The sequence below is a fragment of the Anolis sagrei genome, chromosome 5 (assembly GCF_037176765.1).
Source record: "Anolis sagrei isolate rAnoSag1 chromosome 5, rAnoSag1.mat, whole genome shotgun sequence".
Lineage (NCBI taxonomy): Eukaryota > Metazoa > Chordata > Lepidosauria > Squamata > Dactyloidae > Anolis > Anolis sagrei.
The window spans coordinates 88574709-89613489 of NC_090025.1; the positions used below are offsets into that span (position 1 = coordinate 88574709).

At 40.8% G+C, this 1038781-nt stretch overlaps 3 protein-coding genes and 1 long non-coding RNA gene across 10 annotated transcripts; 1 reads left to right on the top strand and 3 right to left on the bottom strand.

The window, feature by feature from the left end:
• Nucleotides 1-2534: 2534 nt before the first annotated feature.
• On the bottom strand, nt 2535-108597 carry HGF (hepatocyte growth factor). 5 transcript variants are annotated; one of them, XM_060778300.2, is made up of 18 exons: nt 108325-108597; nt 74805-74967; nt 73029-73141; nt 70233-70347; nt 65694-65821; nt 61032-61152; nt 50102-50220; nt 37812-37986; nt 30836-30963; nt 28322-28424; nt 25293-25432; nt 22405-22443; nt 21330-21426; nt 20996-21070; nt 19086-19229; nt 16450-16556; nt 12558-12703; nt 2535-9851 (listed from the first exon to the last, which is right to left on the bottom strand). In XM_060778300.2, the coding sequence occupies exons 1-18, from the start codon at nt 108392-108394 to the stop codon at nt 9684-9686; spliced, it is 2151 nt and encodes a 716-aa protein (XP_060634283.2). In that variant the 5' UTR covers nt 108395-108597; the 3' UTR covers nt 2535-9683. The 5 variants fall into 5 exon arrangements, 4 of the variants coding, with proteins under 4 accessions (XP_060634283.2, XP_060634281.2, XP_060634280.2 ...); XM_060778298.2 differs by having other exon boundaries at nt 20996-21073; XM_060778297.2 differs by having other exon boundaries at nt 65694-65836.
• A 90832-nt stretch (nt 108598-199429) lies between these two features.
• Nucleotides 199430-730437, bottom strand: CACNA2D1 (calcium voltage-gated channel auxiliary subunit alpha2delta 1). 3 transcript variants are annotated; one of them, XM_067468852.1, is made up of 41 exons: nt 729927-730437; nt 725525-725542; nt 627910-627991; nt 595464-595580; nt 455522-455581; nt 437298-437342; nt 413520-413649; nt 363189-363320; nt 341392-341461; nt 338857-338907; nt 333887-333986; nt 315300-315458; nt 306270-306380; nt 285083-285161; nt 282629-282678; nt 280617-280706; nt 274233-274301; nt 270460-270534; nt 269761-269835; nt 261435-261485; nt 254849-254920; nt 253995-254066; nt 250619-250680; nt 245915-245991; nt 241019-241079; nt 238221-238318; nt 237705-237786; nt 237326-237388; nt 234433-234536; nt 231737-231814; nt 231067-231140; nt 226636-226674; nt 225149-225220; nt 223373-223525; nt 223228-223280; nt 220476-220531; nt 220260-220389; nt 219725-219837; nt 215942-216024; nt 214584-214672; nt 201431-201593 (listed from the first exon to the last, which is right to left on the bottom strand). In XM_067468852.1, the coding sequence occupies exons 1-41, from the start codon at nt 730034-730036 to the stop codon at nt 201557-201559; spliced, it is 3342 nt and encodes a 1113-aa protein (XP_067324953.1). In that variant the 5' UTR covers nt 730037-730437; the 3' UTR covers nt 201431-201556. The 3 variants fall into 3 exon arrangements, with proteins under 3 accessions (XP_067324954.1, XP_067324955.1, XP_067324953.1); XM_067468853.1 differs by lacking the exon at nt 214584-214672 and having other exon boundaries at nt 199430-201593; nt 729927-730436; XM_067468854.1 differs by lacking the exons at nt 214584-214672; nt 261435-261485 and having other exon boundaries at nt 199430-201593; nt 729927-730436.
• Nucleotides 730438-755752: 25315 nt separating this feature from the next.
• Nucleotides 755753-789487, bottom strand: LOC137097082 (uncharacterized). Its single transcript, XR_010909960.1, has 4 exons — nt 789303-789487; nt 786440-786560; nt 757212-757319; nt 755753-755915 (listed from the first exon to the last, which is right to left on the bottom strand). It is a non-coding gene; the product is annotated as an uncharacterized lncRNA (long non-coding RNA).
• Nucleotides 789488-943423: 153936 nt separating this feature from the next.
• LOC132776530 (NADH-cytochrome b5 reductase 3-like) lies at nt 943424-1008245 on the top strand. The gene is made up of 9 exons (XM_060778287.2): nt 943424-943621; nt 972290-972421; nt 986684-986756; nt 992408-992514; nt 993840-993969; nt 1001155-1001238; nt 1001320-1001405; nt 1003695-1003794; nt 1005968-1008245. The coding sequence occupies exons 1-9, from the start codon at nt 943601-943603 to the stop codon at nt 1006138-1006140; spliced, it is 906 nt and encodes a 301-aa protein (XP_060634270.1). The 5' UTR covers nt 943424-943600; the 3' UTR covers nt 1006141-1008245.
• Nucleotides 1008246-1038781: the final 30536 nt, after the last annotated feature.

Here is a 1038781-nt window from a genome sequence, read left to right on the forward strand (position 1 = left end):
TGATATTCCTGTGATGTATCCATAGCAGCTGCAGGATGGACTACTCTGGATTGGGCCCAGATTATTTCAACACAACCTATACCCGTAGGCAGTATCGGATTATTAAATCATCAAGTCGATGCCTGAGCTGATGAGTCCAGGAGGACACCCAAACTGCGGACCTGTGACTTCAGGGGAAGTGTAACCCCGTCCAGCACAGGTTGCCACCCTATACCCCGATCCGGTTTACGATCGACCAGGAGGACCTCTGTCTTGTCGGGATTAATCTTCAGCTTGTTCTTCCTCATCCGTAGAGATGACAACCAACTCCAAAACTCCGGATGACCTCACCCAGCGGTTTCATGTAGATGTTTAAAAGCATGGGAGACAAAATGGAACATTGCGGGACCCCACAGGTCAAAGGCCAGGGGTCCGAGCAGGTGTCTCCCAGGTTCACCAACTGGGAACAACCCTCCAGGAAGGAACAGAGCCACGATAGAACCGTGCCCTAAGTCCCATCCCAGAGAGTCGTCCCAGAAGGAAACCATGAACGATGGTATCGAAAGCCGCTGAGATGTCCAAGAGAATGAACAGGGTCACACTCCCCCTGTCCAGTTCTCTGCGGAGGTCATCCACCAAGGTGATCAAAGCCATCTCGGTGCCGTGGCTAGGTCTGAAGCCAGACTGTGGCTTATCCAGGTAATTGATGTCATCCAGAAATCCCTGGAGCTGAGAGGTGACCACCCGCTCCAGCACCTTGCCCAGAAAAGGGAGTTTGGAGATAGGTCTGTAGTTGTTCAGCACCATGGAGTCAAGGGAAGGGTAAAAAAGCCCTTTGGTGTTTGGGCACCTCTAGGTCTGTTAGATATGCCATGGGGGCAGTGAGGTATCTAGTGGCTTCCCTAACAATAAAGGCTGGGGAACAGGCTAGGTCAGATTGGCGCTCTATGTCCAGGATCCGTTGCTTAATGAGATCCTTGGCTTGATTCCTTCAAACTATAGGAAAAGAGATTCCAGCTTCACTGATGCCACTATTCAAGATAAAGACAATTATAGGTACCCCCCTAAAAGAAGAGTATAAAAAATGTTCAGGATAATTACAAATGCTGATAAGACTTTCCTGATGTTCCTTTTTGACAAGTAGATTTTGAAAATATTATTAACATAAAAGACATATGCAGATTTTTTTGATAAAATATTTTATTGATAATAATAATGAAGATATAAAAATACCAACTTCAATGGCTAGTGATGATGCCTTTAGTTACAGAACTGTTGCAAAGTCAGAAACATATGTGGTAGTATCAACAGGCAGCATCTACACAGAAATGTTTTCCAAGAGAAAAAACAACCCAACTGTTCAATTTACAGCACTGTAAAACTGGATTGACACTGTCAATGACAATTTCAAAGAAATAACAAGATAACCTATACCAGCTGGCTAATACAAATGAGTCAAGTAAATAAAGTGTATTTTAATATGGCAATGTATATACTAAAGAAATTATCTTGCAAGTAGTCTTCTGAGTAAGGAATAAGGAAATGCTAACAATACACTTGTTGTTGGTCTGCAAATTCCCCAACCATTACACTGCACAACTAAAAAGTTATTGGTGTTGTGGTTTTTAGGCCTGTTCCTGGGGTTAGTTGGGGCACTGATTCAGAAAACTGCACTGGATAGACCACATTGGCTCTAGTTTCTTAGATATGGTTATTAGGCCTGGGTAACAATGGAAAAATTTGTTTCTAAAATCGATTCGTTTTTTGGGGTTTTTTGCGTTTCGATATTTAAAAGAATTCCGAAATTTTCCTTTAAAAAAGTTTGATATTTATGAAATTTCATAAATGGTAAAAAAATTACAAAACAATAACGAAACAATAACGAATCGATTCGTTAATGGCGGCCGCAATCGCGCAATATGCTAAAAAAACTTCTGAAGCTTTCCTCTCCCTCTGTTGTTGACTGTTGGTGTGATATTATAATTTTTTTTCACTAATTAAACAAAAAACAACTATAAAACTTGCCTCAGACATGCGGAAATAATAATGAAACGACCTCAAACCAATAACGAAATGAATACATAACTAAATACAAAGCATTTACGAAATGAAGTGAAAAATTAGTTTCGTTTTTAAGTTGCTCCAGAATGGTTCGTTATCGCTTCGTTAACAAAAAAATAACGAATTTTTAACGAATTACGAATTAACGAAACGAAACCGCCCAGCCCTAATGGTTATCATCATTTTCTATGGGCTAGTACATGGTATATGTCATATGTTCTGTATCTCTAGAGCTGAAAAGGGTAAACTGGTGCCATTTTTGGAATCAGCAGGTCAAATATATTCAGAAATAGATCAAACATTTGAGGTACTAAAATGTGTGTTAGCCAGTGATCAGTGGCTACATTGGCTAGGACATTTGAGACCTGCAGCCCAACCAAATGTTCTCCAGCAATGTTTAGTGATTGTCAAGTGAATCAACTCGTCTATAGTGACGTTTTGTATTACTTTTTAAAAGAAAGGACAATATGTTCTCGCCCCCCCCCCCCCCCCCCCCCGCGCAGCCAGAGCACCAGATGAATCAGTATATGGCAAAATATAAAAGCATGGCAATGAATTAAAATATCATTTTTTTAAAAAAATCACATTAAATAATTTATCTTCTGTTACTTTTAAACTTCTCAGATGCAAAACAAATCAATCAACATCAGTCATGGTTTTGACTTAAAAGAAAAATTCCTGTGCAGCCAGTTTTTTTTTACAGAAGAATAACAGACACATGTGATACAAAAAAATCACACATAACCACCTGCTTTGTACTATTCACTCCCAAGTGCCATTGAGGGATTATGATTAGAGTCAGAAAACTTTGTATCCGTTGTCCAGGTTTAATGGAAAAGTAAAGTTATCAAAGTAATGGCATAGTTTCTTGAGTATGTCCTTCTTAGCACAAGTGCTGTAACTGTAACATTTGGATGGTAGAGTACCACAGGTACCAACAAGAAATATTCATAGGAATAAATGAAACACAAATTCTTCACCAAGTATCATTAGTTGTCTTCCTCTGTTTTTTTAGATCCTATCACTACCACACAGTTTGTTTTTTGATCCCAAGTTCTCAGAAATATGTCACTCATTCATATGGAAAGACTATCAGCTTTATCAAATCTAGAAAACTACTCATACTTCTGATGTCCAGAGACTGCATTATCTGTGAACAGCGTAAAATCCAACGCTGACTGGTAGCAATTGCAGAAACTCACAAACAGAAGCCAAAGGTCCGATTGCCCTTTATATGCACAAGTTATCAGTTAACTGACATTTCACTGTAATTTACATGACTTTTTAACATATTTTTTTCTCCTGACTGGCAAACCTTCCAGCATATCATAAATGAAAAGTAGGACACATGTGGCCAAGCAACATCAGATAGTTAAGGAGACCAAAGCCATTAATGGGTTTAGAATATGCAAGCTACGAGAGGCTGCAGCATTTGTTTTGCCTGAATCTACAGGGAAGAGCGACATTCCACACCTTCCTTTTTGCTCTGATGCATCAATGGAGTGCAACCTAGCAATGGATGTAGACTGGAGACAAAGAGGGAATTTATTTATTTATTTATTTATTATTTAAACTTATATGCCGCCACTCCCCTGGGGCTCGGAGCGGCTTACAAGAATAGCTAAAATCTAACAAAGTTTAAAAGCAATTTAAAACAATTTAAAAACAACAGTATCAAACATTAAAAGCCTGTTGGAACAGGTATGTCTTACATGCCCTGCGGAAAGCTGGTAAGTCCCGCAAGGCACGAACCTCAGGTGGCAGAGCATTCCAGACTGATGGCGCCACTGCTGTGAAGGCTCTGCATCTGGTTGCCGCTAAATGCAAGGTCTTGACACTGGGGACCTCCAATAGATCTTGGTCCTCAGAACGGAGGGATCTCTGGGGTTGGTAGGGGGTGAGACGATCCCTCAGATACATTGGCCCCAGACCATGCAAGGCCTTAAAGGTGAGTACCATCACTTTGAAAGTGATCCGGTGCTCAATTGGTAACCAGTGCAGCTGTAGTAAGATTGGTGTTATATGGCATCTCATCGGAATTCCCGCAAGAAGCCGAGCAGCTGCGTTTTGTACCAACTTGAGCTTCCGAATCACCGACAGAGGGAGGCCAATGTAGAGGGCGTTACAGTAGTCCAGTCTTGAGATGACCGTGGCCTGGATCACCGTAGCTAGGTCATCCCTGGACAGGTAGGGGGCCAGCCGTCTAGCCTGCCACAGGTGAAAGAAGGTGGTTCTGCTCACGGTGGAGACCTGGGCCTCCATTGTCAGCAGAGAGTCCAAAAGGACTCCCAGACTCTTTACCAATGATGACGGGTGTAACGCCTCGCCATCCAGGGTGGGCAGATGGATGTCCTCACTGCCTGGTCCACCCAGCAATAGGATCTCCGTCTTTGCTGGATTCACCCTCAACCTGCTGGCACGCAGCCATCCAGTAACGGCCTCGAGGCACTGATGGAAACAATCGGGTACAGAGTCCGGTCGGCCTTCCATCTTCAGCACCAGCTGAGTGTCATCAGTGTACTGATAACACTCAAGCCCAAAACCTCGAACCAGCTGAGCAAGTGGTCGCATATAAATGTTAAACAACAGAGGGGAGAGAATGGCCCCCTGAGGAACCCCACAAGATAGAGGGGACCTCTCAGAGACCAGGCCTCCCCTCTCCACTCGCTGTCCACGAATGGGGAGGAACATAGAGAAAATGGGATTTTTAAGGCAACCAATAAAAAGTGGGGTTACAGAGGATTAATATGGACGGTCACTGTGTAATTGGGACAGTTTTGAATTATAAACAGACCGTATCTTGGACTTCCCAGGTCTTAGTTCCCTGAATTGACAATATAGGCATTATATTTCCAGCCAGCTATTTCATTGAAATCTTTACCTCCTATCTGAAGAATTGTTATGTACCACTGATTGTCGTGTTCATGTGAATGAGTACCAGAGAATTATCAGGACAAAAAAAAAAAGAACTGTGTAAATGACCACCAAAACATGGCTTGGTAGACAATTGCTTGCATGTTCTAAATAATAAATTCCTTACAACTCAGTCAAAATGGTATTTTTAAAAACCCTTACATGTTATCAAACACCCCTTCCCTAATATATCCATCTATCTAACTATATCTATTTCTCTCTCTATCTATAAATTCATATTATCTTCTGCACAGCAGAAGTTTATAATATTTTAGAACCATTTTTATTACACTGAACAAAATGCCTGCATATATAATACAAAATGGTGTACTTATAATACAGAGTACATAAATCTTGAGAAAAATGCAAAGTGAATGACATTTTATCTTTAATCTCATGAACATCACAATTCCCTTCGTGTATCTATGACAAATATATATGGAGCAAGAAAAGATTTTAAGATAGGAAAAGTAACATTTTCAAAATAAGTGACTTGGGCCATACCTCTATTGAAGAAATTGGTTTTAACTTTGGCCAGGATCAACTGGCTTAAACCTGGTTTCATAAATTATGGGCTGAGTTAGAAACAACTTATAGAATTCAACCCATCAAAATTTATGTTAATACTAGGGCTGTCCAAACACGGAAAAATTTGTTTCTAAACTCAATTCGTTTTTAGGGGGGTTTTGCGTTTCGTTATTTAAAAGAATTCCGAAATTTTCCTTTAAAAAAGTTTGATATTTACGAAATTTCGGAAATCATAAAACAATTACGAAACAATTACGAATCGATTACGAATTGATTCGTTAATGGCGGCCGCGATCGCGCATTACACTAAAAAAAACTTCTGAAGCTTCCCTCTCCCTCTGTTGTTGACTGTTGGTGTGATAATTATATATTTTTCACTGAGAAAACAAACAGCAACCCTAAAACTTGCACCAGACATGCGGAAATAATAACGAAACATTTACGAATCAATAACGAATCAATAACGAATCAATAACGAAACAATTCCGAAACAATTACGAAATGAATTGGAAACATTCGTTTCGTTTTTTAGTTGCTCCTGAATGGTTCAATATCGCTTCGTTATAAAAAAAAATAACGAATTTTTAACAAATTACAAAACGAAACCGCCCAGCCCTAGTTAATACTGCTTATGTGCAAGAGTTAATCATTCTAATTACATAACTCAGGTCTCATTTTAAGTTTAAAAATACATTTTAATAATTTCTTCAGTTAGAAATTATTAAAATGATCTGTAAAATTTATTAAGTCTCTTTGAATTAAAGTAGAGTGAAATAGGCAAAAGTCTCACTCATTTTCTAGTACTATAATTCATTTGCTCAGTCTGATGCTATGAAGCTAGTACACTGACAAATAAGGCATGGCTCAAATTATCCAAAATGTGAAGGCAATAAGTAGGCAGTTGGAAATATGATACAGAGTAGTAATGAATAGAGTATATGGAACATAACTACTGACATTCAAAAATTCTGCTAATTTGGAAATTCCCACAAAAAATTATTTCCCTTTTTAACACAAAATGTTTTAGCATAAACTATTTTTTTCCTGCAAACTATTTTTTTAAAAAAAAGAACTACCAAAATACAAAATTCATTCAAAAATGCACAAAAACAGTCATAGTTGTACCCAGTAGGAAAAAAACCCTTGTAATTATTTTTCCCCGCATGCAGGAAATAAAAAATAAGCAAAGATTTGTATTTCCAACATAGAAATTCCTATTTAAATACAGCATTAATTGCTTCGAAAAAAATGCTTGGTAACAAACAATTTCATTTTTCCCTACAAAACAGCCCTCTACTATTTTGGGACAAGGCAATAGTTGTTTATAGTTTATAATGAGATTATAAAGTATAGGAATCACACCAAAAGAAACTTACTACAGACACCACTATTGCTTAATCAGTGCAAGTCAAAAATTCACATCTATACCTCGTTACGGGAGCCAGTTTGTTAATGATTTTTGTTAATGATTTTGGAAAATACAAGGATATAAACCTGCAGCTCTTTGTGGGAGTCTGTACATACAAAACTGTGATCTTGAAAAGCTGTATTTCAACAAAAAGTAAAATTTCTAAGAACTTTCACATTCTGTTTCCAAATGGAATTTATTGGTTTGCACTATTTTCACTAAAAAGAAGTCTGGGTGGCATACATGAATAAGAAATGTTTATTGGAGGATCTCTCACTACTAGGGATGAAAAGAACATTTGAAATGTTCTCCCCCAAAAAATTCTCAAGTATCAGGAAATGAAAAGAATCCTGGACTGACAAACTTATTTTCAGTTCAAGACTTATTCAGCATAACACTTGCATTGCAATTTGCACAGTCACTCCCAAACTTCAGCATTTTCTGGATCGAAAACAGATCTTTTTAAATAGATAACAATATTTCAACATGAAAAACATTTTTCTGTGCAGAAAATTCTTACGCTCAAAAATATCGTTTTTCACAGAATAAGTCTCAAACAGCAAATCGTCTGTATAATTTGTAGACTTCTTTTCAAAAGGAAGGAGATGTTTCTTTTGGGAATTACAGTAATGAAGAATTATATTCCTGCTTGATAATTTTTAATAGGAAATACTTTCAACTCCCCTGTGTTTAACAATACCAATAGAAAAATGACTAAATGATACTGTTAATATGAGGAAAGTTTGGAATGAGCAAAATGAATTTTAATGTAGAATGAATGCCAATGCTGTTACTCGAAATAAGTTCCTGGGCTCAGAAATTTCTAGTGCTAAATGTATGTAATGTATTTGTAGCTCTGGTTATTAGATTCCAGTAAAACAACAATAAATATATATACTCTGGCCACTCCTGTTATAAATCAATTATCTTCTTAAGGAACACGAAACATCTATAGGGCCAGTGAACACTGGAACAAACTTCTGAAGAATTTTGAAAAGTATTACCACAACCTGATCTCACATAAAAAGGGTCTAGGAAAGCTAATTCAAGTATAATGATGCATAGTGCTAAACTGTTACTTTCTACTGTGTTGTAGATCTAAATCATGGCAAGCAGTATTGGGGGGGGGGGGGGGGACTAAAGCCAGTTTTGTTTTTTTTACATCCCACACTATTCTTGACCTTTTCAGGGAAAATACAGTATTTAGTACAGATTGGAATTGTTACTAAATAACTGAGGTTTATGTACTTATTTCAATGAAATAAAATGTCTATCAGTTTTCAAAACTCCCATTTAGTACAGATTTGAATTGTCATTAAATAACTGAGGTTTATGTACTTATTTCAATGAAATAAATTGTCTATCAGTTTTCAAAACTCCCATTTGCTGTTCTACATCCCAGATTCAAGCACTGTATTGAAAGACAAACACAGACCTGGAACCTTGGCGAAGGATTGTCAAGCAACTTGTGTCTGTAGAGTGGCTGAAAGCTGTAAGGGAGAATTTGGGGGGAAGTCACTGGGAAATTTAAAATATCCTTCAGAGTTACTCTCCTACTAATTCTAGAATGATTTTACAGAGAAAAAGTAGTGTCAGAATTTCTTTAAAAAGGTGAAACACCGATAAAAATACACAATTTCTCCCCAACGGGTTATTACAATGATTTCCAAGCATTGAATCTGTGCTGATGTTGGACTACAACTCTAGCCAGTCATGTTTTCTAAATGTTGGGCCCCAATGCCCTATGGAGCTACATGTTTGGGAAATACTACATAGAGATATATAGATAAGGACAAGAATTAAGTACTGACCAATGTTGGTAACTAAAAACCTTATCTACGTATGACCAGTAGACTTTTGCCTGCATGCCATAGCACAAATTGAATGACCTCTTTGAAGGTATTTTGTCCCATGGCATGGTGGACTAGTGCTGTTCAGGGATCAAAATCACATCAGTCACAATAAAGTCACAATGAATGTATTTTGATCCCAATCCATACAGCAGTACAAATTGTCTACCATTTGATGTCAGAATCCATTTCTGACCAAAGTCTTCTAAACTTTGTTGCAAATATTTATAGAAAAAAACATTCGAATACAAAAACATTGTCATCATAATGGCTTATATATCATTATCAGTGCTTCTATAAATATCAATTAATGTAGGCAATTGTTTTTATAGTCCAAAACAGCAGCAAACATAGAATCAAATCCCATAAACAGTGTGTGCAAGAAGCTTCCCTAACATCAGGGAATGTAAGCCAGTGGAAACTTTGCTAAACTGGGCTATAAATCCAAGCAATAATGTGTAAGGGAGATTGAAATATAGTTGAAATCAAACTTTTAGCAAATGAGAGCTTCATGTCTGATTGAGGGACACATTCATCAATGCCCTAAAAAAGAAACAGGTCGCTTACAAAAGTAAGGAAAAATATTGTAAATCTCAAATTGTATTTGTGTCTCATCAACAAACTGACCTAACCAGCAGCAGATAAGAAATTGGACGTTCTAATTCCACAAATTGTATAGTCATCCAGTAATCAAATTTGCAATGTTGTTTTCCATTCAAGTATCTTCAGGAAATAGGTCACCGCATTTGCTTATACCACAGTTCACTTCATGTAATGCAACTAAGACACAGAACATGATAGCAGTCTCCATAAATATCTGCAAAACACAACTATCAAGTTGTGTTTTCCTTTAAAAAGTTAAGGATCTTCTTATTGCAATTCAATTTCATACTTTCCAAAATATTCCCATGGCTGAAATTTGCTCACTTGGCTGGAATGTTCAGCTATGATTTGTAAGTCACTAAGATTTTATGTATCCACTTTGAATAGAAGGCCACCCTGACAAAAATTCCAGGCCGCCTGGGAATTGCACATCCACGTCCAGGAATAATCACTCCCACTACTATTTTAATTCGGTTTTGTTCACAGACCAGTGGACCACCATAATCTCGCTGGAAGAGAAGAAATAAATAAATAAATAAATAAATAGGCAGATGTATATATTTCTGGTGCATAAAATTCTAAACTATCCCATACTTGTCTCACATGCCGTTGATGTGTGCAGTGGGGCAGGGGAACACTGTAACATAGGGATTACTTCATAGAAATGATAGAATGTCTAATTACAATTTATTGTAACTATGATCTACCAAAAATATAGGCCAATTCAAATGGTACAAGGAAATTGTCTTTTCAGAGTATAAGTTGTACACTGTAAGTATCTAATTTTATTAAATATACGGCCAATTAAATTATTCTTATTGGATTTTGACCACAAATTACATTTTGCCTATTGTGGATGCCTACCCATGTTTCTAGAGTCCAGATTCCCTAGTCTGAAATATAAATGTTATCTGCTTATAAGGGTTGCTCCACATCTCATTACATTTTAGTATTATTACGGTACTCCAAAGTTCTTTTTCACTTAGATTATAAACTGAACTGGATTACAATCCCACCTCCAATCTATGACTCTCATATCTATCACATTTAACTGATTTAGGTGTCAGCACCACTAGCAGATACACCACTTGATTATGATGCTAGAGTTTAGATTCAGCACCATACATAAATCATCTGTTGTGATTTATGCCGGTCAACCCTGTATATGGACCACACAGGAATATCCCAAACATTGTGGAGGTGGGAGGGAGTCTTCACCCTCAAGTGGCACTGAATGTGGCTCAGTACTGCTGGACAACCACCTTTCCTGTCCCTCTGCTTTCTGTGCACAGCAGTTTCCAACCATGACATAGGTTCTACCTGGTGGCTATAACATGCAGTGATATCAGCTGCTAAAATGGGGTGCCAAGGGAAGAGGGTGTGAAGCAAGGAGAGGAGAGGAAAGTGTCAGGATTGAGTTATGCATGTGTGTTTTTCAATGTGTTTCTATGTAATTCAAGATGGATTCTATTCTGCTCTTTTGTGCATTAAGAAAACATAGTGCCGAGGCTGTGAAACTGTAACATTGACAGAAATGAGATAACGTGTTCTCTGGCTGGGAAGAAGAGGGAGGATCTGGCCTCAGCCAGAAGTCAGATAAGCAGATGTTCAGAGACTGTTGTTTGTGCCTAGTAGTTCCTGTCTGTTGCTTGCTGTGAATAGACGTGTATAGATGTACTTAGTAAACTTAGTTTTCTGTTGTAACTGAAAGTCTGCAGAGTCTTTTTGAACACAGTGTCTGCTGATCTAGCAATACTTCCGCTGGCAAAGTTTCAATACTCTGACAGAAAGGAGGAATAACCTGTCCTTTCTGCCTTCTATCCCAGAGCACACCAGTGCCCCAGCTGATCTCATTGTATATGACAGCTGACAGATAAGATCTATGTCATGGCCAGAGACCTAATGACACAAAGGAAAGGGGTGGGGGTGGGAAGGAGACTACTATCCTGTGTCCCTGGGCCACTCAAGCCCAGAAAAGACAGAATAGCAGTGGAGACACTTGTGGCTGGTTCTGTTTCAGAACCGTCCAACTGTTCTCTCAGGCTCAAAATAAGGAGATAGTCCAATTCTGCAAAGGCCCAAAGTCACAAATCTGACTTTCCCCCAATTGGGTAATGCAGGAAAAGGCCACAGTGAGGTGGCCTTACTCCGCATTTCCCCAGATCATCCTCATGTATTGTTGAGCTGCCACGGGGCTGGTCCAGCTCTACATTGACCTAAGTGGCTAGTGTAGATGTGACCTCAATGGTCATCTGCATTCACCTGACTCAAAGAAAGGAAAGAACCATCTAGCACACAATTACCAAATATCTGGGCACCACAACTGAAGAGAGACATTGACAAGCTGGAATGTGTCCAGAGGAGGGCGACTAAAATGATCAAGGGTCTGGAGAACAAGCCCCATGAGGAGAGGCTTAAGGAGCTGGGCATGTTTACCCTGAAGAAGAGAAGGCTAAGAGGAGATATGATAGCCATGTATAAATATGTGAGAGGAAGTCACAGGGAGGAGGGAGCAAGCTTGTTCTTGGCTTCCCTGGAGAGTAGGACACGGAACAGTGGCTTCAAACTACAAGAAAGGAGATTCCATCTGAACATGAGAAAGAACTTCCTGACTGTGAGAGCTGTTCAGCAGAGGACCTCTGCCCCAGAATGTGGTGGAGGCTCCTTCTTTGGAGGCCATCTGTCAGGGGTGCTTTGAATGCAATATTTCTGCTTCTTGGCAGGGGGTTGGACTGGATGGCCCAGAGGTCTCTTCCAACTCTATGATTCTATGTGAGCAAACTCTCCGATAATTTCATGACAATCTACTGAGAGTTAGCTATGTTCATACCATGAGAACTATCCTCTACTCTTGGGATATCAAATAGAAGTATGGTCCATATCTATTGATGGAATAAAAACAAGATTCTCAGGACAAAATATCAGGATTGGGTTTTTCCCCAAATTAAAACCAACTTAAAATCATGTCATTTCTTATTTAGAGATGGGAGATGTTATTCTACTATTTCTAGACAAGGCTAAGTTTATGTGAGAATAGAGTGTGAAGGGCTAGGGATTGGGGAGAGCCTCAAACACTGTCTTAGCATGGGTGGTCTTGGCCAATCACAAACTCTCAGTCTGATCTTGAACACATAATTATCTTAAGAATAAAATGGGTGCAGCAAATTATGTGATCCCGAACTCCTTGGAGGGAGGGTGGATAAATAAAATAGTACCTCACAAGTTCCACTGCCAATACTCTCAGCTCGAGCACACATTTCTGACTCTTTCACAACTACATTGCCTCCCAAATCTTGATTGCAGCGCTCGTTTCCCACAATAATCATATTTGCTTCTTGGAGTCTCCCATCAAAGGTGGCACCTAAAATAAAAAACAAAAATGAAAAACAAGTTGGTTCTTTGGTTCGTCCTCAGCAGCATGTTATTCTAAAACAAGAAAGCAAAAAATTTTGCAAACATGGATTTTACATCTATATTGGTTCAAATGGAGAAACACAAAATATAGTGTGCCTAAGTTGGATAACCTGACAAACAAAATTAACTGCACATGTTCAGAAAGAGGTAGAGGGAGGGGACAGGGAGATGAAGGTAATTTCCAATTTATTCTGAGTATATCTAAAGTAGCAGCTCTAAAATCTATTTCTATAGAAATAATTCCACTGACATGATTGGAACCAGACCCAAATCCATTGCAGTAGCTGGAAAGTAAACACATGGCAACTATTTATTGATCTATGTTATCTATACAATGGTGATTACACCAGAAGGACAATGAATGCAATGTTTCTCTACCAAACATACCACATAATTGCAATCTGTTCTAGCCCAGTTTTGTTAAATGTAGCTTGTTAAAACTATGTGATGTCTTCAGAAAAAGAGTAAAAACTTGGCTTTTGGAACAAGTGTTTGGAAATGCAATGGAATAAACAATTATGAAATAGGAAGAATGAACACAGAATGGCTAGACGATGCTGCTGGATAATGATTTTAACAGGACAACACTGGTAGTTATATGTTTTAAATGGTTTTATATGGTTTTAATAATATTAGGTTGAATGCTTTTAACTGTATTTAACTGTATTTTTATGAATGTATGGCATCAAATTCTGTCAACTCTGTAAGGCGTCTTGAGTTGCTATAAGGCTGAGAGGGGTGGGCTACAAATGTTGTAAATAAATAAATAAATAAATATGCTATATAGCTAATAGGACTCATTGACATGGTCACCTAAATCTAGGGCCAGTCCAGAGCATTGTTGCTTTGGATCAGCTCCAGATTCAGTGAAGCCGTTTACACACTATGTTCTTGAACCATGGCAGTAGCAGAAGTGGAGTCCACTCTGTCCAATTGGGCTAAACCTAGTTCAGTGCCTCTGGATGGTCACCCTAAACCTGGGCTGGCCTTTGTCATTGCATCAGTCAGCCACCTTACTGTTGTCAAGTACCTTAGCCCAGGTCACATCTTAGCTACCAGTAAGTTCTGCAGAACTCCATGGCCAGCTGCTACAGCAACAAAGGATGGACCAAATAAGTTCTATTCCCCCTTTCCTCAAGTTTCTAGAGTAGGAGAAAATAGGCTGATTCCATGTTCTATAAGACAGTCCTTTTGGAATTTATTACCAATCAATCTTCTGCTTTCAAAGCTAAACATACTCATTATACTAGTCCTTGTAGGACTCAGTTTCCAAAACTTTTGCAAAATCGAGGAGAAATGCCTCTAGAACATGGCCATATAGCCCGAAAAAACCCACAAGAACCTTTTGCAAAATCCATAGTAAATATGGATGCATGTTCTTGATCAAGCTTTGCTGTGAATATGCTTGATGATGTTGTCTCTTTCATTTGCTTATTTACAATCCAAAGTCATTTAAACAATTTGACAAAAAAGTATAAACATTTTCACCTAAATTAAGCTTAGGTCATTTCATTTTCAGGGGCGGAAACCTCCATAAAATTTCAAAGAAAGCAAAGAGTAGTTGTAAAAACACTAGCAGAATATCTCTAAGATCTGCATAGCAGGAGAGGATGCTGTTGCACCTCAGAGTAGAATCACCTTGCTGAAGAACACCAAACTGCACACAGCCAGTAGTCTTTATGGTTTATTAAAAGTAAAAGGTAAAAAAGTTCTTAAAAGTAAAGGTAATGTTTCAAAAGATCAGGATAACATAGCACTTGAAGCATAATCCAATAGGCATCAGCAAAGCAAGACCCAAAGGAACATGACAAAGTCCTGGAACCATGAACACAAAGACTGCAAGATAAATCCAGCCTAGCTTAGGCAAACTCCTTAGGTAAACGCGAAAGTTGCTTTGACAAAGATCTGGTCTCAAACCCCCTGTTTAATACCCTTTGCAAAACATGAAGGCATTTCTTTGGCCTCTGGCCTCCCTCTTGTTAGCTATCCTTTCACTCCTTCGAACACGGAATTCCAACCAGGCGGCCCTATCTAAAATTCCCATATCATCAAGGTCAATCTGCTCGTTAGTAGCCTGTTTTCCTGCTTGCTCATTAGCAGGCTGAGAACTAGGCAAAAAGCTATCCTCTCTTTCGGAGTCAATCTACACCTGGCTGCTATCTTCAGTTTCCAAACTCTCATGCCTTGCTGTGGGAAATTGCACTTCTTCTTCATTGTTTATAGCACGGACATCTTGAACCAAACTGTGAACCTGAGTCTCATCATCCCCGTCAGAAACACTCTCTGATTCCAGCTGTGTCACAATAGATGCACACATCAGTTCCTTTTGATTTTACTAACTAAAACAAAATAAGTTCTCCCTTCAAAATCATTTATTTCCAGCTCTTTGGAAACTTGCAGTAGCCACTGACTTCTTAAATTTAGACAGCTGATAAAGAATTTTTTAAAGTGTGAAAATGTAAATACAGCAATTTCCAATCAGCAGCGAGTGTTTTCTTAATAATTCCAACATGAATGTTATCATGAAAACAATGTCCTAGTCAGTTTGAATGAAAGATCAATTTCATTTCTGTTAGTTTTTGAGAAGAATTTAGTAGAAGTTCGAGATGGAAACAAATCAGAAATAGTTTCATTATATGAAAATCTTTTGTAAGACACACACACACACACACCTTATATTGAGTATAGAACTGTCTGGATACATTAGTGATCTCTTACCAATGATTTAAAAGTAAAGTACATCTTGTTCTCCTTTAGTATGCTTTTTGCTTCAAAACATTTTACTGGTTCTTCTAAGAATAAAATTTGCCTTATAGCTGGTGTGGTTGGAAATTATTATTAATTATTTGTAATTGCATTCTTTGGTTTTGAAATGTGGTGTTTACATTTACTGTGTTAAACTAGATAGATAGATAGATAGATAGATAGATAGATAGATAGATTCTTAATTAAACTAAAATATGGGTTAAATTACAAGTAGCAGATTGATTCATTTAAATATAGTGTTTGGAGTGTTTAACTCTTTAAAAATGGCTTTGGATCCCTGTTTATTCATGCTGAATTTGCCTAACACTTCAGTTTGGTTTGATCAAAATGAAACCTTTCGAAGCTCTTGGACTCTTAACAGATTTAGCCATAGCCACTTCACAGAACACCCCAAAATTTGTTATTGTTTGTTTTAGTGCTTTGACATCAACTACATCTCACAATCCACCAAACCCTGGGAATTCGAGTTGGGGGACCTCAAAATTGCACCCAATACGCCAAGTTGTTGCAACTGGAACTGATATGAAACCACTTCTTGTTTCAGGAGAGTGGCTAAAGAGAATGTGTGTGCGGTTGTGGCGCCCCCATTTCCCTTTGCTGCTGTTTTAGTGTATGGTGAAGGAGGAGGAGGAGAAATAATTTCTGTCTTTCTTGCATTAAGTATGTATTGAATCCTCTAGAAAAAAAAATGGTAACCTTATGGAAGGTGGCTCATTTTGCTTCTCCCCCAAATTCCTTGGGCTTTTAACCCAGGTAGCAAACTCCATATTTACATTATAACTGCCTGTGACAAAACTACCTAAACCATTGCTCAGAAAATAAACATTTTTTCATTAAATAATTGCTTGCCTAGGCCAGCATCCACTACCAGGAATTTTAAATGGGGCATGCAAGTTCACATTCAGATTTAGAACAGGATTTCCTTACGTCCTGTATGTCCCCATCCATATACAGTGCAGGTGGTGCCTTCTGGAATGGTACATCCAGTAATGGGCAACCTTATGGTAGCCACAGCCTCACTGATCACTGCAGGTCTGGGAAAATAGAATAAAAGGAATAGACATTTATTATTATTACCAGTACTTTAAAGCAGAATTAGCACTTATAGAAAAAAAAGCAGAATTAGCATTTGACAATTTCTGCAAGTAGATCAAGTGACATGACAACTACTGTATATATCTAGATCTGGTTACATACATAATCCTATGCTTATTTGTGTAGGAATTGGACACTCTTTCAGATCTTGTTTGCCTGCTACTACCATCTTATAAATACTACTACTATTACTACTACTATTAACAATAACTATTTTATAACCCGCTACCATCTCCCCAAGGGGACTCTGAGCGGCTTACACAGGGACTAGCCCGATCATAGATAAAAACAACAGCATTAAAATCAATCAATAAAAACATTAGACAGACACAAGCAATGCACACACAAGCAACAACATCCTTCATCCACCTCAGATCCACCATCCCTACTCCACTTCAGACATCAGAAGAGTTGCAAGACTGAAAACAAGCCATGAGAACATAGACGAAGATCCACCCAGAGGAAAAGTGTTCTTACCATACATCAAGGGAACCACTGACCACATAGGGAAGCTGATGAGGAAACACAACATACAAACTATCTACAGACCCACCAAGAAAATCCAACAAATGCTACATTCAGCAAAGGACAAGAGGAATCCTCTCACTTCTGCAGGAGTCTACCATATACCATGCAGCTGTGGACAAGTCTACATAGGGACCACCCAACGCAGCGCCCAAACACGAATCAAGGAACATGAAAGGCACTGCAGACTACTTCAACCAGAGAAATCAGCCATAGCAGAGCACCTGATGGGCCAACCTGGACACAGCATTTTATTTGAGAACACAGAAATGCTGGACCACTCTCACAACAACCATGTCAGACTACACAGAGAAGCCACTGAAATCCACAAGCATGTGGACAATTTCAACAGAAAGGAGGAAACCATGAAAATGAACAAAATCTGGCCACCAGGCACTGCCAGGCCATTATATGCTAATCAAGGTGTTCAGTTGAAACATTCACACCTAGCTCCAGCAGACAAGAGTCCTTTGTCACACCCTGGTCATACCACAGATATATAAAACCTTTTTCTTAGTTACAACAGGCCTCACTACCTTTGAGGATGCTTGCACTTTGGCAGAAAAAATGAAATGCAAAGATACAGAATGGGTGATGCCTGGCTCGAGAGCAGTACATGTGAAAAAGATCTTGGAGTCCTCGTTGGCTCAAGTTAAACTTGGGCCAACAATGTGATGTGGCGGCAAAAAAAGCCAATGGGATTTTGGCCTGCATCAATAGGAGCATAGTGTCTAGATCTAAGGAAGTAATGCTACCCCTCTATTCTGCTTTGGTTAGACCACATCTGGAATATTGTGTCCAATTCTGGGCACCACAATTCAAGAGAGATATTGACAAGCTGGAATGTGTCCAGAGGAGGGCGACTAAAATGATCATGGGTCTGGAGAACAAGCCCTATGAGGAGCGGCTTAGGGAACTGGGCATGTTTAGCCTGAAGAAGAGAAGGCTGAGAGGAGATATGATAGCCATGTATAAATATTTGAGAGGAAGCCACAGGGAGGAGGGAGCAAGCTTGTTTTCTGCTTCCTTGGAGACTAGGACGCGGAACAATGGCTTCAAACTACAAGGGAGGAGATTCCATCTGAACATTAGGAAGAACTTCCTGACTGTGAGAGCCGTTCAGCAGTGGAACTCTCTGCCCCGGAGTGTGGTGGAGGCTCCTTCTTTGGAAGCTTTTAAGCAGAGGCTGGATGGCCATTTGTCAGGGGTGATTTGAATGCAATATTCCTGCTTCTTGGCAGGGGGTTGGACTGGATGGCCCATGAGGTCTCTTCCAACTCTTTGATTTGATTTGATTTGATTTGCCATAGATGCAGGCGAAACGTCAGGAGAGAATGCCTCTAGACCATGGCCATATAGCCCGAAAAAACCTACAACAACCCAACATCCTTCATCATTGGCTAGGCTGCCTAGAACTGATGGAAGTGGAACGCCTACAATATCCAAGAGCCACACAGGTCCCACCTCTGTTGTACATGACTTATGCCAACTGAGATATTAGAGCATGGCTGTTCAAATTGTAATCATCTAAATATTGTCACGCTGCAATTTCTATCACTTTCACCATTGGTAGTGGTAGCTAAGAGTAATGAACTTGGCAGTCAAATAACAGTTTGGCAGCTGTTTTTCATGTAGACAATGCTGCTGCTGGTTTTTTTTTCTTTTGCATAAAACAGCCATGTATGTATTTTTACACAGAATAAATTCTGAATTTTAAAAAGTCTCAGCGGTCTAGCCTTTTCCGCATCAGAAAATCTGAACATTCAAAAACATGTTCTTCAACCATTTTTCCAAAACATTCTTTCCATTCTTACAACAATCAACAGGGCAACTGTCCACTAAGCCACTATCTCCTACCTTTTTAACTTCATTGAGAGAGGGTGGAAGCTGGTGTGTATGTGTAGGAAGTAGTCTGTGAAACAGTTACCATTATTATGACTAACCTGGAAAGCTTCAGCAATACTAGATCAGATCCTTGAGGGCCATACACCAGCTGGGAGATATTCAGAACTTGTTTATGCTCCTCTTCATGGGCTCTTTCAACATTATGAATTCCAAGCCAAGCTTGATAATCATTGAGGTTATACCTAAGAAACATAAGTTTCATTGGTCCTTTGTATATGAATATCAATATAAAATTAATCAACCGCAGAAGTTGGCTAATGTTTTTCATTTCTTGCCTCAACATGGTTATTATGTAAATAAATACATGGTTAAATAGCCATAGCTAAGACTAATTTAATAATTACTGCAGCACTAGACTTCATACCCCATCAATCCTAGCCATGAAAAGGTGTGATGGAAGTTCCAGTGTAACACATGAGATTATCATAAAATTCTATGAATTCTGTCCATCCTCCCTCCAGTTCATATAATATTTTCTACATAAATCTTTGTTTTTGCCTTCTCATTCATGCTTTGATCCTCCAAATTTATCCTACATTTTTTATGCCATAGGCTATTGTGCTCTAAAGGAGAAGGGACAAAAGAGAAGAATGAGAAGGCCAAAGCAATATAATGGCAAGTCATAGTCTTCAGATCTACAGAACTCCATCAATATCTCTGCACTAAATTAAAATAACATATATTCTAATTTTTTAAGCCCCATTTGTTCCAAAATAGAAACTAAGGTGGCTCACAACACAATTAAAAGTAGTACAAATAACAATGAAAGCCATAACCTCATCAGACAGCATGAATTTAGTTTACTAGGATGCTCTCACCCCTTCTAATGGATGGAGCCTGATGCCAGACATCACACGACATTGTGCGACATCCAGCCGAGGTCCCACTCACAACCAAGGTTAAAGCGTCACTGGATTCTTTTACCCCATACAGGGCCTTTCTGAGAGGGTGACTCGTTCTCCATATGATGGCATGGTTTTAATAATGGATGTTATGTTTTAAACTGTTTTAATGTGTATTAATTTTAGTTCTTAATTTAAATATTTATTTTAATTGCATGTTTTTTAAGGCATTGAATAGTTGCCTATATTGTTCATAACTTGGGATCTGCCTGTACTTCTAATTTTGGTGGTGGTATGGTCTCATCAATAAAACAAATACACCACTATATTTAATCACTTCTCAACATATGCACAGGCGAGACTGTATGGCTATAATGTATTGTGTACCCATGGTATTTGCTGGTGTCTCCTGTGGATACCAAAAACCATGGATGCTGAAGTCCCTTATATACAGTGGCATAGTAAAATGAGGCACCTTATATAAAATGGAAAAATCAAGGTTTGCTTTTGGGAATTTTGGGGAGGGAGCAGGCTGGATTTCAACGTGGGTATGGTTTAATCCATGTATACAGAATCCATGAATATGGAGGGCTAACTGCCAATATATGTAATTCTAGAAAATTTAATGAGAATTTGGCTGTACAAAAATTGTATATCACTATAGAATATAACTTTAGAAACTCTTTTTGTTCCTTTGGGTTATCTTGGCATGACTTATTGAGAGAAGGTTTCTTATTGCATTTCTTTAAAACTAAGACTGAGTGATTTCACCAAGAACACCCTGTGGGTTTCCAAAGATTTGAATGCTGGGGTGCCAGCAGGACTGCTGACCATCAGACCAGTGGTTTGAATCTGGGGAGAGCGGGTTGAGCTCCCTCTGTCAGCTCCAGTTCCCCATGCACAAGGATGGCAAAACATCAAACATCCGGGCATCCTCTGAGCAACGTCCTTACAGACAGCCAATTCTCTCACACCAGAAATGATTTGCAGTTTCTCAAATCATCCCTGACATGAAAAAAAAACTATACAGAATTCTACTGCAGTCTCTTGAATAATAAAATCTGTTTTTCACCCCACACTTCTAACAAAAAAAAAAAAAACTATACCGAGAAGGAAAACACTGCTTTGCTGTTAGGATCCAGTTGTCCTGTACCAATGAACCACCACAGAAATGTCTGCCTCTGCTGGAGGAAAAAAAGTAGAATAGTTACTCTTCTGGAGGAGAAAAAGTGGAACATTGATTCCCATGCTCATAATCTAATCAGTCCCAAGCCAAAAGCACTGGGGAAATAAGAACTGGAGTAGTGTATGCCTGAATTTGAGAACCAGAGCATGTTATTAGGGCACTCATTCTTTCTTCCTTTACATTGCCTAAAAGTCAAAAACAAGCATCAGGGGGATGGGGATCAGATCCAAGTAGCCATGTATGTAGAGTCCTACCTGTCTTTCAAACTAACCATCCATCCTTTGTCAGGTTGAGTTGGAATTCCATTAACGACTCTTGGTTGTTTCGTTGAGATACAAGGAATGATAATTGCTGAAAGAATTATTGTTTGCAATTTATTAAATTCCAGTATATTCCACTTACAACATACTAATCTAGCAAGTTATACAAATGCGTATTACATTTCCAGAAATAAGAAGACATTCCCACTACTATTTTGTATTCATAAAGTCACAGAATCTTAGAATTAGGAGGGTGTCCAAGAGCCATCTAGTCTAACCCACTGAATGCAGGAATACCCAGCCAAAGCACCCCTGTAAACTGCTAATTTAGCCTGTGTTTTAAAGCCTCCAAAGATGGCGAGTCCACCACCTACAGGGACAATCTATTCCATGTTTGAGAACAGTTTAAGTTCTTTCTGATGTTTAGATGGAATCTCTTTTCTTGTAATTTGAATCCACTGGTTGATTTTCAAGCCTCTGAAGCAGCAAAAATAAGCTAGTTCCATCCTTTACATTACAATCCTTTGGATGTTTAAAAACAGCTATCATGTCACCTCTCTGTCTTCTCTTCTCCGTGTTAAACATGCCCAACTTTCTAAGCCACTCTACATAAGACCTGGTTTCCAGACTTTCTGTAATCCTGGTCAACCTTTTCTGGACACGTTTCAGTTTGTCAATATTCTTTTAGAACTGTGGTGCCCAGAATTTGTCACAGGATTACCAATGAGGTTTCACCAAAGCAGAGTAGGATGGGATTACTTCCCTTGGTTTGGACATTGTGCTGCTAATGGCCAGACTGCATTGGTTTCTTTGAATGCCATATCAATATTCTTGGCGTTGATATTTAGCTTGGTCTTCTAGGACCTCTAAAATTACCATTGTCTGTTTGTTATCACCTTAACAACAATTGACATTAGTAATGGAGTTCTTACTGAGATCAGAGTGGCAAGCCAAGGTCCAGGATTAAGAGTTTATCTACTACTAGGCTTATGAAGTACTCATCAGTAATGTGAAAGATGAGTCAGTACATCAAAACAGAACACATTTTATTTATATAAACATTACTTACGATCTATATTGGTCATCATAGGAACTGTATCATCTTCACCTAGATAGATAAAACAATACATTCACATATTAACAGTATTATTAAAGGAACGCCATTGAGAAGTTGGAAATACCTGTGAAAACTGAATACATGTTAGCAATGTTGAGAAATAGACATCTGTCTACTTAGCTTGTTCAGTGCTTTCTGGCCAAAACACATTTTGGTGCCTTGAAGGTTAGACCTATTTCTGGTCTTAAAAATGACACCAATTTTATTATTATTTATTTACTGCATTTCTATACCGCTTTTCTCACCTCCAGGGGGACTCAAAGCCGTGTACAACATAATAATTGGCAAAAAAATCAATGCCTCACATACTAATAAAAACAATACATTACATATCAAAAACAATAACATACAACTGTAAATTAAAATCATTAAATTCTTGTGGGTTTTTTCGGGCTATATGGCCATGTTCTAGAGGCATTTTTCCTGACATTTCGCCTGCATCTAGATGCAGGCGAAATGTCAGGAAAAATGCCTCTAGAACATAGCCATATAGCCCGAAAAAATCCACAAGAACCTAGTGATTCCAGCCATGAAAGCCTTTGACAATACAAAATCATTAAAATTGACAGAGATTATTGTTTGCCAGTTTGTGTAGTTTTCAATTACCGATCTTGTAGACAGTGCAATTATAACGAAAGGTTGTGATGAGGACCAGAGCCACCAAGGCTGCCCAAAACAATCAGTAAGCAGTTGATGGAAAAGTCTCAGTTTAGCTAATCCAGGTAAGCTGTCCTCACACATCAACAAATATTACAGGTGCCGGGCAGCAAGGAGGCAAGGCAGTGGGGCCATGGAGGCTCCCTGCACAGATGTTGCTGGTACTGGGTCACGCCTTGCTCAGATGTAGCTGCTGCTGGGCAGCAAGGAGGCTTGGGCCCTTAAAGGGGGCAGGCAGTGGGGGCGATGGGAGCTCCCTGCTCAGATGTAGCTGCTGCTGGGCAGCGAGGAGGCTTGGGCCCTTAAGGGGGGCAGGCAGTGGGGGCCATGGGGGCTCCCTGCTCAGATGTAGCTGCTGCTGGGCAGCGAGGAGGCTTGGGCCCTTAAGGGGGGCAGGCAGTGGGGGCCATGGGGGCTCCTTGCTCAGATGTAGCTGCTGCTGGGCAGCGAGGAGGCTTGGGCCCTTAAGGGGGGCAGGCAGTGGGGGCCATGGGGGCTCACTGCTCAGATGTAGCTGCTGCTGGGCAGCGAGGAGGCTTGAGCCCTTAAAGGAACCAGGCAGTGGGGGACATGGGGGCTCCCTGCACAGATGTTTTTGGTGCTGGGCGGCTTCCTGCTCCAATATAGCTGCTGTAGTTTTCCTCTATCAGCTCTAGTTTTTGAGATGCAGATGCTCTATACGAGTCTTCATCTGCTTGCCCTTAGAAAACTGTGATAACCATATCTAAGAAACTAGAGGTGATGTGGTCTATCCAATGCAATTTTCCGAATCAATGCCCCAAATAACACCAAAATCAGGCCTAAATCCAAGACACCAAGAAAAATTGTTGGCTGTGTTATAAATATTCTCATACTTCTCCTAAAGAAAAATAACAGCTCAATCACAATTTCTTGTGAGCTAAAATATCCTCTGAAGATCTATGCTCAGAGGGTGTCACAATAAGATCATTTTACCATATAGTTTAGAGAAGACAAAATAATAGGGCCATTGTGGCAATTTTTCAATATTGAACTGAGAAAATATTCCTTTCTTGAGTTATTAATTTTTTCTCCTAGAATGCCAATCTGAAGATAAAGGATAACCAACACAATTAATAAAGATAACTACTGATGGGGAGAGTGCAGTTTTTCTTTCCAAATGTCCCCAAATGATATGATTGCTATGGGGGGATTCCCAAAGTCCTAGCAATAAAAGAAAAAAAGTGCCAGCAATCCTCTCTGCTTTCCACTGTTAGCACAACAGTCAATTCTACAGACTTCCCAGCCAATTTCACACACATACATATCCATTTTCATTCATCAATATCAGCCTTTCCCCTTTCCTTGTCAAAACCTTAAATCCTTTGACATAATCTATGGGGCTGTAACTGTAGGCACATTAATCTGAGTGCAATTAATCCACATTAATATGAACTAATGTTCTGTCTGTTTCCAAGAATCATAGTGCATTAACAGATGATACACAAAGCACAAGTCAAGACACGTAGACCTCAAAAGGAGAAAAACAATTCCACTAGCTATCACTTGTCTCCAAAATATCATATTTACTCAAGTATAATGTGCCATCGAATGTAATGTGCACCTTAATTTTGGCTATGTAACTTAACCAAAAAGTATGCATTAGACTTGAGTAAATATATGGTATAAAAAGTTAAATAATGACATACCTTCCTTTCCTATTTGCCTGTATTGGGACATCTATTCAAATATGGTAGTGGCTACACACACACGCGCACACACAACCAACTTCACATGTACAGAATATTTGTATACACTTTGACCTTAATATAGTAGATTCTGTATCCATGGATTCAACCATCCACTAACTGAAAACATTTAAAAATCCACGAAGCAAACTTTAATTTTGCCACTTTAAATAAGGGACATAATTTTACTTTAATAATTTTACATTATAATCAAGTTTATAATGGGACTTGAGCATCCAAAATTTTTTGTCTTAGATCCACATCCCAGAGGATATCAAGGGCTCACTGCATTTATTTGTAGATTTGTTTCTTGCTTCTCTAGCAAGAAAAGGCAACAGTTCTAAAATCAAATAAAAACAATTAACATATAAAAGTTTCCATATCATGAAATATGCAAAACAGACATTTATATATATTTTTCTTGACATTATGAAACATGCAGCTATTCTTCAGTGAGAGTATTCTCTGAATACTTACATCGAGGTATGGGGCAATAATCCCAGGGGACCTGAGGATCATTTGTGTAGCACCAGGGACCATGAGCATTTTGGTCTGGATTGCGACAATAGTTTTTCTTCAGCTTGCTAATATCTAGGTCTTTTTCCAATGGCAGGTGCCTAGAAGGAAAGTATGTGTATCAAAATTAAACATTTAAAAAATATTGTTTTATTTAATTTGTGAAATACAGCCTATAATATAATAATGATAAACTTTATTTACAACCCATCACCATGTCCTCAGAGGGGACTTGCGGCGGCTAACATGAGGCCAAGCCCAAAACAATACAACATGATTAAACACAAAAACTGCACCGGGATTGTGGCGCAGCTGGCTGAGTGTCAGCTGCATTAAGATCACTCTGACCCAAAGGTCATGAGTTCGAAGCCAGCCCGGGTTGGAGCGGGTTTCCAACCCGTGTGTAGCCTGTTGTCGACCTTTGCAACCCGAAAGACAGTTGCATCTGTCAAGTAGGAAAATTAGGTACCACCTTAAAAGTATGGGGAGGCTAAATTAACTGATTTATGAGGCCATAAAGAAGACTCCAGCAAAGCATTCCAGCGGGGAAGCATGCGGGGAATGCGGAAGTGCTTCATCAGCGTCGCAGATGGACGATGAAAGCGACAGCTCCCCTGGTGGCCAGAAAAAGTTAAATAGCCTCTGTGAATGTCTGTATATGTTTGTATGTCAAAATTGGCATTGAATGTTTGCCATACATGTGTACACTGTAAACCGCAGTGAGTCCCCTGCGGGGTGAGAAGGATGGAATATAAAAGCTGTAAATAAATAAATAAATAAGAAAAGATACATCATAACAAAAATCTGAAATAACAAATAAAATCAACAATATAAAATAGCATAATAAAATCAGACACAGAGGGCGGGCCAAATGTATGAGGTAAAATGTTAAAATGTTAAAACCCTGGGCAAGATAGGGATAAAAACTGCATTTATAAGAGAGAAGCCCAACAGGAAGGAGCAATGGGATTTGGCCTTTATAGGGGACAGGGGGAGGTGCTTTATTCTGAGGGCAGCTGTAGGTGAAAACAACCAGATGGATTGAGTGGTCACTCTCCGAAGGCACATGGGAAGAGCCAAGTTTTTAGATCTTTCTACTAGGTACCTGGATGATAAAAAATATAATCATGAGCAGGATAATGAACATTGGAACGGAATAATGGATGACGAATCTGGATCATGCTTTTGATGATGAGACGATAGTGCATAGTGAATGGTTATTGTAGTAATTGTTTATTAATTATGTAATATGTTAGGTTGTTAACTGTTTTTACACTGTAGCATTGAATTTTTGCTGTTCTTATTTGTTGTGAACCGCTGTGAGTCGCCTTCGGGCTGAGAACAGCGGTATATAAGTAAAGTAAAGTAAATAAATAAATAAATAAAAATCTGACTAACATTTCATAAAGTCCCACTTGGAAGAACAGCAGGCCATAAGATAATTCAATAAAATTAAATGACTTTAAATCATCATCATCGTCATCTTTAATTACTTATTAATTGCCCTCCATCCGAGATGCTCTAGGCGATTTACATTGCATAAATTATACAGGATAAAAAATAAATAAAATTGAAGCACCAAAAATAATATCTGAAAGCCAAACATTTAAACTGTTTGAAGCACAGTTTTATTAACTTAGGCATTTGATACTTTTTAACTCATGTAGAGTAGGATTTTTAAAAATATAATCCTTATTTATATTTCTGTAAGCTACCTTAGATCCCACCCTGGGAGTAAAGTGAGGTATAAATTCAGTTTCATCGCCTTCAGGAAGTGTGTTCCACAGTCAAGGTGAAACTACACAATTCATAGAAAAATATGCTTTTTCCAGATGGAAATGATAAAGTTAAACATTTCTTAGACCAAATTAGCTGGAATACATTTTCAATGCCTTCAACCTTCAAATCATTTATTTCGGTCATTGACCAGCACAGGAAATAGAGTCACATTTTCATACAAACTTGGTATGTTTGGTACATTAAAAATATAAATATAACTACTGAAGCACAATTTGGGTGAGGGAGCAGAAGAGAAGGGAGAACAGGGTAAAAACATACAGTGCCCAGATCCATCACCAAATTGTAGATTCAGGGAAGAAGATTACTGGACACACAGTTAACTTTTGGGACTAGTCATTCCCTGACGGATTATGTATGCTGCTGCACAGAACTTTGCAACATTGTAGGTTGTAGCTGAATTAATATCTGCAAGTAGCATGGAGGTATAAAATTGTCCTGAATGGCCTGGGTGCTTGTATATCAGAGGTAAGATAAGCCTAGCACGGAGATCCCTGTAGAATGGGCACTGGAGGAGCACATGTTCTATTGTTTCTACATGACCCAAGTTACAGGGGCAGAGCCTCTCTGGAAAGGGATCTTCCGGTAGCGGCCTTCAAGTACAGCTGATGGGAGAGTGTGGCATCGAGTCAGGGTGAAAGCCCTTCGATGAATAGGAACCTCTAAGTTTGTTAAATATGCCACAGGGGAGGCAAGATATCTGCTGTCTTCATTGATAAGGAAGGTTGGAACAGAGGCCAGATCTAGTTGTCGCTCTGTGTCTGTGATACGTTGTTTAATAAGTGCTTTGGCTTGATTTCAATCCATAGCGAATAGTAGATCTGGAGAAAATCCCAATGAGGAGATTTTTGATGCTACCGCCTGCTTCCATGTGGATTGGAATTCATCCTTCATGGTTAGTGGGGCAACATTTTCAATGCTATTCATGTTTGGGAAGTGGGCTTTGTAGCATAGCTCTAGCCTCATTCCGTCATGGAAGGAAAAGATGGAGCACATAATATGGAATGGAGGCAAAAAGGCCTTTGCCCACTTCCTTCCTATAATGCAACCAAGGCTAGAACAAGCCTTTATCAACATTTTTCTTGTGGACAAGAAAACTGAAGTACAGTAAAAATATGGAAACCCTTTGAATGAAGTGTTCTAAAGTGTATTGAACTGAGAAATCTTACTCTTTGCGTGCATTTTGTACAAACCTCTTCAAATCTTGTATGTTTTGATCCCACGGAGAGCAAGTTAAGCCAAACCGGGTGCGGGCTACATTTCCCATATAATTCACCCCATTTCCTCGGTAGCAATCTACATAAAGAATCAGCAAGGGAAAATGGATAAAAGAAACAACAACAAAAATCACGATTATATTGAGGAGTCATTCTTTCTCAGTCTTCAGTTAATCATGCTAATCAAGGTTTAAAATGTAGGGTAGTGTATTCAAGACACTATATACAAAGGCAAAGAGAGAGAGAGAGAGAGAAGAAAACCAGCTTTAATATGTAGAACTATTTTAAATCTAAATATCTGTATTGAAAGACATAAATGAGTGACTCAAACGTAAACAAGGTAATGTCCTTTTGCTGTGAATTGCAGATGTACTAGGAATCTGTATGAATGCTAATTTGTTGACTGTGAATTTGACAAGGTCACCAAATAAATTGTCCTATCTAAGAGCTACCAATGTACTTTTAGTTTTACTGTTTAAATCCAGATGTTTTCAGTGAGCTGTAGAATGGAACATTAACTAGTTAAGAGGAGGTTGTGGGTTTTGGCAAGAAAGGACAGAGAAATGTCAGAGTTAATCACCCAGTGCATGGTACATATTAAGCATGTTACCACACTGAGAAACAGCCCCATCTTTGAAACAAAAACCACAGTTGATTTGAATATGTGTAGCTTATCAACACAATAGAATGTTTTACCACTTGCAAGTTCTGTGAATGTGCTGTACATTGACACTTCAAATTAGAGGTAGGTAGCTATGGGGTTCCAGTTGTTTTAAGAATAATTTTCCCACAACCCCACAAAACAAGTTATACCATCCAAGTCTGATGGAAAATGTTGTCCTGTTTAATAGGCTGTTGCCTATAGGCTGTTGCCTATTGTTGCCATAGAGCCAAATCAGAATGACACGTAAAAACATTGAACATGACACTAGATTGCCTCTTATGGATTGCCTTTCTAACATGACACTAGATTGCCCTCTATTACATAGAAAGTAGTAAGACAATGCAGAGGACAGTGTAAACACTGGATTACTGTATACTCATGTTATAATCAACTTCATGTATTAGTCGAGGGAGTGCTTTAGGGGAGAAATTCTGAATTTTGATGTGATCCATAAAGAAGTCATTCTAAGAAGAGGGGAAAGGGCCAGTGCCACCTCAAGGGGCCAGTCACCCCTGGCTATTGCAACCATTTCCTCACCTGGGCATTCAAAAAGACTAGAAGCAGCATTGCGGTGGTGAAAATAGAGGGGATCAGTACTTCTTTTGGAGCCTATGCTCTTGCTTTTTGCTATTCTAGTCAGAGAAGGGGATGGTTTCTTTTTTAAAATAAAAGTTAAGATACAGTACATACATTGACCTGTAGAAAGGTCAACCAAAGTTTTAATGGTCAATTTTTCAACTAAAATTTCTCGACTTGCAAAGATACAGAATGGGGGACAATGCCTGGCTCGAGAGCAGTACGTGTGAAAAAGATCTTGGAGTCCTCGTGGACAACAAGTTAAACATGAGCCAACAATGTGATGTGGCGGCAAAAAAAGCCAATGGGATTTTGGCCTGCATCAATAGGAGCATAGTGTCTAGATCTAAGGAAGTAATGCTACCCCTCTATTCCGCTTTGGTTAGACCACACCTGGAATATTGTGTCCAATTCTGGGCCCCACAATTCAAGAGAGATATTGACAAGCTGGAATGTGTCCAGAGGAGAGCGGCTAAAATGATAAAAGGTCTGGAGAACAAGCCCTAAGAGGAGCGGCTTAAGGAGCTGGGCATGTTTAGCCTGAAGAAGAGAAGGCTGAGAGGGGATATGATAGCCATGTATAAATATGTGAGAGGAAGCCACAGGGAGGAGGGAGCAAGCTTGTTTTCTGCTTCCCTGGAGACTAGGACGCGGAACAATGGCTTCAAACTACAAGAGAGGAGATTCCATCTGAACATGAGGAAGAACTTCCTGACTGTGAGAGCCGTTCAGCAGTGGAACTCTCTGCCCCGGAGTGTGGTGGAGGCTCCTTCTTTGGAAGCTTTTAAACAGAGGCTGGATGGCCATCTGTCGGGGGTTATTTGAATGCGATGTTCCTGCTTCTTGGCAGGGGGTTGGACTGGATGGCCCATGAGGTCTCTTCCAACTCTTTGATTCTATGATTCTATGACTTGTACATGAGTATATACACACATTAAATGCCCTCCTAACCAAAGGCTTTGTGCAGGTATCTCAGCACCAGCTGCAAAAAAAAAAAAAAAATCATCTGAACAATCTGGCACATAGATAATTCTTTCTTGGTTTGTGATGGTCTCTTTTTAATAAAAAAAAATGAAATGGTGTGCCCAAAACATGAAATCTCCTCTTACAGTTTTCATATTGCACATATCTTAATATTCCCATTAACACTCTCACTAGTGGAACAATGGATTGATTGTCTAGCACTCATTTGGGTGGGGAACCTCTTACAGATTTGTTTAGTACTTTTGTATCTTCCTCGTGCAAGTTACCTTGCTCATTTGGCACATCACATTTGGGTATATGAGAGCAATAACCAATTCGTAATTTAGGATTGGTAGTAAAACACCAGGGTGCCTCCTCTCCATCTGGATTTCGGCAGTAGTTCTCTCTTAAGTCCCTATACAAAAAAACCAATAATAAACATGTTAGCATATGTTGAGCATACTGCTGCTATATTCCATTGCTTTTTCTACTACATGTTAACACAATAAAAGCTGTCCATCATTTCCATGTTACTGACTTTGTACTGCAGAAAAAGAAAAAAAATGTGGTTAGAAAGAGAGAGAATACAAAGTATTACATATAGTTTAGCATAAATGGATATTTGGTAGATTAGTTTTTTATTATCGGTTTGCACAGTCCAGGAATGTTTTCAGGAAATCCATACTCATGGAGAATGTTTTCAGTCATGGTTGCTCTAAATATATTTTGTTCATTGCAGACTCTTTCATACACAGTGGTATCAGATCTGTCTAAAACCTATTCTAAATATATTCCACCATCATCCCTGCTCAGAATTAATTTATCTGGTTAGATAGTCAAGGTCAGCTTTTATCACTGATTTAATTAGGAAGCGGAGACCTAAGAGTAAGAGAAATCCTATACAGGTGTTGCCTTTTGAAACCAAGTCTAACCATTTGGGAGTCTCTTTAAAACAAAGTTTCAGTTTATATTAAACCTCCATTTCCTTGAAAACGATTCTTTAGTTAAATTGAGCCTTCAGTTTCAAAGGGTCTTCTTTCACCATCTGGAACAATGATTGGGATAACTATCCATGGCATGTGTGTGCCTAGCTAGCTGGTTGAATGTGAGGCTGTTTCAGAGATATTTCTCTACATACATTTGTTTGTCTGTTTGTTTAAAATTGGATTTAGAAAACATGGTATCTCCTCTCCCACACAGATCTTCATATGGGTTGACTGCTAGTGTACCTCCACAATTCTCAAAGCATTTGAAACATATGTTGTGTGTGTTCAAATTTGATTTTATCTCATTTGCATATATATATATATATATATATATATATATATATATATTTACTTATTTACAGTATCTATATACCCCTTTCTCACCCCTGGGGGGACTCAAGGCAGTTTACACAGAGATAATGGCAAAATTCAATGCCTTACAGAAACCAAATCTTCAACAATTATCTTTATAAAAAAACATGAAGGTAAGGAGGTGTAACATCATAAATGAGACAAATATATGCAGTTGACATTACTGAAATATATCAGTATTCTCCTCAAATGACAACATAGTATTTAAAAATTAGGGTATTTTCTTAATGAAATTGACTTAATTAGAAAAAGTGAGCAATATACCTGAAGTGCTTTAACAACACTCCCATGCAGGCCCATAGCCAGAATTTCGTGGTTTTTTTTGGGGGGGGGGCTGAGTCTGAGTGAAAGACGGTCTACCCTAGCAAACCTTTTGTATCATTACCCCAATATCCCCATGCATATGGAATATATTGAGTATGGTGATCAGATCATGATATGAATAAACATAACAGTTTAAATAATGCACCAGTAAGGCCTTTTCGCGAACCACCATGAGAATTTCGGGTACATGCCTGCTCCCATGGGATTCAAAGGAAATGTTGTGACTGAAAACATTCTGCTGGAAGTTGATCATTGAGTCACATTGAATGACCAAGAAAACACTAGAAAGATGGTATCTCAAGTAAAAGAGAAACATGAAGGCTTCAGGTTGCAAACAGAATCCATATAAAGCTCTGTTTCTTCAGGTTTTTGCTGAATGTACATTGGACACTTAACACCATCTTTGGAATATTCTGTTTATTACAAAAATACAAATATAGCCTATATGAACAAATAGATTCATAGAAACAGGCAGCAAATCCAATAAACTTCCATCAGATTCCCAAAGACCAAATTTGAAGGCTTCCGAGGCTCCATATAAATTGCAATCAATTTAACTGCTTCCAACGAGGAACTCTGCAATTCTTTATTGTACTACTGAATTCATAACGCAGGAGTCTTCAAGCTGCTTTTCTACTCACCTTCCAAATGTCTACGAGTATTGAATTCCAGAATATGGAAAGAGATTTCCAGTTATCAGTAACTTTCCAGCTATTGTCTATGCATTAGCTTTCTTCCACTGATGAAACACATCAACCGATCACTCCGAATTATTTTTTAAAACCCATCAGTTTAACCAAAAAAAAAAATCAATGCTACTTTGAATAATGCTACTAAACATGTTTCCTTCTTCATCCGTTGAAAAATTGTGGTGTGTGTAGTAGACATGAGAAATGGTAACCAGAAAAAGAAATTGCCGCAATGCCAAGCACATTCACAACTCAACTGGGAACAAGTCTGTAGGAATTCAACTGCTATAGATGGAGCCCCCAGTGGTGCTGTGGGTTAAACCCCTATGCCGGCAAGACTGGTCACAGTTTCGAATCCAGGGAGAGGCAGATGAGCTCCCTCTATCAGCCCCAGGTCCTCATGTGGGGACATGAGCGAAGCCTCCCACAAGGATGATAAAAACATCAAATCATCTGGGTGTCCCCTGGGCAACGTCCTTGCAGATGGCCAATTCTCTCACATAGAATCATAGAATCAAAGAGTTGGAAGAGACCTCATGGGCCATCCAGTCCAACCCCCTGCCAAGAAGCAGGAATATTGCATTCAAATCACCCCTGACAGATGGACATCCAGACTCTGTTTAAAAGCTTCCAAAGAAGGAGCCTCCACCACACTCCGGGGCAGAGAGTTCCACTGCTGAACGGCTCTCACAGTCAGGAAGTTCTTCCTCATGTTCAGATGGAATCTCCTCTCTTGTAGTTTGAAGCCAGAAATGACTTGCAGTTTCTCAAGTTGCTCCTGACATGACAAAAAAAAAATAGCAACAAAACGAACCATGGTCAACTCTTCATCTTAGCACCAAAACAGCCCAGGAAATAAGGAGTAGAGATTGCATACTTCTAATGGAAGGATAATAGACTTTGTCATTCCTTTTCTACAAGGCAATGAGAGATGGGGAGTTCTTTGTGTAGTTGATTCTGGCAGTTTCTCTTGATTAGCTATTTAGGCAAGAATATAAAATTGTCCTGCTTTGCAGACACACATTTGGCTTCTTTCTTGAAGATATGCAGATTTGTCTGGAGACACTGTGGCCATTATAGATTAGGGCCCTTCTCAATAGGCAGAACATGGAGTTTTGTTTCCTATAAAACATCTATTCATCCATTGTTGATCAATGCATTGTCTTTTTAAAAACATTGATATCTCTCATCTTGATTACTCTTGGATCTGTGTTGATGCAGCATCTCTGATCGGGTCTCTGGATTAATATACAGCCAAGACTGCAGGTGTAGATTGCTGAATGGCGCCTAATGATGTCTCAGTGACAGAAACAGAGGCTGCTGGGTCATGTCATTTTTGTCATGGAGTTGTGAAATGTCTCGGGTATCGGAAATTACAGGTGTATCTTAGTGCTGCATCATTCACCTGGAAAAGAAATACCAGTTGGATAAACATAGTGTCTTATTGTCAATAGCTCTTGATCACACTTTTCCACTCTACTTCACTAGTGCACTCATCAATAACCATAACAACTAATATTCTACATTCACAGCTACTTAGTTACATAGGCAAAACTAGATAGCCTCTCATGGCCCAATCTCCTACTCTTATTTTAAGAGTCAGCAGCTATATCAGGAAAAGAAGAGTTTTTTCAGCTGTCAATGGGGACACAAGGAAGATGTCATTTACAACCCCTTCTCACCAGTGAGTGGGGTCTTTGATAACACATTGTGACAGCTTTCCTTGCTGGTGGGAGGGAGCTGGAAACATTCTTGTCCCTTGATCAGTATCTGGCCAGACCTGCTATGTTAAAGTGGGAATTGAAGCCTTATTGAAAACTACAATAAATTGTGAATCCATAAATGCAATGCAGAATGCCTGATGTTACACTGTTCTACAAATTTTCAGTTTTTCTCAGTTGCGGAAACGAAATGTGCCGTTTCTTAATAAATTTAACATGCTGAATTCAAATATAATAATTAAATGTGTTAATTGGCTCTGGTTTTTATGCAACAGCTATTTCAATTTTCTCCACAGTAGGTAATTCATTAATATTATGATAATGCGCCTAACCTTACTGCATGTATATAAACCGTGAATATTTACTAAATTTTAATCAAATTATATTGCCAATAGTTTATACATGAGAAATATTTATTTAATTAGTCTATTGTTTATGTTTGTGCAGCAAGAAACTATATTAGTAGGCCTAATGCAGTTGAAAAGTCTGAAAGTTTAAATGCCGCTTTAATTGTGACTTTAGTTTATATCCTGTTTGCTTCTCTTGACTTTTCTTTTGTATTCAAGGAAAGGATTGTCTCTTACAATGCTCCAGCAGTAGTCTGACAGCATTGACGGAATCCATTTGCCTTGATATCTTTTTTCCATAGTGCTTTATTTACACACATGCGAGGCATAACTACAGTAAAAAGAACAATGTAAAACGATGTTTAACGATATTGTCTCAGTCTTCAACTGACTGACCCTCACCATTCAAAAGTCTGGCCTTATATAGGGCTTTCTGGCTTTTGCACACGGCACTAATACTGCGTCATCAAACTTTCCAGAATATTCTAGAATCTTCCATAGTGTAAGTCGCAACATGCATTTTTTCAACCATACGTGATCACGTGATTGCTTATATCATAAAAACTAGAGCCAATATACATTTTTAAATGTCATTTTCGTTTTCAGCACCCCAAAGTCATAAAAGAACAACTATTTTCAGGCCCACAAATTTTTCTCAGTTGAACAGTGTTATTTGGAGTTTTCGTTCTACCATCTCTGGCCCTTGCAAACTTTTTTGAATATGTTTTTCTTAAACTTTCTTGAACCATCAACATGCCAATCTCTCACATCTGGCAGAAAATGGATTTCAGGCAGTACAAACAATCAGATTTCATTTCCATTTATGTCTCTTGGTATTTACTGCAGTTTGGTTCCAAGACACACACACACATTACCAAAATCTGTAGATATTCAAGTCCCATTATACGGGGTGCCGGCGAAGTGTCGTATCACCCCAATTCTACAACAGCTGCACTGGCTTCCGATTGAGTACCGGATTACTTTCAAGGTGCTGGTACTAACCTTTAAGGCTTTATATGGTCTGGGGCCGGTGTACCTGAGGACCCGCTTATCCCCCTACCAACCCCAGAGATTACTTCGGTCCGAAGACCAAAATTTGCTTGAAGTCCCCAACATCTTATCATCTGTCCTCTACTAGGCAGAGAGCCTTCTCGATTGTAGCCCCTTATTTATGGAATGCCTTGCCAGTTGAAACCCGAACCATCCGAGAGCTACTTGCATTTTGGAAAGCCTGTAAAACCTTTGCTTTCCGACAAGCTTTCGATGGGTGAATAACTCGGGACTATGTCTGTTCTCATTTTTATTGTATTTTAAAGTTGGTTGTATTGTTTTAATCTACTGCTGTAAACTGCTCAGAGCCAAATTGAAAGTGGCGGTATACAAGCTAAATAAATAAATAAATAAATAATGTAGTCAAAAGGTGTTCCTTATATAAGATGACAAAATAAAAGATTATCTGTATTTTTAAAAATATCAAGTTGTGGATGGTTGAATGTGTATAAAGAGGGCTGATTGCATTAATTTCTATGGAATCTTCACTTTTTGTTAGCCCCCAGAATTAGGTCCTTGGGATTCAAAATGATAAAATGAGGAAAAATGACAGGAGTAGGAATAAAGATTAAGCCCTGATCGGAGTGAACAATTAATGTAAATAATTGGTCTAAACTTACCCTACATATTTCCAGACAATAATATATACACTTCAATCTGTACATGATTAAACATTCTCAAGAAACAATTGCAAATTTTAGATAAATGTTTGGTTCACCAACAGGTAAAAGACATTTTATTTAATAATTGATAATTATTTGGCTGCGCAGAAAGATATTTGAATAGGGAAAGCTTTTATTTTTTACCCTTATTGCTATGTTTTCCAATGGTTATATACTTATTAAAATTAATAGTGATAGCTATCTTTAAAAAATGTACATCTATCATATTTTACCATTGTAGTATGTAACTTCTAGTCCTACCTCAGCAGGAAGTTGGAATATAAATTGAACATTCAACAAATCAATGAATAAAATTAAAATGCTAGAAACAGCAAACAACTTGGGCACTCATTCACTGTCTGTTCTACCTTGCCAAACAAGCATGCCCTCACAAAATCATATGTGGTGAAATCCAGTTCACTTACCCTGTAACAGGATTCTTGCTATCAATTCGTCATTGTTATGAATGCTTAGAATGAAGCCTTTTTGTAGGACACAGACGATCAATTCAAGATATGGAGAATGAGCACTGCAGAGGACCATGTTTCCAGATAACCCGAGCTTCTATAGCAGCAGGAATCCTAATTGGGAGGTGAAAAGTGGATGCTGGGGCTAGCACCATTTGAACTAGTTCACTTACAGCTGAATAGTTTCCACAGAAAGAAGGATCCCTCAGATATCGGGTGCAGCAAGGGAAACAAGGGCTTCCCCTACATTATAGGGGACTGGAGAATGGAGGTATTGACTGTGATCAGTTCCAATCAGCATATGAAGTTAATGTGCCACCATAATACAATTTATAATATATAATGTGAAAATCACCTACCATTACATAGCACAAATGCATCACTCTTAGAAACCAGGGAGTGCACGGCCAAAAAAGGAATCAAAATATTTACAAAATATATTGTTCACAAATCCATAGAGTCATAATCATTAAACGAATATAACTACAATTCCTGAAGATATAAGGTGTAAGATTTACAGGAAACACTTACTTTAAAAGACTCAAATATTACAAGTCTATTGAACAAATATCATTTTCAGCTTTCTGAGCTTTACTGATTACTGTCATATTTTTCTGGAATTAAAATGAGTGTAGCTCTACTCACTTGCATTTAAAGTTCTCTTCTGTGAAGTTGTGTTGATGAGGCATCTGTGAGTCCCATCGTTGGCATTCAATACCACTCCATATGGTGCTCACAGTACCACGGTATCCCTCCCCTTGTCCTCTGATGCAGTCAGTCGTTTCAGTCAGTGATACAGAGTTGTTTTCTATACGCTGATCTAGAAAGGAAAGCATAATAAATGTTACTTCTGTTCTTACCAGTCAACCTGATCCAATGAGCACCTCAGGTCTTTCCGACATTTGTACATGCAGCTACATGAGGCAGAAAATAAAATCCTTAGAATCATAGAATCATAGAATCAAAGAGTTGGAAGAGACCTCATGGGCCATCCAGTCCAACCCCCTGCCAAGAAGCAGGAATGTTGCATTCAAATCACCCCTGACAGATGGCCATCCAGCCGCTGTTTAAAAGCTTCCAAAGAAGGAGCCTCCACCACACTCCGGGGCAGAGAGTTCCACTGCTGAATGGCTCTCACAGTCAGGAAGTTCTTCCTCATGTTCAGATGGAATCTCCTCTCTTGTAGTTTGAAGCCATTGTTCCGCGTCCTAGTCCCCAGGGAAGCAGTAAACAAGCTTGCTCCCTCCTCCCTGTGGCTTCCTCTCACATATTTATGCATGGCTATCATATATCCTCTCAGCCTTCTCTTCTTCAGGCTAAACATGCCCAGCTCCTTAAACCGCTCCTCATAGGGCTTGTTCTCCAGACCCTTGATCATTTTAGTCACCATCCTCTAGACACATTCCAGCTTGTCAATATCTCTCTTGAATTGTGGTACCCAGAATTGGACACAATATTCCAGGTGTGATCTAACCAGAGCAGAATAGAGGGGTAGCATTACTTCCCTAGATCTAGACACTATGCTCCTATTAATGCAGGCCAAAATCCCATTGGCTTTTTTTGCCGCCACATCACATTGTTGGCTCATGTTTAACTTGTTGTCCACGAGGACCCCAAGATCTTTGGATTCATATTGTCTTGCAAAATAATCCCAGCTGTAGAATACCAACTTCTTATAGATTAGATTGGTCCTGATGTCAAATGGATTGAGACTCTTAACATTTTTAACTACTCCATTAGAACACTTAAATTTTCCTCCCTGATTAAAATGTTAATTTTAAAAATTATTTTAAATTGATTTGATCAATTTGTGTTGCTCTGAAACCTTGCATATATTGGATGAGATGTAATTATTTTAAAAGAATAAATCAATACATGTTTTGTGCTTCCTGAAGTTGACAATGGAATATAGTGTATCTCATCTTGGAAATGCTTCTATTTACAAAGCTTGTGGTGCCCTTTGATGAAGAAACATGTGCATAAAATTGAGTGTACATCTGAGAATCAGTGTTATGTGGTGACTTTAGTTTTGGATTAAATCTCTACTCTATGAAAACACAATGGCTGACCAAAGGCAAATCACACTCTCTTGACCTAAGAGGAAGGCTAATAAATCACGCCAAGAAAAACCCTAGGGTACAGTTGTCTTAGAGTTGCCATGACTGAAAAATTATTTCAAGACACACAATAACAACACACATTTGAAAAATGCATAATAACATGCTTTAATAAATTGGGGGAGAAGGTTGCATTGATTCCTGTAGGAGAAATACATACTAACATACTCCAAATTTTCTTGAGAAATAAAACTGAGCCAACATGGAAATTGGATGAAAAAAAAGGCCAATGAGATGCAGAAATGCAACAAAAATGAAACGGATATAATTTCAGCCTTGGTTTGTGTGCATTCAAGTCATTTCCTATCTATAATCACTCTAAGGCTAACCTATCACAAGGTTTTCTTGGTAAGATTTTTTCAGAAGTTTGTCGTTGCCTTTGATTAGCCAAGGACTAAACTCTATTGTCTGAGATTTTAAATTAACAGGAAAATCAAAATTGCAGTAATACTTTTGATGCCTGGATTTTTTTAAAGACTGCTGGGGATAGGTAACCTGATTTCATTTTATTAATAAATAGTAATAGTGTGGAGAGTGAGGTTGATTAGAAAAAAATAGCTTTAGTCTTTAGTCTTAGAACAATTTAGCCATGAGAAACATACAGATCTTTGAAAACAGTCCAACAGACGCAATAGCATACACAAACATTTTTTTAAAGCAACGCAAACGCCTTTTCTTTAGAGTAACACATATACGAGGGGTATTTTTTAAGCAAAGTCTGTTTTGTTGTAGATACTAGTAGTTTGCATGCATACCGCATGCCTCGGGAACAACTGTGCTCAGTTTACGCTCTGTAGCTAACCTGTACGGTTCTCTTCTGTGCTTTAAAAATGTTTAAGACTATCAACTCACCCTCCGCATGTGAGATTCACTCAGTGATACGGTTTTTGTCAGCAAGGAACCTGCCTGCTGCAGAAATTCATCGACAGATTTGTGAAGTGTACGGTGATAGTGTTATGAGTGAAAGCAAAGTGCGTAAGTGGGTACAACAATTCAAAGATGGCCGTGACAACGTCCATGATGAGGACCGCTCAGGTCGCCCTTCTTTGATTACAGTGAACTCTTTGTTATCAGAGCAGGTGGCAAGTGTTTATGAAGAGGGTATTTTAAAATTGGTTCAGAGGTATGATAAGTGTTTGAACAAACTTGGCAACTATGTCGAAAAATAGAGTGAAGTATGTACTTTCTGAAAATAAATTTACTTTTTTGAAATAAACTTTCGTTGTGTACTTATGTTCAAACGGACCTTACTTAAAAAATACCCCTCGTATAACAACACAAATTAGAACTAGGCACACACAGATAGACTTTTTCTTAAGAGTAACATAGATATGACAACACAAATGAAAGCTTTGAAGGCACACGCACACACAGACTTTCCTAAGACAATGGGTTAAGATTCTAAAGCACAGAGAGAGAGTTTTGGGACAGCAGTGCAACAGAGACTTTTTGGGGGGTTCACAAAAGATTAAAACAGTGTCTGCATTCACACAAACACAGGCCTTTTGGAAACATACCTCCCTCCCTGCCTGCAGCCTTTCACACATTCACAAACACACACAAGCTATTTCTGAAAGGCACCTCCTTCCTTTCTCCTTCCCACTCTCCCAGGGTGTAGGATACTGGATCCTTTACCCAGAGGCGGCCCTAGGTAATTTTCAACGGTAAGCAAACAGTATTTTGGCACCCCCCCCCCCCAACCAATCACTGATATATATTTTCTGTTCATCGTGGGAGTTCTGTGTGCCATATTTGGTTCAATTCCATCATTGGTGGAGTTCAGAATGCTCTTTGATTGTAGGTGAACTATACATCCCAGTAACTACAACTCGCATATGTCAAGGTCTATTTTCCCTCGAGTGCCTCAAGAGCACTCCCAAAACATTCCTCCTATCCCCTTTAAACTTCCCAGCTTTTAACTTTTAAAACTTTCACATCTGGCCCTGCCTCATGTTTTTAAAATGTGTTGTGTTATTATTGTGTTGTTTTGCTTTTTATGAGTTATTTATTGTTTTGCTGTTGTTGTTTTTATGATGTTATTGGGTTTGGCCTCTTGTAAGCCACACCGAGTCCTGCGGGAGATGGTAGTGGGGTATAAGAACAATAAATAAATAAATAAATAAATAAATAAGAGCGCCCCTGGGCAAAATCTACTATACTGCAAATGCTTACTTTGCGTAATGGCCACCCCTGCCCTTACCTTTTCTACCTGAGGTGGGGGGTGCGCACTGAGCTTGGCCCCCTTTTAAATCTCAGAAGTCTGCTTCCGAAAAAAGAGATTCCAATGCAAGGAGATGATACAACAGACTTTATTTTGCAAAACAAAAGATCTGTGGGCAGCATTGAAAAGAAGTGCCACACCAAGACACAGCTTGATTGGGCTTAGGCTTGGGTAACAACGGAAAAATTTGTTTCTAAACTCGTTTCGTTTTTAGGGGTCTATCGCGTTTTGTTTTTTTTAAAGAAGTCCGAAATTTTCCTTTTAAAAATTTCGAAATTTACGAAATTTCGAATAATTATGAATTGATTCGTTAATGGCGGACGCGATTGCGCAATATGCTAAAAAAACCTCCAAATGGGACAGGGGGAACTTCTGAAGCTTCCCTCTCCCTCTGTTGTTGACTGTTGGTGTGATAAAACAAACAACAACTATAAAACTTGCACCAGACATGCGAAAATAATTACAAAATAATTACGAAATAATAACGAAATAATTACGAAATAAATTGAAAAAATTGTTTCGAATCTAATTTACTCCTCACACTATTCCTGCATGGCTCAATATTGGATCGTAAGCTAATTTAAATATGAATTAATAACAAATTACGAAATTAACGAACGAAACCGCCCAAGCCTAATTGGGCTTTATAGAATTTCTAAGGACATTTCACACCTCCCACATTCTTCTGTTCTCATACTCTCACTGTCTTTCATCTTGTCTTTTCCTCCCTTCATCCTGCACATGACGCTTTTGATCATATGGTTATCAAAACAGTCCAGGAAAGCAAATGTCCTGTTTACAACAATTTAATTTATCAAGATACCATTTGCGCCTTTTGAAGCCTCAATTTGACCCAATGGATCAAAATCAACTACATCAAAATGCTATTACCAGTCTCTACATCTAAGGTGCCAAAGTCTTCATTTTGTTAGTGATCTCAGTGATCATATCATCCTTGTCATCAATTTCAAAACAACAGTTGCTGAGGTTGAATTCACCACAAATCCCTCCCACAGCAACAAGCAAGTAACCTAAGGCTAGGTGGTTTTGGTATATTACATTGTGAAATCTGTTACGTTGTTCAAACATTACTGTGATGTTAATATTTCTATTTGCAAGCAACCAGGACCTAAGAGGGTGAGACATCCAAACACATGGTTTCCTTCCTGCTGAGACTGAGAATTCCAAGACTGCACCACTTTTTCCCCATTCCTGATTAGTTTTCTGGTAGGATACATACCCTCCTCCATTCCCAAGCCAAGACAACTTGGAATTTTCTCCTGTCCTTACAAAGACTGTATTAAGACATCCTGCTATGAAATGCCCACAATTCAAAATGTATAAATCCAATGCAATTATGTGGATGCACATCTGTTTGTACACTTAGAGCCCACAGTTTAAACCTGATACATTTCAATGTAGAGCCTGCTGTCAGATACAAAAGCAATTCTCCAATAGACATCGTTTGTTGTTGTAACCCCGGTCACAAAAACATGAGCTAGACAAAATCTATTATAAATCCATTTACATCTTAAGTCACTAGTCCCCTCTGAGTCAAAAGAGGTACTCATGCATGGAAAATTAGACAGACAGATTAGTGCCTTGGCAGTGAAGGATGCAGGATGTCATATGGAGATCACATACAATTATGGATCAAGACAAATGTTACTAATTCGAAGCAAGGAATAAATCCCCTTATTTAAATATTCCAAGGATTTTATTAAGCCAATATTGATGCACAATGAAGAATAGTTATGCTCCTGTAGATCCGATATCAAAATTCTCTGTTGAGTAAAATATCTGGAAAGCACATTTTTCTGTCTCAAGACTTTTTGCAGATGGCTCTGCAAGCTACACTCAACCTGGCATGGACTGCTGAGAACAGCATCCTGGGAAATAGGAGCTCCTCAAATGAGGCACGGAATAAATCCACTATCTAATTACCGTATTTTCTGGCATATAAGACTACTTTTTAACCCAAGAAAATCTTCTTAAGTCAGGTGTTGTCTTATACGCGGGAGTAGCCTTATACGTGGGGGTTATCTTATATGCCGGGAGTCATCTTATAAAGCGGGTGCTGAAACTTCCAATCCGGATTGGAGAATCTGCGGCTGCTGCATATGGTGGGGGGGGGGGGGGGGAGCTCAAAAATGGCAGTGGCCGCGTCCCTGCCGTATGCAATGACTTTTCTTTACTGCCCACACAGCAGTGGGTTTATCAACATGTGGACATTGAATCAAACCAAATCCTATCCAATCCAGCTTTTCACACTTCAAAAACACTGCGGTCATTTCCTATTCCTGTTCTGGAATACCAGCTGGAAGCAATGCTTCTGCTGTGAGACCAGTTGTAAATCATGTGAACTCCTCAAGGCAATTATCAGATGAGTCCACTTTATTTGGACCACATAGGCCTTCATTATATGTGTGAAACTAAGCAATCTCTTATGGCCTGACTTCCCCAAACCTGCTGTACTAGGCAGCAGCAATTCTGAAATAGGACATGGATGTTTCCACCACAGTAGCAATTGATTCCGTGACAAGGAACTGTGATGAGGGTCCTACTTCTAATTGCCACGGCCTTGTTCAGTGGTGGAAAAGTTGAGAAAATACCATACTCCAATTATCACCAGATGGATAGACCTCTATTACCGAGAACCCCATGAGACAGGGTAACTTTCAGCAGCATACGCCATATCCTCTATAGATTTGCAATGGAGCCCACCAGCTTCCATCCCATGGTGTAGAACTTCTTCTGGTGGAGCTCCGTCACAAAACTATATCCCGCATACACCACTGTGGCAGCAACATGGGAGGCTTCCTGTGTTCAATTGGAATCAATGGGGGGAAGCAGATGGCAGGTGCTTCCCCCATGAATCATAGAATCATAGAATCAAAGAGTTGGAAGAGGCCTCATGGGCCATCTAGTCCAACCCCCTGCCAAGAAGCAGGAATATTGCATTCAAATCACCCCTGACAGATGGCCATCCAGCCTCTGTTTAAAAGCTTCCAAAGAGATGAGGTAGAGGGGAAGCCATGTGATGGGTTCCCCATGTCCCACACTGGGCATTGATTTGCCACAATGTGTAGAGTGGCCTGTATGATGAGGTCATCGGTGTGGCTCCCCCCCCCCCCCCAGCTTGGATAAAGTAGGCTTAGAAAGGAGTTTATGATCATGGCAATAACATCTTGAGCATGGCTATTCATGGTTATTGAATATGGAGCAATTATGGATCTGCAACTCTAGATTACAAATCAGTAGATTCAGATTACATAGAATCCCAGACAAAGTTGGTAGAAATGTAAATTGTTAAAAGCCCTTATGGTCAGTTCAAAATATTTGTTTTCATTTTTCAACACAAGGACAGCAAGGAGGAAGTTAGAGAGAGACAATTTCAAAGACTGAGAAGAATATATGCCTGTGAAGATGGTGAGATAGAGAGGAGATCCTCCCTGAAATAGGCTCATTCCTCCAGACAACCTGGGTCTGAGCTGTTAAGGGCTTTATAGATGATAAATCAATGTTTTTATTGTGCTCAGAAAGAGACCATTAGCCAGTGGAGCAACTGCAATAAGGAAGTTGTATCTGGCTAACCTTAAGGCCAACTGGTGTATGTTTTGGTATTGTTGTCATTGATTTTTTGTTAACAATTAAGAGAGAGAAGATTTAAAAGCAAGACCAAGCAGCTTCAATAACACAGCCCAACCAAAAACAAATTTCTTGGTATTTTGTTTTTTTAGACCTATTCCTGGGGTTATTTGGGCACTGATTCAGAAAATTGCATTGGATAGACCACAACCACTCTAGTTTTTAGATATGCATATCATGATTTTCTATGGGTGAGCAGATAAATACTGATATATGGCAGATATTCTGTGTCTCGGCTGATAAGGGGAAACTATTGCCATTTTTAAAATCAATGGGTCAAATATACCCAGAAATAGGTCTAACATTTGAGTCACCAAAATATGTTGTCCAGTGATAATCAGTGCATTTCTTTACTGCATATTATAATTTTAAAACAAACATTTAAGTAATTATTGGTGATAATCATGGAAATAGTATTACTCCTGCTAGCTACTACTACCAGTGAATTTTGGCACAAGTATTTCTCAACAGATAGTTTTATTTGTAGGCACACTGATTCAATGTGCCAAACCTTTATTTATCATTCATTTTACTGTTTTTGACTCAGATTTATGAGCAATTAAGTTCAAAGAAAGGGGAAAGCTTTCTTAAAAGCCAATGGGATTACATGTAGCCACTCATTCCAGGATCCCGTCAGAGAAGGGCAGGATAAAAATATTTCATATGTGTCAAGTGAACAAATTTGAGTCTTTGATCAATTAGGTTTAGAAGTTAGGTAGCATAAAGTCCAGACAGCAATAAAGGCACCAGATGTTTGCATCCTCAGGAGAGGTATTTATGTCCTGTTCAACATATTAACTGCTAACATAAAAATAAGAGCTGCTAAACAGACCATGTAATAGTTGTTTCTCTGATTTTTGCCACCTTAAGTAGTTTTGGCTAGGCTAACCTATTTTACCACATATTGCCTGTACTCCATAAACAGTGTGAGGGTAACCATGTATTAACCCCAAAGAAGCCCTACACTTAATAGCAATGCAGATACTTGGATTGTGGAATCCTACCTCTTGTAGGAACAACTTCCACCAGTCTTGGTTTCATTCGTGGGCCAAGTTTGGGTATTATTTTAAAAATTTGGAGACTAATGATTTTATACAAACTTTTAAAAAATCACTATTATAGACTGTTTTAACTTTTAACATTCTGTTTAAAATTATTTAAACCTTGGAAACATTTTTGAATTATCCAGTAGTTTAGAGTATCTGAATTACTTTTTATTGTTTTAAATTTTAAATTACTTAATGCTGAGCAGAGATTTTGTGATATAATGTGGCATAAATACAGTATTTTAATCTATATAAATGAAATGTTATGTTTGGTTGTGGGGTTAACATTAGGCTTGGGCGGTTTCGTTCGTTAATTTCGTAATTCGTTATTAATTCGTATTTAAATTAGCTTACGATCCAATATTGAGCCATGCAGGAATGGTGTGAGGAGTAATAAAGATTCGAAACAATTTTTTCAATTTATTTCATAATTATTTTCGCATGTCTGGTGCAAGTTTTATAGTTGTTGTTTGTTTTATCACACCAACAGTCAACAGCAGAGGGAGAGGGAAGCTTCAGAAGTTCCTCCTGTCCCATTTGGAGGTGGTTTTTTCTTTAGCATATTGCGCAATCTCGTCTGCCATTAACGAATCGATTCGTAATTTTACAAAATGTTGTAAATTTTGAAATTTTTTAAAGGAAAATTTCGGAATTATTTTAAAAAAATGAAACGCAAGGGCCCCCTAAAAACAAAACGAGTTTAGAACCAAATTTTTCCGTGGTTACCCAAGCCTAGTTAACATAACGCAAAAACACTGGACGAATTGACACCAAATTTGGACACAATACACCTATCAGGCCAACGAGTGACCATCACTCATTAAAAACACTGAAAAACACAGCGGAAGGGACTTAAAAAGCAAAAAAATAAAAAAATACATTACAATACATGCACAAAACCACACATGTACAAATATACACACATATATATACACACAAAACACATATACACAGACTGGGTCACAGCAATGCATGGCAGGGGACAGCTAGTAACTATATACATAATAAACCCTGAAATCAACAAAATTGAAACGCATTGATTTAGTAGATTCATTTTCTGATTTTGCTACTATAAACTCAGAAGCACCCTAGGACTTTTTGAAGATTCTTCACTCTGAAGACAAGCAACACCTTGGCTTCCAGAAAAAAAAAAGGGCTCTTGGAAAAAAATGGGAGGAGGTTTGGTTTTGGACACCAACTCCTGCCATGGAAACCGAAATCCATAGAACACCAGAATCCATCCCATTCTATACAATGGAACAGTCAGATGATGTGCCTTATTCAAAATGGAAAAATTGAGGGTTTTTGTTTTTTGGAATATTATTTGTTGGCATTTTTTCAAGCCATGAATGGTAGATTATATGGATATGCAGAGTCACCGGAAATCCACTTTAGATAAAATTTAGGCATTTTCTAGACTTGTCAGGTGTCGGCAAAGAATATACCCTGCAATGTATCTCAAATAAAAGCCAAACAAGTCCCACCCATGAAATCTGAATAGTAGCATTATCCATACATATCACACAAAAAGAATATACCTACACATGTGATAAACAATAAGTCACTGCATTATTACCAGGGGCTGGAATACATATTCCTTTTTTTTTTTGGTCGTGTCAGGAGCAACCGCTCCTGTTGTGAGAGAATTGGCCGTCTGCAAGGACGTTGCCCAGGGGACGCCTGGATGATTTTTGATGTTTTATCATCCTTGTGGGAAGCTTCTCTCATGTCCCCGCATGAGGAGCTGGAGCTGATAGAGGGAGGTATTTGCCCCATAGATCAGAACATAGATGTAGTTGCCAAAGATTATTGTATTTGCCTAAAAGATCAGAGCAGTACATGCCTCAAAGAACATAGATGTACTTGCCTCATCGATGAGAGCTGTACCATCATAAAGAGTACTTACCTAATAGAATATAGTTTTGTTTTTTACCTCAGAACACATACCATCATTATACCTCATAGTCTCCTGATATCTATACTTACCTCAGAGTTTATACTTCATATCAGTACTTCACTATTCTAATTCTATATCATTCAGTAATCAAACTGCACCTTTGTAATACCTTGTTTGATTCACCTTGATTGTTTCAGTAAACTTAATTGGTTAAATTTAGTCTCGTCTCCAGAGTCTTATTTTGGGGAATTAAGGTACATATAGGGCATACTGATGGTCACTGGGAATATAGCTGGAAATGTATAGTTTTCTTTCCATTCCCGGCATGCCATCATAAAGTATATCATAATATATTATATATTATCAGTAGTATTGTATTTACTATATTAGTATTACTGTATTACATCATTGTATATTATTATATTTATTACTAGTAGTATTATATTGTATTACAGGAAAAGAGATACCAATTGAACATTACGAAGAACTTCCTGACTGTAAGAGCTGTTCAACAGCGGAACTTGCTGCCTCAGCATGTGGTGGAAGCTCCTTTTTGGAGGTTTTTAAGCAGAGGCTGGATGGCCACCTGTCAGGGGTACTTTGATGGTGCTTTTCCTGCATGACGGGATTGGGCTAGATGGCCCATGTGGTGTCTTCCAACTCTATTATTCTATGATTCTATCAGCAGATACCCATGGAGGGTTGTGGTGGTGGGAGCCATTCAATTGTATTTAGTAATACAATCACTCTTTGGCAATCATATAAGGGCCTTTTTATGCATATTGTTCAGAAGGCGGCAGCCAGGTTACTCACAAGAACGCCCATGAAATGCCATATAACACCAGTGCTGCAACATTTACATTGGCTTCCAATTGAGTACCGTGGCCTGTATAAGATGTTAGTTCTGACCTTTAAAATTCTTTACGGCCAGGGTCCATCGTACCTTAGGGACCGCCTCTCCTTCTCCCATCATCGGAGGTTGCAACGACCAGCTCAATGTGACTTACTCTATATACCGGGTCCTAGAGAAGTGCACTTGGAAAGTACCAGACGCAGGGCTTTTTTTATTTCTGCCCCTGCCTTATGGAATTCCTTGCCACCCTATATGAGAGGGCTTATGAGAGCACTTAAGACCTGGCTTTTTACTAGAGCATTCGATCTCTGTTAATTTTTAAATTCTGTATGTATGTATTTTATCTTTTAAAATTTAGCTGTAAATCGCCTAGAGCATTCCCGGATGGAGGGAGATTAATAAGTAATTAATAGGGCTGGGCGGTTTTGTTCGTTAATTTCGTAATTCGTTAAAATTCGTTATTTTTTTTTATAACGAAGCAATATTGAACCATTCAGGAGCAACTAAAAATTGAAACGAATTTTTCAATTCGTTTTGTAATTGTTTTGTAATCATTTCAAAATCGTTTCGAAATCGTTTCGTTATTATTTCCGCATATCTGGTGCAAGTTTTATAGTTGTTGTTTGTTTTATCAGTGAAAAAAAATATAATTATCACACCAACAGTCAACAACAGAGGGAGAGGGAAGCTTCAGAAGTTCCCCCTGTCCCATTTGGAGGTTTTTTTAGCGTATTGCGCGGTCGCGTCCGCCATTAATGAATCAATTCGTAATTGTTTCGTAATTGTTTTGTAATTTCTGAAATTTCGTAAATTTTGAACTTTTTTAAAGAAAAATTTCGGATTTTTTTTAAAAATCGAAACTCAAAAACCCCCTAAAAACGAATTGAGTTCAGAAACAAATTTTTCCGTGGTTGCCCAGCCCTAGAAATTAAATATGATGATGATGATGATGATGATGATGACATATGAAGAAAACCAGAAATGGGGAAAAACATCAAGTATGAGAACATGAGAAGGAAGCCATGCTGGAAACAATGTGAGCCATGTCCAAAAGGGGTTATAAGGTGCCATCCCACAGAGAGATCATTGGCATCTAGATATGAGAACACAGAAAAGCAAAAAGAACTCCAGAAGAAATTCGTGTTCAACTTACCACATGGTTTAATGTTGCAATACTCCCATGGGGTATTGGGGTCAAGAGTATAACACCACGGCCTTGGCTTACCATCCGGATTGCGGCAATAATTATCATCAAAGCCTTTGTCAGGATATCTGTAAAACAGACCAACGTGCATGTCAGCCAAGTCAGCTTGACAAAAGATACAAACCAAAGCCCCCCAAGTTGAGGTAGGAGTCATATTTGTCCTAACTGGCTTAGACTCCAGTCGCCCTGGCTGCCTTCCTAGAGTATCTAGGTTTTCCCTGGACTACTCTAAACTTTAGGGAAATAAACCCACTTGTGCTAAATGCCTACATATGTGGGAGCTGGAGCACCCATCACTGCCAGTAGAAATGAAAACTGAAAGAGAAGTATTTTGATATGATGCAGGATATCAAGTGGGGTCATTCTGCTAATTGGGCAATGTCCCATTAGTATTGAGTCTGACACAATAGCCCTACTTTGCTATCTTCAAATGGCCCAATTAAGTGTGTACAATAAGCACACTTCCTGGCCTGGCAGACTCATTAAGCAAATTGATTGTATAGTTCAACAGCCCTGGGTTCAAACTGGTAGCGATTTTCAACAGACCCCATGCTAATAATATCTCTATTTTTAGATTCCAGCCTGTTAAGAGGCCATGCCCTTATATCCAGCCTGCAAGGAGTAAAAAAAATTATAAGTAACATAATTTTTCTTTGCCCTCCTTTATCTTGTCAGGATTTTCCTCCTTTTAATTAATTCCATATCCCTTCGAAGGTATTACTAAAGGAAGGGAAAGGGGGAAAATGTCAATATATTAGACAACTGTGAACTTTCTGAATGACTAGCATTTTATTATTCACTTGGAAGTGTTTGTTTTATGTTTGTTATTTGTAGTGCAATGGCAGGTGATGGTTAAATTGTTTTCAAGAGAACACAGATGTTAACTACCTTTGAACCCAAGACCTTCTGGAACTGCTAACAGATGTAGGTCTCAAGAGCAAATTAAAATAAGATCAACCACTGCCTGCTTCTTAATGTTTCTTTATTCTCAGGTGTAGATATATAAAACAAATCAACCCAAGAAGTGTTTGCACACTGCGGAATTCTGTTTTGGCCACTTCTCTTGCCCACTGAAGGAGTAGAAGGCAATAATAATAATAATAATAATAATAATAATAATAATAATAATATAAAAACTTTATTTATACCCCGCCACCATCTCCCCAAGGGAACTCGGGGCAGCTTACATGAGGCCACGCCCATCAATACAATATACACAATATAACACAAAAACATATCGGAAAATCAAAAAATAAAATAATCTATTTATTTATTTATTTATTATTTTATTTATTGCGCTTATATACCGCAATTCTCAGCCCAGGGGCGACTCATTGCGGTGTACAACATGAAAAAACAAGTGCAATCTACAAAGCATAGTGCAAAACAGTCTACAATTCATCATAATTCAATTCAAGGTGCTGGTCTTGACCTATAAAACCCTGTACGGTTCCGGTTCCGGTCCAGTGTATCTGTCCGAACGTATCTCCCGCTACGTCCCACCTCGGAGCTTGAGATCATCTGGGGAGGCCCTGCTCTCGACCCCACCACTCTCACAAGTGAGGCTGGTGGGGACGAGGAGCAGGGCTTTCTCAGTGGTGGCCCCTCGCCTGTGGAACTCACTCCCCGGGGAAATCAGAGCATCACCATCCCTCCTCTCCTTCAGGAGGAGGGTGAAGACTTGGTTATGGGACCAGGCCTTTGGGCAACCAGGCAATTAAAGACCAGCAGGATTGACGAAATGGTATTAAAAGCGGATCTACGAGACAGCAAACACTGACAATGTAAGGGAGGAATTTAGGTTTGTATTGATTTTATTGATTTTTTTACTGGAATAATGCATGAAGCTGTTAGTAACTGTGAATTTTACTGTAAGTTGTGATGATTGTTGTGATGCTGGCATCTAATCGTGCCTTTACTGTGTAAGCCGCCCTGGGTCCCCTTCGGGGTGAGAAGGGCGGGGTAAAAGAACCCCAAATAAATAAATAAATAAATAATCATAAAAAACATCTTATCAAAACAACAACATTACTACAAAATTACTACTACATTCCGAATCGTCTCATCGTCAAGCCACAATCCGATATTATTTCCGTTGTTCCATTCCTATGGTCAATTGCCAGTCATTGCACTTCTTGATCAAATGCCTTCTTAAATAGCCAGGTCTTTAACTTCCTGCGGAATATTAGCAGGGAGGGGGCTAGCCTGATGTCCACGGGAAGGGTGTTCCACAGCCGAGGAGCCACCACCGAGAAGGCCCTATCTCTCGTCCCCACCAGCCGTGCCTGTGAGGTGGGAGGGATCGAGAGCAAGGCCTCCCCGGAAGATATCAAAGTCCTCGTGGGCTCATAGGCCGAGAGGCGGTCAGTTAGGTATTTTGGGCCGGAACCGTTTAGGGCTTTATAGGCCAATGCCAGCACCTTGAATTGAGCCCGGTAGCAGATCGGCAGCCAGTGGAGCTGGTACAGCAGGGGGGTTGTATGCTCCCTACGTCCCGCTCCTGTTAGTATCATGGCTGCTGCACGCTGGACCAGTTGGAGCTTCCGGGCCGTCTTCAAAGGCAACCCCACGTAGAGAGTGTTGCAGTAGTCTAAGCGGGATGTAACCAGAGCATGGACTACCGTGGCCAAGTCAGACTTCCCAAGATACGGGCGCAGCTGGCGCATTCGCTGAGTCCCGTTCAACCCTCTTACAAGCTATTGCTTTTGTACAGAATTTTAAACTATTAAACTACATTGCATGAACTGCATTATATGAGTTTACATTTAATTTAACTGCATTATATGTCTACATTGCATGAATTGCATTATGTGAATCTACATTGCATTGAAGTAAAATACAAAACCAATGTATATAAACGATACAACAATCAATAGTCAAAACATTACGACATTTCATTACGACATTAAAAATAATCACCATGGGCAGGGCCAAATTCAAGGATTAAAATTTTAAAACACTGGGAGATAGGGCAGTGTAAAATATCAGGGAGGGGCTCTGGGGGATGAGGTAGGATTTAATTGCACAACAAGAGAATAAAGTGCTACTGAGGCATTTTATGCAGAGTTTGGTTAGAGATTATCATGTAATCAATCACTGAAGGCACATTGGAATAGCCAAGTTTTCAGGCTCTTCCTGAAGATTGCCAGAGTGGGGATGTAATGAACTCATACCTTTGCTTTGTAGGCCGCAGCCTGGAAGTCAGTGAGCTGGCCTCCATGTTGGGAAGGCAGCTCAGGATAGCTGACATGTTGGTATAGGCAGAGAGGCAAGGGGAGGAGTCAGCTAGCTCCTGATTGGTTTAGGCCCCAAGGGGAGGAGTTGAAGGAGAGTGAAAAAGAGGCTGTCATTTCTGACAGGAGGGAGAGAGAAGGATTTGATCTGGGAGAGAGAAGGATTTGATCTGAGGGAGAGGAGATTAGGATTTCAGACAGGGAGAAGAGAGTTTCTGAGTGAGCTAGGAATTAGACTGTTAGGGAATAAATAAAGAGCAAGGGCTTCTGTGTAGTTTGACTAGGGCAGTCAAGGTGAAGACTTGTTTGCTTGTATTGGGATAGAATACAAGTGGGTTTATTTCCCTAAAGTTTAGAGTAGTCCAGGGAAAACCTAGATACTCTAGGAAGGCAGCCAGGGGCGGCTGGTCCAAGACTCGCACTGTTACATGTTACAGGATAGTGTGAGGAAAGTAACTCATGTTAAGAAAAAGTTACTCCTTCTAAAGAAACCATTTGCTTGATAAGTCTGTGCTTCAGAAACAAACTACGTGTTGTACCTCTCAGTAATGAGTTGTCTGCTTCAAATATTTCAATAAACCTGTTCTCTAGTTTACCGTTAATCTGCCTCAGCCTTATTTTATCATAAAAAGTTAGATCTAGTCAGCTTCCACATCTCCACAGTTCAGTCACAAAAACAGGAGCCGAAAGGAAGAACCTGTGTATAGGGACATTTTACCTCAAGTATAATGACAAGACAATTCCCCAAACTGTCATTTGGGGTGGTGGCAGCAAACCTACCATTACACATCCCCTGTGTCCCTCATTCTTATTACAGGGGGCTTGCCTAATATCTCTGGGGAGCGAATTCCAGAGCCAAGGGGCCACTACAGAGAAGGCCTTCTCTCTCGTCCCCACCAGTCGCTTTTGCGATAGAGGCGGGAGCAAGAGGAGGGCCTCTCCGGAAGATCGAAGAGATCATGTGGGTTCGTAAGCACAGTCATGGAACAGAATGGGCTGTTAAGAAAGTCCTTGTGGTTTTAGCTGAATAGATACATAGCCAAGTGGCAAATATTTTAATGAGCCAGTAGACATTTTATTTTAATGAGCCAGAGACATTTACTTATTGGGAGGAGAGCAATGACCAATCTCAATAAAATAGTGAAGAGTAGAGACATCTCATTGGCAACAAAGATCCTCATAGTTAAAGCAATAGTATTCCCCGTAGTAACCTACGGATGTGAGAGCTGGACCATAAGGAAGACTGAGCGAAGTCTTCCTTATGCTTTTACATTGTGGTGTTGGAGAAAAATTCAGAGAGTGCCTTGGACTGCAAGAAAATCCAACCAGTCCATACTTCAGGAAATAAAGCCCGACTGCTCATTGGAGGGAAAGATATTAAAAGCAAAGATGAAGTACTTTGGCCACAAAATGAGAAGATAGGAAAGCTTGGAGAAGACAATGATGCTGGGGAAAATGGAAGGAAAAAGGAAGAGGGTCCTACCAAAAGCAAAATAGATGCTGGGTATCCTTGAAGTGACTGGCTTGACTCTGAAGGAGCTGCGGGTGGTGACGGCTGATAGGGAGCCCTTTTTAGCCTTTTCTTATCTATGGAGTTTGTATTGTTTCTTGCAATAACATTTTGCCATAATGTTGAATATTAGGGCTGGGCAACCACGGAAAAAATTGTTTCTAAACTCGATTCGTTTTTTGGGGGTTTTTGTGTTTCAATATTTAAAAGAATTCCGAATTTTTTCTTTAAGAAAGTTCGATATTTACGAAATTTCGTAAAATTACGAAACAATACGAAACGAATATGAAACGAATACGAATCGATTCGTTAATGGCGGACGCGACCGTGCAATACGCTAAAAAACCTCCATATGGGACAGGGGGAACTTCTGAAGCTTCCCTCTCCCTCTGTTGTTGACTGTTGGTGTGATATTTATTTATTTATTTCACTGATTAAACAAACAACAGCTATATGGAAATAATAACGAAACGATTTCGAAACGATTTCGAAATGATTTCGAAATGAATACGAAACGAATACGAAGCAATTACAAAACGAATTGAAAAATTCGTTAAGTTTTTTAGATGCTCCTGAATGGTTCGTTATCGCTTCGTAACAAAAAAAAATTACGAATTTTTAACGAATTACGAAATTACGAAACGAAACCGCCCAGCCCTATTGAATATATTTTAATTTCTCCACTGGTAGTCATTATTCTTGGATCTCAGGTAACTGTGATTAACAGTAGATAGAATTGCACTACTTAACTTTAATGAGGCACTAATTTTAGATCTCCCCTTTTATTTTACAACTGGAGTAGCTATGTAGGTGGCTGCTAACATAGTAAGCAAAGTGTAATGGAAACTTCCTTTTAGTGTACATTCAAAAGGTGTGCTGCTAATTGGGGCCAGGTTGCACATCTCAAGCACTGGACCACGAATGAAAGCATTTAAAAGCATGCGCTCTGTAATCTACCTGCATTATTTTATTAGAATACAAAGCATGTGTTTTTGTTTATATTCCCAGGCAATGCAATTTCAAAGATAAATTACTGAGAGCATCTGAAATGCTGGAAACCATTAATCACAGGCTATTAGAACTAAGTCTCTAGTACTGTGATTTCATTTGTGCAAATGAATCTACTTCCAAAAACTCCCTAGCAATCCCAAGCTATCACTACAGGTCATTTGTTGAACTAGGAAATAAATCATTCCGTCGAATGTTTTGAATCAGACAATGCTTCAGAAAGAGTTTAGATAGAACATGTTCTCTAGTGCAAATGAAGGGTGGGCAAAGTGAAAATTTAACAGGCTTGAGACATTAAGGGAAAGCAAAGTAAAACCCAAGAAAAGGGAAAATAATAATTGTACAATACTCATCCTTTATTTTGCTCAGTAACAGGCCTGTAGCAAGGGGGGGGGGGGTGTTAGGGGTTCAACCCCCCCCCCCCGAAATGTTTCAGATTTTTTTAAAAACCTGGTTTACTCATGAATTTTAACTGGTTAACCAAATCCCCATGCTAAGTTTATGAGATGCAAAAAATTAAGAGTCCCTCCAGAACTGCAAGCACTATCTCAGGCAAATATTGACAATTTATTCACACTGTTTGGGACCCGCCTACCTGCGTGACCACATCTCTGTGTACGAACCCACACGATCTCTTTGTTCATCTGGAGAGGCCCTACTCACGATCCCACCTGCATCACAAGTGCAATTGGCGGGGACGAGGGATAGGGCTTTCTCGGTGGTGGCCCCTCGACTCTGGAACTCTCTCCCTAAGGACATCAGGCAAGCCCCAGCCAGGATAACTGCATGCCCATCCCCCTCCAAACACCTACCCTTTTCACCTGGTCATGCCCAGCACTTTAAAATTTTAATTATTACATTTGGCCCTGCCACAGATTTCAATTGCGTCATGGTGTGTTGTTAATGTTATTGCCTTGTTTTTGAGTTATTTTGCTGTATTGTTGTTGTTTTTACTGTTGTATTTGGGCTCGGCCTCTTGTAAGCCACACCGAGTCCTCCGGGAGATGGTAGTGGGGTACAAATAAAGGTTTATTATTATTATTATTACTGTCATTGTGGTGTGTGTGTGTTGAATGCTCTCATTAAGGAGGCCGGACTTGGTGGAGGTGGTTGACAGGGGCGGAGCTGCAGGCTATTAAAGGCTGCTCTGTCCCCTGCTGTGCTCTTTGCTTCAGCATGAGCTAGGAGGCAGGTTTCAACCTCCCCCCCCCCGTTAAATTTTCAACCCCCCTCCCCCCCGAAAATTTCAACCCCTCCCGAAATTCTTTTCTGGCTACGACCCTGCTCAGTAATAACCCCAATTGTAATGGAAAAGAAATTTCCAAAAAATTTTTTAAAAAAGTAATGGATAAAAAGGGAAAAAATTAGACAAAATAGGGGATTGGATAAAGGTTGGAACGAAGAAGGAAATGATTATGGAAGAATTTAGAGAAATAAAACTGACATGGTTCCATTATATACAATTAGAACAATGGTTTAAAAATTGGGGGGGAAATAATAAAAACGGAAGTAAGCTTAACCAATTTGAACAAATAATACAAAATGGAAGGGTTGTAGAGAAGCATGAAAATTTGAAAGGAATAACTAGTAAAATATATAAGATAATAATTGAAATAAAGAAAGGAAAAACAAAAAAATAACATCCTCAAAGAGCTCTGGGAAGAAGAGGATGGGATAAAAATAATAATAAAATATTTTTTTAAAAAAGTTAACAAGACTGAAGTAAGTGAAATTTCTAAAGATCAAAAACATGAATGCATTTTTGTCTTACATGACAATATATCTATCCTAAGCTAGACGAAAAACGCATCTAAACTGCACATATGTCAGTTTACACTACCTTCTTGAGTTCACCCTGAAAACATTTCACACATTTCGCACAGTTATTTAGTTCACCTCTCAAAACAATGATGCTTAGTGTGTCCCAGGCCCGTAGCCAGGATTTTGATTTCGGGGGGGAGGGGGGGGAGCTGAGTTTGATTCGGGGGGAGGGTTGAGTCTGAGTGAAAGAGTCCCTCAAGAGAGGTGAGAAGGCCGGTATACAAAACTTTTAAATAAATAAATAATAAATAAAGAGGGTCTACCCTAGCAAACCTTTTGTATCGTTACCCCAATACCCCCATGCATATGGGATATATTGAGCATGGTGATCAGATCATGATATGAATAAACATAACAGTTTAAATAATGTACCAGTAAGGCCTACTCGCGGACCACCATGAGAATTTCGGGGGGGGGGGGGGCTTGAGGAACTTCAGCTACATGCATGGTGTGTCCCAATGAGAAGAAATAATTAAACCAATCAATGCCCATATAACTCTGCATACCCTAAATTCACAAAAATGTTTTGCTTAAGCCAGTGTTTCCCAACCTGGGGGTCGGGACCCCTGGAGGGGTCGCGAGGGGGTGTCAGAGGGCTCACCAAAGACCACCAGGAAACACAGTATTTTCTGTTGGTCATGGAGGTTTTGTGTGGGAGGTTTGGCCCAATTCAATCGTTAGTAGGGTTCAAAATGCTCTTTGATTGTAGGTGAACTATAAATCCCAGCAACTACAACTCCCAAATGACAAGGTCTATTTTCCCCTAACTCCACCAGTATTTGCATTTGGGCATATTGAAAATTCATGCCAAGTTTGGTCCAGATCCATCATTGATTGAATCCACAGTGCTCTCTGGATGTAGGTGAACTACAACTCCCAAAACTCAAGGTCAGTGCCCACCAAACCCTGTGTGCCAAGTTTGATTCAATTTCATCGTTAGTGGAGATCAGAATGCACTTTGATTTTAGGTGAACTATAAATCCAGCAACTACAACTCCCACAGGACAAAATCAATACTCTCCCCCAATCCCACCAGTATTCAAATTTGGGTGTATTGGGTATTTGTGCCAAATTTGGTCCAGTGTATGAAAATACATCCTGCATATCAGATATTTACATTACTATTCATAACTGCAGCAAAATGACAGTTATGAAGTAGCAACAAAACTAATTTTATGGTTGGGGGTCACCATAACATGAGGAAGTGTATTAAGGGGTCGTGGCATTAGGAAGGTTGAGAACCACTGGCTTAAGCACTAGGTACATGAGTAACTTTCATCTTTTTAGCACTTTACCACACCAGCCTATCGCCTCACCACAATTGCATTGTTTAAGCAAATTGAAACATATTGTTACTGGAAAAATCATCATCATCATCATCATTATTATTAACCCATCCCTCTCTCCCTGAGGTGACTCAGGGCGCCTTCCAAAATAATATAGCAAACATTCAATGTCGGTACAAATATAATAAACAAATTCACAAAAAATAACAGTAAAAGTTGAAAAATATCAAATAAATCATATAGTATAAACCATATCATATAAGACAAAAATGTACAGATTAAATATATATAAAATATAAATCTCCATAATTTAAAATCATCTGTTATCAGCTAAACCTCAATGCAATTGTGCGGTGATGACACTTTATTAATGCAAATTCATGCAATCAGTCTTCCACACAGTCTCACTTCCTACCTATGTTTGCCCTACCCAGAACATACGTGATGTGGACAGAGCTAGGTAAGATTGAACCCCCCTTCCCCACTTCATCTAACCAGGTCTCTGTTATGCAGGCCAGGACTGTGCCCTCATCCAGAATCAAGCCCTGGATTATTACAGGTTTTTTTTTCATTCACAGACCTAGCATTCAACAGCAACACACCAAGCCCAGAGGGACCGCCATCCTAGTTAACCAAATTACCATGCCAGGAGCCTGTTTTAGGAGTCATTTTGGAACTACCAGTACTCTCTCACATTCCCTTGGCTGAATTAACACATTTGATCTCCCTTTCCCACATCTCCGTCTCCCCAATATTGTTCCTTTGGAGGCCCTTTTCAAGTTTAGCTTGTTGTGCAAACAAGGATTAGTGATAAAGCTTCAGTTGAGACAGCCTCTTCCCCATAAGACCTCTTTGAGGAGTGAATTTTCCTTCCAAGGGTAGATTTCTCTCACTTCCTGTTGTCTCACCCCCGTTCTTAACTATGAGTCATTTGTAATTCAGATGTTTGTAACTCAGGGGCTGCCCGAATATTGAACCATCAGAAAGGAAAGGTGTGGTGAAATCTACCTTTAAGGCGAACAGGCCGAAGCCTGAAGGACAGTAGCTGTCATCTTGAAAGACAGGCAGAAGCAGCAGGAGGAGTCAAGCCGACTCCTGATTGGGGAGAGCAATTAGGGGAGGAGTCGGTTGAGAGAGGGAAAGAGGCTGTCAGTTTTGACAGGAGAAAGAAGTGTCTTGACATCAGACACAGAAGAATAGGATTTTAGGAGAGGAAGCTAAAGTGGGAGTCTGACAGGGAAAGAAAGCTTGGAAGTGAGCCTTAAGGTTAGGGAATAAGGATGAGACAAAGGCTAGGGTTTTACTGTGTTGAGAGGACCAGTAAAAGAGAGTTTTGTCTTCTTAAACTTAGGAGAAGTTTAAGATATCTTATTGCCCTGTGTATGAGACAGAGAGGAGTCTGTTCTCTAAGAGATACTGTTTCTATGAATAGAACAGTGTGTTTAAGGAAACTCACAGTTTTAAAAGCTTTATGATCAGTAGAACTAACTGTTTAATCCAACTAAGTCTCTGCAACTGAATTAAGTTTCTGTACCGCTCATCCTATGAGTAGATGTTTGTTTAAAGATCAATAAACCTCTTCTAGTTCACTTTTAACTGGTGTATGCCTCATTCTGTCAATCTCCTCAGAACTAAGTCAAGTCTGTCAAACACTTTTAAAGTCCAGTCAGCCAGTTAAGAAGCAATAGAAGAACCCAGGGCAAACACACCTTACCTACAACACATTCACACCTTTGGTTCCTCAGACCAATAAAGCTGAGGTGGCGGCGGCTAATACTACCAATAACATTGGTCATTGATATATTTAACCTATGGTCAGCAGCTAATTTTTATTACAAAAGGCATCACTATCTCTGCCAGTCCAAAATTTGGATATTGGAGTATTTTGGATTTCATAATTCTGGATAAGGGATATTCAGTTTGTACCATAATTCAGTTATATGGAGAAAAACATAGAGTACTGTCCTGTTTCACATGCTATACTTTCCTTAAAATATACAATAAGATAATAAGCATTTTACTTCTCTGGACGAAATGGGTGCCTATGTGGTCTTTGAAGGTCCCAGCGCTGACATTCTTTGCCAGTTTCTGTGTGGTCCATTAGGCCTCTATAGCTTTCCCCATTGCATGTCATGCATTCAGCTGAAAATGCAGAAGAACAATATTTTATTCAAACACTGCAGGTAAAGATACTTGAGAGCCAACTGTTTCCATGTTCTTCCAAGAAATCAAGACTAGATTTGCCACAACATTATTTATTTCATGCATTTCTACCCCGCCCTCCAGTGAGTGGGTGCATTGGGCTGCCTCTATATTGGACCTTTTCCATCAACATCCCCTCTGGCATCACTGCTGCAGTGTTCAAACCAGACAGGCAGTTGGGGCCTCCTCCACCATCGCCCCCTTGGCTGTTGTGTTACAACACTGGCTTGTTCAACCACCATTGTCATTGCAGCCCTTGGAGGAGATGCTGTGGCTTAGTATAGTTCAGTGTTTGAACTTTTATTAACATGTCACCCCCTTGCTCCCCCCCCCCTCCCCCAGACCAAATGGACTGGTCTGGGTTAAATAGACTGGAGCAACTGGATGCCTTTTGGGAATCTTTCATCAGCCCATTGGGCATTCCTTAAGTGCAATTGGGTGTGGGGTGGATTGGACTAATTTTAGGTGGGGGTGGGCGGTATGTGACAATGTTTTGAGGGTGCTGAGTTGTTATTTAGAATCATAGAATCAAAGAGTTGGAAGAGACCTCATGGGCCATCCAGTCCAACCCCCTGCCAAGAAGCAGGAATATTGCATTCAAATCACCCCTGACAAATGGCCATCCAGCCTCTGCTTAAAAGCTTCCAAAGAAGGAGCCTCCACCACACTCCGGGGCAGAGAGTTCCACTGCTGAACGGCTCTCACAGTCAGGAAGTTTTTCCTCATGTTCAGATGGAATCTCCTCTCTTGTAGTTTGAAGCCATTGTTCCGCGTCCTAGTCTCCAAGGAAGCAGAAAATAAGCTTGCTCCCTCCTCCCGGTGGCTTCCTCTCACATATTTATACATGGCTATCATATCTCCTCTCAGCCTTCTCTTCTTCAGGCTAAACATGCCCAGCTCCTTAAGCCGCTCCTCATAGGGCTTCTTCTCCAGACCCTTGATCATTTTAGTCACCCTCCCCTGGACACATTCCAGCTTGTCAATATCTCTCTTGAATTGTGGTGCCCAGAATTGGACACAATATTCCAGATGTGGTCTAGCCAAAGCGGAATAGAGGGGTAGCATTACTTCCCTAGATCTAGACACTATGCTCCTATTGATGCAGGCCAAAATCCCATTGGCTTTTTTTGCCGCCACATCACATTGTTGGCTCATGTTTAACTTGTTGTCCACGAGGACTCCAAGATCTTTTTCACACGTACTGCTCTCGAGCCAGGCGTCACCCATTCTGTATCTTTGCATTTCATTTTTTCTTGCATTTGTCACTGTTGAAATTCATTTTGTTAGTTTTGGCCCATCTCTCTAATCTGTCAAGATCGTTTTGAATCCTGCTCCTTTCCTCTGGACTATTGGCTATCCCTCCCAATTTGGTGTCGTCTGCAAACTTGATGATCATGCCTTCTAGCCCTTCATCTAAGTCATTATTAAAGATTTATAAGGGTTTTGGCTGTTTAAGCCACTGGACTGTATGCAATGTAATTTTGATATGTTTGAAATGTTTTAATATGTTTTAATCATTTGAAAGATTATTTTAATTTATATATTTGTGTTTCTTACAGTTTTATAATATTGTGTTCTATTGATATTGTTGTTATCTGAATTTGGCATTGAATTGTTGCCATAGTTTGTAAGCCGCCCTGAGTCCCCTTCGGGGTGAGAAGGGCGGGGTATAAGTACAGTAAATAAATAAATAATAAATAATTCTACACAATATTTCTTTAAGGATGTTATCCTTAAACATGAGAAGGGGAAAAGCACAGGAAAGTGAGGGAAAGCGTGTTGAAGAGTGGGGACCTGGATTACCCTGGCAAGGTTCATCTTTGGAGGTGGCCAGCCATCCCACAACATTTCCCCATTTTCTTCCTGCTTTTCTCCACTTCCCTGCACTTTCTCCTTACCGTGCTCACACACTGGCAAGATGGATGCCCATAGAGTCGGGCATGACTGAACTTAATGTCAGGGGAAAACCTTCTCAGTGGTGGCCCCTCGGCTATGGAATGCCCTACCGGCAGACATCAGACAGGCACCTTCGCTGCTGACGTTTCGGAGAACGGTTAAGACCTGGCTTTATGAACAAGCGTTTGGTTAAGCAGTGCAACCAATCATAGGAAGACGGTAAATGGAACATAGGAATGGCACAAGGATTATGAGAACGGATCTGATTTCAACTGAGGCGTTATGTCTGTTTTGTTGATCTGTCTTGTTGTGGATTGATGCTGTTGATCCTGTTTGTTGCATTGTTATGTTTTAATTGCACTGACACTGTTTGATAATTGTACCATGTAAACCGCATTGAGTCGCCTGTTAAGGGCTGAAAAATGCGGTATAGAAATAAAGCAAATAAATAAATAATAAATAAATAAATTTTTCCTTTAACCTCCCATAGGCAGACACTGGAAGTGGCTGTGCATCATGGAATGGCCTCTGTGGGACTTCATTTTGCCAGTGTTTGAAGATGGTAAGAAAACGGGGGACAGTTAAGAAGGGATAACATCATATAACAGCTTTATATATCAGTACTTGATGTTCACTGCAATTGTTGATTGGTGTCATGCACATGTTAATTCCCAATGTCTGTGCCTTTCCTTTCTTACAGAAGGAATAGCAAGAGGGAGAGATGTCAAGACAAAGAAGAAAGAAAGACACAGAGGTAAAAGGAAGTAATGCTACCCCTCTATTTTGCCTTGGTTAGACCACATCTGGAATATTGTGTCCAATTCTGAGCACCAAAATTCAAGAGAGATATTGACAAGCTGGAATGTGTCCAGAGGAGGGCAACTAAAATGATCAAGGGTCTGGAGAACAAGCCCTATGAGGAGCGGCTTAGGGAACTGGGCATGTTTAGCCTGAAGAAGAGAAGGCTGAGAGGAGATATGATAGCCATGTATAAATATGTGAGAGGAAGCCACAGGGAGGAGGGAGCAAGCTTGTTTTCTGCTTCCTTGGAGACTAGGACGCGGAACAATGGCTTCAAACTACAAGAGAGGAGATTCCATCTGAACATGAGGAAGAACTTCCTGACTGTGAGAGCCGTTCAGCAGTGGAACTCTCTGCCCCGGAGTGTGGTGGAGGCTCCTTCTTTGGAAGCTTTTAAGCAGAGGCTGGATGGCCATTTGTCAGGGGTGATTTGAATGCAATATTCCTGCTTCTTGGCAGGGGGTTGGACTGGATGGCCCATGAGGTCTCTTCCAACTCTTTGATTCTATGATTCTATAATTCTATGAGGTGTCTGGAGCAACAATACTTGTATAAAAATGCAAGAGTGGTATTGAAGTGTTTAACTGTCATCAGAACAGCATGGGAATTCATAATGGCTAATGTGAGACAAAGTTTTTGAGTGTATTGTCGAAGGCTTTCATGGCTGGAATCACTAGGTTCTTGTGGGTTTTTTCGGGCTATAGAGCCATGTTCTAGAGGCATTTCTCCTGACGTTTCGCCTGCATCTATGGCAAGCATCCTCAGAGGTAGTGAGGTCTGTTGGAATTAGGACAATGGGTTTATATATCTGTGGAATGGCTGGGGTGGGGCAAGGAGCTCTTCCCTCCACCTCAGACATCAGAAGAGCTGCAAGACCAAGAACAAACCATGAGAGTAAAGATGAAGATCCACCCAGAGGAAAAGTGTTCCTGCCATACATCAAGGGAACCACTGACCACATAGGGAAGCTGATGAGGAAACACAACATACAAACAATCTACAAACCCACCAAGAAAATCCAACAAATGCTACGTTCAGCAAAGGACAAGAGGGATCCTCTCACCTCTGCAGGAGTCTACCGTGTACCATGCAGCTGTGGACAAGTCTACATAGGGACCACCAAACGCAGCATTGCCCAAACACGAATCAAGGAACATGAAAGGCACTGCAGACTACTCCAACCAGAGAAGTCAGCCATAGCAGAGCACCTGATGAACCAGCCTGGACACAGCATATTATTTGAGAACACAGAAATGCTGGACCACACCAACAGCCACCATGTCAGACTACACAGAGAAGCCATTGAAATCCACAAGCATGTGGACAATTTCAACAGAAAGGAAGAGACCATGAAAATGAACAAAATCTGGCTACCAGTATTAAAAAACTCTAAAATTACAACAGCAAAACAACAGAGAGGAAACAACCAGGCACAGATTAACACCTCCCAGCAAGAGATTTTCCCAGGCTCAGGCAGGCCTTCAAATGCTAATGAAGGTGATCAGCTGAAACATTCACACCTAACTGCAGCAGGGAAGAGCTCCTTGCCCCACTCCAGCCATTCCACAGATATATAAACCCATTGTCCTAATTCTAACAGACCTCACTACCTCTGAGGATGCTTGCCATAGATGCAGGCGAAACGTCAGGAGAAATGCCTCTAGAACATGGCTCTATAGCCCGAAAAAACCCACAAGAACCTAAAGTTTTTGAGCTTTAATACTTCAGACAATTTGTTTTATTCACATAACTTAAACCACTAATAGTCAAATCTTGGGTGTTACCTTCAGAACAAAGGGGTATGTCACAGACTTCATAGCGTTTTTCTGGATTGCTTGTAAAACACCAGGGCCCATCTTCTTCCCCTTTTGGGTTCCGGCAGAAGTTTCCTCGAAGATCTTTACCTCGATAGCTCGAAGGCAAAAAGCTAGTTTTAAAATGACAATCATTACAGTATAAGAGCATGCAAACTTTGTGGTGAACCGTTGCATCTTCTTGAATAAGTTATCTGACATCTCCTTCTTAAAATAGTGCAATGTATTCTTCTCCTTTTTAACACTATCTCCCTGTCTGCTTCCAGGTGAAAATAGCATTCTAAAATGATGTAATGTCAGAGCAGAAAGGAAAAATATAAAATTTGAAGAAGGAAAAAATTAAAACCGGGGATCTAGAGTTGTATTTGCTACATCCAATTATGTATTTCTCTGCAGTTTTCAAATTCTATCACCTTATATTCAATTACCTAGCAAATGAAGCATGACATGCCTTAGCTCATATTATCTGAATGGGAACATATACTAGTAATCTGGCAACATCAAAGAAAAGATACTATGGCCATTAATTAGTTGTAGTCACATAGTTTCACTTCAAAGTAATGCGTAATAATAATCTTCGCCACAAATTAACTCCTTTTTATTAATCATGGAATCACAATATTATTTGGAAATGTGATAGTGAAAATATATCCAGATTTCAAAACTAAGAATTCATCTTCCAGTCAACACTTCCATTCCAAATAGGCAACTGCCTCTCGTCTTGACTTATTATTAAACTCAATTCATTTGTATATTAACTATCTTTGATTAGTGCATAGTATAGTCCATTAAACAAAGTGCACATGTGTCAAACTCAAGGCCTGCAGACCAGATTCAACCTGCCAAGTCATTTTATGTGGTCATCCAGATGCTGGAATAAAACTTCTGCATTCCTCATTCTCAGACATCATGATTAGAGCTGATGGGAGTTGTGATACAATAATATGTGGAAGGATGCAGCAGTCTGTTCTGTCTAATCAGAATAGTGGGGTTTGAATTTAGAAAGAAGACTTGTGGCATGGTGTCTGACTTTAACTTTTCTCTAACCTTCAAGCCACAAGCACTGTTGTGCTGCAATTCAATGGTGGATAATAGGCCTGGGTAACAACGGAAAATTTTGTTTCTAAAATCGATTCGTTTTTTGGGTGGTTTTGCGTTTCGTTATTTAAAATAATTACAAAATTTTCCTTAAAAAAAGTTCGATATTTACAAAATTTCGTAAATGGTAAAAAAATTACAAAACAATAACGAAACAATAACGAATCGATTCGTTAATGGAGGCCGCGATCGCGCAATACGCTAAAAAAACTTCTGAAGCTTCCCTCTCCCTCTGTTGTTGACTGTTGGTGTGATATTATAATTTTTTTTTACTAATTAAACAAAAAACAACTATAAAACTTGCCCCAGACATGCGGAAATAATAACGAAACGACCTCAAACCAATAACGAAACGAATACATAACAAAATACGAAGCATTTACAAAACGTATTTAAAAATTCGTTTCGTTTTTAAGTTGCTCCAGAATGGTTCGTTATCGCTTCGTTATTAAAAAATTAACGAATTTTTAACGAATTACGAATTAACGAAACGAAACCGCCCAGCCCTAGTGGATAATAAAAATGATGGGAGTTGTTCAATAACATCTGGGGCCAAACTGGATAAAAAATAAAGAGCACTCAACTCTATGAAAAAAGTATACTTGGTCCTCTGTATCTACAGATTCTCCACCCATAAATTCAGTGGCCTATTGATGTGGAAAATGAGTCTGACATTCCTGTTATATTTGTGTGTGTGTGTGTGTGTGTCAGGAGCAACTTGAGAAACTGCAAGTTGCTTCTGGTGTGAGAGAATTGACTGCTTGCAAGAACGTTGCCCAGGATTTTTATGTTTTACCATCCTTGTGGGAGGCTTCTCTCATATCACCATGTGGGAGCTGGAGCTAACAGAGGGAACTCAAGCCGCTCTCCCTGGATTTGAACCACAGAACTATTGGTCAGCAGTCCTGCCGACACAAGAGTTTAACCCATTGTGCCACCAGGGGTTCCCTGTTACGGTATATGGTATGGAATAACACCATTTCCTTTTTTTTTTTTTTTTGTCTTTCACCAACAAAGAAAATGAATATTCTCCCATTCATTCTAATTAGTGAAGCGGTTAAATGCTCCTCCGTATACTGCAAACCCCAGAATTCTGCAGGAGGTAGAAACCAGATTTTAAGTGGATTTCTTCTCTAGTGTGATGAAGCAGTAAGTCTATCATATCTTACTCATTTCCCTTTCCATGTGATCATCATGTAATTTCATAACCTCTTAGCTAAGGACAGCTTTAGGCAAGCATTTATGATGGAGAATTACATGTCTAGCAATGGTACGCCCTTGTGTATTAGAGTATTATGGAAATTCCCTCCCCCATCTATTTCATTTGAAAATTGTAAGCTTGGGAAAGATAAGCATTAAATACAAACCAGCAACATTCAAATCAGGATGCCCTAAATATTTTAGCATCTTATAATATAGTGATCATCAGAAATAAACAACACAAGTATCTACAGCCAATTTTTTGCGCAAAATTACTGCAGAGCAGATCCATGGAATCAAGAGATATATGTAGTAGGCCTGGGCGGTTTCGTTCGTTAATTTTGTAATTCGTTAAATATTCGTTATTTTTAACAATTACAAAATGATTACAAAACTTATTTTCAAACCCGGAAGTGTTTTTAAATATCGAAACGGCATCCTCCATCTTTTTTACAAGCTTCCGCCCGTTTCAGAAATGACGTTTTAGGGATGGAGGATGCTGGGTGCGCCGGGAGCCAATCCGGCGCTCCCAAGCACCGTGGCTCATTGTGATTGGGCGGGCTGCCCTTTAAAAGCGGCTCCACATGGCCGCATTACTCATTGCGAAGGCGAGGAGATGGGAGGTGCGGGAGGGAGGCTTGGCTTGCTTGCATTCATTCATTGCTTGCATTCATTCATTCATTCACATTCATTGTTGGGAGAGCGAGGGCGGTTTAAGGATCTGGGCTGGGAGCAGTGGGGAGGCTTTGCCCTGTTTTCGCCCCACAACAGGGCAGGGCAAGCATTTTGTAAATTTTCCATTTTTAAATATTTCTGATAAATATTTCTTTTATTCTTAAAAAAATTCAAAAAATATTCTAAAAAAAGAAAAAAACTTGTGTGCCTGTTTGTGTGTTTGTCCCTGTCCTGTGGCTGTGTTCGCTCCACAACAGGGCAAGCATTTTGTTAATTTTCCATTTTTAAATATTTCTGATAAATATTTCTTTTATTCTTAAAAAAATTCAAAAAATATTCTAAAAAAAGAAAAAAAAGTGATTTGCGCATGCGCGGGGGGTCCGCCATCTTAACGAATCGATTCATTAATAATAACGAAATTTTGTAAATACCGAACTTTTTTAAAGGAAAATTTTGTAATTCTTTTAAATAACAAAACGCAAAAAAACCCCAAAAACGAATCGATTTTAGAAACAAATTTTTGTGTTGTTACCCAGGCCTAATATGTAGCTGTTGGCTTAGCATGTTTTAAATTAACAACCATGATGTTGTCAAAGAATTTAAATAAACCAATGAGTTGTAAGGGAGATGTTTGACATGCTCCTTAAGATTTTTTTCTGTCTCATATATGGAAATATTGAAAATGAAAAAGTGCCAAATATTTCAATTATTTCAAATATTTAGTGCATCCCATTTTCACAGATCACTCAGCAAAATTGTATCAACTTGGATAGACAAGATAGGGATGAGTCCGTTGGCTTATTATACTATAGCATGATTATTCCATTTTATTTGGCATGGCAACATTTTATTGGAATCCTGGAATTTGTAATTTGAGAAACAGCATTTAGAGAGCTCAAGTAATTTAATAACTACAAACCCCAGAATGCGACAGGATGTTGCCATTGTGGTTAAAGTGGATTAATAGCACTATTACAGTGTATTGTGAAAAGTAGGTTCTTGTGGGTTTTTTCAGGCTATATGGCCATGTTCTAGAGGCATTTCTCCTGACGTTTCGCCTGCATCTATGGCAAGCATCCTCAGACCTCACTACCTCTGAGGATGCTTGCCATAGATGCAGGCGAAACGTCAGGAGAAATGCCTCTAGAACATGGCCATATAGCCCGAAAAAACGCACAAGAACCTAGTGATTCCAGCCATGAAAGCCTTCGACAATATATTGTGAAAAGACCCTGGATGCCCTTAATCTCTTTACATATGTCACCTCCTGAGAATCATATCACTTTTTAAAGATTATACATGAATCAGTCTAGGTATACTAAAATAAAGTGTGAATACAAAATATATTTGAAAATATGTACATTATGCAATTAAACCCATCAGGTATTCCAGGCTGACTGGTTTCCAATTCAGTAGCAAATCTGGATGTGCTGCACTACAGTAAGTGCAATGTTAATCTGTTCACTTGCTTAACAAACACACATTTAAAGGCAAAAACTGTGAAAGACTGGACTCCTGTGATCCCATCAAACTTACTTATGCTCATGAGGGATTGTGGAATTCCATGCTTGGCACCGGATTCCACTTTTGGTGACTGATAGAGTTCCTTTATAATTTGCTCCTTTGCCAACAATACAATTTCTGACATAATCTGTCAAAGATAAATGATGAAAACAAAACAGATGGAGGTTTTGGCAGTGAAAGTAAATGTATTGAAATTTTGTGCATGATATTCAGGATTACAATTTAATTAAGCTCATGCCACAAAAAAGTCAAACCCAACAAACCTGCTTCATGCATTTTCAAATCAGAACAATCCAGTATGTACAAAAACTCTCTTTTTCATATTTTTTATTGTTTTATAGTGTGTATAAGAAATAAAACTGACGATCAAAAAAAGGAAGAAAAGAAAAAATATGCAAAAGAGTAAGCAGGTTTACAAAATGATATACAGTCAGTGCTCGATGAAAATATGAAAAATCAGAAATGGCTGTACAGTTAATTATACCTTAACATTTCTTATCCCTCTATCCCCACACCTGTGAACCCAACCCCCAAGACGTCCAACTCTCCCAAAAAAGGATCACACAACTAACTAGCAACTACCCATATGTCTTCTTTCACTAAATCCGCTTTATGGCAGTCTTCAAATCTACCTTTGTCTTCTTTTCCAGATACCCAAGTGCCAGCCTCCATTTGTTTGCAAATTCTTCATTATTTCCTCCTCTGTTGCTATTTGTCAACTTGGCCATTTGGATATAATCTACTACATTTATCTCTCCAATCTTTAATAATTAACTTTATTTCCCCCTTCCACGTTTTAGCTATTACTAGTCTTGCAACAACAAAACAATGTTGACAAATTTCTTCATCTCCTGCACCAATACACCTTCTGAACAGGCCTAATAAACATATTTCCAGGTTTTTCTTGACCTTTTGTTAATCATATTGTTTGTTTGTTTCACCGCTTTTTTCCAGAATTCTTGAACTATATTACAAGTCCACCTTATGGGGAAAAATGATTCCTTCACCTCCTTAAAAAAAGGTAGTCCCCTGACATTAAGTCCAGTCATGTCTGACTCTGGGATGTGGTGCTCATCTCCATTTCTAAGCCGAAGAGCCAGCGCTGTCCGTAGACACCTCCAAGGTCATGTGGCCGGCATGACTGCATGGAGCGCCGTTACCTTCCCGCCGGAGCGGTACCTATTGATCTACTCACATTTGCATGTTTTCGAACTGCTAGGTTGGCAGATGCTAGGGCTGACAGTAGAAGCTCACGCTGCTCCTCGGAATCGAACCTGCGACCTTTCGATCAACAAGCTCAGCAGCTCAGTGCTTTAACCCACTGCGCCACCGGGGGCTCCCACCTTACATCTCCAGAAAATCCCTTGTCCTGTTTTTTTTTTTCTATTTTGACCAATAACTATGGAGTTATGTAAGTTCTAAAAACATTTTTAACATATTTTCTTTAATTGAACTGGCCACTGAAAATTTAAACCCCCTTTTCCAAAGTTGTTCCCAATCTTCCAAATCAATATTCTACCTAAATCTTTGGACCATGTTATCATAACAGCTTTTATCTGGTTGTCTATTAAGATGCATTCTAAAATATATTTATTTTAGGCCTTTGTTGCCATTCTCGAAAATACATTCTAACTCCAATTTTTTAGAAGCAAATCCTACCTTTGCGTCCTTCCTAAATCTGTCATGCAGTTGGAAGAAGCTGAACCAGTATTTTATCCCCGATTCTTCTCTACCTTTAAATGTCCATTGTTCTTTCTCTTTGACCAAATATTCCATATATATTCTAGATTCAGTAATTGTAGCCGATCACTGAACTGCTTCCAGTGGGCAATTTTTGGCTCTATCCCTTTCTTGTACCTTTTCCACATTGCTAAAAGGCTGGTTCTGAACATGATTTGACTGTGATAATAAACATTGTCCAGATCTCTGTGCACTCTTTGAATGTTGCTTCAGAAACAGTAGTGTATTTTCAAATGTCAAAAAGAGATACCAACAAATCAATTCCTGGATTTATTATTCAGAATAAACGATAACAGCAAACACTAATACACCTTCTGATGGTTCACTTTTATTTCTGTGTATCTTTGGACCAGGATTGCCAGGTGCCCCCTGAAAAAAATGGAAATCTGTGAGGGGGGGGGGGCAACTCCCCAACTTTAACTATATTCTATCTCTTGAACCTTTCCTAGGGACAAACAAAAATGTTCTGTTTGGTTTTCATGTCATCCAGCAAAAATGAATGAATGAATGAAAAACTGACATATGATGTGAGAGTAAAGAAACGAGAAATAAAAGATAATTTGTTTGGGGCAACTTGTATCTATTTATTAGGTATATGTGAAAAAATAACAACACATTCAAACCACCCTCAGATCAAGTGATATTTTTGTTAAATTACTATGGAAAGATGTATTTATTAATAAGAAAATAGATAATCATTTAGAGAATAGTTTACTAGAGGATTGACAGGGAAGTAAAAGTGTCTGTGCTTTAGGGAGAGGCGGGAGGGTGGATGAGATGCGTAATGAAGAATTGTACATAATGATTTGAAACTGTACTGTCATGTTTTTCTAATGTGCAAACAATTATTTTGCAAAAATTAAAAAACGTTATTCTCCTACAGAAATTCTCAGGTATTTCTGTAAGAACTAAACAGTTTAGAGGTGATCTTTTGAGATGTGCATGTTCTAAAGCATCAGAAGTTTTCTACGAGGGGGTTAAATCACAATGGCCAATGGGATTTCATAATAACTGTGTCAAATTAGGTATCTTGTCTAGAGTGTTATATTTGAAAGAAAAGCAACTTACCTTTCTTTTCATAAAGATCAAATGTGTTATTATGCCTCCTTACAATTCCACTGTCAAGACTAGTGAAAGACAACCAACGACAACGTTTGGTAGGTTTATCAAAGACAAAAGCCCTGTGCAGAAAGCAAGACAAATGTGTATCAAAGCTCTGTTTAGATTGAAGTGTAGAGCGGGACTGAGATCATTTTTAATCAATTTTATTTGCTACCCATCTCCTCACAGCTTTAGGTGGGTCACAACACAGTGAAAACACATCACCATAAAATACATACAACAAAATACATATATTTAAACACATTACTATAAAAATGCATATATTAAAATACATGGTACACAGCTTAAAATACAATAGTAATAGGATGTTAACTTAAAATTCATGGTTGAAAATTGACTGGGTAGGACACTTAATTATGTGTCTTAGAGGCATTCGTTTATTTTTCCTTCCAACTGGAACTCCTAACAATTACAATAAATGGAACTCCTAACAATCTGCATTCAAAGCTACATTGGAATAATTGTGATGCGATTTCAGACATGTGAATTTCTAGGTCTGCGGCCAGTGACTCCAGTGACCTAGATTGTCTTGAATCTGACGCTCATACATGCAAGACGGATTTCATTCCTAGGTGGTGCCATATCTCCTAGACTGGGCACGTATGACACGGCTGCATCATAATCAGTATTAGAGTGTTGCCATTTGCAGAATTTGTAGAATAAAAAACCATCAGTGGCTCCATATATTCAGATAGAAAAATAAAAACCTTATATCCCAGTTTGCAGCCTCTCTGCATCATTCTTCCTTCTCCAGTTGTGTTTGATGCCATAGAGCATTGGAAACGTGTGCCATAGGGCTTCAATACAAGCCAGGGAAATAATCTGGATGCAATCCAGAGTGAAAGGAAGCCTTTTCTGTTCCACAACAAAAATGAGGACATCTCCTGCTATAGGCATATTGATTGGACAAATATGAAAGAACACACAGCCATCACAACATTCATCATAGAAAACCCAACTAAATAAGTTAACAAAATATATGTATACATTGCATTGATTTGGAAAGATGTCTGAAATAATTTGTTACTTGGAAACTCTGTACATCAGTTTGGCTTCGAATGTTTGCTCCAGTGCAATATTTGCCAAATCGCTGTCCGCCAACACCAATTTATTTATTTATTTAATTTATTTACTCTATTTGTATGGCTTTCTCAGCCAATTGGCAACTCAAGGCAGTTTCCAACAAAACAGTACACATAATATCATAAAACAAGTTAAAATTAGAATAGAATTTCTGTATTCATGTAGTACATAGAGAGATGCCTCTGTATCTGCCAGCAATTGAAAGTGCAACCTCGTTTGATTGTATTTTTATATCCTTTATTCCAAGCCGATTTTCCTTGGTGTCAATTGCCAAAATATAGTAGACACAGATAAAAGCCATAAAATAACAACAAGAGGATTAAATCACATCTATACACTATCTGTTTATAGGTTCTCTATCTCTCTCTCACACACACACAAACACACACGCACATGCACACATATGCACACAAGATCAGCAGTACTTGAATTCATGCTGTTCCTTCATCACAAGGCCTTAAGTCATCCGAACTGCATTCAATAAAATCCATGTCCTCAGCTAAGTCACCCCACCAACCCTGCTCAAGTGCTCTTCTAAAAAGGATTTATTCTTTATGAAGGCTTGTCAGGTAAATCTCATGTTACTTAGATTAGCACAGTACTTTGGCAATACTAAACGCACATGAAAACACTGCTTACTTGCAGGCAAATGGAAGACCTTTGCTTCTGTTGCATCTCTTGGCACACTGCTCTGTCGAGTTTAGCAGCTTAGTTTTCACTTTCAGCACCTTGTCTGTCCCCACTAGTAAGGTATCGGATGTTTTTCTGTAATCATGAAGGGCATTTCTTTTCCCTTTGCTCTCTGCAGAAGGAATAAACACACAAATATTTGCATTAGTCATTGAGGAAGAAGAACTCAGGTCCCATCAACACTGCCACACAACGTCCAAAAAGATTGAGTAGCCTTTAGGGGACTGCATACTAATGGTTGCATAAAATTAGCATACATTCAGCAGTTCAGATTATTGATGTGTGTATGAACCTTCAAACCAGGCACAGCAAAACCCTGGATTAAATAGCCTATTCATATCCACTATCTATACACATCAGCTGGTTCTGAGAGCAACATCATTAAGGTTGGTATCACCCTCTGCCATAATTCATAATGTCACATCTGTAGACCCTCCTGTAACACACAGAACCCGGCTCCTTCCTCTAAAATATAATCTATAGCACCTGGTATTCACATTGACAGCCTTCCATCCAAGTACTTATCAGGGCTAACCTTGCTTAACTTCCAAGGTGATGCCTTGATGTCATCTCTTGTGACAGGGTTACCCAGCATGATCCATGCTACCTGCAGCCTCCTATGGCCTCATCAAACAAAGTCTTCTCTGTCATCTCCCCATTTCTCTTCTACTGAAATGGAATCCCGAAGAGGCCATCACATGATGAAAGGCAACTTCTGGCAGTGTAGAGAAACAGATCCCAGAGGGCCTTTTGAGGAGTTGGGTATTATCCAACTCCAAATGGCACAAGTTGGGGAAAAGTTGGACCTCTATGAGGAAAAGATAGCAGAAGATGCCTTAATGGGAGGGAACAGAGTAAGATGGTTTCCTCAATTGTCCCTCGCTGCCCTCTGCTTTCACTCCACTCATGGGACCAGAGGGGAGACCCTTCACACCTTTCCTGGCCCTGGATGATTCAGAGGGCAGGAAAGAGAGCAGAAAATCCTACAGATACACAATGATGTATTCTGGCCCCTGAAATAATATTACATCATGTGAGACTAGGAGCTGTGCCACGTTTGTTTTAAAGGAAGTTCCAAGTGTTTCTTGTTTATTCTTTCTCAATTCTGGAAAAAGTTACTTTCTTTGGATGACAACTTCCTGGATCCTCTTGTCAACATGACTAATTCCATTTTTTTTCTGAATTTAGGAACACAGGAAAAATAACATTGAATGAATAATACATCTCTCATAACCTTTTCTCACATTTCTTCAAAAACTAAACAGAAAAATCACATAACATACATACAAAGACACCAAACACTTAAAAAAAACAAGGGTTGAAAGCTGGGTTTGGAAAAATTGTGGAACTTTATAAAATTGTTCAGTTATTTAATTTTAAGCAAATGACGAGTGCTTCCTAAAACCGACATCCAAAGTGGCTAACAGTGACATCAGTTGAAAACAACAACTTTCCAACAAACAATTTTAAATACTGGTGGGCAGGCCCGTAGCCAGGATTTCAATTCCGGGGGGAGGGGGGGCTGAGTTTGTTTTGGGGGAGGGGGGCTGAGTCTAAGTGAAAGAGGGTCTACCCTAGCAAACCTTTTGTATCGTTACCCCAATACTCCCATGCATCATGATATCATGATCATGAGATCATGATATGAATAAACATAACACTTTAAATAATGCACCAGTAAGGCCTTTTCGCGAACCACCATGAGAATTTCTCGGGGGGGGGGGGGCTGAAGCCCCTCAAGTCCCCCCCCCCCCGGCTACATGCCTGCTGGTGGGGTTTGAGGGTGATGACAAAGTATGATAGGAACTGTAGTTTACTCACATCCTCATGCATTTTCTAATGGGACCATTCATAAACTCCAAAATCAAACAAAGAGTATTTCTAATGTTTATAATTACAGAATTCCTAATCCGGGCAACACCATTTCATAGAATCATAGAATCAAAGAGTTGGAAGAGACCTCATGGGCCATCCAATCCAACCCCCCTGCCAAAGTGCCAAGAAGCAAGAATTTTGCATTTATATCACCCTTGACAGATGGTCATCCAGCCTCTGTTTAAAAGCTTCCAAAGAAGGAGCCTCCACCACACTCCGGGGCAGAGAGTTCCACTGCTGAATGGCTCTCACAGTCAGGAAGTTCTTCCCCATGTTCAGGTGGAATCTCCTTTCTTGTAGTTTGAAGCCATTGTTTCGCATCCTAGTCTCCAGGGAAGCAGAATACAAGCTTGCTCCCTCCTCCCTGTGGCTTCCTCTCACATATTTATACATGGCTATCATATCTCCTCTCAGCCTTCTCTTCTTCAGGCTAAACATGCCCAGCTCCTTAAGCCGCTCCTCATAGGGCTTGTTCTCCAGACCCTTGATCATTTTAGTCGCCCTCCTCTGGACACATTCCAGCTTGTCAATATCTCTCTTGAATTGTCCCAAAACCAAAACTTAATTTAACTAAGCTAGTACATAAATAAATAAAAACATCAGCATCTTGCATTCCAAAGCACTACCTCAATAACAACAACCCATCCTACATGCCAACAGGCTATTGAAATAAATAGACGTTTTAATTGAGTTTGTGTGTGCAGAGACCAAATTCACATCCATTCAGATCCATTCAGAAAGAAGTGACAAGTGGAGTGCCGCAGGGTTCCATCCTGGGCCCGGTCCTGTTCAACATCTTTATTAATGACTTAGATGAAGGGCTAGAAGGCATGATCATCAAGTTTGCAGACGACACCAAATTGAGAGGGATAGCCAATACTCCAGAGGACAGGAGCAGGATTCAAAACGATCTTGACAGATTAGAGAGATGGGCCAAAACTAACAAAATGAAGTTCAACAGTGACAAATGCAAGATACTCCACTTTGGCAGAAAAAATGAAATGCAAAGATACAGAATGGGTGACGCCTGGCTCGAGAGCAGTACGTGTGAAAACGATCTTGGAGTCCTCGTGGACAACAAGTTAAACATGAGCCAACAATGTGATGTGGCGGCAAAAAAAGCCAATGGGATTTTGGCCTGCATCAATAGGAGCATAGTGTCTAGATCTAAGGAAGTAATGCTACCCCTCTATTCCGCTTTGGTTAGACCACACCTGGAATATTGTGTCCAGTTCTGGGCACCACAATTCAAGAGAGATATTGACAAGCTGGAATGTGTCCAGAGGAGGCCGACTAAAATGATCAAGGGTCTTGAGAACAAGCCCTATGAGGAGCGGCTTGGGGAGCTGGGCATGTCTAGCCTGAAGAAGAGAAGGCTGAGAGGAGATATGATAGCCATGTATAAATATGTGAGAGGAAGCCACAGGGAGGAGGGAGCAAGCTTGTTTTCTGCTTCCTTGGAGACTAGGACGCGGAGCAATGGCTTCAAACTACAAGAGAGGAGATTCCATCTGAACATGAGGAAGAACTTCCTGACTGTGAGAGCCATTCAGCAGTGGAACTCTCTGCCCCGGAGTGTGGTGGAGGCTCCTTCTTTGGAAGCTTTTAAGCAGAGGCTGGATGGCCATCTGTCAGGGGTGATTTGAATGCAATATTCCTACTTCTTGGCAGGGGGTTGGACTGGATGGCCCATGAGGTCTCTTCCAACTCTTTGATTCTATGATTCTATGATTCTATGATTCTAAGTTTGCTGGTGACTCCCTTTTGGCTTAACTCACAGAAACTTTGAAGATCCTGGGGGCAGACAGAAAATTATTACAAACATAACTAACAGCAACTACTAGACAGAGGAGAAAAAACTGCCTTATAAGCTGAAGAGTTTGTTTCTTTTATTCACTGGTTTGTATTACAATCTTTTGAAGGTAGAAATGATGTATTTTTTTAAAAAAAAAGAAACCATAAGATATTAATGTGGAAGGAACAGTGCCAAAAAATGTCCTGTTACTGCACATGAAATATATTCTTGTTTCTCGTGTTGCAATATTTCCTTCCTTCCTATAAAACAGTTGAACCAGAAAACAAGCCAAGAAAGTGCCAGATGCAATCAGATTGCAAGAAAAGTTTCCTAGAAGATTGTTTAAAAGAAATTAGGAAACTGTAGACTTGCTCATCTTCCTGCTTTATCACATAATTTCGCTGTCAGTGACTTGGAAGCATGATGTGTTATTCAGTCACGTCTCTCTACACAGTGTAGTTTACATATTATCTTTCAAGTTGCCAGCTAACATTTGTAAATATCCTAAACGTGATTTGAACTATATTCTGGAGTTCACATGCAGTCCCCAGCTATTCTCTCTGAAATAGTATTTGAAGCTTGGGATAAACCCAGAGGCGAACCTAGGTAATTTTCAAGGGTTACTTACTTAGGCGATCCCTCATTTTCTGAGGATTGTCTTCCAATATTCTTGTGGGTCCGTATGTGGCTGTGGAGCCCTATTCTTGCTCTGCATCTTCTTCTGCAGTGAGGGCATTGGTTTCCAGGTGGAAGGTGGTCTCGGTTGGGGTTGGCTTGACACGGCTTCCTCTTGGCACGCTTCTCTCTTTCGCCCTCCATTCGTGCCTCCTCAAATTCTGCAGCACTGCTGGTCACAGCTGACCTCCAGCTGGAGCGCTCAAGGGCCAGGGCTTCCCAGTTCTCAGTGTCTATGCCAGAGTTTTTAAGGTTGGCTTTGAGCCCATCTTTAAATCTCTTTTCCTGTCCACCAACATTCAGTTTTCCGTTCTTGAGTTCGGAGTAGAGCAACTGCTTTGGGAGACGGTGGTCGGGCATCCGGACAACGTGGCTGATCCAGCAGAGTTGGTGGCGGAGGACCATTGCTTCAATGCTGGTGGTCTTTGCTTCTTCCAGCATGCTGACGTTTGTCCGCCTGTCTTCCCAAGAGATTTGAAGGATTTTCCGGAGGCAGCGCTGATGGAATTGTTCCAGGAGTTGCATGTGACGTCTGTAGACAGTCCACGTCTCACAGGCATAGAGCAGGGTTGGGAGGACAATAGCTTTATAGACAAGCACCTTGGTATCCCTATGGATGTCCCGGTCCTCAAACACTCTCTGCTTCATTCGGAAAAATGCTGCGCTCGCAGAGCTCAGGCGGTGTTGTATTTCGGTGTCAATGTTGACACTGAAAGGTGAGGTGGCTGCCAAGGTAGCGGAAATGATCAACATTTTCTAATATTACACCATTAAGCTGTATCACTGGCATTGGAGAGGGGTTGGCTGGTGTCTGCTGGAACAGAACCTTTCAAGGGTAAGCAAACAGTATTTTGGTGCCCCCCCCCCCCCCCAACCAATCATCAATATATATTTTCTGTTCGTCATGGGAGTTCTGTGTACCATATTTGGTTCAATTCCATCATTGGTGGAGTTCAGAATGCTCTTTGATTGTAGTAACTACATCCCAGTAACTACAACTGAAATATGTCAAGGTCTATTTTCCCCCAAGAGTGCCTCAAGAGCACCCATGGGCAAAATAAACTATACTGCAAATGCTTAATTTGCGTAATGGGTTGAGCCACCCCTGGATAAACCCTGACCTTTAGATTTCATGGCCATAACCTAAGATCTAATAACATGGCCAGGTAGTGCAAAAGAGAATGAACTCCAGTATATTTCTTTAGTGAGAAACTAGGTACAAAAATTCTGTTTTAAAGATCTTTGCAAGCACTCATTCCAAAGACGCATGAGAATACAGTTGGTCCTTTGTATCTATGGCTTAAATTATTATCTCCACACAAAAAAAGTCCCAAAACCAAAACTCGCTTTGTACGAGGGGCATTCATTAAAGATTTCCCCTGACCCACTTCTATTTATCAGAGGACACTGAAACTGCACATGTGTGATGATATAAATCTCTATAGGTCACAAGCCAATTTACAACTCAGAACTGATAGTCTTGATTTTCAGATGCTGAAGTAGTGTGAGGTTGATAATGGACCCAATGGAATACAGGGCCGTTCAGCAGTGGAACTTTCTGCCCCGGAGTATGGTGGAGGCTCCTTCTTCGGGGTTTTTTAAACATCTGGCCATCTGTTAGGGGTGCTTTGAATGCAATATTCCTGCTTCTTGGCAGGAGGTTGGACTGGATGGCCCATGAGGTCTCTTCCAACTCTATGATTCTATGATTCTCGGGCAATCATCAAGTTCCTTGACTTGAAAAGCCACACACCAAAGGAGTTTGATGAGATGAAAGAGGTTTATGGTATGATTCCTCCATCATATGATGTAGTCAAGAACTGGCATTGTCAATTCAAATGTAGTTGGACTTTGGTGCAAACAGCTCCAATCCCAGGGTGACCCCACTCTGCTATTGATGAACACACCATCCAACAAGTGGAAGTGAAAGTCACCATTTTGGAAAATCGCTGCATAACCATTCGCTACCAAGCCCAAGATCATAGTATCAAAGAATCAAAGAGTTGGAAGAGACCTCATGGGCCATCCAGTCCAACCCCCTGCCAAGAAGCAGGAATATTGCATTCAAATCACCCCTGACAGATGGTCATCCAGCCTCTGTTTAAAAACTTCCAAAGAAGGAGCCTCCACCACACTCCGGGGCAGAGAGTTCCACTGCTGAACGGCTCTCAGTCAGGAAGTTCTTCCTCATGATGTAATCTCCTCTCTTGTAGTTTGAAGCCATTGTTCCTAGTCTCCAAGGAAGCAGAAAACAAGCTTGCTCCCTCCTCCCTGTGGCTTCCTCTCACATATTTATACATGGCTATCATATCCCCTCTCAGCCTTCTCTTCTTCAGGCTAAACATGCCCAGCTCCTTAAGCTGCTCCTCATAGGGCTTGTTCTCCAGACCCTTGATCATTTTAGTCGCCCTCCTCTGGACACATTGCAGCTTGTCAATATCTCTCTTCAATTGTGGTGCCCAGAATTGGACACAATATTCCAGGTGGGGTCTAACCAAAGCAGAATAGAGGGGTAGCATTACTTCCTTAGATCTAGACACTATGCTCCTCTTGATGCAGGCCAAAATCCCATTGGCTTTTTTTTGCCGCCACATGACATTGTTGGCTCATGTTTAACTTGTTGTCCATGAGGACGCCAAGATCTTTTTCACACGTACTGCTCTTAAGCCAGGCGTCCCCTATGTCAGGATTAGTGTAGAGTCCATGGAAAAAATATATCCAAGACCATCTTCACATACATAAGGTATCTGCTCGCTGTGTTCCCAGCTTCTCACACCTTTCCAGAAGTAGGAACGAGTTGAATGCTCTCAGGCTCAATTGACGATGTGCCATGGAAACCAAGAAGACTTTTTCAACAGACTGATCACACAGGATGAAAGTTGCGTTTATCACTATGATCCTGAGCTAAAGTCCAGTTGATGCAATGGAAGCATCATGACTCACCACCTCCAAGGAATGCACATGCCTAACTCTCGGCAGGCAAACTCATGCTCACAGTACTTTGGGATCAACAGTATCGATGGAGTAGTATTGATGGATTTCCTGGCAAAGGGTACCATGATCACTGGGGCATACTATGCTTCACTACTGCTGAAATTGTGAGAGGCCATCAAAACATTTCCTGAATGGGGACAGCTGAGTGACTGCAGTCCTTGCAATATCGCATGACACACTTGCCAAGGGGGCAGTACGTGGGGCTAACATTGGGTTTGGACTCCAAAAATTGCAGTTGGTGAAGAATATGATAGCTAGGATTCTAAGTGGGTAGTGATATACACTAGTATTACAGTGGTGTTGAAGAAGATGCACTGACTGCTTATTAGCTATCATAAAAGCATAGCAACAAAATCATAGATGGAAGAGACTCCAAAGACCATCCATTCCAACCCCCTGCCATGCAGGAGCACATAATCAAAGCACTGCCAACAGATCACCATACTTAAAAACCTCCAAGATCATATTCCTCTGTGTGGCATATTCCTCTGCTGAACAGTTCCTGTAGTTTTGAAGTTCTATCCAATGTTTAAGTTGAAACTCTTTTCCTGTTGTTTGCACCCACTGAACTTATGCCCTAGTCTTTAGAACAGCAGAAAACTAGCAGAATGTCAGCATACTCCATTTTCAATGTGATGTCACCTCTTAGGCTTCTCAGTACCTAGCTAAACATACCCAGGCAGTTTTCTAAGATGCTCCTAATAAAGCATGGTTTCTAGACATTTTTGCTACCTTGGTAACCCTCCTATCAAGTCAAGTTTCAGCTCTTGTTTTAATATTCAGTGAAACTTCTGTTTAAGCGCATCCCAATTTAAGAGCGCTTTGAGTTAAAAAGTGTTGCTTGGCCCAGATAAGAGTAGTGTTTTGAGTTAAGAGCTACCACCAAAGGGAGCGCTAGCATGAAAATACAGGGCTTTAGGGCTTCAAGGGAGCAGCCCCTGTGTCTCGTGCTTCTGTGCCTCATGCTCTTTCATTGCTCTTTAATTGACTCAAAACGCTCTTATCATTGCTGCAATGTAAATTCAAAGTGCAGAAATAGTTTGCATTCCTAGGTTCTTGTGGGTCTTTTTGGGCTATAGAGCCATGTTCTAGAGGCATTTCTCCTGACGTTTCGCCTGCATCTATGGCAAGCATCCTCAGAGGTAGTGAGGTCTGTTGGAATTAGGACAATGGGTTTATATATCTGTGGAATGGCTGGGGTGGGGCAAGGAGCTCTTCCCTGCTGCAGTTAGGTGTGAATGTTTCAGCTGATCACCTTCATTAGCATTTGAAGGCCTGCCTGAGCCTGGGAAAATCTCTTGCTGGGAGGTGTTAATCTGTGCCTGGTTGTTTCCTGTCTGTTGTTTTGCAGTTGTAATTTTAGAGTTTTTTAATACTGGTAGCCAGATTTTGTTCATTTTCATGGTCTCTTCCTTTCTGTTGAAACTGTCCACATGCTTGTGGATTTCAATGGCTTCTCTGTGTAGTCTGACATGGTGGTTGTTGCAGCATGGTTGCAGCATAGTCTGACATGGTGGTTGTTGCAGCATGGTTGGTCCAGCATTTCTGTGTTCTCAAATAATATGCTGTGTCCAGGCTGGTTCTTCAGGTGCTCTGCTATGGCTGACTTCTCTGGTTGTAGTAGTCTGCAGTGCCTTTCATGTTCCTTGATGCATGTCTGGGCGCTGCGTTTGGTGGTCCCTATGTAGACTTGTCCACAGCTGCATGGTACATGGTAGACTAGTTTGCATTCCATTTATTTATCGTGTCAGAGGCAGACCTAACAAATTGCATTGCATTTTTTAACAAACAAACAAACAAATAGAACACAAGCTTGGTAGTTGATTAAATGTCCTTTGACCAGTAGATGGCCACTTGGAGTGCCTCTGGTGTTGCTGCAAGAAGGTCCTCCATTGTGCATGTGGCAGGGCTCAGGGTGCATTGCAGCAGGTTGTCTGTAGTTTGCTCTTCTCCACACTCGCATCTCGTGGATTCCACTTTGTAGCCCCATTTCTTAAGGTTGGCTCTGCAATCTGTTCAGCACCTTCCAAGTCACCCAGTTTTTTGTGTGCCCAGGGGAGAGTCTCTCATTTGGTATCAGCCATTGATTGAGGTTCTGGGTTTGAGCCTGGCACTTTTGGACTCTCGCTTGCTGGGGTGTTCCGACGAGTGTCTTTGTAGATCTTAGAAAACTATTTCTTGATTTAAGTTGTTGACGTGCTGGCTGATATCCAAACAGGGGATGAGCTGGAGATGTCACTGCCTTGGTCCTTTCACTATTGGTTGCTACTTCCCAGCGGATGTCAGGTGGTGCAATACCGGCTAAACAGTGTAATTTCTCCAGTGGTGTAGGGCGCAGACACCCCGTGATAATGTGGCATGTCTCATTAAGAGCCACATCTACTGTTTTAGCGTGGTGAGATGTGTTCCACACTAGGCATGCATACCCAGCAGCAGAGTAGCAAAGCACAAGGGCAGATGTCTTCACAGTGTCTGGTTGTGATCCACAGGTAGCGCCAGTCAGCTTTCGTATGATATTATTTCTATTATTTCTAGTGCCCACTTTTTGCTTGATATTCAGGCAGTGCTTCTTGTAGGTCAGAGCAAGGTCCAGAGTGACTCCCAGATATTTGGGTGTGCTGCAATGCTCCAGTGGGATTCCTTCCCAGGTAATCCTCAGGGCTCGGGATGCTTGTCTGTTCTTAAGGTGAAAAGCACATGTCTGTGTTTTAGATGGATTAGGGATCAGCTGGTTTTCCCTGTAATAGGCAGTAAGAGCACCTAGAGCTTTGGAGAGCTTCTGTTCAACCATCTCAAAGCTCCCTACTTGAGAGATAATGGCATGATCATCTGCATAGATGAAACTGTCTCTTCTGGCAGTGGCTGGTCATTTGTGTAAATGTTGAACATGGATGGAGCAAGCACGCTCCGCTGAGGCAAGCCATTCTTCTGTTTCTGCCATCTGATTCTCTGGCCCTGGACCTCAGCAAAAAAGCTCCTGTTTCATAGCATGTTTCCTATGAGGCGGGTGAGGTGGTAGTTCTTTGTGATATTATACATTTTTCTCAGGAGGAGGCAGTGGGTTACAGTATCATAAGCCGTTGATAGGTCTTGCATTCCATTAACAAGAAGGAGAAGAGCTGAAATCTTGCTCTTCTCAGTAGGCTCAAGCAACCACTTGAAGTCTCCCCTAACTTGTGTATTTTTCTTTTTTCTTTTTGTCTGAACCACAAACTGATGCTGCTTCCAGATCTCATCTGTGAAATGTTGGAGGATATGACACTGCAATAATTTTATTACAGAGTGCGCTCATATTTAAATAACTGTAACTGTTCCGCCTTCCAGGAGCATGGTTTACATTGCCTTTTAGCTGCATTGGGATAGCATTCCTTTGCATCTCCCCAGGGTTGTTATAGACCCAGCAGCACCCCAGAAGTTAAGCAATATCAGAGTCTGGAAAGCCAGGCTGCAGGCTCTCTGCAGTTATTGGTTTAGAAAGTATCTCTTTGGGTTTGGAGTCCGCCCTTTTTTCTGGGGTTGAGATCTCCATTTTGGAATCTCCCTTGCCTCCTTCAGTAGAGAAAAGAACCTCTGATGTGCTGTTGGTGAGGCAGGGAGCTCTGAAAAACCCATTGTGAGTACTATTGAGTCATAGATAGAAATTGAGTTATTGAGATACAGAGAGAAATAGTTACTGAGTACTATTGAGCATTACTTCATCTCCAAAACTGACCTTGTGCTTAGATAGGGAAAGACTTGTTCTTTATAACAACCAGAGCAGCTCAGGGTTAGGGTGAAATATCTCAGGATTTTTTTCTACCTTTTGGAGAAAGGTTACCTCAGTAACTGAAGAAAAAGGGAAAGAAAGAACATCTCTATGGTTTCTCAAATTGACTGTTTGTGCTGTAACTTTATCAAGCTGTGCCAAGTCTGCCAAGGACTTTGGAAATAAACATTTTGTTGATATTCATATCTTGACTGGCATCAGTTGCTGAAAGTATTGAGTTATTGCTTCAAAGAAAGACCCCCAGCAGTTCGCCCAGTTAAAGAGAGAAGCACATCTTAGTTTTAATGTTATAGGGTCTGGGTGTGACGGCACAGTAACAACACTGCACAAGAGCCAGTGCGGTTGTTTGGATATTAAACTATGATTCTGGATATTGGACTATGATTCTGGAGGTCAGACTTATAATATCTACTCAGCCATTTCAAGGGAAAGAAAATATAAAGGAGTTCGGGTAAAGTCACACTTTTTCAGCATCAGAGGAAGATAAAGGCAACCCCCTTCTGAAAAAAAAACTTACCAAGAAAACCTTATGAAAGGGTCACCAAAAGGCCAAAATGACCTAAAGGTATACAACAATAAATAAGATTGTACAGACTATGAACTAAGAGCAAAAAAAGTGGGAGCAAATAAATCTCCTGCCAGAAAAGAGCCTTAATGGAGTCATAGGAGAGGTAACTGTATTTTTCTCTTGGGATTAAATAAAAGTCAAGTCATGTCAGAGAAAAGATTATATATTTTACATTAGTGAATGGAATGCTAGTTGATATATATCTGCAAAAGGAGGTACTGCCTATCCAGTAGTCATCAGTTAAAGGTAATCAGAAGCATTTTTAATTAAGAAAAGAATTTCACTTGATGTCATATGCTTTTGTTAAGTAAGATGAGATGCTGACCACTCCTACACGAGCTTGCTTGTGGGTGGTTAATTCAACATCAAATGACTTTAATCCATAGCTGTATTACCTCACTCACAGCAAATAGATTCACAGTCAAATGCAACCCCTAAGGACAGTAAAATTGTACTGTCGGAGGCTTTCATGGCCGGAATCACTGGGTTACTGTAAGTTTTTGGGACTGTATGGCCATGTTCCAGAAGCATTCTCTCCTGACGTTTTGCCTGCATCTATGCCTGCATCTATGTGAGGCCACAACCTCTGGGGATGCCTGCCATAGATGCGAGTGAAACGTCAGGAGAGAATGCTTCTGGAACATGACCATACAGCCAAAAAACTTACAACAACCCAATAATAAAATTAAACTCCAACTAAATTGGTTTTCAATTAAAGCAGCAATAAAAAAGTTCATTGAGATCACAGGAAGAGAGTGTTGGATGATTATGTATTTTTAACTTTTTCAACCCAGGAAATGTATGTTCCCTAATGACGAAGCAAAAAGATTTTTAAAAGTTTCATCGTCCTCTATTTTTCATACCCTGTAAAGCGTAACACATAGAGGCTACTGTACATATAATTATGATATAATTGTATTAAAGCCTTGTTATTTATGTTGTTGTTGATATTGATGTTGTTGTTGTTGTGGTTAACTGCCATCAAGTCAATTTCAACCTACAACTATCGTATGAATGAGAGATCTCTAACTCATCTGTCATTAACAGCCCTGTCCAGATCTTGTAATGTTATCTTCCTCTTTGCCTTTCATTTTATCAAGTATTATTGTCTTTTCCGGTGAGCTATTTCTTTTCATGATAAGTCCTAGAGAGAATTCAGACTTGATTTGCTCTAAGACACATTTATTTGGGTTTTTTTTTTTTTTTTAGCAGTCCACAGTATTAATAGAATCTTCTCTAGCACATTTGAAATATGCTTTCTTCCTATCGGCTTTCTTCACTGTCCAGCTTTCACAAGCATAAATAGACATTGGAAAAATGATGGCACGGGCAATTATAACTTTATTTTTGTTCAGTTGTCTCCGACTCTTTGTGACCTCATGGACCAGTCCACGCCAGAGCTCCCTGTTGGCCATCACCACCCCCAGCTCCTTCAAGGTCAGTCCAGTCACTTCAAGGATGCCATCCATCCATCTTGCCCTTGGTCGGCCCCTCTTCCTTTTGCCTTCCACTTTCCCCAGCATAATTGTCTTCTCTAGGCTTTGCTGTCTCCTCATGATGTGGCCAAAGTACTTCAACTTTGTCTCTAGTATCCTTCCCTCCAGTGAGCAGCCGGGCTTTATTTCCTGGAGGATGGACTGGTTGGACCTTCTCGCAGTCCAAGGCACTCTCAGAACTTTCCTCCAACACCACAGCTCAAAAGCATTGATCTTCCTTCGCTCAGCCTTCCCTAAGGTCCAGCTCTCACATCCGTAGGTTACTACAGGGAATACCATGGCTTTGACTAGGCGGATCTTTGTTAACTTTATTATATTATATAATAATATATTATATAATTATAGTATATATAATTATATTATATAATAATAATTTTATTATTCAATCACATATCTCCTCACTTAATTGTTTCATTTAGTTCCATCATAGCTGACCTTTCAGGTCCTCGACACATCTACACAGACCCAAAACCCAGTTCTTTTTTTTTTTTCTTATCTGGTATACTGGATACCAGATTGGCTCTGGATATAATTCCTACTGTGACTCCTCTAGTCACTGAGGAGTCGGTGAAAGTCCCCACCACCTTGTGGTGCTGAGCATTGTTTGGTACTACGAACAGCCACTCTTAACTGTCTCACCTAACTGTGTTGTAGTGATCTCAAGATGTGACGTGAGTCTTACCTGTTCTCCATCACATGGCATGATGGCAGCTTGGGTGACAGGGCCAAGGGAGGGTGAGGCAGAAGAGGAGGAAGCATCCTCCTCCGCCTTCTCCTTTCCTAGTGCTCTCTGTTGCCCTAGCCAATTCGAGGGTCAATTAATTAAAAAGAGAAAGCATTTAGCAGGTTTGTGTTCTATAATAATAATAATAATAATAATTTATACCCTGCTCCATCTCCCCCAGGGGGACTCGGGGCGGCTTACATGATGCCACGCCCATCAATACAGTAAACACAATATTACACAAAAGCATGACACAATATAACACAAAGTATAATAGAACTAAAAAAAACATAAAATGCAAAACCACAATAATAAGCGAGACAGCAGTATAAAATCAGACATTAAACACACAGGATTACACAGGGCAGGGCCAAATTTAAGAATAAAAAATTTAAAAAATTAAAAAAACTGGGAGATTGGGCAATGCAAATTATTGGGGAGGGAGATCCGGATTGAGGAAGTAATTAATTGCACGAACCATAAAATAAAGTGCTTCTGAGTTCATTTCTGCGAAATTTGGTCAGGGAGTTTCTTACATTCTATTACTGAAGGCACATTGGAATAACCAGGTTTTCAGATTCCTCCTGAAGATTGCCAGCGTGGGGGCTTGCCTAATATCTCTGGGGAGTGAATTCCAGAGCCGGGGGCCACCACAGAGAAGGCTCTTTCTCTCGTCCCCACAAGTTGCACTTGTGATGCAGTAGGGAGCGAGAGAAGAGCCTTTCCAGAAGATCGAAGAGGTCATGTGGGTTCGTAGACGGAAATGCAGTCACGCAGGTAGGCGGGTCCCAAACCATCCAGGGCTCTGTAGGTCAAAACCTGTACCTTGAACTGGGCCTGGAAGATAAATGGCAGCCAGTGGAGCTCCTTAAACAGGAGGGTTGACCGCTCTCTGTAATTCACCCCAGTTAATCATCTGGCCGCCGCCCGTTGGCAGGGGCGGCTCGTCCATTACGCGAAGTAAGCGGTCGCAGAACACTTTTTTTTGCCAGAGGCGCAGAGGCGCCTCTGTAAATGCCCTCGACCACCACTTAAGGAGCGCCCCCTCAGCTCACAACAGCCCTAGCAGTCCTGGGGTAGCCTCGGCTTTCTTGCCTCGCTGCCGGGCGATCCTCTTCCCAAAGGGGCCGGACCCTTGAGCCTCGCCTAGCCCCTCTCGTTCCTGCTCCACCCGGCCACTGGGTGCGCGAGCAGAGCTGGCGCTCAATCGTTCTCTGCGTTCGATCCCTTCCCCATGACTGGCTCCCTTTCCCAATCCCCGGTGCTCCACCCGCCTCCTCTCCTCACCCCAATCCGCGGGTGGGCCAAGGGGTGGAGCCACCACACCTGGCCCGCTTCGGGTCCGAAGGCATGTTTGAAGACCCCAGCATGCGCACCAAAAGTCGCCTCTTCTGACTTTCTCTTCAGCCATTGGGACCAAGAGAGAAAGAGAGAGAGAGCCCCTCCAGCTGGAGGTATCTCCCACCTCCGCTCCCTCCTTTGTTTTTGCGCCTACCTTCAGGAAAGGTGGGCATCTCCACCTCTCTCTTTCTCTCTCAGTCCCAATGGCTGAGGAGAAAGTCAGGAGAAGAGGTGACTTTTGGTGACGCCGGGGTCTTCTGGCACACAGCCGGACCCAAAGCGGGCCAGGCAAGGGAGCAAGTGTGGCAACTGTAGTTACTGGGATGTATAGTTCACCTACAATCAAAGAGCATTCTGAACTCCACCAATGATGGAATTGAACCAAATATGGCACACAGAACTCCCACGATGAACAGAAAATATATATCAATGATTGGTTGGGGGGGGGGGCAAAATACTGTTTGCTTACCGTTGAAAATTACCTAGGACATGTTGGACAAGTTGAAATTTCCAGGCCATCTTCAAGGGCAGCCCCACGTAGAGCACATTGCAATAGTCCAATCTAAGGCGTGGACCACCGTGGCCAAATCCGTCCGCCTTCACAAGTTATGGTCGCAGCTGGCGCACGAGCTTCAATTGTGCAAAGGCCCTCCCAGCCACCATTGATGGGCTTCAAGCGTTAACGATGAGTCCAGGAGGACACCCAAGCTGCGGGCCTGTGACTTCAGGAGTTCTACCTAAATACCAGATCCACTCATAAATATATAACCCTCTATACAGATGTATTCAACCAACATCTTATCTTCCCCCTTCCCTATCTGCTGTACAGTGTCTTTGATGGTTTCACAAGAGGACCATTGAATAAACCTTTCTACAGCACTCCCCTGCTGAAAGCAAAGAAGTCACTGAGGAGGAGTAGGGGGAAGAGTGAGAGGAAAGGAAGAAAAGAGTGGGCACTCAAAGCAATACCCATTGGGTTTACAGTAAGCTGAAGCTTGGGGAAGGCTAGGGAGGCACCCTGGAGTCTCTTCCTTTTGTGCATCCATGGATGTTATCATCCCTCAAGGGATCCTGGAACCACCCCTACACCAGCTTGAATTCTATTGGTTAGTCACAACTAAAGTAAACCCATGGAATCTAATGATGGACGGGGAGTCATAGAAAAATCCTATTGTTTTAATAAGTCTATGCTTGCGAGGTCTAATATAATCTTTAATAAAGATTATTTATGAGGTACTGACACCCAACCCCACATAAAAGCTCTCTCTAGCAGAAAATGCAGAAGAACTACTTCAGTGGGTTGTTGTAGGGTTTTCAGGCTGTATGGCCATGTTCTAGAAGCATTCTCTCCTGATGTTTTGCCTGCATCTGTGGCAAGCATCCTCAGAGGTTGTGAGGTCATGCCAGATAAAAAATTCTATATTTTGCATTAGTGAATGGAATGCTAGTTGATATATATCTGCAAAAGGAGGTACTGCCTATCCAGTAGTCATCAGTTAAAAGTAACCAGAAGCATTTTCTAATTAAGTAAAGAATTTCACTTGATATCATATGCCTTTGTTAAGTAAGATGAGATGCTGACCACTCCTACATGAGTTTGCTTGTGGGTGGTTAATTCAACATCAAATGACTTTAATCCATAGCTGTATTACCTCACTCATTGCAAATAGATTCACAGTCAAATGCAACTCCTAAGGATAATAAAATTGTACTGCTGAAGGCTTTCATGGCCGGAATCACTGGGCTGCTGTAAGTTTTTCAGACTGTATAGCCATGTTCCAGAAGCATTCTCTCCTGACATTTTGCTTTCATCTATGCTGGCATCTATGTGAGGATGCTTGCAACAGATGGTGGTGAAACATCAGGAGAGAATGCTTCTGGAACAAAGCCATACAGCCAAAAAACCTACAACAACCCAGTGATTCCAGCCATGAAAGCCTTCAACAAAACTACTTCAGCACCACAATTCAAGAGAGATATTGACAAGCTGGAATGTGTCCAGAGGAGAGCGACTAAAATAATAAAAGGTCTGGAGAACAAGCCCTATGAGGAGCGGCTAAAGGAGCTGGGCATATTTAGCCTGAAGAAGAGAAGGCTGAGAGGGGATATGATAGCCATGTATAAATATGTGAGAGGAAGCCACAGGGAGGAGGGAGCAAGCTTGTTTTCTGCTTCCCTGGAGACTAGGACGCGAAACAATGGCTTCAAACTACAAGAGAGGAGATTCCATCTGAACATGAGGAAGAACTTCCTGACTGTGAGAGCCGTTCAGCAGTGGAACTCTCTGCCCCGGAGTGTGGTGGAGGCTCCTTCTTTGGAAGCTTTTAAACAGAGGCTGGATGGCCATCTGTCAGGGGTGATTTGAATGCAATATTCCTGCTTCTTGGCAGGGGGTTGGACTGGATGGCCCATGAGGTCTCTTCCAACTCTTTGATTCTATGAGGAAGAACTTCCTGACTGTGAGAGCCATTCAGCAGTTGAACTCTCTGTCCCCGAGTGTGGTGGAGGCTCCTTCTTTGGAAGCTTTTAAACAGAGCCTGGATGGCCATCTGTCAGGGGTGATTTGAATGCAATATTCCTGTTTCTTGGCAGGGGGTTGGACTGGATGGCCCATGGGGTCTCTTCCAACTCTTTGATTCTATGATTCTATGATTTGAGAATCCTCGTGGTCCCATTTTGCTGTGGTATCACTTCTATCCACCCCCTCCTTATCTCCGTATGTTTCTAAAGTTTTCCGTCTTTTCATTCCTGGCACAGTAGTTTGGTCTGGGAAGACTGGCTCCAGAAGGCCAATAGGGTAATGTACAGAGGGTCCCACACATGGAAAGAATGAATGATGATGACAGGTTGAAAATGCAACCATAGCTGCAGGCTGAATATATCTATGATTGTTTTCCACTGCAAACATTATGAATAACCCACAGGACTTCATAAAAATGTTAGCTCACTGTAATGGTTTCTTTGAGCAAGGTTATTCAAACAGCCCACAGAAATTCATATTAAATTAAAGGAACAGTGAGGAAAGAGAATGATTCAGCACACAACCCCTCTTAGACTCAGGGCTTTGAATGGCATTCTCAGGCTTTCTTGGTATGCATCAGAAAACAAAAGAGATTACCTAACAAAAACATACTGGCACATGGCAGGAATGCTACCTGCCTGACAGCAACAACGACACCGTAATTGCCATGACAAGAATAAGTGAAAATTAACTGGAAATCTAGAAGTTCATAGGTTGCTTTTCATGTTAAGAATGAATTGCTTGGATAGTTTAGGCAAGTCATGCTCTCTAACCTTCTACTTCCAAATTGGACAATGGGAGTGGAAAGTCAGGGTGCCTGTCTATGCCAAGCCAATATCTTCAAACCCTAGAACTAGACAGGACACTGGAGTATGGCCAGTAACAAGGAAGTATCAGGCCAAAAGAAACCCTGCAACAAGATCTATATAAATAAAAATGTAATGTTAGTTTGTGGGATTAACGTAACTCAAAAACCACTGGACGAACTGACACCAAATTTAGACACAATACACCTATAAAGCCAATGAGTGACCCTCACTCATAAAAACACTGAAAAACGCAGCAGAAGGGACTTGAAAAGCCAAAAAAGCAAAAAGATGCTACCGCACATGTGCAAAAATGACTCCTCAGCAAAACACACACACACACACAATAGCTTGTCCACACTCTCTTCTGGACTACAGATCCCAGCATCCCAAGAGCGTTGACCTCTCCCTGTAAGGAGCACAAGTTAGCAACCTGGCTGCCGCCCGTTGGACCATCTGGAATTTCCGAGCCATTTTCAAGGGCAGCCCCACGTAGAGTGCATTATAGTAGTCCAATGTAGAGGTGACTAAGGCAAGGACCACCCTGGCCAGATCCGCCTTCACAAGGTACGGTCGCAGCTGGCACACGAGTCTTAATTGTGCAAAGGCCCTCCCAGCCACCGCCACCGCCGACGCCTGAGCCTCAAGCATAAGTGATGAGTTCAGGAGGACACCCAAACTGCAGACCTGTGATTTCAGGGGGAGTGCAACCCCGTCCAACACAGGTTGCCACCCTATACCCCGATCCGGTTTACTATCGACCAGGAGGACCTCTGTCTTGTCGGGATTAATCTTCAGCTTGTTCCTCCTCATCCAGATAGCCACAGTGGCCAGACACTCGTCCAGCACCCGAGAGGCTTCCTTGGAGTTAGGTGGAAAAGAGTAGTAGAGTTGTGCAACACCAACCAAGAGCCGGAGGACGGGGAGGCGGGGTCGCAGTGGTCTATAGAGATTCCATCCATCTGACCAGGAGCCCCATCCCGCAGACCACAAATTTTGAATGCGTCCACCTGAGGGTGGGTGACCGGGACAGAATAGGGATTCTGCTAGTGTACCGTCCACCTCGCTGCACTACAGTCTCCCTACCTGAGCTAGCGGGGGTGGTCTCGAGCCAACAGCTCCTTGTGCTGGGGGACTTCAACATCCATGCCGAGGCAACCCTCACAGGAGCGGCTCAGGACTTCATGTCCGCCATGGCAACCATGGGGCTGTCCCAACGGATAACTGGCCCCACCCACTGTGCTGGACACACATTGGACTTGGTCTTCTGCCAGGGATGGGAGCAGGGTGGCGGTGTGGAGGAGCTGTCTATCTCTCCGTTGCCATGGACCGACCACTTCTTGATCAGATTTAGGCTCACTGCGCCCCCTAACCTCTGCAGAGGTGGAGGACCCATTAAGAAGGTCCGCCCCAGGAGGCTTATGGATCCGAATGGATTCCTGACGGCTCTTGGGGATTTTCCCGCCACCTCGGTAGGTGACCATGTCGAGGCCTTGGTCGCTCTCTGGAATGGGGAGATGACCAGGGCAATTGACAGGATCGCTCCGGAACGTCCCCTCTCGAGTAACCGAGCTAAACCAGCCCCTTGGTTCACTGAGGAGCTGGCAGCGATGAAGCGAAGGAAGAGGGTACTAGAGAGCGTGTGGCGCTCGGACCCAAGCGAGCCAAATCGAACACGGTTTGTGTCCTTTCTAAGGGCATATGCCGCGGCAATAAAAGCCGCAAAGAAAACTTTCTTTGCGGCTACTATTGCGTCTGCAAAGAACCGTCCGGCGGAGCTGTTTCGGATTGTCAGAGGTCTTTTAACTCCCCCTACCTCAGGTGGGAGCCCTGACAATTCGGTCACGCGCTGTGAAGCATTTGCTCGGTTCTTTGCAGACAAAGTCGCTTTGATCCGCTCTGAGCTGGACGCCACATTAAGTGCAGTCTCTGTGGATGTGACACAAGCACCTGCTTGTCCTATTTTGTTGGATTCTTTTCAGTTTGTGAAGCCCGAGGATGTGGACAAGATACTTGGAGGAATGAGGCCCACCACGTCCATCCTAGACCCCTGCCCATCCTGGCTTCTGAAGGAGGCCAGAGGGGGATTGGCCGAGTGGGTAACGGTGGTGGTGAATGCCTCCCTTCGGGAAGGCAAGATTCCAGCGAGCCTAAAACAGGCTATTATAAAGCCGCTGTTGAAGAAGCCATCACTGGACCCCACCAAATTCGAAAACTTTCGGCCTGTTTCCAATCTTCCCTACTTGGGCAAAGTCATGGAAAGCGTGGTGGCCTCACAACTCCAGGTATTCTTGAGAGACACGGATTATCTGGATCCGGCACAGTCTGGTTTCAGACCGGGACATGGTACCGAGACGGTCTTGGTCGCCTTAGTCGATGATCTGCGCCGGGAGCTAGACAGGGGGAGTGTGTCCCTGTTGGTGCTCCTGGACCTCTCAGCGGCCTTCGATACCGTCGACCACGGTATTCTTCTGGGGCGCCTTGCAGAGATGGGTCTCGGGGGCACTGCTTTGCAGTGGCTCCGGTCATTTCTGGAGGGCCGTACCCAGAAGGTGTTATTGGGGGACTCCTGTTCAACACCACAGCCTTTGACCTGTGGGGTTCCTCAGGGCTCCATCCTGTCCCCCATGCTGTTTAACATCTACAGGAAGCCGCTGGGTGAGATCATCCGGAGTTTCGGGGTGCGGTGTCATCTGTACGCAGATGATGTCCAACTCTGTCACTCCTTCCCACCTGCTACTAAGGAGGCCGTCGAAGTCCTGAACCGGTGCCTGGCCGCTGTAATGGTCTGGATGAGGGCGAACAAACTGAAATTAAATCCAGACAAGACAGAGGTACACCTGGTCAGTCGCAAGGCCGAACAGGGTATAGGGTTACAGCCTGTGCTGGACGGGGTCGCACTCCCCTTGAAGGCTCAGGTTCGCAGCTTGGGTGTGACCCTGGACTCGTCGCTGAGCCTGGATCCCCAGGTTTCAGCGGTGACCAGGGGAGCATTTGCACAGCTCAGGCTCGTGCGCCAGTTGCGCCCGTATCTTGGGAAGTCTGACTTGGCCACGGTGGTACACGCTTTGGTCACATCCCGCCTCGACTACTGCAACGCTCTCTACGTGGGGCTGCCCTTGAAAACGGCCCAGAAGCTCCAGCTAGTCCAGCGCGCGGCAGCCATGTTGTTAACAGGAGCAGGGCGTAGGGAGCACACAACGCCCCTGCTGTCCCAGCTCCACTGGCTGCCGATTTGCTACCGGGCCCAATTTAAGGTGCTGGTACTATCCTACAAAGCCCTAAACGGTTCCGGCCCAAAATACCTTGCAGACCGCATCTCGGCCTACGAGCCCACGAGGACCTTGAGATCATCCGGGGAGGCCCTTCTCTCGATCCCGTCTGCCTCACAGGCACGCCTGGCGGGGACGAGAGAGCGGGCCTTCTCGGTGGTGGCCCCCCGGCTGTGGAACGCCCTCCCTGCTGAAGTTAGACAGGCGCCCTCCCTTATGGCCTTTCGTAAGAGCCTGAAAACATGGCTCTTCGAGTTGGCCTTTAACTGAGTGCTATATCTTGGCAATGATGACCGGAATGGACCACGACTATGAGACTGACTATGACCCATGATATGACGAAGCGGATTTTTAGTATAAGTATATGTCAAGTAGTAGTAGCATGTTATGTATTGTTCTGATTACTGTAAATTGTCTTTTCTATGTTGTTGTTCACCGCCACGAGTCGCCCCCTGGGCTGAGAGTGGCGGTAAATAAGTGCAAGTAATAAATAAATAAATAATAAATTGTGTGTCATCTACGTAGAGATGGCACCCAACTCCAAAACTCCGGATGACCTCTCCCAGCGGTTTCATGTAGATGTTAAAAAGCATGGGAGACAGAATGGAATCTTGCGGTCAAAGGCCAGGGGTCCGAGCAGGCGCCTCCCAGTTTCACCATCTGACCAGAAGGATGTCTGTCATGTCTGAATCTAGATGAGTTGTTCCCAAGGAGTTTCCCCATCTAAATTCTGCTTATATTCTAGCCCTGTCAGTCCTGCATTCCCAAGGCTAGCTTGAACTGGCCGCCTTGTACATACTATAAGCATTACCACCACCACAATGTTGTTAGCCGTGTCCATGACGGCAATGCTTGAGGTTAGACCACATCTGGAATATTGTGTCCAATTCTGGGCACCACAATTGAAAAGAGATGTTGACAAGCTGGAATGTGTCCAGAGAAGGGTGACTAAAATGATCAAGGGTCTGAAGAACAAGCCCTATGAGGACTGGCTTAAAGACCTGGGCATGTTTAGCCTGCAGAAGAGAAGACTGACAGGAGACATGATAGTAATGAATAAATATGTGAGAGGAAGTCATAGGGAGGAGGAAGCAAGCTTGCTTTCTGCTGCCCTGTAGATTAGAAAGCGAAGCAATGCCTTCTAACTACAGGAAAGTAGATTCCACCTGAACATTAGGAAGAACTTCCTGACTGTGAGAGCTGTTCAGCAGTGGAACTCTCTTCCCTGAAGTGTGGTGGAGACTCCTTCTAACAGAGGCTGGATGGACATCTGTTGGGAGTGCTTTGAATGCGATTTTCCCGCTTCTTGGCAGGGGTTGGACTGGATGGCCCACGAGGCCTCTTCCAACTCTATGATTCGATCATTCTAGTCTCCCAAAATGACCAATACAAGGCATTCTTGCACTAAGGATCTTTGGTGGTAGATATGATATCTGAAAAAGAGTGCCTGTTTATTGGTTTGAGCTTTGGACCACAACCCTGAAGACCAGGGTTCAAATCCCTAATCAGCCATGGAAACCTGCTGGGTGTCCTTGGGTGAATCACATACTCTTAGCCCCATAAAACCCAATGAAAGTGTTACTTTAGGGTCAGCATAGGTCAGTGTGTGTGTGTGTGTGTGTGTGTATGTGTGCATGTGTGCGTGTGTGTGTGTGTATGAGAGAGAGAGAGAGTTCTATCTTTTTTTAAAAAAATCTTTACTAATGTCTAATACTATGAAGTGAGATTTATACAAGGAACTTTCTGGCTGTATGAAGCATGCTGATTCTATTCTGATAAGGACAGAGACAGCACAACTTGTACCCTGGAGTACAAACACTTAATTGTTCTTACCATTTTGTTTGTTGTAAAATGTAGTGTGTTTTTGAATGGCATAAAATACATTATTTCCTACCTTGCAAAATCTGTCAATTTCCAAGCTTGACACAATGCTGCGTTCATTCACTAACTATAGTTAGTAAAAAAAATATGGCCACTTCATACATTTTGATTTAAGACTTGCTTGTTTTGATGAACTAAACTTAAGTTTAAATTTCATAGCGTGCCTGATGTTAAGTAACACAGGAAACTGCAATCAATTAAATACTGAGTAAGTTTCTGATTAAGAGAAAAATGTGAATTAGACAGTTCAGAGTAAGTGAAGTTCATTCCTCTAACACTAATTTTTAATGTTATATCTGAAGAGTAGTATGTGTGTATGTGTGTGTTGTTTTATACTCTTTGCTCCCAAAATACACAATACTATTTGAATTTGGCCTCACACATGTCAATCCACAAGAATCAGAGATGCTTTATACTGTAACAGAGAATGCATGTTTCTGCCCCAGCTTTGGGCTGCTGCAGAGTGAGATAAGCTTAGTCCACTAAGAGGCTTTCCTTTCTTTGATTTCAGTCCATGATTTTCCAGTTTTTACGCAACAACCTAATCTTGAGCCCTTTAGCTCTGTTTTCCCCATGCTGTGCTGTTTGCAGAAATAGCATTAAATAGGAAAACCCATCTCAAAGTGAATTAAATGGTATTTGCTTTCCAAGGGGGATGGAAGGACACAAGCAGTTATTGGCACTGCACAACAAATAACACTGTATTCCAAAAGGAACGCTGCAAAACGACCATATTAAACTTCATAAAGTTGATCAGGGTGGGCTAATGAAATGTATGCCAATGCAGAACAACAACCCTTGATAGAGAGTCCATCTAATTCATTTTTAATGTACTCTTTCAGTGGATGTTGGAACATGGTGGTCGCTGGGAGATTAGTCCTAATATACCACCACCAAGCTCCATGATATTCATGAATGATGTTCAAATTTTCCTCCTCCATAACCTCTTGGACTCTCTCTTACACACACAAAGGATGTTCCACATTGTTATTTGTTACTAAGGTGTTTAATTAATTCACTAGATTTTTTAATGCTCTAGGGCAGGGGTTCCCAAACTAAGGCCCAGGGGTCAGATACGGCTCTCCAAGGTCATTTACCCGGCCCTCGCTCAGGGTCAACAAAAGTCTGAAACTACTTGAAAGCACACAACAACAACAACAACAACAACAACAACATCTCATCAGTCAAAAGCAGACCCACACTTCCCATTGAAATACAACAACAACAACAACAACAACATCTCATCAGCCAAAAGCAGACCCACACTTCCCATTGAAATACTAATAAGTTTATATTTGTTAAGATTATTCTTCATTTTAATTATTGCATAGTTTTTGCGTGTTTTTTGCACTACAAATAAGATATGTGCAGTGTGCATAGGAATTCATTTTTTTTCTTCAAATTATAATCCGGCCCTCCAACAGCTTGAGAGACTGTGACCTGGCCCTCTGTTTAAATAGTTTGAGGACCCCTGCTCTAGGGAATTTGTGACAACACAAGATCTGAATTGTTGGCTACTGCTCATGTTGTATTAAAGAAGAGCACTTTGCCTAGCCTATATTTCAAACCTCTTTGGATATTTCTATGTTCTCACTAAAATAACCCACAGATAGTGGTTGGGCATGATCACTACAAACTGAGGGCAATTGTTTTTCTCCCTGGAGAATCTTGGAAACTATAATTTACAAAGAATCACCCATAGATAACTCTTACAAATGCAATAAACATAATTCACTATATTATTTTTGGAAACCCTGGTAAAGTAAGTTGGTTTAAACTAATTGGAGTGTAGTCCTGTCTATCCTTTTTCTACAGTACTACTGAGTCACTGATTTCAGTATAGGTGTATATATCTTGAAGTATATATCCATACCCTCCCCCCCCCCAAAAAAAATATATCCATGGGGATAATTTCAAGACCCCACTCAGACTTCTTTGAATATCTGAAACTGTAACGGCACGAGGGGTGCCACCTATGTGTAGAACTGTTAGTTGCAAGATTTAAACTGTTGTATCATGCTTAATCCTGCCTTTTTACCCTGCTTATGTATAGTTGGATGGATTGGTTACTTATAGCTGTCAATCAGTACTGTTTGGCTCCACCTCTTCCTGCAGGAGAGGAGTGCTTCCTTTCTTTTCATTCTGCCATCAGAGTTTCTACCAGATGGACGTGAGTAAGAGACTTGACTCTAAAAAACCCTGATTTAATTACCTCTCAGCATCAGTTCTGAGGTTTTTTACCCTTGAGATTTGTGCTTCATATTCACACCAACCTGAACAACGTTGGAAGTCTCAAGTGTCTTCAAACCGGTTCTTTTGGCACCAGAGGAAGATCCTGAGTCTTCAAACATAGGCCATCTGAACTGGGGTTGTGGTTTGCTCCGGCATTCACAGCCATTGAGGAAAGAGGAAACTTGGAAAAGCTACTCAGCTTCAAACACCTTGGACCCAGGGCTAACTGAGACTGTAACATATATTTTCCTTCACCCTTCTGAAGTTTCCAGCTCGTTGCTTTAAAGAAATAACTCGTTGTGATCAATAAAACTTATTTTGAGTTATTTACAGTGTTTTGGATTTTTGAGAGTTCCAGTTTCCTATAGGAGGGCAAGAAGCAATCCCCTGGGGAAAGATGCCATGTCCATCCCTCCTTCATTAAGAATTATAGCCCCCAGGCGCGACGGCACAGAAACTGTGGATAATAGCAAACACTAGATTTTGACTTATCTTGTGCATGAAGTATACCATAGAATTGCACCTAGATAGCCCCACAAACACTTCCAAGAGAGGATATTTTCAGAGTGTAGGTAATTGAATCCATGGATAAGAGGGTCATACTGCATCTCCTGTAAATTTGCCCTTTGCCTTCTGTCCTGATCCTTGCTTGCAACTATTTGAAGTGACTCTAAGAACAAAAACATCATCATATTCCATGCAAATAGCCCATATACTCCTGGTAGTCATCTAATATTATTTGAACACCAACAATGTCTGCAACAGATTCACATGCATACTCCTGTTCAGCTCTTTAGCCCACTGGGTGGCCTTGACTCAATTATTCTCTCAACTTAATCTAACTTGCAGGGTTAAGATAAGGATATCGTGTTAATCCACCCTGAGCTATTAGGAGAGAAAGCTGACCAACTGATTTTACCGCTAAAGTGTTGTTACAGTTCACCAGATTAGGCGAGCATTATTACAATAGGGAAGTGTTTTTAATTAGGGCAAATTTCAAGGGAAAGAGACCTTAGCAATAGACATCAAAATGAGACTAGCTGAGGTTTTTAAAAATATGAAATCTGCATATATAAGATCCAGATATTCTTGTCTAATGTGCAAGTGGGAAAAATCAGTATGCTTTTATTTTCCAGTTATGTACATTCTCTTCCTGTTCTCTCAAGGTGATGCAACAACAAAACTCAGGTGCTCATTTCTATTTTATTTGTCCAGCAAAGATCTTATTCTTGGCTGCAATAAACAAAATCCAGCTTCCAAAGTACAACATTTTCTATGATTGGGCCAATCCACTCTCAGCAGTGTAATCTGGAGATGAGAAATAATAAAGCTCTTTTATTCCGATTTTGGCATTGCCCATCTTCTCCATAGGGTCTATTTTTATCCATGTTGGGTTTTTTTTTCATGTCAGGAGCGACTTGAGAAACTGCAAGTCACTTCTGGTGTGAGAGAACTAGCTGTCTGCAAGGACATTGCCCAGGGAACACCTGGATGTTTTGATGTTATTATTAATAATAATAATAATAATAATAATAATAACATCATAGAATCATAGAATCAAAGAGTTGGAAGAGACCTCATGGGCCATCCAGTCCAACCCCCTGCCAAGAAGCAGGAATATTGCATTCAAATCACCCCTGACAGATGGCCATCCAGCCTCTGTTTAAAAGCTTCCAGAGAAGGAGCCTCCACCACACTCCGGGGCAGAGAGTTCCACTGCTGAACGGCTCTCACAGTCAGGAAGTTCTTCCTCATGTTCAGATGGAATCTCCTCTCTTGTAGTTTGAAGCCATTGTTCTGCGTCCTAGTCTCCAGGGAAGCAGAAAACAGGCTTCCTCCCTCCTCCCTGTGGCCTCCTCTCACATATTTATACATGGCTATTATATCCCCTCTCAGCCTTCTCTTCTTCAGGCTAAACATGCCCAGCTCCTTAAGCCGCTCCTCATAGGGCTTGTTCTCCAGACCTTTTATCATTTTAGTCGCTCTCCTCTGGACACATTCCAGCTTGTCAATATCTCTCTTGAACTGTGGTGCCCAGAACTGGACACAATATTCCAGATGTGGTCTAACCAAAACAGAATAGAGGGGTAGCATTACTTCCCTAGATCTAGACACTATGCTCCTATTGATGCAGGCCAAAATCCTATTGGCTTTTTTTGCCGCCACATCACATTGTTGGCTCATGTTTAACTTGTTGTCCACGAGGACTCCAAGATCTTTTTCACACGTACTGCTCTCGAGCCAGGCACCCCCCATTCTGTATCTTTGCATTTCGTTTTTCCTGCCAAAGTGGAGTATCTTGCATTTGTCACTGTTGAACTTCATTTTGTTAGTTTTGGCCCATCTCTCTAATCTGTCAAGATCGTTTTGAATCCTGCTCCTGTCCTCTGGAGCATTGGCTATCCCTCCCAATTTGGTGTCGTCTGCAAACTTGATGATCCTGTCTTCTAACCCTTCATCTAAGTCATTAATTATTAATGTGTTTTATATTAAACTTAATATAATCATTATTATTAACATGTTATTATTTTTAGAGCAATGTGTTTTTATGACTGTATGTGGCATTGAATGTTTGCCTTTTGCTTTGGAAGGCATCCTGAATCCCTTCAAGGAGAGAGAGCGGGTTAGAAATAAGGTATTATTATTATTATTAATCAATAATAATAATAATAATAATACACTTTATTTGTACCCTGCCAACCATCTCCCCGATGGGGACTCGGAGCGGCTTACAAACAACAATTACATAAAATGATCACTCTGACCAAAAGGCCATGAGTTCAACGCCAGCCCAGGTTGGAGTGGGTTTCCAACCAATTGTGTAGCCTGTTGTCAACCTTTGCAACCCGAAAGACAGTTGTCAAGTAGGAAAATTAGGTACCACCTTAAAGTATGGGGAGGATAATTAACTAATTTATGAGGCCATAAAAAAGACGCCAGCAAAGCACTCCAGCAAAAAAGCATGCGGGGAATGTGGAAGTACTTCATCAGTGTCGCAGATGGACGATGAAAGCGACAGCTCCCCTGGCGGCCAGAAAAAGTTAAATAGCCTCTGTGTATGTCTGTATATGTTGTATGTCAAAATTGGCATTGAATGTTTGCCATATATGTGTACACTGTAATCCGCCCTGAGTCCGCTGCGGGGTGAGAAGGGCGGAATATAAATGCTGTAAATAAATAAATAAAAACGCAAATAATAAACAATAACAACATAATTACATAAAACAAATGAAAACATAGCAATATAAAATTACAATAAGCACAATCACAATGACAATGGGCAAGCTACATGTAATGGATAAAAGAAAGGCTGATTAAAAGCAGATTAAAAACTCAGGTGAGATAAAACAGAAACAGATTATTTGTGGAGGAGAGCTCATTATAGTGGAGGTCGAGGAACCAAGCTTTCCCACAATGACAAAAAAAGTTGCGGCTGAACACTAGTGTGAAGATGTAAATCTATTCATCAAATCTGCAGCAGAAGAGCCAGGTTTTAAGGTTCTTTTTAAAGGTTTCTAGGGTAGAGGCTTTCCTAATCTCTCCAGGTAGTATTTATATTTGTTTATTTGTCGTGTCAGAGCAACCAGTCCATTATATTACATTTCTAACAGAACAAAGCAAGCAAACAGAAAAATACAAAACTTGTGAGTTTGGTAGTTGGTTAAATGTCCTTTGACCAGTATCTGGCCACTTGGAGTGCCTCCGGTGTTGCTGCAAGAAGGTCCTCCATTGTGCATGTGGCAGGGCTCAGGGTGCATTGCAGCAGGTGGTCAGTGGTTTGCTCTTCTCCACACTCACATGTCAAGGATTCCACTTTGTAGCCCCATTTCTGAAGGTTGGCTCTGCATCTCATGGTGCCAGAGCGCAGTCTGTTCAGCGCCTTCCAAGTTGCCCAGTCTTCTGTGTGCCCAGGAGGGAGTTTCTCATTTGGTATCAGCCATTGGTTGAGGTTCTGGGTTTGAGCCTGCCACTTTTGGACTCTCGCTTGCTGAGGTGTTCCAGCGAGTGTCTCTGTAGATCTTAGAAAACTATGTCTAGATTTAAGTCGTTGACGTGCTGGCTGATACCCAAACAGGGGATGAGCTGGAGATGTCTCCAGGTAGTGAGTTCCAGAGTCAGGGAGCCACAGAGGAGAAAGCTCTCTCCCTTGTACTAACCAGGTGAGTGAGTACCAATTTAGTTGCTAAAATTTGCACCAATCTACATCTGAAACTTTTTCAAAATGACAATTAAACTAATACTTTTTGTAAGAAAAAACATGCAATGACAAGGTGAGGGGGATCATATCCTTAAAAACAGTGTTCAATCTGAGTAGCAACAGGAATAGAAAGTTTTATGCAAGAGTCAAAAGTGTGGAATGAAGATAGAAAGGAATTCAATACATCCACAACAGAAAATCATACCATGATTGTATGGACAGTCATTTAAAAAAATGGAAATGGAACTTGGTACCAGACGAACTACAGAACTATCTACTGTGCACAGCTGTACAAATAACTTCTTGCAGAAAATCAGCACTGTTCCCACCACCCTATCATACACATCCACCTGGATTTTGCCTTTGTGCCCTTGCCAAAGTCACAACTGGGTTATTTATATATCCATCTTGCTCCACCTGCCATCCACAGGCAATCTCGCCCTCGCACATTTTGCTCATTTTCTCCCTGAACTAACTCTAAATTAGAGAAGGAAACATGCTTTGGAAAAGACAAACACAAGCCCACAAATAAACAAATAGGGAACAGAAACTGAATCCTTCATTGGTCTCTGAGAAGGGACCCAGCACTTTTTTTTTTGTTACAAAAAAGAAAAGAAAAAGTCAGCCCAGCAATTTCCCAATTGCGGATTCTTTTCTTGTTCTTTCTCCCTCCCTGCCACAGCCTCTGGACTTTTGATTGGCTCAGAGATGAAATGTTCATTAACCAGCTCCAGAAATAGGCAGTTTACAGGACCAGGACCAGGCGAGGACGTGCTCGCTTGCTCCAAAGCTGGAAGGTAGGTCTGGTGAGGTTAGGATGCTCCTTGTCATCTGGCGGCCACGCTTTCCATGGCATCCCTCCGACTGCAAAAGAGCTGACAGATGTTTCCTCTTGTACCGAGGAACAAGTTCTCTCGCCTGCCTCCTTTTTCCAAACTGCCAGAATACCCAGTTAGGACGGATACTGCCTTTATAGGTCTCTTGGCTCTGGGAGAAAATGGAAAACACACTCTTCACCCCCCACTCCCCTGTTGTGATTTATGCAAACCCAGTGACCATTAGAATCATAGAATCATAGAGTTGGAAGAGACCTCATGGGCCATCCAGTCCAAACCCCTGCCAAGAAGCAGGAAAATTGCATTCAAAGCACCTCCGACAGATGGTCATCCACTCTCTGCTTAAAAGCTTCCAAAGAAGGAGCCTCCACCACGCTCAGGGGCAGAGAGTTCCACTGCTGAACAGCTCTCACAGTCAGGAAGTTCTTCCTAATGTTCAGATGGAATCTCCCTTCTTGTAGCTTGAAGCCAATTTTCAGTGGAGACCCCCTTTTCCCATGATATTCAGGAGTGAATTTCCCTTTCAAGCAGGCATGTAGCCGGGGGGGGGGGGGGGGCTTGAGGGGCTTCAGCCCCCCCCCCAAAAAATTTTTTATGGTGGTTCGCGAAAAGGCCTTACTGGTGCATTATTTAAACTGTTATGTTTATTCATATCATGATCTGATCACCATACTCAATATATCCCATATGCATGGGGGTATTGGGGTAACGATACAAAAGGTTTGCTAGAGTAGACCCTCTTTCACTCAGACTCAGCCCCCCCCCCCCCCGAATCAAAATCCTATGGGCCTGTAGTCCACCTACAATCAAAGAGCATTCTGAATACCACCAATGATGGAATTGAACCAATCTTAGCACACAGAATTCCCATGACCAACAGAAAAGACTGGAAGGACATTGGTGGGAATTGACCTTGAGTTTTGGAATTGTAGTTCACCTACATACAGAGAGCACTGTGGACTCAAACAATGATGGATCTGGACCAAACTTGGCACGGATACTCAATATGCCCAAATGTGAACATTGGTGGATTTTGGGGGAAATAGACCTTCACATTTAGAAGTGGTTGTTGCTGGGGTTTATAGTTCACCTACAATCAAAGAACATTCTGAACCCAACTAATGATAGAATTGGGCTAAATTTCCCACACAGAACCCCCAAGACCAACAGAAAATACTGTGTTTTCTGATGGTCTTTGCTGACCCCTCTGACAACCCCCTCGCAACCCCTCCAGGGGTCCCGACCCCCAGATTGAGAAACGCTGTTCTAGAGGCATTCTCTCCTGATGTTTCACCTGCATCTATGGCAAGCATCCTCAGAGATAGTGAGGTCTGTTGGAACTAGGAAAATGGGTTTATATATCTGTGGAATGACCAGAGTGGGGCAAAGAACTCTTGTCTGTTGGAGCTAGGTGTGAATGTTTCAACTGACCACCTTGATTAGCTTTTGATGGCCTGGCAGTGCCTGGGGCAATCTTTTGTTGAGAGGTAATTAGATGTCCCTGGTTGTTTTCCCTATTGTCCCTGAAAGTTTATTATTTTTATTATTATTATTTCGAATGTTTTTGTTTTTTGCTCTGCCAACCCACCCAGCCCCCCCCCCCTTTCTTGCTTGGATAGAGTCACTGATTTGGCAGTCACTGATATCTTGAGCCAAGAAAGAAGATTGGAGAGATGGGCCAAAACTAACAAAATGAAGTTCAACAGTGACAGATGCAAGATACTCCACTTTGGCAGGAAAAACAAAACGCAAAGATACAGAATGGGGGACAATGCCTGGCTTGAGAGCAGTACGTGTGAAAAAGATCGTGGAGTCCTTGTGGACAACAAGTTAAACATGAGCCAACAATGTGATGTGGCGGCAAAAAAAAACCCAATAGGATTTTGGCCTGCATCAATAGGAGCATAGTGTCTAGATCTAGGGAAGTCATGCTACCCCTCTATTCTGTTTTGGTTAGACCACATCTGGAATATTGTGTCCAATTCTGAGCACCACAATTCAAGAGAGATATTGACAAGCTGGAATGTGTCCAGAGGAGAGCGACTAAAATGAGCGTCTAACCAAAACAGAATAGAGGGGTAGCATGACTTCCCTAGATCTAGACACTATGCTCCTATTGATGTAGGCCAAAATCCCATTGGCTTTTTTTGCCACCACATCACATTGTTGGCTCATGTTTAACTTGTTGTCCAAGAGGACTCCAATGGGCGGTGAGGGGAGGGGGAAGAAGTCGTTTACAACCTGCTCCAAACTTCACCCTTTCATCGCTGGGCATTTTCCACGCGTTCAAAAGAAAAGCCACCGTCGATGAATAACCAACACCAACAAGACCATCACATTGAAATGCTGAACCCTTTCCTTGCATCCTTTCCAAACACGCAGGCGCATCCCCACGTTACCTGGCTCCTTCCCAGGGGCAGAATACCATCCCCAAGAGCCATAAGAAGAAGAACAACAACCCATCCCCAAACCCAACGCGATGCACTAACCTGCGAAAGGGATGGTGATGAGGGAGTGAAGGAAAACGAGCCCAAGTGGAAACAGCTGGATGGGCCACATGAGGACTTGGTTGATATTCAATTAGGATAGTTTCCAAAAAAGCAGTATCCAAGGTGGTCAAAGGAAGAGATGCCACAGAGGAGGCAAGAGCGCGCCGAGCTGCCTTTTATTGCCGTGAGCCAAGTTTGGTCGTGTGTTTAACTGGAAAGCGCTGGGTCCCAACTCCCTCTTACGGTAAGAAAGTGGTTTAACAACAGCAACACTCCCCCCCCCCCCCGCAGCCCGCCCCCCGAGAGAGCGGGGAGGTCGGGCTCAGCCTCCTCTCTGGCTCTCCCCGCCTTTCCTCCTCCCCTGCCGAAGGAGAGAGGGAAGGGAGGGGAAGAAGGCCAAGCCAAAGGGCGCAAGAGCCACCGCTTTCCAAGGGGGAGGCGGTGACAGGCGTCCAGGGCGCAGAAGGGACCGTCGCCTCCCTCCGCTTGGAGCATCCGCAGCCACGAAGCTCCCAAAGCCAGGCACAGACGCACAAAACTCACAGGAAAGCGGGGGCATTTCCCCAAGGAAGTTGGGAAGAGTTGGGCTGCTCCTTTGACTCAAGATGGATGGATGGTCAGATAGATTAGAGCAGGGGTCTTCCAACTTTTAAAGCAGAGAGTCCTCAAACTATTGGAGGCGGGTGCAGGGGACAGGCTATAGTTTGTGCCCTGGAGCTGGAATGTCCCTTCCTCCTCATTCTCAATGTATCAAATAGGGGACTGGCACAACCTGGGGATCACAACCAGACACAGTGAAGACATCTGCCCTTGCGCTATGCTACTCTGCTGCTGAGTATGCATGCCCAGTGGTGACACTAAAACAGTGGATGTGGCTCTTAATGAGACATGCCGCATTATCACGGGGTGCCTGCGCCCTACACCACTGGAGAAATTACACTGCTTAGCCGGTATTGCACCACTTGACATCCGCCGGGAAGTAGCAGCCAATAGTGAAAGGACCAAGGCAGAGACATCTCCAGCTCATCCTCTGTTTGGGTATCAGCCAGCACGTCAACAACTTAAATTTAGAAATAGTTTTCTGAGATCTACAGAGACACTCACTGGAACACCTCAGCAAGCGAGAGTCCAAAAGTGGCAGGCTCAAACCCAGAACCTCAACCAATGGCTCAGGCATGTAGCCGGGGGGGGGGGGGGGCTTGAGGGGCTTCAGCCCCCCCCCCCCCCCCGAAATTCTCATGGTGGTTTGCGAAAAGGCCTTATTGGTGCATTATTTAAACTGTTATGTTTATTCATATCATGATCTGATCACCATACTCAATATATCCCATATGCATGGGGGTATTGGGGTAATGATACTAAAGGTTTGCTAGGCTACACCCTCTTTCACTCAGACTCAGCCCCCCGCCCCCGAAACTCAGCCCCCCCAAACGCCCCCCCTGAAAAAAATTCAGCCCCCCCCCCCCTCCAGAAATGAAATCCTGGCTACGGGCCTGGTGTCATCAGCAACCATACCATTGTGTTACAATTCTAACAGAACAAAACAAACACAGAGATTAAAAAGAAAAAGAAAAAAACACAGAGATTTTGCAAACTTGGTAGTTGGTTAATGTCCTTTGACCAGTATCTGGCCACTTGGAGTGCTTCTGGTGTTGCTGCAAGAAGATCCTCCATGGTGCATGTGGCAGGGCTCAGGTTGCATTGCAGCAGGTGGTCAGTGGTTTGCTCTTCTCCGCACTCGCATGTCGAGGATTCCACTTTGTAGCCCCATTTCTGAAGATTGGCTCTGCATCTCGTGGTGCCAGAGCGCAGTCTGTTCAGCACCTTCCAAGTCGCCCAGTCTTCTGTGTGCCCAGCGGGGAGTCTCTCATCTGGTATCACTGTCATGCGTTAACATGAGTAGTATGCAGATTGACTCTAGCCCAGGTAACTTTGTGTGTGATGACTTGGCTCATAAAAGAAAAACACACGAGACTTCGGCTTAAAGTAGAAAAGAAAAATATTGTAGTATTGGCAGCATACAAAACGAAATAGTAGGATTTTATTTTGCAGCATGTTTCCACAAAAGTAACATGAAACAATATCTTCTGAGAGATATCACTACTCAGCTAAGATAAGCAGGAATCCTTGTCCTCTTCTCATGGCTGTGTCTTCACAGGACATCTGCAGCATAGTCCCTGGCTTACACAAAGCAGAACGGCACAGAGGCATAGATGCACAATAGCATAAATGCACAATGGCAAAGAACTAAACACACAGTAGCTATCTTTATACACATGAAAATAACACTCTCAATTAACTCTTCAATTAACTGAAACAGCTGTAGCACAAACAGCCTTGAACCTTACAGCAACTTAAAGTTATAGCACAAACAACATTGATCCTTACAACAACTTAGATAAAGTACGTTGCAACCTCTTAGTAGCAACATTCACCCATGGATTGAGGTGCTGGGTTTGGGCCTGCCACTTTTGGACTCTCGCTTGCTGGGGTGTTCCAGCGAGTGTCTCTGTAGATCTTAGAAAAGTATTTCTTGATTTAAGTCGTTGACGTGCTGGCTGATATCCAAACAGGGGATGAGTTGGAGATGTCACTGCCTTGGTCCTTTCACTATTGGTTGCTACTTCCCAGCAGATGTCAGGTGGTGCAATACCGGCTAAGCAGTGTCATTTCTCCAGTGGTTTAGGGCGCAGACACCCCGTGATAAAGTGGCATGTCTCATTAAGAGCCACATCTACTGTTTTAGCATGGTGAGATGTGTTCCACACTGGGCATGCATACCCAGCAGCAGAGTAGCAAAGCACAAGGGCAGATGTCTTCACTGTGTCTGGTTGTGATCCCCAAGTTGTGCCAGTCAGCTTTCGTATGATATTGTTTCTAGCACCCACTTTTTGCTTGATGTTCAGGCAGTGCTTCTTGTAGGTAAGGGCACGGTACAGAGTGACTCCCAGGTATTTGGGTGTGCTGCAATGCTCCAGTGGGATTCCTTCCCAGGTAATAATCCTCAGAGCTCGGGATGCTTGTCTGTTCTTGAGATGAAAAGCACATGTCTGTGTTTTAGATGGGTTGGGGATCAGCTGGTTTTCCCTGTAATAGGCAGAGCACCTAGAGCTTTGGAAAGCTTCTGTTCTACCCTCTCAAAGCTCCCTGCTTGAGCAGTAATGGCACGATTATCAGCATAGATGAAACTTTCTGTCCCTTCTGGCAATGGCTTATCCCCATGCTAAGTCTATGAGACGCAAAAAATTAAGAGTCCCTCCCTGCAATAACTATCTCAAGCAAATATTGACAATTTTATTACACTGTCATTACTTGCAACAGTAGCCGATGTAGCAAAGCAACCATGTTAGGGGTGTGTGTGTTGAATGCAAGGAGGCCAGACTTGGTGGAGGTGGTTGACAGGTGCGGAGCTGCAGGCTATTGAAGGCTGCTCTGCCCCTGCTGTGCTCTTTGCTTCAGCGTGACCTAAGAGGCAGGTTTCAACTCCCCCCCCCGAAATTTTAACCCCCCCCCAAAATTTTCAAAACTCCCACCCCCCGAAATTTTCAAAACTCCCCCCTCCCGAAATTTTCAATGCCCCCCCCCCCCCTGAAATTTTCAACCCTCCCCGAAATTTTTTTCTGGCTACGGCCCTGGACAGAGGGGTCACCAAAGACCATCAGAAAACATAGTATTTTCTGTATTGTCGAAGGCTTTCATGGCCAGAATCACTGGGTTGTTGTAGGTTTTTTTCAGGCTATATGGCCATAGTCTAGAGCAGTGGTTCTCAACCTGGGGTCCCCAGATGTTTTTGGCCTACAATTCCCAGAAATCCTAACAGCTGGTAAACTGGCTGGGATTTCTGGGAGTTGTAGGCCAAAAACATCTGGGGACCCAAGGTTGAGAAGCACTGGTCTAGAGGCATTTTCTCCTGACGTTTCGCCTGCATCTATGGCAAGCATCCTCAGAGGTAGTGAGGTCTGTTGGAACTAGAAAATGGGTTTATATATCTGTGGAATGACCAGGGTGGGACAAAGGACTTTTGTCTGCTGGAGCTAGGTGTGAATGTTTCAAATGGTCACCTTGATTAGCATTTGATGGCCTGGCAGTGCCTGGGGGAATCTTTTGTTGAGAGGTGATTTGATGTGCCTGATTGTTTACTCTCTGTTGTTTTGCTGATGTAATTTTTGAGTTTTTAAATACTGGTAGCCAGGCCCGTAGCCAGGATTTTGTTTCGGGGGGAGCTGAGTTAGATTCGGGGTGGGGGGGCTGAGTCTGAGTGAAAGAGGGTCTACCCTAGCAAACCTTTTGTATCGTTACCCCAATACCCCCATGCATATGGGATATATTGAGCATGGTGATCAGATCATCATATGAAGAAACGTAACAGTTTAATAATGTACCAGGAAAGCCTTCTCGCGGACCACCATGAGAATTTCAGGGGGGGGGGGGCTGAAGCCCCCCTAACCCCCCCCCCCCCCCCGGCTACATGCCTGCTGGTAGCCAGATTTTGTTCATTTTCTTGGTTTCTTCCTTTCTTTTGAAATTGTCCACATGCTTGTGGATCTCAATGGCTTCTCTGTGTAGTCTGACATGGTGGTTGTGGAGTGGTCCAGCATTTCTGTGTTCTCAAATAATATGCTGTGTCTAGGTTGGTGCATCAAGTGCTCTGCTATGGCTGACTTCTCAGGTTGAAGTAGTGTGCAGTGCCTTTCATGTTCCTTGATTCGTGTTTGGGCAATGCTGCTTTTGGTGGTCCCGATGTAGACTTGTCCACAGCTGCATGATATACGGTAGACTCCTGCAGAAGCAAGAGGATCCTTCTTGTCCTTTGCTGAACGTAGCATTTGTTGGATTTTCTTGGTGGGTCTGTAGATAGTTTGTATGTTGTGTTTCCTCATCAGCTTCCCTATGCAGTCAGTGGTTCCCTTGATGTATGACAAGAACACTTTTCCTCTGGGCGGATCGTTGTCTTTACTCTTGTGGCTTGTTCTCGGTCTTGCAGCTCTTCTGATGTCTGAGGTGGAGTATCCATTGGCCTGTAGAGCCCAGTTGAGGTGGTTCAGTTCATCTTGGAGGAGGTGGGGTTCGCAGATTCTTTTAGCACGGTCTGCCAAACGGTGTGACCCAATTGTTGATCTGGTTTGCGGATGACTGGTTACAAAAAACCCACACGCACAGATAAATATCTACATAAAAACTCCAACCATCACCCAAGTCAAAAAAGAAGCACCATTCAAGCCTTGGCAGACCGTTCTGGGGGTAGTGCACTCTCTCAGTGAGCCATGAGTGCTCTGTAGCAAATGGCAATTCGGAAGTTCACTTCCCAGTGGGAAGCCGGGTCAGTCTATAAAAACTTTTTTAAAAAACATTGAAAATTCGCCAAAAATCCAAAGGATAAGTCAAAAGTTATGAAATTTGGTGAGCTAACAGTGGTCCATGTGTTCCACCACTGTAGAAAGTTTCATCATGATTGGTCTAAAAATGAGGGAGGGAGAATCCCCTGAAGTTTCCACAGTGTCAGTGCTGTTTTTTTCCTTACTGTACATGCATGTCTGCCATTAACAAAGCGATTCCGAAGTTTCCGAAGTTTCGGAAATTTTTGAATTTTTTTTTAAGTGGAAGTTACTTTAGAATTGAACCACCAGTGCCCCCTACATCTGAAACGAGTTTTGAACCTTTTTTTAAAAAATGAACCAAGCTTAATGCCTATTCAGCCTCTCCTATAAACATCCAGAGAAGGAGACTCCTCCACACTCTGAGGCAGCATATTCCACTGTCAAGTAGCTCTATAGTCATCAGAAGTTTTTCCTAATATTTAATTGGAATCCCTTTTCCTATAATTTGAATTCATTGCCCCATGACTTAGTCTCTGAAATAGCAGAAAACAAGCTTGCTAGCCTCCTCAGGGTTCCGTCCTGGGCCCGGTCCTGTTCAACATCTTTATTAACGACTTAGATGAAGGGCTAGAAGGCAGGATCATCAAGTTTGCAGACAACACCAAATTGGGAGGGATAGCCAATAGTCCAGAGAACAGGAGCAGAATTCAAAACGATCTTGACAGATTAGAGAGATGGGCCAAAACTAACAAAATGAAGTTCAACAGTGACAAATGCAAGATACTCCACTTTGGCAGAAAAAATGAAATGCAAAGATACAGAATGGGTGACACCTGGCTCGAGAGCAGTACGTGTGAAAAAGATCTTGGAGTCCTCGTGGACAACAAGTTAAACATGAGCCAACAATGTGATGTGGCGGCAAAAAAAGCCAATGGGATTTTGGCCTGCATCAATAGGAGCATAGTGTCTAGATCTAAGGAAGTAATGCTACCCCTCTATTCTGCTTTGGTTAGACCACATCTGGAATATTGTGTCCAATTCTGGGCACCACAATTCAAGAGAGATATTGACAAGCTGGAATGTGTCCAGAGGAGGGCGACTAAAATGATCAAGGGTCTGGAGAACAAGCCCTATGAGGAGCGGCTTAGGGAACTGGGCATGTTTAGCCTGAAGAAGAGAAAGCTGAGAGGAGATATGATAGCCATGTATAAATATGTGAGAGGAAGCCACAGGGAGGAGGGAGCAAGCTTGTTTTCTGCTTCCCTGGAGACTAGGACGCGGAACAATGGCTTCAAACTACAAGAGAAGAGATTCCATCTGAACATTAGGAAGAACTTCCTGACTGTGAGAGCCGTTCAGCAGTGGAACTCTCTGCCCCAGAGTGTAGTGGAGGCTCCTTCTTTGGAAGCTTTTAAGCAGAGGCTGGATGGCCATTTGTCAGGGGTGATTTGAATACAATATTCCTGCTTTTTGGCAGGGGGTTGGACTGGATGGCCCATGAGGTCTCTTCCAACTCTTTGATTCTATGATTCTATTATTCAATGTAACCTATTTTCAAAGATTGAAACATGGGTACAATATCCCTTCTCAACCTTCTGTTCTCCAAGCTAAACATGTCCAGCTCCCTAAGCTGCTCCTCGTAGGGCTTGACTTCCAAACCTTTGATCATTTTGTTTGCTCACATTTCAGCTTGTCAATATTCTTCTTGAATTGTGTTGTGATGCAGATCTAGCAATGAGCCTTGCCTTGCACTGCTCTGGATGTTAGAGGACTACGACTTCAAGCCAGCATAGCCTAGATTGAGGAATGCTGTGAAGTGCAATCCAACAACTTCTGGGAGCCCATATAATTCTGAAATACAATCAGGTTGTTGGACAGCTAAAAAAATAGCGATCAAATTCTCAAACTCTGGATAAGTCTTCCAAGTTTCCTTGAAGATGCTAGTTTGGTCGTGATGCCAATATGCAAAATTAAGAATATATAGTTTTAGCATCAAGTCAACTCCCCCACTCCAACCTGGTATCTTTTCCTTCCATAATTTCCCCTCTTCCTATCATTCCACCCCCTTTTCCCTTTGCTTTAACATCCATCATGATGAATAATTCTGGGAATATAAAAGTTCATTATTTTATCAGGCTGATAAAGGTACAGCATAGAAGTAGATTTTGAGCCCTCCATTTCAAGATTGCTTTCCCTATCTCTTGTTTGTTGAGATGAATTCAGAGGTCCTTTAAATAGTTCATTCATGTAAGGTTGGCTCCCATGTTTGCATATGGTGTTTGGAACTGTACATTTCTGTCCCTAGTTTTTGGAAAAACACTCATTTCCCTTCCACAGCACACACTGGAGCATGCAGTGTGCTGCTGAGTTCCATACATTTTCCCCCATTCTTCCAGAAAATGTGGTCCCACCACCCATGTCATATCGTCAGCTATGTGAACAGGGCTCAGGATATTCCTCTGACTCATGAGAACATCAAGAGCCACCCCTCCCAACCAACCATTCAGATGAGTGAATGAAAGGTTAGTTGGCAGAATTATATTTCAGCACTGAAAATGGGACAGCATTCATTATTTTGCCAGTTTGAGGATTTCAAGAACAAACTATATTGAAGGCATGGCTACAACCTTGAAAAGACAAAAGTCAAGTTGCAGCCAGAACAGAGTCTACAGCGTATTGTCGAAGGCTTTCATGGCTGGAATCACTAGGTTCTTGTGGGTTTTTTCGGGCTATAGAGCCATGTTCTAGAGGCATTTCTCCTGACGTTTCGCCTGCATCTATGGCAAGCATCTCACTACCTCTGAGGATGCTTGCCATAGATGCAGGCGAAACGTCAGGAGAAATGCCTCTAGAACATGGCTCTATAGCCCGAAAAAACCCACAAGAACCTAGAGTCTACAGCATTTCCCATTATCCAAGTCCTGAGCTTACAACCTCATCTAATAGTAGGAAAGCCCTACTTTCAGTATTTTGCTACTCCAGGTCCCTTTGGGGAGATGGAGGTGTGGTATAAAAATAAAGTTATTGTATTGTTGAAGGCTTTCATGGCCGGAATCACTGGGTTGTTGTAGGTTTTTTCAGGCTATATAGCCATGTTCTAGAAGCATTCTCTCCTGATGTTTCGCCTGCATCTATGCCTGCATATAGCCCAAAAAAACCTACAACAACTCAAAGTTATTATTATTATTATGTGCTTGTTAACTGTATCCCAATTGTTTCATTACAAAAAACTACCACTCACCACCTAGTTCTTCTCCAAAAGGCCAGTGGGTAGTTTTCACATTTGTCAAACATATCTCCTCCTCCTTAAAAGTGAGCAAAAATCTCTTTCTGGTCTTGAAAAATCGTTGTTAATTTTTTTAAAAATCAGTTTCATAGTTCAATTTTTAACCTTATTAAAAGGTAGGTTGCCATTCCTAGAAGCTTTAAATAAAGAAACTTCACCCTTTGATCCAATGTCCACTGAGGATAAGGGCTTGCTTTAGTTTGAATCCTACTTAGATACACTCTGTGAAATCTCTTTAGTATTTCTTTTGCATTGCTATCTCTCACTCACTTAGTATGAAGCAAACTCTTAGTATATAGTAAACACATACAAACCACAAGCCAAAAAGAAAAGAAAGTTAAATGGATGCAAGAGCCGTAATGAGAAAATTGGCTGACCCTAATAACATACTGTTTCTATTAGCCTAAAGCTGGTTGCTAGTCTCTGCTAATTTAAACCATTGAATGAATGGAAACTTGGGAAAATGACACATATCTTAGCTCCACTAATTCAATTGATTTACTTTTGTTGGAACTATTTCAGTATACTTAAATAAGTAACCCCCCCATGGTCCAACCACCTGACTGAAATATCATTCACTTACCCTACAATCACTAGAAGAATAGAACTCCTTGACACCATGCTGCTAATTCCCAGTAAAGTAAGTGGAAGGAAGAGGGTTATAAATGTGGCAGTAGAAGTATAATCCTGACTAAGTTGTGATTGTTTATACAACACAGTTACAGATTGGTAAATCTAAGTTTGGCACTATTGCCTCAATCATAACTGCCACACACACACACATATGTGTTCCAAACTTATTTTACTGAACTGCATGAAGAGATGGAGATCCGTTCTGCTGGCAACTGGAATGCAGATCAAAAACATATTCATCAGGCTAGGAGGTTACTGGATTAGGAGAGTTTGCTTAGTTAAGTATCCAGTACTTAGCCAAGTAAATTCTCCTGGCCCAACAGCCTCAAACTCATACAGGCTTCCAGCCAAGGTTCCCTATATGAAAAATGACACTTTAGTAGTGTCATTTTTAAGAAGTCCAACAGAGTGTAGTTAAAGGTAAAGCCCCATTTTGAAAGCCAAACTGCATATTATCTCATCAGAGATTGTGGTGTACAATGCACTCTACGTGGGGCTGCCCTTGAAAACGGCCTGGAAATTTCAGATGATCCAACAGGCGGCAGCCAGGTTGTTAACTGGGGCTCCTTACAGGGAGTGGTCTTCCCTCCTGTTCAAGGAGCTCCACTGGCTGCCATTCATCTACCGAACCCAATTCAAGGTGCAGGTTCTTACCTTCAAAGCCCTGAAGGGTTTGGGACCCACCTACCTGCGTGACCGTATCTCTGTGTATGAACTCACATGATCTCTTCGTTCATCTGGAGAGGCCCTGTTCTCGATCCCACCAGCATCGCAGGTGCGATAGGTGGGGACGAGAGAGAGGGCCTCTTCGGTGGTGGCCCCTCGACTCTGGAACTCATTCCCTAAGGACATCAGGCAGGCCCCTGCTCTGGCAGTCTTCAGGAGGAGCTTGAAGACATGGTTATTCCAGTGTGCCTTCCCGGAAAAATGATCCCATAGCACTTTGTCTCTCCAAAGCACTTTATACTTTTAGGTCTGCTCGTATGTCTTCCACAAACGCCACTATCACCTTTTCGTCCATGCCTCAGCACTATTCCAATTTTAATTTTTACATTTGGCCTTCCCACAGTTTTAATTGTATGTTGTCTTATTGATAATGTTGTATTTTTATTGTCTATGTTTTTATTTTAATTGCTTATACTGTTGTTATTGCTTGTATTGTTGTATTCAGGCTTGGCCTCATGTAAGCCGCACCAAGTCCCTTGGGGAGATGGTAGCGGGGTACAAATAAAGTATTATTATTATTATTATTATTATTATTATTATTATTCCACCTAAATCAGCAACCCACCTGTCATACCAGATATTGTGCTGAATTACCATGAATGTCAACAGTAATTATCTTGATATTAAGATGCCCAATGTGATAACATGAATGAAAGTGGGTCATATTTCACACTCGGGAGTCAAGAGGATTCAGACAAAAGGAGTCAGAGTGCAAGGAAACTAAGTTTTGACAATAGTGATCTCTTGGAGTTTTGATAGCTGGAAATCAGGCAATGGGAAACCTTATCTTTTGTGGAATTACAAAGAGTAAACTTCAATCCTAGATGCTATTAGACAGGAGACACTGACCTATACCTATGTATTGCCTATAAATCTCCCAGAAATCCCTGAAAGCCTTGTTGCTCACAACACTCCTATTTTGGTGATTCTTGATTTCTTGATCCCTGGACTGACTCAACTTACAACTCTGATTTACTAGTAACTGGCTTTGCTTATGTGAACTTCCCGGTTGTGAAGTCCATGTTCAACATCTACACAAATGACCAGCCACTGCCAGAAGGGACAGAGAGTTTCATCTATGCTGATGACTGTGCCATTACTGCTCAAGCAGGGAGCTTTGAGACTGTAGAACAGAAACCCAGCACCTCAACCAATGGCTGATAGCAAATGAGAGACTCCCTCCTGGGCACACAGAAGACTGGGCGACTTGGAAGGCATTGAACAGATTGCGCTTTGGCACCACGAGATGCAGAGCCAACCTTCAGAAATGGGGCTACAAAGTAGAATCCTCGACATGCGAGTGTGGAGAAAAGCAAACCACTGACTGCTGCAATGCAACCTGAGCCCTGCCACATGCACAATGGAGGACCTTCTTGCAGCAACACCGGAAGCACTCCAAGTGGCCAGATACTGGTCAAAGGACATTTAACCAGCTACCAAACTCACAAGTTTTTTATTTTTCTGTTTGTTTGCTCTGACACGACAAATAAATAAAAAAATAAGTTGTGAAGTCAAGATTTAGACCACAATTAAATGAGAGTCCAACCTGGCAAGTATTTGTGTTAAAAATCAAAGTTCCAGATGAAAGGACCCGCTCACCAGGGGTAAAATGACAAAATCAAGGTTTGCTTTTTGTATTTAAAAAAAAAATCAAACTTTGGATGGTTGAATCCATGGAAGCTGAATCTGTGGTTATGAAGAGCCAACTGATATGTGAAATAGTTGTTATTTTTTGTTTTCTAGCTCCAATCAGCCTTGCTGGGAAATGTGGGAGCAGGATTCCAACCCTTCTCCCATGCTTCTATATCTTCCATTAACCTGTGGCCATATAAAACTATATTTGCTTTTAATTCATAGCCACTGAGAGATCTGTATTTTCCATGAATTTGTAGTCACTGCTATACTGAAGCCTCCTACAATTTTTGTTTCCCTACAATTTTTGTATGGTAGTGAATCTTGTACAATCAGTCACTTTTCTGCATTGTTTCCTCTCACATTTCAAAGCATCAAAAGCATGTTCTCTTTGGGATTAAACCCAGGCTCAAATTAAGTCTTGCTCCTATGTCACCTCTAAGTACAACTCCATCTGTTGTTTGAACCCGAGTCTCGAAATAAATAGTAGATGACCTGCAATTAAGCTACAGTGTTTTTCTAAATGCAGTTTGATATGTGGTCCCATAGGAAGACATGGCGTAGAAAAATGGCTACAGTTTCTGGAAATAAGCTTATAATAACTAACAGAAGCAGACAAATGGCTAATGTGGTGAATGTTAAGTACCGACTTTCAGACAATGGACACCTTTTATAGAAGTGTATTTAGAACAAGTAAATAGAAAATGGAAATTTATTTAAAAATCTGTATTTTAATAGACTAGTAAATCATGTTATGTTTAAAATAATTATATTAATGGGAATAATATTAGATTCATTCAATTTCTAGACAAAATACAAGAATACTAACTAAAACCACAGATGACCGCAAATTCTAGACAACTAAACAGACAATGCAGAAGAATGAAATATCCCACACAAATATATTTGTGTAACTTTAATGCACCAACAAATGAATTTGCTGATTTGTAAACCACATAAAAAGTCTAGCTGCATTCTATACTTTTTTTATTAAATGACACAAATCCTGTATCTCTCATTGTAATATGAAATACAGCATTTAAAAAAGTTGGGAACGGATGACTAGCGAAGCAAATTCAGGTACAAATCAAGAAAATGTAAGACACTACACTTACGGAAATAAAAAAATGCGTTGTACAGATATAGGATGGATGACACTTGGTGTGCTATTAGTACATGTTAAAGACATCAAGAAGTCTTAGTAGACCACAAGATGAATATGAATCAACAGGGTAATGTGGCATCTAAAAAGCCAAGACTGCATCAATAGGACTATAATGTCTAGATCAAGGGAGGTAAAACACCACTCTGTTCTGCTTTGGTCAGAACTCACATAGAATACTATATCCAGGTATCCCTTGTGATCTCTTCCAGTTCTGGAATTCTATAGTTCCATTTGTCACCATAATCTCATCATCAGATTAGCTAAGAGTTAGTAAGAGCTGTTCACCAGTGGAATATACTGCTTTGGATTGTGGCAAAGTCTCCTTATTTGGAGAGTTTTGAGTGTGTGTTTCTGCATGAAAGAAGTGGTTGGACTCTTTCTACTCTATCTTTTTATAATTAAATATAAACATAGGGATCGTGGAGGAAGTTTGGTTAATGGCCACCAATGCAGAGTTCCTATGTCGGGAGAAAGGTGGGATAAAAATTAAGTAAATGAGTGAAATTGTGCACCTTCTGAAGAGATTATCCTATTCCATGGATAATATAATCCTAGATTCATATTTATAAGTGGACTAGCTGTCTCCTGCCATGCGTTGCTGTGGCCCAGTCTGTTGATCTGGAAAATAAAGTAATGAGAAAGTGTTGGTTTCTAATATATGTAATGTCTTTATGCTTGTGGGTAAACAGTATTTCTTGCTGTTTCTTTGTCAGTGTTGATGTGGAGAGTGTCTGGTTTGCCCACACTGGAACATGCAAGATATCATTGGTGGTACAAAATAAGACAAATGCAACCACACAGACTCCCAGCCCTATGCCTTCTAGAACTAGAAAATCACAAAGAGTGGTCATCTTGACTTAGCAGATTTGGCCACACAGTTAGTAGGCTAGGTTTTGCCCCCCATGAGTTAACAAATTTTGGGGCAAATGTATGCTCAATTGTATACCAAAGAGCTCTCAACATTGCTGCACAAAATGATCTAATGAACATAGCACAACCTAGAGCCACTCCATACCTGGCCAAATTTAAATGTAATGTGGGCATGAAACCTTACCTCTCTTTTATACTTCCACTCTATATTAGAAAAAAATTTACCCGGGCTAGATTTGAGCAGCTCGACATTTAGTCCAAGTTGGGACGACATCAGAATATTCCCTACACGAGGAGAACCTGTGGGTGCTGTGAGGTAGATGCAGAAGTGGAGGACTCAGAACATTTTTTCTTAAAATGTCCCTACTACAACAGGATCCGGTCTTACTACCTAGAGCCTCTGCTGGAGAACCATACTTATTCAGAGAATAAGGAGAAACTGCACATCCTTCTTCAGGGTTCAGATAAAAACTCTATTTTAAAATTGACCCTTTTTACTCAAAAAGCGCTGGCCATCCGTGAGAAGATGGAAGCAGAGAGAGGCGACCTTGCTGCCATCAACAAAACTCAAACTTAAAAACTTAATATGGACACGCCACTAGTTTTACCTACCCATGCCCCCCACCTTTACCCTATTTTAAAAAATTAATCAATTTTTAATCTTTTAACCTCTTTATCTTGTAGTTACTCAATTATTTAAGACTGGGTCGACAGGCCAGTAGGCCATGATGCCTTGTATTCATATATGGTTTTACTGTATGTGTATGTTTTGTATGTTTTGCATGTTTTGATGTGGTCAAAATTGACTAATCAATAAAGAATTGTTGTTGTAAGATACCATTGCCCTTCTTTAAGGGACCCTTTCAAATCTATGATACTATATCTCTCTGTGTGTGAATCATATCTATCTATCTATCATCTATCTATCTATCTATCTATCTATCTATCTATCTATCTAATCTATTGCTGGATGGCTCTTTATCAGGAGGACTTTGATTACGTTTTCTTGCCCTGATGAAGGGAGTTGGATTGGATGGCCTTAAGTATTTTCTGTTGGTCGTGGGTGTTTTGTGTGGGAAGTTTGCCCTGATTTTGTCATTCATGGGGTTCAGAGTGCTCTTTGATTGTAGGTAAACTGTGAATCCCAGTGACAACTCCCAAATGTCAAGGTTTATTTCCCCCAAACTCCATCTGTGTTCATATTTGGGCGTATTGAGTGCTTGTGCCAAGTTTGGTCCAGATCCATCATTGTTTGAGTCCAAAATGCTCTCTGGATGTAGGTGAATTACAACTCCCAAACTCAAGGTCAATGCCCACCAAACCCTTCCAGTATTTTCTGTTGGTCATGGGAGTTCTGTGTGCCAAGTTTGGTTCAATTCCATCACTGATGGAGTTCAGAGTGCTCTTTGATTTTTGGTGAACTATAAATCCCATCAACTACAACTCCCAAATGACAAAACCATAATTTTTTGAGTGTTGTGAGGCATTTTGTTGCCACATTTGGTGTGATTTTGTTCATTGGTTCTTTTGTTTTTAAGGTACTTATTATGTACAGAGCATTTTATATAGAGAGATGTTGCAGTAGCTGCTATGGCAAATAATGCCTTTTACCAGGTTAATCTAGTAAACGTGGTTACCGCAATTCCCAGAGAGGGATACAGCATTGATAATCTGCTCTGGGAGAAGACAGTTTTATTCTTCATCCAGAAGCTAGAGTAGAATGCAGTGAGCGTGTCATTGACTAGCAAGCCTGCTCACAAATACGCAACATCTTTGCTTACACAGCTGTGCTCATTAACAATTTGCTGCAGTTAGAATCATAGAATCATAGAATTGGAAGAGACCTCATGGGCCATCCAGTCCAACCCTCTGCCAAGAAGCAGGAATATTGCATTCAAATCACCCCTGACAGATGGCCATCCAGCCTCTGTTTAAAAGCTTCCAAAGAAGGAGCCTCCACCACACTCCGGGGCAGAGAGTTCCACTGCTGAACGGCTCTCACAGTCAGGAAGTTCTTCCTAATGTTCAGATGGAATCTCCTCTCTTGTAGTTTGAAGCCATTGTTCTGTGTCCTAGTCTCCAGGGAAGCAGAAAACAAGCTTGCTCCCTCCTCCCTGTGGCTTCCTCTCACATATTTATACATGGCTATCATATGCCCTCTCAGCCTTCTCTTCTTCAGGCTAAACATGCCCAGTTCCTTAAGCCGCTCCTCATAGGGCTTGTTCTCCAGGCCCTTGATCATTTTAGTCGCCCTCCTTTGGACACATTCCAGCTTGTCAATATCTCTCTTGAATTGTGATGCCCAGAATTGGACACAATATTCCAGGTGTGGTCTAACCAAAGCAGAATAGAGGGGTAGCATTACTTCCCTAGATCTAGACACTATGCTCCTATTGATGCAGGCCAAAATCCCATTGGCTTTTTTTGCCGCCACATCACATTGTTGGCTCATGTTTAACTTGTTGTCCACGAGGACTCCAAGATCGTTTTCACACGTATTGCTCTCAAGCCAGGCATTGTCCCCCATTCTGTATCTTTGCATTTCGTTTTTCCTACCAAAGTGGAGTATCTTGCATTTGTCACTGTTGAACTTCATTTTGTTAGTTTTGGCCCATCTCTCTAATCTGTCAAGATCGTTTTGAATCCTGCTCCTGTCCTCTGCAGTATTGGCTATCCCTCCCAATTTGGTGTCGTCTGCAAACTTGAGGATCATGCCTTCTAGCCCTTCATCTAAGTGATTAATAAAGATGTTGAACAGGACCGGGCCCAGGATGAACCCTGCGGCACTCCGCTTGTCACTTCTTTCCAGGATGAAGAGGAAGCCTTGGGGAGAATCACCCTCTGGGTTTGTCCATTTAACCAATTACAGATCCACCTCACCGTAGTTTTGCCTAGCCCACATTGGACTAGTTTCCTTGTTTATTTATTTATTTATTATTTACCTTACTTATATACCGCTGTTCTCAGCCCGAAGGCGACTCACAGTGGTTCACAACAAATACGAACAGCAAAAATTCGGTGCTACAGTATAGAAACAGTTAACAACCTAACACATTACACAATTAATAAACAGTTACTACAATACCAATTCACTGTCGTCTCATCATCAAAAACATGTTCCAGATTCCTCATCCATTGTTCCATTCCAGTGTTCATTAACCAATCATTGCACTAATTATTCGAACGCCTGCTCAAACAGCCAGGTCTTCACTTTTTTGTGGAATACCATTAGAGAAGGTGCTAGTCTAATGTCCGTAGGAAGGGCGTTCCACAGCCGAGGAGCCACGACCAAGAAGGGCCTATCTCTCGTCCCCGCCAGCCGAGCTTGAGAAGCAGGTGGGATTGAGAGCAGGGCCTCCCCGGAAAATCTCAAAGTCCTGGTGGGTTCATAGGCAGAGATGCGGTTGGATAGGTAGCTTGGGCCGAAACCGTTTAGGGCTTTAATGGCCAACGCCAGCACTTTGAATTCAGCCCGGTAGCAGATCAGTAGCCAGTGGAGTTGGCGCAACAGGGGGGTTGTATTCTCCCTGCGCTCCGCTCCTGTTAAAATCATGGCTGCCGAGCGTTGGACTAGTTGGAGCTTCTGAGCTGTCTTCAAAGGCAACCCCACGTAGAGAGCATTGCAGTAGTCTAAACGGGATGTAACCAGAGCGTGGATTACCGTGGCCAAGTCAGACTTCCCAAGGTACGGGCGCAGCTGGCGCACAAGCTTTAGCTGTTCTAAATATATTGTTCTAAATATATTGTTCGATATCAATGTATAAAGCACTAAAAAAGGTCCAGCTGCCTGTTTCTGGTCATCCCTGTCCGAACCCTGCAATCATCCTCAGGGTTCCTCCAGATTGTGTCATAGTTGCAGTTGTTTGTCCAATATCATTCAGCAAGAGAGCTTTATCTCTAGTTTCGATATGCTTAGGAACAGCTTCCCACCAGAAATAAAACATTTTGCTTTGATTACTATGCATATATAGATCTTTCTATTTCCTCTGATTTGCCTGAATATCAGCCATTCTTGTTTTAATTGGCCCTTAACTAGCATTGTTCATTGCGTATTATGTACTGAGTGCTTATATTTGTGTTTTATGCTTGTTCATTGCCTGGAAATGGTAATGAGTAACATTAAAATATTCCAAATAAAATAGAAATAAGTTGGGTTTCAAAATGATAAATACAAGGAAATTGTGTTAGGATTCAGCAGAAGACAAGGATCTGTAGCAAAGTTTAAAGGTACAGGTGTATTGGTTAAATAAGGGATTTGGGAGCATTGTACTTTTAAAGCTTTTCTTTATGGGTTATTTACATTTCTCGAGGGCTTTTAAAAACACCTCAGAACCCAATATCTAGGTGTTCTTAAGAAATATTCTCATATGATCTGAAACATAGGGGAAGCACGGGGATATATACAAATGCTTATCACATACTGTCCACCTTAAAATGGCACTCTTGGCAAATGCAAGCGTATTTCCCATCAGGCGGTCTTTCTGAAACTGGATATTGGCATACATATGCAGCATTGCTTTTATAAAAATACAGAAGAATTCTACAGAATGTTATGGTCACGGCAAAATCTACTAAGGAACTTTATTGTCATATTAATATACTTGTAAAAAGGCTACATAACCATTATGTTCTTCAAACAATGGTTTCACTTCATATTTGATTAGAATAGCATATGCAGATGTTGAACATAACTTCCATATAAAGAGTATCACACCCCTGTCTGAGTTTATAGAGTAGACCTGAACTTGGTGTCAGAATCCTCCAACTGTTCATTGTGAACCATTTCAGTGTCTACACTGAGGTCCCTAAGATTTCATAGGCTGGAACTACACTTGCCCTATATCCCAGGATCTGATCACAGATTATCTGCTTATTAGGGCTGGGCAGTTTCGTTTCGTAATTTCGTAATTCGTTAAAAATTCGTTATTTTTTTATTTATAACGAAGCGATATTGAACCATTCAGGAGCAACTAAAAAACGAAACATTTTTTTCCAATTTGTTTCGTAATTGATTCGTAATTGATTCGTTATTGATTCATTATTGATTCGTAAATGTTTCGTTATTGTTTCCGCATGTCTGGTGCAAGTTTTAGGCTTGCTGTTTGTTTTCTCAGTGAAAAAATATATAATTATCACACCAACAGTCAACAACAGAGGGAGAGGGAAGCTTCAGAAGTCTTTTTAGCGTATTGCGCGATCACGGCCGCCATTAACGAATCGATTCGTAATCGATTCGTAATTGTTTCGTAATTGTTTTATGATTTCCGAAATTTCGTAAATATTGAACTTTTTTTAAGGAAAATTTTGGAATTCTTTTAAATAACGAAACGCAAAAAACCCCTAAAAACGAATCGAGTTTAGAAACAAATTTTCCGTGTTTGGACAGCCCTACTGCTTATCTCAGATTATCTGGCATTGTCATCTAATATAATCCAATTTAAAGCAAATATTCTGGGATCAGATCCTGGGATATAGGGCAGTGTAGATCCAGCCACAGTTAGCTGACCGACTACCTATTTTGTCTGGGCCATCACATATGCTGCTCATCATATTCTTGAGTTTGAAGATATGCAACAAGGATCTAAGAGTGTTACAAAGTTGTAAAGTAATTGGTTAACCCACCTGCCCTTCCCCCCAAATCTGTACCTACTTCTTTTCTGGCGCTCTTGCTACATACAACATATAACTTGTGGAAGTTTTTCTTTTAGGCTTTAATACATTTTTTTAAACTTGCTTCTTGTTCTTCAATTTCTGGGGATAGGGAAGCAAATATCATTGCATATTTGACAGATGTAAATTTAATATATGTGTGGGAATGAATGGAAGAATGGAAGGATGGATGGATGGAGTTAATAATTTTGAAAACACCAGTATAATATTAAGGCCTGCAATGACTAACTGCCTGCTTGCTGGACTGCAATTAAAAGTTGCTAATAAGAACTGAAAAATAAACTCTGATAAGAACTGTGACAGTGATAAAAGAAATGTTTACAATGTTAAGATGGAAGTCAACATAAGATCAACACCAATCAAGAAGAATCAACATCTGGCCAGGAAACTGAGATGGATCCAGGATGGAAGACGTCGATCATTAATTTACCACTTTGGGACTACATCAGCAGAACATTCCTATAAAAGACTCAATCTCAATTCTCAAAGTGTGACAGACCTGAGGAGTCTGGTTCACCCACCATGCTCTGCTCCGTGGGAAGGAGAGAGGTGGTGTACTTGGAGAATGGCAGATGTGGTAAAGATTTGCTCTCCTGCCGTGTCTTTTCTATGTGCAGGGAGAACTGCTATGAGAGTGCACTGTTGACCAGGTAAGTTTATTTTACTTTTCTAGGGGGTCTGGGGGCTTTGGGGAGGGGTAGGGCCTCTGGCTAGTCCCACCCCGGGTGGGTGTGGACAGGCCTCCAGGAAAATCCACATTTTTCAAACATGGATTCTCCTGGGATAAAGGCCTATCTGGATCCGTCCTGTGTAGCATGAGTGTGCCTCTGTTATGATAACTTCCAAACGTTCACAATGAGCAGCAATGTCAAAGACAGTTACTGTAAAAATGAGAACATCTAAACACTGTCAGCCCCTGGTTTTTGTACAAAATACATACTATTAATGCTCAGTTGTTGTTATTTCAAAACCCACAGAGCATGGTGTACCACACAATCCAACACAGTATAATATTAAGGCCTGCAATGACTAACTGCCTGCTTGCTGGACTGCAATTAAAAGTTGCTAATAAGAACTGAAAAATAAACTCTGATAAGAACTGTGACAGTGATAAAAGAAATGTTTACAATGTTAAGATGGAAGTCAACATAAGATCAACACCAATCAAGAAGAATCAACATCTGGCCAGGAAACTGAGATGGATCCAGGATGGAAGACGTCGATCATTAATTTACCACTTTGGGACTACATCAGCAGAACATTCCTATAAAAGACTCAATCTCAATTCTCAAAGTGTGACAGACCTGAGGAGTCTGGTTCACCCACCATGCTCTGCTCCGTGGGAAGGAGAGAGGTGGTGTACTTGGAGAATGGCAGATGTGGTAAAGATTTGCTCTCCTGCCGTGTCTTTTCTATGTGCAGGGAGAACTGCTATGAGAGTGCACTGTTGACCAGGTAAGTTTATTTTACTTTTCTAGGGGGTCTGGGGGCTTTGGGGAGGGGTAGGGCCTCTGGCTAGTCCCACCCCGGGTGGGTGTGGACAGGCCTCCAGGAAAATCCACATTTTTCAAACATGGATTCTCCTGGGATAAAGGCCTATCTGGATCCGTCCTGTGTAGCATGAGTGTGCCTCTGTTATGATAACTTCCAAACGTTCACAATGAGCAGCAATGTCAAAGACAGTTACTGTAAAAATGAGAACATCTAAACACTGTCAGCCCCTGGTTTTTGTACAAAATACATACTATTAATGCTCAGTTGTTGTTATTTCAAAACCCACAGAGCATGGTGTACCACACAATCCAACACAAACCATGTGCTAGTTCTCTTCCATTACATACTGACACAATATCCCTATAGCTCTAACAAAACATTAACAGTATACCACAAAGGATCATTCCCTAGTAAAGTTACGTAATTATTTGTGAGTAGTTGGAAATAATTCATTATTTTTAAGCTTTGACTTTATGTCATATTATTCTTAGACATTATCTACATTTGACTTTCAAATATAGAATAAACACATTTTTGTTAACTATCACTCACTTATCATTTTTTAAAATGTCAGTTGTTCCTAAGACAAATTCCAAAAATAATGCAAACATTTTTAGCCCCTAACTCCCCCTTCTATAGTGTTGTAAACTCATTTCTCTCAATATTCAGAACAAAACTACAATCTTGGCCAGCATAGATCTGTACATTTAAATCAGATGGGGATGAAGAAGCCAACTTTATGTCTAATTCATATTGAAGACAGCTGTTCTTCTGATGAACAAACTCTTAAGAAACTCTTTTCTGGAAACCAGAAAATAATAATAAAAATAATAAAACTTTCAGTAAGTTTATTTGGACAAAAACTTCACGACAATGGGATGTTGGCATTGCTAGTATAGACCAAGAGTTTTACAGGAACAGTGGACTGAATACAATCAGTAAAACAATAAAGTAAAATAACCATGTTCAAAAGCAGGGAGCAAATTAAAACATGGCCTGGAAAATCACATGTACTTTGGAAAGGATATTGTTGTTTAAATATGCTGTTTGCAAGCACACTTTCCATTAGCCCATTCTGCTCCAGAACAAATTCTCATTCTCAAATTCAAAATAAAATTACTGCATCTTTATCTTTTGTGCTATAGCAGTTTTCCACTGACATTTAAAGTAATGAGCTTTGCTTCCAGTTGAAGAAATCTCAACCTTTCCCCTAATAGTCCCTCTAATTTGACTTGCAGTGTTAATACATATGAAGAAAAACATGTGGCTTGTTCATAGTAACTACTGCAGCATAAGGCAAAGAAAGTTTCTTTTATAACACATTTTCCACTATCCCCTTGTCAGTATAGTCAGTGGTCATGATAACTGGGAGCATTTGAGTACAAAGTACAAAGAGTTATTCTTACAAGCTCTATATGACTAATATACCCTCCAACAGTTCTAATTACTGGCATGAATGGCTAAAATATAAAGACCTGTTAAAAATGGAAAGAGGAGAGATAACGCTAAAATCACAAGAAGAACTAAACACAGTGGAGCAGAAAGTATCATGGTTAGAATACTGGACGATAAAGGAAAAATATAAGAAGGATAAAAAGATAGGTTTTAATCAGGACAAAAACTTTTGGGATAATATAATGGAGTCAAAAAGGAATTTAATAACGAAGATATATAAAAAGCTGCTAGAATGGAAAATGGAAACAAAGGGAGAAAAAAATTACAAAAAAAGGTGGAACGAAAATATTGGAAGAAATATAAAGCAAGAGGAATGGGAAAAATTTTGGAGAGAAAAATTAAAATACTGTTATGCCATTGATCTGAAGGAAAATTGGCTTAAGACGGCGCATCGATGGTATATAACACCGAAAAAATTAGGAAAGAGCAATAGCAGTACCAGCACAAGGTGCTGGAAATGTAAAGAAAAGGAAGGTTCGTACTTCCACACAGGGTGGACTTGTAAAAAGGCAAAAAAAATTGGAGGGAAGTTCAAAAGGAACTACAAGAAATGCTACAAATTAAAATACCATGGAAGCCAGAGCTATTTCTCCTAGGGATGCACGATTTGAAAATAGACAAGAATATAGACAAGATTTTGTTCCTGATAACAACAGCAGCAAGGATAACTTATGCCAGAAGATGGAAGCAAGAAGACACGCCAGACGAAAACGAGAGGTTGACAAAAATTTTGGAAGTAAGAAACATGGACCGGCTCACTTTTCTAATAACAAGAAGTAAAGGAATAAAAATGAAGGAAACAAACTGGGAAAAAGTGATGGATTACTTTAAACAAAGGAACAAAAAGATCCTGACGTAACTGAGGAAGAGTTGGAGGGAAGGAAGAAGAAAAGAAAGAATATGAGGAGAGAGGAAGAGGAAGGAGAGGGGAAGGAGGTTAGAGGAACGACAGAGAAGACCCTGTCACCTGTACGCAGATGACGTCCAACTCTGTCACTCCTTCCCACCTGCTACTAAGGAGGCCGTCGAAGTCCTGAACCGGTGCCTGGCCGCTGTAATGGTCTGGATGAGGGCGAACAAACTGAAATTAAATCCAGACAAGACAGAGGTACTCCTGGTCAGTCGCAAGGCCGAGCAGGGTATAGGGTTACAGCCTGTGCTGGACGGGGTCGCACTCCCCTTGAAGGCGCAGGTTCGCAGCTTGGGTGTGACCCTGGACTCATCGCTGAGCCTGGAGCCTCAGGTTTCAGCGGTGACCAGGGGAGCATTTGCACAGCTTAGGCTCGTGCGCCAGCTGCGCCCGTATCTTGGGAAGTCTGACTTGGCCACGGTGGTACACGCTTTGGTCACATCCCGCCTCGACTACTGCAACGCTCTCTACGTGGGGCTGCCCTTGAAGACGGCCCGGAAGCTTCAGCTAGTCCAACGCGCGGCAGCCATGTTGTTAACAGGAGCAGGGCGCAGAGAGCATACAACGCCCCTGCTGTCCCAGCTCCACTGGCTGCCGATTTGCTACTGGGCCCAATTTAAGGTGCTGGTGTTATCCTACAAAGCCCTAAACGGTTCCGGCCCAAAATACCTTGCAGACCGCATCTCGGCCTACGAGCCCACGAGGACCTTGAGATCATCCGGGGAGGCCCTTCTCTCGGTCCCGCCCGCCTCACAGGCACGCCTGGCGGGGACGAGAGAGCGGGCCTTCTCGGTGGTGGCCCCCCGGCTGTGGAACACCCTCCCTGTTGAAGTTAGACAGGCACCCTCCTTGATGGCCTTTCGTAGGAGCCTGAAGACTTGGCTCTTCGAACAGGCCTTCAACTGAGTGGATCATTGGAACGATACTGGAATGGACTATGACTATGAAATTGACTATGACCCCAGGATTTGACGAAGCGGATTTTTAGCATAAGTATATGTTATGTAGTGGTAGTTTGTATGTATTGTCATGATTTATTGTACACTGTCTTTTCTATGTTGTTGTTCACCGCCACGAGTCGCCCTAGGGCTGAGAGTGGCGGTCAATAAGTGCAAGTAATAAATAAATAAATAATAAATAAATAAAACCCCGGGAAGTCGAAAGCAAGAATCTATTTTTTTACTCCGGGCTTTCCTTTTTTTTTTTCTTCTTTATTTTATCTTTCTATATCTCTTTCTCTCTATCCTGTTTTGTGCACTATATTATTTCATGTTTCGGAGAACTGACATACACATATTCTATAGCTCTTTGCTGGTAGCCTTGGCTACAAATCTATATTTTAAATGTATTTGAAAAACTGAATAAAGATCAAAGCACCCCTGAAAAAAAAACCAGTTCTAATTACTCCTCTGTCTGGTTTTTACAGATGCTTTTTAAATGTTCCAGTTGTGTGTGCTAGTGCGATACACCTCCCACAGCCAACCCAAGAAGTACTCTCACACATGATGTTGGAATGAACAATGGCCACAACTCATTTATTGATAACAGGAACAAGGGTTGGCAGCCAAGCATGGGTCCTGGATCACGATCAGGCAGCCCAATACTGCCCGATCCCGCACACGCCAGGGTGCCGCCGGCACAATACCGGGCAAACGCAATTTGGCACCCCTGGAACCACCGGGCATCCCCCCTTTCTGCTAGGGGGGATACCAAACCAGATCCAGGGCCCATGCCCCACACCAACAGGGAGTTGTGACAAGAAGCATAAAACAAACAAGTAACTGTTAACAGGTAACCAGGACAAGGTAAACAACAACGAAAGTTGACCGCCGATGAAAACAAAACCGCATGCAGGGTGGGTGGGATGGATCAACTGTTGCAGGCGCAGTGCGTGCTGGGAAGCCTGGGGCAGCCTTATATAGGCTGCCCACACCAGGGGGATGCCAGCTCCAGCCTCACTGAAAGTGAGGTGTGATCAGCTGGCCATTGGCTACCTGGCTGAGCAGCGGGAAACTTTCCTGCCACCCAAGGGGGGCTTCTGGGAGGAAGAAGCCCCCCCCCCCCAAGGCAAGAATGGCAGTGGGGGACACTCTGCACCGCAACTTCTTTGGCCCGGTAAGTCGGGCCATGTCTTTTTATCCTCTTCCACTCTCACTTACTCCCTTCATCCTCAATTTACTCCCATTGCGGCATACCGAGTTCATAGTGCACAAGTATTTTGTACTCAGGTTCTTGTGGGTTTTTTCGGGCTATAGAGCCATGTTCTAGAGGCATTTCTCCTATTTTGTACTCAGTTAATTTAGTGAACAGGAAGATATTGACAGAAAATGTACCAACCTCCCAAAAGATACACTCAGTACACGCCTCTAAAACAAAATATGAATTTTATCATGTATTTCTACATTGATATAAGTTTTGCAATATCAAAGTTGCTCCATTCTGATGGTCCGCAATAGACTTCATTTCCATCAACCTGGCTGTGTATGGGGGAAAAAAATAACAAAATATCCTTCTTGTTTATGCACCTGAGTGGCTTGAATCAGCTGCCCACCTACCGTAATGTGAGTCCACCAAGGAGAGACAATACCAGCCAGTATTTCCAAATCCTGTCAAGAGAAACTTCAATCTCCCGAGGGAATCCAAAGATGTTTGTTTTTCATTATACTAATCATATCAGCACAACAGCCCTATTGTGTTCCGAGGCTCAACCTTTGTGTAAACCGAAATTGATCAATAATCTCATAATGAACTGTTTAGCATACTGATTCACCATATAGAATCATAGAGTTGGGCCATGCAGTCCAACCTGTCAGGACCCAGATGCCTTCAAACTCACCAGACACAGGTCAAATGGAAAAAGCACAGCTTTATTGATAACAAAAAGTCTTGAAAAGCACTTAACTGCAGTGCTGAAGTCTATTGGAGTAGTTTGATACCAAAATTGAGTCAATAGAGCAAACTAAAATATAATCCGGATTACAGTGTAGACTCTTAATCCAGATTAAACTAAAAATGAAGCAGACTGCTTAAAAATCAATATGTAGCAGAAATACAGTCACTGGAGCAAGAAAATCACAGTTTCAGAACAAAATAATGTTTCAGTCCCAAAAAATATCAACACATAAAGTCCAGAAAAGCCAGAGCGTGGTCAAACCGGTCAATCCGAAGGAATCAAAACTGGAAAACTGGAAAGCTGGAACAACAGGAACTCACAAGGCTGGAACCCGAGACCCAAAAGTGAGAGTTTGGCAAGGCAAAAATTAAGGTCCCATTTGGACACTTTGCTTCCTGCAACTAGATGTGCCAACAGAACTCGTTTATATCTTAAAGCTCATTGTCAGAGCTTGATGAGCTCCCCACCCTTTCATCATCGCTATCACCTGCTTCCAAGTCTGCAGCTGAATGCCCATCTCTCCACCTTTGTCAATTACTATCAGGGGTCAGATTCTGCCAAGAATCACCTGGCTGCCAGTCCCCCATGAACCCCTCGAACTCCTCGCTGGAAGTGGGCTGGTTGCAGATGTCTCTTATATTCTGTACCTGAGTCCAATCCAATTCCTCCCCTTCCATGTCACTTCCAGACCCCAAATCCCCCTCAAAGCCCAAAAAGTCCTCCGCAGAAGTGGGTTCCCTAAGTGATTCCCGAATATGCTTCCTCTGTGCTTCTCCTTTAGATTCTGGCTCACAAACAGTCCTTTTAACACCTCTAGATGCTTCCCCATTCCCCATGTCGTAATCTGAGAAGCCCATAAACGTATCACTGTCGCTTGGTGCCAGGAGGATCTCTCTAACGTGTTGACGCTGCCTTTCACTCTCTGACTCCCAAGGAGACCTTTCCCCACTGCTACTAGGAGTAGCAGCTCTGTCAGGATGCTGAGCTACAACACAACCCCCTGCCAGGAAGCAGGAAAAATGAATTCAAAGCACCCCCGACAGATGACGATGATAATAATAATAATACTTTATTTATACCCCGCCACCATCTCCCGAAGGGGACTTGGGGCAGCTTACATGAGGCCAAGCCCAACAATTACAACAAAGCAAATATACAACATAAAAATACAGCAATAAAATATAATGAAAATAATAATACAAAAACAATACAGAGTAAACACACAAAGCAATATAAAACCACAATGATTGGACACAATGGGCAGGGCCAGTTGCAAAGATCAAAAGGTTTAACAACACTGGGTGAGATGAACAATGTAGTGCATCTGGAAGGAGGTTCAGGTGGGATGAAACAATGAAGTTTAATTGCACTAGAGAGTGAAATAAAGTGCATCCAAGGGCATTTTATGCAGGGTTTGGTCAAGGTCAGGGATTATTGTTCATTCATTGAAGGCACACTAGAACAGCCAAGCTTTTAGGCTCTTCCTGAAGACTGCCAAGGTGGGAGCTTGCCTAATTTCTCCAGGAAGCGAATTCCAGAGCCAAGGGGCCACTACAAAAAAGGCCCTCTCCCTTGTCCCCACAAGGGACCCCGCGCTTGTAACAGGGTTCCCTGCTATTCCCTGCTATCCATGGTTTAAAGTATTTAATTGGGGGGGGGAGGGGGTCTGAGAATGCATCTCCCATGGATATGGGAGGGCATGTCTTACTGTGTTACTTTTGTTATATTTCATTGGGCTATTTGATCAATGTTAAAAGATTCTGGGAGTTGAAATCAAAAACAACTGGAGGCCCACATGTCTCCTAACTCCTGGAATAGTCTAGGAAATGCTGTACTTGTATAAGGCAACCTACTATAGCTTTGTGTAATAAGCATTGCTCAATGTCCTGTCTCTGTGATATAATTATCTCTGCATGCATATTTTAAACTTACTGTACAGGAAATAGTCCCAGATTTAAGAGTTTCAGCAACAGCGTCAACAAATGCATGTCAATGGTCTGCATGTCATTGTGAATGCCTCTAAGCTCATAAAGACATCAGAGAAAGTTGCTCATGGTGTTATCATTTATATAGAAAAAACTAAAGTTTTTCTAATGCTGTAGAAAGATGTAAGAAACAACAACAATGCTTCTCTTGCCACAGGCTTATGTAGAGTGGGAAAGGAAGAGGTAAGCATAAATTCTCCATACTGTCATCACAATACTGTTTTATAAATATTTAATAACCAGGTTAAATGGCCACTGATGACTAATAGACTTTGGAGAAGAGCAGCTTTCACGTTTTCTGTTGCCTAAGAGTTGTTCTTCTACACCAGGGGTCCACAAACTTTTTAAGCCGAGGGCCAGGTCACAGTCCCTCAAACTGTTGGAGGGCCGGATTATAATTTGAAAAATAAAACATGAATTCCTATGCACGCTGTACATACCTTATTTGTAGTGTAAAAAACATTTAAAAACAATAAAATAATTAAAATGAGGAACAATGTTAACAGATATAAACTTATTAGTATTTCAATGGGAAATGTGGGCCTGCTTTTGACTGATGAGATAGGATTGTTGTTGTTGTTATGTGCTTTCAAGTCATTTCAGATTTAGGTTGACCCTGAGCGAGGGCGGGGTAAATGACCTTGGAGGGCCGCATCCGGCCCCCGGGCCTTAGTTTGAGGACCCCTGTTCTATACTGACCAATAATGTGGGCTGAAACAGGAGTGCAAAGCACCAATAGAGGCACTCTGAGCCATCACAATAGATGGCGGGTGTCCCTACTGCTCAGCCATCCCAAAGCTGAGTTGGCAAGGCTGGTCAGGAGCCCAAAATACCATTTCCTCTCCTGTGCCACCTGAGCTCAGGGAGCATGGGAGGGCTGTTGGGACCAGCAGCATGGGTTGGGACCAGCAGCATTTTCGCACATGGGAGGGAAAGCATTAGCTGGCGGCTGGGATGCAAGGATTGCCCCAATGCCATCTATATTCGCCACGGAGGCTGGTGAATCATAGAATCATAGAATCAAAGAGTTGGAAGAGACCTCATGGGCCATCCAGTCCAACCCCCTGCCAAGAAGCAGGAATATTGCATTCAAATCACCCCTGACAGATGGCCATCCAGCCTCTGTTTAAAAGCTTCCAAAGAAGGAGCCTCCACCACACTCCGGGGCAGAGAGTTCCACTGCTGAACGGCTCTCACAGTCAGGAAGTTCTTCCTCGTGTTCAGATGGAATCTCCTCTCTTGTAGTTTGAAGCCATTGTTCTGCGTCCTAGTCTCCAAGAAAGCAGAAAACAAGCTTGCTCCCTCCTCCCTGTGGCTTCCTCTCACATATTTATACATAGCTATCATGTCCCCTCTCAGCCTTCTCTTCTTCAGGCTAAACATGCCCAGCTCCTTAAGCCGCTCCTCATAGGACTTGTTCTCCAGACCCTTGATCATTTTAGTCGCCCTCCTCTGGACACATTCCAGCTTGTCAATTTTGTTGTTCAGTCGTTCAGTCATCTCCGACTCTTCGTGACCTCATGGACCAGCCCTCGCCAGAGCTCCCTGTCGGCCGTCACCACCCCCAGCTCCTTCAAGGTCAGTCCAGTCACTTCAAGGATGCCATCCATCCATCTTGCCCTTGGTCGGCTCCTCTTCCTTTTACCTTCCACTTTCCCCAGCATAATTGTCTTCTCCAGGCTTTGCTGTCTCTTTTTTTTTTTTTTTTTAAGTGGTTTTTATTAAGTTTTTCACAATCCACACAGGGAAAGAAGGGGAACAAAAAACAAGAAGATAGAACAGTAGGAAAGGGATAGGTGCACACAGAGAAGAACAAACCCCCCCCCCCCCCATATCTAACTAACATCTAATACATACAAAACAGCTACTCAAACTATTCTAAAATGACTTCCACTCCAACCTCAGGATCTTTTCAAAATATTTCTTCACCTTAATTATCTATTCTTGTCCCATTGTTTTTTCAGCTTTCTTCTCATAATCATATATCAGGGACCAATCTGTCCTCCTCAAAACTCTTCCTTCATTTCTTCTCATCAAAAAAGTTAATTCGTCCATGTCTCTTATTTCTTTAATTTTCTTCCACCAGTCTTCAATACTCGGGACCTCACCATTCTTCCAATATTTGGCAAAAACCATCCTAGCCGCCGTTGTGCAGTAAGTGAATAATTTATCTTCTTTCTCATCCAATTTACAGTCATCATCTGTAAATCCCAGAAGATAATATTCCGGTTTCTTCTTAAAGCTTTTCTTTAATATTTTTTGTAATTCCTCATGGATAATAGACCAGAACTTTGTTGTTTCTTTACATGTCCACCACATGTGGTAAAAAGTGCCTACTTGCTCACTACATTTCCAGCACTTATCTGATACATTTTGATACATATGGCTCAGTCTGCTCGGAGTCAAATACCACCTGTAAAACATTTTATACCAATTTTCTTTTAAATCCATAGCATATGTATATTTCAATTTTTTATTCCATATCCTTTCCCATTCCTCAAAGTGGATGGGCCTTCTTATATTTTCTGCCCATTTAATCATAGAGGTTTTCACTTGTTCTGTTTCTGTCATCCACTGGAGCAATTTATTATATAATATTGTAACCGTTTTCCTTTGTGTTTTTAGTATTCTATCCCATGTATTCTCATTCCAATCGAAACCTGTTTTTTGATCTTGTTTAAAATAATCTTTAATTTGTAGGTAATTTAACCAAGTTATATTGCTAAATAAAGTCTTTAATTGTTCAAATGGTTTCATCTCTGTTGTTCCCTTCACCAGTATATCCTTGTATCTTGGCCATGTCCTCCATCCTAGTAGTCTTCTTTGATGCGCCTCCATTGCTGAAATCCATAATGGTGTTGTCTTATAAAAAAGAGCTTTATACCTCATCCATGTCCGTAATAGGGAGGCTCGCACGAAGTGATTACCGAAATTTTTCTCCTTCACCTCTCTGTTATACCATATATACGCGTGCCATCCCACTCTTAAGTCATGACCTTCTAAATTTAGGCACTTCTCTTTGTCTAAAGTCATCCAATCCCTGATCCAGGACAGTGCGCAGGCCTCATGATAAGTCTTCAGATCGGGAAATCCCAATCCTCCTCTTGTTTTCTTATCTATTAAGTTCACATAATTTATTCTTGGTCTTTTTCCTTTCCAAACAAATTTCATTAAGTCTTTCTTCCACTGTTTGAACAGCGTTTGACTTCTTATTATCGGTATATTCTGGAACAAAAACATAAATTTTGGTAATACATTCATTTTTATCAAGGATATTCTGCCCAGAAGAGATAGTTTCAGCCGGTCCCAGTTCTGCAAATCCTTCTGTACCTTCTTCCAAACTAATTCATAGTTATTCTTTAAAAGTTGTCCATTTCTAGCTGTGATCCAGACTCCTAGGTATCTAATTTTCTTAACACCTTCTATTCCAACCTGTTGTTGGATCTTTATTTGTTTCTCCTTATTCACATTCTTAAATAAAAGTTTAGTTTTCTTCATGTTCATCTTAAAACCTGCCACCTTTCCAAAATCTTCTATTTTGTTAATCCAGCTTTGTAGATTTTTCTCCGGGTTTTCAATTGTGCCTATTAAATCATCAGCAAACGCTCGTATTTTGTATTCGAATTTACCAATTTTTGCTCCTTTAATCTTTTCATCTTCTCTGATTTTCTTCATCAGGATCTCCACTGCCATAACAAAAATTAATGGAGAGAGTGGACAACCTTGTCTCGTGCCTTTCGTGATTTCAAATTCTTGAGTCACTTGCCCATTCACTTTTACCTTAGCTTTTTGAGATTCATAAATAGCATTAATTGCATTGTTAAATTTCTCTCCCATGTCCAACTCTTGTATCAAAATCTTGAAGAAGTCCCAATTCAAATTGTCGAATGCTTTCTCAGCATCTATTGACAAAAGGGCAAATTCTTTTTGATGATTAATCTCATAATATTCCAAAAGGTCTAGAATGTTGCGTATGTTTTCTTTCATATGTCTATTTGGAAGAAAACCTGTTTGTTCTTCGCCAATCCACTTGCTTAAAAAAAGTTTTAATCTTGTGGCCATAATATTTGCAAACAGTTTATAATCCATATTTAACAAGGAGATCGGCCTGTAATTTTTGATATCATTTTCCAGTGATCCTTCTTTATGTATCACAGTTATTTCTGCCTCCTTCCAGGAGTCTGGAACCTTTCGATATTTTAAAGCTTCGTTCGCTATAACTTTAAAAATGGGTATCAACTGCTGTTTAAACGTTTTATAAAATCCTGCCGTAAACCCATCCGGTCCCGGGGCTTTGTCTGCATTCATTTTACTTATAGCTTTCTCAATTTCCTCTTCTGTTATTTCTTTGTTCAATTCTTCTCTATCTTCATCTGTTATTTTATCCAGTTTCATTTGTCCAATATATTCCATAATATCCTCTTTCTTTATGTCCTCCTTTGTATATAATTGTGTATAGAAAATCCGAAACTCCTCCAAAATTTCTTTGTCCGTTTTCAAATCCTTGTCCTTAGTACTTATTTTAGCAATATGGTTAATTTGCCTCTTTTTTCTAACCTGGTTTGCCAACCATTTACCCGGTTTGTTAGCATTTTCAAAAGCCTGTTGCTTTAGAAATTTCATCTGTCTTGATTGGAATTCCAACTCCACATGGTTTTTTTCCTGTTTCAATGTCGCCAATTGTTTCTCTATTCGTTTAGATGGGTTTTTCTTTAACTCCATTTCTTTTACTGCTATTTCTGCCCTCAGCTCATTTATTCTTTTATTTCTTTCTCTATTCCTTCTTGCTCCTTGTTGAATAAAATGCCCTCTCATGACTGCCTTAAAGGCATCCCAAACCACTCGTGGCTCCATTGAATCTAATCTATTTATTTGTAAATAGTCCTGGATTAACTTCTTGAAATATTCTTTGTCATCTTCCGTTTTTATTAAGTTCTCATTTAATCTCCATTTTCTATGATAATTTTTTTGATTCACGACCATTTCCAGAGGGCAGTGGTCTGATAAATCTCGTGGCAGAATATTAATCTCTTTCACTTTAGTAGAGAGGTTCTTAGTAATCCAAACCATATCGATTCTAGACCAGGATTGATGTCTATTCGAGAAGAAGGTAAAGTCTCTTTTATCTTTATTTCTAATTCTCCATGCATCTTCAAGATCAAAGTCTTTTTGTAAGTCCATGAATTTCTGGGGGAGTTTCCCTCCCTTAAACTTCTTTTTCTTCAAACTTTTATCTATCTGACAATCGACGACCCCATTAAAATCTCCTGCCAAGATCAGTTCATCAAATTCTGTTTCTTTTAACTTAGTATTTAAAAATTCAGCAAATTTTCTCTTCGGTCCATTGGGAGCATATATATTACAAACCAATATTTTGGAATCTCCAATTATTATTTTCACTGCCACACATCTTCCTTCTGTATCTCTAAATGCCAATTCTGAGTCTATTGAATCTTTTACATATGTAACCACTCCTCTTTTCTTTTTTTCATAGGCCGAATAATATTCCTTTCCTAATTTTTTGTTCGGAAGGTGTGCCACATGTTTATCGCAGATGTGCGTTTCCTGTAACATTATTACATCAAAGTTCTGTTTCTTCAGGCTCCTCCATACTCTTTTCCGTTTTTGGGGGGAGTTCATACCATTGATATTATTCGAAAAACATTTTATTTGTCTCTCCATCATTTTATTTATCCTTATCTGGTCCCAATCCTGTGTCGCCATAAGCCAATTCCATTGTTCCAGTTGCCGATTGTTCCAAACTCTGACCTCCTTTTTCTTCCTTTTTCCGTGGTGTCCTTCTCTGTGGTTTTGGTTCTTTTCCTAAAAAGCCATAATCCTTTGGTGATTTATATCTTGCCTTTTTTGCCTTTACTCCTTTCCTTGGTGTAGATAATCTTCTTTCTTCACCTTCCTCTATCTCTGCTTCCTCTTCCTCTTCTTCTTCTCCTGGTTCTTCTTCTTCTTCCTCTTCTCCTTGCTCTTCATCTCCTTCCTTCTCTTTCATAAGTTTTTCATAAAAAATCTTGGCCTTATGTTCTGTTGTCAACCAATATCTTTCTTCCTTGTATGTCACCATTATCCCTTCTTTTCTTTCCCACCTGAACCTTATCATTCTTTTCTTCAATTCTTCTGTTAAGAAAAAATATTTTCTTCTTCTTGCTAAGGTTGCCTGTGGGAATTCCTTCAGAACCGCAATTTTCTTTCCTTTGTAAAAGATTGGTTTTTTGTTATTGTTATAAAGCACATCATCTCGAACCTTCTTTCTTGTAAATTTCACTATCACGTCTCTATCTGTCTTGTTTCTTCTAGAATAAAATGATGATATCCTGTAGACTTGGTCCACTTCTTGTTCTAATTCATCTCCCTCACATTCTAAGCAATCTGCCAGAATTTTGATTATCAATAATCTTACATCTTCTTTGTCATCTTCCATTATATTTCTGAGTCTCAATTGAAAATCCATTTGCATTTGCAGTAGTCTTTCTTGTTCTAGTTCTATTTTTTCCCTTTGTCTATCTAATCCTTTTAATTTTTGTGTCATCTCCTTTTGTGTTCCTTCAATTTTCTCTTTAGAGGCTTTCAATTCCTTTACTTCTCCATCCAACTGTGTTATATCTTTCCTTATCTGTCCAAATTCCTCTTTTATTTCTGTTTTCATTACTTTAAATTCTTCTGTCATTTTGGTAATTATTCCTTCTTGTTTCTTATAATACTCCTCATGTTTAGTCTTCATTTCCTCCTTCAATTCTGTTTTCAACGCATCTTGTTTCTCCGATATCTTTTTGATCTCCTTTAAAAGGTTGTCCATTTTAGGATTTATATCCAATGATCCTCTTCTTGACTCTGCTTTACCTGGAGTTGTCATTTCCCAATTGCCTCTTATTTCCCGAAAATCTTTATTCTAATTTCATCTGTTATCAATTATAATATTAATTTTCAAAGCGAAAGTCCATCAATTTAATTTAATTTCGTAATCGATTGTGATGTAGACCAATTTCTTACTTCTTGCTTCTTACTTCTTAAAGGTCTTCAATTATTCAATTATTGACAAATTATAAAGTTAATTCATTCACTCATAATATATCTACCCACTAAAGTTTGAAATCTAATACTTTCACTAATTCTAATTAATTTTATTTATTTTATTCTAATTTCCCCCCTTTTAAAAAAGATATGACACTATATTGTCTTAAGTCAATTTCATATAATAATATAATGGCTACAATGGGTTATCAATTTATCACAGATATAAAATTTCTCAAATACCAGATTTCTAATAGGAAGCACAAACTCTTTTCCTCCACTTGGGAGCCCCAAAATTTTAAATTAGTCCTTTACTTATCTATTCCTCTTTATGTATGTTCCTTCAATGATTGTTTGTCATCCAGTTCTCCTCCCTTTTATAGTAACTTTCGTCTGCTTCTCTTCCTGGTCCGATGTCGTCTTCTTCTCTTCCTGGTCCGTCGTCGTCTTCTTCTCTTCCTGGTCCGTCGCCGTCTTCTTCTCTTCCTTGTCCGTCGTCGTCTTCTTCTCGTCCTCGTGTCTCCTCTCTGCCACTTCTATTTGTGGCTCTTATGCTTGCTCCGCCACTCCTTTGCTCCTCCAATTCTCCCTGTCTTCCAGATGCACAGATTCCTTCTCTGCCAGTCTATAACGTTTTTTCTCTATGATCCAAGATGGCGCCAGCTCTCCTTCCGCCCCGTCACTTCCTCCTTCACTCCTTTCCGGCCCCTCTTGGTTCCTCTCTTTTCTTAGTCCTCCAGAGTCTCCTGCCTTCCTGTTCCTGTTCCGTCACTTCCTTTACTTCGTGCAGCCAGATTGTTTATAAAGAAGGCTGGGGTAGACTCAACAATAATGGCGTCAAGGTCGGTATTGTTTATCTTTCTTTCTTTCGTCTCTGGTTCCAGAGGGAGCCTCCCCTAAGATTGCGTGGGGGGCTCTTTGTCCTCCTTACTTCTTTTGTAGTAAATTATAATATATATATAAAAATTAGAGATTAATTTCCATAGATCAACTTATTTTCCATTAATTTAATCTATTTTCGCCAAGTTTCCACTTATCCAATTTAGTCCAATTTGCCCAAGTTATCAAATCACCTACATATAATTCATATAATTTATGTCTTTATTTTCTAATTCTGTGTTTCTTTATTCTTATTCTTATTGTTTGTTCCTTCTTCAGCCTTCCTTGTCTTTCTCTTCCCTCCGATCCTCCCTTCCTTCAGATATTATTAATTTGGGAACACCTTCCCATTACCTGGGGTTGGGGTCTTTCTTTTTTCCTTTCCCCAGCCGGGGTTTCTTCTATCTTCCTCTTCTTCTATTTTGAGTGGTTTTGGCGGCGGTTAGACAAGCCTCGCGGCTTGATCCTTGCGGGGTGGCTCGCTTCCCCTTCCCGCTCGGACCCTCTCGACTTCTCCTCCTTGAGGGGGGAGAGATCTTTGGGGCCTCAAGCGTCCTTGGGGTTCACGACACCTTTGCACTCAATCCGGCAAAGGGGGGAGCTTTTTTAGCTCTACCTAACCACCCAACGCTGGTCCTTGTCGGGAGCTCCCTCTCGACGAGGCTATCCCGTCGCCATCAGCTTTGCTGTCTCCTCATGATGTGGCCAAAGTACTTCAACTTTGTCTCTAGTATCCTTCCCTCCAATGAGCAGTCAGGCTTTATTTCCTAGAGGATGGACTGGTTGGATCTTCTCGCAGTCCAAGGCACTCTCAGCACTTTCCTCCAGCACCACAGCTCAAAAGCATCTATCTTCCTTCGCTCAGCCTTCCCTACGGTCCAGCTTTCACATCCGTAGGTTACTACAGGGAATACCATGGCTTTGACTAGGCGGATCTTTGTTATCTCTCTTGAATTGTGGTGCCCAGAATTGGACACAATATTCCATGATGCTGGGCTGTGCATCAGTGTGATAAGGTCCAATGCTTCCCATAAACAATGACTCAAACACTGAGAAAAATCACCTTTCTTCAGTGGGACCCCCTCCAGGCCTGTAGCGAGGGGGTGGTTTTAGGGGTTCAACCCCTCCCCCCCCGAAATGTTTCAGATTTTTTTAAAAAAACCTGGTTTACTCATGAATTTTAACTGGTTAACCAAATCCCCATGCTAAGTCTATGAGATGCAAAAAATTAAGAGTCCCTCCAGAACTGCAAGCACTATCTCAGGCAAATATTGACAATTTATTCACACTGTCATTACTTGCAGCAATAGCCGATGTAGTGAAGCAACCAAGTTGTGTGTGTGTGTGTTGAATGCTCTCATTAAGGAGGCCAGACTTGGTGGAGGTGGTTGACAGGGATGGAGCTGCAGGCTATTGAAGGTTGCTCTGCCCCCTGCTGTGCTCTTGGCTTCAGCGTGAGCTAGGAGGCAGGTTTCAACCCCACCCCACCCCCAATTTTTTAAACCCTCCCTAAAATTTTCAACCCCCCCCCCCAAATTGTCAACCCACCCCGAATTTTTTTTCTGGCTACGGCCCTGACCCCCTCCATGGCCAATTAGTGGCTTGTAGAGGAAGGGAAACATCAGGGGAGAATCTGACTTTGTCTCTAAATTATATGCAAGAATGACAAAGATATCCACCTTTTAGGAAATGAATCTTGCAGAAAGAGAGAAAAGACATTGCTTTACAAAATGTCACCCAAGGCAGGAAATGAAAAGATTCCACTCTCATTCATCCCTAGGAAGAAGAAAAAAGATCTGGCACCCTGCATTGCCAGCATGCCTTGGAGGATTTTATGTTTTAACCTGGCACTGCAAGTTTAAAACCTCAGCATCAGTTGGGCTTCCAAACAAAGGTCTGGGGACTAATGATTTTACTCAAATAAATCTTAATGCGTCTGTTTTTGTTACTGCTTTGTTCAATATATTTTAATTGTGAAACTGTTTAATATATTTTACAGCTGTTTAAATCATCCCAGTTTGAAATTGTTCCAGATTATTTTAATTCTCTGCATTCCACTCTGAGGTCCTCCAATATATTTTAATGAAGATGGAGGTGGTTCTATATGCCTCGAATTCCATCCTTCTGACTTCCATAGAATCTATATACCATCAAGTTTTGTGAATTTCAGAACACAGGCAGACTGTTTATACAATATTTATGTAAGTAGATGGGTGCAAATGCATGCAGACGAATGGATTTTTCCTCTCTCAAAAAATATGTATAATAACATGTTAAGTAAATAGAGAACAGGAAAAATATTTTATACAATTAACGCAGAATGCTTAAGATCCAACAAAACTTGAGAAAAGAAGAAAGAGAGATTACCAAGAAAGATACCCTTATTTATTAGGCCTGGGTAACAACGGAAAAATTTGTTTCTAATATCGTTTCGTTTTTAGGGTGCCTCAGCGTTTTGTATTTAAAAATATATCCGAAATTTTCCATAAAAAAAAGTTTGGTATTTACGAAATTTCGTTAATATTTACAAAACGTTTTGTAAAGATGGCGCCCACGGTTGCGCATGCGCAAAGCATCAACGAAATTTTTTTCAATATTTTTTCAATATTTTTTTAATTTAATTATTATTATTTTTTAATAATAAAAAAATATTTGGCAGAAAATGCTTGCCAAAAAGAGCCACAGGGCAAACAGACTGAGCCTCCCCGCTGCTCCCAGCTCCGTCCCACCCTCCTGAGTCCTGCGGGCTCTCTCTCTCTTTATCTCTCCACCAAGAGGAGGGAAAGGAGAAGAAAGAAAAGAGGAAGGGAAAGGAGGGAAGGCAGGCACTCACTCTGGCGGGCCCTCAAGCGCTGCCGCCGAGTCGGGCCCGGCTCCTCCGAAGCACACCCACCGCAAAGGTGAGGAAGGAGGGATGGGGCTGCCTTCCCGCTGAGGGTCGCTCGCCCTCTCGCTCGCTTGCTCAGCCGGCGCCTTCCCCGCCCTCTCCTCCTCCTCCTCCTCCTCCTCTTTCAGGCTCTGACTGGCTAAGGAGAAGAGAGAGAGGAGAGCTCCCAGCAAGCATCTAGCCATCTTACGTATTTCCGAAATGGACGGAAATACAAAAATATTTGGCGCATGCTGTTTCGATTTTGAAAATACACTTCCGAGTTTGGAAAAAAGTTTGATATCGTTTCGTATATGGGAAATTAACGGGGAAAAAATGATATACAAAGTTAATGAACGAAACCGCCCAGCCCTATTATTTATCGTACTATTTCCCCAGGTGAGCCCAGGAAAACACAGGTCTTCTTTCACATAAAACTGTTTTATGTGGAATGGGGTCCAGAAGTGCAATGCTCACAACTGTTTTCTCAATGTCTTTATAATCTGATTTATGCTAGACAATCCCAGATGCAAGCCCATCAGTTGACATCAGTCTAAATTGCCCACAGTAATGACTCAGGGCTTTTAAAGGTCACACTGTTCAGTTATTACTCACCATCACCGAAACAGTTCTCTACAATAAATATAGACTCAATAGAAAAACACTGAAGGATACAACAAGACTAGTACACAGGAAAAAGAAAACTCACCAAAATGTTCTTCATAATCCTGTTTCAACTTTTACACAACAGCAATGATTAGGATGTTATTTTCTAAAAAATAGCCTTGCTCAAATCAGTTTCTTATGAGTAAACGCTAGGGTTGTGCACATATTCAGTTGGATCGGAATTAATTTGGAAAATTTTGTGATTCAGTTGCTAACTCCCCAAAACCTGGGATGGGGGGGAAGCTAGAAGGCTGTCCAGAAGAAATCAACAGTAGCCGGATCTTTTGGCTTCTGGAGATGATGGGGTTTGTGCTGTCGCATGCTGGGCCTGTGCATAAGACTGTAGACAGGACATAAATTCTGTGTGCCCAACGGGACGCCGGGACTGCCTCAGATTAAAGGCCCTTGGATTTCCTTAAAACAGAGTGTTTAGATTGCTTAAAGGTTCAACAAAGTTCTTTATTATTGAAAACAAACAGGCACTTTAAGGCTTTCTTAACAGTCTATTGGCTCTCTCTCAAACTTGTCCACAGGGAACTGGCACTATCTTCATAACTGTAACTAATGGGGAAATCCTTAACTTCTAATCTGGGCAGTCTGTCTTTGCCTCTGTTGGTGTGGAGCCCCTACACTTGGTACCAACTGCTTCTGTCTTCCGCGAGTGACCCTCACCAAGCAGAGCTTTGTAGACTTCCAGGGGAAAAGGAGTTCAGGTTTCGGTGATGGCTGACTGAAGTCCCTCAGCAAAGGAGCTGTAGGGCTGTATGATCCTCGGGCAAGCTGGGGGCTGTATAACCCCGGCCAAGCTGTAGAAGACGAAGCTTTCTACAAGAACTCTTGGTTTCATGTCCTGTATGGAAGGCTTCTCTGTGTGGACTGAACCGAAAATGGCACCTATTCCCTCAAAAAACCCCAAAAGGGGGCGGGACCAGGGAACCTAACTATAATTGACAGGTGGCTTGCCCTATGATTGCAGCCAAAAGAAGCCACCTACCTGCAGTGTCCCTGAAACTTAGGACTACAGCAAACATTCAATGCAAAGCAAACAAAATTGGAGCTCCTGGTGCAACTGTACCTGCACAGGGTTAAATGCACCTAAAGCAGAGGCCTGTCCCAGGGGCTCCTGGAGATGATGGGGTTTGTATGTGAGGCATCTCTTTTCTTCCCTCAGCAACACCCTTCATTTCTTCTGGAAAACATCCCTAGGCCCCTCCTCCAGAGAGGACACTGATGGGAACTCACTTTCCCAGCAGCACTTGCTTGGGGAGGGCATCTGAACTCCTCCTGGGGCATGATGGGAGTTGAAGTTTTTCTCTCTGTTTCTCAGCCAATAAAAGGCCTGGTTGTGTCCATGCTCTGATTGGCTGAGTATGGACACAACCAGCAATTACAATTCCCAAAACCCTAGTTGTCTTATTTAAAAAAAGAAATTATGGTAAAAACTTAAATTAATTCTAAAAAAAATCATTAGATTGATTAATTGTTATGAAACTTGGCACACCTACAGTTGCAAATGTGGTCTACAACTGAAGTAGGTTTCATGCAGATAGGTCTAAAATTACTGAGAAACAAGCATCTAAACTTTCTCCATTGTAGCCAATAGGATGAATCTCCTCCAAACAAAAATCCCCCCCCCCCCCCATTTCAGCAATTTCACATTAAACAGAATGAAGGGTTATCCAAAAACAGAAATGAAAGCAGCATGCTTTTGTGGCAAATTGCACAACCGTAGTAAACATCTACCAGATTCCTTCAAGTATCAATTCCAGCATAGCAAAATGGGCTCATTTCATTTGAGTGTAAACTTTAGGCAATCCCCAAGTTATGAACAAGGTAGGTTCTGTAGGTTTGTTCTTAAGTTGAATTTGTATGTAAGCTGGAACAGGTACATTTTTAAGTAAACTTTATCATTTTATATAAGGGATGCCATTTTACCATGCACCCATTTATACTAAGGCTCAAGCATTCACAGATTTTCATATCCATAGGAGCTCAGCAATCAAATCAAGGCAAATACCAAGGGCCCACTATACATGACTCTAATCAAAACCATGCCTTAAAGGAAATAAAATCTTGGAATCATAGAGTTGGAAGATACCTCATGGGCCATCCAGTCCAACCCCCTGCCAAGAAGCAGGAAAATTGCATTCAAAGCACCCCTGACAGATGACCATCCAGCCTCTATTTAAAAGCTTCCAAAGAAGGAGCCTCCACCACACTCCAGGGCAGAGAGTTCCACTGCTGAACAGCTCTCACAGTCAGGAAGTTCTTCCTCATATTCAGGTGGAATCTCCTTTCTTGTAGTTTGAAGCCATTGTTCCTCGTCCTTGTCTCCAGGGCAGGAGAAAACAAGCTTGCTCCCTCCCCCCTCCCTATGACTTCATCTCACATACTTATACATGGCTATCATGTCTCCTCTTCATGCCTTCTCTTCTGAAGACTAAACATGACCAGGTCTTTAAGCCATTCCTCATAGGGCTTGTTCTCCAGACCCTTGATCATTTTAGTTGCCCTCCTCTGGACACATTCCAGCTTGTTAACATCTACCTTCAATTGTAATGCCCAGAATTGGACACAGTATTCCAGGTGTGGTCTAACCAAGGCAGAATAGAGGGGTAGCATGACTTCCCTGGATCTAGACACTATGCTCCAATTGATGCAGGTCAAAATCCCATTGGCTTTTTTTGCTGCAGCATACATTGTTGGCTCATGTTTTATTTATTTATTTATTTATTTAATTTACTGTATTTGTATATTGCCTTTCTCCAACACTCAAGGCGGTTTCCAACCTTGTTGTCCACAAGGACTCCGAGCTCTTTTTCATACGTACTGCTCTCAAGCCATGCATCCCCATTCTGTATCTTTGCATTTCAATTTTTCTGCCTAAGTGGAGTATCTTGCATTTGTCACTGTTGAACTTCATTTTGTTAGTTTTGGCCTATCTCTCTAATCTGTGTATGAAGACTCATCAACATGTTCCTTGGGACCTGGGTACAACCTGAATTAACTCCTGGCTATCTTCATGATGTTCCTCCACTTCTGCTGAGTATCATGGGTCATTAATCCATCTTTGCTCCACTTCAGGAAAAAGTGAAAGTTGAAGAAGAAATTGAAATTTAAATAATTTGTTGTATGACTGAAGCCTAACTTGTACAACTTGTATATCCATATGCTGCACCATTAGCATATACATTGAGAACTAGACTGAAAAATATGCCTTTCTGCATTTCATCCTAAATCAAATGAACTGCCTATGCCAATAGAATAGTTCTACTCAGACCTTTTACTTCTTGATATACTAGGTTGATCCAAGCAAATGCTTCCAAGCCAAAATGCAATTAGCACAAGCTTCTCGTTATGATCTTTGCAAATGCTACTTGCATATCATTAACATTCACTCAATATTCGCAGTCTCCACTGTAACAGTCTTTAGGCAGAAGGTAAAACTGAAAAAAAGATGCCAGTTACTCTGAATAATAACAACAAAAATGTAAAGAAGACCTATTGATTTTAATTGGATGTTTACAAAAGTGAAAGTTCTGTAATCATAAGGAAGAGATACATCTCCATCCCCTTTGACAACATATTTTGAATACATTTGGATTGACAAGGCAGCCAAATGTCCCTGCCCTGTGGCATAGTGTGAGTGCTTGGTTTTCTGAATCAGACAAATGACATTCTTTAGAGGATAGATTGCTGTAGTTTAGAGGAGAATTCATTTGTCGGAGTGATAAATCGGATTGGAAGGCTCAACTATCCGACTATTCTTCCATTTAATCTGGGAGCACTGTCACAATTTATGCAAGATGCTGTTCTAAAGGTTAATGAAGAAGCATCCAACCTCTTTCCCCAAATGCCAGCCAAACACTTTATAGATTTATTCACTTCCCCTTCCATTAAATTAGTGCAGCTGTCTCTGCCACCAGATTTAAGGCCTGGGTTGTAGAGCACATGTCCAACAAGATTTGCCAGTCACTGATAAGATGTGTGAAATATTTGTGTAAATAAGTCATCGCAGTGAGAGATGGAGGAGAAAGGGAGGAGAAATAGACAAGCCCACAGAAGCTTGGAAGCAAATTGACAATTTTAACTGCAGAATAATCTTCCACCAAGCATCCTGCCTTGCACTTGCCTAGTTCCCAATTTCTAATGGAGATTGGCTCTTATGCTCCTACCCAACCCTCAGGACTTTAAAGATCTGTGCATTTATGGTACTTGTTAAGGGAGGGGGAAGAGGCCTGGAGGTAAATAGAGATTTTGGAGGGAGGGTGGGAAGAGAGTGGAGGGGAGCTATCAAGGAGGGACTATCTAGAAGGCATGATCATCAAGTTTGCAGACGACACCAAATTGGGAGGGATAGCTAATACTCCAGAGGACAGGAGCAGAATTCAAAACGATCTTGACAGATTAGAGAGATGGGCCAAAACTAACAAAATGAAGTTCAACAGTGACAAATGCAAGATACTCCACTTTGGCAGAAAAAAATGAAATGCAAAGATACAGAATGGGTGACGCCTGGCTCGAGAGCAGTACGTGTGAAAAAGATCTTGGAGTCCTCGTGGACAACAAGTTAAACATGAGCCAACAATGTGATGTGGCGGCAAAAAAAGCCAATGGGATTTTGGCCTGCATCAATAGGAGCATAGTGTCTAGATCTAAGGAAGTAATGCTACCCCTCTATTCTGCTTTGGTTAGACCACATCTGGAATATTGTGTCCAATTCTGGGCACCACAATTCAAGAGAGATATTGACAAGCTGGAATGTGTCCAGAGGAGGGCGACTAAAATGATCAAGGGTCTGGAGAACAAGCCCTATGAGGAGCGGCTTAGGGAACTGGGCATGTTTAGCCTGAAGAAGAGAAGGCTGAGAGGGGATATGATAGCCATGTATAAATATGTGAGAGGAAGCCACAGGGAGGAGGGAGCAAGCTTGTTTTCTGCTTCCTTGGAGACTAGGACGCGGAACAATGGCTTCAAACTACAAGAGAGGAGATTCCATCTGAACATTAGGAAGAACTTCCTGACTGTGAGAGCCGTTCAGCAGTGGAACTCTCTGCCCCGGAGTGTGGTGGAGGCTTCTTCTTTGGAAGCTTTTAAGCAGAGGCTGGATGGCCATTTGTCAGGGGTGATTTGAACGCAATATTCCTGCTTCCTGTCAGGGGGTTGGACTGGATGGCCCATGAGGTCTCTTCCAACTCTTTGATTCTATGATTCTATGAAATCGAGACTGTTGAACAATGGACTGAGGTTGGGAGAGTGGGATATGCAGAGGGTGGGGGGTAGTTCTGTCAGCCAGGGTAGTAATATTGGGGAGAGGGAGATATGGCAATAGGAGACCAAATGTCTTAATTGAGTCTAGGGAAAGAGAAAGAACACTTGTAGTTCCAAAGCGTATTCCAAAATGGTCTCCTGACATGGTAGCTAGGATGGCGGTCCTTCTGGGTTGAAGATGGTGCTGTTGAATTCCAGGTCTGTGAATGGACCCAGTGGAGCCCTGAGCAATGAAATCAAAACATTAACTGGGGTGAGACAAGGGTACATTTTAGACCCTTTCCTCTTTAACTTCTATATAAATGACATCATGAAAACATTATCCTCTGACAGTCTACATGGCTCTACAGTTCTGTCCGGAACTGTTAACATCTTGCTTTACGCTGATGATATGATTATGGCAACGTCTCCAGTGGGACTGAGAAGATCCCTGGCAAAATTCAATTTGTATTGTGATTTAAATTCATTCACTATAAACAAAGATAAATCCAAATGGTGTACACCTGGAACAAATCAATTGTTCCAAATATCTAGACATTATGTTCTCTTCATCTGGTGCTTGGGTTAACCACATTAATCATGAGCTGTTGTAGGTTTTTTCAGGCTGTATGGCCATGGTCTAGAGGCATTCTCTCCTGACGTTTTGCCTGCACTTTGGCAAGCATCCTCAGAGGTAGTGAGGTCTGTTGGAACTAGGTAAAAAGGTTTATATATCTGTGGAATGACCAGGGTGAGACAAAGGACTCTTCTCTGCTGGAGCTAGGTGTGAATGTTTCAACTGACCACCTTGATTAGCATATAATGGCCTGACTGCACCTGGGGCAAACTTTTGTTGAGAGGTTATTAGATGTCCCTGCCTGCTTCCCCTCTGTTGTTGTGCTGTTGCAATTTTTGAGATTTTTTTAATACTGGTAGCCAGATTTTGTTCATTTTCATGGTTTCCTCCTTTCTGTTGAAATTGTCCACATGCTTGTGTTTTTCAATGGCTTCTCTGTGTAGTCTGACGTGGTGGTTGTGAGAGTGGTCCAGCATTTCTGTGTTCTCAAATAAAATGCTGTGTCCAGGTTGGTTCATCAGGTGCTCTGCTATGGCTGACTTCTCTGGTTGAAGTAGTCTGCAGTGCCTTTCATGTTCCTTGATTTGTGTTTGGACAATGCTGCGTTTGGTGGTCCCTATGTAGACTTGTCCACAGCTGCATGGTACACGATAGACTCCTGCAGAAGTGAGAGGATCCCTCTTGTCCTTTGCTGAATGTAGCATTTGTTGGATTTTCTTGGTGGGTCTGTAGATAGTTTGTATGTTGTGTTTCCTCATCAGCTTCCCTATGCAGTCAGTTGTTCCCTTGATGTATGGCAAGAACAAGCCTTCGACAATACACATTAATCATATTATACAAAGAGCAATGAAAGCAGCAGGTTCCATTTATAAGCTGTACTATCACAGATACCTAGGCACAACCAGACCTGCCCTGGAAGTTTTAAGACAAAAATAATGCCAAAACTTATATTTGGGGCTGAAATTTGGGGGCACATCAATTTGGCCAAGATCAAAGCCTTCCAAGTTTTGTAACATCCTAGGCCTTTCCAGAACAACGCTGAATCCCAGTAGACTTCCTTAACTATGTCTAGAGGTTCAAGTCCAGCATTACCAAATGTCATCATGGATAGTGGCTCTAAATAATGAGTGGGCTAAAATCGGCCTGCATTTACAATTTCTGAACAATCTAGGACCTAAGGCAAAACAAGTGCTCATGCAATACACTCAAGATATTTATGCTCAACTGGACCTAGCAAGCATTGGTAGGTCTTCTGCTACAAGGTTTTTAGCTTCCTACAAATGGAATATTAATTTAGAACACAATCTGACTGTAACAGAATGACTAATTATAAGGGAGGTTTTGCTTATGTTTATTACAAATGACAAGGTCAGGCAGAAGTAGATACATATGATTGGTTGATACGTTGCCATAGTTGCAAAGCCACTGCAGAAGAAATGTATCCATTTTAGAGTGGCTAGCAGTCAAAAGGGGGTAGAGCTAACTAAGAAGAAAAGAGGAGACATTTTAAAAAATGTGCTGTCTCCGGCCAGTTGAGTTCTTAACCTGTAGTTCCCCAGGTGTTTTGGCCTACTACTCCCAGAAATCCCAGCCAGTTTATCAGCTGTTAGGATTTCTGGGAGTTGAAGGCCAAAATGTCCAGGGACCCACAGGTTGAGAACCACTGAGCTAGAGTGAAGAGGTTCCTAGTTTAGTTTGAGTCTCCAGCTGTGATATTAAAAGTAATAAAGGGACCATTTTGAATTAATCTCTAGTCTGTGGGATAGGGAAAAGGATCCTTGTATAGGATTGTGCCTTCAGTTGGCATACTGAAGTAATAAAGGACTAGTTTGAGTCCAAGTCTTCAGTCAGGTGAAACTGGGAGACAGAGAGTTCTTTGAGTATACTGTAGATTTCAGTCAAAATATTGATGCAAAAATAGACATAAATTATACTATTCTGAAAGTTATATAGTATCAGTTTGATGTATTCACAAGAGGAAAATAATGATGTAACAATATCCAAGTGGAACGGAAGAAAAGAACTGTGTAACCAATACGCTGTATGTGCACAAGAATTCATGAATAAACAATACTTTCATACCGAAATAAATATATATTTGAATGTGAGCGTGTACCTAGAAAAAAAAACATGCTAGAAAGTAAGAATAATTCATTGTCTTTGCTAATTTTCTCTAGTCAGAAAAATGTTTTATTTTGATATTTTGTTCTTATAGGATAGATTATTACTTCTCATCAGGCATGTAGCCAGGGGGGGGGCTCGGGGGGCTTCAGCCCCCCCCCCCCGAAATTTTCATGGTGGTTCGCGAAAAGGCCTTATTGGTGCATTATTTAAACTGTTATGTTTATTCATATCATGATCTGATCACCATACTCAATATATCCCATATGCATGGGGGTATTGGGGTAATGATACAAAAGGTTTGCTAGGCTAGACCCTCTTTCACTCAGACTCAGCCCCCCCCCCCCGAAACCCCCCTGAAAAAAAATTCAGCCCCCCCCCCCCCGAAACGAAATCCTGGCTACGGGCCTGCTTCTCATCTATGTCCTGAAATTATATGGTACAATATGAAAACGATATATCACAATTCTCACAAATGCTCTGTTAGAACTGTTAATGCAGATCAAAGTACCAGCTCATTTAAGGTGATAATCTGACATTTGGCATGACACACAACTGCAAGCAAAGCCAGAACATTTGTTGGCAGTCTTATGTTGGCAGCAGTCACTACTGTCAGATGGAGCACAGCAGCATCAAAAAAAAGTTGTTGATGATTTTATTGGGCAAAATTGACTGTGAGTGACTCTCTACACTCAATGGGTAAAACTTAAATATGTTGAATTACAAAGGTGTCTCTATATCAGTAGACATCTTTGCACACCAATGTTTCTTTGGAGCCTCTTTAACTCAGGCACACACACACACCCCAACCCATTAATAGAACCTTCAGTAGCTCACTGTAACCATTTCACAGATAAAATCTCTCACATAAGATCTGACTTAGATGCTATCATTGGAGCAGAAGCCAACAATGAAGTGTCAGCAACTCTATGAGTGGGATTACACTGGATCAATTTCATTTGGCGAATACTGTAGATGTGGACAAGCTGCTGAGGCAAGTAAGGAGGACAACCTGCTTTCTTTATCCCTATGCATCTTGGTTGGTTGTTCAGGGAGGAGATGCAATTCCTAATATGTACAACTCTTAGTTTTCCAAAATACAATGTTTTGGGTTTTTGCAGTACAACAACACACTGTCTGGTCGATGATACATTCAACATTGGCATCTGCCAAACAGGATTACAAAAAAATTGCTGATCAAAAGATGGCTGAACAACCCAATTTCAAAGTGGGGGATTTGATTTACCTACCAACAAAGTATTTGAAATCCACACAGCCCTCTTGGAAGTTATCCCCATGGTTTATTGGTCCATTTGCAATAACTGCAATTATTAATCTGGTGGCTGTTCATTTAGATTTGTCACATGCATGGAGGAAAGCTCATCCTGTTTCATATGTTTTTATTTTCCCCTTTTCTTTCTTTCTCTCTTTCTCTATGGCTGCCTTTTTGGAGGTAAGTTATGTCAGGATATCTGTACTAGCTTGGCCTAGCTGTTTCATCCCTCCATGACATGATGTGAATGGCGGAGGTTGGGAAAATGGATGAGAGCATACTATAGATAAGGCCATCTGGTCTTAGGGGAAAACAAAACTGTAGGATAGCCACTGTGAGAATGGAATGTGTCCAGTAGAGGGGGATGGGATTGGGGAATGATATACATGGCGTGTTTGGTGGGAAACCTTCAGAACTGTCTTTCTTATGGTTGTGGTAACGTGGAATAAACCTGTTTCCAGATATTGTTCTTTGTGAGTTTGCTTTTGCTCCAAGAGTACTAGATTCTGACACAGGGGTCCCCAAACTAAGGACCACAGACTGGATGCGGCTCTTCAAGATCATTTACCCAGCTACCTAAGTCTGAAACTACTTGAAGGACACGGCAAGACCAATCTTAATTAACTTGACTGTCTCATCAGCCAAAAGCAACCCCTCATTTCCCATTGACATACTAATAAGCTTGTTGTTGTTGTTCATTCGTTCAGTCGTCTCCGACGACTCATGGACCAGCCCACGCCAGAGCTCCCTGTTGGCCGTCACCACCCCCAGCTCCTTCAAGGTCAGTCCAACTAATAAGCTTATGTTGATTAAATTGTTTTTCATTTTAAATATTGTTTTATTCTTTCATTTTTTGCACTACAAATAAGATATGTGCAGTATGCATAGGAATCCGTGTTTTTTTCAAACTAAACTAGCCATGTGTTTAAAAGAGGACCCCTGGGTGTATGAGGGTATAAGAACTCAGTTGGAAATACATACTGGTCAATTAGGAGCACATTCTACAAAATGACTAGACCATTACTGTCAAACAATTTACATAGTTGTTCATGAGAATTATAATGACAGCTGTGACAACCATATATTCTGAACAATGGAGGGAAAATACTACAATGGAAGAATGGGGAAATAAGATATATGATATACTGGAAGAAAAGTAGATGTTGGTGTAAAAGAGGGTGGTGAATTAATGCAAGGTGGAAGATAGTAATATTTAGGCTGTTAGTGACTTACACTTGTAATAAGAAATTCAATGTGCAGATTTGAGAAATGTAAAATTAATATGTGTGGGGATGAATGGAAGAATGGAAGGATGTATGAATGGAACTAATAATTTTGGAAACACCAGTATAATATTGAGGCCTGCAATGACTAACTACCTGCTTGCTGCTTTGTGATTAAAATCTGTTAATGAGATCTGAAGAGTAAACTCTGATAAGAATGGGACAGCGATAAAGGAAATGTTTGCAACCTTCCTTATGTTAAGAAGGAAGTCATTACAAGCCTTGTGTTTGTCAACACCAATCAAGAAGATCAACATCTGGCCAGGAAACTGAGATGGAGCCAGGATGGAAGACATCTATCATTCATTTACAACTTTGGTACAACATCAACATAATATTCCTATAAAAGACTCAGTCTAATAATGCTCAAATTGTGACCGACCTGAGGAGTCTGGTTCACCCGCTATGCTCTGCTCCATGGGAAGGAGAGAGATAGTGTACCTATGGAGAGTGGCAGATTTGCATGGGAGGAGTCTGGTCACTTTGGGGCTTCTTTCTCAAGGGAAGAGGAAGAAGTGCACTTTTGGAGCCTTAAAGGAGTCAGGTTCTTCTGTATGGAAAATAGAGATCTGGTCCTTGGTATTGTTCTTAGGGAAAGAAGTTTTGGCATTTCGGAGTTTTGAAGTTTTGGCGTTATGGAAGTTTTGGAACTATGCATTGGCAGTCTGCAGGAAATCAGGGTCTTGCCTAACAAGTGCTTCTCCAAGAAGGGATGCTTGAATATTTGAATGCTTGAAGATGAATGTGTGTACATGTAGTGTGAATGCTGAGTGAAAATGTAATTCCCCTTTGTTTGTTTGTTAGCCAGTGTAATTGTAAATCCAATGTAGTTGCATAGAATCTGTATGTCTGTATGTCTAAATGTTTTCTGTAATCTGATATACCTTCTCACACTGAAAATTACAATAAAAAGAACTTATGCTTCAAAGTCATTGAAAAGTAATTCATGACACACTCACATAGAATCATAGAATCATAGAATCAAAGAGTTGGAAGAGACCTCATGGGCCATCCAGTCCAACCCCCTGCCAAGAAGCAGGAATATTGCATTCAAACCACCCCTGACAGATGGCCATCCAGCCTCTGCTTAAAAGCTTCCAAAGAAGAAGCCTCCACCACACTCCGGGGCAGAGAGTTCCACTGCTGAACGGCTCTCACAGTCAGGAAGTTCTTCCTAATGTTCAGATGGAATCTCCTCTCTTGTAGTTTGAAGCCATTGTTCCGCGTCCTAGTCTCCAAGGAAGCAGAAAACAAGCTTGCTCCCTCCTCCCTGTGGCTTCCTCTCACATATTTATACATGGCTATCATATCCCCTCTCAGCCTTCTCTTCTTCAGGCTAAACATGCCCAGTTCCCTAAGCCGCTCCTCATAGGGCTTGTTCTCCAGACCCTTGATCATTTTAGTCGCCCTCCTCTGGACACATTCCAGCTTGTCAATATCTCTCTTGAATTGTGGTGCCCAGAATTGGACACAATATTCCAGATGTGGTCTAACCAAAACAGAATAGAGGGGTAGCATTACTTCCTTAGATCTAGACACTATGCTCCTATTGATGCAGGCCAAAATCCCATTGGCTTTTTTTGCCGCCACATCACATTGTTGGCTCATGTTTAACTTGTTGTCCACGAGGACTCCAAGATCTTTTTCACATGTACTGCTCTCGAGCCAGGCGTCACCCATTCTGTATCTTTGCATTTCATTTTTTCTGCCAAAGTGGAGTATCTTGCATTTGTCACTGTTGAACTTCATTTTGTTAGGCTGAGGTTGTTCGACTATACATCTTTTTTGGACAAGGTAAAAGAATTCACTAGTCCCTGACACTGCATCCACATCTTCCACTCAGAACACACTGCTATAGTTGCTGAATGTCTGTAGCAGAACTCATGGGCTCAAGATCTTGGCCATGATTTACTGCAATGAAATAGTCTTAAAAACCCATAATCAATATGATGAATTGAGAATGAGGAGGAAGGGATTATAGAGCATGTATTCATACCGAAACACTTTTTTTCAAATCTGAGATGTTTCATACCCATACAAATGGGTTCATGTAGTGGGTGGTCAGCAACATACTTTAGGGTAAGAAAATTCATAGCACATTTCCCAAAGTGACTGCAAACAGTTCCAGATCCAGTTCTTGTGGGTGAATAAAATATGATCCTAAGAGACGGGATACTTGCCTATAATATTATGTAAAACTATCCTTTTGAATTTACAACACATGCTTTCCTGTTTAAACCATAAAATACTGTCCTTAGGGAGACAACAGTTTCCATCACAAATCATAAAAGCATGGTAGCTCATGATGATATTGCTATTAATTTACAGGTACAAAAAGGAACATATGTGTTCAGATGTTACATACATGTATCTAAGAATTTGGTCAGTGTGGCCACCAGGAAGCATAGCACTGTAATATTTGAGATAGTGTAACTGAAATGTACTTCATGTAAATGACAAGAAACCATGAAGAGAAATATTCTTTCTTCTTCTTTTGTGGGGAAAGTCAATGCCTAATCTACAAGGGTGATACTACTGCTGTCTTTGATATTATCATTTTTATGGACAGTGGTCTTACTGAATCATATTTTACCTGGTTTTCTACTACAAAACATTTTCCTGTGACTATATTTTTCCCATTTAAAACAAATTATGCATGTGCAGGTTCTCTTAGGTTTTTCTGAAGTAAATAAATTGCTTTGTTATTTCCTCCCTCTTTTTCTTATTTTTAATATTAAGTTTTATTGAACTGGAGCCCCCGGTGGTGCAGTGGGTCCAGTGGGAAGGTAACGGCACTCCATGCAGTCATGCCGGCCACATGACCTTGGAGGTGTCTACGGACAACGCTGGCTCTACGGCTTAGAAATGGAGATGAGCACCACACCCCAGAGTCAGACATGACTGGACTTAATGTCAGGGGACTACCTTTACCTTTTTTTTTATTGAACTATTGAACTGTGCCCCACTACTTATGAGCAAAACCCATCATCAGTTCACAATTCCACAATGTTCATATCACCTATCTTGTACAATGGATCCATTCTGTTTCTGCGCCAGTGCATTGGTCCTAAAGTGACATGAAGGGAGTTCTCCTCCTCTCCCCCTTTCTATTCCCAAGTTGTCTGTTTTGTCTTTATTTTATGTGTTTTTAATGCTCAATTTTATGTTGTTGTGTCGTATATTATTTTGTTTTTCCATTTTATGTATTTTGCTTGGTTTTACTATGTTTGTGTTATATTGTTTGTATTGTATTGATGGGCATGGCCTCATGTAAGCCGCACGGAGTCCCCCTGGGGGAGATGGAGCGGGGTATAAATAAAGTTTTATATTATTATTATTATAACCATTGAACAAAATTTGAAAAAAAATCTGTACCTGGTTTGAAATTGTTATTTCCTGTTTAATTGTGCAGTACCACGGCAGTCCACGCTCTCATTACAGTCTTCCGGACAGTCTTCAAAGGCAACCACACGTAGAGAGTGTTGCAGTAGTCTATATGGTAGTTGCCTTTGAAGACTGTCCGGAAGCTTCAACTGGTCCAACGGACAGCAGCCAGATTGTTAACTGGAGCGGCTCTCAGGGAGCATACAACCCCCCTGTTGCGCCAGCTCCACTGACTGCCAGTTTGCTACCGGGCACAATTCAAAGTGCTGGTTTTAACCTTTAAAGCCCTAAACGGTTCTGGCCCAACTTACCTGTCTGAACGTATCTCCCCTTACGAACCATCTAGAACCTTGAGATCGTCTGGAGAGGCTCTGCTCTCGGTCCCACCTTCGTTTCAGGTATGTTTGACGGGGACAAGAGACAGGGCCTTCTCAGCAGCACCCTCGCTAGAGAGATTAGATCTGCTCCTTCCCTTTTAACGTTTCGGAAGCAAGTCAAAGCATGGCTATTTGAACAAGCGTTCACAAACACAGAGTAACGGATATGGATAAATGATATAGGAATTTGATGATTGACGATGGAATTGGACAATGCTTGACAATAAGGATGTTTTATTGCTGCTGTGGTTTATGTAATCATAATGTTTTAATTGTGTTGTGATACTATGTATACTGTTTTGTGGGAAACCGCCTTGAGTCGCCGATATGACTGAGAAAGGCGGTATACAAATACAGTAAATAAATAAATAAATAAATAAATACTGACTTTGAAAGTAATTGTTATATTCCAGAAACTTCATTTTTGTAGTCGAGAGTAGTCCTATTATTAATTTCAGTCTAACTCTAGGCTGTTCATTTGTAATTTTCCTTAATGAAAATATGCCATTTTCAACTTTTCAATGTGATGACAAAAACAAAGTTGTTGCAGGTTAATAAACTTTTTACATGTTTTTTTAAATGATAGATCCAATGTGGAAATGACATTTATAACCCAGAAACAAGAAACATCTTACACAGTGTATTTTATGCATATACTCGTATTTGTTTTGTTATTCATTTCTAAAACTGCAAAAGTGCCATTAAAAATATGTAGTTGCAGAACTGTGAAATATAATCATGGGGTCACAGACTGGCAAAGTGGCACAATCATGCAAAATGAAAAGATGTGAAATATCAAAGGTTCTCATCCTGGAAGGTATCCCCTATCTTTGATAGCATGACTGCTGTGGAATAAGAGCATCATACAATTCATATCCTGATGCTCATTGATTATATTAATTCTCAAATCCATCAGGATCCTGTGGAGATCTCAACACTGCTGTAATAATTTATCTCTGCCTATGAACCCACCAGGACTTTGAGATCTTCCGGGGAGACCCTGCTCTCGATCCCGCCTGCTTCTCAAGCTCGGCTGGCGGGGACGAGAGATAGGGCCTTCTCGGTGGTGGCTCCTTGGCTGTGGAACGCCCTTCCTACGGACATTAGACTAGCACCATCTCTAATGGTATTCCGCAAAAAAGTGAAGACCTGGATGTTTGTGCAGGCGTTTGAGTAATTTAGTGCAATCTGGTAATGGAACATAGGAATGGAACAATGGACGACAAACCTGGACTACGCTTGGATGATGAGAAGATTGGGTACGGTTGTTTTTTGTAATAATTGTGCATTGTAATTGCTTATTGGTAATTTATGGATAATGTGTTAAGTCAATTGTTATATGTTGTATGGAACCACTGCTGTTTCTACTGTTTTTACTGTTTGTGAACCGCTGTGAGTCGCCTTCGGGCTTGAGATACATCGGTATATAAGCAAAGTAAATAAATAAATAAATAAATAAATAAATAAATCTCTTTTTTTAAAAAAAAAAAATTATTAAATTTTATATAGAATACAACGAAATAGTGAGAACAATAAGGTATAGAAAAGTAAAGAAAAAAAGAGAGAGGGAAAGGCCAATAAAGTAAGAAGTAAAAAAGATATCCTAAATAAAGCCCTAAAATAATAATAATAATAACTACAAGAATACACACACACACAAATTAGCAAAAATAAAAGGAAAAGAAAAAAGAAAAAAGTGACTTCCATTCCATCTTCTTGGATAAAATGTTCTTGTTATTCAAAAATATATTTTTTATTAAAGATAATAAAATTGTCTCTCTTGTTTTTTATATTCGCAAATTGTCCAAATAGTCATGAAGATTGTCCCAATTCATTCTTTTTATTATCATGCCTGTATTTTTCTTCAACAAAAATGTCAGTTCGTCCATGTCCTTTATTTCTCTGATTTTTTCCACCAAATCCTGTACGGTTGGTACTGAGTCTTGCTTCCACTCTCTAGCAAAAACAATTCCAGCGGCGGTCGTTGTATATGTAAAAAGTTTGTCCTCTTGTTCTGTCATTTGTAAATCCAAATCTGTAAAGCTTAACAAGTAATACTCTGGTTTTCTTGTAAAAGATCTTTTAAAGATCTTTTGCGTCTATTCATGAATTACCTGCTGTAATAATTTCTCAAGTGGATGTGTCTCCATTTCCGCCTACACCCCACAAAGCGCATAATGACATGGGGTGGGGGAAGGACTTGTATAGAAAATCTGAAGTGGATCTTTTGGCCATTGTGGAAGCAGCACCCACCCCCAAAGGTGCAAACCTACACATGCATAGACCACTTACAAGACAATAGCTTCTGTATAGCAAAATTGAAAGAAAGGCAAAGACCACAGAAATCATAGAATCATAGAATTGGAAGAGACCTCATGGGCCATCTTGTCCAACCCCCTGCCTAGAAGCAGGAATATTGCACTCAAAGCACTCCTGACAAACTAATCTGATCTCTTTTTTCGATAGAGTTACAAGCTGGGTAGATGCGGGGAATGTCGTGGATGTAGCGTACCTGGATTCCAGTAAGGCCTTCGACAAGGTCCCCCATGACCTTCTACCAAACAAACTAGTCCAATGTGGGCTAGGCAAAACTACGGTGAGGTGGATCAGTAATTGGATAAATGGACAAACCCAGAGGGTGCTCACCGATGCTTCCTCTTCATCCTGGAAAGAAGTGATGAGCAGAGTGCCGCAGGGTTCCGTCCTGGGCCCGGTCCTGTTCAACATCTTTATTAATGACTTAGACGAAGGGCTAAAGGGCATGATCATCAAGTTTGCAGACGACACCAAATTGGGAGGGATAGCCAATACTCCAGAGGACAGGAGCAGAATTCAAAACAATTTTGACAGATTAGAGAGAAGGTCCAAAACTAACAAAATGAAGTTCAACAGTGACAAATGCAAGATACTCCACTTTGGCAGGAAAAACGAAATACAAAGATACAAAATGGGGGACGCCTGGCTCGAGCGCAGTACATGTGAAAAGGATCTTGGATCCTCGTGGACAACCAGTTAAACATGAGCCAACAATATGATGTGGCGGCAAAAAAAGCCAATGGGATTTTGGCCTGCATCAATAGGAGCATAGTGTCTAGGTCCAGGGAAGTAATGCTACCCCTCTATTCTGCTTTGGTTAGACCACACCTGGAATATTGTGTCCAATTCTGGGCACCACAATTCAAGAGAGTTATTGACAAGCTGGAATGTGTCCAGACGAGGGCGACTAAAATGATCAAGGGTCTGGAGACCAAACCCTATGAGGAGCGACTTAAGGAGCTGGGCATGTTTAGCCTAAAGAAGAGAAGGCTGAGAGGAGATATGATAGCCATGTATAAATATGTGAGAGGAAGCCACAGGGAGGAGGGAGCAAGCTTGTTTTCTGCTTCCTTGGAGACTAGGACGCGGAACAATGGCTTCAAACTACAAGAGAGGAGATTCCATCTGAACATGAGGAAGAACTTCCTGACTGTGAGAGCCGTTCAGCAGTGGAACTCTCTGCCCTGGAGTGTGTTGGAGACTCCTTCTTTGGAAGCTTTTAAACAGAGGCTGGATGGCCATATGTCAGGGGTGATTTGAATGCAATATTCCTGCTTCTTGGCATGGGGTTGGACTGGATGGCCCATGAGGTCTCTTCCAACTCTTTGATTCTATGAGTCTATGACAGATGACCTTCCAGCCTCTGTTTAAAAGATTCCAAAGAAGGAGCCTTCACAACACTCCAGGGCAGAGAGTTCCGCTGCTGAACAGCTCTCACAGTCAGGAAGTTCTTCCTAATGTTCAGATGGAATCTCCTTTCTCCTTTCACAGCTATTGAACTGTATATCCTGGTTTCCAGATTTAAGAATATCACATCCTTACTGCATTTCAGTTCAATTTCCCTCACCTGCACACAGGGGAACAGTCCCCTCCCTTAGGGCACCATTAAAAGTGATATGCAATAAATGATATTTAATCCTCATATATATAACATCCACATTTCTCATAAACATTAATATAATAAGGCAATGATTCATTCTGTTCTTTGTAATAAAAATTCAGCAGGTATCCTATTCAGTCAAAGGAACAATAGCTTCAGAATTCTCACCGGCATTTCAGTTCCCCCAAATGTCTATCAGATGAGAACAGCTTAAAAATTCTGGACTGCTGTCAAGTGAGAATGGATACGAAATATACTGGATTTGTGTTTACTTTATAAATCAAATTCTTGATTACATTTCTCAATCTTTTATTAAGTTAGAAAAGGTAGGTATTTTCTTTAGTTTAGTTTAGATTTTAAGCAATTATCCTTCTACAGAGGCAAAGAGTTATGGGAAAATAACACAAGCCTGAAGTGAGTATTTGATACCCCCATTCCGCAGCTCTTAAGCCTTGGTGTAGTGAGAATTGGGCTCTTAACCAAAGCTTAAATAGGTCAGTCATTATGAACTTTCTTCTATGTGAGTGAACATTAAAATTATTCCTGAGCACCATCTTGAATGTTCCTGCCAGTTTCAGGTAAATGTTAAGGCCCTTGCAGTAGAGTTAAGGCTCAGAGCCTGAGTGCCAGGACTTTTGGATTGGCAGGGCTCAGAAATGGAAAAAAAGGACCTTCCCTTAGTGCAGTGTTTCTCAACCTGGGGGGGTCGCGAGGGGATGTCAGAGGGGTCACAAAAGACCACCAGAAAACACAGTATTTTCTGTTGGTCATGGAGGTTCTGTATGGGAAGTTTGGCCCAACTCAATCCTTGGTAGGGTTTGAATGCTCTTTGATTGTAGGTGAACTATAAATCGCAGCAACTACAACTCCCAAATGTCAACGTCTATTTCCCCAAACTCTACTAGTGTTTACATTTGGGCATACTGAGAATTCGTGCCAAGTTTGGTCCAGATCCATCATTGTTTGAGTCTACAGTTCTCTCTGGATGTAGGTAAACTACAACTCCCAAAACTCAAGGTCAGTGCCCACCAAACCCTTCCAGTATTTTCCGTTGGTCATGGGAATTCTGTGTGCCAAGTTTGATTCAGTTCCATCGTTGGTAGAGTTCAGAATGCTCTTTGATTGTAGGTGAACTATAAATCCCAGCAACTACAACTCCCACAGGACAAAATCAATACCCTCCCCCAGTCTGTTACTATTCATAACAGCAGCAAAATGAGTTATGAAGTAGCAACTAAACTAATTTTATGGTTGGGGGTCACCATAACATGAGGAAGCATATTAAGGGGTAGTGGCATTAGGAAGGTTGAGAACCACTGCCTTAGTGGAAGACTATTGCAAATATTAAAAAAATCAGAATAAAGAGAATCAAATCAATTGGAAACAATATATCTGCAGGGAAAAATGAAATCTAATATTTAATAATGTAAAAAGAAAAAGGAACTAGAGACAATTAGTTAGCAAAAGTATTAAGAAAATGTAAAATGTATGTAAAATACGGCAGCCAATCTGGCTACAGGAACATCTAGGAGTGAACATATTACATGCATCCTAAAGTTACACTACTGGCTGCCGGTTAGTTCCTGGGCATAGTACAAGATGCTGTTTTTTTTCCTTTGAAGCCCTACATGGTTAGGGTCCAGGTTACCTATAGGATCGTCTTCTCCCGTACAATCTGACCCAAATATTTAGGTCTGGGGGGGGGGGTGGCATTTGACAGCTCCAACAGCTACATCAGCTGTTGCAATTTAAAAACCATCTAAAGACCTATCTCTTCTGGCAGGTCTACCAGCCAGTTTTTAAGCATGAATTTTAAAATCTCTGGTTTTTTTGTTTGTATTTTAATATGTATTTTAAAGAAATATCTTTAATACATATCTTTTGTAAAATAGAGGAGACTCAGATAGCTCGACGTTTTTTTTATATATAGTCAGGCGCAGAGGTGTGAAAGGGGGCCCCTCTAGAAACCCCCAGAGATTAGCTGAGGATTCTTCGACTGGAAACCAAATGGAAGTCACTATTGCCCATCTCCACACCGGCAAGGCGGGACCTGGGTATATAGTTCTCTGCTTGTTTTGTCTCCCCTTCCCCGACCAGACCTCCCCCTTTGTACCTCGACTTTGCGGCCCCTTCTCCTCCCCTATCCCCGCCCGCCCACCTCCCCCCCATCCCCCCCTTGTCCCATGTACTGTAGTTGTGCTTTTGTATCTTGTATTTTGTATCCTTGAAGCGTGTATCCATATGTATATTCAAAACCAATAAACATTATTTACAAAAAAAAAAATACATATCTTTTGTAGAAATACATTTTGATACGTGTATCTGTGGTATTTTTACAATGTTTATGTGCTTTAATTATTTTGTAAGCCATCCCGAGCCACAAGGAGAGGCAGGTAAGAAATAATAATTATTATTATTATTATTATTATTATTATTATTATTATTATATAATTGAATAATTGGTGACAAAAATAAAAAAATGTGTTACAAAGAGCTGCATGGTAATTTCTGTGTGGCTACTAACACTGTACCTTGGACAGTGAGAAGATTCAACCAGTCCATACTTCAAGAAATAAAGCCTGACTGCTCATTGGATAGTAGTAGAGGCCAATATCACGAGAAGAAAGGAAAGCTTAGAGAAGACAATGATGCTGGGAAAAATGGAAGGAAAAAGGAAGAGGGGCCGACCAAGGGCAAGATGGATGGATGGCATCCTTGAAGAAGCTGGGGGTGATGATGGCCGACAGGGAGCTCTGGCATGGACTGGTCCATAAAGTCACGAAGAGTCGGAAACGACTGAACGAATGAACAACAATCAACACTTTGAATATACAGACTGGAGATCTTATAGTAAACAGCCCTCTGTCTCCTAGACAAGCCCTCTAGGAGGCAGAGTACCCAGTAAATGTGTATAAGGAAGGTTTACCTGACTGGCCAAGGACAAATCACCTTTTTATTTGTGTCACCCACTATTCAAGTATATACAGACTGTACACCTCCGAAAGTAGTAATAGAATTATCAGACAATATGTGGTTCTTTGTCACAGAGTCAGTAGCCCAATTTGCATTGCCAACTAAGAAACAACATGCCCACTTCATTAAGGAACATACTGTAATATGTTCCTCTTTAAAACCCATTGAAAAGAATAAAGTTAAATTTTTAAAAAGGATGGGAAAGAAAAGAGGGAAAAAATAATTATACTTTTAAATGGGTTTTTAAAGAGGTCTGTAAAATGATTTTAAAGTTATATCTAATATTTGTAAGAATTCATTTTAATTCTGTTCATGGCTATATAACATAAAGTTTATGAGTGAACGAATGAACAAAAAGAGGCAACTTAATATCACTTTTTAAAAACCCTAAGTTGATTGACTTGATTTGTCTACATAAACTGAGAGATGCACTACAGTTCTTATGTGAATCCACCTATTCCCTGGACCGTTCTCTGACCTACAAGAAGCACTGCCTGAACATCAAACAAAAAGTGGGTGCTAGAAACAATATCATACGAAAGCTGACTGGCACAACCTGGGGATCACAACCAGACACAGTGAAGACATCTGCCCTTGCGCTATGCTACTCTGCTGCTGAGTACGCATGCCCAGTGTGGAACACATCTCACCACACTAAAACAGTGGATGTGGCTCTTAATGAGACATGCCGCATTATCATGGGGTGTCTGCGCCCTACACCACTGGAGAAATTACACTGCCTGACATCTGCCGGGAAGTAGCAGCCAATAGTGAAAGGACCAAGGCAGAGACATCTCCAGCTCATCCTTTGTTTGGGTATCAGCCAGCACGTCAACGACTCAAATCAAGAAATAGTTTTCTTAGATCTACAGAGATACTCGCTGGAACACCTCAGCAAGCGAGAGTTCAAAAGTGGCAGGCTCAAACCCAGCACCTCAATCCGTGGGTGATACCAGATGAGAGACTCCCCCCTGGGCACACAGAAGACTGGGCGACTTGGAAGGCGCTGAACAGACTGCGCTCTGGCACCACGAGATGCAGAGCCAATCTTAAGAAATGGGGCTACAAATCATAGAATCATAGAATCATAGAATCAAAGAGTTGGAAGAGACCTCAAGGGCCATCCAGTCCAACCCCCTGCCAAGAAGCAGGAATATTGCATTCAAATCACCCCTGACAAATGGCCATCCAGCCTCTGCTTAAAAGCTTCCAAAGAAGGAGCCTCCACCACACTCCGGGGCAGAGAGTTCCACTGCTGAACGGCTCTCACAGTCAGGAAGTTCTTCCTAATGTTCAGATGGAATCTCCTCTCTTGTAGTTTGAAGCCATTGTTCCGCTTCCTAGTCTCCAAGGAAGCAGAATCCATGACATGCGAGTGTGGAGAAGAGCAAACCACTGACCACCTGCTGCAATGCACCCTGAGCCCTGCCACATGCACGATGGCAACACCAGAGGCACTCCAAGTTGCCAGATACTGGTCAAAGGACATTTAATCAGCTACCAAGTTTGCAAAATTTGTGTTTTTTTTAATCTGTTTGCTTGTTTTGTTCTGTTAGAAATGTAATACAATGTTCTGGTTGCGGATGACACGATAAATAAATAACCTATTCCCTTGCAAACCTAAATGACAACAAGGTCATGCTTGATATGTATGCAGAAAGATATTCCAACTTGGCATGTGGAATGTTATTTTCAAATCAGAGAGAAATTTGCAAAAGAATGTCAAGATGCGGTCATGACCTACCTTACATGCCATTTTCCCACTGGCATTCCGTCTGCCAGAAATAATCGAGGTCCATAACTGTGTATTAATTACAATTGGCTCTTCCCTGCTTCAACTGGATATATGCAAGCTAATCACTTCACTTGAAACTTACAGCAAGTCTTTCCATCATCAGCCTGCTAATAGGCTGTTGGGAAGGTCCCGGGAGCCTGACAAAGGAAATAAATGCAGTCAGTAATTGCTAAAGTTCACATCACATAGCACTTCAGGAGCATCTTAACATCATACTCAGATGTGTGAATGATCCATTAGTGGCCTAGAGGGATTATTCCCTGGCACGGAATGCTTCCTTTCCAAGTGGATTCTCTCCTGCTTCTGTCTCCTCTTTTTAAGGAGATGCACTGTTATGAGAGTCCAGTGGTGGAAAGACATCATGTGATCCATGTAGCCACCCTGGAATTCATGAACCCATTTCTTATCTGCATAAAGGCAAAACTATTTCTACTGTTATCTAACAAGAAATGCCCACATGAAAAAGCTAATCTCAATCTAGGTAAATGTATTTGTGTATATTAAACACATTTTGCTTTGCAAAACATGATTGACATGCTGTTCAGAAACTCGGGCTGTGTACCGTTTCTGTTTCTCAAAATCGGCTCTAGGTGATCTGGCATTTTCAGGTGCCAAATTGCCCGAGATGTGGCTCTATTTTTTTCGGACGTTATGTTATATAACACGTGGCGGCAGTTTCTTTTAGCCAAACGTGCAGCGTGGAGTGGCAGCCATGCACATGCACACCCCAGGGCCTAAGCCAATTAGAAGAAGTGTTTTTTAGCCAAATACTGGGGTGAACTCCTCCATTTTCCTGTGGCATCCTGACTGTTGAGATATATATATATATTGTGTACTAGCTAGCTCCATTTGTTGTTTCTCTCAGTGCTGTCACTGCTTTGGATCACTTTTTGCTTCCATTCTTTTCCTTTGAGAACTTAATTAAATTTATTTCCGTCCTTCTTTTTTCCCTATTTAGCTAGGGAGGTGAGGGTGAGCAAAGGGCATGTGTTGGGTGGGGGGCTGTGAGAGTTTTTCTACAAATTTTCTCAAAATCCTTTCAAAGTCATTTTTTTACATAATCCCTTCTTTACTTTTAAGTTTGATGTTAGTTTACTGTTCAGTGCCATTTTCCAGACTTCTTTATATCATTCATTAATCTGTATTTTCATTTCCTCTTTTCAATATTTTGCAATTAATAATCTAGCTGCTATTAATAGCATGTCTATTATTTTTTTCCTCTTATCTTTCCCATTCTCTTTTTTAATTAAAAGTAATATTTCTACAGGATTCCTTCTAATTTTTATATCCACAATCTATTCTGTTTCCCTTATGACCAATTCCCAAAAATCTTTTACATATTTGAAATCCCACTACATATGCATGTAGGTTCCAATTTCTTGGCACCCTCGCCAACATTTTTCATTATTGTTCTTATTTATTTATTTATTTGATTTGTATACCGCTACTCCCAATTTGGCTCAGAGCGGTTTACAGCAGTAGATTAAAACAATACAATTAACTTTAAAATACAATAAAAACAAGAACAGACATAGTCCCGAGTTATTCACCCATCGAAAGCTTGTCGGAAGAGAACGGTTTTACAGGCTTTCCGAAAAGCAAGTAGCTCTTGGATAGTTCGGGTTTCAGCTGGAAAGGCATTCCATAAATAAGGGGCTACAATCGAGAAGGCTCTCTGCCTAGTAGAGGACAGATGATAAATCCGGATGTTGGGGACTTCAAGCAAATTTTGGTCTTTGGACCGAAGTAATCTCTGGGGTTGGTAGGTGGATAAGCGGGCCCTCAGGTACGCCGGCCCCAGACTATATAAGGCATTTATATTGTTTAACCTTTAAACATTTATCATGTTTAACCTTCTCGGTGTTAAATGCCTTTCCAAATTAATTTGTAATATTTTTCTTTTATTCTAATTGACATGTTTTTTTTTAATTGTCTTGCTTTCCATATCTCTTCCCATTCTTTTTCAGTTATCTTTGTTCCTACTTCCTCCTCCCATAATTTTCTTAATGTTAGTCTTTTCTTTTTTCCTGTGTCTTTAATTAGTATTTTTAGTGGTGCTTTTTTAATGCTTACACTGCAAGGGAGAAAGGGGAAAAAAACCCCCACTTGTATCAGCAACATCTGTGAAAGTGGTGAACTAAAGAAATTGTACCGCTCTCTAAAAGGTGTGGTCTGGAAGATGCCATGTCTTCCATCAACAAAGGTGCTAACTTAATTGCACAGAATTAAAAATGTAGAAGTTGTCATTGAAATTCAGTGCTGCTAACTTTTCCAGAACATGAAAGCTCCCTTTCTCTAAGGAAAGAGTATTTCAAGGAACTTTCGGAAATATTTCTGAAATAACACCACAATGCTAATGGGGTGCCAGGAGAAATGGAGGAAATTTCTCCCAAAGGAGTCTGAATAACAAACTTTATTTATATCCCACCCCTCTCAAAAAGGGCCTTTAAAGGACATTTTGTTTCTAGACACTTGAAGAATTTCCTAAAAATCAGTGGATTAATGAAATGCTTTGAAACTTAGGAGGCTTACAATGGTAAATGTGTCCTCCAAGTGTGGCCACTCTCACCCCGATAGCCCTAAAAATGACAGAAAGGGGATCCCGGGAAATCATTCCATTGCTGCCAATGGCTGGATCACAACCAGATGTTTGGCTGCCAGCCCCAAAAAATGGCATTTGCCCCTCCCAATATTGAGAAGTTCCCCAAAAAATTGAACGGGATGCTACCAAAAAAAGGGCACCAAAATCCTGAAGATTTTTTTCCAAATTGCACACCTCTAGCAGGAACCAAAAGCATATGTCTTTGTGTGGTTTCATTGATTCCTCTGATCAGCTTCCACACTTACCTATAATATGTATATGATATATATCAGCTGACATATATGATATATATTAGCTGACATCCACTTGGTTAGTCCTTGGAAGATATGTTCAATTGTTGAATGGTGAGTAGACACACATGTAAAACTAGCTGATGCAATGGGCCTATTTTAGTCTGCATTAGCAACAGGATTAAGACCATCGCATTAAATGTTGATCAGAGTATTATGCTACAACTCACACCAGTGGTAGAGATTACTTATTATAAAAATGGTATTTTTGCTATTTATATAGATAGAAAGGTATCCACTAAACATTTGGTTTATTTTCTCGTACAGAATTTGCTTAACTACCACAGGTTGTTTCATACTGAATGCACTTTTGTAATCTTAATTATCTGGACATATCTTCTTGTCTTCTGTAGAAATAGGCAAGATTTCGTTCCATTTTATAAGAATCTTCACAATGCACAAACTTTTTGCAACACATACCAGAATGGACTTGAGATGTAATTAAAGAAAACCAGGACAAAAACTGACCCATTCAACTACAAGCGATTTTGCTTCACAATCAGCATTATTAGTGATGCTAAATTCAAGTTGTCATCCCTTTCCTCCCACCCTTGGAATTTCTAATAGAAATAGCTGGCAGATTTTGTTGTTGTTTCTCATAAATTTTTCTCAAGATATATATTATATTATGTTTGTTTATGTTATGTTAGCTGTATATATGTTGTGCTCCGCCCTGAGTCCCCTTCAGCGTGAGAAGGGCAGAAGATAAATGCTTTAAATAAATAGAATAGAATAGAATCACAGAGTTGGCCACCCAGTCCAACTAATATGCAATCAAAGCACTCCTGAGATATTATGTGTGTAGTTTTTAAAGAGAATTAAGAGTCGAGTGTTTGAAAAAGACTACTGTAAGAGAAAGAAAAAGAGGTTTGTTCACCCCTTTTAATGAGTGGCTCAGAAAAGGTGGGATTTAGGCATAGTCTGAAATTCTATATCAGAGACTATAGTGCATAACATTACAACATTACAATGACAGAGCTGACACAATATGCAACCATACTAGTATAGTGTGAACACTCACAATTGGGGCTTCTATTGCACAATGGGATATATTATATAACAATCACAGTGCACAAAAGTTCCAATGCTATAGCTAGATCTCTGCTCCTCTTCTGAGAATACAAACAATGGCCTTATAAGAACATTTCTGAGGCCATCAAGGGCCATCCACCTGAGGGGGGGGGGGGGACTCAAAATGTTCCCCTCCTCTTCGCACACATACTAGGAAATTTTGCTACATTTTCGGCCCAGGGGAAGTTTTTGTTGAAACCTCATGACTGGTTTGGCTGAGGAGAGTCACTTCTAAAGCAGGAACCTAAAAAGACAATATATATATTTTAAATTACATGAATCTGTGGTTGAGCAGTCTTGTGCCGCTTGATCTCATTCCACTAATTCATGACCTAAAGTTCACTTTCACTTCTTGTTTTGCTTTTTAATATCTAGGGTTGCAGATTCACAATATTTTCAGAAACTAGTGGTATCTCTCAATGGTTCCTCTTCTACAGACTCATTCTTGATGCACCTCGTGCTCTGCTTTTCCTCACATGGGGACATTTTGCAATACAAGCAACAAAAGCAAAACAAATCTAAAATAACACTGGTCAACACACATTTTGGTGCCTCAAATGTTAGATCTGCTTCTGGGGATATTTGACCCATGGCACCAGTTTTCCCCTATCAGCGCTAGCCTTTGAGATACAGAACATATTTATTTATTAATAGTGTCAGGAGCAAACCAAACAGTTGTATTGCATTTTTAACAAACAAACAAACAAACAAAACACAAAATTTGCAAGCTTGGTAGTTGATTAAATGTCCTTTGACTAGAAGCTGGCCACTTGGAGTGCCTCTGGTTTTACTATAAGAAGGTCCTACATTGTGCATGTAGCAGGGCTCAGATTATATTGCAGCAGGTGGTCTGTAGTTTGCTCTTCTCCGCACTCGCATGCCATGGATTCCACTTTGTAGCCCCATTTCTTAAGGTTGGCTCTGCATCTCATGGTGCCGGAACATATGCCATATACCAATCTTCATCTGCTCTCCCATAGAAAATCATGATAATCATATCTAAGAAACTTGAGCTGATGCAGTCTGTTAAATGCAATCTTTTGAATCAGTGTCCCAAATAGCCCCAGAACCAGACCTAAAAATCAAGACACCAAGAAATTTGGGAAAGGTGACTGTGTAATACAGCCAGCCCCCAAGTTACAAACAAGATAAGTTCTTAAGTTGAATTTGTCTTTAAATCAAAACAAGTACATTTTAAGTGTAACTCCAGCCGTATATATAACTTTTGGATAACATAGAGAGGATTATCATTCCTGTGGTGTTTGTTTTGCTGTCTGTGGGGACTGCCTGTGTCCCTGTTCAGAGTATTTCATCTCACTTTCTGTCCCTGTAATAACTGGATTTTGAAAAATTTGGCTTGTTGTTGATACAAGGATTGATGATAAAACTTCAGTGGATACACTTTTTTTCCATGGTAACTCTTCCAGGAGTGAGTTTCCCTTCCTAGGTGTAGATTTCTCTCATTTCCTGTTGTCTCATTCCCTTTCTTAACTATGAATCATTTGTAAGTCAGATGTTTGTAAGTCAGGAACTGCCTGATTTAAGTGGTGGTTTAATGTAATATGCAGACCTTCATACTCTGCAGTATTTCTGAAATGAATATTGGGACTTACTTACTTAGGCGATCCCTCGTTGGACGAGTAAGATGGTCTTCCATGATGGGTTTCCTTGTGGATTCGTAGGTGGCTGTGGAGCCCTATTCTTGACCCGCATCTTCTCCCACATTGGTTTCCAGGTGGAAGGTGGTCCCGGTCGGGGTTGGCTTGATGCGCCTTCCTCCTGGCACGTTTCTCTCTTTCACCCTCCACTTGTGCCTCCTCAAATTCTGCAGCACTGCTGTTCACAGCTGACCTCCAGCTGGAGTGCTCAAGGGCCAGGGCTTCCCAGTTCTCAGTGTCTATGCCAGAGATTTTAAGGCTGGCTTTGAGGCCATCTTTAAATCTCTTTTCCTGTCCACCAACATTCTGTTTTCCGTTCTTAAGTTCAGAGTAGAGCAACTGCTTTGGGAGATGGTGGTCAGGCATCCGGACAATGTGGCCGGCCCAGCGGAGTTGATGGCTTCAATGCTGGTGGTCTTTGCTTCTTCCAGCATGCTGATGTTTGTCCGCTTGTCTTCCTGAGAGATTTGCAGGATTTTCCAGAGGCAGCGCTGATGGAATCGTTTCAGGAGTTGCATGTGACGTCTGTAGACAGTCCACGTTTCGCAGGCATAGAGCAGGGTTGGGAGGACAATAGCTTTATAGACAAGCACCTTGGTATCCCTACGGATGTCCCGGTCCTCAAACACTCTCTGCTTCATTTGGGAAAATGCTGCACTCACAGAGCTCAGGCGGTGTTGTATTTCGGTGTCGATGTTGACTTTGGTGGAGAGGTGGCTGCCAATGTAGTGGAAATGATCAACATTTTCTAATGGTGTAACATTAGAATATTGGGACACCTGTTGCCGAAGAACATGGAAACAGGACAGCAGTGTATGATGAAGATGCCAAAAGTTATTAATGAAACAAGCAAAGAGAGCAGTTTTTAGTTTTTTATGTGGGGGCCTCTCTGCACTGGCCACTTGTCCTGAGTTTAACCAAATGTCACTCCTGGGTGTCCAGATTATGTCCAGGGACTTCTGGTCCCTAATACAGGGTACAATTGGCTAACCCAATTCTACCCCACATTAGAAAAAGGTGTGGAATATTTTAAACGCAGCTGAAAAGATGAGGCAACAAAATTGGAACTGTCCTACTAAATTTGGGTAAGTTAGAAGTTATGGACTTTGAGTGATTCTTGTGGATTCTTAAATTTGCTAAAGATTCAAAACTGAAATGCCTTATTTCTTAGTAGAGAATGGCAATGACAACTGAATGTTCCATTGAAGTTAAAAGAAACAGCCTTACCTCTTTTATTATTGTGTTATTTATGTACAAACATGGGTCATCTAATTAGGAAGAGAAATTTCAATTCATTGTGTGCATGTGTGTGTGTAACCACTGTGGATTTTATTTTAATTTTATTGTATGTTTGGTTATAGACTGTCCTGAAAGCCTAAGAACTATATAAATATAGTAAAATGAAAACATTGCCAGCCACCCAATAAGGATTCTCCACCAATGAATTATTCTTTGAAGCATTGTAACAAATCAACTTATTTATTTTTTATTTTGCAAAAATATCATTTTACCTCCTCTCCACACAGCTACATTCTTGATCTGCCTTATATCACAAATTTCAGGTTGGTAAATTGATAAGGAATGGTTGCTTACATGTAATCGTGTTTCTTTGAGTGGTCATCTGTAAAATTCACACATATGGTAGTTTCCTACATCTTTATTTATTTATTTATTTATTTACTTTGTTTGTATACCGCAGTTTCTCAGCCCGTAGGCGACTCAACGCGGTTCACAACAAGAGCAAAAAACTTAATCGTACAACATACAATATTTAAAACCATTAACAGCATAATATACAAAATAATGACACATCAATAACAACACATTAACGTCTCGTAACTAAAATCGTGATCCAATTCGTCATCCATAATTCCATTTCCTATATTCATCGTTCAATTGCATTATTTATCTGAACGCCTATTCAAACAGCCAGGTTTTTAGTTTTCTTCTAAACACCATTAACGAAGGGGCTGATCTAATGTCCATGGGAAGGGCGTTCCACAGCCGAGGGGCCACCACAGAGAACGCCCTGTCCCTCGTCCCCGCCAGCCGGCTTGCGATGCAGGCGGGATCGAGAGCAGGGCCTCCCCAGAAGATCTTAGAGTCCTGGTGGGTTCATAGAATCATAGAATCATAGAATCATAGAATCAAAGAGTTGGAAGATACCTCATGGGCCATCCAGTCCAACCCCCTGCCAAGAAGCAGGAATATTGCATTCAAATCACCCCTGACAGATGGCCATCCAGGCAGAGATACGTTCGGATAGGTAGCTTGGGCCAGAACCGTTTAGGGCTTTATAGGCCAACACCAGCACTTTGAATTGAGCCCGGTAGCAAATCGGCAGCCAGTGGAGCTGGTGCAGCAAGGGAGTTGTATGCTCCCTGCGAGCGTTGGACTAGTTGGAATCTTCTGGAAATATTGGAATCTTCTGGAAATATTTAGTTCTGCATGGCTATAGCCCTACCCACACTACCCAGAGGTATATAGCCAGCAAGAGGGTTCCTTCACCGCCTATAGCAGCCAAAGGACCAAGGCATGATCAGAAGCAGGGAGGATGTGCAAATTTCACAGATAACCACTCAAAGAAACGCAGTTACAGGTAAACAACCATTCATTCTTCTTTATGGTCTCTGTAAAATTGCACATATGGTAGATGAGCAAGCTATTTGTTTGTTTGTTTACTTCATTTATATCCCATTCTTCTCACCCTGCAAAGGAAACAGAGTGGCATACACAATACATCCAGGCAAACATTCAATGCCTAAATTCTACAAACAATTTATTTATTATTTATTTATTTCGTGTACTTCTACCCCGCCCTTCTCAACCCCTGAGGGGGGACTCAGGGCGGCTTACAAAAAGGCACAATTCGATGCCTACACAGTAATGCAAAAAATGTATAAAAACAGCAGTTAAACAGTTATAACAACTAAAACAGTCAATATATATCAAAATCAATAAACCAATCTCATGATCAACTCAGAGTCCATACTTCATTCCACATTGTCTATTCCTATCTGTCGTCGTAGTCCTTTATTTATCTGCCAGATTGCCCAAACGCCTGCTCCCAAATCCATGTTTTTAACTTCCTTCTAAAGGAAAGGAGGGATGTCACCGATCTAATTTCCCCTGGGAGTGAATTCCATAGGTGAGGGGCCACCACTGAGAAGTCCCTGCTCCTCGTCCCCGCCAATCTCACTTGTGATAGAGGTGGGGCCGAGAGCAGGGCCTCCCCAGAAGATCTCAAACTCTGAGGTGGGACGTAGAGGGAGATCTGTTCGGACAGATATGCTGGACCGGAACCGTATAGGGTTTTGTAGGTCAAAACCAGCACTTTGAATTGTGCTCGGAATTGGATCGGCAGCCAGTGGAGCTGACATAGCAGAGGGGTGGTATGCTCCCTGTATGACGCTCCGGTGAGTACTCTGGCTGTCTCCCGCTGGACTAATTGAAGTTTCTGAAGAGTCTTCAAAGGCAACCCCACGTAGAGTGTGTTGCAGTAATCTAATCGGGATGTAACAAGAGCATGGACCATTGTGGCCAGATCCGACTTCCCAAGGTACAATTAAAACATAACAACAGTAAATATAAAATACAATTTAAAACCATTAAATATATTAAACATGTTAAATCCAATACACAGATAACACATTGCACCAATCCTTAATAATAATTCAACTGCTTCATTTCTAACCATGTTGTAACAGGATGTTAACTTGCATTTCCATCACTTGCCGAACGCTTATAGCAGGCATCCTCAAACTGTGGCCCTTCAGCTGTTTGTGCCTCCAACTCCCAGAAGCCCTAACAAGCTTCTTTAATTGTCAGGAATTCTGGGAGTTGGAGGCCTAAACAGGTGGAGGGCCACAGTTTGAGGATGCCTGGCTTATAGAATCATAGAATCAAAGAGTTGGGAGAAATCTCATGAGCCATTGAGTCCAACCCTCTGCCAAGAAGCAGGAAAATCACATTCAAAGCACCCCAGCAGATGGCAATCCAGCCTCTCTTTAAAAGCCTCTAAAGAAGGAGCCTCCACCCCTCCTAAACAGCTCTCACACTTAGGAAGTTCTTCCTCATGTTCAGGTGGCACCTCCTTTCCTGTAGTTTGAAGCCATTGTTCTGCATTCCATTCTCCAGGGCAGTAGAAAACAAGCTTGCTACCACCTCCCCATGACTTCCCCTCACATATTTATACATCATGACTCCTCTCCTCATCATGACTCCTCTCCTCTCAGCCTTCTCTTCTGCAAGCCAAATATGCCCAGCTCTTTAAGCTGCTCTTCATGGGGCTTGTTCTCCAGACCCTTGATCATTTTAGTCACCCTACTCTGGGCACGTTCCAGCTTGTGAACATCTCCCTTTAATCGTGGTGCCCAGAACTGGACATAGTATTCCAGATGTGGTCTGACCAAGGCAGAATAGAGGGGTGGCATGACTTTCCTGGATCTTTACCAGAATCTTGCCTGGTATCGATGTGAGGCTGACAGGACAGTAATTGCTTCTTGAAAATAGGGACCACATTTGCCCTCCTCCAATCTGCTGGGACTTGTCTCATTCTCCAAGAACTCCTAAAGATGATTGCCAGTGGTTCTTAAATAACTTCCGCTAGTTCCTTCAGTACTCTTGGATGTAGTTGATCTCATCCTGAGGACTTGAACTCATTTAGAGCGGCCAGGTATTCCTGGATGACTTGTTTCCATTAATCCTTCATCCACTCCATCTTGTGCATTTCTCTATTTCTCCTTCTCTCACTGGAAGGGGAAGGAAGAAGATGGCCTTATCAATCATTGATATTGAGGTTAGATGGCCATTTGATTGCTTTGATTGTGCTTTTCCTGCTTGAAGGCAGAATGAAACAGGTTGGACTAGATGGCCCAAGGAGTCTCTTCCAACTCTATTTATTATAACCAATCTTTTTTTTTATCGTGTCAGGAGCGACTTGAGAAACTGCAAGTCGTTTCTGGTGTGAGAGAATTGGCTGCCTGGAAGGACGTTGCCCAGGGGATGCCCAGATGATTTGATGTTTTTATCATCCTTGTGGGAGGCATCTCTCATGTCCCCACATGAGGAGCTGGAGCTGATAGAGGGAGCTCATCAGCCTCTCCCGGGATTCTAACCTGCGACCTGTCAGTCTTCAGTCCTGCCAGCACAGGGGTTTAACCCACTGCGCCACCAGGGGCTCCAACCAATCATTGAGATTGAGGCTAGATGGCCATCTGACACGGGTGCTTTGATTGTGCTTTCCCTGCTTGAAGGCAGAATGAAGCAGGTTGGACTAGAGTTGGAAGAGACCAAGGGGTCTCTTCCAACTCTATTATTTCCAATCATTGAGATTGAGGCTAGATGGCCATCTGACAGGGTTGCTTTGAATGTGCTTTCCCTTTTTAAAGGCAGAATGGAGTTGATCAAGACGGCCCAAGGGGTCTCTTCCAACTCTATGTATTTTTACCAATCATCGATATTGAGGCTAGATGGCCTTCTGACAGGGGTGCTTTGATTGTGCTTTCCCTGCTTGAAGACAGAATGAAAGGAGTTTCATAGAATCATAGAATCAAAGAGTTGGAAGAGACCTCATGGGCCATCCAGTCCAACCCCCTGCCAAGAAGCAGGAATATTGCATTCAAATCACCCCTGACAGATGGCCATCCAGCCTCTGTTTAAAAGCTTCCAAAGAAGGAGCCTCCACCACACTCCGGGGCAGAGAGTTCCACTGATGAACGGCTCTCACAGTCAGGTTCTTCCTCATGTTCAGATGGAATCTCCTCTCTTGTAGTTTGAAGCCATTGTTCCACGTCCTAGTCTCCAGGGAAGCAGAAAACAAGCTTGCTCCCTCTTCCCTGTGGCTTCCTCTCACATATTTATACATGGCTATCATATCTCCTCTCAGCCTTCTCTTCTTCAGGCTAAACATGCCCAGCTCCTTAAGCCGCTCCTCATAGGGCTTGTTCTCCAGACCCTTTATCATTTTAGTCGCCTTCCTCTGGACACATTCCAATTTGACTAGATGGCCTTTAGAGGTCTATTCCAATTCTAGGATTCTATGAAAGGAGTCTTACTCTATCACGAACCGAACATGAGCAAACAGTGTGATGCTGCAGTTGAAAAGGCCAATGCCGTTCTAGGAGAAGCATGAGAGAAGGCAAAAGGGAACTGATATGACACGTTACCTCAGCCTATGAACCCACCAGGACTTTGAGATCTTCCGGGGAGACCCTGCTCTAGATACCGCCTGCTTCTCAAGCTCGGCTGGCGGGGACGAGAGATAGGGCCTTCTCGGTGGTGGCTCCTCGGCTGTGGAACGCCCTTCCTACGGACATTAGACTAGCACCATCTCTAATGGTATTCCGCAAAAAAGTGAAGACCTGGCTGTTTGAGCAGGCGTTCGAATAATTAGTGCAATGATTGGTTAATGAACACTGGAATGGAACAATGGATGACGAATCTGGAACATGTTTTTGATGACGAGACGACAGTGAATGGGTCATGTAATGTGTTAGGTTGTTAACTGTTTCTATACTGTAGCACTGAATTTTTGCTGTTCGTATTTGTTGTGAATCGCTGTGAGTCGCCTTCGAGCTGAGAACAGCGGTATATAAGTAGGGTAAATAAATAAATAAATAAATAAATAATGTTTAGCATTGTATTTTGTTTAAAATGTTATGGTTTTTTTGTTTATATAGGCATTGAATGTTTGCCTGTTACTATGTTGGAAGCCGCCCTGAGTCCCCATGGAAAGATACAGATAAGTTGTTGTTGTTGTTACTAAGTTATTGTTGAACCATATTGTTTTTGTTGACCCTTCTTTTTCACCTAGAGAGCTGTTGTTGTTGTTGTTCATTCGTTCAGTCGTCTCCGACTCTTCGTGACCTCATGGAACAGCCCACGCCAGAGCTCCCTGTCGGCCGTCACCACCCCCAGCTCCTTCAAGGTCAGTCCAGTCACTTCAAGGATGCCATCCATCCATCTTGCCCTAGGTCGGCCCCTCTTCCTTTTGCCTTCCACTTTCCCCAGCATAATTGTCTTCTCTAGGCTTTGCTGTCTCCTCATGATGTGGCCAAAGTACTTCAACTTTGTCTCTAGTATCCTTCCCTCCAATGAGCAGCCGGGCTTTATTTCCTGGAGGATGGACTGGTTGGATCTTCTCGCAGTCCGAGGCACTCTCAGCACTTTCCTCCAACACCACAGCTCAAAAGCATCGATCTTCCTTCGCTCAGCCTTCCCTAAGGTCCAGCTCTCACATCCGTAGGTTACTACAGGGAATACCATGGCTTGGACTAGGCGGATCTTTGTTGCCAGTCTGATGTCTCTACTCTTTACTATTTTATCGAGACTGGACATTGCTCTCCTTCCAAGAAGTAAGCGTCGTTTACTGTTTTTCTATGAAATACGGTAAATATTCAAAAGCATTTAACCTACTGATGCCTCAATTAATGTAATTTTATTGGTATCCATTTTTATTTTGAAATTTACCAGTAGCAGCTGCATTTCCCACCCTTGGCTTATACTCGAGTCAGTATGTTTTCCCAGTTTTTTGTGCTAAAATTAGGTGCCTCGGTTTATATTCGGGTCGGCTAATACTCAAGTATATATGGTAGGGGTTTTTTCATGTTTAATTTTAAAACACTGGAATGAATGGGAAATTCCTGCAACAGGAGCAGACAAAGACAGAGTACCTGAACAGTGCCAGCTGGCTGAGAATTAACATTGGCTCCAAATACAGAAAGGAAGTTGCTAAGCTTGACTTTTCTGGCTAGAGTAGAAGATACAAAGCAGCAACCATCTGCAAGAAGGGGTGATATTGGAGCATTGGTTTTAAGAACTATGCCAAGTGACCTGCCCCCTATAAGCCAAAAGAAAAAAAAGAAAGAAAAAAATATATAACTAACAAGATTTCAAACACACTTCCTCTAGATTTATTTCTTTGGCTGTTTCTTGAAAACATGAAATACACTATGATTTTAACAAGCTCTTAAACAGCTGCCGAGGTATATCTTCATGAATACTTTATAATGGAGTTTGACCTCTCCCAAAGAGGTAGTTGATAAAAAGCATAATACTAAAATTTCAATATGGCCCCTTTAGGGTGGACCTCCACTATAGAATTAATGCAGTTAATACCTTGGTTCAATGGTATGGAGTCAAAAGAGTTGTAGTTCTACAAGGTCTTTAGCCTTCTCCACCAAAGAGTGTGAGTGCCTCACAAAAAAAACTACAAATCCCAAGTTTTCATAGCACTGAACAAAGGTAGCTAAAGTGCCATCAAGTTGCATTCATTTTAGTGTAGATGCACCCTTAATTTACATACAGGGACTCATCTGGCAACTCTCGCTCCATGTATTGCTGGAGTCTTCCTTGCAGGATCTTGAGCATTACCTTACTGGCATGAGAAATAAGGGCCACTGTACGGAAGTTGGAGCAGTCTTTCGCATTTCCCTTTTTTGGTATGGGGATATAAGTTGATTTTTTCCAGTCTGATGGCCATTCATGTGTTTTCCATATTTGCTGGCATATGGCATGCATCACCTTGACAGCATCATCTTTTAAGATTTTAAACAGTTCAGCTGGGATCCCGTCATCTCCTGCTGCCTTGTTGTTAGCAACGCTTCTTAAGGCCCATTCAACCTCACTACTTAGGATGTCTGGTTCTAATTCATTCACCACACCATCAAAACTATCCTCGATATTATTATCCTTCCTATACAGATCTTCTGTATAGTCTCGCCACCTTCTCTTGATCTCTTCAGCTTCTGTTAGGTCCCTGCCATCTTTGTTTCTTATCATACCAATTTTTGCCTGAAATTTACCTCCAATGTTTCTAATTTTCTGGAAGAGGTCTCTTGTCCTTCCTATTTTGTTGTCTTCTTCCACTTCCATGCATTGCTTATTTAAAAATAGTTCCTTATCTCTTTCGGCTAACCTCTGGAATTGCGCATTTAACTGGGCATATCTCCCCTTTCTTGGGCTACTTCCAGTGTCTCAGCAGACAACCATTTTGCCTTCTTGGTTTTCTTTTTCTTTGGGATGTACTTTGTTGCCGCCTCCTGAACAATGTCGCGGACTTCTGTCCATAGTTCTTCTGGGACTCTGCTTACTAAGTCTAGTCCTTCAAATCTGTTCTTCACTTCCACTGTATATTCGCTAGGAATATCTGCTTAAAACCTAAAAACTATGTCCAATTGCTTTGACAATAAGGGGACATCCTTGTCTTGTCCCTTTATTTATTTTGATGTTGTTTGATTCCTTTCCATTTATTATTATTTTTGCTAATTGTTTATTATTTATTTATTTCTACTATTTCTACCCCGTCACTTCTCTACCCCCGAGGGGGGAATCAGGACGGCTGATACAGTGGTTTCAGGAAGTGAGTTAAGGTACTACAAGTCCCATCATCCATAGTCTGTTCTCCCCCAAACCTCACCAGAATGTTGAGTTAGCCATGAAGGCTCTCTGTGCCAAGTTTGGTCTTTATTGGTATTTGGATAAGTGTCACTGTGGTTTCAGGAAGTGAATCCTCCTTCAAACAGCACCGGGATGTAGGGTGGGTCATGGGGGCTCTGTGTGCCAAGTTTGGTCTTGATTGGTCATTAGATGAGGGTTGCAGCAGTCTTGGGAAGGAAGTGGAGGTACTTGAAGTCCCATCATCCATGGTTTGTCCTCCTCGAAAGTGCACCAGGATGTAGAGTGGGTCATGGGGGCTCTTTGTGCCAAGTTTGGTCTTGATCAGTCATTGGTGAGGGTCTCAGTGGTCTCAGGAAGTGAGTGAAGTGACTGCAGGTGCCATCATCCATCGCCAAATTCTTCCAAACCGCACCAGGATGTAGAATGGGTCATGCGGGCTCTCAGTGTGAATTGTGGTCCTGATCCATCATTGTTGGCAGTTGTATTTGTCTTAGGAAGGGAGTGCAGGTATTGCAAGTCCCATTGTCCATGGTGCATCCTCCTCCAAACTGCACTAGGATGCAGAGTGCATCATGGAGAATCAGTGTGCCAAGTTTGGTCTTTTTTGGTAATTGGATGAAGGTTGCAGTGGTCTCAGGAATTGAGCAAAGGTACTGCAAGTCCCATAATCCATGGTCCATCCCCGGCCAAACCACACCAGGACAAAAAGTGGGTCATGTGCCAATTTTGGTCTTGATCAGTCATTGGATGAGGTTCACAGCGGTCTCAGAAAGTGAGTGATGGTACTGCAAGTCCCATCATCCATGATCCATCCTCCTCCAAACTGTAGTAGGATGTAAAGTGGGTCATGGGGGCTCTGTTTGCCAAGTTTGGTCTGTATTAGTAATTTTCTGACACAGCCTAAGGCCTTTTTCTCTGCTCTCTTGTCACCTCAGAATCTTGGAACTTTCAGGCTGGCCAATCAGAGACCATATGCAAATAGTACCACAGTGGCAGCCAGTCAGAAAGCTGGCACATACACTGTCCTACGTTCGGCACACTTCCGTCCACCGCACTTCTGTCCACCGCATACAAACACTGACTTTTATTATATACATAGATATAGATATAGTTGCTTTGTGTTGTTTTAAAATGTTGTGAGCCGCTTTGGGTCCTATTTAGGGAGAAAAGCAGGATATAAATAAATTATTATTATTATTATTATTATTATTATTATTATTATTATTTTACTGGCACAAAAACAAAGTATGTCACAGCAAATGAGATATATATGCTGGATTTTGTATCTCAAAATCACAAGTTGAACACTTCCCAAGTGTCTAGGACTGTGTGATGTATTTTCGAATGATGTGCACAGATCCAAGTAAGGTGGTCTTTTGCAGTTGACAGATCGTGATTTTGTCAATGTTTATTGCTTCCAAATGCCAGCTGAGATCTTTTCGCACAGCACCCAGTGTGCCGATACCCACTGGGACCATCTGAACTGGTTTATGCCAGAGCCTTTGCAATTCAATTTTGAGGTTCTGATAACAGCTGAGTTTTTCCTGTTGTTTTTCCTCAATGCCACTGTCACCTGGTATGGCGACAACAATAATCCAAACTTTTTTCTTTTCACAATCGTGATGTCTGGTGTATTGTGTTCCAAAACTTTCTCAGTCTGGAATCGAAATTCCCACAGTATTTTTGTGTGTTCATTTTCCACTACCTTTGCAGGTTTATGATCCCACCAGTTCTTTACTAGTGGCAGGTGGTAAATAATAATAATAATAATAATAATAATTATTATTATTATTATTATTATTACTATTTTGTCAAAACAAAGATAGGGTACATTTCAAAGATATGCAAGCTTCAACATCATCACATAGAAAGCTAGCTGTGGGAAATATTGCTGATATTCTGTGTAACAATATAAGGTACGTGTCAGCAGTTCTTTCATGGCTTCAAAGCAATATGTCTTTTTAGGCTGGTGCTAGCTAACAGCTTAGAAGGCCTCAAAAGCAATGATCTTTCATCTTAAGACCATGAGACAAAACATCAGTGAAGTCACCTGAAAATAATTCAGGCAACTAGGGGTTTACCCTTCTTTCCAACAAATCCTACCCCCCCCCCCCCCCCGGCCCAGTTCTCTACATACTTACATTGCATCAATAGACACACATATCTTTCTCAGGAACCTGTAAGAGGCATTCATGATGTTTAGCTAACTTAAAAACAATCCTTGAAAGCATATGAAAAAATTAGCCCACCATGGATATTCAGTAGACATCTACCTGAATTACTGAAGTTTACATTACTTCAGTTACAAACAGATGCTCTGAATTACTCATTTCCAAATTCATTGGTTGTGGCTTTGATCATTTGTTTCACTTCTAGTGCTTTGCTTTCATATACAGCGAATAATACTGTCAATTAAAACTAAGTGGACGTGCCTGGACCTTGATTGGAGAGGGAGATGTATTGTGAAGAGTCAGGACAATATGACAGGCTTGGCTGAAGTTGAGAAGAGCTGTCTGGTGGCAACTGACATTGAACAAAAGATGTGCCTTTGCTATAGAGAATCTGTTTGACACCATTAAACCAAATCATTGCAACCTTCCATCACAGATGCAGACATTGGGTGGGTTTTTATTTTCAACTGAAGGTGCAGGAATTTTGAAAGCCATCATAAAAGTCCATTACTCCTGGGGAGCATGCTTTTACAATTTAAAATCTCTTTTCTTCTCTCTCTTTAAAGGTTGAACAAATGCTATAAGAACAAGATATCAATTTGCATGAGTCAGTGTCTTCTGGAAACAATAAAGATACCTATCTTGGGCAACTTGGTATCACACATTTCTTGCTCCCCAGGCAATCTTCATTGAGGAGAGATCCAGCTAGTATTGAAACTGATTTGTGAAAATCAGGTTGAGGGAAGTGACCAAATGGGTAATGTTTTTATTAGGCCTGGGTAACAACGGAAAAATTTGTTTCTAAAATCGATCTGTTTTTTGGGGGGGTTTTGCGTTTCGATTTTTAAAAGAATTCCGAAATTTTTCTTTTAAAAAGTTCGATATTTACGAAATTTCATAAATTACAAAACAATTACAAAACAATTACGGAACAATTACGAATCGATTCGTTAATGGCGGACGCGACCGCGCAATACGCTAAAAAACCTCCAAATGGGACGGGGGAACTTCTGAAGCTTCCCTCTCCCTCTGTTGTTGACTGTTGGTGTGATATTTATATATTTTTTTCACTGATTAAACAAACAACAACTATAAAACTTGCCCCAGACATGCGGAAATAATAACGAAACGATTTCAAAACATAACGAAACGAATACAAAACGAATCCGAAGCAATTACAAAACGAATTTAAAAATTCGCTTCGTTTTTTAGATGCTCCTGAATGGTTCGTTATCGCTTCGTTATAAAAAAAATAACGAATTTTTAACGAATTATGAAATTACGAAACGAAACCGCCCAGCCCTAGTTTTTATATACTACAATGAAATCTTTCAAACTGGAGGCCTTTGAAGATGGATGCACTCTGCTAATGAACTGTAAAAGTACACAGGGACTATTGAATATTGGCTTTGGCAGTGAAAAATAATATATGAAACTGATCTGGGTAACTTGTGACAAACTTAGGCAATAATACATCACGTGCGGGGATACCCCTGCTCTCTTATTTTTATAGCTCCAGGCTGATGACCAAACAATACGGTTTACTTTTAAACTACATTTATCTTTGTAAATTTCTATTTTATTTCTATTAAAATATCAAATGTGATCCCCCCCCCCCCCCCACCACTCACAGCCACAATCTTCACCGTGTGATTTCACTCCTTCTTCACTGTCATTTTCTCAGGATAACTTGGTTTATTGTGTAGCAGAGTTTAGGAATGTTGAAATAAAACATCAATGTCACAATATAATTGTAAAAATAGGATTTCTTTCTAATTGAATATTTACATAATCATTAGCTCACTGCTGTTTAGTGTGTTGCCTTGGAGATTTTCAATTATATTGGAAATACACAATTCTGCACTTTGCACAATTGCTTAAGACGGTCTCTATGCAGGAATTCAAGTAAACAATAACAGAGAGAATTGATTTCTAAGTTACTTACCAGTGGCCTCTCCATAGCAACCTGAAACATTTTAGAACTCTTGTAATGTAGTCTCACCTGTTTTAAGCTGTTCTATTTATTTACTCACCATCAGTATCACTCTTTCTGTTCCTTTCAAAAGTAATGTATTACCAGTCATGTTGAGTTACTGTTTATCTCAAATTCAGAATTAATTTCTTTAGGTCATATCTAACTCTGCAATTCCCCTACCAGGATTTCAATGTTAAGAAGTTGAACAGTACTGACAGGGAAATACTTTCTGAATGAAACAAACACCACCCCAGTTGTTTGTTTCACTGTTCTAATCTGGAAATTATGATATAGTCAAGGTTCTAGAGCAGTGGTTCCCAACCTGTCCTTCAGGTGCTTTGGACTTCAGCTTCCACAATTCCTAACAGCTGGTAACCTGTTATCTTAGTGTGGGTTATCGGAGTATGGACTCAGATAACCCAGTTAAACGCAGATATTGTGGGTTTTTCTGCCCACAATATAAGGATATAGGGCTATTAGGAAGGGCCCTCTGTTTATTGGTACCAAGAAGGAACACAGAGTGAATTGTCCAACCACTCCTCTCGACTCTGAGAGCTCCTGCCTTTGCTGTGGAGTTCCCCAGGGTGCTATCCTCTCACCCCTGTTATTTAACATCTACGTCCGACCACTTGCTGGACTGGTGCGGAGCTTTAGCATAGAGTGTTACCAGTATGCAGATGATACCCAGCTACTCTGCCATCTCAAACCTGGGACAACCATGATTCCTGAGAACTTTAAGCTGTGTTTTGAAGCAGTCTGAGCAAGCAGACTAAAAGTCAATCCTGCTAAAACTGAGATACTCTGGCCCGGCCAGCCGCCAGAATTAACCTAGTCTCTGCCTGATTTCAATGGGAAAGCTTTGGTTCCGTCTGCCACTGTTAAAAGCCTTGGGGTTGTGTTGGATTCATCGCTGACGATGGAGGCCCAGATTACTGCCATAAGTAAGCAGTGATTTTCATCTTCGTCAGGCAAGGAAATTGGCATCCTACCTTTCGGTAGAAGCATTGGCAACGGTAATCCACGCAACAGTCACCACTAGGTTGGACTATTGCAATGCTTTATATGCTGGCCTTCCAAAGTCAACGACCCAGAAGATTTGGATGGTCCAAAATGCAGCAGCCAGGCTGCTAGCGGGATCATCTATAAGATCCCATATTACACCGATTCTGCAACAACTGCATTGGCTACCAATAGAACATCGGATCTCTTACAAGATACTGATCCTGACATTTAGGGCTCAAAATGCCAAGGGCCTTTATATCTTAGGGACTGCCTCATTCCTTTTCCCCATCAGTGGTCACCTCGATCCACCCAGGAAAATCTTCTATACATACCGGGTCCTAGGGAGGCACATTTGGAAGCTACAAGGCGTAGAGCTTTTTCAATCTATGCTCCAATTCTGTGGAACTCATTGCCTCCATATATTAGAGCAATGTCGAAGTTGCGACCTTTTGTAAAGGCGCTCAAGACTTGGCTGTTTGGTTGTGCATTTAAGTAATTGGATCAAATTTTGCCATAGTCACTGCTGAATGTTTTTATGTTGTATGTTTTTATGTTGAATGTTTTTATGTTGAATGTTTTTATATTGAATGTTTTATATTGTGTATAAGCTATTTTAAATTGTAAGTCGCTTGGAGCACTTTGGTGGAGAGCAACTAATTAAGAAATAAAGTGATGATGCTGATGATGATGACTCCTTCTATGAATGGGAGTGACTTAACAAACCCTGCCCTCTCTGGGACCTTTGCATCCAATCCAGGATTTTTCTCATTAAGCAATGGAAGAGGTTTGTTTTGTGGGTTATAATAATGGCTTTTTGAACCCCCTATCCAGGCACAAGAAAACTAACAACTAGAAGATAGCCCATCATTTATGCTAAACAGTAGTGATGAGGCAGCAGCATGCTTCCATTTTAGGAATCCTTGCTAAATGTGTGAACTGTGCAATCTGCTATTTGTGCAGGTGTCAGCTTTAATGGAAATAAATTCTAGAATAGTATTCAGAAACCAAAGGAATAATCACCATTCAAAGTTTTTCTCTTAAAAATAAGACGTACAATCCAGATATACCATTGTTTGATTTCAAACGATAAACTTTTATTCTGAATATACTGTTTATGCCACATATTTAAACACAACATTTTAAGGATTATAAATTTTTATAACATTATTGTACAAATTTTTACAAAATGTTTTACATTTATTTCCTATTCAGCCTCATCAAATTCACAAAAGTGTCAAGAGAACACAATAAACTGAAAAATAATCCTGGGTGGTGGTGGTGGTGGAAAAGGATGCATATTTAACATCTCAGTAAAAATAAGATGGAGGCATCCCAAAACATTAAGAATTCTGGATAATATTTTCAATTCAAAAGTGTAAGTTCACTTAAAATTTGAACAAGATGGTATCACTTTATTCTCAGCAATATATATATATATATATATATATATATATATATATATATATCCATGAAGCAACTTTTAATTTTATTGGACACACATGGCAACAGATAACACAGGCTGCTGGTAACAGGCTGCAGCCAACTTCTGAAACTCAGGACACTTTTTGAACCTTTTTTTTTTTTTACAATAGTCTACAGCTAATATTAACAATATTAACAATGTAGTATGAAAAAATTAGCAACCCAGAAACTTGGCCTGTGTTAAGAGTGTGATTACGTGGACCTTCTTTTCTGGAGATATTCCCAAATACAACAGAGGAGCCTGGAGAATAGTTTTCTCATAATCAGGATTTTTGTTTTGTTTTGTTTGGCTTCGGCAGAATAAGGAGGACCAGTCCATTGTTCAGATGAATAAAAGTGGTGTAGAGAAAGTTCAAATTTTACCCTCATTAACAGAGTTCTTTGGCCAAGATTTTGCTTCTTTATCATATCACTAATAATACCTGAAATGTTCAAGTCAAGTGAATTCCATGGCTAATACCAGTACTTTCAGACCTTGAGAAGTGGGGTGATGGTTTGGAAAGTACCCACATGATGTGGTCACCAACTACAGGAAAATACCAGCCACAACCAATAATCCTCCATGTGTATGGTGGATACAATGTATCAAAAGGAGTGGTGGATCCAAGATGCTGTGTTGGCAAACTAGAATGATAACGAAATCATTGCCATTGCACATGAATCCTTTTACACTACACTATTATATTCCACTCTAAGTGCCACGGCAACATCCTATGGAATCCTGATATTTACAGGTTTAGATTTCACAACCAGACAGCTGTAATACCCAGGACCAGATTAAAACCTTTAGAAGCTTTTAGCATTTAAAAGACTTTGATGTCCCCATATATATCTATTCAATATATAAACAATAATAAACCGTAAAATAAAAATTTACATTAAAAAACCTTAAGATGAAAAATATTGCTCATTTTTTATACTTCCACTTTAAGTTTGAAAAGTTTTCTCCTGTTTTTTTTTTCTAATTTCAGTTTTTTTTATTGTGAAAGAGCCCCCTCCCCCAATTTTGTGTAACCTGGCTCAACTGAACCATTTGCAGTTTTGCACCATATGGTCCATGGTAAATCTCGCAATGGAAAATTTCCCTTGATGTCCTGGTTAATCCAATCCTGCTAATGCCTCAAGAAAATGACGAATCCCAGGATTTCACAGAATGCAGGCATGATAATCACAATGTTGTATTTCTGTAGTGTGAAGGGGCCCCATGTCAACAGTGCTGAATTTCGGTAATGCAATCTCTACACACCAATCTGGATGTGCATTATGTTTCTACACATTCTTTAAGTTTGTATCATTGGGCTTCCAGAACAAGTAGAGATCTGTGTAAGGAAGTATAATTTTTGCATCTTTAATAAGGTACCCCAATGCAGAAAATGGCCAAGCCTTTTGAGATATTACATCAAAATGTGTGTGTGTGTGGGGGGGGGGGGTCATTTGTGAAAACATGTGCTAATGCATTGTTTTCTGCAGAAAATTGTGGATGGGATTTGTAAAAAAATCCAGATAAGCTATCATCAAAAGGTGTATCTCAGCCACTCTCAATCTCATTTTATAAATAAAATCATTTATAAGAACAAAATTTCTGTTAGAAATGTAATACAATATTCTGGTTGCGGATGACACGATAAATAAATAAGAACAAAATAAAAATTATATCCCTGCTATGCACAGAGGTGTACCAGGTACAGATGTGAAGGAGTGTATGTCTGGGCCAGGGCTAGCTGGGGGGTATAATGCCAAGGCGGGCAACCACATTATCGATCCATGGAGCCTGGCTTCACATGAGTAAGATATGAAAAGAACATCTGACAATAAATCATTGGAATAAATCATTCCTTCCCATGTGAAGGACATGGAGAATAAAATGTCTCCATGTCCTTTAGAAAGTACTGTATTTTAAAAACAGCAAGTAACACTTGGGTTGCAAAGGTCACTTTTAAAAAAGGGTAGTGCCTGTCTGAATGCAGTAAGGCTAGTGCTTAAAATTCAGTCAAAGGAATAGTATACGAAAACTTACAAATGGCATCAATGTTGTTTTTCTTGTCAAGTTTTAAGCAAAAAAGCCTCAAGCATTAGAAACATGTAAAGACATCATACTAAAGTCTTTAAAGGTACAAGGCTTAAAAATCTCCACAGTCAAGCTCATGAAATATATGCCATGTTAAAAACCTGGTATAAATATGGACCACATTTCGTGTTTTGGCAGTAATGCTGGTTGTTCCAATGGAAGGAATGGAGATCTAAGCCATTCAATTTGCCAGTTCTTCTTTCCTTTTCTCTCTCTCCCTTTAAAAATACATAACTAAAATGGTTTAATTGTCAAATAAATAACACAGCAGGGCCTCCTTCTTAGTGCAGAATTTAAGAGAGTCAGAACAACTTTTTAATGTCCTCTGATTCAGCTAGAAGTGTTGAAGTGAGAAAGCTTTGTTACATATGCTAAAGATAAGACCTTTTCAAATGATATATTAAGGCTTATGCTCCTATAGCCAATTAATGTGAAAAATGATTATTAAAGCCAAGTCTTGTCAGAACGAGGAGTGCATGAGAATGCATGCCCAATTCACAAAATATTGGACAAAAATGATTTCCTAGAACTGGACCATCACTATTTATAAGGTCGGGGACATTTAGAATGGTGTAGTAAATCATCTCCTGGAAAATATATGTATATATACTTATATCCACAATATATTGTTTAACATTAAATGACTGGGTACAATTTGCATACAATCAGGAGGGAGAAATCCACTACTACAAATTTCAAGCAAAAATCCAGTTTCATACTGGAGAGAGGAGGCCTGGTCTCTGAGAGGTCCCCTCTATCTTGTGGGGTTCCTCAGGGGGCCATTCTCTCCCCTCTGTTGTTTAACATCTATATGCGACCACTTGCTCAGCTGGTTCGAGGTTTTGGGCTTGAGTGTTATCAGTATGCCGATGACACTCAGCTGGTGCTGAAGATGGAAGGCCGATCGGACTCTGTACCCGATTGTTTCCATCAGTGCCTCGAGGCCGTTAATGGATGGCTGCGTGCCAGTAGGTTGAGGGTGAATCCAGCAAAGACGGAGATCCTATGGCTGGGTCGACCGGGCAGTGGGGACATCCATCTGCCCACCCTGGATGGCGAGGCGTTACGCCCGTCATCATTGGTAAAGAGTCTGGGAGTCCTTTTGGACCCTCTGCTGACAATGGAGGCCCAGGTCTCCGCCGTGAGCAGAACTGCCTTCTTTCACCTGCGGCAGGCTAGACGGCTGGCCCCCTACCTGTCCAGAGACGACCTAGCTACGGTGATCCAGGCCACGGTCATCTCAAGACTGGACTACTGTAACGCCCTCTACATTGGCCTCCCTCTGTCGGTGATTCGGAAGCTCAAGTTGATACAAAATGCAGCTGCTCGGCTTCTTGCAGGAATTCCGATGAGATGCCACATAACACCAATCTTACTATTTATTTATTTATTTACTTTATTTGTATACCGCACTATCTCAGCCCGTAGGCGACTCAGCTGCATTGGTTACCAATTGAGCACCGGATCACTTTCAAAGTGATGGTACTCACCTTTAAGGCCTTGCATGGTCTGGGGCCAATGTATCTGAGGGATCGTCTCACCCCCTACCAACCCCAGAGATCCCTCTGTTCTGAGGACCAAGATCTATTGGAAGTCCCCAGTGTCAAGACCTTGCATCTAACGGCAACCAGACGCAGAGCCTTCACAGCAGTGGCACCATCAGTCTGGAATGCTCTGCCACCTGAAGTTCGTGCCCTACAGGACTTACCAGCTTTCCGCAGGGCATGTAAGACATACCTGTTCCGACAGGCTTTTAATGTTTGATACTGTTGTTTTTAAATTGTTTTAAATTGCTTTTAAACTTTGTTAGATTTTAACTATTCTTGTAAGCCGCTCCGAGCCCCAGGGGAGTGGCGGCATATAAGTTTAAATAATAAATAAATAAATAATAAATACAGCTGGATGATTTTCAAGTTGTGGACATGCCTTTTTCCTTAAATCTGTCAAACTATTTTTCTAAAGTGCTACAGCCAGGAACATGAGGCAAGGCCCACATCTCCAATGTAAACAACTAAAAGTATTTCTTCTAAGACATCAACATGACTGGTTGTGATGTCACAAGGGGGGTTTATAAGGGGATGTATGCTGCCTGTGATAAGATCATTTATTCTTTTTAAAAACGCTTTTCACTGGAAAATGTTTTCTCAGAATAAATCAAGACTTTTGTCTTTCCTGGATGATGTGTAAATACTATCTTTTGGCAACTGACCAGTAACAAGGAATTGGTTCCTGATTACTTAATTAGAAGAACAACTATTCTATTCTTTCTTGCAAGATACGCATTTTTTCATGATTCTCCTTTCTTCCTTCTATATCGTGAATATAGCAAACAAAAGCTCAGCACTTTGTAAGCTAGGAAAGTTCAAGATGTAAAATTTGAGACTAGATGTAAAATTTGAGACCTCTTAAAGGACAGATAGTATGTTCTGTATTTCAATTATTTTCATAATTTGAAATATTTACATATACATAATGGTACATCTTGGAGATGAGACCTAAAGTAAACATGACATTCATTTATGTTTCATATACATTGAGTAAACATAGTTTAAAGGTTATTTTATATTCAATGTACTTAATTATTTTGTGCATAAGACAAAGTTTGTTTACAACGAAACACCATGAAACAAAAGTGTCTCTATCTCAGTCAGGCATGTAGCCCGAAATTCTCATGGTGGTTCGTGAAAAGGCCTTACTGGTGCATTATTTAAACTGTTATGTTTATTCATATCATGATCTGATCACCATACTCAATATATCCCATATGCATGGGGGCATTGGGGTAATGATACAAAAGATTTGCTAGGCTAGACCCTCTTTCACTCAGACTCAGCCCCCCCCCGAAACCCCCCTGAATTTTTTTAGCCCCCCCCCCCCCCCCCCCCCGAAACGAAATCCTGGCTACGGGCCTGATCTCAGTCAGCCATGTGAACAATTTTGTATTTTGGAGTTTTTCAGATTTTGGAAATCAGATAAGGGATAATCAGCCTATATTGTGATTCTTCAATGGAAAGGGAATTTCAGGCAACAATTGATAGCATCACTATAATATCTGATTATGGCCATCAGCAGGTCTAAGTGTCCATCCTGCAAATGTATTTTGTAACTAATAGAAGCTTTTCTTTCTAATTGCTTCTTGTTTGGTAAGATCCTAGAATTATTGATGAAATATTTAATCTTTCTGTTCACTGTAAACAGGGGAGAAAATAGAAAAACAGAAGCTTTCTTCTTCTCATTTATTTTCTTATTTTTAAAAAACCCTGCAAAATAGTAGTGTTCTACCTAAAAAAAAGAAGAAAAAAGTAATTAAAGTCCAAGTTTTAGCAATTTTATAAAGAAACATCAACGGAGTGGAATAATTTATCAGCAATATCTTAGGAATACCAAACAGGAAGCAATTGGAAGTAGTACCTTAAAATTACTGAAGAGATGGTCTCAAAAGGAAATAGTGAGGACAGCAATAGAAAAGATTTGCAATGCTGTCTAGTAAAAAAAAAATCAAGTGAACTAAGGCTGGCATGCTAGAATATACTACTGCTGATGAAGTATTCTTCCCATTACTGAGGAGAGTGGTATACAGAAGGACTTGCCCAGTGGTTAAAGCATAACTTACCACCTGTAAAGAGGAGACTGTGCCAAATATATATGTGGAAACATGCTGGTGTTTTAAAGTGGCATTCAATGGCTATTGTAAAATAATGCCTGAATTGGAAATTAAATTGGAAAAAGTTCTCTTCTTTAGGCTACATAAGAGAAGGGAGTATGTCTTACTGTCAATATGCAAAAGATCAAGGTGTAGGACCCACATCTCTATCATCTTTGGTCAAGTTCTTTTAAGCCTCTGGGCTCAGCCAATACTGTCAGAAAACTAAACTACACTGGTGGCCTTATCCAACATGCCAATTCCTAAGATATTGCTTTCCCAGACAGAGGATGACCTTCCAAGATGCAAATTATTCCTGACAAGATAAGTCAGAGTTTACATAGATGTAAATTGAAAATGGACTCCTGTTTGGACAAGATTTAGGCAATAGCACAATTCTACTTTATTTGCTTTGGGAACAAAGCTAAAGGAGCACAGCGCTTAATTAATCACTAGTCTTAAATTACTGAAATTAAGACACAAAGAAATGCACAGTCAATACACTCCCTTACATGTACCATCTTCATAAAAAGAATTCTAATTGGTAAGGAAAACATCCCAAATCTGAATGTAATCCTCCTGAGTCATTTTTATTCCACCATTTTGAAACATGTTAGCGAGACATTGCTTATGCAGAATCCCTTGAATCTATACCTAGACCTACATGGCCTTACAAAAGAGTTAAGCAACCTCACACAAAATCTCGTTTTTCTGTACTCTTGATTTTTAACAGCTATTGCGGAAATTTGCTGGTGGAAAGGGAAAAAAATCAGACCTAGGAAAAACTAGAAAATAAAACTTTATATTTGTGTAAAAATGTGATTTTTTTTTTAAAAAATGTTAATGCACTCCCAATTATCCTCCTAAAATTGGAACAAAACTTGGAACATAACATTAGATGGAAGTCATTTATCAGCATAGTGGTTTTAAATATTTTCCTCTCTTCTCCTGAGGCTCTTTCACACTAGAGAAGTATGGTACGATTATTTCACTTTAACTACCATTGTTCTATCCTATGGAATCCTGGAGCTTGGAGCTTTGTTATATACTAGAGCTCTCTAAGAAATTTAACTGCAAGTTCCTAAACTGGCAACCCCAAGATTCCATAAGATGGAACCATGACAGTTAAAGTGGAATAACAGTGTTATAATTCTGTAGGGTGAATTGACCGCAGCAAAGGTGCACATGTATTGATTTAGTTGTCCTGCAATACTGGTTAGTCTAGTGAAAATGGGATTGGAACAAAATTATTCTATCTTGTTTCTGTACTATTCTATACTGTAAACTTATAATGACTTTACTGCTCTGAATAATTACTAGGTTTATATAAAACATGGATTTATTATTATTCATAATCAAGTATCACTGTACATACATATAGATTCAAGGCTCCCCATTTCTTCAGATTTTGATATCATTTCAGTAAATTCTGGGCTTTCCAGCTTGCTATTTTTTTTTACTAAAAAAATAGAGGGGTCGGATACTTTATAACTAATTGTAATAGAAAGAAACAACAGCAACAAAATCCACGAGTTTACAAATTTGAGCATAAACACTCTTCAAAAAGAAAGAGCTATAATTTGATTTCATTTACTTAAAATATCTGTAGACACAATTTCTGGCATTTCGTTTCACTGGCATAAAACCCATCTCTTCCTATTTGTGCAGCAACTAAATGTACTATACCCCTTTTCAGTTTTTATGTTGCACAGTATATTCAGATATCTGTTTTAACAGTATATCACTTAAGATTAAAATGGCATCACATTGCAATATTTGGTTTCTCACACAACAAAACAATCACTCAGTTACCTTTGAAATAAACTATAGTCAACCATCTAAAAGGAAAAGGAGAAAATAACCAAACTGAAAGAGACAGCAAAGCAGCAACTTCATCATCATGCAAAATACCCTTGGCAACCAATGTTCAATATTCACAAAGACATTTTTTACTCACAAACTTTGTGTCTGAACATTTTGGACAACTTAGTGATACGGAACTGTTCTGAGAACAGGGACCATGGCATAGACATTGACAATTGTGCAGTAGAGAACAGATACCATTTTTCCTGTTGAAGTATGAAATTCTCAACAAACTTTCCATTGATAAATTATGCTATGTCTCTTTTTCTTTTTCTCATTGACAAGTTTTTGCAATATAAAAATTCACACACACAAAATATCACAAACCTACTCAAACTTAGCTGCTTGCCCATTTGTCGTAATTTACAGAGAGGAGAAAAAAATCACTCAGAATAAGGCATTTTATGTTTCAGAGAATCTCTGTAGCTGGCTAGCCCTGGAGACCCCAATGCAGAATTTGTAGGTCTCTTGGTGCCCACAAAGCACCCTGAAGTCTCCCTTAGTTTTAAAGCTTTTTGAAACCTGGCAGCTTCCATGTCCTGCAAAGCTAAGCACCAGTCTTTATCATTACTTATCCAGAATGCCCCTCTGGGCTCCACATAGGTGCACAGGCATTTGCAGAAAATGCAGATGATAGTTGGAAGGTAGCACTTGGCTCCTCATGCCTGTTAAAATTGAAATTGTGGGTGAAAGAAAAAGGAGGCCTGGTTGCTTATGAGCTTAGACAGTGTTTAAGGAATCTCTATTTGGGGTGACCTTCCAATTAATGAGTTTGAAGGTATGGTCTACTTTTTTGGTTCTCAGACATACCACTACTACAACCAGCAATAGCTTATTTGTTTTTTAAGTACACTTCACCCTTCTTTGAAATGAATAGGTTTTGTAGCTGGCCACAACCACTGTGGCCATCAATTTGTGAACAGACGTGCCACATGACAATTATTTTGTGATGAGGCCAATAATACTTCTGCAAAATTATGAATGTGCCCAGCCAACTTCACATGTTAGGAAACCCCTGGGCTAGCCAGAATGAAATTATTCTTTCAGAAACTAAAGTCCATGATCCGGACATAACTAAGTTTGAAAGGAGGCATGAAATACTCACAATAAGAGGGCTAAGGAAATGATAGGATTTCCGCCACTCTTAAAAAACTATTACATAAAGAATGAAACATATTCAAAACTAAGATCAAATAAATAAAAGTTGTGTAACCTTTTAAAGGGAAGCCCTTTTCACTTAAAAGTCTTCAAAACCACAACAATTTCTCAATGAAGCACATATAGAATTCAGTTCCAATGGCCTAGATGAATGCAGCATTCACACACATCTACGGATCTGACACGCCAACATGCAGCCACGGTGGGTGCCTTCAGAGTTATTCCAAAAAAGAATATCACTTTATGGACACTGCCATTTATCTGTTGTCTGAACAGAATGAACCCCCTTCTTTTTTCCAAATGAAATGATAGGCTTCTTTATTAGGCAGATTTTGGTTTCAACATGGTCATAACTGGCAATGTCTACTGCCAGATAACAGCCAGAGCAGGATAATCTGGATTCCTACCATAGACCATAGTGATGGGCTCAGGCCAGAGACCCCACCACAGTCTGTTGAATCCTCCTGTAGGGGAAAAAGAAAAAAGGAAGAGGAGGGGGAAAAGGAGGAGGAGGAATGTATTAGTATTATATTAGCTGAAATTTTGACAGGTAAGGAGATTATCTGCTGACTTATACAATAGTTATCAAAATATGAGGAAAATATATGGAATTCATCCTCTTGAGTTTGACCTCAAGACATTTGTATCTAAAACAGAGCTATTTACCCTAAAATGTGTTCTAGCTGTACATTTTCTCATAATATGTGAACCTGTTCTGGTTCCGTGTACTTGTTAAGTACTTTCTGTGGTTGTCTTCCAAACCTCATATGCTGTGAGAGATACTACAACGCAACAGTATAAAATGTGTTTAATATCAGAAATAATTTTGATCTCATCCATCCCATCCTGAATTATAATCCACGGGAATTTATACTTTCAAATTTGAAATTTGCATGATAGTGTAAAAAAAGACAGTAACTTAAAACCTTGCCACAAAAATATAAATCCACAGGGTAACACTCTATGATATTATTGGGAATTATTTATTATTATACTAACTTTGGGACCCAGTGGTGCCCAGGTTATTTGAAAAAGGCATTTTTGTTTTGGGTTGTTAGGTAATATCATTTCATTAATTAGTAACACTTTTTATTAGAAAAAGTCAGTCTTTAAGTTCATTGTTTATGAATGCTCCCATCAGAAAATACATAACGATTTGGGTTAACTGCAATCCCCAAAATGGTGTGCCAATCACCCATAATCCCACCAGTATGCACAGTTGGCCATGTTGGGTCTGTGTGCCAAGTCTGGTCCAGATCTAAGGTTGGCTGTGTTCAGTGCTCTCTGGATATTAGTGAACTACAACTCCCATATCCAAGTCATTCACCCCCCAAATCCTGCCTGTATGCACAGTTGGCCAAGTTAGGTCTGTGTGCCAAATTTGGTCCAGATCCATTGTCGGCTGGGTTCAATCCTCTCTGGATAAGGGTGAACTACAACTCCCAGATCCAATGTCAATTTCCCCCAACCCCCTGCAATATGTTCAGTTGGTCATGGGGCTTCTCTGTGCCAAGTTTGGTCCCAGTCCACTGTTGGAGGGATCACAGTTTCTCTGGATGAAGGTGAACTATAACTCCCATTAAGGTCAATTTCCTCCAAACATCTCCAGTATGTTGTTGGTCATGGGGAGTCTGTGATCCAATTTTGATCCAGGTCTGTCCTTCATGGGGGTTGCAGTGGTCTGTGAGAGGTAAATGGGGTGAAGGTGCTGCAAATCCTATCATCTATAGTCCATCCTCCCCCCAAATCATACCTCACCCAAATTTGGCACACAGACTCCCAGGTCATGGGGGTCTGTGTGCCAAGTTTGGCTCAGGTCTGTTATCCATGGGGGTTACAGTAGTCTCTAGAAGTGAGTGAAGGTACTGCAAATTCCATGATTCAAGGCAAGTTTGGTGTAGATCCATCGTTGGTTGGGTTCACAGTGCTCTCTGGATGTAGGTGAACTGCAATTCCTATAAATCATGGTGAATTCTTCCCAACCCTCTTGTTCAGTTGCTGATCAACTCCTGTTTGATATGCCGTAGGAAAGGCTTAAGGGAGAGGCAGTGGGAGGGGTAATGCAGATTCCACATCAATGGAGAAAGGAACCTTGGGATGTCCATTTTGAAGGGAAAACAGAACATCTAGGATGAACTTGTCCTCAAATGAAAGCCCTTACTTGGGTCGTGGTCGGTATGGGAGGACACTGGCAGTGTTTGGGCTACATATTCATAGTGCTCACTCTAACCTGAAATGTCACTGGAGGGAGTGCTTTGAGTGGCTCCTCAGCACTGTGGGTTAAAGCTGTTAATGGAGGCGGGAGCCTGTCTTTGTAAGTGGACACCTCCACCACATACACACATTTTCACTTTTATTATCACCTTATTGCTGTGATGGAGGCAGATATGATTGAATCTTTTAATTTCACTTTCACATTTGTAGATGTGGGCAGAGAATAAATTATTTCCAACATGCTTAAGAAATTTGGTATCCTCGAATATTCTTTCAAAAAACTAACCAAATTAAATTATCACCCATCCCCACTCAAAAGCCATATGATATATGGAAAATATATTATGTAAGTCAGTGATTCCCAACCTTTATTTGACCACAGACCACTTTGATCAGGGACCACTTTGACCAGGGATCACTTGACCAGGAATCACTTTGACTAGGGACCACTCCTCAGCATTAGTACCAAAAGGATTCCGAATCAGTTTTTGATCAACCTTAGATTCGGTTTGGGGTGCCGATTCAGAAAATTGCATTGGATAGATCACACCAGCTCTAGTTTTTGATACACAACATATGACATGGTCAGCAACAGGGAAGTAGTGGCAGTCGGTGTGAAAGGAGTGGAAATAAAATAAAATAAATAAAGAGGAACTAAGCTAGCGGACCAGATTTTCATCCTCGCAGCCCACTGATGGTCCGCGGCCCACAGGTTAAGAACCACTGATGTAAGGAAATAAAAAAGAAGCTCATTTGAGACTCTAATGATTATATTCTGTTTTAGCTCACAGTGTGTTTAAACCTCAAATTCGCTATGAATTGATTACCTTTCTAACCATAGAGCCATGTATCCTATTAAGATGATCTGGACTGCACTGATCCATTTAAATTAACTGGTAGTGCTTAAAAAGAACGGTGACCCTGAAAGAAAAACTGCTTTGCGACATTCAGAAAAATACAAATTCTGAAGGAGAATTATTTCCCAATGAGCCCATCAGTTTGGGAGATGTACACTAGGTCTATTTATACCAGAATACATGAGAATAAAATTCCCCAGACTTCCATACTGGATCACAACTCAAGATTCCTAGTGTTTATCATAATAATATGAAAGTACATCAGTATATCTACACACTGACAACTGTTTAATACCAGTATCGTTTTCATGGCTTCCTCCTACGAATTCCTGGGATGTGTTATTTTGAGAGACACTTAACATTCTTAGTTAAAGAGAATCAGGTTTATAAACTTGATATCGGTTTGCTATTAGTATATAACATAAATTCTTCTTCGTGTGTATACCATTCTTGGAATATATCCTGAAATCGTACAATGTACAATCGTACATTTCCTACTCTATGCATTATCTCATAAGCAGGATGAATACCAGCAGCAATTCATATCCCAATTTCAGTCATGGGAAATTGGGATAGTTGCCAGTCACATGTCCCAAAATCCGATCAGTCTGCCATGTCTATCCAAGAAACTATGGTTTGTGAAGAAGAGCAGATCTATTCTATGAACCCGACAAAAGTCTTCAAATGCTTGGATATTGTCTTTCTAAAATTAAATTCACTTTTCCTGTTCTTAGAATAATCTTCCCAAAGTTACCCTCTGTACAAATTTATTTCCTGGTTGTTTTTTTAAGTTTTGAGGCTTGTTACTTTCTTCTGTAATGCTGGCATTAGTTACTACAACCAATTCATAAATGCTTGCATTCTATTTGGAGAGAAAACTGTAGTAACTGAATATTTTCTGGATTTTAATAATTACGTAGCTTGGCTCCATCTACATACTTTTCCAGTCTGCATCTTGTCATCTTGTATCAGCTGTATTTGGGAAACTAACCAGAGTCCAACTGGTCTTTCTTCAAGTGTGAATAATTATACTATCCTGCTTTCACCCAGCACATTTAGTTCAGAAATGAGGACTCAATTTCTTAGCTGTAAACTTAGTCTGACCACTTCATGGTAAATATCTAGGTAAATGGATCTACTGAAAATAATACATTAGTGGAAAAGTGGAATGAAGAACTTGGACATTTCTATCAATAGTATGGTTTAAATATATATTTGGGAGAAAGAAACTTGACAATATTTCGAACTTTATAGATCAATTACCTTGACATGAGTTCAGAAAGAATTGGAAGCCAGTGTGGTTGGTCTACATATGATATCTAAGTCATATATCAACTGCCTGACCAACATGTTTTGCACTACTGTAGCTTGCACTACTCATGGTCAGCCCTAAGGAGATCACATTAAGCTACTCCAAATTAAGGCATGGATCACCATGGTGATCTGCTGGGCATAGCAGCCACTCTCAATGTGCTGTATTTTTAAATATAATCTAAAATGTGTTTTACATTGTTATAAATTAATATTTTATAGGATCTCTTGTTTTCCCTTATTAAATATGGTTATGTCCACTTGCAAAAGGTCTCACTTCCTATACAGGATCATGAGATAGGGAAAAATGTTCTGTATAATGTCTAGATATCATATTTAATGGTAAGGCTTATTGTATACTGTTTAAAATTAACATACGGATTAATAATTTGTTATTTTATGAAAGAAGGGATTCTTTAAAGATATTATTGAGATTTGTTTATTTTCACCCCTCCCCCAAATTGGATTGCTTGTTAATGATTTTTAAACTTGTATTATTGGGTGGGTGGGGGTGTTACTTGTGATTTGTTTTATTCTGTATTATAAACATAACAGGAGAAAAGTGGCCTATAAATTGAATAAATAAATAATACCACCTCTGTCTGTGTACTGTAAATTGTTTTTTGTGTAAAAGGCATTGAAAGTTTGCCTTATATGTGTACTGTAATTTGCTCTGAGTCCCTCTGGGAGGATAAAGTGGAATATAAATAAAGTGTATTATTATTATTATTATTATTATTATTATTATTATTATTATTACTTTTCCTACGGGAAAGCATCTGCTACTAAGGAGGCTGTTCAAGTCCTGAATTGGTGCTTGGCCACTGTGACGGTCTGGATGAGGGCGAACAAATTGAAAAGGAATCTAGACAAGACAGAGGTCAATCGAAAGGCCAAACAGGGCATAGGGTTACAGCCTGTGTTGGATGGGGTTATGCTCTCCCTGAAGACACAGGTTCGCAGCTTGGATTCATCATTGAGCCTGGAACCCCAGGTCTCAGCAGTGACCAGGGGAGCATTTGCACATTTAAAGCTTGTGCATCAGCTGTGCCCATACCTTGGGAAGTCTGTCTTGGCCACGGTACTCCATGCTCTGTTTACACCTGATATAGACTACTGCAACACGCTCTAGATGGAGTTGCCTTTGAAGACTGTTCAGAAGCCTCTAATGGTCCAGTGGGCAGCAGTCAGGTTACTAATGGGAGCACACAACTCCTCTGTTGTGTCAACTCCACTGGCTGCCAATTTGCTACCAGATACAATTCAAAGTGTAAGCTTTAGCCTATAAAGCCCTAAACAATTCTTGCCTAGCTTACCTGTATGAACGTTTCTCTCCTTATAAACCATTTAGGAACTTAAGATCGTCTGGGGAGGCCCTGCTCTCGATCCCGCCTTCTTTGCAGGCCCCTCGGCTGTGGAACTCCCTCCCAAGGGATATTAGATCAGCCCCCTCCCTCCTGACTCCCCCCACCAAAAGTAAAAACCTGGTTCTTTGAACAAGCTTTTGGAAATGCAGCATAATAGATAAACATGGAACTATGAAAGTGTAGGATGAAATATTATAAGTATTAAGACATATATATTCTGTATACAATTTCTTAAAGGTTAGTGATAAGTATAAGAATGTTTAAACACTGTATATGTAAAACTACAATAAATAAAAAGTTTTTTTTTTAAAAAAAGGAACTATGAAAGAATGAATTTGGAACGACTAGACAAGCTACTGGAAAAATGAGTTTAACAGGAAGACACTGGTGATTATGTTTTAATGGTTTTTTGTATGGATTTTATAATGTTGTGATAAATGTTTTTTAATTTTATTTTATGACTGTTGTGGCATCAGATTGCTGCCAATTTGTAAGCCACCTTGAATCGCCTTTGGGCAGAAATAAATAAATGTAGTCAAAATTGCCCCAAGATCTGAGGCTCCCCACTTCTGTGCTGGAATCCCAATGGGCTGTAAATCTCCACCAGCATACTTCTGATTGGTATTGAATACATAAGAATTTGTCTGGTTGAAAAATACACTGGGATGCAACTAACCAGTGCCCCCCCCCCCCCAAAATAAACCCTTCTGGAGTAGTACTGGGATTGTCTGTGATTACTTCCACAAATCTTTACATAATACTACTAGCAGGGTTGATTTATTAATAAATCAATATGATATTATAATTATATACTTTATATTACATGTAATATTACTAATAATATTACAATATAATGGTATAGTACAATATAGTAATATATAATACTGATATTGTACATAATACTGATATTGTATGTGTGTGTGTGTGTGTGTATAGTAAGCCACTCTGAGAAGGGCGACATATAAATGTAATAAGTAAAATAATAAATAATAAATAAAATAAATCAGACTAAAGTTATATAAAATACATTGTATATCAAGACTATGAATAAATTGGGAATATCTATGCTAGAGCTTCCTTCCTTCCAAGAATCATCATAATTAAAGGCCTAAATACAAAGTTTCACCATTGCAGATCATTTCCGTTGCCCTTTGCCACCATTTATGATACCCAAAAGTCTGTTCCAGAGGTTTAGAGTATAATTTGAAGGTGTAGTTGGTGACAGCTGTAGGTAGAACTGTTACCTTCCTGGTTCCACTAATAGTAGCAATTTTGGTCAAAGGAGCTTCAGTAAATGAGCAAGAGTTAACATAGCTTATAGGGCTGGGCGGTTTCGTTCGTTAATTTTGTAATTCGTTAATAATTCGTATTTAAAGTAGCTTACAATCCGATATTGAACCATTCAAGAGCAACTAAAAATCGAAATGAATTTTTGAACTCATTTTGTAATTGTTTCGTAATTGTTTCAAAATCGTTTCGAAATTGTTTCAAAATCGTTTCGAAATTGTTTCGAAATCGTTTCGAAATTGTTTCGTTATTATTTCCGTCTGTCTGGTGCAAGTTTTATAGTTGTTGTTTGCTTTATCAGTGATAAAAAAAATTATCACACCAACAGTCAACAACAGAGGGAGAGGGAAGCTTCAGAAGTTCCCCCTGTCCCATTTGGAGGTTTTTTTAGCGTATTGCGCAATCGCGTCTGCCATTAACAAATCGATTTGTTATTGTTTCGAAATTGTTTCGTAATTTCCGAAATTTCGTAAATTTCGAACTTTTTTAAAGGAAAATTTCGGAATTCTTTTAAAAAACGAAACGCAAAACCCCCCTAAAAACGAATCGAGTTTAGAAACAAATTTTTCCGTGGTTGCCCAGCCCTAATAGCTTAACATGGTTAGCAAACTCTAAAGTGCAACTTAATTTAAGTACAGAAGTAATGGGGACTAAAGACCAAACAACATGCAATGTTAATGTAATTATGTTGTGTGTGTGTTTAACCTTAAATACCAAATAATGTATTGCAGAAAGGCAATACCAGATATGTGGGGAGATATATTCATTTGCAAAGCAGTTTATATCTGCGTTAACATTGTATCAGACAGAAAGCTCCCATAAGAACCAATTAGAGTCCACATATTTATATATGAAGATTTTACACACATTTCAAAGATTATGAAGGTTTACATTCAGAACCTGGAAAGTTCAGGTTTTGTTATTACTCTTGAGAATCACCCAGCTGGCATGGAGACCTTTGGTTCACATTTCCTTTGTTTACGCTTACGCTAAAGGCTTTCTCCAAAACTCATTACCGGGAAATATGCATGTAAAAATATGCTTACCAAAAGGCATTAATCAAACTCTGCACCAGCATTCTTGTCACATAGGGTCATAGGAAGTTGCCATTGGGCCATCTTGTTCAGTATTGTCAGTTGAAATCAGCAAGGTCTTTCAGGGGTTTAAAGCAGTATTCTTTGGTAGCTCCAGCTAGTTTTCTGGAATTAACCACTCATTCAGACTCTTATGGTTGTGATTCAGATTTGGGGATAAGAAGGGGGTCCTTTATCCTTTTTTACTTCCATTTATTCCTTCCATTCTACTTAGTTAAGTTACATAAACCTATCATGCCACGGACAATTGGGTGGGGATACAGAAGGAGTGCTCAGATTTGGCAATGTCCTGGCATAGTTCTAGTATGACTATGCTTGGGTTCAAATCAAGATGGTTACTTATGGTACAATATTATTAGGATCCCCCCTGTGCATAGCACTGTGTTCATTCAAATTTTGGCCAAATTATTTTTAAAAATAAAAAAAGTATTTTTTTTCTTAAAGGATACTGCACGATGGAAATTATTCACTCATATAGAAACAAATGTACCCAACCATAGTATCAAGTTCGGCATAAAATATTTATAATTATGAAAATAAAAAATGCTAACAACTACAAATTTTTCATAGATTGAAAATATCCTACAAATCAATGCCCGTTATCCCAAACACCTCTTTATGTAATTAAGTTCCAATTTGAAGGATATTTGGTTAATATATACCTGCAGAAACCCATTCCTACTTTTAGATTTTGTCCTCTCTATTAGATGCTGCTGGAGATTATTATAATGTCCTCCTCTAGTGGTTATTTGGGGAATGCAATGCATGAGAAAAAAACATGTCTGGAAAAATGAGAATGTTCTGGAAATGTCCCTCCTGCTCCCAGTCCAAATGTACTTTTCCACTCCAGGATGGAGCACTGATTAATGTAATTGCAGAAGCCTGGAGTAGAAGTTGGTGTTGCACTGCACAGATTAAATGGCCTACAAATCCATGTCATTACTTTTTTTAATAAAGAAAGGAATAATAAACAACCAAATATTCACATTATTAAAATTCTGAATATTTCCGAAGGACTGGCAAATTGCCTATTTTTGTGCTGTTCTTGGAGTATTTTTTCACTAGCAGGTGAGGTATCCTCATTCTGTTACATACTGGTAACGTTTCCTCCTAGGGCTACATACAAAACTTCCCATACATAGCCCTGCTTTCTCACCTAATACTCCTGGTGCAGGATTCATAGTTCAGCCAAACAGTTCACCTCACTACCTCTGAGGGTGCTTGCCATAGATGCAGGCGAAACATCAGGAAAAAATGCCTCTAGAACATGGCCATATAGCCCGAAAAAAACCTACAACTACCCAGTTCTGAGTTTGATAAATGTCTGGATGGAAAACTGATTTTGGCTTTAAGAACAATATGGGGAAGCATTGCACTGAGGAGTCCCTGTAGCATGCTGGTGTTATGAGCACAACTAAACCTTTCCATACTACTGAGCAGTGTTCTTGGGACAAGTGGAAGTGATCCATAAAAAGACAGTAAAGGATGAGTTCTGAAGCACTATCACTACAAATATTGCTGCACGTGACAGCACATACACTTTCCATAGGAAAGATCAAATCACATGATGGGAGAGGCTTCTAACTGCACAAACCATAACATATTTTGTGCCACAGACTCTCCATAAAAGGGAATGTAACCACATGGGCTTAATCTATATACTGCATTTTTTCAGTTCTAAGGCTCACTTTCCCCCCTAGATAAACATATCTTAAAAGTGGGTGAAAAAATGCAGTAGGTGTTGCTGCTCTTTGAAATATGAGACATTGGAAAAGTACATTCTTAGACTATAATATCCAAGCCAGCATGACCATAAATAAGTGGACTCTAATCTCATATTTCCAAAATGCAAATTTTCCTAGCTTTGTGCTTAACACATACAATAATATTCCAGGTGAAGTAGGTTTGCAATGAAAAAAGGGGCGCACCCATTTCTCCAAGCGAGATAATGATTGACAAATATCTCTCTTAGAGAAAAAGGTATGTCCTTTTTTCATCATCTCTCTTAGAAAGTCACAGAGTGAGCAGTCAGGTATCAGTATGCAGACTATGGTACAGGCAGTCCCTGTGTCACAGACATCTGACTTACATGCGACTCAATTAAAAATGGGAAACAAGAAGTGAGAGGAAAGCTAGGAAAGGAAATTCACTCCTGGAAGAGTTAGCATGGGAAAAAAGTGTTTCCATTGAAGCTTTATCACCAATCCTTGTTTCCACAACAAGCCGATGTTTATCAAGATCCAATTGTCCCAGGGACAGAAAGTGAGGTGAAATCTTATAAACAGGGGCACATATAAAAAAAGAGATCTTACAGGGGTGTTAACCCTTCCCTATGCTATCCATAACTTTAAAAAATGGGTTGGAGTTACATTTTAAAATATATACATGTTCTGACTTACATACAAATTCAACTTAAAAACAAACCTACAGAACCTATCTCTTCTGTAACCCAGGGATTGCCTGTAGTTAAAAAAAGGAAGCATACGGGGCTTTACAACAATGAGCCTACTTACAACTTATGTTGAGTTTCCCAATGTTCCTGGGATAGGCTAGAAAAGTTTTGCACTATTAAAAAGCTCAATGAGAAAATCAAACTTGCTTTAAATAACCACAGAATGCCCCATTCAGAGCAAGAAAAACATGATATTGAGATCTAGACCCAACTGTCAGTTAGAGATGGCTGTGTTAGAAATGCTTTGACTGTAACTCCAAGGGTTTAAAAACACTTCTTCCAGAACATGGGTCACTGATAAGATCCAGTGAAGGGTTAAAATAAGTGAGACTGGTCAAGGAAGCTGTGTAATGTTGTGTAATTTTGTCCATGTGACAGAAGGTGACAAATTTCATGTCATATCCTTTGTCCCTGGGCATGAGGGATAGAGAGTGTGTTGGATTATATACAGTAAGGAAAAAAGAGCCATTTGCTAGTTCTCTCTCATCTTCTACATCTTAGCTCATGCATCGCTCTGTGTTACCACGGTGGGATCATAAGACGGATGATTTGTATAAAAGACGGTACATAAAAAGCAAGCCAATAATAATAAAAGCCTTCAAATGATTTGAACGAAACTCAAAGACATGGAGTCTAATTAATGGACATAAGGTCCAGGAGCTGAACTGTTATTTTTGGAAGTTGTAAATTGCTGACCTACCTTGTGGGGTTGTCCTGAGTGATTGTTGATGAAGTCAACCCACACCGACAAGGATTATGAGCCCAGCCCCTGAAGCATTCTGGTGCATGCCCTAACGGATTGCAAGTTCAAAAATCTCCAAGTGATGGCTGGCAAGGAGGTCTGTCCTCGCATTTGGCTGTAAACTCTGGTAAAGAATTTGATTAGACAAAGTTGGACAACAAGCTAAACATGAGCCAACAATGTGATGCGGTGGCAAAAAAAAAGCCAATGGGATTTTGGCCTGCATCAATAGGAGTATAGTGTCTAGATCCAGGAAAGCCATGCTACTCCTCTATTCTGCCTTGGTTAGACCACACCTGGAATACTGTGTCAAATTCTGGGCACCACAATTGAAGTAAGATGTTGACAAGCTGGAATGTGTCCAGAGGAGAGTGACTAAAATGATCAAGGGTCTGGAGAACAAGTCCTATGAGGAGCGGCGTAAAGAGCTTGGCATGTATAGCCTGAAGAAGAGAAGGCTGAGAGGAGACATGATAACCATGTATAAATATGTAAGAGGAAGTCATAGGGAAGAGGGAGCAAGCTTGTTTTTTGCTGCCCTGGAGACTAGGACGCAATGGAAGAATGGCTTCAAACTACAAGAAAGGAGATTCCATTTGAACATGATGAAGACCCTCCTGACTGTGAGAGCTGTTCAGCAGTGGAACTCTCAGCCCCGGAGTGTGGTGGAGGCTCCTCCTCTGGAGGCTTTTAAACAGAGGCTGGATGGCCATCTGTTGTGGGTTCTAGCCAACATAGGTTTTTAACTGATGTAAATTTTATTCATTTGTGTGTTTAATCAACCAGACGTTCTAAATCTCATTACCTGCATACCTTGTACAGTGCAATAAGGGTCTTTGGACCACAATAAAATGTTGTTGTTGCAAGTCTGAGGGCTATAAATTAATGAGGCTCAAAATTGCTACATCCTCTAGAGCAGCCTGAACCAGGTTTGGACTTTTTACAGTATAGCTTCCAAAATCTAAAAGAGGATTTTGCTTTGAAAAACTGTATGCGCCAGAAGCAGAAAGGTAATCCTTTGGGGCTATAAAAATGGCTGGGATTGGCCAGGGCTTGCAAAGATTTCTGTCCAGGAGGGGGCAGAGCATCACCACATGTCAGTTGTGTGTGGAGAGGAGATGGTGTCCTGTAGCTTTGTCAAGAAATGCTTTAATCGTGGTCATTTCAAGAGGGACTATAAAGAATTGTCCTTCCTACAAAAGCCAGAACCATGGATATAATTGTGGAGGCAGAAGGGATTTTTTTGAAAGGTACAAGCAGCTACATGGTGGCAATGAGAGAGGACTCCAAGAAGGGATACTGGTTACTGGACAGTGGGGTCACTCACTACTCTGTGAACTTACTTTCCAATGTGAAGAAAGCCCCGGTGTCCTATGTGTAGCTTGTGATGGGGCACAAACTGCTGTGAACAAAGTTGGGCCTGCTTTTATTCTATGTCTGGGTAAAAGTCGTAATAATATTTTCTGTGTAGATGATCTTGAAAACAATTTGCCAAGTGTTTCATGCCTAAGTGATGAATGTTATCAGGTAGTTTTCAAGGGAAACCATTGCATTATAAGATTTGTGCTAAGGGCGTAAAAAGGAGCAAACCTTACCAAATGCTACTCAGCAAGGAATATGGAAATGTTGCTGAAACTAACGCTTTAAATGTACCACTGCATGATTTATGTGCCCATTATCTCCACTGAGTGATGGGACATGCTAGCTTTAATGGTTTGACCCAATTAACCAAAGTGTGTCTTGATTTGATGTTATCCCAATGCAACAAATTTTTAGATTGTGCCATCTTTAAAAGGTGAAAGCTTTTCCAATGTTGAAGAAAAGCAAAATAGTTACAAAAAGGCCATTTCATGTGGTTCATGCTGATTTGGCTGGGCCTTTTCCAGAAAATGAAGGAAAGTCAAAGTACATTTTTGTCATTGTAGATAGACAAACGAGATTCAGTTTTGTTTATCTTTTGAAAGCAAAATTCAAAGTGCTTATCCCAGGTTGTCATTTGCTCTTTCACAAAACAAGACTCCACATTCCACTCTCCCTAGCCCAGGTATTTGTTTTTTAAATGATATGTTAACAAAAATGTTAAACTTTTAATGAACAAAAGAAAATACAAAATTAGAGAAAGTAACTGACCATCCACACCACATGAACACTTGCAGAAAAATGAAGAGAGGAGCGGACATCATGGAAGAGGCACGACTCGTTGTGCATATAGGCTGATCCTATTAATAAAACGGGCAAAGTAGCAAGAAGAGGAAAGGAAAGAGAACACAGAAAGAAACACGTACAAGATGAGATTTCATGCAATTGGCTGGCATTTAGCAGAGTTAATGTGAAAAAGCATTCACCCAAGAGCAAAGAGTTTTACAGTGAGAATAGCAAAGGAAACTTAACTGAAAGTATTACACAGTGAGAATTATAGAAAACACAACTAGCACAGAAAATAGCACACCCAAGCTAGTGAGCAAGACATCTTGCACTTTCACACACAATAAATCTAGTGGTAATCATCTTCATGATCTAGAATTTTTGGTATTCTGCCAGTTGTCTCCAAAAATTTTATTAATCAAATTTCTTCAAAAAACCCACCAAATTTGGACTGTCCCCATTTGATGATTTAATGTTTCATGTGTGGCACACGTTTTAAAAATTTTTAATGGTGTGTGTGGTTAAACTGCTTACTAAGGGTCCTAATGCTTGGGTTTGGAGGTGTATCAATCACATCAGGATGAAGTTATACTACTGCTAAAAGATTGAAAACAGCCATGGTGAGCTTCTAGAGTCACCAAACAGATGTCACAGTTAGGAGTGCCTAATCACTCCTAACTCAAACAGATGTCACAGTTAGGAGTGCCTAATCACCAACTATTATTGTTCCCAGCATGGATCCAAAGGGAGAGGCAAGTAAATGCTGTCATTGTTGTTGTTGTTGTTGTTGTTGTTGTTGTTGTTGTTGTTATTTGATGGGTCATAAATGCTTTTGTTGGAAAACAACAAGCTTTTTTTAATAGCCTAGGCCACTTCATGACACTACTTTAATGCAATATATCTGTGTAATCATATTCATGTACCAAGTCTTAAGACAAATCCTCCTCCAGATGTATTTGTATGATTCCTTAGACCATAATGAGTCACAAGTAAGAAAATATGAAACAAGTAAGCTACAAAGCAGTTGTTTGAAGAAAAAATGAAGACTTTAAACTTAACTTTTTAAAGACTGCTTTGTTGTCATGATGTGTAAACCTTTGTCACAGAGTGTCCTGTTTCTCTAGATAGGAACTGTGTGTGAAAGCACAGCAATTACAGCAAAGGCAACTCAGAAAAAAGCAGCTGTTAATTTTATGTTAATTGTAGGAACATGTGAAATAGAGCAATTATGTTCAAAAGTAAACAGTAAGTTTAATGAGAGATAGGTCAAAGTCCACAGGCCTTGGAGGTACAAATTATTCCAAAATATTTTTATATTGCAAAAAAAAGCATAACAAACTTACTTTAGCATCATTATCAAAACAGACTTCAGGTCCTTTCCTGTATCTGGGTTGTTTCACCATTTCACAGGGGTTAGGTCCTTCATCTGAAGTTTGATTATGGAACAGGAAAAACAGAAATCTCACATTTATGTAACCAGCATAATACTGACTGAGAAGTGAGCATCAAAAAGTCTCTAAATGTGGAAAAGTTCTTATTTTCTCAATGGGGTAACTCAAGCTGTTGGAAGAGCCTTTCTCAGAAAGGGTGACACGATTTACAAGGATTCTTTATATTTCTTATCATATATTGAGTACCATTTGTCTAAATTGCTTGAGATCAGGAGTGGTTTTGATTCTGCATCTTGGAATATCTGTATTTGCATGTGTACATAATGAGATGTCTGGAAGCTGAGATCCAGGTCTAAATATGGTATTCATTTATATGTCATACACATATTATACACAGAGCTTGAAGGTAATTTTATACCCAATATCTCTCTCATATATATATATATATATATATATATATATATATATATATACATACACACACACACACACACACACACATGGTTTAATACATTTGTTATACATTGTTTGTTTTACAGCAAATACATATTATTCAATACAACCTACCATACTTTTGTGCTTATACATATTATCCATCCCTCACCGCTGTGCTCCCCGCTCCCAAGCCACAGCTTTTACATATCATCTGTCCAAAATTTCAATTCTTGTGGAGGTAACTTTACTTCTTTATTTTTAAATCCGTTTTCAATAAATTTTCTCCATACATTATCAAAATCACTTTGTTTCCACATACCTCTTTTAACTTTTAATATACATGTCAGCTTATCATTTATTGCCAATTTCCATACTTCCTTGTACCACTCCTCTATTTGTATATTTATTTCTTTTTTCCAGTTCCTTGCTATAAGCAGTCTTGCTAGTGTTAATAAATTTATCACATCTTTGTACTCTTTTTTCAATTGTTATTATATAATGATTATAAAGCTATACTAGGACTTCTTTCTATTTTAATATTAATTATATCTTCTACTTCTCTAAATACTTTCCCCCAAAACTTATTTACATATTTACATTGCCACCACATATGTATATATGTTCCTGATTCTTGACATCCTCTCCAGCAGTTTTTTTGAATAGTTTTTATTCATATTTGCCATTCTTACTGGTGTTTGGTACCATTTCCATATTAACTTATAATAATTTTCTTTAACCCATATTGATAAATTTTTAGATGTCTTTGTCTCCATAATTGTTGCCACTCTGTTTCATTTATTTTTATCCCTAAATCTTCTTCCCATACCTTCTTGAGGATGTTACTTTTTGTTTTTCCTTTCTTTATTTCAATTATTATCTTATATATTTTACTAGTTATTCCTTTCAAAATTTTATGCTCTTCTACAACCCTTCCATTTTGTATTATTGAGAGATATTGACAAGCTGGAATGTGTCCAGAGGAGAGCGACTAAAATGATAAAAGGTCTGGAGAACAAGCCCTATGAGGAGCGGCTAAAGGAGCTGGGCATGTTTAGCCTGAAGAAGAGAAGGCTGAGAGGGGATATGATAGCCATGTATAAATATGTGAGAGGAAGTCACAGAGAGGAGGGAGCAAGCTTGTTTTCTGCTTCCCTGGAGACTAGGACGCGGAACAATGGCTTCAAACTACAAGAGAGGAGATTCCATCTGAACATGAGGAAGAACTTCCTGACTGTGAGAGCCGTTCAGCAGTGGAACTCTCTGCCCCGGAGTGTAGTGGAGGCTCCTTCTTTGGAAGCTTTTAAACAGAGGCTGGATGGCCATCTGTCTGGGGTGATTTGAATGCAATATTCCTGCTTCTTGGCAGGGGGTTGGACTGGATGGCCCATGAGGTCTCTTCCAACTCTTTGATTCTATGATTCTATGATTATTTGTTCACATTGGTTAAAGCTTACTTCCATTTTTATTATTTTTCCCAATTTTTAAACAATTGTTCTAATTGTATACAATGGAACAATGTCAATTTTATTTCTCTAAATTCTTCCATAATTTTTTTCCTTCTTCATTCCAACCTTTATCCAATCCCCTATTTTGTCTAAATTTTCCCTTAACTTTTTATCCATTACTTTTTTAAAAAAATTGGAAATTTCTTTTCCATTACAATTGGGATTATTACTGAACCATCCATTATTAACATTCTCCTATATTTGTTCCATACTTCTAATACTGTATATACCCAATATTTTAATACTTGTGGGCATGAAACAAATTTTAAGTATATTGAACCATCAGAAGGCAAAGATGTCACTATCTAAGCCACCCATGTGGACCATTTTGGATTTTGTATTATTGTGGAATTTGGAAATTTGGATAAGACCTGTAGTTGTGGATCAAACACTGTGGGTAGATGGTACTGGCTTGGAAACTGGACTGTGGAATACATGATATGGAGTTTAAGGCAGGCTCCTTAATTTAGAAGTTAACATACATCTGCATCTGAAAACAGAGAATCTGTAGGTACATAGAAGCATTATGATCATGTTATGCAAACATGATCTTCTCCAGTGATATCTGTTTGACAGAAGTACCCATGTTTACTTGAGTATAATGTGCCATTGAATGTAATGTACACTTGCCTTTCGAAGGCACGCATTATAAAAAATGGATTTGCTTTCTAATGTGATGTACCCAACAATGCAGGCATAGCACATCAAAGAAGCAGGCAACATGAATGAGGCCATTTGTAGCTTGCCAGCCTAATTCAATTCCCAACTGGTCTCATTCATGAGGCTTTCAAAACCAAGGGGGAGGTTCGCGAAAAGGCCTTACTGGTGCATTACTTAAACTGTTATGTTTATTTATCATGATCTGATCACCATACTCAATATATCCCATATGCATGGGGGTATTGGGGTAATGATACAAAAGGTTTGCTAGGGTAGACCCTCTTTCACTCAGACTCAGCCCCCCCGAAACTCAGCCCCCCCCGAACCCTCCCCCTGAAAAGAATTCACCCCCCCCCCCGAAACGAAATCCTGGCTATGGGCCTGGGGCTAAGACTAGGGGATGAGCAAGACACCCTGAGGATTGCCCAGGAGGCAGTAGCTGCAGCTAAGCAGAAAGGAATGACTGGGCCACCAGCTGGGTATTCCTCCTTTTTGAAGAGCTCTGGAGTCCTGGGGCTGCCACCACCGCCCGGGACAGCCTCTTTGCACCCCACTGTCCAAGGCTCTGGGTTCCTCCACGCCTTTTCATGCAAGTGGGTTTATGTGTGAGATTCTAACACACCATTGAATCTAATGAGCACTTCAATTTTAGCAATGTAATTTAGCCCAAAAAAGCTGAGCATCAGACCTGAGTTAATATAGTAATATGCACCATCCATAAAGACTATTAAAACATGGTACATGAACCGTACCATTTTTTCTGGGGTTCTGCAGATTTTTCAGGTGTAATAGAATCATAAAATCATAGAGTTGGAAGAGAGCACATGGGGCATCTAGTCCAACCTCCTCTCATGCAGGAAAAGCACAATCAAGATACCCCTGACAAATTGACATCTAGCCTCTGTTTACAAACCTCCAAGGAAGGAGTTTCCACCACACTCTGAGGCATAGAGTTCCACTGCTGAACAGCTCTTACAGTTAGGAAGTTCTTCCTAATGTCCAGGTGGAATCTCCTTTCCTGTAATTTGAACCCATTACTCCAAATAATAGTTTCAAGGGCACCAAAAAACAACCATGCTCCTTTTATAAATAATAATTTTATAAATCCAGGGCAATATGAAACTCTGAAGGATACCTGGCTTTTCAGCTTGCATCAGTGGCCTGGCATCACAATGAGAGCACATATCTTTGCTGTCACTCATTATGAATACTAAATTTGTATTAGAAATTTTCTCTGCATGAAAAAGTCTGAAAAAAGAAAACAACAAAAACATTTGATGCTGTGATAAAAGTAAGCAATTTTAATGGGTATTTTTGAGCATCATAATCACAATGCCAAAGACACACTACTACATGGGAGAGGTACAACTGACAGTGATCTTCTCTTAGAGAAGCTCTATCAGCTTCACATGCTCCTACTCAAAAAAATCCAATTACCTGTTCTCAAGCATTATGCAATAAGACAATAAAACATATATACTATATCATACAAATGAGTTATCAACAGATTTTAACACTAGATGACTGCATACCCAGATACATTCCTATCTAGTTCTTTCAATAAATGCTAATTTCCCTAACGTATACTCTTGTGTTTCTTTAATATGTAAAAAAGCAATAAGAATCTAAAAGACATTATACATGTTTTAGAACTGAAATAAAAAACCTACCTGGAGCAGTTTACACAGTCTAGGATACCATTAAATGATTTATCGTCATTTCCAAAGAAATACTGTGTTTGTACAGTTATGCAGCTCTGTTTTGATGGGCTGGCACTCAGGTCTTCATCTTCTACTTCAACTATGAAAAAAGAAAAATTTCAATTCTGCAAGAGATTATAAAGAGAAAATCAAGCTACATTCTCTTATGTTTGACTATTCACATACCTGCACCAAGAAGACGTGGAAATGTCAGGCCCAAAAAGAGCTGCTGCAAGATAGACCTGGAAGTAAAAAAAAGATCACAGAGAGACATAACAATTCTAGAAAATAGGCATAATCATCACTGTGGTCATGTCTTTTGATCTTCTATGAAGTAGTAATGCTTTTTGTTGTGCATATACCAAATGCAATTCTGTAGTAGACACTGTAACAAGAGAATAATGAGTAATGTACAAGATTAGTCTTGTAGCTAAATTAAGTAGATCTTAGGTCTCTGAGAGAACAATGTGAACCTCCACACAGGCTGTGTTGGCCATCACAGCCTGTGTGAACCTCCACACAGGCTGTGATGGGAGCAAGAAATTTCCTATAATTACATTATGGAATTACGTTTTTTTTGGAATTACATTTTCATCTATTTGTCACATGTCAAACTCAAGGCCTGCCATCTTATTTTATGTGACCCTCTAGATGCTGGACTACTTGATATCTAATTTGTATTCCTCCAAATTAGGTATCAAGTCTAGAGCTGATGGGAGTTGTGATACAGTAACATCTGGAAGGCTGCAGTTTGCTGTTTACTGGGGTTTGAATTTAGATACAATTTAGATAGAATGTCTGACTTTAAAATGTCCTTTAACCTTTCCCCAGTCTCAGAGCCACAAATGCTGTTGGTTGCAATTTCCATTATTCCCAGGCCACATAGCAGATAATCAAAAGTATTGGGAGTCATTGTTCAACAACATCTGGGGACTCAAATTGGATAAAAACTAAAAGTAAAAGAGTAAAAACCACTCTACAAAAATAATTGGCCCTCTCTTTCTTCTATGTGGTCTCTGTAAAATATGCACCTGGTATTATTTCCCGCACCTGTTGCGGACTCTTGTAAAAAGCTTTTCAATTAAGAGGCTCCAACCCTGCCCACTCTTCCATAATATAATGTGATGGCAAGTGTTGGAGCCTCAGTTCTTTTTTCTTTCTTTTTTTTTTCTTTTTTGCCGTAAAGCAGCTAGTTTGGATCTCTTACTCTCTACATATGATGGACTTCCTTATCAACTGCGGGCTGTAGTTTGATTATTCTCTTTAGATCACCCTTTATCTGGTACCAGTTATCTGGTCAAGACTTACCTGTCCATGGGAGAGACCATTCCACTAGGGTAGTATCAACCTCCACAGCATTTCTAAAGGGCATTCCACTAGAGGACAATTGTTGGGCAGTGATTTGGGTTACCCCAGCCACCTTAATCACCCATTATAAATTTGATGTTCAAGCCAAAAGAGTTACAGCCTTCGGGGGAGCTGTGTTATTCTTGGCACTCGCATGACATCCTCCTCCACTGAGGGTAGCTTGCTAGTCTACATCAGGTGTGTATATCGCAGAGACCACATAGAAGAAGGCAAGGTTGCTTATCTGTAATCGTGTTTCTTTGAGTGATCATCTGTGAAATTTGCATAACCCATCCATCCTCCCCACTGTTGTCATGCTTTGGTTCTCGGCTCCTGCTTTGTTTCACTGGAACTGAAGCTCCAACCCTGGCCACCGCATTATATCATGGGAGGGTGGACAGGGTTGGAGACTCTTAATTGAAGAGCTTTTTGCAAGAGTTTGAAACAGCTGCAACAGGTGCAGGAAACTATATCAGGTGTGAATTTCACAGATGACTACTTAAAGAAACATGGTTACAGGTAAGTAATCTATCCATACACAGATTCAATTGTCCTTTTAAGGCAACCATAAGGCTGTTGTGGCCTCAGTGAAATGGAGTTTGATACCACTGATCTATGTGAATCTGCTCTAGTGCACTGTTTGTCTCTCGTTTTGTTTTTTGGCTTTCCAGATAAGTTTCAGGCAGTTGGGATAGTGCACTTTGGCATAGCTGTTCATACTTTATTTGTGTATTTTAATTCTTGATGCAGATTATTAATATGAACCAACTCTTATTCATATGGGGGTAACACAGCACCAAAGGACTGCATACCTTCTGTTGCTTAGGTGGCACATAACCTATGCAATAAAGGAATAGAAAGAACGTAACACTGGGGGAAAAGTGCACCTCCATTAATTGCAGAATGATATTTCTAAATCTTCCACTTGAATTGGCGAAGAACTGGGATCATAGCAAACCCCCAGAAAAATAATAAATTATTAACAAGGGAGATTTGGTATTCCACAAAATAGTGGTTTCCCAGTTTTCTACAGCTGTACTCCATTGATTTTTTTCAGTTTTTTCATCCCTTCATTCTTATCCAAACTTAACAACATATTCACATTTCACCAAAGATAAAGCATCTCAAGAAACACTTCCATATTTGGGGGGGGGGGGGGGGGAGTCTAAACTGAACCTAGATATCTTACTTTGATGCTGGCACCAATAGCCTCTTTTGACTTCAATGTTGTTTCTGTTTATATTATTATTATTATTGTCCCACACAGAAAAGCATTTTAATTTCAAAAGGCAAATTGTGTTACTAATGTCAAAGTTTCTGCAATTTCTGTAACAAAATGTGTCTCTCTCTGTTCTGCTGAGATATAATTGAATAATCAGCTAAAACATTAGAGATAAGCTAATTATCATAAACCTAAAACAGAAAATATACGGAGGGGGAGAAATCTCATTGAGATAAATTTATACAGCAAACAAGGATTGGTCAGGACCTTAGAATCATAGTATCATTCAGTTGAAAGAGACCTTGTGGGTCATCCAGTCAAACCCCCTGCATTCATCATCACCAAACCTACCTGAAAAATTCAACTTACCATGCAGCTGCAGAAGCCCACCACCCCAGATGTAAAATCTCTGCTATTGTAGGCTAGAAAACAAAGGGGAAAGTTAAATATTAAAAGGATTTCCAAATACTTACCCCTCTTAGTAACAACATGGGAAAGTTGAAAGGACACTTACCACATTGACAGATCGGAGTCCAGCTCCTTGCCTTGGCTCTTCTTCTGGATCACACTGAGACTGATAATCGTAAGACTTGTTGAAGGCATATAAAGACATATTAATGAGATTACGCATCAAGCCTGGATCAATCTCACCAAAGAATTTTCCAATCTAGTGGATAAAATAGAGATTTGTTCAAGAAAATAGAAATATTATTAGCTTTAGACATGCTTAAGCATTTTACTACGTTTGTTTGCCAAACAACGTGATAGCCAGAACTTTGGAGGCAATCAGCAGTTTGGCTTTTTATGAGACTTTAATGCAAAGCAATGATTACCAAATCTTTGGTCCTCCAGATGTTTTGGACTGCAATTTCCAAAATTCCTGGCTGCTGACCAACCTGCCTGGGGTTTCTGGGAGTTGGGGACTATAACAGCATGGTTAGTGCACTAATTTTAGTTTTACAAATAATCTCCTGGGCAATGCAAAAAACTGGGCATAATGTTCAGCTACATATAAACTCCACCTCTGTGGACATTTCTGGAGTTTTACAGTTAAGTGTAGATATGGAGTATACAATGAGAAATTGTTCTTATGTCAAAAGATGCAGGAAAATGGAGGATAACTATTATATTGTGATGCAACTATAAGTTTTCACATCACTGTGTTCTCCATATTCCACATGCCTTGGAACTCAGAAATCCTATAAGCTAGCTGGGTTTAATATTTTGAAGAATATTTCAAAATGATGTTTATTTTAATTTGCAAAGTTATATATTTCTGCATACCTACACCGTATCTAAGTAGTAATCCCTGTCTTAATTTTGGACTGCCATGTTACCTTTCCATATTGATAAATATTTGATATCAGTGTTTTTAATTAAAGTGAACAATTATAGCATGAGTACAAAAGATTATGCAAAACATTCCTTCATATTATATTCCGTGCTTCCATACTATAAAGCAATACAAGGATTTGCTCCAGGTTTAAGCATTCAAAACAATATTTCCCAAATTTGTGCTTGACAACAATTGATTTTTTTTTAATGAAGATAATAAATTGTGGGAAGGAAACCTTGGAAACCACAACATCTTTTTATCGATATCAGGACCAGAATCTGCATTGCTATGCACATCACAGCCATTAGATCAAGCACTGCAGTGCCAAGGAACTTTGTAAATATTCTACTTGTATTGTTTAGAAACCTGTACCAAATAGTGCTGTCATCCCACTGTTGACTATCAGCTGTCAAAACACCACATTGCTTGTTGATTATACTTCATAACATTTATGACTGCTTGTGGTTAATTTTATTCATTATTTCAGTAATTCATAAACAACTTTCTGGATCATTATTCTCCCCACACTTTATGTAGCTTGCACTTGGACTAGTGATGATGTGATGTTTTCACTGCAGTCCTTGTGGCAGATATAACAGGTCCTCTAACCTTAAATGTAACCCTAATTTTGAATACTGGCTATGCCATAGTGGTCATTATATATGTGATTATGGAATACGTACATTGTGTCAATGTATGCCATTATGAAACACATTGATTTGGTTTGTTACAATCAAAAGAGTACCTGATATTAAAAGCTTAGAGAATCTAAGGCCCCTTCTACACTGCCATATAATCCAGATTATCATAGCAGAAAATCCACATTATCCACTTTAAACTGGATTATATGTGTCTACATTGCCATATAATCCAGCTCAAAGTAGATAATCTGGGTTTTATATGGCATTGTGGAAGCGGTCTATGATGTAGGAGGACTTAAGACATGACACGTACCTCTGGAATATAATCTTCCTGATTTGTCATCAAAAGAAATCCTCCATCATCAAGGATTACACAGTCAACATGCTATCATAAAGAAACAAGAGAAGAAACCATGAGAAAGGGCTAGGATCATAGTTTACAAATGATTCTAGTTTACAAATAATTACAAGTGCTCTTCATGTGCCATTTAAAAAAGAAAAAAACTAGTGCTCCACACCTTTTCTGCTATACTCTTGAGATTTCATAACCAGCAGCAGTAATAATAATCTTTGATACGTTTGCTGGGAGATGTTTTGAAGGGGGGAGTGAACGCTTCTCATCTTCACTCTGTGAAGTCTAAGAGGCCATATTTTAATCTTACATGTTCTGGTATTCCATTCAGTTTTCAATTGTAAATTTTAAAGAAAATTTTCAAATTGTTAATTAAACATAGGGCTCATATAGAAAGATTTCTAAATCTGTAGTCATTTTTTCTCTTCTAGCAACACCAAGAGATTAATAAAGCACTTAAATATGATGGTCAAGATCCTATGTAGCCATGCAATATCTGCCCCAAAACATTTCTTGTCCTCACTGTTTAGGTGCTGCAGAAACCCCATCTCATGGCCATTCTGTGACTGGTGGAGAGACAGGGTTTCCAGGCAAGCCCTATGTCCTAAGATCTGATTCCAGCTTTTTTGTTTATCCTGGATTATCTGGCATTGTAGACTCATATAATCCAATTTAAAGCAGAAAACCTGGGATTAGATCCTGAAATATAAGGCCTGTCTGGAAGGGCCCTTAGAGATATGTCCCATAGCTACTCCAGAATGAATATCTCACACAGCAAGGTCTTCCATACTATATTTATACACTGCCTTTTTCAGCCCAAAGGCAACTAATAGTGAAGGTAGTGGTTTTATATGTTTTTAAAGTTTTAATGAATGTATTTTATAATTCTGCTTTAAATGTTTATTGTAATTTTACATTGTTTTAATGACATCGAATAGTTGCCTATGCTGTAAAGCCAACTTGAATCACCTTCAGGTTTGAGAAAGGCGAGGTAGAAATATCGTAAATAAACAAACAAACAAACAAACAAACAAATAATGTTATTCTGTAACAGTGGGGCTTTGGTCATTGCAAAAGTTGGGATAGAATATAAAGCGCCTGACCAATTAAAAAAAAGACATATGCCAGCATGAGTTGGGCTTAAAATATGCTTAAAGCACTAACAGGATACCAGTCCATATTTAAGTGTTCGAAACACTACAAATATATTACCTAGGTGTGAACCTAACAGCATGGGGCAGCTTGTGGATTGACCTAGAACCTAGGACACACCTTTACCCTTTAAAAAATCAAGGGAGAAGCACACCCTTTGCTTAGTCTACAAACTTCCTGCACCTTACCACACTCCAATGAAATACAGGCAAATGTAGTTGGCAAAGAAGAATCACTGACCTGCAAAACATTACCCTAAAGAACATCTTAAATGTCTGCAAAAGATTTTGACTTACCACACTATTTTTTTCACATCCACACAGTTCGCTTTTGCACTGAAAAAGATCAACATAAAGCACATAATTATAACAATCAAAGCTACTTGTAGTAGCTGAGATAATGGCACTTTTGCCACCCAGTCAAATTTGACAATATGGAATATTTGGGAAGTGCAGTAATTTTTGTCTAAATTCACTAGCATTTCTCAGTCTCCATCTCTTCCTGTGTTCGCATACTTTCAAAATATCTACTAGGAGCCTTAACTATATACACTTTACAAATCTTTTATTGTTCTTATGTTTGACAAATGGTGTACAGGCAGTCCCCAAGTTACAAACATCTTACAAATTACTCTAAGTTAAGAATGGGGGTGAAACAAAGTGAGAGAAATCTACCCCTAGGAAGAGAAATTTACTCCTGGAAGAGTTATCATGGGGGAAAGGTGTCTCAACTAAAGCTTTATTACCAGTCCTTCTTTCCATAACAAGACATTTTTTTTCAAAATCCAATTATCACAGGGAAAGAAAGTGAAGTGAAATCTTCTGAATAGGGGCACAGACAGCAAAACAAACACCACAGGGCTGTTAACTCTTCCCTGTGCTATCCAAAGCTTAGATAGATAGATAAATTAAGCTTAGATAGATAGATAGATAGATAGATAGATAGATAGATCATAGAATCACAGAGTTGGAAGAGACCTCATGGGCCATCCATTCTAACCCCCTGCCAAGAAGCAGGAAAATCACATTCAAAGCAGCCCCAACAGATAGCCATCCAGCCTCTGGTTTAAAGCCTCCAAAGAAGGAGCCTCCACCACACTCTGGGGCAGAGTTCCATTGCTGAATGGCTCTCACAGTTAGGAAGCTCTTCCTAATTTTCAAGTGGAATCTCCTTTCCTGTAGTTTAGAGCCATTGTTCCACATCCTAGACTCCAGGGCAGCAGAAAACAAGCTTGGTCCCTCACATATTTATATATGACCATCATGTCTCCTCTCAGCCTTTTCTTCAGGCTAAACATGCTCAGCTCTTTAAGCCATTCCTCATAAGGCTTGTTCTCCATACCCTTGATCATTTCAGTCACCCTCCTCTGGACACATTCCAGCTTGTCAATATCTCTCTTCAATTGTGGTGCTCAGAACTGAACACAATATTCCAGGTGTGGTCTAACCAAGGTAGAATAGAGGGGCAGCATGACTTCCTGGATCTAGACACTAGACTCCTATTGATGCAGGCTGAAATCCCACTGGCTTTTTTTTGCTGCCACATCACATTGTTGGCTCATGTTTAACTTGTTGTCCACAAGGACTCCAAGATCTTGGTTCACGCGTACTGCTGTCAAACCAGGCATCCCCCTTTCTGTATCTTTGCACGTCATTTTTTCTTCCTAAGTGGAGTATCTTGCATTTGTTCCTGTTGAACTTCATTTTGTTAGTTTTGGCCCATCTCTCTAATCTGTTAAGATCATTTTGAATTCTGCTCCTGTCTTATGAGGTATTAGCGATCCCTCCCAATTTGGTGTCATTTGCAAACTTGATGATCATGCCGTCTAAACCTTCATCTAAGTCATTAATAAAGATGTTGAACAAGACGAGGCCCAGGAGGGAACCCTGTGACACTCCACTCGTCACTTCGTTCCAGGATGAAGAGGAAGCATTAGTGAGCTCTCCCCGGGTTCATTTTCCCCGAATCCTTCATCCACTCCATGTTGTTGAGGTTGAGGATGGCTTTCTTTTTTGTGAGAAGACTGAGGCAAAGACGGCATTAAGTAGTTCTGCCTTTTCCCTATCCCCTGTCAGCATTATTCCATCTTTTCCTCACAAAGGCTTTATTGCCTCCTTGTTCTTCCTTTTTCTATTGACAATGGCAAATAAGCCCTTTTTATATAGACTCCTCCAGAAGGGGGCTGGGCTGGATGGCCCCTGGGGTTGCTCCTATTACTACTACTACTACTACTACGAAGGCTGGATTGTCATCTGCCAGGGGTGCTTTGTGCTATTTCTGCATGGCAAAAGAGGGTTGGACTGGGTGGTCCCTGGGGTTAAAATTATTCTTCATTTTAAATATTACATTGTTCTTTTTTTTTTCTTTTGCACTAGAAATGAGATACATGCAATGTGCATTGGAATTGTCCAATTTTTTTTCCAATTTGTTCATACAAATACTCTCCATACTATTGACCCGATAATATGTCCAAAAGTTTGCCCATGTCTGATACACACACATTATAGTATAATATAATATAATATAATATAATATAATATAATATAATATAATATAATATATAAACATTTCTTTGGGCTCAACGAGAAACTTTTGCTTCAAAAAAGACTCTGCAGTCAAAAAAGTTTGAGAAACCTTGGTTCGGGACCACCCTACCTGCGTGACCGCATCACTACCTACGAACCCACACGCTCACTCCGATCATCTGGGGAGGCCCTGCTCGTGATCCCACCCACGTCGCAAGCGCGTTTGGTGGGGACACGGGACAGGGCCTTTTCTGTGGCGGCCCCCCGACTCTGGAACGCCCTCCCAAAGGATCTCAGACAGGCCCCCACTCTGGCCGTTTTCAGAAGGAATTTAAAAACTTGGCTGTTCCGTTGTGCCTTCCCAGACTAGGAACCCCCACCCCAAGTCCTAGTAGCACTTTAGCATAACTAACTGTCGCTGCACACCACACTTTTATTCTTACGTGCCTCCTGCCATTTCAGCACTTTTAACCCTTGTACCCCAGTGCGCCGGCCGAACCAGTTTTAATAAGGTCTTGATGTACTGTCATTGTCGTTATTTTTGCTTATTATCTGATTTGCTTAGTTATTGTGGAGTTATGTTATTTTGTTTATTGTTTTGATTTGCTGTTATTGTGATGTTACGTTTTACTGTACTGTGTTTTGAGGCTTCGGCCTGTGTAAGCCGCATCGAGTCCTCCGGGAGATGCTAGCGGGGTACAAATAAAGTTAATAATAATAATAATAATAATAATATAACTAATTGGAAGGAATTGGAATGTTTTTTCCAGAACAAAGTACTTCCTTCTGCTCAAACACCTACAGGATACATACTTGTATCATACTGTATGTGGACTGTTACTTCTTCAAGGGATTAAACCTTGAAGAAGGTCTAATCCCTTGAAAAAATTAAGGAAGACTTTTGGATCCATCCAGCTTGCCAAAATCTTCCCATAATATAGTTAGACCTTTCATGAAAAATGGTTAGACCTTTCATGAAAATCCTTGATTTCTACCACTATTCTGTGGGAATGTGGAAGCACCTCTTTCTTCTCCTTGAAAGATGCTCAAGCCACAGCATCGGCATGCTTTACAGCATGATAGGCAAGAAGAAACCAGGCCTCCTATTGTTCTTCCTGCCTTTCTCCCCTGTAAGTTTCTTAGAAGTTTGAGTAAGCTTCAAAGTATAATAAAATGAAAAGAAGGTGGCAGGAAAAGTGTGTGAAACAGAGGCAGGAATTTTGATTTAAGCAGGGCCTTCCTTGGCCAAAATGCACTTATGAGTAATTGATCAGAGGCACCTAATCTCATGAGCACTTAATTTATTCACAAAAACATTCTTCTTGTATCTATTAGCACAAGGCAGGAATAATGTTGCTAGCCATTTATGGGCCCTTCCAGAAAGGGCCCAAAAAGAAGGGCCTGTCAGACTTGAGCCTGGAGAACTGAGAGGGCTTCCACCCCTTCCCCAAATCCCCCCAAAACAGCTTTAAAAGTTTTAAAAGCCTTTAAAAAAAACAGGGGTGGGGAGGGGGCGAAGAAGAAAATCACTCCCTTCCCCCACCTGTCCTCCTGACATGTTATTTCTACATGCCAAGAGGCATGCAGGAAGAGCTTAATGGTAGCCTGATAAGCTTTGCAAATTTTAAAGCTAGTTTGGTAGGGGCTTCTAGGTATCTGGGTGCCCTCCTGGTAGGTACTGGGAGGGCATCTAGACATTCTCCAGAAATGCCCAGGTTTTAACCCATTTTGGTGAGGATTTGGGCCGTCTGGGAACAACCTTGTTTGTATACAAATACTCAAATCAGTATTTACAGTTGGAAGTAAAGTTCAGACAAGGGCATTCCAAACCATCCTGGAAAATTTGAACCAGAATATTCAGTACACTTAAGTACACTTAAGCATTCACATAGAGGCATGAAAATTCTTGCAGAGCCAATCTTAAGAAATGGAGCTACAAATTGAATCCACGACATGCGAGTGTGGAGAAGAGCAAACCACTGACCACCTGTTGCAATGCAACCTGAGCCCTGCCACATGCACGATGGAGGACCTTCAAGGCACTCCAATGGCCAGATACTGGTCAAAAGACATTTAATCAGCTACCAAGTTTGCAAAATTGTTTTTTTTTAATCTGTTTGTTTGTTTTGTTCTGTTAGAAATGTAATACAGTGTTCTGGTTGTGGATGACATGATAAATAAATAAATATGAAAATTCTTTACCTGAATCTGATTCTTTGTGGTGATCTTGGTGAAATTATCCATCCAGGTGGTTACATTTATTTTCACTCCAACAACTAACCAAATACACGAAACATGAATGTAAAGGATGTAAAGGAAACAGGAACATGCAAACACGTAACATTTCCTTGTCTTTTGCAACAGAACACATTATCTGAGTTCAATAATTGGCCTCCAGAATGTCCCCACCCCAGACTAACATAGATACTTAATCTGTAAGAATGCCTGCATAGCTAGGGCACAGGAACCCATTCAAAAGGAAATAAGGGATTTGCATTACAACAAATTGTCTAACCACATTGTACTGTTTATTTGTGCTATTTATATTATAAAAATCATGTCCCATCCCCTATATCTAAGGCTATAATAAAATTAGTTATAGTAGTTTAAAGCAATAAAAATAATTTCAAAACATTAAAAGTATGATATAAAACATAGAACAAGACAATTTCAAACCATGTACATTTTGGGTAAAATTTGCAATAATATAAGCCACTGAAAATGTACAAATAAGATAAAAACTATTAGGCCCCAAATACATAAATGTTTGGACGTGATTGTTGATGCCAGTTGGGCATCTAGGGGAGGTTATTTCATAGCAGGGATGCCACAGCAGATGACAACCAATAATGAGTGACAGTTTCTTTCTTACCTGCAGGCTTTAGAAGTTTTCCATTGATATCTATTTGCACAGCCTTGCTTACCATAATACCGTCTTCATATATACTTCCTGCATTTTGAGGAGAGAAAAAAAGCATAATAGATAACTAGGCCATAAATCAAAGTTTATTTTAAAAAGTATCAGCCATGAATCAATGAGTTAGATAAAGCCTTGGCTGAAATTCTTTGTACCTGTCATCACAGGAGGCACCACATTTCAGAATTCCTTCTAAAATGGTGAAGATTTTTATTGCATCAGCATTAAACAGAATTTTTGAAAGAAACGTTAATATTGGAACCACCTTAACCTAAATTAGAATTAAGCTACACACACACACAACTGCAATTTCCCCAAATCATTTTCTACTGTTTATTGTATGGTTACTATTACCAGGATTGAGAAAACTTTGAGAAATGTAAAGTAGGATTACTTTATGGAAATCTTCCAGATATCAATCTGCCCACATCCTTTCTCCATATTTGCCTAGTGTGGATAGAAACCACAACACCAATTTCTTGCTACCTTGGTTATGATATTCAACTATCTAGAATAGGACTTCTTAAACTTTTTTTCAACTTGCTACCCTGTTTTGTATGAGAAATGTGCATGTAACCCCAGATATATAAAATACATATATAAATCAAACCTTTACTGATTATAAATTATAAATTTATTTTAAAAACAATTTCGTATGTTTTAGCAATACCTCTTCTCCTCTGTGTAAAGAATTCAAAGGGAAATAAACTATCATGGCCAGGGCCTTCATGGGCAGATGTGTCATCACCAAGGTGAGGCACTGAAGAAAGGGGGATTATGAAGCACAAGTGAGACACATAATTCAGGAGGCAAAATGAGTGAAAGAGGAGAAGAATCCAGTCTAGACTCTACACCTCTCTCACTGTGACAACTCAAAAAGATTAAGGGGGGAGGTGAACCCTCTCCTCCAAAATACCCAGGATAGAAAGGGAATGAAAGACCTCCCAGCCTCCTAAGATGAGGAGAAAACCCCCAGGTTCCCAGATGAGAAGAAAAGGAAATACCAAAATAAGCACAAGATAGCGAGTGAGGCAGAGACCCACAAGACTTATAAGAAGGAAGGGAAGACCCAGATAAACTCACAGGCAGGAGATTAAAGAAGTTAAAATATTTAGGAGTATGGACATATTAAAAATCCAAAGAGAATTGTTAAGGGGAGTTACAAACAAAAATGGAAAGTAATAGAGAAACAACTTAAGGATTGGGAAGGGAAAACATTAATAAGAGTGGACAGAATAAGGGCATTGAAAATGTTTGTTGTTCATTCGTTCAGTCGGGCTGGACCTCATGGACCAGCCCATGCCAGAGCTCCCTGTCAGCTGTCACCACCCCCAGCTCCTTCAAGGTCAGTCCAGTCACTTCAAGGATGCCATCCATCCATCTTGCCCTCTTCCTTTTACCTTCTACTTTCCCCAGCATAATTGTCTTCTCTAGGCATTGCTGTCTCCTCATGATGTGGCCAAAGTACTTCAACTTTGAAAATGTTTATAATACCAAAATTATTATATTTATTCTAAACATTACAGCAGAGATGAAAATGTTAAAGGCATGGGACAGAAGAATAAGAAAATGGGCAGTCGGAGGAAAAAGGCCCAGAATAAGAGACAAATGGTTACATGCAAAAGAGGAAGACGGAGACTGGGGGATTCCAAGTTTAGAAGTCTATCATGATGTGTTTCAAATCCAAAGATTGCTGGAAATACAATATACGGGGGGAAAGGGTAAATATGGAGAAAAATAATAAATAACACTAAAGGAAAAAAATACTATTTAGGGAATGGAAGAGGAGAGAGGAAACAGAATTTAAGGAACCCTTTAAAGGAATAATAAAGTGTAGAAAAAAGAAAGAATAAGTTAGGTCCAGTTGATGAGAATAAGATAGCAACTATTTGGCAAATTAATTATAATAATGATGAAATAATAGGCAGAACATTGAGATTAATTGAAAGTAAAGGATTTGTATAGAGAAGATAAAAACCCTGTAGAACAAAAAAAAAATCAGAATTGGATAGAGTCTGGGAACTGGATTCAAAGCTGGGCTATAAGACAAGCAATTTTTAGATGGAGGGAAAAAATTAGAGAACAATATAGTCCATTTGAGGAGGTGATTAGGAAATCTTTGAGAGAGGAAAAGAAGGTGGCAGGAGATCTATACGAACAAATCATAACAGTAAAGGAAGAAATAATAGAGGACATTTTCCAAACGTGGAGAATGGACATGGAAATTGAGAGGGAAGACATCCAAAGGGAAATAAGTAATACAGCAAAAGAAAAGTACAATGTATTATGGGAAGCAAGAAGGAAAATGTTACAAAAATGGTACAGAACTCCTGCACAGCTTTCACTTTCACATTTTTTACCAGGGACAAAGCACAGGTGTTGGCATGGCTGTAAACAAAGAGAAGTGTTTAATCATATGATATGGGAATGCGATCAAGTTCAAGAAAACTGGAGAATGATTGAAGGAGAAATCAATAGAATGTTACATTTACAAATGGTAATAGTAATAAAAATGTAATACATGAAAGGATGTACAAAAATTTCTTTACAAAAACATTCAAGCTTTTAAAAGAAGAACCATGTAAACTTTGTCAATAATTGCTTACTCCCCAACTTTAAAAAGGTCCTTTTTGGCTTGACAATTGACTTACTATTATAGAAGGGAGCTGTAAAGACATAGTTTTCATTATCCAAGCTTCTCTTGTAGAAACTCTGTTCATATGTTTCAGCATTTTCTGTCCAATATTCACCTGCACTGAACATGAAACAAAAACTGTTACTTTTTTGTTTTTACCAGATATTTTCTTGGAACTTCCAGATCAATTCTATACATGTCTATTCAAAGGCAAATCTCATTCTGTTAATTATAGGTTATGCTCAGGGAATTATTTCTAGAACTGCAGCAAAGAGTAAGCCCACTGAACGGAGCTCAATGAATATCTGAGCAAAAACTACAATGTCAGTGAGCAATACTTGAAAAAGTTTACAATTATTTATATCTATTTAATTTCATTCTAAATGGTATCTTGATAAACTGTGAAAATCAGAATCTTTTTAGGCATAAGAGTAATTCCAGAGATCAATGCCCTAAGACAATGTTGCTTAACTTTTTATGGGCTGATGAAATCTCTTCAGAAAAAATGTATGCAATACAATTTTTTTCATCTAACATATCTTATTACATTGTAAAATTATTTTTTCACATAGAATACACACGCAGAGAGAGACAGAAACATGTTCTATAAAGAAGTGTCTCTCACATACATTTTTCATGCAAAAATAGCACTTAGGTCCTTAAAAAAGGAAACAAATCAATTTACAAAACTATATCAAAAATAAAATTTAATTAACTCAAAAATGGATTTTAATGAGAATGCTGAGGAATTCTTATAGGATTAACTTTCTTTAAGAATCAATCATACAGCCAACCACCTTTGAAATGGGGCATACTTTGAAAAGAAGTGTGTGAGAAACAATATGAATTGATTTGTTTTTAGAGCCAAGAATTCCAAAGGCTAAATCTAAATAAACTCACTAGATCCTAGTTATAGGGTCCTCTCTATGTGTGTATGCATGTGACTGTATTTCCATCTTCTTTAGTTGCTAAAGATGCATAGAATCCTTCCGAGGTTGGATTATTGCGATGTGCTCTATGTGGGGCTGTCCTTGAAGATGGCTCGGAAATTTCTGTTGGTCCAACAGGCAGCAGCCAGATTATTAACTGGAGTGACTTACAAGGAGTGATCAACCCCGCTGTTTAAGGAGCTCCATTGGTTGCCGTTCATTTTCCAGTCCCAATTCAAGGTGCAGGTTCTCACCGACAAAGCCCTGAACAGTTTGGGACCTGTCTACCTATGTGATCACATTTCTATTTACGAACCCACACAATTTCTTTGATCATCTGGAGAGGCCCTTAAGCTAAATAACCTATAGAGAGTGATCCAAAAGTCCCCTTCACCCCAAAAGGGAGGGGTGCCAAGGTGCACACGATCCATGTTCTCCCCCCACTTCCTGCCAGTGACACCTTGTTATGACAGTCCCATCCCTTCAAATTCCTCACTCTCAATGGTTTTAATATTGGGTAGGCAAAATAAACTCTTTAAGGAAGGAAATTCCTACCTGGTAAGACCAGTATTAACTCATATTGAACTGAGAGTGGGAAGGTGGATTGTACAGCCAGAGACCAAATGCAGCGGGGAGGGGCTAACTGAAGGAGGCTACCTTAAGCTCCTCCCTGTTGTAGACAGGTAGTAATGCCAGCCTAAGGAGAACATTGGTTTCCTCGACAGGTGGATTCAAAGGCTCACTTCTGACTGGCCTTTCTGTCTGGAGGTGAGTGTTGTACAGACTCCACAATTTCAAGTCACTAACTAATCCTACATCCAAAATTGGTGGCTATGTCAAAGTTGCCAGAACCACAATGTCAAAATTGGTGGTAGCACCAGACAAATAGAGGTGTCTTTTGGAGTCCTCCTACCCTAACTGAACAGAATGGGTTGTGGGTCAAAATACATTTACCAACTGCCAATCTCAGAAGAGGGGTTGCCTGACCTCTAAAGACAATCAGCACAGTTAGACACTCACCAGCAACCAGTTTCATCTATGTTTGTGCTATCTAGGGAGAGCTTTTGCGCAATTAAAACTTGTGCACCAGTTGCACCCATACCTTGGGAAGTCTGATTTGGCCACGGTGGTCCATGCTCCTGTTACATCCCGAATAGACTACTGCAACGCGCTCTACGTGGGGCTGCCCTTGAAGACTGTTCGGAAACTTCAACTAGTCCAGCGAGTGGCAGCCAGATTGCTCACTGGAGCGACATACAGGGAGCATACCACCCCCCTGCTATGCCAGCTCCACTGGCTGCTGGTTCAATTCCGAGCACAATTCAAGGTGCTGGTCTTAACCTACAAAACCCTGTACGGTTCCGGTCCAGTGTATCTGTCCGAACGTATCTTCCTTTACGTCCCACCTCGGAGTTTGAGATCATCTGGGGAGGCCCTGCTCTCTACCCCACCACTGTCACAAGTGAGGCTGGTGGGGACGAGAAGCAGGGCCTTCTCAGTGGTGGCCCCTCACCTGTGGAACTCACTCCCGGGGGAAATCAGAGCATCACCATCCCTCCTCTCCTTCAGGAGGAGGGTGAAGACATGGTTGTGGAACCAGGCCTTTGAGCAACCAGGCAATTAAATAAGACAATTAAATAAGACAATCTGATGTGCAAGATCAGCAGGATTGTCGAAGTGGAATCAAAAACAGATCTATAAGTTAGTGTACACTGATAGGGTAGGAGGAAGAATTAGGTTTGTATTGTTTTTATTGTTTTTATTGATTTTATTGATTTTATTCGGATAATGGCTTGAATGGTGGTAACTATGAATTGCTGTACTTTTGTGATGATTGTTTTGTGTGGCAGACATCTAAGCGTGCCTTTGCAGTTGTAAGCCGCCCTGGGTCCCCTACGGGGTGAGAAGGGCGGGGTACAAGAACCTCAAATAGATAATAATAAATAAATAAATCTAATCTACAATGAAATGGAGCCTTACCTTTTGGGATACACTCTTGTGATTCCTCCATCAGTAACTACAAAACGTGCTGTGATTCCTTCACTGTGAGAAAAGAAGAGAGGAAGAGAGACAGGGACAGGATCAAATTGAATTTGATGACAGAGCAGAACAGAGAAACCGAAATCAATGAGAATTTCCTGGAGTCTTCTATATACACAATTTAACATAGATTTTTCTAGAAAATTTTAAACCAAATAATTAAATTATGTACATGATGAATACCATGATGTATTTTTTTTGCTCATTGATAACAAAAATGTATATTCTCTTTTGATAGTATTTTGATATTCCAGTAATTCACAAACAGGAACATATGTCTGCTTGTGCGGTGAAAGTTGATGAGGAAAAGAGCACTCACGGGTCCTGCTTACTCCAGTAATTCTGAACAAGTTCACTTGTAAATCCTGCATCCAGCAAAGCTCTCATAACCATATCATTGCCTAACAAAAGAAAGACACAAAACGTGAGTTTTGACTGCAGGAATCCTCCTTGTCAATATATCTCATGTATCATCTATTGACAGAATTGTCCAATAGTTTCAAATACGATTCTTTCATACCCAAAGATGCTCAAGTATACTGGGGCAACAAACACAAATTTATTTATTTATTTATTTATTTATGCATTTGTTGACCGCCGTTCTCAGCCCTAGGGCGACTCACGGCGGTTTACAACATATAAAAAACAGTTTACAACAGGGCATATCACAACAACAATATAAACATAACAATACAAATTCTAAATGCAGATGCATTCTAATCATTACATAAAATAGTATAATTACATTCCAAATTGGAACGATCTATTCCTGCACTTAGCACTGTTATCATCTCAAAATAAGCTCTTTTAATAATAATAAAAAGGTCATACTTACACAAAGTACTTTGTGGTGTATACCTATCAATATATTCACTGAAATTCAGAAGAAATGCTGTGTTGTTGTCAGTTATTTTCACAGGACCACAGTATTCTCTAGGAGGAAAAAATATTGTAAAATTAAGTACACTTTATAAAACTAAAACACTGACTATGTATCTAAATTAGTCTTTACGTATTCTGACATGAAATAAAGAATTATTTGATACCTGATACCCCCTTTCCTTTCCTAGAAATATTTGCCTGGACTTTGTCTTATACCTTTTCTCTTTTACAATGTAGTCTTTTAGTTTGGGGTTAAATTTTGAATTCAATACCTATTTTACAAACTGTTTTTTATCAGTCATTACAAGGAAAAACTAAGCTTCACATAATTATTATTGCTCTACAAACAAAATAAAAAAAAACCCCTGAAAGATTTAGGAATAGTATTTCACATATTTTATAGGGATGTAATTTCTTCTTAATTTTATTACTAAAAAAAAAGAGTTATTCTAGCCAGAGAAAGTCTTCAAATGTACATTGGTCTAAAACAATTCTGTAAAAAAATCTGATGGCTTTTTATATTTCTGTGTAGAAATTACTGTTTCCTGCAGAGGAAATACAAAAAGTTATGTACACATTTTGCCCAGTTATTCTGATAAAGCTCTTCATGATTCAGGGTTTATTACTCTGAATCATGAAGAGCTTTATCAATCCAAGATTTTCCTCATTGGCCTTTCCCAACATTTGTGAAGCACATTTTTGATCATTTGAAAATATTTTCAAATACAGGCAGTCCTCGAGTTACAAACATCTGACTTACAAATGACTCATAGTTAAGAATGGAGGAGGGACAACAGGAAGTGAGAGAAATCTACCACCAGGAGGGGAAATTCACTCCTGAAAGAGTTATCATGGGTGTCTCCACTGAAGCTTTGGCAACAATCCTTGTTTCCATAACAAACCAAATTTTTCAAAATCCTATTATCACAAAGATGGAAAGTGAGGTGAAATCTTCTGAACCAGGGATACAGACAGCAAAACAAATACCACAGGTGTGTTAACCCTTCCCTATACTATCCAAAACTTATATATATATATAGCTGGAGGTACACTTTAAAATAGCACCTGTTCCAACTTACATACAAATTCAAGTTAAGAACAACCTTATCTGCCTGTAGTCTTTTCTTGTGCACTTTTTTAGTAGCAGTTCTTGGCTCTAAAAATTACAGTGTGGAATTTAGATGGGAAAATATTTACCATTAATATTTTTTCAGCTAAAAATGGCTTTATGATACTTGGAAAACACACATGTTAAAGTATTCCATGTGATTATTCTAGCTAAAAATAAATAAATAAAACAACAAAGTGTTTTCTACATAGAAAATACTGTTACTTGAAATGAAACATATTTTGTTAACAGGAAACATGCTTGTTTTTGTATTGTTGAAGGCTTTCATGGCCGGGATCACTGGGTTGTTGTAGGTTTTTCCGGGCTATATGGCCATGTTCTGGAAGCAATTTTTCTCCGGATGTTTCGCCTGCATCTATGGCAAGCATCCTCAGAGGTAGTGACCTCACTACCTCTGAGGATGCTTGCCATAGATGCAGGCGAAACGTCAGGAGAAAAATTGCCTCCAGAACATGGCCATATAGCCCTGAAAAATCTACAACAACCCATGCTTGTTTTTGCAGAAAAAACATGGGAAGTTTTGTACAATATAATTTCCAGGAACCAGGAGATTGAATACAGAAATATACATTCTTGCCTGCAGCAGGGTTAGAAGTATAGCATTTATTCTAATTTGAATGCAAGCACAAAATAGCTGAGGATTACTTTGGTTTGCAATATTTCAAATAGTGGTGAACTGCTATTAAGGAAAGATACCACTCACTCTTGAAAAGTATCTGAATTTGAAAGGCTCAGATTTAAATATTTCTAAATATAATTTCTCACTGTAAGAGGGAATAGATTCAATCTATATTAATTGAATCAAAGTCCCAATGAAAACTACAAGACAAATTAATTATGTGAAGCTGACACTTGGCACCTTGTGAGTTGACGGCAGTTGTTTTTGTCTACCGTTGTTTTCAAATTGTATTATTTTGATTGTATGCCACATGTGTTGATGGGGGTTGTTGTAATTTTGTGTCTTGTTTTATACGTTTGTACCATTTTTTACCTATTTTATGTTTTATGTGCACCCTGGAGTGCCTTGTAAGCTGCCCAAGTCCCTTCAGGGAGATGGTGGCGGGATATAAATAAAATTTAATAATAATAACTCGCGAGATGGAATCAAATGCTGCTTTAAAGTCAATAAAAGCAGCATATAGTGAGGTTATGTTTTGTGCAGCAGCATACAACATCCGCCAGGGAATGACTAGTTCCAAAAGTCAGCTGTGTGTCCAGTAATCTTCTTCCCTGAATCTACAATTTGGTGATGGATCTGGGCATTGTATGTTGTTACCCTGTTTCCCCTTCTGCTCCCTCACCCATATTGTGTTTTTAGTAGTTATATTTATATTTATATTTTTAATGTACCAAACATGCCAGGTTTGTATGGAAATGTGACACTATTTCCTGTGCTGGTCAATGACCGAAATAAATGTTTTTGATTTGATTTGATAATAATAATAATAATAATAATAATAATAATGGCTTCATTAGTTAAAGCCACCTTACTGATATCAATGGGAAATAAGTGAAATTACTAACACAGATCAGATGCATATTTGCATGTTTCATGATTTCCTAATCATCAATATGTTAATGAAAAAATGTCTAACAATATAATGTTAGGAAAAAAGACCAACCTTGGTGCTAAAAATGTGTATCCAAATTCATCAAAGCGATCTAGCTTCAGAGTTTCAGTAACTACAAAGATGAAAAAGCAATAAAGGATAAAATTAGTCTTGGTACTTTGTAAAAACCAAAACAACTGGATAACAACCACTTTGAATTCACTGGTTTTCAAACAGTAACTTTGTTGGAACTCTTTCCTTAAGAATGACCAAAACTGTCAAATCTTGGATTTGGATGTAATAGAAAGCGATGGTTGAAAATTTTGATGATATCGGCAATGAGCACGCGAGAAAGGGAGTGGCTAGTTGTAGACATGACACTTGTTCCCAGATGACCAAGTCACATCAGTAATCATCACAGCTAAACATTGGATATACCAAGACTTGCTATATGTACAAGGTATTAAGTTGTGCAGGTAGTAAGAAGATAATCCAGCAAAGTCACATTTTAGCACCCAGACTCTCATGGCAATTTCTTTTGCCTATCAATATTACCATAACTACATCACATATCATTTGGTAACGATTTTTGAGCATCTTTCATGGCCCTATGCCAGCTGAGAAAGGTGCTTTCATATGACTACAATACTAGTACCACCCTCATGGAAATGATATAAGCAACACAACATAAAAAAATATAACAACTAGTACAAATTAAAACTAGCACATTATTGATACAGCAAGCATAACCATCAGTTAACAATAAAAGAATCATGAGTTAAACGAAAGAAAAGTGCTTGTAAAAGCTATCATCTTTAAAATATCATCAGTTTATTTATTTACTATATTTATATCCCGCCCTTATCAATCCCAAAGGGGACTTAGTGCAGCCTTACAATGGCAGCAATTTGATGCCATCAACAGATAATAGAAATTAAGCATGTACATTAAAACAAAAATTTAAAAGCAATATAGACATTAAAAACACATTTCTAAAATCACATAATCCGAGGACAAAGTCAAAGACTGCTCCTGTCGTTATTGCATATAATTCTACTTATTGCAGAGCACTATTGGCCAAAGGCTTGGTCCCAGAGACATGTTTTTGCTTGCTTCCTGAAGGCCAGGAGGAAGGGGGCTGACTTGATTTCACTGGGGAAGGAGGTCCATAGCCGAGGGGCCACCACTGAGAAGGCTCTATCTCTCGTACCCACTAACCTCACATGAAAAGGAGGTGGGACTGAAAGCAGGGCCTCCCCAGATGATCTTAATCTCTGATATGGTTTATAGAGGGAGATAGATTTGGACAGCGATAAGTTGAGCTAGAACCATTTAGGGCTTTATAGACTAAGGCCAGCACTCTGAATTGTGCTTAATAGCAGATGGTCAACCAGTGGAGGTGATGTAACAGGGAAGTTGTGTGCTCCCTGTATGCCGCTCCAGTAAGAAACCTGGCTGCCACCCACTGGACCACTTGAAGCTTCCAAACAGTCTTAAAAGGCAGCCCCACATACAGTGCGTTGCAGTAGTCTATATGGGATGTAACAAGAATGTCGACCACCGTGGACTAGTCTGGCTTCTCAAGGTACGGGTGCAACTGGCACACAAGTTTTAATTGAGCAAAAGCTCCCCTGGCAAATGCCAAAACATCAGATTCAGTGATGAATCCGATTGTTTAAGGCACATATATTTGGAAAATAAATTATTTTCTTCAATAATCAGAAAGTGATTGGGTCCAACAAATAAGAAAAAAAATAACAGCAACAATAAATTGAAAATATTTTAAAGACATAATATATGTATTTGTTCCATTTTTCCATCTTTATAATATAGAACTGGCATGGGAGAAGCCTTGAAATGAAGGATACAAAGGATAGAAACCAGGAGGAATAGAAATATAAGTGGAAAAATATCAACACTAGTAAACAGAGGGAAATTGAGCAACGAGAATATACTTGCCCTTTGGCACTGTGATAATCCATCAGAAAGAGGAGGCAGGGAAACAGAAAAACAGGGAAAGAAAAGGGGTCACAAACCAATATTTTATTCAACCCGCTCCTTGAATAAAAATATTGTTGCATAAAGAAAGATCAGAGGTTCATTTTTGCATAGCTGTACTCTGGAGAGAAGACAAACATTTTGAAGACTTGAACACATGTCCTTTGTCTATTTCTTTAATGTACCTTCTATATACTGAAGCTATTTCAAGGGTCTGTATAAAGGAGCTATTGATTCAGGGTGTTCCTAACAAATTCAGCCCTGAAGCATTTGTCTTGCACTCTTATTTTACAGATTGCTCCCAAATTCAGAATGAGAAACAATTACGGAATATGTCATGTTCCCCCTCCCCTCTATATCCTGTACATTTCTACAAAAACAGATTTCAATCTTACTTTTTTTGCTAGCAATAACATTGGTCACTTCATACGTGGTGTTGGGAGGTGGTTTAGGCAATTTAAACTTTCTCTTGGTTAGTCTATCATCCATAACAGCAAGACAGTGAACTCTTAAATATGTTTGACTTTTAATCCTGAAATAGGCTTGCACAAACTATTTATTTATTTATTCATTATTCAAACTTATATGCCGCCACTCCCCTAGGGCTCGGAGCAGCTTACAAAACAAACTGGAATCTAACACAAATTAAAACAACAGATCAAAGGTCAAAAGCCTGTTGAAACAAATATGTCTACAACCAACCAAGTGGAATGCTGCCCTTCAGTTGAGCCACAAGAGGTTTTTGGACAAATATAGATTTGCAACCTGGGTGTAATAATAGGGTTATCAATTATGCAACTGCCCTAAAATGGTAAAAGATACTTCATGGTGACTTTAATTCTCAGAAGAGATTCTCAATAAAGAGACAAAATATTGTGGTAAACACAGGCCTTGAAATCTTTATTGTGAAGGAAGAGCAGATATTTGCAGAGAAACACCAGGGAAAATCTAACTTTGGTCATAATTTCTATTCACTCAAACAGGTAGTGAAGCATGTATGTGTGGAATATTAAAAAACTGTCTGGAACCAGCAGAAAGTTTAAAATATATCTGTTAAGCTGGTGATGATGATAGGGTATTGAGAAAATATCGTACTCTCATGCTTAGAAAGGGATTCACTGATCTGTCCATTCCCGAGGATAATTCAGTTGGTGCTTACTGTTAAACCCACAAGTAGCTGGAATCTGTGTAACTGAAGATACAGTATATCTACAGGACCAGTATCAACACTTTCATCCACCTGCATATGTAGGGATTTTCTAGGTCTTCCAGGAGGCTGTATGTTATACTTCAGTTGAAAGTATAGTATACTTCCAGCAAAAGTATAACATACCCTGGAGGAATTTACAAATTTCTAGGAAGAATAACTCTCTAGGGATTTTCTAGGTCCTCCAAGGTGATTATATGGTAACTTTTGGAAAAAGTCATTCATTTCAATATTTACTTTCATCCATGGTTTCTTGTTATCATGGTAAGCTAAGGAACTTATTCATCACAGACACAGGGGTTGTACTGTACTGTTCCATCTGAACATGAGGAAGAACTTCCTGACTCTGAGAGCCGTTCAGCAGTGGAACTCTCTGCCCCAGAGTGTGGTGGAGGCTCCTTTTTTGGAAGCTTTTAAACAGAGGCTGGATGGTCATCTGTCAGGGGTGATTTGAATGCAATATTCCTGCTTCTTGGCAGGGGGTTGGACTGGATGGCCCAAGAGGTCTCTTCCAACTCTTTGATTCTATGATTCAATATTGTACATTCACTCCTGTATTAACTTGCTCTGGCCTTTGAATGTACCTCAGTAGGTAACAAATCTTTCTTGATGGTTACACTTCACTTGTGGAATCCATTCCACCAAACGAGAACCCTTAGGTCAAGTCTATTAATATTATGGGTTTTAAACTGATCTATCTTCTACTTGGAATGCTGGATTTTTATTATTCTATTTATCTCAATATTGTATTTAAAAGTATTGGTTTGATTTCTGTCAGTTTATCATGGTTAACTCTTTGAAATCTGCCTTGTTTGAAGTGTGGTATAGACTTTTATTTTTAATGGATTAAGCACTCCACTGGAAGTTTCTCATGTATGAAAAAGCCTTGCCTCATATCCCTCCTGAAAAGGGTTGCAACCATTTTTGAACATTGGTGGTAAGCATGAGGATGGGACATTATTTATTTATTTATTTATTTATTTATTTTCTACCCTGCCTTTTTCACCTCACAGGGAACTCAAGGCTGCTTACAAAATCCGTCAAAAATTCATAAATGGGTGCATACTTTATTTAATTGCTGGAAATAACCTAAGAGTTGTTGTTCTTACATGTTCTTTGAACTTTCAGAATGTAGAGAAGAAAGAACCTCTTAGGCATATATTCAGATAAATTCAGACCAAAAAGACTACACTGTATCATAAATCTTTGAGGTTTTCACTTCTCTTGTGCTTCATCTTTCCTTCTCACCTTGATAGCAACTTCAATATTGTATCCACCCATATGACATACATGGCTTCTAACATTAAAAAAGGATCCAGCCAAAATACCAAACTAAGCAAACCTCAGTTAAGATAGGGTGACGTTGCACTACTAAATATACTATGCAAAACAGCCCTGTTTGACTTCAGATTAGGGTTTGCAAATTGATTATTCAAAACATCAGTTTCAGACCCTTAAAAAAGGCAGTAACAGAAGATACGCAAAGCAATGATTCTACATGTACATAAACAAGGAGATGGGGAAGGTTAAAGGTTTTCCAGTGCAACTTAGGTAGCAGAATATATTCTGCTTGCGCAGAATACTTTTTGTACCTTGCACGTTTACAGAAAGACTTAGAATCATTGTGGCAGAGTAGGAGATACATCATGGTAACAGCTAGTGGATTTCACAAACTTTTAAGACTTTCCAAATAAAGGGGGAGAAAAACAACTCAACCTACTCCACAGTATCAATTCAGATCTGATGAAAATGACATTACTCACATCTAGCCTGAAGTAGTGCTTCATTTAGGTTGGCTTTAATATAGTAAAAACTGTAGGATGGTAATACCAAGGCCAAGCTGTAGATTAAAAAAAAATCAGTTATGAAGAGTAAAAACCAAAACCATAAATCAATAGTCAATTTATGCATGGAACACTCCGCCCAAATTTCATAGGCATGTGAAATCAAATGACAAAATTATTGATACACAAATCTCTTCCAGTACAATTATATTACTTTCAGATGCTGCTTTAACTCCAGAGATTCAATAGAATCCTGTCATTTTTAGTTTCATTACATATTTAAAATTGTCAGCCAGAGAATTTGAATGCCCCACCAAGTTATACATTCCATGATTTCATAGGACACTGCAATGGCAGTTAATGATATGTAAGTTCTATAAGCATACAGGTACCATACTTTCACTAAATGTATTGCTTTCTGCTGTCTCATGGGGTGTGAGAACTGTTTCATTTTAAAAGATTGGGTGCAGCAGTGTGGCCCCTGAGATTAGATTTGCTAATAGTATAGGAGGCTATGAAGTCGGATCTGCCACACATGTTGTGGACATTGTGCATGCTACAACCCAGTCTATTCAAATGAAACAGTTCTCACACCCCATGAAGCAACTCAACATATAACTTCTAAGTTTCACCAACTGTAATACAGATAAAGTGGTCTATGTAGTATAGTGTCCCTGTGCACTACTATATGTAGGTATGACCTCCAGGCCTTTAAAAACTAGAATTCTCGAACATCGATCCTGCATTAGAAATAAAGCCACGGACTCTACTCTTTATTCCCATTTCAGTAAGAAAGCCTATACACACACTAGTTTCAGATTTTGCGCTTTGGAGAAGATAATGTTACAACCCCACCAAGATTAAAAAAGACTTTTACTTCTGAGAGAGGCATTTTGGATATTCAATCTACATACTGTTTCCCCAGGTGGGTTGAATGGTAAACTAGATCTCTCTTGCTTTTTGTAATCAACTTGCACCTTGGTAAGGGAGGCTCCCCTAGGAGTTTCTTGCTCACATTTGAAAAACCTGCTGACACACCACTATTGAAAGTCCTTGAGCAAAGCTGTTTACTCCTCAGGAAAATGTAAGCCACTGGGTGCTACTATAGCATATCAATTTTGTTGTCTCTTTGAATTTAGTCTATAAATTCCTTTGAAGATTCCAACTAAATTGATCGAGTAGCAGCCTGAGGAAGGGGAATTTTCCTGAAACAAGGTTAATATTGGTTGTTGTTGCTATCGCCACATACTACAAAAGGATTTTGACAAGTGCTGTCATCACATACTTGACAAGAGTCCTATAGCCACTTGAATCCACATGGTAACTAACTTTAATTGGATAACATTCCATAGAAAAAACTGAGTTTGAACTTTAATATCATTCCTAAGAAGAAATTACAAAGATTTGTAGATAGCTTACATTTTGTGAATGTGAACTTATTTTTAATGTTGATTATGTATGTTTTCATAACTGATTGATTTATTTTTATATGTACTTTGCCCATGATATTGAAACAAATAATAATTGAATTGTACATATCATATGCAATGTGTAAACCTAAGTTATAATTGATATAGACATAGACCAACTTTATGCATATACTATGACCAACCAAACCCGATATTTAAGATGAATAAAAGAATTGTGACAGTGAAAGTCATCCATACTATAGTATTTCCAATTTCTTATCAAAGCTGGATACTGAAGAAACTTCAAAGTAAGCAAAAGAGCTCATCTGAATATAGCTACTACAGATGCCCAAAAGGCAACTGAATGGGATACAAGAGCATATAAAGCAGGAATTCTCACAAGAAGCTAAACCAAATAAACTGAGGCCACATACTTTGGACATATCCAGAACCAATGTGGCTCATTGGAAAAGATGGCATTGCTTCATAAAGATGAGGGTACAGAACAAGATGAAGCTCTCATTACAGCTAGATTGATTCAATCAAGGAAGCTATGTCCCTAAGCTTGCATGTCCTGACTAGAATTCGTGTTGACTTGGTCTTATGGAGCTCACATATTTATAGGGTCACCACAAATCAAACTTGGTGGCAAAGAACAACATATGACAGTTTCTTTACAGATAAAGTAATATCAAACTGCAATAGTTATATAGTTAACACTGATGGTCTTATTGTTCACTCAGGTCATGGATGCATTACATCAACTAAAAGCACATTATATTCATCTGTTGCATGACTATAGTATGTCTTTCTATACAGATGTCAGAAAAATGGTGATGTGTAAGCGTTATTCAACAATATTTGCACATCCAAATAGCCCAGTGTGTATATTATTCTACCTTTTGTTTAATATATATTTTGGATATGAATGCTAACTATAACAACTATATAAGAGGAGGAGGAATACAATTAGTCCTCAGAAGCTCAAACTTTTTGCACAGTTTTTTTTCAGAAGCGTTTTCCAACTTTTAGAATTATTGGGCCTTATATGAGTTTTCAAATCCTCCGAAGGAGCCACACTTTGCATTCCCATTACTGCAGTTTTCACTTTCCATTAATACTGAACATAAATGCTTGATGAAAGCCTGCAGAAATTAACATTACAGGAAAAACTGCAGAATATTAAACCAGACATAACCCTTATCAATATAAATGTCATGTGAACTGACCAGAAGAGAATTTCTAATTATTTGGCAATAACTTTCCCCCAAATCACCTCAAGGGAAATCAAGGGTGTTTTCCTTGTCATTAACAGCTACTGCAAAACAGAAACTACTAAATAAAATGTTTCATTTTATGTACAAATATTTCTACTGCAATGTGGACCTCATGGAGTTTAGCTGATAAAGAGCTACTCAAAAAGAAATCAGACAAGACTTTGAGCTAATATCTGCAAATAGAGATAGATAATAAGATAGGAATTCTGTACTTATGCCAACGAAAATCACTGTCATAGAATACCAATACAGGTAGTCCCCAAGTTACAAACATCTGACATACCTTATCATTCATACTTAAGAATGGGGGTGAGACAACAGGAAGTGAGAGAAATTTACTCCTTGGAAGGGAAATTCACTCCCAAAGAGGTATCATGGGGAAAAGGCATCTCCATGGAAGCTTAGTCACCTATCCTTGTTTCCATAATAAACTAAATTTTTCAAAATCCAAGGCAATGAGATGAAAGAATCTGAACAAGGGCACAAACAGCTAAACAAACACCACAGGGTGTTCACCCTTTTCTATGCTATCCAAATCTAAAAAGTATATATTTTTGGCTAGAGTTACAGAACTTGTTTGCAACTTGGGAACTGCCTGTAATTAGAAATGTAATGGAAAGGGAATAAATAAATAAATAAATAAATAAATAATCTCTTTGAATTGCTTGAACCATTTCCATGTCACCTGGAAAAAACGTTTCTTAAAAAGTCCACTGGAACAATTTAAGGTTGCCACATGTTTATAAGGTTGTGCTTACCAAAGCAACAAATAAAAACAGCCTAGCTACACTTAAGATTTGAGGTTGGGTGCCATGGAAAGGGATGGAAATGAAAGGGATTGTTGGTAAGACCTGCACAAAAAAATCTACACATAATTTATGTGCAAAATAAGTCATGAATGGCAAATTCTTGTGAGCCCAGGAGTTTTCTCATTAGCATTTCTTGATGCTGGAAAAGCCTTGATATTTTTTTTAAAAAATTGAAATATATTTTTTAAACATTCCTTCCATCATTAGTTCTAGCAAAGGAATATCTGGCCTTTTGTCGGATTTTCAGAGACTGCACATTGTCATATTCAAAGCATGACCTTATACTGGTATTTTGTTCTATAATATTCTAGGCACTACCTTCTATGTTATTTTCTTTTTGCTGTTATATAGTTATTGAACACAAAACCATCTTTCCACAAAACCTTCAAAGGCAGCGTATGGGAGTTTTCAATCAGATTTCTTTTAAAAAAATAACTTTAATATGTAAATCTCTGTTTTTAAAAAAGTTTAAAAATGCATATCGACATATGGGAATAATAATAATAATAATAATAATAATAATAATAATGATAATGATAATAATAATAATAATGCCTGCCCACTCCCTAGCTGTGGACTGAGGATTCCCACCCTAAGGCAGCATCTCTCTCTAATATGTACAAGATTCTTTACAGTTGCCTTCTTTAGCTCTATAAAGGAAAATAAAGATAAATAGCTCATATTACAGCAAGTGTATGTAGTGGCAGCTATGGAATATTCATTCATCTCCCTCCTTAGCACCTGGATATTATCTTTGTTGAGTCACTAACAGGATGCCAATTAATGTCTCTGAGAAAATCACCCACAACCTGAACTTGACTAGAGTTTGAAAAATTGCTTTTTAAAGTTATCGTTCCCAAAGCTCAAAGAGTTTTGGCTATGGGGAACGGTAATCCAAAAAGCAACTTTCCCTAATTCTGGACTTCATCACAGACAAGGTCTTCTGACTAATGTTTAGTGGCATGTAAAATCAAATGAAAGCTTCTGATGATAAATTTAGCCAGCAGAAGGTCTCCATGGAAGAGGAGCCTGTCCTGTGGAAGGTCACAAATAGAGGCGTAAGCAACTTTTAGAGTCACACTTATCATTACAAGTAAATATAAAGAAATGGTGTCCTAAGAAAGTAAGGTATTTTTTTTTAAAAAAAGTGTAGATATTAAAGGATATTTTAAACTATGTGTTATTTACCTGTAATCAGTACCATTTACAGCCGTCCAAGTGTATGTTCTGTTTCCTTTGTCAATGTAGCGCTGAAAATATATTGGGCAACAATGTCAAATTTCTTAACAAAGCTTTATTTATTTATTTGATGCATTTATTAACCGCCATTCTCAGCCCTTTAGAATAGATATTCTATTACCATATTTACTGGATTGCAAATGAGGAGGTTTGGCTATATCCCCCTTTTTGAATAAGTTGCAGTTCTTTTTGAAAAGCAGTTTGGAAATTTATAGAGATTGGATCGCCCTTTTCTAGAAATGTGAAAGACTTCAAAACAGAAACCTTTTTGTTGAAAGTGGGCTAGCTACACATCCAGCATGCACTAAGGTCCTTATCACATTACCTTTGGGATTCTAACATCACCAACAAGATGTTTGAAAGAATTTTAGAGAACTGCTTCTTGCTTTTATCAAGGCTCAAATAGGATTTTGTTTAATATGATCTATCTACTTTGACTAATATATATATATATACATTTTGCAATTTGGCTCCAAATATAGAGTAATGGCATGACAATGATTTCATTTTTGTCTTGAGTTGACTTAGAGCAGAGACCAAGAATAACATGGATGCCTCAGTCAGCATTGATATAAGTTACAGGGCTGAAGCACTTTTTCATATCTTGGAATGACTACATGTCATTCATATGTAAAGGCCCATTGAGATAGCTTAAGCATACTTTCTTTATAACGAAAAAGTGAACAGGTAGACCTGTGCGATCTTTTATTATTCAATATTTTATATTTTATTCATATTTATATGCATCATTTCCCGTTTTTAAAAAGTTGATCTGATTCTAGAGTGAGAGCTGAAAAAAGTTAATTACTTATCCTTCCTTATTCAAAAAATCAGAAACTATTTGGGAGAACAATACGAACAGAAATAAGGTGGAAATGTATTCAGGTGTAAGAGTTTGCTTGAAAATGTTTAAATCTGTACATCCAGGGTTATGAAGATGTTATGTTAAATATAGTTGTTATTTTAAATGAGTTATTGTAATTAGGAACTATGATATTTTACTGATTGTATGTTTTTATGGTTGTAAACCGGGCTGAGTCCCTCTAAGAGGTGAGAAGCTCGGTATAGAAAACTTTGAAATAAATAAATAAATAAATATTATGCTTCCATGGATGTTGCAACACGGTTCTCAATAGCTGATATGCATACACATGTTTAGATACACATTTAAGAGACATACATAAGAAAATAAGCATTCTGAGAGTATTCAAAATGGCAGAATAATGTATTGATTAGACTGGAATTACAGGTAAAATATTTGAATATGGGAAACCTCTCCCTACTTCCTGGCCCCATCCTGCCATCTTTTGTAGGCATTTGGGTGTTCCAGTATTCAGGTTCATGGTGGCAATGAGGCATTTAGATTTATTTATTCTTGCCTATGGGCACAGAGAAAGTAGCTTCACAGGGTATGTGCATCAACTGATGCATGAATGCAAGCACATTACAAGAGTGCAAAATTAACATTGAAAAAATATCTGTTCACTTAACACAGAATGAATACATGAGAGGCCACATGATGGAAAACATTAGACTGTCTCCTGACACCCTGTGGAGGTTTAATCAAAGTTAATGCATCCCAAAAGAGCAGGCTTATTCAGTTTTCATCATTTAAAACTATAACTCCTTGCCAGCTGTAGCATATTGTAATACTATACCCAGAGGCAAAGATTTATAAGAAGGTCTACAATAAAATCTGTAAGCTGTTGCAGTTACTAGTAATGGCAAAACACACCAGAACAGGTGTCTTCAATCTTTTTATGTGTAGTTTAGCCATTAAAGAGATTCTGATTTTTAGGACTTCTACAAAATTTTCCGTGATCCTTCCCAGAACACTGTCCTCTAAAGCAGGGGCTAAATATTCTGAGAAACAACAGTGGGTAAAATGACTTGCTTTGATGTGAACGTTCTCTCTCAACCAGGAAAAATCTGTATACTATTGGTAAATGCATAGGCAAACAGTAGAAAATAAGATGAAAAGCTAGACAGAAATACAACCTGTCATTTCAAGAGCACCTCTGGCAATATCCACAGGATGAAAGGATGTTATGTCAGCTGCATTTCTGACATGCAGAGGACATCTTACAAGTCAAAGAAGCAAAAGGGAAGCTCTGCCGCATCATAAGGTAAATGAAAATTCCCCTAGTAGGAAATTAATTCCAATTTTTCCTTCTTAAGATTTAAAAATGCCTGTTTAACAGAAACTGAAGAATTAAAAAAGAGGGATAGTTGTGGCTCAACACAGTGCTAGTATAGAACCACTGAAAGATTCTCAGCACTTTTTGCTTAAAATCTTAGAAGCATTATTTACCAGTCCTGTAGGTATGCAAAAAATAACATCAAGTCCAAAACAGGGTTCCATACAAAACTATGTGTTCTGTTTCAGATACTGAATCACCACACACTATCAAATCTGTGGACATAATCCCAGGAAAGAGCAGAAGACAAAAAGAAGAAAAAATGCCCTTCCTCTATTGAGTTGAGGGGCTATTAGGGACTATTTCATGCACAAGTATCTTACTTCATCTTTCACATTCCAGTCCGTGGCTTCTCCAGTACAATAGCTTGCTATCTGAAAACTACTGTACTTCTGTCCGAAAAAACAACTAACTAAATACAGATTAAATAACTACAGTATGACCCCTGTATTCATAGGGGATATGTCCCAAGACCCCCTGTGGACATCTGAAACTGCAGATAGTAGTGAACCTTACATTTGGACTATACCTGGGCCAGAATTGTATTGAAGGACCTAGAGTCCATCTACGCTATAGAATTAATGTAGTTTGGCCAATTTTAAGTGCCATGGCTCAGTGGTATGGAATTTTGAGAGTCGTGGTAAGGTGTTTAGTACTATTTAGGAGAAAAGGCTTAAAGGCCTTGTTAAATTACAATGCCCATAATTCTATAGTATTGAGTCATGTACATTTTTTGTTTTTTGACTCTTTATAAAAGGTCACATTATATTTATTTATTCATTGAAAATAATAATTGTTACATCATCTGTTCCCAGATCTATAGTCTCCCCAACTCCATCATTTACATATCACAACAATTACATGTAATGGGTGAAATTAGAATAACTAGAATAGAATTGACAGATCTGACAGATAAAGCTATGCGAATGTTTAGCCACATAAAAGTAATGCTGAACTACATTTCTTCTATAGCATCGGTGCACCCCTAGATAAGCCCACAAACACTTCTGAAGGGGAGGGGGGTTCTTTGGAGCATGAGTAAGTGAAACCATGGGCATTGAATCCATAGATAAGGGGGTTGTACTGTAATTCATTTTGGTCCCAGAATCAAAGGCTCTTCATCTTACTTCATCCTGAGATTTCACCAGTGTCCTAAATGTCCGATACCCACTTTCTCCATCTATCATTTTTTTCCGAATCTATAAGAATTTAAAAATAAAATAAATAGAAATTATTTGATAATCTTCACTGAACTTAAAAAGAATCAATCACATTTCCTGAGCTGTTTTCGAAATCAGAAATATTTTAACATTTCCTCAAAACACAAATAAAAGTAAAGTTAAACATGATGTCCAGATAGCTCCATTACCATACTGCATAAACACTATGTTTATGGAGCTATGCAGGGAATTCTATCACAACCTCCTCAAACCCACTCATTGGGAAGCAGCCACTGCAATCAACACAGATATGTTCCTCTATCACATGGTAAGCAGCTAACTTCCATTTCCAACCACCCTTGTAAAAAATTTAGTTCAAAGCAGATATTGTGGATTATCTGCTTTGGTATTCTGGGTTATATGGCTGTGTGGAAGTGTCCTCAGTTGATTATGTGATTCCTTCATCATAACATGATTCTGAAGATCATGTTTGAATAGAAGCATAATATCATTTAACCCAGAATATCAAGGCAAATAATCCAAAGTATCTGCTTTGAACTGGATTATATGAGTCCACACTGCCATATAATACAGTTCAATGTAGATTTCATACAGCTGTGTGGAAGGGGCCTATCAGTCTCAGCTAGAGCATATACATCAAATTAATTGTTGATAATAAACCAGCACACAATTTTGTCTTCTCTGGTTGGTACTAACAACTGAATTTCAGCCAAAAGGAATTGGCTAGATCTTTATTTATTCCAGAAAGTAAAGCATCTGATGGTAACACAATAACAGAATAATATATGAATATAACTTGCCTCAACTTTAATATCGTTTTCTAGCTCTGCATCCAGAAAATCCAGTGTCACTGGCTCCTGAGATTTGGGATTCTGAACAAGAAGGTGTTAAAACAACACATTATATATACATTTATCACTCTTTTCCCTTTCTGAATCAAATTATTGAAAATAGTTCAAATGCTATTTCAAAAACAAATGAGGCTCCTGAGACAGTAATTACTTACTACTTCAATTTTCAGTCAGGAAAAAAGCAAACATTGTAAATATACCAGAGCTTGGATACTTTCTACAGAATATATCGAGGTTGTTCCCATAAGTGAAAACATTTTGTAAATCATACAGGCAGAAGATGCAATTGAAAAGCTAGACAATGCATCATATGATAAGAAATAAGATAAAGATAAGGATTATAAGGAAAATCAGATCAAAGGTAAATGATTCTAGAAAAGAGAATCAGAGACTCCAATTCTCTGACAACTCTTGGGGTTCTTCCCATCATGGAGGGTGACGATCCTATCGACACCCCGGTTGATTGCTATAACAGCGAGATGGCTAGAGCGATAGACACGATCGGCCTCAAAAGTCCCCTCTTGCGCAGAGTCACGCCAACTCCTTTGTTCTCTGAGGAGTTGGCGGAGATGAAGCATACGAGAAGGAGACTAGAGTGCATCTGGAGGAAATCTCGGGGTGTCTAGAGTCTCAATTAGGATCTACACCAAGAAGACCTTCTTGACTGCTTGCATAGCATCTGCATGGAACAGACCTTCTGAGTTGTTTCAGGTCATTGGAGAGCTCCTCCACCCTCCCGAGTTGGGGGAGGTCCTTGAGAACTCAGCTCGGTGCTGCAATTTTGTGCAGCATTTTGCAGATAAAGTTGCTTAGATACGCCTCGAGCTGGACGCCAGCTTAAATGCAATGCCAGAGGAGGTAACTGAGACATCATTCAGTCCGATCTTGTGGGATTCCTTTCGGCTTGTTTGTCCTGATGATGTGGATGGGGTCCTAGGGGCTGTGAGGGCGAACACATCGGCTCTGGATCCTTGTCCTTCCTAGCTAATTAAATTGGCCAGAGGTAGGTTATTAGATTGGTTTGTGTTAATAATTAATGCATCATTGGTGCAGGGGAGATTTCCATCTGGTCTGAAGCAGGCTGTGGTAAGACCAATTCTGCAGAAGACCTCCCTTGAACCTATGGTTTTGAATGATTGCAGGCCAATCTCTGACCTCTCTTTTTTGGGCAAGGTGCTGGAGTGGGTGGTCGCTTCTCAGCTCCAGGGATTCCTTGAGGAAACTGATTTTCTAGACCAGTCACAGTCTGGGTTTAGGCCTGGCCATGGTACCGAGATGGCTTTGGTCGCCTTGGTGGATGACCTCTGCTGGGAGCTGGACAGGGAGAGTGTGACCCTGCTGGTTCTCTTGGATATCTCAGCGTCGTTCGATACCATAGATCATTGTATCCTTCTGAGCCAGCTCTCTGGGATGGGACTTGGGGGCACGACCTTGCTTTGGCTCTGGACCTTCCTGGAAGGTCGCTCCCAGTTGGTGAAGCTGGAGGACACCTGCTCGGGCCCCTGGCCTTTGACCCATGGGGTCCCTCAGGGTTCTATTTTGTCCCCTATGCTCTTTAACATCTACATGAAACCACTGGGTGAGGTCATCCAGAGTTTTGGAGTTTGGTACCATCTCTATGCAGAAGATGCCCAACTCTACTACTCCTTTCCACCTAATTCCAAGGAAGCCCCTCAGATGCTGAATGAGTGCCTTACCGCTGTGACGGTCTGGATGAGGACGAATAAGCAGAGGATAAATCCTGGCAAAACAGAGGTCCTCCTGGTCAATCGCAAGCCGGATCGAGGTATAGGGTGGCAACCTGTGCTTGGCGGGGTTGCACTCCCCCTGAAGTCACAGGTCTGCAGCTTGGGGGTCCTTCTAGACTCAACACTAATGCTTGAAGTGCAAGCGTCAGGAATGGTTGGGAGGGCCTTTGCACAATTGAAGCTTGTGTGCCAGCTGCAACCGTACCTCGTGAAGACAGATTTGGCCATGGTGGTCCATGCCTTAGTTACCTCTAGATTGGGCTATTGCAATGCACTCTATGTGGGGCTGCCCTTGAAAACAACCCGGAAATTTCAACTGGTCCAATGAGCAGCAACCAGACTATTAACTGGTGCAAATTACAGGGAGTGGTCAACCCCCCTGTTTAAGGAGTTCCATTGGCTGCCGTTTATTTTCCAGTCCCAATTCAAGGTGCAGGTTCTTACCTACAAAGCCCTGAATGGTTTGGGACCCGCCTAACTGTATGACCGCATTTTGTTTTACGAACCTACATGATCCCTTCGATCCTCTGGAGAGGCCCTTCTCTCACTCCCACCCCCTTCGCAAGTGCAGGAGAGGACTTTCTCTGTGGTGGCCCCTCATCTCTGGAACTCACTCCCCAGAGAAACTAGACAAGCCCCCACCCTGGCAGTTTTCAGGAAGAGCCTGAACCAGGCCAGCAAGAAAGTAGAAATACAAGCAAACTCAGCATTAGTAAAGTTTCTCTACAACTGTGTTTCCAAGAACTAAAAAGTAGGGATGTGAAATGGCACCGAATCCATTCTGTTTTTGGGTGCCCTCCTTCTGTTTTCAGGAAGGTTCTTTCCAAAATGGAAACGGAACCTAGATTTCTGAATTACGAATCCAAATGGGCCCCCTCCTAATCTCCCAGATTCTTCCCAAAAACAGAATGAGGAGCACCCAAAATTCAAAATGAATACAGAAAGGATTCACACAACCCTACTAAAAAGTACACATTGCCCCTTGTGTATGACATATTTATTAAATTAGTATTAAAACATCTGATATTAAAACCTCTACTTTTAAAAATAAACTTCAGATATCTGATTTTATCTTATGAGCCTGATATGCTCATATTATTTCTTTGAATCACCTGGAATGAAGCCCTTTGCAACTGTTTTGCATGCGTGCTGCAAGCAGTGCTTGAGGAAGGAATGGAGTTGTCTGAACTCCTTCCATAATTTATATGACACATCTCACTGGGATTTGTAACTCAGGTTCAGGTAATATGGTCGTGTGAAAAGGTGAGACCTAGGCTTTCAGCATGAATCCCTTATCCACAGATTTGATAGCTATGGTTTCACTCTTGGAATGTATTCTTCATGGATATGGGGGTTGTAATATATAAACCTTTATATACAAGAGTCCAGACTGAGTGAAAGCCTATGCATGTAGAGTTTCTGCCCTTAGTTACCTATGGTCAAAATGTGGAAAGCAGAAAGAGAGACATATATCAGATAGAGAACTAGCTGGCCTAACATGCATACAATGTTTACATAATACATTAGGACCTAAAAAGTTGTCAAGTTTACAATAGTAGAATCAATGTATAAGGAAGGGTTGTTCCTCCTTGTAGAAGTTCTTCTGACTGACTGCTAGAGGCTGAAATAAGGTATAGTAACCTAAGACCAATACATTGTATTCCTTTAAAGCATGTTTATAAAAGATGTCATGGCTCTATAATTTTTAGGTTACCTCTCCATACTTGCCATTTAAAAATAAATACATACAATGAATGGATGGATGAATGGAAAATAAAAATTTGCTTTGAGTAAGAAAATAAGCAAAAATAAAATGAATTAAACAGAACGTGTAAAAAGAAATTAAGAGAAATAAAGCAAACAGACTTCCATAGTAAGCATTTCAATGTGCTATTTTCTTATTCATTTGAACAAATAAATAAAACTATTTACCTGGATAATAGAGCAAATCAACTTTAGGCAAAATAATTATAAAATGAATAACAAACTTTTAAAAACAAAAGATAACAATGTAACATTCAGTGTTTAATTCTATGTAAAATCAAATCAAATTTAAATAATAAAGTTCTTACATGCAGTGGAATGGCTTTAGAAGGATCATACCCAGGCAGCATGCATGAAGGCATTGTGGTGGCAAAAGTAGTATTGCAGTCCATGTCCCATTCCAGTAAATAAACAAGGATAAACAAAATGATAAAGAGGCCAGAAAATAAAATCAGTGGATCAGATTCAGAATTAGTCATGCTTACAGTAGACCTATCCCTGAAGATTATATTAGGAACATCTAAAGATCTCTCATTAAAGCTCAGTTTCATCTAATTCATTTAAATGCCCTTTAAAATGATGGTTAAGTTAAAGTGAAGGAATCCCAAAGCTTTGACAATCGTTGAAATGTACATATGAAAATTAATGGAACGTAAATATCCAAGCACTTAAACTTGTGTTGTATTTCTAGAAAAAGCTCATGGATTCCTTAGGTCAAAATCCACTTGGAAATTCTCTTGCACAAGTTCCTCATTCTGTACCCTTTTGGATGGTTATTATTTATTTATTTGACTTGTATACCGCTACTCCCAATTTGGCTCGGAGCGGTTTACAGCAATAGATTAAAACAATACAATTAACTTTAAAATACAATAAAAACAAGAACAGACATAGTCCCGAGTTATTCACCCATCGAAAGCTTGTCGGAAGAGAAAGGTTTGACAGGCTTTCCGAAAAGCAAGTAGGTCTCGGATAGATTGGGTTTCAACTGGCAAGGCATTCCATAAATAAGGGGCTACAATCGAGAAGGTTCTCTGCCTAGTAGAGGACAGATGATAAGTCCAGATGTTGGGGACTTCAAGCAAACTTTGGTCTTTGGACCGAAGGAATCTCTGGGGTTGGTGACTCAAGAAAAATTTCTCGCCTGAATAATTGCTTATTATTTAGTCAATTCACAGCTGATATTCTTAAATACTATGGTGTAAATCCAATATTGCTCCCTTAATTGTTCCTTTTCAAAATCTTCTCTGAAAAAGATTTGACATATTATATCTACTTATGTATAACTCTAGAGATGTTATTCAAAAAAACCAACCCTCAATAACTGAGTTAACTTATCTAGGGGTTAATGTAAGTACTGTGGCCTTATTTTTTTAGTAAAAAAAAGTAGTGGGGGCTATCTCCTTCTCTGAATAAAATATGGGAGTGCTTAATTCATCCCAGGATAACCTAAAAGAAGTATTAACCCACTCCACTCTTTTCACTGCAATGCTGCTTCTGCCATTTGAATGAATGGCCAGAAAAACAGTGACCATTAAGTTTGATTGGTCTCTAAATCAGCACTAGAGAATGATGCTCAACTTTCCTATAGGTCATGTCCCAAAACTTGCCTTGACTTATACATGAGTATATGTAGCACACGTGGAGCTACAAGGGAAGGAGGGAATTTCCATCTTCTGATTTTTATGACAGAACCAGTTCTGTGACCAGAATTTCCCCTTTGGATCCTGGTCTAGAGAATTTTATACGTAAGGACAACTAAACTGCATAAAGATGAAATAACAATGAACTACCCTGATGGGGAATTACCTTGCTCATGTCTTATTAATGCTAATGTGGATTGTACAAGAGAACTTGGTGGTGGATTGGTTCCTTGGGTTCACATATGAGAGACAATGCAACCTTTCCAACAGTTTCGCCTTGATTTTATCTACCATTTGTCAAAATTGGATGTGTATGTTTAGCCTCCCATAGTTTAACTTGCATATTTGTGAATCTGACATAGATTTTTAATTTGGTTTGTGTGTCTTAATAAAGATTAATGGGTTAGAGCAAGTGACAATGTTGATATCACATGAAAAAATGAAACCATGCCTCTCAACCAAAGATATGTGGCTTATTCCAAGCTTTAGGCACCAATTAACTGTTCATTTCACATTTTGATGAGCTGTTTTAACAAAACAATTTAATATTATTTGAATTTCTAAGTATCTTATAGCTATAGCTATAAAACATGACTAATGACATAATGTTACAATGTCATGCAAGAGCACAGTTAACAATTGAACTAAAAGAAAAGCAACCAAGCAAGCAACTCACACAGCTATGTAACCAGGAAGGGAATATTTTTAAAGTTGATGAGAGAAAAATGAAGGACAGAAGGAATGCCAAAACTGGTGCAGTAACATAAAAGTGGAATTTGAAAACTGAATTTGGTATTCCTTTGGGAATGCATAATGGATCTGTATGTTTATTTTTCTTCAAAGTATGAGAATTGTCTTGGTGTATCTCTGTATAGAGCAAACCATCTTTTCTAGTTAGATGTGAAAGCAAGCATTAGTGATTGTTGATGGACAATTTTGAATTCAAAATAACTTTTGTGTTGCAATGTTACAATGGACAAACTGCTTCTATTGTTCATTGTGCACTTTTTCTGACTTGAGTATGTAAAATAATAAAGTACCAAGATTGCTGAAAACTATCAACTAATAGTTTAAACTTGGCAAGTGGAGCTGGGCAAGGACTTTGTGTTGGCAGTGAAATAAGTCTAGAAGGGATAATCTCCTGATCTCTGATCATTGTGACTGAGGCACAAATTTAATTCTCTGTTAATAGCAACACACCATCACAGAAGCATCTTCACAAGCATCCAACACTAATTTTGCAAGCTTCATGCTTTAGAAGCTGTTTGATAAACAGCCTAGTTAGCCCCACCCCTGGAAAGCTAAACAGAAGCTCTATAATCTCAGCTTCAGCTCTATGCATCTTTGAACACACTAACAGTCACCTCCATCCATAGTTACCTGGACGTAGGGTCTCCTTTTTCTAATTTTGGGAATGCCCACACCAATGTGCTAAAGTGATAAAACAGCATTGATTCATATTTTTACATTATTAGGACAGTTATCTGTCAATGCACTATGTTCCAATTGCCTCTTAACAAGAGCATAAGGCTTCTCATACAAGTATGCAAAGTTTCTTTCTTGGCACTACAACCCCAAGATGTACTTGATTAAGTAAGCAATGGATTTCTAGGAGTTGTAATCCAAAAAGTCACTATTGAAAGTTATAGTTCTCTCATATACTTTGCACATCAATTTACACACTTTGTTCACAAGTTTACTCATCAGAGTAAATCCCATTAACCTGCATTTAACTACTACATACTCAGTATGATCACTGAGTATGTAGTAGCAGACAAGCAATCAAACCTAAAATAAAATACTTACAGTTGTGCCTATATAGCCAATGTGACACAGTGGTTATAAGGCTAATTGAGCTAGGACTTCAGAAAACTGGGGTTCCAATCACAATTTAGCCATGGAGACCCAATGGGTGGCCTTTGCAAATCGCGCACTCTCAGACCTCCTCCAAATTTATGCCACAAAAATCTATGATAAGGTCAAAGTTGAGTGAAAATTGACTTTTAGCTACAAAAACAATAACAAAGTTCTGGACTGGAAGTAAAGAGTGTCTCTTTTGAACTATAATTTAACTGAAATGATATTGAGGTCTACCAGTTACTTTTTATTCAAACCAACCAACTATAGAGTATCAATCATATAAGATCAGTTCAGATGCCTTCTGAACAGCCACTGCTGTAGACTAACTGCATGCATATCCATGTGCAGTTAGCCAGCTGCATGGTAGAACAGCAAAAGAAGCCATTTAATTAGAATGAATAGAACTGCAGCCTGATCCAATGGTGAATGGTGGAATCTGTAAAATCTGGAAAGATGGATGATTTACTCTGCCAATGTAGAACAAACATTTTAAAGCTACTGAGATAATTTAGCTTAGATTACTAAATGCTTGTAACAAGAGAGTCATATGTGTCTCGCTAACTAACTACATTCACAAGTAAATGCTGGGTGCAGAGTTTTCCTTTCTCCTCTACTCTTCTGCCAAATCACTGATTACAAGAACAGAAACACACATGCTTTTCAGGGAGTCTGTACCAGATTGCTATGTACCTTATATGTACCAATTATATTAATTGTTTTGTATTGATTGTTTTTGTTATTGCCTTTGTTTACTGATGTACTGTGGGCTTGGCCTCATGTAAGCAGCACCGAGTCCCTTGGGGAGATGGTGGCGGGGTATAAATAAAGTATTATTATTATTATTATTATTATTATTATTATTATTATTACCTATGTGCTGATAGTGGCACATATGTGGGTATTGCTCAATAGAAACTTTTATTTAGTTTGATACCACACACGTCACCAGAGTAGCAGCTACTGTTGCAATGGCACAAGAACTGTTGCAATGGCACCACCATTTTATTCATTTGATTCAGCACCATACTGAATCATGTGCCTATTCTAAGAAGTACAAATCATACTTCATATAAACCAGCAAACACTTTATAAAAAGGAAGGGGTTAGCTTGAAAAACAAACCTATGTGTACATCTACACCTATGACTCTAATAACACTAATCGCACGCGTGCAGAATATCATTTCACATTTGAAACAGAATAACAACTTCAGGGGTATGGGCCATAAAAGCTGAGTTCACAATACAGCCAAGTGCTGTGAATTAGAAAAATATGCATGCCAAATCAGCTACTTTGGAATATTTGACCCATTGTGACATTTTAATATTCTAATCCTGTGGAAAGCTCAATTGAAGTGCACAGGGCTTGTCCATACTTTTGGTTCTGGAGTTTCTCATCCAGAGATACTTCGGCAGTGTTGCAGACAAATTCATTTTAATCCTTCAAGTAATTTCACCAAAAAAAAAAACAACAACCTATGAATACCTGTATATATTGCCCAGCAGTATATATACTGCTGGGCAAACCACAGTAGGATAACTTCTTAAGAAGTCTATCACAGTTTTATGTGGTCAAGAAGATTATAGAAACTGAGTTACATGGGAATAGTTGCTATATATATGTGAGACTGTAAATCACATCTTGTACCAGTTTTGAACAAGAAGCTTTCAGAAAAGAAGGAATTTAGAAGGTGCTGAGAAGGGAGCGGTCCTGAATACTCTCACCTTTTCCAAATGGAAAGAAATAGCTATTTTTGTTCACTTGTTTGTATCTATAATAAGATTTGTAGTAGAGAAAATAAAGGAAGTTAGTATATTAGATGACCCCTGACTAAAACTAAAACAAAAGCCTAAAGTACGAAGTATAGTATAATTGGTAACTTTCTTGTGATATACTTCAGCTTTAGGAAGGAATTCTTACATCAGTCGTAGCAGCAAGTAGGCCAATAGCAACAAACACTGAGAACCATATTTGGCTGATGTGTTAGCTGTGCCCCTTCCTAGAATTGGAAGACATAAAGATGGTAGTACACCTGCAGGTAACCTCATGGCTGTAATTCTCCAATGTGCTACATCTGTAGCAATTTCAGAAACTCTGATTTTTTCAAAACACAGCCACCATATTGGTCATAAGAACATCTAGAAATGAATATATTAGACCTACCACTTCTTCACATGGGGCATTTTTGCCCCATTTTGCTGCTTTCTTTCCTAGCAAGGATGGGCCTGCCATGTGCCATCACATGATGCTCAGCAGCCCATTCCCACATTTCTCCCAAAGTGGGAGGAATGTGTATTTTGGGTAGCTCCAACTGAGCCACCTACACTTTCCTTCCTTTCCCCCCGTATGATGGGGAAAAGGGTGGTGGGGCAACACATATTACAGAGTGTTGCCATACTTTTTTCTATCTGATGTGATGGGGTAAGGGGGAAGGGCACACAGAGTGCCACAATTAGTTTCTAGACAGAGTGTTGTTTTTGACCTTTAAAGCTTTAAATGGATTGGTTCCATGTAGGATCCATACCTAAAGTTTACTTAGGTCCTCTGCGGCACATTTACTTTAACCAGATAGATCCCAAGTGGCAACTGTCACTCAATAGATTTTTTTTCACTGGCTGCTTCTAGACTGTGGAATGACCCACCAGAAGAAATTTGACAGCTATATCACTTGTCAGAATTTAAGACACAACTGAAGACCTATCTCTTCTGCCAGGCCTACCCAGGCAACTTTAAACAATGAGTTCTAAAGTTACATTTTTTCAGTTTTGGTGTATTAATCTTTGTTCTGTGTATTTCATTATATGTATTTTAATGGTATTTTGTTTCATTGGTGTGGTTTAACTATGTTGTACCCCACCTGGAGCTATGAGGAGACACAGGTAACAAATAATAATAATAATAATAATAATTATTATTATTATTATTATTATTATTATTATTATTATTATTTCCAGTCTAATTGTTTTGTGAGAAACACACACGCAAAGACAGTACTATTTAGGAAATACCTTTTATTTCGGAAAAGCCATCTACAATAAAGGGTCAGAATTCACTAAAGTAAAATGTCCCAATGTGATTAATATCACAAGGAAAGTCACAAATATAGCAAGAAGGTTTTTCTGCATCATATCCCTGTGCCTCAAAGCATTATTTTAATCTATAAATCATCTCCAGGTTTTGTTATATGATACTGTATCCCTAAAATAGAGTCAAGCCAAAATTCAGTTTTAAATAACCAGCTATGGCAGACATATTAAATGAATGGAACTCACATAAGTGATGAGCATTACATAATTAACTGCATTATGTTTGGTTGACTTTAACTGGGTCAGTAGTGCAAAATATGTCAGAGAACAAGTCATGTACTTTGAAAAATAAATTAACTGGTTCCTGCATTTAAAAAATGCATTTCTATGTGCAGAAAAAAATGTGGCTCATCTCTGCAGCCTTCTGCATGTTTCTACAAACTGCAACTTATATAAATACATGTATTTCAGGTTGCAAAAAAGGTCAGTTTTCATTTAGGAATCAACAGAAAATGCTGTTTCCTCAGGAGATAATGTTCTTGAGCAGGAATATTATTTTCCGCACAGAAAATGCTGTTTCCTTTGCTGAGAATGCTGTTTCTTATGCAGAAATACGCTGTTTGAATGTTGGGCAGAAAATGGCCTCAACAATGCTATTATTTTAAAGGTTTTCTCACAGAGAGAAGCAAACCACTAAAATTATTTATTACTTCCTTCCAGATAAAACTTAGCAAAGAATTAAATCCCTACAGGTGCATACATTTTTATTCAGGCATGGGCAAATTTTGGCTCTCCAGCTGTTTTGGGCCTGAACTCCCACAATTCCTAACCGCCAGTAAGCTGTCTGAGATTTCTGGGAGTTGAAGTCCAAAACCCCTCGAAGGTCAAAGTTGCCCCTGCCAGCTGTATATTATAGAAATGTATAAGTTGTTTTGTGCAAATTTCATTCCCAAACTCTCCCAAATATGCAAACATTAGCAATGACTGGCTGCTAAGTAACTCTAAATACACAGAGCTCGAAAGATTACAAACAGTAATCTTCATACTTTTTGTGATATTGGAAGCTTTGTGGAGTTAGAATGTTTTGTTTATGTATATTTAAAACAAATAACTATAGTTCCAAAAACAAAGCAAAGGGCTTCAATTCAAAGTTTGAAGGAGCTATCCAAAATGCTGTTTCACTAATAACACTTCAGCATCGTAAATTGTTCTGTCACTTAAAGAAGATTTGCTCCTCCCCCCAAATCATGGAAGTCTCCAATCTGTACCAGTGGAGAAAAAAAGAAGGGCAATGGATTAAAGGAAAGCAGTCCTTGTTGAAAGGGGGAACTTCCTGTAATATTTTGGGGGTAGATGAATGACACAGCTACACCACACTCTCAAAAGCTGCTCCAATGCCAGAGCCCAAAGATGTGCTATTGGGGACTACAATTGCCAGAATTCCAACAACGAGCATCTACAAATGTTTTTTTGCTTTCTCCACTGATTGGAGTCTTTGTCCCTTATAAAAAATGGTAGGATAGAGCTTCTGGCTGGAAGAAAAGTCAAATGACTTTCAGGCTAGACTTTCTCTTTCTTCTACAAACATATCATGCTAAGAAAATAACAGGGAGAATTGTCTTAGGGCCGATCCAGGAGTACCTTTATCCCAGGAGCTTCCACAGTAAAAGGAGGGCAGCCAGAAACCGTTCCCTGTAAATGTGGAAGCAATTGTTGCAAACAGCAAAAACGCAAGATTTTCAGGTGTGGGAATATCCCAGTTCTGAGCCAAAAATCTGCATCTTCGAAATCATGGTATATTTTTAAAATGTAGGTTTGTTCCTGGGTTTAAATGTTTGTTCCTGATTGGTTGGTTCCAAAAAGAAGGTAACAATTGGGTAGAATGAACATTTGTTTGTGTGTCAAAAACTTCATGAAATGTGAGGAGGCCACATTTTCTCTGGCCTGGACAAAGTTGTTGCCCCCTAGTCAACATTGTACATCTTTTCACAACCAGAGCAATCAGGAACAGACATGTATAATAGGGCTGGGCGGTTTCGTTTTGTTAATTCGTAATTCGTTAAAAATTTGTTATTTTTTTTTATAACGAAGCGATAACGAACCATTCTGGAGCAACTTAAAAACGAAACGAATTTTTAAATTCGTTTCGTAATTGTTTCGGATTCGTTATGTATTCGTTTCGTTATCGTTTTGAAGTCGTTTCGTTATTATTTCCGTATGTCTGGGGCAAGTTTTATAGTTGTTTTTTGTTTAATTAGTGAAAAAAATTATAATATCACACCAACAGTCAACAACAGAGGGAGAGGGAAGCTTCAGAAGTTCCCCCTGTCCCATTTGGAGGTTTTTTAGCGTATTTCGCGGTCGCGTCCGCCATTAACGAATCAATTCGTTATTGTTTCGAAATTGATTCGTTATTGTTTCGTAATTTTTTTAACATTTACAAAATTTCATAAATATCGAACTTTTTAAAAGAAAAATTTCAGAATTCTTTTTAAAATCGAAACGCAAAACCCCCCAAAAAACGAATCGATTTTAGAAACAAATTTTTCCGTTGTTACCCAGGCCTAATGTATGACCCAGGAATAATCCCTGTTTGCACAGATGACCCTGCAGCTTATATAATCCAGGAAGGAATTTATAGAAAGATTCACATCTTCATATGTTCACATCTTAAGTTATTTTTTTTTAAAAAAACCCACCAAAATTTTCAGTGGAAGTCCCATGGCGGCCATATTGGGAGCCTCTAAATCCTGCAACAAAGCAGCAAGTGTGGACAATAGAAGCAGAAATCCGTGGACCAACAGGTCTATATGTGGACCTCTTCCGAAGTCACAGGATTTTTTGCCTCTGATTAAAACCCCTGATTTGCTGCTGTCTGGAAGTGCCCTTAGAGTCTCAACAAATTGGAAATGACTTGAAGGCACAGAACAATGACAAAAGATCACTCTTGAGGCACTCTACTTAAAAAAGAGAACATCTTCCTTCATGCACCCAGGACATGTTCCCCTGAAAATTTTCACAAAAAAACATATTGCTGTTGTACAGTGTTCCCTCACTTATCGTGGGTGTAACGTTCCAGGACTACTTGCAATAAGTGAAAATCCATGAAGTAGGGATGCTCTGCCCATTCCTCTCCCCCTCCCCCCTCTCTCACACACTCTTTCCCCAGAGGCCCCAGAAAGCCTTTCCAACATTTGCCCACCGGTGCCTCCGCCTGCTAGACTCATGTGGGTCTATTTCCTGTGATTTCAAGTTGGGGAACTCACCTGTCCTCGCTGTGGAGCTGGAGAGCGATATCCAGGCAGAGAACACCCAGGCAGAGAAGGCAACCTTGTTCAGGCAGCGAAAGCTGCTGATGCCACTCGCCCGCAGGCACTGCTCTGCCAACCCAGCACCAGGGTCACCATGGCCCCCAAGGAAAACCAGGTGGAAATCCCTTCTTCCCCACTCAAAATCTCAATCTCTCTCTCTCTCTCTCTGAGCTGGCCCCATGTGCGACCAGGAGGAGGGAGATGGTGCTTCAGGAGGGAAGGCAGAGAGGAACACACACAGAGAAAGAGAGTGGCAGCTAGGCACGCAGGTAGGTAGCTATAGGCTCAGCCTTGAAGAGGAAAGGGAAAGGAGCCCTCTGAAGACTCCCCTTGCTCAAGCCTGCTTTGGCTTGAATCTTCCAAGGGGCCTTCAAGGAAGGAGCGGGGAGCAGTGGAGGCAGTGAGGAGGAGGAGGAGGAGGCTGCTGCCAAAGGGGCCATGCCGAGGCTCAGCCCAGAGACAAGTCCCAGGGTAAGACCCAGCACCTGGCTCCTCCTCATCCTCTTCCTCCTCCTCCGTCCCCACACGGGGGAGGGGGGAGGAAAAACCCACAAAACAGCGATTCTGCAATAAGCAAATTTAACCTTTAACTTGCTTTAATTTAACTTTTAACTTGCTCACATTTATGTTGAAGTCAATGTGGCCCAAATATCCTAAAGCAGGCATAGGCAAACTTCGGCCCTCCAGGTGTTTGGAATGCCTGCCCTAAAGATACCCAATCCTCTCTGAGTTTGGAAGCTAAGGAGGGTCAGCTCAGGGACTTGGATAGGAAACTGCCAATGAATACTAAGAGATGTGGTGATATGTCAGAAAAAGGAACTGGCAAAATCATCTCTGAGGATTCACTGCCTTTAAAAACCCTATAATATTCATGAGATTTCCTTAAGCCAAGCATGGACACACCCAAAGTGTTCCCTCACTTATCGCGGGTGTGCACGGACACACCCAAACACACTATTGTGCTACTGTTTAGTATGAATTAATTTAGTCCATCGTATACTCATTTTTAAGGTTAACAAAACTGCTACCACATAGATTTTGTCACCAAGATTTGGATGTATAACATAGCACATTTATTTATTTTTATTTATTTATCATGTCAGTATCAACCAGACAACATAGCACATAAAATCAGAAAACGAAAACTTATTACATTTGTTGGCTTCACTGCTATGCTACAGAAACTGTTTAATAAGCTTATAAAGAAAGATTTTATTGATACAGACGATGTCTTCAAAGGATTAATTACTACTATTACTAATTTTCCAATTAAACTTCCCAAGATCTTGCAAGTATTACATTCTTCCATGTAGTAGTTTCCAGTCCATGTCCTCCTAGATGAATTTATATATTGACTATGGACCATCTTATTTCATAGTTAGTAAATCATATAACATATGTGATATGAACTAAATGCATGTTTATTAGAAATGCAATTATTTAATTCTAAAAGATAGACCTCATATGGTTTCTTCTTATTCACATAAGCTGCAATTAAGATGTGACATACCTTTGGTTGAAGATTTGGATGAAGCAACACGTAACCATTGGGGTCAATTGCAAAATAATAACCATTCGGACATAACTGTAGAGCACAAAATAAATGTAAATTAATTGTCTTTTTCACTATAATAGTGTTAAAAGATCATGGACACTTTTTTCCAAAAATACTAACTATAATATATGGAAACTCAAACAGAAATTGTAGTGTTTGTTAGAAAACAGAGAGCACTGACATATTATAAGGGAGAAAATTCTGTTTTTATATTATGGATTTAATTACGGAGAATATGGTTGAGTAATCTTGCATCAATCAGTGTCCAGATAGCATATCTGATTAGATGAATTACACTTTGTGCATAGCTAACTTGATATATACGTATATTGTTCAGCACATGGTGTTTTGGCAGTGCATAGAGGGTGATAAGCCTATTTGAACTCCACTGTCTTGTGTTTTCATATGTCAACTACAGCACTTAAGACAATTCATGGAAAGCACTCTATATTATCTTATAGGAAATTAGAGATCTCCTGAACTATCACCAGGGCAAGGAGGAAATAGGGGAAATGACAAAATGAATGAAGGACAATCTTTTATCTTCTAGCCAGAGGAGTGGTAGATAGACTGGAAGAAGTACTTAATCAGATTTCAAGTGTTAGTAAAAGTTAAAAGTAGACAATACGGTAATATGTAGAGAAAGAAACTTACTGTAAATCGAGGAGTCAGCTTTTTAATTTCTTCTAGTGATACATCAACTCCCATTACTCCAAGTATGAGTTGGTTCTAGGGAGGAAAGAACTGGATGTTAGTTTTCCAGAAGGATAAATAGTTATTTTAGTAGAAATGTAATGGGTGAAGTTAAAGTTCCCCTTTACAAATACAGGAGGAATATCTTCATGTAGCCATACAATAATTGTACGTAAATTTGCAAATAAACTCATGAACAATTTCTCATAAGGTAAAAAAGTGGTATGCAAATATTTTTCTTTTCTGAAATCTTTTCTGAAATCTTAAATACACACACATTGACCCAACCACTAACATAGAAATGCATGGAAACAAGAATACTGTAAGGTAATGAGAACTACCATCTGTTCATATAATCTTATATGTCTATTAGGCATGGATAGAGCTGCGTCGGATAATTCATTACTGGTAATAATTTTGTTAAAGTAACCTTTTTGAAGTGATTTCAAAGCATTTTAAAAACCCGGAAGTCTCTTTGCCCTTCCAAAGCTTTTCCACCATTTTTGAAACGACTCAGGAAGTGAGTTGGAAATGATTCAATGTATTTTCAGCCTTCTAGCTTGCTGGGAGGCTGGGAGGCTCCTTGCCTCCTAGCCAATCAGGGGAGAAGTTTTGGGGAGGGGGGGGGGTTCCGCACTGGCAGCCATTGTTGTATATAAAGGGGAGCACATGGCTCAGAGGCTCATTCAGAGTAGGGAAGGGAGAAGGGAGAAGACAAAGACAAAGACAAGAGAGGTTGTTTTGAAGGGAGGTTGGAAGAAGAGCATGGTGGGCAAGCAAGCAGAAAGGAAGAAGAGCTGAGAGAAGGGCTGTTACCTGCTGTGCCTGGCTGCCTCTCTGCCTGGCTGGATGGGCAGTGGGCAGTCTGCCTTGCTGCTTGTGTATTGTTATTGTTGTGGTTTGGGATGGGTAGACACCACAAGGGTAGTGTGTGGGTGAGTGGCGTGGGTGGAAAGAACAACACAGAGGAACCAAAGCACTCCAACATTTTAAAAAGTCAACGTTGTAGCTGGTCTCTCTGGCCTCAGTGTTTTGTGTTTTTTTTAGTTTGTGTTGCACTTTGCCTGAAAAGAACTAGATCTCCCATCAATTCAAGCCACTCTTTGAACACAAACTCTCCTTCCTAAAGTAGTGAAATCAGCTTCCAAGGCAAAAAGAGCAAAGCTGTTTGTTATTTTCTTTGTTTGCTGTGAGTTGCCTAAAACGACACTACAAATCCCATACATTCAAGCCTCTCCTTCCCTAACTTGTTAAATCAGCTTCCAAGGCCTCAAAAGGTCCCTCTTTTACAGCTTCTACATCTATTACTGTGTAAGAAAGAGAATTTATATATCGGCTCACACAAAACTATCAAAAATTCTCTAAGAGGAACTCTGTCAGAATAAACTGGATTGTTGTACTTTCTCCCTCAGAACTAAGGGACCAAATCAATAATAATAATAATAATAATAATAATAATAATAATAATAACAACAACAGCAACAACAACAACAACAGCAGCCAATGAATACTTGTCCATGTGTGATTTGAAAAGGTCCCTAGAATCAGAAAACAATGCACAGTTCCTGTAGCTCAGCAGTTGTTTTACAATGGGTGGCAGCTGGGTTTCCCCTTCTGGGGAAATTATGTGTAGTCCTATATTATTGGGTGTTTATAAAGCTATTGTCCTCACAACTCTGTTATACACCTGCGAAACATGGACTGTCTACAGACATCACACTCAATCCTGGAATGATTCCATCAGTGTTGCCTCCGAAAAACCATGCAAATTTCTTGGGAAGACAGGTGGACAAATGTCAGCATGCTGGAAGAAGCAAAGACCACCAGCACTGAAGTGATGCTTCTACACCATCAACTCCGCTGGACTGACCAAGTTGTCCGAATGCTGGATCACCGTCTTCCAAAGCAGTTACTATACTCCCAACTCAAGAACGGAAAATTGAATGTTGGTGGACAGGAAAAGAGATTTAAAGATGGGCTTAAAGCTAACCTTAAAAACTATGGCATAGACACCAAGAACTGGGAAGTCCTGGCCCTTGAAGACTCTAGATGGAGGTCAGCTGTGATCCGCACTACTGTGGAATTTGAAGAGGCAAAGGGGAGAAATGTGCCAAGAGGAAGGCATGTCAAGCCAAGTCTGTATTTGTATATTTTCATTTTCTGGACATTTTGAGAATACCTCAGTAAATGTGCCTCAGTTTTAAGGAGTAATAATTCCTGTCTTCTGTACATACCTTTTTTGAGGGGCAACTAGAAAATCCTGAAATCCGGATTTCCTAAACTGTATCCATCTTGCTTTTGTTGAGCCTTGGGAAATAGGTGTATGTGCCTTACAAGCAAATAGCCCACATTTTGCCCATTCCCACAACTCCAGGTAGGATTTTGAAAGACTCTTGTCTGAAACGCCAAGAGTTGACATAATAATACAGGGTTGCACATAATAATACAGAGCTGAACAATACAGGGTTGCACATACAAGGCTGCACCCAATACTTACTTAGGCACTCCCTTGTTGTCCATGTATGATGGCCTTCCAGGTGTAGTGTCTTGGCGGTGGATGTAGAGCTCTATTATTGACCTGCATATTCTTCTACAGTGAGGACAGGTTTCCAGGTTTCCAGGTCCTGATAAGACTTGGCTTGACATGCCTTCCTCTTGGAAGATGCAGTTTATGACCTATAAAGTCCTAAATGGTTCGGGCCCCACCTATCTCCGTGATCACATCTTGTTCTATGAACAGGCACAAACTCTAAGATCCACTAGGGAGGCCCTTCTCTCGCTTCCACCTTCATCTCCAGTACAGGGACAAGAGAGAGGGCCATCACTTTCCTCTTTTTTGTAAGAACTTAAAGACTTGGTGGTTTCATCAGGCCTTTGAGAATGACTACTTATTAGTTGCAACCCCTGGGCAGTAGTTAGAACTCGGCCTTGTACTCCGTCCACCACCTCATTACCCCAGACCTCCATCATTCTGGGGTATTTGCCCTGGCCAAGACCTTTTTTACAGTCCTCTAAATAGACTCTGAAAATGAGTAGCCCCAGGCCCCTATTATGGCCCTCCTGGGACCTGGCCATTGCACTTTACCCATTCCCCCTGGTCCCCATGTTTTTTCTTTGCACTAATCTGGCCCAGCCCGCTGAAATTGCCTAGGCAATTTCCAGAATTTTGTCCCCTGGCAGCTCATTTGTACAAAAGATTAATGAGGGATTGGTTTTAATATATATGTGTGTGTTGATAAATTTTTATGCCTATGTTTTGCTTATTGTGTATGTGTCTGTATATTTTGTTTATGTGGAAACCACCCTGAGTCCCCTAGGGGAGATAGAGCAGTATATAATTAAAGTTTTGTTGTTGTTGTTGTTATTATTATTATTATTATTATTATTATTATTATATTTAGTACTTCGAACATAATTCTTCATAACATAATTCTTCGCAATTCTTTATTCCCAGTTGAAGACCCATAATCCATAAAAGATCAAAACAAAAAAATAAACTAATGTAAGATATAACAACTGTATTTTCTAGCAAATTTCACAAAACCTTTGCAAATATAAAACTAGAGTAAATTTGAAGTCGATTTGCATACTTGTACTATTCCAAGTCTCTCATTGTTGTATCTGAGAACATCTGGTTCTGTTAAAGGACTGATCTGGTTCAAATCCAAATTATTCAACTTGCTTGGCTTCTCAATAAGCTGACTATTTCTTTCCAGTGTTAAATGTTGACGTACCTGTTTGTTGTTTTGATCTACTGTCAAATTGAAGACAGGCAAAGTTCCGGAAATGACTAAACCAAGTTCCTACAAAATGAAAATAAGGAGAAATGTCTGTACTTCATATGAGAACTCTGCATGTGTGCATATGTGTGTACACATGGAATAAGTAAATATTAATTGAAATGTAATTATACAGGTCCCAAAGGTTCCTCAAACATAAGCTAAGTTTACGATGATTCTGAACAAATTGTGTATAGAAAAACTTCGTAGAAAACCTATGACACTATGATTGTGAAGTTTAAACCCCCTGCATAATTTGTTGTTGTTGTTCATTCGTTCAGTCGTCTCCAACTCTTCGTGACCTCATGGACCAGCCCACGCCAGTGCTCCCTGTTGGCTGTCACCACCCCCAGCTCCTTCAAGGTCAGTCCAGTCACTTCAAGGATGCCATCCATCCATCTTGCCCTTGGTCGGCCCCTCTTCCTTTTACCTTCCACCTTCCCCAGCATAATTGTCTTCTCCAGGCTTTGCTGTCTCCTCATGATGTGGCCAAAGTACTTCAACTTTGTCTCTAGTATCCTTCCCTCCAATGAGCAGTTGGGCTTTATTTATTTATTTATTTATTTATTTTATTTCCCCTGCATAATAGACATACTTAATAGACACACAATATGAATTTCAGCTAGAAACTTGAATGAATGGCTATAAAAATAAGAGCTGTAATGTAGTATAAAATATATCAAAATCATCAACATTCTCAAAGTAAAAACGATGCTGTCTGAAAAAAAGACTTTTCAGGTACATTCTCATCCCAAACTGTATGCATATTTTGTGATCAAATATTCATTAATTTTGAGGTCAAGGCACTGTGCTTGCTGCCTTCACAAAAAAGTGGCTAATCATTTCTCTCTTTGACAGTGGATTCTATTAACTTATGAAGGAGATGTTCCTTCTAATAGAAGTTTGTTTGTTTGTTTGTTTGTTTGTTTATAAATATTTCTCGCCCTGGAGGGGACTTAAGGCATTTTTATGATTTGATGCCTTAAAACACAATATACACTTAAATAAATATTAAAATAGAATTTAAAAGTACATTAAAACAATTAAAACATTTATAAACAATACATTCAGAGTTAAACATGTAATCCACGAGCATAATCTGGGCCGTTCAAATGGTAATTGTACATTGTTCCAAGTCTATCTATTGCACAAGTTCTCTAAAGAATTGGTCACAAAGCCATATTTTCACTCTCTTGTGGAAGGTCAGGAGGGAGGGGGTTGTCCAATATCCATGGGGATGGAATTCCACAGCTGAGGTGCCAGCACTGAGAAGGTCCTGTCTCTTGTCTCTGCCAATAGAGCCTGTGAGGGAGACGGGACCGAGAGCAGGGCCTCCCCAGATGATCTTAAGCTCTGAGGTGGTTCATAGGGAGAGATCTATTCGGAGAGGTAAGCTCCTAAATGTTTATCCTAACAACCATAACAGATAACAATCTCAGCAATCAAGTTTAATGGCTTCATTCTGTTCCCTCTGTCGAACCTCCAGGGATGGAAACTGTTTCAGATAGATAGATAGATAGATAGATAGATAGACAGACAGACAGACAGACAGACAGACATACAGGCAGACAGAAACAACAGAATTACTTAGGCCACTGATACGAAGTGCCCTATGATATGATGAGTTACTAGCTTGAGCAACTCAGACACCATGGTCATCACAGGAGGCCCTGCTCTCTGCCCCACTCCCATCCCAAGTATGGCTGGTGGGACCGAGAGAAAGGGCCTTCTCTGTGGCCGCCCTCCCACCACTGGAACTCTCTCGTTAAGGAGTTAAAGATTACATCCCCCTTCCCACCTTCAAGGAACAGCTGAAGATATATCTTTGCTCACTGGCCTATGAGGAGGAGGAGATGGTAATACTATCATTATACCTCTGATTAAAAGCTACCATCCATATCCATGCCCTGTTCACTCCTTCAGCTCAATAGACATCTTGAGCAATAATCACTCTATTTGCCCCCAAAGAACTGGGAAACTGATGTTTCTGTTTGATGTTTGTTGTTTTGTCTTATGTCTGATATAACAGGTTGTGTTTTTAAAATTTAATTGTAGTTTTTAAGGCATAATTTGTTTTTATATGTTGGATTGTCAATTTTCATTATTATTGTTTGCCTTTCATGTTTGGATTCCGCCCTAAATCCCTCCACTGAGGTAAGGTGGAATATAAATAAGGTATTACTACTACTACTACTACTACTACTACTACTATCATTATTGGTGTGATGCTTTAATATGTCCTTGAGGCTTAAACTCATTTCTGGTGACACTGAACTCTTGCATTTGTCTTGCACTCCTGAAGCATATCTAGGCTAAGTGAGGGAATATGCTTTGGGTAGAACTGTATGTATTGTACATATTCTTGTATAAGTCTAAAAACTTCCATCCAAAAGATTGAGTTCAAAAATTAGAGTTGACTTAATCAGGAATCAATGTAACTAAAAATAAGTAGAGCGATGAAAGGAAAGAACTTAGTCCATCCCAGGAGAACCCAAAAGAAGTTCAGAAATCTTCTATTCTCACCATTGTGGTTCTGCTTTTAGCCTTTCAGAATTCATGGGTGGGAAATGATGGTGGCAGCTCTTTGGTGATTTCTTAGAGAATACAGGTTCTTCTGAGATGAAGTAAGCTCTCACATTTTGATGGTTCAATTTTTAAAAAGAGTTAAAACTGTACTTTAACTGTTATCAAAACAGGAACCACCCCCTTCTCTGAGTAGTGGTGAAAGGTCTTTTTGAATGACTAGATGGAAAAAGGGGACAGCAGTCAGCTGGCACTGAGGTGGCACTGCATTTCTCATGGACCATTTAATTTATTCATGGGTCATATGAAAACCACTAATTTTGGGTTCCAAACCTGCTCTTGACATATACATGAGGTCAACTTTTACATAACTATATATGGCACATGTAAGGTTGGAAACAGGCAGGTTGACAGCACAGTGGTGGCCCTCCATATTCACAGGTTCAATTGCCCATGGATTCAGTCATTCACAGCTTGAAAACACTTTTTTAAAAAACCCAAAGGTAAAATTTTAGCCATTTTCTATAAGGAACTCCATTTTACTGTGCCATTTTACTATAATGGATTTGAGCATTCACAGATGCTGATATCCACAAATGGCCCTGAAATTAAGGATACCAATTAAGGATATTCACAGATTGTGGATACCAAAATCTGTGAATGCTCAAATCATTTATAGTAAAATGGCACAGTAATGGGCTACCAAGGGCCCATTAAACTGAGTTGGTTCAAAAAATATTTTCAGTAGCCCTGGATCCTCTTCTGTGATGCATGAATAAGGAAGAAAAGTAAAATAATTTAATTGCTAGTAGAGCAGAATATATGTTGCTATATCTTTGTCACATCTACAAAATTGGGTGGTATGAATAAGATTTCTTGATATCCCCTCTATGTCCATATTTATGCAATTCTTTAAAAATATACAAAATAGGTTCAGATTCCTTTTATTTATGTTTGCATAATTAAAAAGCACAATAGTTACACAATTCTTTACTTTAGTTTGATTTATCTGCCTAAACCAGAGCTTTTTTCCTCTCCTTGCATATTCTTGCTTTAGTGCTGCTGTCTGAGAACAGGATGTGTAGGAAGATATGAACTTTCTCGGTGACATTTCCAGTAAGTATTTCATCAGCAACCAAGAATGGGTGGTCACTGAACTTGGGAACACTGGAACTATAATGATAGAAAGGGACTCAGCCACTTTGACAGGGATATAACAGACTTAATACATTTTCTTTGAAAGCAAGAAATATTACATTGTAATCGTAACGGGAAATGTCAGCACTCTGGTTGTATGGAAACAAGTGTATGTGCACACGCATATTACAGTAACCTCTGGGGGTGTTGAAATGTGCTTATCAAGGTTATCTCCAAGTATTGTAGAAACATTTTGGATAACAATACTGAATACATGTAGTTTATAGTTACTTGCACATATCTCTGTTTTTGGCAATGAGCTAAAAAGCTTGTGATGTGATGTCTTAACCCCAATTTCTTGACCCAAACTCTGTCCAGGCATTAGATGAAAACAGAGTTACTAATGTCAGGTGTAATATCATAATGTCCATAAGTCAAATCACTTAGCAAATAGGAGGTTTCGTCTGCTTCTTCATGTGAGGCCAAAGCAGAGGAATATGGCACACTTTGATGAGAACACTTCTCAAAATCAGTGTTCAAATTCTAGAAAAAGAAGGAAATTCCTCTGATCTAGAAGCCTCTCACTCTAGTCCCATATCAAGAGGTCTCTGTACAAAATGATGTAGGGATGGAAATGCAATCTGCTGTACTGTTCATGAACCTTTTCCCTGCTTATATTTCATGTTGTGGCTTATAAAATACAAAACACATTTCCAAGATTTTGTTGCATATGTGTTAGGCTCAATTACTTTACAGACACAAGCAGAGTTGAATCTTGATGTAATTTAAGATCAAGACATTTGGATGTAGCCCGCAGGGCTCAATACTGTCCCCTATGTTGTTTAACATATACATGAAGCCGTTGGGAGAGATCATCCGGAGTTTTGGGGTGCGATGTCATCTGTACGCAGATGATGTCCAACTCTATCACTCATTTCCACCTACCACTAAGGAGGCTGTTCAGGTCCTGAACCGGTGCTTGGCCGCTGTCTCGGACTGGATGAGGGACAACAGATTGAAACTAAATCCAGACAAGACAGAGGTACTCCTGGTCAGTCGTAAGACCGAACAGGGTACGGGGTTACAGCCTGTGCTGGACGGGGTCACACTCCCCCTGAAAGCTCAGGTACGCAGTCTGGGAGTTCTCCTGGATTCATCGCTGAGCTTGGAACCCCAGGTCTCAGCGGTGGTCAGGGGAGCATTTGCACAATTAAAACTTGTGCGCCAGCTGCGTCTGTACCTTGGGAGGGCTGACTTGGCCACGGTAGTACACGCTTTGGTTACATCCCGCTTAGACTACTGCAACGCTCTCTACGTGGGGTTGCCTTTGAAGACTGCCCGGAAGCTGCAGCAAGTCCAACGCGCGGCAGCCAGATTACTAACAGGGGCTGGGTACAGGGAGCACACCACTCCGCTGTTATGCCAGCTCCACTGGCTGCCAATTAGCTTCCGAGCACAATTCAAAGTGCTGGTGTTGACCTATAAAGCCCTAAACGACTCCGGCCCTGTTTACCTCTCCGAACGTATTCTCCCCTACGTACTATCAAGACTACTAAGATCATCTGGAGAGGCCCTGCTCTCGGTCCCACCGGCCTCGCAAGCGCGCCTGGTGGGGACGAGGGACAGGGCCTTCTCGGTGGTGGCTCCGCGACTTTGGAACTCTCTCCCTCTGAAGGCCAGAACCTCCCCATCCATCCTAACATTTAGGAAACGGGTGAAGACGTGGCTGTGGAGTCAGGCCTTCGATGAATGAGGACCCTGGATGGAAGTTGATGTAGATCCATCTTAATAGGACTACTGACCACTGTAGTTTTATATATAGTGTTTTTAAAGTTGTTTTTGTAATTGTGGTATATGATATTTTAATGAGTGTATATGTTTTTTATGGCTGGAAACCGGGCTGAGTCCCTCAATGAGAAGCTCGGTATAGAAAACTGTGAAATAAATAAATAAATAAATATAAGACTCCTTAAAAACCCTGAAAGAAACACACAAGCACAGACAAACATATGCATGCATACCTAGGTGTACAATTCATTACCAGGACCAGGAAGAGCATATTATTTAATCTATCAACTAATCCAAGATGGTAATATCTGAGGACAAAAGTATCCCAATGGCTCCTCTCCAGACTTTCAGAAAACAGTCCTGCAATTCCATAGTTTGATTGTTTCCAAAAGCCTAAGATGCCTCTTAGTAATTCAACTGAACACCATTGATGTCTTTCCAGTCTCTCAGGGATGGTTTCCTTTTTTTCTTTGAGTCTCTTTTAAGTGCTAGAAAATAGGGAGAGACAAAACCTCACATATTCTTATTTTTTCTAGTCAAAAACTGGGAAAATTTACTTAGTTAGACTATAATTTCCTGAATCTGCAGTAACATGGGCACTGTCTGATTTTCCAGGTTTTACAATAGACGAAACTTTTCAAATCCCTCATGTTTTTCCTCACTTGATTTGACACCTAGAATTTCAAGCACTTTTGCTTTCCTTGAAGTCTTTGCCTTGAGAAACGTTCAGATTTTCAGCTTATCCTTTAGAATGTTTGAAGGTCTGCTAGTTTTTGCATAATAAACAATATTATCCTGACTATTTTTTCTATGGATACATTTCAGCATTTTTTTTTTACAGAAAAACTTCATATTAAAAATATACTTAAAACATGCTAGTGTGAATCATACCAGTGCATCCAAGTAAACATTGGTCCACTGGACTTGTTTAGCTTTTTTTCCAGCCAAAACCATGGGTCTCCCTAAAACATCCAAGTATTCCTGTCAGAGAAAATAAACATGGAGTTAGCTGGTCATCATTAAGAAATAGTATGCTGCTATTTTGTAAACCCTATCAGAAATTCAGGTGGAAAACCTCAATTCAGTTGAGGCATGATGTTTTACAAACCAACAGTAAAAATTGTGCTAGCCTGGAATTCCCAAGAAGTCTCTTGTGCCTCCACCACCCTACAACTGAGTGCCATCAGAGATCCCCTAAATGTTAATATAATGGGGCCACATGTAAAGAGAACAAGGCTAAAGCAAGTGGTTGACAGGACAGAACCAAAAGTGGATGTGGAATATGTTTAACTCTCTTAATCTTGCGAGAGGAATTTTCTTTTCAACTTTTCTTTTAACTTACACTATAAGCTACTGGGATGGTTGGAAATTAACCAGCCAAATCAAATCAAATTTGAGGAACTTCCAGAGGATCTTTGAAATTTGGCCAAAGGCTGCTAGAATTACATGATACTCTTAAGTTAAGATATCTCAAACATTTTCATGTCATGCCTCCCCTGAATGTATTCTACCCCTTAATCCTCCCCATCAATAAACCATTCCCCAAATCAATGAACATATGCATCCCAGTGCTAGCAGTCTAAAAAAAAAGCACTGGCCCAAAATCAGCACTTGATTATATCATTAAAACAGATATTTTATTTATTTATTTATTTGACTTGTATACCACCACTCCCAATTTGGCTCGGAGCGGTTTACAGCAGTAGATTAAAACAATACAACCAACTTTAAAATACAATAAAAACGAGAACCGACATAGTCCCGAGTTATTCACCCATCGAAAGCTTGTTCCCTTCATGAGCAGACAATGAAGTTTAAGCATAAACATTTGAGATTGCAGTGTCTGCATGTACTGCTGGAAGAAAAGAATGTCTGACTTGATATGATCTGATGCAAATCTAAAACATTATGCCCCTTGTATTTAGTCCCCTGAGGGAATGTGTACTTTAAAGTATGCAAATCAATGGTCTAGAGACGTGATTTCTCCTTTGGGATGTAAGAGTTTTATGATTTGCAAAAAAAGGATAGGTATATGTTATGTTCTTAGGTAGGTTATACAATAATGCTGGCTAGAGGACACATGATTCCTCATGATGTGATTATCACCCACACCTTCTTCTGGCCAAAGATAGCAGGCTTTCATATGCTACAGGAGCGATGTGTGTTGAATCCACAGAAAAGTGTCTTCCAGATCACTTTTAAAAAAAATATCTCACAAGAGACAAAATAAAGTATATTTTCACCCCTGGTGGTGCAGTGGGTTAAACCCCTGTGTTGGCAGGCCTGAAGACCGACAGGTCGCAGGTTCGAATCCGGGGAGGCAAATGAGCTCCCTCTATCAGCTCCAGCTCCTCATGCAGGGACATGAGAGAAGCCTCCCACAAGGATGATAAAAACATCAAATCATCCGGGCATCCCATGGGCAACGTCCTTGCAGACGGCCAATTCTCTCACACCAGAAGCGACTTGCAGTTTCTCAAGTCGCTCCTGACACGACAAAAAAACCGACCCAATACATGCTTAACAACGTAGTATAATTTATATTGCATAACAATATCTCATGGGTTTGAAAGGTTTCTGAAAAGTATTAGAGTGCCAATGAACAGAAGATGAATCTATTAATTGATATACAGGACAGGAAATTCAAGACTAGAACTACTACAATTGTAGTGTCTGATCTTCTCACGAGGTTTGGCTAGCCAGACACTACTTGGTCAAATCTGCCAAGGATAACTTTATTTTATACTATTTTACTTTACTGGAATAATTCATCAAAGACATAAACGTATTTTCTGAAAAGTCTCATCCATGTGATCTGTCTAAGGACAATTCCTACAGAGGAGTTCTATTCAGTGGGCTTGACTTTGGAGTCTGATTGCTGTTTCATAAATTTTATAAAGTACCTGTGTGTTTATTCTTATGGCACCAATGGAAGGGATTTCATAGTAGTAACCTGAAAAATAAAACATAAAACAGAATTTGCAGCCTGACTGCAATCTTATCCTCTCCATGATAGCACTTGAAAGAGTGTAACACTTAGAACTATATCAGCACTGGTGTCCTCCAGCTGGGAAGGATATTAAAAATCAAGAGCTTCCTTGTGATAAACTTACCTAAAAGGTAAGGCTTAAGGTAAAGGGCAGATTATCCCCTTCATTCAAATTTTACTTCAGTGTATCTGATAAGACAGGATCCTGCAGTGTGTCCATGGATAGTAAAGTAGATTACAACGGGCAGAACAGGGAGTTGACAATAGATGCCAGCTCCCTCCATCTAATAGTAAGACCAAAACTGTAATGGACAGGGGTCTGGTATGCTACTACAGGAAAGCGAGTTGCATGCCATGCATAATACATGTGATTCTGAAGTCTGTCAAGGACTTTAGAATTCTCCTTTTTTGAATCTTTGGAGTTCATAAATTGTTTCAATTGGTTTTAATTGTTTTAATATTTAAACGGACTATTCTTTTAGTCTGTTTAAATAACTCACCATTGTTAAATGCTGCATTGTTTAATTAGCTGTATAGTTTTTAGCTGAGATGATATAGGGTGGGATACAGGCCAGTAAACTCAGAGGGGCACTTAAAAAGAATCAATATTCACATTTCTCTCTATTATCTGGTGTGGCCTCTAAAATAGGGAAAAAACAGTACTCTAAAGCAGGGCTTCATCAACTTTTCCACCTGACACCCCATTTTGGTCTTAAGAATTTTTTTGTGACCCCAGTTATACAAAATAGGTATAAAAAGCAAATATTTATTGATAACAAATCATCATTTTCAAAGTTTGCTAAACAGGATGAGTTTCCTTTTTATGAAGTAGAGCTGAAGCATCTTCTGCAGAGTCCACTGTAAACACTGCACAACAGATTCATATACATGGCTAAAGTAGGCAGTATATGATGTTCAGAAAACATTTTATGTTGCCAAATTTTTGAGGACCCAAATATTGAGGTAAGAGGACTCAATTTGAGGTCGGGACCCAAGGTTTAAGAAGCAGGGTTCTACAGTGTCTTATTTTCCTTTATCCTTAATATTTTGCACAGATGGTCATAGCATTTTATTTCTTTTGTCTATTTCTATATTCTACTTCATCACGCTCAAATTATCAACAAAATTGATAAAAATACTTTAAAATATCTGTAGTAACTTCCAGAAGAATGTGGGAAGCATGTGGGAAGACAGCATGTGAACAAGGCAAATTTGCTTCTCTATCCAGGAAATTGCCAAACATGTATCGATTATTCCTTTGTACTGCCTATTTATATAACTGGTTATTATAGCACACATGCAAATTATATAACTGCAGCTGTTATAGTACATGTTCAAATTACATATGCAAATTGTCACTACAAGCAAAAGTATCAGCTCTCACACTTAGAATAAAGCATCAGGTCCATGGATGTACGAAAGTAGCTAATGGCTGAGATGTAACTTTCTACCCTAAAGCACCAAAGAAGAAAGCCAATGCCTAAATCTCAAAGCCAGAGTCTAAGGGCCTTTCCACACAGCCCTATATACCAGAATATCAATGCAGAAAATCTCACATTATCTGAGTGTGGACTGAGATAACCCAGATCAAAGCAGATATTGTGGGATGGATTTTCTGCCTCAATATTCTGGGATATAGAGTTTGTGGAAGGGTCCTAAGATGCAATTATGCTGCAATGTGAAAATACTCATTTTATTATTAGAACATACCAAATGGCTTGGCTCCAATTCTACAACTGTTGGGAAATGCCCCATGACCCTGTGTATACATTTTCCACATTTATGCTATTGATACCATCCCAACATTGCTATACATCTCATAATAGCCCCACACAGCAAAATTCATACAATGTAGACAGCTGCAAGGAAACCTCTATGTGTGAACACTTTCTCATGCCCAAAGAATTACACAGAATGAGGAAGCTTGTGCAATTGGGTGGAAAAAGCTACTCCAAAGATGTAAGAATAAGGGGAAGCCTTACTGTTGTGAAGCCTCCCTGAGTCTCCCTCTGGGGGTGAGAAGGATGGGGTACAAATGTGTTAAATAAATAAATAAATAAATAAATAAATAAATAAATAAATCAGGGGATAGCCATGTGGTCCTGCTCTTTGCTTTACCTGGGGAATACAGTACATGAATATAGCTTCAATTCTCCAGAAATGAAGACACATAAAATGCAAGAAAGAGAGAACCAGAGGAACAATAGAGGAATGGAACCACTGGAAATGTTCTCATCCATAATTCAAGTGTATCCATTTTCCCAGCACCTCTTCAGATTAATTTCTCATTTGGTCTAAAACAAAAGATAAAATCTAGATAGCACTGGAATGTAGTGTCATGATAAAAAGTACCACAGATTGACAGTACCTTTATTTGCACAGGCCATCCATTGTATGGGTCCCTTGTCGTAATTGTGCTGACCAACAGAAAATGTAAATACACGGACCTAGGAAAAAAATTAAAAATTGAGTCAGTTTTGTCATGTAATAGTCATCATTTAAACCCAAAACAGAATGAGTATCAAATACCTGGACCAGTTTTTCACCAATAGATTATCATGTTCTCTTCACCTTTAAGATACATTGTCTACACTATTATAATGTTCCCGAAATCCCATCATTAGGTAGTATACCTAAGTAGTAGGGCTGGGCGGTTTCGTTTTGTAATTTCGCAATTCGTTAAAAATTCATTATTTTTTTTTATAACGAAGCGATTTTGAACCATTCAGGAGCATCTAAAAAACGAAATGAATTTTTCAATTCGTTTTGTAATTGCTTCGTATTCATTTCGAAATCGTTTCGAAATTGTTTCGTTATTATTTCCGCATGTCTAGGGCAAGTTTTATAGCTGTTGTTTGTTTAATCAGTGAAAAAAAAATATAAATATCACACCAACAGTCAACAACAGAGGGAGAGGGAAGCTTCAAAAGTTCCCCCTGTCCCATATGGAGGTTTTTTAGCATATTGCGCGGTCGCGTCCGCCATTAACGAATCGATTCGTATTCGTTTCGAAATCGTTTCGTAATTGTTTCGTAATTTACGAAATTTCGTAAATATCGAACTTTTTTAAAGAAAAATTTCGGAATTCTTTTAAATATCGAAACACAAAAAACCCCAAAAAACGAATCGAGTTTAGAAACAAAATTTCCGTGGTTGCCCAGCCCTACTAAGTAGGACTTTTCTTTCAATATTTTCAATAGAAGCAAAATACATAGTATCATTCATAATAAGTGCGCAAAATATATTCTGCAGGTTACAATAATGGCAAAAGATCAAGTATCAATACTAGGGAACTAGAATCTTTTGCAGTTCCAAAAAACAAACATAGGAGGATAGTACCTACGATTTGTGGAATCAGGCTTCTAATTCTCATGTTGTCTTATCCTCATACCAATACATCAGAAAAACATTATTAAACAATACAGTGTGATTGAAGCTTTTTCTGTAACAATGCCCCAGAAGTTCTCTGCATCTCTGTCAATCTGTTGGTCTGTCAACCAAACTATTTAATTAAAACATTTCTTAATTCAGGAAAGAGAACTATGTTAGATGAGGAGGGAAAAAGAATAGTATGTGTTTATGTTACCCTAAGGTCTTTTTACCAGGTGGGGAGACAAACAATAGCCCTATTTCCCTGAAGAACAACAGTAATGCAGAGTGAAAATTGACCATGACATCAAAAACTGTTTGCACATTGATGAACAGAAATATTCAGAAATTTACTAATAAACCAATTAGCAGTCACCCCTATGTTAACAGTTCAAACTATTTGCATTTCTCTATCTTGTTAATAGCTATCAACAAGGATATTTGGTTGTAAGGCAAAGGCAAAGATTTCCCCTTGACATTAAGTTTAGTCCAGTCTGACTCTGGGAGGAGGTGCTCATCTCCATTTCTGAAGAGCCAGCTTGTCGGCTTGTCCGTAGATGCCTCCAAGGTCATGTGGCTGGCATGACTGCAGGGAGTGCCATTGTACTTAGGGATAACATGTCAGTATAAAACAGACTTGTAAAAAGGAACTTGCTGCAAGTATATATTTTCCATATCAAGTCACTGCCATCTAGTGGAAGAGATTGTGGTGTTTTACAAAGATTTCTGTTTTTCAAAAATGAGAAATTGGTTGGCTTTTAGAAATTCATGTTTTTGTATTGTACTTTACATAATCAAATGAAAACATATTAATAAGGAATCTGGCAGACAGTTTTTATTTCAAAAGCATCTTAAGTTTATTTCAAAACCATTAAAAAGATGTTTACTGCAGTGTTACTGTTATTTTTGCATTTTACTTCCAGTTATGAGTAAGTAGATAAATTGTTCTATAAGGTCTTGCAAACTCAGCGAGGGAAGGAAAAAAATTGAAAACAACTTTTTATGCACATAACACAATATATCTGCATGGAGAAGATTTTTCCTGCACAGAAAATGCTATCCTATATTGTGATTAGGTTTCAAAAACTCGTAGTTTTGATATCTAAATAAGTAAAATTAATGACTTAGGAATATACTGATATATCTTTATATTTCAGGATCTTGCTTAGTTTCTTCATAGCTGCACTTCCAAATCTTACCCTTTTGTTTTAGACCAAGTGCATCTTAATAATATAATTATGCTTAAAGGAAATATTTGGAAAACAAACTATGCCATATGACCAACAAGGTATGCGCTTCTTATTTAAACATTAAAAAGAGATGGAGAAACAGACACAGCAAATTAGTAAAGTAGTCATTTTCCTAGTGTAACTAATGCAGTTTTGTTCCATCCATTGAGCAAACCCACTACAGGGAAAATCATTTCCAAGAAGCCTGCATGGTGTTTAGTAGGCATGGTTAGGTTCGGTCAGAATCTTCTTAATTCAAAATAAATTCTGAAAGATTTGCTTTTTGAAGTGATTTCGAAGTTTTTAAGGAAACTGGAAGTCCCTTTGCCCTTCTGAAGCTTTTTTCGCCAATTCTCTTTATGAAGCAGTAAGTGAGTGGGATTCAGCCACCTCCTTGCCGGCAGGTGACTTAATACTGTGAGTTTCTGGGCTGGGCAGACTTGGGGTTTTGGATTTCTCTTCTTGCTCAACCCACTCATGACACCACAATTAATAATCTCTCTTTGTTATAGGACTTTCACCAAATTTACTAGTCCCCTTTGGGAAAGTGTGGTATAAATAAGGTAAATCTATCACCTCCCTCAAAGACCTAGGACTATATCACTCTGCCAAACTGTACCCCACAAACAGTTGACCTACGGGGTCTGATGATTGGGAAGGGGGATTATGGAAGTTAAGGTGATGTTTGGAGAGGGAGGTTGGGTGGTGGGGATATGTTGTTACTTCATTACTAAATAAGTAATATGCTCTAGAATGCATATGTCCTATTTTAGAGTTCTGTTTTAATGGTGGTATTGTGCAATATAGAAATCTAAAATCTTAGCAGCTAGGTAATATTGAAGAAGCAGCAAGGTATACTGTGGGGCAGGTGGGAGATCCAGGTTAGACATTTTCTATTTCAGTGCTCCAGAGCTATAGGACATGTGAGAAGAGAAGGCAGCCCGGGAATCGCGAGAACATTCTCATAGCCTCCGATTTGCCTCCCCCCATGAATAGTCTAGGTAACCAAAGTTACGCCCTAAAAGTCCTGCTGCTTAATGCTAGGTTGGTGAATGGAAAAACAATGGTCATCCAAGATTTAATATTGGATGAGCATGCCAACCTGGCTTGCATAACTGAGATTTTGCTGAACGAAGGAGGGGGTAAATCTCTCCCAAATTTGTCTACTAGGTTTCAGTGTGCAGCAGAAGGCAAGACCCTGGGGGCAGGGAGAAGGAGTTGCAGTGGTCTATTGGTATTCCATCCACCTGACCAGGTGCCCCATCCCACAGTCATAGAATCCAGTCCAACCCCCTGCCAAGAAGCAGGAATATTGCATTCAAATCACCCCTGACAGATGGCCATCTAGCCTCTGTTTTAAAGCCTCCAAAGAAGAAGCCTCCAAAACACTCCGGGGCAGAGAGTTCCACTGCTGAACGGCTCTCACAGTCAATAAGTTCTTCCTAATGTTCAGATGGAATCTCCTTTCTTGTAGTTTGAAGCCATTGTTCTGCGTCCTAGTCTTCAGGGAAGCAGAAAACAAGCTTGCTCCCTCCTCCCTGTGACTTCCTCTCACATATTTATACATGGCTATCACATCTCCTCTCAGCCTTCTCTTCTTCAGGCTAAACATGCCCAGCTCCTTAAGCCACTCCTCATAGGGCTTGTTCTCCAGACCCTTGATCATTTTAGTTGCCCTCCTCTGGACACAATATTCCAGGTGTGGTCTAAACAAGGCGGATTTCCCTGGATCTAGACACTATGCTCCTATTGATGCAGGGCAAAATCCCATTGGTTTTTTTTTGCTGCCACATCACATTGTTGGCTCATGATTAACTTGTTGTCCACAGGCTACTTCTTTTATTAAAATATATGAAAGGCACACAGAATCTTCAGTTGGAATTAAAAGAGGAAAATATTGTTTATTTTGAATAGACAGTAAGCATAATGGTTGCAAAATATCTTATCAGACTCTTCTTGGTTACAGAGCTGTTAATTTAAAATTGAATTGCTTTAAAATAGGTTCCACACATACAACTTTAAACAGGAATCTTTTTAAAGAATTCTTTAAAGTTCCCTTCCTTCACAGCACTCTAAACTTTAGGGGCTTATTAACTATAGTTCCTCGAAGTGGCAACTATTAAAACCACAAGCAATTGCCAATTCACTCTTCCTACTCCCTTCACCGCTACACGTCCTTCTTCACTCTCCACACTCTAACTAATTGACACTAAAAATGGTCGCTGTCTTCTTGCTTCAGCTTCCTCTCTTTGTTTGCGAACGCCAAAAAATATTGCAATAAGGAGGAAGAGAGCATAGGAATTTCAAGTTTACAAGAAGACCCATTTGCAAGTTGTCACCATCTGAGCCATTATAATCTATGATCCTGTTGGCCAGCATCATTTGAAGTATTAGTAAGGGTATTGTGGCTGTGAGCAGCAAAAAGGAGATAAAGATGGTTGCCAGCCCCCCAGATGCCAATGTTTTGGAGAGGAAAGAACCTCTAGATCAACACCACTGCATTAAAAATATTAGTAATTTAGATAATAGCTTTCTGTCTGGAGAATTCCCTTGCTATGTACCTTTCTATGCTGTCCTTGTTCTGCTGCTGAATAGATAAATTGATCTATCGTGTTCCCAAGATGTTCCAGTTAATGGAACTCTTTGCCAGCACCTTCAAATGGGGTATGACTTGACAGATTGAAAATTCACCTGAAAATCCAATTGATATGCAACACATATACTAAAAGCCCAAACAGTTCAATTTCATAGTCGGCACAAGAAGTACATTTCTTTTCTATAAAAAGCCAGTTCATCAAGAAATGCTAACCTGCATTTTATAGCTTGGCCCTATTTGCTCTCAAAATTCATTTTTTCCTCTGCAGTGGTTTACCTATGAGTGCTGACAGCCAATGTCAGTAGCATATAATTTGCCTAATACGAACACAGCTGAGAAGAACATCCTACATATATACAGGAAGTCCCTGAGTTACTAACATCCAACTTCTAAATGACTAATAGCTACAAACAGGGCTGAGACACAAAGAAGTGAGAGAAATCTACCCCTAGGAAGTGAAATTCACTTCTGGAAGAGTTATTATTATTTATTATTTACTGTATTTATACCCCGCTCTTCTCACCCAGAAGGGGACTCAGGGCGGCTTACAAACTACAGCAAAAATTCGATGCTGCATCGTGCACATAACAATGAACATACCATATAAAATGATAAACAATTAAAACAATTAAAACAATAATACAGATTAAAAGCCTACAAGTCCCGCGTCATGATTTCCAAACTTCATAGTTTTCCATAGTTGTTATACAGAATCCTAGGTTAGAAAGATATAGTAACTAAAGCCCTCCCTCCCTCACCCTCCCTAGCAAGCAATCACCCGATTCCCCCCTCCCTCCTTGACACAACCTAAATTCCTGATAAAATATGGTCTTATGAGTTGTTATCATGAGGTAAGGTGGTACAAAGGTTAACGGTACAGGTTGCGAAGATTTTTAAAGCAGTTAATCATAGAGTGAAAGGGTGTCAATATTGTGTACTGGGACTTAACATTCAACAATCAAATTCTGTTATAAATCAAAATAGCAAAGATACAATGAACGGAACCCAATCAGAAGACTTGCTGGAGATGTTCCAGCCTCTTCTAAAGCATCCTCAGCAGCAGACTCCTCTAGTCCTGCCTCAGTTTTTATAGCTGCCCCTCCTGGAGGCGGTTTTATAGCTGCCCCTCCTCACATCAATTTTTCGTAGAAGGCCTTCTCTTCCGTAGTCAATCAATATCGTTCTTCTTTATACGTCACCATTATTCCCTCATGTCTTTCCCACCAGTATCTAATTCCTCTCTTCTTCAATTCGTCTGTGAGAAAGTAATACTTTTTTCTCCTATTCAATGTCATTTGTGGATATTCTTTAAGGACTGGAATCTTCGTTCCTTTGTACTATAGTGGGTCCTTATTGGTCTTCCATAATACCTCATCTCTAATCTTTTTCTTTGTAAATTGGACTATCACATCGCTTGGTGTCTTGTGTTTCCTAGAATAAAATGAGGAAATCCAATATATTTGATCAATATCTTGCTCTAACTCATCCTCCTCATCTTCCAGACTTGTGGCTAAGAGCTTTATAACTAGTAATCTTATATCTTCCTTAGCTCCTTCTTGGATATTTCTTAGCCTCAATTGATAATCCATTTATCTAAATAGAGCCTTAAAATTAATTATAAAAAGAAATTCTTGAATTAATTTATCTATTTAACCGTCTGCTTCTCGTCTTGGTCCGCTGCACGCCTTTTTCTCATCCTGGTCTGCTTTTCGTCTGCTTCTCATTCTTGTTAGTCTAGTCGTCTACTTCTCGTCCTTGTTCCTCCCGAAATCCGCTGCTTCTTGTCCCCGAATTAAGTCAAATTTCTCAGTTATTTTCCCTTGAATATCTTTTGTAACAATGTTTCTCTATGATCTTCTTCTTCCTGCTTCCTACTTCCGCCCTTGGCTTGTTCTGCTTCTCAGCACTTCTGCCCTTATCTTCCCTCCTCCTTCTCAAACTACAGTTCCCACAATGCACTTGTACTGTTCTTCCTGTTAAGGTCTATCACAGCCCCTCTATTTTATCATTTCCATTTATTGTCGTCTGCCACTATTGTTTATGAAGAAGGCTGCGTAGACAAAACAACAATGGTGCCAAGGTTGCTTCCGTTCGAATATGTAAGCTAACTTAAAAGTTCATTTAAAAGCGCCAGAAAATAAGTGGGAACCAGGTAAAAAAGGAAAAGAAAAATCAACAATTACAGGAGGAGGATAAGGGCTTCGATATTAATTTAATTTACTTTTAACATATTTTTTAATAATGATCTCTATTAGACTTCAATGTTCTATCAAATCTTAAATTCAGATATATATATATAAATTTCTGGTCTGATCCTGGGTTTCTCTCCTCATAGAATCATAGAATCATAGAATCATAGAATCAAAGAGTTGGAAGAGACCTCATGGGCCATCCAGTCCAACCCCCTGCCAAGAAGCAGGAATATTGCATTCAAATCACCCCTGACAGATGGCCATCCAGCCTCTGTTTAAAAGCTTCCAAGGAAGGAGCCTCCACCACACTCCGGGGCAGAGAGTTCCACTGCTGAACGGCTCTCACAGTCAGGAAGTTCTTCCTAATGTTCAGATGGAATCTCCTTTCCTCAGCTGTCTTCTTAATAAAAATTATATATATATATATATATATATTGGTTAGATCCTTCTTTAGTAATCCGGGAGCATTTCCCCTTATTTTTACCTCAAAGATTGAATTTCTTCTTTTCAGGATTAAAATATAAAAAAATGGGGTGGTGGCAGTTAAACGAGCTCAGCCAAGCCCGATCCAGCACTGCCTCAGTTTTTATAGCTGCCCCTCCTGCAGTTGGTTGATCACTCCCAGCTGGAAATGGTTTGGGGTTGCAGTCTTCCTCACAAGGAACCCCAAAGCCAGGAGCAGGAGAGTTTGCTGGAGGTGTTCCGGCCTCTTCTCTAGCAGCCTCAGCAGCAGACTCCTCTAGCCCTGCCTCAGTTTTTATAGCTGCCCCTCCTGGAGTTGGTTTGTCACTCCCAGCTGGAAATGGCCTGGGGTTGCAGTCTTCCTCATGAGGAGCCCCAAAGCCAGGAGCAGGAGAGCTTGCTGGAGATGTTCCGGCCTCTTCTATAGCAGCCTCAGCAGCAGTCTTAGCAGCAAAGTTACCTTGGTGAAAAAGTGAAGCAAGCCATGTTTTTTTCACAATCCAATTATCACAGGGACAGAAAATGAGGTGAAATCTTCTGAAGAGTGGGCACAGAAAGCAAAACAAACAGTAGTGTGACTCCTACTATGACTAGGGCACAATGGAGGAGATTCCACCTGAACATTAGGAAGAACTTTCTGGCCGTGAGCTGTTCAGCAGTGGAACTTTCTGCCCTGGAGTGTGGTGGAGGCTCTTCTTTGGAAGCTCTTAAACAGAGGCTGGATGACCATCTGTTGAGGGTGCTGTGAATGAGATTTTCCTGCTTCTTAGCAGGGGGTTGGACTGGATGGCCCACAAGGACTCCTCCAACACTATGACTCTATGAGGGCATCCATGTTCTTTTTCATTGCTTCTAATTCATCTGTAATTTCCTTTTTCATTATGCTTAATTCATCTTTGATAAATGTAGTATATATATATACTCAAGTTTAACATTTGATCTTCTGATAGGCATCTTGTTTTTCCAAAATCTTCTGTATCTCTTTCATAAGGTCTTTCATATTAATTTCATCTGGAACAGAGTCTCTTCTCATGTCGAAATTATCCTTCCCCCCCTTGTTGTTTTAGGAGTTGTCATTTTCTTTTCAATATCTAAAGTTTTCTTTACTTTATTATAGTTTGAGTATTGTTATAATATAGTTCTCTTATTCGTTCCCTTTGTCTTCTTTATTAACTCAGTTGACTAGATTCCATCTCAATCTATCCAGTGATCTTCTTATGCTCTTTCTCCTTCACTTCTCTTTCTTACACCTTTATTAAAGTACTGTATCTTCCTGCAACGTCGTCCTTCATGATTTCTGTCTCACTAGCTGTTCTTTTTATATTCTAATTTGGGTTTTTTTATCTCCCCACCTCTTTATTTATTCATTATTTACCACAGTTCTGGTTTTCTTTCCTTTTCTTTCCTTTCTCTATGGTTCCATCACTGTTTGCTTCTTTCCAGTTCTTACTTCCTGACTCTCTATCAATTCTACTCTCTTGCCTCTCTTGTTCCACTCTTTTTCCATACTCTCATTCCCTGTAGTCTCACTGGAATATGATGTTACTTTACCCTCTTTGCCGTCTCTTGGTTGTTTGTCTTGCTGATTCCAGGACTCAGTTCTGGATCATCTATTCTTCCATTCTCATACTATCCTACCGTCTCCGACTCACCTTTGTCTAAAGAAGTCCTCAACTAGGCAGTCTCCTCCTAGTTTGGTTTTTTTTCATATTAATGGCATCTCCTTTGTAGCATGTATCCTCCTAAAGTTACTTTCCCCACCAATCACCCAGACTGAGATTGATATGTAAATTTTAAAAGGCTAATTTCTTTAATTATGATCCTTTATTGTCTTTACAAGTTCTGTTCACACTGTTTGACTTTTTGTTTGTTAATAACAATTAAGGAGGGGTTATCTTCCCACGATGAATTTGAGTTTGTTCGCAAAGAGCTCACTGTTTCAATGAGCTACTTGCCGACTCTTCTTCTTTCTTACTTTTAAAAATGGGTGCAGGATGGCTGTTAGCCTGAGATCCCCAGGTGGAGTGTCTGTTTACCTCTTGCAATCTGCTGTGCCCCGCGGGAATCTCATCCGGGTTTCTGTGCCATCTCCCTTGAGGGGAAACAACTTCTCAGACCTTCAGTTTGGAACCCTATGTGTTCTGCAGTCCTAGGGACATTGATTCATCTGCCAGAAGGGAGCTAAATGCTCTATCCGATTGCAACAAGGTCTGGCACTCAGAGGGCTATCAAAGTGCCCAGCCAGCCACCATCATGCCACATCAGAAGTCCACAAGTCAGTACTTCTGGTGGAGAAAAATATATGAGCTTTCTTTCCAACACTAATTTAATATACTGTTTAAATTGGAGATTTCTCTCTGCTTCTTTCATTAATCCATTTCAGTCAGCTGTTTGCAATAACCTTTAAATCAATCATTGTTAATAATGCGTGGGCAACATCTATGAATCAAAATAAGTCTCAAATAGCCCATGCCAATGTCAAATAAAAGAGAACATTATGACAGTTCACAGAATAAATGTGACAGGTAAAATTACTTTTCAGCCAAGGTATATCCAATTTTTATTAGTAGTTTTCACTTTCTAATTATATCTGGCATATCAACTAATAATGTATTTGATTTTCCACACTAGCACTTCTAGCTATGTGTAGGAAGGTGAATTTCAGAAGGTTATGGCTAGACAAAGAATCCATAACCATCACCTCCCATTATACCACCCAATGTCACCCAGTGCAACTCATGGTATCACCTCCATGGACCACCTCCCACACTGGACTGTACCATATATTGCAGCTAAAGTACCAGAAAATTGATAAAATCAGGGAATTTTAAAAACAGAAGAAATGAAAATAATATTGTGTGCTTGCTAATGTGTGCAGATGAAATAATGTCATTCAAAGCACCAATGTAATTGGATAAAATGACATCTTTGCATTAGAAAGTTCGAAAAGTACATTTTTGCCTTGAATAAGGTACATGTAAGTTGGGCTTCCAAAATGTTTTTGTGTTTATATCTAACTACAGGTATTTATTTAAAAAAAAATCTCTGTTGAAACACTGCACATTTTATAGACAGTCATTTTATAGTCACATACTGTGAAAGTGTCACCCAGTGCAGTATGCATTCCTCGTGTCCCATTCCCCACCCCCACCCCCACAGTCAGGGCTTTAGCCAAGTTGAGGGGTGGGGTCAGGGATTCAACTCCCCCCCCCCTTAAATGTTTCAGGTTAAAAAAACCTTGTTTACTCATGAATTTTAACTGGTTAACCAAATTCCCATGATAAATCTACAGTATGAGAAGCAAAAAATTAAACAAGTATCTCCAGAACTGCAAGCACTATCTCAAGCAATTTGTAACAATTTATTCACACTGTCATTACTTGCAGCAATAGCTAGTATAGTGCAAGCAACCAAATTGGCCCACCCATAACTGGCAGGCAAAGCCTACGGCAATGGGGGAGGGAATCTGAGAGCCTTCACGAAGGGGACCAGACTTTGATGGAAGCAGCTGATGGATTCAGGGGCGGAACTGCAGACTATTTAAGGCTGTTTCACCCCCGCTGTGCTCTTTGCTTCAGCATGAGCTAGGAGGCAAGTTCCTAATGGGAAATTAGTCCTTTCCCTTCTTGCTTCCTCCCCTCCCCTTTTCCTGATAGTAGGGTTCCCATTGCTATGCCTTTGCCGCAGGGATTCACCCTACAATTTGGGCAGTTTCTGCCTTGGCATTTATTGGCAGGGATTTCCCAGCAGAGCATAAGGGCTGGGCTGGAGGTTTGGGTAGCTGTATTAAGCAGAGTTCACCTTCTGGGTTGTTGGAAACAACAATCTTCTCAAGCCTGCACTAGTTATTTGATATGTATATAATTGCTTACTGTATTGTATATGCATGTATTGGTATGCAATTTTAGTTTAAATGCAGACCACGTGAGCAAAACTGAGTTTGTTCAGGACTCTGTGCTGAGATACAAAAGAGACATGCACAAGAACTGGAAAAAGGGAGAAATCACCAAAGAAGAATTCATACAAATAGCCAACACTTGTAGGAAAAAGGTCCACAAGGCTAAAACACAAAACAAGCTCAGGGTTGCCAGGGACATTAAAAACAATAAAAAGGGATTCTTTTCTTATGTCAGTAGAAAAAGGAAAAACAAGGAGGCGATAGGGCCTCTTCGAGGAGAAGATGGGACAATGCTGACAGGGGATAGGGAAAAGGCAGAACTACTTAATACCTTTTTTGCCTCGGTCTTCTCACAAAAAGAAAGTCATCCTCAACCTCAGCAAGATGGAGTGGATGAGGGATTAGAGAACATCCAACTCCAAATTGGGAAACAAGTTGTACAGGAATACCTGGCCACTCTAAATGAGTTCAAGTCCCCAGGGCCAGATCCAGGAACTAGCGGAAGTCATTTCGGAACCATTGGCAACCATCTTTGAGAGTTCTTGGAGAACGGGAGAAGTTCCAGCAGATTGGAGGAGGGCCAATGTGGTCCCAATCTTCAAGAAGGGAAAAAAGGATGACCCAAACAACTACCGTCCGGTCAGCCTCACGTCGATACCGGGCAAGATGCTGGAAAAGATTGTTAAGGAGGTGGTCTGCAAACACTTAGAAACAAATGCGGTCATTGCTAATAGTCAACATGGATTTATCAAAAACAAGTCATGCCAGATTAATCTGATCTCTTTTTTCGAATAGGTTACAAGCTGGGTAGATGCGGGGAATGCCGTGGATGTAGCGTACCTGGATTTCAGTAAGGCCTTCGACAAGGTCCCCCATGACCTTCTGGCAAGGAAACTAGTCCAATGTGGGCTAGGCAAAACTACGGTGAGGTGGATCTGTAATTGGTTAAATGGACGAACCCAGTGGGTGCTCACCAATGCTTCCTCTTCATCTTGGAAGGAAGTGACGAGCAGAGTGCCGCAGGGTTCCGTCCTGGGCCTGGTCCTGTTCAACATCTTTATTAATGACTTAGATGAAGGGTTAGAAGGCAGGATCATCAAGTTTGCAGACGACACCAAATTGGGAGAGATAGCCAATACTCCAGAGGACAGGAGCAGAATTCAGAACGATCTTGACAGATTAGAGAGATGGGCCAAAACTAACAAAATGAAGTTCAATAGTGACAAATGCAAGATACTCCACTTTGGCAGGAAAAACGAAATGCAAAGATACAGAATGGGGGATGCCTGGCTTGAGAGCAGTATGTGTGAAAAAGATCTTGGAGTCCTCGTGGACAACAAGTTAAACATGAGCCAACAATGTGATGTGGCGGCAAAAAAAGCCAATGGGATTTTGGCCTGCATCAATAGGAGCATAGTGTCTAGATCTAGGGAAGTAATGCTACCTCTCTATTCTGCTTTGGTTAGACCACACCTGGAATATTGTGTCCAATTCTGGGCACCACAATTCAAGAGAGATATTGACAAGCTGGAATGTGTCCAGAGGAGAGCGACTAAAATGCTAAAGGGTCTGGAGAACAAGCCCTATGAGGAGCGGCTTAAGGAGCTGGGCATGTTTAGCCTGAAGAAGAGAAGGCTGAGAGGAGATATGATAGCCATGTATAAATATGTGAGAGGAAGCCACAGGGAGGAGGGAGCAAGCTTGTTTTCTGCTTCCCTGGAGACTAGGACGCGGAACAATGGCTTCAAACTACAAGAGAGGAGATTCCATCTGAACATGAGGAAGAACTTCCTGACTGTGAGAGCCGTTCAGCAGTGGAACTCTCTGCCCCGGAATGTGGTGGAGGCTCCTTCTTTGGAAGCTTTTAAACAGAGGATGGATGGCCATCTGTCAGGGGTGATTTGAATGCAATATTCCTGCTTCTTGGCAGGGGGTTGGACTGGATGGCTCTTCCAACTCTTTGATTCTATGATTTTATGATTCTATGACTCAGACTCCATTTTAGAAACAGTTCAGTTTAGACTTCAATAGGAACAGTATGCTGTACAGAAGCCATTAGACTCCATTGGACTTTCAGACTAGAAACAGAGACTCTATTAGACTCTCAGAATAGAGAGATGCTTTAGATTATGGACTATTGATTCTAAGAACGATTCCACAGATAATCTCCAAATATACTTGTAACTGGACTGATACGCAAAGTGCCTGTATGCTGAACACATGGTTTGTGAGTAAACCAACAATGTTACTTTTAAAGAAGTCTGGTTATTTTTGTCTCTTGAGAGCATAATTTGAACCAAGAGATTTTAGGGGAGAGCAGATGTTTTTGGGCAACTAAAAAGAACACTTCTGAAATTCTACTGAATATTAATATGGTTTTGTGCATTGGCATATCTTTGTACCTAACAGTTCAAAGACATGCCTAGTAGGCTTGTTTGGTCCACACACAAAAAAGGTTCAAAACTCGTTTTGGATGTAGTGGTTCGATTCTAAAGTCAATTCCAATTTTCACAGAAAAAAAAGTTCAAAACTTTTCGAAACTTCTGAGACTTCCAAATCCTTCCTTAATGGTTTGAAAGTGTTATTCCCTGTTTCATTGGGTGGTCTTTACTTTGAAAGTAGTTGCTTTACTCCAGAAAGGGTGAGGGAGCAAAGGGAGCAAAGTTTAAAAACGCTATGCAGACTTGAGCCAAGGACAGGGGAACGCTGAATCATTTTCCGAATCACCGTTTCATTACAGAAATGGTGGGAAAAGCTTCTGAAGAGCAAAGGGACTTCCAGTTTCCTTTTAACATCCGTTTAACATCTGAGAAACCTAATTGCTTTGCATGAATGCTGGTGAATACAATTTTCCCAAAATATTATGATGCTAACAGGACATACTTTTACCAAGAGGCTATGACATAAGTTTTCAAGAAGTTATGACTTCTAACAAGGTCATCCCTTTCCAAAGATCATAAAATCTGAAAAAGGTTATGAAGATTTCCATTTTCCAAAATGGGTTGCTTCAAGGGTTAGTCACATCCTGTAGCAAAGGAGGTTTGCCTCCCCCCCCCCTCCCACACCTTTAGAATAAACTCTTAATAAGTATTTGCCTGGGTGAGTCACATTCTCTCAACCTCAAGTCATGATTACTAGGCCACAGAGAAAGGTTGCAGACAACTCTTCCCTTTAAAATAATGCTTAATGAATTGTTATCTGGAGGGAGTCACACCCTCTCAGCCCCAGGAAAGCACAGTCAATTCCACTCATTAACTGTGTCATCACATACTGAAGCCTACATTTTGTTGCATGCCTCATGTTAGGAGTTCAGCTTTGCCTTATGTTAGGTTTAACTATTGCAATTATATTTGGGGGGAGGGGGAGCTCCCCTTTGTTTTAGGCCTCATGTTAGGCTTTAAGTTTTGCCATTTTATAGGGTGTTGTCCATCTTGTTCTAGACCTTGTGTTCAGCTTTATAGCCTTCGCTAGTATATTAGGAAACCTTCACTTGGATGTCTGTCTGCATTTTGTTCAGACCACATGTCAGGCTTCATGCCTTTGGGCTGTTTTTGCCTCAGGCTGGGGCCAATCTGGAGGGGGGCATGTGCTCTTCTCCAGTTTCTGCCTGGTTAGGCTCATGGCCTAACAAGCTAGAAGGCATCAGATCTGGTCTGTTCTGGAAGCCATGCAGTCATACAAACTTGCTGCAGAGAGCTCTAAAGGGGAGGAGCAGTTGATGGGAAATGAAGTTTCAGAGAGAAAAGCAAAGAAGGAACAAGAAACAAAGCTGTTGTGCTGAAAAAGGCTGTACCATGCAATAGATGAAGGAAATATCCAATTGTTTTGGAAGTTGTGGTGTGGACAAATAGGATTATTTCTTACATGGAGAGCTCCGTTGAGCAATTTCAGGAACCAGGCAGATATAGTATGAGAAGGACCCTTATGTTATATTTCCCAGAGTATCCAGAGAGTTAGGCCCAGCATACTACCTTCCTTTTGTATTTATCCATATTGGTCATTGTCTGAATAAGGTGCCATTGCAACTTGAAAAGTGATGTTGAATAACTAAAATTTAGTCTCATGAATTTGTGACTAAAATTTTGTATCATGGCTACTAATGGAATTAATTGGAAACTGAAATGTGTTCATTCTAGTGTTCACACTCTAACTTGCATTCTTGAGTGTCCACCAAAGTTTATCGATGGAGCCTTATCTCTGACAAAGTGTATTGGCACAGTTTTCAAGTGTTTCTAACAGACCTTCTGGTATTCTTTTGTAACTATACATTTCAGGTTTTTTAAGACTTGAAATTCTGTAACTAAAATATAAATGTGATTTAATTAAATCTATATAAAAATATAGAATGAACTGTAACATTTAAATTATTTTGTGTTATGGAACTACTCTTCATAATTTGCTAAAAAAAAGTTTAACCCCCCCCCCCCCCCCACACACACACACACACACCATTTTTTTTCTGGCTACGGACCTGTCCACAGTGACATTATTACTAGAATTATATGCTGTTAGAGCACCAAGATGGATTCCCTACAGTCTACCCTGGGACCACAAAGTACTCTGTCACCTCAAGTGTGGTGTATTACCCAAGTGTTTTTCTAGTTTTGAAAAAAACATACATAGCTCCATTAAAATATATCTGAAGAGAAACATCAACTTCTTCTTTTGTGGAAAAAGCACTACACACAATCATTCATGCATTATTCTTTGGTGACAACCATCCCAGGCTTCCCTTGTGGTCAAATAATCCAAGCAAAGCCACTGAGACTTACATATTTGGCTCTGCATATCCCCCATGTTTGTAAAAATGCTATTATCATATGCTGAATTCTATCCTCTTGCAGACTGCCAGGTATTCCCAATCCGCTCTACTGGGACTATTTCAGCTAATAGGACTCTATAAAGAGGAAAGCTTAATCAATCTATGTCATCCACCAGATGCTATGACATTACATGCACAACAAGCCATTAATTAAATAAATGTATGCATGAGAAGCAGCCAGGCTAGGCAATTATTCTTACAAGTAAATGTGTTTCCAAAAAATAATGGACAAATTGCATGAATTTTAATTTCAATTACAATGCACAGGTTTTCAGTGGCTTGTCTGACATTCTTCAAGCCAGTTGCCTTCTTAAGAACCAGTGACCTGTGATGTCATTATGATTGCTGTCTGTGACCACCAGTTTTATTGACAGCTTTTGACAGCTGTTCACACCACCAGTTCTACTGAGCCTGAGTTGATGTTTTTATATGTGATGGGTTTTATTTTATTGTATTTATATTGTGCTTCATTTTAATGTTTTTTTTAGGTACTGTAAGCTGCCCTGAGTCCCTTCGGGGAGATGGTGGTGGGATATAAGAATAAAGTTGTTGTTGTTGTTGTTGTTGTTGTTGTTATGCTCCAGACCAAGGGGGAGGGGAAAGGCAACTACTTACCAATCAGCATGTAGAACGGGGACAACGGGGGTGACTTAGCTTCCCAGATGACCTTAGATGGCTGAATCCATCATAGTTCATAAACAAACAAAACAAAATTTTAAAAAATGCCCCTAATGTTCTCCCTGACCAATCTTTGTCATATTTTACGTTACATGGAGAAGCTTTTTCAAATAGTCAGTTTCTTGATTTGTTTTTTTAGAAATAGAGTCCAAAAGGGCCAGGGGACTGAAAACATAGTGCAAATGATCGTATGCTCTCTGGAAGCATCTGGGGGTAAAAATAGTGGCCTCTGGATAGCTGAGAGGATACAGAAAGACTCCCAGAGTTATACATTACCCTCAGCTCCAGGAAAAAGATGGGAGGGCACTCCTTACTACATACCACCAGTGGTTTTTGCTCAACTTCAACAACATGGTGTTTGTATCTATTCTTTCTTTCTTCTTGGGTAGTAAATATATCCTCCAAATCACCAGAGCACTTCAAATTCTTAATCCGACTGAGTACATCAAGGATATGAGAAAGGTTGCATTACTGGAACAGTTTTTGTTGACCTTACAGCAGCCTATGATACGGTACAACATAGGAAAATGCTGCAGAAAGTCTACCTTATTACCCGAGACTATTTCACAAAAACTATCCAGACTCTCCTAGAAAACTGTAGCTTTTATGTGGAGTTTTAAGGCAGGAAAAGTAGATGGAGGAGGCAAAAGAATGGCTTACCCCAAGGCTGCGTTCTTGCACCGACCTTGTTTAATATCTTTACTAACAATCAGCCACAATCACCACTCACAAAGAGCTTTATATATGCTGATGACCTTGGCCTAACAACACAAGCAAAAGACTTTGAAACAGTTGAAATCCAACTTACTAATGCATTGAAAGATCTCTCCAGCTACTGCAAAGATAACCACCTGAAGCCTAACCCTGCCAACAAACAAGTGTGTGTTTTCCATCTACGCAACTGTGAAGCCAATAGGAAACTGAAAGTCACCTGGAAAGGTGAAGAACTTGAACGTTGTTTCCATCCTAAATATCTTGGTGTCACATTAGATCAAACACTTGTTGTTGTTCATTCGTTCAGTCATCTCCGACTCTTCGTGACCTCATGGACCAGCCCACGCCAGAGCTCCCTGTCGGCCGTCACCACCCCCAGCTCCTAGATCAAACACTAGCATATAGGAAACACTGCTTGAACACCAAGCACAAAGTAGCTGCACGCAATAACATCCTGCGAAAACTTACCGGCAGCACATGGGGTGCAGACCCAAAATTAATAAGAACATCAGCCCTGCCCTTGTCTTACTCAACTGCCGAGTATGCCTGCCCGTTTGGCATAGATCTGCCCATGCAAAGCAGGTGAACATAGCATTGAATGAAGCATGCAGAACAATCACAAACCTACGCCTGTTGATAAACCTACACCTGTCTTAAACCTACACCTGTTGATAAACTACAAGCTAGCTGGCATTGCCCCTCCTGATGTGCAATGGGAAGTTGCTGCTAAATGTGAGAGAAATAAGGTTGAACACTGTGAAACTATCCACTACATGGCTACCAGCCTCCTCCCAGTAGACTCAAATCAAGGAAAAGCTTTATGAGAATTACCACTCCTCTTGGCATCCCTCCAGCAACAGCAAGAGTATCACTCTGGGCATCTAAACCAGGAAATCCCAATTGGATGCCCCCCCCCCCATGCGGGTCTTCCTCCAGGGGCAAACCAAGAATGGGAAACTTGGAAGTCCCTGAATAGACTCAAGCAGAGTGGGCAGATTAAAAAACAACCTGACAAAATGGCACTACCTAAAAGAATCCCATACCTTGTGTGACTGTGGAGCAGAACAGATAACTCTACATCTGTATGCTTGTCCACTGTGTTCTGCCTCATGTACAGAGGAGGAATTATTGGAGGCTACAGGCAATACAGTTGTTGTTGCCCATTTTGGTCAAGATATATTTAGCCACCTGCGCACCTTCTATTTTTATCAGTTTTATACTAATTTATGCAATGCTTTTGATACAAAATAAATAAAAACCAGAGCACCTGACCCTTAATCGCTTTGCCATGTAATGTGGTTTACACCTAGGCATCCATATGCACATTATGGGTTCTCAGAGTATCCCCAATTTTGCTTATCTTAGGCTGGATCTACACTGTCATATAATCTAGTATCTTATCTAGATTATCTGCTATGAACTGGATTATATGAATCTACATTGCAGTATAATCCAGTTCAAAGCATATAATCTGGGATCGAAAATTATTGTTGTTGTTGTTGCTGCTGTTTATTTATACCCTGCTTTTTCTCTCCACAAGGGGACTCAAAGTGGCTTATATTAAAAGGATAGTATTCAGAACAACTGTAGCCAGTTATAGTTGGGAACCAGCCCAACTGTCCTCACTGTCCCTAAATCAGGGATATTTTGAATTCTATGGCAGAATTTGGAATGTTTCGACTTTGGGTAGCATAGGGCAAGGTGGCATTGCCCTCTGTTGCCATGGATCTGAAGGAGTCATTGATGTATAAGATTTTGTAAATGCTATATGTGACTGTAGGTTCCATCTGTAAAGCATATGCAGCCAAAGGTGTAGTTACAGGAGGCAGCTACTATAGCTAGGAGAACGATTCCCACACTTAAACTTCCTAAACAAACAACAGTCTTGCACTCTCACTTGCAACAAAGAGATAAGTTGGTGCTGCTAGAGCACATCTCAGCAAGAGCTAAAGACATCAGAAGAAGAAATGAAAAAGTCCAATATATTCCTGATTGTTTGTCTAGTCATAGACAACCAATCAAAATGTTTTAGGTAAGCATAGACCAATGAAGAAGACAACATGTTAACACCAAACAAAATGTGCCTTTTGGATTTCTGTAAAACAGTAAAACCCCATGGCCCTATTGTGGGGGTGCAGTAGTTCTTTTATGTGTAGTGCACAATCTACCACCATTTGCATGGCCAGAAAATAAATGCTAATCTTCAAAGAGATTCAACTCGTTGGTGTGTTTCTTCTGCTTCATCCTCCTAGGTAAGAAGGGGACTCCTGAGAATGAGCAGTACATGCCCCTTCACTTTGGTGCTGAAACCTGGAAATAGGAGGACGAGCAGTTTGGGACATGCTGCAATATTTGCTATCCAAGGAGGAAAAAACAAACTCAGTGAGAGACAAAGAACTGAGAAAGATTATATAGTGATTTCCTTTGCTCCGGCACTTATGGGACTGATACTTGAATATAGCTTATTTTATACCTGCAGCTTCTGCTGCATTTTATGAAATTTTAAATCAATAAGAGTTTATATGACGTTTTATGTAAAAATTGTTGTGTAAACTTGTATTGTCATTGTTTTATATGCTTATGTATTTCTGTATTTTGTGTGTGTTGCACTTATGACTACTTTTGTGAGCTGCCCTGAGTCCTTTTGGGGAGATGGTGGTGGGATATAATAATAAAGTGTATTATTATTATTTGAAACACAACAAGATTAGTACACAGCAAACAAGATCACTCTGCTTGCTGCTGTATTGGATCATATGTTGGACACTTCCCAAGTGTCTAGGACTGTGTGATGTATCGGCAAATAATGTGTGCAGATCCGAGTAGGGTGGCCTTTTGCAGCTGACAGATTTAGTCAGACCCAGTTCCCATGTCTAGAAACAAAGATAGGTATAAATAAGAGTGTTTGTATCCTATCCGCAGGGCTTAGATAGTATGGAGGGTTGTAAAGATTATTTGAAAGTGTTCTCATATTTGATCAGAAGGAAGATTTTGATGTGCTAAGATACCACACTGACAAGACTTTTCACCCTTGAATGAGTGTGAATGTTTGTATGGACAATGCTGGGTGCATTCCACAAACAAACCTTCCTTCAGGAGTTATTTAGGATAGCGTAAAGTTACAAACAGCAATGTTGTCTGCATTGTAAGAAGAAAAAACACACAAAACAAAACCTCACACAAATGGAAAAAGTAAATTTAAATCATTGATAAAAGTTTCAATTGATCACTCACTCTAAGCATGAATGAATGGGCAAAGCTTTACTATAGCAAACATGAACCCATTTACTGTTCACAGTGACTGGAAATGACAGGTCTTCAAGATCTTATGTAGACACAGATCTTTCCAACTCCTAGTTCTTAGAGTCTCTAACTGGAAGAAGGTATGAATACAATTGCGTGTCCCATTTCAGATTCTGGTTTTGGCCCGCTTTAATGGGTTGTGTAGAACTGCCCTAGAGGGTTTTGTAGAGCTTTTAAAACTGACATAAAACCTGCATTTTCTTTACTTTGGTTCCATATACAGACACAAATTTCTAATTATGGCAATAAAAAGGAAACCAGTTAGTAAAATGTTTATATAAATTAATCTTACTTTTTTTTCCACGTTGTATTTATCGAAGATCTCTTGTGCTTTTTCTTCTCCACCATCAGTGAATAACATTATAATCTTGTTGCAGTTGGCTCTGAAGACACTGTGATTGTGCTGGAAAAGATATGCCTCAGTTATTGCACTTTATGGTTCAATGTATGCAACAGGGCGGCACAGCTTTCAAAACCCTTTTTCTTTTTTTCTAACAGATGCTGTTCATAAACTTTGTTAGCTTACCGTGAATGTTCCCAATGTAAAACTAGTAAGTGTGTTTTTCAATATGTTAAATTTAAAAGTTTTGAATTTTGCTATTATGTTAACAAAACTCTTGATTAATACCAGTTGATCAACTCATTCTTCAATTGTCTATGCATTTTTAACAATTAAAGGTAAATAAAGAAACTTTAAACTATTATATTAGTAAAAGCAATGCTATGATTTTGATTTTCAAATAAAACATTCATGCTGAAATAATGTATCTGCACTGCTTTGGAGTTCTGGTATTAAAGAAATGAAGGTAAGAAAATACTTAATAAATAATGTAAAGATGTTGTAACTTTGCTTTGATGCAAATTCAACACACAAGTGCCGTAAGCATATAAACAGCACAAAACACTCTGTGCAATGAGCTTCTTCAAAATAATCATTTGGATGAACATGACTCTAGACTGAAGAGTTGTACCTAGTATTATCTTCAAAGCAATTGCTGGTCATGTGACACAAATGTAAAAACAAATACCTAACTGGGCACTAACTGGACTTTATTGTTGGAACTACTGCTCCTGATGGTCCACAATTCACACTTGTTCTGCAGCAATGCAATATTAAATTAATGTATTGTCGAAGGCTTTCATGGCTGGAACCACTAAGTTGTAGATTTTTTCGGGCTATATGGCCATGTTCTAGAGGCATTCTCTCCTGACATTTTGCCTGCATCTATGGCAAGCATCCTCAGAGGTTGTGAGGTCTCTACAACAACCCAATATTAAATTAATGTTTATGTTCATATAACAAACTATTGTTGAACTTAATTTTTGTCTAGGTTTCTGCAGCCATAAGGAGGAGATTGGAAATATCTTGTTCCATTTTACATTTCATGCAACTCATCATGTTGCCTAAATTCTAAACTCTGGTTATTCCTAGTCATGGTTAGTACATTTGATAAATCACATAGGCCAGCACACATTTCAGTGCCTCCAATGTTAGCCCTGTCTTTGATCTTTTGATTCCAAAAATGGCACTACCTTTCCCTTATCAGCTCTAGTTTCTGAGATACAAGAACACATGCCATCTACCAGTTTCCAATTGCTTGCTCATTCCAATTGCTTGCATCATCATAACCATAGGTTAAAAAAACTAGAGCAGATACAGTCTATCCAATGCAATTTTCTGAATATGTGCCCCAAATAACCACAGAAATGTTAGCGTCAGCAGAAGTATTGTAAAAACTCAGAATAATGGACTCTGGAGTCACCTGGTAAAAAGCAGGTTCAGTTTTACTTAAGCAGTTCCAAACACAGCCAACACCATAAGCGAGCAGACGTGAAGTAAGCAGAACAAAGGAAGTTGGAAACGAAAACAAAAACTGCAACTGGCTAGCAGATATCAGACACTCCCTAAAAAATTTTCACAGCTAGACACTCAGAGGTCACATTCTCACAGCCTTCTATGTAAACATACATCCTGGCAATACAATCTTATTGCAACCACATTTCTACTACATGAAATTACATTTAAACATACATCATACATGAAAAATACACATTGACAAGAAATAGATTTAAAAATCAAGACACTAAAAAAAATGTTGGGTTGTGTTATGGTTTGTAATGGTTCGTTTCCTCACACCACATGTATCACTAATGGAAGTTTGTCTGGAGTCAAACAGCATGGTAAGCTGAAGTTAATCAGAAATTGCAGCAAAAACATCCAAGGCTTTCCTTGTGGTCACACTAAAAGTGGAGGATAAGAGCACACAAGCCAAAGGGTTGAGTTTAGGTTCATACTTAAAATGCTAATTCATATTTCTTTTTAAATAGTTTTTGCTCATAAAGAGATTTTTGGATGCTCCTTTCCAGTTAACTTTTCTGCACCTCAGTCCTAGATTTCTAAAGTATCTCAGAAAGTTTATACATACCTCATGTATTCATGATCAATGGCTTTTGTACTAGTTACCGAGGGCAGCCAGGAAAATACTATCTCATAGATAAAGTAGAAGTGATTGCACCGAGTCAAACATGGGATGGAAATGTTACCATGCAGAAGCTGCTTACTCCTTCCAGTAGGCAAGGGTTGCCACTTATATGACCTCCTGAGGTACTGAACATGGCATCTAAATATTGGAAGTGATGCCTACAGTAGCAGAACCATATGGCAGTCAATGCATCCAGTAGCTTGAACCTGGTTTTACCCAATTGCTTAGATGCTTCAGAGGGAGATAAAGTGAACACTGAAAGAAGAAAGCAGCCCTTCATCTGAAATCTTGATTTTTCCTCAACTTCCTTCTGAGAAAGAAGCTAAAACACTGAAATTTCAAGTTAAATCCTGAAACATATCTATTACATGGATGCATGAAGACTTTGCCATCTACCAGTAAAATCAAAACCTTGTTAAAGAACCTTGTAAAGCAAAAGAGTAAGGGAATTCATAACAAGGCAATCTGAAATTGATTTGAAAGCACAGTAGGCTTAAAGGTGACTTGGAGGCAGCTTCCTCCTCCAGCAATGACTACTAAAATTAAATTGAGCTGCTACAGCAAAAGGTTATTATTCCAATTGTGGTTTTTATCAGCACATGGGGGGATAATAGGTAGCAAAATGACTCACAAACAACTTTATCCCCTTTAAACTTACCAATTCTATTTAAATGACTTATTAAAAATACTTATTTCATTCCCTAGTATATTTAGAAAGCAATTTCCTTCTAGATGTGAAGAAAATAACTCTCCTTTAATGTATAAGGATGACTAAAATAAATAGAAGCTATAGTGCTTTGCATTTATGTTTATTACAAGATATTTAGGACATTTGAAAACCATTTGGCATCTAAGAGAATTGAAAGGGCAGTACTGTATTGTTTGATCAAAAATGTACATGCAGAAGTTGCAATTTGTCTTTGGGCCCTTCCACACAGCCATATAATCCAGAATAGCTTCTTTGAACTGAGTTATCTGAGCCTACACTGCCATATATTCCAGTAAAAGCAGAAAATGTGGGATTTTATTCAGATGTGTGGAATGGGCCTGAACCTTGTTAAACACGATAACCTTAAAACTACTCAGTGAACTTTGTTGTCTTTTCCACTGTAGCACATATAAAGAAGTCCATGCTGCCCGTAGTGATGGGGAAAGTTACTTATTGACTTGAACTCACAGAATTTCCCCATGACTACTGACCATGCTGAGCCAGGATACTTATAACCGGCTTTGTGCTGGTCAGTGACCATAACACAGTTTTTATCATGTTTAAGTATTGTATTTGCTTTGTTAACTGCTCTGAGTCACTCTGAGGGCTGAGAAGAGCAGTATACAAATACAATAAATAAATAAATAAATAAATAAATAAATAAATAAATTTTGTATTGTATTGTATTGTATTGTATTGACCGTGCTGGGTTGTATTGTATTGACCATGCTAGCTCTGCTGTCTATACTTTTTTTTTTCATTTGACAGTAGCCTGGACCCTTTCCAGTCAGGTTTTCGCCGGGGCCATGGGACGGAGACAGTCCTGGTTGCCATTACGGATGAACTCCGTCGCCAGTCTGACAATGGTGGATCCGCTCTATTGGTACTTCTCGACCTTACAGCAGCGTTTGACACCGTCGAATATGATCTAATGATTCACCGTCTTGCCATGGCCGGAGTTCGCGGTCAGGCTCTTAATTGGTTCAACTCATTTCTCCGGAACCAGAGTCAACGCGTGGAGTACATGGATCAAGTCTCCGATAGATCCCCCTCCTATGTGGTGTCCCCCAAGGAACAATTCTCTCTCCTCCTCTCTTCAACATCTACGTTAGAGCCCTTGCTAATTTGGCTCGGAGTTTCGGCTTGGACTGCTACCAATATGTGGACGGCACCCAACTCCTTCTGCGCCTGGAGCCTGGAGCAACGTCAATTCCAGACAATTTCACCCAATGTCTGGAGGCTCTGTCAAACTGGCTATGTGCTAGCAGACTGAAGGTGAACCCGGCAAAGACTGAGATTCTCTGGCATGGCCGCACGACAGGTTTGACTCATCCATTACCCACCTTCGATGGTGCCGCCCTATCTCCATCGACCACTTTTAAGAGCTTAGGTGTCGTCCTGGATTCGCAGCTGACAAAATGGAAGCTCAGGTCACTGCTGCCAGCAAACAGGCCTTTTTCCATCTACGACAAGCGAGGCAACTGGCACCCTACCTATCTGACGAGGCTCTGGCAACTGTCATCCATGCCACGGTCATGTCTAGGCTGGACTATTCCAACGCCCTGTATGTGGGCCTTTTTATGTCTGCGACCCGAAAGCTCCGTATTGTTCAGAATGTGGCAGCCATGTTACTCACAAGAACGCCCATGAAATGCCATATAACACCAGTGCTGCAACATTTACATTGGCTTCCAACTGAGTACCATGGCCTGTATAAGATGTTAGTTCTGACCTTTAAAATTCTTGGCCAGGGTCCATCGTACCATAGGGACCGCCTCTCCTTCTCCCATCATCGGAGGCCGCAACGACCAGCCCAACGCAACTTACTCTATATACAGGGTCCTAGAGAAGCGCACTTGGAAAGTACCAGACGCAGGGCTTTTTCTATTTCTGCCCCTGCCTTATGGAATTCCTTGCCGCCCTATATGAGAGCCATGCGTGACTTAGGGCCTTTTACTCTAGCACTTAAGACCTGGCTTTTTACTAGAGCATTCGATCACTGTTAATTTTTAATTTCTGTATGTATGTATTTTATCTTTTACAATTTAGCTGTAAATCACCTAGAGCATTCTCGGATGGAGGGCGATTAATAAGTAATTAAATATGATGATGATAAAAAAATATGATGATGATAATGATGATGATGATGATCATGTACCCTGCAGTCCTATTTACACTTGCCTAATATTCTTATGTCACCAGATCCCGTCTGATCTTGAAAGCTAAGCACACTGACCTATGGTTAATACTTGGATGGGAGATGGCCAATGATTCTCAGTTGCTGTAGCCTATATTTCAGAGGAAGAAACTGTCAAAATCACCTCTGCATATTCTTGACTTAATTAACCTTATGAAATTCTTGTGGTTGCCATAAGTCAACAGATGACCTGAAGGCATATACATGAACCATCTCCACTACAGTTGATGAATCAACATACCAGGATATCACCTTCAATAATCTTTTAATGTTGTCTATACCTCTGACCAAATTTTAATATCACTTGTTTATACTTACATACTAGTATTTACACTTAAGTACATATAGAAACATTTCTGTTAATGACATCTACTCTCGACCCCATCATTATTGGCTTGTTTCTATAAAGCAATTGTATTTTGCTATTATAACAAATACATCCTGGGGCTGCACCCATCACATTTGCACAGCCCTTTCCTGTCTCCTCATTATTATTTTTAACTCTCCAAATGTCTATCAGTAATGTTACACAGCACTCAGAACAGAAAATGACTGCCCTGAGGTTGTTGACATTCAGACCTCTCACAATGGTGGCATCCCATGTAATTGAACTAGGGTAATTTCAGGGAACTGTGAATGACTTCTAAATATACTAAATTATTTGTTCTGATCTTCCTCTGACACACAATTGTTATAGTTGTAGAGCTGTTATTATAGCAACCAATGTTGCCTCAGCCTACAACAAAAACATGAAAGAAAGAGGTGTGTGGGAATGTGGTTGAAATTACCTTCTTTTAGATGCTAAGATTTTTCTCTCTGATGGGTCTATTTCTGTCAGTGGATACAGAATGGAAGAGAACTCTATGCATCGGATAAAGTACCTGTGAAATATCCCATGTAGCAAAAACCATCCGGTGACTACTAAACACTGGACTCAATAAGTAATGAGTCAGCTTTTCAAGGGCAGATGTACCTTACATAAGCAGCAACAGTCTGTGTTAATATTAAGGATGGAAATCCTGGTCAGGATGAATAACAGAGTAGCAATAAGTAGCATTAAGATCAGCCCCTTCTTTAATGACATTCTGGAAGGGTATGAAAATGTTCCTTTTTGAGAAAGTGTTTAATGAAGCCAAACAAGCGGAAGTGGAAGCTCTGCATTTTTATCTTGGTTTTAATGTTTACACAGTTTTAATTGTGTTTGCTGTTTTAAATATTTACGTTTTAATGGGTTGTTTAACTTTTGTAGTGTATATTTTTATATTTTTTTCAAATAGATAAATCAATAATTCTGTGCAGTTTTGTCAAATTATTGCACATCCAAAAGTGTTTCAGGAAATTCTTCTATGGAGAAAATACACTGGAGTTCTTTAAACAAAACACCTTAATTTCAGATAACCACGTTTGCCATTTTCTGTACAGTTTTAGAAACAGTGTTTTCTTCTCACAAAATCCAGCAATTTTCATGCAAAAACCTCATGTGTTTTTCTGTGCAAAATAATTTCTGTGCAAAATAAGACACTAAGAGGTGTGTGAATGCAAGATGAGAAATGCACAGAATATTTATTTTCTCTATAACAGGGAATAGCTGCTGTAATTATTCATCCTCATGAAACTGTGATATGTTTACATCCCTAGACATGGCATATAAACATCACAAAGCTGCAGTCTGGGCTTCAGGATATTTCTATAATTCATAATTTTTATGTGCTTCAGAAGAAACAGGGTTTTTTTTTTTCATGTCAGGAGCGACTTGAGAAACTGCTAGTCTCTTCTGCTGTGAGAGAATTGGCCATCTGCAAGGATGTTGCCCAGGGGACGCCCAGATGTTTTACCATCCTGTGGGAGGCTTCTCTCATGTCCCTGAATGAGAAGCTGGAGCTGAGAGATGAAAAATCACCCCGCTCCCTGGATTCAAACCACCAGCCCCTCAGTCAAGCAGTCCTGTTGGCACAAGGGTTTAACCCACTGAGCAACTGGGGGTTCCTAGAAGAAACAGTGTAACAGAGAGTATACTACACTGTAGAATGAATACAGTTTGATACAACTTTAACTGTCATGGCTCAATGCTATCCAACCCTAGAAGTTGTAGTTTGCTGAGACAACTGCACTATTTAACAGAGGAGGCTAAAGATAATATAAGACTACAATTCCTATGATCCCATAGGATTGAGTGCAGTTAAAGTGGTCCCAAAATGCATTAATTTTACAGTGTAGATGCATCCTGAGAAGGAAGACATTGATGACATGTAAAACATGCTAATGTTGGATATGAATGCAGCAGATCCATATTCAAGTCTCTGTTCAATCATGGATTTCAACAGTTGGCATTTGACGTATCACTTTCTGTCATACTCGATGTTTCTGGAAATAAATAATTTCATGTTTAAAGAAAAAGAAAAGCAGATTTGATTGCAGCTCTGTGACACACTAGTGATAGAGCTGATTGTCCCTCCCATCACATAATTTTTAAGGTGGTTTCCAAGCTTCTCAACTTTTTTTCACATTAAGTTAAACGCCTAAGGCTTCGTTACTGACAGCTTGTAGATAAAATCTTTGGGCATTTTTGGTCACCCTTCTGTTTTTTGTTGCTGCCAACCACTAAAATGAATCCCATGAAGACTCCTTTTAAACTGAACTTGGCCCTTAAACTGAAAGCGATTCTTCATCCCTGTTCAGAAGTAAGACTGGGGAAAATGCAGCCTATAGGCTGCATGGGTTTCCAAGGTCCCCCACCAGATTTTAAAACCCACTTTAGATCCTGTGTCTTCTAGCAGAAAAAAAGGAAAATGGATAATGATTTTAACAGGACAACATCAGTGATTATATGTTTTTAAATGGTTTACATATGCTTTTTAAATGTTGAGTTGATGTTTTTAAATGTTTATGAATGTATAGCACTAAAATTGCTATTTCTGTGAGCCACCTTGAGTTGCCACAAGGCTGAGAAAGGCAGGCTACAAATGCCATAAATAAATAAATAAATAAATAAATAATTTTTAAAATGGCATATTTTGTGATCCATGGATCGTTTCAAGCCCAATAAGGCTTTTTCATTTCAACTGGGAGGTGACTTCTGGCAGCTTCTTTTTTTATGTTAGTCAAATCCCTCCCCCCACTCCCAAAATTATGCTGGGGACCATTTTAAGGAGGGAACCCCCAAAATTTTAAAAAAAGAGATAGGACTGCAACCCTTAAGGTGCAGTGAAGGGCACATGTTAGGCTTGGGCGGTTTCGTTCGTTAATTTCGTAATTCGTTATTAATTCGTATTTAAATTAGCTTACGATCCAATATTGAGCCATGCAGGAATAGTTTGTGCAGTAAATTAGATTCGAAACAATTTTTTCAATTTATTTCGTAATTATTTCATAATTATTTTCGCATGTCTGGTGCAAGTTTTATAGTTGTTGTTTGTTTTATCACACCAACAGTCAACAACAGAGGGAGAGGGAAGCTTCAGAAGTTCCCCCTGTCCCATTTGGAGGTTTTTTTAGCATATTGCGCAATCGCGTCCGCCATTAACGAATCGATTCGTAATTTTACAAAATTTCGTATATTTCGAAATTTTTAAAAGGAAAATTTCGGAATTATTAAAAAAAACGAAACACAAGGGCCCCCTAAAAACAAAACGAGTTTAGAACCAATTTTTTCCGTGGTTACCCAAGCCTAGCACATGTGTGTGGTCCAGACCTTGTCTTGTTGCCAATTACAATCTAGCGGATAAAACCACAAACAAATTCAGTATGGTAACAAAAGCATTCCTGCAAACTGAGCTGCATATAGATGTGAATAATCTACTGGAGTAAACTGTAAATACCACTGGATAGATGAGTCCTTGTTTAGTAAGATAAATATATTTGCACCTCAAAAAGATACATCACTATAGAACCACCAGGAGAACTACTCAGACGATTTGGCTTTCCAATACTTACATTTAGCAGCTGTTCAAACGCATAACTAAAGCCTTTTTTGTAATCAGTTATTCCTTTTGCCTGGATTTTATAAACAGCTTCTTTTAACTTCTTCTTGTTTCTTACATTCGCTTGTACAAGGTGGTTGAAACAACTGACATTCTGAGCGTTTTCATTGAACTGCAGGAGAAAAAGAGATGGAAAAGGGTCACTTGGTAAAAATTATTAAGAGATATACTATAGAGCTGCAAGTTCCAGGGTATGTTCAAATGGTGAAAAAAGAAGAAAATGATGCAAAAACTAAGTGACCACTAATCATCTGCTGTGCCCTTTAGTTAGATTCCATGTTCATGCAAGAGGCCTTATTAAACTAATGAGATTATGGACATTTTTCTCCCTTTGAACAATTTCTTTTGCTGAATGAATTGCTGGGCAGCAAAAGGAATAAAAACTAGCTGCACCATTATTTGGATCGGTAATATAAATTTCATGGAAATAACCATTGTGATACTCCACCTGAATGCAAAACTTTTTAGCTACTTTTCTGTATTATAGTTAAATGCAAGTATCACCCAGTGGCCTGAATCAGATTGATTGACATTCCTGAAGAACATGACAGAACTAGCCCAGTTTTCTAATAGATAAAACAATCAAGTTAACACCATTCCCAGCGCACATGTTATGTAGTTGATATATCCAAGGTTCTGAAGGTCAGCGAATGATTGACAACCAAGACTGTGTGTCAGAAATATAATTTTGGGTGATATTTAATTAATTTGAGCTGAAAACTAAATGAAGTACTTCAAGTATGAAGGTCTTTGCCCTGGACCCAAAACTGTCTAGCTTTCCTCAGATATTAATAAGAATTCCAGCACCACAATAATCCACTACCTAAGCCAAAATTACAGTAAGGCATCTGTTACAGCCATTCCTAGCTGTGCCCAAATTCTATTTTATTTTGTTCAAAGCTTGGGAGTATCATGTTATGAATAGCAAAGTTACCTGTGAAACATTTAATTTTAGTGTAACCATTATCACTGATGCAACAGCTAATGTTATTAATATTTTTATTACTAAACATTTATTTATTTACTTACTTACTACATTTATATCCCACCCTTCTCACCCCAACAGGGGTACTCAGGGCAGCTCACAAAAGGCAGCAATTTGATGCCATAAATATACATAAATACAATAAGAATAAACATATGCATTAAAACTCAAAAAAACAACAGCAGCATTAAAACACTTATTAAAATCACGTTATCCAGAGTCAAATTTAAGGCCATTCCATTAGTCATTTCACAATTTCGTATACTCATATTGCACTAGCTTGTTAGCCGAAAGCTTGGTCCCATAACCAGGTTTTAACTTTCTTCCTGAAGGTCAGGAGGGAGGGGGCTGTTCTAATTTCACAGGGGAGGGAGTTCCATAGCTGAGGGGCCACCATTGAGAAATCTCTGTCTCTCATCCCTATCAAACGCTCCTGTGAAGAAAGCAGGATCGAAAGTAGGATCTTAACCTCTGTTAAGTAAGATCTTAACCTCTGTGGTGGATTGCAGAGGGAGATATGTTCGGACAGGTAACCTGGGCTGGAACCATTTAGGACTTTATAGGTCAAAGCCAACACTTTGAATTGTGCTCAGTAGCAGACTGGTAGCCCATGGAGCTGGCATGGAGTTGCATGCTCCCTGTATGGCGCTCCTGTTAGAAACCCAGCTGCCAAATGCTGGACCAGTCTTCAAAAGCAATCCCACATAGAGCACATCGCAGTAATCTATACGGGATGTAACAAGAGCAAGAACCACCATGGCCAAGTCTGACTTCCCAAGGTATGAGCACAACTGGTGCTCAAGTTTTCATTGTGCTAAAGCTCCCCTGGCCACCACCAAGACCTGGGGTTCCAGGCGATGAATCCAGGAGAACTCCCAAGCTGCGAACCTGCATCTTCAGGGGGAGTGTAACCAACACAGGCTGTAACTCTATATCCTGTTTGGCCTTGCGACTGACCAGGAGTACCTCTGTCTTGTCTAGATTCAATTTCAATTTGTTTGCCCTCATCCAAACTATTACAGCAACCAAGCACCAGTTGAGGACCTAAACAGCCTCCATAGACGCTGGTGGAAAGGAGTCAAACATCATCTGCATACAGACAACATTGAAATCCAAAACTCCAGATGATCTCTCCCAATGGCTTAATGTAAATGTTAAACAACATAGGGGATAAAATTGAGCCCTGCGGGACCCTGCAGATCAATGGCTGTGAGGCCAAGCAGGTACCTCCCAAAAACACCTGGGAGCAGCCCTCCAGGAAGGATCGGACCCACTGCAGAACAGTACCTCCAAGACCTAATTGCCATGAGGCATCCCAGAAGGATACTGTAGTCAACAGTATCAAAGGCTGAAGAGACGTCCAGGAGAACCAACAGGGACATTCTTCCCCTGTCCAGATCATCCACTAAAGTGACCAAGGCTGTTTCAGTTCCATGTCCCAGCCTAAAGCCAGACTGTGCCGAATCTAGATAATCAGTGTCTTCCAAGGATACCTGGAGTTGTGAGGCCACCACACGTTCTATGACTTTGCCCAAAAAGGGGAGATTGGAAACTGGCCAAAAGTTGTTCAATTGAGTGGGGTCCAGTGATGGTTTTTGAAGAGCACTTTTATTACGACTTCCTTTAAGCTGGCTGGAATTGTGCCTTCCTGTAGGGAGGCATTAACTACCACCGCCCACTCTGCCGAACCCCCTCTGGCTTCCTTTATCAGCCAGGATGGGAAAAGGTCTAGGATGTATGTGGTTACCCTCACCTCTCCAAGTGTCTTGTCCACATCCTCAAGCTGCTCCAACTGAAATAAATCCATCAAAACCAGACAACAGGTACTCGTGTTACATCCTCAGAGACTGCTGTTAACGCTTTATAAAAATGTTGCTTTTGGGTTTCAAATACTACAATTTCTGCCATTTCTGTATTGTAAATGCCTTTTTTTTTAAAAAAAAAAGAATATACTGCTAAGATACTACTGTCTAAATTTTACATAACACTTAACAACAACAATTTTTAAATTAATAGTAACTTGCCTCTTCCATGTAAGACAAGTTACCTGAATATTCCATGCCAAGTGAATGTAAGACAAGTTACCTGAATATTCCATGGCAACCTTCCCACCATTATGTTCTCCAATTTTGTTCATATTTTAGCTGTAGCGCCAGTCAGATGTTAAACTAAGTTTCCCAAAATTTGAGGTCTTTAACTGCAAGAGTTGCTGATCTAGACCCCTCATCTGAAAGGTAGTCAGTCAGCGTGCATACAACATTTTTTTAAAAAAATGTCATTTTGGGGGTCTAATAAAACTGAAACTAAATGTATAACAATGGCTAGTAAAATGAAATCCTGTACAGTTTTTTTTTCTGCTGATTCCAATGAAATTAATTGTAACATTAGCTAAAGATAAAGGTTTCCCCTTGACATTATGTCTAGTTGTGTCCGACTCTGGGGGGTTGTGCTCATCTCCATTTCTAAGCTGAAGAGCCAGCGTTGTCCGTAGGTCCCTCCAAGGTCATGTGACCAGCATGACTGCATGGAGTGCTGTTACCTTCCCATCAAGGCAGTACCTATTGATCTACTCACATTTGCATATTTTCGAACTGCTAGGTTGGCAGAAGCTGGGTCTAACACTGGGAGCTCACCCTGCTCCTCGGATTTGAGTTTCAGTCAGCAAGTTCAGCAGCTCAGTGGTTTAACTCACTGTGCCACTGGCATTATGCATTATGCTTTATACATCCTCATGGTCCTGCTAGTTACTGCATAGTGATGGGGATGCTGGTTTCAATGTGATATATAACATACTTTAACCTGACTAAATGGATACTTAATGGTCATATTGCAAAACAAAAACACATCAGTCTTGTAGAGCAACATTTTCTCTTTCAGATGTTACTAGTCACAAACATATTCTGGTAAATACTTTTTAAATAATTGGCTTTGCACTTTGGTAGATTTAGCCATTTGAGTCAAAAGTACCAAATTAGAAGAGATCCTGAACGGGGGTTATAGATGCTGTGCAGCTGCAAATTTGGCAGTATTATGTCCAGCAGAAGCATAATGCTTGGTCAAAATTTCAAGTCTGTATCTTTGTTTGCAGGGAAATTGTCACAGTCTGAATATTGGTCAACATCTGTCACAAGATATTTTGATGCACACTTTGAGTTAACTTGTTTGACTGGGTTTTGCATCCATAATGTTAAAATTAATTTCATCGGAATCAGCAGAAAATCAGCAGGATTTAATTTTACTAGCTATTCTTATACATTTAGTTTCAATTTTATTTGACCCCCAAAATGGTATTTTCTTAAATGTTGTTCACACCCTAACCCCTTCATATAAGGGGGTCTAGATCAGCAACTATGGCAGTTAATTTTGGGAAACTTAGTTTAACACCTGACTGGCGCTACAGCTGAAATTTGAACAAAATAGGAGAACATGATGGTGGGAACTTTTTAAAATTTTAGACTACTTGGCATGGAATGATAAAATGGGAGTTGCTATAACATGTTATGTTTAATTGTACCTTGACCTTGGCCCCATGTAAGCCGCCCTGAGTCCCTTTCGGCAGATGGAGGCAAGATTAAGAATAAAGTAGCAGTAGCAGCAGCAGCAGTAGTAGTAGTAGTAGTAGTAGTTGTTGTTGTTGTTATTACTATCATCATCATCATCATCATCATCATCATCATCATTATTATTATTATTATTTGAAACACAACAAGATAAGTCCAGGCATTGTTTTCCACATTTGCAACAGACTCTGTTCCATACCTTTACACACATACCATACAGAGAAGAGTTATAAAGAGTTATAAAATCTGCTTTCTGCTCATACATTCCCTATCCATGTCAGAAGATGTGATAGCATGGAGAATGCTTTGAAAGGGGCTGTGAACCAAGAGTCATGATCAAAATATTTGGAATCTTCAAGCAGGCAAGAAATAACATCAAGCTGAGGAAGCTATTACAAGGAATTATTTTATCAGTTGCATTCTTCGTTCGTTCATTCATTCATTCTTCATTCATTCATTCATTCATTCATACTACAGGCAAAATGCATTTGCTACAAATAAATTTACCCTCTCCAAAGATGCTCAGGGTGGTACAAACAGAAAAACTTCTATTTTATTGTCTCTTTGATTACATTGTGCAAGCAGGGGATAAAGGCTGAAGCCTGAGTTCAATAATCATTAAACTATATAGGAGTTGCCAAACCCATCATCCATGGGATATTGTTGGACTATAGCCACTAACAACCTGAGGCAGAATGGCCCATGTTAAGCAAAACGTACAACATGCTGGTTTATTCTGTAAAGCTAATTTTAACTGTACTCATTGCTAGCTAAACTGCTAGCTTTCTATAATGGAATTCACCACATAAATGGATAAAAATGGTGATATCAAACAACAACATTTTATTTATAACAACATTTTCCAATAAAACAAACAAAGTAACTGTTTAATTTTTGTGGCTGATCAATTAAATACAGTATATTTGAAATCCTCTCTTTGGCCTAACAAATCCCAAAGTGGTTGAAGAAATTTTGATAAAGCTGCTAAACCTTGTATACAATGAATTAACAAAATACCAGCAAAAACTTGAAATTGATTTTCTTCCTCCTTAATGGAGGCCTGCATTGTCCCTCTATAAACCAGGCAGCTTACATATGTCAAGGCAATTTAGAAGAAAGAGGCTCTAATTGTTTTGCTCTACAGGACTTGAATTGAAGAATAGACAATAAAATCCAGCAATAAATTATATGCCTATTAGTCTTGTCACAAATGAGTAATGCTTTCCAGTGGTCAGCCACTAGGTGGTAGTCTAGTGAAATAAGTACACTGATTGTCAGAATGCTGCTACTAAACATTTCTAATTTCAAGTGTTTTTATTTTCTATTTATTTAAGACTTACTTTGAGCCTGAAAGTGTCAAGGCTCAGTCCTAGAACTGACAGCCCAGGAATAGGTCAAATAATAATATCAATAACAAAAACAACAATATGCTACAGACCATATATACCTATACTACATTTTCTTGACTGCTGAGAAACCAGTCTGGCACCTGATATTAAGGAAAGATTTCCAAGTCATCATACTTGATTTATCCTTATAATGTGAGATGAGTGTAATTGGTGCTGTATATTTCTATGGTAAGATCTACATAATTTGTCCACATAATTTTCCTTATTTAAATAGAGGTTCAAAACTCATTTCGGATATAGGGGGTGCTGGTGGTTCAATTCAGAATTAAATTCTGAATTTTTCCAAAAATGTTTTTGGAACTTTCCGAAATTTCTGAATTGCTTTGTTAATGGCGGACGCGATTGCGCACCTTTAGGAAGGATAATATTTTGACTATATGGGATTTCTAGTGTCTCCTCAGTGGCAACACAAACAGCAGGGAAAGACCTTTTTAGCTTTGTGAAGTTGATTTCACAACTTTAGGAAGGATAATATTTTGACTATTTGGTAACACAAGGCAAACTGAGGAAACAAACTGCACCTTCACACCCCAATATTACCCACCCATGTGTCACCCACCCGTACCAAACCCCAACAGCAAAAACACACAAGCGGCTGCAAGTAGCCAGCCAGGCAGGCAAAAGCCCTTCTTCCTGCCCTGATTCTCTGCTGCCCTACTCTCCCCCCCCCCCACCCTCCAACAACAACAACACACAAGCAACTGAAAGGCAGGCATAGGCAACAGCCCTGCTCCCAGCCCTTCTCCGCTTGCCCTGCTCTTCCAACCGCTCTTCTTCCAACCTCCCTTCCCTTTCTCTTTCCCCTTCACTTCTCAGGCTCACAATGAGCCTCTGAGCCATGTGCTTCCCTTTGTATAGCGCAATGGTTGCCATGCAAAAACCCCGCCCCTCCCTTCCCCAAAACTTTTCCCCTCATTGGCTGGGAGGCAAGCATCCCAGCACGCAAGCTGCTTGCCTCCAAATGCTGAATCACTTCTGACTCACTTCCTGAGTCAGAAGAAAAATGGCGAGAGAAGCTTCAGAAGGGCAAAGGGACTTCCAGTTTTCTAAAAAACTTCAAAATCACTTCAAAAAAGTAATTTTTCCAACTTTATTCCAAATTACAAAGATTCCGACGGTACCTAACCATACCTATTAAATAGATATTTCTGCCATTCTATATGTCACTGTATGCACTTTTGCAATCCCAATCAGTCCCAAGCTCCCAATAATTCCTATATATCTCCATACGTATGTGATATTGGGAATCAGCCTGTGTTTGTGTTCCAGAATCATGGTGCTTCTGATGTGGGAAATGATGTGGGCAATGCTGTGAGAAATAATGAGGGAAATGATGGGGAGATGGTTTGGTCAATGATTTTCTTGCAGATAATGACAGAGAGCCCCCAATGCAAAGGGCAGTTTCTCATGAGAATATTCCTGCTGGGCATAGGGATGATGGTTCCTGCTGGGCATAGGGATGATGGTTTACTCCCTCTCTCTGTGAGCTCTCAATATTTGGGTTTGGAAAAAAAATCTGAGACCTGGAAATTTTAATGAGCAGCCAGAAAGGAAGTTGAAAAACAGGCGGCTGGAGTTCAGTCAGGACCGACAACAAACTCAAGGTTTAAGTCGCTCCGAAAGGCTTCATCAGATAAGAGCCAAGGGTGAGGGAAAACAAAACCAGTTTGGGGTTTTGGGATATAAGGTTTGCTTCAAGGGGAAACCTGTTAGATCAGGCATCGTTTGGAAATCAAGTTCATGTGCTGTGGAAATCCTGTTTAAGGGGTCTTGTTCCTGTGGATACTTCTAGCCTTTTAGTGTTAATTAACAGCGTTTGGATTGTCTTTGCATCCTGTTGATTCCTATCTAGATAAATACTGCCTTGGATTGCTTTTATATATTTTGTAGACATTGCTTTGAGTTGCTGCATTTTACTGACCTGTTACTTTTTGGAATTTTCCTATTTTCTTGCAAGCATTTCTTTCTACTGGCTATTTTACTAAACTTCAATACTGATGAACAAACTGTGATTTTGCCATTTTATAAGGGACATCATTATATAATTGGACTTGAGCATCTATGGGTTTTGGTATCCTTGGAATACCAGTGCATACTAAGGGGCCACTGTATATTTAACTGGCAATTTCACATCATATTTTCTAATTAAAAGCACAGGCCTACAATGAACTGTTCATCACAACCAGAAACAACCATATGATGAATTGAATGAAACTTACCTCTGATTTTGTGTTTTTATTCTTGGGGTCCAACATAGCAACAACTTTTTACACTGTTTTAGAATCTTTATATTGAATATCAGTCTTCTTTCCAGGGTTCTTGAGCATGACTTTTCAAGTAGGTTACCTATGCTGTTGTGAAAGGGGACTGCAGTAAACACAGCATCCAGGGCCCATCCAGACAGCCCCTTTATTGCGGAAACCTCCGCAATAAAAAGGGGTTGTTCTGGCCAACCCGCAATTAATTTGCCACAAACCAAGAAAACCCTGGTTTGTAGCAAATTAATTAGACAGTGGATTTATTCTGTGACTTCTTGGAAGGTACAGGATAAACCCACTACTTCTGGTGTCTGGACAGCAGTCTAGACACCATTCCCACAGTTTTCCAGAAATTAGTCCGGAAAATCATGGAAATACCCACCCCCTCCCCAAAGCCCCGAACCCCCTTTTTAAAGTAAAATAAACTTACCTGGCCTCCATTACAGTGTTGCCAGAGCTCTCCTGGCATGTGCAAATGAAGCACCAGGAGAGCAGGGCGGGGGGGGGGGGAGAGGAAAATCACTCCCCCTCCCCGCTCTCCTGGCACATCATTTCTATAGGCCGGGAGAGCTCAGGAGGCCGGATAAGTTTATTTTACTATTAAAAGGAGTTTGGGGGCTTTGGGGGAGGGGGTAGGATCTGCAGATGTTCTCTTGAACCAGTCCCGGTGCATGCTTTCTGGGGTGAGTGTAGGTAGGAGCCCAGGAATATCTGCATTTTTTAAAATGCAGATGCTCCTGGGATAAATGGCTGTGTGGAAGCACTCCCTGTGATTTTTTTTTTGTTTTTTTCTTTTGGTGGAAGAAGTAATGTCAGCTGCCGAAAACAATGATTTAACCCTCATTGATCAAGGTAGTGAATGAGACAATAACAAGGTTTTTACATTTTATTTTTGTAGGCTTTATGGCTTTAGAAATTAGCAAAGTGTCAGAGAATGAGAGAAGTAATCAGCCAGGGGGCAAAGGTACTTCCCCCCCCCTTTTTTTTTTTCATTTAATGCTAACCATGAGAAGGGCAAGTACTTCACTGAAAGCTTTTTTGCATTTTTAATGAAAAGGGTGAAGATAGTCTGGAGATATTTTTTGTTACAACTCAATGTGGACTCCACCCACTATGCATGGATGGAATCCAGGCATGTAGCGGGGGGGGGGGGGGACTTGAGGGGCTTCAGCCCCCTCCCCCCAAAAATTCTCATGGTGGTCCATGAGAAGGGAATACTGGTACATTATTTAAACTGTTATGTTTATTCATATCATGATCTGATCACCATTCTCAATATATCCCATATGCATGGGGGTATTGGGGTAACGATACAAAAGGCTTGCTAGGGTAGACCCTCTTTCACTCAGACTCAGCCCCCCCCCCCCCGAATCAAACTCAGCTCCCCCTGAATCAAAATCCTGGCTACAGGCCTGGTGGAGTCATTCCCAATCAAGGTAGGATAATGTTTTGGGATCCAGAGCATCATCCTGCCATTGCTCACTTATGAATGACTTAAACAGATCTTAATGTGTCTTAAAATAAATGTCTAATCTCTTTCCCAGGTTATATATTGTTTTCTGTTGTACCATATGGACAAGAATAGAAGAATATCTTGGAGGAACAACTACAAATACTGTTGTGATGAATTCCTACACTTCAGAATTTACCAGGGCATTATTTTGGCTAGTATTTCAGGAAAACGAGTAAATATTTTACAAGAACTAGGGAGGGAGCTTTGCAGAGGATTCAGTATCATCTCCCTCCCAGTGTTTTATTTCTTCAAAAATTCAACAAAAGTTCAACAAAAACCAATGAACAGAATTACTAAAATGAGCATGACCATATAAAAAGGATGGGGTTGGGCATGGTATAGAGCAAAACAGCGTACCATATGGCTGGCTAATTGGATGAGATGCAAAGAACAGAGTACTATCTGGTGACCAAGGGACTGGGCATTTATAACTAGGGACTAGTCTTTCTCAAATGTGTTTGGAACATCCAGGTTTTCAGATCCCTGCGAAAGGAGGACAGTGTGGGGGCTTGCCTAATCTCCCTGGGGAGAGTGTTCTAAAGTTGAGGGGCTACCACTGAGAAGGCCCTCTCCCTCATCCCCACCACCCATGCCTGTGATGGTGGTGGAAATGAGAGGAGGGCCTCCCTGGTGGATCTTAGAGCTTGTGCTCTAAGATTTGGCTGTGGCTGCTTTTTCAATCTATCAAGGGGTTGTTGCTGTCTTGCTCCTACTGCTTCAGCTAAGCAGCTTGTTGACCCAGATGTATCTATATATATTAAAATGAGCAATAGTGAAATAGATCTAATACCAAGAGGCTTATCCCTGTAACCAAATTCAGCTTTGCCATTTTTCTTTGTCTGTGCTCATATATTCAGTATTGAATCTTAGAGTTAATTCTGAAAAGAAACTAAATCAAAAAATTACCGGTATTTCTAAAACCCACTACACATTTAAAGAAAACAAAAGAAAAAATGGCATAAATCATAGTTCAGATCCTGACATACTTTTTGAAGACATTGTCAACCAATGAATGATCAATATCTGTCCAGATCTAGAGAAACGTAAGCAGATTACAGTTCAAACAGTTCAGACACTATCATTTCTTCCTCCACACTTAATCCTTTAATCCATTTGAATCCTAGATTAGAAATTGGTTGGATTAGGCTGTAAAGAATGTCAGAGAAACAGAAAGTTAGAACAAGTATGAAGAGATCTTCTAGTTCATGGGGAGAAGAACAAATAGCTAAGAGAACGGAGACGACAAACTTCTGCTGCAGTAGATATGGTCAAAAAGTTAAACTTTTCTCTACAGAAGTGAACTTTCTAGTTATAAAACTGAACTTCTTTGATTAAAAAAACCTTCCAAACAACACTAAACTAATCAATTGTTATGAGAAATTAGTAGAGAGTTGGGAAAAAAGAATTCTAGTGGATTCCTTGCTAAAACTAGTCAGAAATAAATTACACAATATTATCTCCATAAAATCGGCTAATTCAATCTCAACAGATACAAGCCTATGTGCTTCACTTGCCACTGAAAAAAGAAGATTTTTTCTTCTTCTTTTCAGTGGCAAGTGAAGCACATAGGCTTGGGATGAATAAAATGGGTGAAAAACATGTTTCTCAATTGCTGATAAAAGCCTGACAAACAGAACTGACCCGACAACAATATTCACACTTTGGGATTTATTCTATGCAAAATTCATAGACATAATTTTCTTTCTTTTTCTTTTTTGCACATGAAAGGGTATTATCTGCACAGGAAATAAGGTTTTCTGAATTAACAGAAAGTGGGATGTCTTGGAGTAAAACTGCAAATTTGGAAGACTTTATTGCAAAGGAAGATAATTGCTACAATTACCTCTTCCTTCCTTTGAGAATGAATTTAGTACAGAATTACACCTCTAACTACTACACCCTGCAGAGACAGTGTGGTCTTGATTTTTTATAAAATCAAAGTGATCTTGATGAGGCTATGCATTAAGACCTTTAATTTGTCAAAAGGGTTTTTTAAATAGTGCAAACTCCTCTCCTGCTAACCCTCTGCAAGCCTGAAGCAAAAGTAGCTTTCATCGGAAATGGCAGTCTATCCATAAACAAATTATATTATCTCTGCCAACATGAGAAACCAAGTCTCTAAATCATCGCGTGCTGGGATTGAATTGCAACCCCTATCATCTACCACTTACAGCTATCAAAGCATATAACCGGATTAGTGGGGAAACAGCTGTATTGTGCACATATTTAAACTCTTTTAAACAGCAGGCTCCCTTTTTGCAACAAAATATGCCACTTTAGACAGGCAAAACATGCAAATTCCAGGGGAAATTAAAACATATTAATCCATGACAATCCTTGCATGACTCAAACACCTCCCATGGCCCTTCCCTTTCACCACCATCACCACCCTGGAACTAAATTGCAAGGACTCCACAGAAAATCATGGACTCATCTGAGGAATTAGTACCTTCATCCTCTACCTTAATCTGACCATGTTCCCTGGAAAATTTTGCTAAACCAAGCAAGAATGATTAAATCACTTTCATGTAAGAATGAGCTGTTATTTATAAATCTCTGCCAGTCACAGATGGACACAAATATGAACACTTAAAAAAAGGATGGCATACAAATATCTCATTAGTTTGTATCTAATTTCTTGATTTTGTTAATGGTGTTTATTCATCTAATTATATAGATAAATAAAGTTAAATTTCTATGTAAGTTGGAACAGATACATTTTAAGTGTAACTCCAGCCAAACACACACACACACAAGTTTTAGATCGCATAGAGGAGGGTGTTTATTTTGTTGTCTGTGCTCCTGTTCAGAAGATTTCACCTCACTTTCTGTCCCTATGATCCATTCCCAAGATTCACTAAGATGCTTACAAAGATATAGAATATCCTGAGGCACTGTAATTGTGCAGTAAACATGGGGTGGGCAATACAACAATACTTTAATACCCTTGTATACTCTGCTGGAGCACAGTTAAATGAAACTGTGGATGGGAACAAATACCACTTCACAATCACACTTTCAGTCCCATCATACCACAGAGTGGCATTGGAGGACCTAGGTATTCCTAGAGCCATATCCTCACTAGTAGGAATTTTCTAGGTCTTCCAAGGCAACTCTATGGCAACTTCTGGAGGAGGCATATCATAGAATAGCCTGGAAGACTCAGAAAAAATCCTAGAATTATCACCCCCTCCCCATGAGGATAAGTGAAACTGCAGTGATCTTACTGTAACTTTTCTTTGTCTATTGCCCAGATCACTAGCAAGAAGGTAGTTACAATAGCATCCTTTGTTTGTCTAATGCAGAAAACCGGATCCCTGCTTTCAGTGGCAGACAGCAAAAGGCTCTCATTTGAGATTGCAGATTATTTTTTCAAATGTGCCCATTCTTACTGGGGGAAATCTGAAAAGTACTATATCCAGAAGTTTTCATTCTAAGCTCCACACTAAATCATAGAAGCAGGAAAGTCCAATTTAACGACACCAACTTGAAAACATGGTCTGATGTCAAAGGGAAGGGGGGATGTCTTATGGTCAAATGAAAAAAAAATGACTGAGGGTAATCACAGACCCCATGTACACAGTCATTTAAAATCCAGATTATCTGATTTGAACTGAATTATTTTAGTCTACACTGCCATATAACCCAGTTTAAAGAAGATAATCTTGATTTTATATGGCAGTCTAGATGGGACCTTGCTGTGCTGTTCATTCGTTCAGTCGTCTCTGACTCTTCGTGACCTCATGGACCAGCCCACGCCAGAGCTCCCTGTCGGCCGTCACCACCCCCAGCTCCTTCAAGGTCAGTCCAGTCACTTCAAAGATGCCATCCATCCATCTTGCTCTTGGTCGGCCCCTCTTCCTTTTGCCTTCCACTTTCCTCAACATAATTGTCTTCTCTAGGCTTTGCTGTCTCCTCATGATGTGGCCAAAGTACTTCAACTTTGTCTCTAGTATCTTTCCCTCCAGTGAGCAGCCGGGCTTTATTTCCTGGAGGATGGACTGGTTGGATCTTCTCGCAGTCCAAGGCACTCTCAGCACTTTCCTCCAACACCACAGTTCAAAAGCATCTATCTTCCTTTGCTCAGCCTTCCCTAAGGTCCAGCTCTCACATCCGTAGGTTACTACAGGGAATACAGATGGGGCCTTACATAGATCTAATTTCTTCCATGACAAAATACAGATAAGTTCTTGTTCCATGTTTCTGTTTTCTAGGACATTACATTTATGACCTGACTTGCTCTTTGCCTCTTCTGCATTAGGCCACCATAATGTAGTAAGCATGCATAGAGGATAAAGTCCATGGGTACAACAAACATGAAATCAGACATTAGAACTGGCAGATTTTGTCTGCTATATTTCACTACTGCTGAGCAGTCCTGAAAAAAGTGCAACCACTGATATATTGCATTCCACACAGATACAAGAGATACATAATCTTGAATTACAGGTGGGGAGAAGATGTGCACAAATTTCACTATACAAGAGAGAACCAGACATATGTTTATAGCAAGACTAGTTTAAGTCCTGCTATACATACCCCCCCCCCCAAAAGAGACTACTTTTGTCCCATTGATGACTTGCTTCAAGAACACATGGGACAGGGAGAGGACACATAAAGAAAAAACACTTTGCATAACTCAAGAGATGGCAGCTCAAAAATCTTCACATCTGAATTCTACTCTGAAAGTTTAACAGTTTAACACAGGTATGGGCAAACTAAGGCCCGGGGGCCAGATGTAGCCCCCTGGGTGCTTAACTCAACCCATCATAGCACTTCTACCTATCTACTAGGGCTGGGCAGTTTCGTTTCGTTAATTCGTAATTCATTAAAAATTCGTTATTTTTTTATAATGAAGCGATAACGAACCATTCTGGAGCAACTTAAAAACGAAACGAATTTTTTAATTCGTTTCGTAAATGCTTCGGATTTGTTATGTATTCGTTTCGTTATCGGTTTGAGGTCGTTTCGTTATTATTTCCACATGTCTGGGGCAAGTTTTATAGTTGTTTTTTGTTTAATTAGTGAAAAAAATATATAATATCACACCAACAGTCAACAACAGAGGGAGAGGGAAGCTTCAGAAGTTCCCCCTGTCCCATTTGGAGGTTTTTTAGCGTATTGCGCAGTCTCGTCCGCCATTAACGAATCGATTCGTTATTGTTTCGTAATTGTTTCGTTAATGTTTCATAATTTTTTTTACATTTACGAAATTTTGTAAATATTGAACTTTTAAAAAGAAAAATTTCGGAATTCTTTTAAATATCGAAACGCAAAAACCCCCAAAAAACGAATCGATTTTAGAAACAAATTTTTCCGTTGTTACCCAGGCCTACTATCTACCTATCTCATCTATGGGTTTTATCAATTCTATTCACTTTTAGTCATGGCCCTCGCTCTCTTTGTCTATTTCTATTACCATTTTATCATTTGTTTTATTATGATTTATATTTTTATTTTGCTGTGTTATTATTAAGCCTTTTATTTGATGTTATTGTCTTGTTTATATGTAATTTTGCTCCATTGTATTCGTTTGGGCTTGGCCTCATGTTAGCTGCCCCGAGTCCCTTCAGGGAGATGATGGCGGAGTGTAAATAAAATTTATTATTATTATTATTATAAAACATACAGTCAGGGTAATTAAAATAACTGAAGACTACAAATGTTGACTGCTGTTATTCTTGAATAAGTTGATATTTTTCCAAAGCAGAAAAATAAAAAAATATCATTTTGAACTATAAAATGACTCAGCTAAAGAATAATTTTAGCTGAAGTGCCCTCAAGTGGACTTCCTGGTGCATTCAAATTTTATGTTGCATTTTGTATTGTAGAATGGCAAGTCTTTCACTGAAATCCAGTCATCCAGAACTTCTCCAATCAAATAATATGTAATATTTATAGAGTTATGCAAGTTTAAACCTATATGTTATGTAAACTGAATTGTCATCATTGAATTTTCTTCAGCTGTTTATGAAGGAACCGCATGCTGTTCAGATCATTATGTGTGAAAACACTATAAAAGCCATTGTTTCTCATTAAAGGGCCTATCTCTATTATTTCCATTTTCTTGGAGATTAATTCTTTGAGACAAGACATCTTTGGCTGCCATGGAAAAGTGTATTCTTTTTCAAGGGAAGCTTTTTGCTAAGAAAAAAAATCAAAGTATGAAAAATGTGGATACAGTGAGGAGGTCAAATTTTCACTGCAGGGGTAATATACATGTATTTGAAGTGTATAAACATCCCACTAGAACTACAGAGATCCAGATATTAATTCAGTGCAAACTCCTTTCTTAAACTAACCTATTTGAAAAAGAACCAAGGAGCTTGTCTTGAAGTATTCAAAGACAATATCCTGGAAGAAGAAGAGGAAGGAGGCAGAGGCATAGTAGTGGTAGAGGAAGAGGATGAAGCTGAACAAGAAGAAGAAGAGGGGGGAGGAGGAGAATCAAAGATAAACACAAATATAAAGATATATGCTGTATATTCTGGTGTATAAGACTACTTTTTAACCCAAGAAAATCTTCTCAAAAGTCAGGGGTCATCTTATACACGGGAGTAGTTTTATACGTGGGATTAGTCTTATACACGTGAGTAGTCTTATATGCAGGAGTAGTCTTATATGCGGGAGTCAACTTATAGAGTGGGTGCTGAAACTTCCAATCGGATTGGAGAATCGGTGGTTACCACATATGGTGGGGGAAGTTAAAAAATGGCAATGGCCATCTCCCTGCCATATGCAGCGACTGTATGAAAGCATTAAGGACGACGCTGTACAAGTACAGTAGAAGAAAATCCATTCATCAGGATTCGTGGACTTAATGCAGTCCCGATGGTGAGGTGAAGGGGTGCCTCACCGGGAAGGTGTAAGTGAAGGGTGGAGCAAGCTGCAGGCGTCTGGGCACCTGAGGTATGGAAACAAACACACCTCTTTTACCTGTCTGGCTCGCCCTTGTATCCTATTACCATACCTCCTCCTCTGCCTCTCAGATCTCGCTCCTGAAGACTGAAGTGAAGTGGTGCAAGTGCGCATGTGCGAGATTTGTTATTGAAATCAAATCTGATGCTTTTTAAATTTTTATTTGGTGTGCGTTGGAAGAGGGGTAGTCTTATACAGCGAATAAATCCCAAACTCTATATTTTGCCCAGTCGTACGGTATATAGAAATTTGAATGACCAATGTGGAAGGTCTAAGGACCATATTTATATCCTTGAGTCGAACAAGTCAAAGCACAAGCCAAGGATTCGTAAAGTAATTTCTATTGCGAGAGCCAGAACCTAAACAGCTAACTTTAGTTTTCAACACTGAAATTAATTACAATTTCTATAATTTTCTGGAAAGCCCAACCCTTGTAAAGCATTGTCCTTGCTGTTCTATCTCCAAACCCCATGCCTTAGTTACCTCTAGACTGGACTATTACAATACACTCTACATGGGGCTGCCCGGAAACTTCAATTTGTCCAACAATTGGCAGCCAGACTGCTAACAGGAGCTAATTACAGGGAGTGGTCTACCCCCTGGTTTAAGGAACTCCATTGGTTGAAGTTCATTTTCTGGTCCCAATTCAAGGTGCAGGTTATCACCTATAAAACCCTGAAACCTTCATGATCGCATTTCCTTTTACAATCCTGCACGATCCCTTTGATCCTCAGAGGAGACTCTCCTCTCACTCCCAAGTGTGACTTGTGGGGACGAGGGAGAGAGTTTTCTCCGTTGTGGCCCCTTGGCTTTGGAACTCGTTACCTAGTGAAATTAGGCAAGCCTCCACCCTGGCAGCCTTTAAGAAAGACCTAAAAACCTGGCTCTTCCGGCATGCCTTTGACAAGTGAATACATATCCCCATATCATGCCTGTCCCAACTATTGTTCCGTCCTCATGATGCACTTTCCCTTGTCTTGAATGAAATATTATGTCCATTCCAAATATAGCTCTGTCCTCATGACAAACTTTCCCTTGTCTTAATGAAGGTTCAATCCCATTGTTCGTCCCTTCTGAGCTCCCCCACAGACACATACGTCTCCATTTACTTATCTCACGCAGGGTTTTATCAATCTTATTCTGTGCATTTGGCCCGCCCACCGTGCTTTTATTTTATGTCTTCATCTCATTATTTTGCATCTGTTTATTGCATTTTATGTTATTTTATGTATTTTATTTTGATGTTATTATTTGCTGTTTATATTTTATTTTATTTTGTTGTACTGTAATTCTGCGCTTGGTCTCATGTTAGCTGCCCCGAGTCTCCTTGTTAATGAGATGTGTTCCTTCCCTAAATTGATAATGATGAGGATATATTAGCATCAACAATCCCATCATCAATTTAACAGCTTGATCAGACCAAACCAAATGTTCATCAAATTTATTTTAGACAGTAATCAAGATACAAGACCCATTTGCTTCCCTCTTTTGAATTAAGACAGTGAGGAATTTTCAATTTGTCTTCATGTACAATTCTCATTTAATAATAATAATAATAATAATAATAATAATAATAAATTTTATTTGTTCCCTCCCACCATCTCCCCGAAAGGACTCGGAGCGGTTTACAAAGCACTCCAAAGTGCCAAACAGAAAATTAAAAAGGCATATAACTGAAAACAATAAAAACATAAAAATTTCAATCACCTACACGTATAATTACCCACATATATAAAATCACATAAAATAAAAATGCATAAAATAAGATCATAACTGCAGATAAAACTGATTATTTACAATTAACAAAACCATTGCTGAAGTGAAGCCAACACTAAATCCTCAAAATAATTTCTTTGCAGCTCTGCTTATTCATTAACAGAATGTGAAAAGTACTCACCGAAACTACATTCACAAAATCATCATCGGACAAGGTTTCTAACATTTCAATGACAGATGTTCGGATTAACTTCAGTGTCAGTCCACTAACACTGCCACTCCTACAAAAAAGATGAAAAAAATCTGACAATTCATGGAGAATAACCTAGGTTTCACAAAAAACACCTTCCAAATCAGTTTATTACCTAGACCAGGCAGGAAACTGTAGACCCTCAGAGCTCTTAATGTGTATGCCCCCTTTCTGGCTCAATGGGCTACTTATTCAAACACATAGCAAGGAAAGTTATTTTTGAAAAGCAAATTATTTTAAAGCAATTTTATTTTTTTTAAGCAATACCTAATTGCCATATAAATTCCATGCCCCTCCCGATTTTTGGTTAGTTTCTATTACAGTTACAATTTTTAAACATGATTTTCAATGTTTAAGAAGTGATCTTTTACTTTCCAAAACAAACAAAAATAAATGTACAGCTTTTAATAAGTGATAATTTACATTCTAGATAATTTGCATTAGACACAGTATTTCAGGTAGAGGGGTAGATGACTTCTCTGGAACTACACACTATACTCCTATTTATGCAGGGCAAAATTGCATTGGATTTTTTTGCTGCCGCATGACATTGTTGGCTCAAGATATTTTTCACATATATTGCTCTCAAGCCAGGTGCCCCCCATTCTGTATCTTTGCATTTATTATTTATTTTTTTGCCTAAGTGCATTTGCATTTGTCACTGTTGAATTTCATTTTGTTAGTTTTAGCCATCTCTTTAATCTGTTAAGATCGTTTTGAATTCTGATCCTGTCTTTTGGAGTATCCCTCCCAATTTGGTGTTGCCTGTAAACTTGATGATCTTGCCTTCTAACCCTTCATCTAAGTAATAAATAAAGATGTTGAACAGAACGAGGCCCAGGACAGAACCCTGCAGCACTCTGCTCACTTCTTTCCAGAATAAAGAGAACGCACTGGTGAGCAGAACCCTCTGGGTGGGTTCGTTCACTTAACCAATTACAGATCCACCTAACCGTAGTTTTGCCTAGCCCACACTGGACTACTTTGTTTGCCACAAGGTCCTTTTCGAAGGAAGGCCTTACTGAAGTCCAGGTACGCTACATCCACAGCATTCCCTGAATCTACCCAGCTTGTAACTCTATTGAAAAAAGAAATCAGATTAGTCTGGCATGACTCGTTTTTGATCAATCTGTGTTGACTACTAGCAATCCTCCTCCAATCTGCTGGAACTTCTCCCGTTCTCCAGGAACTCTCAAAGATGATTGCCAGTGGTTCTGAAATAACTTCTGCTAGTTCCTTCAATACACTTGGGTGTAGTTGATCTGGCCCCGAATTTCTTTAATTGAATTTCTTTAAAGTGGCCAGGTGTTCTTGGATGACTTGTTTCCCTATTTGGGGTTGGATTTCCCCTAATCTGTCATCCATTTCATGTTGCTGAGGTTGACGATGGCTTTCTTTTTGTGAGAAGACTGAGACAAAGAAGACATTAAGTAGGTCCACCTTTTCTTTATCCCGTCAACATTTCCCCATCTTCTCCTCACAGAGGCCCTATCACCTCCTTCCTTTTTCTACCAACGTAAGCATAGAAGCCCTTCTTATTGTTTTTTTTCTCCCTGGAAAGCCTGAGCTCATTTTGCGCTTTAGCCTTGTGAACCTTTTCCCTACAGGAGTTGGTTATTTGTTTGAATTCTTCTTTCGTGATTTCTCCCCTTTTCCACTTCTTGTGCTTGTCTCTTTTGAGTCTTAGCCCAGTTGGAAGTTCTTTGGACATCCATTGCGGCTTCTTTGCACTTTTCTGATTTTTTTTTCCTTTGTGGGCACTGTTTGCAATTGTGCCTTGAGTATTTCACCCTTGACAAACTCCCATCCATCCGTAACTCTCTTCTCTTTTAGTATCTGCCTCCACAAATACATTTACAAACATTTATGACAGTGGTTATCAACTTTGTGGTCAGGACCCCTGGGAGGGTCACAAGGGGGGGTTCAAAGGGTTTGCCAAAGACCATCAGAAAACACATATTTCTGATTGTCTTACGAACCCCTTTGGCAGAGAAAGCTGAAGATCTCTCCATCTGTCCTTTATTTCATTTTTGAAAACAGATAGCAAATCCTCCCACCAGAAGCTGCCTTCACTGTGACTGGCTGGCCTCTAAGCCAAGGGAAGAGCTGTTTCTGAGACTCCAAGTGGGGAGGGAAGAGCAGGCATGCTCTCCCCTAAATCACTGTCAATTCCTCCCAAATCCCTCCAGTATTTTCTGTTTGTCAAGGGGGTTCTGTGTGGGAAGTTTGGCCCATTTCCATTGTTGGTGGGGTTCAGAATGCTCTTTGATTTTAAGTGAACTATAAATCCCAGCAACTACAACTCCCAATTGGCAAAATCAATCTCCCCAACTCCACCAGGATTCAAAATTGGGCGTATCAGGTATTTGCACCAAACTAGGTCCAGTGAATGAAAATGCATCCTGCATATCCAATAAATATTTATATTACGATTCATAACAGAAGCAAAACAACAATTACGATTCATAACAGTAACAAAATTATAATTATGAAGCAAGAAAAATAATTTTATGATTGGGGGTCAACACAACATGAGAAACTGTATTAAGGGGTCATGGCATTAGGAAGGTTGAGAATCACTAATTTATGACATTCAGATTCCATTTTGGATAGTGACAAATGGTTATTCTTTAATTGCAAATTCAGTGATGACTCACTTATTTTTATTAAACATATCAACTAATTAAACAAATATACTTTTTACACTGCAAATATAATAGCAACAAATTATCTTTTGGAAAGTAATAGCGCAAGCTCTGTGTGAGAGATATCAAAATGTAGTCAATCGCTCTTTACTTAGCAGGGACTCTAATCTTAGGATAGCAGAAACTAAGCCATCTTCATGAAGACTTTGGAGTCCCAACCTCAGTTTCTAATAATAAGCCCTGGGAGCTTATTTAACTTGTTCAACAAGGGATAGGAGCTTCAAATGTATCATGGCACCTCACAATAGTTTTTTCATTAATGCTGCAGAATGAAAACATATAGTGGAAAACTGAAACCACAAATCAATATTTTTGCCTTTTCTTATAAATTTAAAAAGCGATTCAACCACAAAAATCTTCCTCTCTGGTTTTTAATTATTTTATTTCTCATTTGAAAGCTGTTTTAAACAAAATGAAAGCAAGAGAAAGAGAGAGAGATGTTATATGTGTTAAATAAACCTTATGAGTGGTGGAATAAATAATGTATGAGCCATACTTAGAGCAGCTTGGAAAGGAGACAACAATTCAGTGATGCTGAACAGGATCGAGAGATTTGGAATACAGTCCCAAACTGACAAAGAGTTTTCTCCCTAAGGTTTTCAAGCTGTGCTCATTAATTCATGGGCAAATCTTTTGCCTTGCTCCCCGTTATTCCTTTGACATTTCAGCACAGATACTTCTGTGTGCCAGAAATGCAGGAGCAAAAAACAAATCAGACTGTCATGTGTGTCTTGGACTTTCTACAAAGGAAGAACAATTTCCAGGGTTGCATGTTTAAACAGGAAAACTGTTTAAACATGCCATCTTCCATGTTTTCCCTCAATATCTCTCTCAGCCACTTTTTGAAATGATTGGATAGGAACAGCAGCCTCACCTCTCACTGTTCCTCATAATCATGGTATTTTTGTTAAATAAAAGGAAAAAAGAACACAGAACCATCAGCAAATTTGAGGACAAAGCTATTGAAGATTAGTATAAAACACAGGAGCCTCCACCCCCACCCCTGCATTTGGGTTCAAATCAAAGTGGAAAAAACACTTTTTTTTAACCTGGGAGGACACTTTTAAAGGAATTTTTAAGGAATTTTTTAGGACTTTTGATCACATAATTATGCTGGAAAATCTAGAAATGTCTAGAGCAGTGGTTCTCAACCTGGGGTCCCCAGATGTTTTTGGCCTACAATTCCCAGAAATCCTAACAGCTAGTAAACTGACTGGGATTTCTGGGAGTTATAGGCCAAAAACATCTGGGGACCCAAGGTTGAGAAGCACTGGTCTAGAGGAAACATACTTTTTTTGCTGTGTATGGGACAGTAGCAGAGGGAAATAAATTACCGTATATACTCAAGTATAAGCCGGGTTTTTGGCCCTTTTTTATACTCGAGTCTAAGTTACCTATTATTTTACTCTGTTATTATTATTATTCCTACTACATTATTTTACTTGATTTACTCAATATATTATTATTATTATTATTACAACATTTACATTATTTTACTCTATTCTTTTTTCTCATTTATTATTTCCTCTATTTATTATTATTATTACATTATTTTTTTCCTCTATTTATTATTATTAAATTTATTTCACTCTATTTATTATTGCTATATTACATTTATTATTTTACTCTATTTTATTGCATTTATTATTTTACTCTTATTACTATTCTTACATTTTCGTTATTTTACCCTATTATTATTATTACATTTATTATTTTACTCTTTGTTAGTTTACTTTATTATTATTGGAAGGATACGTAAGCACAATTACATTGAAGGTTAGAATAATTGTTTAATCGGAGTTGGACAGTCTTAGCTTAAATTACAGTTTTATGTAAATATTCAAAAACATTTAACCTACTGATGCCTCAATTAAATTAATTTTATTGGTATCTATTTTTATTTTGAAATTTACCATCATTTTCGAAAATGATGATTAATAGTCATAGAGGTCATTAAAATGGTCGATAAAACATTGATAAAATGTAAAAACAGACCAGGAAGCTTCTCTACACAGCCCTCATTGGCGCTATCGCCAAAGATATATCAGTTATAAAACTACAACTTCCAAAATTCCATAGCATTGACCCATGGCAGTTACATGACATCAAACTACATCAATCCTATAATACCTATGTACCCTAAATCATGCTGGCTCTCTACAATACTCTATAAACTTCTAAGTGTTTCATACTTACGCATCAACTAGAATGAGCATGTCTTTGGGAGATGCAGCCCCTTGGATATACCTGAAATAAAAAGAAAGATAAAATTATAAAGAAATGTCTTGTTTTTGTTTTTTTAAAAAAATACCATGCTGGTGTTTGATCTATAAAAGTTCTGATATAAAAATCCAAGTACTGTATTACTAAATAAAGAAATCTCCCAGCAGGAAAGACATTTAAAAAAAGTTTTCCCCCTCTTTAGCATCCTTCCTTCTGGGTAAAGGATAGGTCAGATCACAGCATGAAGATCAGAAGGTGTTTAGGCACACTTTGATAACACAAAAGGCAGGAAGGATCTGAAAAATACATACTTCTGAGGGGGCCATCCCCACAGTCCTCTTGCATTTTCCAGGCTCCATGAGGCCATGAAGCTGGAATATCCGAGAGGGCTCTAACGTCCTCCCCAAACCCCCAGACAAGAATTTTAAAATAAAATAACTTACCCGGCCTCATTTAAGTCTTGGCACATAGGAATGACATGCTAGGAGAAAGGAGGGAATTATGCTTTGAATGCAATATTCCTGCATCTTGGCAGGGGGTTGGACTGGATGACCCATGAGGTGTCTTCCAACTCTATTATTCCTACATGCCAGGAGAGCTCCAGCAGCACTTTATTGGTGGCCAGGAAAGTTATTTTATTTTTAAAAGCTTTTTAAAGGGGTTTTGGGAGGGGGTGGGGACTGTCTCCCTGTCCTCTCAGAAGGTTTTAGGAATTTCTCAACAGACTTCCCCCCCCCCCCCAGAAAAGCACGAGCTTTCTGGGGTGGGGGTGGACTTGAACCTGGGAGCAATTGTGTTTAACAAATGGGTTAAAGGGAACAGAGAAGTGTAGAAAAAGGGAGGTTTTAACTTTTCTCGTCAGCTTACTTTCTTCAGTTTAGATTACATGCCTCATTTACAGACACCCCACTTGCACCACAGCTAAGAAAACGGTTTTTAAACTCTCTTTCCCAAATGCATCATTTTAAAAATTCAAAGCACCCTTCTGTGTTTCCTAATTAGCAAAACTGAAAACAAGGAAACTTGCCCATTACCCTATTTCATCTGGCTCTAATTCTGCTCTTTTGCATGCATACTTTCACATGTATATTTGTATGTACACACATGCACCAAAAACAACTTATTGCATATTCCTCTCTGTATAAACATAGGTTTTTAGAAGAAAGATCCATTAAGCAGAGTATGAAGTCTATATTAAACACATTTTATTAAGCAGGAAACTTTTTTAAAAGAGAAAGAGAGATGGTAGTCTACAAAGCAGAGATTCATTCTCTATAGCAAATATTTAATTCCATCTGGGTATGTTGAACTCTCATCGTCATGGGCTCCTTTGAGACATTTTTTTTGCATTTTTACTAAGCATTAAATCATTAAAGCAATATCTCTTCTGTTCATGTTCTTTTAAACCACATGTTTTAAATATGTCTGTATTTCTCGTGATATTGTATCTTAGGCCCCATTATATATGTCTTGAACTGGATTATATGGCAAGGTAGATTTATATAATCCAGTTCAAATCAGATAATCTGTATGTTGGATTATATGGTAGTATACATCCAGTCTAAATCTATGTTGCACCAGCCTTGCAATTACACACACAGAAATCAAAGAAAAGGACAGCTCACAATTTGGTTTAATCTTGGGTGAATTGCTAATATGAGAACATTTTGGAGATATGTTCAAGGCTTAAAACTGTGTTAGCAATGAAGTAAGAAAGTTACATTTTTTAAATAAAAAAAAACACACCATAATAGGTGGGAGAGGTTATTTATTTGTCACAAGAAATATTTCCTAGTTATATTTAAGAGGAGTAAATTGCTTTGACACCACTTTGTAACAGATGGTATAATGCATGACTTTTGCTATGTTCTAGAACTGGTCTGCACAACCTGTGGCCCTCCAGATATTTGGGCCTCCAACTCTCAGAAGCTCTAGCCAGCTGATCTGATGGCTAGGAATTCTGGGAGCTAAACGCTGAATATGTTAAAACTACAATAAATAAAAGTTTTTTAAAAGGAATTCTGGGAGTTGAAGTTCAAAATACCTGGAAGTCCACATGTTCAGCGGGCCTGTTCTAGAATATCATGGAAACACATGGTCATCCCATTACCACAGGGTTTTCTGCAGCTGAGAGTGTGTGACTCACCCAAGGTCACTTACTGGCTTTCCCTGGCTAGGCAGGGAATTTGACTCTGGTCTCCAGAGTCATAATCCAACATTTAAGCCATTATTAAGAAGCATGTGTGCATGCCTACACACAAATGAAAAGTGTTTTCAAAGCCTCTACTAGTGAAACAATCCGTTTTTAAAAGTTGGAATAATTTTGATAGCAGCCTAGTTAAATATTATTCTCCCTCTATTTTGAGCCACCTCACAAACATACATTTTGAAAAAAAAATCATCTGCATTTTAAAAAATCTCAAATAATTTTGAAAGTAACCATGATTATTGTTTTGAAAAAAGAAGTGTGGGGCCAAAAAGGATGGAAATACTAAGATGGACACGTACCATGGTCTTCTACGGACATCATACAGGTCAATCTTGTTCTGAGTGCGACTTTTGTCCACCCATGGGGATGCTGAAAATAAAAAGTAACAATTGATAAATATAATTCAAGGGTAAGGAAAAATGTGAATAATTAAGTTAACTTCTTACCATAAGCATGCTACATGGGGTGGGGGAGGGGGGAGAACTGCATGGCTCTCCATTTGTGGCTTAACTCAGGTCAATATGTGGCTCAGAAAATGATGTCTGGAGGAACGCTTTGGCTTCCTCGACCATGGCCTGCTTTTCCAGGAGGATGGCCTACTGGCACAAGTAGGAAAATACTTTTTTTTTTTGCTCACAGACTTGCAAACCTCATCAGTCACACTTCAAACTAGGTACTCTGGGGGAGGGGGACAACAGCCTTGCTAACAGTACTTTATCCACAACCGCAGGGAACCACCAAAAGGCTCAAAGTAGGGCTGCACAAACGTAGGGTTGCACAAGTAGCAAGAGCAAAATAATCCCAAAGAAATAGCTCAGGGAAAGGTCCCAGGGGCTTACAGGTCTTTACACTAGAGCATGGGAAATAAACAAGATGGACTCCAACTTTTAGCACAACACCACACTTACGATGTCATAGGCATCACTGAAACCTGGTGGGATGATTCCTATCACTGGAATGTTGCTACAATCTCTTTCACAAAAACAGAAGACGGGGGAGAGGAGTGGGAGTAGCATTATATGTCAAAAACAGTTACACCGCTGAAGAGATGCAAGACCGCAATCTGGAAAACCAGGTTGAAAGCACCTGGATAAGAATCAAGAAACTCAAAAATATCTTGTTGTGGGTGTCTACTACAGACCTCTGAGCCAGACTGAAGAACTTCATGAAACTTTCTGTCAATAGTTGACCAAGCAGGCACAAAGATGATATATAGTAATCATGGGCAATTTCAACTATAAACTTGGCCAAGAGCACAAAGTTCAACAAATCCAGAAAGGTAGAAGAGGCAACAACGGGATCGGCTACTCTCGATCTCAACTTAACAAATGCAAAGGACCTGTTCAATGCAGTTAAAGTGGTCGGATCCTTAGGGGCAAGTGACCATGTGTTTCTGCAGTTTGCAATACAAAGGAAGGCTGAAACTAAGACAAGTCAAACCCGCATTCTGGATTTCAGAAGAGCTGACTTCTGAAAAACGAAGGAAATACTGAGCGGCATTCTGTGGATATCAGTACTAAAAGACAAGGGAGTTAAGGATAAGTTCCATGTTCCAAAGTTCATTTTTCTTTTTTGGCCGCAAGGTGGTGATCCCACTAGACATGGTAGTCCAGAGATAAGAGAGGCAGATTATGTTTAGGGCATCCTTTCTAGCCCCTTCTCTGTGTGGCATGAGCAGAGTGGATCCTAAAAAGGGCTTCTCAGTCATGGATACAGCTACTTAACTGCCTTAGACCTTGAGGTAGGACCTCAGACCTGTCTGTGCCTGTGTTCAGATTTCATCTCATTTTCTGCCCCTGTGATAATTGAATTTTGAAAAATTTGGCTTATTGTGGAAACAAGGATTGATGATAAAGCTTCAGTGGAGACACCTTTTTCCCATAATAACTCTTCCAGGAGTTAAGTTCCCTTCCAAGGGGTAAATTTCGCTTACTTCCTGTTGTCTCAGCCCTCTTCTTAACAATGAATCGTTTGTAAGTTAGATGTTTGTAACTGAGCAATAGCTTGTGTATGGAAAGATTTATTGCATTAGGAGGGCAGTGACATGGTCATTGTTCTGCAAAGCTTTTATGGGAGCGAACCATTTGTCCTTTTATAGAAGGAAACAAATACCAGTTTGGAAAATAAACCCACTAATGGAACTAGCTGATGTCTAAACCCAATGAACAAAACTCTTAAAGGACACCATTTTCATTCTTTGCAAAGAGACTAAAAATAAAATTTTGCACCATACCTTTTTAGGAAAAAGCAACCAATGCTGATAAATGGTTTGACAAAGGTCTCTTCTCAAATATAGAATGATAGAATCAAAGAGTTGGAAGAGACCTCATGAGCCATCCAGTCCAAGCCCCTGGCAAGAAGCAGGAACATTGCATTCAAATCACCCCTGACAGCTGGCCATGCAGCCTCTGTTTAAAAGCTTCCAAAGAAGGAGCCTCCACCACACTCTGGGGCAGAGAGTTCCACTGCTGAATAGCTCTCACAGTCAGGAAGTTCTTCCTCATGTTCAGATGGAATCTCCTTTCTTGTAGTTTGAAGCCATTGTTTCGCGTCCTAGTCTCCAGGGAAGCAGAAAACAAGCTTGTTCCCTCCTCCCTGTGGTCTAACCAAAGCGGAATAGAGGGGTAGCATTACTTCCCTAGATCTAGACACTATGCTCCTATTGATGCAGGCCAAAATCCCATTGGCTTTTTTTGCCGCCACATCACATTGTTGGCTCATGTTTAACTTGTTGTCCATGAGGATTCCAAGATCTTTTTCACACGTAAAAAGAGCTAGGCATTGTCCCCCATTCTGTATCTTTGCATTTCGTTTTTCCTGCCAAAGTGGAGTATCTTGCATTTGTCACTGTTGAACTTCATTTTGTTAGTTTTGGCCCGTCTCTCTAATCTGTCAAGATCGTTTTGAATTCTGCTCCTGTCCTCTGGAGTATTGGCAATCCCTCCCAATTTGGTGTCGTCTGCAAACTTGATGATCCTGCCTTCTAGCGCTTCATCTAAGTCATTAATAAAAATGTTGAACAGGACCGGGCCCAGGACGGAACCCTTTGGCACTCCACTCGTCACTTCTTTCCAGGATGAAGAGGAAGCATTGGTGAGCACCCTCTGGGTTCGTCCATTTAACCAATTACTGATAACAAATATGAAGGCTAAAACTTTACAAATAAAATGACCCCTCCTTGCATGCACTGTAATGAGTTCACACAACATCTGCAGCAGAAATTGTAGTGTAGTATTTTACATTTGTCCTTGTTGAAAATCATTTTGTTAGTTTTGGCCCATGTTAAGGTCATTTTGATCTCTGATCCTGACCTCCAGAGTATTAACTATCCCTCCTAAGAGTATTAACTATCCCCCACTGCGCCACCCCCCGGTGGTGGCGCAGTGGGTTAAACCCCTGTGCCGGCAGGACTGAAGACTGACAGGTCGCAGGTTTGAATCTGGGGAGAGGCAGATGAGCTTCCTCTATCAGCTCCAGCTCCTCATGCGGGGACATGAGAGAAGCCTCCCACAAGGATGATAAAACATCAAATCATCCAGGCGTCCCCTGGGCAATGTCCTTGCAGACGGCCAATTCTCCCACACCAGAAGCAACTTGCTCCCGACACGACAAAAAAAAAATCCCTCCTAATTTGGTGTCATCTGCAAACTTGATAACCACGCCCTCTAAACCTTCATCCAAGTCATTAATAATGATGCTGAACAGCACTGGGCCCAGGACCAAACCCTGCAGCACTCCATTAGTCATTTCTTTCTATTATGAAGAGGAAGCATTGGTGAACACCCTTTGTCTTCTGTTAGTTAACCAATTACAGATCCACTTAATAGTAGCATCGCCTAGCCCACATTCGACTAGTTTGTTTGCAAGGGGGACATAGGGGACCTTGTCGAAGGCCTTACTAAAGCCACGATATTCTATATCCACAGTATTCCCTGCATCTACCAAGCTTTTAACTCTATTGAAAAAAATGTTGATTCTAGTGATAACATGGCTGGATGCCCAGAAAGCCTCTGTCACTGGCTTTTGGCCAGTGGAACATCCCCAATGCACTGTTGGCCCAGCCAGCCATCTAAACTTGAAAAGAGCTCTGGGTTCAGTACTCTAAATTATTTTGGTTGGTATAGATTCAGCCAGAGGAGCAGTTATCAGTATGTACTACCTTACTTGAAGTACTTCAAGCAAGTATTTTATTCAAGTGTACACTCTAAAAATTATTCATCCAATCTTGAGTTGAAAGATAGAATGAATAGGCAGGACAATCCACAAATTCTAAATGCTGATTTATGCATACAAATTGAGATATATGGCATGGTTGCATTTTATTTATTTATTTATTTCCCACTTTTCTCCCATGGGTGGGAATCAAAGCGGCGTTCAATGGTTAAAAGCAGGAAACATAAAATTTCAACAAAAATCATATAACCAAATAAACAGATTACACATTACGTAAACCATATATAACAAATTAATAAATTAAGACATTATACAATTAAAAAATCCCTGACTCTCAGGCCACAGGTTATTCATTAAAACCTAGAATCCTAAAAACTTTATGGTTGCCTGTAACACAACTTTTATATATGGATGCCATACATATTTGCAAATCATTTCACTATAGCTGACTTCCAGTCTATTCTATCCAATTTGCCATATATTGTTGGTATTAGAAACTATATTTTATATGCCTAAATCCATTTTGGAAGTAAATTATTGTAAAAGTCCTTATGGCATTAAAAAAATGAAAGAATCAGAAGTAAACTAATTTAAAAGTCATTCTACTCCACAGTTTGTGCTAGGGTTCTCCAATAGAAAGAGTTTTTATGTACTATAAAAACAAATATTACAAATATACAATATACAGAGAGGGAGAAGAAAGAGGTGGGAAGAAAACCAAGAAAGAAGAGATACACATATGATAGAATAATGAGACTACACACAGAAAGATTTACAAATAAGTTTCACTTTATGTTCACCTATTGAATTCTCATTGAGCCTGGGAAGAGCAAGACTGGGAGGCAACCTGATGAAGATCCAGCATATGCAAGATGTGAATCCTTGACAATATCCTCTGTCTTGCCTTGGACAAAAAGTCTAAATCACAATAACAATACAACAACTGAGTGTTCCCCATCCAATCCTTTACTTGAAGGTAAGCCCAGGGCACTCCCACACAAATCCAAGTACTCTATAAGTAAGAATAAACCCATAGGTCAGTTTTAAGATTAGACTCCTTCACCATCCCCTCGGTCTGAAGACTTAAAAAGGTCCTTCCAGAGGTTTACCTTTCACCAAAAGGGTGTCAAGGTGTACATAAAAGTGATATATTCTCCCCTTCCTATCCACTTAATTTATAGGCACCATGCTTAGTCAATAGTCAATGTCCCCAAATACAACATGAGGCGGGGAAAAATCCCAAATCAAGCAGTAAAAATACACAATTCACTGGAAACAGGAGAGTGGACCATAAAGCAAAGATCCAAAGAGGATGTGCAAAGTGCGGCTAGACCTAAAATAGTGCTGACTCCATCTCATTACCTACAGCATGTTGGAGAACAGCACCACATACAGCAATCTCTGGCATCTATCCATGAAAACCATCCAATGTATACTCCCCCCCCCCCCCCGCCCCGAATGCTATTCACCAGGTAGATACAGGTACGTATTATTTTGAGAGTACAAATAATTTCAAGCATGATACTTTACAAATTCTTCAAACAACCAGTAGAATGTTCATTGTAATGAGGTAAAGGATAAATACTGCATATAAGAACGAGGTAAAGGAGATGGCATTAGAACTACTGGAACCATACAGGAGATTTGTAAAACTTAGTTAAGCACCTGCCTAAGCTAAATCTGAGTCTCGGAATAATTCAGTATCATGGATCCTGCTAATTTAACTTTTAGATCTTTCCAATTTTCTAATCCATGCAAAGGGGCTTTTGAATTTTAGTGGTAAAACCATTATCTACTCAGAGATATCCAATAGGGCTGGGCGGTTTCGTTTGTTAATTTCGTAATTCGTTATTAATTCGTTTTTTTTTTATAACGAAGCGATATTGAACCATTCAGGAGCAACTAAAAAACAAAATGAATTTTTCCAATTCGTTTCGTAATATGTTTCAAAATTGTTTCGAAATTGTTTCGAAATTGTTTCGTTATTATTTCCGTATGTCTGGTGCAAGTTTTATAGTCGTTGTTTGTTTTATCAGTGATAAAAAAAATTATCACACCAACAGTCAACAACAGAGGGAGAGGGAAGCTTCAGAAGTTCCCCCTGTCCCATTTGGAGGGTTTTTTAGCGTATTGCGCAATCGCGTCCGCCATTAATGAATTGATTCGTTATTGTTTCGAAATTGTTTCGTAATTTCCGAAATTTTGTAAATATCGAACTTTTTAAAAGAAAAATTTCGGAATTCTTTTAAATAACGAAACGCAAAAACCCCCTAAAAACGAATCGAGTTTAGAAACAAATTTTTCCGTGGTTGGACAGCCCTAATATCCAAGCAGTCAGCAAGGGTCTTCAATTTAACTTTCATTTTGTAACAGCTCTGATTCATTTTGCAGTTTTGTATCAGTCAGCCTTCTATTACTTGCTACTTGGTAATGACTTTCTTTACTAAGTCCAATACTGAGGCAAAACTATTACATGCCGGTAATAGTTAACACACGAGCAGCTGTGCACAGACAGGTTTTCATTTAGAGAGATGGCATTTTATTTTTATCATACATTGATTTTTGAAGCCTATCCATTATTTATCTGTTTAAGCAGTTGAGAAAAAAAATCTCAGCACTTCAGCACTTCAGTAAAGGAAGTTCACGTTACAAGTCTTAGTCAGATTTAACATAAAATAAGCAGAGAAAAAAAAAGATAAGTGAACAGAAATCATAGAAAAAATTATAGAAAGAAAACAAAGATGCCAAAAAGAGTAAATGTGAGTTTCATGATTGGAAAAAGATTTTCTATTATTAAAGAGGTCCCAAATATTTTTGTTGTAATTTTCCCTGAAGTTTATTCTTACTTGCGATAATCCTATTTCTAAGGCCCCTTCCATGCAGCTGTAGAAAATCCAAAATGAACTGGATTGTATGGCAGTGTGGACCCAGATAACTCAGTTCAAAGCAGATATTCATACAACCCCCCTGTTGCGCCAATTCCACTGGCTACCGATCTGCTACCGGGCTCAATTCAAAGTGCTGGTGTTGGCCATTAAAGACCTAAATGGTTCCAGCCCAAGCTACCTATCCGACCGCATCTCTGCCTATGAACCCACCAGGACTTTGAGATCTTCCGGGGAGGCCCTACTTCTCAAGCATGGCTGGCGGGGACGAGAGATAGGGCCTTCTCGGTGGTGGCTCCTCGATTGTGGAACGCCCTTCCTACGGACATTAGACTAGCACCATCTCTAATGGTATTCCATAAAAAAGTGAAGACCTGGCTGTTTGAGCAGGCGTTCGAATAATTAGTGCAATGATTGGTTAATGAACACTGGAATGGAACAATGGATGACGAATCTGGAACATGGTTTTGATGATGAGACGACAGTGAATGGGTATTGTAGTAACTGTTTATTAATTGTGTAATGTGTTAGGTTGTTAACTGTTTTTATACTGTAGCACTGAATTTTTGCTGTTCGTATTTGTTGTGAACCGCTGTGAGTCGCCTTCGGACTGAGAACAGCGGTATATAAATAAGGCAAATAAATAAATAAATAAATATTCTGGATTATCTCCCTTGATAGTCTGGTTTATATGGCTGTGTGGATGGGCCCCTAGAAGTATTTGTCACAGTCCTCTTCTTACCACCTCATAAGAAGGGCAGTTGTGTATTCAACTAGATCTATGTCAGAAGGAAACAACCCCCCACCTCGCAATAAAAACCTTATCCAAAAGTCCGAATACATAGATTTTGCGCTTTTCCAAACCACCTAGCTTCTCTGGTTTGGGGACTTTGATCAGCACCAACTTTTGGAGATCAAGTAATGGCCTCTATTTCAGCATCCTTGGGTCAGCACAGAGATACCAACATTTGTTTCTTCCAGCCATAGCCCTTGATCCACCTCAGCCCTCTCTTGAGTAAACACTGCCACCCCGGTTTGGCATCTCATTCTTCCCCTGATGGAACATCTGCTCTGTTAAAACTATGTTTAAATATGTTTTATTGCATTTATATATTTTAATTGTTTTATAATTCTATATGTTATATTTATTATTTGTTGCTGCACTTAGTGCATTTATATGTTTTAATTGTTTTATAATTTGATATATCATATTTATTATTTGTCGTATGATGTGGCATTGGATGTTGCCATAATCTGTAAGCTGCTCTGAGTCCCCTTCGGGGTTGACAAGAGCAGGGTATAACTACAGTAAATAAATAATAATAAAAAATAACAAGGTAAATTCTACACATACATAATAAAGCCAACAATTTAGAATAAATTAGAACACACTTCTGTTGCAAGAAAAATATCAATAGTTTTTATACTCGTGTTGAATTAAATTTAATATATTTTAAAATAAAAAACATATTCATGGTTGGGCTCTTGTATTTTGTTATATAAAACACTGTAAACACAAAAATAAAATAAAGGACAAGATACTGGGTGACCTTAAGGCAATTTAAAAATACACTAATCATCAGCAATTAACCAAATCTTAAAATAAATTGCTGCTCACTGCAGTAGTATAATTAACTATTGATTTACAATTATAGTATAAATTACATCTGTAATTAAGAAGAAATGGAAGAGAAACTGGTGAGGTATGTTGAATTTAGTTGGAAAACCAACTAAATTTAATCCATGTTAGTTGCTTTTCCTGTTTTTTTCGAAGCTCACTGAGAGCCATTAGGCACTCGCTTTTCAAGCCAGTATTACAGAATATGGCGTCTGCATGTGGATAATTTCTCAAGATGTAACTGATGATGTCCTTTAATATGAGGAAATTATGTGAGTGGCCTGAAGAAAGCTGTAAGCTTCAGGTATGAGTGAGAGACTAACACAGGCAGGCTAACCATTTAATGATGTTAGCCTCCAGCTGGCTTCACTATACAGTAGAGAGCCTCAACATCCACTGGAGTTTGGTTTCAGTAAAAAAAAACCAAAAAAAAAAAACCCTCCCAATTACATATCAAAATCTGTGCATGCTAAAGTCCCACTATATGCAATGTCATAGTAAAATGATAACCCTTATACAAAATTACAAACAAATCAAAAGAATGCTGGAGACAGCCTGAGAAAGCAGGAAATAGTAGGCAAAAAGAGCAGGGTATGCTTACACATCATCATAGTGCTTGACATATGACAAAATCAAGGTTTTCCTTTTGAATTCCCCATATTCCATGAATATTTTTGAGCTTTGGTTGGTTGAAAATGTGAATGTAGAACCCATGTATATGAAGAGTTGACTGTATTCACATGGAGCTAACAAGAATCAAGTCATGTTGTAAGACACAATCCTTACCAAACATGTGAATATGTTAGCACATACTATGAAATATCAGCTAATATTTATTTATTTATTTATTTCGAACATTTCTACCTCACCCTTCTCAACCCCTGGGGGGCCTCAGGGCGGCTTACAATTGGCAATAATTCAATGCCGCATCATAAAATACAGAATAACAAATAAAACAATTAACATGAACATTAATAAATAAAGATTAAAACAGTATACTTACACTCTGATTAGCTATTGCCCGTCTGGTGGCTGTTTAGCTAGCCATCTACTATTGAATACTCCGCTTAACTTATACAAATCCTCTTCGGACAGGTACGCTGGACCGGAGCCGTATAGGATTTTATAGGTCAAGACCAGCACTTTGAATTGTGCTGGTCTGTGCTGAATTGGATTGGCAGCCAGTGGAGCTAGCACAGCAGGGGGGTGGTATGCTCCCTGTATGATGCTCCAGTGAGTAATTTAGCTGCCGCCCGTTGGACTAATTGCAATTTCCAAACAGTCTTCAAAGGCAACCCCACGTAGAGTGCGCTGCAGTAATCTATTCGGGATGTGACAAAAGCGTGGACCACCGTAGCCAGATCCGACTTCTCAAGGTACGGGCGCAGCTGGCACATGAGTTTTAACTGTGCAAAAGCTCTCCCAGCCACCGCTGGGGTTCCAGGCTCAGCAATGAATCCAGGATCACTCCCAAGCTGCGAACCTGCGTCTTCAGGGGGAGTGTAACCCCATCCAACACAGGCTGTAACCCTATGCCCTTTTCGCCCTTACGACTGACCAGTAGGACCTCTGTCTTTTCTGGATTCAATTTCAATTTGTTAGCTCTCATCCAGTCCGACACAGCAGCCAAAGTTCAAAGTTCCGACAACCTCCTTGGTAACAGGTGGGAAAGAGTGACAGATTTGGACATCATCCGCATAGAGATAACACCTCATTCCGAAACTCCGGATGATCTCTCCCAGCGGCTTCATGTATATGTTAAACAACATAGGGGACAGAATTGAACCCTGCGGGACTCCACACAACAATGGTTGTGGGGTCGAACAGGTGTCACCCAATAACACCTTCTGGGACCGTCCTTCAAGAAAGGACTGGAGCCAATGCAAAACAGTACCCCCAAGTCGCATATCCTTGAAGCGTTACAGAAGGATACCGTGGTCAACGGTATCAAAGGCCGCTGAGAGGTCCAGCAGAACTAACAGGGACACACTCCCTCTGTCAAGCTCCTGGCGAAAATCATCTACCAAGGCAACCAAGGCTGTCTCAGTTCCATGTCCTGGCCTAAAGCCAAACTGTGACCGATCTAGATAATCCCCTGGAATAGATAAACCCCTGGAATAGTAAAACATTGGATAAAATTATCAAAACTGAAAAGTTTGTTTCTATTCTAGGAAAATGGTTTACAGTTCTTAAAAACTGCTATGTTATAGGTTATAGAAGCTGGTAAAGAGGAGGAATGCTATAAATAATGGTTTGCATTTTACCTGAAATGAAATGGAAAAGCAGGACAAATGAAACCTACCCACCCTAATGCTTGTAAAAGCTGAAGTGGTCCTACGCTGTTCCAGCCATTTATTGCCCTTGATTTTCAAGCCCAAACTGATCAACTATGTGCTTCAGTAATCTAATCAACAAGAGGTAAAGAAATGGATATGCACAAAGTGATATATAATGTAAGAGGCACAGGGAGATAGAACGTTTCATGAACCTTGTCAATTCTCCATGAGAACTAAAGTTCATTTTAAACAATTTCAGGCAATTTGAACACACTGGGGGAAATGTAGCTATTTAATTTCTCTTATCTATTGCAATCTTTCCCCCATTGTTTGGTAATGCACAAGCTACCAAAAGCAGTACGAGTACAGAAGGTTCATGAAATGAATGTTGTATGATTTCTGTTTTAAATCATATTCTATGACAAATACTAAGCAATAGTCAAGATTTTAAGCACATCAGAGAATACTTTGAAAATGATAGTCAATAACATTGATGCCAGTAAAGGAAAGTACACCTAAAAATTGTTCTTTTCCTATGTCATTTCCTACAATATATGTTTTCATATTTTAATTTGAATGCATCACAACATATTTCAAAGGTTACTTTGAAATGTCATAGTTATATTTAATGGAATCAATAATAATGACACTTCCCAGAAGAAGTTTGAAAACTGCCCATTAAATACAATATATTTAGTTCAGAATAAATATACAACTCTTTACACTGGTTTCCTGGCCCTGAGGAACAGAGGAGGGAAATTACTTTTTCTAAATCTTTCCCTTTAATGCTGTGCCTCTTTGCTCTTTTTTCTATTTATATGACCCTGATATTTCACAAGAAGATTCCATCTGTACAATAGGAAAAACTTCCTGACTGTGAGAGCTGTTCAGCAGTGGAACTTTCTGCCCTGGAGTGTGGTGGAGGCTCTTCTTTGGAGGCTCTTAAACAGAGGCTGGATGGCCATCTGTCAGGGGTGCTTTGAATGCAATATTTCTGCTTCTTCGCAGGGGTTTGGACTGGATGGCTCATGAGGTCTCTTCCAACTTTATGATTCTAAGAGCAAATTCCAAGGGAAGGAATGAAAATAAGAGCTCCAAATGTTCTAACATTTTAGGAAAATGTACACCTCAATGTATCAAAAGACAATTTATATGGGTTTTTTTTTTTTCAGAATTGAAGAGTTCATTAGTTTTCTGTGCAAAAATGTTTTTCCAGCCAAATACTAAAATGCAAAAAAAAAAATCATAGAAAAATGCACAGAAAATCTTTTTTATACCCAATAGGGAGAAATATTTTAAACTCCTTATTTGTGGATAGATCAAGAAAATAAGATTTCTCTCTTTCAGGTCCACCCGGAATTAGATGGTAGGTCTTGAGGTTCTAGACATTTATTTGAAAATAAGGTCTTCAGATGTTTTTGAAAGACGCACCCATTCCTGAAATTTTCCTTCAATATGGAGGTTATATACAACTGCCATTCACTGGTAACAGGGTGATAAAGTAAGTGGTGGACAACCAACTTCTGGATTAAACTATTTTCTAGACTCTTTTCAATTTTATTTCAGGCCAGAACCCTTCATAATTAACTGATCTAGTCACCTGGCTCACGATTGGTTATGATACTCCTGATCATATCAAAGTAACATTTACCATAATTCCATATTGATAATACCTCCTGGAGGAGCACATGGATCAAACTGACACTTCTTCCACCAGAACACCTCATAAATTAGTTAATTTAGCCTCCCCACACAAGGTGGTATCTAATTTTCCTACTTGACAGATGCAACTGACTTTTGGGTTGCAAAGGTCGACAACAGGCTACACAATTTGTTGGAAGCCCACTCCAACCCGGGCTGGCTTCGAACTCATGACCTTTTGGTCAGAGTGATCTTAATGCAGCTGACACTCAGCCAGCTGCGCCACAATCCCGGTGCAGCACATTTTATCCCAAGACATGCTCACAAACCTATCAAATGTGAATACTGAACCTTTCCAAGTAAACGACAGCTTAGATGGCATTAGCTAATTACTCGTATCTCCCCCACTCTCTAAGTTCTGGTAAGGTCTGGACTGCCATTTTCACAACTGAAGCTCACTGTCCCAAAGTTTGAGAAGACCTGAATAAGAATAAATGCATACAACAAATGGCCTTAGCAGTTAAAAGAATAGGGAATGCTTCAACAATACAATAGGTACTTGACTGTTATATTTTTTAAAGATGCTCGTTACCTTACTCACTAGTCTAACCACCCAATATTCCATTGCTTGTTATTTACACCAGAGTCCAGAAACTTGAGTTACTGCAATATACTCATGTATGAGTTTAGAAATTTTAGCCAATGAATTGACTCAAAAAATCCTGGGTTGACCTATCCACTAGACTTGTGCATGGGTTTGTTTTGACTGTTTCCCTTTGGGTTCTTTGGATTCCTGTAATGGCAAGAGCTCCACCGCAAGGCTAAAGCACAAAACGAGCTCAGGCTTGCCAGGGACATTAAAAACAATAAAAAGGGCTTCTATTCTTATATCAGTAGAAAAAGGAAAAACAAGGAGGCGATAGGACCTCTTCGCAGAGAAGATGGGGCAATGCTGACAGGGGATAGGGAAAAGGCAGAACTACTTAATGCCTTTTTTGCCTCTGTCTTCTCACAAAAAGAGAGTCTTCAACCTCAGCAAGATGGAGTGGATGAGGGATTGGAGGACATCCAACCCCAAATTGGGAAAGAAGTCGTCCAGGAATACCTGGCCGCTCTTAATGAGTTCAAGTCCCCAGGGCCAGATCAACTACACCCCAGGCAGAAATATTGATTTGTGGTTTCAGTTTTCCACTATATGTTTTCATTCTGCAGCGTTAATGAAAAAAACTATTGTGAGATGCCATAGAATCATAGAATCAAAGAGTTGGAAGAGACCTCATGGGCCATGCAGTCCAACCCCCTGCCAAGAAGCAGGAATATTGCATTCAAATCACCCCTGACAAATGGCCATCCAGCCTCTGCTTAAAAGCTTCCAAAGAAGGAGCCTCCACCACACTCCGGGGCAGAGAGTTCCACTGTTGAACGGCTCTCACAGTCAGGAAGTTCTTCCTAATGTTCAGATGGAATCTCGTCTCTTGTAGTTTGAAGCCATTGTTCCACGTCCTAGTCTCCAAGGAAGCAGAAAACAAGCTTGCTCCCTCCTCCTTGTGGCTTCCTCTCACATATTTATACATGGCTATCATATCTCCTCTCAGCCTTCTCTTCTTCAGGCTAAACATGCCCAGTTCCCTAAGCCGCTCCTCATAGGGCTTGTTCTCCAGACCCTTGATCATTTTAGTCGCCCTCCTCTGGACACATTCCAGCTTGTCAATATCTCTCTTCAATTGTGGTGCCCAGAATTGGACACAATATTCCAGGTGTGGTCTAACCAAAGCAGAATAGAGGGGTAGCATTACTTCCTTAGATCCTATTGATGCAGGCCAAAATCCCATTGGCTTTTTTTGCCGCCACATCACATTGTTGGCTCATGTTTAACTTGTTGTCCACGAGGACTTCAAGATCTTTTTCACACGTACTGCTCTCGAGCCAGGCGTCCCCCATTCTGTATCTTTGCATTTCATTTTTTCTGCCAAAGTGGAGTATCTTGCATTTGTCACTGTTGAACTTCATTTTGTTAGTTTTGGCCCATCTCTCTAATCTGTCAAGATCGTTTTGAATTCTGCTCCTGTCCTCTGGACTATTGGCTATCCCTCCCAATTTGGTGTCGTCTGCAAACTTGATGATCCTGCCTTCTAGCCCTTCATCTAAGTCATTAATAAAGATGTTGAACAGGACCGGGCCCAGGACGGAACCCTGCGGCATTCCGCTCGTCACTTCTTTCCAAGATGAAGAGGAAGCGTTAGTGATTACTCTCTGTGTTCGTCCACTTAACCAATTACAGATCCACCTCACCGTAGTTTTGCCTAGCCCACATTGGACTAGTTTCCTTGCCAGAAGGTCATGGGGGACCTTGTCGAAGGCCTTACTGAAATCCAGGTACGCTACATCCACGGCATTCCCCGCATCTACCCAGCTTGTAGCTCTATCGAAGAAAGAGATCAGATTAGTCTGGCATGACTTGTTTTTGATAAATCCATGTTGACTATTAGCGATGACTGCATTTGTTTCTAAGTGTTTGCAGACCGCTTCCTTAACAATCTTTTCCAGAATCTTGCCCGGTATCGACGTGAGGCTGACCGGACGGTAGTTGTTTGAGTCATCCTTTTTTCCCTTCTTGAAGATTGGGACCACATTGGCCCTCCTTCCTCTGTAATGAGGCAAGGTATTTTTTTTAGTAAAGAAAGTATAATAGTGGGCTGTGTGATGTCGAAATGCAACTTTGACATTTGGCAGGAAGGAATAGTGCCTTGCTGCTGCTCCTGGAGAAGTTACAGGACGGGGCCAGTGGGGAATACCTTTTTGGGATTTTTTTAAAAGGAGATTTCATTTCCAGAAAGAAAATAAATTCCTACAAACCAACCCAAACAGTATGAAACTTGGTGGGTCAGCAGTGGGAGATGTGTCCTCCAGGTGTGGCCACTTTCATCTTGATAGCCCTGAAAATAATGGGAAAGGTAGCCCATGAACCCCCGCCCCATTGCCGTCAATGGGATGGATCTAGCTGCCTTTTCCAGCTGCATGCCGAAAATGCCCATTTGGTCACCGATCCATTTTTGAGAGGCACGCAAAAATGGAACCGTGTGTCCTCAAATCCAGATGGCAGAAACAACTCAAGGTTGAACCGAAATGCACAAGCCTACTATCCACAGGTCAATGTGAATACTGTGCTTTAACACTTATCAAAAAAGGAACCATCACCTTTTTGAGTAGTGTGGCAAAAGGTAATGATTTATTCTGTCCTATTACTATTATGCCACTGAAAATACAGGAATACTGGGAAATGCTTTCTCTTTCACTCAAATGAAGACATTGCATCTTAGTAATTCTGGGAGGGGGTGAAAAAGTGTAATTACAAGTATCTCCTTAATGAGTACTTTCTTTACACTCAAATGGCTTAGAGTACAACCCCTTAACAGAATTCATTTGGTGACCTTCTATTTTTGTAATATGAAGACATTGCTATATTTCAGGAGTTCCTATGATTTTCAGCAACCTGCTGTTTTGAGCAACCAGTCTTCGTGATTTTCTTTTTCTCTTTCTTTTTCTGGCAGAGGCAGCACATTCTCTCATTTTGCTGAAATGTAGGAATGATTAAAAGGCAGGTTGTATGCCTTTAAAAAATCCAACTGACCTGATTCTATAGTGGAGTTCATGTTTTCAGTATGTCCCTCTCTATTCATCTCTCCCACCTCATTCATTCTCCCTTGTGCCTTCCCCCTTTGTTTCTGGTTGTTCCTCACTTTCTCTTCTCTTCATTAGCTGAAGAAAACCCTACAAATAGGGACTATGAGTAAGACAGTTATGTGCCCCCTGCTTTTTCAATCAGTTTAGACTGAGTCACAACACACCCAGTGCTGTAGTAGAGCCTGTAAGTAACGTTGCAAGTGGTAGTATGGGTGTCAGAAGGGGAAAAAGGAGTGCTCATGAGCAAGAGTTAGATGAAGAACAACAATGGAAAAGGATCCGGGAAATATTTATGGCACCTACCGATGAAGACTCATTCGAAGGGTTCTCTGATAACGAAGGGTCAATGAGTGAGGAAGAGGGAAGAGATACAGGCGCTCTGAGTCGCCTGAGGGCTGAGAAGAGCGGTATACAAGTGAAGTAAATAAATAAATAAATAAATAAATAAATAAATAAAGTGGATGTGAATAGGGGAACTAAGAGGGTTACTCGGGAGCAAGAATCGGATGAGGAGCGACAAAGGAAGAAGATCCGGGATATACTTACTGCTCCCACAGATGAAGAGTCATTTGCAGGGTTCTCTGGGAGTGATGGGTTAGAGAGTGATGAAAGTGAGGATGACACATTGGACTGGACTAAGGTACAAGTTGTGTGTGCAGAGCCAATGTCTAGTGACTAGTTTGTGGGGTTTTCTGGTGGTGGGAATTGGCAGTCGGGAGATACTTCAGAGTCTTGGGGGGGATCTAAGTTTTGACAGAAGATGGAGGAGTTGGAGGGATGGGTGTCAGAGTTCACGTGTGGAGTCAAGGACAGCTGTAAGAGATGACGACAGGGCGGAGGTCAGCTCATCTTCGGATGATGAGGTGTAAGATAAAAGTAGGTTTTGAAATGGAGAATCTTTGCAGAAAGCAAAGTGTTGGTTTCGTGCCTTGGGTTTTGTTGCTGCCTATTTCTTGTTGGTATTGGGTCTTGGATCTTCAGGTTGCTGCTTCCGTTTGTGTGTGTTTTGACTCGGCTTGAATTCTCATGAGTGCGGATTTCCCCTTCTTTGACTTCGGAATGGTTTTGACTACGATGCTGCCTACGTGGATTTTGGAACCTCAAAACTTTGGACTTGGCTTACCACGACCTTGGACTTCGTTTGACTACGTGTTCTTCCTTGTGGCTCTTTGCTTGTCAACCCTTTACTTGCTGTGTTATTTTGTGTGGCTTCTGGAGCACTTTATTTTAGTCCAGATCTTCTCTCTGGATAATCCGGATTATTGCTTCAGTTTACCTTTTGAACTAGAACTAGTAGCTACTTTTGAGTTTTGACCAGAGACACTGAGTTAAGTGTCTGAGTCCCTTTTGCTCTGTTTAAATAAACTCTATTTTTGGACATACTCTTCAGTCTGGCTCTTTAAGGCGTCTGGGTTCCGACACCCAATAAAAAGTTACAGTGGAACGCAATGCATGACAACCCAACATGTTACAAGCCAAGAAAAAAACAAAAGGGAATATTATAAATGTAGGAACCTTAGGAGAAAACAAAATTCAATGAAAGGATAGAAAAATAATTTGGAAATATGAAGATTAACAAACTGTCATTCACAGCCTGTAGAAAAAGAAAATAGATGTAGTTCCAGTGGTGGTAGTTGCTCTGGAAGTAATTCTAAACAGATCGAAAAATTATCTGAATAAAATATTCAGACACAGGATCACAATAGCCGATTTTTATAAAGTGACACTACTTGAAAAATTATTTGATGATACCTCGGTAATTTTTTTGAATTCTTTGATTATCCAAAACTCCAATCAATAACAACTGAGAGACTGAAGCTATGACAATAATAGTAACATAGTTTAATATGACTTACTTTAAAAATACTAATAATAAAGTAACTTGTTAAAATGAGTTACTTCTTAACTTGGTATATGCCACAACAAAGTGCTGTTTTACACAGGGAGGGTTATTTTGAATGCGGTTCTATGTTTTGCATGATAAAAGAGACACTACTCGCATGTTTTCAGAGCATATTATTTCATGTCTTAGCAGTTCAGAGCAGGTCATCATCAGCTTCATTGATTCAGAAAGGTGAGGCAGTGGTGGCAGGAAGTTCTTCTTACAACAACAAATAGAGAACAAGGGTTCCCTGCAATCCAAAAGGCAAAAGGTCCCTAAGACCAAAAGTAAACCAGTTTTGATTTTCAAAAGAACTTTCAAAACAGCTGTAAAATTTGCTGTAAGAATTGTTGTGTAATATATATTGTACTGACACTAAAACATTGAATGTCTTAAGCACAGATATAATACACATTATTGCAATTATATAACTGGTTTACTTTTGGTCTTAGGGACCTAGGTCCGGTCCTGTTCAACATCTTTATTGATGACTTAGATGAAGGGCTAGAAGGCATCATCATCAAGTTTGCAGACGACACCAAATTGGGAGGGATAGCCAATACTTCAGAGCACAGGAGCAGAATTCAAAACGATCTTGACAGATTAGAGAAGGGCCAAAACTAACAAAATGAAGTTCAACAGTGACAAATGCAAGATACTCCACTTTGGCAGGAAAAACAAAATGCAAAGATACAAAATGAGGGACGCTTCTCTCAAGAGCAGTATGTGTGAAAAAGAGTCCTCATGGACAACAAGTTAAACATGAGCCAACAATGTGATGTGGCGGCAAAAAAAGCCAATGGGATTTTGGCCTGCATCAATAGGAGCATAGTGTCTAGATCTAAGGAAGTAATGCTACCCCTCTATTCTGCTTTGGTTAGACCACACCTGGAATATTGTGTCCAATTCTGGGCACCACAGTTCAAGAGAGAAATATCTCTCTTGAATTGTGGTGCCCAGAATCAATAGATAAGTTGGAATGTGTCCAGAGGAGGGCAACTAAAATTATCAAGGTTATGGAGAACAAGCCCTATGAGGAGCGCCTTAAGGCGCTGGGCATGTTTAGCCTGAAGAAGAGAAGGCTGAGAGGAGATATGATAGCCATGTATAAATATGTGAGAGGAAGTCACAGGGAGGAGGGAGCAAGCTTGTTTTCTGCTTCCTTGGAGACTAGGACATGGAACAATGGCTTCAAACTACAAGAGAGGAGATTCCATCTGAACATGAGGAAGAACTTCCTGACTGTGAGAGCTGTTCAGCAGTGGAACTCTCTGCCCCGGAGTGTGGTAGAGGCTCCTTTTTTGGAAGCTTTTAAACAGAGGCTGGATGGCCATCTGTCAGGGGTGATTTGAATGCAATATTCCTGCTTCTTGGCAGGGGGTTGGACTGGATGGCCCATGAGGTCTCTTCCAACTCTTTGATTCTATGATTCTATGACCTCCACACAGAATCCTGTCTTTAGCCACATGATTAAGTACTTCAGATACATTGATGATGTGTTTATCATTATGAATAATCTACAAGCTGCACATGATTTATTGATATGGGCCAACACCATCCACCCAGACATCAAATTCACCGGACACATTGATCCAAATAGCATTCCATACTTAGATGTTTTGGTTACCAAACTGAACAATAAACTATTGGTTAATAATTATCAAAAACCAATAGATCGAAACTCAACTCTTCATTATTCTAGTTTTCATTCACCATCTTTAAAGAATAATTTACCTTATTCTCAGATACTGAGAATTAAATGCAATTGCACTTGACAACAAGATTTTGAACATAATTTAACATCAGTAAAAAATCAATTTGTAGCCAAAGGGTACCTGGGACATCTCATTGATAATGCCATCATCAGAGCATCCAATGTTCCATGTACCACTCTGCTGGCAGACAAATCTGTGTCTACAGACAACAGATTGGTCTGGCCTTTGACATTAACTAATTTTTCCAGACAGGTCATCAAAATTGTAAAAAAAAATATTGGCAACTTATAAGGGACATAGCAGACTGTGAAAAGTATCCTATGATAGCACACAAAAGAACACAAAACTTGCTGGTACACTCAGATATCAACTATAATTCTCAAATTAGGAGGACTAGACCCAATTTAGTAGGAAATTTTTCTTGTCATCATTGTGCCATATCTCTGGGACTCTGTATCCATTCAAATGCAAAATGGAGTTGCTTCGTAAAATTTTCCTAAATGGTAATTCAGTTTCACTTAGATTTTTTTTAATGTAAGCAGTTTGTAAATATTGATAAATAAATAAGGTTCCTTTAGCAATACGTAACAGTAATAATGAGAAAGAAAGGAGTGTAAATATAGACCAAGAGGGAGCTGATACCAGAACATGGTCATATAGCCTGAAAAACCTACAAGAACCCAAAATCTGAATGCTTGGGCTTTTAAAACAAATCTTCTACAGAAGAAGATTATCGTAACTGCATTTGATCAGTCTCCTACACTATATTAATTGAACTGAGTCTAGCAGTGGCCTAAAGACATTAAAATACACACCCACTTAAATTAATCACTATAGCATAATAATGAGATTCTCTAAAGAGCAGAGCACATGCATGCATTAAACAAAACCCTTATCTCAGAATGAATCAGTCTGAAGTCCAGTGGTAAAGTCTGAATCTTCAGAGGTACTGAAGACAGCTCATAAGGGCAAACATTCCTAATGAAAAGTGTTGTGCTTCCTCTTAATTTAACAAAGCTAAATTCACCTAGCACTTGATTAAAGTACTCCTAGGGCTAGAAAATGCTATCACTATACAGCAAATTATGACTGTCCTTAAGAGACTGCCAACTCTATACAAAAGCCAAAGTACTTGTTGAAAAGTTCAAACAACATTATACCAAGATTGTTGTGGATTTTCCGGGCTGTACGGGCATGTTCCAGAAGCATTCTCTTCTGACATTTCACCTGCATCTATGGCAGGCATCCTAAGAGGTTGTGAGGATACCTGCCATAGATGCAGGTGAAATGTCAGGAGAGAATGCTTCAGGAACATAGCCATACAGCCCGGAAAACTCACAACAACGCATGAATTCTTCAACAACATTATACCAAATTTCTTCCTTTTGGGCGAAGAGCTTGGAATTAATTAGATATCTGGAACTTTAATCCTCTTCTCACACCATTGTATATCCCTAACTTCATTTTCCTGGATGACAAAATACCCTCAATGTACCACATCCCATTTGATCTTGGAAGCAATGCAGTGTTAGTCCTGATTAGTACTTAGATGAGAGACCACCAGTGAATACTAGGAACTGTAGAAATTGGCAAACCATCTCTAGATATCCCTTGCCCTGGAATTCACAGGGTTGCCATGAGAATTGACAAGAAGGTGCCTTCTTTGATTAGGCAGTTTGATTAGGCAGTTTCACTAGAGCATTATCTTGACCCACTCTAAATCCGACAGTTTATTCTGGCCCTCCTTTTGGTTCCTCGCCATTTAGCTTAGGTTATGTCCTAGTCTCTGTACATTTGACCTCCATACTTTCCACTGGCTCCTTTAAGGAATTATTGCATTCATTGTGCCTGTACCCAGCTATGACTTTAACCTCAACTACATTGTTTTATGATGTTGTTTATGATCGTGTTATGTTTTTATTATTTTATTTGTTTTTATTGTGTTTTATTTTATCCATAATTTTCGGGCTCCTTTTGTAAGCCACCCCAAGTCTCCTTGGGGAGATGGTGGCAGGGTGTAAAATAAAGTTACTTACTTATTACTAAGGCACGTAAATACATAAACTTTATGCTAAAGGTAGACGAATCTCTTTTTTCCTGCTTAACAATGTGTCCATCGATTTTTATGGGAACTGGCTACAGGGGAAGCACATGGAGGTGAATATAAACACAACAAACAAATGCAGAGTTAAAGTATTTATATTGCCAAGACTTTGCCTTACCTGGGTAGTATCTTGCCAGGCCAGTTGCACTGCCAAAAACTTGCCAAAGCAAGGATTGATCTTCCTCTCTATTCTTTTTGAAGACTTCATCTAAGGCACCCGTCCAGTTCAATTCATTCAATACTATTGTAGCTGCACAAAGCAAAAACAAAACACAATAAATTTGGTATTACAAAGCCACAGTCGTATATGTGATATACTCTATACCAGTGGTTCTCAACCTTCTGAATGCCACAACAGTTCCTCATGTTGTGGTGACCCTCAACCATAAAATTATTTTTGTTGCTACTTCACAACTGTAATTGATAGTTATGAATTGTAATGTAAATATCTCATATGCAGGATGTATTTTCATTCACTGGATACAAATACCTGATACACCTGGTGGGGTTGCGGGGAGGGTGTGTGTGTTAATTTTGTCTTTTGGGAGTTTTAGTTACTGGGATTTATAGTTCACCTACAATCAAATAGCATTCTGAACTCCACCAACTATGGAATTGAACTAGACTTGACACACAAAACTCCCATGACCAACAGAAAATACTGAAAGGGTTTGGTGGGCATTGACCTTGAGTTTTGGAATTGTAGTTCACCTACATCCAGAGAGCACTGCAGACTCAAACAATGATGGATCTGGACCAAACCTGGCACAAATACTCAATTTGCCCAAATGTGAACACTGGTGGAGTTTGGGGAAAATAGACCTTGACATTGGGAGTTGTAGTTGCTGGGATTTACAGTTCACCTACAATCAAAGAGCATTCTGAACCCCACCAATGATAGAATTGGACCAAACTTCCCACACAGAACCCCTATGCCTTGAAGGGACTTACTAGTGTGAGCCTCCCTCCAGCCTTACACGCTCTCCCTTACCTGCACATGTGCACCACACCTGTCATGTGCCAAGCATGCCTGCTCTCCCCTCCCCACTTGGAGTCTCAGAAACAGCCCTCCCCTTGGCAAAGAGGCCAGCCAATCACAGTGGAGGAGAGCTCTTGGTGGGAGGATTGCCATCTGTTTCCAAAAAGGAAGAGAAGGTCAGGTGGAGATATCTTCATCCTTCTTTGCAAATGGGGTTCCTAAGACCATCAGAAATATATGTTTTCTGATAGTCTTTGGTGACCCTCTGAACCCCCCCCCCCCCCGTGACCCCCCCAGGGGTTCCAACCCCCAGGTTGAGAAACACTGCTCTATACTAACACAGTGATACAATCCCATGAACATTTAAGGAGTAAGCACATCAATTCTCTACAGTTCCTTAGAGTGTGAATGTCCTAATTAATAAAGGACAGGCATCTCTTTAAAGAGCTTAAAGATAAAGAACAAGAATCATAGAATCATAGAATCAAAGAGTTGGAAGAGACCTCATGGGCCATCCAGTCCAACCCCCTGCCAAGAAGCAGGAATATTGCATTCAAATCACCCCTGACAAATGGCCATCCAGCCTCTGCTTAAAAGCTTCCAAAGAAGGAGCCTCCACCACACTCCGGGGCAGAGAGTTCCACTGCTGAACGGCTCTCACAGTCAGGAAGTTCTTCCTAATGTTCAGATGGAATCTCCTCTCTTGTAGTTTGAAGCCGTTGTTCCGCGTCCTAGTCTCCAAGGAAGCAGAAAACAAGCTTGCTCCCTCCTCCCTGTGGCTTCCTCTCACATATTTATACATGGCTATCATATCTCCTCTCAGCCTTCTCTTCTTTAGGCTAAACATGCCCAGTTCCCTAAGCCGCTCCTCATAGGGCTTGTTCTCCAGACCCTTGATTATTTTAGTCGCCCTCCTCTGGACACATTCCAGCTTGTCAATATCTCTCTTGAATTGTGGTGCCCAGAATTGGACACAATATTCCAGATGTGGTCTAACCAAAGCAGAATAGAGGGGTAGCATTACTTCCTTAGATCTAGACACTATGCTCCTATTGATGCAGGCCAAAATCCCATTGGCTTTTTTTGCCGCCACATCACATTGTTGGCTCATGTTTAACTTGTTGTCCACGAGGACTCCAAGATCTTTTTCACATGTACTGCTCTCGAGCCAGGCGTCACCCATTCTGTATCTTTGCATTTCATTTTTTCTGCCAAAGTGGAGTATCTTGCATTTGTCACTGTTGAACTTCATTTTGTTAGTTTTGGCCCATCTCTCTAATCTGTCAAGATCATTTTGAATTCTGCTCCTGTCCTCTGGACTATTGGCTATCCCTCCCAATTTGGTGTTATCTGCAAACTTGATGATCATGCCTTCTAGCCCTTCATCTAAGTCATTAATAAAGATGTTGAACAGGACCGGGCCCAGGACGGAACCCTGCGGCACTCCACTTGAAATTACCCAGAAGTTGGCACCTCGAGACCAAGCTGAGCTGGTATTCTAGTCACTGAATGACAGTCCTTTTTACCTTGAGAAGATGTGTTGTTGTCCTATTTCATTTATGAAAATACCTAGGCATTTCAATAAACACATGCAAAAATGCCCTGGGTTCTGTAGATAGCCATAACTACAGCAGACCCACTCTTCCAGTAGGATTTACCAAGATGTCGAACCTCCACTCAAGAACTGATTCAATGTGTCTACTGTAGTTGAGATAAACCAATAAGATTCAGACATATGTTTTCCAAATTGTTGTCTTCTTCTTTGGTCATACATTTTCTTGATGTTTCCCTATGTTTAATATCATTTTTATTATTGGCCCTTTGTTTGGAAGAGACTGAATGTTTTTCCCCTTTTCTTCTCTCCTTTATTTAAGCAGGACACTTAACCTAAACAATTAGTATCTAATACTGTTTTACAGTTTTATTTCTATAAAAAAGAAAGTACTCTAGAATCATTCACTTCCTTGGAATGTTTATTTATTCAGAGGTTTATACCCCATGTTTTAAAAAATCCAGCTTGTAGAATATTTAAATGGTACTGTAACCAATTCAAAAACATTTTCCCTATCAGTACAGTATAAAAGCAGTTAAGTTTTTAAAAAAGGAAAAAAAATCAACACTATATAATAAAAACAAATTCTAAAAGATTTTAAAAAGCGTAGGCAAAAAATAATGTAACACCAAGGTTGGTTTCAGTTACAGCCCCATGGGAAAAACATTCCATAATAATTGGTCCCACGTAGTAGACCAGCCCCCCGTGACGCAGTGGGTTAAACTCCTGTGCCGGCAGGACTGAAGACTGACAGGTCGCAGGTTCGAATCTGGTAAGAGGCGAATGAGCTCCCTCTATCAACTCCAGCTCCTCATGTGGGGGCATGAGAGAAGCCTCCCACAAGGATGGAGGCTGCGTTACTGGATGGCTGCGTGCCAGCAGGTTGAGGGTAAACCCGGCAAAGGTGGAAATCCTATGGCTGGGTTGACTGGGCAGTGGGATATCCGGCTGCCTACCCTGGATGGCAAGGCGCTACGCCGTCATCATTGGTAAAGGGTCTGGGAGTCCTTTTGGACCCTCTGCTGACGATGGAGGCTCAGGTCTCCGCCGTTAGTGTCAGTGAAGTGTGGTAAGAGGGGGAAATTTGAACACAGGAGACCGCCTGTGTTCAGAAAGGAAATCATTGGGACAGTGCGAGTGCATGCCAGAAAGGTGTGCTTTCCAGCATGTTATGGGCCAGCAGATGATGTGGTTGATGGAGGGTACTGGGTGACAGATTCACCCTGCTGCCCCACAATTTGCCCTACTCTCCCCCATATCAAGGACCTCAATGTGATGAGGTCCTTAGTCATAGTTCACCTTAATGAAGCCATACTGTACTTTTTGTTATAAAATAATATTCCATATATCCACATAACAATGTCCACAACGACTAGCATCTTAGAGACTAACAAAGTTGAAAGAATAAGCTTTTGTAGCCTTTTACTTCCTCAGAGGCTTCTGAAAGATTATGCAACTTTGTTATCTCAATCTCTGAGGTGCTGTAGGATCCCTTAACATATTCCAGACTAACAGCTATATCTTTGAATGACTAGTATATTTACATTAATTATACTAATTTATACTATGTAGCACAGCCATACAGCCTGGTGGGGTGGAACTGCGACCCTCCACTCCCTACCCCTCTGTTTTAGCACAAAGCCTACTTGCCATTATAATGGAGGTTGAACTGTATTGAACTGGATTATAATACAGTTCAATCTGCATTATAATGGCAGTGTAGATAGGGCCTATATTAACTATGAAACTAAGAGTAATTAAATTGAATATGATACTGATTTTAGCACAAACGGTTTTGACCCAGTTTACTTGTCCAAACGTATCTCCCTCTATGACCCACCTCAGAGTTTATTATCATCAGGGAAGGACCTGCTCTAGTTCCTGCCACTCTTGCAAGCCAACTGGCAAAGACAAGAGACAGGGCCAGGTGGCGGAGCATGCACTTTTGCTGACTGGACCTGCTTCTCAGTGGGAAAGTGAGTTAAATATAACTTAGGTAAAGATAAAGGTTTTCCCCTGACATAAAGTCCAGTCGTGTCCGACTCTGTGGTGTGGTGCTCATCTCCATTTCTAAGCTGAAGAGCCGCTGTTGTCCGTAGACACCTCCAAGGTCATGTGGTCGGCATGACTGCGTGGAGTGCCGGAACTTACCCAAGGTAAAAAGAGCTGAAAATAGACTTGAAGCATAGCTAAAAGACTATAGAACAAAGTTGTTTACTTTTCTGCCAAATCAGAAATAACAGAGGTATTAAAAAGCTATTGCCAAAGTCCTAAGCTTCCTGAGATAAGCAACCACTGCCTCCAGGAGCTGCCAGGAGTTGCCTAAGATAAAGGCTATCTGGTAGGCTTGGGCGATCCAGTTCGTTAATTTCGTTATTTGTTATTAATTCATATTTAAATTAGCTTACGATCCAATATTGAGCCATGCAGGAATAGTGTGAGGAGTAATTAAGAATCGAAACAATTTTTCCAATTTTCGTAATTATTTTGTAATTATTTTCGTATGTCTGGTGCAAGTTTTACAATCTCGCATTTACCCCACTTCCGGTCCCTTTGCTCTGCTGCTTCCCTCCTCTTTCCTCATGCTTCTTCTTGCCTCACTCTGGGCTGCACTGGGCTACCTTCCTTCCTTCCTTCCTTCCTTCCTTCCTTCCTTCCTTCCTTCCTTCCTTCCAGCTGGCAAATCCCACTTTCCCCCCTCCCTCCTCTTTCTCCTGGCATCCTTCTTGCCCAAAATTTCTCATTACTTTATTTTTCATACCTTCACTCTATGCCACAGGAATGCGTTGCCAGGTACAGCTAGAATATAATATAATATAATATAATATAATATAATATACAATTATAATATAATATATAATATTATAATAATATAATAATTATATTATATTATATTATATTATTATAATCCTATTATATTATAATATTGTATATTATATAATATTATTATATTATATATTATATTACTATATTATTATTATATTTTATTATAATTGTATATTATAATATAATATATAATATATTATAATATATTATAATATATTATATTATAATATTATATCTATAATATAATATAATATAATACAATATAATATAGTTGTTGTTTGTTTTATCACACCAACAGTCAACAACAGAGGGAGAGGGAAGCTTCAGAAGTTCCCCCTGTCCCATTTGGAGGTTTTTTTAGCATATTGCGCAATCGCGTCCGCCATTAATGAATCGATTTGTAATTTTACGAAATTTCATATATTTTGAAATTTTTAAAAGGAAAATTTTGGAATTCTTTAAAAAAAGAAATGCAAGGGCCCCCTAAAAACAAAACAAGTTTAGAACCAATTTTTTCCGTGGTTACTCAAGCCTACTATCTGGTAGTCGAGCAGACAGGGAAACAGATTGCAAGGGAGAGAGCAGTTCAGAATGGCTTCAGAGACCCTCAATTCCACCGTTTCCAAGCTAAATAAATTGATGGAAATGATCCAAGGGCTACAAAACTTGATGAGACATCTCGCTCTTGAGGTCAAAGACACTAAAGAGCGGCATAGCTTTTACTTCAGAAGGAGGCAGGGTTTGAAGCCAAAATACAATCCTTAGAACAAGTTTTGCCCTTTTTGAATCAGAAGGTAGCAAATCTGGAGAATCGCCAAAGACGCAGGAACATTTGTTTGTTAGGCATTCCAGAGTACTTAAGTGATAAAGACTTGATCAAATCCTTAAGTGAATGGTGGAAGGAATTTGAGGTGCCAGCTACAGAAGACGGCATTGAGTGCACACACAGAATACTTTCATATGTTAAAAAAAGATAAAACCCAGAAAAACAAAGCTCAAGGACAGTGATGATTGTTTTTGCCAGAAAGTCCAACTGCCTAAAAGTCAACAAATCCCTGAGGAAAGTTCAGGATTTAAAATATAATGGAAATGAGGACTTGGCAAAAATCAAATCAAACGGTTCCGGCCCAAGATACCTAACTGACCACCTCTCGGCCTATGAGCCCATGAGGACTTTGAGATCTTCCGGGGAGGCCCTGCTCTCGATCCCGCCTGCGTCGCAGGCACGGCTGGCAGGGACGAGAGACAGGGCCTTCTCGGTGGTGGCTCCTTGGCTGTGGAACACCCTTCCCGTAGACATCAGGCTAGCCCCCTCCCTGTTGATATTCCGCAGGAAGCTAAAGACCTGGTTGTTTATGAAGGCATTTGAATAGAAGTGCAATGACTGGTAACTCGACCACAGGAATGGAACAACGGAAATGGTATCGGATTGTGAATTTTACGATGACTCGGAATGGCTTGTAGTAATGTTGATGTTTTTGATGAGATGTTTTGATAATGATGTACTGTGGATATTTTATTGTATACTGTATTTTGCACCTGTTTTCTATGTTGTACACCGCAATGAGTCGCCATCAGGCTGAGAATTGCGGTATATAAGCGAAGTAAATAAATAAATAAATAAATAAATAACTAGAGAAGAAAGAGCTTCCCGCAAGGTTGTCACAGACAGACTCAGAACACAGAAGATAAAGTACACTTGGGCATTCCCTGCAACCACTGTTATCTACAAAGGAGGGGAAAAACTTACTGCGAGAACTCCACAAGAGGAAATCAAGCTGCTAAAGGAGCTGAACTTAACTTGTCCTTCACCCGAGAGACACTCAGCTGAAACAGAAACAGAAGATGGGACTGACGCAATAACTGAGGAAGATGAAGATGGATCTGAATCACACTTGAGACCAGAACATTAAAAAAAAGAAGGGCCTCAAGGGAAAAAAATTGAAAGAATGTCCAAACTCAGACAAGGCCCAAATAAGAAGGGATTACAAATAGTGTGACATGAGTGATGGTACATGAGGACTGAATAAGTTTATAAAAGTATATGCTAAACTAACTGTTATAAATGTTTGAACTATTAACACATTGTAAGATATTTAAGACCTGATTAATATCCAAAGTAGAAAAGTACTGTCTGCAACTTAAAATTGCAAAGGGGTATTTACAGCATTTTGAACCAGGCTTTCCTCACAGTGCAACTGATGCAATGACATCGTTTAGAATTGCTGTTCCAGGGGGGTGGGGGTAGAATGGTACATATCTAAGGAATGTATAAAGTGTCATTTAAGGAATACTTATTTTTGGAATAAGCCCTGTATGGCAAAAGTTTGTTAATTGTATCAAATAAAATGTATAACAAAATTTTTAAATAAATAAATCTATCTATATAATAAAGGTGAAAGTTTGTATGCAGTGGACGTGTGGCGGTGTATGTGCCAGCATTCTGATTGGCCAGCCTGAAAGTTCCAACATTCGGATTGGCTGCCGCAGTGGTGCTATTTGCATATGGTCTCTGATTAGCCAGCTTCAATAGGAGCCCCTGGTGGAGAAAAGAGTTCATGGCAGAAACGAGGACATGAGAAGGAAATTTGCATATGGTCTCTGATTGGCCAGCCTCAATTCCAAGATTCCAAGATGACAAAGAGAGGAAAGGAAAAGGCCAGAGGGGGCTGAGTCAGACAATTACCAATACAGACCAGACTTGGCACACAAAGCCCCCATGACCCACTCGACATCCTACTGCAGTTTGGAGGAGGATGAACCATGGATGATGGGACTTGCAGTACCATCACTCACATTCTGAGACTGCTGTTAACCTCATCCAATGACTGATCAGGACCAAACTTGGCACATAGACCTCTCATGACCCACTTTACGTCCTGGTGTGGTTTGGCGGGGGATGGACCATGGATTATGGGACTTGCAGTACATTTGCTCAATTCTTGAGACCACTGCAACCCTCATCCAATTACCGATAAAGACCAAACTTGGCACACTGAGTCTCCATGACCCATTCTACATCCTGGTGCGGCTTGGAGGAGGATGCACCATGGACGATGGGACTTGCAATACCTGCACTCCCTTCCTAAAACCATTATAACTGCCAACAATGATGGATCAGGACACAATTTACACAGAGAGCCTGCATAACCCACTCTACATCCTGGTGCGGTTTGGAAGAATTTGACAATGGATGATGGGACTTGCAGTCACTTCACTCATTTCCTGAGACCACTGAGACCCTTGCCAATGACTGATCAAGACCAAACTTGGCACACAGAGTCCCCATGACCCTCTCTCCATCCTGGTGCAGTTTGGAGGATGATGGACCACAGATGATGGGACTCACAGTACCTTCACTAACTTCCTGAGACCACTGAGAGCCATATAAATAACTGATAAACACCAACCTTGATATACAATTCCTTTCTCTAATAACCCGGGCAGCGCCGGGTCCCCAAGCTAGTAAATAAATAAAAACAAGAGACAGGTCCTTCTCGGTGGTGGCCACCTGTCTGGGGAATGTGCTCCCCAGTGAAATCAGGGTGATTCCATCTCTTCTCTCCTTCAGGAAAAAACTCTGGGACCAAGCATTTAGGCAGCTGGATGAGCAACAACTGTAATGGTTCGTGAGAATTGTCAGTGAAGAGACCTTGGACTGGAACTCTGGACTAGGATTTGGATTTACGGGGTCAGACTTAGTTGTGTTAATATTTTAAGGGCCATTATTTTTAATGTATTTTAATGTATTTGTTACTGCTGTTGACCTGTTTGTGTTAATTTCTCTGCTGTAATTGTTGGCATCTAATGTAAGCCACCCTGAGTCCCCCTTCGGGACAAGATATAAATGTTTAAAATAAATAAATAAATTTATTCACTGACTATAAGACCTATAAAAGTTTGCTGTCAAATTTGGCAGAGATCCTCGATGACATTTTTTGAACAAGTATTAAAATTCAATTTAAATAAGGAATATTGAGAACATTGTATCGTGAGAACAAAATGGGGCTTGAGCTTGCCGGTGGAAAGGAGAGATTGATTATATTAATATAAAAATAAAAGGGCATTCCAAGTTACAACATGCAAATAAAGGATATACAAGGCCTAGTAGTAGTCAGAGTTTGAATATTTGTGGATCAGTGAGCTGAAGAGATATAAAGAATGGAGCATTAATCTTTTTCTTCCAACCTCTTAGCTGTAGATATCTAATTCTATTTTACATCTCAGGTTATCTCGAGAGATTTTTCCCAGTCAGAATTTATGTCCTATTTAGAGATAGTTTAATAAAGAGTATGCAGGCCTGTAGCGAGGGGGTGGTTTTAGGGGTTAACCTCCCCCCCCCCGAAATGTTTCAGATTTTTTTAAAAAACCTGGTTTACTCATGAATTTTAACTGGTTAACCCAATCCCCATGCTATGTCTATGAGATGCAAAAAATTAAGAGTCCCTCCAGAACTGTAAGCACTATCTCAAGCAAATATTTACAATTTATTCACACTGTCATTACTTGCAGCAATAGCCGATGTAGTGAAGCAATCAAGTTGGGGGTGTGTGTGTTGAATGCCCTCATTAAGGAGGCCAGACTTGGTGGAGGTGGTTGACAGGGGTGGAGCTGCAGGCTATAGAAGGCTGCTCTGCCCCCTGCTGTGCTCTTTGCTTCAGCGTGAGCTAGGAGGCAGGTTTCAACCCCACCCCACCCCCAAATTTTCAACCCTCCCCGAAATTTTCAACCCCCCCCCAAATTTTCAAACCCCCCCCCCCAGATTGTCAACCCTCCCCGAAATTTTTTTCTGGCTACGGCCCTGAGAGTATGTACCGTATATACTCGAGTATAAGCCAACCCAAATATAAGCCGAGGCACCTAATTTTACCACAGAAAACTGGGAAAACATATTGACTCGAGTATAAGCCGAGGGCAAGAAATGAAGCCACTACTGGTAAATTTCAAAGTAAAAAGAGATAACAATAAAATTACAGTAATTGAGGCATCAGGAGGTGAAATGGTGTTGAATATTTAAATTGTAATTTGAGATAAGACTGCCCAACTCTGATTAAATCATTATTCTAACCTTATTCAATGTAAATGTATTTACGTATCCTTCCAACAATAATAAAGAGAGTAAAATAATGTAAATGCAATAACAATAGTACTAATAGAGTAAAATAATAAATGTAATAATAGAGTAAAATAATAAATGTAATAATAGAGTAAAATAATAAATGTAATAATAGAGTAAAATAATAAATGTAATAATAGAGTAAAATAATTAATGCAATAATAAAGTATAATTAATGTAATAATAATAATCATAATAGAGTAAAATACTGTAAATGAAATAAAACAATACATGAAATAAAATAATACTAATAACAGAATAAAATAATAAATAACCTTGACTCAAGTATAAGCCGAGGTGAGCTTTTTCAGCCTAAAAAAGGGGGCTGAAAAACTAGGCTTATACTCGAGTATATACAGAAACTTCGGCCTCTATGATAATAGCATATTCATGCATGAAAGCATAGAAAAGTATCTATCACTGATGATGTTTTGAGTCAACTACAACAGATAAGAAAAGGACCCTTTTCTGGGAAGATGCAAAATTCATAAAAACAGATTTCTTAAGTGCTGAGGACAAGACAAAGAGTGAGAATCAGGAATTGAATTGTAACCTTAGAATTGGAAAGCTGAGTTGGGACCAAAATCCAAGAGAGTGCTCATTACTGTAAGTTAACAGTATTTTCATGTTTATGGATGTGATCATTTGCAGAGAGATCAGCTGTGTGCACATTAATATTCATGAGTTGGGCCAGTTTCAGAATTAACTTGAAAATGCAAGGAAAATTTATATTCACGAGCATGATCAGATAAGGAAAGTGGCAAAAATAGAGAAATTCAGGTTCCCAAAACTGACCCTGAGCAGATCTCAAGACTACTCATACAAAAATTAAAATTAGTACGTGATACATGGGATTTTTTCCTGGAGCAAAACAGATTGAGGGCATTATAGCACCAAGCTTAATTCTGAACATTGCTATATTAATAATTGATTGCCAAAACAATGAAGCTTAATTATGATACTGATAAACAGCTATTCCTTTGCTTTAATCAGTCATAAATGCATTCCTAATATCCAAAAATAGCTCATTCATGCTAGGCAACAGCTGGCATTCAGTTAATTGGAACAGAACAAGGTTTTATTTCTCAGATGGAGTGTTATCATTTATCACTTTTTCTTTGTCTTTTCTGATGGTTTTTTGAAGCTGGAGGTAAACAGGCTGCAAAGCTGGCAAACTATACATTCATTAACAAAGGATTAAAGAAAAAGGGGCATCTAAAAGGTAAACATGCATGGGAAAAAAATGCTTCTCCCATTATGAATTCTCTGAACAGCCGCTTTCAGAATGTAGCATCATTTATTCATAAGAGCTCTTGGCTCCTGTTTATGTAGGAGCCATAAGAAATTTAAATTGAAGCAGACAAGCTCAACTTAGCTCTCAAACAAAGCTACAGTACTATGATACAAAGGTTTATACCTCAAACAGCATCCTGAAGTCTCACTAATGTGGAAGTAAATACAAGCACAAAACTAAAGAAATCTATGTGTATTTCACATAATTCTGATTATCTCTTTATACAGAGGGAAAAGGTTAACCAGTAAGCCTCACAATATCGTATTTTTAAAGGCTCAAGAATGTTCTTGTTATATTCATAGGTAGAGAAGGTTTTATTTTCAGGGAAGTAGTCTTGGGAGTAGGACTGCAATTCTGAGATATAGCATTTTGAAATTAATAATAAAATCAAAACTTTATCCCTCCCAAGGGACCAAAAGTCACTAAATTGGGTAGGGTGGGAAGAGGGGAGAATATAACCAAATATGAATATTGTATAGATGTTAGGAAGCACTGTACTGGTTCATGCTTATGTACGTGTATATAAGTTTGTTTCACTGTTTTTTATGAACATGTAAATTGAATATTAAACTTATTAAGTAAAAAAACAACTTCATCCCTCTAACAAACCGCCACCCAGAGATGTAAGTGTATAGGTGTCACTTTTATAGAGAGGAAGGGCAGGAAAAATATGTATTTCGATGAGAAGAAGCAATATATGTAAAAGGTTTCCTTACCATTTCTTTTTAAAAATTCCATCTAATTTTTATTTCAAAGTTCTCAGTATTTCTGGATAGAAGTTTTTTAACAACAGCTTTATGTCAATGCATTTCTAAAATACGAAGTGTTTGTTCTATGTAATGTGTGTGTGTGTGTGTGTGTGTACAGACACTCAAAACTCTTTTCTTCTCCTTCACAAAAACAATGTCACTAATAAGAATGGAAATAATATGAATAAGATGGGCAAATGGCAAAGATTTTGCAGTTTTTGCCTTACATCCTGAATACTGTGGGGGAAAATATTAAGTGTGGAACTACATGTTGCTTTGCATGGCAACTATTGGGTTTTGTGCAAATAAAACACATTTTTGGGCCATTCTACTTCACATCTTCAAATAGCCAAGTAGGTTAGGGTTTGCTTGTTTTGTGGAATATTGCTGTTTCTTTGAACAAAATCCAACAATCTTACACAAATTTTGTGCAAAACAACAACAACAATAATATTTATTTATACCCCGCCACCATCTACCCAAGGGGGACTCGGGGTGGCTTACATGAGGCCAGGCCCAGAAGTGCATTACAATACAGTAACATGAAAAGCATAAAGCAAATATCAGAATAAAATAAATCAAGCAAAAAATACAATAAACACATGCAAAGTAATACAGCAGAAGATCAAACACAATCGCAATGAGCAGGCCACATGTGCAAGATGCAATGATAAAAAACTAAGGATGAGATAGAAATAAAACATATATATTTGTAAGGGAGACTCATGAACGGAGTTAATGGAGACAGTCCTTCATGTGGGCAGGAGACAGTGCAATATGAGGACATCCATTTTAGGGGAGAATCACACAGGGAGATGTAAGATCACTCTCCAAAAGCACAATGGAAAAGCCATGTTTTGAGGTTCTCCTTGAAAGTTTCTAAGGTGGGGGCTTGCCTAATCTCACTGGGCAATGTGTTCCAGAGTCGGGGGGGGGGCACACAGGAGAAAGCTCTCTCCCTCGTTCCCATAAGTCGGGTCTGTGATAATGGAGAGGGTGAAAGGAGGGCCTCCCCCTAAGAGCGAAGGGGTCGGGCAGGTTTGTGGGAGGAGATACGGTCATGAAGGTAGGCGGGTCCCAAACCTTAATCTTCAATTTAAAATGACATTAAAGGCTGCATCAGAGGGAAAACCCTTCTAGTCTAGGATTGTGCTTCTATGATGGTTACACAGATGATTTTGAAAGTCCATCAGTAGGATTTGCACATAATGGCATCCTTGAACCCATGTTCTAGTACACTTCCTGTGATATTGGAAGAAATCCATTACTACGATACTTTCAGCCATATGAACAGAAGCACAGAGAGCTAAGATGAAGCAAACCAGGACTTCAACCAGGGAGATGTGAAATCATTCCTATTCAGCCATAATATTCACTGCACTTTATGTTTGCAATTCCCTCACAACCTCCCAGCTCAATCCCCAAAAGATTGTCATGAGAAATGGTAGAAATTCATATATACATAGCCACAAGTCCCTTAGATAAAGGGAAGTATATAAACATGATTAGTAATAATTATAACAGTGGTACCAGGATGTAAAGACTCAAAGAACTAAGAATGAATTTTAGTCTTAGGATCCTTGAACATGTTGCAAAACTTTTGAAAGCAATTTCTCTGCCACGTCCTCCATCCCATCCAAAAATTAAAAATGGTACAATGTGCACCCTTTAGTTCTACAGTTGTTATTGTTCATGTGCAAAAATTCAGAAAGTGTTGTAACTCTGATCAATTTTGTATGATTCATACTTACGATGTGAATACCGATGTGCATGTGCAGTGCTTACTAATACCTTCGTTTCTTAAGCTTCATTTTCTTCATAAGGCCGCTATGATGCAGTTAAAATTCACAGGTCAACCAGGCCCTGCTGAGAGGCAAAGCCAAATTTGTTGGCATGCCTCTGAGCCAATCAATGCTGATGGAGGAGGGAGAGGGAGGCAGAGGCACAGCAGCTGCCATTTTGCTTTTGAATTTCAGAGCATGCCAGAGCAGGCTTCATTTGCGCTCTAGAAGGGATTGAGGGAGGAGGGCAGCAAGAGCTCAGGTAGGCAGGCAGAATAGGGCAGAGAGAAGACATACTGAAGAAGGAAGGGAGAAGGAAAGAAGAAAGAAGGGGGTCCAATGAGAAAGCTTCGATGAAGAAAGAAGAAAGAAAGGAGGAGAGTGGCTGGGCTGGACTGTGTTACCTTGGGATCTGCATGAGACATTTGGATTACTTTTTGGTTATCACCTATTCCTAATCCTTTTTTGGATTATACAATTTCCTTCCTTAGTCCTAATTTTCCTATATTTTGTTTGTTTGTTTTTCAATGATCTTTTTTCTTATACTTTGGACTCTTTTATGGTGCTGTGGTCATAGGTTTTTCCAACACTCACACAAAGGGGCTTACCAGCACCTTGAAATTATTTTGAATTAAATTTTCAATAATAAAATAATAAAAAGCTGCCCTGGCTGCCCCACGGTGTAGGTGCTGGGGAAGTGCTCTTGCTGCTGCCAGCCAGCTGCATTTTTTACATTTTAAATTGAAATAATATTTTATATTTGTTGAGTTATATATTATTTTATTTATATTTTATTTTTATTTGCATTATACAGCAAGAAGCGAGAAAGCTTATAAAACAAGCAAGCAAGCTTTTCGAGTCTATTATTAATATTGCAGAGCTAACCTCTTTGTTGGTCTCTGTCCATGGTCTCGGTCTCAATATTTGAGTTATAAAGCAAGACGTTATAAAACAAGCAAGCTTTTGGAGTCTGTTATTAATAATATTGCAGAGCTGATCTCCGTCTTTGTCTGTCTCTGTCCTACTGTCTCAGTGTTGCACCCTAGCCCTGGGTGAAGAGGTACCTCTTCATCCAGCACCACACCAGAGGTCAATAATCCAATAATAAATTGTTTATTGAATAAGGAATAATAAAAGGGGGAGAGGAATAATAAAAGAGGGGGAAAGCATTATGTCAAAAATTAGCAGTCAGGATATAAACAGCAAAAGTCTTTACGATATCAAAAGTCTATTACAAAAGTCTTTACGATATCCATGGAAACATCACAGGAACTAGAAATCCAATAACAAGGTGAACTGCAGGAACATGAATACAGGAAACTTAATCCAGGCAAAACTCTTCCAAGGTAGAGGTAAGCCTAACCACGAAACAAGAATCTTGACATTACAAGAACCAAAGACTTGGAAACTTGGTAACATGAACAGAAGACTGTTTTCCCACAGCAAAGTTATCTTCTCTGAATTGCTGAGAATCAAACACCTAATTTAAACCCACCAAGGCACTCATGACATCATGCTTGACACATCTAGATCTGAAACTCCTATCTCTAATTCTCTGGGAATTCCTTAATTGCCTGCTTTCACGCCTTGAGTCCTGAGATCTAATCTGCACTCCCTCAAGACCTCTGCACCCTCTGTGTCTTCCCAGGGCCTATTCTCCAGGGAAAGTTCATGTTTACTTTCCCTGATAAGCGCAATATCTGCTGGTTCAGGATCAGGCCAACCTATCTCATAGCCTGTCTGCAAATCTCCCTGAAGGCTCTCAAACACTTTATTTTGAATCCCATCATCCTCTTCAGAATTGTTAGGCCCTTGCCAGGCTACAACACTGAGCCCCAATATTTAAGTGATACAAGCAAGAAGTTATAAAGCAAACAAACACATTTTGGAGTCTATTATTATTAATATTGCAGCCTATTAATATTAATAACATCTTGTGGGATTTTCCCTATGAAAACCTCTGTACCAGATGAAGCAGGACTACCAAACCAATCTGATGGAGGGCTACCATACCACACTTTCCTAGGCTCAGCTGATGTATGAGCATCCAGGAGGACACCTTGGTCCAGGCATACTTCCAGAGAACAAAACATCTTTGATGTATTGTCGAAGGCTTTCATGGCCGGAATCCATGGGTTGTTGTAGGTTTTTCCGGGCTAAATGACCATGTTCTGGCCTAAAAAACATCTTTGTCTAACAATAATACTATTCCTTCTAAAATGTCAAGCCGCAAAACAGAACGGTTATCCAGCACCTTAAATTGTTGTGCAAAATACAAGTTCACAAGGTGCAGCTCCTTAACACCAGACTAGTATCCCAAACAGACTGGGCTCCTTTCCTAGATCAATTCTTTCCCTGTTTTCATTTGGTTTGGATGAAAATTCAAATAAATTAAGACAGCAGTTAAAATGGATGAAAACAAGATGAAGTTATCAGGTTGTAAATGACAGCCAGTCTCAACATACAACTCCCGGCCCCCAAAGCCTTTAAAAGAAATATTTGGGGGACAGTATTATGAATTTTGTTTTGTATAATAAATTTCCTAGAGTGATTTCATAAAATTCAAATGTAAAGAAGGGAAAGTTGGAGTAGCCAGTAAATGGCAATCCAAACTTGAAAAGCAAAATGAATCAGGAGAGCTTCCAGAAATGTTGACCACTGAACGACATTCAAAATGTTATTGAATGGCTCAACTCTAGTTGGTTCTTCCCTAAGCCTGCACTCTCAAATGTCAAAATTAGAAGCCTTTCTGTTTGGCTAAGTAAAAATTATTCTAACATATAAATACATTGCAGCTAAAGCCACCTCCATTTTTTTGGTCCCTGTAAGTAAAAACATTGCTATGGATCTAGTATAGAAAGATAATAGTTTTACAATATAACAATGGAAAATCTATCACCAAAGCGAAGAGCAAGCTACAAAAATAATATGCAAGTATGGAACGACCAACTCTTAGTTTTGAATGCAATGCAAAGGGATAATTTAGCACTTTAAAGTCTGAGTTAACAACATTCTTAGTGTAAGCTTTTAACAGTAAAGTTGTATACACATTGAAGAATGATATCATATTAACTGCCACAGCTCATGCTATGGAATTCTGGGATTTCTTTGGTTCCACAACTAACTTCAAATCCTGGGATTCCATAGGATGGAACCATGACAGTTAAAGTGGTGCTGAATTGCTGTAAATTTTGTTTGGCTACAAATTACGTTTGTAGAAAGTGGGCTATAAGACTACTTTCTGAGATGCTATGTATTTGAATGTAATTGAATTGATAAGAATATTTTAAGCTTCAGTTTATGATGACAGTCAACTTTAGTCACCATGAGGGGACATCAAATTTTGTGGGTAGCTAGGCTCCTATCCCCAACACAAGCATTTATCATAATAAAAGACAGAACTGACTATAATAGTTGCTCAACTCTCCCACATGCAGTCCTTTGTTATCTGAATAAAATGGTACATGAAGACAATTTAGAATGCATCAGACACCTGTTAATATTAATCAGGCAGGAAATTGCTTTGCATTGGAAATCTTCTAAATCTTTATTAATTGTAGAATGTTAGAAGCCTGCCTGGGCAATACTATTTTACATTAAGATTGCATACTACAAGACTTTATTTATTAATTTATGTCATATACTTGTACCCAGCCCTTCTCACCCCCAAGGGTGTACTCAACATATTAATAGAAATATTAAATGCATACACAAATCAATGGACTATATCTTTAAAGATAACATACAGGTTTCTATAATTTTTCTCATGGAAATTTTAATTAAGTTTTTTTGTTGAATATATTTCCATTTTAGTGTGCATCTGCACTGTATAATTAATGCTGGCCATTTTATCAGTCGTGTTTTAATGCTATGGAATCAGGGAGTTGTACTTTTACAATATCTTTAGCATTTAACAGATAGAGCTAAAGCCTCACCAAGCTACATTTCCCATGATTCACAGCACTGAGACATGGTACTTAAAGTGGTACCACACTGCATTCATTCTCGTACAGATGCCTTTGTTTTCTTTTAATCCTTTATATGCCTTTGTTTTCTTTTAATCACTAACTTTTTGTTAATTTTTACTTGTTTTTTTTCTGCTCTATACTGGTGATTTGTATAGAAAATAAAATTAAATAATCTAGCTACTAGCCACAGTCATATATCTCTCAGTGATCTCTGCACATAAAATACTTGATTTGTTGCAGCTATGGCTGTATTAATCTGGCATAATTGGCATCAGATGTCATAGTAATGTAACTCGAGAAATTAATCCTTTAGGAAATCTATAATATCTGACAACATTTATCTTATCAAGTTGTTACAGGCAAAGATTAATGATCGCCTCAGCAATAACCTTTGTAACTTAGCATCTTCTCTGGAGGGGAAACAATGAAATTAATTGTGTCAAATTTCTAATCCACCCTAGCCCATGGGTTTGAGCTATGCAGCAGTGTTAATGCCATTGTACAAGAAAATCAGCTGTTACAACTCTAAAAATATTATAAGAAATGTACCCCAGAGAAGTATTGACAGCATCTGAATTCTGCCATAAAGGATACTCCTGGAGAATCTCTACGAAAATTCAACTTGCTGACCCCTCCTCAACTAGGCTTCATGACAAGCCTAGACCCTAATAGCTACCAGATCAACGCAAGACTTCAATTTCTTCTTGTAACAACCAATGAGAGATATATAGACAGACAGACAGACAGAGATGTATAGATATATATGAAGCAGGCCCGTAGCCAGGATTTCATTTCGGGGGGGGGGGGGGGGGCTAAAAAATTTCAGGGGTGTGTGTGTGGGGGGGGGGGCTGAGTTTCGGGGGGGGGGGCTGAGTCTGAGTGAAAGAGGGTCTAGCCTAGCAAACCTTTTGTATCATTACCCCAATACCCCCATGCATATGGGATATATTGAGTATGGTGATCAGATCATGATATGAATAAACATAACAGTTTAAATAATGCACCAGTAAGGCCTTTTCACGAACCACCATGAGAATTTGGGGGGGGGGGGGGGCTGAAGCCCTTCAAGCCCCTCCCCCCCCACAGCTACATGCCTGATATGAAGATTCCCTTTTAAGAACATGATTTAAAAAATCCAATTGGACTCACAACTAATTCCCACATTAACCATCTAACACTGGGTCTAGAGGGAACATGATGGCAGCAAGATTCACTCACCCAAACCCACTGCAGCACCACATTGGTGTCCAGATAGCCTAGCTGAGACAAGATCATATCCAGCCCCACTGAGACATTCTGGATCCATTTCAGTTCAATCCACTGTGTCATCCCTTCTGCTCCCCAGGAGGGATGAAGCTTTCTTTGATGATATGGCCATTGCCTGTTGTGTCTTTAATGTCCTAATAGGGTGCCCACACAATCAGCAATGAGGGAATACAGCAACCTCCTCCTTCTTGTTGGCCATGCAGATACCTATTTTGACATCAGCAGATGCAACCATGACAGCTGAGAATTTTCAGTGAGCTCCATGGCCCATGGAAAGAGAGCAGTGGCAGAGATAAAGAAGTGAGCCACCTCTTCTTCTGTGATAACCAATGGAAAAAAGTGATGGAGAGCAGTGTCTGTCTGGATAGTGGACTGGGTAGAATTGGACCCAATCCAGATTTCCTGACAGCGACAAAGGCCGGATCTACACTTTAAACCAGATCTAGAGTGCATTGAATTGCATCATATGACCCTACACTGACCATGTAATGCAGTTTCAAGCTGCATTGTATGGAAATGTGGATGTGTCGTGGAGACAGATTCAAGACGAGTCCACATTTTTATCTTTGTAGATAACCCCTAGGGGCCCATCCAGACAGCCCCTTTATTCCACAATAAAAAGGAGACTGTCCAGATTATGTTCTGACCAACCCACAATTAATTTGCCACAAACCAAGAAAACCCTGGTTTGTGGTGAATTAATTAGTGAATTTATTCAGTGCCTTCTTGGAAGGCATGGGATAAACCCACTTCTTCCAGTGCCTGGACTGCAGTCCAGATACCATTCCCACAGTTTTCCCAACTAAATTAGTCCGGAAAACTGTGGGAATCCCACGACCCAAAGCCCCCAATTCCCTTAATAAAGTAAGGAAAACTTACCCAGCCTCCATTACAGTGTTGCCGGAGCTCTCCCAGCATGTAGAAATGACACACCTGGAGAGTGGGGGGTGAAGCAGTGATTTTGCTCCCCTCTCCTCGTGTGTTTTGCTCCCCTCTCCTCGTGTGTTATTTCTACGCACCAGGAGAGCTCTGGCAACACTGTAATGGAGGTTGGGTAAGTTTTCCTTATTTTTAAAAGTGGTTTGTGGGCTTTGGGGTAGGGGGGGGGTAGGGTCTCCAGATGTTCTGCCCAGCCAATCCTGGAATAATATCTGGACACCCACCCCAGAAAGTGCACTCTTTCTGGAGTGGGTGTGGACAGGCCCCCAGGAACATCCACATTTTTAAATTGTGGATGCTCCTGGGATAGCCAGTGTCCATGGAAATTGGTAGGTGAAAGACAATTAACTGGTTGCTTGTGAAAAACTATTAAAAATAGGGCCCCTTCCACACAGCTAAACAAAATCCCACATTATCTGCTTTGAACTGGAATACATGGTAGTGTGGAGTCAGATAATGGAAAGTTCTTTGCTCTCACTATGCTGCTATGGGTTAGTCTTCACTTGAAAGAATACGCCAAGAGACGTAGGGTCTGAAGATACCATACATTTTCTTGTTCGGAATACAAGAATCTAGCACTATTGCCCAGATGGGTAATATAGGGTCTTGTGTGTAATGTCATAAATCAGTCAAATACCCTGGTGCCTGATCCCTGCCCTTTCCCATATACCAGAGCCCACCCAGTGCAATTGATTTTTATGGCCAGTTCAAATGTCCTTGTAGCATCCTGTCCTCCCTCTATAGGCCCATGCCCATGTGTTCTATGTCAGGAATGATAGTTGCATGGCATGAGTAAGTGATCATGACAGATAACCCAGTTCAAAGCAGATATTGTGGTATTTTCTGCAGTGGTATTCTGGGTTATATGACTATGTGGAAGGTTCCTTTATCTAACAAATACTATACAATAACATAAATTCTGTATACACTGGATTTTAATATTAAAATACAGTTATTATTAGCAAATAAAACCAAATTTAATTCTATTATACATATAATAAAAATAATAATAAAACTTTATTTATACACCGCCACCATCTGCCCAAGGGGACTTGGGGTGGCTTACATGAGGCCACACCCATCAATACAGAAAACACAATATAACGCAAAAACACAACAGAAAATCAGAAAATAAAATAACATAAAATACCAAACCAATGTAAATAGGCAATACAACAATATAAAATCAAAGCATTAAAACACTAAAAATGATCACAGTGGGCAGGGCCAAATTCAAAGATTAAAATTTTAAAACACTGGGAGATAGGACAGTGTAAAATATCAGGAAGGGGATCCGAGGGATAAAGTAGGATTTCATTGCACAAACCAGTGAATAAAGTGCTTCTGGGGACATTTTATGCAGAGTTTGGTCAGGGATTATCATACATTCAGTCATTGAAGGCACATTGGAACAGCCATGTTTTCAGGCTCCTCCTAAAAATTTCCAGGGTGGGAGCTTACCTAATATCTCTGGGGAGCGAATTATAAAGCCGAGGGGCCACCACAGAGAAGGCCCTCTCTCTCGTCCCCACAAGTAGCGCTTACGATGAAGGCGGGAGCGAGAGAAGAGCCTCTCTGAAAGATCGTCACAGCGGTCAGGCACTCGTCCAGTACCTGAGGAGCTTCCTTGGAATTAGGTGGAAAGGAGTAGTTGAGTTGGGCGTCATTTGCGTAGAGATGGCACCGAACTCCAAAACTCCGGATAACCTCTCCCAGAAGTTTCATGTAGATGTTTAAAAGCTTGGGGGACAGAACAGAACCTTGTGGGACCCCACAGGTCAAAGGCCAGGGGTCCGAGCAGCTGTCCCCCAGTTTCACCATCTGGGAGTGGCCCTCCAGGAAGGACCAGAGCCACAACAGAGCTATGTCCCCAACACCCATCCCAGAGAGCCATCCCAGAAGGATACCATGGTTGATGGTATCGAAAGACGCTGAGATGTCCAAGAGAACCAACAGAGTCACATGCCCCCTGTCCAGTTCCCTGCGGAGGTCATCCACCAAGGTGACGAAAGCCATCTCGGTACCATGACCAGGCCTAAACCCAGACTGTGACTGATCTAGAAAATCAGGGTCCTCAAGGAATCCCTGGAGCTGAGAGGCGACCACCCGCTCCAGCACCTTGCCCAAAAAGGGAAGGTTAGAGATTGACCTGTAGTTAATTCAAAACTATGGGGTCTTCTTCAGGATTGGTCTCACCACTGCCTGCTTCAGACCAGATGGATATTTCCCGTGAGCCAATGATGCGTTAATAATCGGCAAAAACCAATCTAATAACCCACCTCTAGCCAATTTAATTAGCCAGGAAGGGCAAGGGTCCAGAGCTGATTTGGTTGCTCTCACAGCCCCCAGGACCCCATCCATGTCATCAGGGTGAACAAGCTGGAAATATATTCTTATTTTTATTCAAAGTATCATTTCTTAGATTTTTTGCTGGTTGCTTGAGAGTTCTGGTTACTTGAGCTCTGGTTAACTGAGAGTCTACTGTACTTAACTTTTACACAGGGCTTACCAAGTGTTCAGAAGGCACATCTTTGTAATCTTTGGAACAGCCTTGAAAAGTAGATCAGTGCCCTTAACCCTATACCGCAGAAGGGAGGCTGCGAAAAATTTGTTGCTCACTTCATATGTATGATATCCTCATTACACTATACTGTTATATCAGAATTATTATTCCATTTCAACAGTCCTGACAACATTCTATGGAATTCTGGGGTTTGTAGTTTAGTGAGGCCTGAGAGATCACTGGCCGAGAATCCTAAATATCCCTCATAGGATTTTATATTATGTTGCCATGGTCATTAAAATGGAATAATGGTGCTACAACAGTGACATGTGACAGGGCCCCAAACCAAGCTTTTAGGGATTTCTGAGATTTCAGAAAGGTAATTTTTTTTCAAGCTTTTTCCAAAGACATGGTGTGATAAACACAAACACATAGATATGATTTACACTCTTTCACCCAACTATCTCAACAGAAAATTGTTCTCACCATACCTCCTCTTTTCACATGAAGACACATAATTTAGTGTCAATCAAATAGCTTTCTACTGAAAAGCAACACTGGAGATGATTCTGGTCATATTGTAAAAGAAACCCCATCCTGAGGCATGTGTGTCATCCTTGGGCGATTTCACAAAGCATAGCAGATGCTTCCAGCACATTGTTTTCAGAGATCCCTTTTGCAACACTGAGACATAGTAAGTTTATTCTAAATCCCCTCCCTGCCACAAATCCCAAATTCACATGGCAAAGTAGAGAGAAACAAATAGCAACACAGATTCTCTTTTTCCCCGTGGGAAGAATATAATTGTGGGTGGAATCCAGGCTGGTATAAGAGAGGCTATTTTTAGCTCTTGATAATATGGGCTCATGCTTCATACTGTCAGCAAAGGCAGGCTATTAGGTACAAAGCCATGAATCCAAATGCAAAAAGCTTATAGGTCTTTAAAGTGAGCCCCACAATCACAACCTACAACCATAATTTACTAATCTAGTTGATCAGGTGGGTAAGGTATTTTTGTAAAAAAAAAAAAAAGAGGAAAGGTTTTATCATCACAGAGTACTTACAAAGCAAATATATATATATATATATATATATATATATATATATATATATAGCTCATGACTACGGTGTAACTGTATTGCTACTGGACCAACTACTGTAAAATAAAATGTGGTGATTGAATAGGAAAAGAAAAAAAATAATGCACCCAATTCTGCACAGTATTAATACTGCCTGCATCCCTTCTCCCACTTTTAGAAATATAGATTGGTAACTCTTAGAAATATAATTATTTCCTAAATGCAGCAGTTTCTGTCATGGTTAGGATGCATTTGTATTGTAGAATTAATGCAGTTTAACATGTAACTTTAGCTGCCGTGGTTTAATGCACTGGAATCATGGGAACTGGAGTTCTGGTATCTCTGGAGTTCTGGTATCTCTGTAGTTCTGGTATCTCTACCAATCATAGGATTCCACAGCATTGAGCCATGACAGTTGATGTAGTGTCAGATTGCATTAATTCTACAATTTAGATGTACCTTCAGAGACAACTAAGCCAGATAGTCAACCTCTCGAAATTGACTCTCCTTTTAAAAATGATTTCTCAAGCAATAACACACACACCAGAAGCAATTTTTGCCTCATATTTCCATCTCTTAGAAAATAATATTTCCATACGGTTACAAATTCTGGTGTATCTGAGAGCTGTACACAGATACACTAAAATTAGCCTGGTATTTCCTACAGCAGAGTATGAACAACAGGTGCACACTGTCCAACATTTCCATTTTATATCCCATCAGAATTCTGAGAAGTGTGTACACTGCATTTTAAAAACAGACACATATCTATGGTGCATGTATTTTCCATCTCTTACAAAATTATGTTGCCATAAGGTTGAAAATTCTGGCACCGCAAATTGTATGCTTGAGAGAAGTTTCATATATTACAGAGTAGTCATGCTTAGCACAGATGCGTCAGAATTAGCCTTATATTTCCTACCGCAAACACAAAGTACAAACAACAGGTGTACATTATTCAACACCTGGACTTCAAATCCAATCAGAGTTCTCCCAAGTGAGTATGCTGCATTTTTAAAATAGACACACTTCTATCAAGTATGTGTTTGTCACTGGAAAAATCAAGTGGCAAGCACTAATGCTGAATAAAACATGCAGCTATACTGAAATGGGCAAAACACTTGTCAAAAACATAACCTTTAGGTTCAATAAAATCACAATGATATTGTTTGAATGAACTTGAGAATGGAGTTCATCTTTCCTTTGAGAATAAACGTTTCAGAAAACAAAACCATTAGCATATGAACACTTCCTGGAAAAAAAAGTAAAATCAGGATTAACTCTAAAAACACATTTTTCCTGGATACAGATTGCATCTGCAGTGGGAAATACAGTAAATTAATGATGTAGCATGGAGAAGTTCCAATACAAACTAAAGGACTGCAGGTAGCAAAATGAAGAGAAGCCCAGAAGAAATACTCCCAGCCAGAAGAGACAAGACTAAGGGTCCTTCTACACCGCCAGATCCTCTCAGCCCTGCAGGAGTTTACCGTAAGCCATGCAACTATGGACAAGTCTACATAGGGACCACCAAACACACTGCCCAAAGCGAATCAAGGAACATGAAAGGCACTGCAGACTAATTCAACCCGAGAAGTCAGCCATAATAGAGTACTTGATGAACCAACCTGGACACAGCATATTATTTGAGAACACAGAAATGCAGGACCACTCTCATAACCACCATGTCAGACTACACAGAGAAACCATTGAAATCCACAAGCATGTGGACAATTTCATCAGAAAGGAGGAAACCATGAAAATGAACAAAATCCGGCTACCATTATTAAAAACTTTAAAATCAGGAAAGTGAATAAAGAACAACACTCAGAAGGCAGGGGAATTCCAGAAAAGAACCAAAACTAACAAAGCAAAGTTCAACAGTGACAAATGCAAGATACTTCACTTAGGTAGAAAAAAATGAAATACAAAGATACAGAATGGGGGATGCCTGACTTGACAGCAGTACGTGTGAAAAAAATCTTGGAGTCCTCGTGGACAACGAGTTAAACATGAGCCAATAATGTCATGTGGCAGCAAAAAAAGCTAATGGGATATGGGCCCGCATAAATAGGATTATAGTGTCTAGATCCAGGGAAGTCATGCTACTCTCTATGCTACCTTGGTTAGACCACACCTGGAATATTGTGTCCAGTTCCGGCCACCACAATTGAAGAGAGATGTTGACAAGCTGGAATGTGTCCAGAGGAGGGTGACTAAATTGATCAAGGGTCTAAGAGATCAAGCCCTATGAGGAGCAGCTTAAAGAGCAGGGCATGTTTAGTCTTCAGAAGAGAAGGCTGAAAGGAGACATGATATTTATTTATTTATCATGTCATCAGTAACCAGACATTCGTATTAAATTTTTAACAAAACAAACAAACAAACAAACAGACAGACAAAACACAGAATTTGCAAGCTTGGTAGTTGATTAAATATCCTTTGACCAGTATCTGGCCACTTGGAGTGCCTCTGGTGTTGCTGCAAGGAGGTCCTCTATTGTGCATGTAGCAGGGCTCAGGTTGCATTGCAGCAGGTGGTCAGTGGTTTGCTCTTCTCCACACTTGCATGTCTTGGATTTCACTTTGTAGCCCTATTTCTTAAGATTGGCTCTGCATCTCGTGGTGCCAGAGCGCAGTCTGTTCAGCGCCTTCCAAGTCGCCCAGTCTTCTGTGTGCCCGGCGGGGGGGGGGGGTCTCTCTCATTTGGTATCAGCCATTTATTGAGTTTCTGGGTTTGAGCCTGCCACTTTTGGACTCTCGCTTGCTGGGGTGTTCCAGCGAGTGTCTCTGTAGATCTCAGAAAACTATTTCTTGATTTAAGTCGTTGATGTGCTGGCTGATACCTAAACAAGGGATGGGCGGAGATGTCACTGCCTTGGTCCTTTCACTATTGGCTGCTACTTCCCAGCGGATGTCAGGTGGTGCGATACCGGCTAGACAGTGTAATTTCTCCAGTGGTGTAGGGCGCAGACACCCCGTGATAATGTGGCATGTCTCATTAAGAACCACATCTACTGTTTTAGCGTGGTGAGATGTGTTCCACACTGGGCATGCCTACTCAGCAGCAGAGTAGCATAGCACAAGGGCAAAGGTCTTCACTGTGTCTGGTTGTGCCAGTCAGCTTTCATATGATATTGTTTCTCGCGCCCACTTTTTGCTTGATGTTCAGGCAGTGCTTCTTGTAGGTCAGAGCACGGTCCAGAGTGACTCCCAGGTATTTGGGTGTGCTGCAATGCTCCAGTGGGATTCCTTCCCAGGTGATCCTCAGAGCTAGGGATGCTTGTTTGTTCTTAAGGCTTGTCTGTGTTTTAGATGGATTAGGGATCAGCTGGTTTTCCCTGTAATAGGCAGTAAGAGCACCTAGAACTTCGGAAAGCTCCTGTTCAACCATCTCAAAGCTCCCTGCTTGAGCAGTAATGGAATGATCACCAGCATAGATGAAGCTCTCTGTCCCTTCTGGCAATAGCTGGTCATTTGTGTAGATGTTGAACATGGATGGGGCAAGCACACTTCCCTGAGACAGGCCGTTCTGTTTCCGCCATCTGCTTCTCTGGCCCTGGAGCTCAACAAAGAAGCTCCTGTTTTGTAGCAGGTTTCCTATGAGGCAGGTGAGACGGTAGTCCTTTGTGATATTATACATTTTTCTCAGGAGGAGGCGGTGGTTTACGGTATCATAAGCCGCTGACAGGTCTATGAAGACAGCTCCTATGATCTGCTGCCTTTCAAAGCCATCTTCTGTGTGCTAAGTCAGGTTCAGCACTTGCGATGTGCAGCTTTTGCCCTTCCTGAAGCCAGCTTGCTGTGGGATCAGACATGGGTCTATTTTTTCCATAATTCTATGCAAAATAAGTCTCTCCAGAATTTTGTACAACAAAAGAGATTGGTCTGAGACATGATGGCCATGTATAAATATCTGAGGGGAAGTCATAGGGAAGCTGGACAAGCTTGTTTTCTGCTGCCCTGGAGACAGGGACGCAGCACAATGGCTTCAAAATAAAGGAAATGAGATTCCACCTGAATTGTGAGAGCTGTTCAGCAGTGGAACTCTCTGCCCCAGAGTGTGGTGGTGGCTTTTAAGCAGAGGCTGGATGGCCACCTATCGGGCATGCTTTGAATGTGATTTTCTTGCTTCTTGGCAGGGTTTTGGACGGGATGACCCATGAGATCTCTTCCAACTCAATGATTCTATGATTTTAAGAAACAATCAGGGACAGCTAACACCTCCCAACAAAAGGATTCCCCTAGGCAGGAAGCAGCCAGGCTTTGTAACTGCAAGCCTATTTAATGCTAATCAAGCTGGCCAATTACAGCATTCACACTTGCCTCAGGCAGACAAGAGTTCTTTCTCCCACCTTAAACATTCTGCAGATATATAAACCCCATTTGTCTTATTCCCAACAGACCTCACAACCTCTGAGGATACCTGCCATAGATGTGGGCAAATAATCAGGGAATAATGCCTCTGGAACATAGCTATACAGCTCAGAAAACTCACAGCAACTCAGGAAAGTGGTTTCTGTCTCTAAACATTTCTTTGGAAATCAATTCACCACGTTAAAATAGAAGGGTAAAGGATTAGTGAGGAGGGCCACCTAGCTAAAGAATTGTGACAGGAAGCAAAAAATGGACCTCTGGTTGTTGAAAACTAGGGACTTGGCTGAGGAATGGGAGGGGCTATGGTACCACGGTAGTAGGCTATATGTTCTGCAAAAGATGAGAGTGAAGTGTTGGGGCTGGGCCACGAAAACAAAAGTGCAGGACACTTTGGCTACACCAAAACGCTGAAATTACCCAGTTGGCAGTTTTCGGGGCCAGGAAAGCAGATGGGCTAAACAAAAAGGGGGAAACCCACAGGGCTACTGCAACCAGTAGTGGAGCCTTACCAACTCTGGAAGCAGATAGTCATGGACTTCATAGTGGAATTGCCAGACAGCAAGGGTTATAACACTATATGGACTGTCATTGACTTGTTCTCCAAACAAGCCCACTTTGTCCCTCTCAAAGGTTTACCTATTGCTCAGCTAATTCATGTCTATCGTCCATGGCTGTCCCAAGCAAATCAACTCGGACCGGGACCTGCAGTTCAAAGCCAAGCATTGGAGGGCATTCTTGAAACTGTTGGTGATAGAGCAAGTCCTCAGCTCAGCATTTCACCCCATGATGGACAGGGCCACCGAGAGGGTGCAGAAAACCCTTCAACAGTTTTTGTGTTGTTACAGTAATTATCAACAGGACGATTGGGTGGATTTTCTTCCATTTGCTGACTGAGTAATTTCATATAATTCGGACCATTCATCAATGGGGTTGTCCGCTTTTAAAATATTACAAGGCTTTTTAAAGTATTACAAGACTTCACTCTGGTACCAGGACTATGGATGCAGAGTGGAAGGGGAGGCAAAGCTGTCCCTGTTCAGCACAACTGAAGCAAGGGAGCATTGATCAGGCTGGAGGGTCTCCATAGAAAGGGGGCAGGTACAGTGAAGGGCAAGGCCAGAGTGAGAGATATGAGGAGGTGAGAGGGAAAACTACTTTCAGGTGGAACTTTGCTTTGCAACCATACTTTATATTTTGAGAAATAAAAGGAAATTCAGCCTACTAGCCTGCCTTTGAGGTAATTTCATCTCTGTAAGGCAGGACATATAGTAAACAATATTGTTTCATTATTTTAACCTTATTTTTGTATTTTTGTGTTCTGCTTTTAATCTTTTTGTGATTCACTTTGGGTTCAGGATTGAAAGAAAGGTGGGATACAAATAAAATGGATACATTTAAAAATACAAGATACACTTAAAAATACAAGCAAGACCTATATTTATTCTTGGATTCCAGAAGAAGTGATCAACTAAAAAGCACTGAGCTTTCTAGTGTTTTGCATGAACTATTATGCTTTGAAAAGGTGATTTTAATATGGTTTGAAGACCTTGGTTATTTTTGCTTCATATTAAAATGTTAGCCATTCTGTCATAGTATAAATTCAGCTTCTCTTAATCAAAGTAAGTGCTGAACTTGCAGGTGTGTTTTACAGACTTGACATATTAGTTAATGTCCTGTATGCTTCAATTGCTCCATTCATAGTGGTGACAGAAAACATTCATTTTCATACACAAGTCAACATCGGGAGGCTGTTTGACCAATGATCTGCTAAGACATTTATCATCTTGCTTTTCTAAATGGAGCTTTACACAGAATGCTTGAACTGCAAAAACAGCAACACTGCACATACATAAATATTCATAGCATATAGCATCCAATGTAAAAATCTAACAAGATATAAAAACATCACTAGATGCCTACAGAAAGTTAACTGATCATTTTGTTTGTTTTTGCATTTGGCAAAAACATTATGCAGGGATAAGCCAAGTGTGACATTTTGCTTTGCACCTATCCTCCAGATATGACGCAATGGGTTTTGGGAAACGATACATTTGCAAATTCATATTCTGACAGACTCAGCAATGCTTTCAATTTATTTGCAGATTTTAGAAGCAAACTTACACAAGTTCTATAATAAACGAAACAAAGACATACATGAAACAGAATGTGAATCATTATAGGCAGCGGCCATACTGCCATAAAGTAAGGTTATATACAGACACAAAGTTCCACCATAAATGTAAGCAATCTCTGGTTTTTTTCTTCACTCCTTTAGTTTGCCATGCATTTAGCCTATATTGAAAGGGATGAAAAGATGGTAAGGAAGAAGATGCAAATAGTTCAGACAAAAGCAATATATAGAAATTCATAATTGCTTTGTAAAAGTGTGCATATCAAATTTCAAACAGAATATGCACAAAGTACAATATTTTATGCATCACAGAAAAAGAAAGTTGGAAGTTGTATTAACTGTTAATTGGAACTTTAAAGAGACTTTGATAAACCCATTTATTATTCATTTCTCCTATATGTTCCTGCAGGCCAAGATAATGTTCCTTCTTTGAAAAACTGAACTGAGTGCATTGCTGCTAGTTGCTGAGGCAAATGCCAATGGCAATTGCTTTGTCCATCCAATTAAGAACTTTTCTCTATCCACATTAAACTGTTATTTAGACTCACCATTACTTAACTCATACTGTATGCAAAGGAAGGGAGCTGTATGTTTTTCATTGAAAATGTTGGTTAGATGCCACCATCATATATTAATTAAGCACTGATACAACAGATTTCAATTGGCTTATGTATGTGCTCACAATAGACCTTTGTAATCCAGAGAATGGGAAAATAAGGATTAGAATTGAATTAGAATTGTTGAAGAAACAAAAAAATAATAATTTAGAAGTGGATCAAATGGCAAAACAGCTAAAATATATAAAACAATATTCCTTTGAAAAAGCAAATAAAATAGGAAAATGGCTCACCAGGAGAATCAGAAAGAAAAAACAATCATAGCATATTTCAAAGATTAAAATTGGGGGGAAATATTAGTTAAAGAGACTTTTGCTGACAAAGTCGCTCAGATACGCCTCGAGTTGGAAACCAGCTTAAATGCAGTGCCAGAGGAGGTAACTGAGGCACCTGTCTGTTCAATCTTGTGGGATTCATTTCAACTTGTTCAAACTGATGATGTGGGCAGGATCCTTGGAGCTGTGAGAGTGAGCACATGCCCTGGACCCTTGCCCTTCTTGGCTAGTCAAACTGACTAGACGTGGGTTATTAGATTGGTTTGTATCTATAATTAATGCGTCATTGGTTCAGAGGAAATCCATCTTCCCTTAAGCAAGTGATAGTAAAACCAATTTTGAAGAAGACCTCCCTTGACTCTACTGCTTTGAACAACTACAGAGCAATCTCTAACTTCCCTTTCCTGGGCAAGGTGCTGGAGCGGATGGTCACTTCTCAGCTCCAGGGATTCCTAGGTGACACTGATTTTCTAGACCAGTCACAGTTTGGTTTCAGACCTGGCCACAGTACCGAGACAGCTTTGGTTGCCTTGGTGGATGACTTAACAGGGAACTGTGGAGGGGGAATGTGACCCTGCTGGTTCTCTTGGACATCTCAGCAGCTTTCGATACCATCGATCATGGTATCCTTCTGAGTCAACTCTCTGAGATGGGATATGGGGCACAGCTCTACTGTGGCTCCGGTCTTTCTTGGAGGCTCGTTTCCAGTTGGTGAAGCTGGGGGACACCTGCTTGGACCCCTGGCCATTGGCCTGTGTGGGTGTTGCAAGGTTCCATTCTGTCCCCATGTTCCTTTTTTTTTCTTTTTTAAATTTGTTTTTATTTAGAATACATTGCTCCTTAAGATAGGAGCGGATAGAAAGAAGTGAAGGAAAAAAATTGCTGTGTCATGTTTACCTATGCAAACATGACACAGAAAGAGTGGGAACAACGATCTTAAAGTAAAGTGAGAAAGTAAAGACAAAGGGAGGGAGAGAAAGGATAAAGAAAAAGGGATATAGCTAGATTATATATATAAAAAACCTGGGAACCGAGAGACCACTGAACTCCCAGATGGGGCCAACTCTTCCACCTGCAGCTGTGAAGTTTCACTATTTTTTATCTAAAACAACATTCCTTTCTCTGGAAGCAGAAATGCCGTCTCTTCTTCAAAATCAACACTGTCTGTCTCAATAACAGAGATATGTTCAGAAATCTGTAACCCATCATCCTCCTTGCCTTGAGGAAACTCAGGCTCAGAAAGCTCAGGCTCAAAGTGACCGACAACAATTATTTTCTTACTGTTTGCATTTTATTTGATGTTATTATCTGTGTATGTATTCTATCTTGTTTTATTGTAATATCCTATGTTTACCCTATCATATTATTTGGTTATGATTTGCATTTTATTTGATGTTATTATTTTTGTATATATTTTACTTTGCCTTATTGTAATTTTTGGGCTTGGCCTCCTGTTAGCCACCCTTAGTCCCCTTGGGAGATTGTTGGTAGGGTATAAATTATTATTATTATTATTATTATTATTATTATTATTATTATTATTATTATTGGTTCCAGGAGCCCACAGTTATGTAGGCCAACCGTGCAAATACAATAAGTATAAATGTTGGTAATGTCCCAGTCCTACAGAATTTTTCAGCTTTTATTCAGAGGAACAACTAGAGGGATTGTGGTAGAAATCAACTGCACCCCTGCAACAACACCACTACCATCCTTCATATAAGTGATTTGGCTGCCACCATGATTTCAGCAGACTTAAGGAAATGCTCCTACCTCTAATAGAATAGGTTGGTTTGAAGAAAATAAAAATGTTGTTATATGGCAGAATTGGAAATATATGTGCAACAAATACAGGGAAAGGGTTTGAATGTCTATCAGTTATTACGAATAGAATAATTCCATTTCCAAAGGACAATGCTGCTGTGCATTTAAAACAGAGCAGAATTATGTTAGTATTCAGATTTAAATACAATTGTCCTCTGCAGAGAATGCATTAAATTGGTACAATATGTACACACTTGCCAAGGCTTATTAATGTGAAGTGTCAAGTTTTCATAATGATATCACTGCTGGTCCTTGCTAAATCATTTTTATGAGCTGCTTTTTGATCTATTATGTACATATGCAAAGACATTCCTAATGCTCTTCTCCTAGACTTCAAAGACTTCTGCTACCAACTTTATACCAGGGATCAAAAGTTATTCACAAGGCAACTGATGTTGCTAGGAGTGATGGTTGTTGTCATGTGCTACTCAGGCAGATCTTTGATCTCTATTAACATTACCATCAGACTGCCTATACAGGACCAAGGATGAGAATTGATGCGACAATAAAAGTGGGGATTTTCAAACTATATTTGAAGGAAATATTGGATTCCTTCGAGGCCCTCCTCGGTGAAAAGACCACATTAGTGGGAGAAAAGGTTCACTGAGAGGGCAGCTTGCTTCTACAAGGGATCTTGCCAGGCAATTTTAAGACTTAATAGAGCAGTCTAGTTCCATTAGGGAATTCATATTCAGTTCACATAGGCTGGTAGAGGTCTGGCATGCTGTTCATAAACAACAGAGATGTACTGAGGGATAAGTTTGCATATGCATTTGGAGACCTTCAGGAAAGTGTATCCTGGAAGGCATCCATATTGCTGTGGGGTAGCAAGTGGGGGGCTGCTGTGTAGAACTCCATCTACCTGGCTACGGTTTGGCTGTTGGGATGCAATCAAGCTAGTTCTTGATACTTTTGAGCACAGGGGAAAGAAAGAGAGATTGCTCCTCCTGCCTCTGATGTTGAAGAGCAGCTGAAATGTGCCTTGGAGCAAATCAGTAGCCAAGGAGAAAGCCTGTTGACAGTTGCTTGCAAACTGATGAATATGAAGCTTGGGAAACAGCAAAGGAAGAAAGGCAAAGGAAGCATCCTCCATCACATTATACATATTCTGGAAGAAATTAATCTTCCTTCGGTGTGTTATACATATTTACCTCAATCTGCAACCTAAAGGAAGAATGGAGAACTTCTTTCAAACCCTAAGTTGAGCCTACCATGGGGTTTAGTTCCAACTAAAACCTAGAGTAAACTAATCATTCGATTGGCATGAAAGTTGTGGGTTCATATTGGGCACCTGGACAAGACAGCCATCGAGAACTATGGAACCAAGTGCCGTTTCTGTAGGTTGTAAGCCATGAAGACAACACCTACTCCTTCCAGCAGAGCAGCAATATCTGTTGTGCATTTATTATTTATTTAAATGCATATCAGGTTCTTCCCCCCACACTATTTGATCGATTGGTTGCATCTGAATGCCACCTTTCTCCCAGAATCATATTTACTAACTTCTCTTCCCGAATCTATCCTTTAGTGAGTCCATCTTTCCCAATATAGTTGCTTCAAGTTAAAATTTCCACATTTGCCATTATGTTGTATCCTGTTCTCTCTTCACCTATCCAGTTTTGCTACTGGGAGACGAATTTTTAAGGGAACAGTTTAAGGGAAATACTAATAAATCCAACCAACGCTCTACAATAAAACATAAACAGAAGCAACTCAACCTGTAACTATACCACACTGAAAATTAAACAGTATAGGAGGCCAAAACAGATTTGTTTTCTGAAAATCTGCACAATTTCATTTGGTTTTCTTTTTTAATCCTTGAAGTAGACCTTACACAGTTCCAGCTTTTTCATTTAGCACTTTCACACCAAGCACAGTATTTATAGATGATTTATGAGCATAAATTTCCTGTTTCGTGAAATGAAACTTGGTTGTTTTATTTCATAAACCAAATGTTGATGCCTCTGAGAGTAATCGGCTTTTAAATACTGAGCTTGTTCTCTGCAATTAATTTTATTATTTACTTCCTGTTCAAGATATTGCATTCAGATCTGAGCTAATAAACTTTTCAGGACACGATTTTATTGCAGTCATAAGTTGTCCACTGGTACTTATTCAATCTTCCTGTTGCTCTGCTTCCTTGCAAGATAACGAATTAATAAAATATCTTAGTTTTATAGAACTACTATGGATTTTTTTTTTTACTAGTTACAGTCTTGGGGGCGATGCTTTGAAGTGGCTTAGTTCCTTCCTGATGGACTGTTCCCAGATGGTGATGCTGCTCGGACCCCTGGCCATAAACTTGTGGTTCCATTCTAGGTTCCAGTCTATCCTCCATGCTTTTCAATATCTACATGAAACCTCTGGGTGAGGTAATCTGGAGTTTTGGAGTTTGTGCCATCTCTAGCAGATGACATGCAACTCTACTACTCTTTTCCACCCAAATCCAAGGAAACTCCCTGGATCCTGGACCAGTGTCTGACATCTGTAATGGATTGGATGAGGGCTAATAAGTTGAAACGTAATCCTGACAAGACAGAGGCCCTCCTGGTCAGTCGTGGGGGCCAATCAGGGTATAGGGTGGCAACCTGTTCTCGATGGGGTTACCCTCCCCCTGAGATCACAGGTCCACAGTCTGGGAATCCTTCTGGATTCAGTGCTGACGCTTGAGGCTCAGGTGTCAGCAGTGGCCGGGACAGCCTTCACACAGTTAAAACTTGTGCACCAGCTGCGACCCTACCTTGAAAAACCTGACTTAGTTACAACCAGAATGTATTACTGCAATGTACTCTACATGTGCCTTTGAAGATGGCACAGAAATTGCATTTGGTACAAAGATTTGTAGCCAGGTTTCTAACTGGGGCTAACTATAGGGAGCACATCGCACTACAGCACTTTCAAAAAGAGTTTAAAATCTTGGCTCTTTCTGCAGGCCTTTGATAATGCTTAAGATGGAAGCCTGACTTTAGAGAGGGAAGAGTCAATTGATTGTATGGATATTTTAAAGAATGACTATTGCCATATTTTATTGATTTTACTGCTCTTGTTAACTTTATATATTTGGGTTTTAAATGTGTTATTGGTTTTAATGTTGTTATATTGTATTTTAAATGTTGTATGGCACCACAGTATGCATGTAAGCCGCCCCGAGTCCCAATGGGAGATAGTGGCAAGGTATTTATTTATCGTGTCATCAGCAACCATTGTATTACAATTCCAACAGAGCAAAACAAACACAGAGATTAAAAAGAAAAAGAAAAGAAAAAAAAGAAAAGAAAAAAAAACCACACAGATTTTGTAAATTTGGTATTTGGTTAAATGTCCTTTGACCAGTATCTGGCCACTTGGAGTGCCTCTGGGGTTGCCGCAAGAAGGTCCTCCATCGTGCATGTGGCAGGGCTCAGGGTGCATTGCAGCAGGTGGTCAGTGTGGCAAGGTATACATTTATTATTATTATTATTGACACAAAAGCACGGTATGTCACAGCAAACAAGATCTATATGCTGGATTTCGTATCACAAAATCACAAGCCGAACACTTCCCAAGCGTCTAGGACTGTGTGATGTATTTTCAAATGATGCGCTTTTTGCAGTTGACAGATCGTGATTTTGTTGATGTTTATTGCTTCTAAATGCCGGCTGAGATCTTTTGGCATGGCACTATTATCATTATTATTATTGCTCAAACAATGTTGAACATTTAAAAAAATGACCAGCCACTGCCAGAAGGGACAAAGAGTTTCATCTATGCTGACGATCGTGCCATCAGCGCTCAAGCAGGGCGCTTTGAGATTGTTGAAAAGCTCTCTGAAGCTCCAGGTGCTCTTACTGCCTATTACATGGAAAACCAGCTGATTTCTAATCCATCCAAAACACAGACGTGTGCTTTTCATCTTAAGAACAGACAAGCATCTCAAGCTTTGTGGATTAGTTGGGAAGGAATTCCACTGGAGCACCGCAGCACACCGGAATACCTGGGAGTTACTCTGGACTGTTCTCTGACCTACAAGAAGCATTGCCTGAATATCAAGCAAAAAGTGGGCACTAGAAACAATATCATGCGAAAGCTGACTGGCACAACCCAGGGATCACAACCAGATACAGTGAAGATATCTACCCTTGTGCTTTGCTACTCTGCATGCCCGGTGTGGAGCACATCTCACCATGCTAAAACAGTCTCTTAATGAGACATGCCGCATTATCACAGGATGTCTGCGCCCTACACCTGGGCACAGACATCCCTGGAGAAATTACACTGTTTAGTCAGGATTGCACTACCTGACACTGGGAAGTAGCAACCAATAATGAAAGGACTAAGGCAGTGACATCTCCGGCCCATCCCCTGTTTGGATATCAGCCAGCACACCAACACCTTAAATCAAGAAATAGCTTTCTAAGATCTACAGAGACACTTGCTGGAATACCTCAACAAGCAAGAGTCCAAAAGTGGCAGGCTAAAACCCAGAACCTCAATCAATGTCTGATACCAAATGAGAGACTCCCTCCTGGGCACACAGAAAACTGGGCGACTTAAAAGGCACTGAACAGAGTGCGCTCTTACACCACATGATGCAGAGCCAACCTTAAGAAATGGAGCTACAAAGTGGAGTCCACAACCACAGATCACCTATTACAATGCAGTCTGAGAACTGCCACATGCACAATGGAGGACCTCCTTATAGCGACACCAGAGGCACTCTAAGTGGCCAGCTACTGATCAAAGGACATTTAATAGAATGCCAAGTTTTCAAACTTTGTGTGTTTTTTTAAAATACGATACAAATGTTTGGTTCACTCCTGATACGATAAAAAATGTCACTCAGAGGCTCACCAGGTTCCTCAAGCCCCCTTTCATATTGATTCATGTAGGAACCAGTGATACTGCTAGGCATACCTTTCAAAAGATCACAAATTACTTTTGAACTCTTGGGACAAAGTTAAAATAGTGTAATCTACAAGTGGTCTTTTCATCCCTCCTCCCCGTTGTACAACACAGCCCTAGAAGGGCCAGAAAAATCATACAGGTCAATAACTGGCTCAGAAAATGGTGTCAGGAAAAACGCTTCACCTTCCTTGATCGTGGCCTGCTTTTCCAGGAGGATGACCTACTGGCAAGGGATGGGATGCAACTCACACAAGTTGGAAAACACCTTTTTGCTCACGGACTCGCAAACCACATCGGGCGCACTTTAAACTAGATCCCTGGGGAAGGGAGACAATAGCCTTGTGAACAGTACTTTATCCACAAATGCAGGGAATTGCCAAAAGGCTTAACGGAGGGTTGCACAAACACAAGAAGGACCAAGTAGCAAGAGCACAGTTTCAGTGGAAGGTCCCAGGGGCTTACATGTCTTTACACTAATGCACAGAGCATGGGAAATAAAACAAACTCCAACTTTTAGCGCAACACCATACTTACAATCTCATAGGCATCACTGAAACTTGGTAGGATGATTCCTATTGCGGGAATGTAGACATCAAGGGCTATAACCTTTTTCACAGAAACAGAACAAAGGGGAGAGGAGGCGGAGTAGTCAAAAACTGTTATGCTGCAGAAGAGATGCAAGACTGCAAACTGGATAAGAATCAAGGGAACTGGGACTAAAAAAGATCTCGTCGTAGGCATCTACTACAGACCTCCAAGCCAGGATGAGGAACTTAAGGAAGCCTTCTGCCAACAGTTGACCAAACAGGCACAAAGAAGAGATATAGTTGACATGGGTGATTTCAACTATCCTGATATTTGCTGGAAAATAAACTCGGCCAAGAGTACAAAGTCCAAGAAATTCCTCGCTAGCCTTGCAGACAATTTTATGGCCCAGAAGGTAAAAGAGGCAACAAGGGGATCGGATACTCTCAATCTCATCCTAATGAATGTGGAGGACTTGATCAATGCAGTTGAAGTGGTCGGATCCTTAGAGGCAAGTGACCATGTGCCCCTGCTGTTTGAGGTACAAAGGAAGGCCGAAAGTAAGACAAGTCAAATCCACATTCTCAACTTTAGGACAGCTGACTTCCAAAACGTGAAGGAAATACTGAGCAGCATTCCATGGACACAGGTACTAAAAGACATGGGAATTACGGATGAATGGAAAGTTTTCAAACAGTGCCAACAAAGAGAAAAAATAAAACAAATGCAAAGAAGCCAGAATGGATGCCCAAAAAACTTCTAACTGGGCTAAGATTCAAAAAAGACATGCACAAGAAGTGGAAAAGGGGAGAAATCACAAAAGAAGAATTTAAACAAATAATCAACTCCTGTAGGGAAAAGGTTCGCAAGGCTAAAGCAAAAAATGAACTCAGGCTTGCCAGGGACATGAAATGACTTCACTGAGCAGATTCATCTAGAAGTCGAATAGCATTGGGGATAGAATCGAGCCTTGTGAGACTCCATAGGCTAAAGGCCAGGGATCTGAGAAGCATCCCGCAGCATTACTATCTGGGTCCAGACCACCAAGTCCCATGCCGGCAAATCAACCCTAGAAGAATACCATGGTTGATGGTATCAAAAGCCAGTAGAACCAACAGGGATACACTCCCCCTGTCTAGTTCTCAGAGGAGGTCATCCACCAAGCTGTCTCTGTTCCATGGCCAGGCCTAAACCCAGGCTGTGATGGGTTTAGATAATCAGTTTCATCCAATAATTCCTAGAGTTGGGTGGAGACCGCAAGCTCCAGAACCTTGCCCAGGAAGGGGAGGTCTAATTAGGCCAACACTTGTTAAGTAGGAATGGATCAAGGGACTTTTTTTTCAAAATAGGTTTTACCACTGCTGATTTAAAGCAGGATGGAATTTTTCCCTGTTCTAGCAAAGCATTAATGATTCTTGAGCTCTAATTGGTCAGTCCCCTCTGACCGATTAGATGGAAGATACACTGTTAAAATAGCAGGTGACAAGGGGTTCCTTTTCTTCCCTTCATTAGAAACAGATATGGATGACAGCGTACTGTACTTCTGCAAAGCAGCCTAAGGAAAACAATGCTATAACCTCACTACCTCTGAGGATGCTTGCCATAGATGCAGGCGAAACGTCAGGAGAAATGCCTCTAGAACATGGCCCTATAGCCTGAAAAAACCCACAAGAACCTAATGCTATATTATGTTGGAACTGTGTTCTTAGGGTTATGGATAGGTGGTGGGGGAAGATAGCTACCCCACTGGCCTTCTCCAACCTCCCAATTCTTCCTTTAATACCAATGTTCCTCAATGAAAATTCAGCAATTTTAGCTGTGATATTCAATGTGTGATGGCTTACATCAAAATGCGAGCCATCTTTACTGATTTGAACATTAGGGTGTGAGTAGGTCTTATAAAGCTCTCTTAAAATATCATGTGTGCAAACTACATAATGTTTTTAATATATATTTACAAGACTCTTTTTATTTTGATCAAATTATATTCCTTTGATCATACCTAGTCTATTGTACATTTGTGAAAAGGAAGACTCAAGTGATTAACTAGCTGACCACATGCTATGTCTCTGGGCAGGGGATGATGTGTCATATCAGAGATACATGCAGATTCATTCTGAATTTTAAAACCTAATTTGACAAATGCAGATTGCTTACAAGTGACAGTTCCCCAAAGGATTCCCTGCTAGATTGCACAGAAGCTGCTCATGGGAAATTAGGCACTAATTACTCTTGGAGCAGGCAGCCATGTTCTAATCAAAATGATATTTTCAGTGATTTGCACCCACCTCTCGGCTCAAAGTAGCAGCAGAGGGAAAAAAAACATGAAGCACATCTCTAATTTACCAAACCTACTGCTCAATTCAGATCAAAGTGGCCACAAATGAGAAAGAAAAACACAAGGGTTGAAAGAGTTCTGTCTTAATTCTCCATGATTCAATTGTTGAACTGAACTGAATGATTTCGTAAGCAATCCATTGTAGAGTGAGATTTCAAATTCACAATGTTGTTGTTGTTGTTGTTGTTGTTGCTATCCAAAGGGTCAGAAAGGTTTTGAAGAGAAAATTAAATGGTGGAAATATCAAGGCTATCAACACCTGGGCCATCCCCGTTATCAGATACACTGCTGGAATTCTGAACTAACTCCTTCTCCTTTGACACCCAGATTCAATCTCCCAGATAGGGTTTTAAAATGCCTCTCAGGCCAAAAGGGGTCCTGAGTGGAAAAATTTGAGAAATCCTTTCATATATATCATTGCAAAGTTCATAATGTGTGTGTACACACACACATCTTGGAACACGTTTTGATTACTTCATAGGTTGATCTGGATTTTCTGAATATTCCATCATTCTACGTTACAACCGACAATGAAGAGAGAAAGGGAAGCTGAATATCACTTCTCATACCATAGCTATGATGTCTAATTTTGGATTGTGTGTGTGTGCATGCCTTCAAGTCACCAAGTGACCTCATGAATACTCAGAAAGGCTTTTGATAGTTCCTTCCTCTGAAATATATGCATGGGCAAGTGCTAACAAGAGTTTACCCCGCTTAACTTCTAAAATCAGAAGGGATCTGGTGCCTTCATGGTATTTAGGTCACTAAACCTCTCAAAACCTTTAGGAGCTCTATTACTTGGACTTCAAAAATAAATAATTCCAAGCTCTGTATCTAATCCCATTATGAATTCATTTAGCTTTTTCTACCTATGCTTCTCCAATCTCATGGGGGTCAACTACTTTCCACCACTGCTTATTACAGCTACCAGTTCAAATATCTGAAGCACACTTTTAAGAGACTATTTCAAATATTCCAAGAGAAAACCAGAATAAAATTATCTGCTTTATTGTAATATTTATGCATATCTGCAGATAGTTAAGAAATATATTTGTAGGAAGGAAATATTGAAATTGAGCTAATGAGCTATGAGAGAGAAGTCTTTGAAGATAATAATAAAACCCGTTAAAACTGGAAAAAAATTCTGAGGTGTTTTCATAAAAGAGTTAAACGTTATAGGTAGTCTTTCTCCTACTCGAAATAGTTAAATAAGACCTTTGTTGTTGGTAAAAGTTATGCTGTAAATACCACTGCAGTTTGATGTTTCCTGCAAAGTAAGGATATAACATACAATATGGTGGTTCAAAGTCTTTGCTATCAAAGAAATACACAGCAGGTATTGAAGTTAATGATGGTTCTCAGTTAAAGGTCAGTTGTGTTTGCATTTCCAATCAGCACAAGCAGACTAACTGTTTAAAGTCAAACTACAAAGCATTACACAGAGAGTAGGGAGCTCTTGGTTTATTTGTTTGTTTGTTTGTTTGTTTTGCTCAAAAGTATTTAGGCAGAGAACCTAAATACCCTAAAGGCACCAGATCCCATTTAATATTGGAAGTTAAGCTGAGTGTGCCCTTTATTACTGATATGGAAGACCAAGAACAAACACCAGGTGCTGTAGGCTGCAATGCAGAGGAAGGAACTAGCAACACTACCTCTGAGTATTCCTTGCCTTAGAAAAACCCAGGAGCAGAATTCAAGAGAATCTTGACAGATTAGAGAGATGAGTCAAAACTAACAACATGAAGTTCAACAGTGACAAATGCAAGATACTCCACTTAGCAGAAAAAATGAAATGCAAAGATACAGAATGTGGGATGCCTGGCTTGAGAGCAGTACATGTGAAAAAGATCTTGGAGTCCTCATGGACAACAAGTTAAACATGAGCCAACAATGTGATGAGGTGGCAAAAAAAGCCAATGGGATTTTGGCCTGCATCAATAGGAATACAGTGTCTAGATCCAGGGAAGCCATGCTACCCCTCTATTCTGCCTTGGTTAGACCACAACTGGAATATTGTGTCCAATTCTGGGCACCACAATTGAAGAGAGATATTGACAAGCTGGAATGTGTCCAGAGGAGGGTGACTAAAACGATCAAAGGTCTGGAGAACAAGCCCTATGAGGAGTGGCTTAAGGAGCTGGGCGTGTTTAGCCTGAAGAAGAGATGGCTGAGAGGAGATATGATAGCCATGTGTAAATATGTGAGAGGAAGCCACAGGCAGGAGGGAGCAAGCTTGTTTTCTGCTTCCTTGGAGACTAGGACGCGGAACAATGGCTTTAAACTACAAGAGAGGAGATTCCATCTGAACATTAGGAAGAACTTCCTGACTGTGAGATCCATTCAGCAGTGGAACTCTCTCCCCCGGAGTGTGATGGAGGCTCCTTCTTTGGAAGTTTTTAAACAGAGGCTGGATGACCATCTGTCAAGGGTGCCTTGAATGCAATAATCCTGCTTCTTGGCTGGGGGTTAGACTAGATGGCCCATGAGATCTCTTCCAACTCTATGATTCTATGAAATGCATGGAGTCACCAAAACAGGTAACCTGAAAGAAACACACATATATTTTAGCAGTTCAAATTAAGAGCACATCTCTAACAGCACAACATGGATGGGAGAGCTAATCTCACTCCTGTGCGGTCAGCTTTAGTGAGAAAGGAATATGGCTCCTATCTAGCCATGTAGTTCTTTAAATAAAGTATTTTAACCTTTTTAATGCTTGACTCTGCTCCCGGATTACTTAAGCCCAATTGCTCTACTGCTGGCACTAAAAGCTTCTGATCTGCTGAACTGCTGCTACTGCTGTTATTCTACTGGATCCAGTGGAACACCTATGCTAAAACAGTGCCTCTTAATGAGACATGTCGCATTATCACGGGGTGTCTGCACCCTACACCACTGGAGAAACTACACTGTCTAGCCGGTATTGCACCACCTGACATCCGCCGGGAAGTAGCAGCCAATAGTGAAAGGACCAAGGTAGTGACATCTCCCGCTCATCCCTTGTTTAGGTATCAGCCAGCACGTCAACGACTTAAATCAAGAAATAGTTTTCTAAGATCTACAGAGACACTCGCTGGAACACCTCAGCAAGAAAGAGTCCAAAAGTGGCAGGCTCAATCAATGGCTGATACTAAATGAGAGACTCCCTCCTGGGCACACAGAAAACTGGGCGACTTGGAAGGCGCTGAACAGACTGCACTCTGGTACCACGAGATGCAGAGCCAATCTTAAGAAATGGGGCTACAAAGTGGAATCCACGACATGCGGGTGTGGAGAAGAGCAAACCACTGACCACCTGCTGCAATGCAACCTGAGCCCTGCCACATGCACAATGGAGGACCTTCTTATAGTAACACCAGAGGCACTTCAAGTGGCCAGATACTGGTCAAAGGACATTTAATCACCTACCAAGCTTGCAAACTTTGTGTTTTGTCTGTTTGTTTGTTTGTTTACTTTGTTAAAAATGTAATACAAATGTCTGGTTGCTCCTGACACGATAAATAAAAATAGTGGAGCACCATGTGTTCAATAGTGTCTTATTGTTTGAGATAGCATAGAATCCTTTGAACTCTGAGTCACACAGTCCCAGATCTATTTAGGTGGACATCTAAACTTTTTTGGCATGGCTGAAATGAAAGACATCATTATCATCATCATCATCAATAATTTGTAACCTGCCTTTCGAAGTGAAGTTTAACAGGGTTAAAACAGAGAAATAAAACCACACACTATTAAAATAAATGAAACAACATATACACAAGATCACACTAATAAAATGCAGGTTAATATTCACATCATGAGGAGACAGGAAAGCCTAAAGAAGACAATTATGCTGGGGAAAGTAGAAGGAAAAAGGAAGAGGGGCTGACTAAGGGCAAGATGGATGGATGGCATCCTTGAAGTGACTGGACTGACCTTGAGGGAGCTGGGGATGGTAACGGCCAACAGGGAGCTCTGGCGTGGGCTGGTCCATGAGGTCACGAAGAGTCGGAGACGACTGAACGAATGAACAACAAATATTCACAAGTTAAAATTGACTCTGTAGGCCTGTCGGAAGAGATATGTCTTCAGTTGGGTTGATGATGCATTAGGTGTTTCTCCAGCATGAATTGTGTTGACTTTCAAATTCAACATAATTAAATGCTTATCCACAAGTGATAAGCTGTGCAATCATGTCTAATATTAGGATCCCATCCATCATTAGGGTGAATTTTTCCCAAAATGTGTGAAAATATTCAGGCTAAAAAATACTGATAGATCAGTTTTACAATCAAGAAACTTCAATCAGAGCTTAGAAAACTTAGCTTTTTGCACTAAAACACCCAGAGTCCCCTAACAGGTAAGCTTATCTGCCAAGCTAGCTGTGGGATATTAGAGTTGTTATGAACGGGGATGAGATAACTCATAGTTATGAACGGGGATGAGATAACAGGAAGTGAGAGAAATCAATCCCTTGTAAGGGAAATTGACTCCTGAAAGAATTGCCATGGGGAAAAGGTGTCTCCACTGAAGCTAATCCTTGTTTCCACAAGAAGCCAAATTTTTCAAAATCCAATTATCATAGGGACAGAAAGTGAGCTAAAATTGTCTGAACAAGAGCTCAGGCTACAAAACAAACACCACAGGGGTGTTAGCTCTTCCCTATGGTATGTGTGTGAGTGGCTGAAAGTACACTTAGGGTGTATCTGTTGTGACTTACATACAAATTCAACTTAGGAACAAACTTACAGTACCTATTCTGTCCACAAAAATTGCTGGAATATCTTGAGGATGAAAAAGAGGATGCTTAATTGTATGTGAAAGAGGAAGGGGGTGGCAAGTAAAGCCAAGCTCAGAGGGAGACTAAGAACGGAAAGAAAGAAAGAAAGAAAGAAAGAAAGAAACAAGGAAATGAGGGAGATTACCACTTGGACTCCCAATGTCTCAGTGATTTATGACATTCTATTTTAAATATAGTGAATACTTGATGAACTTGAGGAAATGTGGTTTGTTTTTTCTCCTATTATCATTGTATGTGGGGGAATAATTTTGTTTAAACTAAATAGTTTTTTTAAAAAAATACTGGTTTTCCTATGATGAGATTATTGTCACTATTATAGTCTTTCTACTCTCTATGCTTATTAAAATTAAGGTAAGTTATCTTAATTTCATTAAACATATAATGCAGAAATAACATAAACATCAACTTAGAAGTCAACATAAAATGAAAGCTTAGAACTCCATACAAAATGAAAACTTTTAAAATATGATTTCATTAATAAATCATGTCTCAAATGACATCCCACCCATACATTAGCCCTTCAGAAATCAGTGAATTTCTCATAACAGTTTAACTGAAATGAAGAAGATCTCAAATAGCAGTGCTGTTCCCACTCTAATCCACCAATTACAGTGCACTTTTGCATTATTAAAGTCAGAATCCCGGAATAATCCTCCAAATCTGTGTCATTTTGACATGCAACATGAGAAACTGCAAGCTGCATACAACTTTTCCTCTGTTCAATCCTGTTGACATTTCTGTTTCCACTCATGTGTCACTTATAGATGCAGACACACACAACAGTGATGGGAATTTTAAATAAATGTGGGTCAGGCTCAGGTCTCTGATGCACTGATAAGATTTCAGAGGAGCAAGAAGATTCCATGAATTAAAATGAGCAGCACTACATTTCACAGTAAAACCCCACAGTAAAAGTACATTTTTTAAATATTTCTGAAGCTATTTGTGACACAGTCAGAAAGTGCTTCACCTCCTTGAAACCTCCACTGTAACATGAAACCATCCATGAATGAAAGACCAGAATTAGATGCACTTTCATTTCTAATCTAGACGTCAATCATTTTTCTGTATTACCAATTAAAACTATCCATCACTTGTCCCATTTGCACATATTTGAACAAAAATACAGTCATTATGTAGTCAAGTGTGACCCCCCCCCCCAAATAAAATATAGTTTATAATCAGGGAACTTATAGTTTTGCCAAGGACGATGTCATACGGTGGCAAAAAAAAAAGCCAATGGGATTTTGGCCTCCCTTGAGCAAGGTGTTTTTCCAGAGGGTTTAAAAGAGGCGGTGGTCTCTCCCCTGCTGAATAAACCAGACTTAGATTGTTCGGTTCCCTCCAGTTACCGCCCAGTTTTGAATCTCTCGTTCCTGGGCAAGGTGATTGAGAGGGCAGCAGCGGAGCAGTTGCAGCAATTCCTACATGACACAGCCGGACTAGATCCCTTCCAGTCCAGCCTCCGTGTGGGGCACGGGACAGAGACTGTGCTGGTCTCCATCACGGATCACCTTCGATGCTAGATTGACCAGGGCGGGTCAGCGCTGCTTGTGTTATTGGATCTCACAACAGCATTTGACACAGTCGACCACAATCTTTTGACCCACTGCCTTGCTGTTGCTGGAGTCAGGGGGACAGCTTTAAACTGGCTGTCCTCCTTTCTTCACAACCGTGGACAGCGAGTGGAGAGGGGAGGCCTGGTCTCTGAGAGGTCCCCTCTATCTTGTGGGGTTCCTCAGGGGGCCATTTGCTCAGCTGGTTCGAGGTTTTGGGCTTGAGTGTTATCAGTACGCCAATGACACTCAGCTGGTGCTGAAGATGGAAGGCCGACCGGACTCTGTACCCGATTGTTTCCATCAGTGCCTCGAGGCCGTTACTGGATGGCTGCGTGCCAGCAGGTTGAGGGTGAATCCAGCAAAGATGGAGATCCTATGGCTGGGTCGACCGGGCAGTAGGGACATCCAGCTGCCTACCATGGATGGCGAGGCGCTACGCCCGTCACCATTGGTAAAGAGTCTGGGAGTCCTTTTGGACCCTCTGCTGACGATGGAGGCCCATGTCTCCGCCGTTAGCAGAACCGCCTTTTTTCATCTGCGGCAGGCTAGATGGCTGGCCCCCTACCTGTCCAGGGATGACCTAGCTACGGTGATCCAGGCCACGGTCATCTCAAGACTGGACTACTGTAATGCCCTCTACATTGGCCTTCCTTTGTCGGTGATCCGGAAGCTCAAGTTGGTACAAAATGCAGCTGCTTGGCTTCTTGCGGGAATTCCAATGAGATGCCACATAACACCAATCTTACTACAGCTGCATTGGTTACCAATTGAGCACCGGATCACTTTCAAAGTGATGGTACTCACCTTTAAGGCCTTGCATGGTCTGGGGCCGATGTACCTGAGGGACCGCCTCACCCCCTACCAACCCCAGAGATCCCTCCGTTCAGAGGACCAAGATCTACTGGAAGTCCCCAGTGTCAAGACCTTGCGTCTAACAGCAACCAGACGCAGAACCTTCACAGCAGTGGCACCATCACTCTGGAATACTCTGCCACCTGAAGTCCGTGCCTTGCGGGACTTACCAGCTTTCCGCAGGGCATGTAAGACATACCTGTTTCAACAGGCTTTTAATGTTTGATATTGTTGTTTTAAAATTGTTTTAAATTGCTTTTAAATTTTGTTAGATTTTAGCCATTCTTGTAAGCCGCTCCGAGCCCCAGGGGAGTGGTGGCATATAAGTTTAAATAATAAATAAATACATAAATAATAATAAATAATAAATAAATAAAATAGGAGTCTAGTGTCTAGATCCAGGGAAGTTATGCTACCCCTCTATTCTGCCTTGGTCATTTGGAATACTGTGTCCAATTCTGGGCACCACAATTGAAGGGAGATGTTGACAATCTGGAATGTGTCCAGAGGAGGGCGACTGTTATGATCAAGGGTCTGAGAACAAGCCCTATGAGGAGTGGCCTAAAGAGATGGGCATGTTTAGTCTTCAAAAGAGAAGGATGAGAGGAGATATGATAACCATGTATAAATATGTGAGGGGAAGTCATAGGGAGGAGGAAGCAAGCTTGTTTTCTGCTGCCCTGGAGATTAGGATGCGAAACAATGGTTTCAAACTACAGGAAAGGAGATTCTACCTGAACATTAGGAAGAACTTCCTGACTCTGAGAGCTGTTCAGCAGTGGAACTCTCTGCCCAGGAATGGAGGCTCCTTCTTTGGAGGCTTTTAAGCAGAGGCTTGATGGACATCTGTCGGTGGTGCTTTGAATGAGATTTCTTGCTTCTTGGCAAGGGGTTGGACTAGATGGTCCACAAGGTTTCTTCCAACTGAATGATTCTAGGATTCTATGATTCTATGTCTAGATATCCTTGACTTCCTGGGAACCTCATGTGCATTTCCCACTGTCCTTTCCTATAATTTTATATTTTTCATCTCCATAAGACAACCAAGGGAGATAGGAGATAGGAGCCCCTTATGGAGCCTTATACCCCAATCTGTATGTAAGCCCCCCAACCCATGGGAACCAGGCTTCCAGTAGGGAATTGTATCTACGGCACCTCATATGTGTATAAGTATAATCTTGTTTATGCTTTTATCTCACTTTATAACAGGGGTCCACAAACATTTTAAACAGAGGGCCAGGTCACAGTTCCTCAATTTGAAAAAAAAAAACATGAATGAATTCCTATGCATACCACATCTCTTATTTGGAAAAATCACTTAAAAACAATACAATAATTAAAATGAAGATCAATTTAACAAATATAAACTTATTAGTATCTCAATGGGAAGTATGGGCCTGCTTTTGGCTCATGAGATAGGATTGTTGTCATTGTTGTGTGCTTTCAAGTCGTTTCAGACTTAGATTGACCCTGAGTGAGGGCCGGGTAAATGACCTTGGAGGGCTGCATCCGGCCCCCGGGCCTTAGTTTGAGGACCCCTGCTTTATAATATGATTGGAGACATTGCTAGCCTAGCCTTGCAATGACCTTCACCTACATTTTTCTTGTTCTGGGAAGATCAACCAACATCTTGCCAGGCTTCATTTGCATTTGATTGGATCCAATCAGCTATTGCCATTCAGGTATTGAGTTTGATGGGAAAACCATGCCACTGTCTTTGAAAAGACCATTTCCCTTTTTTATTCCCAGTCACCAGACATTTTGCCTTCCAAGGATGGACAAGACTCTCTGCAAGGTCTTGTATGGGAATCTGGTGGTCACGGTGCTGCACTCAATCAGGACTAAATACATAAGGGACAATAAAGTCTTCGGAAGACCCATCAGGGGCATTGTGTTCACACAACAGTGATAGTTAATCCCATTACAAGTCATTTCTTGCACCTATTGTTCAGGGGACCACCAGCCCCTACTTCATCATTGGATAAATCTTTATGTGGATGACATTTTATTAATAAAGGAAAACTCAGTAGAAACAAGCATTGAATTAGGGTGGTCACCACTACTGAGAAGCTCCTCATCTTTATGGAATATATGGGAAGCACACCTTCCTTCATGATGGACAAGAGCTGCATATATTGAACAGATAACAAAAAAACCTTACTTTTACAGCTTATCAAGGCATATATGGTATGAATGAGACACATAGGAAAATGCTATAAGCTTATTCACTACTTACAGCCATCATATATATCTGTTGGTATGTGGACTGCAGCATGCTGGTAGGATGTTTGCCGGCCAAAAACTGGATCCTCTTCAAATACTGGTTTGATTCTCTGACTGCCGGTTTCACTCTCATTTCTTCCATACTTTTCAAGGAAAGAAAGGGGAAGAATACATTAAAAGCTACAATAATGGTTTGTTTCATATATAGTCCTGTTCTGTATCTAAAAAATTCTGATAAGAATAGTTTGGTGACAAAGAAAATAAAAACATTCCAAATTGAAAGGAGAGACAATGGGGAGATATTGTAACCCAGAACATATATAGCTCCTCTCTCTTTCTCTTTATAAATTAAAGTACAATGCTTACATTGACCAGTGATTAAGTCAACTCCTGTTTCTTGGGACTGATCTTTTAATTAAAATTTCAAGAGTTATACATGAGAATATATAGTGTGCATAACAGGGCTGTGTGATTGATGAAAAAAAGTTTTAAAACTCATTACAAAATTAGGGGACATCTGCATTTCATTTCTAAAGTGTTTCTAAAGTGTTGTTAGTGAAAAAAATCATTACTAAGATGAGAGTAATTAAATTTCATTGCGCAAGTGAGCAAACTTCAGGGGCTCCTTTCTCCCTCAGTTTTACAGCTATTGGGGTGAAGCTTGTCACAATCGTAGAAAACATTTACCACTGTTACCACTGTGAGCCCATTGAGTTTTAGATTGTTTCATTCATCCACGGATTTCTGGGAAATTTTCAAAGTTTTATAAACAATTTTTTAAAAAGTACAAGAGTGATCTCCTTGAATTTTATATACAATGATACAAGATAACGGGGGAACATTCCCCCCAACTTTCAGAAATATTCATACATCTATTGATTTTAGAGAATTTTATCTCATTGAATATATTTCCTATTAACCAATAGAACTTCCATTTTGGGATTTCTTCCCAGCCCAGCAAAGAGATTTACTTACTAGAAGTACCAGTGAGTCCTCTTTTTTACGTATTTAACAATTTATTGGAACTCTGGCTGGCTACTGCTACAGAGGAACAAATTTCTCCCCTCACCTGATTGGGGCTTACTGATGCTGAGTAGAATTCTGGGAAATGTAGTTTAGCCTTTTGAATTCTCTGGTATAGAGCTCCTCATCTTCCCAAACTACATTTCCCAGAATTCTGTGCTTTCTTAGTCTCTTTCCCAGTGAACTCTGCTTTCTCCCTGCTGCTTCCCTCTCCTAATGGTTAGATGCAATTAATTTAAAGAGAAAAGGCAGCCTTTTTGGCTTGGCTTTGCTTCCTTGTTTTGAAAATGAAACTGTCTTCGGGAGGCTTCTGAGATTTACAAAATTCAAATGAAAAAGTATTGAGTAAGTTTCAATTCTTAAGATTTTGGCACGGGCCACACCTGTGCACCACAGATTGCATCATAAGTACCAATTTAACAAATTTGATACGACTTACAAAAATTGCACACTTCTAGTGTATAGGTGTTGGGCAATTGCATGTTGCAAATATGTTATAGAAAAAGATAGTGACCTACATTGGGCAAAATAGCCCAATTTAGCCTTTTGGACAGATTTGGGTCCCCACGTAGGAGAAAGGGAAGACTCAAAATAAAGTTAACATAGCAAAGGAGGCAAAGCAAAGAAAAGAGGTATGAATGGCATGAAAGCAAAATTACAAGTGTATTTATTTACCATATTTGTGCCCCACCCTTCTCAACCCCAAGGGGGTCTCAGAGTGGCCTCACATATCAGCAACAATCCAATACCTTAAAATAGCATACAATTTGTAAACATTTACATTAAAAACCAGAGAATTAAAACAGCTAAAACAATTACATCAAATTATTAAAATTGTCATTGCACAGATTCTACATTCATTTATTGCAGTGCAGTTATTCTCCAAAAGCTTGATCCCATAGCCATGTTTTAACTTTCTTTCTGAAGGCTAGTAGAGAAGGAGCTGATTGAATATCACTGGGGAGGGAATTCCATAGCCAAGGGGCCACCACTGAGAAGGCCCTGTCTCCCGTCCCCACCAACCTTGCCTGCAAAGGAGATGGGACCTAGAGCAGGACCTGCCCAGAAGATCTTTATCTCCATGATGGTTCATAGAGGAAGATACGTGTACACTTTGTCATAAAAATATTCAAGGAATATCTCAAGTCTTAATTGCATGTGGTGCAACTAAGAATTTGTTGTCTAATATGTAGAATAGGACCATGGTGTGGGAAGGAGAAAACTTACTTTTTGTGTCTTTTTTACCACCTCTGGATACCTCAAGACATTAAACTGAGAAAATGCTCAATTAGCATACAATTGTTTTAGATTTCTGGATTTTTAAATTATAAAATTGATTGTGGAGGAAAATAGTATTATACAAAATAAACAGTGTATATTGCACACAAAAACCCAAGAGCACATGTTTTTGTTTGTTTTTTTAGCAAAAAGTTTTTTTTTTGGCAAAAAACAATCTTGAAGGAAAAAGGAATAATTGAAAAAAATATATTCAAAAATTTGTAACTTCCTTCAGTAAGGATTAAATTTCTGATTTTACCATCCAAAACTGAAACAAGCATGTGTTTGAATTCCAAGGGTTAAATTCTGCTTGTCCTTAGATCCTGCTCTGCCAGGAGTGAGTCCATAGGAACTGAGCAGAGGCAACAGGAGAAACAAATGCTGCCCCTTCCCTCAAAGGCCCTGGATGGATATAGAGAAGTATGCAATCTGTTGTCTGCATTAGCCTGAAAAGAAATGTCAGTTAAGCATATTTTTTTAGGGACAAAGTAAAATTAAAGTCCAACTTTATGGTAAATGTGCAATGGCAGGATTGGGGCAGATCCTGCTACTAAGATCCTTTCAGTTCTGTTGACATCGCTTGGACTCTCAGTGCAGTGTGACAACACATGAAAAGGCTTGTCTCCCTGTTTTAGGAAATTTTAAATTACTGTATCTAGTTGAGTATAATGTGCCATCAAATGGAATGTACACCTCTATTTTGAAGGTGAACATTACAAAAAAAAATGGATTTGGCTTCAAATGTAAGATGAAATCCTCGTACAATTTCCACTACCCTTATTAAAAACCCAAGGTGGGGGGCATGGGACCGAGCCTGGAAAGGGGAGAAATCCTGAGGACTACCCAGGAGGCAGGAACAACTGTGTCATAAGCCAGCTGTTCGTCCTCATTCTCTAGCCCTGCTACCACCACTGGGGAACAGCCTCTTCACATACCCCCCACCTGACCTCTGAGAATCTGGGTCCCTCCAGGCTTTCCACACAAGTGGTTTTATGTGCACAATTCTAACATGCCATTGGATCTAATGCACAACTGTTTTGGCAAAGTAATTTAACCAAAAAAGATTAGCATGATTCTCAAATAAATATGGCAGATCCAAAGATATTGTAATTCAACCCAATTCTTGCTCCATTGTAGGTCTGATATGTGTTTACTTTCTGGGGAAATGCACTGTTTCACTGCCAGTTGTCTATAGTGATGAGCCATTTTAATTTTGTAAAAAAGACAATAATGAATTGTCGCAGTGAGACAATACGTCACACATATATCCCTTTGATAAATATCCTATCACATCCACATCTTTCCTCAAATAAACAAAAGCAGTACCACTACCTGCATTTTCACTGAATTAAGCAAAGAACAATATGAAGACAGATAGCTTCCTTTGTAAGACAGTCAATTGAGAAGCCAGCTATTTAATCTCTGTAATTCTCTTGTATTTTTTCCTCTGATGCTGTTGATCTAGGAAAGGAGTGATGATCCATTTTTATTTAACACAATGGTGGGCATACTCCATGGAACTGAGAACCGTTTTAGGATCAGCCAAGCATTCAATGGTCATACACTTAAGAGTTTTAGATGAGGAGGTGTAACTTAGCAGCTTTGTAAAATAATAGAACAATCAATATACAACTTTTACAATTCTAATTTCTTTAAGATTTAAATTTCATTCTTAACAAATAAATTTCCCCCAGTATTATTAACAATAAAATCCCACCATTCACATTTGAGCCATTTATAAATAAATGATCCACAGATGTATTTAATTTGCCTTTAATATTTGCCTTTAATATTATATAGATTTGATTGTATGAATATTTCAGGCCATACACTAGCAGAGCTAGCAAATGCATTTTCTATTTACCATTTGCGGTCCCTGGATAAGGGACCTGTCTGAACGTATCTCTCCTTATGAACCATCTAGGAATCTAAGATCATCTGGGGAGGTCCTGCTCTTGTTCCCGCCTTCTTCGCAGGCATGTCTGGTGGGGACAAGAGACAGGGCCTTCTCAGTGGTGGCCCCTCGGCTGTGGAACTCCTTCCATAGGGATATTAGATCGGCCTCTTCCCTCCTGACTTTCTGGAAAGAAGTAAAAATCTGGCTCTTTGAACAAGCCTGTGGAAATGCAGCGTAACAGATGAACATGGAATTATGAAAGATTGAAACATGCAACAGCTTAGATGATGCTACTGGAAAATGAGATTAACAGGAAGACATTGGCAATTATATGTTTTTAATTGTTTTGTATGGATTTTTATAATTATTGTTTTAAATGTTTTAAATTGTATTTTATGACTATGATGGCATCAAATTGCCTTCAGGCTGAGAAAGGTGGGATGAAAATATCGCAAATAAATAATAAATAAACTGTAATGTTTACTTGAACTAGCTGGATGTCACCATTAGAGATGGACCAATAGGTTAATTTTCAGTCTGTGACAGCACTGTATATACATCAATTATTATCTTATCCCAAAATATTGTAATTGAGCTTGAATATCTGGTGAATGTCAAGAACAAGATGTACTCTCCCACAGCTTAGAAAAATTAATTTTTGGGATCTCCGTTCCCAGAATCTTCTAGCCAGCATGTCCTGTTCTAGTTTGCTCATTAGTCCATAACTCACATTCCAATTCACATTATAGAATTTCAATTCTGATTTGCAGGAATTTTCCTTGACTATAAAAATCTGACTAAAAATAATCTGAAGTCAGAATACATCTTTCCACCTCCTCTCTTGAAGTGGTATATTCTTTGTGGGATGTATGGAGAAGACTTCATCCACTTCTCAAAATAAATAAGGAACACGGTGGCAGTGCTTTTTATTAACAATATGAGCATTCACAATTGTGCATATGTTAAACACTACCAAAAACGATATACTAAATTCAAGTGAATTAAGGATCTTCTGCTCTGATGTTAATCAGCGAAGTTGGTTTTTCACCATTTAACTGAAGCTGGCTCTTATATCTAGCAGCTGATTAATAAAAATAAAATGTTATTTGATCTGGATTTGTTGGATACTGTAAGATATCCATTGCACAGCAATAGCTCTAAATTGATTTTTTTTCAATAGTTTGAACTGTACTTGATACATTTTCCACATATTTATAAGTTTTAAATTAGGAGAGAAAACCAAGCTATCTAGCCTGATCCGAGAAAACAGAAACTCATCTATTGTGAAGTAAAGCAAGCCAGTGCAGCTCTGAATACAATTAAAGCCTAACTCCAACCAATTTCTCTCCTGAGGCGGGAGCTGAAATGCAATCAATAATGGCATGGGAAAATCCCACAGGAGACAGGGCAGATTAATTTTCCATCTATTCAAACCCATCCTTCATTTATCGAATTACATTGTTACCTACCACAGACAGTCAGCAAAATATCATTCACACTTTTCTGAAATAAATCTCCTGACCATTTTTTTCCTACCCTGGATAGCCAAGAAAACACCTATTTCTTCCTTAAGTTCATGCTAAAGTCATTAGACTCATGTGCCTGAGATCAGTTTTCTAGAAAAATGCAGTGGGATCTAAAGGCAATCTCCACAAAAAGGTCAATTTTCAAAGCAAACAGCCAGGTTCAAAATTCATGTAAAAAAAAAAAACCCTCAAATTGAACAAGTGACTTGAAGGAAAAGGAGGCTTATGTGTAAGCATCTACCAATGAGACCCGCTTTCCTTTTCAACTGGATGCACGTAAAAGTCCAGGGACATGCTCACCCAACCTTGGTTATCTCTATAAACATGATTTAAGGGAGGGGGGAGGGGGACCTTAATCTGGAAATAAATATCACACAGAAAAAAGAATTAATCCTCCCTACCTTTCTCATCCCACTGCTCATTCAAAATCAAGAAATGCACACTCTCCAAAACACAAATACAGGGTTAGTCAAAATGCATAGGCCAAACATACATACAATTGTATGTATGTTTGGCCTATGCATTTTGACTAACCCTGTATTATTTCATTATACATATGGCTGGAGAGAAAGCGAGAAAAATTACAGATGCAACATATCTAGATTAATGAATTGTAGCTACAAACAATGGTCCCTTATCTCTCCTGGGATTTGATGGATACCCAAATCCATGGATGTTCCAAGTCTCACTATAAACAACAATATCATAAAATTGTTTGCTTGCATTAAATCGAAACATCAAGATTTGCTTTTGGGATTTTTTGATTATTATTATTATTATTATTAGGTAAAGGTAAAGGTAGTCCCCTGACATTAAGTCCAGTCATGTCTGACTCTGGAGTGTGGTGCTCATCTCCATTTCTAAGCCGAAGAGCCGGCGTTGTCCATAGACACCTCCAAGGTCATGTGGCTGGCATGACTGCATGGAGCGCCGTTACCTTTCCGCCGGAGCGGTACCTATTGATCTACTCACATTTGCATGTTTTCGAACTGCTAGTTAGGCAGAAGCTAGGTCTGACAGCGATAGCTCACGCCGCTCCCCGGAATCGAACCTGCGACCTTTTGATCAACAAGCTCAGCAGCTCAGTGCTTTAACCCACTGCGCCACCGGGGGCTCCATTATTATTATTAACACAGTTAGAATAATGTCAATTTCAGTAACCATTTCGTAGTACAAACAGCTTATTACTCACTTAATTTTCTAAACATTACCAATTTTGTGTTTATCTTCCACAAGTGTCTAAAAGTATTACTCCTCTTCCTCCCTCCTTTTTAGAATTTTTGTTTCGGGGGAAAGAGTATTTTCACACTATAACTTGATGCACCTGTGGAAAGAGAATCAACTGTATAGGGACTGGATCGCTTCAACAGTATCACTTTCTTACATACTGCAGGTAAGTCCGCTTTAGGGCAGACACCCTCCCTTGAGAGATGAAATATACAAGTCCTTGGACCCACCCAATCAATCAATCAATCTCTTATTGGCCAAAATGAACAAGGGACAGGTTTGCCTGCACTGAAAAAACTTATTCAAGCATTTTACTGGCATCATCATGCTCTGACACCTGGAACTAATTTAATAAACATTGCCAAGATTGGATCTCGATATTTTTGCAGACGGTTCAATTATTGTGGCATAAAAATTTGTGTTAACACTAGCAACGTCCGCTCAGTGCTTAGCCCTAAATTTGATATCTACCAGAAATGTGGTCTAAAACAAGGTTTTATGCCAAGGGTAGGAAACAGGCAGACCTGTTAAGACTTCGAAAACAGTGAATGAGCCTTCCATTAAAAATTATTTCCTTACTCAGTCCAACTTAATCTTCTCTTCCTGGGGCCTCCATTGTAATGTAGCAACTGCTTTCAAAGACCACATCAGTGTCCATTCCCACTTCCTTTCAGCTAAAGCTATTTTGACACTTTGAACTTCTAACTCTCCATCTTTGCCTCTCTTCTCTTGCTGTTAAGCTAACTGAATTAGTGTGCACCACATTTTCAAAAAGTTACTTCTTTGGACTATAACTCCTGGTATCTCTCAGCCAGTCTTGTGTATGACAAAGAAACAAGAAGTAGGATTGGTGTTCAAAAGATAGAAATAATAAGATGGATGTATAATGGATGGATGGGGGGGGGGGGGCATGCTTTTTAATATCTACATGAATCTGCTGGGAGAGGTCATCCAGAGTTTGGAGTTCAGTGCCATCTGTATTCAGATGACACACAACTCTATTACTCCTTTCCACCGAAATCCAAGTAAGCCCCCCCGGATCCTGGACCAGTGCCTGGCAGCTGTGATTGACTGGATGAGGGTTAACAAGTTGAATCTTAATCCAAACAAGACAGAGGTCCTCCTGGTCAGTTGGGAAGTCGATTGGGGTATAGGATGGTTACTTGTGCTCAACGGGGTTACATTTCCCCGGAGAACACAGGTCTGCAATCTGGGGGTCCTCCTGGACTCGGCACTGACAATTGAAGCTGAAGTATCAGCAGTAGCCTTCGCCCTCTGCAACTGTGCCTCAAAAAATTTGACTTGGCCAAGGTGGTCCATGCTTTAGTTAATCTAGACTGGATTACTGCAATGCACTCTACGTGGGGCTGCCTTTGAAGATGGGTCGGAAACTGCAGTTGGTGCAACCAGGCTACTAACTGGAGCTAGCTATAAAGAGCACACAATGCCCCTACTAAAACAGCTCCATTGGTTGTCGATAAGTTTTCAGTCCCAATTCAAAGTGCAGCTTATAACCTATAAAGCCGTAAATGGTTCAGGTACTGCCTATCTTCATAGCCATATCTCCCCCTATGAACCAACTTTGGAATGCCCTCCCCAGAAAGATTAGGAAGGCCTCCACACTGTCCTCTTTCCATAGGGACCTGAAGACCTGGTTGTTCAATAAACTTTTGATAACACCTAGTCCCTATTTGTTCTAATCTATGCAATAGTAAGGCAGCCTTGCACTTTTTCCCATGACCTTGTTCCATGGTTACAGCTCTGCACTTATCCTATTCCCTTGTCCTATTGTTTAGAGCCTGGCCACATCTTACAGTAGCTTACTGCCATTCAGTTGAGGAGCACTGTTTTAACTGAGTTTTAAGTTGTTGTTTTTATGACTATAGGTTTTATTTAATTGTATTTTATACTGTGCTTTATTTCATGTTTTGTTTTTAGGCACTTTGTGCCATGTGTAAGCCGCACCCAATCCCTTTGGGGAGATAGTGGTAAGATACAAGAATAAAGTTATTATTATTATTATTATTATTATTATTATTATTATTATTAAAAGTAAAAAAGGAAAAAGTGGAATAGACATGAAAGATAAAAAGAACACATTGATAAAAAAAGAGATAGCCAATACAGTAGAATGAAGGGGGTACATTAATTTGTGTATAGAGGTGTGATAATGCACATAGTTTTAATCATATTTATTTGTAGCTTTGGCTCGAGTTTTGCTATTTGGATCCCATTAAGGAACATAGCTCATGGAGTAAACCCACCTTTGAGTTAGATGTATGTAAATAGGGGAAATATTCTAAAACGGATGGCAGTCATAGCAAGATGTTAGGGCACATTCTTGGGAAAAAGCATGAAATAAACACTCATTAAAGTGCTTTGTCAAAGTTTTTGGAAAGGCTGAGAAATCAGAATTGTTCCAGGAATTGGAACAAGATAACCCACTTACTGAGGGACATGATATAGCAGAACTGAGCTTTCACGTGTACATGGGAAAAATACTTCTGCATTTTTACTGCAAGTCACTGAATATTCATTACAGAACTGGGAATACATAATTTGGATATAGAATTACAAGTTCAATTTAATTATTACTATTATTATTAGGGCTTTGAAAATGTCTCAGAATTTGGGGTAGTGCGGACCAGTGGTCTTGAATGGTTATGTTGAGCTCCAACTGAAGGCGGATGAGTCCGCTGTTATTTCTTCTGTCGGTTGTGGGGAGCGGAAGGGGATTCTGCGCCATACATTGTGTGAGTTGTTCCACCAGGTTAGGCCATGTTGCGCAGTCCTTGGTATCATGAGGAAACAGTTGTTGAAGTGGAGAAGGTCAAAGTGATCTATAAACCATCTCTGGAGTGGCCTGAAGTATAAGTGGTCAAATGAGGTGTCTGCAACCGTCGATGCCATGTGTCCTAAGAGGGTTTGGATGCATCTCGCCCGGACTTTGAGGTGCCTCTGGCAGGTGCAGATTTCTGCTTGAAGGGCATGGGATCTCAGGCCAGAAGGAAGGCCCTTTCAATGAGGGAATCAAACAATGTCCCAATGAACTTGATGGAGGTCATCAGAGACCGCCTTGATAATGTCAAGGCGATACAGCAGAAATGGCAGGCGTGTTGCTGTCAGGGCTTGAGCCTGAACCCTTTTGAGGATCGGGCCGGTGACCTCTTTCCAAGACTGCTTTACTTCATTCCTGAGGGCCTCCCTCATTCAAAACATCTGGTCTGTGAAGACCCTCCCACTATCAGTGGGGGGAGGTGAGTCTATCAGGTAATTGTCTGGGTCAGGTGAGAGGTCGAGGCTGAGAGAGAAAACCAACTCCAAGTGGACAGACTCGGCGCCATTGGCTTCGAGATTGCCTTCCTCAGAAAGGATGAGAGTTGATGGATGCTATGCCTTTACCCTTTCTCGTTGGGCAGGTTGTGGAGGCATCTTAGGTGTTCCTCTGGCTCCGCCTTGGCAAGTCATGCCATCTGTCTGCCCTTCTCTGGGGATTCTTCCAGAGGTGGGAAGAGCTGCTGTGTAGCTGCAATTAGCAGGACTGGGGATGGAAGCTGCTGAGGCACCTGTATGACGATGTGGGTCGATGTCAGCGATGAATCCTGAAGCTCTCTATCCAACATTGTCTCCTGGCAGGACTCAGAGGAGGGCGGGATATGCTGGCCCTGCACCACAGACGTGAAGAGCGGAAAAAGGAAGTCTCTGAAGATTTTGACAGTGGCCACGTGGATGGTGCCGGCAATGGAGACAGCCTGGATTTTTGCCACGCCTTGCTTCTGTATCTTACAAAAGGTCTTGAAGAACTTTCCATAGGAATGATTGGCAACAGGAGGGTTGGATTTTTTCCTCTGTCTATGCCTTCTTCATCTCCTCCTAGGCTCTCTTAAAGGAAGTCGTCATGGAGGTGGCTGATGGAGGCATGGCGGTGATCGACCACAATCTCACTAATGTCATCAAACTAGATGTTGATGAAGGTCTTCATGTCCTTCAAGACCTTTGAGTCCTTCAACATTCTCGACATTATGAAGGCCTTTGACGAGGCCTTTACCAGGGCCAAGACTGGGGCCTTTGTGGAAGTCTTTGATGGGTCTGAGGTCGACTTCACAATTGCCGTGGAAGGGGCCAAGGCTTGCTGGTAGACCATAGCCTGGAGGAGAGGGGCTCTATTCTTCCTTGCCTGTGCCATAAATGCTTGGATGTGAGGGCAAGAGCTCATAACATGTACCTCTCCGAGACAGAGGAGGCACTTCACGTGGTCATCGGAATCTGGCATCTTCAATGTGTACTTCTCTTGAACCTTGTGGTTGACATCACAAATGGAGTTTCATAGAGCTGCTGCAGTGGACGAAAAAGAACTGGGGAGCACAGAGCCAGGGCACCTTGTATGCCCTGGGAAGGAATGGGTAATGCTACTACAAAAATTTAAAGTAAACATCTTGGGAAGCTTCCATTACAGCCTGCACAGTTGCAGTATTCTCCACAAGTGTGCATTCACAGAGAACTCGAAGAAGAATCTATTTTGAAAGGATATTATCTGGAGTCAGTTTCCAGAAACTGCAAGAAAAGAAAATCTGAATTCACTACTTTATATGGAAATATATTGATTCTTAGATTCCAGAAGATACCTACATCAGACTTTGTACATTTCCAGGATATTTGATTTTCATTTTGAAGAGTAGGTGACAATAATACATGCGTGTATTATTGGGTCTTGTTTTGATCACTTTGTCACTGCAAGACAAAATCTGTTTTGTTTAGAATGGCCAGCTATTACAAATGCCTCTCTTTAGTGTATGACACTTTATCAAAAATAAACCTCAATACAGCAGTCCTTTCACTTTCATGTGGGCACAGAGGTCCTCAAAAGTAGGAAAACTGAAATATATATAATCTCACTGGAGAGAATATCTCTTTAGGAATCTCTAGATCCTCCAGGGGAAGTTTGCCATAAAGTTGCCCTAGAAAACCTAGAGCAGTACAGCACAATCTGTGGCCCTTTAGGTGTTTTGGATTTCAGCTCCCATAATTCCTAACCATTGGAAAAGCTGACTAAAGTTTATGGGACTGAGAGTCTCAAACACCCAGAGGCTCATAAGTCATGTGTCACTGAGCTAGAGAATACTAGGGAGATTCATGAATAATCAAATCCACAAAAGTTAAACTTTTAACAACTGGAGGGCCAACTGTGTGTGAGTGTGTCTCACACACACTTGCTCAAAGCTTACTTAAAATTCCTATAACTAAATGCTCAAAGATACTTGTTTTGCCCACAGACTCATATAACACTCGTATCATAAAAAGCCAAGGGAAAACATCTTTGATTCCTTAATGTTCTGGTAGCATTTACATTTTGTTTTTCCCATCAGATGATTCTTTTGTGTTATTTTGTGTTAAACTGATTGTGAGCCATAAAACCTTATCAAAGCTGACAGAATAATAACTTCTCTAGCGGCCATTTTCTAGAAGCCAATATGCATCAATTGCAAAGAATGCATTTTGTGGGTGATGGGATATGTGCTCAAATTGGCCAGAATTGAAAATGCAACCCATCTTCAAAATTTATGAACAAGAATGCAGACACTTCACTGCAAGCCAAGGGTGCTACCTGTTGAATTTGTGTAGATGGCCGAATGTACTGGGGCAATGGAACATAACTTATAAGAATACCCTCTTTCATTTTGAGGACAAACAGAATAAGAATGACATATTTCTTCTGTAACTACTTTCAAAGAAAGTGATACAATGAAATGCAATCTCACATTAATTTGCAATGCAAAAACAATTACAGTGTGTTGTTTCTTGCCACTTTCACTCAAGTTTTTTTAAATATATATAAATGAGAGACGTCTCAAAGGAAATAAATATTAAAATGATGAATTACTTGCTTCAGGGCTGAATGTTGATCTTTAGCATGGCATAAATGCAGCTTTCATAGGGAATACCTCTGGGACTGAACTAATACAGTTTTCCACAAAGAGGTGTGTTTTGTGTGTTTCTCTGTGTGTGATAATCTTTCAAAGGTTTAAAACCAAAGTAGTATTATTTAATAATATCCAGGTTATTTATTTGCTGAGATAGGCAGGAAAATCCAATACAAACATGCAAACAGGCCCCTACTCTGGCAGTTTTCAGAAGGAACCTAAAAACTTGGCTGTTCCGATGTGCCTTCGCAGATTAGGAATCCCCATCCCAAGTCCTAGATGCACTTTAGCATAACTAATGTTGCTGCACACCGCACTTTAATCCTACGTTCCTCCTGCCATCTCAGCACTTTTAACCCTGTACCCCATTGCGCTGGCCGAACCAGTTTTAATAGTGTCTTGATGTATTGTCATTGTGGTTATTTTGCTTAATTGTTTGATTTGCTTTGTTTATTGCTGTGTTATGTTTTCTATTGTATTGTGTTTTGTGGCTTCGGCCCGTGTAAGCCGCATCGAGTCCTTCGGGAGATGCTAGCGGGGTACAAATAAAGTTAATAATAATAATAATAATAATATGCCTGTAAAGGGTGTCAAGAACAAAAATAATGGCATTGATTTAAATAATGACCCCGAATTAAGATGGCTAGTTTGCATTCTAGTTCAATACAGATTTAATAAATGCTCCTTCATGCCATGATATTATTTATAACTTCACTGGTAACAGCCCATTTGCCAACCACTGATTAGAAACCAGGCTTCCATGTAAGCAGGACACCTGCATGTGTCAAATAGTGACACATTTGATAGGCATGAAAAGATGTTCAATTCTCAGTGAATCATATCATGAAGCTTTACTATTCAAGTTGCCAATGTCAGTCATACACTCAGTGCCAATTCTTCTGCTTCTCTTCCAACATAACCATGATAATTCATGCTGGCATCCAAAATGCAGGGTGAGGAAATGCAGTGTTCACTGCATAAATACTAGACATGTATGCAAAATTCATTATTACAGTTGCTTCCATTTCTTCAGAAGCACGAAATAGGAAGCCCTTTCCCCACACAAAACTCAGCTCATCACGAAAGCCACTCTGCATTCATTCATGGGAGTTGTGTCCAGACAGCCCCACATCCGGACCTCAGCATCAGGGTGGAAGGAACAATCGCCCCTCCCTCCTTTCTGGGCATGTGCGTGTGGTGGGGTGTGTGAGTGTGCAGGCACTAGGCTGCAAGCAGGCACTGACAGGTGCACACATGCTTTCCAGGCCTGCCTGCCTCCTGCCACACATACTCTTTTTCCAGGGAGTGTGTGTGTGTAGCAGGCACTGACAGGCACACACACACTTTCCACTCCCTTTTTCCAGGGAGTGTGTGTGTGTAGCATTGGACATGCAGGCAGGCCTGAAAAGTTTGTGGTGCCTGTCAGTGCCTGCCTGCAGCTGAGTGCTTGCACAGTCATACACCCCACCACATACACACACACCACTGCCTGCAACACTCTCCGAGTGGAAAGGAGAGAGGGCCAGAGGTTTCTTCCACCTTGATAAAACATGCTTGCTGAGGTATGTATGTGGGGCTGCCTGACCCTGACTCCTGTGAGATAATGTGGGGCACTGTGGGTGCAAAGGAGGGACGGAGGAGGAGAAAGAGAAGAAGCATGGTACCCACCCATGCATGCACCTGCCAGGCAGCTGAATGCCTGAGGAAGGAAAGCCAGTGGGGGGGGGGGGGAAGCCCCTCCCCCCAATGGGCTGATTTTCAGGCCCTGAAATGAAAGAACTGAAACAACCCTTCCAATTTTGAGAGGCTTGCCGAAAGCAGATCGGGCCCCACAATGAAAGCCCAGAAACAAAACGGGTCAAGCATGCCACTAATAACTACTTAGGAAGACAGAACAGGGTAGGATACATATGTTTGAAAAGGTTTTTTCCTTCCCACTGTTATGATTCAGTAAAGAGAGCAACAAGTCTCAGGACACAGCCCAAGGAAAATAACAAGCCTACATCTGTATTTTGTGCTTTAGCACTATTTTGAGATGGATCTGCAGCAATTTTTCAAAATTGTGCTATTCTATCTGAAGGACCAGGCTGTGGTGCAGCTAGTTAGTAACCTGCTGCATTAAATCACTAGTGACCGAGAGGTCATGAGTTTGAAGCCAGCCCGGGTCAGAGTGAGCTCCTGACCATTGACCTATGCAGCCCAAAAGACAGTTGCATCTGTCAAGTAGGAAATGTCGATACTGCTTTATGCAGGGAGGCTAATTTAACTAATTTACGACACCACAAAACCTTCCAGCAACATGTGTAAGAATGAGGAAGTACTCCATCAAGGACTCAGTGTCACAAGTGGACAGTGAAGTGGCAGCTCCCCCTGTGGTCGAAATCGAGCATACCCTAATGAAGCCAGAAAGCTGGAATGTTAAATTGCCTCTGAGTCTGTATAGACAGACTCAGAGGCAAACATTCAATGTCATTAGCAAACATTCAATGTCATTAGACATACAACACATATGATCTGCCCTGAGTCCCCTGTGGGGTGAGGAGGGCAGAATATAAATACTGAATCAGAAGATGAATATCCCAGGGAATACTGGTTGTAGAAGGCAGAGACCCATATGTAGTGCATGTCTCTAAGTTCAGCAGATGTAACAAAATGCCCTTGGAACAGCTACCAATCAAATAAAAGGATGTCTTTAGAAGGCTGGACAAACTAATTTCAACTTGGCCAAGGTAGGGTTTCAGGGATTTCCTCAAAACCCAAAGAGTTTATTCATGACTGACGAAACCAGTATCAGACTCACACACAATCGAAAAGTGAGGAACAGTCAAGAATTAATCATTAAACAGAATTAAATGTAGAATAAGCAAAAATAATTTTTAAAATGACAACTTATACTAGAAGAAATTAATCTTGAGGGTAGTGTTCTGAACTGATACATTAATCCCACCTCGAGTAGTTCTATTGAAATCAGTTTATTTAGTCACTATTAAAATAAATCCGCTATCCTTGAAGTGACTGGCTTTCCATTGGAGGAACTGGGGGTGGCCATGATGGACAGAGAGCTTTGGTGTGGTCTGGTCCATGAGGTCACAAAGAATAGGAAGCGACTGAATTAATAAACAACAAAAAATAAAATCAATACATTTTAATGAATTGCCTAATAGAAAAACATGGATTGGCAAAATCTAATATTTGGCAAGTAGTTATTGCACTGAAGAACTAACTAGTATTTGCGAATGCTTCTTCTCTGTACATATTTTGTGATGCAGTAAAAAAAGTGACCACCATTCTTATTATTAGCAAGCGATTACCATTGGCACAAACATCCCTGCTCTATCAGTCACGGCTGCTTTCCAGCATGGGACTTTCTGAAGGGAATTCTCTTCTCTAATAAATCACTTGTGTCAATTACGGACATACCCCTTGCCAGGAGATTCACTTGACTGTTTCCAATTAAGCGTCAATGAATAAAAGCGAGTGGGATGCTGGAAGCTCTCAGCCGACAGCAGCTGCTTGGGTGTGAGGTTAAGCTAAACAACATGTTAAACAAAAAGAGCAAAGAAGGAGAAAGGAAATACAACTCAGATTTCTTTTAAGTTACTCAAACTGACATCCATGCATGCACACTCTACTGAACATTACACTATTTGAAGGAAAGGAATAATGAAATTACAAATAGAAATTAGGAGAAGATGTAAAATAATTTCTTCTGCACATAGGATTATTATAAGTTGACTCTCCATATCCATGGTCTCAACTATCTATGGCTTGAAAATAATTTGGACTATAATTCCAAAACGCAAGCCTTGATTCACGTCTTTTATATAAGGAGCACCATTGTATTATATAATAAGCATCCATGAATTTTGGCATGCATGAGGAGTCCTAGTACAAAACTGGAATGTACATTCAACATGACTGAAGACTTGCAACTCTATCAGATGGGGTAAATTTTGGTTGCAATGCCAGTTCCTCTTTAATTTTGTGATGGAGCCTACAGCTACTTTTGGTGGGGCTCTGTCACAAAGTTAAAGAGGAACTGACATATGCCGCCATGGTGGCAACATAGGAGATTTCCTGTGTTGCATCAGTAACAATGGGGGGAATCCGGGTGGTGGATGCTTCCCCCATGCAATGAGGTAGGGGGGAAGTTGGGCAATGAGGGGCATGGGGCAATGGGTTCCATTTTTTTAATGGTGTTTTCAATGGCATTACAAAATCCCATAGTCTTTAAGAACTGAACAACTCTTTTGTGAGACTTGCAAATTTTATTCTTGAGATTAGTCATTTTTAATTATGCTTTTCCTTTTTTATCCCTTCATCTTGTTATATATGCTTGTGTTGTGATTTTGTTAGTGTATATCAATAAAGGTTGTTGTTACTTTTGTTGGTGGTGGTGTACTATACTTTGCCACACAGGCTAATGTGGGTTTCTACACATTATGTTCATATTAATGATTCCCATTTCAAAATACATTTCTGAGAAATATCATGAATGTCCTGCAAATGTGCAAATGATCCAGACAATATACACCCTTTCTTTAAGTAGTCTTTAAGAACTGCAAAAATGCAATTTTCACTGAGATTCTTAAATTCACTCTTAAATCTAGATCTGCCACTAGATCTGCAAATGATTTATTGTAAGAATTCCAGCTCTCAATTGTGCCAATTATTCCTCCTAACTTAGAAAGCTCTAAACTGTAGAATTAATATGGGTTGATGCCAATTTAACTGCCATGGCTAACTGCTATGACATCCTGAGAAGTGTAATTTGGTGGGGCACCAACATTTTTTTGCCAGAGAAGGTTAATTTTTTTGTAACACTACAACTTTCGTGACTCCAGAGAAGGTTAATTTTTTTGTAACACTACAACTTTCGTGACTCCATATCAAACTTCATTAATTCTACAGCGTAGATGAGTTATTGAATACTGATAACTGGTAGAGAAGTGAGACTGGAAAGAGATCCATTTGAAAAAAAAAGGATTTGTTTGCAAGTTCCACAAAGTAGTAAAATGCAAAAGCCTAGACTTTGTATCACTCAGGAAGAATAGGTCCCTTGTTACTATTTTTGCTTTCCTTGAGGCTGGATATCTATCAGCTGGACATCTTGTAGCTCATTTTCCTAAATGGAGAGGGGAGAGTCAGACTTAATGTAATGCTTACTCTTTCTTTTCTTTTCTTTTCTTTTCTTCTTCTTCTTTTTTTTTTTTTTTTTTTTTGCTAAATGACCTTGCCACAATTGGGGTATGCATTAAATTTTCATCACACAATAATCTTAGTGCTAAGACAAAGCAAAAGGGGAAGCTGCTTCAAGAGGTGCATCTGGAGCTCCTCTTTGAAGGGACGTCATCTCTTATTAAATGACCAGAGCTCTATCCTATCCTGGAAGTTGCAGTTTGGTGAGGCACCAGCATTCTTTGGCAAAGAAGACTCAAAATATTCTCAAAATACAGCCCCCAGAATTCCATAGCATTGAACCAAGGCAATTAAAGTGGATTTATTCTACAGCATAAATGCACTCCAAGGGTTTCCTTTTTTAAAAGTAATTTTATTGTGGTTTTCAAATGAACAAGTTTGAACGTGTAGGGGTAACGTGTAGGGTAGGCAGTGGAGAATTGGGTTTTTTTATCGCTGCAAGCTTTGGGGTTCTAACAATTGTTCATAACGAAGGAATTCTAAGCAGGCAGCAACAGTAAAGCACACTTCTTTTTGCCAAATTACAAAGAGCACACTTTTTACCACTGAGCATTACATATGGCAGCAAATACTTTTTTTTTTGTTTCAGGTATGCATAAGACTTAAGTAAAGGCGGTAATAGCCTGTTGTAGAGAAATGTTTATTATAAAGTGTTTATTATAATGTGTTAATATCTGTATTTGTGTTTTACATTGGTGTATGGCCTAGCTGTGAGAGATAGGTTGCCATGGAGACAAGGCAGCAGAGGAGGTGGGCGGAGCTTAAAGAGAAAAAGGTTTGAAAGTGACAGTTAATTTTCAGTCAGGAGGAAGAGACCCTGAGAAGAGGAGCAGAGTCAGATAGGACTCTGGGAGAGTAGCAGAGTCAAGAAAGGACTCTGAGAAAGTAACTCAGTCAGGAGGAAGAGACCCTGAGAGAGTGCAGAGTCAGTTAGGGGCTCTGTGGAGTGAAGCAGTGTAAAGTCAGTTAGTTTTTAGTGTTGGTGAATATTTCTTCAGCAAGGGAGCTGAAGGTGAAACCTCGTTAGATTGCTTGAGTAAAAAGAATCTAACAGAGGGGTTTTAGGATCGCCAGTAGTGGAAGACTGGAGATCAGTGGTTTGATCCGGTATAGGACAAACAGTGAGAATATTCACAACAGGGAACACTGAAATAATAAAGCGCTTCACTACAGAAAGAGTTTATAAGTTGTAACATCTAAAGCCTGAATTGTATCTCAACCAAGCCATATTGTAACCATCAAGCATATGCCAAGCTCAACATCTTCATATTGCAACAATAAGCTTTGTTCAACAATAAACTTGTTCTCTTTGTTATTTTTAAAACTGCCTCATCTCCATTGATTTTACGTTCGGTGCATTCCACTCTACCAAAGTTACCTCACAACGCAAATAGGGATAAACAGAGACTTTAATACCAGCGTCTCTATACATATTGGTGGCAGTTTAATTTAGCATTCTAGGAACTTCCTTACAATTTATGGTGGCATTAATACTTCTTCACACCTGTCAACTCCTGCTCCTATTCCATGTTTATAAGCCAGTACTTCTGGCTGGATGTTACTTGGATGCTGGCAATTGGATGATATCCTTCATGACATATGAAAGTAAACAGCTCTTTCAAAGAGAATGGTCACAGAGAGGAAGAACAGATCAGAGGATATCACTCTGGGCTTTCATTGCTTTCCCTGAAACATCTGCTGGTATATTTTAGCCTAAGGGTAGGTTAGTTCCTGGAAACTAAAACAGGCATGTTTGGCCTTCTAAATGAATTGAGGTTAGTGAACATAAGTAAAATGTTTAAAACAGATAATTTCGCCAAATACATATGGATATTAATCTAGCACTATTGGTTTTGGATAGTGCCATTTAAATAAAAGGAAAGCTAAGTGAGATTAATAAACTTAGTTACTATTTCAATCACAGTGGATAAATACTTTAGGTGTACAATCCATTCCTCATACATGCCCCCTCCCTTGAAAAGCAGAAGTGGATTAAGTGCAAAAAATGGTTCTGGACAAGCTGTATATCAGGAAAGGAATTGCAGTCTTGCACGTATCGTTTTACTGCAGCTCCCAGCATGACCCTCCTCTGGCTATGTTGGTATGGCTGCTGGGAGCTGCCATAAAATGACATATGGAGGACTACATATGTCCCACTCTGAGTTGTGGATGAAACACCACTCAAGTTTTCCTTTTTCCCTGATCATTCTTCCTCTGCTATTGCCCACATGCTGTGCTTGAAGTCACCCTCATCGGGGACCTTTCCCAATATCTCAAATGTTTCTTCTTCTTCAACAGATATGGCACTTCCACTACTATTAGTAAGCTTTTTCTCTCTTTTTGTCTTTCCTTCCAGTATTGATTCCTACAAGAGCATATGACCTCTTCAGTGTGGCAACGGAACTGCGACTCCCACGCCAGTTCTGAGAAACCTTCCCTTAACATCCTATAAGCCTGTAAGTTTAAAATGTACTTGTAGTGAAGCAAATAAAATATGAGAAATATCTCCAGTATAATCTGAAGTCAAAGAGGAAAAATCGAAATTGATGTAATGAGCCACATCAAGGAGGAATGCAACTGGATTCCAGGAAGTGGAATAAATTACAGAATTTAGAGGAGAGGAGAAAGGAACAAAAATGAAGGGAAAAGTCTGAAGATCGAGTGATGCAAAATGCAAGAATTCTCTCTCTCTCTCTCTCTCTCTATATATATATATATATATATATAGAGAGAGAGAGAGAGAGAGAGAGAGAGAGAGTCAAGAAGATGATTATAAATAGAGGATTGGAAGGAAAAGATTTCTTGAACCAGAAGTGGTGAAAGCTAGATTAAAATGTGTGAGATTGGCTAAGGAAAAAAATTGAATTACAGCACAGCAGGACTGGCTTTTACATCTTCCAAGGGAACTAAATTATGCAAACAGCCATATGTCAAACAGACAAAAATGTCATGGATGTTGAAACCACCAGGCAGCATATTGTGCAACAGCATTATATGCACTTCAACATGTTAGACAACAAACTTTATATATCATGCATTCATTCTGAATACATTTTAGTTCAACTGCATTCCTCAAATTGTGGGGAAGGGCCCAGGAGGTCTGATTGGCATGGAAACTCTTAAAGGAGAGCATGATGTTTAAAGAACAGTACCCAGTAGGTTCACTCAATATCCATCAAGCTCTGTGAGGGTTTAATACTATATGTGTGTGTGCATGTGTCTGCTGACTTATGGAGATCCCATGAATTTTACAAGATTTTCCTAGGCCAGGAATACTTATACACAGTAACAAATTCTAATTGATCACTACAGATGGACTTTGGCAGGGGTGATTCAAGTCATTTTCTCCCTGCAGGAAAGCAGTGAATAATGATTTTCCCTGTAATAGGCAGTAAGAGCACATAGAGCTTTGGAGAGCTTCTGAGTGATAGTTTATGCAATTCAGACCAGGAGAGGACAGCCTCTCAATTTTTATCATCTTTTATAGATATGGGTGAAACGGCAGAAAAGACTGCTTCTGGAACATGGCCATACAGCCCAGAAAACTCACAGCAACCCAGTGATTCCAGTCAGGAAAGCCTTTGACAACACAATTTCACTCTTGTTTATATTTCTATCATTCACCCTAGTGCCCCCTCCTCCTTCATTTGTCAAATTTACACACTTAGAAAGCAAATGATAGAAATTTTCACAATTAGTATAACTTTCATAATATATAAATTAGGTTGCCTGGCTTTGATGAAAGGTAATATGACCACCCTATCTGCTCATCACAACAGAGCCTCCACTGAATGTTGCCATTACCATGGCTAGGACTGCTTTTTCAACAAAACTAGGCTAGTTTCAAGGATAGCATTCACTTCCTTTCTTGATTCACTCCAGAGAATAATGTTTATGCACTGTCCACGCAGCTTCATAAGCAAACAGAGATAAATGGGGGTAACAGGTCAGATCATTTAGCAGAGAAGTGCTACCTGTTTTGCTTGTTAAAAGTTTGTGATTCCTCTGTTAGCATAGAGGCAAAGAACAAATACACCCACACATATATGGTAATAGAGAAGCATCTCTAAGACGTCTATCAAACTGTGAATCATACTGAATTTTCTCTTTAAAAATCGAAAAGAATTCCTGCAAAACTGTTTATGATAGCCTTAGGGTTTTGAATATTTCAATCAACAAAAAGCTGCAGAGAGTTCAAAATAGTAACTTTAATTGGTGCTCCATTTGACACCATTGCTAGTATGTTCCTACTTCCTCCTTTGCTGAATGATGGAGGCTAGGAAACCAAACACTAATGATACTTGTTGATATTTTTGACCATCTGGTATCAACAGTAGGAGTCTATAGCTACAGCTGGTAGAATAACAATATAGTTTGGGACCAATATATTCTGTTGAGCATCTCACACTCTCATGACATGAACACATAGTTGGTTACATCCTGACACTTTGCTAATCTATGTAAATTAGGGTCTTTCAATAATTGCTATCACGTGTAATGAGTTATAATGACTGAGCAAAGTTATTATTAATTAAACTTTATTTATACCTTTATTTATGTTTTCACTCCAGGAGATGAAATTATTTGAGCTTATGTGAATGAGAGGTGGGAAGTTAAATAGCTTTTAATAACATTTTTAAATATGGGCACTTTTTGGCTGTGAAAAAACTTTACTGTATCTTCATCTAAATTTCTATATGACATGCATGAATCTCAGAACTATTAGCTTGACATGATCAATGTACCGTCTGTAATTATCTTATAGCACTAGTGTCGAGTGCAACAATGATGCCATCAATCTTAAATCAAATTTCATACTATGTGCAAATGAAGCATGTTGATCTGATTAATGCATGTATTGAAACTTTACTATTAGCTTATAGTTTGCATCTATAAGGTTCATTTCAAATTGGCAGGTTGCAGGACCTAGAATAGACAAGATTTTCTCTTTCAACCTCAATTGGTCACAGTCCTTCTACACAATTACACATGGCAGAAGGCTGCAATGTGTTTGATATAAAGAAAAAATGCTCTCTGCATATGTTCAAGAACTCATCCATTGACTGATCATCCCACCTCATGCTTAATGTAGGTTTTTGTGTGTATGTGTAAGTTAAAAATTACACAGATAAATACAGATCTTAATTGCATGACATCTCACTTCGAGTTCATATTCTGAGACTGCTTTCTCTCAATGCTTACAATACAAAGTTAAGCAAAGTAGCAGAAAACAGCACACAGATTGCTCAGTATTTAACAATAGCCTCAGTTTGCACATTTCTTTCATTCCTTTCTCTCTAGGCCTAGTTCACATCAGGAACTGTTATGAAGTGAGAGGCACTTCCCATCATTCTAACAAAATCCCTCCCAGCTGACTGTATAAATTGGATAGAGGCTGACAATGTGGTTTCTTATTTTAATCAGCAATCGTTCTCTGAAAATCTAGCTGTCCATAAGTCTCCTGAAGATAGAAAATCACAGAATACACCAAAACTCTCTAAAATTCTGCTTGAAGTTATTTGTACCATTTTGAGTGTGTGTTTTGAGAAACATACTTTTCGAAACTCACTCTTTTTGGTACTTAAACAAACATACCCTTCCAGACACCTTTTGTTCAAAGACAGTGTTAGTACAGGTGGCCATGATTACGGTGTGGTAATGAAAGTTTTGGTCTTTTAAGAGTCATTGAACTGTACATATTCTGAAAAAAACATACTTACCTCATTGAGGTCATCCTTTGCATTATAGTAGACAATATCATTAGCCTGTACAAAAGAGAAATAACAAGTAGAGTTAATGTTTAAAAGTACAGCAAAAAAAAGACATTTACAGTATGACCTTATGAGTTGTGAAATATTTCTCAGGTACAGTAGTTTGGTCCAGGTCCATCATTCATGGGGGTCACAGTGGTCTGCGGGAGCTGAATTGGGTGAGGGTACTGTAAATCTTATCGTTTGTGGTCCAGCCTCCCCAAACCATACTAGGACATATAGTGAGCCATGTGTGCCAAGTTTGGGCCAGGTCCATCATTTGTGGGGATCGCAGTAGTCTATGAACGTGTGTGACGGTACTGCAAATCCCATCATCCATGGCAAGTTTGATCCAGATCCATTGTTGGTTGGGTTCACAGTGCTCTCTGGATGTAGGTGAACTACAATTCATATAAATCATGGTGAATTCTTCCCAAACCTCTTGTTCAGTTGCTGATCAATTACTATTTGCTGCGTGCCATAGGAAAGGGTAGGAAAGGCTTAAGGGGGAGGCTGTGGGTGGGGTCATGCAAATTCCAAACCCATGGAGAGAAAAAGGAACCTTGGGATATCCATTCTAAAGGAAAAACAGCACATTTAGGATGAAATTGTCCCAAAATGAAAGCCTTCACTTGGGTGGTGAGCAGTATGGTGTTTGGGGAGGACACTGGCAGGGCTTGGGCTACATTTTCATGGTGCTCACTACAATCTTAAATGGCTCCTCAGCACTGTGGGTTATAGCTGTTTGTGGAGGTGGGAGACTGTCTATGTAAGAGGACACCTCTGCCACATACATACATAGAATCATAGAGTTGGAAGAGACCTCATGAGCCATCCAGTCCAACCCCCTGCCAAGAAGCAGAAATTGCATTCAAAGTACCCCTGACAGATGGCCATCCAGCCTCTGATTAAAAGCCTCCAAAGAAGGAGCCTCCACCACACTCTGGGGCAGAGAGTTCCACTGCTGAACAGCTCTCACAGTCAGGAAGTTCTTCCTAATGTTCAGATGGAATCTCCTCTCTTGTAGTTTGAAGCCAAGTCTCCAGGGAAGCAGAAAACAAGCTTGCTCCCTCCTCCCTGTGACTTCCTCTCACATATTTATACATGGTTATCATGTCTCCTCTCAGCCTTCTCTTCTTCAGGCTAAACATGCCCAGCTCTTTAAGCCACTCTTCATAGGGCTTGTCCTCCAGACCCTTGAACATTTTAGTCGCCCTCCTCTGGACACATTCCAGTTTGTCAACATCTCTCTTCAGTTGTGGTGCCCAGAATTGGACACAATATTCCAGTTGTGGTCTAACCAAGGCAGAATAAGGCAGCATTACTTCCCTAGATCTAGACACTATGCTCCTATTGATGCAGGCCAAAATCCCATTGGCTTTTTTTGCCGCCACATCGCATTGTTGGCTCATGTTTAACTTGCTGTCCACAAGGACTCCAAAATCTTTTTCACACGTACTGCTCTCGAGCCGGGCATCCCCCATTCTGTATCTTTGCATTTTGTTTTTCCTGTACATTTTTCACTTTTTTATGTGCACAGATAGATAAAAACAACTTTCAGCAAAATAGGTATGGAGGGTACTGCATACAGAATTTCTAAGAATCAATAACAGCCAGGTAAGTCTCAAAAATGCAAGAAATTGCCTTATGGACAAAATGAGTTTGCTGGAATTAGCAATTAAATGCAGTGACATCTCAGGATTGGTTCAGCTATATATCCAAGGGTCATAACACTCGTTTAAACTGCTCTTGCCTAACTGCAGTTAAGAATGCGTATAACTATTGTTAAGAATGCAAAACATTCAGATAAATAACTGCGTTGCAGAGATGAAGATACATTAAGATCCCAATCTATTTTTGTCCTACTTCTTACTGCTATAGCAACCACTCTTTGGAGTTTTAGGCCTGATATATTTGGCCAAGGGCATATTCATATGAATTAACACAAGCCTACAAGATTAAGGGTCATAAGAACCTTTAAAAACAAAAACAATGATATGCTGGTTTTATGGGAATTTGGATTGCTCTATTGCATACAGGTTTTTCACACCTTGGTTTGACATATCTGTTTTGTAAGACATGACTATAGATGATCTATACTGTAAAATGAATGCAGCTTGACACCACTTTAACTGCCACTGTTCAATGCTATGGGCTCATAGGAATTGTAACTTTACAATATCTTTAGCCAGCTTTGCCATGCTGACCTTGAGCAAAACACTCCCTCTCAGCTTCGAGGAAAGTGATAATGTGAACATTCACTGAATAAATCTTGCCAAGAAAACCTTAGTATACAGTTGCAAATTGAAGGCACAAAACAACAAGAAGTTATGGCCCCAATCAAATATTTCTAAATCATGTCTGTAGTACACTAACATCCTAAGAATGCATTATTTCCATAATAATATTGGATTACATCCAAAACTCAAGTTGGACAACAGGTATGTTTCTTTCTCCTTTTCTGTCCCATGAACATAAAAGGTGGTCCCTGATGGATCAAGTTCATTCTGAAGAAGTAACAGGGTTGGACTAAAGCACAGCTGGTGAGTCACCACCAGCAAGCAATAAGATCTACCAATCAAAACGTTGCCAGTTCAAAGCCCAGGTTGAAGTGAGCACCCAACTGCCAGCCCAACTCAGTTTACCTAAGCAATTCAGCTTGGAGCTGTAAGTAAAGAAATTAGGTGCCACTAAAAAGTGGAGGAGATATTTTATGACACCATAAAAGAAAAAAAGACCAGAAAATGCCAGAAACCAAAGTGGAAGAAGTCCTGATGATTCTTCGTCATAGAGGATGGCGTGATAGCACCCCCTGGGGCTGGATTTGAGCACAACCTCCAAAGGTGTCAAAAAGCTGGACATTGACACAACATACCTCCTTTCTTCTGTTCTGTCCAAACAGCATTGAATATTTGCCACATATGTGCACTGTGATTCACACTGAGTCCCCTTGGGGAGATAGGGTGGAACATAAATAAAGTGTTGTTGTTGTTGCTAACATCAGAAGGAGATTTTAGACTGGTTCTACATTGTAGAATTAATACAGTTTACAATTTTAACTGCCATGAGTCAATAGTATGGAAGCTATGGAAGTTTAAAGCAATATCAAATTGCATTAATTCTACAGTGCATCCTTAGTTGGGTGCTACCTTAACTTAGAACATAAAACAGATGGAAACATTTTCTCATATTCATGGAAAATGTTTCCATCTGGACTACAGTTACTTGTAACTGTAACTACAGTTACTTGTAACTGTAGATATGTCCAAACAAAATGATCTGACTTTCAGTCCCAGTATGGTCACCCTGGAACCATCCTCTCTAGGAATGTTCTTTGTCATGCAAAGTAACTATATGGAAACTTCCAGGGGAAAGCATGCCATAGAATCATCTGAATGACCAAGCAATTTTTCCCAGAGACTATAACCTAGACACAGATAAGTGAAAATTTGGGTATGAGTTTCGTTGTTATAGGAATCTTACTATACTGAATAAGTTCATTTTCTTGCAGTTGTGGTCCCTGATAGTTCCTTGAATCATAGAAAAGTTATCAATTATAACAAATAAACACAAAGTCCTACTTCCATGTTCTAGTCAGATTTAAGCCTGGCTGATCAATTGAGAAATTCAAAAATTCTGAGCCTGTTATTTTTTTTTCATTGGATTCTGCAGAATTTAGAGAAGAGGTAAATTCAAGGGACCATTTCCTGTGCCACATGAGCACCCCAATCCCTTCCCTTCAGACTCCTTCCCTTTTAAATCCATTAATTGTGTTAGTTTTTGATATACTCTGGTCTTGATGTTCTGGCTATGATGCACTTGTTTTAAAGTTTTAAATCTCTTGACCCTTAGACCTGATGTGCTTGTGTGGGACTGTGTCCTTCTTCTCATGAGCTGATCATAGACCATAATAATGTGAACTTGAACTTGAATGTCTCTCTCTGTGTGTGTGTTTCAATCCACAATGGTGAATGACTGTACTTGGAGCTTAATGACATCCCCAAAGGCCCATTGAAACTATATTCTATTTCAATGTCATGGCAAAATTCCATGGAATCCTAGGATCTGCAGTGTAGGAAGTTACATTTTTGATTATCATTATCCTCAGCCTCTATTTATATGCACCATCACTAAACATGTTTTAGAATTTTTTTCCATTTTAAATTTTTTATTATACATTTATCAAACAACATGTATAAGCATACATTCTTCCCTCTTTCTACAACATCTTAGATAGAAGAATTTACCATATTATATACAATCTAACAGTAAAAATAATCAAATACATCTTTAAGCATATTTCTTATACTATGTATATCTCTACCACACACCTTTTATCTACTTATACATGTTTTATTTCTTTATAATTAGTATTATACCATTTCCCACCTCTTCCCTTTACCTTTAGTTTGTGCCCCCTTTACCAGGACCAACCTACTCATGTTATTTCACAATTCCAAAATGTCATTGTTTCTGTTGCTGGCTTGTACCCCTTTCCCTCATTAAAAATATACTCAATAAAATTTCCCCATATTTTCCAGAAATCTGTTTGTTTCCATATTCCCCTTTTAATTTTAATATTGCAGGTTAGCTTATCATTAATAGCTATATTCCAAATTTCCCTATACCATTCTTCTAATTGAATTTCTTTTTTTTCTTTCCAGTATTTTGCTATTTGCAATTTAGCTGCTATTATCAAATTAGAAACCGATTCTTTCTCCTCTTGTGATGGAATTGTATTGTCATGTATAAGTAATAAAGCTAATTTTGGTGTAGTCTTAATCTCTATTTTTATTATTGCTCTTATCTCTTTGAATATACTTTCCCAAAAATTTTGTATAATTTTACATGACCACCACATATGAAGGTACGTCCCTATTTCCTGACAACCTCTCCAACACTGATTTGAGTATTTTTTATCAATCTGATTTAATCTAATGGGAGTTAGATACCACCTCCATATCGTTTTATAGTAAGTTTCCTTGATTCTTATAGACATATTTTTTAGTAATCTCATACTCCATATCTTTACCCATTCCTGATTATTCACTTTTCCCCCAAGTCTGTTTCCCATACTTCCTTCAAATAATCTTGTTCCTGTTCATTCTTTAATAACAGTTGATAGATATCACTTACTGTACCTTTTAATGTTATATTCTCTTCTTTAGTCTCCCTTTGAGTTATCATCTTTTCTATTTTTGTGTATTCCCTACCTCTATTATACTTTTTCCTTATATCACTTGACCATTTACCCAATTGTAAATACTTGTACCAATCTAAGTCTCTTAATTCCTCTTTTATCCTTTCCATATTTACCATTTTCAAGTCCCAGTCTTTTACTTTCATTAGACCTCTTCCATTAAATTCTGCTTCAAGTTCTTTTCTCAAATTTGCTGGAAAGTTTTCTGTCATTAGAACTGGCATGATAGGAGAAATACCTGGCATTAGGGTTTTTTTATATTTTCCCCAAATCTCCAAAATATTTTTTAAAAAGGGGTTGTTTAAATCTTTATACCATTTCTTTTTACCCTTTCCTCTATTACCCTTATAAAAATATATTCTCTTTTAGAAATAAAAGAACAAAACACAAATAAAAGAACAAGACCTCACAACATCTGAGGATGCCTACCACAGATGCAGGCAAAACATCAGGAGAGAATGCTTCTGGGACATGGCCATACAGCCTGAAAAACACACAACAACCCAGTGATTCTGGCCATGAAAGCCATCGACAAAACAAAAAGTTCTCTGCCTTCAGGCTTACAATCTAATTAAGCTATGGCATAGGTAAAAGGTAATGGAAGTATGGGAGTATTTTAAATCCAGCTGATATTATCTGTCCTTCTCTCTTTCCAAGGCCATAGTAGTGACAGTTCAGATAGAGGAAGAATAGTTCATCTGATTCTGGGCCTAGGCATGAAAGAGATGTGTGCGTGTCTTCTCTCCCTCTGAGACCAGGGCAGTGGCAATTCAGAATTTAGAATTCTCAGATCGAGGACTCGAGTGACCAGACTACAAAGCCTAGGATTCCACAGGATGTTGCCATGACAGTTAAAATAAAAAGTAGTGCTATAGTTGTGTAGCATAAATGGGCTCTAGCTCTTTCCCTCAAATTTCATGTTTTCTCATGGTTATCTCAGGGGAGATTACCATATATAATCGAATATAAACCGACCCGAATATAAGCCGATGCACCTAATTTTACCACAAAAAACTGAGAAAACGTATTGACTCGAGTATAAGCCGAGGGTGGAAAATGCAGTAGCTATGGGTCAATTTCAAAATAAAAATAGATACCAATAAAATTACATTAACCGAGGCATCAGTAGGTTCAATGTTTTTGAATCTATATAAATAAAAATGTAATGTTCATTTGTAGGATTAACATAACTCAAAAACCACTGGATGAACTGACACCAAATTTGGACACAATGCAAATATCAGGCCAATGAGTGACTGTCACTCATAAAAACACTGAAAACAACAGCAAAAGATACTAAAAAAATTCATTGCAACGCATGCACAAAACCACATATATACGCAAACACACATATACACAAATATATACACACATATATACACACTAAGGCTGGGCAGTTTCGTTTCGTAATTCGTTAAAAATTCCGGTTTTTTTATAATGAAGCGATAACGAACCATTCAGGAGCAACTAAAAAACGAAACGAATTTTTAAATTCGTTTCGTAATTGTTTCAAATTTGTTTTGTATTTGTTTCGTTATCGTTTTGAAATCGTTTCGTTATTATTTCCGCATGTCTGGGGCAAGTTTTATAGTTGTTGTTTGTTTAATCAGTGAAAAAAAATTATAAATATCACACCAACAGTCAACAACAGAGGGAGAGGGAAGCTTCAAAAGTTCCCCCTGTCCCATTTGGAGGTATTTTAGCGTATTGCGCGGTAGCGTCCGCCATCAATGAATCGATTCGTAATTGTTTCGCAATTGTTTTGTAATTACGAAATTTCGTAAATATCTAACTTTTTAAAAGAAAAATTTCGGAATTCTTTTAAAAATCAAAACGCAAAAACCCCTCAAAAACGAATCAATTTTAGAAACAATTTTTTCCATGGTTGCCCAGCCCTAATACACACACAAAACACATATACACAGACTGGGCCACAGCAACAAGTGGCAAGAGACAACTAGTGTTTACATAAAACTGTAATTTGAGATAAGACAGTCTAGTCCTGATTAAACCATTATTCTAACCTTCTTCAATGTCAATGTGATAATGTATCCTTCTAATAATAAGTAATAGAGTAAAATAATAAATGTAATAATACTAGTAGAGTAAAATAATAAATGTAATAAAATAACAATAATAACAGAGTAAAACAATAAATTGACTCGAGTATAAGCCGAGGCGAACTTTTTCAGCCTACAAAAAGGGCTGAAAAACTAGGCTTATACTCGAGTATATACAGTATTTTGATCTGGCAACCTTCCATGCACCCTGTCATAGTCTTCATTGATTAACATTTTACATTTCCCTATACCAGTCATTACATTGTCTTATTACAGAGAAAAATGTGGCTTATCTAGCATTACAACTACTTGTCTCTGAAATGTATCATCTTTAACTTTAAATGAACAACAAACCTGCAGATTAGTTGCAAAAAAAGACCATTACTTGTTATTTTTTATTATTTTTAATCCCTTCACTTTAATCTTTTAGAGTTCCTACTTTATATACTACATCTGAACTCCAGGAGTCAGCTCTCACCAATTTGAAAATAGCTTTTAAGTCTACAGCTCCATCTGCAGTGGAACATGGCAGATAAAATAATTAGAATCTTAAAACACTCTTTGGAGGTGTTTGGAAAGTAGGGAGAGAGGACACCAGCTTCCTGGAAACATCTGTTCGCAATGCAGAGTATTTGTTAGAAAAGGCAAAAAGATGTGCAAGGTGCTAATTAATTCGATACCATAATACATTTATTTTAAATAAAATGCTGTTTATTCAGGAAAGGAGGATCATTAGCTTTAAAAGCATACAAAAGCTGACTGGCACAACCTGGGGATCACAACCAGACACAGTGAAGACATCTGCCCTTGCGCTATGCTACTCTGCTGCTGAGTATGCATGCCCAGTGTGGAACACATCTCACCACACTAAAACAGTAGATGTGGCTCTTAATGAGACATGCCACATTATCACAGGATGTCTGCGCCCCACACCACTGGAGAAATTACACTGCTTAGCCAGTATTGCACCACCTGACATCCGCAGGGAAGTAGCAGCCAATAGTGAAAGGACCAAGGCAGTGACATCTCCAGCTCATGCCCTGTTTGGGTATCAGCCAGCACGTCAATGACTTAAATCAAGACATAGTTTTCTTAGATCTACAGAGACACTCGCTGGAACACCCCAGCAAGCAAGAGTCCAAAAGTGGCAGGCCCAAACCCAGCACCTCAATTCATGGGTGATACCAGATGAGAGACTCCCCGCTGGGCACTCAGAAGACTGGGCGACTTGGAAGGCGCTGAACAGACTGCGCTCTGGTACCACGAGATGCAGAGCCAATCTTAAGAAATGGGGCTACAGGGTGGAATCCTCGGCATGCGAGTGTGGAGAGGAGCAAACCACTGACCACCTGCTGCAATGCACCCTGAGCCCTGCCACATGCACAATGGAGGACCTTCTTGCAGCAACCCCAGAAGCACTCCAAGTGGCCAGATACTAGTCAAAGGACATTTAACCAAATACCAAATTTGCAAAATCTGTGTGTTTTTTTTCCTTTTTCTTTTTTAATCTGTGTGTTTGTTTTCCTCTGTTAGAACTGTAATACAATGGTTGCTGATGACACGATAAATAAATAAATAAATAAATAAATAAATAAATAAATAAATAAAATAAGCTTTAAAAGATAATGCATCTGTGTTTTCTTTCTAGTGGCATGAAAATTAAATAGACACAAGAACTGGTTTCTGCTTTTCAGGAGTTTTATCATATCTAATTAGTTTCATGATCAATATGCAAAGATGATCTATGATCCCAGTTCATGCATCTGATATTCTTGTGAAAATTAAATAGCTAAAAATATGCTGATAGACAATGTAAATATTTGTCTCCTTGATCCCAAAAACCTTGCTGGCATTTGGCGCTACAATGATTTTTATTGGATTTTATATTCTCTCCCTAATTCAAGTGATCCTTTGCAATGAGAAGGTCACACTTCCAAACTATATCCAAGAAGTGAATCCAAAAGATATAAGGATAGGCACCACAGGTGTGGAATCAGCTGTTGCTGGTATCTTCCTTTTCAGTTTCATGTAAAACTTTATTTTCACGTTCTGTATATAAAAGCCTAATTCTGGCATGCAACAAAGAGAAACCAAAAACATTTTCCTTGCCTTCAAGACAACAAGATACCTTTTGTTGGTCTCAAGAGAATTTCTGCACCTGTGGGAATGCTTTCTGAGCAAATTGCACACATTGCATAGCTTAACTACAATAGATCTTGCCTTGTTACATTTTTTTGGAAAATCAGAAGCTTTGAAAGAGTTCTTTGACTGTATTGTCGAAGGTTTTCATGGCCGGAATCACTGTGTTGTTGTAGGTTTTTCGGGCTGAATGTCCATGTTCTAGAAGCATTCTTTCCTGACGTTTTGCCTTCATCTGTGGCAGGCATCCTCAGAGATTGTGAGGTCTGTTGGAAACTAGGAAAATTGGATTTATATATCCGTGGAAAGTCTAGGATGGGAGAAAGAACTCTTGTCTGTTGGAGCTAGGTGTGAATGTTTCAATTGGCTACTTTGATTAGGATTTGATGGCCTGACAGTTTTTAGGTGTGGCTTGTTACTGCCTGGGGGAATCCTTTGTTGAGAGGTGATTAGGTGTTCCTGATTGTTTCTTGTCTTGGGTTCCCGTTTGACTTTTGTTCTTTATTTACTGTTATAATTTTAGAGTTTTTTAAATACTGGTAGCCAGATTTTGATCATTTTCATGGTTTCTTCGTTTCTGTTGAAATTGTCCACATGCTTGTGGATATCAGCAAAGGCACCCATGCAACTTGGAGGAAGAAAGGCAAGGAGGACAAGGAGGAGGATTGGGTCTCTGTATCCTTGAGTTGTGTGACTTAAATTTTTGGAAATATTGTGACAAACTTCTCAGTTATTTCCTGATTTTCTGGAGATAAAAGATATTTCTTTTCAGCAAAAATATATGGTGGTATTGTTTTTATTTTATTGTTAATTTAATGGATCTTATGCTTTCAACGCAGCTTTTTGCTGCCTTCTCTCACACTGAACTATACACTGACTATGACCCCAGGATTGGACGAAGCGGATTTTTAGCATAAGTATATGTTATGTAGTATTAGCTGTGTATGTATTGTCGCCTTTTTTGTACACTGTCTTTCTATGTTGTTGTTCACCGCCACGAGTCGCCCTCAGGGCTGAGAGTGGCGGTCAATAAATGCAAGAAATAAATAAATAATAAATGAACTAGAAACACTTGGTGGCATATAAAGTCTCTTATTGTAATGGTGTTGAGTCTGAAGGATTCATTTTTAATGGACATTCCTTGCACCAGTCATTAGTAAAACTATGTAAAAGCTTCTGCTTTTTCACTTGCCATTGTGTGAAAATTCTTCATTCACAGTGGAATGTTTGGTTTAAATGTAAAAAGTAAAAAAGAAAAAATCATATCAATTATCACTATAGTACAGAGGAATTCTTCTGGCTCAGCGAGTAGATGCAAAATACATAGTTATAGAGCAGTGTTTCTCAACCTTCCTAATGCTGCGACCCCTTAATACAGTTCCTCATGTTGTGGTGACCCCCCCCCCCCAAACATAAAATTATTTTTGTTGCTCCTTCATAGCTGTAATTGTATGAATTGTAATGCAAATATCTGATATGCAGAATGTATTTTCATTCACTGGACCAAATTTGGCACAAATATCCGATATGCCCAAATTTGAATACTGGTAGGGGTGGGTGGGGGATTGATTTTGTCATTTGGGAGTTGTCATTGCTGGGTTTTGTAGTTCACCTACAATCAAAGAACACTCAGAACTCCACCAACGATGAAATTGAACCAAGCTTGGCACACAGAACTCCCATGACCTATAGAAAATACTGGAAGGGTTTGGAGGGCATTGACCTTGAGTTTTGGAATTGTAGTTCATGTACATCCAGAGAGCACTGTGGACTCAAACAATGATGGATCTGGACCAAACTTGGCATGAGTCCTCACTATGCCCAAATGTGAACACTGGTGGAGTTTGGGGAAAACAGATCTTCACATTTGGGAGTTGTAGTTGCTGGGATTTATAGTTCACTTACAATCAAAGAGCATTCTGAACCCCACCAACGATAGAATTTGGCCAAACTTCCCAAATAGAACCCCCATTCTGTGTTTTCTGATGGCATTGGGTGACCCCTCTGACACCCCCTCACCACCTCTCCAGGGGTCCTGACCCCCAGGTTGAAAAACGCTGTTATAGAGGAACTGCTCTTAACTCCTTTGTGTTAAAGAGTATTTGAGTCTCCTTTTGTGGAGAGAAAAAGCAGGATATAAATAACAACAGCAACAATAACTCTCAGTTCCTCTTCACAATCAGTTCTGGCCATTGCTCCACCTCTTGTAAATTCATTTTGAAGCATTTATTCAAGTTTAATTTATGTGTCTTTTCTCCCTCTTTAGGCACACAGAATTTGTGCCTCCTCTTGAGATCACAGGTTAGTGAAAGACCACAATGCTGGTTTGCCATATGTCCAGTGCTCAAGAGGGCTTGAAGATCAGACGAAGTGTTATTATCAAACAAAAGAAGCAAAGTGGGCATTTTATTAAGAAATGCAACAGAATTTTCAGAATTACAATAGCTCATGAGATTGTCTGCTTGGAATGTGGTACAGTGGTGTATGAGAAGAAGGGCCACATTGGAAGATTTGCTGGTCCCAAAAAAATCATGCCCACACCCTGGTTACAGTTCAATAATAAATAACTTCAATATCTTTGAATTCTCTTCCTTTCCATTACAGAGGTTTTTCATTATTTGTTTCTTGGCTCTCAAAGCTTTAAGATCTAATTTGTCTAGACTGAGACACTGGGAACAGAACCAATACTTAAATTGATGAAGGGATCTAAAATAATCTTTCAAAACACATTCAATTTCAGATAGCTCCAGAGGTTTGAGTATTCACTCCACAGAATCGAAGTTGTTGAGGGCTGCATACTGAATAAAAGATTGAAGTACAAATGTTGAAAAATAATTTGTTATTTGGGGAAGCAACTGAATATTGAATTCTTCTCCAGCAAATTAATATTGCTTCTAAAGTATTTGTAAAGACAGAAAGAGCTAACAGAATCAGTACCAACAAATGAACAAGGGGCACCAAATGTCAGGCTCATTAATGTGAGTGGGATGCACGTGATCCCTTTGCCATAAGTGGATGGGGGCTCAACATCAGCACAGCCAGAACTTTTCATATTATTATTTCACATTTATAGAGTCTTGAATCTGACTGATAGTCCCACCTAGAGCAGACACATTGATTCAATGAAATTTACCTAAGAATATTGACTTACCAAATGCTCATTAATTCAGTGGATCTGCTGTAGCTGAGGCTAACAGCAGTACTTAGTCAACAAAGCATTCAAATGTGGGTTTTTTTCAGCCTGGCAAGGTTTTTGAAGTGATGTACAATGGTATAGAATCCAATACAACACAACATTATCTATAAAAGCTAATCAATTTTAAAAACCAAAATGCTCACAAAATATCTGTTTTACTACCCTTCCAAAGTTCATTAGGGATGGAGCTAATCAGACCCCCTCTGACCCTGAATGGGCCATCTCAGGAGTTTTATATTGCTTTGGGTCTACTAAAAATATCTTAATGCATTAGAATATGCAATAGGACATCCAATCAACAGGACATTCAAATCAAGGTAAGTTTTGTTAGGACAAAGTGAACATTCATATATCCTGGCCCCAAACTGTAGTCTTTGAATAATAGTTTCAAGACATCCTCCAAAATTTTTGAGTATATTTCAATATTATAAACCAGTATTCAAAAGCAAAACCAAATACATCTGAACTGAATACAAAAGCAGTGCTACAAATATAGACATATCAAAGTCGAACTGCCTTTGAAAAACGGAAAGGAAGATACAGACGAGCCGTCCTAATCAGTCCCTAGAAGCTTTCTTTGCAATCTTCTGTTTACAAGTAAATAAAACGGAAATGAAGGAGAAAGGTACAACTTAGAATCATAGAATCATAGAGTTGGAAGAGACCTCATGGGCTATCCAGTCCAACCCCTGCCAAGAAGCAGGAATACTGCATTCAAAGCACCCCTAACAGATGGCCATCCAGCCTCTGTTTAAAAGCCTCCAAAGAAGGAGCCTCCACCACACTCCAGGGCAGAGAGTTCCACTGCTGAACAGCTCTCACAGTCAGGAAGTTCTTCCTCATGTTCAGATGGAATCTCCTTTCTTGTAGTTTGAAGCTATTGTTCCATGTCCTAGTCTCCAGGGAAGCAGAAAGCAAGCTTGCTCCCTCATCCCTGTGACTTCCTCTCACATATTTATACATGGCTATAATGTCTCCTCTCAGCTTGTTACAATTCATTTGGATACTTCTTATATTTATCCTAGCCATCCCCTGCCACATGTGTGCCATGTGTATATATGTGTTTTGTGTGTATATATCATCATCATCATCATCATCATCATCATTTAATAACTTATTAATCGCCCTCCATCCGAGAATGCTCTAGGCGATTTACAGCTAAATTACGAAAGATAAAATACATACATACAAAAATTAAAAATCAACAGAGATCGAGTGCTCTAGTAAAAGCCAGGTCTTAAGTGCGAGAGTAAAAGGCCCTAAGTCACGCATGACTGTCATGTAGGGCGGCAAGTAATCCCATAAGGCAGGGGCAGAAATAGAAAAAGCTCTGCGTCTGGTCCTTTCCAAGTGCACTTCTCTAGGACCCGGTATATAGAGTAAGTCACGTTGGGCTGGTCGTTGCGACCTCTGATGATGGGAGAAGGAGAGGCGGTCCCTAAGGTACGATGGACCCTGGCCGTAAAGAGTTTATATGTGTTTATGAGTATCTATATATTTGTGTATATGTGTATATGTGTGTGTGTAAAATATATATATATATATATATATATATATATATATATATATATATGGGTGTATATATCTGTGTACATATATGTGTCAGTATATGTGTCAGTATATGTGTCTATATGTGTATATTAGGCTAGGTCAAGTTCGTTTGGAAGCTTCTTAAATCGGAATTAATTCGGATTAAATTCCCTTTTGAACCAATTTTTCTTGAAGGTGTGTGTGTGTTTTTAATTCACACACACATACAGGATTTTGCTTGCTTGAGATGTTTAAGTGCAAAAAATAATGGCTTTTGTTTTCTTTGAAGGCTCAATGGGACACATATAAATAAAATCTGCATAAAACAAACAATATTATTTGCTAGTTTAGTTTCACTGGAAATATTAGTTAGCTAGACCAGTTATGTTTCATTTAAGCCCCTCATATTAATTGTTCTCACACAGGAACAGCTGTTCTTACCCATGTCCCATATCCTCCCTATTTGCATTGCCAGGCATGCAAAGCCGCCGATGCAAAGAGGAAGGAGGTGGCCGTGGGAACGAACAGTTGTTCCTGAAGGCCACTGGGGGCGTGGCCTTCAGGAAGAGCTGGGCGTAGCCACACACACCTCGCCCTTCCGCATTGCCGCTTGTCGCACTTGCCAGGGAGGCCAGGGAAACTGCGAGAATTTAAACTAACAGGGGGGAGTGACACCTTCCATTAACGAAGTAAACGAAGCTATTCAAATTTTTGCTATTTCCAATCTTTTCAAGAAAAAATAAATATAGTCACTTCCCTGAGGCATAAATGGCCAGCTGGTGGAAAGAAACTTTCAGGTTTTGGAGTATTTGGGATTTCCAGATGAGGAAGACAAAACTTGTACTGAATATTCAGGATCTTGCTTTCTTCATCTATAATAATTGGTGAAGGTTCTCTAAAGCCCTTGACATTTCTATAATAGGTACCTAATAACATATGCAAATAAAATCTAATTTAATTGGCATTGTGTTAAAATCCGATAAGGAGGGAGTGATGTTGTGACCCAATATTTAATAGAATCCACCACCAATAAATTGAGTGTACATTTAACAAGGACTCTATCATTCCTTTGCAATCGTGTCAGCCTTTTTACAGTAATTATCCCATACACTCCAACCTTAAATTATAGATGCAAGCATTAAAAAGCCATTAAAACTTGATTATAGTAAGTGCCATTAAAAATGACTGCAAAGCTGATTTTTCAAGATGTATTCTCTAAAATGAATGTTTGCCGCTTCCTGAGAGCAGGACTTCAACCATATTAATAGTTTTGCAGGTTGTTTTTAGGATTACTACACAATATCCCAGAGTCCTTGTAAGATATCAGTACAAACACAAAACAATCTATGCGTAATGTCAAAGTGTATTATCAAGAAAACATATAATATTCTATTTACCAAAATCCCCAGTACATAGCTCAATTCAATGGTACACAGAAATCAAAAGGAGCAACCACTCTCAAACGTAACAGTTCTGGGTTTGGATAGGGATTCCACTGTATATAGGCTTCAGGGATACATTCAATGAGAAAAGTCATATAAACAAAGTAAGCATTGAGTCATGAGGCTATATGTAAACTGAAGACAATAATGAGGATGAAGCGCCACTCTCAAAACAATCTTCATGGAAAAGATCCAACTCAAGTCCAGTGAAAAGTGGAGCACTGCTTCTCAAAATGAGTCTTCAAAGAAAAGTCCCAATGGCATTCAGCAGGGGTGCCCGGGTATTTTTGTACCCTGTTTCGGGGAAAGCAATCCCCTTCCTCAGGAGTTGATAAATTCAGCAACTCTAGACTCTTATATCATGCCAGGTAGCTTATACAAAAAGTGACTCTGCTTGAAGTAAATTCTATGACTCGCAGTGTGAATTTACTTCAAGCAGAGTCACTTTTTGTGTACCACTGAATTGAGCTATGTACTGGGGATTTTGGTAAATAGAATATTATATGTTTTCTTGATAATACACTTTGACATTACGCATAGATTGTACTGTTTTTAGGATTAAGCACAAGTGACAGTATGGAAGCAGGTGCTTGTAGACAATGATCAAGCTTATGTGGTTTGGAACATGTCTATGTTTAAGTATTCTGATGTACAGTTTGAAGAGACAAAGTACAGTCTGCTCCATACCGCCACACTAAAAGATTGGTCCTGCCTTGTTTTGGCTAGTCAGATCCCCACCATCCAATTCACACTGTGGAAGCTACCATTATGCACACGCTGATAATCAAAAAGTTCATTGTTGGTTTGAAGTGAATGAGAAGTTACCCTCAATTCATTTTTTTCTTCTTCTGTGATCCAAAAGAGATCCATTCTGTCTTTGACTCATACTGCACTAAAGGGACTTCTTTGTAACTTTATCCATTACAGGAACAGGAACCTTCATAATGCACTTCAGTTTCACCAGGAAGGCAAGCACTGAATCCAGTAATAAGTTTTTTAAAAAAATTCTACAACACAGATTCCTTAAAAAAACTGGATTGTACTGAATAGTAAATTTAGCAGACAGAGCCAGGTGCAAACTCATTTTAAACAGGCGTTTTCTTAAAAAAAAAAGAGGTAGAAGAAGAAATGAAAGATTACTTCTGGCTAAAATGGAACAAATTAAATTACGAGCTGCTTAATACATTTATTCAAAATTTAATTGTGTAACCTAATGTCAAGGTCATTATGTTCTGTACTGTTCCCTCATTCCAACAGAAAAAAGAAGGTGTTGGCTTTGTTTCAGGTTGCTTTTATTATTACTTTATTTCTCCTGCCAAAAAAAAAAAGATGTGCATGCTGATATTGTGTGAATTTTACAGAGTCTCTTTCACTGAAGATATTAATAAAATATGGTATTTTCAGGACAACTTTGCAAAACCTTCTTGGCAGTGAAATTTGATAAATTACAAGCTCCTTATGCAAAATGTGCAAACTATCTTTTTAAAAATTCTCACTGAACATAAAGGGCAAAAGAAAGTGAAACCACAGAAAGATTTCAACTATGTGGGACAATCCCCCATTGCACCACTATATGCACACAAAATAGATATGTGTCCAAAAGTAGATCTGCCACTGAAATTTTGCCTCAAGCAATATTGAAAGAACTTTTGAAAGTTTCTTTTTACATGACATTTGTGAGGGAGGTTAAGAACTCCAAAAATAATAAAAGCATAAGAACATGAAAAGACCTGTCTAGTCCAGCAGTTAATCCAACGAGTTAATCCAAGGAAAGGCCACAAGTAGAACATGAGTGCAATTGTGTGCTCCATTTCATATTCTCCAGCACATTATATCTTGTCACTGATACTGGCTGCATGGCAATTTGACATGTAAACAGTGATAGCAAATCTTCCATGAAATAAATCTTTTTGAAACCCATCTTCGTTCTTTTTTCCCCAGTAGAAAAGATTTTAGCAATTCCAAGAATTATGCTTCCTTCCTAATAGAAACATGGAAGTGCACTGCACATATTAATTAAACAACTGGAGTAATAGCTCCAAGTCAATAGTTAGCAGTTGTATTTTGGACAGTTAATTCCTTTCAGCGGGCTGTCATGTTCTTCGAGATCTAGAGCATGTATCTCCTGGTTAGATTAATTGCAGAATGATATATGCACACTCTGCTCATGTGTTCCTTTTGCAGCCAAAGAGGAATGGCATTTCATAAAGCTAGCAGCCACAATATGAGCAGGAGCTCTCCAAGACAGCTGGCAGGGAATTACAGGGAAAACAGAGTAATAAACAATGATTAATGAATTTACTGTGATTCCTTATAAAGGCTGATGCCTATCTCATCTCACTTTTCAATCACAAATGAATTCCATGTTGATTTTACTTCATTATCCTAGTATAATATAGATGCTACAGACAGTCCTGTCTGTCTATTAACTACAAAACAAACATTTGTTCTTAATATTTCTTCAGTAACATTCTGTTCCTTTGTTTTACACATCTTTTGCTTACACATACTGAAAGAAGAATGAAGAGCTTTCTGATATAACTAGCTAGCATGGCAAATGGAGAAATCAGCAAATGGGAAATAGGTTTTTCTTTTTTTTTTTCTTTTTTTAAAAAGTGCAATCTTACCGCAAACTCATCCTGCCACTGATGTTCTTTCTGAAATCTTTCTGCTGCTTCAGCGAGTCGCTAAAAAAAGAAAAAGAAAATGCCTGTGAAGCCACTTTATACAATAATAGTGGATCAGTATACACAAGGTTAATTTTGAAAAATATTAATGCCCCATCCTAACTATCTGGAGAGAAAACAATCTTAAAATCTAAACCAAACTTACATTACCAGACATTAACCAAGATAATTAGACTTATGTCTCAAAAAGTTATGGTATTTCATATGAATGTTAAATTCAATTAATTCATATAGCCTGTATGGGTATAAAAAGGTAAAGGTTTTCCCTGACATTAAGTCTAGGCATGTCTGACTCTGGAGGGTGGTGCTCATCTCCATTTCTAAGCCAAAGAGCCAGCATTGTCCATAGACATGGCAGCAAAAAAAAAAAAGCCAACAGGATTTTGGCCTGTATCAATAGGAGTATAGTGTCTAGATCCAGGGAAGTCATGCTACCTCTCTATTCTGACTTGGTCAGACCACACTGTGTCCAATTCTGGGCACTGCAATTGAAGGGAGGTCTTGACAAGCTGGAAAGTGTCCAGAGGAGGGTGACTAAAGTGATCAAAGGTCTGGAGAATAAGCCCTATGAGGAGCTGATCTCCGCCTCTCCCTGGATTCGAACCTGTGTCCTGCCGGCACAGGGGTTTAACCCACTGTGCCACCGGGGGCTCCATGGCCCTTCAAAGTAGGCCCATTCCATTACTCTTGGGAAAGGCCTTTCCTTGCTGTTCCCTGAGCAGCTGTTTGAGAACAAAGCTGATTTTGATTTACCAGGCACAGGAGTTAACAATGACAGAGAGAGATTGGACAGAAAGAGACGTTTTAGTAAACAGAGGCAGTCTGAGCAGCAATTAAGGAGGTCAGCTTGGATCCAATGGATGAAAGAAAACAAAGCAAAACTAAAAAAAAAGAATGTGTTCTTTGCAGCTTTGGAGTCAGAGAAGGGTTTATAATTTGTGGGAGACAGTTGTTTCAGTTGAGGAATCATTGGGATAACGCCAAGTTTAAGTTTCCTTTGCTCTGAGTTTCACATACCAAGGTTTGCTAAGCTCATATTTTGCCTATGTGATTTGCTTCCTGTGTTGCTTATGGATTCAACTGCTTAGTTTCATAGACTTCTATTGGCTCTTTGTTCTTGTTTTCCTTTGTACCTCATGGACTAAATTAGATCTTTCACTTTTACTGTTGATTACTTTTTACTGTTTTGGCTACATATATTCTTCAATAAACTGCTGATTTTACTCAACTGGTGTGGTGTTTAAGGTCAGAGATGATCTTGCTCTGGAGTACAACTGTTGGAACCCTTTCTATAATAACTCTCCAAATGGGATTGAAGGAAGAAAAATCTGAGTAAATTACCATGATTTTACCCAGCTAATCATATGTATTTGCATAAAGAAGGGACACTATTACAACCAGCTCTTCACATTTCTGGGTTTAACTTTTGCAAATTTGATTATTGTTCATGGATTTGAATAAAATTTCTAAGATTCTCTAGGTTCTCCAGTATGACTGTCAGAAGTTGCTCTGGGGGGCCTAAAGGTTTCTTGAGAGATGTTTTTCATGTTTAAAATAGTGTTTCTTTTGTCGTGGTTTTCACACTCATGTGGAGATTCTGCACCCCAAACCCCAGCAAATGTGGAGGGCTGACTGTATAATGCGATCAAAAATATGGCAGTGACTGTTGGTAGAAAATGCAAAGAAAATCATGCAAACTAAATAATCAGTGCATTAAAAGAGAGTGATGGGCAAAATGACAGGACCAGAATATCCTTAGGCAATTTAACACATTCATATAGCTCGCTTGATGACTGACAGCTAAATATGAGAACTGAATAAATGTCACTAAAAATGATGTGCTTGAAACTTTTTCACCTATACATATTAATGTTCTCTCTGCAGCATTACTTCTGTTATGCTCTGCTTGAATGGGTGTGTCTTCATGCTCTTAGCATGAATACAATAATATTAAGTGATAGGGGTGTAATGCCTATAACGAAGAAGTTTTTACAAATATCTCAGAAATATAAAACAATAGTAATTCCACAGGGATTTAATTTCATGTGTTTGCTATAGTACAAATGCCCATCCTGTGTAGATAGCTTCCTAAGAGACTTGGTAAACTTAAATGTAGTTCCAAAGTCAGGAAAGTAAATGAATACAATATTGCAACAACAGTATACAATAGGGCTGGGCGGTTTCGTTCGTTAATTTCGTAATTCGTTATTTTTTTTATAACGAAGAGATATTGAACCATTCAGGAGCAACTAAAAATCAAAACGAATTTTTCAATTCGTTTAGTAATTGTTTCGTAATCGTTTCGAAATTGTTTCGAAATTGTTTCGTTATTATTTCCGTATGTCTGGTGCAAGTTTTATAGCTGTTATTTGTTTTATCAGTGATAAAAAAATAAATTATCACACCAACAGTCAACAACAGAGGGAGAGGGAAGCTTCAGAAGTTCCCCCTGTCCCATTTGGAGGTTTTTTTTAGCGTATTGTGCAATTGCGTCCGCCATTAACGAATCGATTCGTAATTGTTTCGTATTTGTTTCGTAATTTCCGAAATTTCGTAAATACTGAACTTTTTTAAAGAAAAATTTCGGAATTCTTTTAAAAAACGAAACACAAAACCCCCCTAAAAACGAATCGAGTTTAGAAACAAATTTTTCCGTGGTTGCCCAGCCCTAGTATACAATACTGCATATTTAAGACAAGACCAATGACATAGACCAGTTATTCTCCAAGTGTGCTCTGTGCAGCCTTTGGGACTCCGCAAAGCATATTGAGGGGCTCCAGTTCTCTCCTCCTCCTCCTCCCTCCCCTCATAAAGATTGTAGATTCATAAAAGCTAAAGCATTGAAGAGATTGTGCCTCACACTACAGTAGTAAAACATGATTGTGGAGGCCATACCACTAAAAGCTGTTGCAAATTAATGCTGCAAGGTGACATTCCCATCTTCAGAGAAGCTCAAATAGCTTTTTTAATATATACAACTACAGGATGCATGTCTTCACAAATTTGCATCTCTTAAAAGCACTACTGTGGGTTTAACAATGTGTTCAAAACCAACACTGGGGAAAGGAGGAAGGTGAATCTAGAGTTTCAATAACCATCTATACTGCTATATAATCCAATCTCAGAATACAAGTTAATTGCATTGAATTGGATTATATGCCAGTGTAGACTGATAGGGCCCCAGAAAGCACAGCCAATGCAGGTGGATTATGAGCGATACACTCCAAAACTATTTTGGTGCATAATTGTAATCTGCCATATATGTTTCCAGTAGCCACCTAAATGCCCTCTAAAATATACAAGTACATTGGTGGGACGCTGACATAGGTAAGATAATTTGTATTCAGTTACAGAAATTATTATGACTATAATGTTTTTAAGAAAACAAGTGCTTGGAAAAGTATTGGGAGATGCAATAACTCCCACATAATATGAGCTAAGCATGTTGGTTGGAGGATTCTGGAAACTGTGATCTAAAATAGGAAATTTCCTGTGTCCCCCCCCCCCCCCCAATTTACTATTAAGTCATTGGCAACACTGCAATGGGTAATGACTTGCCCACAGTAAATATTAAAATGACTATAAATATAAATGCCTCACTATGTCATGTTTGAATGCACAAACAATCCTAGTCACTACTAAATTTTGTCAGGAATCTGAATTTCTACAAGCAGCAAGGTAGCAGAACCAATTATCCTATAAAATGCTTTTTCTACCCTTAAGTCTTTTCTGATCCTCGAGTGAAAAACAAAAAGAAAAAGGAAGGTAGATTGAGTTAGTTTTTTCCTGGTGTTAGAATAATAGAATAATAGAATCATAGAATCATAGAGTTGGAAAAGTCCTCATGGGCCATCCAGTCCAACCTCACAGTCAGGGAGTTCTTCCTCATGTTCAGATGGAATCTCCTTTCTTGTAGTTTGAAGCCATTGTTCCTTGTCCTAGTTTCCAGGGAAGCAGAAAACAAGCTTGCTCCCTCATCCCTGTGACTTCCTCTCACGTATTTATACATGGCTATCATGTCTCCCCTCAGCCTTCTTCAGGCTAAACATGCCCAGCTCTTTAAGCCGCTCTTCATAGGGCTTGTGCTCCAGACCCTTGATCATTTTAGTCACCTTTCTCTGGACACATTCCAGCTTGTCAACATCTCTCTTCAATTGTGGTGCCCAGAATTGGACACAATATTCCAGGTGTGGTCTAACCAAGGCAGAATAGAGGGGTACATTACTTCCCTGGATCTAGACACTATGCTCCTATTGATGCAAGCCAAAATCCCATTGGCTTTTTTTTGCCACATGACATTGTTGGCTCATGTTTAACTTACTGTCCACGAGGACTCCAAAATCTTCTTCACACGTACTGCTCTCGAGCCAGGCATTGTCCCCCATTCTGTATCTTTGCATTTCGTTTTTCCTGCCAAAGTGGAGTATCTTGCATTTCATAGAATCATAGAATCATAGAATCAAAGAGTTGGAAGAGACCTCATGGGCCATCCAGTCCAACCCCCTGTCACTGTTGAACTTCATTTTGTTACGTTTTGGCCCATCTCTCTAATCTGTCAAGATCGTTTTGAATCCTGCTCCTGTCCTCTGGAGTATCTGCTATCCCTCCCGATTTGGTGCCATCTGCAAACTTGATGATCCTAACCTTTCATCTAAGTCATTACTAAAGATTTTGAACAGGACCAGGCCCAGGACGGAACCCTGCGGCACTCCGCTCGTCACTTCTTTCCAGGATGAAGAGGAAGCATTGGTGAGCACCCTCTGGGTTTGTCCATTTAACCACTTACATTTAACCAATTACAGATCCACCTTACCGTAGTGTTGCTATTCTTTTATTCTGTGCCAGGGAGGGGGTGGGGACATAAAGTAGGAAATCCCCAGAACAGAGGAGTACAACTTTAAATATTTACTTCGTTCAACCTCTAACTCAGGCATGGGCAAATTAAGGCCTGCAGGCTGGACATGACCCTTTGGGTGCTTATGTCCAGCCCTCCAATTTTTCCCCATCCTCTGTGCATAAGTAAGCAGCAGCCTGCCATGTCCTTATGCCAGAATGATGAGGGAGGGAGGCATGTGGTGGCTGAGAGCCTTCTGGAGTTTCCTACACTGCATGCCTTTCCACCCCAGGTCCCATCCCTCCTGCCCCTCTTGGGCCCTCCCTGCTTCCAGGTCTGTATCCTCCAGTCCCACCCTGACCCCAGCCCCGCCTCCTCCTGGGCCCACCCCACTCTATCTCCTGGCTCAGCTCTTCTGGCTGAGCCCGCAATGCAGCCTCAGGGCAAAAAGTTTTGCCCATGCCTGCTCTAGCTTTTGCTGTTTGTTTTATTGAGGAATGAATGATTTCCCTACAAAGGCTACATCATCCATCAGTCTGAAAACTAGCTATGCATTGAAAGGTCTGCCCTGAGCATCCCCAGTGTGTGTTACTAATCTGTGAAAAGGTTTTGATGTACTGCCATCAGAAGAAAAGAGATACGGGGAAATTTTATCTGATCTAGAAAGAGCAGCTCCCAAGAAATTCATTTTCAAACCTTCACTTTCCCTCCCTGTCATATCTTTATCGCTTCTTGACCAGCACAGCATTCTGACAGCTAATGTGATGGGCCCTTTTTTAAAGAAAGACATCACTATTGTATAGAGAAGAATAAGATTGAGCCTTTTGTGCTCCCTGAAACTTTCCCCCTACAAATTGTATATTTGAAAAAGAAAGGAAACAATACTTACGGTTTTTTATTTGCAATAAAACAAGTTGGGATACAGCGGCCAAAACCTTAATTTAGTTGGCTGGTTATAACCCCACTCTGACAACAAAAGTTGCCCTTTATTTGTTTAAAGCTGCTAAAAGGATATCGGAATACATAGATCAGATTGGGGTGCAGTGTAGGGGAGACAAAGATAGTTGATGCATATATCTATGGCTACCAGTTTGTTGTTCATTCGTTCAGTCGTCTCCGACTCTTCGTGACCTCATGGACCAGCCCACGCCAGAGCTCCCTGTCGGCCGTCACCACCCCCAGCTCCTTCAAGGTCAGCCCAGTCACTTCAAGGATGCCATCCATCCATCTTGCCCTTGGTCGGCCCCTCTTCCTTTTGCCTTCCACTTTCCCCAGCATAATTGTCTTCTCTAGGCTTTCCTGTCTCCTCATGATGTGGCCAAAGTACTTCAACTTTGTCTCTAGTATCCTTCCCTCCAGTGAGCAGCCGGGCTTTATTTCCTGGAGCATGGACTGGTTGGATCTTCTCGCAGTCCAAGGCACTCTCAGAACTTTCCTCCAACACCACAGTTCAAAAGCATCTATCTTCCTTCGCTCAGCCTTTCCTAAGGTCCAGCTCTCACATCCGTAGGTGACTACAGGGAATACCATGGCTTTGACTAGGCGGATCTTTGTTGCCAGTCTGATGTCTCTACTCTTTACTATTTTATCGAGATTGGACATTGCTCTCCTCCCAAGAAGTAAGCGTCTTCTGATTTCCTGGCCAGATTTTCTGATTTTCCTACCAGTATATTTGTATTTTATTTTAAGAGGACTAGATGTATGTTGTATATTGTGTCTGCACTGTCAGTTTTTTATAAGGCCAACTGGCTAATCAATAAAAATTGTTGCTGTTGTTGTATATTTGAGAACCTCTTAATACTCTGGGCACTTATCTGAAAGATTAAAAACCAACACACAAAAATCCTAGGGAGCTTGTACAAGTAATGCCTAGGAAATTGATGCATCAAATGATACCTGTAAACAATATAACAATGTTTCTAACAAACCATCCTAAACACAAAATTTCAAACTGTAGCTACTATTTACTTAAAAGTAGTCAGATTTCTCTCCTTTTTGTGTTACATTCCCAAGCAATCCATCAGCAAATTCTTAAAGCTCAGAGCATAGGGAAATTATTTTTGAACTATAGCTCCCTAAATCCCCCAACACGCATGTGATAGTTGAAAAGGTAATCTTTCAAAGATTCAATATTATTTTTCTGCAATTCCTACTTGGCCAACAGCTGTCCAGAATTAAAATTATTACTTTTCCTGTTGAAAATGACAACCTTCTTCAAGCCTTCTCTAGTAATGTTTATCTATGGTCCTGTTGCTTATTGTTTGTATGTATGTTCTGGTATATCATTTCCTTTACTCTATCGTTCCTGAGAAGTTGTAAGAGGGGCTGCAGACCACATGCTCTCTCTCTCTCTCTCTCTCTCTCTCTCTTTGACTGTTAATAGCTGTTTTGCTATAAGAGAGATGTCCTGGGAGAATGGCACAGAGAATTATCTCAAACATATCTGAATCTGGACTAATAAGTTTTGTACCTCTGTATGCTGAACACAGGACTAGCTAGGCCACCCACAAGAAATCAAGCTAAAGACAATATAATTAGGTAATCCTAAATATAGTATGATACCTATCTTTAAATGTCTGAAGAGTTGTCAAACAGAATATATACTGAGCATGTCATCTGATTCTGCTGAGAATAAGACCCAATCCAAGGGATTCAAATTCCAAGAAAGGAGATTTCAAATAAAAATAAGAAGATCTGTAATTGGTTAAATGGACGAACCCAGAGGGTGCTCACCAATGCCTCCTCTTCATCCTGGAAAGAAGTGATGAGCGGAGTGCCGCAGGGTTCCGTCCTGGGCCCGGTTCTGTTCAACATCTTTATTAATGACTTAGATGAAAGGTTAGAAGGCATGATCATCAAGATTGCAGACAACACCAAATTGGGAGGGATAGCCAATACTCCAGAGGACAGGGGCAGGATTCAAAACGATCTTGACAGATTAGAGAGATGGGCCAATACTAACAAAATGAAGTTCAACAGGGACAAATGCAAGATACTCCACTTTGGCAGGAAAAACGAAATGCAAAGATACAGAATGGGGGATGCCTGGCTCGAGAGCAGTATGTGTGAAAAAGATCTTGGAGTCCTTGTGGACAACAAGTTAAACATGAGCCAACAATGTGATGCGGCGGCAAAAAAAGCCAATGGGATTTTGGCCTGCATCAATAGGAGCATAGTGCCTAGATCTAGGGAAGTAATGCTACCCCTCTATTCTGCCTTGGTTAGACCACACCTGGAATATTGTGTCCAATTCTGGGCACCACAATTGAAGAGAGATGTTGACAAGCTGGAATGTGTCCAGAGGAGGGTGACTAAAATGATAAAGATTCTGGAGAACAAGCCCTATGAAGAGTGGCTTAAGGAGCTGGGCATGTTTAGCCTGAAGAAAAGAAGGCTGAGAGGAGATATGATAGCCATGTATAAATATGTGAGAGGAAGTCACAGGGAGGAGGGAGTAAGCTTGTTTTCTGCTTCCCTGGAGACTAGGACGCGGAACAATGGCTTCAAACTACAAGAAAGGAGATTACATCTGAACATTAGAAAGAACTTCCTGACTGTGAGAGCCGTTCAGCAGTGGAACTCTCTGCCCTGAAGTGTGGTGGAGGCTCCTTCTTTGGAGGTTTTTAAACAGAGGCTAGATGGCCATCTGCCAGGGGTGCTTTGAATGCAATATTACTGCTTCTTGGCAGGGGGTTGGACTGGATGGCCCACGAGGTCTCTTCCAACTCTATGATTCTATGATTCTAAGAACTTCCTGGTCGTTAAAGTTGTCCAGCTCAGAAGGCAGTGCACTCTTCTTCATTAAAAGTTTTTTAAAAGCCCAATAACAACCCAACAACCATTTTTCAGGCTATGTGGTTTCATACACTGGCTGAGAGTTGAACTAAATCATGGCTTCTTAAATTTTTTGTCTCATGATCCCTTTTTGTTCAATAAATATTTATGTGACCCAGGTATATAGGTATAGAACATAAGTATTCAGAGCACACATTTACCGATAATAAATAATAAAGAAATTAGTTTTAAACCCGTTCTTTAGGATTCATATAATTTTTCCATGTATTATAGATAAAAGCAAAATTGCACACTAATGAGATGAATCTGCTTGTTTGTTTTTACATAAAGAATGAAATCGTGGTTGAATATTTGATGCTATAGGATGTAGAGCATCTTTGATATTTTCATGCCATACTGGCATGCTTGGTTTTCACCCTCAAGTGGCAGAATACACTCTGTTAGTTCTCCTTTTTTCTTCTTCTGAACTGGGGGACCACAGTGGGGTGTTTTGAGTGTCTGTACCTCCAACTTATCTCCCAGGTTGCAAAGTGGCCCATTTGCCTGAAATGGATCCAATTCCATACCTACCTCATGAATCCTGCAGAGAGCAGATTGACTATTCCTAGACCTGAGCAATAGTGATCTAAGTCCCGAGTCAACAAGATTACACAGTCAACAAAACCAGTCTTGTTTTGGCAATAACATCTTCACCCAGGAAGTAGTAAACATAGGGACAGTGTTAGCCATTTCTGGGTTCATGGTCCTATTTCTTACAATCACTGTGGCTAGGGCAAGGGTTACATGTTGTTGCCATGTTACCTTCTTCTCTAGTTCTTTTAGCTTTATATATGTGTGTGTGTGCGTGCGTGTGTGTATAACCGGATGAAACAAATATTAATTTATTTCATATGTGCATATCCCTGTTTTCCTCTAATGACCTAAGGACAACCTAGATCAGGGGTCCTCAAACTTTTAAAACAGAGGGCCAGGTAACAGTCCCTCAAACTGTTGGAGGGCCGGATTATAATTTGAAAAAAAAACATGAAAAAATTCCTATGCACACTGCACATATCTTATGTGTAGTGCAAAAATACTTAAAAACAATACAATAATTGAAATGAAGAACAATTTCAACAAATATAAAATTATTAGTATTTCAGTGGGGAAGTGTGGGCCTACTTTTGGCTGATTGAGATAGGATTGTTGTTATTGTTGTGTGCTTTCAAGTCATTTCACATTTAGGTTGATCCTGAGTGAGGGCTGGGTAAATGACCTTGGAGGGCCGCATCTGGCCCCCGGGCCTTAGTTTGAGGACCCCTGACCTAGATCAATGATGGATGAAATAAATGTTCTATTGGTTAATTTGAAAGGGCTTGCGTCTCCCATCAAGAGGCAAAATAATGGCTGACTGCTATCTGAATGACATGTTAACATATGTCTAATTCAGGAATCCCAGAAAAAAAGGACAGAACAAAATTGGTGAACTTAAAAACTGGGAATTACAATATGAATCCCGGGGGATCAAATATGTTGAAGGGAGTGGTAATATTAATAAAGGACATTCATAGAAGATAGGTAAGGAAAATTTGTGATAGTAAGATCACTATAGCAAGTATCTATGCCCCTAATAAAAATCAGTTAGGATTCATACAAAAAGTACTGTGCCAAAGTTGGAAAACAAGCAAAAGGAGAGGGGGAAGGGGGAAAACAAGCAAAAGGAGATTGGGGGAAGATCTTAACATGGAATTGTGTGTGTGTGTGTGTGTGTGTGTGTGTGTGTGTGTATATATATATATATATATATATATATATATATATATATATATAATTAGGGATGAACCCCGCAAGGCTTGAATGTAAAATCAACTTCAAAAATGGAACCTTACACCTTACACATGATGATAGGTAAGGAGACCCCAACCTTCTACTTCCATAGGCACACAAAATTTACTACAACAGATTACTTCATAGTAGGAATTAACAATGTAAGACTAGTAATGGAGATCAAAGTGGGGAATCACTGGCCAGGAGACCATGCTCCCCTCTTGTTAAAATTAGGAGACTCATCACTTTCAAAGTGATGGTACTCACCTTTAAGGCCTTGCATGGTCTGGGGCCGATGTATCTGAGGGACCGCCTCACCCCCTACCAACCCCAGAGATCCCTCCGTTCTGAGGACCAAGATCTATTGGAAGTCCCCAGTGTCAAGACCTTGCGTCTAACAGCAACCAGACGCAGAGTCTTCACAGCAGTGGAACCATCACTCTGGAATACTCTGCCACCTGAAGTCCATGCCTTGCGGGACTTACCATCTTTCCGCAGGGCATGTAAGACGTACCTGTTTCGACAGGCTTTTAATGTTTGATATTGCTGTTTTTAAATTGTTTTAAATTTTGTTAGATTTTAGCTATTCTTGTATGCCGCTCCGAGCCCCAGGAAGTGGTGGCATATAAGTTCAAATAATAAATAAAATAAATAAAATTAGGACGCCCACAAGCAAATGGAGATCTAACCCAAAGGACAATGTATCCTTAATACAAAGGATAAACAGGTCATTAACAACAGATTCAAGCATTCTTTCTATTTAAAAGACAGTCACAAATAAAAGAAGAGATTCTATGGGACACTTTTAAAGCAACCATAAGGGGAACTTATATCTCATTGGAAATAGTGATCAATAGAAAAGGAAAGTCTACCTTTGAAAAAATGAGATCAGAGGTAGAGGATGCATTTCAACATTTCCAAAGAAATGGTCTTTCCACACAGTTAAATTGATGCAATGACATCATTTAGACTTGCTGTTCCAGGGGAGAGGGAGGAATGGGGGGGGGGGGGGGGGTATGCGTAACAGGTGATACACATCTAAGGAATGTATAAAGTGTTTTATAAGATAAATTTACTTTGGGGATAATGTATAAGACTTGTATGGCAAATGTTTATGTAAATGTATATGTATAAATGATTTTTTTAAAATCACCTTTAGCCTTCTCTGCCTAAGAGGTCAAACTACAAATTCCACAGCACTGAACCATGGCAACTAAAATTGTGTGAAATTTCAGTAATTCTACAGTATAGATGCAACCCACATTCCAGATGGATAGACTCAATTAAAGAAACCACAGCCTGAGTTTGCAAGACTTGAAGAAAGGGTGACTTGGAGGTCTCTCATTCATAGTGATGCCAAAAATTGGAGTCATCTTGGCAGCAATTAACAACAACAAATTGCAAATCAACTTTGTCACAAAAACATGCAAATTGCTTCTCACTCCCTCAATCAGACCTGCATATTTAGTAACTATCAAGATAGCACTGAATGTATCTAAACTCAAATAACTAGACAGATGGGAATGGAGAAAGTTAGAATAATCTTTTCAAATGTACTTTATACACATAGCCTGAAGGTAATTTTATACAAAATATTTTAATAATATTTTGCAGGAAACTGTTTCAATAATCAGAATGCAAAGGTAGCACTATCTCAGCCACTTTTATTTGGATTTTGTAAATTCCAGATAAGGAATTTCCCAACCTGTATTGTAACTTTTCCATAGAGGAGAATTATTACAGCTTTTGATTGTTGTTTTTTTCCTTCTCTCACCACCTCCTAAATGTATATTGAAACATCTTAAATCTGATAATTTAGTAAAAACATGGGCATAAAGGCAGCTTTACTAATCATGCTATACTTGTATAATAATATATTATGATTATTTGAAATGCCTGATACAAACACAATAGTAAAATTACAGGATGTGTATTTTGTGTTTGGTTTATATCACACAATGATATAATGTTATGACATTGAAATTGGTGTTTAAGTCATATTAACGAGAAAGAACATACATTTCCTCTACTTAAACATTCATCTGGTCTTCAATTCTTTCACAAATGTCAGCACTCTTGGGAGCAGCTTGTGGGAGTATTTTTTCTTAAACAAATTTGTCTGCTCGGATATCAAACCAATGCTTGATTCGCTGATCATTTCCAAATTCTCTTTTAGGGAGAATTTGCTCTTTGGCTATCCCAACTTTAGCAATGTAAGATATTAGTAGCTAGAGATGCATATGCAGACACCAACCAGATACAAATCAAGTTATCATAGCCATGTTTGGCTGATTGTTTAAGACTCCAAACAAATTCAGAGGCAGCCTGCAAAAACAAAAAGAAAATGATTTGATCTGATTCCAAAGGGTGCAAACTGAAAGCTTCACAGCTGGCAAATTACAGCCTATTTTGTAACCCAGTTTGATTTATTAGATAAAAATAAACAATACCTTGTGCCTCATTTCAGTTTCCAGATTTCAATGCTCTCTTATGTACTCTCCCCATAGTAATAATAAAAATCAGGTTTACCAATTAGTTCTCCTTTCTGAACGTCTGCTGATATGTAATTGTGTAAACTAGAAATCAACTGTATGTCTGAAAGGATTCTTCCATGGCACAAAAGAGATTAATTACTGAAGAAAACAATAGCACATTTTGGTTTTCCACCACAGATGCATAAAGTATGGTAATTTAATAAGGATTAAACCTCATTAACTTTCTCCCGAATTAATTGCTAATACTGTATTTTCAATACATGTTTCCTGAATATCTAATCCAGGCATTTTAACTTCACCATAAATTCCACTGTTGGACTTACTTCCAAGAAACATGTGGAATAATTGGGACTACCATTAAATTCAATCACAGTGAAGAAATTACTGGCATTGTTACTGAATATTTTGCCCATGAGTCAGATGATCAATCTCAAGAACTACAGATCCTGGCAATGGTGATACGATAAGTGTGCTATTCTAAACCACACCACTGGTCATCAGTTTAAAGGATCATAGTTACCAATCCCACAGCTGTACACCTATATGATGGAATATGATTCTGGCACAGAGCATTTATATATGAGGTAACATGTATGTACTTTAGTAGATTCGCTGCCACCACCTAATTTTCTTTAAGAAATTACCGATGATTCCCCTGAGGTAAACTTGTTCCTGCCCACCAGCTCTCCCTTAGCTCCCTGAGATGACTGTGAAGTAAAGATGTTAAAACAACTGGAAATATTTTCACAGGAATGAATCACTACTGAGGCTTCTTTGAAAGTTGAACTAGATAAAAGATGTATTTATAATATTGAACACACAACTATCTTCTTTAATGAGGCACACAAGCTTGAATGGTTACTGAGGTATAATAATCTTGATGGTTACTTCAAACAGGTTACTTCAAACAGGTTAAACTCCTCACTCTACAATAACACAGTAGCAGTGAGTTCCCCAGACTAACCTAACCAGGTTGTCCCTAGAGCAATTAGCCACACTCTAAACAGAGTCCTCTAAAAGCTAATCTACTCTAATCCAGAGAGCAAACCACTTGTGTAAAAACCCACACAAGCACCCCAGGTGACTACTTTGACCTCCCTGGCCAATAATGCAGCCTTGCCTGTCACAAATGCTCTCTGACAGAAAAATCTAAGCTCAAAAATCTACCTCTTTTCTCTTCTGTTCCCAAAATCAATCTTTCTTCTTCAAACCCTCAAATCAATCTCCCCTCTTTCTCTCAAGCTGACACTTTCCCTCTCAGCACTCAACTCCTCCCATCTGTCCTCACCAATCAAAAGAGAGCTTCAGCTCCTCCCCTCTTCTCCTTTTACACTCCCAAGATGTCTGCTTCCTTTGCTGACACTCCCAAAATGGAGTCCTGCTTACTGATATTCCAGGCTTCTCTTTCAGCCTACATGATAAGAATCATTACAATCAGCTAATGTAATATTATATTCTCCCTCAACAGGAATATCGTGGACTTTGACACAGGGAGAACAGTGGCACAGAAAGTAGGGAAAGTTGAAAATATGTTACTCATACAGACCCCATATGAATTTTCCATTTCAACATAATGTCTCCCTCCCTTGCTCCTTGGCAAGGAGAACTGCACAGAAATCCTTCTGAGAAGGAAGAATGCACTGGTGCTAAGGGAAAAAAATGTGATTTCAAGCATAGAGCAGGGTGGGAAACCTTTGACTCTCCAGCTGTTTTGAACTGTAATTTCTACAGTCTCTTAACATTGGTCAGATTGTCCAGGTCCTCTGAGAGTTGGTTCAAAACACATTTAGTGCCAAAGAGTTCCCATTCCTGTCAGCAAGTTAGCTATACCTCTTGCAAAACTTGGTAAAATTACTTTGTTTATCACAGCTCCCAGAAACTGACAGGCATTCGGCTACTGGCCCTGGGAGACAGGAGAGTTATTTGAGTTATAAACTTAGAAATTGTTTTGTAGACTCTGATTTATCCCAGAATACTTTCTAAAAATGCAAGCATGCTTGGATCCTAAAAAAACCTGCTGCATCCAGAAGAAGGATCATAATTTAACTCAGGGCTAATTTTCTTATCTGGAGATGTCATTTGTCTTCGTAAAAGATCAGTTCTTTGTGACACTGGACTAAAATAAAGATGTGCCCAGAAGGTTCTCAATCTTTTTTAAAAAAACTACCAAACAGTTCAGAGAATAGTGGCGAGTGTTTCTGAGAATATAAGCCCAATATAATCCCAAATGTAGACTTTGCAAGGAAGCAGATGAAACAATAGATCACATCCTGAGCTGCTGCAAGAAGATCACGCAGAGACTACAAGCAGAGGCACAACACCATTGCTCAGATGATTCATTGGAACTTGTGCCACAAATAACCTCATGGGTTTATGGCTACATGCAATATGTTGTAAGACCATGAGGTTGTGCTGCATTTCTTCTTCTTCACCCTCTTGATCATCAGTGTCACAATCTCATCTCAATAGTACAACTATGATTTTCCTCAAGAATTTTTTTTTAAAAAAAGACTTCTGTCGAGCTATTAGTTCTAAAGGGATTTTGTAAAATTAGCCTCAGGGGTTTAATGCTTTGATGCTTATTCTCAACAGGCTGGATTTATTGATGCTGATTTCCAGCAAAAGGTGTTTAATTAGGATGTCTCTCACTTCTCTGTATATAAGCAAATCAACACCTTTTAACTCAAAGGAAACTGCCAACCATCAAATCTCTCACACACAGACAAAGAAAGAGAGCACAACAGTCTTTGCCACTTCTAATGCTGCCTTGTTATGCTAATTTTGAATTTCCTTAGCTGTCCTCAAGCTACAACTCTTATCTTTCACAAAACTCTGGAAAGTATATGCAAAGAGTACACAGAAAGAAGAAACATAACAGGAAGCAATCCAGCAGCCCCAGAAGTATTTGGTTATAGATGATGATGATGATGATGATGATGATGATGATGATGATGATGATGACAGACTTTACCTGCCCAAAAAATCAGGAGGCAGAGGGCTTCTGCAAGTGAAACAAACAGTAGAAGAAGAGAAACACGCACTGGCAGATTACGTAAAAGGCAGTCAAGAACCAAAATTGAGGGAAGTCAATAGTAGTAAACTGCTTAAAGTGCAAAAGACAAAGAGGGAATACCATAAAAACGCAATCCAGAGCAGAAGAGAAAACTGGCAAAAGAAGGCTCTCCATGGACAGTTCCTGGGGAAAATTGAGAGCCAAATTGACAAAGAAAAAACACGGCTGTGGCTCACAAATGGAACTCTGAAAAAGGAGATGGAGGGCCTGATTCTGGCAGCCCAAGAACAAGCCAGTAGAACCAATGCCATCAAAGCCAGAATTGAAAAGTCGACAACAGATTCCAAATGTAGACTCTGCAAGGAAGCAGATGAAACAATAGATCACATCCTGAGCTGCTGCAAGAAGATCACGCAGAGAGACTACAAGCAGAGGCACAACACCATTGCTCAGATGATTCATTGGAACTTGTGCCACAAATACCATCTGCTTGCAACAAAGAACCTATGAGATCACAAGCCGGAAAAAGTTACAGAGAATGTACACGCCAAACTCCTCTGGGACTTCCGTATTCAGACAGAGTTTTGGAGTATAATATTCCTGACCTCACAATTGTGTTAAAAAACAAAGTATAGATCATTGATGTCGCAATCCTAGGTGACGGCAGGATTGCAGAGAAACAATAGGAAAAGCTGACACAATATGAAGATTTAAAAATCGAACTGCAAAGACTCTGGCACAAACCAGTAAAGGTGGTCCCAGTGGTGATCGGCACACTGGGTGCAGTCCTAAAGACCTTGGCCTGCACTTAAACACAATCGGCGCTGACAAAATTACCAGCTGCCTGCTGCAGAAGGCCACCTTACTGGGATCTGCACGCATTATTCACCGATATATCACACAGTCCTAGACATTTGGTAAGTGTCCAACGTGTGATCCCATTCAACAGCCAGCAGAGTGTCTGCTGTTGACTCATCTTGTTGTGTTTCAAATAATAATAATAATAATAATAATAATAATAATAATAATCTTTATTTATACTCCACCACCATCTCCCCAAAAGGGACTCGGGGTAGCTAACATGAGACCAAGCCTGAAAATACAATACAGCAAAATAATATACAAAACAGCAAAAAATTACATCACAAAAAAGATATATAAAGTAACAAGATAAAATCAAAACAGTCCAAAATAACATAATAAAAGTCGAACACAGTGGGTGAGCCAAATGCACAAGATAAAATGATAAAACCCTGGATGAGATAGGAGTAGAAAAAGTGTATTTGTGAGGGAAGAACCCATGATGGAGGAACAGTTGAGTTAGGCCTCCATTAAGGATGGGGGGAAGTGCATCATGAGGAGGACACTGTAGATGGAACAGACAGAAATGGGTTCTATGGTCACTCTCCAAAGGCACACTGGAAGAGCCAAGTTTTTAGATCTTTCATAAAAGGCTGCTAGGGTAGAGGCTTGCCTAATCTCACCAGGTATGGAGTGCCAAACCCGGGGGGCCACAGCAGAGAAGGCAGTAGATGTCAAGGACTCCCAGGGTGCTAGACTGCACCCCTCTGACATGTATACACAAACTATCCTTGTTAGTCTTTCAAGCATACTGTGAGTCAACTGAATCATTCAGGTACAACCAAGTTTCTCTTGTATGTCTTACCACTAGCAAGCAGATCATTCTTCCCCAAACTATAGTAAGCAAGCTGCTCATCTTCCAAAATACTGTGATTTGAGCAGGGATGTTCCATCTCATTTCTTCTAGTACCTTCTACTCCTAACTCTTCCAGAACGGCATGAAGAATTTTAGGGAAAGATGAGCAGAAAGCTACTGGAAGACATGGAATAGAACATCTTTACTTGAATCACGTGTTTGAAAGATGAGCAGTGTTGCTAAGCCACCAAGGTTTATACATGGTGATATTAAGCTTGGATTCTTAAAATTGGATTCTTAAAATATGGAAACCATCAACTGCAACTGAAATAAGTACAGCATGACCCATGTATGTACACTAGTGGTTCTTAACCTGTGGGCTGCAGATCACCAGTGGGCAGCAAGGACAAAAATCTGGTCTGCAAGCCTCCTTCCTCTTTATTTATTTTGTTTTATTTATTTTATTTCCGCTCCTTTCGCACCACCTGCCACTCCTTGCTTGTTTCTGACCCTGGCATATGTTCTGTGTCAGAAACTAGAGTAGATGTGATCTATCCAATGCAATTTTCTGAATCAGCATCCTAAACCAAATCTAAAGTTGACCAAAAACTGATTTGTAACCCTTTTGGTACTAATGCTGGAGAGTGGTCGCTGATCAAAGTGGTTCCTGGTCAAGTGGTCCCTGGTCAATCATCCTATTGAAAAGAATAGGGTTCTTTACTATGCATGGGCTTCCTGTATCCATGCAAAATTGGGAAATATATCTTATTTTGATACAGGGTACAACAATGCAGGCAAAATAATTCATAGATCAGCAAAATTAGTTGGGAATTGGGAAGAGAGAGATACTAGGACCTTTGAAAACATCTGGAAAAGTGAGAGAACAGAGAATTAATCAAAATTGTTTCTGCCAAATCAGGATGGTTGGAGGTAATGGAACATACTGATACATACTTTACTCATGTATAAATCAGACCAAAGAGTTTGTTCAGCAGATAGATGATAGACAGACAGACAGACAGACAGACAGACAGATATAGATCAAACCAGAACCAAGTACTATACACGGACTTGCTTCATTAGCATGGATAACTAGATGGTGCTACTCCACTTGTAGGAAGATAAACACTTTCTCCAGACTCTGTTATTGAGAAGAATTCACATCTATTCACCCCAAGATTGCTGTGCAACAGACAGCCTCAAAAAGGGACCCAAACTGTCTAAATTATAATGACACCCTGACTTCACATTGTCAATCTGAGCTTCTGACATGAAGTGTAGCAAGAGATACCTACCACTTTTTATCTCACAAAAGGTTGGTTGGTGTTTAATTAAATTGGGAGATGACAGTTGAGGAAAGAAGAAGTTGCTGCTCTCTGGCAAGGTTTGACACAGTGACCATGACTTAAATGTGCAGAAGAAGTCAGTGCAGAGAACTACTCAAATGTACTATTAAATCTGAAGGCTTGCCTCTGAGAAATGAACAGTTTGACATGACAATCTGCTACTATTTTTTTAAAGTGTATATGTAAAAGTGGCTCTTTTTAAAGGAAGTTGTCAACATTTGACAACATGTCCTTGAGTTATCAGGCTTCAACTTGTGGTAAGCATGGCTGGAAGCATAAATGTAAAAAAGATGCCTATAATTTTTCTCACTTTCCATTCCACCCAGATTTCAATGGGCACACTTATGCTGACAATTGATGGATTGTCACCTTGTCGTAGTGAGGGGGTTTGTGTGTTCCAATGAACCTGCTGGCATAACAACTGGAGTCATGCATTCCCAGGAGGGGCCGCAGTGGAGGTTCCAGACCAAGCATGATCTGAAGACCTGAAGACCTCAATGGCAGATCAGGCGGAGGATAACATGGTACATGTTACAATGGCTATGAAGGCAGAAGAAGGCTGCAACAGATTGAGAAGCCATCATCATTGTGTTAACCAATGCACTGGTTGGGACCTCACTCTGTGAAAACTGTGTTGTTTGGTTGTGCACCGACCCCCACACATTTTAAAAAACTCATACACAGGCGTCTTCCAAGAAAAATAAAAACAAACCAACAAAAGTCCCATGGCAATTAGCGAGTGGCAACAGAAGCAGGACTGTGAAATCTGGAAGTCGCTAGTCACAGACTGGCGCAAGGGTGGTGGATATGGAGTCAGTCATTCCACCTCAAGGTCCGTGGCAGTGGAATTGTCCAGTAGCTGTATTCATGACTGAGGAGTCCTTTATAGGATCCACTCTGCTCACCTCACATGGGAAATGGGCTAGAAAAGGTACCCTAAACATAGTCTGCCTCTCTTATCCCTGATTGGACTGTCATGTCCAGAGGGGTCACCACCCTGCGGCCAAAAAAGAAAAATGAACTTTAGAACATGGAACTTATGGACACTGTTGGGCAACACTGACAGTGAATGACCCGAATAAAGGACTGCTATTATTGCAAGGGGGCTAGGATGCTTTAACTTTGACATAGTAGCACTTCAGGAGACCCAGAGAGCAGGAGAGGGACAGCTGAAGGATGGGATTGCCTGATCATCAAATTTGCAGACAACACCAAATTAGGAGGGATAGGCAATAATCCAGAAGACAGGAGCAGAATTCAAAACAATCTTAACAGATTAGAGAAATGGGCCAAAACTAACAAAATGAAGTTCAACTCGGACAAATACAAGATACTCCACTTAGGCAGAAAAAAATGAAATGCAAAGATACAGAATGGGGGATGCATGGCTTGATTGGAGGAGGGCAAATGTGGTCCCTGTCTTCAAGAATAGGGAAAAAAGGATGACCCAAATAATTGCCGTCCGGTCAGCCTCATGTTGATACCAGGTAAGATTTTGGAAAATAACATTAAGGAAGTGGTCTGCAGTCATCGCCTTCTCTGTGGTGGTTTCTTGGCTCTGGAACTCTCTTCCTAGGGAGATCAGACAGGCCCCCACTCTCTCCATTTTCCACAAGGAATTAAAAACTTGGTTGTTCCATAGGCGGTTCACTTGAGAATTATCCCGACCTTATCTAAGTTGGCCCCTTTTCTTGTACTTATGCCACTTTAATAGCCAAAGGCACTATTTTGGCAATCCAGCCCTCTGTCTATTGCACTTTCCCTCGGCTCTCCCAATGAATCATTGCACTTACTCTGATCCCGAACCCAGTTTCAAATTGGCGAGAGTATTGTTTTTATGACGTTAATTGATGTTATTTTTTATTATTTGTTGTTATTGATTGTTTTTACTGTGTCTTTATTTGTAATCCTTGGGCTTGTAATCCTTGGGAGCCTTCAACAAGGTTCCCTATGACCTTCTGGCAAATAAAGTAGTCAAGGGCGACTAAATGATTAGGGGTCTGGAGAACAAGCCCTATGAGGTGCAGCTTAAGGAGCTGGGCATGTTTAGCCTGAAGAAGAGAAGATTGTGAGCAGAAGTAATTGGGACTGCCCTAGAAACTAGGGCAGCAGAACAAAGGCTTCAAACTCCAGGAAGGGAGATTCCACCTGAATTAGGAAAACTTCCTAATGGTGAGAGCTGTTCAGCAGTGGAACTCTCTGCCCTGGAGTGTGGTGGAGGCTCCTTTTTTGCAGAAGGAGCCTCCACCTTTTTAACAGAGGATGGATGGCCATCTGTCAGGGGTGCTTTGAATGTGATTTTCCTGCTTCTTGGCAAGGGGTAGGACTGAATGGCCCATGAGATCTCTTCTAACTCAATGATTCTATGATAGGCCAGGAGCTGTCTTTCCACAGATTATGTGAGTTTTCTGCCCTTTTTGCCTCTTTTACTCATGTGTTTTCCCTGGACCTTTTTGAGCTGAACATGCACAGATCAGCATTTTCACCTGCATGGCAACTGCATTTTCCCCAGTTTTGTCAAAATGCAATTAGCAGGGTTGGCTTTGTTAAGCAATTATGCTTTGTAAAGAACAGATTTCACTTGCTGATTTCAGAACAAGGGAAACAAAAGTCGCCGTGACTCCTTCATCCTTTCATGTCAGAAGGCATCTCAGCACAAAAAAAAATATCCAGTGCAAATCAGAATTGGAGCTGGAAACTCTTCAGAGATTGACTACTTTTCATTTAGTATAAGATGTCAAAAACTCACATTGGCTCATCCACTCCCATTAAGCCGAGGCACTGTTCGATTATTTATTGCACAGAGTCCTTTTCAGACTGGGATTAAGATGTTCTAAAATTCCCAAGAGAACAATTCATCATAACACAATATAGACTGTGTGAATAATGGATGATCGCAATAGGCTCAACTGACAGAGGGGGCAGGCAGAGGGTGAATTGAGGTCATACGCTTGATGTGAAGACATCGGACGTCTACCCAAAAATTGTCAATCAACCTTTAGAAGGGAAAGCATCCATGAATATGAAACAGAGAACAAGCAGATTGGCTTAAGTTTCCACACTGCTAAGAGTGAAGGGAGCCTCAGCTAATGAGCACTGTACTTGCTGTGTGTGCCAATTCAGTGCAAGCCACAACTCGGGTTTGTAGAGCTAAAGCAAAATTATTCAGCAGAAAGAGCTCCCAGTTGTAACTAATGAGACCCAGCACATTCTCCTCTGTTGCCAAAGCAGTCTATTTTCACTTGCCGTCCTCCCACACATTAAAAGCAACAAAATGTACATGCTACTGTTTTGCCCCAAAGAAGAATATGCTCTTGGAACATTTTCATTTTACATTATATAATCTATATAAATAAAAATGTAGTGTTCGTTTGTGGGATTAACAGAACTCAGAAACAAAATTTGGACACGATACACCTCCCAGGCCAATGTATGCCCTTCACTCGAAAAAACAACAAAACAAAAAGCAGAAAGGACTTCTAAACTGCCTGTCCACAAAGGAGAAACTGCATGTCCACAAAGAGACCCATGGCCACGCCCCCTCCTTCTCGAGGGAAACAGCCAGCTGTTAAAAGCATGCACGGCCACACACACGCACACACACACAAGCAAGAGTGGGCACCATGGGAGTTGAGGTGGAGGCTTGCCGCATGGAGTCCCTTCCCTTTCCCTGCTATGTCAGGAGGGCAGACTCCTCCTCCTCCTCCTCCTTTCCCTGTTGGAAGAGGAAGGGGCAGATGAGCGGCAGTGGCAGCAGCGGAGCCCCCAGGCAAGGAAGAAGGGGAGGAGGAGGTGAGGAAGGTCAACAGTGCTTGAGTGAAGGACCTTCCTTCTCTCCCTCACTCCCTTCCCTTCTTTCCTCCCTCTCCTTCCTTCCTCCCTTTCTTTCCTTGTCTTCCTTCCTTCTCCTTCCTTTCCTTCTTTCCCTCCTTCCCTTCCTTCCTGTCCCTCCTTCCTTTCCATCTTTTGCTTCCTCCCTCTCTTCTTCCTCCTTCTTTCCCTTTCTTTATTTTCTTCCCCTTCATTTCCTTCCCTCCCTCCTTTCTTCATCCCCTCCTTCCTTCCTTCCTTCTTCCTTCATTCTCCTTTCCTTCCTTCCTTCCTGTCCATCCTTCTTTATTTTCCTTCCTTCCCTTCTTTCCCTCCTTCCCTCCCTCCCTCCCTTTCTTTTTCCTTCCTTCCTGTACCGCCTCCCTCCCTCCTTCCTTTCCTTTTTTCTATGTAAGATATAAATACAGTATTAAATGGGACAGCCAAGAAGTAACGATAGAAGGAGGGAAAGAGGGAAGGAATGAAGGAGGGAAAGGGGGAAGGAGGGAAGGAAGGAAGGAAGGAGAGAAGGAGGGAGGGGAAGAAGGAAGGAAGGAAGGTTAGGTGGGTAGAGAAGCAAGGAAGGAGAGAAGGAAATAAAATAGTGAAAGGAAAAAGAGAGGGAAGGAAGGAGAGAAGGAACGAAAGATAGGGAAGGAAGGAAGGAAGGAAGGAAGGAAGGAAGGAAGGAAGGAAGGAAGGAAGGAAGAAGAGAAGGAAAGATGTAACCAAAGAGCAAAGAAAGGGAGGAAAGAAACAGGTAGAGATGGAAGAAAGAAGAGAATAGGGAAAGAAAAAGAGGGAAGGAAGGAGAGAAAGAGGGAGGGAAGGTTGGCCACAGCAACATGTGGCGGGTACAGCTAGTTTGAAAATAAAAGGTCATTGTAGTGTTCACCCCCAAAGAACTAGGTAGCTTTACTTGAGAGCAAAAACTGCTCACCCAGGGCAGTTTCTGGGAACCCTTTTCCTAGGTTTTTATTGTGTAACATTTCATTTATCCACTGATTTTTGGAAAAAAATCCAAGTTTTTATAAACAACATTTTTTTTAAAAAAAGAAGAGCAAGGTCCTTGAATTTTCTATCCAATGACACAAGATAACAGGAGATCACCCCCCCCCACCCCCACCCCAAAAAAAACTTTCAGAAATATTCATACATCTGCCGATTTTAGGGAATTTTTAAAAGTTGAGACAAAAACAATTTATCCCCCCAAAAAGCGACAAGAGCAATTCCCTTGAATATCTGTCTGTCTTTATGGCACACAACCACATAACTTCAACTTAGCACAGATCTAGGTGAACTACAACTGCTCTAAATCATGGTGAATTATTCCCAAACCTCTTGTTCAGTTACTGATCAATTCCTGTTTGCTGTGTGCCATAGGAATGGGTAGGGAAGGGTTAAGTGAGAGGCAGTGGGTGGGGTCATCCAAATTTGGAGAGAGAAAGAAACCCTGGGATGTACATTCTGGAGAAAAAAAACAGAACATCTAAGATGAAATGGTCCCCGAATGAAAGCATTCCTTGGGTGTTTGGTGTTTGGGAGGACATTGGCAAGGGTTGGGCTACATGTTCACAGCGCTCACTATATCCTGCAATTTCCGTTGAGAGAGTTCCTTTAGAGACTTCTCAGAACTTGGAGCTACAGCCTATTTGTGGAAATGGGAGGCTGTCTGTGTAAGTGGACACCCCTGCCACATATACACATTTTCATTTTTATTATGTGTAGAGATAATTAGATGGACTCTAAAAGGCAGAGGTAGCAGCCAGCTCTCATTTGAGTCCTGAGCAGCATTGCACTCTGAAAAATGTAGTTTACGGCAGGGCCTTACCTTCAGAAAAACCATGGCCCCTTCCACAAACCTGTTAAAATCCCACATTTTTTGCTTTGAACTGAAATATCTGAAAGCAGATATTGTGGGATTTTCTGTCTTGATATTCAGGGTTATATGGCTGTGGAAGGGCCCTACATCTAAGATGGCTGTGTTCTCATTCTCCCTGTAATCCCGCCCCCAGCCTTGCTTGATGGGGCCAAATTGGTTTTTAAAGCACATTATGTTCTCTTGGCTTTACCAAAGTTGCACAATGGTGGATACTGGTTATACTGAAAATTTAAATGACTCTGGGAGACATCTGAATGTTAAAGAACATTAACGAAAGTAATTGGTGAGTCTTTCAATTTCTAAATTTCCCTCGTCCCACCTTTCCTGCATATTTTGGATGTCACTTTGTATGCACGAATTTAACAACTTTGATCCCAAATGCAAATTAAAAATGTTCTGCACACCTCTAGTAGATGGGGCCTCCCTCATTTTTACATGTTATTTCAGCCACATTTTCTATTAAAGAACTAATGCCTAGGAACAGACTGACTTGGCTAACTTGAACACTCTCAGGCTGGACCTTCAAACTTTAAAAAAGCTCTTCTACAGCTAGCATCACTGAAAGAGTCTTCTTCATTTGCACAATTAGAATCCGAAACACACCCAAAATGTTAAGCTTCCACTGTCTCTTAAATTCACTGCTCTTTTAAATTCAGAGCTGGAATTTCTCTTTCCTCTAATATTTTCCATGCAGTTTTGAAGAGTTTGTGGGAGCAAAACATCTGGAAGAATGGGGAGGCATTTAAGTATAGATTGATGGAAGAGATAGCCTAAAGCATAGAGATGAATTATTCTTTGTGGGGGGAGATTAGAGTAGGCACCCTAGATGCACAATTGGCTGCTGAATCCAGGCACACAGTCCTCAGAGCTTTAAATAAAAGGAATATCCGGATCTAGCATGAATACCTTATGCATATGTATTTCACTATTCTGCCCACTCATCAGTCCGCTACATATTGAAAATTGAAACTCACTTGAATTGTCTTAATTTTCATTGTCTTATTATTACCATTATCATTGCTACTAATTGTTCAACTAGAAAGACAATTACATAAAGGTTGCATCCTGGTGCGCCAAGATAGCTTGGACAGCAATTCCCATCACTGCCAGTCAACATGGTTAATGGCACAGATTATGAGAGTGTGAAGAATCTAGAGAGCACCAACCCAGCTGTCCATTCATAGTACCATGTATAATTTACTTCACAAATGTTTAGTATAAGGTTGCAGAAAAAACTCAGGTTTACATACTTACAGTGGTAACCTAGAGCAATAAAGCTCCTTTCCAGAGTTTCAGGAAGGCATAGGCTGAGAAAATCTTTTATCTCCGTATTTTATTTTCATCTATATATTTTTCAGAAGAAAACAAAGAACCTAGTCTATAGTGGGCTCCCCAATGTGGTATATGTTGGTTTTTACTGTTTATCACACATTGTGGTTCCAATTCAGAGCTCTAGGGTTCCCAGATTTCAATGGTTCTTAGAAGGAGTGAAGGAATCTCAAAAAATATCTCAAGAGCATTGTCTTAAAATATATGTGTGTAGCCTTTTTTTATCACTTGATATTGGCTCTTCTTATTTGGTTGGCATGCTCTTAAAGGCAGAGCTATTCAACATCTTATTTGGCTCAGTCTTCTCCCAAAAGGAGATTGGGGTTCAACCTGAGCAATATGGAGCAGAGGAAGTAATAGGGAAAATGCAACCCAAAATAAGTAAAGAAGTAGTCCAGGAATACCTGGCTACTCTAAAATAAATTCAAGTCTTCAGGGCCAGATGAGCTACATTCAAGAGTATTGAAGGAACTAGCAAAAGTCATTTCAGAACCACTGGCAATAATTTTTGAGAATTCTTGGAGAAGAGAAATCCCAGAAGACTGGAGGAGGGCAAATGTTGTCCCTATCTTTAAAAGGGGGTGGGGGGGGGGGCAAATAATTACTGTCCATTCAGCCTGATATCAATACCAGGAAAGATTTTGGAGCAGATCATTAAGAAGGCAGTCTGCAATCACTTAGAAAGGAATGCTGTGATTATTAAAAGTCAACATGGATTTCTCAAAAACATGTTATGCCAGACTAATCTTACCTCTTTTTTCAATAGAGTTACAAGCTTGGTAGATGCAGAGAATGCTGTGGATGTAGCATATCTTGATTTCAGTAAGGCCTTCGACAAAGTCCCCCATGACCTTCTTGCAAGCAAACTAGTCAAATGTGGGCTAGGCAATTCAAAAAGATACAGGATGGGTGATGTCTGGCTTGACAACAGTCCATGCAAAAAAGATCTTGGAGTCTTTGTGGACAACAAGTTGAACATGAGCCAACAGTGTGATGTTGTTGTTGTTCATTCGTTCAGTCGTCTCCGACTCTTCGTGACCTCATGGACCAGCCCACGCCAGAGCTCCCTGTCGGCCGTCACTACCCCCAGCTCCTTCAAGGTCAGTGTGATGCACCAGCTAAAAAAGCCAATGGGATATTGGGCTGCATCGAAAGTAGTCAAGTGTCTAGATCGAGGGAAGTAATGGTGCCTCTCTATTCTGCTTTGGTTCGACCTCACCTAGAATACTGTGTCCAACTCTGGCCATCACAGTTCAAGAGAGATATTGACATGCTGGAATGTGTCCAGAGGAGGGCGACTTGTTTTCTGCTGCCCTTGAAATTAGCTGTTCAACAGTGGAACTCTCTGCCTCAGAGTGTGGTGGAAGCTCCTTCCTTGGAAACTTTTAAGCAGAGGCTGGATGGCCATCCGTCAGGGATACTTTATGCTTTTCCTGCATGGTAGGAGGTTGGACTAGATGTCCCATGTGGTCTCTTTCAACTCTATTATTCTGTGATTCTATGATTCTATTTTTAATCTATTGTGCTGAATGACATCACCAAAGGCTATCCCTTGCAATGTCATTCTTCTAACATCAACATAACCAACTTCCTCTGTCTAACATTAGAAGAAAAATCTCAGTCCCACAGACAGTCTCCTGACTTAGCAATTTTAGGAACTTGCACATACTATTTGCACTTCTCAAAATAAGAAACCAAAGCTGAACCTATAGCAATTGCAGAGGTAAGTTCCTGATCTACTCATATTGTAGAGGTAAATTCCTTGACACATTTCACTCCAATTCAAAGGCAATATGTCACTGAAAACCAGCATCAAATCAACCAGTGAAACCAGAACTTCTAGAAGAAACAAAAACAGACAGTTGCTTCCATGTCCTTCTTACAATCTTCTTAGACAAGAGTGGACATCTTTGGCAGGGTCAAGGAGGTCATACAGAATGTTAATCATGGTAAAAATGGGGCAGGAGGCAAGAGAAAAGTGAACTTCTCACTTGAAAGCTTCTTGTAAGAGCCTGCTACTGATTTAAAAGGTAAACTGCAATTCCTGGAAGGTTTCAAGAAAAGCAATTCCTTCCTTGTCAGGGTGTGCAAAATTAACCCAAAGAGCCATTCTTTTCCCACCTCTGCCTGAGAAGCTCTGTTTGTCTGCTTTAGGCAACAAGATATTCAATGTAATGGACTACAGATATGATTCTTGTAGGGTTTTCCCCCTTATGTTCGGAGGAAATCTTTGAAAGCTCAAAGGAAGTTCATGAACAGGATTGATGGTGACCAAATTCTAAACATTGGTAGACTTTGCAGTACTGATTTCCTTTTAAAGCAGGCATCCTCAAACTGTGGCCCTCCAGCTGTTTGGGCCTTCAACTCCCAGAAGCCCCAACAGGCTTGTTCAATTGTCAGGAATTCCGGGAGTTGAAGGGCCACAGTTTATGGATGCCTGCTTTAAGGTATACTCCAAAGCACTTTGAATATGGATGAAGGGGGTTACTCAAAATGACATGAGTTTACTTCTCTTCTTTTTCCATTTTATCTATAGCTTTCGCATTCACATGTAGTATAATCGCTTCCTTTGTAAGATAATTTAAAATTTTCAAGAAAAGTACACCCTGATATGCTAGAAGTCATTCCATTTTGACCAGTGGTAACCTACCAATGGTATAATTTGTGAGATATCCCTGCTTTTTATCAAAGAGAACAAGGTCAAAATTTTCATTACTCTTTCAAATGAACCCTAATATAAGAAATAACTTTTGTACAACAGCAGAAATCAATTTCTAGATTTGTTTGATAGGTAAAGAAACTAAGAATAAAACTTAAAACAATGCACATACAATGCTAAAGAAAGGGGGAGTTTGGGAGCCCCCAGTGTTAAATTGTATTAAACTGTATGGCTGAAAAAATGGATATTGTTCAGGAATGAGAGACACCTGGAATTCAAAGGTCATGATTTCATATTCACGTGACATAGTTATGCCTGGTATGATGAAGTTGTGGCACATGGTGAATTTCAAAATCATCGGAAGCTTCTTTTTAAAGAAAGAATTGGTTAAAATTGGAGGTGATTGCTTTATGTTGACCTTTTGCACTTTGAACAAGACAAATGATAGTGCTCTAAAGAAATGCTCTTTAAGGAAGGCAAATATCTGCTTACTTACATACAATGTAAGGACAGATTTAATCAAGATAAGATAAATGAACCATAGAGGTTGAAGAAAATTAGTTTTATTTTGAGTTGTGTAAAGATGACTAAAATGTAATTTTAAAATGTATAAATTGCTTTTGGAATTAAAAACAAAAGATGAACATGTACATATGTACAAAGAATAATGTACATATGGATGAAACATCAAAATGTGAAATTCGCTTAATAAATTATTTAAAAACTTATATAAGAAGATGTATAGATGGGGCTACAAAGTGGAATCCACGACATGCGAGTGTGAAGAAGAGCAAACCACTGACCACCTGCTGCAATGCAACCTGAGCCCTGCTACGTGCACAATGGAGGACCTTCTTGAAGCAACACCAGAGGCACTCCAAGTGGCCAGCTATTGGTCAAAGGACATTAATCAACTACCAAGCTTGCAAACTTTGTGTTTTGTTTTTTTGTTTGTTAAAAAATGCAACGCAACAGTTTGGTCTGCTCCTGACACGATAAATAAATACCTATCCCAAAAGCTCTTTAAAATGTCTCAGAATGTTTCAGGCCAGTGTTGCAGATGTCAAGATAAAGAGGGTTCCTTTTTATATGTGGTGGGCTTGTAACAAAGAGAAAAGTTACTTTTGGATTCATATGTTAGTCCAAAAATTTTAAAAGATAAGATTTTTTAAAAACATTTCTGTTAAATCTTAAGGATAAAGAACTGGACAGTAAATATGTATCGATTCTTTGATATAGGAGAACAGCAACAAAAATATTGTTTCTTCAAACTTGGAAACGGTTTGAAGCCTTGACTATGGAAGAATGGATTGCCATAATGCCTAAAGTTGCCCAAATATCCACATTAATGTGGGTTTTAACAGATAAGTTAATTGAACTTTTTTGAACACTTGAAACCATTTATGAGCATCTTCAACAATAAGAAATTTAACAATGTAAACATTTGTTGTTATGGTTATTCGTAATCAAAAGCTGATTATTTTGCTGGAGGTGTGATGGTAGAATAATATTTTTACCCTTTTTATTTTAATTACCATTAAGATTTGAGGGGGGGGGTCACAGCCCTAATGTATGTAGTTACGTCTTTTTTTATGTCATGTTTTCTTTCTCTGAATGTACGTATATTGCTTTGTGAATTGGGCTGTTGGTATGTGAATTCACTTTGTTTGTGAATTGGGCTGTCAGTCAATAAAGAAACAGAAAACGAAAAGAAAGAAAGGCATGGACAGGATTAACATCAGCCCAGGTTAACGGAATCTTATTTTGACTCTCCTTCAGAGCCACTAAACTGTCTGTAACTGTTGCATTCCCTTTTGCATTTATTGCATTACACTGAAGTGCACTGGAGTATATTAGCTATCAGTAGGTGGAGCCATTGCTTTGCTAATATGAAGAACAAAAGTGAGTAGGACACAAGAGGCCCCTACTTTCAAGAAAGTCAATCATTCACTTAAGTAGGTTTTAATGATATCATGCAGTATTCTGCACAGAACTTTCAAACATTAAAAGCCTGCATTATAATTTAGCTCTATAGATCTCTGCTAGAGTTGGCAACACTCATATAGTACATGTTATCCAAATACCTATCATGTGACAAAAAGACTTTCTGAGCTACGTAAAGCACTGTTACATCCACCTCCACTCCTAGTCAAATGAGACATGAGTGCAAGAGCATTGTTGTATTTAACTTGCAACTAGGATTTTGTGATAGCCTACAATTATCAAGACCCCTAAATAATCTCAGCAGCGATTATTTGTGTCGGGAGGAAATTCCCTATTAGCAATTCAGGGAAGAACTCAGACCACAATACACACATCCCACTGCATGCCTGCTGTGATCCTGAAAGTTAGCATATACTCACTATGGATGGTATAGGGATTTGGCAATTTCAAAATTGTGGCTGAAATTTGGGGTTCTTAAGCATTCCGGAAGAACTGAAAGAAAAACAGTGCATGGAGAGTTCCTACAGCTTGCAGGACTTCTTATTGTTCTCATCACAGCAAAGCTGAGAGTTGTTCTCATCTCTGCACAGTCTTAAAAACCACACCAAATCAAAGTTGTGCACCTATAATAACTACAACTGTGCAATTTTTATAAGCATTTGAATCATCCAACATTAAAAGAGGGAGAATGAAACAGAACATTTTTCAAATGATAAGATGATAAGCCCTAAAGTTGTGTCAAAAACTACTTTCTCTTCTACTTCATTTCATTCTTAATAAGGCTGCTCTTCCCCTGACACCTTCTATCTCACCACTCTTTCTCAGCTTTTTTTTTTTTTTTTGCACAAATTGCTCCCTGAACTTTATGAATCTGTACTCATCTTTCTTGATGTGCCCATTTATTCCAATTTTCGGCAGCCAACTGAGAAAGAGCCAAGGAGGAGGAAGCAGCAGCAGAAGAGTTGCCTTGACAAAGTTGAGGAGGACTCAGAGAGCAGACAAGTCAAGAAATAAGGGAAGCACAATCAGAATCCAAGAAGTTCAATTTTTGGGGATTCCTTAAGAGTAAATGGGGGTTGATTTTTGTTGAATATAAATATTTTGTATGAATATTTTTTTTAAAAAATCCACCGCATAATTTCACAAAGAGTTTAATTTATGCTACATAGGTGCTACATTGTAACAGACACATTATATTTTTAGAGCTCTATATTTTTTTTATTTCCTAGGTGGAAGGGTATATGTCAAAGGTAGTTATGGTTACATACCGTCAAGATTACCATCACTATGCCATGGAAATATTTTATCTAAGATCAGTGATAAATTTTTGGCCATGCCAGGGAAGGAGTACATTTTTTTCTGCTGCCCATGAAACCAGGACTAGGAGCAATGAGTTCAATTTACAGGAAAGGAGATTCCACCTGAACATTAGGAAAAACTTTCTGACCATACCAACTGTTCAGCAGTGGAACTCTCTGCCTCAGAGTGCAGTGGAAACAGAGTGCAGTGGACTGGATGGCCATGTATCAGGGATAATTTGTGCTTTTTCCTACATAGTAGGGGGTTGAACTGGATGTCCCACGTGGTCTCTTTCAACTTTGTGATTCTATTATTCTATGCTATCTGAGAAATGATATCTGAATTGGAGATGTAGTTTTTAAAAATATACTTTCCCAAGCTCTACTTTTATCAAGCCAGATGTGATGACATGGAAAGAGGAAGAATCAAAAGGTTTGAATGGTAATGTCAAGCTTTAATAGGCATGGCAAAAACTTTCAGAATGATCACAGAAACGCTTGAAAACATATCAGTGATTTTGAAAGAATGAAACTCTTAGAGCGTATCTAAAATGTAGAATTGATGCAGTTTGACATTATTTTATCTTCCATGGTCCAATGCTATGGGATCATGGAAATTACAGTGCTACAAGAGTGATGGTGTATCCAAACTACAAACCCCATTATTCTTTAGCACTGAGGCATTACAGTTAAAGTAATGTTGCACTGCATTAATTCTATCATATAGATGTACTCTTAGACCCCTGGCCAGAACCTGTGAGTCAGATTAGACTGTCATATTTTACTATTAATGTGCTTTATTATATATTTTGCTACTTATTCCACAATAGTTCTCAAATCTGAAAAGTATCTGATAAGCAAATTGGAAATGCCAGGAAAGAATTGTAGTCTAACTTAGAATGAATCAACCCTCATTATCAAGACACACCCATCTGCACTTTACAAAATAAATGCAAGTCTTGCCATTACCTCTTCACAGTCAAGGCTGGAAGATGTGTATAAAAGGCACTTAACAACACTGTGCAAGGACCTTTCAGTTGCAATGGAGTGTGAAAGCTTAATGTCATTCTATTTCAAAAGGATAATAAACAACACCCATGTATTTTCTAATTAGCACTTCAGCTCATTCACAGGAGAGAGTGTAGGCTTTCCACCCTACATCCATCTAAGTACATGTATTACATTCTTCTAAGAACATGGTTTACAAAGCCCGTTTTAATGAGTTTTAAATACAAAGATGTTTTAATGGAAATCTTAAAAATGGGAGCAAATTCATATGAAAACACACACACTTTCTGAAACCTTGGCTTAATGCCACCATCATCAATTTTGCTTTTTTTTAAATGTTCACAATGAGAAATAATTACAAGGACATTTTGTAAAGGACAATAGGACAATGCATCAAATGTCGACGGGTCTCTTTCAATAGTAACTACTTAGAGATTGCACAAGATTCTTTTTTTGTCCTGCATGTTAAAATAATAATAATAATAATAATAATAATAATAGTAATAATAATAATAATAATTTAGATCTGGGAAGGTAGAACTAACCAGGAAACGTAAAAGGAAAACTAAGCATGTTTGAGGTAGATCACCAAAAGTTTCTAACAAAAAGCTCTGTAGCATTATGGGATATTTTATTTATTTATCGTGTCATCCACAACCAGAACATTGTATTACATTTCTAACAGAACAAAACAAACAAACAGATTAAAAAAACACACATTTTGCAAACTTGTTAGCTGATTAAATGTCCTTTGACCAGTATCTGGCCACTTGGAGTGCCTCTGGTGTTGCTGCAAGAAGGTCCTCCATTGTGCATGTGGCAGGGATCAGGTTGCATTGCAGCAGGTGGTCAGTGGTTTGCTCTTCTCCACACTCACATGTCGTGGATTCAACTTTTTAGCCCCATTTCTTAAGGTTGGCTCTGAATCTCGTGGTGCCAGAGCGCAGTCTGTTCAGCGCCTTCCAAGTCGCCCAGTCTTCTGTGTGCCCAGGGGGGGTCTCTCGTTTGGTATCACCCACGGATTGAGGTGCTGGGTTTGAGCCTGCCACTTTTGAACTCTCGCTTGCTGGGGTGTTCCAGCAAGTGTCTCTGTAGATCTAAGAAAACTATTTCTTGATTTAAGTCGTTGACGTGCTGGCTGATACCCAAACAAACATTATGGGAGAAACTTGGGATTAAAGCCAAAAGTAGTTTGTTGTCCAGTGGTGGTACTGAAAACAAATGATTGATCTGGCTCTCTGTACTCCAAAAATTACTATCAAAATTTTACATCAGTAGCTGCTGATGGCTTCCAAGTAAGTTAAGCAGTCAATCCAGTTTGGACTTTGTATTGAATTTTTACAAATTTAACTGTTGATCTTCTCCCCCATAATAGCTTCAATATTTTGGATTGTGCTCTTTAAAGTTCAAACTAAAACTAGGGACAATTTATCGGTCTCTTGACATAGAAGCTACAGATATCACTGTGTTACATTACAAGTTTTTGTGTTTGTTTGTTTTGTTTTTAACTTTTTATTGTACGTTCTAGTACTTACACTCTAGGAACTTTAGAATTGTGATGGAAATGGCACAAAAAGCAAAATTATTCTCAAAATGTTTTAATGATACCAAAAATTATAACATATAAATTATTCCTTTTTACATTCATACAACAGGGTTTTCCCCCACTTCAAATTATTTTTTTAAATTTAATGTCTTTATGCCCTTATCCACTGGTCCAATAATTCATTACAGTTACTATGTTACTTCCATTATCCGATTCCATTCCTGACCCATTATTTTTCAGCTGGCTTCAAATGGCAGACCTGGAGATTGTAGTAACAGAGAAAGTAGATTATATGCACACTAATGCTACAAAAATAGAACCTGAACATCTTGGGCTAATAGTCCTGCTACATCACTGTACTTCTCGTCTATGTATAAAAATGGGTGAGCTGTGTCAAACAAGAAATAGCACTGAAAATCATACCCAGACTCCAGTTTTAAAGAAGTTTCTATCACACCACATTATCTAGTTTGAATTATTCAGCACCAATTTTTCAGTAAAGTTCAAAACTAAGATGTTAGGTTAGGGTTATTTACACTGCAAAAAGCAATAAAATTATAAGTAAATCTGGCAGATCCTAGCAACCTTAGACAGCATAATAGCTTCAGGTTTACTCTGCAGAGGCAAACATCCAAAAAGCCAGACTTTTAAATCTCAAGAACAAGCTATTGACTGAACAGCAAAATCAGATTAATTTTTACACAGTACTACAAAACAGTTGTTTTCTCAAATATATCGTCTTAAAATATTATTATAAATTAATGTCCCAATAGTGATAAGACTGAAAACTACAAGAGTGGGAAAATTCAGCCATTCCCCACTACCAGTGTTCTTTGTAAATTCCAGGTTTCCATGTAAATTCCATGTCAGCCATAAAGAAGAGTAATTCTATAAAGCAGATGGCTTTTTCTATCTGGAGTTTGTTTAGCATCATATCTGAATCCAAGAAAACATGGTACACTAGCTGGCTTCAGCTGTGCAAAGAAATAGTCCTGCCAATGTCCTTTATGAACTCAGACATCATGCATAATTAGGGCTAGGGGATATGTGGCCCTCCTGCTGTTCTGTATTCCCATCAGCCCTAGCAGGGAAATTAAGAGAAGCCAGTACATATTACCAAGCCCAGGAGTCCAGAAGCATGTCTGGGTCCTAACTATATTTTATATATATATGTTTTGTTGAGCAAATAAAATGAATCATTTTTCCTCCAACTAAACTGGACCCAAGGATGCTGCTGACATAATGCTCCCACTACCCTTTCATCAGCCTACCTTTCTAGTCAACAGGAATGGTTACGTCAGATCTATGCTCCAGTTTTCCAGAATCTCTTATCTTAGAAAAAGTGAAGAATGGTGCGGAATGGAAAAACATCCCATTATTTGCATACTGCCCCTTCATGCATTTCCTACTCATTCCAATTCAACCAAGTTGTATACATAGACAAGAAACCACAGTACTGCAGCAGTGCTGTTGGCCTGAGAGATGAAGAGTCTTCATTCTGGGCTCAAAATCACAAACCTGGACCATGGACATTTGCTCATCTGGCTAGAACATAGCACTTACTGGCATCTGTCCAACATGCAGATTTACTAGTATGATCAGCTCTAGAAAGCACCCACATTTCCATGGTCCAATCCCACTTGATTCTTACACTTATTAAGCATCTAGCAGGTCACCATGCATGACCAGTGGACCAATTTCAACTCTGTGAGTGCATGTTTGCTGGAACTGGTAACACACACAAAAGCCTTTTCTGGATCCATGAATATTTCTGACTTTTATTCTCATGCATACAGCTAACAACTAGAAGTGCTACCCTTCAAGTAAACCCCTTCAGAAAAGTGATATAATACATTTAATGACAGTAAACTGCTCATCAGTATGTGTTACCTAATAATTGACCTCCTGGGTAAGTAAAGCACTTTCATCTATGCCTTGGGACTCCTAACTGCCCAGCATATTCAATTATCTCATCAAAATGGTGTTTAACTATTAATAATGTTAAAGGTTCTGGAAATAAGAAGTGGGGATAGGTATAAATTACTGCCTTTTATACAGCAATTTTCACACCACTGTAGATACCCAAAAGCACTACATCCTTGCTAGGTTCTCCTTCCATCAAAATAGAATAATCTGCCTTTTCAGAAGTTCTGATCATTACAGGAGTTAAATAGCCAATTAAATAAGCCAGTTCCAAGTTTAGCCCAGATACCACACACCAGAATCTTTCCAAATGCATTTGATGCAGATGATTTACTGTGATGTCTGTCTCATCCTCATGCTAAACCCACCCTTCACTGCTGATGGAGAAACCTATCAATAGCAGTAAAATTTAAAAGTCAGATAAAACTTAAAATAAAAAATACTGCTTCCGGAATAGGAAGAGGGGAGTGTTGCTTTCTCTCCACTCCCCTCTTCCATATTCTGGTGTTCTGATGTTGCTTCAGTGTCAGCATACTGGGAAATGGCCCCATCACTGATCTGTGCTTTCACTGGAATTGTGAAATTGTGAGAAGCAGAAGCATGGAAAAGCAGGATTACAAGATTATGCAGAACCATCAATCAGAAAATTTGTATAGTTGCATAAATACAGAGTCATACAATAGAGGGGATGCTCATCGCAGTATAATGCTGCTATTGGTGATCATACAACTACCATGGAATAGTGACTTTGTGCTATAAAGTCCCAAGAAGTCTTTTGATCTCACAAGGTTACCTCCAACTTTACATTCTTACCACAATCAGCACCATTCCACTATTTTCCAAATGGTGCTGACGATTGCTGGACAGACCACAGGCTAATCTGATCCACGATGGCTATCAAGATCGCCCCCAAGTGCAGACTCCAAAGAAGGCGCAAAATGAACACCTAAGCCCTTCAGAAGCCCTCCACACAAGCCCTTCTCCAAACAGCACTCAATGACCATCTACCCACAGAACACCTGAAAATGTTGAGGAACATTGGAACAAACTGAAGACCTCCATCATCACAGCCTGCGAAGAAACTATTGGATATCAAACCAAGAAACATCAAGATTGGTTTGACAAAAATGACGAGATCCAACAGCTAATTGACAAGAAAAGGAAAGCCTTCCAAACATGGCAGGGAGACATCAACTGTGCTGCTAAGAAAAAGATCTAAGCCAGAGCAAAAGCTGAGTTCCAAAGAAGGACAAGACAACTCAAGAACATCTGGTGGACAAAGAAGGCTGAAGAAATACAACACCTGGTAGATACCCATGATGCTCAGGGATTTTTCAAAGACACAAAGGTCATCCATGGACCAAGGAACCATGGCATACAGCCTCTACACTCATCAGATGGAACCAAACTCCTGAAGGACCAAAAATCAATTGTACTATGTTGGAAAGAAAGCCTCTTGAACCACAGCTCCAATGTGGCCGAAGAGGTTCTCTCACAAATCCCACAACAACAAACCAGGGATGAGCTTGCAGCACTGCCTAATTTGAAAGAAGTCAGCAACCAACAAAAAAAATAACAAAGCCAGCGGACTGGATGGGATCCCTGCTGAAATGTTTAAAGAGGGAGGACCTGAGCTGACACACCAACTCCACCAGCTCATAGAAAAAGTGTGGGTGACCAAGAAAATCCCAGCAGATTTCATTATCCTCTTGCAAATCACCTTCTACCCCTCTCAGAAGACACCCTCCCAGAATGGCTTCTGCCCCTCCAGAGGAACAGTGGACATGATCTTCACTGCACGACAGCTCCAAGAAAAATGCAGGGAACAAAATCAACCTCTGTACATAGCATTCATTGACCTTGCAAAGGCATTCGACACAGTGAATCGCAGTGCTCTCTGGACCATCCTCCAAAAAATCGGGTGCCCTAACAAATTTGTGAACATCCTGCAGCTCCTCCATGATGACATGATGGTAACAGTTTTGGACAGCAATGGCTCCCAAAGTGACCCATTTAAGGTGGAATCAAGTGTCAAACAGGGATGTGTTATTGTCCCAAATTTATTCTCCATCTTCATCACTATGATACTTCATCGTGTTGATGGGAAGCTTCCCAGCGGAGTGGAAATCATCTATCGGATAGATGGCAAGCTGTTTAACCTCAGCAAACTGAAAGCCAAAACCAAGGTTACAACAACATCTGTTATAAACTCCAGTATGCTGATGAAAATGTCATCTGTGCGCATTCAGAAGATCTACAAACCACTCTAAACACCTTTGCAGAAGCATACGAGAAGCTCAGCCTGTCATTGAACATCGAGAAAACTAAAGTGCTGTTCCAGCAGATACCAGCCAACCCCTCTCCAATGCCAGCGATACAGCTTAATGGTGTAACATTAGAAAATGTTGACCATTTCCGCTACCTTGGCAGCCACCTCTCCACCAAAGTCAACATCAACACCAAAATACAACACCGCCTGAGCTCTGCAAGTGCAGCATTTTTCCGAATGAAGAGAGTGTTTGGGGACTGGGACATCCGTAGGGATACCAAGGTGCTTGTTTATAAAGCTATTGTCCTCCCAACCCTGCTATATGCCTGCAAAACGTGGACTGTCTACAGACGTCACATGCAACTCCTGGAACGATTCCATCAGTGCTGCCTCCGGAAAATCCTGCAAATCTCTTGGGAAGACAGGCGGACAAACGTTAGCATGCTGGAAGAAGCAAAGACCACCAGCATTGAAGCGATGGTCATCTGCCATCAACTCTGCTGGACCGGCCACGTTGTCTGGATGCCCGACCACCGTCTCCCAAAGCAGTTGCTGTATTCCGAACTCAAGAACAGAAAAAGGAATGTTGGAGGGCAGGAAAAGAGATTTAAAGATGGCCTCAAAGCCAACCTTAAAAACTCTGATGTAGACATTGAGAATTGAGAAGCCCTGGCCCTTGAGTGCTCCAGCTGGAGGTCAGCTGTGACCAGCAATGCTGCAGAATTTGAAGAGGCACAAATGGAGGGTGAAAGAGAGAAACGTGCCAAGAGGAAGGTGCGTCAAGCCAAGAGGAAGGCGCGTCCACCTGGAAACCAATGCCCTCACAGTGGAAGAAGATGCAGATCAAGAATAGGGCTCCACAGTCACCTACGAACCCACCACCAGGACACTGAACTTGGAGGACCATCATCCTCAGACTACGAGGTATCGCCTAAGTACTATTTTCCAAAGAACATACACAAATATCCATTCCACCATTCATAAGCAGATGTTGAAAAAAATGAATTATGTGACTTAACAGTATTATTGAATTACAATCTCTTTAAAGCCTTGGAGGAATACGGATTTTGTACACTCTCCCTATCAGAGATTAAGGACTTCTTCATGCATCTCTCCCCTTGAACCACTTCACCAACAGTAGCTAGCAAAACAATAGACATGTGTGGTGCATTGTGGCACCACGCACACCCTCCCTTCTTTCTTCATCAAGCAGGAGGAATGGGACAAGGCATGTTGGCCCCCTGACCCTATCAGATGGAGAAAATGGCTGAAAAATGCGAGTAGCTCCGTTGGAGATACTAAAAAATCACTTACTAAGGCATGGTGGCCAAGGAAGTGTATTGTGATGCTTCCTTTGCAATTTGAGGATAAAATGGGATGGCAGTCAGCAGGCCCCATCCCCAAAGTGTTGCAAGGGGCCAAAATGCCTCAGTGTGATAAGGTGTACAAGAGTAAGACATAAGACTGGAGAGACAGAGAGAAAGGTTTCATCCCATTGGTCAGTCAACATAATTACCACACACAATAACCTGTCAAAGATACAATTTATTCTGTTACAACATTCACTTCTCATTTGGTCCCATCATGCTCCCACTAGCATTCCTGCTACTTTCTGGCCTTTGGGGCGGCATGGAGTAGGGAGGAAAATGGTTTCCTGCTTCAGCTGGAAATCAATGTCAGCGTAATCACTTGTATTGCAGTCACTGAATAATGTAATGCTGGTGAGAGATTAGTAGATCTTGACACCTCTCAGAAAAAAGAATCTAAAAGCCACCACTGTGCTGCAGACTGGCAATGGGGAGAGGATGGGAAACGTTGCTTGACAATATCCTACTGTGAGAAGAGGCTAGAAGGAGATTAGCGGAAAAGCATATTTGGGTGAATATAATATGTTGCATAAATTCTTGGTAATTTTCTATTCATACCAGGCAGCAAGCATAAAATATCCAATTTGAAGCATCTGTCAATACCTCAGGCTGCAACAAAGCTGCTTACAATCATTGGTTGGCTGTGTCTGTGAGAATTCCTTAGGGAAAGCCTGCTTATAACGTTTGGTGGAGAAATATTGAAAAGGAGTGGTTTTCTTTTTAAAATCTATCAATGGGCAAGAAAAAATTATGATTTTGGCTAACTACAGTGGGGGATATGAGAAAAGATCAATTACCATTAAATTTTCTGTAGAAACACCAGTCAGTAAACCTGCACACAAGCTTTTGGATGTTCTTGCGGGGAGGGTGTGTGTGTTAACACATGGATGAGCTACACCTGGAGCTAGCATATGATTTTGTTATTTATTGTACATGAGCATTCTGGTACCAAACATGAAATGAGTGCAATAAAATGGCTCTCTGCCAGCTTCAGTAAGGGTGAATTTCTATAAGCCTTCTTAAGATGCCACACTTAATTTATCCTTCAGGATTCCCAGCACTTATGTGGGAAAGAAGCCCAATATTCTCAAGTTTCTGTTTTGTGACACTCTGAAAAATCTCCCCGTGGACTGCTTTTTATAAAATGTACAGTGTCTAAGGGGTTTTTTTTTGTCTTTTTTGTCATGTCAGGAGCGACTTGAGAAACTGCAAGTCGCTTCTGGTGTGAGAGAATTGGCCGTCTGCAAGGATGTTGCCCAGGGGACACCCGGATGATTTGGTGTTTTTATCATCCTTGTGGGAGGCTTCTCTCATGTCCCCACATGAGGAGCTGAAGTTGATACAGGGAGCTCATCCGCCTCTCCCCGGATTCGAACCTGCGACATGTCGGTCTTCAGTCCTGCCAGCTCAGGGGTTTAGCCCACTGCGCCACCGGGGACTCTGTCTAAGGGTGACATCCTCACAATATAAAAATAATGTAACCTGCCCTCTCTCTGGGAGGGGGGCACTGTAATGATTGTTTATGTCTATGATTGTTTATTGCTTAACTTGTTTCTGTGTTAATCTGTTTTTAATTACCTGTTGATACCGCATTGAATTTTTGCATTGATTGTTCGCTTTGTTTGTGCTTGACTGTTGTAAACCGCTATGAGTCGCCTTAGGGCTGAGAATGGCGGTATACAAGTGAAGTAAATAAATAAATAAATAAATAATGACCAACAACCAAGTTTTGCATACTAATACTGATGAGGTTTAGTAGTATTTCTTTATAAAATTAGTTCCTGTTACACTCCTGGAAAATTAATATAAGAAAGTATGTGCTAGCAGTACAATCCTTGCTTATACTCATTAATATGGGTGAATCCAGCAAAGACGGAGATCCTATGGCTGGGTGGACCGGGCAGTGGGGACTTCCATCTGCCCGCCCTGGATGGCGAGGCGTTATGCCCGTCATCATTGGTAAAGAGTCTGGGAGTCCTTTTGGACCCTCTGCTGACAATGGAGGCCCAGGTCTCCGCCGTGAGCAGAACCGCCTTCTTTCACCTGCGGCAGGCTAGACGGCTGCCCCCCTACCTGTCCAGGGACAACCTAGCGACGGTGATCCAGGCCACGGTCATCTCAAGACTGGACTACTGTAACACCCTCTACATTGGCCTCCCTCTGTCAGTGATTCGGAAGCTCAAGTTGGTACAAAACGCAGCTGCTCAGCTTCTTGCGGGAATTCCGATGAGATGCCACATAACACCAATTTTACTACAGCTGCATTGGTTACCAATTGAGCACCGGATCACTTTCAAAGTGATGGTACTCACCTTTAAGGCCTTGCATGGTCTGGGGCCAATGTCTCACCCCCTACCAACCCCAGAGATCCCTCTGGTCTGAGGACCAAGATCTATTGGAAGTCCCCAGTGTCAAGACCTTGCGTCTAACGGCAACCAGACGCAGAGCCTTCACAGCAGTGGCGCCATCAGTCTGGAATGCTCTGCCACCTGAAGTTCGTGCCCTGCGGGACTTACCAGCTTTCCGCAGGGCATGTAAGACATACCTGTTTCGACAAGCTTTTAATGTTTGATACTGTTGTTTTTAAATTGTTTTAAATTGCTTTTAAACTTTGTTAGATTTTAGCTATTCTTGTAAGCTGCTCCGAGCCCCAGGGGAGTGGCGGCATATAAGTTTAAATAATAAATAAAATAAATAAATAAATAATCACTAATTTGAAGCATAATCTATTGGAGTTTAGGCACAACATATATATCTACAGTAACCTTCTTTTGTTTGTTATACCATATATATTTTCACCTTACACTACTCTAGAGATCATCCACACTGCAAAATTACAGCAGATTTAAATGCGATAACTCCATCCCATGGGATCCTTGGACTTATAATGTGTATAATGGCACCAGAGTTCTCTGAAAAAAGTAAATATTTCACATAAATCCCAGAATCCCACAGCATTGAGCCATGGCAATTAAACCATTACACTGCAGTGTGGATACAGCCCCAGATTCATTATATTTCTCTTCCTTTGCTCTCTCCACTAAGCCATACATATATGTTTTACTAAGAAGATTAAGCTTTTTCTTTTCTTTTCTGAACAACAACCAGTTCTCTATGGGTGTGTTTGGGACTGGTTTTTGCTCAACTTCAACCTTGCCAATTTGATTATTCTGCTTGAGGGATCTAGTACTATAACATTTCGTAACATTATGAATCTTTGACCTTGGTAACCACAGGCCCAATAATCTCTTATGGTACATCTTTTGTTCTCTTCCCAGTACTTGTTCCTCTTTCTTTAGATTTATTTAACTTGACACTTCTGGCTAGATACAGGAGGACAAAAGTAGGTAGGACTTCAGGTGGACAATCTACTCTCTACTGGCCATTTAACATTTCAGACAGTAGTTTCCCTGGCCTTATGGGGGAGGTTAAAACAGGATTATTAGACAAATGAGATTAGAACTCCTTTCTGGATGAAGAGTTGGTGATTAGACAGCAGCTTGCTGAAACACTCCTGAATTAAGCAGTAGCATTGCTTCTTGAAACATACATATTCCAGAAACTTCTCCTTTTGTCTTCCCTATCTTATCCAACACCATGCTTTAAGTCACTTCAGCTCCGTCTCTAGAATACTATTGTTATTGTTGTCGTTGTCATTATTATTATGTTTATGTTTGTTATGCTTATTTATAACCCACTGTCTTCAAAAGACTCCAAGTGGCTAGCAGTAAAACCAAATGAAATATAATTTAAAATAAAAAAAACTATACAAAATTAAATAAGAATTAAATATTAATGTTATTAAGAATAGACAGTTAAAATACTTTTAAACTGATTAAAAACCTATTCATAGCACATAGCACCCCTTGATGTGATCTTATAAACCTTCTTCTTTAAAAGCCTCCTGGATGAAAAGGTTTTAGCCTACTGCTGGAAGGACAACAGGGAGGGGGCCATTCCAGCTTCCCTGGGCAGGAAGTTCCAGAGTTGAGAGGTGGTCACTGAGAGAGAAGGCCTGCTCCCTCATTGCCACCAACCAAGCTTGAGATGGAGGTGCAACAATAGTAGTCTCTAGGGCTGGGCGGTTTCGTTCGTTAATTTTGTAATTAGTTATTAATTCGTTATTTTTTTTATAACGAAGCGATATCGAACCATTCAGGAGCAACTAAAAAACGAAACAAAATTTTCCAATTCGTTTCGTAATTGTTTCGAAATTGTTTCGTAATTGTTTCGAAATTTTTTGTTATTATTTTGTTATTATTTCCGTATGTCTGGTGCAAGTTTTATAGTCATTGTTTGTTTTATCAGTGATAAAAAAATAAATTATCACACCAACAGTCAACAACAGAGGGAGAGGGAAGCTTCAGAAGTTCCCCCTGTCCCATTTGGAGGGTTTTTTAGCGTATTGCGCAATCGCGTCCGCCATTAACGAATCGATTCGTTATTGTTTCGAAATTGTTTCGTAATTTCCGAAATTTCGTAAATATCGAACTTTTTAAAAGAAAACTTTCGGCATTCTTTTAAATAACGAAACGCAAAAACCCCCTAAAAGCAAATCGAATTTAGAAACAAATTTTTTCCGTGGTTGGACAGCCCTAGTAGTCTCCTGAAGATCTCAGGGTCCAGGAAAGTTTGAATAAGTAGATATGTTCTGCAAAATAGCCTAGACCTGAGCTGTTAGAATGTTCCAGTGGATACACCAGCTGATTCCACTTCTACACAGCTGTAGGCCAGTGAGAGTTTGTGAACAGTTGACAGATTTGAATGGGAAGATCTTACACATCAACCCCCCCCCCCCCAACTGAGGATTACTATATCTCTGTAGTGTACCACAAAAAAAACATAGAAGCAGAATAGAAAGGTCACCCTTTGGTGACCTTCTAAGTTTCCTGCTCATCCCTACAGTGAGGCCGCAGCCAAACAGCTAGGCTCTGAGAAAATTTATTGCTGATCTGTATCAAGCATATTGTATCTACAAATGAAATGTTCCTATCTTTATCTTATATATATATATATACACACACACACACATATACATACATACACACACACACATATAAATGCTCTGTGCGTAATGAGTACCTTAAAAACAAAAGAACCAATGAACAAAATCACACCAAATTTGGCAACAAAACGTCTCACAACACAATGAGTGACCATCACTCAAAAAATTATGATTTTGTCATTTTGTCAGTTGTAGTTGCTGGGATTTATAGTTCACCTACAATCAAAGAGCATTCTGAACTCCATCAACGATGGAATTGAACCTAACTTGACCAACAGAAAATACTGGAAGAGTTTGGTGGGCATTGACCTTGAGTTTGGGAGTTGTAGTTTACCTTCATCCAGAGAGCACTGTGGACTCAAACAATGATGGATCTGGACCAAACCTGTCACAAATACTCAATATGCCCAAATATGAACATAGATGGAGTTTGGGAGAAATAGACTTTGACATTTGGGAGTTCTGGTTACTAGGATTTATAGTTCACCTCTAATCATAGTGTTATGAACCCCACCAACGACAGAATGGGGCCAAACATCCCACACAGAACCCCCATGACCAACAGAAAATACTCAAGGCCATCCAGTCCAACTCCCTTAACCAGGGCAAGAAAACGTAATCAAAGCCCTCTTGACAAAGAGCCATCCAGCCATAGATATAGATAGATATAATTCACATACACACATAGTATCATAGATTTGAAAGGGACCCCTGAAGAAGGACAATTATATGTTGCATGTTCCAGAGTAGGCAAATCAGACACTCTCTACATCAACACTGACAAAGAAACAGCAAGAAATACTGTTTACCCACAAGCATAAGGAATTATATATATTAGAAACCAACACTTCCTCATTACTTTATTTTCCAGATCAACAGACTGGGCCACAGCAATGTGTGGCAGGGAACAGCTAGTCCAGAATAAAATGACATACATGAGGAACGCTACACCTAGTGCCTGCAACCAAAAGGATCCTATGGCTGGTGCTAATTTTAAAAAACCTGAAATATGTATCTACTCTATTATTTATTATTTATTATTATTTATTTGCTTTATTTCTATACCGCATTTTTCAGCCCTTAACAGGCGACTCAATGCGGTTTACATGGTACAATTATCAAACAGTGTCAGTGCAATTAAAACATAACAATGCAACAAACAGGATCAACAGCATCAATCCACAACAGTTAACAATCAACAAGACAGATCAACAAAACAGACATAACATAATGCCTCAGTTGAAATCAGATCCGTTCTCATAATCCTTGTGCCATACCTATGTTCTATTTACCGTCTTCCTATGATTGGTTGCACTGCTTAACCAAACGCTTGTTCATAAAGCCAGGTCTTAACCATTCTCCGAAACGTCAGCAGCGAAGGTGCCTGTCTGATGTCTGCCGGTAGGGCATTCCATAGCCGAGGGGCCACCACTGAGAAGGCCCTGTCTCTCGTCCCCGCCAAGCGCGCCTGTGACGCAGGCGGGATCGAGAGCAGGGCCTCCCCAGACGATCTTAATGTTCTGGTCGGTTCATAGGTGGAGATGCGTTCGGAGAGGTAAGCAGGGCCAGAACCGTTTAGGGCTATGCTTTACAAAGGTATTTTATCTAGGAATTAACAGTAGACTAAGATAAAATACATTTGCAAGAGCTAACTGTCGAATCATTGGCCTATTAAATGTGTTTTTCCACTCTGTAGTGTTTTCCCTCCTGTATTCAATCCTCTGTTAATTCCAGATATTTTTGTGTGTGGCCACTTCCCTCAAAGTTGAACCATCTTGGGAATACTGTAGTTTACATCTTCTGAACAAACAATTATTGTTCTTGTTTCTCTGATTCCCACTTTTGAACTCCTTGGGAATTAAAAGGATGATAACATTGGTCCTAAAATGCCATTTTAGATGGAATAGAGGGGTAGCTCTAGATGGGGGAGAGAGTTATTTGATCAGGATTACACAAACAACAGGAGATACAGATGGTTTTGATGGGGTGGAAATGTAGAAACTAGTGTGTGATTTACTAAAAGAATAACTTCTCAATAAGTGTTTTCAGTTGAATGTGTAAAAAATATATTGGTTCTCATCTGAAGAAATACCCTAGCCACTTTTTTATATTGACAGATACTATACTATTATTCTTTGACTCTGTCAATAGTTTTGAAAGCCAAGAAGAGATCCAGGCATTTGTTACCTGGTCAATACTTTTGGAGAGACTGGATGCAAATAAAAGAAAGAACTTCATTATTCTTCTTTTGCTCTCAATCAATAAGATGACTGCGCTAATAAAGAGAAACCTTTCATGTTGCAGGAACAGAACTCAAACAACAATTAGGTGCACTTGTCAAAAAGACAAAGGATCCACATTAAGCAGACATCCAGGTGTGTTAGAATCCATCAGCCTCTTCAAACAAAGAAACAAGTGATGGCATCCAGATCTTTTTAAATTTTACCATGACTAATTTTCATATGTATCCCTCTAGGAATTAAAGACCAATTAATTATATCTATGGGGAGCCCCTGGTGGCACAGTGGGTTAAAGCACTGAGCTGCTGAGCTTGTTGATCGAAAGGTCCCAGGCTCGATTCTGGGGAGCGGCGTGAGCTACCGCTGTCAGCCCTAGCTTCTGCCAACCTAGCAGTTCGAAAACATGCAAATGTGAGTAGATCAATAGGTACCGCTCCGGCGGGAAGGTAACGGCGCTCCATGCAGTCATGCCGGCCACATGACCTTGGAGGTGTCTACGGACAATGCTGGCTCTTCGGCTTAGAAATGGAGATGAGCACCACACCCCAGAGTCAGACATGACTGGACTTGATGTCAGGGGACTACCTTTACCTTTTTAATTATATCTATTCTAGCAGGATTTGAGGAATATGCTGGTTTAATGTATTGTCGAAGGCTTTCATGGCTGGAATCACTAGGTTCTTGTGGGTTTTTTCGGGCTATAGAGCCATGTTCTAGAGGCATTTCTCCTGACGTTTCACCTGCATCTATGGCAAGCATCCTCAGCGGTAGTGAGGTCTGTTGGAATTAGGACAATGGGTTTATATATCTGTGGAATGGCTGGGGTGGGGCAAGGAGCTCTTCCCTGCTGCAGTTAGGTGTGAATGTTTCAGCTGATCACCTTCATTAGCATTTGAAGGCCTGCCTGAGCCTGGGAAAATCTCTTGCTGGGAGGTGTTAATCTGTGCCTGGTTGTTTCCTCTCTGTTGTTTTGCTGTTGTAATTTTAGAGTTTTTTAATACTGGTAGCCAGATTTTGTTCATTTTCATGGTCTCTTCCTTTCTGTTGAAATTGTCCACATGCTTGTGGATTTCAATGGCTTCTCTGTGTAGTCTGAAATGGTGGTTGTTGGTGTGGTCCAGCATTTCTGTGTTCTCACATAATATGCTGTGTCCAGGCTGGTTCATCAGGTGCTCTGCTATGGCTGACTTCTCTGGTTGAAGTAGTCTGCAGTGCCTTTCATGTTCCTTGATGCGTGTCTGGGCGCTGCGTTTGGTGGTCCCTATGTAGACTTGATCCCTCTTGTCCTTTGCTGAACGTAGCATTTGTTGGATTTTCTTGGTGGGTTTGTAGATTGTTTGTATGTTGTGTTTCCTCATCAGCTTCCCTATGCGGTCAGTGGTTCCCTTGATGTATGGCAGGAACACTTTTCCTCTGGGTGGATCTTCATCTTTACTCTCGTGGTTTGTTCTTGGTCTTGCAGCTCTTCTGATGTGCTGGTTTGTTTCATTATTAATACTTCTCTCCAATACACTTTTTTGGAAGGCTGCCTTGTGACTTTTTTTGGATCCCTGTCAGTTTGCACAGTGAGAATGGTAGAATTCCTGGGCTGAGTGGCTGTGCCAGTCTTGAAGTTGTGACAAGCACCCAATATCACAACATTTAAAAGCTATCCCTCACAAATACCAGTACTGCAAATGCAAGCCCAATGTCAAAATTATCCACGATATAAACCTTGCCAATGCTCCTAGGTGCCTGCCTGCATGACAGTTAGAACAGATTAACTGATAAATTATAGAAGATAATAAAATAAACCCCCTTATTACATTAGCTTCAAAATGTGTAGCCTCTTAACATAGCCTTCAGACTTAATTTTCTCAATGCATTATTTAAACAACTCAAGCTTTCTGGTAAATATAGCCACTATAAACATGGTTGCTACAACGTATTTGGATTAATTGTTGCTTATTACCAAGCAATTATCTGTAACTTTCTTTATTGTACCACAATTGGGAACTCAATCATAAAAAATCTGGGTGCCCCCTGCTGTTTTGTTAGCATCATTATTATTGTTATTCTTCTAAATTGCTACTAATTTTAAGGCACTTTAACAATCCTTCAAAGGAATCCACTACAGATAACACAGGCTGTTTTGCTTTGTTTTCCTTTGTTTTTTAGTCAATTGAAATGCTAAAATTTGTGAATCTCGTTTAAGGCATTCAAGTATATTAATCCAAGAAATCATTGAGTGTTTATACTTGTTATAAAAGTAGCTGGTGGAATGTAGCAGCTGAAACCTCCACCATTATAGGATCGCCTTAGACTCGCCAGAAGTAAGAAATAGTACACAACAAAATGTAGTCTGTGAATACCCTGCTCTCGATCCCGCCTGCTTCTCAAGCACGTCTGGCGGGGACGAGAGATAGGGCCTTCTCGGTGGTGGCTCCTCGGCTGTGGAACGCCCTTCCTACGGACATTAGACTAGCACCATCTGTAATGGTATTCCGCAAAAAAGTGAAGACCTGGCTGTTTGAGCAGGCGTTCGAATAATGAGTGCAATGATTGGTTAATGACCACTAGAATGGATCAATGGATGACTAATTTGGATCATGTTTTTGATGATGAGATGATAGTACATGACTATTGTAGAAATTGTTAATTGTTTATTGTTTATTAATTGGGTAATGTGTTAAGTTGTTAACTGTTTTTATATTGTAACATTGAATTCTGCTGTCTCTTATTGCTGTGAACCGCTGTGAGTCGCCTTCGGGCTGAGAACAGCGGTATATAAGTAAGGTAAATAAATAAATAAAAAATAAAAATAAATTTCTAATGTTTACTTTTTTTGCCATATAAACACTTTACTTTTAAGTAACTATTGTATTTATACTTTAATTGAAGGCCATACAGCCTCTGTTTCAAAGTTTCCAAAAAAGGAGCTGTGACCTCACTCCGAGCCAGATAGTTCCACTGTTGTATAGCTGGTATGGTCAGGAAGTTCTTCCTAATGTTCAGGTGGAATCTCCTTTCCTATAATTTGAACCCATTGCTCCCAGACCTATTTCAAGGGCAGGAGACAATAAGTCTGCTCTTTCTTACTTATGACATTCTTTCACATTTTTATACATAGCTATTAGGGCTGGGCGGTTTCGTTTCGTTAATTCGTAATTCGTTAAAAATTCGTTATTTTTTTTATAACGAAGCAATAACGAACCATTCTGGAGCAACTTAAAAACGAAACAAATTTTTAAATTCGTTTCATAAATGCTTCGGATTCGTTATGTATTCGTTTCGTTATCGGTTTGAGGTCGTTTCGTTATTATTTCCGCATGTCTGGGGCAAGTTTTATAGTTGTTTTTTGTTTAATTAGTGAAAAAAAATAATATCACACCAACAATCAACAACAGAGGGAGAGGGAATCTTCAGAAGTTCCCCCTGTCCCATTTGGAGGTTTTTTAGCGTATTGCGCGGTCGCGTCCGCCATTAACGAATCGATTCGTTATTGTTTCGTATTTGTTTCGTTAATGTTTCATAAATTTTTTTACAATTACGAAATTTCGTAAATATCGAACTTTTTAAAAGAAAAATTTCGGAATTCTTTTAAATATCGAAACGCAAAACCCCCCAAAAAATGAATCGATTTTAGAAACAAATTTTTCTGTTGTTACCCAGGCCTAATAGCTATCATATCTCATCTCAACCTGCAGCCTAAACATACCTAGTTCTTTAAGATGCTCCTCAAAGGGCATGGTCTCCAGATCTTTGATCATTTTAGTTGTCCTCCTCTGGACACCTTCCAGCTTGTCAATATCTCTTTTGAACTGTCGTGCCCAGAATTGGAGACAGTATTTTGGATGAGGTCTAACCGAAGCAGAATACAAAGAAAACATGATTTCCCTTTATCTATACCAGGCATGGGCAAACATGGAGCCCTCTAGTCATTGGACTTCATTTTGGACTATGCCTGTTCTTGCTGCTTATTGTTGTTGTTATGGTTATTTTTAAAGCTAATTGTATTGTTTTAACTTGCTTCTGTAAACAGCTCCGAGCCAAACTGGGAGTAACAGTATACAAGCCAAATAAATAAATAAACAGATTTCCACCATCCCTAACAGCTTACTGGATCTTTTAGCTTTCACTCTTTTTCACTAAGAAGAAAATATTTAAGGAAGACAATATAAATCTCAACTAAATGAATATGATTTGATCTGAGAAACAAAACATTTAATTAGTTAGCTAGTTGAGAACAGATCTTAGCACTTAATGAGTGCACACTTATGAAAGAAAAAATTAAACAGACAGCATGTAAATGCCATTTGAATGTATGGTGTGGTTTATGAGGCATGAATGACCAAATTGAGATACTAAGAGGGAAATTAGCCAAGCCACATTGAGATACAGTGATGGAAATTAGCCAAGATAATTAATGACATTGTTCTAGATTTCGTGAAGCATGAAAAAGAGAATTTACATTTTAAAAAAAGAAATGTCTAAGCTTTGAAGGCTGACTCTTCCCATACACACACACACACACACACACACACTTACTGTATATACTCAAGTATAAGCCTAGTTTTTCACTCCCTTTTTTTAGGCTGAAAAAGCTCCCCTCGGCTTATACGCGAGTCAAGGTTATTTATTATTTTACTCTATTGTTATTATTGTTGTTGTTGTTGTTGTATTTATAGGTTAAATTTATTATTTTTAATTATTATTACATTTATTATTTTACTCTTTTATTATTGGAAGGATACGTAAGCACATGCACATTGAAGAAAGTCAGAGTAATGGTTTAGTCAGAGTTGGGGAGTCTTATCTTTAGAGTTCTAGGTAAATATTAAAAAACATTTAACCTACTGATGCTTCCATTCGTCTGCCCATACAAAGCAGGTGAACATATCATTGAATGAAACATGCAGAATAATCACAGGATGTCTTAAACCTACACCTGTTGATAAACTCTTGTACAGAGGAAGAGTTGTTGGAGGCTACAGACAATGCCATTGCTGTTGCCCATTTTTGGTCAAAGGATATCTAGCTGCCTGTGCTCCTAAATATACACTCAAGTCAAGGCTATTATTTTACTCTGCTGTTATTATTATTACATTTATTATTTTCTTTTATTATTGTTGCTATTATTATTGCATTTATTATTTTAATATATTTATTTTTATTATTATATTTATTATTTATTATTTTCTTCTATTATTACTGTTATTATATTTCCATTATTTTACTCTATTATTATTATTATTACATTTATTATTTTACTCTCATTATTATTAGAAGGATATGTAAGCAGGTTAGAATAATGGTTTAATCAGAGTTGGACAGTCTTATCTTAAATTACAGTTTTATGTAAACACTCAAAAACATTTAATCTACTGATGTGACAGTTAATGTAATTTTCCTAACAAAAAAATATACTTTTCTTTCTTTTGACTATACCCAACGAAAAAAAGTCTTCTCCATGTTTGCTCACCAACAATTAATACATTGGCATAACTTCCAAAAAATTTGAGATACTTAAGATTAGATTTCTGCCATTCATTTTGTAAAATGGAGTTTCAATTATACTGGAGGTCCATACTCTGTTAATAACATGGTCTGCAGCTACTACTGCCTCTCCCCATAACCTAAATTGTGATTTAGAGTCTTCTAGCATACAGTCTCTCATTCCTTTTAACACTCCAGTTTTCCTTTCTGCTACTCCATTTTCTTCAGGGCTATACAGGTAAGTTTTCTGGTGCCAAATTCCCTTTAACTTTAACAACTTTTGTAATTTCTAACTCATAAACTCTCCTCTATCAGTTTGGAGGCACAAAGAGGAAAATCCCTCCTCGACTGCCTCCCCATTTCCTCCCACATAATTTTCTGGCACCAGGAGGATGAGCTGATAGGAGTTTCGGCAGCCAGGGACCTTGTAAGTACATTTGTGGGGCTTCATTGGGGACTTGGGGGGGAAGGGGATGGATGCCATCCCACACCTTTCGGCTCTAGGAGTCCAAGAGGTATGAGATCGCAGTGGACACTCACCCCCAGGTAATCCCAGCACTACCTGGGGATGAGTCTCCGCAAGCCCAATACCCTATTAGAATACCCTATTAGACCTGGGCCTTTCAGGAAGGCCTGGATCTAATGGGGTATCTAATTAATTTGGAACAAACCAAGAAAACCTTGGTTATTTATTTACTATATTTATATCGCGCTTTTCTCAACCCCCAAGGGGGCTCAGAGCGGCTTACAGATTATGGCAAAATTCAATGCTGCATTGTACAGCAATTAAATAGAACATATTAGGGCTGGGCGGTTTCGTTCGTTAATTTCGTAATTCGTTATTAATTCGTTATTTTTTTTATAACGAAGCGATATTGAACCATTCAGGAGCAACTTAAAATCGCAACGAATTTTTAAAATTTATTTCGTAATTGTTTCGTAATTGTTTCAAAATTGTTTCGTTATTATTTCGTTATTATTTCCGTATGTCTGGTGCAAGTTTTATAGTCATTGTTTGTTTTATCAGTGATAAAAAAATAAATTATCACACCAACAGTCAACAACAGAGGGAGAGGGAAGCTTCAGAAGTTCCCCCTGTCCCATTTGGAGGGTTTTTTAGCATATTGCGCATTCGCTTCCGCCATTAACGAATCGATTCGTTATTGTTTCGAAATTGTTTCGTAATTTCTGAAATTTTGTAAATATCTAACTTTTTTAAAGAAAAATTTTGGAATTCTTTTAAATAACAAAACGCAAAAACCGCCTAAAAACGAATCGAGTTTAGAAACAAATTTTTCCGTGGTTGGACAGCCCTAGAACACATCAAATTATAAAACAATTAAAACATATACATGCAATAAAACAAATTAAAACATAGTTTTAATGGAGCAGATGTTCCATTGGGGAAGGAATGAGACGCCAAACCGGGATGGCAATGTTCACTCCATAGAGGGCCCAGGTGAATCAAGGGCGTGGCTGGAAGAAGCAAATGTCAGAATCTCTGTGCTGACCCAAGGATGCCAAAATGGAGGCCAGCACCAAGAGGTCCCCAAATTTCGTTTGTTCCAAATCCATTTGGTTTTACTGGAAGCATCGTTTGGTTTTTACTGCCAGGATGGGCCCTCAGAATTATGTATTCAATGTATTTTAAAACTGTTTTAGAAAATTAATAAAAGGGAAGCTAAGCTGACTTAGCTAAACTGGTTGTTGTCACTTTAAATATAGGAGGTGTATTTTATGATATTTCACAAGATTACACATCTTCACCCACCCCGGCTGACTTCTATCTCCTATTTCAGCCCTATTTGAAGTATAAATATTCTGTAAAATATTTATGCTTTTATAACCATTTTTATACTATTTTCAAAATACTTTTATTAAACTGTCAAAAGCTGTGAACAGCAATTGGCAACAAAGATCCAAGTGTTTCAATAGCCTATACATAACACACGAAAAAACAATTCTTTCTCATTCAATTTGTGCAGATTATTATATATTTGACACAAAACACTTGTATTGAATAGGTAAAGCTCTGATTTCACCACTTATCTGATTCATTTTTTAGCTTGTAAAATTTATAGGATGTTTTGTTTCCTTTACAGAATGATTCTCTATAACTTTGGAGCCTGTTGGGATCCAAAATATTACCTGCCTTGCTTTACTCTATAAAACAATACAATAGATGAGATCTATCTGAAGCCAATGAAGAAGACAGTTCAACCAGCATACCTGCATGGAGATCAATGACAAATAAAGCAGAGGAGGCCACCACTAAAAGACAGCATAAGTAGCCACCTATGGACAGTGAGTGACCTCCAGTGTCATGGCAAAAGTTGTGATATTATGCAGTGGGCAATGCAGACTCTAATAGCATTATTCCTTAAAGAGGTGCTGTAAAAAATAGTGAGACAAAGTTGTTCCTTCAACATCTTCCTGTTAAGATAAAAGATTTGAGGCTTTTATTTTACACATTTGTAGAATCATAGAATCATAGAATCATAGAATCATAGAATCAAAGAGTTGGAAGAGACCTCATGGGCCATCCAGTCCAACCTCCTGCCAAGAAGCAGGAATATTGCATTCAAATCACCCCTGACAAATGGCCATCCAGCCTCTGTTTAAAAGCTTCCAAAGAAGGAGCCTCCACCACATTCCGGGGCAGAGAGTTCCACTGCTGAACGGCTCTCACAGTCAGGAAGTTCTTCCTCATGTTCAGATGGAATCTCCTCTCTTGTAAGCTTGACTTTAGTGAATTTAATTACTATCTAGCAAAATTTGAAAAAAAAAGTTCCTGGTTTGAATGTGTTACAGTATTTTCTGTTTAATTGTACAGTAATTACTTGGAAAGTAGTTGTTTTTGTGGCTGCCACAAACTATGTTGAATTGGTTGAGACTCTATGAGATATTCATTGAAAAACTATAGCAAACTGTGCTGTAGGATGTCCCACAAAAACAGTTTTTGCAGTTTAATAAGCATTTTCCTTTTTTAAAAAATGATAGAACCAATTAGGACATGACATTTCTATTCTAGGAACAAAAATGATGTTACATAGTGTTATTTATGCTTTTGATTACAACGTTCTCTCTACGAATCTAGGTCCTCGGTGAGGATGATCACAGGACAGTGCTGGAAGACTTAAGAGGTTTCTAAATAAAATTGGAAGAAAACGGCACTCTTGAACTTGACGCCTTCCAAAAGTCTTGGGCAAATGCCCCCATAATCCCAAAGTCACATGGCCAGTGACCAATGGTCATGTAACTGGGGATGATGGGAGATGTCGCCCAACTGTTCTGGAAGGTGCCGAGATAAATAAATGAAATTTGTTTTATTCATGGCTTTTCATTTTCACACTTCCACTCAATTCATGGTTTTTCATTTCACGTTTTTCTTGTATCTCTAAACCCAGACAGGTTGTTGGTTTTTCTTAAATTATCTTCAACGTTCTACTTCTGATGACATAGAAGAAATCATCCATTGTGTGTGTGTGTCATTTTGTTTCAGGTCCTATTTAATTGCTTCTCCAGAACACTAACAACTTCATCAGACAGGGCTAAATTGGTGGCAAACATCCATCTAGCCCTGGTCACCCACGGAGCCATGGACACGATGTCATGGTAACTCTGTGGGGTGCAGCGGGGCAGAACTGGCATGCCTCCTGTATTGCCAAATCTTAGGGGGGAAGCCACACATGCCATACATGCTCTACCCTTCCCCCCATGTGATGGCCAATGCAAGGGGAGGCAATGTGAGGCATGGATAGCCTGATTCCCCCCATCTTGTGGCAAAGAGGACCACCGCTGCTGGATGTGTGAAGAGATTGTAAAACAGAGCTCAAAAGCTTGCTTGCAAAGCTTCTTCCCTCAAGGACAGGTACTGAATTGTTTACCCTGTACTTCTCACTCTGTGTGATCAACACAACAAAATAATTGAGAGAATTACTATTCTATTGCTATGATTAGCAACATTAATGGAAAGGGCTCTAAACTGAAGGAAAGATACTGATACTGATGCTACTAAAAGAACGGAAAATTCCAGAAATTTTATAACATAGTAGGTTTTATTAAGTGCAATTTGAATAAAGAAGGAAGTCATTTTTCCTATGCTTGATGGATTCAAATCCTGTCAGGAAGAAAACAGGTTTACTAGCTTGTGACAATTCATCAGGGTGAAACAAGATTTTTTTTTTTTGAACAGCAGATGCTTTTTGGTGATCGGTGACCTTCTCTTTTCACAATGTATGACAGGTTTACTTCCACAGGACTCATAACTTCTCATTTAAATTTATATTATTGTTTAAACAACTCATTTCGTCCATGTCCAGAAGCTGTCATGATAGAAAGCCAGGATGTCATAAACTGTGTTGTGATACGGTGCAGTGGGGGAACACTGCAGATGTACTTGGCAACCAAAATAAAGCCCTCTGGATTAGCGCCAGACCACAAGCAAAGCATCATCTGGTGCCATGACTATTCCGAAACTAATTAGCCATCATAAATAAAGTTCTCAGCACTGCAGGACTCGTATCCAGCCGTAACGAGAGGACTATACAGTTCGCCTTTGGCAACTCTGCAAATAATTAGGAAGGTTCATTCCTCACTTTCTGAAAGGGTAACCTTCCCTGGTCTGCAATTTCACTCCAGGCTGTCTTGTTATGTTTGTTTTATTATGATTTTTTTTAAAGTCTTTGTCCTTCCCAGTTTGCTAATCACCTTCATCGGGCTTTAGATGTTCTTCTGCAGGTCACCATCCTACAATGCTTTAGTCATCTGGGTCTCATTTGACATTCTAAATATATTTATATATGCAATACCCTGAATAATAAGATTAGGCGGGGAGGAGCCATATACAATCTCTGTATTCCAAATTGCATTATCTACCAATTAGATTTTAAAAGTCATGATCAGAATAGAGCTTTAGAATTTTTACAGCTTTCACAAAATTTGGCTAGGTTTACTTCCTTCCTTCGTAACATTTTGCTGAAGTATATTTCACAAGATTATTTTAATAATAATAATAATAATAATAATAATAATAATAATAATTTTATTTATTTATATACCGCTCCAGCTCCCCAAGGGGACTCAGAGCGGTTCCCAGGTAACATCACAAAACATACAAAGTAAAAAACAACATAACCATAAGATTAACAAAACAAAATATAAGCATAAAAATTGTCGCCATAGCACACATATATTAAAAGTAATTCTCCCTGTTCAAGGTAATTAAAAAAATTAAAAAGCCGGGCCAAGATTTGTGCAAGCCCAAAAATTCTAGGGGGCCCGGGAATTAAGTGCAATGCTATGGCAGGCAACTATAATATTAGGTACTGGTCTTGTGGCTATTTTGTGTCTATACACTGAAATTGATAGATTGAAAAAATGATAGACCAAAAACCAGGTCACTGCTTCTTTTAGTTTACTGGGAGAGACTAAGCCCCTTTCATTCTCAACTGCTCAGAATGGAGAGAGGGTGGTTTATTTGTGAGTGAACAAGTAGAAGATCACTCTTTCCTCCTTTTTGTCAAGCCTACCTCCTGTCTCACCTGCTTCTGCTACAGGTACTGTTTTAATCTTCTCTCCAGCATGCCAGTGATGCTGTAGGACTTCTCTGGACCCACCACCACTGTGACAGGGTACCACTGCTGCCAACCCTTTTGTCCAGGGGAGAGGAACAGGAGATGGAAGGTGGCTTGGGCAAAGGGGAAGGAAGAGTGATCATGAGTAAACTATCCTCTCCCCACTCTGGGAAGTCTGGATGAGACTGGCTTTGGTCTGTACTGGGAGAACAACAGCAGTAAAGACACAAGTAAAACAACAAAAGTAATAAAGAAATACCAAAATACCAGACCTTTTTGAATTCCTAGATGAGGAAATGGTGGCGGCATCAGCTGTCCCCCGAGACAGAGCTAGCACTTTCCCCTCTCTGCAGAGCAACCATCAACTTATCAATTAGTAAAAGTAAAGGTTTTCCCTCGATGTTAAGTCTAGTCGAGTCTGACTCTGCGAGGTGGTGCTCATCTCCATTTCTAAGCCAAAGAGGCAGTGTTGTCTGTAGTCACCTCTAAGGTCATGTGGCTGGCATGACCCCATGAAGTGCCATTACTTTCCCACCAAAGCTGTACTTATTGATCTACTCTCATTTGCATGTTTTCAAACTGCTAGATTGGCAGCAGCTGAGGCCAACAGCGGGAGCTCACCCCGCTCCCTGGATTCAAACCACCTGTAGTGGTTCAGCCTGCACTGGTTCCATTGACTGAGGTTTCGGTGCCTAATAACCAAGATCCTGCAGACACACAGGGGTCTGGAAATGGGGATTTTGGACAGTGTTGTTAGCCATGATGAAACTGAGGATTCTGGGATAGTTAAGCCTGCATTAGATGTGCCTGTACAGACAGAGAAAGAGGCTGGCAGTCTTGTGTTCAGTTTCCCAAGGGAGTCAAAGTCGGAATGTGAAAAGAATGTGTTAATTGGAGATCCAGGGGAGTCTTCTTTCAATAGAAGGAGTCAGGTATGTCAACAAAGACATCTGGCTGGGGAGAGGGGCCGTTCTCAAAGATTAATTGACAAGAGGGTTCCTCCCGAGTCTTCTCAAGGGAGAAGACCTGGGTTTTTGTCTATATACGAGGGCAACTGAGATTGTGTCTTCAGAGGAACCAATGTTTTTTCCTGCCTCGTGTTTCTTGTGCCTTGAATTTACATTCATGTTGATATTTATGTAACTTTTCATGCTTTGGATATAATGCTCAAGTTTAGTTCCTATACTTCCATATGTCTTTGGTTTTGTTGTCCTGGGTTATTTTGGAATCACAGACTCTTGTTAGCTTTGAATCTTGTCATGATTTTGAACATTCCTGTTTCCTGAACTTGATGTTTGGATTCTTGTTTTCCATGTTTAAGTGACTCTTTTTATTGAGAATACTCTATACTACTCTTGATCCTTTTGTTGAAGTTATTTTTATTCTTCAATAAACTGCTTGTTTATACAGAACTCAAGTGTGTGACATTGGTTCAGAGGTGCCTTCCCAGCCTTGGTGTGCGACATCACCAACCTTTCGGTCAGCAAGTTCAACAGTAGTTTAACACACTGCGTCATTGGGGGCTAACTTATCCATTAGTCATATCAAAATCTATACTTTTGACCCCAAAACTTATCCTTGACAAATACATATGGATTCACAGACTATTGTGCTAACCCCCTGTACCCATATCGGAGTATTAATTCAATCTGATCGGTGGATGGGGACTTTAACATTTTGTCTCACAGGAGAATAAATCTGATGTATAAGGTTCAAGTTTGTGTCATGCTTATTCAATTTAGGAGATAATTATAGAATACATGGGAATATCTTTTTTGTTTCTTGAACAATTCATATTGGCCTGTGTAATGACTCTTACCTAGTAGGCTGAAGGAGAAGCCTGGGATAACAGTAAGGCAAACCTCCATGTTGTGAGTGAAGGCCAGGGAAGCAGACATCTTGTGAGTGGAAAGTTAGAAGATGAGAGGAGCTGGACAGTGGCAAATGCAAGATACTCCACTTTGGCAGGAAAAACGAAATGCAAAGATATAGAATGGGGGATGCCTGGCTCAAGAGCAGTACGTGTGAAAAAGATCTTGGAGTCCTCGTGGACAACAAGTTAAACATGAGCCAACAATGTGATGTGGTGGCAAAAAAAGCCAATGGGATTTTGGCCTGCATCAATAGGAGCATAGTGTCTAGATCTAGGGAAGTAATGCTACCCCTCTATTCTGCTCTGGTTAGACCACACCTGGAATATTGTGTCCAATTCTGGGCACAACAATTAAAGAGAGTTATTGACAAGCTGGAATGTGTCCAGAGGAGGGCGACTAAAATGATCAAGGGTCTGGAGAACAAGCCCTATGAGGAGCAGCTTAAGGAGCTGGGCATGTTTAGCCTGAAGAAGAGAAGGCTGAGAGGAGATATGATAGCCATGTATAAATATGTGAGAGGAAGCCACAAGGAGGAGGGAGCAAGCTTGTTTTCTGCTTCCTTGGAGACTAGGACAATGGCTTCAAACTACAAGAGAGGAGATTCCATCTGAACATGAGGAAGAACTTCCTCAGCAGTGGAACTCTCTGCCCCGGAGTGTGGTGGAGGCTCCTTCTTTGGAAGCTTTTAAACAGGGGCTGGATGGCCATCTGTCAGGGGTGATTTGAATGCAATGTTCCTGCTTCTTGGCAGGGGGTTGGACTGGATGGCCCATGAGGTCTCTTCCAACTCTTTGATTCTATGAGGTCTCCTGGGATTGGCTAGAGCAGATGGGAGGAGCCAAGTCTTGGGAGGGAAAAAGTGACAGCTTCTAAGAGAGAAGAGGAGTTGGGATTTGGGAACTGTAGAAAGGAGAGGTACTTCTGAGACTAGGTTTTTCTGATAGAGAGCTTTTGTGGCAGGCAAGGCTGCATAATTGGCCAGAAGGGTCAAGTAACCTCCTGATTTACTTGTAGGTGAAAACACAAGTGGTTTGCTCTCTAGGTAGAGTAAATTAGCTGTAGAGTACTCTGATTAGAGTTGGCTAATTGCTCTGAAGACAGCCTGGGTTAGGTTAGTCTGGGAATTACTACTACTTCGCTGAGGTAGAGTGGGGAATTTTATTTGTAACTATGTCTAGAAACCTTTTTTAAGTAACCATCAAGATATTGTACTATAGCAACACATTAAGCTTTTGTGCCTCTTAGAAGAAGAAGTCTGTTGTCTGTTTGTTTATTCTTATAAATAAATATTTTCTCTATTCAACTATTAAAGACGCCTCTATCGTTATTCATTCCTGTTGGATAATTCTAGTTTCTGTAACATTCTAATATCACAGTCATTTTGGGGAGCTAAGGGAGAGCTGGGTTGGTAGGGAAGGGAAAAGGTTACCTCAGAAATGCATTTTAAAAATCCTAAGTCAGCTTGGGTGGTGGCAGCAAATATCCAAAGCACACACCTCTAACATCATATTGTTACTACAATCATAAGGGGGATTTATAATAGCATAAAGGTTTACAGGTAATCCTTTATACTGCTGATTCTTTATACTGGTGTTGCCCCAGTTATTAATCTGGCTGCTGAGCATTGGACAAGTTGTAGTTTCTGGGCCGTCTTCAAGGGTAGCCCCACGTAGAGTGCATTACAGTACTCCAGTCTAGAGGTAACTAAGGCATGGACCACCATGATCAAGTCAGACTTCACGAGGTAAGGTCGCAGTTGGTACACAAGTTTTAATTAACAAAACCTCCCACATATAAATTTTATACAGTATAATTATAAAACTGAATCTATTATTATCAAAAATTTATCTTGATAGAACTTCCCAACACACTAAATGTGTTTTTGAAATAATTTTTAATGTTCTTCCTATCTCTAAAAGAAAGTGCATAAATGTGAGAAGCAAAACAAATTATTTTCAATCTTATACTTCCCCTTCTAATACTGGTTAATTGGTCTTCCATATATAGTAATGCAGAACAACTCCAGTTGCGCATGGCAGTTTCTTTTTTCTGACAACTTTCCAAAAAGAAAACATATCAACTCCTACATGGCAAATATTCGTGCATATGTGCCGACAAGTTGCCTATTGACTTAGGATGAATTTCATAGGGTTTTGTTAGGCAAGGAATCCTCAGAGGTTGTTTTGCCAGTTCCTTCCTCTGAAATACAGCCTACAACTTTTGTATAAGTGTAAGCAACATTTAACAGACATTTTAAATTATCAACCACTAGAGGGCCAAATACGTCTTTGCTAGTGTTTTATTAAACAACCCTTTAGAAAACAAGTCTGAAGTATCAGCAGGGTATTAGTCTGGATTAGTATAAATGCCACTGCATATGAAACCAACTCTTTGCATATATGAATACTATATTTTTTAAAAAAGTATTATGGTACGGCAGATTTTTTTTAAAGGAGGTATAGCTTCTATGTGGCTGTTTTAGCTAGTTATTCTAGCAAGTTTTTCTTGCATATTTATCTTTCAAAGACTTAGATGGACCATGCTCCAAATATTTATGCCTAAATTTAAAAAGCTGGGAGCACATACAATTGCCTGCTGTTTTTAATGAACAAACAAGTATATGCATTTTCACAGGACTCAAAAGACCTTTTAATTTAGTTGAATGAAGAGTTTAGGCTTAGAATATAATATCAGTTAGGTCTATGGTACTTGTATGACTGTTATAAGATCTGATGAAGATTGTTATTTACTAGGGCTGGGCGGTTTCGTTCTTTAATTTCGTAATTCGTTATTAATTCGTATTTAAATTAGCTTACGATCCGATATCGAGCCATGCAGGAGCAATTAAAAATCGAAACAAATTTTTCAATTTATTTCGTAATTGTTTCATAATTGTTTCGAAATTGTTTCGAAATTGTTTCGAAATTGTTTCGTAATTGTTTTTGTATGTCTGGTGCAAGTTTTAGGGTTGTTTGTTTTATCAGTGATAAAAAATAAATTATCACACCAACAGTCAACAACAGAGGGAGAGGGAAGCTTCAGAAGTTCCCCCTGTCCCATTTGGAGGGTTTTTTTTTTCATATGTGCAATAGCGTCCGCCATTAATGAATCGATTCGTAATTGTTTTGTAATTGTTTCGTAATTTACGAAATTTCGTATATTTCGAACTTTTTTAAAGAAAAATTTCAGAATTCTTCTAAAAAACGAAACGCAAAAAAACCCCTAAAAACGAATCGAGTTTAGAAACAAATTTTTCCGTGGTTACCCAGCCCTATTATTTACCATCAAGACAACTTCAATTTACAGTCACCCTATGAATGCAAGACCTCATTTGCTGCCCTGCTCTGGTCTTACAAGCTCAAGGCTGTGGCTTCCTTGATTGTAATGCAGTCTTCCATTTTTCCTATTGTCTTCCACTTTGCCAAGCCTTACCACCTTTTCCAGTATATCATATTGCTTCAGATATGTTCAAATTGTAACACTCTAAAGTAATTGCCATCAGGTTTGCTTCTGAAAATATATGTGATATTGGAGTCTAATGACGAAATTTGCGATGGACAAATGCATGGTGACTTTAAGTACATCGAACTCTTTATATTTAGATGCAATTTATTTCTGAACACAGAGAACTGTATTTTCACATAATTTTTAAAAACATGGTGGTCAGATCTATCAGTGGCTAAGCTTTCTTAACTTTGACTTGGGTTAACTCAGAAATAGTTAAAGATTGATTTTATACACACACACCAGAAAGACTCAGATTAGTTTCGCCAAACAATCTATTAACAGAAGCTACTGTTCCATTTGAAGTTTTAAATCTATCACCTGGCATAATCTTGGAGATGGCAGAGAGATGTCTATTCGAATATAATTTCCTTTCATCTGTATGTTTTAATAGGATAGGTGTTTGTCCAAGCAGATGCATTGTTCCATTGTACATTTATTCTATTTTTAGCTAGTTATTTATCATGTAATCATTGCCTTGCAGGATATGATGAGGAACACTAAATTTAAAGCATGGGTCAAAAAGGGTGAAATGGTTTTGAGCCAAAGTTATTTGTAACAATAATATACTAAGGCTAGCTAAAGCCCTGTACTAATTGCTGCATTTATTTTAGTGCTTACTTAAAACTCATAACATCTCCTACATACAGAATAAAAGCCAAGAAATTCCAATGAGAGTTTGAAGCTTAGCAGGAAGGGAAAAATCTGGCATCATTACGATATTATCATTCAAATCACACACTTTCAGTGGATATGCATACATAGAGATTTTTAATTACCATAGTATTAAGGGAGAAGAACTGCTTTAAGAAGATTTGGCACATAATACTTTGCAAATGATTCCTATTCATTTGTTGGAGTACATGAACACTATGAGGTGCATACACCCAAGAAGGGTACATTCCACTTCTCTGCATAATGTAGAACCCTCACATGATTGTTGTAATATACTGGGTAACCAGTAGCTTGCTGTTCAACTAGTTGCAGGAACAGCACTATCACCTTTGACACGAGGTTGAGAGCATCAAAAGTAAGGATAGACTAGGTCCGTGATGGCAAACCTATGACATGCGTGTCAGTACTGACACACGTAGCCATTTCTACTGACACGCGCCCGCCCATCCACCCCTCCCTCACTCCAATTCCTTTTCTTTCCTCCTTCCTTCCTTCCCTCATCTCCTAAACAGGCCTCCTCCTCCTCGTCTCCATCATCACTCCCGCTTCTTCCTCCAAAAATGGTGCCGTCTGCGGAAGGGGCGGGGCCTGGGTGACTTCACCGCCACCCTCTCTTCCTCCCTTTAGAGCAGAAGCAAAGGGGCAGGACCTCTGCTGAGCAGCCGCGCTCCTGATTGGCTGCCCTCCCTCCCGTGGGGCTCATTTGTATGTTTAAAAGGGAAGCGGGCCTTTTCTTGACGTGGGCCTTCTTTCCTCCCTCCGGCTTGGCCCTAAAGCCCTTGACTGTATGAATCATAATAAATTGTGGCAAGTTCTTGGTGGTCTGAGCATACCAAATCAGGTAAGTTATACAATTAGGTTGTTGCTGTTGTTCATTCGTTCAGTCGTTTCTGACTCTTTATGACTTCATGGACCAATCCATGCCAGAGCGCCCTGTCAGTCGTCACTACCCCCAGCTCCTTCAAGGTCAATCCAGTCACTTCAAAGATACCATCCATCCATCCATCTTGCCCTTGGTCGGCCCCTCTTCCTTTTCCCCCAGCATCATTGTCCAAGCTTTCCTTTCTTCTCATGATGTGGCCAAAGTACTTCATTTTGGCCTCTGCTATTCTTCCCTCTAATGAGCAGTCAGGCTTTATTTCTTGAAGTATGGACTGGTTGGATCTTTTCACAGTCCAAGGCACTCTTAGAATTTTCCTCCAACACCACAGTTCAAAAGTATCTATTTTTCTTCTCACACTTTAAATATCAAATATATATATATAATTGTAATATATAACTATAATATAATTAGGTTATGGTTTATTAAATATAGGTATTTATTATTATTTATTATTATTATATTTTTGTAATTTAAAATAAATACTGTGAAATTATGGTTTGTTTCTTGAAGTGACACACCACCTGAATTATGCTCGGGTTTTTGGCGAATTTTGACACACCACGCTCAAAAGGTTGCCCATCACTGGACTAGGTTGAACTGACCACACATGACTATATAGCAAAGGCAGGAAAACTGATACCCTCCCATAAAACTCCCATATAATCCAAAGATTTTTGTGGGAGAGACAAGCAAATTTCAGAAGAAAAGTGGTTGGAAAGACCTAAACGAAACTTCCCTTCCTGACATATCTTTGGTGACTCCTTGCAAGAAGTTCATACAAAGACCAATATTCCCCCAATGTTTGAAGTCAAGATGGGAGTCAGTAATCTTGTGCATTTGTACAGAATCACTATCTGTTGTGCTTTATTTCAAGCACCTCTCCCAAAAGCACTTTTCTGAATGAGCCTTTTTGTCCAAGGACCAAAAAGACTCAAATATTTTCGGTTCATCGTGTCACGATGCTAGGGCTCTGCTGATACAGAGGCACAGATGAACCAAACAAACTCCCAGTTTTTATCCAACAGTTGAATTAAAGCAGCACTTACTTCCTGGCTGTTTTAATAGTCCAAAATATAAAACATAAAGATAGCACACAGCCACAGAATATAAAACAAAAACTAATAGCAAATGCTACACCATATTCAAAGGGTCAAATGCCGAGAGCTCAGTGAGCAAAGTCCAGGGATCAAGAGTCTAAAGCCAGTCCAAAGATTCAAAGATTCTTCTTTGTGGTTCATGCCTTTTCCTTCTTTCCTTCTTTTTCTTTTTCTTTTCTCTCCCTCTTTTAAAATGTTATTTTCTTCTTCTCATGGTCATATCTTTCTCTTTTTTCAGTTCAAGTATTTCGTAATCTGGGTCCAGTTGGTCTCTTTCCTTAGGTTTTTCCCCATTTTTTGAGATCAGGAAAGTAAGTCTATCCATATTTCTTATCTCTGAAATTTTAATCATTCAGTCCTCTATCTCTGGAATTTCATTCCCCCCCCTGCTCCCCCCTCCCCCGCCCCCATAATTTTGCATAACAAATTCTTGCTGTTGTGGTCATCAGGAATAGGAGTTAAGAATATTTCTGGCCTCCTTAGTATATTTCCCTCCAGTACTTTCTGAATTATATCCTGGATTTTTTCTTTTCTTTTTTTTTATTTTTGGCATTATTACATGACCACCACATGTGAAAGTAGCTTCCTTCTTTTTCCCAGAACTTCCTCCATCCCGGCTCATCTTTCAATATAATTATTCTGAAGCTGTTAATAAATGCCTAAAGAAATGCTATCTGTATTAATATCTAGGTCCTCTACTGAAAAGTGGCAATAGTGTATACCTATAGCAGTGGTTCTCAACCTGGGGTCCCCAGATGTTTTTGACCTACAACTCCCAGAAATCCCATCCAGCTGTTAGGATTTCTGGGAGTTGAAGGCCAAAAACATCTGGGGACCCCAGGTTGAGAACCACTGACCTATAGAGACTAAGGAAAACATTATTAATCAAATCAATGAATAATCAAATCCACAAAAGTGAAATCCATAAATGTGGGGAGATGGCTGAAATTGTACTTTTTCTTTTCTCCAGAGTAAATGAGGAATTGTTTTAAATAAAAATATCTGAATACTACAACAAGTTGCTGATTTGTGGTACAAAACACATCTTCCTTCCATTCATCACATTGTTTTCTCAACCAAGAAGGAAGTATGGAACAGCAGGACAGTGAAGCATCAGTCACCTCTTATGGAATAGTCTTCCTTCACAGTTTATCATTGTCATAAGTTACAATTGCATCACAAAATATACAAAGTTATTTCTCATCAAATAATAATTGTAATGTAACATAATTAAACCTTAGTTTAGGGGAAAATAACCTAATTAAAAATATCTAGCTATTTCTAACCAGTTACTTCCAACACTGTCCAACTAATAATGTAAGACACTTGGGTTTTTAATGGATGGTGCCCTGCAGATCAGAGTTTGCAACTTGTAAATATCAGATTAATTATGTGGATTTATAATGCAGATACTTAAAGGGCCATATTCAAACTTGTTTTGACATAATTAACAGGAAAGAGATGCAGCCTCTGTAATACAAATGGAAAATTAATTAAAATTAGCTTGGCTTCATGACACTGCATAAGCTGGATGACTGACCATAAACAAAGGCTTTTGATTAGAAGGAATGGCAGAGCAAGTGTACATCTGCAGAGCTGTGACTATTCATACAATCTGTCTTAATTACTCATTGAGAAGTTTAATGAAATAGCTAAGGGATAGGTATTAGATTTTCTACATTTTAAGAACTTCTTTCAATGATCTTAAAGTAGTATGTACATGGCACAGTGTATAAAATTTACATGTGCTACTGAGCTGAAATTGAAATACAGTATCAGTAAAAGCAAGGATAATAAAACTAATTATTAACACTTCAGTAATGACAGAAATGGAGAGTGTACTGTTTCATTATGAAGAAATTCATGTTTTAATTATAAAATGCAAAAATGTGGGTAATCTAAAGGTGTATAAATTAGAGCATCAGTTTTTTCTTTAACATCTGTGCTTTCTTTACCAGAAGGAGAACATCTGGAAGAGCAGTCTTAACACAGCACTTTCTAGGAGCAAATTTTCAAAGACATAGAGCTGACTATAAGAAAAGCTGCGCTGCTTTTTATGTGCTACAGGAAAGAATGAAATGGCAGAAGACTTTTATGAAGAAAACAAAACATATAGGATCAAGAGTCCCAATACAAGTGCGCTCAACTGAATGCACATAGAATCCTTCTGAGAACTACACTCTGAACCTACAAAAGTATCAGGAACCAGGTTCCTTATTTCTTGTCCTCCAAAAAAGAACCAGAAGAATGATCAGAGTAAAGAACAGACCAACACTCAGGACCTAAGAACCTTAGCTCCCCACAAGCTATCTCTTCCATAGGCATCCCTAAAGTTGCTGTCACTCATCTCCAAGGAACTAAACTACCAGAACATTTGACAAAATCAGCTACTATTTTTTAAAAAACCAAGCAACATCAAAACAAGCAATAGGTGGAGAAAGCCATGTGATTGTATCAATGCATCATTGTAACTGGATAATAATTATAGCTGTGATTGATATAATTACAGCTATGACTGAAGCATATACACATTAAGTTCAAAAAGTCAAATTTGACTTTGTGGGTATACTTATATGGTACATGTAAGCTGGGCTTATGAAAACTGCTTTTATTGTTCTAACTACAGGGATATTTTTATTATAAAAATATTTTTGTATTTTAATAGAAAAGTCATTTTAGTGTCAACCCCTCTGATAGTGTCACTTGATGTGGTCTTCACTTCCCACACCCTCCAAGTAATGCAGAGTCTCACAGTGTTGTTTTTTTAAAAAAAACTCATTGCTAAAGTAAGACTTTTATACATTAAAAGGACTAACATTTGGTTTTACAAGCATACATGCTGCCATCTCATTTCAATTATCATTTTTATTGTTTTACTAGCTTGAGGACCCGGCGGTGCCGGGTTATTTGAGAAAGGCATTGTTTATCTGTGCTCCAAGTCTAGCCTAGATCCAATGTCAGGTTGGTTCAGTGTTTGCGGGTGAACTAAAACTCCCGCATGCAAGTCCCATTGTACATGGTTCATCCTCCTTCGAACTGCACCAGGACGTAGAGCGGGTCATGGGGGCTTTGTGTGCCAAGTTCAATTGTGATCAGTGGGTCGATTGTTGTGGATCACAGTGGTCTTTCGAAGTGAGTGAAAATACTGGATGTCCCATCATCCATGGTCCATCATCCCACAAACCACAGCAGGATGTAGAGTGGGTCATGGGGGCTCTGTATGCCAAGTTTGATCATGATCATTCATTGGCGTGGATCGCAATGGTCTCAAGAAGAGAGTGAAGATACTGCAGTTCCCATCATGCATAGATCAAACTCTTCCAAACTGTATCAGGATATAGAATGGGTCATAGGGGCTTTGTGTGCCAAGTTTGGTCTTGCTCACTCATTGGATGAGGGTCGCAATGGTCTCAGGAAGTGAGTGAAGTCCTCCCCCAAACTGCAGCAGGATGTTGGGGGCTCTGTGTGCCAAGCTTGGTGTAAACAATAGGAATGGAATAAGTGCAAGGATAAAGTGTAATGATGTGCAACTACTGCGCAGAACAACTAGCATTCTCATATACAATAAAAACCAACTTTTACCTCCCCCATATCATCCCCTCAATAGTCATAAACCTTAAAACTCAACCCATTCCTATTGCACATGTTTTAGTTAAAAACCTTCTCAAAAAGAAAGGTCTTTACCCCCTTCCTGAAGCTTAGGAAGGATGCGGCTGATCTTAGTTCATCTGGGAAGGAGTTCCACAGTGCTGGAGTTGTCCCAGCCTTCTATCGTTTTATGTAAATGTGTTTACAAACTGGACCAAGAGGCAATCAGGATCTCCTCGGCTCTCAACCAGGAGTGCCAAGGGGGACGCGTTCCAGATAGTCTGGACCGAAGCCGTATGGGGCTTTATAAGTGAGAATCAGCACTTTGAATTGGGCCTGGAAATGTATAGGCAGCCAGTGGAGCTGTCTCAAGAGCGGTGTAGTATGCTCCCTGATACCAGCTCCTGTTATCAGTCTGTCTGCTGATCTTTGTACAAACTGTGGTTTCCAAACGCTTTTCAAGGACAGACCTATGTCAAGCGCATTGTAACAGCCCAGTCTGAAATTTTGAAAGGGATACATCTCCTATTATAGCACTGCTGCCATTGTTGTTGTTGTTGTTGTTGTTGTTGTTGTTGTTACTTGCTTTCAAGTTTATTTCTATTTATGGTGACTCTATGAATGAGAAACCTCCAAGTCTGCATATCATCAACAGCCCTATTCAGGTTAGGGATATGCAGTCTATCCATCTTGAAATCTTCTTTTCCTACTGCTCTCCATTTGAGCAACTATTATTGTTTCCCCTAGTTAATAATTTCTTCTCATTGTATGTCCAAATTCAATAACCTCGGTTTAGTCATTTTGGCTTCTGGAGAAATTTCAATACTGATTTTTTTTCTAAGAGCCTTTATTTATCTTTTTAGCAATCCATAGTATCCAAATAACTCTTCTCCAGTACATCTCAGATGGGTTTATTTTCTTACTATCAGCTTTTATTACTGTCCAGCATTCACAATCAAAGATTTGAAATAAAGAAAACTATGGCATGGATAATATGAACTTTAGTTTTCAATTATATATCTTTACACATTAGGATCTTGTCTACAATTATTATGAACTATAAAAACCATAACTAGTCTTAAAATATATTGCTCTATATCAGTGCTTCTTAAGCTATTTGATGTGAGAGGATGAAAGTGTCCTCCTCCAATGGGCTAGGGACCAGTGTCGTATTCATGCTCATTGGCTACAGCTGTTCCTTCAATTCCTGGAAACTCTCTAGGAATCAGCAGATGATGAGCCATGGACTTTTCTAGTTTTAGACTGCTATTGCTAAGTGTTGTCTTTTCATGAGTGACAAGGCTAACTGTTACGGATCATGATGACTACACCTTTCTTACAGTGTGCTTCTGAATTCTGGTTTCTGGGGAACACAGGCAAAGGTTGATATTGTACTAATGTCTTGCTTCCTGAAAAAACAGGAGAAAAGAATGTGCCTTTTGTATGATCATGGTATTTCTCATGTTATGTTATGTTCCCTCCCTATACAGATTTCTTTTTGAAACTGCATCTCTGATTAGAACCATTTAGTAAGAAGTGTTGAAAGAGGTTGCCTATATGGAAAAAAGAAGTCTAAATTTTGTTTTTAAAAGATATATTATTGGACACCAATGGCAAATCATCTCTCACGCCCCCCACTCAAGGTGTACCTGCTATTCTGTGTGTGGCATGGTAACAGATGCCTTGAATCCCCTTGCCTTTCTCAAGCCAGTGTTTCATTTTCATTTAATATTACCATCTTGACAGAATTTACTCATAAGATGCACAAAAGGATTCATGCATCTTGAAATGAAGCAACGATTCTTGAAAGAAACCATTAGAGTATTCACATAACTATAGTCTCAGAAATGTTATGATCTTTAAGAGAAATTGATTTTTTCATTAGAGGTTCTGTGTCTGATACTTTCAAAAGAGCCATTCTCATCAACTGATGCTGTTGAATTCATAGTGTCCTTTTAATGAGTCTGCAGATTTTAGTTTAATTTTTCTTTCAAGTTTGCTGCTGCAAGTGTGTCTTCAGAAGTGTGATTTCAGACTAAAATCAAATTGAGATAGCTTGGGCAATTTGGTTGTGATCAAAGCAGGAGATTTTACTTCTTATCGTCTAGGTCACTTATTACATTCATTCTTTTCATCCAGAATATGGTCCTTGAAGAGAACTGAAGTTTTGAAGCTTTCGTAATGATACTTGTTTCAATCCCCATAAAATTGCATATAAAGAGAAAATGGAATAAAGAGAACCTCCCACAGTGTTGCAGCTAACTGCCAGAAGACTAGAGATTATGTTTAATCTCTTCTACATATATATCTGCCATTGAGATGAATAGAAGTAAAGAAGCGACTTCTTGGTTAGCTACTACTCTATTTTCACTCTACCAATTTGGATATATATGACAGCAAATAAAGTACAAATTCAGTTCTTGTGGGTTTTTTCGGGCTATATGGCCATGTTCTAGAGGCATTTCTCTTGACGTTTCGCCTGCATCTATGGCAAGCATCCTCAGAGGTGAGGTCTGCTGGAACTGGGGAAAAAGGGGGTTTATATATCTGTGGAATGACCAGGGTGAGACAAAGGGCTTTTGTAAGTTAGGCTAGGTGTACAAATTATGTTAAAAACACAGTTAATAGCTACTTCTTCCCCCATCCTCGATTCCAGATTTCAACTGGTTTTGTTCTTCTTTCCCCATCTATACAAGCATAGAGGACAATAATTAGAAACAGCCATAAACAAATAGTATTTTTTCCACTGAATCTACAATGGTCAACATGGATCTCTCAAAAACAAGTCATACCAGACTAATCTTATCTCTTTTTTCGATAGTTACAAGCTTGGTAGATGCAGGAAATGCTATGGATGTAGCATATCTTGATTTCAGTAAGGCCTTTGACAAAGTCCCCTATGACCTTCTTGCAAGCAAACTAGTCACATGTGGGCTAGACAACACAACTATCATGTGAATCTGTAATTGGTTAAGTGATCAAATCCAAAGGGTGCTCACCAATAGTTCTTCATCCTGGAAGAAGTGACTACTGGAATGCCACAAAGTTCAGTCCTAGGACCAGTACTGTTCAACATCTTTATTAATGACTTGGATCAAGGCTTAGAGGGAGTGCTTATCATGTTTGCAGATGACACCAAATTAGGAGGGATGGCTTAACTAATACTCCAGAGGACAGGATTAGAATTCAAAATGACCTTAACAGATTAGAGAGCTGGGCCAAAAATAACAAAATTAATTTCATCAAGGATAAATGTAAAAATGAAATGCAAGGATACAAAATAGGTTATAGAGTATAGTGTATAGTGTCTAGATTGAGGGAAGTCACGGTGCCTTTGTATTCTGCTTTGCTTAGACCTCACCTGTGTCCAATTCTGGGCACAACAGTTCTAAAGAGATATTGACAAGGTGGCGACTAAAATTATCAAAGGTCTGAAGACCATGCTCTATGAGGAGTGTCTTAAAGAAGTGGGTATGTTTAGCCTGCAGAAAAGAAGACTGAGAGTAGTCATGATAACCATGTACAAAATATGTGAAAGGGTGTCATAAGGAAGAGGGAGCAGACTTGTTTTCTGCTGCCCTTGAAACTAGGATTAGGAGCAATGGGTTCAAATTACAGGAAATGAGATTCCACCTGGTCATTAGGAAGAACTTCCTGACTGTACAAGCTGTTCAACAGTGGAACTTTCAGCTTCGGATTGTGGTGGCAGCTCCTTCCTTGGAAACTTTTAACTTTTAAACAGAGGCTAGATGGCCATCTGTCAGGAATACTCGGATTGTGTTGTTCCTGCATGGCAGGGGGTTGGAGTAGTTGTCCCTTGTGGTCTCTTCCAACTCTATTATTCCATGATTTTATGATTAGCAAAGCAATGGTGCATTTGCTTCCACCACTGATATACATTCTCTGTGTGTGTGTGTGTATGACAACCCCACAAATTTCTCAGAGTTTTCTTGTGCAAGAAATATTCAGAGGTGGTTTTGTCAATCCTTTCCTCTGTCTACCACACCTCATAATCATTGGGGGGAGACTCCCATCAAAGAACTAACTAGAGAAAACCCTGCTTAGGTTCCAAAATCCAATAGGATCTTGTGCATTTAGAACAGGCATTTACAAACTGCAGCCCTCCAGCTGTTTGGGCCTCCAACTCCCAGAATTCCTGACCATTGAACAACCTGGATAGGGCTTCTGGGAGTTGGGGGGTCAAAGGATGAATATTTTGGCAATGTGGATGCTACTACATACAAATGGCTCATCCCACATAATTTTCAGTTAAATGTGGTTACAAAAATTGCAATCTGGGGGAGTATGGAAAACAACCTTTGACATAACTGTCTTTGATTATATTATGAGAACGTAAAGAAGCTTGTGTTATTTCTAAGTCATACTATGAAACCTTCCCACAAATGTTATCATGAACAATGACAGTTCTACTCTGTCAACACTCATAATCATCCTAATTTCAGTCTCCATGTTTTACATATCCTACTTCTGATGGTTTGTATCTAAGCCTAAAAATAAAAGCTGACATGGATGTGCTTGATGTCTTTTTAGGTCACCATCATCCACTGGGGCCATGCATAATATATTCCCTATACTCCCCTACAGGTATAGCAAAATTTTTGCATGTCTCCTGGGCAAAGGTGTTCAGTTCTACACTGAAGCATTTTTTTTTCTGATGAAACAATATTAATGCCAATTCATCAGGCTTTTGGGAGATAGTTATTCAAATGAAATGCACTAATATTGTAAACTAAGATGATCAGTCTTCATTTTGTTTCTCCTGGGATGTACACATTTCACCTACCTGAATAATAAAATGTTGCTCCAAGCTTCAAGAAACTTCTCTAAAATGCACACAAAGATAGATTTTATCCAAAGAAGTGAGCAACAACTTTTAACTGGCTCTTAACAAGTATAATATTTCAGTTTTAAACTCACTAAATAGTTTGGGTCCTGTACAGACAAAATGTTCTGTTTTCCACCACTGTCCTAAAGTCCAATATTAAAGACAGATTACTTTCTCAGTCATGTCCTTCTGGTAGTTACATGGCATGTCGTAAAAACAAGATTTCAGCAAAAAGTCCACATTTTAAATCTTTTGTAACTATTATAGGTCCCATTTGAAAGTAATGCTTCACTTTCCATATCTTAAAAGTTACAAAAAGTAAATTTTAGTTCCATATAAAAGAAAGAAATCATCTGTAACATGCTACTAGCTGTTGGTCTGTGGTACATAATCTATTTTCCTCCAATCCATGCTCCATTGCTTAACATAATGCACAGAATTAACCGGCACTTGAAACATGTATTCTTTCTCCCCTAAGTAACAAGGCAACATTCTGATGACTGGAAAACTAATTTAAAAGTCAGATACACTACAAAAAAGAGTAAAATTATTGCTTGCTAATTTACACACAGAAAGTACCATGTGGGTGTGTCCACATGTGCCTTCAAGTTGCCTGTCAACATATGGCAACTCCATCAATTTCATTGGATTTTCTTAGGCAAGAAATACTCAGGTGGTTCTGCCAGTTTCTTCCTCTGAAAGATATTGATATGGTTGTTTTTAAGTTGTTTTAATTTGTTTTAAATTGTTTTTAAATTGTGTTAGATTTTAGCCTGTTCTTGTAAGCTGCTCCGAGCCCCAGGGGAGTTGGCGGCATATAAGTTTGAATAATAAATAAATAAAATAAATAGCGTATCGTACCTAGGATTCATTGGTGGTCTTCCATTCAAATACTAATCATAGCTGCCCCTGCTTAGCTTTCAATACCAGTTGGGATCTGGTGCCTCTAGAGTAGCTCATATATAATCCCACTAAAACTAGTGTATCCAAAAGTGATCATTCATGTTCCCCAAAACCTTCACTTGTTTTAGGCCTATATACACCTATACACATTTTCAAGTGTAACCTGTTTTAGATGTATTTTAGTTCCACATCAAAAGTTAAATGCAATCTGCAATGAGATATGTGATCCAGATTGCTAGGCTTATTTAGGACAGAAGATCTTGCGTTCTGGGAGCATATGTTTCTCCATCATGACGACAACAAAATAACTAAATTAAATTTTAGAGAAAATCAATTTGATGTACTTTTCAACACAGGAACTGCACAGTGCATGGATGCTTTCAAACTACAGCTCTCAGCCCTAAAATTACAAGGGATTATGAGTGGACCCTTACATCTGTCTTGAGCCCTAATGAGTCCAGTGAGATTTGTCTACACAGAGATCATTACAGACTTAGGTCCTTAATTTGCTCTGCATCTAATTACACAGATTGATTACACAGGCTACCAGGAATACTTAATGTTGTGGCCTTCTCATCCCCAGCTCCATATGTCACCCTCTGTATATCAGCCTTCAACTATTAATCTTGGCTAGGGAGGAGTGGGTAGGAGAAAACATAGATATATAAATTGCACTGAAATGTTAAAGTTTGATCTAGAATTCCAAATAGAATTATCTCTTCACTTGGGAAATAAATAAAAAATAAAAGATTGGCTATACTTTGTAGAGAGGCTGATATACTTGCTTACAGGTATGTTATGATCATTGTGATAAATATGTTTTGCACATGCAAAACGTAGATATCTCTTTCAGATGACAGTGTTCACAAGTATATTCAGGTAAGTGCTTTTTAAATAAATGACTTTGAACTTTGGTAGATTTTACCATTTGCGCCAAAAGTGCCAAATTTGAAGAGATCCTGCAGGACTGTTATAGATGCTGGGTAGTTGCAAATATGGCAGTATTATGACTTGCACAAGCATAACGCTTAGTCAAAACTTCAAGTCCATATCTTCATTTGCAAGGAAATTGTTGCAGTATGAATATTGGTCAAGACTTGTTGTGGACACATTTTGATCCACAATTTTAGCCTGAAAAACCTATAACAACCCCATGATTCCAGCCATGAAAGCCTTTGACAAGAAATTGAACTTAATTTTTCATAACAAATCATTTCACATTTTCATTTAAATTGTTAGTAGGTTAGTGTTTATATCATTTTATCATTACCATGTGCTCTCTCTTTCTGTATTTACATCAAATATATTTCCAGGAAGGTCTTATCTTACTGTATGAGACTCTTGCCTTACAAGAGAATTTTCTCGCATTTCCATCATTATTACAGAAATGCTTGGTGAGGACACAGGAAGGGCTTCTTGGTGGCTGGTCCTAGGCTGTGAAATTTTTCCCCAAAGAATGCTATGCTGAATTCCTCTGTGTTCTCTAGAGGAATATAAAGATTATTTATTTGAACAGGACTTTGGCTATTCTGAGATATCTTTTAATGGGGTATACGTGCTACACTTTATTTTTATTTTTGTTGTTTTAAATGATTTAACTCTGTTTTAAAATACTGGTGTTGCAATATAGGTAATTATCAAATTGTTTCTTAAGCTGTTTCTTATTAGGTGTTTTAGATGTACCACTGTAAGTACTCCCTGCGGAAACTAATATCCATGGATGCTCAAGTCCAATTATATACAACAGAGTAATAAAACAGTGTCCCTTGTATAAAATGGAACTTGTACAGCTGTTTACATAACCACCCAATTTTCCCAAGCTCAGGTAGCCCAGGAACACATGGCATTTACTCTGCCTCCCATTCTCCATGTTGTGCTGGTCAGCTGTCACCTGCTATGACATCAGCTGTGTCAACAAAGTGATCGGGTATGGAGGGGGAAGAAAAGCGATTATCTCTTCTCTTCCCTTAACTCATTGCCTCTCTGCAACAGACATCATTGTGAGTGACAACTGAACATCAGTACCCATGCTGTATCCAGAGACTGCCACAACACAGAGACTGGAAGGGGAAAGGAAAGATTGCCGACCGGTGGTGCCAAACTCCCAGCACTGTAGTGGCCTGGTAAACCACACTGGGGCCAATCCAGTATATACCATGCTGGATCAGTTCTGGAATAGTGAGTCAGTGTAGATCTACCCTCAATTGCACATAAAAATGTTTTTCGTATGCTCAGAGATTCTGGAAAAAAATCTGATTAAGAAATGTTTAACATTTCTGAATAAGGGCGTCATCAAAATCAAGGTAGGACACTCTTTAGCATAAGATTACATTTCCCCAAATCAGGGTGCTGCTTGTAAATTCTGACAATCAGGAGATATGGCAGACTTCCGGTTCGGCATGAAGATAGGCTGAACGGTGCCTGGTGCTCTCCATCACTTGTGCTTGTTTAGGTATTTCTGAGAACAGAATTCTTCTGGATTACAAAAAAATATTAGGAAAGTGCAAATACCTTGCATCTTTCCAAACAGCAGGGGATTTCCAGGAGGGAGCTATAATCTGTGAAAGCAGAGACAGCAACCACCTTGGAAGATTCACCGCTGAAGAGAAGGGAACGGAAACACACACACACCCAAATTAAACAATTGTTTCTTCAACTAAACTATCATCCGACTAAACAAATCCCCTTTCCCATTTCCTCAAGATCTTTGTGAAGAGACTTGGAATAAGGTCTCTCTTCTGCTTGAAGGAACTAGCGGAAGTCATCTCGGAACCATTGGGAGTTCTTGGAGAACGGGAGAAGTTCCAGCAGATTGGAGGAGGGCCAATGTGGTCCCAATTTTCAAGAAGGGAAAAAAGGATGACCCAAACAATTACCGTCCGGTCAGCCTCACGTCGATACCAGGCAAGATTCTGGAAAAGATTGTTAAGGAAGTGGTCTGCAAACACTTAGAAACAAATGTGGTCATCGCTAATAGTCAACATAGATTTATCAAAAACAAGTCATGCCAGACTAATCTGATCTCTTTTTTCAATAGAGTTACAAGCTGGGTAGATGCGGGAAATGCCGTGGATGTAGCGTACCTGGATTTCAGTAAGGCCTTCGACAAAGTTCCCCATGACCTTCTGGCAAGGAAACTAGTCAAGTGTGGTCTAGGCAAAACTACGATTGGTTAAATGAATGAATCTAGAGGGTGCTCACCAATACTTCCTCCTCATCCTGGGAAAAAGCGATGAGTGGAGTGCCGCAGGGTTCCGTTCTGGGCCCGGTCCTGTTCAACATTTTTATTAATAACTTAGATGAAGGGTTAGAAGGCATGATCATCAAGTTTGCAGATGACACCAAATTGGAAGAGATAGCCAATACTCCAAAAGACAGGAGCAGAATTAACAGATTGGAGATATGGGCCAAAACTAATAAAATGAAGTTCAATGGGGACAAATGTAAGATACTCCACTAAGGCAGAAAAAATGAAATGCAAAGATACAAAATGAGGACTCCTGGCTCGACAGTAGTACACTGTGAAAAAGATCTTGGAGTCCTTGGGGACAACAAGTTAAACATGGGCCAACAATGCAATGCTGCAGCTAAAAAAGAACAATGGGATTTCGGCCTGCATAAATAGGAGTATAGTGTCTAGATTCAGGGATGCTACCCCTTGGTTAGACCACACCTGGAATACTGTGTCAAATTTGGGGCACCACAATTGATGAGAGATATTGACAAGCTGGAATGTGTCCAGAGTGACTAAAATGATCAAGGGTCTGGAGAACAAGCCCTACAAAGAGCGGCTTAAAGAGCTGGGCATGTTTAGCCTGAAGAAGAGAAGGCTGAGAGGAGATATGATAGCCATGTATACATATGTGAGAGGAAATCACAGGGATGAGGGAGCAAGCTTGTTTTCTGCTTCCCTGGAGACTAGGACACGGAACAATGGCTTCCAACTACAAGAAAGGAGATTCCATCTGAACATTAGGAAGAACTTCCTGACTGTGAGAGCTGTTCAGCAGGGAACTCTTTGCCCCGGAGTGTGGTGAAGGCTCCTTCTTTGGAGGCTTTTAAGCAGAGGCTGGATGCTTTGAATACAGGGGTGCGTTAAATGCAATATTCCTGCTTCTTAGCAGGGGATTGGACCTTATGGCCCATGAGGTTTCTTCCAACGCTATGATTCTATGATTCTAAGATTAATTAAGACTGTTTAAATAACAAGAGTAAAAAACCTTGAAGGAGAGGCAGGAAGTAAATGTGGGAGAGGAACAGTGAATGAACTGAAGGACTTACAAATTGGCACTAAAACCACAAGTGGAGAGCAGTTTTAAAAGCCTAACATACCTCCAGTAAGCAGAAAGAGCAGAAGAATGGAAACTTAACAATACGAAGAATGGAAACATAAGTTACGGTGTAAATCTGTGTGAGAAAAGAGCAGTCTCCGGTAAGCTTGTTTCAAACTTTGATCTAAACTAATTGACTTTATAAGACTTTATAAGTAAAAGCTCTTCCTTTTAAAAATCAGAGACAGTCTGGAAAAAGTGGACTTTTAGGCTCCTCCCACACATTTTATATTCAAGCAACAGGTTTTCACTTCATAGTAGTGTATCCTCATAGTATAACAAAAAAGGCATGAAGATCTTCCCTTTCATATTTTGTGTTGACTTTCTTTCTCTTTAAATGATCACTGTGCATCGAGGGTATATGGTTTCCCCATGGCATGTATATTAGTTTTAAAGAAATTTACTGTGTAACAAGTGAACTTGCCAGAAATAAAGATGACACTGAAAAAGTGGGGCTTAGATCAGGGGAGGAGGTAAAAGATCTTTGTTCCTTGGGAAAACTACATCAGTGCCTGGGAAGGGCCCTTATGATTTCCCTAGTGCCAGCCAAGCAATGAATGATTTGTCTGGGAGTGAATGTTTAACCCAGGGGCTTCCAAAGTGATTACTTACATTGGCCTGATTTCATTGAGTTTCAAGGAATGATGAAACAAAAAGCAATTGAATTGCCTCTACTGTAAATTAATTCCTTTCTTTGCTGTTTTTTATGCATATATCAAAAAGTCAGTGTGGTATAGCAGTTTGAGAATAAAACTAGGACCCCTGGAGGCCAGGGTTTAAATCCCTGCCCAAATATGGCAACCCACTATTGACCTTGAGCAAATCACGCTCTCTCAACCTCAGAAGAGAACAATTTTTGCCAAGAAAATCCATGATAGGTTTGCTCTAGGTTTACTCCCGCTGCCATGGATTCACCATGTTGCCCAGCGAATGCCCCCGCAAATATACGGAATGCAAAGATACAGAATGGGGGACGCCTGGCTCGAGAGCAGTACGTGTGAAAAAGATCTTGGAGTCCTCGTGGACAACAAGTTAAACATGAGCCAACAGTGTGATGTGGCAGCAAAAAAAGCCAGTGGGATTTTGGCCTGCATAAATAGGAGTATAGTGTCTAAATCGAGGGAAGTAATGCTACCCCTCTATTCCGCTTTGGTTAGACCGCACCTGGAATATTGTGTCCAATTCTGGGCACCACAGTTGAAGAGAGATATTGACAAGCTGGAATATGTCCAGAAGAGGGCGACTAAAATGATCAAGGGTCTGGAGAACAAGCCCTATGAGGAGTGGCTTAAGGAGCTGGGCATGTTTAGCCTGAAGAAGAGAAGGCTGAGAGGAGATATGATAGCCATGTATAAATATGTGAGAGGAAGTCACAGGGAGGAGGGAGTAAGCTTGTTTTTTGCTTCCCTGGAGACTAGGATGCGGAACAATGGCTTCAAACTACAAGAAAGGAGATTCCATCCTAACATTAGGAAGAACTTTCCGACTGTCAAGCCAAAGCATTTATTAAACAACGTATCACAGACACAGAGCGCCAACTAGATCTGGCCTCGGTTCCAACCTTCCTTATCAATGAAGACAGCAGATATCTTGCCTCCCCTATGGCATATTTAACAAACTTAGAGGTTCCCATTCATTGAAGGGCTTTCACCCTGGCTCGATGCCACGCTTTCCCATCAGCTATACTCAAAGGCCGCTACCGGAAGGTCCTTTTCCCAGAAAGACTCTGCCCCTGTGACTCGGGTCATGTAGAAACAATAGAACATGTGCTCCTCCAGTGCCCGTTCTACAGGGATCTCCGTGCCAGGCTTATCTTACCTCTGATATACAAGCACCCAGGCCATTCAGGACAATTTTATACCTCCATGCTACTTGCAGATATTAATTCAGCTACAACTTACAATGTTGCAAAGTTCTGTGCAGCAACATACAAAATCCATCAGGGAATAACTAGTCCCAAAGGTTAACTGTGTGTCCAGTAATCTTCTTCTCTGAATCTACAATTTGGTGATGGATCTGGGCATTGTATGTTTTTACCCTGTTTCCCCTTCCCTTCTGCTCCCTCACCCATATTGTACTTCAGTAGTTATATTTATATTTTTAACGTACCAAACATACCAAGTTTGTATGAAAATGTGACTACTTCCTATGCTGGTCAATGACCAAAATAAATGATTTGATTGATACCCCTCTATTCCATCTTGGTTAGACAACACCTGGAATACTGTGTCCAATTCTGGGCACCACAATTGAAGGGAGATGTTTACAAGCTGGAATGTGTCTAGAGAAGGGCAACTAAAATGATCAAGGGTCTGGAGAACAAGCCCTATGAGGAGCGGCTTAAAGAGCTGGGCATTTTTAACCTGCAGAAGAGAAGGCTGAGAGGAGACATGATAGCCATGTATAAGTATGTGAGAGGAATTCATAGGGAGGAGGGAGTGAAATTGTTTTCTGCTACCCTGGAGAATAGGTCGCAGAACAGTGGCTTCAAACTACAAGAAAGGTGATTCCATTTGAACATTAGGAAGAACTTCCTGACTGTGAGAGCCTTTCAGCAGTGGCACTCTCTGCCCAGGAGTGTGGTGGAGGCTCCTTCTTTGGAAGCTTTTAAACAGAGGCTGGATGGCCATCTGTCGGGTGTACTTTGAAAGCAAATTTCCTGCTTCTTGGCAGGGGTTGGACTGGATGGCGCATGAGGTCTCTTCCAACTTTATGATTCTATGATTCTATTTTGTTTTCAACAAGCAGCACAATTGTAATAACAAAGAGTTTATCAGCTAAGTTGCTATAAAACACTATTAAAAAGTTTTCAAAGTTCACTGTGAGAATTACTCACTCACTATGAATAGATCTGTAATTACCATGTGAAGCATCCAGTGAAGCATGTAGGTGTATATGTATGAAAGCCTTGAGCAATTGAGATTGTATATACTCAGCTTCTGTTCAAGTTAATTCATAATGCATTAACTGATCTACATTTCTGGCACACACATATAGTCAAACATAACAGTAATTCTTAGCAGGACTTGGTATCATTTTTTTTCCTGGAGAGTTATATGCACATTCAGAGTAGCACAGGATTCCAGTTTTAGAAATCAACAATACTCAATTGAAAGGTACTTCAACCCAGTCTCATCTACTACTTTTGAAAAGGAAGAAGATAGTTCAAACCATTAAGAGACAGATGCAAAGGAGAGAGAAATCAGGATGGAATGCTGTGTTTCATCACATAGAAAAAGGTCGCCAAAGAAATGAGTCTGAAGATAAATGATAAAAGATAAATTAGCTTCTACACTCAAAGCTAAGCTGACTGAGGTCTCACTACAAGGAGACGGTATGTGAATCACACAGAAATAGCAAACTATTCGCCCCCTTCTGCATATGAAAGGGACCTACATTTTAATTTAAAACAACAAAGACATTTTGACTATTGTTAATATTTTCATTCCCTGTTACAGAAAGGGAAACATTAGTACCAAAAAAAATTAGTTGGGTTGCTGTGAGTTTCCCGTGCTTTATGGCCATGTTCCAGAAGCATTCTCTCCCTGTTTGGGTCCTCCTTTTGTTGGGAAGTGGCTTGCTGGCCCTGATTGTTTCTTGTCTGGAATTCCCCATTTTTTAGTGTTGTTCTTTCTTTACTATTTTGATTTTAGAGTTTTGAAATACAGGTAGCCAGATTGAAAAGTGTCCTTACCATACATTAAGGGAACTACTGACCACATAGAGCACACTATCTACAGACCACTAAGAAAATCCAACAAATGCTATGTTTAGCAAAGGACAAGAGGGATCCTCTCACCTCTGCAGGAGTCTACCGTATACCATGCAGCTGTTGACAAGTCAGCGTGGGGACCATCAAATCTCACAACCTCTGAGGATGTCTGCCCTAGATATGCGCAAAACGTCAGGAAAGAATGTTTCTAGAACGCGGCCATACTGCCCTGAAAACTCACAGCAACCCAGTAATTTCGACCATGAAAGCCTTCGACAACACAGAAAATTAGTTGTGTCCTCAACTACCTAACACAGAGATCCACCCAACTTAAAATATTTATTGGTTAAGGCAATATCCTAAAACGTATCTGGTGGGACTTAGGGACCTTCCATATAGCTATACAACCCAGAATATCAAGGCAGAAAATCCCACAATATCTGCTTTGGACTGGGTTATCTGAGTCCACACTGCCATATTTTCCAGTTCAAAGCAGAACATGTGGGATTTTATTCAGCTGTGTGGAAGGGGTGTTATATTCAAGAAACAGGCTCAAGAAACAAGTTAATATTTTCATTCCCTGTTACAGAAAGAGAAACATTAGAAACAAGTATAGACTATAGGGATGTTCAACTTCTGTAAGGGATGAGTGTTAACACATTGCAAGAGTTGTTTTCAGCGCATTTTAATCAGGTTTTTAATCTTTCATTTTTTTTCATTTTACACAAAAAAGAATGCTTTTTTGTAGTAACTATTTTTCTGCAAATGAAATTTTCACGAATAAGTCCCATATGCAAAATTAAAAACTTCACAAAAACTATTTGTAATCTTTGTAGGAAGAACATTCCCATGTGCTTTTACACATGGAAAAGATAAACAAAAGATGTATTTCCATAACTAGATGGTGCTGTAATTCAGTAGCTAGACCAAATATACTTTGTATCTCAACATTGCAGTCAAAATACACAGACATTTGTATACTCAACATGAAATGAATCACGCAATGCAGCATATAAAACCAAAGCAAAACATTCACTGAAGCTTGTCAAATGTACAAAAATTCAGCTTAGCTGTTACAGTATGTAACATCTATGTTACTTTAATAGAATTACAGAATATTTACTTCGTTCCAGTTCACAATTTATCAGGCTGGTATTCAAGCAGGCAGTTGAGACATCATTTCAGTCATGCAAATGATGATACTACTGTCTTTGACTAATCCATAAGCCATCCACCTTAATGGCATTTCATAAATAATTCAGCTTTTAATTATACTGGGAGGCCTTGACCTGAGGTTGGAAAGGGGGATAAGAAGAGAAAGGAGACAAAATCTGAACCCAGTTGGTCTCCCAGCAGATGAGCTCTTTTCACTAAGCCTTTTTTCTCCACAATACCAAGGAACACCTGCCTCCAAAGCCAATTCTAATAAATTGAACAGGATTACAAATGTGGACTCAAAATGGTGAGCATTAATTTACTGTGAGTGTCTTTCCTACCTTCTGCTGCTTAAATTTACATTATTATAACACACAGGAGTGTAGGTCAGGAATATGTTAAACACAATCATCATTACGGAATTAGAATCCATGTTCATCATACCTAAAAATTATCAAAATTGCCATTAAGGGAGCCACTTTGAATCACAGAATCATAGAGCTGAAAGAGGCCACATGGGTCATATAGTCCAACCCCCTGCCATGAAGGAAAAGCACAAAGTTAGAATATTTCATCGTGAGTTCATTCATGTGTGAACTCAAGCAAAATTGAAAGGAGCACATTGGACTGCCCACAAGGTATTATTTTTTTCAAAAACCGGATCATATGTCCATGTAAGAATAAATTGGGCAAAGTAGCATCCCACACATGGTGCTATACACAGTGATGTAGTCACTGATGCAATAGTAGTAGTTCAAAGAAATAAAGCTATCAGACAATGTGTTATTCTTTATATTTATGAGTTTAATATGAAAATACTCCTGTCTTCACATACAAAAATGACTCTATATGGACTTGATCCCATATCTTTCCATGCTTAATTCAAACGAGGCAAAATGATGGAGAAACCATCCCCAAGCTAATTATTTTTAGAATGCTATGGGTTTCAAAGTACTCTAAAATTTTGGGGTCATAGTAGAATTGGACAGATTCCACTCCTTCCCAATGAAGAAACAAACAAAACTGATTATGGATGTGGCACAAATGAACAAGTCTGAATGGCTGCTGTTGATTTCAAAGTAAAAAGCTGAAATATGATAGATAGATAGATAGATAGATAGATAGATAGATAGATAGATACATTTTGTTGATTGGCCTATTGGCCGTATCAAAACATTTAACACATAACACATTTAACACATAACATATTCAACACATAGTCATACATAGTCATACAACATACAACCCTCGGTATAAGAGAGGTTAAAATAAAAGAGGTTAAAATAAACACACTGTTGGCAGATCTCGTTCAGGTCAAATATCTGTCAAATATCTGTGTCACCTTCACAGTTTACCCCAATTGATTCTAAATGTGCAATTCTCAGCTGTGTTGCTTTGAATAGAAAAAGGGCTGTTTTGTGTGTTATTTTAGGATTCTGGCCAGCCAACAAAAATGAAGTTTTAATATGTGGATCCCAGTGTGTTTTGTGAATAATGTATGGTCCAAGGCAATAGTCTCTCTCTTTCTTATACAGCTCATAGTTGAACAGAACATGTGTGATATCCTCCACCTCTGATGCTCCGCAAATACGAACTCGTTCGTTGTATGGGACCTGATTAAACCTTCCGTGCTTGACCATTGAATCCAGCTGCTCAAAACAAGCTCTGGGATGAAATGTGATAATTAGTCCAAAACTGATTTCACAAGCTGTTTCTAAATGTCTAAAGGTATGGAATGAGGAAAATGTGGTAGAACATGACCTAATAACAACTAAGTAACTTGCAGGGGATTGATGGGGCGTCTTCAGCTTTGTTCATCTTGGCAATACCTATACTAATCACACCAGTCTCAAATCAATAGAAAAATGTTTTCAAGAGAGGGAGGTGGGAGGGGTATTTACTTAATTAAGGCATTAAAGGACAGCATTGTTTAAAGGACTGGTTGTGAAAGTTCTTCAGAGGAGAAATATCTTGCCTATCTTTCACCTGTGCCAGACTTCAGTTGCAATGTTGTAAACTCAAAGTTGATATAGCAAGGTTAATATAGGTTGAAAAACCCACATTGAATTGGATAAGTAAGTTAGGCATCCCTCTGTCAGGGTGATGTAGATGATATGTTGGTTCAATAAATTTACATGTTATATGCTCAACCCTTATGTGTTATGTAATTCCAATATTTTTTTTTTTTTTTAAAAAAAAAGAACATCATAATGAGCACTAAACGTTGGGTCCATGATATTGGACCAAACTGAGGGAAAGCTCAATGAGAAAGTGAAATGCTTCTTCTGGGAGTGGATATTTCTGTTAGTTCTTCAGACTTTGTTAGAGTTTTATCATTTCTTAAGTAGCAAGTACTGCAAGGATCAGGGCAGCAGGCAGTGGGAGCTGGGCCACCTGACAAGCATTGAGTAGTTGCAGTCAGGGTGGGGCAACTGCCGGAATAATAAACGAGTAAAAAAGAGTTACTCCTTGTGGTGAATGTTGGTGATGAGAAAGCAGTTGGTGGTGTTGGAAAGTTGGAGGTTTTGCAAAGGTATTGGAGTTCTGAGAGGCTTGTGGCTTAAAGAGAAGTATTGGACTCTATGTATATATGTTTTGTATAAACTCTGCTACAAGACAAACATGTGAGTTTGCTCCTTGGTTGAAGGGAGAAAGCTTCTGTGTCTACCCATTAATCTTTTTTGCAACAGAATTTCTCAGCAGCCTTCAATACCATTGACCATAGTATCCTTCTGGCATGTCTTGTGGAGTGACATTGGGAATCAGAGCCATTGTGTTGCAGTGGTTCCAGTCGAACCTCTCAGACAGATTCTAGATGGTGGCACTTGGAGATAGCTGCTTATCAAAAAATGAGCTGTTATACTGTGCCATTGTATTGCCTGTTGTAGTAGAGCCTGTTAGTAACACAGCAAGTGGTAGTATGGGTGTCAGAAGGGGGAAAAGGAGTGCTCGTGAGTAAGAGCTAGATGAGGAACAACAGAGGAAAAGGATCCTGGATATACTTATGTCACCTACCAATGAAGACTCCTTCAAAGGGTTTTCTGAGAGCGAAGGGTCAATGAGTGAGGAGGAGTCCCAATTAAACAACTCAGGGGAATACTTCAGGGGCTCACATGTCTTTACATTAATGCACAGAGCATGGGAAATAAACAAGACGAACTCCAACTTTTAGCACAACACCACAAATATGATGTCATAGGTATCACTGAAACCTGGTGGGATGACTCCGATCGCTGGAATGTAGACACGGAGGGCTATAACCTCTTTCACAGAAACCGAATAAAGGGAGAGGAGGCGGAGTAGCCTTATACGTCAAAAATTGTTACACTGCAGAAGAGATGCAAGACAGCAATTCGGGAAACCAGCTTGAAAGCATCTGGATAAGAATCAAGGGAAATGGACACAAAAAGATGTCGTTGTAGGCGTCTACTACAGACCTCCAAGCCAGGAGGAAGAACTTGATGAAGTCTTCTGCCAACAGTTGACCAAACAGGCACAGAAAAGAGATGTAGTAGTCATGGGCGATTTCAACTATCCCGATATTTGCTGGAAAGCAAACTCGGCCAAGAGTACAAGGTCCAACAAATTCCTCGCTTGCCTTGCAGACAATTTCATGGTCCAGAAGGTAGAAGAGGCAACAAGGGGATTGGCTACTCTTGATCACATCCTAACAAATGCGGAGGACCTGATCGATGCTGTTGAAGTGGTCGGATCCTTAGGGGCAAGTGACCATGTGCTCCTGCAATTTGAGGTACAAAGGAAGGCCGAAACTAGGACAAGTCAAACCCGCATTTTGGACTTTAGGAGAGCTGATTTCCGAAAAATGAAGGAAACACTGAGCAGCATTCCATGGACAGATACTAAAAGTTACGGATGGATGGGAGTTTCTCAAGAGTTAAATACTCAAGGTGCAATTGCAAACAGTGCCAACAAAGAGAAAAAATAGGACAAGTGCAAAGAAGCCAGAATGGATGTCCAAAGAACTTCTAACTGTGCTCTTGTCTGTTTGAGGCAAGTGTGAATGTTGCAATTGGCCACCTTGATTAGCATTGAATGGCCTTGCAGCATCAAAGCCTGGCTGCTTCCTGCCATGGGGAATCCTTTGTTAGGAGGGGTTAGTTGGCCCCGATTGTTTCTGGTCTGGCTTCTCTGTGTAGTTTGATTTGGTGGTTATTAGAGTGTATTGTCAACTATTTTCTCTCTCCAAGAGTCTGGAAAATTATCAGCAAAAGAACTTGTTCTTAACCAAGGTGCAAAAGGAAACATTGTTCCATAACATTCATTTGTGATGGACAATGATTCCATAAAACTAATTGTAGCCATTAAATGCAAGCACATGAAGACACACGTATTTATTATTCAAGCCATGGGCAGCATCTTCACACTGACAGACTGGGAATAGTATGAGGCACCAGCTTACCCCTGTGATTCAAAATTGTCTCTGCATTCTCACATTGAACAAAATGCTTTTATCAATAATTCAACAGACAGCCTTGCAGAGCATTAACTTACAACCTGATCTGTAAACAAAAGCAGGGCCCTTGGCACACGTCACACTCTAGTGTCATTTTTCTTTATTACAAAGGAAGTTTACACCCTATGATTAGGGCTTTCCCAGAGCTGCACCCATGAGTTTAAGACCTTCTGCTAAGTTGTATAGTACTACCTGAATATAGTATATTGTATACTCAGCCTGAAGAAGTTTAAGTCAGGAAGCTACAAAATGTATAGTTTTTCCAGTAGGCATTCAGAAACAGCTCAACTGACATGTGTTCATTTTAACAATAGCAAAGGTATCCCTATATTCAGCTACTTTTGCAACTCTGTTCAGAGTAGATAAATAGTTCTATTTTGAGTAGACAAATAAGAGAAATGTATTTGTGAATACTTGTGACAATAACTGTCTGAGATAGTGGGTTGTTTTTTTTTTTAAAAAAAAGGAAAGATAAACAAATCATGGAAGACATGAAATGAAGACAGTGGCAGACAGACCAAAGTTGCCTTGGTTCATGGAATGTCGATAGCGTACTTGAGCTGCTGAAATGCATCTGAAGACAACCCAGTTGAAAATATCAAACACAACTGATCTACAGCTGTCTGCATGCTGTTTAAAGATAGCCTTTTAAGAAAAGCCTCCATCATAAAATTCACAAAATAATGACAAGTATTTAGAAGGATTAGCAACTATGCAGGCATAATCATACCCATCCAAGGTTGTTGTAGGTTTTTTCGGGCTATATGGCCATGGTCTAGAGGCATTCCCTCCTGACGTTTCACCTTCATCTATGGCAACCATCCTCAGAGGTAGTGAGGTCTGTTGGAACTAGGAAAAACGGTTTATATATCTGTGGAATGACCAGGGAGAGACAAAGGACTCTTGTCTGCTGGAGCTAGGTGTGAATGTTTCAACTGACCACCTTGATTAGCATTTGAGAACACAGAAATGCTGGACCACTCTCACAACCACCATGTCAGACTACACAGAGAAGCCACTGAAATTCACAAGCATGTGGACAATTTCAACAGAAAGGAGGAAACCATGAAAATGAACAAAATCTGGCTACCAGTAATAAAAAATTCAAAAATTACAACAGCACAACAACAGAGAGGAAACAAACAAGGACACCTAATCACCTCTCAACAAAAGTTTGCTCCAGGCACTGTCAGGCCATCAAATGCTAATCAAGGTGGTCAGTTGAAACATTCATACCTAGCTCCAGCAGACAAGAGTCCTTTGTCTCCCTGGTCATTCCACAGATATATAAACCCTTTTTCCTAGTTCCAACAGACCTCACTACCTCTGAGGATGCTTGCCATACATGCAGGCAAAACATCAGGAGAGAATGCCTCTAGACCATGGCCATATAGCCCGAAAAAACCTACAACAACCCAGTGATTCCGGCCATGAAAGCCTTCGACAATACATACCCATCCAAGTCACTCAGATCTGCACCAATGACATTCAAAATGATCTCTAAATAATGCATATAGTTATGAATTATATTTATTTCTCATATGTTTTTCCCATAAACCTGATACTGATGTGTTAGATTATTTGATCTATCTATAGTGTAATAGAAAAAGAATAAAAAGCATATGATTTTTCGTGGTTAAGATGGCATTGGATGGAGTGGTGAAATGATAGACACAGATGTACTTCAATGCCTGCATTTTTTGTGAAAGTACATATAAACACGGTGGTTTCTTTTTTTAAAAAAAAATCTTTATTGAGATTTTCATAAAACATAAAACATAGCAAGAAGAAAAGAGAAAAACAAAAGAGAAAAAAGACAAAAATAATAATAAAAATAAATCTAAAAGTTGACCTCCTGGTATCTTCCGGAAGTCTTTTCAGTCCTTTTGGTGTTTTTGTTCTTGTTTTTCTTCTTTCCCTCTTTTTGACGTATTTCAGTCTTTATTTGTACTTCTCAAATTACTATTTATTTTTTTCTTCTTTTTTAAATATTCTGTGACTTCACTCCAGTCCGTTTCTTTTCTTTTTATTTCTTTATTCTTCAGCAGTAAAAAGGTTAATTTGTCTAAATTCCTAGTATCCAGCATTTTTGTTACCCAGTCATTTACCTCTGGAATCTCTTCTTGCCTCCACACTTTGGCGTAGCACATTCTTGCTGCTGTCAATGCCAGAAATAGAATCTTTCTTTACCCTGCTGGCATGAGGCCCCAACTCCCGGCTCCAAGCTGCGTTATGGATATCCTGAGTGGTCCCTTACCAGGCAATGGTTGCTGTAGAACTGCCAAGCTGGTGTCCTTTTAGTTTCTCCACGAAGGCTGTAGGAACTCCCCCCCCCCCCCCAGCAAAAGCTGGCTGTATTCCTCTAGCAAAGGCTGTGGAACTGTACTTTACTCCCCAGCAAAGCTGCAGAGATTTTCCTTTTTCCCCAGCAAAAGCTGTAAGAAGTGAAGCTTTTTGCAGGTGGGACAGAGAAAGCCCACACGGCCTGCTGTAAGGCTCCAAACTGTGGGACTGAACCAAAAGTCCCCCTTTCCCTCCAAAACTGGGGAAAGGGGTGGATCTAAAGGCTCTAATGATGATTGATAGGTTGTTGGCCCTATGACTGCAACCTGGGGAAAGCTACCCAATTGCAAAATGCATGGCCCAAATGGATTCATGCAAACTAACAGTGCAAGAAAAAGAATCAAATCTCCTGGCACAGCCGTGCCAACACAATTATGGTGTATTTAAAAATCTGCAAACCATAATCCACATTCAGGACATAAATCTGCATTTATGAATAATTTTTCAGAAGGCCTTAGCCATAGGGTCTTGACAGAATAAAAAAAAGATCTCTTAAATTAGTCTAATCTTTTTTATTGATCTTCCTTCAGATAGTTTCAGCAGATTTTTTAAAACCATGCAATTAGGCAGACAAGCATTTATATTTAATGCTAAATCCTATGCTTCCCTATCTCACAATCTTTTAAAGATCCAATATGTAGCAGAAGACCCTTTACTGCCAATTGATATTTTTAGATCTTTTGCTTTTCTTGTGCCCTCCAAGAACTCTTATTACAAAAGAACTGAGAGAACTGACAGTGGCAGCACATTATTATTTCCTTTTATTTTTGTTCCAGTACAGGCTGGCATATTACACACAATGTACTTTTCTGTCTGCGGCCTGTGAAATGAACATCTGTGTTCCAGGCACAGATGCCTACTGATCCTTCATGAAGAGAACAAAAGTTGTGAATAAATGTACAAAAGTGTTTGTTTTGGTAGAAGTGGACTTCTTCCTTCTATCAGTCATTAGACTTTAGCTTCATACCATAAAATTACATAGAGCACTATTATTCTTACATACTTCCATACTATGGAATTCTAAGGTTTGTAGTGTTCTGGTATGCTCTTCATGAGAATCCTAAATACCACCCCCGCCCCCCAACATGGAATATCCCAGGTTTCAGTAGGATAGAACCCTGGCAGTTAGAAGAAGTGTAATGCTATAATTGGGGATGCACTGGAGCTCTCAGGCTGAGAATTCTAAAGTTTTCTCACTAAACTATAAACCCCAGAGTTCCATAGGATGCAGCCATTACAGTTAAAGTGAGATTATAGAGCTGTAATTGTGTAGTGTCCTGATGCCATAAACAAATCTCATAGAAGTCCCATCTACCCTGACTATTGTACAAACAACAAATTTCCACAAAAAGTCTACGAAACAACAGAGTATCAGCACACTGTGGTTTGTGTAATCACCATTATGACCTCAAACTGGTTCCAGAGTTGCCTATGTAGTAATCTGCACAGTAAAACCACTTTCTTCAATACCAGTTTGAACCTGCATTAAATGGGGTGAGAGTGTTCTAATAGAAGGAAACAACAAGTTAAACATGAACCAATATGAGCCAACAATGTGATGTGGCGGCAAAAAAAGCCAATGGGATTTTGGCCTGCATCAATAGGAGCATAGTGTCTAGATCTAAGGAAGTAATGCTACCCCTCTATTCTGCTCTGGTTAGACCACACCTGGAATATTGTGTCCAATTCTGGGCACCACAATTCAAGAGAGATATTGACAAGCTGGAATGTGTCCAGAGGAGGGCAACTAAAATGATCAAGGGTCTGGAGAACAAGCCCTATGAGGAGCGGCTTAGGGAACTGGGCATGTTTAGCCTGAAGAAGAGAAGGCTGAGAAGAGATATGATAGCCATGTATAAATATGTGAGAGGAAGCCACAGGGAGGAGGGAGCAAGCTTGTTTTCTGCTGCCCTGGAGACTAGGACGCAGAACAATGGCTTCAAACTACAAGAGAGGAGATTCCATCTGAACATTAGGAAGAACTTCCTGACTGTGAAAGCCGTTCAGCAGTGGAACTGTCTGCCCCGGAGTGTGGTGGAGGCTCCTTCTTTGGAAGCTTTTAAGCAGAGGCTGGATGGCCATTTGTCAGGGGTGATTTGAATGCAATATTCCTGCTTCTTGGCAGGGGGTTGGACTGGATGGCCCGTGAGGTCTCTTCCAACTCTTTGATTCTATGATTCTATGATGTTCTGTTGGATAGACATTTTAGGTTTCTCCTAGCTAGCTGCCTTTCATTCTGTAGAAATCACAAAAGAGAACAATCTCCAGTATCCACGGCCGGGGGGGGGGGGAGGGGGGGGGACGTTCCTAGACTTCACATGGATATGCAAACCTGTGGATAACAGCAAATCCTACTGAAATATATACAATTTTCAGCCCAATAATACCATTCAAACACACTGGATGAATCTTTACCCTGGAGAAATCACATTTTGGTTGGAGAATTAATGCAACGTGACTCCACTTCAACTGCAATGGCTCAATGGTATGGAATCATGAGAGTTGTAGTTTTGCAAGGCCGTGAGCCTTTTCTGCCAAAGAGTGTTGGTGCCTTACCAAACTCCTGTGATTCCATAGCATTAATCCATGACAGTTAAAGTGAAGTCAAATTGCATTAACTCTACAGTGTAGATGTACAGGCGTGGATAAATGAAACAATGAATGCTGGTCCAGTGGATGCAGGAGCTGTGATGCCATGAAGGTATATTAACAAAATTCTGATTACTTTTCTATGACAAAAGAAGCTTTAGGATCTGGATCGAGAAAGTAAGAGAAGGTTGATTTTCACATCTCCCACTCCTGTGTTCCAAATCTGTTACTCCAAGTAACTTCACTCTCACTTGGGTTGCTAAATGTGTATTTGAAGATCATATGTGCCTCTGAAAGTTTCAAGCCAGCTGCTGGTTGAGATGATTTGTTGCTGGAGAAACAACAAAACCCATTCTTTAATAAAATACTTTCTCCTAGAAAGCTATGTACTGTGCCTCCAAAAGGCTATGGACAGTCAATTGTTTGTTTGTTTTTGTTTTGTTTTGGGGTTTGTTTGTTTTTTAGAATTGTGGGCAATATTATGGATCTATGATTGTTCCTAATACACATATTTGATAGTGTGTCCAGGGCTGGGAACTATTAATTAAGTTTAGTGGGGAATTTTCTAAAGAAAACAGGAATGTGGTTAAATTGATCTGTTTAAGTTGGACTTTTAGTGTTAATTTAATTGCACAATACAGTTATTAATGAAGTTACTGTGTAATTATATGAGATATATATTTAATTTCCCAGCTGGGTTTTTTATACAAAGTCTAGTTCTTCTGGATTATTATAACACTATTTCTTTTTGTTTAGTCTCTCAGAACTGGGGAGTTATGTTTAGCTTTCAAGATCCAAACTATTTGTTCTAATAAATAATTAGAGTATGACAGTTTGGATCATTACATGGTCGAAGGATTTTAGATCAAAAACTGGTAAGAAGAGTTTCAATGGGAACCATTCTTTATATCTGTTTGACAAAACTGGATTCGAAGCTTTCAAACCCAGAACCTTTGCTGGGGTCCATGTGGAGATCAATAGACTAAAGCTGGACATTAAGAGGTGAGTTAACAAGGGAGGAAGGCAGTGAAAGTGAGAGATAAAGAAATTGGTGGGGTGGATGAGAAAAAAAGGATTTTAAAAATCATGCCTGTTTCCTTTTTACCCAAACTCAAAATTGGCACAAGGGCTGTAGAATCAAAGATAGTATTTAACATTAATTCTTGAAAGGTTTTATCACAGGCATTTACTTTAAGTTTAAATATCATCAAAATACAAACAAAATAGTTAATTACATAGAATAACTAGCCCTGTTGAGTTTGCACGATACAGAGGAAGGGAGATAACAAGATGGCTTCAAGATAACAACACTCAAGAGAAGCTGCTTTTCCCATCATGAAAATATGGTGATGCAGAAAACCACAGCTATTATAGCCACACAGAAAAAAAAGAGACGACCCTAAATATACTAGTTGCTTTAGCATGTCATTCTTTTTTATGATTCTGTAATTTCCAAATTATTGTTAATTACAGTGACTGCCTGCAACCTTGCTGGAGGTCAAATTACTTATATCTCTGAGAAACAGGCAAGGAGCTATGGAGGGTGTTATTCAAGGCAGGAGAAGCTTGGGGTTGCTAGCCCAGGTTTCCCCAAGTGAATAGATAATGAATAGGGCTGGGTAACCACGGAAAAATTGTTTCTAAACTCGATTCGTTTCCAGGGGGCGCTAGCGTTTCCAAATTCTAAATATTTCCAAAATTTTGAGATTTCAAAATTTTGTTATTTACGAAATTTCATTAATTTCGAATTGATTCGTTAATGGCAGACGCGATTGCGCAATATGCTAAAAAAACCTCCAAATGGGACAGGGGGAACTTCTGAAGCTTCCCTCTCCCTCTGTTGTTGACTGTTGGTGTGATAATTTTTTTTTATCACTGATAAAACAAACAACAACTATAAAACTTGCACCAGACATACGGAAATAATTACGAAACAATTTTGAAACAATTTCGAAACAATTTTGAACCAATTACGAAACAATTACGAAACAATACGAAATAAATGGGAAAAATTGTTTCGATTTTTAATTACTCCTCACACTATTCCTGCATGGCTCAATATCGGATCGTAAGTTAATTTAAATACGAATTAATAACGAATTACGAAATTAACGAATGAAACCGCCCAGCCCTAATAATGAATATTTAACAATGCCCGAGCAAAGCCATGATGGGTGCAGCCAAAGCTGAATATTACAATTCATTCAAGTTGTGGACTTTCCTGATACAGAGCTTGCATGTCCAGAGCTGTCTTGCACATCAGAGAATGCTGTTGCTTACTTGAGAATGCAAATTCTTATTTCAGGACAAAGACTTCAAGCACACACACACACCAGTAACTACACACCTGGCTAAAAAATATTCAATACCCTCTTGACCCAGAGAGATCTCTTCAATCAAATAGACACCTGCAAGACTATGGGCTCTTATAGACAGGCCCAAAACACAGGACCTGTCTCGCTTTTACAACACCTACAGTAAAAGTGAAGTAATGCAGAGAAAGATGGGTTTTCCCAGTTTACTTTGCATTAAATTCCTGAAAAGATTGGGCCTTAAGCAAAGGTCACAGCCAGCCATCCCGGTTCTTTAGGTTCCTGGAGCCCGAAGGAGCAGAGGGGTTCTACCAGCATAGCAAGTTGCTTCATAGAGTACTCCTGAAGCTTGAAAATGATGTGTCAGGACGTTGGAGGGGGAGGAGAGATTTTCCCCACCCCATCTCCTAAAGCGTTATTTTCAAGCATTAGGAGTACTCTACGGTACTCTACTCTACTCTGGTAAACTTTAGGAGGAAAGGAGGGGGGATTTGGGGGGGGGGGTTGACTGAATCATTTCAGTCAGCAACCAGTCTGTATGTGTTTCCTATCTCTACATCTATGTGCACATTGTGAATGTTTTGTTTGGCAAATTTTGTTCAAATTGCCTACACAAAAAATGGTGTTTGGAGGCCAGAAATCTCACAGATATTAATGAATCTTCAATTATTCTTCATGTATTGTCTTGCTGGGGGGTGGGAGTGTATTTGTTAAATATCTTCTTGCCCTTCAGTAGGAATAAGCTTCTCAAGAGAATCTGAGGGCTCATGTCTTGCTTATTCACACATCCTGACATTAGGAAAAGGAAGGGAGAGGAAATGGTGGGATCAGAAGGCATTTTCTGAGTGTCTCTGAATCTTGAAAACATTGCATATCCTTACACACCATGAACTTTTGTGAGAATATAACTGGAATGCCTGTAACCCTTCAGGCTCACTTGGGATAGTCAGAGAGGTATGTGCACATCCTTGGTCAGGAGCAACCTGTTACGTGAATATCCCAGAGCCTAAGAGGTCCATCAATATCGTGCTTAGTGGGACTTGGGCAAGGAGATTTCCCTGTACCTCTGTGAGGATTGTCATCACAAAGAGCAGAATATATTACAGATAACCACTGGAGAGTTGCCATTCAGATAAGGGTACAAGGGGATTAGCTCTGAATCAGCAGTATTCCTGCAGGTGTTACATGTTCATACAGTTTAAGCCATCATCTCCCACAGGCTACTGCCAGTTAATCTGCAACGTAAACCCCATTTGCTTTTGAACAAACATCAAAGTTTACAAAGGATAAGCTTCATTCCTTAATAGGAAGCTTATTGAAAATGACTTAATAGGAAGCTTATTGAAAATGACTCAATAATGTACTGGGCAACCCCCCACCCACCCCAAGATCTATGAAAATCAATTATTGATTGTTTTTTTTTTATTGGAGAGGCAGCAAAGGCACAATAGGCACTATTTCTCCAGTCTTTAATAGATCCCTCCTCATTTTGCTATTCATTTTTCACAGATTGTTCATTTTCTCATACAAAGTAAGAACTCTTCCCAATGCCTCCATCTCCCAGGAAGAACTGTATAATTATCGCAGGATGGGGCTCCTCAGGCAAGACCTTATGACTTGTATGCTGAGTCTCTCTAGTGTGACAAGTACTCTCCAGCTGACTTTAACCCTACTATTTTCATTGAGAACCTACAATTACCTTCCTTGTGCTGCACTTCAGCTTCTTTAGCTGATTATAGGTCAAATGCATTCTAAAGCTCACACAGCTGCAATTTACAGTCCTATCAAGGGGAATCCCACACACAACACCAAATCCTCCTGGAGTATACTAAATTTCATAAACTGCACTATTTTTGAAATGACTCTGCAAAATGCATTTTTTGTTTTGTTTTTTTTTTGTTGGGTTTTTTTTTTTGCTGTGCAACTAATTTCCCCAATCTTTCCATTCCTATGAGTTATGGATACAAACTCTGCCTTATTGGAATAAAAAGAATTATTATAATGTATGTACTTCTACTGTTTTCAAAATGATGGGAGAGAGAAATACAGGTGGAGGCATGTCTTCTGCAATTTCAAAGATCTTCACATCTCTCTGCAAATGAATGGGCAGGAGCACTACAGTCACTACTTTGATTAGTGGGTTCCTGTGGTGAAGTGTGAATTTTAACCTGCAGTTATGTATAGTGATAGATAGGTGTTTAGATGGTAAGTATTTAAAGTTGCATAACTGGGGGGGGGGGGGGGATGGTAGCCAGCTCAGCTCACTTTGAGCAGGGTTGCCATGGAAAAAAGGGCGGAGCCAACTGCCACTTGGCAGGGCAGCCATTTTAAAACAGTCAGTCTGTAGTTTAGCGAACTACAGGAGTGGCTGGTTCTCTTGTGTAGTGAGAACCAGGAAGGTAATATGTACGTTAAAAACTACAGGGAAAGGCTGATTCTACTGTAGTGAGAATCAGGAAGGTTTTGGCTTTTAGCCTAGGAAGTTTAGATAAGTCGAGTTGACTTATTTATATTAGTATTTAGTGTATGAGTGGAAGGAGTGAGAGAAACCCAGTGGGAATCTTTAGTGCAACAGAAAGAATAAGCTTGTATCTTAAGTAATCTATTAAGGAACAAAACATAGTTTGAAGAAAAATAAGTTTGAAACCTGTTTAGTAGAAGGAAGAGTCCTTTCCAGAGTTGTTTTAAGGAATGTTATAAATGTAACCTCTGAAGATATGTGCCTCTAAGAGTCAAGAAACATTGAATACATCAAGCTTCTGCTACATTTCAATAAACTTGTTACAGTTTCTTGTCAGGACCCGGGTTCCTGGCCTTGGATGTTGGCGCAAAAAACCGGATTCCTGACATGGAGAACTGATAAGGGATTGCAGCTGGTGACCTTGGGAGGGCCCGTTGGTGGTTTGGCGGGGAATATTGCGCGGGATCTTTGTCAGGCGGGAAGAGGGGATTCGAATGTGGGGGAGGGTATATAAGGGTTGACTTGCGTCTGTGCGCCAATCCTGGCTATCATTGTGTATATGCATCCAGTAGTAAAGGTTTCCTGATTGATTACGGATTGGCGTCCTGTGTCTTTTCTGGGAGCGGCTGCTGTGAGCTTACATTAAGCCAGGATTCATCGGTGCCATCCCACGGCTGTGGTGAGGTACCCCTATGCAACGGGAAGAAGATCCAACGGAGGGGGGAGAACCAGCCTCCCCTTTCGAAAATGCAGAAGAGGAGCTGGAGAGAGTGAATGCCTTGGCTTCATCGACTGCATATGCCCAGCCCAACGGAGTCACACAGAGGCGAGTGAAGGGGGCAGGGGCAGCCACGAGAGAAAGCAGTGGGCTAGAGTTTCCCTCCCCGCAGAGATTGGATTGCCTGGAGGAAAAGATGGCATCAATGGAGACTACCCTCGCGATGATGTCAAAGGTGATGGAGAGGCTGGCCCCCCTGTTGGAGGAACCACCACCCCGAGGGGAATCGATGTGGAGCGCAGGGGAGAGGAGTGACCGGGAACCCGGGGCACGTCCTAAAACACAGACGAGCTGGAGGGCTGCGGCGGAGAGCGATGAGGAGGAGGAGCGACCCCGGGGACTGGCGCCCCAGCAGACGTTCCTGGTGCCCCCGGCCGGAGCTGGGCGCGGCACAGGGCGTCAGGAGTTGCCCCCGGAGCAGAGAGGGCTCCAGGGAGGGCCACCGCGAGCGGAGAACCGGGGAAGGCAGCTCCTTCCATACCAACCTAGGAGGGAGGAGCTGAGGATCGAGTTCGGAGGAGAAGCCGGGAACCTCGCATACTTCCTGACTATGGTGAGGGGATATCTAGAAGATAACGCCCTTACCTTCGGATCGGAAGCAAGCAGAGTGCGAGCAGTGGGCGCAGCACTGAGAGGGGGAGCAGCGGAATGGTATGTCCAGCTCCATGCCAGGCACGACCCATGTTTGGGATCTACAAGGCGATTCCTGGCTGCGATGGAGGCGCGCTTCAGGGATCCGCTCGAGAGGGTCCGGGCGAGGGAAAGGCTGCAAACGATAACCCAAGGACATCGTTCCGTATCTGAGTACGTGGAGGAATTCCGGTTGAGGGCGGAGAAGGTCCCAGAGTGGTCCAACACCACCAAGGTCCAGATCTTCAAGGAGGGCTTGCGGAAGGAAATCCTGACCTGGGCGCTTCATCGCGACGACCCGGAGGAGATAGGTGGATGGATCGAGCTGGCCGGCCGCATCGAGACGACCTTGGCACAGATCAAGAGGCATCAAGGAGCAGCGCCGCAGCAGACGAGGGCGAAGGAGGAGAGTCGGAGAACGGAGAGAAGCACGATCGGAAAAGCCCCGACCGGAGGGCCCAAGGAGCAGAGGGGCCCTTGTTATGTATGCGGTCGCCTGGGCCATCGGGCTGCCGAATGCAGACAAAGGAAAGGGGGAGAGTCCCATTTCCCAAGGTTCAAACCGGCTGCAGGGAAGAGAGCGGAGGAGAGCCCCCCTTCTAGGGCCCCGTGGGAGATCTGGTGAGTCACAGCCCAGGAATGCTAGTATTCCCGATCAGGCTAGAAGGGGAGGGGAAGTGGGCCAGCTGCAAAGCTCTCATGGATTGCGGCTGCTCAAGAAACATTATGGCCCCAGAGCTAGCAGACGAGCTGAAATGTGAGAAAACCCCCTTGCAGAGCCCCATAGCATTTTCGCAGCTAGATGGGTCAGTGGCGGCTGGGGCCCCGGCACGGTTTGAAGTGGGAGAAGTGAGATGTAAAGTGGGGAGCTGGGAAGGCAGCATAACCTTCGTTGTATCCCCTATGGCTACTTACAATGTGATACTGGGGATGCCATGGTTAAGGGAAGCCAACCCACAGATCAATTGGAGGGAAGGCAGCATAACATTCCAGAGCGAAGAAAGAGGAAATTGTTGCAAGGGGGAAGAAAACACGGCGGGTGGGGTGCAGGAAATTCCCCCTGAATACAGAGACTTTGAGGATGTGTTTGACGAGAAGGAGGCGGACCAGCTTCCCCCTCCTAGGAGGGTCGAAGTAAAGATTGAACTCAATGAGGACGCTAAGTTGCCCAGGAGTAGATTGTACCCCATGTCAGTCAAGGAGATGGAGGAACTGAGGAAATATATTGATAAAAACTTGGCCCGAGGGTTTATAAGGCCCTCCGAATCACCATTGGGAGCCCCAGTGCTGTTTAGGCACAAGAAGGACGGCTCATTGAGACTGTGCGTGGACTATAGGGGGCTGAACGCAGTGAGCACCACCAACAACTACCCCATGCCACTGACTAAGGACTTACTATCGAGATTGTCGGAAGCAAGGGTGTTCACGAAAATTGACTTAATCGAAGCTTATCATAAACTGCGCATAAGGCCCGAGGACAGGTGGAAAACTGCGTTCACCTGCGCGTTCGGCCATTTTGAATTCTCCGTCTGCCCCTTCGGTTTAAAGGGCTCTGGATCAGCATTTATGCAAATGATTAATGAGGTGTTACACCCACTATTGTATCGCGGGGTGTTTTGCTTTGTGGATGATGTAATTGTGTTTACACGTGATAGACGATCTCATGTCAAATTGGTGAGAGAGGTGCTCCAGAAATTGAGGGAGGCAAAACTGTTTGCAAAGCTGCCAAAATGTGAGTTCAATAAGGAACAGATAGACTTCCTTGGATACCGAATATCCAAGGGAGGGATAGCAATGGACCCAGCAAAAGTGGAGGATGTCAGGGGGTGGAGCCCTCCCCAAACGCGCAAACAGTTGCAATCATTCCTCGGGTTTGCAAATTTCTACCGGGGTTTCATAAGGGAATTTGCTCAGATAACGGTGCCCTTGACTGAACTGCTAAAGACAAAGGGAAGGGGGGAAACAGTAAAGGTACGATCCCCGGGAGCAAAGTTAGATTGGTCAATTGAATGCCAAAGGGCTTTTGAAGAACTGAAGCGCAGATTCACTGAAGAACCAGTATTAATCCACCCCGATTTAACCAAACCATTCGTGATCCATTGTGACGCATCAGATTGGGCGTACGGGGCGGCCCTGATGCAAAGGGACCCAGAAGGGAGGTTGAAACCATGCGGGTTCATCTCAAAAAAGTTCAGCGAAACTGAACGAAACTGGCCGGTGTGGGAAAAAGAGGCTCTGTCAGTAGTGAGGGCCCTAGAGACATGGAGGCACTTATTAGAAGGAAGCGGCATCCCCTTTGAAGTGTGGACCGACCATAAAAACTTACAATACCTCACTTCACCCAGGCAATTGTCAGCGAAGCAAATAAGATGGGGGCAGTATTTCAGCAGATTTGATTTCAAGCTGCGTTTCCAAAAGGGGAACCAAAATGTGGTCGCAGACGCGTTGTCAAGAATGCCGGAGGATGGAGGGAGGGGACGAGGCCCAAAGGGGAGCATATTCTCAGAACAGCAGTGGGGCATGGCAGTACAAACCCGAGCGCAAACGGAGCGTAATCAAAGGCTGGTGGGGGTTGAGAGCAAGGACGGGGGATGGGAGGAGGAGATAAGACAAGCATGCAGGGAGGATGAGTGGCTGGAAAGAAATAAGGAAAAGGTGGAATGGAAGGATGGATTGGGATTTGTGCACAGGAAGCTATATGTCCCAGGCAACCTAAGGGAAAAAATGATGATTAGATGCCATGGCAACAAGGGGGCAGGACACTGGGGAGTGACGAAGACCCTGAAAATGTTGGCACGTCAGTGTTGGTGGCCCGGGATGAGGGGTGACACCAAAGTGTATGTATCCAAATGTAATGCGTGTGCACAAAGTAAGGCAACCACACAAAAGCCAACGGGGTTATTGCAAAAGGTGGCAGAGCCATCAAGACCTTGGAGGGTGATTGCTATGGACTTTGTGGGTGAACTCCCAGTCAGCAGAGGTCAGCGCTATATATGGACAGTGATGGATTTGTTCTCAAAACAAGCACATTTCATAGCGCTGCCCAAATTGCCATCTGCAGAGAAATTGGCTGAATTGTTTATCAAACATATCTACCGGTTGCATGGCTGCCCGGACCAGGTGATTAGTGATCGAGGGGTACAATTTACAGCCAGGTTCTGGGAAGGTTTCATGCAATTGATGGGGGTGGAGAGGACCTTGAGCTCGGCGTTCCATCCCATGACCAATGGGGGGGTCGAGCGCACACAACAGACCTTGGGAATGTTCCTAAGAACGTACACAAACCAATGCCAAACTGACTGGGCCGATCTACTCCCGTTTGCGGAAATTGCGTACAATGGGGCCTGTCACGCATCCACAGGGAAATCCCCCTTTGAGGTAGTGTACGGCATGGAAGTAACCCCTTTACCCAAACTGCCGAGTTGGGGGGAAGAACTGGAGGGAAAGGAAGGATGGTCAGACAAAATGAAAGCTAACTGGGAGGGAGTGGCAAAATCACTACGAGAGGCCCAACGGAAATATAAGTTGTTTGCAGATCGGAAAAGGAGGGAAGGTGACAAATTGGAAGAAGGGGATTTGGTATGGCTGAGCACGAAAAACCTTAAGCTAAATACCCCCTCTCGGAAGCTGTCCCCCAAATACATCGGTCCTTTTAGGATTTCAAACAAGGTGAATGAAGTGACATATACCCTGAAACTACCTAAGGTATTGGGGAAAATACACCCAACGTTTCATTGTAGTTTATTGAAAAAATACCAAGGTCCGCTAGATGAAGAAGGAACATAATGGTGACATATATTTCCCTTCCAGGAAGAAGAAGAGGTGGAGGGGGACATTATGTCAGGACCCGGGTTCCTGGCCTTGGATGTTGGCGCAAAAAACCGGATTCCTGACATGGAGAACTGATAAGGGATTGCAGCTGGTGACCTTGGGAGGGCCCGTTGGTGGTTTGGCGGGGAATATTGCGCGGGATCTTTGTCAGGCGGGAAGAGGGGATTCGAATGTGGGGGAGGGTATATAAGGGTTGACTTGCGTCTGTGCGCCAATCCTGGCTATCATTGTGTATATGCATCCAGTAGTAAAGGTTTCCTGATTGATTACGGATTGGCGTCCTGTGTCTTTTCTGGGAGCGGCTGCTGTGAGCTTACAGTTTCTTATAAAACCTGGTCTCTGTTACAAATCCTTTCCAAGTCAAGTCACGCTACACATTGAAGAAAGACCAAATCAATATTACTAGCTATTAGCTAAACTATCAATTTAGTATGCCCTTACAAAGTGGTGGCTCCTTTACAAAACCATTGCAAATTGGTGGCATCTTTGTTACAATTCCTATCTGCAGGAGACTTGGGTAGGAAAGGTGCTGACTGGGAACTGGGTTTCACTGGCAGAAGAAGTGGTGAGAGGAGAGGGGGGGAGTGTTTTTAGGGTGATGACTTCTTCTGGGCCAGGGATGAAGATAGTTGACTACAGCCACTACTGCTGAATCCTGCTCTAGGCCTCACTTTCAGCTTTAGTGGATGGTGGAAATGTTGCAGCAGCCACTGGTACCAATGTTTGTATGAAGTTTAGCTGTGAACCCAGGCATGCCATCTCCCTCTCCCTTCCCCTTTGTGGATCGAAGCGGGGGAACTGCGGAACCATTGGTGGTACGGCCGACGGCCCAAAGGGGGTCTTCTCCTCAAGAGGAGACTCCTAAAGGGCCCGGCAACGTCCACCCAGGTACGGCGGGCCGCGGGTGAGCCAACAGGGAGGTAATCCTTGCAGATTCCCGACCGGCACACTCTTTTTAAGCACCAGAGATGCACAGAAAAGAACAGTAAGTAAATAAAAGGTATCGGAAGGAGGTGGGAGAAAAGCCCCCCTGGAACAATCGCTAAACAACAGCGTGATAAACGCCAGGAGAAGGCATAGGCGGACAGATCAGAAGTCAGAAAAAAGACACAGAGAAGTTGATATATACAGGAGGCTCCGGATAGCTGGTAGAGCTAAACTTAAGAAAGGTGGAATCAGAAGAGGCAAGAAGGAAGGTGGAGGATCTGTATGTAGTAAAGAGATAAAGGGATATAAGAATATAAGAATACTGGAGTATATGAACAGAAGAAGAGCAGAGAAATAGAGGATAAAGAGGAAAGAGAGACAATAATAACAAACAATAATAACAAGCAAGCCATAGCCATTAAAGGAGAAAATAAACTAAAGGAGAAAATAAACAAATAAACAAATAAGAGAAAAGAAAGCAGATAAAGAAGGTGAAGCGCTTCAAAGGGGACGCTAAAGGGTTAACCAAGGCAGTGAAGAGAGTGAAGAGAGAAAGGAGAGATAAGGAGATAAGGAGACCGGCCTGACCTTGGGGAAACGCCACGGAGCCTGTTCCTTTTGGAAACCTGTCTGAACGCGACGCGGAGGAGGCTGCATAGCCAAGATAAGGAGAGGTAAGAGGCTGCAGAGAAGAGGAGGAAAGGCGGGGCCAGGACATCGCAGGGAGCGCGCAGCGTGGGGAGCCTAAGCAGCGCGCAAACAACGCGAGACGCCCAAGAAAGCGCGAGAAGCAGTGGGAAGAAGGAAAAAAGCCGCGAGAGGCCGCAAGGGCCACAAAACATCGCGAGAAGACACGAGAAGTAAATCGGGAAGGGAAACCAGGAAATAAACAAACGCTGGGGATAAACAGACGAAGACAGGAACAAGACGAGAGGAAGGGGCAAGGAACAAGGAGCTCAGCGGCAAAGAGATAGAGGAGAGAACGAAGACAAGGAGAGAAAAGGTAACAGAAAATAAAGGGAAATATCCCATAAATTAAATGTAATTAAATTAAATTAAATTAAATTAAATTAAATAAAAATAAAAATAAATAAAATAAAATAAAATAAAATAAAATAAAACAAATTAAGCAAACAAATTAAGCAAACAAATAACAAGAAAACAAACAAACAAATAAATAAATAACTCAACAAGGGCAGAGAATCAGAGGGTGCCACAATCCACTAGAAGAACTGCCCCTGTACATCAACAGCAGAAAGAGATACCACCAGCCAGACATTATAACAATAAAGCAAATATTAATCATCCACAGATCTCCCAAAAGGACAGAAAAGAAGAAGATCCCCTGAAAACTATCCAAAAGAATTTAAAAGAAAGAAGAGAAGAGATGACAACACCAAAGCTGAAAGAGATGAAAGAGGGAAAAGAGAACAAAGTAATAGCAAGGAAAGGATCTGTCTCAGAAGAACCATCTGTGAAAGATATGCTGAAAGAAATAATTAAAGAAATACAAACAGTGAAAGGAAACCAAGAAGAACATCAGAAAACAACCAAAGAACAGGCACAAAGCCTAAAAGAAATAAAAGAAGCAATGAAAGGAATGAAGACAGAGATAGCACTGCTACAAAGCGAAATCAAGAGTATGAAAATGGAGAAGGAAGAACTAAAGAAGACACAAGAAAGTTTAGAGAGAAAGATCAAGATATTACACCTGGAAAAAGAAAGACTAGAAGAAAAACAGTTACACTCAGAAATTAAGGACATGGAACATCAATTAAGACTAAGAAACATCCAAGAGGAACAAGGGGAGAATATAAGAGGTATAGTAAAAGAAATATTGGGAGAACTGATGGAAAAGACGGACCAAGAAATCGAGGAACAAGCAGACAGAATATACAGAATCAACACCAACTTTGCAAGAAGAAATAAATCGGCCAGAGACGTCTTAGTACATTTTACAAAAAAAACACAAAGAGATGAGGTCTTAAAGACTAACAGTAAAAGAACAGTCTTTTACAAAGGTAAAAAAGTGGTGATTCTGAAAGAAATACCAGGAGTCATTCTAAGCAGAAGGAAAAAATATGCCCCACTGGTGGAAGAACTAAAAAGGCAGAAGATTCGTTTTCGCTGGGAAAGGGGTGAAGGACTGATGGCAACCTTCCATGAACAGAAACATTGGATTACAAATGAAGAATCAGCAAAAGACTTCCTAGACAGGATTACAAGAGAAAGAGAAAATAAAACGATCTACAACAGAAAGGGAGAGAAAGAAAGAAAGAAAAAGAGCCCGCACCGAATCACCAGAGAAAGAAGACCTAGACAAGGAAAATTATAAAATGGATCTAGGAAAAGCAATAGATACAACAAACTTAAACAGAGTGGAAGAAGGAACAGAAAGCGAAGGAGAAGAAGACAAAGAGGAAGAGGGAGAAGAAGTAGAAGAAGGAGAAAACCAGGAAGAAAAAACAGAGGAAGAAAGAAACTAAAAGCGTAACACATCGCTAAACACCAAGTCAACCCTGGATACACTAAGGATATACTCTAATAATATTAATGGTTTTAACTGTAAAAATAAAAGAAATAAAGTATTTAACAGAATAAAAAAGAAACGGTATCATGTAATTGCTTTCCAAGAAACGCATATTGCCCAGAAACATATAGCCCATCTAGACAATAAAAACCTAGGAAAAACATACTATTCAGCAGCCCCGGAAAAAAAGAGAGGAGTAGTGACCTATATAAACAAAGACATACCTTCAAGCCAGACGTTTAAAGACGAAGAGGGAAGATTCGTAGGGGTAACAATAACGATAAGAGACAAGAGAATTCTACTGTGTAACATATACGCGCCCAATGATTCTAAAACAAAATTTGCAGAAAAATTAAAAACAAAGATTAGTGAACATGAATTTGACCATCTGATTATTATGGGAGACTTCAATGGAGTAATTGACACAGCCCAAGATAGAAGCACCACTGAACATACAAAGAAAGACGAAAGGAAAAAAAAAAGAGGAGGAACCCTACCAAAAACAATAACAAACATGATGTCAGAGCTGAACCTGGAAGATGTCTGGAGAAGGAAAAATGAAGGAAAGAAAGATTTTACATACTATTCGGCCAGACATGAGACATGGTCTAGAATCGATATGGCCTGGATGTCAAAATCATTAGTTACAGAGGTGGAAGAGGTGAATATTCTACCAAGAATGGAATCAGACCACTGTCCTATAGAAATCAAAATAAAATTTGAAGAGAAAACCAGAAGATGGAGATTAGATGACAATTTATTGAGAAGTGAAGAAGACGTAGAAAAGAACAGGAAATTATTAAAGGAATACCTCGACATAAATGACATACAAGAAACACATTCGTTCATAATCTGGGAGGCGAGCAAAGCGGTGATGAGAGGTAATTTCATACAACAAAAAGCAATAAAAAACAAAATTAAAAATGAAAAGGAAAAAGAAATAATGAAGAAAATCATACAGGAAGAAATGAACCTAAAGAAAAATCCAAAAAATAAAGAAAGTAGAGAAAATTTGACCAGATTTCAGAAACAGAGAGAATTCCTAGAACAAGAGGAAAGGGCAAAACATCTGAAATTTTTAAGACAAGATTACTTCGAAAACTCAAACAAACCAGGGAGATGGCTATCGAACAAACTGAGGAAAAGAAGAGAAACAACATATATAACAAGGATAAAGGAAGGAGATACGACATTCACACAAGGAAAGCAGATAAAACATCAATTCGAAAACTTTTTTCAAAAATTGTACAAAGAAGAAAAAATAGATAAAAATGCAATCTACAAATACTTAGGGGAAAAAACCATACCGCATATAACAGAAAAACAAAGAGAAACGCTGAACAGCGAAATATCCGAAAAAGAAATTAAAAAGGCAATAAATGAATTGAAAAAAGATAAAGCCCCGGGCCCGGATGGGCTAACGGCCATATATTATAAAACATTTCAAGATGAACTGACCCCCTTGCTCAAGAGAGTAATGAATGAAATCAGAGACAAGAAAGAAATGCCCCAATCATGGAGACAAGCCCTGATAACCTTAATACATAAAGAAAATACAACCCCAGAAGACGTAAAGAATTATCGACCCATTTCATTATTAAACCTAGATTATAAATTATTCGGAAATATTATTGCAGAAAGATTAAAAAAAATATTGAGTGAAAGAATTAAAGAAGAACAAGCAGGCTTTTTACCTAAAAGATCACAAGCAGACAATGTCAGAACAATTATAAACCTCATAGAACATTACGGAAACAACATCCAAAAGAAAGTAATGTTCTTAGCACTAGACGCTGAAAAAGCCTTCGACAATGTAAATTGGGATTTTATCAAAATTGTAATAAAAGAGATGGATATGGGTCACTATTTTGGTAATATAATTGAAGCAATTTACAACAATCAGGAAGCGAAACTTATAATAAACGGTCAACAAACAGAAACAATACACATCCAAAAAGGAACAAGGCAAGGTTGCCCAATATCCCCGCTGATCTTCATTCTGACATTAGAAATTTTATTGGATAGAATTAGAGAAGATAAAGAAATCAAAGGAGTACGAATTCAAGGACAGGACTATAAGATAAGAGCGTTCGCGGACGACATCATCGGAATAATAGAAGATCCAAAAAATAATCTAGAAAAATGGCTAAAGACAATAAAAGATTACGGTGAAGTCTCAGGATTTAAGATCAATTTAGAAAAGACCAAAGCAATAACAAAAAATATTACAAAGAAAGAACAGGAAAAAATTGGGAGAGATTGGAATATCCAAATCACACAAAAAATAAAATACTTAGGAATAATTCTTACGGCTAAGAACCTACAACTACTGGAAAATAACTACATAGAAAAATGGAAAAAAATAAAAAAAGATCTGGAAAATTGGGGAAACATGAAATTATCCCTACTAGGAAGAGTAGCGGCAGTGAAAATGTCAATTCTGCCAAAATTAGTGTTTTTATTTCAAAATTTGCCAATAATTAGATCCCAAAAAATAATTAACGATTGGAAAAAAGATATAATGAGATTTATATGGCAGAAGAAAACACCAAGAATAAATTATAAAAACATGACAGAGGGTAAAAACAAAGGCGGATTAGCTACCCCGAATATCAAACTGTATCACGATGCGTGCGCTCTTATCTGGATAAGAGATTGGGCGAAACTTAAGAAAGAGAAGATCCTAAATATAGAAGGGGAAGGACTGAGATCTGGCTGGCACGCATATTTAGGATATGGTAAAGCTAGTAAAGAAAAACAATTCGGCAACCATTTTGTACGTTCATCTTTAATCAAGGTATGGAATAGATATAAAGATAAATTCTACAAAAAAACCCCATTATGGCTGTCGCCACTTGAAGCCTCACAAAGTAGAATTTTAGGATGGAACGATTGGCCTAACTACAAGGACATAATAAGAAGAGAAAGAGGAGAATTTAAGATCAAAACTCAACAAGAACTAAAAAACATAAATAGTAAAATCTCATGGTACCAATACGAACAAATTAAACAACATTTCAAGAGAGATAGAGAAAAAGGATTCGAAGAAGGTCCCTGTTTCTGGGACAAAATAATGCAATCAGAAAACAAATTAATTTCCAAAATATACAAAAAACTACTAGAAGAAGAAGGAAACGCGGAAAAGGAAAAAACTTATATGAAGAAGTGGAGGGACAACATAGGAAGAGAGATTAAAAAAGAAGAATGGGAAGAAGTCTGGAATAAGAAGTTAAAATATTCAAAGGCGATGGAACTTAAAGAAAACTGGTTGAAGGTTGCTCACAGGTGGTATATAACGCCCCATAGATTAGGAAAAATTAATAAAAATACGAACACCAAATGTTGGAAATGCGGAAAACAGGAAGGGACATATTACCACCTTTGGTGGACCTGCCCAAAAGCAATAAACTATTGGAGAAAAATACAAAAAACATTACAAAAAATACTGAAGACCAATATACCGTGGAAACCAGAAATTTTTCTATTAGGAATACATAATATAAAACTGGAAAAAAACAAAGATAAAATACTATTTCTACTGCTGACTGCTGCCAGAATAGTCTATGCAAGACATTGGAAAGGGATAGACCCTCCAGAAGAAGAGGAATGGCTAACGAAAATCCTAGATATAAGAAACATGGATAAATTAACATTCATACTCTCTAAAAGAAGGGGCACTCCAACAGCTGAAACGGATTGGAAAGATGTAACAACATACCTAATAGAAGGAAAAAACATGGAAATACTCACATGAACGAAAAAGAAAGGACAAATAAGGGGAAAGCTGTAAAGAGACGAAGAGGGAAAGTAAGAAGATCGAAGGAATAGGAAGAACCTCCCAAAGATACCGGGAAGTCAACGTCAGAACAGAACACACATACCCCCTACCCCCCACGTCTTACCCCACAATTCCGTCCAAATTCCTTATTTCTTCACCTGATACACAGTAGTGATATATACTATCCATTGTAAATACTCAGAAACCACCTTGCTTTCTATTCTTTCTAAGCTTTCTTAACCCTTCCCCTACCCCTCCCACCCCCTCTCCCCTACCCCCCCTCACCAGACTTTTTATGTCTTTTTTTTTTTTAACTTTGTATGGAAATTTAATAAAGATTATTTTAAACACCAAAAGTGAGGAAGCCCAAAAAAACACAAACTTCATGGCTAAGGCTTACCAATTCTTCCACTGCCACCCTATGCCATTTTGTATGCAGGGTCATCGAATATGGTACACTTCTGGTTCCAAGCATTTCAGACAAGGAATACTCAAGGTGTATACTTCCAGCTTCAAGCTTCCAAAATCAGACTTTGAAACTAACCTTTCTGTCATATGGCTGTGGATTCTATAATAGCAACCTAGGCCCAGCAACAATTAGTGGCTTCATTGTCAATGACCCATGTATCCATTATAGTTAAGTCCAAACTTTAGATGAGCCTTCCAAGGTGTACATTCCTGCCATTAAATAGGTCTGGTAACTTTTAAAAATAATTTAGATCAGGTTTCACATCCCAAGTGACATGGGAGCCACCAATCCAGTCATTCATATAGTGTGATACAACAGTATCCAGCCCCCCTATGACTTTTCTACATTTTTTGTTATCTTACAAGTTAGGACTGAAATAAATTTCACACTGTTACTACTTGATGCACACAACATAGCCAGCATGGTGAAGGTTACTTGTTTTTTATTCTGGCATAAAAACAAAGCAATGATTTTAAACATATATCTAAATGAACATGGGAATGGTTCCAAAGCAAGAAGCTGAATGATTGAGAATTGCCAAGGCCCCATCTACACTGCCATATAATGCAGTTTCAGAATACAGTTTACTTGCACTGAATTGCATTGTCATATAATCAATTTCTCATGGCTAGCTACTTCAGCCATCCAGAGATCATTATCCAGAGATCCCATTTTTGTCTCCTTTTTCCTGCATTTTATATGAATAATCTTTAAAGCACATCTCTGTATTCCTGGTGGAGAAGTTCATGCTCAGAAACTAAGGAAGCCCCATTTGTCTCTCATTTGAGATGAGAGTGAAAATTGCTATAGCTACTCAGTTTTTTCAAACCAGACGTTCTCATAATATTTGTGAGTGTAATCTAATTTGCCATAGCATTTAAAGTGTTATTTCGAGAGCTGCACTTCACAAAAACCTGAAAACAAATTCATTATTTAAACACAAAGAATGAGTAGATATGAGTTCCAATAAGAGTTGTGATCTTTGTATTCGCAAGGTTTGTGTCTCCAGATTGTTTTTGGGAAACCATACATTCAGCAGGCACATTTTAAATTAAACACTGAACCACAAGAGACTTTTTTGTCTCTAGCAAAGAAATAGGGTGGGGCAGGGGGAGAAATGACTGGCAGAGAGAGGGGGATAGGGAGAAATTACAAGAACCGAACGCCTGTAATTATGTTTGTCCACATTAGAGATTTCCCCTTGAGGGTTACTATGTTCTGTATTATGAGACATCAAGCTACAGTAATATTTCATCTCAGGAAAACAAAGGATGGCAGACTCAGTCTTTACCCATCTGAGCCCTGAAACCAACATGACACAATATTTTATTTCTTTTTTCATATTCTGTTTATTCTTATAGACCTTTTTTCATGCAGTAGTGCTGTGCTGGTAATGACTAAAACAGAAGGGGGTATTCCAGAACCAGCACACTCAATAATTTTAGCCATAGGTGGTGTTTCTCAATATGGGGAGGGGCTCTTGGGAAGGGCAATTTGATTATATCCGAGTGCAATTTGATTAAATCTGATCTAAAATTCAAACTGTGATCACATGAAACCTGTAGAGGAGGAGAAGTGTGTTTAGTGACATTTGAACAAAAGAGCACAGAATGGCCCTATCATTTACAGGCCTTTGTACACAGATCGCACATATCCAAGAAGAGAAGTGGCCTCTATCTGCATTGTGATTCCTAGAAACCATCCAAACTAACAGCAGCATCTGTGACAAAATGTAGGTCTGTAAGTCTAATACCGTCATTCCAGTTCTCCTGCATGATTTAATATCTTTGCCTGATGAAGAAACCAAAGCTTCAAAAACCTGCATGATGTCTTTTTTTGCATTTTGGTTGGCCAAGGAATTTTCCTTTATTTTGCTGAATGTTCAAAGTGCATTATTTTTGTAGTATAGAGAAACACAATTTTTGGTGTCAGGTTGCAGCAATGTATCGACAATAAACAACATGTAAAAAAAAGGATGAGCTGGAAAAGCCAGGAACACATCTATTTCATTAACTGAGCTTTACCTATAAGCAGTTACAAATAGTTCAGGATTCACAATTAATTCCTTTTCACAAAAACAAAGGCATTGCTGTTGGGTATCTTCAAGAACTTTTGTAAAGGCACTCAAGACTTGGCTGTTTGGTTGTGCATTTAAGTAATCAGATCTAATTTGCCAAATAGTCACTGATGAATGTTTTTATGTAGAATGTTTTTATATTGTGTAAATGCTATTTTAGATTGTATGTCGTTTGGTCACCCTGGTGGAGAGCGACTAATTAAGAAATAAAGTGAAGTGAAGTGAAGTCTGACTTATGGAGATGCTAAGATAAAACTACCATGGTGTTTCATGGGGCTGAGAGTATGTAGCTCACCCAAGACCACTCAGTGGGTTCCATGGCTGAGCTGTGCCACTTTTTAAATGATGCTAGGCTGTAGCCTCATAGCAGTCCTTGCCAGCATAGCCAGTGGTGAAGAATCCTGGGGCTTGAGCAACACCTGAAGGACCCCATCACTGCATTTAAATAACGAGTTAGTATACAAAGTAAAATATACTGAAACTTCTAATATCAGAACTTTAAGACTACCAATACATATAGAGGATTAGACAGGATTGAAATGAAGATATGTGTTTATCTTTACAGTTCATAGTAAAAGAACCAAATCTCCACTATACCATACTGGTTTCTATTCCACCAATAGGCATTCTTCTATTTTACCTACAGGCATTCTTCTATTCTACCTATAGGCATTCTTCTATTTCACCCATAGGCATTCAAGCCATAGGCATCTAATTTCAATAGTAATGTAACAAGGTGCAACTTGTTTTGCAATGCTCATTGTAGTGATTCAAATCATGTGTCTACAGAATATCATATAGAACACACACAGGCCCAGAAACCCAAAGATGCTGCCAATAGAAGGAGGACATTTATTGCATTTATTGTATGTGATTGTTCTCAGTCAGCATATGCCAAGAAGACCCTACATGCACCAGCACTTCCTCAAGATCATCTTCAGCAAAAAAAAAAAAAAAAAAGCAAACCTAACTCCAGCACTTTCCTTTTTTTGCATGATTTTTTTTTACTATCTGTGCTTGATGAAGAAACCGGTGAGTTTCAAACTATAGTAATGGCAACTATTTTTGGTGTAATGGAACTGTAACTTTACTTTTTCAATTATCTTTCAAAGTACTGCCTGCTTCCTATGCAATCACAAATAGATTTTTAAATGCTGATGAATTTTTCAAATATATTTATCCCACGTTTAAAAATTTGGATCTCTCATATCTAAAATTTTGGATCTCTCCATCTGGTAAAAGGTTTGCTCTTTTCCATTCAATATACTGCCATGATGTGGCATACAGAGAACCTGCTCTTTTTGATTTTGTTGTTGCTGTTGATCTTTACTAAACACATTCAGTGACAAGGACATCTTAAAATGAATGTTCACATACAAACATTTACAGAAGGGTTGGTAGGAAATGCAGAAAATGGAGAAACAGTGGCAACCTGGAAAAACACTACAACCTGGCAACCGTTTCAACATATGCTGTATTGTTCATTTTAGACATTACCAGCCTCTCATCTATTCATCTGAAATTATTGTAAGGAATATAGTTTTCACTTTCACATGAAAGGGCAAGAAAGCAAGCAACCAGATTGTTTTGTAAAAGTAGGAAAATATTTTTGTTGGTCCACAGTAATTCGTCCCCAAACAAGGTACTTTTTAAGTAAGAGTTTTATGTCCAATGGGACATCCAGTTCTCACTTTTCAAAATCCAGTTGAGACAAATGGATACACACCATTTGATCAATGAACAAGAAACATACAGGTTGAGTATCCCTGGTTTGAAACCCTTGGGACCAGAAGTGTTTTGGATTTTGAAATATCTATCTTTGCATATATGTACATAATGAGAGATCTTGGAGATGGGACCCAAATTGGCAAAATTTGTTGATGCTTCATTTACACCTTTTACACATAATCTGAACAATGGATTATAAAGTGCACAAGAGAAAATAATATTAGTTTTCAATTGCAAAGATTTTGCCCTCCTATTGAGGTAGAGAAGAACAAATGGAATATTTCTTTGGATGAAAGTAAAAATAGTTCTTTTACTATGAACTGTAAAGATAAATAATATCTTCATTTCAATTCTGTCTAATCCTCTGTATTGTATTGGTAGCCTTAAATTTTTCACTATATTTTATTTTTTATACTAACTAGTTATTTCAATGCAGTAATAGGGTCCTCCAGATGTTGCTCAAGACCCAGAATTTCTAATCCCTGGCTATGCTGGAAAGGACTGCTATGAGGCTGCAGTTCCAACCTTGGTTGTAATGCCTTCTGTAAGTTATTGCAAACCACAGCAACTTCATTGATGACATCCCCCCTTTTGCATCTAAAGTAGCAGCATTGTTGCAATCCAGAGCAGGGAATGAGGCCCTAAGATAACTATCCACCACACTTGGCTGTGAAAAACAATCCTTTTTTATTGAAGAAAAATGGTTACAAAATAAAGGAAAAATGCAAGTCAAAAGCCACAGCAAAATCAGCAAACATGAATTTAAATGGACAAAGCAAAACCAAAAGCCTCACTGTGAAATACTGGAACCTGTTAGCAATCCACTAACCGTACTTGATATCCTAGAAATCTTCCCAAACTATGGCCAGGGAACCGGGAGAACTGCCAAGGTCTTCATCAATTCTGAAACGATGCCTGAACTGAGACAGTCAGCCCGGCGTAAGGCAATTAAAACTCAAGAATTGGTTCCGTGAACCGTCCTTCTTTTTTGAAGCCAATGTTTTTAATTCTTGAATTCGGGAGGATCGACGCAAACTGAGTGATTTACTTCTGTCTTCCCAAATTTGGCCCCTTCTGTTGTCATTACAGTTAACAGGTGCAGAAGGGAGGGAAAGTTCAAGGCCTCCCTCTGAAACATTCTCATGAACACTGGTACTTTCATTTTCCAAATCTACAGAAATTCCTTCCTCACTAATTTCAGGAACATTGGCATTTTCCAAACCTACAGCAGTTTCTTCCTCACTAATTTCAGGAGCATTGGCATCAAAAGGTACATTTCCATTAGCATCAGTAAATACTTTTCATTAGCATCAGGAGGAACAAACAGAGAATCAGGTTCAGGTTCAAACTCAGGCTGAACCCCAACCAGCATTTCCAGATAAAACATATAAAAACATTTGCAATAGGACTCTGAAAAATACAGGAAAGGGAAAAGGCCATACAATTTGGAAATTTTCATAATTTTTGCACGTTCCCAAAGAACCAAAAGTGACATCCTTGACACATTTCAAGGTCCAAGCCTCCATGCTAATCCACTCTTGTTAAACGTCAAATGTGAAAACTACATTTCAATGACACAAACAAGTAAGGGAATGTAGAATATTATACAGCATGTCCCTTTAGATTTTCTCCAGTGCCCTAAAATACTTTGACTTGCTTTAAAGCTTAAGGGATACATTGACGAAATCTGTGCAAAACCCTATGAAAAACATTGCAAGATACTTTGTGGCTAACAGTGCACATATTGTACTGGAAACAGAATTAATTCAATAACCTCATAATTTTTCCATTGATAAAAATGGTAATCTCTGGGGCAGTGGTCTATGGCATTATGCTTCCATAAGCATGCTGTGCATTAAAGAGCAAATAAATGAAGTGGAAGCAAGTTTTCTGTGAACACTGAGGTAATTATGAAAATAAACTCTGTGGAAGGTGCACAGACGCAGCAAGGCATCTGAAAAGATGTCCATGTCACCACTAAACAGTAACTTGACACATACAGGTCTCAATAGAACTGCGGGGAGAAAAGGCTTCCCTGCTGAACCAAACACAGTGTACAGTTAAATAATAAATCAGAGGCTTATAACCAAGGTTCTTATAAAAGCACAGACACATCTTGTGTTGTATTAGCCACAAAATCACACTTCATAACCACTTTAGCACAAAGATTAGGGGCATAGGCTCTCCGCAAAGGTGGAAAAACTACAAATAAAAATATTTTTTAATCTGAGAGAAAACTTCATTAAGAACCCCTAGGTCCTTCTACACTGTGTTGAATTGCAGCCAGATATTGTTTACAGAATCATGTTGGAAGACCTACAAAAGCTAAAGAAAGTGTTCTCTCTAGACATTTCTAAACCCTCCGAAACAAATTGACCACAGAGTCACGCTGGAGGACCTAGAAATTCCTAGAGAAAATATATTCATCAAATCCATGAATAATCAAATTTGCAAAGGTAAAACCGACAAATGTAGAGGATTGACTGAATTTGTTTTTGTGAATGTTACAATGTATGCATATGCATGCTTATTCAGTTATACGTTACATTGCTCTATGATTGAATATATACCTAGTAAGCATGTTTTGGATGATGGTATTGCAGTGCAATCTTATATATACCAGCAGAAATGTCCAATTGGAAAAGGCAGAACTACTTAATGCCTTCTTTGCCTCGGTCTTCTCACAAAAAGAGAGTCTTCAACCTCAGCAAGATGGAGTGGATGAGGGATTGGAGGACATCCAACCCCAAATTGGGAAAGAAGTCGTCCAGGAATACCTGGCCGCTCTTAATGAGTTCAAGTCCCCAGGGCCAGATCAACTACACCCCAGAGTATTGAAGGAACTAGCGGAAGTCATTTCGGAACCACTGGCAACCATCTTTGAGAGTTCTTGGAGAACGGGAGAAGTTCCAGCAGATTGGAGGAGGGCCAATGTGGTCCCAATCTTCAAGAAGGGAAAAAAGAATGATCCAAACAACTACCGTCCGGTCAGCCTCACGTCGATACCGGGCAAGATTCTGGAAAAGATTGTTAAGGAAGCAGTCTGCAAACACTTAGAAACAAATGCAGTCATCGCTAATAGTCAACATGGATTTATCAAAAACAAGTCATGCCAGACTAATCTGATCTTTTTCTTCGATAGAGTTACAAGCTGGGTAGATGCGGGGAATGCCGTGGATGTAGCGTACCTGGATTTCAGTAAGGCCTTCGACAAGGTCCCCCATGACCTTCTGGCAAGGAAACTTGTCCAATGTGGGCTAGGCAAAACTACGGTGAGGTGGATCTGTAATTGGTTAAGTGGACGAACACAGAGAGTGCTCACTAATGCTTCCTCCTCATCTTGGAAAGAAGTGACAAGTGGAGTGCCGCAGGGTTCCGTCCTGGGCCCGGTCCTGTTCAACATCTTTATTAACGACTTAGATGAAGGGCTAGAAGGCATGATCATCAAGTTTGCAGACGACACCAAATTGGGAGGGATAGCCAATAGTCCAGAGGACAGGAGCAGAATTCAAAACGATCTTGACAGATTAGAGAGATGGGCCAAAACTAACAAAATGAAGTTCAACAGTGACAAATGCAAGATACTCTACTTTGGCAGAAAAAATGAAATGCAAAGATACAGAATGGGGGACACCTGGCTCGAGAGCAGTACGTGTGAAAAAGATCTTGGAGTCCTCGTGGACAACAAGTTAAACATGAGCCAACAATGTGATGTGGCAGCAAAAAAAGCCAATGGGATTTTGGCCTGCATCAATAGGAGCATAGTGTCTAGATCTAAGGAAGTAATGCTACCCCTCTATTCTGCTTTAGTTAGACCACATCTGGAATATTGTGTCCAATTCTGGGCACCACAGTTCAAGAGAGATATTGACAAGCTGGAATGTGTCCAGAGGAGGGCGACTAAAATGATCAAGGGTCTGGAGAACAAGCCCTATGAGGAGCGGCTTGGGGAACTGGGCATGTTTAGCCTGAAGAAGAGAAGGCTGAGAGGAGATATGATAGCCATGTATAAATATGTGAGAGGAAGCCACAGGGAGGAGGGAGCAAGCTTGTTTTCTGCTTCCTTGGAGACTAGGACGCGGAACAATGGCTTCAAACTACAAGAGAGGGGATTCCATCTGAACATGAGGAAGAACTTCCTGACTGTGAGAGCCGTTCAGCAGTGGAACTCTCTGCCCCGGAGTGTGGTGGAGGCTCCCTCTTTGGAAGCTTTTAAGCAGAGGCTGGATGGCCATCTGTCAGGGGTGATTTGAATGCAATATTCCTGCTTCTTGGCAGGGGGTTGGACTGGATGGCCCATGAGGTCTCTTCCAACTCTTTGATTCTATGATTCTATGAATTGAGTTAAATGGGGATTATTTTCAAATGCCACACAGATTCATCTGGAAGTAAATTCTATTCAAAACAACTGGACTCACATCCAATAAACCCATCTAAGGTTGCACTCTTAGCATGAGCAAGTATTTCTATTTCTTTCATTCTTACTATATAAATCTACAAACATACTTTTATGATTTGGATTATATGGATGGAATATTTCAGTGGTAAAAGAACCTTTATAGCTCTGAAATGCATTTGTTTTCCAAAATTACCAATTACCCAACTCTTTTTCTTTTTAAAACTATAAGATTGTGTACTTGAACTATTTCTTTTTCTTTCCTTTCCTTTTGAAGAATGTATTCCAAGAGATCTAGAATAGATTAAAGCTTTAAAGGAAATGTTGATATGTAAGAGTGTTTTTGTTTCCAAGATTTTCCATTTTGCCATCAACTGATTTGGTTCTTACCCTCCTCCAGAAATACAGCCAGAATTCAACGTCTACTCGGAATGGAAAGAATCTGTGCCATTAATTTGTTTCCTGTCTGGAAAAAATTAATTTTCCAAATCTCACAAATCGATTCATGAAAAAAATAGTTCAGTGGTGAATATTCTGAAAAGTTTTGCACAGTATTCACTCACCATGAAACACTCCAAAAAACACTGTTTTCCAAAATTACTGGAGTGTTATGAAGAACACAGGAGTATTATACAAAATACATTCTCATGCAAAAATGTCACACAAGTATTTCTATGTAGAAAAATTTCTTGGAACACATCGGAATATGCAAATACTGTGCAGAAATATTCATTTTCTCCTGTGCAGGAAGAAAGCTATACATACATCCACACTTGTGAGGAAAAAATAGTCACCTATTAAAATCCCTCATATCCACAGCATTCACTCAGACCTCATTAAACTGTTTTAGGCCTCTTCACACTTAAAGGTTTTTTAAAGGTAGGTTTGCTGAACTTCTGCAAATGTAAAAGTATCAAGTCACTAATGCTTGTTGCTAGGTGGCACTGTTTTCTCTGCTTAAATATCAGGACTCTAGCCAGAATTCAGAAGTAATTGAAACTGTTGTTTTTGAGAAGTGCCATAGCTCTGTGACGAGCCCTCTTCTGTGGTATGTTACTCTAGCATCATCAAAGTGGTGCGAAGAAGTATTAATGCCACCATAAATTGTAAGGAAGTTCCGAGAATGCTAAATTAAACTGCCACCAATATGTATAGAGACGCTGGTATTAAAGTCTCCGTTTAGGTTGTTTGCGTTGTGAGGTAACTTTGGTAGAGTGGAATGCACCGAACGTAAAATCAATGGAGATGAGGCAGTTTTAAAATAACAAAGAGAACAAGTTTATTGTTAAACAAAGCGTATTGTTGCAATATGAAGATGTTGAGCTTGGCATATGCTTGATGGTTACAATATGGCTTGGTTGAGATACAATTCAGGCTTTTGATGTTACAACTTTTAAACTCCTTCTACAGTGAAGCGCTTTATTCTTTCAGTGTTCCCTGTTGTGAATATTCTCACTGTTTGTCCTATACCGGATCAAACCACTGATCTCCAGTCTTCCACTACTGGCGATCCTAAAACCCCTCTGTTAGATTCTTTTTCCTCAAAGTGATCTAACGAGGTTTCACCTTCAGCTCCCTTGCTGAAGAAATATTCACGAACACACTAAAAACTAACTGTCTCTACACTGCTTCACTCCACAGAGCCCCTAACTGACTCTGCACTCTCTCAGGATCTCTTCCTCCTGACTGAGTTACTTTTTCAGAGTTCTTTCTTGACTCTGCTACTCTCCCAGAGTCCTATCTGACTCTGCTCCTCTTCTCAGGGTCTCTTCCTCCTGACTGAAACTTAACTGTCACTTTCAAACCTTTTTCTCTCTAGGCTCCTCCCACCTCCTCTTCAGCCTTGTCTCCATGGCAACCTATCTCTCACAGCTAGGCCATACACCAATGTAAAACACAAATACCGATATAAACACATTATAATAAACACTTTATAATAAACATATCTCTACAGTGGTCTCCAATTGTGTTTGCTCAAAACAAGAGGAAAGACAATATGGTAGCCAAGTCTCTATATAATAATTTCCAGCATCGCCTTCATGTGGACTTTCTAAATCCAAGAGCTATCTACAGAGGCTCTCTGTGTGATTTCGAACCCTGGAAAATTAGAGTTCAGGCCTGTCAGTCCTGACAGTCACCACATATAATGGGTAACAGAAATAACGATAGAGGGGTTGACACTAACATACCCATGTATTGAGTGCACACAAATAATGCCCAAAGAGAGCTTCTATGGCTATGTGTGAATATCAAACCAAACAACTAACAGATAAATGGATCCTTACACAGCAACCACAGAGAAAGGGCAACCAGGTGTTAAAGACACTAGTCATGCCCCTACCCACTTAATTCTTACATTTGTTGCTACATAGCATTGTACAGCCAAACCTTCATATTCATGGATTCTGCATTCACAGATTCAACCATCCACAGCTTGATTCTCTGCACCCATTCTTGATTCTGGATCGATGTTCATGAATCCGTGTTTTTAAGGCCTTCGTTGTCATACCCACGTATAACAATTTGCATGGACCTATGATCATATATTACATTACGTATATTACATTTTCCATCGAGCAAGTGGTAAAGTGTCTTAGTGTGATATTCAAATGTACTTCAGGGTATGAATATTGTTTAAGTCTTATAGATTGTTTGCAACTGTTTACTCCCTATTGTGGGAATAGACAGATCTGAATGAATAAAAAAAATTGAAGTTTTTTTTAATCTTTTGTGGGCTGCCCTTGGTGTCCTCTCACAACCTCTAATCCCTTGTATTAGATGCCAATGTTTGTTGATTATGTTCCAAATCTTGGAAGTGTGAGTGGCCAAATAATATGATATAATAATATTGAAACACGCTATACTGCCATACATTGGAAATGACTTAAAGTTACACAGCGAGTAATTATCCTATCTCTTAACCTGGTAGCACATATGAGCAAGCTCAATATCATAATGAATTCGACCATGCATTTTTTTTTCCAAACCAGGACTCACGATAGCTTATAAATTCAAATACAATATAAATAAAATTAGAAAATATTAACATTAAAATTGCTGCTTCAATACACGTAAAATATATTCCTAACATTCTTTGAGTCACAGCATTAAACTTTCTTACTTGAATGAAACAATTAACAACACGCACGCACATTACGAGAAATGTTTAAAAGTTTTTCTGTATTTCCCTGCAAAACAAAGGGTTCTTTCTTTTTAAACATGCCTTCAGAAACATGCCTTCTTGAACTTGTTCAAGAGAGATCTTATGAACTTCTTTACACAAACCATTGATGTTCTGTATTTGGTTTTTAAATGGAATTAGTACTTGGTGTGCAGCACAGTTTTACTTAAAATCATGGTGCAAACAACGCATAAAACATATACATAAACTTTATCTGCTTTTCTCTAAAACGGCAATGCCAATATTCCCTACCCATTCAGATTTCATGTTCTAATATCTATGAGCATAATATTTCTGGTCACTGTGAAAACGGAGGTTATTAAAATCACCAAGGATAAAACTAATTATTGTATTGTAAAAAAACAAAAAAAAGAGGCAAAATCCTCACACGAATAGTTCATCTTAATAGCCTAACTGCCTACTTGCCTAATCATCAGATTAAATCTAGCCCATGTGATTTTTAATCATTATACCTGTCTTATGAGCAAAGAACAACATTTATTTCCTAGGGTATTTTTAATTACAATCAACTCCAAGATGACTGAATCTTTAAATATAAAGTCCTTGGGTTAGCTTACACTTGCATTTTAAGGCAACCCGGCTAATGAGCACTGAGTGTCAAAGGAAATCTGTTTAACTGGTAGAATCACCCATTGTTAAAAATCAAGCATAATCACAAACGAGACTAAAATATTAAGGAATATTTGCAATAATGTGTTATGTGATATTCAATTCTTTAGAAATCAGTTAATGCTGAGTTTGTATGGGCAGTTTCCACAGGCATGTAGCTGAAGCCCCCAAAGCCCCCCCCCCCCAATTCTCATGGTGGTCTGCGAAAAGGCCTTACTGGTACATTATTTAAACTGTTATGTTTATTCATATCATGATCTGATCACCATGCTCAATATATCCCATATGCATGGGGGTATTGGGGTAACGATACAAAAGGTTTGCTAGGGTAGACCTTTCACTCAGACTCGCCCCCCCCCCCCCCCCGAATCAAAATCCTGGCTACGGGCCTGCCTGGACCAATCTTGGCACACATAACCCCCATGAACCCCTTTATATCCTGGTGCAGTTTGGGGGAGGTGGACCATGGATTATGGGATCTGTACTACTTTCAAACGGTGTGGTTCCCAGGGACCACTGTGGCCCGCAACAAAGACCGATAAAGACCAAACTTGGCACACTAAGCCCCCATGACCCACTCTACATCCTGCTGTGGTTTGGAGGAGGGCAGACCATGGATGATGGGACTTGAAGTACCTCCACTTGCTTTCTGAGACCACCGCGACCCTCATTCAATCACTGAACAAGACCAAACTTGGCACACATAACCCCCATGGCCCCTTTTACATCCTGGTGAGGTTTGGGGGGGGCAGACAATGCATGATGGGATTTGTAGTACTTTCCAACACTTCGGTTCCCAAAGACCACTGAGGCTCCAAAAAATGACGAATAAAGACCAAACTTGGCACACAGAGCACACGTGACTCATTCTACATCCTACTGCAGTTTGGAGGAGGATGGACCATGAGTGATGGGACTTGAAGTACCTCCACTCATTTCCCGAGACCGCTATGACTCTCATCCAATGACTGATCAAGACCAAACTTGGCACACATAGCCCCCATGACCCACTCTATAACCTGGTACAGTTTGGAGGAGAATGGACCACGGGCGATGGGACTTGAAGCAACTTTACTCACTTCCCGAGACCGCGGCAATCCTCAATCAATGACTGATCAAGACCAATCTTGGCACACATAGCCCCCATGACCTACTCTACATCATGTGCAGTTTGGAGGAGGGCAGACCATGGATGATGGGACTTGAAGTACCTTCACTCACTTCCCGAGACTGCTGCAAACCTCATCCAATGACTGATCAAGACCAAACTTGGCACACAGAGCCCCCATGACCCACTCTACATCCTGGTGTAATTTGGAGGAGGATGGACCATGGACAATGGGACTTGCAGTACCTTTACTAACTCCCTGAGAGCACTACGAGCCACATAAATAACTGATAAAGACCAACCTTGACACACAATGCCTTCCTCAAATAACCCAGGCAGTGCCCGGTCCCCAAGCTAGTAAATAAATAAATGTTAGCATCTTTAAAAATTGGCATCTGTAAAAGTCTTCTGATCATCACTTCGTGACTGTTTTAGACATTTACACAAATCTCTTTTGCAGTGTTTACAGTGGTCTCTACAGAGGATAATTCACTGTACATCATAAAAAGGGAAAATCAGACTATTTAGCAAATGCTGATGTATTAAATATTTAATTTAATTTTATAGCTATTTTATATACCCATATACCTGGGGTCATATAAAAAAATTCAGTCTAAAAAGGGTCACAAGTGGAAAAGTTTAATAAGCTCTGATCTCCAATATATTGGTCTTCGTGTGTTCTTACACCACATCCACAACATTGGTTATGCTGGCTGAGGCCTCCAGGTTATGAAGTCCAACAACATTTGGCAAAAAACCCACAGCCGAGAACCACTATTTTTGAGAATGATCTTTGTTGATGCCAGGGGGTTGGACTGGATTGCCCATGAGGTCTCTTCCAACTCAATGATTCTATGATTCTAAAACACTGTGAAGATGATGTTGCACTAAGCACTGTTTTCCAGTTTTCCTTCCTGCCCTCAAATTGCTTCCCACTTATGGAAAACCTAAATAGAATTTGCTATCGCCCTCCTCCAATGCATATATTACATATTCAAGGTCCTCCCATGGCTTCAATGGCTGGGTGAGAATTTCAAACTTAATCTCCCAGAATCCTAATTCAACATTCAAACCAACACACCACACTGGATCAGAAAATACTTATTTTGTGGAAAAAGCACAGAAAAATCCAAGAACATCCACCACCAAGAAGTATGCCAATGCAAAATACATATATTAGAAACGGAAAATCCAAGCCCAACTCAGCAACACTGATGAACAATAACAACGATGACATGCAGGAACATTGAGCATGTATCAATCCCACCACAGTCCCAAAGCCACCTACTGAACAGGGTGACAGTAACCTCTTTTTTGTGTAACTACCAGGATATTGGGATTGAGATAGTAGAGAAGATGGTTGTCATGGCAACCCTCCCTGCACAGATGTAGGCAAGCAGGGGTGGGAGCTACAGATCCCTCTCCTAGCAACTGTTTATGTTTCCATAGGAAGACCTCCTCACTCCCAACCCACACTGCTCACACTCCCAAAAAGGAATGACTAGAAAAGCTTTCCTTGAGGGATGCGCTAGGATTGAAGATAGAAGAGCCCCATGTTTATTGCAATCAGAGTTTAGACAAGATTGCTGAGTGGTTCCTTAACAAATTGAGAGATTTCTTTGTTTACAAAACAGTTTCTTTATGATTTCAGTCTATTTATACAAACATACCTCTAACATAAAGGGAATGACTTCACAATGGCTAACATTCAGTATGAAAATAACAATAACAATGTCATTTTAAACAATCTTTATCAATTAAAAAGCAGCAGGTTGTAAAGGGAATGACAAGGCATCCAGTCAAATAAATAAGATAATAACAACAATAATAACAACAACAAAGCTAAAACACATCTACAGATTCAAAAACGCAGTTTCACCAAACATCCCTTACAAACTGTTACATTTGTCAAAAGGATGGAATGTATTTTTTGCACATGTACAGTATTGATCGCTACTTTACTTTTACATTGGCATTAGCTAATTAATTCCAAAATAGCCCTGTCAGATTCGGATTAACCCTTATTATGCATACCCTGCATTGCCCAGATTCAGGGAAAACATTATTATTATTATTATTATTATTATTATTATTATTACTTTATTTGTACCCCGCTAGCATCTCCCAAGGGATTCGATGCGGCTTACAACGGGCCGAAGCCCACACAATACAACAATACAACAATACAGTACCTAGCAAATAAACAGTTAAGCAAAAACAATAACAAAAGCAGTACAACAAGACATTATTAAAACTGAGCCGGCCAGAGTAGGGGTACAGGATTAAAAGTGCTGATGTGTCGGAGGGATATGGGATTATAGTATAAGTGCGGTGTGCGGTGATCTTGGTTCTAACTAAAGTGCTTCTGGGGTTTGGTACTGGGGTTCCTAGTCTGAAAAGGCACATTGGAACAGCCAGGTTTTCAAATTCTTCCTGAAGACTGCCAGTGTAGGGGCTTGTCTGAGGTCTTTCGGGAGGGCATTCCAGAGGCGGGGGGCCACCACAGAGAAGGCCCTGTCTCGTGTCCCCACCAAGCGCGCTTGTGACACGGGCGGGATCACGAGCAGGGTCTCTCCAGATGACCGGAGTGAACGTGTGGGTTCGTAGACAACGATACGGTCACGCAGGTAGGGTGGTCCCAAACCGTTCAGGGCTTTGTAGGTAAGCACCTACACCTTAAATTGGGCTCGGAAAATAAACGGCAGCCAGTGGAGCTCCTTAAACAGGAGGGTTGACCTCTCTCTGTAGTGGGCCCCAGTTAACATCCTGGCTGCTGCCCGTTGGACCAATTGGAGTTTCCGAGCCGTTTTCAAGGGCAGCCCCACGTAGAGCACATTGAAGTAATCCAGTCTGGAGGTGACTAAGGCGTGGACCACCCCGGCCAGATCAGCCTTAGCGAGGTACGGTCGTAGCTGGCGCACAAGTCTCAGTTGTGCAAAGGCCCTCCCGGCCACCGCCGACGCCTGAGCCTCAAGCGTGAGCGATGAGTCTAGGAGGACTCCCAAGCTACGGACCTGTGACTTCAGGGGGAGTGTAACCCCGTCCAACACATAAGGAAACATGGGGTGACAGTGGTAGGTGTCCCTTGAAGTTTCTTGCATAGCTTCTTCCTACATGTTCAAGAGTGTCGAAGCTGATGTGTTCCAAGCTCATGTATACATTCAGCTGAGCATGTAAAGGTCAGAATAGGGATAGCATAGGCAAATGGGTTCTCTCTCCCTCTCTCTCTTTCACACACAGATATGCAAGAGAATGACTGTAAATCTGACCAAGTTGTATGTGAACCCAAATCCCTAAGTGAGGACCAATAATCTAACCACTCAATCACAGGTAAGCAGAAAGTGGACTTGGATCTAAGGGTAAGAGCAAGAATGGTTTATAGCACACTGGCATCTATACCTGACTCCCAGCTATTTAATGGCAGCAACAAATTGAACATGCTCTACCACAGCTGATCAAAAAATGAAGAAATCCTGGGAGAAAAATAGGAGTGCACTTGTGGCTGAAAGAACCGTAATTTCTGTTAACAAAAATAAATTCCTGTGCAGAGGAAGTGCCCTGTTCAATCATTCTAAATGTATGTATGGCTCCTAGGTGACTATTTTTCATTTGGACCCAGTTAGTGGTGATATTCATGACTCCCCCCCCCTTACTTTATCCTCAGAAGAGCTCTGTAAGGTAAGGCAAACTGACAACTCTGTTAATTTAATGGCTCAGTCCAGATATAAACTTCAGTCTCTTGAGTCCCATTCCAACACCATCGCTACTCTACCACACTGGTTATACTGTGCAAGACAATACAAAGAAATTTTCAGGCATTTTGTATTTTTCTGCATGCATACATATCAGTTTTTAAACTGAAAATATAGGAGGAGAATGTTTTTTCTTCTTCTATGTTGGCCAAAAGCTGTAAATAAAGTGAAAGGTCACTGCTGAGCTCAGTCATTGTGCAATGTACAGCACCGAACAATTGGGTTAGCCTAGACTAAATGACATTTGGCAAAATGCAAAATGTCATTTATTAGGGGGGTGTGATAAATTAGGTTACTCAGCTGAGCTTGCATTGTGGGAAACTATTAATGTAATAATGCCACACACACAAACAAGCATGGCCTTGCATCCCGTATAAATGATGGACAATGGAGCAGGACTGTCTTATGTGGAAGCAGGGCAAGGAGCAATCCCCTCCCCTTACCTGTAAGACCAAAGGGGCATGTATAAATGTAGTGGCATGTCACCTACATTTCCATGCACTCTCTTTGTGAACCAACATGTTAAAAAATGAAGTAAAAAATTCAAGCCATGGCATTGTAATTTTACTTTTTATGTTTGCCCATAAAATCTGCAGCAAAGAAACAATTTTGAAAGATATGAACTTAACAATGATGGTCAGGTCATTATTAATTTTGTCTACTTTCAGGTACATTTTTTTGTAAAGCAATGAAGATGCAAAATGTGTTGCGTTAAAATAACAGGAACTAATATACCAAGATAATCATCTCCATAAAAACAATGGCAAAAATGAAATATGACAAAACTGAATAAATAAAAATATAATCAATACACCATTAATACAGTGAAAGATGCAGGACTTTATCCAACAAACGCAATAAACTATCCTGACAAATCCACGTTTCTATGTCTGTAATTTAAAAGCTTGTGAAACAAGAAGATCACACATATAACACAAGGAAATGCAAAAACATGCATATCTACCAAGATTAAGGTATAGAGAGCACAGTCATTCAGAAAGCAAATTGCTCATTCAATCATCCTTAAATGCAAACAATCTAAGAATGTGTACTTTAAAATCCTTTGAACCCAGGTATTATTAGGATTAGGCCTGGGTAACAACGGAAAAAATTGTTTCTAAAATCGATTTGTATTTGGGGGGTTTTTTTGTTTCGATATTTAAAATAATTAAAAAAATTTCCTTTTAAAAAGTTCAATATTTACGAAATTTCATAAATGGTAAAAAATTAACGAATCAATTTCCGAAACAATAACGAATCGATTCGTTAATGGCGGACGCGACCGCGAAATATGCTAAAAAAACCTCCAAAACCTTCTGAAGCTTCCCTCTCCCTCTGTTGTTGACTGTTGGTGTGATATTATAATATTTTTTCACTAATTAAACCATAAAACTGGCCCAGACATGCGGAAATAATAACGAAACGACCTCAAAACAATAACGAAACGAATACAATATCGAAATACGAAGCATTTACAAAACGTTTTTGAAAATTCGTTTTTTTTAATAATTGCTCCAGAATGGTTCGTTATCGTTTTGTAATTGAAAAAATTAACGAATTATTAACGAATTACGAATTAACGAAACGAAACCGCCCAGCCCTAATTAGGATACTTACTTGCCCCTTGAGCGCTCTGACTGGAGGTTAGCTGTGACCAGCAATGCTGCAGAATTCAAAGAGGCAAGAATGGAGGGCAAAAGGAGAAATGTGCCAAGAGCAAGGCGCATCAAGCCAACCCTGACCAGGAGTGCCTTCTACCTAAAAACCGATGCCCTCACTTTGAAAGAACACGCGGATCAAGAATAGGGCTCTACAGTCACCTACAGACCCACCACCAAGACACAATACTTGGAAGGCTATCATAGTCAGACAACAAGGGATTGCCTCGGTAAGTAAAGTAACTAAAAGTAAAGTATTCATAGGATAGATTGAATTGTTATTCCTGTGAAGCCTCAAGTACAACAGATTTCTCAATATTTGTGTGTGTGTATGTGTTTGATCATACATCACGGCCCTGACTGATAATTACTGAGGATATCCAACTACAAAGCAGTCTAGGTGGTCCAATCTGCCTGGTCATTTCAGAGTAGAGTCCAGCTCTGCAAGCCTAGTCTTGGGATCAGGGACCTTAGCGCTGTCTCTCTGACATTCCGGGATCCAATCAGTAGCACAAGTACTGATTGCAAGTAATCATGGACAAAGTTCCCTTTGAGTCAATTTCTGGGTTTGATTGTACACATAAGGTGCCTGTCCAATAATGAAGCTTGTACTTTTATGGTCCAGAGTGAAATATCATTTTCACCTCTTCTGACACCTTTTTTTGGACCTAGTTCAAGATATAGGTCAGTTAATACATGCATTTCATATATTTTTGCCAAAGGCTACTTATATATCCATTTGAAAATGGAGACCATGGATCTCACGAATCCATTTGCAGACAGGTATGCCACCGGAGGTCAAAGAGCTATGGGTAATGTGTGGAACTTTCTTCAATCTTTCCTCCCTAAACTGGTTTGCTCCAGAGATTTATATTCCTTGAGATTTTATTGCTCTTAACCATGGAGGCAGAATGCCCCCCCCCCTCCCCAACTGATACTGATAAAATGCCTCCTGGGATGGAAAACAAGGACTGTCTGTCTCCAACCTCCTTGGATGTGGTTTATGAGCCAACTGGGATAACCTAGAAGCAGCCATTCTTCACAGGGCAGGCAGTCTCCACTCCACAGGAAACGGAATTGAAGATCTGCTGAAAGTCTCCCCCAGGCTAAGTCAGTTAATTAGTTTTTAGGCAGACTACCTATGCCAGTTGCAGCCTCGTCATAATGGCAAATAGTCATAAAGCTACTCCAACCAAAATAAAGAATGAAGGAAGGAAAGAGGCAGCATGCCACCTGGCTCTCGCTTCTAACTAGGCTTCACCAATGTCAGATTCTTAATGTGGCAAAGGGTTACAGACAGAAGGGGCAGTAGGTGACAGCGCAGCTTTGATGCACACTGCCAGCTGCCAGGAGCATCACCAGCAGACAAGACAGGCTTCCTGGCATCTGTGAGCTGTAACTGAATCACGAAGGCCGACAACAATCTCAGCTCATCTTTGGTACGCAGCTGCTACCGAGAAGGGGACAGTCTGTCAACAAAGCACTAGGTTGGGCATGCTGATCATCAGCACAACGCTTAATAAATGCAGTGATTCCTTATCACATATCTGGTTGGTTGAAAGACTTAATGAATTTACTGTGATGATGAGAGGGTTCATTCACTCTATAATTGAAGTATGACTGCATATCTCATTTTTGGCTGGATTGCTTCATTTCACCCTTTTCCTCATTGTCTATTTCTGTAAGCCAGCGGGTGATGGTTGTCCTTTTCAACACTTCTGTATAGGGCTTAGTTTCTGAAACAATAGCATTACTGGAGTGTTGTATGGTTTCCAGGTTGTATGGTTGTGTTCTAGCAGCATTTTCTCCTGACGTTTCACCTGCATCAGTGGCTGGCATCTTCAGGGGATCATAGAAATACTAATTTCTGCTGAGAAGATTACTTCCTGAGAGTAAGAGCTGTTGGAGAGTGGTGCAGGCTGCCTGGGAGTATTGTGGGGTCTCCTTCTCTGGAGGCTCTCCCACAGAGGCTGCCTATCAGGAGTGCTTTGATTGTGCCTTCTTGTATGGCAGGGGGTTGGACTGGATGGCTCTTGGGGATCTCTTCCAGATCTAGGATTTTATGTCAGGAATAGGCAATACAGAGTCTAATGGATACACTTTTTCTCTTCTGTCCACCATCTCATCCTGACCAAGGCCAATCCTTTTGGGATGCAAATGTTTCCTGTCTTTCCTTTACTTTCTGCCTTCAAAAGAGAAGAGGAAAGGGCAGGGAGGGGGCTTGGGGAGAACCCCCTCCCTCCCAGCCCACCCAACTCACTCCGGCGCACCATGCGGCCCCCAAGTTAAAAAATTGCCAATGCCTGAACTAGACACAAAATCCCATTGGCTTTTTTAGCCTCCGCATGACATTGTTGGCTCATGTTCAATTTGTTGTCCATGAGGACCTCAAGATCTTTTTCATCCAATGGATTAGGAAGAGTAATTCCTGTGTCATGTGATAAGGCAAAGGTACATTATTTTATTAGATACCGGGAAAAGAGATCAGGATGTGATGGTTTGGGTAGGTAAGCAGTATGAATCAAGTCCTCATCAAGACTTCTTAAACTATGGGTTTACTACTTAAAAGTTGTTTCCTGTGGGATGTATGATAAGGTCCTATATCATTTCTTCACTCATGTTCTTTCTTCTTTTCACCAACAGCCACATGGATTTGATCCCTATCACTTTATTCATTGCATGAAAATTGATCCTGGTTACTCTTGACACTGTTCTTTCTGCATGTCCTTGATTCTGTTTAGACACTAAACCCTCCAGAAATCATTCAATTGCCTTTTTCATGTATCTCCTGCTGTACATTTCTGTCCAGGTGCTCAGTGCTACTGATTTTGTACAGATCACATACTGGCCGTGCCAGCCTCATCAAATATTTAACCAACCTACTAGTTTCTTTAGAAGTATGTCTACAACGTGGTCCTGTGCATATCTAATAATAATAATAATAATAATAATAATAATAATAATATTTGTACCCCGCTACTATCTCCCGAAGGACTCGGTTCGGCTTACAAGAGGCCGAGCCCAAATACAACAATAAAAACAGCAGCAACAACAACAACACAATAACTCAAAAAACAAAGTAATAGCAAAGAATAACAATAAATTAACAACACCTAATGACACAATTAAAAACAATGGCCGGACCAAATGTAATAATTAAAATTAAAAATTAAAAGTGCTGGGCATGACAAGGTGGGGTGTTTGGAGGGGGGTGGGCATGCAGATATCCTGAATCTCTGATAAAGTGCGTTGGGACATATGGGAACTGGGCATGTTTAGCCTGAAGAAGAGAAGGCTGAGAGGAGATATGATAAAGGTAAAGGTAGTCCCCTGACATTAAGTCCAGTCATGTCTGACTCTGGGGTGTGGTGCTCATCTCCATTTCTAAGCCGAAGAGCCAGCGTTGTCCGTAGACACCTCCAAGGTCATGTGGCCGTCTTGACTGCATGAAGAGCCGTTACCTTCCCGCCGGAGCGGTACCTATTGATCTACTCACATTTTGCATTTTTTCGAACTGCCAGGTTGGCAGAAGCTACGGCTGACAGCGGAAGCTCACGCCGCTCCCCGGAATCGAACCTGCAACCTTTCGATCAACAAGTTCAGCAGCTCAGTGCTTTAACCCACTGCGCCACCGGGGGCTCCCGGAGATATGATAGCCATGTATAAATATGTAAGAGGAAGCCACGGGGAGGAGGGAGCAAGCTTGTTTTCTGCTTCCCTGGAGACTACGACGCGAAACAATGGCTTCAAACTACAAGAAAGGAGATTCCATCTGAATATGAGGAAGAACTTCCTGACTATGAGAGCCATTCAGCAGTGGAACTCTGCCCCGGAGTGTGGTGGAGGCTCCTTCTTTGGAAGCTTTTAAATAGAGGCTGGATGGCCATCTGTCAGGGGTGATTTGAATGCAATATTCTTGGCAGGGGGTTGGACTGGATGGCCCATGAGGTCTCTTCCAACTCTTTGATTCTATGATTCTATAATGCTACTCAAAATACGTCCCACTGATCTCAATGGGACCTACTCCCAGGCACATTGACACAGGACAGCAGTAAAGAAGTTCTTTCTGGACTAAAATTCAAAGCTACATCAGAACTGGCTTTTGAAATATTTTGCTTCAGTCACAAAAATCACACACATTCAATATCTATTGAAATGTAAAAACAGAAGCATCTACAATGGTGAGGACACAAAATATACACCAGCTTGGCTTATGGAATTACTTCTCTGGCATTATTGTTGCTGGTCTCAAGATGTAAAATATCTTGAGATATTAGAGGGGTTGCAGGTCCTACTCCTCCATTTTTTTTGGCATATATGAAAATTTAGCAGCCCATTCTGATAAACAACTTTAAATTACTTATGGGATACACAAGCTAAAAGAAAAAGAAGCCATCTTCACAAGTCAAGAAGTGGTCTGGAAGCACTGGATAAAACTGGGAACTCTGCAACTCTGATTAAATCTTCTAGCTTGATAGTTTTGGAGGGCAATTCTGCATTTCCACTTCTGGGAACTCTACTTAAGCACAGTACAAGGCCCCCAAGCAGGTCATGTCACTGGTATTACACCAATTTGCTGTTTTTCGTTGCAGTTAACATAATTAAAATGAAAAGCGTGACTGACCTATGTTAATCCCCTGAGACTAGGGCCATGGCTTCACTGCTGTCTTTGATAACTGTTGTAGTTCCCTTGCTCTTGTTTGATTCACAATCTAAGTAAAAGTAAACATTTTGCTGACATTTAAAGTAAGTGTTCAGCATCAGCAACCTTTGGCTTGGTTCACTTTGCATCTAAGTAGATATATGTTTTGATGAACTAAAGGCATGGATTTCTATTAAGTTTTTCACGAAAGGGTCACAAATATATATCACAAAACTACCATTGGGTTTCTCTGGATCTCTATAGGGAGGTAATAATAACACACTCCCAACTGTCTACCTCAAGGTGCTCAGAGGACACTCCTTAAGCCCACTGGGTAGACCACAGAGATCTCAATAACATGCAGAGAAGCTGCAAGCTACCTTGGTCTTTTAAAAGTGGAATAATAATTTCAGAAGCAAGATGAGTAAAAAATGAAAGAAAAGTGCCAAGGTGCTTGCCTTTGACAATAAAGACAAAAGGTGTGACTCTTAGAACTGACATTCACCAAACTGAGAGCACATTTTGTGATGAACGTGCACAGGAGTTTCAACATCCTGCATATATTACACATGGAATATTTTTAATTGTTTCTTTTTAGCCTTTTGATTTATAGCTTTCTCCTGTTCTCGTCTGATGGGAGCATTGTATTTTTAACATCCATGAATTATATCAATATCAAACAAATATTTTTTTAAAAAAAATGAAATTAACAAGGTGAGTAGCAGTAGAAACATGTAAACTCAGATATCAATTACACTGCTATTACTTCTCAGCAATCCTTAGTACTTTCTCAGTTTTGCTTACCATATATACTTGAGTATGAGCCAACCCAAATATAAGCCAAGGCACCTAATTTTTAGGGCTGGGCAACCACGGAAAAATTTGTTTCTAAACTCGATTCGTTTTTAGGGGGGTTTTGCGTTTCGTTTTTTAAAAGAATTCTGAAATTTTTCTTTAAAAAAGTTCGATATTTACGAAATTTCAGAAATTACGAAACAATTTCGAAACAATAACAATAGATTCGTTAATGGCGGACGCAATTGCGCAATACGCTAAAAAAACCTCCAAATGGGACAGGGGGAACTTCTGAAGCTTCCCTCTCCCTCTGTTGTTGACTGTTGGTGTGATAATTTATTTTTTTATCACTGATAAAACAAACAACAACTATAAAACTTGCACCAGACATAGGGAAATAATAACGAAATAATAATGAAACAATTTCGAAACAATTTCGAAACAATTACGAAACAATTACGAAATAAATTTTAAAAATTCGTTTCGATTTTTAGTTGCTCCTGAATGGTTCAATATCGGATCGTAACCCACTTTAAATACGAATTATTAACGAATTACAAAATTAACAAACGAAACCGCCCAGCCCTACTAATTTTACCACAAAACACTGGGAAAACGTATTGACTCAAGTATAAGCTTAGGGTGGGAAATGCAGCAGCTACTGGTAAACTTAAAAATAAAATAAGATAGCAATAAAATTATATTAATTAAGGCAGAAGTAGGTTAAATGTGTTTTAATATTTACCATCTTTCAAAGAAAAACAGTAAACTAGCTCTGTAAGTGGAAAAGTAGGGTCAACAAAAACAATATGGTTTATCTGTCCAAAAGTATCTCCCACTACAACCCACCACAAAGGTTAAGATTGTCGGGGTAGGCCCTTCTCTCGGTTCTACCATCCTCACAAACACGACTGGGGGGATGAGAGACGGGGCCTTCTCAGTGATGGCCCCTCGTCTGTGGAACTCCCTTCCCAGTGACATCAGATCAGCCCCCTCCTTCCTATCCTTTGGAAAACAACTCAAAACATGGTTGTGGGACCAAGCATTCGAACAATAAATGCAGCAATCAAGATTGAGACTAACTCTATGTGACTGACACCTGGACTATGATTTAAATTTGCATGATTTTAAATGAATGTTTAATAATTAATGTTTTAATTGTTGTTTTAACTGTAGTTGTTATTTATGATTTTGTTTCATGGCATCAAATGGTTGCCTGCTGGAAGCCACCATGAGTGACCCCCTCGGGGGTGAGAAGGACGGGATACAAATATATGAAATAAATAAATAAATAAATAAATAAATAATTGTATCAACAATAACTTAATAATAATAATAAAATTGATAATACTTCATTTGTATCCTACCCTGTTTCCCCATGGGGACTCAGGCTGGCTTCCAACATAGTAACAGGCAAACATTCAATGCCTATATAAACAATGCAGACCTAGATCTATAATTATATATATATATATATATATATATATATATATATATATATATATATGCTCTGTGCATAATGAGTACCTTTAAAACAAAAGAACCAAGGAACGAAATCACACCAAATTTGGCAACAAAACGTCTCACAACACAAGGAGTGACCATCACTCAAAAATTATGATTTTGTCATTTGGGAGTTGTAGTTTCTGGGATTTATAGTTCACCTATAATCAAAGAGCATTCTGAACTTCACCAATGATGGAATTGAACCAAACCTGGCACACAGGGCTCCCATGACCAACAGAAAACACTAGAAGGGTTTGGTGGTTATTGACCTTGAGTTTGGGAGTTGTAGTTCACCTACATCTAGAGAGCACTGTGGACTCAAACAATGATGGATCTGGACCAAACTTGGCACAAATACTCAATATGCCCAAATGTGAACACAGATGGAGTTTGTGGGAAATAGACCTTGACGTTTGGGAGTTGTAGTTACTGGGATTTATAGTTCACCTCCAATCAGGGAGCACTCTGAATCCCACCAACAACAGAATTGGGGCAAAGTTCCCACACAGAACCCCCATGACCAACAGAAAATACACCACCCTGGTCTTGACTTCCCAGGTTGAGAAATGTTGCCTTAAGGCCATCCAGTCCAACTCCCTTCATCAGTACAAGAAAACATAATCAAAGCCCTCCTGACAAAGGGCCATCCAGCCATTCACACACACACACACACACATATGTATATGACAGATGCGGTATCATAGATTTGAAAGGGACCCCTAAAGAAGGACAATGATATGTTGCATGTTCCAGAGTAGGCAAACCAGACAATCTCCACATCAACATTGACAAAGAAACAGCAAGAAATAATGTTTACCCACAAGCATAAAAACATTATATATATTAGAAACCAACACTTCCTCATTACTTTATTTTCCAGATCACCAGACTGGGCCACAACAACACATGGCAGGAGACTGCTAGTAGATCTATAATTATATATACTAATTTCACATATGCTTTTCCCCCTGAAACATTTGCAAATCCTCTATATATGTGCATTTTCAATATTTGCAAGACCTATATCTCTATACATGTGTGTTTACATTTCCCCTGCAATATTTGCAAGTCCTATATATCTATATAGGAATATAGATATAGATCTATCTAGACATGTCTGTACATATTCGTGTGCGCATTTCCCCCTGTAATTTTTGCAAGCCGTATATTTCTATATTCATATTTATCTATCTAGACATCTCTCTATATATACATAATTATATCTATATAGGATTTGTAAAGACTTGAAAACATGTGAGGGGAAATTCATATATACATACAATGTATACATATAGATACAAATATATAGGTATATGGAAATCTCTAGATGTCTATATGTGTATAGGATTTGCAAAGACCTAAAAACATATGAGGGGAAAATTAATATACACTGACAAGGAAATCATTGACTATGATTTTTAGGATCAATCTCTCTCTTAGAAATGTCCAGTGCTTCACAAACATGATAATTTGTGTTTTACTTCCATCTTTTTTATAAGACTGACCTAAACCAGAGGCTTTTTGCAAGTCAACTAATTGATTTAACAATTGCTTTCTGTGGGACGAAGCAAACAACTACAGTCAGGACTCACATATTGTGATCTATCTAGCACAAGTGAAATTGCTCGGCAAACAAATACTTTCTTACTCCTTAAAAGAAACTAGGAAAGGACAGTGTATCATTTGAAGAATTGAAAATGCCAACAGCATGTACATGCAAGAAATAATATATCATTTTAAGGATGATCTGGAAAAAAATGGTGGTTTCGTTTTGTAAGAATAATATAATTTGTCTGTCTGCAAGAGAGCAGTCATTAAGCCCCAAAAATTATCAGTTGCCAATGTCTCTACTATATTGACCAGATTCTACCAGTGTCATTTTGGGGGCTACAACTTCCTTAACAGCAATGCTGTCTTGAGAATTGTAACCCTAAAAAAGTATCTTTTTCAAGATCTGTAATCATTTTTTTTAAAGTGATGCATATTTATCCTTTTAATCTCTACAGTTTGTCTCCTACCTAACAGATTTTTTTTTTTTTTGCCATTGGGCCACCCAAGACAATTAGCTGGTCTTATTCCCTCTTTTCAGGAACTGAGTTTTTTAATTAGTCTAAGCATTTTCACATCAGAGGCACCAATAGAAGATTGCACTGCAACCTACTTATGCAGCTGTTAGCCATTTGGGAAGAGATTCCCAATCTGTCAATCGATAACACAAGTGTCAACCTTCCGCTAGCTAGCTAATGAGATGATTTTGTAGCACACTAAATCATAATTCCATACCCATCTCATCTAGGGTGATACTGCTCAAGACATGACAAATAGAGAAAATGTAGCAAACATACATCAACTCAACATGAACATCTGAGTAGAACTTGAGAGCGAGACACAATGATGGAGAAGCAGGAGGAGGAAAAGGAGGCGAAGTTGTCTTAGACTTACCACCAGAGCTGTTGATCTGTTACTCAGGAGCTTTTCAATATCGCGGGCTGCACTTTCCACTAGCTGCTGTGCATTATTGGCTTCTATGGTATATAATTCTCGCTTTTCCTGATATATCTGTAAGGAAATGGTAGTGAGACACAGTTAGAAACAGAGATGTAAAAATTCCAGAATGCATTACACTGTGTGTGTGGGGGGGGGGGGTCTCCCTTTTTTCACAGAATCATCGAGTTGGAAGAGACCTCGTGGGCCATCCAGTCCAGCCCCCTAGAATCATAGAATCATAGAGTTGGAAGAGACCTCATGGGCCATCCAGTCCAACCCCCTGCCAAGAAGCAGGAATATTGCATTCAAATCACCCCTGACAAATGGCCATCCAGCCTCTGCTTAAAAGCTTCCAAAGAAGGAGCCTCCACCACACTCCGGGGCAGAGAGTTCCACTGCTGAACGGCTCTCACAGTCAGGAAGTTCTTCCTAATGTTCAGATGGAATCTCCTCTCTTGTAGTTTGAAGCCATTGTTCCGTGTCCTAGTCTCCAAGGAAGCAGAAAACAAGCTTGCTCCCTCCTCCCTGTGGCTTCCTCTCTGACAAGAAGCAGGTAAATTGAGAAATCAGGAAGGAATGTGAGAGGTGAAATAAGATGAGCCTTTACACATTGAAACATGATTTAGTTAAAAAGTGTGTTTCAGAAAGTAATTACAAATTGTACCGTAATTGTAACATTCTCCCCTGGGAGTGGAACCTATATTTTCACTATTCCTTGAAGTCCATACACTTACACTGTAGGATGGAGTTCATAAATGCTTTATTGATTCCCACAGACCACATTAATAGTTCAGAGGACTCATTACATCATGGATCTAGGGCTATCCTTTCACCTTCTCCTATTCAAAGCAAAAAGCCCTACCTTAGATCTTACCAGGCCCGTAGCCAGGATTTCGATTCGGGGGGGGGGGGGGAGGGGGCTGAGTTTGTTTCAGGGGGGGCTGAGTCTGAGTGAAAGAGGGTCTACCCTAGCAAACCTTTTGCATTATTACCCCAATACCCCCATGCATATGGGATATATTGAGTATGGTGATCAGATCATGATATGAATAAACATAACAGTTTAAATAATGCACCAGTAAAGCCTTTTCGTGAACCATTATGAGAATTTCAGGGGGGGGGGCTGAAGCCCCTCAAGGCCCCCCCACCCTGGCTACATGCCTGGATCTTACCATCCCTGCGCACCTATATTTACTTTCACCATGCAGGCTGAAAAAATGCTACACAATCCCTTCCTCCATCCCAATGGCACTACATGTCTTTTAAAGGGATACGAGAATAAGAAGGCACAGCTCCATCATGTCCATCACGGCAGCTCTGGAGAGCCACCCCTCAATCATAAGTATAACTATAATGCTATAGGCTTGCAGGAAGAGAAAGACAGGCAACATCTGTTGAACTTAATTCCCTGCTGTACTGCCACTTCCTTTTCTCTAGGGCCCCTTCAATACTGCCATATAATCCAGGTTATCAAAGCAGATCATCCACATTATTTGCGTTGAACTGGATTATCTGAGTCTACACTGCCATATAATCCAGTTCAAAGCAGATTATCTGGATCTTATATGGCAATGTAGAAGGACTTATATGTCCTGTCTTACGCAGAATTAATTTGAAGGGCAGGAAACTGTGACATTTTCAATTAGTAAACTTCCCTGGGAGTCTTTCCAGCTGAACAGCAGGATAAAATTTTTATGATTGATAGAGAGATACCATAGATAGATAGATAGATAGATAGATAGATAGATAGATAGACAGACAGACAGACAGACAGGGATCGATCAGCCAAGCAGATTGACCAGTGTGGAAACAGCCCTCTGGCTATAATCTGTAAGGAGTGGTTGATATGAGGGCTGGCTACCAGTGCGCTTGGCTGGCACAAACAGGAATCTTGAGGCTGCTGCCTTTCCTAATACATTCACCCCTAGTCTGGAATAGCTTCTGCTGGGCAAGATCTTACCCTGCCTGATCAATAAAGCCAACGTGACCAGTTTTACTGCCTTCCACACACACACCCCTCAACTCTCACGAGCCTCCTTGCTGGTGCCCCCTCTCCCAAAGCTGTGGTCGACCAATTTGCTGAGGCTAGCGGCCAGATGAGTGGCCTCTTCATTTCTCTAAATGACCCCTTCTTCCTGGTATCTACTTCCTTCTTAGTGGGTCTACTTTCTTCTCACAATGAAAATGTTATTGTCTTCTCTTGTCCTCTATAGTATCAAGCAGACATAAATAATCCACTCCCATAAAAAGAGCTAAGAAAGGCAATATAGGGACCCATTCACACTATGTAATTATTGCAAATTTATTAATGCTCCGATCAATGGTCATATGCATTTACACCAAGTGAAAAAAAAATTATAATTATAGCACTGTTATTCTACTTTGACTTCATCCCATGTGTTTGTTGTATAATGTAGTTCTAGAGGAGCTCTCTGGTTGAGATATAGTTCTCCTATATCTCATTATAGTTCTTCTATCCTGTGTGTTCACAAACAGCATAAAGGGGCTGGCTAAAGGGCATCTGTGAACTGATAGGATACCTTTGCTAAGTTGGTAACATTATATTGTAGCAAGTAATCATTTTGGTAAGGATGCTATTTTTCTGTTCCTTTGGTAGGCCTATGGTTACAGGAGACACATGGGGGAGAGGGGTAGAATGCCACTCAAGATAAAAAGGAAAAGGTTCATTAGAAAAATAAAACCAACTATTTCCCCTAAAAATGTATGCGTCGTAACAGAAAAAACTGGGGACGAGAATAAATATCCAAATTAATTAAAATCAACAAGGGTGTTACTATTGACTTCTAGAAACTGTGCTCTACAGCCCATGACTACAGATAATGTAAGGCTAAGTGAATCAATAAAAACATGCATTTATGAATTTAACAGATGGTTTAAGTTTACACAAGTCTATATTTAGTGGGTGTCACATTGTCTCGAGAGAAGTAAAATGAAGCAGTGCAAACACATGCCTGATCCCAACATTAATGTGTTGGCCAATGCCCAACAGCTTCTGGCATAACACTTTCTACTTTTTTTTAAAAAAAAAAAAGATCAATTTTTGGAAATTATTAACAAATTTCAAACAGTTTCAAGCCACTTCAGTTGCAAGTCCACAGATGAGTAAAATTTTGCAGGTGGAATTAGAGTAGCACAACTATTTGCAATACTGATGAAAAGGAACATATGAAGCCGATTCATGCCAGATGAGATTGACTGCCAGCCAAGCACAATATTGTATTAAATGTCTCTTGTATCCTCTCTGAACAAAAATGTCAAGGACTGCATCTGGAATCTTATGAACACAAAAGCATTTGCTCCATCATGCACTATGGTCCCTCTTTAAAAGAGCTCTCCTATACACACTAACAAGAGTTTGATTGCTTTTTTTTCTTACAGAATATCTGTTCAGACTTACTTACTTTACTTACTTAGGTGATCCCTCGTTGTCCGAGTAGGATAGTCTTCCAAGGTCAGTGTACTGGTGGGTCTGTAGGTGACTGTGGAGCCCTATTCTTGGTCTGCATCGTCTCCCGCAGTGAGGGCATTGGTTTTCAGGTGGAAGGTGGTCAGGATTGGTTTGACACACCTTCCTATTGGCACATTTCTCTCTTTTGCCCTCCATTCGTGCCTCTTCAAATTCTACAACACTGCTGGTCACAGCTGACCTCCAGCTGGAGCGCTCATGGGCCAGGGCTTCCCAGTTCTCAGTGTCTATGCCAGAGATTTTAATGTTGGCTTTGAGCCCATCTTTAAATCTCTTTTCCTGTCCACCAACATTTCGTTTTCCATTCTTGAGTTCGGAGTAGAGCAACTGCTTTGGGAGACGGTGGTCGGGCATCCGGACAACGTGGCCAGTCCAGCGGACTTGATGGCAGAGGACCATCGCTTCAATGCTGGTGGTATTTACTTCTTCCAGCACGCTGACATTAGTCCGCTTGTCTTCCCAAAAGATTTGCAGGATTTTCCACAGGCAGCACTGATGAAATCGTTCTCACAGGCATATAGCAGGGTTGGGAGGACAATAGCTTTATAAACAAGCACCTTGGTATCCCTACGGATGTCCCAGTCCTCAAACATTCTCTCCTTCATTCGGAAAAAAGCTGCAATCACAGAGATCAGGCGGTGTTGTATTTCAGTGTCAATGTTGACTTTTGTGGAAAGGCGGCTGCCAAGGTAGCAGAAATGATCAACATTTTTTAATGTTACACCATTAAGCTGTATTTCTGGTATTGGAGAGGGATTGGCTGGAAGAGCACTTTGGTTTTCTCGATGTTCAATGACAAGCCGAGCTTCTCGTATGCTTCTGTGAAGGTGTTTAGAGTGGCTTGTAGATCTTCCGAATGCGCACAGACAACACTGTCATCAGCATATTAGAGTTCTATAACTTCTGTAACCTTGGTTTTGACTTTCAGTCTGCTGAGGTTAAACAGCTTGTCATCTGTCCGATAGATGATTTCCACTCCGATGGGAAGCTTCCCATCAAGAAGATGAAGTATCATAGCGATGAAGATGGGAAATAAAGTTGGGGCAATAACACATCCCTGTTGGACACCTGATACCACCTTAAATGGGTCACTTTGGGAGCCATTGCTGTCCAAGACTGTTGCAATCATGTCATCATGGAGGAGCTGCAGGATATTCACAAATTTGTTAGGGCACCCTATTTTTTTGAGGATGGTCCAGAGAGCACTGCGATTAACTGTGTTGAATGCCTTTGCAAGATCATTGAACAGAGGTTGATTTTGTTCCCTGCATTTTTCTTGGAGCTGTCGTGCAGTGAATATCATGTCCACTGTTCCTCTGGAGGGGCGGAAGCCATTCTGGGATTCTGGGAGGGTGTCTTCTGAGAGGGGTAGAAGGTTGTTTGCAAGGATTCTTGCGAGGATTTTCCCAGCGGAGGTTAGAAAGGGATACCTCGATAGTTTCCGCAGTCTGTTCTTTCCCCCTTTTTGAAGAGGATGATGAAATCTGCTGGGATTTTCTCGGTCACCCACACTTTTTCTATGAGCTGGTGGAATTGTTGTGTCAGCTCAGGTCCTCCCTCTTTAAAGATTTCAGCAGGGATCCCATCAGGTCCACTGGCTTTGTTATTTTTTGTTGTTGTTGTTGGCTGATGGTATTGCTGACTTCTTCCAAACTAGGGAGTGCTGCAAGCTAATCCCTGGTTTGTTGTTGCGGGATTTGTGAGAGGACCTCTTCAGCCATATTGGAGTTGCGATTCAGGAGGCTTTGGTAGTGTTCTTTGCAACGTAGTGCAATGGATTTTTTGTCCTGCAGAAGTTTGGTTCCATCTGATGAGCGTAGAGGCTGTATGCCATGGTTTCTTGGTCCATAGATGACCTTTGTGGCTTTAAAAAATCCCTAAGCATCATGGGTATCTGCCAGGTGTTGGATTTCTTCAGCCTTCTTTGTCCACCAGATGTTCTTGAGTTCTCGTGTCCTTCTTTGGACCTCAGCTTTTGTGCTGGCGTAGATCTTTTTCTTAGCAGTGCAGTTGATGTTTCTCTGTCATGTTTTGAAGGCTTTCCTTTCTTGTCAATTAGCTGTTGGATCTCGTCATTTTCATCAAACCAATCTTGATGTTTCTTGGTTTGGTATCCAATAGTTTCTTCACAGGCTGTGATGATAGTGGTCATCAGTTTTTTCCAATATTCCTCAACATTTTTGGGGTGTTCTACAGGTAGATGGTCCTTGAGTGCTGTTTGAGAAGGGCTCATTTGGAGGGCTCCTTAAGGGCATTTTGCACCTTGTCTTTCTTCCTTGGAGTCTGCATTTGGGGGAAATCTTGATAGCCATCGTGGATCGGATTAGCCTGTGGTCTGTCCAGAAGTCGTCAGCACCTGTCAGTGCCGTTCCTCCTCCTTAAAACCTGGAGGGTAAAACTTGTTGGGAGTTGGAGTCTAAAACATCTGGAGGGTCAAAGTTTGCCCATACCTGGAACAGGCAAAGAGGGTAGTCCTTGACCTCACAGGTGCCTATTCCAACTTCTGCCTCAGTTTCTGTTTCCTCTCCTCTGCCTTTCCTTTTTCAAAGGGCCTCTTTCCTTCTCCCTCACAGAATGGGCAAAGAGGTTGCCCCAGGGTGAAGGCACAGTAGCACAGCAGGTTAAACCGCTAGCTGTAGAAAAACTTGCTCACTGGAAGGTTGGCAGTTCAAAGCCATCGGTTGAGGTGAGCTCCTGCTGTTAGCCTTAGCTACTGCCAACCTAGCAGTTTGAAAACATGTAATGTGTGAATTTATTTATTTACTTTATTTATATTCCACATTTCTCACCCCTGGGGGGAACTCAAAGTGATTTCCAACATACTCACGGCAAAATTCAATGCCTTACAAAACATAAAACAACAGTAACATAAAACTATCGATTAATTCATAAAATGTAACTACATTGGGTCATTAAAACAAGGGATTAAAACATATTAATATAAACATTTAAATAACATTAGCCAAAAGCATGGTCCAAGGCCGTTCCAGTATCAAATAACAATTACACATAATCCGTGTTTGTTATTTAGTAGATCAATAGGTACCATCACAGATCAAGCAGGGAACTTTGAAATGGTTAAACAGAAGCTTTCTGGAGCTTTAAGTGCTCTTACTGCCTATTACAGGGAAAACCAGCTGATTCCTAATCCATTAAAATGCAAAGGTGTGCTTTTCACCTTAAGAACAGATAAGCATCTTGAGCTCTGAGGATTACATAATGTTGTAAGTAAACTTCTGGTTTGTAAGGTAGCTCTTTTATTCACCTCTACCCGTCTACCTTTTATTTTTCAGTGATTGATTTTTTTTGGGGGGGGGATACTGTTTGCTTACACTTGAAAATTACCTAGGGCCGGAACTGTTCATACATGGACCATTTTAGCCAAGATTTTCTGGCTTTCCTCCACCAAAGACACCTCCCAAGGTTCCTTTCTCTCTCAGCTGCATGACCACACTCACTGCCTCTCCCATAACCCTTTCCTATGGCACACAGCAAACAGAGGAATTATCTGCAACTGAATCAGTGTTGGGTTATTTCAAAATATAGCCAAATCCATACCTCTTGTGAACTAGTGACTATGTAGTTAATTTGCATAGTGAATATGTATGAGTTGTAAATACAAACCAGTCATAACTGCATAACTCCTGGTTATGTATTTGAAACTGCCCTAATGAATTCCAGCCAGTATTATATAACATGTAACACAATTTTTGTTCCTGAGTTATAAATAAACCTATTTGGTTTTACGATAAAAACATGGCGGAAAAAACTTTGTTTTTGTGGGACATTCTGCAGCACATTTTGCTATAGTTTTTCACTGAGTACCTCATTGAGTTTCAACCAATTCAACATAGTTGGTGGCAGCCACAAAAACTAAGTTTCTGGAGTATAACAACTACTTTCGAAGTAAGTACCACACAATTGAACAAATATATCACTTTCAAACCAGGAACAGAAACTTTTCAAATTTTGTCACATAGTCATATTAAACAGGTTTGCTGTGAGTTGTATGGCCATGTTCCAGAAGCATTCTCTCCTGAATGCACCTGTGACAGGCATTCTCAGAGGTTGTGAGGTCTGTTGGAAATTAGGCAAGCAAGGTTTATATATCTATGGAATGTGCAGGGTGGGGGAAAGAACTCTGGTCTGCTTGAGGCAAGTGTGAATGTTGCAATTTGCCTCATTGAATTGTATTTAATAGCCTTGCAGTTTCAACACCTGGCTGGTTGCTGCCTGGGAGGAATCCCTTTTTGGGAGTTTTTAGCTGGCCCTGATTAATTCTTGTCTGGAATTCCCATTTGTTTAGTGTTGCTCTTTATTTACTTATTTACTGTTATTAAACTGTTGGCAAATAGACCAACAGATACTCAATTACTGGGAACTTATTTTTTTTTGTCGTGTCAGGAGCGACTTGAGAAACTGCAAGTCGCTTCTGGTGTGAGAGAATTGGCCGTCTGCAAGTTGCCCAGGGGACGCTTGGATGATTTTATGTTTTTATCATCCTTGTGGGAGGCTTCTCTCATGTCCCCGCATGAGGAGCTGGAGCTGATAGAGGGAACTCATCCACCTCTCCCCGGATTTGAACCTGCAACCTGTTGGTCTTCAGTCCTGCTGGCACAGGGGTTTAACCCACTGCGCCACCAGGGGCTCCGGGAACTTAATGAAACATAAAGAATAGATATTCTAGAGCATGCCTGTGTAAACTGACAACAGTGTACCAAATACAGATTTCTGAAATCCAAAATAGAATCTGGTAAAGAACCATTGGGATACAGGTAATACCATAATACCACAATAATCTTGCCAATTGGTTTCAATCTTTATGACAATTCAGTTGCATATCTAACAATCTGTTCCAAGCACTTTGCACTGGTACAAACAGTCTTAGCACCAGGCCTTTATTCAGAAATAATATTCTTGACAGCATGCCTTTAGATGGCAGCTTTCTTTTCTAAGAGTTTTAAATACACAGCATTCCTCTCCTTCCCCGCTGGCCTTTTTTCAAGGCTACATATGTGAAAGCAGTGCTTCCACTGTCCTGCTGCTCAGTAGGTAGACAGTGAATGTACAAAACTCTTCAGGCAATATTGAATTTCCCTGTCAATCTGAAGAAATGATTTCTTGAAGAAGCCTAGGGAAGAATGATCAAAGGACATGCAGAAAAAGAGGTTTTCTCTTTTGACATTTCTTGGCAACATGGAAGAGATCCTTCATGCAGGGTTCTGGAACTGGTTCATACCAAAGAGATGTACACACTGTCTGCCTATTTGCTGTTTGTGCTTCTCTTCTGAAGTCCCAAAGGGGAAATCCATGCATCTCCACAACTCTAAGATATACAGGCTTGAAATGTCAGGAAAGCTCATACAATCCATGACAAGAGAGGCATGAATTCCTCCCTTGAGACATTAAAAAGGAAGTAGAGTTTAAAACAAAACAACAACAAATTATGGCTACACCAAAATAGAACAGTCAAGTCAATGGCATGTTTGCTTTCCCCACATTAGAGAAAATGTGTGAAGCTAATTTCAGGTAGATGTGTGCAATGCGTATTTGTATACACAACCAACCCAAATTAAGTAAAAGGGCTTGTCCTCATTTGCTTGAAATATGAATTCTGCTGTAGTCTATATCTAGTGAAATGTGAGCCATAGCCCCTTAGCAATTTTATGTTTGACATGATTAGACAAGAAAAGATTACATCCCACACAGTTCCCTTCTGATATCCATGAAGTATAAATAAAATGTCAGCTGTTTTTAAAGTCCTCCATCTCCTTCATTATTTAAATAAAAACAGACTCAAGAAAGTGCCCTCTTAAGACAAGCTGTAGCAGATTTTCTGTCTGAATTAGTATTGTCAGTAACATGGTTTACAGATTGACCAGAGCATGAACGTAACAAGCAACAAATGATCATGTTACCTCTGATTAGTTACTTTGGTTGAAGGGATCACAAGGGTGCAATCATGACACATTTCAAAGATGACATAATAGAAGTGGCTACTAGGTTTGTGCACAGAATCAATTTGGACATTTGCTATTTCGGCTTGTTTGGACGCCTGTAGCAGCAAAGACTTTGCCGCCATATTTTTTTCTACTGAAATGGATCACGTGGCTGCTGATCACAACTACTTTTGTTTCTATTCAGGATCTCGCAGCGCATGGAGAGGCTGTAGCATGCTTGCACGGGGTTTCCCTGTGAGCTCTGCCTGTTGGTCAAATCAGGATAAAAGAAAGCTATGACGTGTTTTATACAAGCTGTATCTATTTAATGGGGAGAGTGCCTCCATTGCTCAGTTGTAACCTGACTCTAGAGAGAGGTGGTTTAATCTCTGCGGTCAAATTGCCTTGCCTTGCCACTTGCTAACAGCTTTCAGTTTTGGCCTGATGCATTGAATCTAATTTATTGATTTTCCTTGATTTTCTTGACTTTTTATTTGGGGAGTGAGAATTGAAGAATTCTCCACTTTGCAAAACGTACCATTCGTGGATTTCTACACCTGTATCAACTACCACCTGAAGAAGACTCCACGTAGTCGAAACTGGTTGTGGTTTATAAACTGTGAATTCTAAAAAAGGACTGATATACTGTGTTTTGCTGTTGACAAACTTTGGTCTAAAATAAGGACTTACAAACTTGAACATTCAGCTGGAGGAATCAGCTGTGTACCCACATCAAGAAGCTCTGGATTAAGAGACATGCAAAAAAGACTTACAAACTTTAATTTGTTATTGATAAACTTTTGGTTTTCAAAAAGAACCTACAAACCTGTGCATTTTGCTGTAAGAATTAGCTGTTTATCCCATATAAGGAAATCTTTTGGTTCAGAGAATTGCATGTAGTATACTTTGCAGTAGATGCAAGTACATTGAATGTGTTAGTATTATAAGCATAGATGTAAGATACATTATTGTGAGTATATAACTGTATTATTTTTTGGTCTATAGGGGCTTTCCGCCTTTGTATTTCGGGGAATCCTTGCGCTCTAGGCCTTAATTATGGGCCAGGAGGCCGCAACTTTAGCACCCCAATTTTCTGGATTCTCCTCCTCAGAAGTCTTTAAACCAAGAGCAGGGAAAGTCTTTAAACCAAGAGGGGAAAGTCTCTGCCCTCCACTGCTTTGAATGGGGAGACCCCGGACGAGGTATGGTCTGAGTTATTATAGCAACATTCAGCCACATCTACAAGGGAAACCCATTGGTCTTGCTCAAGACCTCAAGAACTGTTGCAAAGTCTTTTGGACTCACTCCATGGCACCGTCTGTCTCAGGATGAAATGCCGTGCTTAGAGCCTGCTCGGTTCCCAACATATCCAAAAAGGACTTCCAAAATCGCTCGGAACACCCAGGTAACCTGAACACATTTAGCCAGCTCAGGGGCAGAGGGGAGTCTTTTTAGCAGAACAAAGTGGGCCCGTTTGGAAAACAGATCAATTATAGTCCATATGGTATTAAAACCATTACTTTCCGGCAAGTCCACAACAAAGTCCATTGTAATTTGAATCCATGGTTGGTTTGGGTTTGCTACTTGTTGTAACAACCCAGTGGGTTTGCCCACTTTCTGTTTGGCTTTTGCACAGACCGAACATTCTTGTAAGTAATCTTTTACATCCCTGGCACAATATAGGCCACCAAAACTGGTGGGCTATTAATGTTAAAGTCTTTGTATATCCAAAATGCCCTGACAATTTGGAATCATGGCTTTGGGTTAACACCTTACCTTGGAGGCAAGCAGGCACATAGTATTTAGAACCGTATGTCCATAAACCCCACTCCATGGTCAGCTCCCCCTTATGGGCTTGGAGCCATTCATCTTCTTGGGCAGCCCTCCTCATCTCCTCAAACAGTTTGGCCAACTGGACAGGGGAGGGGAGGTTTGTCTTGAAGCTTGGCTCTGGTTTGTACTAACAGCCCCAACTGTTGTTTGGAGAATATGGTTCCCATCTCCTCCAGGGCCGAATAGTCAGCTGCCTGCATATATGAGAGGTCATCAGCCAATTGATTCTGCCTCCCTGGGAAGAACTTCAAGATGAAATTGAAGGGGCTGAACAACTGGGCCCACCGCAACTGTTTAGCATTCAGTCTCTGGGGCATCTGTAGGGCTTGTAGATTTTTATGATCTGTCCACACCTCAAAAGGTGTGGACCATCCCTCCTAGGAAGTGGCACCAATGAGCAAGCATTGCCCAGGCAGCAAGATTCTTTCTCCCAGACATGCCCTCTTTTTTCAGCCTCTGAGAATTTTTTAGACAGGTAAACACAACACCTTAACTGACCATCCTCATCAGTTTGCATCAGCACGGCCTCATAAGCTGCTTCCATGGCATCACAATGGACAGCAAAAGGTTTATCCATCTGGGTGTGCATCAGAATGGGCTGGCTGGTAAATTTCTGTTTTAGTTCATCAAAAGCTTTTTGGCATTCAGGGGTCCACTCTAGCCTTGCCCCAGGGGACTTTGCTTTTTTGGTCTCCCCCTGTATACAAACCAGCTGTTTTGCCAGGAGTAAGGCCAATAGAAACTAAATGGCTATATATGCAGAAGGTGAATACAGAAGGACAGGTGTGATACAAAGCACATTTGTTAGCACGGGGGTTTAGTCAAAGGCAAGATACTGACTACTCAGAAGTATATACAGAACACAGATATCTATTACTAAGATACACAAAGTATTATGTTATTGTTGTTGAAACTTCAAATATGATGTTATATGACAGATTTGTTACTTATAAACACAATAAAGGGGAACAACTTCTCTTAGTCATGGATAAATGTCCATATTCGTTTAGATAAACATAATAGTCCAAACTGTCTGATATCACTTGTAGATGTTTTTGAAGGACTATTTGTGGCATCCAAGGTTGTGTCAGAGAAGAGTTCTATACGGTGACCAGGTTACAACATGGTATCGCAGGTGTAGTTCCTTGTTTCGGTGTTGGTGATGAAAACACCTTCTTCAGGTAATGAATTCTTAATTTTTCAACAGGAAACAAGTCTCTGATACAATTACATGTATGAAAAGAACAACACACATAAAATAGATATGCTATAGCACCCCTATTGTTATATTAACATTAAATCAATACATAACTAATACAAGATAGTCAAAGTAATGTTCACATGACTTACATTTCATTAAGTAACCACAGGCTTTGCTGCAGGAGATTCTGTTGCGAGCAAATGTTCTTAATCCTGATGGACCTTAAATACATGCTATAGATAACAAGTGAAATCAAGGTTGTCATTAAGGTCCTGAAGGGAACAGGGTTTGAAATTTAAAATTCCAAAAAGTTCAGGCTTGCCAGTGACATTAAAAACAATAAAAAGGGCTTCTTTTCTTATGTCAGTAGAAAAAGGAAAAACAAGGAGCGATAGAGCCCCTTCAAGGAGAAGATGGGGCAATGCTGACAGGGGGTAGGGAAAAGGTAGAACTACTTAATACCTTCTTTGCCTCGGTCTTCTCACAAAAAGAAAGTCATCTTCAACCTCAGCAAGATGGAGTGGATGAGGGATTAGAGGACATCCAACCCCAAATTGGGAAACAAGTCATTCAGGAAAACCTGGCCGCTCTTAATGAGTTCAAGTCCCCAGGGCCAGATCAACTACACCCAAGAGTATTGAAGGAACTAGCGGAAGTCATTTCGGAACCATTCTTGGAGAACGAGAGAAGTTCCAGCAGATTGGAGGAGGGCCAATGTGGTCTCAATCTTCAAGAAGGGAAAAAAGGATGAACCAAACAACTACCGTCCGGTCAGCCTCACGTCGATACCAGCAAGATTCTGGAAAAGATTATTAAGGAAGTGGTCTGCAAACACTTAGAAACAAATGCGGTCATCACTAATAGTCAACATGGATTTATCAAAAACAAGTCATGCCAGACTAATCTGATCTCTTTTTTCAATAGTTACAAGCTGGGTAGATGCAGGGAATGCCGTGGATGTAGCGTACCTGGATTTCAGTAAGGCCTTCGACAAGGTCCCCCACGACCTTCTGGCAAACAAACTAGTCCAATGTGGGCTAGGCAAAACTACGGTGAGGTGGATCAGTAATTGGTTAAATTGGTTAAGAGTAATTGGTTAAGAGGGTGTTCACTAATGCTTCCTCTTCATCTTGGAAAGAAGTGGCGAGCGGAGTACCGCAGGGTTCCATCCTGGGCCAGGTCCTGTTCAACATTTTTATTAATGACTTAGCTGAAGGGTTAGAAGGCAGGGTCATCAAGTTTGCAGATGACACCAAATTGGGAGGGATAGCCAATACTCCAGAGGACAGGAGCAGGATTCAAAATGATCTTGACAGGTTAGAGAGATGGGCCAAAACTAACAAAATGAAGTTCAACAGGGACAACTGCAAGATACTCCACTTAGGCAGGAAAAACGAAATGCAAAGATACAGAATGGGGGATGCCTGGCTTGAGAGCAGTACGTGTGAAAAAGATCTTGGAGTCCTCGTGGACAACAAGTTAAACATGAGCCAACAATGTGATGCGGCAGCAAAAAAAGCCAATGGGATTTTGGCCTGCATCAATAGGAGCATAGTGTTTAGCTCTAGGGAAGTAATGCTACCCTTCTATTCCGCTTTGGTTAGACCACACCTGGAATATTGTGTTCAATTCTGGGCACCACAATTCAAGAGAGATATTGACAAGCTGGAATGTGTCCAGAGGAGCGTGATTAAAATGATCAAGGGTCTGGAGAACAAGCCCTATGAGGAGTGGTTTAAGGAGCTGGGCATGTTTAGCCTGAAGAAAAGACTGAGAGGAGATATGATAGCCATGTATAAATATGTAAGAGGAAGCCACAGGGAAGAGGGAGCAAGCTAGTTTTCTGCTTCCTTGAAGACTAGGACGCGGAACAATGGCTTCAAACGACAAGAGAGGAGATTCCATCTGAACATGAGGAAGAACTTCCTGACTGTGAGAGCCATTCAGCAGTGGAACTCTCTGTCCCGGGGTGTGGTGGAAGCTCCTTCCTTGGAAGCTTTTAAACAGAGGCTGGATGGCCATCTGTCAGGGGTGATTTGAATGCAATATTCCTGCTTCTTGGCAGGGGGTTGGACTGGATGGCCCATGAGGGCCATCTTTGATTCTATGATTTTATGAGTCTCTTTGGAGAAGTAGTTTCTTCATATCTAAATGAGGTGTGGTGTGTAGTTTTTCCAAAGCACAGAACCTGAAACTGTGACTTGAATGTGCCTTCTCCCTAAAGTGCATGCATAAGGTGGAGTCAGTATTCCCATTCTTAATCTGAGAATGGTGTTCATACATTCTAGTTCTCAGGGGCCTGGTGGTCATGCCAATGTACAATAGATTGCATGGACGTTGAATTACATATATTACATTCTCTGACAAGCATGTTGTATGATCTTGTAGGGAAACTGTGATATAATGAGTTGGATGTGTGAAATACTTTGTGTTTAACATTTGGCTGCAGCAGTCACAATGCCTGCATGAAAAGTTTCCCTTAATTGTTTCATGGATGTCTGTCTTCATTGTTATAAAATCTGAATGAAGCATGATGTCCCACAAATTTCTGGATCTCTTGTGGGCTATGATGGGTACTGTTTGACAATGTAAGCTCACAGCAGCCGCTCCCAGAAAAGACACAGGACGCCAATCCGTAATCAATCAGGAAACTTTTACTACTGGATGCATATACACAATGAAAGCCAGGATTGGCGCATAGACGCAAGTCAACCCTTATATACCCTCCCCCAAATTCGAATCCCCTTTTCCCGCCTGACAAAGATCCCGCGCAATATTCCCCGCCAAACCACCAACGGGCCCTCCCAAGGCCACCAGCTGCAATCCCTTATCAGTTCTCCATGTCAGGAATCCGGTTTTTTGCGCCAACATCCAAGGCCAGGAACCCGGGTCCTGACATAATGTCCCCCTCCACCTCTTCTTCTTCCTGGAAGGGAAATACACGTCACCATTATGTTCCTTCTTCATCTAGCGGACCTTGGTATTTTTTCAATAAACTACAATGAAACGTTGGGTGTATTTTCCCCAATACCTTAGGTAGTTTCAGGGTATATGTCACTTCATTCACCTTGTTAGAAATCCTAAAAGGACCGATGTATTTGGGAGATAGCTTCCGAGAGGGGGTATTTAGCTTAAGGTTTTTTGTGCTCAGCCACACCAAATCCCCTTCTTCCAATTTGTCACCTTCCCTCCTTTTCCGATCTGCAAACAACTTATATTTTCGTTGGGCCTCTCGTAGTGATTTTGCCACTCCCTCCCAGTTTGCTTTTATTTTGTCTGACCATCCTTCCCTTCCCTCCAGTTCTTCCCCCCAACTCGGCAGTTTGGGTAAAGGGGTTACTTCCATGCCGTATACTATCTCAAAGGGGGATTTCCCCGTGGATGCGTGACAGGCCCCATTGTATGCAATTTCTGCAAACGGGAGTAGATCGGCCCAGTCAGTTTGGCATTGGTTTGTGTACGTTCTTAGGAACATTCCCAGGGTCTGTTGTGTGCGCTCGACCCCCCCATTGGTCATTGGATGGAACGCCGAGCTCAAGGTCCTCTCCGCCCCCATCAATTGCATGAAACCTTCCCAGAATCTGGCTGTAAATTGTACCCCTCGATCACTAATCACCTGGTCCGGGCAACCATGCAACCGGTAGATATGTTTGATAAACAATTCAGCCAATTTCTCTGCAGATGGCAATTTTGGCAGCGCTATGAAATGTGCTTGTTTTGAGAATAAATCCATCACTGTCCATATATAGCGCTGACCTCTGCTGACTGGGAGTTCACCCACAAAGTCCATAGCAATCACCCTCCAAGGTCTTGATGGCTCTGCCACCTTTTGCAATAACCCCGTTGGCTTTTGTGTGGTTGCCTTATTTTGTGCACACGCATTACATTTGGATACATACATTTTGGTGTCACCCCTCATCCCGGGCCACCAACACTGACGTGCCAACATTTTCAGGGTCTTCGTCACTCCCCAGTGTCCTGCCCCCTTGTTGCCATGGCATCTAATCATCATTTTTTCCCTTAGGGTGCCTGGGATATATAGCTTCCTGTGCACAAATCCCAATCCATCCTTCCATTCCACCTTTTCCTTATTTCTTTCCAGCCATTCATCCTCCCTGCATGTTTGCCTTATCTCCTTCTCCCATCCCCCGTCCTTGCTCTCAACCCCCACCAGCCGCTGATCGCGCTCCGTTTGCGCTCGGGTTTGTACTGCCATGCCCCACTGCTGTTCTGAGAATATGCTCCCCTTTGGGCCTCGTCCCCTCCCTCCATCCTCCGGCATTCTTGACAACGCGTCTGCGACCACATTTTGGTTCCCCTTTTGGAAACGCAGCTTAAAATCAAATCTGCTGAAATACTGCCCCCATCTTATTTGCTTCGCCGACAATTGCCTGGGTGAAGTGAGGTATTGTAAGTTTTTATGGTCGGTCCACACTTCAAAGGGGATGCCGCTTCCTTCTAATAAGTGCCTCCATGTCTCTAGGGCCCTCACTACTGACAGAGCCTCTTTTTCCCACACCGGCCAGTTTCGTTCAGTTTCGCTGAACTTTTTTGAGATGAACCCGCATGGTTTCAACCTCCCTTCTGGGTCCCTTTGCATCAGGGCCGCCCCGTACGCCCAATCTGATGCGTCACAATGGATCACAAATGGTTTGGTTAAATCGGGGTGGATTAATACCGGTTCTTCAGTGAATCTGCGCTTCAGTTCTTCAAAAGCCCTTTGGCATTCAATTGACCAATCTAATTTTGCTCCCGGGGACCGTACCTTTACTGTTTCCCCCCTTCCCTTTGTCTTTAGCAGTTCAGTTAAGGGCACCGTTATCTGAGCAAATTCCTTTATGAAACCCCGGTAGAAATTTGCAAACCCGAGGAATGATTGCAACTGTTTGCGCGTTTGGGGAGGGCTCCACCCCCTGACATCCTCCACTTTTGCTGGATCCATTGTTATCCCTCCCTTGGATATTCGGTATCCCAGGAAGTCTATCTGTTCTTTATTGAACTCACATTTTGGTAGCTTTGCAAACAGTTTTGCCTCCCTCAATTTCTGGAGCACCTCTCTCACCAATTTGACATGAGATCGTCTATCACGGGTAAATACAATTACATCATCCACAAAGCAAAACACCCCGCGATACAATAGTGGGTGTAACACCTCATTAATCATTTGCATAAATGCTGATCCAGAGCCCTTTAAACCGAATGGGCAGACGGAGAATTCAAAATGGCCGAACGCGCAGGTGAACGCAGTTTTCCACCTGTCCTCGGGCCTTATGCGCAGTTTATGATAAGCTTCGATTAAGTCAATTTTCGTGAACACCCTTGCCTCCGACAATCTCGATAGTAAGTCCTTAGTCAATGGCATGGGGTAGTTGTTGGTGGTGCTCACTGCGTTCAGCCCCCTATAGTCCACGCACAGTCTCAATGAGCCGTCCTTTTTGTGCCTAAACAGCACTGGGGCTCCCAAGGGTGATTCGGATGGCCTTATAAACCCTCGGGCCAAGTTTTTATCAATATATTTCCTCAGTTCCTCCGTCTCCTTGACTGACATGGGGTACAATCTACTCCTGGGCAACTTGGCGTCCTCATTGAGTTCAATCTTTACTTCGACCCTCCTAGGAGGGGGAAGCTGGTCCGCCTCCTTCTCGTCAAACACATCCTCGAAGTCTCTGTATTCAGGGGGAATCTCCTGCACCCCACCCGCCGTGTTTTCTTCCCCCTTGCAACAATTTCCTCCTTCTTCGCTCTGGAATGTTATGCTGCCTTCCCTCCAATTGATTTGTGGGTTGGCTTCCCTTAACCATGGCATCCCCAGTATTACATTGTAAGTAGCCATAGGGGATACAACGAAGGTTATGCTGCCTTCCCAGCTCCCCACTTTGCATCTCACTTCTCCCACTTCAAACCGTGCCGGGGCCCCAGCCGCCACTGACCCATCTAGCTGCGAAAATGCTATGGGGCTCTGCAAGGGGGTTTTCTCACATTTCAGCTCGTCTGCTAACTCTGGGGCCATAATGTTTCTTGAGCAGCCGCAATCCATGAGAGCTTTGCAGCTGGCCCACTTCCCCTCCCCTTCTAGCCTGATCGGGAATACTAGCATTCCTGGGCTGTGACTCACCAGATCTCCCACCGGGGCCCTAGAAGGGGGGTTCTCCTCCGCTCTCTTCCCTGCAGCCGGTCTGAACTTTGGGAAATGGGACTCTCCCCCTTTCCTTTGTCTGCATTCGGCAGCCCGATGGCCCAGGCGACCGCATACATAACAAGGGCCCCTCTGCTCCTTGGGCCCTCCGGTCGGGGCCCTTCCGACCGTGCTTCTCTCCGTTCTCCGACTCTCCTCCTTCGCCCTCGTCTGCTGCGGCGCTGCTCCTTGATGCCTCTTGACCTGTGCCAAGGTCGTCTCGATGCGGCCGGCCAGCTCGATCCATCCACCTATCTCCTCCGGGTCGTCGCGATGAAGCGCCCAGGTCAGGATTTCCTTCCGCAAGCCCTCCTTGAAGATCTGGACCTTGGTGGTGTTGGACCACTCTGGGACCTTCTCCGCCCTCAACCGGAATTCCTCCACGTACTCAGATACGGAACGATGTCCTTGGGTTATTGTTTGCAGCTTTTCCCTCGCCCGGACCCTCTCGAGCGGGTCCCTGAAGCGCGCCTCCATCGCAGCCAGGAATCGCCTCGTAGATCCCAAACATGGGTCGTGCCTGGCGTGGAGCTGAACGTACCACTCCGCCGCTCCCCCTCTCAGTGCTGCGCCCACTGCTCGCACTCTGCTTGCTTCCGATCCGAAGGTAAGGGCGTTATCTTCTAGATATCCCCTCACCATAGTCAGGAAGTATGCGAGGTTCCCGGCTTCTCCTCCGAACTCGATCCTCAGCTCCTCCCTCCTCGGTTGGTATGGAAGGAGCTGCCTTCCCCGGTTCTCCGCTCGCGGTGGCCCTCCCTGGAGCCCTCTCTGCTCCGGGGGCAATTCCTGACGCCCTGTGCCGCGCCCGGCTCCGGCCGGGGGCACCAGGAACGTCTGCTGGGGCGCCAGTCCCCGGGGTCGCTCCTCCTCCTCATCGCTCTCCGCAGCAGCCCTCCAGCTCGTCTGTGTTTTAGGACGTGCCCCGGGTTCCCGGTCACTCCTCTCCCCTGCGCTCCACATCGATTCCCCTCGGGGTGGTGGTTCCTCTAACAGGGGGGCCAGCCTCTCCATCACCTTTGACATCATCGCGAGGGTAGTCTCCATTGATGCCATCTTTTCCTCCAGGCAATCCAATCTCTGCGGGGAGGGAAACTCTAGCCCACTGCTTTCTCTCGTCGCTGCCCCTGCCCCCTTCACTCGCCTCTGTGTGACTCCGTTGGGCTGGGCATATGCAGTCGATGAAGCCAAGGCATTCACTCTCTCCAGCTCCTCTTCTGCATTTTCGAAAGGGGAGGCTGGTTCTCCCCCCTCCGTTGGATCTTCCTCCCGTTGCATAGGGGTACCTCACCACAGCCGTGGGATGGCACCGAAGAATCCTGGCTTAATGTAAGCTCACAGCAGCCGCTCCCAGAAAAGACACAGGACGCCAATCCGTAATCAATCAGGAAACTTTTACTACTGGATGCATATACACAATGAAAGCCAGGATTGGCGCATAGACGCAAGTCAACCCTTATATACCCTCCCCCAAATTCGAATCCCCTTTTCCCGCCTGACAAAGATCCCGCGCAATATTCCCCGCCAAACCACCAACGGGCCCTCCCAAGGCCACCAGCTGCAATCCCTTATCAGTTCTCCATGTCAGGAATCCGGTTTTTTGCGCCAACATCCAAGGCCAGGAACCCGGGTCCTGACATATTACATTCTCTGACAAGCATGTTGTATGATCTTGTAGGGAAACTGTGATATAATGAGTTGGATGTGTGAAATACTTTGTGTTTAACATTTGGCTGCAGCAGTCACAATGCCTGCATGAAAAGTTTCCCTTAATTGTTTCATGGATGTCTGTCTTCATTGTTATAAAATCTGAATGAAGCATGATGTCCCACAAATTTCTGGATCTCTTGTGGGCTATGATGGGTACTGTTTGACAAGCCAGAATGTCCTGTACTAGATACCAGTGAAGATACCTTTTGGGGATTTTTTAAAAGGAGATTTTATTTCTAGAAAGACATTCCTAAAAATCAGGGGATGACCCAAACGTTATGAAACTTGGTGGGCTAACAGTGGTAAATGTGTCCTCCAAGTGTGGCCATTTTCATCCTGATAGTCCTAAAAATGATGGGAAGGAGAACCTAGAAAGCCCCCCCCCCCCCAATTGCCTCCAATGGGGCAGATCTTGCAGCATTTTTCGGCTGTGGACTAAAAAGGGCTGTTCGGGCAATGGCCATTTTCGGGAGGTATGCAAAAAACGAATCTGTGGGTCTGTTGAAATTTGGGTAATAGAAATGGATCACGGTTCAGCTGAATTGCACAAGCCTAGTAGCTACTACACTGGTGCAATCAGTAATTCCTTTCAAAAAATAATTTCATGGGACATTTAAGAGGCATTCATGAGAGAGCTTTATGGTATGCTCTTAACAAACTTAAGGGTTTTTTCCTCTTAGAAAAGGCAACAGAAAGCAATAGGACAGTAATAAGCTACACAAAAAGTAACACAGTATTAGTTTTCCAGAACTAATGAGTAACAGCAACAAGTTACTTTTATGAAATTAAATGGGGAGCATTTAATTTTGGAATTTTCAAAGCCAAAATATTGGCGTTTCTCTCCTTTAACACATAGAAAAATATCTGCATGATTGCAGCCTATCCATGGCCACTCAATAAGACAATGAGAATAAACTGTCCTTACAGTTGTTGCCATACAAATGCCCCCACAATATATGGATGACGGAAAGGGGCAAATACAGAGGTAATAATTTCTGATGGAACAGCAGTTGTGGGTTCATGCTCTCTTTCCCTTCATGTGGTTACAATTACACAAAAACACATGATTCAAAGGAACTAACTTTTTTGCATCAAGAAGTTCCTGTGCCTACGTAAAGTAAAGGTAAAGGTTTCCCCTTGACATTAAATCTAGTTATGTCCAACTCTGGGGGGTGATGCTCATCTTTATTTCTAAGCTGAAGAGCCAGCGTTGTCCTTATACGCCTCCAAGATCATGTGGTTGGCATTATTGCATGGAGCACTGATATTTCTGGGCTTACAAAAGCAGAATTCCAGAAAGACAACTAAAACAGAAATCTTTTTATGAACTCCTATCAACACAAGATCTAGAATGCATGTGCTAGTTCTCACTTCTCCAAGGATCCTACGCACACCCTCTAGCTGAAAGCTATCTAGGGGTCAAGGCTAAATCCATAGGATCTGTATCAATTGTAGTATCCAAGTCAGAACAGATTTGAGTAGTTTTATTTGAATAGTACTTAACAAATGGTTCACAGTGGGCTATCAAATCCTCTAGATTTTGCTCTTGTGATCCAAGGTGTAAAAGACCACGAATGCCTCAAAACAGCTCAACTAATTGACTATTCTCAGACATGATGCTAACTGCATTGCCAGAGTTAGAGTAGGCATTCAAGCAGGCTCTTGTCTATGATTGGTCAGATTCACTCCAAATTATAAAATATTCAATTTTCATATGAATCTGACTTTTTACAGGTGGCACTGAGAGGTAACTTCTAACAAATCATCCTATATCAACCATCTGTCATAATATCTCATAGGGCAGTTTCGTTTCGTTAATTCGTAATTCGTTAAAAATTCGTTATTTTTTTTGTTAACGAAGCGATAACGAACCATTCTGGAGCAACTTAAAAACGAAATGAATTTTTCAATTCGTTTCGCAAATGCTTCGTATTTCGTTATGTATTCGTTTCGTTATTGGTTTGAGGTCATTTCGTTATTATTTCTGCATGTCTGGGGCAAGTTTTATAATTGTTTTTTGTTTAATTAGTGAAAAAAAATTACAATATCACACCAACAGTCAACAACAGAGGGAGAGGGAAGCTTCAGAAGTTTTTTTAGCGTATTGAGCGATCGCGGCCGCCATTAACGAATCGATTCGTTATTGTTTCATTATTGTTTTGTAATTTTTTTACCATTTATGAAATTTCGTAAATATCGAACTTTTTTTAAGGAAAATTTCGGAATTCTTTTAAATATCGAAACGCAAAAACCCCAAAAAACGAATCGATTTTAGAAACAAATTTTTCCGTTTTTACCCAGGCCTAATATCTCACTCTTGTTCTTGTGTTTTGTGGCATAAGGGAGAAGGAAGCAGTCAGTATATATATTGAAAAAACAATAGGTTGTACTTATTTCATATAGGCTGGCAAAGATAAGCTCTTTGCATTTTTGAGAAACTATGTGCAGCAACAGATGATTGGGCAAGTGAATTGTAAGTTTTACAGAGATATTTGGATACTGGCTACAGAAGGTAACACAGCCCCATTGCGTATGTTCACAAGCAAATGAAGAAAAAATAGGAAGCCAAAATCTCTCTCACACACACACACACGCACACCACACTTCTACTGTCATCACTTGTTTGCTATGTCCAAAGCTGCCCTCAGCAGCCTTATTCTGAAGCTAATCTTCCTTTCATTCTGTGTTTATCATTTTCAGACAGTTAACTATATACACTTGCTCAATAGCTCTGGGACTGTAATAACCCAATGCCTTAGGAATATCATACTTGACTTGCTAGTGCAGCTCCATATCAAAAGAAATGAAATCTGGTACTAGGGTGATTAGGGTGTATTGTAGAAAGCTTATACTGGAGTGTGCACAGTCCTTACTTTTTCGTGGTTCTGTATCACATTGGGAAGAGCTCTTCCTCTTCGGGGGCCTTGGCATTTGGGGGGCAAACTACATTAGTATAGATTTAAAGCTCTTTCAACCCTACACAGATATGACACAATGATTTCCCCCTCCCCAACTACCATAGTCACATCCTATGAAATTCTAGGTTTTGTAATTCAGGGAGGTGCTTGACCTCACTAGCAGAGAATTCTAAATGTCTTTACTGAAACTGGAAACCAGGGTTCCATAGGATGATGTCACAATAGTTAAAAGTGGAATTTTGATGAAATGCCCAGAGTGAGCATTCCTTGCATTATACATTCTCCAAATGTGATCTTTGCTTGCATTACACATCTTAGAAGTTGTACTTACTAGCAACACTGTCACATCTGTGTTTACTTATTCATTGCTTGAGCAGCTGATGCAGAGCATGGAAAGTGTTAGTTTATGTTGTGGTATGAGATGAAAATTGTTTATAGTTTAAACTGTGTGGTTTCAGTAATGCATGATCTCCCCAAGGGGACTTGGGGTGGCTAACATGAGCCCAAGCCCAACCAATTACAACAGAAAAAAAATACGACGAAAGATCATAAAATAATACATCAAATAAGTACAATAAAATAAATTTTAAAATCTAAAATAACATAGAGTATAAACAAAATAAAACATTGAACCAAGTGGGCAGGGCCAAATACAATGGATAAGATTTTAAAACCCTGGTTGAGATGGACAAGTAGGGTAATGTCTCTGATGGGAAGTTTGGAGGGGACAAGCAATGGGATTTAATCCCATTGAAGGGTGAACTAAAGTGCATCGTAAGACATTATGTGCTGAATTGGTCAAAGGTAAGGGACTTGTTCAATCCTCGAAGGGACAAGTTTTTAGGCTCTTCCTAAAGGCTGCCAAAGTGGGTGCTTGCTTAATCTCACTGGGTAGCGAGTTCCAAAGTCTAGGGGCCACCACAGAAAAGGCCCTCTCCCTCGTCCCCACAAGCTGTGCTTGCAACAGTGATGGGAGCGAAAGGAGGGCCTCCCCCGATGAACAAAGGGACCATGCAGATGTATAGGCAGAAATGCAGTCACGAAGGTAGTTGGGTCCCAAACCGTTCAGGGCTTTGTAGGTGATAAATTGCACCTTGAATTGGGACCAGAAAATGAACAGCAGCCAATGGAGCTCCTTAAACAGGGGGGTAGACTGCTCCCTGTAATTCGCTCCAGTTAGAAGTCTGGGAGCCAAACGCTGGACCAATGGAAGTTTCCGGGCCATCTTCAAGGGCAGCCCCATGTAGAGTGCATTAGATAGTCCAATCTAGAAGTAACTAGGGCATGGACCACCATGGACAGGTCAGACTTCACAAGGTATGGTCACAGCTGGCACATGAGTTTTAGTTATGCAAAGGTTCTCCCAGCCACCACCGACACCTGAGCATCAAGTGTCAGCGCTGAATCCAGGAGGACCCCCAAGCTGCGGACCTGAGTCTTCAGGGGGAGTGCGGCCCCGTCAAGAACAGGTTGCCACCCTATACCCCGATCTGATGTGCGACTGACCTGGAGGACCTCTGTCTTGTCAGGATTAATCTTCAACCTGTTCACATTCATCCAGACCATCACAGCGGTCAGACACTGGTCCAGTATCATGATTGTAGTTATGAGACGCCACTGAATGTTTATTACTGTTAAATTGTTTAATTTGTTTCTGTGTTAACTGTTTTTAAGTACCTTGTTGATGCCGCATTGAATTTTTGCCTTGATTGTTTGCCTTGTTTTTGCTTGTTGTAAACCGCTGTGAGTCGCCTTAGGGCTGAGAATGGCAGTATACAAATGAAGTAAATAAATAAATAAATAAATAGAATCGAAGAGTTGGAAGAGACCTCATGGGCCATCCAGTCCAACCCCCTGCCAAGAAGCAGGAATATTGCATTCAAATCACCCCTGACAGATGGCCATCCAGCCTCTGTTTAAAAGCTTCCAAAGAAGGAGCCCCCACCACATTCCACTGCTGAACAGCTCTCACAGTCAGGAAGTTCTTGCTCATGTTCAGATGGAATCTCCTTTCTTGTAATTTGAAGCCATTGTTTTGTGTACTAGTCTCCAGGGAAGCAGAAAACAAGCTTGCTCCCTCCTCCCTATGACTTCCTCTCACATATTTATACATGGCTATCATATCTCCTCTCAGCCTTCTCTTCTTCAGGCTAAACATGCCCAGCTCTTTAAGCCGCTCTTCATAGGGCTTGTTCTTCAGACCCTTGATCATTTTAGTCGCCCTCCTCTGGACACAGCTTGTCAATATCTCTCTTCAATTGTGGTGCCCTGAATTGGACACAATATTCCAGGTGTGATTTAACCAAGGCAAAATAGAGGGGGTGCTTTGTATGCAATATTCCTGCTTCTAAGCAGGGGGTTGGACTGGATGGCCCACGAGGTCTCTTCCAACTCTATGATTCTATTATTCTCATAGCTCTAAATCCTTTGGAAAGTCTTCACCTACATGTGTTTTTTGAGGAACTGGGAAGTCCAAGTTTGACTCCAGTTAAGAACTCAATAATAATGTTAACATTATTTCTTTCCTATCTCCCTGAAGGGATTCAGGGCGGTGAACAACAAAGTCAGCAACATTCAGTGATGTACAAAAGAAAAACATATAAATAAACTAGCCGTCCCCTGCCACACGTTACTGTGGCCCAGTCTGGTGATCTGGAAAATAAAGTAATGGTTTCTAATATATGTAATTCCTTTATGCTTGTGGGTAAACAGTATTCCTTGTTGTTTCTTTGTCAGTGTTGATATGGAGATTGTCTGGTTTGCCTACTCTGAAACATGCAACATATAATTGTCCTTATTTAGGGGTCCCTTTCAAATCTATGATACTATATCTGTGTGAATCATATCTATCTGTCTGTCTATCTATCTATCTATCTATCTATGGCTGGACTGCTCTTTGCCAGGAGGACTTTGATTACGTTTTCTTGCCCTGATGAAGGGAGTTGGATTGGATGGCCTTAAGTATTTTCTGTTGGTCGTGGGGGTTCTTTGTGGGAAGTTTGCCCCGATTCTGTCGTTCGTGGGGTTCAGAATGCTCTTTGATTGTAGGTGAACTGTGAATCCCAGTGACTACAACTCCCGAATGTCAAGGTCTATTTCCCCCAAACTCCATCTGTATTCATATTTGGGCGTATTGAGTGCTTGTGCCAAGTTTGGTCGAGATCCATCATTGTTTGAGTCCACAGTGCTCTCTGGATGTAGGTGAACTACAACTCCCAAACTCAAGGTCAATGCCCACCAAACCCTTCTAGTGTTGTCTGTTGGTCATGGGAGTTCTGGTGCCAAGTTTGGTTCAATTCCCTCGTTGATGGAGTTCAGAATGCTCTTTGATTGTAGGTGAACTATAAATCCCAGCAACTACAATTCTCAAATGACAAAATCATAATTTTTGAGTGATGGTCACTCCTTGTGTTGTGAGACTTTTGTTGCCAAATTTGGTGTGATTTTGTTCATTGGTTCTTTTGTTTTTAAGGAACTCATTATGCACAGAGCATTTTTATATATATAGATAATCATTCCACACAAAACTCTTGCAGATCCATATTTAAACCAAAAATAATACATTTCCATTCCATCTCTAATCCAGTCTTAAGCAGTTATATTTTCCTTAACAAAAAGCATAGATCAATGTGAGACTTGCTCTTTCTCAGAAAAATACGTTGGAAGGAATCTTCACAAACATTTCCTGGGGCTTTTCTTCTTCTGCTCAACCCCTTGGTAGCTGCATATAGCATTTCACATTTATTCAACAAACAGAGTATCACAAGAAGGATTGCTACCGTGGGAGGCAGGAATCTCCCCATGCCTCTTTGCACCTGAGTAAATATTAGCTTTTTATGAACAATAAGCAAGTGTTACTAAACAAAGTCAGCAGACGGTCAATTAATGAATATGTAGCAGCCTTTCCACTCGTGTAAGCTTCAGAGAAAAAGAAATAGAATGGGAAGAGCTGTTAAGTGCCTCAGGCCTCTCTTGCATTGAGCACACAAATCTACTAAAGAACTTGCTCTTGTGAAATTTTAGGCTGTTCTTTAAACAGAAGGCTTCCAAAACCATTTTTACCTTCAAATTATGTGTAGATAATAGTACAGAATTAGAACAACGTGTGTTGAAAATAGAACTCTTTCAGTATTGGTTGAGGACTAACAAGCTGAAACTAAACCCAGACAAAGCAGAGGTACTCCTGGTCAGTCATAAGGCAGAATTGGGTATAGGGCTACAGCCTGTGTTGAACAGAGCTACACTCCCCCATGAAGACTCGGGTTCACAGCTTGGGGCTGGCCCTGGAGCCTCAGGTGTAGGTGGTGGCCAAGAGCGCCTTCACACAGTTAAAACCTGTGCACCAGCTGCACCTGTACCTTGAGATGCTAGATCTGGCCATGGTACTCCACACCTTAGTCACATCCCGTTTGGACTATTACAATGCTCTCTACGTGAGGCTGCCTTTAAAGATAGTTTGGAAGCTCGAATTGGTCCAGAGATCAGCCAGTTTACTAACTGGGGCTCCATACAAAGACAGAACCATTTCATAGAATCAAAGAGTTGGAAGAGACCTCATGGGCCATCCAGTCCAACCCCCTGCCAAGAACCAGGAATATTTATTTATTTATTTATTTATTTATTTATTTATTTATTTATTTAAACTTATATGCTACCACTCCCCTGGGGCTTGGAGCGGCTTACAAGAATAGCTAAAATCTAACACAATTTAAAAACAATTTAAAACAAATTAAAACAACTTAAAAACAACCATATCAATATCTTTCAGAGGAAGAAACTGGCAGAACCACCTGAGTATTCCTTGCCTAAGAAAATCCAATGAAATTGATGGAGTTGCCATATGTTGACAGGCAACTTGAAGGCACATGTGGACACACCCAATTTAAAACAATTTAAAAACAACAGTATGAAACATTAAAAGCCTGCATTCAATATTGCATTCAAAGCACCTCTGACAGATGGCCATCCAGCCCCTGTTTAAAAGCTTCCAAAGAAGAAGCCTCCACCACACTCCGGGGCAGAGAGTTCCACTGCTGAACAGCTCTCACAGTCAGGAAGGTCTTCCTAATGTTCAGATGGAATCTCCTTTCTTGTAGTTTGAAGCCATTGTTCCGTGTCCTAGTCTCCAGGGAAGCAGAAAACAAGCTTGCTCCCTCCTCCCTATGACTTCCCCCCACATATTTATACATGGCTATCATGTCTCCTCTCAGCCTTCTCTTCTTCTGGCTAAACATGCCCAGCTCTTTAAGCCACTCTTCATAGGGCTTGTTCTCTAGACCCTTGATCATTTTAGTTGCTCTCCTCTGGACTGCCGTGTTGCGGTAGCTCTACTGGCTGTTGGTCTGCTTCCAGGTTAAATACAAAGTGTTGGTCATTACCTATCATTCCTAAATGGTTTGGGTCCAGCCTATCTGTCAAACCACATCTCCCTATATATACCACCTCGTGCACTGTGGTCAGTGGAGGAGGCCCTGCTCTCAGTCCCACCCTGTCTCAAGTGCGGCTGGTGGGAACAAGAGGGCGAGCCTTCTCCATGATCACTCCCTACCTCTGAAACTCCCTGTCCAAAGATTTAAAAAATTGTTTCTAACCGCCTCTCCTTTAAAACACTTTTTAAAAATTATTTTTTATTTGACACAAACCATCTAATATACAATCAGAAAATATACATTCCAAAATAATGAAACATGTCTAGATCTATATTAAAATGGCAACTTGTGCAAAGTAAGTATAACATACTTTACCATTCACTAGAATTCAAGACATTTTCAAAGCAAAATCCATGCAAACTATTATTAACTAGAATTATTAGTTATGATGTTTTAGAAAAAAACTGTTTCAATCTGGATAATAGCAGTAGGACCACCATCTTCCCCCCCTCCCCTCCCCCCCCCAATATCCTATGCAAAAATCGTAATGTAATTTTTTAAAGAAACTCCTTACAAGGCAGGGACTATATCTTCACAATCAAAAGAACTTCAAAATATGTCTACACACATCATGATTTCACATTAATAAAGATTAACCCCATAAAAATAAGAACAGGCATTAAAGCATTTTCTTGTGATTTGATCTTTCTGACTTTTATGTACACACGTATGGATAACTTTAAAGAAAACCAAATTTGCATAAATTGAAAGATGTTTAAAATCATAATCAAATGTTTCATTAACATTATTCCATCATATTTAACCTTTTCAGGAGTCACTTGTTTCTAATTTTGTAATTCCAGCTTGTCCAAATATTATTACATATTTCTTCCTTTTAGAAAACTTTTGAAAACGCACTTATGTGTTTTAGTGTTTGGAGAGGAGGAAGACTAGCACATCTTAAATCAATCCCATTTATTCGAATCTTATAGGCTGCTACAGTACATTTTAGATTTTTTGATATGTTTTTGGCATTTTCTTATGCATTTTAGTTGCTTTAACTCTCTGGAAAACTGTGTTTTTAGTGTAACTATGTTTATTTAAATATTAGTATTTGTCATTATTTTATATTATTTCTATTTTTAGTAGTCATAAGTCTATTTATGTTGTTTGTATTTGCTTTGATTTGTTTGTCTTTGTTGACTACAACATTGAATGTATGCCTTTTTTGTATGTAAACCGCTCGGGGAGAGAGGGAGGTCTATAAATAAAGTATTTATTATTTATTTATTATTATTACATGTTTGAGGAGAGGAGAATACAGTATTTTACGGTGATTATGGTATTAAGAGCTGTTTGACAGTAGGTGGGATGTCTCAGAGAGTTGTTGATCCTCTTTCCTTGGAGATGTTGCAGATCTTCAGCCAGGAAAGCTTTTACTGTGTGTTGCTGCAAGGTGCACAAATTTTGGCATCCCTCCATCTATATGATTATATGATTCGAAGATGATCATCATTTTCACCACCATTATCATCCTCCCACCTGTTCCCTAGAACCACTCATGATGGCCTTTTCTTCATTTTTCTAATGCATGTAGAAGTCTCGATAATTAAAATTAAATTGAGTCATAGAACGGGTTACCCTGGGAACTCACCTTCCTCCATTTAAAACCTTTTTTTATTTAGACAGGCTTTTAAAGAAAGAAGTTTGTAAAATCAAGTCAGGGGCTCCTGTGATTTTAGCTATATGGATAATTTTAATTGGTTTTAACTGTTTATTTTAATACTGTTTATGTTTAATTCTATTTTAATATTTGTATATTTTTATTGGTTTTATGGTGAACCACTTTGCGTCTCTCATTTGGAGAGATAAAGCAGGATACAAATAAAAATAATAATAAATTAAGGTACAAAGTTATGTATGACTTTCAGTGGTGTTTGATGGCATGTGGAACCTACTTAGAAGCCCCCTGGTTCTGATATAAATCCCAAATTCTTCTTCCAAGAATAAATAATCAGATGTTTATTCCTGCAAGGAATAAATGTCATGAATTTCCCTCTTATCAGAATTCTACTTCTTCTTAACATGGTGGCCCAATTTAGACTTCAATGGACCTTTGATAAATTCATCTGATCACTTATCAAATATGTTACCCAAATCTATGGATCTAACAGCCCTACACATGCACAAAATGTATTTTTATAGCAATGTAAAATGGTTCTGGCCCAGACTACCTGTCCGAATGTATCTCCTGCCATGAACCATCACGAAGTTTAAGAGGCCCTGCTCTCAATCCCACCACTATTGCAAACACGGTTGATGGGGACGAGAGACAGGGCCTTCTCAGCAGTGGCCCCCCACCTATGGAACACCCTCCCTATCAGATTGGCCATCTCCCTCTTGTCTTTTAGAAGGAAAATCAATGACCTGGTTATGGTAAAAAGCATTTGATTAGTGAGCAGCAAGTGGAAGAAGATCACACAACTTATGGCAATGAATTGACCCAGACTGGTTTTTGGATTTTGATTTTAATGGATGTGTCTTAATTAATTGTTTTAATTGTTGTTTTAATTTTTAATATTTTGATTGTACTGTGGTTGTTTTTATGATGCTAACATTGTATGATGCTTTTGTTAGGCCGCCCTGAGTCCCCTTTCGGGAGGAGAAGGGTGGGGTATAAATATAGGAAATAAATTTAAAAATAAATAAATAAAAGCTGGTTTATTGCCTAACATACATCAGTTTAAAATATTTCTGAACTGCCTTTCCCCTTAGTGAATGCTTGAGCTGGTTTACACTGAAACCATAAAAACAATAAGGTATGAGCACTAAATAATAATAATAATAATAATAATAATAATAATAATAATAATAATAATTTTATTCGTATAACCCGCCTCTATCTCCCTAAAGGGACTCAGGGCAGCTTACATGGCGACCAAGCCCAGAATGAACAGAAATTCAAAGTACAAAATTAAAATATGTAAACAGAAAGAGAGAGACCAAAACAACACAGATAAAATCCATACATTAAAATTGAGGGGTAACATTAATCAGAATTTGGAAATGTTGCTAGACATGCTGTCTAAAGGAATGTAGAAGCTGTAATCTGAAACAAAAGTAACTTATCTAAGGTCTTATACTGATCACTAAAAATAGTGGACCAGTACAGTACAGTACAAGGTCTCCTATAACAAGGAAGTCAGTCTAAACTTCTTGGGGGGTGGGGAGTGGTATCTTGAAGATATTGTGATATAGAGGGCCCTTTCTCAGAACATACCTTTTTTATCTCTCTGTAAGAAGTGAGATATGTAATACGATAATATGTAATAAGATAATGCAGGCCTTGCCTCCCAATAGCTTTTTATTGTGAACTCTACAAAGTATCTGTCGAGTGTTGTCGAAGGCTTTAATGGCCGGAATCACTCAGTTCTTGTGGGTTTTTTCGGGCTATATGGCAATGTTCTAGAGGCATTTCTCCTGACGTTTCGCCTGCATCTATGGCAAGCATCCTCAGAGGTGACCTCACCTCTGAGGATGCTTGCCATAGATGCAGGCGAAACGTCAGGAGAAATGCCTCTAGAACATGGCCATATAGCCCGAAAAAACCCACAAGAACTATCTGTCGAGTCATAGGCATGCCCTATGTTAGAGAGGCACAGAGGTTTGCAAATAAGGAAGGTGCTGTTTAGAAGATGTTCAGCAGAAAACTTTTAACTAGAAAGAATTGCATCATTTGTCCACCAAAGCCCAGAGAATTAGCACTTACTTTAGCAAGTTCATCCACCCCACTTGCTGTTCTCACCAGCCTCACTAGGTCTTCTTGCATCTTATCCACCCACCGCTTTATCCTACAGAAATGAAAGAAAGGAGGGGAAAGGAGAAAAGAGATGTCCCATCAGATCAATGGCAAATAGATTTGATGATCAGAAGCACAAATACTGGCTGACAGGTTATCTTCCATGTGGAAGATTGATGCTGAAGTTCCTTTGATATTGCTGTGCATCTGCTCTAGTCCCACTTTCCCACCTCATTCTCCTGTGCTCTTTTGCTCTCATAAAACTCTTCTGTGTAATTCAGATAAAACTTGGTTAGAAAAATTTGCCTCAAATTACTCAGATCTTAGAAAAGAAATAAAAATAAACAAGGAATCTGAAATACTAAAGTTCGTCCTAATGCTTCCACAGAATTTTGAGAAATATACAATGGACCTTTGGTATTCGCTGGGGCTTACTTCCAGAATCCCTGCATAGATACCTAAATCCATAGATGCTCAAGCCCCATTATATACAATGATATAGTAAAATGATATCCCTTATATAAAATGGTAAAATCAAGGTTTAGTTTTTGGATTATTTTTTTAAGGAGAGGAATATTTTCAAACCATGGATAGTCAAATCTGTGGTTATGTGGACAACCAATTGTAATCCAAGTGATTCATTCCCACAGGGGTACTGTGAAATATGCTTTGTATACATGCATAATGTTTTCTTTATGGGGAAACCCTCTGTGCCGTCACACCCATACACTATAAAGTTAAAACTAAGATGTGCTTCTCTCTTTATCCGGGTGAACTGCGGGTGCCTTACTTAGAAGCTTAGGATTCCCAGCAACTGAGGCCACTCCAGATTTGAACATCAAACAGAATATTTATTTCTCAAAGTCCTTGGCAGACTTGGCACAGCTTGTTGAAGTTATAAACACAGTCAACTTGTGAAATCATGTAGATGTTCTTTCCTTCCTTTTTCCTTCAGCTGCTGAGTTAACTCCCCCCAATGGTCGAAAATAATCCTGGGATTCTTTACCCTAGCCCTGAGCTGCTATTATAAGAAAGAGCAGGTCTTTCCCTATCTAAGCTCAAAGCTAGCTTGGAGATGAAGTAATAGAGCCTTTCCCAATGGCAAAAAAAAATCCTATTCTCTGCCCTAGTGCTGAGCTGCTTTTTTTTTTTTAAAGAAAGAACAGGTCTTCTCCTATCTGAGCTCAGCACCAGTTTCAAACGCAAGAGGGTAAATACTCACAATGGCCTGTCCAAGCTGCCTAGCTTGACCACAAACACATCTGAGGCTTTTTCTAAACTGAAGAAGGCAGGAGAGCTTTTCCAAAATGGAGATCTCATCCCCAGGAAAAAGAGCGGTCTCTGGACCAAAGAGATACTTTTTTTAAGCCAATAACAGCAAATGGCTTTGCAGGCTGACTTTAAGCCCCTGTTAATTGTTAACTTTCAGGGTGCTGCTGAGACTGTAGCAACCCTGGGGGGAATGCAAAAGAATGCTATTTCATGCAACTAAGAGGCAATGCAAACCAAGCTCCTGGAAGATGGAACGCCCTCCTTTGTTGGCTTTTTAATTTTTTTCCAACATTAATTTAGATGTATTCTTGAATTAAAAAAAAAATCTTTTTGTTTTACTAAGGTAAAATTCATGCAACACATTCACATTTCATACTTTTCAGGGTTTTTTTTTTTAAAGTTTCTAATCTATATAAATAAAAATGCTCTGCTTGTTTGTGGGATTAACATAACTCACAAATCACTGGATGATTTGACATCAAATTTGGACACTACACCTCACAAAGACCAATGAGTGACCATCATTCAAAAATCCCCCAAACAAACAGCAGAAAGGACTTCAAATCACCCAAATCCACAGTGGGTACACTGCAGATGCATGGCCTCTCCCCTTCCTACACGAGGGAAAGAGTGGGCCGTTACAAAAAGGTGAGGCAAGCAGGCGTGAAGTTTGGCCAGTAAATGCCTAATGACCCAAGTTGTGACCAACAACCATAAAAATTAAAAGAAACCACCGAAAAGAACTCATTAATCCTAAAAAAAGCAGAGGACGACACAGAGCATGCCCGCAGATGTGGGGGGTGCATGTGCACAAGAGAGCTCCTCCATTGTCTCTCTTGCTCTCTCTCCTCAGCTGTCAGGCTGGCAAAGTTCTCTTCACTCTTGCCGCTTGCTTTCTCCACCCCCATTTTCTTTTCTTCATCCCCGAAAGAAGCAGCAGCCGGCAGGGAAGGGAGGGAGGAAGGAGGGAGGAGGCGGGAGGGAGGGAGGTAGAGGGAGTTTGGCCAAAGGAGGGAGGGAGCCCCCACTCGAGGGGGGAGGAGGCTGCTGCTCCAGCGGTGCGTGAGGGAGTCGGTTCAGGGTGACATGGGCTCAGCGCGGGGTGTAGTGGACCACCTCTACAATCATCCCCATTGAGTCACATGGCAAACTCCCCACGCTGCCACCATGAGTGCTCTCCCTCCCTTTGGCCATAAAGGTGTGTGTGTGTGTCTGATATAGATTATTATTAAGCTGAGGCTGGCCATCTGACCAGAGTGCTTTGGTTGAGCTTCTCCCTTATGGAAGAAGGGGCAGGACTGGATGGCCCTTGGAGGTCTATTCCTACCCTACTATTCTATTATTACTATTATTACCCAGAATCTGAATGACCATCTGTCAGGAGTGCTTTGGTTGTGCTTCTCCCTTATGGCAGAAGGGGCTGGACTGGATAGCCCTTGGAGGTCTCTTCACTCCCTTCCCTTCCCATTGCTTTCTGTTCTGGACTTGGCATCACCAAAAGGGATCCCCAAGAAGATCCTTCCCGCAGGAGGAGGAGGATGACCCTGATGGGTCAAGCCTGCCCCTGAGCATCGACAGAGTGCCACAAGAGAGTGGTGCATGTCCCTTAGGCCTTTTAGGAAGGCAAAGCAAGATACACCCCTGTAGAATTACAGGCAGTCTTCCAGCTACGAAGAAGATTGGTTTTCTAGGTTTGCTCTTCGGTTGCTTTCACATGGAATATATGGCAGTGCAGACTCAGATAACCCAAGGCCCTTCCACACAGCCCTATAAGCCAGAATATCAAGGCACAATAACCCACAATAACTACTTTAAACTGGGTTATCAAAGGGCCCTTCCACACAGCCCTATATCCCAGAATATATCTGAGGGCCAACTTATCCCCCTACCAACCCCAGAGATTACTTCGGTCCGAACACCAAAATTTGCTTGAAGTCCCCAACATCCGGACTTATCATCTGTCCTCTACTAGGCAGAGAGCCTTTTCGATTGTGGCCCCTTATTTATGGAATGCCTTCCCAGTTGAAACCCGATCTATCTGAGACTTACTTGCTTTTCGGAAAGCCTGTAAAAGCTTTCTCTTCCGACAAGCTTTTGATGGGTGAATAACTCGGGACTATGTCTGTTCCTGTTTTTATTGTATTTTAAAGTTAATTGTATTGTTTTAATCTACTACTGTAAACCGCTCTGAGCCAAATTGGGAGTCAATAAATAAATAAATAAATAAAAATATCAATGCAGAAAAACCCACATTATTTGAATGTGGACTCAGGGCCCTTCTACACAGCCCTATATCCCAGAATATCTGCTTTGAACTAGGTTTCCTGAGTCCACACTCAGATATTGTGGGATTTTCTGCCTTGATAAGGAAGGAAAGAAATAGGTTGAGAAGGAGGAAAGGAGAGAAAGAAAGAAAAAAGAGAAGAAAGGAAGAGGGATAGAAGGAAGGAGAGAAAGAAATGAGAAAAAGAGGGAGGGAAAGTTGGCCGCAGCAATGCATGGTGGGTATAACTAGTTTAAAATAAAACAAATAAAATTAAAAACAAAGGCATATGCCTGTTCCAAATACAGTAGATATATTGAATCAACAAAGCTTGCATAACTTTTGACGTATCAAATTACTACTATTTTAAACACATCTACTCTATTGGAGATAAACGAATGGATTTAGGCCAATAAGAAAATTGTCTGTTCTATCAGTTGTCTTAGACAGTTGATGGTTCTTCCAAAAATAGTAGAATAGGCAGCCTAACCTACCTTATCCTCATGCTCTTTAGAGACGCATTTGCATTATGAAATTAGAGCACTATTATTCCACTCTCACTGCCATGGTTCTGCAAAGCGTTCATCAATGGTTCTCAACCTGTGGGTCCCCAAGGGTTTTGACCTACAACTCCCAAAAATCCCAGCTAGTTTACCAGCTGTTAGGATCTCTGGGAGTTGAAGGCCAAAACATTTGGGGACCCAAAGGTTGAGAACCACTGGTCTAATGGTATTTCATAGGATACAGCCAGTTAAAGGGACAATATAGTGCTACAATAGGGTTACAGCCTGTGTTGGATGGGGTCACACTCCCCCTGAAGACACAGGTTCGCAGCTTGGGTGTGATCTTGGATTCATCGTTGAGCCTGGAACCCCAGGTCTCAGCGGTGACCAGGGGAGCATTTGCATAGTTAAAACTTGTGCGCCAGCTGCGCCCGTACCTTGGGAAGTCTGACTTGGCCACGATAGTCCATACTGTGGTTACATCCCGTATAGACTACTGCAACGCTCTTTAGGTGGGGTTGCCTATGAAGACTGTCCGGAAGCTTCAAATGGTCCAACGCTCGGCAGCCAGGTTACTAACAGGAGCGGCACTCAGGGAGCATACAACTCCTCTGTTGAGCCAGGTCCACAGGCTGCCTGTTTGCTACCGGGCACAATTCAAAGTGCTGGCCTTAGCCTATAAAGCCCTAAACCGTTCTGGCCCAACTTACCTGTCCGAACGTATCTCCTCCTATGAACCAGCTAGGATGTTAAGATCGTCTGGGGAGGCCCTGCTCTCGGTCCCGCCTGTATCACAAGTATGGTTGGTGGGGACGAGAGAGAGGGCCTTCTCAGTGGTGGCCCCTTGGCTGTGGAACGCCCTTCCCACAGAAATTAGAATGGCCCCCTCCCTGTTAGCATTTTGGAGGAAAGTGAAGACCTGGTTGTTTGAGCAGGCATTTGAATAGGCAGTGTAACTAATATAGAAATATGGAACAATTGGGTGATGAGACTGGATCTTGATTTTAACTATGAGACAAGATGAGATGTTATGATGTTCATTGATTGTTATAATGTTATTCTTTTAAATTGTTCTTAACTGTTTTTATCATGTTTAAGTATTGTATTTGCTATTGTTAACCGCTCTGAGTTGCCCTGAGGGCTGAGAAGAGCGGTATACAAATATAGTAAATAAATAAATAAATAAATAAATAAATAATCTCCCTTCCCTCCATTGTTTTAGAGCATATTCAGTTCTAGCTGTGAAAACAAGCTCTAAAGGCTGTGGTAGCGGGGGCCTTACCATATTCATTTCAGTCAATCTACACATGGACATTCAACCTTTGGATAGTTCCTTCCCACAATATATACAGGCCCTCCTCATTAAGAGCATGTATTTTAGTTATGTAATCTGTATAAATGTTTATTTTCCACTTAGATTATCAAAAAATGGAGACCCTAATAATGTCTGGCTTAGACTATCTGAAACTCTCACATGTTTGGAATGCCAATACTCCTCCACAAAGCTCCTCTTGTGTGGAGACTTTAATGCTAGAATTGGGACGGGTGTTAAACAAGTGGAAGGCACTAACTTCGGACAAGATTGTCAGGTTACATCTGCTGACAGGGTCTCTCGAGACACAATCAGAAACAAGGCCGGTCTGAGTTTCTTAGAGGTACTCTCCTTGCATCGATTGCACTGCCTCAATGGAACCCAGCATTCCAAACATACACTTAGAAACAAGGATAGTACTGTCACTGCAAGTCTAGCTCAGATGAGGGCTTCGTATAAAGCACTCTTAAAGCAGGAAAAAGACACACATGCTAGAGTTCAGAGGAACCAATTAGAATTAGCTGTGTCGGGGGAAATGAGAAGCGGTTTTGGGATATTATGGTCAGGCCAGTAGTCCTTGGACATATTTCAACACAACAATGGTTTGATCATTTTAGTAAGCTCTACTTCTTCAGAAAATCATCCTACCAGTGTTCCCAATACCACCTGTTTGCCTTACTGGCCCCCTGTGTCAACCTCTGGGGTGAAGAAATTGATTGCAAACCTTTCTCTGAGTAAGGCCCCAGGGGAAAATATGATGCCCTCAGAAATATTTTTTAAAAATTCAAAGTGGTGGGCTCCAGTATTAGGCAAAGTGTTTCTCGCAAATCAATAACACAGGCATAATCCCAGAGGGGTGGAAACACAGCATAGTTGTCCCCATTTATAAGAAGGGTGATAAACAAGATCCCAACAACTATCGCCCTATTAGCCTCGTAGATATTGACTCTAAGTTATATAGTAAAACAAATTAGAGGGCTGGGAATTCAATAATCAAATCATTCACCCTGAACAGGCTGGCTTCAGAAAAGGACAGAGTACAATTGACCAGTGTCTGACCTTGTATTTCTTAGCCCAACAAGCAACTGCTGGACCTACCAAACACCGATTTGTTGCCTTTGTCGACTTAGCAGCAGCTTTTGATTCCATCGACAGAAACCTGTTGTGGCATAAGCTGGCCAACACCAACATGGAAAATCACCTAATCAAGGCACTTTATTCTGACACCATAGCTAGAATAAGAGTTGGTACTTCTGGCTCATTAACTGACCCCATTCATACTAATAAAGGAGTAAAACAAGGGATACTACTGCTAGCAATACTCTTTAATCTATACCTGAATGATATAATACCTGCACTCTCAGGGCCAGAATTTTTCCCACCTGCAGTAGGATCCAAGACAATCTCCATTCTATTATATGCGGATGATATGGTTCTAATCTCAGTTACCCAAATTGGCCTGAGAAGACTGCTTTCTAAGCTTGGTGCATATTGTTCTAAAGAAAAGATGAATATCAACTATAATAAAACAAAGGTAATCTTGTTTAGAAGAAGACATTCTCAACACAGATGGTCCATCAGGGGTCACTAAATAGAACAATGTCAGGAATTTAAGTACCTTGGAATCCATTACATGGAAAAACTATCCTGGTAACCCCATATAGAACACACTAAAGCAGTAGCTTTGAAATCTGTTGGAGCAATACTCAGATTCTACAACACTGCAGGGGGGCATCTACTTGTCCCAGCCCTTAAAAGATTTCAGAGTAAAGTTATAGCCCAGATTTTGTATGGTTCTGCCATCTGGGGATGGGATGAGTCTCAGACAGTGAAACCGGAGGCTCCCCAGAATACATTTCTTAAGAAACTACTGGGACTCCCACCAGGCACCCTGGCAGCAGAGGTTGGTCTCCCCTCCATTCTATCACGTGTTCATTTCCTCAGTGTTCTCCCCAAGGGATGTTTTGAACAGCTAGCAAAATGCAAAGTCTGGAATACAAGATACCAGAAGCTGCTTGAATTTCACCCCACTCTGTCTGAAAAGCCCTCTATCCTGAACTCAAGGGAGAAGCTCCATGAATATATTTTAATCACTGTGTCCACCACGACAGGCAGGCTATTAATAATTCCAAATTCTCCCGCTGGTTTAGACTATACAAACTTGACTATGATAGGGGTATCTACTTAACTAGGCTCATATTTCCAAAACTTAGGCAAGCCTTCACAGCCCTTCATTTTCAAAGTATGCCCTCAGCAGTGATTGATGGAAGATACATGGGCACCCCTCTGGCTCTTCGTTTATGGATTTACTGCACTATTTGTTTTTCTGTCTTCTGTACTCTTAGCCAAGAACCAAAATCTTGGGGTCTATTCTTCATCTCCTCCAAACCAACACTGTGTCAGAAAAGATTTTCTATCTCTTGGCTGACACTAACCCTGTGGTTACTCACAAGGTGTCTCTTTTTGCCTTGGCAGCACGGAAAATCCGGGCAAAACTAATATCTGATATTGCAGTCAACTGTGCTGGGAATGCTTTTAACTAATAGTGGCTGTTTATGTAGTTTTAATAATGCTATTTCTATTTGGTTTTACCTGGTTTTTAACTATGCAGGTGCGAGTCCATACAGTATGTAGTATTTTAAAGGTGCATCTTGCCATCAATACATGTAACATTTTAATGATTTATATGATTTTATTGTGTATTTTATATTGTATTTGGTAATCTGGTGTTCATGTATTTATCTATTTGCCTTGTATGTGAAAGACCCATGGTCTAAGCATCGAATAAACTGAACTATATCTAGCCTTAGGTATGTAAAGGTGGAGAGCCCATAGTTATAATATCAAAAAGAACACAAATAAAATTTGGATGCATTTAGAGGAAACTAAGTAAAATACACAGCACTTGAACTCACCAGGATAAAAAGCATTCTCCTTGTCAAAAAAAGCAAATGTCTAATCAAAGATATACCAAGCTTTACTGCATTTTAGCTTCTTAAATGTCTCAAGAAAGAGGGGTTAGGGAAAACAAGAGCCCGCTGGGCACCAAAATGCTTGTCTGGTGTTTCTTTGAATGCTAGCCTGTGGTGTGTATCTGCTTGACAGCTGCTCATGGTCAGAGTTTATTAAACAACAAGAAAAATGTCACACCAAGTGTGAAGTCTGGGGCCTTAAGAAGACAGCAACAGATTTCTTGCTGTTGTTTAGGACATCAGCTCAACAAAGGTTCAAGTAGAGGGGTTTCTTTCCAAATGTTCAAGTGGAACAATAAACTGCAGTAAAAAAAATGTCAAAAGAAAGAAAAGCAGAGGATAATGAGCGTGGAGAGAGTAAAAAAAAAAAGCAGGAGTTAAAACTCATTGTTGCTGTGTGCATTCAAGTCATTCCCAACCCATGGCAACCTGAATGTGAACTATCACAGGATTATCTTGGAAAGATTTATTCAGAAGAGGTTTGCCATTGCCTTCCTCTGAGGCTGGAAGTGTGTGACCTGCCCAAGATCATCCAGTGGGTTTCCATGTCCAACAATCAAACATTCCACAAAAATTATCTTGAAAATGATAAAGTATGCTATACTTTATTTTCTACAAGTTACCATCTGCATACAGATCTAGATATGTTTCATTATTTCTGAATGTATATTTTCTCATTATATATGAGATTGTGTCAAATAATTAACAAAAAATAAAGGAAATAAAGAAAAAAGAAAAAATAAAAAGCTGCATCCTCTAGCCTTCTTCTGATCTTTACAGTTCTGAGTGGTATACAATTTATTTGAACAAATTGTATGCTGGTCCCACATTTGTGGGTTTGACTTTTGTGAATTTGATTATTTACAGAATTGATTAAAATATTTTCCCTAGGATCTCTAGGTATTTCAGTGTGACTGTGTTGGAAGTTCACCGTAGAGTCATGCTGGGAATCCTACCACTTCATCACATAGATCTTGACATCAGCCGGGAAGTAGCAACCAATAGTGAAAGGACCAAGGCAGTGACATCTCCAGCTCATCCCCTGTTTGGATATCAGCCAGCACATCAACGACTTAAATCAAGAAATAGTTTTCTAAGATCTACAGAGACACTCGCTGGAACACCTCAGCAAGCGAGAGTCCAAAAGTGGCAGGCTCAAACCCAGAACCTCAATCAATGAGAGACACAGAAAACTGGCACACAGAAAACTGGGTACAAAGTGGAATCCACAACATGCGAGTGTGGAGAAGAGCAAACCACTGATCAACTGCTGCAATGCAACCTGAGGCCTTTTTTTTTTTTTTTTGTCGTGTCAGGAGCGACTTGGGAAACTGCAAGTCACTTCTGGTGTGAGAGAATTGGCCGTCTCCAAGGATGTTGCCCAAGGGATGCCCGGATGATTTGATGTTTTTATCATCCTTGTGGGAGGCTTCTCTGGAGCTGATAGAGGGAGCTCATCCGCCTCTTCCCGGATTCGAACCTGCAACCTGTTCAAACCTGCAAGGGCTTTAACCCACTGTGCCACCGGGGGCTCCAACCTGAGCCCTGCCACATGCACAATGGAGAACCTTCTTGCAGCAACACGATAGGCACTCCAAGTGGCCAGCTACTGGTCAAAGGACATTTAATCAACTACCAAACCTTGCAAACTTTGTGTTTTGTTTGTCTGTTTCTTTGTTTGTCTGGTCTGCCCTTGACACGATAAATAAATAAATCACATAGATTAAATTCCACTGATTATTAAAATTATGGAAGCCCCTGTTCCTACCACATTCGTTTGGCCTAAGTGTAGGAGAGAGCAGTCTTTGCATAGCTTTAAATGTGGAGGCCAACAGTCTTTTACAACATTTCAGGAGGAGGTGGGGAAAAGGATTTTTTGAAACCAACTGGAAGTTTGGCCTTTCCTGTAATGCAATGGCATTTGTTGCTCCCAAGTTTAAAATGTGGGAGGAGAAGTTGTGGGAGGAGCTAAAACACCCACCCGGTTAGGAAGAGTTCCATTGCCCCCACTACCTTTTCCTCATCGAGCAAGAGAGGAGTGGTGTTGTAAGGAGTGTGTGGGTGTATGTGTGGAGGGGGGTTGTTCTAGGGCATTGTCCACCCTCCTCCTTCTCCTATTTTCTGTATATGGGGCCCCCACTTATCAGAGGCAAATGGGATTAATGCAATTAGTGACCTTGGTGAGCATTGGAATAGCCTTGCAGCTTCAAAGCCTGACTGCAATTATGCAATGATGCAAGTATCCAGATCTTTGGGACTCAGAAGCTGGATTATATGGCAGCTTTTGCAGATGGGGCCCCCACTTATCAGAGCCAAGTGGGAATAATGCAATTGGCAACCTTGATTAGCATTGCATAGCCTTGAAACTTCAAAGCCTGGCTGCAATTATGCAATGATGCAAGTATCCAGATCCTTGGGATTCATTAGCTGGAGTATATGGCAGTGTAGATGGGACCATACATTGTAGATGGGGCCCTCACTTATCAGAGGCAAGTGAGAATAATGCATTTGGCAACCTTGATTAGCATTGAATAGCCGTGCAGCTTCAAAGCCTGGCTGCAATTATGCAAGTACAGTGTTCCCTCATTTATTCTGGGTGTTCCATTCCAGGAACACCAGCGATAAGTGAAAATTCACGATGTAGGGATGCCTGGCTCCCCCTCCTCTTTCCTGTCCTCTTCCTCCTTCCTAAATCTCAGGCAGAGAGAAAGGGAAAGAGCGCACTTACCCAGCTGAGGCCTGCTGTTGCTGCTGACAAGCTTTCCCTCCCTCCACCTCCCAGCCTGCCTGCGCAATAAGGAGAACCAGCTGGTCCCCAAAGAAGTGAATGGGCCCGAGGCCGGAGGCCCAAAGGCTCTGGAGGCGGAGAGGACAGAATCGAGTGGGCTAGGGCCCACTCACCTCTTTGGGGACTAGTTGAGCCAGGGAGTTTTGGCAACAGTTACATATTTACACTGTTAGCTGTGCACAGCCTGCAGAGAGAGACAGTTCTTACTTTATGAGCTGCTAGAATCAGTTGCATTGACTCACACAATGTCCTTTGAATCTCTCTCAAAGTACATTGACTGAGTCAATGCAAGTGTTCTCATGACTGTATATATGTTGCTCTGCACTCCTTGCTCTTTACTGATCATCTGTGTGGCATATTTTCTTTCTCTGGCAAGACAGTGTGTGGCCTGGTAAAACATGAACTATGTGTGATTTCCATCCCACCACAATACCGAGCCATTATTTTAATACATTTCTTCCCATTTTTCTCATTACATTCATAGTTGCATATCCCTAATACAAAATAATTTGTTTCATACAAAGACATAAATGTGGAGAGCTACACACATCATAAGAAAAGTTCGCATTTAAGCAATTCAAAACATGACTAAGATAAAGCATTTATATAAGAGTATTTCATATAAAAGTTACAGGACTTAATTAAGTTGGAATTCCTTGATTGCCATTGTTTCCTGAAGGTGCTTTATTAAAGTTTCTTAAAAGTCGTTATAACATTATTGCTCACACAAAGGAAATTAATCAAACACTCAGATTAGGCTATTGCTGTCATGCTCCAAAATCTAGTTATTAAGTCACATGCTTTTGCATACATATAAAATCAGCTTAAGAAAAGTCTTTAACACTTGCGCACATACAAAACAGCATAAAATTCAAATTTTCTCCTAGTCATAGAACCATAGTTGAAAGGAACTATAAGGGCCATCTATCTCAGTCCCCTGACATGAAAGAACACATTACTGAAAGCATTCCTAAAAGATGCCCTACCAGCCTCTGTTTAAACACTTCCAAAGAGAGCCCATCGTGCTCTGAGGTAGTGTATTCCCATGCTCAATAGCTCTTATGCTAAAGAAACACTTCTTAATATTTAAGTGGAATCTCTTTTAAAATCTCTTTTAAAAGTTGAAACATGTGCACCAGCTGCGACCATAACTCAAAAAGTCTGACTTGGCCACAGTGATCCACACCTTAGTTATATCTAGAATGGATTACTGCAATGCACTCTACGTGGGACTGCTTTTGAAGACGGCCTGGAATCTGCATCTAGTGCAAAGTTTAGCAGTCAGATTACTAACTCGGGTATCTATAGGGAGCATACCATGCCCCTATTAAAGCTGCTCCACTAGCTGCCAACAAGTTTCCAGTTCCAATTCAAAGTCCTACACGGTTCAGGTCCTATCTTCATGACCACATCTCTCCCTATGAACTGGCATGGGCTCTTAGGCTGGGTAGGGCCTCATCTTGGTCCCACCTTCATCTCAAGTGCAGTTAGTGGGGAAAAGGGACAGGACCTTCTCGGTGGTAGCCCCATGGCTTTGGAATGCCCTCCCCAAAGAAATTAGGCTAGCCCCCACATACCAATGTTGTTGAAAAAACTTGAAAACTAGGCTTTTAAGCAGGCCTTCAAACAGGGTTAACATGATTTTCTGCTGCTGTAGAGGCCAGGATACAAGGGGAGCAACAGCTTCAAAAGGGGGGGGAGGCAGGGAGGGGACTTGGGGAGGCCCACCAACCATTCAGTCCCCAAGTTAGAAAGTTTGCCCATGCCGGATATGGATCAATAAACCTTTGACTGTCTGCATTAAGATTTTTATACCCATCTAAAATATAAAAGAAAGATAATAGAAACATAGATGCAAGATCAATATGTTACTCTACGTGGGAATGTCCTCAATCATAGCAAAATTTCCCATAGGATATATGTATTGAATGAAGGATCAAGGGAGGATGAATGGGAAGAAGGCAAACGCTCTCAGACTTCTCTGAGATTACAATTGTATGGAAGATCAACCGTGATGAGAACCAAAGATAACATGCATATTATATATATATATACACCAGAGTTGATGAGTTCAGTATCCAGTCCATTAAGATACAAAACGATATACAACTACTTAAGTTGTATATCAACATCCTAATGTGTGATAGATTAGTCACCCAGCACTACTCTCAAAGTACTCTGATCAAAATGCAAAAGCAGAATACATCTCCTTTAATAAAATAAATGCACTAATTTCCATGGCACTTTATGCATGGAAGAATATTATCAGCTGTGTTTAACCTCTGAGGTTCACATCCTGACTAATTTATATCAAAATGAATTTTCCCCAAAACTAATAAGCATTAGATTTAGCCTTAGAAAAAGAATCATAATGAGATTAAAATATGGCAGATCAGATACTGGTAAAGAAGAGATTAAAGGTTTAAAGTAAAGAGGATTAATACAAATGAGGATAAAAATTAGAGGTGTGAAGAATGTTTAAATGTCTACTACCAGGGCTATTCTGATTGGCCTCAGCAAAAAATCTGTTTAGGTTGTACAATCTGTGCCTGTAGTAGTGGGAATCATGTACTTGGAGTGCAACTCCCAATAGTCCTAGAGAACATATTCAATGGGATCTGCAATTAATGAACATCTAAAGGACTGCAAGGTTCCCTTCCCTGCTTTATACTGTTGTTGTTGTTGTTGTTGTTGTTGTTGTTGTTGTTGTTATTATTATTATCTTTATTTGTACCCCACTAGCATCTCCCGAAGGACTCGATGCAGCTTACAAAGGCCAAGGCCTCAAAACACAACATAACAATACAAAACCTAAAGCAAATTGAAAACAATTAAAGCAATATTAAAACAACAAGCAATACACAATACACCAAGACACAATAAAACTGGGCCGGGCCAGAGTAATGGGTACAGAATTAAAAATGCTGATGTGACAGATAATATGTAAGGATTATAGTGTAAGTGCAGTGTGCGGTGTGCAGTAGTCTTAATTCTAATGAAGTGCTTCTGGGACTTGTTATTGGAGTTTTCCTATTCAGGAAAGGCACATCGGAACAGTCAGGTCTTCAAGTTCTTTCTAAAGACTGCCAATGTAGCGCCTGTCTAAGATCTTTGGGGAGGGTGTTCCAGAGTCGGGGGGCCACCACAGAAAAGATCTTGTCTCGCGTCCCCACCAACCTACATAGTGTTTGAATGTAGATATATTCTACATTATATGCAAGCATGAGAACAAAGATCTTGATCTTATGAATGCCCATGTGTTACAGATGCCAGTTTTTATGAATGCCCCATATAACAACATTCAAATTAAACTGAGTCCAGATTATTCTTGAGCACTGAAAAATACTTCCATAAATTACATTGTTTTAGATACAAGACCAGCAGTGGTCTTGTATCTAAGGTACAGCATCATGTACTCATTACTCTTGCCCATGCTAATCCTGCACCACAGCCTTATTATTGCTTCAGCAGTAACATTAGCCACAACCTCCAAGACTCGTTTTAGTCCCCCTTTTAAAGCCTATTTTGTTCAGCCAATATCTCCTTCATATTACACAATAATAAAACTTGGCATCATGTGGAATCCTACTTTGACAAGGCACTACAACTCTGCTGGAGAGTTTGAAGTACACACACACACAAAGACAAGATGCAACCATCATTGGCTCAAAGCAGCATGAGAAATCAACTGAACAAGACAGGTTTTGTTGATTTGGTTGTCAGATAAAAGTTAAAGTTGTACATAGTGCCTGAAGATCCCTGTGAACACAGAATAGTTCTAAATTCTATTTTTTTAAACTAAAAAGCAAATTGGTTCACAGTTCAAATGTGTCAAATAATAGTATTTTAAAAGTTGGTAAAGAAAGGATTGCCTAAAGAGGCGTGGAGAATTATGAGAAATCCATCTATGGATATGCTTGTTAATTTGGTAGACTACCTTGTAGAAGTGGCATGCCAAATCCTATCTGGTGTCTGAGCTCATGGATATGGTGGAGTACAAGTAGAATAGTTCATTTTTACAAAAACAGATATTTCACTTGCAATATATATATATATCAGACAACCACACTTTATAAAATGTAAAATAAACACAAAGCATATCTACTTCTTTACTCATACCCCTACATCAGTGAGTTTCTCCAATGAGTCAGTAGCGATTATCGACTTTATAGCAATAATTCATTTATGAATTTGCCTCTGTTTGTTTAACTAAAGGGCAAACTAATGACTTGAACATCAATGTAAATCTCAACTCAGTGACAGTTACACCATCATAAAATTCATTCTTTCTAAATAATCAAATCTGTGTTGGAAAAATTAGGAATCTCCACATTTAGATTTATCTTCTTTTCACTGAGATAAGCACAACTCAGATGACATTTAAAACCACTCAATTTTATACCACTATTGTGTATGCAATAATGTCTTAATATGGTTTTTGCAATTAGTTTTAAGACTGAACTCTAACTTGTATACACACTGCTCTTGACATTTATTTATTTATTTACTTCGCTTATATACCGCAATTCTCAGCCTAATGGCGACTCATTGCGGTGTAATGGCGACTCATTGCGGTGGCGACTCATTACATTGTTAATAAGTAAACCTAATGTGTCTTTTCCCCTTCTATAATTGAAGAAGTCCTAACTGCACATTATCTAACTGCATCGTTTCCCTAATTGTATAGTTGAAGGACCACCTAAATACCCAAAAGGTGTCAGATCCCATTTGATTTTGAAGCTAAGCAGGGTTAGAACTTAGATAAGAGGCTGGCAATAAAAACATTGTCTAGCTAAGGTTTTAAGGAAGGAACTGACAAAAGCACCTCTGAATATTCCTTCTTAAGAGAACCCTATGAAATCTATGGAGTTACCAAAAGTCAACAGGCAACTTAAAGGCACATACACATGATTAAAGAAGTCCGGTTCATACACAGCAAGGCATTCTAGATTTACAGAACACTGGACAGCTCCAAGTAAGAAATGCTTTGCCCTGATAAAATTCGGAAGTTGACTGACCTAATATAAGTCCTGTTTCTCCAGATTATGTCTCTCAGGCTCCCCTAAAATGACTGAAAAGTGTGACTTCTTAAAATAGAAAATCTCCCGATCTGGAGGTATATCCTAAATTGTATGCCTCCTCTGCTGTTGGGAAAGTGTTGTAAAGTGAGAACTACTTTACTCATTTGCTGAAAAAGGTTTGAAGACAGAGCATACATGAGTGTCTTGGCTCAAGGTTCAGAGGAGGACTGACTGATACTTCTAGTAAGTAAATTTCTGTGCTGGGTTGCAAAGAAATCCCTAAATGGAAGTTCTATTGGTTAATATGAGAGGCATTCAATGAGACAGCTGTTGTGGCTTTTTAAAAAAAAATGTCAAAACCTTAAAAGAACCCCTAAAATCAGTAGATGAATTAATATTTCTGAATGTTGGTAAGAATGATTCCCTGTTATCTTGTGTCATTGTATAGAAAATTCAAGGAGATATCTCTTTCAGTTTTTTTAAAAAAAGTTGTTTATAAAAACTTTGAAAGTTCCCCCAAAGTCTGTGGATATGTGAAATTTGATGGGCTAACTATGATAAATGTGTTCTACCATTATATCAAGTTTAACCCCAATAGCTGTAACAATGAGGGAGAAAGAAGCCCCTGAAGTTTCCCTACTTGTGAAGTTTCCTTACTTCGTTACTCTCGTTATAGTAATGAATTTTTCACTTATGATACTTTAGAAACACTTTAGAAATGAAACACCACCACCCTCTAATTTTGTAATGAATTTTGAAACTTACTTAATCAATCGCATAGCCCTAATAGTTTTATATATCCCTTACTTAGACTTCCAGTATGATGGAATGATTTGAGCACTGGATTATGATTCTGGAGACCAATTCCCTACTTGGCCATAGAAACCCAATGTGTGACCCTAGGCAAGTCAACACTTTCAGCCTCCCCCAAAACAGTAATAGGTTCACTATTCCGTTACTGGATGGCTGCGTGCCAGCAGGTTGAGGGTGAATCCAGCAAAGACGAAGATCCTATGGCTGGGTGGACCGGGCAGTGGGGACATCCATCTGCCCACCCTGGATGGCGAGGCGTTACGCCCGTCATCATTGGTAAAGAGTCTGGGAGTCCTTTTGGACCCTCTGCTAACAATGGAGGCCCAGGTCTCCGCCGTGAGCAGAACTGCCTTCTTTCACCTGCGGCAGGCTAGACGGCTGGCCCCCTACCTGTCCAGGGACGACCTAGCTACAGTGATCCAGGCCACGGTCATCTCAAGACTGGACTACTGTAACGCCCTCTACATTGGCCTCCCTCTGTCGGTGATTCGGAAGCTCAAGTTGGTACAAAACGCAGCTGCTTGGCTTCTTGCGGGAATTCCGATGAGATGCCACATAACACCAATCTTACTACAGCTGCATTGGTTACCAATTGAGCACCGGACCACTTTCAAAGTGATGGTACTCACCTTTAAGGCCTTGCATGGTCTGGGGCCAATGTATCTGAGGGATCGTCTCACCCCCTACCAACCCCAGAGATCCCTCCGTTCTGAGGACCAAGATCTATTGGAGGTCCCCAATGTCAAGACCTTGCGTCTAGCGGCAACCAGACGCAGAGCCTTCACAGCAGTGGCGCCATCAGTCTGGAATGCTCTGCCACCTGAGGTTCGTGCCCTGCGGGACTTACCAGCTTTCCGCAGGGCATGTAAGACATACCTGTTCCGACAGGCTTTTAATGTTTGATACTGTTGTTTTTAAATTGTTTTAAATTGCTTTTAAACTTTGTTAGATTTTAGCTATTCTTGTAAGCCGCTCCGAGCCCCAGGGGAGTGGCGGCATATAAGTTTAAATAATAAATAAATAAATAATAAATCAATCAAAAACAAATTGAAAATACATAACAAGAATGTAATAATAGGACAGTGCAAGTACTTCTGCTCCTTCCCATATCTATAGTCAACAAGCAACTAGGATGTATACAGAAAGAGTTTCTAGTTAAAGATTTCTTTGATATTGCAGAAGAAAATGTAATACAGTATTTGAAAAATGGACTTCTGCTGTAACATACAGAATTTTGTTGTCAAAGTTAGCTCCAGTATATTTTATATCATTTTTTCTATACTAATGAAAAGAAGTGCAAACAGTAGCTATTATCATTATGTGCTGTGCATCCCTGAACCTTGTTCATGGGAGTGTGCCATAAGAAACAGAATTCAATAGGTTTCATTTCTTCTGTTATCATTGTCTCAAGAGTTCATAAATAAAAGATGTGCAGACCAAAAGGTGGCACACTACTGTGAAATACAAGGCCACGTAGTCATGGATACATAAAAACCTTTTGACTAAAGTGGTTGCTTTAGTTGATACTACAGACTACTCCTTTATCCAAACTGTTCTACAGAGTAGAAACATACCCTATAACTCAAGTCTATAAATTTTAGTCAAAAAATCAACGCAAAAACCTGCAGAGAGTTATTAATGGATCAATGCGAAATCTGTACCTTAACTTATCCAATATTTACATAGTGTCAACTTATACATGAATATATACGGTATTTTACATTATATGTTTCATCTCTGTATCATAGTAATAATACTACATAACATTTTGGATGCTTAAAACATTTCATATCTATCACCAGTATAAGAACTTTTTAAGGTATCATAATTATTATCCTAATATTGAATGTAGGAGGGACAGGAAAGGTCTGCAGCTGAGAAAGGAGGAAAGCAGTTTTCTGTTGGCTACCTTCAGAGACCAAATAAGTATTTGCCAGGGAGAATGGGGAACGCAGGTAGAAGGGAGATGGAATGGAATATTTTAAGAAAGGGCATGGCTTTCTAATTGGAACACCCATGAAAAAAAATTTGTTGCATTTCCAGCTTTGCTGTCTTTATGTAGCAAAATGTTATAAGTCCTATGAAAGTTATCCTTTACCTTAAAAACCTTCAAATATAACTTTCTTGCCATATCTCATTTGTAAGCATTTTTAATAATGTCTTGATGTACTGCCATTGTTGTTATTTTGCTTATTGTTTGATTTGCTTAGTATTGCGGTGTTATGTTATTTTGCTTATTGTTTGATTTGCTTTGTTGTTGTGATGTTATATTCTCTATTGTATTGTGTTTTGAGGCTTTGGCCTGTGTAAGCCGCATCGAGTCCTCCGGGAGATGCTAGCGGGGTACAAATAAAGTTAATAATAATAATAATAATAATAATAATAATAAGCACATTCAAATGTGAGGAAGCCTTTTCGAAGCACAAAACTGCTTTTAAACAAAATACACAGGGAGCATATTATCTTCTTTTAAAGGAAAGTGGCACACATAAACATATGATGCTGCTTTTTTACCTCTACTGCTGTCATGGTGGGTTTAGTGGTGACAGTTCGACAAACCACTTTAACCCCTGAATGCTGTCCACTTATTTACACACTCCATATGCTCCAATAGTTCAGGGATCAAGAGACTTACATATATGTGGCAATGGCTATTCTCATACTATGCTTACCTCTCTAAGTACCACCACATTCTCCATCACCTTATTACAGAAGGTTCTTCTCCATGCTTATTCCAATTACATTTGCAAGTGTTGTCTAAACCGCTGCATAGGATTCTCAGTCTCTCACTGTCTGGCTACTGGTTTCTTTCCTACTTTGGTGGCAAGGTTGGGTTTGCCCAGCTCTGAGGATCACCCGGGAAGGAATCCCACTGGAGCATTGCAGCACACCCAAATACCTGGGAGTCACTTTGGACCTTGCTCTGACCTACAAGAACCCTGAACATCAAGATAAAAGTGGGCGCTAGAAACAATATCATACGAAAGCTGACTGGGACAACCTGGGGATCACAACCAGACACAGTGAGGACATCTGCCCTTGCGCTATGCTACTCTGCTGCTGAGTATGCATACCCGGTGTGGAACACATCTCACCACACTAAAACAGTGGATGTGGCTCTTAATGAGACATGCTGCATTATCACGGGGTGCCTGCGCCCTACACCACTGGAGAAAATACACTGCCTAGCCGGTATCAAACCACCTGACATCCGCCGGGAAGTAGCAGCCAATAGTGAAAGGACCAAGGCAGAGACATCTCCAGCCCATCCCTTGTTTGGGTATCAGCCAGCACGTCGACAACTTAAATTAAGAAATAGTTTTCTAAGATCTACAGAGACACTCACTGGAACACCACAGCAAGCGAGAGTCCAAAAGTGGCAGGCTCCAACCCAGAGCGTCAATCAATGAGAGACTTCCCCCTGGGCACTCAGAAAACTGGGCAACTTGGAAGGCACTGAACAGACTGCGCTCTGGCACCACGAGATGCAGAGCCAATCTTAAGAAATGAGGCTACAAAGTGGAATCCACGACATGTGACTGTGGAGAACCTTGAGTAGCCAATCCCCATGTTGCCTCTTCTACCTTCTGGACCATAAAATTGTCTGCAAGGCAACGAGGAATTTGTTGGACTTTGTACACTTGGCCAAGTTTGTTTTCCAGCAAATATCAGGATAATTGAAATTGCCCATAACTACTATATTTCTTCTTTGTGCATGTTTGGCCAACTGTTGGCAGAAGGCTTCATCAAATTCTTCATCCTGGCTTGGAGGTCTGTAGTAGACGTTTACACCAAGATCTTTTTGAGTCCGAGTTCCCTTTATTCTTATCCAGATGCTTTCAAGCTGGTCTCCCAGATTGCAGTTGTCACGTTCAATTTTCCCCTAACCCCTGCAGTATTTTCTGTTGATTATGAGAGTTCTGTATGCCAAGTTTGGTTCAGTTCCATTGTTGGTGGAGCTGAGGATGCTCTTTGATTGAAGGGGAACTATAAATCCATGCAACTGCAACTCCCAAATGTCAATGTCCATTGTCCCCAAACTCCATCAGCATTCAAATTTGGGCATATGGAGTATTTGTGCCAAGTTTGGTCCCAATCCATAGTCGTTTGGGTTCACAGTGGTCTTCGGATGTAGGTGAACTACATCTCCCGTAAATCACCATCAGTTCTTCCCAACCCACTACAGTATTTTCTGTTGTTCATGAGGTTCCATATGCCAAATTTGGTCCAGGTCTGTAATTTGTGGGGGTCTTGGCGGCCTATGGAAGTCAGAGCTGAATCGGTTGAAGGGACTGCAAATCCCATCATCCGTTGTCCATACTCTCCAAACATATTGTTTTGGTCTTCTTAACAACCTACGAAGTCCAACTTGCGAGTGTGATAGTAATATCATATCATCAGCATACAGCAGAGTATTACAGTATGTGTTTAGGACTTTAGGCATATGAGTTACAGGGTCTTTCATTACTCCAGGTAGGTCACTGATATAAAGATTAAATAATATTGGTGCTAAAATACACCCTTGACTTACCCCTTTGTATGATATTGTTTTGTTGATATCACTATCCACAGGGAGGAGGGAGCAAGCTTGTTTTCTGCTTCCTTGGAGACTAGGACGTGGAACAATGGCTTCAAACTACAAGAGAGGAGATTCCATCTGAACATAAGGAAGAACTGTGAGAGCCGTTCAGCAGTGGAACTCTCTGCCCCGGAGTGTGGTGGAGGCTCCTTCTTTGGAAGCTTTTAAGCAGAGGCTGGATGGCCATTAGTCAGGGGTGATTTGTATGCAATATTCCTGCTTCTTGGCAGGGGGTTGGACTGGATGGCCCATGAGGTCTCTTCCAACTCTTCCAACTCTTTGATTCTATGATTCTATGATTCTATGATAAGTTTGTAACAATGAAAATACATCCTGCATATCAGATATATACATTATAATTCCTAACAGTAGCAGTTATCAAGTAGTAACGAAAATATGGTTGGAGGTGACCACAACATGAGGAACTATATTTAGGCGTCACAGCCTTAGAAAGGTTGAGAATAACTAGTATACAGCAATCACAGACTGCAACATTTATTATCTACATAGGCAGTTAAGAGTCTTAAGGAAGCTTTATATGCCACACAAACCCCAAATCTTTCCAAAAAAGCAAAATCAATATAAAACAGAGACAGTCATTAGAAAGTATTCTCAACCCATGATAAGTGGAGACATGACATATATAACAGAGGCACTACTTAAAATGCAAAATGTATTTTTCTTACTGGAGGACATAAGGCTTCCCCTGAACCCAGGAATCACTGCCTTTTTCCCAGAGGCACCAAGCTGCCATACAAATCTATAGAACAAACCCAAGGTGTCTGATCCTTTCCTCTGTGGTAGAATCTACTGCTCCAGAGGGCAGCCTTACAGATATCCCAAAGAACAAGGGTTCCAGACAAGCTGCACAAGCTCATATGTCATAGCCGCTGCTGAAAACTTGAGCTGTCATTTAACTTCTTCCTGAGCACGTGAGAACAGGCTCAAGGTCAGGGAGAGTCATCTTATCCTAAAGCCAAACACAAGAAGACATTGGAGATAAATCAGTGTTCAAATGCCTTTTACCCATCCATCCCTGCCTTCTCTTTCCTTCTACCCTCACCCTCCAAAACATAAAAGCTCCCACTCCCCCTTCCTTTTCTGGGGCTCTGAGGTCAGGGGGGTCACAGCGCCTGCCAACAGAGTCAATGGCTGTAACAAAAAATGACAGCCTATTAAGGCAGGCTTGTCTGACATTTATGGGAAAGCAAAGCTGCCCCCCTCCTCCCCATCCCCGACTTGTCCTCTAATTAAGCATCTATACAATGAAATATAATTGAACAGATGTCGCAGTCATTACAAGGGATTGCCCATTCTTCCAATCATGGTATAGGAGCTTAGGAACTGGAGCTGGGCCCGTAATGGGTGAACTTAATTGCCCGAACGGTTCCCATGGGAGATGTTACAAGCAAATCAAGACATCACACAGGCAGCATCAGTGAGATTGTGGCTCTCTGCTTGGCACACGCCTTTTGTCACTCACCCATCCATCTTGGCTTACCAGGGTTAATGGTGGCTGGAACTGAAATTCGATAGTTTAAATAAATAACGGGAGTGCTTTCCAATGAAGCGGAGACTAGTGGAGGCTGCATGTGTGACATTTTGATTAAAGGGCCCATGCAGCCCGGCATGTTTGGAGGCTACTCCTTAAAAGACAATTTATTGGAGTCCAAATAGAGCTGAGGAGTAGGTCTCCCTTAGCAATTTACAGGGAAGCATTTGTTTGTTCCTCAGCAGCCTGGTTTACAATCCCCCTGGAGAATTAAATCTCTATCTACCCTAGGAGGCCATTAGCACAAGCAACATGGCAGTGGAAGGCTGTATTTACACATGACAGTTTACGGCTTCAGATTACAAAAGGTCACCATCAAAACTCTGACAGATGGCCATTAGAAGTGTGCATTTCTTTCATTAGTTTTCGTTAAGTTGGATCAAATTTGTTAAATTCATATTTATGAGGTAATATCAAATATGAGGGTGTGGCCCTCACCAAAAATTTAAGAATCGAAACTTATCCCATACTTTTTTCATGTAAGCTTTGTAAATTTCACAAGGCTTCTAAAGTCAGTTTCACATTAAATGCAAGAAAGAAAAGCAAAGCAAAGCCCAAACAGCTGCCTTAGCGTCTTGCCTTTCCCCTGTAAATTAATGAAGTCTCACCATTAGGAGTGGGGGGGGGGGGGGATGGATCAGTGTTTCTTGGGAACTCTGGAAAATGTAGTTTGGGAAGGCCCTGCCTTTTGAATTCCTACATTTCCCAGAATGCCGTGTACTGCTCAGCATTCAAGAGATTTGCCTCTTCATAGCAGTTAGAGTTCCAATAAATTATTATTTTTGTTCCTGGGTTATAAGTGTATTTTCCTAATTGGTTCTATCATAAAAACATGGCAAAAGTTTATTAAACTGCAAAAACTTTGTCTTTGCATGAAGGATATCATGTTATGGCACATTTGTTGTAGTATACTATCCAGTCCATCAATTTATCATCATCAACAACCCATTTAACAAAGTTTTTGGCACAAAAAAGAAGTTTCTGGAGTAGAACTACTACTTTCAAGGTAAGGACTACACAACTAAACTGAAAATAGCACTTTCAAATAGGAACATGTTTTCTTTATAATTATTATTAGTAGTAGTAGTAGTAGTAGTAGTATTCAGAGATGGAATGCCATCTGTCGAGGGTGCTTTGATGGTTTCTACGCTATGGTTTTTGTTCTTGGTTTATAAATGTCATTTCCTAATTGGTTCTATAAAAAAACATGGTGAAAGTGTTTTGTATTAAACTACAAAAACTTTGTCTTTGCATGAGGGACATTGTGCTATAGCACATTTTGCTATCCAGTCCACCAATTTAACATAATCACCCACCCATTTAACGAAGTGTTTGGTGCACAAACAAAGTTCCCATTGTAGAACCACTACTTTCAAGGTAAGGGATACACAAGAAAACAGGAAATAATACTTTCAAAACAGGAACATTTTTCTTTATTATTAAAAACCATTGTTTATAAAAATATGAAAATTCCCAAAAAACCATGGATAAGTGAAACATTATGAAATTTCATGGGCTAAGAGTGCTATATGTGTTTTATCATTGTAGCGGGTTTCACCCCAATAGCTATAAAGATGAGGAAGAAAGGAGACCCTGAAGTTTCCCCAATTATAGTAATTATGTGCAATTATTATAATGAAATAGTAACAAAATTTCATTATTGTCATTTTAGTAAAAAAAATTCACTAACTATACTTTAGAAATGAAATGCCAGCACCTCCCACCCCCCACCCATTTTGTAATGACCTTTGAACCATTTTGATGGATTGCACATTTCTAATGGCTACCCAACCTCTAAACTAGGGGTCAGGAACCTTCGGCCCTCCAGGTGTGGTGGACTTCAACTCCCACAATTCCTTGAGGCTCTGCATTCGCCCCAAAGGCTTACCTGGAGGGCCGAAGGTTCCCCATGCCTGCTCTAAACTAATTAATATGCTTCCCCTGTTGAGTTGGAAGGGACCTCTAAGGGACATCCATTTAGGGATTTCTTCCCAGCCCTGCCCTGATATATACTTACTAGAAGTATCAGTCAGTTCCCCTCTTTGCAGATTTAACAATTTATTGGAACTCTGGCTGGCTGCTGCTACAGAGGAACAAATCTCTCCCCTATCCTGATTGGGGCTTCCTGATGCAAGCAGAATTCTGGGAAATGTAGATTAGGGCAGGGCCTTCTGAATTCTCTAGCATAGGGCTTCCCAAACTACATTAACTAGAATTCTGTGCTTTCTTTCCCAGCAAACTCTGCTTTCTTTTTCCCCTCTCCTAATGACAAGAGGCCACTGATCTAAAGACAGCCTTTTTGGCTTTGCTTTGCTTCCTTGTGCTGAAAATGGAAACAAAAAAGTATTGAGTTAAGTTGTGATTCTAAAGTTTTTAGTGGGGGCCACACCCACATGTCAGTACAAATAACAGTACAAATAAGTACAAATTTAATGAATTCGATCTGAATTATGAGATTGCACACCCCATATATTCCCACACACATGCACATGTCTTATATGGCCCTAGTAGTGGCTGGTGATTTCCATGTGAGTGGGACAGTAAATCTATTTCAGATTTTAGACACAACTTTAAGGAGCTTTCCAAGACACTGAGGGATGGGTTTCAGCACCTTGGGTAGTTCTTTGGACTACAAAGCTAAAACTGTGTGGTGTCATTATAGGGCTCAAGTTATTCCCATATTTGTCCACACAATAACCCTGTCAGCCTGACAGTAATCTGCCCAAGATCAGCCATTGAGATTCATGGCTTGATTAAGACTAGAATCAGCATCTTCCAACACTTTGCATATGAAACCATACAAGATTTGCTGGTAATCAAAATATTCTTCCTAGAGTATACAAAAAAGGCTTCTCTTTCCCCTATAAAAAGTCTATTTACAGCATAAGTTGCTAAAGTTTTTTAAAAAGCCATTCCTGCAACAGACGTTGTTCCTCAGTTTATCCATTTCAGCAGTTGCTGATGACTTGATTAATCACTCCCTAATTGCTAGAGCAGATGTTACTTTCTCATAAGTGGCCCAGATAATTTCTGGCATCAAACCAAGAGGTTTTGCAAGAGTAAAACCATGAATACCCTGCCCTTTCTTTTCTTTTCATTTTTCCTTCTCATGGACTGGGCATATGTCCTGTTTACCACCTGCCCAGTGTGAGTAGCTCACTTGGTAAACCTGCCAACACTGTCCCATGAAATAATTGCACAGCGCATTTTTCAGGCACAGCCATCTTTGCAAGATTTTAAATAAATGACTCTCCTCCATGCCAAGCAAGAAAACTATGCAATGGATAGCTCTTCACATTTCTCTATACTCTTGCTCACCACCTGCATTTTACCCATTTCGTACATTCTTCCTTAGTGGCATGGGTTGTGATTTGAGCCTTGGACTACAACAAGGCTCAAATCACAGGCTACGGTCATCTCAAGATAGGCCTACCTTTATCAGTGATTCGGAAACTTAAACTCGTGCAAAATGCTGCTACCCAGCTTCTCGCAGGGGTCTCAACGAAGTGTCACATCACTCCAATCCTGCAGCAACTGCACTGGTTGCCGATTGAATATCAGATTACCTTCAAAGTGCTGATTCTTACCTTCAAGGCCTTATATGGCATGGGACCGGAATACCTGAAGGATCGCCTCATCCCTTACAAACCCCAGAGATCACTCCGTTTAGACGACCAGAATTTAATTGAAGTTCCCAATTTTAGGACCTTTCACCTGATGTCTACTAGGCGTAGAGCATTTACGGTGGTGGCTCCTTCTTGTGGAATGCCTTGCCAGCTGGGACACAAGCTCTCCGAGATTTACTATCTTTTCATAGAGCTTGTAAAACTTATTTATTTAGTTTTACAAGGTTCATTCATTTGAACCTTGCTGATCGAATTTTTCCTTGATTTTAATGTTATATATTACATGTGTATATTGTGAACCCCTCCGAGCCTTCGGGGAGTGGAGGTATACAAAATTGATTAATTAAGAAAAACAATAAAAAAACAACATTGAAGACCAGAGTTCAAATCCCCGCTAAGCCATGAAACTTACCAAGTAATCTTGGGCTAGCCACCCTGTCTCAGATGAAGACAGTCTGAACAAATGTTGCCAAAAAAAAAAAAAACCCCTCTGATAGGTTCCCCTTAGGGTCATCTTTGGCTTGAAGAATGACTTGAAGAAACACTACAACAATAGCTACAGATATAAAGACAATCTGATAAAGTATCCTTAAAGTCTACAAATGCCACAACTTCTGTCCTGCAATTTATTTCAAAAGTGGTACAGGATCCGTTTGCAGATATCTATAGAAATATAGGTATACAAAGACATATAGATATGCACCTCATTAATGCAGCACAACAACAACAATTTCATCTTGGTGGGTAAATTAAATTGGTTGCCAGGATTATTGTATTTCAAGGTTTCAGGCCTCAGCGGTGTTACATTCTCAACAAACCGTTAGCATTTGGACTATGGATGATGGGACTTGCAGTACCTTAACTCACTTTCTGAGACCACTGCGATCCTCATCTAATGACTGATCTAGACTGAACTTGGCACAGAGAGCCACCATGATCCACTCTACATCCTGTTGTGGTTTGAAGGAGGATTCACCATGGATGATGGGACCTGCAGTACCTTCACACACTTCATGAGATCACTGTGACCCTCACCAATAACAGAGCAAGATCGAACTTGGCACTCAGAGCCACCACAACCCACTCTACATCTAGGGGCTGTTTGGAGGAGGATGGACCATGCACGATGGGATTCGCAGTACTTTCACTAACTGATAACTGATAAAGAACACCTTTGCCACACAATGCCTTTCTCAAATAACCCGGGCAGTGCCGGGTCCCCAAGCTAGGATCTATATAAACAAAAATATAATGTTAGTTTATGGGACTAACACAACTCAAAAGCCACTGAGCACATTGACACAACGTTTGGACACTATACACCTATCAGGCCAATGAGTGACCATCACTCATACAAACACTGAAAAACACAGCAGAAGGGACTTAAAAAGCAAAAAATAAAAATAAAAAATGCATTACAACGTGTGTGTATGTGTGTGTGTATATATATATATATGAGGTTGTGCATGCGTTGTAATGTATTTTTATTTTTTGGCATATATATAACCCTCATGTGTAATATATACACATATATATATACACAGACTGGGCAACAGCAACGCATGGCAGGGGACGGCTAATTGGTATATATTACACTCTCCACGACAGGTTTTTTAAAAAATCAATGAAATTTTACAATCAGTATTTCTTTTGGGAGCCCCCGTTGGGGCAGTGGGGGAGGACGGACAACGTATGATGGGATTTGTAGCACTTTCAAATCCTTCGGTTCCCACAGACCACCGTGGCTCCCAACAAAGACCAATAAAGACCAAACTTGGCACACAGAACCCCCATGACCCACCCTACATCCTACTGCAGATTGGAGGAGGATGGGCCATGGATGATGGGACTTGAAGTACCTCCACTCACTTCCCCAGACCGCTGATACCCTCATCCGATGACTGATCAAGACCAAATTTGGCACATAGCGCCCCAATGATCCTATTTACATCCTGGTATGGTTTGGGGGAGGATGGACAATGGCTGATGGGATTTGTAGTACTTTCAAACCCTTCAAAGCCACCCTGAGTCCCCCCTAGGGGGTTGAGAAGGGTGGGGTAGAAGCACCCCAAATAATAATAATAATTCAGTTCCCACAGACCACTGTGGCCCCCAAACAAAGACCGATAAAGACCAAACTTGGCACAAAGAACACCCGTGACCCACTCTACATCCTACTGCAGATTGGAGGAGGATGGACCACGGATGGGACTTGAAGTACCTCCACTCACTTCCCGAGACCGCTGAGACCCTCCAATGACTGATCAAGACCAACCTTGGCACACAGAGCCTCATGATCCACTCTACATCCTGGTGAGGTTTGGAGACTCACATCCTGGTGAGGCTTGGGGGAGGATGGATTAAAGAGTCACCAGCAAGACACTATTATTTCATACTATGAAACATGGCATATCCTATGCACAGTAACTTCATCTGGGCTTTTCTGTTGTCTCTTGTACTACCCTCCTGTTTCCACATGGAAATGTAGCCATGATGGGCAGGTTGTCTTCCAGCCATTAACTGGTCTCCATATTCAGAAACCCTCTAATAAGCAACTAAGTCCTAAAGAATCTCAGGGTGTACTTTTCCATATAAATGCAATTTTAAAACCACTGGGGTTTTTTGGGGGGGGGGGCAGATACAGTGTGCTTGTGCCAAGTGGCTGTTCTCTAAAAGGCAACTCATGAAACTTTGCCATCTATAGAAAAACAAACAGCACTTTAGATGAGATTCCACAGGAAGGCAAACACATTAATAATTCAAAACCCATTTTAACTTTTTCTCCTTCTCAGAAGTACGGCAAGATCACTATGCACAAGTGCCTACACACACACACACCTGCTGTTGAGCAAATATGCTGCCTGTTTCAAATTGTTCTCTAACACTCAGGGAACACTATTTAAGTGCTATTGATTGATCATTGTACATGGGACATCTGTTAAAGCTGCACCAAATTACAGTTATCCATTATACAAATTTTTGTCAACAAGATTCTGGAAAGATAACTTCCTACAAGCTCCAAATTCTGTCCCTAATACAAATTGATTCTGTTGATGGAGCCTGGATTTCAAGACTATACCTATCCCACTGCCAAGGTCTTACATTCTAGTTATTGATGCTTCGAAAGACACTATATTTTCTTCTCTCCTCAGATTAGGGAAGTTCTATTAGATCGATGTGGCAAATATGAAGCTTGTTGAGACTCAGGTGCTCAGCTATGAAATACTCCCAGTGGTAGTATCTGAAGGTTATCAGAGCCAAATACTGCTACAAATGCTGATTTGTACAGTCGTCAGCATCCATGTCACATCATCTTTGATGGCAAACAGTGCCTTGGTCTCTGTTTCAATCTCTGTTTCCATGAGACCAATACCCAGAGTTTTTAGCTACCCAGCTATCTGACAAAATATGCCTTTTCTAGAATGCTTCTGCTAGAAACTACCACAGAGTTGCACTGGAAGACCTCTTTAGGAATTTTATTGATTCTACTTCTTTATGGTAACTTCTGATGGAAGCCATTCATTTCAGTGCGATTCCATATTGATTACTTTAGGAATGTATCACCCACTGATATAAAGGTTGTACTACAGAGGACATTGTCTTTTAAACATGTGCATTTTAAATAACTAGAGAGGATAAAAAAGAAAACACTTGGCAAAAACTATGGCTGCATCAGAAGGCAACTGAAGATACATGGATGCACCCAGACTTATTATTTAGAGCAATCTTATTACTCTGAACCTACCTAATACCATTTGATTTTGGAAGCGGAATCAGACCTGCTTAATACCATACTTAGGTGAGAGAACACCTGGGAATACCAGAAATCTTCAGATAGTGCAGGGAAAGAATCCTATCAGAACTGAGTATTCACTGCCACCTGCAACCGTGAATGCTGAACTAGTTGGAGTACTCATCTGATTCAGTCTAGGACAGCTAGCTATGAAAACCTAATAAAATCATTGGGAGTCTAAGGATGTCCTTTGTATACTTAGCATATTAAATGTACCTAAGTAAGTCTAATGATTTGTATAGTGTAATGATTTTCCAGAGACAAGGAATTGCCCTCTTTACACTTTGACCCTTGGACTCTCCAGCATCTATTTATTGTTGTTGTGTGCCTTCAGGTTGTTTGCAACCTCTGGTTGTCTTAAGATGAACCTATTGGAGTTTTTTTTTCCTTGGCAAGAACTGTCCAGAAAAGGCTTGCCATCGCTGTCCTCTGAGGCTGAGAGAGTGTGATACACTTAAAGTCATCCAGTTTCCAGGGGAGAGAGAGGATTTAAACCCTGGTCTCCATTGTTATAACCCAATGCTCAAAGCATTACACCCTGCTCACTCTCAAGGAAGCAGTTTTCCTGTCAGGGAATTGAACCCCAATTCAGCCATGACAAGTGGTGATACATATCACTATAGTGGATGAGGGATTAGAGGACACCCAACCCCAAATTGGGAAACAAGTCATCCAGGAATACTTGGCCACTCTAAATGAGTTCAAGTCCCCAGGGCCAGATCAACTACACCCAAGAGTATTGAAGGAACTAGCAGAAGTCATTTCGAAACTTTGAGAGTTCTTGGAGAACGGGAGAAGTTCCAGCAGACTGGAGGAGGGCCAATGTGGTCCCAATCTTCAAGAAGGGAAAAAAGGATGACCCAAACAATTACCATCAGGTCAGCCTCACGTCGATACCAGGCAAGATTCTTGAAAAGATTATTAAGGAAGTGGTCTGTAAACACTTAGAAACAAATGCGATCATCGCTAATAGTCATCATGGATTTATCAAAAACAAGTCATGCCAGACTAATCTGATCTCTTTTTTCGATAGAGTTACAAGCTGGGTATATGCGGGGAATGCCGTGGATGTAGTGTACCTGGATTTCAGTAAGGCCTTTGACAAGGTCCCTCATGACCTTCTGGCAAACAAACCAGTCCAATGTGGGCTAGGCAAAACTACGGTGAGGTGGATCTGTAATTGGTTAAATGGACGAACCCAGAGGGTGCTCACCAATGCTTCCTCCTCATCTTGAAAAGAAGTGATGAGCGGCGTGCAGCAGGGTTCCATCCTGGGCCCAGTCCTGTTCAACATCTTTATTAATGACTTAGATGAAGGGTTAGAAGGCAGGATCATCAAGTTTGCAGATGACACCAAATTGGGAGGGATAGCCAATACTCCAGAGGACAGGAGCAGAATTCACAACGGTCTTGACACATTAGAGAGATGGGCCAATATTAACAAAATGAAGTTCAACAGTGACAAATGCAAGATACCGCACTTAGGCAGAAAAAATGAAATGCAAAGATACAGAATGGGGGACAATGCCTGGCTCGAGAGCAGTACGTGTGAAAAAGATCTTGGAGTCCTTGTGGACAGCAAATTGAACATAAGCCAATAATGTGATGTGGCGGCAAAAAAGCCAATGGGATTTTGGCCTGCATCAATAGGAGCATAGTGTCTAGATCTAGGGAAGTCATGCTACCCCTCTATTCCGCCTTGGTTAGACCACACTTGGAATATTCTGTCCAATTCTGGGCACCACAATTCAAGAGAGATATTGACAAGCTGGAATGTGTCCAGAGGAGGGTGACTAAAATGTTCAAGGGTCTGGAGAACAAGCCCTATGAGGAGCGGCTTGAGAAGTTGGGCATGTTTAGCCTGAAGAAGAGAAGGCTGAGAGGAGATATGATAGCCATGTATAAATATGTGAGAGGAAGCTACAGGGAGGAGGGAGCAAGCTTGTTTTCTGCTTCCCTGGAGACTAGGACGCGAAACAATGGCTTCAAACTACAAGAAAGGAGATTCCATCTCAACATGAGGAAGAACTTCCTGACTGTGAGAACCGTTCAGCAGTGGAACTCTCTGCCCTGGAGTGTGGTGGAGGCTCCTTCCTTGGAAGCTTTTAAACAGAGGCTGGATGGCCATCTGTCAGAGGTGATTTGAATGCAATATTCCTGCTTCTTGGCTGGGGATTGGACTGGATGGCCCACGAGGTCTCTTCTAACTCTTTGATTCTATGATTCTATGATGATGATGATGATGATGACGATTCTTCTATGGGGATTTTGCAACCCTTCATGCTATTCATTCTCCATATCTACTTATGCATAGGTTCATTAGATACCAGATTCATTTCAAAATCCAGTTCTCTCAGCAAGAAGAAGCTCTTTATATGTGTTCTACTCTCTTCGTAACAGTATAAAATATCTTATAAGCCTCTCTTGAGCAATCAGCCTCAGTTAAATATTTGCAAAGCTTTTTGAGATACTTCGATTAACAGAGACACTCTATGTACACAGTTTTATTAAGAACTTATTTTGATCCATCTTTACATTCTTTCTCAATCAGAACTCACAACACATGCTCATTATCTCTCAAACTTAAAAGTCCTTTGGGCGGAATATATTATAATGTAACTAATATTTTTAAAACATGTTTTGTGCTAATTATAGGGCAGTTGTCTTAATGAACAATTAACATTTCTCTCTCTTATTTTGTTGTTCTTACATTTATTTCTTCCAAAACTAGGGGCGTGTCTACACCGCTGCTTCTACAACTGTGGATCCTGACCCCTTTAGTTCAATGTTTAGGTCATGAAAAATTTGGCAACTGTAAAAGCTTTCTGAACCTTTACACAAATCTGTTAGCAACAACATGCAGTGTTTATAGTGGACTCTACAGAAAATGCTGCAGTTGTATTCCACAAAACAGAAAATCAGCTCATTTAACAAACCATGCAAATTCTGGTAAATGTTTAGTTTTTAAACCTATTGTCTACACGGAAAAAATTGTTTCTAAACTCGATTCGTTTCCAGGGAGCGCTAGCGTTTCCAAATTCTAAATACTTCCGAAATTTTGAGATTTCAAAGTTGCGTTATTTACAAAATTTTGTAAAATTACAAATCGATTTGTTAATGGCGGACGCGATTGCGTAATATGCTAAAAAAACCTCCAAATGGGACAGGGGGAACTTCTGAAGCTTCCCTCTCCCCCTGTTGTTGACTGTTGGTGTGATAAAACAAACAACAACTATAAAACTTGCACCAGACATGAGAAAATAATTACGAAAAAATTACAAAAAAATTACGAAATAATTTCGAAATAATAACAAAATAATTACGAAATAAATTGAAAAAATTGTTTCGAATCTAATTTACTCCTCACACTATTCCTGCATGGCTCAATATCGGATCGTAAGCTAATTTAAATACGAATTAATAACGAATTACGAAATTAACGAACGAAACCGCCCAGCCCTACTATATAGCCAGGGTCACATAAAAATTATCAGGTGAAAAGAGATCACGAATGGGAAAAAAGGTAAGATGCCCAGGTCTACACTACCAAAACAACCCAGTTGTTATTCAGATTATTCACACCTTCCTACAATCTACCATACTCACATTATATTGCTTTTCATGCCACAAATTCAAATCAGCATTTTTAATAAGTTTACTTGGGTAAATGGGTGGAGAATCATCCACCACTTTCCACTGCCCACTTAGTTCAACTCATATCTACTGCTGATGCTGCAGCCCCTGCCACCACCCCCTCATCACCAACAGGAGTTAAAGGGGGAGTGATTCTCCAATCTCTTACCCTTGAGAGTAAACTATTTCCCACTCTGACCAGGGATTGTGGTTTTCACAAAAAATTAAAGGGTTCTGTTATATTACAAAGTATTTACCCCAGCAAGTAGCACTGGACATATATAAAATGATAATGCTGGCCACCCCACCAACCTGTCACACTCTGCTCCCTCAAAGGTAGCCCAATCTAGATTATACATACATAGAAAAACAGAGCAACAGATCAGATTTTCCTTGAAACTGTGGAGCGAGAAGTAAATTTTGGTATATTGCAATAAAGCCTAAAAGAAGCTCAAATCATTTATTGTGGGTTATGCGAATAAGCTCTCTTGATTATTTCAGAGTCCAGACAGACTCAACCTGAGTCAGACCCATGTAGGGTTTTACAGTCAAACCAGCGCTCTGAACTGTGTACCCCGAAAGAACCTGGCAGCCTGTTGTTGTCACTGTTGCTGGACTTGTGTAATTTACAGCAAAAGCGGGGGTGGGGTGGGGGGTGGGGATAAGTTAACTGACAATATATCATTTATCTTTTTTTTACTATGTGGCATTTATATTACAAGCATACATATAGTGATCATGGAGGATGGGAGCTTATGGTTGTACAACACATTCTCATTGGACCAATCAGATAAAATAACTCTGAATAGCCTACAAATCAACATCTTCTTTATATATATATATATATATATATATATATATAAGATTTTATTTACATACAATAACAGCTTACAGTATAAACAAAACAACAAAAGAGTAAACATTTTACAAACATATAGCCCCACCACCAAGGCCTGAACAAGTATCATTTTCTTCACCATGTATTTATAAATCAACCCTTACTCAAATGTCATATCCAAAATTCCTGACCCACCAAATTCTGTTGTTTTCCATTTTCGCTCTCTAAGGCATATTTAATAAAGACCAACCAGTATGCCTCAAAATCCGATCTGTTAATTTCCCCCCTGAATACCCTCATTTCCATTGTTAATTTATCATTTAAAGCTACATTCCATACTTCCCTGTACCATGCTACCAGTGTTAGATTAGTTATTATTTTCTAGTTCTTTGCTATTATAATTCTTCCCACCTATTTGATCACTCCCCATTAGGTTACATTGAAATCACAAACGGTCTCAAAAAGACTCAAGTTACTGCAAGAAGAAAGGAATTCTTTCTTCCTTGTCTCTAAATTCAGCTACGTGGTGTCCATTAATAATGCTAACCTAGCATCCGGCATAATATTTAATCCTATAATGTTGTTTATTTCGATAAATATATCCTTCCAAAAATTCTTCACTTGGGGGCATTCCCACCATAGATGAAAATATGTCCCTTTGTGTTTGCCACATCTCCAGCAGAGGTTACTTTGCTTGTTATCCGTCTGATGTTGTTTGACTGGCGTGGTATACCATCTCCATATAACTTTGTATACATTTTCTTTTAATCTTATTGATAGGTTCTTGGCCACTCTCCACTTCAGGACTCCTTTCCAATCAAAATCTGTCAGAGGCCCTAGGTCTCCTTCCCAAATCAACATCTTCTTAAACTGTCTTCAATTTCCATTCTGAGGAGCTCCCCTGAACTGTGTTTCTAACAAAAATATCCAACATATGCATTTAACATTTTCTTTTCAGATGTAAATATTCAGTTTATAAGAAGACGACTTTTACAATAGACAGCACACTACTTCATTCACAATGGCTTTTGTAGGAATGCAAAAGCGTTTCACTTGAAGAAGCAAGTGGGTGAGCCTAACATCATTGGCTTCTTGTAGTAAGAAGCAAGTGACCTATTAAATTTGTAAATGACCTTTTATTTGTCAGCAATCTAAACAAGTAGTAAGGGATCCACCCCTTTCACAATGACCTTTTTGTGCTACTCCTGCTATTATATCATCCAGAATGATTCTGACTCAAAGAGGTGAAAGAATTACAAGCTCTGTGTCAAAACAAAACAAAAAAGGATGACAGCTGAATCAGAAAAGAAGAATAGTTCCAAATTCTAATTTCTGGATTCAGCAAGAGCTTTCATGGGGAGAGGACTGGCAGAGCCTTGGACAATCTTTTGCTCCAATTCCTAGAAACACTCTTTTTTAAGTTCATAAAATAATTAACAGAACAATTAGTAGCCTTCACGTGATTTCGAAAACACTGCATCTACCTTATTGGTTTTCTGCCTTTGCCCAAAATCCAGAGACATCAAAAAGAAGCAGTTTGTAGTTATTTCTTTATTTATTTATGATATTTCTATCCTGCCTTTCTCAAACCAGGTGACTCAAAGCGACTTACAACCTGGGAGCAATTCGATGCCTAACAATTAACAGAATTAAAAATAAATTCAATAAAACATATAAAACCAATGCCTTCATTGTTAGTCTCATTGTCTATAAATCGTCGTCTGAGCCTTTCCAATGTTCACTTTTGTCTAATACCATGTTTGACTGTTGCATTAGATTCTGAAGGCTTCTTCAAATACTCACGTTTTCACTTTTTTTCCAGATGGTCAAGTGGGAAGGGGCTGATCTAATATCTGTGAGGAGCCATGACTGAGAAGGCCCTGTCTCTTGTCCCTGCCAGTTACGCCTGCAAAGAAGGCGGGACCAGGAGCATGGACTGCCCAGATGATCTTAAACTCTTAGATGGTTCATAGGGAGAGATAAGTTCAGACAGGTAAGCTGGGCTGGAACTGTTTAGAGCTTTATAGGCTAAGCTTTGAACTGTGCCTGATAGCAAACTGGCAGCCAATGGAGTTGGCATGACAGAGGGGTTGTATGAACACTGCTCCAGTGAGCAACCTGGCTGCCGCCCGTTGGACCGTTTGAAGCTTCCTAACAGTAGAGCATGTTGCAGTAGTTTAGATGGGATGTAACCAGAGTGTGGTTCAATTCCATCGTTGGTGGAGTTCAAAATGCTCTTTGGTTGCAAGTTAACTAGAAATTCCAGCAACTACAATCCCCAAATGACAAAACCAATCCCCCCCCAAACCCACCAGTATTCAAATTTGGGCATATTGTGTATTTGTGTCCAATTTGGTCCAGTGAATGAAAATTCACTGCTGGACACCCTGCATATCACATATTTACATTACTATTCATAACAGTAGCAAAATTATAGTTATGAAGTAGCAACGAAAATAATTTTATGGTTGAGGGTCACCACAACTATGAAGTAACAATGAAAATAATTTTATGGTTGAGGGTCACCACAATATGAGGGGTCGCGCCATTAGAAAGATTGAGAAACACAACCCTAGAGAAAGGATGGGAAGGAGTCACCTAAAACAAAGCCACAAGAAAATCATTCCTACCAATCCTTTGTAGGAATTTGCATTGTTTGTAGCCCAACTACAATTCTATAATAGTTTGAAGCACTAATAAAGGATGTTTAAAATGGCATGTAGCATTAAGCTTTGACCAGATGATAGGAAATTGCTTGTATTGCTTTGTCATTAATTCTCACAACTGTAGTCTCTGTTTATACTTGCAACAAGTTCCCATTATTGCTAATACAACCCAGAACTATATGTCGGAAATAATCAAGTTCTATAACATTCTTCAACATTTCTACAAACTCACCTCTGAATGTTAAATTACAAAATGTGTCTCCTGACCAGCCTTGCTTTATGAAAAGATTTAATCTCTGGGCTGAAAATTTCCTATCATCTGGTCAAAGCACATGGGGAATATATTGGATGAAGGGGAAAACTGCATTCTGACATTTTCATTAAGCACAGGGGGTACTGTAAGATAAATATTGCTCATTTTATTTGTTTATTTCAATAATCACACTATTCTTTGCATTTTCTTTATCTCTATTTTCTAGATGAAATTTGGCATTCAGTTCTGAAATCTCATACATCTGAATCTGTTTCCATTGGGAAAGGCAAGTACATTGCTAACAAGGGGGGAAAGCATTGCTCCTTCTTCACCAATCCCAGCGATAAACACGGTTGGATCCATTTGCTTCACTACTACTCCAACTTGTCTTTCCTAATTGGAAAGTCCCATTATTTAATACTTTGAAATGAAGGTATGGCTGCAACATATTATTTTGATATCAAAAGGTTGAAGAGCATATGATACTTTAACAAAGGTTTTACCCTCCATTTAGACAGGAGACCGCTCTAGGTATGTCACTCTGAGTTTCTTTACAGAAAAAGTCTAAAGAAATACACAGAAGTGTAAAACAAAGTGAAGCTGGGGGACTCCTGCTCGGACCCCTGGCCATTGACCTGTGGGGTCCCGCAAGGTTCTATTCTGTCCCCCATGCTATTTAACATCTACATGAAACTGCTGGGAGAGGTCATCCAGAGTTTTGGAGTGCGGTGCCATCTCTACGCAGATGACACCCAAATCCACTACTCTTTTCCATCTGACTCCAAGGAAGCCCCAAGGATACTGGACAAGTGCCTGGCTGCTGTGACGACCTGGATGAGGAAGAACAAGCTGAGGATCAATCCTGACAAGACAGAGGTCCTCTAGGTCAGTCGTTCGGTTGATTGGGGTACTGGGTGGCAACCTGTGCTGGATGTGGTTGCACTCCCCCTGAAATCACAGGTCCGCAGTTTGGGGGTCCTCCTGGACTCAGCGCTGACACTTGATGTGCAGGTGTCGGCGGTGGCCAGGAGGGCCTTCGCACAATTAAAACTTGTGCGCCAACTGCGACCTTATCTCGTGAAGTCTAACTTGACCATGGTGGTCCATGCCTTAGTTACCTCTAGACTGGATTACTGTAATGCTCTCTCCATGGGGCTTCCCTTGAAGATGGCCTAGAAATTACAATTTGTCCAACCTTCAGCAGCCAGACTAATAACTGGTGCATCTTACAGGGAGTGGTCAACCCCCTGTTCAAGGAGCTCCACTGGCTGCCGTTTATTTTCCGGTCCCAATTCAAGGTGCAGGTTATCACCTATAAAGCCCTAAACGGTTTGGGACCTGCCTACCTTCGTGGCCGTATCTCCCTCCATGAACCAACTCGGGCCCTCCGTTCTTCTGGTGAGGCCCTTCTTTCACCCCTGCCAGTCTCACAGACTCGCCTGATGAGTACAAGGGAGAGAGCTTTCTCCTCTGTGGCTCCCCGACTCTGGAACTCACTACCTGGAGAGATTAGGAAAGCCCCTACCCTAGAAACCTTTAAAAAGAACCTTAAAACCTGGCTCTTCCACTGCGCATTTGATGAATAGATTTACATCTTCACACTAGTGTTCAGCCTCAATGTTTTTTGTCATTGGAGTACATCCCCCCTTGTGGGAAAGCTTGGTTCTACAACCTCCACTATAATGAGATCTCTTCCGCAAAAAATCTGTTTCTGTTTTATCTCGCCTGAGTTTTTAATCTGCTTTTAATCAGCCTTTCTTTTATCCATTACGTGTAGCTTGCCCATTGTCATTGTGATTGTGCTTATTGTAATTTTATATTGCTATGTTTTCATTTGTTTTATGTAATTATGATAGGGGAGGCACTTTACTGATCTTATTTTGGAAACATGTTTCAGTAAACATACACATTCAGAATATGTTACCTTTCCATCTCACAAAGACCAGATTCCACCCCCTCCCAAAAACTATTAGATCCAGTAATGATTCCTCCATTGGTTTAAATAGAAACTTCTTTTTATGTTAATAAGGGAGTGTGTTTTCTTTTGCGTGGAGGTAAAGAGGTAATACTTGGGACCACAGTTGAAAGAAAGGATTAAAACACATTGTTTGTATATAACATTCCTAATTCCAGTGTCTTTCACACACACACCTGTAGTTGGGATATTAATGCATTTAACATAATGATATGTAAATTTTACTTTTTCAGTAAATAAGAGTAAGTATGACCTGCCCTCAAATCAATCTGCACCCTCTACTACTTCAGGTCCTCAAATATGAAATGCAAGGATGCAGTTCTAGTTGATAATTCATGCATGGACCCAGTAGCCATCATCCTCCACCAATAAGCCATTTCCCTTACCCAGTCACTTTCTATATAGTCACTAGCCATCCCCTGCCACACGTTGCTGTGGCCCAGTCTGGTGATCTGGAAAATAAAGTAATGGTTTCTAATATATGTAATTTCTTTATGCTTGTGGGTAAACAGTATTCCTTGTTGTTTCTATGTCAGTGTCGATGGGGAGATTATCTGGTTTGCCTACTCTGGAACATGCAACATATAATTGTCCTTCTTTAGGTCCCTTTCAAATCGATGATACTATCTGTGTGTGTGTGTGAATCATATATATCTATCTATATCTATGGCTGGATGGCTCTTTGTCAGGAAGGCTTTGATTACGTTTTCTTGCCTTGGTGAAGGGAGTTGGACTGGATGACCTTAAGTATGGTTGTTCTGTGTGGGAAGTTTGCCCCAATTCAGTCATTGGTGGTGTTCCGAATGCTCTTTGATTGTAGGTGAACTATAAATCCCAGAAACTACAACTCCCAGATGTCAGGGTCTATTTTCCCCCAAACTCCACCAGTATTCACATTTGGGCAAATTGAGGATTTATGCCAAGTTTGGTCCAGATCCATCATTGTTTGAGTCCATAGTGCTCTCTGGATGTAGGTGAACTACAACTTCCAAACTCAAGGTCAATGCCCACCAAACCCTTCTAGTATTTTCTGTTGGTCATGGGAGTTCTGTGTCCCAAGATTGGTTCAATTCCATCATTGGTGGAGTCAGAATGTTCTTTGTTTGTAGGTGTACTATAAATCCCAGCACTACAACTCCCAAATGAAAAAAATCATTTTTGAGTGAATGACATACATTGGGTTGTTAGGTGTCTTGTGTCCAAATTTGGTGTAAATTCGTACAATGGTTTTTTTGAGTTCTGTTAATCCCACAAACGAACATTAAATTTTTATTTATATAGATTTGGCAAAGGTACCAAATGACTATATAGCAAGAGAAGCAGTAAACTTAGGTGTAGATGAAACCTTTTCGTCATTCTACTTCCCCTAACTTGTAAGATGAAGCCATAGATCAGTGATAAAGAATTTGCTTTGTATACAATAGATCCTTGTTTCAAGTCCCACAATTCTTTCAGGCTGGAATAGAATGCCTGAAGAGCCACTACAAGTTTCCCATGCTCCAATGAAATTTCAAGTTATTTCAAGTTATTGGTGTAATTTTCGTCTCATACAGGAACAGCCACAGGGTAGCAGTTTGAGCACTGAACTACGACTCTGGAGGCCAGGTTTCAAAATTGAGCTTGGCCATGGCAACCCACCGTGTGACCTTACACACTCTCAGCCTCAGCCCTTTGCCAAGGAAACTTTGAGACAGGTTTGCCATAGGGCCATCTCACCATAATGTTATCTGTGAAGCAGCATTATTGCCTGGGAAAGCCCTGCTATACCAAATACGTTGAAGGAACATATCTATCAATTAATTGGAAGTGACTGGAACACACTCAACCACAGCAAACACTAACCAAATCCAAGTGAACTCCTACACATAATTTATGACTCACTGTCCTAGTCTAAACAAATATAGATCAAAAATAAGTGACTGTTGTTCACAATTGGCTATGCTGAAAATCCTTCAACCATAGGTTAGTCCCTTAGATTTTTAAAAAATAATAATAATTAAATCACCAAAACCCCAAATATAAGCAGCAATAAGAAAGGAATATTGGAAGTGGGAAAGAAAAGGGGGAAGAAACTGCAGTGCAGACTGCAAATGATAAAATCCAAGCTTTGTGTTAGATAAAGCTAAATCAGAATTGTCTGAATCCAACGTACTGTCATTCTGGATTACAGACCATGCTGTGATATAGTAGCTTAGTGGAAAGGAAGGCAAAATCTCTTAGTACACATTAAATGGGCTAGATCAGTGTTTCTCAAACTTCCTAATGCCGCAGCTCCTTAATACAGTTCCTCATGTTGTGGTGACCCCCAACCATAAAATTATTTTTCTTGATACTACATAACTGTAATTTTGCTACTGTTATTAATCATAATGTAAATATCTATTATGCAGGCTGTATTTTCATTCACTGGACTAAATTTGGCACAAATACTCGATATGCCCACATTTGAATACCGGTGAGGTTACTGGGGGGGGGGGGGTGATTTTGTCATTTGGGGGTTGTAGTTGCTGGGATTTATAGTTAACTTACAATCAAAGAGCATTCTGAACTCCACTAACAATGAAATTGAACTAAACCTGGCACACAGAACTCTCATGACCAACAGAAAATACTGGAAGGGTTTGGTGGGCATTGACCTTGAGTTTGGGAGTTGTAGTTCACCTACATCAAGAGAACACTGTGAACCCAAACAATGATGGATCTGGACTACCAGGCCCGTAGCCAGGATTTTGTTTCGGGGGGGGGGGGGGTGAGTTTGGTTCGGGGGGGGGGCTGAGTCTGAGTGAAAGAGGGTCTACCCTAGCAAACCTTTTGTTTCGTTATCCCAATACCCCCATGCATATGGGATATATTGAGCATGGTGATCAGATCATGATATGAATAAACATAACAGTTTAAATAATGTACCAGGAAGGCCTTCTCGCGGACCACCATGAAAATTTCAGGGGGGGGGGGTGGCTAAAGCCCCCCAACCCCCCCCCCCCCCGGCTACATACCTGTGGACCACATTTGGCACAAATACCTGATACACCGAAATTTGAATATTGGTGGGGTTGGGCAGGGATTGATTTTTTCATTTGGGCGTTGTAATTGCTGGGATTTATAGTTCACCTACAATCAAAGAGCACTCTGAACCAATCCACAATGGATCTGCACCGAACTTGGCACACTCCCTACATTGCCAATATTGAATACTGGTGGGGTGGGGGCTGTTCTTTAATTCTGGGAGTTGTAACTCACCAACACTCAGAGAGACCTCTGTACCAATCTGGTGATGGAACTAGTAAACTTGCCACACATACCCAACATGCCAAACTTTGAATATTGGTGAGGTTTTGAGGGGACTGACCTCAGAGGTTGGGAGTTATAGTTGACCCACATTGACAGAGCAATATATCTGGACCAAACTTGGCACAAATACCCAATATGAGGAACTGTGAATACTGGTGGGGTTTGAGGGGGGACTGACCCAACATTGTGGGAATTGTAGTTCTCCCTGCAACCAGAGAACCGTGTGACCTCCACCAATGATGGATCTAAACCAAACTTGGCATACAGACCCAACATGGCCAACTGTAAATACAGGTGGGGTTTGGGGGTGATTGACGTTGGCATATGGAAGTTGTAGCTCATCCGCATCCAAAGAGCACTGAACCCAGTTGATGATGGATCTGGACCAAACTTGCACACAGGCCGAACATGGCCAACTGAGAATAACAGTTGAATTTGGATTGAGCCACTATTTTGGATTGAGTCACAATTTTGGGAGCTGTAATTCATCCACATCCTTATACATTTTCTAATGGGGGCATTAATAAAAAACAAATGGAAAGACTAACTTTTTTCCCCTAATAAATAGCATTACAAATTACCTAAGCTGCTTCTGCTGTTCCTCCTTCTCCTGATGCTGCTGGACCACTCTCAGTCCCATGTCACGTAGGTGCCTTTCCCCCTGCCTTGAAGGAACTCACTGGTCTCTCTCACCTGTGCTTGCACAACACGCTGCCATGCATCAAGCATGCCTGCTCTTCCTCCAAGCTTGAAGTCTCAGAAACAGCCTTCCCCTTGGCTGAGAGCCCAATCACAGCAGGAGGAGGGCTTTCGGTGGAAGGATTCACTGTCTGCCGAAGGGATTCCAAAGACCATCAGAAATATATGTTTTCTGATGGTCTTTATCAACCCCTCTGAACCCCGACCCCCTGGCTGAGGAACAGTGGACTAGATTTTCAGAAGTGTCAACCTCACATTGACTTGTTTGAACCATAAGAATATGCTAATGCAGGCTTTAACACAATAGCATAAAATTTATATAAAGGGGGAAAAAATAACTAATGTCACCAGAATAGGTTCAATTTATTTGTGCTTTAATTTGAAACTAATAGATTATCTCCCTCCCTCCTGTCCTTCGTAAAGATGGTAAAAACCTGGCTGTGGGACCAAGCATTTGGGACAGTGCAACGCAGCAATAAGAGAGGAGACATGATAGCCATGTATAAATATGTGAGAGGAAGTCATAGGGAGGAGGGAGCAAGCTTGTTTTCTGCTGCCCTGGAGACTAGGACGCGGAACAGCGACTTCAAACTACTGAACATTAGGAAGAACTGGCCCGGAGTGTGATAGAAGCTCCTTTGGAAGCTTTTAAACAGAGGCTGGATGGCCATCTGTCAGGGGTGATTTGAATGCAATTTTCCTGCTTCTTGGCAGGGGGTTGGACTGGATGGCCCATGAGGTCTCCTCCAACTCTATGATTCTATCTGTGAGATGCCTTGTGTCTCACTTCAGGAGAATGGCAGCAAAATAAATATGTAAATAAGAAAAAAATCAACAAATGTTGATGAAAGGCAATGTCACCTGAACTTCCTTATTTTACACAAACATTAAACATATAGCGACATTAAACATGGCGACAGGTGTGAAAAAAAACCTTTATTTCACACCTGTCGCCATGGATGCCAGCAAAACCCTACTACAGGTCATGGGAAAGGTTGGTTGACAAGGTAAAACTGATTTGCCCATAAGCTACACATTGTGCGATCCTGTGTTCACGGCTTTCAAACAGTTGTAACATGTCAGCACCTCTTATGAAGATGAGCTAAATTAATCTGCTTTCTATGGTTTTCCTTGGATTAATGTGTCATATTCGGTCCTGGAAGAAAGACAAGAATTATAAAGAAGGGATGGAACTCCATTATACTCCCCAAAGGGGCTATTATTTTCCTTCTATGCAAAACAATTTACCCTACTTTTTAAAATAAAAGTGACATCAATTTCACGCATGCTTCCATCTCATAAAAAAAGAAGACAGAGAAAGCTTACTTTGAATTTTTTCCAAGAAACCTTATGAGATTTTTTAGTAGCTAATACACATGTGCAATCCATTTAAAATGGTTCTAAAGTCCTTACAATACTAGGGCTGGGCGGTTTCGTTCGTTAATTTCGTAATTCGTTATTAATTCGTTATTTTTTTATAACAAAGCGATATTGAACCATTCAGGAGCAACTAAAAATCAAAACGAATTTTTCAATTCGTTTCGTAATTGTTTCGAAATCGTTTCGAAATCATTTCGAAATTGTTTTGTTATTATTTCCGCATGTCTGGTGCAAGTTTTATAGTTGTTGTTTGTTTTATCAGTAAAAAAAATATAATTATCACACCAACAGTCAACAACAGAGGAAGAGGGAAGCTTCAGAAGTTCCCCCTGTCCCATTTGGAGGTTTTTTTAGCGTACTGCGTGGTCGCGTCCGCCATTAACGAATCGATTCGTAATTGTTTCGTTATTGTTTCGTAATTTCCGAAATTTCGTAAATTTCGAACTTTTTTAAAGAAAAATTTCGGAATTCTTTTAAAAATCGAAATGCAAAAACCCTCTAAAAACAAATCGAGTTTAGAAACAAATTTTTCTGTGGTTGCCCAGCCCTATACAATACACTTTATTTATAACCCTCTACCATCTCCCCAAAGGGGACTTGGTGCGGCTAACATGAGGCCAAGCCCAAAATAATACAACATAATAAACACACAGTAAAAATACATGATAACAAAATATAAAATAACAAAATCAACAATATAAAACAGCATATTAAAACCAGACATGGAGGACGGGCCAAATGTGTGAGGTAAAATGTTAAAAAAGTTAAAACCCTGGGTGAGATAGTGATAAAAGTCCATTTGTAGGAAAGGAGCCCAACAAGGAGGAACCATGGGATTTAGCCATTTTGGGGGGAGGGGAGATGCTTTATTCTGAGGGCAGCTGTAGACTAAGACCAGGCCTGTAGCCATGGGGGGGGGGGTTAGGGGTTCAAACCCCCCCCCCCTCGAAATTTTTCAGTTTAAAAAAAACCCTGGTTTACTCATGAATTTTAACTGGTTACCCAAATCCCCATTCTAAGTCTATGAGATTGCACCTACAGAAAAACCATCAAATGCACTGGAAGCATATCTTATCTTGTCTGTGATGAACAGTTTTTTCCGAATGTGAAGAAACTTTTTCAGATTTCTACAACATTGCCAGTGTCAACAGCTACGAATGAAAGGTCATTTTCAACCCTTAAACATTTGAAAACATGCACAAGAAGCACAATGAGGCAAGAAAGACTGACTGGACTTGCACTCGTGAGTGTCCATCGAAGTTTATCAATAGAGCCTGATTTCTGTCGAAATGTATTGACACAGTTTTCAAGTGTTTCTAACAAACACTGTGGTATTCTTTTATAACTATAAATTATCAATTAGCAACCGTTTTCAGTTATTTTAAGACTTGAAACTTTAACTAAAATAGAAATTTGATTTAATGAAGTCTATATAAAATATACTTGAAACCATATAAAGTACGTATTTTATGTTATGGCACGATGAAACATGCCTGTTACCCTTTGTAGTCTTTTACTTAGGTCATTGCTATCTTAAATACTGGTTATAAGTTTTAATCCTTGTTTTATCAGTTTTATCTGCTGTTAATTCCACCCACATTGTGTGTTTTAATCAGTTTTGGCTATTTTTGGCCTTACTAACCTTGCATACCTTGTATCTTATACCTTTTATGGAGCAATAAGGGTCTTTGGACTGTATTAAAAATGTTGTTGTTGTGTTATCGAACTACTCTTCATGATTTGCTAAAAAAAATTTCAACCCTCCCCAAAATATTTTTCTGGCTACAGCCCTGACTAAGACAACCAGATGGGTTGAATGGTCATTGCCCAAAAGCACAATGGAAAACTAGGAGGCACTGGCGCTTCATTTCTAAAGTGATTCTAAAGTTTTGGTGGTGAAATTTTCAGAACTCCAACGAGACTAATGAAATTTCATTATTATTTCATTATTTCATTATTATATCTAATATCGCTGGGAAGGGCGTTCCACAGCCGAGGGGCCACCACTGAGAAGACCCTGTCTCTCGTTCCCACCAAATGCATCTGTGAAGAAGGCAGAACCGAGAACAGGGCCTCCTCAGATGATCTTAAAGTCCTAGATAGTTCATAAGGTGAGATATGTTTGTTTTCAAAGAAAGCATCCCCCTCTTGTTGTTGTGCTGTTGCTGCTGCTGTTGTATCCACCAACACCTTTCAGACGGCACTTCTGGGCTGTCGGTACTGCTGCTTCTGCCGGTACAGCTGCTGGTCAGGGATTCAGGGACTATGTCAGGGACTACGTCTCCCACCTTGAGACTGTATTTATCCCCCACCAGGATAACAAGCTGTGCCTTCCATTTAGAAATGTCTTTGAGGCAGACAGTGTCCTTTATGTCTGTATTGCATATAAGTGACAGCATACGGATCCTGCTACTTAACATGTGTTTTCGGAGGACAAAGGTTAACTTCCTCACCACCTCCTGGACCTGGAGTGTCAGCGGCTCAGCTAGGGAGTCAAGTGTCCACCTGTCCCCGAGCCTCTCCAACTGTTTCTTGAGCCCTAAGACAAAAGGGACCCCCTGAGAGCTCTCGTGGCAGAAAGGGTCTTGGTGACATCTTTAAAGGGCTTGAGAACATTGACCAGCTGAGAGATAGTGTCCAACTCCTTCTTGTTTAGGACCAGCTTGGTCACCACAATCACTGTAAGGGAGATGTGTGGACCAGCTTCTGCTGCTCCACCATGCATTGGAGCATCTTAAAGGTTGTGTTCCAGCAGGTGGAAATGTCTTGCAGCAGTGTGTGTTGTGGGAGCCCCTCCATGGTCTGCCTCTTTCGCAGCTGTTGGGCAGCCTTGCTGCTTTGTTGAAGTAGCCTGCAATCTTGTGACAGCCATTGATCAGCTGATTTGTGTAGTTGGGGTTCTGTTCTTCAGATCCCTTAAATCCATCTTTGATGGTGTTGTGAAGGAAGTGCGCCATGTTGCCAGTGTTCATAAAGGCTGCTTTTTCCACTGCTCTTATATTTTTCCCAGCTTTGTTCACCATGAACTTCAGGTGTTCTTGCCTGTCCTGCATCCACTCCTTCATCATGTTTTTCAGGTATTGGCAGATCATATCTGCCTTGTGGTCCTTGTCTAACACTTCTATTTGATGCCCTGTCTCCTGGCTTCCCTCCTTCTCCCACCAATGTGCTGTGAAGGAGAGGTAGGAATGACCTTCCTCTAAGCTGGACCAAATGTACAAGATAAAATGGATGTAGCCTCCCTGGGCGCCCTGCAACAACCTCGCCATGTGTTCCTTGTAGCCCTCATACAGAGCTGTTACCACCCTTCAGGAGAACGTGATGCAAAAGGGGATCAGGTATCGGGGCGCCACAAGTGCAAAAGTCTTCCTGCTCCACCAACCAGAAGAGCTGGTGGTCAAAAGCCAGCATCTCTCCCACACACTGGGTGATCGGCTTGGCAGTGATCATCTTTCCCCCCAGTCTGATCTTGCCCATGGGCAGGCATTTTCAGAAACAGGTAAAGTGGTAGTACTTTGGCTCTGCTGCTGCTGCTAATGGTTTCTCCTCCTGCCAAGCTAATTGTTAGGTGATGCCTCTTCATGTACATCCTCAACCCCGTGGTAGCCAGATGCCTCAAGTCTTTTCCCCTGCTGATCTTTCCACCACAATGCCTGCAAAATAACTGTGTGGCAGACTCAGAATTGACTTTGAAATGATCCCACAGGTATGATTTCAGCCTTCCCATCACAACAGCAGCTGCGTCTGTTTGCCTGGACATTGTCATAAGCCGGGGAGAGCAGAGGGTAGATGATGGTGCAGCCTCCCCTGCCGGCTCCTGGTCCTGCTCACTCTGCCTTACAAAGACGTTTCAATGGTGTGTGGTTGGACAATCTCAAATAGGATGGATTATTTTTAATATCCCAAATCTGTGATTTACAAAGATGTTTCAATTGTGTGTATGGTTGGACAATCTCAAATAGGATGGGTTATGTGCCGTTACGCCCAGACGCTTTAAAATAAAACTTTGACGTGCTGCTATCTATGTCTGGGTGAAACTGCTGGGGTCTTTCTTTAGGCAGATTGAGCTTTCTTGAATAACTGAATCCACTTCAAGAAACATTAAACAGGGTATTTATTCACGAAGTCCTGGTAGACTTGGCTCAGCTTATCAATATTACAAAACAATCAATAAGTAATAAACTCCATCTATATTAATAAATTCTATCTATATTCAATTGTTCCCTATCTATGACTCAATTAAACTCAATTAAACTCAATTACTCAATTAATCTATCTATATCTATCTATATCTATCTATCTATATCTATCTATATCTATCTATCTATCTATCTATCTATCTATAATCTATAGGTCTCAATTAAACTAAATTAAACTCAATTAAACTAAATAAACTAAATTGTTTTTACAATGGTATTTGCAGAGGTACCTGTCTGCCAACAGCACATCATGGATTCTTCCTAAAACTGAAGGGGCAGGGAGACCTCCAAAATGGCTGCTTCTACCCTGGAAGCAGGGGCAGGCCCAAAGAGCTACTCTTTGGCCAATCATTGCAGAGGGCCTGCAAACTGGCTTTCCTGCTTCTGGCTGCTAACTTTTTAGGCCTTGCAGAAGCTGCAGCAGCCTGGGAGAAACACAAGGAGAGGCTGTTTCCAGCAACTTAAAGGTAATGCAGAACCCATACTCCTGGGAGACGGAACAGGTTATTTTTAATATCCCAAATCTGTGCCTTACAAAGACGCTTCAATGGTGTGTGGTTGGACAATCTCAAATAGGATTATTTTTAATATCCCAAATCTTTGTACCTTCAAAATGTTTCAGTGTTGTAGGATTACCTCAAATAGAATGGATTATTTTAATATCCAATATCTTTGGGGCTTGGCTTGGGGATGGGAAACTGATTTAGATTCAGAAAATGAATTCCAAATTAGAATAAATTGCAAACTGATAGGACAGCAGAAGTCTCAAACCCCAGCAGCAGCCATTGCCAGCAGCCCCATCAGCCATGCGACCCGTGTTAGCCCACTGTGAGAGCAACACAGATAAATCAATCAGCCTAAACTCTCTTTTGTTTCTTCCTAACTTTTAAAGTGACTGACTGAGTGCTTTCTTTCTCATTTCCTTCTTCAACATCTTAAATTAAATTATTTCTCTCTCTCGCTTTGTCTGCCTGCCTGCCTGCCGCTAGACTCTCCCTCCACCTGATCCCTTCCCTTCCAGAGCACGAGTACGAATGGAACTTGCTTCTGTGCACTCAGCAATTTAAAGACAAACATGGCAGCCGCTCTGTCTCCACCTCCACCTCCTTCTTCCGTCAGCCCTGATTGGCTGAGAGGCATGCCAACACGTTTGGCTACACCAAGCAGGGCTTGGTTGGTCTGTGATTTTTTACTGAGTCACAGACTTTTACGATAAAAACAAAACTTAAGAATCAAAGCCAGGAAAACCATCAATTTCTTAATGCTCATTTATTTATTGGTGCAATATTTACTCAAAAAAAGTATGCATGCACATCAGAATACATGCTGTAAGTCTGAAACACCTGAAGAAGATCTGACTTATGATTACGTACAATACAAATGCACATGCCTAGTAGCTTAAGGAATAACTCTGAATGATATTTAGCAAGGTACATTTCAAAAGCCATTTACCAGTATACAAATCAGTCATTCTCATATTATCCTGGAAGTTTACAACTATCACTCATGTTACAAATGGGAAATTTAAAGCAATAAAGTTAATCACTGTTTTCCTCCAACTCACAAAAGAACCCAGTTTCAAAATTCATTGTGTTCTATATCTCTCTATGCAATATCTTAAAATATTTGATTAAACATCTAATTACAATAAGCATTAAGATTGTGTGCATGTGTTTCACGCAATTCTGTGCAATATGTAGGTTTGTATAAACCTCTTTTCCACATCAACTTTCACAAATGAAATGGCTCACCAACTTCATGAATGACTAAGACATAAACTGAAAATACACATCAGACCTGAGCATGTTCTTGGATCAACAAAACAATTTTTCATTTACCAAGCATTGGTACCTTGATATGACCTGTTCCATGTTTCTTCAATGTGAGTGCCAAAGAGAGAGACTTCATTACGAGGGATTTCTATAACTATTAGGAGCTTGCAGGAAACAGCAAAAAAGCTGACAAACTGATGCACATCCAGTACAGTAGTAGAACATAATATGATTAAGACTGAGGCTACAAACCAGGCATAATTCCCATACACTCACTTGCATACCATACAACTAGCAAAATACACACTAGTCCTCTTTAGGATAATGTTTGTAAGAAACACATTATAAGTAACAACCAACATAGTGCACTTGTATGTTGGTTTTTGGAAGCTGAGCATTGTTGAACCTGGTTAATACTTGGATGGGAGACCACTAGAGTATTCCAGGGATTTTCAGATAAAATTAGACATGAATTGTTTCAATTCAGAATTGACAATACTGGGCTACATGAACCAACAGTGTGCCTCCTTATAAAGCAGCTTCCAACCACTCAATTTAATCGCTTCTGCCCTGACACAAGATTGTCTGTCCCTAACCAAAGAACTATTTTAGGTCTATAGTTAGTTTTCTAATGCTAATTTAAACACATACCATCCCTCTTCAGACCAGAAGAAAATTTGTTGGAAGTAGGATTGGAAAGAAGATTCGCCATTATTCATTTCCTAACATTCAGAAAACCCAGTCAGGAAGATTACCATAGTGACAAGAATTTTGTGTAGGTTTCGCCCAGTATTTGCATGTCTCAATATTCTTTGGGGAATTATTATGTGCAAAAACACACATTGCTTCCAGATAGTCATTTATTTATTTATTGATGCAATATTTACTCAAAAAATCAGCAATTTTGTACAAATCTCCCCTCCCCCCAGTAGCACTTTTGTTGTTCTTGTCCAAAATGGTGTGGGCAATTTTACAAATATCAGCAATCTTGAACAATATAAGCATTTCATGTTGAGAGAGAGATAGACAAGAGAGAGATTGATTCTCATACTAAAATAAATAAATAAATGCAGATGGATTTCTGCAAAGAGTAATTCCCCAAGACACTTTGATTTTTGCAAATACCAACCAGTAAGTGCACAGAAATATTTGTTTTCTCTACATGAGGAGAAAAGAGTGGAAATTATTTGTCCTCACATATTTATTAACCTCCGTTATTTTTCAAATATTTACATCCCTAGTTGCTGGAAGCAATGTATTACCAGGAACTAGGGGCATAAATCCTCCCTTGTCTCATTCTCTCATGCAAGAAGAAGTCTGCAAAGTTTTTACCTTCACAAGACAGGCCAGATATTTTTTGTCTGCGCCAAGAGAGATTTACCATTTGCAAGAAATGGTTTTTGCGGAACTGCATATTATGTGAAAGTTGTGTAGTACTACAATGTGCACTGCCTTCTTTTGCAGAAGCATCAGGTGAGCTGTTTGTATCCTTCTGAGTAATCTTTTTGTATAAAAAGAAAAGTGCATGTCCTAAACTTACTGCAGCAGTGCTTTTGACTTATCACACCACTTCAACACACTAAAGAAGCACTTTCTAATTCCTAAAAATAGAAGTTCCTCATTAATTAAAAAGCACAACCTGACAATCAGTTCTACATTGCTTTGTGGAGATTTAACAACAATGTTGTGCAACTGTGAGCATTTCTATTCATGGCTAGGGAGGTTCTAATGCATGCCTCAACCTTGTGTGGTGATCTCTTGAATGCCTTGTTTGAGCACATTATTCACACAGTTCCACAACCCACTTCAAGGATGATTACTTTCTTCCTCTCTTTTTATCTCTAGAGATGTTCCCATTATGCATAGAGCATGTATAAAGTGTCACAGCTCATATAAACTTGTGCCAGGTCACGCATAATCATTTGTGGAGGTTTACAGCGAGAGGAAATCTAGTGCTTTCACTTGCCTAGAATGTATGCTTCAAATCTAACCTTTATGATTAACGACAGTGTCTTTGAAAAACCGCTCCCTGCTGTGTTGATTTCTGAAAAGGTTTAAGAAATAGATCTGACTGAAAACACCACCTGAGAGCTGCGTATGAATCCCTATGACACTGCAAACACTTTTTGTCATTCTGGAAGTATGTATCAGATGGATGCAAGATCCAGCAACCTGCATAGTGATATTCAATATATTATTTCTAGCCAAGATCAAAATCAAAGGTTTGAAACATTACTTTTCTGGCTGGAGGATCCTGAGAATTGTGATCCAAAAGTGTAAAGTTCCCCACTTCTGTTCCAAATGATACTTCAAATATCCCATAGAGTTTAGATTGACAAGTTGTAGCCCTTCAAATATTGTAATATTGCACCTCCAACTAAATCTAGTTATACAAAACAACATTAGTGTATGTCCAGCAGTGCTTGTAAGAACACAAGTTGCTCAACCCTGCCATAACATGTCTTGGAAAGAGGTGCAAGATTTATCACCTTCAACATTTTTCTCTGTGTCAACACACCCCCATCTCCACTGCAATTCCATCTGTGCAAGTCCCCCCACCCTCACAACTCAATGCCCCAAAAGGTTGTGGACCACCATGAATGGAAGGGGAGAACAGGATGGAAAAATTAGTACTCCGAACCCTCACATTGCTTTTGGAGTCCTCTCCTCCACCACCGTTCACCCCCAATTTTAGCCAGAAAAACAAGAACATTTCCAAGTTCACATGACACAGGCTTTGGGAAGCTCTTGCAGTTCTGTTCAGAAAGCAAGTAATCTGGTGTCCTTCTTAGAGTATACCTACATTGTAGAATTGCAGTTTGACACCACTTTAACTGTTATGGTCAATACTATGGAATCATGGAAGTTGCCATTTGGTGAAGCACCAAAAGTCTTTGGCAGAGAAAGCTAAAGAAAAACTCCATAGCATTAGCTATAGCAGTTAAATTGGTGTCAAATTGCATTAATTCTACACTGGAGACTACCTCTGAAAAAAACTGAGTTGATTCATACCCCAAGTAACAGCATGTGCACAGAAATCATCTAATCATCTAATACTTCAGAGGAATACTTTAAACTGTAATGATCACATCAACAATTTTTAAATGGAATCGACACCAGGAAACATGAGAAATCAAGTGACATGCATGTGCAAGAAAACCAGGTATATGTACCATTACTTGTTTAGAAAATTGCTACTTGGATTCAACAAATCTAGGTAACTTTTAACACAAATTAATGGTGAGTACTCTGAAAGAAACTCTATTATTAAATGGTTACAAATCACTTTGTATCCCTTGAAGCGTTCCTCTTTAATCCCAAACACTCTGCAAGCAGTCTCCTATTTCTGGCTTGTTTAGAAGTAGATATATATGATATATATAAATAAAGATAAGGAAATTAAGCCCCTTCTAAAGAGAATTTTCAAGGGAAATCTGTTGTTAAGACATGCTAATGAAAACAATTCATTGATATAATGGTGTGGTATACATGTATAACAGTAAAGACAATGCCAATAAGGACAATGTTTTAAAAGCAAATTCTCGTGTCACCTTGAAGACTGTCCACTGCAGTCTATCAAATGTGATGTCATAAAATATCTGTTGAACTTTTAAAATGTCACAAAATGTATTGTATATATGCCAAGAGACTGAAATGTCTGTTCTTCTGAAAATGAATATGCATGCATCTTGTGTTTTCTGCATCACTGTTTAAGAGCAAACTATCATTAAAAATGTCCTAAAGATCATGACATTCCAAGAAATTAAAACTGAATGTCTCCAGCCGCCAATCATTAATGGAAGTAAAGACTCCAGCAGCTGGCTGCTTGCTAAAATACAATAGAAGGATATCCTAATAAAAAAGAGTCTTCATTCAGTCTAGCCCATACAAAGTGGGAGATGCATCCTGCTAGCATTCAGAGAAAATTCTTACTCTACAGTATGACAGTTTGGTAAAATGGCCTCATACCTCTTTAGTGCAAGCAGTCCGCTATTTTTGGCTTGTTTAGAAGTAGAATGGATTTGGGTGGAAATAGTCAGAATATGGGTTTAAATGTGGTGAAAATATTGTTATAGTTTAAACTATGTGATGTAGCAATGTAATATAAGAGTTAAATGTATAGAACTGTGATAGATTCCTGGGGGCGTAACTTTGGAGAGTTGCAGTGACATAGTTACATTCCACAAGATCTGATAACCATGTGCTCTTTGCTTCCAACCATGTACGGCTAGGTAGATAAATGTGTTTTTGCTACTTCTGTAAACAGTTTGTAGTTTTTAGCATTTGCAATAAAGTAAGCCACTTCAGGCTTTGGAGTTGATTTACAGTAGCTTGGTGTATTTATTTCCTTGGGCTTCTGAGCAGACGCTGGAAAGCCAAGAAGTATTGAGATAAGAGAGAAAGGTAATTTATCTCAATAAATCAACAGAAATGAGGAAGAAACATGTGGCATTCTTATACATCGACAGCACAGGTAGACACAAAAAGAAGTGGGGAGGAGCAGGAAATGTCAATTTTTATTGATTTTTAAAAATACAATTTAAGGTTCCCCAATTAAAAATAAAAACTACAAACACAAACACTAAAACAAAACATCCAAAATGCACAAAAGAGACATGCACAAGAAGTGGGAAAAGGGAGAAATCACTAAAGATAAATTCAAACAAATAGCCAACACCTGTAGGAAAAAGGTCTTCAAGGCCAAAGCACAAAATGAGCTCAGGCTTACCAGGGACATTTAAAACCATAAAAAGGGCTTATTTTCTTATGTCAGTAGAAAAAGGAAAAACAAGGAGGTGATAGGGCCTCTTCGAGAAGAAGATGGGGCAATGCTGATAGGGGGTAGGGAAAAGGCAGAACTACTTAATGCCTTCTTTGCCTCAGTCTTCTCACATAAAGAAAGTCATCTTCAACCTCAGCAAGATGGAGTGGCTGAGGGATTAGAGGACATCCAACCCCAAATTGGGAAACCAGTCGTCCAGGAACACCTGGCTGCTCTAAATGAGTTCAAGTCCCCAGGGCCAGATCAACTACACCCAAGGAACTAGCGGAAGTCATTTCCAAACCATTGGCAATCATCTTTGAGAATTCTTGGAGAACGGGAGAAGTTCCAGCAGACTGGAGGAGGGCCAATGTGGTCCCAATCTTCAAGAAGGGAAAAAAGGATGACCCAAACAATTACCGTCCGTAGGTAATTGTTCCTGATGACCACAGCAGCGCGGATATGCTACGCAAAATTATGGGGGGGGGGGGAGAGATACCTGAAGAAGATGAGTGGATGACAAAGATATTAGACATTAGAAATATGGATAGACTCACTTTTCTTATGGTTAAGAATAAGGGGATGAAAATGAAGGAAACAGATTGGAGACAAGTTACTGAGTTCTTTAAGCAAAGAAACAAGAAGATTTTGAACTGAAAGTAAAGAAATGGGTATATAGGAACAAAAGAAAATCGAAGAAGGGAGGAAGAAAGAACCGAAGTGAAGGAACCTAATGTAACAAAAGAAGGAAAAGGGAATGGCCTCAGAATCTTCAATTCAACACTTAAATATAATAATACCTATATAATATCTTTGAACTGGGTTATATGGCAGTGTGGACTCAGGTAACCCAGAGCCCTTCCACACATCCATATAACCCTTTGGCTTCGATGAGACTGAAATGGACCTATATTAGGTTGACACTTTGCCACTTCAGTTGTGTATTGATAGTATAGAAACCAGCTCTTCCTCTTTTCTTTCCTATTTCTCCACAATGGGCCACAGCAACGCGTGGCCAGGTACAGCTAGTTCTATAATAAAATTCAAATTTGAATATTTCATTGCCATCTCTCTAATCTGTTTCTGTCACCATTTTTGGAGGGGGGCACTGTGTATCTGCGTGATACCACAATGGTTTGTGTCTCCCTCCTGTCACAGGCCTTCCTGTGATGTTTCTTCAAGTGTGATGTTTCTTCAAGGCAGGCACATTCAAACACATGACTCCCCACATTTTTAAGCAGCATGCCCTTTTGATGTTTTCATATTTAAAGAAGGATTGTGAGGCCATTGCAGTCCATGCCATTAGGACATGAAACACTTTGTGCTATGTTTGTGGGTTGGAAAAAACAATGGTAATCAGATGATTTTGGGTGGTGAGGATATTCAAAGTTTGGTAACGAACATTCTTATATAGTGTTGGGATGGATGGAAGAAATTTACATTCACCTCAGGCCTCAGATTACTTAGGTTGCAACAACTACAGTATGGCAGCACAACAGGGCATTTTCAGAATGGCAGGCTATGCTCCGACATAGTTTTGCGAAGTATTTATAGTGAAGTATGAAGAAAATGAACTCCAAAATCTGACAAGAATCATTGTCAAACAGATATTTTAAATAGTATTTCTGAAGTGGTGTTCATTTCACTCTTCCATGTGATGCACCCACCAAATGAAATTGCAGAGCTATAACAGCTAAACTTAGGAGAGGCTGCACATAGCATTGCATCATACAAATACTTGGGATCTTTTTAGTACTTTGCCTTATGCAACCCCTTGTTCACTGTGAATTTAGAATCTGCTGTATATAGAGAAGATGGAAAAGGGATCTCCTTGACCTTCATGAACTATTTGCAAAGTGCCGATTTTTTTTACAATGCTAAAACAAAGCTAAACAAAAATCAAGAGCAAGGAAAGGGAAACATATTTGCACACTGCTATGGTAATCAGTGGTTTTTTTTATTTTTTAGGGCAGATGACCTGTCATAAAACTTAGCAGGAAGCACTCCAAATATAGCAAAGCTGGCTTACCACAGCATAGCAGTCATATGAAAGGCTTTCAAGTTGCCTGTAGACTTACAGTGACTCCATGGATTTCATAGTATTTTCTACATGCTGAGACATTTTGCCAGTTCTTTCTCTGAAACATAGCTTACAATACCTGAGATTTGTTGGTGGTCTCCCATCTAAATACTAAGCAGAATACTAAGCAGAACTGGACCTTCCAAGATTAGGTGCCTTTAGAGTATTTTTGCCCTCAGTTAAAAAAGAAGGTCCTAAAAGTCTGTTATGGCCAGTGTTTAATTAGACTTAACTCTGCCCTGATGTTTGGAATATTGTACATCGTTTGTGTCATGGTGCAGTGAACTTCTTCTCTACAGCATGTTTTGATGGAGAACTTTTTAATCAATGAGAACAAATTGAGATTCATTTGAAAGGAGCCATTCCAAACAATGTAACAGGATCAGCTGCCTCAGTCTCCTGTAACAAGTTTGAGGGGAATTTTGTAAAATAAATTGCCACGGTAAATCATTTTTAGAGTACAGGTTGATTATCCTTTATCCAAAATGCTTGGGATCAGAAATATTTTGAATTTCATTTGGATTTTGGAATTCCTCTATTTGTATATACACATATAATGAGATCTCCTGGAGATGGGATCCTAGCTAGTTATGAACCATGTTTTTGATTAATAATGCAGTACAAGAAGCAGATATGGAATAGGTGCAATCGACATTTGGAATGGCACAGTCTATGAGTTGTATAATGTTATTTTAATGCTTTTAGTAGATGTTTTAGTTCTTATATTTCATATTTTACATGTCCTTTTATCTTATCTTATGGTGAATCGTCCTATTGATTTCTTCTAGTTATATATTGTTGATTGAGTTTTGGTTTATGTATGTAAGGCATTGAATTTTGCTGTTATTTCTGTGTAAACCACTTTGAATCTCCCAGTAATAATAATAATAATAATAATAATAATAATAATAGTATTTTAAACATGAAACTCACTTATATTTCTTAAACACCTTTTATACATAGCCTTACAGGAATGTTATATACAGTGTTTTATATATGAAATAAAGTGTGTTTACAGTAAACCATCAGAAAGAAAGGGTGCCATTATATCAGCTACCCATGAAGGCTTAGAGATTTTTGGAGTATTTTGGAATTCCAGCTAAGGGGCGCTCAACCTGTATTGAATTGATTTCTTTGGGAGGAAAAACCCAGTGTGTTAGTAATGACCACTGTTAAACAACTGAGTAAAGAGCTTGTCTTTAAAAGCAACAATGGGTGCTTATGTGTGATTTTTATTTTTAAAGGACTATTCCATTTTCTGCAAAAATAATATGTAGACTTTAAGTTAGGAAAATCTGCAGGGACCAAATGCTGCCATCGCTCTTCACAACCAACTAGGTTTTCTAACCACTTCATCACATTCATTTCTATTCGCCTTTGCTCCCCTTGCTTCAGGCCAAGGGTATTTAAACCAGCGCCTGAATTCAAGTGGCAGTTAGGTTCCCGCAGAAGTTGAGGAAGCAAGAAGTCACTTTTGCTCCCTTGCTTCAGGTAAGCCTTGTCTTAGATTGCACTAGAAAGCTGAGTGTGTGCTTCTCTCTTGTAGGTAAAGGCTAGCTACTTTGCTGAGGGAAACAGAAAGCTATGTTCCTTAATGACACAGCTGGACTTGATCCCTTCCAGTCTGGCTTCGGTAGGGGGCACAGGACGGAGACTGTGCTAGTTGCCATCACAGATCAGCTTCGCTGCCAGATGGATCAAGGCGGATCAGCGCTGCTTGTGTTATTGGACCTCACAGCAGCATTTGATATAGTCGATCACGATCTATTGACCCACCGCCTAGCCATGACTGGGGTTAGGGGGATACCCCTTAAATGCGTGTCCTCCTTCCTCCAGAATCGCGGACAGCGTGTGGTGAGGGGAAGGATGGTTTCTGAGAGATCTCCGCTAACTTGCGGGGTCCCGCAGGGAGCTATTCTCTCTCCTCTATTATTTAACATCTATGTGCGACCGCTTGCCTGACTGGTGCGGAGCTTTGGGCTTGAGTGCCACCAGTACGCTGATGACACTCAGCTCATTCTGAGGATGGAGGGCCGGCCGGACTCTGTACCTGAAAATTTCCATCAGTGCCTTGAGGCCGTTACTGGATGGTTGCGTGCCAGCAGGTTGAGGGTGAACCCAGCGAAGACGGAGATCCTTTGGCTGGGCCATCCGGGTGGGAGATCCAGCTGCCTACCCTGGATGGAGAGACACTACATCTGTCACCTTCTGTAAAAAGTCTTGGTGTCTTATTGGACCCTCTGCTCACAATGGAGGCCCAGGGCTCTGCTGTGAGCAGATCTGCGTTTTTCCATCTACATCAGGCTAGGCGACTGGCTCCCTACCTATCTTGGAACGACCTGGCTACGGTGATCCAGGTGATGGTCATCTCGAGGCTTGACTACTGTAATGCCCTCTACATTGGCCTTCCTTTGTCAGTGATCCAGAAACTGAAGCTGGTGCAAAATGCGGCAGCTCGTCTTCTTGCCGGGGTGCCAGCGAGGTGTCGTATCACCCCAATTTTACAACAGCTGCACTGGCTACCGATTGAGTACCGGATTACTTTCAAGGTGCTGGTACTAACCTTTAAGGCCTTATATGGTCTGAGGCCAGCGTACCTGAGGGCCTGCTTATCCCCCTACCAACCCCAGAGATTACTTCGGTCCGAAGACCAAAATTTGCTTGAAGTCCCCAACATCCGGATTTATCATCTGTCCTCTACTAGGCAGAGAGCCTACTCGATTGTAGCCCCTTATTTATGGAATGCCTTGCTAATTGAAACCTGATCTATCCAAAAGCTACTTGCTTTTCAGAAAGCCTGTAAAACCTTTCTCTTCCGACAAGCTTTTGATGGGTGAATAACTTGGGACTATGTCTGTTCTTGTTTTTATTGTATTTTAAAGTTAATTGTATTGTTTTAATCTACTGCTGTAAACCGCTCCGAGCCAAATTGGGAGTAGCGGTTTACAAGTCAAATAAAATAAATAATTAAAATAAAATAAATGTCACTGTTTATTTTGAATGCTAGGCTAGGTACTTCAGCCAGCACTTAAGATAGCTATTGTTCCCTGTTCTTTGAAGCCAGCAGTTGTGTTTGTTTCCTGTTCTTTGAAGTCCAAGGGTATTTAAGCCAGCAGCTGAACTCAAGTGACAGTTAGGTTCCCGTAGAAGTTGAGGAAGCAAGATGTGGACAAGGCATGCCTTCAGTAACAAGCATCTTTACAATATATACAAGAAAAAAAACCAATACAAAACAAACACACTTTAGACCTACACAATCCACTTCAATAGGGACACTTTTCAGGGAACCGACAGACTACCTTTCACAAAAGGAGCTCTGTCAATCTTCCAAGGAAAGAGGTCTTGGTAGTAGATGACTCCCTCCTTAGAGGAACTGAAGCCATCATTTCCAGACTGGATGAGATTGCTCAAGAAATATGCTGCCTCCTGGGCGCAAAAATACACCATGTCACTCAGAGTCTCACCCGGCATCTCAAGCCCCATCACCCTCCCCCTTTCATGTTGATTCATGTAGGAACTGATTTTACTGCTAGGCATACTTTTCAAAAGAGCACAAATGATTTTCGAGCTCTCAGAACAAAACTAAAACAGTGTAATGTACAAGTGATCTTTTCATCTAGCAGAACCAACAGGGACACACTTTCCCTGTCTGGCTCCTGACGTAGATCATCCACTAAGGTGACCAAGGCTGTTTCTGTTCCATGTCCCGGCCTGAAGCCAGACTGTGCTGGATCTAGATAATTGGTGTCCACCAAGAATCCCCGGAGTTGTGAAGCCACCACACATTCCATGACTTTGCCCAAATAGGGGAGATTGGACACTGGCCGATAGTTGATTAATTGAGTGGGGTCCAGTGATGGTTTTTTCAACAGTGGTTTTATAACAGCCTGTTTTAGGCTGGCTGGAATCCTGCTGTCCTGTAAGGACAGAGTGGTTTAAGATGGCATTAACCGCCATCTTAAACCACTCTGCCAACCCCCTCTGGCTTCTTTTATCAGCCAGGATGGATAGGGGTCTAGGATACATGTGGTTGGCCTCTCTTCTCCTCAAGCGGAACCAATTGAAATGAATTTATCAAAACCGGACAAGCAGGTGCTCGTGTTAAATACTCAGAGACTGCCGTTAATGTGGCGCCAAAGTCGGAATGGATCAGAGCGTTGTTGTTTTTTTAAACAGAGACTGGAAGATCATTTGTTGGGGGTGCTTTGAATGTGATTTTCCTGCTTCTTGGAAGAGGGTTGGACTGAATGGCCCATGAGGTCTCTTACAACTCTATGATTCTATGATTCTAAGTAGTACTGTCGCACCCCCTTTGTCCACTGGTTTCCACGTGTACTCAGGCATATTGGCTAATCTTAGTTTGAGTAGGGGAGAAGTCAATTGTGTGTCCCCCTTGGGTGAGATAAAGCGAGATAAAAATAAAGTCAATAAATAAAATAATTTTAATGTCATGTCTTTTTTATATATTTTTTTACTTTATTTGTTTTATTTTAAAGGAAAGCACTATAGAGGGGAGGGGAGGCTATTGGATGTATGTGGAGATGGTTTTAGTATTATTTCATAGAATCATAGAATCATAGAATTAAAGAGTTGGAGAGACCTCCTGGGCCATTCAGTCCAACCCCCTGCCAAGAAGCAGGAATATTGCATTCAAATCACCCCTGACAGATGGCTATCCAGCCTGTTTAAAAGCTTCCAAAGAAGGAGCCTCCACCACACTCCGGGGCAGAGAGTGCCACTGCTGAATGGCTATCATAGTCAGGAAGTTCTTCCTCATGTTCAGATGGAATCTCCTTTCTTGTAATTTGAAGCCATTGTTACTTGTCCTAATCTCCATGGAAGCAGTAAACAAGCCTGCTCGCTCCTCCCTGTGGCTTCCTCTCATATCTCCTCTCATCATTCTCTTCTTCAGGATAAACATGCCCAACTCCTTAAGCCGCTCCTCATATCACATGATGTGTATGTATGCAAATCCAAAACACTTCTTGTCCCAAACATTTCAGATATGGGATACTCAACCTCTACCAGTCTCTGACACACTGGGGAGAGGGATTTGCTAGTTCTCCATTTCAGAGACTTCAAGAATCAGTGTCCTAAAGAAAGTCAAAGCAATACCACCTCAACCCCATAGAATATGCAGAAAAATAACCATCCAACATTGCACCTCACCAGATTTCGGCAAAAACTAGAATACACCACCTATAAGAAACTGGTTCAGATACTATAAATCAGCAAGAAAATCTGTCACTCTGGTTGGCCATTGTCAGAATAATTGGAGCTTTATTCGTTTTATGATGATGATAGCAGTGATAACAGCAAAACATAGTGGGATTGTTTGAATTACATTGCTGACAGCTGCCCAAGCCCCAAGATCTTCATCAGGGTCTCGTTTTTCCCCTAGGTAAGAAGGATTCATAAAACAAGGAGAACACATTACACTCCAATTCGTTCTGCCGTTCAGAAATATCTAGCCAGTTAGTAATGTTACTCAACAACTGCTGTGTTCAGCATCCTGTCTGAGTTTGCGTTTTAAATTTCATTCACATTTGCACCCCCCCCCCCCCCGCAAAAAAGCCCAAGCAAGACTCTAGACACAGGTGCACACGCCTGCAACCAGTGCTGGTTGGCCTTGAGCATTCCAGGGAAAAGATGTTCAGCACTTCCTCCACACCCACTGTGGACCTCCTTTCGAACTCCAGTTGCTCTGCCTCCCCTCCTCCACCAGGACCCCAGCTCTTTGTTCATGCCAGTTCCACAGATCTTTTGAGAAGCATGCAAACCAGTCATCCTTCTGGTTAGAAAAGTTGCCCTGTCTACACCCAACAGATGCATGCCCATGTTGGCCACACACCCCCAAACCACAGAGTGCTTCAGAAAGAATCCAGATCCCTCTTCTGGAAACTTGGGGGCAGGCGCTCAGGAATCTCTACATTCCTGCAGCCCAAAATATGCATGGCACAGTTTCAAAGCAAACAGCCTGGCCAGGGTGGGTGAGGGGAGGAATAAATACATGAAAGAAACTCAACCCCAAAGAGGCAATTGCAGCTGACCCCTCTCTGATTTCTTAACTGAAAGAGCCATGGAAGTCTCTCCAATAACATAGTTCCATCTATGTGCACAAAAGTCCATACATACAGTGATTAGTACATATGCTTTCCACCCAGCTGGTGATGAAGTAGCCAGCTGTAACCAGAAATATAACCCTCCTATTGTTCATGTGGAAGCTCCTTCTTTGGAGGCTTTTAAACAGAGACTGGATAGCCATCTGTCGGGGGTACTTTGAAGACCATTTTCCTGCTTCTTGGCAGGGAGTTGGACTGGATGGCCCATGAGGTCTCTTCCAACTCAATGATTCTATGATTCTATCCCACATATCTTCTTAAGTAACAAGTTGGGATTCAGCAACAATATGATGGATTCTTGAGGAGAACACATACTCCATCATTCCTTCCCAAAGAACATTATCACTAGGTGACAAGCATAAAAAAGATGAAAGGCTGACATCTGAATCAGAACCTCAAGTGAACAGGGTTCAAATCCCTACTTGGCCATGGAAGTTTACTGGGTGATTCCGGACAAGTCATACTCTTCGACACAGCTGCATAAATACACATTGAGTTGGATTATATGGCCATGTGGAAGGGTCCTCGGTCACCAAGGAGGGTCACAGCACCTCCACCCCAACAAATCTTATTAACAAATCCCTGTGAGGGATACTATAATTCATATTTATTGTTATATGTAACAACAATCAATCTTAAAAATATGGTTAGAAAAAAACTGCAAAGTCAAATGTTTAAAACATAGACAAAAAGAGAGCGAATTGGAGGATAAAGGGAGGCAACTGACCCATTCACGCACCTTATGTAAATGTATTTACAGGTAATTATCAGAGGTCAGGTCAGTTATCTAATAATCTGCAACCAGTTGACACCTCTCAGTTTCGCTTCCTTTTAGCTGCCATGACCTGTTTGAAGGAATATCAGCATGAGGAAATACATTTTTAAATAAGAATCAGTACTGGTAAATCATTGGAACACTGCCAGATTTTTAAAGCATTGTTCAATAGCTTTCACATGGCGGTTGTGATGTCTAAAGGAGCCTGGATGTGCTTCAGTCCTAAAAGACTTTTCTTTTTGCTTCTGTTGTCCTTTGGTAATTTAGCAGTCGTGGCAACCCTCACATAGTCTCAGGGATAGAAAATCTGTTCCACCACATTTGACCCAACGTTTGGTGGCATAGGATAACCAAACACTGTGTTTCCCAGATTTTCCCAAAGAGCATAAAAATCCACATGATTTCAGTCTTCCTAAAGAAGCACCATAATAATAGGCATCATGAAAATATATCACAAGGCCCAAAATATCAAGATGCCAGGGACCTCTAAAATCCAGTAGTTTGCTGATTTTGCATTGGACACAGGCTATCAAATTATGGATATGCACACTAGTATGTCTTTCTTTTTGTTTTTTAAAATAATCTTTATTGAAATTATTGAACTTTATAATAAAAAATTCAATAAAAAACAGACAAAGAAGAAAGAGAAATAGAAAACAAAGAATAAGAGAAGGAAAGAAAGAAAGAAAGAAAGAAAGAAAGAAAAGAAGAAAATAATGAATATATGTGTGTGTGTGAGAGAGAGAGAGAGAGAGAAAAGAAACTAGAAAGTAAAAAGAAAATAAAAAGAAAATAATATTTAAGTGTTGAATTGAAGATTCTGAGGCCATTCCCTTTTCCTTCTTTTGTTACATTAGGTTCCTTCACTTCGGTTCTTTCTTCCTCCCTTCGATTTTTTTTTTGTTCCTATATACCCATTTCTTTACTTTCAGTTCAAAATCTTCTTGTTTCTTTGCTTAAAGAACTCAATAACTTGTCTCCAATCTGTTTCCTTCATTTTCATCCCCTTATTCTTAACCATAAGAAAAGTGAGTTTATCCATATTTCTAATGTCTAATATCTTTGTCATCCACTCATCTTCTTCAGGTATCTCTTTTTCCCCCCATAATTTTGCGTAGCATATCCGCGCTGCTGTGGTCATCAGGAATAGTAGTTTGTCTGTATTCTTGTCTTTTGTTGTTTTGTTTTTTGTTTTTTTCCCCCTTGGAAGATGCCTGTGCGTGATTTTTTTTTAATATGTGGAGGTCAGTGCACACTGATCAACACATAGCCTTCACAGAGTGACGTTCCTCAGTGGTATAGTTTACCAAGATGACAGTGGCTTCTCAATCTGTTGCATCCTTCTTCCGCTTTCACAGCCGTTGTAACATGTACCACGTTATCCTCCGCCTGCTCCGCTGTTGAAGTCAACTATGGACCAGAAAACCATGGCATACAGCCTCTACGCTCATCAAATGGAACCAAACTTCTGCAGGACAAAAAATCAATTGCACCACATTGGAAAAAACCACTACCAAAGCCTCCTGAATCACAGCTCCAATGTGGCGGACGAGGTCCTCTCGCAAATCCCACAACAACAAACCAGGGATGAGCTTGCAGCACTGCCTAGTTTGGAAGAAGTCAGCAATGCCATCAGCCAACAAAAAAATAACAAAGCCAGCGGACCTGATGGGATCCCTGCTGAAATCTTTAAAGAGGGAGGAGCTGAGCTGACACAACAACTCCACCACCTCTCAGAAGACACCCTCCCAGAATCCCAGAATGGCTTCCGCACCTCCAGAGGAACAGTGGACATGATTTTCACTGCACGACAGCAGGGAACAAAATCTACCACTATACATGGCATTCATTGCAAAGGCATTCGACACAGTGAATCACAGCATTCTCTCCAGAAAATCAGGTGCCCTAACAAATTTGTGAACATCCTGTGAGCCCTCCATGATGACATGATGGCAACAGTCTTGGACAACAGTGGCTCCCAAAATGACCCATTTAAGGTGGAATCCAGTGTCAAACAGGGATGTGTTATTGGCCCAACTTTACTCTCCATCTTCATCGCTATGATACTTCATCTTGTTGATGGGAAGCTTCCCACCGGAGTGGAAATCATCTATCGAACAGATGGCAAGCTATTTAACCTCAGCAGACTGAAAGTCAAAACAACATCTGTTACAACTCCAGTATGCCAATGACAACATCGTCTGTGTGCATTCAGAAGAAGACCTACAAGACACTCTAAACACCTTTACAGAAGAATACGAGAAGCTTGGCCTGTCATTGAACATCGAGAAAACCAAAGTGCTCTTCCAGCAGTCACCAGCCAATCCGTCTCCAATGCCAGAGATACAGCTTAATGGTGTAATATTGGAAAATGATGACCATTTCCACTACCTTGGCAGCCACCTCTCCACCAAAGTCAACATTGACACCGAAATGCAACACCGCCTGAGCTCTGTGAGTGCAGCATTATTCCAAATGAAGCAGAGAGTGTTTGAGGACCAGAACATCCGTAGAGATACCAAGGTTCTAGTTTATAAAACTATTGTCCTCTCAACCCTGCTGTATGCCTGCGAAACAGGGACTGTCTACAGACATCACATGCTACTCCTAGAATGATTCCATCAGCGCTGCCTCCGAAAAATCCTGCAAATCTCTTGGGAAGACAAGCAGACAAATGTCAGCATGCTGGAAGAAGCAAAGACCATCAGCATTGAAGTGATGTTCCTCTGCCATCAACTCCGCTGGACAGGCCACGTTGTCCAGATGCCTGACCACCGTCTCCCAAAGCAGTTGCTGTACTCTGAACTCTGAATGCAGATTTTTAGATATTAAGATAATCCCTAAATACTTCAGTTTTTATACAATGTGTATGTTCCACTTTTCTTTTATACTATCTTGTTCTTTTTTAATGATATTCTTTGTTATTGCTTTTGTTTTTTCCATATTTATTTTAAATCCTGATACTTTGCCAATTATTTTTATTATATTTTTCAATTCTTCTAATTTTGTTTTGGGGGTCTTCAATTATACAAATTGTATCATCAGCAAAAGCCCTGAATTTGTAATCTTGTCCCTGAATCCGAGCTCCTTTGATTTTTTTCTTCCCTTATCTTGTTTAATAGTATTTCTAAAGTCAATATAAATATCTAGAGTGATAAAGGGCATCCCTGCCTCATCCCTTTTTGTATTTCCAATATTTCCGTTTCTTGTCCGTTTATCACAATTTTTTGCTTCCTGTTTTTTTTTCATATATAGCCTCTATTATATTTTGGAAGTAAAACCCCATATCCATTTCTTTCATTAAAAATTTGAAGAAGGTCCAATTGAATGCTTTTTCCGCATCCAGGGTCAGTAACATTACTTTTTTTCTGATTTTTGATCTCATCGTATCCAATTAAGTCTACAATTGTCCTAACCTTGTCTTTTTGATGTTTGTTGAGTAAAGATCCTTTTTGTTCTTCCTTGATACATTTATTGAGTATTTTTTGAGGCTTTCTGCAATAATGTTGCGGAATATGTTATAATCAATGCTTAATAATGAAATTGGCCTGTAATTTTTTGCTTCTTCTGGGTCAGAGCTTTCTTTATGAATAACACCGATATTAGCTTGTTTCCATGAATTTGGAATTTTCTGGTTTTGTCTTACTTTGTTCATAGTATTTTTCAGATATGGTAGGAGTTCTTGCTGAAAAGTTTTGTAATATACTGCCGATAGGCCATCCGATCCCAGTGCCTTGTTTGGTTTCAAATTCTTGATTGCTATTCTAATTTCTTGTTCTGAATTTTTTTATTTAATTCTTCTCTTTGGTCATCAGTTATTCTTTGTAATTTTTGTTCACCCAAATATTGTGAAATCTTTTCTTCATTTATCTTCTTTTTGATATAGCCCTTTGTAAAATTCATAAAATTGTTTCTTTATCTTCTCTTCTTGTGTATTTTATATCCATCCCTTAATTTAGTTACATATGCTGCTTCTTTTCTTTGATTTGTTTGCCAACCATCTGCCCAGTTTGTTTGCATTTATGAAATGATCTTGTTCCATATATTTCAGTTGCTTTTCTCTTTCTTCCATTTCCCAATATTCTCTTTGTTTATGTAGTAGTTCTAACTTCTTTTTTATCTCCTTGTTTTTTAGGGTTCGCCTTTAATTTGGTTTTTTCTTTGCCAATTTCTTCAAGTATTTCTCCCATTTTCTGGAACCTGGTACTGTTTTTTATCACCTTATGAAGTTGCCCCTCATCACTACTTTACTCGCTTCCCATAAAGTAAAGAGTTTTATTTCTGGGTTGTCCTTTATTTTAAAGTATTCTTTTAATGTTCTTCTTTTTTCCTATATCTTTTTCAAAATACTTTCATCTAGTCTCCATCTCTTTGTCTTTTTTGTATATTCTATTCTTACTTCCATCGGCAGTGACCTGAATCTAATCTTGGTAATATCTGTATCTTCTTTATAGTTATTAGCAGCAATTTTGTCCCCCATATCATGTCAATTCTTGACCAATTTTCGTGTCTGGCTGAGTAATATGTGTAATCTCTTCTTTTCTCATTTCTTGACCTCCATATATCTTGTATATTTAGTTCTTTCAGCATGTATGGCCTCTGCACCTTCTTCTATGTTTCTCCTGAATCCTTCTATATCCATCTCTTCCTTCTTTGGAGATTCAGTATGTTGTCTCTTTTTCTTTTTTCTCCTTTATCTTCCCCTTCTTTTTCTGCTTTTATTTTCTTTAGGAATTCTCTTGCTCCTTTCTTCATTTGTAATCCAGTATCTTTGCTCTTTGTTTGTTGTCATCTATCCTTCTCCACTTTCCCATATGAATTTTATATTCTGTTTCTTCAATTCTTCTGTTAGAAAGGCGTATTTTCTTCTTCTATTCAATACTGTGTTTGGATATTCTGTCAAGATTAACACCCTTTTCCTTTGTAGTACACTGATTTATATTTTTTTACTATTCATCTTTAGTATTTGAACAATTTAGTAAATGAATGCTTTCATCCCGTGCTGTTTTGTTCTTCCTGGCAAAATTGGTATTAATTCTGTAAATTCTGTCTGTCTGGTCCTAAACCTCTTGTTGTTCAATTTAGTAATTTGGCTAGGATCTCTGTTACTTTTTCCCTTATATTTTCGCCCATCTCTTCATTTATGTTTCTCAATCTCAATTGGAATTCCATTTCTTTCGCTTCCATTGCTTCTTGTTTCACTTCCAGTCTTGTTCCTTTCAATCAAGGTTCTTCGTTTTAATCTGAATATTTTCTTTTACCTTCTTTATTTCTTTTTTCTTATTTTTCAAATCCTTCAATTCATATTACATTAAAGTTAACTCTGATTTCACTGCACCTAGTTCTTTTAATTCTTTCCTCGGGTGTGACATTTCTTTTTGCGAAATCCTTTGAAAGACATCCTTTTTTTCTTGCATTTTCGGTAGTTCCTTCATATCTTTCATCATATCCCTCAGATTCTGTTCTTCTGTTAGTGACATTCTCCTTTGTGTCTTCCCATAAACAAACTGGGAGCCCATAATGCTGTTTCTGTAAGAGAGTTTTGTCTCCCCAGTCAGCAGAAGCATTTTAGACCCAATGAAGTTTCCAAACAGTTTCCAAAGACAACCTCTGTAGAATGCATTTATGCCACCAAGAACCCCAGTTGGGTTACAGTAATGCACTCTCAAGACACCTCTGTCTTGTCTGAATTAAACTTGAGTTTGTTTCCTCTCATGTAGTCCATTATTGACAGGCATTGGTTTAGAACCAGAACAGCTTACTTTGAGTTAGATAGAAAAAAGAAGTAGAACTGGTTGTCATTTGCATACTGGTGGCAGGAGGGGGACACAAAGTCTGGATAACCTCTCCCATGTGTTACATGTAAATATTAGTTGCATGTGGCATACAACTGAGCCTAAGGGACCCTGGAGGTCAACAGCCAGAAAGACTGGATATAAAATCTGACAACACCACTTCCTGTGTCCCTCTCTCCAAGAAGGATTGGAAGCATTCTAAAACAGTGTCTCCAAATCCCACCCCAAGGAGATATCCCAGAAGGTTATCATGTTCAATGGTTCTGAAAGCTGTTGAGAGGTCCAGCAAAACTAACAGAGATACATCCATTCCTTGTGTAGGTTACCTACACAGATGACCTAAGCTGTCTCCATCCCATTCCCAAGCCTGAAGCCAGACAAGTATTTTCTATGCAGTCGATTTCATCTAGGAATCCCTGAAGCTTATAGGCAAATACATGCTCCATACCTTGCCCTGAAAGGGGTACTGAAGTTCAGAGTACTTCACTAGTACTTCACAGTTCAGAGGAGGTTTATTTTTGGCGAAGGCCTCATCACAGCCTCTTTCAGGCAGGGCAGCACTCTCTCTTGCTACCGATGAGTCATTCGCCATTCTCTTAACTCATCCAAGCATCACAGTCAGAAGGCAGATATATGCCAAGCTTTTAGAATACTCCCTTTCTTTACAGACTGTCTGGAGAAGCCTTCTGCTTCTTTATGGGATAGGTTATACAATGCAAAATGTGACCTCTGGTTGCCCAAGAAAACAGCCATAATGGTAGTAGCTGTTGAATGGAAAGCAGGTGGTAGCTTAGTAGGTTAAGTGAAATGCTAAATCTCTCTGCTGATCCCTGAAGCCAACTGCCAGCAGTCTTCTATATTTAGGACCCCGCCTCCTCCTTACACCTGCCAGGCAGAAATAGAGAACAACATAGCAAATGGTTTCATACTTCAATTCTGGTAACAAACAGCTAAAATATGAAATTGAAAGAAGCAGAAAGGAATAAAAAACAATACCTCACTGTTGAATCTTATAATTTCCATTAGCTGCCAAATCATTGGAGCCTGAGGCAATGTCCAAGTATTGATTCATTAAGCATTATACTTGCAGGTTCCTGTCCCTTCAACAGCACTTAAAAAGTCCTTGATCTGAAAGTTTTTAAACTTAAATCAAGTTTGTATGGATCTATAGGATCCATACATCTCTGAAGTTGATAAAAACAGTGCAAATATGTATGCTACACTTTTCAGGGCATTGCTGCTTCTAATGCCCAATAACAACCTGTGACTGCACAGATTTTTAGTCAGGCGGTACCAATGCCATTGTGTTGCAGGTAAACGTGCCCCCATTCTGTGCACAGTGCCCACCTTAGAAAAAAATTACTTTTTAAAAGTAAGTCACCCCCAGTATTCATTACAGTGTTTCAGAAATGACCTGTTGTCGTTGCTTCTTATTTTATTTATTTATTTATAAGTATATTATTCTTATGCTGCTTAGAAAATAATTCCACCTATTGCTCATTTTATTACTTAGTACATTTATGTTACCTTTTAAAGAAATAGAACTGGTAAGAAAATGTCTTACAAAATGAAGAAAAATCTTGTTAAAATGGATCCAAAATGCTTTTTAAAGGCCCTTTGAAATGCCGTATTTTTAAGTACTAAAAACTATTACTTAATCAGGTAATTTTATTCCTAGTTGTTACATTGCTTTTCAACTGCAACATTTTTATATGTTTGTGACTAAAAAGGTATGGTTGCTTAGCTTACTATGTTACCTGTGATACGTTGTTTCCAAACTTTCACTTAATAAATCATTGTCACCCTTCTTTAATCGTTTCTTGTAAAATCTACAGATTCCACAACTTGCAAATACAGAATGCTTCAATATCCAATTTTTTGAAAACCAAATACCATCAAGAATTCGCAGTCCAAAATTACCAATTCCAGTGAAATCTAATGTCACATACTGGAGGTATAGTATTATTAAGAATTACCAATGCAACATCACAGGGCCCATTAGACTATGGACAGAATAACAGGACAAGTAGATTCCTGAGCCTAAGCATTGATGTTTTAGATCCTCGCAATAAGGGGATTAAAGAAAAGGAAGAAAGACATGGATATAACAAACAAACAAACAAAACAGACCAGCAGTTGCCATTACAAAGAATTAACATCTGATTACAGCTCCAAGCATCCTCCACCATAGTATGGCAACTAGAAGGATCTTGGCTATTGTGGTACAAAAAGGCAACTGTTCCAAGGCCTGAAATTTGCTTTGATGATGATTGGCCAAGAACTTCAGATATCTTGAAAATCCTCAACCACCCACCATCAAAATTTATCTGAACATTTGGACAACTTCAGGGAAGAATCCTGTCCTATCCCTGTAAGTTCCAAGACTAATGTCAACAGCTCAAACACCAGCATCTTCTAACACTCTCATTAGAAAGTGATGACAAACTCAACATGCCAAGATGTTTATTTCTTCTCTAACTTCATGAAAACAGCTCAACAATGTAAGTTACAAGGATGGTGTCTAACTGAGATTGCAATACCAAGGAGGAATTATCAAAAATGGTAAGGTCCTTTTTGAAAAAGGAGCAACATCTTCCAGAAGCTACTCAGAGCTCTCTCTGGCCCCTTCCACACAGCTGAATAACATCCCACATTATCTGCTTTGAACTGGCAGGGTGGACTCTGATAACCCAGTTTAAAGAAAATATTGTTCCCTTGATATTCTGTGTGGAAGGGTCCTCTGTTTCTCACTCATACATCACACACAGAGAGAGAGAGAGAGAGAGAGAGAGAATGTCTGCTGCAATTATTGATTTGAGATATATAGACATAGCTAATAGCTATTGGGGGGGGGTCATTAAACAAGAGAAATATATCAGTTCTGGAGAAATTTCACATTTTAGCCCAATTTGCATATAAAAAAATTATGTCAAAATGAGAATTACCTTTAACCACCAATGTGATTTCTCAGTTATTTCTCTCAATGACAATGCTTGGAATTCTAGACAATATAATCACATATGCTATGTAAAAAGATTTGAAGAACTGTATTTAATGTGGGTACTGTTTCTATTTCAGCATTGCAGTGGCTAAATATACTTTCATGAATTGCATTGATTAAAATTCTCACCCAGATAATCTTTCTTATGGAATGAAACCAGAACAAATTACACCTGTATTCAAACGTAATTTGTACAAAATGCAAAAGTAAATAATTTATGTAACTATCTTTTGACAAACTGCAGTCATAAAATACCCATGTAAGAAAACATACTTCATATTATTAGATAACTACAAACAAACCCCCAGAAAGACTAAAGCAGTATGATATTATGGATACATATTTCTTGTGATATACTTGAGACTTCACAGGAACTACTGCTGGTAATAGTAGTACTACCACTACATTCATGGAATTTTTGTGTACTAAGTGCTTAACATTTTTGCAACAATCCTGTAAGGTGAGCAGCTATTATTCCTATTCAAATAGTAAACTCAAGTTAGAAGAAAATGAACTATTATCACTTCAAGACTTACAAGTGAGAATAGTTTACTGTCTTCCAGCCTGAGGGAGCAAGCTTGTTTTCTGCTTCCTTGGAGACTAGGACGTGGAACAATGGCTTCAAACTACAAGAGAGGAGATTCCATCTGAACATGAGGAAGAACTTCCTGACTGTGAGAGCCGTTCAGCAGTGGAACTCTCTGCCCCGGAGTGTGGTGAAGGCTCCTTTAAACAGAGGCTGGATGGCCATCTGTCAGAGGTGATTTGAATGCAATATTCCTGTTTCTTGGCAGGGGGTTGGACTGGATGGCCCATGAGGTCTCTTCCAACTCTTTGATTCTATGATTCTATGATTCTGAGTATCAAGGTGGGGAAAACTGCAATTTGTCAGCCCACACTCCATTTCCCTTTATGCTTTCCGCATCAAGCACTGAAACCTTCCAATCTACTCTGGTACCTAAGACTGCTTGTTGATTTTACATCCATGGTCTGTGTTCCTCAGCAGAGTAATCTCAAAGCAGAAGATGCTTTAGGCCAAGGATTGTAAGAGGAGTTCCCTCTTGTCTACAAGGATTTCTTCTTCCTTCAGCCTGGTTTATATCTTTTAGGCGCCCATAGCTGATAGGGCTATATACATAGCTGATGGAACTAAATAACAAAAAGCTGTTAAAATAATAGCATACATATTGGGATAACTGCCATTGGTATCCGATGTACCAGGCTAAGACTGCACATGTCAGCTATAAAACAAACAAACTTAGTTAAGCATGTCTAAATATTAAACATATTAAATGAGACAGACCGAAAACAAATTCTCCATTCCCAATCAGCATACAACTGCCTTTTTTGTTACACTACAAATACGCTCCACTGTATTTTTAGAAATGTCAAGTCTTGAAGCATCCACAAATTCCCTTAAGGAATGATTCAACAGTCTATCCCTAGTATGTCTCACTGCTATGATAAAGTTTTTTCCCTCTCCTTCATGTTACCGAGCCTAAATGCTCTTATCTGGACTGACGGACTACAGTCCCTAAATGGAAAAAGGAAACTCAGCATTCAAGGAGTTGCTAATCTCTTGTAGTTCTAATAGGATTTAGTACACAATCTTTTCTTTCCTTATCATGCATGCCACGCAGCACTCAGATGCTGAAATATCATTGGATAGGGGACACGAGTGCTTGACTTAGACCTTGCTCTGCTAATCTGCCCAGTATTCTTGAAGAGGTCAGGTATGACTGCCTGCCTTTCCCGTTACAATACAGACTGTGTTTCTATCTGTGTGCCTTCAAGCTGCTTGTCAACTTCTAGCTGCCCTATGAATTTCATATGATTTCTAAGATAAGGAATATTTAGAAGTGGTTTTGCCAGTTTCTTCCTCTGAAATACAGGCTACAATATCTGGGATAAGTTGGCAGTCTTTCATTCAAGTACTAAACTAGTGTGACCCTTCTTAGCTGCCAAGAACTAGGGTATTTAGGACTACTAGAGACAGTAGTTGCACCCAAATGTTTTTATATTGTCAACACACACACACACACAGAAATGTACAAAACTCTGAAAATAGTGGAATATTCCTTTATAGTTGTTATTGTGAGCCTTCATTCCTGATCTATCACAGAATTTTCTTTGCAAGAATAGTTCCAAAGAGGTTTGCCATTGCTTTACTCTGATGTCGAGAAAATCTAACTTGCCCAAATACTGACTTCTGGTCCAAGTATCGATAGAAGTACAATATGCTAGGAACCAATGGTTTCTAAGCCTCCCAATATATATCACAACAGCAAATTCTACTGCAAGAATGCCTTCTCACTACTTCTTGCAGGCAGTAGAACTTTCTCCCAAGGACAGCTAGGTTGGTGCCTGCTATGCTCTCTTTCTGTTGGCAGGCAGAAATCTTTCTATTTAACCTTTGGCTGTTAACAGTCTGTTGCAGAAGTTTTTTTAACTGGAGATGTGCTGTTGTTTTTGTTGATAATAATGATGATGATGATTCAAATTATTTTTTTCATATGCTTATTTGCTGAATTACTTTTTAAAAAATTGCATTAGCCATTTTAATGTCATTTAACTGTATTGTGAGCTGCCTTGGGTCTTGTGTATGTGTGTGTCTTGTATTCTTTGAAAACATTTCCAACATAGTGACTCTGGAGTGGATTTTTCTTGGGAAGTGATGGCATGAAAAAAAGGGGTGGCTGGAGAGAGCATGAGATGGATAAAGAAACTAAAAAACAATCACATTAAAGTGAGACATACTCCCAATTTTTAGGGCATAAGGGTACCCTGAATTTTTTCTCCACCTGCAAGTTCACTCACTTGGTCCTTCACTTCTCTCTCCAATGCCTCCTATCTATCAATCCCCGTTGCCCTGTTCAAGCTATAACATTGCAAGTGACTAACCTACCCACTTCTGAACTAAGATAATCTACTGATTAGAGTGTTCAACAAGGGCTCTGAAAACACAGGTTCAAAAGCTCACTCAATAGTGAATGTCCTTAGACCAGTTTCTATTTCTTGGCTGAGTTCAACACCTAGCATAGTTGTAAATGGAAAGGAGAGCAATATGCACAGCACTGAGTTCTTTAGAGAAAAAGACAAGTTACTCATGTAGCAAATTAATAATAAGCATTGCTTTAAAAATAACGTATGTGTTATAACTGTTGTGTGACTAAGGGCAGTTCCAGACAGCCCTTTATCCCAGGATGATTCGCATTTTTAAAACACGGATTTCCTGGGGGCCTGTCTACACTACTCCCACCTCTGGGAGACTAGCCTGGCAGAACATCTGGGATCCCTCCCCCCTCCCCCAAAGCCCCCAACCCACTTTGAAAAGTAAAGAAAATTTACCCAGCCTCCATTACAGTCTTGGTGCAGCTCTCCTGGCATGTAGAAATGATGTGTCAGGAGAGCAGGGGGGAAGCAATCCCCACCCCCTCTCCTGGAGCATTATTACTATGCACTGGGAGAACTGCACCAAAACTGAAATGGAGGCTGGGTTATTCCCACAGTTTTCTGGACTAATTTAGTCCAGAAAACTGTGGGAATTGTGTCTGGACTGTAGTTCAAACACCAGAAATAGTGGGGTTTTCCCGCACCTTCCAAGAAGGCACAGAATAAATCCACTATCTAATTAATTCGCTAAAAATCAGGGGTTTTCTGGTTTGTAGCAAATTAATTCGGGATTGTCCAGGACATCATCTGGACAGCCCCTTCTTTATTGTGGGAGTTACCGCAATAAAGGGGCTTTCTGGATGCACCCTAGGAGACTTGAGCATGAAAGTAGCAAAATTTGCCTTCGTCATGTACAGTTTTGAGCCTAAGCATGTCTAAGCTTCCACCTGCATGCATGGTTAACTAATTCCAGAACTGAAGAAAAGAAACGTAACCCAAGAGATAATGACTTATTAAAGGTCAAGTAATGTGCATGTAGCCAAGATAGGATGCAAGCTCACAACGTTTTTAACTCCATGTTTCAATTGTCAAACTGTATTCACTCCTGCAAAGTTGTTCATATAATTGGCTCATGCAAAGTTGTTCATCCTGAAGTCTCCATGCATATTTCAAAACATCACTATGAACATCAACACACAAAAAAACCCAGTTCTCTGAGGAAATCTTGTTTGTGCATCGGATTTTGTACTACAGTAGTGAAAACTATCTCCCAATTTTAAAGTATTAGCTGCCTTCCAACAAGCAATTATACCAAAGTCAAACTCATTCAGTGGTGGATTGAGAATATGGAAGCCTTAAACTGACATACACTCAAGAGAGCCACTGGCTAAGATCCAATCATATATTTCCATATCTATCACCAGCTAATAAATAAATACATAAACAAATAATACTCTCTTCCCCTGGACTGTGTGATTTTAATTGTTGTTAAGTTTTAATTGGATGGTTTTAATGTTTTGTTTATCCATTGATGTATGTATACATGCAGCATTGAATTGTTGCCTTTATAAGGCTGTCTTGAGTCCCCTTCAGGATTGAGAAAGGTAGAATACAAGTATGGTAAATAAATAATAAATAAATATTGCAGTAATCTGTAAAATCAAAACTGCAGCCTCAGAGCAGGGTTTTAGGATGCATTTTGATATGGAGCAAGATGATTGGTTTTGGTAGAAGCCATATGATTGCGAGGCACACCATTGGATCTCAGTCTCTATGTTCACTTCTGTTGCTGAGACTTATTTCCCGGATATAAAAAGAAGCTAACACAATACGCTTACCTGGACCATTAAATCTTTTACATGGCTATCAGCACCAAAACCCAAAGATATAGGACAAGAGAAACTAGTCTATGCATATCAAAACAACATCATCAAATTGCACATTAAGCAAAGTTCATCAAAATACTCCTGCCTGATGCATCCCTTAATATCAGCATTATGCAACTTCTTGATAATCCCTTCTAGTGCAACAGATTGCAAAAAATAACTTACTCAAATCCTGTTCCAGTATCTTCTAGAGCAGGCATGGGCAAAACCAGGCCTGCAGAACAGGCACAGCCCTTCGGGATCTCAGTTACGACCCCTGTCTGCTTTGGCTCTTCTCTCAGCATGCAAAAATGGCGGCCAGCATCGCCAGACTGAGAGTAGGGCCAAGGCAGAAACATGTGGCTAGCAAGAGCTCTCCTGAGCTCTCACCAGCCACGTGTCTTCTCCTTCTCCCCTCCTGGCAATGCAATGGGCCACCGTCTCCCCAGGTAGAGAAGAGTGCAGAAGGAAAGAGAGGTCACTGCCAGAGAAACCTCTGGTATTGGCCTGTTTCCTCCACCTCCTCTTCTCTGGTTGGGAAAGCGGTGGGCCACCATCTCCCCAGGTGGAGAAAAGTGCAGAGGGGTAAGCAACGGCTTGTCCCCTCTCCCTCCCCCCTCTTATCTGCCTCAGAAAGTGGCATGTTTCTCTCCTTCTTTTGAGCCCAAGGAAATCGGGCCTCTGTCTTCCTGTGGCCCACAGAACAGCTGGGGAGAGAAACACGCCACTGCCAAGCATGCTTGACAGCAACTTGTTTCTCTCCCTTCTTTGAGGCCCAGGAATGCAGGCCACTGCCTTCCTGGGGCCCAGAGAATAGCCAGGGAGAGAAACACACTGCCGTTTGACAGCAGCATCTCCCCCCCCCCCCTTTTCTGGATCCGGGGAAGGCAAGCCACTGCTTTTCTGGGGCCCAGAAGAGTCGGGGAGAGAAACATGCCATTGCCACAGCTGCGTGTTTGTCTCCATGGAGACAGACCCACCAGCCCTAGTCCCACTTTTCCGGACCACGACCCCACCTCTTCTGGCCCCACCAACACTCCCTCCTGGTCCAGCCCTTGCAGCCAACCCACAAGGTGGCCCCATGGCAAAAAGGTTTCCCTATGACTCCTTCTAGAGCCTTCTACCAATTTGACCTCTTATTCGAGAAGCATTCATTATATTGAACATGTGTGTGTGTGTCCTCCATCCAAAAATGTGTGTCTGTGTATACAGACACACATATACAAGTGCATGCACAGAACAAGATCATGCACCTGTAAACAAACCATAAGTAGGTTGGATTGCTGATTTAGATCCATGACATGTTCTTAAGCTTTTGTAATTGCTTCCATCCAAAAGGTACTGTATTCTCAACCAAACAAACATTAGTTTATTAACTAGCTTGTTTTAGGTGATCCAAGTATCAAATCAAGAGTTAGTGCGTGTCTGTATTAATTACCAAATGGTAAAGGGGAAGGCTGACAATTTCCACTTTGCTTAGGGAAAATCCACCTTGCAAGAAGTATTTTTTGTCTAGATAGGCACCAGATTCTATCAGATCTTGGAAGCTTAGCAGGGTCAGGCCCAGTTAACATTTGGATGTGAGACTACAGACAAATGGCAGGTGCCATGGTCTATATTTCAGAGAAAGGAACTGACAAAACCACCTCTGAATATTTCTTTCCTAAGAAAGCCCTCTAAAATACATGGGACTTAAAAGCACACACAAACTATGGATTTTATTACATTGGGATATAATCTGTTTCTGAGACTCTTTGAACACAATTCCAAAATGGGTCCTAACACATGACATTTGCCCTATTCCATCAGTATTCCACTGGGATTTGTCTGCAAAATGTAACGAGAATGGTAATTCAAGACTTACAGGCTATGAGATAAGGCCTTCTCAGTGGTGGCCCCTTGACTGTGGAACTCCCTCCCCAGCAATGTTGGATCAGCCCCCTCCCTACTGACCTTCCGCAAGAGTGTGAAAACATGGCTTTGTGACCAAACCTTTAAAGAACTTGTGCAATAGATAGACTTGGAACAATGTGCAATGACCATTGGAACAGCCCAGATTATGCTCGTGGATTATGTTTTTAACTCTTAATGTATTGTTTTTAAATGTTTTAATTGTTTTAATGTACTTTTAAATTCTATTTTAATATTTATTTAAGTGCACATTATGTTTTAGGGCATCAAATTGTTGCCTGTATGTAAAGCTGCCTTGAGTCCCCTCCAGAGTGAGAAAGGCGGGATAGAAATGTCATAAATAAATAAATAATAGTTTAAAAGTGACGTAGGGAGGTATTTGGACAGATTGGGATGAGCCTGCCTTCCATGATGTGATGAGTCAATGCACAGTATTTTCAAAAGTCAGCTGAAGCCAACTCTGCACAAGTAGTGAGATGCACACAATACCTTGCAAGAAACATGTATTTTACTGGGAATCGAATTTACTAATAGTGACATTTGTTTCATTAAAATATAATACAGAATTGCAAAACAGTGGAGTGAGATTTAAAAAAACATCTTTAAATGTAGGCTTTCTGAGCACTAAGTGGCCAGCTAACACAGATGTTAACAAAGGAAATTACTAACTAGCTTATCTACTCCTAGAGCATCTGGCATTGTTATTTTAAAAAGGTAAATGCTAGATTCTGATTTGAATTCCGATTCTGTCAATTGTGTACAAGGAACAAGAGAAGTGAGAATCCTTGGTGATTTCAGACACAGCTATAGTCTTATGAAAATTACATGTTACATTGCACCTGGAAGACTGATCTAAAGTCTACTAATACCAGATGAAATATATATTTAGTAATTTCCAGAAGAGATACCTGTATCATCATCTTTTATTGCTGCTAGGTATATGCACAGATAATACTCTAATCCTAATTAAGCACTCCAGTATCATGCTAGCAACAATGGCATTACAAGTTAGTTAAATTATAAATTGTACAGTTGATAGCACAAAGGGAATCTGGGATCGCATACAGAGTGAGGAAAAAATCAAACCGTATTTAAGTGGCAAAATCCGCACTTGCATGTTATGCATATATTTTAATGCAAAAATACACCAATCCACATCTATCCCTTTTATAGTATTTTCTTACAATGACTTCAGTTCTATTTGCTTTGATATTCCATAATGGTTGTATATTCCATCCAAATCTGAGAAGTGCTTATCATTATACTTTTTAGAGTTATTTCAGACTGAACAGAGATGATAAGCACAGAACTAAACTAAACAGATACAGATGATAGATTAGATAGATAGATAGATAGATAGATAGATAGATAGATAGATAGAGGAAAAGATATATATAGAGAGAGAGAGAGAGCACAAAATAGTTTTTTCTCTGCAGGAAAACTGTCCTTCCATAATAACGTTCCATCATGAGAAGAATATTTGTGGAGAAAACTACAACTCTTTGCATTCATGGATACAACAATCCACATCTTAAAATATTTTTTGAAAAATAAAAAAACAACCCTTTATTTTGACATTTTAAATAAGGGACACCATTTTACTCAATAATAAGGGCCTAATGTACTGTTATTACACACTTAAGGTATTGCAACTAGTGACTGGTGAGAATTTTATCTCAGTTCAGCTTTGATCAGAATTTGCTTAATATCATTATATTCAGAACGTAAAGAACTTACGTGCATTTTAATGATTTCTGTCAAATGTGAGAGAAATTAAAACAAAGATTCAAGAATTGCATACTTAATACTTGAAATGTTCCGAGTTTGAATCGCTTTGTATGCCATTGCCATTGCTGACCCTGATCTGTGGAATACCTCCAAGATATTATAGCATTGAATGTTTGCCATCCTTTGTTGGAAACTGCCCTGAATCCCCTCATGGAGATAGGACGGGTTATAAATAAAGTTACTATTATATTTCTGAAATATGGAAACCATAAGTTAACCCTATCACAGCATCTTCTTGACAATTTTTGTTGAAAGGAGGTTTGTTACTGATCTATACTGAGGCTGAGAGAGAGTAATTTACCCAAGGTCACCCAACTGATTTCCATAATGATTCAAACCCCAGTCTCCCAGGGTCCAAGAATGCAACTACACCATAGAATATATGCTGTTTGACACTACTTTATCTGCCATGGCTCAATGCTATGGAGTCATGGAAGTTTCAGTTTTATTTCACATATTTATTATTCAGATAATTGATCTGTACATCTAGAAAATAACTTTTTAAGAGGATTTTTTTTTAAAAAAATACCTTATATTGAGGTCACAAGGAAAACTATCCATTCTACAACCAAAGTTTCATGGATTTTAAGATAGCAACATGTATTTCTACGAGCTCTTTCAGGACTCAGTGGTGAACTGAACATTAGATTTGCTATGTTTGAAAATGGCTACATGCCCATGCTGGATTTGTATTCTCTTCCTCCAAAGTACTAACATTGAGTTTCAGTGGGATTTGTGGTTCAAACACTCTCCTTGTTGCAATGCATCTTATGCTGGAAATAAACATGTAATTTACAAAACCTCACACCAACTAGCCACCTTATTTCTCCTATATTCTTTCCTGCTAAACATAGGCATTCAAATAATGTCAGAGAGAGCATCATTTAAAGAGAAGACAAATGAGTACAGCTGATATCATGCATGGTTTCATTTGTGATACATTGCTATTCCCCTGAGTGTAATAAATGCAACAAATTTCATTTTATACAATCTTCTTATCCTCCAGAGAGATGTCTCTATTGGCATAGAACTACGATTTCAACTTGCCTAATAAAAAATGAAAACTAAACAAATCAGTTATTTTGTTTGGAGTTTAATCGTTCATATGAATGGCATAGGCTTTCAGTCTTCTATAAAGGATAATGTTAACACTTCATGGTGGCAAATTTCTTCCACCTTATACAGTAATATGATGATGCACAAGGATGCATTAAATCAGCAATTTCCAAACTATGGTCTTCTAGGTGTTTTGGGCCAATTCCCAGGAACTCTGGCTGGCTTAGCCAACAGTCAGGAGTTCTGGGAACTGAAATCTAAAACATCTGGAGGGCTAATACTTCTGTATTAGACCAATTTCTCTGGAAATGCATGCATCTAAGAATACTGAAAAGAATTTTTGTCCTTGACTTTCAGCTTTGGGCCACCAGCTCAGCATGTGTTGTTTATGGGTTTTCAACATTAGAAATCACATTAGAATGGCGGTTCTCAATCTTTGGGTCAAGACCCCTGGAAGGGTCATTTGGCAATTCTGGAGGGCTCGTGGAACTGCCTCCTTAGGCCCCACCTCCTCCTGCATGCCCCATGTGCCATCCACAGGGCACCAAAAAAGCCCAGAGAGATCGAAGCCTTCAGAGAAGCTGCTGGGAGAGAGTACAGTCACAGCTGCCATGAAAGACACTTGCCAACAGCATCCCTCTCCCAGTGTTGGCAAGCGTGCGAGAGACAAGGCCCTGGGAGCACGCACCCAGGGGCCATGCTCCCTCCACCAGCCTCTGGGCATGTGCTCTCAGCCCCAGCTCTTTTCCCCCGCACGCTTGCCATCCCTCTCCCAGCGCTGGCAAGCAAGTTTACAGTAATGCACTCTGAAGATGGCTCGGAAACTGCAATTGGTGCAAAGGTCGGCGGTCAGTTTGCTAACTGGAGCAAGTTACAGAGAACGGTCAACTCCCCTGTTGAAACAGCTCCACTGGCTGCCAATAAGATTCTGGTACCAATTCAAGGTACAGGTTATCACCTATAAATCCCTAAATAGCTTGGGACCTGCCTATCTTTGTGACTGCAACTTTCCCTACAAGCCCACACAATCTCTAAGATCTTCTGGGGAAACTCTTCTTTTACTCCCACCCCTGGGGACAAAAGGGCCTTCTCAGTTGTGGCACCCCAGCTCTGGAACTCCCTCCCCTAGGAGATTTAGGCTAGCATCCTGCCTATCCATGTTTCGTAAAGAATTAAAGACATGGATGTTCAGTTGTGCATTTGATTAGACAATTCCCTGGACAACTAGCCTTAACTATAACCTAAGTCTTGTCCTTGCACCTTACCACTTTTCTATCCAGAGTCTTAATTATTTAGTTGTAATTGCTCTTATCCTTTTGCTGCTTTATCACCTATGCACTTCACTCATTAGACCTACCTTTAACTTGTTTTGCACCAGACTGTCCTCCTACAATGAGACTTCAATTATACTATTGGTGGTTGTTCCTGATGCTTGTTTTATTATTGTTATAATATTGCTTATGTTGTTTTTATATTGATTATTGCATTTTGTACATGTTATGTTTTAACTGTAAATTGGTCTTGGCCCCATGTAAGCTGTCCCGAGTCCCTTCGGGGAGATGGAGGTGGGGTATAAAAATAAAGCTGTTATTATTATTATTATTATTATGATTATTATCATCATCATCATTATTAGCATGTGGGGAAGAGGACCTGAGAGCACGCACTCCCTGCACTGGCTCCTGGGTGCGCGCTCCCTGCACCAGCCCTCTTCCCCCGTGCACTTACCAATGCTGGAGTGCATCCCTCTCCTGGCATTGGCAAGCGTGTGGGGAAGAAGCCCTGGGAGCACACACCCAGGGTCTGTGCTCCACCAACCTCTGGGCGCGCACTCCCTGCATCTGTTGTTCTTACTCCCCCAAACATATTGTTTTTGTGATTAATCACCAAGCTTTAATTATGTTCAATTTGTAATAATGAAAATACATCCTGCATATCAGATATTTACATTACAATTCATAACAGTAGTAGTTATGAAGTAGCAATGAAAATATGGTTGCAGGTCACCACAACATGAGGAACTGTATTTAGGAGTCATGGCATCCCCATGAGTCCCTGACTATAGATCTATATGCACTGAGACGTTTTCTTGCAGCTGTTCTGATAAAGCCATCAGAATACTTTACAAAATGTATTTTTGATCACTAGGAATAGTGGTCCTATTCTAAAGGTTTCTTAAATGTGATTTTTTTTTTTTGCTTCCCTGATAAAGGGACATGTTCTGTATTTACCCACACTGCAAGTTAAGATAGTTGTATTGGAAATTGTGATCAGGGAAGCAAAAACATAGTGGTGTGTTAGGAAGAGAAATTAAGAGTGTTCATACATCATGAGTCAATGTGCATGTCTACTCAGATATAAACTGGATGTATGTATTTATTTGCTTCATTTATATCCTGCCTTTCTCACCGATGTAGGGGGAGACTCAAGGCAGCTTACAACTCTGGCAAAATCCAATGCCACTTAAAACATACCAGTAGTCATAAAACCTATTCCATATACTAAAAAACAATAAAACACATAAAATAATAACAGACTAAAACATATAAAGGGCATGATTCCACTCATCCATAATCCTTTCATACTCATTTACTCGGATTGAGTATGCATGTAGACTCTGTGGGAGTCAAGATGTTGTTAAATTGCAAATGCCAGCAGCCCTAAATATCACAGACAATGATGAGGGGTGATAGGAATTACAGTTCAACATTTGGAGGATCACACGGAGCCTGCTCATGGTAAAGAATATTGTCGTCTAGTCCAGAAATGATATTTATACATAAAAAACCCTAATTAAAAATAAGCATACAGCTGGTATTTATACATTAAAAACTATTACTTATTATTGTAAACATGTAGCTCCCCATTCATTTAAAAATTTTCAATTCAACATAATGCAGCAAAGAAACTTATCAAAGTTATGGGAAACTTCTAGGGGAGCAAAAGAGTGAATGAAGCATGGATAAAAATCATGCATGTCAGCTACAGCAGTTTTCTTAATCCTAGTTTTGCTGCCTTCTTAAACTGGTGGGTTGCATTCAGCTTCATGACTGAACTTGAGTGAACTAGTGCATGCTTCCAATGTTGCCTTTCTCAAGGTATTGTGCTGTAAATTTCTGCTGACTCCTCGGTAAGTTTAAGTGCAATTAGGCTTACTTCTGCAATCTGCCTACAACCACTGAATAGATTGCTAGGATTTACACTCCAAATTCCCCAGGCTTCCAATCATCCTTTCGAAAGAAGCAGGTATGACAGCACCATTTCACTTGTGCTATAAAAAGCTTGTGCTGTGTGTATGAAGCAGATGAATCAGACTTCCCACACACATACACTCGTGCTCAGGAAAGATCACAGCTAGACCATATTCTCTGGTAACGAATAAAAGGTGACTCTGAAGTAGTGTTTGGTGAGTACAGTCAGAAACAAACAAAGCTTTCATCCTTTCTGTAAAAGAGAACCCTGGACAGCTGTGTTCTTCCCTTGAGAAAATTTTTAATCAAATGAGAAATGATAGTATTTTAAAACACCAGCAAATAGAGTCTTCTCCTCTCAAATTTTGAAGCCCTGGCTTCATGGTATTACCGTCTAACAAGAGGGATTTACATTTAAAGCTGACTCCATCCTGTCTTCAATTCTCTTCTTACCACAGATGAGATAAGGTACACTTATGGAAAAGCTATATTGCTTGCTTTCTTTTGTAAGCCAAACAGTATCCAAGTGGCAGGGACAAATGATACTCAGCAGCTGGCCAATTTTTCCATTTGGGGTTGGAAGCAGGGACTGAACCTCTCCAGTCAGGCTGACCAGAAGGTAAGGAGAGAAATCTCACTGGGAGACAAAACAAGTTCATCCCTGAAGTCTCACCAGCCTCTTTAGATCCATATGTATTCATTTACCCCTAAAAATCATTTATCAGCTATTTTTCACGCACTAACCTTCGTTAAGAAAATGGTCCCAATCAATATATGGAGAATTTGTAAATTATTACAACTGATATTCATCAAAAAGATGTTTACTGCACAAAATGTACTGGTGAAAGGAGTGTTATCAGAAAGGTTATATTGCTTATAAATATTGTTCCATACACATTTCATGTGCAGCTTCAAAACCAGGCAGAAGGATTACTGCAATTAACTGCCAAAGCTCACTGATTGTTGATACCATATAATGTCAATCTTTTTTATAAACTCATTAGAATCCTTACAAATAAATAGTGAAAATTGTTCATGAAGCAGGAAATAATTCAGCTCCTAGATGTTCCTTCTATTCCTGGAACAAGGAAATAGTCTAATCCAAAGATGGTTGTTGTTAATCAACAGGAAAGAGGGTGGTAAAATAAAATATTCCAGAACAGAAACTCACTTGAACACCTCATTATTACAGCTGTCAGAGTGTGAAGATGGCCTAACTAAAGAGATATTACATAGAGAGCCAGTATGGTATAGTGATTTGAGCATCGGACTAGGCTGTAGAAGCTAGATTTTTTTCCTTGCTTAGCCATAGAAAACCTCTGGAAACTTTGGGTGAGTCACACACTCTCAGGGCAGATCTACATTGCCCTATATCTCAGGATCTGATCCCAGATTATCTGTTTTGAACTGGATTATATGAGTCTACACTGCCAGATAATCTGGTATAAGAAGATAATCTGGGATCATAGCCTGGGTTATTGGGCAGTATAGCTTCAGCCACAGTCCCAGAAAACCCCATGAAAGGGTTGCCATATGTCAGAAACAACTTGTAGGCAATAATCTTGCCCAAAACCTGGTAGGGGTGTATTCTTTACATTGTGCCAATGCATGAACATCCAGTGTCATTTTATATTAAAAACCACAACTGGGACAGAAACAGAAAAATGTAATAATCATATTACCATCCCTAACTGCAATGATATTGAATAAAGCGCTGACAGGACAAAATCTGCTGGAAGCTGACTACTCTGACTAAAACTCTCAAGAACAGAGGCAGATTACTTTAGAGCCCTCATTGGACAAGGAAGAGATGGAGGCAATTCATCAGGCACTCCCTCCTGATAAGACATCATGGAATGAGAAAGAAGAACAACAATTACCACCTCTGGTGAGGAAAATTGGACATCCCCATAATAACTGTGTTTTTATGGGTTGTATTGATAATATATAAGATTTTGATTTATTTTTTTTTGTCGTGTCAGGAGCGACCTGAGAAACTGCAAGCTGCTTCTGGTGTGAGAGAATTGGCCGTCTGCAAGGACATTGCCCAGGGGACGCCCAGATGATTTGATGTTTTATCATCCTTGTAGGAGACTTCTCTCATGTCCCCACATGAGGAGCTGGAGCTGATAGAGGGAGCTCATCCACCTCTCCCCAGATTTGAACCTGTGACCTGTCAGTCTTCAGTCCTGCCGGCCCAGGGGTTTAACCCACTGCGCCACCGGGGGCTCCATAAGATTTGATTCATAAGATTTTGATTCAAATTGTCTGTATCCTTAGTCTGCCTGTGGGAAAATATATGAACAGTCTTGTGGAATGTAGTTGGATGGAAGGAAGAGGTGGATAGTGAATTAGTAGGCTTCCTTTCCTAATTTGATGTAATAACCATTCAGGACAGCTGGTTAACTGGGGAGGAGGGCCCAGTAAAATTCTCAGGCTTTCAAAGCTGGGATGTTCTGGCCCAAAAACTTTTTAAAAGGGCAAGCTTCGGGTAGACTTTGCGTTCTTATTAAGCAAGAACTGCAATGGTCAGGTGAGAAAGTATACATTGAGAATCAATTTTCTCATCTATTAGTTGTGAAATTCAGATAAAAGGATTTTGAAGTAATACTAGTAAATGTATAAATTCCCCCAAACACATCCCCCAACAGAATACTAATCACTGGATTTGTTTAGAAGTAGGAATGGATAAATTAACAACATTGTATCCCCAATCTATAATAATATTATTTTGTGATTTTAATGCCAAATTAGGACCATCCCTCTATGATTTTGCTCAGAAGAACAGATTTCCAAATGAATTATTTGAGAATCGCCCAGAATGGCACTCAAAAGACAGCAGAAGTAAGAGTGCTTGCTTGTATTTAGTCTCGCTAATCCTTAAATGTAATCTTCAAGTCTTGGGAGATAAGGATGATAACTATACATCCACACACACATTACTCAGAAAATCGAAGTAGTGCATTAGATCTCATTTGTGTATTAAGAAACAAAGTGGACCTTTTCTCAGAGATTACTGTATTTTCAAGAGGGGAAAGTGATCATCAACCAGTGAGTGTGAAACTATGGGGCGGTTCAGACTTAAGACCAAGTGACAGGGTCAATAAATAGTTCACAAATAATTATGAGGCATCTCAAAACAAAAGATTAATATGGGTTATGGTTGACACTACAGAAATAACAGATATTCTTAAAACAGAGAACGCAAAAAATTGGGCTGCTACAATTGTTGCCTAGTTGCCACTAGTTTCCAATACAAATCTGTGCTACATGTTGAAGAAACATGTAACAACTAAACCTTCTATGAAGAATTATCAGACAGGCAGATCATCCTGGTTTGACACTGAATGTTGTCTGCTAAGAAAGAAACTGAAGTCAGACATGAGACTTGCCCATAAGTGCCCCTCTGCCCTGATACAAGCCAAGATGTTGACCCTTAGACAAAAATATAAAAAAGTATAAAACTTAAAAAATTATGCCACCGCAACTTAGTCTGGACTTTAATTAGAAGCAAAGAGCCATAATTCAACTATATTTTGGCATTCTGTAGAAGGAATACTAAAGGATTCTCTCTTGATATGCCAATTGCAGCCAAGTATGGGAGAATCACTATTAAGGTTTATTTGCTTTAACAGAACCTGTAGAGAAATAGCACATAACCAGAGATTCATTATGCATGAAAGCACCTCTCTTTGACCACCAGTTTTAGAAAAAGAGATAAAGTGTATCATTAAAGGCTTAAAGAGTGACAAAGCACCTGGGACAGATTTCTTACCAGCTGAATTATTTTAAAAAGATCCTGATTGGTGGGCTCCTCTTTTGGCGGGCTTATTTACACATATAAACAATACCTGCCAGATTCCTGCTGGATGGAAGTTGGCAACAGTGGTTCCCATATAGAACAAAGGGAATAAAAAGGATCCCAGTAATCACCGGCCCATTACTTTAATAGATATTGTTGTCAAAATTTATGCTAGGTTCCTATTGAACAGAGTTTAAAGCTGGGTAAATGAAAAACATATTCTTGCGGAAGGACAAGCAGGTTTTAGACAAAACAGATCTACCATCGATAACAGTTTTATTTTGAATCATTTTATTGCTATATATTCCTGTAAGGGAAGACACTTGTATGGTGCCTTTATTGACTTATCTGCAGCATTTGATACTGTGAACAGTGAAATATTATGGAATAAGTTGTTCGACCTCAAAATAGAACCGAGACTGTTGCTACTGATAAAAACTTTATACACAAACACCTGTTTGAGAGTACGGTTTTGAGTAAATGGAGTTATGACAAGCAGGATCAATACATATAAAGGGGTAAGCCAAGGGTGCATTTTAGCACCAATATTATTTATTCTTTATATCAGTGGCCTGCCTGGGGTAATGAAGGCCCCTGTAGCTCATATGTCTAAATTCCTAAATATATACTGTAACACTTTGTTATATGCTGATGATATGATATTACTATCACAATCGTAAGTTGGACTTCGTAGGATGTTAAGAAGACTCAGCTCCTATTGCCAGGATAACTCTCTAATCATCAACAAATCAAAGTAAAAAATAATGGTGTTTCGAAAATGACAGCAGAGACACAGATGGCTATTAGATGGTGAGGTAATAGTACAAGTGAACACCTTCCCTTATCTTGGAGTACCTTTCTCCGAGACTGGTTCTTGGACTTCTCATCATCAAAGGAGCACTCTCAAAGCAAAGGTGCACCCGAAGCTAACACTTAAACTAAAAACACATAGCCACCCAGGTATCCTAATCCCAATAATTAAAGTATATAAAGCTAAGGTTATACCTATGCTTTTATATGCAGCAGATGTATGGGGTTTAAGTTCCACCTTAGTAATAGAACAAGCACAATCTCAGCACTTGAGAAGCATATTGGGAGTAAATAAAAGGACCTCAGCTGACGCAGTTAGACCAGAACTGGAAATTTATACAATCCATGCAGTCTAAACTTCAAGCGTATATTTACTGGTGTAAAATCAATGTAATGGAGCCCAATAGACTCTTGAAATTATACCTATTAAACAAAATCCCAACTACGGACCTCTTGGATTACGTGACTGACAAATTATATAAAAAGTTGCAGTCTTCCTGTCTCCTGAACCTTAAGAAACCAAGTAAGAAAGAGTGCTATACAAATATTTTTGGACACAGAAGCACAAAAAGATATAGTCACCCTTAGTAAGGTTGCCACCCTAAAATGGCTGAGTCAATATAAACGTACCTTTCAAATTGCCAACTATCTAAAAATGAAAATGCCAAAACATTTTAGGGAGGTATTCACTCGGGCTAATTTTGATCAGCTTGGTACAATGGTCAGATATGAGAGATTTAACAGATTCCTCATAATGAACCCATTTGTATCTGCAGGGCACCTGAAACTGAAGCTATAGCACACATATTTGATTAGAAACTGTATCAGAAGGTGAGAGACTTCTACCTTGGTCCATATATCAAATAGACAACATATTGGGAATCTCACATCAGAACATCATTTTATGTGTGGCCAAGACCCAAAAATAACATATAAAACAGATCTGTATTTAAGCAAAACAATACATTTGAGAATCACATATGTTGGGCTCATCAGGATAAATTGATAAGGAAATACGTTTTATCATATTTATTTACTGTATTGTTATAAGTGTCTTATTTTAATTTACTACATAGAGTGCAATCAAAGCTTATCGAGCCTTCTTGTTTAGTGGCATAAAGGGTAATCAATAAAATTATTGTATTGCATTGATATCATATGGAAGAAATGAAAGCAATAAATCAAATACATACATAAATTTATTTTTGACAATTCTTCAGAGATGTTGATAGGACATAACAGGAGAGATTTCACTAAAATGAGTACGTTCTTGTGATTATACATTTTGGGAAAGATAACTCAAGCAGTTTTCCAGCACACAGACAAGTGTCTATAAAACCAAATGCTTCCACAAAATTACATAGTAGTTCTCTCTATGTGAAAGAGATTTGTCACTTTCTGACTATAACCTATGGTATTGCTTGGTGATCATCCAACTACTAACTAGGCCTGATCATACTTTTGCCTTCAGAATATCTGGCTACTATTCAAATCTCAAAGGGTTTAGTGACACTTTTAAAACTAATTTGCTTTATTGAGTCCCAAGTCCTTCTGTCATATGGGCCACTTCATCAGATGCACAATTAAAATTTCAGACTTAATTCAGGGGGCTCTTTCAGTTCATCAGTAACTTTTAGTTAATGCCTCATGCAGACCACTAAATTGGAGAAATAGATTGGGTTCTCCTGATGTCATGAACAGAAAAAAATAATCAGTTTAGTTTCAGCCACAGCTCTGGTCTGCCTTATAAAATTCTCAGGAGGAACAAGAGTTTTTATCCTTGCACAGCCAAACACACAATCTGTGCCTATATCTATTGATGCCAGATCTGTGTAAAATGGCACACGCCTAACTTATATGCTGCTTGAACTAATGTAAATGCACTTTATATGAGGATTCTCTTCTGAAAAACATTTTAAAAATTCAGCAGATACAGACTGCTGCAAATTGTTAAGCATTGTTGCTTGGAGTGAGCATATTTCATTGACTACTGTGCTGCCTCCACAGTATGGAAAAGATTATGTGAAGAAAGAGGAGACAACTCATCTAATTGTTTCATTGTATAATATACTTTCCGTCCAAGACAATCAGTTATACAACCAGTCAATCATTTTTTAAGAGTGACAGTTGATATTATTCCTGGAATTAACATAAACTATCAATTTCATGATTTTGCAGCCTCTCCAGGAAAGACCCTTAGCACAACATGACGCAACATCAAGCCAATGAAGAAATTGAGCAAAGATAGACGAGAACATGGTGAATATTAGTTCCTAAGGGCAGAATCCACATGTAACACAATTACAGGATTCCTGGAAGATTCCCATAGGACATGGTAGGGGACTGTATGGCCCTCCTGATGTTGTAGACTGCAACTTCCATTAGCTAGCATAAGATCACGGGAACTGCAAGTCAACAACATCTGGAGAATCACAGGTGCCATAGCTAAAGAATGTATTAGCTCCGGCCCTGTTTACCTCTCCGAACGTATTCTCCCCTACGAACCATCAAGATTACTAGATCATCTGGAGAGGCCCTGCTCTCGGTCCCACCAGCCTCGCAAGCGCAGCTGGTGGGGACGAGGGACAGGGCCTTCTCGGTGGTGGCCCCACGACTCTGGAACTCTCTCCCTCTGGAGGCCAGAACCGCCCCATCCATCCTAACATTTAGGAAACGGATGAAGACGTGGCTATGGAGTCAGGCCTTCGAGGAATGAGACAATACCATAGAACTCTGGATGGAAGTGGATATAGATCCATCTTATTAGGACAACTGACCACTGTAGTTTTATATTTAGTGTTTTTAAAGTTGTTTTGTAATTTGTGATATATGATATTTTAATGAATGTATATGTTTTTATGGCTTGAGAAGCTCGGTATACAAAACTGTGAAATAAATAATAATAAATAATATTAATCTATTCGGAATGCACACAAGAAACATATCAGACTGTTAGGAAATGGTAGCTTTGTTCATATCTTTACTATCTCTATCCAGTCATTCTCTGCCCAATGCATATTATTCATGCTCCAGTAGAGTTTTATCCACTGCACATGAGTGCTATCCCATGTTTGTTGAAATAATCCTTGTGCCTTTCTCCAAATCCTTGTGCTGTGGATTTAAGGTATGAGGCATTTTGTAACTCTGACAGATCTCCATGATATAATGAGAAAAGAAAAACCAGGCGGATAGAAGGCATAATTCTCTACAAAGAAGTCCTTGCGATCAGTCAATGGAAGGCAACACTTTTAACTGAAATGTCAGGTTCCCTCCCCCTAGCCAGCATGGTCAATAGCAGTTACCAGGAAAAAAGTAGCATTCCCAAACTCTATTTTCTATTTAGGAATGGGAGGTATTTTTTTTATTCTTATTTGATCATAAAAAGAGGACTTTCAAACTCATTACATGGAGGCCAAGAAGCTTCTCTCCTTGCTTCTCAGTGCTGCCAGCATGAAGTCCGCCAGATGACGCAGGGCTCTGTTAGGCTCTGTGCCGGCAACACAGAGACATGGAGCCCCGAGGAGTCGGGTGTACACCCAACTTGTCATAGAAGAATCATAGAATCATAGAGTTGGAAGAGACCTCATAGGCCATCTAGTGCAACCTCCTGCAAAGAAGCACGAATATTGCATTCAAAGCACCTGCGACAGATGGCCATCCTTTCTTGTAGTTTGAAGCCATTGTTCCGCGTCCTAGTCTCCAAGGAAGCAGAAAGCAAGCTTCCTCCCTCCTCCCTAAGATTTCAACCCCCCCCCCCCAATGTGTCAGGTTAAAAAAAACCCAAGTTTATTCATGAATTTTAACTGGTTAACCAATTAATTGGGAAATCGGGGTTTTTTGGAGGGGGGCTGAATCCTTAACACCTCTCTCTCTGGCTATGGGCCTGCTTTCTACCATGCTATATCAGAGTTTTCAGGCTAGTCATAGGAGAGGGACACAATTTCTCTCCCCACTTCAGGTAGCAAAAGAGCTCAACCTATACTGCCAAATATTGTACATTTTCTTCATAAGGATATCCCAATAATTGTCCTTACCCTTATATACAGTTATATATCTAGTTATTTCTAGCACAGTAACTATAAGCTTATTTTCAAATACAACTGCACCTTGTATACAAGCAATGCACTATTTTATTATTGGCCCCATTCCTGACAATCTTCAGCATGGAATTTACCTTGCTCACAACTGTATTGCCACTTTCATCATTCCTTAGTGACTGCCAGCTCAGGCCCTATCAATCTGAATGTAAAATTAGTTTATATAAAATAGATAGATATGTAGATAGATATGTAGATAGATAGGTAGATATTCAGTTTTATTTTGTTTTAACTTTGTGGTCTCAGTGGGCATCACCTTATACTTGCTTACACTACATGCATTTGTTGTTTAAATGAAACAAATTTGGAACTATTTATTATGGTGGTTGTGGGATTCCCTCCCATGCCAGGTAGGTTTCTTTACACCAGCAGATAAAGAGCATGTTGAATTCTCTGACTGCTAATTGGTCATCGAAGAGGGTCTTTTAATGGACGTGTGCTTTTTTTATATAAACAATATTTCTGTTTTAACTTTTAAAAATTGGTCTACATTGATATTTTGTGTGTTTGTTTGTTTTAAAACTTCATATTCCATTGTTTTAACTTATATTTAAAATTATTTTGCCAGCTGCATTTTGATGAAAGGGTGGGATAATAAATAAATTCATAAATTCATTGGTTATGTTTTTACCATAACCAAAAATGTTGGTTTCACCAACAAATCAGATCCCTTTATGGCTCACTTCTAACTTTAAATCTTTAACAAACAAGCTAAAAATCTCATCCAATGCAGACAGTTGGAGGGTCCCATTTCTATAATCCTTTTCTCATGAATATGTGAGTTGGCTTATGACAATCCCAAATACTCTATTTATTCTGCCCTTAGGAATAGAATAGCTGTGGGCTTGGTTTAGAAAACCAGCTTGAAGAAAAGGATCAATTGCTTCTTCCACAGTTCTGCTTCAGTAATTAACCTCAGCCATTTGTCCACATTCCACCTGCATTTCCCTAAAAATCTGTAACAATCCGTTGTAGTGTTATGCTGTCCAACAGAAATTATTATGCTACCTGGTTACACTCTGTCCATGGCCATTTTGAGTGTGAGGCCAAAAAAAGATGCACCGATTTCAGTTTACAGCAGAGTTAAGTGCAATTCAATACCTACTTCTCAAAACCATTCCCTACCAGTGTTCCATTGCATGCAGACACTTCGTCCTCTATTGAGTCGCATGCAGCAACAGACCTTTTTTCCTAGTAAAGCACTGCATATCCATATCATGTCAGCCCTTGAAAGTAAGAATTCTCTCACTCCTCCCCACGCCTGTCTTTACAGCATCTGCTACATTTCTGCTACACACAGTTAAAGCTGCAACAGGTTTGTTGAAAATACCAAATATATAGCCTGTGAGTCTGTAACTGGTCTTTGTTTTCCAAAGGCCCCTATTTAGGGTGTTTCCTATGATGTCTATTACAGCTACTATTAACATCACCCTATTAACATTTTTTCCCTACATCACTACAGAGTGCCACTGGTTTAGATTTACAGGCAACATCTCATAAATATAAAGCCCAATCTTTAAAAATCCTATAGTTTTCTGTCATCATTTGCAAAGAGGGCAGAGAGATACTTCTGTTCTGTGTTTCCCAGTGAACTGGTAACACTCTTCATTTCTTTGTTCATGCTCAGGATCCCATTATCCTGTCCCCAATCTCTTATCCTACTATTTTCCACTCCCAGCACATCAGATATCTCAACTCCTCCCATAACAATCATAATTCTATACCACCACCCTAAAAAATGGGGAATATTCATTTGTTTTAAAAGGTCAAAGCGAGATTTTACATCAAACTTCATCATTTGTTTACCTTTTATAGTGGAGTCATATTTATGGGAAATATTTTAAAAAATCACCTAAAGCTAACCAAAAGGATTGGGAAGAGGAATATACCAATCTATATACAATGAAGAATATAATGAAATGTCTATGCATACAAACAACAGAAATATAAAGAATACAGGAAAGCTGCAAGTTAGTCTGATCAAGTAACAACACAACCCCATGCATTAGTAATTCAAGGTAAGAGTTCTGATTATAAGCAACAAGTAAGTTGCATTCTCTGAAAGAGGAAAAGGGTTCACATCTGCAGTTTGATATTTTCTGGCTGCAGAATCCTTAAGTGGAATAATCTGGAAGGATGTACGTGGAAGCAGCAGTAATATAAACATCAAGTGCTAGGAGGTTATCTTAGCAGGTTCCATTCTTTTTAATGAAAGTTGGAGCTGAGTAATTCCCAACTAGTGGAGTATCAAAACTTGCTTCAAGAATAAATCACTTTCTGTCTGTCTGCCTCTTATTGGTAAGGAAGCATTTGAGTACAACATTGTAACAGGCACAAGTCTTTGTGGTCTTATATATTTTTGCAATATTAATCCACTAGCAGGAAAAGTCACACAAAGCCAAGAGCATAAAGGAAGGTGCAGATATTCCAGTACTCACCTCTCCTTTGTCATTTCCCTAAAAATAAGCACAGTGCTCAGTTGAGACATCTAAACATTTCCACATATCATACATACAAAAGCAACAAAACTGCTGACAGAACAGATGGCTGGGGGGGGGGGGGGAAGAAAAATATTGATCAACACAGGATATGCAGCAAATTGTACCTTCCTAAGTTGTCACGTTTGCTATAAATTTTCATGTTTCCTATGATGTCTATTACAGCTACATGTGGCATTTAACATAGGCGATGAGGAAAACCCATGAGGTGACACTATATAGCCAGCTGAAAATACATATTTTGCCTTTTCAGCTTTCCTTCATTTTACTTAATGGCATTTGCCCATTGTTACCTGTTACTGTAAAAGATGTCCACCAAACAAAACAAATGAGCAAGTTATTCAAAGGCACAAATGTGCAACCATTTAACCATTCATGGAAAAGACATTGACATATTTTGATTCCTATGGTATATTGCTATCCGCTACACTGTAGCAATATGTACCAGATGTATTCCTGAGAGACAAATAACAGTTCAACCCCAACCATTCTGAACAAGTACTAAGCCAGACTGAACTCAAGGATATTTACTTTTGAGTAAAGTGCATATTATTGTGGTATAAAGAGCCCAGAGGTATCTGTGTATTTATACTAACAACCTGCATTTTTGTTTGGTATTGATTGTTCTAAACAGCTAACACCATCTTTCCGTTAACTTTTCAGTTATAAATCTTCTACATGGGAAATTCTACATGTATTTCATTCTGACATATCTGAGTAACCCTAATATAGCAAATGAAGTACAAAATTCTTCTGGATAATAAAATGCTTCCAAGACAATACATCTTTTAAAACAATGTATTAATACATCTTTTTAAAAGATGTATTGAAGTAAACAAAGATCTGCCAATCTCCAAAATGAATCTTTTGACTATATTTTGAAAATTCAAAGCAACAGGAAATGCCTTGGGCTCATTTTCCATTATCTTACTGAAATGCAAGGCAAAATGCATATTTTTATTGTTTAACAAGGAGAAACACAATTAAAAATATAGTCATCTGTGAAACTGGAATAACTTGGTCCTCAATATCTTTTTTTAAGCATTCAAAAATGTTATTGTTTGAACAAAGCTTTCAAGTTTACATTTAACAGAAAAGGGTCTTCGTTCTTTCTGTTTTTGAGCAAAGCATCCCCTTGCCAATTTTTTTTAAAAAAAATAAATGCTTGTTCTGTATCACATTTAAGGATATTTAAAACAATGATTTATCAGTAGTTCATGTGCAACACCTCAAAGTGTATTTTACACACCATTTAGCAATAAACATGTTCACACTAACCGGAGTTGTCCATACAGAAACAAAAGAGTGCTATGCCATGTGTGACAAAAATGCCAATTGAGTCACGGTAGCCAAAAGACTGCTATTGAAATGGTCAAATTCCAGCAATTTTAATCCAACAGGTCTAAAACATGCCGTATTTATTTATTTATGTAGGCATAAAAATGTGTTAAAAATATTCATTTATTCTCATTTGGCAAGGAACTTAGAACAAAAATATGGACAATTCTATTTCTAGATATTTACACTTCCCCACCCTCAAACCAGTATTTCTACTGGTTATCAGCTATTTTGAAAGGTTGAATAAGGGGAATTTGTTTTCGTGAAAGAATTATTGAAGAAGCCATCTCTCCTCTCTCTTTCTCTTTCACTCTGTGTGAAATTGAATTACAGGAAATATTCTTTGGAGCGATTTACACCACAGCTGTGAATCAGGTTTCTCTTGGATAAACTTATTTCTTTTTTCATTTTTTTCTCATTCATACATAAATTCAATTTGTACTAAATGTGGTTATATTTGTTTCCATCCTGTACAATGGGGGTTAATTTTTTCTCATTCATACATAAATTTAATTTGTACTAAATGTGGTTATATTTGTTTCCATCCTGTACAATGGGATGGATTTATAAATCATTCTAGCACCCTAAAAATCAGGGTAGCATTTATAAATCAATCTAGCACCCTGAACAACAAAATGTGCTTTTTAAATATATATATTTAATTCTCCTTTTCCTTTTAAAAAATGCAGCTAATTCTTACAGCACTATCTTATAAAGATTATAACGAGTCACAAATAGGAATTGCAGCAGTGTGTTGCATTCTGAGAAACAACTGATATTGAACACATAAGACACATTCTCAGCTCTGTGTCTTGTAGCATCAAATCCTCACTGCACCTTCTGTTCTCATTCCTGGTCTCTTTAATTACAAAGACAAGTGCCAAACGATAATGCTTTTTGTTCGATTTTCATATTTCTTTGCACTAGATGCCCAATGAAAGGGTTTTGCAGCAACAGGAAATGACAAGACACTCTCCTTTAAGAGAAAATGAACAATTTCATTAAATAAAATATAGAGGTTTAAATTATTATAGTTTGGGAGGGACAAGTGTTGCTATTTACCCCAGAATGACAAAGGCTGAAGGAAACGAGCATGTGATGACAGCGCAACATGCCAACTCAAGCCAGGCTCGGTTTAGCCCTTCTAAAAAGGCAAGCTATTCCAAGCCCAGTTTCTGCTTAACTTTCTCCTGTTAGTCATGAGGGCAAGAGGAGCTGAAAGCATGGAAACGGGAGCACAGAAAATTGGTGGCTAATTGGGTTAGCTAACAAGCTGATCGGCTCAACTAGATGGCTATCGTGAGGATTTTTCTTCCTTTCTATACCAAGTGAACTCAGACAGTCTCTTTTGTACCAAGCTGGTGTGAGAGAGAATGTGTTTTCTTTATTCTTACACAAAAATATCTTAAAAGAGAATGATTCACACTAAGATACTGAATTAGAACGATTGCTTCGATTTCATCTATACAAATAAAAATGTAATGTTCGTTTGTGGGACTAACATAACTCAAAAAGCACTGGACAAATTGACACCAAATTTGGACACAATACACCTATCAGGCCAATGAATGACCATCACTCATAAAAACTGAAAAATACAGCAGAAGAGACTTAAAAAGCCAAAAAAGAACAAATACATTACAACACATGTGCAAAACCACATATATGAATGACCATCACTCATAAAAACTGAAAAATACAGCAGAAGAGACTTAAAAAGCCAAAAAACAACAAATACATTACAACACATGCGCAAAACCACATATATACACAAACACACATATATATACACACACAAAACGCACAGAAAAGAGGAATGGAGGAAGGAAGGAGAAAATGGGAGAGAAAGAGGGAAAGGAGGAGGGAAGGTGAGAAGGAAAGAAAGGTAGAGATGAATGAAGGAGAGAAGGAACAAAAGAGAGAAAGAGAGAGGGAGGGAAGGAAGGGAAGAGACAAGGAAGGAGGAAGCGAGGAAAGAAACAGGCAGAGAAGGAAGAAAGAAGAAGGGAAAGAAAAAGAGGAAAGGAAGGAATGAGGGAGGGAAGGAAGGAAGGAAGGAAGGAAGGAAGGAAGGAAGGAAGGAAGGAAGGAAAGGGGAGAAAGCGGGAGGGAAGGTTGGCCACAGCAACGTGGTGAGTACAACTAGTCACCAAATAAGAACATTCCTCCTTTTGACTGTCCCTAGTGAAGAGTCAAACAATGAGCTCCTATTGTTGTTATTGTTATTGTTATTATTATTTCTCCCTTCATTTTGGAAGGGGCAAGTTTCATGCTAATAGCGTCCTGCTGCTTCCAGAGGCTCTGTCGCATTCAGGCCAAATAGCCAGAGAAAGCAAACACTGCGGGAGCTACATTTCCCCGACGCTGCCTTCAATATCGCCTCGCTTTGCAACGGGATGCTACCTTGAAGATGCTCAGCTGCCTTATATAGCTTTTTAGCACAGTCAAACACACACACACAGCTCAGCTCTGATTCTTGCACATGCGTGGATGCTTGGTAAAAGGAAGAAGCGGGGGGGAACCACATTAAACAAACCCCGGAACTGTCAAAACATTCATGTTTTGCATCCAGGTTGCAATGAGCAGAGGAGGTGGATTGGGAACTAATTTAGACTGTGGTTTGTTTGGTTTGGGGTATTGAGGAAAGGAGAGGCAGGCTCTGAAACGAATGTATAAGCAAAGCTCGATGGGGCTAAAATAGCCGTTGAAGTCACCGGGGGGTGGGAGTGCAACTAGAAACTTTCCCCTGATCGCTGCTGACCCGGCTGGGGAAGGGCTATTTCGAGCTCCTGCCTGGCAGGCATCTCTCTCCTCCAATTTCCCAAATGGACGCTGATTCGGAGGCCCTTTGTATAAGGCCCAACAACGCCCAATACTACTTTATTCCCACCCCGCTTCGGGACGCTTTCTTGGGCTTCCATTCCCCCGCGATTTCCCCTCGCTCGCCTGGCCTTTTCGGGTTCCCAGCGTGCCCCTTTTCCCCCGAACCCGAGGGGGGACTTACGTAGTGGCCGACGGGAAAGGCCCTTCCGCCGAGACGGGGCTGACGACCCAGATCTGTCCGAGGGTCAGGCCGAAGGCGACGAAGAGCCCCCAGCCGACGCCAGGAGCCATCTTCCCGATCTCCCACAAGTGCCAAAGGGAGGGCAAGGAGGGCAGGCAGGCAGGAGAAGACTGGCGAGGCCGGTGAGGAGGGGGAAAGTTTAAAGAAGGGAGAGATGGAGAAACAAGAGGTCGAGCACAGCCTCCTCCCGCCGCTGCTTTCGCTGTCTCTCTCTCTCTCTCTCTCTTCCCACGGCGAGCCACAGGCAGCTTTATGGAAGGAGGGGAGGAGACGGGGAGGGAAAGGGATGGGTGGAGAAGGGAGGAAGGAGAGCAAAAGAGCGAGGGGAGACCCACCTACGCCGGCTGTCGGGCGACTTTTGTAACCGATCTTAGGAGTGTGTATATGTGTGTGAGAGAGAGAGAGAGGGAGGGTGCGCGGCCGGGTTGATTCCCGGGAGGGAGGGAGGGGCCGCCCATCCCCAAAGACGAGGCAATGGGAGGGCACTCCCGGGGTTGCCGCCGGCTCGCCACGCCTCCCGCCCGAGGAGAGAGGCACGCGCCAGGCTTCCCCGAGGAGCCGAGCCCTGGCTGGAAAGGAAGGCGGTGGTGGCCCAAGCCTGGCTCCTCGTCCCCGGCGGGCGGCGGGAAGGCTGGGCCGCCCACTCGCGCCTTCGCCCACCCTCCTCCTGCTTCCGGCTTCCCCCGCAGGGCGGGCTGCCTTGCTGCCTATTTGGGAGTCCCCGAGTTTACAAATATCCGACTTACAAACGACTCCTAAGATTCTCAGTTCTTGTGGGTTTTTTCGGGCTATATGGCCATGTTCTAGAGGCATTTCTCCTGACGTTTCGCCTGCATCTATGGCAAGCATCCTCTTGAGAACAAGCCACGAGAGTAAAGATGAAGATCCACCCAGAGGAAAAGTGTTCCTGCCATCAGGCCTGTAGCGAGGGGGTGGTTTTAGGGGTTCAATCCCCCCCCCGAAATGTTTCAGATTTTTTAAAAAAACCTGGTTTACTCATGAATTTTAACTGGTTAACCAAATCCCCCTACTAAGTCTATGAGATGCAAAAAATTAAGAGTCCCTCCAGAACTGTAAGCACTATCTCAAGCAAATATTGACAATTTATTCACACTCTCATTACTTGCAGCAATAGCCGATGTAGTGAAGCAACCAAGTTGGGGGTGTGTGTGTTGAATGCTCTCATTAAGGAGGCCAGACTTGGTGGAGGTGGTTGACAGGAGTTGAGCTGCAGGCTATTGAATGCTGCTCTGCCCCTGCTGTGCTCTTTGCTTCAGCGTGAGCTAGGAGGCAGGTTTCAACCCCCCCCCCCCCAAATTTTCAACCCTCCCCGAAATTTTCACCCCCCCCCCCCCCTGAAATTGTCAACCCTCCCGGAAATTTTTTTCTGGCTATGGCCCTGCCTGCCATACATCAAGGGAACCACTGACCGCATAGGGAAGCTGATGAGGAAACACAACATACAAACAATCTACAAACCCACCAAGAAAATCCAACAAATGCTACATTCAGCAAAGGACAAGAGGGATCCTCTCACCTCTGCAGGAGTCTACCGTATACCATGCAGCTGTGGACAAGTCTACATAGGGACCACCAAACGCAGCATTGCCCAAACAAGAATCAAGGAACATGAAAGGCACTGCAGACTACTTCAACCAGAGAAGTCAGCCATAGCAGAGCACCTGATGAACCAGCCTGGACACAGCATATTATTTGAGAACACAGAAATGCTGGACCACTCCAACAACCACCATGTCAGACTACACAGAGAAGCCATTGAAATCCACAAGCATGTGGACAATTTCAACAGAAAGGAAGAGACCATGAAAATGAACAAAATCTGGCTACCAGTATAAAAAAACTCTAAAATTACAACAGCAAAACAACAGAGAGGAAACAACCAGGCACATCTTAATACCTCTCAGCAAGAGAATTTCCCAGGCTCAGACAGGCCTTCAAATGCTAATGAAGGTGGTCAGTTGAAATATTCACACCTAGCTCCAGCAGAGAAAAGCTCTTTGCCCCACCCCAGCCATTCCACAGATATATAAACCCATTTTCCTAATTCCAACAGACCTCACTACCTCTGAGGATGCTTGCCATAGATGCAGGCAAAACGTCAGGAGAAATGCCTCTAGAATATGGATCTATAGCCCGAAAAAAACCCACAAGAACCTATTAACTATATAGTTATACCAATTAATCAGTGTCCACTTTGTTTTGTCTTTCCAACCCCTCACTAAAACAATTTGTGCACATGCTATTAATTTGTCAACCAATTTTTCCTTTTGTATATTCTTCACTCCTGTTATCTGTGCATGTAGTACATTTCTATTAATTACTAGCAGTCCCCTGCCACGCATTGCTGTGGCCCAGTCTGGTGATCTGGAAAATAAAGTAATGAGAAAGTGTTGCTTTCTAATATATGTAATTTCTTTCTGCTTGTGGGTAAACAGTATTTCTTGCTGTTTATTTGTCAGTGTTGATGTGGAGATAGTCTGGTTTGCCTACTCTGGAACACTAAACATATTGTCCTTCTTTAGGGGTCCCTTTCAAATCTTTGATACTGCATCTGTCATATACATATATGTGTGTGAATGGCTGGATGGCCCTTTGTCAGGAGAGCTTTATGTTTTCTTGCCCTGGTGAAAGGAGTTGGACTGGCAGCATTTCTCAACCTGGGAAGTCAAGACCCCTGGGGTGTCAGAAAGGTCTCCAAAGACCACCAGAAAACACAGTATTTTCTGTTGGTCATGAGGGTTCAGTATGGGAAGTTTGCCCCAATTCTGTCGTTGGTGAGGTTCTGAATGCTCCTTGATTGTAGGGGAACTATAAATCCCAGTAACGACAACTCCCAAATGTCAAGGTCTATTTCCCCCAAACTCCATCTGTGTTTATATTTGGGCATATTGAGTATTTGTGCCAAGTTTGGTCCAGATCCTCCATTGTTTGAGTCCACAGTGTTCTCTAGATGTAGGTGAACTACAACTCCCAAACTCAAGGTCAATGCCCACCAAACCCTTATAGTGTTTTCTGTTGGTCATGGGAGTACTGTGTGCCAAGTTTGGTTCAATTCCATCGTTAGTGGAGTCCAGAATGCTCTTTGATTGTATAAATCCCAGCAACTACAACTCCCAAATGACAAAAATCATAATTTTTGAGTGATGGTCACTCCTTGTGTTGTGAGACGTTTTGTTACCAAATTTGGTGTGCTTTCATTCATTGGTTCTTTTGTTTTTAAGGCACTCATTATGCACAGAGCATTTATATATATATAGATTACTTTTTGTAAATTTAACATTCTATTGATTTCCCCTTCAATCCTTTTCCAGTTTTCTTGCACTTGATCACATTCCCATATTATGTTAATAATAATCATAATCATATGATTAAACACCCCTCTTTGTTCACAGCCATGCCAACACCTATCCTTTATCCCTGGTAAAAAGTGTGAAAGTTGTGCAGGAGTTCTATATCATTTTTTGTAACATTTTCCTTCTTGCTTCCCTTAATACATTATACTTTTCTTTTGCTATATTACTTATTTCCCTTTGGATGTCTTCCCTCTCAATTTCCATGTCCATTCTCTATGTTTGGAAAATTTCCTCTATTATTTCTTCTTTTACTGTTATGATTTGGTCATACAGATCTCCTGCCACTTTCTTCTCCCCTCTCAAACATTTCCTAATCACCTTCTCAAATGGACTACCCTGTTCTCTAATTTTCCCCTCCGTCTAAAAATTTCCTGTCTTATAGCCCAGCTTTGAATCTAATTCCCTGACCCTATCCAATTCTGAATTTCTTTTTGTTTGACTCCTAAGATAAAAACGGGCTGAGGCAACAGGGAATGGGAGAATATCCCTATTCACCTCTAAAAGACTTATCATTGGGGGGGGGGGGGGGAGGTATCACCACTGAAGCTTTCTCACCAATCCTTGTTTCCACAACAAGCCTAATTTGTCAAAATCCCATTTTCACAGGACAGGACCGTAGCCAGGGGGAGGGGGGTGGTCTTGAGGGGCTTCAGATCCCCCCCCCACTGAAATTCTCAGGGTGGTCCGCGAGAAGACCTTACTGGTACATATGAGGATGCTTGCCATAGATGCAGGCGAAACGTCAGGAGAAAATGCCTCTAGAACATGGCCATATAGCCCGAAAAAACCTACAGCAACCCAGTGATTCCAGCCATGAAAGCCTTTGACAATACATTGTTATGTTTATTCATAACACTAGCTGTCCCCTGCCATGCGTTGCTGTGGCCCACATGGGGGTTTGTGTGGGAGGTTTGGCCCAATTCCATCATTGGTGGGGTTCAGAATTTTCTGTTGGTCATGGGAGAACTGTGTACCAAGTTTGGTTCAATTCCATCGTTGGTGGGGTTCAGAATATTCTTTGATTGTAGGTGAACTATAAATCCCAGCAACTACAACTCCCAAATGTCAATACTTTATTTTTCCCAAACCCCACCAGTGTTCACATTTGGGCATATTGAGTATTCGTGTAGAGTTTGGTCCAGATCCATCATTGTTTGAGTCCACAGTGATCTCTGGATGTAGGTGAACCACCAAACCCTTCCAGTATTTTCTATTGGTCATGGGAGAACATGGGAGAATCCCAGCAACTACAATTCCCAAATGACAAAATCCAATTTTTTTTTAGTGAAGGACATACACTGGGTTGTTAGGTGTCTTGTGTCCAAATTTGGTGTCAATTCGTCCAGTGGTTTTTGAGTTCTGTTAATCCCACAAACAAACATTACATTTTTATTTATATAGATAGATGATCTGATCACCATGCTCAATATTTCCGATATACATGGGGGTGTTGGGATAATGATACAAAAGGTTTGCTAGGGTAGATCCTGAGCCCCCCCCCCCAAACAAACTCACCCCCCCCCCCAATTAAAATTCTGGCTAGGGGCCTGTCACAGGGACAGAAAGTGAGGTGAAATCCTTTGAACACAAATAGCAAAACAAACTCCACTGGGGTGTTCACCTTTTCCTATGTTATCCAAAGCTAAAAGGTATATTTTTGGTTGGAGTTACACTTAAAATATATATGTGTTCCAACTTACATACAGATGCAGTGAAGAGCAAACCTTCAGAACTCAGCTTGTGTAAAGCAGGACAACTCCCCAAAAAGGCTGAGGGTCACCTCAGACTGTGTGTGGGAAGTCTTCCCGCACTTCCCGCACTTCACCCAGGTGAAGAAAGCCTTTTTCCTACCTGAATTCCCTCAAGTTTTCAAACTTGGGTCCTTTGTGTGCTTTTGGATCTCCACTCCCAGGCTTCCCCACCATTTTGGTGACCTGGCTGGGGCTTCTGGGAGTTGGAGTCTATCAAAGTGGGGGACCGAAGTATGGTTTTCTGAGGCAGGGCTTAAAATTGTCACCACTCCGGACCCATTTCTACCTGAGAAATGTTTGTGTGACCCCAGGCATAGAGAAAAAGTATAGAAGTCAAACTTGCTTTTTTGTTTTGTTTTGTGTGTGTGTTAGGAGCGACTTGAGAAACTGCAAGTTGCTTCTGGTGTGAGAGAATTGGCCGTCTGCAAAGACGTTCGGCCCAGGGGACACCCGGGATGTTTCATAGAATCATAGAATCATAGAGTTGGAAGAGACCTCATGGGCCATCCAGTCCAACCCCCTGCCAAGAAGCAGAAACATTACATTCAAAGCACCCGCGACAGATGGCCATCCAGCCTCTGTTTAAACACTTCCAATAAAGGAGCTTCCACCACACCCTGGGCAGAGAGTTCCACTGCTGAATGGCTCAGTCAGGAAGTTCTTCCTCATGTTCAGATGGAATCTCCTAGAATCGTAGAATCAAAGAGTTGGAAGAGACCTCATGGGCCATCCAATCCAACCCCCTGCCAAGAAGGAGGAATATTGCATTCAAATCACCCCTGACAAATGGCCATCCAGCCTCTGCTTAAAAGCTTCCAAAGAAGGAGCCTCCACCACACTCCGGGGCAGAGAGTTCCACTGCTGAATGGCTCTCACAGTCAGGAAGTTCTTCCTAATATTCAGATGGAATCTCCTCTCTTGTAGTTTGAAGCCATTGTTCCGCATCATAGTCTCCAGGGCAGCAGAAAATAAGCTTGCTCCCTCTTCCCTGTGGCTACCTCTCACATATTTATACATGGCTATCATATCTCCTCTCAGCCTTCTCCTCTTCAGGCTAAACATGCCCAGCTCTTTAAGCCACTCCTCATAGGGCTTGTTCTCCATACCCTTGATCATTTTAGTCGCCCTCCTCTAGACACATTCCAGCTTGTCAATATCTCTCTTGAATTGTGGTGCCCAGAATTAGACACAATATTCCAGGTGTGGTCTAACCAAAGCAGAATAGAGGGTAGCATGACTTCCCTAGATCTAGACACTATGCTCCTATTGATGCAGGCCAAAATCCCATTGGCTTTTTTGCCGCCACATGACATTGTTGGCTCATGTTTAACTTGTTGTCCATGAGGACTCCAAGATCTTTTTCACACGTACTGCTCTCAAGCCAGGTGTCCCCCATTCTGTATCTTTACTATCCTTGTGGGGAGCTTCTTTCATGTCCCCGCATGAGGAGCTGGAGCTGCCTTGGATTCGAACCTCCGACCTGTCAGTCCTGCTGCCACAGGGCTCCATGTTTGCTGATAACAAATCAGCATTTATTAAGGCTGGCTGGACAGGCTTCTTTGAGGGAGTCCAGCTGAAGCATTTTCTGCAGATTTTGTTTTCAGAACTGCAGATTTTTGGTGACTCCAAGGAGTTCCATTTGGGGTCGCGACCCACATTTGAAGCAGCGTTTCTAAGGCACCCGAAGCCAAGCTCAACTGAGAGGCGGCCAACGAATAACAGGTGCTGCTGGCTCTGTTCCAGAAGCAGGTACTGGCAAAAAAATCCCCCGACCTTTAATAAACCCTACGACAATCATGGGCACTGTCCACACAAAGGAGGGCTTTCCCTTCTGGTGCTGGAAAGGAAGCCAAAGCCAACCAGCCGAAGAGGAGGCGACACTGGCCGCTCCTTCCTCAGACACACGTTGCCTGTCCCTAATAAGCCCCGAAGGGAATTGAGGGCGGGGGGGGGGGGGAGAGGAAGAGGAGAAAGAGCTCAGCTTCGCCTTCTGGAGGCTCCCTCGGGACTCCCGCCTTTTCTTCTCCTCACAAGAGACAGGTTTAGCCTTAGCAGAGCGAAGGAGGGGCCAGTCTCACTCCAAGTCCCGACAGCCTCTAAACAAGGTTGAGGCAGGGATTTGTTTAGGCAAGGGTTTTTAAACCATGGGGAATATCTCAGGGAGTTCCCTGAGCTTGATTTGGGGGGAGGGGGTAAACTTATTGCTTATTTTCTCTGACCTGTAATTGAAATGTAGCATTTCATTCGCTTATAAATGTATATAACAACGACAGCAGCAGTTTTTTGTGGTTTCCGGGCCATGTAGCCATGTTTTAGTAGGATTTTTCCTGAGGTTTCACTTGCATCTATGACTAACTTTTGTTGTTATTAATTATTATTATTATTATTATTATTATTATTATTATTATTATTATTTAGTACCTTAAAAACAAAAGAACCAATGAACAAAATCACACCAAATTTGGCAGCAAAACATCTCACTACACAAGGAGTGACCATTAGGGCTGGGCGGTTTCGTTCGTTAATTTCGTAATTATTAATTCATTATATTTTTTGATAACGAAGCGATATTGAACTATTCAGGAGCAACTAAAAAACGAAACGAATTTTTTCAATTCGTTTCGTAATTGTTTCTTAATTGTTTCGAAATCGATTCGTAATTGATTCGAAAACCTTTCGTTATTATTTCCGCATGTCTGGTGCAAGTTTTATAGTCGTTGTTTGTTTTCTCAGTGAAAAAAAAATTATCACACCAACAGTCAACAACAGAGGGAGAGGGAAGCTTCCTGTCCCATTTGGAGGTTTTTTTAGCGTATTGCGCGATCGCGCCTGCCATTAATGAATCGATTCGTAATTGTTTCGAAATTGATTCGTAATTGATTCGTAATTTACGAAATTTCGTAAATAATGAAATTTTTTTAAGGAAAATTTCGGAATTATTTTAAAAATCGAAACGCAAAAACCCCCTAAAAACGAATCAAGTTTAGAAACAAATTTTTCCGTGGTTGCCCAGCCCTAGTGACCATCACTCAAAAAATTATGATTTTGTCATTTGGGAGTTGTAGTTGCTGGGATTTATAGTTCACCTAAAGAGCATTCTGAACTCCACCAATGATGGAATTGAACCAAACTTGGCACAGAGAACTCCCATGACCAACAGAAAACACAAGAAGGGTTTGGTGGGCATTGACCGTGAGTTTGGAGTTGTAGTTCACCTAAATCCACAAAGCACTGTGGACTCAAACAATGATGGATCAGGACCAAACTTGGCACAAATACTCAATATGCCCAAATGTAAACACTGGTGGAGTTTGGGGAAAATAGACCTTGATATTTGGGAGTTGTCGTTACTGGGATTTATAGTTCCCCTACAATCAAGGAGCATTCTGAACCTCACCAACGACAGAATTGGGGCAAACTTCCCACACAGAACCCTCATGACGAAACAGAAAATACTGTGTTTTCTGGTGGTCTTTGGCGGGCATTGACCCTTCTGACACCCCCTCACGACCTCCCCAGGGGTCCCGATTCCCAGGTTGAGAAATGCTGCCAGTCCAACTCCCCTCACAAGGGCAAGAAAACATAAAACCCTCCTGACAAAAGGCCATCCAGCCATTCACCCTCATATATGTATATGACAGATGCGGTATCAAAGATTTGAAAGGGACCCCTAAAGAAGGACAATTATATGTTGCATGTTCCAGAGTAGGCAAACCAGACTATCTCCACATCAACACTGACAAAGAAACAGCAAGAAATACTGTTTATTCACAAGCATAAAGACATTACATATATTAGAAACCCAACACTTTCTCATTACTTTATTTTCCAGATCACCAGACTGGGTCACAGCAACGCGTGGCAGGGGACCGCTAGTCTATATATATATAAATGCTCTGTGTATAATGAGTACCTTAAAAACAAAAGAACCAATGGATGAAATCACACCAAATTTGGCAACAAAACGTCTCACAACACAAGGAGTGACCATCACTCAAAAATTATGATTTTGTCATTTGGGAGTTGTAGTTGCTGGATTTATAGTTCACCTACAATCAAAGAGCATTCTAAACTCCATCAACAATGGAATTGAACCAGACTTGGCACACAGAACTCCCACGACCAACAGAAAGTATTGGAAGGGTTTGGTGGGCTTTGACCTTGAGTTTGGGAGTTGTAGTTCACCTACATCCAGAGAGCGCTGTGAACTCACACAATGATGGATCTGGACCAAACTTGGCACAGGTACTCAATACGCCCAAATATGAACACAGATGGAGTTTGAGGAAAATAGACCTTGACATTTGGGAGTTGCAGGGGATCGTTTTTTTCAAAATTTTCTGAGTCTCTTCTTGAATATTTCTCCAAAACTTAGTTGATACTGGGCAAGACTACCACATGTGAAAGTAGCTTCCTACCTGTTTTTTTTACATTTCCAACATGTATTTTGATAGTTTTTGTACATCAGGCTTAGCTTGTAGGGTGTCATGTACCATCTATGGAAGTTTTTAAGCCAACTCTTCTTAAGCATAACCAAGTATGTGTATTTGAATTTTTTTCCTTCATATAAGCTGCCATTCTTGGATTTTTATCTGTCTACCTATATTTTTTGCCCATAAGATCATACAGTTTTTAATTTCTTCTGTTTCGTTTTCCCATTCCAGCAGCTGATTATATATTTTTGTTATACTTTTCTTGTCTAGTTTTAATATTTTGTCCCTTATTTGTCTATAAATCCAATCCTTTGGTCCTGTTTGAATGTTTCGCTTATCTGGTAATATTGTAGCCAAGTTAAGTTCCCAAAATTCTTAGCCAAATTTGCTTGAGATTTTAAAGCCCAGGTATTGTTAGTATTGTTTTTTTCAAGTAGGTCTTTATATGTTGGCCACTGGTGCCAGCCCAGGAGTCTTCTCTGTTTTGCCTCGATCGGCAATATCCATAATGGTGTTTTAGTGTAAAAATAATTTTTAAACTTATCCCAGACTTTAATTAATGCAGATCTAATGAAATGATTCCCAAACTTCTTTTCCGTACCTGTTTTTCTGTACCACATGTATGAGTGCCATCCCACTCTCAGGTTAAATCCTTCTAATACCAGTGTTTTTTTCATTTTTTAATAGTGACCATTCCTTAATCCAGACTAATGCACATGCCTCAAAATAGGTTTTGAGATTTGGAAGGCTAAACCCCCTCTTTCCTTTTTATCTATCATGATCTTATTCTTAATTCTTGGCTTTTTGCCGTTCCAAATAAATTTCCCTATATCTCTGTTCCATCCTGTCTGGGTAGGATGTTCATTTTAATTAGGGCTATTCTCCCAAGCAGAGAAAGCTTTAGGAATTTCCAGTTTGTTAGATCTTTCTTTACCTTTGTCCATGTTATCTCGTAGTTATTTTTAAATAATTGAGCATTGTTTGCCATCAGCCAGATTTCCAGGTATTTAATTTTGGGCTGAGAAGGGCGGTCTACAAATGTAGTACAGATTTTTAAGCCAGTCATTTTGTTAAATTCTTCTTGCTTAAGTTTGGTCATGTTTTTAGTTAGAATCATTGTTTTGTTTTTATTCAATTTAAAGCCTGCCACCTCGCCAAACTCTTCTATTTTATTTAACCATTTTCGTATATTCTTAATGGGGTCCTGTATTATAGAAATGATGTCATCGGCAAACGCTCTTATCTTATATTCCTGTTTCGCTACTTTCAGCCCAATGACATCTTTATCCTCCCTTTTTGATCTTAGTAGTGTTTCTAATGCTAAAATAAATAGCAGTGAGGAGAGTGGACATCCCTGTCTGGTACCTTTGGTGATAGGTATTTTTTCTGTTCATTGATCATTAATTTGTATTCTGGCCGACTGGTCTGAGTATATCGCATTTATGGCATTTTTGAAGGAAAACCCAATATCTATTTCATCTAATAGTAATTTAAAGAAACTCCAACTCAAATTATCAAACGTTTTCTCAGCATCTAGAGAAAGCCAGGCCGCCTCCTTTTGAATATTAATATCATAGTATTCCATGAGGTCACGAAGAGTTGGAGACGACTGAACGAATGAACAACAACAACAATATTCTATGGAATTTACAATTGTTCTTATATTTTCCTTTACTCCTCTATTCGGTAGGAAGCCTGCTTGCTACTCCCCAATCCAATCATTCAAGAACTTTTTTAGCCTTTTTGCTAAGATGTTAGCATAGATTTTATAATCGGAGTTTAGTAAGGAAATTGGTCTGTAGTTTTGTGTTTCTGATGGGTCGGATTTTTCTTTGTTTATTAATACTATTTCAGCTTCTTTCCAGGAATCAGGTATTGTATTAGTTTGTAATGCTAAGTTCATTATTTTTTTGAGGAAAGGTGTTAATTCCTCTTTCATGGTTTTATAGAATACTGCTGTGTACCCATCTGGTCCGGGCGCTTTACTTGAATCTCGGTTCATGATTGAGTCTAATATTTCCTGTGTTGTTATTTCTCTATTAAGACCTTCCCTTTGTTCTTCCGTTATTTTTTCCAATTTTAGTCTGGCTATAAAGTGAGTTATTTTTTCTTCATGTATTTCCTCCTTAGTATATATTCTTTCATAGTAGTTTTGAAATTCTTCCTGGATATCCCTGTCTGAGGTAAGTAATTTTTCTCCCTTTTTAATTTTTGTTATACATTGAGTTTGTTTCTTTTTCCTTATATTTCTAGTCAGCCATTTACTAGGCTTGTTGGCGTTTTCAAAATCTTGTTGTCTGATCAATTTATATTTTTTGGCGAGTGTTTCCAATTCCAAATGGTGTTTTTTCTTTTTTAATAAGCTCAACTTTTATAATATTATTTGTTTATTCGGGTCTTTCTTAAAGGCTTGTTTGTTTCCTTCTATCTGATTTTCAATCTCCTTTAATTCCTTATTTCTCCTTTTATTCTTCATGGCATTTAGAATTAGATTTCCCCTCATAACTGCCTTAAGGGTGTCCCAAACTGTTTGTGGTGATACATTTGTTGTGTAATTTATATTTTAAAAAATCTCAATTAATCTCTTGCTCTTTTTGATGTCATCCTCAGTCTTTAGTAGGTTCTTGTTAAGCCGTCGTTTTCTACTTTCTGGCTTTTTATAAAGTGACATTACTATCGGGCAATGATCTGAGGTATCTCTAGCCAGAATTTTAATACTATGGATCTTTGTGATTAATGAATTGGAAAGCCAGATCATATCAATTCTAGACCACGTTTTGTGGCGAGAGGAATAGTCTCTTTCTTTTGGGTAGCATTGTCTCCATGCATACTGAAGATCAAATTCATCTTTAAAGTTTAAGAATGTTTTGGGAAGGAGGGAGTTATGTACTTTAGTTTTTCTGCTTGTTGTGCTTTTATCTAGGTTTTTATCTAGAATTCCATTGAAGTCCCCCACAATTATTAGGTTATCGTATTCAATTTTCTGGATATTTTCTTTCAAGTATTCTATGAATTTAGTTTTTGGCCCATTAGGGGCATAAATGTTACAAATCAATGTTTTCTTTCTCCTTATATTTATCATTATTGCTACTACTCTTCCTTCTTGATCTTTAAACATGAGTTCTGCTGGAATCTCCCTCTTGACATATATCACTACCCCTTTTTTGTGTGTTAAATGATGAGTAATATTCTTTACCAGTTGTTTTCTGGACTAAATTTGCTACGTGTTTATGAAATATATGAGTTTCCTGCAAAGCCACTATTTGAAAATTACCTTTATTTATTTGTTGAAATATTCTTTTCCTTTTATTTGGAGAGTTAAGTCTGTTTACATTTAAAGAATATATTTTCAGTTGTTGTTCACTCTTCATCAGGGTTGTTTTCTTTTTCTATCTCCTTTTCCTCTAGCTCTCCTTCATCTATTTCTTCCGTTAGGGCTGTTGCCTGGTCTAATTTAAGTTCCTCATCATCGGGGGAGAGAAAAAAGGTTGTTTGGTATCGATGGGCGTGGCTTCATGTAAGCCACATCAAATCCCCCTGGGGAAGATGGAGCGGGGTATAAATAAAGTTTTTATTATTATTATTATTATTATTATTATTATTATTTACCAGCTGTGGCTGGATCAAACACACCTCAGCCCCTGTGTCTCTTAGCCCTAGCAATGTTTTGTCATTCACTTTCACAACCTCCAGATAATCTTTATTGATTTGTTTTCCTACACTCCATACTCTCATTACTCTGACTGGTTCATCCTGTGGAGTGTGGCTCTCGCTTTGTAGTTTTACTTGATTTACCACATTCACTGACTTTGGTGGGGTTACTGGCCTCATGTTGCTGGTTAACTTTGGGTAGGATGTTCTTATGTGTCCCTCCTGATGGCAATTATAGCACAGAATCTTTTTTGTGGCGTTTACAGCAATGGCGTCCCCTCTGACAGGATTTTGACTTCCCTTGTCAAACCTTCCCTTCGGGACCCACTCTCTCGGCCTCTTGGAAACCATTGAGGAATGACCACAGTCCCCCTTGAGTTCGTCCAACAATGTGGCCACTTCTGCCACCCTTTTGATTCTTTTGTCTTTGACAAACCAATGCGTTTGGACTGGAATCAGTTTGTAAGACTGCTTCAAGCAGATTAAGTGCTTTAATTCCTCAAATGTGGTTGTGTTGCTCCCTTCTAGCCATCGGTCTAATGCTTTATCTAGCCTGCATCCCATTTGTGAATAGGTTCACCAGCCTTTCTCCTCACTTCTCTGAAAGTCTTTCTACTCTGCTCTGCTGTCAAACCAAACCTGTTTGGCCCTTTCTTTGAACACCTCATAATCAGTGCTCTTGGAATCCCTCAAATCTGCATAAATCTCACTCAATTCACCACAGATGAGTGGCCTTAAATGTGCCATCATTCTGGATTCTGGCACCTTAACATTTTGGCAGGTTCTCTCAAAACCTGCCAGAAAAGATTGAACACAATCTCCTCTTTGAAAATGTGGTGAGTGTTTTAAATGACAAGCCATTGGTTCAGTTAGATTAACATTAGGTCTGGGTGTTCCCTCCGATTCTCTCAACCAATGTTCCATCATTCTCTCCTCATGTCTCATTCGTTCTCTCTCAGCTTCAGCTATTCTGTCTCTTTCCCTTTGTTCAGCTTCAGCTATTCTATCTTTTTCTCTTTGTTCCCTCTGAATCTCAAGTTCAATTCATTCTTTTTTGGCTATTAGTTCCATTTGCCTCAGTTGTACCTGAATCTGCAGTTTTTGAATCTCCAAGGAGGTAGTTACTTGTTAGTTACTTCCTGTACCTCAATTTCAACCTCTGTTCCAACCTCTTCCCTTTCCCCCTCTTCAGCCGCAGACCTTTGGGTGGTGCCATGTTATCTTGGTTGCTTTCAAAATGGTTTCCCTGGTAGCTTTCTGAGGTAAATTCTTTTTGTGGTATTTGTCAAAAATTTACCTCAGGATTTCTCTTAATATGACTGGATTTAGGCTCAGGATTTCTTTTAAAGTGACTGGATTTAGGCTCCAGTCTCTCCAGAGGCATGGGTTCTAATCCCACCACTGCCACCAAATTATAATAGTTAGGGATTTACTTGTGAACAAATTCCAAACACTTGCCAATCACTTGTAAAGGATTGTGGCTTAGGTAATTTAAAATCCAAAGCAGAATAAGCTGGTATGGTCTTTTGGCTGAAAAATCTTTTAAAAGAACACTAGCTACCACCACAAATTAAAATAAATGTTAAGCCCTTGTCTTGTCTTGAAGTATCTTTAGGCTAGAATGTGCTGGATTCGCACTCAGGCTTTGTACTCTGAGGTAACACTAAAGAGATTCCTTTTTAAAATACACGCTGCTGCCATTAAACTTTGATTTCTTCTATAAACTGCTTTAGATCTTCACACACAGAGGCACACTGAGGCAGTGGTTGTGAACAAAGAAAAATGTTTTTTATTTGAGAGAACTTGAACAATACAGGCTTTAAGCTTAGTGGTTTCAATGTTGAATAAAGTGTATGGTTTCTTTAAACAGTTCAAAACTTAGTTGCAAATAACACTCCTCTCTCCCTCCAGAAACTGCTGACAGGATTCCTCTCTGCCTAGTAATCCTAAACTCCACACAGACAGTCCTTTCCTTTTGGATCAGTCTCTCCACTCCACCAGCTATCCTTCCCAATAGCCATAGAATCTTCTCACTAACTAACTCTGCTGACTAACTGACTAACTTCTGGCTTCACTAGCTCTTCTCTTCTTCACACACACTCCCTGACTCCTCTCTTCTTCACATCCAACCCAATCTCCTTCTTCTTTGACGCACAGATGCTAACTGAGCGGTCAAGTTTTAAAACACACCCTTAAAGACATTTTTTTCTTTTCTCAAGTTAAGCTCCACCCACTATCTCCCAGCCAATTACAAACTCCCCTCATTTTCCTCCAAGCAGCTCCTAAGCACCGCCCACTCCAGGAAATGAGATTCTAAGATGGATGCTGCAATGACTCTTACCTAATAGGCCAGAGTAGAAGCCTGGGAAGACAGTAGGGCAAACCTCAATTTTGAAAGTGTCTGCCAGTAAAGCAGCCATCTTGAGGGTGGATAGATAGAAGATGGGAGGAGTTGGAGGTCTCCTGGGATTGGCTAGAGCTGAGGAGGAGGAGCCAAGTCTTGGGAGGGAAAAGATTTCCGCTTCTGAGAAAGAGAAGAGAGTTGGGAACTGGAGGGCGAAGAAGTGGTTTTTGAGACTGGGTATTTCTGAGAGAGAGAGTGTGTATGTCAGGGAGGGCTGATTAGTTGACAAGAAAGGTCAGGCAGCATCCTGATTATTTGTGTGCATAACACAAGGGATTTGCTCTCTAGTTTGAGTAAGTTAGCTGTGAGGACTCTGGGGAGAGATGGCTAATTACTCAGAAGACAGCCTGGGTTAGGTTAGTTAAGAACTCACTGCTATTTCGCTGAAGTAGAGTGAGGGTTTGTTTTTGTTTTTTTGTAACCAGTAGCTATATCTGTGAGATTAGCTCTGTTTGTAACCAAGCCAAGAAACTTTTTAAAGCAACAATTAAGATATTGTGCTATAGTAACAAGTCAAGTGTTTGTGCCTCTCTAAAGAAGAAATCAGTTGTCTGCTTGTTTTTTTTATAAATAAATCTTTTCTCTGTTTGACTTTTAAGAAGCCTCTATCGTTCCTCAATCTATCAGTAATCCTTTGTGATAATTCTAGCCTCTTTAACATCCTAATACCACAGAAAGGTCACTTATCCAAACAGTCATTTTGGGAGCTAAGGGAAGACCTGTGTTGGCAGAGAAGGGGAAAAGTTTACCTGAGAAACTCATTTTAAAAAATCCTAAGACATCTTGGGTTGGTGGCAGCTTTTAAAACATAAGAAGACTAACAGACTAGCAGTGTTCATTCTACCATTACACACATCTAACATCAACTCGTTACCATACTATTGTCCAGTGGTGTGATATCACATATAATCCTTTACAGTGGTGTTCAGCTGTGGGATATATTATAGTATATCATTTGATCCTTTATATTGGTGTCCAGCGGTGCGATATACATTGATATTTGATGTTAGATATTTTGGGGAAATCCTTCCTCCGTTACAGATGCCCCCAGGCACCCTTCTAAAATGGCTGCTGAACTTCCTGGGCCTACTTTTCTGAGTTTTTCCTAGCATAACAAGTAGGGAATTCATCACACTTCACTTGCCCTTCTTTGTCTTTGCCCTTCTTCCGCTCTTCTTCCACTCCTCTTTCAATTCCCACCCCACAATCCTGTGCGGCTTCCTCTTCCTTCCTCACTTGCTCCCCTCAATCACTTGGTCTTATTTCTTAAAGGTGCTGGATGCTGCACTGGCGGGACGATGGTGAACTCTCTTCTTTAATTTTTTTCTTGGGGCCGTATTACGGGGTTATAGGCTTTCCTTTTAGAGCTTCTTTTTTCTTTTTAACTTTTTCCTTATGTATATCTTTCTCTCTCCCCTACCTCTCTTCTCTTGTCCACTTTCCCCATGGAGGTGCTTACCTCGGTTCTGGTGTTCCTCTCAGTTCTATCTTCTTCTTTGTCTCTCCCTTTGGAAATAGGAGACGGCTTCTCTACTCCCTGCTTCCTTTCTTTTTATTATTATTTTCTGCTTCTTAAGTTTTCTAATCTCTTGTTTACATGAAGGCAGTCGCATTTTGTGGCTCATCTGAGCTGTATGCCCCTCCCTGCGTGCCATCTCTGTGAGGTTGCCAGGCAGATCCGGCGACCTCCCTTGAGGGGAGTTCACTCTCACCTGCCCCCGCAGAGCCTCTGGGAGCTTTGCTACCAAACCAACCTCTTTACTGTCAGTTTGTGGTGTCCATTAGAACTCCATCCTTTCTGGGGAAAGGGCTCGGGTCTTTTAGCACTCCTGGAGCTTCAAAAACTCACTGTTGCCGCCTTTACGCCTTCACCTGGTTTGACAGATTCTAGTTCATACTTCTAACACCTTGATTTGCCCCATTCACAGAGGGAGTTGACCTGCTAGAGAAAGAAATAAAGCAACTGGTTTCCTCTGTCATTCCTGGGTTTTGTCTGCTGCCATGCCACCCTTCTGACAGGAATTCATGGCAAAAGAACTCTTTCCTTGCAATTGAATTGAGCAGTCATCGGGTGATAGGATTAAGGTCTATGCACATCAGAAAAGGGTACATAAATCCCAGCTATTTGCTTTTATAGCAGCATGGAAAGAGGCACCCTTTTGTCTTTGGATGCAGCATGACTATGAGAAGAGAGTAAACTGTTCAAAACAGGCACACTGCTTTCCTCCCTTGGCTTTCCTCCCTTTGACGTATATAAACCTTTCTAGCAGGCTTTTGAACCATTTCCCTCTAGATTAGACTTAATATTTCCCTACAATGGAATGTAATTTTCCCCTCCTTTGGCTCCATTGCCTTCCTCATTGCAGAAAACCATTATCTTTTAATCAAGTAGGCAAACCAGCTATTCTTCACCTAAGAAGAAATGAAATCAGAGCTTGGAGCATTACTTTTTTTTTACTATAACCCTCAGAAGCCCCCAGCCAGTATGGCCCTTGGATAGATGTGAAAAGTGTTCAAAATGTGTTCTTTGAGACAATTCTGCCTTCCTTTGCAATGGAGCTTTGTCTGTCAAATGGGGACCCAGGGCCTGTGGCCAAAGAATAAAAAACACATCACCACATATCAATAAAGTAGTACAAGCCAAGCAAGAATAAAAGTGACTTCATGATGCCAGCTCTATGTGTTCACATTTCATCTCTGCCTCTGAGCCATAAAATTTCCATAGTTAAGTGCTTAAAAGCACCACTTATTGAAAAAAAAGTAGCTTTGTGTCCAAGTGTTATGTACACGAGAGGCCAAGATCAATTCCTCACATCTCTAGTTAAGGGCTCAGGAGTACCAAGACAGTGAAATGTTTCAAACCCTGCAGAGCCACTGAATGGACCATGTTTACACAATTGAGTTCTATGCGTCATCACACAGTAGTGTAACAGATACTATCTGATAACCACTCTTACATCCTTTTAAATGTCTATTGTTGTGTAATTGCAACTGGACTGGAAAAAGGATGAAAGAACATAAAATATTGTACATTCTAACTATGTAGAAAATCTGCTTCAACTGGACAACAACTTGCATATTCTTTGGGAGTATGCATAAAGAAATTTTGCACATGATGCCCACTATAGGCAATATGACAGACATCTCAATAGGGAAATTGAGCTCCTGGTCTGGTTTAAGATTGTTGGTTGCACTTTTGGCTCAGTTGGAAATTGAAGCACACATTTGAATGATCTTTGGCAACTTTTAGAACTTCATATCTTTGAATTACAAATGTTCACTTTGACACACAAAATTTCAAGCAAGTCTGGAATTCTCTTGGTGACCAACATTGACATAAAGGCTATTAAAGGAAGTATAGTAAGCCCTTGGTATCCACTGGGGTTTGGTTGCCAAAATTTGTGGATCCTCAAGTCCCATTACATACAATAGTGTACTAATTGCATCTCTTATATAAAGGTTTGCTTTGTGGATATATGAAAATAATGTTTCCAAGTCATTGATGTTTGAATCCATGGATAAACAAATCTGTGGATGCAGAGGGCCAACTATAGTTGCTCTTTCTAGGAGGTTGCACAGGAGTGGAATCTGAGAGGCTTTTCATACTACATCAGGTTGTACAGGCAGCATAAAAGATGAAAACAAAGCATTTTCCGGCATTATACAATCAATTGTGTAATCCAGTATAGTGTAAAACTCAAACATAGCTACTGGTTAACATTTCCACAGCATAGCCACTGAACAGGATCTCTGCTCTGGTGGTTTTAAATAATTATGAGTTGACTTATCATAGTCTATGTTTGACATGTTCATTTCACTGCAGATTTTATCTTTAAAAAGCACCCTATTGTCTAAAAGAAACATGAACAACTACAATGAATAATTGTAGTTATATTTGAAAAGTGTGCTCTCAACTTATATGCAGAACACATCATGTGATGTGTGGGCCTTGATGAATGTAAGGCTAGGGTTAAAATTGCTGGAAGAAACATTAACAACATTAGATATGCAGATGATTCCACTTTGATGGCTGAAAGCGAGGATGAGCTGAGGAACCTTCTAACCACGGTGAAAGAAGAAAGTGCAAAAGCTGGGTTACAGTCAAACATAAGAAAACCCAAGATTCTGGTAACCAGACTGGTTGATAACTGGCAAATAGAATCATAGAATCATAGAATCAAAGAGTTGGAAGAGACCTCATGGGCCATCCAGTCCACCCCCCTGCCAAGAAGCAGGAATATTGCATTCAAATCACCCCTGACAAATGGCCATCCAGCCTCTGCTTAAAAGCTTCCAAAGAAGGAGCCTCCACCACACTCCGGGGCAGAGAGTTCCACTGCTGAACGGCTCTCACAGTCAGGAAGTTCTTCCTAATGTTCAGATGGAATCTCCTCTCTTGTAGTTTGAAGCCATTGTTCCGCATCCTAGTCTCCAAGGAAGCAGAAAACAAGCTTGCTCCCTCCTCCCTGTGGCTTCCTCTCACATATTTATACATGGCTATCATATCTCCTCTCAGCCTTCTCTTCTTCAGGCTAAACATGCCCAGCTCCCCAAGCCGCTCCTCATAGGGCTTGTTCTCCAGACCCTTGATCATTTTAGTCGCCCTCCTCTGGACACATTCCAGCTTGTCAATATCTCTCTTGAATTGTGATGGCCAGAATTGGACACAATATTCCAGGTGTGGTCTAACCAAAGCAGAATAGAGGGGTAGCATTACTTCCTTAGATCTAGACACTATGCTCCTATTGATGCAGGCCAAAATCCCATTGGCTTTTTTTGCCGCCACATCACATTGTTGGCTCATGCTTAACTTGTTGTCCACGAGGACTCAAAGATCTTTTTCACACGTACTGCTCTCGAGCCAGGCGTCACCCATTCTGTATCTTTGCATTTCATTTTTTCTGCCAAAGTGGAGTATCTTGCATTTGTCACTGTTGAACTTCATTTTGTTAGTTTTGGCCCATCTCTCTAATCTGTCAAGATCGTTTTGAATCCTGCTCCTGTCCTCTGGACTATTGGCTATCCCTCCCAATTTGGTGTCATCTGCAAACTTGATGATCATGCCTTCTAGCCCTTCATCTAAGTCATTAATAAAGATGTTGAACAGGACCGGGCCTAGGACGGAACCCTGCGGCACTCCACTTGTCACTTCTTTCCAAGATGAAGAGGAAGCATTAGTGAGCACTCTCTGTGTTCGTCCACTTAACCAATTACAGATCCACCTCACTGTAGTTTTGCCTAGCCCACACTGGACTAGTTTCCTTGCCAGAAGGTCATGTGGGACCTTGTCGAAGGCCTTACTGATATCCAGGTACGCTACATCCACGGCGTTCCCCGCATCTACCCAGCTTGTAGCTCTATCGAAGAAAGAGATCAGATTAGTCTGGCATGACTTGTTTTTGATAAATCCAAGTTGACTATTAGCGATGACTGCATTTGTTTCTAAGTGTTTGCAGACCGCTTCCTTAACAATCTTTTCCAGAATCTTGCCCGGTATCGACGTGAGGCTGACCGGACGGTAGTTGTTTGGGTCATCCTTTTTTCCCTTCTTGAAGATTGGGACCACATTGGCCCTCCTCCAATCTGCTGGAACTTCTCCTGTTCTCCAAGAACTCTCAAAGATGGTTGCCAATGGTTCCGAAATGACTTCCGCTAGTTCCTTCAATACTCTGGGGTGTAGTTGATCTGGCCCTGGGGACTTGAACTCATTAAGAGCGGCCAGGTATTCCTGGACGACTTCTTTCCCAATTTGGGGTTGGATGTCCTCCAATCCCTCATCCACTCCATCTTGCTGAGGTTGGAGACTCTTTTTGTGAGAAGACCGAGGCAAAGAAGGCATTAAGTAGTTCTGCCTTTTCCCTATCAGCATTGCCCCATCTTCTCCTCGAAGAGGTCCTATCGCCTCCTTGTTTTTCCTTTTTCTACTGACATAAGAATAGAAGCCCTTTTTATTGTTTTTAATGTCCCTGGCAAGTCTGAGCTCGTTTTTTGCTTTAGCCTTGCGGACCTTTTCCCTACAGGTGTTGGCTATTTGTTTGAATTCTTCTTTGGTGATTTCTCCCTTTTTCCACTTCTTTTGTGTCTTAGCACAGTTAGAAGTTCTTTGGACATCCATTCTGGCTTCTTTGCACTTGTCCTATTTTTTCTCTTTGTTGGCACGGTTTGCAATTGCGCCTTGAGTATTTCACTCTTGAGAAATTCCTATCCATCCGTAACTCCCTTGTCTTTTAGTATCTGTGTCCACGGAATGCTGCTCAGCATTTCCTTCATTTTTTGGAAATCAGCTCTCCTAAAGTCCAAAATGCGGGTTTGACTTGTCTTAGTTTCGGTCACTTGCCCCTAAGGATCCTACTACTTCGACCGCATCGATCAGGTCCTCCGCATTTGTTAGGATGAGATCAAGAGTAGCCAATCCCCTTGTTGCCTCTTCTACCTTCTGGACCATGAAATTGTCTGCAAGGCAAGCGAGGAATTTGTTGGACCTTGTACTCTTGGCTGAGTTTGTTTTCCAGCAAATATCGGGATAGTTGAAATCGCCCATGACTACTACATCTCTTCTCTGTGCCTGTTTGGTCAACTGTTGGCAGAAGACTTCATCAAGTTCTTCCTCCTGGCTTGGGGGTCTGTAGTAGATGCCTACAACGACATCTTTTTGAGTCCCAGTTCCCTTGATTCTTATCCAGATGATTTCAAGCTGGTTTCCCAGATTGCTGTCTTGAATCTCTTCTGCAGCATAAGAGTTTTTGACATATAAGGCTACTCCGCCTCCTCTTCCCTTTGTTCGGTTTCTGTGAAAGAGGTTATACCCCTCGATATCTACATTCCAGCAATAGAGGGAGAAAACATGTATTTCTAGGTGCAAAGTTCACTGCAGATGCAGACTGCAGCCAGGAAATTAGAAGACATTTTCTTCTTGGGAGGAAAACAATGACCAATCTCGATAAAATAGTGAAGAGTAGAGACATCACACTGGTAACGAAGATCCGCATAGTTAAAGCAATGGTATTCCCCATAATAACCTATGGATGTGAGAGCTGGACCATAAGGAAGACTGAGCAAAGGAAGATAGATGCGTTTGAACTGTGGTGTTGGAGGAAAATTCTGAGAGTGCCTTGGACCGCAAGAAGATCCAACCAGTCCACACTCCAGGAAATAAAGCCCGACTGCTCATTGGAGGAAAGGATATTAGAGACAAAGATGAAGTACTGGGTTGTTGTAGTTTTTTTCGGGCTATATGGCCATGTTCTAGAGGCATTCTCTCCTGACGTTTCGCCTGCATCTATGGCAAGCATCCTCAGAGGTAGTGAGGACCTCACTACCTCTGAGGATGCTTGCCATAGATGCAGGCAAAACGTCAGGAGAGAATGCCTCTAGAACATGGCCATATAGCCCAAAGAAATCTACAACAACCCAGTGATTCTGGCCATGAAAACCTTCAACAATACAAAGATGAAGTACTTTGGCGACATCATGAGAAGACAGGAAAGCTTAGAGAAGACAATGATACTGGGGAAAATAGAAGAAAAAAGGAAGAGGGGCTGACCAATGGCAGGATGGATGGTATCCTTGAAGTGACTGGCTTGACTCTGAAGGAGCTGGTTGTGGTGACGGCCGACAGGAAGCTCTGACGTGGGCTGGTCCATGAGGTCACAATGAGTTGGAAGCAACTGAATGAATAAAAAACAATGTGCTCTTCAAAAAAAGTTCCAAGTTTAATTGAGATATGATTTTGTAGTTACAGCACAACTCCTGTACTTGTGGGGGATAGATTCCTGGACTTAGTGTGGATGTGGAAAACCACAGACAATAGCTTGTCTTATTGAAACATAGGACAGCTGATCAAGAGTAGTACAGGACACCTAGAAAATATCTAGAAATGATATGGGGGTTTTTTGGATGTGGATAAATAAAACTGCACATAAGGAGATGCACTACATTTTTTTCAGATAATTGCAAGGAACTTTACTATTTGTATGTAAGTACTTGTATTTCTAGGTGCAAAGATTACTGCAGATGCTGACTCAACAACGAATCAATAATGTACCACTTGATTTATAGGTAATCAGCCCATTCACACCATTCGGTTTGAGTGTCTTATCCTTGGCATAAGATAGCATCAGGGGGTTATTGTACAGTACAAAATGTCACATTATCACATAACTATAATTTTACTTCTTTTAAAACAGCTAGCCAGTAGGATTATATTACAGAATCTACAATACAAAAAAGGGCAGATTTGCAGTCATCTTCTCTCCCTCCCCTTGAGTTAACTTGTAGCATGTTTGCTGATTGTATGAAAGCATTCATTTTTCTCAGCACTAATTATCTGCCACAGGTGAGCTCATACTTGAAGGCATTCCTGCAGAAACACCTGCCGTTAGAATCTGCCTGACACCTCTCATTATAGACACCTCTCAATGCATACAGCTCTGGTCCCTTTAAAGGCAATTTTAAGGGTCATCCTTTAGAACAGTGGTTCTCAACCTGTGGATCCCCAGATGTTTTGACCTTCAACTCCCAGAAATCCTAACAGCTGGTAAACTGGCTGGGATTTCTGGGAGTTGCAGGCCAAAACACTGGAGGACCCACAGGTTGAGAACCACTGCTTTAGAATATGTATCTCTGGTATATCCTCAATTACATTTTTTTACAGACCCCCACAAACTGATCTCAGTGGACTATAACTCCCTATATGCTTGATTATGCTGCTTGGGACTGATGGGAGTTTATTAGAAGAGCCTTCCTGACAAGCGCCTGCTTCAGGAAGGCTCTGCTAATAAAAGCATCCAAGTCATACATCTTCTATATGCACTCCCTTATTTACAAACAAAGTTAATATATCAATTTTCTCCTATTGATATCTGAATATATTTTCATTTTAACTTGTCAGAGATAAACAGGCCCCACTTTTACAAACATGTATTAAATTTGCATTCTCTTTTCTTTTATTGCAGGTACAGCAAGTAATGTGAAGTAAACGATTTGGAACATTCTAAACAAAAAGGCACTGTGTTCCTTTTCTTTAGTCTAAAGAAATAACACTCTCTTTTCCTTGCAGATGCAATAAACTGCTTAAATAATAGTGTGGAATTCGCTTTTTAAAATATGAGAAAATTAAATTGGCATGGTTTCTTTCACTTCGGGTACATGGTAATTGTGTTATGCACATATATCCTTTAAAGTATTTTGCTGTAACCTGACATTGAGATATCTCAGGGCCCATCCAGACAGTACCTTTATTGCGGTATCTACTGCAATAAAGGAGGGCTGTCCAGACAACGTTCTGGACAGTACCAAATTAATTTGCTACAAACCAGACAAACCCTGGTTTGTAGTGAATTATTAGATAATGGGTTTATTCCGTGCCTTCTTGAAAGGCGCAGGATAAATCCACTATTTCTGGTTCTGGACTGCAGAATACTGCAGTGCAGACAGTATTCCCATAGTTCACCAGGGTGGGTGTAGACAGCCCCAGGAAAATCCGCTTTTTAAAAAATTCAGATTCTCCTGGGATAAAGGCTTGTCTGGATCCACCCTTTGTTTTTGCCTTAAAAGGTATGAAAGCACAGTGCAATGCTTTCTTTTGCTTTCCAATAGAAACGGTGCTATGCTTTTATCTTTCATTTAACTAATGAGAACGTTTCATGGAAAATGAAAGCAACAAAAGTATGACAGATGGAAAGGTGAGAAGGGGATGTAGCTACAGATTTCTAGCAATTGCATAGATTGTCTTTTAAATAGATTGAAATAGCACCAGTGAACCTCCTCAATAAAGCTTCTTTAACCTCACCCAAAAAATCTGGGATAGAGCCCAAAACCTGAAATGAATTAATTAAAAATTAATTTGTTGCCCATAATTCATTGTAATTTTGACAACTAATTTAAAAGTAATTATTTTATTCATGTTTAACATCAACAATCTCTAAAAAAAATTACATTAGTATAAGTCATTATTTCAGGGAATAATTTTGGAAGGTGGATGCTGGATATTTTTAGTAATTTTAATTAACATTTTAAAATGTGAAAGAAAAATGTCACTAACTGTTAATGAAATTAATTAATTCCTATTATACACCAAGTAACATCAACAAATTAACATTATGAATTAACAGTAATGCCATAGCTGTGATTCTATTGTAATCACACTCTGAGCCACACTCAATAAATGTCACATTTATTTTTCAAACAATTTTTGGAAAAGATTAAACAGTATAGAAAAAGACTGCTAATACCTGTGCATTTCATCCTAAACAGGTTTACATGTTGGTAAATTTGCTTTTGATGTACTTCAGAGGATGAATGTGTAGGACTGCAATCTGTGAATCATGATGAAAGAAAATATCTCCAATTACCAAAGTAGAAGATTAATTACACTGAAAAAGTTCAGAGAATAAATAAGCAATAGGACAATGAGCAATTATATAGGAATAAAGAAAAATCATCACAGGAATATACACAAGTCACATTTATTTTAAATGGTAGCTATTCATCCTTTCATTTCAACATATATATCCCATATAGGTTGCAACACAAAATAAAAGATAACATAAATGAAACTCAAACATGATATTGAGTAACAGTTTAAAGGAATTGAATGCAATGTCACATTAAGAATAACACTGAAATAAAACAGTGTGAAAGCAGTAAAATACATGAGGGGAAAGTACCACACATGCACCACAAAAAATCTTTTCCATATGACTGAAAGCATACTTGAATAAAAATATTTTTGTCTCCTGAGAGCAGAAAAAGGGGAGAGTGGGTGCATCTATACTATAGAATGAATGCAGTCTGACATTACTTTAACTGCCATGGTTCACTGCTAAGGAATTACTGGTGTTGTATTTTTACAAGATCTTTAGTTTTCTTTACCAAAGTGTGCTGATGTCTCACTAAACTACAAATTCTAGAATTCCATAGCCTTGAACTATGTAGTTAAATTGGTGCCATTAATTATGTATTGTAGATACACCCCTAGTCTCCTGTGGGATGCAGTTCTATAATCTTGGACCACCAAGAGAAAAGGCTCTCTTCAATGACCTCATCAAACATGTCTGTGAAGCAAATAAGACCAAGAGAAAGTCTTCTTATAATTTCAGAGCCTGAGCAAGATCATATAGGATTATAACTTTTCAAATAGCCTTGACCCAAACACTATAGAGCATTATCTTTGATGTACAATAACCCTTCAGACTTGAACACCTATTTTACACTGATATCTGTGTTTGAAGACAATGTGTGACATGAGAATTGTAGGTGGAACAGTGCTTTGAAGTTACTTCATTTGACTAAAATTCCCAGAACATGCCACTTGCACTGGGCTTGTGGTATAACAGATTCTGAGAATTTGGAGTATAACAATAAATAAAAATAAATAAATCCCAAGCCCGTTTCGGATATTTTTAGACAAAATTTATGGAGCATTTCCTGGTTACACTTGAATGTGCATTTCAGTGTGGGGAAACAGCATTAGAAGATGCTCAAAACAAAATATTGCATTACTGCTAGCCTCGTGTGGAAAACCACTTCCTTAGGCTCTGCTTCCACCACTGCTTTCAGTTCAGCCAAATATGAACTTGCCATTGTTCATGCATAGGTTCAACATCTTATACCTTGTCTTTGGTTTCCCAGAAGGTCACACTCTTTTATGATGCAACTCAGGCTCTTCTTTTAAATAACATTGCTAGATCTTCTTATGCTCGTGGCTTCATCATGATTTACTGGAGGGAAAAATCAAATTTTGATTCCATTAAAAAAATGTCAGAATCCCCTCATTATCATGTGTAAAAATGAGACAAAAAGAAAGAGAGGAAGCAAGAGTCAGAAGTGAAAGGATGGAACTTTTTTTGTCATGTCAGGAGCGACATGAGAAACTGCAAGTTACTTCTGGTGTGAGAGAATTGGCCGTCTGCAAGGATGTTGCCCAGGGGACGCCCGGATGATATGATGTTTTATCATCCTTGTGGGAGGCTTTTCTCATGTCCCCGCATGAGGAGCTGGAGCTGATAGAGGGAGCTCATTTGCCTCTCCTGGATTCGAACCTGATACCTGTCGGTCTTCAGTCCTGCCGGCACAAGGGTTTAACCCACTGCACCACCGGGGGCTCCTTGGGATGGAACTGCTTAATAGGCAGAAAATGTTAAAAATGAAGATTAAGAGGAAAATCTGAGAACAAAAGACCGAGAAGAAATAGAGACAAAAGAAAAAAGCAAAGAATGGAGAAAATAAGATGGGACAAAAATTGGGAAGCAGGATTTATGAAGGAACTAAAATCAACGAAAATGATTGGAAGGAAGAAAGATGAGGAATCCAAGTGACCCTAACCTCCGTTCTGGAGGTTCCACGGTTGGACCACTGTGCGCTAGGAATCCGTATAGAGCATACCACCTCATCCAGTCTGGGCGCTGAACCTATTTGGGTCCGCCCGAAGAGACTTATGGAGCCGGCCAGGTTCCTGAATGCTCTGAAGGCTATGGAACCTGTCAGCAACTCACTGGAGGTGCAAGTGGATATATGGAACATCAAATTGTCCAAGGCACTCGATGAGATCGCCCCTAGACGTCCTCTCCGACCCCGCAAAAATTGGTCTCCTTGGTTTACCGAGGAGCTCCGCAAGATGAAACAGGAGAAGAGACGGCTAAAGGTCGTGTGGCAGGAACTCCGTGACGAGGAATCGAGATCAGCTTCCCCTACCGTCCCAAACAATAATGATCTGGCACCTTCTGCTGAAGTTTTTCAGAGCTGTTTTGCAGACAAGATCTCGATTCTCCGCCGGGATCTCCCTGCCACGATTGATACAGTAAGTGAACTTGAGACTCCGTGGCCACTCGTTGGGCCCATCCTCGACCAGTTTACCCCGATGGATGCAGAAGTCGTCGATAGGATCATGACTGCAGCTAGGCCACCTGCTCCCTCAATCCGTGTCCCTCCTGGCTAGTAAAATCTTGCCTGGAGGGATTACGTGAACCTCTGTTGAATATAATAAATAGCTCCCTTGAGCAAGGAATTTTTCCAGAGGGTTTAAAAGAGGCTATGGTTTCACCGCTGCTGAAGAAACCAGACTTAGATCGTTCAGTTCCCTCTAGCTACTGCCCAGTCTCGAACCTTCCATTTCTGGGCAAGGTGCAGCAGTTCCTAAATGACACGGCCGGACTTATTCCCTTCCAGTCCAGCTTCCGTAGTGGGCACGGGATGGAGACTGTGCTAGTTGCCATCACAGATCAGCTTTGTTGCCAGTTGGCCCATCCAGTCCAACCCCCTGCCTAGAAGCAGGAATATTGCATTCAAAGCACCCCTGACAGATGGCCATCCAGCATCTTTTTAAAAGCTTCCAAAGAAGGAGCCTCCACCACACTCCAGGGCAGAGAGTTCCACTGCTGAACGGCTCTCAAGTTCTTCCTAATGTTCAGATGGAATCTCCTTTTTTGTATTAAAAAAGCATTAAAAACATTGTCAAAGCATCTCCATATCCAATCATTGTTCAGTTCTCTTCCAACTCTATGATTCTATGTGTATGTTTTTTATATTTTTTTATTGTTGTTAGTGCTTTAATGGTATTTATGATTGCTTTAATTGTTGTAACTGTTGTGGCATCGAATTGTTGCCTATTATTAACCGCTCCGAGTCCCCCTTGGGCTAAGAGGGGCGGTATATAAGCGTAGTAAATAAATAAATAACAGGAGCATCTATAAGTCTGGTTTGGATAGACTCATTCCAACTTGTTCAGCCTGAGGATGTCGACAAGATCATCAGAGCAGCCAGAGTGACCACATGTGCCCTTCTTGGCTTATCAAACTTGCCAGTGGGGGATTAGCCAAGTGGTTTATGAGGATTATTGGATCAGGGACAATTACCAGCAAGCTTAAAACAGACAATTGTAAGACCAGTCCTGAAAAAAGTGTCCCTTGATTCCTCAGTTTTTAACAACTACTAGCCAATTTCTAATGTCTCATTTTTGGCCAAGGTTCTAAAGTTAGTGGTGGCTTTTCTGTTCCAGGGATTCTTGGATGAAACTGATTATCTAGACCCATTGCAATATGGTTTCAGGCCTGGATATGGTATGGAGATGGCTTTTGGTTGTCTTGGTGGATGACCTCTGCAGAGAACTAGACAGGAGGAGTGTGTCCTTGTTGGTTCTCTCAGTGGCTTTTGATACCATCGACCATGGTATCCTTCTGGGTTGGCTCTCCGGAATGGGTCTTGGTGGCACTGCTTTGCAGTGACTTTGCTCCCGCCTGGAGGATCAAACCCAGTTATTGAAGCTGAGGGACACCTGCTTGGACCCCTGGCCATTGTCCTATGGGGGTCCTGTAAGGTCCCATTCTATCCCCCATGTTCAACATCTACAGGAAGCCACGGGATGAGGTCATCCAGAGTTTTGGGGTCCAGTGCCATCTCAACTCTATTACTCCTTTCCACCTAACTTCAAGGAAGCCCCCCGGATCATGGACCAGTGCCTGGCCACAGTGATGGCCTGGATGAGGACTAACAAGCTGAAGCTTAATCCAGAAAAGACAGAGGTCCTCCTGGTCAGTCATGGGGTCGATTGGGATATGCTTCTTGGCAAGGGGTTGAACTGGATGGCCCACGAGGTCTCTTCCAACTCAAGGATTTTATGATTCTATGGGGTAGCAACCAGTGCTCAATGGGGTTACACTCCCCCTGAAGACACTGATCCATGGTCTGGGGTTCCTCCTAGACACTTGATGTTCAGGTGTCACTGGTGGCCAGGAGGGCCTTTGCACAGTTAAAACTTGTGCGCCAACCGTGACCGTACCTTGAGAAGCCTGACTTGGCTATAGTGGTCTACGCCTTGGTTACATCTATATTGGATTATGCAGTGCCCTCTACATGGGGCTGCCTTTGAAGACGGCTCAGAAACTGCAACTTGTGCAAAGTTCGGCAACCAGGTTGTTAACTGGAGCAAGTTACAGGGGCGAACGATGTCTCTACTGAAGCAGCTCCACTGGCTGCCAATACATTTCTGGGCCCAATTCTTTTTTTTTTCATTAATTAGGTTTTTTTATTAACCACAAACAAAATGCTATATACATAAAAAGAGGTGGAACAATATAGTGAAAGAAAAGTAGGAAATAAAGATGTATAAGTCTTAACAAAAACTACTTCATTCTTTTCTTTAAGCCAGATTCTTTACAGCAATTCAACTTGTTCTCCTCTCTTTTTCCTTAATACCTAATAATTTTATTGCATTTATATTCATTTCATTACAAAAACAATATCTATAATTCATATAATTACTTCTTTTCCTTTCCCCAGTTGTGCTACCCCTTGTGCTCCCCATCTCCAGAGTTCTTTTTTTCTTTATACTCCCACCAGAACCTCATTTCTTCTGGTGGGGGTTGATTCCCATCTTCTTTCCTTAATGTTTCCTCAATAAATATTTTCCATATATTTTCAAAATCATTATTCTTCCTTAGGCCTTTTTTAACCTTTAAATTACATGTTAATTTGTCATTTATTGCTAATTTCCAAATTTCCTTGTACCATTCTTCTATCTTAATTTCCACCTCTCCTTTCCAATATTTTGCTATTAGTAGCCTTGCAGCCGTTAACAATATTGTTATCAGATTCTTTTCATTTTCCTTCCATTCATCTGTATTGTAAATAGATAACAGTATAGTCGCTGGATTTCTATTAATTTTTTTCTTCATAATACTTTCTATTTCTACTATAACTTTTCCCCAGAAACTCTGTACATATTTGCATTGCCACCACATGTGGATATACGTACCCCTTTCTTGGCAACCCCTCCAACATTTTTCTGAGCAACTCTTATCCATATTATGTATCTTTGTCGGGGTCAGGTACATCTTATAGTAGTTTTCTTCAATGAAATTTTAAAATTTCATTGGTTCTCTTTCCCCTGAGCTCTTTCCTTTCCAATTTTTGAACCATTGGTCCAGTTGGACCAATGGAGCCATGATATATTTAATTCACCTAGGATTTCCTTAATGGTGCTCTTCTCCTTTATTTGTTCCATCCAACTTCCAATTTTGTCTAATTTCTTCTTTTTCAACTCATTATCCATCACATTTTTCAGGTTTTTAGGAAATTCCCCCTCCATTATAACTGGCATTATTTTGGAATTCCCTTTGATTAGGTTTTTCTTATATTTGTTCCATATTGTTAGTATATTTTCCAATGGTACATTTCCCATTTGATTAATTTCCTTTTTTGAGTATTCCTTAAAAATATTTTTTTTCTAATCTCATTTCTATATCTTTATTATTTATTTCCATCCAGTCTGTGTCAGCTTTATTTAGCATCCCTTCCACCACATATCTCAATTGGTTCGCCTCATAATAACTTTTGATTTTGGGTAGTCCTAGTCCTTCTTTCTGTAGTTTGTACCAGTAGCATTTATTTATTCTATTCTTTTTCCCGTTGTTAAAAAAATTATTTGTTAATTGCTGCCATTTATTCAATTCAGTTTCTGAAATTTTGAAGGGTCTGGGCCCAATTCAAAGTGCACATCAATACCTATAAACCACTAAATGGTTTGGGTCCTGCCTATCTTTATGACCACATTTTCCCCATGAACCAACGCAGATCTTAAGATCTTCTGGGGAGGCTCTTCTCTAACTCTGGCAAAAGTCACAAGCACAGTTGGTGTGGCTGAAGGAGAGGGCTTTCTTGGTAGGTGCCCCCCCCCCCCGCTCTGGAACTCTCTTCCTAGGGAGATTAGGCTAGCACAAAATGTATCTGTCTTCCATAGGGACCTTAAAACATGGATATTCTAATGTGTATTTGCAAATGATTAGGATGTTGCCTACGATTATCCAAACCCAATAAACTGTCAGATTGAACCCCCCAGCTCTGGCCATACAATCTATTTTGCACAAGCTCAAGGCCAGCCCCCACCATCTCTAATTTTGATTTCCCGCTGTTGCCCTGGTTTTTGGGTATTGAGATTGATTCATATTATTCTGTTTTCTAAATATTTTATTGTTTTAATTGTTTAATCAGCTTATTATATGTTGACCTGCATTTTTATTTTTTTAAAAAAAAATTGTTTAACTTTGTTATTATGGGACTTGGTCCCTATTGTAAGCCACCCTGAGTCCCTTTGGGGAGTAATTATTATTATTCTCCATGCTCCTCCCAGACTCTTTTGCCAGGCACATGACAAGGAAGGAGGAAGGAGGACTGCTGACCATGAGGTAGGTCATCCTGTCACTGCTGTAGTTGCCAGCAATGAAGAGAGATCCATTGGCAATTGTGTCCCTGTGTAGCTATGCTGAACTGGGTGTGGTATAGTTGGGCAATAGGGATGCCCTTCCAATGCTAAAATGGTCAGGATGTCATTGACAGAGTGTTATTTTTTTTTAATAATTTTATTATATTTTCTATAGTACAACAAAAGAGTGAGAACAATAAAGGTGAAAGAAAAGAAGAGAGAAAAGAGACATGTGAAAACATATAAAGAAAATACTACAGATCAAAAAAGATAAAAAAGAACAAAAAAATAAAAAATAAAAATAAAAATAAACAAAAATTGACTTCCATTCCATCTTCTTGGATATTGTCTTTCTCTCATAAAAAATTTATACTTCAAAAAATTGTTCCTCGTGTTTTTTTATTTTTGCTGATTTTCTAGATAGTCATCGAGAGGATCCCAATTTGTCCTATTTAAAATATTTCCCAAGTTTTTCTTCAACAAAAAAGTCAGTTCATCCATATCCTTTATTTCTGTAATTTTCCCTATCCACTTTTCCATTCCCTTGCAAAAACAATCCTAGCGGCTGCCGTAATATGTCAGAGTGGTTATAGTTATTTTATATGTATGTGTGTTTTCAATGTGTTAGTATTAGTATTATAATGTATTACAATGTATTAGTTTGCATTTCAAAGATGGATTCAGCTGAGTGTTAGAATTGTTATTAAGAGGCAGAGAGAGAAAGAACCTTGAGACAGAGATAACAAAAATTCCTTTGCCCAGGGAAGAAAAAGGGAGTTACCCAGCTTGAAGAACAGGATGTTTATGTTTTCTTGCCTGTATGTCTTGTGCTGTGTTCGTCGCCATCTTGTAGTTCCACCATGTAGTCTCTATGTGTATAGACGCTTTAAGTAAAGCTAACTTAGAAGAATGCTGCCTGCGTTTGTTTATTTTTGAAACTACACGCTTGCTGCGCCAGACTGGAGTGTCTGAACCCTGACATTGGTTATGGGCCCAGATGACCAGATTTATGGATGATAAGAGTACCAAGGAGCAGACCTGTAAGCATGCTGCCGGAGCCCTGAATTGCAACCCAGTTGACAGAAGAGGCTGACGGAGCATGGGAACTGAAACAGCCTGACGGAGCAAAAGGAGAGAATTTTGCCGTGGCTATTCAGTGTGAGTTGATGACAAAGATTGCAGCCCTGCGGTGAGTAACGCGGCTGAGTTTTGGAAGAAGATACGCAGCGGGGCGCGCTGGGCCAATTGAGTGATTAAGAAGGTGATTGATGTTGGAATCTGCCAAGCCAAGCCATAAAACTGCCAGAAGCTGTTTTTCTTACAGCTGGGATTAAATCCGGGATTCCGGAGGTTACAAAATGGTTTTTTCAAAGATCCGACTAACTTATGAGAATGACGGGCGGAGTGATGGATGTGATGAATCGTCGGTGAGATGTGCAGACCGTCATCGGTGTTATTTTTGCAACAGACGAGGACATTATAAAAGAGATTGCAAAGAGAGGAAGTTTCAACTCAGTGGAACGGCCTGTGAGAGATATGGAGCCGAGACCAGTTACTGTGAAGATGAACAGAGAAACAGCAGCAGAAAGATAAATTCCTGTGTGGTGTCAGCTGCAGCCAGAGAAGCGGAACTTTCCAAAGAATTTGCCCAGGCTGGCCGGAGGTGTTTCAACTGCAATAAAATTGGACATTATGCTCGGAATTGTGTGAAGAGAAGGTACCAGTCCAGAGGGGGCCGTGTCCCTGGAGTTAGAGTGAAGAAAAGCTGCGGAAACAGAGGGGGCTATTATGGGAGAAATAGCTCAAATCAAGCCGAAGAAGCGAGGATCATGGTTGCCGCTGTAGGAGAACTGGATGGCATCAAAAAAGACAGATGGGTTTTGGATTCGGGTGCGACACATCATATTTCGAATTCTCTACGTAACTTTAATTACACCCAATATACCCAGGGGAGTATGGTAACAATGGCTGATGGGTCTTATCTCATGTTTGAAAAGTTTGGTACTTGTTATATCCCTTGTCTTAATGTTTGTTGGGAGAAAGTATTGTATGTACCAGAAATGAGAACTAATCTGTTAAGTGTAGCAACTTTGACTGAACATAATTATCAAGTAAAGTTCAAGGGAATTTATTGTTATATTTTTGACCCCAAGGGTGTCTTGATTGCCAAGGGTGTGAAGAAAGATAAAATGTACTTAATGTTTGAGAAATTGAATCAGACAGAGAACAATGAGAATGTACAAGTGCAATGTGTTAAAAATGAGATTCAACATGACAGGTGCATACATTTACTTCATAGAATTATGGGGCATGCTGATATGGAAGTCTTGAAGAAAACTTTAAATTTGTGTCCAGAATATGAGTTTGAAAAATGTTATTTTGATTTAAAATGTGCAATCTGCAGTGAGGTAAAAAGGCAACCAATTAAGTGTTACAAGAAATCCAAGATTAGAGCTGAGAGACTTTTCCAAATAGGACACATTAGTATTGCAGGACCTTACCAACAAAGTGGTGGAAATTCTAGATTTACTATGTTGATAGTGGAGAGATTATCTAAATTTTCTTTTGTATATTTCTTGAAAGATTTGTCAGAAGCCACTGAGAAGCTCGGAAATTGGTTAAAAATGGTTGAGAATGTTTTCGATGTACAACTGGAGACGCTGTATATTGATAAAGGAGCTGAAGTGTGTAAAGATGAGTTAAAACAGTTTGTGAAGTCAGAAGGAATTGAAGTCATTGAAATGAGTCAGTTTAAGAATGAGGAAGGAATTGCAGAAAAAAGAATGGAGTATATAAATGAAATGAAAACATGTATTTTCAAAGACTCGAAGATTGAGAATGTTTACTGGCCAGAAGCAATTCACACAGCTAATTATATAATGAATCGTTTGTGGGATCAGGTGTTGGATGATATTCCTTTTCGTAAGTTGTATGGCTATGCACCAAGTTTCAAACACATGAGAATCTTTGGACACTGTGCAAATGTGTTATTATCTGTGAATGAGAGAAACAAACGCAACCGTTATCGTGAGATGTTTTTCATAGGCTATTATAAGAATTATCTAAAATTTTTGAGTTCACCACAAACAGTCAAGTTAGCTAGAGTGGCATATTTTCAAAGATTGAGAGACTGGGAAGACATACACATTAACAAAGAGAATTTACATGGTTTACCCACAAAGAGAGAGGAGAAGAGAGTTGCACCAGATGTAGAGGTTGAGCAGAAGCAGAAACAAGAGGTCGAGATTGAGCCAGATACACGTAGAAAGGAAAGGAGTGTTGCCACAGGCACAGAAGGGAAAAAGAGACATGAGTCAGGAACACACACACAGACAAAGAGTGAAAAAATAGCTAAGCAATATACAGAAGTGATGCAGAAGGTGCAGGAGTTGGCAGAAAGAGGTACACATTCAAAGGAAAGAGAAGCCACATACAAGTCAGAAGCAGAATCACCAAAAAGTAGAGGAGAAATGACTAAAACACCTGAAAGAAAGAGCTTGCAAGTTAAACAGGAACCTGAAGAGCCAATAGTTACAAAGCAAGTTAGTGTCATGAATGAGAGAGATGCAGTGAAATACATGCAGTACCATAATTCAGCCACTGGGGGCGTAGATACAGTTGCAGTAGGGAAAGATTATAGCTGGGATGATAGTGATTTCTAGAACCAGCAAGTACCGGAATGTTTTGAAATGAAATGAGTTTGTTATGAATTGGTTTAGATTGTCAAAAATGTAATAATGCAAGATGTTTGAAACTGTGTTCAACTAAAAAAAAGTGTAGTTGCCTTTGCAAAAATGCAATGTGTTTTGTGTTCTTTGTAGTTTCACTATGTGTATTGCTAAGTTTTTTTATGATGCATTTATTTCCCCTGTATTGTTGCATTCATGTATTGAAACTAAGAAGTCATATCATGTGGTGTAAAGTTATAGAGTGTAAAAGGTTACAATTATTATGAAATGATTATTAAAGGTAATGGTTATTAAAGCATTGAGGTAACGAAGAATAGTAGTCATATTGAAGATATGATGTATTAAGTAGCTATGATGTACTTTAAGAAGAAATGTAAGAATGATATGCAATAAGAAGTAATAAAGAAGAGTAATTGTGTGTATTGAAGAGATTATAGAATCACAAAGAGACATTATGAAATGAAGAGCAGTAATGATATAGAGTTGATATGTAAAAGAAATGCAGAATTGTATGGAGACATGATTGTATGTACTAAGACATTATAAGTTTGCAGAAATGTGTTATGTAATGAAAAGAAGTTACTGTGTGTAGAAAAGTTATAATGAAGCAAACAGAGTAATATGGAAGAAGAATTATATGTGTTTAAGATGTAATAGAAATGTTATCAGATTGCTAAGAGAAGTTAAGAGAAGCAAATGTATGATGAAGTTATTATAGAAGTTAAAATAGTAGACAAATGTGTAAGAATGAAGAGTAAGGTTAAAGAGTAAAGAATAAGTGAATATTGAAGTTTAGAGTCAAGAGTCAAGAAGTTACTATTATGCAAACCACATGGATGTATGTAATAGATGAATTGTAACACATTGAAAAAGAGGGGGAATTGTCAGAGTGGTTATAGTTATTTTATATGTATGTGTGTTTTCAATGTGTTTGTATTAGTATTATAATGTATTACAATGTATTAGTTTGCATTTCAAAGATGGATTCAGCTGAGTGTTAGAATTGTTATTAAGAGGCAGAGAGAGAAAGAACCTTGAGACAGAGATAACAAAAATTCCTTTGCCCAGGGAAGAAAAAGGGAGTTACCCAGCTTGAAGAACAGGATGTTTATGTTTTCTTGCCTGTATGTCTTGTGCTGTGTTCGTCGCCATCTTGTAGTTCCACCATGTAGTCTCTATGTGTATAGACGCTTTAAGTAAAGCTAACTTAGAAGAATGCTGCCTGCGTTTGTTTATTTTTGAAACTACACGCTTGCTGCGCCAGACTGGAGTGTCTGAACCCTGACATAATATATGTAAAAAGTTGATCTTCTTGTCCATTTAATTGTAAGTCCAAGTCTGTAAATTCTAATAGATAATATTCTGTTTTTTTCATAAAACTTTTTAAAAGAATCTTTTGCGTTTCTTCATGTATCTTTGTCCAGTATTTAATTGCTACCTTACATGTCCACCACATGTGGTAAAAGGATCCAAGTTGATCCTTACATTTCCAGCACTTGTCCAAGACCGATTTATACATTTTAGCCAATTGTTTAGGTGTGGTATACCATCTGTGGAACATTTTTATCCAGTTTTCTTTTAAATCTGTTGCATAAGTATATTTTAATTTTTTGTTCCACATTTGTTCCCATTCTTTCATTTGGATTGGTCTTCTTAAATTTTGGGCCCATTTTATCATACAATCTTTAACCTGTTCTTTTTCGGTCAGCCAATTAAGTAATATATTATAGATATTGGAAATTGGTTTCTTTTCTATTTTTAATATCTTATCCCAAATCACATCTTCCCAGTTGAAGCCTAATTTTTTATTTTGGTTATAATAATCTTTAATTTGCATATAGTGTAACCATGTAATATTTGTAAAGTTCTGTTTTAATTCCTCATACGTTTTAATATTATTTGTACTCTTATTTAACAAGTCTCTATAGGTTGGCCACTTCCGCCAGCCCAAAAGTCTTTGCTGATGCGCTTCCATCGGGGAGACCCATAAAGGTGTTTTGCAGGAGAGATGTCTTTTATATTTTTGCCAGACTCTCAATAGAGATACTCTGACAAAATGATTACCAAAATTCTTTTCTTTCGATTCCCTCTCATACCACAAGTAGGCATGCCAGCCTACTCTTAAATCGTTCCCTTCTAAATTTAAAAAATCTTCTTTATTCAGTAGTATCCAATCTTTAATCCACATCAGTGCACATGTGTCGTGATAAGCCTTAAAGTCCGGGAGACCTAAACCACCTCTAGATTTCTTATCAACCAGGTTGTCATATTTTATCCTTGGTCTTCCTCCGGCCCATATGAATTTCAGTATCTCTTTCTTCCATTTTAAAAAAAGCGATTGACTTCTAATTACTGGGAGGTTTTGAAAAAGGAACTTCAGTTTTGGTAGAATATTCATCTTAACTAAAGATATCTGGCCCAATAATGATAGCCTCAAATATACCCACTTTTGTAAGTCCCTTTGAATTTTTTTCCACATCTCTTCATAATTATTTTTTAACAATTGACCATTTTTAGTCATTGTCAGGGTGTTATTGTCAGGTCACAATGGGGACTGGGACCGGCAGTTCAGATGCTGGTTCTGTCCTGCATTATTCATCAGTATAGAACTCCCCTCAAACCACAGGGAATACTCAGAGATGGTTTCTGCCCTCTGAAATACGTCCTGCAGCACTTGGTATTCCTATTACCAACTATTAATTTGATCTGATCCTGCTTAACTTCCAAGATGAGATAGGATCTGGTGCCCTTAGGCTTTGCAGATTAGGAAGAAAACAATGTAAGTATAAATACATGGAGTTGGCATATTAGATTCATTCTATGGATTGCTGAGATGTATGTGTGCCACAATGACTTCACAAGACTTCACAAATTATTCTGGGTAATATTCAGCAATGACTTTGCCATCATGGAGATACAGGTTTAATGTCCAGGGCATTATAACACTTTATCTGCCATGATAAACAGATAAAACGGTTAAAAATAGTCATCACTGCTAATGTTTATTTATTATGTATTTATTTATTTATTTATTTGTTGTGTCAGGACAACCAGTCAAATTATATTACATTTCTAACAGAACAAAGCAAACAAACAGACAAAATACAACATTTGTGAGTTTGGTAGTTGATTAAATGTCCTTTGACCAGTATCTGGCCACTTGGAGTGCTTCTGGTGTTGCTGCAAGAAGGTCCTCCATTGTGCATGTGGCAGGGCTCAGGTTGCATTGCAGCAGGTGGTCAGTGGTTTGCTCCTCTCCACACTCACATATCGAGGATTCCACTTTGTAGCCCCATTTCTGAAGGTTGGCTCTGTATCTCGTGGTGCCAGAGCGCAGTCTGTTCAGCGCCTTCCAAGTCGCTCAGGCCTCTGTGTGCCCAGGGGGGAGTCTCTCATTTGGTATCAGCCATTGGTTGAGGTTCTGGGTTTGAGCCTCCACTTTTGGACTCTCACTTGCTGAGGTGTTCCGGCAAGTGTCTCTGTAGATCTTAGAAAACTATTTCTAGATTTAAGTCGTTGACGTGCTGGCTGATACCCAAACAGGGGATGAGCTGGAGATGTCTCTGCCTTGGTCCTTTCACTATTTGCTGCTACTTCCCGGCGGATGTCAGGTGGTGCAATACTGGCTAAGCAGTGTAATTACTCCAGTGGTGTAGGGCGCAGACACCCTATGATAATGCGGCATGGCTCATTAAGAGCCACATCCACTGTTTTAGTGTGGTGAGATGTATTCCACACTGGGCATGCATACTCAGCAGCAGAGTAGCACAGCGCAAGGGCAGATGTCTTCACTGTATCTGGTTGTGATCCCCAGGTTGTGCCAGTTAGCTTTCGTATGATATTGTTTCTGGCACCCACTTTTTGCTTGATGTTCAGGCAGTGCTTCTTGTAGGTAAGAGCACGATCCAGAGTGATTCCCAGGTATTTGGGTGCGGTGCAGTGCTCCAGTGGGATTCCTTCCCAGGTGATCTTCAGAGCTCGGGATGCTTCTCTGTTCTTGAGATGAAAGGCACATGTCTGTGTTTTAGATGGATTGGGGATCAGCTGGTTTTCCCTGTAATAGGCAGTAAAAGCACCTAGAGCTTCGGAAAGCTTCTGTTCTACCATCTCAAAGCTCCCTGCTTGAGCAGTAATAGCACAATCATCAGCATAGATGAAACTCTCTGTCCCTTCTGGCAGTGGCTGGTCATTTGTGTAGATGCTGAACATGGATGGAGCAAGCACGCTCCCCTGAGGCAGGCCGTTCTTCTGTTTCCGCCATCTGCTTCTCTGGCCCTGGAACTCAACCAAAAAGCTCCTGTTTTGTTGCAGGTTTCCTATGAGGCGGGTGAGATGGTAGTCCTTTGTGATATTATACATTTAGGCGGTGGTACACAGTATCATAGGCTGCTGACAGGTCTATGAAGACAGCTCCTGTGATCTGCTGCCTTTCAAAGCCATCTTCTATGTGCTGAGTCAGGTTCAACACTTGCGATGTGCAGCTTTTGCCTTTTCTGAAGCCAGCTTGCTGTGGGATCAGACATGGGTCTATTTTTTCCATAATTCCATGCAAAATAAGTATCTCCAGAACTTTGTAGAGGTGGCACAACAGGGAGATTGGTCTGTAGCTTTTTGGGTCATTGTGGTCTTTGCCTGGCTTCAAGATGGCGATGACTCTTGCTTTCCTCCAGATTTTGGGGATCTGACAGGATGCAGTGCAGTTGTTCATCAGCTCCAGCAGCCAGCGCCTTGCTTTTGGACCAAAGTTCTTGATTTGTTCCATCCATAGATCATCCAGACCAGCTGCTTTGCCATTTTTACATTTATTGAGAGCCATGTCCAATTCTACTTTCTACTTTGGTGGCAAAGTTGGGTTACTGCTAATGTTAAGAACCAATTATAAAACATAATAGCATTATCTTGGCAGTCAGCTGGAAACACAGAAGGAATGGAGGCAGCCTCCATCCTTGGGAAAGAGTTTTACAGATAAGGAGCTGCTACAGAGAAATCCTAGTTGTTCATAATGACCGGACTTGTCTCAAAGATGGTGGGACATGCAACAAAACCCCCACTGAGGAATTTCAGCAGGCACATTGGGAAGAGACGGATTTTCAGATACTCTTGCCCCAAGGCAATATCTCAAGAACTGTTGCATCCTATCCATCATTCAATCCATCCATTTCTGTGTGTCAGTTATCTCCTATTCAGACAGGCACTGAATTTCAGAATTGGAGTTACCTGTGCCAATCCAAAAGATAAAGAAATAAACAACATTTATCAAGTCAGTGCCATCAACAAAACAACAAAAAGCTCAGAGAAGAGAGTACTGTGAGGATGGGAGAAAAAACTGTTGTTAAGTCAGACATCTCACACTTTGTAAGGAATCCAAGATTCATTTTTATAGCTGCAACTGCCAACTCTTATAACATTTTGGAACAAATAAATTCAAACAGAACTGCAAGGCTAGGGAGCAAAAGGGAAAGTTTGCTCATTAAATCGGCACATATTTCTTTCTCTTTGGTATTAGGACATGAGGTACAGTGGAGATGATTTAATTTTCTAGGGTCCACAGGCCAAGAGAGGATTAGCCCAAGGTGCATTCCATTTTCCTATGAGGGGTAAAGGAAAGTAAAATATAGATCATGCTTGAGGATATTTATAGAAACCTATTTCCTCTTAACTACTTTCCAGATTATTTGAGGTTTCCTGGAGCCAATCAGAAATTGTATTGGAGCAATCTCAAAAAGCATCCTGTGTTCTAGGCCTCCTGACCTCGACTCAGAGTAAAGGACCTTCTGTAGAACAGAGACAATGTGTGCTTGTGCAATTAAACTAGAAGTGCATAAAATGGAAGACAAGTGAAATTTGTTTTCCCTTATTTGACATTGTCGAACATATCAAGAATTTGATATGCCAGGGTTTGCCTATACTGATCCTAAATTTCAAAGTTGACTAGAGGCCATTCTTGGATGTCCAAATAATTATACAGGATAAACTGTTTGGGACTTGCTTAGCCTCATGTTAAGCAAAATAGGGAAACGTGTCAGCCTTTTACCACACAATTTTCTGGAAAGCCTGGTTTATTAAACTCTACCCAGCCATGCAATCAACTTTATTTTTGAAGGTGCATTTGTGAGGATTTTTGAAGGTGTGTTTGTGCAGATACTTACATATTTATATTAGTACACCACCATCTATCAACCTTTAAGTATCAACTGCTTTACTTCTTAGGATGGCCCATGCCCTATTGAGACATCTATCTATCTATCTATCTATCTATCTATCTATCTATCTACCTATCTACCTATAGCTGTCCCCTGCCATGCATTGCTGTGGCTCAGTCTGGTGATCTGGAAAATAAAGTAATGAGAAAGTGTTGGTTTCTAATACATGTAATTTCTTTATGATGGTGTGTAAACAGTATTTCTTGTTGTTTCTTTGTCAGTGTTGATGTAGAGATTGTCTGATTTGCCTAATCTGAAATATACAACATATAATTGTCCTTCTTTAGGGGTCCCTTTCAAATCTATGATACTATATCTGTCATATACATGTGTGTGTGTGTGTGTGTGTGTGAATCATATCTATCTATCTATCTATCTATCTATCTATCTATCTATCTATCTATATCTATGGTTGGATGGCTCTTTGTCAGGATCACCTGACTGCTGTGGCCCAGTCTTGTGATCTGGAAAATAAATGTTTTCTTGTCCTGGTGAAGGGAGTTGGACTGGATGGCCTTAAGGCAGCATTTCTAAACCTGGGAATCAGGACCCCTGGGGAGGTCGTGAGGGGGTGTCAGAAGGGTCACCAAAAACCACCAGAAAACACTGTCTTTTCTGTTGGTCATGGGGATTCTGTGTGGGAAGTTTGGCTCAATTCTATCGTTGGTGGGTTTCAGAATGCTCTTTGATTGTAGGTGAACTATAAATCCCAGTAACTGCAACTTCCAAATGTCAAGGTCTATTTCCCCCAAACTCCATCTGTTTTCATATTTGGGCATATGGCGTATTCGTGCCAAGTTTGGTCTAGACCCTTCATTATTTGAGTCCACAGTGCTCTCTGGATGTAGGTGAACTACAATTCCAAAACTCAAGGTCAATGCCCACCAAACCCTTCTAGGGTTTTCTGTTGGTCATGGGAGTCCTGTGTGCCAAGTTTGGTTCAATTCAATCGTTGGTGGAGTTCAGAATGCTCTTTGATTGTAGGTCAACTATAAATCCCAGTAACTATAACTCCCAAATAACAACATAGATATTTTTTTTAGTGATGGTCACTCTTTAGGTTAGTAGGTGCCTTGTGGACAAATTTCATGACAATTCGTCCAGCCGATTTAGAGTTATGATGTCACTCAAAAGGAACAGAGGATGCACGCACACACACAAGCTTTCTCCTGCCATGCATTGCTGTGGCCCAGTCTGGTGATCTGGAAAATAAAGTAACGAGAAAGTGCTGGTTTCTAATATGTGTTATTTCTTTATGTTTGTGGGTAAACTGTATTTCTTGTTGTTTCTTTGTTAGTGTTGATGTAGAGATTGTGTGGTTTGCCTACTCTGGAACAGGCAACATATAATTGTCCTTCTTTAGGGGTTCTTCTTTATGATACTATATCTGTCATATAGGTGTGTGTGTGTGTGTGTGTGAATCATATACGAGTATATCATATATCTATCTATATCTATGTCTGGTTGGCTCTTTGTCAGGAGGGCTATGATTATGTTTTCTTGCCCTGGAGAAGGGAGTTGGACTGGATGGCCTTAAGGCAGTATTTCTCAACCTGGGGATTGGGACCCCTGGGGGGGGGGTCACAAGGGTCACCAAAGACCACCAGAAAACAGTATTTTCTGTTGCTCTTGGGGGTTCTGTGTGGGAAGTTTGGCCCAATCCTATCATTGATGGGGTTCAGAATGCTCTTTGACTGTAGGTGACCTATAAATCCTAGCAAATACAACTCCCAAATGACAAAATCAACCCCCACCCCACCAGTATTCAAATTTGGGCGTATCGGGTGTTTGTGCCAAATTTGGTCCAATGAATGAAAATTCATCCTGTATATTTTCATTATTATTCATAACAGTTGTGAAATAACAGTTATGAAGTAGTGATGAAAATAATGTTATGGTTGGGGGTTACCCCAAGAAGAGGAAGTGTATGTAGGGGTCGTGACATTAGGAACATTATGTGTGTGTATAGATGTGTGTATGCATGTGTGCCTGTGTAGATATATACATATGTGTGTTGCGCATGTGTATATGTGTATATGTATATATGTGTGTTATGTATGTGCATGTGTGTATATATGTACGACTTGTAATGTGTGTAGTTTTGGGAGATATGATGTTCCTATAAACCGACAGTATATATTTATTTTTATAGAATGTCTATAGGTATCTGTGGCTGTGTATATATATGTGTGTGGTTATAAGTCTACATAGGGACCACCAAATGCAGTGCCCAAACATGAATCAAGGATGAAAGACACTGCAGACTACTTGAACCAGAGAAGTCAGCCATAGCAGAGCACCTGATGAACCAACCTGGACACAGCATATTGTCAGGACCCAGTTTCCAGGCCCTCAGTATTGGCGCTGAAACCTAGGGTCCTGACGTAAGACTTTGATAAGAATTCTGCAGCTGTCGACCTTGGAAGACAATGGTTTATAGTATGGCGGGAACATTGCGCGGGGTTTTCCACTTGGCGGGAATTGTGCTTTCAAATGAGGGGGAGAGTATATAAAGAGAGACCAGCAGCTGCTGGTCAATCTCGGCTTTTTATATGTCTATGTATCCAGTAGTAAAGATTCTTTTCGATACCAGAACGCAGTCCTGTGTTTTCATTGGGAACAACTGCTGTGAGCTGACATTTAAGCCGAGATTGCCACACTATCTCGCAATTGCGGTGAGGTGCTACTATGAATGAAGATGAAGTTTTGCAAGAGGAGGAGAATCTCATCCTCGGAGCGGAAGGAGGTGAGCAGAGATCCCCTTTTGAGGAAACAGAAGCGGAGCTCGAAAGAGTGACAGCCTTGGCATCGTCTACTGCTTACGCCCGGCCCAATGGGGTAACCCAGAGATGAGTGAAAGGACCGGTAGATGTTGTGAAGGGAATCAGCGACTTGGATTTCCCCTCCTCCCAGAGAATGGAGTATCTGGAAGGGAAAGTGATGGACATGGAAACCACTCTCACCGTTAAGAGTGATGGAATGCTTGGCTCCTCTGGTGGAGGACGTACAGCCCCAGACAGAGTTGCTGTGGAGTGCAAGCGAAAGGAGCGATCAGGAAACCGGAGCTCATCCAAAAACCCAGACGAGCTGGAGGCGAGGAGTGGAGAGCGACGAGGAGGGGGAGAGGATGTGGGGAGCCGCACTCACCCACCAAACTACACCCCTGGTGTCCCTGGCAGGAGCCGGGTGTGGCACAGGGCTACGAGGATTGCCCCCGGAGCAACAAAGGCTCCAGGGAGGGCCATCGCATGCAGATGCCCGAGAAGTACAACCACTAGTTCCCCAGCAGAGAAGGGAGGAGTTAAGAATCGAGTTCAGAGGGGAAGCTGAGGAACTAGATTTCTTCCTAACCATGGTGAAGGGTTACTTGGAAGACAATGCACCTACCTTCAGATCGGAAGCCAGCCGGGTGCGGGCTGTGGGTGCAGTACTGAGGAGAGGAGCAGCAAGCTGGTACATCCAGCTCCACGCAAGGCGTGATCCATGCTTAGGGTCAATGAGAAGATTCCTAGCCGCCCTGGAAGTGCGCTTCTGAGACCCACTCGAGCGAGTCAGGGCGAGGGACAAACTGAAGACCATATCCCAAGGCCAAAGATCAGTGTCAGAATATGCTGAGGAGTTGGCTGAAAAAGTTCCAGAATGGTTAGACGTTACAAAAATCGAAATTTTTAAAGAAGGACTGGGAAAGGAAATAGTTTCTTGGGCTTTACACCGCGATGACCCAGAGACAGTCCATGGATGGATACAGCTGGCAGGACGCATCAAGACGATGCTGGCCCAGATCAGGAGACATTGGGGATCGATGCTGCAGCATGTTATCCAGAGGGAGGGAGGCCGGAAGCCAGAGAAAGGAGCAGCCGGAAGAGAGCCGAGGGGAGAAACCAAGGAGAGACGGAACGGATGTTTTGTCTATGGCCGCTCAGGCCACAAAGCAGCCGAATGCTGGCAGCGGAAGTGGGGAGGAGCCCCTCAAGCCAAAGCAAAGCCGGCTGCTGGAAAGCGAGCAGAGGAAGGCATCCCCCTTAGGGCCCCGATAGGGGGTTTGGTGAGTCACGATCCAGGAATGCTAGTATTCCCTGTTAAGCTGGAAGGGGAGGACAAATGGGCTAGCTGTAGGGCATTCATAGATTGTGGATGTTCCAGAAACATAATCACCCCTGAGCTAGCAGATGAACTAGGGTGCAAGAAAGTGGCCCTGCAATCCCTTATAGCTTTCTCCCAGTTAGATGGGTCGGTAGCATCAGGGACCCTGGCAACTTTTGGGGTGGAAAATGTGCAGTGCAAATTGGGCCACTGGGAAGGTGGAATAACCTTCGTAATATCCCAAATGGCTACGTATAATGTAATCCTAGGGATGCTGTGGCTGAAGAAGGTAAACCCCCAAATCAATTGGAGAGAGAGAAGTCTGCACTTCCAAGAGGCCCCAAGAGAGGGATGCAGCCGAGGGGAAGAAAACAAAAACAGACTACCAGACTTTGCCCGGGACCGTCCCCCAGAGTACCATGACTTTGCAGATGTATTTGATGAAAAGGAGGCAGATAATTTTCCCCCCAAGAGAAGGGTAGAAGTAAGAATTGAACTAAATAAAGAGGCTAATCTAACCCAAGGGCAAGCTATACCCAATGTCGACTAAGGAGATGGATGAACTGAAGAAATATATAGACAAAAACTTATCCCAGGGTTTTTTAGAACCATCTGAATCCCCTTTGGGAGCCCCTGTGCTATTCAGGCGCAAGAAGGATGGATCGCTGAGGCTGTGTGTGAACTATAGGGGACTGAATGCCGTTAGCACTACCACCAGCTACCCATTGCCACTAACCAAAGACTTACTATCGCAGTTATCGGAGGGGAAGATATTTACAAAACTTGATTTGGTTGAAGCCTACCATAAAATATGGATACAGCCAGAGGATAGGTGAAAGATGGCTTTTTCCTGTGCTCTCAGATTATATAACTTTTGTGTGTGCCCTTGCGGACTAAAAGGAGGGAGGAGGGGCATTCATGCAGATGATCAATGAGGTACTGCATCCATTGATATATCAAGGTGTATTTTGTTTTATTGATGATATAATTATATTTAGTAAGAATAAGTCTGACCATGTAAAGCTAGTGAGGGAAGTGCTTCAGAGGCTAAGAGAGGCGAAACTATATGCTAAAATTCCCAAATGTGAATTCAATAAGGAGCAAATAGACTTCCTGGGATACAGAATTTCGCATAAGGACATTGCAATGGACCCTGCAAAAGTGGAAGATGTAAAAAATTGGGAACCCCCAAGGATGTGCAAACAATTGCAATCCTTCCTAGAATTTGAGAACTTTTATAGAACATTCATAAGAGACTTTGACCAACTCACATTACCGCTCACAGAATTGTTAAAGACCAAAGGGAGGGGGAAAACAACCAAGGTGAAATCCCCGGGAGCGAAACTAGTTTGGTCAACAGAATGCCAAGAGGCTTTTGAGAAATTAAAACATAGGTTCATAGAAGAGCCAATACTGGTCCACCCAGACACAACCAAGCAGTTCATAATTCATTGTGATGCCTTGGACTGGGCATACGGGTCGGTGTTGATGCAAAAGGATTCGGAGGCCAAATTGAAACCATGTGGGTTTTTGTCGAGGAAGTTTAATGAGACTGAAAGGAATTGGCCGATTTGGAAAAAGGAAGTGCTAGCTATATTGAAGGCCTTAGAAACTTAGAGACACCTATTGGAAGGGGGTGGTGTACCTTTTGAGGTGTGGACCGACCATAAAAACTTGCAATATATCACCTCACCTCGAAGGTTGTCAGCAAAACAGATAAGGTGGGGTCAGTATTTCTGTAGGTTCGATTTCAAGCTAAAATTCTTCAAAGGGAAGGAAAATGTTTTAGCAGATGCATTATCTCGAATGCCACAACATGAAGGGGGAAAGCAGGAACAAAGCGGAAGTATATTCTCAGAACAGCAATGGGGTCTGGCAGTGCAAACCTGGGCACAAACAGAGCGAAGTCAAAGGTTCACAGAAATAGCAGCTGGAGGTGAAGCAGCTGGAGGTGAAAACTAGCAGAACTGTTTATAAAACACATTTATAGTTTACATGAATGTCCAGATCAAGTCATTAGCGATAGGGGAGTTCAATTCACTGCAAGGTTTTGGGGGAGGTTCATGCAATTATTGGGAGCAGAAAGAGGGCCGAACTCCTCCCATTTCCAGAGGTGGCATATAATGGGGCCTCTCATTCATCAATCGGAAAATCCCGGTTCGAAATAATTTATGGTCAAGAAGTGGCCCCTTTGCCGAAGCTGCCAGAGTGGGGGAAGGAGGAATTCCTAGGTAGTGAAGAATGGCCAGATAAGATTAGATCTGGATGGGACGAAGTAATAAAATCATTACAGGAGGCCCAAAAGAAATACAAACTGTTCGCTGACCGAAAATGGAGGGAGGGGGAGAAGCTGGAAGAGGGCAAGCTGGTTTGGCTGTGCACCAAGAACATTAAATTAGATTTCCCATCAAGGAAACTGTCCCCACGTTATATAGGTCCATTTAGAATCTCCAGTAAAATCAATGAGGTCACATACAAATTACGGCTGCCTAAAGATTTGGGGAAAATACACCTGGTGTTCCATTGTTTGTTAAAGAAATATCAAGGATCTCTGAATAAAGAAGGATTGTAGGTATGATTGGTGTTTCCATTCCAGGAAGAAGAAGAGGAGGACGCCATGTCAGGACCCAGTTTCCAGGCCCTCAGTATTAGCGCTGAAAACTAGGGTCCTGACGTAAGACTTTGATAAGAATTCTGCAGCTGTCGACCTTGGAAGACAACAGTTTATAGTATGGTGGGAACATTGCGTGGCGTTTTCCACTTGGCGGGAATTGTGCTTTCAAATGAGGGGGAGTGTATATAAAGAGAGACCAGCGGCTGCTGGTCAAACTCGGCTTTTCATATGTCCATGTATCCAGTAGTAAAGATTCTTTTTGATACCAGAACGCAGTCCTGTGTCTTCATTGGGAACAACTGCTGTGAGCTGACAGCATATTCTTTGAGAACACAGAAATGCTGGACCACTCTAAAAACCACCATGTCAGACTACACAGATAAGCCGTTGAAATCCACAAGCATGTGGACAATTTCAACAGAAAGGAGAAAATCGTGAAAATGAACAAAATCTGGCTACCAGTATTAAAAAAAACTAAAATTTCAACAGCAAAACAACAGAAAGTAAACAACCAGGCACATCTAATCACCTTTCAACTAAAGATTACCCCAGGCACTGCCAGGCCATCAAATGCTAATCAAGGTGGTCAGTTGAAACATTACACCTAGCTCCAACAGACAAGAGTCCTTTGTCCCACCCTGGTCATTCCACAGATGTATAAACCCATTTTCCTAGTTCCAACAGACCTAGCTACCTCTGAGTATGCTTGCCTTAGATGCAGGTGAAACGTCAGGAGAAAATACCTCTAGAACGTGGCCATATAGCCCGAAAAAACCTACAACAACCCTGTGTGTGGTTATGTTTGGGAGGATGTGTGTATATATTTATGTGTGTGTCCTTAGGCATGTGTATGCATATATGTTTGTCTGTGAATCATTTTCAATATAAACGATGGATGGTCATCTGTCAGGAGGCCTTTGGTTGTGTCTGGTAGGAGGGGCAAGCCAAGGACTGGATGGCCTGTATGGCCCCTTCTAAATCTATGATTATCTATCTATCTATCTATCTATCTATCTATCTATCTATCTACATATGCATATTATGAATAGTTATCTATATCTACAGCTGGATGGCCCTTTGTAAGGAGGGCTTTGATTGTGTTCTCCTGCCCTGTTGAAGGGGGTTGGACTGGGTGCCTTTGATATTATGATAGTATATCTCCCTGATATATTGAAATCTTGGGGTTTCTACTATTATTATTATTTGGTTGTTGTATGTTTTTCAGGCTATATGGCCATGTTCCAGTAGCATTCTCTCCTGACATTTCACCTGCATCTCTGGCAAGCATCCACAGAGGTTGTGAGGTTTCACAACCCATGAGGATGCTTGCCATAGATGCAGGCGAAGCGTCAGGAGAGAATGCTTCTAGAACATGGCCATATAGCCTGAAAAACCTACAACAACCCAATAATAATAATAGCAGAAACCCCAGGGGCCATCAAGTTCAACTCCCTTCTGCCATGCAGGAAAAGCACAATCAAAGCACCCCCTTTGTGGTGGGAGGAAAAAGGGGTTTGGGAAGCAAGAAAGGCAAGGGAAAAAGGCTTTGGGTGGCAAGGGAAGCAGGGAAAGCGGGAAAGAGGAGGGAAAGCTTGGAAGAGGAGGGGAGGAGGAACCACAGCACTCTTCAGTATGCTCCGCAAAGCCCCAAGGGCTTCGCGGAGCACACTTTGAGAAACACTGCTCTAAGCTATAGCCTTACCAATCAAATTGCTTCTAAACATCTTCCTTTGTTTACCTTACATACTTAAACATCACAACAGTGGTGATGGTTTCTATGCTGTTAAGTCCAGAGGAGGGCAACTAAAATGATCAAGGGTCCGGAGAACAAGCCTTATGAGGAGTGGCTTAAAGAGCTGGGCATTTTTAGCCTGCAGAAGAGAAGGCTGAGAGGAGACATGATAGCCATATATAAATATGTGAGAGGAAGTCATAGGGAGGAGGGAGCAAGCTTGTTTTCTGCTTCCCTGGAGACTAGGACACGGAACTGGACACAGGATAAATAAAAAGTGCTGATGTTAAGAGACTCCTAGATCAGCATGCATCAACATTACAAATTAGGGCCCCTTCCACACAGCTGTATAAAATCCACATTGTACTGGGTTATTTGGCAGCGTGGACTCAGATAATACTGTTCAAAGCAGATATTGTGGATTACCTGCCTTGATATTCTGGGTTATATGTCTGTGTGGAAGGGCCCTAATATAGTTTGGAAGTTCACAGACAAAACTATGGAAACCCAAGGGGAGCTTACCTACCATATAAAAGCTCAGAAATCTAATTTAACCTGCTTATTCTTGTCTTAACTGTCACAGTGTAAAAAGGCACATTAATTGGGGGCCAAACCCTACAGCATGTTAGGTCCTTTCTTTCTGAATACAAGGTCCCCATGTAAATGGGAAAATGTTAACAGGACTGTAAATGTCAGGTGACATTTAAATGGTGATCACAGGATAATATAGACAATAACTATCAATCCTTCCTCTGTGGTGTATCGATTATGCATCTGTAATGCATGAACAAACTGAATACCACCCATTTCTTTGATCCATGCATGTGCTCATTAAAAGTGCACAATGATGCCTCACAGACTGCCAGTGTATTTCAGCTACGCTGCTCCACTAATCGCCAGTCCTGGTCCCTAAAGACCAAGTTGCTTAGCTATTCAGTTATAGAGCACTAGCTATTTTGTAGCTGCTGAAAGAAATGCAATAGAATTAAACCTGAAATATAGTTTGTGTAATAGCTTTCCCCCTGAGTATCCTGCATCACACTTAAATTGGCTTAAATCAGACCCATGAATAACAATCTTTGAAGGTAGTGCTTTAACGTTGTGTCTCTCTGATTTGGTGCCCAATAATCTGTTCTGAAAATAATTGTTACCTTGATTTAAAAACAATGCAAGGGTGTATGGGGGGGGGGGGGGTTACTGCTCTTTTTTAGGGATAACATTTAGTAAAGATGATTTTTGTTGTTTTTTCGTTCAGTCACTTCCGACTCTTTGTGACCTCATGTACCAGCCTACATCAGAGCTCCCTGTCAGCCGTGGCCACCCCAAGCTCCTTTAAGGTCAAGCCAGTCACTTCAAAGGATAACATCTATCCATCTTTCCCTTGGTCTGTCCCTCTTCCTTTTTCCCTCTATTTTCCCCAGCATCATTATCTTCTCCAAGCTTTCCTGTCTTCTCATTATGTGGCCAAAGTACTTGATCTTAGCCTCTAATATCCTTCCCTCCAGTGAGCAGTTGGGTTTTATTTACTGGAGTATGGACTGGTTTCATCTTGCGGTCCAAGGCATTCTCAGAATTTTCCTCCAACACCACAGTTCAAAAGCATCTATCTTCCTTCACTCAGTCTTCCTTATGGTCCAGCTCTTGCATCCATAGGTTACCATGCTGTATGTCTTCATTTCTAAGGCACAAATCATCTTATTGGGACTGAAGGCAATCTGATCATGAACTTTCTTGATTTGTTTAGAGAGATTTTTCCTTTGCATTCCTCTAAGGTTGAGAGAGCATGATTTGCCCCGTGGTCATTAGTGGGTTTTCATGGGATTCAAACCCTGGTTCAGTTCTTAAACCACTACACCACACTAGCTCTATTTTAGAAAAAACACCAAGATCAAAACTTATGATCCCTTTAAAATGCACATTTAATTCAACGATGCTGTCCAACCCAGAATAAGACATCTTATAAATGGAATCTAGTGGTTGGTAATTTAGTATATTTTTAAAATCCCAACTGAGATCAATTTAAAATAATTTATTCTTTCACATATAAGCATTTACCATGAGCATCAAACTATGTTATATTTGAATATTCGGAGCTGACACTTTCTGTAAACAAAGCACAAGCAATGACAACAAATCAATTAATGTGATATGTGAGTTGGAAAGTAACATGATGCGATTTCAATCATATATGAGTGAAAGCATTATAGATAATTTGAAAATTTGTAATAACAGATACATTTCATCCAAAGATATGAATTTTGATTGATTTCTCAGTGAGAAAATTACAAATTATGATGTGATCTATTAACCAATTACTAATAGGGATTGATTACAAAATAATTATTTTTGTATATAAGTAGTTTTATACTTTATAGTCTATTTAATGCCTAGACCACAGGTCTTTCACATATAGGACAAACAAACAAATACATACAAATCAGATTATTAAATACAAAACACAAAACACACCATTAAAATACTATATAAACCACTAAAATACTACATAAATTAATTGTGGAATGTACCCTTAGCATACTACATAAAATACTATATGAACTAGCTGTTGCATAATTAAAAACCAAGTAAAATGCAGTATTATTAAAACATTAGTAAAACCACCAGATTTCAAAATTGTGTGTGCTTGGGTAAAAGAGTTAAAATACTAAGACCAACAATCTAGCCACTGGGTTGTTGTAGGTTTTTTCGGACTATATGGCCATGTTCTAGAGGCATTCTCTCCTGACGTTTCACCTGCATCTATGGCAAGCATCCTCAGAGGTTGTATACATCTAGCAACTTACCTTTGCAGCTTTATATGTATGGCACTAAGGAAAAGCATCTGTCTGGCACTATTAACACAATTACAATATTAATGTTAACAAGAAGAAACCACTAGGTGGCAGAACAAGAAATCAAAACAAAAAGTAAATGGAAAAAAGCACACAGTTGTCTTTCAAATGAAGAATTCATTCTGCACATGTTTTCTAAGTTTTAGAATTAATAAAGTCAATTGGGGCAAACTGCATCACTACAGCTGCTTAAACATCTAACACCTTTTTAAAATATCACCTTTCTATGGCCCCATCTACACTGCCATATACAATCCAAATTATCTGCTTCGCACCGGATTATATAAAAGTGTAGACTCATAATCCAGTTCAAAGCAGATAATCTAGATTATATGATTCAATAATCAAGATTGTATGGCAATGTAGATCCAGCCTAACCTTGTTATTATGATGAGACATCATATCTAAGAAGTTCTTTCCCTATGGGGAAGAAACTGCTTTCTAGAATGAATAACAGTGGAAAATATGCCTTATAAAATATACAGGAAGAAACAGGTGAAACAAGTCAGTCCCACATAAGACTATAGCTGGGTTGGAGTACCTAGAGATTCCTAGAGAGGTATCATCTCTCAGAATTTTCTAGATCCTCCAATTCAATTCTATGGAAACTTCAGGGGGAAGGATATCATAGAACCATGTGAAGGATCTAGAAATTGCATAGATAGGTCATTTTAACCTAGGTGCAGATAAGTGAAAGATAAGTATTTGTTCTGCAGTTAGAGTTCCTACTGTACTTCTTTCCAGTTATGTTCTGGCACAATAATCACTGCAGATCTTATATTATAATGTAATACCAGACTGATTTTTCTCCCCATTTTGCAGATTTGGGAAGTAAAAGTGATACCTAAAGCCCTAAATGGTTCAGGCCCTCCTTACCTCTCCGAATGCATCTCCTCCTATGAACCAACTAGGACATTAAGATCATCTGGGGAGGCCCTGCTCTCAGTCCCGCCTGCATCACATGCGTGCCTGGAGGGAACGAGAGGCAGGGCCTTCTCAGTGGTGGCCCCTCGGCTGTGGAATGCCCTTCCTATAGATATCAGATCGGCCCCATCCCTATTGGCGTTTCGGGGGAAAGTGAAGACCTGGATGTTCGAACAAGCATTCGATTAAGCAGTGTAATGAATATAGGAACATGGATTAACGGATGAGATTGGATTCTGATTTTACTGATGAGACGCGAATGGTTGTTATATTGATGTTTAATTGTTGATGATGCTATTGTTTTAACTGTCCCATAATAGTTTTATGATGCTTTCCATTGAATTTTGCTGTTGTTAACTGCTTTGAGTTGCCTGAGGGCTGAGAAAAGCGGTATATAAATGAAGTAAAGAAATAATAATTAGTACCCAGCATCCCTGTGTTTAACACCCCATTATACAGGCCCTAACGTGTTTCACAATAGCCTTTCCATACTCTTTGAATATTCTGACACATGCCTAATATTTCTCTGGCTTTGTTTCTGCACAGCCAAGACATACTGGATATCCAGCAGCTGTTCCCTCATTCATACAAATAGACTCTTGCCTTGTTTCTTTCACTGGGGGAGGACCCCAGCCCAACACACATGTTGCCGCCTTACCTGGAACAATGCCAAGCTGAAAGACAAATACAGCTTGGTGGCACTTTATGACAATTGCTCTAAAAGTCAGTTTGTACAAAAATAGAAAAGAAAAACACCCAGGCAACTGCAGGCATTATATAACTAGCTTGAAATGTTAAGATACATTCTAAAGCACAAATGGTGACATATTGTAGTATCTCATATAAAAAATATTTGAGTGATTTGTTGTTGTTGTTTATTCGTTTAGTCACTTCCGACTCTTCTTGACCTCATGAACCAGCCTACATCAGAGCTCCCTGTTGGCCATCCTCAGCTCCTTCAAAGTCAAGCCAGTCACTTCACAAAGTCAAGCCACTGCTTATGGGATGAGGTCCTAAACCAGATTCCTAACTGGTATGGTGTACAGAGAGCCAACAAGAGCTTTAAGAACATGCACAAGAGTTATCAGCTAACTCTCCCAGAATTCTTACAGCTAACTAACTCAGTCTAGAGAGCTAATCCCTTGTGCTATCTCCCACATGAAATCAGGTAGCTATCTGACCTTTCCTGTCAGCTAATCAGCCCTCCCTGACACAGACGCTCTCTCTCTGAAAACCCAGTTTCCAAAAACACTTCTTCCACCAGCTCCCAATTCTCTTCTCATCAGAAGCTGAAATCTTTTTCCCTTCTAAGGCTTGGCTCCTCCCATCTGCTCTAGCCAATCCCAGGAGACCTCAAACTCCTCCCATCTTCTAGCTATCCTCACTCAAGATGGCTCCTTCCCTGGCGTACACTCTCAAAATGGAGGCTTGTCCTACTGTTATCCAGGCTTCCTTCTTGGCCTACTAGGTAAGATTCACTACAGAGGGCAATAGGCAATGGCAGTTTCCCTCATGGCTTAAGAAGCACATTATTTCACCTCTACCATACCTTTCACCCCAGGACCATATAGACATGGATCCTTGTAGGGGCAATGACATTCCTCATAGTATTTGCATCCACTTTATGCCCCATGACCCCCTTCAGAAAGACATGTGTTGAAGACAGCCATCTGTAAATAAAAATAAAATAGCTATAACACACACCACACACAAAAAAAACCAATGCATGGGGCTTTATTTTTTATTTATTTATTTGCTTGATTTATACCCCACCTTTCTCACCCCTGCAGGGGGACCCAAGGTGGCTTACAATTCCTGCAAGATTCAATGCCACTTAAAACATAGTGATAAACCTATCCCATATACTAAAAACAGTTAAAACAGTTAAATAATGAAACACATAGAATAATAACAGATTAAAACATATAAAGTGAATGATTCCATTCATCTGTAATCCTTTCTCATAATCCTTATTCAGATTGGGTCGAAACCATAATGACTCATTCTGCAAATGCTTGTGTATAGAGCCATGTCTTTACCTTTCTTCTGAAAACCAGAAGAGATAGGGTCTGCCTGATGTCACTGGAGAGGGAATTCCACAACTGGGGGGGGGGGGGCACCATTGGGAAGGCCCTGTATTCATCCCCACCAATCGTGCTTGCAAAGCTGGTGGAACTGAGAGCAGGGCCTCCCCAGCTGATCTTAAAGCTCTTGTTCGCTCTCTCTACATCATACCAGTTAGGAATCTGGTTTAGGACCTCATCCCATAAGCAGTGAACTATCTTACCCCATTCCCTCCCATCTTTCCCTGTTTTCTGGGATGGTCATCCATCCCATGTCCTTACTGCATCAATGCCTGTCCTTCTCCAACTTTCTCTCACATTCTGCTGTTTGGAGTTGGATAATACTGGTCTCCTGAAGACAGCTTTAAAGCTCCGTTTCCATACGCTACAGAAACTGAGCTCCACAAAGTCCTACTGGAAGTGCCCTTACATCATATGATGGCCTCCGTGGGATTCCCATGGGACTCCATTTCCAAAGCGCATGGATACAGAGCCCTAAAGCTATGGGATGAAGTCCTTAGTATTTGGGTTGCCAGGTATAATTTATTACAAGGAATGCCTCCTATTTGAGAAAGTTTCTCCCTACACACTTGTAGCACTTCCCCCTTCTCGTTCTTTCCATCTTACTCCATGTATACTTGTAGTGTGAGCTACATACTTATAGCTTGGGACATTTCCTCTTATGAGCTGTAAGAAATTTGTTCCAATCCAATATATTATTATTATTATTATTATTATCTTTATTTGTACCCCGCTAGCATCTCCCGAAGGACTCGATGCGGCTTACAAAGGCCAAGGCCTCAAACACAACATAACAATACAAACCTAAAGCAAATTAAAAACAATTAAAACAATATTAAACAGCAAAACAACAAGCAATAAACAATACACCAAAACACAATAAAACTGGGCCGGGCCAGAGTAAAGGGTACAGAATTAAAAGTGCTGATGTGACAGGTGATATGTAAGGATTATAGGGTAAGTGCAGAGTGCAGAGTGCGGCATTCTTAGTTCTAATAAAGTGCTTCTGGGACTTGGTATTGGAGATTTCCTATTCTGGGAAGGCACATCGGAACAGCCAGGTCTTCAAGACCAGGCCTGAAACCAGACTGTGACTGATCTAGGTAGTTGATGTCATCTAAAAAGCCCTGGAGCTGGGACATGATTTGAATATGTGTGTAATCCAACTGAGATCTTGCCAAGGTGCCCCCCCCACACACACACACACACATATACACACACAAAGGAATACTCTGTTTGGAATCTTTGTCTCTCTTTTAGTTATTTCTTCCAGTACCAATCTATGTTTCTTTCATTCATTTTATTAATGTTTTATGAAACAGCTGCTACCTTTTCCCAGCTGAATGCAGATCGCTAAAGTTTTTAACATCATGTAACCCATCTTATTTCCATATTCTGACCTATGACCCATACATTTCCAGCAATTCTGAGGGGTGTATTCATAGGTCAGTCCATATTGTTTTGTGTGAATTGATTAATGTGATTTAATTTTGTCCCATAGACAGCCAGCAGAAATTTGAGATTCCTTTTAAACAAAGAAAAACTCACAAAAGAAAAACAGCAGTAGGAAAAATAATCATTTTTAAAACGTGAGCACTGGATATCATACAATAAGAATTTCATTTACTTAAAATGAAGTAAATCATGTTTAAAGCACCAAAGTAAACATAATCTGAGATTAAGCTTCAACATGAATCCAAATTTAGGAGGTTTTGCATCTCTGCCAAAGTGTAATGAATCTTTCTCCATGGCTCAAATAAAGTATGAGTACCTTTTGGAGGTGTTCAGACACAACATCACTGGGCTTCCAGGAGACTGTATTTTCATAAACATTTACCATGTTATCTAGAAAGTCAATAATAATAATAATCACCATCATCATCATCTTTATTTATAGCCCGCCACCATCTCAATAAAGGGGACTCGGGGCGGTTTACATGACGCCAAAGCCAGTAGTGCATTACAACAGAATAAAACCATAAACACAGAACAAACATTGCAATAAAATAAAACATAAGAATACAATAAAACAGTGCAAAAAATACAGTGAGAGATAAATCACAATCACAATGAGCAGGCCACATGTACAAGATAAAATGATAAAAAACTCAGGATGAGATAGAAATGAAACAGAAATATTTATGAGGGAGAAACTCATTGGGTACATAGTAGTGGAGACAGGCTTTCAAGCAGGCAGCGGGATGTACAGTGTGGAGACAAATATTTGGAGGGAGCAAGCAAAAGGAGAAGTAAGGTCACTCTCCAAAGGCACAATGGAAAAGCCATGTTTTAAGATCCTTCTTGAAGGTTGCTAGAGTGGGGGCTTACCTAGTCTCACTAGGCAATGAATTCCAGAGTCAACATGTTTTCTTGAATATGTGAAGTTTCAGCTGATAGTGAAATGGATATCACTGAAGTCCTTAGTGGATTTTCTCTGAAGCAGCTGTGTAGACAATGGCAGTCCGCAGGTCCGTCATGACACACTCAAAACCCTGAGTGTCAGCACTTGGAAGCTCTTGGAATAAAACACAGTCAGAAAGGCAAATCCTGGATACAGTTTTATTTTCATCTTACCATAAGCGATAGGAAGACAGTACTGAAGAATTCCTGCCAAACCCCCTGTGTATATCATCCTACTGTCCCATCCCCCTCTACTGGCTATATTCAGTTCCCAAGGCTAACCTACAGTTTCTATTCTCCCCAGTCCAGACAATTCTTATCTCTCCTTCCTTCTCCCCCCCTCTCAATCTGTTTCTCTCCTTCTTCCTTCCTCCCCCTCTCAATCTCCATGTCACGGGGTGGATGGAGCAGCCCATTCTAAGCTGGTACTTAACACCCCTCCAGTGAAGCAGCCCTGTAAAGAAAGGAAGGAAAGCGGGGGGGGGGGGGGGGGGGGACGGGACACAAGGAGCAAGTCAATGTCCAGGCTTATGAGGAAAGTCTTTGTGGAACAGTCTTAACAATCTGGGAGCCTGCACATAGAATCATAGAGTTGGAAGAGACCTCGTGGGCCATCAAGTCCAACCCACTGCCAAGAAGCAGGAAAATTGCATTCAAAGCCCCCACCGCCACCCCCCCCACCCTGACAGATGGCCATCCAGACCTCTACCTCTGAGGATGCTTGCCATAGATGCAGGCGAAACGTCAGGAGAAATGCCTGTAGAACATGGCTCTATAGCCCGAAAAAACCCACAAGAACCTAGTGATTCCAGCCATGAAAGCCTTCGACAATACATCCAGCCTCTGTTTAAAAGCTTCCAAAGAAGGAGCCTCTACCACTCCAGGGCAGAGATTTCCACTGTTGAATATCTCTCACAGTCAGGAAGTTTTTCCTAATGTTCAGATGGAATCTCCTGTCATTGTTCCGCGCAATTATTCCGTGTCCTAGTCTCCAGGGCAGCAGAAAACAAGCTTGCTCCTCCTCCCTATGACTTCCTCACACATATTTATACATGGCTATCATATCTCCTCTCAGCCTTCTCTTCTTCAGGTTAAACATGCCCAGCTCTTTAAGCCGCACCTTATGGGGCTTATTCCCCAGACCCTTGATAATTTTAGTCACCCCCCTCAGGACACATTCCAGCTTGTCAATATCTCTCTTCAATTGTGGTTCCCAGAATTGGACACAATATTCCAGGTGTGCACTAACCAAGGCAGAATAGAGGGATAGCAGGATCTCCCTGGATCTAGACACTATGTTCCTATTGATGCAGGCCAAACTCCTATTGGTTTTTTTTGCCACCGCATCACATTGTTGGCTCATGTTTAACTTGTTGTCCATGAGGACACCAAGATCTTTTCACTTGTACTGCTCTCGAGCCATGCATCCCCCATTTTGTATCTTTACATATCATTTTTTTCTGCCTAAGGGGAGTATCTTGCATTTGTCACTGTTGAATTTCATTTTGGCCCAATTACAGATGTTGCCTCGCCCACATTGGACTAGTTTGTTTGCCAGAAGGTCATGGGGGACCTTGTCAAAGGCCTTACTGAAGTCCAGATATGCTACATGAACGGTATTCCCCACATCTACCCAACTTGTAACTCTATTGAAAAAAGAGATCAGATTAGTCTGGCATGACTTGTTTTTGATAAATACGTGTTGACTATTCGGTGACCACATTTATTTCTAAGTGTTTGCTTAACAATCTTTTCCAGAATTTTGCCTGGTATCGACATGAGGCTGACCGGACAGTAATTGTCTGGGTCGTCCTTTTTTCCCTTCTTGAAGATAGGGACCACATTTGCCCTCCTCCAAGCCACTGGAACTTCTCTCATTCTCCAAGAACTGTCACATATTCAGGAGTCACCCTACTGGCAAGGGATGGGGTGTATCTCACACAAGTAGGAAAACATATTTTTGCTCACAGACTCACAAACCTCATTACGCGCATTTTAAACTAGGTCCACTGGGGGAGGGGGACAACAGCCTTGCGAATAGTAATTCACCCACAATGTCAGGGAACTGCCAGAAGGCTAAACTGAGGTTTGGACAAACACAACAAAGACCAAGTATCGAAAGCACAATAATCCCAAATAAACAGCTCAAGGGAAGATCTTAACAGATTAGAGAGATGAGCCAAAACTAACAAAATAAAATTGAACAGTGGCAAATGCAAGATACTCCACTTAGGTGGAAAATAAATGTATTTATTTATTTATTTATTGTGTCAGGGGCAACCAGACAATTTTATTACATTTCTAACAGAACAAAACAAACAAACAAACAGACAGACAGACAAAACACAAAATTTGCAAGCTTGGTAGTTGATTAAATGTCCTTTGACCAGTAGCTGGCCACTTGGAGTGCCTCTGATGTTGCCGCAAGGAGGTCCTCCATTGTGCATGTAGCAGGGCTCAGGTTGCATTGCAGCAGGTGGTGGAAAAAATGAAATGCTCTCAATCCAGCTTACTCATACAAAGGGCCAATCTAGATAAAGTTTATTCAAAGACTCAGTATGTTATAGAACTTCAGAGTTATGCAAACAAAGACAAAAATAAAGTGCGCATGAATATATATAACATGTTTGTTGTTCATTTGTTCAGTCGTCTCCGACTCTTCATGACCTCATGGACCAGCCCACGCCAGAGCTCCCTGTTGGCTGTCACCACCCCCAGCTCCTTCAAGGTCAAGCCAGTCACTTCAAGGATGCCATCCATCCATCTTGCCCTTGGTCGGCCCCTCTTCCTTTTGCCTTCCACTTTCCCCAGCATAATTGTCTTCTCTAGGCTTTGCTGTCTCCTCATGATGTGGCCAAAGTACTTCAACTTTGTCTCTAGTATCCTTCCCTCCAGTGAGCAGCCCCTAGTCACTGGACTGTCTCCTTTTCAATGCTTTACGAGACCCCCCCCCCCCTTAATTCCCAAGGTTACAAGGGGAATTGCATGAGATAGGGGCCCAGGCAAAGAGACAGGAACTGGTTGCTTTGGGGAAATTGCTGCAACAGCTAAGGAAATATGCTTATGAGTTGAGACCACCCATACACATGACCCCTACTCATTTATTTAAGCCAAGGGATGAGGTGTGGGTCAAAGATTGGAAAGGCGAGACTTTGCAACTCAAATGGAAAGGTCCTTGTGTGACGATTCTTACATCACCTAGCGCAGTTAATGTAGCAGAAATCAAACATTGGCTCCATTGGACTAGAATTAAGCAAGCTGCCCCCAGTTGGCAGGCTATTCTAGACCCAAAAAACCCACTAAAGCTCAAAATAACCCGAATATGTTTGTTCTAACTAAATGTAGAAAGTTGGCGGAGAAAGAAGATTCAGACTAGACATTACTACAAGACACAAGCCAGGAAGCTGTCTTGTTCAACATACTGTCAGATCTGCACCTACTGTTGGACTAGAACAGTGGCTCTCAACCTGGGGTCCCCAGATGTTTTTGGCCTTCAACTCCCAGAAATCCTAACAGCTGATAAACTGGCTGGTATTTCTGGGAGTTGTAGGCCAAAAACATCTGGGGACCCCAGGTTGAGAACCACTGGACTAGAAGAAACTGGCCCAGGTGCTGTGGCTTAAGTCCATACCTGGAAGTGACTAAGCTCTATGCACTGTCAGACCCCAATTGGAATGGAAAAGAAGAACAGAACTAGACTCTACTGCAACCTACCAGAACGGTTGCTCCATGTACAGTCAGATTCCAACAGAATGAAAGCTTTGTGGGTGATATATGTGTTTATTTGTGTATCAATTTTGAGAAATTGTAACTGGTTTAAAAAGCATGCCAAATTTGTATGACCAATATGGGAGAAATGCCACCTTAATATGTGAGCATTTTGAGACAACTGTAAATTTTTCATTTCTGCCTGCCTTGATTAATGGGAAAGCTATAGTTTGGCTATTCTACTCTTAGAAGAGCAAAAGGCAGACCTATGTTTTTAAAATCCTCCTAGTCTTCTAAATAGGTTGCAACATAGATTAATGCAGGCTTTGAAAGCAACCCCAGGTAAATGTTTTTGACTAAAAGAAGGAAATTCTTCTCAAGTTAGGACATTAAGTAGGTGCATATATCCCTTTCAGTCAATAGCATCTAAAGGGGGGAGTTGATGTGGAGATATTGGAAATATAGATATTTGTACATATATTGTATGTACATTAGAAGCACTGGAAAGCTGACAGAACAAAAGGATGCTGAAGGATCTGTGTCCAAGGCACAGGCAAGATGGTGAACATTCCATGAGGGGGAGATAAGAATGGCCTTGCACAGGCAGATAGAGGTAAAAAGTAAGAAGTGGTGTTCTCTTTCTCCCACTTGACAGATCAAAATAGGCCTCTTGATGGATCTGTATAAGCTGAATCCTAGGATCCCTAATTTGCTGTAAACTGAATGCTGAGACATGCCTCATGCATGTAGAAAGATAGAATTTGATGTTTCTCTTATGCTAAAGTGACATTGTGATTATGTTAACATATGTAGGAGCATGTTTCTTTGTTTGGCTGAATTTGAAGATGTATAAAAGAGAAAGTCGATGCCTTTATCCTCACTCTGGTTTGCTTTTGGAGGAGATTCCATGCCAGGGTCTCAGCTGAAAATAAAACCGTACTTTTCCTGCCTCAAAAAATGATCACTCTTGGTATTATCTCTCCTATCAGCCACAACACTATCTATTGACTTTTTCCTCTTTCTGTTAATATTTGGAAACAACCGTGATCATATATGTAATGGAGGAAGTCATTTCACTCAGTTTTAATATAAACTTGCTGGTTTCAATTAAAATTCTCCAATTAAAGTTTTAATAAGCAACCATTTTTTCTTGATGCTATTTTCTACAATGACAAGAAATTCTAACTGGCATTTGGCTCGCTTTTAAATCCTTTACTGAAGAAATCATATGAACTGTGACCACATGACTTAGTGTGGTTAAAAGGGATAAAAGATGGGGGGAAATGCTTTCTGGGAGTGGACTGGCCAATTTTCAACTATTTGGAATTTATATTTACTTCAGCTAGTGCTGAAGGGCAGAGGGAATGAAAGGATCCAACAATTTCTTTCTGATAGGATGAAAATAAGAACAAACTGGCAGACATCCACCAACAGATGGCGAGAAAGTGACCGAGCCTCAAAATGCCATAAATGAATGTTTAATTCTGATATGTTGGAAGGAATCTCACACATTTTGACCTGATATATACTTTGGAGCCTTCCTCAAGAGTACAAAAAGTCTGCTGATATCTCTGAGGACTATGGTTCCATTTCAAGCAAACTGCCAGATATTTGTTGGAATTAGATTTCATTGGGGAGCACTAGAGAACAAGAAATCAGAAGTGTTTGTGAGAAGGGGCAATTTAGAGAAATATGTAGAGAAAAAGCTAAGAAACGGGAATAGTTGAATTGCTTTCTCCAGCTAGCAGGAAAACAACTTTGAGAAGACAGAAGTCACTGCCATATTTTATTGTGGTTCCAGATATCTTTGTTGGAGGATTGGGAAGTCTCCACAGAGTCTTAAAGGCTACAAGATAGAAAGGGAGGCAGGTCAGCCTGATATCTATGAGTGTCAAACTTCAAGCTGCAGGCTCTATAATCAGTTCTATTTCCTGGATTTTACAAAACTCAAAATAAATATTCCTCAAATACAACAGAATCACCATCTGTCCTCCCAAAATATACACGATGAATGAGAAGAAGAGAGGCAGGGCAGGAGAATGATTCAGAAATCTTCTCATAAATGAGAACACATTCTGCTTATCTTTGGTACACCAAAGTCTGAGGCAACACCAACATTCATTCTCAAATGGGAATACATATCTTTTGCACAGACGGTTGTTTGTATTGTTTGCACCTCTTTGAATAAGTGTTATCAGATGACTGTATTCAGAAACAAGTGCCACCTGTATTTCCATGATATGTTTTAAATATACAGTGCAGTCCCTTCATGCCTATTCACACTTCACAACCATAACACCGTGTTTCTACTTTGCCATGACAATATCCTATAGAATCCTGAGATTTAAGGACAAACATATTGAATTCTGAGCCAGAGATCTACTCTAGTGGCTCAACAAACTACAAATACTAGAATTGCATACGATGCAGCTAAGGCAGCTAGAATTAAATCATAAAGTAGTGTGAAAGAGACTTGGACCTATAAATGGATCATATAATTATAGAGCTGGAAGAAACCACAAAGGTTTCTTCTGTTTTAATCTGTTTTATTGTATTTATATGTTTTTACTGTTTATATGTTTTAACTGTTTATAATTTGATATGGTATATTTATTATTGTGTGTATGTGTATGATGCGGCATTTAATTTTTGCTGTAGTTTGTTAGCTGCTCTGAGTCCCCTTCAGGGTGAGAAGGGTGGGGTATAAATATAGTAAATCATCTATATATCTATATATTTACTATATATATCTATATAGTAAATAATCTATATATCTATATGTTCACTATATGTCCTGGTGCAGTTTGGGGGAGAATGGACCACGGATGATGGGATTTGCAGTACCTTCATTTACTTCCAGAGACCACTGTGACCCTCTCGAAGGACAGACCTGGACCAAACTTGTAACACAGACCTCCTATGACAAACTTAACATGCTGCAGCAGTTTGGGGGAGGATGGCCCACAGGTGATGGGATTTGCAATACCTTCTCGCAAATCAGCTTCCAAGGACCTCTGCAACCACTGCGAATAATGGACCTCATCCAAACTTAGCACACAGAATGAAGAAAAAATTCTGTTTTACCTATCGTCGGCGGCCAAAATATTAATAGCACAAAAATGGAAAAGTAAAGAAATTCCAACGGATGAAGAGTGGATAAAGAAGATAATAGACTTCAGGAATTGTGACAGATTATCGAGTCAACTAGAGGAATATAACAATTCTAAACAAACAAATTGGAATTACCTTGAAGAATATTTGAAAAATAAATTTAAGTTAGATATATAAAGGTCTATGGGTAAGAAGAATAAGAGTAGTAAAAAATAAGAAAAAGGATTAATGAAAAGAAATAATTAATCCTCTGTGGACTGAACGGAAGTGACACACCTACCCGTTTGTCTTGCCCCCCCCCCCCAGTTTCCTCCCACCCTTTTAACCTTTCCCCCCCCCCCATTCTCTCCTTACCTCTCTATCCTATCCTCACGGTTTGTGTACATTTCACAACTTTCTATCACAATGATTGTTCTCCCTCTTTCACTGTAAAAGAAAATGGCATAAAAATAATAATTTAAAAAACACAAAAACAAACTTAGCACACAGAGTCACCATGATTCTGGTGCAGTTTGTGGGATGACAGACCATGGATGATGGGACTTGCAGTACTTTCACTCACTTTCTGAGACCACTTTGATCCACACCAATGACAGATCAGGACCAAACTTGACACACAGAAACCCCATGACCCACTCTATATCCTGGTACAGTTTGGAGAAGTTTGGACCATGGATGATGGGACTTGCAGCATCTTCACTCACTTTCTGAGACCACCACCACCCACACCCATGACTGATCAAGGCCAAACGTGGTACACAGAGCCCCCATGATCCACTTTACATCCTGGTGTAGTTGTGGGATGACACACCATGGACGATGGGACTTGCAGTATCTTCACTCACTTCCTGAGATCACTGGACCCACACCAATGACTGATCAAGACCAAACTTGGCACAAAGTAGACATTGGATCTAGACTAAGCTTTGAGCACAGACAGACAATGCCACTGTGACACCCAAGAATGACGGGACTACACCAAACTTAGCACACAGAACCCCTGTGACCCAATTTATGTCCTGGTGTGTATAGGGGAGGATGGACCACAGATGATGGGGCTTGCAGTATGTTCACCCCATTCAGCTCCCACAGGTCAGTGTGAACCCCATGTATATTTATTTCTCTTTTCCAATTCCTTGCTATAAGCACTCTTGCTATTGTTAATAAGTTTGTTATCGCATCTTTATCCTCCTTTTTAGTTGTTTATTATTATATAATGTTAATAAAGATATACTAGGACTTCTTTCTGTTTTAATGTTCATTATATCCTCTATTTCTCTAAATACTTTTCCCCAAAAATTTGCATTCCCCAAATATTTGCATTGCCACCACATATGTATATATGTTCCCGATTCTTGGCATTCTCTCCAGCAATTTCTTGAATAGTTTTTATTTATATTTGCTATTCTTATTGGTGTTAGATAACATTTCCATATTAACTTATAGTAATTTTCTTTAACCCATATTGATTAATTTTTCAAATGTCTTTGTCACCATAATTGTAACCACTCAGTTTCATTTATTTTCATCCCTAAATCTTCTTCCCAGACCTCCTTGAGGGTGTTATTCTTTATTTTTCCTTAGTTTATTTCAATTATTATCGTATATACTTAACTAGTTATTCCTCTCAATTTTTTATGTTCCTCTATATCCCAGGGATTTTAATTTATTCTCATTTCTAATCCTCATATTACTCTGTTCTATAAAGTCTATTTCTTCTTTCTTTGTATAATTAAATAACATCATTTCTTATTTGTTCCAATTTGCTTGTAAACCCATTGTTTTCTCAAATATTTCTAAATGACCCTCATCCCAGGGGTCCTCAAACTAAGGCCCGGGGGCTGGATGCAGCCCTCCAAGGTCATTTATCCGGCCCTCGCTCAGGGTCAACCTAAGTCTGAAATGACTTGAAAGCACACAACAATAACAACAGTCCTATCTCATCAGCCAAAAGTGGGCCCACACTTCCCATTGAAATACTAATAAGTTTATATTTGTTAAAATTGTTCTTCATTTTAATAATTGTATTGTTTTAAGTGTTTTTTGCACTACAAATATGATATGTGCAGTGTGCATAGGAATTCATTCATAATTTTTCAAATTATAATCCGGCCCTCCAACAGTTTGAGGAACCGTGGCCTGGCCCTCAGTTAAAAAGGTTTGAGGACCCCTGCTTTATCCTATCCATTTCACCTACCATATTTTCAATAACACCAGCAAAGTATCACCGCCATGTCGTGGCGCTGGAGCTTGAGCCTTTCAATGATGTCATGAGCAAAACCGTGAAGGGCCACCCAAGATGGGACGGTCGTGGCAGAGAGGTCAGACCGAGTGTGATCCCTGGGGAAGGCAATGGCAAACCACCCCAGTATCCTTGCCAAGAAAACTAAGTGGACCAGTACAAACAGAGATATGTTGGTATGCCATTGGAAGATGGGACTCCCAGGTCGGAAGATGGCCAAAATGCTACTGGGGAGGAGCAGAGGATAAGTTCAACTAGCCCCAGATGTGATGACGTAGCTAGCTCAAAGCCGAAAGGAAGGCTAGCGGCCGACGGTACTGGAGGTGAACGACGAATCCGATGCTCTAAAGATCAACACACCATAGAAACCTGGAATGTAAGATCTATGAGCCAGGGCAAATTGGATGTTGTTATTGGTGAGATGTCAAGACTAAAGATAGACATTCTGGGGGTCAGCGAACTGAAATGGACTGGAATGGGCCACTTCACATCAGATGACCACCAGATCTACTACTGTGGACAAGAGGAACATCGAAGAAATGGAGTAGCCTTCATAATTAATAAGAAATTCGCTAAAGCAGTGCTTGGATACAACCCAAAAAATGACAGAATGATCTCAATTCGAGTGCAAAAGGAAAGCCTTTCAACATTACAGTGATCCAAATATACGCTCCAATGTCCAGTCTCGATAAAATCATAAAGAGTAGAGACATCACATTGGCAACAAAGATCTGCCTAGTCAAAGCCATGGTATTCCCCATAGTGACCTACGGATGTGAGAGCTGGACCTTAGGGAAGGCTGAGCGAAGGAAGATAGATGCTTTTGAGCTGTGGTGCTGGAGGAAACTGCTGAGAGTGCCTTGGACTGCGAGAAGATCCAACCAGTCCATCCTCCAGGAAATAAAGCCCAGCTGCTCATTGGAGGGAAGGATACTAGAGACAAAGTTGAAGTACTTTGGCCATATCATGAGGAGACCACAAAGCCTGGAGAAGACAATTATGCTGGGGAAGGTGGAAGGTAAAAGGAAGAGGGGCCAACCAAGGGCAAGATGGATGGATGGCATCCTTGAAGTGACTAGACTGACCTTGAAGGAGCAGGGGGTGGTGACGGCCAACAGGGAGCTCTGGCGTGGGCTGGTCCATGAGGTCACGAAGAGTCGGAGACGACTGAACGAATGAACAACAACAACAATTTTCAATAAACAACAATGTATCATTGGCAAATAAGCTCACCTTCTGCTTTTCCTTTATTCCTACCCTTTCTAAGTTCTTATCTTTCCTAATGGCATTTGCAAATAGTTCTATTACCAAAGCAAACAAAACTGGTGATAGAGAGCATCCTTGTCTTGTTCCCCTTGTCACTTTTATTTCTTTTGTCACCCCATCATTAATCGTTACTACTGCTGAATTTCTTGAATAGTATTGTTCTAATAATCCTTTTATTCTACTTCTCATTCCAAATTTGTTCATAATCTCCATTAATGCCTGCTGTAATATAAAAAGATTACTAAGGTACAGCAGGTATGGCCAGCGAAGGCCGTGAGGGATAAGTTACACACACACCCTACACACCAGGCAGGACAGTGGGATGCTACCACTGTATATTATATTTTACTTTGCTGTCACCAAATATTTAATAAGATTTCTTTTGCTGCTGCCAATTTATTGTTTTATAGGCTACCTCCTTCACTATTATGTTTAAGAAGTCACACAAACTCTTCAGGTGAAATAAAACAAGAATATGTTGTTTATTTTGTTCTTGAACAGTAAAGATGCACAATAGTTTCAATAAACTATCAGGCTTTACTTTTACAGAGAATGGTCTTATAACTTGAGTTTCTTAAAAGTAATGTTCCACACACAAGAATGCAAACAGGGTATTTTGGGTATTTTGACTAGGGCAATAGACAGGATTGCTCCAGAACGTCCCCTTTCAAGTAGCCGAGCTAAACCAGCTCCTTGGTTCAAAGAGGAGTTGGCAGCGATGAAGCGAAGGAAGAGGGAACTAGAGAGCGTGTGGCGTTCGGATCCGAGCGAGCCAAATCAAACACAGTTTGTGTCCTTTCTAAGGGCATATGCCACGGCAATAAAGGCCGCAAAGAAATCTTTCTTTGCAACCACTATTGCGTCTGCAAAGAACCGTCCGGCTGAGCTCTTTCGAGTAGTCAGAGGCCTTTTAAATCCCACCTCTCAGGATGGGAGCCCTGACAACTTGGCAGCCCGCTGTGAAGGTTTTGCTCAGTTCTTTGCAGACAAAGTCGCTTTGATCCGTTCTGGTCTGGATACCACATTAATGGCAGTCTCTGAGGATGTAGCTGGAACATCTGCTTGTCCGGTTTTAATGGATTCATTTCAGTTGGAGAAACCTGAGGATGTGGACAAGATACTTGGAGGAATGAGGCCTACCACATGCATCCTAGACCCCTGCCCATCCTGGCTTTTGAAGGAAGCCAGAGGGGGATTGGCCGAGTGGGTAAAGGTGGTGGTTAATGCCTCCCTTTGGGAAGGCAGCATTCCAGCAAACTTAAAACAAGCTATAATAAAACCGCTGTTGAAAAAACCATCACTGGACCCCACTCAATTCGTCAACTATCGGCCAGTTTCCAGTCTCCCCTTTTTGGGCAAAGTCCTGGAACGTGTGGTGGCTTCACAACTCCAGGTATTCTTGGAAGGCACGGATTATCTGGATTCGGCACAGTCTGGCTTTAAAAAAAAGAAAAGAAAAACACCAATTTGGCAAAAAAAAATCAAAAATCAAATAAAACCTGGAGATAGGAATTTGTATAAGGTTTATATGAAACAGAAATGAACATAATGGGTTACTTGGGTCCCATCTCCAAAATATTTAATTACGTATGTATATGCAAAAAATTGAAAAATCCAAAACACTTGGATAAGATACTCAGCCTGCATAACATAGTCATCAATTCATAATTTGGAAATTACATTTGGCCATGTTTTTCATAGCTGTATTCTAAAACTTACCTTTTTCTTAGTCTATAGAAATTATTCTGATTCTAAGGTGAACATTAGTAGTGCCATGTATGCAGTGAATGCCAAATTAGTCTGGATGCAATCCAATGCAAATAACGAGGAATATTTCAACTGGAACCCCATGGGGATGCACATAGTGTGAAGCATGAAAATTCCCCTCCACCTGCTTCTGGAAAACAAAAGTCCTCCCTGTATGTACAACTCCCTGTTTGCAACAACAGGCAGTGTACTAGTTACGAATAAAAATCTGCCTCCATGATTAACGATTCCTGCCTTTTGATATGATAGTCCTGCTTTGAAATTTGCTGCTGTAGTTATCCTTTAATGTTTGCAAAGCATCTAAGGGTGGGGATGAGGGATATGAGTTAGGAATTGTATCATATTTGGCACATGGTGTAGGGAAAGAAGCACTGCTTTTATGACTCACATCAGTTTCATAGATATTTTTTCCAAAGTACAAAAATAAAACAAATGTTCTGTTACATCCAAATTTCCCCTTCCCCTGCATATTACAAATTCGCAAGGGAAATCTTCAGACTGAAAGAGGAGGTGATCAAGAGAAAAGTCACAATTGAATACTGTCATGCACAAACTTGCTGGCATTGAGTAACTTTTCTTTAGCTGCTTCCTGTGCCCCATGGCAGCCTTTTATCAATTGAAGGGTCTCAGGAGACTAGATAAAGTTTAAATTATTCAGTCATATTGGAGGGAATTATTCTATGAGTTTGTCATGCAAGTAGTAGTATCATGGAGCCCGATAAGACTGAAAAACTTAAAGAGCCTTTGATTGGTAGAAGTGATAACATCATCCTCTACCTTCATGCTTCCCTCTGTGAATTTATCTGCTATTTTCAATATAATTAATCAGGGAGGAGAGTCATTTTTCAAACCATAATTTCTTATGATGAGCTAACCCTGTTGCAATCTGCAGTATGTGACATGTCTTGGTTTCAAATGGGAAATCAAGACCCTTCAGCTTTATCAAAGACTTATTTGTAGTAGAGATGAAACCTGCTGGAACTGTTTTGACAACATAAGTCAAAACCACTACCTGCATTTTGGAGTATTCTTGGAATGCAGCCATGACGTGTTTTCAGGTTGAGTAACTTTTGGTGTTGAGGACTAACATTTCCAAGTTTGCTAGCATACCAGTGTTTAGAAAAGTTACCACTTTGGTTTATATTTTTTAACCTGAGAGAAAATCTCTCTAGGAATTTCTAGGTCCTCAAACATGACTTCAGGGTCAGCCTCTGCCAGAAATTGATCAGAAAATCCAGATGACAAGCAAAAAAACCCCAACAAAACAAAACAACCCATTAGTGTTCTCTCTACATCCTTCAGGTTGATTCTATAGTTATATCATAGAGTCATGCTGGAATACTTAGAGATTCCTAAAGAGAATGTATTCTTCAAATTTGCAAACATTAAATCTTCAATATGGAGGACCAATTGTTCTCCCAGTGGTATCCCTAGAATTATAGTTCCATACTCTTGAATTTCAAAAGTATGTACAGTTAGGGCAAATAAGAATGAATTCATCTTTATAGAGAATGTTAGAGATAAAGCCAGTCATAAATAATAAAAGGGTAATGAGAACTATATGGGAACATTTCCACAGTGAATCTATACTGTTTTATTTACTACATTTCTGTAGTGTACACAATTTCACTTAATAACGAGTGAATATAATCATTTCCGCATTACCAAACTGAACCCAACAATAAATACACCCACTTGCCCAGTATGGTGATTATCTTGGGGCCAAAGTGCAAGATCCAGGGAAGTGTCCTAAGGGTAAAGGGGCAAGTTGATTGATAGCAGCCCAAGGGTATATAATCTGGCTAGGTGATTAATCATAGGATCATTTAAAATGTTATCCCAATCACATTTGAGCTCCTCACAGTCATGCCAACTCATGTGAGAAATCTCAGCTAATGTGCATGAATGACATACAAATACAACTTAAGTTATTCATGACTAAAAATTAAGAATGCAGAGCAACTATGCTTATTTCAATAAATATTTAAACTTATAGCCCATCAAAACAAAGTATGTCTTAAATAAACAACTAGTATGAAACTTTTCAAAATATCAAGTAAACAATTAATTTTATTAAAAACAGTTTAAAAAGAGAAAAAACACAGCACATCTCTTTGCCACATTATTACTGCAATTGCACCTTCCAAGATAAACAGCATCCCAAAAACCATAGCAACGAAACGACACCTCCCAGAGAAGGACCTAAGGTAAGATTCCCATCTTACCTTACACAATGATACGGACCTGAGAAGGAATTCTCAGATTTCAACCCCTGTCCACTTCCAAAATTGACAAATTGATGACCAGTACAAATTCAACATGCTGACATGGAATATTGCTGGGTGGAAGTCTTCCATAAAAGATCCCTCTTCCCTAGAATATCTAGCCCTGGGGTCCTCAAACTTTTTAAACAGAGGGCCAAGTCACAGTCCCTCAAACTGTTGGAGAGCCAGATTATAATTTGAAAAAAGCATGAAAGATATGCACACTGCACATATCTTATTTGTAGTGCAGAAAACACTTAAACACAATACAATAATTAATATGAAGAAAAAATTTAAGAAATATACTTATTAGTATTTCAATGGAAAGCATGGGACTGCTTTTAGACTTAGGTTGACCCTGAGTGAGGGCCAGGTAAATGACCTTGGAGGGCTGTATCCGGCCCTTGGGCCTTAGTTTGAGGACCCCTGATCTAGCCCAACATCATATTTTTCTGCTACAGGAAACCTGAGTGGTAGATGGCATAACAAATAATGGCTTTCAATCCCATTCAATCAATACAGAGACTAACCAGATACGGGAGGTCCAAAGGAGGTTTAACAATCCTAATCTCCAACAAGCTATGGGCAAAGGCAACACCCCTTCCCCCCCTTGAAGTCAAGTGCTATGGCTGTTGTAATTCAATTCAACAAACACAAAATGCTGATAATAAATGTCTACATACCCCCTATGAGAAGAAAAGCCCAAGTTAAAGCCACATGGTCTGAGCTGGAATCCTATGCTGACGATCTTATACTTCAGAAACCCAATACATTTATAGTCTTGGGAGGTGACTTCAATGCAAGGTTGGGCTCAGTTGACTCTTCTCTCTATAAGCAGCAGAACTGTCCACCTCCAATCCAAAGATCCAACATCAAATGCTGCAGGTCTGTGTCTAGCCAAAACAACTTATAGGGGAAATATCTACATCTTAAATGGGGTGCTGGAAGGCAATAATCCAACTGAATTAACCTTTCTTTCAAGCGCAATAATGAGCGCTATCGATTACATAGCCATTTCAAGGGATTTCCTCCCTTATGTTAAATCCCTAAAAGTTATGCCCAAACTTGAGAGCGACTATCTCCCAATCTCTCTTCAATTAAACTCCTCACAGGAAACTCATGTAACTATATCCTGCCATCTTCCTCTATTGCCAAAAGAAAGATATTATAATCGAGCCAAGTGGACCTAACACCTGAACCAAAGAATAACTGAGCTGCTGGCCACAGATCAGCTCATAAGCTTTCACTCTTCTCTGACATCAGCTGACAACACCTGCACACTCATGGAAAGCCATAGAAACATCATTCAAGAGCTTCAGAGACAGTTAAGTCAGAGCAACAACACAGAGCAGAAATGAAAAGTTTTAGCTATACAAAACAGCTTTACACAAAAGAATGAAGTGAGGAAGAAATTGATAGCAAGAAAAATAAACCAGGAATTGGCTGTGCAGAGTGATCTTGTTGTATGTTAATAGCTGGCAGAGGGTTTTATTTTTTATTTTTTACTATACCCGAAAGGTTATACTTTAGGTTGTACTTTAGGTTGTACTTTAATCCAAATCCTTTTGGGAGTTTAGCCAAGCATTACATTAATGGTTAGAGAGGCTCATGATCATTATTTCTTATATTAAGCTATAATAATCAATGCTGTATACCTTCCTTGACTATCTTATACAGGTTGAGTATCCCTTATCCGAAATGGTTAGGACAAGAAACTTTGTATTTCAGGGTTTGTTTGTTTGGAGTTTTTTTGGTTGTGTGTGTGTGTGTGCAATACCTGTAGTAGGATATGCATACATATTGTGATATCTTGGAGATGGAACCCAAGTCTAAACACGAAATTCATTTCTGCTTCTTGTACACCTTATACACATAGTTGGGAGATAGTTTTATATACATTTTTAAATGTTGTGCATGAAACAAAGTTTATGTACATTAAACCATCAGAAAGCAAAGGGAAGTGATCCTGGACTCATTGCTGAGCCTGGAACCCTAGGTCTCGGCGGTGGCTGGGAAAGCTTTTGCACTTTTAAAAGTTGTGTGCCAGCTGCACCTGTACCTTGGGAAGCCTGATCTGGCCATGGTGGTCCACGCTTTGGTTACATCCCAAATAGATTACTGCAACGCGCTCTACGTGGGGCTGCCTTTGAAGACTGCTCTGAAACTTCAACTAGTCCAACGGGCGGCAGCTAGACTACTCACTGGAGCATCATACAGAGAGCATACCACCCCTCTGTTATGTGAGGTCTACTGGCTGCCAGTCCAATTCCGAGCACAATTCAAAGTGTTGTTTTTGACCTACAAAGTCCTATATGGCTCCGGCCCAGCTTTCCTGTGCGAACATATCTCCCTCTATGTTCCACCTCAAAATTTAAGATCTTCTGGGGAGGGCCTGCTCTCATCCCCGCCTTTGGCGTAAACACTCTTGGCAGGGATGAAGGACAGGGCCTTCTCGGTGGTGGCCCCCCACCTGTGGAACTCGCTCCCCAGTGAAATCAGTTCACCAACATCCCTCCTCGCCTTCAGGAGGAAATTGAAAACATGGTTATGGGACCAGGCCTTTGGGTAGCTGGCAGATAATTGACAATGGTAATAATGATAATGTTATGGAAAATGGACTATGGACAGGCTTCCGATTGTGTTGGGCTCGCTGAATTTGTTTCTACATAAGGCTAAACAGCCAGTACTATTGAATTTTCATTAATGTACTTTGTATTTTAAACAAATTTAAAAAATAATTTACTTTGTTTTTATATGTATTACTACATGTGTTATTTATATGTAATGACATCGAATTGTGCCAAATGTAAGCTGCCCTGAGTTCCCTCCCCTCGGGGGGGTTGAGAAGAGAGGGGTACAAATGTTTGAAATAAATAAAATAAATAAATATCTGTGGACAATTTTGGATTTTGGAGTATTTCTGAATTCCAGATAAGAGAAGCTTACCATGTACTAAGCTGGAGATTTCTGCATTTGATTTTCAGAAATTGGCTAAAACTCCTGAACTCCCAGCCATCTCCCTGGGAAATTCTTGGTGTCATCATTTCAAAAAATAACTTTTTTTGGACTTCCGGTGTGGGCTCATGTCTGCTGGACAGACACCTTGAGGGCTCTCAGGGCACCAGCCAAGCATGTTGGTCGGGTAGAGCATGTAGCTCCTCTACCAGGCGGATCAATACCAGGGGAGACAGAAAAACCCATAGGGCAACCCCCGATGGTCAAAGAGACATCTCCCCTCAAGGGTGGTGGCTCAATGACCCGGGAGGAAACCCACAGGATACAGCGGACCACAGCAAGGCGATGCGAGACACTAAAGTCTGGCCAACAGCAGACCAGCCCTCATTTTTAAAAAAGGACGAAGAAGTGGAGAGAACGCTGTAAAGACGTATCAATGCCACCAATAAAAAGTAAAGTCGTGCGTTAATCCCACCAAATGGGACCACTAAAAATGTAAGAAAGTTCCTAGATTGCTATTAAATTAAACTGCCACCAATATGTTTAGAGACGCTGGTCTTAAAGTCTCTGTTTATCCCTATTTGCGTTGTGAGGTAACTTTGGTAGAGTGGAATGCACCGAACGTAAAATCAATGGAGGAGGCAGGTTTAAAATACAAAGAGAACAAGTTTATTGTTAAACAAAGCGTAATTGTTGCAATATTGAGATGATGAGCTTGGCATATGCTTGATGGTTACAATATGGCTTGGTTGAGATACATTCAGGCTTTAGATGTTACAATCTTATAAACTCCTTCTACAGTGAAGTGCTTTATTATTTCAGTGTTCCTTGTTGTGAATATTCTCACTGTTTGTCCTATCCGGATCAAACCACTGATCTCCAGTCTTCCACTACTGGCGATCCTAAAACCCCCTCTGTTAGATTCTTTTTCCTCAAAGTAATCTAACGAGGTTTCACCTTCAGCTCCCTTGCTGAAGAAATATTCACAAATACTAAGAACTAACTGAATTTACACTGCTTCACACCACAGAGCCCTAACTGACTCTGCCCTCTTCTCAGGGTCTCTTCCTCCTGACTGAACTACTTTTCCAGAGTCCTATCTGACTCTGCTCCTCCTCTCAGGGTCTCATCCTCCTGACTGAAAATTAACTGTCACTTTCAAACCTTTTTCTCCTTAAGCTCCGCCCACCTCCTCTTCTGCCTTGTCACCATGGCAACCTATCTCTCACAGCTAGGCCATGGCAACCAATGTAAAACATAAATACAGTTTAAACACAGTATAATAAACACTTTATAATAAACGTATCTCTACAAACGCGGTACTAAAATAAAAATTGAAGAATAGAGCCATCCCGTACTGACAAAAGTGGCTAACCTGGGAGGCTCCCGAAGGTGAAGAACCCCAGGAGGCTCTCAAAGACGAAGAGAAGAGAAGAGAAGGATAAGAAATGATATTCAATTAAAAGGAGAAAAATCATTATTAATTAATTACAAAGAAGTAATTAATAAAAAGTGATAGAGAAATAAGAGACAAGATAGAGATAAGGAACTAATTTAAACACAGGGGAGAAACTTGGAAACTCAGAAAAGAAACCACCATTACAATAAATACACAATAAGACTGACCATCTTAATCTAAAGAAAGTAAAAGAAAGAAGGAACCCTTAGACACAAACCTAGGACAGCATAAAGGATAAAGGATAGATCCAGAAAGAAGAAGATAAAGAAGAAAGGGCCAGAATAAATCAGAACATTATATAAATAGAAGAGATACAACCTATTTACACAGCACAGAAGGAATCAGTGCAATAAGAATAATATTACAAAATATAATATATTCAAATATATCTAATTAAATCGTATAAAGCTGCCAAACCCATCAATTTCAATTAATTAAATAACGCAATTAATTAAAGTAATTAAATAATCAAATTAATTTGAATACAATATTTATTTAAACAACAAGGAACTATTTAATAATTGTAATTAATTAATTAAGATATGGATTTAATAAATTTTTAATGAAACCACAGAAGAAGACAAGATAAGTAGAATTAATACTGAAATACAAAGGACACTATTAAAGAGAATTAACGAAGAGAAGCAAGATGCACACCAAGAACATTTTAATGAACAGATGTCAACCTTAAGAAAAGATTTCAAAGATGAAATGGGAACACTCAAAAAAGAAATGTTAATGTACAGAGAAGAACTAAAAGAGATCAAACAAGATAAGAAAAAAATGGAAAAGATCAAGAAAAAATAAAAATAAAGTAGGAAAACTGGAAGAATTGTATAAAAAACTGGAGAAAAAGCGAGAATTGCTTGAACAAAAGGAACTGGAATTCCAATTAAGATTTAGAAACATACAGGAAGATGCAAAAGAAAATATCAAACAAATCATTACCCAACTGACAGCTGAACTTCTAAAAACTACACAAGAACAGATGGAAGACTACATTGAGAGGGCCTATAGAATAAATACTAATTATGCCAAAAGAAACAAAGTCCCAAGAGACGTAGTGGTTCAATTTGGTTGGAGGAGAATTAGAGACGAAATTCTGAAAAACAATGCAACGGACCCAATCTACTATAAACAAAAAAGTAATTATCTTGAGGGAATTCCCACAAACAACCTTGAACTGTAGAAGAAAATATAACTTTCTCACTGAAGAATTAAAAAAGAGAAATATAAGATTTCGCTGGGAGAGAACTGAAGGTCTTATGCTAACTTATAATGAGTAGAAATATTGGATCACATCTGAAGACAAAGCAAAATACATTTACAAAAGACTAACAAAAAATACAGAGATACCCAAGGCTAGCAACAACAAAAACGAACCACGCAACAAAGGTGAAGGACCTCCTCCAAAGCCAGGAAGTAAGAGATTCAGAGAAAATTCTCCAGAGGACTACAATCTTCACTTTGGATCGATAAAGACAATGTTGGAAACCTACAGAGAAGAAAAGGAAGAAGAGTTTGGTGAAAAAGAAGCAGAAGAAGGAGAAGAAGAGGAAGAAGAGGAGGGGAAAGAAGAAGGAGAAGGAGAAGAAGACCAACAAGATGGAGATTAAGAGCTGGTGAACAACATAAATGGATTAAACATGCCCAACAAAAGAAGGAAAGTATTCACCAAATTAGAAAAGGAAGATATAACATTGTAGCTCTTCAAGAAACACACATATCCCACAGACATAATGCATATCTGACCCAAAAAGAAATAGGTAAATAATTTATTGCATCCTCCAATGAAAAAAAGAGGGGTGTGGTGACTTATATCGATCCAAAGATCCCTGCTTTCAAAGACCCAGAGGGGAGATATATAGGAGTGGTAATAATATTAAATAACCAGAAAATTTTACTATGCAACATCTATGCTCCTAATGGTCATAAAACCAAATTTGCAAAGGTATTAAAAGAAAAAAATGCAGATCAAGAATTCAATGAAATTTTCCTATTGGGGGATTTCAATGGTGTATTAGATGGAAAATTGGACAGAAATACCTCAACAAAACAAAATAAAGAGAAAAAAGCAGGAGAACTCCCAAAAGCATTTTCTAATCTAGCCAAAGAATTCAGCCTCCAAGATGTCTGGAAAACTTGAAACCCGAAAGAAAAAGACTTTACCTTTTATTCAGATCGTCATAAATCGTGGTTGAGAATCGACATGATCTGGTCCACAAATAGCCTATCCACAAAAATTCAGAAAATTAGGATATTACCAAGAACAAATTCTGACCATTGTCCTATAGAATTTAAGTTTGATCTTGGGGAATGCACAAGAAGATGGAGATTAAACAACAACCTCTTAGGATTAGAGGAGGATATAAATAAAAATAAAGAACTCCTAAAAGAATTTTTTGAATTAAATATTTTGGACGAGACCTCCTATCAAACAATCTGGGATATGAGTAAAGCAGTGTTAAACAAGAATTAGGACCCCATTTGAGAATCATAATGAATGAAGCCATAAAAAATAAGAAAATACCGGAATCCTGGAAAGAAGCAACCATAACTACATAAAGAAAATACCATAATACATAAAGAACCATGATACATAAAGAAAATACGGATCCATTTGAAGTTAGAATTTACCGCCCAATCTCCTTACTGAATTTAGATTGCAAAATTTTTACACACATATTGGCAGAAAGACTAAAAACATATCTCAAAAATTGGATTAAAGAAGACCAAACTGGTTTCCTTCCAAACAGAAGTATTAAAGATAATATATGGACAATAATAGACCTTCTGGAATATTATGAAACAAATAATCAGAGAGAATTGGCACTGATATTTATAGATGCTGAGAAGGCTTTTGATAGCATCAATTGGGACTACTTGTTACTCTTATTAAAAGAAATAGATGCCAGCTATTATTTCACAAATGCTATAGAATCTATATATACATCCCAAGAGGCAAAAATAATGGTGAATGGAAATACAGACAAGAAAATTAATATCGAGAAGGGAACAAGACAAGGTTGTCCGCTTTCACCTCTATTATTTATTTGGTTATGGAGACATTAATGAACATTGGAGAAGATGAAAATTTAACAGGAAAAAATATAAGAATAGACTCTTTTAAGATTAAAGCATATGCAGACGACTTGGTGTATATAGTGGACAACCCAAGGGAAAATATAGAGAAGTAGATTGGAACAATTGAAGACTTTGAGAAAGTCTCGGGGTTAAAAATCAACAAATCTAAGACTAAAATACTAACAAAAAATATAACACAGAAACATCAAGAAGAGTTACAAGAGAGAACAGGATTTTCCATAGCGAAAAAGGTGAAATATCTAGGAATTGTATTATTTATTATTTATTTGACTTGTGCACCGCCACTCCCAATTTGGCTTGGAGCGGTTTACAGCAGTAGATTAAAACAATACAACCAACTTTAAAATACAATAAAAATGAACCTGAACCTATTAAAGGACAACTATGAAGCCAAATGGACTGAGATCAAAAAAGATTTGGAAAATTGGAAATATTTAAATTTGTCATTAATGGGACGAATAGCCGCTATAAAAATGAACATTCTACCAAAAATATTGTACTTGTTTCAAAATCTGCCAATCATCAGAAATTTCCAAATTTTTAAAACATGGAATAAGGACTTAACAAAATTTATTTGGTTGGGCAAGAAACCGAGAATCAAATTTCAACACCTAACAGATGACAAAAGTAGAGGGGGCTTCAGATTGGGCAACTTTAAAGAACTTGAAAATATTAAATTTAGAAGGGTTTGATCTGAGAGCAGAATGGCATTCATATTTGTGGTACCAGAGAAGAAAAACCGAGAAAAAATTTGGTAATCACTTTATTAGATCTGCCCTCATAAAGATATGGGAAAAATATAAGGAACAATTTCTTAATAAAACCCCACTTTGGTTATCTCCACAAGAAGCCATTCACAGAAGAGAAAACCCACCAAAAATGGTTAACTTATAAAAACATTTTGAAAAAACAAGGTAATGAATTGATATTAAAAACACAAGAATTAAAAATATTAGACACAGGTATTTCATGGTTCCAATTTGGACAAATCAGAGAATATTACTTAAAGGATAAGAAGATTGGTTTCATGGAAAAAGACTCTTTATGGGATAAAATCCTTACTTCAGAAAATAAATTAATAACGAAAATTTATAAAAAAAATTTATTAGAGCGGTCCACAAAGACTGAACTGATCAAAGATTGTATGATCAAGTGGGCTGAGAATATACGTCACCCAATTAATCTTGAAAACTGGGGGGAAAATCTGGAATAGAAAAATTGCAATGGACCTAAGAGAAAATTGGATGAAGATGATGTATAGGTGGTACATCACAACTCAAAAGCTTGCTAGATGCTATTCAAATATAAGTGGCTTGTGCTGGAAATGCGAACAACTTGGCTCCTTCTTTCATATGTGGTGGTCATGTGAAATAGCAAAATCTTACTGAAGAGATATTCATAGAAAAATTGAAAAAATATTAGAAATAAAGATTGAATTTAAACCGGAACACTTTCTACTAGGAATATCAGAGGTAGATTTGGAAATCAACAAAGAAAAACTCTTCAATTATCTTATAACTGCAGCCAGAATTTGCTATGCGAGGCTCTGGAGATCGAAGGAGACTCCAACACAAGAGCAGTGGTTATTTAAGATAATAGATATTATGAATATGGACAGACTAACACAACTGATGAAGGCAAATCAAAATGAAGACAATAAAAACAGATTGGTCCCCGGTAAAGAACTATCTAATCCAATAAAATTTTAAATTGATGATAAATATATAATGACAATTTAAAATATTACAATACTACAACTAGAAAATGTGCAAGTGGGTTAGCCCCCCCCCCCCAACACCAATTAAAGAGACGGTGAAGCCGGATACGAAGACGACTGGAAGCCGGAACCACTCTTTCAACTCTCCCAACTCTTTTATTTCCTACACCCCTTCTCTGACCTTTTCTCTCCCCTCCCCCTCCAATATCGCACCACACCTTTCTGATACCTATCACATCCCAAACCCTCACCCTTCCACAATCTCCCCATTACTTTTATATCTTTCTTTTCATTTTTCTTGTTTTTCTTTTATCTTAATCCCCATTGTAAAAGATGTTTAATAAAAATTATTTTAAAATTAAAAATTAAAAAAAAACCCTTTTTGCCCAGTTGCTCATTTTTCTCATCAAAAACTGATTCATGCCACTGCAACCTTTACATGCTCATATTCAGGAGTTGCTAGACTGCACATCACTCTCTGAACTGGATTATCTGGCAGTGTAAACTCATATAACCCAATTCAAAGCAGATTTATCTGTTTTGATAATCTGGATTATATGGCAGCGTAGATGGGGCCTCAGAATCAAGTTAATATCCATGGTTTTGTTTTCCAGAAATCCTGCATCCTTGACCACTGAATTCTTCCACATTGTATGTAATGTATGAAGAACTAATTTCTTCATCCAAAATGAAATGGCTTCAAATTAGGCCATTTTTTAAAAAAAGGTTTCTTACCAAATATTTTACTTATCTTCCATAGCTAGAGGAAAACCAATTAATATAAACTACTTTGGAAGACAACCAAATGTTTGTATTTCAGGCCTACACATTCATCTATATCAGAAAGTCATTCATTTGCCTTCAAAAGAAAGACAAATGTCATTTATTATATGTGTAAATACGTTTGCAGAAGGCTATTAATTTAATTCAACATTGTTATGTTTTCCATCATAATGTTCATAGCTGCTTCCTGAAGTCCAAATGTCAGATGAACTTGAGTTTTGAAAACTCACAAACTTCAGAAGGTCAGTTCACCAATCTCACTTGCCTGACCTTAAAACCTATGAAGTGTATAAACGACTGCATTGCCACCCATCAATTTTTATTCTGTTTTCCCTTGCCATCAGCAAATTGGAAATTCAGCAGTTTCTGTGAAGAAATGAAAGTTACCCTGTTCTTGGAAGTCAGCTTACTATAATGAGTGTTTAGGTTTTTGCTGCCTAAGTTTCTACTTTATCTTGCAGCTAGCTTTGTAGGGTCAAGGAGAGTAGAAACATGCATTGTGTTTGTTTATTTGCAAATAGTGGAAGTGAGCCTTTATTGAGGCGAGTAATTAAATCAAATAGGACAATTGTTCATTTTAATTTTGTCTGAAAAAAGTATGTAGATAAATTAAAGTGCAACGTATATTTGTGTCCATTCATGTAACTTCTTTCTTACAGAGCTTAATTCTAATTAACCCTGGTACAGGCTGTACTTCATTAAAAATCAGCCTGTTGTGCAAAATTTGCAAATTTTGATTGACTATCAGTAAATGTTTGATTTTTATACCTATTTTATATACTTATATACCCGAAGTCTCAGGCAGAAAGTGGTTGAAAGTGGAAAAAGTTGTGGAAGCCCTGGTCTAGAGTGCTACACTGGAACTCTGGGATACCAAGGTTCAAATCCCAGCTCAAGCATAGAAATTGATGGAGTGACCTTAGACAAGTCACACACTCCATGCCTAAGGCTCCTTCCACCCAGCTGAAGTGGAATATATAGCAAGGTGGGCTCGGAAAACCCTGTTCAAACCAGATATTGTGGGATTTTCTGCCTTGATATTCTAAGTTATATGGCTGTGTAGAAGGGCCCTAAGAGGAAAGCAATAGGAAACCTTTCCTTAATGCATTTTACCAATAATCTTCTAGAGACCTCATCACAAAAGGCTAAAATTGGTGGTGTATGCCATTTTAGCCCAGGTCACTCACGAGGCCTGCCAGACCCCATCAAACAATGCAGGCAGGGCTCCGTGGGTGAAGTAGGGTGGAGCGGGTGCATACCACCACCACAGCAACACAAGAGGCTTCACATGTTGTCATTGGAATCGACAGGGGGGGGGAGGGGAGTTGTGCGATAGATGCTTCCCCTCATGGGATTGTCCTTTATTGGAGCTGGGTGATGTGGGATTTAGGACACCAGGCAGAAAATCCCACAATATCTGCTTTGAACTGGCTTATCTAAGGGCCCTTCCACACAGCCCTATATCCCAGAATATCAAGGCAGAAAATCCCACAATATCTGCTTTGAACTGGGTTATCTGAGTCCACATTCAGATAATGTGAGATTTTCTGCCTTTATATTCTGGGATATAGGGCTGTGTGGAAGGGCCCTGTGTCCACACTCAAATAATGTGGGATTTCCTGCTTTGATATTCTGAGATATAGAGCTGTGTGGAAGGGCCCACTCTCACAATTTCCAGTTAAAATCAGATAATGTGGGAAATTGATAGAGCTATGTGGAAAGACCCCTAATGGTTGAGTGTTGGGAAACTCTGAAAAACCAGGAGTTGAATTCTACTTGGCCATGGAAACCCACTATGTGATCTCAGGTACGTCACACTCTGTCAGCCTCAGAGAAGTAAATGACACCATCCACAAACAAATTTCACTGAGGGCCCGTCCACACAGTCCTATATCCCAGAATCTTGAGGCAGAAAATCCCACAATATCTGCTTTGAACTGGGTTGTCCAAGTCCACACTCAGATAATGCAGGATTTTCTGCCTTGATATTCTGGAATATAGGGCTGTGTGGAAGGGCCCTGAGAAGACCCTATGGTAGGGTCACCTTACCAGAAACCAGAAACAATTTGAAAGGCACACAGCGACAACCATGGAGTTGCCAATCAATCAATTTGTGCCTTCAATCAATTTGAAGGCACATTTGAAGGTTAAACAAAAATTAGTTTTGCTACCATGGTAGAAATATAAATGCTTTTGAAAAAAGTTAACAGTAAAATGAAGGAACAAGTTACTACAAATGCAAATTATAAATAAATTCAGTTCATCATGGGTCTTTTAATAAAACAAAAATGAATGTAGTAATTAAAAAGAAACTAACAAAAATTAAAGGAGTAACAAAGGAAAAGAAATCCACTTTATAATGAGTCTGACAATACATTCTTTTACTAAAGTGTTTCCCAAACTCTGGTCTTCCAGGTGTTTTGGAGTCCTTCCATACAGCCCTTTATCCCAGAATATCAAGGCAGGAAATCCCGTATTATCTGAGTGTGGACTCAGATAACCCAGTTCAATGTAGACATTATGGGATTTTCTGCCCTGATATTCTGGAATATAGGGCTGTGTGGAAGGGCCCTTGGAGTTCAGCTCCTAGAATCCCTGATCACCAGCCAAGGCAGCTGGGGTTTGTGAGAGTTGAAATTCAATACATCTGGAGGACAAGAAATGTGAATTAGATCTCTAGGTTGGATCTACACTGCCCTATATCACAGGATCTAATCCCAGATTATCTTCTTTGAACTGAATTATATGAGGCCCTTTCTACACTGCCATATAATTCAGATTATCAAAACATATAATCCAGATTATCTGCTTTGAACTGGATTATATGAGTATACACTGCCTTTTAATCCAGTTCAAAGCAGATAATCTGATGTTTATATGGCAATGTAGAAGGCGAAGAACCTTTAAAATTTTAAAACCTGAAATTTTAAAAATTGAAAATGATTCAAAACAGTGTAAAATATATTCCTTTTGAGGGGAATAAGAACACAAGAGATTCTTCAAACTTACAGAATAGCATATTTTTGGAGTATTGCACTTTTCTTGTACTAATTTGAACACTGAATATGTCGCTGCTGCCGTGGGTCTTCAGGTTTGGATTTCATAATAAACTTCTATTTCCCTGCAGGGTTTCAGCACTATAAGTTCATAAACATTTCTTTGCTCAGTCAGGCCTTAGATTTCTAGTGCCTCAAATATCAAGTGGCCTTGAAAGATTACAGGGAGAAGGTAAATAATGATTCTTCTAATTTTCAGTGTTTGTGAAGAAGCTTTACATGGCTCTATAAAATTAAAGTGGTTGGTGTACTTGGAATTCATCTTGTCTCTCTTTAGGGCTGGCATTGCTCCTAGTAAACAAACACATCTTACTTCACAAGGACAAGCTTTGTTGATGCCGCAACTGAACCCTTCTCTAATGAGATTGGCTTATTTGCCCATGCACCACAACAAACAGGGAACAAAGGAAGGAGAAAGATGACATAAAGTCATGGTTTCCAAATGCATAATGAAATCACTGGTATATTAATTTGTTTGTATCACCAGAATATATTGAGATGTAAAAGCCATTCAGTGTGGAACATTATGAAGCATCCCTGAGACAGACAAGGACGATGTTGCAATAGACTAGGAGGCTGGACACTGAATTAATGAGCTGATGATAGTGAGATATAGATAGAGGAGACACCATTTTGTTTTTCCTCTTGGCTCTTCGCCCTTGCATCTGACCGTGCTAACAATGGATGAAATGTAAATAAAGATAAGAGCCACTAGCGAAGCAGAAGCAACTGTGTATGAAGTCAGTTATTTATTTATCGTGTCAGGCAACCGAGCAGTTGTATTACATTTTTGACAGAACAGACAAACAAACATACAAAAGGCACAGAGTTTGCAAGCATGGTAGTTGATTAAATGTCCTTTGCCCAGTATCTGGCCACTTGGAGTGCTTCTGGTGTTGCCGCAAGAAGGTCCTCCATTGTGCATGTAGCAGGGCTCAGGTTGCATAGCAGCAGGTGGTCTGTAGTTTGCTCTTCTCCACACTCGCATGTTGTGGATTCCACTTTGTAGCCCCATTTCTGAAGGTTGGCTCTGCATCTCGTGGTGCCAGAGCGTAGTCTGTTCAGCACCTTCCAAGTCGCCTAGTTTTCTGTGTGCCCAGTGGGGAGTCTCTCATTAGGTGTCAGCCATTGATTGAGGCTCTGGGTCAGTTAATCGAACAGCCATGTCTTAAGGCTTTTTCGAAAGGACATGAGGGAGGGCGCCTGTCTGATGTGAACAGGGAGAGTGTTCCACAGCCGGGGGGCCACCACCGAGAAGGCCCTCTCCCTCGTCCCCGCCAGCCGTGCCTGTGATGCAGGCGGGATCGAGAGAAGGGCCTCCCCAGATGATCTCAAGGTCCTCGTGGGCTCGTAGGCCAAGATGAGGTCGGAAAGGTATTTTGGGCCGGAACCGTTTAGGGCTTTGTAGGCCAAAACCAGCACCTTGAATTGGGTCCGGTAGCAAATCGGCAGCCAGTGGAGCTGGGACAACAAGGGCGTTGTGTGCTCCCTGCCACCCGCTGCAGTTAGTAACTTGACTGCCGCGCACTGAACCAGCTGAAGCTTCCGGGCCGTCTTCAAGGGCAGCTCCACGTAGAGAGCGTTGCAGTAATCCAGGCGGGATGTGACAAGAGCGTGTACCACGTCAGACTTCCCGAGATACGGGCGCAGCTGGCGCACGAGCCTAAGCTGTGCAAATGCTCCCCTGGTCACCGCTGAAACCTGGGGGTCCAGGCTCAACGATGAGTCCAGGGTCACACCCAAGCTGCGAACCTGCGCCTTCAAGGGGAGTGCAACCCCGTCCAGCACAGGCTGTAACCCTATACCCCGTTCGGCCTTGCGACTGACCAGGAGTACCTCTGTCTTGTCTGGATTTAATTTCAGTTTGTTCGCCCTCATCCAGACCGTTACAGCGGCCAGGCACCGGTTCAGGACCTCGACAGCCTCCTTAGTAGCAGGTGGGAAGGAGTAACAGAGTTGGACATCATCTGCGTACAGATGACACCGCACCCCGAAACTCCGGATGATCTCACCCTGCGGCTTCATGTAGATATTAAACAGCATGGGGGACAGTATGGAACCCTGTGGCACCCCACAAGTCAAAGGTTGTGGTGCGGAACAGGAGTCCCCCAATAACACCTTCTGGGTGCGGCCCTCCAGAAATGACTGGAGCCACTGCAGAGCAATGCCCCCAAGACCCATTTCCGCAAGGCGCCCCAGAAGGATACCGTGGTCGACGGTATCGAAGGCCGCTGAGAGGTCCAGGAGCACCAACAGGGACACACTCCCCCTGTCTAGCTCCCGGCGCAGATCATCCACTAAGGCGACCAAGACCGTCTCGGTACCATGCCCCGGTCTGAAACCAGACTGTGCCGGATCCAGATAATCCATGTCTCTCAAGAATACCTGGAGTTGTGAGGCCACCACGCTTTCCATGACTTTGCCCAAGAAGGGGAGATTGGAAACAGGCCGAAAGTTGTCCAATTTAGTGGGGTCCAGTGATGGCTTCTTCAACAGCGGCTTTATAATAGCCTGTTTTAGGCTCGCTGGAATCTTGCCTTCCCGAAGGGAGGCATTCACCACCACTGTTACCCACTCAGCCAATCCCCCTCTGGCCTCCCTCAGAAGCCAGGATGGGCAGGGGTCTAGGATGGACGTGGTGGGCCTTATACCTCCAAGTATCTTGTCCACATCCTCGGGTTTCACAAACTGAAAAGAATCCATCAAAATAGGACAAGCAGGTGCTCTCGTTACATTCTCGGAGTCTGCATCTAACGCGGCGTCCAGCCCAGAACGGATCAAGGCGACTTTGTCTGTGAAGAACCGAGCAAATGCTTCACAGCGCGCGCCCGAATTGTCAGGGCTCCCACCTGCAGTGGTGGGAGTTAAAAGACCTCTGACAATCCGAAACAACTCCGCCGGACAGTTCTTTGCAGACGCAATAGTGGCCGCAAAGAAAGTTTTCTTTGCGGCATTTATTGCCGCGGCATATGCCCTAAGAAAGGACACAAACCGTGCTCGGTTTGACTCGCTCGGATCCGAACGCCACACGCTCTCTAGTTCCCTCTTCCTTCGCTTCATCACTGCCAGCTCCTCAGTAAACCAAGGCGCTGGTTTAGCTCGGCTACTTGAGAGGGGACGTTCCGGAGCAATCATGTCAATAGCCCTGGTCATCTCCCCATTCCAGAGAGCCACCAAGGCTTCGACATGGTCACCTACCGAGGTGGCGGGAAAATCCCCAAGAGCCGTCAGGAATCCCTTCGGATCCATCAGCCTCCTGGGGCGGACCATCTTAATAGGTCCTCCACCTTTGCAGAGGTTAGGGGGCGCAGTGAGCCTAAATCTGATCAGGAAGTGGTCGGTCCATGGCAACTGAGAGATGGACAACTCCTCAACACCGCCACCCTGTTCCCATCCCTGGCAGAAAACCAAGTCCAATGTGTGTCCAGCACAGTGGGTGGGGCCAGATATTTGTTGGGACAGCCCCATGGTTGCCATGGCAGACATGAAGTCCTGAGCCGCACCTGTGAGGGTCGCCTCGGCATGGATGTTGAAGTCCCCCAGCACAAGGAGCTGTTGAGACTTCAACGCCAGGCTCGAGACTACCCCCGCTAGCTCAGGTAGGGAGACTGTAGCGCAGCGAGGTGGACGGTACACTAACAGAATCCCTATACTGTCCCGGTCACCCACTCTCAGGTAGACGCTTTCAAAATTTGCGGTCTGCGGGATGGGGCACCTGGTCAGATGGATGGAATCTCTGTAGACCACTGCGACCCCGCCTCCCCGCCCTCCGGATCTCGGCTGGTGCTGCACGGAGAAGCCCGGAGGACAAAGCTGGGTCAGATTTACTCCTCCAGCTTCCTCCAACCAGGTCTCCGTGATGCACGCCAGATCTGCCCGCTCGTCCAGGATTAGGTCCTGGATCCAGGTCGTTTTTCCGTTGACAGATCTGGCGTTCAACAGCACAACCTTCAGTCCAGAGGGTCCGCTCACCTGGTTACACCAATTTACCTTAGGAGACCGAGTTGGAATTTTTAATGTTTTGGGTAAATGGTCCGAATTTGGCCGAATTTGAGGTCTCCTTTTCCCGCATCTCCTCCTTCCCACCACGACCTCTATGGGGGCCCCTCGGCTAGTGGAACACCTCCCCTCCTCCATGCCGCCGTTCCTGACCAGGGTCTTAATCTCTATTTCATCAGATGTTTTGAATGTTGCCGTTTTTTCTTGCCAGTTACTTTGGTCTTCTTTATCCCCCCTCCCCTCCTCATTGTTCTTCACAGGCTCCAGCCCACTTCCTCCCCTGCTTCTTCCACCAGTCAATAGTATCAGAGACAGTATACATAGGAGGGTGGGGGACCACATGGATGGAGACAATACACTTCGGTAGATGGTAATTACAGGTGGTAAACGTTCAACCGCAAAATAGGGTGGTCCCTAGAGTGCTAGAGTCTTAGTGCAACAGTAGAACATGCTTCGACATCGAATTGTGCCTTCGGGCTGAAATGGGCGGGATAGAAATAATGTAAATAAATGAAATAAATAAACTATCCATCATACAGGGACAGCAAAGGGACAGAATAATTACATTTAATTGTTAATTACCCATTTCATTTAAGACCAGACGCAGGGCTTTTTCTATTTCTGCCCCTGCCTTGTGGAATTCCTTGCCGCCCTACATGAGAGCCATGTGTGACTTAGGGCCTTTTACTCTCACACCTGGCTTTTTACTAGAGCATTCAATCTCTGTTGATTTTTAATTTTTGTATGTATGTATTTTATCTTTTGTAATTTAGCTGTAAATCGCCTGGAGCATTCTCGGATGGAGGGCGATTAATAAGTTATTAAATGATGATGATGATGATGATGATGATGATGATGATATCAGGTAAATACATTATCATCTGAGATTCTACATCAAGGGGATGGAATACAACTTGTCTTTGATGGAAATACATAGCATCAACTCATTCCTTGTAAAAAAAATAATATTTGACTATATTTAATGATATGTGGTTCAACAGAAATGACGGGGATGATTATGATTCATGAATGTGAAATACCATTTTGTTTTACCTAAAGAATAAAAGGCTTGAATAACACATGAGAGGTCTGGTTGGTGTCACATTTTGATGGAGGAGGCTGTTGGCCTATGGTTACAAAACTGAAGTCCATTCCAAAGTTAATTATAAAGGTTTCATAAATGAATGAATAAATATTTGAGAGTGATTCACAGAATGTGGTTTTGTTGGCATTTTAAGGTACAGAACCAATGGAAGAAATTACAACTTCAGTGAGAGAAACGAACTATGATCAATGCAAAAGGATATTATAATTAGATATTATAATTAGATATGAAACATAAATTCACCTTCTGCAATTAAAATTGACTTAGTGAGGAGATGGATTCACATGCACCTTGACCCTATCCATACAATATCATTTCCCCTTCCTACTTGCCTTCCCTATGTCATAAAGGCAATTGATTGAAATATGTTATACACATCCTTTCTCCAGTGACTAAGGATCTAAACTGGAGAACTTCATATTGACATCTTAGCACTGTTAACTAGAATATATTGCTGTAGCATTCAGCCATATTTTACATTCCATCACTTAAAGGTACAGAAAACCTGTTTTGTCCCAGTGGCAGCAAACCTTAAATCAAATCAATCCACCATAGCAACACTGTGTTCCCTTGGAGCATGCTGTTTGAGCATGAAAAGAGAAGAATTTGGCTTTTTAAGTCTCTCAGGTGAGACTTGCTTTGTTTGTCCTTGAAGTTTTCTTGTTCCATAATGCGTAAAATGCCACAGGTTCATAACATGGTAATAAAAATTGCAAGAGGCAATAACTAGGGAAACCCAATTTAATTAGATAGATCAAATTCTTATGAAAAAAATTACTGCATACAGTAACAGACTGCTTCTCCCTTATCTAACTTGAATTCCCAGAGGAACTAGACTTCAAAAAGCAATGATGTTTCCAAGCAACTTAGATTTCACATCATACAGAACCAACTGGACCTCAGTTCAAGAATGCCCTTTAATAATACCATCCATAAATACTCCACTAGTTTAAAAGATGCATGAAGAACAAATGTCTTCAGGGGCTCTTTCACACTGCACAAATATAGAACTAGAATTCTGCTTTAACTGCCTTAGCCAAATTGTCCTAATGCAAAAATGGACTATAATGCATAAGAACATTGAAAACATTTTAAAAAATTAAAGTATGACTAAACCCAGAAGCCTTTCTGTGAGGTCTTACAAATTCAACATTACCCAAAAAATCTGATAGTCTTTTTATACATGGTAACTGCAGGAAGAATTGATTATGCTTACTACTAGAAACAAGAAAAAATTATCACCCAAGATTTGTGGATTACAAAAATGTTGAACGTGGCAGAGATGAACAAGCTAACTAGGCTCATACAGATGCCAGATCCTTTCAAATCTGAAGAAGAATGGCAGCCTCTTATTGACTATTTTAAAAAAGAAAAGAAAATGAAAATATTGGGGTTTTAGTAGTACAGGGATATAGGAAAAACAAAAAAGAAAAAGGTACTGTTTCATTATCTAGGCAGAGTCCACAAGAGGGAGATAGAGAGAGATAGTCCATTTTATGGGGGTGGAGGGTGAGTTGAAGGAGTAAAACATTTCCTCATGTTTTCCTGTTATTCCCACCACCCATGTTGCTGATGTGGAAATAATCCTAGTTTATGATATGGGAAGGTGGGGGGGCTGGAATAACTGGAGAAATTGGGAAAATTGTTTTTCTTCTTCAACTCCACCCCCCCCCCCTTGTAAAATGCACTATCCTTTTCTCTCTAGGGACCCCTAGTGACCTACGCCAAGTACCAAGAAAAAATAGAGAAGTTAGTGACAGGAATAAGATCTAAGAGATCCTGGAAAGTTAATCTAGATGTATGACAAAAAACTTGCAAAGGATTGTTGCCATGTCGTGGTGCTGGAGATTGAGCACCTTGATGATGTCACAAGCAAAACTGTGAAGGGACACCCAAGATGGGAAGGTCATGGCAGAGAGGTCAGACTAAATACAATCCTTGTGGAAGTGTCAGGATCCTGTTTCCAGGCCCTTGGTTTTGGCGCTGAAAACTAGGGTCCTGATGTCAGGCCCTGATAAGAACTCTGCAGCTGGCGGCCTTGGAAGGAGATGGTTGGCTGTTGGCGGGAACATTGCGCAGGATTTTGGCTTGGCGGGAACTGTTATTTCAAATGTGGGTGTGGGTGTATATAAGGAGTGACCAGCCACTGCTGGTGAATCTCGGCTTTCTGTATGTTCATGTATCCAGTAGTAAAGTTCTTTGCTGATAACGGATGGAGGTCCTGTGTCTTCTTTGGGAACAGCTACTGTGAGCTGACAGGGAAAGTAATGACAACCCACCCCAGTATTCTTACAATGAAAACTAAATGTATCCTTACATATGTTGATATACCATCAGAAAATGGGACTCCCAGGTTGGAAGATGGTCAAAATGCTACTGGGGAGGAACAGAGTATAAGTTCAAGGAGGAACAGAGTATAAGTTCATTATCAAGATGTGATAATGCAGTTAGCTCAAATCCAAAAGGAAGGCTAACGGTTGATGCTGCTGATGAATCTGATGTTCTAAGGATCAACACACTATAGGAACCTGGAACGTAAGATCTATGAGCCAGGACAAATTGGACGTGGTTATTGGTGAGATGTCAAGATCAAGACATTCTGGGGGGTCAGTGAACTGAAATGGATTGGAATAGGTCACTTCAGAACAAATGACCACCAAATATACTACTGTGGAAAAGAGGAACACCGAAGAAATGGAGTAGCCTTCATAATTAACAATAAATTCACTAACATAGGGCTTGGATACAACCCAAAAAATGATAGAATGATCTCAATTCAAGTTCAAGATAAGCCATTTAAAATGAAAATGATCTAAATATACGCCCCAAACACAGCTGCTGAAAAAGCAGAAGTAGTATGGTAGTATGGGACACTTCCCCATTCCTCAAATATTTGCAATAAAAATATATGGGGGGAAAAAGAATAAAGAATGTTGTTTAATAACACTATCCTTAACTACTCCACTAGTTAAAAGCAGAAGTTGAGGAAATTGAGGAAGTTGAAGAAGCAAGAAGCCATTTTGTTCCCTTCTGCTTCAGGTAAGCCTTGTCTTAGGGGGCACTAGGAATCTGAGTGTGTTTTTAAAATTAGCTGCTGATTGTGTTTTTAAAATTAGCTGCTGAGTGCTTTGTTTGAGAGGTGGGGCAAGGCTCATTGTTCTCAGAGTGACTCAGACTGAGTCATTGCTGCTTCCTGTTTACCCTATAAAAGCCAGTGTCTGAACAAAAGGGGCAGTTGAGCTCCCACAGAAGTTGAGGAAGCAAGAAGCCATTTTGTTCCCTTCTGCTTCAGGTAAGCCTTGTCTTAGGGGGCACTAGGAATCTGAGTGTGTTTTTAAAATTAGCTGCTGAGTGTGTCTTTAAAATTAGCTGCTGAGTGCTTTGTTTGAGAGGCGGGGCAAGACTCATTGTTCTCAGAGTGACTCAGAGTGACTCAGACTGAGTCATTGCTGCTTCCTGTTCACCCTATAAAAGCCAGTGTCACACACTCACACACTGACTAACCTACACTTTTAACCCCCGCATACAGACAACAACATAAAACACACACCAACAGGAGGGCATTAGCAGCCTGCAGATGGAACAAACACATTATCTTCCTGTCCCATGCACAAGCTGTGGCATGTTCAGCTTTTTCACACAAGAATTACTCAGTTACATCTGTCACAAGTGTAAACAGATCACTCACATGGAACAAAGGATCCAACAACTTGAGGACCGTATTAAGACCCTTAATGACATTCAGGAACTTGAGCTGTTCTTAGACACCACACACCACACTGTCCTAGACACGCAGCCCATAGCACACCAACATTATGGGGAGGCTCAAGAGGAGATCACCTCAGATATGGACAACCCTCAAGCTTGGAAGCATGTCACCCTTAGAAAGAAACATAGGACCCGGAAGACTCCTCAGAATACCTCTGCCCAGCTGCAGTTACACAATAGATTCCAAATTCTCACACAACTAACACTTGACCATGAAACACAGCATAATGGGGAAGACCAGAATGGCTTAGATACTGATCAGTGTGCGGGGGATAACCCTGACTGAGACAACACTTCACAACATTCATACTTACACAATCATGCAGTTGTACCATCCCCAGCCATAGACCAGGTGCAACAGGAACACATAAAGGAGAACAACTGGCTCTTGGACAAATCTCAATGGATTGTCCTTGACGAATGCTGAGGAGGAGAACTGAGGAGGGATGTTGAGGAGGACAACAACACTTTACACCTACAAAATTCACATCAACAGGATCACTTTTCTGGGGACCTACACACTACATTGCACAAAAGGGACCCTGTCAATCCTGAAAGTAAACAGGTCTTGGTAGTAGGTGACTCCCTCCTTAGAGGAACGGAAGCCGTCATTTCCAGACCAGATGGGATGGCTCGAGAAATATGCTGCCTACTGGGGGAAAAAATATACCATATCACTCAGAGGCTCACCAGGCTCCTCAAGCCCCATCACCGTCCTCCCCTCATGTTGATTCATGTAGGAACCAATGATGCTGCTAGGCATACTTTTCAAAAGATCATAAATGATTTTCGAGCTCTCGGAACAAAGCTAAAACAATCTAATGTACAGGTGGTCTTTTCATCCCTCCTCCCAGTTGTAAGACACGGTCCTACAAGGGCCAGGAAAATAGTACAGGTCAATGACTGGCTTAGAAAATGGTGTCAGGAGGAACGCTTTGGCTTTTCCAGGAGGATGGCCTACTGGCAAGGGATGGGGTGCATCTCACACAAGTAGGAAAACACCTTTTTGCTCACAGACTCGCAAATCTCATTAGGCGGACTTTAAACTAGGTCCACCGGGGGAGGGAGACAACAGCTTTGTGAACAGCACTTTACCCACAATGTCAGGGAACTGCCAGAAGGCTAAACGGGGGGCTGCACAAACACAACAAGGACCAAGTACCAAAAGAACTATAATCCCAATTAAACAGCTCAGGGGAAGATCTCAGGGGCTCACATGTCTTTACACTAATGCACAGAGCATGGGAAATAAACAAGACGAACTACAACCTTTAGCACAACACCACAAATATGATATCATAGGCATCACTGAAACCTGGTGGGATGACTCCTATCACTGGAATGTAGACATGGAGGGCTATAACCTCTTTCACAGAAACCGAACAAAGGGGAGAGGAGGCGAAGTAGCCTTATATGTCAAAAACTCTTATGCTGCAGAAGAGATACAAGACAGCAATTCGGGAAACCAGCTTGAAGGCATCTGGATAAGAATCAAGGGAACTGGGACTCAAAAAGATCTCGTTGTAGAGGTCTATTACAGACCTCCAAGCCAGGAGGAAGAACTAGATGAAGTCTTCTGCCAACAGTTGACCAAACAGGCACAGAGAAGAGATGTAGTAGTCATGGGCGATTTCAACTATCCCGATATTTGCTGGAAAACAAACTCGGCCAAGAGTACAAAGTCCAACAAATTCCTCGCTTGCCTTGTAGACAATTTCATGGTCCAGAAGGTAGAAGAGGCAACAAGGGGATTGGCTACTCTTGATCTCATCCTAACAAATGCGGAGGACCTAATAGATGCAGTTGAAGTGGTCGGATCCTTAGGGGCAAGTGACCATGTGCTCCTTTGAGGTACAAAGGAAGGCCGAAACTAAGACAAGTCAAACCCGCATTTTGGACTTTAGGAGAGCTGATTTCCAAGAAATGAAGCAAATGCTGAGCAGCATCCCGTGGACACAGATACTAAAAGATAAGAGAGTTACGGATGGATGGGAATTTCTCAAGAGTGAAATACTCAAGGCACAATTGCAAACTGTGCCAACAAAGAGAAAAAATAGGATAAGTGCAAAGAAGCCAGAATGGATGTCCAAAGAACTTCTAACTGTGCTAAGACACAAAAGAGATATGCACAAGAAGTGGAAAAAGGGAGAAATCACCAAAGAAGAATTAAAAAAAATAGCCAACACCTGTAGGGAAAAGGTCCGCAAGGCTAAAGCACAAAACGAGCTCAGGCTTGCCAGGGACATTAAAAACAATTAAAAGGGCTTCTTTTCTTATGTCAGTAGAAAAAGGAAAAACAAGGAGGCGATAGGGCCTCTTCGAGGAGAAGATGGGGCAATGCTGACAGGGGATAGGAAAAAGGCAGAACTACTTAATACCTTCTTTACCTCGGTCTTCTCACAAAAAGAAGGTCATCTTCAACCTCAGCAAGATGGAGTGGATGAGGGATTAGAGGACATCCAACCCCAAATTGGGAAACCAGTCGTCCAGGAATGCCTGGCCGCTCTAAATGAGTTCAAGTCCCCAGGGCCAGATCAACTACACCCAAGAGTACTGAAGGAACTAGCGGAAGTCATTTCCGAACCATTGGCAATCATCTTTGAGAGTTCTTGGAGAACGGGAGAAGTTCCAGCAGATTGGAGGAGGGCCAATGTGGTCCCAATCTTCAAGAAGGGGAAAAAAGGATGAGCCAAACAATTACAGCCTCACGTCGATACCAAGCAAGATTCTGGAAAAGATCGTTAAGGAAGTGGTCTGCAAACAAATGCGGTCATCGCTAATAGTCAACATGGATTTATCAAAAACAAGTCATGCCAGACTAATCTGATCTCTTTTTTCGATAGAGTTACAAGCTGGATAGATGCAGGGAATGCCGTGGATGTGGCGTACCTGGATTTCAGTAAGGCCTTCGACAAGGTCCCCCATGACCTTCTGGCAAACAAACTAGTCCAATGTGGGCTAGGCAAAACTACGGTGAGGTGGATCTCTAATTGGTTAAATGGACGAACCCAGAGGTTGATCACCAATGCTTCCTCTTCATCCTGGAAAGAAGTGATGAGCGGAGTGCCGCAGGGTCCTGTCCTGGGCCCGGTCCTGTTCAACATCTTTATTAATGACTTAGATGAAGGGCTAGAAGGCATGATCATCAAGTTTGCAGAGGACACCAAATTGGGAGGGATAGCCAATACTCCAGAGGACAGGAGCAGGATTCAAAGCGATCTTGACAGATTAGAGAGATGGGCCAAAACTAACAAAATGAAGTTCAACAGGGACATAATGGGGGACGCCTGGCTCGAGAGCAGTACATGTGAAAAAGATCTTGGAGTCCTCATGGACAGTAAGTTAAACATGAGCCAACAATGTGATGTGGTGGCAAAAAAAGCCAATGGGATTTTGGCCTGCATCAATAGGAGCATAGTGTCTAGATCTAGGGAAGTAATGCTACCCCTCTATTCTGCTTTGGTTAGACCACACCTGGAATATTGTGTCCAATTCTGGGCAGCACAATTCAAGAGAGATATTGACAAGCTGGGATGTGTCCAGAGGAGGGCGACTAAAATGATCAAGGGTCTGGAGAATAAGCCCTATGAGGAGCAGCTTAAGGAGCTGGGCATGTTTAGCCTGAAGAAGAGAAGGCTGAGAGGAGATATGATAGCCATGTATAAATATGTGAGAGGAAGCCATAGGGAAGAGGGAGCAAGCTTGTTTTCTGCTTCCCTGGAGACTAGGACACGGAACAATGGCTTCAAACTACAAGAGAGGAAATTCCATCTGAACACGAGGAAGAACTTCCTGACTGTGAGAGCCGTTCAGCAGTGGAACTCTCTGCCCCGGAGTGTGGTGGAGGCTCCTTCTTTGGAAGCTTTTAAGCAGAGGCTGGATGGCTATTTGTCAAGGGTGATTTGAATGCAACATTCCTACTTCTTGGCAGGGGGTTGGACTGGATGGCCCATGAGGTCTCTTCCAACTCTTTGATTCTATGATTCTATGCATGAAGAACAAATGTTTTCAGGGGCTCCTTCACACTACGCAGCTATAAAACTATCGCTTTGGCTATATGCTATAGCCAAATTCTGTAGAATATGGGATTTATAGTTTTGTTGAGGCACTAGAGCTCTCTGATGGAGAACTCTAGTGCTTGAACTTCAAGTGCTAGGATTCCATAGAGCTGGATGTGGCATCACAGCACTATAAATAAATACTGTAATATGAAAGATCTCCAGATTAGAATTACCATTGAAAGATTTTTTTAAAAAATTAAAGAAACTCCTGGCATATTCCTACCCTAAAGAAACTCTTGGAGATCTCTCTCTCTCTCTCTCTCTCTCTCTTGGTTACCTTAGACCAGGGGTCCTCAAACTTTTTAAACAGAGGGCCAGGTCACAGTCCCTCAAACTGTTGGAGGGCCAGATTATAATTTGAAAAAAACAGGAACGAATTCCTATGCTCACTGCAAATATCTTATTTGTAGTGCAAAAAACCACTTAAAACAATACAATAATTAAAATGAAGAACAATTTTAACGAATATAAAATTATTAGTATTTCAATGGGAAGTGTGGGCCTGCTTTTGGCTGATGAGATAGGATTGTTGTGTGCTTTGAAGTCATTTCAGACTTAGGTTGACCCCAAGCGAGAGCCGGGTAAATGACCTTGGAGGGCTGTGTCCGGCCCCCGGGCCTTAGTTTGAGGACCCCTGCCTTAGACTATATGATAGAAATACTTAATAAAATGGGAAGGTCTCTCAAGATGACCATTATAGAAGAAAGTTGCCTTAAGGCTGCCATTCTGTACCAATTTATATGGAAGGAAGCCCTATTGAATCCAATGAGACTCATTTCTACATAAATATCTATTTAAAAGGCACAGAAGGCAACCAACTCTATCTCTCAAACAGACATAGAGAAGGAATTCTGGCGGTATATGCTTCAAAATTCTATTCTTCATTAAAATGACATCTGATGAGCTATTAGTGTAATTTGGCATTACAGACGTGAATGCCCAAAAGAAAATCAGAATTATTCAGGGGGCAAACAGTGGAGAAGGGGCATGAAAGTATGGAATATTTTCTTTTATAAATTTTGAATAAAATGTTTAAGACATGTTCATAAATTTATTCCTCCTGTTATTTTATTTTTTAAAAAACTGTGTTACAGGTAGATTTTTATGAAAGACTATGTACCATTGTGTTAAGTGGTGATTATCAGACCAGTGAGTTTCCAGGGCCCCTTCTACACTGTCAGTTAAACCAAGTTAACAAAACTGAAAATCCACATCGGGCACTTCCTGTTACTTTTAAAAATAACAGGAGGAATACATTTATGGACATGTCTTAAACATTTTATTCAAAATTTATAAAAGAAAATATTCTGTACTTTCATGCCTCTTCTCCACTGTTTTCCCCTTGAATAATTCTGATTTTCCTTTGGGCATTCTCTAATGCCCAATTAAAATCCACATTGGCACACAATTCTGTCCTCCCCCAACCCCTCCCCCCCAAAAAAACTCAAGCTTTCCCTGTGGAGGTGTCTAGATGCCATCCCGGTAACTAGTGGGATGGCATCCAGCCATCCCGAAGCCCCCCCCAAAACATACTGTTGTACTTGTGGGTATATATTAGTTTGGTGCATAGAAATGATGTGCCAGGAGAGGAGTGGTGAGATGGAAAATATCTCCTCCTCCTCCCCCCCCCCTCCTCCCGTCTTTTGACATGCCAGGAGGACTGAAGGAGGTGGCCTAGTAAGTTTTTAAAAGTTTTTAGGGCTTATTTTGGGGTTTTGGGGGCAGGTGCCCTCTCAGTTTTTTGGGTTCATGGAACCCAAAAAACCAAAATGGCTGTGTGGATTGGGCTGTGTTCCAAACTAATTCAATTTTACCGGAGGCTTCATTTGGACACCTCTGGTAAAATCGAGACAAATCTCGAGTTAAATGCTTTATATTTACTTCACACTGTGAAGCTGCAGAGGAGGTAAAATTATTGTCATAGTTTTACTAATGTTGATTGTTTTTTCTGTTCCTACCAGGAGGTTTTTTGTCTGCTTGCTTTTACTTGATTCTCATAAATTGACAAAATCAAAGATGTCATTTCAGTTCAGCACTGTAGGGGTCCCCAGTGGTGCAATAAGTTAAACCCTTTTGCCGGCAGGACTGAAGACTGACAGGTCACATGTTCAAATCCGGGGAGAGCATGGATGAACTCCCTCTGTCAGCTCTAGCTCTCCATGCAGGGGCATGAGAGAAGCTTCCCACAAAGATGGTAAAACATCAAAACACCTGGGCATCCCCTGGGCAACATCCTTGCAGATGGTCAGTTCTCTCACACCAGAAGTAACTTGCAATTTCCCAAGTCGCTCTTGACACACACACAAATTCAGCACTATTTATCAGAAAAAACAAAAGATGAATAACTGAATAACTTGCACTTTCAGTACACTGAGTATGATAATATTCTGCTAATTAGGGTATACACAGCACAATTTATGCACCTAAAATAATAAAATGAATATAAATTTAGAATTAATATTTCATTTTCCCAATCTTTCCAAAAGTTTCTGGGTTTTTTTCCCAGTGGCTTCAAAATGTCTAGAAATTTTACATCTCTGATGTTTACAATTGTTGTAATTTTCAAACTTATGTTAATTAAAGTGCAAAATATAAAATGGCAAGATGTCTACATTGACCACTTATTTTCCAATTTTCTGGTAGGTATATCAGATATTGGGTGAAAATAGCTGATCAGTCGTGTAACAAGGATGACGTTCTGCAGCAGTTCCAAGGTCATTATGGTTTTTCCTGCTGAAATAAAATGTACTGGCAGAATTACTTCATAAATGTATGAAGTCATTCAGAAATTACAAATGCTGTTTGTGGAACCATTCTGTATGGCAGAGTGCTGCTACATGAATTAACACCTATATAAAGGACTACAGAGAGATACTATCAGTGATCAGGCTAAATCACAGGATAAATACCATACTAACACATTGCTAGAGTTGGTAACGCCCAGTATGATAATTTTCTTCCTGGAAAGAAGTGACAAGTGGAGTGCCACAGGGTTCCTGGGCCCGGTCCTGTTCAACATCTTTATTAATGACTTAGAGGAAAGGTTAGAAGGTATGATCAGAAAAAATGAAATGAAATGAAGTGAAAAGATATACAGAATGAGGGATGCCTGGCTCAACAGCAGTACGTGTGAAAAAGATCTTGGTGTCCTTGTGGACAACAAGTTAAACATGAACCAACAATGTCAAGCCGCAGCAAAAAAGCCAATGGGATTTTGGCCTGCATAAATAGGAGTCTAGATCCAGGGAAGTCGTATTACCGCTCTATTCTGACCACATTTGGAATACTGTGTCCAATTCTGGGCAGCACAATTGAAGGGAGATGTTGACAAGCTTGAATGTGTGCAGAGGAGGGAGACTAAAATGATCAAGGTTCTGGAGAACATGCCGTATGAGGAGTGGCTTAAAGAGCCGGGCATGTTTAGCCTTCAGAAGAGAGGGCTGATAGGAGACATGATAGCCATGTATAGGTATGTGAGAGGAAGTCATAGGGAGAAGGGAGCAAGCTTGTTTTCTGCTTCCCTGGAAACTAGGACACAGAACAATGGCTTCAAACTACAAGAAAGGAGATTCCACCTGAACTATAGGAATAACTTCCTAACCGTGAGCGCTGTTCAGCAGGGGAAATCTCTGCCCTGAAGTGTGGTGGAGGCTCCTTCTTTGGAGGCTTTTAAACAGACAGATGGCTGGATAGCCATCTGTCGGGGGTGCTTTGAATGCAATTTTCCTGCTTCTTAGACTGGTCTTTTCCAACTCAATGATTTCATGTGGTCTTTTCCAACTCAATGATTCTATGATGTCACCCGCCCTCCCAAAGGCTGTCCCTACCAAACCATACCACAAAATTGTAGCTAAAATACCAGAAAACTTGACAAAATCTGAAACTATTTTTAAAATGGCAAGAACAAAAATGTGCGTGCTTGTAACATGTGATTTGAAATTTGAAGTGCCATTATAATGAAGGCTTTGACCATAGTTCATGCACACAGTTGAAAACATGTCTTAGCATATAATATTGGCGTTTTTGGTATATTGATACAATATACATAAGCTTGGTTTGCAAAATATGTTTTTGTGGTTATAATGGACTAGGGTTTTTTTTTAAGAACTATAATTTTCTGCTGAAACGTCACACAAAAATGTTATAAGCATTTGTTGTAATGTCACCTCCTTTGATGGTGTCACCCAATGAAGTCCAAATACTCAGCATCCCCCTGATGACGGTACTATACCTGCAGTAGCAGGATGGTCATCATTTTACTTTGACAATGTGCCACTCTGGTTTAAATTCGTTTACCACCACCACTTTGCATGAAATATAATCCCATTTAGCACCAAAGATTCCAAAAAGGATGGTTTTTGTCAGGTAATTCTGTGAAATGAGGGAAAGTATTGGAGAAGTGTAGAAAAGGTGAATAAATAAAAAGGAACAATGAAGGAAAACAGCAAAGAAGTAGAAGCAGAAATAAAACATTCATCACACTACATTTAGGCCACAGTCTGTCAAGCTGAGACCTATAGCTGTGTTCCAGCCCCGGGCTGTGTAGTAACAAGCAGATCTCAGATGGAAAAGGATTCACTTGGATTGCAGAAACAATATTGGACTCCTGCCCCTCATGTTTTGTCTTTCTTTTTGAATGAATTGTTATATCATATACTTTTCTTCCTTTTTGTTCCTTCCCTTATTATTTTCCCTAATCAATACATTTAGGTTTCCTTTTTTTCCTTTTGTTAGTATTTTTTGATAGGAATGTCTTTAAAAATATGACCATGGGTCCTTGTCATCCACTGTGGTTTGGTTCCAGGACTCTTCAAGAATATCCAAGTTCCATTATGGCATTCCTTATATAGAATGGCATGATAAAGGTTTGTCATTTGGATTTTTAAAGAAATATATTTTCAAGCCATAGATGTTTGAATCTGTTGATGCAGAATTCGTGGATATGGAAGGCTGACTGTGTACATCTGAGACATAATTATATTACTAATCTAAAAGGATTTTGTAGCATTTTAGAAACTAAATCAGAGAACAATTTATTTATTTGTATCCCACCCTTTCTGCTCGTAGCATAAACTTTTATAGATGATTCATTTCCACATTTTTTTTTTGTAAAATCTTATGCTACCAACTTTGTTCTCTCAATCTCTCAGGTGCTACAAGATCTTCTTGCATACTAATATTCCAGGCTACTTACTTACTTAGGTGGTCCCTCGTTGTCCGAGGATGATGGTCCTCTAAGTTTAGTGTCTTGATGGTGGGTATGTAGGTGGTTGTGAAAACCTATTCTTGATCTGCATGTTTTTCCACAATGAAGACATTGGTTTCTAGGTGGAGGGTGGCCCCAGTCAGGGTTGACTTGACGCACCTTCCTCTTGGCATGCTTCTCCCTTTCACCCTCCATTCGTGCCTCTTTGAATTTTGCAGCACTGCTGGTCACAGCTGACTTCCAGTTAGAGCACTCAAAGACCAGGGCTCCCCAGTTCTCGGCATCTATGCCATAGTTTTTAAGGTTGGCTTTAAGCCCATCTTTAAATTTCTTTTCCTGTCTACCAACATTACATTTCCATTCTTGACTTGGGACTATAGGGAGATGGTGATCGGGCGTTCAGACAATGTGGCCAGTCCAGCGGAGTTGATGGCAGAGGAGCATTGCTTCAGTGCTGGTGGTCTTTGCTTCTTCCAGCATGCTGCCATTTGTCTGTCTGTCTACTCAATAGATTTCTAGGATTTTTCAGAGGCAACACAGATGACAGTCCACATTTCACAGACAGTCCACGTTTCACAGGTATATAGCAAGTTTGGGAGGACACTAGCTTTATAAACAAGCACCTTGGTATCTCTACAGATGTCCTGAATCTTTAACTGTTGTAGTAGAGTCTCCTGGTACCGTTACTACTGATAGTATGAGTGGTAGAAGAGGGAAAAGGTGTGCTCAGGAGTTAAGTGAGGAACAGCAAAGGAAGAGGATTCGGGAAATACTTATGTCACCCACTGACGAAGATTCCTTCGAGGGGTTTTCTGAAAGTGAAATGAGTGAGGAGGAGGAAGGAGTTTCAGCTTATGTAAGCAGGGGAGTTAAGAGGTCTCCTCGAGAGTCGGGATCCGATGAGGAGTGTCAAAGGAAAAAGATCCGGGATATACTTAATGCTCCCACAGAGGAGGAGGATTTCATGGGTTTCACTGGGAGTAATGGGTCTGGGAGTGACGAGGAGGAGGATGGGTTGTTGGACTGGACCAAGGTTCAAGAGGTTTGAGATATCTGTACTCAACCAACATCTAGTGACACATTTGCGGGGTTTTCTGGTTGTGGGGATTGGCAATCTGGGGATGCTGTGGACTAGTGGGGAAACCTAAGTCTTGACAAGCGATGGAAGAGTTGGAGGGATGGGCATTGGCGTTCAGCTGTAGAAGCTAAACCAGCTGAAAGTGATGATGACGGGGCGGAGGGCAGCTCATCATCGAGTGAGGAATTGTAGATAAAAGTAAGCATCAAAATGTTATAACTATGCAGAAGGCAAAGTGTTGGTTTCGTGCCTTGGGTTTTGTTGCTGCCACTTTCGTGTTGGGCTTGGGTCCTGGATCTGCAGGTTTGAATTCGGCTTGGATTCCCGTGAGTGTGGTTTTCTCCCTTCCTTGACTTTGGACTGCTTTTGACAATGACAATGCTGACTACGTGGTCTTTGGAATCTCACAACTTCGACCTTGGCTTTCTTCGACTTTGGACTGTTTTTGACTTCGGCTTTTGCTTCATGGACCTTTGTTTGCTTACCCTTTGTCTGCTGTGCTATTTTGGGTAACTTTGGACACTACTCAGTTTAATCCGGATTATATCTCTGTTTAATCCGGATTATTAAGTTGGTTTTTTGAGCTAAATCTTGCTGCTTCTTTTCAGTTTTGACCAGAGGCACTGAAGTAAGTGTCTCTGAGTCTTTTGTTTGATTTAATAAACTGTTATTTTTTGATATATTACTGAGTCTGGCTCTTTAAAGGCTTCTGGGTTCCGACATAAACACTCTCTGCTTCATTTGGAAAAATGCTGCTCTCGCAGAGTTCAGACGGTGTTGTATTTCAGTGTCAATGTTGACTTTTGTGGAGAGGTGGCTGCCAAGAGATTGGAATTGGTCAACATTTTCTTTTTTTTTAAATCTTTTTTATTTATTTTATCATAATTCAATACATTTGTTATACATCATTTGTTTCACAGTAGACACATAATATTCAATACAATCTACCATACATTAACTTATTAAAAGGTTACTATTAAAAGATGTTGCAGAGGCAGTTATTAAAGAATAATTACGAAGTGTCCTGGAAAAAAATACAAAAGGACCTACAAAAATGGAAATATCTGAAGTTATCACTGTTAGGTCTTATTTATCTAGTTAAGATGAATATATTACCAAAATTTATGTTCCTCTTTCATAAATTTACCAGTAATTAGAAGTCAAATAATTTTTGTAAAATGGAAGAAAGAGATACTAAAATTTATCTGGACCAGAAAAAGACCAAGAATAAAATATGATAATTTAATTGACAAGAAAACTAGAGGTGGTCTGGGACTTCCTGATTTTAAAGCCTACCAAGATGCATGCACTCTGTTATGGATTAAGGATTGGATTCTATTGAATAAAGCAGGCTTTTTAAATATAGAAGGGAATGATCTAAGAGTAGGCTGGCATGCCTACCTGTGGTATGAGAGAGAAACAAAGGAAAATAATTTTGGAAATCATTTTGTCAGAGCATCTCTATTGAGAGTCTGGCAAAAATATATAAGACATTTTCATAGTAAAACACCTTTGTGGGTCTCCCCAATAGAAGCATATCAAAGAAGACTTTTGGGATGGAGAAGATGGCCAACTTATAGAGATCTGCTAAATAAAAATACGAATGATATAAAATCCTGTGAGGAGTTAAAACAGATATTTTCTAATATTACATGGCTGCATTATGTGCAGATTAATATTATTATAACCAAGATAAAAAGTTGGGCTTCAGTTGGGAAGAAGGGACCTGGAATAGGATTATAAAACTGGAAAAGAAAGTAATATCTAATATTTATAATATATTACTTACCTGGCTAACTGAAAAAGAACAGGTTAAAAGTTTTTTAAAAAATAAGGAGACCAATTCAAATGAGAGAATGGGAGCAAATGTGGAATAAAAAATTGAAATATACATATGCAACGGATTTGAAAGAAAATTGGACAAAAATGTTCCACATATGGTATACTACACCTAAACAACTAGCTAAAATGTATAAAATTGTGTCAGATAAGTGTTGGAAATGCCATGATCAACTCGGCTCCTTTTCCATATGTGGTGGACATGTAAAGTAGCATCCAAGTTTTGGACGGAAATACACGAAGAAGTACAGAAGATTTTAAAAAGAAACTTTATAAAAAAAACCCAGAGTACTATCTATTAGGGTTCACAGATTTAGACTTACAATTAAATGAACAAGAAGATAAACTTTTTACATTTATTACAACTGCCGCTAGAATTGTTTTCGCAAGATAATGGAAACAAGAATTAAATCCACCCATGGAAAGGTGGTTAGAAAAAATTAGGGAAATAAAGGATATGGATGAACTGACTTTTTTGTTGAAGAAAAATACTGGCAATACTTTAAAAAGAACAAATTGGGACACTCTCTACAGCTATCTGGAGAAATTGTGAAAACAGAAGACACGACAGACATTTTTTAATAATAAAAAGACGTTAACAAAGAATCATAGAATCATAGAATCAAAGAGATGGAAGAGACCTCATGGGCCATCCAGTCCAACCCCCTGCCAAGAAGCAGGAATATTGCATTTAAATCACTCCTGACAGATGGCCATCCAGCCTCTGTTTAAAAGCTTCCAAAGAAGGAGCCTCCACCACACTCCGGGGCAGAGAGTTCCACTGCTGAACGGCTCTCACAGTCAGGAAGTTCTTCCTAATGTTCAGATGGAATCTCCTTTCTTGTAGTTTGAAGCCATTGTTCCTTGTCCTAATCTCCAAGGAAGCAGTAAACAAGCTTGCTCCTGTGGCTTCCTCTCACATATTTATACATGGCTATCATATCTCCTCTCATCCTTCTCTTCTTCAGGCTAAACATGCTCAGCTCCCTAAGCCGCTTCTCATAGGGCTTATTCTCCAGACCCTTGATCATTTTAGTCGCCCTCCTCTGGACACATTCCAGCTTGTCAATATCTCTCTTGAATTGTGGTGCCCAGAATTGGACACAATATTCCAGGTGTGGTCTAACCAAAGCAGAATAGAGGGGTAGCATTACTTTCCTAGATCTAGACACTATGCTCCTATTGATGCAGGCCAAAATCCCATTGGCTTTTTTTGCCGCCACATCACATTGTTGGCTCATGTTTAACTTGTTGTCCTCGAGGACTCCAAGATCTTTTTCACACATACTGCTCAAGATGGAATGGAAGTAAATTTCTTTTTTGTTTTCTTTTTGCATTTTTCATTTTTTTCATCACCTTTCTTTTTTCTTTTTTTCTCTCTTTTTCCTACTTTTATATATTTCTATCTTTTCCCTCTCTTTCTATATTGTTATTGTTCCTGCTGCTAACCAATTTTTTGCATAAAAAACTACTCCTCTTTTCTTTTCATTGCATGACACATAAAATTCTTTGCCCAATCTTTCTTGTGTTAGGTGTTTTGCATGTTTATTTGCTATGTGTGTTTTCTGAAGTGCAATCAAGTTGTAATTTTTTTGTTTTAAATAGTTGAAAATTCTCTTTCTCTTATTTGGGGAATTTATTTCATTTATATTGTGGGAGTAGATTCTAAGATCCTTATTCGCGTGGGTTTTCTTGCATCTCCAATTGTGTAACCTCCTGGGGCAACACTAGTTGATAGTTTTCTGGAGAGAATTCTCTTAGTCTTAGCCCTCAAGGACACATCCTCCAGCATGCTGCCACCAATTTTTCTTGTGGAGGTAACTTTCCGTCTATCTTTTAAAATCTTTTTTCAATAAATTTTCACCATACATCATCAAAATCACTTTGTTTCAATGTCCCTCTTTTAACTTTTAATACACATGTCAGCTTATCATTTATTGCCAATTTCCATTCTTCCTTACAACACTCATCTATTTGTATATTTATTTCTCTTTTCCAATTCCTTGCTATAATCAGTCTTGCTATACTCAGTCAGTTAATGTTTGTTATAGCATCTTTATCCTCTTTTTTCAGTTGTTTATTATACTATAATATATAGATATAGCGATAGATAGATATAGTATATATACTATACTAGGACTTCTTTTTATTTTTGTATTCATTATATCTGTCAGGACATGATTCAAAAATTGAGAAAATAAGCATTTGACTCCTGCCCTGTCAACATACCTGAAGCAAGATCAGCATCAACAAAGGAATCTGGAGGAGGAGAGCAGTCCTGCGAGGAAGCGATAATCAAGAGAAATTGTTCACAGGAGGTGGAGAAGGCTATGGAAGAGTTTGGAAGGGGAGGAGAGGAAAAACACGATAAAAGGGGTTGAATGTAAAAGGGAAATTAGTAGTGTTATTTTTTCCTCGTCTGTGTAGAAGCACATATATATATCGTGTGAGTACCATTTGTTTGCTAAACCCTACCAGCAGGATTTGACACAATCCTCTATTTTTCTAAATACTTTCCCACAAAAATTACTTATGTATTTACATTGCCATTGCATATGTATATATGTTCCTGATTCTTGGCATCCTCTCCGGAATTTTTTGAATAGTTTTTATTTATATTTGCTATTCTTATTGGTGTTAGATACAATTTCCATGTTAACTTATAATAATTTTATTTATTTATTTATTATTTATTTATTTCAATTACTTCTACCCCGCCCTTCTCACCCCCGAGGGGGGACTCAGGGCGGCTTACAAACGAAGGCACAATTCGATGCCTATATCAAGTTATACAAATATACAAAAAACAGTTTAAACAAGTTAACAGATTAAAAACATCAATGCATAAACAATCTCATGCTCAGTGTTCAGAGTTCCGAATGTCCATTCCGTTCCATCAATTCCTGCTCGTCATCGGGTTTTTCCTTTAGCTGTCAGAATGTCCAAAAGCTTGGTCCCATATCCAGGTCTTCAGTTTTTTTCTGAATGACAAAAGGGAGGACGCTGATCTAATCTCCGCGGGGAGTGAGTTCCACAGGTGAGGGGCCACCACCGAGAAGGCCCTGCTCCTCGTCCCCGCCAGTCTCACTTGCGATAGAGGCGGGGTCGAGAGCAGGGCCGCCCCAGAAGATCTTAAACTCCAAGATGGGACGTAGAGGGAGATCCGTTCGGACAGATACACTGGGCCGGAACCGTATAGGGTTTTGTAGGTCAAAACCAGCACTTTGAATTGTGCTCGAAATTGGATCGGCAGCCAGTGGAGCTGGCACAACAGGGGGTGGTATGCTCCCTGTATGCCGCTCCGGTGAGCAATCTGGCTGCCTCTCGCTGGACTAGTTGAAGTTTCCGAGCAGTCTTCAAAGGCAACCCCACGTAGAGTGCGTTGCAGTAATCCAATCGGGATGTAACAAGAGTGTGGACCACCATGGCCAGATCCGACTTCCCAAGGTACGGGCGCAGCTGGCGCACAAGTTTTAATTGTGCAAAAGCTCTCCCAGCCACCGCCGAGACCTGGGGTTCCAGGCTCAGCGATGAGTCCAGGATCACTCCCAAGCTGCGAACCTGCGTCTTCAGGGGGAGTGTAACCCCGTCTAACACAGGCTGTAACCCTATGCCCTGTTCGGCCTTGCGACTGACCAGTAGGACCTCTGTCTTGTCTGGATTCAATTTCAATTTTTTAGCTCTCATCCAGTCTGACACAGCAGCCAAAGTTCACAGTTCAAAGTTCAAGGTCTGGACAGCCTCCTTGGTAACAGGTGGGAAGGAGTGACAGATTTGGACATCATCTGCATAGAGATAACATCTCATTCCGAAACTCCGAATCAGCAGCTTCATGTAGATGTTAAATAATATCGGGGACAAGATTGAACCCTGTGGGACTCCACACAACAACGGTTGTGGGGCCGAACAGGTGTCACTCAGTAACACCTTCTGGGTCCGTCCCTCGAGGAAGGATCGGAGCCACCACAGTGCAGTGCCCCCGAGCCCCATGTCCATGAGGTGCTCCAAAAGGATACCGTGATCGACGGTATCGAAGGCCGCTGAGAGGTCCAGCAGAACTAACAGGGACACACTCGCCCTGTCTAGCTCCCAGCGCAGATCATCTACCAAGGTGACCAAGGCTGTCTCAGTTCCATGTCCCAGCCTAAAGCCAGATAATCATTGTCTACCAGAAACCCCTGGAGCTGTGTTGCCTCCACACGTTACATGACCTTGCCCAAATAGGGGAGATTGGAAACTGGCCGATAGTTGTCGAATTGAGTGGGGTCTAGTGATGGTTTTTTCAACAGCGGTTTTATAATAGCTTGTTTTAAGCTCACTGCAAACTTTCCTTCCTGTAAGGAGGTATTGACCATCACCTTTACCCACTCTGCCAAACCCCCTCTGGCTTCTTTTATCAGCCAGGATGGGCAGGGGTCTAGGATGCATGTGGTGGGTCGCACCTCTCCAAGGATCCTGTCCACATCCTCAAGCTGAACCAATTGAAAAGAATCCAACAAAACTGGACAAGCAGATGCTCTCGTTACATCCCCAGAGACTGCCGTTAAAATGACGTCAAAACCCGACCTAATACGCTCAATTTTATCCGCGAAAGATCGAGCAAATGCTTCACAGCGAGCCACCGAGTTATCCGAGGCCTCGGTTTTTGGTGGATTTAACAGGCCCCTGACAACTCGGAAAAGCTCAGCTGGACGATTCTTCGTGGACGCAATATTGGCTGTGATGAATGTTTTCTGAGCCGCCGCTATTGCCACACCGTAGGACCTTAAAAAGGCATTCAGATGTGTTTGGGCTGGATTGGTGGGATTCTGGCGCCACACGCACTCTAACCTCCTCTTCTTTCGCTTCATTGCTGCCAGCTCCTCAGTAAACCAAGAGGCTGGTTTAGCTCGGTTACTCGAGAGGGGGCGTTCCGGAGCAATTGTGTCAATTGCCCTGGTCAACTCCCTGTCCCAGTGAGAGACCAGAGCATCGACAGTGTCGCTAGCCAAGAAGGTGGAAAAATCCCCAAGAGCATCAGGAAACCATTTGGATCCATAAGTCTCCTGGGGCGGACCATTCTAATGGGTCCACCACCCCTGCGGAGGTTGGAAGGCACAGTTAGTAGAAATCTGATCAGGTGGTGATCGGTCCATGGCAATGGAGCGATAGTTAGCTCCTCCACCCCGTCACCCTCATCCCATCCCTGAGAGAAGACCAAATCCAAGGTGTGCCCAGCACTATGGGTGGGACCAGATATTAACTGGGACAGGCCCATGGTTGCCATGGCTGCCATGAAGTCCTGAGCCGCACCGGAAAGAGAGGCCTCGGCATGGATGTTGAAATCTCCCAAGACCAAGAGCCCACACGCTCACTCTACGAACCCACACGCTCACTCCGGTCATCAGGAGAGGCCCTGCTCGTGATCCCGCCCGCATCGCAGGCGCGTTTGGTGGGGACGCGGGACAGGGCCTTCTCTGTGGTGGGCCCCCGCCTCTGGAATGCCCTCCCGAAAGATCTCAGACAGGCCCCTACCTTGGCGGTTTTCAGAAAGAACCTGAAAACCTGGCTGTTCCAACGTGCCTTCTCAGATTAGGAACCCCACTACCAAAGCCCAGAAGCACTTTAGTAGAGTCAAGATCACCCTCACCGCACACTGCACTTATATTTTAATCCTATATCCCTCCGACTCTTCAGCACTTTTAATTCTGTACCCTACTCCTAGCCGACTCAGTTTTTAATAATGTTCTGTTGTATTGTTATTGCTATTGTTTTTCTGCTTTAATTGTTTTATTTGCTATGTATTGTATTGTTGTATTGTGTTGGGCTCCGGCCCGTTGTAAGCCGCATCGAATCCCTTGGGAGATGCTAGCGGGGTACAAGTAAAGTTATAATAATATATATAATAATAATAATGTCCGAGACCACTCCTGCTAGCTCAGGTAGGGAGACTGTAGTGCAGCGGGGTGGTCGGTACACTACAGAATCCCTATCCTCTCCCGGTCACCTATCCTAAAGCCGGCACATTCAAAAGAAGCTGATTGTGGGATGGGACACCTGATCAACGGAATAAACTCCTTGTAGACCACTGCGACTCCGCCTCCCCGATCTCCAAGTCTTGGCTGGTGCTGAACAGAATAACCTGGTGGACAGAGTTGGGAGAGATTGACCCCTCCCCCCTCGTCCAGCCAGGTCTCCGTTATACAAGCCAGGTCGGCTCGTTCTTCTTGAATTAGATCTTGGATAATGGAAGTTTTTCCATTTACCGACCTGGCATTGAACAGCACCACCTTTAGCTTGGAGGGGCCACCATCCTGGCACCTCAGTTATATTTTGTCAGGAGAGAGTTTTGGAATCGCCAATCTATTTTTGTTAATTTCGGGCCGAATAGTAGCATTAATTTTTGGAATTGCCAATGTCCTGTTGAAAATTTTGGGCCGAATTTGATTTTGTCTTTGATGCTTACCATTTTTAGAGGTTGCCAATTTATTATTGTAAATTTTGAGCCAAGATGGGTGTTTTGTTCTCCCTTTCCCGTATCTCCCTCTACCTGTCACCACCTCTATGGTGGCCCCCCCCCACCCGCAGACCCCCCCCCCCCGGTGAAGCTGCCTCCATTTCCAGCAGTTGTTATCTCAATAATAGACACTTGCTTATAGTTATGGTTACCTGTCTCTGGATCCCAGTATTCCCGCCCCTTGACACTACCTACTCCTTCTAGTATAGCAAAAACTGTAAAGTGCACTTGTACTGAAGTTGTTATAAAGTGCACTTGTGCTGGAGATTGAAAAAATATCAATAGCAGCAGGGGTAGTGTAAACATTGACATATAAGTAAAGTGCTGATGTTTAACAATATGTATAATTGATTAACTCCAAAGTGACGGTGCGGGAAACTCAGAGCTCAGAATATAAAGTGCACAGTTGTAACCACTTGACCTGATATTTTGGACCACTTAATAATGATATGGGTTCTGGCAGAGCGAACTAAAGTGCTGAGATAAAGTGATTTAGTGCTGAAATGGATCTATAGTGCAAAATTAGTTCAAAGTTATTGCCATAAGTGCAAAATTAGTGTAGGGTTATTGCCACTCAAACAGGACAGACCAATTCAGCCATAGAACCCGGCCCTTTGGGTGGGCCCGTGGAGAAACAAGCCGGCACCCAGAGGCCAGGCCCCTGGTTCTTCTTGATCGTCTCGAAGGGAGATGACACAGAGCAGGAACAGATGGTAGACTGCACAATGAGGACAACAGTTACAATTATTGCTAGTTAGCAGCACAATTTTGCAGATTGCACGTTATATGGAAAGATGTTATTGCATGTTTTATCTTGACCACAGAGGGCAGTATAAGATGGATGAGTGTCCAGTTCTTTGGGTGCAGAGCTCTGGAGATTGTACTAAAAACACTGAGTCATGAGCGGACAAAGCTTCCGGTTTTCGTTTAAGCTCCAAGTGTCCGTATTGCGATGTTAAATCCTATTTTGAGCCCAACGACCACACTACGTTGTTAAATTGGTGTTATTGCACTGGTGTTACAATGGTGGCGTGGCCATACAACATGCCATCGGTGTTTATCCGGGTTGTTTCCTCACGGCCTCGATGTTTCCTCACCGTCGGGGGGCAGGAGCGCAGGGGAATCCCAGCAGAGGAGGCGCAAAACTCCAGGCCGAGGCCAAACCTCTACTATAGTTAGTGCTTGGATGGGATGCCGCAGAGCGCCACCGCCACTGATGGAGGGATGGCAGTTGACTAGGGAAGCGGCGCCACTGAAAAGTGCAGAAGAGCGCAGCCTGAAAGTAGCTGAATTTAGAGGCAGTTACCAGCAGTGTGGAGTCATGTTATTTGCACCTCCGGCCAAAGGGGGCAGTGTTGAAATAGATTACAGGTCTTAATTACTATGAACCTCGATGGCAAACAACAAGACACAGGAGAACGCTGAGGCCTATGTTGGGCAGGCCTTCCGGTTGTTGCCTAGGCCCACCACGTCCACTGTTTAAGCCTCACTCCACCGGCCTTTCCAGGCCTTTCCTGTAGCTCTGCTCCTTCCACCCCCACCTCTGGTCCGGCAGGTGGGAGGGCTCTTCACCCGCTCCACGCGGGCCTGATGGCAAGGCAGAGTCTCCGGGGGCAGGGCCTGGATCCCAGCCTGCGGGCCCACGATGCACAGCAATGCTGGCGCTCGATGGAATGGCGGCCCCGCTGCAGTTTGCCTCAGCAAGCGGAAGATGAATCCACGGCGGCTGCGAGAAGGTTCGGCGGCCTGGCACTCCACTCCCACCTCCTGTTCGGCAGGTGGGGAATCTTTTTACCCTGTGGGGGCTGGTGGATGGCTGATATGCCTGGACGGCAGGCAAGCCAGAGCAGGGGCCTAAATCATTTGTGCCGCTGGCGACGCCGGTCGTGAGTAGGATGGCGGCCCCGTTGCAGTCTACCCTCGGTAGTCTGGAGGTGACTCTGCAACGGGCTGAAGAGCGGCGGTATGGTGGTAAGGTGATAGGTAAGGTGATGGTGTGGCGACGGCAGCAGTGATATCAGAATCCGCTGCAATTGGATTTTACGATTGAGGGAGCCGGCCGCGATGCAATGGCGGCGCTCTACCTTACTTTCTCTTCTCCTCCGTTTTCCCTTCTTTGGGGCTGATCTGAACCGCCCGGGCCTCCTTCGGGACCCCTGACTATTCAGGGTTCCCGGCTGACTCTGGGAGGGGGATTGGGGGGGAGAATCACCTTAGATTTCCTCAGATTGAGGATCCCACAAGCGCAGCTCAGGATCTTGTTGCTTAGCCATACCGGAACTGGAACCCATATTGATAAATTTAACCCATATTGATAAATTTCTCAAATGTCTTTGTCTCCATTATTGTAACCACTCCATTTAATTTATTTTTGTCCCTAAATCTTCTTCCCAGATCCCCTTGAGGGTGTTGTTCTTTATTTTTCCTTGGTTTATTTCAATTACCTTATATACTTTACTAGCTATTCCTTTCAAATTTTTATGTTTTTCTATATTCCTTCCATTTTGTATTATTCGTTAGAATTTATTAAGCTTACTTTCATTGTTACTATTTTTTACCCAATTTTGAACCATTGTTTATAATTGTATGCAATGGAACCATGTCAATTTCATTTCTCTAAATTCTTCCATAATCATTTATTTCTTCATTCCAACCTTTATCCAGTCTCCTATTTTGTCTAATTTTTTCACTTAACTTTTTATCCATTATATTTTTTATTTTTTTCCCTTTATAATTGGGATTATTGTTGAACCATCCGCTATTATTATTATTATTATTATTATTATTATTATTATTATTTGAAACACAAGTCCACAGCAGACACTCTGCTGGCTGATGTATTGGATCACACGTCAGACAGTTCCCAAATGTCTAGGACTGAGTAATGTATTGGCGAATAATGCATGCAGATCCCAGGAAGGTTGCATTCTGCAGCTGGCAGCTGGTAATTTTGTCAGTGCCGATTGTGTTTAAGTGCAGGCCAAGGTCTTTAGGCACTGCACCCAGTGTGCCGATCACCACTGGAAGCACCTTGACTGGCTTGTGCAAGAGTCTTTGCAGTTTGATCTTTAAATCCCCATATCGTGTCAGCTTTTCCAGTTGTTTCTCTTCAATCCTGCTGTCACCTGGGATTGCAACACTGACAATCCATACTTTGTTTTTTAACACGATCGTGAGGTCAGGAGTATTGTGCTCCAAAACTCTGTCTGTCTGAATTTGGAAGTCCCAGAGTAGCTTGGCATGTTCATCTCTGTAACTTTTTCCGGCTTGTGATCCCACCAGTTCTTTGTTGCAGGCAGATGGTATTTATGGAACAAGTTCTAATGAACTATTATTATTATTATTATTATTATTTCTCATAAACTCATTAAAGAAAATATTCCAGATTTCTTCCACCACTTCTTATCCAACTCGATTTTGATTCATTCAATCCTGGTTTACTCTGGTGTGTTTCCTGTAAAAAAAACATGCCCACTGCCTCTTTCCTTAGTAGGGCTTCAACCCTCCTTCTTTTAATTACTCTTCCTAAACCTCTGGTGTTCAGCATTGATATTCTTAATTTATTGGACATCATTTCCATTTCCATTTAAAAACTTTTTCGTGGCTCGATCCATTGCCCACCTCCATTCATTGAATCATAATTGGCTTCATTGAATATCTCAAATTTTTAGTTTCAGGGCAATAATTAAATACTTCCAGCTTTATTTCTCCCATCTTCAATTTTTTGGGATTCTTCCTCAGTGTTTTCATCAATTCTTCTTTTTTGGTGAAGCTTTGTACTAAAATTATTATATTCCTAGGTGTTATTTTATTTCTTCCATCTCGAAGAGGATGAACTTGTACTAAATACATTCCCATCCAGTTTAACATGTAACTTTTTGCAGCTACTTCAAAATTTCAGTTTTCAAATGTTTTTTTTCCTGTTCCCTTCTGGAAAATGTTTACATGATTATCTTGCATGTACACAAATTTCTTTTCCATATCTGAAAGTTTGTTATCTTTTTACTGAATTTGTTGTTTGAGTGCTTTTTGTTCCTGTTTATTCTTTTCAGCTTTTGATTTAATTACTTGTGTCTCTCCTTGTATTGTTTGTAAATTTCTTTGTAAGGTCTGAAATTTGTCATCTGAGATTTTTCTTTCTACATCCAATTGCATTTTCATTTCTTTGGAGCTGGCCTGGATTTCCAATTTTATAGCTTGAATATCATTCTCTCTCTTGTTTCCTCATCTCTTTTTCTCTTTCAAACATCAAATTTAATTCCATTGGGTTTTTTTATCACTCTCTTCTTTAATTAATTGTGTTAATTTTCTTAACAACTGATTTTTATCAATTTCTTTCTCTTCACTACCTCCTACTCCTGTGATTAAGGATGGAAGTGATGTGGATGTGGATGCAGTACGAGGGGGAGTTCATTGTAGTTGTCTCCCCTTTATTGGCTTCTGTGATGGCGTTGGTGGGCTCTTTCTCGTTTTTTCTAGGAAAGGAGTAAAGAGGCACCCTTTCCAACCTTGCAAATGCTCTGTCTGATGGTTTTGTTCATACCCAGAAGAAACTCCTGCTTGGGGGGCTTTCCTGCTCTTTTTCTTGTTGTTATTTCTTCCTTTTCATTCAGACACCAGTCAATTCAACCCCCATCCAATTGTTTATAGATTGAGCTAGTTTAAGAGTTCAGGGATTTCAAGTAATCCCTGAGTCCCTCTCCAAACTTAAGTCCCACGCTTCTACTATCATGGCAGTTAAAGTAGAATGAAATTCCTATAATTTTCTAGTGTGGGTATACTCTATATCAGGGGTAGGGAACCTTCGGCTCTCCAGGTGTGGTGGACTTCAACTCCCACAATTCCTTGAGGCTCGGCATTCACCCCAAAGGCTTACACGAGCCTCAAGGAATTGTGGGAGTTGAAGTCCACCACACCTGGAGAGCCGAAGGTTCCCTACCCCTGCTCTATATACTCATGTATAAGTCTAGAATTTTTAGTAAAAAATAACTAGGTTGGTTTACCCATGGATCAGTGTGACTACTATGTCGTAACTCTTATCTAAAAAGGAACAATTCCCTTATCTGAGTAGAGTGGAAAAGGCAAGTGCCTTTGAGGGAACCTTATCACTGCATCACATTGAAAGGGGAAAGCATGGGTGACTGTCCCTTTAATAGAGAGAATCACCCCATTTGGAGTTCTGCCTCCCCATTGGAGTCACGCGTGGGAAATTAAGAGCTGGCAATACATTCCCCTTACATTCATCACAAGGTCAGTATTACTTTTTTTTTAAATCAGGAAAAGCAACAGTATCCGAAAATCAAGAGATCCCTTGCCCTACCCAAAGTCCCTTACTTTAAAGGAGACTGACACCAGTTTAAAATGATTTCTTTCCATGGGATCCTATGGTTCTGTCCCAAATCCCATAGGGTACAAGAAACAGTGATCCAGGTTAAAACCATTTCTTTTCATGGGATCCTATGGTTCTTCATCAAAGCTCATACTGCTGATGGTTAAGTAATGAAACAAGACAGGAAACTTTTGATGGTTCCCATCCCATCTGCTTTTCAGCTGTTAAGATGGAAGTAAAGTGTAATAAAAAAGGAACCCTGAACATGATTGCTGGCTCATGTTTAGTGTCCACTCCTTTCAGGACATTTCTGCCTCTTTTTAACCCTGAAACACGTGAGCTTCATGAGCTCCATGCCTCTTCAAGCTGAAGTGTCCTACATGGGGGAAATTTCTCAATGTGATAAGATCAGATTGATGGAGTTCCCACCCTTCAGGATACTTCTGCCTCTTTTCAACCACAGAAGGTTATGCATGACTGCCAGAAGTAATTTGACTCATAAGAAGAGTTCAGTGTCTCTCCATGCTTGAAAAGAGGCTAAAATGTCCTACGACTGGGAAATTTCTCAATGTGATAAGGTGGATATAGAATCACTGGCCTCGCTACTGTCTCCACTGTGGTGTCACTTCTGGCCTTTTTAAATGCCTAATGGAGATATGGTGGTGGCAGTCAGAGACAGAGTCAGCATTGGTGCTTTCCTCTTTTCAGTTGAATGATCCTTGACTTATCCATGGGTCATATAAAATTCCCCTAAACCTGCCCTTGACTTGTACATGAGGTTTACTTATACAAGGTAACTCTCAATCCTTATTGCTTGGGTTCACTGTTGAGGCATCATACAACAGTTAACATGAATTATCATGTGGGTCAGTAGATGACAATGCAGACAAGTTTATCACTTCTCACTGGTCATGACAAGTGGTGAAGAGTGGCAGTTTATTTTCTTCAACTATCATATTGGAATGCAATCTAAGTGAAGAACAGTTATCTTTTTACCAGGTTAGGGTTGGGTTGATTTTTCTAGAACATGCCGTTCCAGTCTTCCATACCATACTTCACATAGCTTGACAAAAGGTTTGCCACAAACAATTATTTCTGCAGACTTTCTGCTTACACTCCTATACACTTGACATGTTTCTAGCTCTGGGTCTTTTGTTTCAATGTGGAGGCTATGAGCAGAAGCCACACAGGATAGCACTTGTATTCTGTTGCTAAGCAACTACCCAAGATCCCAGATCTTTAAGACAATCCCTTACTTTGGCATACCTGGCATACCTGCCCATTTCCTCACTTCATCTCACTAGTGCAAAATTTATTTGGCCTGGACTGAACATCAATGCAGTTATGCTTTCTTTTTTTAAAAAAAACCCCACTTATATCTGATACTTTAATTAATCCAAAAGAGGAGATATTTGATCTCATGAACAGCATAGTGCAAGGTGGGGAAATGAATGGATTCTTCTCAAATGTAACAGGAGATGAAAACAAGTAGAAATGCATTGCATTTTCATTGCAAAGTATAGGCATCCAAGGCATGTACGAACATCTTTGTGCTTTCCCATGTGCCAGTGCTGTATAGTTAATGCATATCTATCTGGAGAAAGAAAATAATGCTTCCATGAGATTTTCTTCATAGTATCCTTATTTTCCCCCATGCATGAGTCAAGTGATGGGAGGAGGTCCCTAGTATACAAATCACAATTGCAAAAGTAAATGCATTTTTAGTGTAACAACATGTTTCCATATACAATCACCCCTCCATATCCATGGATTCTGCATCCACCAATTTAACAATGTATAGCTCGAAAATAATGTATAGCAATGTATACCCCCCCCCCCCACACACACACACACACATACACACACAAAAGCAAACACCTGTGTATCTAGATGGGATGCACACATTAATTTTGCCATTTTATATAAGGGACATCATTTACTATGCCATTGTATATAATGGGACTTGAGCATCCATTGATTTTCAGTTCTCTGTGCCACGTAGTCCTAGGCACTCCGAGAAATAGACTGGGGCAGGAGAAGCTATGTTATGTGTGTGTGACCTTTGAGTATAGCTCCATCCCAAGGCTTTGAACCAGTCTAGAGAGGTCCAGTGTTAATCCTTTTCTAATACAGCGGGCCCTTGGGATCCACTGGAGTTTAGGTTCAGGACCAGAGGTGGCTGAAGCAATAGGCAAGATATGCATTTGCATATAGCACGAATCCCCGAGGAGCACTCTTGAGGCGCCTCCGCACAGGCCCTAGTCTCGAAATAAGTGAAGACCCTTCCGAAAATATGCCTTCCCCACCTCCCTGCTCCTCTCCTCGGCCTTCATCCCGCCTCCAAAGTGCCCACACTCACTTCGAGCCCCAATTCCGTGCGCGCTTTGCTCTCTCCGTCTTGGGTCTGATTTTTTTTTTTGCCCTGTCAAAGCACACATGCGGGGTCATGTGGCTCCGTGGTGGCCAATCACGTTGCTGATTGCTTCTCCCCCCCCCCCTTCTGCTTGTTTCTAGACCATTTTTTTTTACTTCAACTTCCACAATTCCTAACAGCAGGCTTGGAACTTATTCTGGGAAATATTTATTTGATAATAAAAATCCCAAAAATCAAAAAGACTGATTTGATATGAAAGCTGGCAACTCTCTGCCTGACCGAAAAACAAAACCCTTTTGAAATTTCACCGGCACACACCCACTCCACAGTGCTGTTAAGCCCTTGGCTTGTATGAGGTGAAAGAGTGTGGTTGTGTCAGCCCTCAGGCTTGTGTAACTGAGGTTCCCTATTAAAACTATTTCTTTAATGGTACGCTGCTACCATTATTTTCTTCAAAGCTGCTTAAAGTTGCTTTTGGAAATTTTCAAACATAGAGACACACTTGAGTCAGGTTTTGATGAACAATAATCAACAAAGTTTATTATTTAGAACAGGAACAAATGCAGTTAATATCTTGGCTGTTTCAGAAAGTTGTATCTTAAAAAGTGTGATGGTTACACAAGGGAATCTTCTCTCCCTCCAAAACAAAACAAGAAACCTAACAGGACAGTGTCTCTGTCAGAGATTCTTCAGTAGCCCAGATAGATCTAACCTGATATTATCCTGCTACTACCCAGCTAATCTTCCTAGTAGCTGCAAGTCTGCTTTAGCTACCTTGCGAGCAAACGTCTGGCCAGACTTAGGCCTCTACTTCTAACCCTAACACCGCTCCACTCCTACACCCTTTCTCTTCAAACTCCAAGCTCCAACTACCCCACAGGGATCCAAATACCTTTTTAAAAGCAAGTTTTTTCCTCTGGGAAAGCCAGGCTCTGCCTCCTCTGACTTGGCCAATCACATCCCTCTCCCATTTCCCCCCCAAAGGCTGATTTAAATACACACACCCACTCCTGAAAAATGAGCCACCAAAATGGAATCCCTAGGCACCTCTTTCTAAGATGGCTGCCGACTCCTTGGGCCTACCATTTTTCTAGGCCTAAAATAGGCCTTACTGGAAGTAGATTCACTACATTTCCTCCCTGCTCAAGAATCTTTGCGGAGAGAAGAGGAGTACCTTCCTCTTTCCATAGCAAAGGGCCTGGCTCTAAGCTACAAAACCTAACTACCTCTCCTAAACATAAAAACATTTCAATACATTGGCAATTAAAGCAGTTAGCAAAACCCTGCAATACATTTGCAATAAAACATTCTGCAAAAAGTTATCAATACATTCCTATGCAATAAATACATTACACAAGAAATACATTATACAATACATCAATTACATTTCCTGCAAAAGGAAAAACAGGTTAAATACACCACAAATCATACAGTTACCTACTCCCTGGGTTCTCCTGGACTACTTTCACTCCATTACCCTGGATAACGCATCTGCTATTACATTCTGGGTCCCTTTGATGTGCTTTACCTCAAAATCATAATCTTGGAGTACTAGACTCCACCGGATCAATTTACTGTTAGTGCTTTTCACCTGATGCAGCCACCTCAAAGGTGAATGATCCATACAGAGGGCAAATTTTCACCCCACAGGTTTAGTTTTGTGAAGGTCTAAACTATTGCCAAACACTCACGCTCTATTAATGACAAGTGCTGTTCCCTCTCTAACAGTTTTTTGCTCATGTACAGCACAGGCTGCATCACACCTTCAGCACTCTTCTGACTGCTCCAAGGCCTACATTGGAAGCATCTGTTGTTAAAATAAAGGGTTTATTAAAGTCAAGGGCTCTCAAAACAGGTTCAGAAATTAAAGCATTTTTCAACAAATCATATGCAGTTTGACACTCCGGCGTCCACACCACTCTATCTGGTGAGGCCTTTTGGTACAATCAGACAACACTGCTGCAAGGGAACTAAACCTTGGAATAAATCTCCTATAAAATCCGACAACTCCCAAAAACGATCAAATTTGCTTTTTGGTGAAGGGTCTAGGCCATTCCCTTAATGCTTGTACCTTGTCTATATCTGGCAATATGGTTCCTCCTCCTACCACATGCCCCAGGTATTTCACCTGTGATTTGGCCATTTGACATTTTGCCAGCCTCTTTAATTTTACTCAACACCTTTGTCAGGTGTTCCAGGTGCTGCTCCCATGTCTGGCTATAGATGGACAGATCATCAATATACGCCTGGACAAAACCTTTCATTTCAGTTAACATTTGGTCAATTAACCTCTGGAATGTCGCTGGAGCATTTTTTTACTCTAAAAGGAAGCACTTTGAAATGAAATAAACCGTCCTGAGTAATAAAAGCAGTGTTTTCTTGGTCCTCAGGACTCATAGCGACCTGCAAATACCCTTTTGTCAGGTCCAAAGTTGTAATATATTGGGCTGACCCTATGGTCTCAAGAAGTTCGTCTATTCTTGGCATAGGGCACATATCTGTTATGGTTACCTGGTTTAACTTTCAATAATCAACCCAAAACCTTATGGTGTGGTTTAGGAACTAAAATAACGGGAGATGACCACGGGCTACTTGATGGTACTATCAACCCTAAATCTAACATCTCTTGGATCTCTTTTGAGATCAACTTGGCCTGCTCCCCTGTTACACAGTACGGCGAGGACGCAATCGGATTAGCTGTCCCTGTGTTGATTCGGTGACAGGCTAAATTTGTCCTCCCAGGTATGGTGGAAAATACACCCTATACTGATTTAACAGATTTTGTAGCTGCTTTGTCTGTGGGGCCGTGAGGTTTGTACTTTCCTCCACAGAAGGCAGGGTACATTCAGCCCTCCCCCATCCAGACAATGAAACTTCTTCATTTCTCTCTTGGGAGACTTGCATGACCACATTAGCCCTTGAGTGATAAGGTTTTAACCTGTTTATGTGCAATTTCTTCCACCTTCCTCCCTCAGAGTCTTTCCCAACCAAATAATTCACCTCAGATATCTTTGCCATAACCATATAGGTCCCCCCCCCCCCCAAAGCTACTTCTAGATCTGTGACGATTGATCTGGGAAACCTCACACATGCAAACACGCTAAGCAACACGTTTGCCACTGTCTTTGAGTCAGTTTCTTTCAGGGGTACAGATTCAGGGAACCCTGTGGCAAAATCAAACGCAGTCAAAATAAAATGGTGACCATCTTGAGTTTTAGTGGACATGGGACCACTTTGTCAAATGGTGTGGTGACAACAGGGATGGACGGCAAAAGCACTTTGGTCTTATCTTTTGCTTTTTCCACTAACTGATACGTCTCACATGTTTTACAGTAAGCGGTTATGTCCTGACCCTTGTTTGGCCAAAAGAAACGGGCTTGTATTCTTTTCTTGGTCTTTTTAATGCCCAAATGCTCACTAAAATATATATCGTGAGCCAACTTAAGTATCTTAGCACAATACTTTTGAGGTACTACAAGCTGTGTCCTCTCTTCAAACAAAATTGGGCCCCTTTTCCTTCTGACAATTCTGAATGACGTATTCCTCACAGTTTTAAAAATAATAGGCTTTTATTTAGTGGGTTTTACATTTTCCACGACCACTTCTTCCCACAGAGATCTCAATGTTTCATCATGCTGTTGGGCTAACTCAAATTGTTCAGCATGACTGAAATCTAACTGAAAAGAAAACTCTGCGCCATTTTCTTCTGCTTGCGAGCTAGAAGGCAGCTCACTGGCAACATGTGCCTCAGCTTTTCCCTCCATTTCGCTCTGGCTCCTAGTAAAAACATTGATATGGCGACAGTGTTCAGCCAAATCATTCCCAAGCAAAACTGGCACATCTAGACTATCCAAAACTCCCATTCTCCATTTTCCCATATATCTCTGGTATTCCACTGGAATCTCAGCAATGGGGACTTCAAAAATGGGGCCATAAATTCTTTTCAGCCGATATTTCTGGCCTGGAACCAACTGTTCATTTTTAACAATCTCTGGCTGAATCACAGACACCTCTGCTCCTGTGTCTCTCAGGCCTACAAGAGTTTTATCTTTCACCTTTACAGCCTCCAAATAATCTTTATTTATTTCCTCCCCACACTTCAAAGTCTCATGACTCTTTCAGGCTCTTCCTGTGGAGTTTGACTTGTTTTACCACATTTACTGTCTTTGGTGATGTTACAGGCTTTCTTGAAGTGTTTAACTTTGGGCAAGCAGGTCTTATGTGTCCCTCCTGATGACAATGGTAGCATGGAATCTTTCGTGTGGCATTCACAGAGACAGGATTTTGACTTCCCTTGTCAAACTTTCCTTTCTGGACCCACTCTCTTGGCTTTTTGGCAACCATTGGGGAATGACTACAATCCCAGTCTCCCTCCAATTCATCCAGCCACACAGCCAAATCTGCCACCTGTTTGATTCTCCTTTCTTTGACAAACCAACACATTTGGATTAGAATCAGTCTATGAAACTGTTCCATGCACACTAAGTGCCTCAGCTCCTCGAACGTGGTTGTCTTACTTCCCTCCAGCCATCGATCTAAGGCTTTTTCTAACCTACTGCCCAACTGCGAATAAGTTTCCACAGCCTTACGTTTCATCTCCCTGAAAGTCTTTCTACTTTGTTCAGGAGTTAAACCAAACCTTAGTTTAACCCTTTCCTTAAAGACTTTATAATCTGTGCTCTCAGAATCCCTCAAATCTGCGTAAATTTCACTTAATTCACCACAGATTAGTGGCCTTAAATGCGAAATCATCCTGGATTCTGACACTTGAAAATCATGGCAGGTTCTCTCGAAACTTGCCAGGAAAGATTCAACACAACCCCCCTTTGAATAAAATGAGAAGTGTTTCAGAGCCTTCCGGTGTTTACATCTGGGTTAGTTCTGGGTGTTCTCTCAGTTTCTCTTAAATGAAGTTTAAACATTCTCTCTTCATGCCTCATATGCTCTCTTTCTCTCTCAGCCACTCTCTCCATTCTTTCTTTCTCAGCCCCCATTTGTGCCTCAAGTTTCATTTGTTCTCTTTTGGCTACCCTATCTTTTGTGTTATCTTGTTGTGCTCCCACAGAAGTTGAGGAAGCAAGAAGACATCTTGTTCCCTTCTGCTTCAGGTACGCCTTGTTTTAGAGTGAACTAGGAATCTGAGTGAGTGTTTAAGATTAGCTGCTGTGAGTGTTTGCTTTGTTTGAGAGGCAGGGTGAGGCTAAATTCCTTTAGCCAGCAGTGATTGATGGTTGCAGGGCAGCAATGAGTGACTCATTCTGGCAGTGAGTCGTTCCTCTTTAACCTATATAAGACAGGACCTGAGCTCAAGTGGCAGAACTCACATACTCACTAACCTACACCTTTACCCCTGCATACAGACAACAACATAAAACACACACTAAAGAGGAGGTAATTAGCAGTCAGCAGATGGAACAAACACAAAATCTTCCCATCTCATGCACAAGCTGTGGCATGTTCAGCTTTTTCAGACAACAGTTGCTCAATTACATCTGTCCCAAGTGTTAAACAGATCACTCACATGGAACAGAGGATCCAACAACTTGAGGACCATATTAAGACCCTTAAGGACATTTGGGAACTTGAGCTGTTCTTAGACACCACACAGCACACTGTCCTAGACATGCAACCCACATCACACCAACATTATGGGGAGGCTCATGAGAAGATCACCTCAGATGTGGACAACTCTCAGGCTTGGAGGAATGTCACCCTTAGAAAGAGACATAGGACCAGGAAGCCTTCTCAGAATACTTCTGCTCAGCTGCAGTTACACAATAGATTCCAAATTCTCACACAACTAACACCTGACCAAGAAACTCAACATCTTGGGGAAGACCAGAATAGCTTAGATACTGATCAGTGGCTCATCCTTGATCAGTGTGCGGGGGATAGCCCTGACTGGGACAACACTTCACAACATTCACACTTGCACAATCATGCAGAGGTACCATCCGCAGCCATAAACCAGGTGCAACAGGAACATACACAGGAGAACGATAGGCTCTTGGACAAATCTCAATGGGTTGTCTTTGACGGATGCACAGGGGATGTCAAGGTGGACAACACTTTACACCTATACAATTCATATCAACAGGACCACTTTTCTGGGGACCTACACACTACATTGCACAAAAGGGACCCTGTCAATCCTGAAAGTAAGCAGGTCTTGGAAGTCTCATTGAAAGTGCCCTTATGTCATGCGATGGTTTCTGTGGGACTCCAATGGTAAAGGATGTAGAAATTGGGAAAATTTTACACGTGATGAAGTCCTTAATGTGTTCCTCATTTGTGAAAATTGGGCAGAGTTTTTTTTATTAGAATGGTATTGTCTATGCAAGTGTGGTTGATGCTTAATGTATCATGGTTAGTAACATCTCAACAGACAACCTCATCAGATCAGGGAAATTTAGTGTCCTAGGACACTTTTACCCCATCTTCTGAACAGAGCCCAACACTGACCTGATGATATGTGAATGACTTGTTTTTCACTTAACAGATATTCTTACTGAGTTACTTTATTCTATAGCATTATATTACTTAATACACTATTAATTAGGGCTGTCCAACCATGGAAAAAAATTGTTTCTAAACTTGATTCGTTTTTAGGCGGTTTTTGCGTTTCGTTATTTAAAAGAATTCCGAAATTTTTCTTTAAAAAATCAGTATACAGTCGCGCCTGGGGCTATAGAGAAAGAGGCATGGACATGACTTCTTCCCCCAGGGGATTGCTTCTTGCCCTCCTTTAGGGAAACTGGAACTCCCAAGGACCAGAACACAACAGGTAACTCGAAATGGTGTTTATTGTTGACAATGAGTTCACTTTCTTAGGCACAAACTTGATGTTTCAACAGAGAAAATTACTTTATAAACTCTAAAGTCCAGGGTCCTAGAAGTTGTAAGCTGAGCAGCTTTTCCTGTTCCCTCTCTATCAATGGCTGTGAATGCCGGAGCAAACCACAACCCCAGTTCAGTGGCCTAAGCTGAAGGATAAGGCCTTCCTATGATGCCAAAGAACCGGAATGAAAGCGCCTGAGGTCTTCACAATGTCGTTCAGGGGGTTTGAACATAAAGTATAAGACTCAGGGGTAAAAACCTAAGAGTTGGTAGTAAAAAATGCCTTGACCAGGGGCTTTGGGCCAAGCTTTGCACACGTCCATCCAATGAGTCTTTTTCTGAGGTAAAAAAGGTGAGAGAGATACCTTTCCTTTCTCCCTTGGAAGGGGTGGAGCCTAAACAAATGAACTGGGGAAACAAGCCAATTGGTGGACAACAACAATAAATTGACAGCTATAATAACCAATGAAATTTAACTATACATATACAAGGTAGACAGGAATAAAATGGCAGTTTAAATCCTGCAACTAACAGTACTACATATATGTGGCGCCACACGCGCCGTCACAATCAGAATTGAGTGTCCATTGGGCATGTTCAGTCCTTGCTGAGCTGTTCTGCAGCTCCCACTGATTTAATAACTGTTAAGATATTGGTTTGTTTTTTTAAAAAAAAGAAAAAAAGATATTGGTTTTATACTTCTGCGGAGCTTTGTGACCTCTCAAGAATGCAAGCTTACCTCTTTTATGGTGTGTGATTGGCACTGCTTGGCTACTTAAACAGTGATGCTCTTTACTGATGAGGGTGGAGCAGTACAGCTAATGAGAACTGCGAGTTTCCAATTCTCACAAGCCTCAAGCAGCATGGGCAGCCAAAAATTATGGGAGCTGAAGTTTAAAAACTGCAGAACCACAAGTTTCCCACACATAATATATAGGATTCCTTTCCCAGCATAGTTACAAAGATCAAGGGTCTGGAGAACAAGTCCTATGAGGAGCGGCTTAAGGAGCTGGGCATGTTTAGCCTGAAGAAGAGAAGGCTGAGAGGAGATATGATAGCCATGTATAAATATGTGAGAGGAAGCCACAGGGAGGAAGGAGCAAGCTTGTTTTCTGCTTCCCTGGAGACTAGGACGCGGAACAATGGCTTCAAACTACAAGAAAGGAGATTCCATCTGAACATGAGGAAGAACTTCCTGACTGTGAGAGCCGTTCAGCAGTGGAACTCTCTGCCCTGGAGTGTGGTGGAGGCTCCTTCTTTGGAAGCTTTTAAACAGAGGCTGGGTGACCATCTGTCGGGGGTGATTTAAATGCAATATTCCTGCTTCTTGGCAGGGGGTTGGACTGGATGGCCCATGAGGTCTCTTCCAACTCTTTGATTCTCTGATTCTATGATTCTATGTCATTCTCACCCATTGAATTTGACCAGCCTTTCAGACTTGCCTTGAAGCCATTGTTAGCACAGATTTCTTCCTGTAGTCTCATGTTTGTATGTCATTGACTATATGGAGTAGGTGTTGACCAGGAAAAAGAAAGTCTGAATAAGTTGCTGTCCCTTTTTTAACCTATACATGAATGTATGAGGTTAGCAGAGAAGGTTAAACAGAAGATAATTGCCAGCACAACTGGCACTAATTGGTATCTCTATTGGCAGCTTCAGAATAAAAACTTAGAGCTGAATGGACAGAATCAACTGTCCTTTTTACCCTAAAAGATTATCCCTGCAGGTCTGTGTTGAAGTGCTTTAGTGTCATGTGGTCAGAACGGACACACTCTTTGTAGCCTGATGACAAAAATATACTATTTCAGTTTCTAAATGTATTCAGAAGTAAATGTTACCAATTCAACAGGATTTAATCTCAGATAGTTCTGTTATTGTGTACCTTTAAGTCATTTTCGAGGCTCCTTCTACACTGCCATATAACACAGATTACCAAATCAGGTAATCCACATTATTTGCTTTGAACTGGATTAAATGAGTCCACCCTGCCATATGATCCAGTTCAAAGCAGATTATATGGATTTAAATGGCAACGTAGAAGGGGCCTGACTGACATTGTCACGATTTGTTCTCTTTTGCCTTCCTCTGAGACTGAGGCTCTATCTATACTGCCATATAATGTCGTGTAGTGTAGTGTAGTGTAGATTCATATAATCTAGTTCAAAGCAGATAATCTGGGATCAGATACTGGATTATATGGCAGTGTAGTTCCAGCCTGAGAAAGTATAACCAAGCAGAGACTTGAATTCTAGACTTCAGAACTGTAGTATAACACCTAAATCACTATACTATGGGGCTCAGGTAAGCAGGTTCAGGTATGTAGGTAAGTAGATGGCTAGACGCAGTCAATGAAGCAATGGCCCTGAGGCTGGATATACATTGCCATACAATCCAGATTATCAAATCAGATAATCCACATTAACTGTTTAACTGGACTATATGAGACCACACTGCCATATAATCCAGTTCAAACCAGATAATCTGATTTTATCCTTTTGGGGACAGAGAGGTTGTCTTAAATTCAGACGTCTGTTTTTGTGTCCCTTCATTGATGTCTTCTACCAATGGCACTACCTTTCCATGATGGTGGAGTTGCTGTGAGTTGCTATTCCTGAGTCATGAGAAATTATGACTCACTAGAAAACATAACAATGCTTGGCAAATGGAAGTCTGCATTCCATGATGGATAGATTCAATTGAGGAAGCCACAGCTCCATGTCTGCAATACTTTATCAGGGATGTTAATGACAGGATTACTTTGAGATCTCTCATTCATAGGGTTGCCATGTGTCAAAGCTGACTTGACAATAGTTAAGAACAGCAATACTTACATATCTTCTTTAGACATTTTCCCCACTTATTCTTCACTATATTTAAAGCATATTTTAATGCATAGTGTATTGTGCACACATGTTTGCATTACACTCTGAGATATTTTCATCTGAAAAGCAAGATTAAACATATTTTTTACCTTAAATAAATATTGACAGTCCAATTTCCATAACAAACTCAGGTAACAGAATCTAAAGTTTTGGATATACATGTATTTGCAGATAAGAGCAATTGAAGGCAGCAAGAAAAAAGTACATTTTGGGACACAAAGAACCCTGAGAGAGAGCTACACAAAAATCAAGTAATCAATGTCAATGAAAAACATTAAATATTTAAACAAAAATTCTCTCAAGTATTATTTTATTGTTTCATTCAACCTTTTTCACATGTATTTTCCATTGGGTAATGATAGACTATGTTCAGTCAAATACACAAATACATTTTAAAAGATGGATGTACTGAAAAATGTATATTTCAAAATATTGCCCCATAACAAACATCAACTAGAGGCTCATTCCTTTCTGAGGGAATGTTTCAGAGGGATAAAGAAAAAGGATGTTTTTATGTCTGAGAGTCAAAATGCACACAGAAAACTTTATCTAATACTAGAAGCCAATATTCCAGCAGAGAGCACATCAAGTAACATAATACAGCAGTATGAGAGTGCCCCTTGCACATTTAAGTTAGTCTTGAACTGGGGACAGGGGGATTTGTACAAGATGCAAGAAACAACTGTGAAAAATCATTTCAAGTATATACAGCAGAATGGAATGATCTAGAACCTCACCCTTTTTACAGATATGCAGACCTCAGTTTGGGGTGAAAGATTTTCAGTGATCTATTTCCCTCATTTTCCAGAGGAATTTTTAAGGTCTTTAAATTAAGATTTTCCTTTTTTTCTTTTTTCTCCATGAGTTGAGTTCATCACACAAAATCTCACCTTTTGTTCAGCCCAATAGGTAAGCCCAATAGGTAGAGCTGTGCAATGTGTGAAAAAATGTTTAAAAACTCATTCCAAAATTAGAGGGCGCTAGCGTTTTGTTTCTAAAGGAGAACGATAGGTTCTTGGAGAATGATAGGCTCTTGGACGAATCTCAATGGATTGTCCTTGACGAATGCACCAGGGATGTCGAGGAAGAGGACAACACTTTACACCTACACAATTCCCATCTGGAGACCTACATACTACATTACACAAAAGGGATCCTGTCAATCCTCAAAGTAAGCAGGTCTTGGTAGTACGCGACTCCCTCCTTAGAGGAACGGAAGCCGTCATTTCCAGACCAGATGGGATGGCTCGAGAAATATGCTGCCTACCGGGAGAAAAAATACACCATATCACTCAGAGGCTCACCAGGCTCCTCAAGCCCCATCGCCATCCCCCCCCCCCCCCTCATGTTGATTCATGGAGGGACCAATGATACCCATAACAAACATCAACTAGAAAAGGCATACTTTTCAAAAGATCACAAATGATTTTCGAGCTCTTGGAATAAAGCTAAAACAATGTAATGTACAGGTGGTCTTTTCATTCCTCCTCCTAGTTGTAAAACACGGCCCTACAAGGGCCAGATAAATAATACAGGTCAATAACTGGCTTAGAAAATGGTGTCAGGAGGAATGCTTTGGCTTCCTCAACCATGGCCTGCTTTTCCAGGAGGATGGCCTACTGGCAAGGGATGGGGTGCATGTCACACAAGTAGGAAAACACATTTTTGCTCACAGACTCACAAACCTCATTAGGCGCACGTTAAACTAGGTCCACCGGGAGAGGAGGACAACAGCCTTGCGAACAGTACTTTACCCACAATGTCAGGGAACCTCCAGAAGGCTAAATGGAGGGCTGCACAAACACAATGAGGACCAAGTACCAAAAGCACAATAATCCCAAATACACAGTTCAGGGGAAGATCTCATGGGCTCACATGTCTTTACACTAATGCACAGAGCATGGGAAATAAACAAGACAAGCTCCAACTTTTAGCACAAACACCATAGGCATCACTGAAACCTGGCAGGATGACTCCTATAGCTGGAATGTAGACATGGAGGGCTATAACCTCTTTCACAGAAACCAAATAAAGAGGAGAGGAGGCGGAGTAACCTTATATGTAAAACTGTTACGCTGCAGAAGAGATGCAAGACAGCAATCCGGGAAACCAGTTTGAAAGCATCTGGATAAGAATCAAGGGTACTGCGACTCAAAAAGATCTCATTGTAGGCATCTACTACAGACCTCCAAGCCAGGAGGAAGAACCTGGTGAAGTCTTCTGCCAACAGTTAACCAAACAGGCACAGAGAAGAGATGTAGTAGTCATGGGCGATTTCAACTATCCCGATATTTGCTGGAAAACAAACGGCCAAGAGTACAAAGTCCAACAAATTCTTCGCTTGCCTTGCAGACAATTTCATGATCCAGAAGGTAGAAGAGGCAACAAGGGGGTTGGCTACTCTTGATCTCATCCTAACAAATGCGGAGGACCTGATCGATGCGGTCGAAGTGGTAGGATCCTTAGGGGCAAGTGACCATGTGCTCCTGCAATTTGAGGTACAAAGGAAGGCCGAAACTAAGACAAGTCAAACCCGCGTTTTGGACTTTAGGAGAGCTGATTTTTGAAAAATGAAGGAAACACTGAGCAGCATTCCATGGACACAGATACTAAAAGAAAAGGGAGTTATGGATGGGTGGGAGTTTTTCAAGAGTGAAATACTCAAGGCGCAATGGCAAACAGTGCCAACAAAGAGGAAAAAAATAGGACAAGTGCAAAGAAGCCAGAATGGATGTCCAAAGAACTTCTAACTGTGCTAAGACTCAAAAGAGACATGCACAAGAAGTGGAAAAAGGAATAAATCACCAAAGAAGAATTCAAACAAATAGCCAACTCCTGTAGGGAAAAGGTCCGCAAGGCTAAAGCACAAAATGAGCTCAGGCTTGCCAGGAACATTAAAAACAATAAAAAGGGCTTATTTTCTTATGTCAGTAGAAAAATGAAGAACAAGGAGGTGATAGGGCCTCTTCGAGGAGAAGATGGGGCAATGGTGACAGGGGAAATGATGACAGGGGAAGGGGAAAGGCAGAACTACTTAATGCCTTCTTTGCCTCAGTCTTCTCACAAAAAGAAAGTCATCTTCAACCTCAGCAAGATGGAGTGGATGAGGGATTAGAGCAGTGTTTCTCAACCTGGGGGGTGTCAGAGGGGTCGCCAAAGACAATCAGAAAACATAGTATTTCCTGTTGGTCATGGGGCTCTGTGTGGAAAGTTTGGTCCAATTCTATCATTGGTGGGGTTCAGAATGCTATTTCATTGTGGGCGAACTATAAATCCCAACAACTACAATTCCCAATTGGCAAGGTCTATTTTCTCCAAACACCATCTGTGTTCACATTTGGGCATATTGCGTATTTGTGCCAAGTTTGATCAAGATCCATCATTGCTTGAGTCCACAGTCTGGATATAGGAGAACTATAACTCCAAAAACTCAAGGTCAATGTCCACCAGACCTTCCCTCTTGGTCATGGGAATTCTGTGTGCCATGTTTGATTCAATTCCATCATTGAGTTCAGAAGGCTCTTTGATTTAAGGTGAACTATAAATCCCAGCAACTCCAGCATTACCAAATGACAAAATCAATCACCCCCAACCCCACCAGTATTCAAATTTTGGGCATATCGGGTATTTGTGCCTAATTTGGTCCAGTGACTGAAAATGCATCCTGTATATCAGATATTTACATTACAATTCATAACAGTAGCAAAAATAACGTTATGGTTGGGGGTCACCACAACATGAGGATCTGTACTAAGGGGTCGCGGCATTGGTCCAGGTGAGAGATGCTCTTCACATCTGAAGACTGCAAGATCATTGCTGGTCAGACTGAGCAGAACCTCCTGTCATATTGAGTATATCTACACTGACCACTTAGGTTGGTGTGTGATGCAATCAGTCCCATGGGGGCTAAACACTGTGCAGGGTTTCTCTGGGTTTTCCCAGGGAAGTTACACTTACGCAAATCTCAAAACAAAATTCACACTATCCCCCAAGTTAGGGAGAATTGAGACAGCCACTCCCCTGGCTCAGGGTATTTCCTGACTCTCACTCTTGCTAGAATGGTGGTGAACCCCTAGTGTAAGGTAAGCATCTGTGTCATGACTGTATGTAGCAAACTGAGGCATGGGAAAAAAGTTGGGAGTTAAAGCTTCAGCCCAGCTGTGCCAAACCATTGGAATTTCTGTCAGGCCACAATGCAGGCCTGATCTGGCATCTCAGATATTGGGTTACTGTATATACTCAAATATAAACTGAGTTTCAGCCCTTTTTTGGGCTGAAAATGCCTCTCTTGGCTTATAATGGAGTGTGGTGGAGGCTCCTTCTTTGGAAGCTTTTAAGCAGAGGCTGGATGGCCATCTGTCGGGGGGATTTGAATGCAATATTCCTGCTTCTTGGCAGGGGGTTGGACTGGATGGCCCATGAGGTCTCTTCCAACTCTTTGATTCTATGATTCTATGATTAGTTCTGACCTTTAAAATTCTTTATGGCCAGGGTCTATCGTACCTTAGGGACCGCCTCTCCTTCTCCCATCATTGGAGGTCGCAACAACCAGCGCAACACAACTTACTCTATATACCAGGTCCTAGAGAAGTGCACTTGGAAAGTACTAGATGCAGGGCTTTTTCTATTTCTGCCCCTGCCTTATGGAATTCCTTGTCGCCCTACATGAGAGCTATGCGTGACTTAGGGCCTTTTACTCTAGCACTTAAGACCTGGCTTTTTACTAGAGTATTCGATCTCTGTTAATTTTTAAATTCTGTATGTATGTATTTTATCTTTTACAATTTAGCTGTAATTCGCCTAGAGCATTCTCGGATGGAGGGCAATTAATAAGTAATTAAAGATGATGATGATGATGATGATGATGATGATGATGATGATAGCTCCGTAATAACTGCTAGGCATGTGCGATCCAAAACAAATTGGTTCTAAACTGTGTTCAAAAGTAGGGGGCACTGGCGCTGCATTTCTAAAGTCCTTTTCAGATTTTTGGGGTAAACATTTCAAAACTTTATCAAACTTCTGAATTTTCATAATTTCTTATTTATTTATTACATTTCTACCCCATCTTTCTCAACCTCGGAGGGGACTCAATGCAGCTATTCAATGCCATTAAAAACAATATACAATTAAAATGAACATTTTAAATAGAATTATAAAATACATCAGAACATTTAAAAACATTTAAACCAATATCACCACTATTAAACCACACTATCCATAATTGTAATCTGGGCCATTCCAATAGCCCTTGCCCATAATTCCATGTTTATCTATTGAACTGGATTGCCGAAGGCTTATTTATTTATTTATTTAAAACACTTATATTCCGTCCTTCTCACCCCGAAGGGGACTCAGAGCGGAGTACAACATATACATGGCAAACATTCAATGCCTGGATACAATACATAAACATTAAAAAACATTTATCTAAATATTAAAATACACCATTTAAAATAACACAATTTAAAACCGTCCTAGCCATGCACATCAAATCCAATTGGCCCTGTCATCTTTCCCATTCTTCATTGCCCTGTCCCGAAAGCTTGGTCTCACAGCCAAGTTTTTACCATCCTTCTAAAGGACAGGAGGGAGGGGGTCGACCTGATCTCAAAAGGAAGGGAGTTCCATAGCCGGGGGACAATCACCGAGAAGGCCCTGTCTCTCGTCCCCACCAATCTGAGGACCAAGATCTATTGGAAGTCCCCAGTGTCAAGACCTTGCGTCTAACAGCAACCAGACTCAGAGCCTTCACAGCAGTGGCACCATCACTCTGGAATACTCTGCCACCTGAAGTCAGTGCCTTGCGGGACTTACCAGCTTTCCGCAGGGCATGTAAGACATACCTGTTTCGACAGGCTTTTAATGTTTGATATTGTTGTTTTTAAATTGTTTTAAACTGCTTTTAAATTTTGTAAGATTTTAGCTATTCTTGTAAGCCGCTCCGAGCCCCAGGGGAGTGGTGGTATATAAGTTTAAATAATAAATAAATAAATAAATCGTGCCTGTGACAATGGTGGGACGGAAAGCAGGGCCTCCCCGGTTCAGGACTTGGACAGCCTCCTTATCATCTGGTGGAAATGAGTGATAGAGTTGGACATCATCTGTGTACAGATGGCATCGAACTCCAAAACTCCGGATGATATCACCCAGCAGCTTCATGTAAATGTTAAACAACATGGGGGACAATACTGAGCCCTGCGGGACCCCACAGGACAATGGCTGTGGAGCCGAGCAGGAGTCCCCCAGCAACACCTTCTGGGTACGACCCTCCAGGAAGGACTGGAACCACTGCAGAACAGTCCCTCCAAGACCCATCCCTGCAAGGCGATACCGTGGTCTACGGTATCGAAGGCCGCTGAGAGGTCCAGGAGAACCAACAGGGACACACTCCCCCTGCCGAGCTCTCTGCGGAGATCATCCACTAAGGCGACCATGGCTGTCTCAGTTCCATGTCCCGGTCTGAAACCTGACTGTGACGGATCCAGATAATCAGTTTCGTCCAAGAATCCCTGGAGCTGCGAGGAAACCACACATTTCAAGACTTTGCCCAAAAAGGGGAGATTGGAAACTGGCCGAAAGTTGTTCAAATCAGTGGGATCCAGTGATGGCTTTTTCAACAGCAGTTTTATCACAGCTTGTTTTAAGCTGGCTGGAATTTTGCCTTCCTGAAGGTAGGCATTCACCACCACCTTGATCCACTCTGCCAACCCCCCTCTGGCTTCCTTTATCAGCCAGGATGAGCAGGGGTCCAGGATGCATGTGGTCGCCCTTGCCTCTCCAAGAATTTTGTCAATGTCCTCGAGTTGCACAAATGGAAATGAATCCATTAAAACTGGACAAGCAGGTGCTCTTGCTACATCTTCAGAGACTGCAGCAACTGTGGCGTCCAGGTTGGAGCGAATCAGAGTGACTTTATCCTCGAAGAACCAAGCGAGCTGTTGAAGGGCCAGGGATCCCATCATGGGTGGTGGGGTTCAACAAACTTCTGACCCTTCGAAACAGCTCAACTGGACGATTCCTCACGAATGCAATGTTGGCCGCAATGTGAGATTTATTTGCAGCCTTCACTGCCGCGGAGTACGCCCTTCCATAGGCGCACACCCGTGTTCGGTCTGACTCGCTGCAAGATGATCGTCACACGCCCTCTAGACGTGTTTGCTTCATCGCTGCCAGTTCCTCGTTGAACCCGGGGGCTGGTTTAGCTCTGCTACTCGAGAGGGGTCGCTCCGGAGTGATTGTGTCTATTGTCCTGGTCATCTCCCTGTTATAGAAAGCGACCAGAGCATCAACAGAATCACCTACCTCAGTGGTGGGAAGTTCCCCAAGAGCTGTCAGGAATCCTTCTGGATCCATAAGCCTCCTGGGGCATACCATCTTAATGGGCCCTCCACCTCTGCGGAGGTTAGGGAGTGCAGTAAGTCTAAACTTGACCAGGTGGTGGTCGGTCCATGGCAGTGGGACTAAAGAGAGTTCCTCCACTCCACCACCTTCTTACCATCCCTGACAGAACACCAAGTCCAATGTATGTCCAGCTCTGTGAGTAGGGCCAGAAACCACTTGGGACAGCCCCACGGTAGCCATGGTTACCATGAAGTCCTGAGCCACTCCCGACAGGGAGGTCTCTGCATGAACATTGAAGTCCCCCAGCACTATAAGCCTTTGGGACTCCAATGCCAGGCCCGAGATCACCCCCGCTAGCTCAGGTAGGGAGGTTGTAGTGTTGCAAAGTGGTCAGTACACTACAAGTATCCCTATTCTTGTAGTGTAAGATTTAACCCATTGCACCACCAGGGGCTCCTGACATGAGGCTGACCAGCTGGTAATTGCTTGGGTCATTCTTTTTTCTCTTCTTGAAGATAGGGACCACATTTGCCCTTTTCCAATCTCCTGGGACTTTTCCCATTCTCCAAGAACACTCAAACATGATTGCCAGTGGTTCTGAAATGACTTCTGCTAGTTCCTTCAATACTCTTGGATGTAGATGATCTGGCACTGGGGACTTGAACCCGTTTAGAGCGGCCAGATATTCCTGGATGATTTGTTTCCCAATTTGGGGTTGGATGTCCTCTAATCCCTCTTTCGCTACATCTTGCTGAGGTTAAAGATTACTTTCTTTTTGTGAGAAGACTGAGGCAAAGAAGGCATTAAGTAGTTCTGCCTTTTCCCCACCCCCTGTCAGCATTACCTCATCTTCTCCTCACAGAGGCCCTATCGCCTCCTTGTTCTTTCTTTTTCTACCAACGTAAGCAAATAAGCCCTTTTTATTGTTTTTAATGTCCATGGCAAGCCTGAGCTCATTTTGCACTTTAGCCTTGCAAACCTTTTCCATACAGGAGTTGGTTATTTGTTTGAATTCTTCTTTGGTGAGTTCTCCCCTTCTCCAATTCTTGTGCATGTCTCCTTTGAGTCTTAGCCTACTTAGAAGTTCTTTGGACATCCATTCTGGCTTCTTTGCAGTTGTCTCCTCCCCCCCCCCCCCCGCTTTGTTGGTACTGTTTGCAATTGAAAACTCCCATCCATCCTGAACTCCTTTGTCTTTTAGTATCAGTGTCCATGGAATGTCACTCAGTATTTCCTTTGTTTGCAAGTCAATTCTCTAAAGTCCAGAATGTAGATTTGACTTGTCTTAGTTTCATCTTTCCTTCGTATCTCAAACTGAAGGAGCACATGGTCACTTGCCCCTAAGGACTGCATTGATCAGGTTCTCTGCGTTAGGATGAGATTGAGAGTAGCCAACTCCATCTGGACCTTAAAATTGTCTTCAACGCAAGCAAGGAGTTTGTTGGACTTTGTATTCTTGGCCAAGATTGTTTTCCAGCAAATATCGGAATAGTTGAAATCACCCATGACTACTATATCTCTTATTTGTGCCTGTTTGGTCAATTGTTGACAGAAGTTTTTAATCCAGGCTTGAAGGTCTGTAGTAGACATGCACAATGAGAAATTTTTGAGTTCCAGTTCCCTTGATTTATCCAGATACTTTCAAGCTGGTTTCCAGAATTGGAGTCTCACATCTCTTCTCCAACATAACTGTTTTTCACATGTAAGGCTACTTCCCCTCCCCTCCCCTTTATTCTGTTCCTCTGAAAGAGGCTATAGCCCTCTATGTCTACATTTCAACTATAGGAGTTGTCCTACTAGAACTAACCGTTTAGAGAAGAGTAATTCTCTCTCTCTTTGAGCATGTTTTGGTCCTGAAAAGGAGTTCAGCCCCATTGGTGCTGCACCACAACAATGCATCCTTTTAGTCTCCTTGGAGGCAAATTATGGGAAGAATGAACACCTCCCTTTGGAAATTTAACACTATACCACCAAGTACAGAAACATTTTTGAGTGTAATCAGCTGGCTACTCAAGCCATCCTTATGGCAATCATCCAGTAAGTTTTGATTTTTAGAAAATGCAAGCAAATCATTTGATAGTGCTTCACTTTCTGCCTTCTCCTGTTATTGTGTCCTTAATCTTGGAGGTTATTCACTAAGTGATGAACTTATGCTTCTTGTTTAGTAAGGGGTAGCCATGTCCTCTACATAAGATGAAACCGGAGTTATTTAACTTGTCACAGTTGAGATTGTGATAAATGAAACTAATTGAATTTAGTATGAATTGGAACAGCATTGATTTAGAGGAATCTAAATAGGTTGGCTTCAGTTTGAGAAGCCAACTTGTTATCTTATCTGAAGGGAACAGGGCCCCCAAAGCATCCAATTTTTGCAACTGAGAACAGAAAACAAGAGGAAAGAGGGATATGGAGGAAAATCTCTCATTGCAGCTCCTTAGCAGCCTCTTGTGGAATATAGCATATATGACATTTAAGAGCCCATGGCACACAGAGACAGAACATCTCTTTGCTCTGTTTATTGGTATCTGTCTCCTATTTATACACTCAGGGAGGAAATATGTAATTATCAATTTATATATTCAATGGTGAGATACTTTTGCAGCTTCACAGCTGGTACAAGATGTGAGTCTGCTATTGCGGAGCTATTAATGGATTTTATAGTATGATTCACCTACCTTTAAAATAACCTAGGGTTATAACTCTAGGGAAAGTGAATAAGATATATGGAAAATCAGACTATTGTAGGGTGTGCTTTTTATTATTTTTAATAGGCCTGTGCGATCAATGAAAAAATGTTTCAAAACTCATTAGAAAATTAAAGGGCACTTGGATTTCATTTCTAAAGTGTTTTTAAAGAATTGTTAGTGAAAATTTCTGATGCTGAGCAGAATTCCAAGAAATATATTTTAGGGCAGAGTCTTTTAAATTTTCTGGCATATGGCTCCTTCCAAAACTACATTTCCCAGAATTATGTGCTTTCTCAGTCTCCTTCCCAATAAACTCTGCTCTCTCCTTGCTGCTTCTCTCTCCTAATGGTGCGAGGCCATTAATTTAAAGATGAGTGGCAGCCTTTTTGGCTTTGCTTTGCTTGCTTCTGCTAAAATTGAATCTTGAATTTTGGGAGGCTTCCGAGATTTACAGAATTCAAACAAAAAAGTATTGGGTAAGTTTTGATTCTTAAATTTTTGGCACAGATCATGCCTACATATCAAATATTGTGTCATAAATATGAATTTAACTAATTTGAGCTGACTTACAAGGACTAATGATAATTTTGCACAGCCCTATTTTTTAATAGGATAAACAAGAAAGTAAAAATACAAAAATGAACAAAAATAATAATGTACAATCAATGTCATTCTGTGGAGGCTATATTGCAATGCTTGGACTGGTCCAAAATGGGACCAGAAGCATTTCTGATTTCAGAGTTTTAAATTTTACTTTGGAATCTTGCCCAAATCCACCTTAAAATCCTGAGGATGGGCTTTTTCAGTGTTGTGAAGTAAAGCATTTAAAGGTGCGATGTCATCACATTCCTGCCAATGGGTAATGAGAAGAAGTAGGGACCCTGGAAGCTGTTGTCATACATCTTTGTTGGACAATGGCTCACTGGCATTTCTAGTAGTGCAAAATTCCATCAAGTCAATTCTAGGAGTGTATTTGTGGTAGTTTGAAGGGCATTTGTGAATATAAATGTGAATAGCAAAACAGTTACGAGACCATAGCCCTTACAACATTGATCAAAACTTGTTCAAAATGCAATGCTGAAAATGCTTACATGTGTCATTATTATGATTAATACTGCAAATTAAAAGAAACTATATTTCAAGCAATTGTAAGAACAGAAAAGCAGTGTCCTCAAGTTAAGGTCTGCCTACAGTTTCTTCAAGGTGTTCAACTTACAAAATAAAGAATGGAAGAGATTTCTTTATTGACTAAAAAAAGGTAAAAGTTTCCCCTGACATTAAGTCTAGTTTTGTCCGACTCTGGGGTTTGGTGCTTATCTCCATTTCTAAGCCGAAGAGCTGGCAATTCATGTGGCCGGCATGACTGCATGGAGTGCCGTTACCGTCCCACCAGAGTAGTACCTATTGATCTACTCACATTTGCATGTTTTCAAATTGCTAGGCTGGCAGAAGCTAGGGCTAACAGTGGGAGTTCATGTCACTCCCTGAATTTGAACATGCAACCTTTTGATCAGCAAGTTCAGCAGCTCAATTGTCTTTATTGACTAGGAAAAATAATTCCATTTGTATTTCTTTCTCTCTTGGTCACCTGTATACCACGCCTTTCTGTCATCAGGAAACTTATATGGTTGTACTCTGTCCTTGTTGTCATGCATATTACTTTTGCATACATATGTTCTCGTTGAAAAGGGCACAGGACTTTAACCAAAGACCTTCAACCAACTGAAGGGTAATCTATTATTTCTATGGTTGGAGACACAACCAATCATGAAATAAAATCTTATCATCCAAAGGAAATATTAGCATTTGAGGGGCCAGTATGAAGCAAGAATCTTGCCAATAGAAAAGAAAGATATAGCCAACTTGTGGTTTATTCTCAACATTTTGATTTTTCTGTTGTAAATGTTGAATTTCATAAACACTAACGCTTGAAACTTTCATTATCTGTCAATGATGTGGTCGCTTTGTCAATGATGGTAATTTCTCTTGCTCTGAAAAACGTCCTAGAGGTAAAGTCTTCTATGTGCTGTAGTTTGTGAGCTACAATTCTGTAAATGTCACAAAGAATCTTCAGGAAATTATAGGGAAGTATGCTGACCCATGAAGAAAAAATCTAGAAGTATTTGTTGGATAAAGCAGAATAAAATTCTGATGTTTTACATAGAAAGACTCTTTGCACTCAGTATAAAATTAAGAGTATAGGGCTCTCCTCACCCCGTCCCTCATGGTTCCAGACAGATTCACATTATTCCCATGGGATTCTGTGTCTGGTTATAGGGTATATATGCTAATTTCCCTTTGCAGTTTATGACATCTGGAAGACTGATGTGAAGTCTATGTCTCTGCTTTAAAACAGTCCTATATCTACTCTTTTGCAAAACAAAGTGACAAATATCAAACTTGGCATCTGACAGAGGCATAAAGCCTCACAATAAAACCTATAGAAATAAATGGAAGCTTCTCTCTAGCAAAATTAGTTATATTTATGTAGATGAGCATAACACTGGTGAATTGACTGTTTCAAAAAAAATCCTTTTGTTTTTTTATTGCTCATAAAACTGTGAAATTTTATTCTTTAGGCTAAGGAATAATCTCCATTGTCTTGTGTGTTCAACTACAGTTGTTACACATAGAAGAAACTGTCATATGCAATACTAGACTATCAGGATGAGGGGAAGGGAGGGGGCCTGTTGGGTGGGGGGAGTTCCATGGGACGGGCCTCCTACCCCCATTGAGGTGATGATGGGAAAGGGGAGATACAGGAAAGGGAAATCCAATCAACCAATTCGGCTAATTCGTGAGAAAACTTTTAAAATTCCAAAACGCTCTCCTGACATGGTAAATTGGTGTACCCAGGATGACGGTCCCCCTAGGTTAAGGGTGGTGCTGCTGAATGCCAGGTCTGTCAATGGAGAAACATCAACCATCCAGGATCTAATCCTGGATGAAAAAGCAGACCTGGCATGTATAATGGAGACCTGGTTGGATGAAGCTGGAGGGGTTAATCTTACCTAGCTTTGTCTTCTAGATTATGCCGTGCAACATCAGCCGAGATCTGGGGGGCGGGGAGGTGGAGTTGCAGTAGTCTATAAAGATTTGATCTCCCTGGTCATGTGCCCAATCCCGCAGTCAACCCTTTTCGAATGTGTCCACCTGAGGTTAGGAGACCGGGACAGATTAGGGATTCTGTTAGTGTACTGACCACCCTGCTGCACTACAGTCTCCCTACCTGAGCTAGCAGGGATGGTCTCAGGCCTGGTATTGGAGTCCCAGCAGATTTTAGTGCTGGGGACTTCAATGTCCATGCAGAGTCCACCCTTTCAGGAGTGGCTCAGGACTTCATGGCCGCCATGGCAACTATGGGGCTGTCCCAACTAGTATCTGGCCCACCCACTGTGCAGGACACACATTAGATTTGGTTTTCAGCCAGGGATGGGAGAATGGTGGTGGTGTGGAGGAGCTTTCCATGGACCAACCATCACCTGATCAGGTTTAGGCTTTCTGCACCTCCTAACCTCTGCAGGGGTGGGGGACCCATTAGGATGGTCCACCCCAGGAGGCTTATGGATCCAGAGGGATTCCTAATGGCTCTTGGGGAATTTCCTGTCTCCTCGGTAGGTGATTCTGTCGATGCTCTGGTCTTTCTTTGGAATAAGGAGTTGACCAGGGCAATAAACATGATCGCTTCGAAGCGCCCCCTCTTAAGTCGACGAGCTAAACCATCCCCTTGGTTCAACGAGGAGTTGGCAGCGATGAAGCAAACAAAGAGGAGGCTAGAGAGTGTGTGGCAGAAAAAGCCTAGCGAGTCAAACCGAACACATCTGTGGCTTTATCTAAGGGTATATGGCATGGCAATAGAAGCCGCACAAAATTCCTTCAACTTGGTCAATATTGCATTCGCAAGGAACCATCTGGCGGAGCTGTTTCGAGTAGTCAGACGACTACTCAGCAGCCCGCTGTGAAGCATTTGCTCAGTTCTTTGTGGACAAAGAACTGTCCACAGGCTTTGTTCAGGCTTTGACACCATGTTAACGGCAGTCTCCGGGGATGTAACACGAGCACCTGCTTGTCCAGTTTTAATGTGCAACTCGAGGATGTTGACAAAGTTCTTGGAGAGGCGAGAGTGACCACATGCATCCTAGACAGGGGCCCATCCTGGCTTGTAAAGGAAGCCAGAGGGGGTTTGGCAGAGTAGGTAAATGTGATGGTTAATGCTTCCCTTCGGGAAGGCAATATTCCAGCGAATTTAAAACAAGCTGTTATAAAACCGCTGTTGAAAAAACCATCACTGGACTCTACTCAATTCGTCAACTATCGGCCAGTTTCCAATCTCCCCTACTTGGGCAAAGTCCTGGAACATGTGGTGGCCTCGCAACTCCAGGAATTCTTGGTAGACACTGATTATCTGGATCCAGCGCAGTCTGGCTTCAGGTCAATCATTTCAACTTCAATCCTCAAAAGCATGAAGGAGACTTTTCATATGTACCAGACATAGACAGCATGGGGAATGAGTCAGGGGGAACTTTGAAAGCACCCTTGGTCCATAATGCTCCCCTCCTCCATGAGGTTGCTCTAAACACACATGGATAAGAAATAAGACTCTGGAATGCCCTTCCCAGGGAGGCCAGACTGGCTCCCTCCCTGTTGTGTATTCATATACAGGCTAAAATCTTTTCGTTCTGATAGACTTTTCAAACAGAAAGTCTTTAAGGAAGAAGCTGGTGATGCTGAATTGTTTTAATTAAACTGTTTTGAAGTGCTTGTAATCTTTTTAAGTTGCATTTTATTTCTTTTTTTACTCTGATGTGAATTGTTTTAATACTGTAAATGGTTTAATTGTGTTTGAATAGGCAATTTTTGTACGTTTCCATTGTATTATTTTAAATTGTGTGTTATTTTGAAAACTAATTTTTGAAAGAAAGCAGAATGTAAATAAATAGGAGTGGGGCAAGAGGAGAAGGAGGAGGGGAAGAAGAACAGCATCAGAAGGATGGGATGATTAAAATATATACATTTATTTGTCTTTTACAATCTTTCAATCAATTATCACTGTATGTTATTTATTTATTTATTTATTTATTTATTTATTTATTTACTATATTTATATACCGCCTTTCTCACCCCGGGGAAAGGGGGGGGGGACTTAAGGTGGTTTACAACATATTAATGGCAAAAACATTTCTACATGTACATGTAGAAAGAAAAAAATGTAATAACTAAACACTAACATAACTATAAATTAAAATAATTGAAACAATTAAACATAAGACATAAACAACATTAAAACATTAAGACAAAGCTTAAAACATCATAGTATAAATATTAAAATCACATGATCTAGACAATCAAAATGGCTACAGTGTACAGTTTTTACACTGTAGCCATTTTGATTGTCTGTGCACATATTTTCTAATTATTCTTTGCACTGCATTATTTTACTGGCCAAAGGCTAGGTCCCACAACCACGTCTTTGTTTTCTTTATAAAGGTTCTACCCTCACCATTCCATTTTCCCAGCCACCATCTATAGACTGGGGCTAAAAGTCTGAAGGAGGTAGCTTGCTGTAACATATAGGCTCACACAGTTTACATCTTTTGATAGAACTACAGGAGAGTCCAATCCCTACTCAGCCATAAAAACTCATTGGGTAACCTTTGAAGGAAAAGCAAAGCTCTAAATACATTTTGACAGAAAGTCCTATGATAGGATCACCATAAGTTGGAGTCAGTTTTGATGGCACACACACACACACACACATAAATCAGAACTTGGAATGTGACTTTTGACATGACAGCTCCCTGAATTCCCCAGCCAGTATGGCTGTTCTGGACATTGTATTGCAAAAGAACAACTTTTCCAAGCTCACATGCATATACTCCCCATGTGGTTTAGATGTCTGCCTCCTATTTCAAAACATTTCTCAATATGTTGATTATGGAAGGGTATGGGACTCAACTAGTTAAGACTATACTGGCACTACTGAGTCTGTTGAGCCTCATGTGGCAATAATCATATAAGGGGAGCATGACTGAAGGAGGCTTTGTTGGAATGAGGGAGTGAATTATAAGCTTTGGGTTTTTTTTAATGGCTCTGACAGCTCTCAAAATGTTCCTTTTACTATTGTGAAGTATTTTTAAAAAGGAGGAGATGCAAGTACAGATTTGAGCATGAAAGTTATGTAAGAGTGGGTTCCTTTCTATTTGTTCCAGCTTGTTCTTTTCTTCTTCTTTTTTCATTCATCCCCTTCACCTTTCGATAAATTCATTATTTTACCTGGCTAATGGAGAAGCAAGGTGAAAAGGGCCAAGGACTTTTCTCTTGTAGATCTGACTGGAAGTCCTCATTGTGCATGTTTATGCCTCTATTAGGAACTAGATGAAGGTAAAAACACTCCATAATGCAAGCACAAATGAGATGCAAACCTTGACATTTACCATTCTATTGCTGCACATACAAAGAAGACATTAAGCAATGCAGTGCACTTAGCGCTCTCCCTTCTTTTGTTAGCCTGTCATTTTTAAATGAATATGCCCCATACAAAACATTGTTCAGGCAAAGCTTTGCAATGACAAACCCACTGTGTCCTCAAGTCTTTTCTATTGCAAATCATAGCAAAAGAAACACCATATATCTTACACTTTAAAACATGCCCTAAACTATGATTGCTGTGGCTGGGTTTTGGCCTTGAATGAAACCTAACTTCCAATTGGCAGACGCTGGCTATTCTGGACAGTCCAGAGGGGTGACTTGTGGTTGGTGGTGCAAGCAAATCAGGACTCTGGAACTGAATGTACAGACTACTCAGAAGACATAGTAGTAAAATTCCAAGAGCATTAAATCTAAGATAACGAAATACACAGAATCATAGAATCACACAATTGGGAGAGACTACAAGGGTTATCCAGTCTCATTCCATGCAGAAAGACATAGTCAAAGTTCTCTCCAAAAAAGGAATCTCCATCAAATTCCAAGGCAGTGTAAATAATAATAATAATAATAATAATAATAATAATAATAATAATCTTTATTTATACCCCGCCACCATCTCCCCAATGGGGACTCGGAGCGGCTTCCATGAGGTCAAGCCCAAATAACAATTACAGTAAAGAGAAACTTGGCCACGGTGGTCCACGCTCTGGTTACATCCCGTTTAGACTACTGCAACGCTCTCTATGTGGGGTTGCCTCTGAAGACTGCTCGGAAGCTTCAAATGGTCCAACGATCGGCAGCCAGGATGCTAACAGGAGCGGCACTCAGGGAGCACACAACTCCTCTGTTGCGCCAGCTACGCTGGCTGCCAATTTGCTAGCGGGCACAATTCAAAGTGCTGGCTTTAGCCTTTAAAGCCCTAAATGGTTCTGGCCCGACCTACCTGTCCAAACGCATCTCCTCCTATGAACCAGTTAGGACGTTAAGATCGTCTGGGGAGGCCCTGCTCTTGGTCCCGCCGGCTTCGGCCTTCTCAGTGGTGGCCCCTCGGCTGTGGAATGCCCTCCCTACAGACATCAGATCGGTCACCTCTTTATTGGCATTCCGGAAGAGTGTGAAGACCTGGCTTTTCGAACAGGCTTTCAACTAAGCAGTGCAATTGATTGATTATTGGAATGGAATAATGGACAATGAGTTCGGATGCTGATTCTATTGATGAGACATGATGGATTGTTATAGTGCTGTACTGTTGTATTGATATTTTGGTGTTAATTAATTGATACTACTGTTTTAATTGATTAATGATTTTGTATTGTGTTGTTGAAACTGGTTGTTAACCACTCTGAGTCGCCTTAGGGCTGAGAAGAGCGGTATACAAATGAAGTAAATAAATAAATAAATAAATAAAACCGAACGCAAACCAAAAAAAGCAAACAATAAACAACAACATCATAATTACATAAAATATGTGAATACAAACAATATAAAATTACAGTAAACACAAACATGGTGACAATGGGCGGGCTACATGTAATGCTTAAAAGAAAAACTAATAAAAACTGGTTAAAAACTCGGGTGAGATAAAAGAGAAACAAATAATTTGTGGAGGAGGGCTCATTATAGTGGGGGTTGTGGAATCAAGCTTTCCCACGAGGGGGGGGATGTATACTCCAATGACAGAACATTGCAAATGAGCGGTAATGTGGGATTGGATACCTATTCACCAAAGGCGCAATGTTTTTGAGGTTTTGAGGTTCTTTTAAAAAGTTTCTAGAGTAGGGGCTTTCCTAATTTCTCCAGGTAGTGAATTCCAGAGTTGGGGGGCCACTGAGGAAAAAGCTCTCTCCCTTGTGCTTACAAGGCGAGCTTGTGAGACTGGCAGGGGCAAAAGAAGGGCCTCCCCAGAAGATTGGAGGGCCCAAGATGGTGCATGGAGGGAGATACGGTCACAAAGGTAGGTGGGTCCCAAACCGTTTAGAGCTTTATAGGTGACAACCTGCACCTTGAATTGGAACCGGAAAATAAACGGCAGCCAGTGGAGCCCCTTAAACAGTGGGGTTGACTGCTCCCTGTAAGTCGCCCCAGTTATTAATCTGGCTGCTGAACGTTGAACAAGTTGTAGTTTCCGGGCCATCTTCAAGGGTAGCCCCACGTAGAGTGCAATACAATAATCCAGTCTAGAGGTAACTAGGACATGGACCACCATGGTCAAGTCAGACTTCTCCTCCTGCCCAGTTCCCTGCAGTGTATTCCACTGTCAAACATCTATTACCATGTATAAATGGTTTACTGTTTTAGTACAATCAGAGTGCAATCCTGACATCTTTTGACATCATTGTTCATGTCAGGATGTGTCTGTACCAGCTAAACCAACAAGCTGTACCGTCCACTCCATGCCAATTTAGTTGGGAGTAGAGTAGGATTCTGATGGACTGGGGGTTGGGGCTGGGAAATGTAACATGTTTTGTGGGAATGGAATGTAGCCGTTAGGGATAGATAATAGGAGAGGTAATGGGTCTGTTAGATGATATACTACTAGTTTGGTGGAAAATAGTCAGAACTAGCTTTCAATTCTTCTTGGCAAGAAGGAATAATAAAGCTGTTTCCAAGGACCTCCCTTTGTGAGTGTGATTTTGTTCTAAAAGTTTCCACACCCTAAATACTTTAGTTATCTCAACTGGTTGTTTTATCTCACTCTTGTCCTCCTCCAGATATGGGTTAATTTCTTTAGTTTTATGTACCACCCTAATATTCCTAGGAGGTGAATTAACACTCCTCTCATTTCTTAACCTGGGGCATATAGATCTGACATGCCCTTGTTCTTGACAGTGGTAACATGTAATCTTTCCATCATTATGTCTTGGCACTTTCTTCTTATAGTAACTATTACATTTTTCATACTGCGGGTTTATCTTGTCCCTTCCAAAGTTGCTTTTATTCTTCCAAATTGTTTGCGATGGACTTTCTACCCTTGCAGTATTCTTGTTTATATATTTGCCTCCTCTTTCTTCATAAGCTCTCTTATATGTCACACTCATGTTCCTCATTTCATAGTCTGTCTCTAATTCATCTAAGACTACGGCTACTTGAGATACACTCTCTATTTTCTTATCCTTTATATACCAACGCATGTTCATGGGGACTAATTTATAAAACTGTTCCAACGCTATCAATTGCTTCAGCTGTTGAAACGTGCTGACTCAACTCCCATCTACCCATTGGTCCAGAGCCTTGTCCAGTCTAGCACCCATTTGTACATATGTTTCACCGGTTCTTCTTTTTATTTCCCTAAAATTCCTTCTGCTGTAATTCCTTCTGTAAAATCAGGTGATCCCAAACCTGATTTTAACTCTCTCTTTGAACAGTTTATAATCATTCAACTCTTCATTTCTCATGTCAGCCAATATTTGGTTCAATTCTCCAGAAATTAAAGGTTTCAGATAGGACATTTTACTCTCTTCTGAAATTTCCAACTCCATACAGGTTCTTTCAAATGCCAATAAGAAAGCTTCTATATTATCTCCTTTCTGATATTTAGCAAATCTCTTTAGTAGAGAATTCACTATAGTTAAATATACTTGTATTCTCACTATTTCTATCCCTTTCCTGTAACCTTAATTGCATCATCATTATTTCATGTTCTCTGTCACTCTCTTTTTGCTCCACCTCTCTGTCTTTCTCTTTTTGTTCAGCTTCTATCTTAGCTAATTGTAATCTTTCCTGAGATTCAATTCTTTTCATTTCAAGTTGTATTTTTAATTTTTGTAGTTTTCCTGAAGTAACTATTTGTTCTTGACTCTCTTCCTGTTCTTCTGTCCTCTCCTCTACTATCTCTCCTTCAGTCCCAGTCTTCTTGACTTTAAGTGGGGCCATTTTCTTTTTCTTCTTGCTGTGAGGTAAATTTTGACATTTCCTTTTGAGTTACAATATCTTATAGTTATATCAGTCCTGGTGTTTTAAACCACTGACTTTAATGTATAACGCTTGTCACGACACTTATTCAGGCATTGACTTTCTCTCGTCACTCTGCCCACAGCTTCATCTTCTTGAATTTAGGCTTTTCTTTCTGACCCCCAATCCTTCTCTGGGCATCGAATCAGTCTTCTCAACGTATCTAGACACTGCTCCAGGCATTGAATTAGTATTATTATTTGGATTCCGTTGCTGCCACCATTAAATATGGGATGCCCTCTTCCAATAATATATCTTCAAACTAAGTGAAGGGGGAGATCCTTTCCTTTATATCTCTCCACTGTCACCAATTCAGGCCAGTAACTTATACCAGTTCTCTTCTGAAAACTGCTGAGACTCCTCAAGGTTTCTCTTTAAATCTTATTCAGTGTTAAGAAAACCACAAGAGATGAAATATTGAAACAAAACAACAAAACTCCGATATTCCACAAAGGGAAAAAAGTCGCAATAATGAAAGAAATACCATCGGCAGCCTTAACAAAAAGAAAGAAATATCTTTTTCTGACAGAAGAACTACAAAGAAGAAAAATAAGATATAGATGGGAGAAAAATAAAGGCATCATGGCAACATATAAGGGTGAGCGATATTGGCTAACCTCGGAAGAGAAGGCTAAAGACTTCTATGAGAAAATACTAAAAGACAAGGAAGAGTCTAAAACATCAGATCTAGGAAACCCTAACAAGCGCACCAGAACCAACTCTCCAAACCTACCAGACAATCAGGAAAGACCCAAAGATCAATCCCAATCAAATCTTGACAGACTGGATGAAGAAGTACTAGAAGAAGATCCCGCAGATGGAGTGGAAGCTTAAATGTTACTCAAATAATGTAAATGGACTCAATTCAGCTAGCAAGAGAAAGAAAATATTCAACCAAATCAGAAACGGTAACTATGATGTAATTGCATTGCAAGAAACTCACATCTCTCAGAAACATGCAGAATACTTAACTCAAAAACAACTTGGGAAAGAATTCTACTCCGCATCAGCCGACAAGAAAAAGGGAGTAGTAATCTACACGAAAGAAAAGTTACCAGCCAAATTAGCATTCAAAGATTCAGATGGATGAATAATAAGCATCACCTTAGAAAGAGGCAATCAAAAACTCCTAATCTGCAATATATACGCCCCAAATGGGCCGAAAGGAAAGTTTATAAAGAAACTAAAAGAACTGATTCTAGAACAAGACCCCCAAGATATAATACTATTCGGAGACTTCAACGGGGTGATGGACAATAAGATGGATAGGACAAAAACAGCAAAGAGATTAGGACCAAATAGACAGGGAAAGCTGCCTGAGGGGTTAATAAAACTGAAATAGGAGCTAGGTCTGCAAGATACATGGTGGTTACATCATGCCTCAGAAAGAGATTATACCTACTTCTCGAGTAGACATAACACCTGGTCCAGAATTGATATGATATGGACGACCAAAACATTAACATCCAAAGTAGACAAGATTAAAATCCTGCCAAGAAGAGACACAGACCACTGCCCTCTGGAACTGCACATTGACCAAAAACTTAGACATAGAAAATGGAGACTAAACGAAAACCTTCTAAGATCAAAAGAAGACATAGATAAAAATGAAAAGATACTGAATGAATACTTCAATCTAAACTCTACCCCGGGAATGGAAAGCAATATAATATGGGACACAAGCAAAGTGGTCATGCGCAGGAATTTTATACAACAAAGCACATGGAAAAATAAGTTAAGGAACCAACAAATGACTGAACGACAACAAAAAATAGAGGAAACAGAAAAAGAATCTAAACGCTTCCCAAACAATAACAAACTTAAGCAAGATCTACAAGTTCTAAACAAACAATGAAACCTGTTGGAGATGGAACAAATGGCAAAAGAGCTAAAGTTTATGAAACAATACAATTTTCAAAATGCAAATAAACCGGGGAAATGCTCTCTAGAAGGATAAGAAAGAAAAAGCAATCACAATATATCACACAAATTCAACAAGAAGATAAGACATACTCAAAAGACTCAGAAATACGGGACCAGTTCCATAAATACTACACAAACCTATACAAAAGAGATATGATAAAGAAAGAAGCCGTTTGTCTATACTTAGGAAAACAGAAAATCCAGATTATAACAGAAGAGCAACGGGAATGTCTAAATAAAGATATAAGTGATGAAGAGATGGAAAGTGCGATCAAAAAATTAGATCCGAACAAAGCGCCGGGCCCGGACGGCCTGACTGCTGTATATTATAAAACATTAAAAGGAACAATAAAACCTCAATTAAAGGAAGTAATGAACCAGATATTACAAGGGAAAAAAGATGCCGAACTCATGGAGAGCGGCAAACATTACATTAATCCACAAAGAAAATACAGATCCCACCAATATCAAAAACTACAGACCTATATCTCTCCTTAACACTGATTATAAAATCTTTACCAACATAATTGCAGAACGATTAAAAACCTTTTTGTCAACATGGATTAAAGAAGAACAGTCTGGGTTTTTACCTAATAGAAACATCAAAGACAATGTTAGAAATATAATTGACATTCTAGAATTCTACGAAGCCCACAACGAAAAAGAACTAGCCTTACTCTCGATAGATGCAGAAAGGGCATTTCATCGACTGAATTGAGATTTCTTCAAATTGCTATTCAGGGAAATGGACATCGGTTATACATTCTTGAATGCAATTGAGGAGATTTACAAAGATCAGGAAGCAGACATCTGGATCAATGGAACGGCCTCGAAGAAAATAAAGATAGAAAAGGGCACAAGACAAGGATGCCCCTTGTCCCCCCTGATATTTGTGCTAGCATTGGAGATCCTGCTAAACAATATAAGGGAAGACGGAGACTTAAAAAGACTTAAAATAGGTAAAGAATCATATAAGCTGAGGGCCTTCGCTGACAACCTTATCTTTACGATAGAAGAATATAGAGAAATGGATCAAGAAAGTGGAGGACTTTGGCACAGTCTCAGGCCTGAGAATCAATAAGGAGAAAACAATGCTTTTGACTAAAAATATCACCAAACTAAGACAGGAAGAATTAAAAAACAGATTGGGACTACAAATTACGAGCAAAAAAAAATATTTAGGAATATACTTAACAGCCAGAAATTCCCAACTATACCAGAATAATTACGAACATAAATGGAAGGAAATAAAAAAAGATCTAAAGAACTGGAGCTCGATGCAATTATCACTTTTGGGCAACATCCTGCCAAAAATGATGTATCTGTTTCAAAATTTGCCAATAGTAAGGAAAACAAGTATTGTTAAAGAATGGAACAAAGAGCTCACAAAGTTTGTTTGGAACAATAAAAAACCCAGGATTAGTTACACCAACCTAACAGATGAGAGGAAAAGAGGGGGGCCTAGGTCTACCAAACTTAGGTCTCTACAGTGAGGCTTGCGGACTACAATGGATACAGGAATGGATAAATCTGAAAAACAAAAAGCTGTTGACATTAGAGGGCCATGATCTGCGAGCGGGATGGCACGTGTACCTCTGGTACGGAAGGAAGAGTATAGAAAAAAATTGGAAACCACTTCGGACGCTCTGCCCTACTGAAAACCTGGGATAAATATTTTTTAAAAGATGTTTAGGAAAACCCCACTGTGGCTCTCGCCCTTAGAGGCATGTCACAGGCGGGAAATGGGTTGGACGATATGGCCCACCTACGAAGATTGTATAAAGAAAGAAAAGGGAGCCATCAAGTTAAGAACACAAGAAGAACTACGGAAGAAATTCCCAAATCTGAATTGGTTCCAGTATCTGCAGATAAACAATCATTACACTAAAGACAAAAATGAAGGATTTGAAGAAAAGAATTCCATATGGCAAAAGACATTTGAAAGTAAAAAAAAAATTACAAAAATATATAGACAATTATTGGAGTAGAGTACAGAAAAAGATCTGATCAAGGGATGTATGATCAAGTGGGCAAAAGATATAGGAAGACCGATACCCCTAGAATACTGGGAAACACTATGGAATAAAAGAATGAACTACACATACGCATATGACCTCAAGGAGAACTGGACCAAGATATTTTATCAATGGTATGTCACCCCACATAATATTGCAAAGTTCAACGAAAATCAGAGTGACAGGTGTTGGAAGTGTAAGAAGTGCAGAGGAACATTCATGCATATGTGGTGGTCCTGTGAGACAGCAAAATCCTATTGGAAAGAGATCGCAGAGATATGCCAAAAAGTGTTAAAAAAGAGAATACCATTCAAACCAGAAAGCTACCTCCTAGGGATGACAGACATAAATTGGAACACCAACAAAGACAAGCTCTTTGCACACATGATCACAGCAGCTAGAATTGTATACGCTAGGATATGGAAGCAAGAGATTAGGTCACGAACAGAGGAATGGTCGCTGAAAATCATGGATATAATGTGCATGGACAAATTGACATATATACTAGCTAAAACACACAATAAACACATGAAGAGGACTGACTGGACACCCTTGAGTACCTGGCTGAGAGAAAATAAAGTACCTATAACAATAGAGTAACAACCCCAAAGTGCCTACAGCAATAAAGCAATAACAACCATGACAATAACTATAATAAAGAAACGTAAGCTATACCGACCCACTACCAAGATAAAGAAGAAAAGAAAGAAATACCTATTGGAAATATTTATATGAAGAGAGACGGAAGAATTCCCCTCCCCCCAAAAAATGTTTTCTACCCCCACTCATGTACCCCATCCTTCCCTTCCCAACTTTCCCCATTCATTCCCTCACCACCACCCCCACGCCTTTCCCTAACTACCCCCCCTTAAACCCCGTTTTTACTGTTGTGAAAGAAAAATTACTAATAAAAATTATACAAAAAATATTATTCAATGTTTTGCGAAACCGTCTTCATACACAACTCCACATTAACTGAGTTTATTTATAGATGTCTTGCACAAAAGCTTGTTGGTTACATTTGTATATTAGCGTCTTAGTTTAATATGACATTGTTTCATGACAACTCTCATCCTTATGACTTTTTACACATAGAAAGATTCACTTGTTAACCATATAATAGCAAACTCTCAACTGTTCTCCACTCACTATCCTGGCTATTTCCTTAAATACTCTTACTTAACTTATTATCTGACCTATATTCATGGACCCCTAACTTATCCTCATCTAACGGCTTTTCTTCCCTCTCTCTGACTTTTTTTCTTTCTCAGAATGTTCAGTTTTTTTCTTCCAACTGTCATCCTTAACTCCCTCCTTTTTAAAATTCTGGCATCTGCTCATTTAAATATGACCAATCAGACTCCCTTATGTAAATTAGCTGTGCCCCTACTGCTACTACCCCTTTAAGAATCACAGAATGGCTGGTCCCATTCCAACCCTGTTCTAACATTAACTTTTACTTTTAAATTCTACCCCATAACGAGTAGTTCGCTACAAATGGGAACAATTATGGACTAAAAAAGTCAAATACACCTTCTCAACAGACTTGAAAGAGAACTGGATCAAAATGTTCTATAGGTGGTACATGACCCCACAAAAATTAGGTTTAATGTACAAAAATGCTCAGAATAAGTGTTGGAAGTGCGAATTGCAAGTTGGAACATTTTATCACGCATGGTGGACATGTCCCAAAGTAAAAACATTTTGGAAAATGATACAAGAGACATGTAAAAAAATATTAAGAATAAAGATCCAGCTGAAACCTGAATACCTTTTGTTAGGATTAACAGATAAAGAAATTGAATTAGATCAAAATAAAGATATTTTATTCACGTATCTCACTACCACCGCTAGAATAGTATTTGCAAAAAAATGGAAACAAAGAGAATTAGCAATGAAGGAAGAATGGCTAGAAAAAATTCAGGAAATAAGAGATGCGGATAAACTGACTTTCAATTGAAAAGCATTTGATCTGGAATAAGGGAGCAGTACAGAAGAGAATCAAGGAAAACAGATTCAATCAATGAACAGATTCAAAAGCGGGGAGGAAAAGATAATCCGAGAGTGCATCTGAGATAGGAACATATCCTACTGGAAAACGCAGAGAAGGAGATTTGGAAGTCAACGAAACCTCTTTCACTCCCCCCCCCCTTTTTTTCTTTTTCCTCTTTCCCTTTCCCTTCCCTTCAATCCCCCAGACCTTCCTTATCTGTCCACTTTCCCACCTCTGTGAAAACACAATTCTCAATACCTAATATCTATCTATATCCCTACCCAGTTTCTATACCTAAACCTTCCCTTTTTCTTTTACCCTGATTTTATGTAAAACTAAAGTAGAAATGCATTCAATAAAATGTATTTAAAAAATAATAATAAAGAAGAAACTGACCGAAATATATAAACTGAAAAACTCTAAACATATAAGCAAATATATTTATGGTATTACACTCTATAGCAATTTCCTCTGAGTCTGAAATACATTGCCATATGTCAATGTGAAAATGCTCAGAATACCATTGTGTTGAGACTGAAATTGACATTTTGCTGAAAATATTGACATCTCTTTCTGGGTAGCTCTTCATGAAAGCCAAATGCATCTAGGATTTAACTTGGTTCAATGCTTTTGGCTGAATGTGATTACAGATTGAATAAAATGGAAAGGAATCAGGGGAAATCAAGAATGTTCAGCGAATTTCTGATGCATATGTATTACTTTTGTTTCTCAAGGGTTTATTACTGATGCTTTGTGTTCAAATCTAAAAGATGTTCAGGATTTTTTTGCTGGTAATATAAAACAAAGAGGGAATCATACCATGAAGGATTATAAAAATTATCATATATATTAATCTTATGCAGTTCTAGAGACTTCTGCCATGTTCATAAGCTGGTTAGGTAACAGTTCTCTCTTTCTACAGCAAATGAGAAATATTTCAGGCTTCAGTGATCATGAGCCTCTCAACTGCAAGATGTTTTGTTGAATTCAGATGATTCCTGTATTTCATCTTGCAGTCTAGTATTCTTGAGGGATAGAACTAGGAGAGCAAAAACCTCCCAAGAAAAGTACTGTCAGTAGCAGTAAAAAAAAAATCTGTTTGTGATAGTTGCTGTGACTGCCAAACAATTTCAAGCTGAAATCAAGCATACATTTTCTCCCATTACTCCAGAAAAGGAGGGGAGATCCACTTTGACCAGAGAGCCAACAGAATTGCCACAAGAGATTCCTCCAAGATGGCAAGAAGCTTTATTGTTACAAATGATACTGGCATGTCAGTCTGAAAACCATTTTCTCAAGGGGAGACATCCTGCTCATTTCAGGGAAAGTGAGAGGAAACCCATATGTTCAGGGATACCAAAACTCTGTTTCCCATGTGTACTATCTGATAAAGCCTGTAAGGGTTGAATTTGTTGTTGAAGGTCTGAATCAATGGGTTGCTGTAAATTTTTTGAGCTGAATGGCAATGTTCCTGTACCATTCTTTCCTGACGTTTTGCCTGCAACTGTGGCAAGCATCCTCAGGGGTTTGTTCAGAGGTCTGTTGGGAATGAAGCAAGAGGTGTGTGTGTGTGTGTGTGTGTGTGTGTATCTGTGGACTGTCCAGGGTGGGGGAAAGAACCCTTGTCTGTTTGAAGCAAGTGTAACACCAGAATCAAGACAGTAAATAAGGAATACCACCCAGCAACAGGGGAATTCCAGATAGGAAACAATCACCTCCTTCACATCTCCCAAACAAAGGATGCCTCCAGGCAACAGCACTGATTGACTTTGCAGTTACAAGGCTACTCAATGCTAATCAAGCTTGCAAATTGCAGCATTTACACTTGCTTCAAACAGACAAGGATTCTTTCCCCCACCTTGGACATTCCATAAATATATATACTAGGGCTGGGCAACCACGGAAAAATTTGTTTCTAAACTCGATTCGTTTTTAAGGGGTCCATCACGTTTCATTTCTTTTAAAGAATTCTGAAATTTTCCTTTTAAAAATTTCAAAATATACGAAATTTCGTAAATTTCGAATCGATTCGTTAATGGCGGACGCGATTGCGCAATATGCTAAAAAACCCTCCAAATATGCTAAAAAATATGCTGAAAAAACTTCCAAATGGGACAGGGGGGACTTCTGAAGCTTCCCTCTCCTTCTGTTGTTGACTGTTGGTGTGATAAAACAAACAACAACTATAAAACTTGCACCAGGCTTGCGAAAATAATTACGAAACAATTTCGAAACAATTACGAAACAATTTCGAAACAATTACAAAATAAATTGAAAAATTGTTTCGAAACTATTTAACTCCTCACACTATTCCAAAATGGGTCAATATCGGATCGTAAGCTAATTTAAATACGAATTAATAACGAATTACGAAATTAACGAACGAAACCGCCCAGCCCTAATATATACACTTCATTTCCCTCACCTCCAACAGATCTCTGAACAAACCTCTGAGGATGCTTGCTAAAATTGAGCAATTTGAAGCAGCTGCAGATAGTGAGATGTGAGCCACGAATAGCCGGAACCTGGGACTGGGAGCCAAATCTGTAAAGCGGTGATTGGCACCAGAGCCCGCCCGCTCTGGGAATTCATACGCATGGCGAGCGATCGGACCTAATCCAACAAAATGAAACTCACCAAGTTGGAGAAAAGCTGCCAAAGATTTTATTAAAGTCAGTTGAAGTGATGCCAGCATGCAGTAATCTACACAAAGTAGTATGTTATTGTTGTTGAAACTTCAAATATGATGTCATATGACAGGTTTATTACGTATAAGCACAATATAGAAGAACAACTTCTCTTAGTCATGGATAAATGTCCATATTCATTTAGATCAGGGGTCCTCAATCTTTTGAAATAGAGGGCCAGGTCACAGACCCTGAGCGAGGGCCGGGTAAATGACCTAGGAGGGCCGTATCCGGCCCCCGGGCCTTAGTTTGAGGACCCCTGATTTAGATAAACATAGTAGTTCAATCTGTCTGATGATTTAAAGAGTCACTTTTAGGTGTTTTTGAAGGCCTATTTATGGCATTCAAGGTTGTGTCCTGGAAAAATTGAGAGAAAACCAGTTTTATGTGAAGCTGTCTAAATGTAAATTTCATAAGACTGAACTTAGACTTCCGCATCTCCCCTGGGGGACTTAGTATGAACCCAACCAAAGTACAAGATGTGTTGGCTTGGGAACCACTTCAAACCAGGAAACAGTTGCAAGGGTTCTTGGGCTTCACCGATTTTTAAAGACAATTTATTCATAGTTTTATTTATTTATTTATTAATCAGTTTTGTATAATGCCACTCCCCAAAGACTCGGAGTGGTTCACAATATACACATGTAAAACATAACATTTAAAATCAAGGAAGAATTCAATCAGCAATGTTCAAATGCCAGCCTAAATAAATAAGTTTTACAAGCTCTACGAAAGGATAGTAAATCTTGGAGAGCTCGTGTCCCCACTGGCAAGGCATTCCACAGGTAAGGAGCCACCACCGTAAATGTTCTATGCCTAGTAGACATCAGGTGAAAAGTCCTAAAATTGGGAACTTCAAGTAAATTCTGGTCATCTGAACGGAGTGATCTCTGGGGTTTGTAGGGGATGAGGCGGTTCCTCAGGTATTCCAGTCCCATGCCATATAAGGCCTTGAAGGTAAGAATCAGCACTTTGAAGGTAATCCGATACTCAATCGGCAACCAGTGCAGTTGCTGCAGGATTGGAATGCTGCAGGATCGGTAAATGGAAAAACTTCTATTATTCAAGATTTAATCCAAGAAGAACAAGCTGACCTGGCTTGTATAACAGAGACCTGGCTGGACAAGGGGGGAGGGGTGAATCTCTCCCAACTCTGTCCACCAGGCTACTCTTTGCAGCACCAACCAAGACTTGGGGGGGGGGGAGGCGGAGTCGCAGTGGTCTATAAGGATTTTATCCCTCTGATCAGGCATCCCATCCCACAGTCATCTACTTTTGAATGTGCCGGCTTTAGGATAGGTGACCGGGACAGGATAGGGATTCTGTTAGTGTACCGACCACCCCGCTGCACTACAGTCTCCTTACCTGAGCTAGCAGGAGTGGTCTCGGACATGGCATTGAGCTCCCAAAAGCTTTTAGTCCTGGGAGATTTCAATGTCCATGCTGAGGCCTCTCTTTCAGGTGCGGCTCAGGACTTCATGGCCACCATGGCAACCATGGGCCTGTCCCAATTAGTATCTGGTCCCACCCATAGTGCCGGACACACACTGGATTTGGTCTTTTCTCAGGGATGGGATGGGGGTGACGGGGTGGAGGAGCTGACCATTGCTCCATTGCCATGGACCGATCACCACCTGATCAGATTTCGACTAACTGCACCTCCTAACCTCCACAGGGGTGGTGGACCCATTAGAATGGTCCGCCCCAGGAGACTTTTGGATCCAAATGGCTTCCTGGCGGCTCTTGGGGATTTTTCCACCTTCTTGGCTAGCGACACTGTCGATGCTCTGGTCTCTCACTGGGACAGGGAGTTGACCAGGGCAATTGACACAATCCCTCTGGAACGCCCCCTCTTGAGTAACCGAGCTAAACCAGCCTCTTGGTTTATTGAGGAGCTGGCAGCAATGAAGCAAAAGAAGAGGACGTAAGAGTGCGTGTGGCGCCAGAATCCCAGCGATCCAGCCCAAACACATCTGAATACCTTTCTAAGGTCTTACGATGTGGCAATAGCGGTGGCACAGAAAACATTTCTTGCCGCCAACATTGCATCTGCGAAGAATCGTCCAGCTGAGCTTTTCCAAGTTGTCAGCGGTCTGTTAAATCCACCGCAAAGCGAGGCCCCTGATAACACAGTGGTTCGCTGTGAAGCATTTGCTCAATTCTTCGCGGATAAAATTGTGCAGATTTGGTCGGGTTTTGACGACATATTAACGGCGGTCTCTGGGGATGTAATGCGAGCATCTGCTTGTCCAGTTTTGTTGGATTCATTTCAATTGGTTCAGCTTGAGGATGTGGACAGGATCCTTGGAGAGGTGCGATCTACCACATGCTTCCTAGACCCCTGCCCATCCTGGCTGATAAAAGAAGCCAGAGGGGGTTTGGCAGAGTGGGTGAAGGTGGTGGTTAATGCCTCCTTACAGGAGGGAAAGTTTTCAGCGATCCTAAAACCATCACTGGATCCCACTCAATTCGACAACTATCAGCCAGTTTCCAATCTCCCCTATTTGGGCAAAGTCATAGAACGTGTGGTGGCAACACAACTCCAGGGGTTTCTGGTAGACACTGATTATCTAGATCTGGCACAGTCTGGCTTCAGGCCGGGACATGGAACTGAGACAGCCTTGGTCACCTTGGTAGATGATCTTCACCGGGAACTGGACAGGGCGAGTGTGTCCCTGTTAGTTCTGCTGGACCTCTCAGCGGTCTTTGATACCGTCGATCACGGTATCCTTCTGGGACGCCTCATAGATATGGGGCTCGGGGGCACTGCACTGCACTGGCTCTGATCCTTTCTTGAGGAACGGTCCCAGGAGGTTTCATTGGATGACGCTTGTTCGGCCTCACAACCGTTGCTGTGTGGAGTCCCACAGGGTTCAATCCTGTCCCCGATGTTATTTAACATCTACATGAAGCCCCTGGGGGAGATCATTCGGAGTTTTGGAATGAGATGTTATCTCTACGCAGATGATGTCTAAATCTGTCACTCCTTCTCACCTGTCACCAAGGAGGCTGTCCAGACCTTGAATCAGTGCTTGGCTGCTGTGTCGGACTGGATGAGAACTAACAAATTGAAATTGAATCCAGACAAGACAGAGGTCCTACTGGTCAGTCGTAAGGCCGAACAGGGCATAGGGTTACAGCCTGTGTTAGATGGAGTTACACTCCCCCTGAAGACGCAGGTTCGCAGCTTGGGAATGATCCTAGACTCATCGCTGAGCCTAGAACTCCAGGTCTCGGTGGTGGCCGGGAGAGCTTTTGCACAATTAAAACTTGTGCGCCAGCTGCGCCCGTACCTTGGGAAGTTGGATCTGGCCACGGTGGTCCACGCTCTTGTTACATCCCGATTAGATTACGGCAACACACTCTACGTGGGGTTGCCTTTGAAGACTGTTCGGAAACTCCAATTAGTCCAGCGGGAGGCAGCCAGAGTACTCACAGGAGTGTCATACAAGGAGCATACTACCCCTCTGTTATGTCAGCTCCACTGGCTGCTGATCCAATTCCGAGCACAATTCAAAGTGCTGGTTTTGACCTACAAAACCCTATACGGTTCCGGCCCAGCGTATCTGTCCAAACAGATCTCCCTCTACGTCCCACCTCGGAATCTAAGATCTTCTGGGGAGGCCCTGCTCTCGGCCCCGCCTCTATCACAAGTGAGATTGGCGGGGACGAGGAGCAGGGCCTTCTCGGTGGTGGCCCCTCACCTATGGAATTCACTTCCCGGGGAAATTAGATCAGTGACATCCCTCCTTTCCTTTAGGAGGAAATTAAAAACATGGATTTGGGACCAGGCGTTTGGACAATCTGGCAGATAAATAAAGGTCTATGACGACTGATAAAAATGGACAAGGTGGAATGAAGTTATGGACTCTGAGTGGCGAATGCTGAGCATGAGATTAGTTTATTGACTGTGTTATATACTGATTGTTTTAACTGCTATAACTGTTTTAACTGCTATAACTGTTTTAATTGCTGTTTTATACATTTATCTGTATTATTGTGTAGGCATCGAATTGTGCCTTTTGTAAGCTGCCCTGAGTCCCCCCTCGGGAGTTGAGAAGGGCGGGGTAGAAGTACACGAAATAAATAAATAAATTGGAATGATATGACACTTCACTGAGACCCCTGCGAGAAGCCGTGCAGCAGCATTTTGCACTAGTTTAAGTTTCCGAATCACCAATAAAGGCAGGCCTATGTAGAGGGCGTTACAATAGTCCAATCTTGAGGTGACCATAGCCTGGATCACCATGGCCAGGTCATCCCTGGACAGATAGGGAGCCAGTCGCCTAGCCTAACGCAGATGGTAAAATGCGACTCTGCTCACAGCCTGGGCTTCCATCGTCAGCAGAGGGTCTAAAAGGACTCCCAGACTCTTTACCAAAGATGACGGGCATAATGTCACATCATCCAGAGTAGGCAACCAGATCGCCCATCCTTCCAGGAGACCCAGCCAAAGGATCTCCGTCTTCGCTGGATTCACCCTCAACCTGCTGGCACACAACCATCCAGTAATGGCCTCAAGGCATTGATGGAAATTGTTGGGTATGGAGTCCGGTCAGCCTTCCATCCTCAGCATGAGTTGAGTGTCAGCAGCACACTGATAGCACTCAAGCCCAAAGCCTCGCACCAGCTGGGCAAGTGGTCGCATATAGATGTTAAACAACAGAGAGGAAAGGGTAGCCCGCTGAGGGACCCCACATTTAAGAGGGGCCCTCTTAGAAATAGACCCTTCCCACTCCACACGTTGACGTTTTACAGAGGTCATGCCAGACTAATCTGATCTCTTTTTTCGATAGAGTTACAAGCTGGGTACATGCAGGGAATGCTGTGGATGTAGTGTACCTGGATTTCAGTAAGGCCTTCAACAAGGTCCCCCATGACCTTCTGGCAAACAAACTAGTCAAATGTGGGCTAGGCAAAATGTTAGATGGATCTGTAATTGGTTAAGCAGATGAACCCAGAGGGTGCTCACCAATGCTTCCTCTTCATCCTGGAAAGAAGTGACGAGAGGAGTGCCACAGGGTTCCATCCTGGGCCCGATCCTGTTCAACATCTTTATTAATGACTTAGATGAAGGGTTAGAAGGCAGGATCATCAAGTTTACAAATGACACAAAATTGGGAGGGACAGCCAATACTCCAGAAGACAGGAGCAGAATTCAAAACGATCTTAACAGATTAGAGAGATGAGCCAAAACTAACAAAATGAAGTTCAACAGAGACAAATACAAGAAACTCCACTTAGGCAGAAAAAATGAAATGCAAAGATACAGAATGGAGGACACCTGGCTCAAGAGAAGTACGTGTGAAAAAGATCTTGGGGTCCTCGTGGACAACAAGTTAAACATGAGCCAACAATGTGATGCCGCAGCTAAAAAAGCCAATGAGATTTTGGCCTGCATCAATAGGAGTATAGTGTCTAGATCTAGGGAAGTCATGCTACCCCTCTATTCTGCCTTGGTTAGACCTGGAATATTGTGTCCAATTCTGGGCACCACAATTCAAGAGAAATATTGACAAGCTGGAATGTGCCCAGAGGAGAGCAACTAAAATGATCAAGGGTCTGGAGAACAAGCCCTATGAGGAGTGGCTTAAAGAGCTGGGCGTGTTTAGCCTGCAGAAGAGAAGGCTGAGAGGAGATATGATAGTATTGTATAAATATGTGAGAGGAAGCCATAGGGAGGAGGGAGCAAGCTTGATTTCTGCTGCCCTGGAGACTAGGACGCGGAACAATGGCTTCAAACTACAAGAAAGGAGATTCCATCTGAACATGAGGAAGAACTTCCTGACTGTGAGAGCTGTTTAGCAGTGGAACTCTCTGCCCTGGGGTGTGGTGGAGGCACCTTATTTTGAGGCTTTTAAACAGACGCTGGATGGCCATCTGTCGGGGGTGCTTTGAATGCAATTTTCCTGCTTCTTGGCAGGGGGTTGGACTGGATGCAGGGGCTGTTCTTCCATTACGCTGGGTAAGCGGCTGCTGAATAGATTTTTTTTTTGCCAGAGGTGCCAAAAAAGGCACCTCTGTAAATGCCCCCTCCCCTCCGCAAGCTTTCTCTGCCTCCCTCTCCCTCTTGAAGGCTACACAGAGTCCGCCGCCTCCCTTCTGGCTCTGCGCATGCGCCCCACAGTTGGGAAGGCGGGCTCGTGTGTTTCCCTCCACTCTGTGCGTGCGTGCATGCGGGAAGAGGTGAGAGCAGCTATGTGCAAGGAGGCGCCCACGTGCCTCCATTTTGAGCTGTTCAAGATCCGGGAGGAAGGTCAGTTCTAGTCACCTGCTTACAAGGAAAGGGCCTGAGACTGCGCGGAATACCCTCTGCATCCAAGAACTTCCTGGCCCCACTTACTGTTGTTGTTATCTTCTTCTTCTTCTTCTTCTTCTTCTTCTTCTTCTTCTTCTTCTTCTTCTTTTATTATATGGGGCAGAAAGGATGAGGGAACCTGCTATAACTTTGACTTACTGTTGTTGTTTGTGGGTTTGTTGTTGTTGTTATATGGGGCAGAAAGTTGTATTGGATCACATGTGGGACACTTCACAAGTGTCTAGGACTGTGTGATGTATAGGTGAATAATGCGTGCAGATCCCAGTAAGGTGGCCTTCTGCAGCTGGCAGGCAGATCATGATTTTGTCAGTCCTGATTGTTTTTAAGTGCAGGCCAAGGTCTTTAGGCACTCTACCCAGTGTGCCAATCACCACTGGGACCACTTTGACTGGCTTGTGCCGGAGTCTTTGCAGTTCAATCTTTAAATCCTCATATTCCAGGTTTTCTGTTTATCCCAATTATCTGGCAGTGCGGACTCATATAATCCAGTTCAAAGCAGATAACCTGGGATCAGATCTTGGGTTATAAGGACAGTGTAGAAGGGGTCTAGGGGCCTTCTAGACAGGCCCTGTATCCCAAGATCTGATCCCAGGTTTTCTGTTTATCCCAGATTATCTGGTAGTGCGGACTCATATAATCCAGTTCAAAGCAGATAACCTGGGATCAGATCCTGGGATATAGGGCCCATCTGGAAGGGCCACAGGATGAACCTAGCACTGGATTTTCTTTGCAAGATGTTTTCAGAAGGAGTCTGCCTTTGCCTTCTTTCAGGTTGAGAAAGTGTGTCTTTCTCAAGGTCATCCCGTGGCACTCCATTGCCATTTATTAGAATCCAGGTCTCCAGACTCCTAGTCCAAAACACATGCACATAATTAATGAATTAATTAATTTCACATATTTGTATCCTGTGTAATGTATAATGATGATGATGATGATGATGAAATAGAAGATGGTGTATAATAATAGAAGAGTAATTCTATCTTGGCAGAAAGATGGGGGCTGGATTTGGGGTTTCCTTCCAACTGAGTTTTATAAAAATAGTAATAACAATAGTCTCCTGGAGTGACTGCAAGAGAAAAAAACAAAAACAAAAAAACCCTTCCAGTATTTTCTGTTGGTCATGGGAGTTCTGTGTGCCAAGTTCGGTTCAATTTAATCATTGGTGGAGTTCAGAATGCTCTGATTGTAGGTGAACTATAAATCCAAGCACTACAACTCCCAAATGTCAAGGTCTATTTTCCCAAAGCTCCACCAGTGTTCACATTGGGGCATAATGAGTATTCTTGCCAAGTTTGGTCTAGATCCATCACTGTTTGGGTCCACAGTGCTTTCTGGATGTAGGTGAACTACAACTTCAAAACCCAAGGTTAATGCCCACCAAACCCTTCCAGTATTTTCTATTGGTCATGGGAGTTCTGTGTGCCAAATTTGGTTCAATATCATCATTGGTGGAATTCAGAATGCTCTGATTGTAGGTGAACTATCAATCCAAGCACTACAACTCCCAAATGTCATGGTCTGTTCCTCCCAAATTCCACCAGTGTTCAAATTTGGGCATATTGACCAAGTTTGGTCCAGATCCATAGTGGTTTGGGTCCACAGTGCTCTCCAGATGTAGGTGAACTACAACTCCCAAACTCAAGGTCAAAGCCCACTGAACCCTTCCAATAATTTCTGTTGGTCATGGGAGTTCTGTGTGCCAAGTTTGGTTCAATTCCATCATTGGTGGAGTTCAGAATGCTCTTTGATTGTAGGTGAACTATAAATCCCAGCAACTAAAACTCCCAAATGGCAAAATACCCCCCCCCCCCAAAAAAAACTCTACCAAATTTGGTCCAGTGAGTGAAAATACATCCTGCATATCAATATTTACATTACGATTCATAACAGTAGCAAAATTACAGTTATGAAGTACTAATGGAAATAATGTTATGGTTGGGGGTCACCACAACATGAGGAACTGTATTAAGGGGTCACTGCATTAGGAAGATTGAGAACCACTGATGTACATGCATATCTCTTACAGAGCTATGCACACATCTATAGCTATATAATAATAATAATATTAATAATAATAATAATAACACTTTATTTGTACCCTGCTACCATCTCCCCAAGGGACTCTGTGCGGCTTACATGAGGCCAAGCCCAAAATACATCAAACAAAACATCAATAAGCACAACATTAACAAACAATCAATACAATACAAATCATATAAATCACATAAACGAAAACAGTCAATGGTGACAAATAAACAATTTTTTTAAATGGCCGGCCCGAATGTATATCCCTGAACGTGCTTGTGTGCCCATATATATTTCCATGCATTTCTATGTATACATTTGTATATCCATGTATGTATGCACATATGTGACCATGTATGTATGCACATATGTGACCATGAACATGTAGTTAAGGTAATGGTTTTCCCCTTGACATTAAGCCTAGTTGTGTCCGACTCTGGGGGTTGGTGCTCATCTCCATTTCTAAGCTGAAGAGCCGGCATTGTCCATGGACACCTCCAAGGTCATGTGGCTGGCATGACTGCATGGAGCGCAGTTACCTTCCCATCAAAGCAGTACCTATTGATCCACTCACATTTGCATGTTTTGAACTGCTAGGTTGGCAGAAGCTAGGGCTAACGGTGGGAGCTCATGGCGCTCCCCAGATTCAAACCTGCAACCTTTCAATCAGCAAGTTCAGCAGCTCAGCAGTTTAACTCACTGCACCACTGGGGGCTCTGGTGGTGCAGTGTATGTATATACATGTCAGGACTCGGTTTCCTGGCCTTGGATGTTGGCGCAAAAAACCGGATTCCTGACATGGAGAACTGATAAGGAATTGCAGCTGGTGGCCTTGGGAGGGGCCGTTGGTGGTTTGGCGGGGAATATTGCGCGGGATCTTTGTCAGGCGGGAAGAGGGGATTCGAATGTGGGGGAGGGTATATAAGAGTTGACTTGCGTCCGTGTGCCAATCCTGGCTTTCATTGTGTATATGCATCCAGTAGTAAAAGTTTCCTGTTTGATCACGGATTGGCGTCCTGTGTCATTTCTGGGAGCGGCTGCTGTTAGCTTACATTAAGCCAGGATTCCTCGGGGCCATCCCACGGCTGTGGTGAGGTACCCCTATGCAACGGGAGGAAGATCCAACGGAGGGGGGAGAACCAGCCTCCCCTTTCGAAAATGCAGAAGAGGAGCTGGAGAGAGTGAATGCCTTGGCTTCATCGACTGCATATGCCCAGCCCAACGGAGTCACACAGAGGCGAGTGAAGGGGGCAGGGGCAGCAACGAGAGAAAGCAGTGGGCTAGAGTTTCCCTCCCCGCAGAGATTGGATTTCCTGGAGGAAAAGATGGCATCAATGGAGACTACCCTCGCGATGATGTCAAAGGTGATGGAGAGGCTGACCCCCCTGTTAGAGGAACCACCACCCCGAGGGGAATCGATGTGGAGCGCGGGGGAGAGGAGTGACCGGGGACCCGGGGCACGTCCTAAAACACAGACGAGCTGGAGGGCTGCTGCGGAGAGCGATGAGGAGGAGGAACGACCCCGGGGACTGGCGCCCCAGCAGACGTTCCTGGTGCCCCCGGCCGGAGCCGGGCGCGGCACAGGGCGTCAGGAATTGCCCCCGGAGCAGAGAGAGCTCCAGGGAGGGCCACCGCGAGCGGAGAACCGGGAAAGGCAGCTCCTTCCATACCAACCTAGGAGGGAGGAGCTGAGGATCGAGTTCTGAGGAGAAGCCGGGAACCTCGCATACTTCCTGACTATGGTGAGGGGATATCTAGAAGATAACGCCCTTACCTTCGGATCGGAAGCAAGCAGGGTGCGAGCAGTGGGCGCAGCACTGAGAGGGGGAGCAGCGGAGTGGTACGTCCAGCTCCACCCCAGGCACGACCCATGTTTGGGATCTACAAGGCGATTCCTGGCTGCGATGGAGGCGCGCTTCAGGGATCCGCTCGAGAGGGTCCGGGCGAGGGAAAAGCTGCAGATGATAACCCAAGGACATCGTTCCGTATCTGAGTACGTGGAGGAATTCCGGTTGAGGGCGGAGAAGGTCCCAGAGTGGTCCAACACCACCAAAGTCCAGATCTTCAAAGAGGGCCTGCGGAAGGAAATCTTGACCTGGGCGCTTCATCGCGACGACCCGGAGGAGATAGGTGGATGGATTGAGCTGGCCGGCCGCATCGAGACGACATTGGCACAGGTCAAGAGGCATCAAGGAGCGGCGCCGCAGCAGACAAGAGCAAAGGAGGAGAGTCGGAGGACGGAGAGAGGCACGGTCGGGAAAGCTCCAACCGGAGGGCCCAAGGAGCAGAGGGGCGGCTGTTATGTATGCGGTCGCCTGGGCCATCGGGCTGCCGAATGCCGACAAAGGAAAGGGGGAGAGTCCCATTTCCCAAAGTTCAAACCGGCTGCAGGGAAGAGAGCGGAGGAGAGCCCCCGTTCTAGGGCCCCAGTGGGAGATCTGGTGAGTCACAGCCCAGGAATGCTAGTATTCCCGATCAGGCTAGAAGGGGAGGGGAAGTGGGCCAGCTGCAAAGCTCTCATGGATTGCGGCTGCTCAAGAAACATTATGGCCCCAGAGTTAGCAGACGAACTGAAATGTGAGAAAACCCCCTTGCAGAGCCCCATAGCATTCTCGCAGCTAGATGGGTCAGTGGCGGCTGGGGCCCCGGCACGGTTTGAAGTGGGAGAAGTGAGATGTAAAGTGGGGAGCTGGGAAGGCAGCATAACCTTTGTCGTATCCCCTATGGCTACTTACAATGTAATACTGGGGATGCCATGGTTAAAGGAAGCCAACCCACAAATCAATTGGAGGGAAGGCAGCATAACATTCCAGAGCGAAGAAAGAGGAAAATGTTGCAAGGGGGAAGAAAACACGGCGGGTGGGGTGCAGGAAATTCCCCCTGAATACAGAGACTTTGAGGATGTATTTGACGAAAAGGAGGCGGACCAGCTTCCCCCTCCTAGGAGGGTCGAAGTAAAGATTGAACTCAATGAGGATGCTAAGTTGCCTAGGAGTAAATTGTACCCAATGTCGGTCAAGGAGATGGAGGAACTGAGAAAATATATTGAAAAGAACTTGGCCCGAGGGTTTATAAGGCCATCCGAGTCACCCTTGGGAGCCCCAGTGCTGTTTAGGCACAAAAAGGACGGTTCGTTGAGACTGTGCGTGGACTATAGGGGGCTGAATGCAGTGAGTACCACCAACAACTACCCCATGCCACTAACCAAGGACTTGCTATCGAGGTTGTCAGAAGCAAGGGTGTTCACGAAAATTGACTTGATCGAGGCCTATCACAAGTTGCGCATAAGGCCTGAGGACAGATGGAAAACGGCGTTTGCCTGTGCGCTGGGCCATTTTGAATATTTAATTTGTCCGTTCGGGCTCAAAGGCTCTGGATCAGCATTTATGCAAATGATTAATGAGGTGCTACACCCATTATTGTATCGCGGGGTGTTTTGTTTTGTGGATGATGTAATTGTGTTTACCCGGGATAGACGATCTCATGTCAAATTGGTGAGAGAGGTGCTCCAGAAATTGAGGGAGGCAAAACTGTTTGCAAAGCTATCAAAATGTGAGTTCAATAAGGAACAGATAGACTTCCTGGGGTACCGGATATCCAAGGGAGGGATAGCAATGGATCCGGCAAAGGTGGAGGATGTCAGGGGGTGGAGCCCTCCCCAAACGCGCAAACAGTTGCAATCATTCCTCGGATTTGCAAATTTCTACCGGGGGTTCATAGAGGACTTTGCGCAGATAACATTGCCCTTAACTGAACTACTCAAAACAAAGGGAAAGGGGGAAACGGTGAAAGTGCGGTCCCCGGGAGCGAAACTAAATTGGTCAGCAGAGTGCCAAAAAGCTTTTGAAGAACTGAAATGCAGGTTCACTGAGGAACCAGTGTTAATCCACCCCGATTTGACCAAACCATTCATAATCCATTGTGATGCATCAGATTGGGCTTACGGGGCGGCCCTGATGCAAAGGGACCCAGAAGGGAGGTTGAAACCCTGCGGGTTCATCTCAAAAAAGTTCAGCGAAACCGAACGGAACTGGCCGGTGTGGGAGAAGGAGGCTCTGTCAGTGGTGAGGGCTCTAGAAACGTGGAGACACCTACTAGAGGGAAGCGGCATCCCCTTTGAAGTGTGGACCGACCATAAAAACTTACAATACCTCACCTCACCCAGGCAATTGTCAGCAAAACAAATAAGATGGGCTCAGTATTTCAGTAGATTTGATTTTAAGCTGCGTTTCCAAAAGGGGAAACAAAATGTGGTCGCAGACACGTTGTCGAGAATGCCGGAGGATGAAGGGAGGGGGCGAAGCCCGAAGGGGAGCATATTCACAGAACGGCAGTGGGGCATGGCGGTGCAAACACGAGCGCAAACGGAACGCAGCCAGAGGCTGGTGGGGGTTGAGAGCAAAGACGGAGGATGGGAGGAGGAGATAAGGCAGGCATGCAGGGAGGATGAGTGGCTGGAAAGAAATAAGGAAAAGGTGGAATGGAAGGATGGGTTGGGATTTGTACATAGAAAGTTATACATCCCAGGCAACCTGAGGGAAAAAATGATGGTCAGATGCCACGGCAGTAAGGGAGCGGGACACTGGGGAGTAACGAAAACCCTAAAAATGTTGGCACGTCAGTGTTGGTGGCCAGGGATGAGGAATGACACCAAAATGTATGTATCCCGGTGCGATGCGTGTGCACAGAGTAAGACAACCCCACAAAAACCAATGGGGTTATTGCAAAAGGTGGCAGAACCATCACAACCGTGGAGGGTAATTGCTATGGACTTTGTGGGCGAACTCCCAGTTAGCCGAGGTCAACGTTACATATGGACGGTAATGGATCTGTTCTCAAAGCAAGCGCATTTCATAGCGCTGCCTAAATTACCATCTGCAGAGAAATTGGCTGAGCTATTCATCAAACACATCTATCGGTTACATGGTTGTCCAGACCAGGTGATTAGTGACCGAGGGGTGCAATTTACGGCCCGGTTCTGGGAAGAGTTCATGCAGTTGATGGGGGTGGAACGGACCCTGAGTTCAGCGTTCCATCCCATGACCAATGGGGGGGTCGAACGCACGCAACAGACCTTGGGGCTGTTCCTAAGGACATACACAAACCAATGCCAAACCGATTGGGCCGATTTACTCCCGTTTGCAGAAATTGCATATAATGGAGCCTGTCACGCATCCACAGGGAAATCCCCCTTTGAAATAGTGTACGGCATGGAAGTAACCCCTTTACCCAAACTGCCGAGTTGGGGGGAAGAGCTGGGGGGGAAGGAAGGATGGCCTGACAAAATGAAGGCGAACTGGGAGGAGGTGGCAAAATCACTACGAGAGGCCCAACGAAAATATAAACTGTTTGCAGATCGAAAGAGGAGGGAAGGTGATAAGTTGGAGGAGGGGGATCTAGTGTGGCTGAGCACAAAAAACCTCAAGCTAAATACCCCCTCTCGGAAATTGTCTCCCAAATATATTGGTCCCTTCAGGATTTCTAACAAAATAAATGAAGTGACATATGCTCTGAAACTCCCTAAGACATTGGGGAAGGTACATCCGACATTCCATTGTAATTTGCTAAAGAAATACCAAGGCCCGCTAGACAAAGAAGGGACATAATGGTGACGTATGTTTCCCTTCCAGGAAGAAGAAGAGGTGGAGGGGGACATTATGTCAGGACTCGGTTTCCTGGCCTTGGATGTTGGCGCAAAAAACCGGATTCCTGACATGGAGAACTGATAAGGAATTGCAGCTGGTGGCCTTGGGAGGGGCCGTTGGTGGTTTGGCGGGGAATATTGCGCGGGATCTTTGTCAGGCGGGAAGAGGGGATTCGAATGTGGGGGAGGGTATATAAGAGTTGACTTGCGTCCGTGTGCCAATCCTGGCTTTCATTGTGTATATGCATCCAGTAGTAAAAGTTTCCTGTTTGATCACGGATTGGCGTCCTGTGTCATTTCTGGGAGCGGCTGCTGTGAGCTTACATATACATATATATCCATGCATATGCGTGTGTGTGGATATACATGTCTATGTACGGATCTATTGATAGTCTCCTTATCTGTGCCTATAGGTACAGGATAGCAAACACACACCACTCTCATAGGAACAATGCTTGGTGCCAGTAAATGATGTAAGAGAGAGATATATCATTTCCTACTTTTGCCTCCTTTTTGTCACCATATATTTCCATACACATACATGTATGTATATATTTATCCATGCACATGTACAGCCACTTCGAGTCCCCATGGTGGGGGAAAGGTGCAATATAAATAAATCTCTCAGTATATAAAAATGTGAAAGAACGTATGTTTGTCTGTTTGTACCACAAAGGCGGTTGCTAGGTGAAGTGGCCCTCTGTGATGTCACTGGGAAAGAAAGATGACATGTATGGAGGGAAGGGAGGAAGGAAGGAAAGAAAGAAAAAGAAGAGAAAGAAAGAAGAGAGAGAGGGAGAAAAGAAGGGAAGGAAGGAAGAGAAAGGAAGGGGAAAGTATGAGGGGTGGGATTGAAAGAAAGAAAGAAAGAATGTATGAAAGCACCCACACAATCTAGTGTAATTATAATAAACGAAACAGAGAGTGGTGTACATATTGTTTCCATGACAAGCTTTGTTGAGAAAAGGTTTGCCCTAACTTTCCTTTGTGGCTGAGAGAGAGTGACCTGCCCAACATCATCCAGTGGGGTTCATGGCTGAGCAGGGCTTCAAAGTCACACATGTATATGCACACACATAGTCATGCACTGATCTAATGGTGCACACATACATAAGGATCTGTAAACATTCACACAGAGGGACATGTGCACATTCATAGAATCATAGAGTTGGAAGAGACCTCATGGGCCATCCAGTCCAACCCCCTGCCAAGAAGCAGGAATGAGTAAGTTGCGTTGGGCTGGTTGTTGCAACCTCCGATGTTAGGAGAAGGAGAGGCGTTCCCTAAGGTACGATGGACCCTGGCCATAAAGAATTTTAAAGGTCAGAACTAATCATAGAATCATAGAATCAAAGAGTTGGAAGAGACCTCATGGGCCATCCAGTCCAACCCCCTGCCAAGAAGCAGGAATGCTGCATTCAAAGCACCCCTGACAGATGGCCATCCATTTACCTTTACCTAAATGTTCATGGTCACTTATGTGCATACATTATTCAAGTGCCTCTCTTCACATGCACACACATACATACATATGCTTATATTTATTTACCACACAGGGGCGGCTCAACCCATTACGCAAAGTAAGCATTTGCAGTATAGTTGATTTTGCCCAGGGGTGCTCTTGAGGCGCTCTTGGGGGAAAATAGACCTTGACATTGTAGTTACTGGGATGTATAGTTCGCCTACAATCAAAGAGCATTCTGAACTCCACCAATGATGGAATTGAACCAAATATGGCACACAGAACTCCCATGACGAACAGAAAATATATATATCAGTGATTGGTTGGGGTGGGGGGGGGGGGCAAAATACTGTTTGCTTACCATTGAAAATTACCTTGGGCCGCCTCTGACTGGATGGCCCATGAGGTCTCTTCCAACTCTATGATTCTATGATTCTATGAAAGCTGCTTGAAAATCTTAGAACCCTGTTGAATCTGACCCAGGAGACCACCATCTCATTCCCACAACAGCTGATGAGGACAGTGAAAGCATTGGATTTTAATTGTTTGGAGGCAGAAGGAAGTTCCATAGGTGTGCTTTTTTTTAAAATGTGTGTTAACATGTGTTGGATGTCTTTTTAATTGTTTTAAATTAACATTGTAAATGGTTTGGTTTGTAATGTTTTATAATCTACTAGGTATTATTTTAGCTATTTGTTTTGGCTTGAATTGTAAGCTGCAAATCAAACTTCTGGAACATTCCATTCAGTATGGTCAATAAGTCAAGCACAAAGTTATCTGGCAGCATTTACAAAAGTTTCTTTTATTCAGTTATCACATTTCCTTTTCTTTAAAGCTTTTCTAAATATTCAGCTGTGTTGAACTCTGGAAAGATATTTGAAAATCTGTGGTTTGAGGGGGGAAATTAATTACAAAATGTATCACTGTGACTACAATGCTTGATCAAATAACACAGGCAAATGGGAAGAAGCAGAAAATGATGGCTCCTTGGTATCAAGTAATTATACTAAAATATCAAGGGAGGGAAGAGTGTAACATAGCCACAAATCAAAACCCACTCAAATGTCTAAACCATTTCTCAGCAGAATTGAAGTATACTATTTGTTTCAAAGTCCATATTGTGGTAATATCTTTCTTAGGCTAAACAAAAAGATCCAAATTATATAAGCAAAGAGCATTTTCAACTTTTAGTTAGTTAACACATTTCCACAATATGAACTTTGAAGTTGGTCTTCACATAACTATCCCTGCATAACCTCACAGCCTCTGAGGATGCTTGCCTGTAAAACCTACAACAACCCAGTGATTCCAGCCATGAAAGCCTTTGACAATACATTATCCCTGCATTCATTCAGAACCAGATATGTTCAATCTGGGCCGTTGTAGTCCCCAATTCTTGTTTCTATATAATGGGAGGGGGTTGCTTCAAAATGTCCTCAGTGGAATGCAATTTTTGCCATTTTCTGGGCTTTTAGCACCAGGGGAGGTCTTTTTCTAATTATTTCCTGTTCTGAGTTCTATCACAAAGGACTATATTTTGCCATGAATCAATGACACCTTTCCTATTATGATTGTGTGTGCTGTGGTACTTTTTTATCTGGAAAATGAGTCTCAAAAATGAGCTTCAGACAACCTTGGTGCACAAACATTGGGATGAATGCCAAGATACTATTCCAGATGCAGAGCCGAGAAGTGCCTTTGATCAAAGCAACATCTCCTGAAGTAAACCAGACATTACGAAATATTGTTATGCTGAGAAAGCACTTCAGCAATTTCCCTATATTGTTTTTGTTCATTTTAATAGAGACCAAGAAGCAACAAAAGAAACAAACAAAAATACAGTGGAGCATAGAAATGTATGAGAAACAAAGTTGTAGACATAAATAAAAAAATATGATCAAAATATTGTCAGGTTCAGAGGTACTCAGACTTGCTAGAGATGTGCATTTCACCTAGAATACATGTTGGAATACAAATATTTTTGCACTCATGCCATTGCCTTGTAGCTGCAGTACAAATATATTGGCATAGTCAGCACTCCATATGCAAAACCCAAACATAATTTTGTTACTGAAGAGTAGAATTCATCTCACATGAATTCTACCATGTCTGAGTAAGCTGCATTTCCAACCAGCCGAGTGCTTTTAGCAAGATTTATGGATAGATAGTTTGGAGGTCCATGCACTCCCTCTAAAGAACATCAATCAAACCAAGAAAAGACAAGGAAAATTCCTTCCCAAGATGCGAAGGAATTAAAGCTCCAATAAAGATACAGAACACAAATAAAGTTAGCATGAATGCTCCCAGGGAAGGAGAAGAGGCAGCCATTAAACACTGTGCATAGCAGTGAGACAACACTCACTTGCTCAGGAAACAAGTAAGTTGGGAGCAGGACTATGACAGATAAGATTAAAAAAATGGAGCCAGATCAACAGTGAATACTTACTTTTATCTGAAACCAAAGGGGCTGACAAGCTGGAAAAGACCTAATGAGATCTTTAAAGTGAGCCTCCAAACTGAGGCTCACTTTATTATTGGACACTATGAAAGCAGTGGCAAGAGGATTATGCATAAAAATCTATAATCTTAAAAAGAAACAAGAAGAAAGGAAAATAAATTGGAAAAGCACACAGAAAAACTATAATTAAAAGAACCAAACACATATATATTATGAATTGAGAGCAAAGAAAGAATTAGATAACATAAAAATAGATGAATTTCAAAAGAATTTGATATATTTGAAAAGGGAGGTTTTTGGATATACGGTTCGCTTATTGCAGACTCACTGTTTCATGGGTCTGCAATAAGCTGGGGGGGGGGAGCCGTGGGGGGAGCCACAAGGGGGAGGAGGAGGAAGAGAGGAGGAGCCTTCTAGACTAGCACCTTATATCTCCTTACCCCATGGTAATAATGCATAAGACCACTTTTACTAGGAGGCTTTTGTTTGGCCTGTGGGGGGGGGGGGGAATGATTGGGAAACTATGTTTTAATCTGTTTTATTGCATTTGGGTGTTATAACTGTTTTATAATTTGATATGTATGTATAATGAGGCATTGAATTTTGCCATAATCTGTAAGCCGCTGTGAGTCCCCTTTGGGGTGAGAAGAGCGGGGTATAAATATAGATAATAATAATAATAATAATAATAATAATAATAATAATACGGAGGAGGAGGAGGAGGGGAGGGGGAGCCAGGTGCTAGGCCTTACCCTTGTCTCCATCCACTCAGCAGTAGCTTCGTCCTCTTCACCAAGTCTGCTACTCGCCGCCTCAGAGGCCCCTTTGACTCCATTGACAGTACTGCCAGGCTGGGCTGAGGCCTCAGACCAGGCCTCAGCCCAGCCTGGCAGTGCCATCAATTGTGCCCAAGGAGTCTCCGAGGCGGCAAGCAGCAAACTTGGTGAAGAGGACGGGGCCAATGCCAAGTGGGCGGAGTGTCCTTACTTAGTGGATTTTCACTTATCACGGGTGGTCCTGGAATGGATCACCCACAATAAGTGAGGGAATACTGTAGTAATAAAAACTTTAAAATGTTAACCAGAGCCGCACAAAAGAAGAACATGAAAAATGAGATAAATGCAACATTTAGACATAAACTTACAACATTTAGAGGCCCTGAGGCTTGCTGTCTCCTGCTGTGCACTGTATGCACCATCTGGTTGGTGCCCCCTCCTCACCAATTTTTGGGACTGGAACCATGGGCCTTACAGGCCATGACGTGGTCTTTTTGACATCCGCCATTATTGCTGGGGCAGCATACATGCACTCCTTCCCTCCCGCTCCCTCCTTGAGGCTTACAGTTGAACATCTTTCTAAGGGCGGTGGGGGGAGGGAGAGGGAAGTGTTGGGGGGGGGGGGGTTGAGTGCAGAACATGCATTGGGTTGTTAGGTGTATCGTGTCCAAATTTGGTACCAATTGCCCCAAATTTAAAAAATTTAAAAATAAGAAATAAAAATAAATGATAATAATAAAAAATAAACAAAAATAATAACAATAAATATAATTCAAGATAAGTAAATAAACAAATAAAAAGAGAATGAAAGACAGGGAAAGAAAAAGGGCAAGGAAAGAAGAGAGACAGAGCATAAATAAGGAATTAACAAAAACAATTACAATATATTCCATGGACAAATACACTACTTCCAAGATGACCAAAACATCATCGACAGTAACTCCATCTGCAGGCAGAAGATCCTCAATACAAGGCGACCCCTCTCCAAAAGAACTTATGGCACAACTACAAAAAATACAAGAAAATCAAGAAATAAATGCAGGAAAAACAAGATAAAATACAGGAGAATCAAGATAAAATGCAAGAAAGACTAGAAAAGATATTCCAAGATGAAACAGGGAAATTAAGAAGAGAAGTCAACGATGAGATTTCCACGGTAAAACAATAATTTAAAGAAATTCAACAAGAGGTGAAAGAGATTCAAAAGGACAAACAAATTCTAACCAAATCAGCGGAGAAGACCAACCAGAAAATTACAAAATTAGAAGAATTAAGTGAAAAATTGGAGAAACAACAAGAACAAATGGCAATAAGAGAATCAGAATTCCAACTCAGATTCAGAAATGTAGAGGAAACTGAGGGAGAAGACCTGAGAGGCATAATTGTGGATATAATGGCAAAAATTCTAGATATCTCCAAATTGGAAGCCGATCAGAACTTGGACAGATTGTATAGAATTAATACCAATTATACCAGGAAACATAAAGTGGCCAGGGACATCGTGGTCAACTTCAGAAGGAAAAGGATTCTGGACGAAATTCTCAAACATAACTCCAAAAAACCTACTTATTACAAAGAGAAAAAATTAATTGTCTTAAAAGAAGTTGACAATGAAAAAAAGACAAAAATATTACTTCCTAATGGACGAACTGAAAAAATACCAGGTCCAATTTAGATGGGAAAGAAATGAAGGTCTGATGGTTTCTCTCAACAATAAGAGATACTGGTTAACATCAGAGCAGAAGGCGAAGGACTTCTATAGAGATCACCAAAAAGAGATAGAAAAAGGAAAACGACAAGATCAGAGAGGCAGAGAATCACCTATCAGAACGGAAGAAAAAAAGGAAGTAATCAGTTTGGGAAAAAACCTGAAAAAAGGCTAAGAGAAAACTCACCAGAGGAATATGATGTGGCGAACCAGAACTACTCCGAGGAAGAAATATGTAATGATGGTGAAAATCTTCTCTAATAATGTAAACGGGCTGAACAGCCCAAATAAAAAGAAAACGATATTCAACCAAATAAAAAATTGGTAATTTCAATATTACTGCACTACAGGAAATTCACATTAAACAAAAACATGCATCCCATCTTATTCAGAAACAATTGGGAAAAGAATACTATTCGTTAGCCCAAGAAAAGAAGAGAGGAGTTGTATTGTATATAAAGGAGAAATTTAAACCAGAACTGGCTTTCAAGGATCAGGAGGGCAGAGCTATAGGTATTAAAGTAAGGATTAACAATCAAACTACACTATTATGTAACATTTATGCCCCGGTTGGAACCAAAACTAAATTTGTAAATTACCTAAAAAGAAATATTCTAGATCAGGAATATGAACATTTGATAATTCTAGGAGACTTCAGTGGGGTTATAGAAAATCAGATAGAGAGGTCCAAAAAAAATAAAACAAGAGGAGGAGAACCGAAAGCGGGTCAATTACCGCAGAATTTCTTACAGATGAAAAAAGACTTTTCCTTACAAGATGTTTGGAGATTAAAAAATACAACGGGAAAGGACTATACCTATTATTCTGACAGTCACTATTTGTGGTCCCGGATCGACATGATCTGGGCCTCAAATTCCATAGCCACAAAACTTAATAGAATTCAAATTAAACCAAAAATAAACTCGGATCACTGTGCATTAGAGATGGAAGTAAGGGAAAGTCCAAAATCAAGGAGATGGAAACTAAATGAGAACTTACTCAAAACAGAAAATGAGATAGAAAAAAAACAGGAAGTTACTTAAATAATATTTCAAGATTAACACGAATAATGAAACCAAAATAGAAACATTATAGGACGCCAGTAATGAGGGGGTATTTTATTCAACAGGGTGCAAAAAAATAGACTAAGACAAGAAGAACAAATAAAACTTCAAGAAGAACTAGAAACCAAAGAGAATCTGTTCAAGAACAATCCAGGAGATAAGAAAAAAAAAGCTAGAGATAGAATTAATTAAGAAAAACAAATAAACACTGAAAAACGTAAGGGAGGATAAAAATTTGCCTGCACCAAAAATAGGGAAACAAGTATACAAAATGAGAGCTTTCGCTGACGACCTGATATGTATCATTAAGGAGTCAAGAGAAAACATTACCAACTGGATAAATAAAGTAGAGGAATATGGAAAGCTTGCAGGCTTCAAGATAAACAAACAAAAAACCAAGATCTTAACAAAGAATATCTCGAAAGAAAACCAAGAGAGATTAAGAGAAATGTCAGGAATGCAAATTTCATCAAAAATCAAATATCTCGGAATACTATTAGCTGCAAAAACTCCCAACTCTTGAAGAATAATTATGAAACTAAGTGGAATGAAATTAAAAAAAATTCTGAAAACATGGAACAACTTAAATCTTTCCCTCATGGGAAGGATAGCAACCATCAAGATGAACATATTACCAAGATTTCTACTCCTCTTCCAAAATTTGCCTATACTTCAGAACAACAAGTTATTTAAAGAATGGAACAAAGAGATCCTGAAATTTATCTAGAAGGGGAAAAAAGCAAGAATTAAATTCAGACATTTGACAGATCTAAGACAAAGAGGAGGACTGGGACTGCCAGATATAAGATTGTATTTTGACGTGTGTGGAATGATCTGGATAAGAGATTGGATCTCATTGAAGAGAGAAAATGTGTTGACCCTAGAGGGCTTCGACCTGAGGGTGTGGTGGCACGATTACCTGTGGCAAAACCAATCAAAGAGAGAAAAAAACTTCAACAGCCATTTTGTAAGAGGGACGCTACTGAAAATCTGGGACAAGTACAGACACAAACTTTACCAGAAGACACTGCTATGGTTATCCCCGTTTGAGGCAGGACAAAGAAAATTGCTGGGTTGGACGAACTGGCCCACCTATAGAGTCACAACAACAAAGAAAGAAGGCAAGATCTATTTGAAGTCGAAAGAGGAGATAGCCAAGGAATTTAAATCTTTCTCCTGGCTACAATACAGGGTTAGTCAAAATGAATAGGCCAATAAGAAAATTAATTGTACCCGAATGTATGTTTACTGTAACCAAACCACAGCTACGTAGCAACAGATAAACTATCAAAGTTTTTTTTGAGCAACACACATGTACGTTAATGCCGCTAGGCGTCGCTAGGAGTCGCTGTTTTCAAAATGGCGGAATCAGGCAAAGAGAAGGCGTTTTGTGTGATGACATTTGCTAAAACAATGTCAGTAATTACGGTCCAGCGAGAATTTCGAGCCAAGTATGGCAAGGAACCACCTCATCGACATTCCATTGCGAGGTGGGTAAAGCAATTTGAGGAGACGGGCTGCTTATGCAAGGGTAAAACCACAGGACGACCGCGTGTCTCCGAAGACACAGTGGAATCCATTCGTGCATCCTTTCAACGAAGTCCCCAGAAGTCGACAAATCGTGTTTCCATGGAATTGAACGTTCCGCAAAAAACTGTGTGGCGCGTGTTACGCAAACGTTTGCAGTTCAAGCCGTATAAATTGCAAATGGTGCAGGCTTTGAAAAAAGGTGACTATTCGAAACGACACGATTTTTGCGAATCAATGCAGCGAAGACTAGAGGAGGAAGGCTTTGCCAATAGACTGGTCTTCAGTGACGAGGCAACGTTTCACCTGTGCGGGAAGGTCAATAGGCATAATCTCCGCTTTTGGGGATCTGAAAATCCTCATGCCGTATTGGAACATGTAAGGGATTTGCTGAAGGTAAACGTTTTCTGTGCAATAACCAACCGTCACGTGTTTGGCCCATTCTTTTTCGCGGAGAAAACCGTAACAGGCATAGTGTACGCTGACATGTTGTCTGAATGGTTGATGCCACAGTTAGAAGAGAAAATGCCCGATTTCGTATTCCAACAGGACGGTGCCCCTCCGCATTGGCACAACAGTGTACACGAGTACCTCAACGAACACCTTCCCAGACGTTGGATTGGCCGTGCTGGAGTGACTGATCTTCCATTCCTCCTGTGGCCCCCCAGGTCCCCCGACCTCACACCATGCGACTTTTCTCTCTGGGGGTATGTGAAAGACACTGTGTTCCGACCTCCATTACCGCTGACCTTGGACGACTTAAAACAGCGCATATGTGCTGCATTCGATGCCATTACGTCGGATGTGCTGCAACGGATGTGGAATGAACTGGACTATCGCTTGGACGTCTGCCGTGTCACACGGGGCGCCCATATCGAACATCTCTGAAGGTGAGACAAAACTTTGATAATTTATCTGTCGATACGTAGCTGTAGTTTGGTTACAATAAACATACATTCGTCTAAAATTAATTTTCTTATTGGCCTATTCATTTTGACTAACCCTGTACTTCCAGTTAAAAGAACATTTCATAGAATCATAGAATCAACAAAGATCAGGATCTCGGCTTCTCAGAAAAAGACGACCTATGGGAGAAGATATTAAGAAAAGATAAGAAAAAATATAACTCAAATATATAACAAATTACTCGAGTGGGCGACAGAGACCAAATCCGTAAAAGAATGCATGATAAAATGGGCCAAAAACATTGGCAGGCCAATAAAATTCAAAATTCAATTTAGTCAAAGAGAATTAAGTATACATACTCCACAGATCTAAAAGAAAACTGGTATAAGATGTTTTACAGGTGGTACATGACCCCACAGAAATTAGCCCTAATGTACAAAAGAACAAGCTGCAGATACGGGAAATGTGTAGATCAAACTGGAACCTTCCACCACTTATGGTGGACTTGCCCCAGGACAAAAATTTACTGGAAAATAATACATGAAAACTGTGAGAAAATATTACAAATAAAAATAAAAATGAAGCCAGAATATTTCCTATTAAGATTATTCTAAGAATAAGCTCGACTCCAACAAAGACATTTTATTTACTTATCTAATCACAGCGGCTAGACTGGCCTTTGCAAAAAAGTGGAAATTGAGGGAAATTCCCACAAGAGAAGATTGGTTAAACAAAGTCAGTGACATAAGAGAAATGGATATTTTGACATACACTTTAAAAGATGCACAAGGAAGACCACTTAAGAGAACAAACTGGAAGTTATACGATGACTTTATATACAACTCACAAGAAGCGAAAACAAAAGAATAAAAGAAGGCAGGGAAAAGAAAGACACAAATAGAAGGGAGAAGCCGGATGCAGAGAATTGCTTAAAGCATAGGTGTATGTGTGTATATATATATATGCATATATATGTGTGTGTGTGTGTCTGTGTGTGTGTGTATACATACACACATCATAGATAAGACGCGGGAAAGGAGACTTGGAAATCAAAATTACCCCACATTACCCTAACCCCTCTGACCCTAACCCCAATCCAAATTTCCCCCTCTCCCCCCTCCTTTTTTTTCTTTTCTCTCCTCTGCCTTCCCTGCATGTCCCTAAATCCCCCTTTCCCTTTTAGTGGATCCCCGAGACTTACCCCAGGACATATCCCCCACAAGTTATGTTTTTATTATTGTATTTACTGAAAAGCACCTAATAAAAAGTATTATAAAAAATAAAGAAACAAATAAACACACTGCAACTAGAAAAAATGGCTAGAAAGCTGAAATTCCTGAAAGTAAACTATTTCACAAATGCCAACAAACCGGGTAAATAGCTTGCTAAGAAATTGAAAAAAACAACATTATATAACTTAGATAATAGAAGATGGAACAACGAGGATATTGTGAAAAAAATTAAAATGTTTTACACTGAACTATATCAAGAAGACTCATCCAACAAAGAGGATATCACATTCTATGTCTCGAAGCAGAAGTTGGAAAAAATTACCGAAAGGCAAAGGGAAGCTCTTGACAAGCTGATTACAGAGGGTGAGATAAGAATCTTCCTAATAACAAAGCTCCTGGCCCAGATGGACTAACTTCCATATATTATAAAACTTTCCAAGATAAGTTAATCCCAACGTTTTTGTGAGTAACCTGGCTGCAGCATTCTAGACAATACAGAGCTTTCGGGTCGTAGAAATAGGAAGGCCAACATACAAGGCATTGCAATAGTCCAGCCTAGATGTGACCGTGGCATGGATGACTGTTGCCAGAGCCTCATCCAACAGGTAAGGTGCCAGTTGCTTTGCTTGTCGTAGATGGAAAAAGGCCTGTTTGCTCGCAGCAGAGACCTGAGATTCCATTGCCAGCTGTGAATCCAAAACGACACCTAGGCTCTTAACGGTAGGCGATGGAGATAGAGCAGCGCCATCAAAGGTAGGTAACGGATGGGTCGGACCTATCGGGCGGCCATGCCACAGGATCTCAGTCTTCGCCGGATTCACCTTCAGTCTGCTAGCACGTAGCCAGTTCGACAGAGCCTCCAGGCATAAGGTGAAATTGTCAGGTATTGACGTTACTCCAGGCTCCAAGCGCAACAGGAGTTGGGTGTCGTCCGCATATTGATAGCAGTCCAGGCCGAATCTCTGAGCCAAACTGGCAAGGGGTCTAACGTAGATGTTGAAAAGAAGAGTGGAGAGAATTGCACCTTGGGGTACTCCACATAGGAGGGGGGAACTTTCGGAGACTTGGTCCATATATTCCACGCACTGACTCCAATTTCGGAGGAATGAATTGAACCAATTGAGGGCCTGACCGCGAACTACGGACATGGAGAGACGGTGGATCATTAAATTGTAGTCAACTGTGTCAAACACTGTGGTAAGATCGAGAAGTACCAGAAGCACCAATCCGCCGCTTTCAGACTGACGACGAAGTTCATCTGTAATAGCAATCAGGACTGTCTCCGTCCCATGAGCCAGGCGAAAACCTGACTGGAAAGGGTCCAGGCCGGCTGTGTCATCCAAAAATTGCTGCAATTGTCCCAATACACCTTACTTAAGAATGGAAGATTAGAGACGGGACAATAATTGGCAAGAGTCATAGGGACATAAATTAAATTAAAAAATACATCCACGAGAAATAAAACAATCATTAAAACAATAAAACAGTATTGTCCGTCGAATCGCCGATCTTCAAGGTAAACTTGAAAGAAGATATATGGCTAAGTGCTGGTTAGTTGTGTGATCCTTTTTTGAGGGATTTCAGAGGTCATGGGGTGGGGTTCATGGGTGGAGGGATAGAGGGTTAAGAAATGTTAAGATATAATTAATTGTACAGTCAAGTCTGATTATTCATATGTTTAATGATCACTGAATGTACACCTTTTTGTAAATCTTTTGCATCTTTTTCTTTTTTCATTTTTTCACTGGTTTTTTGTTTTGTTTACTATATATACTATAAAAATAAAATATTTAAATAAATAACTAAATAAATAAATAAATAATATTTAAAGAGTTGTCAGACTCATAGAATCATAGAATCAAAGAGTTGGAAGAGACCTCATGGGCCATCCAGTCCAACCCCCTGCCAAGAAGCAGGAATATTGCATTCAAATCACCCCTGACAAATGGCCATCCAGCCTCTGCTTAAAAGCTTCCAAAGAAGGAGCCTCCACCACACTCCGGGGCAGAGAGTTCCACTGCTGAACGGCTCTCACAGTCAGGAAGTTCTTCCTAATGTTCAGATGGAATCTCCTCTCTTGTAGTTTGAAGCCATTGTTCCGCGTCCTAGTCTCCAAGGAAGCAGAAAACAAGCTTGCTCCCTCCTCCCTGTGGCTTCCTCTCACATATTTATACATGGCTATCATATCTCCTCTCAGCCTTCTCTTCTTCAGGCTAAACATGCCCAGTTCCCCAAGCCGCTCCTCATAGGGCTTGTTCTCCAGACCCTTGATCATTTTAGTCGCCCTCCTCTGGACACATTCCAGCTTGTCAATATCTCTCTTGAACTGTGGTGCCCAGAATTGGACACAATATTCCAGGTGTGGTTTAACCAAAGCAGAATAGAGGGGTAGTATTACTTCCTTAGATCTAGACACTATGCTCCTATTGATGCAGGCCAAAATCCCATTGGCTTTTTTTGCCGCCACATCACATTGTTGGCTCATGTTTAACTTGTTGTCCACGAGGACTCCAAGATCTTTTTCACACGTACTGCTCTCGAGCCAGGCGTCACCCATTCTGTATCTTTGCATTTCATTTTTTCTGCCAAAGTGGAGTATCTTGCATTTGTCACTGTTGAACTTCATTTTGTTAGTTTTGGCCCATCTCTCTAATCTGTCAAGATCGTTTTGAATCCTGCTCCTGTCCTCTGGAGTATTGGCTATCCCTCCCAATTTGGTGTCGTCTGCAAACTTGATGATCATTCCTTCTAGCCCTTCATCTAAGTCATTAATAAAGATGTTGAACAGGACCGGGCCCAGGACGGAACCCTGCGGCACTCCACTTGTCACTTCTTTCCAAGATGAAGAGGAAGCATTAGTGAGCACTCAGAGCAATGGGTTCAAATTCCAGGAAAGGAATTTTCACCTGACCATTAGGAAGAACTTCCTGTTCATCAATGGAACTCTCTGCCCCAGAGTGTGTTAGAGGCTCCTTCTTTGGAGGCTTTTAAACAGAGGCAGGATGGCCATCTGTTGGGGGTGCTTTGAATGCGATTTTCCTGCTTCTTGGCAAGGGGTTGGATGGCCCATGAGGTCACTTCTATGATTCTATGATTCCTAACTGTAAGAGCTGTTCAACAGTAGACCTCACTGCCTCAGAGTGTTATGGATGCTCCTTCTTTGGAGGCTTTTAGAGGCTGGATGACCATCTGTCTGGGGTGCTTTGATTGTGCTTTTCCTGCATGGCAGGAGGTTGAACTGGATGGCCCATGAGGTCTCTTCCAACTATATGGTTCTATGATTCGATGACCCTCTCTGGCTACTCACTCCTGCTAAAAGCCACAGGCTAAGAAAAGATCAATGTCACCTCAGCCCTCATTTGTCAGGCCCTGTTAACTTCTTGGTCATATTGCTATGGTGCTATGTTATCTTTGATAATTTGAGAATGGAGAGTTCACAATTATATCATTATAATTGTGGTATAATTATATCAAGTTTAATGATTTATTGGATCATGAGAAATCACTCATGGTGTTTAGAATTCCTCCCCTTCTTGGAACCTCTCTGTAGCTGAAAATTCAGGGCAGTTGTTCCAGCAAAACATTGACATCACCGGGCTTCAGAGAAGAGTTGATGGTCTGCAGCCTGAAGAGAAGCAGCTGTGTTGTTCTTTGTGATGTGCCCAAATGTCCTTGTAGTGATATACAGAAAATGTGAAAGCAGAGTACTCTGGAGCCAAACCTTCTGGCCCAAAATATTGCACAGAATCCCATGAGTTAGTTCTTTTATCTCTGATCTCAACCAGCCTTGGTACTGATGTATATTTTCTTTCCTCTAAAAATTGGAGAAGAAATTAAACCCTTTTCTTGGAAACAAAACTTTATTTGACTTGGAAATGTAGTATTTTAACTGATGTTCCCAGATTAAAGCAGAATATTGGGCTTGAGAAAAAGGAGATTTAATAACATGAGAATTAAAAACTTTCAATGCAATGAGGAGTGTGGGAGAGTCCATAAAATCTGTCTTCCTGGGAGGAGTGGAAAATATTAGAAGTAGAATTAATCTCTCTTTGCATTTCAAAGCTTTCACACAATCTATTACCATTGAGAAGGGAGCATTCATTTATGATATATCCTTCTGTTCCTTGGTTTCACAATAACTTCTATGGCCATTTCCCAGATGTTGATCATTCCATTATCCAGATGAGCCAACACACCCTTCATGGCTTGACTCATCTGAAGATTGCTGTTGGGGACTTCCAGTATAGGCAGCATGGCGGACACCACAGTTTGCAGAGCTTGGGTCAGCAAACTACTCTTACCTGATGCTTGGGTGAGCTGTAGAGCTGTAGAAGTTGTTGTGGTGCCAACCCGCAGGATAAGCAGCCAGCCTGGCGAAGCACAGTCTCTGGTAAGGGGTGTGTGCGACATGGCAGAATCCAGCCCTCAGGGTAGCAAAGCGTGGTAAAGGACACCCGGTCTGGGATAAGCTTGGGCGGGGCTAGAACGCCAGCCTCGACTTTAATTTTAAGAAGATAGAAGGAAGAGAAAAGAGAAAATAAGAAAAAGAGATGCAAGTGGTATAAAAGAAGGACAGAAGCATTTGAGAGAAAAGTGAGAACAACCGAGAAGTGAGAAAAAAATACTTAATAAGAACTTAATGGACATTTGCTATGATTCCTATATATTTGGGATATTGCCAAATTGTTAGAATGCTAGGTGGCCAGAATTCTCCAATCAATAAGAAAGGAAAAATGCAACGAAGCAAATTATAGAGATCTTATGAACTTTTGGAAGCAGTGAGAACTTTATATGCACAAACAAAATTAAAATATATCATCTGAAGGACTATTTGAAATAAAAAGGGAATGGAGAGAGATTAAATGGGAATTGAAAATGTAATTGAAGTTAATTGAAGTGAGGGATATGTGAATGACAACCAAAGACCAGAATTCAGTCCTGAAACCAGATTGGAATATTTAGTGATTACATAGTATTGAGGGGGTAAATATATTTATGTGAGTAGGTAAAGGTGCAGGTGTGTACATATATATGAGATAGATATATGTAAGTGAGTAAGTATACACATACAAATATAACCAAGTGAAATCAAGTGCTTTAGTTGTTTAGATGGACTTATACTAGCCTGGACATAGAAAATTGATTACTAATAAAGGATAGGCAAATATTGTATAGGCAACAACATCGCATAAACTGTTAGAATTCTGATTATCCTGACTTTCCCGAAAGTAGCAACCAATTAATGTTGTATGAAGGTTATTGGAGAAATAGATGAATTAGGGGAAGTATATGAAATATATGAAGGTGTGGAAATTTATGATGAACTATTGTAATTAATCAAACTTATATATGAGAAAGGATAACAAAGAGCTATTATCTGGAAATTAAAGATTGTGGACGGTATACAGGCTATAGAGATTCAAGGAACCAATATCCAACAAGCAATATCTGTTGATAACTTCTTTATTGGATACCACTGAATTAGGAATTGTTTACACTAAAGGGGGGGGGGTAAAATAGGTAAGATTGGAAACTATAATATTGAAGGGAAGGAAGGGAAGAGGGGAAAGGAAGAAGATAGAGAAGAGGAAGAAAACCAGAGAAGGAAAAGGAAGGAAGGAGGAAGGAAAGGAAAGTAATCAAGTGTGTCAAAATAAATCTTCTTATTAAATAGAGTGCAAAGAGGAGGAAGAGGAGAAGAGAAAGACAAAGGAAGTAAGAAGAGGGACAGAAAAGGGAGAGAGAAGGAGAGAGGAAGTGAGGAAGAAGAAAGGGAGAAAAGAAAGAAAAAAGGAAGGAGAAGGGAAGGAAAGAGGAGGAAGGAAGAAGGAAGGAAGAAATGACTACACCCAAAACCAAAATGGAAAAGGAAAAAGAAAAGAATGCACAACCAAGGAAAGATTCAATAACAGAAGAATACTCTACGAAGGATTTAATGAGAGAGATTCTGAAATTACAAACAGATGTACAAAAAGTGCAAGAAAAATAGGATAGACAATACTACATAATTAAAGGAGAAATGGAAGAGCTGAAAAGGGAATTTAAAGGAGAAATACAAACAATTATGAAGGAAGAACTAAAGGTAGTAAAAAAAGAGATTGAACAACTAAAAAGAGGAAGAGAAGATAATATAAAAGAGAATAAATCTATAAAAAGTTGCCAAATAGAAGTAGAAAAGACACTACAAACAATAGAGAAAACAATGACAAATCTTAAAGCACAAGAGATTTTAGAAGCAAAAGAAAAACAGTACCAACTAAGATTTAGAAATATTCAAGAAGAAGAAAAAGAAAATCTAAGAGAAATAATTATAAACATGGTGGCCCATCTAACGCAAAATACAACAGAAGACACAGAAGGAAATATTGACCTAATCTATCGGATCACATCAAACTATGCTAAAAGATATAACACACCCAGAGACATCATTGTATGTTTCAAAAGAAAAAGTGTATGAGATGAAGTACTACAGGAAAACACAAAAACCCCAACATTTTATAAAGGAAAGAAAATAGCTATACTAAAAGAATATCCATTGACTGTGCTGGAAAGAAGAAAAATATTTTTCCTAACAGATGAACTTAAAAGGAAAAATATAAGATTCAAAAGGGATAAAAGAGAAGGAATAATGGTGACTTGGGAAGGTAATAGACATTGGCTTACATCTGAGCATAAAGCAAAGATATTTTACAAAAGATATATAAGGGAACCAGAAAGAGAAGAAAATCAACAAAAAGAGAAAAAGGAAGGAGAGACAAATGAGAATTGGGAACAAGAAGGTGAGGGAAGACAGAAGAAGAGACCAAGAGAAAAATCCCCAAATGAATATACAATGTCCCTAGACACAGTTACGCCTTACTTAGATAGGGAGCAAGAAATTGAGAAAGAAGATGGCACAGAAAATTAAAATATATTCAAATAATGTAAATGGCTTGAATAACCCAAATAAAAGAAAGAAATTATGGAATCAAATTTAAAAAGGACATTATGATGTGATTTCCTTACAGGAAACACACATTTGCCATAAACATATATCATACTTAATACAAAAAAACCTTGGTAAAACATATTATGCATCCCGTGGAGAGAGAAAAAGAGAAGTAGTAACCTATGTAAACGAACGAATTCCATCTAAACAGGTATTTAAAGACCAGGAAGGAAGAATATTAAGAATAATGGTGGACTTCGGGGGGAAGAAATTACTACTATGTAATATATATGCACCAAATGGGTCTAAAACAAAATTCGTGGAACAACTAGGTGTAAAGATATCAGAACAGGAATATGATGATTTAATAATTATGGGTGACCTTAATGGAGTTCTAGACGGGTCAACTGATAAATCAAAAGGAAGGGGGGAAATCACCCATGATGGGAGAATTACCCAGAAACTTTAAGTTGTTAAAAGAAGAATTATGGTACATGGTAAAACATCAACCATTCAGGACTTAATCCTTGATGAAAAGGCAGATCTGGCGTGCATCACGGAGACCTGGTTGGACGAAGCTGGGGGGGTGTCAATCTCACCCAGCTTTGCCCACCAGGTTACACCATGCAGCACCAACCGAGATCTGGGGGGGTGGGGAGGCGGAGTTGCAATAGTCTATAAAGATTCCATCTCCTTGATCAGGTGCCTTGCCCTACAGTCGACCCTGTTTGAATGTGCCCACCTGAGGCTAGGAGACCAGGACAGAATAGGGATGCTGTTGGTGTACCGACCACCCCGCTGCACCACAGCCGCCCTACCTGCGCTTGCAGAGTTGGTCTCGGGCGTGGCATTGAAGTCCTAGCGGCTTATAGTGCTGGGGGACTTCAATGTACACGCAGAGACCACTCTTTCAGGGGCGGCTCAGGACTTCATGGCCACCATGGCAACTATGGGGCTGTCCCAGCTAGTATCTGGCCCTACCCACTGTGCTGGACACACACTTGACTTGGTCTTCTGTCAGAGTTGGGAAGAGGGTGGCGGTGTGGAGGAGTTGTCAGTCACTCCTTTGCCGTGGACCGACCACCACCTGATCAGGTTTAGACTTTCTGCAACTTCTAACCTCCGCAGGGGTGGTGGACCCATTAAGATGGTACACCCCAGGAGGCTTATGGATCCAGAGGGACTCCTGATGGTTCTTGGGGATTTTTCTGTCGCCTCAGTAGGTGATTCTGTCGATGCTCTGGTCTCTCATTGGAATAATGAGTTGACTAGGGCAATAGACACGATTGCTCCGGAGCGCCCCCTCTTAAGTCGCTGAACTAAACCATCTCCTTGGTTCAACGAGGAGTTGGTGGAGATGAAGCGAACAAAGAGGTGGCTAGAGGGCGTGTGGCGGAAAGAACCTAGCGAGTCAAACCAAACACGCCTGCACCTTTTATTTAAGGGCATATGGCGTGGCAATAGACGCCGCACAAAATTTCTTCTACTCGGCAAATATTGCGTCCGCAAGGAACCATTCGGCAGAGCTGTTTCGAGTAGTCAGAGGGCTGTTGAACCCCACCCCTCAGGATGGGTCCCCTGACAACTCGGCAGCTCGCTGTGAAGCCTTTGCTCAGTACTTTGCAGACAAAGTCGCTTTGATCCGTTCGGGCTTTGACACCATGTTAACGGCAGTCTCTGAGGATGTAACACAAGCATCTGCTTGTCCAGTTCTGATAGATTCGTTTCGATCTGTTCAACTCGAGGATGTCATCAGGATTCTTGGGGAGGCGAGGCCTACCACATGCATCCTAGACCCCTGCCCATCCTGGCTGGTAAAGGAAGCCAGAGGGGGTTTGGCAGAGTGGGTAAAGATGGTGGTTAATGCCTCCCTTCGGGAAGGCAACATTCCAGCCAGCTTAAAACAAGCTGTTATAAAACCGCTGTTGAAAAAACCATCACTGGACTCCACTCAATTCGTCAACTTTCAGGCAATTTCCAGTCTCCCCTACTTGGGCAAAGTCCTGGAACGTGTGGTGGCCTTGCAACTCCAGGAGTTCCTGATAGACACGGATTATCTAGATCCGGCGCAGTCTGGCTTTAGGCCGGGGCATGGTACCGAGACAGCCTTGGTCGCCTTAGTGGATGATCTTCGCCGGGAACTGGACAGGGGGAATGTGTTCCTGTTGGTTCTGCTGGACCTCTCTTCAATACCGTCGACCACGGTATCCTTCTGGGACGCCTAGCGGGAATGGGCCTTGGGGATACTGCTCTGCAGTAGCTCCAGTCCTTCCTTGGGGGTCGTTCCCAGAAGGTGTTGCTATAGGACTCCTGCTTGACCCCACAGCCATTGTACTATGGAGTCCCACAGGGTTCAGTACTGTCCCCTATGTTATTTAACATTTACATGAATCCGTTTGGAGAGATCATCCAGAGTTTCGGGGTGCGGTATCATCTGTACGCAGGTGATGTCCAACTCTATTACTCCTTCCCACCTGCTACTAAGGAGGCTGTTCAAGTCCTGAACCGGTGCTTGGCCGCTGTAACGGATTGGATGAGGGACAACAGATTGAAACTAAATCCAGACAAGACAGAGGTACTCCTGGTCAGTCGAAAGACCGAACAGGGCATAGGGTTACAGCCTGTGCTTGACGGGGTTACACTCCCCCTGAATGCCCAGGTTCGCTCCTTGGGAGTGATCCTGGACTCATTGCTGAGTCTGGAACCCCAGGTTTCAGCGGTGGTCAGGGGAGCTTTTGCACAATTAAAACTTGTGTGCCAGCTGCGCCCGTACCTTGGGAAGTCTGTCTTGGCCACGGTGATCCATGCTTTGTTTACATCCTGTTTAGATTACTGCAACGCTCTCTACGTGGGGTTGCCCCTGAAGACTGCCTGGAAGCTTCAACTTGTCCAACGTGCAGCAGCCAGACTGCTAACAAGAGCGGGGTACAGGGAGCATACTACTCCTCTGTTACGCCAGCTCCACTGGCTGCCAGTTAGCTTCCGAGCACAATTCAAAGTGCTGGTGTTAACCTATAAAGCCCAAAATGACTCCAGCCCAGTTTACCTGTCCGAACGTATTCTCCCCCATGAACCATCAAGATTGCTAAGATCGTCTGGAGGGGGCCTGCTCTCGGTCCCACCGGCCTCACAAGCGTGTCTGGTGGGGACGAGGGACAGGGCCTTCTTGGTGGCGGCCCCTCGACTCTGGAACTCTCTTCCACTGGAGATCAGAACTGTCCCCTCTATCTTGACGTTCAGGAAACAGGTGAAAACTTGGCTCTGGAAACTGGCATTCGAAGAATGAGTCAAGTTCCTGTGATATGGGTGGATGTCGACGAACAATGATTTTATGATGACGACTGACCATTGTAATTATATGACTGTATTTTGCCTTTTAATGTATTAGTGTAATTTGGAATACGATGTTTTAATGATTGTTTGTAATATTGATGTTGGAAACCGGCTTGAATCCCTCGATGGAGGTGAGAAGACCGATATACAAAATTGCTAAATAAAATAAGAATTAGGATTGCAGGATATCTGGAGGCATTATCATAATAAGGAAATAGGTTATACTTTTTACTCAAACCGTCACCAATCATGGTCACAAATAGACATTATATGGGCAACAAGGAATTAGTTAGGAAAGTGATGAAAACAAAAATATTAACAAGAATAAACTCAGATCATGCACCTTTAGAAACAAAAAAGCTCAGATTCTTTAAGGGGAAGGAAAATGTGTTGGCGAACGCATTATCCTGGATGCCGCAACACAAAGGGGAGCAGCAAGGGCAAAGCTGAAGCCTCTTCTCAGAACAGTAATGGGCTCTAGCAATACAAACCCGGGCACAAACAGAGCTGAGTCAAAAGTTCACGGGAATAGCAGCCAGAGGTGAAGGGTGGGAGGAAGAGCTCAAACAAACATACCAGGGGGACATTTGGCTAGAGGGAAATAAGGAAAAGATGGAGTGGAAAGACGGACTGGTATTCGTAAACAGGAAATTGTACATACCCGAGAGTCTGCGAAAGAAAATGATGATACGCTGTCATGATAATAAAGGTCAGGACATTTGGGGCTCACAAAAACAGTAAATCTGTTAGCAAGGCAGTGTTGGTGGCCAGGGATGAGAAGGGATACGAAGTCATACATAACTCAATGTGACCTGTGCGCCATGAATAAAACCGCTACAGGGAAGCCCATGGGGTTGTTGCAAAAGGTAACGGAACCCTCGAGACCATGGAGCTCTATCGCAATGGACTTTGTGGGCGAACTGCCCTCCAGTAAGGGGCAATGCTACATTTGGACGGTCCTGGACTTATTTTCCAAACAGGCACATTTTATTGCACTGCCCAAACTCCTATCAGCAGGGAAGCTAGTGGAACTGTTCATAAAACACATATATTGTTTACATGGGTGCCCGGATCAAGTTATTAGCGATAGGGAAGTTCAGTTCACTGCCAGGTTTTGGGAAAGATCCATGCAGTTGTTAGGAGCAGAAAGGAGTTTGAGTTCTGCTTTTCATCCCATGACTAATGGGGGGAGGGGGGGGTCGAACGTACACAGCAGACATTGGGGCACTTCCTGACGACATACTCAAACTATCGGCAAGACGACTGGGCAGAACTCCTACCATTTGCAGAGGTGGCATTCAATGGAGCCCCACATTCAACAACAGGGAGGTCCCCGTTTGAAATAATTTATGGTCAGGAGGTAGCTCCCTTACCATGGCTGCCAGAGTGGAAGGAGGAGGGATCTCCATGTAGTAGAGAATGGCTGGTTAAGATCAGGTCAGGATGGAATGAAGTAGTAAAGGCATTGCAGGAAGCCCAAAAGAAATACAAGCTGTTTGCTGACCGTAAGATAAGAGAGGGGGAGAACCTGAAAGAAGGGGATCTTGTTTGGCTTTGTATGAGGAATCTCAAATTAGGCTTCCCATCGAGAAAATTGTCCCCACGTTACATAGGGCCATTCAGAATTTCCAACCAGATCAATGACGTCACATACAAATTACGGTTGCCAAAGGACTTGGGTAAAGTACACCCTGTGTTCCACTGTAGCTTGCTAAAAAAATATCAGAGATCTCTGGATAAAGAAGGATTGTAGATATGATTGATGTTTCCTTTCCAGGGAGAAGAGGAGGAGGACGTCATGTCAGGATCCAGTTTCCAGGCCCTCAGTTTTGGCACTGAAAACTAGGGTCCTGACGTAGGACATTGATAAGAACTCTGCATCTGTCGACCTTGGAAGACAACGGCTAATAGTTTGGCGGGAATGTTGCGCGGGGTTTTGACTTGGCGGGAAATATACTTTCAATTGAGGGGGTGTGTATATAAGGAGTAACCGATAGTTGCCGGGCAATCTCGGCTTTTCACATGTCCATGTATCCAGTAGTAAAGATTCTCTCTGATACCAGAGTGCATGCCTGAGTCTTCATTGGGAGCAGCTACTGTGAGGTGACACCCAACAACTTCAATAATGTCCTCCAGTATTTGGCTGTGAACTGTGGTCCAAAATGATTCATTTGGGGCAGCCATGGAGGCAGTAGAAATGAAGCAATAACAATTTAGCCAGTTGCTGGGCAGTAGGTAAGCCTTTCAGAGGGACAAAGTGGGCTTGCTTTGAGAACAAGTCAGTGACAGTCCTTGCTATTCGACAATTCTACTATGAAGTCCATCGCTATCTGCTTCCAGGGTTGGTGAGGCTCTGCTACTGTTTGCAATAACCCTGTGGGCTTTCCCCTTTTTATTAACCCATGCACAAATGTGGCATTCTTGAAAATAACTTTTTTACATCTTTCTGCATTCCTGGCCACCAAAGCTGCCAGCTGAGTAATTGCAAAGTTTTGGTGTAGCTAAAGTGTCCTGCACTTTTATAGCCATGGCCCCACTGCAACACCTTCACTTACATTTTTTGTGGCACATATAGCCTACTACCATAGTACCATACCCTTTTCTCAGCGGAGTCCCTATTTTTCAACAGGAGTCTGTATTTGCTTCCTGCTACAATTCTTTAGTTAGGCCTCTTAATTGATGGCCCTCCTCACGAATCCCTTCCCCTTCTATTTTAGCTTGATTCCACGTTTGAGCTACTAATCCCAAGTGTTGGGCCCGAAATACCATCACGACCATCTGCTCTCGTTCACTAGCACGTTGGGGCATTCTGGAAAGTGCATCCACTAGACAATTCTGTTTGCCTGGAAAGAACTGCTTAGTGAAATTAAAATGGCTGAAAAACTACACCCACCAGTGCTGTTTGGCATTGAGTCACCATGGTGTTTGCAATGCCTGCAGATTTTTATGGTCTGTCCAGACCTCAAAAGGATTTTGGGCCTCCTCCAAAAAATGGCACCATGTTAACAGGGTCGTACGCAATGCAAACGATTCTTTCTCCCACATATGCCAACATCTTTCCGTGTCTGATTTTTTTGATAGATAGACACAGGATACCAACTTTCCCTCAGAAGTTTTCTGCAACAAAATAGCCCCATAAGCTATATTGTATTATAGTGTATTATGAAAGGCTGGTTTGGCCGGGGATGTCCTAGAACAGGCTGGCTGGTAAACTTTAATTTTAGTTACTCAAATGCCTTTTGGCACTCAGGAGTCTTTTAACTTTGCTCCTGAGTTCTTTATCTTTTTAGTCTCCCCCTGCTAGTTGGTTTTTAGCAGATGTGTAGCAGGACAATTCTAGCAAAATCCTCAATAAATTGCCTATAGAAATTTGCAAAACCCAGGAATCCTTGGAGTTGTTTTCTTGTACAAGGGGTCTCCCATGCCAAAAGATCCTGCAATTTACTGGGGTCAATGCCTACCCCTCCCTGGAAATGTGGAACCCCAAGTAGTCTAGTTCTTTATGGAACTCATACTTGGACAACTTGGCTCTCCCTTGCTTCAAGTGAACTACAAGTCAAGACATGGCCTACTTTCATGGTTCTCCACAACATCAGGAAAGGAGGTCATGACAGTGTTAGTTTTCATTATGTCATTCATACCTATTTCTCATTCATTGACTTAAACGTTCTTATTTTCCTAATGAGAATACACAATGAATCACTTATATTTACCTTTTGTGGTCATTAATACCAGTCATTAATTGATTCAATGGGGCTTCTCTGGTTGGAACTAACTTTTGTGGTTAACACTGTAATGAAGAGGGGATCTATTACGTGAAGAGGATCACCATTAGTATGGAGATCCCACCACTGTGTCACCGATTGCAATAGATTATAATTTAAAACGACCTAGAGGCTTGGAGGATGTAGAGTCTTTGCCACCAACACACTGTATTCTGAGGTAATTTACTGTAAAAACTGGCAACCAACACACTTAAAAGGAATGTTCCGCTTTTAGTTTGACAAGAGGTCTTAAGGTGGCTAGAATGTGCTGGATTCACTCTCAGGGCTCCGAACTCTGAAGTAAATATTACTGAGATTCTTTTATCTTGTATAGAATAGTTCTTTATATAGATGCACACTTGAGACAGTTGTTGATGAACAAAGAACAAAGTTGTTTATTTGTTTGAACTTCAACAATACAGGCACTTAGGCGTAACAATTGCAATAATGAGATGTGCTTATGGTTACTTTAAAAACAATTCAATACTTGGTTCCAAAAACAACTCTTCACTCCCTCAGGAAACTAGCAGACTTCCCTCTGACTAGAATTCCTAAAACTCCAGACAGCCCTTTCCCTTGGATCTGTCTATCCTCTATACCAGCTATTCTACCTGATAGCTATCAATCTTCTCTAACTGACCACTTTTGCTTCTCTAACTTCTCTTCTCCTAACTCTCTCCCAAAACCTAACACTCTTCTTCAACCCTCAGACTCTGACTAAACTGTCAGATTTTAAAACGCACCCTTTCAGGCAATTTGTTTTCTGCACTCTCACTAAGCTCTGCCCACTTTCTCCCAGCCAATCACAAAGGTTCTCTACATTTCCCTCCAGGCTGCTCCTAAGCTCTGCCTCCTCTAGGAAATGAGTACTCTAAGATGGCTGCCTCCGTGCACCATCTCCCAAAATGGCCGCTGAAATACCTGGGCCCACTTCCGGAGCTTTTCCCTGACCTAAAAGGTAGGCAATTCATCACACACTCATCAATGATAATGTTGCAGATTTCAACAGCCCACCTTCTAATAATCAAGATTCTCCATCCTCCAGAGGCATCAAATTCTCAGTTTTTCCTGCAAAATACTTGGAATGCAAAGTATGGGAAAAGAACATAGTGACCAAATGTGGCAAAATTCCAAGATTGGTCTAAAGAAACATCTTTTCTAGAGAGATCTATCTAGCTTCATGTTGGTTTTTCAGAAATTACAGTAAAGTATCATTATATTCATCTGGGATGTGTTCCCTAACTTTCCATGTAAACATAAAACCATGGATAATAACTAATCCTATGACCATAGAGTCATCCTGCATGACCTATGAAATTCGATACTGTTCCATTACTCGGGCGGACTGGAAGTGTATTGTCAAAGGCCCCAAGGTCTTTTCCAACTACAGGATTCTTAAGTCGAGGTTCTACTATATTAACAAAGTCTGCTAAAGTTAAAACCACAAAAGTGGAGGGTTGAACATATATGGGAATATCCATTTAAGTCATAAGTTAGGTGGAATGCCTACACTTTCCACATTTCAAGCATTTAAATGCTGTGTATGAATTATTTGATGTCATGTAAGTGGTCAATGGCAAACAGAAGGGTGTCTATCCCAATCTCTCCAGTGTGTGTGACTCGGTGACGAGTGAGATCCATCTTCCGAACAAAGCATTTTCCGCACTCCAGGCATTTGAACGGTCTCTTGCCAGTGTGCGTGGCTTGATGACAAGTCAGGTCGGTCTTTCAGATGTAGCACTTCCCGCACTCCAGGCATTTAAAGGGCCTCTCCCCCATGTGAGTGATTTCATGGCGAGTGAAGTGCGTCTTCCAACTGAAGCCCATCCCACACTCCAAGCACTTGAACAGCTTCTCCCCCAAATGCATCGCTTGGTGATTTGTGAGGCTGATCTTCCAAACAAAAGTTCTCCCGCACTCGGAGCACTCAAACGGCCTCTCCCCGGTGAGTATGCTTGCCATAGATGCAGGCAAAACGTCAGGAGAGAATGCCTCTAGAACATGGCCATCTAGCCCGGAAAAACTACAACTCAGTACTGGAAATTCCAACATTGTTCATGCATGATGCTAGACTCATTAGTACTCAAAAGATGGTTGTCAAATACTGCTAACATGTGCCTTGTAAGCACAATGACTACTCATGCGTACAAGAAGTGTTTCATTCATAAGATCAATACAGCTCTAATAAACAGGACAGCTGTGACTTTCTTTTTCCCTATCCAAGTGTGAGTCCCTCCACATCTTCAGTGTATATTTAAGAAAGACATCAAACAAGCCAAACAATAGCTTGCCATGATTTAATAATTTTCTCTGGACCCACAATTTCCATAAAAGTTTAATGGATGAGTACAAACTGGAAGAGTTTAATGTATTTAGGAGAATGCAGACAACTCTGTAAACTATATTGTGTTTTTGTTCTGTACTGGGGCTGCCATGAGTAAATACAAAGTTTATTAAAACAATCTATTATTTTAAGGTTTTAAAAATAGAAGACACAAGAATTATGGCATTGCTTTATTGGTTCAGTTTTCAAAAGTTCATTGTAAAGCAAAGCAGAAGGTCAATGAGATTAAATTCTATCAATTGTGTTTGCTGTCAATCTTTACTGAAAAGTTTTAAAGTCAAACTCCAAGCTGCTCCGAGAGAGTGAACATTCTCTCTAATTATGCCACTGCATGTCACTACTGGGAATGAGCTTGTGATGTGGCGTAGTCCTTTCGATAATAACATTTCAAATTGAAAAATACTTGACACCCAGGGATGGATAATACATGAATTTAAAAGAACTGAGAAGAGCTGAGAAATAAATAGCCACGAGCAGGGAAAATTTACTGAGTACTATTTGTAGACTTACAATGTGTTCTATGTCCTGGATTCATTTCCATCCCTTGCTACTACTCCAGAAACCAGATCTCCATGGTGTCTCTTGCTTGACAATAAACTGCACAGAACTGTATAACATCTTTCTATTTGTTCCCATTCTGTCATGTTACCCCAGTTCTTAACAGGAGGCATTCCCATTTTATCTCATATTCCTTTTAGTATATCATTCTGTCATGAATGACTTTTCAATAACTTTAAAGCATAGGTTCTTTTTATTGCAATTTCCAGTGTGAGAGGGTATATCAGATTACAGAAAAACATTTAGACAAACAATGGCATTGAACATACAGACATACAGATTTTAAACAACTAGAGTGCAGAGGGCATTGTGCGGCTCAAAGCAAGGAAGGAGCCCTTCTTCCTCGGGCACCATGAACCCTGCCATCATCTTTAACAAGCTCAGCAGCCAAGTGCTCTTCGAGGACAGTGGCACCATGGAGAGGGAGCAGGGTGGCAGCTGGCCCTTTGGGGGCATCCTAGCGATCTCCCAGCATCATTCCAAAGTCCTCCTCCCAGACAGACCATCAAGGACAACCTCAGCCTCAGGCACCGCAGGACAGGTACACGGCAAAACAATGGGAAGGTGAGACACAAATCCCAGGTGCTTCAGGACATGGTGCAGCCACTGAAACAGTGGCTCTATAAGCACCAAGGCAATCCATACCCCACCAAGACAGAGACGATTTTGCTGGCTCTTGGCTCATAGATGACTCTAGTTCAGGTATCTAACTGGTTTGCCAATGCAATGTGTCACCTCAAAAACACTGTCCGGCAACCAGACCTCAGCTGGAGTAAATAGGAGTATAGTGTCTAGATCTGGGGAAGTCGTGCTACCCCTATATTCTGCTTTGGTTAGACCACACCTGGAATCCTGTGTCCAATTCTGGGCACCGCAGTTAAAGGGAGATGTTGACAAACTGGAATGTGTCCAGAAGAGGGTGACTAAAGTGATCAAGGGTCTGGGGAACAAGCCCTATGAGGAACAGCTTAAAGAGATGAACATGTTTAGCCTGAAGAAGAGACGACTGAGAGGAGACATGATAGCCACGTATAAATATGTGAGGGGAAGTCATAGGGCGGAAGTAGCAAGCTTGTTTTCTACTGCCCTGGATATAAGAACGCGAAGTAATCGATTCAAATTACAGAAAAAGAGATTCCACCTGAACTTTCTGACTGTGAGAGCTATTCAGCAGTGGAACTCTCCACCTCGAAGTGTGGTGGAGGCTCCTTCTACAGAGGCTTTTAAACAGGCTGGATGGCCATCTGTTGGAGCTGCTTTGAATGCAATTGTCCTGCTTCTTGGCAGGGGGTTGGACTGGATGGCCCACAAGATCTCTTCCACCTCTATGATTCTATGATACTTCATTTTACAGGGGGGAAGTTGAAGGACAAGAACAATTTCCCTGTTTTTGCTTGTTATGACCCCTTCCCATATCTTAAACGAGGGTTGTTTCCAGATGGGGACATGGGTGGGGGCAATATCAGGAAAATAGGGGGAAATTTGTTTTCCACCCTCAAGCCTCCTTCCGCCCCTGTAAAATAGACTATTCTCTCTCTAGCACCCCCTAGTGGCCTCCACCCAGATATTAGAACAGTACCATATACTTACAGTATTTTATGAATAAACATGTAGGACTTTATCACATAAAGCTACTATCCCACAGCAGTCATGCAATCACCAATAATGGCAACATACCTTGCTACCAGGTCTCTTGCCATTTGTGCAACTGTGCTGATTTGCCTTTCTGTAATCCTTTGGTTGTACTTCCATTTAACCTTGTAACTTCATCTTTCCACAGTTCTCTTGCTCCACACACACGCATACAGTGAAAAAGAAAAACTTCAAATGAAAGAAAGACCTGATTGGAAATAGCAAGGGGCAGTTGGAGGAAGGGAGAGAAGGCCATCCTCTGATGTCACTTCAGTGCCAGTCTCATCACACCAGGAAAGTGACAAATTTTCCTGACAGTAGCAGGGGATTAATAATAATAATAATAATAATAATAATAATCTGTATTATTTATACCCCGCCACCATCTTTCAGCCCATCCTCTGTTCGGATTTCAGCCAGCATGCCAACACCTTAAATCAAGAAACATTCCTAACATCTATAGAGATACTCACAGGAACACCTCAACAAGTGAGAGTCCAAAAGTGGCAGGCTAAAACCCAGCACCTCAATCAGTTGCTGAGACTGGATGAGAAACTCCTTCCTGGGCACAGAGAAGAGTGGATGCCTTGGAAGGCACTGAACAGGCTGTGCTCTGATGCCACAATATACAGAGCTAACCTTAAGAAACAGAGCTACAAAGTGGAGTCCATGACATGCGAGTGCAAAGAAGAGCAAACCACATACCTCCTACTACAATGCAACCTGAGTCCTGCCACATGCACAATGGAGGACCATCTCACAGCAACACCAGAGGCATTCCAAGTGAGCAGCTTTTTTAACTTTGTGTTTTTTAATGTATTTAACTGTACCTTCAATTTAATTCTGACATGATAAATAAACCATCTCTCTGAAGGGACTCAAGGTGGCTCACAGAAGCGTGACCAGTGCTGAACATAAAATAAACAATACATAAACATATAGCTATAACAACATAAATTACAACAGCAAACATGCATAAAATGACATATATATATATTTAATTCATGGGTTTATTGCAGGGCAATGCAGACTAGCCAAGATGATTTTGGCATGTACTTCATTTACGTCAGATAAAGATTTAGGTGAAGGTTAAGCAATATAGTATCATAAACCTTGTTGTTAAGAAGACATCCTTTATCACCCTTTGCACTCTGGAATAGGCCTGGGTAACAACGGAAAAATTTGTTTCTAAAATCGATTTGTATTTGGGGGGTTTTTTTGTTTCGATATTTAAAATAATTACAAAATTTTCCTTTTAAAAAGTTCGATATTTACGAAATTTCTTAAATGGTAAAAAATTAACGAATCGATTTCCGAAACAATAACGAATCGATTCATTAATGGCGGACGCGACCGCGAAATACGCTAAAAAACCTCCAAAACCTTCTGAAGCTTCCCTCTCCCTCTATTCTTGACTGTTGGTGTGATATTATAATTTTTTTTCACTAATTAAACCATAAAACTGGCCCAGACATGCGGAAATAATAACGAAACGACCTCAAAACAATAACGAAACGAATACAATATCGAAATACGAAGCATTTACAAAACGTTTTTGAAAATTCGTTTTTTTTAATAATTGCTCCAGAATGGTTTGTTATCGTTTTGTAATTGAAAAAATTAACGAATTATTAACGAATTACGAATTAACGAAACGAAAGCGCCCAGCCCTACTCTGGAACATAACAAACTTCAATTAGGATAGCTAAACATAAGACATTGTTGTGGGAATCACCTGACATCCAGTGGTGTTTCATATTATTGCAACACCATTAATTCCTCATTCAGTTTGTGTGTCTTCAAATTACCTGCTGACCGATGACAGCTCCATGAATTTCAGAGGGTAAGGAATATTTTTTGGGGTAAGGAATATTCAGAGGTGATTTTGCCAGAGCCTGGCTCTGTAAAATCCCCTTCAGCACCTGGTATTAATTAGCCATCTCCCAAAAGCTCAATTTGTGTTTCCCTGGATCTGGTTTGCATCGTAACCAAAAGATCTATCAGAGGCAGTAGCACCTTCTTTAACCTTTGGTAAGTAACTCGCTAACTCAAGAGAAAACAAGTGAATGGACAAAGAGGAAAATAGTAAGTACTAGGAGGCTTCATGGCAGGAAGAGGAGAATCTTCTGTCCTGTATGTGGTTGAGACTCCCACTCCCGCCCTCCCTTTCTTTAGGCTATATTGGATAGGGTTAAAAATAACTGTAGGTAAAAGTAAGAGGTTCCTCGGTATTTGATGGATTAGGACAGGAAGATCAGCAGGTTCCTAAAATAGGTACTGTCAGGTTGGGAAAGGCTGTTGAGTTGTTATCTGTTGTGCTGGAGGATACACTACCATACTAGTGCAGAAGTATGACACAACTGTCAGCCTAGAGAACTTCTGTACATGGAATTTGGTGGCAGGAGGAGCACATCATACAGCTGTCTTAGGCCAGCTCTTCTAAGAACAGGTAGGTGACATCTTTCCATTTCTGCCTTGGTTAAAGATTCCCAAAGTGAAAGCATGCAAAGAAAAAATCTTTCTGATATGTTCAGTCTGTCCTGCACCACAGCCATGACAGATCTGAAAAGAAATAGTAGCTTGAAGAGGAACTGTCACTTCTCAAACATGTATATTTTTCATTTTCGTTTGCTATTCTTTAAATATGAAATGTTCACAAGCGATAACATTTATCAAATTTAATTTATAAAAATAACAGACTTTTGGCTTTGCCATTTTGTTCTGAGCTGATTGCCATCTTTTAAGAATGGGAGGACAGTAGCCTATATTGAGAAAATGAACTCTAGAAAGGAGATCTTCCTAATGGAGAAAAGGTAATTCCCATAAGATAATCAAGGTCCAACATGATAACTTGGAAAGTTGCCTTGGTTTGGGAAGAATACTTTTACACCTTTGAACATCATTCTCCATATCTGTTGGGTATTGTCATGACCTCCTGGTGTTGTGGGGAACCATGAAAGTAAGTTGGCTTGGCCACGGTGGTCCATGCTCTTGTTACATCCCGAATAAATTACTGCAACGTACTCTACGTGAGGTTGCCTTTGAAGATTGTTCGGAAGCTTCAAATGGTCCAACGGGCAGCAGCCAGGTTACTAACAGGAGCGGTGCTCAGGGAACACACTCCTCCTCTGTTGCATCAGCTCCACTGGCTGCCAATTTGCTACCAAGCACAATTCAAAGTGCTGGCTTTAGCCTATAAAGCCCTAAACGATTCTGGCCCAGCTTACCTGTCCAAATGTATCTCCTCCTATGAACCATCGAGGGGCTTAAGGTCGTCTGGGGAGACCCTGCTCTCGATCCCGCTGCAGAGATGAAGGGCAGGGCTTTCTCAATGGTGACCCCCAGCTATGGAACTGTCAGAGTTTGGGGGGTGCGCAGCAGAATTGCTAGATCAACAGACACTGTGATGTAAAAATAAGGACTCTGAGGCTTTCAGTTACAAAATAAACTAAGTTTTACTAAGTACATATTCACTTCACTTCACTTTATTTCTTAATTAGTCACTCTCCACCAAGGTGCTCCGAGCGACTTCCAATCTAAAATAGCATTTACACAATATAAAAACATTCAACATAAAAACATTCAACATCAGGGCAAGAAAACATAATCAAAGTCCTCCTGACAAAGAGCCATCCAGCCATAGATATAGATAGATCTGATTACTTAAATGCACAACCAAACAGCCAAGTCTTGAGTGCCTTTACAAAAGGTCACAACTCCAACATTGCTCTAATGTATGGAGGCAATGAGTTCCAAAGAACTGGAGCATAGGTCGAAAAAGCTCTATGCCTTGTAGCTTCCAGGTGTACCTCCCTATGTATAGGAGATTTTCCTGGGTGGATCGAGGTGACCACTGATGGAGAAAAGGAATGAGGCGGTCCCTAAGATATAAAGGTCCTTGGCCATTTTGAGCTCTAAATGTCGCCCCAGGGCTGAGAGTGGCGGTAAATAAGTGCAAGTAATAAATAAATAAATAAATAAATAATAAATGTCAGGATCAGTATCTTGTAAGACATCCGATGTTCTATTGGTAGCCAATGCAGTTGTTGCAGAATCGGTGTAATATGGGATCTTATAGATGATCCCGCTAGCAACCTCGCCACTGCATTTTGGACCATCCAAATCTTCTGGGTTGTTGACTTTGGAAGGCTAGCATATAAGGCATTGCAATAGTCCAACCTAGTGGTGATTGTTCCGTGGATTACTGTTACCAATGCTTCTACCGAAAGGTAGGATACCAATTTCCTTGACTGGCGAAGTTGAAAAAAAACCTCCTTACTTATGGCAGTGATCTGGGCCTCCATTGTCAGCGATGAGTCCAACACAACCCAAACGCTTTTAACAGTAGCAGACAGAACAGTAGCAGCTTCCCCATCGAAATCAGGCAGAGACTGGGTTAATTCTGGCAGCTGGCCAGGCCAGAGTATCTCAGTTTTAGCAGGATTCACTCGCTCGCAGCCAACTCATCACTGCTTCCAAACACAGCCTAAAGTTCTCAGGAATCGCGGTTGTCCCAGGTTCGAGATGCAAGAGTACCTGGGTATCATCTGCATACTGGTAACACTCTATGCCAAAGCTCCGCACCAGTCCAGCAAGTGGCCGGACGTAGATGTTAAATAACAGGGGCGAGAGGATAGCACCCTGGGGAACTCCACAGCAAAGGCAGGAGAAGATCTCAGGGGCTCACGTCTTTACACTAATGCACAGAGCATGGGAAATAAACAAGACGAACTACAACTTTTAGCACAACACCACAAATATGATATCATAGTGGAGTGAAGCAGTGTAGAGTCAGTTAGTTTTTAGTGTTTGTGAATATTTCTTCAGCAAGGGAGCTGAAGGGAAAACCTTGTTAGATTACTTTGAGGAAAGAGAATCTAACAGAGGGGGTTTTAGGATCGCCAGTAGTGGAAGACTGGAGATCAGTGGTTTGATCCGGTATAGGACAAACAGTGAGAATATTCACAACAGGGAACACTGAAATAATAAAGCGCTTCACTGTAGAAGGAGTTTATAAGATTGTAACATCAAAAGCCTGAATGTATCTCAACCAAGCCATATTGTAACCATCAAGCATATGCCAAGTTCAACATCTTAATATTGCAACAATACGCTTTGTTTAACAATAAACTTGTTCTCTTTGTTATTTTAAACCTGCCTCATCTCCATTGAGTTTACGTTCGGTGCATTCCACTCTACCAAAGTTATCTCACAACGCAAATAGGGATAAACAGAGACTATAATACCAGCGTCTGTAAGGAAGTTCCGAGACTGCTAAATTAAACCTGCCACCAAATGTATAGAGACGCTGGTATTATAGTCTCTGTTTATCCCTATTTGCGTTGTGAGATAACTTTGGTAGAGTGGAATGCACCGAACGTAAACTCAATAGAGATGAGGCAGGTTTAAAATAACAAAGAGAACAAGTTTATTGTTAAACAAAGCGTATTGTTGCAATATTAAGATGTTGAACTTGGCATATGCTTGATGGTTACAATATGGCTTGGTTGAGATACATTCAGGCTTTTGATGTTACAATCTTATAAACTCCTTCTACAGTGAAGCGCTTTATTATTTCAGTGTTCCCTGTTGTGAATATTCTCACTGTTTGTCCTATACCGGATCAAACCACTGATCTCCAGTCTTCCACTACTGGCGATCCTAAAACCCCCTCTGTTAGATTCTCTTTCCTCAAAGTAATCTAACGAGGTTTTCCCTTCAGCTCCCTTGCTGAAGAAATATTCACAAACACTAAAAACTAACTGACTCTACACTGCTTCACTCCACAGAGCCCCTAACTGACTCTGCTCCTCTTCTCAGGGTCTCTTCCTCCTGACTGAATTACTTTCTCAGAGTCCCTTCATGACTCTGCTACTCTCCCAGAGTCCTATCTGACTCTGCTCCTCTTCTCAGGGTCTCTTCCTCCTGACTGAAAATTAACTGTCACTTTCAAACCTTTTTCTCTTTAAGCTCCGCCCACCTCCTCTTCTGCCTTGTCTCCATGGCAACCTATCTCTCACAGCTAGGCCATGGCAACAAATGTAAAACACAAATACAGATATTAACACAGTATAATAAACACTTTATAATAAACATTTCTCTACACATAGGCATCACTGAAACCTGGTGGGATGACTCCTATTGCTGGAATGTAGACATCGAGGGCTATAATCTCTTTCACAGAAACTGAACAAAGGGGAGAGGAGGCAGAGTAGCGTACCTGGATTTCCGTAAGGCCTTCAACAAGGTCCCCCATGACCTTCTGGCAAACAAACTAGTCCAATGTGGGCTAGGCAAAACTACAGTGAGGTGGACCTGTAATTGGTTAAATGGACGAACCCAGGGGGTGCTCACCAATGCTTCCTCTTCATCTTGGAAAGAAGTAACGAGCGGAGTGCCGCAGGGTTCCGTCCTGGGCCTGGTCCTGGTCAACATCTTTATTAATGACTTAGATGAAGGGCTAGAAGGCATGATCATCAAGTTTGCAGCTAGCTATTTTTTGATATGAGCAGTTCAAGGTCTGTGCAAAATGTACTCCTGGTCTTGTTTTTGCCCAGAGAATGCTGCTTCTCCGCATTCTGTTTCTAGTTATGTGATATATCCGAGTCCTAACTTGAGGGTGTCTCTTCTTGAGTTGCTGGAAAAATATGTTTGCAACGAATAAACTATTTGCTTCCTAAATTCAATCAGTCACACTCCTGCTTCATTTCACGATTCTATGCCAATTTTTTTCCTATTTGTTTTTACTGTACTTTGTTTCCCACATTTGCATTCCAATCTTTCTTCTTCTGCCTCTGTAACTGCTGCACTATTTATTTATTTGTCGTGTCAGAACAACCAGTCTAACAGAACAAAGCAAACAAACAGAAAAATACACAACTTCTGATTTTGGTAGCTGGTTAAATGTCTTTTGACCAGTATCTGGCCACTTGGAGTGCTTCTGGTGTTGCTGCAAGAAGGTCCTCCATGGTGCATGTGGCAGGGCTCAGGTTGCATTGCAGCAGGTGGTCTGTGGTTTGTTCTTCTCCACACTCGCATGTCGAGGATTCTACTTTGTAGCCCCATTTCTGAAGGTTGGCTCTGCATCTCATGGTGCCAGAGCGCAGTCTGTTCAATGCCTTCCAAGTCGCCCAGTCTTCTGTGTGCCCAGGAGGGAGTCTCTCATTTGGTATCAGCCATTGGTTGAGGTGCTGGGTTTGAGCCTGCCACTTTTGGACTCTCGCTTGCTGAAGTGTTCCAGCGAGTGTCTCTGTAGATCTTAGAAAACTATGTCTAGATTTAAGTCGTTGATGTGCTGGCTGATACCCAAACAGGGGATGAGCTGGAGATGTCTCTGCCTTGGCCCTTTCACTATTGGCTACTACTTCCCGGCGGATGCCAGGTGGTGCAATACCGGCTAAGCAGTGTAATTTCTCCAGTGGTGTAGGGTGCAGACACCCTGTGATAATGCGGCATGTCTCATTAAGAGTCACATCCACTGTTTTAGTGTGGTGAGATGTGTTCCACACTGGGCATGCATACTCAGCAGCAGAGTAGCATAGCGCAAGGGCAGATGTCTTCACTGTATCTGGTTGTGATCCCCAGGTTGTGCCAGTCAGCTTTCGTATGATATTGTTTCTAGCACCCACTTTTTGTTTGATGTTCAGGCAGTGCTTTTTGTAAGTCAGAGAACGGTCCAGAGTGACTCCCAGGTATTTGGGTACGCTGCAATGCTCCAGTCGGATCCCTTCCCAGGTAATCTTCAGAGCTCGGGATGCTTGTCTGTTCTTAAGGTGAAAGGCACATGTCTGTGTTTTAGATGGATTAGGGATCTGTTGGTTTTCCCTGTAATAGGCAGTTAGAGCAATGTGACAGTTTCATACATGCAATTTTTGTGTAATCACAAGTACCTATACAATGGGACTGGGAAATCTGAAGCAACATGATGTAATATTTACCCACTAAACATGATATCGGGCTAAGAGGGGAATTAGTATTGTTAACAGTAGCTATGTACCACTTTTAACATTCATTGTCATTCTTAGGTATTTCTCTGAATAGGCCATGTCCAGTCTGAGGATTTTTTGTGGCTACTGCTATGTTTGCACAATTGCATTGTGGATGACTATGTCTGCAAGTTCCTTTAATGCTCCGGCATGCAGTTTGTCTGGCCTTGCAGATCTGAACACATTTAGCTTAAATAGGTGATGACGGGGGGGGGGGGGGGGGCAGGAACTGAAGCAAAATAGTTATTAATTAGCTCTGCCTTTTGTGGTAAAATATTCCCATCATTTCCTTCAGTCACTTGCTTTGAATATGCACATTTGGAAAAACTCAAAAAAAAAATTGTGCTGAGACTTTCCTTATACCATTCCGGCAGGGTTGAGCTACACAACTGTATTCTTCCTTGGTGATTCATCTTTCCTTTCCATTCCTTGTATGCAATCTTTTTTCTGCTCACATTTTCAGTATGCTTATTGTACCTAATTGGTTCTGTCATTAAAAAACATGGAAAAAGTTTATTGAACTGCAAAAACTTTGGTTTTGTGAGACATCCTGCAGCACATTTGCTATAGTTTTCAATAAATAGTCTCAACCAGCAGCAGAGTAGCACAGCGCAAGGGCGACTGTTGCACTAAACAAAGCCGAAATAAATATACTGCTGGCATCTATCTCCAAGAAGACCCTAACCACATTTAAACACAAGAAGACACAAAAATCCCCCTGACCACTAAATTGCAGCCAAACCACACCTAGGGCGGGACTAGCCAGTCAGCCTACAGCTCCCAGCAATCCCTCCTCCGCCTAAACCCTCCTTGCCCTCTATTCCAAACCCGCCTTCCCATCCGGTAGCTAATCAGGCCGAAGCGGCGTCAAGGCTCCTCCTCCCCCTGTACCTATTGGCTGGCGAGGGCGGAGACGCTACTAGCCCGCTTTCCTGCCAATCATCGTGAGGAACAGTTCGCTGAGGCGAACAGAGGCGCAAACTCGGGGGAGAAAGGAGGCTGGGACGGAGTGGGTGGGGCCAGGAGGCTTCGATTGCTTCGCAGCGGGCCAGCGGACGGTCTTCCTCAGCTTGTGGCTGGAATTCTCTCGGGCCAGCGGAAGCAGCAGCAGCAGGAGCAGACGCCATGGGTTCCTTCCTGAGCACGGTGAGTAGAGGTTCCGGAAGAGGCTCCCCTCCCTCAGTGGAATGTGCCTGGCGGGCAGGAGGCGGCAGATCCCCTTCCGGGCAGGGGTCCCTGGCCGATGGCAGCAGAGCGCATGCGCCCCTCCCAGCCCTTGTCTCCTGCCTGGCGCCTCCTGGCAGACACGCCCCTGCCAGAAAGGGAGCCGGGAAGCAATTCTTTTTACCGTGCGTTATCAACGACCGAGTAGAGTTTTACCATTTGACACCACTAACTGCCAGGGCTCACTGCTGTAAAATGCTGGGATGTGCAGTTTATTGTGGCACCAAGCACTCATAGAATCATAGAATCAAAGAGTTGGAAGAGACCTCATGGGCCATCCAGTCCAACCCCCTGCCAAGAAGCAGGAACATCGCATTCAAATCACCCCTGACAGATGGCCATCCAGCCTCTGCTTAAAAGCTTCCAAAGAAGGAGCCTCCACCACACTCCAGAGAGTTCCACTGCTGAACGGCTCTCACAGTCAGAAAGTTCTTCCTAATGTTCAGATGGAATCTCCTCTCTTGTAGTTTGAAGCCATTGTTCCGCGTCCTAGTCTCCAAGGAAGCAGAAAACAAGCTTGCTCCCTCCTCCCTGTGGCTTCCTCTCACATATTTATACATGTCTATCATATCTCCTCTCAGCCTTCTCTTCTTCAGGCTAAACATGCCCAGTTCCTTAAGCCGCTCCTCATAGGGCTTGTTCTCCAGACCCTTGATCATTTTAGTCGCCCTCCTCTGGACACATTCCAGCTTGTCAATATCTCTCTTGAATTGTGGTGCCAAGAATTGGACACAATATTCCAGATGTGGTCTAACCAAAGCAGAATAGAGGGGTAGCATTACTTCCCTAGATCTAGACACTATGCTCCTATTGATGCAGGCCAAAATCCCATTGGCTTTTTTTGCCGCCACATCACATTGTTGGCTCATGTTTAACTTGTTGTCCACGAGGACTCCAAGATCTTTTTCACACGTACTGCTCTCGAGCCAGGCGTCACCCATTCTGTATCTTTGCATTTCATTTTTTCTGCCAAAGTGGAGTATCTTGCATTTGTCACTGTTGAACTTCATTTTGTTAGTTTTGGCCCATCTCTTGTTAGTTTTGGCCCATCTGTCGAGCCCATCTGTCGAGCAGATAAAGTGGCAGAGCACTGTAATTCTGCAGTGTGGATATTAGTTTTAGACTCTGGAGATCAGGATTCGAAACTATGCTGCAGAATTAATGCAGTTTGAAACCACTTGAACAGTTCAGGCTCAATAATATTAAACCATAGGTATTGTACAGGGTGAGGCAGCATAACTTCCTTTTTTCAAAACTTAATAAAGCCCATTGTATGAATCAGGAAAAAAATATATAATGTAGGCACATACCTAAAGTTTTGTTTTACTTTTAAAGATCGAATTAAGTAGGTGACATCCCCCATTCTCCATTCTCCATACATTGAGTAACCGATTTCTGGCATTTGTCATGACTTGCCAGCATAGCAGGTGTTAGGTTGGCAATTTCTTCCTGGATGTTGGCCTTCAAATCTTGTAGGATCCTTGAACGGTTCACATAAACACGGGATTTCAAAAACCCCATAGAAAAAAATCACAAGGGGCCAAATCTGGAGAGCGGGCCGGCCACTCCAAATCCACTTGAAAAGTAGGCCTCAATGGCAAAAACACGCTCCTCACTGTTACAACGCATGATGGAGACTGAACTGTGACAGGACAAAACTTGATACTCCTGCCTCTCAAACGAGACCACTAGCACTCCGCTACGTCTTCAACCGACTGAATAGCGTGCATTTTTAAAAAGGAAGTTATACTGCCTCGCCCAGTAGTTCTAATAATATGTCCTTAGCCTTCTCTGCCAAAGAGTGCTGATGCCTCATCAAAATACAACTCTATCCATAACATGAAGCCACAGCATCTAAAATGGTATCAAACTGCATGAATTCTCCAAACGTTTAAAGCCGGGAGAAGGTTCACAGTCCCTCAGTAAGTTGGTGGGTTGGACTGTAGTTTGAAAAATACACAAATGAATTCCTATGCATGCTGCACATATGTTATTTGTAGCCCAAAAAAACCCATGTTTGAAATGAAGAATAATTTTAACCAACATAAATGTATTTCAGTGGGAAGTGTGAGCCTGCTTTTGACTGATGACATAGTCAAGTTTATTAGGATTGTTGTTGTTGTTGTGTGCCTTCAAGTCGTTTCAGACTTAGAGGGCAGCCCTAAGTTTAAAGCAATGGCAGGGTCAGTGACCTTGGAGGGCTGCATCTGGCCCACAGGCCTTAGTTTGGGGACCCCAGTTGTGATCCTGAGCAACTCACATACTCTCAGCCCCAAAGGAAGACAAAGACAACACACACACACCCCTGAACAAATGATAGTTTTGACATACAGGACTTGAGGGCAGGCGGCAATAACAGTATCTGCAAGCCTGGATTAAAGTGGAAGGACTGGCTTGCGGGCAAAGGAGAATGAGGGAGACAGAGGCCTCTCTCAGCTCCTCCATTGTGACTCATCATTGCCCTTTGACAACTCACAAGAAAAATATTCCAGAGTTTCCTGGCAATTACCACCAGTTTTGAACGTAGTTCCTTTCTGCCCATCCACCAACAGTCTTTTTAAAAAGCAGTCTTGTGGAACATAAGTACATGCCATTTTCTTTCAAAAGAGGAAGAGTTGAGGGGATGCATGTTCTGACCCTATTTATTGCATGACTCACGAAGCTCAGGATCCAAGCTTTCTGCCAGAAAATGCAAAGTTGCAAAGATTTAGCATGTTTCGCCTGTAACTTCAATAACATATCTGCAACTTTTGCCGCTCTAAAAAATACCTGGAGATGTAGATGACAGGAGTAACTCCAGTTTCTCCTGAATTTTGCTTGAATTGGAACTGCTCCATTAAATGCTCAGACAAAGAGTATTTTAATATACATATGGATGGCTTGTCCAAAGTAGTTTCGACCTGGACATGTTCCAAATGAGAACAAATACATCCTCATCATGTCTTTTATGCCACTTTTGTCATGTCCCCATCTAGCTGTCCCACAACAGCCTCAGAGAAAAGAGATTTAGTGTATTTACAAGGTAGTTTATCTCACTGATGAAAGTTGATACTGATATTTATTTTTTATTTATCGTATCAGAAGCAAACCAATATATTTGAGAGAACACAAAGTTTTAAAACTTGGTATTTTATTAAATGTCCTTTGACCAGTAGCTGGCCACTTGGAGTGTCTCTGGTGTTGCTATAAGAAGGTCCTCCATTGTGCCTGTGGGAGGGCTCAGGCTGCATTGTAATAGGTGGTCTATAGTTTGTTCTTCACACTCGCATGTCACTTTGTAGCCCCATTTCTTAAGCTTGGCTCTGCATTTCGTGGTGCCAGAGTGCAGTCTGTTCAGCGCCTTCCAAGTTGTCCAGTCTTCTGTGTGCCCAGGAGATAGTCTCTCATTTGGTATCAGCCATGAGGTGCTGGGTTTTAGCCTGCCACTTTTGGACTCTTGCTAGCTGAGGTGTTCCTGCGAGTATCTCTGTAAATCTTAGAAAACTTTTTCTTGATTTAAGCCATTGGCGTGCTGGCTGATAACCGAACAGGGAATGGGCCAGAGATGTCACTGCCTTGGTGCTTTCATTATTGGCTGCTATTTTCCGTCGGATGTCAGGTGGTGCAATACAGGCTAGACAGTGTAATTTCTCCAGTGGTGTAGGGCGCAGACAGCCTGTGATAATGCGACATGTTTCATTAAGAGCCAGGTTTTAGCATGCATACTCAGCAGCAGAGTAGCAAAGCGCAAGGGCAAATGTCTTCAGTGAATTTGGTTGTGATCCCCAGGTTGTGCCAGTTAGCTTTTGTATGACATTGTTTCTAGTGCCTACTTTTTCTTGGTATTCAGACAGTGCTTCTTGTAGGTCAGAGAATGGTCCAGGGAAACTCCAAGGTATTTGTGTGTGCTGCAATGCTCCAATAGAATTCCTTCCCAGGTAATCCTCAGAGCTCGAGATGCTTATCTGTTCTTAAGATGAAAAGCATGTATCTGTGTCTTAGATGGACTAGGAATCAGCTGGTTTTCCCTGTAATAGGCAGTAAAAGCATCTAAAGCTTTGGAGAGGTTCTGTTCAACCATCTCAAAGCCCCCTGCATGACCGGTGATGGCACAATCGTCAGCATAGATCAGGGGTCCTCAAACTTTTTAAACAGAGGACCATGTCACAGACCCTCAAACTGTTGGAGGGCCGAATTATAATTTGAAAAAACATGCACAAATTCCTATGCACACTGCACATATCTTATTTGTAGTGCAAAAAACATTTTAAAACAATACAATAATTAAAATGAAGAACAATTTTAACAAATATAAAGTTATTAGTATTTCAATGGGAAGTGTGGACCTGCTTTTGGCTGATGAGATAGGATTGTTGTTGTTGTTGTTGTGTGGTTTCAAGTCGTTTCAGACTAAGTTTGACCGTGAGTGAGGGCCGGGTAAATGGCCTTGGAGGGCCGTATTTGGCCCTTGGGCCTTAGTTTGAGGACCTTTGGCATAGATGAAACTCTCTGTACCTTTTGGCAGTGGTTGATCATTTGTATAAATGTTGAACATAGATGGAGCAAGCACACTCCCCAGAGGCAGGCTGTTCTTCTGGTTTCGCCATCTGCTTCTCTGGCCCTGGAGTTCAACAAAAAAGCTCCTGTTTTGTAGCAGAATTCCTATAAAGCGGGTGAGTCCTTTGTGATATTATAAATTTTCCTCAGGAGAAGGCGATGATTTACAGTGTCATAAGCTGCTGACAGGTCTATGAAGACAGGTCCTGTAATCTGCTGCCTTTCAAAACCATCTTCTATGTGCTGAGTCAGGTTCAACACTTGTGATGTCCAGCTTTTGCCTTTCCTGAAGTCAGCTTGCTGTGGTATCATAAATGGGTCTATTTTTTCCATGATTCTATTCAGAATAAGTCTCTTTGTAAAGCTGGCACAGCAAGGAGATTGGTCTATAGCTTTTTGGATCATTACGGTCTTTGCCTGGTTTCAAGATGGGTATGACTCTTGCTTTCCTCCAGATTTTGAGGATCTGAAAGGATGCAGCTTCAGCAGCCAGCACCTTGCTTTTGGGCCAAAGTCCTTAATTTGTTTCATCCGTAGATCATCCAGGCCAGCTGCTTTGCCATTTTTGCATTTATTAAAGGCCATGTCCAATTCAGTAGATGTAAATTCAGGGAGCGTACAACTCCTCTGTTAGGCCAGCTCCACTGGCTGCTAGTTTGCTTCCGGACACAATTCAAAGTACTGGCTTTAGCCTATAAAGCCCTAAACAGTTCTGGCCCAACTTACATGTCATAATGCATCTCCCCTTTTGAACCATCTAGGACCTTAAGATGGTCTGGGGAGGCCCTGCTCTCACTATCGCCTTCGTCATAAGCATGTTTGGCAGAGATGAGAGACAGGGCCTTCTCGCTGGTGGCCCTTTGTAAAAAAGTCAAGATGTGACATTTTAACAAGAGTTTGCAAATGCAGAGTAACTGACACAGGAAAATGGAATGACTAGATAATGAGTCTGGACAACATTTTAACAAGGAGACACTATGAATTTATATTTTATTGATTTGTTTAGTTTTTATTATATGTTATGTTTTTAATCGTATTTATGACATTGTAAGAATTGAATTTTGTCCTGTTAACCGCCTTGAGTTGCCTATGGGCTGAGAAATACAGTAAATAAATAAATAAAAGGGTAACAAAGGTTTTTCTCATTTTCTGGTTGTCTGACTATTGATTTCCTTCCTACTTTGGTGGGAAGGTTGGCTTTCCCATTCTTCAGAACTTGATGCGCTATCTGATCTGCCTTTATGTTGACATGGGTATTAGTTTGTGAGAGATCATTGCTCAACTGTCTTAGCAGCCTCCACAACTGTCGACTTCTGTTATCAGCTACCTCCACTGTTCTTTCTTGGCTTCAGAGATGGAGGACAAAATGCTCTGTGCTGCTTGAAGAGTTTGCTCACTAAATGGGTCTTTGCTGTGGAGCCTGTAATAGTCTTCCAACAAGGCAGCTGTTTCGGGAGTAATGCCCTGAAGGCAATGTGTTCCATAGCATCTCGGTATAGAGGCCCGTGAGCTGGCTTTTACTATTTCAGTAAAGTGGCTCATATTTCTCAGGGATTGGGGTGACCGATATGATATTGTCATCTAACATGCCTGAGAATTTAGTCCAATCTGCCTTTCTGAAGTTGAATTTTTGTTTAAATCGGACTTCCTGAGGTCTTATAGTTGGGAACAATTGGCATACTATTGGTCGGTGCTGTCTGTTGGGTCTTGGTGGTCCTACTGATTTAGTGCATTGCTGCACAATGCTGTCACTCACAAATACCAAAACATGTGATCCCAAGTGTTTTGGTGTGAACTGAGTGGGCAGTTATGCCCCATAAGCATTACAAAGAACTTGCTCCTAGTTGAGGTGAAGACTGCTAATACTGGATTGGCAAGTTTTCACTTCAGCTAAGAACAGGTACTTTGTAAAGCTAGTGGGTCTTAATTGCCCATTCAGTTGTCCTCAAAACACTATGAAATACAACCAAAGCTCCTTGTACACTGCCATATAATCCAGTTCGAAGCAGATGATCTGGATTTTATGTCAGTCTAGAAGGGGCCTAAGATAGCCTTAACAATAGAAATATGTATCCTCTTATCTTCCCTTTTTGTTCTTTTAGCGTGAGGTTCGAATCTGGGGAGAGGCCGATGAGCTCCCTCTATCAGCTCCAGCTCCTCATGCGGGGACATGAGAGAAGCCTCCCACAAGGATGATAAAAACATCAAAAATCATCCAGGTGTCCCCTGGGCAACGTCCTTGCAGACGGCCAATTCTCTCACACCAGGAGTCACTCCTGACACGACAAAAAAACAAAACAAAACTGTGAGGTTTGCAGACAAACATAGGGAACAGGGAACAGAGAAGCTGGGTGAAGGTGGAGGAAGATTTGTTTATTTGAAACATTTATATTCCGCCCTTCTCACCCCAAAGGGTACTCAGAGCAGAACACAGCATATATACGGCACGCATTCCATGCCGGAACATAAAATAACTATAAAGGTGATATTATTGTCTGCAGTCATCCGAAAGTCTGAGTGCTCCAGTACACTTGTGTGGGCATTTCCTCCCTCAGTGCCTTTCGAGCTCTTTGGGGTGGCAAGACGGGGCTGTCGGAAGCATCAATGGTGCAACTGCTGGGGTTCTCTGGGAAAATGGCTGTTATGGCTTGAGCGGTGTGGTCCCCCACCCTCTGAGTGTATGCCTCTCTTACGAACGTGATAAGCTCGGCCTTCTACCTCGGTAACTCTTTAGGACAAATGGTGTCCTTGATGCGAGGATTGCAAAGAGCTGCCAGCATATGAGTCTTACTCTCCAGCGCGGGTCGAGACGTTTTTGGACGGCAAAGGTCAACTTCCTGACCACCTCCTGGGCCTGTGGAGTCAGGGTCTGTCAGTTCCTGCCGGATCTTAGAACACGAAATATGGGTTTGTCAGTCCTTACAGGGTTCGAAGAAAGAGAGATCTGAAGGTTTCCCGCCAAAGTCCAGTGATACATCTCTCTGGGTTCCTCCTCCCTTCTTCCCCCCTTATCTCAAGTTGTGGCTACATTCCATTCCCACATCTACAAAGGCTCCTCTTCTGCCAGATCGCTCCCCTAATCAAACCATAAACCACCACTCTGTCAGGAGGCAGGCTTCGAGGCTCTGGCTGTGTTTTCATAACTCGAAGGCCACATCTTGACAGGGTCCCAGCTATGGACTGCAGCGTCCTCAGGCCCCCGAGCGTCTAAGTGCCTCTTCAGCCATAAGATGAGTGGGACCACCTTGCTGAGTAGGGCTCTGTTGCCGGAAAGTGTTGGTGGTGTTTTTGAAGGGCTTGGGTACGTCGACCAGCTGAGAGATGGTCAGCCACTCCTGGTTGTTTGGGACCAGCTTGTTCACTGGTGTGACGACTGACAGCAAGACACCGTGGACGGCCCTCTGCTGCTCCACCATGCGCTGAAGCATCTTGTAGGTGGAGTTCCAGCGGGTGGAAAGATCCTGAAGCAACCTGTGTTGCGGTAGGCCCTCCAGGGCCTGCCTGTCACGCAGCAGGCGGGCAGACTGGGTGCTATGGTGGAAAAAGCCAGCAATTTTGCTGCAGCGCCCGATCAGGTGTGTGACATGGCAGGTGCTGCATTTTTCTGGGCCCTTAAAGCCACCTTTAAGTGTTTTATGGAGTAAGTGCGCCATGCAGTGACGGCAAAGCTGGCACTTTCCACCACCCTTATCATGTTCTTCCCGGCATGAACCCCAACTGATGAGTATGCCGCATCCAATCCCTCATCATGTATTCCAAGTATTTGCAGATGGTATTGGCCTTGTGATCCTTGTCTATCACCTCCAGAGCCAGCAGGGCCTAGCGATGACCCGACGCAAGGCTTGCTTCCTTCTCCCACCAGTGAGCGGTGAGAGACAAATAGGAATGGCCTCCTCCCACAGTGGACCAAATATCCGAGGTGATGTGGCCGGATTGTGCGCCACGCAGGAAAGTTTTCAGGTGTTCCTCGTACAAAGAAGGAATGACAGTTCTTGAGAAAGTCTGGCGAGTTCGGATCTTGTACTGTGGTACCAGGAGCACCATCATTCGGCAGAAGGCACCCCCTTCCACCATAGGGAAGAGCTGGTGGTCGAGAGCCATCACCTCTCCCAGGCCCCGCGTGATCTCCTTCACAGGTAGCGCCTTTTCCCCCGATCTCAGCCTGGCCATGGGCAGGCCCCAAGCTTCCATTGTTGAGTGCGTGTTGCCTGTAGCCGAGGTAGGAGTACTCTGAGTACTGCTGCAGGTGCTGCCGGTTTCAATTCCATCAACCTTAATAGTAGGGTGATGCCTCTTAATTTGCATCCTTAGGCCACTTGTTGCCAGATTCCTCAAGTCTTTCCCCCTGCTGATGCTCCCACCTGATTGTCAAGGTGGCCTTCTGAGAATGGACATTGAGTGATCTCAGAACAAAGACTTAGGCCTTCCCAAAGCCACAACTCCTGGAGTTATAGAGTTCTGTCTGACAGGGTCAGTGGAATAGCAGGGGGTGGGGTGAACCGATCATTGACCCTCCCGTGAGCAGCCCTCCTCCGGATTGTTGTGACCCAAGGGAGAAGTGTGTTTGGGAAGCACTTTTCATGTTTTCATCTGCCCACACCGGGAACACATCATCATCCTCATGACCCACTTCGGACCCCTTAGCACCCCTGCGACATTGAGAGTTTGGGGCAGCTGGACAAGTTTGAGCTCTCTCAGTGCTTGCAGAGCAGTGGCCTCTAAAGCCCTAGTGGTGGCATGCTCCCGCAGAGAGATGTTCAGACCCCTTCCCAAAGTACTAAGTCTAACCCAAAGGGAAAGGAAGGGCATTCAGAGTTAAAATAACTGCTTCTAAAAGGGAAATTGGCAGTAGCAGGCAAGAGAACACTTGTCCCTGCTGCCCTTGTGTGCTGCCCTGCTTCCCCCCCCCCCCAACACACAAAGCGGAAAGGCAAAAAAAGCCTTGCAGGCAATGGGCCTTCTAACAGCCGTTCTCCCCTGTTGTTCGCTTCCAAAAAATGTTTGTTCCCTTCCCTAACCCTGTTGTTCCCTTCCCAAGCAGTGGCACCTTTCCCACCCATGCTCCCTCCGTGTTCGCATCCCGGGCTCGCAATGACCTGCTGAGGGACGTTCAGCCCTTTTTGAAGTGCAATGGCTGCCATGTCGAAATCCCTCCCCTCCCCACATGGTTTCCCCTCATTGGCTGGAGGCAAGCATCCCAGCATGCAAGCTTCTTGCCTCCAAATGCTGAGTCATTTCCGATTCACTTCCTGAGTCGGAACAAAGATGGCGACAGTGGCTTCAAAAGGGCAAGGATACTTCCGGGTTCAGAAATCACTTCAAAATTGCTTCAAAAAGGAATTTGATCTGAATTTAATCCAAATTACGAGAATTTCGACTGGACCTAACCATGCCTACTATACATATAATTAAAATCAGTGTTTGTATGTGTTCGGCGATATGGAATATGTTCCACAGGCCACTGCGACACCCACGATTGACGGACCTGTACCAAACTTGGCACACAGAACCCCCATTACCCACTTTACATCCTGGTGTGGTATAGGGGAAGATGGACAGTGGATGATGGGATTTGCAGTACTTTCAATAGCTTCAGCTCCCAAAGACCACTGTGACCCCCAATGATGACAGATCAGGACCGAACTTGGCACCCAGTGCCCCCATGACACACTCTACATCCTGGTGCAGCTTGTAGGAGGATGGAATATGGGTGATGGGACTTGCAGTACCTTTACTCAATTCCTAAGACCACTGCGACCCTCACCAATGACTGATCAAGACCAAACTTGGCGCACAGAACCCTCATGACCCACTCTAAATTCTGGTGCTGTTTGAAGGAAGATGAACAATGGATGATGGGATTTGCAGTACTTTCATTTACTTCATGAGAGCACTGCAACACAAACCAATGACTGATCAAGATCAAATTTGGCACACAGAGCCCCGATGACCCTACTTCCTGGAGCAGTTTGTCAGATGATGAACTATGGATGATGAGACTTGCAGTACCTTCATTCACTTCGTCATAGCACTGCGACCCACACCCAATGACTGATCCAGACCAAACTTTGCACACAGAGCTCCCATGAACCACTCTACATCTTGGTGCAGTCTGGAGGAGGCTGGGCGATGGACAATGGGGCTTGCAATACCTTCACTCACTCCCTGAGACCACTGCGACCCACACCAATGATAGATGAAGACCAAACTTGGAAACAGAGCCCCCCCCCCCCATGACCCACTCTACATTCTGGTGCGGTCTGGAAGAGTTTGGACCATAAATGATGGGACTTGCAGTAACTTTGCTCACTTTTTGAGACCTCTGCAACTCACACCAATGACTGATCAATATCAAATTTGGTACACAGAACCCCCATGACCTACTCTATGTCCTGGTGTGGTTTTTGGGACGACGGACTTCACTCACTTTCAGTACCTTTACTCACTTTCAGAGACTACTGTGATCCACACCAATGACTGATCAAGACCTAACTTGGCACACAGAGCCCCCATGACCCACTCTACATGCTGTCAACAGTTGACCAAACAGGCACTGAGAAGAGATGTAGTAGTCATGGGCAATTTAAACTATCCCGATATTTGCTGGAAAACAAACTCAGCCAAGAGTACAAAGTCCAACAAATTCCTCGCTTGCCTTGCAGACAATTTCATGGTCCAGAAGGTAGAAGAGGCAACAAGGGGGTCGGCTACTCTTGATCTCATCCTAACAAATGCGTAGAACCTGATCGATGCGGTTGAAGTGGTCGGATCCTTAGGGGCAAGTGACCATGTGCTCCTGCAATTTGAGGTACAAAGGAAGGCCGAAACTAAGACAAGTCAAACCCGCATTTTGGACTTTAGCAGAGCTGATTTCGGAAAAATGAAGGAAACACTGAGTAGCATTCCATGGACACAGATACTAAAAGACAAGAGAGTTACAGATGGATGGGAGTTTGAGTGAAATACTCAAGGCGCAATTGCAAACAGTGCCAACAAAGAGAAAAAATGGGACAAGTACAAAGAATGGATGTCCAAAGAACTTCTAAGTGTACTAAGACTCAAAAGAGACATGTACAAGAAGAGGAAAAAGGGAGAAATCACCAAAGAAGAATTCAAACAGATAGCCAACTCCTGTAGGGAAAAGGTCCACAAGGCTAAAGCACAAAATGAGCTCAGGCTTGCCAGGGTGACAGAAAAGATCTTGAATATCACATATAGATTTGGGCTGACTTTACCTACCCTGATCCCTCTCAATCTGCACTACGAATGTGCTATGGAGATGTGTATATGTGCTTTCAAAATGACAGTTCCATAAATGTCTTAAAGATTTATTAGGTGAAGTGTAGTCAGAGGTGGTTTCGCCAGTTCCACCCCCTGAAATATCCCTTCTATAATCAGCGTGCACGTTTTAAAAAAAATATGTATATTAGCATCTTAGCAAAACACATCAATCAGAAGGAGAAAGGGTTCTGTGGAAGGGGTGACTTGAATGGTATTTTATAAGTTTCCGATATTTGCAATCGGTAGTCTAGACTGAAATTGCTTTTCCCTTTAGCAGTCTTCTCAGCCCTCTGATTACAATGTCAGTTTTTTCCAAAATGCATTCTCTGAGTGCTATATTTGCTTCAGCTACATTCCGCACGATGCTTACCACACCCAAAATCTGGAGCCAAGAATTCTTAGCTAAGGTCCTGCTTGGTGTTGAAGCTTTAAGTATAGAAGCTTATTGTTATCTATTTTCACCACCATAAAAGAAGAGTGGAAAACGCACTGTTTGGTTTTTTCTTACAGAGTATACATCTAAAAGTATGTAGCTGTCTGTAGGTAGCCTTTTAAGCTGTAAAGGTATAAAAATTGGTATTGATGTCTTTGTTGTATTAATCACATGGTACTTTCAGTGTTTACCTGGAAAGAGTGAACTACTAAGTTGGCATTTTATACTGTGGGAACATTTCATTCCTTTTTAACTGAATCCCACATTGCTCTTAAACTAACTGCCTCTGTATAACAAAATGCATATTCTGTTTTCATTTGGAGTAGTTTAGTTATGGACTTCAAAACTCTCCTTACTGTATTTTAGAAGCCTAAATGTTTGAGGTTTTTCTTCTTAGCCATCTCAGGACCATGAGATATCCTTCCATTTGGAGGTGGCGTCCTCATTCAACACTCAAGGTCCTTTTCTCATTATACAAATGTAGCACCATAATTCCATGTCAAATGACATTTCTCCAATCTATTGAATCCTGGGACTTGCAATTTAGGGAGGGGCAATTTGTGTTCTCAACCAGAAAGATCTAATGCCTCACAAATCTTCAGACTCAAGCGTTACTTACAGTGCTGCCATGGCAGTTATAGTGGAATCATGATGCTATAATTTTGTAGTATGATGGAACTCCAGATTCCAAGAATCAACCATAGTGTTACCTCTTACATTTGTAGAACTGAAATTCTGGCTGCCTGCATCAACATTTTTTCTTAGCACACCAACTGGGTTATGATACTGGTCAGTCCTGGGGCTATCTAGTGTCTGGATTTCTGCCTTTTTTCATGCCAAGTGTTTAACTAATGTAATGGCAGTTATTTTAAATTTACACCATTTTCATATAGCTTTTGTACTCTTGAGTACACAATAAATACGTGGTTCCCATCCAGAACCAACTGCATGTATCTCGTTGCCAATATTTATTTTATTTATCCTGTCATCCGCAACCAGAACATTGTATTACATTTCTAACAGAACAAAACAAACAAACATTAAAAAACCACAAATTTTGCAAACTTGGTAGCTGATTAAATGTCCTTTAATGTACCAGTATCACCCACGGATTGAGGTGCTGGGTTTGAGCCTGCCACTTTTGAACTCTCGCTTGCTGAGGTGTTCCAGCGAGTGTCTCTGTAGATCTAAGAAAACTATTTCTTGATTTAAGTCATTGACGTGCTGGCTGATACCCAAACAAGGGATGAGCTGGAGATGTCTCTGCCTTGGTCCTTTCACTATTGGCTGTAACTTCCCGGCGGATGTCAGGTGGTGCAATACCGGCTAAGCAGTGTAATTTCTCCAGTGGTGTAGGGTGCAGACACCCTGTGATAATGCGGCATGTTTCATTAAGAGCCACATCCACCGTTTTAGTGTGGTGAGATGTGTTCCACACTGGGCATGCGCACTCAGCAGCAGAGTAGCATAGCGCAAGGGCAGATGTCTTCACTGTATCTGGTTGTGATCCCCAGGTTGTGCCAGTCAGCTTTCGTATGATATTGTTTCTAGCACCCACTTTTTGTTTGATGTTCAGGCAGTGCTTCTTGTAAGTCAGAGAACGGTCCAGAGTGACTCCCAGGTATTTGGGTGCGCTGCAATGCTCCAGTCGGATCCCTTCCCAGGTAATCTTCAGAGCTCGGGATGCTTGTCTGTTCTTAAGGTGAAAGGCACATGTCTGTGATTTAGATGGATTAGGGATCAGTTGGTTTTCCCTGTAATAGGCAGTTAGAGCAATGTGACAGTTCCATACATGTAATTTTTGTGTAATCACAAGTACCTATACAATGGGACTGGGAAATCTGAAGCAAAATGATGTAATATTTACCCACTAAACATGATATCAGGCTAAGAGGGGAATTAGTATTGTTAACAGTAGCTATGTACCCCTTTTAACATTCATTGTCATTCTTAGGTATTTCTCTGAATAGGCCATGTCCAGTCTGAGGATTTTTTGTGGCTACTGCTATGTTTGCACAATTGCATTGTGGATGACTATGTCTGCAAGTTCCTTTAATGCTCTGGCATGCAGTTTGTCTGGCCTTGCAAATCTGAACATATTTAGCTTAAATAGGTGATGACTGTGTAACCCATTATCGGTCTTGATTTGCAACCCAGATTCCTTGGCTGATTCCTGGAGCTACACAGTTATCTTTTTTGGGGGAGGGGAGGGGGGGCAGGAACTGAAGCAAAATAGTTATTAATTAGCTCTGCCTTTTGTGGTAAAATATTCCCATCATTTCCTTCAGTCACTTGCTTTGAATATGCACATTTGGAAAAACTCAAAAAAAAAATTGTGCTGAGACTTTCCTTATACCATTCCTGCAGGGTTGAGCTACACAACTGTATTCTTCCTTGGTGATTCATCTTTCCTTTCCATTCCTTGTATGCAATCTTTTTTCTGTTCACATTTTCAGTATGCTTATTGTACCTAATTGGTTCTGTCATTAAAAAACATGGAAAAAGTTTATTGAACTGCAAAAACTTTGGTTTTGTGAGCCATCCTGCAGCACATTTGCTATAGTTTTCAATAAATATCTCATAGAGTCTCAACCAATTCAACGTAGTTTGTGGCAGCTACAAAAACCAAGTTTCTAGAGTATAGCAACTTCTTTCAAAATAAGTACCACACAATTGAACAGGAAATAACACTTTCAAACCAGAAACAGGTTTTTTTTTTCAAATTTTTCAAATCTTCAAACCCTCAGTTGTAATATCCCAGACATGGGAGTCATCCCACCAAGTCTCTTTTATAAAGTCATTTTCTCTTTCTGCACTATAACTTCGACTTTATCTTGTTTTTTTTTTATTCATCCCAGTTCTTTGTTTCCCGCCTGGACTGCCTCTTCATCCCTCATTGATCGAAAGGTAAAAGCGGTGCTGGCTCCTTGATTGGCCGAGATGCAGCAAAGCCAGCCGCACCTCCCCTCCAGCTGATTGCACCCACCAATTTGAAGTTTTGTTTGTATTCATCTGTTAAATTACTGTCGATTTTTCTGTGTTTCACATTGTTTCCCTTCAACTTCTAGAATACACATCCTTGTATTTAAAGTTTGCCTTTGGGCTGATATTTGAACTATAATTTCCAACACACCAAGGATTTAGTTTAAAGCCTCTGTCATCAGTTTATCTATACTCTTGCCAAAGACATTCTTCTTCGTCTTCATGCGGTATAGCCTAGTTGTAACCAGTATTCTTTTAAGAAGTTATGACAATGGTTCCAAAAGCCCAACCTCTCCTGTTAACACCACCTGTTGGGGTGGAGTGGGTAATTATATATCAAACAGCCCAAAGGCAAATTCTAAACAGTATCTTCTGTCCCTGTCCTTCTTTCACTAATGGAATAAGGTGAGAATAACACCTGGGTTTCTAAACGCTTTGTTTCTCTACCCAGGGTTCATAGTCCAAGGTGATCTTTGCAAGTACCATTGATGTCCACATGTCTTGTCTAGCAGGCACACAATTCCCTCTACCCATATGCAGTGAATCCTCTGTCACCAACAATTTTCTTCTTGCTGCCTTTGGTGGTTAGGTTGGATCCCTCCCTGTCATGCAGTGATTCTTGCTTCTGGTTTTCTATTTGCACCTCTTCAGCATTACTATCTTCAGGAAGATGTAAGATGTTCGTGTATGATTGCATTCATCCTTTGATGTGTGGACAGTGCTCATTATCAGCTATTGGACTGAAGATCCTTTGATGAAGGAGAGCTTTATTGTTCTTTTGAAAACTTCATTTTTGAAAGCCTTGTATACTGTTTTATGGGGTTTTAATGATATTATAATGTTGTTATAATTTTAAAAAATGTTTTGGAAGGTGCTCTGGGAAAAAAGTGGAATGCAAACACAATAAATAAATAAACGTGTTATTCTTTGACATTTGAAAGGTAGTAGGGCTGGGCGGTTTCGTTCGTTAATTTCATAATTCGTTATTAATTCGTTATTTTTTTATAACGAAGCGATATCGAACCATTCAGGAGCAACTAAAAAACGAAACGAATTTTTCCAATTCGTTTAGTAATTGTTTCGAAATTGTTTTGTAATTGTTTTGAAATTTTTCGTTATTATTTCCGTATGTCTGGTGCAAGTTTTATAGTTGTTTGTTTTATCAGTGATAAAAAAATAAATTATCACACCAACAGTCAACAACAGAGGGAGAGGGAAGCTTCAGAAGTTCCTCCTGTCCCATTTGGAGGGTTTTTTAGCGTATTGCGCAATCGCATCCGCCATTAACGAATCAATTCGTTATTGTTTCGAAATTGTTTCGTAATTTCCGAAATTTCATAAATATCGAACTTTTTAAAAGAAAAATTTCGGAATTCTTTTAAATAACGAAACGCAAAAACCCCCTAAAAACGAATCGAATTTAGAAACAAATTTTTCCGTGGTTGGACAGCCCTAAAAGGTAGTACTAAAAAGCCAGAAAAGTGCTATTTCAAATTAGAATTGCAAAACAGTTACTTGTTAAGACTACAACCCCTTCGAAGTCTTAGTACCTATGCTTACATAATTCTTAGGTCATTTGGAAATGTCTGTTTGATAACCCTTATGGCATGGAACCATTTGTTCTATTGAATCAGAATCCAGTGGATGGAAAAATTACAGTGGCATTACTGGACTAATCTGATTAGGGTATGGCATTATAATATGAACATTGGTGCCTGGTCATCATGACCATCCAAAAATAACTGATTGGATCAACTGTGTCTTTAATGTTCTGAATAACTTTGGTGTCACATGTTCAACTCTGCACTCACAGTTGATGTAATCTTACACAGAATAGTTCAAGGCTCTTGAAACTATGTGGTTCTCACTCAGTGAGACTTGTAGTATTTAATTTCTACTGAATGATGATGGATGAAGTGGGAGATGAAAAAATGCAATACAAATACAACCATTCCAAAATTGGGGCGGGGGGGGGGGGGACCCAAACACATCTAGTTCCAAGCATTTTGGATAAGGGATGTTCAACCTATATCTCTTGGAGAATTAAAACAAGAAAACAAAGATATTGTTCAAGGGTTGAAAAACTCTGGGGCTGTTTGTGCCTTGAATCCATTGGTGGCACTACACTTTGCCATCCCCGTCCCACCAATTAATTTGTATGACCTAAATGAACAATTATGAATGTCCTCTTCTGCAAGCTTCCACAAACAGCAGGAAATTTTTTGAATAGGTTTCAGGGGCTATCCATCGTTTAGCATTTTTTAAACCACTTTTTCAGAACCAGACATGGACCTCATTTTTTTCCCTTTTGCTTATCTTTTGGCAGTGTGTTCAGCCCCTAGAGTGTCCAACAGGTAGAAAGTTGGCTTTGTAGGCCATTGTAGTCCATCCCTTAGTCAAATCAGCAACCATTAGGTTCTTTTTATAGTGTCAGAAAACCACTGTGGACTAGTGATTTGAATGTTGGATGAACACTCGACCATGAAAACTCACTGGGTGCCCTTGGGCAAGTCACACTCTCTGAGCCTCAGGGAAGTAACAGCACACCTCTGAACAAATTCTGCCAAAAAAGCTACATACATTAGGGTCATCATTTGCAAGAAGTGACATCAACAATTATAGTGCGGTGGTTCTATTTTTAATTGCTGTGGACTACAGTCTTTGAAGTCTTGGAACCTGAAGTTGGGGAGACAGCAAAGGAGCACTCCCTAAAGTACAAAAAAGAAAAAAAATCCCTAAAGTGCAAATCTCTTTAATCTGTTAAGATCGTTTTGAATAATGCTCCTGTCCTCTGGAGTACTGACTATCCCTCCCAATTTGGTGTTGTCTGCAAACTTGATGATCATGCCTTCTAACCCTTAATAATTATCAAGATGTTGAACAGGACCGGGCCCAGGACGGAACCCTGCGGCACTCTGCTCGTCACTTCTTTCCAGAATGAAGAGGAAGCATTGGTGAGCAATGCTTCCTCTTCATTGCTCTGGTTTCGTCTGCTTAACCAATTACAGATTCACCTAACCGTAGTTTTGCCTAGCCCACATTGGACTAGTTTATTTGCCAGAAGGTCATGGGGGACTTCGTCGAAGGCCTTGCTGAAATCCAGGTATGCTACATGCTTCTGATGCCTCAATAAAATTACATCAATTGAGGCATCGGCAGGTTAAATGTTTTTGAAATATTTTCAAAACAGTAAATTAGCTCTGTAAGTGGAAAAGTAGGGTCAACTAAAACAATATGGTAGCAATAATAACTTAATAGTAATAATAATAATAATAATAATAATAATAATAGAACTTCATTTGTATCCCGCCTGTAACGGACTGGCTTACCTTGAAGGGTTTGTGCGTATAAAGGGTTAGTGTAAAGCAGGGGTCCTCAAACTTTTTAAAAAAAATAGTTTTTATTAAGATTTTAAAATAACATCGAAAGAGGGAGAATATTTAAAAAAGAGGATAGGAAAGTAGGAAAGAATAGGAAAGACCCCCAAGTCCACAACAAAAAACAATTTAAAAAAAATAGAAAAAAATTGAAGAAAAAATATAAAAAATAGAAAAAATAAGATAAAAATTGACTTCCATCTCTCCATCAGGTGTTGTGTCCTCAATAATATTTCCATTATGTCCACTTCATAATATTCCTCTTATTTGCTTCTTTCCTTTTCATAGCTTTCATATAGAGTACAATCAGTCCTCTTTATCGGGTTCCCGGTATTATTTTTCAAGAAAAAAGTTAGTTCGTCCATTTCTCTTATTTCTCTTAGTTTCCCTAACCACTCTTCAGTGGTAGGGATGTCTTCCTGTTTCCAAAACTTCGCCAGTGATATTCTCGCTGCTGTTATAGCATAAGTAAATAGTCTATCTTCGTTCTCATCTAATGGTAATTCCAAATCTGTAAATCCCAATAGGTAATATTCTGGTTTCTTCTTAAAAACTCTCTTCAAAAATTTTTGTAACTCCACATGAACTTTCATCCAATATTTCTCTATTTCTTTGCATGACCACCACATATGGTAAAAGGTACCTGTTTGATGACAGCCCTTCCAACATTTATCAGAGGTATTCTTGTTCGTTAAAGATATTTTCTTAGGAGTGGTATACCATCTGTGGAACATTTTTATCCAGTTTTCTTTTAAATCTGTTGCATATACATATTGCAATTTTTTGTTCCACATCTGCTCCCACTCTCTAAATTGAATAGGTCTTCTTATATTTTCAGCCCATTTTATCATACATGGTTTCACTTGCTCACGCTCCGTTAGCCAGGTTAGTAATGTGTTATAAATGACTGAGATTACTTTTTTATTCGTCTTCAATATCTTATCCCAAATTGTCTCTTCCCAGGTGAAGCCTATCTTATTATCTTGTTTAATATATTCTTTCATTTGCAAATAGTTTAGCCACATCATATTCCCATTTGTTTCTTTTATTTGCTGGAAGGATTTAATCTCCATAGTATTCTTCACTAATATGTCTCTGTATGTTGGCCACGCTCTCCAACCTAGTAATCTTCTTTGGTGCGCCTCCATCGGTGAAACCCATAGAGGCGTTTTGGTATAAAAGTAATTCTTATATTTCATCCAAACTCTTAATTAATGATGCCCTTACAAAATGGTTTCCTTTTTTTTCCCTTTTTTTCTCAGTCATACCACGTGTAGGCATGCCAGCCTATACGTAAATCATGTCCTTCTAAATTCAAACCTTTTCCGTTTTCTAGTGTCATCCAATCTCTTATCCACAAAGAACACTAGCCTCATGATATGTTTTCAGATCTGGGAATCCCAGCCCACCTCGCATTTTTTTGTCTATTAAATTCAGATATTTAATTCTCGGTCTATTGCCATTCCACACAAATTTCAATAATTCTTTCTTCCATTTGATAAATTCTGTCTGGTTTCTGATTATGGGTATATTTTGGAATAAAAATAGTAGTTTAGGTAAGACATTCATTTTTATAAGCGCAATTCTTCCTAGTAGAGATAGTTTCAATAAGCTCCATTTCTTTAGATCCTTCTGTATCTTGTTCCAGGTCAAGTCATAATTATTCTTCAGTAATTGGCCATTCTTTGCTGTCAACCAAATCCCCAGGTACCTTAATTTTTTCACTATTTCCATTCCTGCAATCTTTGTAATTTCCTCTTGGTTTTCTTTCCCTATATTTTTAGTTAGTATTTTAGTTTTCCCTTTATTTATTTTGAGGCCTGCCACTTTCCCAAATTCTTGTATTTTTACAATCCAATTCTGTAAGGTATTGATTGGGTCTTCCACTATTCCCAATAAATCATCTGCAAAGGCTCTTATTTTATATTGATATTTCCCGATTTTTACTCCTTTAACATTTGCATCTTCTCTTATTCTCATCATCAATGGTTCCAACGCCATTATAAAAATTAACGGGGATAACAGACATCCCTGTCTCGTTCCTTTTGTAATCTCAAATTCCTCCGATAATTGACTGTTGATCCGAATTTTTGCCTTTTGTAAATCATAAATCGCATCAATTGCATTTTAATTTATATTCAAATTATCAAACGCCTTCTCAGCGTCAATTGATAGAATAGCCATTTCTTTCTGGTGATTCGCCTCAAAATATTCAATCAAATCTAATACTGTGCGGATGTTATCTTTCATGTATCTTCCGGGGAGGAACCGTGTTTGGTCCTCCCCTATCCAATCTTTCAAGAATTCCTTTAATCTTGCCGCCAGTATATTCGTAAATATTTTATAGTCCACATTTAATAGGGAAATCGGTCTATAATTCTTAATATCTTCCGAAGCTGAACCTTCTTTATGTATCATTACTATCTCAGCTTGGTTCCAGGATTCTGGGATTCTTTGGTGATTTCATTTAAAACTCTTTAACATTGGTACCACAGTTTTTTTTCATTGCCTTATAAAATCCTGCTGTAAATCCATCCGGTCCCGGAGCTTTATCTGCATCCATTTTGTTAATTGCTCTTTCAATCTCTTCTTCCATAATTTCTTTATTCAATTTTTCTCTTATTTCCTCTGTAATTTACTGCAATTTCAATTGCTTATATATGCTGTAATATCATCTTTCTTTATTCCATCTTTCGTATATAATTTACTGTAGAATTCCATAAATTCTCCCATAATCTCCTTATCGGTTGTGGCAATTTTATCTCCCGATATTATTTTTGTAATTTGTGTAGTTTGTTTCTTCTTTCTTACTTGTCTTGCTAGCCATTTCCCTGATCTATTCGCATTTTCAAAAGATTGTTGTTTTAGAAACTTCAACTCTCTTGCCTGTCTTTCCGTTTCCAAGCGAGACTTCTCTTGTTTGAGTCTTGCTAATTCTTTATTCAATTTTTGCACTCTGGTTTCTTTTTTAACTCTGTTTCTTTATTAGCAATCTTATTCATCAATTCTTTCATTTTTTTATTTCTATCTTTATTCTTCCTAGCACCATGTTGTATAAAGCATCCTCTCAGAACCGCTTGTATTTTTGTCTCCTCTATGTCATTTATTTCCAAATACTCTTGAACAATTTTGTTATAATGTGATTTATCTTCTTCCGTTTTAATCAAATTTTCGTTTAATCTCCATTTCCTTTGAAAGCTTTTATGATTAATTAATATTTCTAGTGGGCAATGATCTGAAACGTCTCTAGGCACTATTTCCATCTCCACTATTTTAGTAGCTAGTTTTTTTGTTATCCATGCCATATCAATCCTTGACCAAGTTTGATGTCTATGTGAATAAAAAGTATAGTCCTTTTTCTTCTCATTCCTTCTCCACGTATCTTCCAGCTCAAATTCGTTTTGTAAATCAAAAAACTTTTGGTGTAAAACACTGTTTCCTCCCCTTTTTTGTAATTTATTCTTATCTTTTTGTTTGTCCATTACACCATTGAAGTCTCCTATCAGTAAGAGTTCATCAAATTCCGTTTCTCTCAGTTTTAATTGTAAAAATTGAATGAATTTGGTCTTTGGACCAATTGGCGCATATATATTACATACTAGTATTTTTAAATTTCCCAATTGAATTGTTACCGCCACACATCTTCCTTCCATATCCTTAAATGCCAATTCTGGTGTTAGATTTTCCTTTATATATGTTACCACTCCCTTTTTCTTTTTTTCATCTGATGAATAAAATGTCTTTCCCAATTTTTTATTTTCCAAATGAGCCACATGTTTGTGGCAAATATGTGTTTCCTGGGTTATTTGATAAACACTTAATTTGTCGATCCGCCATTTTATTCAACTGTATCTGTATCCAATCCAATGTCGCCTATATCCAAAACCGATAGCCTCTGCGCTGCCACCTCTGGGCCGTATGCTCCTTCTCCAAGATCGTGAAATGTTGTTGTTGTACTTCCTTGTCCACTACTCGTAAATCCATAGTCTTCCGAAGAGTCAAATCTTGCTTTCTTTTTTTCTTTTCCATTCCCGTTTCCAGGAGTCAGAGTTTTCTTATCCGCTTTTCTCCCTTCTTGTTTTTCCCCTTCCAATTCTGTCATTAGATTCTTCGCATTCTAGAAATTTCGCAATTAAAATTTGCATAATCTGAGCAATATCCTCCTGTTTTTCTTCTTGAATATTTCTAAATCGTAAGTGATAATCCATTTGTCTCTGTAGTAATTTTTCTTGTTCTATTTCCATTTTTTCCTTTTGTTTGTCTATCCCTTTAATCTTCTTCAAAATCTGAGATTGTGTTTCCTCTGTTTTTTCTTTACTAGTTTTTAATTCTTTCACTTCCCCATATAACTGGGTTATATCTTTTTTAATTTGGCCAAATTCTTCTTGCATCTCTTTTTTCATTTCTTTAAACTCTTCCGACAACTTTTTGTAATTCTTTTCTTGTTTATTAAAGTGTGCTTCTTGCTTCTCCGCCATCTCTTTCTTTATTGCCTCTTGTTTTTCCACCATCTCCCTCTTTGTTGCATCTTGTTTTTCCGATAGTTTTTTAATTTCCTTAAGTATATTCTCCATACTTAAGCTGGTATCTAGTGAAGCTCTCCTTACTTTAAGTTTTTCTTTATCTGGTTTTCCTTTCGTTGACCTCAATTTCCCAACCAAATCTCTGGGCCTGGTTAACTTTTTAATTCACTTCACCCAGCTTTACTTAAATTTAATCTTCACCCTCCCTTCCAATTTACACAGCCCTACTGATATTCAAAGTACTTAATTCTGTTCCACTTCGATCACTTTAATTTTAATTGATTCTCTTCAAATAATTTCTTATATCAATTCATTTATCAAGTGCTTTCCAACTAATTTGATTAAATCCAATTTAATTATGTTAATATTAATTAATTTGTATATATCTCTAATTCCCTTTATCTTTCCTAACTTTGCAACTATCTTGTTTGATTCCTTCTTATTCTAATTTCAGCTTCTTCTCCTCTTTATACTATTTGCGTCTGCTTCTCGTCCTTGAATCTCGTCTACTTCTTGTCCTTGAATTTCGTCTACTTCTATTCCTGGCTCCGCGTCTGCTTCTCGTCCTTGAATTTCGTCTGCTTCTCGTCCTAGCTCCACATCTACTTCTCGTCCTCGATCTTCTTCTCTGTCCTTCAGCCATTATTATCTACTTCTCCTCCTTCAATATCTATTTATTTGAGATTTATGCTATATTCGCCGCTCTGCCGCTCCGTAGCGATGTTTCTCTATGGTTTTTCTATGGTTTCCACTTCCTCCTCCCTACTTCCGCCCTTCTTGAAGCTCTTCCGCCCTTTCTTTTGTCTCCGCCCCTTCCGTCTCTTCTACCCACAGCCTTCTTCTTTGTCACTTCCTCTTTGTCACTTCCTGCCTTGTCCTTTCCTTTTTGTTTATAAAGAAGACTGCCAGTTAGACACAACAATATGGCGCCAAGGTCAGGAGTTTTCCTTCTTTAATTGACTATTAGGCAGGGTGGGAGGGCAGGAGAATCGGGGGGGGGGTAGGAGGAGGGGGACTCTCACGGCTTGATATATATTATTTCTTATTTCAGTTATCTCATTCGCATTCTTATCTTCCTTATCTTCAAAATATTTAATTTAATTCGAATCAGTAATGAAGCGGCGAGTAGCTCTATATTTTAGTAGAAATTAATCCAAATTAATCTATTCCCAATTTACCTTTCCGGGTTTCAAAGTATAATTTTAAATTTTCGGGAGAATCTCCCCCTTGATTTTATCTCGTCTATCTTTCTTCCTTCCTCCTTCCTCTTCTGTTCCAATCTTACCTGGTGTTGAGATAGTCTTTGATTTCTCCTTTGAGTTTCTTAAATTCTTCTTCGTATTTGTTGCATGGGCTGGCAGCAGTTGAAACGGGTCTTTGCCTGATCCCAGTGGGGCACCTGCACTCCCATCGGCTCGGACCCTCTTCACCCCCTTCCTTGAGGGAAGGGAGTATTTGGTGTCTACGAGCCTCCCACGGGTTGCTCTACACCTTCACACTCAATCTGGTGATGGTGGGGGAGCTTTTCAAACTTTTTAAACAGGGGTCCAGTTCACTGTCCCTCAGACCGTTGGAGGGCCGGACTATAGTTTAAAATAAACTATAATCAAATTCCTATGCAAATTGCATATATCTTATTTTGAAGTAAGAAAAACAAAACGGGAAGAAATACAACATTTAAAATGAAGAACAAGTAAAGTTAAATCAACAAGCTTATCAGTATTTCAGTGGGAACTGTGGGCCTGCTTTTGGCTAATGTAATGACATGGTGAATGTCCGGTTCCATAGTTGTCACTTCTATTCGTAACAAGCGATGCAAGCGTGCATTAGTCTAGATCTGGTTGGAGATTTCAGATGTTTCATTCTGGAAAAAGTCTGTTCATAGACATGTACAGCCAAAGATGGTTGCCATTTTGAGTGCATGGTTTCTGAGCTTAGGATATGTCTCAGAGGGGAGAGATGCATAGAAATTAAAAAGGCTGCTTGACTTGAATGTGTCGTTCAGAGAGTCACAATTCTCTGCTCTGGACTTTCCCTTGCCTGGGGTGGTCTCTCGATCCCTCTCCAAGAAACAGCTAGTTCCATTTGGTAAATTGTATCCATATCTTCAATGTCAATAGAAAAGGGATTACAGAAAAGCTGTATAGGCTGTTCATGAAGATGAAGCTCTTCTAAATTGGAACTCCTTTTGCAACTTTTCCAGGGAATTCACACATGTTTTTTTGGTAACAGATTTTGAGTTGTGGGGAAATGGTAGAAATTTTCTTCATTAACTTGTTTGATGAGGAGGCCTAATTTTACTTCAATTGCATATCACAGATGAGTCCAGAGGCAGGCTCTTGGCGCTGGTTGGTCCAGAAGCTGTTGACATCACAAAGTTCCCCACCAAGCTGGGCCAGGCTTCTGTGAGGCTCCCAATGGATGGGAGAGAGGTGGGCAGGGGACGAGAGGCTGGGGGTTGAGCCTGCCCTGCGAATTATGGCGGCGCTCATCCATGGATAATGAAGCTTTGGAAATGCGAATTGGAGGATTATGACAGTATCGGGTCCAGGAACCGGAGACAAAGATGATTGTCATGTTCCAAGGTGCCTCCTGGGTGAGGACAGTGACATTCAGGTGTGTCCTTAGGAGTCCTGAGTGGATCATCAGGGTCTCAGCTCTGTTTATTGTCTTCTGATGTTGGTGCTATTCCAAAGGGGAGTTTTGGGTGACGATTTCTGGCTCCCCGCTGGGAAACAGGAAGGTCCTTTGTTTCTTGGAGAGGGATCGAGAGACCACCCCAGGCAAGGGAAAGTCCAGAGCAGAGGTTATTGGAGATCACCCTTACCTTCAGTTTATTATTATTATATATACATTTTATAGGAGTAGAAGAGAAGAAGAGCAAAGTATAGAAATACATTGTATGGGAGCATCTCTACTCTATTAAAACCAACTCTCCTCCTGAACTATATCCATTCCTTAGTCATCTATGCTTCCGAGTACCATCGATTATCCCTTATCCAAAAGGGTTGAGTATCTGTATTTTGATTTTTAAAAAAAGATTTTGGAATATTTGCATACATAATGAGGTATCTTAGGAGACCCAAGCACAAAATTCATGTACATTTTAAAACTATTTTAATTAATTGTTTAATTCTTTTAATTGTATTGTTGAATGTTTATAATTGTGACAGCACCAAATGGTGCTTGCTGTGAGGCCTCCCTGATTCCCCCCCTCGGGGGTGAGAAGGGCGGGTTATAAATACAGGAAATAAATAAAATAAATATTAATTCATAAGGGAAAGGCGAGGGGGGAGTATGGTTCGGCATCACTCTTTTAATCTTTATACTACCTGTCATTTATTGCAATATCCCAGATCTCCCTATGCCACTCTTCCAATTGGATCTCCCCTCCTTTTATAGCTATTAACAGTCTTGTGACAGCAGCCTTTTTAAGATCAAATTTTGGAGACTGGGTTGGAAGAGGAAGGAGTTAGGGATGTGGTGATGAAGGAAAGGGAAGGAGTTTTGGGGACTGTTTTGGGGTTCTAAGAAAGAAACCTCTTTGAGAAAATAGTAGTTTTAGGCCTCCAAAGCATTTAGAGTGCTTTGAAGAAAGGAAGGGAGAATTCAAAAGGTTTTAAAAGATTCCTATTTGAAATTCCATGTGTGGAACTTTGTTCTAAGGAAACTTAAGATTTAAGTATTGTTCCTCTGTATTGAAGAAAGGCCTAACAACCATTAAGCTTATTTGACTGTTCTAAATAAACAATGATTTCCTGTGTTATTACTGGAGTCTCCCTGTGTCGTTTAAACATTTCAGTAAGGGAGGTGGCGTAATGAGGTAACATATTGGTGGCAGCAAAATCCCTCTCTATATAGATAATTGTGTCTATATAGGATTTGCAAAGACTTGCAAACATGTGAGGGGTAAATTCATATAATGTATATAGAGATCTCTAGATCTCTAGTAAGGTACATAGAGATCTCTAGATATCTCTATGCATCTATATGTATATAGGATTTGCAAAGACCTGCAAACATATGAGGGGAAAACTTCCAAGGGAACAAAATATAAAATTAATACATTTAGATAAACAAAAAGGTCAGGAAATTGGATGGTTTTGAAAGAGAGCCATACAAACAAGGAGGACATGAACTATCTCTCTTTCCTTCCCTCCCCTGTGACTAGAAAAGAAAATACACTGACAAGGGAGGTGAGGAGGAGAGAGAAATAGATCATAGCAATTGCCTCCAGGCTCTGTTGTCTGGCCTTGACCTTGACCCCATTTATAAGCCAAGGGAGGTTTTTTCAGCTCAAAAAAAAGGGTTAAAAAGCTTGGCTTATCTTTCGGTAATTCAAAGATCAGCTCAACAACTTCCAGTTTCAACCTTACGCTGCTTATTTGTGAATGCAAGCAAAAGTAATATTGCCTGATTTTAGTAGGAAGAAAAAACTATGTTTAAATCATGCATTGTTATTGAAATAAATAGTTTAGATTTATAATAAATAGTTTACATTTGTAACATGAAGATGCTGCACACTATATGCTGGGCTTGTGCAATCTGTGTAAACTGTGATCTGTTTTGAAGTCTCGGATGTCAGTGGTGGTGGCGATTCATTTTTCAGGAGCCTCCCAAATTCAGGAGGACAAAAATCCATTTTCGATCCGGGAAGCTGAAAGATTCATTTTCTATCCAGCTCATTGGGATTTCCCAGGTTCCCCTTCCCGTCATTTTAGTCATTATTTGTCCTTGTATCCTTCATTAAGACCTGGATCAAAAGCATCAGAGTTAAGATACCACTCTTTCTGTGATCCTTTTCCTTCTATCTGTAGAGGAGACCTGGGTTTAATAAAGGGCTTAAGAAACCTCGCTTCCTGGGATACTTTTCATGGAATCATAGAAACATAGAATCCTAGAGTTGGAAGAGACCTAATGGGCCATCCAGTCCAACCCCCTGCCAAGAAGCAGGAAAATTGCATTCAAAGCACCCCTGACAGATGACCATCCAGCCTCTGTTTAAGAGCTTCCAAAGAAGGAGCCTCCACCACACTGAATGGCTCTCACAGTCAGGAAGTTCTTCCTAATGTTCAGATGGAATCTCCTTTCTTGTAGTTTGAAGTTTTTCCTTCTAGCGGCTGCCTCCCTCCCCGCAATCAACGTGTAATCAAACACAGCCAGTTTTCAACAGCTTTTGTTCTGTTGCAGCTAGTTAAAAAATGCCGGCAGAGCTCATGCCTATATGAGTTTCCGAAGCAGCTGAACAAGCCGAAGGCAAACATCCAAAGTGAATCCATGATTACACAAGCCTACCTGGCTTTACTAATGAGATATTTTCTGTTCTTGTGAATTCTTTGCTTATAGCTATTTACTGAAATGAACAGAAATTAGACTTATCTTTATCTTGATATTGCCATAAATCAGTAGCAGCAACAACAATGTGATTTTAAAGCCTTTCTTCTTTTTTATGTTACAGTTGGGAAATGTAGCACTGTCTCCAATATATTTTGTGATCAACGTGATCATGAGACTCTTCTCCAAGCCCAGTCCTGCTATTACCCTAGAGAATCCAGACGTGAAATATGCATTAAGGCTAATTGACAAAGAGGTAAGGAATACATTAGTTCCACTTTTCTTATATGTATGTACTAGGCTTGGGTGATCAAGAAAAAAAAATGTTTCTAAACTCATTTCATATATAGGGGGCGCTGGCGTTTCAAATCTGAAATGATTTCCGAAATTTCCGATCAAAAATTTCAGATATAATCCGAAATATCCGAATCGCTTCGTTAATGACGGACGCGATTGCGCAATACGCAAAAAACCAGCAAACAGGACAGGGGAAACTTCTGGAGCTTCCCTCTCCCTCTGTTTTTGATTGTTGGTGATAAAACTTACAACAACCAATTAAAATTAAATTAAATTAAAATTAATAAATAAATAAAATTACTGAAATTATTAAATAAATAAATAAGAATATTTCAATAAAGTATTAAATTTTTATATTAAATATATTATTATTATTATTATTATTAATAATAATAATAATAAACCTTTATTTATACCCCGCTAACATCTCCCGAAGGACTTGGTGTGGCTTACAAGAGACCGAGGCCCAACACATCAAAAAACAACAGCATAACAAATACAACAATAAATAAACTCATAAAACAGGCAACAAACATTAAAAACAATAGCAATTAACATTAAACAATAACACCATGACTTAAAACTAAGGCCGGGCCCATGTAATGATTAAAAAATTTAAAATGCTGGGCATGACAGGTGAAATAGATAGAATTTTGGGGATAAGTGCGATGCGCAGACAATCTTAAATCTCTAGTAAAGTGCATTTGTGACATGATGCTTGGAGTTTCCTATTCTGGGAAGGCACACTGGAACAACCATGTCTTCAAGCTCTTCCTAAAGACTTCCAATGTTGGGGCTTGTCTGATGTCCTTGGGGAGAGAGTTCCAGAGTCAGGAGGCCACCACAGAGAAGGCCCTGTCCCTTGTCCCCACCAATCGTGCTTGCGACGCAGGTGGGATCGTAAGCACAGCCTCTCCAGATTATTGGAGAGATCGAGTGGGTTTATATACGGAGATGCGGTCACGCAGGTAGACGGGTCCCAAACCGTTTAGGGCTTTGTAGGTAAGCACCTGCACCTTGAATTGGGACCGGAAAATGAATGGCAGCCAATGGAGCTCCTTAAACAGGAGGGTTGACCTCTCCCTGTAATGAGCAGCAATTAACAACCTGGCCGCCATCCGTTGGACCAGTTGGAATTTCCGGGCCGTTTTCAAGGGAAGCCCCACATAGAGCGCATTACAGTAGTCCAATCTGGAGGTGACTAAGGCATGGACCACCCTGGCCAGATCTGCCTTCACAAGGTACGGTCGCATTTGGCGCACGAGTCTCAATCGTGCAAAAGCCATCCCAGACACCGCCGACGCCTGAGCCTCAAGCGTAAGTGATGAGTCCAAGAGAACACCCAAACTGCGGACCTGTGACTTCAGGGGGAGTGTAACCCCATCCAGCACAGGTTGCCACCCTATACCCTGATCCGCTTTACGATCGACCAGAAGGACCTCTGTCTTGTCAGGATTGATCTTCAGCTTGTTCATCCTCATCAAGACAGCCACAGCGGACAGACACTCGTCCAGCACCCGAGGGGCTTCCTTGGAATTAGGTGGAAAGGAGTAGTAGAGTTGTGTGTCATCTGCATAGAGATGGCACCCAACTCCAAAATCCCGGATGACCTCTCCCAGCGGTTTCATGTAGATATTAAAAAGCATGGGAGACAAAATAGAGCCTTGCGGGACCCCACAGGTCAAAGGCCAGGGGTCTGAGCAGGCGTCTCCCAGCTTCATCATCTGGGATGGACCCTCCAGGAAGGACCAGAGCCACGACAGAACCGTGTCCCCGAGACCCATCCCAGAGAGTTGTCCCAGAAGGATACCATGACCGATGGTATCGAAAGCCGCTGAGATGTCCAAGAGAACCAGCAGGGTCACACTCCCCTTATCCAGTTCCCTGCGGAGGTCATCCACCAAGGCGACCAAAGCCATCTCGGTGCCGTGTCCAGGCCTAAAGCCAGACTGTCCCTGGTCCAGGTAATTGAAGTCTCCCAGCAAAATCAAGTGCCGGGAAAATAAGGCCGAATTATAGACCAAATCTGCTAGCTTAGGCAGGGAGACTGCTGAGTCACGGGGTGGGCGGTACACCAGCAGAAACCCCAAGCTATCACAGTTCCCCACTCTCAGGTGAACACACTCGAACCCAGATGATTGCGAAACAGTGCATCTGACCACGGCGATGGATTGCCGAAAGACAACTGCGACCCCTCTTCCCTGCCCCCCGGATCTAGCCTGCTGATGCACTCCAAAACCAGGTGGGCACAGCTGGGTGAGATTAAATTAAATATTACAAGGAGAAAAAAATTGCTGCCTGTCACAAGGATTATTTTGGAAAATTCAAATCTATCTCTGTCGTATTTCTAGAGCAGACCTCTCTTAATTTCAAAAAATTAAATTTCTCATGTACCACTATTTGCTTGTCGTCGTCCCCCCACGAGTTACTGTTCATTGATCTTACTTGACCACCTGACCACCTCCTTCGACACCTCCCAGGGGGATTAATCCTCCCAACATCTCCTGGAGATAATCCCCCCCCCCCCGCCATGAGTGACCGTTTGGACTGCTTTGTTTGCCAGCCGTCCTCCTTCAACATCTCCTCCTCCAACACCTTCCGGGAGATCCATCTACCCCAGGAGCAAACATTTGGAACGCTTTGTCCTTCTAAACACAGAGCAGTAAAATTGCACCTCCCATTCCTTACTGGAGTGTGGAGAAGGACAGGATAGAAACAAATAATCAAAAGTAAGTGTAAGTGAAATATAACCAAAGGTTGCGACAACGTGTTCCAAAAAACCAAAGTAATTATAAAGTAATTGAAAAATAACCAAGTATTAAAGAACGGAAGGTTGCTATTATGTGTTTGAGAGATCCTTCGTCCTATAATTGCTTCTCCATAGGGAGTGATATTCCGGAAGGCTAATGATGATGATGATGTTTTTGATGCCTGAAAAAAACCATACCCTTGGTCACACAGCAGACAAACAGGTACCCTTCAAAGACAGGAAAGAAGTATCATATCCTCGGGAGAGGCAGGAAAACAGAAGAAGATCTTGGGAAGGAAAGGAAAATGCAGAATGCAAAGTAGAGGGATGAAATGCTGTCCCTTACACTGGGCAGCCAGGAAGACACTTCACTCATCACAATGAAGGCATCAATCTACCCATTCCCGGACAGATGCCTGCCTCAAAGTGCTCTGTGGTAAAATTATCCTAAGTGTTCCAGAGAAGCTCCAGAGTGACTGGATGGTCATCCTAAGTAACAAAAGGAACCAAGTCAACTTCATGTATGTCAAGGAACCCAGATCCCATCCTGGAGTTGCAGGAAAGAGCAGATGTCAAGTCACCAACCACTGTGGAGATGACATCCCAGAAAGAGATGGGAAACCACCCCCCCCCTTTTGAGTCCCCCCATAACTTAACAAAGTGCACTGAGAAAATAGAGGGATTTAACACCTTTGGGCAATAACCAAGTTGTGACTACAATTCCCGAGTACTTTTGGAGGACACATAGCAGTAAAACGGGCACCCCTACGAGTCTTTCCCGGGGTGTAGAGAATGCAACAGCGTAAGTATTAGTACTCAAAGAAAAGAAGACTTTAATAAACAAAGGTACCGCCAGGTTTGGTACATACATATTCCAAATACTCCCAGTAAATATTAAATAATTAAATAAGTGACAAATAAATAGTAACCCCCCTCCTTGATTCGCGGGTTGGGTATAGTGTCACGATAACAGCAATAAGGAGGATCATGCAGTTACAGCAGAACTGCAAGCCTGAATGGCACTCCACCATGCAGCAAACAACCAGTCAGCCCTGACAGAGAACCTTTAAGAAATGTCTGTCTCCACAGGGAGGGACCGGAAGAATGATGAGGACAGAGCACGCGGCCTGACTACAGAATGAAAGTCAAAGTTGTGCTATTGTTCATGTTTATTGCTTATTTTTTGCTTATGAATTTTTTTCCAATTGTTTTGCATTGTTTGTTGTTATTACTTTTATTATGTATTGTGGTCTCAGCGTCATGTAAGCCACACCGAGTCCCTTGGGGAGATGGTAGCAGGGTATAAATGAAGTTTCATTGTTATTATTATTATTAGTTATTATTATTATTAACAACATCATGCAGTTACAGCACGAATGAGGAGGAAAAGCAAGCCCTTGAGAAAATGTCTGGAGACCTGAATGGCACACCACCACACAGCAGACAATCAGGCAGGCAGTCCTGAAAGAGACCCTTTAAACAAAGTCTCCTCAAGGAGGGACCAGAAGGCTGATGAGGACAGAGCACGCAGCCAGTTGCTGGCTACAGAACAAAAGTCAACAACAGATCGCTGAAGCAAGGACAGCACTCCAAAGTAGGATCATAAAGGAGAGTGAATCCCACCAGGTATAACACCGGAGAGAAAACCTCGACCTACAAAATGCAGGCCTCCTCAGAGCAGACAAACTGTAACTCCTCCATACAAACTGTCTTAAAGTGTCCTCCTCCTTGCCAAAGGATCCAAGACGGAAGCGGAAGAGGACGATGGACAACAATGCAGTACCAGATAGCAGACCAACAGGCACCCCTCAAAGAGAGGAAAGTATCGTATGGAGAGGTTGGAAGACGGAGGAGGATCCCGGGAGCAGTGGAGAGCCAGACAGAGTACACACTCATTTCCCCCAGGAAATGTATGTGTTGCGTGAGGTACACATATCTCTTACGAAGATTAGTAGTTTCCCATTCAAAGACAGGAGGCCACTCAGCAGTCAAGCAGTAGCTCCCCTCAAACAGAATAGACCAAGATATCTGGAGTCTGGAACTGCCTGGGAGTCATGCGATAGGAAATGCTGCCCTGGCCAGCCAAACACTGAATGATTCCTTTTGTGAAATATGTCTATTTCTAGCAGAAGATGGTCGTACTCCCTCCTACTACCACCACCTACCCAAGACCAACCATGACAAAAGTTACAGTGTGAGTGGAGGAGAGGCTCAGGACGAAGTTCAAGAGTGCGGGACAACACAGCAGTCAAACGGGCAGTCCGTTTGCGCACATTGACATTGTATTCGACACACGGCCTCAAACCGACTTCCTGCATGTCTTAGCGCTGTTAGAGAATCAGAGTTGGATGACAGTTCCTCTCCATCCTGTCTAACCCTCTAGCCCCAAAGCAGAGGCCACTGGAGAGGCAAACAGGCAGTGTCACTCTTACGGGAAAGGTTAAATCCTTCTCTATTGTAAATGTCCCATCCCCCCCACCCCCCACCAGGAAGCAAGACCGGATGTTTGTGGAGGGAGAAAGCAGAAGACAGTGAACCCTGCAAGTGTTGAAGGGAACAGGTTGTAGAGAAACGTTAGCCTGCACAAAGAGCAATCCAACTGCCACCTCTGAAAGGGAAACAGTCAAGAGATACAAAGAGGAAGACGCCGTTGCACTGGCAGCCGAAGGGAAGGAGGCTGAGGAGAACTAGGAGTCCTGGGAGACAAGATTCCTCTATTGACACGGCAGCCCAAAACTCCACCCCTCCTAGAGATGGATTGTTTGTTTCCAAAGGGGGAATAGTACCCCAATTGGCCACACCACACCAGACCACAAGCAGCCAGTGGACACCAAAGCAGTCCACATCCATAATTGAATCCACACTGCTCTCTGGATGCAGCTGAATTAGTACAACTCCCAAAGGTCAATGCCCACCAAACTCGGAGACGCCAGTGTTTTCTGTGGTCATGGGAGTCCCGTGTGCAACCTTTGCTTCAATTCCATTATTGGTGGAGTTTAGGATGCTCTTTGATTGTACTTTAACTATAAATCTCGGCAGCTACAACACTCTAATGTGGAAATCACATATTCAAAATGATGATCAGTCAAGTAGTTAATAAGTGTCTTGTGGCCAAATTTGGCTGTAATTCGTCCAGTGGTTTTGGAGTCTTGTTCATTCCAACCCTGAAAATTACCTTTTTATTTATTTAGTAAATGAAGATAGGATAAGGGAAGAAACTGGAATAAGGGAATAGGGGATTGAGAACAAAATTGATGTAGCAGTTCTCAAAGAAACGCAATGCCCTGACTGATTTGGGTTTCTTTTTTTATTTTTGGATGTGCCTTAAGTCATTGGTTTGATTGTTGTTATGATTGAGATTTTGATTGTAGCGTGGCAGGCACGAAATATGAATAGCGGGTGAGATAGATAAAGTTGATTGATTGATTGATGATGATGATTGCAAATGCCAGGTACTACTGGCCCAGTTGGTAATTTGTTTCCCAAACAAACAAACAAAGAAGGAAATAAGGAAATGCAATGCAGATAAACCAGAAGTGGAGACACACAAAAAAGGGAACACCAATGTTGGCTATTAGCTAAGATTTTAGGCTTTATTTTCTTTTTCCAAGAAAAATAAATAATAAATAAAATAAAATTCCCACCCCTGCTGGCTGCGTGGCTAACAGTGGCAGATCCACAGGCAGCACTATTGGCCCAGTTAATAAATAAACAATAAAGTAAAAAATAAAATAAAAATAAAAATATTTAAAAATAAACGGGGCTTTATTTATAAATGGGGCTTCATTTATTTAAAGCTCCATTTATAGTTTCCAAAACCTACAGGCAGTACTACAAAGGTTTTTTTAAGCTTTATTTTGTTTTCCCCAAGAAAAATAAATAAAAAATAAAATAAAATAAAAATAAAAAATAAAATAAAAACAAAGAATTAAAATAGATTTTAAAAGTAAACCTTAGTGTCTCTGTCTTTCCCTTCCCACCCCTGCTGGCTACGTGTCTAACTGGCAGGCCCAGGCAAGCTAGTAGGCACCTTGTAGCCTGAAAATCAGAGCAGCAGCAAACCCCCTCCTCTCACCTTTGCGTCCTGTCTCACACTGAAGCCACGAGGCACGCACGGCCCCTTTTAAAGGGCAATGGCTGCCCTGCAGAATGGCTGCTCTGTCTCATTCGCTGGACACAGTGTGGACCCACCCAAGCATCCCAACATGCAAATACCTGTTGCCTTATTTACGATCCACTTCCTGGGGTCGTAAGAAAGATAGCGACTGAGGCTTCGAAAGGGCAAATACACTTCCGGTTTGCTAAAGCGCACCGATATCGCTTCAAAAGGTAAATTTCCCCAAAATAATAACGATTTAAGAAGATAACGACTGTACCTACCTAGTATGTATACATAGTCAAAATTGAACAAGATGTGAAAGTAACTCTAATGACTCTAATATTTCAGCACATTGAAGGAAATGTTAGGTTGTGCTGTAATAAATACACTATGTCAACTATTAAGGGGAATCTCCCAAAGGTTTCTGCCCTTGGACTTATTTACATATTTAAAATTAGTGTATTGTGTTACACAATTTCAGAGAGAGGAACACTTTGGATTTAAACTTCCTTCCTATGAGGGTCAGGATGCATCAAAACCAACAAAGAGTCCTGTAACATCTTGAAGACTAACGTGACGCCAACTTACAACATCTGGGACCAATTCCAATCATGGTTTTTCTTTTCCTCTCACTCTGTCCTGATCATTGAACTTTATGACTTCAAACACAATTGCAGGAAAGAAAGAAAAGGGAGGGAGGGAGGGAAAAAAGAGAAAGGAAAAAGGAAAACATATGAGAAGAGGGAAGGGAAGAAAGGGCAGACAAAAGAAAAAGAAGAGGAAGAAAGGAAAGGAGAAGGGAAAAGAGGGAGGGGGGAATGGGAAAGAGAAGAAAGAAAAAACAGAAAGATTTGAGAAGAGGGAAGAAAATAAAGTTTGAAGACCCCTGGTCTAGAATCTACCTGCTTTTATTGGGGTTTGTCAGATATAGTGTTCTGAATTGAAGTTCAGGCTCCCAAGTCTTGTCATTTTTCAGTTGTGTTTTGGGAATGGTTAGGAAATGTTTTCTCTTAATAGAGCACAGATCTGTGAGCCACCACTGAGCTCTATGTTTTTATTTATTTATTTTGTATGCAGGTATATTTATATTTATTTCCAAAGCAATCAGGCCAAAACTATTTCTTTATTTATCGTATCAGGAGCGGACCATGGGTACACTTGTATTGCTTTTTTTAAAAAAAGCACAAAGTTTGAAAACTTGGCATTATGCTAAATGTTCTTTGACCAGTAGCTGGCCACTTTGAGTGCCTCTGTTGTCACTATGAGAAGGTCCTCCATTGTACATGTGGCAGGGCTCAGACTGCATTGTAATAGGTGGTCTGTGGTTTGCTCTTCTCCACACTCGCATGTCATGGACTCCACTTTGTAGCTGCATTTCTTAAGGCTAGCTCTGCATCTCGCTGTGCCAGAGTGCAGTCTGTTCAGTGCCTTCCAAATCGCACAGTGTAGTGTAGGGTGCAGACACTCTGTGATAATGCGGCATGTCTCCATCTCAGGCCCAGGCTGAAAAAATGGTCAGTATTCTAGTTATAAATAAGTACTTGGAGCAAAAAAAAGGTGTTTGACTAGCAGTGATGGGCAACGTTTTGAGCGTGGTGTGTCAAAATTCGCCAAAAAACAGAGCATAATTCAGGTGGTGTGTCACTTCAAGAAAAAAACCATAATTTTGCAATATTTAGTTTAAATTACAAAAAATATATAATTGTAATAAATACCTATATTTAATAAACCATAACCTAATTACTGTATATATATATAAGACAACTGGGCGTATAAGACGACCCCCAACTTTTCCAATTAAAATATAGAGTTTGGGATATACTCGCCGTATAAGACCACCCCTCTTCCAATGCACACCAAACAATTTTTTAAAATCAGATTTGAATTCAATATGGTAATTTTAATTCAAATGCTTATGTCATGCAGGTTCCTATGAGAGGGACACTGTACCTTACATTGGTCATTACAGTTGCTCTTCCTCCCTTGAATTTCATTTACAATCTGGGTCCTTTACATCATGCTGCCAAGTATGAAAGCAGGCTTTAATTCAAATGCTTATGTCATGCAGGTTCCTATGAGAGGGACACTGTACCTTACATTGGTCATTACAGTTGCTCTTCCTCCCTTGAATTTCATTTACAATCTGGGTCCTTTACATCATGCTGCCAAGTATGAAAGCAGGCTTTAAATGATTCAGATTACATTTATGTTGGCATAGAAGTTTGCATGCAAATAGAAGTCAGGCTTTGTATTATGAGTATTGAGGTGAAGGCAAAGCATTTGTAGAATTTTAATCTATATGCAGTTTTATAAATCAGGATCTCCTATCAGAAGAGAAGGGCAGATTGGACCCTAATCCTTCAGAAATGTAGCATTTGGCATGGCACATGTTTACTGGGTCACATCTTGACATATCTTCATCCTTAAATCACCGTGACAGCTTGAATTGTTTTAGAGTTTCTCAAGAACACAGCCAGGTGATGTTTAATTGTTAGAAGGGGAAAAAAGATCAGAAAAGAGGAAGGGGGACCCTGGGTAAATAAGAGCTTTCAAGTTTGACTTATGTCAAAAATGAAATGCAAAGATACAGGATAGGGGACGTGTGGCTCGAGAACAGTATATGTGAAAAAGATCTTGGGGTCCTTGTGGACAACAAGTTAAACATGAGCTGGTAATGAGATACGGCGGCAAAAAAAAGCCAATGGGATGTTGGCCTGCATCAATAGGAGTCTAGTGCCTAGATCCAGGGAAGTCATGCTCCCCGTGCTCTATTCTGCCTTGGTTAGACCACTTGGTCCATTTCTGGGCACCACAGTTGAAGAGAGATATTGACAAGCTGGAATGTGTCCAGAGGAGGGCGACTAAAATGATCAAGCGTCTGGAGAACAAGCCCTATGAGGAGCGGCTTAAAGAGCTGGGCATGTTTAGCTTGAAGAAGAGAAGGCTGAGAGGAGACATGATGATGTTCACGTATAAATATGTGAGAGGAAGTCACAGGGAGGACTAGGATGCGGAACAATGGCTTCAAATTACAAGAAAGGAGATTCCATCTGAACATGAGGAAGAACTTCCTGACTGTGAGAGACATTCAGCAGTGGAACTCTCTGCCTCAGAGAGTGGTAGAAGCTCCTTCTTTGGAAGCTTTTAAACAGAGGCTGAATAGTCATCTGTCGGGGGTGCTTTGAATGCAATTTTCCTGCTTCTTGACAGAATGGGGTTGGACTGGATGGCCCATGAGGTCTCTTCCAACTCTATGATTCTATGATTCAAATCAGGGACATCTCTGGCCCATCCTCTGTTTGGATATCAGCCAGCAAGGAAATGCCTTAAATCAAGAAATAGCTTACTAAGATCTACAGAGATACTCACAGGGATACCTCAGCAAGCAAGAGTCAAAAAGTGGCAGACTAAAACCCACAGCCTCGATCCATGGCTGATACCAAATGAGAACCCCCCCCCCCCCCAGGGCATACAGAGGACTGGGCGACTTGGAAGGCGCTGAACAGAATGCGCTCTGGCACCACGAGATGCCGAGCCAACCTTAAGAAATGGGGCTACAAAGTAGAATCCATGACATGCGAGTGTGGAGAAGAGCAAACCACTGACCACCTGCTGCAATGCAACCTGAGCCCTGCCACATGCACAATGGAGGACCTCCTTGCAGCAACACCAGAGGCACTCCCAAGGGGCCAGCTACTGGTCAAAAGACATTTAATCAACTACCAAGCTTGCAAACTTTGTGTTTTGTTTGTTTGTTAAAAAATGCAATGCAACTGTCTGGTCTGCCCCTGACACGATAAATAAATAAATAAATAAATAGGAAATGACATTTCTAACCCAGGAACAAAAATCGTGTTACGTGAGGTAATATTACAGCACTCTGCACCCAAATTACATTTGCCCTTTTTTACAGATCAGACCAAATAGATACTCCTATGTCTTCTTTATAATGCAGTGCTGCTCACTTGCAAATATATTTGGATTCAGCTGAGTGCATGTTGTATCTTTAGAGTTCAAAAGTTTTTAGCACATGTTTTAGCCAAAAGGACATTTAATCAACTACCAAGCTTGCAAACTTTGTGTTTTGTGTTTGTTTGTTTTGTTAAAAATGTAATACAACTGTTTGGTCTGCTCCTGACACAATAAATAAAAAATAAATACCGTGGCCGGCATGGAGTTGGCTCTGCCTCCGCCCTCCATCCCAGCTGCCGCAGGAGCCAAAGCCGGAGTGGTGGGGGCGAGGATGGGAGAGCTCGCCTCTGGCTGCTGAGGCCCCATCCCCCGCTCCGGTTTCGACTCCTGCCGTGTTACCAGGCCGGCTGGGGGTGTTTGCATGCTGTGCTTTCCCTGGTCTGCTTCTAGCTCTGCCTCTGGTTTCAAGGCCGCTGAGGGAACCAAACCCGGAGCGGGGAGGCAGTGGGAGAACAGGACCCCGCCCTTCGTGGCTCCTCCCCATGCTCTGGTTTTGGCTCCCTCGGCGGCCTTGAGACCAGAGGTGGAGCTAGCAGCAGACCAGGGATAGCACAGCATGCATACACCTCCAGCTGGCCTGGTAACACGGCAGGAGTTGAAGCTGGAGCGGGGGCAGGAGGGGGCGGGGACCTCCACGGGGGGTGGGGCCTCAGCAGCCAGAGGTGAGCTCTCCCGGCCCCGCTGCTCTGGTTTTGGCTCCTGCGGCAGCTTGGATGGAGGGTGGAGGCGGAGCCAACTCCATGCCGGCGAGGGTGAAGACAGCCCAGTAGGCTACCACACTGCCAGCTTGGTAGCAAAGCCTGCCACTCCTCCTCCTTGCCCCTCCCTCCCTCCACCCTCCTCTTCCTCAGGCTCCACCACGCAGGGATGCAAAGGGCGAGGGAGGCAAGGGAAAAATGATCCGGACTTTATACCGGGGTACAAGACAACTCCCCACTTTTGAGATGATTTTCCTGGCTTATAAAGTCGTCTTGTACCCCGGAATATATGGTATATTAAATATAGTTATATATTACAATTATATACATATATAAATATTTATTTATAAAATAAATAAAATGAATATTGTTTTATTGACTATTCTAAAGCCTTTTGACTGTGTGGATTATAATAAATTGTGGCAAGTTCTTGGTAGTAGGGGCATACCAAATCACCTTATCTCTCTCCTGAGGAATCTGTATTAGGACAAAGTAGCAACAGTAAGAACTGACCATGCAACAACAGACTGGTTCAAGATTGGGAAAGGCATACGGCAGGGCTGTATACTCTCCTCCAACCTATTCAACTTGTATGCAGAACACATCATGCGATGTGCGGGGTTTGACGAATGCAAGGCTGGGGTGAAAATTGCTGGAAGAAACATTAGCAACCTTAGATATGCAGATGACACCGCTTTGATGGCCGAAAGTGAGGAGGAGCCGAGGAGCCTTTTAATCAAGGTGAAAGAAGAAAGCGCAAAAGCTGGGTTGCAGCTAAACATCAAAAAAACCAAGACTATGGCAACAATAATGATTGGCAACTGGGAAATAGGGGGAGAAAACATGGAGGCAGTGACAGACTTTGTATTTCTAGGTGCAAATATTACTACAAACGCAGACTGCAGTCAGGAAATCAGAAGACGCTTACTTCTTGGGAGGAGAGCAATGTCCAATCTCGATAAAATAGTGAAGAGTAGAGACATCACACTGGCAACAAAGATCTGCATGATCAAAGCAATGGTATTCCCCATAATCACCTACGGATGTGAGCGCTGGACCTTAGGGAAGGCTGTGCGAAGGAAGATAGATACTGTGGTGTTGGAGGAAAATTCTGCGAGTGCCTTGGACTGTGAGAAGATCCAATCAGTCCATACTTCAAGAAATAAAGCCTGACTGCTAATTGGAGGGAAGAATAGTAGAGGCAAAGATGAAGTACTTTGGCCACATCATGAGAAGAAAGGAAAGCTTAGAGAAGACAATGATGCTGGTGAAAATGGAAGGAAAAAGAAAGAGGACCCGACCAAGGGCAAGATGGATGGATGGTATCCTTAAAGTGACTGGATTGACCTTAAAGGAGCTGGGGGTAATGACGACCGACAGGGAGCTCTGGCGTGGGTTGGTCCATGAAGTCACAGGGTCAGAAACGACTGAACGAATGAACAACAGCAACAACCTAATTATATAACTTACCTGATTTGGTGTGCCCAGACCACCAAGAACTTGCCACAGTTTATTATGATTCACACAGTCAAGGGCTGTAGAATAGTCAATGAAGCAGAAATAGGTGTTTTTCTGAAATTCCCATCCTTGCTCCAATATCCAGCATCCGGATATTGGCCATTTGATCTCTGGTTCCTCTGCCTTTTCTGAACCCAGCTTGTACATCTGGCAACTCTCTCCATGTCTTGCTGGAGTAGGGTTAGGCTTTCGGATACCTATATCTATTCCTAGAGATCCCTCAACCCCTGAGGATGCCTTTAGCCACAGATGTGGGTGAAACGTCAAGAGGACACGCTTCTGGAGCAGGGCCAGGCAGCCCTATGGAACGCTCGCCGCAGCCTCTCCACTTGCAGCCTGGACTCAGCCTGCTTTGGCAGCAACAGGCCGAGGAGTCTCCCAAAGCCCAGTGCAGCCTAGTCAGGCTGAGCCTCTGAACTCAAGGCTGGCCAGATGCCTCAGGCCGGCCAAGGGGAGAGAGGCCTGGCTTCGGGACGGCTCTTTGCTTCACACCTCCCTGGAGGTGCTTCCTCTCGAGGCCAGATCCCTTCCTCGCTCGCGCCCGGCAACCTGCTTTCTCAACCGCTCTTCCGCGCCCATTGTTGGCACGAGGCATTTTGAGCGCGGAAGTCTCAAATGCCTGGGGGGCTGAAGGCGGGGGCACCGCAGCAGCCACAGCCGGGCCCCTCGCTGCCCCTTTCGGCGGCGGCGGCCACCACTTGGCCAAGGGCCAGGCCGGAGGGAGGAAAGAAGGCCCACGTCGAGGAAAGGCCCCCTTCCCCTTTAAACATACAAATGAACCCCATGGGAGGGAGGGCGGCCAATCAGGAGCGTGGCCGCTCCGCAGAGGCCCCGCCCCTTAGCTTCTGCTCTGAAAGGAGGAAGAGAGGGCGGGGGTGAAGTCACCCAGTCTCCCTCCCCCCTCCGCAGCCGGCACCATTTTCGGAGGAAGAAGCGGGAGCAACAATGGAGGCGAGGAGGAGGAGGCCTGTTTGGGAGATGAGGGAAGAAAGGAAGGAGGAAATAAAAGGAATTTGAGTGAGGGAGAGGTGGAGGGGAGGGGTGGACAGGCGGGCGGGTGCGTGTCAGTAGAAATGGCTATGTGTTGACATACTGACGTACTGACGTACTGACATGCACGTCATAGGTTCGCCATCACGGGACTAAACCATATGTAAAGAAGCTATTTTACTGTTTGTTTTTCAGAATATCAGCCATGACACCAGAAAATTTCGCTTTGCCCTGCCAACTCCAGAACACATTTTAGGCCTTCCTGTTGGTATGTTTGTTTGTTTGTTTGTTTGTTTGTTTGTTTCATGAGAGAAATAAGTTCTTCTTACAGTCGAATGTCTACTTATTTAACGAGATGACTCTGAAGAGGGAAATAGAATGGAAATCCAAATTTTTGGGTTGAATTGTAAGTTTGAAGAGGAAAGAGTTTTGTAGTAGAGATACCAGCCAGATTTGGAAAGGAAAATATAAATCTAAAGAACTCAAACCTGTATTGGAGACCATTTAATAATTCTTATTCTCCCAGTGTATGTTTTCTGTGGGTCCTTCCACACAGCCATATAACCCAGAATATCAAGGCAGAAAATATCACAATATCTGCTTTGAACTGGGTTATCTGCATTCACACTGCCATATATTCCAGTTCAGGGTGGAAAATGTGGGATTTTATTTATTTATTTATTTATTTCGCTTATATACCGCAGTTCTCAGCCCAGGGGCGACTCACTGCGGTGTACAACATAGCAAAAAACAAGGTGCAAAATATAAGACACAGTATAAAATAATCCACAATTCAACATTATCAGAAAACATCCTCACCTGTGTGGAAGGGCCTTAGATAATGACTACTTAAAATGTGAAACTGGGTGTCATTGTTAACAAATTTTAAATTTAGGTTGAATATAGTAGTGTTGTATTACTAATTGGTTTTATTTATTCATGCTATATTTTGTATTGGTGGAATTGTGGTTATTTTTCTTGTTCATGTTTTGATCATCAAGAGCAGTCTACCCTCAAACTATGTCAATCAGATGCTTTGTGCTGCAACTCTCATCAGCCCTGGCAGATATGAGCAGTGGTGAGGAATTCTGAGAATCCAAGTCTAAATTACTGTACTGACTAATTTAGCACAAAAACAGACAAGAGTTCTTTCTTTCTCCCACCCTGGACATTATTCCGGTTGGATGGCAGACTACGTTGGATAATACAGAACATTGGATGAGCAAAGTTTGGTTAAACAAGACTCTACTGTAGCAGGATTAAATTTTTAAAATGAGCCAAAAACAAATCTAAAAAATTACTCTACAAATGGAGAATATCTAATGAGGCCTAGCTGTTGGGTTGTCATCTTGGGAATGACTGAGGCTAAGGGGCTGTTAGTGAGCTAGCAGTAATAATTTGCAATTTTATACGCCAACCTTTCAAGTTTCATTTGTGGGCTTTTTGTGGTTGCAGAGATACAATGATTTTAAATCAGGTCCATCTTTTGAAACACCCTGTATTTGTTGCGGAGTTGAGTGGAATAAAAGTAGCCGAGCCATTTGATTTCTCTTCATGCAGAAGAGATGCACGACAGCAATCCTAAAAATCAGTTTGAAAGCATCTGGATAAGAATCAAAGGAACTGGGACTCAAAAAATTGTCGTTGTGGGCATCTACTACAGACCTCCAAGCCAGGAAGAAGAACTTGATAAAGTCTTCTGCCAACACTTGACCAAACAAGCACAGAGAAGAGATGTAGTAGTCATAGGCGATTTCAACTATCCCGATATTTGCTGGAAAACAAACTCAGCCAAGAGTACAAAGTCCAACAAATTCCTCGCTTGCCTTGCATTTCATGGTCCAGAAGGTAGAAGAGGCAACAAGGGGGTCAGCTATTCTCAATCTCATCCTAACAAATGCCTCCTGATCGATGCGGTTGAAGTGGTCTGATCCTTAGGGGCAAGTGACCATGTGCTCCTGCAATTTGAGGTACAAAGGAAAGCCGAAACTAAGACAAGTCGAACCTGCATTTTGGATTTTAGGAGAGCTGATATCCAAAAAATGAAGGAAACACTGAGCAGCATTCCGTGCACAGATACTAAAAAACAAGGGAGTTATGGATGGATGGGAGTTTCTCAAGAGTGAAATACTCAAGGTACAATTGCAAACAGAGCCAGCAAAGAGAAAAATTAGGAAAAGTGCAAAGAAACCAGAATGGATGTTCAAAAAACTTCTAACTGTGCTAAGACTCAAAAGAGACATGCACAAGAAGTGGAAAAAGGGAGAAATCACCAAAGAAGAATTCAAACAAATAGCCAAGTCCTGTAGGAAAAAGGTCTGCAAGGCTAAAGCACAAAATGAGCTCAGGCTTGACATGGGACATTAAAAACAATAAAAAGGGCTTCTTTTTCTTATGTCAGTAGAAAAAGGAAGAAGGAGGCGATAGGGCCTCTTCGAGGAGAAGATGGGGCAATGCTGACAGGCAATAGGGAAAAGGCAGAACTACTTAATGCCTTTTTTGCCTCAGTCTTCTCACAAAAAGAAAGTCATCTTCAACTTCAGCAAGATGGAATGGATGAGGGATTAGAGGACATCCAACTACACCTAAGAGTATTGAAGGAACTAGCGGAAGTCATTTCGGAACCATTGGCAACCATCTTTGAGAGTTTTTGGAGAACAGGAGAAGTTCCAGCAGATTGGAAGAGGGCCAATGTGGTCCCAATCTTCAAGAAGGGGAAAAAGGATGACCCAAACAATTACCGTCTGGTCAGCCTCACATCGATACCAGGCAAGATTCTGCAAAAGATTGTCAAGGAAGTGGTCTGCAAACACTTAGAAACAAATACGATCATCGCTAATAGTCAACATGGATTTATCAAAAACAAGTCATGCCAGACTAATCTGATCTCTTTTTTGATAGAGTTACAAGCTGGGTAGATGCGGGGAATGCCATGGATGTAGCATACCTTGATTTCAGTAAGGCCTTCAACAAGGTCCCCCATGACCTTCTGGCAAGGAAACTAGTCCAATGTGGGCTAGGCAAAACTACAGTGAGGTGGATCTGTAATTGGTTAAATGGACGAACCCAGAGGGTCCTCACCAATGCTTCCTCTTCATCCTGGAAAGAAGCGATTAGCAGCGTGCCGCAGGGTTCCGTCCTGGGCCCGGTTCTATTCAATATCTTGACTTAAAGGAAGGGTTAGAAGGCATGATCATCAAGTTTGCAGATGACACCAAATTGGGAGGGATAGCCAATACTCCAGAGGACAGGAGCAGGATTCAAAACGATCTTGACAGATTAGAGAGATGGGCCAAAACTAACAAAATAAAGTTCAACAGGGACAAATGCAAGATACTCCACTAAGGCAGAAAAAACGTAATCATAGAATCAAAGAGTTGGAAGAGACCTCATGGGCCATCCAGTCCAACCCCCTGCCAAGAAGCAGAAATATTGCATTCAAATCACCCCTGACAGATGGCCATCCAGCCTCTGCTTAAAAGCTTCCAAAGCAGGAGCCTCCACCACACTCCGGGGCTGAGAGTTCCACTGCTGAACGGCTCTCACAGTCAGGAAGTTCTTCCTCAGGTTCAGATGGAATCTCCTCTCTTGTAGTTTGAAGCCGTTGCTCCGTGTCCTAGTCTCCAAGGAAGCAGAAAACAAGCTTGCTCCCTCATCCCTGTCGCTTCCTCTCACATAATGCAAAAGAGCAGTACGTGTGAAAAAGATCTTGGAGTCCTCGTGAACAACAAGTTAAACATGAGCCAACAATGTGATGTGGTGGCAAAAAAAAAACAAAACAATGGGATTTTGGCCTGCATCAATAGGAGCATAGTGTCTAGATCTAGGGACGTATTGCTACCCCTTTATTCTTCTTGTGTCCAATTCTGGGCGCCACAATTGAAGAGAGATATTGACAAGCTGGAATGTGTCCAGAGGAGGGTAACTAATGTGATCAAGGGTCTGGAGAACAAGCCCTATGAGCAGCGGCTTAAGTAGCTGGGCATGTTTAGAGAAGAGGAGGCTGAGAGGAGATATGATAGCCATGTATAAATATGTGAAAGGAGACTAGGACACGGAACCATGGCTTCAAACTACAAGAGAGGAGATTCCATCTGAACATGAGGAAGAACTTCCTGACTGTGAGAGCCGTTCAGCAGTGGAACTCTCTGCCCTGGAGTGTGGTGGAGGCTCCTTCTTTGGAAGCTTTTAAACAGAGGCTGAATGGCCATCTGTCAGGGGTGCTTTGAATGCAATATTCCTGCTTCTTGGCAGGGGGTTGGACTGAATGGCCCATGAAGTCTCTTCCAACTCTATGATTCTACGTGCTGTAACTACAAATGTTTCAGTATTTGTTTTGTATACAGCACAGAATATTCTGTACACAGTTGCTCCAGATGCCCACATCTTTGGAAACTGCATGCATTTAAAAATTCTCAAAAGGCTTCTGAATATATTACTGCCCAGGGGTAGCTGTCTTCAAATAATAGATAACAGATTTTGTTGCGTTGCGTCTTCTAGACAACAAATACAGTTTGAAACTTTTTTCAAATCTGGATACACCATCTGTATCATTTGGTCATGATTTAAGCCTCCTAGCTTCAGCTTCTCATTATTTCTTTAGATTTTAGAAAGTAAATAATTGAACTTAGTTTATCCTAGTTTTAAAAAAAAATCTGCATGAACTGGATGGAAATGTTGAAATGACAGCTTGAAACATTAAAAGAGACAACCTTACAGAGGACAAGCCAGTATTTTGCCCATTTCTGTTTGTTTATTTATTTATTTATTTATTTATTTATTATTTAAACTTATATGCCGCCACTCCCCTGGGGATCGGAGCGGCTTACAAGAATAGCTAAAATCTAACAAAATTTAAAAGCAGTTTAAAACAATTTAAAAACAACAATATAAAACATTAAAAGCCTGTCAAAACAGGTATGTCTTACATGCCCTGCGGAAAGCTGGTAAGTCCTGCAAGGCACGGACTTCAGGTGGCAGAGTATTCCAGAGTGATGGTGCCACTGCTGTGAAGGCTCTGCGTCTGGTTGCTGTTAGACGCAAGGTCTTGACACTGGTGACTTCCAATAGATCTTGGTCCTCAGAACGGAGGGATCTCTGGGGTTGGTAGGGGGTGAGGCGGTCCCTCAGGTACATTGGCCCCAGACCATGCAAGGCCTTAAAGGTGAGTACCATCACTTTGAAAGTGATCCGGTGCTCAATTGGTAACCAATGCAGCTGTAGTAAGATTGGTGTTATGTGGCATCTCATCGGAGTTCCCGCAAGAAGCCGAGCCGCTGCATTTTGTACCAACTTGAGCTTCCGGATCACCGACAGAGGAAGGCCAATGTAGAGGGAGGCCAATGTAGTCCAGTCTTGAGATGACCGTTGTTGATCTTGAGCAGTATAAAATATAATTCTAGAAGTAACATCTTAGAGGAGTTTCACATACTGTAACCAAGGAGATTTTTCCCTTTCCTGCTCTGTACAGAAATTGTTAAATTGATATTGCAGCCAAGCAAACAAAAAAGGAACAGTGAAAATAATGTATTGTCAAAGGCTTTCATGGCTGGAATCACTAAGTTCTTGTGAGTTTTTTCGGGCTACATGGCCATGTTCTAGAGGCATTTCTCCTGACGTTTTGCCTGCATCTATGGCAAGCATCCTCAGAGGTGAGGTCACCTCTGAGGATGCTTGCCATAGATGCAGGCAAAACGTCAGGAGAAATGCCTCTAGAACATGGCCATATAGCCCGAAAAAACCCACAAGAACTTAGTGAAAATAATTTTTATTAGATTATTTAAATACTTTAACTATCCCTAAGTCTTTTAAGAAAGGTGGATAACTGTGTAATATTTTAAATAACTATAGAAGAGCATGTTTTAAACTTCAGTGTCTACATTTTTAATTAAATGTTAACCCTTTTGTCATTACTTTTAGGACAGCACATTTACCTTTCTACAAGGATTGATGGCAATCTGGTGATCAGGCCTTACACACCTGTGACCAGCGATGATGATAAAGGCTATGTGGATCTTGTGGTGAAGGTAAAAGCTTCAAGCTTTAACTCTTTGGGAATTGTCCACTCCAGGGCAGTGGTGAGGAAACATGTTTGGAATTAAGACTGGTAACATGCACTGGCATAAACAAGGATTGCTATTTTTTATTTCTGGGAAATTGAAGAAAGATATATTTCCAGTACAGTATAACCCCTGCTATCCATGGGGGATGTGTTCCAAGGGGTCTGAAACAATGGATAACAGGGAACTTATATTTTAACTATATTTGGACTGGAAGCCTACCTTATAATAACACTGGTAGAGCTAGAAAGCACTACAAACTTCCTGTGGAAAAAATTTTTGGATCTTGGATAAGTGAAACTATAGATATTGAGCCTGTTGATAAGAAGTCATACTGTATCTCTCCCCCCCCCCCCCCCAAGGGAAGGCAGCACCAAAGGACCAAAGTATGCTCTCACAGGGCCCTGAACCCAAACGTGCAGCAAGTTGGAGGGGTGACGCTCTTCTCCTACAGCTAGGCACTGTCATGATTCCTTTCCCTTCTCTATAGCTCTGAAATTGTCATGAGGCACTGGTGTTTGGAAGCTTTCTTTTATGAGTAACAAAGGGGACACGGCTGAAAAGTCATTGATAGGATATCACTTTGCAATTCCTGTAACCTCTTACTATTGGTGAAGCTGATGGGAACTGTAGTTGAAAATATCTGCCACTGGGGAGAGGATTCTTCATGCTGGCCCCAAGGCAACAGTGATCAAAAAGCTTTGGCTTTGTAGTGGTATTTGATTTTCTTTTGTTTTATGCTACTGCTCATTTGTTATTCAGGCTCCAAGAAGATGCTGTCACGTTCCAACATGAGTTAAGACTTGTTCCCAAAGATTAACACAAGTTTTTAAAAGATATTTTGTTTTAATTTTAACAAGATTAAATACCATATTTACTCAAATCTAATGCAAATCTTTTTTGCCTTAATTGCTTTGCCAAAATTGAGATGCTTATAAGATCCGATGACCCATTACAATTGTGCATCAAAAGACACCTTTGCCCCTCCATCAGACTGAGACTAGCAAACTTGCCATCCTCTGCCTGATAGTGGAGCAGGGACTTCCCTCCCCATGTCTTTCTCCTCCGCTTCACAGCTAATCATGGTATTTGGTTTATTTGAGAATCTTGTATGTATGGGCTCCCGAAACAGCAGGTGATTTAGATCTATGAAGTCCTTGTGTAAGATAGGCATGTTTCTTCTCATTGTAGTACTTCCACTGCACCTCACTTAAATAATCTGAATCTGCCACTTTGTAAACTTGTGTCACTTTAAAGGTACCCCCCTCCGCATCTTTGTCTTGTTTAAATAGATATATTTCAAAGGAGTCCACCCAAAATTCCCTGAAGGAGGAAAAATGTCACAGTACTTAGAGAGTCTAAAGACAGGGGACACTATTGATTTCCGTGGGCCCAGTGGATTGCTTGTCTATAAGGGGAAAGGTAAGATTATTTTTATATATGCCTATTAAAATGGGAAAACATATGCTTATTAAAATAGGAAAAGTACCTCATTCATCTGCTTCATCCTAAACTGGGAGACTATGAAAATTATACAGTACCTTTTGTTTAAAAAGTGCTGTATCTATGCCATAAATACTTTTTAAAACATTAAATAGGTTATTTTATTCCACTTTCAGTGAGACAGGTTGCATTTGAGAGAAAGAAGCAGACACGGACTCCAGTACTGGGTTTTATAATAATTATATTGGTTACATAGACAAAGGGGAATATTGCATCAACATTTACACATATACTCTAACATTCATTCATCAAGCATCCTTACGATTCTTCTTATTGAAGATGATCAGCTTCTTGAGAGGAGGCAGCTGTTCATAATGGTGTTCAGAAATGGTGTTCAGTTGGTCTGGCACACTCTTTCTGAGAGAGAAGGGTCCTTTTATGTAGTATTTTCTGTTGATGTGGTTCTGAAAGTTATAAATTACTGACTGTTGCAGCTCAGAATAGATTCACCTTGCTCAGAACACCACAGCACACCAAAGCTGAAGGTTTTGTAGTTTATTGAAGAAAACAAAGTCTTTAACATAAAAGTAGAGTTTCAAACTGTTTAAACTGCTGAACTGTTTAAAATCTTAAAAGATGGTGCTGTCAAGGTGATGCATGCCATATGCCAGCAAATATGGAAAACACAAGAATGGCCATCAGACTGGAAAAAATCAACTTATATCCCCATACCAAAAAAGGGAAATGCGAAAGACTGCTCCAACTTCCGTACAGTGGCCCTTATTTCTCATGCCAGTAAGGTAATGCTCAAGATCCTGCAAGGAAGACTCCAGCAATACATGGAGCGAGAGTTGCCAGACGTTCAAGTTGGATTTAGAAAAGGCAGAGTAACGAGAGATCAGATTGCCAATATCCGCTAGATAATGGAGAAAGGCAGGGAGTTTCAGAAAAACATCTATTTTTACTTCATTGACTATTCTAAAGGTTTTTACTGTGTGGATCATAATAAATTGTGGCAAGTTCTTGGTGGGATGGGCATCCCAAGCCACCTTGTCTCTCTCCTGAGGAATCTGTACAAGGACCAAGTCGCAACAGTAAGAACTGACCACGGAACAACAGACTGGTTCAAGATTGGGAAAGGCGTACGGCAAGGCTGCATACTCTCACCCAACCTTTTTAACTTGTATGCAGAACACATCATGCGATGTGCGGGGCTTGATGAATGCAAAGCTGGGGTGAAAATTGCTGGAAGAAACATTAACAACCTCAGATATGCAGATGACACCACTCTGATGGCCGAAAGCGAGGAGGAGCTGAGGAGCCTTCTAATCAAGATGAAAGAAGAAAGCGCAAAAGCTGGGTTGCAGCTAAACATAAAAAAAACCAAGATTATGGCAACAAGAATTACTGACAACTGGGAAATAGAGGGAGAAAACGTGGAGGCCGTGACAGACTTTGTATTTCTAGGCGCAAAGATTACTGCAGATGCAGACTGTGGCCAGGAAATCAGAAGATGCTTACTTCTTGGGAGGAGAGCAATGTCCAGTCTCGATAAAATAGTAAAGAGTAGAGACATCACACTGGCAACAAAGATCCGCCTAGTCAAAGCCATGGTATTCCCTGTAGTAACCTACGGATGCGAGAGCTGGACCTTAGGGAAAGCTGAGCGAAGGAAGATAGATGATTTTGAGCTGTGGTGTTGGAGGAAAGTGCTGAGAGTGCCTTGGACTGCGAGAAGATCCAACCAGTCCATCCTCCAGGAAATAAAGCCCGGCTGCTCACTGGAGGGAAGGATACTAGAGACAAAGTTGAAGTACTTTGGCCACATCATGAGGAGACAGCAAAGCCTAGAGAAGACAATTATGCTGGGGAAAGTGGAAGAGGGGCCGACCAAGGGCAAGGTGGATGGATGGCATCCTTGAAGTGACTGGACTGACCTTGAAGGAGCTGGGGGTGGTGAGGGCCGACAGGGAGCTCTGGCATGGACTGGTCCATGAGGTCACGAAGAGTCGAAGACGACTGAACGAATGAACAACACAGAGTTTCAAAGGTTTAGTGGAAAAAGCAGTGTCTTAAATGCAAAGACAAAGTTTCCAAAGTTCAGTGGCAAATAACAAGAAGCATAATCCAAAGGCATTGGTCAAACAAGAATCCATGGCAGCATGACAGAGTCCCAAGGAGCCAAGAACAAGACAAAGTCCCAAAAGCCAAGAGCATTGCCCAAAAGCCAAGGCAATCCAGAGAAGTTACCAGGGTGTTTGCAGAAGTTGCACTGACAAAGAGTTGACTTCAAACAGCTCGTTTAATATACTTTCCCACCATAAACGCATTCCTTTGACCTCTAACCTCTCTCTTGTTAGCAAGCCTCGCACTGCGGCAAATGGTGAACAGGCAGAAAAATTGAGCAATATGTCATACAAACAAAATCAGCTCTTCCAATCTGATCAGAAGCAGTTCTACCAGAGTCTGAATCAGCAGGTGGCTGTGAAAAATGAAAAACCAGCAAAAACAGCTACAAATGCATTCTGGAAAGATCCGTGGGAAACAGAAGTTACAACAAAAAAGCTGAGTAGATAAAAGATTTTGAAAATAAAATTTCAGAGAACAAAATGGGAACCTTGGAAATAACAACAGAAATGATCACTGAAAGAGTGAAGAAAGTCAAGAACTGGACATCACCTGGCAATGATAAACAGAAAATAAAACGAAACAATGGAAAACTGAATTGTTTGTGGGCAATGAAAGCTATGGAATTGTTAGCATCAAGAAAGGAACTTTCCAGGGCGACTCACAGTCACCACTGTTGTTCATAATTGCACAACAGTGCAATTATGATCAAGAGAAAACAAACCTGGGCTACCAAACAGCAAGAAATTCACCAAAAATTTCCCACTTGGATGATCTAAAGCAGGGTCCCCAAACTACAGCCTGCTGGCCAAATGCGGCCTGCCAAGGGCATTTATTTGGCCCACCGAGGAAGAAGCCTCCCTCTAAGTGGAATAAGTCTTGGCTCTGCTAACGCAGAGCTCCTTTTGTTCTTTCTGTCTCCGCCTCATACTCTCTCCCACTTTCTCCCCGTTTCAGTCTCCCCTTTCCCCTCTCTTTTTCTTTCTCTTTCTCCCTCTTCCTTTCCCCCTTCTCTCTTTCTCCCTCTTTCTTCTCTCCCTTTCTCCTCCTCTTCTTTTTATACTCTTTCTTCCTTGCAGTCAGTAGGTAACCCCAAAGCCTCCCCTCGCCATCTAGCTCTCCCCTCCAACTCCAAGAGAAAATTACTCATAACAGACAAACCATAAAGTGAAATCAGCCTGAAGCCTATAAATATCTGGGCATACTACAGTTGGACAATATAAGCATGGGCATGTGAAAAATGTGGTCAGCAAAGAATATGCCCAAAGGTCAGAAGGGTTTTGAAGGCTATTATTAAATGGCTGTATTAAATGGTGGAAATACAGTATTAAAAGGCTGTATTAAATGGTGGAAATACAATCAAGGCTATCAACACCTGGGCAATCCCCATCATCAGATACACTGCTGGAACTGTGAACTGGACACTAGCAGAGCTGGATGATCTGGAGTCTGGACAGAAAAACAAGAAAACTGATGACAATAGTGATGTCGATAGACTTTACCTGCCCAGAAAATCAGGAGGCAGAGGGCTTCTGCATGTAAAACAAACAGTAGAAGAAGAGAAACATGCACTGGCAGGTTATGTGAAAGGCCAACATTGATGGAAGTCAATAGTAGTTAACTCTTTCAAATGCAAAAAACAAAGAGGGAATACCGTAAAAATACGATTTGCAGAGTAGAAGAGAAAACTGGCAAAAGAAGGTTCTCCATGGACAGTTCCTGTGAAAAATTGAGAGCAAAATAGACAAAGAAAAAACATGGCTGTGGCTCACTAATGGAACTTTGAAAAAGGAGATGGAGGGCCTGATTCTGGCAGCCCAAGAACAAGCCATTGGAACAAATGCCATCAAAGCCAGAATAGAAAAGTCGACAACAGATCCCAAGTGGGTGGGTAGGCCTGTCTAGATGGTTTCAAAATTCCGACATCTCATTTGGCTGTCAGATGTCTTACAGCATGGCCTTCCACAGTTTTGGGGCAGCGGATGTAAAAGATCCTCAAGGTGACAGTTGCCAATCGGGTTCTGGGTGGTTGGAGCAGAACCCGACTGGCAACAGGGGACCTCAGTTCAGGGCAGATTGTACAGGAGAAGGTGATCCTATAGTCAAGTTAGGGCTTTAAAGGTCAAAACCAACTCATTGTGCTTTGCCCAGAAACTAATTGACAGACAGGTGTAATATGCTCCCTCTTAGATGTTTCTGTAACCAATTTTGCTGCTGTATTTTGAATCAACTAGAGTTCCCAAACTTGGTACAAAAGTAGCCCAATGTAAAGTGCATTGCAGAAGTTCAACCTTGAGGTTTCCAGTGCTTGCACTACCACCTTTAGTCCTCTGAATCTAGGAAGGAGCACAGCTGGCGTGTCAGCCAAAGCTGGTAGTAAGCACTCCAGAGCAGCGCATCTACCTGGACTGACATTTGGAGAGATGGATCTAAGAACACTTCCAAGCTGTGAACAGACTGGTTGACACTAGGGCTGGGCGGTTTCGTTCGTTAATTTCGTAATTCGTTATTAATTCGTTTTTTTTTTATAACGAAGCGATATTGAACCATTCAGGAGCAACTAAAAAACGAAACGAATTTTTCCAATTCGTTTCGTAATTGTTTCGAAATTGTTTCGTTATTATTTCGTTATTATTTCCGTATGTCTGGTGCAAGTTTTATAGTCGTTGTTTGTTTTATCAGTGATAAAAAAAAAATATCACACCAACAGTCAACAACAGAGGGAGAGGGAAGCTTCAGAAGTTTCCCCTGTCCCATTTGGAGAGTTTTTTAGCGTATTGCGCAATCTCGTCCGCCATTAACGAATTGATTCGTTATTGTTTCGAAATTGTTTCATAATTTCCAAAATTTCGTAAATATCAAACTTTTTAAAAGAAAAAATTCGGAATTCTTTTAAATAACGAAACGCAAAAACCCCCTAAAAACGAATTGAGTTTAGAAACAAATTTTTCCGTGGTTGGACAGCCCTAGTTGACACTCCATCCCCAGATTAGGGCCCTAGATTGATTCGGTTTCAATTTGTTTTTCCTCATCCAGCCCATTACCACTCCAGGCATTCATTCAGAAGGAATGGAGAAATGGAGAAATATATTTGGGTGTCATCAGCATGCTGATTAACACCCCACCCTATGCCTATGGATGATCTCTCCCAGCATTTTCATGTAAATATTTTAAGGCTTTGGGGATAGAATGGCACCTTGTGGACACCACATAACAGCTCCTTTTTTGTGGAGCAGCTATTCTTAAGCACCACCATATGGAACCTGCCTGAGAGGTATGACCGGAATCACTGCAACACAGTGCCTCTGATTCCCAACCCCTCCCCCCCCCCCCCCCCCGGGCCGGTGTTTCAGAAAGAAATCATGGCTGATGGTATCAAATGCCACTGAGAGATCTAGAAGGGCCAACAGAGACACACACCCCTTGTCAGTGTTAAGACGGAGATCATGCACTAAGGCGACCATAGCAGTCTTGTATGCTGCTCTGAAGCTGGTTTGAAATTGGTGGAATGTCTCATGAAAACCTTTCATTTATATTTTAAATATATATATGATTTATTGCTTATTTCACACAGACGATGTTTCTCATTATGGTCATTTGACACACTAATGTTTCATGACAGTTTGGAAAGCTCTGCATTATAGAATAGGGAGTCCTTTCTCGTTGCCTATATTCTTTTATACGAGGGGCTTCTGATATGTCTTTGGCTTTGTGTTCTTTTTTTGTTTCTATGGTTACAAATGTTACATCACATGAAAGTCCTATGTGTCTCATATTTTGTGTTTGTAACTTATGGTAACAGTGATCTATCACTCGGGGAAACAAAATGGCGAAGTCTAAGGCAATACCTCTCAGGAGTGATAAAATTCTTGTTTCTGCAAGGAAAGTCTGTGAAGGATATTCATGATCACAGATGTTGGGGAATCAATGCCCTTCATATTCTCCAGTTAAGAACTGGGTTGCCAAATTTAAAACGGGCCACTTCAGCACCAATGATGAGGAACATCCTGGACGACCAAGAGTGGTTGTTGTTCCAGAGATTGTCGATGCTATGCACAGCCTCATACTGGAGAATTGGTAAATTTCAGCTAAAGAAATAGCAGACATCATGGGGATATCTTGTGAATGTGTTGAGTCATTATCCATGAACATTTGAACATGAAGAAGGTATCTGCAAAGTGGGTCCTGAAATGTTTGACAACAGATCAGAAAAGCATGTGAGTGAAACTTCCCAGTCCATTTGTCAGCAATCTTGCCAGACTGATAAAAACTTCCTGGATTGACTGGTCACTATGGATGAGACCTGGATTTATTTGTATGACCCTGAAACCGAGGAGCAGTCAAAAGACTGGAAGCACAGTGGTTCTCCTCGTCAAAAGAAGTTCAGGATGCAAAAATCAGCCACTAAGGTGATGGCATCTGTGTTCTGGGCTAAGGAGGGCATGCTGCTAGTGGACTACCTTCAAAATGGTTCCATCATCAATGCAAGGTATTACCTTGAACTTTTGGACCAATTGAAGGCAGCTCTGAAGGCCAAAAGGCACAGCAAGCTGTCCGAAGGAATCTTGTTCTTGCAAGACAATGTCTCTGCTCACATTTTACAAGCGACCATGTCAAAACTGGTGGAGCTAGGCATCCTGCTGGTTGACCACCCACCTTATTCACTGGATCTAGCTCCCTCCGACTATCATCTGTTTCCAAACCTGAAGAAACACCTCAAGGGTACCAAATTTCACACCAGTTCTGATGCCATGACTGCTACAGAAGACGGGTTTGAGGCACAACCAAAATCCTTGTTTTTGCAAGGCTTACAGAACTTTGAATACCAATGTAAGAAATGTGTTGATATCAGTGGAGAGTATGTGGAATAAATGTAAAGTTTCATCTTCCTATCTCATTTCTTTCTGGGTAAAGCCAAGGACTTATCAGCAGCCCCTCGTACATCTGTTTGTGTTTACTCTAGTTCATTTGCCTCAGTGTTCTTCCTCCACTCAAGACATATATATACTCTGCTCATTTCCTTCACTGTTTCTGCAGGTGTGTTTGCCATTCGGCCAGACAAGAAGTCTGAACCAGTTCTTAAAAGAGTGAAGTATGTTGGGATGATAGCAGGTGGAACAGGTATGTGAAATACTTCTTCATTTCCTTTCTTGTGTGGGGATTTTCTTGTTGAGTGCTATCACTATCTTTTTTTCCTTGAAGGAATTACTCCAATGTTGCAGCTGATTCGAGCTATTGTGAAGGACAAAGATGATCCCACTATTTGCCATTTACTTTTTGCTAACCAGGTAAATATGAGTCATATTCATAAATTACTCTAAAGACCCCAAATCCCATTTGATTTTGGAAGACTTGGTTAGTACTTGGAACAACTTCCAAGAAGGGAGATAGCTGTATTCAGAGGAAGGCAATGAGGATACTCCTTGCCTAAGAAAATGCTATGAAATTCATGAAGTTCTCTTAAATTGACAGGCAACATGAAGGCAGATACATTACTTTAGTCAAGTGGATATAGTCAAGTTAATTGGGTTGCCAGATTGAAGAAAATGGGGTGTTATTGGTGCATGTTTACACAAAAATAAATTCACCTGTCAAGACCCAGAAGCCTCAGTAAAGCCAAACACAGAGTAAAAGGTCCAAACACAATTTTATTGTTCACAAAAGAGTCTTTGAAACACTTAAATTCAGTGTCTCAAGCTCAGCCAACAAGTTGGCATCAAAAACAAGGTGATATAAGCAACTAAAATATAACCCGGATTATCCTAGCGTTTAATCCGGTTCAACACAAAAGTCCAGCAATCCGCTTTAAACTCACACAGTTCGAAAAACACAATAAGGAGAGGCAAAAACAGAGTCCAAAAACGTTCCAAGGTCGAAGCATGAAGTAGGCAAGTTGTTTAAGTCTGAAAAGCAAAAACGTTGTCCAAACGATCCGGAGTCAAAGCAGTAGAGTAGAAGTCGTCGTTCACGGAATCACAAGAAGTAAACACAGGAACACAGGAATCTGTAGTCCAAGGACCCAAGCTCGAGAATTGGCAGGAACAAAGATTCACACCCCAAGAGAGACACTTTGCCTTCTGCAAAGATCCATACAAACAAAACCCACTTTTATCCTAAAGTTCCTCATCAGAAGACAAGGTTCTCCCCACCCTTTCATCATTGCTCTCAGCTGCCTCAATCCCCGCAGCTGAACCCGAGCGCCCATCCCTCCACCTCTGCCAGCTTCTGTCAAGACTTAGATCTTGCCAAGTGCTTCCCGGTTGCCATTCTCCTGTAAACCCCTCAAAGTCATCGCTGGAGGTGGGTTGGTTACAGATATCCCTAATCTCCTGTACTTGGGTCCAATCAAGCCCATCCTCCTCCCCCATGTCACTCCCAGACCCATCACTCCCTTCAAACCCCATGAAGTCCTCGTCCTCTGTAGGAGCATTAAGTATATCACGGATACGCTTCCTTTGAATCTCCTCGTCGGACTCTTGTTCACGAGTAGCCTGCTTGACTCCCCTGCTTTACTCCCCATCCCCCATTTCACAGTCGGAGAAGCCCTCAAAGATTTCAGCATCACTCGGGGCCATGATTATCTCTAATCCGTTTTTGCTGCTGTTCCTCTTCCAACACCTGTGCAGCCCTCTTCTCCCTTCTATCAGTAGTAGCAACGTTAATATCACGCTGAACTACAACATCACCACTTTCAGTGATCCTCCAGATAAATAAGTGTGCCACGTTGTTTTAGGTGTTATGTTTTATTCTGAAAAACCTTCAGAATAAGGTTCAAAAAAAGACTGTCTAGCTTCTCTCAATTAACAGGGAGCTTGTTTACATGGTCTGTTACAACTTAGCAGCTTTTTCTGGGATTCACTTGCCAGACCAGTAGTAAAGAATCTTCCACTTTGTTTTCTCTGCATCTTCTCGCCTTATGAGCCTGAGAAGGTGGTAGTACAAAGAGCATGGCCTCTGTTGAAGATATTATTGCTCTGATGGTGAGACACAGTCCTTCAAATAGCCTAGATCCAAGAGGTAGTTCCTCAGTTAACACTTTTCTAAGGGCAGAACTGAGGTAAAGGGCGAATGGAGTAAATAGCAGCCCATTTTTCTTTCTCACCCAGCACACATAGTTTCTTCCTACCATCTCCTCATCTCTGCTGCCTCCACTTCTGATGGCATCAAGCAGCGAAGCAAGAGGGACCACACCCTCTGAGCTGCTGCCTCCTCCTTCCCATCCTCTCCCTTCAAAAAACCCCAGTCAAGTGGGGCTAGCAGTAGGTAGCAGCAACAAAAAGAAAGGTGCAGGGCATGAGGCAAAAGGAAGAGGAGGCAACATCAGGCGCAGGGATGGGGAAGCTTTCTGGATGCTGGCCAGGATAGTTGGCTTCCACACAGTTTCTGAGCATCTTTAAAAAACCACACTTTAAAACCCTGGAAATAACACCAGAAGCCGGTCAAGCAATGATGACTGTGCTACCTTTGCCCTCTCTAGTTTATGTAAGAGAGGGAGGGAATCCATTGCCCTTTAAATATGAAACAGAAGATACACAAGACTATGAAATACAAATATGGTGTTTACCTTTCTTAAACAGACTGAGGAAGATATCCTTCTGCGCCCAGAACTTGAGGAAGTGCAGACTCAGCATTCAGCCCACTTTAAACTGTGGTATACGTTGGACAGGGCACCTGAAAGTAAGTTTTTCATTTCATGGTTGCTTACAATTACATACACTATTTGGTTCAACGAGGAACTGGCAGATATGAAGTGAATGAAGAGGAGACTGGAGTGTGTATGGCATACTAGGCATAGCGAGTCAAACTGAACACAGCTGTGTCTTTATTCAAAGGCGTATGCTGCAGCAATAGACGTCGCAAAGAAAGCTTTCTTTGCGGTCAACATTGTGTCTACAAAGAATTATCCAGCTGAGCTGTTTCGAACAGTCAGAGGGCTGTTAAATCCCATCTCCAAGATGGGATCCCTAACCATTTGGCAGCTCACTGTGAAGTGTTTGCTTGTTTTTTTGCAGACAAAGTCGCTTTGATCCATTCCAACCTGGACACCATGTTAACGGCAGTCTCTCAGGATGTAGCACAAATGCCTGCTTGTCCGGTTTTAATGGATTCATTTCAATTGGTGAAGCTCAAGGATGTGGACAAGATACTTAGAGAGGCGAGGGCAACCACATGCATTCTAGACCCCTGCTCATCCTGGCTGATGAAGCCAAAGGGGATTTAGCAGAGTGTGTGGTGGTTAATGCCTCCTTACAGGAAGGCACGATTCTGGCCAGCTTAAAACAAGCTGTAATAAAACCGCTCTTGAAAAAAACCATCACTGGGTCCCTCTCAATTCATCAACTTTCAGTCAGTTTCCAATCTCCCTTTTTTGGGCAAAGTCCTGGAACGTGGGGTGGCCTTGCAAGTCCAAGTGTTCTTGGAAAACAGATTATCTAGACCCAGCACACTCTGGCTTTAGTCTGGGCCATGGAACTAAAACAGCCTTGGTCACCTTAGTGGATGATCTATGCCAGGAACTGGATATGGGGAGTGTGTCCTGTTGGTTCTGCTAGACCTCTCAGCAGCCTTCAATACCACAGTATCCATCAGGGACGCCTCACAGAAATGGGCCATAGGGTACTGTTCTGCAGTGGATCCAGTCCTTCCTTGGAGGGTCATTCCCAGAAGGTGTTGTTGGAGGACACCTGCTCAGCCCCACAGCCATTGTCCTGTGGGGTCCCGCAGGGTTCAGTACTGCCCCCCAAGTTGTGTCACATCTACATGAAGCCACTGGGAAAGATTATCCAGAGATTCGAGGTGTGGTGTCTTCTGTACACAGATCACATCCAACTCTGTCACTCTTTCCCACCTACTGCTAAGGAGGCTGTTCAGGTCCTGAACCAGTGCTTGGCCGTGAACAAATTGAAACTGAATCCAGACAAGACAGAGGTACTCCTGGTTAGTCGTAAGGGCGGACAGGGTATAGGGTTACAGCCAGTGTTGGACGCAGTTACTTACACTCTCCCTGAAGACACAAGTTTGCATCTTGGGATTTCTCCTGGACTCACCGCTGAGCTTGGAACCCCAGGTTTCGGCGGTGGCCAGGGGAACGTTTGACTTCTTGAGACATATAGCTGGATGCTTCTGTAATACCCTGCCTACTCTCTTCCAAGCGCAAAAGGCCACAAATAAACAAGGTTCAGCAGGTATACAGTTGATTTGTCCAAGAGAGGAAAGGTGCACAGGGAGGTCAGGAATACCAAAAATAGAATCATAGAGTTGGAAGAGATCTCATGGGCCATCCTGTCAAGAAGCAGGAAAATTGCATGGCCATCCAGCCTCTGTTTAAAAGCTTCCAAAGAAGGAACCTCCACCACACTCCGGGGCAGAGAGTTCCACTGCTGAAAAACTCTCACAGTCAGGAAGTTCTTCCTAGTGTTCAGAAGGATTCTCCTTTCTTGTAGTTTGAAGCCATTGTTCCACGTCCTAGTCTCCAGGGCAACAGAAAACAAGCTGACAAAGTCATAGGGATAACCTACACCTGTGTATGCCACTACCAGGATGCCAGCTTTTGTCAGTTGCCCAGTTAGTGTTCTGATATGGATACATATTCTTAAGTAGTTAAAAAAATTAAGAGCAGCATATCAATTGTTTTTAATGCTTGGCCAGCAAAAAGCTCCTCTCTTAACTGTGGTCATCTTATTCCATTGTGATTTGTTACCTCCTCAAGCATCAGACAAAACAGACTTGGATCAGTTTAGCTACTGGTTTTTGCCATGTTTTTGTGACTTGCTTTTTACTGTTTTTGTTGTGGTGATGTAAAAATGTGTGTGTGGAAGGCACTGTTTCTAACAGAACTTTTCAAATGCAGATTGGAATTACAGTCAAGGATTTGTGAATCAAGACATGCTCAAGGATCACATGCCACCACCCCAAGATGACACTCTCATTCTGATGTGTGGTCCTCCTCCAATGATCCAGTATGCTTGCATTCCCAACCTTGATAAACTGGGATATTCCAAGGAGATGAGGTTTGCCTACTAAACTGGATTGGAAACAGGACGACGTGGGATATTTATGCAGGGGAAAATAATGGAAAAACAACAGGGAACAAGATGAAAGACAGAAGAAGTGACAGATATGCAGAAGGCTGTACAGGTTTGGTATCTTTGTCTCAGCACCACACTGCAAATTCTGTAGGCAGATAACTGTTGTACACTATATTTTTAGCTTTGCTGTGCTATTAAACCTGTAATAAGGCCACTCGATTATGTTTAATTCTTTTAAACAAACCAGGCATCACCAAAGTGTTTCTCACCTACAGATGTGTTTGTGATATGGAATATCGAGCAGGTTTAGGTGGGGAAAGTGTTTATATTTTGCTGTCTCTGCGGCAGAGCTTTAAAATGAGATAATTAAAGATTGCTATATTGAATGCACACTATTCATTAATTAAAATTTTATTATTGCCTTTGTTGGAAGACTGGCTGTGTGATTAATTTAGGAGACATTGTATTCCTGAGGGAAACACATAGAGAAAGCCAAGTATGTTAAGATCATCAATACTTTCCCGTCTTTTATACACACTTGATCTTAGCCAAAAGGCCAAGGAGGCTTTCAGTTTCTCTCTTGTCTTCCCCAAGCTTTGTTCCAAATTCATCCATTTTGCATTTTAAAAAATATTTTTTTTCCACTTTCTGGAAAGAAGTGAGCATCCATGATTTTTTTAAAAAAAAAAAAAAGAAACTCGTTTATGACACAAATTCACAAAAGTGAATTTGCATGCCTTTATTCCCAATTTGGTAAAAGTTCAGTTCTTTCTATATTTTCCCATTATTTTGTTAGTTTTCTATTGGGATTTTTTCCCCTACACAAATCACAGTTAAATGGATTGACAGCTTTGTATAATAGAACGGTCTTGGGTGTCTCCCATTCATTTCAGAAGGAAAACTGTGTTTAATTTCTTAGTCACTGTCCATGTCATAAAGAATGCTAGTGTGAAATCTGTCTAAATGTGAATCTTTAGTGTGACTCCAGTAAAAAATGTAACACTTCAATTTTTTGAAATTACATACACAATGTGAGGAATATTTAGTGCTTTTGAAGATTTCCTGTGTCATGTTATAAATCATGCTAAGCCAGGGTTTATCCTCATCCTGGTTATGGCATCATCCCATATATTTCAGCTCTCAATGTTAGAAGGTAAAGCGTTGTCTACCATGGCTTTAGCCATGAATTGTCTACCAAGGAAACAAATTACAGCTAAATTGTATATTTTTTTCCTCCTGGAACTTTTCTCTACACCTTCTTAAGGCTAAGGAAATAAGCCAGGAACAAACAATGGCTTTGAAAGTAACAAGTAACAAGAAAGTAAATTGACAGCTTTGTATAATAGAACGGTCTTGAGTGTCTCCCATTCATTTCAGAAGGAAAACTGTGTTTAATCTCTTAATCACTGTCCATGTCAAAAGCCACACTCCACAAACCAACATCAACTCATGACTTATTGTGATTTCAAGATGGTTAACAAATTGTATTTGCTTTATGGGCAGAAATTTAAAATATCAAAAGTAAACACATCTTCCATGAGATTTGAGAGCTAAAATCTCTGAGCTCTACCTTGGCATTGAGTCTCATTCCCATTTACTAAAGGGAGTAAATTGCAGTAATCTGACAGCTAGATAAAAAAAGTTTTCTCAGGGCCAAATGTAGAAACCTGCCATTTTGAAAAGTTACAAACAAGGACACGAGAATCAGTTGTGTTGGAAGAATACTAGAGAGCAAAAGCATTTTTAAAAGGCCACAAGATCTTGGCAGATGCTCTTCACACAGTTGCAAATGGCATCATCCCATATAGTTTGGCACTCAATGTTAGAAGGTAAAGCATAAAGGGTGAGGAACTTCAGAATGGTTCTATAGCAGTGTGCACTAAATTTCTCCACTGACTTTTTGCAGTAAACAATAAACCATAAACTTACACTTTTTGCTTCATGTTTGTATCACTGTGGGTAGAAAAGCCTTAACTTTTATTACATGTACTATCGGTGTCATTGACTCCGTTCACACAGAGCGATTTGTATTACTTATCCTGCCTATTCAACATTTTTCTAATGCTTTGTGGTAGAAATAAAAACTTTTTGCTTAATATATTTCATGGCTTTTCTTTAGCTTTATGAAGGAGTTTTTTCCCCCCAAAATGGCGACGCGGTAACACGAACCCTGCAGTGGCTGCAGGAATATGATTCTCAATTGAACACAATCCTCCCTCACCCAGCCTCTAATCTGCTGGTAACTTTGAACTGTTTTCGTCTACCCTTGGCCCTGATACTGCCTTGGATAGCTGGGACTTTAGGAATTAGGCCAGAGGAAGGAGAGGAGAATTTGGGTTGAGCGCCGCCATTACATCGCTGCACCCTCCTGCCGATAGAAGACTTACTCCAGCGGAGCTACTTTCCATCATTGCCGGGAGGAGGCTATTGAGCTCTGGCTAACCTCTTTCCTTCAACGGTTGGAGTTTTCGGCTAGCTGTTGCCGTCTGGCTGTCTTGTTGTCCCGGGAGGCGGCTGGAGAGCCCTGGGAGGCTTTCCATCACCATCACTAGGCCGTCTCGCTGCCACGCTGCTCTGGGTGGCAGATGGAGTTCGACCAGCAACTGCTGCCTGGCCCTGATAGGACTCCTATCACTTCTGCTGGGCCGCCTCGCTGCCACGCTGTTCCAGGTGGCGGCTAGAGTTTAAACAGCTAATGCCGTTTGGCCCCGGCAGGTGTTTCATCGCTGCCACTAGGTGTTGCATCCTAGAACAGGAACAGGACCCTCTAATCATTAATTACACCACACCTTGAATGAAGGAAAAGTCCCTTTTATTTGAAGAATAATTAGAGCCAATAAAAGAGATGAATATAAAATAAGTAGAAGTCCAAAAGCAAAGAAGCCAAATAAAGCAGCAACATAAGCAGTGTCCAAACATAGGTATAATAACAATGTCCCAAAGCTTGCAGCAATAATCCAAATGCAAAAGCCTTAAAATAAAACTAGCCACTGCTAATCCACTTGAAAAGCCATGAATCCTTAGAGACGAGGCCACATGAAACAGGAATATCCAGGAGACTTGAACGTGATTCCAAACTATGTCTGGTCTAAAGAAAATTCTCTAAGAGCTCAATTTAAGTCCCAAAAACTGATTTCTACTCCCCCCAGTTTTTGGCCTTAACTGCTAAATTCTTTCTGACCTGCGTAAACATTGGGCCTCTCAACGGTTCTGACTGATTTCCAGACAGCAACTCGTCTTATCTATCTCCTCATTAACTGCAGCAGGTGTGAAACTATCTTGCAAACTCGAGCTTGGAGAAGGGAGTAAACTTTCTTCCCTTGCCGTGACAGGAACTTTCTTGTCATAGCAACAGGGGCGGAGCCAACTGCCTCTTCAGGAGGCAGCTGTTTTAAAAAGCCAGTCAGTAAGCCGACGAGCTACTGGGAACACTGAGTCTCTGGGTGGAGATTTGGGGAATGTGTCTGTAGCCAGTGTGCTATAGGGAATTCTGTTAAAATAAGCCTTTTAGCTTATTTGTTATATTAGGGCAGTTGTCCAGAAGGGTTACATGTGCTTAAAGAAACTTCTTGAAGACTGTGCCTGAGATTACTCATGAAACGTTACTATTGTAACCATCAAGATTTGTGCCTCTTGTGAAGAAACAGTTAAACATGTTATACTCCTGTTAAAATAAACTTGTTACTGTCTTCCTCAAGCCTTGCCTGATACAGTTTCTTCTAAGCTGAACAGCCTGCAATAGTGAAGTCAGCCAGAGACAGTAAACACTACGCTATCCACTGAATAAAACCTTCTGTAATTAACAGTCCCTTTATAAAATAGTTCCTAGGCTGATATTGATCGTTGCCTGGCTTCCCTCACAGATTAGGTGGCAGTGGGTGTTTTACAACGCGCACCTTCACATTTGGTGGCAGCAGTTTAACCACTCCTTCACATTTGGTGGCATTCGGTGGCATTAAAACGGTCTCCTTTACAGCACCTAACTCCAAAACTCCGGATGATCTCTCCCAGTGGTTTCATGTAGATGTTAAAAAGCATGGGAGACAGAATAGAGCCTTGCGGGACCCCACAGGTCAAAGGCCAGGGATCCGAGCAGGCGTCTCCCAGCTTCACCATCTGGGTTCGTCCCTCCAGGAAGGATCGGAGCCACGACAGAACCGTGCCCCCGAGACCCATCCCAGAGAGTCGACCCAGAAGGATACCATGATCGATGGTATCGAAAGCTGCTGAGATGTCCAAGAGAACCAATAGAGCCACACTCCCCCTGTCCAGCTCTCTACGGAGGTCATCCACCAAGGTGACCAAGGCTGTCTCAGTGCCGTGACCAGGCCTGAAACCAGACTGTGACTGGTCTAGGTAGTTGATGTCATCCAAAAAGCCCTGGAGCTGGGAGGCGACCACCCGCTCCAGCACCTTACCCAAAAAGGGGAGGTTGGAGATCGGTCTATAATTGTTCAGCACCGTGGAGTCAAGGGAGGCCTTTTTGAGGAGTGGACAAACCACAGCCTGTTTCAAATTAGATGGAAAAATCCCTTGCTCCAACGATGCATTAATGACCAACACGAACCAATCAACCAACCCCTCCCTGGCCGATTTAATTAGCCAAGATGGACAAGGGTCTAGGGCCGATGTGGTCGCCTTCACAGCCCCAAGGACTTCTTCCACGGTCTCAGGAAGAACAAGCCTAAAAGAATCCCACAAAATTGGACAAGCAGATGCCTCAATCACCTCATCTGGTACTGTGATGAAATTGGAGTCGAGCTCAAGACGTATCCAAGCAACTTTGCCTGCAAAATAGTGTGCGAGCTTGCAACACCGAGTTGCTGGGTCGTCGAAGGTCCCCTCCACCACAGGTGGGTGAAGGAGTTCCCCAACAACCCGAAACAGCTCCGATGATCTATTTGCTACAGACGCTATACGGGTGGTCGTGAAAGATTCCCTGGCCACCCATATAGCCACGGAGTATGCCTTAAGTGAGGCTTTAGCCCGTGCTTGGTCAGACACGTCCCGAGATCTCCTCCAAATGCGCTCTAGCCCCCTTCTCGTGTGCTTCATCACAGCCAGCTCCCTAGTAAACCAGGGAGACGGTCTGTCACGGCGCAACGTGATGGGGCGTTCGGGAGCAATCGTATCTATGGCCCTGGTCATCTCCCTGTTGTAGAGATCAACCAAGGCATCGACAGGATCGCCAGGCTCCATGGCAGGAAGAACCCCAAGGTTCCTCAGGAATCCGTCAGGATCCATCAGTCTCCTGGGGCGGACCATCTTAATCTGTCTTCCACCCCTGCGAAGGTTAAGGGTCACAAAGAGTCTAAAACTGACCAGATAATGATCAGACCATGACACAGGAAGGATGTTTTGTTCTTCCACTCTGATCATTCCACTGTCCGCTACAAAAACTAGGTCAAGAATGTGACCAGCCTGATGGGTGGGTCCAGATATAATTTGTGACAGTCCCATGGTCGTCATGGCGGCCATGAAGTCCTGAGCTGCACCAGTCAAAGAGGTCTCTGCATGGATGTTAAAATCTCCCAGCACAACCGAACGTTGGGAGGCCAGGGCCAAATTGGAGACCACCTCTGCTAGCTCAGACAGGGAGACAGCTGGGTGGGCGGTACACCAGCAGAAACCCCACACTGTCATGGTTCCCCACCCTCAGGTGGACACACTCAAACCCAGATGTTTGCAGAACAGCGCATCTGACCACGGCGATGGATTGCCAGAATACTACTGCTACTCCTCCCCGCCCCCTCAGCCTGGCCTGCTGATGCACTCCGAAACCCCGGTGGACACAGCTGGGTAAGATTTACTCCCCCCAGCTCATCCAACCAGGTCTCAGTAATGCAAGCCAGATCTGCCCCCTCATCCAGGATCAAGTCCCGAATGGCAGCGGTCTTACCATTGACAGATCTGGCATTAATCAGCAGGACCTTAAGACCGGGGGAACTGCCATGGAGCCTACTACTTCCTACCTTCTCCAGGGTCGCAAGAACTCTGTTGCGCTTCTCCCTGGGACGTTGGTAACCAACCAGTCTCCTCCCCCACACGACCTGAATGGCGCCCCCCTCCTCTGGTCCCCCCTCCCCCCTACATAGTTGGAATCTCTGGCTAGTCAGCTTTCGGGAGAAGTAAGGCTGGAGTATAATCTCCCTTGGATTTCAGGTGGGGGTGCTTCCGATGTCAAGCTGGAAAGAGAGGCATCAAGGGAACTGAGTGGGCTGAACAAGGGAAATGTTCTTGGGCGAGAAAGTGTGGCCGATTGTGTAGGGACAACTGGAGCAGATGGGGTTTCAAATTGGTACAGACCAGGAGGGGGGCCCTAACCGGGGAGCTCTTTGTGGATTTATCACAGGGGCCTGATGGAACGAGGCGAGAAATACCACTGTGTCAACAAGGGGGCGAATATGAGGGTCCACAGCTACCCTTCTGATGGTGATGCCCCATTTCTTTAGGCAGGATCGCATTGCCAATAGCTCGCCAAGCCATAAGTTGTCTTCCGGTGTAATTAAAAGACAAGTGGAGCGGTCGGGTGATTGGTAGTCAGGTTATGGCTTTCAGTCTTATTTCCCATGGTCTTTCGATAGGATTTAGGCCAGAGAGTCACATACTGCCCTCCTAGAGGTCCATCTGCCTCTATTGATCATTAAGTCAGCAATGTCCACCGCAAAATTGTCTCTCATCAGGAGATGTTGATCCTGGGCACAAACTGCAGTTGGCTGAACAATAGGATCTGGTGTTATATTAGCAGCTGTCCTCTGGATATCAATAGATGTCCTCCGCCAGTCCAGGATATTCTCATTCCCATGCATACCAAGCAGCCCTCCCCTTCACTCAGTCATCTCATCATCCATCCCTCCTTCCAACCCAAGGTCGAACGAGCCTTTCTCTCCATTTGAGCACAAGTCCTCGGCCTGATCTGCACATGGAGGATTGCCTGCCCTTGGGAGATCGAATTGCACCGGAGTTCTAATAATAAGGGCAAGTCCTCTGAAGAGGTGGTCCATTTTATCACTCAGGGTCTTAAGTTGAAGTGATAAAAGGTTAAATGATTCTCCCAAGAAATCGCACAAGAGCGATAGGTCGTTCTTCCCACGAGACTCTGTTTCAGCCATTCCTATGTCTAACACAATTTCATTCACACAACTACCACTCAACACTACAACACCACTCAACACTTGCCAACCCTCACTCACAACCGACTCACATCACAAACAACCACTCCAGTCACTCCACAACTACACACACTCTCCACATTCTTCCACAGATTCTCTCACCAACAAACACGAACCAATTACACTCTCTCATCAACTTACACAACCCTATAGCATCCGCAAACCTTCCTATGCCTTCCTATACCTTCCTATGCCTTCAACAGTCAGTCTCATGTATTCTTGGGCTCACTTCACACTGGACTCCTATCTAACCCTGTCCTATGCTATCAATCTCCTATGTATAATCCTATTTATCCTCTCCACCTCCTGTCACAATCAACAACCAGCACATACACAACATACTATCTACACTATCTACTACACTAGCTAATCAAAAAGAAGGAAAAGAAAAACAAAATAAGAAAAGAGACAAAACAAGATGATGCTGTGCAAAGGGGTTGTTGACTCCACACTGCAGGCAAATCTTCACTCTCCTTCCTCAATACCGCTTAAGCGTACAGGCCAGATGATGAGCAGCAGGCTAATGGATGGGGGCTCTCACTTCCTCTCCCCTCCTCCAGATCGGCGGGAGGGGGGCATGGCGGTGGGGCCTGGTGGGCCCGATGGAATCTCTGTCAGCAGGCAGACAGGCCTTCTCTCTCCCTCCCTCGGTGTAACAGGAGGGGGACGTGCAGCGGCGAGGGCCTAGTGGGCCAAATGAGGTCAGCGCCAGGCAGGCAGCAAGGCCTTCTCTCCTCCTCCCTCGATGTAGCGGGAGGAGGGGGGGTCGCACAGCGGCGGCGGCCTAGCAGGCCCAAAAAATCGACGCCAGCAGGCAAGGCCTTCTGTCCCCCTCGCTCGGTGTAGCGCAGGAGGGGGCACGGCGGCGGGAGGCCTTCTCTCCCTCCCTCGATGACGCGGGAGGGGTGCGTGGCTGCGGGAGGCCTTCTCTCCCTCCCTTGCTGTCGCGGGAGGGGCGCGTGGCGGCGGGAGGCCTTCTCTCCCTCCCTCGGTGATGCAGGAGGGGCGCGCGGTGGCAGGAGGCCTTCTCTCCCTCCCTCGGTGATGCGGGAGGGGGCGCGCGGCAGCGGGAGGCCTTCTCTCCCTCGATGATGTGGGAGGGGCGTGCAGCTGCGGGAGGCCTTCTCTCCCTCCCTTTTTCGCAGGAGGGGTGCGTGGTGGCGGGAGGCCTTCTCTCCCTCCCTCGGTGACGTGGGAGGGGGCGCGTGGCGGCGGGAGGCCTTCTCTCCCTCCCTTGGTGACGTGGGAGGGTGCGCGGCAGCGGAAGGCCTTCTCTCTCCTCCCTTGATGTGGGGGGAGGGGGGCACACGGCAACGGGAGGCCTTCTCTCCCCTCCCTTGCGAGGGCCTAGTAGGCCAGATGGAATCCTCACCGGTAGCCAAGCCAGGCTTTCTCTCCCCTCCCCCTGGGCAATCGGCCGCAGCGAGTGTTTGGCCACGATGAATTGGCGGCAGCCGCAGCAGTCACGCGACAAGTCCCTCATCACCCCCGAGAGGCACCCGGGGGGAACCCCAACAAATTTAGGCCACAGGGGGGGCTGCGTGGGGGCCCCCGGGAGAAAAACTAAGCTTCACCCCCGGAGCCAAGCAATGCGGAGTATGGTCACAGCGCCATCTTGGAAAAAAAACTAGCTGTTGCCGCTTGGCCACCTCACCATCCAAGGAAGGACTCTACAACAGAAGAATACAGTATAAAAGATATTACGAAAGAAATACTAAAACTACATGCCAAAATACAAACAGTACAAGACAAACAAGATAAACAAACAGCCACATTAAGAGGGGAAATGACTGAGATGAAAAAGGAAATAAATGCAAAATTTCAAGCAACTTTAAAAAGAGAATTAGGGGAAATAAGAGAAGATATATTTACTCTGAAACATGAAAGTAAAAGCATGCAAAATGAGAATAATGACTTTAAAACTCAAAAAGAAGAAATGCAGAAAAAGATCGACAGTTTAGAAGAACAAATTAGGGAAAGGAAAATGCACCGAGAAATCTGGGAATCCAGAGAAAAAGAATTTCAGTTGAGATTTAGAAATGTAGCGGAGGAAGAGAATGAAAATATTAGAGACAAAATTACCTAAATAGTGGCACTAGTCCTAAGGAAGACAAAGGAATTGGTAGAAATAGAAATTGATTGGACTTTTAGAATACAAACTAATTATTCCAAAAGATATAAAACCCCAAGAGATGTTATAGTTAATTTCGGAAGAAAAGTTACAAGGGATGAAATATTAAGATCTAACTCAAACTTCCCCATTCATTACAAAGGAAATAAAATAGCAATCCTAAAAGAACTTCGAATGACAATATTAGAAAGAAGAAGAAAATATTATTTCCTGACGGAAGAACTAAACAAACAAAATATCAGATTTAAATGGGAATTGAGGGAAGGTTTAATGTTAACTTGGAAAGGAATAAAACACTGGATAACGTCGAAAGCTGAGGCGAAAGCGTTCTGGGACAAGTATATAAAAGGAGAAAATAAACAGGAGGAAGATAAAGACAAACAATAGAAAGATAAAGAGACTCAACAGAATAAAAAAGATACCAAGGCAAACAGGCCTGAAAAGGAGAACTCACCAAAAGACAAGAAAGATCCATCCAAAAAGAAAAGGAAGAGACCAAGAAAGAAATCTCCAAAAAATTACACCTGCTACATGGACACGGCAAGGAACCACACAGACGAAGAAGAAGAACCTGAAGATGTATATGACTCCAAGTATTAGAATATATTCAAATAATGTTAACGGTTTTAACTCTCCAAATAAAAGAAAAAAAGGCACCAAATAAAAAAAGGGCAGTATGATATTATTTCCATGCAAGAAACACACATCTCACAGAAACATACAGCACACCTAGTTAATAAAGCATTGGGAAAGCTCTACTATGCCTCTGGCCCAGAAAAAAAGAAAGGGGTAGCAACATATATCAGTGAGAAAATAACATCTTCGCTTTCCTTCAAAGACCAGGAAGGTAGAATGTTGGGAGTAAATATAGAGATAAAAGGTTATAATATTCTGCTTATTAACATATATGCTCCAAACGATGCCAAGAGTAAATTCGTAGAATCACTAAGACAGAAAATACTAGAGCAAGAATTCGAGGATATAATAGTAATGGGAGACTTTAACGGTGTCTTAGATAAAAATGTGGATAAATCTACAAAGAATGGGGCCAAAAAAATAAAAGACACAGGGGAACTACCGAATAATTTTATCCAACTCAAAGAAGAACTAACCCTCCTTGACATATGGAGATGACACAACATGAGAAAGACAGGGACTATACCTTTTATTCACATCGCCATCAGTCCTGGTCACGAATTGATATGGTCTGGGGCACAAAAAAAATAACGACAAAAGTGTCCAGCTCAAAAATATTACCATTAATAAACTCAGACCATGCGCCAATAGAGATAATATTGGAAGGAGAGGAAGGAACCACGAGAATACGACACTGGAGACTAAATGACAACCTAATTAAAGATTAAAAAACAAATAGAAAACACAGATTAAACTTAAATACCAAGAAAGAGACATCGATAGACATAATATGGGACACGAGCAAAGCATATATGAGAGGCCATCTTTTAGAACAAGGAGCAAGAGAAAAGAAGAAAAATGCAAGAGTACAAGAAGCTGGAAAAAATCATAGAAATGGAAAATCAGGCAAAATCAAACCCCCAAAACACAAAGTTCCAACACCAACTAGAACTTTTAAGAAAACAAATGAACATGTTCCAAGTAGAGGAGATGGAGAAAAAATTAAGATTTGCAAGAAAATACTTCGAAAACGCTAACAAAACCGGAAAATGGTTAGCCAGAAAAATTGCAATTAGAAAACAAGAGAGGCTAATAACCAAAAAGTAGATGAGGGGAAGAGCTTCTATCAGACAAAGGAGATTATTAATCAATTTGCTAATTATTATAAGAAACTATACAACAAAGATAGGATTCCGAAAGAAAAAGTGATACAATTTGAAATGAAACAAGGTATAGAAAAGCTCTCAGAAGATCAAAGGGAGATATTAAATGCACAAATTTCAAAAGAGGAAATAAAAGCAGTAATCAAAAATCTAAAAACAAATAAATCACCAGGACCAGACGGCTTCACGGCCAATTATTATAAAATTTTCCAAGACACACTCATTATCCCACTGCAAAAAGTTATGAATAAAGCCCTGACAGAAGAGAAAATACCAGAATCATGGAAAAGAGCAACAATAACACTAATACATAAAGACAACATGGATAGCACGCAGGTAAGATTTAGATATTTAGTATATCTCTACTAAACATTGATTATAAGATCTTCTCCAACATAATAGCAAATAGACTAAAAGAAATTCTGAGCGAAAGAATCGAAGAACAGGCAGGTTTCTTGCCGAAGAGAAATATAAAAGATAACATCCGAACAATAATAAACGCTATAGAGTACTACGAGAAGAACCAACAAAGGGAAGTTGCAATGCTGTTTCTCGATGCTGAAAAAGCGTTCGACAACATCAACTGGGATTTTATAACAATACTGAAAGAGATGGATGCAGGCTATTATTTCATAAACGCAATCCAATCAATATACACTCTTCAGACCGCTCGGATATCAGTGAACAGAAATCAGTCAGATCCCATACACATACAGAAAGGAACAAGACAGGGATGTCCCCTGTCTCCTTTGTTGTTTATTCTGGCCTTAGAAAGTCTATTAACAAATATAAACAGTAATAAAGATCTGATAGGCCTAAAAACAAACAAACAGTCCCTTAAAGTTCGCGCATTCGCGGATGACGTGATCTGTATCATAGAAGATCCTTTGGAACAAATAGATAAATGGCTGTCGGAGATAGAAAAATTCGGAGTGGTGGCGGGTCTAAAAATTAACAAGGACATTTCCATCTGTCTCCAACTTATTTTTTATCTTTCTTTCACTCTACACCCCCCTTTCTTGTCTATTCTTCCCTTCTTTCTCTTTACTTTTTTAACCCTATCTCTCCTACACCCCCTACCCCCCTACCTATATCCCCTCAAATTATTCACCTTTCCTATATACTCTATATTCTTTTTCTTCTTGCTATTTCCCCCTTTCTTTTGTAACGCAAAGAGAATTTTCAATAAAGATTATTATAAAAAAAAAAAATTAACAAGGACAAAACACAAATTCTAACCAAAAATATATCTAAGCAAAGACAAGAGAAACTCCAAAGAAAAATAGGTATTAAAATAGTAAGTAAGGTCAAATAGTAAGTAAGGTCAAATGTCTGGGAATAATAATTGCCAACAATAATTCACAACTACAGAAAAACAACTATGACAAAAAGTGGTCAGAAATAAAGGGAAAGTTAAAAAGATGGGAATCACTAAATCTCTCTATAATGGGAAGAATATCAGTAATTAAAATGAACATTCTCCCAGAGGTACTCTACCTATTCCAAAACTTGCCCATAATAAGAACAAAAGCAATGTTTGATAGATGGCATAGAGACATAAGAAAATTTGTATGGTTGGGGAAAAAACATAAAATAAAATTCAAAAACTTAATAGACGACAAAAGCAGAGGAGGGCTTGCTTTACCCAATTTCCAGCTATATTATGATGCGTCAGCACTTATTTGGATAAGAGACTGGTGCCTCATAGACAACAAAAGGAACATACTTGCACTGGAAGGCCATGACCTGACTCAGGGATGGCATAGTTATGTATGGAGAGGGAAATCAAAAAAAGAAAGAAACTTTAAGAATCAGTTTATAAGAGCTGCCCTCATACAAACCTGGAACAAGTATAAAGATAGATTCTATAGCAGAACCCCAATGTGGTTCTCACCAAATGAGGTGATGCACATGCGAGAGATCCCAAGAGTAAAGTGGCTGACATACAATCAAATACTTAAAATAGACAAACAAATAGTTAACATCAAAACACAAGAAGAGTTAAAGAATATCGACCAATCCCTGTCATGGTACCAGTACTGGCAGATAAAGGAAAACTTTCTGATTGATAGGAAAGTAGGTTTTGAAATAAAGGAAGTATTTTGGGATAAAATATTAAAGACAGAATCCAAATTAATTTAAAAAAAATCACAATTGCTGAGATGGGAAACAGAAGAAGAAAAATTGAAAGAAGTAATGGTCGACTGGGCAAGAGATATAGGTAGATCAATCAGTCTAGCAGAATGGGAAGAAATCTGGACAAAAAAATCAAGATTAACATATTCTACGGAATTTAGAGAGAACTGGTACAAGATGTTTTATAGGTGGTACCTAACACCTCAGAAATTAACAAAAATTAATAAAGGAAGAACAAGTAAAAAATGCTGGAAATGTGAAAAAGAAGTCGGCACATTTATCCACGTATGGTGGAAATGTAAAAAAACTAAAAGCTTTTGGAGGGAAATCCACAAGAAAATGGAACACATCTTGCAAATAAATTTTGATATCAAACTGGAATATTTCCTTTTAGGTTTAACCGATTTCGAAATGGATCAAAACACAAATAAACTATTCATATACCAGCAGCCAGGTTAAAATTTGCACAACTATGGAAAACTAAGGAATTGCCAACTATGGAAAACTGGCTATTGAAGATCTGGGACATAATGAGCATGGACTTACTCACTCAAAGAATTGCAGATAACATCTTAAAGACACAAAAAACCGATTGGGAAAAATTCACAGAGTACATTAAGAACGAGAACCTAGAAATGAATCAGCAATAGGAAGAGTAACAAAGACAAAGCAAGAGACAAGACAACCGGAGCCATCCTGGAAGTCATCACAACCTCCTCATTGTTTTTATCTCCCCTGTCCCCTTCCCCATCCTTTTTTTTCTTCTGTCTTACCTCACCTTCTTCTTTTTCCTACCCTTTTTGTTTTCTTTCTTTTTTCTTTTTTCTCTTTCCCTTTTCTCTCTCTTCTCTTCTACTTTCTTCCCCCGCCCTTCTGCCCTTCTTGTCTTCCCATTTCCTACTGTCTTACTATCCTATAACCGATTGTTCCCACACTTTCCCTGTATCCTATGAAGTCAAATTTTATGTGCATTGAAAAAATAATTTTTTTTAAAAAAAAAGTTGCTCTCCAGCCGATTTTCCACCATTCCCCTGGACTGAGGGATGGTGGGGAGGTGACGCTCATTGCAGCCTGTGTCTCTCGTCGGCCTTCTCCTCAATGGAAGTCGGCGACCTCCATCCTGTGTAGCCCGCCATTTTGAGTTTTATTTTATTTTATTTCAGTTTTTCCTCTTTTATCTTATGTTATTCTTTCTGTCTGAGTTTATTTTATTTTATTTTCATATTTTATTTTAATTGAGTTTTTGTTTTCCCTATTTTGTTTTTTTTGTTTCTGTTTTCCGTATTTCTATTTTATGTTTATGTCTAGCTTTGTATTGAGATAGTTTTAGTTAGGGAGTCCCTTGATTTTATTTATAGATTTTTATAGGAGTTGGGAGACTTTTGGCTAAGGAGGGGGTATCCTCAGAGGATTCAATATAGTCATAGGAAGTGCAATCACGTAGGATTCTGTGTCCACGGAATGCTGCTCAGTGTTTCCTTCATTTTTCGGAAATTAGCTCTCCTAAAGTCCAAAATGCGGGTTTGACATTTTAGTTTCGACCTTCCTTTGTACCTCAAACTGCAGGAGCACATGGTCACTTGCTCCTAAGGATCGGACCACTTCAACCGCATCGATCAGGAGGCATTTGTTAGGATGAGATTGAGAATAGCTGACCCCCTTGTTGCCTCTTCTACCTTCTGGACCATGAAATTGTCATCAAGGCAAGCGAGGAATTTGTTGGACTTTGTACTCTTGACCGCGTTTGTTTTCCAGCAAATATCGGGATACTATATCTCTTCCTTGTGCCCCCCTCATCCTTTATCATTGATTAAATTTTGGTATGCTATCCTCGCTCTTTTCCCAACCCAAATAAAGTTAGTAATCTATCTTTTCCATTTCTCAAAGATTTTTGTTCCTTTCATAATGGGTATATTTTGAAACAGGAATAGCATTTGGGGGAGTACCATCATCTTTAGAGACACCCTGCTGTGGTGTCAAGGTCTGTGGAAAGAGCTCTTGTTGGGCCAAAGACTCAGTAGCCAACACCTGTAGGGAAAAGGTCCGCAAGGCTAAAGCACAAAACAAGCTCAGGCTTGCCAGGGACATTAAAAACAATAAAAAGGGCTTCTTTTCTTATGTCAGTAGAAAAAGGAAAAACAAGGAGGCGATAGGGCCTCTTCGAGGAGAAGATGGGGCAATGCTGACAGGGGGTAGGGAAAAGGCAGAACTACTTAATGCCTTCTTTGCCTCGGTCTTCTGACAAAAAGAATGTCATGTTCAACCTCAGCAAGATGGAGTGGATGAGGGATTAGAGGACATCCAACCCCAAATTGGGAAACAAGTTGTCCAGGAATACTTGACTGCTCTAAATGAGTTCAAGTCCCCAGGACCAGATCAACTACACCCAAGAGTACTGAAGGAACTAGCGGAAGTCATTTCAGAACCAATGGCAATCATCTTTGAGAGTTCTTGGAGAACGGGAGAAGTTCCAGCAGATTGGAGGAGGGCCAATGTGGTCCCAATCTTCAAGAAACTTCTTACACCTGCTGGACTAATTCCTACTTCCTATTTCAATCGAACCTTTCCTTAATCTTCTTCAATCAAATCCTCCACAATTTATTCCAACCAAATACCATAATCACATACACAAAGCAACATACACTTTCCAAAACCATTATAACTACACAACTTAAACTCAAGGAAATCTCATCTCATGGGAGAGATAAATTCCCTCCCCAAAAATCCTATGTTATTTCCCTTCCTATGACTTTTGAACCCCCTAAAGATCCCTCTCCTTATCATCCACTGTAACCTCCCCAATCCTATAAAAACCTAGAAACAGAAACCAATGAGCTCCCTATTTAAAAACTATCTCAAACCAGGGAAATGTGGTCTAAAAACAACAAACAACAAACTAAGACAATAAACTTAAGAAAGAAAAAAAAGAGGAAGGTTAAAGCTAGAGACAAAAGCAAAATAAAATAAAATGAAAAGAGAAAAAATAAAATAAAAATAATTAAAAAGAAGAAGAAAAAGAAAGGAAAAATATAAGCTCAGAGATGGCGAGCTGTAGAGGGGCTCAAATGGTGACAACACCCTCGACCCTAGGCCCTCGGATCACGGGGGGTCTTGGAGCGGTGGTGGCACCTTCCAGTTAGATGGTAAAATATCCAGTCACAGCAAGAGAGTAACCCAGGATTTATGTCAGTTGTTAAAAAGCAGGAGACAGAATGTTATATCTCATCAGTCCCTCTTAGACAGTTTTATTTGGGGCAATATGTTCGGAGCACTCCAGCCACGGTGAAGTAGCAGCGGCTTGACCATGCCTCCCTCTTCTTTTCTCCACTGTTGTTCTTCTCTCCCCAGTCCACAAACAGCATCCCCCGATCAGGCCTAATCAGCCCCCCAAAGCCTTGAATAAGGACCCAAAGTCGAGGCAGAAGGGATTGGGGGGGGGGGAGGATTGCTTCAGAATACTTCTTACCTCTGAGAATGACTTAAAAAAGAGCAGCCCAGGTTTGTAGTTGTTAAACAGCAGGAGACAGTCCAGATGTTTCATCATTCTCTCTTAGTTTTATTTGGGGCAATGATTTGGGAGCACTCTGACCGCGATGGAATGGCGGCTGTACTCAATCTTGCCTTCTTTTTCTCCTCCAATCTTCTCACCTCTGTCCTCCAACAGCACCCTCGATCAAGCTTAATCAGGCCCCCAAAGCCATCAACAAGGACCTAGGAGACTGATAAAGGCAACCAGTTGAGGAAGATGGGATCAGGGGGGCGGAGGGGATTGCTTCGGATTAGTTCTTACCTCCAAACATGACTTAAGAGAGGCTGCTGTCTCGTCGCCATCTTGGGCAAAAAAAAAAAAAAATCCTACACACATAGTAAAAGGCTCCTGCGTCAGATAGGTTCCTTATTGTTCCTTGATGTGTAAAACAATTAATGCAAAGAAATTAAATCTTAGCTTAGAACACTTAGGATGCAGTACATGTCCCATATTGATGACACCATTATCCATGGTTTCCAGGCATGTAGTTGGGGGGGGGGGGGGTATTGGGATAACTATACAAAAGGTTTGCTAGGGTAGATGCTTTCTCACTCAGACTCAGCCCCTCCCCCCCTCCCCCGGAATCAAACTCAGTCCTCCCTGAATCAAAATCCTGGCTACGGGCCTGATGGTTTCTTGTATCCATGCCTGACAAAATAAAAATAATAAATAAAATAATTTAAACAATTTTATTAGCCCTTTGAGTCCCCCTAGGGCTGAGAAAAGTGGTATATAAATATTATTTATTTATTTATTTATTTATTATTTACGACATTTATATGCCGCCCTTCTCACCCCAAAGGGGACTCAGAGCGGCTTACAAGGTAAATATACATACAATATATTATTAACATAGTACAATATCAGTTTTAAATATTGCTAAATTGCACTATATCAATTATACTGTAATATTATTAGTAATATTACATGTAATATAAATATATAATTATAATATCATATTATTAGTAGTAGTATTATATTACATTACAATATTATAAATATCATATGAATATACAATATATTGTATATTATAACATTATAAGAATAGCACAGGAGACAAGGTGGAACTGTCCCCTGGCCCCCCTCTCTTCACTCCGGCCCAGAGCAGCAGTTGGTGCTGGGGGGAGAGGTCCCCAACGGATGGCAAATGCAGGAGACAAGATGGTGCTGTCCCCTGGCCTCCCCTCTCTTCGCTCTGGCCCAGAGTGACAGTTGGTGCTGGGGGGAGGGTTCCCCAACGGATGGCAAATGCAGGAGACAAAATGGTGCTGTCCCCTGGCCTCCCCTCTCTTCACTCTGGCCCAGACTGACAGTTGGTGCTGGGGGGAGGGGTCCCCAACGGATGGCAAATGCAGGAGACAAGATGGTGCTGTTCCCTGGCCTCCCCTCTCTTCGCTCTGACCCAGAGTGACAGTTGGTGCTGGGGGGGAGGGTTCCCCAACGGATGGCAAATGCAGGAGACAAGATGGTGCTGTCCCCTGGCCTCCCCTCTCTTCACTCTGGCCCAGAGTGACAGTTGGTGCTGGGGGGAGGGGTCCCCAACGGACGGCAAATGTAGGAGACAAGATGGTGCTGTCCCCTGGCCTCCCCTCTCTTCACTCTGGCCCAGAGTGACAGTTGGTGCTGGGGGGAGGGGTCCCCAACGGACGGCAAATGTAGGGGACAAGATTGTGCTGTCCCCTGGCCTCCCCTCTCTTCGCTCTGGCCCAGAGTGACAGTTGGTGCTGGGGGGAGGGGTCCCCAACGGACGGCAAATGTAGGAGACAAGATGGTGCTGTCCCCTGGCCTCCCCTTTCTTCGCTCTGGCCCAGAGTGACAGTTGGTGCTGGGGGGAGGGGTCCCCAACGGATGGCAAATGCAGGAGACAAGATGGTGCTGTCCCCTGGCCTCCCCTCTCTTCGCTCCGGCCCAGAGCAGCAGTTGGTGCTCGGGGGAGAGGTCCCCAACGGATGGCAAATGCAGGAGACAAGATTGTGCTGTCCCCTGGCCTCCCCTCTCTTCACTCCGGCCCAGAGCAGCAGTTGGTGCTGGGGGGAGAGGTCCCCAACGGATGGCAAATGCAGGAGACAAGATGGTGCTGTCCCCTGGCCTCTCCTCTGTTCGCTCTGGCCCAGAGTGACAGTTGGTGTTAGGGGGAAGGGTCCCCAACGGATGGCAAATGCAGGAGACAAGATGGTGCTGTCCCCTGGCCTCCCCTCTCTTCGCTCTGGCCCAGAGTGACAGTTGGTGCTGGGGGGAGGGGTCCCCAACGGATGGCAAATGCAGGAGACAAGATGGTGCTGTCCCCTGGCCTACCCTCTCTTCGCTCTGGCCCAGAGTGACAATTGGTGCTGGGGGGAGGGGTCCCCAACGGATGGGAAATGCAGGAGACAAGATGGTGCTGTCCCCTGGCCTCCCCTCTCTTCGCTCTGGCCCAAAGTGACAGTTGGTGCTGGGGGGAGGGGTCCTCAACGGATGGGAAATGCAGGAGACAAGATGGTGCTGTCCCCTGGCCTCCCCTCTCTTCGCTCTGGCCCAGAGTGACAGTTGGTGCTGGGTGGAGGGGTCCCCAACGGATGGCAAATGCAGGAGACAAGATAGTGCTGTCCCCTGGCCTCCCCCTCTTCGCTCTGGCCCAGAGTGCCAGTTGGTGCTGGGGGGAGGGGTCCCCAACGGATGGCAAATGCAGGAGACAAGATGGTGCTGTCCCCTGGCCTCCCCTCTCTTCGCTCTGGCCCAGAGTGACAGTTGGTGCTGGGGGGAGGGGTCCCCAACGGATGGGAAATGCAGGAGACAAGATGGTGCTGTCCCCTGGCCTCCCCTCTCTTCACTCTGGCCTATAGTGACAGTTGGTGCTGGGGGGAGGGGTCCCCAATGGACGGCAAATGTAGGAGACAAGATGGTGCTGTCCCCTGGCCTCCCCTCTCTTCGCTCTGGCCCAGAGTGACAGTTGGTGCTGGGGGGAGGGGTCCCCAACGGACGGCAAATGTAGGAGACAAGATGGTGCTGTCCCCTGGCCTCCCCTTTCTTCGCTCTGGCCCAGAGTGACAGTTGGTGCTGGGGGGAGGGGTCCCCAATGGATGGCAAATGTAGGAGACAAGATGGTGCTGTCCCCTGGCCTCCCCTCTCTTCGCTCCGGCCCAGAGCAGCAGTTGGTGCTCGGGGGAGAGGTCCCCAACGGATGGCAAATGCAGGAGACAAGATTGTGCTGTCCCCTGGCCTCCACTCTCTTCACTCCGGCCCAGAGCAGCAGTTGGTGCTGGGGGGAGAGGTCCCCAACGGATGGCAAATGCAGGAGACAAGATGGTGCTGTCCCCTGGCCTCCCCCTCTTCGCTCTGGCCCAGAGTGACAGTTGGTGCTGGGGGGAGGGGTCCCCAAAGGATGGGAAATGCAGGAGACAAGATGGTGCTGTCCCCTGGCCTCCCCTCTCTTCGCTCTGGCCCAAAGTGACAGTTGGTGCTGGGGGGAGGGGTCCTCAACGGATGGGAAATGCAGGAGACAAGATGGTGCTGTCCCCTGGCCTCCCCTCTCTTCACTCTGGCCCAGAGTGACAGTTGGTGCTGGGGGGAGGGGTCCCCAACGGACGGCAAATGTAGGAGACAAGATGGTGCTGTCCCCTGGCCTCCCCTCTCTTCGCTCTGGCCCAGAGTGACAGTTGGTGCTGGGGGGAGGGGTCCCCAACGGACGGCAAATGTAGGAGACAAGATGGTGCTGTCCCCTGGCCTCCCCTCTCTTCGCTCTGGCCCAGAGTGACAGTTGGTGCTGGGAGGAGGGGTCCCCAACGGATGGCAAATGCAGGAGACAAGATGGTGCTGTCCCCTGGCCTACCCTCTCTTCGCTCTGGCCCAGAGTGACAGTTGGTGCTGGTTGGAGGGGTCCCCAACGGATGGCAAATTCAGGAGACAAGATGGTGCTGTCCCCTGGCCTCCCCTCTCTTCGCTCTGGCCCAGAGTGACAGTTGGTGCTGGGGGGAGGGGTCCCCAACGGACGGCAAATGTAGGAGACAAGATGGTGCTGTCCCCTAGCCTCCCCTCTCTTCGCTCTGGCCCAGAGTGACAGTTGGTGCTGGGGGGGGGTCCCCAACGGATGGCAAATGCAGGAGACAAGATGGTGCTGTCCCCTGGCCTCCCCTCTCTTCGCTCTGGCCCAGAGTGACAGTTGGTGCTGGGGGGAGGGGTCCCCAACGGATGGCAAATGCAGGAGACAAAATGGTGCTGTCCCCTGGCCTCCCCTCTCTTCGCTCTGGCCCAGAGTGACAGTTGGTGCTGGGGGGAGGGGTCCCCAACGGATGGGAAATGCAGGAGACAAGATGGTGCTGTCCCCTGGCCTCCCCTCTCTTCACTCTGGCCCAGAGTGACAGTTGGTGCTGGGGGGAGGGGTCCCCAACGGACGGCAAATGTAGGAGACAAGATGGTGCTGTCCCCTGGCCTCCCCTCTCTTCGCTCCGGCCCAGAGCAGCAGTTGGTGCTGGGGGGAGAGGTCCCCAACGGATGGCAAATGCAGGAGACAAGATGGTGCTGTCCCCTGGCCTCCCCCTCTTCGCTCTGGCCCAGAGTGACAGTTGGTGCTGGGGGGAGGGGTCCCCAACGGATGGGAAATGCAGGAGACAAGATGGTGCTGTCCCCTGGCCTCCCCTCTCTTCGCTCTGGCCCAAAGTGACAGTTGGTGCTGGGGGGAGGGGTCCTCAACGGATGGGAAATGCAGGAGACAAGATGGTGCTGTCCCCTGGCCTCCCCTCTCTTCGCTCTGGCCCAGAGTGACCGTTGGTGCTGGGTGGAGGGGTCCCCAACGGATGGCAAATGCAGGAGACAAGATGGTGCTGTCCCCTGGCCTCCCCTCTCTTCGCTCTGGCCCAAAGTGACAGTTGGTGCTGGGGGGAGGGGTCCTCAACGGATGGGAAATGCAGGAGACAAGATGGTGCTGTCCCCTGGCCTCCCCTCTCTTCGCTCTGGCCCAGAGTGACAGTTGGTGCTGGGTGGAGGGGTCCCCAACGGATGGCAAATGCAGGAGACAAGATGGTGCTGTCCCCTGGCCTCCCCTCTCTTCGCTCTGGCCCAAAGTGACAGTTGGTGCTGGGGGGAGGGGTCCTCAACGGATGGGAAATGCAGGAGACAAGATGGTGCTGTCCCCTGGCCTCCCCTCTCTTCGCTCTGGCCCAGAGTGACAGTTGGTGCTGGGTGGAGGGGTCCCCAACGGATGGCAAATGCAGGAGACAAGATGGTGCTGTCCCCTGGCCTCCCCCTCTTCGCTCTGGCCCAGAGTGACAGTTGGTGCTGGGGGGAGGGGTCCCCAACGGACGGCAAATGTAGGAGACAAGATGGTGCTGTCCCCTAGCCTCCCCTCTCTTCGCTCTGGCCCAGAGTGACAGTTGGTGCTGGGGGGAGGGGTCCCCAACGGATGGCAAATGCAGGAGACAAGATGGTGCTGTCCCCTGGCCTCCCCTCTCTTCGCTCTGGCCCAGAGTGACAGTTGGTGCTGGGGGGAGGGGTCCCCAACGGATGGCAAATGCAGGAGACAAGATGGTGCTGTCCCCTGGCCTCCCCTCTCTTCGCTCTGGCCCAGAGTGACAGTTGGTGCTGGGGGGAGGGGTCCCCAACGGATGGGAAATGCAGGAGACAAGATGGTGCTGTCCCCTGGCCTCCCCTCTCTTCACTCTGGCCTATAGTGACAGTTGGTGCTGGGGGGAGGGGTCCCCAACGGATGGCAAATGCAGGAGACAAGATTGTGCTGTCCCCTGGCCTCCCCTCTCTTCACTCCGGCCCAGAGCAGCAGTTGGTGCTGGGGGGAGAGGTCCCCAACGGATGGCAAATGCAGGAGACAAGATGGTGCTGTCCCCTGGCCTCTCCTCTGTTCGCTCTGGCCCAGAGTGACAGTTGGTGTTAGGGGGAAGGGTCCCCAACGGATGGCAAATGCAGGAGACAAGATGGTGCTGTCCCCTGGCCTCCCCTCTCTTCGCTCTGGCCCAGAGTGACAGTTGGTGCTGGGGGGAGGGGTCCCCAACGGATGGCAAATGCAGGAGACAAGATGGTGCTGTCCCCTGGCCTACCCTCTCTTCGCTCTGGCCCAGAGTGACAATTGGTGCTGGGGGGAGGGGTCCCCAACGGATGGGAAATGCAGGAGACAAGATGGTGCTGTCCCCTGGCCTCCCCTCTCTTCGCTCTGGCCCAAAGTGACAGTTGGTGCTGGGGGGAGGGGTCCTCAACGGATCGGAAATGCAGGAGACAAGATGGTGCTGTCCCCTGGCCTCCCCTCTCTTCGCTCTGGCCCAGAGTGACAGTTGGTGCTGGGTGGAGGGGTCCCCAACGGATGGCAAATGCAGGAGACAAGATAGTGCTGTCCCCTGGCCTCCCCCTCTTCGCTCTGGCCCAGAGTGACAGTTGGTGCTGGGGGGAGGGGTCCCCAACGGACGGCAAATGTAGGAGACAAGATGGTGCTGTCCCCTAGCCTCCCCTCTCTTCACTCTGGCCTAGAGTGACAGTTGGTGCTGGGGGGAGGGGTCCCCAACGGATGGCAAATGCAGGAGACAAGATCGTGCTGTCCCCTGGCCTCCCCTCTCTTCGCTCTGGCCCAGAGTGACAGTTGGTGCTGGGGGGAGGGGTCCCCAACGGATGGCAAATGCAGGAGACAAGATGGTGCTGTCCCCTGGCCTCCCCTCTCTTCGCTCTGGCCCAGAGTGACAGTTGGTGCTGGGGGGAGGGGTCCCCAACGGATGGGAAATGCAGGAGACAAGATGGTGCTGTCCCCTGGCCTCCCCTCTCTTCACTCTGGCCTATAGTGACAGTTGGTGCTGGGGGGAGGGGTCCCCAATGGACGGCAAATGTAGGAGACAAGATGGTGCTGTCCCCTGGCCTCCCCTCTCTTCGCTCTGGCCCAGAGTGACAGTTGGTGCTGGGGGGAGGGGTCCCCAACGGACGGCAAATGTAGGAGACAAGATGGTGCTGTCCCCTGGCCTCCCCTTTCTTCGCTCTGGCCCAGAGTGACAGTTGGTGCTGGGGGGAGGGGTCCCCAATGGATGGCAAATGTAGGAGACAAGATGGTGCTGTCCCCTGGCCTCCCCTCTCTTCGCTCCGGCCCAGAGCAGCAGTTGGTGCTCGGGGGAGAGGTCCCCAACGGATGGCAAATGCAGGAGACAAGATGGTGCTGTCCCCTGGCCTCCACTCTCTTCACTCCGGCCCAGAGCAGCAGTTGGTGCTGGGGGGAGAGGTCCCCAACGGATGGCAAATGCAGGAGACAAGATGGTGCTGTCCCCTGGCCTCCCCCTCTTCGCTCTGGCCCAGAGTGACAGTTGGTGCTGGGGGGAGGGGTCCCCAAAGGATGGGAAATGCAGGAGACAAGATGGTGCTGTCCCCTGGCCTCCCCTCTCTTCGCTCTGGCCCAAAGTGACAGTTGGTGCTGGGGGGAGGGGTCCTCAACGGATGGGAAATGCAGGAGACAAGATGGTGCTGTCCCCTGGCCTCCCCTCTCTTCACTCTGGCCCAGAGTGACAGTTGGTGCTGGGGGGAGGGGTCCCCAACGGACGGCAAATGTAGGAGACAAGATGGTGCTGTCCCCTGGCCTCCCCTCTCTTCGCTCTGGCCCAGAGTGACAGTTGGTGCTGGGGGGAGGGGTCCCCAAAGTATGGGAAATGCAGGAGACAAGATGGTGCTGTCCCCTGGCCTCCCCTCTCTTCGCTCTGGCCCAAAGTGACAGTTGGTGCTGGGGGGAGGGGTCCTCAACGGATGGGAAATGCAGGAGACAAGATGGTGCTGTCCCCTGGCCTCCCCTCTCTTCACTCTGGCCCAGAGTGACAGTTGGTGCTGGGGGGAGGGGTCCCCAATGGACGGCAAATGTAGGAGACAAGATGGTGCTGTCCCCTGGCCTCCCCTCTCTTCGCTCTGGCCCAGAGTGACAGTTGGTGCTGGGGGGAGGGGTCCCCAACGGACGGCAAATGTAGGAGACAAGATGGTGCTGTCCCCTGGCCTCCCCTCTCTTCGCTCTGGCCCAGAGTGACAGTTGGTGCTGGGAGGAGGGGTCCCCAACGGATGGCAAATGCAGGAGACAAGATGGTGCTGTCCCCTGGCCTCTCCTCTGTTCGCTCTGGCCCAGAGTGACAGTTGGTGCTGGGTGGAGGGGTCCCCAACGGATGGCAAATGCAGGAGACAAGATGGTGCTGTCCCCTGGCTTCCCCCTCTTCGCTCTGGCCCAGAGTGACAGTTGGTGCTGGGGGGAGGGGTCCCCAACGGATGGCAAATGCAGGAGACAAGATGGTGCTGTCCCCTGGCCTCCCCTCTCTTCGCTCTGGCCCAGAGTGACAGTTGGTGCTGGGGGGAGGGGTCCCCAACGGATGGGAAATGCAGGAGACAAGATGGTGCTGTCCCCTGGCCTCCCCTCTCTTCACTCTGGCCCAGAGTGACAGTTGGTGCTGGGGGGAGGGGTCCCCAACGGACGGCAAATGTAGGAGACAAGATGGTGCTGTCCCCTGGCCTCCCCTCTCTTCGCTCTGGCCCAGAGTGACAGTTGGTGCTGGGGGGAGGGGTCCCCAACGGACGGCAAATGTAGGAGACAAGATGGTGCTGTCCCCTGGCCTCCCCTTTCTTCGCTCTGGCCCAGAGTGACAGTTGGTGCTGGGGGGAGGGGTCCCCAACGGATGGCAAATGTAGGAGACAAGATGGTGCTGTCCCCTGGCCTCCCCTCTCTTCGCTCCGGCCCAGAGCAGCAGTTGGTGCTCGGGGGAGAGGTCCCCAACGGATGGCAAATGCAGGAGACAAGATGGTGCTGTCCCCTGGCTTCCCCCTCTTCGCTCTGGCCCAGAGTGACAGTTGGTGCTGGGGGGAGGGGTCCCCAACGGATGGCAAATGCAGGAGACAAGATGGTGCTGTCCCCTGGCCTCCCCTCTCTTCGCTCTGGCCCAGAGTGACAGTTGGTGCTGGGGGGAGGGGTCCCCAACGGATGGGAAATGCAGGAGACAAGATGGTGCTGTCCCCTGGCCTCCCCTCTCTTCACTCTGGCCCAGAGTGACAGTTGGTGCTGGGGGGAGGGGTCCCCAACGGACGGCAAATGTAGGAGACAAGATGGTGCTGTCCCCTGGCCTCCCCTCTCTTCGCTCTGGCCCAGAGTGACAGTTGGTGCTGGGGGGAGGGGTCCCCAACGGACGGCAAATGTAGGAGACAAGATGGTGCTGTCCCCTGGCCTCCCCTTTCTTCGCTCTGGCCCAGAGTGACAGTTGGTGCTGGGGGGAGGGGTCCCCAACGGATGGCAAATGTAGGAGACAAGATGGTGCTGTCCCCTGGCCTCCCCTCTCTTCGCTCCGGCCCAGAGCAGCAGTTGGTGCTCGGGGGAGAGGTCCCCAACGGATGGCAAATGCAGGAGACAAGATTGTGCTGTCCCCTGGCCTCCCCTCTCTTCACTCCGGCCCAGAGCAGCAGTTGGTGCTGGGGGGAGAGGTCCCCAACGGATGGCAAATGCAGGAGACAAGATGGTGCTGTCCCCTGGCCTCCCCCTCTTCGCTCTGGCCCAGAGTGACAGTTGGTGCTGGGGGGAGGGGTCCCCAACGGATGGCAAATGCAGGAGACAAGATGGTGCTGTCCCCTGGCCTCCCCTCTCTTCGCTCTGGCCCAGAGTGACAGTTGGTGCTGGGTGGAGGGGTCCCCAACGGATGGCAAATGCAGGAGACAAGATGGTGCTCTCCCCTGGCCTCCCCCTCTTCGCTCTGGCCCAGAGTGACAGTTGGTGCTGGGGGGAGGGGTCCCCAACGGACGGCAAATGTAGGAGACAAGATGGTGCTGTCCCCTGGCCTCCCCTCTCTTCGCTCTGGCCCAGAGTGACAGTTGGTGCTGGGGGGAGGGGTCCCCAACGGATGGCAAATGCAGGAGACAAGATGGTGCTGTCCCCTGGCCTCCCCTCTCTTCGCTCTGGCCCAGAGTGACAGTTGGTGCTGGGGGGAGGGGTCCCCAACGGATGGCAAATGCAGGAGACAAGATGGTGCTGTCCCCTGGCCTCCCCTCTCTTCGCTCTGGCCCAGAGTGACAGTTGGTGCTGGGGGGAGGGGTCCCCAACGGATGGGAAATGCAGGAGACAAGATGGTGCTGTCCCCTGGCCTCCCCTCTCTTCACTCTGGCCCAGAGTGACAGTTGGTGCTGGGGGGAGGGGTCCCCAACGGACGGCAAATGTAGGAGACAAGATGGTGCTGTCCCCTGGCCTCCCCTCTCTTCGCTCTGGCCCAGAGTGACAGTTGGTGCTGGGGGCAGGGGTCCCCAACGGACGGCAAATGCAGGAGACAAGATGGTGCTGTCCCCTGGCCTCCCCTCTCTTCGCTCTGGCCCAGAGTGACAGTTGGTGCTGGGAGGAGGGGTCCCCAACGGATGGCAAATGCAGGAGACAAGATGGTGCTGTCCCCTGGCCTCCCCTCTCTTCGCTCTGGCCCAGAGTGACAGTTGGTGCTCGGGGAAGGGGTCCCCAACGGATGGCAAATGTAGGAGACAAGATGGTGCTGTCCCCTGGCCTCCCCTCTCTTTGCTCTGGCCCAGAGTGACAGTTTGTGTTGGGGGGAGAGTACCCCAACGGATGGCAAATGCAGGAGACAAGATAAATAAATAAATTATATTCCAGTAGTTCTCAGCCTTTCTAATGCTGTGACCCCTAAAGTTCCTCATGTTTTGGTGACCCCCAACCATATTTTCGTTGCTACTTCATAACTGTAATTTTGCTACTGTTATGAATTGTAATGTAAATATCTGATATGCAGGGTGCATTTTCTTTTTTTACAAATTGAACATAATTAAAACATAGTGATTAATCACAAAAACAATATGTTTGGGGGAGTACGGACAACGTTGATGATGGGATTTGTAGTACCTTCAACTGATTCACCTCTGACTTCCACAGACCACTGAGAGCCTCACGAATTATAGACCTGGACCAAACTTGGCACACAAAACCCCAATGACCAACAGAAAATGCTGGAGGGGGTTGGGAGGAATTGACATTGATTTACGGGAGATGTAGTTCACCTACACCGGAGAGCACTGTGAACCCAAATGGCTATAGATCTGGACCAAACTTTGCACAAATACTCAATATGCTCGAAATTGAACACTGGTGGAGTTTGGGGAAAATAGATCTTGACATTTGGGAGTTGCAGTTGTTGGAATGTATAGTTCCCCTGCCATCAAAGAGAATTCTGAACTCCAACAACAATGAAATTGAACCAAACATGGTATACAGAACTCCCATGACCAACAGAAAATACAGGAGAGGCTTGGGGGAAAATAGACTATGGCATTTCAGAGTTGCTGGGATGTATAGTTCCTCTGTCATCAAAGAACATTCTGAACTTGAACAACAATGGATTTGAATTAAAATTGGCATACAGAACTCCCATGACCAACAGAAAATACCAGAGAGGCTTGGGGAAAATAGACTTTGGCATATGAGAGTTGCTGGGATGTATAGTTCACCTGCCATCAAAGACCATTCTGAATTCCAGGCATTTTGGGCAAGGGATATTCAACCTATTAAAAATGTACTTTCTCTGTTATAGTTTGGTTCTTTTTAATTGTTGAATTCTTGTAGTAGTAGTAGTAGTAGTAATACTTCTGCTAGTAGTAAATGTTATTGTTTAGCCCTTAGGCCATATCACAATAACAAATCAAACCAAAAAGCTTGATAAAACTCGATTACACTTTATATAGTAAGTTAAGTAAAACATAACTGTACAGTAAATAAATATTATAAAACTGAATATATACATCATGTTTCCGTATCACCCCTACAATTTATCCTGATCAGCCCCACATATGTGGTTCTCAGACGTATTGCTTTGTTTAAAAACAGAACAGTTTTATATGTTATTTTGGATCTTGGGCACACATAAAATACGTTGTTCTGATGCGGGATTCCCAATACATTGTCCATTTGATATAGGAACCAAGGTACAAGTCTCTCACCTTCTGGTATAATTTACAATCAAATGCTATATCCTCAATTTCAGGTGCCCCACAGATACAAATCCATTCATTATAAGGGCTGCTATTAAATTTCCCATATCTGACCATTGTATCAAGCTGATCAAATCAAACTCGAGTGAATACCTCTCTAAAAATGTTTTGGCATTTGAATTTTTAGATAGTTAGCAATTTGAAAGATACGTTTATATCAGCTCAGCCATTTGAAGTTGGCAACCTTACTAAGGTGGCTATATCTTTTTGCGCTTCTAAGTCTAAAATTATTTGTATAGCACTCTTTTTTATTTGGTTTCTTAAGGCGCAGGAGACAGGGAGATCGCAACTTCTTAAATAATTCATCAGTTGTGTAATCCAACAGGTCTGTAGTTGGAAATTTATCTGTTCTAATAGGCACAATTTTGAGAGTCTATTGGGCTCCATTACATTGATTTTATGCCAGTAATTATACACTCTAAGTTTAGACTATGCATGGATTGTGTAAATTTCCAGTTCAGCTCTCACTGCAGCAGTTGATAGATGTGAATGTGACTAAGGGCCCATCAACGCTACCATCTAAAGGCAGTTCCTGGGTTACAAACATCAGACTTGCAAATGATTCATAGTTAAGAACAAGGGTGATGAAGTCAAAATTTAGAATTCTTAGGACTGCAGATACCGAGAGTCTGTGCCTGATGAGGTCAACTAACCACCAATATTCCTGAAATAAGTGAAGACTCAGCAGTTGAGCGGCTGACTGGGAATGGAGAGCGGCGTGGTGCTGGTAGGGGCCTCGGTGGGGGTTTTCCGGTTGCTGAACGCCAGGCTCAAGTGGCTGGTGCCCTCCCCAGCCAAGGGGAAACCCTTGGAAGTGGCGGAACCTCTGGACCTCGCTGGCCCTCTGATGAAGAGTCCTTCAAGGGGTTCTCCAAGAGTGAAATGAGTAAGGAGGAGGAAGGAGATACAGATGGGAATAGAGGGACTAAGAGGATTACTCGAGAGCATCAGAGAAAGAAGATCCGGGACATACTTACTGCTCCCACAGAGGAAGAGGATTTTATGGGTTTTTCTGGGAATGATGGGTCTGGGAGTGATGGGGATGAAGAGGAACCATTGGATTGGACCAAAGTACAGGAGGTTCAGAATGTGTATACTCAACCAACGTCCAGTGACACTTTTGCAGGGTTTTCTGGTGGCGGGGATTGGCAATCTGGTGATACTGTGGAATCATAGGGAGACCTAAGTCTTGACAAGAGGTGGAAGAGTTGGAGGGATGGGCATTGGTGCTCAGCTGTGGAGGCTAAGCCAGCTGAGAGTGATGAGGATGGGGTGGAGCTGTAAAGATGGAATGATGAGCTGTAAGATAAATGTAGGCATTGGAATGATAGAACTTTGCAGTAGGCAAAGAGTTGGTTTCGTGCCTTGGGTCTTGTCGCTGCCACTTTCCTGTTGGGCTTGGGTCCTGGATCTGCAGGTTGCTGCCTTGCTTCGTGTACCGACCGGCTTGGATTCTCGTAAGTGTGGATTTCCCCTCTTCTTGACTTCGGACTGTTTTTGGCGATGACACTGCCTTGAGGACTTCGGAATCTTCAACTGGGATTTCTTCGACTTTGGACTGCATTTGGACGACAGCTTCTCTTCACAGCGCTTTGTTTGTTTATTTCTTTTGAACTGTGTGATTTTGGTGTGTTTTGGAAGAACTCTTGTTTAATCCGGGTTTTTTGCCAGTTTAATCCAGATTATTGACAAAATTTGTTTTACAAGCTAGAAATTGCTACAAACTTTGAGTTTTGACCAGAGGCACTGAAGCAAGTGTCTCTGAGTCATGTTTGCTTTGCTTTAATAAACTATTGTTTTGGATATACTCCTGTGTCTAGCTCTTTAAGGCATCTGGGAAGGGATTCAATGTACAGCAAAGAATATCAAAATGTATAAGCATAAATGTATTGTGAAATCCAACAAATTTTATACAGTAAAAGTCACATTTGTTAACATTGTCTAAGTTTGTATATGATCAGAGTAAATAGAGACTTATTTATTTATTTATTTATTTATGATATTTCTATCCCACCTTTCTCGAACCCAAAGGTGACTCAAGGAGGCAAACAACCAGGCAGCAATTTGATGCCTAGTAATATACAATTAAAACAACATTTAAGCAGAATTAAAATACATTCAATAAAATCTTTAAAAACATTCATTGTTAGTTTCATTGTCCAAAAATCATCGTCTGAGCCTTTCCAATATTCCAATGTTCACTTTTGTCTAATTTCATGTTTGACTGTTGCATTAGATTCCGAAGGCTTGTTCAAATAGCCACATTTTCACTTTTTTTCCAGAAGGTCAAAAAGGAGGGGACTGGTGTAATATCCTTGGGGAGGGCATTCCGCAACTGAAGGGCCACCACTGAGAAGGCCCTGTCTCTCGTCCCAGTTGTTCCTGTGAAGAAGGCAAGACCGTGAGCAGAGCCTCCCCAGACAATCTTAAACTCTTAGATGGTTCATAGGGAGAGATATGTTCAGACAGGTAAGCTGGGCTGGAAAGTTTAGAGCTTTATAGGCTAAAACCAGCACTTTGAATCGTGCCAGGTAGCAAACCGGCAGCCGCTCCCGTGAGCAATCTGGCTGCAATCTGGCTGCAATCTGAATGCAGCTAAAATGAGACCTCTCTCCCTTTGCCCTTATTTCACCTAAGAATTTGCATTGAAGCATCACATGAACTCTATCTTTAATATTTTTATTACTTTATTTTATTGAACTATATGAATTAGAAGGCAGATCAGCATGAACTCTAATTACTTAGACGATCCCTCATTGTCAGAGTAGGATTGTCTTCCAAGATCGGTGTACTAGCGGTGGGTATGTAGGTGACTGTGGAGCCCTATTCTTGATCTGCATGTTCTCCTGCAGTGAGGGCATTGGTTTCCAGGTGGAAGGCGGTCCTGATCAGGGTTGGCTTGACGCTCCTTCCTCTTGGCACATTTCTCTCTTTCACCCTCCTCTTCAAATTCTACAGCACTGCTGGTCACAGCTGACCTCTAGCTGGAGCGCTCAAGGGCCAGGGCTTAACCTCTTGAGCTATCTGAGCCATTCCAGATACTCCTTCCACACCCTATGTGGGAAACAGGGACAAGACATAATCTGTTGGACAAGGAATCTTCATGGATACCAGTGGGAGGCCATCTGCTTGCCACCCTGAACTTCCTCTTTGGGGATCTCAGCTGTCCGCTGGATAAAGGTTCAGGAAGAAACTCTGATTACACTCTCATCTTCACTTGACATTTCTGGGATCTTTTCTTTATCTTCTCAGCATGGGAGGATGTCTGGAGATCCACTGCTCATTGTCCTTACATCCAGGACCCAGTATCTGCATAATCCCATCATTTATCTTTTTGGATTCTCATTGTCTTCAGCATTCCATTGCTATACAACCAGGTTGGATACAACCCCTTGGAGATCACCTCCAGTAACCACCTCCATTGGCCCATTGGGAGCCCCAGGGCTTCCCCGCATCACTGCCACCTGCACCAAGTTAATTTATACAATTACAATGCATAAAAACCACAAACAAAGTTAAAAACTTGGCATTATGCTAAATTTCCGTTGACCACTTCTAGTGCCTCTGATGTCACTGTGAGAAGGTCCTCCATTGTGCATGTGGCAGGGCACAGACTGCATTGTAGTAATGCAGGTTTGTTCTTCTCCACATGTGCATGTCATGGACTCCACTTTGTAGCCCCATTTCTTAAGATTGGCTCTGCATCTTGTGGTATCAGCGCGCAGCCTGCTCAGTGCCTTTCAAGTCGCCCAGTCTTCTGTGTGCCCAGGGGGGAGTTTCTCATTCAGTCTCAGCCATTGATTGAGGTTCCAAGTTTTAGCCTGCTACTTTTGCACTCTCACTTGCTGAGGTGTTCCTAAAAGTATCTCTGTAGTTCTTAGAAAACTATTTATTGATTTAAGACGTTGGTATGC

Excerpts from the sequence above, each read along its gene's own strand:
- CACNA2D1 (XM_067468852.1), bottom strand. The coding sequence starts at position 730,036 with ATGGCTCCTGGCGTCGGCTGGGGGCTCTTCGTCGCCTTCGGCCTGACC. Across the intron at positions 595,581-627,909 it reads GGGTGGATGAACTTGCTAAA|ATATATCAGGAAAAGCGAGA; the intron begins GTAAGTGCTAAT and ends ATTTCCTTACAG. Across the intron at positions 245,992-250,618 it reads GTAAATGGTACTGATTACAG|CTTGGCCTTGGTATTACCAT; the intron begins GTAAATAACACA and ends TTTAATCTACAG.
- HGF (XM_060778296.2), bottom strand. The coding sequence starts at position 108,394 with ATGTGGCCCATCCAGCTGTTTCCACTTGGGCTCGTTTTCCTTCACTCC. Across the intron at positions 65,837-70,232 it reads ACAATCCCTCATGAGCATAA|CTTTTTGCCTTCGAGCTATC; the intron begins GTAAGTTTGATG and ends TTTTAAAACTAG. Across the intron at positions 28,425-30,835 it reads TGATGTGCCAAATGAGCAAG|ATTGCTACCGAGGAAATGGG; the intron begins GTAACTTGCACG and ends TTCTTTATGTAG.
- LOC132776530 (XM_060778287.2), top strand. The coding sequence starts at position 943,601 with ATGGGTTCCTTCCTGAGCACG. Across the intron at positions 993,970-1,001,154 it reads GCTTGTCTATAAGGGGAAAG|GTGTGTTTGCCATTCGGCCA; the intron begins GTAAGATTATTT and ends CTGTTTCTGCAG. Across the intron at positions 1,001,239-1,001,319 it reads GATGATAGCAGGTGGAACAG|GAATTACTCCAATGTTGCAG; the intron begins GTATGTGAAATA and ends TTTTCCTTGAAG.